Source organism: Vanessa cardui, chromosome 8 (genome assembly GCF_905220365.1).
Source record: "Vanessa cardui chromosome 8, ilVanCard2.1, whole genome shotgun sequence".
NCBI lineage: Eukaryota > Metazoa > Arthropoda > Insecta > Lepidoptera > Nymphalidae > Vanessa > Vanessa cardui.
This window is the reverse complement of record NC_061130.1, coordinates 984,700-2,138,132: the sequence shown is the minus strand read 5'-3', so window position 1 is coordinate 2,138,132 and position 1,153,433 is coordinate 984,700. Positions and strand designations below refer to the sequence as shown.

Genomic DNA, 1,153,433 nt, shown 5'->3' with positions numbered 1-1,153,433 from the left:
GTGGTGGAATATGCTCTCACCTTCTCTTCAAAGGAAGAGGACTTAGCCCAGCAATGGGAAATACATATAATTTGTTGTGGGTAAAGGTTTGATAAATAATTGACTATAATATATTTCCAAGATTCTTTCCATCCGATCGTCCCTGACTAAATCAAGGCGGGCTAAGTCGCAGGCAAAACTAGTCTTATAATATTTTAAAAATCCATCCTCTATTTGAGATAAATCTTTCAAAAACGATATCAGTTGTCACTCAACGATATCCCAACTTTCTTATCATCAATACACGTTCACATTTTGTAATTCGTCGTAACCAAAAAAAAAACCAAAACGATTGAGATTCGTGGTTATTTTGAATACGATATATATGTATATATACATTTAGATAAAATTCCGCATGCAACGCTACTTCCAATACTTTATGTTAGTCAGACTACGAAACTACGTACTCTGGATGCAAACTGTTTTCCGTCTTAGCTTCTACGTGTATTAAGACGTCCGCCTCGGCGATATCTTTAAATTTTTAGCATCGTAACGATTTAGACATCATTGGAATCTATCGATATTCCCGTGCTTTTTATTATTTTCAACCGATTTCAAAAAGGAGGAGGTTATCAATTCGTGAAACCGGCTCCAAATATAACAATAACTATAACTACGTTATATAATCGTAAATCGACTTTTAAGTAGTCTAATATTTTTCATTTCATTTTACTTAGGAAGACTCTAAATATATGTTTCCTACGCAATTATTTTTATTACTTTTTAGTGCATATTTATTTGTTTTAAGATCGTGTTTTGGTTGAAGTCGGTTTTTCTTTTCAACCGACTTCCAAAAAGAGGAGGTTATCAATTCGTCTGTATTTTTTTTTTTATGTTTGTTACCTCATAACTTTTCACTGGGTGGACCGATTTTGATAATTTTTTTTTGTTTGAAAGGTAGTGCTTCCCGTGGGGTCCCATTTTTTTTTATTTTTTTCCGATGATGGTATCCATATGAAAACGACATAAGTCTTAAATTTGCATTATGTATATGCGCGACAAATAGGTGAATAACTGAAAATCACGTTAACCAATTTTGATAATTCTTTTTTTATTATAAAATATATACTTCAAGGGTAATTTGGTGAAAGTTTGGTAAGGTTTTGAGCACAGGATCCATGACAAAGTAACGGAACGGAAGGGAACGGAACAATTCTGAGGAGCACGTTAGCGATACTCAGTCGAATCTTTTATTTATAGGTTATTTGGATATTTGAGTCACCTTCCGTAATGTGGTTATGTTTATGTAATTATCATAGTCGAATATTATAATCAACTAGCTACCCACCCCGGCTTCGCACGGGTGCAATACTGATACTAAATATATCAACTACAGAATTTGTTTATTTACGACATCACATCGCAAACTTCTAAAATTATCAGTGTTTCTTTACTATATTGTTCATGTATTATATACACAAACCTTCCCCTTGAATCACACTATCTATTAAAAAAAACCGCATCAAAATCCGTTGCGTAGATTTAAAGATATAGGTACAGAGAAAGCGACTTTGTTTTATACTATGTAGTGATGGAACTCCTATACGGCTCGCAGTTAGGGTGCGATATGGGGCAGAATTTCTTACTATCTTTAATCAAATTTTGTGTATGTGATGTGATGTCATATGATGTACAAAATATAGTTGGTCTTTTTCAAAGTTTTTTTGCTGAGTTCGATTACAGCTCTTTCGAGGGATCCTTGTAGTTTACACCGCGTGACGTATTAAATCCGCATTTTCGAAAGTCTATTTTTGCTTTATTCGCAAGTTTTCTTTGAAATTGTCCTCGAAGTAGTTTCTGACTCATATAAACGGAACGCTTAATCTATCCATATTAAAAAAAATAGTTAGTCAACATCAGCTTCACTTAAAATCAAAAAATAAATAAAAATTTTAACAAAAAGAAAAACCGATTTCAAACAAAACACTAAACACGTGGCTGACACCGACTCCAAATATAACAATAATTGTTATAATTATTGTTATACAAATTACCTTTTACACAATAATATACTGGATCAATCAAGGGGCTCGTATCGCTTCTTTCTTTTGATTGTTGGGGCAAGGGCACCGTGGCTGACACAGGCTCCAAATATACCAATAACTATAACTACATGATATAATCGTTAATCGACTTTTAAGTAGTCTAATATTTTTCATTTCATTTAACTTAGGAAGACTCTAAAAAATATGTTGAATACGCAATTATTTTTATTACTTTTTCGTGCATATTCATTTGTTTTAAAATAGTGTTTTGTTTGAAGTCGGTTTTTCTTTTTGTTAAAATTTTTATTTATAATAGAAGTTATTGGACTTTGAAAATGTTTAATGTAGTAAAATTATTGATGTAATGGTTTTAATTGAATGTTAATTCTAGTTAATCCCTTAAATGTATTATAATTTCTGCTTATTTTTAATACTATAGGATTTTCGCTTATGACTCGCGCACTACTGGACCTCTTTTATACTAGTACACAATCATCTTTTATACGTTTTTTTACTATTAATCGAGCACGGCGAAGTATTAACCCATTCTCCTAATCTTTATTTACACACTAAAAATCTTATATGTTTATTGTATGTATATTAATATTGTAGTGTTTATTAAATACTACCATGTATTCTCACAGCCCGTCACAACCACACAGGGTACCGTTGAAAATCAGCGTTGGAACTGAACCCTACTTGGAAGCTGAATACTCATTACATTTTTAGCCTCCTCGGGTACCACCCATTTGCATATAGCAGTTGGTAGAACCACCAAACAGTAATATTTTACTATTATTGTAAAACATCACAATACCTAATTTGGTGGCGCATTTTTGTAAAAAAATGTAGACATTTTACACGACGTCAATGTCTGTGATCAACGGTGACCACTTGCCATCATATCCCTTTGATACTTGTGTCAATAAATTCCATAAAGAAATCTGTATTTATATGTGTGTGTATCCGCATACTTTACTGTATCTCTGCATGTGTACTCCAACAAAGGATATAACGTCCAATTTAATATATGAAAAATATTATCCAATATAAAAACTCATACTTTCGAACTAATAATACAGAATCAGAAATTCAATTTCGTTAAGTGTCGCAGAATTAAATCGTTTGACCGCAACTTTCCGATATGGTCATAACAAAACTGGTATGCATTGAACTGCTGCTGGGAACAGTCGAGATATGTAGACGGTGGTTTTATAAATTACAAAGTATAAAAATATTTGACAAAAATTTTGTGCAGCGGATTGTTAGCGAGCGTAATACACACGGGTTTATATTTTGATCGGAGACGATAATGGATTTCTGTTGTTCGTATTTATTATGGCTAAAACATAGTTGATACAGTAACACTTTTATTAATATGCGGAGTTTTTTTGATTGGATTTATGATAGGTGTATTGTTGTTTATAGTTCTTAAATATATGAGCTTCGTTTTATTTGGTTCTAGCTTTGTGCAAGCTCGTCTGGGTAGCTCGAATTATTTATTTTCTATTCTACCATCAAAAATCAATAAGTTATTTACTGTTGTGTTTTGGCTCGAAACGAACAGGGTCATATCATCTTTGTTCCCAACTTTGGTTCCGCATAGGTGTGATGTAAGGATTGGTTATTATTCCTTACATCGACAATGTTTATGGGCGTCAAGTTAATGTTCGTACACCTACCTATTATATAAAAAACAAACTTAACTGAATTGACTGACTTATGGTGCTAAATATAATTAGTCATATATCATAAAAAATAAAGTAATATAACATAACAGTCTAACAAGTGCCAACTATTGTACAGCGGCGTCCACTTCTCTATATGAAAATAATTGGAGCTGATACCACCATATTTCGTAATCGTTTATAAGTGTTATGTTTCTTATTTTCATAAAAAAATCATACTTTATAAAACGCTCGAACTTTCTCGTAATATTTTATCGCACGTATACTTCTGATGTGCGGCCGTCTGACATTCTGCGGTGGCTGAAAAAAACGGGTTCTTAATTAAAACGAGCCTTGCCAAGAAACTGTCAATAACTGTCGGCGGTATAATGGAGGGACCATTATGAGTTGGCAGGTGACCACTGGAGGAGAAAGACTATGTATTCGGTTTAGAAAGAATTCTTGATAGCAAGGTTGAATTTCGTATGACAATTGGATTTATCGATTTGTAATTGTTGTAGTTCTCAATGGTAATAATATTGAAGTTACGTTATGGGTTCTCGACATTTTGAACAACACTACTAAACTTTTCTATCGATGGAATTGAATACTATGAGTGTATACCTATAGAAAATTAGGGTCGAAAGCTTGATAAATGTGTAATATTCTGAATTTTTAATTTTGGAAGTGAAATTAAAATATAATTAAGTAGTTAAGTATAACAATGTTGTATTATAAATAAATGTATTTTAACCTTAAATACATTTATAATTATATTAAATTATAAACTCTTAGTGCACAATATAGTTGAGTTAATAGTAAATGGCATGAAATACGTAAATGTATAGTTGGGTGGAAATGGAATGGCGTTTTGGGATATGATTTTGAGGTTATAACCTCGTAGTTGAAAAAAAAAAATTTTTTTTTCAATATGTTGGTATACTTGATGATTATGAACAGAATTGATTATTATTAAAGAAAATCAATAAATAAATATAGAATAAACTGTCATGTTTATTTTAATAAATATAAAGTTCTGTAAAATAGCTGCAGGTCATTAGAAGATAAAATTTTTGTTCAATACGATTTTCGTCTAGAGTAAGTCGTTCCTCAGAGAAATGCGATCATACTCAATTCATTTGATAGCTCACAGAAAACTGTCATAGAAACGAATAAGTCAACTCAGCTCCATAGTCTTATCTGCCGTAGTACCAACTATTCTACCAATCATATCACATTATTCTGATAGTATTAAGACTCTTTTAACGTGTATTGTTTGTAAAATTACACTTTTACAAATAGTATATATTAAAAGAGGTCTTAATACTAACAGGGAAAATGTCTAAATTGCTGTGTCACGCGTCACATGTTTTGGGAAAATGTAATTTGATGATTTTGCCGTCAAAATCATCGACCATTCTTATAGGAGTCCAGACAACTGAGTAGGACGTAATATAGTAAACATCCGTGCGTAAACATAAGTGCACTCTACTATCTCATTCTCATAATCCGATAGAAAGGAAATTTTGTCACTACCGGAGGCAGAAGGTGGACTAACAGCTATACAAGCTTGCTGAATACTGGGAATGTTATACAGTAAGAAAACCTTCGTCAGTTTTCATATTTATTCTTTTATCAAGTCTTAAACTCTTACTACTTTTTGAATCTAATCATCAAATCATTGCGACGCAATATGTCATTCTCTATTGATAAAGCAGATAATCGCTCACACTGAACACACGAAAATAGATCTTAGGGTGACGAACCTATTCTTACACCGATTGTTCTTGCAACTTTCAGACGCCTGGCTTTTACTAAGAAATTATCGACAAAAAACCCAATGACCTTTCATCGACCCCACCTCGAGATTGAACACAGGACCTCGAGGTCTGCGCATTAGACCAACGAAGCCGTCCAAATAAAGTTATTTATTATCCAATCAACTGTATATTTTATACAAAGGTCAACATAACCTGGACACTGAATACATTTAGTGACTATTATTCAAGTTTAAATAAGGGCATTAGGTGATCAATCCACATAATTAAGGCGAGGCAATTAATGTGTCGATCTCGTGACTACAGTGCCTTGATATCCGAAGCACGATAAATAGTTGGTTGCGCGGGTTTTCGGATCGCGTTCATTCACCGTCCTGTAGATGGTTTTGAGGATTAATTGTGACCAAATGTAATGGATTGTTGTGGGATTGATAAGCGCTGTCTGTCCACGACTAGTCCACGGGGATTGTCCTCGCTATATATTCGTTTATTATTTGTTGAATTTCGGCTAAAAACTGAAAAATAAATATCGGAATTTACAAATTCCGTTGGAAGCAACAGGCGATTTTATCGTTAAAGCGATCTTCTAGACAAAGTTTCAACTTAGACAGATTATTTAAAAAAAAATAGAGAAGCACCATCAAGAATGGATGTGTTTAAATTTTTTTTAAAATAAAGCTACAAAAAATATTGCTAAAATTTCTTAGTTTAGAAAAGATTCCGTCCTTTATTTTGGAGAAGATTTGTAGATAATGAGTCGAGATGGCCCAGTGATTAGAAAGCGTGCATCTTAACCGATGTTTGCGAGTTCAAACCCAGGCAAGCACCGCTGATTCATGTGCTTAATTTGTCTTTATTCATCTCGTGCTCAGCGGTGAAAGAAAACATCGTGAAAAACCTGCATGTGTCGAATTTCATCGAAATTTTGCCACTTGTGCATTCCACCAATCCGCATTGGAACAGCGTGGTGGAATATGTTTCAAATCCTCTCCTTAATGGAAGAGGAGGCCTTATCTCAGCCGTGGGAAATGTACAGGCTGTTACTTTTGTAGATAATCCAAAATGTTACTCCACTGCAGGTTTGGTACATTAGGCAGAAGGTCGTTTGATATATGTAGCACATAAAAAACCAAGGGTTAAAATACAGACCAATGATCATTTAGATTAATTAAAATTTGTTTAATAAATAACTTAAATCAGATTAATCTTAACGAAATATTAGAAGAAACGATTGTTTAACAACTTTTCATCTTTCACTAGTCATATTTCTTTTTCTTTTAACTCTTTCAAGCGGTCGATGAAAGAGTCGTTAGAGGTTTTGCTGCCTTGATTGATTGCGGGCAAAGTGATTTAATACTTCTCACAGCGTCTCGACTTTAGAATCGTGATTATTCTTAGTTTAATAAAACATTTTTTTGGAGTAATTCTTATTTAGGCGTTAATTTTCATTTTCAAGGTCATGTTTAAGTGAAATACTGTTAACGCAATTTCGTTTTCACCGAGTAACGATATAAATTTTGTATTCTTTGTTATTAGTTACTATTTACTAGGTGGTAGGGCTTTGTGCAAGCCCGTCTGGGTAGGTACCACCCACTCATCAGTTATTCTACCGCCAAATAACAGTACTCAGTTTGTTGTGTTCCAGTCTGAAGGGTGAGTGAGTCAGTGTAACGACAGGCATAAGGGACATAACATCTTAGTTCCCAAGGTTGGTGGCACATTGACGATGTAAGGAATAGTTAATATTTCTTACAGTGTCATTGTCTATGGGCGATGGTGACCACATACCATCAGGTGGCCCATATGCTCGTCCGCCAACCTAAACCATAAAAAAAAAAACAATGTACGTAATATGTCATTTTTGTGATTTGAAACGTAATATTTCACAATGATTTGTTCAGTAGCTAAGTGAAAGTGAAATATTTGCTTGACAATTTACATTACTAAGTTAGAATAGTTAGGATTTGAGGACCTTTGTTTTTGTATTTGGCTTTTAATTTTTGTCTTGGACAATTGTTGGGTTTAAAGGAAACATGAAATTATATCAAATGGATTATAATAGGGCGCATCTGTGTGTGCAAACATAGATGCACTTAACGGATTATGTTGATATAGCAATCTATGTATACTTTTCAGAACTGTGTAAACAATCTTTCTAAACTGATTTACTAAGGAATATATTCACTAAATTAAACTGAATCTATGACCTTGATATCTGCAAACTATTCCCAAAAAGCTAATCAAAATAATTAAACACGATTATCAAATTTTATCAAAGCCAAGAACATATTTATAAATCAGACGTATCGTTTGTCAAAATCTATCGAACCAATTCGACCGTGTACACAAACAGAACAAACGCATTAAGGTAATGGTTACACTAACATCTTAATCCTGACAATTAGCATAACATCGAACAGGGTCTTAGTTCCAACGTTAGGTTAGGGGTTGAGTGAAAAAGGAAATAAACAGCCTGTTGTATGATTGACACTGATGCCATTTTGGTTTGCTTGGCCATAGTGGCAGATTTTCATCCGATAGATGATCTGATGATATTTTTTTTTAACATGAAGATAAATCAATTTTAATCACGAAAGTAATATTTATCTGAAATCTATACTAATACCAATATTATAAATGTGAAAGTAACTCTGTCTGTCTATCTGTCGCTTTTTCACGATCAAACCAATGGAGCGAATTTGATGAAATTTAGTGTGAAGCTAACTTGAACTTCAAACCAAGACATAGGCTACTTTTTTGCCTAACGCATGATAACCAAGAGATCTGAGAAGGCCCAGTGGTTAAAATGCGTGCATCTTAACCGATGATTTCGGGTTCAAGCCCAGGCAAGTACCACTATGTATGTGCTTAATTTGTGTTTATAATTCATCTCGTGCTCGGCGGTAAAGGAAAACATCTTGAGGAAACCTGCGTGTGTCTAATTTCATTGAATTTCTGCCACATCTGCATTCCACCAACCCGCATTGGAATAGCGTGGTGGAATATGTTCTTAATGGGAAAACCCTCTTCTTAATGGGAGAGGAGGCCTTAGCCCAGCAGTGGGAATTTTACCAGGCTGTTACTTTACTTTTTTTATGATAACCAACCCCTAAAACACGAAAAAGCTAGACAACTAGTAAAATACAAACGAACGCTTAAATATCCACATTTTAAAGTCTTAGGTATTCGCTCTGGAAATAAAACGTAAAATTCGAATATTATTCACATCAACCATATTTTCCCTCGGTGCCCAAAAACTGCTGAAAACTTTTGGAAGATCGCCACACGGACAATACGACGATTTACAACCACTCCGTGGCCTGTAAGGTGAGATTTAAATGTGAAATACATGACGTTAGCTATCCGATGATATATTGTGTTTTGTTATTCTCGGTAAGGTAATAATGCTTGGTTTATATCTACTAAATGGTTTTCGGTATTGTGATAACCGAATTCGTGTAGTGGAAAATTTAGTTCATAACTTTCATCTGTTACGTTTGCTGGTAATATCTTTTTTATTCGGATCTTATTTATTGTTTGATATTTATTAATGGTATGGTTAAATAAATGATAGATTTTATAAGTATGTATGCTTCTATGTTTTTACAAGTATAATAAAAAAAAGTAAAAAACAAAAAGTAATAGTACGGCAGCTTAGGACTCAGCTCCCATTGACGAGAAGATTTGTTCCTACTATAACCATTTATGTAATACGGGTGGTGAATTTAATTGAAATAAGACAGATGCACGCGTTCAAAAATCAAAATCGAAATCAAGAAATCAAAATAATCAAGTGGGCTTTTTTTTACAAGCACTTTTGAATCGTCATTTAATAATTAAGTGAAGCTACCACCGGTTTGGAAAGTATATTCTACCGAGAAGAACCGGAACTCAGTAGTTACTCTTTTTCATAAAAAATACAGTCATGTTATTTATATTACAATTATTTAATACAATACAATTATTTAAATTAATATTTATAATGCGTTCTAACCACTGAGCAATCACGACTCATATTATATGTAATAATTATTATATTATTGTGTGTTTCCATACGAGCATGTTTAGCAACATCATAGGTAAGTGGCTGGTGGTTTAGGGTAGTGGTGGATTCGTGATGTCATTCTCTAGGGGCGGTAGTGACCACTAAAGGTGACCATACATACACCACAGGTGACATAGACTGCATCGCTTTTTCGGTTATATTGATAGGGGAACATCAGTGATTATCGAACTTTTAGTATATATATGGATAGGATAAAAATGGGTATAAAAGTTTCTGGAGTCTTGGATAAATATTTTGATCCAATCACGTTTCAATAAAGACGAGTTTCGATGCGAAATATTCGTACCGCATTATACTGAGTAGTAAAGTAAAGTAACAGCCTGTAATTATCCCACTGCTGGGATAAGGCCTCCTCTTCCATTAAGGAGAGGGTTTGGGAACATATTCCACCACGCTGTTCCAATGCGGATTGGTGGAATGCACATGTGGCAGAATTTCGATGAAATTAGAGACATGCAGGTTTTCTCACGATGTTTTCCTTCGCTGCCGAGCACGAGATAAATTATAAACACAAATTAAGTACATATATATATAGTGGTGCTTGCCTGGGTTTGAACCAGCAATCATCGGTTAAGATACACCAGGTCTAACGACTGGGCCATCTCAGCTCTCTGATCTTATAATGAGTAATATTCTTAATTATAATAGAGATGACGTACTTTCATTGCCTTTATAGTCTCCGTTATTTCAGCATCTTGCGGAATCCTATGAAAATGCAAAAGCCGACGGCGTTATAAATATTTTTAATGACTATATTTAATTAAACTTGGCCGGTAGATCCTGTTTCGCGATAGTAATAGCTAATGAGAATAAACTTGATAAAGTAACCTGTTTTTCTTTTGGGATATTCCTGTTTCACTAAAATGCCTTCCATTTTGTGTGTAAATTTATTTAGTAGGTAATCTATTTTGATCTATTTGCTTACGTAGTGATATTCTAATAAGTCACAGTTTTTTGGTGTAAGTGTACCTAGACACCTATTACATATTCTACAGTCACACAACAGTATTTAGTATTGTTGTGTTCTGGTTTGAAGGGTGGGAGAGCCAGTGTAACTACAATCACAAGAGACATCATATCTCAGTTCCCAAGTTTATTGCCGCATTGAAGATGCAATGAATCATTAATAATTCTATCAGCACCAGTATGTATGAGCGGTGGTGACCACTTACCATCCAGTGTTATATGTAGGTGCTTCTCCACCAACTTATCTATCTGTATGTAACTGAATACACAATTTATTTAGACAGGTTGTGGTACCTCATAACCATCCCACCCCCATATCATAACCAAGGGAACTAGTGCTTAGTAAATAAACCTATGCTTAATGTTGTCTTAGATTTTCGCGATTATTATACATTGAAATAAAGTCTACCCGTGACCACAAACGCTGTAAAGTGCTCGAAACGTCGGGATGATAAAAATAATTAATATACGCGATTTAAATCCGTTAAAACTAGTTTTATTTCAAACCTATACTTGTGGACCGATCTTTACAATATATGTTCCAGAAAGACGTTAAAATTATTACTATTCAGGTGAAATGTAAAAAAAGTCTATTCCCCATGTATTCCCACATGTAATGTCGAGGGTGAAATATTTTTTCACGCTCGTCGTTGAATAGGACGTCGCTCAAAAGGTATTTAAAGTCAAGAGATTTCTTTAACCATTTTTCATTTTAAAACCTCCCTTTGGAAATATAGGCTTCGAAGTGGTTTGCGATACATGGAGCCTTGTAATATTGAGACTGGTTATTTAGGTCTCTTAAATAGGTTGAAAAATCGAAATTTAAAATTAGTTCAGCAACGATATGTACTAAAATTGCTCTGGCCCAAGAGTATTTAATCTTTTAATAGTATTGTAGAATTGTAGTAATTTTATACTATTGGAATTATTGATTGATTTTCCAGGTTCAAATGCGGGTTGGTGGAATACACATGTGGCAGTATTTCTTATGAAATAAAACACATGCAGGTTTCTTCACGATGTTTTCCTTCACCATCGAGCTCGAGATGAATTATAAACACAAATTAAACACACGAACACTCCTTGGTACCTGCCAGGGTTTGAACCCGCAATCGTCTAATAGATAAATTTTATAGCATTAAATTTTTATAAAAATATTAATGCTTAATGCTTTTGTTTTCATCGAGAGCCCGTGAACACTTGCTATTACATTTTTATTTACAAACGCACTTGACCTATACTCGTGTTGTACATTTTTCAACTGTAGTTCGATTTTAAAAGAGTATATTTCATAAATGCCTCGATTGCAACTAAATCAAAACAAGAGTGAAATTAATGGGAATATCCCATAAAAATCAGCCACCTTGCAAATCACAGTTTTTGAAAGATATTATAAATACTCCTGCTCGTTTGTCACCTATTAACAAATTAAAAAAAAATGTCGCGTCTTAATTTTTAATGAAAATATATTAACTGAAAGACCTTTATCTTACACAACAACAGTTTATTTAATACATTGGCAAGTTGAAGCCGGTTGCCGCACGGACTCGTACAAAAATAATCAGGAAACAACAATCAATATAAACTTTACTCCAGTAATCTTCTGCAAAGCGTATTAGAGTTGAAAGGTTATTTATTATCACGCAATGTTTAACATTGTTTATTTATATCGTTGTAATTATTTAAGCGAGAGGTTGCCGGTCCGAGTATATCGTTGTTGTGACAGACCCGGCGTTAAGCTTTGCTCTCTATCTGGATTGCTTGGGTTTTAACTGAGGCCACTTAGTGCTCACGCAATTCAGAGCTTCTTATCAATACTTACAAATGTTATCGTAATTTTATTCGTTCTTATAATTCAACGTAACCAATGGTTATCGGGTGTTTGGTGGATAATATTGAATTAGCCATGCATTAGAAATATTTCTCTTCCGGCTTAAACAGAATCGTGAGTATAGTACTTAAGTATGTAGGTAAGTTACTGTATCCGATTAATTGATAAGCCGTAATATTAAATACAGGTATATATAGATTCGATATATAGAGTCGAGATGGCCCAGTGGTTACAACGCTTGCATCTTAACCGATGATTGCGGGTTCAAATCTGGGCAAGCACCGCTGTTTCATGTGCTTAATTTGTCTTTATAATTCATCTCGTGCTCTGCGGTGAAGGAAAACATCGCGAGGAAACCTGCATGTGACGAATTTCATAGAAATTCTGCCACATGTGTATTTCACCAACCCGCATTGGAAAAGCGTGGTGGATTAGAAACCTTCTCCTCAAAGGGAGAGGAGGCCTTTAGCGCAGCAGTGGGAATTTACAGGCTGTTGTTGTTGTTTATATAGATTATAAAAAGCGTGAAGTTTGTATTCGTTGATTTCCGTAAAATAAATCAGAGTAAATTTTAATGTATACTTCTATATTGATATTATACGTGAAAGTAACTCTGTCTGCCTGTCGTTCTTACACACCAAACTAAGCAAAGCAAATTCGAACTCCAGGGAAGGACATAGGTTACGTTTTTGCCTAACACGTGACAACCAACCACTAAAACGCGAGAGAAGCCTCGGGCAATAACTAGTTGTATGTATTCGACAATGTTTGAGAAAAAGTAAGTACTGGTTCTTCTCTGTTATTACTGTTCACTTAATTGACTGGAAATGCTAACAGTGTGCTTCTAAGTATGTTTTATATTTTTATGAGTAGAATGCGTACGGGCTATATTTTTATTCTCTCCACCGCGAGAGTGACGAGGCAGTTCTTAAATGAAACTGTTTAATATATATTGTTACCAATATAATATAAACAATGTGGCGTTCTAAAACAGTAAAATACTATAATTTAACTTAGAAATTGTAATAAAAATGATATGAAATGAAATATGATATCTTTTAAGTCATAATAAACAAATCTTTATCAAGATCTGAAACGAAATTCTTGTTCTTAACCAAAGCTGACAAGAAAGCGGCTTAGCCTTGGGTGCAATATTTTGAAGTCCCATGATATTATGATACATAGGCGAAGGGACTCTCAGAATAAAATAAAATAGAAATGACATCTGATCAGGTTCGTCTTGACTCAGGAGTATAAGAGTACCGGAAACTCTTCGATCTTGGAGGCTCAAGTGAGCAAAGCGTTGGGGCGTTACAGTGGCACAAACAATCGTGAATCCCCAAACATTTTTACTAAGTATTCTGGTGAGTTGGGGTACAGCAGGCGTTCTTGCCAGCGGTGAGTTCCGCATACTCTTCCGAGCAGTTTTTCAGTCACAAAAAGGGATACAGTTGGGCAAAAAGGCAAGGCGTCTGAAGGATAAATGGTAACGTCTCAGATCATTAGTGAAGCGGCCAGAAAATGTAATAAAAGTATTATTTGGGTGGATCGCTAAACACTGCTTGCACCCATTCCTGTGATTAAGATGGGGTATAAACTATTATTTTTGGGTCGTTGTTTATTAAAATTCTATTAATATAACTTTCGAGTCAGTTACTGAATGACGAGTTAGTTTGGTTTGGTTTTAAGTACGAAATAAAAAAAATCAACAAATTTCAAATGCAATTATAGAAATATATATGGTTTAAAATCACACGTTTCGTTAAGAACTGAAAATGTAAAATGAAAAATATAATTACCATAAAAAACGGCGACGTGTTTTATTTTTATGTAATGTTCGATTTAAATTTTATATTAAACTGTTGGCATTTAATGTAAAATATACTTTAGTCAAGTAGGCGTTACAAGCACTTTTATATAAAATGTGATTAACCTACCGAATTCCTACTTTCAACTGTTTCACTAATTAAAATATGTATTTACTTTGGACTTTGTGTAGGTTCGTCTGGGTAGGTACACTGATCACATGCTATACCGCCAAACAGTATTATATTAGTTTCGGTTTGAAGATGGAGTGATTAATGTAGGCGCAAGAGACATGACGTCATAGTTCCTAAGGTGTGTGGAATATTGGTCGTGTATTGAGTGATTACTATGACAACCCATAAAAGAGCCGAGATGGTTCAGTGGTTAGAACGCGTGCACCTTAACGATGATTAGGGCTTTTTACCCAGGCCAGGACCGCTGAATATCCATGTTCATATTCTAAATTTGTGTTTATAATACATCTCGTGCTCGTGACGGAAAACATCAAAAAGTCTAATTTCATCAAAAATCTGCCACATGTGTATCCCACCCACCCGTATTGCAACAGCGTGGTGGAATTTGTTCCAAAAAAAGGAGATCCTAGCCCCGCAGTGGGACACGTATAGGCTGTTTTTTTGTTGTTGTTATGTTTTATATCTGTTGTTCTGTTGTTGTTATATTATATATCTTTTTTCATATAGTACTCAGGAATAATGTATCATTATATATTTATAGAGTTATATTACGAGCTTCGGACACTACCCTCTACACGACAAACATACAGAAATACAACTCTCAATGATATTAATATAAATATATATGGCGTTCAATTGTTACCAATGGTAAGAAGTTATTCAAATACGTGTCATTTCCGTTACATTTCTTATTCTATGATATACAAATGAAAATTTACGCATCACATATTGTTGTTTATCGCGCACTCGACGCGATTACCGGTTCTCGCTTCTAAACGCGATCTCTGGGACGTGACACGCATAAACCTGCATCATACAGTAATAGGGCAATCGAGTTTCCTTTTACGTATATGAAAACGTCAAAATACGAAAGAAAAAATAACATTTCTTTCCTCATTCCGCGCGCTTCATTTCGTTGTCCTGTTTCTGAAAATGTCACATTTGTTTGGAATGTATATTTTCATTATTATTTTTTTATATTCAGCTATCTTGAATAAATCTTAACGAACGAAAGCTGCATGCTACATAAACATTAATTCATCATCATCAACAATAGCCTATGAGCCTTCTCCCTTTGAGGAGAAGGTTAGGAACATTTATTCCACCATGCTGTTCCAATGCGAGTAGGTGGAATACAAATGTGACAGAATTTCCATAAAAGTAGACATATGCAGTGTATAATGAATTATAAACACAAATTAAGCACATGCTTTTCAGTGATGCTCGCCTGGGTTTGAACCTGTAATTATTGGTTAAGATATACGCGTTATAACCACTGGGCATCTCAGTTTGTTGCATTATTTTCAGAATTTATTCCTCAATAATGTTAGAACCAATTTTTATGTAGTATATAAAAATATTAAAGTAAGTAATCCGAAAAACAGAATCGTAAAGCAAGGAAAGCATACATTGTAAGTCGCTAAAGCGCTTTTATTGCTCAATAAAACATAAATATCTCACAGTACAGGCGCGACCCTCGATTTCAACCCTATGTCTCTCGAAACTCTGTCAAACAATTCCTTGTATTAAGCAACTATATACGCATTTTATTATTAATAAAAAAGGGCTGCCTTGAAAGTCGAAACATATCTTGAGATGAAGCTGTAGAAGTTTTAAATATCTGTTAGGACGCATCTCATACAATGAAATTTCGCATAATAATAAAATATATTTTTAGTTTGTACTGTAAACTGTAACTGAAAAAAACAAAGGCTATTATAATATGAAAAAAATGTTTAATTTTTTGTATGAAGTTGGATAAAATCACTTATCTGCTTAAGTACTCAAATGAGTAAGTTGTCCAGGCATCGTAGATTTCTTATATACAGTTGTGAAAAGGAAAGGGGTCGCCGGCCACTCTGTGCAAATGAAAACAAAATAAGTCTTTGGTTTGACATTATTCATTAAACATGCTGGTTGTCAAGGTCAAATAAGAAGGTAGGAAGCTCCTGCGTTAACGATCTGGGGAAAGTGAACGCGTTATAGTGGACCAGAGTTATATGTTTAATAAATTGAGACCGTTAAAGCATATCATATATATACGCTGTATATTTTACTGAAGTCTAGTCTTATTATGTTTATATTTAAGTATAATTTTATATTAAAATAATATTTTTAATTGTACATTACATAGTATAAAACCTTTGTATGCTTATATCTTTAAAACTACGCAACGGATTTTGTTGCAATTTTTTTAGTACATAGCGTGATACGAGAAAAAGACTTTTATAAATTATACATAGATAGTTTCGTAAAGAAATACTGATAATTTTAAAAGTTTCAACTGTGATGTGCATTCATACCCGTGCGAAGGAATTTTAAACTGAACAAATGTATTGTTTTAATTGGTTCCTTTGAATTAAAATTGTATTAAATACTATTTTTAAATCTTATCTGATATTCTATAGTTGGTATCATAGTTTTAGAATTCGCTGTCACGGTTTAATACGTTTAAATCCTTAACTATATCACCCTTTATGAAATGAGCGCATTGTCGACTCGCTCGCGCCGGTTTACGACCAATAACAGGTTTAATAACTCCACCAGTAAAACTGTTTTTATGTTCGCGAGCGAGCAACCACGCGCAGTTTATACGACGCCTTACAAACGCCAATCTCATCAAACAAGCCTTAAATATATTTGACGTCTCACTCGCAATACGCAATGTGATTACTGGTGAGCAGTATTGGAAATTACTCTAGAAAATTTTCAATAATTTTGTCGCAGAAATGTTGTCTAAATAATAATAATAATTTAAACGATGACCTCAGTGGTGGATTGGTGTTTACACCTGTTTTAATGGGTACGCAACTCCGAAGTGCCGGGTTCGACTCCCGGCTGAGTCGATGCAGATTATCATTAGTTATCTATATTGTCGTGGAGTGTTTGTGGTACTGTCGTTACTTATTTCCATAACACAAGTGCTTTAGCTACTTACATTGGGATCAAAGTAATGTATGTGATGTTGTCTGATGTAAATAGCTAAGGCTGCAAAATACCAACAGCCATTCTATTTAAAAAAAAAATATGATAGTAATTCGAGTTTTAAATAATCGTCTCAGAAAGCAATTTGTGAGTTACGTAAGTTAAAAATTACGAGAGTAATGGAAGCTTCTAAGTACCCGAAAGATAAAAGCCCTACTATAAATCTCGGAGAGAAGATTTAAAAGTAACAAGCGAAGAAATGAGAATCGTCCGATATTTGGCAAGTTCGCAGACACCGGCGAAGTCGGCGGCGATTTAATAGAACGTATTTAAGTTCGGCCATTCAAAAAACCAGAAATTTAAAAGGAAACGCCGTTCATAAGTTTGATCGGGAGCCAAAAATAATCCGTACCTGAAAGGTTCGCAATTCACCTCTCTTGGCACGGCTTCTTAAACTGTCCCGAGTGAGACTATAATGTGTATACGTCACGGCGCGGGGCGCGTCTGCTCTTTATATCGCGAATTTACTCAGGGAACTCGAATGAAACTCGAACGTTCGTACTAAATACAACTTAAAACTCATACAATTACTATAAATATTTTTACACATAACAAAATACGATACTTTTAAACATTGCGTTCGTATGTTATATTCGTGGCTAGAACGCGTGCTTCTTAATGATTGCGGGTTCAAACCCAGGCAAGAACCGCTGAATATTCATGTGCTTAATTTCTGTATCTAAAAAAAATTCATTTCGTGCTCGGCGGTGAAGGAAAACAACGTGAGGAAACCTGCATTTGATATATCTTTTATAACGTCAATTATAGACATGTATTATTTTAATATTTGAATTTAGAATACATTCGAAAGTAAACAAGACATTGTTCGATAGAGGATAAAAATATGTTTTTAATTAGTCAGCATACTTAAATAAACTGAGGCTACGGAGTCTCTAGAAAACGCGTTTCTCTTTGTTTCACCGTGTTTTTTATAAAACCAACTTTATCGAAGATGATTTTTTAAATAAGTATTTCTCACACTGTTATAACTTTAAAAAAATCATATTTTCTACAGTAGCAATATTTTTTAATAAGTAACTTGAAGTGCTTCTTAAACGTCTCTCGCTGAGCAAAGACTATCGCAACTATAATGGCGAGAAGTTTTCCGAATTAAAACGAAAATAGTATTACATTCGTTCAATCATTCATTCATTCACTGAAGAGCGTGTGAATGATTCATATGTTTCGATACTAAAACTTTTTTACTTGACAATTTTCTAGTTAGAAGGGTAGTTTTGCGTTGGCGTTGTATACCTACCTACAGGCATGTTGTCCATTTTATAATAACATTTATATTTATAATAATATGACATTTTTCACATCAATGTATAACATATTGTGATATTTAGTTAAAACATGTAACTTAATACTATAAGTTAACAATCTTGCAATAAATGAATTTAGGAATTTGAATTTTTCCATAAACTCACAATGTTTTCTTTCGCATTACAAATATAGTGCTTATATGCGGCTTTGAAGTCGCGATTTTACGAGGGCCACATTGTAACCGAGGTTTATCTTTATATTATGATATAAAATATATAATGATATACTTGATATACTTCTTCTATAGTAATGTATGTAGCAATATGAACACGGGTGGTCACGTGGTCACGGGTAGTCTACCCGTGACCACGAACACGTTTTATTTAAATTTTAAATACAAATTAAGCACATGAAACATCAGTTGTTCTTGCCTGAGTTTGAACCCGCAGTCATCGATCAAGATGTTTTATGTGTCTGTCTGTTTGTTCCGGCTAATCTCTGAAACAATTGAACCGATTTTGACTGGACTTTCACTGGTAGATAGCTGACGTCATAATGAGTGACTTAGGCTATTTTTATTTTAGAATTACAAATAAAATAGTAATAAAGTCATGCTGTAATGACCAAATACTATCCAGTACCGCGCGCAGCCTTCGCGCAGGCCACCACTCCGCCGTCACGTAGGGTGCCTCCTACCACAAAAGCTGCCTAATACATAATAAGTTACAGAAAAATCCGCGAACCGAATATTAAATTCTTTGTTAAATTATAACGCGCACGAAGGCGCGCATATAGCTAGTTACCCCATAAAGTCTGTACCAAAACTTCGGTATTATCTTATTTACTAAATTATTTTTAATCATACTTCCGAGTGTATTAACTGATATCACATATATATCGTTTAGGAAAGTACGAATTGGTAATCGTTTCGAGTGCGTCATAAAGAACAATATGGCTGCCAGTAAATATTCATTTGGGAACCGCGTACATATCATAATGCCATTGAAATATTGTCTTGCTGTCCAGGAATATTATTATTGTGAATTGAAGGTGTAATACCTTAAGGTTAATGATTTTTTTAATAAAGTCCAAGTATTTATAATAAATAAAACAATATCGCAAACATATACGTTTTAGAGATTTTAAAGGGTTCTCATAGAAAAATACTAATTAAAAAAATAAAATTATAATTGTATAGTAAAAAAAATATACATATATTATTTAATTTAGGAAAAGTATTTACATGTACTATGGGTACTGCAAATTATTCTTGTTTTGAATTGTGATTACATTCGTAGTAATCTTATCGCTACGTCGTAGCAAAGCTACAATTTTGTTACACCTACGAGTTTCGATTATTGACATTAATAAGATTAAAGTTTGAAGGGCTATGTCATTATTGACTATTATTGGATTTTAACGTTCCCATTCTTTTCATAATATTTACGCTTAATTAAAGAGGGAAATAAGAATATATCTTTTTTTTAAATAACCAAAAAAAAGGATAAATTCATTAATAATAAGTAAGATTAACTATAGTATCATTGGTATAATTGTGAAATACATTACTTTAAATCCTTATGCTGATTGTACCATATTTTTTGTTTTGGTAATCACCAGATATCTTACTAACTCCACAGAGGACCATGTAGCCGGTACACATTAGTGTTGTGCCCAACATGCTTGATGAAGCTATATGACAAGTTTCTTCACGAATATTTGTAAACAAAAGCGGAAGGAGGATAAATGTATTGTCGGGATACGAAAAGGTCCGTCACCTTAAGATCTATTTTCGTGTGCTCAGTATGAGCGACAATCTGCTTTACCGATCGAGAATGACGTATTGCGTTGCAATGATTTAATGTTTAAATTCAAAAGGTACTAAGAGTTTAAGACTTGATAAAGGAATCAATTTGAAAACTGACGAATCTTTTATTACTGTGACTGTACCTACTCTTATATTTTTCGTATGCTTGTTATGATTTTAATAAAAATTAACTTGATTAAATTTAATGAGACAAGTAACCAGATACCAATTATTCTTGGTTTTATAATGATGTTGTTACGTTGTGTTTATTTTGTGGTATTTTTGTTATTTAATAAAAAAATGAAACGAATAATTAATTTTTGCCTTTATAGCATTTTGAACTGATGGCTCAGTTAATTGAACAGTTAAATCTTGAATAAAGATCGCGGTTTTATCTGCATAAACGCCATTGTTTACGTTTGTTTAATTTTCAGTGTTGGTTATTTGGTCAGAAATGAATTAAAGTTCACGTTTTCTTTGGACATTGTGGAAGTAGTTGAATATTGTATTAAATTACATAACAACAACTATAACAGCCTATAAATTTTCGACTGCTGGGCTAAGGTCTCCCTTTGAAGAGGTTTGGAACATATTCGCTGTTCCATTGCGGGTTGGTGGAATACAAATGTGGCAGAATTTCCATGAAATTAGACTTATGCAGGTTACCTCACGACGATTACCTTCACCGCCGTGTGCGAGGTGTACCTAGTCATCTCATAATTTGTGTTTATAATTCATTATATATAATTCATTATAAACACTAATTATGAGATAATGTTACGTCAAAATTACTGTATTTTCGAATAGTCACAAAAATTATAAACCACAATGAGTCATCGAAACGCAATATCTCTCGACTTACTAAGCAACTGTACTGTACCAACTCTAAGCAGCCTCATGTATATATACGATATATTACATACATATATAATTGTATTTAACAAACGTGACTAACTTTAAATGTCGAGAAAGAGAGACAATTGAGTTTCTTACCGGTTATTCTCGGTACAATCTATTTTCTGAACAGGTGGCAGCTTCACTTAATATAGTTGTTAAACGATTCAAAAGTCCTTTTAAAAGCCTACTCGAATAAAGTATATTTTGATTTTGGTTTTTGATTTCTTAATATTTAGATCTTAATGACACTACACATATATGTTGTGCCAAATTTTATGATATAATCGATCAAACTGTCAAATATTGTCAATTTCAAATATAATATTTTTGCCAGTCAATTTGTTTTTAATATAGCAGTTTTGATAAACAAATAACACTCGAACTACTTTAAAAACCATTAAACATATATTCAAGAACAACGAATACCAAGTTGTAATGTTTCCTTAAAGTTTTAAAACACAATATCCTCGTGCAAACAATGCTTTAATTCAGTTTGCGTCATGTACGTTTCTTGCATAATGCCGTTTCGAGATTGCCACTTATCCGGAGGCTTTGCCAAAACGTTTCATTCGTATCAAAATCTTTGTTTTTTGAAAATTCCAGTGAGTTGAACGTGTGAATGTTGGCTGTGAACATTTTATTTGTAAAACGATTCGAGTAGGATTTATTCTGATTTTTTTTTCATTATGACGTCATACATAATGTTTTTGTTGAAATAAATTTTTAGGCTATATTTGTGCGACGTTTGTGTGTAACGTTCTATATTTAAATATTTTTAACGAATGGTTTCACTTCTGTTATGTGTAGTAAGTGTATTTTTGTTTATTATGTTCGTCCGTTTAGAAGATTAAGACCATTAAAAGTTATCTTACCAAAGTCCTTTATAAGTATGTTAAACAGATTACGTATAAAAAATTAGGTAAGTAGCTTATTATACTTAAATACTTCTTTGTGAAACAAGTACAATTTTTTTGGAACTCTTTTAAATTTCGAATAATGTAATTTAGGACCGCGATTGAGGATAATATGTAACTGTAATTGCAAACATTAAATATGGCCGCTGCAATGAAAACTTATGAATTGTTATCTGAAATCGACACAAGTTTTCAGGTTTACTCATCATTCAAATTGGAATAATGGTAAGTATTGCTGTGTATATGGGAATATATGATATGGTATAACTTATGGTGCGATTATCTTCGTCATGGTGTTACCAATATGCTTAAATGAAAAAATTAAAAATTATGATATCAATCATATCATGTGTCGATAAAATGAAATTCTGAAGACTATTATGATTTATAGAACTAAAACAATGAAGAGAATTTTATTCTTTTATATCTTGGTGTGTGTGATAGCTACGTTTCACAATACAAATATTATATTTCTACTTTACCAGTGTGCTTGTACTTAGTGGCCAACTATTGGTGAGTACTTTTATTCGACGCGTGCTTTGATAGTCTATAGAGATATTTAAATAATTAAAGTCTTAAGATATATATGTTACTCATTAGTTCATTAAATCATTTTATTTAGATTTTGTTGGGTTGGTCGAAATGTTCTTGGAAAACGTGAATCTTAACTCAAGACTGTTGATTTAAGCTTTGAGAAACTCTAAATAGTTAATTTGTGTTCATATAGTATGTAAAACATATTGATAAAATTCTACTACAAGTGCAAAAGCAGTTTGTTGGAATATGTTCCCTATTCAAAATACAAGGAGGTCATTGCTTTGCTCATCAGTGGATTACTTAAGACCTTTTAACTTTTCTATAAGTAAATTATTATCAAATTTGAAACAGAACAACGGTTCAATGATTTCAAACTACCATTACAATGATATATTACAAATTTTATTTGTAAATTCTGGGCGAGTCGTTCAAATAATTTACATTCAGTCTGGAAACAAGTAACACACCAGCATGCTAACGATACTTTAATTCAGTTTGAATCACGTGCTCGACTTGCATAAGTCTATCTCACGTACGTTATTGTTATTTGAACTCGAGATCAGTTTTTTTTAACATATACCATCTCTCTACATAACACACAAATTCGTATTCCAATGCATTGTCACTTAAGACATTTATTTATAAATAAATAAATAAATATGAGACAACATCACATACATTACTCTGAACCCAATGTAAGTAGTTGAAGCATTTGTGTTATGGAAAATTAGAAGTAACGACGGTACCACAAACACCCAGATCCAAGACAACATAGAAAACTAATGATAATCTACATTGACTCGGCCGGGAATCGAACCCGGGACCTCGGAGTGGCGTACCCATGAAAACCGGTGTACACACCACTCGACCACGGAGGTCGTCAATTGTCAATGTTAATTATTATAAAATTATTAATATGAATTAAAAAAACAAACACATTTTTTATGTTTTTGGATCACTGAATAATGACTCTACCATTAATAATAGTACCCATCAACTTCCATTGACATTGGACAAAAATAGTAACCAATTAGGAACTATCCTTTTTTTCAAGGAAGTATCCTTCAAACCGTTTCACAAAAATATTAAGTATTTCTGGTCATTAGTGAATGATGTGTGCGTGGTATGGACAGTGTTATAGATAACGTGGTATAGAGAGATTTGGACAAGAATCTGTCTCCAAATAATTCCAAAAAAAATAAACCGACTCCAAAACTAGTAACAGCTAGTGAACATAATTTAAAAAAATGATTTCTGGTTGAATACCACTTTTAGTTTTCGATAAATTCGTGGACAAACATACGAACATACACTTACGAAATGAAACACATGGGCTTGAAAGTAAAGTAAGTAATGTAAAGTAACATAATGGTAAAATTCCCACTGCTGGGCTAAGGCCTCCTCTTCCATTAAGGAGAGGTTTTGGAACATATTCCAAAACGCTGTTCCAATGCGGGTTGGTGAAATGCACATGTGGCTGAATTTCGATGACATTACACACATGCAGGTTTCCTCACGATGTTTAACTTCACCGCTGAGCATGAGATTAATTATAAACACAATTAAGCATCATAATCATAACCGAAATCATTGATTAAGATACACGCGTTCTATCCACTAGGCCATGGATCATCATACCGATATATAATTAAATTCTGGCAATGTTACATACATACTGAACTGATAACCTCTTTTTTTGAAGTCGGTTAAATTAAACACGCTTACAATCCTAGTTTTACATAAGGGTTGACACATCAATGTCGGAAACATATAGAGTGCTACGTGACTTAATTCATGCAGCTAACTGAAACCATTAAGCTATAACTGTAGAACTAGCTTTTCGACCCGAATACGTATATGTAAAATAAGTATTTAATTCCTTGATATATGTATAAGTTAAACGCAAGATTAATAAGTAATTAATTTAAAAAATTGAGACTTTGGAATATGTTACAAACCTTCTCCTCAAAGGCAGAGGAGGCCTTAGCCCAGCAGTGGGAAATATATTGGCTGTTGTTGTTGTTGTTGTTGAGACGTTCTGGAATAAATAAATTAAAAGATTATTTATGTTAATTATTCGCATATTGATAATCTATTGGATTTATCGGATGTCGTAAGTGTTTTACAAATAATCATAAAAGCTGTTGGAGGTCTTTAGAAACACACACACCTACATATATGTATAATAATATCATAAATGCGAAAGTAAGTCCTGCCTTTCACGCTTTTTATGACTTATGGAGCAAGCAAAACGTGAGCAAATCCGGATGATCACAATATTTGTATCTTAATATACTTAGATGTACTAGCATGGTATGAAGCTACTTGAGTATACGTCATAAATATTCATATCGCATATACTCTTGAGCTCTTGAGGCTTAACACTTTTAATGCATTTAATTTAAATTTAGAAAACAGTTTCAAATTCGATTCCTTTCTACATACGACCTTTTGCTAATGTTACAAGTTTATTATGTAACCTCTTTTCGTACAAACTTTATAGCCTTGAATCCGATGTATGAAACACTGTTTTGGCTAACAACAATGTTTTGCATAACACACAACAACAGGACAACAATTTCATAACTTATTTGGAAATTTAGTTATTGATGTTGTTTTGTTACTTATAATATTTGTGATACTTTTATTTAATAGAAATATTTTTATTATGTCCGTGCATGTTTGTATTTGTATTTGTGCGTGTATGTTTGGATGTTTATTCGTATTGGGTATAAAATGATTTTATTTATTTACTAGCCACCCGCTCGGCTTTGTCCGAGTGCAATGTATACTATAGAATTTGTTTATTTACGACATCACATTAGAAATTTCTAGAATTATCGGTGTTTCTTTACTATATTTTCCATGTATAATATACAGAACCCTTTCTCACAAATCGCTCTATCCACAAAAACCGCATCAAAATCCGTTGCGTAATTTTAAAGATGTAAGCATACATAGGGACAGACATAGATAAGCGACTTTGTTTTATATTACGTAATGAAGATGACTTCAAATTAATCGAAACGCTTACGATGAATGAAAAAGTATTTTCATGAAAATGAAACTAACAGAAATCGGAGAACGTAACGACATTCCGTTGAATTGTAGACTAGTCATAACGCCACGTTGAATTCGACTAAAAACTGCCACTTTACAGCCATTTCGCTAATAGCTGTTTAAACTTCTACAAATAGTTCGTAGTATTACGTTTTATATGTACGGGGTTATCTTGAAATCGTTCGATACGCCGCGACTATTTTGGAAAATCATAATATTTGTATATATGATATAAATATTATTTTTTATTGGTTAGATTAGACACTTGGTGGTTGGGCTTTGTGCAAGTCCTTCTGAGTTGGTACCACCCACTTATCAGATATTCTACCGCCAAACAACACTTGTGTTGAGTTCCGGTTTCAAGGGTGAGTGAGCTAGTGTAACTACTGGTACAAAGGATATACCATCTTAGTTCCTAAGGTTGGTAACGTATTGTCGATGAAAGGAATGGTTAATATTTCTTACAGCGCCATTGTCTATGGGCGGTGGTGACCACTTACTATCAGGTGGCCCATATGCTCGTACGTCCTTTATCAAAGATTTGTAACAAAAGTTATTAAATTTTATGTATTTTTTATATTTTTCTCAGATACAATGTGCATGATCATTTGGTAATTTTAATAAAAGTAATAGGGAATTTTTGATTAAAATTATCTTACTTAAAATTAAGTGTTATAATTATGTTACTAGCTATAAAATTATATATTCTAGAACAAAAATGTACGAAATATAAATTAGGTTGTTAAACATTTTATATAATTATTTAATGGACAAGTATTGGTGATATCATACTATCCAATGCTATATAAATCATAAAGCCGAAATCGCGTACTATCGAACGACTGCACCATACACCCTCAGCGTTTCGAAATTCTTGGCTCGCTGTACCAAGTTTCGTACGCTCTAAGTTTTTGTGACAAGCTAACTCGGTAACGCCTGAATGTATAAGTTGCAATTTCTCGTAACACTCGCGACACTTGTAACGCGTTCAAATGGAGTTTCACGGCTTGTGCAGGTTTATTATTAACAAGACAAGTTCGCGGCTTCGCGCGTCTTAGTCTGGCTTAATAAGTAAGTCGTTGTTTAATTCGGTTTAAGGGAATTCGCGTGACTTTAAATTTAATTTTAAGTGACATTCTGCGAAACTAATTATCACGAAATTTAGTATATAAATGTTTAAACTTTTTTATTTTTATTTTAAACAGAGGAATCCGTGCTAATATTATAAATGCGGAAGTGACTGTCTGTCTCACTTTCACGACAAACTAATGGACGATTTAAAAGAAATTTGGTACACAAATAGTAAAGAGCCTGAGAAAGGACATAGGCTACTTTTTTGGAAACAAAAAGGTTTTAGTCAATGTAATATTAAATATTTATTAATTTGTAAATATATTCACATTTTCTACGCGAGCAAAACCGTGGGTAGCAGCTAGTTATAAATAAATGCAAATAAATACGTAATACAAAAACCATTGTAATAAATAATTTCTGCATAAAATTATGACCGCGTCGAACACTAACTAAAGTGAGACCAAATTATTTCTTAGTTAAATCGCAATTCAAATTATTTGGACCAAATATGTACCGTTCTTCTGTCAAAGTAGAGGCAAGCTGTTTTTATTTAAAGTTGTATATTAAAGTAAGTTTATCCGATCTCCGTGGTCGAGTAGCGTGTAGATCGGTTTTCGATCCGAGGTTTCGGGCTCATTAGTTTTCTATGTCTTGGGTCTGGGTGTTTCTGGTGTTACTTCTGATTTTCCATAACACAAGTGCTTTAGCTACTTACATTGGGATCAAAATAATGTAAGTGATCGTTATTACTCACATTATTTTGATCCAATATTTAATATTATATATTCATCACATTCGAAAGTAATAATCGAAATATAAAATTAATTAAAGCGTGTTGGTGTGTTTGTTGAAACAGAGTGTCGTTTTTTGTTCCGACTTTCAACCAATCTTTTCAATCCAAATTTCCCTTCATTTATTCAAGCGCGCGTAACACCGATGAAGTGTAGAGCGCGATTTGAATATCTAAATTAGTAATCCGAACTTTCCTCATTCCGCATCTTACCTGCTAATTTTTTTCTAGGGTAGTTCTTTTTGTAATTTATCGACGATGCGTGACTAGGCGGTACGAAGTTTCTCCTGAAAATGCAACGTAAGATGCAAAGCTATTAACTCTCCTTGGGGAATTTCGAGCTGGTCTTACTTTTCACGACTTAAAGCTATACGTAAGGTAACCGGGCCAAGACTGCATGTGAAATATTTTGCTAAAAGATCTATCGTGGGATAATATTACTAAAACATAATATGTAAATATGTGAATATATTAATTGTTATTTTGTTTATATATAAAAGACTACCTGAACATATACACCCATAGGGATGAAGATTGGTATTAGCCGTTCTTATCAGATTTTACATCCGATAAGAAACCTGCCAAATTTATAATTTAATAGGTGTTATACTTTTTAAGATTTCGTCATTAATTGTTATGGGCTTGTTCTAATCCTACTTTCCTCTAAGTAATATTTATTATAGACGATACCTCTCTATATTTGTAGGTATTTGGTATAATTTAATCTTACAACTTTGCTAGTATTAATGCTTGTTCTCGAGCACATATTACTTTTTTATTTCTATTATAAGTACTTATTAGTTGGTCTTTTGGTTATTTACTGTAAAGTTAAATAAATAAATAGGTCCTAATATCATCCTAAGGATGCTAGTAGACTCTTTGTATACAGGGCAACGTAGTTTTGGGCTCCAGTCTTGCAAACACAAATGTATTCATTATTACGGCAGATAATAAATATAAACTGACAAAAGAATAAATAATTTTATTATTATTAATGCTTGTTTATAGTCGTATTCTATGCGTTTACGCGTCTTTCATCTGATAGAGTTGAACATTTGTGCCCTTTACCCAGTGTTATAGTAAAATAAAAGCGTAGTTCAATTAATGTCCAATAGATGGCGGTAAAATTGCTTCCAAATTTAAAAGAAATTTAAGAAAAATCAAAATATACTTTATTCGAGTAGGCTTTTGAAACAAGCAGTTTCGAATCGTCACTTAACAACCATATTAAGTGAAGCTACCACCGGTTCGGAATGTAGATTTATCGAGAAGAACCGTAAGTAACTCAGTAGTTACTCTTTTTCAACATTAAAAAAACAGTCATGTTAGTTAAATAAGATTATATACGCATATAATATATCCTGCCGAAGTCTGTATAATCTTGTATTGAATAATATGCCTTCTTTACCAATGTATTTTTTAAAAAGATTTAAATTTATGAAACGGTAAAGTTAAAAATGTCTAACTGTTAAAATATTGGATAGCTAGTGAAAGGGTGAGTGAGCCAGTTTAACTACAGGCACAAGGGGCATAGCATCTTAGTTCCCAAGGTTGGTACCGCGATGTAAGGAATAGTTAATATTTCTTACAGAGTCATTGTCTATGGGTCATGGTGACCACTTACCATTAGGTGGCCCATATGCTGGTCCGTTAAGCTATTCCATGAAAAAAAAAATATGATAATTTTAATTTATTACACTTTTTAAGTGTCTTATAATAAAATTGAGATCAATATAAATTCAGAACGCAAATGATTCAATTAATGAACGAAATGAAGTAATTTTACAACCGGCGTCGTTATGGGCAAACAATTTTACGTTCGTTTTATGATTCCTTCGTTTCTCAACGACTTCATTGTAGTAATGGGTATTTGTATTCGTGTTCTTACGTTTAAGGGTTGTTTAATAAAGTTACAGCCGATATGGCCCAGTGGTTACAGCGTACATCTTAACCGATGACTGCAATTCAAACCTAGGAAATTCATTTTTCATTAATTCAAATTCATCTCGAGCTAGGCGAATCAAGAAATCATCGTAAGGAAACCTATATGTGTCTAACATCAAATTCTAAAACACGTGAATCCATCGACACGCATTTGATCAGTGTGGTGGAATATGCTCCTAACCTTTCCTTCAAAGGGAGATAAGGCCCTTAGTACAGCAGTGGGAAATTTACAGGATTTTGTTGTTGTTATTAATAATTTGTTAAAACAAGTGTAAGACACTAAGAAATCTTTTCAACCGACCTCGGATGAATAGCTTTTTCATAATATAAAAGGTAATGATTCTTTTCGAGAATATGGCAGATGCTTTCCTTACCTGATTTATTTAATTAATGTATATTATAAATGTGAAAGTGACTCTGTACGTCGTTCTTTCGCGATCAAACCGCTCAATCGAAATCAATGAAATTTGGTATGAAGCAAACATGAAGGGTTCAAACCCAGGCAATCACCGGTGTTTCATGTGCTTAATTTGTCTTTATAATTCATCTCGTGCTCGGCGGTGAAGGAAAACATCGTGAGGAAACCTGCATGTGACAAATTTCATAGAAATTCTGCCACATGTGTATTCCACCAACCCGTATTGGAACAGCGTGGTGGAAAATGTTCCAAAGCTTCTCCTCAAAGGGAGAGGAGGCATTTAGCCCAGCAGTAAGAATTTACAGGCTGTTGTTGTTGAAACATGAACTTGAAGAAAGGACATAGACTACTTTTTTGTCTAAGACATGACAACCAACACCCGAAAATGATAGCGAAGCCGTACTACTAGTTTTCAATATAACCAACATAACTAAATAACAAAAACATGATTATAATAATGATTAATGACACTTAAATTAAAGGCGGCTTTACTTAACCAAAATCGTTATAGAGCTTTATGGTTATAATGCTGATGTCTACGGGTGGTGACTGCTTACCAGGAGGTCGATTTACCTCTTTGACTACTTGAATAAACACAAATACAACCTTCGGCTTAATTAAATGTATGTTAAAAGCTTTATATACAGTTTAAAGTCAGCACGTACAACATTTATTGATTTGAAACTTTAAGAATACATCTAATTTATACCAGTGGTGAGTGACCTATAGATTTTTTATTTGTATTACCATGGATCACTATTTGAAACTGAAACAGTGAATGATTATTCAAAGGCATTAATATTTTATTTTTTTAGTAAATGAAAAAAAATATTACGATTCTTTTTTTTTGTAATGAAATATTAACTAATTTTTCGATCAGTATAGTGTCCGTTGCTTCACTTGTATCGTTACTCACATCACGCGTCGTTGTGTTGACGCATTGTAACTAAACAAAAATTTCGCCAATGACTTCGTGGACCTTCAAACATCAGCCATCAATAGTAATATTTCTTAACTAGCAGTGCTCCCGACTTGGCCCGCGTTTGAATTTAACAAAAAACCTTTTTTTTTAGCTTAAGTTACTTCTTATAACATTAGATATCTGTCACTGAAAGTCCCATTAAAATCGGTTCAGCCATTACAGAGATTAGCCGGAACAAAAAGACCGGCATAGGAAAGTTGTAAAAAATTTTATTTGGTATCTGCACCGTGTATACATACATATGTATTGAGTGAAGAAGTGCTATCTTAATATAACAAACAGACACTCCAATTTATAACGGATGAATCGCGTATATTAATTATTTTTAAACATCCCGACGTTTCGAGCACTTTGCAGTGTTCGTGGTCACGGGTAGACTAAGATGACATTTGTCTATTTGAAGAACAAAGGAAATATTATTAACAACTACCGCCAACGATTTCTCAATTGATGTCTTGAGTAACGTTCCGGTTGCACGCAGAAGGCACTAACTGTATCTTTAGGTCTTGCAGTCTGTTGGATTTGGGATTTTAAATTTTTTTTTTAATAAGTGGATCCCAGGTTTTAGAAAGTCTCCAACCATCTTCTCTATTGAAGTTCGGATGTTTTTGAATTTCAATAGCCTCGCGTATCATTCTAGAAATGAATCTGTGTTCTCTAGCGAGGATCTGTGGTTTATCAAATCGGATAAAATGGTTAGGTTTATCCAGAGCATGTTCACAGACTGCAGACTTTGAAGAACGCCTATTTTTGACATCTCCTATATGTTCCTTGACCCTGGTACCGATGCTTCTCTTTGTTTGGCCTATGTAAGATAAACCACACTCACATTCGAGTTTATATACTCCTGCAGTTTGTAAAGGGATATTACTCTTGATAGGTCTCAAGAACTGGCTCACTTTCTTATGAGGCTTGTAAACGGTTTTAATCGAAGCTCGCTTCAAGATGTTGCCAATCCTGTCTGTAACTCCTTTCACATACGGTAGAAATGCAGGTTGTCGCTCAACTGTGGGTGGCTTGGTACGGCTTCTGCGATGCTGGCGAGGCACGGGCAGCTTGTTCTGGTGGAGTGCAAGCTTGACCTGACGTAGCTCGTCCTCTAGGTGTTCAGCATCGCAGAGATGGTGGGCTCTCTGAAACAAAGATTTGCCAACGGTAGCTAACTGACTAGGGTGGTGGTGCGAGTCACCATTGAGGTATTTGTTGGTGTGTGGGTTTCCTATAAACTGTGTGACTTAATGTATTATCAGGATTCTTGATAATAAGGATATCAAGGAAAGCTAAAGAATTATTTGCCTCTAATTCCATAGTAAATTGAATGTTTTTATTTATAGAATTAAGATGTACTAAAAATGCAGATGTCAGATCACTAGGTAATATTGTGAAAGTGTCATCTACGTACCGTTTATAAAACCTAGGTGTTATTGGTCCGGAGCAAAGAGCCCTCTCCTCCAGGACTTCCATGAATAAATCGGCGACCACAGGGGATACTGGAGAACCCATGGCTACCCCGTCAACTTGTACATAGAATTCATCATTCCACAATAAATAACCTGATGTGAGGCAGTGATGTAACAGCTCTGCATATTCAATAGGCATGTTGTGTGTCTGTAGCTTCCTCTTAACAATTTCGATGCAGTCTTGTATGGGTAAGCATGTAAACAATGACTGGACATCAAAACTAACCATTTTCTCGTTGTTGGTTAATTTAAGGTCTTTAAGGTCCACAGATCCTCGCTAGAGAACACAGATTCATTCCTAGAATGATACGCGAGGCTATTGAAATTCAAAAACATCCGAACTTCAATAGAGAAGATGGTTGGAGACTTTCTAACACCTGGGATCCACTTATTAAAAATTTAAAATCCCAAATCCAACAGACTGCAAGACCTAAAGATACAGTTAGTGCCTTCTGCGTGCAACCGGAACGTTACTCAAGATATCAATTGAGAAATCGTTGGCGGTAGTTGTTAATAATATTTCCTTTGTTCTTCAAATAGACAAATGTCATCTTAGTCTACCCGTGACCACGAACACTGCAAAGTGCTCGAAACGTCGGGATGTTTAAAAATAATTAATATACGCGATTCATCCGTTATAATTAGTTTTATTTAAATGTGTAATAATCGCGAAAATTTAAGACAACATCACTCCAATTTTATTATATGTACAGATAATTGTGTTCAGTGAGCCAATATGGTTTATAATACAGGCCCGCGCCAAGTTTCGGTATGAAATTTATCAAGCCGGAACATGCTAGGCGATATTAATTAGCCAGAATCACAGCAAAGACGCATGGATCCTGTTTACAATGCAAGTCGGCACATACAAGGTAAATAAGCTTTGTTATTATTAGCCGGGCTTGATTTTGTGCCGTGGTCTCGTGTTGATTTTATGATATCCTGTCTCGCAGGCACAGATTAAAAATTAAAGTGAAAGCAAAGACGTTTAATTAAGGAGGTTTTATTAAAATATATCTTTATAATTGTTATTATGTCATAGTATAAAACAAAGTCGATTAACGATTTCTGTCCCCATTAATGATCTTTAAAATTACATAACGGATTTTGATGCGGTTTTCTTTAAAATATATGTATTGATTCGAGAGGAAGGTTTATATTTATAGCACATACATAATATGGTAGAGAAATTCTGCAAATTTTTTAATGTCATGAAACAAATAAATGGGTATCCCTGGCTAAACTCTTAGATAGATGAAAATAATGAGCTACAGTATTATACACCGTATAAAGATCTACCAAAAAAGTTCATAATTATATATGTCTATCTTTTAGGGATAACCTACAACTTTTGACCTTTAAACAAGAAATAATAGCTTAAGCACGAGCACGTAGCGGTTTGTATTATGTAATGACAAAAATATATTTAATTGATGTTGTAAATAAAGACAGTCATTAGTATTTCGTATCAACATTGCAATCCGTCACCGTGCACGAGTCGAGATGGCCCAGTGGTTAGAACGCGTGCATCTTAACCGATGATTGCGGGTTCAAAACCAGGCCAGCACGGCTGATTCATGTGCTTAATTTGTCTTTGTAATTCATCTCGTGCGCAGCGGTGAAGGAAAACATCGTGAATAAGCCTGCATGTGACAAATTTCATAGAAATTCTGTCCACATGTGTATTCTACCAACCCGCATTGGAACAGCGTAGTGGAATATGTTCCAAACCTTCTACTCAAAGAGAGAGGAGGCCTTTAGCCCAGCAGTGGGAGTTTACAGGCTGTTGTTGTTGTATTGCACGCCGGGATGGGTCGCTAGTGTTTTGTAAACGAGATAAATATAGATTATTTCCAAATACTATGCGTACAATATTTAGGATTGTCTCATAAAATTACGCAAAATACGATCATAGCAATCAATAGCATAGAGTTCTTTACGTTGCCGCATTATCAGATGTGCGTGTTTTGAGATAATACAGACGAAATTGCTACACAATAACTTTGTAAATAAATTGCTATCGATTTCCGAAAAGATATGACACTTACATATATACAGTAACATATTAATTATACCTATATTTGATACTGGGTTGGTTTATATTAGTTGGTTTCCTTTTTTTAAAGTTGGTGGAACTATCATCTCGGGTGCTAAGGTTGGAACTATACTCTCGGGTTCCGAGGCATGGGAATATGTCAATAATAGTATTTGGTTCTGAATCCGTTACTCCGGCGCTTCTGGTCATACAACCTCCCTCATAAAATACATTTGCTTGTAGGGCTTTGTGCAAGCCCGTCTGGGTAGGTACCACCCACTCATCAGTTATTCTACCGCCAAATAACAGTACTCAGTATTTTTGTGTTCCGGTTTGAATTTGAAATTGAAATTGGTGAGTGAGCCAGTGTAACTACAGGCACAAGGGACATAACATCTTAGTTACCAAGGTTGGTGGTGCATTGACGATGTAAGGAATGGTTAATATTTCTTACAGCGTCATAAAAAAAATGTACTTACTCATAGATATACTATACTGATTTGTATGTCCTTCAAATGTTATGTTGTTACAGGGAATAGCTCTACAGGTACTAAAAGGAAATATTAGAAATAATTTTATATCAGTTCATTAAAAGAACATATTCGACGTTATTTCACTAATAAGATTCCATCAGTCATATCATGTTTCACACGAAACTTAAGACACGAGCTAATGAACAAATAATACAAACAATAATTCAATCGGAAAAATATACTTGCTACGTTTTGAACCCAACCACGTTGATCATTGACATGCGTTCGGTTAGAAAAATTTTTAAAATACCACAATGACAAATTACTATACTGAATTTTCTTATGGACTTCAAATAACATATTATCTATCATGCTAGGCTTACATGAGCCCGTACATCTTTCACATGTTCAAGGCATCTTATGGCGTATTGCCAGCATCTGCTCATTACTCTAGTCTAGATCTGACAAGTTCTACGTTTTTAAATAAAGTAATTGTTTTTATTCACCGCAATAACTTTTTTATGACTGACCCAATCTACACTAATATTGGATAAGGAATTGTTTTATTATATTTTTTTATAGTTATATATAAGAGGCTAATTGGATTATATACATATCATAAAATATCAGTTTCGTTTTGTTCATTAAATACTAGATAGGTTGTGGATGTGTACTGTCTAGAGATATTGCGTTAAATCAAGGAAAGTACTAGTCACATTGTTGTTAAGATCGCTTTGGAATCTCTAAAGCATTCATTATTTTTAATGCCATTGGGACGCTATACCATTTTACATTTTTGATATTACCTTAATGATAGTTTGAATATAAACATATTTCCATTTGAATTATTACAAAATAAATAACAATGCTAGCTTATAGATGGTATATGATAATTTTTCCCAAATCGATACGACTCGGTAACCTTCAAGAAAAGAGTGTATACCTTCCTTAAAAGTTGGCAACACAACTGTAAGCCCCCGATATTGCGGTGTCCATGGACGGTAGTAGTCGCTTTCCATCAGGTGAGTCTCCTGCTTGTTTACCATCACATAAAAAAATTGCAAACATTTTCCTAGTCTTTACTTATACGGGTCGTTTGCTCAAATATATTTTTGTAAATAAAAATAAAGTTTTCATGAGTTTAAATATCCATAAGAAAAAACTTGTTTTCCAAGATTTCTATGACCACATATAATAGGACTTACTTTCGTCATTTTATAATTGTGTTTGTTGTAGTTGTCTGAGTGTATTTATCGTTCAATGACCTCGTTTTACGTAGTATTAATAAAATCCGTTACGCTATTTAAAAGTGCAGAGGGAATTACGGAATTATGCTAAATAGCTCACCCATAGGAATCGAGCAGTTTATCGGCGCTGAAAAGTATCCTGTACGCGACTTCAAATTCTTAAGCCCGTTAATAAAAAAAATATATTAAATTTCATTCACCTCGCCATTTTGAAAAGAGAACCGCAAAATCATAATAATACCACAGGGACATTGCATTTTCCGGATAAGATATCCTGTGTCATAATCTAAAACGGCAAATATTTTTATATGAAATTTCATCAATACATATTCAGTTGGTTCAGCATAAAGTAAGGTTATATGTATATCACACAAGAATGTCTCTTCTTTTTTGGTATAAAAAAAACATTCGTCTATTATTAGGTCGTAAACTTTGTGTGGAGAGAATCTTATCGATCCTTGCTTGCTTATTTAAGAAGTATTAATTCACTTTTGCTGATTAGAAGGATAAACTAAGTCTAAAAAAGTTCTCAAGCGCTAGATAGAGAGAAAGCGAGAGATAGGGAAGCTTGGAACTTCTTTTTCATTTTATAGCGGAAGGGGAGAAAGTGATTACCACCACCCATTGACATCTGCAACAGCGGGGCGCTTCCGGGTGCATCGAGGGCCTTCAAGGAAAGAGTATGATGTTTTCTTAAGGGTTCCGAAGTCGTATCAGCTTGGAAAACCTGCCGGCGAAAGTTGGTTACGCATGGTACGAATGGATGGCAAAATGAAATTAAATAGATGAATATGAAATTGAATAGAATGATAATCGTCTTATTAGTAGCAAAAGCATAACTATTATTATAAATGTAATTTCTCCACACAAATTGATAGATAAACAAGTTAATTTTGTAATATATATTTTTTAAATGAAATGAGGTGTAAAATAGTTGCAACTAGATATTTAATTGGCTGTATATCTAGCAACTTCTTCGTGTAAATTTCAAGTTGCCATCATAAAATGATCACAATCATATTTTCTAACAACAAGAACTATAACTGAAACAGACACATATGTTAGTAAGGATGTTATTAATATGATGAGTTATACTTACATTTAGTAAACAATTTAGCTTATCACATTCATACATATATCATTGGAACAGACGTTATCTGGCTCATTCTAGTTTGGTCGCAGTTTAAATCTATTTGGGTTGAGATATGATGCCATTAATTGAATAAATTTGATTTATGCGATAATTATCTAATTGTCATACTAGTTTTATTCACTTGTTATTTTCGTTTACCATAGAATTTTCAAAATGTAATCGTTTATATGATGACACCAACTAATCTTCAACACGTTATACTTATCCATACTAGTATTATAAATGACCAAACCAATGAACCGAATTTGATGTAATTTTGTGTGACGTAAACTTGAACTACAGGGAAGGGCATAGGCTACTTTTTTGTCTAACATTTGACAACTGGAACCCTAAAACGTCAGCCGCGGGTGACAACTCATGTATAAATTTGCATTTGTAATGCATATAGAAGTTACGTGATCAGAAGGGGTCCAGGGTGATCGAACTTTAATTGTTTTCTGAAGTACGAGTGTAAACACTGCTTGCTTCTTAAATATTTTTTTTTAATATTGGACAACATTACATACATTACTCTGATCTTAATGTAAGTAGTTAAAGCACTTGTAGTATGGAAAATAGCAGAAGTAACGAACAACAACAAACACCCAGACCCAAGACAACATAGAAAATTAATAAACCTTCTACATCGACCCGGCCGGGAATCGAATCCGGGACCTCAGAGTTTCGTACCCATGAAAACCGGTGTACACACCACTCGACCGCAGAGGTCGTTTCTACACTATAAAAAACAGAAATACGGAATATTGTTGGGTTTTGGCTTCACAAATTACAACAATTTTGCTCCCAATGTTGATAGAACATAACGTTGTTAGGAATTGGTACTTTTTTATTACCAATGTTTGTCCGCTGTCCACTTACCATCATTATAATAGTCCACCTACTTATTACAAGATAAGTTAAACTTTTGTAGTAGCTCTCCCAGTCATTAAAACAGGACCTCGGGATCTAAAAGTTTATTAACTGGTCATTAGACCTACGAGCCTGTTTCCTCTCTTTACGACTTATGGTTAGAAACTCATAGACAAATATACTTTCTAACATGCACTTACGAAATTAAGCACATGCGCCTGGAAGCCTAAATGGATCATCATACTTACTTTACCCTGCATGTTTAGATTGTATGACAATACACGATTAGTTGTGTTACGTCATTCTAAATTCAATATGGCGGACGATCCAAGATGGCGGAACAGTCATTTTTAATTCATTTCTACAATATGGGTATCAAATGAAAGGGTTTGTTGTGAGTGACTCGAAAAGTAATGTGACGTCATTCTAAACCCAATATGGCGGAATATCAAAGATGGCGGAACAGTAATTTTTAGTGCATTACTACAATATGGGTGTCAAATGTAAGAGCTTGTCTGGAGCTGAAAATATTAGTCAATTCTAACAATGTTACGTACATACGAGTATATGTCGAATTTATAACCTGGAAAATCAGAAGTAACAACGGCACCACAAACACCCAGAACCAAGACAACATAGAAAACTAATGATAATCTACATCGATTCGGCCGGGAATTGCACCCGGGACCTCGGAGTGTGGTAAACATGAAAACCGGTGTACACACCAGTATAGTTTGTAGTGTGTGTGTGTGTGTCAGTGTGTGTAGTGTATGTGTCGTCGAAGCTGAAATAAAAAATATTCGAATATAAAAATTATTATATTGAGCATGGACGTATCTAAAAGGATTTACATACGGACGAACGCCGGCCACTCAAAGTTCTTTTATGTAAAACCACTTTTATGTAAAACGAGTGCACAAAACAATAACACTGGTCCGAACATACAATATTTCGTTTCCATATAATATCACCATACTATCAATAAATGCGTCTATCTCAAAGTCAAAAATATTACTATTTACTGTTCGTGGAATAGAAGAAAATTTGACGTTAAACTATGATAAACTTTCTCAAAAGACTTTTTGATATTATCATCATCATTACATAGTATAAAACAAAGTCGCTTACCGCTGTCTGTTTCTATGTATGATTAAATCTTTAAAATACGCAACGGATTTTGATGCGGGTTTTTTTAATAGATAGGGTGATTCGAGAGGTAGGTTTTTTTTAAAGTTTCCAATGTGATGTCTTAAATAAAACAGTTTTTGCGATTACAATACATATATGTATTGTCTAATGATTGATAAGTTATGAACGATGTAAAATATTATGTGGCATGTTTAGTATCAGCATTACACCTGTGCGAAGCCGGGATCGGTCACTAGTTTATTACATACTAGCTGTGGTCGCGACCTTGTACACGTTTGAATTTAACATAAAAAAATTAGCCTAAGTTAGTCCTTATTATATCAGTTATATGCCAGTGAAAGTCCCGTCAAAATCGGTCCAGCCGTTCCAGAGATTAGCCGGAACAAACAGACAGAGAGGCAGACCGAAATTAATTATAAAAAAATGTTATTTTGGTATATGTACTAATACATATTATGCATTGAGTAAAAAAGGCCTATTTTAATATTACAAACAGATACTCCAATTTTATTATATGTGTAGAAGATTGGATTCTACGAATTGGTCAACTACCATGTGTACTTGAATCTTTGAAGTTGTAACCTTACCATCGCATTGTTTTATGTAAATTATTTTGACTACTTGGATTGTGATCTACTTGGGCTGAGATGGCCCAGTGGTTAGAACGCGTACATCTTAACCGATGATTTAGGGTTCAAACCCAGGCAAATACTACTATATATATGAGGAAACCTGCATGTGTCTAATTTCATCGAAATTCTGCCACATGTGCATTCCACTAACCCGCATTGGAACAGCGTGGTGGAATATGTTCCAAACCCACTCCTTAATGGGAGAGGAGGCTTTAGCCCAGTGGGAAATATACGGGCTGTTACTTTAGTACTTTTTTACTTGGATTGTGATCGAAGTGATTTCTTATCGAGATTCGATCGTAGTCTTTCGTTCTCGTAGTAAGCGCGGAAACTAATGCGACCTCCAACTTCCTGGAGCCGGCGTCACAGATTTTTTGGCAGTGATTCATGATTTGTTTTGGCTATAAAACGACTCTCAAACGAGAGCCTGCCTGACTAATGGACTTGCCAGTGTTTTAACATTAAAACGTGATCGTAAACTCGAACATGGATTACCGCTTCTGCTGTTTTCATTTGCTTTAAAACTTTTAATGGTTGATGAGTTGAATATAACTCAAAGAAATGAAAAATCTTCAAGTTTTACATCATTCACGTATTTTATTTATAAAACGTTTGATGATTTTCGTTGCGATACACACGTGCACGCAAATGTTTGAATTGGCTATGTATGTACATGTATATGATGAGATATATATAAGCCCCGCTGGGTTAATACTATTAGAATAAAATCAAAATTGTATGGACTATGTCTTTATGATAATATCTACAAACGAATATAACACTATCAGACCCTATCTATAGCAAACAAAATAAACACATTACCTTCCTTCTCAGTTCCACAGTTGGATTACAAAAAGAATTCGTCATGTGTAAATATTATGTTAGAATTTTTAGACAGACTTTATGAAATACCAGAACTACAAGACCAGAACTCCTGACGGAGCTAAAATAAAATTCTGAATTTAATAAAATGCAAATAGCTCGTCTCGCTACCCTGATGGAGAGACGGACGATTTCTATCTCCGTGATATACTAGTTTGTTTGTATGGAAATGCTCGTATATTTCTCGCTTATATATTAAAGATGTTTTATAATATAAATGATATAATCCAGAAGATTCTCTTTAGCATGTTCTCAGTTGTGTTCCTTTCCGAACTGGTAGTAGATTATTTTCTTTCTAATCATTAGGTAGGTGTAATGTTTTTTGCCTTTTATATTACATCCTACTAACCTTGGGAACTAATATGTTATTTGTGCCTGTAGTTATACTGGCTCACTTTATTTTGACTGGAATGAAACAATACGATGTCTTACAGGTTGGAGATGGTATATGTGATAAATGGGTGGTACCATTCAGACGGAATGAGGTGTAGAGTAATTCAAATATACTAATATAATAAACGTTAGCACCAGTTAGAAATATATTTGTGACAATTACTTTACAATTCATCGTTTTTTGAAATCTAAGTAAGTGATCTAGTATAGTACGACGCAACTTAGATGTAGCATCGGCAAATTCAATTAAACCGATTACGACCAATAGAAAAGGCTCCCCCCTATCGCGCTATTCGACGCTATTCGTCACTATAGATTCTCACTTCAGTTCAACCCGAGAAAGCAAGTGTATGTAAATGGACATGTCAAATTGACTAATATATTATAAGGTCATATGATATTACGAGTTATTCACATAAGAAATAAATATTGCTAATTTGGTAAAGCGTACTTAATTCAGATATGATAGGTTTAAGAGTTTTACATCCAAGTTGTGTCGTACTATACTTGTTTCCGTCAAATATTTAATGAATTTTGAAAGAAGTGTTATAAATGTATAAAAATCAATGTTATATAGATACTCGAACTTTATATAGATTTATTAATGGGCAGAATGATATGAAGATGTAAAGAAATTTACGGATGGCAGTTTATAGACTAACAGTAGATTCCTGGTTTGTTATTTTATTAGCAGTAAAAAGTTTTTGCAGTTAAAATATCTATGGGACAGTAAAATTTTAATAGGTTTGCCAATCCGTCGAGTTCAATGATACATTCCGAAGCATATAGTCTCACGAATCTACTATTTGTAATGCAGATTGATACTTATATTGACAGACATTTTTGTTACATATGATTGCCATACTACTTATAAAAGATAAGATGCCTTAAACTCACGTATAACATATCTGTAGATATGCATGTATAACAATAAAAGAGAGCGAGATGGCCCAGTGGTTAGAGCGCGTATATCTATAACAATGATTGCGTGTTCTAACCCAGGCAAGCACCACTGAACATTCAATTGCTTAATTTCTGTTTATTGTTAATTTTGGGATCAGCGGAAATGTGTCTAATTTCGATGAAATTCTGCCACATGTGAAGCGTGGTGGAATATATTCCTAACCTTTTCCTCAAAAGGATTGATCTCAAAAGGAACTTTACAGGCTGTTTACCGGCTATTTACCCTAAAAAAGTTGTTCTAATAAAAAAATATCTGGAATTGTTGCTTAAAAATTTTCTTCCTATAAATAACTCTATAAACAAAAAGAAAATATGTCACATATAAGGTTAGTCACGGGTTGCATGATGAAGGCCTCATGAGTAATAATGCGCTGTACTGGGAATCGTTGGCAGGGATCCATTGCTTCTCGGAACTTTTGTAGTTATTCAGAATGAAAGGTATTATTAACCAATTTAGTAACTGCTTCGATATTAAATATCTTCATAACAAGTGCACGAAAGTACATTTCATTAATTTGATTGTTAAAATTAATATTGTAATTGAAATAATAAACTCTTTGGAATGTAGTGTTTTAATAGTTCTGTATGTTACACTAATTCTTATAATTCGTAACACGTATTGTCAAACTCTATAATTTTTTGTACGGTTTGTAGACTGCCAAATGGATCACATGATGGTGAGAGGTTACCGTCTATGGGTATCGACAATATTGTGTTGTGTTGGATTACCTAAATTAGTATTAGATTTTAATGTACGTTTTAATGAAATATATGTGCATGTATATTTACGATAAAACAACTAGTATATAAGTATCATATACAGAAAAAAAATGCGGCCTTGTTGCCTATTACTGGTATTATTTTCCAAACATCCACTTCTAACTTTCTTTTTTTTTCAAAAATTTTAAAATTAGAATCAAATATACACATACACATATACCCATAATATGCTCGTGATATTACCTTGTTAATATTACACGGTTACGAAACTGAACGTATTGTTTAGTGAAGGGTTCTTCACTAAGTACTTTTGAATGGTCGTTTTACCTGAGAGGCGAAGAGTGCTTTAATATTACATTTTAACAGAAGTGAAAACAGTCTTTAATCGTATAACTAGATGTTTGTATACACGTGGTTTAAATGTCGATATTTAACGTTCATAAATTCAAACCATTTGTAAAAAATATAAAAAAGACATATTATTCAACACAAGATATAAACAGTGCAGTTATACAGACGATAAAAAAGCGTAGAATTAATACTTGTTGACTTCCAGCCAGGATATATTATAGTAAGACACAAATTAGATGTAGCATCGGAAAATGCAATGGAATGAAAATAAAACCGATTACTGCCGATTTACACAACCAATAGAAATAGCTCCCTAGCGTCAAATTGACGAATATATTAGGTCATATAATATTACAAGTTATTATGTTTGTGCAAAGATCATATTCGCGTAAGAAATAAATATTGATAATTTGGGATAGCGTACTTAATTCGGATGTGATCGGTTTTACGAATTTTGCCGATGCGACATCTAAGTTGTATACATACATATATAATTGTGTTCAACATGACTGTATTTTGAAATATCGTAATAGAATAACTACTGAGTTTCTTGCTGGTTCTTCTAGGTCGAATCTACTTTCCGAACCAGTGGTAGCTTCACTTAATGTAGTTGATAAATAATGATTAAAGAGGGCTTGTAAAAGCCAACTTGAATAAAGTATATTTTTATTTGATTTGTATGTTTGTGTGAAATATAATTCTTGATATTTTGCTTGTAAAACACCTGATTGATTATGATAACTTATTTCACGTATATCTTCAATGGAAAATTGCTTTTAAGTATCCAATTAAACCTTTTTTTAATTTGCAAATACGACGGCAACAAAGTGACATCCTGTAAATCAACCATTCTTGGGTTAAGGTCACCCCAATTATAACTGAACTAATCATATTCAAAATTTCATATAAAACAGTTTCATGATTTTGCTGCCAAATATGACTTGCATACAATGAAAAAAAAAGTAGGTTTCGAAATTTAAAAAAAAATGAATAAACTAGTTTGTATTAATAGTATTATAAATTTTGAAAATCGAACTCCACAGACTATAATATGCAGCTGCAATTAGAAAAAAAAACCATTCGATACGACATGCATTCGCGATACACGTGTATGATAAATTGTGAATGAGTTTATACATTTTTCAATGTAAAGAAACTCTATAACTCACTCAGTTGATACAGTATACATGTGTTCGCGGGGCAATGAAGTATGCATTTGTCATTTCGGCGAGACCAATCGATTCTATCTCAACAGTCTGTTTCGAATATAGCTATTGATATTTCTATATTTACGCTTTTGTAAATTTTTTATTGCTTCCGGTTAATACTTTTTACAGTGGATTTGAATTGCAGCTCGTAGGTCATATTTGGATAAATATATACCTTTTTCATGTATCTTTTTTGTAATTCATTTTGTACTAGGTGGTACTTTGAGGTATAAATCACGTACTAGATAAATTTAAGCCTCAGAGAAGGTTTGTGGAAGAAGTAGCAAAAGGGTTTCCTAGAGACATTCATTTTTCTTATGTGTATTCCATCAACCGGCATTGGCACAGTGTGGGAGAATATGTTCCAAACCTTCTCCTCGAAGAGAAAAGAGGTCTTAGTGCAGCAGTAGGAAATTTACAGCCAGACAGGTTTTAGAAATATCATTTTAAAGGTCGTAGAATTGATTTTTTTTAATTCAAGCGACCCCGTATTTTTTTAATTACATATTATATTACAGCACGTAGACAACGGCGTTGTAAGAAAAAATAACCATTTATTTCATTGCCAATGTGCTAGCGACCTTGGTTGCTAAGATATTATGTCCCTTGTCTGGCACAACACATATTTACACTAGCTTGCTCACCCTTCAAACCGGAACACAACAATACTAACTATGCTTCTTTGCGATAGAATATATCACAAGAGAGTAGTGCCTACCCATATTATTATTACAGCTTTATTTAGTTTCACACAAAAATATTGTATTATAATTTTGTGTAGAACCCACCCATATTATATTCTTACCCTAAACATCACCTCCAAGTAATTACGTTTTTGTAAGAGCACGCGAAACTACAAATAAAACGTTAAATTAAACATCACACTTAATTTGATAGGATTATAAATAAAATGTGTTCGAAATAATTCATGCAGTGACAAATTCCCCGCAATATGTCCGTTTCATGCTGAATTAATTATGTTTTTTAATAACAAGCTCTAATTGTTTTGTTTCGAAAAACACGGACGGTTTTATGTACGTGTGTAATTGCTAACGAGTTATACACGTTATGATGTTCCGGTTGATTTTGAAAATAGAATATAAACTTTCGATAAATATTTTTATACGTAAGTACGTACACACACAAATAAACATATTCACACATACGTACTATGATGTTCACGTTGATTTTGAAAATAGAATATAGACTTTCGATAAATATTTTAATACGTAAGTACGTACACACACAAATAAACATATTCACACATACTATGATGTTCTCGTTGATTTTGAAAATAGAATATAGACTTTCGATAAATATTATAATACACAAGTAATTACACACATATAAACATACTCTCACACATACGTAAACAGTTATTCATATTCGATTATAAGAATAATTTTGCTAGCTTTTGTTTTTCTCGTTACCTCAACTACGTTACATGACTTCTAGTGTAACAGAACACAGAGGGTTCTTGATATTCATGCTTGTCACAGTCGGAATTTAATGCGGGCGAAATTTTAAAGAGCAACTACTTATATATAATGCTATGTAATTGTATGGATGGATGTTTGGTATTCAATTGTATAATAATGGATGAACAAAATTGTATGAAGTATAGTTATATTCTGGTATGGTGCATACTGTATTTATCCCTAGCACCTGCGTACCTCTCCCGCTGGTAAAGTCCCGGTATGTAATAATATATTATGTAATAGAACTTTCTCAATTCATAACAATTTAATTAAAAAAAAACTAAACTGGAACTACGACATCAGAGACAGACACACACACGCATAGACAACCAGATGATTATCACGTTAAAATTATAACATCCTTCTAAGTCAGTAGTTTAAAGAGTTAATAAATAAATACGTTAAAATGTTTCATAAATAGACAGCAATAACGTATCTCAAGGCGATAACAGTTTTATAAAACTAAAATTAAATATAAAATATGACGTAACTTTATCCCTCTTTATCCCGGAAAATAAAATAGTTCCCAGGAGGAAGTCAGAGATAAAATAGATTTTTAAACTCCCCTCTAATCGCTTTAAAACAAAATATGCACGAGCTCTTTACTTATTCAAATGCAATTTTTTAAGTTTAATTAAAAATGCTAGCTTATATACTTTGATATCTGAAGTTTTAAAATGCCAAGTCCCTTGGGCCGTCTTAGCGTCTTACGAAAGAAAGTTATGAATAAGTAAGAAGGATTGAATTAATTTTATTAAAGGGCGAAATACCACAAAAATCTACCTGCTATATACATTATTATATTTATACTAACTGTTCGTACCGATTTCAAACAAGTTAAATGAGACTTATATTTAAGTAGTAGTTTACTTGGTGGTAGGATTTTGTGCAAGCCCGTCTGGATAGGTACTACCCACTCATCAGTTATTCTACCGCCAAATAACAGTACTCAGTATTGTTATGCTCCGGTTTGAAGGGTGATTGAGCCAGTGTGACTACAGGCATAAGGGACGTAACATCTTAGTTCCCAAGTCTGGTGGCGCATTGACGATTTAAGGAATAGTTAATATGTCTTACAGCGTCATTGTCTATGGGTAATGGTGACCACTTACCATCAGGTGGCCCATATGCTCATCCGCCAAACTATACCATAAGAAAAAAGAAATAGTCGCCCATGGCTTCGCTTGCGTTTTAGGTTGGTTGTCATATGTTAGACAAAAAAGTAACCTATGTCCTTTTTTGGAGTTCAAGTTTGCTTCATACCAAATTTCATTAAATTCAGTTCAGCGGTTTGATCGTGAAAGAGCGACAGACAAACAGAGTTACTTTCACATTTATAATATGAATATAGACAAAGTATTTGGTAAATAAAATAATGCAATCAAAACCGGTTCGAATATAAACGTTCATCCAGATACCCACCAAAAATATCATCAAAATCAGTCAAATCGTATAGAAATTTAGTGAACTCGCCAGTTCTATTACCTGAACTTGGCTGACACGCTACTACGTGTCTAGATATATACAAGCTATAAATTGTTAAAATTGATACATATTGTACGTAGATTATATTTTCATAAGGTATGCTAAGGTTATTCTAAAGAACTTTTAAGTCTCAGTTTTAAATTATTAAAGAGAATATTAGTAAAAAAAATAATATATCTTTGGTAATTATTTTAAATATTGTCTATGCTGTATCGATAGTGACCAGGGTTAATTGGAAAGGTCGTAATATAAATATAATAAATTCTTTTATTTTATTATAATTTGTTAATACTCTACTTTCTATTTTCAAATATAATATTTTTGTACATACATCAAAGACAGAATACCTGTATAAACTAGGAATTCCCATTTATTAGGGGTCAATGACTTTCCAATCAAAGCTTAATTATTTCGTTTTTTTTTTGTAATAGTTTTATAAGACATATTTTACATTGTTAACTATACCATCTATATGAAATAATTTTAAAAGATTATAAAGTGTTGTGATTGACTATAAAATTAAAAAATCAACGTGAGCCTGGTATCACTAAATTAATATCCCATTTATTACGCTAGAAAATAATTATCTAATCTCGCTTCTAATGGATGCATTACCGGATATAATGGAAAATGAAATTAGGTATGAATTTATTGAGCTTAATAGAGTGGCTTGGTGATCAGCATTAGTTATGGAATTACTAACGCCTCAATGAATGCCGTGAGGTACGAGAGATAGCGTGCCAAAACAACAATTAATTCTAATTCCATAATGTACAGTCGGGGTAAGAAAAGGTTCGCCACCTTAAGATCTATTTTCGTGTGCTCAATGTGAGCGATAATCATCTTTACCGATTGAGAATGACATATTGCGCTTGATTTGATGTTCAAATTAAAAAGGTACTAAGAGTTGAAGACTTGATTATATTTATTTATCAATGAAATATCTATCGTACACTTCAAATACTTTTTAAATACCAAACAAAAATGGTATAAATATTTTCATAGCATAAATTTATTCTTAACGTCCGAAAATCCAAAGTGCATAATTTTCAAGACATTTTCTACCCCGCACAACCAAACTCTATAAAATAAAAATAAAAATCTTGAAAACATCGTGCATCAATTTAATCCACTAGCACCAATAAGTACCAAAAATCACAACAAAACGGATTTCGAACATTTCTTAGCTCGTAGTGTATCTATTAACAAAATAATATCACAAGATAGTGTAGTAGATTGTAATGTAATTAATATAATATACCATCAAATAAAAAGATAGGAGTTTTAGCTAAGGAGTTAAAAATGTTAATTGATGTAGCATTACAATTATTAAATGGTTTAGTGAGCACAAATGTATTATTTTGGCTTATCTGTTCCATATAAAATTTCAACCAGCAAACGATCGTGTAACAATTAGCGTTGAATAAAATGAAAATACCGAAAAACATGTGAAGTGATAACTAAAAAAGGGTCTTGACAGGCGGACGGACGGACGGACAGACGGACAACAAAGTGATCTTATAAGGGTTCCGTTTTTTCCTTTTGAGGTACGGAACCCTAAAAGTAAGAAATAAATTAAAAGTAAATAAAAAATGTAATAAATTAACCAAGCTTCGCTTTCGCTAAACAGAATAATGTATTTGTTCACTCAAAAATGTTATAATACTCAATTTACACGATAAAAAAGCTTTTATTTAAGTACCCGTGTTTACTTCGTTTGAGGATTTAAAAAATGAGTGTCAATAATCTTTGTGTGTCGTAGAGGGGTGCGCCTTTTTAAGTTAATAGACGTACGAGTATACCATTAGTCATAACAATGTTCACGGTGTAGAAGTTGATATTCTTAAGTGCAATTTAAATATTAAAAACATCGGCATCATGGCTTTGGTTTTTCTGTCAAGAAATTCTTAGCAGCTGAAATTAAGAATCTGGCAGACTCTTATACATAAAGTAATCGTTTATGTAATTAAAACATCTGTTCGTTTTTGAAAACTCTTGATACACAGAATATAAAATATGTTTGCATCCCGAAATAAGAAATTAAATATCCTGCGCTGATGGCTAGTTCCAAACCTTTTCCTCAAAAGGGAGAAAGCCTTAGCTCAGCAGAGGGAAATTTACAGGCTCCTGTTGTAGTTATTGTTGTCGATAGCTAGTCTTTGAAATCGATAAAATCAAAATCAATATAAAGTTTATTCAGGCTAGGGCTAACTTTATTAGGCTTTTACAAGCACTTTTGAATCGTCATTTAACAATTAAGTGAAGCTACCATCGGTTCGGAAACTAGATTCCATTAGAACCCACTAATTATTCTTTTTCAACATTTAAAAATACAGTCATATTAGTTAAATACAATTATATATGTATGTAATGTATCCTGCCTGGAAGTCAACCGGTATGAATTCCACGCTTTTTTATCGTTTATAAAATCTTATATCGAATAATATGCTTTTTTTACCAATGTATTTTTTACAAACGATTTAAATTTACGAAACGGCAAAGTTAAAAATGTCTGCGGAATTTTATTATAGAAAGGGATACCTTGCCCCAAGAAGGGTTTATTAACTTGATAGACGAAATACTGTTGGGATGTTTTTCTAGCATAAAAATAAAGTACGATTTATCTTATCACTTAAACCGAACGATAAGAAGTTAATATCCCAGCATTCCAGATCGTCGAAAGCCAAGCACGCCCGGAACAATCTTGAGATACGAACGTAAGTTTTGCTTTTAATTAATTATTAGCATCACATGTCTTCAAACTTACACCGTTATTTTAGACTGGCTGGCTATATAGCTGATAGTTGAAGAGTTGCCTTAGCGGAAGTCTTGGGTAAACTTGCAATAGTTATATGGAAATAATTGATAATGATGATGATGAAATTTTAATCGAAGTGTTTAATTTGTCTATTTACAGGCTGTTCCGTTGCCAATGCCTTAAGATCCCAAGATTCAGTTCCAAGTAAGTACTGATTTTGTCCATCAAAAATCAAAAATCGTTATTAGTACTAGTCCAAACTTCCAAGGTTACAGAAATAAATCCTGAACCTGAAACCTTCCCATTATCCCGTCAAATTATTTGAGAGAGAAAAGAAACTTCACCAGAATTTGCACACACACGTGAGTACAATTATGAGTTATAATTGTTTAGATTCGTTCAGAATGACATCAAATCAATCAGATCAAAAGTAGAGTTAGAAAAATACTAAAATCAAAGAGACGTAAGGAAGTACAATGTCTGTAACTGTAAATCAAAGGAGTTGCCATTGAATTTACAAGTGCATTTGGAGACCTGCATTAAAATTTACTGAAATTTAGAAACATAATTATTCAAAAACTTGGAGCAGCGTGGTGGAATAAGCTCCACGATTTCTCTTCAAAGTGTCTTTAGCCCAGATATGGGGCCCTTACAGGCTGTTACTATACTTTAATTTTAGATGAGTTGCTTCAGGCGGTAACTTTATACTTGATAGATTAAAAACAGCAGTAGTCGCTGATAGTCTAGATCTTTTTTACTTTCCAATCGCAGCACCACCTACTTGGCCAAATTGACACCATACAGAAACCCACGAATACATACATAATAGTGTTAAACCACTAGTTAATGGTAATAGTGCATACCTTCTTTGTGGTTCAAGTATGCTAAATTTTGGCCTTGCGTAACCGATGAACGCTTTTATTGTTATTTTATTTAAAAAAAATAAAACATCATAGCACAGCCATGTTAATAGTTAGTCTACCATATTGATTTGTAGGTTTATTGTTTAAATGCTCAATAGTGTATCACAGGATTGTACACGTTTTGTAATATGTCTCTAAATCTATTTTAATATGAAGGACAATGTAGTTAAAACCTTATGCGTCTGAATCCGTCTACATTTACTAGTGTCGTCTAGAATGATTTTCTTTACGGTTTCGTGTGTTAGTGCTATTCGGTTTCTAATAGAAAAACGTGGCAATAAGGTTTTTTTTCAGCATATTTCCGACTGATATAAGAAAAATATGGCGACATTTACGCATGGAACTTACATTTGCATAGAAATATACCCCAGAGGGTCTTATTTTATTTCTTTGCGTCAAGTGTTCAGGATAATTATTATATAATATTTTGCTGAAGAGAGTCTTATAAAAGTTATCGTTAATATTTATTTAATCATAAAAGTTTTGACCTCTGTGACCGAACTAAAATTTATATTATAAATTAAAAAAAAAAATTTACACATATTATAATAATAGTATAGTATAATCAATTAATACTTACAAAGTGCTGAAGGACCACGTATGTTTAAATTAACTATAAACACGTTCTCGCTTCTACTCTTAATTCGAAATCAGAATTTTCTTTTTTAACTAGACCAGAAATAACGGTCACAATACTGAATTAAATGAAAATCTTCTACCGAGAATAATCACAATAAACTAAGTAACATTACAATGTTTGTGTCAAAAAGATTTTCAAAATTAGCTTAAGATATATACATTTTACTGTTACTTTATCAACAAATACATATTAAATAATCTAATAAAGTAAAAGTAGTAAAGTAACAGCCTGTAAAGTGGGAAATTTACATATGCTGGGATAAGGCCTCCTCTTTCCATTAAGGAGAGGGTTTAGAATATATTCCACCACGCTGTGCCAATGAGGGTTCGTGGAATGCACATTTGGCAGAATTTCGATGAAATTAGACACTTGCAGGTTTCCTCACGATGTTTGTCTTCACCGCCGAGCACGAGATGAATTATAAACACCAATTAAGCACATTTGAACCTGCAATCATCGGTTAAGATGAACGCGTTCTAACCTCTGGGCCATCTCAGCTCAATAAAAAATCTAATATTGTATGAAAATTTTGAGGACTCAGGTTAAATATTTTTAAGTGAATTTGATAAAAACTTACGAATAAAAACTCTTTCCACCATAAGTAATATCTGCTATACTTCTATGAATAGTGCGAATCGGAAATAAGTTGATACTTTGAATTTCATCTACAAAAGTGTAATCGTGTTAAAATCGTAGTTCGTAAAAGTTCCTTTCTTTTAAACTTAGAGGAAGAGGATCTCATAAACAAGTATCACGACTGGGTCCTGCCCACGTGTTGGCAAGCTTCGTTCCAACTCCTGCCAACTTCATAGGTCGCGGTCTCCGAAATTTCATATAATTTTTTTGCCACTACAAAGTTATTACGAAGCGGCTTGTTCGTACATAACAAACAAATTTCGATATTACTTTAGATAGCGCTGTCATGTTTCTTGATACCAACTTGGTAAGGCTGATGGCAAGGCTTTGTGCAAGCCTGTTGGGAAGGTACCAATATTATAGATTCCACCGCCAAAGAGCGATTCTTTAAAGAAAAAGTAAAGTAACAGCCCGTAAATTTCCCACTGCTCGGCTAAAGCCTCATCTCCTAATAAGGAAATGGTTTGGAACATATTCCAACACGCTGTTTCAATGCGGGTTGGTGGAATGCACTTGTAGCAGAATTTTAATGAAACTAGACACATGCAGGTTTCCCCCGATGTTTTCCTTTACCGTCGAGCACGAAATGAATTATAAACACAAATTAAGTGGTGCTTGCCTGGGTTTGAACCCGAAATCATCGGTTAAGATACACGCGTTAACCACTGGGTCATTTCAGCATAATTCTTAGTAATATTGTATTCTGGTTTGAAGAGAGAGCCAGAGTAATTACATGTACATCTTTGTTCCTATATCTAGTGGGTAGATAAACGGCCTTATTCAAAGCCTCCTCACGGATTATACAATAAACGTTATTTTAGTATGGATATCAATTCAGTTGCTGTCACGATGACTCGACAGTGATTTTCACTTTCGAGTGATAAAGTCGAACAATCGCGATAATCCTTAATAATAATTAATGAACCGAGCGTATTAATTGAATTGGTTCGAATTATATTAAGAATAACAGCCAATCAGTGCAAAGAAAATAAGATCCTTAATCGAAAAACCGAGCTTTTTTATAGGATAATATCTATGCTGTGTTAGCCCGTCTGGGTAGATAACACCCGGTCATCACTTATTCTACCGCCAAATAACAGTACTCAGTATTGTTGTGTTCCGGTTTGAAGGATGAGTGAGCCAGTGTAACTACGTTTCTTAGTTCCCAAGGTTGGTGGCACATTGACGATGTAAGGAATAGTTAATATTTCTTACAACGTCATTGTCTATGGGTGATGGTGACCACTTACCATCAGTTGGCCCATACGCTCGTCCGCCAACTTATACCATAAAAAAAAGGAAAGGAAACCTGCATATTGTGATGAAAGTAACTCTGTCATATGTTTTTCCTCTTACCTGTTTGTTTTTTAGTCCTGTAGTTTATCAACGATTATAATTAACAGTTATAAAATTTTATAAAATATTTGTTACTTTATGCAATTATACTTAAATACTTGTACGAAAAAATATTCAATTAATGTTATAAAATTGCTTTATGGGCAATTTGTCTACATGCACTGTGAAATCCCATTTATCGCACTTAAAAACCGTTATTCGTATATTTTCAGCAGCATTTTTATTAAAGGTAAAAATGTTGTAATCATTTTTATAAAAGCTGAATAATGTGTGTATACAGACGCGTTATTCAGCATTGATTAAACGCGCTTTCAAGAGTAATCATATAACCTTCCTTGTTATATGAGATTGAGAATTATTAAGGCTAAACTAGAATAAACTTAAACATGAGACGTCTTAAATCAAAAATCTACTCATATTGTATTTAAGTTACATTAATATTTTTTGTAATGAGCTGAGAGGGCTCAGTATTTGGAACGCGTGCATCTTTACTGCTGTTTGCAGATTCAAACCCAGGCAAGCACCACTGAATATTCGTGTTCTTAATTTGTGTTTATAACTAATCTCATGGTCGGTGGTGAAGTAAAACATCGTGAGGAAATCTGCATTGGAACAGCGTTGTGGGACATGTTCGAAAACTTCTCATCAAAGGTAGAGAAGACCTTAGAGTCCAGCAGTGAGAAATTTACAAACTGTAGTTATTATTATTGTATTCTTTTATTCCTAAATATTCGCAACCGAAGCTGCGAGGCATACTCTCTAGTCTCTAGTCTATAATGTAAAATACAAATGAAGTCGGATAGACTTTTTTATTCTTTTTAATCTCAATCTAATAGAGATAGTTCGAACCATTCCCCTAGACCTAGTGCAGCATCGCTAGCGGTTATTGGAAGACGGTGCCAAGAAATTGGCCTAAACGCTATCTAGGGACACCTACTGGAATTATTCAGGCTGGATTACGTATTGGATTGGCTGGTGCGATTCTGTATATTTTAGGTTAATACTAGCTGTGCCCGCGACCTTTAACATAACCTAAATTTATCAAAAAATAAATGTTATTATAGCTTAAGTTACTCCTTATTATATAGGTTATCTGCCGGTAGAAGTTCCATCAAAATTGGTCCAGTCGTTCCAGAGATTAGCCGGAACAAATAGACAGATAGACAAAAATTGTAAACAATGTTATTTTGGTATATGTACCGTGCATACATACATACGCATTGAGCAACAAAAGGCTATTTTAATATTACAAACAGATACTCCATTTTTATTATATGTATACATATAGATAGCAGCTTGTTAACGTTCCACTTAGGCTAAGGCCTCATATCCCTTTGAAGATATCCTTAAGATTAAATGTTGAAAAAGAGTAACTACTGAGTTTCGTGTCGGTTCTTCTCGGTAGAATCTACTTTACGAACCGGTGGTAGCTTCACTTAATACAGTTGTTAAATGACGATTACGATTGAAATACGATTATATTTTGATTTTTGATTTCCTTTAGTTTAGGGTAAAATACGAGCGACAGATTTTCATTAAAATAGACACATGCTGGTATCCTCACAATGTTCATATTCAGTTGAGCAATAGGTGAATTATTTTAATTAGATGAAAATTATGTGTTACTGAGATGGCCCAGTGGTTAGAACGCGTGCATCATAATCGATGATTGCGGGTTCAAACCCAGGCAAGCACCATTGTATATAAGAGCTTAATTTGTGTTTATAATTAATTTCGTGCTCGGCGGTGAAGGAAAACATTGTGAAGAAACCTGCATGTGTCTAATTTCATCGCAATTCTACCACAAGTGTATTCCACCAACCCGCATTGGAACTGCGTGGTGGAATATGTTTCAAACCCTCTTCTTAATGGAAGAGGAGGCCTTATCTCAGCAGTGGGAAATGTACAGGCTGTTATTTACTTTACTTTACTATGTGTTACTTTATCTGAACCCACAATCATCGGTTATGATGTACACGTTCTAGTGCACTTAACTACATCTGGCTTATATTTGCTTCGTTGATTTTGTTTGTAGAATTTAAAATTAAGAGCAAGAAGTTGCATTGAATACATAGTTACATAATACACTTCGATTCTCATTCCGATAAACGTGACTGAGAAAAATATTTATAACCGACATTTAAAAGAAATGGTTATTCATTTGACTTAGGCATTGGTATTTTTGGTGGTATTATCACTGCATGTAAATAGCTCTTAAAGAATTACATTAAAATCCGCCAATAGCGTGGAAGTCTATTTCCCTAAACGGCATTCTTATTTTAATAGTGTTTTGAGAATATTTTATATCTAATATGGAACCATAATTCTAATTTACCACTGTATAATTATTTTCAATGAAACTCGAATTTGTCTGCAATTTATATTATACATAACTAATATTATTTTAACACTAAATTTGAGAGCAATTCTTCTTTGGTAAAGTTTATTGCGATTATTTAAAGTTATTATAATAATGCTCATTACAAAAAAGAGTATTTGACATTAAAAACACGTGAATGGAAAAGAAAATCTTTTATTTTCATCAATAACAATATCAACAATATTTGATATGCACATAAGATGTTCATAATAAAATTTAATAATTGTTCAGAATTCCAAAAAACATATTCTCAAACGAATGAACGATTTAGCAATGAGGTTTTATTAAAAATGTTTCTCAGTTCCAATTTCGAATTCGCAATTTAAAAAAATCTATTTCGAAAATAGTGCATCATTGTCTTTGCAATTTCAAACTTTCCAGATGAATTTCCTGAATGCGAATTTGCAATAAATGAGCGTCCCGGGTGGCTCTTAGCTTAATCTGGATGGAATTATTCATGACGGCCATGGCGGTGGATGACATCGGCGCTCTAATGGCCTTCTCGAGGACTCTTCACGCCTTTTGGTGAATCCATGCCTGAATGCTGGTTTTGTTTGGAGATATCTTATTTATCTTAATAGCAATAAACGTGTGATATATAATAATAATTACATGTATTATATTTTCTTAGATTTTTTTAATGAAATTTATATTCGAGATTAATTAAAAACGTAACCGTGTTACGTGCATATCAAAGCTAAGGTCCAGATATTGTTTAGTTTTGTATTGAAACTTGAATAAGATTTTAAATTAACATGGTTATTTTTATTATTAAAGTTGTTAATTTCGGGATATTTACCATGTGAGTCTCGTGAACAAGGCATTCGTAGATAATGTTGAAATATCGAGCTCCATCGAACAAAAATAAAAAACATGGTAAATATCCCAAAATTAATAACTTTAACTTATGTTAGGTCTCAAGTAATATAAAAAACACTGACTAACTCACCTTTCAAACCGTAAACAACATTACTAAATATTGCTGCTAAGCGGTGGAATGTAATATCAGATTTCCGTAAATAATTAATTTATTAGTTTATATATTTATTAATGATTTTTTTTATTATTTAGTTTGAGCATATGGGCCACCTGATAGTAAGTGGTCACCATCACCCATAGATAATGAAGCTGTAAGAAATATTAACTATCCCTTACATCGTCAATGTGCCGCCAACCTTGGAAACTAAGATGTTATGTCCCTTGTGCCCGTAGTTACACAGGCTCACTCACCCTTCAAACCGGAACACAACAATATTGAGTACTGTTATTTGGCGGTAGAATATGATGAGTGGGTACCTACCCAGACGGGCTTGCACAAAGCCCTACCACCAAGTAAAATGATGTAACCATTTGTTTATCAAATAAATAAAAAAATCGTTCTGGTTTTGTGTAGTCAAAGATAATCGACTCATTTCAATCGACTGGTTTAAATTGTTATGTTTTCTTAATAGTTAATAATTTGACGACCTCCGTGGTCGAGTGGTGTGTACACCGGTTTTCAGGGGTACACCACTCCGAGGTCCCAGGTTCGATTCCCGGTCAATGTAGATTATCATTAGTTTTCTATGTTGTCTTGGGTCTGGGTGTTTGTGGTGTCGTTACTTCTGATTTTCAATAACACAAGTGCTTTAGCTACTTACATTGGGATCAGAGTAATGTATGTGATGTTGTCTCATATTTATTTAATAATAATAATTTCTGTGTCTAGTCAGGTGGACTGTGACCTTGAGAATGGCAGACGTAACTGAAATCATCTGATGCCATCACCATCATTTAATTTTCGAACATTTTGATGTCATGCCGCTTACAACATTAACTTTCTCAAATACTAGCTTCTGTTATTCTGTATTTTAAGAATACTCTAAATATTTATTTTGACATAACTTTACAATAAATAATTCCCTTTCAATCTGAAACGAGACGATTCTTAATTGAATTTTATTTTCTTTTTAATTAATTCGTTCCGTTTCGAATTCCGAAACAGCTTCACATTTCCTGGACGAGTTTTTGCCAAAGTAAACACTTTTCTAAATTGTGACGAACTTTATTTTAGTTGATCCTAAACACACTGGTTTCTAAAGTCGTTTATTTAAAAAAAAAAAAAAAATATAAACTGCAATTTTGTCGATCAGTAGACAGTAATTTATTCATAATTCGAGATCCGTTGCACGGCTTTGTTTAAATACTTGTGTTTGTCAAATGAATTACCTTAAGTAAAGACATTGATCGATGGATGACGTTCTTTTTGTGCTAGTAGTTTCTCATCACGACTCTTCGTATGTCGTGGTATTAAACAAAAGCATTATATTACGATGTGTGTTACGATGTTAAAATATTTAACGTCGGTGTAATCGCGGTACATATATGACGTCATCGAGAGTGAGCATTGGGCAGGATGCAAAGTGTGTTGAAGATACTAAGAAACCTCTTGATATACTATCGTTTTAGGCGTTTCCGTAAGTGGAGTTAATGACATGATTACATTACGAATCAAAGTCAAAGTCAAAAACCTATATTCAAAATTGAAGTGTTTACACTTTCTTATTGATAGTCGAATATCTACTACCGATTCGGCATATAATATCTCAGACCTGAGAAGAACCGGCGAAAGAAACTCAGCGGGATCTATTTTTTTTTTATATAATATCTATTTACAATATACAATAATGAACATATTTTTGTTATTTGTAACAGCCTGGAGGCGATCATATCATTCCCAAGGTAGGGAGGTACAGTCAACTAGCAAGTCATTAGTGCTGTAATATCCTTCAGCCCACAAACGAATCTTACTAGTATTATTAATGAGAAAGTATACGTTTTATATTCTGAAACAAAACTCAGGTTATATTTTATACGTATACAGGATGAAGCCAAGGATAAACACTAGTTTTTAATAAAATGATATAAAAAAACATTGCTACTTGTACTCTGAACCACCCAATATAGACGACGAAGTTTCTATCATTTAGTGGTTAGAACGCGTGCATCTTAACCGATGATTGCGGGTTCAAACCCAGGCAAGCGCCACTATATATATTAGGTGCTTAAATGTGTTCATAATTCATTTCGTGCTCGGCGGCGAAGGAAAATATCGCGAGGAAACCTGCATGTGTCTAAATTCATCGAAATTCTGCCACATGTGCATTCCACCAACACGCATTGGAACAGCGTGGTGGAATGTGTTCCAAACCGTTTCCTTAATGGAAGAGGAGGACTTAACTCAGAAGTGGGAAATGTAAAGGTTGTTACTTTACTTTACTGTAGCCATTGCTGACGTCTTCATATACACAATTACATTCTTCATTTATTCAATTATGTGTATAGTTTACACTAAATAATATTTTCGTACAATGTAATAAATACTTCTTTTATGTAAAACTTTTTTATATGAAAAATATGAATATAATACAAAATCTGAAACCGTTCCAAATGCCTTGATATCACGTAAGATCCATCCGTCTAGACCCAGTTACCTATTTTGTGTCTTACCAACAGCAGGTGCTTAAATGAAATAGCTACATAAGAAAGCAACTTATATTTTATGAAAAATAAAAAATAATACAAACCTTATTGGCAATTTCGTCTTCATTTAATATAAAAAATGATCACCAACAATAATCGAATCTTTTTTTAATTTTTCTTGACATATCGTACCCATTGTTTTTTATTTCCAAATACAATTACAATTAGAGTCGAGATGGCTCAGTAAGAGTCGAGATGGCCCAGTGGTTAGAACGCGTGCATCTTAACCGATGATTGCGGGCTCAAACCCAGGCAAGCACCACTGATTCATTTGCTTAATTTGTTTTTATAATTCATCTCGTGCTCAGCGATGAAGGAAAACATCGTGAGGAAACCTGCATGTGACAAATTTCATAGAAATTCTGCCACGTGTGTATTCCACCAACCCGCATTGGAACAGCGTGGTGGAATATGTTCCAAACCTTCTCCTTAAAGGGAGAGGAGGCCTTTAGCCCAGCAGTGGGAATCTACAGGCTGTTGTTGTTGTTTTTGTTACAATAACAATAAAGCTGGATATTTTTTGTCGTCGTTTATAATATTTGAAATCTCGTCAAAGATAAAATCAAAGCACGTGAATGTCTTTCACTATTTGACAAAAGCCCAACTCACCTCATCTCAGGAGAAGTTATATGAAATATTCGGTATCGCGGATGCCATACTGTCTAATAGTGGGTCAATGGATTGGACTGAATTTGATTCTGACTTGTGCGAGATTCCCTACTATTTTATACATATATAGTATTGTTATAGTTATTTTTTTGTTATACATTGTATAACTATAATTTATTAGAATAATTTAGTTAATAATATGTCGATTGACTATTTTTAGAATATGTTGTAATGTAATATTTTAATTGTTCACAATTAATACTGGCCGATTGTCTGATAATGGCCGGTAAGAAAGAGAATGTCAAGAAATCGAATGCGACGGCAATGTTTGGTGATATTTATATTATTAATTTGAAAATAATGAGAATGAGAGGCTAAATTTAGATATAAAATACGGGATGTATTGTAAAACATTAATTTGTGGATAACATGAATGTGAAAATAGTGCTAATGAATGAATCTGGAAGAAATATTAACTATCCCTTACATCGTCAATGTGCTACCAACCTTGGGAACTAAGATGTTATGTACCTTGCGCCTGTATTTACAGTGGCTCAATCAATCTTCAAAACGGAACACAACAATACTGAGTACTGTTATTTGGCGGTAGAATAACTGATGAGTGGGTGGTACCTACCCAGACGGGCTTGCACAAAGCCCTACTACCAAGTAAATCTATATGATAATGTGCTTACAATATAAAGGTCACATGTTCAAATTGGTTGAAATCCCCCGTCTGTCTATCAGATAAACAAGAGTAAACCATTGCCAGTAAATTAAATTCCGAAATCAAGCTGGATTTAAACCACGATCCGTAAGTTGTAGCTACTCTTACTACATTGTTTCGTTAGACCTCTTGGCTTGGACGCAGACATAAGATAACATGCACAGGACGTTGATTTAAATGAAATACATTGTTTAAAAATATTCAGACTCTATTGTTATAAACTCCTTGGACTTTGCTATTTAAATAAAATTATGTAAGTTTTACAATGAAAGTCCGTATATTTAATAGTGGGTTTCTTTAATACTCTTATAAAGAACGGTTGGAGCTGATTTCATCATGATGCTCGTGTGCTGGTTTGTATACATGATGTCCAAGTTTCATCTCATTATCTGATAATTGTATTTCTTCCTATGATGCTTTCTTTTAACGACGATTACAAGATTATATCAGGATGTGAATGTAGTTTCATTAGTCAAAATCAGTGTCCACTGTTTTAATCACTGGTCGGTCGATCTCTATTCTCCAAGACAACAATAGTATAATTTATGTATATTATTTCGTCTGAAATTATCTCATTATTAGAGTTTTCTTAAGATTTTCTTCTCGAACCAGTCCAGTTTGTTTTTTAATTCTCAGTCTTGATTTTGGAAGAAAGTGTCAGTAATTCGTGTTCCAAAAGCACGGAAAGCTATTGTTTTTATGTCTGCTTTTTCTACTGTTAAAGTAAAGAGTACACCATTGGACCTATAATACTATGAACTGTGCAATTGGAGCTAATATCAAAATATGATAAATACGAACAAACTGATATTCTTTAAAAGTCGCAGGCCGTCTTAATACTTTCTCGTCTGATGTTTGCACTAATCGTTATTGGTAGTCGTTGCCAAAATTTCTGCCTAGCTATCTAGGCGGGCCACTCGCCGCGATTTATAACGAAACTTGTTGGCAAGCCTACCTAAATTCGACCTGCACGTATTACCGTATATCGTGTTTACGTGAAATAAAAAAACATTTTAAGTGCACGGCGCAGACGATTTGCGAGGCGATTCGATTTTGTGGATTTATCGGTATGTTTACAAACAAATTAAGATTTTATACTATTTGATGTGCCAGCCTTTATTTATTGGGATCGATTCATAGTTTGTGTTCTTCCTCGAAACATCTATATTTTGTTCAGTTGTGTTAAAATTTGAAGATTATATGTTTTAAATCCCATTGTTCCATTCCATGTTGAAAGAATAGGTGATACTAACTGGTGTTGTGTGTCTTTTTTTTAAGGTATAAGTTGGCGGACGAGCATATGGGTACCTGATGGCAAGTGGTCACCACCACCCATAGACAATGACGCTGTAAGAAATATTAACTATTCCTGACATCGTCAATGTGCCACCAACCTTGGGAACTAAGATGTTATGTCCTTTGTGTCTGTAGTTACACTGGCTCACTCACCCTTCAAACCGAAACACAACAATACTGAGTACTGTTATTTGGAAAAACTGATGAGTGGGTGGTACCTACCCAGACGAGCTTGCACAAAGCCCTACCACCAAGTGAAGTCTATACCGTTATGGTGATTTGGTCATGTCTACATTCGCAATATAGATAAGAAAAGGTTTGAATGTACGGTCTGCGTAACAATTGCGAAATATACAATAAAATGATATTTTTGAGTGCGTTACTAATTATTTTGTGGTAAAGAATTGAGACTTTTATGTCCATTGAATAATGATACCCTACCTCGATTTGTCATAAATAATAAATACAATATTTATAAAATTATAACGTTTTCATAATATTATCTCGATTACATATTACGTAGCAACGTAGAACAATAAAATATGAGCATAAGTGAGGCTTCACGGTCTGCAGGCTAAAGTTGGTGTAGGAAGTATGTGTCAGGCGAACAGTCAATAAACTTATATCGGAATTCAACTAACTCGTGGGCACGTGTCAAAGGAATTTCCAACTGGCCCAGAAGTTCGGGGGAAAAAACTTTGTTCCAAGATAAAACTGTTTTATTGACTTATTACATTCTGTCTCCGGAAACTTACATAATGTTATTATGTCTCGTCATTATATCAGGAATACAATATTTATTGCATTTAATTAAATATAAAAATATACATTATTGATTTGTTAATAAAAGCACGTTTGAATCGTCACGTCACAGTGTTGAATTAAATGTAAGCTCATTTCATTTACCAGTTGGAAAGTAGATTTTACTGTAGAGAATCAACAAGAAAATTATTAGTTTCTCTTTTCCACTGTTTTATTCACTTAGAAAATTTAAACCATAAAATACCAATTCCACGCGTTTCTACAATTAATATATTTTTTTACTAATAAGCATAGAATAACTTAGCTATATAAGGTATATAACTCAATAAATCGAACAAGATACCATTTGTAAAAAAAAAAGGATCTCGAAACACGAGAGTGCTTATCTTGTTGTCAGTATTAAAGTTATCATTACACGAAATATTTATATTTATCTAGACAACTAGATACTTAATATACATGGGTTGAGTATATATCAAAAGTCTGTTCGAATAAACTCGGTCATTTATTACTCGTAATTAATTAAATATCGTTATCTGAAGCCCGCCACACGTCCTGCAAGTAATAAAGACTGGCGCCGTCTCTATTTATGCCTTACGCCAATCACCCTCACGTTCGAAGGGAGGTTAGGTATTGATATGCATTCTATATTAACATCTCTAACAATATACATTGACCATTGGTTATGTAAAACAAATATTTATATTAACAAATAACGAGTAATGTATAAAAAACTCGTAACAGATTTCTATGTGGATCTGATGAGACTGGATGATCATAAATCAGTTTAAATTCGAAGAACAAATAAAAGGATAGGTACACACAAATACGAAATGTTCAATGCGTGGTTAGAACCACACATTGATCAGTACCGGCGATTAGTATTCTGATGTATATATATCTTGGTGATAGGGCTTTGTGCAAGCTCGCCTGGGTAGGTACCATCAACTCATCAGATATTGTACCGCTAAACAACAGTACGCAGTATTTTTGTGTTCCGGTTTGAAGGGTGAGTAAACCAGTGTAACAAACTCAAACTCAACTCAAATATCTTTATTCAATATAGAAGCATTACACTTTCTTATTGATGGTCAATTGAAACACTACCACCGGTTCGGAAAGAAAATACCCTGACCTGAGAAGAACCGGCGAAAGAAACTCAGCGGGTTTTTTTTTTGTTTGTCTTATGTATTATATAAATAAACAATTTAATATGAGATGAAATAGCCAGGAGGCGATCGTATCATTCCCAAGGTGTGCTATCGATCATAAACTCATTAATTGTATAATAACCTTTTGCACACAAGCGTTCCTTAATAATTTTTTTAAATTTGGCAACAGAGGCATTTTGAACGCTTTCTGGGATCCTGTTGTAAAACCGTATACATTACCCCACAAAGGAGTTACTGACTCTACGCAGTCGAGTAACAGGAGTAACAAGTTTGTGTTTGTTCCTTGTACCAATGTTATGAGTATCACATTTTCTCATGAAATCATTAATATTTTTTCGTACATACATAACATTAGAGAATATATATTGAGAAGTAACAGTCAATATCTTGATTTCTTTAAATTTATTCCTTAACGATTCTTTAGCTCCTAGGTTGTAGATTGCGCGTATAGCCCTCTTCTGTAGCACAAATATGGTATGGATAGCGGCTGCATTGCCCCACAGCACAATACCGTATGACATTATACTATGAAAGTAGCTGAAATATACTAAGCGAGCCGTATCAACATCGGTACATAATCTAATTTTTTTGACCGCGAATGCCGCAGAACTCAGTCTACTCGCCAATCCGTCAATATGGGGGCCCCATTGCAACTTGGCATCAACAGTAAGGCCAAGAAACTCAGCAGAATCAATTGGATCCATCGATTCCCCATTGATGAGTACATCGGCTTTTACATTTTGTACATTTAGCGTACTAAATTTCACAATTTTAGTTTTATTATTATTTAGTTTAAGATTATTCACGCTAAACCAATGTACTATATCAGCTATAGCATTGTTTACGTCGTCGTACTGTACCTGTTTTCTATTAATTTTAAAAACTAAGGAGGTGTCATCAGCAAACAATACTATATCATGTTTGTTCCCAACAAGAAAGGGCAAGTCATTTATATATGTGAGAAACAGAAAAGGTCCAAGAATTGATCCCTGAGGGACCCCCATACCAACTGAGACCCCAGGAGACCTTTTTCCTTTAACGTCAACCCTCTGAATTCTATTGTTAAGATAGGAAGTCAGAAGGTCGAGCGCACATTCTCTAATTCCATAGTGATAAAGTTTCCTGACCAGAGTCTCATGTTGAACATAATCAAAGGCTTTGGATAAGTCACAGAAAATCCCTAAGGCATCCCGTGACTCTTCCCAGGCTTCATAGATATTCTTAATAAGCTCGATACCAGCGTCTGTAGTCGAGCGACCCCTCGTGAAGCTAAATTGTTTACTATGAAGCAGATTATGTTTGTTAAAGTGTTCTAATAATTGATTTAGAATTATTTTCTCAAATATTTTGCTCAGGGTCGGTAGAATTGAAATTGGCCTATAGTTGTTGGGGTCTGAAGAACTACCAGATTTAAATATTGGAATAACTTTACTATGTTTCAGTCAAAGCGTTCAGAATTGTATTTACTCAAGTCTAGTAGATTGTTCACGGCAGCAATATGACTAGATATTTCTTTTTGAGACATTTCATATTTTTTTGACATTCTATCTAAGGAATTATGTAAATATGTTATCTCAGCCTGAAGAGCATTCACGTCAGCCTCATAACCTTGTGTCATCACTTTAACATTCTTGGAATATTCAATAATTTTTAGTCTGAGTGTGTTTCTTTCTTTATAAATTTTTTCATAATTTAAGCAATTATTTCTTGATTTTATTAATTTTTGAGTTTTCTTAATATATTTATTAATTTTAACATATTTCTTTAATTTATTTTTACCTAATATTAGACTGGAGGAGCCCGAGTCATCACCAGTCAGATCAATTGTTGTGATGTCATTGGTATTGGTGATTGGGGCTACTAAGGAGGCTGCATTTCCCACCAGTTCATCAAATAGACACTGGGTTTGAGAGGCCTTTAGGTTGAAGCTATTATATTCCAATTCAGATATATATAGTTGGGCCTTATGTAATTTAATTTTTAACTCATTAGTGAGCATGAGGGCTTGCTTATACTCAACTCTGCAATTATCAAACCCACTGACTATTTGTTGCAGATTATTTCTTTGTTCTTCCATATCTAAGTATTGCAAATGTAACTGAGAAAGCTCAGTTTTTAGCTTATTATTTCTATTAAGAATTTGCAAGAATTCTTGTTCGTTATCATCCCTTTCTTTTAATAGTAAATCACACTGTATCCTGGATGCCTTTAGTTCCTGGAGCGTCAGCTGGAGTTGTTCCTTCACCTGACGTGCCTTGATACTACGGGTCATCATGTTTGATTAAAAAATAGAAGTTATATGATCAATAATATAAAAGTAAGCAGTGTGATCAATCGGTTAATAATATTTAGTATGTAAAAATGTCAAAAAAGGTTTCTAAAGTGAGTTAAAGGGATAACAAGTAGTCGAACAAGAAAACTTTTTCAAAATTGAGTTCGTTACCTGCGTAATGTCAGCTGACGAACACAACACAAAAGAAACACTATGCACAATTAACGCACGACACTCAGTTTATTGTTATATTTTGTATATAACTGATTAATACATTAATGAAAATGTAACATTAGAACTAATTATAATTAATTTAAAAAATAAAATAATTTTAAATTATTTTTTATGACATTTTGTAAGTGTTGCCACAGGAAAAGTCGAACAACAGGCACAAGGGACATATCATCTTAGTTCCCAAGGTTGGTGGCGCATTAACGATGTAAGAAATAGTTAATATTTCTTACAGCGTCATTGTCTATGGGAGATGGTGACCACTTACCATCAGGTGGCCCATGTGCTCGTCAGCCAACCTATTCCATAAAAAAAGTATTATATTTAGGTTTGAAGTATGATCTTCTATCAATACAATCAAAAAGGTTGTAACAGCTTTTTTGAAAGTGAATCGACAATATCTTTAGGAGAAGAAACACTTATCACATTCTAACGTATTCGTTGTATCATCCTAAAGTAATGACTTGATAATAATTTAATTAAATGTGTTTATCATTTAATTAAATTGGCAAAAGATTATTAGAAACTTAAACGAGTAACATTATTACTATGTAAACTGGTGGGCTAAAGTCTCTTCTCCATTTGAGGAGAAAATTTGGAGCATATTCCACCAAGTTTCTTCATTGCAGGTTGGTCTAACAAAATTCAGCCACGGAATACATATTGAGTCTGTCAGAATATTGTTGACATTAGACACATTTCTCACGATTTTTTCCTTCACAGCTTAACACGTGACGAATTATAAACAGAGAGTGAGGACATAAAAATTCAGTGGTGCTTGACTGGGTTTCAAACCTACTGTGTTGGGTCATCTCAGCTCTCTATATATGTATATATAATTTATTTTCACTTCTCACTTTAGTAATTGTGCGAACACAATCGTGAAACTCTATTTCGTATTGTTTTAATTACATAGTTTGCATGATGATCAGTGAAATCAATGGGATGTTAGACTTAACGATTAATCCATTTAATTTGTATGAACACGTTTGCACAGTTAAGTGATTACGTATCTGAGCAAAACAGTAAACACCTATATACCGTCAATACGCTTATATGCCAATCCTGGGATTTAGTACCAATGGAACCACACTAATTTATGTTACATACACACATTACATTAATAGCCTGTAAATTTCCCACTGCTGGGCTAACCATGCTTGGGCTGGTTGGTGCATACACATGTGACAGAATTTCATTGAAATTAGTTACATGCAGGTTTCCTCACGATATTTTCTGTCACCGTCAAGCACGAGATGAATTATAAACACAAATTAAGCTCATGAAAATTCAGTGTAGCTTGCCTGGATTTGAACTCGCAATCATCGATCTGGCTCATTTATGTTATGTACTTTAAAATGTTTGATCGTAGAATGATATTGATGGGCGCGGTACAACACCCTGATGGGACTATATTATTGATGCTAAGTGATATTAGTTCTTGAGGTTCTGGGGTAAGCGTTTTGGGATATAAAATATATAATATACATAAATTATTGGGGTAAAATCGACTCGTGAAACGTGACAGCAAACAGCATGAAACGCTGTATCGTCATGCCTTTTTCCGATCGCTCATTATTCCTATAAGTCATTTCGATTTTGTATTTTATTAGTTGTCGCTCGCGGCTTCGTTCGCACTTAAGATGTTTGGGTAGCCTATGCAATCCTTGGTATTCAAGCAACTCAGCAACAATCAAACAGATTAGGTTATAAATATATAACAGTGAAGATTATGATGTTAAGAAAAATGTATTTTTTTAGTTAAATTAAGTAGTCATTAAATGACAATCTAATTTCGATGCTTTGCATCTTTATTGGTAAGGTTTTATTATTGAGTTTTTGTTCAACAACAACAGCCTGTAAATTTCCCACTGCTGGGCTTTCTCTCCCTTTGAAGGTTTTGGAACATATTTCCTTACGATGTTGTTCTCCACAACTGAACACGAGATGAATTATATACACAAATTAAGCACACGAATATTCAGTGGTGCTTGCCTGGGTTTGAACCCGCAATCATCGGTTAAGATGCACGCGTTCTAACTAGCCACATCAGCTTTTGTTCTACAAACGTCAAAGTTTAATATTAAAATTTACGAATTACCAATTTGTCCTCTAAAAAATATATTCGCTCATATTTTGCACCACAGTGTCTATCGTGGAGATTGGTAGGGGGAATATTCAATTTTGATCCGTGCTCTATCTTTTCTATTAGCAAAGTTTGATGACAGTATCCAATACATCGGATGAAGCTTTCACTACAACTTCGAATTTTCAAATTTAAACCGTCTAAATACATATTTCTATCTATCTCTATCATTTTACATATAGTTAATTATAAAATATAATATATTACAATATTTCATTATTTCATAACACAATACACAACAAAAATAAACGATAGTAAAAACAATAAAATAAATAATCATTACAAAGTATAAAATAAAGTAACTTTTTCTGTCCCTATATCCCTTTGTAAGCTTAATTTTTTTAAACTACGCAACGGATTTGATGCGGTTTTTTTTATATAGATAGAGTGATTCAAGAAGAAGGTATTTATATATAATACATGGACAAATTCGTAAAAAAAAACACTTATAATTAAACACCCGTGCGAAGCCGGAGCTGATCGCTAGTATTTAACTAAGAATTTACTAAGTGCAAACCAAAATAATGGAAGTACGTATATATAAAAAAGTCTGACTAATAATAATATCAGTACATTTTTTGTGTCTCAGTAGCTCAAAAGCTTTAGGGGCTGTTTTGTAAAAGCCGGTGATTTCATTCTTAAACTCCAGATTAATGTCAGCCCAATCCTAACTCACGTTAAAATGGAGGGATCGTAGCGGTGTTAGTGAATCCTTGGAAACAGGAATTACAAACGGTTTTCTTTTGTTTTTATATTTAAATGCACTATAAAAGTACTAGGTATTAATTAGTAATCTGTAATAATGGTAATTGCGATAGGATTATAGTTTTTTCTTAAATATGACTATTTGTTTTTACTAAGAAATAATTGTTAGACAGCTTTAGTGATTACTGGTGTTTATTTTAATACAGACTAATTATGATTTATATACATATACTTGGTGGTAGGGCTTTGTGGATGCCCATCTGGGTAGGTACCACCCACTCATCAGTTATTCTACCGCCAAATAACAGCACTCAGTATTGTTGTGTTCCGGTTTGAAGGGTGAGTGAGCCAGTGTCACTACAGGCACAAAGGACATAGCATCTTAGTTGCCAAGGTTGGTGGCACATTGACGATGTAAGGAATAGTTAATATTTCTTACAGCGTCATTGTCTATGGGTGATGGTGACCACTTACCATCAGGTGGCCCATATGCTCGTCCGTCAACCTATACAAAAAAAACATTTTATTTTACTCTAAATAAATAATAACCTGTAAACAATTCAATATTATTGTATTTTATATATTTTTTATTGTCTGGAGAAACACAGACACACATACATTTATACTCTAGACAAAAAATTCAAAGTTCTATTTTACAAACAACCAATACATAGCTTTACATTTTATAATATCATATCAAGTAATATCATAATGATTTATATATTATAATTGCAACGAAGAGAGAATATATAATTGAAAAAAAAAAAAAACTTTAATATGCCGTACCTGTTACACGATATCGCTCTGCAGAGCACTGTACCAACTCAACTGTACCTAATTCTTTTATCGTTTCTCGTCTATACTTGAAACTCGACTCTTTTGCAAAACAAAACTTGTGTAAAACTTCCCCGGGTGGCTTATGGCTCATTTGGCACACGATGAGTTCCCCGAGTCTATTTAAATTTAGAACATGTCTATCTTTATACGTATGTCTTTGCTTTATCGGTTCGGAGAGCTGAAAGTAAATATTCGTTATGTTACTTTTTACTTTTCATTTCGATTTGTTGTTATTGATTTTATTTGGTTTTACTTCGAGGGAGTTTTAAAGCGTTCAACGTTAAGGAGGGAATTCGTGTATTGGAATATTAAGCTTCGAGAATGATTCATATTTCTTACGGACAATGATCTACTTATTGTCACGTGGACTATTTAATCGTCTGCTTATACCATATTTCATACATACATAGAAATAATCATAGCCAAATTAAAAAAAAAAAAACAAATTCCATTAACTAACAGTATTATAATTTAACGATGTATATTTAATCACCTGATATTTAATAATCGAAGCATAAATATTCCAATAATCTTATCTTATAATTACCATCAAGAAATCAGTATGAACTGATTCTATATGTCTTTTCTAAGTTGATGTAGTATTACATTAATTATTATTGCACTTTATTTTTATCGCATAACACAAGTAGGTTGAATAGTAGGCTGTTTGAAATACAACAAACTTTCAGTATGTAATATGTCAAATTATCGTTAATATTTCTTTTGTCTTATTTAATTTATTATTTATGTGTAGTTACGCCTTTATTCGTTTTGTGATTATGATTAAAATGTCACAAGAATTTAATATAAAATTGCTTAATTTGAATTAAAATAATCAGAATGTCATAAGCGCCAGTTTTCATTGCGAATTCCATGTCATCGCCTTAAAATTTAAATCAAACAACAGAGAAATAGGGAATGCAGTGACGTGTAATTTCCAGATAAATCTCACGAACTTGCTTGACTGCCAGTCGGTCTGGCCTCATAATTAATCCACACTTCATGATTACGTCACGCCAGTTGATTTGTGGCCGCCTTCGCCTTTCCACTGCGCCTAGTTAGCAAGAACGCTTTGTTGTGCGTCGTGGTTCCAATTACTGATTACATTCAATGATACGAAAATTCGCAGATGACAAGTTGAGTAAAAATTAAATCATCTTACTGGATTGGATACCTTATTAAAAATATCGAATGTTATCTTTTTTCAAATATCGAATTATTTTTGACATATCATTTTATCCACTTAATTTACCACTGATTCTTAAATTGTGAAGAAAAGAGGTTTCAGTTGTGTTTTGATTCAGATTCAGTGTCAGGGTTGGTGCGATTCTTCTTATGAGATTATTCAAAGCAGAATTCAATGAAATCTACATTCTATGCCATTAATTCTTTAAACAAAAGAAATATTAACGATAATTTGACATATTACATACTGAAAGTTTGTTGTATTTCAAACAGCCTACTATTCAACCTACTTGTGTTATGCGATAAAAATAAAGTGCAATAATAATTAATGTAATACTACATCAACTTAGAAAAGACATATAGAATCAGTTCATACTGATTTCTTGATGGTAATTATAAGATAAGATTATTGGAATATTTATGCTTCGATTATTAAATATCATGTCGCTACCGGTAGCGTAAACATTGGCTCCGTACATAAAAATCAATAAAATTGTAAATATTTGTTTTCTTGCCACTATCAAGTGATTATCGGTTAAATTATTGTACAATTATTCGCGATTACCGTTTGTAGGGGGTTAACTTGGTGATTTTTGGTGTTTGAGGTCTAATTGTTATCTTCATAATATTAACCTAATAGTGCATATCAGAATAGTATTTTCTGTTTAAACTGTAGAATAATAAGTGTTTGTTAGTTTTATTGCTGTCAATAGTGCTTAAAACATTCAGTGCATTAACTTGGAGAAGGTGATTAAGTGTTTTTTTTTTTTAAATTGCAAGGTAGAAACCAGTATTTTTATTCAAACGCTCAAGAGGATTGCGTCCTTACTCCTGATTGGTCAAGAACCAAATGATAAAACCCAGCTGTTTTAAGTAAATCATCTTTTTCACAAAAAACTTCAGGAACAAACTGGCCGAAAGGTGTTAACGCAGCGTTATACGCGTGGAAACGAGAGTTCGATCCCGGGCGTCGCCTGCGATAAAAAACTTGAATTTTTTTTTTTTATTTTTTTTATTTTTTTTTTTTTCTCCTCATTTTGAAATTACACAAAATTAATTTGTAAGACCATGGATGATAATATGAAACATCGTAGAGGTGTACGAGCGAACATTGCTTCATCCAAAGTGGATTCAAAAGTTATACCAGTCTCTAGTGAGGAAGTTCAAGATATTGTATCCAAAGAGTTCGACAAATTGTGGCTTAAATTGGAAAATACTATATCCGATATAATCTCTGCGCAACTCAAACCATTAAAGGAAGAAATTGCAAACTTCAAAAAAAGTGTATCTTTCATTAATTCCGAGTTTGAAAATATTAATAAAAAAGTTGAACATATTGAAAAAGATGTCAAGTCTTTAATATCTACTAAAGCGATTATCGGCGAGTTAAAGGATATAACAGATAAAATTCAATCTGATAACAATGATCGTGAGCAGTGGGGAAGGCGATCCAACATAGAGATCTATGGTGTTCCCGAAAAGAAAGGCGAGAATCTATTTAATATTTTTAAGGACATTTCACACAAGGCAAACTGTCCGGTAAATATAAGTACTGACCTAGACTTCATTACTCGTGTAGCATCTAAGAATAGTTCTAAAAAGTGTAAGCCGATTGTAGTTCGTTTCTTGGCGCGCTATAAAAAGGATGATTTCTTGAGTAATGTGAGAAAGCTGAAATTAAAAGCATGCGACTTAGGTTACAGCAATGTCAATACTCCTATATTCTTTAATGATCATCTCACTAGTTCTAATAAGATTCTTTTACAGCGGGCTAAGAATAGAGCTAAGGATAACCATTATCGTTATATATGGGTAAAAAATTGTTCCATCATGGTCCGCCGTAATGATACAAGTCCTATTGTGCACATCTCAAGCGAAAAAGATTTAAACAAAATAAAATAAGAACTATGGTATTTATAAGCCTAAAATATATGGTATTAGGCTTTCGTTATTTGTTTATATCTTTAATTTTGTTATTCATGAATGGCTACAGTTTTTTTCCCATAAAAGTTGTCGTGACTTTAACATATAGTTTTTTATATAGCTACGGCTTTGTATTAGTTATTTTTTCAATCTTCAAATATTTATATTCAATAACAAACGATTGTTTTCTTATTATTAATAATAATGTATTTTATTATTATTATTATGTTGCATTTTGGCAGAAAAATCAAAAAACCCTTATAAGAGCTTTTATTAAGTGTATTGACTCCTTATTTTTCAATGGCTGCAAATAATATTTCTATTTATTATCAGAATGTTCGTGGGCTTAGAACGAAAACCAACGACTTTTTCAGGAATATGATGATGTCTGATTTTGATGTAATATGTTTGTCTGAGACTTGGTTAAACTCTGGTGTTTATGATGCTGAGTTGTTTGACTTCAGATATAATGTGTATCGGTGCGACCGAGATTATGACTCGAGAGGTGATAAAATGGGCGGTGGAGTACTCATAGCTGTAAAACGCGAGTTTTCTGTCTCTTCATTTAAGTCTATTATGTTATCTGGTGCAGCAGCTGAAGTACTGGAAGTAATTATTAATTTTAATAGCCAACCTAGCTCCAACTTGCGTATATACTGCTGCTATTTTCCGCATTCTTGCCTCCAATCAGATGCGTTGCTTGAATTTTTTGAAATGATATCGGATACATATACGAATAAACCTTGCGATACATTTCTGATTCTTGGTGACTTCAATATTAGTAATGCAAAATGGGGCTTACCTAATCTCTCTGGAAATATTAACTTAATTAATAATAATAGAAATGACCTCCTAATCAGATATTTGTATTGCTTTCTTAGTTTTACTAATTTCACACAGTTTAATTTGACATCGAACGTAAACGATAGACAATTGGACTTGGTGATGAGTGGAAATCAGTGTACAGTCTGCCATTGTGCTGATCCTCTTATTAAGGAAGATGATTATCATCCCGCTTTGTTGATTCATACCTTTACTCCAAGTGTTAGTTCACTACGTCCCCTTTCAAGTACTATACCAATATTTAAGGCTGCTGATTATGATTCAATTAACAACGAACTTACGCAAATTGATTGGACCGATACCTTAGATTCTGATGATATTGAAATTGCTGTTAGTAAATTTTATGAAATAATAAATATTATTATTATTAAATACGTTCCTTTTAAAAAATCTTATGGCACTCGTTACCCCCCTTGGTACTCAAAGGCTTTAATAAAAATTATAAATGAAAAACTTAAGTATCATCGAAAATGGAAAGTCTATGAAAGATCAAGTGACTATGAAACTTTTAGCTTGTTAAGAGAGCGCCAAAAGTCAATTCAAATTGAATGCTACGATAATTTTATTAAACATGCTGAACGAGTCATTAAACATAATAGTAATTTTTTTTGGAATTTTGTTAAACAGAAACAAACATCACACCAAATACCAAGTTCCATGTATCTAAATGACACACATTCTTCAAATGGCTCTGAAATTTGTAATATGTTTAACAATTTCTTTCAGTCTTCTTTCGAGGCTGTAAATGTTCAACCAATCTCTAGCCCACCTACTGTTACACATATGAGTAACGAGTATATATCTATTAGTTATATTGAATTATCAATTGAATCAATCAAAAATTATCTCAAGCAATTAGATGTTAATAAAGGCTGTGGTCCCGATGGTATACCATCTCTTTTCTTAAAATCTTGCTATAATTCCCTTGCTCAACCTCTGTTAATTATGTTTAAGTTGTCACTTAGTTCTGGTAAAATTCCCAAGGTCTGGAAAGAGTCCTACGTAGTTCCAATTTATAAAACCGGTGATAAACATAACATTCAAAATTATAGACCAATTTCTAAACTTAATACAATAGCAAAACTATTTGAAAAAATTATTTATGATGAAATTTATCCTTTTATTAGACCTCACCTAATTCCGGAACAGCATGGTTTTATTGGCAAAAAATCCACAGAAACTAATCTGTGTGAATTCACTCATCGAATAGCTAAGGTAATGGACAATGGTGGTCAAATGGATGTAGTTTATACTGACTTTTCTAAAGCTTTCGATAAATTATCTCATACTTTATTAGTAGAAAAACTTAGAAATTTTGGTATACACGGTGATTTGCTTCGGTGGATTGAATCTTACCTAAGAGATCGTCACCAAGCGGTAACTGTCAAAGGTTACTGCTCATCTTTTGTACCCATTACTTCCGGGGTACCTCAAGGCTCCCATCTTGGTCCTTTGTTTTTCAATATTTTTGTTAATGATATAAATTTAATATTTCAATACAGTAATATACTACTTTATGCTGATGATTTAAAAATTTTTAAAGAAATCAATTCCATCAACGACTGCAACTTATTACAGAATGACTTAAACAATCTATGTAACTATTGTGATAAGAATTTTTTGACTTTAAATGTTGTAAAATGCAACACTATTTCATTTACCCGGAAAAGAATTCCACAAATGTATATGTATAATTTAAATAACATTTCTTTAAATAGGGTGTTTGAGGTTAAAGACCTCGGCATAGTCTTAGACTCTAAGCTTACTTATGCTTCTCACATTTGTTACATAACATCAAAAGCTTATCGAATGCTTGGATTTATTTTAAGAGTTGGTAGGGACTTCAGACAGTGCTCAACTTTGGTTCTGCTCTATAACTCATATGTTCGGTCTACCCTTGAATATGCCTCTACCGTATGGAATCCTCAGTATAAAACTTATATAAATGAATTAGACTCCATTCAAAGAAAATTCTACAAACACATGTGTTATAGAGCTGTATCTTCTGCTAAAATGCAACTCTTGTCTCCTCTTACTTTACGAAGACAAGCTAGAGACCAACTTTTCCTATATAAAATAATTAACAGTTTCGTAGATTCACCTTTCCTATTGTCTAATATTGAATTTAATTGTCCACGAATAAATTCTAGATATAAACCATTATTTAATGTGCCGATTTGTAAAACGAAAAGTACTAATAATATCTTCTTATATCGTAGCTGCCAAAATTATAATAAAGTTTACTCAGATATTGATATATTATTCGAAAAAATGTATTCTTTTAAAAATAAAGTTAATAAGATTAATTTATGTATCAATTCATAGTTTGTTCTCACGTGTATAAATGTTTTGCCTGTAATTTAACTAACCGATGTAGCCATTAATGCCTTCAATTTTGTTTAATGTGTTTTGTTACTTTTTTTTTTTTTTTTTAATTTTAATTTTGTTTCGTTTCATTATATTTATGTTAGATTTTATTCATAACTGCCGAAGAAATTCGTCAGTATACGTTTTTAATGTTTGATTTTATGTATGTTAGTCTTTTTTTTAACTTTAATAATATGTGTCTAATTACCAGTGGAAACTTAGCTGATATATGTAATTTTGTATATTCCTATCCCATAAGTTTATCTTATTGTTTGTTTCCCTAAAATAAAATAAAATAAAATAAAAATAAAAAAAATAAGAGCCGTAAGGCCTACTACACAGAATATGTTGTCTTAAAAGGTTTGATTGATCAAGCAACACAAAATTTTCATTTTTTTATTTTTTTTTAGAATAGACGAGCACATGAGCCACCTGATGGTAAGTGGTCACCATCAGCCATAGACAATAACGCTGTAAGAAATATTAACTATTCCTTACATTGTCAATGCGCCACCAACCTTGGGAACTTAGATGCTATGTCCCTTGTGCCTGTAGTTACACCGGCTCACTCACCCTTCAAACCGGAACACGGAACTGCGTACTGTTGTTGAACGGTAGAATATCTGATGAGTGGGTGGTACCTACCCAGGCGTCCTTGAACAAAAACCTACCCCCAAGAGTCATTAGTAATTAAGGATATTTTTTAAATGAATACTCTTGTATATGGAATGATATTTTGTCTTATCTTCACTGACGCTTGGAGAAAACAATGAATAATTGGTGAAATATGCTCCAAACTATTTTTTTACACGTGAAAGGAGGTTTGTCCAGTTTTGTTGATTAAAAAAAAAACAATTTCACATTTCAAGCGTTTTAGTCGTTAAAAAAAATAAAATAAAAATGTACGCTCAAAGTAAATGTAATCAGTATCATTCAGAACGTTCTGTTACAATTCCAACGCTTAATACCATCTGAATAATTCATCTCGCATTTCCAAAAGATAACTTCCCAATCAAGAGTCGATCGTTGTTCAGGATATTAACCTCGTTATGGCTTTAGTTCGTCCTGACCTTTTGATTGTTTTGAAATGTATTTTGTCGAACGATGGATTAGAGGGCAATGACCTTGAAAATATTGTACTCCTGTTTTCTTTAGTCTTATGTTGACAAAATATTCAGCAACAATGGATAAAGTACCTCCGTGGTAGAGTAGTGTGTACACCGGTTTTCATGGGTACGCCACTCCGAGATCCCGGGTTCGATTCCCGGTCGAGTTGATGTAGAAAAAGTTCATTAGTTTTCTATGTTGTCTTGGGTCTGGGTGTTTGTGGGACAGACATTACTTCTGATTTTTCAAAAAACAAGTGCTTTAGCTACTTACGTTGCGACCAGAGACTACTTTTACAACATCACATACATTATATGTGATGTTGTAAAAAAGAAATGATATTTCGACCAGTAATGTGCATCCTGATCCCAGTACAATCACCTTCAAGTGTTCTGTCCACATTGTTTGGTACATCTGCTATATTTTTCAGAATGGTGATTAACATTGACAGTGATCTTTCTTCCCGATCACTTAATTGCCTTTAGAACGATTTGCGCAGTCTATTGCTACGTCATTTGCTACTTAAGACCTTTCAACATATACTTAAAAAAAAATTTAATAATACGAAAAATAATTGTGTTTCTTTTTGTAAATTATCTGTGGTTAGTAACATTTCAGTTTTATTTTATTTGAGATAAATGGTAACCTAAAATGGGTTGAAAATGTAAGGTCAAAGAAAGGTGACATAATTATGTCCTTTACGACATTACTCTTCTTAAGGTTGTAGAAAAAAAGTTAATTTGACAAAGGTCTATGGAATAGAATACAATCTCGGGATAGCCATTAGGCCATTATACGTTAATCTGAAGTGAGAGGCTGTAGATGAAAATTGAACTGGCGTCGCTGAGTGCTTATTTTTTGCTATACGTAATAAATACAATTTAAAAATAAAAGGCATATAAAGTGATTTTATTTCAAAGGGTAAAGAAAAGTACGTGGAACGTAAAACGAGGGCCCATCCCAAAATTATGGTTAGCGGAAAGTTACTTTGTGAATGAATATATTTTAACTTTTTTTTTCATGATATAGTTTGGCGGACGAGCATATCGGCCACCGAATGGTAAGCGGTCACCATCGCCCATAGACAATGACGCTGTAAGAAATATAACAATTCCTTACATCGTCAATGTGCCACCAACCTTGGGAACTAAGATGCCATGTCCCTTGTGCTTGTAGTTAGACTGGCTCACTCACCCTTCAAATCGGAACACAACGATACTGAGGACTGTTGTTTGGCAGTAGAATAACTGATGAGTGGGTGGTACCTACCCAGACGGGCTTGCACAAAGCCCTACCACCAAGTAAACTGACAAGTTTCAACAAAATTCAAGTCGTATGTATAATTTATCTTATAATAATGTTATACAATTTATACATACATTGTATTTAAACACATTTAAAAAACTAATTGTACTTTGGCACTTAATTAATGAATTAATTGCAATTAATTAAAATACTTCCCTTAGTGTCTCTTCAGATAAATAATGTTTTTATTTATTAATTTATGCATACTTTAACAGTCACTTTTCTTGTAGGTTCCAATGTCATATTGTTTCGAGAATCGCAGGAGAAAAACACATGTTAAAGCCTTCAATATTCGAACGAATTCTCAATGGTAATTAATGCAAGGACTGCTGATATTTTTTCGTTTGAGTAGAAAAATATCAATAAAATTACAAATCACTCAAAGAAAATCAAGTGTATGAACGTACCTGGAGAAAATTGCATATATAATAAAGTAATTTCGTTCGGAGCTTTTTTTCCACCACGCTGTTCCAATGCGGGACTAGACTCATGCAGGTTTCCTCACGATGTTTTCCTTCATCGCCGAGCATGCGATGAATTATAAACACAAATTAAGCACATATATATAGTGGTGCTTGCCTGGGTTTGAACCTGAAATCATCGGTTAAGATGCCTGTTCTAACCACTCGGCCATCTCGGCCCATAATACCAGACGATCCAAAAATAAAATTCAACAAATCACTTGAAGGGTTTTAATGATCGTTTTGGGTACAAGTAGAACATTCTGTTACGGGGTAAATCCTATCAATTACGGAACAGCTCGATAAATCGTGGCTTTGTGTGGAAACAAACCACTGCCTCCATCGTTAGTTGGTCAGCCGTGATCTATAGTTGGGGTGACATGACGATCTATACACATGAGAGAGACAAACTAAACTAACAGATAAAAAAATCTGTTCTAATTTATTTGAATACTGTTATACTATCAAAAACTGGTTATAGATATTTATTATGCATAAGATATTTTTGATTAAGTCAAGAAATGAGGATCAGCTGTTCCTCTCAAGGTTGGTGGTGTAATGGTGTTGTACTGAACTTTTTATATTTCTACTATCGCATACATAGACACCACGACATTAATACCTTTATGTATTTTCGAGTAGAACTATTTTAATGAACTGATTTATATTATTATGTAATTATATTTAATATAACCCATTGTTAGTCGGAGCGCTACTGAAAATATTTAAAAAAAAAGACTTCTCAATTTTGTAGGAGTATATCTGATATAGTTCGACAAATTTTAGAAGGATTTTTTTTTATTAAACTTGTAGCTGATGTATTCTGAAGAGTAATTCGTTTTGACTTCGATGTATTTCTGTAAATATCCTTTCGAACCATGGTCACTGTAGTAACTGATATCTCCCAGTATTGTCCATCTGTCTGAACGGTCGTTATCGGTATCGAGTTTGGCTTGTTTTGGATTTACCTCATCCAATAATATTCATATATTTCCTATGTGATTTAATTTTAACAAATACACTACATGTATATTCCATTTTTAGTTTTTAAAAAATTGTTTCGTAAAAAGGCAGACGGTCGTCAAGCGGTGAACGATGTGTTGTAAATTGCTTTCAGCGGATTTTTTTGCTTGATTGGAGTGATAAATATGCTGATATTTTTTGTTATAACTTAAATGAATATTTTTTTCTTTGTAAATTCATATTTATTTTTTCAAAATCTCACAAAGGTTATAGATGTGGACATTAATATTATTTCTATTTATATTGGATTACAGTTTATATATTTTTGTAGTGAAACTTTTGGAACGCTACCAAAGTCAATATTATTTTAACTTTTATTTGAGATACTAAAAAAATACGATTGATCAGCTTATACTGAATAAAATGTTCCATATAAATACCCATCTCGCTATTGAAGCGTACTTGTGTCCTGGCAGTATCATGGCACAGGCCTTTAACCTAGTCATAGAGTTCATTGAACTTTATGATTTCTTCGGGTTGAATTATTATGGATTTAATATTTTTCAAGTTGAAAAGGGATGTGTCATGGGATAGGTACTCAGTTGGAACGAATTTATTTTCGCTGAATGTTATGTGAAGTGTGTGAGCTGAGATGGCCCAGTGGTTAGAACGCGTGCATCTAAACCGATGATTGCAGGTTCAAAGTTTGTGTTTATAATTCATCTCTTACTCGGCGGTGAAGGAAAACATCGTGAGGAGGCATGCAGGTTGCATGTGTGTAATTTCATGTGCATTCCACCAACCCGTCCTGGAGCAACGTGGTGGAATAAGATCCTAACCATTTACTCAAAGGACTTAGCCCAACAGTGGAAAATTTTCAGGTTGTTATTACTACTACTACGACTATATTGGCCATATTTTTTTAACTGTCACTTCCATGAAAATTTATTCCTGTTTGGTTTGAACTCGCAATCATTAAGTTAAAGTTCACCTTTCGCACTACTTGGCCATTACGTCTGATTAAAATACTTTTATTATAGAATGTAATAACTTGCCTCTCGATGGTTTAATATCAAATATAACAATCCCTACTAAAAGATCGTTTAATATTATCATGAATGACATAACAATGGGATATCAACACAAAATTCGTCCCGAGAGAGAAAATCATAAATTGTTTGCGATCATAAAGATTCTCGTAATAATATATCGGATTCCTTTCTCTTTGTGAGAACACGCCGTTAATGAAAAATACGCACGCCTTGGAATTCCTCATCGATCCACGTTGACGCATCTTTGACGTTACGTGACTTAAAGGATGCTGTTACACTGTCGTGTAATCATTTTTATTTATGCATTCAAATTTGTATGTGATGATATAGATAGTGATACACTTCAGTACACATCACTTAATACTAATAATATCATCATCATCATCATCATCACCAGCCCGTTTTTGTCCACTGCTGGACATAGACCTCTCCAAGTGCACGCCACTGTTATCTTTCTCCGGCTACTCGCATCCAGCTCCTGCCTGCCGCCATGCGTATATCGTCACTCCACCGTGCTTGAGGACGTCCTACACTACGTTTGCCGTGACGAATAATAATATAGGTTAGGAATAAAATTTTAAAACTACTACAGAGAGATATAGTAATCATACAAATGTACACCTGTAATCGTTATTTTATGTTGAATCTGTTACATAATTGTTTTTTTAATATTTTAGCATCCTATTTTGTATCTGTAAACCTGAATAAATCATTCAAATTCAATTTTCTTTTAAACGTTTTTTTCTTTTGTTGCTCCATAGACTTATTTTTATGTAAATATCACATCGGTGTGAAGTACGCCTTACTTAAGCTTAATATGCCGCTAGCGTCGTGGAATATTGGAACAATTTATGTGAGGACCTTTGTAATTTAGAAGAGCTCTCAAATTGAAGGTATGGAGGTTGACACCTCGGCCTCGTTGACTGAATTTAGATGACGGCTTTTCTCGAGAGGCCTCCGAGGAATCTATCGCCATAACTGATGAAGTGTTGAGTGGGTGAAATGAAAAACATGAAAAGTGATTAAATGTCTAAACATATATGTATATTAAGATTTGAATTAAGAACTAACAAAATATATTTTATACCGAACATCAGCTACGATGCCTCTTCAATTTGTTTTGCGGTCATTATTCTAAACGACATGTGCTGTGTATCTTCGTGTAAAATATATCGGTCAAACTATATTGGCGTATAAGTCGAGATGGCCTAGTATCATAACCGATGATTGCAGGTTCAAACCTAGTCAAGCACCACTGAATTTTCATGTGCTTACTTTGTGTTTATAATTCCATCTCCTGCTCGGCGCTGAAGGGAAACATCGTGAGAAATCCTGCTTGTGTCAAATTTCAACAAAAGTGCCACATCTGAATCCACCAATCAGAATTGTAGAAGCGCAGTGGATTATGCTTTCACGTCCCAAGCGAACCAAACCAAATTTGATGAATTTTGCTATGACGATATTTTTTACGTCTAACACCTGACTAACAACCTCTAAAATACGAGCAAATCCGAGGTCAGCAACATACAACAACAAGTTATGCATATAAGATCAATATATCCATAATCTTTGCGGCGATTTAACCGCGCAATGAAAATAGAACAATGCTCTGATGGAGCTTCACCGTTGATTTATTGATTATTTGTTTACCGTTTTAAATAAACCCCTTTTCGCTTTGTCTCAGCCAATGTCTAAGCCACGGAAAATAATTATTATTCGTGCTACTTTTTATTAAAAAATTCGTTCCTTTGAGTTCCTTTCAACGTCCCCCTTGAATCGGTAATAGTGAATTACTTTTTTCAATCTTCTTTCCTTTAAATGGGGAGAGGAATTTGAATTGCACGACTTCCAGTTTTGTTTTTTTTTCTTATTGGTCTCGTTTACATGTTTTGTAAACGGGTTATCATATTTATGTTAAGTATAGCAGATCTATATTATTATATATTCACTCAAACCTCTACGCTAAATTGTCGGTGATGTCAATAAATATTTATGATAAACTAATAGTCGCTCACTTCTCTCGCATTTTAGGGTATTGATTGTCATGTTATAGGCAAAAAGTAGCCTATGTCCTTTCTTGCAGTTCAAGTTTGCGTCATACCAAATTTCATCATGGTACAATATGGTACAACGGCATGGTCGTGAAAGAGCTACAAACAGACGGAGCTATTTTCACATTTATAATATTAATATAGATTGTACTATTTTTGCCGCCTTTATTTTCACTTTAGTCATTTTATGCACACTGGTGGTAGGGCTTTGAGCAAGCCCGTTTGGGTAGGTACCACCCACTCATCAGTTATTCTACCGCCAAATAACAGTACTCAATATTGTTGTGTTACGGTTTGAAGGGTGAGTGAGCCAGTGTAACTACAGGCACAAGGGACATAACATCTTAGTTCCCAAGGTTGGTGGCGCATTGACGATGTAAGGAATAGTTAATATTTCTTACAGCGTCATTGTCTATGGGTGATAGTGACCACTTACCATAAGGTGGCCCATATGATCGTACTCCAACCTATACCATAAAAAAAAACACTGACACAGTAAGAGCGACCGTCTCTTATGTTAATTCACGCCGATAATTTAATGTGAAGGTGCGCCATCGTTTGTGAACTGATCTTTTATTTAGAAATGATTATCCCATTATCCTTTACTTTTTCAGACTTATTATGAGTAAAAAGGGATTATGTTCTGAGAAATGATTAACCAAATATATGTCGTATGTATTGTCGGTAAAGCTGCCTCGAGTATTATTTATGCATTTTAATTTACTATTTATGAAATTGTCTGTACATAAGACGTTTTACAATAATGTTCTTTATTTTATTACGGATTAAAACTTTGTGATAAATAAATATAACGTTAGTATTCCTTCCTTGATTAGACCATTCAAATCCATCATACAAGATATTTTTATATTTGTTGCAGTTTTGACAGTGTGACGAAGACAAAAAATATACTATACAATCCAGAGCTTCTCAAATTTATATTTACTGTTATGCCCTTGGGGATTCGCCATTTTTCTGCAACATAAGGGGGTGCCTGGTTTGGCAAAAGGATAATGTAGTTCTAGTCGTAACAAGTTATCAGAAAAAATCCAAATAATATTAATTCATAGCCTTGGTAAAAGTTCATTGTTTCTATGAACAATAAAACATTGAAAATATAATTGTCTGATTGCAAGTGATCACCGACACCCACATACTTTGGAAACTAAATAAATATAAGGCAAAATTTACACTATAAATGCGCAGTAAACTACGAAACTAAGACGATATGTCCTTTGATTCCATGAATAACCTCGTTCTCCGAACTTCCTGTTATTACCGACAGAGCATTACAAAATATTACTGCCTAGCGGTTGAATAACCAATGCGTGGGCGATACCTACCCAGGTGAAATTTTATAAAGCCCTACCATTATTTGAAGAGACCATTTAACGACCATGAATAATATTTTTCCTCCAAGACGCACGTCGTAATAAATTCCTTTGACAGATTCAAATTGAAGATATTTTTCTTTATTATTTCAATTGTAAGTTTATTTTTCCTTATTACAGCAACAATAAATACATTTAAGACAAAGGTCTCAGATATTTCAGACGACTCGCTTTTACAACTGCATTCAATCATTTCGAGTCCAATTTCGTTTTTAGTTTAATGTAAAAATATAAGCTGTAGCGATTTTATTCAAAAATGTTCAAAAGAGTAAAAAATTATAGATTTTTCTTCATAATACTCTTTATGGTCCTTCGAGCCGGATTTATGAGTCACTTATTAAAAGTCATAAACAATCCTAATTTTTACTATTAAAATGGTACAAAATACACCACCATTATATACATGGGCTTGATTTGTGTTTATAATTCATTTCATGTTCGGTGTTGAAGGAAAACATCGTGAGGAAACCTGCATTTGTCTAATTTCGTCGAAATTCTGCTACATGAGCATTCCACCAACCCGCATTGGAACATCGTTGTGGAATATCTTCCAAACCCTCTCCTTAATAGGAGAGGAGGCCTTAGCCCAGCAGTGGGAAATTTACGGGCTGTTACTTACTTTTGGTCAAAATAGAAACACATTTATTTAGAATATATTTTAATACTCATGGCGATGACTGCAGTGGCAATAGAAGTTATATAATATTAAGTATCTTTAATAGGTATGTCGTAAATATTTAGTATTGATGATTGATTGACGACTGGACAGGAGCTGGATGCGAGTCGCCGGAGAAAGTCCACAGTAGCGTGCATTTGGAGAGGCCTATGTCCAGCAGTGGACAAACATGAGCTGATGATGAAAAGTTTGGTATAAAATTATTGTGAATATAATTTAAATATATCGCTTATAAATTGCACCATATAAGAAGCAAGCGTTCTTGTCTCCCCGAGGACTTCTATCACAGGCTACCGGGCGGCTTAATCTAACGAATGTTACACTAACACAACTTCAGAAATGGGATTCGATTCCCGATTTAACTAAGTGCTTTTATAGAAAATGATTTTCGTTTTCGACGAAATGGTTAAGCTATGTAGCACTAAATAGATATAAACCTATTAAAGTTGTCTAATAGTTGTCAATGTAGTTTGAATATCATAATGTTTAACTCATATTATTCTACTGAGAAAAACCGGACAAATGTAACGCCTTTAAGCAAAAGTTTCATATCCAATTTTAACGTAGCTTTTATTCCATTACGCTGCTCCTCAGTGATTTGTTGGATATACATACCCATGTAAGTTTCTTCAAAATTTTTGCTCATGGTAAATAAATAAATAAATAAATATGAGACAACAACACATACATTACTCTGATCCCAATGTAAGTAGCAAAGCACTTGTGTTTTGGAAAATCAGAAGTAACGAAGGTACCACAAACACCTAGACCCAAGACAATATAGAAAACTAATCTACATCGACTCGGCCAGGAATCGAACTCGGGACCTCGGAGTGGCGTACCCACGAAAATCGGTGACACACCACTCGACCACGGAGGTCGTCAAATGATGTCCAGCTATCAGAGTTTGAGAGGGATTTGAACTCGTGATCCTCAGTTATCCACGAGTCATATTCATGGGACCTGAGAATATCAAGATATATTACGTTGACAAATATGCAAATACAGATCAAGGACACGTCTTTCATTATCCGTATAAGAAAATACAGCGTGAAAAATGACTTTATATAATGGTCGTTACGACCATTGTTTATAGCTATTCAGCTTCAACCCTCGTCATGCTGACAATGAAGATAACGTCAAATCAAATGTTATCAATGAATTGTGGGACCGCTGAGACTGGGTTGTGACAGAAGGACCCAATTGGACCTTACGTAGGTTATTTTTTTTACACACTAGGTTTATTACAATCTTCACTTCAAACTTCTTAATATGATAGTGCGTATTGTTACTAAATTTATTAAGGAGTACTTTCCGGTTTCGGGCAGAAAAGATCAAGGGTTTTATGTAACTATAAGCTATTACGATAAATGTTCTAGCCCCATACCTTTTTTTTGACCCTCATGTATATTTCTCGTGATCATAGGTTATACTAATTTGAAGAACCATTTGAGTTAAGTTAAATATAAATTAGACTAATTTACATTTAATTAAACACTCAAAAAGTAACTCTGTGTGTCTGTCGTTCATTCACGACCAAGCCGCTGAACTAAATTTGATGAAATTTGATATAAAGCAAACTCGAACTACAAGATCAACCGACTCTCTAAAATGTGAGTGAAACCGCAGACAACTACTGGTATTTAATCCGACCACATTTAAAGTGTTCTACTAATACAACAACAATCTGTAAATTAAACCACTGCTGGGCTAAAGGTCTCCCTTTGAGGAGAAAGTTTGGAACATATTACACCACAGAAAGACAGTGGCAGAATTTCTATGAAATTTGTCACATGCAGGTTTCCTCACGATGTTTTCCTTCACCGCTGACCACGAAATGAATTATAAAGACAAATTAAGCACAGATATACAGTGGTGCTTGCCTGGGTCTAACCCGCAATCATCGGTTAAGATGCACGCGTTCTAACCACTGGGCCATCTCGAGAGTCGGTTTTGCTAATATTAAATAATTAATAAAATTATTATATTTGAAGTATTATAAAACACTTACAGTCGACTTATAATAATCATTATTTATGAGATAATTAATCATATTAAAAGCAAGCATTCAAATCATTCAATTACAGCTTCATATCTTGAGCACATTACAATCTTTAGTAATTGAGTTATGATACTAATTGCTCGCATGTGTTAGGGCATGTGTGGGGTCATAAAAGTAATAAATTACGTTTATATCATATGGTCTATTCGAAATAAGCAAGGAAATGTATACAACAACAACAAACTCCATTACAAACAATTCTTGATTATAAAGGACTTAGCCAATGCTAGGGCCTCCCTGTGAAGTACTTACATAGCATTGTAGTTTCAGTTGTTTGTAAAAGCATCCTTATAATTATTCGAAGTACCACAGATTCTGGCAGATTTGATCTGGCTGATCCAGACAAATAAAAACACTTCGATAGTCATTTATACCATAAAGTACAATACAACTTGGATGTAGCATCGGCAAATTTAATAATACCGATTACTACCGATTTACACAACCAATTAAAGTAGCTCCCTATCGCGCCATTCGACGCTATTCGTCGCTATAGATTCTCGCGTCAGTTCGACCCGAGAAAGCAAGTGCGTGTAAATCGACGTGTCAAATGACGAATATATTAGTCATATGATATAACAAGTTATTACGTTTGTGTAAAGACAATATTCGCATAAGAAACAAATATTGATAATTTGGGATAGTATAATTCGGGTGTTATTATTTTATTATTAGTGTAATTCGGGTGTGATCGGTTTTACGAAATTTGCCGATGATACATCTAAGTTTTGTCGTACTGTACTATCATACCTGTTAACTTTATTACTCAACATTACATAAATATATTACATTTCAGTTGTGTGCTGCTAATTATGGCAATACACACAAAGAAACGTGGTCAAGAAAACATTAAAAAACAAGGAGTTACATGAAATTGTTCTTTATTTTATTTTGTTTCTCATTTAGCCCACGTAAAGTCAAGACGAGTAGTTAGTAGTGTACATAAATACACCAATGCAACGTCTCGTTTAAGTTGCACACAAGTAAGGGACGTGAGTGAATCTAGTAATGACCCCATCGTTCACAACTGCAACTTGGCAGAACAACTAAGCGAGGAACTTACAAGTTGTGAGATCTATCCCGCTTGCCAACTCACTAACTGGGCGTGTGATGCTAATTGCAACATTGTTTTTGAGTTATCATTTGATTTGTCGTTCTTGGTAATACGTTTATAATGTCACTTGTCTAAAATATCCTTAATTATCATCTGATTGATAGGTATCTAGGTTTCTATTTGTTGATTATAGATGCTATCAATCCATCTCAACGGAATAAGGTCCAAAGTTTTTTCGTATCAGTAAAGAAAGAGACAACATTACAGATGATTAAAGGCAATTTTTGTTACTGTTATTGGCAGTTACTGTAAATATATATCTTCAATGTTGATGAGTCTTATATTAGTTCGGACAGATGTTGGCAATATCTAAATTGGTTCTGATCTGCCGTAACACAAAATCGGGAATGACAGAACAATTATTACAATATTGTGTGGACACTATGCCAAGATTAATGTGGTCAAATAAAATCTCGGATCTCGTTTGAGATATTGGAAATATATTTTATTTGCAAACGTCATTAAGTGTCTAATTTTTTTTCTTTCTTTTTTTTCATATTATCGGGGAAAATCAAGTCAGGAGGCTGACCTGATGGAAAGCGATAACCACCGCCTGTGGACATCTGTAACACTTCAGGGTTTGCAGATGAGTTTCCGGTCTTTAAGGAAGAAGTACGCTCTTTTTTTGAAGGTTCCCAAGTTGTATTGCTTCGGAAAAACTATCTCTGAAAACTGGTTGTTTCATTATCAATCGAAATAATAGTTTACTCTAATCTGAATGTTACATAATTTGGGCATTAAATCGACTTCTTTATTTGGCCGATTGTAATGTTGTAGAACCAAAATGAAAACAATATTCTTTTTAATCATGGCACTTTATGCATTATCGTACTATTGAGTTTTCGTATAAACTTCCTGAGCTCATTAAAAAGTATTGCTGAAAAAATAATTAAAAACTAAAGTATCATTCCAAAGTTCCGCAAGATCGGTATTGGCCGAACTCATTCCAACATTAATAATTCAGACTCCGTACCTTCGACAAATAGCAGCTCTGAATATTCATAACGGGTTTATTTTTTCCACCAGCTAATTACAAGACTTGGACGTTTTCCATTTTTCTCTACAAACCTTTGATTGGGTATTGGGAATATGGATAGCGGATTTAATTAAGTTTGGTTGACGTTGGACCGTTGAATAAAATTGCCTTTAACGTTTCAATTCTTGTGAACGCTGAATTTTTTTATTGGTTCGCGGTTCGGTTGGTATATCGTGTTAGTTATATTCTCGTATGTGTTTACATGTAATGCAAACCAGTACACACAGACAAATCGTATGATTATGGCTTCTAGACTTAAAACCTTTCATTTGTGTAACGATCATGTATTCATTGTAGATTTGGTTTTTTTCTTAAGTATTGTCAGCAGATGGACTGGCAAAAGTATCACCTTATGTTGTGTGGTAATCTCTGGCTATATACAGTGATACTGTATATCACATACTATAGGAATGTAACTTATTTTTAACATTTTTTATATAACCAATGCACTACCAACCTTGGGAGCTAAGATGTAACCTTGTGCACAACGTTACTAGTGTACGGTGAAAATTAACAACTTTCGAACCACAATACAACAATACTAAGTTTTGTTACTTTTCCAGACGAAGACGCAAAAAGTCCAACCAATTATTAAATAGTTATTGGATTCTGATATCGATCGGATAAGTCAGAATTTTCAGAAACCCTCATATATATAATCGGTGAATTTTACAAAATCCTTCTGTTTGTCAGTGTAAATAAATGTTTTGCAATTCCATGTAAAAAAATGTCATCCTCTAAGTGAGTTTTGAATTGGAAGATTGATACAAATTGCCAAAAATTAATAAATGAAATGATTGATTGATGGGGTGATAATTGAGTAATCTATGGTACTTATTATGTATTTGCAAAATCCAAAATTTTGATCTTTTCGCAATTTCTCAGATAAGGGGCTAAATTTGCACAGGTATGTAAAATAAGGTTTTTCCGAATCGATACGATATGGTAACCTTCAAGAAAAGAGCGTACTCCTTCCTTAAAGGCCGGCAACGCACCTGGGCGGTGATAGTCACTTTTCATCAGGTGAGCCTCTTGCTCGTTTGCCACCTATATCACATAAAATATATGTAGTAGCTATTTGCAATTTGCACGGAACTGGCTCAGTAATTACTTTCGTATTATATACATATTAGTTATTAGCAAGTATGAGTATTCACTAGAAACTTAAAATGCGGGCTAAAAATTCATAAATTATAAAGACACATTATTCATTATTCAATAGTGGAATTAATACTTGAATTGAGGATAATGATCCTGCCTGGAAGTCATGTTAATTTTATCTATATAAAATTAATTTTAATTCACTGACAGAATAATTTCTTAGTTTTTTGTTTTTCTTCTCGGTAATATATTTTGGTAGTAGCTTCACTTAATATAGTTTTTAAATTGTCAAAGCCTTATCGAACAAAGAATATTTTGATTTTTACAAAATACCAATACAAAACTTGAGCTATTAAATAAATAAATAAATATTGGACAACATCACATACATTACTCGGATTTCAATGTAAGTAGCTAAAGCATTTGTGTTATGGAAAATCAGAAGTAACGACAGTATCACAAACACCCAGACCTAGGACAACATAATAAACTAATAAATTTTTTACATCGACTCGACCGGGAATCGAACCCGGGACATCATAGTGGCGTGACCGTGAAAACCGGTGTATACACTACGACGACCACGGAGGTCGTCATCGTCGTCAGCTATATTTATACGAGTCGGTAAATGTTGATAGTGGCGAAGTGCTAAATTGCATAATTGGATCCTTGCCGCTGGAAATTTTAATTATGACCGAAAATTTAAATTATATAAACGCCAAGTCAGCGTTCAACTTGCGGCCAGGAAAGTAATGTTGAAATAAAATACGTGTCAGTTTTTTTATTTGATAAAATGCCGAGATAGCCCAGTGGGTAACTCGTGTATCTTAACCGATGATTGCGGGTTCAAACCCAGGCAAGCACCACTGAATATTCAGATGCTTAATTTGTGTTTATTATTATTAATTCATCTCGTGCTCGGTGGTGAAAGAATCGTGAGGAAACCTGCATGTGTCTAATTTCATAGAAATTCTGTTACATTTGTATTCCACCAACCCACATTGGGATAGCGTGGTGGAATATTGTCCAAAACCTTCTACTAAAAGGGAGAAGACGCCTGTAATTTGTCCACTGCTGGCCTAAGGCCCCCTTAATCGAATGATGATAACTTATTATTGATCGACATTTTCCTCGTGCTAGTAAAATGTATACTAATATTATAGAAAGTTAATGGAACTAATGATTAGCTTTTAGAACTTCTTGTTCAGCTGGATGTAGCTTTTCATTAAATATTTACTGAGTGCTATAGAGTATACATTATAGTTACATCATATCTTTTTTTATTAATAAAATGAATTCGAAGGCGCTAAGCCGTTCTGAGTCATTAGTAAAACAGATTTGTTATCAAAAAATTTAAAAAGGTTTTCTATTTACAAATTTTAACTATTATTAACTATATATGATTATAAATTATTCATAATCAAAATAGATTAAATTCAAGTAGGATTTTACTAGCATCTGAAATCTCATCTAAAGGCAAAATAACCAAGAGCGTCTCTTCAATATATTTCGTATTATGTAATTTGATTCGAGAATGAGATAACCGAGTTTCTTCCCGCTTCTTTTCGGTATAGATACACTTCGAATTTAGTAGGTTTATATTTTATTTAGTTCTACCCTCCCCGGCTTCACACGGGTATATATAATGAGGTTATATATACGTATTTCATTGAAAAACAAAACATTTTTTCTCCGTCTACAATAGTTAAAATTGCCAGAGTGTCTCAACTATACGTAAGTACTAACTGTACGTCTATATATACGTTTCTCTTTAAGCATTATTTATTGTTGAAAACATTAAAATCCCTTTCGTTCAGACATACTTACGTGATACTATATCTTAGTGTATTTTGAAGGCGGCATGCGACTTCGTTTTATACTATGAAGAGTACTATAAATTGATTTTCAGTGCTTGCAGAAGTATATTTTTATTTAGAGAGTATATTTATTGTTGAGAATTTGATCAATATCGCGCATATACATAATCGATTATAAATTTAACATTTTATTACGAATACATAAAATTACCAATTCGTTGGTATAGAAAATGAATTATAAGACTTATTTTAAGCTTACATAGACGGACGGCTAAATGAGCTACCTGGTGGTAAGTGGTCACCACTGCCCATAGACATCAGCGCCGTATGAAATTTGTTCCACTCCTTACGTCGCCGATGCGCCACTAATCTTGGAAACTAAGACGTCATCACCCATGTGTCTTGCAGGAACTGCTCGCCGTACCTTCAAACTGAAACAAATAAAGTATTTCAGTTTGGAAGTCGAATTTGTGATGAATTTATGGTATCTCACACTCATTGGGGCTGGAACAAATCAATCGCATATAACATTTCGGTCTTCAACCCCTCAACTTACCATTAGGTGGTACCAGTCCACATATACCTAATTATATGATAAGAAAAACCGTCTATCTATTCGAAATAAAGAAATATCGAATTTTTCGTTATTCTATTAAATTCCTTATCAGCGCTTTTACCTGTTACCGAAATTCATAGAAAAATATTCTAAGATTTAGTACCGGTAAGTTTCGATTTAAAGTTCTGTGCGGCACCTCGTCGGATCGCGTCGATCAATCAAAATTATATTACCAATAAATCTACGCAAACTCATGCTGTGTGGATGATACCTTTTACAGTTTACGACAAAATTACGAGTTTTGTAAATGGCTTTAGTTGAGAGAATTATAACATTAAATCACATGCCTTCGATCGTAAATAGATCGTCTGTTTTAGATACGATATTTGGATAATAAAATATTATTAATATTGATAAGGTTCTAAAAAGCATGTATAAAGGTCTTATCGTTAATCGATGTGATATCTGTTGCGAGAAACAATAATCTTCACAATAAATTTATCAATAGTAGTTAAGTAGGTAACAACGAAGAACAGAATATTTTTTCCAATTGAAAGACGTTCTTCAGACATAACATAGGTACAATATACCTGCTAAGTTTATCAACTTAATATAATACTATTTTTTGGCATATTCAAAAACAGCTAGTCTAATAAATTTTAAATTATAGTTTAATCATTCATTTATACACAAAATATAAAATGCAATGATTAATTTACGAGTATATGACATCAAAGTAATCATTGACTAAATTATCACTACGTGAAATATACAACGAAGTCCTTTAACGTTTTTTTTTTAATAATCGTGTCGTACACGTCACGTGTGCTTCGAAATAGCCCGAAACTTTTGCCATACACTGATTGCTTCATAATAATTTATAGACTGTAATCTGCGAGCCATCGAGCGTGGTATATTACTCATCGTCGGCCGACTCGATTCACGACTCATGTATTCGCTATCGTGTATTAATCTTGCTAATATTAAAAGGGATTGTCTCAATGTATCGATGATATGTACAGATATGTTTATTTTGATGAACGCGTTTACTTGCAGACCTATCGTTTACAGACCTATCGTCTACTTACAAATAAAAATTCAGCACTTACTGTCGGAGAAATGAAAACTATAGTCTGTAAACAGGCAACTGATGTTAGACGTATGATAATAACAACATAAATTTATTTGGTGAACACTTCATAAAAAAAACTGATATGTTTTTTTTAAGATCTTTCTTATATTATTAATGAGTATATTTTGATGGATGCATGTTTCTTACTCATCGCGTCAGATACAGCTGGATGTAGCTAGATAACCTGAAACATGGTAATAAGGTAAATGTATAGAATACGAGATGTACAATAAAGATTATAAAATTAAAAGAAATTTACAACTCAGTATCTTAACATGAAATATATGTAATATATTATTTAAATTTTAATCTCAATACACAAACAGAAGTCAATAACAACAGCCTGTAAATTTCCCACTGCTGGGCTAAGGCCACCTCTACATGTGACAGAATTTCTATGAAATTTGACACATGCCCGTTTATACGATGTATTATAGACACAAATTAAGCACATGAATATTAAGTGCTTGCCTGGGTTTGAACCAGCAATCATCGGTTATGATGCACGTGTTTACTGGGCCATCTCGCCTCTAAAGAGAAGTCACTTCATAAATATTTTCTTTGTAATGATTATACGACCAGACACGATAAAATGGTTTTATAGATAAACTTTATCATTAAGTAGTCATAGCTACCGATACATATAACAAGGGTCATCATTAATACTGAACCGCAAATTATACTCCTCGGATAGTAATTACGAGGCCTCGTGTAGTTCATCACGGGCGACCAACACTTCTCTCTCGTATTACCGTATTACTGCTAAGAGTCATTCATTAGTACAAAGTTTAATTTACAATTGTTTATAATTGTCTCTTAAAAAAGGATCGTTATTATTTGAAATATTCAAAAAAAAGAATAACTAAAAATGAAACGTTTATATATTATTTTGGATTGAGGCGTAGACACTTTTAGTGGTGTTTTAACTTTTGGAGTTTATTCCACAACGCTGCATTGGAGATACATGTGGCAGATTTTCATCCGAAATATTCAGATTACTTCACGATGTTTTCCTTCACTTAACAGTACAGTTGTTTAGTAGCTCTTAAGTTGATATAGATTATTTGTAAAATTTTGTGTACTCTATGGAGTGACGTAGTCCAAGAAAGGACCAAGCTCCTTAAATTAAAGAAAAAAAAAAACAGTACAGTTAGATTAATTAAGCACTAAGTAAACACATGAAAATTTAGTGCTTGTTTATATATCAATTCGCAACCATCAGTTACATTCACGTTTTCTAACCACGGGTTTTCGGATTTAATATTCATGTATGTAATAATTTAAAAGACGTATTTATGTTTACAAGGAAAACGTCTGTTGCTATATCTGTTCTAATATTTGTTTTGACTTTTAATTCAAACTCATCATGCCAATATTGAGCGAGGCAGTGTAACTACAGGCACAAGTGATATAAATAACATCTTAGTTCCCAAGGTTGGTGGCACATTGACGATGTAAGGAATAGTTAATATTTCTTACAGCGTCGTTGTATATGGGTGATGGTTACCACTTACCATCAGGTGGCCCATGTGCTCGTTCGCCAACCTATACCATAAAAAATTATTGATTAAATTGATCACTGTGTAATTGAATAAATATACTTTATTGTAGATTTTATCGAAAAAAAACAGTCGAAAAATCCGTATTTATTCTCGCATACAGATTCTTGATAATCATCATATAACTGATTATTTAAAGATTTAAATTTTATTACCTAAAGCGTAGACATGATCTATAAAGGTGTATCGTAATCAGCGTGAGTGCTTGCAATCAAGCGATCGTTAAATTTGCAGTGAAGTAATTAAGTAAATGCACTGCCCCAATGAATCCGTGGACAATTAATTTTGAAGCGGTTATCCAATTTATTTTGTTAAAAGTTATGCTTCACGGCATGTGCGGTGAAAAGTCGAAATATTTTTCCTTATTTTTTTTTTATTATTGAAAAATTACGTAAAGGATTTTGACTTCATTGAAATCAAAACTGGACTTGAAAACTGGTATGCCTATGTACAAGCAATATTGGCAAACAGCAAACGTTCCAGTTTGAAGGGTGAGTGAACCAGTATTAATAGGCACCAGGGACATAGCATCTTAGTGTCCAAGGTTGGTGGCGCATTGGCGATGTAAGGAAGTCAATATTTTTACAGCATAGTTGTGGCATCTACCAGACAGCCAATTGACCATTCAAACAACTTATATCATTAAATAGAAATAGTTTATTCGTATATCGAATTTGAATTCGATCAAAACATAAATCATTATGTTTAAACACATTAAATTCTTAGGGCGGCTGAATGATGTTGATGATTATATTTTTATCATATTTGATTACGAAACACAAATAAGTTTATACTTTATCGTAATACATACATACAACGCAATTGATATCATTCTAATACAAACTATAAAATATAATTATATAATAAAACTATTTTATGATATGCTTTGTGCATTTAATGTGTAATTACTGAATAAATTAATCTTCGGAAAGCGTTAGATTGTATAAATTACAACGTAAAGAGACGTAATATAAAAGTGTAAAAAAATGCATCATTTCATATTCCGCTAGCGAAAGGGCTGAGGACTTAACGAGAGAATTAGAATTTTTACATTGTAATGGACGTTTCTGGCAGCCAGCGAAAAAACTTCGGATTAAAGAGCTGAAATTGAGCCACGAGCGAAAAAAAGCGCTCAGACAATATTGCGAAATTCAACTACAAAGAGCATGATAACATTTACTTCATCAGAATACTAGTTTTTTTAAAGAATAATTCAAATATCTAGTATAAAATATTATAAGGGATATTTTAAAAGGTGATATTATTTTGCTTTTTGATTTTATGATTTTTGTATCCAACTAGCGACTACGTTCTTTCATTTATTTATATTTTTGGGAATCAAACAAATATTATAAAACTTTTGAAATTACCAATTAAAAATAAAAGTATTAAAAGCAAGTAATATAAATAAATCTGTTATTGTTTACAATGTATGTTATAATTTTTATGCAAGTAACAAGAACACATTATTTGTACAGTCACACTTACAAAGGGGTACAAAAAGATTGGTTTCAAGAGTTGAGGCGACGACATTTAAAAGTCGATATTACGCGTTACTACTCTACCGATGAGGGTCACAGCATGATGCAATACTGATACTAACTATGCTATAGAATTTGTTTATTTGCATTAGACAAAAAATATTCGAAAAGACTTCTATAATTTTCAGTGTTTGTTAACTATATTGTTCATGTATTATATACAAAAACCTTCTTCTTGAATACTTTATCAATCAAAAACAGCCGCATCAAAATCCGTTGCTATGTGATGTTGTCCAATATTTTAATAAAAAAAGTACTCTTACTTCTAATTATTTCTAGCAGCATAATCAAAGTTAACGGTACCTAAATCGTTTTTAATGAATCTTTAAATTCGAAGTCGGTAGTACGGCTTTGTACAAGTCCGTCTGGGTACCACCCACACATCACGTATTCTATCGCTAAATGACACATGACAAGTATAGCTGTATTCCGTTTTGAAGGGTCACCGGCTCGCTGTAATTACAGGTCCAACGTTGGTGTGTTGGCGATGTTTTAGCCAAGTTATAGCCAATATTTCTTACAGCAAGCATGTTGATGGGTGGTGTTACTATTTATATTAATATAATATGTGAAAGTAACTCTGTTTGTCTGTCTGTTGATCTTTCACGACCAAACCGCTGAACGGAATTTGATGAAATTTGGTATAACGCAAACTTGAATTCTAAGACGATATAAGATACTTTTTTGCCTAACTCATGACAACCAATTGCCTAAAATGTGAGCAAAGCTGCGGGCGACTACTGGTACTTAATAACGTGTAACTATTAAAATTCATAGTCTCTAAATATTTTAGTTCAGCTTAGTAATAATTTAATCAAAATTTTACAGATCAATTGTTTGTTTCGTTAACAATTTTTTTTAACTACATGCACAAGGAACATAACATCTTACTTCACAAGGTTGGTGGCACATTGACGACGTAAGGAATAGTTAGTATTTCTTACAGCGTCATTGTCTATGACCCATTCGCTCGTCCGTTAACCTATACCATAAAAATAATCTGTAGTTTATTTAGTATCAATATTGCATCCGTGCGAAGCCGGGCGCGTCGCTAGTTCATTATAAACGAGACTTACATCCCATGACGTGTATGTTGTAATATTCATTTTTCCGGTCAATTGTCAATTCCGGAGAACTCGGAATTTTAATATTTTGAAATCGAGTCAAATCAAAATATACTTTATTATGTAAGCCATTATGAGCATTTTTGAATGTGCTTTCTTACTTCTGAAGTAAGCCTACCAAGAACAGTTGTTACTTAAATAGTTAGACTTTTTATAAAAACTATGTACCTACAATGATTTTAGTAATATATTGATTTATTCAGAGCTGCTTAGTCAATGAATATAATATCGATAACAGCTAAACAACATTACTTTAAATGCACTTGTATTGTTTAACTGCAAAATAATATTTTCATTACATAGTATTAATTAACTTAACGCAAATAACAATACAGTACAATGCTCAAATTTAATATTAAATGAATTATTATAATTGTATCAATTTTTCAAATATTATTTGTACATAATAAAGTAAAAAAAGTGTATTATGATATTACGTACTTAATATTTATAGTGCTGAAGTTCTTGCTGATTTTTTTGGAAGAATATATTTCCGAACCGATGTAAGCAATTAAATACTTCAAAAGTGCTTTTGAAACGTCTTGTAGGAGTGAGCCTTCTTGAATGAAGAAAATATTTAGATTATACGTTTATAATTTAAATTACTATATATTTAAGTTAAGTTAAAATAAAACTAGTTTGAACGAATTTGAATCGGGTTTATGTCTACCCGTGACCACGAACGCTGTAAAGTGCTCGAAACGTAGGGATGATAAAAATAATTAATATACGCGATTCAAATCCGTTAAAATTAGTTTTATTTCAATGTGTAATCATCGCGAAAATTTAAGACAACATTAAGTTAAGTTAAATTTTTTGGATTTCGAACTAGAACCCTATCACCTTTTCGGCAAAGATTACACACAACAGATATTACTTCAGAAATAACTATAGTACTTATATTTCGTTAGATTTCCAGTAGATTTTCAGTAGATCAGTTAGTATTTTCAATAGATTTCGTATTCAAATCAAGCCGATGACAATGTACTACATAGAACATGTTGTTATGTCGCAGTGTATGGCGTCGGTGTGTCGACTCACATCGCGCTGTCAGTCGTGTTAATTAAACGTTTTCATCGTGGATATAAATTTACTAGATATACCGGAACCTAGATTGTACTATTAATCATTCTATTTCATTACTCGAAAATTACGATGTTCACCTTATGACATTACTTATATCTTTGTATTGCATAGCAATCACTCAGTAGTCACTACATATATTCATCAACTTTAAAAGTAAACGATATTTTTTTAACGGGGAATGTTTAAATTGAATAAGTTTACTGTTTTACACGACAAATAAATTTCTTTTTTACATCGTTTAAAGATTCAATCTTATGTCATTTGTTTTTCTAATTTAACGTGTTTTGTAATTGTGGTATTCGTATTATTGAATGGACAAGAAAACTGTTAAAAGAAACAATGACAATTATCACCATTTAAACGATTCGATTTTATGGTTGTTTCAAAGTATTCACGGTCCGGTCCGTTTTAGTTACAAATACTCAGAAATTATTACACAGACAAACTTACAATTTCAATGATTATAAACAACGAACTGGCTCCTGAAATTAATTACACTGGGGACATATTAACTTGGTACATAAACTGTTGGCGCAATAATAATATAAGTATATCATACCGAATGAATTAACAATGCAATTATATAAGGTAATTGGGTTAATTTGTTCAGCTTCTATCTTTGGTAACACATACAATGATATCTTCTTTTGTGTTCAAACCTAGACAAGCGCCATGTACTTAATTTGTGTTTATAATTCATCTCGATGTGTCCAATTTCAACGAAATTCTGCTACATGTGAATCCACCATCGGAGCAATTTGATGGAATATGCTCCTTCAATTCTTCTATTTCAATTTGATTTGGCGTTTTAAATTTTACATTTTTATTGACCATCAGCTGATCGCTGGACTTCAAGCTAGCTTCTTGAAAGACGATTACAACACTCTTTTTAGTACAAGTTTTATTAAAAGATTTAATAATTTATTAATAAATTAAATGGCACATCTAGAACGTGTATATCCATATAGCCTCTCGTACACACAAGGGGACAATGCGTTCCTATATTTATGTCTCGTTTTTTCCCATAATTGGTTTTCGATTTAAAGGCGGCCGCCACACCAATGATTTCACTTCTGATGTACTTAGTCGTTTATAGTCGATTTCATTATTGTTAGCAGTTCATTAAATGTTTGGAATAGGTTTAAGTGCAGTGAAGATTTAGGTTTTAGATGGATTTAAATTTAGAAACAAATCACAGATGAACATATAAGGGTATGAATCTGAATATTCACTAAAAGTCCATCTATGTGTATGATCTACACAAAATATGGATTAGAAATTCGGTGTGAATTTCTTAAAGATAAGACAAGTATGAGCTGTTGATATAAATAGATTTGTCTCCTTTATATACTAGTATTTGAAATAAATCTGTAGATTACCAATTAAACTGTAACGTGATTAAATAATGTTGTGAAATTAATTACAAATTAATATTGGATTACATCACATACATTACTCTGATCCCAATGTAACTAGCTAAAACACTTGTATAGAAAATCAGACATAACGACGGTACCACAACCACCCAGACCTAAGACTACATAGAAAACTAATGGACTTTTTCTATATCGACTCGGCCGGGAATCGAACCTGGGAAGTCGGAGTGGCGCACCCATGAAAATACTACTCGATCACGGAGGTACTCAGTCAGAGAGGTCAATGACCTGAAACATGACATTCATATTTTTGTTATTAAAACAGTTATTTATCAGTCTCTCCAAGTCCATCGTATCTCAAGTAGTTAATGTGACAATGCACATTAGTAATGCAGGCAGCCTAAGCCATTCTGAATCGACAATGCTGCCAACTGTAGAATATGAAATGTTACATTCCTTGTTATTCTAATTAAGTTGGCTCACTTGACCGGAAAATCTTAGCTGTTTGGTTTTAGTATAACTTAGTATTAGACCAAGTAGTCCAAGACCGGTCTCCATCAAATCATAAACAAGTGAAGATCGTTTTAATTTTTCACAATAGAAAGTTATTTATCTAAAGTTGAAGTTTCCAGGAATATTTCTTTATACATCAAAAACTAAAAGCTGACGTACCTAAAATTTGTTTCCATTCTCGGCAACGTGAAGTCAAATGCCATTAAAAGTTTTAATGAGTGGAGCATTCTTTCGGGGTAGTGTTCGAAGTGGTATTAATTAAAAAGAGAGCCGGGATCAAGCACTTGGTTTCGAGTTGAACCGGCTGCTTCACATGGACACACAGTTGTAGCATACGGTCAACAATTTAACGAATTAAATGATTAATGGCTTATAGAACGAATTTATAGTTAGGATCATTCAACAAAATTGATTCGCTCATATCCAAAAAGCAACTGTCTCATTATAGTATGACAAAAACATCTGTCTGAGTATCTAAAATGGAATAATAGTAGATTTTAAATCGTGGTGACGTTTTCGTTTGTGTATTATTTGATGATTTGTGTGTTATTTTCTCCAATGATAGATGGAAGTACGACGACGAATGTCTGTAAATTTTTTGTATGTACTTAGGTACTTATGTAAGTGATGTAATTGTCTTTATGATAATAAATAATCTTTAAACCTAAACAATTTATTTTATGATAAGGTTCCACAGTTATGTTTAGCTAAGCCTATTGTTACATTAAAAAGTCATATAAAAAAAGATGGAAAGATAGATGATTATATTATAAAAATAGACTTAAATATATACTTAATTTGTAATTAATATCGTGGAAAGAGTAAGTACTTACTGGCCGGTTCATATTGATATAATCTACTTTCCGAATTGGTAGATTTACTTTTAATTTAAAACTTTTACATAGCGGTTCATAAGTTCTTTCATAAGCTTCTTATACGACTTTATTAATTTTAATTATACACTAAAGAGTGTTTAAAAAATTGTTTATTTATGTAATAATTTATACAGAAAATGTACATGTATTTGCATAATTTATTTTAAAAATTCTTTGTTTAATTAATAAAATTATAAATTTAAATTCTGACCGACTAAAAGTTTTCATTAACTTATAAGAACTACACGCCCGCGAACTATACATAAATTAATTAAATCTATATTAATATTATAAATGTGAAAGTAACTCTGTCTGTCGCTCTTTCACAACCAAACCGCCGAAACGACAAAAAGAACAACAACAACAGCCTGTAAATTCCCACTGCTGGGCTAAAGGCCTCCTCTCCCTTTGAGGTTTGGAAGGTTTGGAAAATATTCCACCACGCTGTTCCAATGCGGGTTGGTGGAATACACATGTGGCAGAATTTCTATGAAATTTGTCACATGCAGATTTCCGCACGTTGTTTTCCTTCACCGCTGAGCACGAGATGAATTATAAAGACAAATTAAGCACATGAATCAGCGGTGCTTGCCTGGGTTTGAACCCGCAATCATCGGTTAAGATGCACGCGTTCTTATCACTGGGCCATCTCGACTCCAACCGCCGAATCGGATGTGGTAAAATTTGTTATGAAGCAAACTTGAACTCCAAGAAATATCATAGGCTACTGTTTTAACAAATATATCATGCCATCATAGCGAGCCGCTACTATAATACCCTAAAACGCGAACAAAGACGCGGGCGCCTACAAGTGTAATATTTTGAACGCTATGTATATTAATATCTGTATTGTCCGTTGTATTGCTCGCCTTATTCGGCTACTCGACTGTGTGTCACGCTAGGATCTCGTCTTTCGTCTTTAAGGTGTCTTTAGACAAGCTGGAAAAACTTATTTTCACTTAATTCTCTTTGAAGAGTATTATTTAAAGCAATTTTAATTTTTGTTCATATTTTTGCAACTGTAGTGACATTGTTTTGATGACAGTACATTGAACTCGTCTACCCTTCTCAGCTAATCTACTGAAACGATTTTGGTATAAAGCAGGCTTGAACCTCAATGTCAATGACTCCTTTTAAACCTAACTCCAGACCTAATCAGTACATATGCAGTTGAGTGATAATTCGATGTATTACAGTAGTTTTTTTTATAGATTACTTTTAAGGTAGTAGAGTTTTGTGCAAGGCCATCTGTGTAGGACCACCCCTTAATCATTCATTACAACATTTTGCCGCCAAGCAGCAATACTATTATTTTGTTTTAATTTGAAGTTACGAAGTGTAACCAGAGCATATTAGTTCCCTAGGTTGGCGGCGCATTGCTGATATGAAAAATGATTAACATTTTTAAAGTAACAACGTCTATGCAGTCATCATCATCATTAGCCCGTTTTTGTCCACTGCTGGATATAGGCCTCTCCGGCTACTCGCATCCAGCTGCTGCCGCCTTGCGTAAATCGTCACTCCACCGTGCTTATGCAGTGGTAGTAACTTTATACTACTTTATCAGGTTGACTAGTAAGTATTTAAACATATTCTAATCTTAGCAGACATATCTGCAAGAAATAAAAATATAGTGAACGATATGAATCTAAAACAAAACCTCAAAAGATCTATTGAATTCAAACACTCGATAACAGACCACCCTCATCTTTTTCCTTTATTATGCAAAACAATGAATAGTTGTTCAGAAGCAGTGCAAGCTGACCACATAATGATTGGTAGCGTAGCGTGGTCTCATTCTGTATCTCCTGTCACGTGTTTTATTTCACTTACACTACGTTTATTAACATTCGATGGAAAGAGATGGAGATATATACCTATGTTACGCACAAAAATAATACATTTGAAAATAGAAAATCTTTTAGGCCATGAAACTTATTGCTAATTAAAAAGAACGAAATTCGCGAATTTATGATTATAAACAATGGATTTTTAAGATTTTAATAATAAACAATATATTAGGAACAGTATCTCCAAAATGTATATTCAGTATTAAATTTTCTTTTAAAGTAATTATTTATTTAGTTAAAAAATGTAGTCTTGAAAATTAAGAAAGGTCGCATGACTAAATTTTCTATTCGAAAAATTTCCTAAATTTTAAGTAGCATTTAAATTATAAATTAATCAATTTATACACTTGATTAATTTATATTATATAATCAATTTATAAGTCGTATTTTATAACAATAGGTAGTACCCAATTTTAGCTTATTTAACAAATATTGAAAAGGTTCTATGTATATTGTACAAAATTTAAACATAATACAAAATTGTGTTATAGATTACATGGATGGCAGGGTTAATACTTTTGTAAAATAAAAACTGTAGTCCAGATTCGTAATTGAATTTGTCTGACTTAGACTTTGCTACTTACGTATAGGGTATATTTTCATATAAATAATATAAAATATATGAAGTAAATTATTATATATATAAATGTATATCCTTAATGTTCAAATACAAAACAATTGAAAGAATTTAAATTCAATTTTCACTTTTGGTTTTTAGAAATTATAATTAATATCTTTATGGACAAAATTTAATTATTGAGACGTATGATACTCTCCATCATAATTTGATATGATATTCTACCACTATGTCGACGATTTCAAAGGATTTGTATCCCTAAACTAGGAAACTTCGTTGTCTTAGGGGCCAGTGACTTCCCATTTAATGCTTATATTTGTTTAATTTATTATATTATATAATATTCTGTTAGCTATGTATAACCTCTCTCAATAAATAGGCAGACCAGTAATAATTTAAAATGAGATGTAGAATAATAATGAAACAAAATCAACTTTATTCAAGGAGGCTTTACAAGCACTTTTGAATCGTTATTTTACAATTAAGTGAAGCTACCACCGGTTCGGAAAGTAGATTCTACCGAGAAGGACCGGCAAGAAACTCAGTAGTTACTCTATTTTAACATTTAAAAAATATATGTAGCATCTTCATAAATTAGTTTAGACTATCTAGTACTTAATACTTATGTGTTTTTTATTCCTTTAAACCTCCTCCCACAATGGAATTCGACCTTGTGTTTAAAACGTATTCACATCAGGCTCTCCTGACTGCGTCTCCCCCGATACCGTTATATTGGTTAAATAAATTCGTAGTCCTCATTCCGAGGTTCCGTGACCAGAAAATGTACTCTTCTATATTGTTGACAAATTCACTGTATCATTAGCTAGTTAAAAGTATAATATTATAATGAGTTAAGATATAATTCAAAGTTAAGAATCAGAATATTATTTTATCAAGATAGATACATTTGAAATTGTATTGTGTATTCAAACATGATAATGTTACTAAGTTAATGCGAATTGAAATAAGGGCAATCAAATAAAATCGATAAATTTGGACTAATGTTAATAACTGATTACAAAATAGACATCTAATCTTTATAAATTAAGCGAACAAATAAGCTAGTAAAATATACATAAATGCAATGTAGAGCCAGAGTAAGAAAACATTTGTTAGTTTTCGAATTCATTCCTTTATCTAGTCTTAAACTCTTAGTACCTTTTGAATCTAAACATCAAATTCATGCGACGCAATATCTCATACTCGATCAGTAAAGCAGATTATCGCTCATACTGATCACATGAAGTTAGATCTTAAGGTGACGAACTTTTCTTACCCCGATTGTACTATTTAGATTAAAGATATCATCAAATTTCGGGAACAGATGTCCCGATGTAAATAAAATGCCTTTATTAAAATAATCAAAATTTTTGAAATTTTATTACACAAATAGTTGGTATATAAAACAAAACCTCTTTGTTGTATTAGAGTTTATACTTTCAATCAATTCTTAAATTAAAGTGCGCTTTCAACATCAACTCAATATCACTGACCCAAAAGCGGTTAATAAAGCGCCTCTACAAACGTCCTTAAAATCACGGTCGGAGTTTCATTACTTGTTTTTCTCATCTCCTTTGTATTTTCCAACTGATTTTGACACAAAACACCGAGACACTCCCTGCGGCTAATCTGTTTTTTGTTCTTGCAACACCGCCGGACAGAGTTGTTTTTTAAGTTTAATTGCGATTGGGTTCTGTCGAATATCTTTTAAGGAATTTTCTTTGAAAATGAGACTCTTTTAAAATACGTATCAATAGATTACTTGTTATACTGATACATGATTTATATTTATTTTCTTCTGTTAAAAGTCTTTCTTCAGTTCCAAAGATAAATTAGTTTAATTATTCATTAATTCATAATTTACTTGGTGGTAGGATTTTGTTCAAGCCCGTCTCGGTAGGTACCACCCACTCATCAGTTATTCTATCGCCAAATAACAGTACTCAGTATTGTTGTGTTCCGGTTTGAAGGGTGAGTGAGCCAGTGTAAGTACAGGCACAAAGGACATAACATCTTAGTTCCCAAGGTTGGTGGCGCATTGACGCTATAAGGAATAGTTAATATTTCTTACAGCGTCATTGTATATGGGTGATGGTGATCACTTACCATCAGGTGGCCCATAAGCTCGTCCGCCAACTTATTCCATAAAAAAAATAATCTCGGTGCAAAAATCAAAAAGAGAGTGAATTAGTGTAGCTACTGGCATAAGAGGTTAGTAAACAAGCACTCATTTGTGACCCATTGTTGATGTAATGTTTCTTAAAGTACCAATGGGTAATATTGGCAGTGGTAACTAGTTACCAACAGCCGTTCCATTTGCCCATCTGTATAAAACCTATGATATAAAAAATACTGTGTTAGAGAAAGGGCTTAAGTGCTAATATGTCCTTTATAGTTAACTGAACCTTTTAATAATAATTCGGCAATATAAAGCGTGGAAAATTTGCATTAGACAACCTAAAGGTTGAACTAATAAGGATACCCTAAAAAAGTCATTTGTATTAAGAGATTTTTGCATTGAAATTTTGAAGTCTAACGAATGTAATCACTGATTGGAAAGGCAGTGTCTTTCATAGCTTAGAAGTACAGAGCCTCTTTGATATATGTAACATACAGCAGACCAATAAAAACATTGTTTTTAATTATATCAATACTGATGTTCTTCCTTCTTGACTGCCATATATTCTGCACAGGATTAATCTCCCAATCTTGTGCAAAATATATGACAGTGTACCAATACAATGGCCTTTTCTATTCCTTTTTCGATAATCCGATGCGCCGGCAAATCCCATACAACTGGAATTTTCGAAGAGGCGAGAGTGTAAACACTGTTACCTTAAACCATCCAAAATATTTATGTGAATCTCTTAAAAAGAAAAAATCCAACGTTATTTTCGGAGTTCATCCCGGGGATGAACTTTAAAAATCGGAATGGTCAATTTCATAAGTTTCACCAACATACGAAAATCTGTTGTAATAGAGCAAATATCGCAAACATTACATAAGACATAAATGTTAAAGTCTAGATGAGATTAGCCGGAATTCAGTTTGCCAGTGTGTTTGCTGTTTCCGGTTTAACAATGTGATGTTTGACATAGTTGCAAAACCTCGCTTTATCTCGTGTTATTTCAATAGAATTCATGTATGCTTTAAAACCTTGTCATACTTCGCTCAAGTTTTTGAATTTTCAATGTCATATTAAATAATTTTAATCTGAATTGCAATTGGTCAGCAGTTAACAATGTAAAAAGTGACCAATGAGTACTCAGCATCATCGATCAATGACCATTTAGGTTCAAGTTAAATTAGTTCATTTGTCTTTTCGACCAGTGAAATTAGAGCTTATAGCATCTAAGCATAATACAGAAATAATTTAATTAATTATGAATAATGTTATGTAGATTTTTATTTAATCAATGATTTCTCTCTTTTTCTAACATTACTTATTTTGCATTTGAAAGAAGAAGACATAAGATTCTTTAATTATCCTTTACAAATATTTTTTGATAAGTTTGTTAATGTGCTTTTCGTATGTAATAGGTAGGATGGACGGTAAAATAAGCTACCTAATAAATATATGGTGTTAACCATTTTTAGGTTAGGTTGGATTATATAATACGCTATATCCCTTTTGATTTTAGCTACATGGTTTCGGTCACACTTAAAACTAGAACAGGTGATGGTACCTATTAATAAACGTTGTTTGGCGGATGTTTATACACATACTTTCTTCTCTCTCAGCCATCATGAAATTTACATAAGAAAGAAGAAGCCAGAGCAATGTTAATCGACTCCTACCGTATTTACAGTTGAATAGTTATTGAAATGTAATGAAATTCATTCAGACCATTTCATTGTTCAGCGTTCTATGATACAAATACATTACTATATATATATTAACTCGGTTTCAAAGATAATAATGCTGTAGTTTGAAACGTGTTTATTCTGGTAATGACCAACGTTGGTAGTAAGCAAACATTCGACATAATTAACGCTGTAATTTAGCAGTATAGACGACATGAGTTAAATAAACATGATTGAATTAAGACGGTAAAGTAATCTATACATATTATAAAATTGGAGTGTCTGTTTGTAATATTTAAATAGCATTTTAAATCAATGCATATTACATGGTACATATACCAAAATAACATTTCTTACAAGTTTTGTCTGTCTGTTTGTTTCGGCTAACCTCTGGAACGGCTGGACCTATTTTAACTGGTCTTTCACTGGCTGATAACTGATAAAATAAGGAGTAACTTAGGCTATAATGCAACGGGCACAGCTACTTCAAAATAAATCATTACAGTATAATAATTGTGCAACTCTATTCAAGAAGGCTTTCACAAGCACTTTTAAATCGTCATTTAACAACTATTTTAAGCGAAGCTATCAACTGTTCGGATCGTAGGTTCTACCGAGAAGAACTGGTAAGAAACTCAGTAGTTATACTTTTTCACCATTTAAAAATACAGTCATTTTAGTTAATTACAATTATATATGTATGTAATTTATCCTACCTGGAACTCAACAAATAATAATTCGACGCTTTTTTATCGTCTGCACAAACTTGTATTGAACAATATGCCTTCTTTACCAATGTATTTTTCACGTATGATATAAATTTATGAAACGACAAAGTAAGTATACATACGTAAAAACTGCTCAAAAATCTCTCCACCTATTAGTTACAAGAGTATGATCAGTAGTTTTGGGTATATCACGTTTAGACAGACACATGCGGTACAGACACGTTGTTCTATAATGTCTTTGCATAGTATAAAACAAAGTCGCTTCTTGTCAGTGGCGGCGTGGGCGGTGTGGGCAACCGCCCACGGCTTCGCGGTGCAAAGGGCCACGCGCCCGAAATTTGAAAAAGTACAACATAACATTGGGATCAGAGTACTGTTAAATAAAACATCGGGCCTCGCAAACTGTATCTTGCCCACACTAAGATTCGATCTTGCGCCGCCAATGCTTCTTGTTACGATTAGATAATTTAAACTACGCAACTGATGTTTTTAAAAGTAGTTTTCGTCAATGTGAAGAGTGATTCAGAAGAGGTAAGAAAATATGTATATATTTATTATACGAAAAAACAATCATTTTTTTTATTTTTGTTTTTCGATCAAAACGCTGTATAGGGTTATATGGGTGTATTTAATGTACCTTTGGAGGAGTCGAGATGGCCCAGTCGAGGTTGCCAAACGCGTGCATCTTAACCGATGATTGCGGGTTCAAACCCAGGCAAGCACCACTATATATACATATATATGTGCTTAATTTGTGTTTATAATTCATCTCCAGCTCGGCGGTGAAGTAAAACATCGTGAGGAAATCTGCGTGTGTCTAATTTCATCGAAATTCTGCCACATTTGCATCTGACCAACCCACATTGGAACAGCGTGGTGGAAAATATTCCAAACCCTCTCCTTAAAGGAAGAGGAGGCCTTATCCCAGTAGTGAAAAATTTACAGGCTGTTACTTTTACTTTTACTTTATGTAAAGGCCGGGTAAATTCTCTCAATAATAAAGAAGTAATCGATGTTATAACATCGATACATTTTATTTACCCTTTAAATCAGTTGGAGTCCTGTCAAAATGGTCTAATATTTGTTGCAGGGTCACCGAATAAATGTAATTAATGTTCCCGGTTTAGTCGGATTCGTTTCCAGCGAGCGGAAATGGGAACGGCTGGTGATTTTCGAAAATTTTATTTTTCATTTAATTCCAACCTGTCTCGAGTTTGTAGCGAGATATTATCAGATTTACCGTTCGGAAATATGAAATGAGATATTTAAGTCGTCGGTGCTTTAGTAAAACGAAATAACTGGTGCCCCTTTTTCTATGGAAACTGAACTAAACTAAACTGAAGCTAGACTTTTTCTTTGATTCTTTTTTTGTTTGTAACTGACTGTCAAAATATCAAAGAAATTATCACAGGTTTTGGAAATCAACAGCTCTGGCCTAAGAAAAACTGGCGAACAAAATTAAGCGCGATTAATTGTTCTAATCCCAGCAGAGTCAAAGTTATATTTCTTTATTTAAATGGAATGCAATGATTAGCTGATTCAGTGTCAGCTAGTATTCATCCCATGTGTGGGCAAAGTTCAACAACAACAACAACAGCCTGTAAATTCCCACTGCTGGGCTAAAGGCCTCCTCTCCTTTTGAGGAGAAGGTTTGGAACATATTCCACCGCGCTGTTTCAATGCGGGTAGGTGGAATACACCTGTGGCAGAATTTATATGAAATTTGTCACTTTCCTCACGATGTTTTTCTTCCCCACTAAGCACGAGATGAATTATAAAGACAAATTAAGCACATGAATCAGCGATGCTTGCCTGGGTTCGAACCCGCAATCATCGGTTAAGATGCACGCGTTCTAACCACTGGGCCATCTCGACTCTCTCGGGCAACGTTCGTATTGGTTTTATTTTGTTATCATGATATTAGGATCCTGTGATATTCTTATTATCGTATTTAGTATCATCCATCCATCAGCCCGTTTTCCGTCATTTCCGTCCACTGCTGGACATAGGCCTCTTCCATTGCACTCCACTGAGATCGTTCTTGGGCTACTCGCATCCAGCTCCTGCCAGCCGTCTTGCGTAAGTCGTCACACCAATGCACAGAACACGTATTTAGTATACAGATCTTAAAATCCATCTTGAAAATGTGGACGAGACATTCTTTACAACAGCAATTCCAAAATGTTGGAAAACAAGACGTTGAAATGTAAAATGTTAGTCAGAGTTAAAACGCGGAGATAGTAAGGGTATTTAAAAACTTTCCGTCATTAATAAACGCTTGCGAATTCTGTTGGACACTGAGTAAACATTTTGACTGAGTTTGTTACCTTGGTTTTTTGGCAAAGGAATTTCAGTCTGTTGAAATGAGAAATTTAATTAGAATTTTTTATATGAAATTTCATTCTTATTACATAATCCTCTGATCGTGTTTTTTTATACGTGTTCAATATTTATTGGACGAAACTTTATACATATAAATATTCTGTACGTGTGTCTGTGATTGAATTACTCCTGAACGGATTTGGATGATATTTTTTGTGTGCATGAGTAGTTCTCTTGATGGTATAGATTAACAATTATTATTTCCTGTGTTACAGTGATAAGAATACGTTGATATTTATTAGTGATTAAGAGGAGAAGTACCTACGTGGTTATTTAATGTTTACAATTAATCTCGTGGTGGGTGGTGTAGGGAAATATCGCAAGGCTATTAGCGTTTGATGAATGACAATTCGGCTTGTGTATCCTGCCTGGACCAGTGGTAAAGTGAGATCTCAATTTTCACGTGAAAATTTGAGGAGGCCTTAGACCAGCAGTGGGACGTTTACAAGCTTCTACTTTGTCCGTAAATAGTGTGATATGTAAACTATTGTCAGTTTGAGATTTTTATCAATAAACGGATATGACGATTATTATATTTCAACTGTATATTACTTTTATCGAAATATAATTATATTGAAAGTGTGAAAAGGAAAGGAACAGCTTGTAAGTTACCCACTGCTGGATAAGGCCTCCTTTTCCACTAAGGAGAGGGTTTGGAACATATTCCGCCACGCTGTTTCAATGCGGGTTGGTGGAATGCACATGTGGCAGAATTTCTATAGACACATGCAGGTTTCCTCACGATGTTTTCCTTCACCGCCGAGTACGAGATGAATTATAAACACAAATTAAGCACATGTATATAGTGGTGCTTGCCTGGGCTTGAACCCGAAATCATCGGTTAAGAACGCGTTCTAACCACTGGTCCATCTCAGCTCTTTTCAGCAGTATATGTAATAAATTAGTAGAACCACAACATAAAGTATTATTTTTTTGGAAACGCTTAAGATTTAACTTGAACAGTATAAGCGCTTTAGGCAAAACAAAAAGGACTAAAAGCGACCGCAAGTCTTGAAAATCGCGAAGTGAAAAACGTTGACCCACTCATTTAGGAAATGTACCGACGCTTTCGTTTTACCTCCGTTTAAAAGTATTGAAATTTTATATAAAAAATCTCCAAAAGATTTGAACGAACGATATTTTCTTTCGTCACGAAACTAATAATTATTATTGGAAATAAAAAATGTCCTAAAAATCTCAGAAATATTTGCATTCATTATGCTTTCTGTTGGAATTTATGCTCAATTCACTGGAATATGACATTTCAATTAACTGAGTTATATTGCGCAACGGCAAATTCTTCAATTATGTGACAAAGAAAACTCAGATCACATTCTATTATCACAACATAAGGCTAGTTGAATGATGTCTAGGATGGTATCATCTTTACACATAATAAAATTGGAGTGTCTGTTTGTAATATTAAAATAACCCTTTTTTAATTTAAATTTTTGTCTGTCTGTCTATCTGTTTGTTTCGGCTAATCTCTGGAACGGCTGGAACGATTTTAACGGCACTTTCACTGGCATATAACTGATATAATAAGGAGTAACGTAGGCTTAACTGTTAAATTAAAACGCGTACAAGGTCGCGGGCACAGCTATAAGGTACAAGGGCGTATAAGGTACAAGACTTCATCCTGACAAGAGCCCAATCGTTGAAGATAAACAACCTTTCAAAGAACATTGAAGAGCAAATGACTTTGGTAAACGTTATGCGCAATTTAAATATTAAAAAAGATCACATCACATCACATCACATCATCAGCCCGTTTTTGTCCACTGCTTGATATAGACCTCTCCAAGACACGCCACTATGGTCTTTTTCCGGCTAAAGAAAAAAAGATATTAACCGGAAAAGATTATAATAATCAGTTAAGATATCCACAATAACATCGATCCTCGCAAATGGCTCAAGAGAGTAGGACCAAAAAAGTACAAACGGCTTATAGGTGACGAGACACTCGTGAAACGTTCTGAATCCATATATCATCTCACTGAAGACAAATAACTCCCTTTCAAGGAAATATTTCGAGCTAATGAAGATGTAGTCTGGTATCTGCCTTCTAATACATACTCATATTGCATATGACTACAAGACAATGAGCCATAAAAATAAACCTAGTCGAACCTAGTTTTACTTGGTGGTAGGGCTTTGTGCAAGCCCGTCTGGGTAGGTACCATCCATTCACCAGTTATTCTACCGCCAAATAACAGTACTCAGTATTGTTGTGTTCCAGTTTGAAGGGTGAGTGAGCTAGTGTAACTACAGGCACAAGGGACATAACATCTTAGTTCTCAAGGTTGGTGGCACATTGACGATGTAAAGAATAGTTAATATTTCTTACAGCGTCATTGTCTATGGGTGATGGTGACCACTTACCATCAGGTGGCCCATATGCTCCTCCGCCAACCTATTCCATAAAAACAAAAAAAAAACAACCTAACGTGGTATACTAAAATAAAAAGTAGAAATTAAAGGTGAGTCCATTAAAGACACCGATGATGTAGATATCTCTGGAGATACAAATAAGAAAGGAACAAGAGATGATGCGTCTTCGACCAGCCGTGGAAAAATTATGAGCTCTTTTTCTTAGGTAAGTTGAAATAATTGACAATATAATACTATCAGAATGTACATAAGTATATTTGCGAATTGTAACTCCACGATTTTTGCTTGTGTTGTGTAATATGCCTTATTTATCAATATTTTTAATATAAGATTTTAATTTATTAAGTTGAAAGAGATTTTGTTATAGAAACGAATATAATATTCCCTTAGGAATGGATCCAGTTTGCAGAGTTTATTACTCTTCGTGTTCATACACAATTTGTCCATTTTTTCATCAAAATAATTAATAAATTATGTTATAAATATGTATTATATTTTTATGAATATATGGTAAGCTCCTGCAAGTAATTCTCTTTTATGAATACATCCCAATGGGATTGAGCTCTAAGTTTGTAAATTGGATGTACTGCTCTTTAGCATAGACAAAAACCCCAAAGAAGGATATTTAAAATATAGCATCGTTTTAAAATATGTCATATACATAACTATTATACAAATGTTGAAAATCGAAACTAGTTTTAAACACGCGTCAAAATATTATTACATAATTGTCATGTTGTTAATGATAATGATTTCCTTCTTGCTCGATTTCGCCACCACCATCATTCTGGACATAGATCAGCCAAGTGATTAAGACATGTAATAGAGCTCAAAGTCTTATTCCTTTATTGATTAGCTTTAACTGTGGATTTACATGCGCAAATTTATAAAACTTTTGTAACACAAACCTTCACCTCCCATTATATCCCCTCGAGAGTTCAATTAAAAAAGTAGCCTTTGTTCCGGGACTCAAACTAATCTCAAAATTCACCATCATTGTTTCAGCGATTTAAGTGTGCAGAGGGCAGAGTTAGTTTGGCGTTTGTAATATTAGTATAGTCTTTTACTCTTATAATCAGATCTGATCACGCTAAATAATCAGATAGAGCTTAGGTGCAAGACGAACAGCTTTAAGTACGTTCGAAAATTCTTAGTTGCAACTGGGATTTTGTTTCTGAAAAACTCAACAACTTTACTTTTTTCTTTATTTTTTTTGCGGTATAGGTTGGCGGACGAGTATATGTACCATCTGATGGTAAGTGGTCTCCATCACCCATAGAAAATGACGCTGTAAGAAATATTAACTATTGCTTACATCGTTAATGTGCCACCAACCTTGGGAACTAAGATGTTATGTCCCTTGTGCCTGTGGATACATTATACAAATATTTAAAACGCCACCATTCGAAAACCAATAAATTTTTGAGCATTATACTCGTTATCTGATTGTGAGAAAGCGATCATTTTGTCATATATATTGATTTATAATTCATAGTTTTACAACGAAAATATAAACGTAATCTTCACACAAGATCCCGTGATGATATCTAACATTTAAAAAATATAAAACGATCAGATGGTTGAATAAGCAAGGCAGAAAAATAAAACGCAAAAACTCTGAGCGTCATCGCCCGATTACGAGAAAGTGATGATCATTATACTCGTAAGCCGCACTTGGGCAAACGAGCCGACTTTTAGTACTGTACCGTAAAAATGCAGTTTTTATGTCTCCACCGCCGTCGGATGGATCCTGTTTTTTTATTTCAACTTCACGGCTGTCAAAGTGCTTTTTTCACAAGTCACGCGATAGTGAGATTTTACAGCGGGACCGTCTCTTACTATTGTATGGGTGTAAATAAAACTTTAGCTATTTAAGAGATATGTCTATCACCGTCACTTGTGATAATCTTGTAAGTTCATTAATTAAAATATACAATTTTAGATAACACTATTCATCTATTCAATGAATGTAGCATGTTTTTGAAGAAGGAAAAAATTAAGTTCAACTTGTAATTTTCATACTTAATATGAATGTAGATATAGGAGAACAATCTAAATTTTGTAAAGGAAATTTTCCTTTCAGTGATTCTATTTAAACAAAAATTGGTATATATTTAAAACCGCTACAATTATTTAAATTTCTTCTAAAAAAAGAACATATTCTTTAATCTAGTTTTTATCCTATTAAGACAAAAAATATTATAATAAAAAAAAAATACATTTTAAGATGAAAATGTAATCCACTTTTTTCTTGAACATTAAGAGACATTTCAGATGATTTTATTCATTCGAGTTACAATCTAGTTCTGTTAGTTACCAACTTTACAAGCCATTCGGTCTCATATACGAGCTAGCTTTTTACGACCGGCGACAGTGATAAGAATTGTTAATTTTATAGAAGACCTCAATGCGGAGACGTGTGCATCAAATTCAATGTTGTCTGCCAAGTTGCCAGGGGAATAAAATTATAGAACATTATGTTAAACAAAAGATTAATAAGAATTAAGTATTAAAAGAGGTAATCATTACGTCACCATAACAGTTCACACACATACACACACACCATAACATAATCAATTCGGGAAGACAATAATTGGTGGTAATGCTTAGTTAAAACCGTCTTGGTAAGTACCACCCTGACATCGTATGTCTTATAGCCATGTAGTAATTATGGTGAGTAGGCTCTACAGGCACAAGGAATGTAACATTTCAGCTCCCAGTTAACAGGGCATTTCATAAGTTTCAAACGGCGCTAATTTCTATATGCAGATGGTGACCACCTTACCAACAAGTGGCCCTTTAACCTGCCCACCTACCAACGTCTTAAATAACCAGAATTATATCAACATATTCCGTATTTAAATAGACACATGAAAATAATACACATGAAACACATTAAATGTTGTTTAAACAGTTTCGGTTCGGAAAGTGAATTCTACCGAGAAGAACTATCAAAGAGCGCAGAAGTTACTATGATTTGCCTTATTGCAGATTATGGCAATCAAGTACTATTGAAATAAAACCCTGGCTAGAAAGTAACAAATAATAATTCCAAACTTTTCATAATTCCCTTTAAGTCAATTTCCTATAAATAAATAAAGAAATTGTATTTAAAACTGTATCATAATGTTACGTTTCATTGCACGAATGAATAATGAGAATATTTTTCATTCTTTTACATAATTAGATATTTGAATAGATTAAACTCTAGAAAACGCTCAACACAAAGGAGAAAGTAATTTAAATGTAAACTCGACAAAGGTAATTTCGCTAACAATGATGTATTTCGTTCTCTCGTAAAAGCGTCAGGACTTATAAACTTTGGTTCCGTCTCGGCCCTCCTTGACAAAAGTTAGTCACTTCAGTTTTACATCTCCAATGCTGATTAAATCTTTACTTTGGTGCAGCCTTAACTTTTGAACCTTTGATACAAATATAATGTATAGAAATACTATTAGTCGCCCGCTGCTTCGCTGGCGTTTTAGCTTGTTGCTTGTCATGTGTTAGGCCAAAAAGTAGCTTATCTACTTTCTTGGAGTTGAAGTTTGCTTCATACCAAATTTCATCAAATTTGGTTCATGGATTTCGGTACTGAAAGAACGACAGACAGACAGTGTAACTTTCACATTTATAATATTAATATAGTTTAAGGTTTAAAATTAATTCTGTACGTACTTTGTTCTTTCATGCCTAAACCCTGTCGAGTAACCTCTTTAACACGAGTGAAGCCGCAAGTAACAAGTACTATAACATGTATATTTTTTTAGAATTAATTGGACAATATAACCGTGTCATATTCTTATTTAATAGTGGAAGGAAAATGTTTTTAGTAATAAATATTATGAATAACACGACTAATAGAATACACGCAGGAACTAACCCAATTAGAATGAATGGGTTGGTGCGATGGTTTGTGTAAATCTATATACAATAATTAGCCCATATACTCGATCTGAAGCGGTTGGTCAATCGATTGGAAGCTCTCTCAATCGAGAGGCAATCGAGATAGCATAGACGTGAATGGTTCTTCGGAACTGTCAAATCAACTCGCCTATATTTTTTGAAGATTGACGGTTTTTATTGGACGTTGGGACGACGGGTTATATTTATGTACCTGTGTGTGTGTGAGTGTTATTAGATTCAATGTAGAGCAAATATTTTTAAAGGTGTTTTAGGTAGAGTAAATATTGAGGTCGAATTGAATGGTAGTGCGTTAGAAATGTGTTTGCGTCGGTCATATGTGGTAATTTTTTTTAAAACACCTACTCAAAAATAGTGTTTCATTTTAGAGTGGGTTCATGTATGTCTGAACTCACATACATAATGTGAGTTCCTTTCTTCCATTATAGTTTTTAAATGTCGAGACATATGGTGTCAATAAAATTCTTACATAATTCCGAGATCACTAAATCAATATAAAATGTTTATTTTATTAGTTGTGATATTTATTTTTATTAACGTCATATATAGCTAGATTTTCTATTTAAATAAACTTTTACTTTAAAAAATTTATTAATTATACAATAATGAGATATGTTTCTATAATTGTGTATGTAATTCCAAAATCAATGAAAATGCGGTCCGATTCTCGGTCGATTCAATGCAGAAAAAGTTTATTATTTTTCTATGTTGTTTTGGTGTTTGTGGTACCGTCGTTACTTCTGCTTTTCCATAACAAGTGCTGTAGCTACTTACATTGGCATCGGAGTAATGTATGTGATGTTGTCCAATAATAAATTTATTATTTATTTATAACCTAATATTTATTATTTATTTATAACTACAGGACCATTAATTCCACACAGACTTACATGATATTTTATTGTAGACGATAAAGCTTTAATACATGTTGGCTTCCAAGCAGGATACATTACATTTATATATACATATTTATATCATTGTATTTAACTAATATGATTGTATTTTTTAAATGTTGAAAAAGAGTAACTACTGAGTTTCTTGTCGGTTCCTTTCGGTGGAATCTACTTTCCGAACCGGTGGTAGCTTCACTTAATTGTTAAGTGACGATTCAAAAGTGCTTATAAGAGCCCACTAGTATACCACAACACAGTATATTTTGATTTTGATTTTATTAAATAGATCCAATACAATGAAATGTAAAAAGAAACGAACATATGTTTGTTTTACAGCAAATTGTGGATCGGTTTAGAAACTTTAGACACCTAGATCGGTTGGAAAGTTGGAAAACTCGAGGTGTCATAACAAAACAAACAATGGGTCACATTCGCGAACTTTGCCGTCGGCTCAGTAATAATCGACGAGGGTTTATTCCAACTAGAACTCGAAATTACCTAATAGATTCTACGCGATATATAACTTATGGGATATTTGTTGTATTATATTCAAATAGTTATAACATATGATTGTTGATTAAAATATTTTCTTTGTTTTCAACATACAGAACTAAAGGTAGTAAATAATAAAAAATGAGTACTACAATGTATGCAGTATGTTATGTATGTGACGACCTTATGTACCTCACATTAGGACATCGCGTTCGCCGCGACCACAGACGACAGCCCAGTACCAGCAACCCTTACGCAACATCACGCCGCCCAACAACGGACCACACCGACCTTTCTTTATAATTTCTGTGTCTCTTAGAAATAAGAACAGTATTAATATTATTTTATAATAATTGGTTCTGAGGTCATTCTGTGTAACAACACATGAAGTAGTCTAATTAAATAAGTATTAATATTTGTAAAATAAGTTTGTGAATTAAAATAAATTAACTTTTAAAGTACTTTCTTTTTTTTAAGTCTTTCGACTGCGAACAACGTAATTAATATAATGAATAAATAAATATAAATATGAGACAACAACACATACATTACTCTGATCCCAATGAAAGTAGCTAAAGCACTTGTGTTATGGAAAATCAGAAGTAACGACGGTAGCACAAACACCCAGACCCAAGACAACATAGAAAAGTAATGATAATCTACATTGGCCTACACTCGGCTACACTCGGCCGGGAATCGAACCCGGGTCCTCGGAGTGGCGTACCCATGAAAACCGGTGTACACACCACTCGACCACGGGGGTTGTAACACCGAGCGCCTTTATTTACACTCGCTCTTTAACCTTATATTTGAAGGATCTTTATTGATATTCTAGTGAGGACATAAAATGCGATGATTAATAGCTACCAAAAATTATACAAGCCTAATAAAAACAAAAAATATATATATATTTAGGAAATTACAAGACCGTTTCAAATGAAACTTACACTGTTTCCTTAGTTGAAGTGTATCTAACTTGGATTAGAAATGATCATCTCAATACAACTTTTAGTTTTCAATAAATTCGTAAATTCGTTTCAATAAATAACATCCTTTTTTAAAAGTCGGTTAATAATAAACATAGTCTTTATTGAACAAAACATATTTTATAACATTGGCTCATTTCAAAAATCTAAACTATGATCTCAACACCTTTAGTTGGTTTCAAACCACAACGCACAAAATGAAATGCCCCAAATCATTTAATAAAAACCTCCTTGAATATTTAAGGTCAAATCATGATTATAATTGTTGTTTCGACCCTCACTCATGTTCTTACTATGTAATAAGTTATGACAAATCAAAAACAATAATATACATACAATAATAACGACAATACAATATTGACGACCTCTTTGGTTGAGTGGTGTGTACACCGGTTTTCATGGGTACGCCACTCTGAGGTCCCGGGTTCGATTCATTCCGAGTCGATGTCTTTGTGGTCCCTTCGTTATTTCTGATTTTCCATAACACAAGTGCTTTAGCTACTTACATTGGGATCAGAGTAATATTTTTGATGTTGTCCAATATTTATTATATTTATTATTATATACCTTTATTAAAATTACATGCCTTCCATGTATGCAATGTTGACATATAAAAATAATTTAGTTATTCAATATTTATTAGTAGTAAGTTTTTATGACGCATTTTTTTCTCCGACTTAAATGTTTCCACGTTTTTTAAATGTTTTAATTTCTTTTAAAACTTCGAAACCAAGTTCATTTAGTAATTACTAATATTAATTATTATACCGCTAAACAACAGTACGCATTATTGTTGTGTTCCGGTTTGAATGGTGAGTGAGCCAGTGTAACTATAGGCACGAGGGACATAGCATTTTAGTTCCCAATGTTGGTGGCGCATTGACGATGTAAGGAATAGTTAATATTTCTTACAGCGTCATTGTCTATGGGTGATTGTGACTAGTTATCATCAGGTGGCCCATATGCTCGACTGCCAACCTAGACCATAAAAAATCTTATTTACCCCTCCTTTTAAGCTTAGAACTTCTGTTAGGAGTGGATGTGAGGAGAAGACAGGATATTATTATATATATTAAAACGTATTAAACGGTAAACCGGCGCTTTTGGCGCTTTTTATCTACTAAAAAAATAAAAGCGTGAAGGTCGTTCATAATTGCGAAATGCGAAATGTAAATCTGTATCAAGCTGTTCATAAACCCGTGCATTTGGAACTGAATCGCAATTCAGTAGATCAAAGTGGAACAGGCCTATTTTCTGCAAAAAGTTAGAAATGGCGAACAAAAAGCCTGGTCGGTAGAAGCAAAACAATTGACACTTGAAACAAACTATTCTTCGCCATAGCAAGTAGAAATTTATGACTTTTGTTCCTGAGATAGTTTCCGCGCCGTATAGATTTATGGTTTAATCGATTACCGTTTCATTCAGGTAGCGTCTAAGTTGCTCTACAGTTGTGGCGCTGCTAAAGCGCTTTATTGCGAATGTATGTTTCATATTGGCGTTATAAAGTTCGTTGTTATATCCGTCCTATTGGAACCTATTCGAGTAATATTTGCAGTAATAAAAATAACTCGATGCGAGCCAAAACATTTATTTCAGCTATTGGCACATTATTTTTTTAATTTAAATGTAAATTATATTGCTTACGTATCATCTTTTATATTAATAAACATTAATACGAACAGAAAATTGCTTATTTTAAAGAAATTTTTGCAGAGTAAAAGGAGCTCTAAGTATGCACCTATGATTAAAAATATAGTGTTATGAATATGATATATTGATCGGAATAGTCCGTCAGTACAATATGAACAACTGCTTACAACCTTATAAGCTTCGGTGTAAATATATGTATGTATATAAATAATTATATTCTATATTCACTTCGGTGGTACGGCGGTTGGCAGACGCGCTTGTGAAAAACAAGCCCGTCTCGGTAGGTACCACCCACTCATCAGTTATTCTACCGCCAAATAACAGTACTCAGTATTGTTGTGTTCCGGTTTGAAGAGTGAGTGAGCCAGTGTAACTACAGGCACAAGGGACATAGCATCTTAGTTCCCAAGGTTGGTGGCACATTGACGATGTAAGGAATAGTTAATATTTCTTACAACGTCATTGTCTATGGGTGATGGTGACCACTTACCATCAGGTGGCCTAAATGCTCGGCCGCCAACCTATACCATAAAAAAATATTCCATCACTCCTAACGTAAAACGTAACGTACAACGTTACGTAAACATTGAGTGTGTACATAACAGCTCAGCACAAAACCGGACGAAGACCGAAGCTATGACGAGTTGTGATTACGTCATCACTTCCCTCGGTAATTGGATGTCAAATAAGCCTGATGTATTGTTAAGGGACGAAAAACAGATGTGTGTGAGGAAAACCAGATTGAAAAAGAATTATCCGTTAACGAATCCACCAGACGTAATTATTTCGGTGAATGTTCCAAATTTAAATGATTTCGACGTAACGGAAATAATTGAAGACATGTAGGTTAGTCGCAATATATTTAGGTTCAATAATTTACTTCTTCTCGAGTGAAAAAATAAATAAAGTTTATTTAAAGGGTTTTTAACTAAATTTCAATTTCTATTATTATCGTTTTAGTTAATATTTTGTAATGGTTTTCATATAAAAGGTATTTTAGGTTTTTTAAATGGCGATATAATAATGCTTGTAAAATTATTATAAACATAAGATGTAAAATTAACATGTTTATGTTACATGTAAGTAAATATCCCGTTTTAAACATTATAAATTATAAATATTATAAACTTTAATTAAAAGACAAAAACAGGGGAAAATAATTCGAATCGCTTTTCATAGTCATATAAATCTAATACTTAAGAGATTGGTAGTTTATTTTAATAAATTTTGAAGCGAATGAAACAATGTGTGTGAAATTTTAATTTTCCACAAAAACAGTACGTAATATATAATTGTTATATTCAACAATTTCTTTTTGAGGAATATTTCGAACAAAATTCTAAAATAAATAGAATAGGAACGAATCGCTGTAAAAGAAATGTAAATCTGTATCAAGCTGTTCATAAACCCGTGCGTTTGGAAGTGCAAAAAACTTATTCCGTGCGGCTTCATTTAAGTTTTGATCCGGTAACGCGTACAGACCTGACGTGTTTTTTAAAACTTTTCAGACGCAGACACCGATTTATATTAATGCAACTGTTTAAATAAATTATAAGATTGTTCGATTTAAAATTAGATCTATTAAAGATTGGTATTATTATTCTCGAATTTTATAAATATTTTATACAATAATTTTAATGAGAAGAAAGTGTTTTGGCAACGGTACAAATAAATATTACTATCTATAAAAACCTACTTACTATACGATACAATATAGTACGGTTTGCAAAACATACATCAATTTGTAATAATATTTTATGTTTAAATAAAAACTGATTTTGTTATATCAGTAATATTGATCATTCAATTTGATTTGATTATAATTTAACTGTCTTATTTAACACAGAGTTTCAAAATTTTGTATCGACTTTGTATAACGTAGTTTCGAATTTTTATTTTATTATTATCTAATACTGTTGGTTGAATGTTGAACAATTATGGATACAGGTACGTTGTAGCGCTCTGTGTACGTATTTCATACCGGCCAGGTGCCCGTGGCCGAGTAAAAATTTAATCAGAGCGCGATGCTCTGAAATTTTACCGAATCCACACTCCTTCACGGTTTTCGACTTTTTTCCCAACCGAAACATGCATTTGAATGGTGAAATGGAAAGAGTTCCGTATGCCGTTTTTAAGATTCAGTTGTTAAATTTTCGGCTTTCGAAAATTTTCACGGCGCGGGCGATGAAATAAAAACGTAAAATTGTTTCAAAATTTTTCTTTTATTTCCTGCTGAAGTTTTAGGAAATGTTCGTGAATATTTTTTCACCATATTTACAGTTCCTGTAGCTCTCGAATAAAGATTAAAACGATGGGGGAGTAAGGCTTTAAATACACTAAGAGAATCAAATTTGTTAAAAAATAACCTATCAACACAACAATACAAAAAAAAACCTTCTGGTTAATTCATTTAAGCCTCTGTAGCACTGCGATATAAAAAAATTGGAATTTGGCCCAAGACTTCTTAAGCTGTCTTTAGCTGTTCTGTCCAAAGAAAAGAGAAACGGAGTAGTGTGAAAGAAGACATGCTGCGCTGACCCCAAATAAAATTAGGATAAGGGCAGAAGGATGATGATGTTTATTTATTTAGTAGTTGTTTGACTATGCACTCATTACCACCAATATGACTTCCCCTCCATTTATTAGTAATACATAAAACATTATCGATATATTTAATCGATTCATCGATCCGCATTATGCTTGTACACACATATATGACCGAAGTACCTTTTTTCAAGTTGCCTAGTATTTAAAAATACTATAAATAGCGAAGTAAATATGTATGTTCAATAATGTTAATTCCTTTTTAAATAGATAACATTTTCGCATTGCGAATGTTTTGTTACCTTTAGTAACACCTTTCTCAACTGTAAACAGAGATTTTTCGTTGTCCCCTAAAGCCCTCGGAAGCCCTGTCAGCGTCCAACACTCAATCGGTATTTGTCAAGTTAATTTGAATAATCCCAGGAGTTTGCCAGCGAGGTACGTTCGTGTTGTGTGCAAATAAATATTTAAAGGATGCTTTTCTAGTGAATTTATTCTTAACGATCGAGCTTTTGTTTGCGTCGACGTTGGATATTGAGAAACAGTCGCTTGACTGCCTTCGGAGAATATCTTATTTACTCTTGTATAAGGAATACTATTTTTTAAGTTTAATACCACATTGGTCTAATAGCTTGATATAAGGCTACTGATTCAGAGGTTCTTCGACAGACTTCAAATCTCAGGCCGATTCCAAAAAAATTTAATTCCACAAATATTTAATTTCCGAGGCAACCCCTTGCCTCGGAACTCATCAGAACTCTTATCAGTTGTGATGGATAGATGCCCCATCAGATTATGAGAATGAACGGAAAAGAAAGTGCTCCAGCTTTTGTGGATACCCGCTGAGATTTTTTCGTCGACTCTTCTCAGATCATGTTCAATAATTCATTGATCATCAATAAGTAGGTTTAATTCTTCCATTTTGTATAAAGGAATTTTATTTTGAGTTTGATACACTTGATCATTATAATATTTCTTACGTAGTTGGCTAGTCCTCCTTAACCAATATCAGTCATGACTAAAGACCTCATCGTCTGCTAATGTTCGACTACTTCTCAATTACGATAGTTCCCCAATTTTAACAGCCTGTATATTTCTCACAGCTGGGCCAAAGCCTGCTCCCTCCCATTGAGAAGATGATTTGGATCATATTCCACCACGATGCTCCAATGCGGGTTGGTGAATACAAACGTGGCAGATGCGGTTCCCTCACGATGTTTTGCTTCACTGCCCAGCATGATATGAATAATAAACACAAATTAAGAACATAAAAAATCAGTGGCGCTTGAACCGGCAGTCATCGGTTAAGATGCACGTGTTTGTGCACCAATGGGCCATTTCGGCTCTTCGATAGTCCTTTCAGATATAGCTATACGATTTTACTGGTCAATGGGTCCACCAAGTTACCAGCGGTTTACGGTATTAAAGTGTACGTGAAGCGGATTCCTTTAAAGTCGTCGTAACCTGAAAAAAATACTGACTTAATTATACCAGACGATTCAAATTAATGAACTGACCTATATTAAAAATGTCTATAGTTAGATTACTTTAGTCGTAGTATCTATTTTTAGGATAACAACGAAATTGGAAAAATTAAAACAAAGTTTCCCTTGTCTCAATAAAACTTTTCTAATCAGTTAATCGCATTGCCCGTTGATTGATGGATCTCTGCGACCTTTCTTTAAAGTTGTCTGTTTTTCTGAAACGTATTTTATCACTCTTATCTCATTTTATCATGAACTTTTTATATTTCAGCAGCGGTATCTCCTAACTTATACCTTACACATAAAATATTAACAATGGTTTTGGAATGTTATAATGACATGTTGCTTATGACTTTGTTACTGTGTTGTTGTTACATTAGCTCTACGTTTCATTTATTCTATATTAAAGTAATTGTATTTGTAATTGGCTCTCCTTTCCTAAATGCCACTGGTGTTTCGGATGTCCATGGGTTATTACCCACCTATCTATCTACCATTGGTAGACACTTTTTATCAGATGGGCCTCCTGCTCGTTGGCCCCCTATAACATTTTTTTTACTACCCTTTGTCTAGAAAAACACACTATTTAAATCTACGATAGTCATTATTAATTTATTTGAAACTATCTGTAGGCGCTAATTAAATACTTTCGTAGTAGTAGTTTAAGTTAATATATTTTATCAAGAAAATGTTTTCTGATCTCCTGCTCAACAAATTGAATGTGGACACATTATACGGTATATTAATAGTAAGCACTGTTTTTTTGCACCTACTATTATTAAAAATACCGGCATAGCTTTAACCATTATCTGAAAAAATACCTTTGATTAATTAGATAGTTTTTCAAATCTAAGAACGCGTCATACATATAAGTACACCCACACTAATAAAGTATTATGACAAAGCAACTGTAAAGCGTAGATATCACGCACACTTAGATAAAAGAGTTGACTCGTTTCAGTTTTTTTAGTGACGTCATTTAGATATTTAGGTTGCACGTTTTATTTCCAAACAAACAGATTAGCTGAACAAGCGGGCTAGCCAAAACTAGCTGTCATGTAAATCTCCCGTTGTTTATGATGTACGCCGCGGTATAACTCACGGGGCCGTGGCGATAAATACACGCTGAGACCGCGTAGAATCGTTGGAATTAAAAACTCTTGTCCTAAGTCACTGGTGCGTTTCTCATTGCGAGAGTAAAAACGGGAAATCATTTGCTGTGTGCATTCTATGTGTATGTATGAAAACTTAAACGCGCGTGGAGAACGTGAGCTTTAATTGACTCGTTATGTAATGTGATATTTAGCCGACTTTAATTTTTTTTTATGCCAACCGAGATGGCTTAGTGGATAGATTGTCATCTCAACTGATGATTGAATTTCATATGCTTACTATGACTTTATTCATCTCGAGCTCGGTGATGAAAAAAAATATAGTCAAGAATCCTACATGTGTCTAATTTCAACGAATTTTTCCTATATGTATGTTAGGTCAAAAACCTTCTTCTCAAAGGGAGAGGAAGCCTTAACGCAGCAGTGGGAAATTTACAGGTTACTTTTATTAATATTTTAAATTTTCTGGTGATCGATTAATCAAAAACGGTTCGACTGATTTCGATGATTTAAATTGTCTTCATTGAGTTAACAAAACTGTTTTCGGTAGTAGGACATTATGCAAGTGTGTATACGTATTACCCATGAGTAGGTGATACATCAGAATTGCTGGTGGTTGTATTTATGTGTGGGTGACACATCAGAGTTGCTGGTGGCTGTAGGTATGTTTGGGTGACACGTCAGAGTTGCTGGTGGCTGTGTCCATGTGTGGGTGATATCAGAACGGTCAACAATTCGGCAGAATGCAACCAAACAGTAATGTTTAATTGAATAGTTAATATTTCATACAGTGCTAATGCCTATGGCGGTGGAAAACACCAGTTTTTGCTTTTTATTTTCTTATAACGTAACATACTAATTATAGAGATAATTTTAAATTGGTTGTATCATTATAAGTCTCTTACCGCTGTCTGTCCTTATGTATGTATAGATCTTTAAAATTGACGCAATAGATTTTGATGCTTTTTATTTTTTTATAAATAGTGTTATTTAAGAGAACAACGTAGTAAAGAAACACTGATAACTTTAGAAGTTCGTAATGTGATGTCGTAAATAACAAAATCTGTGGTATATTTAGTATCAGTATTGCACCCGTGCGGAACCGGGGTGGGTTGCTAGTATTAAACATACTAATTTTCTGTAATATTACAGCACATTACAATTCAAATTCATTCCAAATGATGAAACATATTTTTTCGTAAATGTAATCCCAGTTCAATGAATAGAAGTGCACGGCTTACCGCATTTTAGCTCGCGCATATAAAAAGAGCAAAAATCGTGTAAAAAAAAAAACATTGTTATCTGTTTTAATTTCCTCAGTTTTGCAACGCGTGGCAATGCCCACTGGCTTTTATTGAACGTGCTCTGTAGTGTACTTTGTAACATGTGATATTTTGTACCGTTGCAACTATTTTACAATACTGTGTTATATACCACAGATGGAATATTACGAAGTATATTATTTACAGTTATACTGTAAATTTTATAGATGATAAAAAAGCGTGGAGTTAATACCTGTTGACTTCCAAGCAGGATATATTAAATTAAATAATTGTATTTAACTGACTTGACTTTGTGTTTTTTAAATGTTGAAAAAGAGTAACTAATGAGTTTCTTGCCGGTTCTTCTCCGTAGAAGCTATATCGTTAATCGTTAATCGACTTCTAAGTTGTCTAATATTTTTCATTTCATTTTACCTAGGAGGACTCTAAAAATATGCTGAATATGCAATTATTTTTATTATTTTTTAGTGCATTTTTATTTGTTTTAAAATAGTGTTTTTGTCGTTTGAAGTCGGTTTTTCTTTTTGTTAAAATTTTATTTATTAAAGGGTATTTTTTTCTTTGTATTTTTAATTAACTACATTTGTAATGGGGTGCTATCATTTTGTGCGTGCATGTCTATAGCATCTGAATCAAATATTTAATTAACAAATGTGAATACTTTCTTTAATGTTATTGGTAACATGGATTCGTGTTGGTCTCGTTAGATGGAACCTATCATATATTCTATCGATAGTCATTTCCTATATCAATTCATAAAAAGGTACAAGTTGTAAAAATATTTCGAACGTCATTTACATATTATTATTGTGCAGTCAGAGTAAGAAAACCTTCGTCAGTTTCCAATTAATTCCTTAATCAAGTCTCAAACTCTTACTACCTTTTGAATATAAACGTCAAATTTTTGCGACGCAATATGTCACCTTTATCGGTGAAGCAGATTATCGCTGATACTGAGCACACGAAGATAGATCTTAAGGTTACGAACCTTTTCTTACATCGCCTGTGCATATCAGTTTTGTTATAATTGCTGATCATACTTTTTTTTCCTAAGTAGACCTTGGAACTAACTAATTCTCTGGAGCTTATAAAGGGGAGCTGATAGAATCAGAAATCAAATAGACCTAAGTGAAATAAAAATTAACCACGTTGCCAGAAATAATTAGCTGGAATTAACAGACAGACAAAATATTTTGGTACCTACGTAGTGATTTAGTAAAAAGCAGTTATTTTAATATAACAAACAGATACTATTTTAATATATGTTTAGCTATCAGAGAAACTGAAGTAAAAATCAATATAAAATTATTTAGGTACGAAGATATGGAATACACAAATCTGAAACGTAATTCCCTTGCAATATCATAGAAAATTTTCGATGTCAATATTTATCCGTTTCAGTAAGATATCTAAAATATATTCGAAATAATATTCTCAGCAAAAGGATGCTTTTCAAATTTAACCGCTTCGTCTAAACCACGTAATAAAATATATTGAAGTACTAAATCGCGATACATTTGCCTACTCGATGCGGGTAAGGTTTCGTTTAGAGATATTTTTCGTCTGCTACAAGTGTAGTACACATTGATATTGATGCCTATAATTCCATTTTTGTATATTCGTTGAAAGTGATTCGAGTCGAGATGGCCCAGTGGTTAAAACGCGTGCATCTTAACTTTTTTTTCGTGTCGTGCTCAGTGGTGAAGGAAAACATTGTGAGGAAACCTGCATGTGACAAATTTCATAGAAATTCTGTCACATGTGAATTCCACCCAACCGCATTGGAACAGCGTGGTGGAATATGTTCCAAACCTTCTCCTCAAAGGGAGAGGAGGCCTTTAGCCCAGCAGTTGGAATTCACTGGCTGTTGTTGTTGTTGTTATCGTTGAAAGTGATTCCCCATTTTGAAATAATCTATTTTAAATTATGTTGAATTTTTCGGGAGTAAATCCGCCATTAATATTTAAAGAAATAAAAAGCGTATATTCTAATATTACAAACAGACACTCCAATTTTATTGTGTCTATAGATAATTTGTAAAAGCTGCGCTGAAGGGAACAACTCAGTTCATAATACAAAAAAAGACTGATCTATTAGGAATATTACTATCAAGGTCGGCAAGCGTAAGTCAGGCCAAGTCGACTGTACCAACACCAAATAATAGGTATAAAGGAGGCGAAATATTACGACACAGACCCGATCAACGAACGTACGACGATGCGTCTAAGACATAAAATCGGGACGTTAGATTTTATGTGTTATTTCTCAGATTTGACGACCTCCGTGGTCGAGTAGTGTGTACACTGGTTTTCATGAGCACGCCACTCCGAGATCCCAGGTTCGATTGCCGGCCGAGTCCATGTAGAAAAAGCTCATTAGTTTTCTATGTTTTCTTGGGTGTGGATGTATATGATACCATCGTTACTTCTGATTTTCCATAACACAAGTGCTTTAGCTCATACTGGGATCAGAATAATGTATGTGATGTTGTCCAATATTAATTTATTTTTTTGAACCCACATACTTCTCTTTATATTAACTGATTCTAACCACTAAGCCCTCTTGTTTCTCTATTACGTGTTTACTTCCAAGTATTAAAATCACTCGTTCGCGTATGCCTCATACGTGCCAAAGCAAAATGCAAATTAAATTGTGTGGCCTAACTTTTATCCCTTATTTCTACCTGGATTATACCTCTGAGATATTATTATGTATTCAAATGTTGAGCCTTTTCTGAAGAAATTAAATTATAAACAAATTAATTATTAAAAATTTTTAATGAAATAATTCAGGTTTTTTTATTTATTTTAATTTATATATAATATTATCTTCAGATCATAATATCAAAGAGCATAAAAGCTAATACAAAATCATAAGTGAAAGAATTTTCCGGTAGCAAATGTAGTAATTAAAATTCATTAATACCTTAACAATTAAAGACACGCTTCGCCTCATATTTTTACTACAAATGGTTTTATGATACAAGTCATATAGACAAAAATAAATTCATTAAATTAAAACTGAGATATAATAGTAATTACCTAAGGGGATGTATTTTCATGACCATTTCATCGTGATTTAAAAATAAGAAGCAGATCCTAATTTGGGTTATATTTTTGTTCGATATTTGTTACCGCAGGGCTCCGTGATTTATGAACCGATTTGGAATATTTTTTTGCTTGGAATTTTCTTTCCGTTTGGTCCTATTTCAATTTGAAGAAAAAATAGCATCCTTAAAGGTAAAAAAATTACGGAATGACAAATTTTTATGAACGCAAATGTAACTTATAGTTTACTGGAATTTTCCAAAGTCTATGCAGTGTTCGAGTGTTACTTACACTCGTATCATAATCACTTTTATATTAGACTAGCTATCCGCCCCGGCTTCGCACGGGTACAATACTGACGCTAAATAGACTACAGAATTTGTTTATTTACGACATTACATTACAAACTTCTAAAATGATAAGTGTTTCTTTACTATATTGTTCATTACAAACTTCTAAAATGATAAGTGTTTTTTTACTATATTGTTCATGTATTATATGCACAAACCTTCCTTTTGAATCACACTATCTATAAAAAAAACCGCATCAAAATCCGTTTGCGTAGTTTTAAAGATATAGGGATACAGGGACAGAGAAGGCGACTTTGTTTTATACTATGTAAAAATTAATTAATCAAATAAAATTTTGTGTCACATTATTTGATCAAATAAAAAAATTTCGATGCTTTAATTAATCGTTTTTATATTGGGACTGGAATTGTCCAAATTCTAGGCAAAATTCAAGTGTTACGTATACGCATATCTTAATCATTAATTATTATAATTTATCTGCAATGACTACAAAAATCTCAGCTATTTAAAACAAAACGCAATATCAGATGTTATAAATTGCCTAGAGTTGAACGTCTTAATAGTTAGTTGGCAAGCTTTGTTATTCCAGAAACCAGGATGCGAATCTCGGCGGAGTCTGCGGTAATCTGCGACATACTGTCCTCTAATTGTGGTCCTAATTGTCCCCCATTCCCCCTTCTTTATTCCCCGCTAGTTGTTATTGCGACATTTGGCGGTAACAACCGGAAAACCTAAAAGAAATATACTGTCGGTCTAATTGCGTTTAGCTAATTAGATTTTTTTTTATCTTTATAATAAGCATGGAAATTATCTTAGTAATGAATTGTAAGAATATAATTATGTAATAATTGTTTGGATAGAAATATTTATTGGTAACAATATTACATGGGTGGAGTTTATAAGATTATTATTTTTGTGATGACGTATTCGTCCAAAGTTATAATAAATACCTCACAATAACAGCTTGTAAATATCCCACAGCTGGGATCCTTCTGTCCGTTTTGAGGGGAAGGCTTGGAGCTTATTCCAATGAAACTTTTCATAATAATATTTGATGACATTGGTATATCTTTTGTTTCGTTGTAGAGACGCATCACGTGATTCCCTCGCGTGAAGTGGGACTCTTTGGTACTCAAAACAACTAGTACCTCGGCGTATCTACTAAAATACCAGCGGTACCCTCTTCGTTTCATTGGTGGGAGCCACGGAATCACTTTCAGATTGCACACGCTGGCTGAACCCTACGAGATAGATCAAAATGAATGTACTACAAGTATTGTTAAGTCTGTAAAAAGTACTTAATGGTATATGTCTATCTCTTAGGGAGTAAATCACAATAATTATCTTTATCGTTTATTTTTAGTAAGTAAATAATAAATAAGCAAGAATAATGGCTTATTTTCGAAATGGTTTTAAGCAATACAGCATTAATCCTTATCCAATTAAGTATTAAATCCTCAAATACATTGTGGATTTTATATTGGCCTTTACAACATTTTATTTATTTATTTATGCATTAATTAATTAATTCATTCATTCAACCATTCATTCATTCGTTTATTTATTTATTTATATTTATTTATTCATTCATTGATTGATTCGTTGATTCAGTCATTCATTTTTCACATTTATTTATTTATATTTTCGAAGATTATTATTATTTTCTAATATCAAAAATCAGCGAACGTTGTAAGACAATCTATAGTATAATAATATCAGCATTGCGTCCGTCCGTTGTAAGTAGCTAGTGTATAATAATAGCAAAATAACAAAGCACATCGTTTATTTAACTGATCAGACCGCGGATTTATCTTAACGTTTTGTCGATCTATTGTAAAAAGATTGATGTGATAAATTCGTATGGATTGAAACTACACGGGTATCGTAGTCTTATCATTTGTATCTTGTTTAAATCGATTTATTAAAGGAATCCAGTTTGTATTTTAATGCTATTTTATTGATGTATCCATTTATTCAGTCAGTCTTTGTGGTATTATAGTTAAGATCTTGCATTAAATCTTGTCTGTTAGGTATAACAATTATTTAAAATGTATGTTCAAATTAGTTTTGGTTTTGGTATAATCGGGGTATGAAAATGTTCGTCACCTTAAGATCTATGTTTGTGTGCTCAGTATGAGATAATCTGCTTTACCGATCGAGAATAACATGTTGCGTCGCAATATTTTGATGTTTAGATTCAAAAAGTACTAAGATTTTAAGACTTATTATAGGAATTAATTTGAAAACTGACGAAGGTTTTCTCGTACTCTCGTTCGTTACGTCTCGTTCTCGTACTTTCTATTATTACATGTCGTGTATAATAATTATCATTGATATTATAAATATATTTAAAAAAAATATAGAGAATATCAAACTTACAATAAAATTTTCAGTTTTTTAAATCTTGGTTTCTAAATTCAAATCGGCTTGGAGAACATTCCACCGTGCGATTCACGCACGTCGCTTAGTGGTGCTTATCCAAGTTTGTACACGTGAATGTTGGCTTAAAAACTGAATCACCCCTTTTACATAATATAATACAAAGTCGCTCACCGCTGTGTATTCCTATGTATATGGATATGTGAATAGATAGATTGATTTAAGAGGAAGGGTTATGTGTATAATGCATCCACAATGTAGTAGATAAACACAGATGATTTTAGTTTCTAATGTGATGTCGTAAGAAGCAGCTATTTACATTGTTTAATAACTGCAATACTTTGAACATTGTAAGACATTCTGTAGTATATTTAGTATCAGCTTTGCATCCGCGTAAAACCGGGGTTGGACGCTAGTCATTATATAAAGATAACCTTTCAATAAATAATTTGATAATGAATTGAAAAGGTTCGTGTATTGAAGTAGTTAAACTTTATTTTTACTAAGCAAATGAAACCGTTAATCAAGAAAGCCGCAAGTCAAACAACACGTTTGTTTGTCTACTAATGAAAGTAAATAAGCGTGTGGGTACATACAGGTATGTTCATTATTAAGTCATACAGAACAGAATATAGTGCCTTTAAGCTAACAAGAGATCTGTGAGACTTAAAAATTACTGTAAATTTATTATTAAAAATTTATTATATCATTGAACTTCTCGGGGGAGCCTCACCCCTAGAGAACGCGTCCCCAGGTGGCGGATAGGGGAGGGCTCGGCAGATATGCCGGGTAGGAGGGAAATAAAATACCTCCCGTGGACCAACAGGCCGAAGAAGGACACTTCGTTACCAAACCCCTGCTGCAGGCTTATCCAAAATATCTGGAGCAAAGGTTGCAGTTAGTGTTGTGCGGCTAGGTCGGGACGCACAAAAGGGATGGCGGCGGAAGAACCTGCATAAGGCCAACGGCGGCGCCCGCATGTCTCCAAGAGAAGTACGACCTTGGCGTCAGGTGGCAACCGGCCGTAAAACTTAAGCCTAAATTAAAAAAAAAACTCCTTGTATGACAGTAAAGCTAAAGATGAGAACGTTAAATGCTAGGGCGTCCCCCTCAAGCGACGTAAATGCGAAGAATGCGATACATGCTAGGGCGTTCCCCACAAGCGACGCTAAAGACAAGAACCAACGTTCGCATCCAAAAGACTTTGACAAACTCAGACTCGCATCGTGGAACCTCGGCACAATGACGGGACGCAGCACAGAACTAAGCGAAATTTTAAAAACAAGACAAATAAACGCCTGCTGCGTCCAAGAAACTAAATGAAAAGGGTCAAAATCCAGGGATATCGGAAATGGCTACCAGCTTGTATACCATGGTGTTGATACCAAAAGAAACGGAGTAGGAATCGTATTGGATGAAAACCTGAAAACGAGAGTAATCGACGTGGTTAGGAAGAATGACAGACTCATAAGCATAAAACTAGCAATGGACGGCCAACCGCCTTTGAATTTAATCTCAGCGTATGCACCACAAACTGGATGTTCTGAACAAGAAAAGCACGATTTCTGGGAAGACTTTGACGAAATTATGCAAAATATTCCTTTAACAGAACATGCCCACATAGGAGGAGACCTGAATGGACATGTAGGAGAAAAGAATGACCTCCATAGCGACACCCATGGAGGCTATGGATTTGGCACTAGAAATAAACAAGGAATAAGCATTCTTAATTTTGCATCCAGGCACTCCCTAAAAATAATTAATACATATTTCCAAAAAAAACCGGAACACCTTATCACCTACAAATGTTCAGAATATAACACACAAATAGATTATATTCTCGCCAGCAACAACATCTTTAAACTTTATAAAGACTGTAAAGTGATTCCCGGCAATGGGCTTTCTTCACAACATAGGCTTCTCGTCTCAGTCATGAAACTACCCAAACCTATAACAACACACATCAGCAGAGCAGACAGTATTAAGTGGAAAGAACTGCACTCCATCAAAGGTTCTCCGCTCCTAGAATGGGCCCACGCCTATATGAAAGAAGACATTGAGAGCGACAAATCAGCTAACCAGATGTGGTCTGATTTCGAAAGACTATGTTTGGAAGGGGCAAAAGAGATCCTGGGTATTTCACGTGGAGCACGGCGCATAGGTAAAGAAACGTCCTGGTGGAATGAAACTGCTCAACACATAATAAAGTCAAAGAGAGAGGCATTTAAAGCATGGCAGAAATCGGGTTTGGAAGAAGATCACCTACTGTATAAGAATCTTAAAAAGATAGCTAAATCTGCAGTAGCACAATCCATGGCAAAATCTAGAGAAGATTTTTATGACAGATTGGAAAACGCCGAGGATGAGAACTCAATCTACAAAATAGCCCGACAACGCTATAGATCTACACTTGATATTAAATGTAACAAATTCATCAAAAATGCCCAGGGTATTTTACTAACAACGAACAAGGATATCAACATAAGATGGAAGGAATACTACGATCAACTAATGAACGAGGAGTTTTCGAGTAAAAAAATGCCCCATATGCCGCCTGTTGAAGGGCCTATAAAATGTATAGTAGAGGAGGAGGTGAGCAAGGCTATATCAAAAATGAAACACCATAAGACCACTGGTCCCGACCAGATCCCAGCAGATCTCTGGAAGAAGCTGAAGGAATCTGCCACACCCTGGCTCACAAAGCTTTTTAACGCTATTATTAAAGATGGCAAGATCCCTGAATCCTGGCGTAACAGCATTCTATCACCAATATATAAACAAAAAGGGGACATTGCGAATTGCGGAAACTACAGGGGCATAAAACTCACGTCACACACACTAAAACTGTTTGAAAGGATCATCGCTGCACGCATTAATGACTGTACTCGTATAACTGAGAACCAATATGGCTTCACATCTGGCAAATCTACCATCGATGCCATTCAGTTAATTAGAGTTGTGATGGAGAAACACCGTTCAAACAAAGAAAATCTGTATCTCCTGTTCATCGACCTAGAAAAGGCTTTTGATAGGGTACCCAGAAATCTAGTTTGGGCAGGCTATGAGAGCTCAAAACATCCCGGAGTACTATGTGACACTAGCGCAAGATATGTACACAAACACCATGACGCGCGTCAAAAGCCCAGCGGGACTTGGCGAGCCCTTCCACGTAAACGTAGGAGTACACCAGGGATCTGCCTTAAGCCCATTGTTATTCAACCTGTGCATGGACTACATCACGCGAGACATCCAAAAGCCAGTACCAGAGTGTATACTTTACGCAGACGACATAGTCCTAGTAGCGAAAATGCACAAAGCCTACAGGAAACACTTAACCGGTGGGTGACACAAATCGAAAAACCATGGGCTACGCATTAGTCGAAGTAGACCGAATATTTGGAATGTGACTATGGAGGGACAGAAGAGACGGGATGTAATATTTACATAGACAACCGCGCACTACCCAAAGTAGACAACTTCAAGTATCTTGGGTCTGTGGCTTACTACTGATGCAAATATCGATAAAGACGTGGACCACCGCATCAAAACCGCCTGGATAAAATGGAAATCGCTTTCGGGTGTTCTCTGTTGACCGTAGAATGCCTATTCGTGTAAAGGGAAAAGTGTACAAAACAGTAGTACGCCCATCCATGACTTATGGGGCAGAGTGTTGGACCATCAAAAAGACACACGAACAACAACTGCATACAAACGAGATGAAAATGCTTAGATGGGCGGGAGGAATAACCCGGCTGGACAAAGTAAGGAATGAGTATGTCAGGGGATCGTTCAAGATAACACCGATTGTCGAAAAACTGAAAGAATGTCGACTGCGCTGGTACGGCCATATCCTGAGACGTGACGATGACCATCCCATCAAGAAAGCCTTAAATATCCCGGACCGACCACGGAGAAGAGGGCGACCGCCCGCAACCTGGTGGTCAAACATGCAAAAAGAGGCCCAGAAAGAGAATCTGAGTACACCGACGAGTCAGAACAGAGCTCTCTGGCGCAGACGTACAAGGAGACCCGACCCCAGCTGAACTGGGAAGAGGGTTTTGGACAAAGAAGAAGAAGATTATATCATTGAACTAGTTTTCGCCACGAGGTTTCGCTCTTGCTTTTATGGGAGCTTAGGCTTGCTTTATACCAAGTTTTGTCAAATCAGTTCAGTGGGTTGATAGTGAAGCTTAACAGGTATACATACATACAGACTGTTTATCGCATTTATAATTTAAAAATAAATTTTCGCAACTAAATTGTTATACAACCAGACACTTCGCTTGAGTTATATTTATTTGTTTTACGTGTCATTGGAAATATTTAATTTTGTTAATTATGACAGTCCGGAGTCTTTTCAAAACTACAAAGATAGATCTAAAACATTGCATTATCAGGTCAACAAATTGAGCGCATAAGACGCCAAATCTTTTGTGATAAGCTGTTTTTTTGTAAAGTTGGAGAAAGTAACAGTATTTTGTTCATACCTGATTCTGTCTCGGCAAAGAAATTGTACAAATTGATTGAAAGTGTAACGAGGCGATATAGTCGCTTTAACAACAAAGATCTAAATTAAAGAAAAAAAAAACAAAACTGAGCGCATAAACTTGTTATAATGTAAAGGAATACCAAATAAAAATAAATAAAAATAATTACTCAGTAACGGAAATTATTATATTCAAAGTGAGGAACATGTTATAGCTAGCTGTTACCTGCGAGGAATTCCGCGTAGAAGTCGCATTCGGAATTTGTTAACAACAATTTTATTAATATTGCACGGGTTAGCAGGTCATCCAAAAATAGTAATTACAATTGCTGACAGTCTAATAAACATAATTTTACTTAGTTTATGCAGCATGAACTTGGAGGTAGGGCTTAGTGCAAGCCCGTCTGGGTAGGTACCACCCACTCATCAGATATTCTACCGCTAAATAACAGTACTCAGTATTGTTGTGTTCCGGTTCGAAGGGTGAGTGAGCCAGTGTAACTACAGGCACAAGGGTCATAACAACTTAGTTCCCAAGGTGGGTGGCACATTGACGATGAAATAGTTAATATTTCTTACAGCGTCATTGTCTATGGGTGATGGTGACCACTTACCATCGGGTGGCCATATACCATAAAAAAGCATAGTATGTATGACATACTATAAAGAAAAGTTCCAAAAGACTATATTCCTCCATTTTTAACATCGGTTAAAAAGATCAATCATAATAGCATGTCGACCGACAATTCCCAGAGGTATGTATGGTTACTTAGAAAATTTTATAAATATTAAGCTTGAAGATAAATTATATTGCACAAACGCTCAACTCTAAATTGAATTAAAATATTATAGATTTCGTTACGATAGGTATTTAAATAAATAAGCTTGCTTGGCATAATACAATAGAAAAGCAAAAATAAGCAACGTTTTTATTATTAGATAATTACTAGGGATCTTCCCACGGATGCAATAGTATCAGTTTTGCATCTATAAATCATTGTAAATATACAAATTATGTTTTTTACGAAAATACGTTAGAACTATTTTAAATTATTAGTATTTTTCTATAATATTATCTATGTATCACAAAACCTTCCTCTCGAATTACCATATTTATCAAAGAAAACCGCATCAAAATCCGTTGCATAATTTTAAAGATCTTAGCATACATAGGGACAGATGTAATTAAGAAAACTAAAATATCTTGCAAATCAAAGTTTTAACTAGGACCTTTTTTTTCTGAGGTATGGTACTTATTTTGCTTGTTTGATATTCAACTGAAGGTCGGAATCGTGACAATCAAATTGGTTTTATATAATTTATTTGTGGTCGATGCAGTAAGTTGCATAGGAACGATTTTAGAGATTTCCGGTCGGCTGATTGCTTGGCGTTCAGCCTCCTTGATGTGGAATGCCTTTATTGGTTCAATTGATCGACGCGCTTAAGAAAAATACCATAGTCGGCTCTGACGTCTCAGTTTTCCAAAACGGCATGATACACGATTCGGTAAAATATTAAAAAATATAACATCAACAACGATAGCTGCAAGCATTTTAAATATGTAATTTAATCTTAATAACGGCGTTTTAAATGATATAAAATTACCGTTAAAATATTATTATATAAAATTTATAACGACTGCTTTTCAACCGACTTCAAAAAGGAGGAGGTTATCAATTCGTCTGTATTCTTTTTTTTTTATGTTTGTTACCTCATATCTTTTTACTGGGTGGACCGATTTTGATAATTTTTTTTTGTTTGAAAGGTAGTGCTTCCCGTGGGGTCCCATTTTAATTTTATTTTTTTCCGATGATGGTATCCGTTCAAAACGACATAAGTCTTAAATTTGCATTATGTATATGCGCGACAAATAGGCGAATTACTGAAAATCACGTTAACCAATTGTGATGATTCTGATTTTTTTATTATACAGGATATACTTCAAGGGTAGTTTGGTGAAAGTTTGGTAAGGTTCTGAGCATAGGATCCATGACAAAATAACGGAACGGAAGGGAACGGAACAATTCTGAGGAGTACGTTAGCGATACTCGGTCGAATCTTTTATATTTATAGGTTATTTGGATATTTGAGTCACCTTCCGCAATATCGGTTTGTTTATGTAATTATCATAGTCGAATATTATAATCAACTAGCTAACCAAACCGGCTTCGCACGTTTGAAATACTGATACTAAATATACTACAGAATTTGTTTAGTTACGACATCACATTGCAAACTTCTAAAATTATCAGTGTTTCTTTAGTATGGTGTTCATGTATTATATACACAAACCTTCTCCTCGAATCACACTATCTATTAAAAACCGCATCAAAATCCGTTGCGTAGTTTTAAAGATATAGGGACAGAGAAAGCGACTTTGTTTTATACTATGTAGTGATGGAACTCTTAAACGGCTTACAGTTAGAGTGCGATTTGGGGCAGAATTTCTTACTGTCTTTAATCAAATTTTGTGTATGTGATGTGATGTCATATGATGTGCGACATATATCAGCTCTTTTTTAAAGTTTTTTTGCTGAGGTCGATTACAGCTTTTTCGAGTCATCCTTGTAGTTTATGCCGCATGACGTATTAAAGCCGCATTTTCGAAAGTCTATTTTTGCTTTATTCGCAAGTTTCCTTTGAAATTGTCCTCCAAGTAGTTTCTGACTCATATAAACGAAACACTTAATCTATCCATATTAAGAAAAATTAGTTAGTCAACATCAGCTTCACTCAAAATCAAAATAAAATCTCAAGAAAACCCTACAATATATCTATCAAAAAACAATACGAGAATACTTTAACAAATATGGTTTTTACAAATTACCTTTTATACAATAATATACTGGATCAATTAAGGTTCTCGTATCGCTTCATTCTTTTGATTGTTGGGTCAAGCGCACCGTGGCTGACACCGGCTCCAAATATACCAATAACTATAACTACGTTATATAATCGTAAGTCGACTTTTATGTAGTTTAATACTTTTCATTTCATTTTACTTAGTAGAACTCTAAAAAATATGTTAAATACGCAATTATTTTTATTACTTTTTAGCGCATATTCATTTGTTTTGAAATAGTGTTTTGTTTGAAGTCGGTTTTTCTTTTTGTTAAAATTTTTATTTATTAATTGTTATTAGTTCATTGAAATGTTACGTTGAGTAAATATTTTTTAGAGAACGATATTTTATTTATGGGGAGGATTGTGGGGATGGCGCTCACCCGCCATTTTGAAAAAAGGGATAGGAAAATATTTTTAACTATATCTCGGAAACTATTAAAAAAATTATAAGCAAATAATGAGATAATTTGTTAAGAAATTTACGTTTTTGCTTAATATATATAAGCTTGTTACGTTAAAAAAAAAGCCGTGAATATATCTCAATCACAAGGAATAGGGATCAGAAATACTTGATCCCTGAATAAGTCGCAGAGTAATCGTGTTCACTGAAATCGAGTCTGCGAGTTTCGGCGTGACGCATTATCGGATGTGTTCGGGCACGCGCCTGGAATCCTACCAGTGCAAAATTGCAAGCAATGCTGAACGCAAAATAGAATGCTCTGTGAAATGTTTCATGTTCACTTACGTGCAGTTTCGGAGGCAATGTTTTTATATCTATAAAAAAGTTATGACGTATTTTTATACCATTCGTATAATATAACATAAATATATAGGTATGTATTATCTATACTCTATATCTTTACTCTAAACTGAATAGTCGAGTCTTTAGCCCAACAGTGGGAATTTACAGGCTGCTGTTGTTGTTGTTTGAATAGTTGTTTATTTGAACGCGTAAATTGAAAGATCTTTCAGTCTAAATTCAGAAAACATTTTTGGTCTTGGATTTTTTTTATAGATCAGCGAACCGCCCCGTCTTCACACTGGTGTTATTTTGATTCTTAATATACTACTTTTTCTTGTTTCTTTTCTATATTATACAAAACCTTTCTTTTGAATCACTCCATCTATTAAAAAAAGCGCATCAAATCATTGCGTAATTTTAAAGATCTAAGCGTGCATAGAAACAGGTAGCGGACAGCAACTTTATTTTATACTATGTAATGGTATAAATTGAAGACATTATTATATACACATTAGCACTTAGACAAATGTATGACATTCCTTGCAATGCGTTACCAATCTTGGAAATTAAGATGTTATAAACTTACCTTGGTTTGCTCGTCCTTTCAATCGACACCCAAAAAAGACACAGGCGATTCTAAGTATTGTTGATTGGCGAAAGAATATCTGAAGAGTGGGTGGGTAGACGGCACAAAGGTCTATCCCTAATAATATAAGAATATCTGAGTAGCATTCAAGTTGAGTGGTATGCCACTGTCATGAAAATCAAAATCAAAATAAACTTTATTCAAGTGGGCTTTTACAAGCACTTTTGAATCGTCATTTAACAATTAAGAAGATTGTACCGAGAAGAACCGGCAAGAAACTCGTTAGTTACTCTTTTTCAACATTTTCAAAAATACAATCATATTAGTTAAATACAATTATATATGTAGGTAACGTATCCTGCCTGGAAGTCAACAGATATTAAAGCCAAGCTTTTTTATCATCTACCCATGACTATGGTGGCGTATATCCGCTTTTTATATCATGCCATTTTTGCGACCACTTAAGATTTATTAAAATTAAATTAATCAATTCATCTTCCTACTTTATCATTTGCAACATCTTAGAAAATTCTGATGACAATCCATTGACCTATCGTCGTCGACTACGACGCTCTTTACAGAAGAGCTCTCTATGAGATAAATATAGTTGCTTCAATTTTCTATGAATAGCGTAGAAAATATATTTCATAGTTTTGTGTTTATATATATCTGATATGGTCCAATTAATAGAACACGTGATTATAAAAAAAATTAAACAATTTAAAACATTAATCATATCTCATACAGTTTATTTGAGTGAAGAAAAGAATGTGTTTTCTAGTTGGAAGTGATACAATGTATAATGGAGTGGCTTGGATATACGCCAAACATAGTTACATTCTCGTCTATTAGATTATTACGCAATTTCACATTTTTGAATTTAATGGTATATGGGAAGTTATTTGAATAATAAGTATCCGTAGATATCTGTAAAGATATTTAGTAACTATTTCGTTTTAATGATTCTACGTCTAGTATTCATTCTAAATTTCGGGTAACTAGATCTGAGTAAATTGTTTTTTCGATACGAGTGTTGGAACGGTCATCCTAGTGTTGAGTACGATGATTTAAACAAATGTTTTAAAAAAAGCTAATGAGCTCTCACAGTTTGTTTTTTGTGTCTTTTTATGTGAGTATTTTGTTCTTTATAGACATATGCACAGAATAACAAACGGCTAATATAATAGAACCTAGAATAAGAATTATCTTCAAATCACTGCATTGTACATGTTTAGGTATTTTCATCCAATAGATTTGAAACTTTGTACAGTTGTTGTTGACAATTGTGTGAAGACTTTTGATATAATTTTGGCAAGTGGCAAGTCAAGTGGCAAGCTTGTGGTATAAGTTTGTTTTTGTTATACATCAAATGTAATTATTGTGCAAGGATTACACACAACTTACAATAGGCTATTTGACTGGTTTTTAAAATCCATTTTATATTATTTAGTAGAAGTTAAGGAACCCAGTAAAAGTTGTGTTTTTTATTTCTAGTACATATTTGCCGAAAAATATCATAATAAAAATTCCATATTTAAATAGCGCGCAAAAACGCTACTTGCACAATATGTCGCTGCAATGGGGTCAGTGCTGTCACTTTCTTGTATTTTAATATGTGGTACATATAGTAGAAAAGCAAAATTTACAAGAAAGTGACTTCATCATAAGCCCGACCTATCAGGAGCGTTTTGTGTCACGTGACAAATGTTTGAAAATTTGCATTTTTATTTATAGATTTTTGAATAAATTAAGTATTATTTTCAACTTACGTTAGTAAATAACCATTTTTAAACTCATAATATACTCTGATTACAATAATTCACAATTTATATTTCGTATTGTCAAATAGCCTATTATGAAAAATTTAAATATGATCGAACGATTATCGTAATTCTATTTTTAAAATATTTTATTTCTTTGTCTGCCAGTAAAATTTATATTGTTGACAGGTATGACTATAAGTCAACCTCCACTACAGTACCATCAACGTACAATAGGAAACGCGCGACTCGTATTGGATAATTTATGACAAAAAATATAAAGAGGCATTGCATCGCCTGCCAGCTGGTAATAAATAAAATTCTTTCATATTATTTATGCACTGATTTTTCTCTGATACTTGAGTAGATGTGATTAAGTGGAATATATTAACTGACACTGCAGTCTAAGCAGAGTGAGATTATCTAAACATATTTAATGCTAAACATTTATTTTCAACTAGCTATGCTAGCGACTTCGTGAGCGTTTGAATTTAACAATAAAATTGTTATTGTAGCTTACGTTACTCCTTATTATATCAGCAGTAAAAGTACCGTCCAAATCGGTTCAGCCCTTCCAAAGATTAGCCGAAACAAACAGACAGAACAAAGAACATTTTGGCATATATACCGTTTATGTACATATGCATTTAGTAAATAGCGATTATTGTAACAATACAAACAGACACTTCAATTTTATAATATGTAATTATAGATTGAGCTGAGATGGCCCAGTGGTTAGAACGCGTGCATCTTAACCGATGATTGCGGGTCCAAACCCAGACAAGCACCACTATATATACATATGTGCTTAATTTGTGTTTATAATTCAGCTCGTGCTCGGCGGTGAAGGAAAACATCGTGAGAAAACCTGCATGAGTCTAATTTCATTGAAATTCTGCCACATGTGCATTCCACCAACCCGCGTTGGAACAGCGTGGTGGAATATGTTCCAAACCGTCTCCTTAATCGAAGAGGAGGCCTTATCTCAGCAGTGGAAAATGTACAGGCTGTTACTTTACTTCACTAATTATAGATTATTTTGCTTGTCCTTAAAGGCAAGCAACGCACCTGTAACCTCCCTAGTGTCGCAGATGTCCATTGACGGTGGCAGTCAATTTCCATCAGATAAGCCTCCTGCTCGTTTGCCATCTATAATATTTTTTTTTTTTTTTTTTTTATTTTATTAAATAGGAAGCCAACGTTGTATACAGTTTTGTTTCTTATTCTAGACTACAATTATTAAATAACTTAAATATAAAAATTGTATACCTCACTTATAGGCTAACTTAACATGCGTAGGAATAAAAAAAAAAGAACATTCTTTGTTATAAAACTTAAAATAGAACTAAACTACGTAAGCAAAAAAAAAAAAAAAAAAAGGAAAGAGGAATTAACAAAACATGCAAAAATAACAACAACACAAAAAAAAAAATTAAAGGTCGTTATAAAATTTGACAATTAAATGAATTTTAAATTATTAAAGTAAATAAAAAAAAAATTAATGAGCTTACTACGACATACATAGGAACTTGGTCTTGCGTCTTAGAATTAAATAAATGAAGTTAACGCTAAGTGGTTAGATGCTTTTTAATTTGTCTTTTAAAGCGTAAAGTAGATTGATGAAAAATATCTAGGCCAGCTTTTTTGAAGATATTATTATATAAAATGACCATTCTGTTAATAGGTGCAGCCCTGCCCAGGTTACTTTTCGTAAGCGCTTGACTAAAGGTTTGCTTATTTTTGATGAAACTTCTAGCGTTATACCTTGGTACTGCCAATTTAACTCTGCTTAACAAATTTGGACAATCAATACCTCCATTTACAATACTATGCAAAAAACATAAATCCATTAAGTCTCTACGATTAGATAGTGAGAGAGCTTTATATAACTTTAGCTGTTCTTTGTAATGCTCATTCTGTTTGAAAACATTGTCTCTGTAAGCCAGGTGACGTAAGAATTTTTTTTGTATTCTCTCAATTCTATCTTTATGTAATTGATAGTGAGGACTCCATGCGACCGAACAATATTCAAGTCTGCTTCTAATCATTGTGTTAAACAGTGTTATTTTGGTTGACGACCTTTTAAATTCTTTTGAAGCTCTTAAAATAAATCCTAATAGTTTGAGTGATTTTTTAATTATATTATCTACATGTGATATAAAACTTAACTTATGATCCAGAATAATCCCAAGATCGCGTATTTGATTGACTTTCGTTAAGACATTACCTTTAATACTGTAATCAAAATTTAAGTTTATTATCTTTCTACTGAAGGTTATACTATAACATTTTAAATAATTTAATTTTAAATTATTATGATCACACCATACCGAAAGCCTGTCTAGATCACTTTGGATATTCTTAGAATCATTGACATCATTTATCCTATTGTATATTTTAAGATCGTCAGCATATAATTGAAATTGACAGTGCTTGAAACACTCCACTATGTCATTTACAAAAATACCAAATAATATTGGCCCAAGAATAGAACCCTGTGGTACTCCTGAAGTCGCAGTAAATGTGTATGACTGGTAGCCTCCGATAACCACGTTCATTTTACGGCCCATCAAATACGATTCAAACCACCTTATAAGGTTACCATTGATACCGTATCCGCTAAGTTTTTCCAACAAAATGCAATGATCGACAACGTCAAACGCTTTGGCCAAATCAGTATAAATGCAGTCTATTTGTTCTGAATTGTCCATTGCTATTGATAAGTCATCAACAATTACAGTCAAATTTGATATGGTGGATCGCTTTTTAAAAAAGCCATGTTGATTTTCTATCATTGCTGGCTTCATGTGCCATGTGATTACCGGAGAGATCAAAGATTCAAACACTTTTGAAAAAACTGACAATATGCATATTGGCCTGTAATTTTTAATGTCTTTTATATCACCACTTTTGAAAATAGGAACTACTCTTGCATTTTTCCATACACTTGGATATTCGCCAGCACACAGTGACTTATTAAATATTAGAAATAAAGGCTTTGCTAGTAAACAAGCACAATGTTTAACAAAAAAAGGTGGTATATTATCTGGGCCTGCCCCTTTATTTACATCAAGACATTTTAACTTTTTTATAATATTCTTTTCCAGAATATGTATACTGCCTAAATCGGAGATGGATATTGATTTTAAGGTGTTTGGTGACCGTGTGGTTGTTAAGTTGGCTGAAATGTACATATTAGAAAAATGTGTTGCAAATTGATTACAAATGTCAGAACCGCTGTTGAACGAACAACCATTAAGAGTCATCACCGCAGGATAATCGCTTTTATTACTACGCAGATTTTTTAAGTATGAGTAAAAGTATTTTGGATTTTTTTTTATATTGTTCTCCACCCTATCTAAATAATTTTTATAGTCTGTATTAATCAAAATTTCACATCTATTTCTTAAAAGTTTAAATTCAATTTCATCCATAGGATTATGATATTTTTTAAACATTATTCTATATTTATTTTTCTCCGCTAGTCTTTTTATTAAGTTTCTTGAATACCACACTGGATATGGCGCATTATTTTTTACTTTCTTCTTTGGCACACATTTCTGGATTATATTGTGCAATTCAGTGTAAAAGATGCCGGCCATTTCATCTACGTTATTACACTCACTAAATAGAGCCTCCCACTGTAAGCCTGCAAGAAGATCGTTGATTATTTCGTAGTCAGCTTTTCTAAATGTATTTAATTACTGAATTATTGACAAGCAACGATGTATTATGTTCTATGTCAAGATGAATCTCTAGAGGTGGATGAAATTTGTCGACCAGGCACGCGGAAAAGTCGCTTTGTTTGACTTCAACATTATTAGTCGTACTAAAAATGAGATCCAGTATGTTACCGTATGTATTATTAATGCAATTATACTGAGATAGAGTTGTTAACGCCATGAAATCATTAATAAGAGAAACTACTGAACCATTATTGCGTGGAATCATTTTACTATTGTTAATATCTTCACGCTGCCATTTTATTGAAGGAATATTAAAATCCCCGACAACTATAGTTGGTAATTGCTCGTTAATTATCATTCGTTCAACATTCCGCGTAAAACGTTCAAGAGTGTCATATTTAAGCGGTGATGGAATATATACTGCACATAGAGAAATAGTTTTCGAATCTAAATTTATATTAACCCAAATATCTTCACATGTTTCCCATGAATTAACCCTGTAACATTTATACTTTTTTGAGACCGCTATCAAAACTCCTCCACCATCCAGTTTTTTAGAATCACTTGACACACGATCTCGACGAAATACGTAATAGCGGTCATCAAATAGCTCATTATCTGATATTCCGTCGTTAAGCCACGTCTCTGTGAAAACTATTACATCAAAATATGAGTTAAGCAGAGCAAGGTAAACGCTGTTTGTTTTGGTTCGTAATCCCCTAACATTCTGATAAAATAGCTTTAAATTATTACCCATTAAACAATAATTATTATCTCACAATAAAATAATTGTAAAGTAGTTTAAAAATTTGGAACAATATATATATATAGAAAAATAACAATAGAAGCAAAAAAAAAAAAAAAAATACATATATATAATAATGTTTTTATGTCAATGTAAGCAAGTGGTCCTTTGATTTCACCAATATAGCGTCACTAGATATTGTTTTTCGTAGGAATATGTTGCCGTTACGCGACCAGACAAAACGATATTGTTTTTGTTTTGCAAACACACGAGACGCAGCAAAGATATCTTTAGCTGTAGAAGATAAATGCTCTGAAATGTACACTGGCTTCTTCTCACCAGCTGTTCCTAGATGAGCTGTACTTAACTTGTCGTCTTTATTAGCTTTATTAAAATTAATCACTCCTGCCAGAAACTTGTCTCTAAGTAATGAAGAGCTAAATTTCACAATGACAGACCTAGGGCGTGGAGAGTTTTTATTTAATTTTGCTACGCGTGTGCATTTAACTACACTCCCTTCAGGTATATTGGTGTTTATTACTCTCCCAATTTGTTCTACCGTTTTGAGCAAGTTTTCGCCCCTGTGCTCCGGAATACAATGCAATTCAATATTGTTTGCTCTTGCCTCTTTATCTAATATGGTGATTGTATTTGCTTGACTGTTTACGATTTCTCTGAGTTCACTATTGGCTTTTTTCAATGATTGAACTTCCTTCTTCGTTTCTTCCAAGTCTTGTTTTACTGTGTCGAAAAGACCCGATAAATATTCTATCGATGATTGTATGCTTTGTAAACCGCTCAGTTCCTCAAGAATTTTTTGCAATTCAACACTAACAGTTTGAGTGATAATTTCCTGCACTTCGTTCCTTATTTCTGACAGCCAATCACTGTTTGAAGCAATAGTTTCTTCGGTATTTCTAGTGGTATTAGCTGTGCTACATTCAAGTAATGTAGGGGGGTACTTATTTTTACAGATCGCGCAAATCCACTGTCCTCGTACAACGGGCGACTTGGTCCCAGGCTGAACAATACAATCGTAGTGGTACTTGGTCTGGCATTTAACGCAGTTAATTCTTTTTTGTGCAATTAGTACATTTAACTTGCAAACATTACATGTATTTGACATTTTAAGAAATATTTAAATTTTATTATAAATTAAAAAAGTACACGGTGCTGAGGTTTGAACCAAGACCACAATGTTGAGCTCTAGCGTGATTTCGATATCCGCTCCATTAGACCATTAATTAACTTGTAGGATAACGTGAATATTTGGTAGTGTATCTTAAGGAGATTAATATTTTGTACAAACTTTAGCTGCAGTTATAATTTATGTGGGTACTTTTATTTCTACTACTTGCACTTTGGTATTTCAACACAGTTTTTAGATACTTTTTGTCCACAAAACTTTACAATATTGAAGAAATTCGAAATGTTTCTTCCATATGAACTTTGTTAAAAGAACACTATCGTGTTGTCGTAGGTCATGAGCACATTGGATTTTAGAATTATTTGATAATATTTTTGCTTATAACGTCCGAATTATTGAGAGTTTAGTTATAATTTTACACAGTTAGTTTACACTTTCCACTGGAAATAAGTTAATGTAACTTTTAAAGCCAGAATCGAAATTTAACCACAAAATGATTAAAAAAACAACGGAGCACAATGTTTTGCGTGTCAATTACCGAAAAACTTCAGTTGACATTATTATTGCAAATTTTGGCTCTCCTGATTGGTGAATTGGCTAGCCAACAATCATAAACGGTCATGTTTTAACCATTCCTTTGTAAATGCGTCACCAAACTTTGGGAACGGAGCTGATATGTCCCTTGTGCCTGTTGTTACATTAGCTCACTCACTCTTGAGAATGGAACATAACAATACTAAGTAATTCTCCTTATAGGTCAATTACATGATTCATAGCTTCTACTTACTAAGGCAAGCACGAGGTTCTGCCACTATTAATAAAAATAAATAATAATAAGGCCGAAATATATCGCACAAATTACTATTATTACTTAAATCATAACCATAATTAAATGGAATAATATTTTTATAATTAATAAAAGTTTATAAAATGCATATTTAAAAGTTCCTTGATTGTTATGGATGATTAAAAACATATGACAACTTGAATCACGCTATCGAAATTTTTAGTACCGGTTGCTATATCTACAAATATAATATACTCGATCTATAGAGTTGTCCTCTAGTTAATCTAGGTAATTTATCTTACTGGAACATTTTTGTATTGAATTATAAGCCCGTCTGGGTAGGTACCACGCACTCGTCAGTTATTCTACCGCCAAATAACAGTACTCAGTATTGTTGTGTTGCCGTTTAAAGGGTGAGTGAACCAGTCAAACTACAGGCACAAGCGACATAACATCTTAGTTCTCAAGGTTGGTGGCACATTGACGATGTAAGGAATGGTTAATATTTCTTACAGCGCCAACCTATACCATAAAAAATATGTGTAAATTATTTATAATTTTAATATAAAACTAAAGTGATTTTATATTGAAACGAAGACATAGCTAAAATTATGACAGGCTTATGTATTATTCATAGTTCGAAAGTTTGACGACAAATAAGTTTGCGGTTAACGGGTGAACCAGGGTCGATAGGTGCAATTTACATTTTAATTCTATCCCCGAGCGAGGCGCTATTAACAGTTTTAATCGTGTTGTAAGTGACAACATTAGCTAGGTATCTATGTTAAGCAGAACATTAAAAATAACATACAAGGTAAATCATTTGAGAGCGTTTAAGAATTCATTTACTTGGTGGTAGGGCTTTGTGCAAGCCCGTCTGGGTACCACCCACTCATCAGTTATTCTACCACCAAAAAAATTTGAAGGGTGAGTGAGCCAGTGTAACTACAGGCACAAGGGACATAACATCTTAGTTCCTAAGGTTGGTGGCATATTGATGATGTAAGGAATAGTTCATAATATGGGTGATGGTGACCACTTACCATCAGGTGGCTCATATGCTCGTTCGCCAACCTATACCATAAAAAAAGCGATAAGGATTAATACACGTAGATGTTAATCGAAACAGATGATCTATATGGCTAACAGAGCGAAGTAAACTTAGCTAAACTCCATCCTTTTATAGGTGGATAGATAAGCCACGTGTGTCGTATAATACGGTCATCAAGGCCACTAGATTACATCGACTTTCTCTGGCAGATAACTGATGTAATAAGGAGTAACTTTACATCAATAACTATTTTCGTAAATTGAAACTTGCACGAAGTCTTTTCAACCGACTTCAAAAAGGAGGAGGTTATCAATTCGTCTGTATTTTTTTATGTATTGTAAGTGGCAAACGAGCATTAAGTTCACCTGATGTAAAGTGACTAACACTCCTTGGTCCTTGGACATATGCAACACCAAGCGGCTTGCATTGCCGGCTTTTAAAGAAGGTATACATTTTTTTCTTGAAGGTTCCCAAGTTGTATTTCTTTGGAAAAACCACCGGCGAAAGCTGGTACCACAGAATGATTGTGTGAGGTAGAAGATGTCTTAAAGTCACACAGCTAGTTTGAAATATAATACATTTTAAACGCCGACGATATGACGACACGATACCATGATAAGATAAACTACTAATTTTACTAATATATTTCTGTTTTAAACTCCATTTTCGTGCTCTTTCCCTAACACTAATAAAATGTATTAAATGTATTAACACTAATATAATGTAACAACAACAACAACAACAACAACAGCCTGTAAATTCCCACTGCTGGGCTAAAGGCCTCCTCTCCCTTTGAGGAGAAGGTTTGGAACATATTCCACCACGCTGTTCCAATGCGGGTTAGTGGAATACACATGTGGCAGAATTTCTTTGAAATTTGTCAAATTTGTCACATGTTTCCTCGCGATGTTTTCTTTCACCGCTGAGTACGAGATGAATTATAAAGACAAATTAAGCACATGAATCAGCGGTGCTTGCCTGGGTTTGAACCCGCAATCATCGGTTAAGATGCACGCGTTCTAACCACTGGGCCATGTCGACTATATGATATACCATCAGATTTACACTTAATCATAATTATTCCTGTCAGGAGTATGCAGACAGGTGAGTGCGGGATTATTTATATAGAATGTGTAGTGAGCTTGTGGCGTGCCATTAGGCATCTCCCACACTATTGATTGAATATTCAAACGCTCGACACAGCGCAGCCACGCTGAATATGCTCCGATTGTCCGCCTCACGCCCGCTCGGAATTATGATGAATTCGTGCCACAGTATACCCTGTTTTTCATTAATTAATCAAATAAATAAATACTGACTAGTCTAAAAAATGAATTCTTAATTAATAATTATTAAAGTAGGTAGTAACTTATTCAGGAAGCTTACTTAGAAATATTAGATTCGGAGGTGCGTAAATTTATTAAATGCCAGCTAATATTATGATACTTTTTCAAGATACATCCTTATTGTACATACAGTTTAAATCACAACATTGAATGCAGTAAAATTAGATTATCATTATCAATATAATTTCGTAATCTATACATATAATAAAATTGGAGTGTCTGTTTGTAATATTAAAATAGTCCTTTTTACCCAATGCATATGTATTTTTAGACGGTACATATATACAATTTTTGTCTGTCCGTCTGCCTGTTTGTTCCGGCTAATCTCTGGAACGGCTGGACCGATTTTGACGGGACTTTCACTGGCAGATAACTGATATAATAGGCAGTACTCGGGCTACAATAATATTTATTTTTTGTTAAATTCAAACGCGTACAAAGTCACGGGCACAGCTAGTATTTTAATATGATTTTTTTTACATATCCTACTATTCAGTACGAACGACCTTATATGCAACATGACTTTCGTTGAGTAGTATAAACTACCCGATAGTCGATTCACTCACTTGAATCAACATGTATCTTGTAACCGCAGTCCGACTTCTTTTTAGACTTATTTTTATGTAGCGTTGTCATGATTGCTTTGAGATCTAACCGAGACCAAAATACAATAGAACTTGCTTGTTCCGAATTAAATACTACACACACATTCACACACATACACTCACACACTAAAAAAAATTCCCACGTGTTTGTACGCGTATAACACGTATAGCACACACGCGAAGTTTTATACTTATGGAAAGACGTATACGAATAAACAACGATTATTCAAATGGTTTTATATAAAGATCAAGTAAGTGTATTATTCAATTTTACTTATTATACGTGTGCGTGAATGATTTATGTATTTACTAAGTAAAATTTTATTCAACTTTTAATATATTATATCTCTTCATTAGCCATCCATTTAACAGCCTTGCTTTTTTTCCTAAGTAGCATCGTGCAATCATCCATATATTTGATTTTATTTGTATATATAATTTAGACTTTATAATAATTAAAGTTATTAATTTCGGGATATTTACTATGTTCACGAGAACAAGAGTCTCAAACAAGAAATTCATAGATAATGTCGAATCATCGAGCTCCACCGAACAATAATAAAAAAAAAACATAGTAAATATCCCGAAATTATTAACTTTAATTATAAAAATAATTGAAATAAAAACTAGTTTAGACGGGTAGACAGTCTACCCGTGACCACGAACGCTGTAAAGTGCTGGAAACGTCGGGATGTTAAAAATATAAAAATAATTAATGTATGCGATTAAAATCAGTTTAAACTAGATTTTATTTCAGTGTGTAATAATCGCGAAAATTTAAGACAACAAAAATAACCATGTTAATTTAAAATCTTAATGAAAATAACTCATAAAGTATTATAAGATCGTTATCATGATTTGCTTAACCTTATTTATTCGGAGATATATTCTAACGTATTTTGCTCTTCTAACCATCTCTATATCCCCCGATATTACACATTGATCTTTTGACTGATAGTAAATTGATATAAGTACATTAGATTGTTCTAGTAATACGATGCAATTATTTATATTATTTATATGATTTAAGATACGTATAAGATAAGATTGTATAAGATTTAGCACATTCTATTTTCTAAATAATAATAATACGTTTTTATTATGAAACACCAATTAAATATCAATATAATATTTATGTTTATATATTAAATACCAATGGAGATCATCAATGCCTGTACATACGTGAGTTTACATTCAAGGAACTCTAAAATCATAAACATGATTTTATTTTATTCCGCGGTTCCATTGAGCTTAGTATAAACGATACGATCATCGTATCGCAATATATAAAAAGGGTCAACGCTTACACATAATTAAAACGTAATTGTGTATTATTAATGTTTGTGCAGCGCACAAACATTAATAAGAACCATAGCAGGGTTTTGACAATCCAAATGACTTATCTCATAAAATTAGTATATTATATATTTAACAAGTATTTCAGAGTGGAGTTAAAGAATAAAATGCTTCGTTTTGCAAAACATTAAAGTCAATACCCCCTGCCGGTCGTATTAAGAGTAGCATTGGAAAGAATGACCACTCGCCTTGGAACATTTTAGACGTTTGGGAATACGAACTTTCTGGAATACAACAAATATAATTCACGTTGCTACCACCCATGAGGGCTCTCATCCTACCAGCTGTTTCTGAGGAGTTTTCTCTTACAGAAGCGCTAAAAAGCGCATAAACTGGTATAGCCGATTGCCGAGAAGTACCTCAAGTCAAAAGCAATAACAAAATAAGTCAAGTTCGTTCGTGAAATATTATGCAGCTCGGTTTTGTGTAAAATGTGAGTTATATTTAAATTAAAATTGTTTGTTTATAAAAAAGTTTTTTCATAATTTATTGAGAACAATTGATAAAAAATATTTCATGAATTCAATTTAAATATCTCATTCTAGAATAATTTGACGACCTCCGTGGCCGAGTGGTGTGTACACCGGTTTTCATGGGTACGCCACTCCGAGGTCCCGGGTTCGATTCCCGGCCGAGTCAATGTATATTAACATTAGTTCTCTATGTTGTCTTGGGTCTGGGCGCTTGTGGTACCGTCGTTACTTCTGATTTTCCATAACACAAGTGCTTTAGCTACTTACATTGGGATCAGATTAATATATGTGATGTTGTCTCATATTTATTTATTTAATTATATTAAAATATTTAAAATTACTGAAAATATTTACATAGTAATATGGCATGCCTACTTGTAAAGTTACAAAACTAAATAACTACAAATTATAATGATATGTTTAAGTGATTTCCGTTAATCCACTCGTTGCCCCAAACTTGGACCATAGTCCAAAGTCGAGGACAGTACTAAGTACTCTCCAGACAACCAGTGTACTGCAGATAGTACGCCAGATTTACGAGCCGGTTCGATGCTCAGGCTGCGTTTCGGACTTAATATGGAAAGACGTCTGATATTGTGGCTTTATGTTCTCCAATACAGATTTAAGTAACAATAATGAATGTTATAAATCGCATAAATAATGTTACTATATAGCTAATCTAAGTAAATATTTTGATTTATGTTTAAATAAAATAAATTTGATTATAGCTAACATCTCGATCGACTAATTTTTTATAATAATAAAACTGCTCTAGTTACTATGCATCATAATTTTGCGATCAATTGGGAAAACAGATAATATGACAAATTTAATTAAAAAAATAAATAAATAAATAGTTATCTTCATAACAAGATATAACAGGCATCATCAAGGCAAACGCATTTTATCTTAAACTATAAAAGGTCTATGACTTTAATTAAGTCTTGATTTAATTTAATACATACCATAATTCACACGTATCCTTTGTTTGTTTTTAATACATTTTTTAAAAATCTTAAATTATATTTCACTGGTAATATTAAAAACTAATAATATTAATGTTTTAAAATAAAAAAAATATTCGATACAACTAAAAGTTTGAAAAACAACGCTGAATAAATGAATGCCCTCCCGCCATTTAAAGTTCTCCGAACTCGGTCGCTTCCGTATCTTTTGTTCTGTACTGAAGCTTTTCATCTTAAAATTAATTGCAAGTTTCGATTGCGAGTGGAAACTGTGAGATATCATTTATTATTTATGATCCGAACGGTGTTTTTTGTTCGCGTTACTCACGAAGTTGAAAAACGAGAAAACAATATTTCAAGATTTATTATTCGGTTTTTTCAAAATCACTGAATTTATATGAACTACGATTATACTAAAAACGAGATTGCCGTGTGGTTAGTATGCGTGCATCTTAACCGATGATTGCGGGTTCAAAACCAGGTTAACACCACTGAAGATTCCAAAACATATTCTAACAGTGTGCTTATGTGTGTGAATATGCTCCCAGCCAGCCCAGCAGTGGGAAATTGGCTGGCTGTTGTTGTTGTTGTGGTGTCTGTAAAAAGTAAAGACTTCGTAGTTGATAAACTACGAAGTCTTTACTTGAAAATGTTTACATATTTATTGAAATTATTATATTGGAGTATTTGTGGTTTATAAAAAATAATTTGCAAATAGTAACACCACACATTCCGCGTATTACACAAAAATACAAATTACAATTTTATATATTTGATATTCATGTGGTTTTTGTGTTTTATTACTGTACTTTTTTTTAGAAATATGTTATTTTCCACCGGCGGGCGGGTTTGTAAATTATATAAAATGGAAATAAAAGTAAAAAAAGCCTGTAAATTTCCCACTGCTGGGCCAATGGCCTCCTCTCCCATTAAGGAGAGGGTTTATTCCACCACGCTGTTTTAATGCGTGTTGGTGGAATACACAGGTGGCAAAATTTTAATGAAATTAGACACATGCAGGTTTCCTCACGATGTTTTTATTCACCGCCGAGCACGAGATGAATTATAAACACAAATAAAGCACATGAAAATAGTGGTGCTTGCCTGGGTTTGAACCCGAAATCATCGGTAAATCGGTCGGAAGATGCACGCGTGCTAACTACTGGGCCATCTCGGCTGAACCGAGAAATGGAAATAATATAATTTAAAAAAAAGGATGCATTTTAGTAAAAAAAAGGAAACAATAATGAGTATCAAAAGATCTCCCCCTGCTGGACCCATGTCATTGTTTGTTTTCTAAACCTTTTTTATGTTATACAAGGCATTTATTAATTCAGAAATAGACAGTCTAACGACTTAATCCTTACTGTAGCCGAATCCTTTTTCCTTATTTCCTACTAAACATTCAATTGCATATATTAGAGAGCTTCTGTTTTGTGTTGCAAGGCTGGTCAAGATCTTAAATCTTTTATCAGTCAGGTCAGTGTCAGGATTGAAAATGGACCTACACATCACTAGGCAGTTTGTGTAGTCACAGAATCGTAGATCGACGATAGATTGTAATCGTTGGTCGAAGTTGTGGGTTACAAAATCGTAGCAGTGCTACGACGTAGTGCTGTGTGTGTGATGACCAATGGGAAACTTCGATCATTTATGTTTTTAAGTCATGATTTATTGTTAAATACTATTTGTATAAACGCTTGTTACATAATTTTAATATATTTGTGATAGGTTTGTACAAAAACCTACGTTAAATTGAAATCGTGTCATTTGCGTTAAATGGAAAGTCCATTGTGTGCGTTGCTTTTGTTCGTTCAAAAGCAATAAATATCATCGTTGATCTTTTAGCTGAAAATTGTTTGCTACAAATAAGCCTGTCCTATCCAGATTGTCGTTTACGGAGGAAAATTGAATATTTTCTAGGTTACGCTTTTTGAAGTCAAATTTTAAAACTCGACGAGCGAAAACTTTTATCATTGGGACTTTTTATGGGCGAAAAGACTTATCGTTAAGTCAGTATTTAAGTATTTATTTTGAAAATTACTTCAGTTTTAGTATTTTATCTTAAATTAAATAAATATGAAGTTAATAAGTTCACATTTTTTTGACGCATTTAAAGTTCCAAAATTTAACTTCTAAAGTTTCAATAATAACTTCACCTTAAATCAAATTTTAAATTCTTAATTAATATCAAAAATTATTCAAATTCATCCATAATATCACGTCAGTTCAGTACATACATCTGGAATTGGCATCTTTAAACGGACTATACTTTGATTTTTTTTATACCCAGAGTTATTTTTGTGAGTGATTTTGGTGGCTGAATGTCATAAGAGCTGAATATGGGTTTTATTTATTTAGCGTAACGCATAAAATCGGCACATTATTCCATGTTTATTAAATCAAATGATAGTTGTCTGCCGTTAAAATATGCAGAATGTATGCTTTTTGCAGAACTATTTATAGCATACCCTCCAGTTCATCTCAAGTGAATGAAGATATTGAATGAGTATAGTGACGACACTTAGATTTAATGCATTACAAATGAAAATTATTGTACGAATTTTTAACAGTCTCTAATAGCAAGAAATATACAAAAGTTTTCGAGAATTCCTTAAGAACACTTTTCCCCTTACAACAGATTTACTACACAGAGTAAATCAAGAATATATCTTAAGATATTATCAACTGAAGCAAATTTTCATTTAGTTTTATTTTGTGTACCATTTGTTAAATTATATTATTTATAATAAACATAACCTACAGTTGTTAATTACAATCAAACACTAATATTTACCGGTATTTCAACGGCTATCCGCGGTGTACATTGGAGCGTAAACTCAAAATGTGTTATAATATCAAACACAGTAATTAAGCGGGGCTCGATAAATTATACTAGAGTTATCAAGTATGCAAATGGGGCATAAAAATGCTAATGAGTATATATATCTCGAGGTGAGTCAGGAATTAAGTTGTCCCGGTGTGTCAGATCATATTTAAAAGGTAAGATTATCATATAAATGTTTGTATGTGTTTTTATGGAGTCCTGTACAAATATTTATGTTATATAACAAGGGATATTTTTAGTAGTACATTTACCTATATTTATTTTTACGATATAATCAATTAAAAGAATTTAGATTTATTGTATGATTTTATATGTTGAAAAAGAGTAACTACTGAGTTTCTTGCCGGTTCTTCTCGGTAGAATCTACTTTCCAAACCGGTGGTAGCTTCACTTAATTATTAAATGACGATTCAAAAGTGCTTGTAAAAGCCCACTTGAATAAAGTTTATTTTGATTTGGTATAACATCGACATAATTGAGATCATATTTTCTTAATTATCCTATCGATTTACATATATAATATATACATAATTAAATTATTTAACTTTCCAGGAATACATTCTAGATTTAAGCTATTATGTATATAACTAAATGTATATTTAGTAATATTTACTTTTACCGTTGTTGCTGAAGCTATAATTAATACTTATATTTTATTTTTAAATTAAATTTACCTACCTATCTATTTAGATAGGTTAAGAGAATAATCATTTGATTATTCTCTTATCAATATAGTCTATTAACATTTAGAGTAACTTGTGGGGTTTAAAAATTCAATAACATATATTTTTTTAAATATATTTTAATTGTATGAATTTAATTTTACTCTTACATCAGCAATTGGTAACCGATTGAGATGTTATGTTCCTTGTACCTAAAGTTACACTGAATTACTCACTCTTAAAGCTAGAACACAACAATACAAAGCATTGCTGTTAGGCGGTAGAATAGATGAGAGGATGGTACCTACCCAGAAGGGTGCATGCAGGATACTACAAATGTATTATCTACATTAGATTTCATTTAATTTCATGTACAGTGTATCTATCGCGCTGATTTATTATTGATAATTACGATGAGATATCACCGTAAGTGTTATTCATAAACACCGTCACTGAAGCATTTAACACATGTAGATTCATGTACATTACTTGTTACTTGTGTATAATCTTTTTGTCTTCATTATTCGTACATGAATGACATTTAAGAGATATTTTTGTATAAGCTCGTATTTATACTATAAATATATTATTGTCAAATATAAAATCTACGTCCCTTGAGGCTGCAATTATTGCCTTACATACACTGCTTCTTTACAACGCTGGTTATCAATTTTAATGAGTGAGAATTCAGCAATGAATAGTATATATCATGTGGTAGAATAATTTCGTAGTAATAAGTAATAGTATGCATTTTTTTGACCATAGTTGTGAACATGTCAATAGAATATACAATAGATTTCAATCACAGTGCTCTCAATCCATAACGTTTTTGGCAATTCTCGAATGTGTTGGTGAAACACGTTTTCAAACGAGATAAGATTTACCGACGCACCGACTCTAACTGCAGGTCAAGCCTGGGGGACATTCGCAATTTGGGAACGTTGCCGGTACATTTCAGATTTTTACACGCCCCGCGCTTTAATTGCGATATCCCTTATAAACATTGCATTTTCAACAATAACTCAAACACATTTATACATTGCTGGCTGTCCACTGAGCGTTTGTTGACAATGTTATATGCGGTGCGTAATGTATGATATTGTTTGTTGTGTTTCGACAGCGTTGCATGTTTCGTAGTACGATCACCAAATAAATGATCGCTCCGGCCGACGGGCCCAAAACGAATGTCTCGTAAACCTCACGCATTCAATTACTCTTCGCGCGTTTTTTCGATGGCCGACGGACAGTAGGTTACAGAAAGCAATTTAGGGTATTCGGAAAACTGGCGGAGTAAATACCCTACCACGGTTTTTTGTTGTTTCGTTTTTATGTAATTCTTTTTAGGTTATTTCTGACGTTATAAAAAATACACTTTTACATAGAACTGTGTCTTACTCAAATTATATGCGTTTAAAATGACACTTTACTAACGCCTCTCAAATATCTTTTTTTTTATGGTATAGGTTGGCAGACGAGCATATGGGCCACCTGATGGTAAGTGTTCACAATCACCCATAGACAATGACGCTGTAAGAAATATTAACTATTCCTTACATCGTCAATGTGCCACCAACCATGGGAATTAAGATTTTATGTCCTTTGTGCCTGTAGTTACACTGGTTCACTCACCCTTCAAACCGGAACACAACAATACTGAGTACTGTTATTTGGCGGTAGAATAACTGGTGAGTGGGTGGTACCTACCCAGACGGGCTTGCACAAAGCCCTACCACCAAGTATCATATCACTATGAGACTTTAAATTGAAGATTATAATCTTGAAATAAATTATGATCGTTGTTATAACACTCTAAATATTATTGTCGTTAGTAGAAATACAATATTGGAAGTATTTAGAATATCTTTCTTATAGTAACAGTCTGTGAATATCATACTACTGGGCTAAGGAATCTTGTTCCTTTGAGAAAGGACTTAGAGCTAGTTTCACCATGCTGTAATGTGGGCTGGCGGTGTGGAAATTCATTTTAATTAGACACATAGCCTTGTAACTAATCCCTACCTAAAGTATTAATATATAATTTTACGTTTTTATTTTAAATTGCGTTTTGGCTCGTGATTTCGTCTAGATGGTTTGGACCCAATATACGTTATGTATGCGTAATAACCGTGTTCTTTTAGAGCGTCAGAGATCACATGCTCAATCGACTATAGCGGAGTCAAATAAAACTAGGTTAATCATTTAAATACGTGTTATAATAATAATTTGTTTAATTAAAAAAAATAATAAATAATCAGATGTATGAGATTCCGGTCCCATTTCCTTTAGCACCTCTTACGAGTAGCTGAAGGATGTCGCTCCAACCCATCATTTTATATTTAACTAATTTTGAAAAATATAAAAGTGGGGGGAGGTTGAATTGGCCCCGCGCCCGCCATCAACAGTAGATTCCAACCATTGATCGGCGAACCTTCCTCGAACATGGGACGTGCACTTTTATAGTGCGCACACACTTTGTAAAATAATATACGTATAAAGTGGAACTAAAGTCCAACAGGTATCATAGACGTAGCTGAGGTGTATAGAAGACTCATAGTCTTACTAATAAACTAAACCGTGGTTCGGTAGTTTGCACAGTCGTAACTGCGGTGTATAAAATATTATTGTCTTATTAATAAACTAGACCGTAGTCCAGCAGATACCACAGCCGTAGCTGAGGTGTATAGGAGACTCATAGTCTTACTAATAAACTAAACCGTGGTTCGGTAGTTTTCACAGTCGTAACTGCGGTGTATAAAATATTATTGTCTTATTAATAAACTAGACCGTAGTCCAGCAGATATCACAGCCGTAGCTGAGGTGTATAGAAGACTCATAGTCTTACTTATAAACTAAACCGTGGTTCGGTAGTTTTCACAGTCGTAACTGCGGTGTATAAAATATTATTGTCTTATTAATAAACTAGACCGTAGTCCAGCAGATATCACAGCCGTAGCTGAGGTGTATAGAAGACTCATAGTCTTACTTATAAACTAAACCGTGGTTCGGTAGTTTTCACAGTCGTAACTGAGGTGTATAAAGAGTAGCCAATGCCACAAAAATAATAATCAATGTGAGGATCAAAGTCTCATAAATAGTAAACCAGTTATCGCTGAGGAAAACTGTAGCCATGGGTTCAACCCTGGATTATCACAGCATCAAATCACTGTCTCTCATACCAGTTCAAGCGCACTGTCAGGCGGCCTAATGTAAGGAATACGTATTTCGTTCAAATATCCACTAACGCAGAGTGTTGTTATATCGTATATATATAATACGTAATAATTCCAAACATAGTGGAATAAAATTCGATGAAACTCATAGATTACCGCGTAGGAATCATACGAGTGAATATAACACAATTTGTTATATTTTCTACCGTAGTAGATTATAAAGTATGAATATACATCATAACCGTATAGTTGTGTGATCGTTATCGCCGTACTCTCTTATAACTAAAACTTAAAACTAAGACTTATATCTAAACCGTACGTTTCCTTAACTAGCTTATAAACCTATTATACGCTTCACATATTTCGTTTTACTTAAACCTAAAGTGGATATAAAACTTAACTTCAACCTACAACAGGCACACACCCGATACTAGTTTACCCAAACCAGCACAAAGCACAGATCATTAATTGCATGTGATAATCAATTTCAATGTGATATGCAGACTTATAACTAAATTAGGTGTCCTACTTCATGTCTCGTATGATATTCTTAACACTAAACTAAAGGGGCGTCCTTAAAAGTCGAACATTTTGCTACAAACGACACTTCTCGTATAAAACGATTAGTGCGCCATGATTGTGTATATAGTTATTGCAGCCTGGATGAAATCCATTATTTGAGCCCGTCACTGCATGAACGTATCACTTCAGCTTATTACAGCCTCCGCAACGCCCTGCAGCATTCGGTCGTGATACTGGTACTACCGATTGATGAAAGACATCAACAACGCCATCGTAACGTCAACCAGCCATAGCTCAGTACCACATAGTACATACACTACTCTAGCAACCCAGTAAGACAGAGTGAGGGATATTACCATATCGTTATACAGTAACCTCGAACCCCGAAACCATCTCACATAGGCAGCCTCCTCGGCAACAGAAGGGGGGACACTACCGTATCGCCGAAGACGTTATACAGTAACCTCAAACCCCGCAACTGTATCACCGAAGCAAATTCAAGACGACATCGCCACGAGGGACACTAATGCAGCGATCAAGCCGCACAGCCTCAAACCAAGCGTCGAATCATCAAGAATCCACCAGAGTATATGCAGTACAGTATTCGTGCGCGATCATTATGCATGTGCACAATACAAATATATTATAAAGGTTTTGTTATTAAACAATAATAATCTTAAAACAAATAGATCATCGTCTTTGTGATCGTACCAATAAGTATGCTTTTATGCATATGTCTGATAATATTTATAGAGTTTTTAAAACGACCGCTTTACGAACTTGCGTCCGTCGATCGACACAGTTTTACATTGAAGAGTTTAGATTTTAATTGTTACACGAACTTATGTTCGTCAATCATCACAGCAAACCTGTGATCGTACCAAAACAATGCTTGTATGCAATCTGTTTACTGACAATATTTATAGATTTCTTAGAACGACCGCTTTACGAACTTGCGTCCGTCGATCGACACAGTTTTACAAGAAGAGTTTAGATTTTAATTGTTACACGAACTTATGTTCGTCAATCATCACAGCAAACCTGTGATCGTACCAAAACAATGCTTGTATGCAATCTGTTTACTGACAATATTTATAGATTTCTTAGAACGACCGCTTTACGAACTTGCGTCCGTCGATCGACACAGTTTTACAAGAAGAGTAAACTCTTCAATATAGTATATTCCATAATTAATAGTCATTGAGGTAAACCTCTGACATCAGTATGTATCGCCCCGTACATACGTATTTGCAATTAAATATTTTCAATACGGCCACCATCAAACCGTTTTATATCATATTGATATCATTATTAAATTTTATATAATATATATGATGTCTCATTGAGAACATTCATTTATATGACGGCCTGCCATACCGTCATTTGTAATAATAATTTGTATTATTGCACGCGGCCGGTGCAGCGAGCGCGTCGCTCCGCGCGTTCAAATTGCACCGAGTCGCTGGGCATCATAGCCCCTATATTGCACGCGGCCGGTGCAGCGAGCGCGTCGCTCCGCGCGTTCAAATTGCACCGAGTCGCTGGGCATCATAGCCCCTATATATGCCTGGCGATGAGTATGACATTCGGCGCGGTCTAACGTTAAAATCAATACATGAAACATATTATTTATTACACGAACGTTATCCACAATAATGTACATTAAAAAAAGTATGTTTATTATAATGCCATTCCTTTTATCATCCTTATTTATTACATGTAAATGTATTAAATTACTATGCAATGTAATCTCTATGTATGTTTTTATGTTTCCGTATATGTATTTATGTGTGTATGTATGTATGTATGCATGTTTTTAATATCTCCAAAACAACGCGACCAATTTTGATTACATTTTAATACGTGCTTTATATGGTTCACCGACGACTTATATTGAACCCGGATAGTTGCTCTACAACATACTTTAAAAAAAAATGTATTAAATCAATCACATTCATTCTCATGTATATAGTATAGTCCGTTACATCCTGCATGTGTTTAATTTCAAGCTTGCGATGTTATTCTTCATTATCAAGGTCGAGAGTAAGTGGTGCTTATCTCTCATCGATTAAGATTCGCACTAAAAAACTCGGTCGCTTTTTTTGTATGTATGTATGACAAGAAGGTATGTGGTACGCGTCACACACACACACACACACACACAATGACTTAATAATAATAAAAATAAACATGAGACAACATCACATACATTGCTCTGAACCCAATGGAAGTAGCTAAAGCACTTGTGTTATGGAAAATCGGAAGTAACGACGGTACCACAAACATCCAGACCCAAGACAACATAGAAAACTAATAATAATCTACACCGACTCAGCTGGGAATCGAACCCAGGACCTCGGAGTGGCGTACCCATGAAAATCGGTGTAAACACTACTCGACCACGGAGGTCGTCAAAATTAATTAATCCAGATCAGCGGCGGGGCAGAGACATGATAAAAGAGCATCATACCATTTACCGTCTTAGCATACTCACTATTATTGTCAATAAAAGTCTTCAAATAAAATATTTCTATCTTTAAACACAACACCAAAGACAATTCCGAAATATTAACTATTATAATAAACTATAAATCCCCGCCGCACCGTAATTAAGCTATTGCATAATATTTTTCGTTCGAACAATTGTTTATTTACAATTAATATAACACAGCTATACAAATATTTAATTAATAAAACAAAACCGCAATTCGCTTACGGATTCCGCGTACATTTGTCATCGGATAAGTGGTTGTGACCGCGAGAATAAATAGCTTATTATGGTTTTGTGTACTATATATCGTCGGATTAATTAATATTGCACCTGAGACGGAATATTAATATAATAATTTTTTTTATTTACTATTTTTATTAATATAAATAAATATTTTTCTAAACGGAATCACATCAAAATAACAGATGTGATATTATGAATATTCTAGCTCGCGTTCCGACTCCGTACATAAATAAATATGATAGATTATTTGATAAAAAAATATCCCGTTCTGAATCAATATCAATCATGTTCAAATTAATAAGGGAAGATGGACCAAATAACGTGCAGGACCATCTATTTCTAGTTGTTATAAGTTGGTCCCACTCAAGCACACCTACATAAAAAAACGCATGAAAATATATATATATATTTATTAATATAATATATAATAATCTGCTTAGAAAGAATTAAACAGGCATAAAGTGAAGAAATGATTATTGATCAAATTAATATATTATTTTCAATCGTCTTTTAACTTTAAGCGTATCGTTAGCGTTTAATTATAATTGAATTCCATTTTCAAAACGTATTTAATGACATCATTACATCATAATCTCAGCGCACTATTTATAGAACAAAATCATTAAGGCCATTGTTCTTTGACGTTTAAAAATCCCGTCGTAAATCAACGGCCCACGCTTCATTATTACGATGCTAATTGTGTCGACAACTTTAAAAGTTCTGATAGTTGGACAACATTACCTGCATTGCGGACGCTGTGAGATGATACAGCGATTGTTATACTTTACATTATAGAAGCGAGTGTGCTCCCCACTTCAAATAAGTTGGAACGCAAATTAAAACTTATGAGAGGTTGAGAACAAAGAGAAATTCACACCGGTTATATGTTAAAAGGTACTGCTCGTATTTCATTAATCTAACCGTGAAATTTGAATGGGTTATTTGAATAAATTCGCTTCGAATTTATTAGATTTATTTTTTTTAATTTATTTTCATTTTCAACGAATTACTGCGTTTTTAGTCGATGTTAACAAGAATTAGGTATTTTTAGAGATTACAATTAAAAATATTTTAAGATTTTTTTGAATATATTGCTATAGAGTTTTGTTAAATGAATAAACAAATTTTAAAGTAATATTATAACACTGTATAATATAGATACATAATTATAATCACTATCAATATGTAAGTAAAGTGTTTTTAAACATAAAATTATATTGATTTTATTATTTATATAAAATTAAGAGCTGGTCATTGAGAAAGAACAATGACTTGGGCCCGGCTTCTTTTGAGAAGTTTTGGAGTTTTTATCACTAAACTACTCCAACATAATTTATTAATTTATAAGTTGATATATAAGCATTTAAGGACAAGCACGACATTGAGTAATGAAGCATTCGAAAAAGAATAAGTTGATATATAGGATTTATTACAATATAATTTAATAATTAATAATATTTACCTATATCTACCACTACTTCAATAAAATATTACATGATTCCTTCAAAACGGAAATATCAATAGGATACTCATAAGGTTTTTAAAACTTGGTTTTTAAAGTTGGTGATGCATTGAGGACGTGAGAAATGATTATAATGTTTTACTGGCCTTATTTCTTTTTCTACTAGTGATCATTTACCATCAAGTAGACCAGTTGGACGTCCGCCTATACATGCTATAAAAATATACCTGATAGTTTAATAAATGATGTAGTCAATTGTGACATTTTTCTTGTGTGATTAAATTAATTTGAAAATCTGTTGACCACATAAAAACCACTCACAATGAAAGAAAAAAAGGGAAGAAGAATCGACGATATAATTTAGAAGAGTAGGTAACGAAGTCGCCACACAAAATGCCGAATGGAAATTCTTCACAAACTAAAAAGAAGTCCACAAAACTAGACCTACGTACACGAGAGTCGTAATTCGCGACACAAACATTCGGTAACAAAAGCGCACGGATGGAACACATAAACCTGCCTAGCTGATGTTCCGTTTTGCCATTCCGCCGCGGTACCCGAATAAATGAATAAACGTATCTTTTCAAATGGAAAGCATACCGAAAAAAGCCACGGCGAAAAAATATATGAGCGCTGAAGCGGTTTTTTATAGCCACAGCTATAGGCTTCCGCGCTAATCTCTTAACTCTTGCCGTGGAAACAATAAAACGTCGTCGGTCGAGTTTTTAGCACATGGACAAAAAATTTACCCCGAAAAATGTCCGGGCCACCATCCGCGATATTTTTTACAGGTGAATTTTATTCAGCTGGCTGTTTATCTCCGCTAATGCCTATATTAAAACTTTCATAATATAATCCTAGAGGTAACGTTTTATCGTTCTTTGTGGACGGTATTTAATATACTCATTGTAATGGACCGTTTGATACCTTTTTTATTTAATATAAATATTTTTCTATTTGTTTTGGTCACCTAAAATAGTTGTTAAATGACGATTCAAAAGTGCTAGTAAAAGCCTACATGAATAAATAATTGATTTTGATTTAAGAAAACCAGTGGTTTTGTTAATAATTAATCGTCGTAAATACACTTGATAATTAAGAGCAGCTTTAATTTTTTTTTTTCAATAAAGTTTCACTTTACTTAAATCTAAGAAATATTTAACCATAAAAATGTTCTTTAGAAAATTATGCGATCTCGATGGAAAGCATCAACAAAAATATTCCGCATTTAGATTTTAGCTTTTATTCAAAACGCTAAAATGCAACAGTATTATTACATCAACGTTGTCTGTTTCTTGTTGGTCTACTGGCTAAGTTAAAAGATTGCAGATCCAGAGTCCTTGGTATGAAGTTCATTTGACTGAAACATTTTTCATCAAACCATTTCAGCTCAAAGCTTGTGAGTGAGTACACTCCCGTACCTTAGAAAGCATGTAAACAGTCTTGTGGCATTTTTCCCGTTGTGTCAGATTTGCCACCAATGGGAGATTATAAACAGGGAATACAAAAATGCACTTGTATTGGAGTAGACACTTGAGTACTATAATTTATGGCCCGCGTAATTGTTTTGTCTCTCTTGAGATCGGCCGCATTGAAATCAGTTAGTAGAGATTTTATTGTGTTTATATTCATAGGATTGTTATGTCTAAAATAATAATATTCCCCCTTTTCTCTACCCATAAAGAATTGTATTTATTTGAAGATATTCCGTATATGTATATTAATATTTTAATAATAAATAGATTTAACAAACGAACACTTAATTGAATGACACAATTAAAAAAATAAATAAGAAAGAGAAAATCGTTCGCTTTTAAAAGCTTTAATTTTTTTTTATCGATGTACCCATTACATACATTACCATATCGCTTAAAATCCTTATTTAAAATGTAATAATAAAATTTTAATGTCCTTTTAAAGCTGAATGTAAACTTTAAAGGCCATATAAAACTTTAAGTGCTCAACTACGTCAGAGTAATTTTCGTAAAATTATGTTTATTTAACATGAATTTTACTTTAAACACCTTTATATATAAAAAAATATATGGTATGGTAAATGAGGCAACTGATGTAAGTGGTTATCACTAATCATCCCTTACATCTTGTAAACTTATAACATTTTGTGGTAGGACTTTGTGGAAGTCCGCCTGGGTAGGTACCACCCACTCATCAGATATTCTACGGTGAATGAGCCAGTGTAACTACAGGCACAAGGGACATAGCATCTTAGTTCCCAAGGTTGGTGGCGCATTGACGATGTAAGGATTAGTTAATATTGTCTATGGGTAATGTTGACCACTTACCATCGGGTGTCCAATATGCTCGTCCTCCAACCAATTCCATAAAAAAAATCTCAACTACGCTACCAAAATTAGGAACGAAGAAATTCATACTTCACCCCTTAAGCGTAACATAATAATAATAAGTTATTTTGATCGACAGAAGAAAGTGTGATATAATATGTAACACTAGGTATCTTCCTTACAAGTACTAAGTTCTATCTTTAAGATAGTAATATTTATAAATGTATTGATTATTCAGGTCATGGTGAGCATATGGTCAGGTTATCAATACTATCTGATCGTATGTGGCCAATTCCAAATAAATGTTACCAATACCAAAAAGTATGGAGGATTATATTATTTATACCGACAGTTCATGTATCCACGATATTATGTTCAATATATTTGTTCATATTAAAAATATACTATTGTGTATTGTGTAGTTCATATTTCCAAGTCATTCTGTTAACGAAATCGTAGCAGCTCTACGAATTCGTAGCATGCGACTGTATATTTTTGGTGAGGAAGAGATAATCTCCAAAAGTCGTTTAATAAAGTGTACTGATAAATATTTTGTACTAATCTTTAATTATTTTTTTCAACAAAAAATGTATGTATCATGTTACAAAGTTCCAATAAAATATATTTAGTGACATCTATAAATACAGACAATCATATTTTAAATATAAAATATATTAATACATTTCCACTCATAATAATAATATACATTAATACTTTTATATAATCGACTCCTTCTAATAACGAAATAATTAAATTTATTTCTAGAAGTCTTTTATTTTTTTCCATCGTTTCGTTTCTGGATTCCAAACTGGAATCCTCCTACATAATTCAAATACGGAACCGCAGAGGAAATTGTATCCGCAAACTCTCTGCTTCTTATCTAACAAAAAGTAAATAAAACTAAGTAGAGAAACACTTAAGCACTATCTTGAAACTCGTATATCTTACTAATCACATAACTTAAACAATACTTTAAAATTGTCTAGTTAAAAATATCTCAAACAATTACAATAAAGTATAATTTATTGCTTTTGTAGAAAATAACACATGGATTTAAAAATGGTGCGAATAAAATCAGTATTATATATACAATATTTACAATTTATAAACATAATATATAAGTATAAGTGAATTCAGAATTAGATTATGTAATATATTTAAATCTTAATTGTTTTACTTGCTTTTCATACTTTATTTTATTGTTTTGAATTTTAATGTGTTTTATCATTTGTTTCTATTAATTTTACGTGGGAACTCGATTGATTTATGTTTTTTTTTTCAAATCAATAAATACATTACATTACTTAGCATTTATTGAATTCCGAATAATACATATATAGAATAGAAAGCCTTTTATTTCTCGCATAGAATTAAAAAAATAATTACAATTTACATTTCATTACATTTTAATTATAATATATATAATGAATTTAATATAATTTAAAATAAGCGATAAAATCTTGATTAAAATATAAGTTAAAATATTTCAGTTGTTTTTCTTGCTAGCATGCAAAAACCCCTCTTATATGAAGGTGAAGGCTTCCTCCAGACTTTTCTATTTTTGGTGATTGTCATTCAGTTTTTACCAGCTATTTTTAAAATATCGTAATTCCAACGAATTAATCGTCTTCCTCTCTTTCTAATACTTTCTATATTTATACTCATACATTATAATATACTTTCAACATATAATTGTATATGTTACGTTCTGTTATTTACAGCTCACAGTTATTACCTGAGATTACCTTACGTAAACTATTCAGTAAGTATGTCACGTGACAGCTAGGTACTAATTTAGTACGCATAATAAATCTACACTGCGAGCCGCAGCCAGTTGGAATTAACCTCGTTGAACAGGTGTTAATATTATATAATATATTGTAATTAACCATTGGACGCAGATTTGACAGCTTATTTATAAATTGTAGTATTACGTATGAGCTTTATATTAAATATCTTGCATGTCTGTGTACTTAAGGCTTTATGGGTCTCTATCTAAAGTAAAAGGGAATCAGTTCATTTTATTTTTTACTTGCATAACAATAACAATAAATGACTTGGATGGAAAGTGTCGCTGATTATAACGCTGATATTACACTGACATAAGACACAAATACTTCTTAATTTTGATTTAAATATTACCACGGAATTCTAGCAATTCTTTGCAAGGCCCCTGGTCTTGCAGATGTCCATGGGCAGTGATAATTACTTTTCATCAGGTGAGACTAATGCTTGTTGGACCTATAACAAAACTACGACATATTTTATGAAAAATATTACATATAATAATAACTTATTTATGTTTTTTTTCTTTTCAAATTGAAGCTTCGATCATCACGTTTAGGATATTCTTTAGGAAAAAAATTTTTCTTATTAAAATTATGTCAATAGTCATGGTTATAGATTTCGGAAACAACGTATCAATAAAAGTATAAGACGCTCGGTGCGATGTCCGTAAAGCGTAGTTGAATAAGTATAAATAGGTCGCTGAGCGTGACACAACACTGAAAAAAAAACAGTAAAATATTATACGAACGATTTATTAATGTTTCACCATAAATATTCTATATAAAAAGTAACCTATGAATGTGCCTCGTCGCAGTGAGGGGTATTCTCGCCGAGAGGATAAGGTTTGAAGAATTCCACAATACTCCTTAAAACCGGATTGGTACATAAACGTGGCAAAATTTCATACACATTCAGGTACTGAGGTCAATACACTGTTGAGTACGAATTCAATTATAAACATAATTTGAATATGAAAATAACACCGTACTTAGCAGAGATTCTCAAAAGCAAGTCCAGACTTTATGTTCTTTATTTGAAATTTATTTGCCTTAATCGCTAAATATAAAACCTCTTTTTATGTAAACGCAAAAAATATATTTAATTACGCTTAATATGTTTACTCGGCAACAAATTTTCCTTTTAGAGTCAAATTGGTACAACTCATTTCAGAACTCCACTATCCTAGTGTTTACCGTCAGATGCGGTATCGAAAAGCGGCAATAGCAAACAGAAATACTCTTTGCGAACAAAACAGACTAATTCTATACTCGCAAGCTATTTTAGGAATCCTTGCGAACTTATTCAAAGGGTATATGGTTGAAAGTTGCTTGCAATGGACAAGATCAGCTTAGCAACATCGACAATAGCACTTCGGCCAGCGCCAAAATGTTTAAAACAAATATTCATTGTATGCAAATTTGGCCAGTCGGGATTAGAAACGTTATTTGGGTATATTTTTATATATTGATATAGTAAATACCAAATCTTATTGAAAAAATGAAATATAATATATTTGTTCAAAAATATTTGTGGAAAAATAATTATATATGACACCTTAGTACACAAAGAGTAGTTATATTATAAGAGATAGGCGACTAATTGATATTAATACTGCTAGATTACTATATTTTAATGCTTTTAATATAAAAATAGCAATTGTTTTTCAGCCTATTATATTTAAATTTGAAATGCAGTGTGGTTCTTAATATATTGTAATTCAATCGTAAAAAGTATGTATTTACTTCATATGAATCACACTGAATTTCAAATTTATATATAATCGGCTCAGTATCAAGATGGGTTTACAAATCGACATACTTGTTATTTTGGTATTGCAACAGCAACATATAACATTTGTATAAACAGATCGAGAAATAAGGAATACTTCACATTGAGCTTCAGTAGAGATTAAAACGCCTGTGCAAAAAAAAATAAGATCAGGTCTCGTTGATATTCTCAATTACTTGGTATTATTTTCGTAGCTGGCAAGGTTTTGTGCAAGATGATGATATGATGTGTTCGTGCCTAGGTGGGTAGGTACTATCCACGTATCATATTCTACCAAACTATAACATTTTAAAAACAATAGTACATATTATTGTTGTGTTCTGTTTGGAAGGGCGAGTAAGTCAGTGTAACTAAATGTACAAGAGTTGTCCCTTGTTGGGTATCATACATACATCTTAGTTTCCAAGGTCGGTGGCGTATTGGCGATAGACGAATGGTTAAACCCTTATATTACCTTATTACACCTTTTATATAATGCTAAAAATATTATTCGCTAAAAGTATCAAGCGCAAACGCTGCTATAAATATTCTGTGATCCACAAGTTATACAGATATCGGCTTAAAATAATCATAAATTTTAAGTCTATACATTTATAACTAAACTATGATTAAAATGTATTAAAAATAATATTATAACGTAACGATTTATTGATAATATGGCGGAGGTTATTTGCATAAAACACGACGAATAAATTATGTTCCTATAATCAAGATTCAAGTTTATGCTTTCCACGGTAATGACATGCAACGGTTAAAAATTATATTTATTAACTGCATTTGATATATACTATTACATGGAATTAAGATTGTAAGGTATTATTTTATATTCTATTGCATTATTTTCGTACAGCTCTATTCATTATAAAAATAATTAATGGATTGGATGATGAATGATGATTGTAAATACTACACAACTATCACGGTTTACGGACAATAGCCCAATGGGTCAATAGTCCAATGGGTTACGATCGATCCTGTCGTTCTGTGATCCATCGGGCTATTGTCGTCCCCACACCTAACACAAGTGATAAGCTTAAAAGGAATAGTGATTCCGTAATGAATATGGGGCATCATTACCATTATTTTAAAAAAAGTTGTACATATTGTGTAGTATATAGAATTATGTGTATTATATTTTATTGTGAATCTTGTGCCCAGAATTTACCTTACAACAAGTGATTTGTCCTAAATTTTGGTAACAACTGACCACACTCATCGTACTTCTTAAAATAAATAAAATAGCAATCGATGTAACGCTTTACCTTATTTTATGTGGATACTGTGATAATATTGAATGAATTAATATATTTTAGTGTAAACCACAGTAAATGAAATATTGGTTTTGGTCATTGAATATGATTCCGTATTATTTATTTATAATTTATTGTTTGATATAAATGTAAACATGGACTTATTTTTTATGTCGATCAATTAAAGTTCTAAAAAGTTCGATAAGAAATTAACAATATATCGTCACAATCATTCGTATATATTAATGAGTAATGAAGAACCGTGATAAGTATTTTTCTTCGAACCCAGAAATTTGGGATCTGCAGCTTTATATATAGCCATGATACCATCGAAGCAATAATAAGCAGCGTTACATACATAAATGATATTTCCTGTGGTTCATAGAGACAGCACAATTTCTTTTCGTTTATTCTCAACGGATTCCACATTCTGAACATGAGGCAACTTTACGATGAACTAACATGACAGACATATGTATATATGTAAAATTCAAAAGAGTTTGTGAATGTGAAGTAAAGATAATATTGAAGATGAATTCTTTTATTACGATTGAAACTCGTAACCTTTTGTTGAAACAGGGAGAGGGGTGTTGTATGAATCTTTCATCTGTTTTAATGTAGCGTTGTAGATTCTAACACAAATCATATAATTCCTGTAACTAGATCATTAAGAATGTTAGAGTTAAAATACTATTTTTTTTTTATGACATAGGTGGCAAACGATCAGGAGGCTCACCTGATGGAAAATGACTGCCACCGCCCATGGACATCTGTAACACCAGGAGGCTTGCAGGTGCGTTGCCGGCCTTTAAGAAAGGAGTACGCACTTTTCTTGAAGGTTCCCATGTCGTATCGGTTCGGAAAAACCGTCGGCGAAATCTGGTTCCACAAAGTGGTTGTGCGAGGCAGAAAATGTCTAAGAAATCGCGCTGTTGTGGATTTTCGGGCATCGAGGTGTTGTAGGTGAAACTTAGAATTTTGACGAGATGTCCGAAGGTGAAATTCAGCAGCCGGGATTAATCCAAACAATTCCTCGGAACTTTCCCCGTGAAAAATTCGGTAGAAGATGCAGAGTGATCCAACATCTCTACGCAAAGCCAAAGGATCAAGGAGATCGGAAAGGGCTTGATCGCCGATAACTCGAGCCGCTCTACGTTGTATACGGTCAAATGGAAGGAGCTGGTACTGGGGAGCACCCGCCCAGAGGTGAGTGCAGTACTCCATGTGAGCCGAATTTGCGCCTTGTAAAGTTTTAAGCGATGGGCCGATTTGAAAAACTGTCTCGCCTTGCTGAGCACAAACAGCTTTTTTGAAGCCAATTTGGCTTTGCCTTCCAATTGACCGCAGAACTGAACGAGGCTCGAAATATCAACGCCAAGTATTCCGATACTACCGAATGAATGGAATGTTCTCATTAATAATATTAATAATGCTAAAGTAAATCTATAGAGTTTCTTAGTTAAATATGAAAAAATCTAACTCACTCTCTACTTCTGATTAAAATATCTTTTCATGTCTCAAATTATTTTATGTCAAATATGACATAAACCTGTCACAGAATCAAAGAATTTTTGTCTAGTGATAAATATTTTCTCGAGGTTTATTTACCTTCTCATTTGTGTATTCAAGATGAGCGGATTCATTTTTATTCCTTTTATCTCTAGTCACGGCCTTACTTACTTATAATAAACAGCGTCATGGTTTTCTCATAAGAATTCAAATCTTTATTTCTTTCTGAATTTGATAGATTTTGTTAATACTAGCTACTGCGTTTTTTGTCAGTATCAAATAGCTCGCATAACCTCTCTCTCTATTTGTGTCATATCTAGTAGCGTCTGATTTGAGACCATAGATAGAGCACTCATTATTTTTTTTAAATTTGTAAACGAGTCAAATCATGGTTGGTGGTTAACGGTACTCACGAGTTAATCCAAAGTTGCTGCCTTTCAGATAATACTCTTTTTGAGTCACGCTTAAAAGATAAGTATTGTAGCGCTGAAAAAACATCGAGGAGGTAATACAGAATATACGAAGACGTGTAGTGTGAGTGATGAATGAAGCTGTGGACATCAAATCAAATAGTTCCCCAAAAAGAAAGGGTCTAACCCTTTGAAAGAACACCCATAGACTAATAAAATATCTGAGCTAAAAATAACTTATTTTATATTGTTCTTCAACTAATTCGTTCAATAGTGAGACGACAAATTTATTACACCAATCGGTTATAATCAAAATATTGTCTTTAAATCTCAAGCAGTTAGTAAAATGTGTTGGTTTCAAAATTGAAAATGACGTACAGATAAATTTTCAATACATTTATAACACACGTTAATTAAAATCATATATTAAATGTACAGCAAAATCAATACAACATCTAAAATAATTGGCACATTCTGTACCGAATCAGCACTACTTATGACCGAAATTATACCTTCTAAATAGTCCAAATAATAAGGTAAATTAAACCTTAATCGTATTGCCATAAGAGTGATAATGTCTTGCATTGCCTGACATGTTAATCAGTACCGTACATACTTTGTTTGCCATGATCCCAAACTGCGATAAATTGAAAACAAACATCGTGTGTTGTTTAGAAGATGAGGGCAGGTTGAATTTACAAATTATATTTCACATTTGGGAATATATACTATAATTGAAATATATGCTTTATATAAAGTATGGGTCTTGTACCTATGGCTTTAACTGAACATTATTATTGTACGGAAATGAACTTCCTGTTTTTGGTTGTATATGTGAATCATGTTGTACTCAGCGGTGCTGATGCATGTTGTAATCTGCCACGTGTATCTAACCCACATTTTTTTTAATGGTATAGGTTGGCGGACGAGCTTATGGGCCACCTGATGGTAAGTGGTCACCATTACCCATAGACAATGACGCTGTAAGAAATATTAACTATTCCTTAAGTCGTCAATGCGCCACTAATCTTGGCAACTAAGATATTAAGTCCCTTGTGCCTGTAGTTACTCTGGCTCACTCACCCTTCAAACCGGAACACAACAATACTGAGTACTGTTGTTTGCCGGTAGAATAACTGATGAGTGGGTGGTACCTAACTAGACGGGCTTGCTCAAAGCCCTACCACCAAGTAAATGGAGCACTCTGGTGAATTACTCTCCAAAACTTATTTTTCTAAAGGAAACAAGATCTTAGCTGAGTAGTGACATATACAAATTGTCACCATATAGGGTAGCAAATGACCAAATGACTCTTATGGGATAGTAAATGGCAACCACAGCCCTTAACATTGGCCTTTAAAGCTGTGCCCTAAAGTTTTACCCGCGTTGAATTTAAATTATACATACCTCTTTCGTACTGGATAACTTTTATGGTTTCGGTAACCTTAGGGTCGTAGCGTGAAATTATATACCCTTTAACCTTTCTCAATGAATGGACTATCTAAGGTAAAATATTTAATTCGTATGATGTCCTTCGATTATTGCGTTCCACCTTTAGTATATAAATATAAATTACCATGATATACATAGTTTATCATGGTAATTTATATTTATATACTGGTATATGGTATAATTAAAATAGAAACATAACAACAGCCTGTAAATTCCTTCTCTCCCTTGGAACAGAAGTGTTGGATCATAATCCACCACGCTGTTCCAATGCGGGTTGGTGGAATACACATGTGGCAGAATTTCTATGAAATCCAACACATACAGATTTCCTCACGATGTTTTCCTTCACCGCCGAGCACGAGATGAATTGTAAACACAAATTAAGCACATTAATCAGCGGTGCTTTCCTGGGTTTGAACCCGCAATCATCGGTTAAGATGCGCGCGGCCATCTCGACTCTTTGTTATGTTATGTACATACTAGTAATACAAGAAATAAGAATAAGCTTGTAACCCCCAGTTTCCGTTTACATACAGTAAATAGAACATATTTGGGCAATAGTATATATATATAATTTACCATTTTCAAAATTTAAAAGGATTATTAAGACTAAATTAATAAATAAAGCATATTATTCATTAAAAGAGTACTTTTTAGAAAGAAACGCCTGGAGTTAGGCTCGGGTTCCATCATAGGACACTAATTACTGTAAATTGCACATTTACAACAGCATTGTAAACCTGTTTATTTAAAAAGAGCAACTATGCGAGTTTCTTGCCGTTTCCCGTTCTCGCTAGAAGCTGCTTTCCGAAACGGTGGTAGTATTTAATTAACGATTCAAAAACGACTCCTTGTGAAATTTACTTGTATAAAATTGATTTCATTCGATTTGATCTGATTTGAGGCATGCATCAAAGTAGTACCATATGACAACGTGTCAAAATTAGTGGGAACCACACCGCTGTTTTACAATAGAAAATACCTACCCTCAAAAGTCTGTACAAATCTTTATGCTCTAATTTTAGCAAAATGAACATAATTTGAATAATATTTCGTATATTGCTAATTATAAATAAAATTATATTTAATATAAAAATAATAAGCTTTAAAAACATTCGTGCTAAAGACGATGATTTTTTATAAAAATAAAACATTACACAACCTTGTAACTCATTGAACCATAGCTTCTTTGAAACAACATAAATTGTCGCTTAAAAGTGTTATAAAGTGCTATAAAAAACTATTAAATGGTTCTAATAAAAATAGGGAGAATATAAAGTTTTGAAATTCCCACCAATAACACATGCGGAGTCCGAACGTTTAGACCAAACGAATATCATAAAAAAGTCCAAAACATATGTTGCTGGGTAAAGTGCACTGACCGCATGCATCCCCGGGGTTCTAATAACACAGCTTGTTAAATTTAACGTAAATGCGATATGAAATTCTATTCCCCGTGAAAGAATATCAAGGAGACTTTATGTGAATTTTATTTATTACTCTACTGTGACCCATCTGATTTTATGCACTTAGGCTTTTATGAAAACTTACCTGTGGATGTATTCTGTTAGAAAAACTAGAATACCACCGCACAACACCAGCGCGAAATAATTATAATATTTATAAAATACACTTGTCAAAATAGGTTATCACCGTGTGTCAGTTGTTAACATTTCGAAAACCAACTGTCCCAAACACAATTCGTAAAAAACATAACCTTTGAAATTTAGTGTTGGATTGTAAATAGCATATAGATACTTAGTGGTAGGGCTTGTGCAAGCTCGTCTGGGTAGGTACCACCCACTCATCAGTTATTCTACCGCCAAATAACAGTACTCAGTATTGTTGTATACCGGTTTGATCGGCGAGCGAGTCAGTGTAACTACAGGCACAAGGGACATGACATCTTAGTTCCCAAGGTCGGTGGCACATTGACGATGAAAGGAAAGGTTAATATTTCTTACAGCGTCATTGTCTATGGCTGATGATGACCACTTACCATCAGGTGTAGGCCTATATGCTCGTCCGCCAACATATACCATTAAAAATATATAATATTATTATTTTTACATAGAGCTCACCAATTAAACTTCTTTCATTTCTTTATTAAAATGGTATGAAATTTAACATTGTTCTGATTTTAAATTTGTTATATTGAACATAAAGTCATCTTTAGTTCCTAATGGAAAATTAAAACTTATATTCATATTCGATGCTTGACAAAACGAGTAGAGCAAAGATCAGAATAAAATGACTTAAAATTATTGGACTATTGAATATTATAATCCCATCTAGCCAAATAAATAATATAACAGTGTCTTATTTAATTCTTCTCAAATCCTCTACCAACTATATTATTATATTATTCATATTCCCTTGTGAGTGTAATTAAACTCTCTGAATAGTTCACTCACCCCTCACATTGAAACATAATCTGTATCATTTATATTCGACAATTTAATATTGAAAATGTGTAAATTGTCTGTACTAATCCTTATTACCAATTGTTATTAGATATAAATTATTATGATTTAGGTAGTCGGATGTCATCAGTCATCTGATGGTACGTAACTGTTCACCATCATACATTGGAATTGGACGCGATGTACATAAGATAAATTCAGTAGCCGGGATTGATCCAAATAATCCCTTGGAATTTTATTCGTGAAAAATGCGGGCGAAGATGTTGATTGGGTCAACATTTCTAAGCAAAGTCAAAGAACCACACACGTTGGAAAGGACTTAGTAAGGATAGTCGATTATACGTTGTTGTTGTTCAACGTTTAATAAGGTTAAAAAATCTGATACTGAGGAGGACAAGCCTTGAGGTCAGAGCAGTACTCCTTCCTCATTATGCAGAATTTGCGCTTTGTGTAGTTATTAGTCAATTCATTTGTCTTGACACTGATTATGAATTTTATTCTTATAACCAGAATGTTCATTTTTACAAAATCATATGATATTCGTTTTGCAAATCATTTAAAATCTAAATTTCAGTTAAATCTTTCGGTAAACAAGCAAGACATCTCTGAGTTCAATGGATGTGGGTGGCTTCGTTTTATTCGTCTATTTCCCGCTCAGTACATAGAAAGGGATGCGCCCAAATGTCACGGAAGCAAATTATTTACAGCCATTCCTTTAGACCTGCATCCGTATGATATGGCGATTGCGGTTAGTTATTAATGGCTTTGTATTTATATTTCTATTGAAATGTACTATCATATATACCATAAGTATTTATTTGCAAAGGGGAGAGCTGTTTTTGACATGTATAATTGGATTTGTATTTTGTATCTATCTATGTGTATTTGCATATCTTCCGACGAATTTCGAATTTGGAATAACAGATATAATACCGAATTTGACTGTAATAATGTTACTTTAATATTAAAATAAAACGATTCTGGCATACTACTTCTGTAATATGTAATCTCTTAGTCGTTTTTAGCATTAAATGAATGAACTATATAATCCTTATAGAATAGCTATGTGTTTATCTGTCCATGTTTCACATGATCAAACAAACGTAGTCTAAAACTATTTTCTGCCAGAATAGTCAGAAAATCAGAAAAAGAGGACAAGCATCATACAAGGTGGACTAACGATCTGATGAGGGTCGGTGGAAGCTAATGAATGCGAGTAGCGCCAGGCTTTTGTGGAGATCTTTAAGAAACAGTGTCGTCTTCTGGCTGAAATAATGATGATGATGAAATCGAGATTGTAATTTAAAAAAAGTTGAAAATGGGCACGTTATAAGAAATCCAAAAATAAAACGTCATAGAATGCATCAAATATTCTTCTATTTAGTGCTTTTTGTGCCTATTGGCTTACTTTTCTCTTGAAGGCTTAAGACTTATCCCACCACGCAGTTAGATTCAGTTATCATCAGTTTTAAAGTTACCATAGATTATATTAAATAAAATAAACAAATACAGATTTCATTCACCAAAATATAACGATATATATTAAGCATATATATCGTTATATTTTGGTGAAGGAAAGGTTACATTCCATTAATACTAGGAACAAGAATAAACCTTGTTACGCCTTGTACCCGATTACACAGGGTTAGTAACTCTTTTTTGGGGCAATGTATACGTTTTTACAACAGGATCCCAGAAAACGTCCAACAATATTCAATTATAAAATTCAAAAGAATCGTTAAAGAGCGTTTGTGTGCTAAAGGATATTACAGCACTAATGACTTTCTAGTTGACTGCACACCTTGGGAATGAGATGATCGCCTCCAGGCTGTTTCAAATAACAGGAATATGTTTATTATTGTAAATTATAAATTGACATTATAAAAAAAAAAAATATCCCGCTGAGTTTCTTTCGCCGGTTCTTCTCAGGTCTGAGGTATTTTATTCCGAACCGGTGGTAGATTATCGACAATCAATAAGAAAGTGTAAACACTTCTATTTTGAATAAAGGTTTTTGACTTTGACTTTGACTTTGACTTTAATTTCGACCTACCTAACCTAACCTTAGTAATTAATAAAAATATATGTAATCAATATCAATGAGTGTAAAATATATTCTTCCTTGAACTATTCAATTTCTTGTATCGTTTTAGACCTGTTTTATAAATTTTATGTTTTATTTAACTTTGACTGTTAAGCCTAGTTGTATGTGTGGGTTCAATCTAATGTTTGGGTTAAATAATTAAACTAAATTAAACTGGCTAAACTGCGCTTAAAGCCAGTTTAACCCAAACGGTTGAGCTAAAACTTTTCGCAGTCCTTTTGTTTTGATGATTTATATTGTCATTTACAGTTTTAGTATGTGGAATAAATTAGAGCTCGTCTTTTAAAATATTCCTTTCAAGCAAGAATTATTTTTATGCATTTGTCTCGAATGCATTGCATTTGCCATTTTAAGAAGTACTTAGTTTTTGTTTTAGTAGGTAGTAAAGTAACAGCCTGTAAATTTCCCACTGCTGAGATAAGGCCTCTTCTTCCGAGGAGAGAGAGGAGGAGGAGGAGAGGGTTTGGAACATATTCCACCACGGTGGTACATTGCGGGTTGGTGGAATTAACATGTGGCAGAATTTCGACGCAATTAGACGCATGTAGGTTTCCTCACGATGTTTTGATAGGTAATTAATAATAATATTTTATAATTATTATTGTTAGTCTTTATGGTGTTAAGGCCCTTAAGGGTTTTGGATTATAATTTTAGGTCGTGCGCCTGGTTGACACTAATCCTCCTTCAGAATGCTTTCGTCATGCTGCGCCGACCCCGAGTATAATTGGGATAAAGGAGTATGATGGTGATGATTGTTAGTCTGTACGCAACGCCTGATCGCAATCAATAAACGGAAATACTATATTGTTGTATTCTGATTTGAAAAAAAAAGCGAGTCAGTTTATCTGCAGGTACAAGAAATATGTAATATATTAGGTCTTTGGTGGTATATTGAGGATGTAATTGGTGTTTAATAATTCTTTTAGTACTACTGACTACGATGTAACTATTTGTAATTCTGCCTTCTCATTTTAAGTTGAAAAAATTAGGACCACAGTTTCTATTTTATTTTTTTATTGTGATTGTACAATCACTTCGCGAATCCATCTCGAAAATATACATTTTTTTTTTAATAAAAGCAAAATATAATACGAATTTCTTTTTAAATATTTTCTTTTATACAACTCTCATTTCTTTTCAAAAGGAAGTTTCTCGTAAGTATGGCTGAAAATGCTACTCCGGTTTCCGAGATATTTACAGTACAAGAAAATTTCACGATACAGTGATGAAATAAATGTTACCTGTTTGAAACTCAAACGGCTGTGAGGAAGTCGGATTTGGCTTATTTCTTTAAATGCTTTTCTAGAAAGTTCTGTAAAAAAATAATAAAGCTGAATTTTACTTTTTTTACGAGTATAGTTCAAGTGCCGTTTTCTTTAAACGGTCAACGATGTGAGTTAGAAGAGAATGGAATCGTTATCAGGCATTTTCGAAAAATAGTTTCAATTTTAAACTGAAATAAAAATAAAGTAAAGCAAACTGGAATTTCATATATGCAGTTTTTTTTGCGTTACATATATATATAATAATGTATGTGTTCATAATTCATTTCATGATGGGCGGTGCTGGTTCATCATTAAATGAATAATAAAAACAAATTAAGCACATAGATATTCAATAAAGGTTACTTGAAGTTTAATTTGCAATATAGAAATTTAAAATATGTGACATAACTAATTTTATAAAATTTAAGGAACAAAAATATCTTTTTTGAAGTATTTTGCCAATCAAAAGTACACTCATCAATTAATTTCAAGCTCTTTGTAATGAGTGCTTACTCTAAAGGTAGATGAGCCAGTGTAATTAATTACAGGCACAAGAGATGTACACAGCCTCTTAGTCCCAATAAATGATTCCTTTATGCGCCTATGTATATATGAGCGTTGTTGTTGACTTACTGTTAGGTAACTCTTACTTACCTATATTAAATAACGTCAAAAAACTGTTATGAAGATTTTTGGAGGATGTACAAAATATTATTGAAGATTTATTCCGTTGATTTTCTTTTCAATACTCTTAGGGATGTTTTAACTAACTTAGAAGTGCTTCAAAATATTTTCACAATAATACAATCATAGTACCGATACGAGGAGGAAAGGTAAAGTAATATACACATATATGTATAAGCACCAAGTTTATGACTTAGCAAAGTTAATACATTCTTCCCCAGTAATACAGTATTCGTCTATATCTATACTACTATATAAATCTCTAGAGTCTGTCTGTACACTCAATTTTTTTGCCGAGTTTCATCATAAGTATTCCTTTTATGACTGACTGATATCAGTTTTCCATTTTTGAAATTTTTATCTGTCTGTCTGTCTGTATGTCCCGCTATAACTCGAGAACGGCTGAAGCCATCATTACAAAAATTGGTATACGGTAAGAACACGTGATAGGCTATTTATATATTTAAAAAAGGATGTGTTTGTATGTCTGCCGTCTATAGACCCAGAAACTATTTAACCGATCATTATGAAAATTGGTATGTATATGTATTTTTTAATATGGAAACTGATTATGCTATCTCCATTGATGTAACTCGCCACCAGGTGGCGCTGCGACGAAAAGACTTTTACACTGTTAACCGATTGTCATGAGAATTAGTACGTGCAAGTATTTTTATTTGATCAATCGATAAAAAATATTGAAATAAAAAAGAAAATCTATTCAAAAAACATAACAACTAACTTAATATCTGACATATGTCAATAAAAATAAAATATTCATAACAATTAAAATTGTCATTTTAAAATAAGATAATTATAAATTACTTGTATTGGACGAAGTGATTAGCTATTTTAATTATAAGAAAGTGAACAATAATCATAATTGGTAAGTATACTCATAACTTCAATAAGAATACAAAACAACAACTTATTTATATAAATATAAAAGTGGAGCTATACTCTTCACATTATTTAAGACGCCACCGGAGAAACAACATACAGGAACGTCGACGAGATATGCGCAGCGTCATAGAACTAAAAGAGCTACTGAAACAACACACCAACAAGAAATACGTTCAGAAGCAAATAGAATTGGGATTTCTACTTTGAGAGATGCTGAAACAGTTAGTCAACGTATTGATCACGCATCTTCAGCAAGACCTAATGAAAAACCTGACGACCGAGTGCAACGGCTGGATGATCAACGATTAAAACAGATTGAGTTAAGAATTAGAACAAATTAATAATCTCAATATATAAATTTTCAATTACGTTAAAGTTTCTGATTACAAGATGCATCCCGATCAAGATATAGTCAAGTTAAAAAAAAGTGCTGGTATGTGCTGCTCCACTGGCAAAGTTTATTTATCACAACTGGTTGAACCACCAGAACCTCTTTTAATTACGTAACTGAAACTACTAAGAAGTCTATATTTCCTTCAGCATATTAGAAAATACATTTTATGTTTTCAAGTGACATCATTTGGAGCAACAAATATTGTCCAATACAATAATTTCGTGTCTACATTTAAAGAAGGACATTTAAAGTATATCATCAGATTGGTTCATTTTTTCCAGTATCTGAAGAAAATCCCCAGTTTTTGCATATTAATTTCATGGACAACGTAGAAAAAGACATTGATCGACTATAGTCCGATGGTACAATTCATCAAGAAATCATCGCTTATTTAAGTTAGAGATTCCAATACTGCTCTAGAAGATGACACAACAGACAATTTCAAAGTCATTATTAAAGAAGATGTAACGCAATCGAATGACCATGAAAGGCACTGTAATGCTCCCATGACTCCTGAAGTCACAGCTGTAATGGACGGTGCAAAAATTACAAAACGAGATATTGTTACCACTAAGCGAAATCAAGCAAGGTGTCACTGAAACACATTGGCCGTATGACGATTATTACGATTATCCAATTCCGTATCTGCGTGCAGAAGATGAATGTCATCTCCAACTGTATCAAACTAATCTCACGGCAGGCTCTGTGACGTCTGCGAATTCGGCCTTCGGATAGCGCCGCATAAGACCGAGGCGCTATGGTTCCACAAGCGGCCGGTGGGCCGGGAACCGCCCTATTCGCTGATCATTCGCATTGTTGATTCAAACGTCTGGGCCTCGTGCTGGACGGTCGCTGGAGTTTTGAAGAGCACTTCAAGCTCCTGGCCCCCCGGATCGAGAAGGCAGTGGGTGCGATGCACAGATTGCTGCCTAATCTCGGGGGACCGCGGGAGGAGGTTCGTCGCCTTTATGCTGGTGTCGTGCGAACGATGGCCCTCTACGTTGCGCCCGTTTGGTCACAACGACTGACGTGCGTCCGCCGCTGCAAGACTAAGATCCTGAGTCTGTAGCGAAGAGTGGCCAACCGCATTGCGACCCTTCTGCCGTGCTTTCCGCCGCTGGAAATCCTGGTGGAGAGGGAAGCGAGGGTCTACAACCGGATTGGTGCCCTTCGTCAAAGTGCGATCCTGCCGGTCATCGAGGCCTGGATGCGTAGGAAGCGGCGAATTACTTTCCGACTTACGGAGGCGCTGACCGGTCACGGTTGCTTTGGAGAGTACCTGTGTAAGATCGGACGCGAAGCGACGGCGGTTAGTCACCATCGCGGGGCGGACAAAGATACTGCCCAGCATACGCTGGAGGCGTGTCGCGCGTGGACCGTGGAGAGGCAGGTCTTGGTCCAGGAAATCGGGCGAAATCTCTCCCTGCGGACAGTCGTATCGGCGATGCTACGCAAGGCATCGGCATGGGAGGCCGTAGTCTCCTTCTGTGAGACCGTCATGGTCCAGATGGAGATTGCCGAGCGGGCTCGGGATTCCACTCGGCGGGGACGACCCACGGATTGTCCTTTCGGCCTCCAAGCCCTATTACCCGGGGCGGAATAAATAGGGCATTCACAAAAAATATAATTTATTTAATATTCTATACTTTATGTTTTATTTCTCATAGTGGCAACACTGGTCGTCATTACTTGTCATTTACTTTAGAGTGAATCGTATTTTTTTTTATGCTGGGTATCCGAAGAAAGGGAGGGAGGGAGCTAATCTCTTCAGACGAAGCCTTCGTATAATTATGATAGAACGTCACTTAAGGTAAGTTCGTTTAATCATCAATTATACTTTGCTTCGTCTTCGAGATTAGAATACTTGTAGATCTTTAGAGATGATTTGTAAAAAAATAAAAAATAATAATAAAAATAAAAATACTCATATTTATATAATCAACTATATTTATATAAATATTACAAATCACAAAATAAAATGAATCTAACATAACATAATGTGATTTGAAATAATTTTAACATAATAATTAATAATTTACAAATTATTATGTAGAATAGACATTGCAAAGTCATTACCATCATTATTTATTACAACTTTTTGATAAAATTGTGCGAACACAAGAGGATGAATCAGACCATCCAGCCGTTTTTCGTATGAGATCAATGTTAATATTATTTTTATATGCTGAAGAAGTAGAAGCATGTCTAGTTGAGTGAGCTATAAAAATATTTGTATCTATTCCGCTTTTATGCAAAACTTCCTTTATCCACCGACTAATTGATTGGGTACAAACTGGTTTATGTGGGCTATTAAAACTAATGAATAATTGGTCATGGTTTCTCACGGAAGCTGTTCTATGAGTGTATACCAATAACGCATTTGCTGGGCAAATTTCTGGCTTTTCTTTAAAAAAAGGTATAATTAAGGAAGGCTGAAAAGAACCAGCCCGTGAAGTTTTGATCCGATCTGGTATTTTTATAATTATTCTGTCATTTTCTATAATTTCGATATTTTGTACTTTAATTTTACTCAAAGTTTGCACTCTGTGTGCTGTTACAAGAGCTAGTAATGTCACAATTTTCTTTTTTAAATATTCTATACTAATATCTTCGTTTGGGTTCCAGCTTTCCAAAAATTTTAACACAATTGAAGGATTCCAAGTGACATTATACTTCGGTAAGGCTGGGCGTAGCCGGTAGAAACCCTTAAACAACCTACTTATCCTATCATCTTTTCCTATTTTTGGATTTACAATTAATGATAAGGCGGATCTATAACTATTTAAAGTACTATATTTGATTCCGGTATAAAAAATTTCGGTCAAAAAACTAATTATATGAGGAACCGAGGCCTCATAAACATCGATATTGTTATTTTTACAAAAAAGTAACTATTTTTTAAAAGCGACGCTATATTGTTTAATCGAATTATTCGATATAGTTGCACACATTACGTCTAATGCACTTCGAGGGATACTTCTTCTCGAAAATGCCGCGCGGATAACTTCGCGGCCACCAGCGTCACTTTGTTCCGCAGTTGGCTGTTGGGAACAGATAACAACACGTCTGTATTGATTCCAAGTATTAACATATCGCAACATAAACTTTTAAATAGAGGAAACCAGGGTTGCGTTGGCCAGAGAGGAACAATCACTATGCCTTCAGCTCTGTCTGAAATTATTTTACGGATCATTTTCAAAATTACACATATTGGAGGAAATGCATAAAATTTTAATTTTTTCCAATTTAATGTAAAACAGTTTATTGCTAGCGCTCCTGGATCTCTATGCCAAGAAATATATTTAACGCATTTTTTATTTAGCCTAGTAGCAAATAAATCTATATCTGGATTACCAAAGTATTTTACAATTTTACTGAAGGCGTGGTCAGTTAATTCCCATTCGATATCGGGATGTGAACGTCGCGATTCTGCATCCGCAACGTCATTATCAAGTGAACTGATATAAGAAGCATAGACAAAAATATTTTTGTCTTCGCACCATTTCCATAGCTCTCTGGTGATATCAGTAAGATACGGAAATCGTACACCACCCATTTTATTGATGTAAGCAATGGCAGTTGTATTGTCTATACGAAGAAGTATTTGGCAATTACGTATATATAAACTCTTTGCAAACACCTGTAAACCAAAATATGCTGCCAATATCTCTAAAAAGTTTATGTGCATATTTTTTTCATCTTTGCTCCATTTACCGTTAGCTCTATCCGTACCACATGCCGCCCCCAACCTGTTTTACTGGCATCAGAAAAAATTTCTAACCTATATGAATCATCTCTGATAGGGTTGACTGAACTCCCAATATGTGTTAACCACCATTCAAAATCATCAACCGACTTCCAAAAGGAGGAGGTTATCAATTCGTCTGTATTTTTTTTTTTTTTATGTTTGTTACATCATAACTTTTCACTGGGTGGACCGATTTTGATATTTTTTTTTTTGTTTGAAAGGTAGTGCTTCCCGTGGGGTCCCATTTTTTTTAAATTTTTTTCCGATGATGGTATCCATATGAAAACGACATAAGTCTTAAATTTGCATTATGTATATGCGCGACAAATCGGTGAATAACTGAAAATCACGTTAACCAATTTTGATAATTCTTTTTTTATTATAAAATATATACTTCAAGGATAATTTGGTGAAAGTTTGGTAAGGTTCTGAGCACAGGATCCATGACAAAGTAACGGAACGGAAGGGAACGGAACAATTCTGAGGAGCACGTTAGCGATACTCAGTCGAATCTTTTATTTATAGGTTATTTGGATATTTGAGTCACCTTCCATAATGTGGTTATGTTTACGTAATTATCATAGTCGAATATTATAATCAACTAGCTACCCACCCCGGCTTCGCACGGGTGCAATACTATATTAAATATACTACAGAATTTGTGTATTTACGACATCACATCGCAAACTTCTAAAATTATCAGTGTTTCTTTACTATATTGTTCATGTATTATATACACAAACCTTCCCCTTTGAATCACACTATCTTTAAAAAAAAACCGCATCAAAATCCGTTGCCTAGATTTAAAGATATAGGGACAGAGAAAGCGACTTTGTTTTATACTATGTAGTGATGGAACTCCTATACGGCTCGCAGTTAGGGTGCGATATGGGGCAGAATTTCTTACTATCTTTAATCAAATTTTGTATATGTGATGTGATGTCATATGATGTACGAAATATAGTTGGTCTTTTTCAAAGTTTTTTTGCTGAGTTCGATTACAGCTCTTTCGAGGGATCCTTGTAGTTTACGCCGCGTGACGTATTAAATCCGCATTTTCGAAAGTCTATTTTTGCTTTATTCGCAAGTTTCCTTTGAAATTGTCCTCGAAGTAGTTTCTGACTCATATAAACGGAACGCTTAATCTATCCATATTAAAAAAAAATAGTTAGTCAACATCAGCTTCACTTAAAATCAAAAAATAAATAAAACTTTTAACAAAAAGAAAAACCGACTTCAAACAAAACACTATTTTAAAACAAATGAATATGCACGAAAAAGTAATAAAAATAATTGCGTATTCAACATATTTTTTAGAGTCTTCCTAAGTTAAATGAAATGAAAAATATTAGACTACTTAAAAGTCGATTAACGATTATATCATGTAGTTATAATTATTGTTATATTTGGAGTCGGTGTCAGCCAATAATACCCTACAGTATATCTATCAAAAAACAATACGAGAATACTTTAACAAATATGTTTTTTACAAATTACCTTTTAGGGGCTCGTATCGCTTCTTTCTTTTGATTGTTGGGGCAAGGGCACCGTGGCTGACACCGGCTCCAAATATACCAATAACTATAACTACATGATATACTCGTTAATCGACTTTTAAGTAGTCTAATATTTTTCATTTCATTTAACTTAGGAAGACTCTAAAAAATATGGTGAATACGCAATTATTTTTATTACTTTTTCGTGCATATTCATTTGTTTTAAAATAGTGTTTTGTTTGAAGTCGGTTTTTCTTTTTGTTAAAAGTTTTATTTATGGAGTTGCGAACATGCGATAGAGCCCCATACAACTGTCTGTGTCCACTGGAAAATGGAATTGCTTGACATGGACTGGACATGCAGGTTTCCTCACGATGTTTTCCTTCACCGCCGAGCACGAGAAGAATTATAAACACGAAAATGAAGATGCTTGCGTTCTAATCGCTGGGCCATCTCACCTCCTCCTAATCTTACTTATTTATTAAATAATCAGGAATAGTCATATAACTGTCATAGTTCTCAGTTTTTTCTAAAGCTAGGTATTTGCATCGTTCGATATGCTTAGTGTACAACCAACCATATTGGATTGCAGGGCAAGATGAGGCAAGGAGGCCTGCTAATCGAGCAAATTCTCTTATAGTATCTCATCGTTTTAATTTCAAAAATTTTAATAGTTCTTGTTTTATTAAGATTCTTTTTTCCTCGGTGAGAGTGATATGAAATTTTTTCGTGTCAATTATAAATCCTAAGTACTTACATTTAGTGTGGGGTGTCAATGAACTTTTTTCGTAATTAATTATGAAACCTAATGATTCTAGGATATCTATGGTATGAGTGACATTATTTTGGCAAGCATATAATGAAGCGGCAATTATGCATATATCATCTAAATAAATCGATGAGATATATCCCAAAGACCTAATTAAGGATATTACAGGTTTCATTAACTTGGTAAAAACTAAAGGAGCTGTATTGAGCCCGAACGGGAGAACATTAAATTCATATAATTTATTATTAAATATAAAACGTAAATATTTTTTAAATTCTTCATGAATCGGTAATAAAAAATAGGCATCTTTTAAATCAATTGTACATAAGAATTCTTGGAAAGTAATTTCAAGGTTGTTCGCAAGTCCTCCATTTTAAAATGATTCGTTAAAGTAAATTTATTTAGTGATTTAAGATTCAAAATAAATCGTTTTTTGCCATTTGGCTTAGGAACGAGAAAAATACTTGAAATGTATTGCATATTACATGGAGTGCATTCAGATATTGAACCCGAATTTAATAAATCATTAATAACGACTTGAAATTCATTATGTTCCTTCTGAGAAACGTTTTTGCAGGATGGGATAAATTCCTGTTTCACGATTGTAGAAAAAGGTATTTTATAACCATTCTTAACCCATGATAAAATTACGGGATCATTGGTAATAAGGCGCCACCTATCATAGAAAGCGGCTAATCTACCAGCGGTGCATCGTACCTCCTCTATCGGCGTGTCTGCGCTCGCCCGCGCGAGCGCTGCGGCTGCGCGAGTGGCGGCGGCTGATATTGACGGGTCACTGCCGGCGGCGGCGGCGGCGGTGCTGGGTACTTGCGAGGCTGTTGCGTTGCATACGCTGCTCTCCTTGCTGCTCCCGTCTGCCTCGCCAGCGGAAGCGGAGGAACGAGTTTGATTATGTTGTGATAAAACTTTAGTTTGAGACACAGTTTTTATTTCAACTCCTGATTTTTGTATAGCTTTTGCTATTTTTAATGTCTCGGCTAGCTTTTCTCCAAAAAGAAAACTGTCAATTTCGGTAGAATATAAGTGATCCTTAATTTCTTTTTTAATAGTCGATGTTACAAAACTTCGACGAGACATAGATTCAATATACTGGGAGTCACATAATAGTCTAGCTGCATCTAATAAAAGTTTTATTACACCAGAGTCTTTATTTTGACTTGAAAATATAGTTGTCAAAGCCTGACCTATGCATGTAATAGCGATTGCTTGTTGTTTCTGTTTTAATTCTATAGCTTTGTCCTTTTTTAGCAATATGTCAGACAATGCAGCTTTAATTTCAGGATTTAATTGGGGTGAACCAATTTTGAGGCAGTTTTCTGCTAAGAAATATTTCTCAAGAAGATCTCTTTTTATTTCTTTTGATAGACTCGTGGTAGCAATGTGTTCCCATTTTTTACTTTTAGAAGGGGTTTCATCTAGCAGTTCCAGAATATTATTATCCAAAACCACCGGAGTTTCACTGTGTGCTTCAGAAGTTGAAGGTATATCGGAAATATTTTCCGTGATCGGTTGGTCCAAGCCCACTTCAGCTGGTGACGATTGAATTACACTCATCGTATCATCTATGCTGTCGATGATTGCGGGCACATCTGGTGACACATCCGGTTGATTGTCTAAAATAAAAATTTTAAATTCGGTTACTATGTTCGTAACAAAGACTCAAAATATTAATGTGAAGGTATAATCCTTAGAAGATTAACTCAACACTTTTTTGTTATAATTCATACAAAGGCGAGTCTCACAAACTATCCTCAATGTATATTATCGTGAAGGTAACACTCTCTATGGAAGTGTACTCAACACTTAATATTATAACACTTTTAACTGGATTCTCACTTATAATTTTCATTAATTGACATCTTACCTTCATGTAATGTCAATTCCGTATTGGATTTGTCTGACGATGAGTCCGATGATAATCTTCGTGTACGTTTTTGTATCTTTCTTTCTAATTTCTTTATTTTTCGCAGTAGGTACTCATCACTGTCTTTTCTTTTACGTTTAGGCATCGTTATTATTAAACTTAAAGATGACTTTTTAAAAGTAATGTGTAGAACGGCCGAGCACTAGAACGTGAATGACAAGTAATGGCGACCAGTGTTGCCACTATGAGAAATAAAACATAAAGTATAGAATATTAAATAAATTTTATTTTTTGTTTTGATTTAAAATGTATTTTCTCAACTTTAGTGTATGAATGGACACGGTTCGTGCTACTACAAGTATTCTAATCTCGAAGACGAAGCAAAGTATAATAAAGGTGAGGTTAATGTAATGCCCAGCGAAGCGGGCGGGTAAAGCTAGTTTCTATAATAAGATTCCACAGTTATTTTGATTTTGATTAATTATTGACAAACAAAATGACACGTCGTCGTACCGAATTTGTATTCGCATTCCTGGCTTCACTTTGGTGATTTGTCTGCTCCATCTTTTATTTAAAATATATATTGCACCTTTCATTATATAATTTGTATAATGAACATTCGATCATATTTTTAACATGAAATATAAATGTGAGGCATATTGACATGCCTATGAATATGAGTGAATCGTTTTCGGTGACGGTATGAAACTCTTATGACGTCATGACACCTTCTGCTGCTTTCCTCTCACTCATTTGTATTTTAGTTTCAAAATAGAAACAAATATTTAGTATAAGTAACAAAACTATATTTAATAATTTATTTTACAACTCTTTAGTTTTCTTTTTTTAAGATGTTTATTTTTTTACAAATTTAAATTATGAATTACTAAATTCGAGTATGATGATCATAGTAATAATATAAAATTATTGTTATTATTTTATTCGATTAAAAACTATTTTTAGTTACGATGATAAAATAGAACTTCCCACGGGCGTACACGAACCTTTTTTGTATAGTATGTACGTATAACATATAGAAATTTTAGTAGATATCACAACGACCAAATGTTGTACCCATATATTAAATTCAAGAACCTTAATACGATATACATTGTACACTTATCCTGCTACAAAAAGGCACATAAATCTAAAGCGCTGTCAAGCGGAGTATATTTTGGGCGCAAAATAATCTACATCGCTAAAGAATATGACATAAAAAAATATATTTGGCAAGCGCCAAACATTTCATTTTTAATAACGTATCAAATGATTTATATGTATTAATAGTTAGATATTTATTAACACTTACAGTAAAATAAAGTAACACCCTGTAAATTTCCCACTGCTGGGATAAGGCCTCCTCTTCCATTAAGGAGAGGGTTTGGATCATATTCCACCACGCACACCACAAAAAATGTTGTCATTAGATGTTTGACGCATGTTTTTCTCAAATTATATTCCTATAAATTGAACGAATAAGTTATAACATCTAATTACTCATACCTGATATCCTGTTCAAATCATGGGTTCCTGTCATATTCATCCGCGATTCACCATTGGAGTAGCGAGGTTAATGAAAGTCCAGCCATTTCTTCAAAAAGAGGGGAAGTATTATATAGGAAGTATTATATAAGACTCATCTCTCATCGAACGATTTACCGGCTTTTACTTTTAATACAAAATTAGGCAGCTAAATTTATCTTATCTTCAGATACATTTAGCGTTTTGGTTGTTGTAAATTGCTAAAGAAAAAAGCCACCCATAATGGGTGACATGTTTCTTTCAGAGGGGCCCAGATCTCGTGTTCCGTAGCAATCAGCTAGGGTCATATTCTCATAACCTCAAAAGTCTCTCCAGGGACACATGGGTCAAGGTTGTCCCGAGATGGTAAGATTACTTCAAATACATTCAGTTACTATATTGAGAGGTTTTCGTTTGCCCTTAGGGTAGCATCCCCAATTGTCCCAACAATAAAAATTGAAGTTTGTCCTATAAGTATATAATTTACGATTGTTGAATAACTACAGAATTATGTGTAACTTCAGATTTATGAGCCGAGATGGCCAGTGTTTAGAACGCGTGCATCTTAATCAATGATTACGGGTAAAATCCAGGCAAACACCACTGAATATTTATGTGCTAAATTTGTATTTATAATTAATGTCATGTTCAGCGGTGAAGGAAAAAATCGTGAGGAAACCTGCATGTGTCAAATTTCATAGAAATTCTGTCACATATATATTCCACCAATAGCGTGTTGGATTATGTTTCGAAGCTTATCTTCAAATGGAGAGGAGGTCTTAACCCAGCCCAATGTACCGGCTGTTGTTATTGTTGTTGACAGATTCATTCTACTCAGTACAAGTAACAGTTATTCTAACAGTCACGGATTAGTTTAATTTTGTTTATAATATATACATACATTATAATGTTACGTAAAAACATATCATACTAATATATTAGAGACAAAACCACAAATTTAGGTAAACCATTTCAATATATTAACCAATTCCCCCGAACACATTCTCAATATATTCGGCAACTATTTAGCGATTCCCGTCTATCCAGCTCCGGGAACTTTCGTCCAAAGGGACGCCATTAATCTATCTTTATTACCAGGCATTTGATCACGATGAATTCACACAAAAGTGTTTATGCTAGCCCGAAGATGACTTTGCGGTATTTGAAGAGAAATTCAGAAAATTTGTTGCTCAACTAAACACTTATGATACTAGTCACTGTAAAAAGAATGTAGATTTTTAAAACCTTACAAGTATCAAGACAATTTTTTTTGACGTTGAGTATAATTAAAGTAACCTTTTGTTATCGTCTACGAGATGAAATAGCTTTACTTAATATAGTTTGTTAAATTACGATTCAAAAGTGATTGTAAAAGCCTAAACGAATAAAGTACTTACTTACTTGGTGGTAAGGCTTTGTGCAAGCCATTCTGGGTAGGTACCACCTACTCATCAGTAATTCTACCGCCAAATAACAATACTCAGTATTGTTGTGTTCCGGTTTGAACGGTGAGTGAGCCAGTATAACTACAGGCACAAGGGACATAACATCTTAGTTCCCAAGGTCGGTGGCACATTGACGATGTAAGGAATAATTAATATTTCTTACAGCGTCATTGTCTATGGGTGATGATGACCACTTACCAACAGGTGGCCCATATGCTCGTCCGCCAACCTATACCATTAAAAACAGTAAATTTAGATTTTGAATAATTTGAAAAAAAATCATAAAGTAATACGCGATCCTAGCAATAAATCAATCAACCCAACCTAAACTATGGCTTGAAGATAATGTTTATAGCGTAGTTTTCCGAATCTAAGTTGAAGTAAAATTTTGCATACTTTCACATAAATTAGGACTAGGTTGAAATCGAGTTAGAGAGGTTGACATATAGTCAATCACTAATGGCTTTTGATGTTACCTGGCGTTTAGTGAACATTTCTTACATCGCCAATGCGCCACCAACCTTGGGAGTTAAGATGTTATGGCCCTTGCAATGATTGGCTCACTCGCCTTTCAAACCACAACAGAATACTAAGTATTACTGTTTGCCGGTAGAATATCTGACGAGCGGTACCTACCAAGAAAAATAAAGTTAGAAATATCGTACGCAAATTCACAACTATACTATAAATTATATTCATACTAAATATAATTAATGAATGAATAATATATTATTCTCGTATATCAGTACAAGTTCCACATTAACATAAAGTGTGAAAACGGAAAAAAAATTGTTACCGATAAAGCAAGAAAAATGTCAAGCTAACATTTTTCAGGTCTATTATACTTTACTAATACATGGAAAAAGTTTCATGCACAGAATTCTCTATGAATGCATTTAAAATAGTGTGCACCCTTTACGATGGCGCGATAACGTCATGCATCGTAAAAGCCAAACAAACTGCTATGCGTTACGGAACAGCTTTTCAAGCTATTTCACGATATTTTAGATTTAAAATATACAATAAGAGCAGTACTTTGCGATTTCGCGTGGACAATGGTGCTTTTTGTCTGTTTCGAAAAAATCTTTCGAATACCGCCATAAATTCTATTTTAAATATCGAACGTTTTCAGTATGCTATACGACGTCGAACGTGATAAAATATTTTTCTAGTGGCATTGACGTATTGACAACATTTTAAGAATTCATTTTTGGAAAAAGATTTTCCACGTTGAACCGTTTGTTCCTGATGAAAATTTATATCAAAGCATTGGCCATTAGTATTGACTAATGGTACCTACTACCAGTATTGGCTTTAATTAAAACTAGTAGTTTTAGGCAAAAAAGTAGCCTACATCGTTTCTTGGAGTTCAAGTTTGCTTCACACAAAATTTCAATAAATTCGTTTCAGAATTTAGTCGTGAAAGATCGACAGACCGCCAGAGTTACTTTCGCATTTATAATATTAATATAGATTAACTTAAGAAAGAAACGATCCAATCAATAGACTTATCAATATCAAGTCATCGACCGATGTAAGCCAAAAAATATATATATTTGACCAAATGTCTAGGTAGTCGGTTACAGAATAAAAATAAAGCTTGTTTCTTAGTTGCATTTATTTGACGAGCTTAGCGATAGCGAGCGATAACGTCCGACAATAACCGAACCCTTCCTATCCGCAGCTTTTATTGCTCTCTGGAGGCAGTAATGCACGAGACCGTGTTTAAGGGAATCCCCGTTTTTATGGCTCAACTATTTTATATCAGATGTATGTGTCACTTTGTAATAAAATAAAATACAATTTTGTAATGCGTTATACGAAATTTAAATACTGTTATATACTTTATACATCAGAGAATATGAATCTTTTATGGTTATAATCTTACACCTTATTTACTTACTTCTCACCTTCGGATATCTTGTCAAAATTTTAAGTTTCACCCGCACCACCTTGATGTCCGAAAATCCACAATAGCGTGATTTCTGTGACATATTATGCCTCGCACAACCACTATGTGGAATCAGCTTTCAACGGTCTTTTCCGAACCGATAGGTAATGGGAAGATTCAAGAAAAGAGCGTACTCCTTTCTTAAAGGCCGGCAAAGCACCTGCAAGCCCCCTGGTGTTGCAGATGTCCATGGGCGGTGGTAGTCACTTCCCATCAGGTGAGCCTCGTGCTCGTTAGCCACCTATAACATAAAAAAGCATTTTATGTCAACAAAAATCCATTAATTTAATTAAAAATGCTTCAGAACTTAAGTACGAAAAATTGACAGTGATTCATCTTGATGAACCGTGATGTGTATGTTTTATGTAACCGTTTTAGATTCCATTATAAAGAGCCTCGTGGTGATTGATCTTCAAGGTATGCTTGCATTTAGATAGTTGTTCCAATTTAGCTTTAATGTATAATATATTTTAATTGTCTCCTAAATCTTTATAATATTATAAGCTATGTTTTGCATTTTTGGTAAAAACATGTTATGTATTTTATTTAATTATAGTCGATTATTCGTTTCGATTATTTATTTAAACTATGTAGCTTTGCCGTGCAACTTTGTACGCGTTTGAATAAAAGTAGCCAAGTTACTCCTTCTTATCTGCCAGTAAAGCACCCGTCAATATCGGTCCAGCCGTTGCTGGGATTAGCTGACAAAACAGACAGGTAAAAATTGTAAAAAAAATATATTTTGGTGTCTGTATCGTGTATATATTTATATGTCTTTAGTAAATAAATAAAATTTTAACAAAAAGAAAAACCGACTTCAAACAAAACACTATTTTAAAACAAATGAATATGCACGAAAAAGTAATAAAAATAATTGCGTATTCAACATATTTTTTAGAGTCTTCCTAAGTTAAATGAAATGAAAAATATTAGACTACTTAAAAGTCGATTAACGATTATATCATGTAGTTATAGTTATTGGTATATTTGGAGCCGGTGTCAGCCACGGTGCCCTTGCCCCAACAATCAAAAGAAAGAAGCGATACGAGCCCCTTGATTGATCCAGTATATTATTGTGTAAAAGGTAATTTGTAAAAAACATATTTGTTAAAGTATTCTCGTATTGTTTTTTGATAGATATACTGTAGGGTTTTATTGGCTGACACCGACTCCAAATATAACAATAATTATAACTACATGATATAATCGTTAATCGACTTTTAAGTAGTCTAATATTTTTCATTTCATTTAACTTAGGAAGACTCTAAAAAATATGTTGAATACGCAATTATTTTTATTACTTTTTCGTGCATATTCATTTGTTTTAAAATAGTGTTTTGTTTGAAGTCGGTTTTTCTTTTTGTTAAAATTTTATTTATTTTTTGATTTTAAGTGAAGCTGATGTTGACTAACTATTTTTTTTTAATACGGATAGATTAAGCGTTCCGCTTATATGAGTCAGAAACTACTTCGAGGACAATTTCAAAGGAAACTTGCGAATAAAGCAAAAATAGACTTTCGAAAATGCGGATTTAATACGTCACGCGGCGTAAACTACAAGGATCCCTCGAAAGAGCTGTAATCGAACTCAGCAAATAAACTTTGAAAAAGACCAACTATATTTCGTACATCATATGACATCACATCACATACACAAAATTTGATTAAAGATAGTAAGAAATTCTGCCCCATATCGCACCCTAACTGCGAGCCGTATAGGAGTTCCATCACTACATAGTATAAAACAAAGTCGCTTTCTCTGTCCCTATATCTTTAAATCTACGCAACGGATTTTGATGCGGTCTTTTTTAAAAGATAGTGTGATTCAAGGGGAAGGTTTGTGTATATAATACATGAACAATATAGTAAAGAAACACTGATAATTTTAGAAGTTTGCGATGTGATGTCGTAAATACACAAATTCTGTAGTATATTTAGTATCAGTATTGCACCCGTGCGAAGCCGGGGTGGGTAGCTTGTTGATTATAATATTCGACTATGATAATTACGTAAACATAACCACATTACGGAAGGTGACTCAAATATCCAAATAACCTATAAATAAAAGATTCGACTGAGTATCGCTAACGTGCTCCTCAGAATTGTTCCGTTCCCTTCCGTTCCGTTACTTTGTCATGGATCCTGTGCTCAGAACCTTACCAAACTTTCACCAAATTACCCTTGAAGTATATATTTTATAATAAAAAAAGAATTATCAAAATTGGTTAACGTGATTTTCAGTTATTCACCGATTTGTCGCGCATATACATAATGCAAATTTAAGACTTATGTCGTTTTCATATGGATACCATCATCCGAAAAAAATTTAAAAAAAATGGGTCCCCACGGGAAGCACTACCTTTCAAACAAAAAAAAAATATCAAAATCGGTCCACCCAGTGAAAAGTTATGAGGTAACAAACATAAAAAAAAAAAAAAAAAAAAAAAAAATACAGACGAATTGATAACCTCCTCCTTTTGGAAGTCGGTTGAAAAAACAGTTATTTTAATATTATAAACAGACACTCCAATTTAATGATAAATCATCATCATCATCATCGTTATCAACAGCCTTTTTTCGTCCACTGCTGGACATAGGCCTCTTCATTAGCACGCCACTGTGATCGATCTTCGGCTACTCGCATCCAGCTCCTGCCAGCCGCTTTGCTTAAATCGTCACTCCACCGTGCCCGAGGACGTCCTACACTACGTTTGTCGAGACGCGGTCTCCACTCTAGAACACGTTTTACCCAACGGTTATCAGTTCTGCAACAAATATGGCCAGCCCACTGCCACTTCAGCTTACTTATCCGGTGGGCTATGTCGATGATTTTGGTTCTCTGACGATGAATAACAAGAGTTATGATAAATATATATTAAATTTTTTTATAAAAACTTCTATTAGTAATGAATGTTTAACCTGATAATGTTTGCTTTCTATCTGAGCTCCTTATTATATTATTTTGTATAAAAATGTTTTGAAACGAGGGAAAAATCCATTAAAAGAAATGAGCCAATTCGAACACAATATTTCATAACTGAATTCACGAGGTGGCGACGAAGAAATTGCTTTAAAAATGAAATATTCGAATGAACGCGATTCGATCGCGATGCTATCGAAATGGAGGCGAATTTCTATTATAAGGAATTGGCATATCATTAAGGCTACTGATTGAATCAAATATACATCAAGTCAAATCTATATTGGACTATGTGAGTGTTATAATTATAACACTGCTGTTATTTAATTGGAGGGAAGGATTACTGACTCTTGTGTTATTTCTCCTGGATAGAGGTCACAGATTTAATAGTGAAACTAAATCTTGAAAGTAAGTTTTGCGCAAGTCCGTCTTGGCAGATAGTATAACTATTCATCAAATATTTCACCGCCAAATAACTATACTCAAAAATAGGATATAATAGAGTTTTCTGCTTTAAAGATTAAGATAGCAAATATATTGAAAGCTATAAATAACACATTTTAGATTACATCGTTTATTATTGTATATTGTAAATTGATATTATAAACAAAAAAAAATAGATCCCGCTGAGTTTCTTTCGCCGGTTCTTCTCAGGTCTGAGGTATTATATTCCGAACCGGTGGTCGATTTTCGACTATCAATAAGAAAGTGTAAACACTTCCATTTTGAATAAAGATTTTTGACTTTGACAGAATTGACGAAAAAAATATTCTTATTATTATCTATGGGCAGTGGCGACGAATTTCCATTAGGTGGTCTAAGCTCAAGAAAATATATTTTCATGATATGTGACGAGCAGATACATCATCGTCAGCCATTATTTCTCCTTTCAACAGCTATCATTACTACGTTCATAAAAATATTATATATTTAAACAGAATATGATTAACCTAAATGTTTATCAGAAAATTTGATACCATACTTTGATAAATAGTTTTATAATTACAAAGTAGTTCCCCTACGTAAGCACGTGAAATTAGCATGACGTAACAATTTCCAAGTCATAGTACGAAAACAAATAAATATAAAAATAACGCAGAAATCAAAACTTCGACCCTCCGCAGGCGTGTTTTCACTCCGACCGTAATAAAAAACGTGATAATACTGATAAAAAATCACTTATTTGTAACGGCAACGGAAATAAACGAAAAAACTTAATTTCACGTCCGTTGAAATTTGGAATTGTGACGTAATGAGTTTGTGAGGATGCATAAAATATGACGAACCCACTTTGCTTTTACTTCGGCTGAAAAAGGCCCTTACGTTTCGTGTCAAGATGTTATTTTCCCAGAATAATAAATTATGGTTATCTGCCTCGCTAACAATTATTCCAGACCTCGGCCATCTTTAACAATTTGTAAAGAAAAACGACAATAGATATTGTTTCGTTTTTTGAGCTGTTATATTTTAACTAAGAATTTTTTTTTGATTTATATAACTATAATAACGTTCGTAATTATTCTACGAAATATTTAATAAAAGCTAAAAATTCGTACAATAATATACAAGTGTGCGTACATTTTTAATTATTTACATGTAATCGATAAATAGATAGATAATACCGACATATTTTATTTATTTCCATAAAAACACATTTGCTTTAGATTCCTTTACACTTTTGGTAAAAGCTAACTAACTTCATTATAATATTTTTATTACGAGCTAGAATAATTTGCTCGGACATTTTGTAAATTTATTATAATCTCAGCAGCTCAAGGTAAAATAAAGTAAATATTAAGGTATGAATAAAAGTTATAATTATGTGATTAATATGACAAAAACATTTCTAGCTAATATGTTAAAACTGATATGATATCCTAAGAGAAGCGAAGCTGGCATAATTTACAGGAAATCAATAATGCGAGTCCGAGTTGGGCGTCCCTCTCGACGCTTTTGATAAAACACAGTCGCCCATGGAGAGGAAATATTATCTTTATGGTTTCATTAATTCCGTAAACATTTACGTGATTAAGTTCCCCGTCCTGGAAACTAAATTACATTTTTAGTACGGTGAAAAGCCAATATTCGTGTCGGTATTACATTTTTTGCGTTTAATATTTCGTCTTTGTACGCTATTTTAGATTAATAGAAGCCTAAGCAAGATTACGTTAAGTTTTCATATAAAATTATTCGTAAGTAAATTTACAAATAATTAAAAATAATCTTTTTTTACATCGTAATAGTAGTAATGTCATTTTTTTTTGCTTTTTTAATAACTCATATCATTTATAAAATAATATTTGAAATTTTTACTAATCAAATTTTTGTTAAGTGTTGTTTATTTTGGCCGCTTACAATCAAGTGGCCCATATGCTCGTCTGCCAACAAATGCCATAAAAATCACCGAAATAATTTTTTGCATTAATTTTTTAAACAATAATAAAAAAAATAAAAATTAATAATATATCATTTTACAACATTTTACAATAAGAAAACTAGCAATATAGCTAAGTGTAAGAACAACAACAAAATAGCTCACCTGTATTTTTATAATGACGATATAAATAGCCTCTCTATTCATTTCAATAGCCTCATATCTACATCTATATTTCGCTTTACTTTTAAATACAACGGGGATCCGATAACACGGTGACATCGCACATACATCCAACGATATAAACATAAGCTTTTATCGTGATTGATGACATTTTGTGTTCCCGGTGTCATTGGTTTTATGAAGAAACGGGTTAAATGTATGTATTACGTAAATTATTTGCGTTATTCCTTTAGGGAGTAGGATTAGGAATACATTCGGTATTAAGGAAATAATCTATCAAGTGTTATATTTTGTGGCCTCAAGTAATAATAATTATTGTTATATAAAGTTGACATTATTGATGTATTTATAGTACGATACAACTTAGATGTAGCATTGGCAAATACAATTAACCGATTGCTGCTGGTTTATACAACCAATAGAAATAGCTCCCAATCGCGACATCCGACGCTATTCGGCGCTATAGATTCTCGCGTCAGTTCAATCCGAGAAAGCAAGTGCATGTAAATCGACGTGTCAAATTGACGAACATATTAGGTCATATGATATTACAAGTTATTACGTTTGTGTAAAGATCATATTCCTATAAGAAATAAATGTTGATAATTTGGGATAGCGTACTTAATGCGGATGTGATCGGTTATACGAATTTTGTCGATGCTACATCTAAGTTGTGTCGTACTGTATGTAAATCTACGTGCCTAGTCATCCTAAGCGACGATAATATGTCTTCATCATGATTCGCTTGCTCATCTTAAGTCCTTTGGAAACTGCGCGCTATGTTATATGGAAATATTTAGGTGATTTTGACGGCTTTGACACCTATTAGTGTTCTATTTAACACATTGTATTTATAATGATTGTAATGATATATTTTGAAGATAATACACGTACACAGACATAATAACATTTAGACCTGACAATTTAAGTTCGGAAAATTGCACAAAAGTTATTGAGACGTTTTATCATTTATTTATAGTTTTCGAAACAACATCGGCATGTTCACGAAATATTATGAAAAAGTAAAAAAATAATTCGTGTACGGTGTGATACACCACTACAGCCGTTTACATTTTACATTATATAAATAAATAATAATATTAAATAAATAAATAAATAAATTATAAATAAAAAAACAACAACAAAACATTACACTTCTACATAAATAAATCTTTAAAATAACAACAAAAATATGAAGGAACATTGAACATTATCATGAGAAGTACGGGCTAATATATTGATAAAAAAATTACATAATTTTTTTATAAATTCTATAAATATAAATTAGAAGCTAGATAAACGAGGGATTTATAGCATATAAATCATTTTGCATATAAACATTTTATTACTGAAAAATCATATAAAAATATTGAACACGTTCAAAACGAAACGTGTGACGTTTTTAAATCACAATTTTACTACTTCTCTATTGTTTAGTGACCCTAAATTCGCTCGTTGGACAGTCCCCCTTGACAGGTTTGTTGCTGGAAGGTCATTCAACCGAAGGGTCTAAGCCCTAAGGGTACTGCTATAGAGATGAGAGTTAGGTGTCTCTCACTTAATATGCGTAAAATGTTGTAATATTTTTTTGTTATATTTTATTAAAGATGCTTGAGGTTTATTTAAAAAAAGATAAGTTACTATTATAGCGCCACAGCTAGTACGATTATTAAAAAAAATATTATTTTTTTTTCAAATAAAAAAAAATGTTCAAATAAATTATAATTTTTTTTATTAAATACTATATCCTTGAAATAACATCACTGCAATCATTTTAAATAAATTTTTTTTTTCATCACAGTCACAGTATACATACGAAATTTTGCTTTTTTTTAAATATTAAATATAAGTAGTATATCCTTAAATGCTATTTCACAAAATGTCAAATCTCAAAATCATCCAAATGGTCTACCACAACTGGAGGGAAACTGTCTTGACCAAATAAATAACTCAAGAGAAAATATATTAAATTATGATAAGGTTTAACATATTTATTTGAATAAAATATATTAAGAATACACTTTAGAAGTAAAACATTTTTAAAAGTAGTGTTGACTTATTATAATATGTATGTAACAAAAAAAGTAAAAAAAAAGGTATTTATACTGTAGGTAAAGTAATATGAGTGCAATTTTTTGCATGGTCAAACTTGTACGTTGAATCGAGATATAAAACGTTTTATCAAACATCAAACGTTCGAGTAATTCTCGTAACAATCGCTCGTAGCGCGAGGAAGGAGCAATTATCGTAATAATAACCTTTTTCCGTACGTACACGTAATTGAAGCACCGCCAGTCATTTTCCTTGTCGTTATGACTGTACCCGTCGAGGGCGGAATCGGATATAAAATCAAAGGTCATTTTAAATTATTTACATTTTCAATAATATTTATTTGGACGGAAGAGAATATTGTATAATTATAATAACACTTCGTTATCATACTCAATACTCATATAGTCATAATTTATGATCATTATATTATAGTATATATACATAATATGTTGTATACAATGACGCCAAAATAACCGAACGTGTTTATTGGAGATTATGACTTATCTTTCGTAGATAGTTGTATCATATCATGGCTATTAATTTTTAACAACTCTTCCTTTTGTGCCCGATGAAATGGAAGAATTCAAAAAAAGAAAAACTGTATTCTTATTTCAAATCAAAATTAAAAACATAAAATATACATAAAATACCTTATCGTACCTACCTACTAAGTAAGTTGTAATTATTCATCTATATTTAAAAAATATACTACAAAAAGACGCGTCGATATTCCACATTTAATATATATGTATATAAAACAACTAAAACCTTTTTCGTACACATAAACAAGCAGTTAGCAACGTCGTGTCCATCCATGCACATTGTCACCGTCCTTGGGCACAGTTAATTTTGCTCCCATAAATATCCCAAGAGAGATTCAGTCGCGATAACGATCGCGATTGCAAGTGAACGTTTGTAATTAGCCTTTTTATTGTCTCGCGTCACGAAGGGTTGACACAGGACGTAATTGGGACCCATTACTCGGAAAATTCGGAAACATGTGTCGTTATTAACATAATCGTTGGAAAAATCCTTGTCAACTGCTTAATCTTTGGTTACGGTTTTCGATATAAACTTACGTAATTCTTTATTTATGATTGATTTAATGAATGAAATTTTCACATATAATAGCTAAAAAAAATTGGTTTTTTATTTTTTCATTGTTGTATGACTAAAATATTTTTAATGTTACAATGTTTAAATAAGCTATAATATATAATAGTAATTGTCATTTACATATGAATTGTTTCATCATCATCATCGTTATCAACAGCCTTTTTTCGTCCACAACTGGACATAGGCCTCTCCAATAGCTCGCCACTGTGATCGGTCTTCGGCTACTCGCATCCAGCTCCTGCCAGCCGTCTTGCGTAAATCGTCACTCCACCGTACCCGAGGACGTCCTACACTACGTTTGCCGAGACGCGGTCTCAAGTCTAGAACACGTTTTACCCAACGGTTATCAGTTCTGTGACAAATATGGCCAGTCCACTGCCACTTCAGCTTACTGATCCGCTGGAATTGTTATGAATTGTTCATCATCATCAAAAACAATTCATAACATTGTATTTAACGTTAACATTGTATTTAAATTTCATAACATTGTTATGAATTGTTTATAAAACATTAAATAATTAATCGATATTTTAATTACATTTAATAGAAGATTGATAATTTTTAAGCAGATACTCGTAATTAACGTATATAACTTAACTCCATTTTATATCAAGAGTAGTGACAGATGATCAGCTATTTGATTGATGTGTTAAAAATCGGATTTATTTTTAAATTTATTTTGTGAACTTTTCATGTGGAAATATTATAATAAGAGTAATTATTCTGCAGTCAACACAGTTAATCCAAAATCTTTTATTCACACGAATCGATAGATACGAAGGGTGGTTTAGTATAAAACCACGAGGGCATATGTTTAGCAAATCCAAATCGATTTTCAAAGTGACGAGTAAAGTAATTTGTATTTGGAAATGGAATATTTTTATAATCACTTCAAAAGTGCCGATGTAAGAATTTTATGTCTTTTTCATATTTAGAATAATAATATATCCGTTTGAGATTTTAAAATAACATGGTTATTTTTATTATTACAGTTATTAATTACGAGACAAATTCACGAGACTAACTACTTGTCTCGTGAACAAGACATTCGTAGATAATATCGAAATATCGAGCTACAACGGATAAAAATAAAAAACATGGTAAATATCCCGTAATTATTAACTGTAATAATAATATATCCGTTACCGAGTTGATGGTTCATGTTATGTTGGTATTTGAAGTTTGGCGTTGTGACAGACAGGTAAATGTCTATACAGATTAACACTGTAAAAAATATTTCTGATTCCTTAGATCGCCAATGCGCCACCAACCTTGGAAGGTGTTATGTTGTTTGTGCCTGTAGTTACACAAGCCTGGCCAACCTTCAAACAGGAACACAATAATACTAAGCATTATTGCTTGGCGGTAGAATATATAAAGAACGGCTGGTTTCTACTCAAAGCGGCTTGCACAAAACACTACCACCAACTAGTTATAATACATAAAAAAACGCATGGAATAAGTATTTATTAACTTAAATTTTCTAACTTAATTGTAGTGATTTGGTTCATCTCAATTAATTATTATTTTGTATCGAAGCAACAAAAAGCGTTTTTTGGGTTAAATACTATTTATATGTGTATATAAGGGCGTGTATTCTTGTTGAAGGTTAAAGCTCAACGTGACTCGAAAGGTTAACAAAGGAATTAGATAAAACATTGACAATTTGGTCCTCCCAATCAGTCAGGAAACGTTACGTGCGTACGGGAAGCTAGCAATGATTAGAGCTATAATACTTTTCTGACTGATGCCCGGCTGGTAGATTTAACATGTTATTTATATTTTTTTATGATATAGGCAAACTAATGAGCAAACAGGCCTGCTCTGGGCATTGTTCATGTGCCAATGGCACTAAAAAATATGAACCTAAACCCATAATTCTTATATCGCCAATAGGCCACCAACCTTGGAATGGCTCATTTACTGGCTCACTTAGGGTAAGTGTTATGCGAAACATAACAATACTGAGTATTACTTTTTTGCGTTAGAATATCTGATGAGTGGGTGGTCCTGACCCATGACCTATGACCTATCTAAACGGTCTCGCACAAAGGAAATATATACGTTTAAGTCGTAAATGGAATCTAAATATAAAATATAATAAATTTTCGTTTTCGTCTTTTTTTAAATTATTTTAAATTAGTGTAGTATTCCATTAAATTGATTTAAATTTCACTTAGCGAATTTAGAGCTTACTAGACTTTTTTCTAATTTAATATCATCACAATAATGATTAAGTTAGGCTTGGATTTAATTTCGTAAAATAAATGAAAAAAAAGGCATTTTTTACTCACCTCAAACGCTTCATTTGAAAGTTTTAACATCCACCGGGTCTAGATTTTAAACAGTTTCAATATAGATATCTGGGAAGTTACTGAGAGAAGTTTCCAATCGAAATTTACCTGCGACCGAGAGTTCGAAAACGATTTATAGAAACTTTGTCAACTGGACACAGTTTCTTATAACGGAGATGAAATTCAACGATCTGCTCTCGAGGGCATCGACAATTTTCGGTAACCAATTGTAAAAAAGTTTAAATGCTATGTACGAATGTTGAGTCGAGATGGCCCAGTGGTTAGAACGCGTACATCTTAAACGATGATTGCAGGTTCAAACCCAGGCAAGCACCGCTGATTCATGTGCTTAATTTGTCTTTATAATTCATGTCGTGCTGAGTGGTGAAGGAAAACATCGTGAGGAAACCTGCATGTGACAAATTTCATAGAAATTCTGCCACATGTGTATTCCACCAACCCGCATTGGAACAGCGTGGTGAAATATGTTCCAAACCTTCTCCTCAAACGGAGTGGAGGCCTTTAGCCCAGCTGTGGAAATTTACAAGCTGTTGTTGTTGTTGTAAAGAATGTATGTTACGGTGAATAATAAAAAGTCTGTAAATGTTTCTAGTGCTGAGATTTCTTCACCTTTTTGAGGAGAAGCGATGCCATGCGATGCGATTTTATTGCTTACTATTTCAAATTATTGAGATCGTAAAGTAACAGCCTGTACATTTCCCACTGCTGTGATAAGGTCTCCTCTTCCATTAAGGTGAGGGTTTGGAACATTCCTTCACGCTATTCAAATGCGGGTTGGTGGAATGTACATGTGGCAGAATTTCTATGAAATTAGACACATGCAGGTTTCCTCACGATGTTTTCCTTCACCGCCAAGCACGAGATGAATTATAAACACAAATTAGGCACATGTATATATATAGTGGTGCTTGCCTGGGTTTGAACCCGCAATCATCGGTTAAGATGCACGCGTTTTAACCACTGGGCCATCTCGGCTTGAGATAGATGGATTGGTAAATGGGCCTTCTGATGGCCACCGCCCAAAAGTTATGGTATTCTCAGATTGATTAATAATTCCTCATTTCAACAATGAACAACTAGCGTTTTGAACTAAGATGTTATATCTGATGATTTGGTGATACTTTTCCATATATTGTCAATTAGAGCAGCATAAACCTGTGCTTATGAGTTTTAATCCACACTATATCATAAGAAGTAATATTGTTTACCGTTCATTTCAACGGAATTTGTTTGACTTTGGCAAATGTCAGTTCAAATTAATTTCAATTTGTGTCGAGTTTATTCAAAAAGCAAAATTCTCGTTCGCTATAGTCTGTTTGACATTTAATGCTTCATTTTAGTGTGTCAGGTGTTTTATTACTAGAGATCCTTATTCTGGCTGACTAATAAAACATAGCGTTTTTGTTACTAACTTTTAATGAAGGTTAAACTAAACATAAAAAATATAGCAAACAGTACAACAAATAATAATAATATTTGAAATATTAGATTATGAAAAAAAAGTTACTATTTATTAAAGAATTATTCAGCGTAATAAAAGTTTCTGGTTAGTTATAGAAAACTTATGTATTTCATCATTATCATCATCATCAGTAGCCTATGTTTGTCCACTGCTGGATATAGGCCTCTCCAAATGCATGGTCTTTCTTCGGCATATGCCGGGAACTGCGGGCCGTGGCTTGCGTGTGTTAACCATCAGGAGGATATTGCCCGTCATCGCCATGCTGGGCAGGCGGGATCGCAGGATGCAGCTTCTCGCACCGGTGACGCTGCTGGCCGTCACTGGCCTGTGGTATTTGGCTACGCCTATTTTTTATGGTTATACCGCCATCAGTCGGTCGCCAGAGACTCGTGTGCTGGCCGGCAGGATACACCACGGGCAGATGAGGTTGGCTTGGGGCACTAAGGTGTAGTTTGCGCTCCCTTACACCATTTTTTTTTAATCTTTTAAATAAACGTGGAACGGACGACCAACGATCGATCGGCGATCAGTACTAACTGACAGTGCCAATATCAATAGGTTGTTGTGATCGTATATCAACAATACTAAGCATAGCTGTGTAGTGGCGAAAGCTCCACCAATTATGAACGGTTGACAAGTTTGATGTGATATCCGAGCATCACTTTCTCATTTACAATATTAGGATATAAATTAACTGTATCCTTTAATCAACACATCTATTTGACGTGGATACAACGTACAAAGAAGCCTACTTTAGGCTGAAATGTTCCATTTGTTGGTTTCGAACTATCCTTTTGGGAAAATTCAGTGACGGGGAAATACAAAGGAAAGATTTGTACTACTGACGTTGCTATAATAGGTACTATTGGACGCCTGAGTACAGTAAAAGGGATATCGTTCAACAGATGATTTTAAACTTTAAAAGTATTAATATAGAGCTCGTTTTAGTTTATTCGCATTAGATTTGCGTGCGTGCCTCCATCTGATAGCACTTCTTGTAGTTTATGTATCAGCTACCTTTGTTCTCTATTTTCACCTTGAATTAAGAACTTTTTGGTGTTTTTTTTTTTATTTGAATTATTTATAAATATAAAAATATTATTGCGTTATCGCAAATACCCTTCGAATAACTTTTTTAATCAAAAATTCATATTCACCTAAAGGGTTGAATTTAATAATTAAGTTATTAAATTAGGGTTACGTAAGCGTGGATCTTTTTTTTACCTAACCTTTTATAGTAACAATGATAATCTTTATTGAAAATGGAACAAAAAATTTTAATAAATCTATTCAAATTAAACAAAATAAAATAACGAATACTCGTGTGCAAAATCTTATTATACAATCAATGTTTTAATGGTTGAACAAAAAAAACACATTTAAATAGTTATTTTTACTAGATTTAAAAGTATTATACAGTATACAAATTTTATTTACATATTTGTATTAAAATTAAAACCCAAGCAGTTAAAGTGTGATGAAAATATAAAATAAAAATAATTCGAAAATTTATAAAAACTATAAAAGTTCTTGCTAAAGTTGTACTAACGAATATTAATATGTATAAAAAATATCTAGCTGATATATCACTCACACAATGTTATGTGCTTTTTAAAAACATTAAATGTAAAAATACATTTAAAATTGGTTTCATAATTAAATAAATAATATCTTAATTAGAAGACCCATGTGTTTAAAAGATTTATTTAAAAAAATAACTATTTTCTCTACATATTCAAAATACAAGTATAGTCAGAGTAACAAAATCTTCGTCAGTTTTCAAATTCAGTCCTTTATCAAATCGTCAACTCTTAGTATCTTTTGAATCTAAACATCAAATCATTGTGATGCAATGTGTCATTCTCGATCGGTAAAGCAGATTATCGCTCATACTGAGCACACGAAAATAGATCTTAAATTGACGAACCTTTTTTTACCCCGACTGTACATAGATAGATTCTACACTTTCTATTCTTTTACACTTGCTGTACAGAGAGGAACTTGAAAATATTAATATATATACTTTAATTTTGTTCTTATAATATATAAAATAGAATACAAAAAAAACACATCTTAAACTCGTCACCCACTGAACAAGAGCTTTAAAAATAGGGACAAATTTTAATATCGCACGTAAACTCCCCTCGCTCTTTTCTCCCAAATAATGTCTTTATGTATGTATTTGTATACGACATTATGTGTCCTCACTTGGCGCGATCATAGAATTTCCATAACCTCGAAAAAACATTTTTCCGAACGTTATTACAGTCCCTTCATCCAATTCCCGAACGATTCTATATAATATTTTATGATAAAAATTGTGAGAGAATGTGGTTCGTACTGAGGACGTATTCAATATTCGCACCTTTTTATTGAAAATATGCATGTGTGTTGAATTAATATAAAATGTTTTTCATAAAAAAATATATTCTAAGTTTTTTTTTAATATGACCTGCGGTACAAATATACACGCCACAGATCTCGAGAATGCCAATCGAAGTTTGCAAGTTCAAGTACAGGTAAGTATTAAATATATATGTTTATTATTATTCTCGGTGAGGAAAACGTCATAATGAAATCTGATTCGGTGGGAAGGGATTTTTACTTAGCAGATATACTACATCTAAATCCTGTGTATATAACACAGGATTTTAAGCTTAAAAACTAAACATATATAATTCATTTAAAAACTTACTTATAATTTCAACACTTAATTTATTAAAACAATATTCATAAATAACTTTTAATATTTTTGTATTATAAAAATAATAATCTAAAAGAAGCAAGGAAAGTGGCCCTTTCTAATTCACTTTTTTTCTAAACAGCCATTAAGGGCGCGAATCATCCGAAACGACGCTGGTAGGTTAGAGGGAGAGGCTGAAGGGTGGTCCATCCCCTTCTATTTTCGGCGCTTGAGTTATAGTCCGGCCGAACACTGAAGACCTTTTTACCAAAATTCGCGTTTCGTTTTACGACTGCCTCCTAAGCATTGGTCGGATAAATTATTCAGGGAAACTTTTTCCGATCCTGATGTTGGTTTGGTTTTTATTAAATGCTAAACTGCCCCACAATTCTTACTGTTTCTCATCGATGTTCGAACGCATTATAGAAAACTTATCTTACGAATTCTATCGAATCAACTATATAGCTTGGAATTTTAACTAATACTTTTCTTAGTGTCATGGGTTGATGCGATTTGTTATTATTAAATTTCCCAGCTATGATTGTTTGCGGCTGTAATCTAAAGAAAGAGAACACATACTGAAGTATGTTAACAATACAAATTTCTTGCATAATATCGCGAGAGACAAGAGATTCGTAATAATCAACCGCGTCGCATAAACTGAGTTCACTTGCCTCTAAATATCTGCGAGGGTGAGTGAAAGGGAGGCCTGTATCAAGATTCGAGGCTCCCCCATAGCGTACGCTATGAAAGGACCGGGAGGGAATTTTAGGTTAGTGGACATGTAGACATATAGACGGGAACACGGCAAATTTGTTGCCTAATTTAGTTCGTCGTATTGTGTTTCTTTTGTGCGTAAGGTCATCGTTCATCGTTGTTGTGTGATCTTATTTAAATTAGCACTGTATATAATAAGTGTAATCGATGTTTAGTTATTAAGTGATCGTAAGTGTTCGATTTATATCGATCGATATATAAATAAAACAAGTATTAAATTGGTGGTATCTCGATTGTGGATTAAAAGTAAAAACGTTATAAAAAAAAAGTATAGTGTGTTTGACCAACGGTTGTTTGTAAACAGTACCGCGTGCGCTCCGATACGTAAACACAAACATACGTTTTCGTGTTAAACTTTTTTCCCGCTAAATTTATTTCTTTAATATATTAGTAGCTGAACGTACTGTAGTGTTAACTTTTAAGTATATCGCTCAAATTTTGTCAGTACCTAAATCGTGCCAATAATATTTAAGTGAATATAGTCGTGTAATTATTAATTAAAAAAAAATTGTATAGTTTAAGAAAAAAAAAAATAACAATTGCGAATAAGAATATAAGTTGTTTATAGCGTAGCACGTGTGAAACATTGAGTGGGTGAAATACACGAGGTCCCTGAGCCTCTACTATAAGGATCGATACCATTACGCATTACGCGAGCGAGACACAAACAGACAAAAAACACGCACACCAACGCACCCCACCCTACGCCCTCCGAAAGTAAACAGCCCGCGAAAGCTTTAAAACAAAACCGAATTTATAGTTTAAGAAAATTATAGTACAAATTAACTGTGATTAAGAACTATTTTAACTATTGTATCTGTACTGTGATAGTCATGCTGGTCGGTACGAATCTTTGCAATCCGGCTCTAATGTTCCCTACTTTCGTTCAGACTCATCCGGTTAAAACTATGATCCAAAGCCGGCAAGAGTCTAACGAGAGTTCGATGCCGTCGACTCCTGTGCACGGCGGCTATGATGCGAAGCGTGCGTCGCCACTCACACCGGCCGAGAGGACAGGAGCGCCGCCTGGTGCCGGTAAAGACGCCGTCAAACTTTTTATCGGTCAAATACCGAGGCACCTCGAGGAAAACGATCTGCGCCCAATGTTCGAGGAGTTTGGGAAGATTTACGAGCTAACCGTCCTCAAGGATAAGCACACCGGGATGCACAAAGGTTAGTCATACATGGATTTTAAAACATATATATTTGTAAACCTATTAAAAGTATATTATTTGAAATATTATTGATATAATTATATATTGAATCTGATGTATTTTGTATGTATTTTTAATTTAATAGAGTGAACGAATTAATTAACTTGTGAAGCAATCTTGAAGGCGCCAGAAAGTTTTCTTGGATGATATTTCTTCTCAAATGCTGAGTATTAATATTGAATTAATACTTATATATATTCAATACGTAGCCTTAGGTATAACCTAGAAAGAAGATATTGAAATACAAATAATAATAAATTAATATTATGTTGTCTTAAATTTTCGCGATTATTACACATTTAAATAAAACTAATTATAACGGATGAATCGCGTATATTAATTATTTTTAAACATCCCGACGTTTCGAGCACTTTGCAGTGTTCGTGGTTTTGGGATTTTAAATTTTAAATTTTAAAATCCCAAATCCAATTTTAAATTTTAAAATCCCAAATCCAACAGACTGCAAGACCTAAAGATACAGTTAGTGCCTTCTGCGTGCAACCGGAACGTTACTCAAGACATCAATTGAGAAATCGTTGGCGGTAGTTGTTAATAATATTTCCTTTGTTCTTCAAATAGACAAATGTCATCTTAGTCTACCCGTGACCACGAACACTGCAAAGTGCTCGAAACGTCGGGATGTTTAAAAATAATTAATATACGCGATTCATCCGTTATAATTAGTTTTATTTAAATTAATATTACGAATATTTGTCCTCTTTTATTTTATTTAATTATGTAAAGTCGTTGAAGCGGCAGGAAAATTAAGACATTTAAATTCAGTAACAGACTACTCTCGAACATGGAAAACGAAGAGTTTATGTCACGCATAATATATGCAAATAAATAAAACTGAAGATCGTTTGCGATTCCACGAAAGGGGAACATTATCTCAAGAGACACTCTCATGCGATGCCCTAGATGAAGATGAACTTGGAGACTCTATACTTGTAGGAATTGTGTCATCAACAACCTCAATTTAAGATTTCGATTCATAGTATTCAATCTGAACTGCAGTCAAATTTGAATCCTCGTCACTAGAATCTTTATCCGATATCTTACAATATTCATTTGTAATTTTTACCAATTTTGACGTGTTACTCAGGTCATTTTTTTTCTTTTGTCTTTTAAAGTCATTGTTATTGTTTTGAATCACTATTGCGTTTTCACTCCGTTTTTCATCATTCGACTTAGCACAAGGATAACAAGGGCCCGTAAAACTATTAGTGATTGTTTTCAGAAGTTTGGCTTCGTCTTTTTAGGGATAAGAGCAGAGTTTCAGCTATTGGTACTATGTACTCTTAAATCAAACATGCTTTATTTTTTACTTTTCACGTTAATATAATTCAACTGACTATTTTCCTATGGTTTATTGGTCTTTACTTTCATCAAATAATAATGTTCGTCAACTTTTAGGATCACTGGTAATTCTTAAATTCTATCAAGTGTCTATACAATTTTGGTTTATTATTATATTTCTCTGCGATGTAGGCTTCAATATAAAAATAGTGTTTTAATAATAGACTCACCAAATTATAATCTACTTAAAGTCATGTGGAGTCTAATAGGCCCTAAGCGCCTCTGTGTCGAGTATAATCAACAGCATGGCTAGCGAAACACTCAGGGTGAAGGGGGATAAAAGGATGGAAGTGAAACAACAATAACATTTACCGATACCTATCTGTTACCCTGAAGCTAAAAAGATAGAAATGTATTGCATTTCCTTAAGGAAATCATTAGTGAGAATAGGTAATTTCTTTAAACGAATTTGTAATATAGTCCAGCCAAGATAAATGTATACTTTTGTTTGATAATATTACTTGTTATTTTATTATTTACTAAACTCATTGAAATTATTTGTGTCTATATTAAAATAATATTTGGGATTTTCTACTACACCAGATGCATTCGCACTTCTCTATAATTGTATTAGTTGTTAAAAATTTGTTCTCTATGAGCTTGGCAATACTATAAATCTTAATATTACAGACAGATAATCGTGAATTGCCTAGCAGTTAGAACACGTGCAGGTTAAACCCGGCTAAGTATTAATTTACATATTCGTTTGCAATACATCTCGTGCTCGATAGTGAAGGAAGACATTGAGAGAAAACTGCGTTTGTCGAAAGTAATGCCATATATGTGCCCACGAACTAGCATAGGAATAGCGTGGTGCAATCAAGCAGGCCCCCAAGGTGTTTTTAATTGGAGGGGAGGCCTTAACCAAGCTGTTTGTCATTTACTGTTGTTTAACATTTACAAGCTTTTAATAGATAAGCATTCCATATATCGTGTTTATTATAAATAAAATTAATTAAAATATGAAACTCTTATGTATATTCATTACTGTTCAGCTTTATTGTGAAACCGACTTCATGAATAAATGAATTTAATTGAATAAATTTCGTGTTTATTTGACTTCGTCCGTTATTCTTTTAAGAGATGCTTACAATATTTATATATAATTATTAATCGAATCCTATGATAAAGTTCATACTCTAAAACAAAAACGTTGAACCTTTAATAACTGATTCATTAAAAATAAAAAAAAAACAAGTTGTATTGTATTGAACTGCCTTCTGATTCTTTATAATTATTTAGCTTTGACGGTTGCCGATCACATCTGCCAAAGCTAAAGACTCAAAAAGCGGTATGGATCAGAAAAATATATTCAAATTTATGGCAAAATCTAGTTCAGCAACTCCTCGGTAAAAGAAGTCCACGTAAACCGAGTTTATCACCAAAGTCTCATCTCAGATATCTTGAAAAAACAATTCCATGGAATTGGTCGTGTTGGATTATCGTCACTTTGGATTTAGGAGTTAGAGTAGAGAGAATACTATGAGTTATAAAAACAGAAATACCACATATGTCTACGGTTGTTGTCAATCGAATATATTCGATTAGACCTTTAGACGATTATGTCGAATAGCTAGCTATATAAGCCAGTGTAGGGAAGTTATGTCATCGCAAATGACATACATTTTCACGTTGAAATAAAATTGAAGTATTCAAATTTTAAAGTGTAAATTAAAATTAACAAGGTGGCTTTGTAAGCCCAGTCAAAAAATACCCTACCGCGAAACAGCAATACTTTACATTATTGTGGTTTAGTTTGATAAGTGAGTGAGCCTGTGACTATAGGCATAAGATATAACGTCTCAATTCCCAAGATTGGTTGCGCTATTGCGATGTAATTAATGATATTTTTTTCTTGCATTTACCAGTCCGCCGATATAGGTATGTCTTAAAAAGAAAACAATATGAATAAAACCTTTTTAACACTTACAAATCACAATAATCGTAATTCTTTATATCTGCGTAAAACTTCAAATGGATTACAAAAGAATAACGATTGTTATAAAAATTATATTTCGACGTTTTGAAATAAAAACATTTACATATTTTAGTAAGGTCACTTAAAGTTAGACAGCCATATTTTTAATCTGTGGGCAGTAGGCTCATCGACAAAATGACTAATAAAAAAATGTAATAAGTGAGTAATCACTTATTACATTTTTTTAATACTTTAAGTATTTTATCAGTTAGATAAAGTATTCCATCAAGACTTTTGAATAAACAAGAAATCTCCTTTTCTGTCTTTCTCATTCTGAATGTCTCAATGAGTAATGTTTACATCAAACATTTATGTTGCAAAAAGGTTTTACTGCTATCACACAACAGTTGATGGCTGCTTTTTTTTAAATACAGCTCGATTCTTAAATCGAATATTTTTATTCGAATAAAGAAACTAAAACCCCAGCTTAAATTTTCCAAATATTTTTCGTTCACAGTTTGGTATTTTAAAAACGCCTTTAAATTCCAAAGATAAGGCGTATAATGGCGGTTAATTGGTTCAATTGCTTTGTGTATTGTATTAAGTGTATTTTAAATGCATTTCTTGGTTTGTTTACACTTGCATGCTAAAATATATTTCAAATTAAATATATTCGTATTGAAACTCTTTTAAGGCTTGTCATTATATGGCATAACGATCTCAATTGAATATTAATACGAAGGCGGCAATATGAAGGCGATTAGTCTGCACTGCTCGTAAACATAAGCACTGTAAGGAATATTGTCTCCTTACAAAAGTGATTCAGTAACAAACAGTTGATTCATGATTACAGTTTTAATTTCGGCAATTATATTATTTATTATAAAAATTAGATTTTATACTTTGCTAATTATGTTTTTTTATTATAATTCTGGTAAATTAAGTTGGTCACTTCAAATGGAATCAGGTTTGCGTGGCTTTTATTTTCAAATATAAAATAATTGTACTAGATTAAACTGCAAATTATATGAAATTAATCAAACAAAGTACTTACCGTCCTTAGGTCAACGATTATTCAACTCAATATAATATTACAAATAGAATGCTATTTACCTAAACATATATGACTGCGCAACTTGTAGGTATCACAGAAGTGATTTTCCTTTGCATCAAATTCCGAACATGGGTATGAAGTAAACTTAAGAAAACTGGTCAAGTGCGATTTGGACGCAAGTACCAAGGGTTCCGTACCGTTGACCAGATAAACACACATATATTGATATCGAGCAAAACAGGCAAAAATAGTCTGTACGGGAGCCTTCCCTAAATATTTATTTTATTAAAGTAAAAATACAAATGAGTATTTGATATGAGGGCAAAGATCACATTTGTTATAAGAGAGAACTATGGTGGACATATATTACTAATCGTGAATTTTATTAAATTATATTTAATGAAGTAAAAATGTTTATAATTTTTTGCTTTGAAAATGTTGTTTCGAAACAAGGCCGGATTAATCATATCGTGGCCCTGAGGCAAGGCACGTCTCGGGCCCCTTTACCCTTTCTAACTTGTTAAATGATATATTCTACTACAATGTAATGTTACATTTATGTAATTATAATAATAATTACTATAAAATTTCTATGTATGTCATAATTTTAATCAAATACTAGCAATATAATATGTCTCTTCAACGATGAATTTCATATTTTTTGCCTAACCACGGGGCCCCTAGACAAAGTATGCTAGTGGTATATTATAGATAGTTGTTTTTTTTTTGTAATATCTGCAAAAGCTGAGCAAATTGACCTAAGATGGCCCAGTGGTTAGAACGCGTGCATCTTAACCACCACTATATATATGTGCTTAATTTCTGTTTATAATTCATCTCGTGTTCGGCGGTGAAGGAAAACATCGTAAGGAAACCTGCATGTGTCTAATTTCATCGAATTTCTGCCACATGTGTTTTCCACCGGAACAGAGTGGTGGAATATGTTCCAAACCCTCTCCTTAATGGAAGAGAGGCCTTATCTCAGCAGTGGAAAATTTACAGGCTGTTACTTACTTTACTTACTTACTCTGCAAAAATGTTTTTCTTATTTAAAAATAGTTGTGTACTCGAAGGTGTGTCCCATCGAAAACGTTATACAGAACCCACCAAATTTTGTAAAGTATTAAAGTTTCTTAATAACCTGGATAGCCTATCTCCTGCCTGTTACTCCTGGATGCCCTCACTTTATTTCGGTCAAGGCTATACGTAACCCTACTTTTTAATTGACGCAAGATTCAATACCAATTTATTTTAATATGGTGTTCTTCGAAATTAAGTTATGTACAGTCGAGGTAAGAAAAGGTTCGTCACCTTAAGATCTATTTTTTTCGTGTGTTTTTGTCGCAATGATTTGATGTTTAGATTCAAAAGGTACTAAGAGTTTAAGACTTGATAAAGGAATTAATTTGAAAACTGACGAAGGTTTTCTAACTCTGACTGTACCTAATTTAACAATGTTAAGGGGTGAATTTTCAAAAACACTGTGACAGCTGGAAACAGAAGCCAAAACTCCGATTTATAAACTTCTAACTTTCTTAATGACGAACTTGAATGCAAACTTTCATCCCCTCTTTGTAAGATAAATTAAAAAAAGAATACTCTCCCCTGAGAATTCTTGTGCCAAATTTCATCCTGTTGAACCCACTGGCTTAGGTTTTGATTTGTAATTATTGAGTTATGCAATTTGTGTAACCATCACGTTGAATATTAAAAACTAAATAAAAAATATATACTACTGACCTAAGTGTATACACACTTAATTTAATCAAACCCATACGTCAACCTTCATTTTATGTTGCATATTCTTAAGTAAGCTATGTAAATATAAAAGAAAGCATTTTTAAAATTAATAAGAGATAAATATCAATAGCGATGGCATCATGCATAAATTAAATACATAGTGAAAATATTTTTATATTATAATATACGAGAAATTACATTATAATATTTATTTAAATTTATAATAAAAAAAAATTGTTACCAAAAAGAGGGCTCGTCCGGGATTTGAACCCGGGACCTCTCGCACCCAAAGCGAGAATCATACCCCTAGACCAACGAGCCACTTGACGTATTAGGTGAAAGTTTGATTTTGCTTGTGAATAAATTGATGCGTATCACGTCGTCGATAAATCTTTGCATTCGAATGTAACTTTTATTTCAATTGAATTAAGTATCAAATTAGAATAACACAGCTTTCACTTAAAACATAATAATATGAACAAATGATTTATTACTTTATAATTTTATTGTTTTAATGTAGTTTTATATTTTTTATTTAACAAGGCAAAGTCAAGCCAATACGGTAGGTAGTCTGTCTATTGATACTAGAAATAGAAAGGTTAATAACCAGTTATTACGTCATCAGTCTGACAAAATGAATTGTATGTTTTGTTTCTGGTTTATATACCTACTTGGCTCGTTCGCTTCTTATAATAATATTAAACATTGTTTCAGTATAATACAATAACAGCCTTACCGTATTATATTTAGGGAATGATTATTTACACTACTTTGTCTTATTAATATTTAACGACACGCCCGATTAATAATGTATAAGGCAGAATGTGATTTACGCCTAAATATATATATATATATTATAAATGTGAAAGTAACTCTGTCTGTCTGTCTCTTTCGCGACCAAACCGCTGAACCGAATTTGGTGAAATTTGGTATGAAGAAAACTTGAACTCCAAGAAGGGACAAAGGCTTTTTTTTATCCAAGACATGACAACCCTAAAACGTGTCTACTAGTTTAAAATATATGTCGACTCTTAAGATACATTTAAATAAATAAATAAATATGAAACAACATCACATACATTACTCTGATCCCAATGTAAGTAGCTAAAGCACTTGTGTTTTGGAAAATCAGAAGTAACGAAAGTACCACAAACACCCAGACCCAAGACAACATAGAAAACTAATGGTAATCTACATCGACTCGGACGGGTATCGAACCCGGGACCTCGGAGTGGCGTGCCCACGAAAACCGGTGTACACACCACTCGACTACGGAAGTCGAAATTAATGATACTCTGTTAATTAATAATACTTTACAAAAGTGATTCTCATAAACTGGAACCATTCTCTTAATTTTTTCTTTATCTCTAGTTATACTCTCTTGTTCTTCTAAACTCAGTTAATATAGTCTACTCTTCCTTATTATTTATCGTTCTTCTAGAATAAGACATAAGCAATAATTGACTTATAATAATTGAGTATTCAAAATAATTAATTACGCTTGAAATATAATTTAACTTATTTTCGTATTCTTTTTTATCAATAAAGTATGTTTTGGTATTCCTAACTCTTTAAATTATTCTGTTAGCTTGTAACGTTGCAAATATAGTAAACGAAGATACCGTACGGGCTTTACACGGTGCATTCTATTAATATTATAAAGGAAATAAAGATCAACATCAAACCTTATTATAACAACAACAACAGCCTGTAAATTGCCACTGCTGGGCTAAACGCCAGTTCAATGCGGGTTGGTGGAATGCACATGTGGCAGAATTTCTATGAAATTTGTCACATGCAGGTTTCCTCACGATGTTTTCACCGCTGAGCACGAGATGAATTATAAAGACAAATTAAGCACATTAATCTGCGGTGTTGGCCTGGGTGTGAACCCGCAATCATCGGTTAAGATGCACGCGTTCTAACCACTGGGCCATCTCGACTCCCTCTCTCCATCTCGAAACCTTATTAAACTAGTAGAAATAAAAATAATTCCTTAGTTTTTTAGGTAATCAATTATGTTTATACCATATCGATTTCTTTAATTAAAAAGGTAAGGCTTCTGTCCAAGAGGTAGAAGAGATCATGGCCCAGCATTTTAGCCCAGGGACATTTACGGGCTGTTACTTTTTTATGTGCTTTAATAATAAATTGCAGCCGTGCGAAGTCGGGAAAGGTCGGCTATTAATAAAGAAAATTAGAAGTGAGTGTAGCTAGAATGTATTATTGAGCTATATTTGTGCGAAATGCATCTATCTATGAATGTAATAAAATGGAGTGTCTTTTTGTAATATTAAAATAGCTCCTTTTTACTTAATACTTATGTATGTATACCAAAGTAACACTTTTTACAATTTTTTTCTGTGTCTATCTGTTTGTTCAGGCTAATCTCTGGCACGTCTGCATCGATTTTGACAGGAATTCCACTGGCAGATAACTTATATAGTAAGGAGTAACTTAGGCTATAATATTTTTTTTTTTTTTGTTAAATTCAAACGCGTACACAGTTGCGGGCGGGCACAGCTACTTATATAATAATATTATATATTAAAACCCTCTTCCAAACATACTGTATAATTATGCGATGACATCTTACGTCATAATAAAAATAGTTTTTTTTTTATTGATTAGTATAAACTTGATATCAGAACTCTTCAAGAAGTATCTAGAATGATTTAAATAAAATGCGATGATTGGCTTAAAAGTACATTCGGGAACATTAAAACAATTGATCTTTTTCATATTAAATAAAATTTCATTTCGTACCGTTGTTTCGTCACGCGCTTTGAGTGGGAAATGCTGTCTAAGTGCAAATAAAGTTACGACTTCATTGTAACTGTCTTTGTTTTAACTCAAAGTCGAAAGTCAAAAACTGCACTGTGAACTATGTAGTTCAGCAATACAATTTGTTAAATGATAAGTGTGAAATTTTATAATAAAACACTATTTAGAAACATATTATACATATATATTTTTAGCATTTAATAGATACAGGTAAATTTTGCATCACTTGATGGTAGGGCTTTGTGCAAGCCCGTCGGGGTAGGTACCACCCATTTATCAGTTATTATACCGCAAAATAACAGAACTCAGTATTGTTGTGTTCCGGTTTGAAGAGTGAGCCAGTGTAACTACAGGCACAAGGGACATAGCATCTTGTAAAGAGTAGTTAATATTTCTTACAGCGTCTTTGTCTATGGGTGATGGTGACCACTTACCATTAGGTGGCCCATATGCTCGTCCGCCAACCTATACCATAAAAAATACATATATATATCAAGGCGGCTCAGTGGTTAGAACGCATACACCTTGACCGATGAATGTAGGTTTACACCACTAAACTTTCATGTGCTTAATTTGTGTTTATAATTCATCTCGAGCTCGGCGTTGAAATACAACATCGTGAGCAAACCTGCATGTGTCTAATTTCAACAAAAATCTGCCAAATGTGAATCCACCAATCTGCACTGACGCAGCGTGGTGAAATATGCTCCTAACCGTTTCCTCAAAGGGAGAGCCTTTGCCTAGCATAGGGTAATTTACAGGCTGTTATTATTATTATTCATTACTATATCTAGGCGGATGAGGAAATTTGCCACCAAGTAATATAAGTATTGTCAACCATTCCTCACATCTCCAATGCTCCACCAACCTTACGAACTAAGATGTTATATCAATTGTATCTGTAGCAACACTGACTCACCCTTTAAACCTGAACAAAGCTTTATTTCCCACTTAATCTCACTCTAGTACCACTTATGGAAAATACCAAATGTTTTCAAGTATGTAATATGAGCCCCGTTTTAACATTTTAGTAAGATTTTTTTGTATAATTCGGCTCTCGTGAGGATATTTAAAAAACGCCCTCGTCTCGGATATTGCGTTACGGCAAGTGAAAAATCTGTCGCTGTAAGTGTTCGCCGCTTAACACCGCTTTACATCGCTTTACACGGCTTCGGAATGTTTTGGGACGTGATGTATGTAATGAGCTTGTTTGTTAAATGTCGGGATGCTAATATATTATGTTTATGATTTAATTAAGCTTTCGTTATTACATTACATTTTAAACAAACCTGTAGTTTTAATTGAATATTAAAACATTATTTGAACATTATTAATAACTAGCTGTACACGCGACCTTGTACGCCTTTGAATATAACAAAAAAAAAAAAAAAATTGCAGCAAAAAAAGTTACTGCGTATTTTATTAGTTATCTGCCAGAGAAAGTCCCGTCAAAATCGGTCCAGCCGTACCAGAGATTAGCCGGAACAAACAGACAGACAGACAGACCGACAAAAATTGTAAAAAATGTTTTTTTGGTATATGCAATATCCAATTTTATTATATGTATAGATAAAGTGAATCTTAATTACATAGATGGAAAAATCTTAATATTGAAATAAGAAATTTTTCAGGCAAAATAAAAACATTTACGTAATATTATCATGTTGATTAGCTTTTATTAAAAATATCCTTAATATTTTTTGCATAGACTTAGAAAGCACAGGTCATTTAATATAACTTTGTTGATTTTTATAAAAGTTATATTTAGTGGTTCAAATTTATATACTCATGTGCACGTTAGAAAGAGATGGATATCTCAGATTTATATTCAAAGAAATAGGAGAGGTTGTGTGTAACGTCACAAAGTACAAATGTATTACGTGTTTTGAAGATCGCATTTGTTGGACGATATTTACAACTTTTTTTCACGTTCTTATAAATCAATTTCGGTCTTGTAGTATTTATTTATTTATTTAAATACTTTATTGATCACCACAAACTTTATGGGACAAAGGGCGGACTTAATAATAATAATATTATATGTAATAATAACAATACTTCGAACACATATTTTTTTACTTATTATTTTAACCATTGGTTGAATTCACCATGTTTCAAATCAATAAAGAAATATTATCATAAGCGTAAAATATAACGATACAAAATCATCAAGAATCTATTACAAATGCGTAAGTAACTGTGTTTTTATTTTTTTCTGTAATTTCTTTTAGAATTGAATGATAGGAAGGAAGCTTAAACTCCGAGGGAATTAGAAAAGTTAGGTTTTATATACCTAAAACTATACCTTTAACCACAGGCGACGCCGCGGGCAAAACCTAGTTACATTATAGTTTGAATAACTTCAAGTTGTATTTGATAATCCAAATAGACACTTGAGTAAAATAAATTCAATCATATATGATGAACAAATATTTAATATAAAAATAACGACATACGGAAATGTCTTCAAATGTAATCAACCGTGACGAAGCTTCAAACGTTTCCTTGTAATCAGCGCTCCTCAAAGTATACCTCCTGAGACATCACAGTGACGGTCAATTGAATTATATCTGGCATAATGATTATATTTTTAGATATATAATAGAGATTCGTTGGGTTTATATGATGGTAAAGAAAACAAGATATTCATTACAGTTGTTAGCTCTAGTAAATATAGAGTGGCGCCCTTTCGATGAGACGGAGAGTACCACTGGCTTTATATTGGGCAGTCGTTTGTCGTTGCGTCTCAGGTATTATTCAATGGAAAGAGGTGTGTATGTGTCAACTAAATAAAAATGATTATAGTTTGTGACAAATATCAATACTTACATAGCTGTATTATTTGGACAAATTTCAGATACTATGGTTTGGATTGGTGTAATGGTAATTAACGTGTAAGGCTGAACAAGATAACCCAACTCATAAGCAGAAAAATTTTACTCTAAGACATGTTATCCGTCAACAATTGAAAAACGTACTTTTATCGTTTCCACCAAATCTTTATAAAGTAACTTCTCTGTTTCTTGCTAGTTCTATATTTTGGAACTAGTGGTAGTTCTTAATTCAATTCAATACTGTAACATGAATATACAAAAGTTCTATTCCAGAAAAAAACAATGGGATTCTTTTTTTTACTTTTTGTAAAATAATCTTATATATTTTTAAATTACATTATTCTGATTATGTAAAGTTACTTGCTAAATTAAAGGCCTGTGTTCAAAGGTTTTATACAATTAATTAGTGTACCTTGATAATGAAATGATCACCCCCCGGCGATTACTCATTATATTTAAAATTGTAAACGATTATAAAATTCGAAAAAGGAACATGCTGAGGTTATAATTCATTTCTCTGAAGTTAGGAATTTCTGTTTTTTAAGCCTAATTATTTTTTTATTAATATGGCAATGTTTTGCTAGTATTTATAAATAAAGAAATTTGAATTTGGAATGATAAAAATAAATTGATAGATGATGTGAAAAACTGCCTCAAATACTCTCAATATTAGTAACATCAATCCAAACACTTCTAGAAAAAAAAATCTTTTACGTAACTCGAGTGACCTTCAAAATACATCTGCTATGCTCGTAGTCGAGTTTCAGTTGACTTTATTACGTGTGCCAGATTAAATAAAAGAAAAAAAATGGCCTTTTCATGTATCACGTTACGTGTTTGAGATGATTTTTTTTTAGAAGGCCTACGATCGAACATTCTAGGCCCATATGTGGCTCTGTCCGAATAATAAACCAATTCTTACACTTTTAAGCCTGTAATGACAGTGGGACTAGGATTATATGCTTAAATGAAATTATAGGCCTTTTAAATTGAAATACACGCATACAGAGTATTATAGCCTTCTTGAACGAATTTGTCCATGCAATTGGCTTTGTTACCTTAAGTAGGGCTCGCTCAAGGGCATTATTATAGTATGTGCGCAAACTCTTGTGCTCTCTTAAAATACATTAGTAACACTAATATGATTGTAATGAATTCAGGGAGAGGATCAAAGACTTAACATGCTTTCCAAATTTCAGACTCTAGAAAGTTGTATATAATTGTAGATACAATCCCATCAAAAACATAAATGTAAAATGCAAGCCAAGTACAATATTAAGATATAAGCCTTGGTTGTTGACTCCAACGACAAAAGAAGTGAGATCTAAATATGTGCCAAGTACAATGGCCAGTCCTGAATGTATTTATAACTACATGAAACATCATTTATTTCCATATCTTAGGATAATATACTGTAGCCTAAGGTCTGACTCGGCTAGTTCTCATATACGAATTATTACTTGCGATGGATAGTTTCCGAACGAACTACTACAATTATATTCGTATATTAGAACTTGCAACAAGCCAAGTCAGACCTTAGGCTACAGTATATTATCCTAAGATATGGAAATAAATGATGTTTCATGTAGTTATAAATACATTCAGGACTGGCCATTGTACTTGGCACACATTTAGATCTCACTTCTTTTGTCGTTGGAGTCAACAACCAAGGCTTATATCTTAATATTGTACTTGGCTTGCATTTTACATTTATGTTTTTGATGGGATATCATTAATTTTTGTTCATAAATGATTAGGACGTACGTATTTGAAATCAAATAAATAACAAATGGTTTTTGTTAAACCATTGTATTTTTCTCCGTTTACATGGTATAATTGTTTTTTTTTTTTTTGGTGATATTTCTATAGTTTCTTGTATCTTAGAAATATTCGGGAGAATTGTCCATTAAGTAGCCGGTTATTTTTCTGTTTATTCTAATTTTGACTAAGTCGGGGCGATATTATAATGTGCGTAAAAATCAAAAATCAAAATCAAAGTATACTTTATTCAAGTGGGCTTTTACAAGCACTTTTGAATCGTCATTTAACAATTAAGTGAAGCTACCACCGGTTCGGAAAGTAGATTCTACCGAGAAGAACCGGCAAGAAACTCAGTAGTTACTCTTTTTCAACATTTAAAAAAATACAGTCATGTTAGTTAATTTTGAAGTTAATACAATTATTAAATTAATATATCCTGCCTGGAAGTCAACAGGTATTAATTCCACGCTTTTTTATCATCTACAAAATCTTGTATCGAATAATACGCCTTTTTCACCAATGTATTTTTTATAAACGATTTGAATTTACGAGACGGCAAAGTTAACAATGTCTGTGGAATTTTATTATAGAAATGGATACCTTGCCCCAAGAAAGATTTATTGACTTTGCGGAGTCGGAAACTTGGCGTTATAAGCTTATCCTTACTCCTAGTGCATATACAATGATTATCACTGATTTTATTAAAGTTATCAATGTTACTGTGAATATACATGATATTGTTGTAAATATATTGCGACGCAACAGTGAGTATTCCTACTCTGTTAAAAACATTCCGAAGAGAGTCTCTAGCTCCAAGATTATAAATAAACCGAATTGCTCTCTTTTGTAAAATAAAGACAGATTCAATGTCTGCAGCGTTACCCCAAAGTAATATGCCATATGACATAATACTGTGAAAATAACCAAAATAAACTAAACGAGCGGTATCAATATCAGTTAGTTGCCTAACTTTTCTAACCGCGTATGCTGCGGAGCTGAGTCTCCCTGTTAGGGACGACAAATGGGGACTCCACTGAAGTCTGGAATCCAATTCTATTCCCAAGAACACGGTAGTATCGGCTACATCAAGCGGGCCACCAGTTATATTCTACTATTGAGCTCTCTTGTACCTTGATTTTGATCTATATTGCTGAAATGTACTCTATCTAAGGTTTTGACTCTGGAGAATCCAACGTAAGCCTGCCCTTTCTTAAATATAGAGAAACCTATGTCGAGAAGAGCACTATCAAGGCTAAGGGCCTTGTGAATAATAGATAATAATAATATGCAAAGAAAATATTGAATCGTTCTCTGTGAATATATTATGTATAAGAGATGTGATCGGGCTTACAACTTTTTACAATAAATTAATGCAATTACTGCAAATTCATACTTGAAATATAGTCCTAATATTAAAAAATGAATAGTTATTTTTATTCTTATTATTAATTATAGCTTATATTAATTAAAAGAATAACTTAAAAATATATGAACCACCATTTTATTACATAGTCCGTTATGACACATTACAGTTGGCGCTGTAAGACGATTCCAAACAAAGTTTTACTTATTGCATAATAGTGTTTTAGAAATTTATATAACAAAATATGATCATTAATTTGATAATTAGTAATATAAAATTAATATTTCAAAACCATTGCCGATAAATGGCGACATGCATCAACATTTTCAAAAGATTAAAACAATCAAATGTCTTTAATTTTATTAGAGAATGGTAAATAATAGTGTTATGTTTACAAATAGCTATTTCAAGAAATACTTTAGGCTTCTTAGAAATTTATCTAATAAAATATATTAATATAAATAATGACTTAAAATATAAACATAATTATTAGACAAGACCAGCTTTGGAATATTTCTTATGAACGCCCGCTACTCCAGCGTCGCGTCGCACGCTCCGTATCGAAATGCCTAATATTATTATTATTTTTATAATTTTATGCTATTGATGTGCGCATTGAGCGCACTGATACAATAATAAATACTAAAATCCAGTTAATAACGTGATAAATACGTGTATGTATTAAGTAATCCTAATAAAACCAATAAAATGAAAAAATATTATAAAATGATAAAAATTTACTAGTTTCAGATTTTTTCCTTTGTATTCGCATAATTACCCACCTGTATTCGAAATTTGAGCTTTCTAGGTCACCTGGAAGTGGGAAATAGTTTTAATCTATAGGTCAGTCAGTGATAAAAATGACGATTTTTGGATATTAATATCTATATAACCGTTTAAGATATGTATTAGGTTGGGGAAAAAGTCTCTTCGCATATAGTATGTATGAACTTGTAATAAAATCTCATTGGCTATACCATTTGTATCTGGCTGGTTTTGGTATCATTAAAAAGTTTTAATTCTAAAGAAGGCACTTCCAAATTCAATTTAGGAATTTGTGTGATTTTCATTTGTTTTTGTTGTTGTTAAAATGAGTGAATCTAAAGAAGAAATTCGATACATTTTAAAATTTTACTATAAAAAAGGTAAAAATGCAACTCAAGCCGCGAAAAAAAATTGTGATGTTTATGGATCTAATGCTGTATCTGTGAGAGTAGCGCAAGTTTGGTTTAAGCGTTTTCAAGCCGGAAATTTTGATATCAAAGATGCATCTCGCTCTGGTCGCCCTGTTACGGACAAAATTGATGCCATTTTTGAAAAAGTGGAGCAAGATCGGCATATTAGTAGTTACGATGTAGCTGAAGAACTGGGAATTGACCACAAAATGGTTTTGACTCATTTGAATAAAGCTGGGTACACAAAAAAGCTCGATATATGGGTGCCTCATGAACTCACTGAAAGAAACCTAATGAACCGTGTACTCATTTGTGATTCTTTATTAAGACGTAATGAAACCGAACCATTTTTGAAGAAGCTGATAACTGGTGATGAAAAGTGGATCACATACGACAAGAACGTGCGAAAAAAATCGTGGTCAAAGACCGTTCAAGCTTCACAGACTGTGGCAAAACCCGGATTAACTCGCAACAAGGTAATGCTGTGTGTATGGTGGGATTGGAAGGGATCATTCATTATGAGCTGTTACCGCCCGGCAGGACCATCGATTCAGAACTGTATTGCGAACAATTGATGAGATTGATGCAAGAAATTGAGAGAAAGCGGCCAGAATTGATCAACAGAAGGGGTGTGGTTTTTCACCATGACAACGATAGACCTCACACATCTTTAGCCACTCAACAAAAATTACGAGAGTTTGGCTGGGAGGTATTAATGCATCCGCCGTATAGTCCTGACCTTGCACCTTCAGATTTTCATCTGTTTCGGTCTCTGCAGAATTCCTTAGGCAGTGTCAGGTTAACATCACGAGAGGACTGCCAAAACCACTTGTCGCAGTTTTTCGATCAGAAGCCCCAAAATTTTTACAGCAATGGGATCATGTCGCTACCAACAAGATGGCAAAAAGTTATGGAACAAAATGGCACCTACATACTTTAGTCAAATGTAAATAAACTATAAAAAAAAACTTTTTGAATTTTCATATAAAATACGAAGAAACTTTTCCCCAACCTATTATATGAAATTTGCAGTACATATGTATCTCGCCAGTCTCAATATATGAGCCGAATTTGACATATTTATGTCAAATAGTTTTTGAGTTATGAGGGGGCCAAAAGTGGCTCCAAATGGTTCGGGTAATATTACACACGGTGCTGCACGCCAGTACTGTTACTAGTACTTGGCTTTGACACGCTGCCGCGTGTCTAGATAGAAAAATATAATTACTTTCTTAATGTACTTTTCATGGATTTGAATCTAGAACATTAAGATCTTTAGCCATTTATATTACTAGACCAATGTATCAGTCTACGAAGAAATGAAAAAAAGGTTACTTAAAAATATAGAGGTGGTGTGATGGGTGTGGTAAGTTATATTAAATGTTATGGAAACTATTCTTTATTAACATTTAGAAATATACAAGATTATAAACATATCCGTGTGTTTTACTGATCAAAAACATGGCTAGTTATTATTCGAGTTAACACCTACGAATTCACGTTCAAAAATCGGTTGAAGGCTGTACTAATAAAACTAGGTAACAAACAGTTGGCAAGCGTTTTTTTTAAATGCTAATATCGAAACTGTATACAATACGAAACTGTGACGCATACGTTTATTCAACACCAATACTAGTAGAATATTTTTTCGTTACATTTTTAACTCTACCTCAATTGTAATAAGAACTCTATTTGGTATTTGTGTGAAAAACGCTTTATGGTTTTTCATAATATGTTAACGAATGAATAGAGCGTTTCAAAGAGCAGCGTTTTTAGTTTAAGTGAAAAAAGCTTGAAAAAACAAAGTCGGTTTTCTGCTCGATAGCACGAATATTATCCTCTCGTGACGTTATTACACGAGAAACGGTGTCAACATTTCATATATTATTTAAAAAATATATATCGAACGTTATTAATATGTCTGATTCTTGGTGGTAGGGCTTAGTGCAAGCCCGTCTGGGTAGGTACCACCCGCTCATCAGTTATTCTACTGCCAAACAACAGTGCTCAGTATTGGTTTTTTCCGGTTTGAAGGGTGAGTGTAGTTACAACTACAGGCACAAGGGACGTACCAACTTAGTTCCCAAGGTTGGTGGCGCATTGACGATGTAAGGATTGGTAATTATTCTTACAGCGTCATTGTCATTGTCCATGGGTGATAGTGGCCATTTACTGGCATGTGGCTCATATACCCGTCCGCCAACTTATACCACAAAAAAAATGTCTAAATATACATACATCCGACTTGAATGGACTACTGCGCATATTAGCTTGTAGTTATAATTTGTTAGTTATGAGGTTAATTTTAATTAAAATTAATAACGATTTGGTGGCAATTTTTTTTCAGGTTATTTGTTTAACGATTATAACTTTCTTCGCCCTATGTAAGTAGTGGGAAAGCAGAAAAAAAATCATAATGATCGTAATAAGGCGTAAAAGCATAATTAACAAAATAAAAATATTTATAATATTTGGTAGGATTACAAAAATAGTTAAAGCTGGATAAAAAATATTCAGCGCATGCAAATTAATACATCTTACGTCAGAAAAATTTCGTTCATACGTTATAAATAATAATCATAATCTTTATATACAAGAAACGCTGTATAAATAGACATGTTATGAAATAATTAATGCATGTTTGTGTATAAATAAATTTCTAAGATTGTCAATTTTATATGTAATATATTACATGTATATATTATTCGTATCAATTTATATGATAGATAGTTTTTGCTGCAGCTTCGGAGGGCGGCAGTAAGCTTTAAGGAAAAAATGGTAGTCTTTCTTGTATCTTGCCTTGTCTTTACGGTTTACAACCAATTGATTAAATTCGGTTCTGGGATTGGACAGAGTTAGTTTTGCATTTACAATATTTGTATTAAACCTTATGATTTATTGTTTGAATATTAACTGATGCTATAAAACTTTGATATGAACAATTTTTTTTGACGTACACGTAAATAAACCTTTTTATATTTATGTAGCATATTTTTTATGTATTTGTAGCATTGTGTAAATTATCTAAATGTTTTCGATATTGATATTATTTTTATTATTAGATTTAAATTGTTTTTGATATTCGATGTATGAAATTATATTGTAATCGTGTGCAAATATCTTATGCCATATTTATAAAAAAACGTACCCTGGTGTGGTATGTATGGATGATGAACTGTAAGGTAAAGATATCACTTTTCCAAAGTTCATTGACCTTGAAAATTTTTTTTTTTTTTTGATATAATAGATATGATGAGAATGAGAGGAAATTCATTTACGACACTCAGAGTAAGATTTTAGTAACTTTTTATATGTATTGTAGAATCATTATTTCTTTTAAATCTTGATAAGAATTTAAATGTTGATGAGAATATTATCATTTGATTTTATCAACTTGATATCGCGGAGTTTATTTGAAACATATTAAAAAGAAAAAATAACGCTTGATACAATGATAATAAGTGACAATAAGTGGGTTCTCTTTATAGTAATCTATAGATTTTTTTTCGCTTATTTAGCTAGATTTAACCGTTTCGCTAAAAGCGGGAGGTTACATTATTCAATTGTCGAGGTAGTCGTGTTGGGCTCTCGAAGGATATAAATGATTATTACACTTTAGTCCCGGAACACCTGAGCGTCTAAAAGCTTTTTTGCAACTAAACCGATTACGAAGGTAATTTTTTCTCCTTTTATCTATAACTATAAATTTGAACTGCTATAAGATTATTGTTCTTAATTCAAAATAAATTGTGGGAAAGGGAGAGAAGATATTTTATCGTTTTTAGATTAGCTATTATTGCACAGATTAGCTATGTTGGTATATTTGACGATAAGGTGACTAGTTTTTTTAACTACCCACCCTACTTGGCGCGGGTGCAATGTTGCTTCTAAATGTTTAGAATAGCTACTGAATTTGTTTATATTTATGACATCATATTAAAAACTTTTAAAATTATTTGTTCAGTGTTTTTCTACTATATTGTCTATGTATTAACAAAACCGCATCAAAATCTAAGCATAGATAGGGACATACTGCGGTCAGCGACTTTATTTTATACTATGCAATGATGATAATAATGATATAAAAAACATTACCTTATAATTTAAAGTCATTTACTTTAAAGTAAAGTGACGATTGTTTAATTTTATGAAAATCGTGATTAAAATTTGCCGTCACTGTCAGTTGTTCAATTGAAGTACCTGTTGTTAATCTTCATAGATAAATGTTAATTATGAAAATTAGTTTCGAGTTGGGGTAGGTCCACTTACTACCAGAATTATTTTATTACCAAATACTTTGTTGATGTTTCAGACATCAATTGTCTATAATTAAAGCAACTCTTCGAGTAAGTTGTTACTGCTTTGAAGTAAATAATACCAATCTATTGTAAAATTGAAATACATTTTGTCTATCTAATTAAAATTTTAATGAGATTATACTCAATAATTTCAAATTTCATTACTTTATTATGAATATTTATTTTCATATGGTATTAATATATTATTTTTTGTACCTAATCCATAAATTTTTGTTTATCTTCCACTGCAAAAAGTCTTAACTATTAATAATATTTTGTGTAAGTCATATAGTGTATTAAATTCTAGATATCAATATCACATTCGTTGTTTACTGTACTGTTTCATCTACTAATCGTTTTGCTAGTGATTTGGTGTACAATAATTTAAATAGCAATATTTCATAAGTCTTTTAAAGAATACTGTATAAACTAGTAACATTTTTATAACTCATTTAATGTATAATAATAGTCTAAATATTTATTTTTCGAATATCTTCTATCAGCACACAAGACAATGTTCCAAAAAATAATCTTTATGACAATTATTCTAATATAAACTTACATTAATCTATGTTTATCATGTAGTGTATAATTTTCCCAAAAAAATAATGATTGCTCTACAGATGTAGAGAGATAGATGACAGATGGAGATAGAGATATAGATGTGGCAGATGCCAATACAAATAAACTACTTATGTAATCAAAGTACAGCAAATATTTAGTTTTAAGTAAGAACAACAACAGCCTGTAAATTCCCACTGCTGGGCTAAAGGCCTCCTCTCCCTTTGAGAAGAAGGTTTGGAACATATTCCACCACGCTGTTCCAATGCGGGTTGGTGGAATACACATGTGGCAGAATTTCTATGAAATTTGTCAAATTCAGGTTTCCTCAGGGTTTGAACCTGCAATCATCGGTTAAGATGCACGCGTTCTAACCACTGGGCCATCTCGACTCGTCAATTTAATTAGGAACATTACTGTCTAAAGTTTACACTCGAACACTTATAAAAATCCTATTGTATTAACAAAATAAACACTAAATATTTCAATGGGATGTAAGAAACCGAAAATAAAATTAGTCAACAAAAGGTAATGAGTGAGAGATACTTGTTTCTATTGAGCCGTTTGACAAGGGCGTTAATGAAGTAGTACGTGAGCCCTTGAGTTATTATGATGCTTAATTGTCTCAGGCCTGCGTTCGAACGCAAGTGCTTGTGACACATAAGCATGCTGCTTGTAAAAGGGCTTAATATCGTACTAAATGCTAGACATTTATGTTCTTTTAGACGTTTATTTATATAATGGGTTATACTCGACATAGTTTAGAATAAAAGTGAGCTTATTAATATTTCATCTTGGGTAAAGGACTCCACTCTTCTTAAGGAGGCTTTGAAGGTTAATCCACCATGCTTCTTTATTACGGATTAGTGGAATTATACGCTTTAGAATTTCAACCACGACGTACAGATTTCCTAATGGTATTTTCTTATACATGACTTAAATTGTAAGCTTAAATTATATACGAAAGTGCGCACGGAATGGTGTTTTCATAAGGCGATATTAAGAAACCTGGCAGCTGATAATCTTGAAATCTAATACTAGTTACGCCCAAAGAACTTTCACGTTGAAATCCTAAAACATATATGTATAAACATACAGAGAAACGATGGATGGATTGTGTGAAAGACGATATGGCTGGAAAGAATGTTACTTGTGAGATGTATGAAAGAAGAAATGCTGCCTCAACCCCAAGTTAAATTGGAATAAGGGCAGGAGAATTATGAACCATACTAGTTTTAAGAGTTGGTCATGAGATGTTAGGCATATAAAATTATATTAATTTGTACTTTCTTGCAGTTCAATAATATGTACTTTATACCAAAATTCATCACATACGTTATCAGTTATGACGGTTGTTCGTATGTTGGCAAATTAATAGAAAGTTGTAAATTTCTCATGGTGTGTGCGTGCGTGGACTGTAATGACCATTTCTCATCAGATGGTTTGTTAGCTAGTCCGCCTATTGCTGTAAGAAACTTAATTTGAATAGCTAATAATAATTAGGATCATTATTGTGATTTGAACACTCAGAAGTGATGTTGATTTTTAATTGGTTTGATAATTAATGTATCAAAAACATTAATAAAAAAATGAGAGGAAAGTATGTACAATACATAAATCTTAGCCGATAATTTTGAGTACAAATTCACCATGGAATATTCAATTTATAATTATTATTAAATTCATGCTCGGTGGAGAAGATAAACATTGTAATAATATGCAGATTGCATGTCAATCTACTTGCGTAATCTTTACTATTATCCACCAAACCACATTGAAGTGGCGTAAGGGAATAGGCTCTAAACCTTTTCCTTGAAACAAAACGGAGGCCTTAGGCATTGAGGCATTAATTGGCTCTACTTAGCTTTACCAGTTCTTACGTAGCGGCAGTAATTTTCCTGCTACGTAGCGACCGATGTAGACGTAGACTCTTTCAAAACCATTTTTTACACAGGAATGTACTCGAATATTTATAAAACAATAAAAAAATAACATTACATTTAATTGGAAATAATTCTAATGTTCCATAACTGCAACCAGTGAAAATTATTATTATTTGATATTTTATAGTTGTGCTAAAGTAAACGGCGTCTACGGTAACATCAGATTAAAGTTTGTTCTAATGGAATTCAGATAGAGCACCGTTTCGGCTTGACAGCACAAACAAGTTAATATTTCACATGTTTTATCTGGAGTCAAGTTTCAAGTCTAATGCGACTTATGTGAAATTATGGGAGGTGGCCACTTTGCAACTTAGAGTAACAACAATATCATGTTTAACTTAACTAATAAAGAAACTTTTAACTCACTATTATGGGTAAGTTTTGATAAGATGAGCACGTGTGCTGTGCGATGGCGCATATGTTGGTGCCGTACGCATGCGTGCGGCGGCGGTGACGTCACAAATCCGTCGGACACGTCGTGTCCGCCGTCAGTCGTGCCTCAACCGGCCGCGCACCCGCCCGCACACCCGCGCGCCGCCGCGTACGCCACATCGCGTAAACAATAATAAAAACACGCCACAATGTACCCTCGCCACTTATGATAAACCGGCCGCGTGGTAACGACATTTTGGTGTATTTAGTTCGCATTTTGATGTATTAATTTTAAACGTGGATAGTGTTTGTGTAACACCAGTTAATAAACGTGTCTTTTTAGTGCCATTTTTTCTACAAAATAGTTTTAGATACGATATCTTGCCAGTACAAAGTTTAATATTCCATTGCCTTCTCGCCTCTAAATAGTTGATAGGAAAGCTTCGTGTAAAGAGTTAGGCGCGCTAGTTAGATTTTAGAAGACATAAGTGTACATATATTTCGAACGATAGTTTTATAATAACATTACAGATGTCTTTGCTTTGTGGAGGTGAGTGTCCTCGTAAAATTTCACCTTGCCGTGAGAACTAAGCCAGCAGTAGAACAATTTTCCCGCAATTCGTTTATATTATACCTATGATTTCAACGAGTGTCATTAGCCTCTCGAAAGTCAAAATATTAATTAAGCTACCGTTGAATAATTCGTTATGAACATACATAATAATGCTGCCTAAGCCTTAAATGCCATGTCATATTTTGCGTTGACACCGTCATTTATATTCGCTCGACATAAATTCAACAAAATTAAATGATAAGCGTTATATGCTAAACATATCAGATCAGACGATTGAAAGATTGATCTGAAATATACGACAGTCGAAAGATTTTCATTTTTCGTTAAACGAAAAAAGACTTAAATACAAGAATATAAATAGGTATTTATTATACAACATACGACGTTTATTTACTGACATAATAAAAAATGTAGTAAAATATATTTTAGACGACCTTTGAAATGTCACACGTAAGAAATATACTTAGAACGTGTTTGGTATAAAAAGGTCTTTACAGACTTGAAAATTACACTGAAATATTACAAGCGCGTGACATTTTAAAATTAATTAAATGTTTTGTTTAATAAAAGAAAATTGAAAAGGTTTTAAATTACGAATAAATATTCTAATATGTATTTCGATTCGTGACTTCGATCCGGAGTATAAAATTATAAGGAATTTTCTTTTAATTACAGTGTTTTTCATTTCAATAAAAAATAAATAAAACGACAATTGTTATGTAATATTTTTGTTGAACATAAAAATATGAAAATTTTTCATAGCTGCGGACGAATATGTGAATTTTAGGATTGACTTTTTATGTCTTGGTGTAAAAAACCGATCAAACGCATATTACTTAAAAAAGTTCATTGTGTTAGAGGTTCTATATTTTTATAGAATGCATCATTATTGAAAAAAAAATAGAATTTGATTGATTTACTATCCTTTAAGATCCTTCGTGTATGAAGTGTTAAGTCGAAACGTTGGAAAATAATATTATACGAAAAAAAAAGTGTAGCGATAAGATATAAAATTAGATATGATCAATTTTTTATTCCTTAATTGAAAGAAAATACGTTATATAAGTAGTTAATAGGTATGAATACATAAATAAAAAAAGTGAGTTAAGCTTTAAGTGCCGTGAAAATGCTTTTTCTTTTGTGGAACATATAAATCTATATTGCAAATAAAACAATACAAAATTTAAAGCCAGTCAGTCTCTCATTGTGAAATATGAAGAGATGTGTTGAAATTTTGATACGTATTTTATATGTTATAGTTATTGTCGCATATCAATTCGGAAAATTCAATCGTTTTTTGCGGTGACTTTCGAGTTACTGCAGAGCTAAACAAAATAAAATCTAAGTAAATAAAATAGTACATATTTTTGTGAATATTCGTTTTATGCGACGGATTTAAGGCGACAGAATTCGTTTTCTCTCAAGCTCCTTACTTAACATAAGCTTATGTACTTCTTTTAGTATTTATTATTTATAAAATATCTGTATTTAAAGCTTGTAATTCCTATATTTTGTGATTCACTAATCGATATTTAACTTTGATTTTTGATCTTGAACCTCTTGGGATTGCAATGTTTTCTTAACTATCTAAAAATTTAATTAATCTCAGTCATATTTAGTATTTTACTGAGCTGAAAATTTAACTTTTCTGGAGAATATTTATTTGAAAAGTCCTTGGTCAAATAGTGTAAAAAATACCCATATCGTGCATAATCATAGCAAACAGAGAGTGTTTTTTTAAACAATACAAGAATGTAACCTTTAAGGTTTGAAGAAGATTCTGTATTCTCAAAATACTTGTATTACTAAATAATCCTTTTTTTTTGCTCAATACATGAACTAGAAGTCAACGTCATTGTATTTAAGATTTTTGATTTTTAGTAGTTAAAATATTCACATATTAGTATTTGAAATGAGATCTAAAGTATGATATATCTTCTAGGAGCACAAGCTTAACATTATAGTTTCATAGTTTAACAAACTATTCTGTTTCCAACATGGATTCTATCAACAATATATATGAAGATAGACTTTAATACAATAACGTACTCTGGGAATTAAAACGAGCGTGCTCGGTGTTTCATATAAAAATATAATATTAATTGTAAACGGGTATTATTAAATCCGCTGCATTTCCTCAGACAGTTTTTAGATCACATATAGAGATTACAAAACAGTGATTTGAATTTGACATTAAAAAAAATAAAAGAGCATCAATAAATTTACATTCCAATTATTAAATAAAACTGAAGCTACACTTGATATATAGTTAACGCGATGCATCTTTGTCGTGGTTGTCTCGGTATAGATGCGCTGGTGTTATTGTAGCTTAAGAAAGGATATCACGTCGCAGCCGCTTCCGCAGTGTTCTGCTCTCAGGTGTTCAATACCTTATAAACGTAATTATGTTTAGAGGATACTGGAAAAATACAGCTAAGAAATTTACTATCAATAAAACATTATACCATTACTTCATTGTTTAGACTTAATTAAAATCTTTGTCACATTATTATTGTAAATTATTGTTGTCTTGTTTACATTTTCTTAAATAACTTTGGGACTAAATATTGTGCTAGGATATTTCGTTTTGTGAGTATTAGTAGCCCATTAGAAAGCTTTGTTGTTCAATAACTTAGGTAGCAAATAACCAACTCGATATTAAGTAACTGTCCATAGAAATTGGTGCAGCAAGAAATGTATCTATCACCAATACGATACGAAAATTAGGAACTAAGTACGCAGATACACCGGCTCACCCATCCTTAAAACTAGAACACAAATTACTAAATTTTGTTGCTTGGTGTTAAAATGTACGTGAAATGGGTTATCTTTACTTAGACTCGTACACAACCCCTTCATGTTATGCTTGTTGGTCAAGGAAAACATCACGAGAGTATCATCACCTCCCAGGGGATGAGGCCTATGCCCAACAATGGGGCGTTAACAGGCTGGTACTTTATTTATTCTACTTAATCTTTATTAGTTGACAACTCAACAATTTACGTAGAAATACAAGACGATACATATTAATTTACAATATATGCATATTCGTGTAGAAATAAATGTATTATTAGGTACTCATAACTTTTTAGCCTATAAATATTATCTGGGTTACTTTTATGTCAATTATAAAATTAAAAATAGAATGTTATCTAATTGATGATGAAGGTCAAAAATCAAATCTGAATGTAACCTACACATCACCTAACAACAAACAACAATTAATGTTGATACGTCTTATGTGAGGTTGTGTCATTACACAAAAAATGAGTTTAAGACTAGGTTTATTTTTTACATTTGTTTTTATTATTACAGTATTTAATAATGGTCGCTCACATATTTTAAAGTCAACAATATTTGCCAAAATTCGAAGCCTCTTTATTAACCTACAAAGGTGACTGGAATTTGCTTTTACTTATTTGTTGTAAAATAAAAAATTAAATTCTACACAGGAGTTTTGAAAAAAAAAAATTATATCAAAACTAGAAATCAAAATGTACATAAATAAACCCCCACTTTTAAATTCATCATTATATAAGGTTGTATTAATGTTGCTACCACTGCTTTCAAATGTAGATTCCCTGATTAGCATAGTTACCCTTTTTCATTAATTTAACTACAAACAGTAATTACAATATACAATTAAATTTATATATACCACATGGAAAACAACAATTACTAATTCGAAACTCATTCATTGATGTTGTATATATATTACTAGCGATACGCCCCAACTTCACACGGGTAAACTGATAACAAAACCTACAAATGATATGATTGGCGATGACATCAGAAACTTCCTAAATATCTGTGATTATTTGCTATTTTGTTCTTGTATTATATATAAAAACCTACTTCTTAAATCAATCTATCTATTAAAAAAAACCTCATCAAAATGTAAGCATACATGGGGACAGACTGCGGTAAGCGACTTTGTTTTATACAATGTAATGATAATCATAATTTTGCGTCATTTATTGTTACTTTTTGAACATACTATTTATACAAGTATTTTAATGAAGGCGTTAAGCCATGTATCCGTCTGTACGCGGATATTTATCTATCTGTCATGCATTATAATTTAATAAATCTTACCAAACGCTACGTTATTTCCAGCGTGGATTTTTTTAAGTACCTATCAATATACCCTATTGGATTAATTATGACAGTTTTTACGGCATTTTTATTTAATTATTTCTTTTGATTAGTATATTTTTTATGAATAGACTTGTCCCTAAAACAAGTTAAGTGGAATTTACTTGATTTGAAAACAACTTTTACAAATCAATATATAGTTTATATTAAACACGAAAATTATATTTGTATTCGAAAGAGATATGAACTATATATTTTTTCTAATCGTTGAAGATTTAAAATAACACACATATATTAATTAAAAAAATCTTACCAGAATTATCGTAGCGTATTTCAAAGGCCACAGAATCAAGCGAAGCGCAGCGCAGCGCTGCGTATATTCGTAACTGCGCGCGCAGATGCCGAAAAGCGCGCGATTGTGCAAACACTCGCGTTGTAGTAAAGCGTACGCTCGAGTATACGCGTTTAAATACGCGCAAAAATATCAGTTTAATTATTTCATTCTTTAAAATACTGTTATGTAACTGTCGCTTCGTTTTATCAGGTGAGAAGTCAGGCCCTGTAATTTTTATATAAATTTCAATGGAAAACGTGATATTATTGCTATTAAGAATAATGAAGGTCGAATTTAAACGTAATGCAGTACGATATTCGAGTTTTCCATTTCATTTATTTTTACGACTATTTTTGCATAAATAGTATCGATATCGATAATCAAAATGAAAATAATTCTTTCAGAGTATTTTGTCTGAGAACTTTTCGTTTTCTTAGATTTTTATATTTAAATCACGAGCGAATATTTTGTCTGCAATGCAATACTTCAAAAACCAAGGTGACCTCGTTACTATTAATGTTTTCTTTGAAGAAATTAACAAAATAATATATCTTATGTCTAAAGATCGTGTCGTCTGTTCATTAAAATTTACCGGAATTAGTTTTATATACGTATAAAACACGACTAGGATAAGCTTTCAGATTCATCTTTGATCTTTAATTAAAAAAAGTAAAAATAAGAAGTTTCTCATTTTTGGTAATTATTCTATTTTTATTTGACTTATGCCGTACAATTTTCATTTTCACTTCCATAAAATTTAAATTATTTAAATAACAACAGACACACAAATAAATTATTTTTCAAATAAGAAACAATAAGAGTCACTTTGGGGATTGTATGAATTGATTGACTACGAGTAATAGTGCGAAAATTGAAAGGGTCTTTAAATTAAAAAAAAGCAAAATATTAAGTACACAAATTATTTTTTGTTGAGTGATTTTCCATCAATATATCATTATTAGTGTTGTCACTATTTTATATATAAATAAAATTAACAAACAGTCTACAATCTGAAGATTGTATCTCTTAAGAACTGTGAAGAACATGTTTTTCAAATTAAACTAAATTTTCTAGTTCGTTGAAAAAATAAGTCGAGCATATATCATTATGTGGTAAAAATACTCACCGATATAATTTTCAGAAAAATAAAGCTGTTGATTTATTTGATTGTGATTGACGATGTTCCAAAGATACAGATGTCTGTGTTGCAGAGTGTTGACAATCTTTAACGAAATCTATGCCAATTTTTTTTGTTTGCCTCGTTTAATTGAATTTATTTAGGTAGGTATACTTATCTTGGTAAATAAATAATATTTTATATAATACTAGTTTTCGTTGATTACGTAATCTATTAATAAACATTTTTTGAAACTCGAAACGCACCAAAGAAAACGATCGTAAAATATCATACAGCGTTATGCTACATTGATTCTAATGATAATAATATTTCAAAGTTATGCGTATCAAAATGGCGTGTCACAGTAAATTGTCTTTCAACATTTCTGAAGAGACATACTAACTGAGTCCTTACAAACACTAGCACTGCTGACTTTAGTTATAAAAAAAATATTTTTTATCGTGATTAAAATCAATACCTACTTATTCAATCGTTTCGTTCGTTTAACATGTTGACTGTGGCATCATTTTTTTATTTATGTATTCCTGCGGTACGGGGTATTTTAGACCTCTTATGAAAACTATCATCTATCGGTACGGGGCTTATAAGATTAAGAAACTATAACTATAACTATAACCCGTAACGTTTAAGAAACTATAACTCAATGTGATGTGATATGATCGATTTTTTTCAGTGCGGTACGTTGTCAAAGAGACCCCGTATTAATGTAGGTACATCATAGCATTCTATTTTAAGTAGATATCATGTAAATATATTTGTCACTTTCATACAATATATCAAATAGACGTTACGGCTTCTACACGACAGAGAGATCTATGTTTTTCTTAGCCACACCGCAGGAGATACCTCGCTGTTCGTTGAACGTGTTAAATGAAAACTTGGACAATAATCACACCTATGTATATACTTCTTTATGTAATAGTTTTGTGATGACAAAGTAAATTAAGACCAGATATCGTCAATGTCCCATCTCAACACAACATATTCGATATTATAGAAGTTCATAGATACTTTACGTGGACTTCAAGAGTTGCAGCCATTTAACGTAACTACTCGACCAATGTCGCAGTCAAAAGTCAAGTCAAGATTTCATTAAAAATTCTTTGTTAGGTTTTTGACCTACTTATGAAGCGATTTTACAAATGCTTTTTCCATTATTTTTTATGTGGTGTTTGTAGGCCGTTCACTTTGTAGGCAAACCCATCAGATATTCTTAAGTAATATTTAGTTGAGTTTTCTAGTTTAAAGGATGAGTGAGCCAGAGTAATTGCAGGCACAAGGGTCATAACGTCTTACATCACGGTATTTGTGCGCTTTGTTATGATTTAGGGAATTATTAGTTCTTGCATTGTTAATGTTAAAGTCATAAGTCTATTGCATAAAAATATTACACAAAAAAGTAGTTAAATAAATAATGTCTATTAATAAAAGAAACATAAGAATATATTTTTTTCGAGATTTACTAGTTACTTATTCTTAGGATGGTCACGAGTTAAACAACGATATTCTTCCAGATTTCATTTATTAACACTATTTTCACATTCATTTTATCCCCTAATCTGTGTTTAACAATACATCCCGTATTTTATATCTAAATTTAGCCATTTTCTTATTATTTTCAAATTAATAATAAATAACACCAAACATTGCCGCCGCATTCGATTTCTTGACATTCTCTTTCTTTCCGGCCACTATCAGACATTCATTACATTACAAAATATTCTAAAAATAGTCAATTGACGTATTATTAACTAAATTATTCCAATAAATTATAGTTACACAATGTGTAAAAAAAGATAACTCCAACATTATTTTGTTACCAAACATAAACTAATATATGTCAGTTACGATAAAATTCAAATACGAAACTAAAATGACAAGCTACAAAAAAATTAGGCGACGAAGCGGTTATGCAGTCTCACAATTGAGTTAAGAAAGACGTGAAATTGCACTAAAACTAGAATATAACTCTTTTGTGAATTTCTTGGCAGAACTACCACTTTTTCCGGGCTATTAGTGCAGTTATCTTGTACGTTAAGGCGAGCCAACATGTTGAATCTAACTTACGCATATTTCATTGTTCACGATTATTGAACAAAACTTTAAATTGATATTAATGCCTTTACAATTGCCAAACGTTTAAATTGAAATTCCATTTTCAAAATTGTTTAAAAATAAAATCTGTAAAAGAAATATGTCGCTAAGGAGGTTTTATTTAAAGTTTTATTGTTTTTTTTATCTGTTATACTCAAATGATGGTGTCAAAAGATAAATTATTTTTATAAAAATAAGATAATTTTCATAAAATTGTAAGTAGTAGTATTGTAAACATAGATATAGTATGCGGGAAAGTTGTTTTATAGGATACGTTTATTTCTATCTGTTAAAAATTTTTGATACTAGAATTAAAAAAAATAATTTATGAGTTGAATTATTAAATCAGTTGAAAGTAAATATTGAATTAAAAATCTTTTTATAGTTGAAATTTACTAAGTCGTAAAATGAAATTTATATAGTTTTGCAGCTACTTAGCACTAAAAACAAAAATATTTAAATAATATATTACAGTAATAATAGCGACATTTTTTAGAGCTATAAACAATAAATACATTAAAATTAGCATCTTTAAATCAAGGTAAGGTGCTTAATTATTGGCAGCATATTCTCTTCGTATATGCATGAGTTGTTGGCCGGGACAGTTGCCAGTTTTTGGATCCCCTGTTGACTCGATAAGTAGTATCAAGATTTTCCAGTGGAAAATCTGGCTTCAAGTCCACGGCCAAAGCGTATATATTGATAGTTATTTGTGCTGGTTCTCACGGTAAGGTATCCTTTATATTAATATAAAACAAAGGCTTAATAAATCTGGATTAAAAGCGACTCCTCTCTGTTTTCCAGAACCGGGCGGCACCCTTATGTCAGAGCCGCTTTTGAGTTTATATAAATCACCCATGTCAGGTATTGTATAATGATTTATAATTTAATCGTTTTAAGTGTTATTTTCTTGTATATAAGGTCTATTATGTGATATTTATAACGAGTACTTAAGACGTTTTTTTATAGTATATGAGTAATAATGTTAATAGCAGACGAGAGACAACAATTGTGATATAAGTTGCACCCATTTCAGGTATTGAATAATGATTTATAAATTAATTGATTTAAGTATTATTTTGTTGCACATAAGGTGCATTATATATTATTCATAGTGTGTACATAAGACGTTTGTTATTGGTAAATGTGTATGTATAAGTGCGACTAAAGAATCAAATCTTGGCTGTTCTAAGGATAACATTATTTGTCGAAAGGTGCAAAGGATGCGTTGCTAGTTAGAGAAGCTGTTTCTACTACAATATATTATAAAATATTCGACCTGACAATGTTGTTGCATTTTTACCTTTCAAACCGGAACACAACAATACTGAGTACTGTTATTTGGCGGTAGAATAACTATAACTAATAATGATGAGTGGAAGGTACCTACCCAGACGGGCTTGCACAAAGCCCTACCATCAATTAAGTTATGTAGTAGTTATGTATTTCTAGGTATGTATAAAATTAATTTAAAGTAAATTGCTTAGCGATGATATGTTTTCGTATATCTTCGTTGAATTTTAAAACGCCAAAACTGTGCCCAAGTGGGCAACACAGATATCGCGTCAAAAGCGGGATTTAGAAATAATCTCTTGGATTTAGACATATAATTAAAAACATACATTGAATAGAAGAGGAGCGTGACATTTTATGGATACATATAATCCTAAGAGTAAATATAGTATTAGAAATGGTAGAGATGTACATGAGTGTATAGGTGCTTTGGTGATTGGATGGTACACTACTAATATAAGATATGATTGTTGTGTGTTGTATATGAATAGGTAAATAATTTAAATGATTTATACACTCACTCACACACACACAAACACACACGTACACACACTGCTCATTAGAGAGACTCAAACTTAATAACATTGTGTGACCTGTGTTAAAAAATAAATAAATGAAAAAAGTAAAATGAATAAATGGTGCAAATTATGTTTCATATAATGCGTCAGCCAATCCGCATTGAGGAAGTGTAGGTAAGCTCCAAATATCCTCCAATAGGCTTAGACCAGCAGCGAAAAATTAACGCTACGTTATCAGTTTGCTCGGAAAGTAATTTCGTATGTACATTGTATATTCGTATGTACATCTTCAAATTAAAAGATCGAAATTATGCAAACGAGTTTTCATAAGCAACCTACGAAAGTACACATCGAATAGATGTTTCTAGCAACACAGTGAGCAACAATGGATGCCTTTTCAGAAAAGAAAATAATGGCAAAAATAATACTTTTAATTTGAAAGGGTTCCAAACAAAAATTACTTCCTAGAATCAATCGGATATTTATGAGTAATCCATGCTATATCTGCTGTCAAAGTATAGATTAAAAATGAAATTAGTATGGGGCCTAATTGTGAAGTTATCCGTGAATAAAAACATATAGACTTATGACTGTTATAATATTAATTACTAACTGTAATCGTGACTTCGTGCGCATTTGCATTTAACAAAAAAAAAGAGCATATGCTACTAGTAAACGTTCTAACCATTCCAAATATTAGCCAGAACAAATATACAGACATATGTTTGTGCATTTGGTAAAAATGGTTATTTTAACATTACAAACAGACACTCCAATTTTTTTAATATGTATAGATATATCAGTAATGTGACACGTGTCATTTCTAATCTACCGTTATTCTAAGTGTGTATTCGTAACTCATTTCCTTAACGATGTGAGAGGCGACGTTTTCGGTACCCGATTTTATGTTACTTTTAATAGCACAGGTCGAATGGTTTTTCGGTTCGACGGGTTTAATTCACTCGTCGATTTTTTTCGGTATGTGAATTTCGAATTCATTTTTACATATAATTTTTACTGAATTGATTTCACGTTGGCTTAATAAATATAAAGGACAGAATATGATAAATGGATGAATGAAATTTAGGTTAGATGTTGCGTGGGTTGTGAGATCTTGCTTGGAAGACGACGAAGTATTTTATCACAATCTTTATTATATTCTTGATTGAGTTCAAGATGTCTTGTCTTATCTTTTGTGTAGTTGAAACCTAAATTCATTCTCAATGCAAGTTCCAGCATTTTAGCTTACATCAGACAGATTACATTTATATCAACAGTTCTAGTTGGTAGTTACCGTGAATATTTTATACGAAAAAGAAGGGAAGTAACAGCCCATTTAAGGTTCTCCATTTAAAGGAAAGCATTCTAGCTTAGTCCACCACGCTGCTCCGTCAATTATACACTCTTTCGTTGTTTCGTTTTTAGTCTCGCTAGAAAAACGCGCTTCCCCCTTGTGATGGAAGTGGTGGGTGAATGTTACTCCTAGGAGCCCTGGACACCAAGTGTGCCAGTGTACGCCGGGTTTACTCACTAAAAACCGGATATACCGGCTCTGTCTTTTGCCGGGCATCACGGGATCGCTCACTTATGCTACCGTGACGTCCTGACGGTTAATCCGCCTATGCGGGCCTCCAATACCTAGGGGGCATTCTCGGGGTACTGAAGCCCTCTGGTCTTTGCTACTCACCCTGTGGTAGTCTTGTCTTTCTCCTGACACTATCAAGTTTTCTCACAATGATTTCCTTCACAGAGCACGAGATGAATAATTAAACCCACGCGCTTTTAATAGCGTTTACAAGAATTCAAAACTGTTATCTTTAGTTGAGCTTCACGTCTACGAACCACTGGACTTTTAAAATTACAAATTAATAATGAATTTGGTTAAATATGACTTTGGTGTTCAGCCGACTAATGTCTTATGATCATGATGATTTAAACAACGACTTGATAGAATAAGCATATTGTATAAACAATTTATCACATACGAGTAAAGTATACGTTTTTAGACAATCTCTAAATAAGCTATTATGAAGAATAGTACAATACATAGCTGATGAATAAATGCTTGCTTAAAGCAATGGAATTTTTGTCTTTTGCAATAGAAAATAAGGAACAAAATTGATTGTATACATTTCAATCAAATTACTGCAAGATGTACACGAACGAGTAAGAGGCGACTTTCAAACGTACTACGTCCTCTAGTTTCCGTTCAGTCAACGTATGTCCTGCGTACTACATTTAGCAAAGAGATTCTTACTTTGAGAATAAATAATAGGTATAAATGGTATTGCCCGTGCAAATGGCCAAACATTACGACTTAGGGAAGGGTTTTTGTCTGTCTAGACGGGCAGAGTCGAGCGAATTAATGTTTTGATGAGATTTTTAACGATTACATATTTAACAGCTCGGATATCTTTGGATATCTTAATTGTAAAAACAAAAGATAAACAGCTCAATGACTTTTTAGTTTGTTATCTGGATTAAGAGTATTCTTAGAAGGATTTAGAGATTGCCTATTAACGCTAAAGATCTCGAAGTCCTTAGTAACATAACAAAGATGTCTCACACACATATGTGTGAGACATCTTTGTTATGTTACTTAGGAGTAATATTTTTCCGTCGTATTATAATGTCTTTTTTTTGAAATTGGAATTTTATAATTATATAATCAGCACAGATATAAGACCTTTTTTGTTTTTGTAATGTTAGTCTCAATGAATAACATTAGTACAAGACATTAGCGTTAGTTACAATATCCCTTCACATCAATCAAATGTTATGAAAAACATATGTATCATTTTGAAAAATAATCAATACTTTCATCCTGTTATATTTGATTCAAATCTAAATATGAACTTGTAATAGAGAATATATGAATCTCTACTAGTAGTAGTAAGTAACAGCCTGTAAATTTCCCAATGCTGCGCTAAGGCCTCTTCCATTAAGGAGAGGGTTTGGAACATATTCCACCACGCTGTTCAAATGCGGGTTGGGGGATTGCACATGTGGCAGAATTTCGATGAAATTAGACACATGCAGGTTTCCTCACGATGTTATCCTTCACCGCCAGCACGAAATGAATTATAAACACAAATTAAGCACATGTATATATAGTGGTGCTTGCCTGAGTTTGAACCCGCAGTCATCGGTTAAGATGCATGCGTTCTAACTACTGGGCGATCTCAGCTCTTGAATCTCTACTGGAAATACACAAAATCTACCACTAGACCCTCAAGTTCAGATCCCAACAATAAAATATGTACAAAATGATAAAAAGTGCTGAATGTTTTACTTAAATTTTCATCGTTGAATAATCGACGTGTGAATTATCGAATAAAAGCCAGTTGTTTTTAAGTTTATTTCTATCATTAAATTACTACCGACATCGCTTCCTGAAATAATACGCTGTCCAAGCGTTAAATTTTCATTGAAATCGGTTCAGTGATTCTCGTGCTTATTAACGTATTCGACGCTTTATCAAATAAAGATATTCCCAAATGGCTCGACCGTTTAATGGAATGAAATATTTATTAAAAAAAAATGTCTGTGGTGTTCAGGACTTGTTTAAATTCGGACTTTCATCATATTAATTAAAATATACATTTATTATTCATAAAATAATTTTAATGCATGTATTGGGAGTATGCATTGTTTTACATATGAAAAATCGCCTGTAGTTCTTATTGGTATGAATAAGCAGTTATTCGATGTGTATTTACTGGTCCCTACCAAACGTCACTTAGCGAGTCAGAGTTATTTTGTAGAAAACGGTAACTTTCCCTTACTTTAATATAATTTGTTTGAAATAGATGTCAAAAATATATAATTCAAAAACAAAAATTGAACTGTATGCGAAGAAGTAAGAGTTATATTGATCGAAAAAATATAATTAATTTATTGAGACAACATCACAACTCTGATCCCAATGCAAGTAGCTCGCAAATAATAAAATAGCAAGTAGTAATGGTTTGTTATGAAAAATCAGACGTAACGACGGTCACCCACAAACACCCAGATCCAAGACAACATAGAAAACTATTTCGGCTGGCCGAGAATCGTACCCGAACCTCGGAGTGGCGTACCCAAGAATACCGGTGCCCACACCACTCGACCACGGAGGTCGTCGTCGAGTAATTACTATATTAATTATGTCTCTATATAATAAAATATTTAATTTTGTGCATGACTGATACACAGAAGTCCTCATAACCAGCAAGATATTTGATGACGCAAATTACATAGTATCGATTTAATTACATACGTATCAGGGCTTAATTATGCAAACGATTTTTTGACATATTTGACCTTGGTGCAAATATACACAAAGGTCACCTTTTTATCTTCATTCCATTCCTCTACCTTAACTTTCACTGGAATAGGTCGTTGTTTTAGCGATAAGTCCGCCTATTGTGCATGTATTTTGATTGGACTTATTTATAGTACAACACTACTTAGATGTAACATCGGAAAAATTCGTAAAACCGATCACATCCGAATTAAGTACGCTATCCCAAATTATCAATATCTATTTCTTATGTGAGTATGATCTTTACACAAATGAAATAACTTGTGTTGTCATATGATCTAATTATTAATATTCGTCAATTTGACACGTCGATTTACATGCACTTGCTTTCTCGGGTTCAACTGACGCGAGAATCCATATCGACGAATAACGTCGGATGGCGCGATAGGGAGCTATTTATATTGGTTGTGAAAATCGGCAGTCTTATACATCTATAACAATGTTGCTTTCAAATGAGACATTTTTCACCCTTTTATAATAAATACTAAAAAATGTACATGATATGTACAAAATTTGCTTGGCCAGTTAAAATTTTACAGTTTTATCTCATAAATTACACACACAATGTACCTTATTAAAAAGAGGTAATTAATTTTAGACAAATTAATTATCCGTGCACACGCCATCAGATTTTAATTAAGTATAACATTATTATCTCCATTTAATTTGGTCGTATGGATTATTTTTAATTATAATATTTTATTAAAAGAATTATTAAATAATTTCTCGAAGTACGAATAGAACCCATTTTTTTAAGCTATTTATTTTATACTATGAAATTGAATTACGAATGTATTTTACTTTTTTTTTATTCAATACCTGTCCGTAAATTTTGGTCACGATAACAATTCTTAGCGGATCCTAATCGTGGAGATTATTATAATAATATCTTCCATGATTCTCATACTACCAAAGCGCTGTATTTAAGGCTCAGAACTAACATGCTCTCCAAAGTACGAGAAGAAAAACGCAACCTAATATTTTTTTTTTGTGAATCATACAATTTGTCCAATATCTCGGTATCTGCAGCCTTAAAAATAGTCACGACACCAAAGAGGTTATTTATTCTCGTCATATAAGTTTAAGAACAATAGTTTATTCATATACAAAATGATAATGTGGGACTTATTTTTATTTTAAAAATATTCCTTTGTAAGATAAAAATGAAGGATTCTTTTCAAATCTAAATTGAATATAGAAGAAGTTCTCTATTTCAAGGAATTCTGAAAGTTAAATATAAAGATGTCTCAATAGCCTTTGGATTTCGGAAATAATTCTAGAATTTTCGGGCCATTTAAATTTTGTAAAGCTCAAACATTAAATACGTGTAAGAGCCTGCTTATTAAATGGAGTTTATTTATGCTCGATATTTCTCTTTCAGTACGAACTGGATATAGTCCAATGAGCGCTAAATGCTTTCACGCATAATATTTAAATATCGAGGTAATTCCGGTCAATCATTGCGGGAAAACGGCGACCACGCAATTGACTCTATTCATAATTATTCCGATTTTGACGATAGGACAAATATAAATAAATATGAGACAACATCACATACATTTATCTGATCCCAATGTAAGTAGCTAAAGAACTTGTGTTATGGAAAATCAGAAGTAACGACGGTACTACAAACATCCAGACCCAAGACAACATAGAAAAATAATGATAATTTACATCGACTCGGGGAATCGAACCCGGGATCTCGAAGTGGCATACTCATGAAAACTCGTGTACACACCACTCGACCACTGAGGTCATCTAACGTAGAGCGATTTCATATTGTGTGGTATTATTGTGCAAATAAATAAAGATATCAAATAATCAAGACAAAAAACATAACGGTAATACTAGTAAGGGTAATTTTTTGGCCTCTTTAATGCGAAATGGCCTTGAGCAAATGAAACCGCAAGCACCGAGGTGCTTACGGTAAGTAAGCCTGCCCATAAATACTAGCAATGAAAAGTCATATTAACTGTTTATACTGCTAATTCAGTACCAACTATGTGAAATAAAAAGGTTATGATTGTAATTATACTGACTTACTTAACTAACAAGCCGTAACAAGACGTATTAAGTATTTCTATTTGGCTGTAAAATTATGCTGTTTGTGATGTTGTATTATTTACTGACCGTTGTGTAGTAACTAGATATACTAATACAGGTCGAAAAGTTATTGGGTTCTTTCGTCGATTTTTTTCAGTAACTTTTCGGAAGTATATGCTACCGTGCCTCGGAGAGCACGTAAATTCGTTGGTACTACACTTGAACTTCCTCTGTTCGTTTCAGAATCGCCATTCGATTAGTCGTATCAGGGAATAGAAAAAACACTCGTGTTTGTTCAAAACCTGTCAGGATAACTTCAAAAAAATAAGGTTACTGGCAATACTGAGTAATTTATGAATGTGGAAAGATTACAAGCTATTTGGGATAATGTAAAGAGATACTGATCTGTACAGTTTGGTTAAAGGAGGTAAATAAATATTAGTGATCGTAATGTAACTTATATGGTCTTATTTAAAACATATGATAATTGAATATTCTGTAGAATTCTCTTTTATTTCTTTGTCGTCGACAGGATGCAAGTTCGAAAAATTATTACCCATTAAAATGACATTTAGACTAATTGGCTTATTATCATAGTACTATGTGTAACGGCATATTGCTTTAGGGTAATACTGCTACGTCGTAGACGCCTACGGGTCTACAATCTATATGACCCTCAGTACTATTTTGTCGCATTTATATAGTCAAACAATTTTAAAACTTTTAGTATTTTAACGTACTTCTCATTTTAATTAAAAGTGTGACTTTATTATTATTCATTAAAAAGTTTATATATATTCATCTCCTAATTACTTCTGAATTAAGATACTCGCGAGGGTAGAATACGTGTACTTTAACTAAACTTACAAGGTCATGAGTTCAAACCCGAGTGTGAATTAATTAGTATTTTTAATAAGAATAATTTACACTAACATTTTCTATTTAAACTAAAGCTGCATTAGCCCAATGATACAAAGTAAGGGAGAATTAAAATGCCGACGATTGCGGGTTCAAACCCTGACGAGCATCTTTGCAATTTCATGTAAAAGTATATATTTATTAGTAAGTTTAACGTCTATAAAACCTGCACTATGAAAATCTACCACACGTGTATGTTCACCAACCAGTATTAAGGCGGCGTAGTGGAATAATCTACTAGCCTTTTTGTCCCTTTCCAACGTGGAATAGGGCCACCTGACGGCTAGTTACCACCGCTCTTTACATCACACCAATGTACCACCAACCTTAGAAACTAAGATGTCATTACTCTTTTGGCTATCAATACACTAACTTGCTCACCTTTCAAACCAGAATACAAAAATAATAAGTAATACTGTTTGGAGGTAAAATATCTGACGAGTTGGTGCCACATACCACGTCCGGCTTGCATAAAGCTATACTACTAATTAAAATTTAATGTCTGTCAATTTAAATGTTTTACTAATAAGATTTAAAATCCGAATGACATAACTCGATAAGTTTTCGTAGCTATTTTTATATTATTGCATAGCCAAGTTTATATTTAAAGTATTCAGCCTTACGTAGCTATGCCGTTCTGTATATATTTGTATAGTCTTAAATGCAGATTATAATAGCTATTGGGTAAAAGCCAAAAAGATTAAAAAAAAACTTGAAGACATTACTTTTTATTTCCTACATTAATTTCCCAAGATAACTGTGAGTAAACAGGTCCTCGGCGCTCGTATGTTAGAACAAACACACTCTTCAAACGTACCGTCTCGAAACGATTTCACTCCAAAACTACCAAATATTCTAAGATCTTGAATAAATATTTCCATCTCATCATTCTAATGTGTTTTCTTATGGAAATTTACGGAATAAAAGATTCGAAATGACATCAGTGAGGGGGGGGGGTGAGATATGTTACCAGTTTCAATTCTAGTGAATGCGTAATATTTACGATTACGGGTATAACACAAAAACAAATGACTGTAATTAAAAAAGTGGCATGTATTGTCAATTCTAATCATAAGAGAACAAAAGGCAAATAAATAGCATTTGACCTTTAAATGACGCGATATGATTGGTGGAGAGCTTGAAACCAACAACGTCGCTATTGGACCTTTGGAAATAAAATTATCAGTACAAAACAAAGTCCCCCTGCCGCGTCTGTCTGTATGTTCGCGATTATATTTACTTTTTTGAACTTGGAATGTTGATTTATTACGCCTTAGTATTGCACTTGTGTTAACATAGTGTGATGATGGCTAGTTATCGAAATAATTAATTACGCTATCTACTCAATATTCTTTAAGAATTTTGCGGTAAATTTAAATTGATGGTGAACGTACCTTTATATACCAATTGATTATATGTGTGTATAGGGATATCTTAGTAATGGTGACTTTCAAATATCCATCAGTCGTATCACATAAGACAATTGACACATAGAAACAATGAGTTGCGTCTGGGAGTGTATCTATAGTCTCTCCTTTTTATCGGTTTGTGTTTAGTACATTTTTTCTTTTTATATCCTTCAGTTACCTTTATATGTGGATAGAAATCATTAATCCGAAGCTACCTTTGAGAAACATCCGAGGGGATTAAGAAAAATTTCAATTATACTTCATTTCGTTCTCATCCCCGTGCGGAGGGTCGTCAAGGCACAACGTTAGGTTTTTATTCCCATCGGAATTAAAAACTCAAATGGAATTCCATTCTATAATTTCCCCTGATTTGTAGATAGACGGCTCTCTGCCGTTTTATTACTTTAGTTGTGATGGCTTTCGGAATGTAGTTACTTTTTGTGATAAAAATCTTTCGACTGATAAAACGCGAATTAGAACCAAGAAAGCGATCGAGGATTGTACGTATATCGATTCGGCTATCTCGATTCACGTCAGCGTAATCGATTTTATGCCATTGAAGTTAATTAAGCTAAGGTTGGAACTTTGCTTGGCTTCACTCGGCTGCTATTCTTATCTTAATCGATGTTTAACTTCTGCACGATTTTCAATGTGTTGTTTAAATACACTTGGAAATTTTAAGCGTTTTCTTAAAGTAGTTTGAGTTAAGTTCGTAGGGGGTTGAGTAATAGCATATTAATGTCTGAACAGGGATCAAGTTGTATAGTTTAATCACTTGCCACGCATACGAGATTACTTATTGATGGGTGAACTAAGCGCTCGTTTTGAGATTCACGCACATAAATGTAACATTTAGCTTACATTAAATCTTATTAGCTATCACTTACTTCGCACAGAAAACCGAAAACTTAAGAGTTTTTTTTTAATAATGAATAATAGAGACATTAAGATTTATTGATAGATATTCAAAAGTTAATTTATTTTATTGTACGTTATTTAATATGTCAAAACGGATATCCCACGACACATCTGTTTTTTTTTTTTTTTTGTATAAAAGTGCCACTACCTTCAGATACGTTGACAAAAAAAGGACCCACTGAGTTTCTTTCGCCAGCTCTTCTCAGATCTGGGTGTTTCCTTTTCAGAACCGATGGTAGTATTTAATTTGCCTATCAATATCAAGTGTAATGCTTACATATTGAATAAAGGAATTTGAGTTCGAGCTTTATCTAATCAAACTAAACACCGTGCCACACATTATGTGGCACGGTGTTTAGTTTGATATCTATAATCGAATGTGTGGCACTGAAGTTGCATTAACTATATTTTTACTTCCACGAACAAGCGCGGTGGGTTACGCTGTAATAAATAACATTTTTTTCACATTTATTCGTGAATGCGTGTATTCAACGGAGGTACATCAAGCGCAGACCATGTTATTACTCTGGTCGTTGGCGGATGGAGTGCACTATCTTATTTATTTTCCTACTGAGAGCAATTCGCGGCTTGTGTATTGATCTGTCACCGCACATTTGTATGGAGGATTTATTATGATTCAAGCTGAATTGATGGGCCTGGTAATGCTATAGTGTTCGGTACGTATTTCATGTTTTTATTGTTATCAAAAGATTCATGAATATATTTAACTACAACAACAGCCTATAAATTTCCCACTGCTGAGATAAGGCATCAGGAGAGGGTTTGGAACATATTCCACCACGCTGCTCCAATGCAGGTTGGTGGAATGCACATGTGGCAGAATTGTGATGAAATTAGACACATGCAGTTTTCCTCACGATGTTTTCCGTGTATCAGTGAGTGTATCACTGTAACATGCATAAGATAAATATGGTATTGTTCTCAGTATGTAAGGAACGACTACTATTTTGAACAGAATCAAATGTGTATTGACGGTATTATTTACGATCTGTTTGCCATTTGCGAGTCCATCTACCTATTTTATAAAAAAAACCAGCTCTATATCAATTCACAAAGTTAAATGAATATTTTTTAATAACTTCTTGTACAAGCTTTAAATTTGGGCTTCAGTAGTCTATACTGTAGCGAGATAACTCATCAACAAAAGTATTCTCTAAAAGGTTTAGGTTCAGGCAGATTGTGAAAATCTTGCGAATCGTTTTGTTTACAATTGTATACGGTATCGACCACAAATAAATGGGACGAGAAAAACGTACAATGATGATTTTTTTTAATTATTTAAAATTAGAACGCATATAAATAATATCTAGACTCCTTAAGGTTTATGAAAAATAGATAAGATTCCAAATTCAAATTTGAAATTATTAATTTTATAATATTAACATGAGACAAAGAAAATAAACTTTAACGCTGGAGAGAAACGTACAGACGAAGCATAAGTTTAGCGAGATTCTGATTAAACTTTTTTTATTCTCTTTGATAAAGTGCAAAACACTTAGTTCCTTGTGACAAAAATATTTCATATCATTTTATTCACTAAACTAAATCAAAGCATTCTGATTAATGATATTCTATTTTCAATTTAAATATTTAATTAAAATTTTCTTCAGTCGTTCACGCGTGATTAAGTGGGAAACATCGAAAACATTCAAATGATTTGTAATAGAATATTTTAAAGGTAAGTTACCTGTAAATGTTTCACTAATGGGCTGAAGGTTTAAGGCTTATTCCACCTCGTTGCTAATTCGGTAATGGGGGTTGGGTACGGATCTATCAGATTCTAACAGAGCAAGTACGTTCTTTTCTACCATGAATTAAACACAATAAAATTAAGTGTTGCATCTTGGCATGTGAGCTTTTACCTATATGTATATATATTTATGTATGTGGTCTCTACTGCCTATTGATATTTATACTATAGGATATACAACTTATTTCTTATATCGTCAATCCGTAACCAAACTCTGGGAACCAAAATACAACGTGTTATGTGCAAATAGAGCACAACATACCTAAGTATGACTGCTGGTCCGTAGGCTATATAAATTATAGTGGTACATTTACATACGGTTTTCAAGAAAGCAATAATACTATAAAAAAGTCAATCAGAATATCAAATCGAATGAAATCAAAATACTCTTTCTTATACGCCAATAAATAAATCATTTAGAGGTGGCCTTATCGCTATCACAGCGATCTCTTCCAAGCAACCATATCAGCTTAGATTAATACATTAATATAAAAATGGAGAAATCATACAAAACAAATGCATCTGATAAATCTTTCCAGCAACATGCAAATAATAAGTATAGCATTCAATGCATTTAAATTGTATTAACTTTTTAAAACGATTCAGATCTGGCAAGAAACCAACAAAATTATAAACGAACAAAATTGACAATGTGAACTTAAATTTTTAAAGTTAGATAAATATTGGCTTCGTTCCGATCCGCTTACAACCTTTATGATTAATTACACGGGCTCTTTTACAATAATCGCTTTTCTTCGTAAGCTGTTCAAACAAATATGCAATTTTAATATGAATTGGTCGCTGGCCTTTAAAAATTTTGCCTTCACAGCTATTACGGCTGGAACAACAGTTTATAAGTGAAAATTTCGTATAAGCGTTGTCGTGACTTTTTTACAGATAACGGAAGATTAATTTTCGAATCTAATTATAGAATTAAGTAAAGTAAAGTAAAGTAACAGCCTGTAAATTTCCCACTGCTGGGATAAGGCCTCCTCTTCCATTAAGGAGAGGGTTTGGAACATATTCCACCACGCTGTTCCAATGCGGGTTGGTGGAATGCACATGTGGCAGAATTTCGATGAAATTAGACACATGCAGGTTTCCTCACGATGTTTTCCTTCACCGCCGAGCACAAGATGAATTATAAACACAAATTAAGCACAGATATATAGTGGTGCTTGCCTGGGTTTGAACCCGCAATCATCGGTTAAGATTCACGCGTTCTAACCACTGGGCCATCTCAGCTCCTCGATAGAATTATATACAGTATTAATTGTCTTGAAGCTATTGAAAATTTTCGACTTTGTTTTAATATATTTTTGTTGTACCTATCAATCAATCCATCCAAATCTTGAATAAAATTTATTCATGTAAACTGCACAATGAAGCGTTTTTAAATTGTCGTGATTAAATACTACCATATCATATATTATATAGTCTTATACTTACAGCTTATTTACAGTTTTGATTACCTATAAAAAATATACCTATATAATACATAATTCAAAACCACAAACCATTTATGAAATGAATAATTTCAATATTATGTTTTATGTTTGTATAATTATTACTCCAGTATCATTTTGAACAATAAAATACAAAATGTTACTCATATAGAAAGAAGTTCATAAAAAATCTTTGGATTTCCAAATCAAAAATTAGATCAATCAAAAACACGCAGTCTCCAAGAACTAATATTTCATCATCTAGTTATACATTTATGAAGTATTTTAAACTATTTTATAATTATTAGTCCATAGAGTCTATAAATAGTATTAAATTACCACGTAATTGGTACCACCTCTTTTCGCTCTAAATAGCACTTATGGATTGAAGCACCATTGGTGCAAACTTCTCATATGTATTCTATTATAGCTCTTATTGTTAGGACGTTAAGAATCACGTCTCGGTCAATTGTGCTAATGGTGCACGTGAATAGAGTTCTTATTATAAAAAGAATAAGGTATATAATGCATTGGTGGTTAGTTAAAAGCGGTTCGAATGGAGCTCGTAAGGCACAATTAGGAATGAGGATGGTACTTGATCCTTGGGACATTGAGGTTTCCATCGAAACTGCGAGGTTCGAATTAATTAGAGAGAATTGTGAACGTCCCTGTCTCCTTAATGATCAGGTCAGCCTTAGGTGTAATATATCTTTTTTAACCTTCAATAAAGGGTTTAATTATAACAATGATTAAAAATATATATAGATATAGGTATAGATGCAGTGTATCAGTTTAAGATGTATTTATCCGGATATTATATGTTGTAAATTCTATTGCTATTTATTTATATATTTCTTATTACCACTAAATACTTTTTTCAAACAATTATTAGCATTGTCAGGATTAAACATGCACAACATAAAACCTCTTTTGTAAATGTTAAAGTTTTCTAAATATAAAATTTGAATGTTGAGTTTATAAGTCTAGATGAATTAGCATTTTCAGTCAGACAATTTCTTTATACGTGTTTATTTGTTGTCTTTCTTTAATTTATAATTAAAATTTCAACAGTCATTAAAAAGTTCTTTTAATGACCATCAATCTCGGATTAGATATTCATCAGGCGTCACGAGATTATATGTTATTTATTCATTTAAAATAAATGAAATACTAAAAAAAACTTATTTTTTATTCGCATTATATTTAAAAATATAATTTGTAAACATTTATTGAATATAATTTTGAGTTAAAATTAAATATTGTGAATTTTATAACAATTAATTTAACGTTGCAATATTCTTTTGCTGAACTATTTAGAGAAAACACAGTTGTATTATTAAGCTCATGAAAGATTCAACAAACGTATCAGATCAAACAGGCTCTGCCCTAAGCAATCGGTACGAAATCACAACTGAAATGAAAACGGTAAGTTATCGTCGTTAGGTATTCTAGTCACATTGTTTAAATTTGAAACTAGAGATACTATTACACCGATACATTTTGCTGTTTCACGCTCAATATGACCTTATTTGTGGGCCTTTTATATATTTTTTATGCCATGTGAGGATATTTGAATAAATTTCACCACAAATTGTAGTTTAAATTAGGTTATAGTGATTGAATATACTCTATACTAATACTCAAACTTTTATACACTGGAGTATTTTGTGTGTGTGTGCGTGTAATTTCGCTGTATGGTCTTCCCATGTTTGACTTTAAGCGTCATCTTTTTTATGAGATGCATATTATTTTTCAATGTATACATTCTTTAGAGTGATCACAACGTGTTGTCAGCTGTTTTTCCATTCAATAAATAATTAATTATTTAACAAATGAAACACGAACGTTCAATGACCCTTGACTTAAGCACGTGATACGCAATTAAAATTCAAACATCCTTACAAAGCAATCTCTGATAATTGAAGTAATACACATAAATTAATAAAAAAACAAATGTAATTAGACTGTGTTATAAGCTCTTTTAATCATGAACTGTGCGAATAAAATACCAGGGTAACATAACTAAAAGAAGATTGCAATCAAGATAATATGAAATGACATTTAAGGTATGTTTACGACACGGCGCTTACTATCTTTTTGATCCACTTAGGCTTATGTATTGAGCACTGAGTACAATGTGGGATCAACTAAGCACACTATGTGCCTGTCTGCGGTGCACTGTCAAACATGCAATACGTGTATTGAATTGCTCTCGTGATTTGTGTATTAACTAGGTTCCTGGGTTTTGGGACTGTTTTCCCTAAACGACGTATACGTAGGTATATATGTATTTCGGAAATTTTCCAAAATTTCATCTTTAAAACTAACGGATTTAATTTTGCTTCCAAATTTACGATACTATAATAATGTAGCTTTTATATTTTCTTAATTTATTTTTTCAATAAATTTATTCTAGTTTTAAGTCATGTATATCTATTGTTTGCTTCAAAATATTTATATAATCGTGTTAAATTCTGTGTACACATTATATAAATACTATTTATTTATTTTTTACAAATAACTTGGAGATTTATGAACACCTCTATATTATATGATATCTATATTCTATGATATCAATATTTACTATAAAAGTATTATAATATTTATTTATAATAAATTTAAAAAAGTATAAATCAAATCCATATAAAATAAATATTTAATTTTTATAATTAACCTACGCACAAAACAATCAAGTTAGCAGTAAACAAGCGATTCAGTACAATATTAATAAAATAAAAAAAAAAAATCACCAAAATCTTTTAAAAACCTATGTATACTCGTCAGACAGTATAAAATCCCCTTATATTACAATGTTAACTAAACACAATTACCAGCTTCGTATATATTAAACTTAAACCGTTAATTGAAAGACTAAGCCGGATTTTACATTTACGTAACGAAAGCATACTAAAAGCCCCGAAAATCAGACATACCCAACGTGGAATGGCCAGGTGAAATGTCTCTCACATCTGTAACGGAAACCCATGGCATTTAAATGACGGACGGCTCGTTCGCTTCACAATATATACAATCAGGGTTTAATATGATGTGCGTTCGTGTCGAGGTAATTTTAAAGTATGGCTTCGAGAGACCAGACTTTATGTTCGTACAAAATTTTGCACGTGTTCATAGTGAGCTCTATCTGACGACTGTTGCCTGTATTGTATTGTGAATCTAAGTATGTTAATGTTTTCTTATAGTAATAAGGCCTCCTCTCCCATTAAGGAGAGTTTGGGACATATTCCAATGCGGGTTGGTGGAATGCACATGCGGCAAAATATCAATGAAGTTAGACACATGCAGGTTTCCTCACGATGGTTTCCTTCACCGCCGAGCACGATATGAATTATAAACACAAATTAAGCACATATATATAGTGGTGCTTGCCTGGGTTTGAAAACGAAAACATCGGGTAAGATGCACGCGTTCTAACCACTGGGCCATCTCAGCTCTTAGGTTTTGTTTTATAATAAACTATCACTCGACCCCGGCTTACGGATACTAAATATATATTACTATATAATGCATTATAACGTTCACAGTTTTTTAGTCATTACATAATACAAATGTCCCACCATTGTAAATCTGTCAATCTCATTTAAATGAAAATATTCATTTAAATGAGATTGATCTATATTAATTGAACAATGTATTTAAGGCACTTTATATGATAGGGATTAATGCAGTATTACTTAAAATTGGTTCGAAAATAAGCCATTATTTCTCATATAAAGTAAAGGATAACAAATAGTAGTTGTGGTCTTTCCCTAAGAGACAGACATATACCATTGTGGACTTTTTTGAAAACCTTTTTAAGATGAACAATACCGTAGTTCATTATTTTGATCTATCTCGTAGGAATTACAACACTTTATAAGCAAAAAATATCAGTTTTTCTCTACCATATTGTGCATGTATTATACCTTATGAAATTTCTCTTGAATCAATATATCTATTAAAAATCACTGCAACAAAATTCGTTGCGTAGTTTTAAAGATCTAAGCATACGACATACGACGTATATAAGGACACACGGCTTTAACCAACTTTGTTCTATGCAATGAGCATTATACGTATAAGAGCTCCATTATAATAAAAAATACATTTTGTCTTTAATTCAATATGTATAAGTCGTGTGTTTACATGTTGCATAACATATGCAATATATTGTAATAAATGTAGACCATATAACATAAAAAATACACGTAATAAAGTTCGGAAAAAATAAAATAAAGGAAAAGAAATAAATATTTTAAAGCCCAACATCGAGGTTGTGAAATAATATACATCGTTATTTTCTACCCAAAATATTTTATATATCACGGCTCATTAAAACCAGACACTTTACGGTTCAAATCACCTAAATTACAGTAAAAAATATTCGGATATTCCAAACGATGAATGTAAAATGTTTCGAAGAGAAATAATAAACGTCAAACACTAACGATTCTTTGAAAATACAGAAGTTTTAATATTAATTGAAGTTCCTTTGAAGGCGACGTCTTTATAAGCATTAATTCTATTACAAATAAAAAAATAATCTTAAGAATTCTCAAACGAGTTAATGCGATTACATTTTAGTCTAAATAAAAATTTCATTACGAAATTAAAGATTACAAATCGTAAACAACTTACATAATATAAATTTATATATTTAATAAGCAATATATACAGCCTCATCCTTAATACAATAACAGAGTTATCTTATTATTATTACAAATAGTCTAGTCACAATAAACTGTGAGGAGGTATTAATTCTTTAGTAAAAAAAAATTAAAATTAATACACATTTTAAATTTTGAATGTAATACATGTTGTCTTTCTGAATATTAATCTAAAAGTTTTATTTAAAAGTAAATATAAATAGACCTACTTAATAAATCTTGAAGAGAAATAAAGAAAAATATATATTATATAAATAAAATTTTAACAAAAAGAAAAACCGACTTCAAACAAAACACTATCTTAAAACAAATAAAAATGCACTAAAAAGTAATAAAATAATTGCATATTTAACATATTTTTAGAATCCTCCTAGGAAAAATGAAATGAAAATGTTAGACTACTTAAAAGACGATTAACGATTACATAACGGAGTCATAGTTATTGTTGTATTTGGAGCCTATATTGGAGGATAACCTCCTCCTTTTGGAAGTCGGTTGAAAACAGCCCTATATTGGTCATTCAGCTATCTGTAGAGTTATCTGTAACATAAAAAATTTGAAACACGACGCACCACACATTGATCATAATTCCAAAAGTGAGTTCCCTTTTTAAAGAATAGTACTGCTAGTCCAGAAAGGTCATTAACCTTGAAATTTAGTAAAAAAAATGTGTAATAGAAGTGAAATTTCTAGTATTAATTTATGTTTATGATATCTAGATATCTTTATTGCTATAATCTCGAATCCAAAAGCGTCTTTGGATTTTTAATAACATAACCTTGCTAAGATTACGTCAGAATCTATTTATAGCAATATTTTCTACGTATTGTATTGAAAGATGAATAGTGTCACAACGAACATTGATACTTTTAAAAATATTACATAAGTTCACCTGACCGACTTTCCACCTTGACAGAAAATGAATATTTTTTTTATTGTATAGGTTAGTGGACGAGCAGATGGGCCACCTGATGGTAAGTGGTCACCATCACCCATAGACAATGACGCTGTAAGAAATATTAACTATTCCTTATATCGTCAATGTGCCACCAACCTTGGGAACTAAGTTGTTATATCCCTCGTGTCTGTAGTTACACTGGCTCACTCACCCTTCAAACCGGAACACAACAATACTGAGTACTGTTATTTGGCGGTAGAATAACTGATGAGTGGGTGGTACCTTCCCAGACGGGATTGCACAAAGCCCTACCACCAAGTATAGCCATTCGCGTAGTAGTTATTCCAGCTTAAAGGTATCTACAAACTCAGGTGTGGTGATCCAAAGTCCAAGTTGTTAGTTGACCTGCTTTCATAGGTCAACAACAACAACAACAGCCTGTAAATTTCCCACTGCTGGGTTAAGGCCTCCTTTCCTTTTGAGAAGAAGGTTTGGAACATATTCCACCACGTTGTTCCAATGCGGGTAGGAATACACATTTGGTTGAATTTCTATGGCATTAGACACATGCAGGTTTTCTCAGGATGTTTACCTTCAGCGCCGAGCATGAGTTTGCCTGGGCTTGAAGCCGTAATCAACGGTTGAGATGCACACGTTTTAACCACTAGGCTATCTCAGCTTATAGGTCAAGTTGCCAATAAAAAATGGCCTAGAAACCAATTGAAATACAGAAGTTGTATCGTTCTGGGATTCAAATATTGGATCACGCAATTGTTGCTATATAAAATAGCTATTATACAAAAGAGGTTTTTGTTATTTATTCATATAATCAGCTGAATGACACTCTATGGTGCTTGACTTATAGCAAATCGACACAGATTATTAAGAAAATAATAACATTATGTGCAAAGATTTAATAAATATTTCGTTTAAAGAGTCCTCTATGGCGTATAGATCTATTCATTCGTAGAAGGCGCACGCTCCACGTTAATATGAGATAGAAAGCTTGTTGTTTTTTTTATTCGAATCGTTTTTTTTCTGATGATAACAGATATTACTGCTCACATATAAAATTGACACATCAATATAAAAGTTCTTCTTTTAAATATATTAAGAGATTTCCTTTGCAACATATCCAATCAAATTATATACAATAGTTAAACAAAAATCATATATCATTTGTATACAGGACAAGAAAAAGGTTAAAACAGTTAGCCGTAGTAAAAAGTCGATTTGTTAATGAATGTAAAATAACAATAATGATATTTAATTGCACGTTAAAAAAAGTTCCACTAGAATTGTACAAAATGCGATGTAATTTTCATTGTTTACGTCACCCGGAAATTCCCGAGAGCCTTAAAAACCATCCCTTGAATTATAATTACAATTTTTCGTCACACCTAAATAACAATAATTTCGTTATAAAAAAGACATTCGAAGCATTAGTTCACATCAAGCGTAATAGTGTCATGCATTAGGGTTCGCTAAGGGAACAATAAGGGGTGATTACCCCTCGGGTGGGAGCGGCGCGGGTAATCGTTGAAGATGTTCTGTGACAGAGCTCAGGATAGAGCGATTGAAAATATTCTTAATACAAGAAGAATCAAGAATCACTGCTTAGATTATGTTTAGTTAATATATATCAATATACAGTATATTACAGTTATTAAATACGAGATATTAAAATATATTTTAATACGAGACTCGTGAACAAGACATTCGTAGATAATATCGAGCTCCAACGACTAAAATTAAAAAACATGATTAATAATCCGTATTTAATAATTATGATAGAAATAACCGTTAATTTTTTTAAATTAACGGTTATTTCTCTATCTAATTTAGATTTTAGTATACATTTTTGTATACATATCTCATTACCAGAAAATAAAATAAAAAACTCTTGTTAAATAGCTACTCGATAGATTTCAATACTTGTAAGACAATATTGACGCGTGAAAACAGCGTTTTGTAGTTGTATTTGAAAATCTCTCTTTTTAAATTAAGAAGCATTCAAAAACAAAAGAATGCAATTACTCACAATATATTTATTCAATGTTCACACTGTAACTTTGACATTACATCGCAAAATTACATCGCAAATTTACATCCCCAACATTGGGAACAAAGATATCATATTTGTTGTTTTTTTACACTCGCTCACTGACCGCTCAAACCGGAAGATAGAATATTACACAAAGTCCTACCACTGATTAAAATGATATCTTATATGCCTTAAGCTTAATAATCAAATTACGCTTATAATATCGTCCCCGATCGTATAAGATATTTATTAGAATAAATCATATTTATCTGATTGATAGGAATTTGATCATTCGGATTAACGCTGGGCCGTAAATTTACGTTTACCCATATCAAAGGGTAACAATGTAATGTCAGTTAAAAGGGAAAAACTATTTTTATACTAAAGCTTGACAGATTAATATTTATGTACAAGTATGTATGTATATGTTATTTCAACTAGCGATACGTTGCCAGAAGATGAAACAGCTTATGTTACAAACAGTATCAATCTATCGCTGGAGGTAATTACCTACCATTAGCTAGTCTATGCACCGTTGACATTTTTATTTTAATTAAAAAATATATATACATAATATGACTACGTGTGAGTGTCTGTAAAATAATCAACCTTTGTTGAAATGTTTCATCCGTTTGAATTTAGAAACGATAAAGTTCAATGACCTCACAGCTATTTATGGAATACTTAAGAAATAGCTGTGTCCGCGACCTTGTACGCATTTGAATTTAACACACTAAATATTATTGAAGCCTATCTTACTCCTTATTTTATCAGTTATCTGCCAGTGAAAGTCCCCTCAAAATCGGTCCAGCCGTTCCAGAGATTAGCCGTAAAAAACAGACATGCATTGAGTAAAAAGGGCTGTTTTAAAATTACAAACAGACACTCCAATTTTATTATATATATGTGGTTTAATAAAGTCTGCATTATTTATATATATATATTCCCTAAAATCTTATGACTTGGACCATTCCTAGCGAGTTATGTTTGACTTCAACTGGCTCGACTTGATCCCTACATCTGGTAAGCGCACGATTCTTGCTCTTACATCAGCGTGTAATAGCCACTTTTATATAGCGTTACCTCGACGTTATTTATTACATAAGAAAGTAGATGTTTCCAGGAAAAATGGTCTAATTATAAATCGTTGTATAATCTAATTTGGACACGAAATTTATACCACTGAGTGTATGTGTTCTACAGAATACAATTGACGTGGCATTTACAGTGAGAAATAGAAATAGTATCGGGAATAATGAAGTAAGTGATTATTAGTGTTTATTTCTTGGAAACGCTAATACTATTTTTTATAAATGATTACCTACATGGAATCAAATTAAATAAAGCACGTATATAAGTGCTTACACATTTCATTTATATGTATATATATTTATATCAATTAAAAATAGTTATGAGCATTCACAAATTTATAAATTTGATCTAATTTCAGAATATTTTTAAATTATATTAATATTTATAAAACCTGTTTTAAGTATGTTGTTAAGATTTATGAGATACAGAACACGGAAACTGTTTAGATAACTGTTCTAACAACTCAATAGTATTATATTACCGGGTCAGATAGAATAGTGAAACGTTGGTAAACAATTTCAAAATGGATCACCGGATTACAAGAAAATATTGTGTAACACACAAGGAAGCTTGGGAAATTCAAGATATGTACAAAAATTTCACAAAACGTCACACAGAATCCTTGTGTAAACAACGACTCTCCCATCGGGTACAATAGGAATGAACACGTGAAATGAGATGTCTCATAACAGCGAAATACGGAGCGGGTACGCGCGTTGCTGACAGTGCAGTCGACCCGCTTATAATACGCTGTTATAGAAGATTATCTTTCGTAAAATATATTATTAAAAACGTGTCGCGTTCTCTTGATATTTTTACCAGAGAATTTCATATGTCGGATGTTACGTTTAAACAGCGCTAGTTTACGTTTTAAAAAATGTCTCTTTCTGTCTTGAACGTGAACCGACTATCAAATGAGATTAAGCAATGGTTTTACGAAATTGTTGTACAAAAAATGCATACATATTAACATAATACAGATATGATTAAACACTACGGTTTTCCTTATCACGATACACGTATTTTTTTGTTACCTTAATGTTCTTTATCATAAAAATATTTCCTTAATCGTGTTGGTAGGGATATACCTTTGCCCCGTAGCAATACTTAGTACTGTTGTATTCCAGTTTGAACTAAGTGAGCCAGTGTTACTGACGCAAAGGGTATAACATATAAGTACCCACGGGTGGTGGCGCGGTGATTATATGATAAATATTTTTGACAGTACCAAAGTACATAGACAATGATCACACAGCATCAGGTGTACTATTTGCCAATACGTATAGTTATGATTTATATGTTATATCACAGTAAAATGTATTCAGTATGTAAGAAATATTTTTATTAATTGATTAAAAATATACTACCAGTTTGGAAACAGAGACTTCTAACCCAAAATACACGCAAAATCAGCAAAAATCTTACAGAGATTCCGATTCATTTCCACGATTAATGATTACAATAGAATTAATGATATCATTCATTTATTTTATTGAAAGCAATCGTTTCATACTCAATAATTATATTATCATCTAGAATGGATGTAATTTTTGTTATATACATACATATACCAAGAGTGGCTTAGGGCACTTCAACTGCTTTGGGTCTGTAACAATCTGTACGTTTACAGATGTTAAACTTTGTCCTTTACGTATTAATTTTATTATAACCATTATCATACAATATATATTATAATGTCTACATAAAAAATCGAGCAATTGTGACCAGTTGGAAAGAAGTTGCTTTTCTCAATTCATTATGCATTGATGACAAGAAAAAAAAAATGTTATCAAAAATTTCGTGTGAATTGAAACAGTAACAGAAGAAAGTTTTATATAAAATGGAATAGAAAGAGACAGAGATAATGAAAAGAGAGAGAAAGTTCGCCTGGATAACATTTTCCATACGAAATGATTTCTGTCAGTTCACTTTGTTGTAAGCCGCGTAGAAGAACTTCTTTACAAAATGTTGTATCGAAATTATTTTTGATCATTCCTGAACGGTACTAAAACCCTATGAATATTAATATAAAAGAAAGATAGAAAAAAAAAGAGAGGGAAGGTTCGCCTGGACGCATAATGCCATTTTCCATACCAGAAGATTTCTGCCAGTTCACTTTACTTACCAGTTTACTTACCAGCACACCGCTTAGAAGCACTTTGTGACAAAAATATATCGATATTAAATATAAACGTTAGCAAAATCACACACACACACACACACACACACACACACACACACACACACAACACACACAAATACAAGATAAAATAAGTTCGTACATGTTTAATAGTGTGTGTTTCTAGAAAAACGTATAAAGTTCACGCACACTTAACAATCGAAAATAGAATTTCATTAAAAAAATTCGATTGACTCCGCACGGTAAAGTGAAAATTAAAAAAAGCGAGTACCAAAAACGTCCACATTAATAAACGTGTGAATTCTCGCTCGGTTCCCTGTCTCTGACAGATATTAAATTCGCATCCGCGATCCCAGCCGGCCACAATATATTACTATCTACAAATGTACACTATGTCGCGCATTCATTTTGAATATATTATACAAGGGGAAAGAGTTTTGAAAGGAACATGCTGGGAGTAGATTAAAAAACAATAATTAAATATGTTTTTATAACGACGTTTTTTGACGCGACTGATATATTATTTTTTATATAATGCAGATTTACTTCGCATTTTGGACATTTTATTTGGTATTATTTTCTTGATCTCTTTTTGATCCATTTTTACAAGTGCGTACACCATTGCTTCACTCATGAAATGGTTTAAGAAAGTGAAACGAAAAATTAATAAACCAAATTTTAAATTTGATAGCCCAAACTAGATCATTAGTCTAGTCGGAATCAAAGCCTGTTATTGTAATATTAAAAGTTGAATAAATTAATTTAAGAGATGATTTCATTATAAAAACATATCAATATTGCTTGGACATTAAATGTAACGATAATTTACAAAAAAGATACAAGCGCTTGTTATAAAAGTTGATGCATAAAGGAAGGTCTAAACTGTGTGAAGTGTATCAGGTCGGAAAAATTGAGCTTGCGACTCAATATAAAAAAGAAAACAATTGAATATTGATGTAGTGCATCGATCATAAATAAAACTAAATACTCGTTCACTCGCAAGTGTATTTCAAAAATGTGTGTGTTTATGTGTTTGGTTTTTAAGTTTTTCAACAAATTTCACATCAAAATCGGTTCAGTTGTTTGATCTTGAGACCGTCATACAGACAGTTATTTTCGTATTTACATTATTAGCACAGCTTACAAAATTTATTTTATGACATAACTGATCATGTACTAATAATTAATAAATAAATAATTTTCTCCTAAAACGTCTAGATAGAACGACGCTCTGATATATACATAATCTAAAACTGTAATATTACATAAGTTCACAATATTAGTTCGTCAAAGAATAATTAACGAAGTTTTTATTTAATTATAGAAGACACAACTCGTACCGTTGAACGCAACGGGAAAAACTTCTGATCCTCTAAGCAACTTGGAAGCAACATTATGTAAATAAGCGGAACCATGATTAACTTTAGTATGTTGCTTAACACGTCTTCTTTTTAAAATTTTATAAACAGGCGCGCTGCGGGTAATTCAGTGTGGGGGAGTTAATGAGATTTGACGTAACAAAAGGTGAAGTCAAGACTGTTTTGAGAGGGGAATTTGAAAACAAATAATCATCCGAGTTACATAATGTGAATATTATATACCTACTTGTGTGTGTGGGATATTGCAGTCGGTATGCACTGTGCAGGTTAGCTATGATAAGTATATTATATGTACTTATATACATACTATTCCGGAAGATAATCTATCTCTGTACCAAATTTCATGAAATCAAATAAAAAAAAACTCTCAATAAAGATTATCCTATAGCAGCACTTTTAAGCTACCACCGGCAAAAGTAAATTCTACCGATAATCACCGGTAGCAAACACAGTAGTTATTTTAGAGTATATCAGTAAAGAAAAATTACATTTTTCAGATCCAGCCTAGAAATCAATATTTACTAAGACCTCACCTTTTTATTTTGAATTTAATCGTGTATTAAGTAATATAATTTACTTATCAATATTGTTTTGAATATATATTTAAATTATTTAATATACAATTCAGATCTAATCAGCCGTTCTGGCGTGAATTAATTATAAATATCCATCCATTCAAACTTTTATACACGGATTCATAATACTAGTAAAACTAAAATAATGTAATTATATATTTAAAAAAATGTAAAATTACAACAATTAACAAGAAACCAACAGTACTTCCTTGGAATTAATGACACATAGTTTGCCATTATTAAAAACTAAATGTGGGTATTATAAGAGCTCTATATTAACTGGACGAATAGAACCTTAAAGTGATAAAAATAATAAAAGTCTACTAGCCTGTATAGCTCTTAACCCATGTAGAGTGTTACAGCGATTATCTTATCTTGTAACGATATTGATTTTCACGTTACTGAAATAGCATGTATTTTGTGTAGAGCTGAGAGAGTCCCGTTGATAGAACTCGTGTACTTAGATTATTATTGTCGTTATTGTTTTTATAACTCTAAAATAAGGTGTTTTATAATGGATGAAATTGTACCATATATTTATCTATCATATTATACTACTACAGGAGTTTGGCCGAATATTCCTTTTTCTTAAGAATCAATTATATTTACGGCCTTAATTTTTGATTCTGTGTAATCAACATCTCTATCTACTACAATTTACCCACCCCGGCTTCGCACGGGTGCAACACTGATACTAAATATTCTACAGAGTTTTTTTATTTAAAATATCATATTAGAAACTTCAAAAATTATTAGTGTTTCTTTACAGTATCTATTGAAAATCCCGCATCAAAATCTATTGCGTAATTTTAGAGATCTAAGCATACATAGGAACAGCTGAAAGCGACTTTGTTTTATACTATTCATTCATGAATTGAACGTCCCACACTGAGTACATAAACTCATTTGTATATAGTTGATAATGTAATTTGATATGTAAACAGGAGTGACTACTGTATCTCTTGTCGGTTATTTCGATAATGAATATTACATTCCGAATCCGTGTGTAGCTTTACATTAAATTAAATCTTTATTTATTAAGTTTATTTTGATTTCGAATGATGATTTAAAAATATTTCAATATCATTAAACGAAATTGTCATGCTACGTAATTTTACAAATGTTACCGATGCATATTAATATGTAAATACTTCACTAAAAATTTCATTTTTATTCTTATATTAGCACAATTATAAGTCATTTTAAAAAGTTATATTAACTGTAAGATGACCCAATGGTTAGAACGCGTGCATCTTAATCGATGATTTCGGGTTCAAACCCAGGCAAACGCCACTGTATATGTTCTTAATTTGTGTTTATAATTCATCTCGTGCTCGGCGGTGAAGGAAAACATCGTGAGGAAACTGCTTGTGTCTAATTTCATCGAAATTCTGCCACATGTGCATTCCACCAACTCGCATTGGAACAGCGTGGTGGAATATGTTCCAAATCCTCTCATTAATGGAAGAGGAGGCCTTAGCCCAGCAGTGGGTTTACAGGCTGTTACTTTACTTACTTTATTTAACTAACTGTAGCTATTTTATAAATTAGAGGTATTAAATTTTTCTCAAATAAATAACAATTATAAATGTTTCTAACAGTGTGAAATAGGACAGTAACATCTAAGTCCCATCACACGGATTTATGTCGCTGTTTCAAGAGCAGACTTCTTAGCCCTCGTTCACACGTTCGAAGTTGAAAGGTTTTAAAACTAAGTATACGTTATATTAGCGATTTTTATATAATTTTTTGTAGCATATGCTTACTTATGTGTGTTTTTTAATATGTCTTATGTTTAATGTTTACTGATATCATATATGTTCGAAAATTAAACAAAACTATTTATTTGACCTAGTGTATGGTTTTGCATCATGTAAGATATTAATTTTATATTTCTCTTTTTTAACTATAATGAACATAATAATATGATTTAATAATATTAACGCCATTAATATAGCTTTAATCCTAACTAAAACGGTAATTCAAAGGATTCGTAGCCTTATAAATACGACTTGGTTCATGAGAAGACTACAATATTTGCATGTGATAATGACAGGTTAGGGTGACGCGTTCCAAAATTATCTTTTATACGTTAGTATCAAAATCAAAATAAACTTTATTCAAGTAGGCTTTTACAAGCTCTTTTGAATCGTCATTTAATAACTATATTAAGTGAAGCAACCACCGGGTCGGAATGCAGATTCTACCAAGAAGAACCGGCAAGAAAATCAGCAGTTACTAATTTTCAACATTTAAAAAATTAAGTCATATTTGTTAAATACAATTATATATGTATGTAATTTATCCTGCCTGGAAGTCGACATGTATTAATTCTACGCTTTTTTATCATTATATATAAATAGATACAATGAACGAATCATACAAAAACACGTTTAAAAAAAACATTTAATACAAAGTAAATTAGCATATGCAAGTATGTATGCATGCATATGCTAAATGCATCCAATGTGAACGTGGCTTTAGGATACACCGCCAGACACTAAACATCAACTTGTCCTATACAAGTCTAGATTTAATAGTCCACTCCGTATTCCTGTAACAGTAGATGCTCGCTTCAATATTGCCAGTAAAGCAGTATTAAATGGAAATTAGTTGCATATATGTATCAGCTGTTATCCATGTTTGCATCTTCATACCTTAGACTGTTTGAGATTTTTCGTACTCAGACTTTTATTTAAGAAAAAAAATCTATATTTATATTTAAAAAGTGAAAGTAACTTCGTCTGTTTGAAGCGAAATTTGTATTCAATTGTGTATTTGCTTCTGTTGCGTCACTATAATTTGCCACATGTTTCACTTTTCTTTTGTTTTATGAACTATTATAAATATGTCACATTAAGCATAATTGTTAAGGAAGTAAAACAAACTTTTTAGTAAAAAAACTTGGGAAATTATGAACAAAGGAGAATAGATAAACAATCATATTGTACCCGCATATTATTATTATACTCATTTGATAGTAGGAAAAACAAATCTAGAAAAAGAAAGGTTACGAAAATAGTACTACCGAACTCATGATATCATAATTTTGAGGTGTACTTGTTGTCGATGCTATCAATGTTGATTTAGGATGTTTGAAGTACGTACCTATAAATATCTTCTATCCTTGTCTGACATATTGGATATGTCATTAGTCATTTACACAAAGTATATTTTACTTAAATTTTATAATATGCATAGATATATACTACTCACTCAATAGTCCCAATTAAATATTACCCGTATTGCTATATACTTTTTAATTTTCATAAGTAAAATGGAACCTACTATAATAAATTACTACAGCTTGAAAAAGTATTTAAGCTCTGAACCACCCATTTTCAGATTGCAGTTATACAAAAATGTTTATTGAAAAATTTGAAACACTCGACAAGTTGTGGTTTATATTAAAAAAAAAAAAAAACATTTGTAAACGCTTTTCCCACCTCTCGTCGAGAGGCCTGAAAGTTTTCATTATACCCACAATTGCCTTTTAAATGTAACAATAAATTCATTCGGTTCTCAAAGGTACGCGTTGAATGCGAGCCCGCTAAAGAATTTCCAATAAAGCCGAAAATATTGAACGGTTAAATATTTGCTATGGATAGAACTAACTACGAAAGGAACGGTAAATACGTTTTGAGTTTAATTTTACGAGAGTTAAATGTTCGGATAAATTTGTCACTTGTATTTTTTTTACTTGGGCTTTGTGCAAGCCAGACTGCCTTTCTCTCATCACTTTGTCTATTGCTAAACACTATATTTCTTGCGGTTTTAAATTCGAATACTGTACCAGTGTAAAAGGCACAAACAGCGTACATAACTTTATAGTTCTCAAGGTTGATGGCGCATTCTTGATGTAAGGAGTTGGTAATATTTCTTACAGTGCCAACATCTTTACGCAGCAATGATCACTCAATTAAATAAAAACAGAATATCCTTTTTTCTAGTAAGTTGTTTGGAATCATCATTCTAGATTATTATCATCATCATAGAACTATACTAAAATTAAACTACTACGGGTTCGAAATATAGATTCCATCACTAAGAAGGAAGCAAGAAACTCAGTTGTTACTCTTTTCCAATATTTGAAATATATTTTGACACTGAAATACAATTATATAAATATAAAGAGTGGAGACCGCGTCTCGGCAAACGTAGTGTATGACGTCCTCCGGCACGGGGTGTGACGATTTACGCAAGACGGCAGGCAGGAGCTGGATGCGAGCACCCGAAGAACGATTACAGTGGCGAGCAATTGGAGAGGCTTATTTCCAGCAGTGGACGAACATGGGCTGTTGATGATGAGTTATCATCATATCATGCCTAAATGTCAACAAAAATTAGCTTCACACTGTTTCATAATTTATATTATTGGTCATAGGCGAGTCCATTTTGAATACAGACATAATATGACAAGGTTCTATTCCTTGATTTAATATCTTGAAGTTCTTTCAAATTTTCATCCAAAAAGAATTAATAAATTTTTGTAAGAGCCTCGCCATAATTCAGTTAGCGCGGAACCTTCATACGTATACGGTAGGTGTACAAGTTCCCAAAATGCAGAGAAAACGGTGCAATATATTTTAAACTTTCTCAATTCGAACACATAATTACTCTTGTTTTGAATGTGTTGCGAGCTAAGGCTGTATTTTACCAGAATTTAATATTATGTATGTTTTGAAGTAACAGACTATCGCTTTATTTCAAAACGTCCTGTAATTTATAATACTAAGGTATAAAATATTTCGTAATACTGTTGCATATGATTGTAGTAGAAATAGATATTTAGTTGTTCTTTTTTTTATTCTTAACGTATATCGTTTCATTGATGGTTGTGTTTAATAATTCCTTTTTTAAAAAACTTTTTTTTTTATATAGATTACAAATCATTAGTGATACAATATTCTGAATTGTATAATTAATGATATTGGGAACTTTAAAATTAATTTAATGCAGGAATATATATTTTCGTTTAAATATTACTCTAAACATGTATAGAAAGTGGGGCTAAGTCAAGTAATACAGTATTTGAAATTGCTGTCTTAGAAATAGTATTAGTTCATGCACTATCAAATTTTATAGCTCCCCAAACTTAGTAACATCTATCCCGGGGTTAAATGGCCCCGAAGTTAGGTCAGACGTTAGTCATAAATGTCTAGTCTATAAAGCCTTAAGGTGTGTTTGTGGTCTACGTCGTAGTCACGAGTCTACGTCGTAGCCATGATAGAGATAAACACGTATATCATGTTTTTGAATTATAGTGTTACGAATTAGACGTGTCGCTTTAAATTTGTCGTTGAACTCTGATGACTATAATCTAGTCAGATGTAGTTCTCAAAATTTTGAATTTGATCTTAGGGACAGTAAAAATAATACATTATAAACATAAAATAATTCTTGCTTCTAGTTAAGACGTTGGTAGTGTTTATTACGTACCACAGAATATATACGTAATGTCATTGATCATGTTAACTTACTTAGTACTTTTAAGCCGTGTTCAATCGTTTTATAAGAGTATGGAGCTGAAAGTACACTTGTAAGTAGGGTGATCTTTAACCCCGTTATGGAAGGTTTTTAATTTTACACCCATAATTACTGAATAGTGTATAACCAAAATAGGGTTTCTAATCTTTCAATAAAATGTAAACTTTTGTTCCAACGAAACTAGAAGTAAGTCGAAGTAATATAAACATAAAAGTATTTTTCTTAAACATTTTTTAATTATCATATTGGAACTAAATATTATAGAGTAGCAGAGCCGTGGAACTCAATTGTAAGTCCTCACCTACAACTTGATTTCCTGAAGAATAAAAAATATAAATATAACTTATGTCTGTCCTTGGGATTTAAGTTTGCTTCATAGCAAATATCATCAATTTTTGTTCATTGTTCATCTTAGTGGTAAATGCGTAACAGACAGACAGATAATAATAGATATTTTAGCATTCATAATATTGGTACAATAAGAATAGATCCCAATTTTGTTTTAAAAACAGAATTGCATTTTTTTTTCTTTTTAATAAAAAGATTCAAAGGTAATAGAGGACAAAGGAATAAAAGAAAATCCAAAAGTAGTTTATTAGCATCTTTGAAATCTGACCTTAAACGTCGTCCCTTTGTTAAAATTGACCCATTAAGTATAATCAAGTGACTCACCGACCATTTTATTTCCTGCTACGATTTCAATTCGGACCATTTCCATCCTCCAGCACTATTAATTCCAGCACACGTAAAAACTCTAGTCTTAATTTCCCGTCTATTGTTTCATTTTTAAAAACCCCTGCCTCTTTCGCCCCGGTTGACCCGAATAGCTTGTACATCGCTGATTTTGCATAATTAAAACCGTCTACAGTTTTAATAGATCCTTTGACCGAGCTTCTCACTTCCAAACGTGGTTCGTGTTATAGATACGTATGTTTTCTGTTTTGTGGTCGCCTCTTTGAAGTAAAGTACGAGCATGCTTATAATTTGAACGACATTTGTTTTCGAAATGTTCAATGTGCGATTATGCTTTGTAATGTAAATGTTTAAATGCGAATGGAAGTTAATCTTCGATTTAAAGGCTCTTAATAAATTAAGAATGCTTGTTTTGTCCTTGTAAGAAAGTATACTTTTTATACATGTAAAGGAATACATACTTTAGAACTTGCACAAACATTTATAATATAGTGTTATCATAGTATACCGGGCGGTGTTGTAGACTATAGGAAGATTAGGGGAGTGGACGTGACTAATCGTTCCAAAAATCTTTTCTGGTTAGTTGTCGTAATAGCTAAAGAGTAGCTCAAAATATTTAAAACAAATTTGTAAATAGTTTTTAAACATGATAAAGATTCTCAAGGTATAAAATCGCTTTCCCATTAGAGGGAAATCTCCAACAAATTTTCAACGGACAGCAACTACTAACATAATAAAGTAGTTATTTCAAAACTCCTTACCCGTTCCATCAAAGATACATCAACTTCACATCAAAGTACCCATCAAATTGCCCGAAGCTATCCATCACTCAGACTTCGTTATGCACGATTAAAAAGTACAGAAACATGTTAAGCCTTTCTTCGATGTCCAAACAAAGCGGGCTGTATTATAAATTTAAAATTTTCGCCGTTCAATTAATCATCTTCAGCTGGTGCCGAGTCCGATCCTGGACATAAACAGCCTGATATATCGTTCATACTTTAGTAAGGAAAATATTCTCACACCAGTTTGTGCGCCCGTCTTCTTTCACATGCAATTTGTTATTAAGAACTATTCGTCTCATTTTGTATTGTCTTTACTGCGACCGTGTATAAGCACAGATTAAAAGTACACTTATTTTTAATCTATGATTCGTTTCATAAATGTAGTTTATTTTAAAAATCGAAATCAGAATAGACCTACTTCCAGTAGGTTCATCTAAGCAAATTTGTTGATAGTGTTGCAAGATTAAATTAAATGTAAAGCTATCACTGGTTTGGAAAATAAATTCTTCTTTGAAGTACCATCAGCTGTTTTTACAGCAACTTTCTTTCTCAAATAAAATATATGTATTATAAATGCGAAAGTAGTTCTTTTTGTTTCGCTTTCACGGTTAAAGGGCTGAACCGATTTTGATGAATGTTATGAAGCTCGAGTTCTAAGGGCTCCTTTATTATAGGCTACTATTACGGCTACGGCAATAAATAGCCTACTTTTTTATACCCGCTATATTTAATTGGTTGTAGAGCTTTGTGCAAGCCCATCTGGGTGGGTACCACCCACTCATCAATTATTTATTGTGTTCCGGTTTGAAGGGTGAGTGAGCCAGTGTAACTACAGGTACAAGGGACATAACATCTTGTTTCCCAAGGTTGGTGGCACTTTGATGTAAGGAATAGTTAATATTTCTTACAGCGTCATTTTGTATGGGTAATGGTGAACACTTACCATCAGATGGCCATATGCGTCCATCAACCTATACCATAAAAAAACCTAAAACCGCCTAAATACGCCAAAAGAATGTTCCTGTACGAAGATCAGCTGATACTAGCACCACAATTGTATCAACTATACATTCTTGTCTTGTGTAGTAACGGAAGTGTTACAGGAAAAAGGCTTTGTTGTATGTCTTTACAAGTTTTAATATAATTGTGTCCAATTGGTGGTACAATGCTTGCGATGATTGCCTTTGTTTTTTAAGTAAGGCTATATGAAATGAAATACCCCGAATCTTTTGTTTTATTACTAATAGTCAATAAAACGTTACAAGGTTTTATTACACATAGCATAACCATTTGACACTTTTATTACGATTGATACTATTAAAAAGCTTATGATCAACTTTGACACAAGCAAATCTAACCAGTATCCGCTAGATAAAAATGACGATATTCGAATGTCCGGCATTGATTGAAAGAGGGGATTTGTAATGAGACGGTCAGCAGTTATTGATTCACGTGGTTCCATTAGGCCGAGCTTAGGGATGGGATATGATTAATGTCTAAAAAATATCGATAACAATGCTTGGAAACAGATATCGTACATGTCGGAAAGATTGATAAGATAATACATGAAAATTAAATAAACGTATGAACATGAGTAATGTAAATACATCTAATTAACAATCAAAGGAAAATTTAAACATTGTCATAAATTATAAGTATAATTATATTTTTTTTATATATTATCTTTATTACGTTTCAACCAATTGTATAATTATTTATCTATTTAGTATTGTCATATTTTTTAATTCAATCAATGTCTTATCTTGGACTTGAAAAATATTACCATTATTTACTTCGATACAAAAGCATTGAATAATAGTTCCATTTTAAATATAGAACAAATGGTATAAGAAATGAGGTTTCTTAAAAATAGTTTTAATATAAATCGTTTAATCAAATTGGAAGTAATTTAACCTAAATTTAGTTCCTCGTCTTATAAATTTTGTTACATAATACATTTTATATATTTCTCGCGGTATCTCAGAAGTTATTGTAAATTAGATTCCAGAATATCAGACATACAATTTCTTGAAGCTTCTCTGTGAAGTTTCCTATGAACCGTTGGGTAGCTTTTGACGTTCATAAATTTTAAATGTGGGATCCGTTTCGTGAAAGATGTTATAACTGATATAATAAAAATTTAACATTTTTAAAGGGAAATAATTTTATTTATTATATTTCGTTTAAGAATAATTTATCTGAAATGAAAAATCATAATTGTTATTAATGTATTTTATATATCAACGTTGCGATTTCGACAATTTACTCAGTACTAAAATACTTAGTGTTAATATTTAGACTCACTAAATTGAGAATGGAAAAAAAAACATATTGTTGTTTGAAGGTAGAATAACTGTGAGTTTCTAACGAAGTCACTGATAATGATAACATTTATAACAAAATATAAAGTAGAATACGCAAAGCACGGCTTCAGAAACCAAACCAAAATGATATTAATTTACTCACACAATTACAGAAATGCATGTTATTAAATAAAAAAATAATTGCACGCTTACAAGTGTATGTTATACTTTTGAAATTAAATAAATCGAAAACAAATTTTTCATATCGATATTCCGACAAAATTTCCAGTCCGTCGAGGGTAAAAAACGGAATTTATCGACATGTCAGTTTCACGTCCCTAGCGGGCACCGGAGTGCGAATTCAGCTGGTTATCTTGTCTCATGTACCCGTCCCTTTTGCGGACTGCAATCACGTTAGACGCACTATCTTGATCCTGACTCATTTTGCAATAACCTCCCTTTCATATTTACAACATTTTCTCTCAATATGTTTCCCTTTAAATAGTTCCGATAGTAATATTTGCCTTATGTGATTTATCGTTCTAGGGATCATAATATAAATTTGAAGTTATTTATTACGTAGTAAATGTTACCGTCTTCGCTCGAGTTTCAGTGGTAGGTTGTCAAGTGTTAGGCCAAAATGTGTGTGTACACCGGTTTTCATGGGTACGCAACTCTGAGGTCCTGGGTTCGATTCCCGGCTGAGTCGATGTAGATTATCATTAGTTTTCTACGTTGTCTTGGGTCTGGGTGTTTGTGGTACCATCGTTACTTCTGATTTTCCATAACACAAGTGCTTTAGCTACTTACATTGGGATCAGAGTAATGTATGTGATGTTGTCTCATATTATTTATGACCTTTCTTGGACTTTAAGGTTTGCTTCATAATAATTAGCATCAAATCCGGTTCGTTGGTTTGGTAGTGAAAGAACCACGGACAGACAGATAGATGGAACTACTTTTACGTTTATAATATTAGTTAAAATTTAAGTCATGTTTAAACAGAGTTATCTCGAACTAGATATATGTTGTTCGACGGAAAAATTATGCATGTACGAGCTTTGTGGGAAAAATTCAACTATCCACTAATCGAATTTTCTAAGCCTTCCATAAACCGAATTGGAGATGCGAGCCCGGCTTCGTAATTACGACGAACTTTCCGCCGTTCGTCGGACAACAATTATACCCGGATTACGTTTGGAACTCATAACCGTGTCCCGGAATCCCGTTAAATAGGTATAATGTGCAGTCGGATTAACTACGCCAGATCATATTATCCTTAATTGTACGCTTAAATACAAGTTTATAACTCGGATTATGTGATTTAGGAATGTTTTTTAGAACGACCCCCTCCCCCTTCTACCCCCATTCTATAATAGAGAGATTCAATTAGTGCATTGACCTTAGTTTACGAAATGGAAGATAATATTTGTCATAATATTATTTTAGGATGGTCACAAGCTTAAACAACGATATTCTAAAAGATTCATTTATTAACACTATTATTACATTTATTTTACCCACAAATCCGTGTTTCCATACATATACATTTACATCCCATATTTATCTATACATATAATAAAATTGGAGTGTCTGTTTGTAATATTGAAATAGCCCCATTTTTTCAATGCATATTTATTTATACACGGTACATATACCAAAATAACATTTTTTACAATTTTTTGTCGGTCTGTTTGTTCCGGCTAATCTCTGGAACAACTGGACCGATACAGTTATCGGTTTATTACTATATCAGTATATAGTAGGGAGTAACTTAGGCTACATTATTTTTCTTTTGTTAAATTCAAACGTCAAGATCGCGGGCACTGCTAGTCTAGCATATAATTCTCATTATTTAAAAAAAATAAGAATTATATTCAAACACTGCCGCCGCGTTCGATTTCTTGACATCCTTTTTCTTACCGGCCAGTATCAGACATTCGGCCAGTATTAATCTTAAAAATATTACATTACAACATATTCTAGAAATAGTTAGTCGATATATCATTAATTAAATTATTCTAATAAGTTATAGTTATGCAATGTGTAAAAAAAAAATAACTCTAACAATTATTTCTGTCAGGATGTGTTACGTTATGATGCTTGTTTTTAATTAAATTGCAAATTTTATCGACTTTCGTATTGGAAACAAATGTAATGTTAATAGACTTTGTTTATTGGTCGAATTTTGTTTGTGAAATGAAATTTTCATCTGCAAAATTGCGTTTTTTTTAAATCACTGAAACCTTTTTTATTTGTTACAATATATTTCTTCTATAGTAATTCAAAAATACTACACATTCTATATTCATATTATAAATGTGAAAGTAACGCTGTCTGTCTGTCTGTCTTTCATGACCAAACTGCTGAACCGAATTTGATGACATTTGGCATAACGCGAAAAGAAAGGACTTTTTTATGGTATAGGTTGGCGGACGAGCATATGGGCCACCTGATGGTAAGTGGTCACCATCACCCATAGACAATGAAGCTGCAAGAAACATCAACTATTACTTAGTTACTGTTAGTTACACTGGCTCACTCACCCTTCAAACCGGAACACAACAATTCTGAGTACTGTTGTTTGGCGGTAGAATAACTGATTAGTGGGTGGTACCTACCCAGACGGGCTTGCACGGGCCGTAAAACGCGAACGAAGTCACAGGCGACTACTAGTTCAAAAATAAATTTGAAAAACAAATACACTTTAATACGTATAACTATAATTGTAATGCTTACAAAGGCTGGCAAATTAAAAATGGTAGTCCTTTAGTGTAACATAATTAGTGAACACAGCCTTACAAGATACGGCATTTCGTTGGGGCTAAGCTACTTTAATTATGCGAGAGGGGTGTCATTAACATTCATTAATTATTACCTAAGTTGTCCCTGACAGTAAAGATGCCGCTAAACTTTCAGATCATATAATTGAAAAAGTATGCAATAAATATAAAAATATTTCTAGAATTATGTAAAGAACGAAAGGCAAAATAAACAGTAAAACCCATTTATAAATCACAACAGGTAATACTTATCTGTATATTATTCAACTAACTGGACCCACGACCTTGTATACGTATGAATAAATATTATTGTAGCCTAAGTTACTTTTTATTATATCAGTTATCTGCCAGTGAAAGTCCCAGTGAAGGTCAAAATCGGTCCAGCCATTACATAGATTAGCCGGAACAAACAGACAGAGCGACAAAAAATGTAAAAAATTGTTATTTTGGTACATGTGCATGTGCATTGAGTAAAAAAGGTCTATTTTAATATTACAAACAGACACTCCAATTTTATTATATGTAAAGATAGAAGTGTGTTTGTTTCAGTACAGAATCAAAAAATATGGAATTAATATTGGTCGATTTCCAGGCAGGATATATTACATAATATATATGTATAATGTATGAAAATAACATGAAATTGTATTTATAAATATTAAAAAGAGTAACTACCGAGTTACTTGCCGGTTCTATTCATAGATCAATGTTACTATGAATATACAAAACAACCAGCATACAAATACACAAATTGTATCCTACTGTCAAACAAGTAATACTTAGTATTTATCAGTTCTATTGAAAAGTGAGTGAACCTCTGGAATGAAATCTGTTATTAAAGTTATACGGTAATATTGCCTATTGACCATTTGTAGGGACATTGTAGGCAAATAGTGGACTCGTAGTAATATAAAATTGATGAATGATTGGGATTCATTTAATTAAAAATAAAAAATGTAATGTTTATTTATTTTTAATTAAATTTGTGAAATTAAGTATTCTTTATGCTATACATGTTATGAGAATAATATTCTATAATGTTTTAATTCCGATTTATCCTTAAATAGTTATAGTATGACATAACTTAGATGTAGTATCGGCAAATTCAATAAAACCGATTACTGCCGATTTATACAACACATACAAAATACAAATAGCTTCTTGTCGCGCCATTCCACGCTATTCGTTACTTTAGAATAAGCTATCAGTTCCAAGCTTTCTCTTCATACAGAAATAAGGTCTTATTCCAAAAGTGGGATATTTCTATATTATTAGGCCTTTATATTTCTCGTCACGGTAGCATGCGTAAGCGATCCCGTGGCGTCCTCCGAAAGACGGCGAGGGTACCGCTGGTTTTTTAGTGGTTAAACCCGGCGTACTTGGGCGCACTCAGCGTCCAGGGCTCCGGGGAGTCCCACACCCCCCCCCCACTTTCCATAACATGGGAGAAGCGCTTAATGCGCAATTAATATAAAGTAATATTTCTTATGACGTCATGATCATTATGAACGTACAGTAAAACTCAAAACAATTTAGCTTAGAATATTTTGTCAAGGAATTATTGTATAGTATTTGTATGAGGCGTTAAAAGTTGTGTTAGGTATGTAATTTAATAGAGAATTACAGTAAAAACAAATGCGCATCGCGTATTACGACTTCAAGGGCGACTGTCTATGAACACTATTTGCAAGCGCGTTATATAATTATAAAAAAAATACTTATACTGTTCTGAACTATGTAATAAATCTTTAATGTAACTATTATATAATAGAATTTGAGCAATGACGTCATCAACTGAGTTGAGATAGTACATTAGTTAAAAAGCGAGTACCTAAATCTGTGATTTCGTTTTCAAACCCAGACAAATGCCACTGCATTTTCATATGCTTGATTGGTATTTTCATAAACGTATGCTACCATACGTTTACATATGGTGGTTAAGCCATTATAATTACAGGCATATAAATTGTCTTATCTTCCGTTATCAATCTTAATAAGCGGCATGTCTTTGAACGATGTGAATTAAATTACTTATAATGAAAGTTAAATATTAATTGATAAGAGCTAGCGCGCACCGGGGATTTTTGTCACAGTGACTTTAAAGTGTTTGTCATTGGCTTGTTCGTCGGTCGTCTGACACAAATGTCACCCAATTGTCACGTTGCAACGTGCGCGCACCTCCATACATATTCACGAACTTGACAAGAGTGACGAAACAGTCACCGTGACAAAAATCAACAGTGCGCGCTAGTTCTAACATCCTAAATAGTAATAAGCGTAAGCTGATTTTTGTCCAAATGATTTTGAGACGATAGCTGCACGTAGAAGGTTAGTTGCGGTCTTATTATGAAGAAACGCACTAAAAAATTCGTCATAATCATCAGAGAATCATAATTTATTTCTGGAGATTACATCCGAAGTGTGATATACTCCATTTCTCCATCCACGTCCAGTCAGGTCTCCACCTAATTAAAAGATCCTAAATAAAAAAAACAGTTGAGTAAAACAAAATATTTCAGCTATATGTTTTTTTTATTGTAAGCCATGGTATTATTAATGTCCTCAAATTAAGTAAAATTTAATGAGTATAAAAATAAGTTCACATACATTTCAGCTCAAATTACTTCAAATATGTGAATCATACGTTCGATTATATTTATCAATCAAATATTTCATATGTCTATTTGGATTACTATTTAAATCAAGTAAAAAAAAGACATCAAAATTTCTTCACCAATAAATTACTTTTAAACTTCATATTATAATACAAAAAGCTATTAAAGTAATGAATATTACAACACCCATATCAATTCACTGAAATAGGCTGTCCTTTTTAACGGGTCAAGTAAACTTGTTCAACATAAAACGAATGCAAATTGTCTCAGGAAACTCTGGTCGTTCACTAAGTAAGTTACAAAACGAATCATTAACACAGAACAGTGATGAATTAGAAATGGCATTGTGTACAATTGAATTTCGTAAAATAAACTTCTTTTTATTATGATTATATAATGTATTTTGAAACAAGAGCAGAAAGAAAGTAAAGCAGAAATTAATTTCATATACATATATTGGATTCCTTACGTAGTAAGTCTTTCATTAATGGTGAGCATTGTGAACACAAAATACGTAAAACTGAATGGTGCTTATCCAGATTTAAACCAACCATAATTGATAAAGATTCACGTGTTTTACCGGACCATCTCAGATTTTATTAAACATACTTACATAAAACAACTGACGAACGTTAAAAGCATTGTTTTTTAAATTTTCTAATAGTATTGATCTAACTTTAGGAGAGTACGTAGGGAGTTTACAGTTAAAGTAATTTACTTAACTGACAAGTCAAATCGGAATCATAACATTGTTTATTGAAGTAAGGTCATAAAAACATCGAATCGTCTTTTTACAATAAAGAATTAAACGTACGGTTGGCAACGTAAATTGGGGTACATTTTAAACTTCATATACACTTAATTTTTGTTAAATCATAAGTATTATAAAGAGTGAGACCATTTTTAATGATTTAATGATATTGATGTCGTCCAGACTGATGACTGTCTCAAGCGAGACCAGCGTCGATACTCACTATCATCATCTAATGAGACAGTAAATACGACATGACTAGAAAGGGCTCAGACGGTGGACCTATAGCTATACGTGCTTTACGAGGTACTGAAGTGTCAACACTTCCAACGTCCAGAATCTGCTGCTTACTGAGAACTTTGACAAAGATAATAATAATAAATAAATATGAGACAAAATCACATAAGTACATTACTCTGACCCCTATTTAAGTAGCTAAAGCACTTGGGTTATGTAAGATCAGAAGTAACAACGGTACCACAAACATTCAGACCCAAGACAATATAGAAAAGTAATGATAATCTACATTGACTCGTCCGGGAATCGAACCCGGGACCACGGAGGTCGTCATAAAATCCTTCATTCCCCTACCTGAGGTTTGTACCCCTAACCTTAGAATCTGTTTCTTACATCTATCCACTATACCAACAAGTCTAGATAATAGTAATAAGAAGACACAAAAATCTATGTATAACTTCTATTATTACCCGTTCTACATCCCTAAGCTCGTAGGGCTTCATTAAAGTATAAACAAATATTGTGCCCCGGCCCTTGTTTATACAAAATGTATCCGCAATTACTTAATCGCAAGGTCGTCTAAGCTACTATGTTGACTTGAAACGATTTTTACGTTGTACACTTCGAACATGATTTTTTTTGATAACGTTAAATGTTTTTAAGTATTTATTGTGTAACGAAATAAGGCCATATGAAATGTTATATTTAAATTGTCTTGATTTTGTATAGTATAATTGTAACGTAGTTGTACCTTATCCTTTAAAGGGTGTGAAGGCCTCTATAAAAAAAAAAGCCTCAGTCTAGGCATAGGGAGTTTACAGGCTGTTAATATAGTATTGTGTAGAAAAATCTTGAACAAAAAAAATTAAGACAGCAATGTGTATATTTATTTGTAGTGGAATACTTAAAATAATACCTATTTAATAATTTATTTACACTTCTGCTTTGTCAGTCAATTTATACTTTAAACTAACTAAACAATCATAGTGTTCTAAGTACCTACTACCTATCTAGCCCTAATAGATAAACGTGTCTTGGTGGTAGGGCTTTGTGCTAGCCCGTCTGGGTAGGTACCACCCACTCATCAGTTATTCTTCCGCCAAACAACAGTACTCTGTATTGTTGTGTTTCGGTTTGAAGGGTGAGTGAAACAGTGTAACTACAGGCACAAAGGACATAACATCTTAGTTCCCAAAGTTGGTGGCACATAGACAATATAAAGAATAGTTAATATTTCTTACAGCGTCATTGTCTAAGGGTGATGGTGACCTCTTACCATCAGGTGGCCCATATGCTCGTCCGCCAACCTATATAATAAAAAAAAGTCCTTGGAAAAAATGTTGCTAATACTTGAAACGAAAAGAAAGCCAAGATATATGGATTTCATTCTTTGAAAATACTATTTACATGTGTTAGTAAATCGACCTAAACATTCTGTTGTGTATTTTTAAAACTAAAAAGTTGTGTGACTTATCTATTAAGCCACACTATCATCTATTCTATGCAAGCAAGGTCGCGTAAAAGATAAAATTTTATTGTAATGTGAAACATTCGCTTGAAAAAGAAAAACAAATATATACTAATATTATAAATGTGAAAGTAACTTTGTCTGTCTGTCGATCTTTCTTTACCAAACCGCTGAACCGAATTTGATGAAATTTATTAAGAAGCAAACTTGATCTCCAAGGAAAGATGAAGCCTTTTTTTCGGCCAACACGTGACAACCAACCTCTAAAAGGTGAGCGAAACCACGGGCAACAATTAGTATAATATAAAATAAACTAAAATTTTTATTTAATTAAATTGAACTAAAACGATTCACACATATTTCGTGAAAACGCTTAATTTTAATTAATAACTTAAACTAAATTCAATGTTGAAAACGAATTTAATTCAACTCTTAAATGTAAAACATTTTTTACAGAGCACGAATTCGTTTCATAAGCCGCTCACAAATGAGCCATCAGGTTTAAATCGTGAGCCAGTGAAACAGCACTTGAGTTTTTATTTTCAAACAACACTCAAAACACAAATAGCGAATTCAAAGTGCTACATTATTACGGAATCAGAACAGAAGCAAAACGTTAAGGGAAAAAAGACTAACAAATCAGCCGACAAAAGGAAACGTAAAACAGCGGCCAACAATGTGCAAATTGCTAGTCTAGGAAGAACGCTAAGTCTAGAAAGAATTCCGTGGAAAAACGCTAAGATCCGACAGTGGTCAGTACAATGCAGTAAGCACGATAACAAACGACCCCTGATCATACTGCGGTTTTTTTCAATGTACATTTAAAATTGGAACGTTCATTTATTAAATAAATGTTAGATAAATTCATATGTGCTCTGATCCCAATGTAAATACCTAAAGCATAGGGCCAGGGCCAAACTGATAAACTTACTACATCGAATGACCGGGAATCGAACCCGGGACCTCAGAATGGCTTACCCATTAAAACCGGTGTACACACTACTCGACCACGGAGGTCATACATATACCAATAGCTTTTTTTAGTTTTAATTAACATTCATAAAAGTGCAACATTGTGTTTATTCTTGAAATATTTTTCGGCATCATTAATTGATCGAATGAATCGAAATGATTACTGATGTAGTCCAAAATATTTCTCGTTTTCATTTTATGTGAAAAAATACGGCAGAATAGATTTTAATCAAACGCGTTTTTTCACGTTACGTTACGTTTAACGATTCCAATATTATTCTTTATGATATTTGTAATCAAAGCTAGATTAACGCTTTATGCACTGGATAATTAAATAGCAATTATATTATTTTAATTAAAATAAAATTTGCAAATTGTAACGACGCCACTGATTTAAAAAAAGGGATTGGTAGCAAAATATGCGAATTGGGTGATTAGACATCGATAATATTACAAAGTCTTTTTGTTTCTAAATTTCGATTAATTTAATAATTAATTAACTAAATATTAAACATTTACATTGTTTTTATTCAAAGTTATTTTTTTGTTTTTGGTGTTAAGTCCATAGTTAAGAAGTCATAGCAAAACATTACTAGAGGATCTAAAATGCGACCTTTTGGTACTCCACGGTAGTTTTTTATACTGTTTAGTTACATTATAATAATGTTCCTACGTATAAAGTACTTGCATTTGTTTTCATATATTTAAGACATGTTCTTAAATATATATATTTAAGAACATTGAGTTAACCGACACGAAAATCAATTTATTTAATTTAATGTTTGTGTCACATATTGTTATTATGATTTATGTATTCAAAAGCTTTGGACAAATCTATTAAATATCACAAATTGATTTGTATTTATGCAGATGGTTACATAATGAAATGGCTTATAAATATCATATAATTTTACCCAACTACTTATATAAGTAAGCATATTTATAGCAAGTAAAAATATTCATCAAAATATCAGACACATTATGCCTACATAATCAGAAATTGTCAAGATTGTCTTAGACTAAACTTAATATAGTTTACTTACTACTTCAGACGCAAGCTTTGTTTATAGTTAAGATTATTAAATCAGACATTATTAATTTATTTCAATTACTATAATCTAGTTTGAATCTATATTCCGAATTAAATTAATATATACATATATATATAATAAAATTGGAGTATCTGTTTGTAATATTAAAATATTCCTTTTTTACTCACACACACCAAAATATATTTTTTTACAATTTTTATCGGTCTGTCTGTCTGTTTATTCCGGCTAATCTCTGGAGCAGCTTGACCGATTTTGACGGGATTTTCACTGGCAGATAGCTGATATAATAGGGAATAACTTAAGCTACAATCTTTTTAATGCTCAATTCAAACGCGTATAAGGTCGCGGGCTTAGCTAGTGTTTAATAAATCGGTTGACTTGTTAATTAAAACTTCAATATTATGAAGCATCTGAAATAGATATAATAATTCAATTAATCACAGTCTCGTTTAGAATGAAATACATTTACAATAAAATTTAAATTGAAAAGCATTGCACATAATTATACAATTACAATATTATGTTGCACAATTAATTATTGAAATTATGCATTTATAGAATTAGCAGGATTAATGCTGCTTAATGAACAATTGTTTACCAGAGTGTCTGATTATCTCCTCTGTTTATTAGATCGGTATGTGTATTTGTTCATATATTATTGTCGCAGATGTATAACAGATTATAGGCCGTCAATTAGTCATTCAATAGATTTAATTAAGCCATAATGCAATGTCCTATTTGCAAAGACAATTAGTTGGTATTCTATCTAACTTTGGGGTGATGTAAGGTTCGCTATTTGTTATGTATTTATCAAATTGTCTTATGTTGACAGCTTGTTATTTTTTTTATTAAATGGATAAAACCTATAGAAGTATTTGAATTTATTTTTGGTTAGTTGGCCGTTTCTCGTCCTAATTCTGATACTGTTTTAGACAACAAATACATATTTGTATTCATGTTGTTCTTCTTCTTTTTCGTATGTTTCATTACTGAAGACCGTCCTTGCTCTGAAATTCTTTCACCGATGTGTCGACTAGCTTCCTTCAAGCCACTCTGTCCGTGGTTATACTCAGTGCAGTCGGAATATTGTTATCGAATGATTAATAGTCCAACTCACTCCAAATAAGATTGCTGATGTTGACAGAACTATCAACATTATCAGCTTTAAAATCAGCGGAGCTAAGATTTGGATTGGGTTATTTTATTTGCAACGTATAAAATGACTGATCACTCTGAATATGTAAAAACATTATAACTGCATTTATTGATTTTCTTCAACGTCAACATTTTTTAATTAGTCACCATCTGTGAAAATATGAGTATCCTAATCCTTGCCCTGTATTAAAGTGCACGTTAAACTGTCATCCCCATTAAAGATTAAAATATAATGTTGTCGGTTTTATTTTGTGTAAAAATTTTACTAAATAAATGCTGTCTCGTTCTTATGTACTGGGATAAAAAGGATAGCAAAACTTCGTTCGTTTTGAGTGATAATTTTATTTTAATGTAAAACTTTGAAGCGATTTAGGTGATCTTAAGAGTCGAGATGGCCCAGTGGTTAGAACGCGTGCATCTTAACCGATGATTGCGAGTTCAAACCCAGGCAAGCACCGCTGATTCATGTGCTTAATTTGTCTTTATAATTCATCTTGTGCTCGGTGAAGGAAAACATCGTGAGGAAACCTGCATGTGACAAATTTCACAGAAATTCTGCCACATGTGTATTCCACCAACCCGCATTGGAACAGCATGGTGGAATATGTTCCAAACCTTCTCCTTAAAGGGAGAAGAGGCCTTTAGCCCAGCAGTGGGAATTTACAGGCTGTTGTTGTAGGTGATCTTTATTTTACACGTGTAGATTACCTTAATAAGTTTATTTTATCGGATTAAATATGAATTATTAGCATAATTTAATGATGTGAAGCTTACCCGAATTTACAACACGCGCTCTTCAACTAAGTTCTTGTTTTAGAAATCTTAGAAGATTCAAGCTTTCTAGACACTTGACCATCTTGAGATTAGTCGGTCGTATATGTGTATTTTATTCCTATAATCACATTATATTTGCTAATACTGAGATAACTAGTGAAAAGTCAAATTATCAAGTTAATAAATTAAGAAAAAAAAAATTGAAAATTATTAATATTCGAATTTTGAAATTGAAAATTCATTATTATATTACCGTATACACTGGTAGGAAAGTAATCGTTCTTAGCTATACGTACGGATATTGTCCTTACTAATTCAAGAAAGGTCAAAAAGTCACCGCAATGATTTCAGTACCTTGTCAGATCCCATATTGTACAGTGAAAAAAGGCCGTATAGTCTTATTTTTACTTTTTTTCATGTAATTTTTAAAATTAGCTCTTTTTAGGTAATGTATGACGTAATTATTATTTTTTTCTTTAGGATTTAAAAAATAGTTAATAATATTATTCATATTATTAACTAAGGAGCCTAGTTATTCAGCATTATAAAATATCATTACGCAATAAAACCTTTTTGCACAAAAATAAAACGCAAGTACACGAAATTAACATACATATGAAAATAAAAACTTAAAAATTGAGAACGTCCACCTATCTTGAAGTATTATAAAAATAATTTTATTATTATTTTTTAATTATATAAATATGTATAGAAGTATAGTCTGTTAAAACAATCATTATTATGTTCTTTGCGAAACAACTTAGACAAGATCTGGCGAAATGAGAAAACAGGGGAGCATGCCAAGTGCAGTTTCATATTCGGTATAAGGATACCAACATACGTAGATACAGATTCTAAAACAAATATACTTTTATTGCGGACCTTAAAATTTTTACGCGTAATATTTATAAAACAAGGATACTAGTTTCGTTTAATCAATACTAGCTCGCTTTGATCACAATTTACAGTTATAGTATCGTTCTTTTAACCATTTATTAAATACTAGCAACCCGCCCCGGCTTCGCACGGGTGTAATGCTGATACTAAATATACCATACATTTTATTTATATACGACATCATATTAGAAACTTCTAAAATTATCAATGTTTCTTAACTATATTGTCCATGTATTATATACAAAAATCTTCCTCTCGAATCACTCTATCTATAAAAAAAACCGCATCAAAATCCGTTGCGTAGTTTCAAAGATTTAAGCGTACATAGGGATATAGAGACTGAGAAAGCGACTTTGTTTTATACTATGTAGTGATAGGTGGGTGACTTTTTTTCATTTCATTTAAATTAATTTAAGTTTGTAAACCTTTCGAGAATGATCGAGAATAATATTAAAGTCATTAGAAATATATCGAGATATCAAAGCTATAAATAAATTTTTCCGTGTGTCACCAGCCTAAAACTTTGAAGGAATCCTTGAAAACAAAACTTCGTTTCGTTGACTGTAAATATGGACAATATCACCAACTCACTAATTAAATTTTGCAGTCTTTGGTTTTTCGTTTATTTATATTGAATTTTATTTTATAACATTATTAAATTTTGACCAATCACATGTTCTGCTAATTTGTAGTTGAGAACACTTTGATCGATATAGACACACATTTACTTTTGTATATTTTAGACAAGTGAGTTACTCTAGTTGAATATCATTTTATTTAATAAATAAATAAATATTGGACAAAATCATATACATTACTCCGATCCCGATGTAAGTAGCTAAAGCAATTGTGTTATGTAAAATCAGAAGACGGTACCACAAACACCAATATCCAAGACAATCTAGAAAATAATGAACATTTTCTATAACGACTCAGCTGGGAATCGAACTCAGTACCTCCAAATGGCGTACCCATGAAAACCGGTGTACACACTAATCGAACACGGAACACGTCATTTAATTTAAAGTTTGTACATCATCATGCTTTCGATAAATCTATCAACTGTTATACAGGTGACAGTGACATCATTTTGGAAGGATAAATGAGGCAATGTAATTAAATGCACCGTATATATAATATCGCTTCGCGGTGTAAGGAATGTCTATGGGATGTGGTCACTTATTCATTCACTGGTTATTTAGTTTCCATTCATTATTCCATTCCATATTTGAAACAAAAACGCGGTATAAATATTTAAATTGAAAATGAAAACTGTGATAATTAATTCAGTGTTAAATAGTAATAGCTATTCTTTAAACCAAACCCGTGATACTCCACATACCTATTATATATTTAAAAAAAATCGCTTAGTTAAATTATTACAACAGGCTCTTATAATTGTAGAGAACTTTGCGTAACGAGACATTTTCGGATTACAACTATGAAACAAACAGACTTAAAAATTAAATTTGAAACTAAAATTATATAATTTTGTAGTTTTAGAAAATTATAATCAAATCAAATCAATCAAATCAAAATAAACTTTATTCAAGTAGGCTTTTACAAGCACTTTTGTATCGTCATTTTACAATTAAGTGAAGCTACCACCGGTTCGGAAAGTAGATATTTTTTAAGTAATATTTTCTATTTATGTGGATTTATCAAGCCGCTAGATAATAGATATGTATATACATATAATGTTACGTTAAAAGTATTGTACAATCTCAATATATTCTAATGTTATAAAAAGGTTAAAATTTGTTTGTTTTTATGTAATCTCTGGAACTAATGATCAAATCTAAATAAAGCTTTACTTATAAATAGCAACCTTATTCTTAAGTACCATAAGGTATAAATTAAATTTATATCAAAACATTTTCTCTATTAATAAATTGCACCCGTGCGAATCTGGGGCGAATCGTTCATAGCATTATTCTTTTCTATACGTCAGATCAGTGTAAGCGATAAATAAAACAAACGCTTCACACTCAACTATTCCCATTAAGGTATCCCCGATGCGAACATATCAAACAAACAAGTAAGCCACTACATCGCCCCTATGTCCTTTATAAATATTTGAAAGGGCGAAAGAAAAATACCACTACTGTTATCTCGGAAGTCACTGGCAGTAACTTCTTCAATAGGAAATCGTCACTATATAGTCGTTTTTGTTACTTATCATAAAGAATATAACTGAACAATGAATAGTTATTTGTAACATATACTGTGATTCCAGCATAGTTGATCCAAAATCTCATCTCAACTCGTAGGTATCGGAAGAGTTGTCTCAATAATTCTGGCTAGCCAAATCAAGTATATATCGCCCAGCAATAAGAGCTTCTAGAAAATGCAACCTGCCTTACACCAAACCTTGTATAAGAGAGAGAAAACAATTGTTCAGTAAGGGAACGTTTATCGTCTGTTGTTTCATATTTTTACGATTAATACACACGTGCCAGACAGAGACAGATAATGAATTCGATTTTTAAATATCAAAAAATGTACACAGACAAATAATTAATTATAGAACACTCGAATCGAAACAAAGTTCTCATTACTGGCCTCTTGGCAAAATCTGATGCTAGTGAACAACAAACTGCGATTCCGAGAATAAGTCAGCAAAAGTAGTCACACAACTGGATGGAACTACACTACCCTTTTAAACTAAATAAGATTAAAAGCGAGTTTTCCGACGGGCAACTGTGAATCCTCTCTTTGTGATTAATTAAAGCAGTGATAACGTAGTTTTTGGTGCTAGTTTTTAAACGAATACATTCTTTAAACTGTCCAGCTTTGATATCTGAAATATACCATAGAATATACCTTTATATATTAATACTAGTATTAGTATTCAGGAAATAGGAATGATTTTTCAAAATCTGTACCAAAGATGTGACATCAAATCAAATAAACTTAATTCAAATAGGCTTTTACAAGCACTTTTGAATCGTCATTTAACAATGAAGTAAAGCTACCACCGGTTCGCAAAGTAGATTCTACTGAGAAGAACCGACAAGAAACTCAGTAGTTACTCTTTTTCAACATTTAAAAAAATGCAGTCATGTTAGTTAATACAATTATTTAAATTAATATATCCTGCCCGGAACTCAACAGGTATTAATTCCACGCCTACAATATTAATACTCATACAATATATACATTATAACAATCTATAATTTTAAATGTATGTATACCTCCACTATTATTATTAGGTATAAGCATTAAACACTACATTATAACGAATACAATTTGAACCCAAATTTCGAATTTAATACCTACTTTCTTGTGCACTCTAACGTTAAATAAATGCTACTTAGGCTGAATGCATCCTTTCAAAGTACATAATGGGATGGTATAATCAAGACGCCCGCCGGCTGTTCAAGTCTCATCAAAGGGCCGCGTAATGTCGTGCCTTCAGCGTAATATTGTTAAAGCGGTAATGAGCACGGAAAAATATACGAGATATATGATAATATTATGTCTACAAACAGATTTTTGTGAGCTTATTATTTCGTATGGCGGTGGAATGTTTTGATGGAAATGAGAGTATTTTTTTTAGTTATTAAGACATATTTTAAAAGAGATAGCCCAGTGGTTAGAACGCGTGCATCGTAACCGATGATTGCGGGTTTAAACCTACACAACAATGAAGACACCGTGAGGAAACCTGCATGTGACAAATTTCATAGAAATTCTGCCACATGTGTATTCCACCAACCCGCATTGGAACAACGTGGTGTGTTATTGTATTAATATGTTCCAAACCTTCTCCTCAAAGGGAGAGGAGGCCTTTAGCACAGCAGTGGGAATTTACAGGCTGTTGTTGAAGACATATTTTTAAGGAATTAAAATTCGAATTGATATTTTTAACATCGTTAAGCCAAGACTTTTGGTAAGACAAAGTTTAATCAAAATAATTATAGGAAATATAACTAAGACTGTGCTTATATGACACGGAACTAGTCAATAATAATGTATTCGAATACAAACCGTGATTTATAAAACAAAACTAAGAAATAAAAAACCACTAAAATTTTCTAAGATAAGAGTGTCTGATGAATATTATATATTTAGTATATTAATATTACTAAAAAATACAGACTTTGTATAGCTTAACGTATTATCCATTTATCAATAAATCTAACGCCATCGCCGCGCCATCAATACTTTGTATCAGCTGATTCACAGAGCACATATGTACACGTAAATACATACTTTGCACGATTATATCGCATAGACACACGATGTGGTACGAGCGTTATCGTTGATTATTAAAATTTCTCTACATTAACTATGATTTGGTTGGAAGGATGAGAGACTCAGTGTAATAGACTCAAGGGAAATGGTGACTCAGATATTACAAGATACCATGAACTACACGACCGATATGAAATAAGTATATAACAATAAATATTATAATATTTAAAGTATAAAATAATGTACATATAGGTATATTTCTTACATTAAGTACTCGATAAACTTAGTATCTGGTACTTTATTTAAAGACTAGTTAAATCATAACAATTTTTAAGATACTGTTAGGCGTGCAAATAAAAATGGTACTCAACTCAAACTAAAATTCCTTTATTCAATATAGAAGCATTACACTTAGTTATTAATAGTCAAATTAAACACTTAACCCAAAAAAAATACCTGAGGACAACCGACGAAAGTTACTCAGACTGATCATTGATCTTAGCTCCGTTAGAGATTTTAACCACTTCTTAAAATAATAGAATTACTTCTACTGCTAAGAACATACTTCTTAATTGCGTCTCAGTATACAAAATTTTGGAACAGAAGGTCAACGCCACAGTCACACTTACTTATTAGTAAGTTCTTTTTTCAAATTTATAAAAACATATATTAACATTTTTTCATAAAGGTAAGCAAACCTCTATGTATCTATGCTAGAAAATAAATTTTCAGAGTAATTTAAAATTGCGACGAATCCACATCGAAAACACTGTTAAACCCCTCCCTGATAGTCATCCATAACTAATTTCTGCTAGCCTCGAATATGTAAACCGAAGCTAACTTTTCAGTTTGTAAAGATATATCTCACTCAGATACATTATAAAATCAATCTTATATTTAAAGACGTTAGGTGTAAATTAGGTTGTTTATATTTTAGATTGATAGAGACTTTCTCTCTCGGCTTTAGCGAGTCTGCTTCTTTTAAGCGTACGAGACAGGAAACTTTCCTTCACGCGCGGTACTTTTCGTGAATTTTTCCTAATTAAATGTTGTGGGTTCATTATACAATGAAGACTTGCTTATTATTGTATTCCAAGATGGCGGCCGCGTGACGTATGTGTGAGTGCGGACTCGTGTAAAGCTGTATTAATTTATGAATGTTTGAAATTATTTACAGCTAACATATGCATTCCAATGTATAACCAGAATATTGATGAATATAGATAGAAAAGTATTATAAACAAAAATCATTTTTCACTGTGAAAATACGTATTATAATTCACATGTTACATTTTTTCCTTTCACGTCGAAATTATCTATTTTACATCTCCCAAAGTCGTGACTGAAATTGTATTAAAACGTCAGAGAAAAGAGTACTTACTATCATTATTACATATTACATAAAATCGATTAACGATAGTTTAAATGAGGCCTACATTATTATTCTTTCACATTAATAAAGTACTGAATTATAGTCTATTTCAATACTGAAGAATATTTCTCAATATTTCATAAAAAAGCTACAAGTGAACTATAAGTGTCATTAATTACATAAGTTTACGTGATCAACAGCAGATATGCGAATACTTTATTTCCTGCAGCGCATAGGCGTGGTGGTAGCAGATTACAAGGGCTTAGATAACGGCTTTGAAATAAAACCTCCTGGCTAATTAGTGGTCGGTGGTCGGTGGTCGGGCGAGCGTCGATGCAAATACGACCGCCCGGCGTAAATTACCGGCATTGTAACATTATTTCGCGTGCTATAGTACTTATTTCGCAGCAATTAGTGTAGGTATTCGGAGCCGATTGTCGGATTACGGTCGTGTCGTAGATTAGATAGATACTGTTTATTGGTTTCCGATTGGAGTTTGTTTTGATAAGTCATGATTTACGCGGTATTTTCCGGGGGTTTTGTGGTTGCGGTTTCAAATCGAATGCACGGGTTTAAGGATGTTTATTGATCTGTTTAATTTGTGAATAATACTGATTGGTTATTTAGCCGAGATGCACTAACAGCATTTTCTGAATTAAACTTACTATAAAAGAACTATATACATTTTCGTTTCTATAATAAAATTCCGCAGACATTTTTAACTTAGCCGTTTCGTAAATTCAAATTGTTTGTAAAAATACATTGGTAAAAAAGGCATATTATTCGATACAAGATTTTATAGATGATAAAAAGGCGTGTAGTTAATACCTATTGACTTACAAGCGGTATATATTAATTTAAATAATTGTATTTAACTAACATAACTTTGTATTTTTTAAATGTTAAAAAAGAGTAACCACTGAGTTTCTTGCCGGTTCTTCTCGGTAGAATCTACTTTCCGAACCGGTGGTAGCTTTATTTGTAATAAATTAAGCCTTCTTGAATAAAGTTTATTTTGATTTGATTTGAGACTGGATGAAACTTTATAGCTATTAGCTGTAGGTTATTTTTAAAGAATTTAAGGCGCGGGAGTTGCAGCAATATTATTTTCAGAAGCGTATTCTTTGAACGGAAGATAAAATGACGATTCAAAAGTGCTTGTAAAATCCTACTTGAATAAAGTTTATTTTGATTTGATTTGATATGATTGATCTTACTATATTTAATTATAAAATAAATTCATTTTTTAAATTAAATAAACTTAATTAGATATTAAATACTGTTTATAAAACTTTTAAATTAATAGCCAAAAATATTTTTATTCGTAATAAAATTTTGTTAATAAAAGTATAGTATAATAATCGATGTATTATAGATATACATTTATGTTCAGTGGAAAAAATACTTAGATATTATCTGGGTTCAAATCTGGACAACGCTAAAAATGTTATGTTATATTAACATAAAAGCGTAATGTAAAACGAGATCTGTATATCCAGCATCCCATAGTGGAATATTCCATGGCTAAAACTCCGTCAGCGGAGAAGAAATATTCACCGGCTCTTACTTATGACGTCAACTGAAAATCAGCGCTGAAACTCGAGGGCCTGACGTTATAGGCTTTTAGGTTGCCGACGTAAGCTGAGTGGCTATCCTGTTTGTGACGTCACAGTGCCATGTATTCGAAATATAAAACTTTATTTTAATCATATGTTACTTGTTTCATTTCCTTTATGTTTGTTTTTTATTTATTTTGTTTGATTATACTATATCCGAATAAGTTTATTATTATAATTACTTGATTTAGCTTTACTTAACATACTTTTTATTTATCATTTCTATTGTGTTCAACATTGATGAATATTTTGAAAATGTGTGTTTGATAAAATTATTTTCTTAAAGTATTGGATACTGCAGAAATATAATTACCATTGGAGAAAAATATAATTATCATTTGAAATGTTGCTTTATTATTTAAGCAAATAGAAACAAAGTACATTTAGTTTCAATCATAAAATTTAAATATCACATAAAGGCGAATTAAATTAAAATGGAATCCTAAAAAAACATATCGAGATGATCCCATAGATAATACGAGTGAATCCGCTGGCAAATCCTAGTTTAAAATAAAGCTCGTGACCGTCCGTTTCAAAGCCAGCCGGCGTAATCCACATTCACACAGACAAACCAATTAACTCCAGTACCTACACAGCCATTGCGCGTACTATCTACATATATATATATATATTTCTATTAATATAATGAATCAAATAGAATGAATTCTGTTTGTTTGGGTACATTCAAAAATAGTCAAAATAAAAATATGTATATATACATGTAGGTATTCATAAGTACTTTTGAAGCGTCTTTTTACAAACGATATTGTTAAGCTTCCACCGGTTCGGAATTCAAATATTAGCACGAAGAACCGGCAAGAAAAACAAAATCTACGTTTTTTTAAATTTAAAAAAAGAATTATATTAGTTAAATACAAATGTAACGGAGTATCATTTATTCAGAAGTCAAAAAGTATCTCCACGCTTTTTTACCATCAATATAATAAAGTATCGAATAATATGCTTTCATTATTAGTTTTCTTTTTACAAATTATTTGAATTGAGTTAGTCGCTTTATAATACATAAGCACTGTACGAAGTTATATACATTTTTCACATCAATAACAAGCTAGCAGAATTGGGAACTAAGATGTTATGTCACTTGCCTATCAATGTGTTTAACATCTTAAGTATCCTTTCAATCGGAACTATGTTACTCAGAAGCAAAGCTGTAGTTAGAGAGTATATACTTTTAATATTATACGCTTGGCGTATACATGTATACATTTGAATAAATATAAAAAATACAGCTATTGAGAGTTAGAACCCCATAGGTTCTGTAGTATTTAGTTATCTCTGTACTCGTAATCAATGCATGTTTTCAATTTCTTTTTCTATTTAATATTTTTTGATTTAATTACAAAAGTATTCTGTTTCGGCTTTTTTTCCATATTTCTCAAATAATTTACAACTATTATTATAACATAAAAGTCATCTCTTTAAAATCTATTCTCTCAGCTTTTCAGACGTAACTATAGTACTTTATAACATAAGTTTACAAACCTCTAAAACGTCAATATAACAAAAGCCTTACAAAGTATAAAATAAAACTGGCATCCCAAAAACCGTATTCCCACGGGAATCAAATGCATTTCAAAAATTTTCCAACTAAATTTTGCATTCAAACGTCCAACGGTAAATCGCTACCATCTTGTATTGCAACGTGTTCATTTCCTGCGCCTATGAATTTCCGTTCGTTTCGATTCCTCGGCGATTTTTTTTTAAACATGACTTCAAAGCTTTTTTTTCTGTCCGAGTGTATTTGTTGGTTAGTTTGTTGATGTGGTAACGAAGTTAATTGAAAATTCTTCTTGAATTTTAATAAAAATTGTGTAGAATAAGTTCTATTTTTGCATCAAAAACGCAAAATATAAAATACTATACCATAAGGTCTCATTGCGATTGCATTAATTGGAATTCTATAGTTTCTATAGTTCACTTTTTTTGTCTTTTAAAGTCAGACAGCAATAATGACGAAAGAAAAAGTTTGGAAAAAATAAAATGTAATATTGATTGACTAAAAAAAGACCTTTCAATAATGTAACTCAATAAGTATTTAATAGATTTTATGTAAATGTTTCTCTGTGATTTGTTCTATTAACTTACTTAAATATTTCTATTTTGTTTACAGGGTGTGCATTCCTGACATATTTTAATCCAGAAAGTGCATCAAATGCACAATCCGCACTCCATGAAAAAAGGACGTTGCCTGGGGTAAGATTACATTATAATCATTTATTATTGACAATATTAATCACATACAAAAATTAAAATGTTATTCGTAATAATTCTCAACACACATTATTCGGTCTTATATAGAGAATAACTTATTGTGTTTTACATAAGACATTAAAACAATAAACATTAATATGTATATACGTTTTAAAAATCGAATGATATTTTGTGCAATACCTTAAACAAATAAAGTTTCTTATTATTATATTCAGGTGAAATCTGCTGTATATTACGTACTATTTTTAACCCTAGGCCTTGTTCAGGTTTTATGAGTTGGTTGTCAGGTTTTAAGCATTAAAAGTCGCCTAGGAAGGATTTTCTTGAAGTGTAAGTTTACAAAATATCTTTATAAATTATAGCATGTAATAACAAACATCCATAGATCCAACCTTTCGAGATTATAATATTAGCAAGGACAGTTTATCGTTTCAAAGCGAATTATGTTTACTCCTTATCTATACATCTATACTCTATACATACATAATAAAATTGGAGTGTCTGTTTGTAATATTAACATAGCCCTATTTTAGTCAGTGTATATGTACGTATACACGGTATATATACCAAAATGACATGTTTTACAATTTTTGTACGTGTTGTACTGTCTGTCTGTCTTTTGTTCCGGCTAATCTCTGGAACCGAGATTATTTCACTTTTTCACTGGATTTTTTTCACTGGTAGATAACTGGTATAATAAGGAGTACAATAATATATTTTTATTGTTAAATTCAACGCGTACAAGGTCGCAGGCATAGCAAAAGAAAAAACACATTACAATACAACAAAGCAAGCTGTAAATATTCCCTTTAACCAGAGAGGCCTTTGTCCAGCAGTGGAATATTGACGCGCCGCTACTGTTAGTTATGTCCAGTTAAAAAGGTTTATGGAAAATAGCAAACGAAAGGAGCGTGAGAGCGAATAAATTCCTCACTAGCCGAATCGTATTTTTACCTAAAGCCATATGAAAGGAAAATTTAATTAAAAAGCTTGATAGGAGCTACGGTGAATACAAACACAATATTGTTTTTGACAGGAATTTTATTCTTTTTGAATTTACTTGTCATATATTCTAAGCGTTGTAAATAATAATAGTAACAACCTTAAAATGTCAAAGGCTAATTTCACTACCTCTGAAGAGAAGGTTAGGAGCATATTTCACCACGGTGTTCCAATGTGGGTTCGTGGATTTACATGTGGCAAAATTACTTTAAAATATGCAGGTTTCCTTGCGATATTTGATGATTGTAATCAATTGTAAAATAATGATCATAAACATAAATCAAGTACATAATAATTCAGTGTTGCTGTCTTGTGCCATCGGTTAAGATGTACAGTCAGAGTAAGAAAACCTTCTTCAGTTTTTAATTTGATTCCTTTATCAAGTCTTAAACTCTTAGTACCTTTTGAATCTAAGCATCAAATCATTGCGACGCAATATGTCATTTTCGATCTCGAAGCAGATTACCGCTCATACTGAGCACACGAAAATAGATGTTAAGGTGAAGAACTTTTTCTTACCCCGACTGTACATCTGAAATGATGATTGCACTTTAAACACTGGTTCCTCTCAAAATGTTGTATGCAATTATAGACACATAAATTATATCATTATAGAACATATTATTTATACTCCCCGTTCGCTAGTACGCGAAATTATAATATATATATATATTCAAAAAGTTTTGATACAAAGGTAAACTGTATCTACTTGTCCTACTAAGTTACTGAAATAAAATCTTTTGTTAATATATTTATTTATTGAAAAAATGAAAATTCCTTTCCTAATTTAGGGTAAACAATAATTTGATCAGAAATAACTGAATTGGATGAATATGAAGATTTGATGGGTACACAACTCTGAGGTCCGATTTCCGGCCGAGTCGATATAGTAAAACTTTTTTTCTATGTTGTCTTGGGTCTGGGTGTTTGTACCGTCGTTACTTCTGATTTTCCATAACACAAGTGCTTTAGCTGCTTACATTGGGATCAGAGGAATGTATGTATGTATGTATTATTATTTATTATTAATCGACAATATTTTAATTAAACAAGTAATTTGTAGTATATTTAAAGCAATAGTTTTGTAAAGAGTTCCTTTCAAGCACATAAGCTTTGTATTAAAAACTTATCAGTTTTTAATGGCGCCGTTATCCGAAAATCAGATAGGGCTTATCGGCAAAATAAAATTTTAGCAAATTGCATTCGCTCGTACGTGATTCGACTGCGATGGTTTAAACATTCAATAATTATTCTCCGCTGACATGTTTGTATTTATTTAATCGGGCTATATAATGATACGGGCTATTCAATTTGTATATATAAAAAGAGTTTAACTTATTTCATATATTTTACAATTTATATCTGTTTATAGTGATAAGCAATCTTAATGTATAAGGTTACGGTATTATTGGTAAATTTTAATCGCACTAGAGCATCTCACAATAAAATATGAGAGAAGAGCAATGGAATATTGGGCTGCCATTATTACTTTAATTCTTTTGTTTTGTTTGTTCAGTAATTCTTTTAACTTCACGCTGAGGTTTTAAAGTATTACGATTGTAAATTAAATGAGACAGGTATTACCATTATATTTTCATTTTTATTAAATTGACTTATGGGATGTTTTAACAGTCTGTTAATGCATAACCTTGGGAAATTAATTGTTTATTGTTTTATAAAACTGTCTCAATAACCTTTAAACTGGAACACAAGAATACCAAGTACTTCTGTTTGGTAGTAGATTCGATGAGTAGGCGGTAACTGCACGGTGGACTTGCACAATGCCCTATTACCTTTTTTGTATTGCATGTTTTCTTAAGTAAAAATTATTACTAATGCCATACAGTATAACAAAATACAACCTAAAATATATGCCTATACAAAATCTTAATACTGATGAAAACACGAGAAACACATGTAACATGTGCTTTTTTTTATTAATCTCAGTGGAAAAATTTATACTTTCAGTGATATTCATTGTTCACGTCAATAATGAAATAAAAGCTTTCCTGTCAAATGAATATTTTTAACGCACCTGCCATTAAATTGTTGCAGAGATTTTTTTCCCTCCGCAGTCGGATTTATCGGTTAGCCGAATGATTTGTTATTTTAAGTAAACAAATTTCATGATTGGATATCGGGCATGAAGCTCGGATTATTTTATTGTACATGTACATTCGATCTGACGTTTTTATATTTTTTTATTACGGTGCAATGTAAATTTGTACAATGCAAACATATCTTTTTAATTAATTGAAATATTATTTACTAAAAAATATTGCTGATGTGAGCGCAGCTTCGAATAGTTCGGAGCGAAATTTCATAGGTATTTGATTGTCTTTTTATATTACTCAGAAAAATGATGAAATGTTTACGCTTTTTTTATTTCTCATTTGTTTGTGATTATGTTTTATTTGTAATCAAGTTCGTAAGAAGAAAGACTGTTCATTGTGAGTTTGTGTGATACGTCTGAAATATTTTGTAGAAACTACACTTACATTTTTTAAAATCAATTAAGTATTTAGACTTTTACTACTACTTTCAATAAGCAGTAACTACCACGGATTATGAACGTTGCTTTTTTTTGTTATTTCGTGATTATTAATTAACCTCTATTGCGGCTATTATTTAATTTAAATTGTTGCCATATATGTACATTATGAATATAGAAATTATTTAAATTATGTATAATTATTAGTTATTATATTAAAAAAATATTAACTTCTATGATTAATTTATTTGTATTTCTAGCTTGAAATTGATGTACGAGTTTGTTATATTTTTGTATAATAATTAATATTGTTACGTGTTTATAGTAAATTAAAATGAATTTATGATTGTTTCAATGGAGGTAATATGCACTTATAAATTATATATAAGTAACGATAACTAAGGAGCTGAGATGGTCCAGTGATTAGTTCTAAACCGATGTTTGCGGGTTCAAACCCACTTAATTTTCAGTGGCGTGTTTTCATTCATCTAGTGCTTGGTAGTGAAGGAGAAGAATCGTGAGAGAACCTGCGTCTATTATGAAATTCTGCCAAATTAGTATCTACCATTGCGCATTTGAGCAGCGTCATGGAAAGAAATCTAAGTAAAGGAGACTTTAACCCAGTTGTGCAATATTTACAGGCTATTACTCAATTACTTTGCCAAACTTATGTATAAAATTTAAATAATCCATATAACTCGAATTTAGTAATACATATTTATTGACGTATTATTTTATCTTTCATTTTTTGACACTAAATAATAGTGTGTCTCTTTTGAACGTTTGAAGAAATATCGTAAATCAAATTGGCAAAGCTATCTCTCACCACTAAAGAAAGAGATTTATTGTTTTAAGCGGCGTTATAAATCCACAGTAACCTCTATTCAAATTTAAATCGACAATTTGTATTGACAATAAATTATTATAGAAATATAAGCATATTTCTTTCTAATTAGCCAAAAAATGATAGTCATAGAATATATTTAGACATTAAGTCTTTCTTCTGTTCCAAATATATACTCTAGGTCCGTTTATCTATATATATATATATAATTATATTGGGGTGTCTGTTTGTAATATCAAAATAGCCCTTTTTTACCAAATGCATATGTATTTATAAAAAATAACATTTTTTACAATTTTTGTCGGTCTTACTGTCTGTCTGTTTGTTCCGGCTAATCTCTGGAATAAATGGACCGATTTTGACGGAACATTCACTGGCAGATAACTGATATAATAGGAAGTAACTCAGGCTACTCAGTACAAGGTAGCGGGCATAGCTAGCTATAATACAAACAAAATTATACAATTTGAAAACATAAATGTAACAATAATTTCAGAATTAAATTATTATATGAAAAGGCGAGTAATATAACTGTTGAAATTTGTTCCCAAATCGCATAATACACATTTTAAAGCAATTTAAATGCGGCCAGCGTTTTAACCCTTGAAAAAATTAACTGAATCTCGCGATAAGGGTTCTGAGGGCCCCGGCATAAAGTAATTTCACCTTACAAAATTTAATGGGAACGTAAAATTTTCCACTACTTTATATTCAGGCGCTGTGCTGTATTCAGTAACAACGAAAGTAATTTCATTTATGTCATAAAACGATTCGTCCATAATGAGTGTATCGTCATGGAGCCAGTGGATTATTTTATAAAACTTAAAACAAAATATTTTTCGTTACACTGAGGTTACTTCCAAATGTTATCCTTCAGACTGCCTCAATGATTTAGTAGATCCGGCCTCGAGAGTCTGGGTTCAAATCCTAGGTCGAGCTGATAAAAAGTTTTGGATTTTTCAGTCTTCAGACGAAATATTTTGAAGTCTGTTTGACGACCACCGTGGTCGAGTGCTATGTACACCGGTTTTCATGGGTAGCCCACACCGAGATCTCAGGTTCGATTACCGAGTCGATGTAGATTATCATTAGTTTTCTATGTAGTCTTGGGTGTTTGTGGTATCGTTACTTTTGATTTTCCATTACGCAAGTTCTTTAGCTACTTACATTGGGATCAGAGTAATGTATGTAATATTGTCTCATATTTATTTATTTGTACACTCCTAAGCAGTAAGCACTTAAAACGTTGGTTCTGCGGCTGATCTACATCAGGTCGTGCTGTATTGGTTCTATTGGATTATGAGGGTTGTGTATGGGGGGGGGGAGGCGTGGCACACATTTATGCCCTAAGAAAATCTCGTGCAGTAATATTAGTCTCTCTTGATTTGGGCGCCGTGGTCGTCAGAAAAACATCACATACTTAATCACTGGGCATAAGATGAATTAAAACAAAAAAAATACTCATTGAAAGTAATTCGAAATTCGAATTACTCGCCGCGATTCGAATCCATAATCTTTTATTAAAATCTACATTAATCTCGAAGTCATCTCGACTTGTAATATTAATATTAATAAACGTGAAACAATTTAGTGTAAAATCCTTGTAAATGCTTAAAATAACATTTTATTCGAATAGCAAAATTTCTATGTTCTGTACAGTTTGTTTTTTGTCGTTTTAATATTCTCCGCTGTCGTCGTAAAGTTTTTACGTTATAGAACTCTAGAACTTGTCAAAAACATACATTTGAAAATATGATAAATAGTTTTATAAAACTAAAACATTATTACATACATTTTCATTAACTTTCCTCTTCGAATTATTTTTATTATAAACCTGAAGAGTTTGTTTATTTGTATTTGATTTTTTGATGCATTTTCTAATACAGCTTAATATAAACTGTTAAAAATATAACCATCTCTTTCTTTTACTTTTATATCTCTATTTTAAATAGTCTAGTTGGTGGACGTGTTAAAGTGCTACCCATATACATAAGTTTATTAAAAATACTAAACATGCCTTACGTTGCCTATACGCCACCAATGAAGTAAGATGTCATGACCTTTGTACCTGTACAGTGGCTCACTCAACCTTTAACACAACAATGCTGATCATAGCTGTTTGGCAGTCGAATATTTGATGAGTATATCTTAACCCAAACGAGCTTGACCAAAGCCCTAACGTCTTATATCGTTTAAAGAAATTAAGTTCTATATTTGTACAAAATCATATAATTTAAATAAACAGCGTCATTTTATATATATACAATATTGCTAGGTGGAAACGTATACGATACAAAGCTGTAAGTATTTTAATTTTTGATCTCCTCTAATCTTTTCCATAAAGTCATATTCGCGAACCCAGCCTACGCACTGAATATAAATTGTGTCATTTCGTAAAACCCTAATGGAAAAGCAGATTAAATAATTCAAGCGTAAGAAATTTTTAGCCCATAACGGCTTTCATAAATAATGACGTTAGCGCACAGGGTGTACAAATCGTAACGGGTTTTTTTTATTCGATTATAGCGCCTCATATATGATGTTGTTAAGTGTTTCATGTTATTATTACGTCATTATATGTCTGTATAGATAAAATATATTTATTATACAGCATTTTAAAGTATGTTTTTAGTACAATTATTCTTTTATTTTAATTTCTGTACACTTATCGATCTTATTTCCATTATCAGTTATCATATTTTCTATTGTATTAATTAAATAAATTTACGTAAAATATATTCGTAATTGTTTATTTATTTTTGGTAAAAAGTTCTTTTATGTAACTAAAAGTCGAATTTGAAATACAATATTTATATATCTATATTATATGTGAGTTTATGTAGCATTATTTCGTTTTATTTAAGACATTGTTTTTATAAAAATGATATTTTTTAAAACAATTTTATTCCTTGTCTTTTCACTATTTAAAACATGGTTTGTTTAATTCATTGTCTGTCGATCATTAATTACATATTATATCACAAAGCTCGCATTCAACTCCACTTAATATGTACCAGGATAATAAAAGCGCACCTACAAGACACGTAAAGAAAACGCAGTACTACTAATGGGAAGCTTGTCCCTTGAACAGATTTCTTCCAGCACACCCAAAACGGGTAGATATTATGACTAGGATGGATATTTTAGAGAATACAGTGATAATATCTAAATAACAATGTACTATTAACATTGTATAATATGTATTCAGTTATATAATGTATAAATTGAAAAGCGTTTTAAAATCAAATTCAAAATATATTTAATTTCTTTATGAGCACTTTTAAATCATTTACCAACTATATTAAGTGAAGCTACCACTGGTTTGAAATATTGATTCTACCGAAAAGAACTGACAAGAAAACTAGTGGTTACTGTTTTTCAAGTTTTAAAATACAAATACTGTCTTATATAGAATATATAGAAGACAAGAGCAGTCAAGTATATATATATCAACAATTAAGCAAAAACATTTCCAAAGAAATTTTACGATAGGCTAACTGCCTGGTCTTAAAAATGTACAAGTGACCCTTAAACAACTTTTACTATTTATACCAGTAGGTTTTATGTGAACGGCTTAAGATATTGTAACTACATTTGGATTAATTTTTAATTATTTTTTTAAATACTTAGTATTATAAAATAATGTTTTAAATAATGTCAACCCTTATGTCGGCGCCACACATTCGTGTTAAGAAGCGATTGTGTGCAAAAGGTTGTAATAAAGTAAGCAGCTTTACAGGTATTAACACACATTGGAAAGTAAATGAACGCCTTCACGCCTTTTCTTTGTTAAAATCAGATAATATGCTAATAAAAAAAATTACATAGAGAAATCCAAGTTATTTCTGTAAATGAAATGAAATAAATTTATTAAAACTAATAAGATTATATATATGTATAGTATGTTGTATTATTTATTGGAAAGATATTTGACTTATTAAAATTATAGTTATTCCAAAATTTCTTTACATCGGATGAATCATGTAAATACATATACAATTGTTTGTGTGTTTATCGCATACAACAATGGTAGTCATTTTTATACAATATATATATTATTAATTCTCTACAGATGTGCTGTTCATATTGTTATATGAAATCGTTGACTATTGTTATGTTAGTTTAATAAAGGCACAGTATGCAATATATTGGTAGGCAACATCCAAATTTTAATTTTGGATCGCGAATGATATCGAAAATTATGCACTGACTACGACGGTGGTAGCTTCGCTTAATATAGTTGTTAAATAAAGATTCAAAAGCCTACTTGAATGAAGTATATATTCATTTTGATGATTTCTTAATTTATATTTTATCTTTGTTAAGTAGTGTTCTTGTATAAGCTGTCATGTAATTCTGGATTCATGACTCATGATTCATCTAGAGGGTATTTGTGTGTCCTGTGTGTCCATAATCTCATCATCATCTCAAAATTATGGGTTGTCATTTTGTGATAGTAATCTATAATTTCCTTAGTACTTGCCATTTGTTCAAGACTAAAAAGAATTATAGCAACAAAACGCGCACATTTAGAAGTATCAAGAATTGAGGTGAATGATATTATTTATACATATACAGCAATATACAGATAATGCATGGAAATGTTGCGATATTTCCATTCATAAGTGAATGAATAATTAATTGACGAAATAATTATATTTAACGATTTTGTTACAAACTTTTTCATTATGTTTATTAAACTTTCTGTAGGTAATATATATCAGTTGAAAGACTTCTTAGTTATTGTATCAAAAGCTTCGAAAATACTACAACCTCGCTTTATTTTTTCACACAACCAAACGTACAGGGATACAAATTAAGACAATTTTATAACAACATTGGTTTTGTTAACCATAATCAATCTTTATTTTTTATCTACCAATCGATTGAGATAAGATCTGATAACTTTTATTGTGCAAAGTGAAGTCATGCCTTGTTGTTACAAGACGTAAATCTTAACTGAAGTATTGGTTATCAAACCCAGACAAGCACTGAATTGCCATTTGTGTTTTATCGTGAAAATATCGGGAGGAAATCTACACATTTTTTATTAAGACCTCATTTTGCCATGTTTGTATCCACCACAATGATAGCAGCATGGCAGAAGGTATACACAAAGGGAGTCATTCCCAGCATTGGGAAATATACAGGCTACTTTTATTCGGCGGTGACGGAGAGCTTTGGAAACAAACTGCCAACCTCCTCATCAATCAGAAAGAAGGTCTGTGACCTGTGCTAAAACATTTACTGAATGTTTCATTTACAAAACTTCTTGGTATCAACTGTCGAACCGTTTTATAAGATGTATGGTTAAATAAACGTGAATAAGTGTCATGTATATTTCATACAGAAATACGAAATGGTTTACCCGTGAGCTATCTCTTGGGGATTTCAAGCATACGTCTGTTTTTGTACGTGATCATAGAAAAATCACAACAAAAACAAGCCTACGTCTTCCTACGTGTTCGTTTTAATAAATATTTGGGTTGGATACATGTATATTTCATGATTCGATTTTAAATACGCTTTCTATATATAGTTACCTATCTATACGTTCATATGTACTAATATTTTTATTAGATAGCAATCTCTGAAACTAATAATTTAATTCTTATAAGCTTATCGTTAAAATATTTGTGAGAACTAAAAGGTATAAATTATATTTTAAATTATATTGTTTTCTTTGTAAGTAATTTGGACCCGCGCGATGCCTGGACGGGTCCCTTGTATATTTTTTTTTTTATTGGTATAGGAGGACACCTGGTGGAAAATAACCACCGAACGTGAACATCTGGCAACACCTGCAAATGCGTTGCCAACCTTTAAGAAATAGTATATTGTAAACGTTACTAAATATATTTATAAATTGCGTCTTGCAATGATAAGACCAGGGGCAATAAATACAGCCAAAGCAGTCTCATGTTTAAAAGAATATTTTACAAACAATCTAAGATGAAAGTTCGTCGTTCGTCGTACTATGGCAAAGTGTTATTATTATAATAAATATTATATATTATAACTCCCTGGAACTGCGGCTTTACCTGCGAGAAATTTATAAAACACAATGTTCCAAGCTAGTGTGTTAAACGGTAACATATCAGATGTAAAGTTTCGTTAAATTTTAAGCGGATGTCTACTCCCGTATAAGGAAATTTATGATAGGGATCGAATTGCAGTGATTTTTGTTGTAAGTTATAGTTTACAGTTATAGTTATAGTTTACAGAAAATAAAAAATTAATTAGGATATTAAAAAAAAGTGTCATAACAATACGTTACGAAAAGAAATATATCTATCCCTTTCACTCTTCCCTATTACTACTGTTTAAGATACCATTTACCATTACCATTGTCTATTTAGTTTTTGCTTGATAAGGAAAATAATACACAAGTAAATCATATTATCATAACTAAATGAGAGCATAGAATCGTAATTTTTGAGACAAATTAAAATAGGTACATACCATTTCACATCTAAAACTGTGTTAAGGGCCATGTTCCACAGAATATAATAAAGACTAAAAATAACATTTTACGATATGTAATGGAAGTAGTTTGTGAGCTACGAAGAATTCATAGTACGTGCCTTGACTGTAACGCCGTGTCGTGAAGGTGAAATTAGAAACAGTAAAACGTCACTGGTACCGTTCTTTAACGATATTTACGGGAAGGTGCGAATGAGATAGATACATTATCTTGCTTACACTTTAAAAACAATTGTAAATTGATAGTAGTATTAATCTTCATATGTTGAAGTGCAATGACTAATGTAAGTAGTTTTTTTATACACTAAATACCTTAAATTGACCTGAATTGTATGTAACATTGCTTCGTTCGTGTGGAATTCGATTTATACTTCCCGCAAAGCCATCTGTAGATGAAGCTTAACTAACCAATCGCTAGCACGTAACTAGAAATTTTAGTTGTCAAATGAACTTTTTTAAATCTATTAATTGGTGGTACGTGGTACTCTATTATACTACCCAATAGCAATCCATAGTCTTGTTGTGTTCCGGTTTGAAGTAAACGATCCATTGTGAACAAAGGCACAGCAACAACAAAAACAACAGACTTAAATAAATTTCCCACTCTTGGGCTAAAGCCTCCTCTCCCTTTGAGGAGAAGGTTTAGAACATATCCCACCACGCTGTTCTAATGCGGGTTGGTGGAATACACACGTGGCAGAATTTATATGAAATTAGACACATGCAGGTTATTTCACGATATTTTCCTGCACCGCCGAGCACGAGATGAATTATAAACACAAATTAAGCACTTGAATATACAGTGGTGCTTGCCTGAGTTTGAACCTGCAATCGTCGGTTAAGATGCACGCGTTCTAACTACTGGGCCATCTCGATACGTGGTACTCTATTATACTACCCAATAGCAGTGTCCAGTCTTGTTGTGTTCCGGTTTGTAGTAAGCGATCCATTGTGAATAAAGACACAAATATCTGTAAATATTTCTCACTGTATTATTTTGAGGACACGCGGTCAAATGACCCTTTAGCCAGTCTGCCTGCCAACCTATAATTTCAAAAGTATATTTTGTCAGGCGGCACAAATATAGAACCCACTTATATTTTCACCTTATATTGTCTTTAATAACATCATATTCTATTAAAATATTTTAACCTTTTCTATATTTAATTATGGAGCTGACATTTTGAGCCGCTTTTATGAAAGAAAGGGTTTAATGATCCAATGAATGGCTCGAATATTTCAATGAAAATACAATATTATCAAACTCGTACATTTATGTAAACCTTAAATATATGACATAAGTCTATATTGTACTTAAGTCGTTTTATTATTGTATTTAATCGTTTTGAGTTGCTATATAGTAACTATAGAATTAATTTCTAGTTATTCTACATTTAATGTACTTTCTTAATCGTTGGTAACATATATATATAATTTTAGTGATTAATAATTTAAGTCATTCTCTCATTATAATCAATGATGTTTGATTATAATGAGAGAATGACTATTCGGACTATACGGACTATATGGCGGATGCATTTATACCTCCCAGCCAAACTCTCGTAATTTTTGTTGAGTGGCTAAAGATGTGTGAGGTCTAGCGTTGTCATGGTGAAAAACCACACCCCTTCTGTTGATCAATTCTGGCCGCTTTCTCTCAATTTCTTGCTTCAATCTAATCAATTGTTCGCAATACAGTTCTGAATCGATGGTCCTGCCGGGCGGTAACAGATCATAATGAATGATGCCCTTCCAATCCCACCATACACACAGCATTACCTTGTTGCGAGTTAATCCGGGTTTTGCCACAGTCTGTGAAGCTTGACCGGCCTTTGACCACGATCTTTTTCGCACGTTCTTGTATGTGATCCACTTTTCATCACCAGTTATCAGCTTCTTCAATTTTGTCCGTAACAGGGCGACCAGAGCGAGATGCATCTTTGATATCAAAATTTCCGGCTTGAAAACGCTTAAACCAAGCTTGCGCTACTCTCACAGATACTGCATTAGGTCCATAAACATCACAAATTTTTTTCGCGGCTTGAGTTGCATTTTTACCTTTTTTATAGTAAAATTTTAAAATGTATCGAATTTCTTCTTTAGATTCACTCATTTTAACAACAACTAAAACAAATGAAAATCACACAAATTCCTAATTTGAATTTGGAAGTGCCTTCTTTAAAATTAAAACTTTTTAATGATACCAAAACCAGCCAGATACAAATGGTATAGCCAAAGAGATTTTATTACAAGTTCATACATACTATATGCGAAAAGACTTTTTCCCCAACCTAATATTAAGCAAGAAGTATTTTAGCAGATACGAGAATGTCTGTCATCGGTATATCAAATCGACGAATTCAAAACGCAATTAGTTTAAAAATAAGTGTATCCATAATAATAGAGTACAAACATTAAATGATTTTAAATGAAATGAAGCCGTACAAAACATTTTTAACCGAGTATATCTGTTACGAAATCCACATTCTTAAAATTCGCAAACAAAACACAATGTAAATTCTCGTACATTATATGGCAAACATAATCGCTTGGCACTGGGAGGCAGCGAATTGAAAAATGTAAACGATAACTAAAATGGCTTTATTTGAGTATAATTCACTTAAGCACTGGAAGGGATCCAGTGCAGCTCAGTCGCAACAGGTCGTGCGTGTGCCATAGAACAGCGCATGTGTGGAGTCGACTAACGCTAAATACGTAAAACATTTGGTACAATGACAAGACAACCTATGTATCCTCTGACTTGGAGGATAAGGTTTGGAACGTATTGTACACGCTGTTCCGATGCGGATTGGTGGGAATACACATGTGGCAGAATTTCTATGAAATTAGATACACGCTGTGTCCTCACGATTACCTTTACTATAAAGAGTTCTATTATAAATACAAATCAAGCACATGAATATTCAGCGGTGCTTGCCTGGGTTTGATCACTGGGCCATCTCGGTTCAACCTTGATACATTTTAACATTAAAAAGTTAGTTTTGTTAGAAGCGATGGTAGCTCGGATCGTAATTGACGGGCATTCCATGAAATTTTTTATCAATTACCAAAACTTAATTTACGTAACCTTGGGTTCTGGACTTAAAAGATGTAGCTCGTTATTTGAAGGTTAATTTTTTTTTAAATAATGTCAGGGCAAAGTAAGTCTCTGTTCAGGATGCGTGCGTTACAGACCGCAGTCTGCTATCGCGCTATAAATTGTTGCGATGCGGTGCTGTGGTCTAGCTGAGCGGGTGACATTTTATACGTTGTCTCACTTATACATGTGTATCGTTACTTAAAGAGGAAAGGAACGGAAAATCTTGAAATGTTTTAAATGTCAAGTTCTTTATGACTTTTGAGTATCGAACTATTCATTGTTTGTCAAATGAAGCTTTATTTGCCAGAACTATCTCTGCAAGAGATTAATTACTTTGAATAAATTTATATTAATATAATAACGTAAAAGTAACTCTGTCTGTTACGCGTGTTTGTTTGTCGCTCTTTCACGGCCAAACCACTGAACCGAATTTAATAAAATTTGGTATGTAGCAAACTTGAACTCGAAGAAAGGTCATAGAATACTTATTTTGCTTGAAACATGACAGATAACACACTAAAACGCGAACAAAACCTAGGTGACTACTAGTTATATCTGAATATATTCGATAAAAAAAGTCATAAATATTTTTGAAGTGACTTTTTTTAAACGATTTAAAAAATATTTCACCAGCAGTTTCTAAAGCGTTTCTAGTAGTCACTGATCTATGTTCGTCGTCGCATCTCGAAGTATTCTGTGGTATATTTGTCAAATGTTCGTGACACAACAATTGGTTTTATTGCTGTTTCTGTGTATCTTAGAATTTGTCTTGGTGTTCTAAACCGTGTCCTTAATGACTTTGTTATATATTTTGCTGTAATATCCTCTTATTTATATTTAATTGGATTTTGTATTCTTTTCTTCAACTGCAATTTGCTTTATCAGTTAGTATCACTTATAAGTCCGTGACTTTGATATCCTACCGCTCAGCTGGAGATAAAGTCTTAGCATACTCTATTTTACTGGGTTCTTTAAACACTTTTGAAATTTAATTTTGGAAGATATGATTAATTAATTTGACTACCTGTTTGGAATTTGGATTCCACTGACACCTTATATGATACATAGTAGTTTATAGGCTTTGTAAAGCTCATCTGATTTGGTACCATTCATACATCACGTATTATATTAGTTCCCAAGGTTGGTGGAGCATTCATGACGTAAGGAATGGTTAATATTTCTTACAGTAGCAATGTCTGTAACAGTGGGTGCTACCTATTTATTCGTATTTATTAAAATTAATTTTTATTATATAGATTGGCAATACCGATATCTATAACTAATCTCACCGTTAATACTACCACTAATATTATAAAGGTGAAAGCTTATATGTTTGTACGTCAGTAACTCAATTACTCGATTCATTTGAAAATACAAATGGCTATTTCATAGATTAATATATGCCATATGGGCGAAGTCACCGACGGAAGCTAGTAAAGAATAAAACGTCTTTCCTCTTTTATGATAACTAAGTTCGCAAAATAGTTTTGGACATTTATGACGTTATCTTTTAATTTATAAGGAAAAAATACTATTTAAGCAAGAAACACTAAAGCCACTTTGCACTTAGCATCTCAACGAAATACTTTTACATTTATAAAATTCAATAAAAGAATCTTCAGTTTCTTTTTAGAATAACTGTCACATTGCTATGAAGACAAGTTTTCACAGAGAAACCGTCTCGTCTTTTGCATGAACGAAATTAAATCACTCCGCCTTTTACATGTTTCTCTTATTCTGTATTGAAGAAAACTTTTGTATTTTTTTCATTACACGAATCATTCAATGATAGACTAATAATATCTTTATATATTTATATTAAAGTACTGATTAGCTCTTGACTTAAAGTCATTGATTAATCACGGAATCTCAGAATCTATAACACCTACAAACTTTCTATAGCATATTAAAATAAATAATAAATAAATATGAGACAACATCATATACATTACTCTGATTCCAATGTAAGTAGCTACAGAAGTAACGATGGTCCACAAACGCCCAGACCCAAGACAACATAGATAGATAAAAACTAATGATAATCTACATCGATTCAGCCGGGAATCGACCCATGAAAAATTGTGTACATACCACTCGACCACGGAGGTCGTCAAAAAAAATGTATGTATTTAGCTACCTGTATTCAAATAACGAAATTTACAAGTTTTAGTATATTTAAGCGCATTTATATTAAAAGAAAATATTTTACATTATGAACTAACGACAAAAACCTACAGAATCTGCGAATCGATGAGAAGAAAATTCGCAACCCATGTAATTTACTATAACAATTATAACGCGTATGGCGATTTTGGTCCTAGTGATGTTGGGACGATGGCAATACATAAAATATCGATTATGATATTATTTTGAAGATCTCCAACCGTCGATGGGCAGAAAATGAAAGAAGATGATTCTTGATTTAAATTTACTAAATTGTTACAATTTAACAAATAATTTATTTTAAAGAACGGAAAATTCTTACTAGTCTAAATAATAAATAAATAGCCTTAAAAAACGCAATGATGTTGATTATCGTTTTCAATTACATAAATCGCAATCAAACAAAAATTATCATGTAAATTTTATAGTATAACATTTTAAATTATATTGTCGTTTCAATCGCGATCATACATTTTTCTTATTATTATTTATCCAACGTCTCGACGGAGCACCTGTCGTGGTCACGAGCTGACTGGGAGCTCCGTGCTCCCGACGTCATCTGCAGGAGTTACATCTACCTCCGTTTTAGTAATGTCTTCATTTCTACTGCAATGGGAACACGCTGCACTGAAATAATCGGACAACGCGAACCTTACGAGATACTTCAGTTTTATGAAATTCATTTGGTACCTAATTCTGAGAAATATTGGACGAGGTTATAATAAAAAATTTGATCGCCATTACCAAAACATTATGTTTAAATTGCTGAAACGCGTCTCGAAAGCTTTAAATAATTATAATATATATGTATATAATGAGTCATTTTTATTTTCTTGTATTTATAATTAATTTACAATTATCCAGTCGCCCTCGACTTCGCTGTCATTTTAGAGTGTTGGTTGTCATGTTTTAGGCAAAAAAACTAGCCTATGTCTTTCCTTAGAGTTGGAGTTTCATACCAAAAGAGCGACAGACATACAGAGTTACTTTCACATTTATAAGAAGTATTAATATAGATTATCCGCAAAACATTATATGTTTCCGGAAACTGAAAATAGAACCAGTTTTGGTGATTCTCATTGACCTTAAAAAATGTAACAAGTGTGAATTAATAAAAGACTATATGATTTAAGTATGTATTTTTATCAATGTTTTGAATCATTATGTAAATCGGAATCACGTATTAGAGAATAAGAAAATAAAAGACAGAATCGAGTGAAGCAAGAGCCCTGTAAAAATAAATGTCCAATTGAGAGAACAAAAGATTTCTGTAATGCGGTTTATGTACGAAGTTTTCTCTTAAGTTTAAAAATACAAAAACATTAAAAAGGCGGCGCCATGATTTAATTCTGTTCTTGTAAAAGGCGTCGGCGAACCGCTCTGTACGTAAAAACTTATCCGTGCATAGTATGACAGTATTTTTTTAAGTTTACTAACTTAAAAAAATACTGTCATACTCCTTACTAGGAAAGTTATATAATATAGAATATTATATATATAGAAATATATATATAGAAAGTTATATATATAGAATATTCCTTACTAGGAAAGTAATTCAGCAGACGCTGTGGATAGCGCATTTTCTACCTTAATTACATTGGATATAATATACATCGATGGTAATTTTTAATTTAATGAATTTTATGATTTTAATATATAAAGAATTTTATTTTTACAACCTTTGTATAATTTAAATATGTGACAGTATTGATGTTATAAAGATATATTATAAATTTGACGACCTCCGTGGTCGAGTGGTGTGTACACCGGGTACGCCACTACGAGGTCCCGTATTCGATTTCCGGCCGAGTCAATGTAGATTATCAATAGTTTTCTATTTTGTCTTGGGTCTGGGTGTTTGGGGGAACGTCGCTACTTCTGATTTTCCATAACACAAGTGCTTTAGCTACTTACATTGGGATCAGAGTAATGTATGTGATGTTGTCTCATATTTATTTATTATATATTTTTTTAAATTGAAATACAACACAATGTAACATAATTATGTTAAAAGCAAAATATCATTAGTAATTGGTGAAATATAAAAAAAAACAATGATATATTTAATATCGTTTACAGAACAATTGATATTGATGAAGTAAATAATTAAAAAGTTCATGAGTTAAACAAATTCTAGAGAAAAACATACATAGATATACTATGTGATTTGATTATATTTTGGTATGGATTCTAGACGCTTCTCTACTTAATTAGTATCATGCATTGTTATATTTTGTTGGTTTGAAGTATTACCGCAAGCTATGTGATGCGATTCTGCATTTTAAATGTAGTTTTATCTTTGTTAGTTTAAGAACGACTTAAGAGCCTCTCACTAAACAAACATTTAGCCACTCAGTAAACCGATAGTCAATCGATTGAAATTAATTTCAAACACGCGGCAAGCATTCGACAAACGCAACTGCAATATTCTAGATATTTCGACGTTTGGCATCAGTGACATGAATACTAACTTCATTGTAATATATCGAATACTAAAAGCTAACCTAATATGGTAAAGTTATCACCTTAAGCATATTAGGTCAAATTTATAGATAGTATTCAGTGCGTCTAAAGAGCCGAGATAGCCCAGTGGTTAGAACGCGTGCATCTTAACCGTTGATTTCGAGTTCAAACCCAGGAAAGCACCACTATGTATATGCGTTTAATTTGTGGTTATAATTCATCTCGTGCTCAGCGGTGAAGGAAAACATCTGCCATTGGTGTTTTCCACTAACCCGCATTGGACCAGAGTGGTGGATAAGTTCCGAACCTTCTCCTTAATGGGACAGGATGCCTTAGACCAGTAATGGGTAATTTACAGGCTATTACTTTACTTTACTTTTATTCAGTGCGTCTTAGTATTTGTGAAACTGTTGAAGTATTCTTTAGCGAAGAGAGGTTTATTTTAATTTAGTTAGTATTATTATTGTGTTTTCTACTAGACAATCTCTTATTATCATCATCATCATCATCATCATCATCATCATCATCATCATCATCATCACCAGCCTTTTTTCGTCCACAGCTGGACATAGCCTCTCCAATATCACGCCACTGTGATCGATCTTCGGCTACTCGCACTATACATATGATAATTATAAAAACAACTAGATATTGATACAACATTACGTAGTATAGAGAAAAGTGGAAATTACTACAGTGTCTAAAACGTGTGAAATTTAATTAAATGTTGGGAGTTCAATCCTAACTTTCCATATGGTTAATTAGGGTTTATGAATCATCTCGAACGATCAAGAAAAAAATTTATTATTTTTTCCTTTATGTTTCATATGAATTTATCCCACGTGTATCCGTCTAAAAGAAGAAGATACCTGATCCCGGCTGTAGGACAATTTCACACTGTTACTATTTAAATTATACGTATAATAATTTTATTTGTATAACAATTGTAAAAGCTTACTCTGACCAAATTTTCAGTTGTATATTTTTACATAAGATATGACGTCACAGTATCTCTAAATAAATGACTTTAAAATATCAATCATCTATAACTTTCTTAATGTACTGTCTATTTACATCAAAAAAAGATATATGATATGATAAGTAACATTCAGTAGAAACAATGACAATTCAAAAGGACCTTTACGGCTTTCGCAATAAAGTCTGAAATTCAGTGGTAAATGCATTCGTAGCTAACATTAAAAATTAGATTTTCAACAAAATTAACTTCACGTTCCGCCAAAATATTAATTAGGGTACATGGAATTGAAAATACGTAATTTAAATAATGAATTAGTAAAAGTTACCGTGAAATTTTAAAACAAACTAAAATGTTTGAAGTAACTCACGGCTCCGAACGTACGCCATAACTTGCTTCCTTTACAAACGTTAGATATATATAACGAGTAGTTATGTCTGATTGTGCAGGGTTTAATATTACTGAGATATGTTTTTGTAGACGAGAGTTACTTTCATATTTATAATATAAATATAATTATATTTAGATAATGTCTTCGTATTTGTAAAAAATGAGTTTTTAAGTGGTTATTTGTTAAGATTTATCATCTTAACTATTCAACCGATCATAATAAAATTTTCCACACACGTTGCTACTAGTACAGGAAAGATAGTTCATCTAAAATCTGAAATATACGCTAACTCATTAAAAGGGAGTGAAACCGCAGTTAACTCTGTATATAAAACAATTTATATTAGATATATGTTATGGAAACATATTCAAAATATTTAAATAATCCAATAATTTTAAATCGTAATTTTGTTTATTTCATTTATCATACCCATATTTATTTTATATAAATATCTATTAATTTTATAATCAATTTATAATTTCATCATACAATTAATACGTTTTCTACTGGTAGGCGCAACGTTGGGGGTAATAACAGCTCAGCGTAAATCCTTGACAGACCAAAGATTTGTGTTTAAAATTTGGTCTTATTTTAGCTTTACAGGCGGTAGTGTACGTCAGACGTTACTCGACCAATGCGTCTTACATCGACGCCAAGGCGTTGAAATTGATCTGTGTGTTAGCGATTATTGACGTCTATCGCGTATCCCGGAGCTCGATTCCGAATCCCGTAGTGAAACCCGGATTTCGGTGTGTGATTTTAGTGACAATGGATTACGATTCGCTGATTTATTCGCACATTGCGAATTACTACGACGAATTGGTGAGTTTGGGAATGAAATTATTCGATTATAATCGACGAAATAATACTAAATTAATTTTGTTAAATATTTTCTTTTGAAATACGTAAAGTAAATTATTCCGAGATATCTCGACAAATAGTAAATAATACATACATTAACACAATTCTGCAGTTTCATAGTAAGTGTGGGCGGCGCATTCTCTTCTATTTCAATGTATGTCACAATGAAAATCTGAATAATATTATATTCATTTTGAATTTCTAATGCATATACGTTTAATGATTCTCATTGGAAGAATTAATTAATAAAATTTTCATTATTCTTTTCTGCCCTTCTAGTACTGGGACGCCAAACTTTTTTCCACGTTTATTTGTAGGCCCTGATTTCTTTTAGTAATTTTATATAATAATTACATATTTCATTAAACAAGTCGACTGACTTGTGATATGAAATATTACAAATAATATACGGGATAAAAGGTTTTCTTGGAATTATTACTAAAATTCCTTCGAAACAATGATTTTAAAGACTTTTTCGGATGAGACTGTAATAGAACTATATACTTGGCCTTTTTTTAAGTAATCCAGTAATCCTTTTCATTTTTTATGATATATTCATGCAAAATATAAAAATGAATAACTATAAAAGTACACATCATTATTAAGGATCATCTAAAAACGCAATCTTGCGCGTTTACAATATAAGTAAGTATTTTAATTATAAAATACATAAAATGTAACTCTATATAAAGTAAATATATATTGATAATTAGATAACATATATGTATATCATACCTGTTACGAAAAATAACATTGAATATATATTTTATTAGCAGTTTTATTTATACGTAACAGAATAAAATAAAACGGAAAACTACCACTGTTTCGGAATGTAGATTACTGATAACAAACTTCAGTAAATATTCTTTTAACTTATTAATGAAAGATGTGTAATTGAACATGAAGGTCTTGCTAATCAAAAAAATATCCATTTATTTGTAGTAATATTATTATTATTACAAATTCTGATTTCATAGTTATTATATTTTCAATGTTGGCAATACATAATAGTTATATTCCAATTTTAAAATTCATATCTGACGATTCGATTTTTGAATTTTAAATAATATAAATCTGTATTATTTTTCTCTGTTATTAATTAAAATATTCTTAGGATGTACTGAATAAATATTTGGATATAAATGTATTTACAGACTAAAAATGTTATCGAAGCTGCGAAAAGAGAAAGTAAAGTCTAGGTGTAATATAAATTGGGTTTGTTTATATGTTTCATTTTAAGGATCTACGAGCGATTTTCGTTTTTATATATATGTTAGTAGATTCGAAATTGGCCTGGGGTAAAGATGTTTCCGTATGGAGGCGTATGAAAATAATTACGAGCTTACACGCCAATGTTATAGAATTTGTTTCAGGGCCACGTACAGCGTATCCTGTGATAGTTCGTTCTCGATTACTAGTTACTTTTAAAATATAGTTTGTTTTTTTTCTAGTGGTAGGTATAATTACTTTTTTAAGAATTATAATTATTCCGTATAACTAAAAAAAACGACTTCAAATAATACACTATTTCGAAACAAATTAATATGAACTAAAAATTAATAAAAATAATTGCGTATTCAAAATATTTTTTAAAGCTCTCCTCGGTATAATGAAATGAAAAATATTAGACTACTTAAAAGTCGATCTAGGATTATATAATGTAGTAACAATTATTGTTACTTTCGAGCATATTTACACAAAAAAGTGCAGTCGAATTAATAACTTCCTCCTTTTTTGAAGTAGGCTAAAACACATGCTTAAAAGATAGTCAAGACTTTTTTTAATCTTTAAACGTAAAAAAGTAAGTAATCTTTATTTATTTCAAATTAATAGGTACATGAAAAAAAAAATATTTGTTTATATAATACTAATAATACTATAATTCGTCACAATAATTAGTATGAGAAATCTTTCATTTTTTAACCGAAATATTTATAGAATGCCCCGGATTTGATCTAACGACCGTCCACTAAGAATCCCTTGCTTTTAACTACAAGACATCGTATCTTATTCTTGATTTATTTACATATGTTTTGACCTACATTCTTGCTAAAGTATCGAACTCTAAAAACTCTCGAAGGTTCTTGTAATTAGTATAATTAGAGTATACTGATCAGTTCAATAACAATTAGAGTCTTGAACAACGAAACACACATAATTAGACTTTGAAACTATGGAATACATATTTGTAAAACGTTTGAAGCGTTACATTTTTCGTGTTTTTTTTTTAGTTATTTATTTTAGGTGAATTAGCAAATAGTCAATGATCTTTAGTTAAGATATAATGAATGAGTTTTTTTTTCTACTTTGTTTTGTTGAGTTCTGTGTGTTATTTGATATGATACTAGTGTTATACTAATTTAAAGTAAACTATATATATATACAAAAAATAAATAAAATATATGTTGTTTTAAATAGAAATAAATAATAATATATACATAAATATTGGACAACAACACACAAATTAATCTAACCTATTATGGAAAATCAGAAATATAAACAGTACCACAAACACTCAGACCTAAGACAACATAGATAACTTACGAACTGTTTCTACATTAACGCGGAATCGAACCCAAGACCCGGTGTACACACCAGTCGACTACGGAGTTCGTAATTATCTTTATTCAGTAACACCTTTCTTGAATTACAAAACCGATTCAATTAAATTAAAGTTCATAACTCGGAAGCTGATGACGTAATCAAAATAGCGAGAAAAGATCGGCTTAATTTCGGAGAGATAGGCAATCATGAAAAAATTCAGAGGAGGCCTATCCGAGATGAGATTCTTATCGCGAAGTTAAAATGCTAAATTTACTTACTTGTAGGAAATTATCAGATTGTTATATTTTAAAAATGTCTAAGTAAAGGCAAATTGATTTTTTTTTAACAAAACAGCAAAATCCTTGTCAAATTAAAGTGTAAAAAGCAACGGTGTATTTATTACATCTATATATGGAGGTATTCTACCAAAATCCTGCCTCGCAAAAAGGGCTCACTGTGGCTGAAGAGGCCGGCGATGCGAAGTAGTCAATTGTGCACGTAGCCATAGGCACTATAATTGGCATTAGCCGTACACATCACTAACAATGCGCTGCCAACCGTTGGACCTCAGTTGTCATATCTGAAGTGCCTTTAATTACACCGGCTCACTCATCCTACAAACCGGAATAGCACAAAGCAAAATTGTATGACGGTAAAGTGACCAGTGAGTGGGTAAAATCTACCAAAGGAAGTCTGTAGTGCCGTTTGTATTGTTCAGCATTCGGTGATACGAAAACTTTATATCAGCGAGTTATTTAAAAATTATGCCAAAATAATTTGAATTTAGAAACCATTTGTGTCATTGACCCTTACCTGTCTGCTTCGCTGTTTATTAAACAAGGAGGATTTACTAAAAAGAAGATAATAATAATCTTGAATAACGATTTCTCGTCGATCTGTCATAGTCATATACGTTCAGTAGTTTTCATGCGATCACCGAACAAATAAATAAGTACATATGTAAAAATTTAAAATTCGAAGCCGTTTCCTTTTTTTCAACCGACTTCCAAAAGGAGGAGGTTATCAATTCGTCTGTATTTTTTTTTTTTTTTTTTTTTTTTTTTTTTTTTTTTTTTTTTTATGTTTGTTACCTCATAACTTTTCACTGGGTGGACCGATTTTGATATTTTTTTTTTGTTTGAAAGGTAGTGCTTCCCGTGGGGTCCCATTTTTTTTATTTTTTTTTCCGATGATGGTATCCATGTGAAAACGACATAAGTCTTAAATTTGCATTATGTATATGCGCGACAAATAGGTGAATAACTGAAAATCACGTTAACCAATTTTGATAATTCTTTTTTTATTATAAAATATATACTTCAAGGATAATTTGGTGAAAGTTTGGTAAGGTTCTGAGCACAGGATCCATGACAAAGTAACGGAACGGAAGGGAACGGAACAATTCTGAGGAGCACGTTAGCGATACTCGGTCGAATCTTTTATTTATAGGTTATTTGGATATTTGAGTCACCTTCCGTAATGTGGTTATGTTTATGTAATTATCATAGTCGAATATTATAATCAACCAGCTACCCACACCGGCTTCGCACGGGTGCAATACTGATACTAAATATACTACAGAATTTGTTTATATACGACATCACATCGCAAACTTCTAAAATTATCAGTGTTTCTTTACTATATTGTTCATGTATTATATACACAAACCTTCCCCTTGAATCACACTATCTTTTAAAAAAAACCGCATCAAAATCCGTTGCGTAGATTTAAAGATATAGGGACAGAGAAAGCGACTTTGTTTTATACTATGTAGTGATGGAACTCCTATACAGCTCGCAGTTAGGGTGCGATATGGGGCAGAATTTCTTACTATCTTTAATCAAATTGTGTATTTGTGTATGTGATGTGATGTCATATGATGTACGAAATATAGTTGGTCTTTTTCAAAGTTTTTTTGCTGAGTTCGATTACAGCTCTTTCGAGGGATCCTTGTAGTTTACGCCGCGTGACGTATTAAATCCGCATTTTCGAAAGTCTATTTTTGCTTTATTCGCAAGTTTCCTTTGAAATTGTCCTCGAAGTAGTTTCTGACTCATATAAACGGAACGCTTAATCTATCCATATTAAAAAAAATTAGTTAGTCAACATCAGCTTCACTTAAAATCAAAAAATAAATAAAATTTTAACAAAATGAAAAACCGACTTCAAACAAAACACTATATTAAAACAAATGAATATGCACGAAAAAGTAACAAAAATAATTGCGTATTCAACATATTTTTTAGAGTCTTCCTAAGTTAAATGAAATGAAAAATATTAGACTACTTAAAAGTCGATTAACGATTATATCATGTAGTTATAATTATTGTTATATTTGGAGTCGGTGTCAGCCAATAAAACCCTACAGTATATCTATCAAAAAACAATACGAGAATACTTTAACAAATATGTTTTTTACAAATTACCTTTTATACAATAATATACTGGATCAATCAAGGGGCTCGTATCTCTTCTTTCTTTTAATTGTTGAGGTAAGGGCACCGTGGCTGACACTGGCTCCAAATATACCAATAACTATAACTACATGACATAAACGTTAATCGACTTTTAAGTAGTCTAATATTTTTCATTTCATTTAACTTAGGAAGACTCTAAAAAATATGTTGAATACGCAATTATTTTTGTTACTTTTTCGTGCATATTCATTTGTTTTAATATAGTGTTTTGTTTGAAGTCGGTTTTTCATTTTGTTAAAATTTTATAATGAATAAAAATGAATACCTCATTAACAACATCGCTTACCATTCGCTGTAGCTGTTGCTTGACTTGGTCCTCCAGAGCCGCTCGGGTTAGATCCACCAGGGCTGCTCGGAGTTGTTCCACCAGAGCCGCTCGGGTTAGATCCACCAGGGCCGCTCGAGTTAGGTCCACCAGGGCCGCTCGGGTTAGATCCACCTGGGGTGTTTGGAGCAGGTCCGCCTGGGGCAGGTGTGCCTGCTGGTGTCGCGCTCGGGGTAGATCCACTTGGAACGCTCGGGGTTGACCCACTTGGGGTGTTTGATGTAGGTCTACTAGGGTTGCCCGGGTTCGATCCACCTGGGGCGTTTGGAGCAGGTCCGCTTGGGACAGGAGTAGGTACGCCTGGGGCAGGTGTGCCTGCTGGTGTTGCGCTCGGGGTAGATCCACTTGGAACGCTCGGGGTTGACTCACTTGGGGTGTTTGAAGTAGGTCTACTAGGGTTGCCCGAGTTCGATCCACCTGGGGTGTTTGAAGTAGCTTCACCAGGGCCGCTCGGAGTCGTTCCACCAGGACCACTCGGGTTAGATCCACCAGGGCCGCTCGGGTTAGATCCATCAGGGCTGCTCGGGTTAGATCCACCTGGGGCGCTTGGAGCAGGTACACCTTGGGCACCTGGAGCAGGTGCGCTTGGGGCAGGCGTGCTTGGGGCAGGAGCAGGTGCGCCTGGCTTATTCTCACTAGAAGATTAGGCTGAAAAATATCGAAGCAATTTGAAAAATCAAAAATGCTTTGTTCAGTGTTTCAACTCATTGTGTTAGACTGAAATATGAGTATATTTTTGTATTTCTTGCAACATAAAAGCGAAAATACAATGCATAAAATATTTTTCAGTTGTTGGCATTTTATTTTTAGAAATGCATTAATTTGGTTATTATTAAATAATTGTAATTAACACTGTTGAATATTTTAATGATTTAGTCAATTACAGGTACACTGTGTGTATTTTACTAAACACTTTATTCTTGTTTTTGTTTGACGCCATACAGCCTAAGCTACTATAGATTGTAGAACTTTAAACGGACCATTAGTTTAAATGAACTCCAAAAGTAACACCGTTAGAGAAGGCGGATCTTATAGAGAGGTCAATTAAAGTTTTAGTATTTTTAAATTTTCTTGATTTTTTTCAATTTATTTTTACTTTTATTTAAATTTTTAATTGACAACACTTAGGCTTGTCACTATAAAACTCCGCAGATATTTTTAACTTTGCCGATAATTGAGCTGAGATGGCTCAGCGGTTAGAACGCGAGCATCTTAACCGACGATTACGGGTTCAAATCCAGGCAAGCACCACTATATATATGTGCTTAATTTGTGTTCATAATTCATATCGTGCGGCGATGAAGGAAAGCTTCGTGAGGAACCTGCACCTGCACCACCTTGCAGGTGCGTTGCCGGCCTTCTGCCCTCTGGTGTTGCAGATGTCCATGAGCGGTGGTAGTCACTTTCCATCAGGTGCTACTGCTCGTTTGTAACCTATGCCAAAAAAAAAGATTAATGGAAGAGGAGGCCTTATCCCAGCTGTGGGAAATTTACAGGCTGTTAATTTACTTTTTACTTTGAAGATAATTCAAATAACTTTAAAGGTCTTTTATTTCTACATCAACTACAACTCTAATATAGCTTGTAAAATGACGATTCATAACTGCTTGTAAAAGCTTACTTAAATAAAGTATAACATGATTTTGATCAATTAATTAGTTAATTGTAAGAGAATAGAAAAAAATACTGAACTATTTTTTCTCTATATATATATACGAATATCTTTTACAAAAACTTTATTAATGTAAATTACGTTAACGAATTAATATAATATAATATATATTGCTTATCTGCTCATAATCAAAAAGCAATTTATAGCGTACTAGCAAATCCCAAAAGACTGTCCCGCCTGTGTATATACCAATTATCGTCGTGATGGGTTAAGCGATATAAAAGTCGAAGCGGAATGCGACAAAACCTTATTGAAATATACATAAATAAATGCCAATTTCATGATAATCTTTTAAGCGCTGTTTAAGCGATTTTGAAGAATTAAAGTTAAACATGCTATTAATTTTAGATAAGTAATATATCTAGATAGAGTAAGTAAAAGTAAAGTAACAGCCTGTATATTTCCCACTGCTGAGATAAGGCCTCCTCTTCCATTAAGGAGAGGGTTTGGAACATATTCCCCCACGCTGTTCCAATGCGGGTTGGTGGATGCACATGTGGCAGAATTTCGATGAAATTAGACACATGCAGGTTTCCTCACGATGTTTTCCTTCACCGCCAAGCACGAGATGAATTGTAAACACAAATTAAGCACATGAATATTCAGTGGTGCTTGCCTCGGTTTGAACCCGCAATCATCGGTTAAGATGCACGCGTTCTAACCACTGGGCCATCTCAGCTCATTTTAGATAGAGTAATGTACTGCAAAATAAATGAAACTGACGCACCAACATTATTATCGTGTGCGTGAAAGCAAAATTTGATACTCGAAAAATTAAATTCTATTTTACTAGTGTGCGTGTACACGTTATTAATATATTTATTTTGATACACGCATACTAGATGGCGTTATGTCAAATCGTAGACATTTCTGCATCGCGATGGCAAGATTCGCTAATTGTTTCATATATAACTAAGGAAAGTATGGAATTTGGATTACAGACTTCCTCAGAACGATCTGTAAATCCGAGCTCAACCTCAGGGCTGAGAACATTAGTATTCGCCCGAAAGTCCGGAGACGCTGTAAAGGCCAGTAGGTCCAACAGCAATATTTCACACACAAAAAAAACAAATTTGGATTCATTCGTAAAATATTAGTGTTGTGCAACATCTCTAGGATTGATTCTGTTTTCTTGTTAGTTAAACATATTGAAATAAATGAATAAATTCAAATGTAAAAGGTAACGTCCTAATCTTTAAAGTCGGCTAAATACTTAAGCTTCAACAGACAACAGTCTAATGCAATTAAATTGAATCTTTTTATAGATTTATTGCTCTCCGACGTCGATTTCTTTTCTCAATTTATCTTTCAAGATGTAATGAATGCAATATTATTAATAACCAGATGTGTTGTTTATGTACTTATGCCACTTTGCTTCACAGAAGTAATTGTAAAATTGAGTTAAAACATGGCATTTACTGTTGAAGTATTAGGGAAAAGGATTATATAAAAGAAATATATAATTATTTCATTTAAAAATATTACTTGGGCTTATTTATATTAATAAAGTGATTACAATTTGATATTTTAAATAAAATAAATGGAGATAATATTATTGTAATATTAAGCCTGTCCTAACTCACATCAACGCACAGAGTATCTACTGACTTAGTATTCCTAAAAGGTTTGGTTGGATTGGTTCCTAAAAGGAAGAACAACATCTTTGGCCGTAGAATATCTGGAGTTGGTACCTCGCACTAACTATAATTAAACAAATTATTTTTCTATAACTACCATATAAAATATTTTAATGAACAACAATTTAATAAAAATCAGTGACATTACTTTGGATAATGTTTGATCTCCAAACGAGATCCAAGATTGATATATAATTTCGTATTCATTGAGTACTTACAAAGCAATGTGTTAAAAGTTGACTTAGAATTGGAAAGTCTGATTATTTCAGAATTAAAATTGCCTGTATTGGCCTGAACTGTTATTGAGTCTCCAGTTTTAAATTTAGCTCGTTATGCCTCGCTTTGTGGGTCCGTCTTATAAGAGTTCTCGGCTATGTTCCGGCCTTTGAAGTGATCTTGTTATAGTCTTATTTACATTTATATTGATAGCATTGAATTTATATTCCATTAAATTTACTTTAAGTTTGTACGAATAAGAAAACCGTATTGAGCGAATACAGTTTTTTAAGTGAAATTTTATGTTATTAATTTATCTTTAGTAGTAGTAGGAGTAGTAGTAGTACTACATTTTGAGGTTTGAAGTCAGATTTATCGGTTGAAATTCCCATCTTCGAATTGAAAATTGAAAAGAGTGAGTGAGCAAGTGTAACTACAGGCACAAGGGACATAGCATCTTAGTTCCCAAGGTTGGCGGCGCATTGACGATGTAAGGAATAGTTAATATTTCTTACAACGTCATTGTATATGGGTGATGGTGACCGCTTACCATCAGGTGGCCCATATGCTCGTCCGCCAACTTATTCCATAAAAAAAAGAAATAAAAAAATATACAAAGCAATTGTGCATGAAAACATCGATAAGATAAAAAGTATTATCATTTAATTAAAAATAAACGTGTTTGTTGGGGCAATTATCATCCAATACTGAATTATCTTTAATACGAATCTGATTACCACTTCATAATACAGGCGATAATTAAATGAGCTGTCCCCATGAATGAACCTCCATTATTCATACCGATTATAATTGCATTCGTTTTATTTTAAACAAATATTGAGATATTATTTTTGTTTTTGTTTTATTAATAACTTGTCATTGCACGTTGCCAGTTACTTCTATAGTAAAGTAGAAAGCTGTAGGGATATAATGCGTAATGTCACCCTGCTGGGCTAAGACCTCATTTCCTTTAACTAGAGGAGGTTTGGTTACTCTATTACACTTGGCAAATTCTCATCCACCACTTGCAAGCTTCCTCATGATGTGTTCCTACACCGCCGAGCACAAGATGAATTTTAAACAAATATAAGCTTTTAAAAATTCAACGGTACTTGCCCGGATTTGAACGCATAATCGTCGATTAAGATTAATAATTTGACAACTGGGTCGTCGGAGCTGAATGAACTTATGATTAAATAAAATAATAACAGAAACGATTCCTTTATTGATATTTTATAGCAAATATAAAATTGCTCAAAGGCGACTGAGTGAATTCAATTTTATTGTTTTTTTATTTTTTATTTATATGAATATGCAATGCAATTTCCATTTATTCAATTTATATATGTGTATATGATGATACCTGATCGAGTCATCCAACAATCTCTACCTACTCAACTACGTAGAACTTTATATTACACAAGTGTGCGCACAAACAGAGATGTACTCTATATTCACTTACGCTCTTTATTAAATGGGACCCGACACGACCGAAAAGATTTGAGGTGCAGAACCAAGTGCTTTACGTGCTTTCCGAAGCGCGGGAGTGTCCTCTATTTGCTTCATCAGACTATAGATTATTTTTAAAGATTATTCTTTTAAAGTGGGGTTCCACCTAGGACCTCAGAATCTGCGATTACATAATTAGCTACTAATTTAATTTGTCACCCTTAAATCTATTATATATTTGGGCTAATATAAATCACACACAATGAAGCAAAATTCACATTTCTCTATTAAAATTGATTTTCAATTTTATATAAGCGTTATGTTCAAAACGCAGCACGACGCAAATATATATTATATAATCTACGCAAACGGAGTACATACTTGCCTATATTTTATTATATCTATTTTGGAAGATCTCAGATAATATTCTCATAATGGAGGTCGTGATTATTAACTATAAACGTTATAATATCAACGTTCTTATTATAAACGGAAAATATAAGAGCTGACATACTTCTTTAACCCTGACATTAACATTTTATTCTTTCATCAATTTTATCCATCTTTATAATATAAGATAAACTAAAAATAATATTAAAGGGTAGTTCTATTAATTGTTAATACTGTGGAAGGCCTTGTTTCTTTATTGGTTAGTTTGACCGACTGCAACCTTGAGGTTTTGTCTTCAAATTAATCGGTCAAGGAATTAGTATTGGAGTTTGGCGGAATAAGTTGGCTCAAATAATGTATAAAGTAAAGTTGGCTCTATACTTGGACCATCTTCGTCTTGTCAAAATGCAGTCACCTCGTGAACTGGGCTATACTGTATCTGTTTTTTTTTTCTTTTATAAACTTGTAAACTGTCATATTCGTTGGCTATTGGTTAGTCAGGGAGACTGTATGATTAAATTCAATTATGTCATCATAGCCTTGATATGACCATTTTTTTTTTTCATTATAAAATGAAGTTTAATAGAACGTATTTAAATAAATTGAGAAATATCTGTTATTTTGTCCAAATGTGTTCATTTTTTTTTAATTTAATGTATTTATTATTAATATTATTTTTCTATTATACGTTCTAAGAAAACAATCGTACTGAAAAAATACAAGAACATATAAATCTATTATTAATACTAATAAAAGAAATAACATAACAGTTACCAGAATTTTTCTCCCATCTGGTTTCAACCGGTCCAATCTAGTTTAGACCGATTCGGCTTTTAGTTGTATACACAAAAGTTCTTCCGTTTATTAACCCTACCATCTAAAGCAAGTCAGAATCAAAGTATACCACGCGATAATATGGAATGTGGCTATTTATATCACACTGAATGCACGCGTTCGATTCTCCACCAAATGTATTATTTATGACTCCAGCAGGCTGGAAATAGAATTGTGTTCAGTGTATAATAGCGGTTGTACAGCACACGTCAAAATTGTACGGATTTTGTAAACTCAGCGTTGATTATAAGAATAAGTCGATACATTTCTCAATTTCACGACATCCTCTTCAAAACAAACTATATTCTGGTAAAAGTAATTTTATTTGTTTGTGACCCGCTTTTCTGTTTTTTATGGATTAGATACTTTGAATGTTATATGTAGCTTCAGACATAAAACGAGGACAATGTTCTTTTTCTGACTTTTCTGTCCAACTTTAAATAATAGTGTAATAATGTTCAGTGCGTTATAATATTTTTATTGATAATGTGAGTACCATTATCAATAAAAATATATGCAAACAAACATTATTTAATAAAATACAGAATTAAGGTATGATAAATATTAATGAATTACTATTAATGAATCACTTATAGTATTCACAGCATACCACAGACTTTTCATACATTAGATTTGTTTTAAATTCAGCTTTTGCTCGGACAAAAATGAAATATCGTATTGAAAATCTATCACAAGAGTACCTATTATTTCAACAACAATGGTCTTACAAAAAGTTTTTTTTTACTCTAGTTATTTAGAATATCCTTTTTTTCTATGTGTGTGTGTGTGTGGTGTTATAATTAATATTTATCATGCTTTATATGAATGTGCCACCGATCTTAGGAACTAAGATTTGATGTCTATTATAACTGCAGCTACGCTGGCTTAATCACACTTTAAAAAGGAACGCAATAATTTTAAGTATTACTGTTCGGCGGGAGAATATTTTTAGTGGTCCTCACTTAGATAGGCATGCACCATCTACCACAACTGACGATTATAAATTTTTGATTGTAATTATTGAATGAATGTAGTTAAAATAATATTTTTTTTTTGTATCATTCACTAAGAATATAAAAGAGAATTTATTTTACGAAATATTATTTTTATAATATTTTTTTTTCTAAGCGTGAATCGTAACGTGAATTCAAATCGAGTCTGGATTTCTAAATGAAGCTGCAACAGTTTCCACTCAACTTAATTGAATGAAAACAAGCACATGCTATGCTGATGGACGACGAGGTTTATTTTAAAACTATTCGAAATAGAACAATTTATGGGTTATATTTTACATGATAAAATGGAATTATCAAACGCTGGCCTATGTTCAGAAGTGGCCAGTGATTGGTTGAATAATGCAATAGAAGGTTATCATTTGCTGACCATCGTTTCGGTTGTTTGTGATTGGTGGATTCTGTCTTTAATATAATATATCGCTCATGGATATTAACTTCGTGAAAAATATTAACCATTCCTTACAATATCGCTACTAACCATGAGAACTAATTGGTAATATTTTATGTCCCTTGTATCTGTAGTAACACGGACTCACTCTCCCTTCAAACTGGAACACTGACGCATGCGATCTGGTTGTAGAATATCTGATGAGTGGACTGTACCCAGAGGGGTTTCTACAAAACTCTACCACCGAATAAAATCTGCTGCTACTACCGTCTTCCTGTAAAATGAAAAATTTCTCAAATGATAACATGAAATAGGGTAGAACATTTCTCCTGCTAGGAGAACACGATCAAGCCACGAACGCAGCACAACGCTAGAAGAGACATAGACATATTTTATTAAAACGTAATGAACTGTTTCGAGGTTTTTGTAATGATAATACCACATAGTTTATCAAGCATAATATTTACTTCAAATTCAATACTAAACATTATTAATTACATTCAGCCATTCTTGAAATCGAAAAGAATGACGAGCTTTCCTGTATTGTACGCAAGGTCAAGATTACAATTTGTAGGAATCAATAGCTAACAAATAGATACAATTATGTAACTGTATATTTCGTTATCTTTTATCTGAGTAAGCTTACCTCTTTCTTAACCTTGTAATAAGACTGACCTATATAAATAGATTGTATAAAGTTATTGTATTTTGGAATAAACTAAAGCTTATGAAGCAGTCTTATTGAAGACCTAAGCCCATCAGTGAACATTGTCACGCTGTTCCTGTTACTGTATTTTATTATATTTTAATGGCAGTCCAATCCAATTTTGAATATTGTTTGGCCTTTGTAATTAATATATTTTTCGTAATTAAACTATTCCATCCTAGTTTCGAGTTTTCCATTCGTTCAAAATTTAATACAAAACTAACTAACCTTTCCACAAAAGTTCGCATTGAAACAACTGACGTATGAACGTGTACGTCAATTAGCATAAGTAAGTTAATAAATTATCAGATACATAGCTTACATAATTCCCTTACTTGACTATGGTTTCCTATCATCTATCATAGCCCTCGTACCAGTATAGCTGTCAGCGAGCATGATTCAATATTTCACTACTTGTTTTTCACCTTGATATACGAGTAACATGTTTACATGGTAAGTTTTTTGATACACAACTGTTTGATGGCGCTTTTTGCGTAAATATTTGCGAAAAATTCTGAAAGGGAATCAATTTAATTAAGCGATTGTATTTTTTGGTACGATGTTCTTTTACGAGGCTTACAATTGAGTGAACTGATCAAAAACGTCACGTAAGAAAAAAAACGTTATTTTCAATCAATCATTCCTTCTCTTTCTCTATCTCTATCTCTTTTTTAATTACATTTATTATAAACAATTAGTATATATGTAATATACTAATTTTCTTAACTCACGTGTTATATTTTTGTTCTTTTAACTATTCTCAAATTTTGGCAATTGTTTTTATTATCTAGTACATAAAACATATACAGCAAAGGCTGGTGGGCGTGTTGGGACTGCTTTTTTTATTTGTGCCGAGATTTTATTGAAGAATGTTGGTTCAAGTCTGGTCTAACAAAACTGAATGTTCAGGCGTTAATTTATTTAGTCACTTTGAAGGACATATGACTCGTTGTCAGATGACATATGTCACATGTGCAAACCACACTGGAACAGCACCAGAAATCCAAGCATTGGAACTTTTTCTGACTGGTGCTCACTTGACTATGTCGTAATATTTTTTCAAAAAAGATACAATTGCAGTGTAATCCAAATGGAAAGATATAAAATACAGGATATAACTCGAAGCGTAAATTGGGAAATAGCTCAACGATTCAAAACGACAGAACGTTGGAATTCCTTAAATTCAAGTGTCTTTGTTGAACTACAAAGGCGTCAACTATCCAAGAGCTCTGGAAAATACGAGTAATTATAATATACGACACAGCAAACATCCACATAGCATTAAATATTTCACCATTTAATATTAAAATAAAGGATGATTACAATTTTATATGCCAAACTGCCGAATTAGAAGGTTGTATATTCCAAGAGCCGAGATAGCCCAGTCATTAGAACGCGCGCTTCTTAACCGATGTTTACGAGTTCAAACCCAAGCAAGCAGCACTTATTTTCATGGAAAACATCGTGAAGAAACCTGCATATTATTAATTTCAACGAAATATGATTAATTTCAACGAAATTCTGCACACGTGTTTCCACTATCCCTATTGATACTTTATGAATATGCTCCCAAACCTTCTTCTCAAAAGGAGAGGAGGCTTTAAACCAGCAGTGGGAAATTTATAAGCTGTTGATGATTATGATGATGATATTCTAGTCAATATCACAAAACCTTTAACGAACGCCCATTGATGAGACGTGTTGGCTACTGTTTTACAATAACAATCAGCAAGAAATATATATCAATAAAGTTATTAAAAAAATACCTTAATGAGCCGAAAGAACGATTAAATTCCACGAATTCAAGTCTTTGTGTATATCACGATAGCGTTTTGAAGTGATGTAGACAATGCGATAGCTCGGTAAATTAATAATAATATGCGGTTATATGGCGTGACAATGGCATCTGCCCTCATTCTTTGGTCTTTACGTAGGCTTTAAGGTATCTTGCTCGTACGACACGCCGCATACTTCGGCATCCTCATTCAATTTGAGGAAAGATTCGAAATTTCAATGGAATTGGATTGTTTAGGAATTCATGAGCATCGCTTAACGTGGTCTATAAAGATGATTGATAGTTCGATAAACATTTTTATTGAATTCATCATACGTTGATGAATGATTCATTATTTTTTTACTAAATTATCATTTAAGAATTTATATGAAATATTTTCTGATAAATTCTTTCTTTTGATTATTATTTATGGAATTCAATATACGTAAACAGTATGTAACTGTGATGTTATTTCATTAATTATGTCTGGTTTTTAATGATTATTTATTGGTATGGTTTTGTACAAGCTTGTCTGGATAGATGCGATCTGCTCATCAGATATTCTACCGCCAAGCAGCAATACTAGCCCTTTTATACTCGAAGGGCAAGCAAGACAGTGTAAAGATAAACATAAGGGACATAACTCCATATTTGTTGTTGCATTGCCGATATAAGGCATGGTTACTATTTCTTATAATGCCAATGATTATGTGAACATTTACCATCAGGTGATCCATTTTCTAGTGCTAATGCCAATTGAAAAAGAGTTACTACTGAGTTTCTTGCCAGTTCTTCTCGGTAGAATCTACTATCCCAACCGGTGGTAGCTTCACTTAATTGTTAAATGACGATTCAAAGGTACGTAAGTAAAAGCCCACTTGAAAAAAAATGGTTTTGATTTTGATTTTGCCACTATTCTTTTTAAAACATATACATTTAGTTTTGGAACTGAAAGTTAACAAGTATATAATCTATCGAAGTTTGTTTTTTATTCAAAAGTTACTAATTTTTTTAATTAATATTAAGGATAGGATACTTCTTACTAGGATATCTAGAATACAGGTTTCTTATTCTAAATCTTTTTCAACCGAATCTTCGGCATACATTTTTATTTCTCATTTTATTATTATATATGAAATATAAATGTGGAGCGTAAAATTACTCATACTCACAAATACAACATACAAATTCATTTACACACACAAACATAATACATATGCTATATATTATCTGTGTTATTTTAAAATTAATTTTGACGTTAAAGAATACGCTATGCGGTTCCATTTCTTTTTAGAAAAACCAAAAATAAAACGTATTCCATAATTTGTTTTCCTTTGAGATTCTCCATCCATTCGAACGATATGAATTATAAGTAAACGTGGGGTAAAGAAGACTCTAAAATGAGTCACACACACAAATACAAAATACAACATAAGATACACACGTTCTAACCAATACCTTTTGTTATTTTTAAATTATTTTCACTACGTTGTCCAATTTCTGTACACAATCTCAAATAATATCGGGAACCAAACATACTTCGTTATTTGTTCACGTTTCTTCATTCTCCTACGATTCGATATATGTCATGTTTACTTTATGTACACGAAATATCCAATTAGAGTTATGTCCAGTCTCTGTAAGCGTTTTATTTAATAAAAACGTCATGTCGGCAAATAACAGGCGATAGGTATTGATTAGGGCTGTGAGCAATAGGCATCGTTTTTGGTGCAAGGGATAAGCGAAAAAAAAATCCGGCATGCATGTTAGATATGTGTTCCTATTGTTAACATCTTAAAGTGTTTATATCTAAGTAAGAATACAAATTATTAAAAAAACTATATAATTATGACGTCACAAATAAACAATTTTGATTAATCTTTGCAATTAATTGTTTGGGTTGATGACCCTCTGTTGCCATGTGAAACTGATGTCTATGTAGTTCAGCGAAGTGTTTAACTAAAATGTTTCGATGTAAAGTCACGCATATTATGTACCAAATGCAAGGTTGTATTTAAGATAAAATTGGGTAAGGTTCTTTAAATTTTTTTTGTATCATATAAAATAATCCAAAGTACTCTAAGTTTTGTGATAGATATATTTAATATAATCAATATTCAAAATTTTAGTTTTACCTTAACAAATTGCAATATAAACATACTTGTAAAGGCGTAATGTTAAGTATTAATCTAAATCATTAAGCATTCCAAGGTTGTAACTTTTCTTTTCAATAACATTTTCATTTACATACATGATAAAATTCAACAATTAAGATATTATTATTCTTATGAAATATATTCTAACTTTCACAGAAATATTATTTTAAGCATAATTACTTCAGACATGTAGTATCTACTTTTTGCCATCATAATATGACGTCATATAACTTTACGGAGGCGGTTCTCCATTCGACGCGTATGTATATAAGTTTCTATCACAATGATTTTCTTAAAGACTACTGATCCGATTTCAATGAGGTTTTTATTATAAAATGCGTTTTCCTTCAATAACTAACACCATATATACATACATATACCGTAACATTACGCCTTTATTGTTACAAGTGTTATACAGACGTGTCTATAATTTAACTAGCGACCCACTCCGACTTCACACGGGTGCAAACATATGACATCACAGTAGAAACTTCTAAAATTATTAGTGTTTCTTGATTAAATTGTCCATTAATTATACATAAAAACCTTCTTGAATTACTCTATCTATTAAAAAAACCCGCATCAAAATATATTGCGTAGTTTTAAAGATTTTAGCATACTACTTGGTGGTAGGGGTTTTGTGCAAGCCCGTCTGGGTAGGTACCATCCACTCATCAGTTATTCTACCGCCAAATAACAGTACTCAGTGTTGTTGTGTTCCGGTTTGAAGGGTGAGTGAGCCAGTGTAACTACAGGCACAAGGGGCATAAAATCTTAGTTCCCAAGGTTGGTAGCACATTAACGTTGTAAGGAATAGTTAATATTTCTTACAGTGTCATTGTCTATGGGTGATGGTGACCACTTACTATCTGGTGGCCCATATGCTCGTCCACCGACCTATACCATAAAACAAAAACAAAACATTTTAGCATACATAGGGACAGAGAAAGCGACTTCGTTTCTGAAATTTTGCTAAATTATACTAATTTTCGCTCATCTCCAATAACTTGGGCCGTGTCCACAGATAGGTGCGGCTCACCCTATCTGCAGCGTATATCGCTTGAGGCGTCAGTTCAGTAATTGATTGATACGTCCACTTCGACCCTCGATAAAAAGTTGTAGTCGCTTTCAAGAAGCCACGTCAAGACCTTAATTGCTTGATCAAATCTCTACCCTTAAAACATGGCGCAAGTTCAGTATATATAAGACTTTTTTTTATATATAAGACTTTTCATTTCATTAGATAAGTGTAGTTTCTTCTAAGAAATAATTATCCCTTTCAACGTCAGTATACTTCAATCGTGTGACAAAGATGTTATATCTTTGAGTCTGTGGTTATACTGACTCATTAATTCTTCAAACCGGAACATAACAAATTATTGCCAGTAGACTAAGTTAGGTAGGTTGCTACTGAAGTAAACTGGGTTTTTTAACATCGATGTTGTTATGGAGTCATATACTAAACTTAAATAAAATACTGACTCTTTGAATAATTTATGAATAAGTCTGTAATCGAAACTATTATCATTACATAGCATAAAACAAAGTCGCTTTTTCTATCCCTATATCTCTATATATGCTTAAATCTTTAATACTACGCAACGGATTTTGAGGCCTGTTTTAATAGATAGAGTGATTCAAGAAGAAGGTTTATATATAATATATGAACAGTTTCGTAAAGGAACACCGATAATTTTAGAAGTTTCTACTGTGACATCATATTATTGTACCCGTGTGAAGTCGGGTCGGGTTACTAGTTATGTTAATATAAACAAAATTAAAATTAAAATCAAAATAAAATTTATTCAAGTAGGTATTCATAAGTGCTTGTACTTTTACAAGCACTTATGACTCGTCATTTTACTATTAAGTGAAGCTACCACCGGTTCGGAAAGTAGATTCTACCGAGAAGAACCGACAAGAAATTTATTTATTTACTTAACATAAAAAATATAAAGTCATGTTAGTTAATACAATTATTTAAATTAATATATCCTGCTTGGAAGTCGACAGGTATCTTATATAATATCAACATTAACTCCACGATTTCTTTTTCATCTATAAAATCTTGTATCGAATAATATGCTTTTTATCCAATGTATTTTTTACAAACGATTTGAATTTACGAAACGGCAAAGTTAAAAATGTCTGCGGAAACAACTTATTTGTCAGTACATGAATTCGAAACAATTCAAAGACTGATGAATTAATTGAAGTTTCATCATAAACTACTCGATTCAAACCGTTTCGCATCGCATACAGGATGTGAAAAGCAATTAAAATGACGTTCAGTACAAATCAATTATTGCTCTCTGAAGGCACGTTTATTAATTGTTCTTAAATAAAAATCGATGTTTCCTTAAATTTCGAATAAGTATCGATTTCTAATTACCAATACGATTCCTTATCAATCAAAGATACTGTTTATCTTTTGCTCATTCATTTAAAATATCGTAATTAATATTCAATATAGTAATATTATTCAGTACAAAAAAGTCATATGTCAATTATAACATTAAGTAAATTGAAGAAATAGATCTTTCATAGTATTACTTTTGAGACGTTTACATAATACATCGTATTATTTTCAAATATAGACAGCACAATAAACAGATAATCTACAACAGGTACAAATAAATTAATTACATTATTAATGCTATTACCAATGTTAATAAGGTGTGTACTGTACCTAAAATATTTAAATATAGTAAAAAGTAAACCGAAATAAAAACATGTGACGTTGAAAATAAAATCATACAAAAAATAATTTGAGCATACGAAAAAGCCATTTGCATATCGACTTAACATTCAACAAATGCTGTGTACAGATAACATTTCGGTACAAATATAAGCCCAATCACGTTGTATCAAGTCACGTAATGGCTTGACCGTATTTGTCAGATTGGCTGATAAGTTCACCGCCGAGGCTACATTCAAAATCTGAAGCGGAATAAAAAGGTTACCCCCCATTATGCGGGACAACAATGGCCTCCTCTGAAAAGTAGCCGGATAGCATCTGCAACATAATAATAAAAGGTAACTGCGAATAGGTTTCCGGGATAAAATTTTATTGTGCAGCATCGACAAAGGATCAGATCCGGACAAAAGTCGGATCGCTTCGTGGGGAATAATTTACTCGAATTACAGAATTTAAGTAGATGACAAGTATTAAAGGGTCGCTACTGATATGTCTATTTAACGCATAAATTAATATTACATTATGATTCCGATACTTGAAGAGAAGAGAATTAATTTTAGTACTTAAAGTTTTGAATATAGGCATGTTATATTTGATAGTGCATTAGCGACGAGCAAGAGCAGTGATTTAACAACTATACTAAGTGAAGATAACGCCGGTTCGGAATGTAAAGAAGAACCGACATGAAACTCAATAGTTACTCTTTATCTTTTGCGTTTTTCATTATGTGCTCATCTATAATATAATAATAACTATATAATCAAGCCTTCTCCTCAAAGAGAGAGAACCACCAACAGTGGGACATTTACAGTTTGATATATGTACGTTTCTGTTTGAGTTATAACAGTATTTTGTTTTTGTTTTTATTTTTGATGTTTTCGGATGTAACTAAGACAGTGGTCCTCAAAAAATTATGTGCAATGAAAAATGTATGTTTCTTCAAAAATTAAGCATATTCTGGTGTTTGTCTGGGTTTGAACCCGCAATCATCAAATATACTCGTTCTAACCATTGAACCATCTCTTAACTATTAACTGTCATTATCATAAGTTATATGATTAATGAAATATAACTTCATTGTCATACATCTTCTATTTGTTTATTAAACAACGTCGCATCTCAAAAGCAAGTACCCTCGGATACCTTTTATTGTTTCAAAGGTTTTTTGTAGTAACGCTAAGCGCTTTGTTTATACAAAAGTGCTATTCGTTTACTGGGTTCTTGTATTATTAAACACATTTAGTGTGTAAATAGATCGACGCTTGTGTAACTAATTATTACCTCTTTTAAGATTTAAATGACTTTCTCGTGAATAAAGATTTGATCGTCTGAATGAAAGAGAAAGAAAATATTTCTGATCCATTCGATTGTCTTTTTACTAGTCTGATTCCAAACTTGAATTTGTCTAGATAATGAAAGTCTCGAAACATCAAACTCGAGTTTCTGACTTCACTTAGACACATATCTTCTTAAATTAAAATACCACCAATCGTTTTGAATTAAAGTAAAGTAAAGTAACAGCCTGTAAATTTCCCACTGCCGGGTTAAGGCCTCCTCTTCCATTAACACATGGGTTGCGAACACATTCCACCACGCTGTTCCAATGCGGGTTGGTCGAATGCACTTGTGGCAGAATTTCGATGAAATAAGACACATGCAGGTTACCTCACGATGTTTTTCTTCATCGTCGAGCACAAGATGAATTATAAACACAAATTAAGCACATATATATAGTGGTGCTTGCCTGGATTTGAACTCGCAATCATCGGTTAAGATGCACGCGTTCTAACCACTGAGCCATCTCAGCTCATTTTGAATTAAGAATTTAATAAACTTAATTTTTTTTTAAATAGGAGCCACTACAATAACGTATAAAAGTATAAGCTATTGTAGGTCATTATTTACGGCAACCATCAAAAGCTCGTGTTATTTAGAGCGCAATTTCAAGTATTCGAAATAATGAACCGATATGTAACGATTGCACAAGGAGAGCATTCGAACAATTCAAAGTCTTTCATCGTATCCGTTAGTTCATTTAACCACGAAGATTACAAAGACCTTTGTTATCGATAACGCAATGATTGTTCTATACGTAAATGTTGCCATTGGTAAAATTTGAAAAACAATTTTTGTTTTTTTTTTTTTTAACACACTTTTGTTTTTTTATGGTATAGGTTGGTGGACGAGCATATGGGCCACGTAATGGTAAGTGGTCACCATCACACATAGACAATGACGCTACAAGAAATGTTAACTATTCCTTACATCGTCAATGCGCCACCAACCTTGGGAACTAAGATGCTATGTCCCTTGTGCCTGTAGTTACGCGTACTGTTGTTTAGCGGTAGAATAGCTGATGAGTGGGTGGTACCTACCCAGGCGGGCTTGCACAAAGCCCTACCACTAAGTAAAGTTTGATTCTAATTCTATGAGTATTTATGACAGATAATATCTATAGTAATAAACGAATAGACTTTGATTTTGGATTGCCTTAGTGATATCGATAACGCAAGCATAAAATTATAACAGAAGACGCATTGAGTTTCAGAGGTTTTATGGTTTATATTATAATACTAGGGATCCGTCCGGATGTACACGGGTGTTTATTGATAAACAAATTGATATGATATGAATATTGTTTACAGCCTTCAGCACTCACGAACGATATAGCTTCTACCAGTGAAAAATAAATTGGAATTGAATCATAAGTTTCGGAGATAGCCCCTGCATACAAACAAAAAAAATACCTCTTTATAATATGAGCGTAGACAAGTGCGTGGTTTTTTTTTTTTTTTTTTTATTATTCTTTATTGCACAGATCAATCATGTACAAAGGGCGGACTTAACGCTATTACAGCATTTTCTGCCAGCCAACCCAGAATAGTGCAGGAGAGAAGTCAGTAGGGTGTGCACAGAAGTTAAAGAAAAATTAAAAAATATATACATAGCGATAGACACCTATAAATATATATAATAATAATACAGTAAATTAATTAAATCAATGTTATACATAATATAATATAAAATATATAAATATACATATACATAATATACATAAATATGCACAAACATATACACATATAAGTACATAAATATTTAACATATATACATAAATATATATACCTATATATGAATCCAATTATGAGAATGGTATTGATAAAAAGACATCACGCAGTGTTGACAGACGACAGATAAAATTGTTTTACTTGGCGCTTGAAGGAATCGCGCGATGGAGCTCTACGAATAGAATCAGGCAAAGTGTTCCAAAGCCGGGCTGCAACTAGAGAGAAAGAGTTGGAAACAAAGCCAGATTTATGGGAAGGTATGAAAAGGGTAAGGAATTGAGAGGATCGTAAGGGCTTATTATGAGTAGAGGAAAGAAGAGAAAATTTAGAGGATAAGTAAGTGGGAGCATTAGGGTCGGTAAGAATGGAGTAGAGAAGACATAGAATCCGAGTATATCTACGTTCCCGTAAAGGAAGCCAGTGTAACTGTTTCCTAAAACGAGAAACGTGGTCGAATTTGCGTAAGCTAAAGATAAAGCGAATGCCAGTGTTAAGGAGACGATTAAGTTGTTGCAGGAGTTCTTCCGACAGATCTAGATAGCAGGAGTCACCGTAATCAAGAATTGGAATCAAGAGGGTAGTAACAAGTTGGATTTTAGTTTCCATGGGCAAAAAATTTTTTAAACGCATCATGGAATGCATAGTGGCGTAAAACCTACGAGAAACTTCTTTAATATGTTCCCCCCAAGTGAGTTTACTGTCAATGATAATGCCGAGGTCTTTAACACTACTGCTGAACTCTATTGGTATATTATTATATCTTAGGCAGGGCAGAGTCAGAACATCTAGCTTAGCCAACTGTCTCCTGCTGCCTATAATGATGGCTTGACACTTGGATGGATTGACAGTGATACCATATTTAGCGGACCAAAGAGAAATGCGGTGGAGATTATCGTTTAGGGAGTTAATAGCCGCGGCAAGATCATTGACAGCAGAGTGTTCGTAGAGCTGCAAGTCATCGGCATACAGATGGTAGTGCGAAGTTAAAATTTTAGTGATGGCGTTTATAAAAACAGAAAATAACAGAGGAGATAATATGCCGCCTTGAGGAACACCGGCACTCACTTCGCACCAATCAGATTGTAGCTGACCAATGCGTGTGGATTGCCGGCGCCCTCGAAGATAAGAAGAAAACCATTCAACAGTAGATTCTGAAAAGTTAGCATGGGAAAGCAATGCAAGAAGGAGGTCATGGTCTACTGCATTGAAAGCATTGCTAAAGTCAATTAGCACGAGCACTGTGAGTTGCTGGTTTTCCATGGCAATACGAATATCGTCCGTGACTTTTAACAATGCTGTTGTTGTGCTGTGACCTGGGCGAAAGCCCGATTGGAGTGGATTGAATAAGTCGCATTTATGAAGGTAGCAAGAGATTTGTTGGTGTGCAATGGACTCCAGGATTTTGGATAAAAAGGGGAGGATTGTTATAGGACGAAAATGAGAAGGTAGCGAAGGATTTGATATTTTAGGGAGTGGGAGAACAAAAGCCTTGCGCCACATCTCAGGAAATGTACTCGTGGAAAAGGAGAAGTTTACGATGTGAGTTATGGAGGGAATTAGAAAATTGAGGATAAGGGTAATCATAATTCGACTTATTCCATCGCAACCAACCGCCTTAGATTTGATCGAAAGAATGGTTTTCTTAACATCATTCTCCGTAATAGGAGAAAAGTTGAAAGGTGGGGAAGTGATTCTAGGCAAGCCATGTATTTCAGAAAGCGTTGAAAGTTTAGTTTGCAAGTCGAGGACTGGAGGTGAAGAGAAGTGAAGATTAAGATTGTTTAAATCCAATTGAGATTGATCAGAGAAAGTTTGAGACTTGCCAATACCGAGGTTATTTAAAAATTTTAAAGCTTCCTCGGGAGAAGATTCACGTATTTTGTCAAAGATATATCGGCGTTTGAGCTTTCTACACAACTGGTTGCAGCGATTCCTTGCAGCTTTATAAGCTGACCAGTTGAGAGCAGAACGGTCCCTCTTATACTTACGGAAGGCTTTATCCCTCTTGACTCTCGCTTTTTTTAAATCGTCATTAAACCAAAGGTTTGAATTTTTTTTTATTTTAACAAGGCGTAGAGGCGAGTGTCGGTCGAATAATTGAATTAATTTAGAGCACAGAAAATGTAACTTCTCGTCAATTGACGACAACACCTCTATCTGCGTCCAAGGAATAAGAGTAGCATCTTCCAATAACCTATCGAGATCTAGGTAACGGTAGCTTCGCAGCAGCAGCATCTTGGGTTTGGGCTTAGGTGATCTGAATTTAAAGGAGGCGAATATTAGATCGTGGTGAGAGAATTCCGGCGCTGAAAACTGACCAAATTTAGAGACCAAGTCACCTTTAGACGTTATAATTAAGTCTAAGAGACTGTCGGGACCGTCGATTGGGTGGTGTGTTGCAGCGAGCGGTAAAACCTGGAGGTTAAAGGAGTCTAGTAAGAATCTGAGCTTAGACGACCGATAATTATTCTTGATCAAACAGGTGTTGATATCCCCCATTACAATAACATTAGTGTACTTAGGCATCAGATTCTCGAAGAGGGACTCAAGAGAAGAAAAATAATTGATATTGGGGGGACAATAGACCACTCCAAGGGCTATCTTGGTGCCTACATCTATCTCGATGAATAAATATTCAGATGATGCGTTATACTGGGAAGTTGATTGACAGATAAGTTTGTAAGGGATGTGACTTTTTAAATATATTGCAACACCCCCACCAGTTTTTCCGATTCGATCATTCCTGATTAAGATGTAATTAGGTATAGAAAAAGAAGTAGAAAGAAGAGAAGGTTTTAACCAGGTCTCGGAAATAAGAACAGCATGAATGGATGCCTGGTTAAATGTAGAAAAGAGATCGGAAAAATGACTTGGAACACTTTGTGCATTGATGTGACAAATATTTAAATTCTTACGAAAATGTGAGAATTCATTGGACAGTAAATCTCCAAGTAATTGAAAATTATCATCAGTACTGAGAAAAGATATGTCGTCATCATCATCTCTTGCAGAATAAAATGATTCAGAGCTTGAATTCATAATGCATATACAAAAAAATATAATATACTAAATAAAATATATATTTATATAATAATATATTTATATATAACAAATATCTAAATCTACTTATATGAAATCAAAGAATTAAAAAAAAAAAAACTAAAATAAATCAAGTAGATTGACTAGACTAATCATACACATTCTGTTGGCTCACAACAATTCACTTAAAATACGTAACTAATGAGAATTACTAAAATATATAAGCAAAAAAAAAAAAAATACAATGCACGTTAAGGTCTAGAAACCATGTACCTAAGTGAGTTACAAAAAAGTTTGCTCATCCCAAAAACACAAAAGTTAAAATGGATTAATAATAATTATAGTTGTTTAATAATAGTAAAAAGAAACACATGTAAATAAAACTTTGTAAATAAAAAAATTCGTAATAAAGTAGATATTAAAAAAAATATATATATCCATCATGCACATGAAAGCTAAAATACATTCGTTTACCATAATGACATGACTATATAAAAAAAAGTAATTTTATCCATTTAATTGTAGCTAACGAATACAGATTGAGAAACATGTATCTAATATAAAATAAATAAAATGTAAAAAGGAACACTTCTAATAAAATATCTATAGAGTAAGAGCGGCATATTTGGGATAAATGTTTTTTTTTTTTTTTTGCGAATATCTTTAAACAAGAAACAGCATAGTTCGAACAAGAATGCGTTAAATTATTCTTAATTTTCTAGATATCGAGCTATTCCACATTGGTTTCGCACGCCTAAAAATAAGGTTGTTTACGTGATAAGCGTAAAGCTTAAATAAATCTGTGATACATATTTACAAATTAACCAAGACTTAATTATGACACGCTAAGGAAATTAAGCTGTCACGTTTTCAATCTTTAATAACATATTTAATGTTACAAACGTAAAAATGTTTGGTTGGTATTTTAATTCGAAAATTAATAGTTACTTCATTTTTGATTAAACCTAGATTGCTTAAAATGTATTTACTGGCAATTACATCTGCATCGAAATATACCTTGGTATCTTATAATAGATTCGATTTTGGTTTGGTTCCAATAATATTGGAACAAATGATTGTTCGTGAATTAATATTCGATTATAAATAAAGATATTGAAATTGTTTCTTAGGAACCGTTTTACTGTTACGAAATTTCGTAAAGACTTCATCGTATTTCCTTCTATAGGAAATTCATTGTTTTTGTAAAGGTGGTGTGAGTGGAACACTTTGCTCGAACTAGGAAATGGAAGTCGGTAGACCGCGTAGACAGCTATAATTTATGGCGCTCGCTCGTACAGATGGTGCAATAGATTACCACTGGCATATTGTTGCACACCAATTTGACGTTTATGACAGAGTCTTAAGGAACAATATTGTTTGAAAAATATTGACAAAGTAAACGTTAAATTCAGGGCTGTACTAAATTGCAGTGCGCCACACTATTTTCTTATTTATTTCAAGTTTAAGATTAATGTTTTATAATATTTTAGTTTGATATGTTTATAAAATTATACCTTTGTAATGTCTTGAATGTTTCATAGTTTATAAACATAGCATAAATTATATTAATTTTAATCGATGATTTCGGGTTCAAAACCAGGCTATCTCCACTATATGTATATACATGTGCTTAATTTGTGTTATAATTCATCTCGTGTGCGGCGGTGAAGTAAAACATCGTGAAGAAACCTGCATATGCACTCCACCAACCCGCATTGGAACAGCGTGGTGGAATATGTTCCAAACTCTCTCCTGGCGGGAAGGAAGAATGGGAGGGAAGGCTTAGCCTAGCAGTTGGAAATTTACATGTTGTTACTTTCCTTTCCTTTTTTTACTTTAGCCGCTGATTTTGTGTGTACACACCGTGTTAGGAAATAAAATATAGTAATTTCGATGTTGTGTTACGGTGTTGTGGCTGATTAACCAAAATATGATTGTTAGCAGTTCGTTAACGTCGTAAGCTTCGATGCCCGGTTTAATGGGCGAAAATTATTTACAATTGGTTGATTTACACCAAATATTAATATATTTTAGAACTCGTTCATATGGCATTTAACAAAATTCTATATTGTTCACTTGTTTTTGTAAGCATTTTAAATGTAGACGTACATAGTTATTTATAATGTGCATTATATTCATGTTCACAAAACAACGGCAAATATAACTTTGTACATTCAGTAATTTATGGTGTGCTTATGTAAATATTTTGTTAATTAAAGTGCAATTAATTATATGTAACTAAGTATATACATAAATGCATACCTATCTCATGTCTATTATATATTTTGCAGATGATTCAGTTCGGCTTGTCAAATATTTAGTGGAATCTTGACATAAATACAAAATGTTACTAAAATATTTAAATTTATAATTTCCCGTATTTTGTTGAGTATTTTTCCTTTAGTTTTTTTTTTCGTAAATAATATACATTTTTATTATTATTTAAAACCCAGGAAGAACTTATAATTGGTATGACAAACAGTACTTACTTACAAATTAATAAATACTTGACAATATAATTAAATCAACTAAGCTATTTGTATGTACTGTCTGTCTCTTTCTATACATAAGTTTGGTTCAAAGTATTCTATATAAATAATTACAGATAAGTAATTGACAATAAATATAATAACCAGCCTATAAATGTTTCTTAGCTGGGTAAAGGTTTTGAAGCTCATTATTCTATCCAGCTGTTCCATAGCAAGTTGGTTACACCCATGGCATATTAGTAAAAATCTATACATGCAAGTATCGTAACGGTTCACAATATGACTACACGGGTATATAATTAATATAAATTAGGCACAAGAAAAGTAGTAGTCAGATTGAATCCACACTATTTAATCAAGATAAACGCGTATTGAAGACTATTATAAGGTTGACAGTCGGTTCAATTTTATATTTTATAGAGCTGTTCTCGATAAGCTAGATAATAGAGCTGAGATGGCCCAGTGATTAGAACGCGTGCATCTTAATCGACGATTTCGGGTTCAACCCCAAGGCAAGCACCACTATGTGTATGTATATGTGCTTAATTTGTGTTTATAATTCATCTCGTGCTCGTCGGTGAAGGAAAACATCGCGAGGAAACCTGCATGTGTCTAATTTCATCGAATTTCTGCCACATGTGCATTCCACCAACCCGCATTGGAACAGCGTGGTGGAATATGTTCCAAACCCTTTCCAAGCAGTGGAAAATTTACAGGGTGTTACTTTACTTACTTTAGCGCTGTACTCAGTGATGGGTCACCCTTAGTCATGTTTGCTACATCTAGTCACGCACGTTGATGTGGGTGAAATCTGTAAATGGGTGTAAAGAGCTCAATTATAACGAGTGCCCGTTGATTACAGTAACTCTTTGAGTGAACACTCCATCGTAAACAGATATTATAATTAAAAGTTCCATGTTTTTTTATGGAATAGGTTGGCGGACGAGCATATGGGCCACCTGATGGTAAGTGGTCACCATCACCCATAGACAATGACGCTGTAAGAAATATCAACTATTCTTTACATCGTCAATGTGCCACCGACCATGGGAACTAAGATGTGATGTCCTTTGTACCTGTAGTTACACTGGCTCACTCACCCTTCAAACCGGAACACAACAATACTGAGTACTGTTATTTGGCGGTAAAATATCTGATGAGTGGGTGGTACCTACCCAGACGGGCTTGCACAAAGCCCTACCATCATGTAAATGTGTGTGTTTTATTTATAGCTTGCTATACTTCCTATCAAGTGTAATAGTTACATGAAGCTTTTATTTAATACTAGTTGTTGACCGCTGTTTCGCTCGCATTATTGGTGTGGTTGTCAGGTGGTTGGTAATAAGTAACCTATGTCTTTCCTTGGATTTTAAATTTGCGTCACGCCAAATTTTATCAAATTTGGTCATTGGTTTGGTCGTGAAAGAACGACAAACGGACAGACAGCGTAGCTTTCACATTTATAATATTTTAGTATATTAAACATAGTTCTATTTGTTTATACGGCGCAAACCAGTAGATATTTCATATATCATAATTATATTTAAGTCACATTACAGCTAGTAAGTAGTGATCCTCAAGCAAATGCATTTGATAGTTTTTGACTTGATCCCGTTCTGACATATAGCCACAACCTTGGGACTTTGTCGTACTATACGTAGTGATAAGTAAACTGTTAGCAAATGGTATCTCTTATGGTAAAGTAAGACATGTCATACACTGGGAGTATAAAAATTGTTAATTAAGCTAGAGAACTTAAATGCTAATATGTCCCTACTTGCCCTTGTAAATGAATTACAACATCATAATTAGGTAAATGTATAATATTCTTTATGTATGATTATTTCAGGGGTGAAGTTAATTGTCAGCGGTTTTCTTTTATATTTTTATAGGAATTTAACAGACAGAATATTTTGATCATTTATTTGTCCATTGATATTGTATGTATTTGTATAACGATTACAATTTCATCGTTTATTTAAAACGAACGTTTGACCTTTGAGATATGTTATATACATACCTATGTATGTTTGTTGAGCTCTTGGCAGCGTTTAAAAACGGGTGGCGCGGGGCGTACAGTGCGGCGTACAAGCCTATAGGAGGAGCGCTTATAACGACCAATCAACGTCGACTGTTCAAGGTCAATCGTGCAACACAGATTAACGCCCTGATATTAAAAAAAAAGTCACAAAATTTAAATGTCATAGGTCAATAGAAATATTAAAGAAGTTACGGGTTTTTATTTCCTTTTTGAATTGAGCTTTATCGTAGTAAATTATCTGCTTAGCTCTGGGTATCAGTATTATATGCAACTGAAAAAACTCAGTACACTGTTGATATGCGACCATTATTTTCTTTGTGTGTGCCACATACAGATACATAGATCAATTGAAATTTAATTTAAATACTCACCATTCTTATTCGAATACCTTAAGTTGACAGTAACATAACTGGTGAGATTGATCATTTTATATTTAAATGTACTTATGGGAAAAATAAGATATATTATTCGGTACAACATTAAATAGATTATAAAAATCTTGGAATGAGTAGTATATTTTAATTTAAGGTATACTTTATTTATTTCGATGCATAGATATATGATATAGATAGATTCAAAAGTAGAATATTTTGGATTATGATAAACTTAAAATTACATTTAAAGAGTATATTAAAATATATTTCTAAATTAATAAATATCTAGCTAATGATTATTTTATCCGTAATGATAGCAGACATAAAACAGATGACACACGACTCCCTTCAGACGATAAAAGTAACCCAAGCTGACGCTAGGTTAAATCTGACTAAAGAATATTGAAATTTAACGTAATTTCTAGAAAAATCCTTGGCGCTAGTCTCGATTTACATTCGGTCACCGCGCTTTTACGTCACATTCATAGCCGCTGGTCTGTCACTTCTTACATTGCGGATTTTCATTTATGGATATATTTTTTACTGCATTTTTATAATAAATTTTATTTACTAACAGAAATATTTTGAAAATATTCATTTGAGAATGCCCAAAATAAAAGCGCGTGAAACGTAATACACGTGGCCGAAGTGAAACCTTTTTTCAGACAGAAACGTGGCATTCTTTGACCTTGAAACTTTTCTACAAACAAAGGTATCGCCTAAGAAATTACAGGCACATAGGACATAACATCTTAGTTCCCAAGGTTGGTGGCAAAAGTACAATATTGTATCCGAGTCAGAACTCCTTGATTCTCTTAAAAAAATCTTATAATTAAAATAATTTACGATTTTTACTTACCCGTTGTGTTGAAAATATGATATAATATGCCTCAGTATAAAACTGATCACAAATCTTTAGAACTAGGTTGAAACTCCAAATCGGGCTAAGAGTTATTGTGATTTTTTTAATATTGAGTTAATGCCTCAAATTTGTACGTTCGAATGTGTACTCATGGATCTTGGAAATCCATGCAAAGGTCCTGCTCCCAAACTCTTGCCAGATTCCCTTTCCCTTACGAGGTGAGCGAGGTAATAGATATAATGTGTGTAATTTCGGACAATTGTGAACTATAATATGACCTGCGTAGTTATCTGGCCTTGCTTGATATAAGCCGCTGTGATTGATTTCGGTCAGGTCCTCCTACAGATGGAAGGTACATTACTAAGATGACCTTAGGCTGATGCCTAGACGATTCTCGAGGCTGCAATGATAAATGTCTCAAGTAAAATGGACTGTTTATTTTAAGATTGATAAGCTTTTTTGTTTTTTATTATATTTAAAAATATATCGAGATCTTTCTATTTCACAGAATGTGATTGGAACACTTTGAATTTTTCCATTCATTATGTTTCTGTTACGAAATAATTATTTTCCATATTTACAACAACGCTTACCCATGGGCATTGATAGCGAAATAAAAACTCTTTGGAGGCACGCAGGCGCGCTCGTAATAAATATAACGTCCATTTCGCTAAGTTCTAATTAATTAAGCGCCGAGGGAGCCCAGTATCGCAAGGGATCGGATAACTAAAAACATTTTTCCCTTGAGCTATTTGCTACTCAAAAGAAATTCCTGTCGGCAAACTATTTTCTGAGAGTAGTGTAGAATAACCCGAACGAGATGAGAATCGTGTTATCTTTTCTGTTTAAATAATGAGATATGATGTAAAAATGTTTCATATTTAAAATACTCAAGAATATTTTAATTATACGAAGTCTGTGTATAATGTATACAAAAAGGGACTATTTTGATGTCTGAAGAGCTTTTCCTTAATAATTTCACTGGTTAAACAAAATTTGAGGCAACCATACCACGCGAAATAGCACTAAATAAACATACATACCATCCCTCGTTTTAAATAAAAATAATTTGTTACTGTATTTGTGGTTGGATTTAGAAATTATACCTATATTCTTCCCAGGTTGCTTTTACTGCATATTCATTCATTCACATATCAACGCTGGTAGGCATTAGTTGGTTCACATAAGTGTCAATCGTTATAAAAACCAAAAACCCCATCACTTTATATTTTTGTAGTCGAGTGTAAAGATTCGTAAGCCAGTGAAGTTGTAATACATATAACATAAGGTGACCTGATGACCTCATGTACATTACGCGTTCAGATCAAATATGGAAAAATACCAAAATTAAACTGCGACATCGAAAATCTTTACTTGTATACAAGACAAGACAATTTGGAAAATCAAATACAGTAAGAAAATGAAAACTGATAAATCCGAAGAGAATCAGAAGCTTATCCCATTCTTCGTGCTCGTAGCTCGAAACCAATTTAGAATTGCAATATCAATAATCAATTGGTGCATCCTTGGCGCATGTTCAAGTCTATTACGTGCGATATAAGTACATTCAAATGCATTGCCGATCATTTTGCGAGATACATCTGTAGGATTTATTCACTGCTCGCACTTCGCAATAAATTCTGGATCATTATATATTTTATCACTGACTTCAGGTTCAATTACAGAAGCAATAGCATCTATTAACATTATTATTTAATTGCTGTTAGCATTTTGTTTTGATAACATTTCTGAATCAAATTTAGTTACTAATTTTATTCAATGAAATGTAGTCTAAATTTGTTTATCTTATTTGGTTCAAACATTTTCCTTTCTTTTACGGTGGAAATATTTCGCTATATTGACAATCGTCGCGTAGCAGACGCATTTGTCTTTCACACGCAGAGAATTTCGAAGAAACAAGACGATAATAACTATCAACTTCCACATTTGGCAGTCCGCTATCTACATTCGTACGGACAAGTAAATAACCTTAGCAGGTAATTTGTAAATTGATTCCTGGCGCCGGTTTGGCACTGGATCGGCCGCAATCCTCCATTGTGTCCAGCGTTCTGTACATTTGCATAAACGTAGATGAGATTGCTATTAGGCTTAGTGTAGATAACCCAAAAACGTTGTGATAAAATGCAATGTAAGTTTTTGAATTGCGATTAAGTTCTGACTACTAACTACTAAGACTATTTTATCGCATCTTCGATGGGTAGTTGAATTATATCTAAATATTTCAGAGTGTGTGCAAGCCGCCGTTTGGTCGAACCCTCTCATAAGTTATTCTATCGCAAATGTAATTAAATGCACAAGGGACATAGCATGATAGTTAGTAAGGGGTACAATGTGGGTAAATAGAATGGCATTTTTTACAGTGTCACTGTTAATGGGTGGTGGTGAATGTGCTCAGGTGATAAGTGGAGCACTTATCACCTGAGAATATTAATGAATACGTCACGTTTATTAAAATTGGTGCGCAAGAATTTGTTACATATTTTAACACAGGATTTTTTACAATGTATAATTCCAAGTTGCTTGTTTACTTATCTTCTAACTGCTGTTGTTACTTTCAAGTTATAGCTCCATATATTATAATAATCTTATGGTCTGCTAAAAATATGTGCCGAAAAGAAAAAATGCAATAAAATATATGGCAAAAAAATAACGTATTTTCTTTGTTGCTGACTCACGCAACTCACGCAAAAGGTTTTTCCCGTTGACCTAGAACTTTCAAAGTTGGCACGAAGGAATATGACATAAATTTAAATTACACTAAAAAAAGTGTATGTTATTAAATTGGATCTACATAGATATACGCTTTACGAATTTTCAATATCAGATGAAGGTCATGTCATTTAAGTAATTTTTATTTATTGTATACATTTGTATAGAAACGTTTACCGATTGGTATGTCTCCCCAATTTCTGTCAAGGTGATTATTCTAAATAAATTGCACAGGAAATATGGGAATAATACACATAACCGATTGGTATGTCTCCCCAATTTCTGTCAAGGTGATTATTCTAAATAAATTGCACAGGAAATATGGGAATAATACACATAACATATGCATGCAAGTGTGTGCGGAATCATAATATAAACGAGAAGTCTAAATACTGAAAATCCTAACTGTTTTGTTCTCAGAATTTCGTTGGCCATTATTCGAACCATCTTTTATTCTGACCTGTCATAAAAAATAAAAATAGAGTAAAGTATACCAAGGGAATAGTGAATTAATAGCCCAAATAATGTTTAGATAATTGTTTTTCTAGAAAAAAGTTTGCAATTCATTTGAAATCAGCAATGTTAGTTAATCTATTGTACTTATCAAGATTAAATATACAATAACAAACTTTTGAGAAGTTTGATTATTTCTTCCATCAAACAGACGTTATTATGGGATATACATTCTAATTAAGTTTCAAGTCTTTGATATTACCGTCGGCTACGGTCATGTCCTTTATCTCTAGAATTAGCAAAAGAGCAAAGGTCGCTTCAACTGACGACAGGGCTTACTAAGACTTTAGAAATTGTATTGCTCAAATGCAAGTTAGAACTAGAACGACGATTACTTTGTGGGTAGGCAATTAGGAATGTGAGGAGGATTTCAGAAGACGTACATATCTTTAAATGTAACATAGAGCAACTAGTTCAAGACTTATTCATCTTTTATATATGTTTCAATACGGAGGTGATGATTTGATACTTTAAACATATGAGTTATATTATTTTCTTAATGATCCTGTAGAATATAATTTGTATTAATATTATTAATGTGAAATTCTGACTGTCTGCCTTGAAAGAGGCATATACATAGGCACTGTAACATCTGAAACTAAATTAAGAAGCTTGTGAATTAACAAGCAAGCTTGAACTGCAAATAATCATAAAGGTTACTTTTTGCATAGCACGTATAGATGAAGAGTATCACAAACATAATTTATTAGAAAATTTATTGGAACATCTTCCAGGATCCAATCCATATGTTAAATAAAAATGTAACCGTATTCTTTCCTAGATATCGTACTAGACACCTATAAAATGATAAATAAACATCCCGCGGGATATACATAAAATTGTCATAAAGTATCTTGGTATCTTTATTGCCCTAATGCAGACTTAAGACATTTTGCATTGCCTGTTATTTGGGTAAGTAGCCAACGTGGATTATGCTGAAGATATTTTTCCGAGAACTTAATTCAGCTGTGGGATACTTAAATGTTGCCTTTGTAACGATATTCTAATGAAACATTTATTAAATGCAAATTTTATACAAGTTATCTATTTTCCAATTTTGAAAAAAAAACTACTCGCCTATCAGGATATATACTTGGAAGTAATTCGATATGATTAACAATATTTGTAACAAACAAATACCAAAAGCACATTAATAAATATGACCTCATAAATTCTGTCAACAAACATATACATATTTTTAATATCCAAGAGGTAGTTTTGGATATTTACCAATTTAGCGAAAACGTACGAGTAAGATATAAATTTAGGCAGAATTTTCCATCATCTTTATGTGTTCGGTAATAAAGGCGGGTCCAATTTGGATCGAAGACTTAATCCGATCGTAAAACACTATCCCGAAATAAGCGAGCCGATAGCAATCGGCAAAATGCTGAGGTGTGGCGTAATACCATCCATAGTTTTCATTGGTGATTTATTCTTGGCCTTTCTTTGGTATGTGGAACTGTTAAGGCATAATATCAGCCTAGTTATTCAAATAGAATGAAGACTGTTGATAAAGGTTGATTGTATGAGATTGTTGTCAAAATGGAATTGCATGAAGATATTTTACTGGAAAAAATTAAATGTCGTAAATTGTTTAGTTTTTATTAAATATGAATTAAAATTGAAACCTTATTAAAGAGTTATAATGCCGTGTTTTAAATTAAATCAAATCAAATCAATTTTATTCAAGTAAACTTCACAATGAAGCGTTTTTGAACCGTCAATAATCAAATACTACCACCATTTCGGAAAGCAGCTTCTAGCGAGAAGAAACGGCAAGAAACTCGCATAGTTGCTCTTTTCAAATAAACACATTTGCACAACAATGCTGTTATTGACAGTAATTAGCGTCCTATCATGGAACCCGAGCCTAACTCCAGGCGTTTCTTTCTAAAAAGCTAAGCTTTTTGCCCAAAAAACCGGTTCAGTTTATACATTGCATTGTATTGAAAAATTATTATTAAATTTTAAACTGTTCAAACTGTTGCCATGATCCCAAAAGCCTGACATTGCCAATGTTCTACCAACCGCGAAGAATACAGATATTACGTCTTTTTAATAAAACGAACTTGTCGGTCACAACCTTTAAAGAATATCGAAAGAGTTTTTACTTCGTTAGTTTTATGAAATACGTATTTTTCTTGTAAAATTTTGATCTTGTTAACGTGATATCGTAGTTCTATTACCAATACCATCGAGCTGGCTTACCCGTTCCCCAAGCTCCAACCGAAATTTTATGGAAAAAAAATCAAGCATATCGATTTCCAGCATCAGCCAACTTGAAACTTTTGTCTTTATATGAATTCTCACGTCTTGGGAAAGTCCCACTTGACCGAGCCAAAAGTCCGTAACAACTAAGAAGTATTGGGAACTTGTTCTGAATTTTATGGATGAGCAAAAAACGGTGTATTTCATTTGTTTTAAGCGTAGTGTTAGATAAGTTGCTTTCGTTACAAAAAACTTTTCGTTAAAGCATCATGCAATATTCATGAATATGTTCATATAATCTTAGACTTTGCTTATAATTTAATATACTTTCAACTCTCTAGAACTGCAGCATAACATGAAATAGCCTATATTCATGTTTTATTATTATTTCCAAATGAACCGTAATATCTTTTTCGAATAAAATCGAGGTGAGAAATGTCACATTATTTTGTTTATCACGTCGAAGATTGTTGTACCGAAATCCAAACAAAGGCATATGAAATTCTGCTCGATCGCACACAACAAAGAACTTTTCTCAGGTGAAGCAAAATGTAAAACAACCACACTCTTCTTTCCAAACCGAAAGTGTCGCTATATTCGGGAACTCGCAAGTCGTTTGGAAAACTCCGATGCTGTGCCAAAGTCTCACGAGAACAATTCTTGCCCGCTTGCCGGAATGTACTTCGAAACATGTTCCAAAACTTTTAATATAATGCTGAGGTAAATTTTGCATACATCGGATATGATGGAACATATGACCTTCTTTTATGACAGCGAGACGTCATTTTGAGAATATTTGTCCATGTTTGTGTAGAAAGAGATTTATAAGGTTAGAAATGTAATAGTGCTAACAAGATAATAGGTTAGCTGGCATACTGCTTTGCATTGCAGTTTAGCTTTTATGGATTCACTTGAACGTTAACGTAAAACGGAATTTAAATCGTGAATATCACCCGTTGCTACTTTCTCACTTAGTATTTTAACGCCTTAATATTGCTGTTGATTTTAAAATATTTGTATAACATTTTACTTTGATTTTGCTGCCTTTTGGACGAAAATAGCCTTTTGTCACTGAGTTTGTATGTGCTTATTTCCTGTTTATAATTCATCGTGTAATCGACCGTACAGGAAAACATCGTTAAGAAATCTATGGCCGTAGCCAAGCTGTGGAACATTTACAGACTGTTGCTTTAGTTTAATTTTGAATATAGTTACAGGCACACAATATTTCAAATCTATTGGCACTTAAATATATGCATTAGGTGCATTAGGATAGTACGCCAAATATTAGTCTCGATTTATTATGCGAATTGAAGCCTAAAACGTACGGAACGTATCAATAAAGTTTCATTATGATAAAACAATTATACCAATATGCTCCAAATGTCATTTACATAAATGCCAAAATTGATTGGCCGAATATCCGATGAATGTCAATAGATGCTGATTAATACGCTAATTCTGTTTACATATCGTTTGAACGCTCGAAAATAGATGAAATATTTTAGTTCATATTTACGGCTTAGACGTATTAGTGCAAATTTTTCACTTTTTGGCCAAAATTAATAATCAGTAATCCAATTATATTGAAATATCTTGTTACAAAGTATTTATAATTAAACAAAACATTACAAGATTTACTGAACACAAGAATCGTGTTTATACAAAAAGCGAATTACATTTTCGTTCAAAGAAATTAACAACCTAAAAAGGTTCGCCACTAACAAGTCGATCGGAAAGGCTTGAAGTTCGCGTGTACTGTCAACTGACCGCAAAATGCATCCCGATTCCAACCACACCTCGTTTTTGTCCATTACAACTGACCGTCTAACGAAATACATTGCAGCATGAAGCATTCTGGAATGCTTTTTCATTTACTTGAATTAAATTAATACAAAGTTAACATTGCGGATGATAATCTATATAGTTTTGGACTTTAGGACTCATTCATCTTATATCAAAACGTTTTCATTATTATTCAACAACAACAGCATCTAAATTTCCCACTGCTGGGCTAAGGCTAAGGCCCACCCCTTTTGAGGAGAATGTTTAGGAACATATTCCATTTATTATTCATGACGTAATTAATGTATGTTTTAACGTCACTTCAGCTTTTTATATTTCTAATATTTATTAAAAACATTGTACCCTTTATGTTGTACTACATATTATTTTATTAGAAGTACGCACGTGATTGTAATAATTATACAAGTTGATATAGAGATAAGAAAAGTTAAAAATCTAGTTTGAGACACTGTTATTAACTCGAAATTTACAATTTTTTTTTTTATTTTAGTATTTCAATGAGGTTTTATTTAATTTTTTTTTAAATATTATAATGTAGCTATAAAAAATACAACTATAACTTTGTTATTATTATATATGAGTGTGTATATTATGTATAAATCAGTTCACTTACGAAGGCTTCTGCACCCTAATTTATCTACGTAGTCTAATATCATCACAAATACAATATAGTTTTTTTTTGTTGTTTTTTTTTTTACAGAATAACAATCATTCATAGTATACAAGAAAAATAGTCGGGTATTTAAATGTATACAATTAACCCACAATATATTTTTTTGTAAGAATAAAACACCGCTAGTAATTAATGGGTCAGGCTTCACTATTTTCAAATTGGCACTCCTTCAAATCACTTAATAAGGATTGCCAAAGTAGTAAAATCGTGCCGTTCGTTTTAACAGCTTAGAACGCCGGATACGATAGTTTAGTCTTTTGTTCCGTTGTGATTTAGGTTAGGAAATTAGGTAAAAAGGTGCTCTTTTAGTGGCGGTTTCGGCTTAGGTCAAGTCGATAGTACAGCGCTTTTTTGTATCGGTTTTAATAAACATTTATTATATGGTTATAGCCGTTTTCTTTACCCTTTTCCAAAAATATATCAAAGCGTTACAACGTTGTAAAATATTTATGTCTTATAATGTTTAATTACTTTATTATGGCTATAACTATATTTGATTAGGTTTCGCTTAGAGGTATGAAAGAGAAAGGATGTAGACGATCAGATGAAAGAAAAGTCACGCTCTCTGTAAAAAGATTGAGACGCGGGCACAAAAAAGAAGTACCATAATTGCTTCAGTTCTGTGATGATAAAAGAGATAGAGTGGGTTCTACTGATTTTTTAGTGCGTAATCTGGTGTGCAAGTACGTACCAGGCGTTCTTGACTCCAGCAACTTACACACACCAGGAAACGGTGTTAAAACTATTTCCAGCTCGGAAATATTATATACACATCGCGATATATTGCGACTTTACCTTGGGTCGTCCGCCAATGTCGAGACAACTATTTGATTAGATGTTAAGTCATCAAGCGATCCGTATCAACGTTTTATTTAAATCCATTCAGATATGATCTTATTAAAAACTTGAACAGGTAAATTTCTAGAAAGATCAGTACATTTTTTTAATAATGTCTTAGCTATAGATAGCACGTTTAATGAGAAAGCATATATAAAAGTTATACAGGCCTTGTAGCTTAACGCTGCCTTCAAAAATGAAACATTACCTAACCATAAATGGAAACTAATGTCGGAAACTGTAGGATACTCCTTTGACAATTATGAATTAAATAGTCATTTGTAATTTAAATATATATCGAATAAAGTCGGGCTGTTGAGCTAGTTTTAGTATTTCAGAGATTTTTTTTAAGTAAACTCTAAAGTCTTCTTGTAATGAGTAATAAGTTTTTAACACTGCTTTTTTGACAAGATCTTTTAGTAGGTCAAGATATATATAATATCGCTGTAAACATATTCTGAAGCAACTGTAAGTATACCCACTTTATTAAAAACATCCCTGAGGGAGTATCGGGCTAGTTATTAAATATACATTGTTTGATCTTATACATGAATGTCTCAAAGCTAAAGGTCGCGGCCGATTTATCTGTTTTTAGATTTTTAACCCGCTGAAAATAGATGCTAGAGAAATAGTTATTGATTTTACCATCTTGAATGTCCGTTACATTTTCTCGGTTTATATTGCATAGTTTATCTATTCTTCTAAAAATATATTTAAGTTTTTTATTGTATAAGTAAGAGGACGGAAAAACAGAAGTACTGATGGTAGGAGCTCTAAGAAATATTAGCCATTTCTTACATTGCCCATGTACTACTAATCATGGTAACTAAGATCTTACGCTACTTGTGCCTGTGGTTCCATTTGTTCATTAACCTTTGACGTCGGAACACAAATTTATCAAGAACTAGCCGTGCCCGCCAACTTGTACGCGTTTGAATTCGATAGACTAAGAAAAATTGTAAAAAATGATATTTTGGTATAAGTATCGTCTATATATAAATAAATAAATAAATATAAATATGAGACAACATCACATACATTACTCTGATCCCAATGTAAGTAGCTGAAGCACTTGTGTTATGGAAATCAGAAGTAACGACGGTACCACAAACACCCAGACCCAAGACAACATAGAAAACTAATGGTAATCTACATCGACTCGGCCGGGAATCGAACCCGGGACCTCAGAGTGGCGTACCCATGAAAACCGGTGTACACACCACTCGACCGTGGAGGTCGTCAAAATATATGCATGTGGCATTAGGTAAAAGAGGGCTATTTTGATATTACAAACAGACACTCCAATTTTATTATTATCTTCTGAGTAGGTTGTTGCTGCTTAAACAGACTTTCACACAGTTCTAAAAAAATGTAAAGAAATAATCGATTTAGTTAAGTTTGTAAATATACTATAAAAGAATATTATTTATAAAAATTAGATCTAAGAGCTAGGTTGAAAAGATTTACAACTCTTTCATATCAGTCACCACGAAACAAATCCACAGTTTGAAAATATATCGTACTAAACAACATTCTCCATAGTTTTGAACGAGTTAATAATTATCATCCTCCTGCCCTTATCCCAATATTATTTGGGGTCGGCGCAGCATGTCTTCTCCTTCCATACTTCTCTGTCAGACGTCATCTCACAAGTAATATTATTTCTAACCATATCGTCTTTCACACAATCCATCCATCGTTTCCATCCCATATCCATCCACATCTATGCTCAATGCCTTCCTCACAATATTTTCCTCATTCGACCGAGTTAACCAAAACATGTAAAATATTTAAATATTGATTGTATAAATCTTCAAGGCGTATAAGTTTTATGAATTCAGAAACATTGATGAAATATTTAACGCGCTGTACTTAAGCCGGTTGTCAAGTACAGGAACGCTAAGACCGGGGAAAGTTCATAGAGTTCCCCAGTTCATGCTAAGTTCGATTAGCAACTTAGTCTGCGTTTTGGCAAATACACTTAACTTTGACAATATTTACTCGCGAATTCATCCTTTAATTGGATTTTGATTTACTGTCAACTATGCGTTCGTTGTATATTGTGTGGCAGTATCATCTGTCGTCGGTATAATAGAAGGAATGATGATCATAAAGAAAGTCTTTAAATAACTTTGTGGATCATAGGTTGACTCTTCTTTTAAGAGACTTCACTCCGAGATCCCGGGTTCGATTCCCGGTCGAATAAATATAGAAAAAGTTCATAAGGTTTCTATGTTGTCTTGGGATGGGTGTTTATCCGTCGCTACTTCTGATTTTCCATAACACAAGTTACTTACATTGGGATCAGAGTATTGTACGTGATTTTTTCTTATATTTATTTATTTATCTATATTTTCAATTATTTATGAATATAATAAATTATATTCTCATTCTTTAACAAGTTTTTATTGATGTGTCATTGTGACGTACATAAACTATTTCTTAGAGTTTCAACGCGCTGTTAACGTTTTAATATTTAATAATACCGGCTTACTCACCCTTCAAACTAGGACGCGGCATTACAAAGTATTTGTATTACTGTTCATAGGTAGAATAATTGATGAGTGCATGGTATCTATTTTAAACATGCTGTATAAATCCCCACTACGGTTATAGTAAGCGTTTGTTTTATTTGTACTAATATTATGAATCCGTATATTCGTTAAGCATTCAGGGCTAATCTGCTACTCTGAATTTGATAAAATTTGCGTATGTGTAAATATAATGTGTGTGTCAAAAAGAAAGAAAGTTAGAGAAAGAAAGAAAGAACGAAAAAAGAAAGAAATAAATGTTTATTAGGACACGACACAATTAAAATAAGTATAAAAATAAAAAAAAAGTAGCGGCACCCCTAACATGTAAGGCCGTCGGCTTAAGCTCGTAATTTTTTAAATTGTTAAGTTTATTACATATAAGTAGTCCTAAAGCAAAAAGTGGAAGATGGATTACTCCATCTTCTACTAAGTTTACACTTAATTTCATTCAGATTTTCGAATATCGAGTTGATTACGAATGAATGTTTTAATGAATCGATCATTACTGCTCGAAGATTGATTTCTAAACTTTTGTTACAGATTCTCTCTTGTACTAAATTAGTAATTATAAATAACCTGTTTATCTGACAAAATTTTATATTACTTTCACCCCAGTGGAGTGAATCCACTTACTTGCAATAGAATGTAATATGATGTGTAAAATAACAACATACTTTTAAAAATACCGTAGATTAAATGACGTTAACACGTCTTAACGTAACCCCCTTGCTCGTATAATAATTAAAATGTTATACCAGATGCAAATATCAAGTAAACAATTTACAAATTAGCGCAAAATGATGTGCATAATCCTGACTGTTTTAGTGGCAAGGAGCATTTGCGAGGTAAAGCAACATTAGCTCTGAGTAAAGAGCGTTACATCTCAGAACTTGCTTAGTCCATTAGCCTAAAAGTCGGTCACAATCTTTATGCAATACACTTACAAGCACCAGAGGCTTGTTAAGTGACTATTTAATCTCAGTTAGTTAAATCGTGGTACAACATTATGTATAAGTAAACTATATTCATAGTTTTAATACATTCTTATATATATGCCTGATAGCTGAGATTGCCCAGTGGTTAGAACGCGTGCATCTTAACCGATGATATCGGATTCAAACCCAGGCAAGCACCACTATATATATGTGCTTAATTTGTGTTTATAATTCATCTCGTGCTCGGCGGTGAAGGAAAACATCGTGAGGAAACCTGCATGTGTCTAATTTCATCGAAACTCTGCCACATGTGCATTCCACCAAGCCGCATTGGAACAGCGTGGTGGAATATGTTCCAAACCCATTTGATGGAAGAAGAGGCCTTAGCCCAGCAGTGGGTAATTTACAGGCTGTTACTTTACTTTTACTAACTATATACGCCTACGAGAGTATCTTATATCTATATACTTTGGGCAATGAGATTAAAATTATAATGGATATGGATTGTTTTGGACGGAGTTCTGTCTCCATTTATTCCGAAGATAAACTTCCTGTTATAATCTTAAGCTTGGTGGTAGGGCTTTGTGCAAGCCCGTCTGGGTAGGTACCACCCACTCATCAGTTATTCTTCCGCCAAATAACAGTACTCAGTATAGTTGTGTTCCGGTTTGAAGAGTGAGTGAGCCAGTGTAACTACAGGCACAAGGGACATAACATCTTAGTTCCCAAGGTTGGTGGCACATTGACGATGTAAAGAATAGTTAATATTTCTAACAGCGTCATTGTCTATGGGTGATGATGACCACTTACCATCAGGTGGCCCATATGCTCGTCCGCTAACCTATACCATAAAAAAGAAAATATTTTTAGGTGATAAGTAACTAACACTGGTAAGTCAAGTCAATTGAAGCTAAAGTTTCAAATATCGTGATGCGTCAGTCAGTTGCAATGAGTCAGAAATTGAAGTGAAACATTTTTATGTATTACCAAATGTGTAATAGATTAATTTTGTGTTCATGTATATAGAAAAAATTGAAAACAATTGATTATACCCAGCGAACCTTTTGTAGAAATATATATTATAATTTTTCGGATATCGTATCGTCACAGTTACATACTTGGATCTAATTATAATTACAATATATATAACTATTAATTAATTAAATCAAAGTTAAATTTGATTTCAAATCCTAATTTCCAATTAAGATGTCGTTCCCTTTCCTCGTAAAATTATATTATATAAATATAATATATTATATTAAATATTCAAAATATGAAAATATACTCAAATTTATAGTCGCGCTTGCTATTATATAAAATCTAGGATACACTTGAAAAGGAAAACTTTTTGTTCCTTATTTCTCGTGTACACAAATTAGACACGAAATCTCGTAATACAATTACGAGAACGTCTTTTCGTCCCATTTTAGCGAATTTCTTCTGAATACTAAGTGTTCGTATTGCTTTTTTTTCCTTATAAAAGTTACATTAATACAATCTAAAGGGAATAAAGATTTTGTACGTAACCATTAATGTTTGTAATATAAGTGAATCTCGTCTAGGCAAATCTTTAACACAACATTTTAACAAATAAATTTTATTATGTGTAAGTGAGTTTCAATATTTTTGTCGTCAAATTTACAATTTTCTTAACCACAGATATTTATACGAAAAATATGTTTATTTAAAATATAAAAACTAATTATTTTATTTTATATCGTTATAACGCACTGTTTAGATGCCGTAAGCGGATCACTAAAAATAGTTATTGCATATTCTTTGTTTGGATAGATTTATACTTAGATATAGAAACTAATAATAAACTAAAAAGGTTTATTATTATATGTATATTATAATAAATACAACCTTTTTGTTCAACAAATAAAAAAAAAAAAAACAAAAATAGAACACGAACTAAATTTCTTGCTCAACTTAAATAAAGAACTTAGCTTAACATGAAATAAAAATAATATTACACTTATTCGTACACAATTTTCAGCCTACAACGAACTGTCTAAATAAGTCTTACGAGAATCAAAACAACAGTTCCAACCTATTTAACATAAATATCTAACAAGCTCGGCAGTTACGGTGATTCACTGGTCCCGAAGTTAAATTTACTTCCTAATTGAATAAAAAAGTTAGCGTGAACATTATTTATTTACATACTAAACGATGTGTTTTGTTTACACGATCGTGACGTTTGAATTCGCGTGAAATTGATTACTGGAACTGGTTTAAAAAACATTCCTCAAACATAAATCACAGGAACAATCTATGTATCGTGATGATATCCTCCTCCACTTATCCCAATTTTGCTTAGGGATGGCGCAGCAACACTCTTCCATACTTCTCTGTCTGACGTCATCTCACAAGTAACTTTCTAACCATATCGTCTTTCACACAATCCATCCTTGAAGGCTCGTGAAGATTCATCATATCATTATCATAATCCATCTAGTCATGTAGATCAATGAAATACACATGTACAGAATTATATAGCAATGGTTTTTAGAACTTTGTGCAATTTAAATCTGAATAGATACCAGGCACTCTAATTGTTAATCAGCAATAGCTGTGTGCTCAAAGGGTGAGTGAGTTTTCATGATTACCGGTGCATGGACGACAATATGAGGAATATTTTTAATATATCTTATAGTGCCACATACTGTTCTTCTAGTGCAAAAAATAATTTAGAAGTTCCACACTAAGTTACACTGTGAAGCTCTATTTTCATATAGTGACAGCTCGGAGATAGCTTAGTTTTAGGATGATATTACTAAAAATGTTTCAGGAATGTTGCATTCGAATTTGGCTTTAATTTATTTTACATAATATAACAATAATCAAGACGTCGACCTCCGTGGTCGGTGTGTACACTGGTTTTCATGAGTGCGCCATTCCGAGGGTTTGGGTTCAATTCTCGACCGAGTCTATGTAGAAAATATGAGTTTTTTGTCTTGCAAGATGGCCCAGTGGTTAGAACGCGTGCATCTTAACCTATGATTGCGGGTTCAAACCCAGGCAAGTACCGCTGATTCATGTGGTTAATTTGTCTTTATGAAGATTTCGAGATAAATATCTCGTGCTCAGCGGTGAAGGAAAACATCGCGAGGAAACCTGCATGTGACAAATTTCATAGAAAATCTGCCACATGTTTATTCCACCAACCCGCATTGGAACAGCGTGGTGGAATATGTTCCAAACCTTCTCCTCAAAGGGAGAGGAGGCCTTTAGCCCAGCAGTGGGAATTTACAGGCTGTTGTTGTTGTTGTTGTTGTCTTGCGTCTGGGTGTTTGTGGTACCGTCGTTACTTCTGATTTTCCATAGCACAAGTGCTTTAGCTACTTACATTGGGATCAGAGTAATGTATGTGTTGTCCAATATTTATTTATTTATTAATCAGTCCTATGATATCAACACAGACTTTATCTTTGATAGGATAACAGGTCCTTTCAAAGCAAGAGTTATTTACGAGACGTTTGTTTACTGTTAGTGAAATATTTAATAATAATTTCGAAATTACTCAAACAGAATCATGTTTACCCGTAGTCAACACAGATACAACATTTTCAACTAACAAATTCACGTCAGTAGCTTTTAGAGATCCGCGCTCCTGAGACGATAAATTTGTCTGTCGTTCCGTTTGTTCGTGAAACTTTGCTTGTTTCATTGTGTACGTTTAAGTCCCGAAAAGGGTTACGCCATAAGTAGTTAAGGTTTACGGTAGAGCGGCTTTCTGTGCCGAGACGGTGGGTTGTAATCTTTGCTGGATATATTTTTGTTTTGATGTAGGTTATCGTCGTATGTTATTATTATGTTTCTTTTTTATATAGCTATTATTATATACAACCTTTTTTTGCTTTGAGTGTATATGGAATGTGTATTCGATGTTCAAATATTATGTTTGACTGTAATGTCTGCAGAATCTTTTAACTATATTTATTTTTGTCGGTGTTTAGTTTAGACTGAAAGATTTTATATTATAAATAATTTTAAGTATATTATTAATAATTATATTTATAATTCAATTGAGCGAAAACATATTTCTATAAATAGTATCTTCTTTTTATCTTTTCTTTCTCTCTTTCTATCTCACATGTTTATATCTCAAAATGAAAACACCTTTAATAAATGTGTTCGATATTTAAATTTTGATTGCCAGTTAACATTATTAAATGTCATTAATAATTACATACGAACGTTTTGTAAATAAAACTATTTGATTATAAAACAAATAGGACTTCAAAGGCGTGTTTTACTTCTGTTTAAGAGTTTATGCAGCCATTGTAATGTGTTCAAAACCCGCCCCAGAAGCTATTTGTCACAATCTTGCTTGAATGTAAGTGTTTTAGTAGCATTTCGAAACGTTTAGTTATAAATGTGTTTATTTAATATAAACACAAGGTAATGTTCCACTTTGAGATATTTGAACTAAATCTTAGAAATCAAAATCAAAAGAGTTTGTTAAATTCAAATCTTCTTTATTCAAGAAGTCTCTTAATCCCATTTGAGTACTATACAGTCAAGAAGCCATATTTAGTACTGTTTTGTTTCGGTAAGTCGTGAGTGAGCCAGTGTTACAAGCGCAAGGGATATAATATCATTGTTTCCGAGGTTGATAGTATATTATTTAAGAAATGTTTTTTGTGTTTATTTGTAAAGACAATGGTGACCACTTATTAATATTTATTCTACTAACTCTAAATTTTGTTATAATCATTGATCATGTAATACGTTATTATTTATATAATCGACGATACGAACGATATATCTGTCATTTGATTTACGATGAATTCACGAATACTGTTCTCATAATAAGGCGTCCATGGAAGTATTGATCACAAATTACTAAAAATACAAAACTTTAAATCTTACTATCTTTTAATTTTACTTTAGTAGGTTATAACATTTTTTTATGATAATTATTAAAAACTCCTTATCAAGCTTTGTTTCTTCTCACTGTTCACAGTCATATTATATAGTCTTCTAACTTTGTTACTTTCATAAATATTTACAGAAATACAAAATAAAACATATAATACATACAAAAACACATATGTATATAAAGCTTACAAAACAATTACCTCGAATCGGCCTTAATCGTTAAAAAATACAATGCCTACTTTAACGATTCGTGTGTTATGAAAAAAATACATTTATTTTCATATGCTAATTCTTTCAAAGGTCAATCAGAAATCATGAAAATTCTCAACGCAATAATGACTTCATAATTTTCTCACTATATTAATGATACTAATAGAAAAACGAATTATTAGAGTGAAATGCAGACCGACGGGTACTTAGCGATGCCTACGGGGCTATGAATAATTTAGTCCTAAATATAGGGCATTGCCTTCTTTGTGACGTCAGCTTTATAAGATTAAATCAATAGACTTTCTCATTGGATATTCCTAAGTTTTTCGTTACGATCATCGTCACGTGTTTTAATCTTTACTTGAGTTTCTTACTTGGTGGTAGGAATCTGTGCATGCCCGCCTGGGTAGTTAACACCCAATAATCAGATATTCTACCCCTAAATAACAGTACGCAGTATTGTTGTATTCCGGTTTATGAAAATGTACGCTTAGATGAAATTAAGCAACGGATTTTGATGTTGTTTTTTTAATAAATAGAATAATTCGAGAGGAAGGTTTTTGTAAATGATACATGGACAATTTAGTTAAGAGATACTGATAATTTTGGAAGTAGTGTATTGTGATGTAATAGCCAAAGACCCGTGCGAAGCCGGGGTTGCTAGTTGGATATAATATAGTGTAGCTCATCGCAAATCTTTTATAAAGTTATCATATTCGTATATACATAAATATACTTAATCTTATTTTTTTTTTGTGCATTATTCGCAATTTTATCACAGGTTCGGAAAGAAACACCTTGGCTATTTATTTATAGTGATATATTTTAAGTTGTATTTAAAAGATCTTATAATATTATTGCAAGTGACAATTTGATTATATATAATTCGAAATTCCGTCAGTAGAACCATTACACTTATGGATTGTAAAAAAATATGCGAGAAATAAAATTTCCTCAGACATGAAATCTTCGGAGAAAACTCAGATAGATAACAGCATAGTATGTACATGGTATAACCATTAATAATTGTCAAAATTTTACGTCTCCGACTTCCTTATAATTTTCAGTACAAAAATTTATTTTGGTACAAGAAAAAATACCACTTCTAGTAATGCTCTGTGTTTTTTTTTTATGAAACTAAATATACAGCTTTAAAATTAAAAAATATCACAAAGGATGAAACCGTTCTTCTATTGTTTTGCCGAAAAATTCAAGCGTTTTCTAAAAAAAAGATCGACCCTTAAAAATAATAACGCAAAACGGTATTCTCTTCCAAGACAGAATTATTACCTCAGTCTTCATTTAAGTTGGATAATAATGAAAATAATACAGAGAATGCTTACCAAGAATCTCTCTACAATAACATTAATAATTCAAAGTGTTCACGGGGCCATTTTTATTTCTTTTGTCGGAGCTGCGCGGTTAAAATAAAAATTTTGTTTGAAGAGACGGCGAAAAAATGTCATTTCACTTAACTTGTTTTTGCGGGAATACTAGATGAAGTTTGCAGGTGTTCAGATGGTAGGAATGGCTCTACTTTTACTATGAAGTTGTTTCAGCCGAGTTAAAAATAATATGTATTCTATGCTATATTTTATACGAAATCACTAAAAACATAAATATTCAACGCGATAAAAATGTTTTTAATATGAGCTATAAATAGGAATAAAAAACGAACAACAAATGGAAACAAAATAGTTAATGTTATGCTTTTAAGGATTTCAAGGATTAACTAGTGAAAAAAACAAAAAACAAAATTATGTATTAAATATTTATTACACATTTGAAGCCCGTCACGGTACGAAACGTTATATGTGCTATATATAATTGTGCCTATTCTTTTGATGTTCATCATTAGGTAATGTTAGAAAATATTTCTAAAATCTATGTAATTGACTAAGATATGATACTATGATTTATGCATAATAAATAGGACAAAAATTCATAAGAGGCAATTGCACAAAGAGCAATACAACACAAATTAACACAGGAAATTCCCATGATGTGTATTCCGAGACACCACAGTTTAATAACTTCTTAAGCTCGTGTGGGAAAGCTGGTGTTCCTCCAGTATAGTGTGGGATTCTTCAAAATCAAAATAAAATTTATTCAAGTAGGCTTTTACAAGCACTTTTGAATCGTCATTCTACTGTGAAAAATCAGCAAGAAACTACTAGTTACTCTTTTTCAACATTTAAGAAATACAGTCATATTAGTTACATACAATTATAAATGTATGTAATGTATCCTGTCTGGAAGTCAACAGGTATATATATACATATATGTAAAATTCCACGCTTTTTATCATTTACAAAATTTTATATCGAATAATATGCCTTTTTTGAAAAGGATACCATGCCCCACGAAGGATTTATTGACTTTGCGGAGTCCGAAACTTGGCATTATAAGCTTATCCTCACTTCTTGTGCACACACAATGATTTTTATCACTGATTTTGACAAAGTGATCAAAGTTACTGTAAATATACATAATATTGTTGTAAATATATTGCGACGCAATTGTGGGTATTCCTACTTTGTTAAAAACATCCCGAAGAGAGTCTCTGGCTTCCATACTACACTACGTTGAAAGTCCACTGGGTCACCTGGACATTTCCTATATGAATTCTTAACAACTCAAACTATAAGAAAACTTATTTGTAAATGTTACCTAACTTTACCTAAACCCGGGGCATCATTGAAAGATATAAATACTTAACGAGCCCGGGCTTGTATCCCTAAGCGTTTACTTAACCGGAATACTTAGGGGATATTCGATGCGTCTTATTTCCTCTTATTATTTTTAAATAATATATTCAATGCTATAAAATAAATTGTGACGTTTTAAGGGCTAAGACCTCCTCTCCCCTTAAGTAGAAGGCTTGGAAAATATTCCATCACGGTTCCAATGCGGGTTGGTGGAATACACATGTGGCAGAATTTTTATTAAATTAGACACATGCAGGTTTCCTCACAATGTTTTCCTTTACCGCTGAGCACGAGACGAATTATAAACACAAATTAAGCACATGCATATTCAGCGGTACTTGCCTGGGTTTGAACACGCAATCATGGATTAAGATGCATGCGTTCTAACCACTGGGTCATCTCGGCTCTTTTTTTATATTAGTTAAATTGAAATGTTCCGTTAAGTTTAGCAACATCGATAATGGAAAATTTCACATGTCCAACAAATCTGTGATTTACTTTTGAAAATCTTTATATAAACAACACAAGACAATAATCAGCCTCAAAAATATATACATACTTTAAAATAAATGAAAACGACGAAAAGTCTAATGGTTGTTCGTTAATGTTCAAATATTTTCCGGCCGACTGTACAACATAAAGTATTCCATACATAGGAATATCATAAAGAACAGGAAATAAAAAAACGGCACAAAAGCCTGCTTGATCGCTAAATAAGCGATCTCTCCCACAAACTTTGAATACGGTATAATGTGTACATTTCGGGTTAAAATTTTACACTTCACGTTACGCGTTTATTTTAATTTGAAATATTGTATTTTTTATTTATTCGTATTTTGTAAAAGGGCATTAAAATTGCAATATATCGTCGGTATTACTTGGAACGGCGGCGTTGCAGCAGATGCGGTGTCGATTAGTCATTGGATTCCATTATTTCCATTGTTCTGTTAGCTCAGATCTCGTTTGTCTAATGGATTATGGTACTAAAAAAATCTACAATAACCGAGGTATTTTATAGCAGTGGCCTTAATGGTAACGTATGTACGTAAGACTATAAATGTACAAAAAGATCCGCTACATTTTATTATCATTGAGACTTCTTTATTAATCTTGCGTGTTCCTTTTTTAAAAATCTCAAATATTGTCAAAAATTCCTACGTATAGTACGACACAACTTAGATGTAGTATCGACGAAATTCGTAAAGCCGATCACATCACAATTAAGTACGCTATCCCAAATTATCAATATTGATTTGTTATGAGAATATGATCTTTACATGAACGTAATAACTTGTAATATCATATGACCTAATATTCGTCAATTTGACACGTCGATTTACATGCACTTGCATACTCGGGTTGAACTGACGCGAGAATCTATATCGACGAATAGCGTCGAATGGCGCGATAGGGAGCTATTTCTATTGGTTGTATAAATCGGCAGTAATCGGTTTTACTGAATTTTCCGATGCTACATCTTGTTGTCGTACTATAATATTCGCGAGTTCACTACATTCATTTTAATAATTTCTGTTCTAAATTTTAACACATCTTTTGTTTAATTTTTTTTTTCTCTAGAATTTAATTGTCATTTTTGATAGGACTCTCACGGCAAGTCCTATGTATATTTAACGTTGTGAGGTATTACAATATTACGACGACCTCCGTGGTCGAGTGGTGTGCAAAACGGTTTTCATGGGTACGCCACTCCGAGTTCCCAGGTTCGGATTTCCGGCCGAGTTGATGTAGATTATCATTTCAATTTTGTCTTGGGTCTGGGTTGTGGTACCGTCGTTACTTCTGATTTTCCATAACACAAGTGCTTTAGCTGCTTACATTGGGATCAGAGTAATGCATGTGTTGACTCATATTTATCGTCATCGATGTTTCCGTTGCTTCGTTGATCGCTACAAAAGTCGCAGATGGCGCCACTGGTGCAACAACCGTTTTGTATCATTTACATTCGGTAATGGCTATCGTATAGCGCGAACAAATTTTTTCGACCATTCAATTGGATCAAATTATTCCTATATTTATTTTTTACACATGGCGTATCGTTTCCGAAACGGTTTAAACGAAACAGCGTTTCAGCTTTAATTCGAAGCAGATTGTGTCCCATTGAAATTTTATGGCCATTAAATGCATATTGTATTCCGTTGTAATTTAAATGTTCCATTATAAATATAATATGTTTTGTATGTAAAAATGAATGATTAACGTCATTTCGTTTTTCAATAAAACAAAAAAAATCAACAGATGGAAAATATTTCTCAGGTTTATATTTTGTTTCACAGCGATGATTCACTAATTACAAAATGCAAATATATACTTTAATTCGTACCATCCATCATCAAGGTGAGCCGCGCTGAGATGGCCCAGTGGTTAGAACGCGTGCATCTTAACCGATGATTTCGGGTTCAAACCCAGGCAAACACCACTAAATATTCATGTGCTTAATTTGTGTTTATAATTCATATCGTGCTCGGCGGTGAAGCAAAACATCGTGAGGAAACTTGCATGTGTCTAATTTCATCGTAATTCTGCCACTTGTGTATTCCACAGACCCGCATTGGAACAGCGTGATGGAATATGTTCCAAACTCTCTCCTTAATGGAAGAGGAGGCTTTAGCATAGCAGTGGGAAATTTACAGGCTGTTAATTTACTTTACTTTTATCGTCATCAATACAAAGGCGCAAATTGATTATAGTATATATTATAACATTAAAATTATTTAATGAAATTATTTACTTTGTAGGTATTTGTGTCATACATTCATCATTCATCACATATTCTAACGCTGATCAACAATACTTGATATACGGATTGAAGGGTGAGATACGCGTACCCTGGCACAGCTAGTATATACATAGGTATTCCTATAGAGATATGTTGTTTTCACTCATTAACAAAACGCATATAAGTATAAAGTATTTCAATTTCGTGATTGAAGATATAACGAGAACTAGATTACCTACTCAGATATTTCCTACCACCGACAAAATCTTCATTAAATATATATTTACATTGAAAAGTAAGAACATCGTATGTTTGCATATAATTATGTTTATTTTGAAAAGGAAATGGGTAATTATAATAAATTATAAGAAACGATCAAGTCTAACTGAACGCGGTCGTGATCTCATTCCCTAACACTAACAGCGTTTCGGCTATTAATAGGTTAACACACGGTTCGCGAAATATGAACCAATATGCTTAGGTGCCCATTGACCTGTATTGAAATCTGCTACAGAACATTTGCTATAATAAAACTCTGGTATATCGTATTTTGTTACCGTGAGTACAATTTTAATACAGACGATATCGTCTGCGAACAAGGATTAAATAAATTGTAGAATTCGAAACATATTTAATTTCAAAATATTTTTTACGAACATGTAGAGCAATTCTTATAATGGTAGAGCTTTGTGCAAGCCCTTTTGGTACCACCCACTTATCAGATATTTTACCGCCAACCAACAGTACTTGGTATTGTTGTGTAAGGAGAGTGAGTCAGTAACTACAGGCACAAGGGACAAAACATCTTAGTTCCTAAGATTGGTGGCGCATTGGCGATGAAAGGAATGGTTAAAGTTTCTTACAGCGCCATTGTCTATGGGCGGTGAGCTATTACCATCAGGTGGAACATATGTTCGTCTGAAAATGAATAGCAAAATAATTTCAAATTATTGTGGCTCGATCACGTGATCATAATCGATGGTATAAAGTTATATTGTAAGGAAACCTTCATATAATCTGTGGGATAAGATTCTGAATCCAATCTCAGATACAGATGCTCTATTAAATTACAAGCTTCTCTTTACAGAAGAATTATTTATTCAGCAGTATAAGACAGCATGTGATATTAACTATCATGAATTATTATCATCTGTGTGTAGAAAAATAATATTGAAAATAACATATTTATATTGAGTATTGTCATCGTGTAATGTATTCGCAACATATGATCAGACGGAGTCGGTGATCAAAGTAAAATGTAATGTGTGAGCTATCTTATTACATAAGAACGTCAAAACATCGAACTCTTTTCGTCTCTTTCCGTCATCATTTTCCGAAGTCTCTTTTTTTTTAATACAGAAATATTTATTTGCAAACGTCGCCTTATACATCTCTAGTTACGTTTGATCTCTTTTTTTTACATATTCTACAAGATTTACAGCCTGATAGATATACCAGCAGATATAGGATAACTTGATACAGCTTCTAAATAAAAAACGTTATGCAATTTTGTATCTGTAAGTTACACTAGTTCACAAAAATATTTCAGCCTTAAGACCGAATAGCAACGGTGCTAAATATAGCAATTTTATAGTAGACTACATACATACCTTACCGCCAAATAACGTAATCATAATTAATTATACAATTTAAAAATACTTTTTAACGCATTACACCGTCGAAACATTCGCAATTTGTCCTCTTGTATTATGAAGCGTTCATATGGTATGTTGTGGCTATTACTTTACCGCAGAATGTATAATTGGCATGCCAATTTGACACGAATTATGGCTGCTTCATTTGCTACAATAATTTTGACGGCAGGCGTTTCATTCACCGCTTTACGAATGTATTTTTAAGCCGTGTTAATAACGTCGCTTTATTGTGACGGCTTGAAATGTTTTTATGGATCAAATATTATGTGGTTATTTAAGTATTAACTACATGTTTTAACGACTTTTCATTGTGATATAATTATAAAGGTTATTATTGTTAATATTAAAAGTGAACTTAGGTTTTTGACGAACGTAGCATTTAAAAAGTTCTGTTGCGCAAGTCAAATGAAATTGAATCAAATGATACGTCATTCGAGTTTATGAAAGATTTTTTTGTCGTTATAACATATTTATTTAAATTGACAACCATTAGTTAGCTAACTAAATGCAATCTAAATATTATTTACCATGCAGTGAATCAACAGTTTTGTAACCAAAAATACATAAATTGTTCTCTGAAATTTTTTATCTAAAATTTTTGTTTTCAACATTTTTACAAACGTGAATAGAAATGTATAAGATATTTAAATATATTAACGTATTTCTGTAGTTAGATCGGTTGGTCAAAATCAAAATCAAACTAAACTTTATTCAAGTAGGCTTTTACAATTGTCATTAAACAATTAAGTAAATCTACCACCCGTTCGGAAAGTAGATTCTACCGAGAACCGGCAAGAAACTCAGTAGTTACTCTTTTACAATATTTAAAAATAAAGTCATATAGTTTACATATTATTGGGCAAAGTACATCCTTTATCTAACATCACCCTCTCACACGAAGGCGAGCGTGTGTGTGTGTGTAGAAAATAGCAACAAATACAAAATTATCAGTTATAATACATATTCAGTCAGACCATTATAAAGGTAGATTGCATTCGAAAATTTCGTGTATCAAACTTCAGCACGCCTAACCTAATAATTCCTAAAATTCACTGAAAACAACCGAACCTTTCAAAACCTCCCCGAATCGCGATAACTTTATCGCATATCAAATCCGTTGCAACGAGTAAATCACAATTACACGAAATCCGAAAATTTTCGACCATAACTGAACATTATTTGGTTGGTAGTCGGCTAATGCGGTTGCCGCAACAATAGTTACACTGGAAGTGATACTTACTATATTTGTAAACTACCAAATTATTTAATATAATAAAATACCCAATTTACATTAAATTTGATACGTTCTCCGTTATGGCATTGCGATGTAAAAATTATTGCTTATTCTTAAATTTTGACGATAAATATGAAGTGTTATTATAGATAATTAAAATGAAGTGCTATGTTTTGTAATCAAAACGATATCAACCTAGACAGTGATTTAATTTATTTGGTAAGAATATTTTAATTATTTCATAAAGCTAAATTATTAAGGTAAAATTATGTGCATCAATTTCTTTGTCAAATAGCAGATACGATACTATTTTTTATGGTATAGTTGGCGGACGAGCATACGGGTCACCTTATGGTAAGTGGTCACCATCACCCATAAACAATGACGCTGTAAGAAATATTAACTATTCTATTCCTTACATCGTCAATGCGCCACCAACCTTGGGAACTAAGATGTTATGTCCCTTGTGCCTGTAGTTACACTGGCTTACTCACCCTTTAAACCGGAACACAACAATACTTAGTTATTTGGCGGTAGAATAACTGATGAGTGGGTGGTACCTACCCAGGCGGGCTTGCACAAGGCACTGCCACCAAGTGTTTATATCAAAAAATAATTCAAAATCGTAAGTCTATGTAAGAACTATTATTTGTTGTATAAAGTACGTTCAAGGTACATCCAGTATTATAGCATCTTCAAACACGATACTCATCTTCATAGCCAGTACATTAGCTAATGCAATTGCGTTCCTCAAAACATAATTCTACCAATCAACGCTTACACGAATCTTTATGAATGCCGTTTCAAGGATTATCTTGATATGAAATTATACTTCCATTAACGATGCTTTGACTTTACGAATACTAAAATTGCTTATTGCTATGGTTGTGTTTATTAGAACACGCTGTAGATTTTTTATATGTGCTCAAGTTTGGTATAAAATTTATTATTTAGAATTTTATACTCTGCCACTAAATATAGATATTTTAGCAATTGATTCTTTATATTAATTGAACAGCCTGTAATTTTTTTATATATGATAAAATTTGTTATATTTTTTTAATATTTTGATGAAGCCTAACCTGTTCTCCTTGAAGGTCGATATTATAAATATCGATTATTTGTATAGCGGTCGGTACGATTGCCACAGTTGATATTTATTTGAACAGCCTATAGTTTTTTTATACTTGATAAAGTTTGTTATATTTTTTTTACTATTTCTATTCTAAGCCTAAGACCTCTTCTCAAAGGAAGGCCTTAGCTCAACAGTGGAAAATTTACAGACTGTTAAAAAAATGTAACAATTTCGATTTAAAAATAGAATAAATATCGATAATTTTTGCATGTCTCAGTCTTCCTGCAGGCTTAGTTTTTGAAGAATATTTATAGAATAAACTTGGCAATGAAAAGAAAAACAAAATATTCGCTCAAGAACAGTTTACATCATTTTTTAACAACTCCTTATCAGTATCATCGTTTTTTTTTTTGGTGTTAGTATATAATGTATATAGCAATAACATCTCTGTGTAGCTTGCATTTAGGTACAAATTCATATGATTCTAAGTATTTCACAAACTCTGAGCCCGCTACATCAGTGTCTGACTTTAAAGTCGGAACTTTTAAAATTGTCGCACGAAATATGTAAAGGGATGATGAATGGGACAGGGTATCGCGGAAAATGGTAGCGATGTTATCTCGTACGAAGGATTAATTTTTCTGCTCATTTTTAAAACAACTCGAATTTTTTAAAGTAATCTCGAAAATGGAACGTGACGAAAGTTATAGAACCTCCTTTGTTGACTTTTTGTGTGTCTACGGAATTTAATATAAATGGAATACAAGAAAACGTAATATTAAAAGATAAATAATAAAAACGATTTCGAATCAAATTCGTATTATAAAACAGTATAGTACTGGTGTGTAGATCTATTCGCTCCGAAATTAGACAAATATAATTTGTATTTGTATTTTTTTATATTTCTGTTGCAAGTTTTTGTTTATTAACTTAAATCAACGCTACAAAGAAAGTTTGTCCAGGATAAAATGTAATTTAAATCTACGAAAACTCTGTACAAATATTTTTGAAATATTTTGGAAAGTATAAAAAAAAAGTTGAATTATATTGTAATGATATTTAAGTTTAGATCCTTGTTCATGAAAACCGCGAACTTCAGATAAAAAAAAAAACAGTACTCAATTCGGAAAAATAAAATATACGCCAACAAGATTGTTACGCAAAATTGACTACAATAATTATGTAATTAAAAGGTAAACGCATAAAAATAGCATATCACCGTAGTCTGCTTTCATCACATCACGAGTGGGATACAAGTTCTTACAGAATAGCGCTGCTGATAGTGCACCAAGCCCTATTACCGTTGCTGGAGTTAAGGGTCGTTCAGACGAGTGTGTTTACAGGTATTTTCACGTTTTTAATTATTCAATGCACTGCTTTTTGTGACAGTATTTAAGGTTAGTAAGTAAAGCGTTTAGTCTGAATAGCTTTTATATCTGTTTTACTGGTTTTTGGGTGATCGATTTTTTTTTATTTATTAATAATAATCGTTTTCAAGATAAGTATGATTATTAACAAGACAAAACTATATGTTCTTTTAAAATATTTCCGTATCATATTATTGTGTAGATTATAGATTTGGATATATTTTCAAAAAAAGAATATATTTTTTGATGAGTGAAATTTAAGGTTTTTAAACCTTATTGGTTAAAAGCCTCTTTGAACGATTTTACAAGTTTTATTTATTTGAACTGTAGCATGTAAGGTATAAAAGCAAATTAAATGTATATGATTGGCATTATTCGCGGAACCTTCTTAGTTGTATATTTTTTTATAGAAATCAAAAGCAATTAACTCAAAATATATTATCACGTCATAAGTTGGTTTTCAGTATTAAAAGTGAGATACAAGAATTTTCAGAAGTGAGTTCCTCCACAATAGCAAAATGTAAGCACACTTTATGAAAGGATTTATTTGCATAGTCTTCTAGTATAAGTAGAAAAAATATTAACGCTTGAATTAATCCTTTTAAGAGTTTTTGATCTACTGTTATAACAAAATTTACTTTCCCATAATCGTACATCAAACCCCGTAATGGATCCATTGAGGATGGACTGAAACAAATGTATCATCATAATAAAATGGCGTTTCGCCAGAGACTCTATCACGAAACTTGTCTTGTAATCGACGAATGTTAAATGGACGTTTTATGCTCTTTGAAATTTAGATAGACATTTAATCGCTTTATTGCTATGTTCTGTGATAGAGCCAGTTAATTGAATTGAATTTAATGACTAATGATATGTTTCTTGTTTTCAGGTAAGTTGTCTTGCTGATTGTAATTTGGCCTTTACCGTAAGTACTAGTTTTTTAAGATGTGCGTCGAAAATATTATACTTTGCCGATGCGAAATAATTACGTCACAGAAATTTATTACAACTTAAATAATATTTAACGTTTAAAAAAAACTAGCTTTCGCTCATGACCTAGAGATCAGTTGTTAGGAATCAGAAGTCTTTGCCCTTCTTTGTAGTTCAGTTCAATTTAGTGGTTTGCCTGTAAAAGATATAATAATAATAATAACAAAGCTTTATTTGCCTTATTAGTTATGTATAACAGTTTAATCAGTGTTAACATTTTAGTATATTTTTTTTTATTAAATTTTTTCTCTAATGTCTATTTTTTATTCTCTACAATGGTCGCCTTTTGCCGTAAAAGCCTCCTCCTCAAAACAAAAAAATGTTGTGAGCTATCTCTGTTTCTCGCCACTCTCGTCCAAATCGCTCCAGCTGCATCTGCAATGCAAAAAAATAATACAGATAATTAAACTTATTTAATATTACGTCATTTAGTTCTTTATTTAAAAAAAATTCAAAGCAGCCAACTTTAAAAAACTTATTTAATTCGGATAAAGTAAATCACGGAATGCTATTAAACTTAATCCTTCAGGTCTTTTCATCAAAGGTCCGAGAGACAAACATACGAAATGTTTTCTCATAAATAGATTACCCGTTGTCAGCGCGCTGTGAGCGGGAGCGAATCTATTAAGCGCGTTATTTCCGCGCCGACTTACATGGACATAGGTTTGCAGGAAGCGAATTTTGATTGACTTTTCGTATGTAACGTATTAGATGCGATAACTGATTCATGTACTGTATGGACACCAAACAGCTGAAGGTTATGAGGTCCCAGGTGTTAGACTAAACTTTGCAGACAAATTAATGGTCAAAGATAGCGCTTGTAAATGGCCCAATTGATATAACTAGTAAGTCATTGTTTACAACTCGGACTCAAGAATTTTGGCACTGTAAGAAATATTAATCTGTTTTTTAGATAATGTGTCGCTTTGTTTAAGGATAATTTAAGTTTAAGGACTTTAAGGTTATTGCCCTAGAAGCTACGTGGTACTCGCAGAACACTGTGAGGCGCGAATCACATTTCTCTGTATTAATAGAATATTTCCGATCTACCCAACGAATTAAATGATCTAAATTACATTTTTTACTCGATATGATATAGACGATGTTGTAAAAGAAATCCATAATAAAATCTACCATCTATCATTAATACCAGGGTTACTACTATAATATTAATATAAGACTAAAATTGCAAGAGTTTTATTTGCAATTATTTCATTGAATAACAATAATAAATGCTTAACGCATCTATTTGGAGGCTTACTTACTTAAGTTACGAGTTCACACATTAAAAACGCTCCTACACATTTTTTGTCATTCAAATAACATCCATAACGAAGAACCCTCAAATAAAAATGAAAAATCGAAATGACATTTCCAGATAAATCCCATTTCCGCGGGATCTCGCCTACAATTCGGACGTGGAGCTTCCAAAGCAATCGATTTCCGGCCTATTCGACTTTAAACGGGGAATCAAACCCGATATCCGAACGGATTTAGTTGTAGACTCGATAGTTCGTAATGAATAGAGTGGAGCTCGACGATTCACTTAGGTTTATCCGCGTAGTTTATTAATCAATGCTCCGATGTCCCTTTAGTATGACGTCTGATATGACGTCATAATATAATATCCCCAAGTGCCTTGCAAGTGAAAGAGTTAAAGATATCTTAATAGAAGCTTGTATGAAATTATTATATTGAAAATAACTAAATATTCACTATAACTATAAGTAGCTAAAGCATTTTTGGAAAATCAGACGAAGTTACCAAAAACACTCTGATCCAAGAGAACATACAGACTGAACCCAGGACCTCGGCGTACCCATGAAAATCGGTGTACATACTACTCGACCACGGAGGTCATTAACATAAAAAATAAAACAAATAAAAATAAACTTTATTCAAGTTAGCTTTTACAAACCCTTTTGCGTCGTCATTTAACAACTATACTTAGTGAAGCTAACAGCAAACAACTCAGTAGTTACTCTTTTATAACATTTAAAAAACAAAGTCATATTAGTTAAATACAATTATATGTGTATGTAATATATCTTTCCTGGAAGTCAACAAGTATTAACTCCACGCTTTTACGTACATAAATACAATCGATAGATCTGTTCTAGTTAGGTTACATTCAAGATAGGCTTTTCAGAAATCAATTTTCAAATATATTCTAAAATCGTTGACGCAATTTGACAGGCCCCGACGCAGTTATATGCAAATCATACGAGTTTTTATTTTAGTTTTAATCTACTGTTATTTGGAATGTCTAGCTTCTATGCAAAATCCGACTGGTTCAATATCGAACCGGATCGAACTAGTTTTATTACTATAAACCAAACCGACTTTCCGTACCTCTATTCGATAGCAACCTAATATTTGCAGTGTAATTTCGACCTGATCCCTGAATGCACGGTACAGATAAGAGTTTGTTCACATTATGCTTCGGAAACGGATTGTAATGACAATTTATTTTCATTTAATTCATTGTAAAGCTGATCCTAATTCTGTAAATGCAGTTGAAAACTATTGCTGATACCCGCAACGTATTATTAGGTAACAATAAGAATATCATTATTTTCATGAGAAAACAATAAAACAAAACAAATTAGCTAGTGCAACTACAACACTCAACTCGAAAGGGGCACAGCAACGCCGTGGTATTCACATTCTTGAAACGATATAAATATAATTGGTTTGTTTTATTCGTAATAATAACATTTATAATTATATTGAATTGAGTAAAAAAAAATGTTTTTTTTTGGTGGCAAAATAAATATTGAAAAAATATCGGATAGAAATGGAAACGGTGGCAATGTGTGAATGCGCCCCGTGCAATAAAAGTGTCCAATCTCAGCTATAAAACTTTGCACATCTACGTAGTTTAATCAAGGAAGCGATCATAGTTAGATACCGAACAACCAATGTACTCGTATATTAAATAAATGTGAGGCAATTACAGATAAACTAACCGTATTTACAGATGTTTTATTATTATTTTATAATTTTATTATATAGGTAGGACGAGCAAATTGACCACTGGATCAGTGGTCACCATCTGCCATAGACAATGGTGCTGTAAGAATTTCATTAGCCATCTCTCACATCGTCAATGCACTTTGAGAAATAAAATGTTATGTGCCTTTTGCCTGTAGTTACACTGGCTCACTCAGTCTTCAAACCGAACTACAATAATACTGAGTACCTTAAACTTTTACTCAAACGGATTTGCTTAAGATCAAGCAGTATTTAATAAATATTGTGTCCACAAGGATTAGCGTTCTATTGTAATATAAGATTATTATTTGTCGTTTTCTCACAGTAATCTTCATTTCTTCTCACTGGCCTTTGAATCTGAACTGTTAAAAATCAGAATGCCCCTGGTGAGAGGCCTGCCTTAGGAATGCTTATGATTTGTAGATATCATTACCATTTGCATCTAGGTGATCGTGTAAATAACCTGCGGTAAAAACGTCCTCTACTGTTTTGGAGAAGGTGACTATTATAATAAATATATCAAATAAAAGTTGTCAAGATTTAAGAGATAGGATATATTGTAATTAAAATAAAAAACTAATTTTATCTTTATATAAATCAGATGAGCACATATTAACTCTCAGTGTTGTCTGAAGTTGAAGTCGCAATCTTCAATCAAGATTGGTAGTTGCTGTCTATTGTACCAACTCTCATCTTTAATCTATAAAGTGAGAGCTGTTCAGTGTTATAATACAAGTCTTTGATAATTCATATCCTTATATGAAAAAAATTATTCACTGTCTCAAATCTATTCTGAAATGTCCGCTAGGTAAAATTATATATATAATAATATAATTACAAGATAATGTTACGCAAAAACTGAGTCGGCGGAACTTTTTCGTCGTTTACTTAACTTTGAGAGCTTTTAATTACTCAGTAATTAGTGACGCTTTAATGCTCCTCGCATTAACAGAGCTTAGCGTTTTGTGAATTCATTTACACGAATTGTCTGTTTAATTATCAAAATTTGTCTTACTTATATACTTAAATTACATGAGTAAAGGACTCGTTCGTAAATGTTACGTTTTATACAATAAGATTAATAGATTATTTAAAAAAAAATTGATGAACAAAATTATGGTTTTAAGAATGATAAAACAAAAGGCGATCACTGTCGCAAAAATAATATGCTTTCTCTTTCTTTCTCACGTATTCACCGATTTTTCGTCTTTGTTGCGAGGAAGCCTTGAAACGTGACGTGACCTTGTTATTTTACTCTCCATGTATAGGACGTTTCACATTAACGACATAATACATCGGAAAGAAATATATAATGGTATGGCTTGCCGAATAACTATGAATAAATACTAACGCTCTAGGCCTATGTAGATATTGTTATACGATCATAAATAGTTTGAAGCTGAAAATAGTAGCAGTATCTTATCAAAAATCAAAATCATAATATTCTTTATTCAAGTAGACTTCTACAAGCACTTATGTATCATCATTTAACAAATATATTAAGTGAAGCTACCAACGGTTCGGAAAGTAGAATCTATCGAGAATAACCAACAACAAACTCAGTACTTATTGTATTAAAAAATACAGTCATGATAGTTTAATACGATTATATACGTATGTAATATTTTAATAAAAACAAAAACATTTAATTAGATTTTTAATTTCGAAATTATACCAGTACTTTATCGATCTTAACCATTACGGTAAGAAAAGTGAAAAAAATCTATGCATATTTACCAAAACTTTTGGGAGGTCTTTAATCTTTAATCATTTTAATTCTATTGCCTCTGGCTAAAAGGGTGACGCAATACCCTGTCATCTCATTCTATCAATGGCCGAAAGCCTGACTCCTGTAGTCGAGTCTAATAGTCTTTGATTAGCAGATGATAGAGCGGTGACATATCTGTTTCATTTAACTTCGTTGCTGCCAAACGACTTAATTTTTACATGCAATACTGAGAAGTCCGTAATGATAACATAGCGTTAAGTTGGTATTAATTTAATTTATTTATATACAATAAACTTTATTGAAGTAAGCTTGTATAATCACTTTTGAATCGTCATTTTTCAATTAAGTGAAGCTACTACTGGTTCGGAAAGTAGGCTGTGACGAGAAGAACCGGCAAGAAACTCAGTAGTTACTCTTTTTCGACATTTAAAAAATGCAAAGTCATGTTAGTTAATACTAGGAAGCTAGGAAGTCAACAGGTACTACACGCTTTTTTATCATCTATAAAATCTTGTATATCTTGTATCGAATAATATTTTTTTTTTTTACCAATGTATTTTTTACAAATGATTAGAGTTTACGAAACGGCAAAGTTAAAAATGTCTGCGGATATATGTATTAATAGTTCAATTTTAGTAAAAAAGCAGTCTTGAGTTAATTGTTGGTTTTCACTTTCCAAAATACTACCATCTCCAATCTTGTAAAATTACAATTCAAAAGTGCTTCTAAATGATTATTTGAAAATAGAATATTTTGATTTTTGTCCCTAAAAAATTACTTGTAATTTTCTTAATACAGTCGCTTATTTTTTTCGCCATTTTACCATCCAAAATGAAATCGCTGAAAGTATGATACACTTTTAAAGCTCACGTTAAGGTAAGCTTCATAACGGGCCGTATTATGCTTAGTGGTAGGTAGTTTAGTTTAACGGTAATCGTCGGCCATATCCTACCGACTCTATAGAATAATTTACACAAAGAAGATGCGATTACATCTCCTTAGCGATGGTCTGAAATTTGTTGTGATAAAATGAACGCACCGTACATTCCAGGATAGAGCATTTACCCTTGCGTGTGGAGCTTTAATTACTATTAGGGTAAGGTGAAATTGATGGAATGATGGATCGCTCGAAGTGATGAAATCCGAGCTGCGATTTCACGAGCGATTCACATTTTAAAACGTCTGCTCTGTAATAAAAATATAATTAAGTATTTAAAGTAATTCATGTCCAAATTGTTATTAACATCGTATTGATTGTGCTTCGTTCATTTCAAAACGAAAACTGTTAAATAAAAATATGATAAACTGTCGGCCCGTCCCGACTTCGCGCGCTTTTTTTTTTTAATATTTTTACCTTTGATATTAAACGTTTTTTGTTCCTTTTTTTCCTTTTGTTTAACAGTTGTGGTTTTCTCAACTTATTTACGCAAAGCAAAAAAATAATATATCTATCCTTCCTTATGAGTTCCTCTATCTATTAGTGAAAACCGCATCAAATCCGCTCTGTAGTTTTGGAGTTAATCGCGAACAGACAGTCAGACGCGGCAATGGGACTTTGTTTTATATTTATAACACAGTGATATTTTATATACGTCTACCTCCAATAGAAATTTGAATGTCAGACAAAGAAATTCAGTAATAACTCTTTTTCATCAATCATATATATAACAATAAAAAATGCCTAATAGAATAGTACTAAGTATAACGAGGTATTAATGAAATATTTCAAAGTTCGTAAAGACCTAATTCCGTTTAAGCGAGTCGGTTCTATTCGATAGAAAAACAGTTTTCTCGTCTCTCGGATAGCTAGAGGCCATTACTACGCTTTTTATATTTAAGCTCGGCTGCCCTGCTGCGGTTCTTCCATTAATATCTCCCGGGGGAAATCACAGAAATTTGGGATTGCCCGATGCCTTAGCACAGTTCGCAAAGTTTTATCCGGCCGAGATTTTGATTAAGTAGAAAATAAGTAAAATTAAACATCTGCTTTACAGTACGAAATTTCTCTATTTCGGGCTCGTGTTTTATTTCTACGTAAAATCATGACGTCATTTACGGCTGCTGGGCTAAGGCCTCCTCTCCCTTTGAGGAGATGGTTTGGAACATATTCCACCACGCTGTTCCAATGCGGGTTGGTGGAATACACATGAGGCAGAATTTCGATAAAATTAGACAGATGCCGGTTTCATCACGATGTTTTCTTTCACCGCTGAGTATGAATATTCAGCGGTGCTTGCCTGGGTTTGAACCCGCAATCATCGGTAAAGATGCATTCTTACCACTGGGCCATCTCAGCTCTTTATTTACGACAACTTGTAATGGTTTGTAAAACTAGATGTGAATTATCGACTTAGATTGATTCACTGAACTGTGATGGCCTAGTGGATAAAACATATAGATCGTAAACAAAGGTCAGGTTTTGAACTCTGGCAATGCACTATATAGTTTTTATGGACCTAATTTCTGCTGACGTTCGTCCTTCATATACCTAGGAAGTATTGGTCTATACATAACACAGAAATATTTACGGGCATAACAATTTTAGACATAAAACACTTTGCCAAGGTATGTACTTTAAATCTCAATAAAAAGTTATTTCTAATTCTAAAATTCGTATTTTTGATCGCAGTATTTTTATTAGAAATAATTTGAAGTTGACTAAATATTAGTACCGTAAATATATTAAATTTCATTTATTTGATCATTTAAAACTAAAGCATTTTTATTTATCATTTTAAATTGAATTCAAATTTAGGGTTTTAAATATTTTATTCCAAAGGTTAAGCGATTCTTTATTATTATTATATCATAAGTAATTAGAGAGATAATTTATTGCTTTATAATTCATTAAAAATAATTTTATATCACATTACTTAGTAGGTATATAGAATCAGTTTTCAAATAAATTAAGCGTCTCGACAGCTTGGACAATATGTCAGCGGCCATATTAAATTTCTGGCGATGTCACGTGGCTGTGACGTCACTCCGGAACACTTAGCAATCAGAGACTACGTCATATAAAATTTGTTTTTTCTTTATTTCCTAAAATAATAATATGCAAATACATTATAAAGCGCTTTATTATTAGCTCATTTAAGCACTTTCCGCTTGATTATTGAAATTCAACTCTCGTTTCTAAATCATGTAATTACGATTACGATTTTTAATGTATATTAATATAATAACTGTAACAGTAACTCTGTCTGTCTGTGTGTCGTTCTTTCACGACCAAACCACTGAACCGAATTTGACGAAATTTGGTATGAAATCATCGAAGAAAACCGGAACAAACTTGTGTCTGAAATCGAGTCTTCGTTAAACGAAGTCTCGAACTGGAACTCGAACCGGCTAAATTTAGTCCATTTCAACCCCAAAAAGACGCAAGTTTGCGCGTTAACCGCTAAAAAACACCAAGGCAAAGCCAAATTGGCTTCAAAAAAGCTCGGTGTGCTCAGCAAGGCGAGACAGTATTTCACGTCGACCCATCGCCTAAAACTTTACAAGGCGCAAATTCGGCCTCACATGGAGTACGTCTCCCACCTCTGGGCGGGTGCTCCCTAGTACCGGCTCCTTCCATTTGACCGCATCCAACGTAGAGCGGCTCGGGTTATCGACGATCAAGCCCTTTTCGACCTCCTTGATACTTTGGCTTTGCGTAGAGATGTCGGATCACTCTGCATCTTCTACCGAATTTTTTAACGGGGAATGTTCCAAGAATTGTTCGGATTATTCCCGGCTGCTGAATTTCACCTTCGGACATCTCGTCAAAATTCTAAGTTTCACCCGCACAACCTTGATGTCCGAAAATCCACAACAGCGCGATTTCTTAGACATTTTCTGCCTCGCACAACCACTTTGTGGAACTAGCTTTTGTTACGACATGGGAACCTTCAAGAAAAGAGCGTACTCCTTTCTCAAAGGCCGGCAACGCACCTGCAAGCCTCCTGGTGTTGCAGATGTCCATGGGCGGTGGTAGTCACTTTCCATCAAGTGAGCCTCCTATGCTCGTTTGCCACCTATTCCATAAAAAAAAATGAAAAAAAAATAAATAAATAAAATGAAGCAAATTTAAACTCTAACAAAGGACATAGGCTACTTTTTGCCTAGCACTTGACAACCAAACATCCTAAAAAAGCGAGCAAAGCCACGGCCCGCTACTAGAGGCGGTTACTACTACTAATATCTATATGTCGTAGTCAACTGCTTAAATTGCCCATTCAATGAAACGCCTAACCACTTTACTAAACGGCGCCGTTCCACCAGCTGCCTGAATGACATCCGCCATTTTATCTTCCGTTCAAAGAATACGCTTCTGAAAATAAGATTGCTACGACTCCCGCGCCTTAAATTCTTTAAAAATAAATTACAGCTAGTAGCTATGTATATGGCCTCATCCAATAGTAATGACACAAGTTATAACAACGCCTTATGCCCGATTCTTGAATTTACAGAAGTAGCCGCTTGTTTTTGAACTACGGGTATCTGTTAGTTATTCTTATAGGTAAGTATTTACGACCCGTAATCTTGTATTTCTAAACACTTTATTTTAATAAAAAAAAACATTCACATTTTTCCCGTGAATATTTTTAAGGGCATTTAAAAAATATATTTCCTGTGACATGTATTGTGAACTAACTAAATTTTCCTTAAAATAATTAGATACGAAAAAAATTAATTAAACATTTCGATTCCAATGAAATCAACATAATGTGCGTAACGTAAGCGCAATTTCAAAAATTCTTATTTCAAATACGAGGCCAAATTAACGATTCTGCCGGAGTGCGCCAAGATCCTTTGAGGTCCGAAAAACCAACACTATTTGACTGTACTCTCGTAAAGTACGGTGAAAAATACGCCAAGCGAAATTATAATGTCCAATTTGTGCATTGATATTATTCTATACTTTTATTTACCAAGTAATAAAAAATAAAAAGCATTTATGTTATCGACATCACAAATATATTTCTCTCTATATACATAATCTCAGCACTATCCCTTTGCCAAGTTCAGAAGACAGAATACCCAAAGCACAGCAGTTCATAACGTACTCGTCAGAGTACGGCTCGAATTAGTCCCGGAATAACTAAGCATAGTAACGTCAACTCACTGAGCCCATTGTTTGTGTATGTTCCACTCAACTAGGCTTCAGAGCGTATCTCCAGTCACTCGCTCATGCTGTAATGTTTAATAAACAACATATTATGGAATAGAATTTCTACGAGATTTTATGTTGTAAATTTAAATGTAATATTTTCTTCGTAGATTTCAATTGAAAAAAAAATAGTAGATAACGATGTAGACTACATTGTCCAATGAGATCAAAGTATTGATTGGTAATTTTTCGTCCGATATAATATTGTCCAATAAAAAATGACCAAATTGCAAATAGTCAAGATATATAACAAACGACTATTTAAATAAAATGCGTTATAAGAATTTGTTGAGTAGTATCCTATGGTATCAGAATATCTTTAGCCAAGAGAACATAATAACGAAGTTTTATTTCAACACGGCCAAACATCGCGTAATGGAGTCCACCTGGACTCAGCTAATAGCCGGTGTGACACGAAAATATGAGCCACTAAATCAACGTTATAATGTCCAAAGTATAGTCTAGATATATTTCAGAACTACCGCAAGAAAATGTTATACAAAAGACTTAATAAATTTGTTATAAAAAAATTCAGAAGTAAATAATGTACTATGTGCTAACATGGATAGGTGTGGGACCTTAAAATGGACCTAAGGCCATATGAATAGAATAAGGCAATATGAAAGGATAGTTTTAATCATTTTTAAGGCGGACACTACCGCTGGTTTTAAGTGGGTACCACCGTCGATAGACATATCCTATGTGTGATACATTTACCACTCCTTATATCATCGCCACTGCGCTAAAAACATTGTTTGCCAAAATAATGTGTTTTGTATTTTATTACTGTACCTATACTAGCTTGCTCATTCTTCAATCAAACTCATCAATATGAAGTACTAATATATTAGTTGTGGAATATCTGAAGAGTGGAAAGTACCTTTCAAACCGATTTGCACAGAACTCCATCATAGATCTCATATGATTAATGATTTTATTGTTTCATTGATGTCTGACTGCTGAAGAACAGCATGAGCTAAGTTTGATCAATGATATCTCATGTATTTAAATTGCATTTATAATTAATTTTGTATTCAGAATTAAAGAAAGACATCGTAAGTGCTGTGTATCCAAAAATTTGGACAGTTACAGTTGTAACTTTACTTAAGCCATTATAATAGAAGCCATATAACAATTTTTAATAGAAACACAAACTCGGTGTGCAAATGGGTACACAAAATGATTGCGAGCACAAAGTTTGCTAACAAGACAATAATAGCATAACCCGGACCTAGGAAGTGTTTGTCAGTGTTTCACGCGAGAGGAGCTGACCGCTGCCGGAACAGAGAACGTAAAATTATTGTAGACACTTTTATTCTAGTTCACAGTTTTAAATTTAAAACTGTAAATGTTTGTTGTATTGCAGGCCGCTTTTATCAAAGTTTTGCTTCTCTTATAAATGTACTAGTCGGTCCTGTTTTATAAATGAGTTGTTTTTTGAACAAAATATATAAATAGAGCCGAGATGGCCCAGCGGTTAGAACGCGTGCATCTTAACCAATGATTGCGGGCTCAAGGCAGGCATTTTTGCCAGGCAAACACCGCTTATTGTCATGTACTTTATTCTTGTTTATAATTTATCTTGTGCCCGGCGGTGAAGTAAAACATCGTGAGGAAACCCGCATATTGTGTCTAATTTCATAGAAATTCTGCCACACGTGTATTCCACCAAGCGGCATTGGAACAACGTGTGGAATATGTTCCTCCTCCTCAAAGTGAAAGGAGGCCTTAGTTCCGCAGTGGGAAATTTACAGGCTGTTGTTGTTAAACAAATTACGAAGTCATTTAAGTAGATGGTCTCCATTTGACCTTGAGAAAAAAACTATAAATTACATGCGATGATTAAATAAAATTGCTATTTAAAATCAAATACATTCCAAAATGCCATAGTTATTTTAAATATTCAACGAGTTTTCATAACATATCTCTCTGCAAAGCATAACGATTTTAAAACCACTCTTAAATCAGTGATGCATCCGTCACGCTCCCGTCTGGCTCAAGTACCGTTTACAACATTTGTCACGCTAGTATTGATTTCAGCGGCCATTACCCTAAGCAAAGTGAATATTAAGATATAATAATGTTTATTTACCTTTTAATACTCTATTCGACTAATGATACATATTTAAGATTTATTGCTTATTATAACTAAAAATTTTATTATGTAGAAATAGCTATTAAATTAATCTAAAATGGTCGGAAGAACAAAGTATAATTGTCACGCTGCACGTCATTTACATTAAAATAAGAAATGATTCTGAATATTGAATGTTTTATATAATCCAGAAGCTAGCAGATGCCCGTGCCTTTCTTTACATCCTATTTTAAACATTTTGGCGTTTTATATTTTATCCTAAATATCAGCAGATCTTTGCTGGATTTCATCCATCTTCTTGGGAGACGTGGCTCATACTGACATTTTTTTTAATATATACTTAATCTATAATAAAAATATGTAGCAGTATATGCGTACACAATGTTGTAATTACAAACACATAGTATTATTTAGCGCTTAACACATTCTAGTAATAGTCTGTAAATGCCTTACTCCTACACCTCCTCTTTTGGGTAGAATACTTAGAAATTATTCGACCATGCTGTACCAATACGGGGGATATAAATGTAGCAGATTTTCATAGGATATGTTTTCCTACTTCGCCAACTATGAGACGAATTACATATAAACATCAATTGAGCACATTTTTTTTCTATCGGAACCTCCAATCTTCAATTAAGATTTCGCTACTGAACCATCTCAATATATCGATTCCATATAAATTCACTTTCCATGTCAATCGTGATATGTTAACAACCGAATGACGTTGATTCGCCATTTTGATCCGTATATCCTATAAATATTATAATTATTTTAGTCTGTGTCGCTTATAACATTCTGACATTTAATGATGGAGTTTTGTAGTGACCCCTACAGCTCAAATACATATTAATTATGTAATAAATGGCAAGATATGTCCGTCAAATCGTAGGTGCACCGTGTGTTGTTTAATTAGTGGTCCAGCATCCATCAAGCCCTTGTCTGATGTCGGAGCCACAACTTAATGTCATTTGTCACGCTGCAATTGATTACAGTCACGGCGCTGAGCTATGAAAAAGAATAACATTTTAAGTTTTCGTCACAAACATTTATAATAATGTACACACACGTGACATTTGAAAGTGATTAAATTATCATTCAGTCTCGTTCGAATCCATTCAGTAAATAAGCATTACAACGACATATAAGTCTTAACTAATGTAAGAAAAAGCGGTATAATTTGTTTGTATGTAACGTCTGGAACTACAATTCGGATTCGATGAAATGTTACATGTTGAAACATGTTGCATTTGTAAGCTAAATTCTTGGGTTATATTTAACTATAATTGGTAATATCACGCTACGACTCGCGTACGGAAAATGAATGTTTTGCGGTTATACATGCGCGAAAAAGCTAGCATCTAAACACATAATATTATATGTCCGAATGTTGATACAGTCATTGAATCTAGGAGAGCTCGAACTAATAGATGGCTGGATCTGTCACTCTTTTCATTCGAATATCAAACTAATAGAGACGAAAATTGAAATCAATGAAATGAAATTTAGATAGACAACCGCTAAAAATATTTATATGCAATCTGTGAAAGACGAGCCTTTGACTAGCCTGATAGAAAGTGACTACCACTACCCGTAGACACCTACTACGGCTCAGAAGAATAAGTAGACTTCTAATCTATAAAGGTTCTAGAAGGATTGGTTATAGATGAGCAGGAGAATCGATACGTAATTATTTTCAAAATATATTAAGACTAACATAAGAGAGACATTAGCTTATACACAAAACAACAATATCACTTAAGGTTACTTACCTCCCTCGTGTACCTTTGTAACTCATTTAAAACTCATTCGAATAGTTAAACTTCTCGATTTTAGTTTTTAACACAATTTTAATTAGAATGCACACGACAGAGTTTAATTTGTGGTATCCATCCGTTACGCTCTTGTCTCGCGCGTCAGAGGCACCACTCATATAATTTGTCACGCTGCTGTTGATTGCAGTCGCTTTCCCGCCTGAATTAAAATTTTATTATGCAACATCTGAATATATTACACTGAAGCTATCTTTCAGGTTGTAATTAAGTTAAAAGGTTTCTTCGGAACGGAACTTTTTTTCTCGATGGAACGAGACTTTTAGATCGCGTTAATCTATAAGATAAATAAAACGCGTTAGGATATTTCAAACTATAGACGTATTATTACAATGTATTTAATGCAGATTTTAGCTAATTCTTTTCGGTGGATTTTTTATCTGACATATGTCCGTTTACTTATAAAAGCTTTGCTTTATATAATTAAAAATTCGCAATTAAGTAAATATTTTTTTGATTGTATCGCTCCTTGCTTTCGGCTTCCTTTTAACATAACTTAATGAATTAATAGAATATTGCGTGTAAGAATAAAAGTATACTGGTGTGTGCGTAAGCATCTGTTTGTGTGTGTGCATCTATTAGTACGTTCATGTATGTATGTGTAAAAACTCTGTCGGTGTCAGCCTAACGACTATATCTTGGGATTGATATACGCTGTAACAATAGAGCATATATCGCTGACTATTATTGTGTTCGAATACTCGCATTTTAGAAAAGAAATGCAGTATGGCCCCCAAAATCTTCGAATTTTACTTGCTATTCCATTGAGTGAGAAGTTTTTATAGCCTCGGTATATCTAGCACTTATATCTAATTTCGTTTTTAGTATGTCTTCGAGAATAATTAATTTATTTCTAAATTTGAGATAAATATAATATATAAATATATAATATAATATTTAAAGATAAAAAATCTCGTACTTGTGTCTCCATACGCTGGGAGACAGTCTATAAGGATTGAACAAAGGAAATATAGGTAGTAATAATAATATGCTCTAATGAATATAGTTAATTTTAATTAGATTCTAAATTCAAATATAAGTTTTGTTAATTAGATAGAACAATAGTTTGCAAATAATTTTGGGGTACGAACAGTTTTTGGAATAAAACGAAAATGTCGTCAAAATGTACAAAATTTTTAATTATGGTTTGTTTGTATCTGATATTTGCACACATATGAATGGAATCTGTATATTATACTTTTTATCATTCCATCTCCCGAAAGAAATATAAACATAATAAACCATTATAATTTTTAAGTTTAGTCTGAGAGTTCATTAACCTGTACACTTCATTACAGATTTAAACGATAATTTGAAAATAGAATACCATGAACGATATTCGGATGTAATTACATTACAAAAGATAAAAACAATAGCATACGCAGCGACATTCATCACGGACCATCAAGGAGTCCAATATCGATTTCACATTAACCACCTAACCTAACCGCTATCGGACTTTTTGTTTCAACTCGCCTTCTAAGACGAAAGAGTTTTTGTTTAACTGCGATGACGTTTCAAACGAATCGTCTCTTGACTACAGTTTTTGTAAAACGTTTCAATATTACGATACGATATTGGTGAAGCTTTTGTTGTATTTGTTTTAATATGTAACTAATCGTGCAGAGCCACTTGAATGATATAGTATGCTTCATTAATCTTGATAACTAAGTTGCATTGATTCCCTCACCATTAAAATGGGAACAATAAAGATTAAGTTTATTTAATCAACATGACTGTATCTTTTTAAATATTGAAAAAGAGTAACCACTGAGTTTCTTGCCGGCTCTTCTGTGTAGACTACTTTCCGAAACGGTGGTAACTTCATTTAATTGTTGAATGACGATTCAAAAGTGCATGTAAAAGCCTACTCGAATAAAGTTTATTTTGATTTGATTTGTTTAATTATTGATATTTGGCGTTGGATCATATGATGAGGCTGACATAATTCTGCCGGCTATACATCTGACCCCTCATAAGGCCTTATATAAGGAAATCACATAGATAAATGAGATGTGTCATCTTCTGGTTTTCCACCTATGCTATGAAAGAAAAGTGTGTGATATTTTTTCAGAAGTTTTTGCAAAAAGCCCTGCCACCAAATACTCAACTTAAAAGGAATTAAACTAACTACAAATAAGAATTTATAATAAAAACAGGTCAATACCGACGCGATAATAATAGGGCTCAAAATTAATGAAATACGCAATCGCTGTTCATATTATCCATACCGATCCGATCCGATATCAGATATAGTCCGGCCCTGGCTCTGGTATATACAGTATGTGTGATACATTCTCTGTATGTATGCGCATCACGTGCTATCGGAACGTTATTCAACAACTAGTAAAATTGGAATGAGGTGTGTTGAAGCATCGCTTGGAATTATCGATTATCGGATACCAATATCGACTTTCGGACTAACGTGTGAAAACGTTCTAATTACGGTTGATTGAGTCAATTATTGACACTTCAAGAATGTGTGTGTGATGTGATGTGATTGTAATTTAAATGTTTCATTTTAAATATAATATGTTTTGCATGTAAAAATGAATGATTAACGTCATTTAGTTTTTCAATAAAACAAAAAAAATCAACAGTTGGAAAATATTTCTCAGCGAAAGGTTTCACAGCGATGATTCACTAATTACAAATATATTCTTTAATTCGTACCATACCTTGTTATCAAGCTGAGTCGCGTTGAGATGGCCCAGTGGTTAGAACGCGTGCATCTTAACCGATGATTGCAGGTTGAAACCCAGATAAACGCCACTGAATATTCATGTGCTTAATTTGTGTTTATAAATCATCTCGTGTTACGCGGTAAAGGAAAACATCGTGAGGAAACCTGCATGTGTCTAATGTCATATAAATTCTGCCACATGTGTATTCCAACAATCCGCATTGGAATAGCGTGGTGAAATATGTTTCAAACCTTCTCCTCAATGGGAGATAAGGCCTTAGCCCAGCAGTGGGAAATTTACAGGCTGTTGTTGTACTAATTTACCGCCACAGAATAGAACTGTGCAGTCTGTGTGGACACTACCTTTTTAGAATCACTATTACGTTACTTATTGTTATTTGTGATTATTTGATATTTACATGTGTTCCACGCACACAAAGACACCCGAAAACGTAGGCCTTAATTAATTTCGACACACATGTTTGTGTGTATGATATGTGTACATGTGTGTGTAATATAAGATTATATCACGGGTAATTTAAACGAGGTGACCTACTGTTCGACCAGCTAACATCTACATCTTTCAATGTTATCTATGTACTTTATCAGAACGTGAGCGAAGAAAAATATTGGCGTAGTTGGCAGCCGAGGCGGATCTTTACACGATGCTATCAGCCGCCGAGCCTGCTTGTAGTCAGCGAAAATTTTAATACATGCAAGTTAAGAAGTATATCGCGTTATATGATTTAGCATATTCTTTACATAAATTTAAACGGATATGATTATAATTTTATATAATACTGTAACAAATAATAATGTCGATTACATTTGTTAAGCGATTTGTTTTATAGAATGAATATAAAATAACTTTTTATATGTTACTTATAACATTTTATAGGTTCTTGTCAAAAAAGGTTAAATATACTATTACAAAGAAACATAATAATATATGATAAACAAAAAGTTGTTGTTTTACTCTACGTTATTCCTTTTACATTGGCTTTCAGTCAGCAAAAGTGTCGTCAAAATCGGTCCAGCCATTCCAAATGTTAGCCGGAACAAACAGACAGACAGACAAAAATTTTAAAAAAGTTATTTTGCTATAAAATTTGTATAACTAATACACGTTACATATGCATTTAGTAAAAGGCGGTTATTTTAATATTCCAAACAGACACCATTTTTGTTATATGTATATAACAGTATATTCATTTTAAACTTTTGCATAATTAATAACCGAAAACACACAAAACATCAGCAAAAATATCGATGAAATCGTTAAACAGGCTTTGCTCGAAAGGTTTTTAGTCAGCTGTTTTTTACTACATGCAGTTCTGAAAGAGCAATCTATATTCAAAGCAAGCTATTAGCATAAATAAACAAGGTCCGCCCTAGGGCCGCGGTTAGTTATGTATTAACTCTGTAAGTGACAGTTCAGGCAATTAAACTCACAGTCATGCGTTTGATTGAAATTAAACAGGCTTGATTGAGGATCCAATGAGTATACTGACGATGGAATTATTTATCGCATTGTTAGTTTCCACTGACAACCTATTCCATATTTGAAATTTAATTTTGTATTCGATTGATTTGATTGTTTATGATTTTTTTTTATATATAATTTGGTTGTTATGTAATTTTTCCTACTAAGACTTACATTACTCTGCGGTAAATAAATGTACACATAACATAATAATCTATATTAATAGTATAAATGTAAAAGTAGCTCTTGTCTGTTTGTCGCTATTTCGCGACAAAACCTGAAACGATTTTGATGAAATTTGGTATGAAGCAAACTTGAACTCCAAGAAAGAAAATAGGTTACTTTTTGAGTCTGACATATAACAACTAATACCTAAAATTCGACCGAAGCGGCAGGCGACTACTAGTTTCAAATGTTTCCATAAAAGGCAACTATAGTATGATTAGATATTTGCTTTTAGATTATGTCAAACTGACCTTCAATTATGAAATTTAGTTGTAAATGTCAAAATGTAAAATAAGAAAAAGAAAAAAGACATGAATCTATTACATATAACAAAATTGGAGTGTCTAGTTGTAATATTGAAATAGCCCTTCTTTACTCAATGCATATGTTACACGGTACATATACCAAAATATATTTTTTTAAATTTTTGTCGGTCTGTCTGTCTGTCTGTTTGTTCCGGCTACTCACTGAAACGGCTGGACTGATCTTGACGGGACTTTGGCAAATAACTGATATAATAAGGAGTAACTTAGGCTTCCTTTTTTTTGTTATATTATAAGGCGAACAAGGTACACAGCTAGCTATTTATAAAAATAATTGGTCCATAGCGTATGCGTGGTGCCTCCACTGTTCAAAGTATGTAGCGCCTGAGGCGTACATGGACAGCGTGCACGATCTTGTTATATTATTGTGAATACGTAGCTCTTTTTTAGTTTCCATGACGTCACAATATAAGCTATCTCTTTCTATCTCCATACTTCAAATATTTCCTTTCTTTCATTTAACAAAATGAATCTATGTGACGTATTCCCTCATTGATTATCGAATCATTATATTGTTTTGTATATCTAGAACTTTTTTCGTGACATTAGAATATAAGCTGTCTCTTTCTATCTCCATACTTCAAATATTTCCTCTCTTTCATTTAACAAAATGTATCTATGTGACGTGTTCACTAATTGAATATCGAATCGCCGCTTATAAAGTTTCACTTCGAATATTCCCAGTAAAGCGAAGTATCAGTTAGTTTCTAAATAAAACCAGCGTGTCTTCATTTGATGAACAAGTGAAACGCTCTGAGCGAACCCTTTGAAACGAAACCTTATTATTCAGAATTTCCTATACATCGACAGGGATATTCCTGTTTTATATTCAACTCTCCGGCCCTGCGGCGATTTCAGTACAACGTCTTCTGGGAACTCGATCCTCTTAGTTTTTAGGACCAGCTATCGATTTGAAACTATCGCCGCGATGCTCTCTGAAGGGTCCGATGGATACATGCTATGTTTATAAAGTAAACTTGTGTTATCAAAATATATTTCTTGCAAAAGACTTTGAATTAATTCTTCAGCGGTTGTCATGTTCGCAAATGTAATATTGTATATTTTTTTGAATGCAAACATATAACAACAACAACAACAACAGCCTGTAATTCCCACTGCTGGGCTAAAGGCCTCCTCTCCCTTTGAGGAGAAGGTTTGGAACATATTCCACCACGCTGTTCCAATGCGGGTTGGTGGAATACACATGTGGCAGAATTTCTATGAAATTTGTCACATGCAGGTTTCCTCACGATGTTTTCCTTCACCGCTGAGCACGAGATGAATTATAAACACAAATTAAGCACATTTATATAGTGGTGCTCGCCTGGGTTCGCACATGAATCAGCGGTGCTTGTTTGAACCCGCAATCATCGGTTAAGATGCACACGTTCTAACCACTGGGCCATACATAATGTGTGGTTTATATTACTTATGAAGAGAATATACGGACTACAAATTAAAGGCTTTGTCTTGATAAATTAAGTAAAAAAAAAAAAAACATTAAAAGATCTCTTAATTTTTTTTTTATAATTAGATTATCATTATGTGTATTAATTATATATTTTTATTCATATTTTTTTGCTCGTTGTTTGAGTTAAGAATCAATGAATACTTATATACTCGATTGCGATTATATATAATTATTTCATTTCTAATTAATTATTTTATGACTACACATTCTTGCTAATTATTAGCTGATCTAAATACCTAATAATAATGAATTAGTTATTAATATAAAAAAAAAATAATAATATACATATTTAGGTAACTTTGTTTTCTATTTAATTTCGTAAAATATTATAAATAACCGATAAGCAATATAAATATTCTTAAATTTTCAATTACAACGGTACGACTTTTTAAGTAACATCAATAATAAAAAAAACTTTACAATTTTTTTGCTATCCTTACTCTTAGTCATCTCACGCACACTAAGACATCTTATACGCACGAGCGTCACTCATACTAATACACGTAGATAATATAATTTAACGGGGAGGAACGCGCAACCGTGAATGAATACATGTATAGTTATTACAATATATCTTCAGCTGGACTATTTTCGGGTTGATCAATAACAGGGCTTAATAGAACATTAATTACTATCTAGGTAAATAATCAAATTTCTAGAAAAGCTAGCTATATATAAACTATAAACTAGCGAACCCCTGGCTTTGCACGGGTTCAATGATATGACATCACAGTGGAACTTCTATAATTGTCACTGTATCTTTACTAAATTGCCCATGTGCTTTATATAAAACCTTTTCGAATCACTCTATCTATTAAAAAGAACGCATCAAAATCCGTTGAGTAGTTTCAAAGATTAAAGTATACATAGGGACAGAGAAAGAGACATTGTTTTATACTATGTAATGATTTGCACGTTGAAATTTGTTTTAATTATTTTTCACATTGAGGGTTTATTTGTTTTGTATACTGGATGAAGTAAAATAGATATTTCAGACGCGCAAATATATCTGTGCGTTATTTTTGCTGTGTCTAATCTATCTATCTATATATAAATCTATTAAAAGTATCTGTCTCAGCCAAAGGTAAAAAAAAAATGAGATTATCGTAGCAATGAGAAATAATAATCATTCCTTACATCAACAGTGTACTCTATCTTTGGAAACTATTACCCTTATGCCTGTAATTACAAAGCCTTATCTACCCTTCAAACCGGAAATCATATACAAGAAATATTGCTTGTAGCATATATTATCATATATATCGCCTCTAGGCTATTTTCAAATAACAAAAATATATATTGTAACATGATATGAAAAAAAAAACATAGATCAGCTGAGTATCTTTCGCCGGTTCTTCTCAGGTCTGAGATGTTAAATTCCGAACCGGTGGTAGATTTTTTGACTATCAATAAGAAAGTAGTCACTTCCATTTTGAATAAAGATTTTTGACTTTGATTTTGAATATTATAAGTGAATAGTACCTAACCAGACGAGCAGGTATAAAAACCAACCAAAAGGACGTTTCATATTGACATTTACTTCATTTGGTTTTTGTAAATCTACACATGTAATAAAATTGGAGTGTCTGTTTGTAAAATTAAAATAGCCCTTTTTTACTCAATGCACATGTATGTATGTACGGTACATATATCGAAATAACATTTTCTTACAATTTTTGTCTGTCCGTCTGTCTGTTTGTTCCGGTTAATTTCGAGAACATCTGTACCGATTTTGATGGTACTTTCACTGGTAGATAACTGATATAATAAGGAGTAACTTAGGCTACAATGTTATATATTTTTTGTTAAATTCAAACGCGTACAAAGTCCTGGGAACAGTTAGTAATCTCATAAAGAAGATATCTTTAGCGGATAACCTCTAATACTTCTCATATGTACACGGTGTTACTGTACAATAAATTTAATTTACAACGATAATAATTCCATACAATACAATTTATATAGAAATGAAGTTACCGTTTAAAAAAAAAAGTGAAAATCAGTTAGACGGCAATTTAGTCTTCTACGTGTTCCGAATATTTTCACCTAAGTGCAGGGAAACGATAATGGAATTTATTACAAATCTCTGCAGGCACCTGTAGCGTTAATTCGATACAGCCAGCACCTGCCTGGATTCATTAAATTAGGAAGTCTCAGCTTTAAGTTTGAATATTAATCGCTATAACGTATAACTATATAGAGGGAATATCAGCCGAATATATTAAATATGATAAGATTAAAGAGGTCTTGTGTATGTCTAAACTATGATATGATCATTATTATTAATAGGGATTTTTGTGAAATATTATTAAAAATTACACGACGAGTAAATTGCAGAGTTAATAATGAAGTTTTTTGAGAGCTGTCATTGAATTTTTTTCCACTGAGGATTTATCTATGCAGTGTTGGATACCGTTAAATTAGAAAGCGTTTATAGCCATAAATTTAATTCCATGTGATATCAGAGAGCATATATAACTCAACATTTAGTTGTAATTAATTAATTGGTGATCTAATAAATAAATAAAAATTGTTTATTGTCAAACTATAAACAAAAATTTTATAAGGATTTTATATCAATATGTTTGTCAGTTTTTCAACGAATGAATGAATGTTTAATGAAAAAATCAACAAAATTAACTGTTTCATATGATAAATGCATCTTCTTTAACACTTTGTATACATTTTTATTGTCAATTCTTAAATAAACCCTCTGCTATTCATCATAAAATACCCAACCCAACAAAATAAAAGAGTAATTGCTGTATTTAATACAATTATACTTATTTCTAAATAATTACGCTGTCCGTTGTGGGACTGCATTAAAACGTTGCCAGTAATTTCATAATAGAGCTTGAACAGCGCATTAAAAGTTATAACTATTGCAGTTATAACCTTACCATTAGCTAATCCCACAAGACAATGCAAAATTCAACGTCAAGTCCAAAGCTTCATTTGAAAATACTTTATAACTGTTTAGTGACGTAATTTTTTAAAAATATTATGAAGTTGGTTTTTTTATGTATTTAAGTAAACGACTAAATTTACCACCTGATGGTAAATAGTCATCCATTCATTTGACCTTGGGACATGTATTTATAACATGTTATATGCTCCTTAATGGAAGAGGAGGTCTTAGCCTAACAGTAGGAAATTTACAGGCTGTTACTTTACTATTTCACTTTACTACTAACGAGCCGAGATGGCCCAGTGGTTAGAACGCGAGCATCTTAACCAATGATTGCGGATTCAAACCCAGGCAAGCACCGCTGATTCATGTGCTTAATTTGTCTTTATAATTCATCTCGTCCTCAGCGGTGAAGGAAAACATCGTGAGGAAACCTGCATGTGACAAATTTCATAGAAATTCTGCCACATTTGTATTCCACCAAACCGCACTGGAACAGCGTGGTGGAATATGTTCCAAACCTTCTTCTCAAAAGGAGAGGAGGCCCTTAGCCCAACAGTAGGAAATTTACAGGCTATTATTTTACTACTTCACTTTACAAAGTGATATGTGTAGAAAATCATTCGGTCAGCGCAGTTTTCCTCACGACTGATCACGAGATTAATACAAATTAAGCACCTATATCCAGTGATGCTTACCCGCATTTGATCTTTAGTTTAAACTAACGACCCTTTGATTTATCTTGAACCCACAAATGATTCAATAATTTAGAATTACCTACTTTATAATTACTATTTTAAACAAAAAATCAAATCAAAATAAAAATGAAATTAAAATATACTTTATTCGAGTAGGCATTTACGATAATTTTACAGAACTGTATTAAAAGTAAATGTATCCCAGTTTCGGAATCTAGATTCCACTTATAGTAGCCACCAAGAAACCCAGTACTTACCCTTTTCCAACGTCTGAGATACAAAATACAATTAAATCAGTTAAATACAATTAAATTTAATAATTCAACTATGTAATGGAATGTGACAAGACTAAATCGGAGGAAGTAAGTGTTAACTAATTCAAAAGCATTTTTGTTCGATGTTGAATTAGTTCAGAGCCTTTATCAGAATCTGCTGGGATGCTCTTGGAATTCTATATAATTGCTATAAATATTATGTTTAAGCAACAGGAAGACGACGCAACGGGACTGATCCGTATGTGTCAGGACAAAATTCTGATAATAAAAAACTAATTAAAATTACGTTTCTATAATATAGATGTACTAGTAGTTGCGTACGACTTCGCTTGTTTCGTTTTAGGGTGTTGGTTGTCATATGTCAGGTAAAACAATTCGCCAATGTCCATTCCTGGAGTTCGAGTTTGCTTCATACACAATTTCATCAAATTCGGTTTGGTCGTGAAAGAGCGACAAATAGACAGACAGAAATACTTTCACATTTATAATATTAATATAGATAGTTTCGAAAGGCTACTTTTAAATTCTTAAATAAGAAAGAACGTTCTGATAATCGCTATATTGTGACTATGTATTATCCTTCTCATAATCTCCATACTGTTCTGACAAAGTATTTATTTGCGTACTTCTCGAGACTATTCTATGACTCAAGCCCATATTGCTATAACAGATGCTACAAGTGTGATATATACGATTGCCGACTTAGATAATTTAAGCTTTTTTTTACCGTTTACATTTTTACTATGAAAATAATTAACTCATTATTTTTAATATATACGTGTAAACGGTGTACGTTGCATGTGCCTTTTGGAATTCGATTCTGATTCGTTAGTCTAGAGCTTAAATATATAGGCTATACTCTTACAAAAAGAGTTATAAAAAAATAAGTATTGTATACACGTATACCTACACGAAAAATAGCACACAGCAGTATAGAAGGCAAAAATAGAAATATTTCTCCCGAAATTTTCTTTGTGTTGTTGTTCAACTCGATCGAATAATTGAAAAATTCGAAAATAGAAAGCAAAACATGGTTTGAAGATTTAAAAAAAGAACGATAAAATTCTTTATTATTTAAAAAAAAAAAACTTGTATTCTATGTGAATTCCATATACATTCACACGTTGCTTATTTAAGTCAACACATTACAAGACACAACCATATATTCCAACAAGAGAAGTATTTCGAACATTTAATCACAGCACTGATATCAGTACATTTGCACGTTTCAGACAAGGTAAAGCTCGTACGGTGTAACATATGTTGGTAGTTATGCCACGCAGGATTTCAGTTTGGGTCTAGATTTATGGATGTCTGCCCTGTGGCCGGCGCGGCACGTCTCAGTGATGTGTACGAGACGTTGGATTTATGCGACGTTTATTGGGGAATTAAAATAAGATACGAGGATGCATACACTGTCATGCACTTCAAGATTATGTAGCTTATACGTAAAGGTAGTCTATGTTTATTATTTATGAATGTGATATTATAAATGCAATAATGGGTGTATACTATGATTTGTAGACATGTAACTTACAGGTAGAATATATTACATATATACATTGTATTTAACTAGCATGACTTGCCGGTAGAATCTGCATCCCGAACCGGTGGTAGCTTCACTTAATATAATTTGTTAAATGACGATTCAAAAGTGCTTGTATTACCTACTAAAATAAAGTATATTTTTATTTTTCGAAAATAATAATATAATATTTAAATAAAGAACATGCACACATTTTTTAAAAATGGAATTATTTATTATTTGCACTTCAGTTCAAATAAAAGAACAAAAGTCATTGTATCGTAAACAATACAACGAATTCGAATACTCGATCTATTCTTAATATTTAAAATTGTTTATGTTTCTATAAAAAAATAATCAAACTGGTAAATAAATGATCTAATGCGAAATGGTCAGGATCGCTCATATACCTACTGTTAATACGTTACCTATCTTGGAAAATTTCGATGAAATTAGACACATGCAGGTTTCCTCACGATGTTTTCTTTCACCGCCGAGCACGAGCTGAATTATAAACACAAATTGAGCACATATATATAGTGGTGCTTGTCTGGGTTTGAACCTGAAACCACTGAGCCATCTCAGCTCATTGTAAGAGATAACAGTTATTTATTCTGACGAGACCTGAAGCATTATTCTAAATAAGAAAACAAAGACAATTAAGATTTTAAAATTCTCAAAGTATGAACCCAAATTACTTAACCCGTCATTCGTCATAACAAAAGTTAAATTAATTCGAGGGAAACGAAGTCGGCGACAATAGACTTCTAAATTCGTTTGAAGCTGTATTTATATTTGTGATTTTGTTAGCATTAATTTTATTAATATTTCATGTACTGTATCTAATATTCAAACATAAACTAAGTAAAGTAACAGCCTGATAAATTTCCCACTGCTAGGCTAAGGCCTCCTCTCCCATTAAGGAGAGGGTTTGGAACATATTCCACCACGATGTTCCAATGCGGGTTGTTAGAATGCACGTGTGGCAGAATTTCGATGAAATTAGACACATGCAAATTTCCTCACGATGTTTTCCTTCACCGCCGAGCACGAGATGAATTATAAACACAAATTAAGTACTTTTTACATATATTATAGTGGTTCTTGTCTGGGTTTGGACCCGAAACCATCGGTTAAGATGCACGCGATCTAACCACTGGGCCATCTCATATTATATCATCATACATCTGGATGGAAATAAAAAAAAAAGTATTAATCCAATATTATTAGGAGCTATCAAATTAAGCCCCGTCTGGATAGCCACCAGTCAACGAAAATCAGTTAACAGAACTACATAGTATCGCTGTGATATAGTCTAAAGTGTGAACGAGACAGTATCATTACAGGCAGAAGGTAGATAGCTTCACATTTATAGCGCGGTCAGTTACTATTAGATGACATTTGATAGACTATAAAAACCAGAGATTATCCTTTGATACGCTTAGTCTATAAAAATGCCAACACGATTCAATGATTAATGAAATCAATCGTCAGAAACAAACACATTATTGTTTTATATATTAAAACATTTTCTATCTCGTACAAACACTTTGTGACACCAACTGTCCCCGGGTTTTATTCCAAACCGATAGGACTTGGTAACCTTCAAGAAAAGAGCATAGTCTCCTTAAAGGCTGGCAACGCACCTGGAAATCTTAGTGTTGCAGATGTCCACGGTGATAGGCACTTTTTAAGAGCTGAGGGTCATCCAAGGGTTTGTCACCTATCACATAAAAAAAGGGTTTCCTTTCGAAAAGTTAGTCAATCATAATTAAAACAAAAAAGATTCACTACTAATCAAAATGAAGACAAAACTGATATGTATGATAAATGTGACTATGCTTATAAATATAATATAAATTTTCATTAATTAACCTCTTTTAATTGTAGTAATGCGTTAATCCACTAAGCGATACTGTTCAAAATGTACTTTATTTAAATAATTCCTGACAGAAAGGCTGATGAATTTTTTGAGCATTTATATTGTCGTTCAACGATGCATTACCGACAGCTCTTTCGTTATGCTTTCATTCATAATCGCTGTTGACAGCGACGTAAAAACGTTCTATTTGATGTAAATTAAGCGGATTTATTTCACATTATTGCAATGCTAATGTGTTCAGCTGTTTTCATAAAAAGCTCACATAATGCATTGCAGAAGTAAATTGTGTACAGAAATTAAATTGTGAAATGTTATTAAAGGCACAGGGGATATCTTTTTGGTGTAAGGGATGGAACTATTTCACCGTTACATTGTCAGTGTCTGTATGTCATGCGGACCATAATTATAACATCCAGTTAACAAATCGCCCAACTGTTTTAACGTTTAAAATTAACGTTGACTTTTTTCTATTATCGCATTGTAATACGCTTCATCAAAAAGAAATAAAGAATAAAATTTTAAGCCTAAAACAAGTCTAGGATGTTGCTAGGAAATCAAGCTGACTTGATACCAAATTTCATTAAATCCGTTAAAGTTTGGCCGTGAAGGAACAAAACATATTCAGAATTATTTTCCTATTTATAAAATTAGTATAGAAGTATTAATATAAATCGAATTATTGTATAAGTCATTATATAGATGTGTTATAGTATATATTAAACAACAAACTATGCCACGTGCAGATAAACTAGTTTTCATATACGTAGATACGGATAATTAAGGCGTAATTAGGCAGAGAACAACACGATGTTGTATAATCGTGTCTCGTAGCAAGATGCAGCCATCTTGACGATATGAATATGTATTCCAGTGAATTTATGACAGCGATATCGTGTAATTACTATTGAAGTGATATTAATTACAGCTTGTAAATGTCCCACGGTTGGGACTTCTCTCTCTTTGTGGAGAAGTGTTGATTTACACCACCAAGTTTTTCCAATGCGGATTGGTAGATACATATGTGATCACATCTACTGCATTACATTAAAGTTAGACTCATGCAGTTTTCCTTAGAATATTTTGTTTTCCTACTGATAACAAGGAATTATAAAGTGAAATAAAGCACATGACAATTTGTGGTGCTTGCCAGGGTTTGAAGCCGCAAACAGGGTATCTCAGCTCCTTATACGTCTGTAACAAAAATAATACACTGGATTTACTCTATGTGTTTTTACCACAAATAATAAGATTTTTGTGTCGTCACAACATTACGCCTCACTTAACCCCCAAAATCTAATAATCCATTAATAATGCAGGCGATAAACCAATGTTTTAAATATTACCTTCCGTGAATCAGTACTTTTGGTAATCAGTCAGAACAAACTATTTTACAAGTATATAAAATACTTGTGTAATTCAATAATCACGATAATTCCAACTAGCTTATTGTTAGCGTATATTTATTCCCACTAACATAAGCGAGTTTGGGCATCGAGCGTATTCAGACATTTCCCTCGTGACTATACTTCGCCCTGACAGTCACACACGATTTTCTTTAAAAACGTTATACAGCATTCAATTTGATGATTTTATTAACTGCAAAATGTTTTGCATTTTTTTTTTATCAGAATTAATTATGACTTAACAAAAGTAAATATAGTGACTTCTCTCCTACGTAAGAAATAAGTTTGTAACTTCCATCACTCTCCTCAAATGCTCTTTGCACATGACGTGTTAATAGGTACTTCATTTCCTAGTGGAGTTTCTCTTAATATCAATTGATAAATGATAAGATCAAATTAGACATGATAATTTATCGATAAATTGTTAGGGTATACCGTTCAAATTATGTCTTAGAAATATTGTTAAAGAAATTTAGTTAAATTTGGTCAGGGTAGTACCAATTTTTATTAGGTGCTATTTATTCCTTAACAACTAAATTCAAAGTCAAATTTCTTTATTCAATATAGAAGCCACCAGTTCAGAGAAAAATTAACCTAACCTGAGAAGAACTGGCCAAAGAAATTCAGCGAGTCCTTTCTATATCTATTACATACTATTCATATTAACGATCACAATTAACAAGAAAACCATACAACCATAGAACTTATAATAATAGTAACTGGATATGATGAATCTTAAATATTAGTGATTATAGTCGTAATTTAAGCGCACAAATAGTTTAATTAAAACGCCTGCCAACGCAGGCATACAGGCTCCAAAAACACGCACAGCATTAAACTAACTATAAATTACAAACTTTATTATAAAACTGAAGTCGCAAATATACGTTTATTGCATTCGCCAATTTAAAACAAACTTTCCGTAACCTCGTTTTGGGTAATGCGTTCGCAGAGAATACGATAGGCAGTTACTTACCATTATGATCTTTATTGTAAACGTATTAAGGACTTTTATTTTGTAAGATATAAGGTGTAGGTAATAGCTTAGCTGGCAGTGTACCAGATCTGAAATCGTGCAAGAAAAATGGTGGGAAATCTGGCACGCCTCTGCACGTGGTCGGTACGAAGGGGGAAAACCACGTGTACTTTTGTTTTCAACCGACTTCCAAAAGGAGGAGGTTATCAATTCGTCTGTATTTTTTTTTTTTTTTTTTTTTTTTTTTTTTTTTTTATGTTTGTTACCTCATAACTTTTCACTGGGTGGACCGATTTTGATAATTTTTTTTTTGTTTGAAAGGTAGTGCTTCCCGTGGGGTCCCATTTTTTTTTTATTTTTTTTGGATGATGCTATCCATATGAAAACGACATAAGTCTTAAATTTGCATTATGTATATGCGCGACAAATAGGTGAATAACTGAAAATCACGTTAACCAATTTTGATAATTCTTTTTTTATTATAAAATATATACTTCAAGGGTAATTTGGTGAAAGTTTGGTAAGGTTCTGAGCACAGGATCCATGACAAAGTAACGGAACGGAAGGGAACGGAACAATTCTGAGGAGCACGTTAGCGATACTCAGTCGAATCTTTTATTTATAGGTTATTTGGATATTTGAGTCACCTTCCGTAATGTGGTTATATTTATGTAATTATCATAGTCGAATATTATTATCAACTAGCTACCCACCCCGGCTTCGCACGGGTGCAATACTGATACTAAATATACTACAGAATTTGCGTATTTACGACATCACATCGCAAACTTCTAAAATTATCAGTGTTTCTTTACTATATTGTTCATGTATTATATACACAAACCTTCCCCTTGAATCACACTATCTTTTAAAAAAAACCGTATTAAAATCCGTTGCGTAGATTTAAAGATATAGGGACAGAGAAAGCGACTTTGTTTTATACTATGTAGTGATGGAACTGCTATACGGCTCGCAGTTAGGGTGCGATATGGGGCAGAATTTCTTACTATCTTTAATCAAATTTTGTGTATGTGATGTCATATGATGTCCGAAATATAGTTGGTCTTTTTCAAAGTTTTTTTGCTGAGTTAGATTACAGCTCTTTCGAGGGATCCTTTTAGTTCACGCCGCGTGACGTATTAAATCCGCATTTTCGAAAGTCTATTTTTGCTTTATTCGCAAGTTTCCTTTGAAATTGTCCTCGAAGTAGTTTCTGACTCATATAAACGGAACGCTTAATCTATCCATATTAAAAAAAATTAGTTAGTCAACATCAGCTTCACTTAAAATCAAAAAATAAATAAAATTTTAACAAAAAGAAAAACCGACTTCAAACAAAACACTATTTTAAAACAAATGAATATGCACGAAAAAGTAATAAAAATAATTGCGTATTCAACATATTTTTTAGAGTCGTCCTAAGTTAAATGAAATGAAAAACTATTAGACTACTTAAAAGTCGATTAACGATTATGTCATGTAGTTATAATTATTGTTATATTTGGAGTCGGTGTCAGCCAATAAAACCCTACAGTATATCTATCAAAAAACAATACGAGAACACTTTAACAAATATGTTTTTTACAAATTACCTTTTACACAATAATATACTGGATCAATCAAGGGGCTCGTATCGCTTCTTTCTTTTGATTGTTGGGGCAAGGGCACCGTGGCTGACACCGGCTCCAAATATAACAATAATTATAACTACATGACATAATCGTTAATCGACTTTTAAGTAGTCTAATAGTTTTTCATTTCATTTAACTTAGGACGACTCTAAAAAATATGTTGAATACGCAATTATTTTTATTACTTTTTCGTGCATATTCATTTGTTTTAAAATAGTGTTTTGTTTGAAGTCGGTTTTTCTTTTTGTTAAAATTTTATTTATATCCGATACGTTTAAGTTGGCTTGAGAATGAAATGATGGGGGACGATGAATAGAATTTGTAACGCTACTCGAGAAATGCCGTTATTTGGTTTCAATGTTTAATCCTTTCGTTATATAATATAAAGTTAGAAGAGTTTCTAAAACAAAGGTAACAAATATTTAATGAAAAATATTTATTATAAGTTCGTGTAATGTAACGCACTTCAGAGTCAGAGAAAAATGAATTAGTAGATAAATTAGTACATGAATACTAAGTATAATAATCTTTCCATAAAAATGCTATTAGAATAACTTCAAAAAATACAAGAATATAAGGCTACAGAAATGATTTCATTGTTTATATTTAAGGTAAGTTGGATACATAAAAAGCGTTCAACATAAGAGGTACACAATATTTGCATAGAAAACCCGATTGCAAAAGTATATAATACTAAGAAAAATCTGTTAACCGACGTAAGCAAGTATCATCATAGTTATAGTCAAGGCAAGCAAAAAAATCTCGTTACATTAATTCACGAGACGCGGCCGAAAATGTCTCGTTTTCTACAAAAAGAATCACAATGGAATAGCATTGAGTCGACTTGATTTCCTTTAACATTTTCGTGATTACAAGTCTTCTGGATTATTATTATTTTTAAATAGGTAAGAGAAAGACCAAATGGTACCTTGTAGGTGGTCACAAGCCCATAAACATCAACAACAACAACAACGACAGCCTGTAAATTCCCACTGCTGGGTTAAAGACCTCCTCTCCCTTTAAGGAGAAGGTTTGGAACATATCCACCACGCTGTTTCAATGCGGGTTGGTGGAATACACATGTGCCAGAATTTCTATGAAATTTGTCACATGCAGGTTTCCTCACGATGTTTTCCTTCACCGCTGAGCACGAGATGAATTATAAAGACAAATTAAGCACTACTTGTAAGTATTGACGCTAGGCGGTAAAATATATGATGAAAGGTACCCAGACGAACTCACAGCAAGTCCTACCTCTAAGATACTCGTGGATCATAAATATGATACTTTATGATACTTCATTCATAATGATGTAATAAATTTAATACTCTTTTATTTATCCCAAAATAATACTCTTATAAAATGAACGAGTTATTTACGTAACGAATGGGTTATTGGTTAATATTTGACGAATATTTTTTTACCGCCGAAGTGAAAAGAGGGGTTAAAAATTTAACGTATTTATCTGTGACGTCGTAGTTCCTAAATAGATGGATCGATTTTGATGTAGTTTTTTTTTATTTTGTGAAATGCGACAGAAAATTTGTTCAGTTTTACAATCAGCTCACTTGTAGTTGTTCAGAGAATATGACATGATCTAGAATAGGCAAGATATTTAACTTCTCGCCACCTTACAATCTTATCATATTTGAGCTCACAATGTTAAAACTTTTCGAGTTTTTTTATCAACTTGGGAGCCTTACAATTATAACGTACCGTTTATTGTAAAAGTAAAATAAAGTAACAGCCTGTAAATTTCCCACTGCGGGCTGGTGGAATGCACATGTGGCAGAATTTCAATGAAATTGACACATGCAGGTTTCCTCACGATGTTTTCCTTCACCGCCGAGCACGAGATGAATTATAAACACAAATTAAGCACACATACATAGTGGTGCTTGCCTGGGTTTGATCCCAAAATCATCAGTTAAGATGCACGTGTTCTAACCACTGGACCATCTCGGCTCTTATTGTACATGTTTTTAATATTGTGTTATTTATCAATAGTAAATACCAGTCACAACTTTGTTTATTGCTTGCAGTCACTTAAAATCAATTGAATATTTTTGTATGGTGTTAAAATATAGCATAAGACTAGCATAAGACGAGAATACTAGTGATAGCGAATAACTGTATGAGTATATGGATTAGAATAAATTGACTCAAAATTATATTCAAAATTTATCTGCTTGAATATACAAATAAGGCGTTATTATTTCAATTTAAGAGCCTATATACGTCCCACGACTGGACTCTTTATTAAAGGAGAAGGTTTGGAGGTTATTTCATCACGCTGCTCTGATGCAGTTTGAGTACTCGGTTTACAGTTTTTCATTCTTTAATTTTCAACATATTATGTATTAGCGCAAAATATTTCTCAAGCCTAGGTTTGAACCCAGAGTCATTGTTTAACATACACGTGTACACTAAGCCCTTTCAGCTCTAATTGTAATTAAAAACCATGAGGCTAAAATATTTTGTATAAAATTTATTAATTCTTTCAAACAAGTATTTTATATTCATAACGCAATATTGGAAATATTTTTCATAGCATAATAAAATGCTCAAACAATTATATCGTGCAAAACCACAACCGGTAGATATTTAATAATGTTTAACCACGAAAATATTTGTTCGAACAATATTTAAATACGTATAATTAATATACTATCTAGACACGTGGTTACGTATCAAGCCAAGTTCAAGTAACATTACACGAACCAGTTCAATAGTGAAATAGTGTAGTAACAAGCTTAGAAATTGTGAAGGCTATAATATAATTCGTATATGAGAACTAGCCAAGACAGACCTTTCGCTATAATATATTATCCTAAGTTGTAAACAATGCTATTTTATGTAGTTATAAATAAAATTTTGTATTTGAATTTGATACCCACTTAGATCTCACTTCTTTTAACTTTGAAGTCAACTACCAAGTTTATATATCATATTGAACTTGGCTCTCATTTTACATTTATGTTTTTGATGGGTTTCATTTATATGGACTTTCAATATGTAAGAAGAGTTATTCCATTAATAAGATTGTCCTAATATACCTCTTATTACCCTTTAATATTAAGCTGAGGGATGAAATCGAAACATTATAATTACAATACACGAGCAGTTTCTAAGGAGAGATTTTTAATCGTCATTTCATAATTAAACTAGTGCTACAGACAGTTCCAAGTGACATAAATTATAATTGACTAGTAATCAATAATAACACAGGCACAATCACTACATAGTATAAAACAAAGACGCTTTCTCTGTCCCTGGATTTTGTTGAAGTTTTTTTTAATAGATAGAATGATTCAAGAGTAAGGTTTTCATATTTAATACATGGACAATATAGTTCAGAAACACTGATAATTTTAAAAGTTTGTAATATTATGTCGTAAATAAACAAATTCTGTAGTATATTTTATCCAGAGCGAGTCGCTAGTTAAATAATATAGATCTAATCTATCTTTAACAAAACAACACAATAAAATATATAACGATGGTTATAGGGAAGATTTCTTGTATCAGGTGTTCTATAAGCATTCTCCTTCACGACAGAACCGCATGAATTCTTTATTAAATCGTCTGCCAGGTGTCTCGACAATCGATTCTTCGAACTAATTTTATCGAGTATAAGAATAAACCTCGAAGTTTATGTATGTTTCAGTTTATTCGGGTTAATCCTAAAATAAATCGTCAATATAGGTCTTGTTTTTTTTAACTCAGAGAATGACATTTTGTAAATGAACGAAATCGTGGTAAAGCTAAATGTTTGTACTGATTTCTCTCTGAAATTCGCCCAAAAATTTGAAAACCTGGAACATATTTGGTGGTAAGGACAATGCTTATGGCATTATTGGCATTATTCCTCGTGGTACCCATTCCTCAGACATTCTACCGCAAAACAGCATTGGTTAGTATCATTGTGCCCCGGAAGTTATGTGTGTATTTACAGGCTTTAAGATTGACATTACAATTTCCAAGGTGCCGATGTCTGTATGTAGGGGGATTCACCGTCAGGTGAAGCAATACATAGAGATATAATAGTAGGGCTCAATATGTAAGAAATTTTAGTTTCCTAATCCTATGACACATAGTTGTCAGAATACTCGATATCCACACGAATATTAACAGTTTGTAATATAAAAAGAGTTTTTATATTTAATTAATTTTAGACAGTTAAAAACGTAAATATATTTACTGAAGCGCTAAAATAAACTGTCATTATTTCATTTCGATTGCAAAACGCATCTCTGTACCACAGACTCGGGATTATCCGAACCACTGTTGCGTTTATTTATTTATTTAAATACAAAACTGCGGTGAACAGGAGCAATGATAGCGATGTTTTGTATGGAATTATTGAAATCGGACCGTGTGAACGAACCTGTCGTTGACAACGCCTGAATTATATATCGCTGGCTGAGCTGTAATGACACTGTTTCGCAATTTACCCTGTCATTTATTTAAGTTTTAACGTTAATAAGAACTATTATCGTTTGATGACGGTTGTTTAAAATTAATTGAAGGTTTGTTTTTCAAATTAAATGATATCTTAGCGAATTCGAAATTCAAAAACCTTTTTATTACCTTAACACTATTACAATTGATGTACAATCGGGGTAAGAAAAGGTTCGTCACCTTAAGATTTATTTTCGTGTGCTCAGTGTGAGCGATAATCTGCTTTACTGATCGAGAATGATATATTGCGTCGCAATGATTTTATGTTTAGATTCAAAAGGTACTAAGAGTTTAAGACATGATAAAGGAATTCATTTGAAAACTAACGAAGGTTTTCTTACTCCAACTGTACATTAATTTTGAGTTATATTTATTGTGTTCAGTATTACAATTTGAGTTATATCAAGATATTAAAGAGAGTAAAGAAAAAAGTGCGTGGGGCGTCTGATAAGATGTATTAGCGAGGGGTGACAGGCTGGCTGGCTTTGTGCGAGATCGATTTGCACGATATTCATTGTATTATATTATCCGTGTACACGAACCGTATGAGATAAAACCCTTATGGTATTTTATAACGATATCAATAACACACATAAGCTGTTTTATTCTTAAATATATTTATCAGTTCATAGAAGTACTAGCATTACCTGACATTCCGCGATCGAAAGATTCAATCCTTCCATTACGGCAAGATAGATTATATTGTTATTTCACTTTACTTGGTGATGTAGCTTTGTGCTAGCCCGTCTGGGTAGGTACCGCCCACTTATCAGTTATTCTTCGCCAAATAACAGTACTCAGTATTGTTGTGTTCCGGTTTGAAGGGTGAGTGAGCCAGTGTAACTATAGCACAAGGGACATAACATCTTAGTTCCCAAAGTTGTTGGCACATTGACGATGTAAAGAATAGTTAATATTTCTTACAGCGTCATTGTCTATGGGTGATGGTGACCACTTACCATCAGGTGGCCCATATGCTCGTCCGTCAACCTATTCCATTAAAAAACTCTCATATCAAAAACGTACATAAGCATTTTTTATTTTTTATTCAAACCAGACAAGAATCTTTTCTTAGAAGAAAAATTCATTTCAAATCAATGTTTGTACCAAGTTTTAACTAACCTAGGGCTTAATAATGATTTAGTAATTTCTAGTAAGTATCACGAGTCGTAACAATAATCGTAAAAATTAGAAAGTAACTCTGTATCTTTTTATATCTGTTAAATTACTGAACTATATGATTATGTTTAGAAGCAAGCTTCTTACAACGCGATCGAAGTCGAGAGCGACATCTCGTAATATACATATATATGAAACTTGATATGACAATTATGTTGTTTTGGTTTATTATGTTTTATTCATAAAACTTATGTATTAAGTACTATGATACATTAACTGACGTACGGAATAGTCTAAAATACATTCAGATTCAAATGTACAAAGAAAAGAAACCGTGAAAGAATCGGATTGTGGCGGCACAGTGGAAAGCGTGTCATACAAAAGAACGAAGGTAGCACAGGAAGTATTATATTCAAGGAAAAGGTTATTTCGGAATTCTGAGCGTGTTTTGGGCTTTTAAACTCGTTTCGTCCTATACAATAACTTGGCAAAGTTTCAGAAGCGGATTTCATAAAGGGACCCCGAGGGTTCTGCGGATGACATGGCTTTTTACTAACGAAGGAAAGTCGGTTCGATAAATTTATGTCAATCTTTAGTTCTACTAATGGTTACTAGTTTGTGATACTTTCATTTTTTTAAATAGGTAGGTAGTCTGGCAATTGGTCTATCGGAAGGTTCGGTGCAACCGACGTCCAAGATTTTCTGGACGTTGCCTGCAGGAACCTAAAAGTAACTACTTGGTGGTAGAATTTGTCATCAGTGGGTGGTACCTACCTAGGTTGGCCCTACCCTACTACCAATTAAATACTCCAAACACGTATCACAGCTTAATTTCGTTAGTATATATACGTCACAGTATAAATGTTATTTTTCTTCTCTAATGAGTATACAAGAAAAACAAAAATACGTAACTAAGATCTTAATTCGAGTTAATCCGGGCAAGAAAGCAAGTCGCAAGGTGGACGATAGACGTGGAGAATAGGACGTGCTTTGACTACGGAATATATATACGTGGGGCCACTAAAATAGCGTTTTACTCAAATTAAACTCCATTTTTTAACACTTAAAATTTATGTCTTATGAGAGATATATCGGGGGACAAGTGATTGTGACGAAGATAGACTATATATCGTGTATTAAATAACAGACACAATAAAATAAATTAACAAAGATTTGAGGATAGTAGAAGATAGTAGTATTAAAATGACAAAAATGCGTTTCAATGTAAAACTGTACATTAGAAAGAGACGTGGAATGAAAAAGAAAGAGAAAAAACATCTTGAGTGAAGTGACGATTTCGGCCAGTTCATTAGTTGGTATAAAAGATCTTCGTCCCAAAAATATTGGTGCTTTAAGCATTATAGCGAAGAAGCAATTTTTCAGTCAAATATGATGAACCCCGTTTTTTTTTCTTTTTTATAATATAGGTTTGGGGACGAGCAAATGGACCATTTAATGGTAAAACGTCACAACCACCAATAGACAATGGTCGTGTTAAATATTAACCATTGCGCCTGTAGTTACACTGGCTCACTCACCCTTCAAACCGGAACATAACAATACTGAGTACTGTTGTTTGGCGGTAGAATATCTGATGAATGGGTGGTACTTGTACAAAGCCATACCACGAAAAATATTTATAAGATTACGGAATTGACATAGAATACCACTATTTAAAATGTCGCTCGTTTAGTAGCTCCGAACTATCCAGGGTTTAATTCAGTCTAGTCTAGTCCTATGTACTTAACGCGTGTTTGGTAACAAGATTGTATACCTGTCCCCCTATTCCTCTGTGTTTGTTAGTCATATTATTAAGTTTGCAACTTTGATGCAACTATCGCATGGTAACAAGTATTTCATATACAGATACTAATTATAGTAGCGAAGATTTAGAACATGTTCTAAATTCAAATTATCACCAAATATTTTTCTTAGAGTCGAGATGTCCCAGTGGTTAGAACGCGTGCATCTTAACCGATGATTGCGGGTTCAAACATCGCTGATTCATGTGCTTAATTTGTCTTTATAATTCATCTCGTGCTCAGCGGTGAAGGAAAACATCGTGAGGAAACCTGCATGTAACAAATTTCATAGAAATTCTGCCGCATGTGTATTCCACCAACCCGCATTGGAACAGCGTGGTGGAATATGTTCCAAACCTTCTCCTCAAAGGGAGAGGAGGTTTTTAGCCCAGCATTGGGAATTTACAGGCTGTTGTTGTTGTTGTTGTTGTTAATACTTAACCACTGTACTGTACTGTACCAGTCACTGATTTATACGACTGACATATCATGAGGTTTATCTCCCGAGTTAGGTCAAGAAAAATCTAGTTTTCCTGGCATAAAATTTAGCGGTTAAAGCAAGAGAATAAATTCACGTTCTTTAATAGTTCTGAGTCCGATTTTTTTTTGTTGGTGTCGATTTGTAATTTCTTTAGCATATGTAACTGATTATTAAATGTATTACTTGCTTTCATAAATTTTAAAGTCAAAATACTGCGTGGGATCAAATAGTAAATAAAAGTAAGGAAGCGCTGTCCTATATTCACTTAAGTGTCATTTATAGTAACAATTTTCACTCTGTGTTTTACTAACATGTGGGCGTAAAGTGTAGGTCTTAATGTCCTGAAGTGCCCTAATGTACTTAAAGTATTTTTTGCGTCTGTTTGCGTTTTGCTGTTGACTCTATTTGACCTTTACAGCCTCACCGGGCGTGGGCGCGAGTACTTTTACTCCCTTGATGACTGAACACTCTCGGTCTCCGAGTGACGTTTATCCTGAGGATATCTTCTTTGAGATCACACTCTAGCTCAGATCGTAGCCAGTGAAGTGACTCAAGTCATCTCTACCCTGATTATCTGGACAGCGCGATTCAGGAATGCAATATTTCCAATCAACGCCATCTATCGCTGTCGGGCTGCATCAAACGCAATTAAACATGATTAATGCGTATAACATACATCACATTACATACCAAACTAAGTATTGTTACATCCCATAATTATTCTAATTTCATACGATATTATCATATTACCTTTGTATATCAAATAAAGCAATTATTCCTATATATTTCAATACAAAATCTATAATACCTACGGCAATTTTCTAAAGTCCCATCGGCAATTGGCATTAAATTATTGTTTATGAGCTTTACGCTTCGCGGACGAACGAACTCGGATTAGCTACTACAAATACAGTTTCATGCCAAACAATTATCGCTCTTATTTCTAATACTATAACGTTGAAACTATTTGCTTTCATTAGATATAAAGTACGAAGAGACACAATTGTTCGAATCGTTCAATACAGAATATATCGAGCAGAAGTCGATAATGGATTAGGAATAATATAATTGACTTTTGCTAATGAATAATCTGACGTTGATTACGTATCGAATGTAATTAATTGTTAATTATTATTATACTGATATCCTAATTAAATGATATGTGGTGGCTGATAAAACGAGACTGGAATGCCTCTGTGGAAATATCTTATGAGATTGTAAATCCGAAGACTGGTTCCAATTCTGGGACCAGTAGAAATATGTAGGATACTTCTGTCTAGGAATTCTTAGTATCAGCTTGGATTTCGGAAGTTGGAGCCAGGACATCAACTCCATAAAAAGCAAGTGAATGTCATCTTTCTTTGTTCACGTTAAATGATAAGCCTAACGCATTGATATTGAAGGAAAATATTTGCATACATTTTTGTTTATTAAATTATGTAGCACTCCAAACAATGTAGGTAATTACCAACACCATTCAGGCAGAATATATTTATAGCCATCTAAAAAGGATTTTATATCTGTTTTGTACGTAACATTTGTTTGATTGGCTAATTAACCTTTAATTCAAAAAGGTTTGTTTGATTTTAAATATCAATAGGATATTATATAAAATTTTATTTAAAAAAAAATAATGGCCACTAATCACAAAAAAGGATTAAATAATTTCAAAAATAGAATACGAAATTAATCATTTTAAGTCGATTTCAATTTAATATAGAAAACTGTGATCACGACAAAAGACAGTTTAACGGACTAAAAGAAAAAGCGTAGAATTTCGAGTTGCGATACAAAAAGACAGTCTAAGAGAACTGACGCTAAGTGAATAACTGAATAGTTAAACTCTCATAATATTTACATAAACCGTACATTAGCGGCGTGGTCTAAGTCAGAATGATCTAGCGATTGTCTCAATGATAATGATATAATAACAAATTAATATTTAAAAGTACTAATAAGTTTGAGTCGTAATATTGTCTGCGGTATTATTCTTAGTCCAGAGTACTAAGTTATTTAATTGATTTACAGGAATCAGGAGCGTTCGAAAACGCAGCAGATACTAAACTTTTCGTATTAGAAAACTTGTCGGACTCATCGCAAAAAAGGCTCAAAGTGTTTTACTTTTATATATGACAAAAAAATTAGTTCCTTGTATTGAAGCTATCTGTAAAAATTTACCTACTACCTGTCCTATCTCACTCTACAAAAACAACAACAACAACAGCCTGTAAATTCCCACTGCTGGGCTAAAGGCCTCCTCTCCCTTTGCAGAGAATGTTTCACTCACTCACAGGTCTCACTCTAAAATGTTGACAATTCACTTAAGTTGATATACAAGTGAGGCATTTATATCTAAATGTAATAATGATTACAGGCAATATGGCCTATCATTTCATGACATTTCACTTGATTTTGATGAAGTTCTAAGTTTTCTTGCATAATACCTATTTTACATTGAAAATTAAATTAAATCAAATACCAAATAAATCGGATGTGACATATTTTGGCTTCTCACTCTCACTCGATTAACACAAGGTAAAGTAAACTGTATGTAGCTCAAAAATGAAAATGCGCGATAGACCTTTATGAAAAACAAAAATTAAGTGTTTTCATAAGCTGAAGCGGTATCAAACGACACGAGTTATAATGTTATAAAACGACTTTATAATATCACACGTATTTCATAAATAATTCATTAATTATCTAAAGAGTTCTTTCCAACGCTGTATAGCTTTCATTCGTAAGTAACATGACAGAAATGTTAAAATATTGTAATCAAATATTTTAACACAGTTATTAAAAAAAGCGCTTCAAAAATTTCAACAATAGTACGTCAAATTTATCTATATTTTTCGTAGTAGCTTTAAGCTGCTGATTTCCACCAAACCATAACGCGAACCAGAGAACGTATGGCGCGTGGTAAATGAACCAAAAAAATGCACATTGATCGAATACTGCCTTTAATGTAAGCCCTCCGTCATTGCATGACTGTGTGAATATGTAATGGTGTATTATGTGCTAAATTTCATGTTATAGGGGCTGTTTGAATTGAATACGTTAGACGTAAGTATCTTGTTATTTCGGTCTATTACTATTTCGTTTTGTTATGTTAATATTAATATAATTTGCTGATTCTAAGCAGTGATACGTTGTAACGCTGAAAGGTCGTTTAATGTGTACATTTCTTTTGATATTCCGCTACCATAATGCTTTTATTTCAGTTTTGAAAGTAGAATGTTAACATATTCAAGGGATAATATTATTAGTTTTCAGATTTGAAAAGATTTTAAGTAAAGATGTAATAAAAATAACTAGTAGTCTCCCGCAGCTTCACTAACGTTTAAGAGTGTTAATTGACAGTCATATTGTGTTAGAACAACAAAGTAACCTATGTCCTTTTTTAAGGGTTCAAGTTTGCTTCATACCAAATTTCATCAAATTCGGTTCAGTGGTTTGATAGTGAAAGAGCGACAAACAGACATACAGAGTTACTTTCACATTTATAATATTAATGAAGATTAAATTGAGAACTCAGAAGAACACTTTTGCAAGTTTTTGTGACTTAAAGTTTAAGTTAATCTTTTGAAATGATAATTCGTCTTCAAACATTGGACTTACTTGGAAAGGGCGTCTGGATAAATACCACATATTCCTCATATATTCTATATTCTACCACTAATAGTAAGTATTGTATTGTTCCGGTTTGGAGTATGAGTAGCCGTAAGCACAAGGAACATAACATCTCAGTTCCCAAGGTTGATGACGCAAATGTAGAAGGCGTAAGGCATAGTTAATTTGTGAAGGTGTTAATGTAAAAGTGCAGTGGTGACGGATTAACTTCGGGTTTTACTTGCCTGTACATACACCACACACACACACACACACACGCACACACACACACACACACACACACACACACACACACACACACACACACACACAACTGAATTTCCAATGTATTTTTAATTCAATTCAATTGGAAGACCAACATGATGAAACAGGATAAAATGATAAGTTAAATCATTTATAAAACTGTCTTAAATATTTACAAATATCTCTTCATCTTTTTACAGCTGAATATTTAAGAAAATATCTAACTATTAAATCTTTTTTATTACTTGCAAGATAGGTTGTGCGAAATAAATTTAGTATGAATTAAAAATCCCCCTCAACACTAAATATTATATGTGAACACGTTTCATTAAACAATCATTAGACTATGCACTCCTTGGTGTTTAATTAATTTTAAAGATGGCTGATAGTCTCCAAGGAGATTGTCTAAGTTGTCTGTCATTATGGAGGGCGGTATAGGTTGGAATTATTAACGCTTTAACTTAAATTTTAATACGGCCACGGCGAAATAAGCTTCTCAGAAATTATGGGATGTAATAACAATTAATGTTGCTGGCAAAGAACATTATGGTGCCGGGACGGTGCGCGCGATGGATACCTGGCCTCTTTATTATAAAGACAAGAATTATGATATCGTATTATTCATACAGTATATATACTTCGCGCAATGATTGTACTTTCTTGTATACTGTTTGTGCTCGGTGTAATAGCCTTGTAGTGATTAGTGTGTTTGGTACATTGGGAAGCATTTTAAACAAATCCGTTACTATCGCTATCTCTTTTTACAGTCAACAGCACGAGTCTACCAAAATTGTTCTCGATGTCCTCAAAAATGATGGTGATGATTGAATATGGCTTAATGAATTTAGTTAATTTATAATCAAAGTTTTATAGAAAAAATTTCAAGGGATTTGGAACATTGGATTTCAATTTTTGTGTAAATTAATCACGTGTCCTCCAAAAATTTTCGTCCGATTCTTGATATTTAGTATAGTTATTTAAAAGAAACCAACACTGAAAGGATTTCTAGACAACAGCAAGGGAAATGGGAGCAGTAACTCCAATTTTTCTCAAACTAAGTCGGAACAGGCAACTAGTGAAACATTATTTTTTTATGTAATAGTTAGATGGACCATCAAATGGACCTCCCAATGTTAAGTAATCCCAACCGCCTATAGACATAGGCGCTGTCAAAAATATAAACCAAGCCTTGCTTCGCCCATGAACTGCCGACCCTATGAAATAAGATGTTATGTGCCGTGTATCTGTAGTTGCACTGGCTCGGTCACCCTTCAAACCAGAAAACAACAGTACCAAATATTGCTAATTGGCGGCAGAATATCTGATGAGTGGTACCTACCCAGATTGCACAAGGTTCTTTATCATTCCATATATGTTTTTCATAAAGCAATCTCAAAATAAAATAACAAACAGCACGTAAGTTGAATAGCTAATTAATTTGCGTCTCATAAAATACCTCCGCGCCGTATTTGTACACATTTAATTTGTCCTCGTCTGAGACAAAATGAAAAAGTGGACGACCAGGAATGGCGGTTATTTATTAGTATTTTGTCTTTTAATTATATTATGTTACTTACTTACGTGTTTGCTAATTATTGATCTTTCTACTGCGCACTTGAAAATTTGGTATCAATGCTGTATAAGTAGTTGTGTAGTTAAGCGCATATGTCAAAACAGTAACCGTTCAAAATGTATAAAATTACTTTACAAAAATTAAATTTAAATTACTTTATGATATTAAAGATCATTATTAATAAATATGAATATTGCTATGTCTATTCTTAGCGCGTTGTTGAGAAATTCATGTGAAGGTAATTAAAATTTGGTGATATGTTCTAGGTAAAATCGTAAAGAAACGATCAAGAGGATACTGTCCCAAAAAAGTATAGTTCTTTTTCAATATAAGCCTTTACTATGGGACGGGATGGGCAGCTATAAAACTGTGAGTCAGACTGTAAGTCTAACAAGCAGAGCAATACCAATATGCCAAACTAAATAAAGAACTATAGAACCGGAAACCGTTGGGGAAATCTTATTCTAGAGTGGAGACCGCGTCTTAGCAAACGTAATGTATTGTACATCCTCAGGCACGATGGAGTGACGATTTACGCAAGACGGCTGGCAGGAGCTGAATGCGAGTAACAGAAGAAAAACCACAGTGGCATGCATTTGGAGATGCCTATGTCCTGCAGTGGACAAATATTTGCTGCTGATGATGATGAAACTATATGAAAAGAGATTGTAAAATCCAAAAACAGAAGATACTTCTTACCAAAATAGTCTGTTTCGTATATAATATTAAAATTTCCATTTTCCATCCAATTCATACGGACATTTATCGGATTTTTAAAAATATTTTATTCGAGTAAATTTAGCCGGCACTTGACTCGTCATTTTATAAATCTGTCATGTCAGTTTTACGTGAAGATACTACAGATGCGAGATGAGAACTTTGCCGTGAGAAAGGAACGTAAAGCTTAAAAATACATACTAATCTCATAATAATGATTTACTTGTATAAATATATAACTAGACCAATTTCACAAGTCCTTAAATCTTTGAAAAGAGCCTTTAAAAAACTGTTCTTTTTAAGTTTGTTATATTAATTACCAACCAATATTAGACAGGTATTATGGCTTTCTACTTAAAAGTAACATTTTAATCTGATCACGTTTTTATTATTGAATATGTTTTGGATAAGCGTACTCATATTTTTTCCATCCAGGTTTGAATTAAGTTCAACCTTTATTCAATCGTAAATCAGCCTCCAACGATTAAATAAATAGTCCAATCAGTATAGCCCTGCTCTCCTTTTAACAAGACTTACGGCTTATTCCTGTACTGTGTTAAAATGTGCCACGCGTGGCACAATCCGTCTGACACAAATAAGACTTTTGAAAAATTCAATCAAAATCCATGTTTAAAATAAAATATATTTGAGCTATTTCTAAAGTACCAAAACTAGGTTCCAATAGTCACGAACTACAATCTTTAAGCCGAATCAGATATCCAGTTCTCTCGAGTGTCGGATCTTCGGTGTCACAGCTCTAAGCCTCGATACATATATACAAGGGATTTATTTACGTACGAAAGCAGACCTATTCGTATGTGTGGATTCAGTATTGTCTCCATTTATACGCAGATGCGGTTTCACGGTATATTTATTTTTTACTAATGTGACTGCGATGTGATATGCTTTTATTTCCATTTATAAAATGGTGTCTCTTGTGAACCTAGAGTACAATATCCAGTATAGTGAATAGCTTCAGGACGTGTTCTTTTTGATGCATTTTGTTTTTAGTAATGACGTTGAAATTGTATAATACTTGTAAATTAAGATGACATCTTTAGTTTTAGAAAAGATTATAGAACAGGTTAAACTAATCTTACCATCATTTTTATAGTGCCTTTTAAAAGGTAACAAACGACGCTGTCTATTAATGAATTAGCGACCAATCATTCTACCCTTTTAAGTAAATTAGGTAATGAATATGTAACACGCTTACGTCTTTTTTTCCCAAGTGAATTTTACACAAGTTTTGTAACAACACAACCGAACGTCCCCTCGTTCATTATTACGATGGCTCTTAAAGAAAAAAAAAAAAAAACAGTTGACATTTCCCTCACGCGGACCACTCCCTTAATGAATGCAAATTTCATCAAGCTATGGACGAAACACACGCTTCGCGTAATGTTTTTAATTTTAAAGAAAGCAAAGAAAGTTCTCCGTTATTAAATCAGAATTATGGTTACAAGGAATAGGTTTTTTGTTTGAAATGTTCTAGCTCCTAAGTACGGTCGTAAAGCAAATGCTGTTATAATAACAACTCTCAGTATAGATTAAATCTAACATTCACGACACAATTAAATAAAGTTTAAGGTGATTTTTATTAATGGATAAAATATATGAAAACTTTATAAACAGCAGTTGTATTACTAAACTATTCATAATATCAAGGGTTTGATAATAATTAAGTTTATTATCAATAAATAAATTTAAAACTAGCAATGTCTAATTACTTTGTAAACTAACGATTAAAAAGTGTTTACTGTAAGAAATTCGTGAAATAATTTTATATACTTACTTTAGTTGCTAACTTTATACTCCACAAAGAGAAAAAAAAAGCAAATGGATACAGCCTACATAAAAGTAGCATACAATTTTGACGACCTTGTCGCTACGTAGCGATCTCTTGCAAGCAACCAGCGGTATTGATAACTCATGGAATGTGAAATAGGTAAAAGCTGAAATAACAAATAAAATAATAGTATTCTATAACTAAGATAAACTAAAATAAGTAAACTATATTATCACTACATATACATTGCAATGATTTAATATAAATACATATATGAATATTTAAAAAATAATAAAGACTTCAACGGTGCTTGATCTTAGGTTTAAATAAGTTGAGTGACTCAATCATTCATTTCTTTTAATTACTGTAATCCAATTCCAAGGTCAAGTAAGCTAGTGTATTGAATCCGCAGTCATTGGTTAATAGTGTTTTAGACATACTGATATAATATAGGTACTATATCATAATCGAAATTTCGAACGTTCTTTTAACTCTGGGAACTAAAGTGTATTGTCTTTTGAGCTTATAATGACGTTGGTTTCCACTGTTCAAAGTGGAACACTATAATACAAATGATTTAAGATTAACATGTTTTGCTCTAAAATATATGCTGTAAGTGTACTATTTAATCAGACAGGTTTACACTGACGAATATATTGTGCTAGTAGGTACAGATCACACCTATAGGTAAATTTTAGCTTAATTAAATACAACTCCTGAGTCTGTGGGTTGACGAGCAAGCGTTAATTAAACAAACTTTATCTATGTTGAGCAACTTTGTAGTTGAGGAACGTAATGTGTACGAATATTGCAATGTACAGAAACTTTCTTTTTGAGTGACTTTACTTATAATTTAATTAGCGACCCGCCCCGACTCCGCACGGATGTATTACGGCTGATACTTAATATTCTACAGAATTTGTTTATTTACGACAACACATTAGAAAAATTTAAAATTATCAGTGTTTGTTTACTATATTTATGTGTTAATTACAAAAACATTTTCCGACTTTTATTATAAGTTCTTTTCTCGAATCAAAATAAAAACCATATTACTAATCAAAATAAATATTTTAATGTAAACAGAAAGAATCATCCGAGATGTAGGCTATAGTTTTGTGATTTTTTAAAACAATGAAATATCAAAATAACAAATAATATGAGCGTTTACTCATTGAAGTTGCCTGCCTCTTGAGGTAGCCTCCCGTTATGAAAACATCTTTATATTAAAATGTACATTTTGTAATACATATTTTGTAATAATATTTATATGAATGGTCGATAACTATAAAGATGATTTAACATTAGTGAATTCTAAACCAGGCCAATAATGAAGTGAAACATAACGAATATATATAAAAACCCAGTGATACCTCGGCTTGAATCTATCCATCACGGCCAATTATATAAAAAATCAAAAAGTCGTATATCCCTTTAGTTTTGTAGGTAAATTGTACATTTTGACGCGAACGACGTCTCTTAAAGATAATATAGGCATTATTTCATTTGATAATCATTAATACCGTGTTATAAATACTTAAAAGCAAAAGAACATAAAACATTATAAAATATAACATAATAGATACATATTAAAAGTAAGACAATAATATTATAAAGCAAAGTTACATTGTAACTAAAAATACTGACGTCAGCCTTGACAGAGACAAATTTAGCAAACTTTAATTCGAAACTATGACAGTAATTCAAACAGTACGACTCACCCCAACCCCCTTATAATCAAGTTTGCAACTTGCCCGTCCAAGATGTCGCCACGGGTGGTGAATACTCCAACATTGTCCCTTCTGAATATCTCTCAGACCTGACCGGCTAAATTAACATACAATTTACACCAAGATATAGGTCGAATAAATCATTCTTAAATATATTATTTTAAGTTAAAATATTATTACCGAAGAACATCAACGAAGTAGTTATAAATATATCCTAAGAATGATATTGATATTGACGAAAAAACGGATGTAGCGACCCGCCCCGTCTTCGCACGGCTAATTGATATCTATCCTTATATTATGACCAAATAACATAAAATCATTATAAATTGTAGCCTAAGTGTTGTTATGTATAACCTATGTTACAGCTAAATTTCATTCAAATCTGTTAAGTGGTTTTTTCGTGAAAGAGTAACAGACATACGTAAATCCATCCTCACAATATTTCGCATTTTTAATATTAGTAGGATTTAAAAGAGCATCGCAGCTTGCGATAGTAAGTCAATATTTTACGAGTGATATATGAAGTAACTCCTCATAGAACATTGCTGGGCTTATTAAAAGTTTATCCTATGATCATTATACGACACGCAAATACACGAATAACGAGTGACAACCTCCGTGGTTGTGGTTCGATTCCCGGCCGAGTCGATGTAGAAAAAGTTAATTAGTTCTCAATGTTGTCTTAGGTCTAGGTGTTTGTGTGCACAATCGTTACTTCTGATTTTCCATATCACAAGTGATTTAGCTACTTAGATTGGGATCAGAGTAATGTATGTAATGTTGTCCAATAATTATTTATTATATATTCTACAAACGCACACTTTTTTTTAAATAAATCAGACACTAATTAAACTATTAATTTCTAGTTATTAACTAGAAAACAGTTTCATAGAATTGAATTGAAAAAAAGTACGACAAGAGACGCACCAGAAAACCGTTAGTTACAGCTAAGTAAGACGACCATAAAATTTATAGCGTTCGAAAATAATTTTAATATCCATTTGATATAAAATACAACAAAGACTTTTCAGATAGCGGAGGAAATTGCTGCATTCATATTTTATCTAGAAAAATTTCGCTTTACAAAGCTCGGTTCTCAATGGGGCATCGTTTTCAACAAGTACAAAAAATTCGATGCATAGCTATTCGTCTCGATCGGGTATTTCATTTGTTGGCACTGCTGCCGCTCAAGTGAAGGCTTTGTGTCGCATCGAAAGGAAATTTTGATATCCATCGACAATATGGGACAAAAATATCAATAAAACTTATAGCTAGACTTAATTAATGAATAACTTATGGCTAGACATAATGAGCTGAGATGGCCCAGTGGTTAGAACGCGTGCATCTTAACCGATGATTGCGGGTTCAAACCCAGGCAAGCACCACTATATGTATGTGCTTAATTTGTGTTTATAATTCATCTCGTGCTCGGTGGTGAAGGAAAACATCGTGAGATACCTGCATGTGTCTAATTTCATCGAAATTCTGCCACATGTGCATTCTACCAATCCGCATTGGAAAAGCGTGGTGGAATGTGTTCCAAATCCTCTCCTTAACGGAAAAGGAGGCCTTATCCCAGCAGTGGGAAATTTACAGGCTGTCGCTGTAAAGAAGTCGCCTTCCTCTGTGTAATATTACTTGGTAGTACAGTTTTGCACAAGCCCATCTATGTACCCACTTCTCATATATTCTACCATTATAATACTTCGTAAGTTTAAAGGTCAGAAGACTAGTGTCAACCATATTTACAAGGGACGAAATATCTTCGTATCTAAGGTTGATGGCACATTGAAACTGTAAGAAATGATTAGAATTTTTTATGGTGCCAATGTCTATAGTAGTGACTACTGACCATGGAGAGGCAAAGCCAACCTATTTCTAAAAAATGAAATGAGGTAGAGATTTTTATGATATCTTAGGAATGTTTTATAAAAAATATTTATGATGGTTCATAGATATTGATTTTGCAAGAAACAAAATAATTAATATTATTAAAGTTATTAATTTCGGGATATTTACCATGTTTTTTAAATTTGTTCAAACTTCAATCTCGTGAACAAGGCATTCGTAGATAATGTCGAAATATCGAGCTGAACCGAACAAAAATAAAAAAACATGGTAAATATCCCGAAATTAATAACTTTAATAATAAAAATAACCATGTTAATTTAAAATCTTATATAAAATCATAAACTATTCAACGCGCAAAAATGCTATAAAGTCATGAAAATGTAATTAATACGCTGCATACAAAACCTATATCCCCTATCCCCTTAATTTTATCAGCGTTTAATCAAGTAAGAGTATAAAGACAGTCATTTGTTTTTGAAGAAAACAAATGTATTGCTATTATTAAAAAACATGTTTTATTTGTTATATTTAAAACTACTTCGTTTCCCGTTTTTAAGCTCTGCTTCTGGTTCAATAAATCCATCATACGCACGCAGTGTTTTTTGTCAGAGTTCTGTCCCGTTGTTTTTCTCTATGTGAATTGATGGGGTCAGTGTGAGGACTTTGAGCATGCCAAATTAAAAAAAATGCCTGTAAAGAAATAAATAAAAAAATAGTCAACGATATTCCTATTGTCTGTTAATCCAATGTGACATACCAATAACAATTTAAAACCATCTGAAGGTATGATACAATATCAATTTTCTTTTTTAACTAAAGCACGTGATTCGTTCAGAAAATTTTAGGATTTAAGAAAAAGAGTGCAAATAAATATTGGACAAAATCACATACATTACTCTGAACCCAATGTACCTAAGTAGCTCAATCATTTGTCATATGGAAACTCAGAAGTACCGAAGGTACCACAAATACCCATACCCAAGAAAACATCAAAAAAATAATGAAATATTTCTACGTCAACTCTGTCGGGAATCGATCTCTAGTATATGGAGTGGCGTATCCATGAAAGTCGGAGTACACATTACTAGACCACGGAGGTCGATTAAAAAGATCACATCAAAGAGTAGATCGATTAATTAAATTTAGTCTATTAACCCTTCCTCCTAAGTATGTGATATTTAATATACATTAATACACCTCTTAATGTTATTATTATTATTACACATCAGTTTACATTACTCTGTAAGATAGTAACCAGACTAGAATCTCATCTCAGTGACTATTTTTAGATGATAACACACCTTGGAAACAAATATCGCCTGCAAGCCTAAAATACAAATATAATATAAACACGTGTTGTAAACAAATATATAAAAAAGTTCCGCTTACATTTGGTTTTAGTGTGAGACAGTTCTTTCCAAACTGGAAGATTTTTGAAATTAAATTTGAAATTCGTATATCAAATTTTAACATTTAGACTTTAGAGTTCATTGACCTACATATATGAATGAACAAAATATTTAATAAATATTTTTATATCAAAAAATTACACAAATCTTGATTATAATCCGCTCTCTTTTTAATTGAATATATTAAAAAAGGACGCAACGAAGTATCATCCAACGTTTGCAAAGTTTTCACATTAACTCAACCAAGGCTTTTGTGTTTGCACTTCGTTAAGTTATGGTCCCAGTTCGTTGATTGTAATCTATTAATTCTGCTGTTCTGTTTATCTTCGGGAAATGTTTAATTGAATCGCGGGTCGGTGGGGCCATGCGTCATGTGTGGACGCTGCTTTATATCAAGATTTGTACCTGGGTTTCTTGTATGCAAGTATTATAAGGGGAATATTTAACGTACCGCTAAGTATAGTTTGGCAGAAATATTAAAATTAGAATGTCTTTTTATATAATGCTTGCTTTTTGTCGTTGGACATTACAAACTGCTATGTTTTTGCATTTTTAATCCGAACAATTTTTAAAAATGTTTATTGAAATTTTATACTATAAAGGGCCATATTGATCAATATTAAATGCACAATGTATTTAAGTTACCAAGTTGGATTAATGCTGTATTGCTTATAATCGCTTCGTATATAAGCCTTTATTTATCACAAAAAGTTAAGGATAAAAAATGGTTAATGCGGGTTACCCCTAAGAGATAGACATATACCACACCAAATTTTCGATTTTATAATTAAGGTGTACGATAATGCATTATTTATAAGATATAGTGCATTATTTTGATCTATCTCGTAGGGTCAGCCAGTGTTCATAATGTAAGCGCAAAAAATGTGTTTATTTATATTAACGACATCACTTTAGAAACTTAATTAATGTAAATAATTGTATTAACTAACATGACTTTAATATTTTTTAAATGTTGAAAAAGAGTAACTACTGATTTTCTTGCCGGTTCTTCTCGGTAGAATCTACTTCCCGAACCGGTGGTAGCTTCACTTAATTGTTAAATGGCGATTCAAAAGTACTTGTAAAAGCCCACTTGAATAAAGTATATTTTGATTTTGATTTTGAAACCTCTAAAATAATCAGTGTTTCTTTACTATACTATGCATGTATTATACATATAAATATATCTCTTGAATTAATCTATCCATTAAAAAAAACATCAACATTCGTTGTATATCTTATCTATCTCGGTTCAGATAGCTATTGCACTGTAAATCATATTTATTAAGAAACCTCAAAGAAATATAAAAAAATGTCTTCACTTTGTCCATATATTTTTTACAAGATAATTATTAAAATTTAACACTTAAGTATATAGAAAGTAAACAAAAAACTAAAGTAAACACTGCTGCTATATATGAGTTATATGACCGCATGGAATGATGGCAAGAACAGAACTCGTATTGTATCGCAATTCCAGTTCTCCGGGAGAAAAATAAAACAGTCCTGTCACCAGTGGAGGCAATAAGACGGGCGTTATATATTTTAGAAAGGTTTTTGTGCTATTACTCAAGGTCCAAGCGTTTCAATTACGAAAGGCACGACATTCTTTAACTTTTTTTAATAGTCATGACATATCAAAAACATGAGATAGTAAGCAATCAATATTATTAATGATATTTGGTGATTTTTCACATATCAGTTGGAATGATACTCAGATATTTGTCGACATATTTTTTACTCCCATGGCTGCTGTCCTTAGTTCTTGGACAATATTGTTCTTATTTTTAAAATTAAATATATTTGACAATTTCTTAGATTGACGGAAATACTAAAGGATAGTATTTCCCACTGAAACTTGAAATTTGACTCGCCTCGTAATAAAATAAATTAGCCATAAATTTCCAAAAAAATATGTATGTAACTCTGTCTGTATGTCACTCTTTAACTACCAAAATAATGAACCGAATTTGATGAAATTTGGTGTGAAGCAAACTTGAACTCCAAGGAAATTCATAGTTATTTTTTTTGCCTAACGCCTGACAACCAACCCTCTAAAACTAGTAAGAAATAATTAAAAAATAAATCTAAAATTTTGGCCTAAGAATGACGAAAAGCTCAAAGAATATTCCCATTAAGAAATGAATATTTTTATATCAAAAATATTCAACACACAAACGACTTCATTATAGTTTTATTATACGTACCTCGGTATCGTCACGAAACTTCTAAATGCTATTCCGCAGAGACGGCCGACACGTCGGCGTCATTAATTGAAACAAAGTACGTAACTCAATTATTTTCTAACGTCGGACTTTCGTGCGAAACCTGCCGACTGAATCCAGTTCATTTGAACGGTGATTGTATTACATAGGCACATACGTTCCGAACCGTATTTTTGCTCCAAGGAAAGAATCGAATTATAAAGTTTTCTTTGTTAGCAATAGTAATTTACGTTTCATTTCATATATTTGAGTTCCAATTTTGAAAAGTTTCAGAATTTATTTTTACTATTTGACTGAGAAATGTTTTATTAATTCCCGTGATTAAATTATTTTATTTTAATAAAGTTTATTGTTGGAATTTTGGTTTTGGATTCGTTGATGTTTTAAAATAACAATCACAGCTACTGATTTTTCATCAATCAGACATTCTTTGTTATATTTAAACTAGCGACCCGACGACGACGACTAGTGCACTGAAATGACATCACATTAGAGACTTCTATAATTATTAATGATTCTTTATTAATTTTCCATGTATCATTTATAAAAATCTTTTTCTTGAATCACTCTATCTATTAAAAACCGCACCAAAGTATGTTGCGTAGTTTTAAAGATTTAAGCATAGGAACACAGGGCAGAAAAAGCGACTTTTTTTTATACTATGTAATAAATGTTGTGTTTACTATACTTTGAATATTTACGCAATTTTTAAGCTTCCAATAAAATTATTTATTTTTAGGATTCACGTAAAAATTCACATTATGGTTTTTTCTACAATAAAAATGTTTAATATTTAAAGTAAAATATTATGAGTAGATAAAGATCAAATTGAAACAAATAAGTATAAACTATTAAAACTTCAAGCATTTTGTGAAACGAAAGTTACGAATCACTGAAGCAGACTTTCTGAAATTGTCGTACTGCATTATCTTAAACTATTAACTTTAGTCCAGTTCAAAGACAGTGTTAATCCATTCACAAAAACGCTCTTAAGGCCTGTCAGCGCTGCAAATGTTACAGAGTTCATTGCCCAGCAAAAGTCACTTTCAAGAACACTTCAGAATGGAGTTTCTCTAAGATTTATGATATATCTGTTCATTCTGCAGTCGTCACTGAACTCAGATAGATTAGCTTGGACTTATAGTTGAAATAGTTTTCTGTAATCGTCGGGGGTCGCTGCTTCAATAACGAGTTAAATGGTCAATGGTATTTCGATATGAAATGGTGCCATTGATCTTAAGTCTTTTTTCGTCGACTTCTATGAATTTTGAATGTCACATTGTTAGCGTATAATATTATGCAACGAAAGTCAAACGCTTACAAATTTCCTTTAATATAGATATATCTATAAGACCAACCTTATTTATATATATACAATTTACATTGTAAAGTAAAGTAAAAAGTAAAGTAATAGCCTGTACATTTCCCACTGCTGAGCTAAGGCCTCCTCTTTTATTAAGGAGATGGTTTGGAACATATTCCACCACGCTGTTCCAATGCCGGTTGGTGGAATGCATATGTGGCAGAATTTCGATGAAATTAAACACATGTAGGTTTCCTCACGATGTTTTCCTTCACCGCCGAGCACGAGATAAATTATAAACACAAATTAAGCACATTTATATAGTGGTGCTCGCCTGGGTTGGCCCGCAATCATCGGTTTAGATGCACGCGTTCTAACCACTGGGCCATCTCAGCATGTACTTATTTATCAGTAGAATTCCAAGTATTGGTTCTAATTTAATTATTTATTTATAAATAATTCATTTTTTTATCTATGTTAGTGTTAAGACTACAGGATTATAGCGTTATATTGATTAGCATTACTTTCTCGTAGCAGATGAAGTGAGACATCCAATAATATGTGTACTTCTAGCTTACGAACTTTTAGTTGCTAGCAGTCTTAAGTTACACTAGCTTACCGGAAATAAAGAAAAATATGTATGAGTAACTGTTATCAATCTTGACGGACTGTTATCATATTTTATCAACCGACTTCAAAAAGGAGGAGGTTATCAATTCGTCTGTATTTTACAGAATGCAAACATATTTTTTTTTCCACAAGACGCTTCATTAAATGATGATTAGGTTGTCTAAGTGGAACACGTGGAAGAAAATAAACAGCTGGCGAGACGCCAAGTCTAGGTAACATAAATACAGGTATAATACGTCTGCCTTTGAACAATGTCCTATTACAAGAACGTTACGCTACATACAGAAACAATTAAAAATAATTTAATTTAAGATATGACAACACAATCAAAATTATACTGAAATTATACATTTACAAAATATTACCCTATAATTATTTCATTATAAAATTATTACATAATATTTATTTTTGCAGAAGGTGTATCGATGTATTGACGACTGCGGTCGAGTAGTGTGTACACTAGTATTCATGGGTACGCCACTCCGAGGTCCCGGTTTCGATTCCCAGCCCAGTCGATTTAGAAAAGTTCATTAGTTTTCTATTTTTTCTGCAGTGTTAGTGGCACCATCGTTACTTTTGATTTTCCATAACACAAGTGCTTTAGCTACTTACATTGAAATCAGAGTAATGTATTACATACATGTTTTCCAATATTTATTTATTGTATATCATAGTTCGCACTGTGTCAACAATACCACGATTTTTAAGGCATTATAAATAATGCAATATTTTGTTACCGTAACATATTTAGTTAGCTTGTATGTTTTAATTGAGAATTAAAACGTCACAAGCCATTTACTTTATTTCAATCTCATTTGAAAATAAAACTTAAAGTAGAGCGATAAGGTTCTTTTTTGTTTTATGGCCTCAATTTAGTTGTTATATACTACGTTAACATACATCACTCCAGATCCATATCAACCTTAAATTAAATTTGTCTATAACGGCCAAGGATCACTTCTATCCAATATATCTTGTCTTGTGATGTGTTCAATATATTGCTTGAAGCTCGGCTCTATATTTTACATAATATAAACAGATTTATACATAAATCGTTTAATGTCACTTAATAAATTAAATTACAAATAAGTAAATAAATTGAAATGAGTAATTTAGGTTGAGTTATAATGCGGGCAATGTTGAAATATAATCGTAATTAATAAGAGGACATAAATATCAAAATAGAAGAATACTATTTTCGTCTACCACACGCTGATTCGCTACATATTATTGGATAAAAAATATACATGTGTTTAACATGTAGGTTTCCTTACAACTCTTTTCCTGAGTTAAGCTGTAATGTAAACTTGAGTACTTGAATATATCAATTGCTAGCGATACGCCCTGGCTCCGCACGGGTGCAATACTGATAAATAAATATACAACAGAATTCGTTTATTTACGACATCACATTAGAAAATTCATATATACAAAAAGCTTCCTCTCAAACCAATCTATCTATTAAATAAAACCGCATCAAAATCCGTTGCGTAATTTTAAATATCTAAGCATACACAGGGACTAATAGACGAACGATTTTGTTTTATACTATATAAAGATCGAGCCTATATATAACTCATTTGTCAATATCCAATAATTTGCGTGTTATTTATGGCAAGGCAATAATTGTTGATGCTCCTAAAATAGATGATAATAGCGTCGATAAGTGGACGAATGATGCGGGTCACTGATCGTGCTCATTCATCCTCTACACCATAAAGACCTTAGGACTCCAATGTATATTGTTTTGACAATCTGATTTATTTCAGCAAAAACTTCCTCTCGAACACACACACCTTACACAGCAACGGTGATCTTCCAAATTAAATAAGTAACAGTTGAAGTGTAGTTTTATGTAACATTACTCAAACAGACATCCGCAGATATTTTTAACTTTGCCGTTTCGTAAATTCAAATCGTTTGTAAAAAATACATTGGTAAAAAAGCATATTATTCGATACAAAATTTTAGAGATGATAAAACAGCGAGGAATTAATCCCGGTTGACATCCAAGCTGGATATATTAATTTAAATAATTGTATTAACTAACATGACTTCGTATTTTTTAAATGTTGAAAAAGAGTAACTACTGAGTTTCTTGCCGGTTCTTCTCGGTAGAATGTACTTTCCGAACCTTGGTAGCTTCACTTAATTGTTAAATGACGAATCAAAAGTGCTTGTAAAAGCATACTTGAATAAAGTTCATTTTGATTTTAATTTTTGATCTAGGATTCAATCCCAGGTCGAATCGATAAAAAAATATTGAGAGTTTCTATCGACAAATTTACAGGAACAGCCTTAGGTCGGATTTTTGAAAGTGTCTACACTTCCATGCCTCGGAAAGAACGTGAAGTTTTTGGTCGATTTTGACTGAAGTCGACTATTGTTATTCGGTTCGAAATGACCGTCCCACCGATTATAAGAGTACACTGTTGTGTGATGTAATATCTCCCGTGTATTTTGATGGTCTCCTATGAGATTGTTTACTGTAACCGAAATCGTACGAAATTATCAATCTATTTTTGGTCTTGTGTGACTTTTATATTAGTTCTACTGCTATTTTTCATTCATTATTGACTAATTAAAACTATGAAATACTGGATTTTCATAATCGAAATCTTTGCTTTCCATATATTTTATGATTTCTAAACTGACACTAAACCATCACAGTTCATTTGGCGTCATTTAATAATGAAAATATAAAAATACAAGCAATTGTACATTACATTATAAAAAAATACATAAACAGCTATAACTCAAGTTCGAATAGATTATTTTCCAGTCAAGCTTTGGATATTAAATTCGAAGAAGTAACATCGCCTTAGAAGGTTACTCTCATGCGATAAATTAATGTCGATCTATGATATACAAAGACATACATATAATACATGTATAAATATGTTTATTTTTTAAACATTTTTATCTTAAATAAATATTAATATAAATAGCTAAGAACGTCTTAAATTACTTATAATTTATAAGCAAAAAACGAGCGACTCCTGCAAAATGCATAATAAGCTAAAACACAGTAACTTACCATCTTCAAACAAACTCTTCAAAAGAAATAGTTACAAAAATGAAGCAGAGATTGCTATCTAGCCTTTGAGATGAAAACTTACCCAAGTACGGTATCCAATTAAAAATTAGACTTCTTCAAACAATAGGCCTTTGGAAAAGTGGAACGCTCGTTTGGTGCACGTTTAAGGCACGTTTTCTCAGATTCTTCGTGCAGGAAGACAATTATACCCTTTGCTTGTTCATGCTAAAGTTTGTGGGGAGACGTGTATGTACATTTGTTTCAGTTTCAGATATAAGTGAAAGAGAGTTATGTAACTAATTCATCATATTAATAAAAAAACATGTTCATATAAATATAAGATTTCGAATTACTTCGATTACAATTTTATTAAATAGGACGAATTGTTTCATCGATAATCGCCTTAAAAAGTACAGTCAGAATAAGAAAACCTTCGTCAGTTTTCAAATCCATTCTTTTATCAAGACTTAAACTCCTAGTACCTTTTGTATCTAAACATCAAATCATTGCGACTCAATATGTCATTTTCAGTCAGTAATGCAGATTATCGCTCATACTGACCACACGAAAATAGATCTTAAGGTGACGAACCTTTTCTTACTGACTATACATTTGATTATTTATTTTTGATTAAGATGTTTGAAATGCTTTGAATACTAGTTCAAGTACGCCAATCAACATCAAATCAGGTTGATATAATGATCGTGAGTGAGTCAGTGTATTTTTATGCCAGAAAACAATTAATACGTTTATGGATCAATACACTTACAGTTTGACTAAACTTTTTTATAAATAAATTTCTTATTAACACGAACATTTCAATGTCAAAATTTATTTCCCACACAAGTTTATGAATTGCACGGTATCTCGGTGCATTATGAGTATTCGCTAAATGCATTTCGTCTCTCCTCTTCAACTGTTCCAACTTGAACAAACTCGTTACACCGGGGAACAATCTTGTTAGATTTTGTTATAAGATAATACTGGCTGTGTGCTCTAACTTTGGTTATGAACATGGAGGTCTTAATATACTAGATAAAAAAAAAATATATTGAATGCAGTCTTCCATGATGTGCTGTATAACGTGTATCGCGTGGTAGACTGGGTTTCCCTTAAGATTGGCATCAGGAATTGATAGTCTGATGAGACTGTGATGTATATTTAAGGGAATATTTTTCTTTTGCATACATGCACTCAGACATATAGTCGGTTGCAAAAGATCGTCAGACAACAATAAAACTACTTTTAAAATGGAATTGTTACGAGTGAATTTCATAGACGAAAACTTTTCACGTAACAAATGTAATAAAATTATGAGTAAAAACTTAAACTTTTTTTTACGCTTTTAATTTTTTTTAATGGTTCCATTAATTTAATAATTCGAATATAGAAAATTAAGTCCTTGCTCTTGTCTTATTACTTTTTCTTTTACAATTATCGGATATACTTAATTCGATTTTTTAATTATTTGTTTATTAAATATTGTTTATCTTGATGGTTATGTAAATTAATTGATTCGACACCAATATATCATTCAAACAATGTAATTTTGAGCAGTAAATAAGACCGCAAAGGAAATTGTAATAAACACATTATAATAAATCCGTTGTAATTGTTTCACGTTTCGAAATGTAAAACGGTAATTCAAAACAAACACTAGGCCTCACAAATCATTAGAATATGAACCTTATTTTATATGTAATAGAGCCTACGAGAGTTCACAATCCATTCTACCGCAAACACCACATGCAATAAAGATACTTAATACCTATCACACTAAGCTTTTATTGCATTGCAACAAAATTGCATTCAGTGACGTGCTATACATCATACGTAATGCTTTCCCATTTTGAACTTTACATCAATAGCAATAAAGGTGTAACATCTAATGTAAGTTGCAATATTTTCTAGTCGGCTGCATAAAGCAAGGCTGACGTCACGCGGCGCGATAACAACCGGCCTGTTTTCAATTACACGTAATTGTGGTTAGGGCTGTAATAACGGAACGTAGCAATTTTGCCCAAGGCATAAATTACGTTTATTTTTTTACGTCTAATGATCTTTTCACAGTTTGTAATTGGTATCTGCTAATGTTTTCGATACTAGATATGGCTGTACGGATTATTCGAATAATCTTTTTTTTATAAAGATATATCGTAATCGATTTTCAAACTGTTTTGATCGGAAGATAAGACTTCGTCAATTTTCGTGCTCTGTACTCCTTATTAATGTATACGTAGACTGTACACATGAGGTATACAGAAGATCTTATAATCCTATTTTGTATATGACTATGAATGACGCTGTAAGAAATATTAACTATTCCTTACAACGTCAATGTGCCACCAACCTTGGAAACTAAGATGCTATGTCCCTTGAGCCTGTAGGGTTACTGGCTCACTCGCCCTTCAAACCGGAATACAACAATACTGCGTGCTTTTGTTTAGCGGTAGAATATCGGCGGATGAGTGGGTGGTACCTACCCAGTCGGGCTTGTACAAAGCCCTACCACAAAGTGAATTTCCACCCATAATTTTAGGTTATAAAAAATTATAAAGTAAATATTCATTTGATTAGTGCATTATATTCTTCAATATGTAACCGGTGAAATGACGATGAATAAATAATGAATGTAATCAAAATTTTATATATGAAACTCACACATATAAAAAATTTTAATGTAAGCTTTCAAATTGATTCGATTAAATAAGCCACGTAACTTTTTTAGATAATTTCGTCTATAAATTCACCCTAGAGAAGACCGTTTATCTTTCTTTATAGGTAGGTAACCTTTACTTATCAGGAATTTATTTATGTCACTGAAATGTGGTACATTATATTTTAAGATCTCCCTTGATATATTTTAAGAGCAAAGTCAAAGTCAAAAACCTTTATTTAAAATAGAAGTGTTTACACTTTCTTATCGATAGTCAAAAATCTACCACCGGTTCGGAATTTAACACCTCAGACCCGAGAAGAACCGGCGAAAGAAACTCAGCGGGATCTATTTTTTTTTAATGTCATGTTACAATATACAATAACAAACAAATATTTGTTATTTTAAATAGCCTGGAGGCGATCACCTCATCTGGTATGTAACCTTTACATATCAGGAATTTATTTATGTCACTGAATTGAGGTACATTTTATTTTAAGAGCTCCTTGATATATTTTAAGAGCAAAGCTTGCTATTATTAATAACTGGAAATAGACAATGTGATTTATTCAATATTATTTTAACTTTCTATTCATTCATAAGAGTTTTTTAATTTTATTTAAACACGATATATCCGACTCAGAACATTACTAATATGTAATGAGCCATAAAGTAAGAGCTACAATAAACCGATTATTAGTTAGGTATGAAACTATAAGACTGTTTTTTAACTGTTTGTTTTTTTTTTTGTTTCAGGTAAGTCTTCGTGATGGAATCAAAACGAATATTGTTACAGTGATAAGTATGAAAGAATATATACAAAAGTTATTTAAGAAAACGAGTTTTTTTTTAGTTGTCTACGTAATTATTTTATTAAAAAAGAAATAAAAAATACGTTAAAATATTTTCCTTAAACAAATGCTTTAAATTAAAAATAGTTCGTCGTATGGTTTGACGTATAATTTTCTTCCAAGATATCAATGGAAACAATTACACGGTGGTAATGATTGTTGTATAAGTTGTCTAGATAGATACCACTCACCTATCAAATATCATACCATTAAACAGTAATACTTACTATTTACTTGATTAAAATTGAAGGGCGAGTGAGCCAGTGTAACTACATGCTTAAAAGACTTCTTAGATCCCATGGTTAATAGCATTGATAACATTGATCTTAAATAAATAAATATGAGACAACATCACATACATTACTCTGATCCCAATGTAAGTAGCCGAAGCATTTGTGTTATGGGAAATCATAAGTAACGACGGTACCACAAACACCCAGACCCAAGATAACATAGAAAACTAATGATAATCTACATCGACTAGGCCGGGTGGTCGTCAGGTGGTTGGCAACGTATTATCGATTTAAGGAATGTTCAATATTGAGGTAACCAATTGCCATCAAGTGAGTGCCCATCTCTATTCTAACAGTATTATACAAAAGAAGTTTGTTTATATTTTTGGTAAAATACAAGCGAGAATTTTCCCCGGTGGAAGAGCTATCTTCAAATTCGTCAAAATATTCAAGCACTCATCAATTATTCTGATCGAGCATCAATATTGTATACCGGTTTGAAGAGTGAATAATCTTAGATACAATAACGGTCCATTAGTGAAGCAAGAAGTCATTTATTTCTTATAGAACTAATTTCTATAAGCGAGGTCACTTGGTCTAGTGACTAAACTGGGTTCTGCTCAACTAAAAAAAGAATTAATAATAACTCGATACATATATCATTGAATTTAACTAAAATGACTTTAATTTTTAAATCTTTTTAAACTACTGAGTTTGTTCTCGGTAGAATCTACTTTCCGAACCGGTGGTAGCTTCACTTAATTGTTAAATAACGATTCAAAAGTGCTTGTAAAAGCCTGCTTGAATAAAGTTTGTTTTGATTTTGATTTTTTTTAATTGTTATGCAGAAATTTTAAATAGTGATTATAGTTTTACAATTCGCATTTGTTTTGATAACTATTGTATCACTTATTTATTACATATTTACATTTGCATTAGAGCTGAAATTGTCACACAGAATGAGCTCAGTAGACATGTATGCACTTTAACCGATTATTGTGGCTTCAAACCCAGGAAAGCACCACTAAATGTTCCTGTTCAAACCCAGGAAAGAAGAATTGCTTGTAATTGATTGTAAGTCCTTAGTAAAGTTAAAAAATGCTAGAAAACCTGCGAGTGTCTTATTTGAATGAAATTCGGCGAACCCGCATTGGAAAACCGCGATTGAATTAGCTACAAAACTATTTACATAATTACATTACATTGATATTAACAAACTGTCAACAAGAAAATAAAAAAATAAAAAAGACACATTTTTCTGTGCTTCGAACTGTATTTATTATTTTTATTTTATGTAAAAAAGGAACGTTTGAACTGTGTTATTGCAAATAAACAATCAAATTACAGTATGGATCATCACGTATTACGAATAACTTACGAACGTTTCATTTGAAAATATTGCTCAAAAACAGACATCGAGACCCAAAACTTATCCATACACCTCAGCGATAGCGCGGGAATATTTCTCCGGATTGGCCATACATATTTAATGCCCTCATAAAATTCTCAACTTCCTACCAACGAGTTACAAGGAAAATTATTTTTTCGTAAACTTCCATTCCACTGAGTGTATTTACCCGAAGTGGTCCACGAAATTATTTAAACTTAAAACCGTACCGAACATGGCGCTAATAACCGGACTAAAGTTTCATTTACTTTATCAAACTTTAACGGAAAACGTTTAGTTTGCATATTTATTTGGACGGATTTTTTAGTTTCGTGAAACATCTACATTCAAATGAATCACTTTTTAAATGTTAATATATTTATAAATAAATAAAATGAGAAAACAAAATGTCGTAGAATATACAGTAACAGCCTGTAAATTTCCCAATGCTGGGCTGTCTCTCATTTTGAGGAGATAATGCGACTTGGTGGACTCACGTGTGGCAATTTTTCCTTGAAGTTATACACATGCAGATCTCCTAATTATTTCCTCCACCGTCGATTACGAGGTGAATTATAAACACATATTAAGCACATGAAAATTTAATGGTGCATGCCTGGGCTTAAACTCGCAATCATCGGTTAAGATGCACGCGCTTTAACCACTGCGCCATTTGGGCTTTAATCATCGATCTTATACTCAATGCGAATGAAGTTCTTTTCTATGAACTATATATGTCGTTAATATTAATTAATAGAGTCAATTAAGTGAATCAATCAAACTCTTGAAAATAAGTATATAAAAAATAGATAAAGTATAATAGAAAAGAAAAATAGAAAAGATAGGAAGACAAAGAGGGAAATGCCACCTGTTCGGGGCACTCTTTTCCTTAAATGACGATGTCTGTCAATAAAGTTTGCAAGCCTTCGTTTTAATAATAAATAACGAAAACGTTTTACTTTGACTGTATAATCGTAAACATTTTTACTTTCAACATAATATATGAATCTCTACATATTATAAAACAAAGTCGCCGCGTCTGTCTGTATGTTCTCGATAAATTCCAAAACTACGGAAAACGGATGAGGATTCATGAGGATGGTTTAGGTATATAATTTATTAAGATTTTTGTGTAAATAATTTGAAATGAAACGACAAATGTTAAACGTGTCGGAAAAAATCAACCCAGGGAGTTTTCATTTCAATGAAATATCTAATAAAATAACAAAATATCCAAATTTAAATTAAAAAAAATTTTATGTCCCCGTGTGAATCCGGGACGTTTCGCTAGTAGATTATAAAATGGAGTCGAGTCCAGTGTGTACGTGTTAATCTTAAGCGAAAATTGCGATTTCAAAGCAGACAAGCAACACTTAATATTCTTGTGGCTTGTGTTTATAATTCATCTCGTACTCAGCATGAAAGGACATGTGTAATCATGATGACTTGGATGTCCGCCATATATACATGCATTTATAAACCTCAAGAAGTCAGATACATGATTTATACAAGTGTTATTTCACATTCATACTAACATAATATCTAATAATTGACAATTTTAGTTCCGCAAGCGAATAACTACACCAGAACAGTCATGTATATACATACACTATACAGAAAGGCAGACATCACGAATCCATAAGGGTTTCGTTTCTTACCAATTAACTCCGGAACCCTATCTTGAATGATTTATGCAATTGAAGTCAACTTGCAATGCCTCTATTACTTAAAAACTAATTATACAAAATTTGAATCTCAAGCAGAGGCGTTCTATTTTCAAATGGGAAAGCGTGACGAAATAATTTATATATTTTCTTGCCCATATTCGGTTCACTTTATTATTTATTTAGTGTTGCATGTTACTTGCCAGCGGTCATCATCATATACATAATAGTAGCTTCTATTGATTAGAACAACAACAAACAACAACAGCCTTTAAATTCCCACTGCTGGGCTAAAGGCCTCCTCTCCCTTTGAAGAGAAGGCTTGGAACATATTCCATCACGCTGTTCCAATCCAGGTTGGTGGAATACACATGTGGCAGAATTTTTATGAAATTTGTCACATGCAGGTTTCCTCACGATGTTTTCCTTCACCGCCGAGCTCGAGATGAAATATAAACACAAATTAAGCACACATGTATATATAGCGGTGCTTGCCTGGATTTGAACCCGCAATCATCGGTTAAGATGCACGCCTTCTAACCACTGGGCCATCTCAGTTCTATTGATTATTCGTTACATAAATGGACTCATCTAGTTCACCGACTTTAATAAAATTTGTGGTGATTAGTTTCTTATTTATAGGATCATTCGGAAATTAGGTCGGATGTGGGAATCACGAGGAAAACCTAAAAATAGTATAACAGTTATTACCAGCTGCTTCAATATTATCGGATACACTACTGGTGTGCCAAAAATATCCACAGAAAACTCTGTAAATGTTTGTATTTTACCTATAAACAGAAGTTTATTTACCTGGAAAATGTTAAACTTCCAAAGAAACTTTAATCCTCAATATCCCTGAGGTAATGAATTTTCAAAACACTGTAAGAATAGTTTAACTCATAAATAGATGAAACCGATTTCCATATTTCTAACTTTGAAAAATGACGAACTTCGATACAAACTTTATCCTTAGTTTTACTCCTTAGAAATATATTAAATAAAAAACTTTAATATAATTAATATAAATATCAAAACTGATGTCAGTTATCATATCTAACATCATAAATAATGAAAATCCATACAAAGGCCAACCCTTATTTTACTCACATTCTTTCGTAAAATAAAATGTATATAATTATCGTTCAGTAAATTACCATTGTTTTGCATATATCGATTCGATTTTTAAATTCGCATACTAAGTATTTTATGCCACTTTGAATAGTAGAATTATGTACAATTGCTAGTTTTTATTTTGCGTCAACATAAACTATAGTATCTGCCATAGGAAAAAATCCCGTGAAAATAAAAATCTTTATACAGAAAAGGATTTGGTATGTAAATGTAAACGAAGTTGTGGAAGCAGCTCTTGCAGGGGATTTACAACAGTATTATGTATTTAACTCGGTTATCTACAGTTACGGCATTCGACAACCTACACAGCGGCGTAGGCGTTTGATTTGTAAAAAAGTTTTAAAGCGTATTATTTACAGTTCAGGTACGATATGTAGCGATGCTTCTACGAAATACGTGTATCCATATTGTACTACGCTACGACGGCGCGTAGCCTGTGCTACGACATATTACTATTTTACCAACTTAAATATTGAAATTATTAATTTCATAACATAAACATTCTAGTGTTAGTAGAGTATTAAATTTTTTTATTATGCATCTCGAATATAAGATTAATATTTATTAAAATAAATTCATCATGAACTTATACATTTTACATTGTATTATTTAGCAAAAACTTATTATATATTCTTAATATGAATATGTTTTCATTTTGAAATCTTCGAATAGAAATTATTTAATTTTATTCATACATACGTTCCTAACGATTTTCATTTAGTCCCGAGCCATTACATGAAATAAAAAAAAAAAAAACAATTTATCACACCAAAAACTCATCTGCCCAATAAAGCACATTTACCAACCACTGTACCATAACGTTGCTCTATGTAAAGGCAATTTATTATAGTTAAAGGAAACTCAGCAACGTAAATAAGCAGGTAAGCCGCGAGAATAGTTGTCGATGCTCATTCTATTTCCGTTCATTATCGGTAACGGCCGCATCCACTGAAGTTTTACTATGCAATACATTAGCGCCATTAGCGTTGTTCTGAACCATTTCGCGGAGTACTCATTGGGAAAACGTTTTAACGTTCTATTTGTATATCTCGTTACCTGAATATCTGAATTAGACGTCAATTTTCATGGGAGTATTTAGCTTAAATTATATTTCTTACATATTTGTAAAGACTAGTCACAATGCGTTTGTAATTTTGACTTGACAACAATAACAACAACAGCCAGTTAATTTCCCACTGTTGGGTTAAGCCTAACCTCTGCCTTTGAGGAGAAGGTTTGGAATATATTCCACCACGCTGATCCAATGCGGGTTGGTGGAATACACATGTGGCAGAATTTCTATGAAATTAGACACATGCTGGAGGTTTCCTCGCTATGTTTTCCTTCACTCCCGAGCACGAGATGACTTATATACACAAATTAAGCAAATGAATAATCAGTGGTGCTTGAACCCGCAATCATCGGATAAGATGCAAGCATTCTAACCACTGGGTCATCTCGGCTCTATTTTGACTTGACTTAGTCTGCTTTTTAAATTAAATTAAACGTAAAATAACAGCCAATGAATTGACTTGGCTTGGACTTATTTTGCGAAGAGAAGATGTTCTATTTATGAAGTTTATTCGACCAGTCTATTCTAATGCGGGTTGTTGGTTAGATCTCTGGCACATGAAGGTTTCCTCACAATATCATCCTTCAAGAGCAGGTATATTTTAAACAGGAAATTTTAACCTTGTATATAATAATACGAAATTTTAACGAGGAGAGTGTTTACACTTAGGCCCGATTGAGCTGTAACTTAAACCCTCATTATTTGAGGCTTACGTTTTATTTGATTAGGTCATATTGGACCCTCGATGTTTGTCCAATGGATTTTAGGGGATAATTATTATTTTTCGTATAAATAACATTCTATATAGAATGAAGTTTTCAAGCTCCTTTTTGGGTCGAATGTATTAACATTATTATTATTTTGAAGGCTAGGAAAGAATGGTAATCAAAAAAAATTTGTGAATATACAGACGGTAAATTAATTGATCTTTAGATTTTTTTGGTAAAAATAAATATTGCAAAATAATAAATCACGAGTTTAGTACAAATTACGATTTTTAAAATTGTATATTACAGAATTGTAGTACTATTATAATAGTAAACTTCTATTTTTGTATGTTTATTTATATGACGTAGTTATTTCGTTCTTTAATCATGATGGTCTTATTTATCTAACTACAGATTTTGACGATCAGATTTTTAACTCTATGTCAGACAAATAAAAAGTATCAGAATTATTGTATTACAACAATTATTAGCTGCATAAAATTAGATATGAACGCAATAAGTATTTATAGAGAAAACAAGAATAATAAACGCACCTGTATCTGCATACATTTTTGTAATTAAATCTTATTCTCTTTTAGACAGATGTACACGAGTTAATTTCAGAAAAGAAAGTATATCAATTTCTATACTATTACACTAAAGTAACTTGAATGGCATTCACTATACGAGAGAGTGTATATGTATGTATGTGTATTGTATGAATACGATGACGAAGCAGATTCCGATAAAACTGTTAGCTCGTTCCGTTTATAAAATACATAAATATTTCATCATGACACGAACATTTATCACAATAAAACTCACAACTCAAACATTTTCGCGTTATAAAAAGCACTCATATTTTGATCTAGATTGATACCCATCTGTTCAATTTGACGTATTGTTTCATGAACGATATTAATAACCTATATTGCTTGTGATGTTTTTCGTATATAAATTGGCTATGCAGATGGCTAATTTTTACAATTCCATTTGAATCCTATCAAAGGTAATTCTTTATTTAAATAAATTCATAAAAAAAATTAAATCATATCATAAATGCAGAAAATAGATCTCTTTTTATATTTGATAAAGACCTATACATAAGATAACTCAAACTTATATATTAATACTAACCGCCCGCCCGAATTCTGCCCGCGAATTCGGACCCTTTTTATTCCAAACTAAAATTTAGACTATGTTACTCGTGAATAATGTAGCTTTCAAATATTGAAAGTTTAATTTAAATCGGTCCAATAGTTTTTGAAGCTATTCATTACAAACAAACAAACAAAGATTTCCTCTTTATAATATATTAGTATAGATAAAAAATATACAAAATTACAGTGTTTTCTGAACATCTTGGTCACTTTTTTAACGTGTTTAAATGAAGCTATAAATTAAGTCGAAACAGTACTTCATTATAGCGTCCTATCAACTTTAAATAAAGCCGGTGTCGAACAGGGTGCATCTAAAATCAATTACCTGTCCATTGATTGGACAATTTGTCGCTAATCTCTGAACGATCGATATTACCTTAATGATCTCATGAGGAAGCTGCGATAAGCATTTAAGCTTGTCTAATGAGATACAGCGATATACCGTCGACAAGATCGATGGTGTTACATAAAATATGGAGCTTAGGTTTTAAAGGTAAACCTGGCTCTAATGAGGGTGATATTTTAGATCAAATTGATTTGTAACCTTTTTGTACTTAACGTTTAATTAACTATTTAAAAAACTACATATTTATTATTATTATGGTGCAACATTTCTGCTTGTAACGTTTGGATGAAACGTTTAATTTGGATTTTTGAAATAACTTTATATTGAATATCAAATTTGGCATCCATTTTAAATATAATCGGTTCAATATACCTACTTTTATAGAAGTTATACATTTTACGGACATTAAATATGATAAATTTAGATGGAATCGATATATTATATATGGTAGAATATGTTGAATCTATTCTTAGTTTTATGTTTTAAATAATCAAAAATAGTCAAAAAATATCCACTGAGATTCTTTCGTAGATTCTTCTAAGGTTGAGATATTTTCTTCTTCGAAGTGGTGTTTAATTTAACACTGAATTTAATGCTACATTAAATAAAAGTTTTTAATTGGATTCGATTATAATCAAAGACATTTCTCATAACTAAAATATACAAGTAATTTACCTTCATCTAAATTACGTAATCTAAAGATTGAATGCTTATAAATCGAAACGACCTTAAATTGAAGATAAAGCTCAGGTGAGCTAAGCAAATTCGCGTATAAGGCACTGCATTGCGTCAAAACAATGTCAATAGAAGGGCGCTCCCTTGAAGCCTTTGATACAATCCTTTGATAAGCGACTCACACCCGGAACCCTTGGTTATTCGTTAAAACATACGAAGACCTTTTTATTTTGTAACGTCACGAAATCTTTTCTGTTTTTTTATGGAGATAAACTTCCCGTGTCTTGTTTGCATGGATGACGAATTTATAGATAAGTTTGTGGTTCTCCTCTGGGAACTCTTTCATTTTTCGGCTTGGAATACTGTTTTATTGAATCATTTATCAGATGGTACGGATATGTAAAAACTATTCATAATACAAACATGCTATCGAATTCAAAGTATGTAATATTATATTTGTATAAAGGGTATGCGCGTGGACTTGTATACTAAGGGACAATTTACATCCATACGAGTACATATGCATATATACATATATAATATACACTAAATATTTTACCGAATATCAGCAATACTTGTTTTTGTATTTCGGTTGGAATAGTAAGCCAGTTTAACTACAGGTAGATTATTCAAGGTAGGTGGCGTACTTGTGACGTTAAAATATCGTTAATATTTCCAACAGCGCCAATGTCTATGAACTGTAGTGATCATTTACTATCAAGTAGAGCCTATAAGCATATGAATAGAAAGGGGACATATTACATAAAAAGAAGTAATACAGTTCTAAAAATACATCCCCTGAAAGACTATCATCCTATATAAAATGACACGAAGTAAATGTACCATAAAATCCCTTTATTAAAAGAAGTAAATTTCCAGCGCAAGCTATATCACTAAACTATGATATTTAATTTAATAAAACAAAAAAGCACGATTCAAAACAGCGTATTAACACATGGTAAAATTTGAAAAGATCCAAAAATGCTTGCCACACCACATTAAAACTAAAATTTACAGATGGCAGTTTTGCATAAAAACCATTTATACGTTTGTATGGCACTCACAAAGAACCAGCGGCTACGGAACGTTTCAAAAAATTCCCTCCGAATGTGCTTGAAGCGATATAAAAAGCGATACGATGTAACAAAAGTCATGAAGTTCTCTTTGAATCCTTTTTATTCGTTCGGAAATAGGAAAAAGTGTTCCTAAAGCCTTACGCCTCGGTGTTCGCAGCCGTTCGAGATATAGACAGACTCCATACTTGGCGCAAACGAGCGTTTGATACGGGCGGGATGTTGTGACGATGGATGTGGCTCGTTCTGAAACGTGATAAAACAAATAAATGAATTGTGAATTACGTAATGTATAATATTCTTATACATTCCGTGTATATAAAATAATATATGTCAAATAAAATTATTATTTAAAAAACTCCCGAAAATTCTCATTAAAACGTTATTGACACAATTATATGAGTAAGTTGTCTTTTATTTATTTTAACGCCTTCTCTCATTATATCTTTCGAATTATTGTCAATACATAAAAAACACAAACAATCACGATATGAAACTAATAACATTATAATAATTTTAAATAATTAAATAAATAAATAAAAAAATAAATATATCTAACCTAGTCCTATCATCTTGAGAAATGTTATGCGTTTATTCGACAAAAAGGATTTTTATTAAATTTACTCATTTGACAATTGGTTTTTTTTCAATACATTATTCTTACAGTGTTATTTTCTTAACGACTAAGAACAAAATGGTTATAGCAACAAATACAGCGCTTAAAATTAGACTTACCCAGCCTGACATAAACCCTTCGATATCAAGGTCATCTTGGAAACATACATTAAAATATTACATCATGACCATACAGACATAGTATTATCCAAAATCTGAATTTGCAAAATATTGATATATTTCGTGTATCGTTTCGTAAGTTCCTTCTATTATCTTTATGCCAATGTTCCATATCGCCCCGATATCTAAGTAAGGATTACTAAGGATTCGGATTATACCTTTTTTGATGAAATACTATTGCGAGCCAAACTCATAATACTTTAGTGTGTGATAAATTAATCTTTCCCCCCATTATTTCTCCCTTATCTCTGTTTGGCTCTGATCGGAATTTTTTGCTTACTCGTAACAATATAGTATTGCTGATGTTTCTACGACCAAAAATGCGTAATTTTTCTATATGTAAAAGTCATAATATAACTTCCGTTATAGATAAAAGAAAATCGCAATTGTCATAACAGATTTAAAGTTGATTAATGTACTTACATATTATTTAATTTCATTTATAACAACAACAACAACAGCCTGTAAATTCCCACTGCTGGGCTAAAAGCCTCCTCTCCCTTTGAGGAGAAGGCTTGGAACATATTCCACCACGCTTTTCCAATGCGGATTGGTCGAATTTCGATGAAAATTGTCACATACAGGTTTCCTCACAATGTTTTACTTCACCGCTGAGCACGAGATGAATTATAAAGACAAATTAAGCACATGAATCAGCGGTGCTTGCCTGGGTCCGCAATCATCGGTTAAGACGCATGCGTTCTAACCACTGGGTCATCTCAGCTCATCATTTATAAAATTGACAAGAAAAACTTGTTAGTAGTGAATCCATAACATCTCTTTGTCTACAGTGTATCAAAAATGGCTAAAATAAGAAACGATCATAATGTCTACTAATGGTGAGTTATTATCAGGTATCCCATTTGACCAACTGTCTTTTGATGCCATGCCGCTCTTTACAAAATGGCGAATGTTTTATTTTTAATTTTTCTTCCTAATGGTATCAAATCATCCTCGAAGAAGAGTTTTTACAGGTCAATGCACTAAAACATCTTCAGGTGCATTAAATATTTCTTTACTCACACTATCAGAAAGCATAGAATTCTGACATTATATTATAAAGAACAAATAGACCAACAGCTATAGCTGATAAAATTCTTCCAATTTCCAAACTATAATTTACTATTAATCATTAATTGTAAGCAAAAACACAATCACTTTTTCTTGATCCGGGATACAAAACATCTCTTAAAAATCTACAGTCGTATACGACTACAATACTCTAGAAGACTAGCTATTAGGAACGTCTCAAATCTCTCGTTAAATTGACGCTACGACTCCATCATCTATTCAGAGTCACTCAATTGAAATTTTAAACCAGACTTTTTATGTATAAAATTGTTCTCCTTCTCAGGTTTACACGAATCCAATGTCAAAAACAATTTATTAAAAACATATAAAACAATATTATACTTACTGACTCATTAAGAGATCTTCTAAACAACAGGCCCAATTGATTTGAAATTTACTAATAAACGTAGACGAGAGTTAGGAATGCCTTTAATCATACTTCTTTTGTGTTCTTTTCGTGATGTTATAACACGATGTAATCCAAGATATATAGTCCAGTCATGATATACATTTGAAAATACAAATGAACCTTACCTGAACCGAAAACTGAGTTTAACCATTTTTTTCAAGATGGCGGAAAACCCACAAGGTTTTTTTGGTCGACAGTTTGAACTTAAGGTCTTCTAACCATCGCCCACGTAATATCCAAAATTTGGCTTTCTCGGTTTATTTGCATTTCTAGCCCGATTTTTCCGACGTAATGACTGGAGCAATAATGAATCCGCGATTTAAGTTAAAGAAATTGGAGCAGCAGAATTACGAACAAAGAAGCTAATCATTACCGAAACTGTATTGACGAAAACATGGATTGTTTATTTCATGATGTGTGCAACATCGTTCGATAAAGTTAAAAAAAGGTGGAAAAGAAATATCATTCGCGAAACGATCGAAATCGTGTACAGACGTAAATTTCAATTGCCAAGCCATTGGCAAGAGCCCGCGAAAATTGCCGGAGACAATAGCATCGGCGCAAATTGGTATATTTTTATTCTTGAAGCCTGTGACGACTGCTTTTGTGTTTGAGTAATGCATTTTATATATCATTGCCTGTTTTGATTTGAATCGACCCAAGTGAAACGATGACGCTCCAACTATTACTGAATTGTTTTTATTAGTTTCATATTTTAGTATCAAAATTCTATTTAATATAAAAACTTCGTGTTTCTTTAAATACCAAAATGAAATATTGTTTTTTTTTATAGTTTTGCCATTATTTTGAAAACGTTTCAATATTATTCTCATTTTTACAATTTCAATTATAGTTTATTAGTTGCAATTACTATTACTTCTATAATTTTCTAATGTTTAAAAATAAATCAAAATTACTTATGTATGTAGCGTTGCTCCAAATGAAAAATAATATTGCACTAATAATCCTTTATTACAACTTTTATTTAATTTTCCTTGATTAAAGGTTGTAAATCTGAAAATAAACTAAAGACCATAAAACTGTCGATTATTACATACATTTTATTTCTTGACATTTAATTTCAAACGTTGTTAATTTATTTCATACTATATGTTATTTAATACAAGATATACAGCTAAAGCATCTTCGTTTTATTAGGTGTATACGTGTATACGTTTTTTTTTTCTGGTAGCATTCCAAATATTTGTTAAGCTTATGTTTGAAATAGGTCAGTTCAACATCTTCAATGATATACAAATATAAATTATGGACTATCATAAGGACATGACGACCTCCGTGGTCGCCACTCTGAGGTCCTGAGTTCGATTCCGGGCCGATTCGATATAGAAAAAGTTCATTTCTATGTTATTTTGGTTCTGGGTGTATGTGGTACCTTCGTTACTTCTGATTTTCCATAACACGAGTGCTTTAGCTGCTTACATTGGGATCGGAGTAATGTATGTGATGTTGTTCAATTTTTATTTATGTGGGAGAATATTTGCTTCGTAACTAAGAATCACCTAATATTTATAAAGAATTCGAGTATTCGTAAATTATGTTTACATTTCATCATTTACTTGTACCACGCGCAGACGAATAGTCTAACAGTAGCATTCGAACGCGGGCAAATTACTGCGATCAATTTCGGCAAGAACCTTTGGGATTTGCAACTGTACGGCACAATCTTCGACTTGTCATTGTCAGGAGCGATGGACACCGGAATGGAGTGCGGTCTCGTAGTGATTGGTGTTTCCTCGTGATTTATCTTCTTATTTGCATTGTTTTGATGGCCAGGGTTGGTGATGACAACGCTTTGATTGCTTGTCGCTTCGATTGATCGTTGAATAGATTCACCAATGTACTGGGAAATATTTTTAAACGAATTTTCAAGTGTAGATTCATTGCTTTGAAATAATCCTTTTAAATATAAACCAATAGCAATTAAAGCGTCATAATATGTAATAATAAAATATATAAATTATATTATGTAATATGTACCAATTAGTCTATATCATTATCATCATCAACAGCCTGTAAATTTCCCACTGTTGGGTTAAGACATCCTCTCTCTTCGAGGGGAAAGTTTGGAATATGTGCCACAAAGCTGTTCCAATGCGGGTTGATGGAATACACATGTGGCAGATTTTCTATGAAATTAGACTGATACTGGTTTCTTCACGGTGCTTTCCTTTACCGCCGAGCGGTTGAATTATATACACATAAGGCAAATGAAAATTCAATGGCATGCCTGGGTTTGAAAAGACGCACGCGTTCTATCCACTGGGCCATATCGTCTCACTATATATACAATTTCACCGCCATAGATATATACATATATCATTAGAAGAAAATTAAAATCACAAATAGCAACCCTGTGACCGGATATATAATGACGACTGGTTGAATCATTTCTTAAATCTATTTCTAATAATATATTATATAGATATATGTTGTAATAATTTTAAAGACACGAATAAAACCTACAATTGATAAATACATCAAATAAATAACACAAAACGTTGAACACCCACGTCATGTAGCGTTCAGTATAAATTCAAGTACGTAACCGTCGATTCGGATATAACTTATGATTCTTGTAACAACAATTTCTCAGCTGTCATCGTCTAACCATAAATTCTTTCGACACTTTAGAATGCAGGACTTGCATTCGTGCGCCGCGCGTCGTGATCGAGATAAGAATAAAAATTTCACTCGCGTCCTAATAAATTTCTAAATCGATATACAACCGTTTCGTATTCAGACTGGCTTCGAAGATTTCGTACACAATAAGATCATGTTACAAAGGACATAGCTTTGCATATCTATCCGGCACGGATACTTGTTTGTTGAATGTTTTTTTTCCGTTGTTGTTTTTCCTTCTGTTTCTTTCACTGTCCGAATCAAAGCGTACGTGGTTTGTTAAGTAATTGAGTTTATATAAACGATGTTCCCGTATGCGCTCAAATTCGAATTGTTAAAGGTTTTCTGCATAACAACTCTTTAAAATTTCATACAAATGTAAGATTTTATATTAACATGGCTATTTTTATTAATAAAGGATGATTGTGGATAGTGATATAGGATGATGATGATAATTAGATAAGATATTTACCATGATATTTACCACGAAAGTCTTGTTCACGAGACTTGAACAAGACATTCGTAGATAATGTCGAAATATCGAGCTCCACCGAATAAAAATAAAAAACATGGTAAATATACCGAAATTAAAAATTTTTAGTAATACAAATGATTCTATTTTACAGTGGATCTGTTTCTGTTAACCTTTATTACCTACTATTTTGTAACTAGGTATACCTGCGACTTAGCGCGTTGTACTTGATAGTATTGCACGTGGCAGCGTTACCGTATTTTTATTTTAATATATTTTGAAAATAAAAACCTAAGTTACTTCTTATTACATCAGTTATCTGCTAGTTAAAGTCCCGTCAAAATTAGTCCAATCATTTCAGAGATTAGCAGGAGCAAAGAGACAGTCAGAGAAACAAAAATTGCACAAAATGTTAGTTTGGTATATATGCCATGTATACATATGCATTTTTAATATTACAAACAGTAATGGAGTGTCTTATGTATATATGAATATTGTTTACGAAATTCTTGGTTTAATTGAATGTTTTAAGCAAGTTTTGAGGCAAGCGTGTCGTATTCAACCTGCGGGTGAAGGATTTTGAGTACAATGGTAGATATTACAAAGGCCGTCGCTTTGCATATCTATGGAGATCGTTGTACGCTGTGGTGGATGCTTTTGGTCCGACACTAAAGTGTTTTTTTTTTTTCTTTTTATATAATATGGAATGTTTGGTGTATTCTATTCAAAAAAAAAAACGTTCTGTTTCTCCAATTAAAATGAAATAGAAAAACACTTATATATATTTTTTTCAATTTGTATCAAATGAAAGTTTTATCACGATTCTTTTTAGGTCAATTATTGTATACTAGTCGTTGCCCGCGTTAAGCGTTGGTTGTCACGTGTTAGGTATAAAAGCCTGTGTCTTGCCTTGGAGTTCAATTTGTTTCCTAACAAATTTTATAAAATTCGGTTCATTGGTTTGGTAGTGCAAGAGCGTAGATAGACAGACAGACAGGGTTACATACAGATTTATAATATCAGTACTGTAATCTTTTGCCGTAGTTATCTCTTAGTCATATATATACATCCCATAGGTTAATGAGACGGTAATTATAAAGTAAATATATTTGTGTTCAATTTAGCATTTGTTAATGGATAGATCATGTATGGAATAGGCCTATGGGTTTTAATTTAATTTTGTATAACAATTTTAATAAGCGTAATATTTTTTCACGGTGAAAATAACATTAATACGTAAATGAGAAAAATCATTACATAGTATAAAACAAAGTCGCTTACTCTTGTCTGTCTATGAATGCTTAGATCTTTAAAATTACACAACGATTTGATGCGGTTTTTTTAATAGATAAAGTGATTCGAGACGAATGTTTTTGTATGTAATACATGAACAATATAGTAAAGAAATACTGATAATTTTAGAAGTCACTAATGTGATGTCGTAAGTATACAAATTCTGTAGTTCATTTAGAATCAGAAGTAAACGCGAAGCCGATACGGGTCGCTAGTTTTAATAATAAAAATGAATCATACAAACGTAAACAAATGAACAAATTTCAATACAAAATCGAATCCGCTTTTAAGTCCAAGAAATATGTAATTATTATGTAAGTCCATTATTAATAATGTCATTTATCCCACGGTAAAGGACATTATAATACGTGTACAAAAATAGACTCAAAATTAACTTTATAAAAATTTTAGAGCATCATTTTTCCGTCAAATGTCATTAAGGAACTACTTAATTGTTTGAACGTGACTTAATCGTAAACATTCGGGAACATCAACAAGCTATACAATTTGGTAACAACACTGATAATATGTCGTTGTTGACGATTACAGGATTGTTGATTAATTAAATGTCTTTATTACTAGCTGTGCCCGCGACATTGTACGCGTTAGAATTTAACAAAAAGAAAAAAATATTGTAGCCTATATTACTCCTTATTATGTTAGTTATTTGCAAGTAAAATTAGCGTCAAAATCGGTCCAGCTTTTCCAGAGTAGCCGGAACAAACAGACAGACAGAAAATGTAAAAAATGTTTTTTTGGTATTTGTACCGTGTATACATATGCATTGAGTTAAAAATGGTTATTTTAATATTATAAACGGACACTCCAATTTTATTATATATATAGATAAATATACTAATTAGCCCGCTGTTATTGGTGCCATACCCTCAAAATATACCTAGTAAACGCCCTCAGCGCGACAGTGTACGCCAAAGTTGTTCCATAAAAGCTCTTTCGCCTCTCTCCTTTCCTTTGGCATTTTGTAGACGGCATATTTTTTTTTCGTTATGCGATTTTGCCCAGACGATACATATTTCTGAATTTTTAAAATCATTCATATTTCCATTTCCGAAATTAAACCAGCTGCTTTTTGCCCTTCCAATATTTTTGTCACTTTATGCAATAACGCTTCTAATCTGTATTTAATATTATAAATTTGAAAGTATTCTTTCTGTTTGTTTGTCGGTCTTTCACTATCAAACCGCTGAACCGAATTTGATAAAATTTGGTATGAAGCAAACTTGAAGTCCAAGAAAGGACGTAGGCTACTTTTTTGCCCACTAAATGACAACCAGCAACCGAAAACGCGAGCGAAGCTGCGGACGACTACTAGTTTTATGTTACTTGAAAATTAACTATGCTAACGTCAAACTCAACAAATCATTAAGTAATGTAAGTGCTAGGATTTGGTATGAGAATTGATTATACAACATGAGGGTTGATTTAAAGTCTTCGTACTTAACCCTTTGACTTAAGAGAAGCTTTTACTTATTTTGTGTCAAAGTAACTTCAATTTGATATTCGGTCATGTAACGTAAAATAAATAATTTCATACACTTGTGGTCGGCTTATAAAGATGCTTAACTTAGCTCAAAGACTTAACTAATTAATGCGATCTCATCCAAAACCATGTGTTCCAATAATATTGATGTTTTGGTTAGTAAACCTTTCTTAACCAAAGATTTTGAGATCAAACCCAGGCACGAACCACTGATCTTTCATGTGTCCAATTTGTGTTTATAATTCATCTCCATCTCGTCGGTGAAGGAAAACATCGTGAGGAAACCAGCATGTGTCTAATTTCAGCGAAAGTATGCCACATGCGAATCCACCAACTTGCATTGGAGCAGCGTGGTGGAATACGCTCCTATCCTTCTTCTCTAAGTGAGATTTAGCCCAACAGAGGGAAATTTACATTCTGTTACTGTACTATTACTATCAAATCTAATTATGAACGAATGAAAAGTACCCTCGTGTCAGCACATATATTTATTCTACAATATCTCTTGTGTGGATAACTAGGCTTTGAAATCGGCCAGAAGGAATTTATTACTAAATATAATTCAATTAAGTTAACTTATACATTTTATAACGCGTTTACAGAAAACGTCAAAACATCGCATACCCATGTCCGAAACCCAGTCTCGAACAGACGTCGCATATCAATCATAAAAAAGTATTCAGTAATTTAAGACGAATTCGAAAAAACATTTTATTTAGACAGCAATTCTAGTCTTTACGTATTGAATCTGATTTCCCTAAATCGGTTTCACAAGTCCAGGTAACACAGTTCGTTTTAGGAGTTCGGTGATTGAATAAAGGGGGACGCAGTCGCTTTGACAAAAGATGCATGGGAACACACAAATGTTTGCTCTCGAACCGTGTCTGCTTTCCAACGCTTTTATACGTTTTGGTAAGCTTATCGATTTTCTACTTAAATTCTGCATAACACCAGATTACACTTTCAGAATTGCTATTTATGCTTTTTACTGTTCTTTGGATTAGTTAGTATAAAGTTAAATTAAGAACATTATTTATTTAAATTAAGAACATTTTTATTTTTATTATTCGATTTTATGTAGGCTATTATAACAGCTATTGAACATATCAACCTATAGAATCTTAGGTAGTGTAAGAATAAACAATAATATAAGTTTTGAGGAAAACAGAGGTTAATTCTGTATTATTTAAAAATATACACATACAAACTATATGTGTATTTTTGTCATATACATATGTACACTATATTGTTAACGTTTCGCACAGTTAATGTAGTTTTAATTTAATTACGTAAAATATCTCAGATGAAAATCTGAACAAAAACTTACTTATTTCATTTTATTTTCATCGTTAAATGTCATTTATATCTAATAAGTAATACTGGCATAGTCATTTGTTCGGTAGTCGTGTCGAGTGGTGTCGGTGGACTGTACCAGTAATATCATAAGTTACGAAGTAATATTTGATAATATGTTTTAAAATCCAGCAAAAAAAACCCAAGCAGAACGTTGGAGGTAATCAGTATTCAAATATTAAAAATTCTCCATCGGAATATGATCAAAAGTCCAATATTAAATTTACATTACCTGGCCGAGGACAATTGGTAGACTGCCAAGGTCGATTCGATTGCCAATAAGTTCGATTTCAAAGCACTTCGCACGGAGCCTTTTCTCACTGAACACGACACGGTATAAAATTAGACAAGATACTGAAACGAAAATACCGTTACATTTATTGTTAATACTGATAAACTCCCATTAAGAATATTTAACATATGTACATGTATATTAAAGTATGAAAAAAGATATTCCAGAAGAATCTACATCATGTAATAGTCCCACTAATATTATAAATGCAAAAGTTTGTGAGGATGTATGTACGAAAACACTCCTGGAAATTTGGATGAAATTATACAGTAATATAGGTTATACATCAGAAAAACACCTAGGCTGTAATTTATAATGATTTTATGTAATTTGGTCATATAAAGATACATATAAAGCTCACGTGCGAAGCCGGAGCGGGTAACTAGTATATTATATATTGTAAATGAAGATCCGAAAAGCCTGTAAGACCATACCGTAATAATTCAATGAAGTATAATTTGAAGTAAAAAAATGTAAGCCTATCTGAGTCATAAATAAATATCTTACTAGGATAATCTTCTAGTAGAGGATGTCTAGGTAGTATAAATGAGAAGATGTTATCCATCACCGCCAATCTTTTACAGTTTTTACAGCTAAGGATTTAAGTTTACGACGTTGACGTCAGATTGGCATTAGGGTTTTTGGAAGAACCAATATTTGTGATTGTTTTAATCACTTATCACAAGTGACCAAAATCGGTCGTCCGACTAGATATAAATGTAATAACGCCTGTCATAAATCTCTTGTATCTTTTAGAGGTTATGACGCAAAATATCTTACCATCTCCGCTTTAATAGGTATCTGTAATTTTCGCTTCACTCTTCGTTAGGTTTTAATCAAAATTTTAAGCAGACAAAATACAATTCCTATATACATTATGGGTAAGTTGTTGAAGCCTCAACGACTCGACTTGATGTGAGTCGAAGGTTCGATGCTGAAGTAACACTTGTTGTCTGGTGTAATTGTTGTCTTTACTGTACTTAAGATTAAAAGATAATTGCATCTTTAATAATTGTAAGGTAATTCATCGATTACAAAACGTAAGTCTTAATCATGACAATGAGTTCAGCCAAGCCTTACTAAATTACGTACTCTCAATGTGATAGCAGACATGGTGGATTTTTTTTGTTGCAGCCTGAGTGAACTCACAATAATTGCAGCTTGGAATATATCATATCCAACATAGATAGATATTTCAAATATTTTTGCTTAACGTGCTGTAATATCGAATTGGGACAACATCCTGTAATGATATGTATACAGTTTTGCATGAAAATAAATAAATGTATTGACTTGTGGCATATTAAATGATCCCATGACGGACATAGGAAAGAATACAGTGAAGAAATCTGTATGACTGATGAAATTCTGCCGCATTTGTATCGATCAATCCATATCACGTTGGGTATAGACTCGGAATAGACTTCAAAACTTCTTCGTTGGATTATCCCTCATAAAACGTAAATAAAAATAGATCCTGGTCCATAAAACTGGAGATCAGGTCCCATAAGTACTCGTATCGGTGATAGTCCCAATGGCGATTCCATTTGTATAGTTGTATAGTTTATCTTACTGGGTGAAATGACAAAGGGTGCTTAACCTTAAACGTGTTCTCCAGAGCAATGTAAATTGAAAGATTTTTCTTACTCTATCATTAAATTAAAATAGGCATTGTTAGTTTTTTCTATTTTAGAAGTGACACAACCTGGTTGGAAATAATTGGTAATGTGCCAAGGTCGATCCGATTCCGAATAGGTCGCTTCGCTCTGAGCTCGCTATCGAACAATAGCTTGAATATTACCTCTCAGAATTTGGTTCTTTGATTAATTATAAGGTGTAATAAATATGAAAGGGCTATGATTAGTTCGAATATTGGTTTTTCGGTTCATTGATATGGAGAAGGCTTATGTTATAAGGCTTGAATTAAATAATTATTATTGAGATTTATATTAATATCATAAAGTAACTCTGTCGGTCTGTCTGTCGCTCTTTCACGATTAAACCGCCGAACTAAATTTGATGACATTTGGTATGAAGTAAACTTGTACTGCAAGAAAGGACTTTTTTTCCTGTCATATGATAACCAATATCCTATAACGCCAGCGAAGCGACTTCTAGTAGTAAATATATTAATCATTGTTCAGGAAAATTAACTTGAGGATTTTATCGGTGTGCATGTGTGCGTGCGAGTGTGGATGTGTGTGTGAAAGTATCGGATTTGCTAAAATTCGAACAAATACAGTCGAAAGTCATTTCACCAACAGAGAATTACTGTTTTAGAGGCTCACTACATTCTGCTGATGTAACATAATAATACACACTCATTTTATTAAATTTTAGGAAGGCGGACACCATTGGTAAGGAGGCTTACGTTTATCGTAGTAATAATATTGCCATTTTATGTATGTATAATATATTTAGTAGGTTTTTTGTTTTTTGATTCCAGAATGCAACATAGCGTACTTTTAATACTTCTCATTAATAAATTGTATTAAACTATTAAATGGTAATCATATCAAACGTTACCTGCGTACGATTTAACACATACCTAATTATGTTTAATTAATGATCTGTTTACTGTTCCCCATCTGGATTGTCGCATTCGAATTAATTATTTACATAATTAACATGGCTTCTTTCAACTGTAATAACCGCGTCATGAGATACTCTCTTAGTGATTACTACATCCTAGTGATTCATACGTATTTTTAAACGTTCACCACAAATAACAGTCGAGATTGCCCAATGTTAGAACGCGTGCATCTTAACCGATGATTACGGGTTAAAATCCAGGCAAGACACTGAATTTGCCCGTGTTGTATTTGTGTCTGTAATTACTCCGTGCTTGGCGGAAAGTGTGGTGGAATATGCTGCCATCCTTCTCCTAGAAGAAAGAGGAAGCCTTAGCCCAGCTGTGGGCAATTTAAAGGCTGTTGATGTGATGATGATGATTTAAACATTCTAGTTATTATGTCTATTTAGTGATATGGTAGTCTTAGTGATAAGGTTATGTGCAAGACTTTCTATATTGTTATTATACATTGACCTTATATTCTTCTGCCAAAGTGTTACATATTGTTGTTTTCCGGATTGAAGTGTAAATGAGCCAGTGCAACTGAAAGCACAAGGGTCTTAGCATCTTTGGTTCGTGCTTGGTGGAGCATTCCTTACATCACTAAGGAATCGTTTATATTTATTATAACGCCATTGTCAATGGTGGTGACCACTTATCATCAGGCCTACAAATAAAGGATACCTATATGGGTCTAATTTCAATGAAATTCCGTCACATAAGTATCCACAGACAACACCTAGAGAGCCCAACACTGGAACACGTACTGAGATTTTTATAAGGTTAATTAGAGGTGAGACGAATATGACGTCATGCTTAACGGTGCATTGGAAATATCAAAGAACTCATTTATAGATTCTATAGTAGTAATTATGATATACCAGCTTGATCAATTCTGTCTTGTATATTTGATAATCGTCACCTTGTTCTCGGACCATTTTTTGTCCATAGCAAAATTATACAAACGTTGTAAGTGACATCCGGACGGCGCTAGACGAATTTATAGTATCCGATTCAGTAACAGCATTAAAAACTTAAGTCCTAAATCAAACAAGAACCGTAATTCACCGAATCTGACACGGCTTTCCGGGGCATCAACTAAAATAATATTCTGTCACCGCATGTAAATGTCCAAAAAAGCTGTTTGATAGTGTGGCAGCATACCGACCAATAGCGAACGCTATTTATACTAGCGTCGTTACGTGTTTGGTTTAATTAATTTTCTAGTTATGTTTCTATTTATTTATTTCATATTATTTTGTTTAAATTGTCACAAAAATCTTATACATTCTCCGCATATGCATTAACATTTTATACAAGCAAAGATGGTTTTGCTAATTTAATAGTTTTTGAAGGTAAATAAAATATATAAGCTTTTGTTATAAATACAAACTAAGCAAATAAATTAAGATTGAGATTCTATCACCCAGGTCAACTCGGTTCAACAATAATAAAGATATTTATATGTATTGAAAATAAAGCAAGTTCTAGTTGAATATGTTTATACCTTAACAGTTTTGATATACATAACGATTTCGTTGCAAAGTTTTTCACGGATGACCGCCAGCCAAATTCCTGCATGTTTGGCTGACATAAATCTATCCGAATATTTAAGCATTACATGTTTGTTACACATTCGTTTTTACCTAAACACCAAAAACGATATTTAAGATAAGCAAATATACCACTCCACGATTAATGTGAGATCTAATGGTAATATAATATTTTTAGATTAATGTATTCCATTTTGAATCTAAAGAAAAGTTGATATATTGGGCAATATAATTAGGCAACAAAAAGAGCAAAGATGGCTTTAGTGACCTAGACGTACACCTTAACCGATGATCACAGGTTCCCCAGGTTTGAACCCACTGAATTTTCACATGCATAATTTGTGTTTGGAATTTATTTGATGATATATATCATATGAATCCAGCAACACAAATGGGAGAAGCGTCATGACATATGCTCCTTCCCCAAAGAGAAGGTTGAGATTCAGCAGTGGGCAATTTACAGGCTGTACATATTGTTGAAAAGGAACAATATTTTCCTAAAATTAATATAATATCAGTGATGATGTTTAAGTAACCAATACCCCTTAAAGAAAAGACACTGAGTGACGAAAAAAAAGGAAAACGTTGTTTTTTGTAAAAAATTAAATCAAAATATGATTGTTTTTGATTGATGTGCATGTATTTTTTAAATTTCGTATCCTTTTATTTTATATAATGTTATTATTTATTTATAAATAAATCTTAATGAAATGACTTCTTTTCTTTATTAATTGTTTAACATCCGTGCTCTTAGTTTACAAAGTAAAGTCTCCCCAAAGGTTGTCTGGAAGAGATTGCTCCTTTAGCAATAAGAACGTCTTTTGTGCTACTTTCTTCTGTATTCCTTACTTATTCTTTTTATCTCCCTTTTTGGTAATAATGAAGTACATTTACTTTGTCTTGTTTCGTTATATTATTAGCTAAGTTTTATTCGTACTTCTTTCGTATAATGCATTTATTTCAACAAAAACGTTTTGGTTTTTAAATTCAATAACAATTGAAAATTATAGTAACAGTTATCTTATTCCTTTGCCAAAAAAATACGTAATTCTGTAGTAACAAACATAAAAATGGCACTGAATGACAACCTCCCTCTTTTTTTTTTTAATTCGACTTAAATGTGCATACCAAAGCTACAAAGAGTCTGTGAGATTTTTTTTTTAAATTTAAATTTTGTCGAAGGGAAAAAATGTCGAAAAATGTTTTATCTTATTTCGATTGAAAATAATATGCAGATAAAATATATGATAAATAAAATTCGAGTCCATAACAAATATCATTCTGTGTTTATTCACTTCTATGGATGGTATATTTTTGATAAAATTCAAATCGGAACTAAATAGAATTACTATTATTTTTATGTTATAGAGGGCAAACGAGCGGAGGCTCACCTGATGGAAAGCGATTACCATCGCCCATGGACATTTGCAAAACCGGGGAGTTACAGTTGCATTGCCAGCCTTTCCACGAAGGTCCCCATGTCGTATCAGCTCGGAAAAATCGCCGGCGAAAGCTGGTTCCACAGAGTGGTTGTGTGAGGTAGAAAATGTCTTAAAAATCACGCTGTTGTGGATTTTCGAATATCAAGGTGGTGCGTAAAATTTCGAATTTCGACGAGATGTCCAATGGTGAAATTCAGCAGCCGGGATTAATCCGAACAATTCCTTAGAACCTTACCCGTTCAAAAACAAAAATACTAAGTTTTTAGGTAAAAACAAAAATAAACTACAACAAAATTAAGAACCTTCTTTTGAAGTCGGTTAAATGAAAGTCGAAACGAACTGTATTTACATTGTAATATTAAAACAATAGTTAAACGAATTTGATCAAAAAACATTGGTGTATCGGGTTCAATACGAAATTTGCATTTCAGTTCACGTTCAGTTTGAAACCAATAGCCTTACAAAGCACACGATGTATTTGTTTCATGTAGTTATATATACTGGTTGTATTTATAGTCACTACAAATAGTATTATTGTGAAACGCAGCCTCGTAAAGTACGACACAACTTAGATGTAGCATCGGCAAAATTCGTAAAACCGATCACATCCGAATTAAGTACGCTATCCCAAATTATCAATATTTATTTTTATGTGAATTTAATCTTTACACAATCAACTAACTTGTAATATCATATGACATAATATATTCGTCAATTTGACACGTCGATTAACATGCACTTGCTTGCTCGGCGACGACAGTCTATAGCGATGTAATAGTGTAATAGCTTCTAATGGCGCGATAGGGAGCTATTTCTATTGGACGTATAAATCGGCAGGAATCGGTTTCATTGCTGATGCTACATCTAAGTTGTGTCGTACTATACCTTGTTAATATATGAGTCAGAACGTAATGAATAAATAAAATAGGTTTTTTTATGAAATAAATTTGCAATAATCTAGAATACATATAATAAAAATAATAAAAAAAGCCCTTTTTGCATTGCCTTTTGAATACATGGTACCATTACCAAAATAACATAATATTTTTTTATTTTTGTCTATCAGTCTTCTTTGACCGGATTTTCACTGGTAGACTGCTGATGTAATAAGGTGTAACTTAGACTACAATAATATTTTTTTTCAAACGTGTACAAGGTCGGGGGCACAGCTAGCCAACAAAGTAGTTTTTTTATGAAATTAATTTGTAATAAAAGTACATTTTAACTTATTTTTTTTAATAAATATGTTAGAAAACTAGGGACAGACTTCCGCTGTATGTACTTTCGGACTGTTTAAGACTCAACATTGCATAATTTAAAGAGTACCTATATTTAAGGATTATTTAAAAATAGCACCGTGACAGCCCTAAGTCCAATACAGTTTTAAAAGGATAAAATATTTAACCGCGTCTCTTCAGCCTAAGGCTTACTTTGAACAACCGTCGAGAATAATTCATGAACTCGTAAATACTGATAAAAGTCTAAACGTACTTTAAAGTAATGCCAAATAAAATATTAACGTATTTTATATCGAAAAACATCGTAAACTCTGTATTTAAAATTATGGAAATTTTAAAACGCTTATCAAAGTGAACGTAACTAATTTGACTTAAATTTTAATGGTCTTTAAGGTGTATTGATGCTGGGTGGTAGATGATGGTGAGGGAGTGGTACCTACATAGACGGGATTGAACAAAGCATCCACCAAGAAATACAAAAAGCAATCATATATTTTATTTAGTAGAGAAAGACAGACTGCGAAATAAATTACTGTAGTTGCCAATATACCACCAACCTTGGGAAATTAGAATTCATATCCTTTCAACCTTTAGTTACATTGACTCACTCACCATTCAAATCCAAATGCATACTATACTGAGTCACTCTTTGGTATTAAAATATATGATGACTTGGTAGTGCCTACTCTACATATATGCCAATCTTTATTAAGTATATCCACCGAGTATTGGAAATAAAGTAAAATATACAATCACCTCTCTAAAATAATAATTAACTGCCAACATTAGATTAGATTATTGTGGAGATCTTGTAAGCACTTATAAATAATGAAAAATGTTGATTAATAAATTTCAGTGCAAAACGCAATGGATTTTTAAATTGTGTTACATTATATTATTGCCTGTAAATTCCTGGACGCGTCCGTTATATTGTCACTAAAAATCCAAACTAAGTCTATGTCAACACGACGCCACAGTTTTGCATTAACGTGGATGGCACGACGGCGCGTGAAATCGTATAGTTTTTAGGGACGATACACATTTAATCGTAAGTGAAATTTTCTTCAATAATTTAAATTTAGAATCACTATTCGATGTGACATGAGTCCGAAAAATAATACTGTGCTTAGCAAGTATGTAATTGTCTCAAACAATTCTAGGTTTCAATTGACAAACCAAGAAAACTATTCCCTAGGACATTTAGCGTCAGACTGGGGGAACACTTATTTCATTGATTATTATTAAACTAAAATTTGAAGATTAATGTATTTTTTCAATTAATTTCTTTATCTATCAACACTATCTACATAAACTCACTTAAAAAAACGGTAATGGGCCCAATAGAGAAAGAGAATAGAGACTAATTTTACACCAATTTTTTTTTAATTAATTCGATTATGAATGGGAAACAGTTTTGCACCTTTTAAAAAGCAGGGCAATGATAAAATCTGCTATTAAGCTGAACGATAAATTTGTAAGATTTTAAATATGTACATATATTTTGCATACATTTTGGAGTGAAAATTTGTACTGTACATCTATATTTTATACTATTTTATAATATATTCAAGATTCCCTTCATATACATGCATTTTCAAGCTTAATTTATACTCAATACAGATTGGTCTAAAATTTCAAAAAGGTAAATAATACATCGTCATTTTAATATTTATTCCATATTTTAGTTACCTACCGTAATATTTAGTTAATTGGAAAAAACAATATGGCATGTTATTCAAGACATTTGTATACTGTGATTGATAGATTTATTTTCAATACCTCGAAGTTAGATTACTAAATGCGTTAATTTGTATCTATACTCTTAATAAATCGTAGCGGCCTGTCGGACAGAGTCTAGTGTCACTGTAACACGGCCGACAGCATCGCGTGAACGTATTACTCGCTTCTAACTCGTACCGGTTCGCACGTGCTGTGTTTACGTATTAAGTTAATACAAAATATACTAATGTTGTATACGTACGTTCGTTGATCGGAAAATTACATTCCATTTCAGGCTTTCCGTTTATATATTATAAATTGCGTTAATATTAATGTTTATTTATAAGGTTTGTAGTTAATCTATGTTATCTATATTCATAAAATAATATATAAATATAAAAAATGTGGAAGTAAATCTGTCTGTACGACCAAGTCGCTCAATCGAATTTGATGAAATTTGCAATGAAGTAAATTTGAATTCCAAGAAAGAACACAGACTATTTTTTGCCAGACACATGACAACCAACGCAATAAAACGGGAGGGAAGCCACGGGAGACTACTAGTCTCTAATATAAGATTATATATTATAGTAATGCAAACATTATGATACTATAATAAGATAACAATATAATATAATATAAGAGTCGAGAGGGCCCAGTGGTTAGAACGCGTGCATCTTAACCGATGATTGCGGGTTCAAATCCAGGCAAGCACCGCTGAATCATGTGCTTAATTTGTCTTTATAATTCATCTCGTGCTCATCGGTGAAGGAAAACATCGCGAGGAAACCTGCATGTAACAAATTCCATTGAAATTCTGCCACATCTGTATTCCACCAACCCGCATTGGAACAGCGTGGTGGAATATGTTCCAAACCTTCTCCTCAAAGGGAGAGGAGGCCTTTAGCCCAGCCGTGGGAATTTACAGGCTATTGTTGTTGTTGTTTGTTGTATAAGAGTAATAATTACTATTTTAATTACAGATTCTCACTTCAAAAAGTTCGTGTATTTTTTTTGGAGTGATATTTTTATTTTTGTCTCTCAATCGTTTCATATGTTAAAAGATATTCAAGAGTTCGTATTCATTGATTTCCATACAGTGTAATAAACTTAATGATACGTAGCAATACGCTGCATTATTTTGTTTTAGAAAAAGAGTAATTAAGTGCTCATATAGAACGGTACTCGAATGAAGCGTTTTCTGTACATAACTTTTTATGTTTCTGTATTTTTTGCGCAGACAGTGGCGCCATCTCTGTATTTCAGCAGCTTACATTTCATCCTAGTACTAAGTTATAATGCATAGAGGCGACATCTATTAAATTTCATGTACTACGTTCTGAAAACGGTACGCCCGCCCGCCCAAGAAAAGAGTATCGCTAAACGATCACAGATGGCGCTGACAACTGTTTCCAAATTTACAGGAACTATTTTAAAAATATAATAGAAATAGTTTTAAGGATATAAAATACAGAAAATACGAAAGCATTATTTTGTTTGACTAATGATTAAAATAAATATTTGTTATAGCAAAAAGAATGTTTTGATATAAATCTATCTTATCTTTTTATTGATAACATAACTTTATCCTTGGTCGGAATAGATACTAACAAAATAAAACAAAACAATGCACTTCTTTTATTAATTTTAACGAGAAATTACAACTTATTTCCTCTTGAACAATTTCTACGCTCGTGTGTGTGTCATTTATAACATTACCTGATGCTACAGTATTGCCAATAATTCCAATACCCAATCCAATAAGTTAAGGTCATTGGAATGATTTCCAAGATATATATCTTTATATTTACATTTGAGCTATATTTGTAACAATTTCTAATTATAGCCCAGTCATATTAGGGCTTTCACCTCGGAATGAAAGATAATAAGCTGCAAATTGGTATGAACCTTTGTTTTGTCATTCTAAATGTTGTCTCAAAAGTCACAATCGTTATCGTGTCCGCGTCTCAAGATATTCAAGGTCAAAGGTCACAAAAATCGGTTTTTCGCGAATATCTGGCTTCCTATTGGTTAAATGAGATTTGCATTTATTATAAAAGTTGTAGGCTATAAAATTCCCTACAACTTTTGTTCAAACTTTTTTTTCATATGACCAACCGTTTTGAAGGTAGAGCGCGAAGAGTGCACATCGTACAGTCATATACGGCCTAATGAAAGGTCAAGCGTGAGTTATGGTTATCAGTACGTTATAAAGTCAATTATTTACTTGGAAATTATAATTAATAAACAATGCCCATTATTTATGTACTAACTATTAATTATTTATATTTAATTAAAGTAAGTAACTTGATTATTTATATATAATTATTCATATTTAACTATTTAAGTATAAAATACTATTAATTCTGGATTATATATTTTAGTTTTATGTTAAGTTAAAATGATAGTAAGAGTATATATTTTACACATATTTTTATTTATTATTAAATACGGCATAATATACATTTATCAAAATGTGAGTTCAAATATCAAAAGTATCTTTGTTGATTTTAATTGTAATGAAATTGGAAATGGAAGCTAATTATCTTCTACTTCTTCGTCGTCTTCTTCTTCTTGTCGCTCAAAAATGTTCGATTCATTGTCATCATCGGCTGGATGCTTGAAAATGAAATCCTGGAGCCCATACGAACGTTATTACCTCCAGCACCAGCCGAACTACTAAACGTAATATTTTGCAATTGCAAAAATATTTGTGGTTCCCGCTGTGGATGCAGAAAATCAGGGCTACAATGTTCTTTAGCTTGCGGCCAGTGCAAGCTTGCCTCAACGCTTCACTGTATCCAAGTAATCCCGATGAAGCAGCCGATGATGACAATGAATCGAACATTTTTGAGCGACAAGAAGAAGAAGACGACGAAGAAGAAGAAGATAATTAGGTTCCATTTCCAATTTCATTACAATTAAAATCAACAAAGATACTTTTGATATTTGAACTCACATTTTGATACATGTATATTATGCCGTATTTAATAATAAATAAAAATATGTGTAAAATATATACTCTTACTATCATTTTAAATTAACATAAAACTAAAATATATAATCCAGATTTATACTTAAATAGTTAAATATGAATAATTATATATAAATAATCAAGTTACTTACTTTAATTAAATATAAATAATTAATAGTTAGTACATAAATAATGGGCATTGTTTATTAATTATAATTTCCAAGTAAATAATTGACTTTATAACGTACTGATAACCATAACTCACGCTTGACCTTTCATTAGGCCGTATATGACTGTACGATGTGCACTCTTCGCGCTCTACCTTCAAAACGGTTGGTCATATGAAAAAAAAGTTTGAACAAAAGTTGTAGGGAATTTTATAGCCTACAACTTTTATAATAAATGCAAATCTCATTTAACCAATAGGAAGCCAGATATTCGCGAAAAACCGATTTTTGTGACCTTTGACCTTGAATATCTTGAGACGCGGACACGATAACGATTGTGACTTTTGAGACAACATTTAGAATGACAAAACAAAGGTTCATACCAATTTGCAGCTTATTATCTTTCATTCCGAGGTTGACCCCTTTTTTTACCTAATATGACTGGGCTATTATAGAAAAACATACATAACGTCGAATAAGGTTAGAGAATGTTAAACTGTATTGGCAATTATAACCCACTACGTTCCACTTAATAAACTATTTATATGAAAAAGAAAACTAGGCAATACGATAGTACTTTGCGTGAAACATACAACCTATACTTTTGCTTAATAAGAAGTGGGGATAGAGGAGACGATTAGGGCCATGCACTAAGCCCTAGTTATGAGTTTGGACTAATCTTTTTCATCACTGGGCGTATGGAGCCATTCTATTTATTTACTATCGTACGGATTTAGAAATATTTAAGGAAGGCCGAAATGGATTTAAATGTACTCAACGATACATACGGTATCACTCACTTATCCAATACCCTACCGCTAAGCAGCAATAGTTAGTATTGATATGTTAAGGTTTAAAGGGTGAGCGATAGGCACAAGGAACAAAACATTTCAGTGGGTGGCTCTCTAGTTACGTAAGAAGTGCTTTTCAATAAAACGATCCTACTCACCAAATATCGTGACTGATATATGATATCATGAAGCAGTCAAAAAGGATCTGTTATTTTGTATATATATAGAATACTCGAAAATAAAAATCGAAATTAAATTCAGCCTAAAATATGGTACTTATAATCACCAAAAAATCTTAAAAGAGAAACATTTTACTTGAGCTATAAAAAATTAAAAAGAAATATTGTTTAAAAATATTTGAAACGTAAGAGATTAAATTAAAATATTAAATCAAATCATCCATGTCTCCACTGAGTTATGAAAACACGATCATAATAATATAATGTAGAAAAGAGACGGTAAATATTGTCCAATAATGGAGTAGACGATAGCCGGGTGTTGTTTATTTGTTGTTCAACTCGTAATGAGGACTCGGGAATCGATTAGTGGTACAAGTCAAACGCGGTTGTAACGCTTCTAGCACAATTAGTAATCATTTAATTTTCTGTTATAAATTATTTTGTTCAAATCAAATCAAATCAATTTTATTCAGGTAAGCTTGTAACACAATGTAGTGTTTTTGAATCGTGAATAATTAAATACTACCACCGTTTCGGAAAGCAGCTTCTAGCGAGAAGAAACGGCAAGAAATTTGCATAGTTGCTCATTTCAAATAAACAGATTTACAATGCTGTTATTTACAGTAATTAGTGTCCTATGATGGAACTCGAGCCTAACTCCAGGCGTTTCTTTCTAAAAACGTACGAAAAAATCTATGGATATAAAAGACAATGTTTGATACTTAACTACTTATAATAGGTCACTTCTTGTGTTTTATGTTTGGAGGGCTACTGTATAATTTTAAAGTACATCAGCTTCATACAATGAGTTCGTTCAAAATACTTTTATGAGTTTTTGTAACCAAATTTTTTAAATGTTGGAAAAGAGTAACTACTGAGTTTCTTGGCGGTTCTTCTCGGTAGAATCTACTTTCCGAACCGGTGGTAACTTCACTTAATTGTTAAATGACAATTCAAAAGTGCTTGTAAAAGCCCACTTGAATATAGTTTATTTTGATTTTGAAGTAAATAAAATGATGGTGAAAACGCTAGTTTTAAAAACGCATATTAAATATCTTACTTTGAAATCGCGATCTATATTTATATTATCTTTTACTATGGAATATAGAGACGATTTATTCAAATGGGCCTTTTAAGCTAGAATTTTGACATAGTCATTTTACATGTTTTACATGTTTTCTTAACATTCTGCAAGCAAAGCCGTGAAGGCTGATATGATAGACAATGGACAACCTACATTTGACATCTCATGACCTTTAGGCGTTCACCCACTGTAGTTACGTGTCCTCAATACCACCTACCTGACCGTTAACCTCAAAGTCTGTGTAATACTGTCACGACGAAAATATTGGTTTACGTCTGGCCTTCTTCTCGAATAATGAAAATTTCATTAATTTGAGTCACCTTGTCTGTTTACTTCAATTTCATCATGTTAACACTTATGTATTTCGCTATGTACTCTTGGTCTACAAATGAGTTAACGACCATGTGCCAAAAGTTGGGAGCGGGTGGTTTCCGAATTGCTTAACATTTTTAAAATCTTTTTCATAATTCCACAGCTACATTGCATCGATACAAATAGAGATAAATATAATATGTTTTTTACAATACGAATTTAGATAATATCTAGTTTTTACTATAAGGTAAATAGTGAGATTTCTTGGTTTTGCAAAAGTGGCTTCTGATATAAAGTGGCCTATTAATTTTACCACGTTTTTATTTAATGCATGTAACATATGGACACAATATTACGATTTAGAGTCACACACGAATCATACCGATTTTTTTCAAGAGAGTTTTCCGATAGTTTATATGTCACAAATACACATGTTAATTTTCCAAATTTCTAGAAGGAAGGAATTGTTGATATTCATTTATGTCGCTTTTATTAATTTAAGTCGTTACCAAACTGTTCATTACCTATACCATACGATCACGAAGCCCGACGGATGCTGAGGCAATTGGAGTCACCTATAGCAACCCCCTGTATCTATGGAAACGCCCACTCGACATCTTTATGAAATGTACCGTCATATTTTATAATGAACACAAATTGAATACCTCCAACGAACTATTTTGTTAATTTGCGATCAGTAGCTATTGAACTGTACAGCCTAATAAAGACGGGGGTTATTTTAATTGGAAAGTTAGTTTTCAATGGATTATGAAGTACATTAGTAACAGAATCTAACTCGTACCGGTCGAGCCAATTCATCTATTTGATTTGCGGTTTTAAAAGCCATTTACGCAGTTTAGACCGACTTTAGTTGTTGTCTAAGTTTGAAGGGCGCAATATTCTGGTATTATATCGGTTTATTTACTATCGGGTATTGATTTTCAGGGTTCGTACAAATACGATGACGAGATGTTCTTGCAATTTAGTTAGCTTGGACATCGCGTATTACATTTTGTTGTTGTTCTGACCCTAATTTTAGTGAAGTATTGACAGAAATAAACACCATATAGAATCTAGAAGTTTTCAAATTTTTGGTGCAGGTATCACTAATCGTTAACTCGTGATAGGGAGTAAATTTCATTTAACGCATATATTCTACGACCAAACAGGGATTTAAGTATTATTGTGTTCCAATTTGAAGGGTGAGTGAACCAGGGTACAAGGGAGTTAATAACTTGTAATTGTACTAAATAGTTTAATTGGTAACATCTCGTACATTCAGATAGGTATATCAGCCACTAATCGTAAAATATAGCGCTCAACACAAATACTTTAATTTGCTGATTTAATAAGCTGAGTGAGCCAGTGTAATCACAGGGATTTTTAACATAATATCTAACTGAGATACCTTAGTGTAGAGATTACCTGTAGTGACAGATTTATTTGTCAATTACTATCACAAATACATAAACAAATATACATATATATAGCATACATGATATGTAAATATAGTATATGTATGAGTATATTATGTTAAATTATTATATGTCAGTATGATAGGATGGAAAATTACATGCTATGATCAAGTACTGGTTACGTTTTGTCACCGGATGTACGGAAACCTAAATATTACAAACGGAATTGATGAAATACTAAAATAACCATAAAGCAGTTATTATAGGAGCGTTATACATTACTAACAAAGGAATGAAAAATTCGTAAGTTCGTTTGGGACGAATGACCATATATATCAAGCTAAGGAATCACCAAAAATTTGGTAGCATAAAATTCAAATAAAGCCAGTTTTACATGAATTACGTCCGGAAAGCATTCGCGTATGAAGTAAAGAATGATATTGTATGCATTTTGCATGAGAGCGGTATTATCGGATATGGCAAAGAATTTGAATATTCCCAACGAAGCGGTACCATCGGTCTCGAATGCATGTCGATCGAGTGACTTTTGTTAACTTTATTCTGATAAAACTATTAAATTATACTAAAGGAATTCCAGCCCGTGACAATTCAGATTTTGGTTAATATTGTCATAAATAAATAAAAAATATAAATCAATGTGTATTATAGAGTATAGGTTATAATTATAGAAAAGTAAAAACTCTGTCGATCTGTCTGTCTGTCGCTCGTTCACGACTAAAACAATGAACCGAATTTGATGAAATTTGGCAATAAGCAAGCTTGAATTTCAAGTAAGGACATAGGCTACTTTTCTACCTAGCTGATAACAACCAACCTAACACAAGAGCGAAGCCGCGCGCGAAATATAGTCTATAAACGAGACACAAGACCAACGAGAATGCCCAAATATTGCATACAATATGAACATTTATTTCACATAAATACACGTCTCACTCATCAAACAACGAAAGTAATTTGAGCGTTACTAAAAGTACAAAATCGCTTGCATTATGCATTCTCTAGATTCTAAAATGATGTCATTACGTCGTAATAAATCATTTAGACGCGCTGCAAAACAGTAATTTTCAAGAGTGCCGTAACAATGGGTACCTTTCATGGCACGGACCAAAAGAATGTCTTTTTTTCATTTAAATCATTTTACACAGACGATATTTTAATGGCTTAATCTCACAGGATAATAAAGTTTTTTTTTTAATTTATATTAATACACTTGTATTATTTGTTCAATAATTTGTGATTACATAGGCAATTATTAATTATGAATAAACAATAAACTTTCCTTTTCATAATATTAATAATCGTTGGTAGGGGGATATGTTTTGTGTTATGTGTTATTTTACCTTTTACCTTTATTATGGAAAGAATTTTTTTTTTTTTTAATATAAATAATAATTCGATCGAATTAAATTACGATCGAGAAATTGTAGTAGTACAGCTGGTAATACATATAGGATACGCGTTTGTAAACCAATATGTCATCTACGAGGCCGTTCCGGGCCACAAAAGCATTCTTTACTATTATTCGTTCGGTAATATTCAGTGAAATTATTCACTAAATTTTTGCCTTGATGCTTGAAATCGAAATATTGCGTCAGCGTTGCTCTTTGTTCTCAAAAATATGTTAAATAGAATAATATGTTTTACTATATCAAAGTAATATTACATAATAAGTAGTATCGTCGTAATTTTTTTTAATAAAGTTTCATATTGAACTTTTCCAGAATAAGACTTCATAGATTATTTAATCAATAATTTTAGATAACACCCATTGCTTGATAAGTGAAGATGATATTCATAGATTTTCAAACAGGCTCATTTAAAATCTAGTACTTATCACTTATTTGAGCTGAGTAAAAGTACCTTATTGTTCTTTATTTAATCTTATTTGAGTAAAGAATTATTTCAGTGCATATGATTCCAAATTTTAATATTGTACAGAAAGATAATAGCATCAAATTTATATACAGATAATCCAAGGCAATTAGGTACTGCCGATAATAAAATGAGCTGAGATGGCCCAGTGGTTAGAAAGCGTGATTTTGTGTATATAATTCATCTCGTGGTCGGCGGTTAAGTAAAACATCGCGAGGAAAGCTGCATGTGTCTAATTTCTTAGAAATTCTGAAATATGTTCAAAATCTTCTCTTCAAAGGGAGAGGAGGCCTGCAGTGGGAAATTTACAGTCTGTTGTTGTTTGTTTTCGTTGTGATAATAAAATACAAGAAGATATCGAGAGAACAAGTGAAGTGTTAAGACTCGATTCCCATTCGACGTATTTCGAAATACATTAACCGGAATCTTAATTTATCTAAGATACTTAAAAGTTGAACGTCGAGTCCGCTTTGAGCGGAGAGTTTGTCAATATTTGAGGGACCGATGACTGTGATAGCGAAATTCTGGAAAGGAAAGGAAAATATTAATGGAGTTTATGTAACTTTATTCGAGAAGTTTCCTTGTAAATACGTGTTTATATAAAAATAATTTAATGAAATCCAAATTCAGAATCGAAATGTTTATTTGATATAGAAGTTATAGTTGCTTATTTATTGTTGGAATCAATGACCGGTTCGGAAATTAATACCTAGTCCTAAGAAGAATTAGAAGAAGATTTTTTTCCACAAATAATCGCCTATGAGTATTGAATAAAATCATATATTTTATTTGAAACTATCTGGTAGCATTGTCTTTCATTTTGTGGTGGTAGGGCTTTGTGCAAGCCCGCCTGGGTAGGTACCACACACTCATCAGATATTCTACCGCTAAACAACAGTACGCAGTATTGTTGTGTTCCAGTTTGAAGGGTGAGAGCCAGTGTAACTACAGGCACAAGGGACATAGCATCTTAGTTCTCAAGGTTGGTGGCGCATTGATGATGTAAGGAATAGTTAATATTTCTTACAGCGTCATTGTCTATGGGCGATGGTGACCACTTACCATCAGGTGACCCAAATGCTCGTCCGCCAAGCTTTTCCATAAAAAAAGAAAAAAAAAGAAAAAAAGGTGTGTTATTATATTATTTAAAAAAGGCGTTATATAATCATAAAATTTAGCATAAAAATGTTCTACAGTTTTATTTTTTATTTTAATAATAATGTTCTATATTTAAAAATCCATGGAACCATATTTTTTTTATTTGGTTATTAAAACAAGACAATTGGCAATCAGTTTGATTCGGTAAGGTATGTTCTATTAGCCAATTAAATTAAGAAGTATTTCATTAAACATAATACAACGTACTCGACGTAGTTAGATTGGTAAGCGTCGTTATGATTACTACAAGCCCGCGATAGGCAATTTCCTCTCCTTTGAAGTAGGCTTCCTGTTGCCGCTGTGAGTTGTTTTGGAATAGAACTTAATGGAACAGGCATTTTTGGGACTTCTTCCAGTCACAAGAAGTTTTACTTCGTACCGTTACGTCAATCTATTTATACTTTGGCTGTCTTGATTTCTTTACTCGTAAGCAGTGAAAAGAAATATATGTTGAGAAAATTGGTATACGGTTATGTTTCCAATTTATGATTTTCATGTATAGATATATAAATTTTCCATTTGTCTTTATTTATTAATAATTACTTTGCGGTAGAGCTTTGTACAAGCCCGTCTGGTTAGGTATCACTCACTCGTCAGATATTCTAACGCCAAACAACAGTGATTAGTATTGTTGTGTTCTGGTTGGAAGGGTGAGTGAGCCAGTGTAACTACGGGCACAAGGGACATAGCATCTTAGTTCTCAAGTTGGAGGCGCATTGACGATGTAAAGAATGGTTAATATTTCTTACAGCGCCATTGTCTGTGGGCGGTGTGACCACTTAACATCAGGTGGCCCATATGCTCATCCGCCAACCTATAGCATAAAAAAAATTAAATTAGTAATTAATACACAAATTCCTTTTCAATCTATAAATCTCTGTGGCTTTATGTCTGGACGTAAAAATTCGCAGATTCGATTTAGTCAGAATCGTGGTCTTCTATAATTGTATTTTTATCCATCGCAAAGCAATATTTTGCTTTTGAATTACAGCAATAATTATTGGATCACGAACTACACGAGTTCGTAGCTCGTTTCGTAAAGATCGGAATAGGAAATGTTCCTTTGACTATCCGCTGGGAATTAAGTTTCATTAAAATTTGTCTATTTTTTTTATAGTCATATAAGATTAAATTTTTTTTGAAAAACATTTCTGTTTCAGTTCGAATGAGAAAGATTCGGTTACCGAATCTGAATTTCAAAATTGTAGGTTGATTTGAACGTTGAACTAAGAACCGAAATACCGACTCTTTTAACTGTCCAAAAAGTGTAAACCCTATTATACTTATTGTTATATAGAAACATAATTATTACATAGTATAAAACAAAGTCGCTTTCTCTGTCCCTATGTCCCTTTGTATGCTTAAATCTTTAAAACTACGAAACAGATTTTGATGCGGTTTTTTTTTAACAGATAGACTGATTCGAGAGGAAGGTTTTTGTACATAATACATAGACAATATAGTAAAGAAACGCTGATAATTTTAGAAGTTTGCAATGTGATGTCGGAAATAAACAAATTCTGTAGTATATTTCGTATCAGTATTGTACCCGTGCGAAGCCGGGGGTACGCTATATTCTAAATAAATAAGAAATTCCACTACAATTGTAGTCCATAACATTGTTTACGACGTTAAAATCTTTTATCTCAACGAAGCCGTCAAAATACTCTTACGAACTTTTATTCTGGTATGATTTCATAAAGATGTTATACGATACCCATTCGAGGGCATTGTGCGTTATTAATGTAGCGCCTTATCATATTTCACTAACGTCAGAATTACAATGGTACAGAGGTGGACGCGGGTAGGTTATAGTCGTGCTTTTAAAAGGGGTAATCTGTGCGGTATGTGGTATGTAAAAACAGTGTTTCTAACGTTACCTCTGACGGGGACCGAGGACGATCATTTATTACCTGAAGATGACACTCTATTACCCCTCTCCCCGCGCCGGGGGCTTGGACGTAGATACGTTTGTTGGATTTTTTCCACCTTTAGATTTTAAAAGTAGTGGCAATTTGTTTTAACCGAGCTGACTAATGCGTTTCTGTGATGAGTAAATGTTGGGAATTTATGGCGTACCGTCTGACTGTATGCATCTGAGTTTTATTCAAATAGAAATGTTGGATTTTTATATTGTAATATGTTTATTCCAAATTCAAAAATTATAATAACTTTTGTTTTATTCTCGTTACTTGAAGAGAGTCACGTGGGTGAAATAAGATTTTAATTATAAGCACTTTTTATACCAATGTGGTTTCAATCACATGACCAATACTTCAATATTCTATAATACTTGTATTTTACTCAATGATTCACGAATTTCGAATATAACTCTAAAGTAGTATATGCTATTTTATTCAAAAATAAAACACTTAATATTCATATAATGACGATCTCCGTGGTCGAGTGGTGTGTACACCGGTTTTAATGTGTACACCACTCCGAGTTCCCGGATTCGATTCCTGGTTAAGTCAATGTAGATGTTGTCTAGGGTCTGGGTGTTTATGGTACCAACGACGGTACTTCTGATTTTCCATAACACAAGTGCTTTAGCTACTTACATTGGGATCAGAGTAATGTATGTGATGTCCAATATTTATTTATCATGATATTAATTAATCTTACTAATATTATTAATGCGAATGTTTTTATGGATATATCTTTATTAATGGATGTAAAAGAAATTTTGCATATATATATATATATATATATATATATATATATATATATATATATATATATGTGTATACATATATATATTTGCATACATATATATATATATGTCGGCGCGGAGCCACGAGTTTAAGAAAAACACATGTCCAGAAATGATTATTTTAATAATTTAAAACTGTTTCATTGTTAAATGAATAATTTTTGGTGAAATTTGAAATGTTAAATTACTCTGAAATATTTTAATGTTTGTAAACAACTGTTATATAGTCTACCCACCTATTTTTGTTATAAAAGATCAAGCGCCCGCCGGTATCGACAGACTTGGTCGAGCCGTCGGAGCGATCGGACCGTCTCATATTGGAATAAATCAGAGAGGATTATTTCCTGAGTTTTATTTCATACCACGGAAGATGGTTAAAGATCGAAACTTTGACACTCGTGTCGCCAGCTATGCTGACGTCATTATTTTTAAAAACGGGCTCGGGCATGCTGCTCCGTTATATAGATTATGGTACTATCCCTGAGTATCTTTTACAGTCACACACAGGGGAAACTTTAATATAACAGAGACTGCTTGGTTCTATGAATGTTATTTTTGCTAGATGATCACGAGATCGTTTCTGGGTTGTTAGTATTCATGGGTGCATAGTATTAAGTTACTAATATTTTATTTTTTTGTTTCAGGTAAGCATCTAATATATAGCGACCGTAATGTTTATGCAGTAATCATAAATAGGTATTTGTTTGTTTACATCGAAAGTAACTTTTTTTATTATTTATAGTAATAATAATAAAGATAAAAAGTCCTAATCTATATAAATACTAAATGCTCATTGGTCGGTTATAACGTAATCGATTTCTATCGACTATTGGTCGATAGAAATCGATTACGTTATAAGAATCAGATTAAAGTGAAATTAGTTGATTCTCCTTTGATTTTCTTTTTAAGCAACTGGAGGTTAGTATTATAACTTGAACGATTAAATCACAATAATAAAAGTAGAAAAGTAAAGTGACAGCCTGGTAAATTTCACACTGCTGGGCTAAGGCCACCTCTCCCATTAAGGAGAGGGTTTGGTAAACATATATTATATAAACATATAAAACATATTCCACCACGCTTCAATGCGGTTGGTGGAATGCACATGTGTCAATGTATCAAAAATGATATATGTACTTAAAAATTATGGGTGTTAAGACCTTTAATACAATCATAAAATAATTTCATTTTGTGATAAAGTTTTGAGCAAGCCCTTCTCTGAAGGTACCGCCCATTCATCAGATATTCTACTGCCAAAAATTACATATTCAGATTTGAAAAGTGATTGAGCCAGGGTAACTTCAGGTACTATCCATGCTGGTGGCAGATTGATAAGGTAAAGAATTTTTAATATATTTAGAGTGATCATGTCTTAGAGCCGTATTGACCCCTCACCATTAAGAAATGATTTACTTACATACAAAATATTAAAAAAAATACGAACGAAAAACAATCTAAAAATGAACAATAATTGCTATTTATAGCAATATAATTATGTTTTTTAATATTGAGTCTCTCTGTATTATTTTTTCTCTTTGTCAATTACGAATGTAGCTCGTAAAACGTCAATTACTTTTAACTCGTCATATTAAGTATTTTTATTTATACAAATAATGAAATTGAAATGTCTGCTTGTAACATTAAAATAACCGATTGTTACTAAATTCATGTGTGATTCAGATGCGTACCAAAATAACATTTTTATTTTTATTTTTGTCTGTATATGTCCTGCTAACCTCTAGAACGACTGGACCGGCTTTCACTGGCAGAAAGCTGATGTAATAAGAAATAAATTAAGCTACAAAAATATTTGTTTCTCTATGATTTTAAAACAACTGCCTCTCTTAGTTAATATGGCTACTTGCATTAATTGGTAAACAAAAATCACAATAATTTTTATAGTTGCCAGAGTACTGTACAAATTAAAAACAAATGAATAAGAAGCATTCAAAGCAAAGTAAAGTTGCAAAGTCGTTGATTGTTTAATCGTTATTACTTCGAAACCGTCAGACGACCAGTCTTGTATATCAATTCACAATTGGTAAGAGTATATTTGAATTTATAATATTTTTATCTCGATTTTAATATTGAGTATGTTGCCAAATTAAAAAAATTAAGAAGCTTAAAATAAAAAAAATTAACCCCTATCACCTTCTCACCTTTTAAATAATAGAAGCTTAGTCTACTTTGCTACTCTTATTACCGCTTAGTGAACACTCGTGAGACAAATTTTCCCGCAATTGATAAATACTTTAGATCACAAAATATTTGAACGAAAATTAAGTATACAGAAAAATATCGGTCCGGATTCAAGCTAGAATCAATGATCTATACTCAAATCAAATCAAAACAAACTTTGTTCAAGAGGGCTTTTACAAGCACTTTTGAATCGTCAATTAACAATTAAGTGAAGCTTCCACCGGTTCGGAAAGTAGATTCTACCGAGTAGAACCGGCAAGAAACTCAGTAGTTACTCTTTTTCAATTCTCTAATCATTTCAGTCAAAACACGACCAAGTTAAATTAACATAACTAAAAATATATCTAGCAGCGCAAACATGGGTGCATAGTCATATTCATTAGTTACGGATTGGCAGGGCACGCCCTTTGGGAATAATTAATGACAACCAGATATGATTAAGCTACCACAATACTGTGTCATCAATGTACATACATAGAATATATGTGTGCCTTAATGCGATTACTTAGACCACAATTTGACGCTAATTCCGAGTTGATTTATTCTTGTTTTGATGTAATTAGATGTCTTCGTGGCAATTATGGTCATCAGTACCCTAATGACGATTGTTACGTTTATTTTGTATGTTTAGTTTAACTAAGCAGTTTTCTCTTTTTGATTTATTTTAAAAGACAAGAATATTTAAATAGACAACAATACATACAGTTTTTTTGTCAGTAATAATAATAATAATTTCAAAAATTATATTTGTCTTTTTTAACATAAATAAATATATAAAAAAAGTATTAACTACAAAACTATTGTATATAAAAATTAAGTATTTTTTCTTTTATATAAAAATGAACAGCCAGTATATATCCCACAGCTGGGCCCAAAGACTTTCGTCGATAGATGTAAGTTTCCTTATATCTTTACTTTCGAGCACGAGAAATATCATAAGCATGGATTATTCGAATGAAAATTTCGCGATTCTTACCCGGGTTTGAACCTGCAAACTTTGGTTTAGATACATACTTAATGATCTAAATCTCAGTTCTCTTTATTGATTTAATAAAATAACTTCCTTTAGTAGTGAATATCATTCTAGTAGAGGTCAGAATCGAACCAACGAGTATTCAATCGCCTGACGATTTTTTAACCTTTGAACTTTTTTATATCAAAATTGAAAATTATTGAGTGGAGATGGTTTGGAACATAGGTTTATTCAATAAAGAGTTTTTATAGTCATTTAAATGACCGCATGTAATGTATGAGCTAACTCCGTTGCTATTTGAAAACAAAATGCTATTGTTTAATATAATGAAAGTTTAATTTATACGAAATTCAAATTAGAGATAATGTTATCATTTTAATCAGTTCATTCTCGTTCGATTCCATTCGAAAATATTTATTCTAGTACAGTAAAAACTATTGTAACTGTAGTGTTGTGTGATAATAAACAACATATATTTACCTACCGATGTTTGACGAAATATTTCAAACAATTGTGTGATTATTGAATGGCACCCTTTGCACGTAGCTCGAATCATTATAGCAGAACATAGGGTGGGTCCACACGGTGTGTCTGGTAGCGTGGACAATGGACATAATCCGAATTAGTGCGGGCGGCCAAGCGTGAAGTACAATATGAATGACCTTTGTCAATAGCATTGACGCCTCGGTTCGAGAAAGACCGAATAATTTAACCGATCCTTGGTTTACACAACACGATAATGCTTTTTTTATTTCCATGTGTAAGCTATCGAGACAAGTGATGATAATGATTACTAGTGCTCATATATATTGGTTAAGTAAGAAATGGCCCAGTGGTTAGAACGCACTTAATTTGTGTTTATAATTTATTTCGTGCTCGGCGGTGAAGGAAAACATCGTGAAGAAACCTGTATGTGTCTAATTTCATTGTAATTCTGCCACGTGTGCATGCCACCAACCCGCATTGGAACAGCGTGGTGGAATATGTTCCAAACCTTCTCCTCAAAAGGAGATCAGGCCTTTAGCCCAGCAGTGGGAATTTACAGGCTGTTGTTGTTGTTTGTTGTTATATATGTCATGTGAGTCAGTGATAACTATACCGTTATAATTGTATCTGACATTCGATCTTCAAAGATATTGACGTGTCAAATTGACGAATATATTAGGTCATATAATATTACGCGTTATTACGTTTGTATAATGATTCACATTCATATAACAAATAAATATCGATAATTTGGGATAGCGTACTTAATTCGGATGTGGTCGGTTTTATGAATTTTGCCGATGCTACATCTATTTTGTGTCATACTATAATACGCTTGATAACACGCGTGACGTCAAGAGATGACGTATCGTATTATTGTCGTGTCGTATCGTGTGAAAAACGCAACCCGGAGCGGATGTCTGTCTTTTGTCCGCACACTCGAATCTGATCATAATTAAAACGAATACAATATCCACATAATACAACATCATCTTAAATTACATCTCGAGAACGTATTCTGATAAAATGTTCGTAATTAATATTGCTACATTGAATGTTATTTCAATAGCACCTCCTTTCTAAATGATCTGTTGAATTTCAGTTTTTAAATGTACATTTCTCTATAGAGATTCTCTATGGACAACTGACATTATGGATGTCAGATATAATCTCAAAGGTTTCATAAGACGTTTTAAGCTGATGCTTGGATTTTTGTTTTATTCAGTCAAATTTCAATAAGATTTTACTCGTGATTGCGAAAGCGCTAGGAGCGCTTTTTGATATTAAACATTACATACCTTGACATTTTTATAAATATAACCTTTCTTCGATGCAAACGCATTCCATTACACTATAATTTATTGAGATTGTGTCAAAAATAAATCTATCAACTGTCAGTTTTATGTCACATACTATACTAATTAAAAGTTTGTTTCCTCGACCATACCGATCGATCTCTTTCGTGCGTTCTCCATCCTATATGACATTGGCGAAATGTCATAGCCTTAATTATTAAACTAAGAATTGAATATTAATAGTTATAATTACCATTTCAGACTGCCCTTTCATAACAAATTTTATCGTATATGTTTTTAATATAATCACACATTAATGAATATACTTATTTATACATATTTTATATTATTTATTGATCACCTGATGGTAAATGGTCACTAAAACGCATAGACAATGGCGCTGTAAGAAACATTAACCATACCTTTCATCGCCAATACGCCACCAAGCTTTGGGATCTAAGGTCCCATGTGTCTGTAGTTATATAAATATTATTATTTTGATATATATGTATTATATTTCTATTTGTGTATTATTGGGGGTGTATTTATGTTTAGAAATATTATTATATTATACTGTTTATCTTTTTCTATATCTTTTTTTTCATTTACCTGTTTTCGTTCTAAGCTCCTACCAAAGGTTGTCTGTGATAGATCGCTATAAGCGATAAGACCGCACTATGTATCGAATGTTTTGTATTTCCCATATATTTCTATGTGTTGTGCAATAAAGTATTTTAAAATTAAATTAAAAATTATGTATTAATGCTTTGATTTTATAAACATACAAATATATATAATAAATGGAATCGGATAATAATTATGTTATAAACAATTATGCCTAATTTAAATGATGACAGCGTTCACGTCCGACGGTTTTTGTTCAAACAACTTTGATATATTATGTCAGCTCTATCTCAATTGGTTATTGCTTTCTTAAACTATAACCTATATTAATATTAAAGTTTTATCGTATTGGATAAAATTGGATAGAGTTGGATGAAGATTGTTTTTTTATGCTAATTTGTTTCAATTTCTATTTTTTTTATGGTGTAAGTCAGCGGACGAGCATATGGGCCACCTGATGGTAAGTGGTCACCATCGCCCATAGACAATGACGCTGTAAGAAATATTAACTATTTCTAACATAGTTAATGTGCCACCAACCTTGGGAACTAAGATGTTATGTCCCTTGTGCCTGTAGTTACACTGGCTCACTCACCCTTCAGACCGGAACACAACAATACTGAGTACTGTTATTTGGCGGTAGAATAACTGAACTGTGTGATACCTACCCAGACAGGCTTGCACAAAGCCCTACCACAAAGTAAATGTTTGTATGACTTATATAGTTTTATAATCAAATGAATACGAATAAATTTATATCGTAGAATATAATAAATTCCGATACCAAATAAAACATTAAAATAAAAGAAGATATTACGAAAATTCAATGTTGTGGAAGCGAGACTTATTTGATGTTTATAACAGACAGGGTTAGGGGGGAAATAATAAAATTGTTCTCAGTAACGTCGCGATATGCACGCTTCATAATAAAAACTGCAACCCCATTGCTTTTCCCAACAAATTGCTTGCATGTGATCTCTTGGTGATGGTACATTTTGTAAGCGGCAGCGGATTTTATTTCATTAAAATAATATTCAAATATTGAATTTTTAATTTTGTTTGATTTTTTTTAACGATTTTACTCTCGATTCGAATTATAAATACATATTAATATATTAAGGTGAAAGTTACAAATAAATAATTACATATAAACAATAATGAACAAATTTATTGAAAATGTCGACTTCCAAGCAGGATATATTAATTTAAATAATTGTATTAACTAACATGACTTCGCATTTTTTAAATGTTGAAAAAGAGTGACTACTGAGTTTCTTGCCGGTTTGTCTCGGTAGAATCTACTTTCCGAACCGATGGTAGTTTCACTTAATTGTAAAATGACGATTCAAAAGTGCTTGTAAAAGCCTATTTGAATAAGGTTTATTTTGATTTTGATTTTTAATAGATATATCTTTTGTTATGATTGACGTTTTCTTTTCGAATTTCGAATCAGCCTAACAATTTTAGAACAATCTGAAGCCTTGTTAGTTGTTCATTCATTACGTATTCTATCATTTAACAAAACTTCATGATATCGTATTTCGGTTTTGCGGTAGTTTTGCTCGTTGCCCCTTGTGATTACCAGTACTAGGTACACAGCATAGACTGTTGTTACGGCATTGTCAGTTAAGGAGAGATTTGACAGGAGAACGAGAAAGAGATTTATACTTCTCCCATTGCTAGTGATTATTACTATTTAGCTGGGTTGTATTTCAGATAAAAATAAAATTAATAGTTTTATAATTTAAATGAGTAAGGCGTCATAAGCTGAGATGGCCCAGTGGTTAGAACGCGTGGATCTTAACCGATGATTTCATGTTCAAACCCAGGCAAGCCCCACTATATATATACATTTATGTGTTTATAATTCATCTCATGCTCGGCGGGGAAGGAAAACATACTGAGGAAACCTGCATGTGTCTTATTTCATTAAAATTCTGCCACATGTGCATTTCAGCAATCCGCATTGGAACAGCGTGGTGGAATATATTCCAAACCCTCTCCTTAATGGGAGAGGAGGCCTTAGCCCAGCAGTGGGAAATTTACAGACTGTTTTTTTTTTACTAAGGCGTCTATGAATTGCCCCAACCTCCAATCTTCATGTAAAAGAATGTCGCCTGGGATCGGCACTTCTTATCTAGGCACGGAGCCAAACCGCGGCCATTATGTGCCTCGACTATTATTTCTTATGATGATGTTTTCATACTTTGTGGTTTGCTTTTAACTTATACTTACATTGCAATCGGATTTAAGGTGCATCTATTTATTTGAGTTGTACGAATACTCGAGAACTCGGTTTATCTTTTTGTTAGTTTAGTTAATAAACATTTCATATTTATTATTGTTGTAAGGATTTAATGTATTTTGATGATAACAGCATTTAAGGAATTTAGATTTAATTTATATAGTGCTTCAGTGTTTATAAGTATATAGGTTTATATAGCACTTTAATTAATTAATTCTATTATTTACTTAAATATTTTCATATCGCGTCAGCTACAGGTGTTGTTAATTTTCATTTGTTAGATTACTAATTGGCTATTCCAATAGATAATTCAGGCACTTATATCAGATTATTCAAAAAAGGAACAAAGTTTGGTTCATTTAAAGGCAACCAATAGACTGGCGCTATATTTCATATGTTAGACTGCGCACTACTGGGCGAGTCGTTGCCTTGAACCAACAGCGAGGCCGTTGCAACACAGTCTTGAATACAGAAAATTTTCAGTGATATCAACAAGTGCTAGGCGTAAAACGAGCCCACTCCGCCGTCGCATCTGGCTTGGCACATTGCCATGCCACGCCTAGGCCGACCATTGGTTAATAGAGTTAACCAATTGACACTAGCTCGTATGCTATTGGTTGAAATATTACATAACGCCAGGTGACCCGTTACGCAGATATAGGTCAGTGGGTGTTTAAACAGTATACAGTAAAAGGACAGATAAAGCACGTATCGTACGAAATGGAATTGCTATCGATTGGTACTCTCCCTTGAGCTGACCTTCGATCGAAGGTTTTGTTTGGTTACAGCTCGTAATATTTTAAGTCGATTATATCCCTCACTTGGCAAAATAAAACTAATATACTAAATATAAATATCGATAACACGTGAATAAAGTAACAGGGAAGGTCCTGAGCTTGATTGTTGTTCTAATGAGTGTTGGTAAACACACGAGTGGCAGATCCATCACATGAATATGCCTGTACCACACGTGGTAGTATATGAACCCGCAATTCAATGAAACTCCAAGTATTTTAAGCACTGGGTCATATCTGCTCCAAATTGGTAGCATAGTTAATACATATCAATATTTTTGAAGCCGTACAAAATTGTATAGGTAATAGTTTGAATTGACCAGGGAGAGTTTTGTTTTCACTTGCATATGGTACATAGAATATATACATATCGTCTGAACTAATAATAATGTTCATCCTTTTCATTCCTTCATTACTGACGTCAGAACGTCAAGTGTCGATTTCAAAAACCTGACCCTTTCACGTCATACCAAATAATGAATGTTCAAGTAACTTTATTAAACAAAGTTTATTTTTTAACATTAAACAAAGTTTATTAATAGTTAAAACGATTGTATAATTATGTACTTTATTTTATATACAATGATTGTATATTAAATCTATCCAGATTGAGAAATCATAAATTAAGCTATTATAAGCTTAAAAATAGACGTTTAACAAATACGTTATCCAATTCTATAGCAAAGCACTAGCCAGCAAATATCTTACTACTGAACCAAGGCCTCTTCCACTTTGAAGGGATATATTAGGAGAAAGGTAGCGAGCTAATTGATGGAATATAAATATCTGTAATATAATAGTAAAAAAGAATTGAATCAAAATCAAAATAAACTTTATTCAAGTAGGCTTTTATAAGCACTTTTGAATCGTCATTTTACAATTAAGTGAAGCTACCACCGGTTCGGAAAGTAGATTCTACCGAGAAGAACCGGCAAGAAACTCAGTAGTTACTCTTTTTTAACATTTAAAAAATACAACGTCATGTTAATTAAATACAATTATTTCAATTAATGTATCCTGCTTGGAAGTCAACAGGTATTAACTCCACGCTTTTTTATCATCTACAAAATCTTGTATCGAATAGTATGCTTTTTCTACCAATGTATTTTTAACAAACGATTTGAATTTACTAAACGGCAAAGTTAAATAGTTATCGTACAAATAAAAAAAACAATATTTTTAAAGCATTATAGATAATAATAAATAACAAAACCACTCGGCGTACCAATTATCCGACCCAGGTATCTGATATGGCGTAATAAATTAACAATTCCATTGCAAATATTAACGACATCTAAGAATTTATAACGACGTGACACGTGCGAGTTCAGCGTGACGGTAGTTAGAGGGTGTGTTCATGCGTGTCAGTTAGGAGTTGCGCACACTCGTGTTGTCGATTATTTGATATCGAGAATTTGTTCTTTGACGATATAATTTACAGTTATTTAAGGATGTTGCTTTTGTGATTTTATGTCACGATTTTTTAAATACTTAATGATAATGAAGATACAAAATCTATATGTATTTATTTATTGTAAATAGTAAACACAAGACAGTTTATAGTTATTTTTTTACTTTGGTAAGTATTAACGGGTTTAGGTTAATCGTCAGAAATTGGACATACATTAAAATCAATATGTATAATTTAGGCGATACATTTTTTTAGTAAATTTTTTCATATCTGTAAATATAATCTCTGTGTAAACGTACTATCTCAGATTTGAGTCGTTGTTGGCAGAGTAAAGTTTTATTTTAGTCTTTCGACTGAGTACAGGGGGCTTAAAAAGCCGTTCGTTGGGGGCGATATATTTTTGATAGGGATTATTGCCATAGAGTCGAGATGGCCCAGTGGTTAGAACTTGATAATTCATCTCGTACTCAGCGGTGAAGGAAAACATCGTGAGGAAACCTGCATGTGACAAATTTCATTAAAATTCTGCAACATGTGTATTCCACCTACCCGCATTGGAACAGCATGGTGGAATATATTCCAAACCTTCTCCTCAAAGGGAGAGAAGGCCCAGCAGTGGGAATTTACAGGCTGTTGTAGTTGTTTTGCTATGGGATTAGGTAACGACTAGTTATATTATAAACATAAATAATAAAAAAATATATTTTCTTTAAAAAAAATGTAGGTAGTTGTATTTTCGTCTCAACTGTGAACAGTGCCTTATATTTGTAGTTGTTATTGTGAACTATGATATTTTATTGCTTGAAGTATTCGTTGAGAAACGATAAGCTTTTACGTTCGAATAAGCAGAACAAGTTGTTAACTCCCGAAGATATAATATTGCATAATTAGTGTGAAGTTAGATACTCCAATGAACCAATGCCTGACGCGTGTTACGCCTTAAGGGTTCTAGCTATATTTGTGACAATTGTTATTAATTTTCTTCCATTTATGAAATTGAAACTTTTACAAAAACACCTTCATCAAAATATTCTTTGGTTAGTAAGTAACTGCTAGGACCGCCGTCAATGCAATGGAGAACTAATGCAAGTTTGCAAAATTATGCTGAATCCTATTGGAAGAGTGTGAACAACGCCAAACCTCTTTAATAGTTCATTTTGTCATCACTTAACTTTCATGGTGCTTGTCAATTCGTTATGTACTTGCTCTTTTTTTATTTTTTTTTCAATAAGCCGTTTTAATTGTTACACTGTAAATCGTATTATTTCTACAAAACAAATAAAGGTAGATGACGTGTGCCATTAACTTTCAAGGAAGACCAAAAGAAATTAACGATTTTTAGAGATCTCTCTATCTTTGGTAAAAAAATTGTCATTCTTTAAACACTTTTTATTTAATTAAAATTATTTCTGATTTAATTTTTAGGTAAGATATACATACAATGCTTGAAACTAAAATAAACACAATGTATCACTTCGTTTTAATTTCCATTTTAGACTTAAAAACTATATGTGCTTAAGGTATAGTATTGTTTGAAAGTTATTATGTTTGTAAATGTTTATCGTGTTTTTAAGAATTATTTGTCTAAATTTTTATCTGTTATATTGTGAGTATACTTGTCTCATTATCCATGACACAATTTCATATCAAATGCATGTTTCCACGCGTATTCTCAACTAGCGTCCACGAGATGAATTATAATAACAAATAAGGCGCGTGTAAACTCGGATTTGAGACCTCATATTTTGGTGTTATATCAACTGGCCAGTGAACACGACCTGACTCATTTTAGACTTAACTCAATTAGAATGTAAAATAATCGCATCTAAATAACTCTCAAGTAATACTTATTAGTAGACACACACTCCACAGCGAAATCAAAATAAATATACACATTGTTCAAGAATTTTTTTCATGCACATTTGAATCGTCATTTAACAATGATATTATGTGAAGCTTACAACGGTTCGAAATGTAGATTCTACCGAGAAGTCAAGAAACTCAGTAGTTACTATTCTTCAATATTTAAAAAAAAAACAAACTCATGTTAGTTAAATAAAAGCATTATATCCTGCCTGGAATTCAACGAGTAATAACTTCACGCTTTTTTATGCGAGCTAGTTAGATGATGAATGAGCAATACCATATATAAATAAATATATTTGCATTTGTCTTTATTTGAACGACATAACATCATTGGTATTTCCTTTTTTCTCAGTCGGTTAAACATCGTTAAAACAGCCGAGTAAACAGAACATCGATAGCTGAAACAGTCGGTATCTTTCAGCGCTTTAGACGTTTCAAATTAGTGAAGTGGAAACTCTGGGGGCACGTGTTGGTTTTCTCATGCTAACAAATAAACTAGAATAAACGTTAAAGAGTATTCGTGGAAATACACACAGTATTTATACAGTTACATCATAAATAACTGTCATTAATGAGGAATTATTTGCTGGTAACCATATAAAATTTCTTCTCTGGACAAATTTTAATTAGATGGCTGAGATATGATTTTCATTCCCGGAATTTGATAAGTGTGTGAGGTTTTATAGAAATACTGAGCCTAATTTAGCATTTTTTTCTTAGATATATTTGTTTGGTGATACATTTTGATCCGATCGCTAAGCTCTATTTATAAAATATGGCATTGTAGTTCTTCTATACTTGTGCTATTTGGTATCAGATACTTCATTATAATCCTTGACGGGCAAAATTATCTGTGTTTCGATTATCTTAAATAAATAATGTCAAACTAGAAATATGCAACTGATTCCTGCACTCTTTGACATACATAATCAAACTTGCACTCTTTGACATTTCATTACCATCATATTCCAATAGGACAGCAATCTGACAAGATCGAAGAGAGATCAGACGCAAGATCTAAGATTTTCGACACTTAATCTTCTAACCAAAAATTTTTGAATTGTAAAACGTAATCATGAAATCTTGTTCGATCTCAAAGCCAAACTTTAGCATTTATTTGACATTTGATTTTCCTAAAAATATTTTAATACATTATAAAATCCACTGATTTTATCATTGCTGACATAAATCCTTCTAAAACTAAACAGAAAAATTATCAAATATTTAAAAAAAGGAAGATATTCAGTAAATTTTGCATTTTTCTTTCGTCCCTCAGCAACAATTTATTCCAAGTCCTTATCAACGCTCAGCAAGAATTCGCTTCAGGCGTTTTTCACGGCGACAAGATTTTAAATAAATTCAACCAGATATTATTTTTGATTTATAAACCCTTATGATAACTTCGGCCGCAAATTGTGTGTTAATTTTCATAAATATAATATTTTTTTTATGAAGTAATTTGATGAATGAATTTGATTTATGATAATTTTTACATTAATGATTCTATTGTATATTATGTCACTGATTTTTGTGAGCCGAAGTGGTCCAGTGGTTAAAACGCGGGCATTTTAACCGATGATTGCGGGTTCAAACCCAGGCATGCACCACTGAATATTCATGTGCTTAATTTGTCTTTATAATTCATCTCGTGCTCGGCAGTGAAGGAAACATCGTGAGGAAATCTGCCGTGTCTAATTTCATAGAAATTTTGCCACATGTGTATTCCACCAACTCAAATTGGAACAGCGTGGTGGAATTTGTTCCCAGGTATTACCCAGCAGTGGGAAATTTACAGGCTGTTATTTTTGTTGTATTTTATTTTTATCCTGTCGTCTTCATTCTAACAGTTATACATTATATTTTGTAAATTGGAAAAAACATTTTGTTTTTTATTACATGTTTGGAAAATAATCGAAATACGTATTGAACAGTTCTAGTTATATCATGGCTGTACGTATGTATACATCATTAACGAAAAGCCGGAGCGATGGAGGGTCAATTCGAACGGCTTACAATTACAGTAATAATGTTCTATTGATCCATTGTCACCGGCAAGAACAGATGTAATTATTCCAAGATCATGGACTGAATTCAATTATAATAAATACTAATGTTAAAGCAAATATGATGAGATGTACTGTGTTGTATTATTCATGTGGAAATTGCTCGTCATTGCTTAATAAACCTTAAGTATAACTGGTTCATAGTATGTTCATTTTACTAAGATAAGGTTCTATTTTATAAGGATTTTCTTAGTTGAAGGACTACCTCGTATAAAGAAAGCTAAGTAAATACTCAGACAGACTATTAAAAAGTGTCAGTCATAGGAGAATATGATGAGCCGAGATGGTCCAGTGGTCAGAACGGTGATGTATCTAAATCGATGATTGCGAGTTCAAACCCAGAAAAGCACCACTGAATATTCATGTGCTTATTTGTGTTTATAATTGATCTCGTGCTCGGTGGTGAAGGAAAACATCGTGAGGAAATGCATGTGTCTAATTTCATTCAAATTCTGCCACATGCGTGTTTCACCAACCCTTACCATCAAAGGAATAGGAGGCCTTAGCCCAGGAATGAGTAAATTACAGGCTGTTGATGTTATGGTTGTTTTTGTATAGGATAATATTATTTTGAAGGAAGAGTTTCATAAGAGTCTACGAGAGACGCACACAAACATGACTTTGAAGTTATATGTTTATTGAATGAGAATTAAGTCAAAATTTGAGGATGTCGTTGGAAATATAAAAAAAAACTTCGTCATTTTCTCTTAATCCATCAACTTTATAGTTATGAAACTTCGGAACGGTGAACCACAAAAATTTAACATCCAAAGTAAATTAATTCCGCTCCAAATATTCTAGATCATTCAGATTTCTCTTTACAACCGAACTAGAGTAATAAAATGTCCCACAATTCCCGCTGTTGCCAAGTGAAACGCCTTAAATTCATTTAATCACCATTATCTCGGCCAAAAACTAAGGGCCGTACCGTGCTGTTCGTTCCATGTAATCCGCATTAAGAACCGCAGGGCTTAATGCCGCTTTTGTTCTATTTGCCTGTTTCTTTCCTATCTCCCGGCAAAATTTGTCTAGGTGACGCCGTAAAACAGTCTAGCTACGGCCTCGTGTTACACCGATACTTACAGCCGAGATTATTTTTATACGTGCCATAAACACACAATGTCATAATCACAACACTGTTGGCAATGATGGTGTAAATGTGGACTTACATTTCATACGGTACAAATTTGAAATGCGAATAAGACATGATTTCCCAATATAAATAAATTGGATCAAGCAGAAAATCATTAAAATTGACATATTCAAATCATGACTTTGTTATGTGACGTGAAACGACTCAACTATTTGTAAAAGTTTTTATACTCACCTTTTTAACCTTTTTTAACATTTACATTTTTCTTTACAAAAAAAAAAAAACGACTTCTAAAAATCTAGATTATCAGTGCAGTGCAAATAATTCTTAATGTTATTAACACCTGCCCTCTTAACCTTTACTAATTTTCTTATAAATCTTATTACAATAATATTAGCTATGCCTGAGCTATTGTAAAAATCTGCTAAACTAATCAAAGATTAAGGTCATGAAATGCGCAATACAGGAAAACAACAATACAGGAAAACAACGATACAGGAAAACAACAATACTTGGTATTGTTGTTTTCCATTTCGGAGAGTGGGTGAGCCAGTGTTATATTAGTATTTCAGGGGACATCATATCATAGCTCTCAAGATTAACCGCGTATTGTTGTGATGTTAGGAATGTTTTATATTTCTAGCAGAACCGATGTTTGTGGACGTTACCATCAGGTAGCCCATTACGTCGTCTGCCTACATATTACATTTAAAAAAAAGATATTGAATGTTTGGTTTTAATGTATGACATGTTATAAAATCCAAAATTAAGATATCTCTACAGGATAGTACTGCTAAGCATGTATTACGAAACATTGTAATAGGCAACCGTTTTAAGTGTTAGATAGCTACCTCAACCGACGCGATTTATATAATCTGTAGCAGCCACATTTATTGCTTGTTAAATATAACCGCTGTTTTGTCTAATGAAAGAAAATTACGATTCAGAAAACTTTCGTAATTCAATGCAATTTTAATAATTTGCAATCCTATCAGCATTAAACGACTAAATTATTTGAACAAACAGAATTGGTATATCACATTAGAATCTAAAATTATCAGTGTTTCTTTACTATGCTGTATTACATACCATTTACATACCTCAAACATATATACAGACCTTCCTCTCGAATCACTCTATTTAAAAACCGCATCAAAATCCGCTGAGTAATTTTAATGATCTAAGCATACATAGGGACAGCGGTAAGCGACTTTGTTTTTAACTATGTAATGACTAATAATACATCGAAGATTTTATATTTAAACCTAGTAATCTGATCTGCCATCAAACGCAATACTCTGAAAATTATTTATTTAATATTTGTTTTATATTATTCTTTATTGCACCGGTTTATGTAAAGACTTTTATTAAATATAATGAGTACACCTATTTTAATAAACTCGTAGGAAGTTAATCTTAATGAAAAAAAAACATAAACGTTCTACTATCAAGTTATTAAGTCTTGATATTCAAGATAAAATCAAGACTGTTTTATCGCAGCACAATTTATATTCCGTAAGAGCAAACTTTATAAGTGTACCATTCGTTTATTAGTGAAGATCTACTTTGTTTAAACAGTTTTCGTATATCTATACAAAGTTATAATTTTGTCAGAGTTCATACAAGCACTCCAATTGATAAAAAAAATATAATTATTCAATAAAATAAAAATCGTCCACTAATTCTATATCCATTATGAAAATATTAAAAAACAAACTTTAAATCTATAATAATATTATAAATGTGGAAGTAACTTTGCCTTCTGTCTGTCTATCAGTATTTCACGACCAAACCGCTGAACTAAATTTGATGAAATTTGGTATGAAGCAAACTTAAACCCCAAAAAAGGATACATGCTACTTTTTTGCCTAGCACAGGTCAGTCAACACCCAAAAACGCGTGCGAATTCGCGGGTAACAACTAGTTCATCTTGATGACCTCCGTGGTCGAGTAGTGTGTACAACGGTTTTCATGAGTACGCCACTCCGAAGTCCCGGGCTCGATTCCCGGCCGAGTCGATGTAGATTACCAATAGTTTTCTATGTTGTCTTGGGTCTGGGTGTTTGTGGTACCGTCGTTACTTCTGCTTTCTATAACACAAGTGCTCCAGCTACTTACTACATTGGGATCAGAGTAATGTATGTGATGTTGTCCAATATTTATTATTATTTATTTTTTAACTTTTTCGATGCTCTGGATTTATTGAGATTTTATTTTCCATTTTTGCGGGTTTTTGTCCAAACAAAAACTATATATATAGATAGATATAAGTTTCCGAACATTTCTACGTGTTTATATTAATATTATAATTCATTTATAAATACTTTTTATTACCAAAAACTAAATTGATATTTAAAATACAACTGTATAAGTTATTACCGTCTACAGATTCCCCTTTCCCCGTGAGCCAGTGCCTGTCTTTTAATGAGCATATAATGATGAAAAATATGGCATTACAGTCGTCGTGTTATATTAATCGGCGCAATTTTTCAACCGTCATTTATTGCGTGGAACGAAAGATAGTGCTCAGTGACTTTCAGTGTTTTAGTGATTTCTTTAATGTTTGAATATATCGTTCTATGTCCGGCTGAAATATGTAGCTATTGTAGTACAATGCGACTTTTTTGATTGAACACTTTGTTATTAGAATGAAGAATATTGTTGTTACTTTTTAATTGTGTCGGTTTATTTTTATGTTCTTTTAAAATGTTAGTGATAAAGATGTCACGTTGTATATGATAACGATATATACGTATATAATATGTAGATTTAATAATAAATAATTCATTATGTTAAAAGTGTAATAATATTATCCGTGCGAATTCAAAATAGATATAACAGGAATTTACTTTATTAATAACATTGTATCATTTTTAATTAAAGAATACATATAATAAATATAAACAATGATTGGAAGGTTTGTAGTTTAAAAGGTACAAGGCTGTTGCATTGTAAACCAATAAAACATTAGTATAATTATTATTATATGCGCACCCCCGTGGTCGAGTGTTGTGTACACCGATTCTCATGGGTACGCCACTCCGAGGTCCTGGGTTCGATTCCCCACCGAGTCAATGTAGATTATCATTAGTTTTCTATGTTGTCTTGGGTCTGGATGTTTGCGGTACGGTCGTTACTTCTGATTTTCCAAAACACATGTGCTTTAGCTACTTACATTGGGATCAGAGTAATGTATTTGATGTTGTGTCATATATATTATTACAACATAAATATTCAAACTTTTCAGACTCGATTGAATTCGAAGCATTTATATAATTTAGTCTCCGAATATTCGCTACGTAATTAAAGTTTACTGTTTTATATGATACATTCGCTATTTATCTAGTTCTTTAGAATACCAAACAAATGATATGATCTTATATATATGTATATATATATATATATATATATATATATATATATATATATATATATATATATATAAATGATTAAACATTAAATCCTAACTATATAATGAATGTGAAAGTTTCTTTGTGACACTTTGAAGTCTATACTGATTAAACGGTCATCAATGAAAAATAGCATATTCTCCACAGCCACAAGCCACAGGTGAGAACGAGAGGGTTGAGGGTATTTCATAAAAATAATGTCATAGAATGTGACTCAAATGGAATTCAAAATAAACTATAAAAACTAGTATAAAAACTGATTTTCCTTTGGAACAATGAAGCTTAAGGCTGGAATAGTTTCGGAGCGCACTCTTCACTAAAATTACCGTCTTGATTGCTCCTAAGATAAATTATTTGAGTCTGTGGACTCGACAAAGATGTATCTATATGCAAACTAGATATGATATAGAATTTTTGTTTCAAGCAAGAAGGTTTTATGTGTTAAGTGATTTAGGCTGAAAACTTTACAATGTTCCAATTTCAAAAATAGAAAAAAATATTATCTCCACAGAATATGTTTCATATATTCATAGTTTGTTTTATATTTTAGTTGTCGCATCCGGAGTGATTGATCTACTCTGTAGTCTATATACACGTGCCACAGACTAAAAACTTTAAAAAATCAACTGTTACGGCTAAGTTTTTATCCATAACTCAACGCTACTTTTAAGTAATAGATGTTATAGAAAATATAAAAGTCCATGCAATTTTATTATTATGTCTTTAATTTACGTTTTATAAAAATCGTTAGCGACATTATATTATAAACATTTCAAGCGCATATTTTGTTCAGTTCCAGTTAACGTCACATCTGCGTTCTCTGGTTATAAATGTTAGCGACTAAAAAGGTGTCGCGTAACCAACCAGCGTCTGCGACCAGCTGATAAATGTACTCTGGAACCGGTGATCCTCAACCTATATTAATATTTACCTTGCCTTGCATTTAATATATGATATTTATTTTAAAAAAAAATTCCAAAACTTGTAATTATTATATAATATTGACGTTGAATATTGATTCTTATTCTTAATGCAATACGATTTGATAATGTAGTTAAGTCAGTTTAATTTTACACTATAAAAAATACTAATGATTCCTTGCAACACATATGTTCCACTCATATTGGGAACTAAGATGTTATGTTCCTTGTGCCAGCCGTTACACATCCTTCCAATCGAAACATGTCAATGGTAAGTCTACCTGATAGAGGTAGAATATGAATATGAAATGAAATTTCAAACACCGAATTATGCTCATAGCTCGTTCCTCATGCGTTATTTTACACATATCTTATATATCATTAAACTAGTCCAATTATAATATTGCTGACTGATCCCATTCTAAATATTAACCGGTAAATAAATAAAAAAATATTCCTAACACTAGCTATGCTTTGAAAACAACAACAACAGATGCCTGAAATACTGCTCATTTATTTTTCAAATCAATAAAAATATGAAGAATTGATGTTTTGTATAGACTAGTGGGTCCCCCGCGCATCTTCGCATTTAATAAAAAGTTTTTTAGGACTTTATTACCGATTTCCTCTCTCAATATAATTAATTTGTTTAAATTGTTAGTAATTAGTAATTTTTCTGCAGAAGCCTTTAAAATTAATAACTGTTTTTATATGCGCAGCTATCTATCAATATACAAGATTGTTGGTAACTCAAGTAAACTTACTCATAGCCTTAACACTTCACATGTATTGATTAGCGTCAAGCAATAGAGATTTTATAACGATTATATTGATCGACTATCAATACAAGTAATTACAAAGTAATAAAAAGTATAATCTCGTGTGAAGCAATCCTTAGCATACGCTATGTCCAAAACTGAAGTAACTTGTAATGCAAATTATATGCATGCATAGCGGGATTCCGCTCCAAAGCCTGTAAATTGCTTTGCCTGATCTAAATATTGACTTGACGCTCCCCAGAGGTGAAAGCGGTCCATATCTAATCATGGCGGCATAACTGTGTTCGGATGCGAATTTCTGCCCGTTAGAAATTAACGATTGACAAAAGCTAAATATACTATATAGACTTAGATGATAGTCTATCGTAGACATTATATAGTAACAACGTCATTACGTCACTCTAATAGAAAGAGGACTTCTCTGCTTTTTTTAGAAGTTTGGAGTTCATTAACCTCGCTGCTCAAATGTGTGCTGGATACACGTGGCAGATTCTCATCTACCACGTGTAGGTTTTTGCACAATGTTTTCCTTTTGACAATTTCATATACAAATATTTATAGAACGGGTCGAAAGAGTAATGCCTAATACCATATGAATACGTAAATTACTAATTAACTCACATCACTGTCTGTTCTATAGGTTATAAAATTGTAATGTGACAATCTCGTGGACCATAAATATTTATTTATAAAATAAATACTAAATATAAATAAGCGTCCCAATTTTACTTTTAGTGATGAAATGTCCTACATTGCAAATTTTATCGAAAATCATTAAACGAAAAAAAAAAAATCGATTAAGAGCCTAATACTCATGAGCCCTTCATATTAACAAACAATGAAACTTCACAGTGGCATTATGAAATAAAATACAGATAATTTAAAATTATTTTTAATAAACATAACCAATACATAAATTTGTGTAACATTAAACAATATATAAAACCTCAAACGTAACGTACAAAAAAAAATCAACAAATAATTAAATGAGTATTAAAATGAATGAGCTCAATTATTCCTTAGCTTTCATTAATTCTTACGCCCGCTTACAAATTCTAAGGGCGCGGAATTTTAATTCAGTTGCGGTGTTTTAGCGATCCATCTTTACGGCATCCTACATCGAAACATTGCAAGGAGAGCCCATTTTTAAATGTAACTACAGTTCCTATACATAATATACATCACACGTATAATTGCAATACATATTTCTGTGCATTCGAATTATAAAACTAACTGTGTCTACGAATTCGTCACTACATATTACATCAGCTATCTTTCAGTAAAAGACCTGCAAAAATTGCTTCGTCTGTTCCTGACAAACGGACAGACAGGTACACTATTTTTGTTGTTTTACGTACCGTGTACAAACATACATAAATTATGCAATTAGTAAAAAGCGATTATTTTGATATTACTACCAAGTACTCTCATTATACTCGTATTGTATTATCTACTTTCAGCTGATTAAAAAGATGCCAAAAATTACTAAATAACATATATAAATAACTGAATCGAACAAGAATACACAGAAAAGCAATTACACAATTAAATAGTCAATTGAGAAAAAACTTGAAGGCAAAACAAAAACTTTATTAACATAATAACGAATTACAAAACAATAGTTCAATTTTGTTTTAAAAAATAATAATTCCATGAGGTAAATATAAATAAAGGAAAACGCAGTCTAATTCAATACACAAGATTCATATGTTGGTATCATATACTTGATGTTGATAAATGCGTCCGGTCCGCCGTAGCGCTCCAGGATCTGCAGTGTATCTTCAATTAAATCTGCAACGTTCTCACCACGAGTCGTCGTATGGTCTATTCCAGATCCCATATTACCTATAAATTATGAAACAAATATAAATATCTAAGACATAGCAATATTGGAATTTATTGTTGCTATTGTCAAGCAATTCTCAAATAAATACTGGATTAACTAATCATGATGTACAGTAACAACCATTTCTTTTTAAGACAACATGACATACATTACTCTGATACCAATGTAAGTAGCTAAAGCACTTGTTTTATGGAAAATCAGAGGTAACGATGGTATCACAAACATCCAGGCCCAAGACAAAATAGAAAACTAATGGATTTTCTACATCGACTCGGCCGGGAATCGAACCCGGGACCACGGAGTAGCGTACCGATGAGAACCGGTGTCCTCACTACTCGACTACTTGACTAATTGAATATTGAGTGGTGTAGCTCGGTGGTAGGGCTTTGTGCCAGCCCGTCTGGGTAGGTACCACCTACTCATCAGTTATTCTACCGCCAAATAACAGTATTCAGTATTGTTGTGTTCCGGTTTGAAGGATGAGTGAGCCAGTGTAACTACAGGCATAAGGGACATAACATCTCAGTTTCTAAGGTTGGTGGCACATTGACAATGTAAGGAACAGTTAATATTTCTTACAGTGTCATTGTCTATGGGTGATGGTGACCACTTACCATAACGTGGCTCATATGCTCGTCCGCCAACCTATACCATAAAAAAATTGACGATGAAGTATTATCTATTACCCATGTCTAAACTTGCAGGTGCAAACTATCTTACAGCCTTTTAACTAACAATTGTACTAAAAAACAAACAAAAGCATATCTTGTACTACTTACTACTAATGGTGATATTATAAAAAAAATAGTAAAAACAACATACATATCAAGTTTTAAAAAGCAAATTTAAACTAGTTTATTAAAATAAACAATGTCGTACATTTTAAAAAAGTAACAAAGACATATTAACAAAGAGCTTATTATACATTTCGAGAAGTAGCGAGGAAAGCCAAAAAATGTAAAAAGCAGACAACATACGAAAGTGGCTCTAAAAGAGCGAATGTTGTTTGTGATTTAGAACAAGGGAATGACTTGTAAACAGACGCAGGTATAGTGCGACACAACTTAGATGTAGCATCGGCAAAGTTCATCAAATCGATTACTGCCGATTTATACAACCAAAAGAAATAGCTTCCTTTTGCGCCATTCGACGCTATTCGTCGCTATAGATTCTCGCGTTAGAGAAAATAAGTGCATGTAAATCGACGTGTCAAATTGACGAATATGTACGATCATATGATATTTGTTATACCGTTTGTGTTAAGATCAAATTCACATAAAAAATAAATATTGATAATTTGGTATAGCGTACTTAATTCGGATGTGATCGGTTTTACGAATTTTGCCGATGCTACATCTAAGTTGTATCGTAGTACGATACACGTAGATATTTCTATACCAGATTAACTAACGATAATGTCAATCTATAGAACATCACTTTTATATTTGCTAAAGGAGGTATTTATATTTTTTTGTTTTTTGTACAATTTGCCGATGCTACATCTAAGTTGTGTCATACTTTACGTAATTTGCAAAACATTAGCCGGCTAAAACAAACGGAGCAAAACGACGACGGAGACGGCTGAAACCTCGACCGCAACTATTTGACAACGCGAGAAATGAGAAGGCGTGAAACACAACAAACTTGCGCACCAGTTGACGCATTCTTAGTAAAGAATTCACTAATTTGTTCAAAATGAATATTTATTTTGGACAACATCACATTCATTACTCTGATCCCAATGAAGTAGCTTGCGTTAAAGAAAATCAGAAGTAACGACGGTACCACAAACAAACAGACCCAATACAACATAGAAAAGTAATTAATTTTCTGCATCGACTCAGCCGGGATTCGAACCGGACATCGATGTGGCGTACCCATTAAAACCGGTGTACAAACTACTCAACCACGAAGGTCGTCAAATATACAATAATTAAAGACAAATAATTAAACAATCAAGTGAAGTGAAATCAAGTGATTTGTAAGCTTCGTAAACGTAATTCTAGTATTTCATTTCTTAATAGTCTGTCCGTTTGTCGCTATTCACTACCAAACCGCTAAACTGAATTTTGATGAAATTTGGTATGAAGCAAGTTTGAACTCCACGTAAGGACATAGGCTACTTTTATTGCCTAACACATGACAACTAAACCCCTAAAACACGAGGCAAAAACTTGTAGTCATATAATTAATCATGAACAACACTGAAAAACAACGACTGGACGTATCAACGAGATACGACAAGAGTTATACAATTGTACCGAATCACAGAATCTACGGCATAGCAGTCGCAAGTCAACAAAGCGAAGGTAACACGAGATCGGAGCGCGCAGAATTCCTGTAACAATGCGGTCGGGTGTCAGGTCGCGGTGACGCTGTGAAGCCGTGACGCGCCCGAATTTCGCATCGTTGTCCCGACGACGAGTATAATTAATCTACTCGAGCGCCCCGACGAGTCTATTAGACTGAAAACAATATCTGACGTTATGAACGCGTCAATTTGATACATGTACCAAGATTGATGGATATGTCATCCATGCTCTGTGTCTATTATGTAAATATAAACGATACATTAATACCGTACAAATGATGGGTAGCTGTACTGAAATCATGAATGGCCAAAAATGAAAAAAGTAATGTAAAGTAACAGCCTGTAAATTTCCCACTGCTGGGATAAGGCCTCCTCTTCCATTAAGGAGAGGGTTTGGAACATAATCCACCACGCTGTTCCAATGCGGTTTGGTTGAATACACATGTGTCAGAATTTCGATGAAATTAGGCACATTCAAGTTTCCTCACGATGTTTTCCTTCACAGCCGAGCACGAGATGAATTATAAACACAAATAAAGCACTTATAAATAAATGAAATCACTAATTAAAAGGCTGATGAATACTAAATGATTTAACTAGAATTAGAATAATGTTCCAATATAATGAACGATACGCAAAATATTTTTCTAAACGTAGAAACAATTCACTCAGACGACGAAATAGATTAACGAAATGATCACTTATAAAATAAGACAGTTGAAAATGATTACAATACTAACGATTCCTGTCTTTGAAGAGGTTCAGAGTGGGTAATATCTGCCTGTAGTAGGGGACGAGCGCCTCGCCGACCCTGTCGCACCCTGTTACGAGCATTTGTATGCACTTGAGAGCATGGCAGAGAACCGAAGGTCGCTTTGTTGCCAGAGCATCTGAACAAACACGGTTATTGTTAATGGAAATATGTTGTGCAAATATCATATATGAATTTAATGTTATTTATTTAAAATTTAATTAACTAAGTAAATTATCATTTCCTGTAGATCACGTTATAAAATTATTGGAATATTATGAATGTTTTTTAAATCAAATTATGTTTAAAATTGACCTCTCGTGATCATTAACGCATCGGTGCTTATAAATACATTATTATTCAACGTGTAAATACTGGGCTTTCAAATATTTTCATCAACGATTTCACGAAGTAATATGTTTCCATACATAATGTCGTAGATTATTTTCGAAACTGTTACTCTAAATTCATTACAATAAATCGATAAATTGCATCGATATGTTCAACTAAATTCCTTTATTCGAAGCCCGTAAACATATTTTCAATCCCATCAGAAATATATCGAATCAAAACTCGAATGAAATCGAATACCGAGTGATCGTTTTACACGTTTAATCTGGAAATTAGAAGCTGTTTGATTATTTTTCACTCTGCGTTATTCCACCTGAATAAGGAATATCAAGTTGCATGTCTGGCAGTGATCTCTCAAAAAATGTGCTGCGAATTTACGAATATTGAATATCTCCTATTTCAGTTCTGGCTCCGTTTTTGTATGTGTTATTGAACGTGATGAATCATTACCGGTGAAAGCCATTCTTTTGGAAAATTCCAGATTACGTATTTCTAAAGCCAGAATTTCATTTAGAAATTTGGCACGATAAACTCATTAATTTTATGTACTTATTTAATTATTGATTATAATCAATAACAGTCTTGGCTAAAAAATATCATACATGCATATATTTATATATATTTCAGTCAGATTTTTTGGACAACTTGGTTTGGCTTACGTCCATGAAGGATTTCCTTTCCAAATAAGTGAGTAAGTATTATTAAATTATATTTATTCTATTACGATATATTTTTATTTATTAACCAAATTAATAGCCAAAGTAAAAACTACAACTGAGAAGAACCAGCTAATTTCAGGGAGTTGCTTAAGTTTAGCATTTCTTTTTAATTTTTAACTTCTTATATGACTAAGGTAGAACGTCCAACGTCAAAAGTATTTCATTTTATATAATTTAATTTCATTTTCACATGATATAATTTAAGGATAATTATTTGACTTACTTTTGATCGGTATTATGATTTGAGGAACCACTGGTAAGACCTTGAAGGATCCTTTTGTGACGAGATCGTGTACGCCATGTTCCACGATGAAGCTAAATGGGTACGTGCCTTCAGCTAAACCATCAAAGAACATTGGAAGATAGTGGTGGAAATCGAGTTTTTCTATCGGCACCTGTGAAATATTCACCAATTTTAATACTCGGCAACCAACCCTTAAAACTTGAGGAAAGTCACTTGCGACAAATACTTATAAAATAAGAAAAAAAGGATAATTAGTTGAGAGTACACTCGTCTAAATACCAAATTGATATAATCGATCAGCAGCTCTGCACGGGTGTCACAAATCTCAATTTAATATTAATAAAATATTAACAATGATTTTTCAGGTTACCTATTTTATTTTCATTGTACATTACCAATACCCTAAAAACCGAATCCCGAAAACGTTTTATTCGAACACAATAAATCGACGGAGCTTCCTATCACATTAAAACGAATCAGATACACGTGAACAGTTGTTACCTTCCAAGCGAGCCGTTTTCCGCTCGTAGTGAACTCAATACAGACAGGGAACTCCCCTCTTTGATAGCATCTCCTGAACATTGTCGGCTTCGGCGGCAAAGGGTCGAACACACCGCACTTCGGGGGAGGTACGACTTTCGTGTTCTTCTGCATCGCCTGTATCGTAAAGGCCGGAACGATCCTGCATTTCCTTGTCTTGTGCGGATAGTTCGGACTCGGTTTCTTCAAAGACGAACGAAAATCTTTCCCACAAATGTCCGGCGAACACGGCGGCAATAGAACCATATTGGCGCTCAATATAAAAACATGGTACACAAAGGATGGAAGTAAATAATCTGATAATATCTATCTAAAATGTTGACACAAGTAATAAAATAAGAAAGTAAATTTGCTCGGCCGATCCTCGATTGTGATTGTTTATTTTGCAACATGATCGTTGCTTAGCAACCGGTCGCCTATCGATTGATTGCCGACAGCGCCGCCGCACGGCTCCCGATCGTATTAGGACTTGGACAGACAGAATTTAATGCCTATGAGTAAATAAATTTAATATCATTATTTATTTATATTGACAAAAATTTATCATTGAGTTAATTTTATATTTTATATTTGAATAAACATGATATGAAAAAAAAGGTTTATGATAATGGCAAGAAAAAGAGTTTTACAAAAAGATTTATATTATAGTCTAAATATTAGCTCACTGAAACAAAATTTTAATTAAACTTTATGTAACAATAGTGATCGATTCTATAGCCAGCGATTGTATTAATGTTATTTTAATCGTAATTAAAAATATATATATTATGTGAATCTTATTTATACTTTATATGTAAACTTGCATAGTCATAAACAATACTAATAGCCAAATATTAAGACGACCATAAAATAAATTTATGTGTTGTAAAATAGTAAGAATGTCGGTGCGTGAACTCGCGACCTAACTTTCGGACTACGCCGCGAAATTATATTAGCTATGGGGAATTTTATTACATTTTAATATAAGGTATCTCACAATATTCTCAGTGAAGGAAAGTGCCTCGAATTTTGATGGCTTCTGCTCCACGAAGAACATGAGAACATTTTCTTTCATAAGTTTTTTTCATAGCCATCGAAAAATTTATGGACTCCGAATAAATTGGTACGATAGATTTTTTATTACTTGTCGAACTTTTGATGTCATTACAGAATGTTATCGGGTTTGAATTTTTTTTTTTTTCAATATCTTCGGCGCTTCGCATAGGTTTTATTCAAATATTTATTTCAGAGGCGTAATAGATATCATCTTTCATATGATATTGTTTATTTAATACACTTTTTTCAGCTATATTAATAATGTTTCTGAAGATGTTATGAGCTTTTTCCTATCATATTAATTTACGTAGTTGTTTAATTTGTAGACGTATTTTAGTTTTGCTGAAGGAATACAATGTTTCGCCTACATTAAGTTGAATTAAGAATACACGGGGGAATAAAGTTTATTTTATTGTTACAAAAATTTGCATAGCTCACAAACCTCGTTTAAGAGAGCTAAAAAGTTTTGATAAAACTGTCAAGTATTCAAACAAAACTTTTTGCTTATTTTTTTTTTCATAATAAAAAAAAATGTACACCAAAGTTATTCCCTATTGATTCGCATTTGACGCACATTTTTTTTCATCGTTGTACTCACCCCAAACTGTCACGATGGAGATTTCGCGGCAAATTGAACGCTGGTCGGGAGGCGTTCGATATTTAAAATTTAATACAGCATCAGCTGCGGTCGGTATTATGAAAATTTTTATAACGTCATCGCGTTCCAAGTTTGAAATGAACCGCTTCGTTCCAGTATTTATGGACGTTTAATATCAAAGTCAAATAGTAAATATAAGTATGGCAATTTTTTTTTAATAGATACTCGTTTGATTTTTCTTAAAAGTCCTTTTTCAGAATATTTGAAATCACTGTATAAAATAACATTAAAAATCTCACAGACCTTTACTAACTAAAAAATTGTTACAATTTTACAAATTATAATATGTTTACATACTACGCTACGTTTATTTATTACGATACAGACGCTTATTTTTATTGAAGTTCACATAACCTTTTGGATATTTTAAAATGACATTACAGGCCATTTATGAAAAAAAATTACGTTCTAAAAAGTCAGTATAAATTTACAAAAAAAAACAACCGCCCAGTATCTGTATGAACACAAACTGCATTATTGAAATAATAAATAGGTCCATCTCAGTCTAGACGTAAAGAAATTTCTAGTCTTTTGTGAAATTTAATTTTTAAGTCTTCGCGACAGAATAATTCCGTGCTCACGTAAAAGAAACCCTTTAAAAATATCTATTGAATTCAGACGGCATCAAAATGAGAATGGAGGTAAACTAAGAAAATATCAAGAAGCCACTGAAAGTATGCTATTCAATACTCTGAATTATTGTAGAGGTGATTCTTGAAGTAATCATAATACAAATCAACAGAAATACTCATCTCTGTATGACCTTCTATGAGATTGCTTTATAGTTTTTAATATGTGCCTATTATTTAATATGAATTTCAGGTCAAAATACATTGTCATATTAAAAGTACAGTAAAGTAACATCCTGTAAATTACCCACTGCTGGGCTTAGGCCTCCTCTTCCATTAAGGATAGGGTTTGGAACATATTCCACCACGCTGTTCCAATGCGGGTTGATGGAATGCACATGTGGCAGAATTTTTATGAAATTAGACAGATGCAGGTTTCGTCACGACGTTTTCCTTCACCGCGGAGTACGAGTTAAATTATAAACACAAATTAAGCACATGAATATTTAGCGGTGCTCGCCTGGGTTTGAACTCGCAAACACCGATTAAGATACACGCGTTCTAACCACTGGGCTATCTCAGCTCTTGGCATATTTATCTAAACAAAATTATAGTATTGGCTATGAGTCAATTAATCTTTCCCAAATTCGGCGGTGATGCCTCATACAACCAACGTAAAAAACTTGGGAGCCGTTGTTGAGATACCTATAGAAACAATATCGATTCGTCATTTAACAAACTAGGTATATTAAGTGAAGCTATTACCGGTTCGAAATGTAAATTCTAGTGAGATGAATCGGCAAAAATCTCCTTGGTGGTAGGGCTTTGTGCAAGCCCACCTGGGTAGGTACCACTCATCAGATATTTTACCGCTAAACAACAGTACGAAGTATTGTTGTATTCCGGTTTGGAGGGTGAGTGAGCCACTGTAACTACAGGCACAATCGACATAGCATCTTAGTTCTCAAGGTTGGTGGCGCATGTGAGGAACAGTTAATATTTCTTATGGTGTCCACTTACTATCAGGTGGCCCAGATGCTCGTCCGCCAACCGGTTCCATAAAGAAGGCCCTACTACCAAGTTATTATTTCATTTCAAACACCCTATCAATAGTACTCAAAGTTAAGTTTTTTAAATAAATAAGTAGGTAAAATAGAAACAGCTTGAACGTTGCCAAACTAACTGAACGCTCAACTATTGTCGATGATTGCTTACGGTTCCCACTTTTCTCGCTCCACATTTATAATTCAAAATAAATAATACAATTTCTAACGCTGAGTCCTTGGTTTCTTGTTTGGAGTTCTTTGAAGAATTGTGAAAAGGATTTTATTTCATATCAATCAAAATGGTATATTTTTCAAATTAATTATTTTATTTAAGTATATAAAATAATACTGCAGCAAGTTATTGCCGATAACTTCGAAAAATATAATATAATTCGGTCTTTATGTCAAAAGTCGAAATTCGCTGTTGGACACCATGTTCAAGCTATTAGATACAAGATAGAGACAAGATAGCATAACTTCGTATATATCACATATAGCGACAGTAGCGGTTCCCTGTCATGAATTGAAGAGTTTCCTTGATTGACAAAATTTAAACGGAACTATTATATACACATATATACGCTACTACATTTTGAAATATACTTCGTTTCATGATATTAAACAAGAATTTTCTAAATCAATCTTTGTCTGATGGATGCTTACCGTGCTATGCTTATTCTATCAATATACCACTTCTGCTTACGAAGGTGTCAAGTGAAAGTATTTTATAGATTGTTTAAAAATTGTATCAATGATGTCGACTTATGAAATATTTCTTGGTGGTAGGTCTTTGTGCAAGCCCGTCTGGGTAGGTACTACCCACTCATCAGTTATTCTACCGCCAAATAACAGTACTCAGTATTGTTGTGTTCCGGTTTGAAGGGTGATTGAGCCAGTGTAACTGCAGGCATAAGGGACATAACATCTCAGTTTTCAATGTTAATGGCACATTGACGATGTAAGGAATAGTTAATATTTCTTACAGCGTCCTTGTCTATGGGCGATGGTGACCACTTACCATCAGGTGGCCCATTAGCTCGTGCGCCAACCTATACCATAAAAAAAGGAAAAAAATGAACAGGATAGATAAGGACTATAGAATGAAATGAATTAAAAAAAATATTGTTCTGAAATTGAAATAGATTAATGCACCGTATTATATCAAGCGTCGAATTATAATCAACAGAACGAAGCAAGAGTTCTATTCATGTCCGTTCCAAAGTTTAAAAAGGCATCAGTTTTAAACACCTAGCAACACGATGCGAACGGTAGCGAGCTGGCAACCCAGGAAAAAGGCAAAAAGCGATCGAAAAAAAGTGGGAAAAAATTTGGAAGTTGTCGGCTTTCATACGATACCTGTTTTTTTTTCGTGCACGACCCGAATCACTGCTACATTGGCGGAACTGTAATTTCACCATCTCAATTTTGTATGGATTTCGCTTGGAGACCTCGTAGAATGTGTACACATTTTTAGATAAGATGAGTTTTGAAGTAGAAAATTGAATTTGTTGTAACATTTTATGATGAATTATTTGAAATCTGATAGAATGGGCTCCCTTAAATGGGCTATAATGTTTACTCCGTTTCCTGAAGGATATTTGCAGTAGCCATTCAAATATTTGACGTTGACCTAGATCCTAGCTTTGTGGTATCCTTGCTCTGCGTTAGGAGTATGCAACGTCATCGGACACTGCACTCCAAATCATAGTTCTGGTTGAAATCATGCTACAAAATTGCTTTGATTTAATGATTTAAAATCAAAAACAAAGCATAGATACAAAAAAAGTGGTTATGGTGCTATAATACAAGAAAGTTTTTTTTAATTTTGAAATATTTCATGCATGTTTATTTGAAAGTCATTGACTTTAATTATTTCTATATAGTTCTTCCAAAGCATCTCAAGATTGATAATGAAAATAAACTCATACTATTTCTAAATGTAACGTATTATAGGAGTATATGAGTCGCAAGAAGTTCTGAGTCATAACTAACTCGCAGTGAAGTTTAGAGGTATAAGTACCAAGTCTTTCTAAAGAAGAAAATGTTCTGCAGAAGAATATTTATCAGCCAATAAAATTGATTGATTTGGATTATTATTTAAATACTCATTCTTGTGAAATAAAAAAAGAAAGAGATAGTAATATAATAAGAAACACCAGAACACTTAACTTACTGTTTGCAATACGGGTAATTTAAAAAGGTATTGAATCCAGAGCATAATGAATTCTAAAGCGAAGCTGCTCTAAATGTAGTGTTCTTTAAATGTTATCAGACTTTACAACCTAGTCGCATTATGATCGCTTAGTCAACCTCGATGCTGGAACCTACTTTTAATAGTAATATATTATGATGGTGTATCGTTTTATCCTCAGTTGAAGCTTCAGTTTTATGGTGGGAACGTGAGACCACTGGGTACTTAGATGCTCGTAAATCTTTTTCTACGACACACATATTTTATGTACGTGGTTCCGTTGGATATGTAAAGCTCTAAAGAAATTTAACGTTATCCCTTTTAAAGATTTTTAGTGCTTGATTAGAGTATTTATTTTAATCAATATTATTAGTATTAAACAAGAATATATAATAGGGTCGAAATTCACATTCTTGATAAAATTCGAAAAAGCTATAAAAATGGTGCAATGATATGTTATACTTACCCATAATTATATTAATACTACTTACCTATAATGGTCGACTTCCGTGGTTGAGTTCTATTCCCGGCCGTTGTCTTGGGTCTGGGTGTTTGTGGTACCTTCGTCAATTCTAATTCTCCAAAACACAAGTGCTTTAGCTACTTATATTGGGATCAGAGTCTAATATTAAGTCTGTATTAAGAAAAAATATTAATGAAACTTATTTTTTATTATTACAGTATCATTTTTAATTCATTAAAGTGTAAAAAATCGATATAATACGATATAGGGTTCTTTTGTTCACAAATCTCAGTATCAATACCGAGTTTAAATTGGTTGTGTTTACACTCGTCTCTCGAAAAGCGTGTCCTACGCCCCACCCCTCTGCGATTACTTCGATCCTAATTGATTATAAGAATGAGGGTATAGCTGGCGAACTTATGTCTGTATATACAGTTTACTGTCACGGCTGATAAGACATTATCATTATAAGTCTAAATCACACAACGAACAAAGCAAGACATCCGTACTTTTGACAGTAGATCAAGTGAATATCGGGGTAAATCCAGACATATAATTATGTACTAAGCCCTCTTTGATATTACACGAACAACATAAGTATAATCTTGATGAATATAACGAGATCATTCATTCAATAATCTCCTATAATCGGTATCATTTCTATAATATCAATGTGAGGAAACAGATTGTTATTGCTACATATCACTGTTCCTTCAGACGGCTGTTGATACGCCCACGTGCCACGATTCCTATCGATATCAAAAACGATTCTCAGGGGGTCTTGGCGCCACAGAATGTTCTAATGAAGCTCTTTATTTGTCGTTAGCGTCGTAAATAACATCGAATCAAAGCAAACTAACGACGCGAGTTATACATGCATTGTGACATACCGCTGCTTTCTTTGTTGTTATTTAATAAAATATATAAAATAACTAGCTTTCGAACGCAAATTAACTCACGTGTGAGGGAGAGGTATTGTGAAGATTATAGAGATAAAAAAACCTCTTTGCAAACACACTTTGTTCAAAATATAAATAAGAATAATTGAAAATGGAACCAGCAGTTCTATTTCTTTTCGTATTAAATTTTCAATAAAAAAAAAGAAATGGCGTTAAGACTGACTACCTTGGCAATCTTATTAACGTAAATGTAAATTTAAAAAAAAAAATACAGTACAACTCTTTATAAATGTCGGTTTATGGTTAATAATTATGCACGTAAAACATTTAGGTAAAATTTGTAATAATTATTATGTCTTTTAATCGGGCATATCGATTATTTTGCAAAAATATTTTTTAAAAAGTGTTATCGTAATGATTTATTATGAACAATAAAATGTTAAAAAATACCCTAAGCGTGCATCCTGACTGAGTACCGCACGCTGTTGAGACAACATACATATACAAGTAAATTGATCGTAAGTGCGTTCGCTAGTAGTCTGTATATGTTCAAACATTTCACATACAACATATAATCTAAAGAAGAAATTGAAACTGTCAAAAGATGACCGCACAGACCGCATGTTATTTCAAATTAAAATGAATTTCTTGTCAGTATTCGATTGTGACTCGAGTCGATAAAACTTGTGATATATCTTTATTTTAATAAATAATTTTAAATATTAAAACAATCATTCCAAGACAATGAACACCACACCTGTGTGTCGTACTGTAACAAGCGCAACACATTCTCGGACATAAATTCAGTACATACACACAGCGAGCTTATATTTCATCAGAATGACTTCACAACAAATTGAATGTACCTCTGAAACCCATATGTTTATACAAGTGATTTATCATTGAATAAATAACAAATAGCCGAAAACAAATTATTGGATCGCTACGGATTTATTTGAGAATAAACTTAATATATTTTTATTGATATTACATTTTTTATAAGGTTTAATACTACCCCAGTGTATTATTACAAGCAAATGTTTGTACTGAAATGTTTTATTAAAAAGAGATAGAATTTTATATTTTAATTTGTTTGTTTGTGTTTATACTGCTAATAAGGCTGTGAGTGGACTGGCTCACTGAGCTACCCTTGGAATTATTTATTTGTTGATACACCTTGGATATGTGTCACTTATAATTGGATTTACTTAGAAATCTTAATTAGACTCTAAGATAAAATAAAACAGGTAGGCGGATTGGCTGCTTTGGTACTTATCTTATATTACGCCTTAAGAAATCATTCCCCACGTCGCCAATGTCCTACCAATACAAGCAGGGTTTTTTGGAAGTTTAATGGGAAGGTTATCAGTTATTATGACACCAAACTATTTCTGTGTACTTATTCAATACTTATTAACGTTGTGTTCCAATTTTATGGCTAAATTAACCGGTGTTAAGGCACAAGTGACATCGTTAATGAAGCCAAGATTATTGGTGTGTTAGTGGTATAATAAATCTATATTAATATTGTAAATTTGAAAGTAACTCTATCTATCTCTCTGTCGCTCTTTGACGACCAAACTGCTGAACCAACGCTTTTGCCAATGTGTTGGCACATGACAATCAACACCCTAAAACGCGGGCGAAGTCGCGTGCGACTACATTTTTTATGGAATAGGTTGGCGGACGAGCATATGGACCACCTGATGGTAAGTGGTCACCATCACCCATAGACAATGGCGCTGTAAGAAATATTAATTATTCCTTACATGGTCAACGTGCCCCCAACCTTGGGAACTAAGATGTTATGTCCCTTGTGCCGGTAATTACACTGGCTCACTCACCATTCAAACCGGAACAGAACAATACTGAGTACTGTTATTTGGCGGTAGAATAACTGATGAGTGGGTGGTACCTACCCAGACGGACATGCACAAAGCCCTACTACTAAGTAACTAATAATTCCAATAACAATTTATAATCGTCTGAATTTCTTAAATGTGTTTTTTTGTACAACTAATTCGTGGTATATAGGTATTGTAGTTTCAAGCTTTGGAACAGCAACTAAAAGCCATTGCCCTACGCCTGATCTCTGCATGCGTGTCGGATTATCATCCTATAGGATGGGGGTTGGCGAATACAGGGTAGACCAGTGTTTACGCACCTTTGTGTACACCTCTGTGTATTGGTATAATCTGCTCTTCTTAACAAAATATATAGCTATTTATGGAAGGAGAAACTAAGATTTTAAATTAACATGGTTATTTTTATTATTAAAGTTATTAATTTCGGGATATTACAAATGTCTTGTCTTCACGAGTCTCGTGAACAAGACATTCGTAGACAATGTCGAAATATCGAGCTCCACCGAACAAAAATAAAAAACATGGTAAATATCCCGAAATTAATAACTTTAAGGAGAAACTAAAGCTTAGACTTGACTTTTGGAACATATATATACATACATACATATAAATCTGCGATGATCTGAATTAGGCATCGCAGATTATTACTTTCTCAATACATCTCAATATTATTAAACCCTGACTGTCTGTTACTCTTTACCAATTTAAAACCAATTTAAAGAAATTTGATATGAAGAACTATGAAGAACTTTCTCTGTCCCTAAGTCCCTATGTATGTTCAAATCATTAAATTTACGCAACGGATTTTGATGTAGTTATTTTTAAACGATTCTATAATTAGAATCGAATAGTGATTCGAGAATAATAAACTTTTTAATAAAGAAACACTCATAATTTTAGCGTTGCACCCATGCGAGGCCGGGGCCGATCGCTAGTTATCTATAAATTGTATTTTTATGAAATAAAATGGACATAGTTAGCTCACAGTAGGGCCTTCGGTTTTTGTAGGGGTCGTGTTAGTATGCTTGTATAAGTATATCATCACGTTCCCAAGTTTAGTGATCCATAGCAATTAAAAGCAGAAGGGATCATCTTAGTCTATTTCCCAAAACTGATAGCGTACTGGTGATATAATTAATGTTAAATATTTCTTATAGAGTTTTATTATAAAAAAGTATAATTCTAATTTCAAATAATATATACATTAGGATCTCTTTAGTAAAATAATGTTTACTGAATGATTACTTTATTTATATTTGCGAGGAAAACTGTTGATTTGCGAATAAAAACAAGGGATTTGTTTATTTAATTAAAAGCAAATCAAATCTAAGCATTTAATAGTAACTAGATCCTTCACTAATTGGCACTTTCTAACAAGGTACGCAGTAGATTAGATGATCAATGTTCTCTTTATCAAACATATTGGACCTTATTTCTAGAGACATAAGAGTCTCTATGCAATAAAACAGCTTAAGGATGAATGCACAGTCTACTTATTATAAACATTGTTGTGAGAGAATATACCTTATGATTAAGAAAATAAGGACTAATTATAATATCATTGCAGATTAAAATAAAAATACACTCACTGAAATTGAAACCGAAATTTACTGTTTACCTGTTTAGTACGTATTCGAATTTATTTATAACCAGTTGTACAATTTTATAATAATATTAAAAAATCTGTAGATACGCGGAGATTTTTTTATTCATTATTTATTGCATTATTAAAATAAAATTACAAATAATGATACAAGTATAAAAAAAAATAATAACACGCGTCGCTTGATTTAATAAAAAATTAAATTAAAAATTTCAGAAACCCCCGCCACAAAAAACATAAGCTACGTTTAAAAAGTAAAAAATAATAAAAGAAAATTAATCCTAAAGTACCTATATGCATAAGTATATATTAATATTAAAAAAAAAACTTCGCGTTGGGGGACCGAGCGCTATTGTACAAAATAATATTAAGTGTTATATAAAAGATGAGATAGGTAAGCATGTGACACTAATTAATTAGGTGCGGTCCCCCAACGCGAAGTTTTTTTTTTTAATATTAATACATACTTATGCATATAGGTACTTTAGGATTAATTTTCTTTTATTATTTTTTACTTTTTAAAGGTAGCTTATGTTTTTTGTGGCGGGGGTTTCTGAAATTTTTAATTTAATTTTTTATTTTATACTTTTTAAAGGTAAGCATCCCTATAATATCTCTGGTTAAGTTGTAAATACGTTGGTTCTTGTTGATTTAGAACATATAAGTTAAGATTACATTTTAAGGTCAATCTTGTTCTTTTTTATTTTAGTTACTAATTAATTTTTTTTGTTTCTTAATTATTTTTTTTATCTAATAATTTTATTTAATTATTAATTAATGTTTTTTGTGATGTACAAGTCATAACATTTCATTTGATACCAGAATTGAGCATATTTGCAGAAATTCGGTTTTTCTTCCCCACTTTAACCCCCCATAACTTTTAAACGGCTAAACCGATTTTCATCAAACATGTCTAAGAACACTCGCCCGTAAAACACCTATAATACAAAAAAACTAAATTGAAATCGGTTCATTCGTTCGGGAGCTATGATGCCACAGACAGACAGACACACAGACAGACAGACACGTCAAACTTATAACACCCCTCTTATGCTTATAGTTTCGCTATAAGTCTAAATGGATGGATATGGATATGGATATCAAATGATATCAATATATCCATAAAGCGCCATTTTGTAGAGGCAGCCATCTTGGATTTTAAATTTTTCATACCTAATAGTATTTCACTAGTCAAGCCCTTTCATTTGATACCCATATTGATCAAGTTGTAATAAAAAAATGTAAAGCACCATTTTGTAGAAGCAGCCATCTTGTATTTTAAATTTGTCATATCTAATAGTATTCTACTAGTCAAGCCCTTTCATTTGATACCCATATTGATGGAGTTTAAAAAAAATATCTAATCTGTCATTTTGTGGCGGCGGCCATCTTGGAACAATTTTCATCAAACTTACGTAAAACACTCTCGACATTTTCTACTGTCAAACAAAAAAAACTAAATCAAAATCGGTCCATCCGTTCGGCGGCTAGAGTGGTACAGACAGACACACACACACACACACACACACACACACACAGACACGTCAAACTTATAACACCCCGTCGTTTTTGCGTCGGGGGTTAAAAAGTAAATTTCAATCGTATATAATCGTTTCTTGTCAAAGACAAGAAATAAAAAATCTTTTATTTAAATTTCGAATTTGTATTTTTGCAAATATTTTTTCAGCATCAAATATTGGACGGTATGCTAGCTTGAGTCGTTGGGAATGACAAAGGCTACTTTTTAAATATAAACCTCGAGAGGGCAAAATGTGCGATGAGGGTATTTGTGCTATAACAAGACAACTTTATATAAATTTCAAACGTAGAAATAGTTCATTCCAATCATTCAATACATTCCAAAATAATATCCATGTTTAATAATTATTATTATTATTACCTTTGCCTACGATGCAATTTCCGTAATCCACTTTTGCTAACTACATAACGTGTCTAGTCTAAAGTCTTGCCTAGACAGTCTAGGCATCCAAGCAGCCTACCTAAGACGGTAATAAGACCGTTATAAATGACTCGCTCGTACATCTTGAGTCTTCACATTATTATTCATCCTCACCACGTGATTAAAGATACTAGTTTTAATAAAAATATTAGTAAAGTATGATATTTCTTAGTATACTACGCAAAGTAAAAAAAAAACGATCTTATTCGATTATTTTTAATACTAAATCTTCCAATGCAATAAAATATAGACGTAAACAATTTAAAAGTCAAATTCAAATTTGGAACATGACAAATAATTCGAATTTGATTCAACGATTTCGGGCAACGATTCCAAAATTCAAATTTACTCAGCCATAAAATACGATGAATCTAATAAAATATTTTAAATTACATTGTTTTAAAGTAAGAACACTCATGTGTAACGCTAATGGAATGACGTAGGAAGCTGAGGAATGACGCTTCAACATAATTAAGAAAATTCGGAGTGATTTATATCCATCGTGTCCTTGTTTTCTCTAATTTGTTTTGACAAAAACAAATAAACAACATAAAATGCTTCGCGTTCAAGATGTAAATTTGAAAATTTAGACTTATACGTTCGTAAAGTTTTTTAATTATTACTTATTATTTGAGATACATTTGATTCAAATATTACAGAAACCGTATTCGTCTTTTTGTCACATGATAAAACTAAGCTTGTTGGTAACCATATACTACCGCCAACGAGCAATAATTATTGTTATGTTCCTAATTTGAAAATTAAGTACACTAGTGTAGAAAACACATAACATTTAAATTGGTGATTTAGGAAATTATTAAAATTGCGACACAGATAAAAAAATTACGCTAAAAATATTTGTTTAGATTGACTAGTTTGATAGCTATCACTTCACAAGCTTTAACTTGATAGTAATTTCAATTGTACTAAATAAATTCGTCATGAAAGTCATGAGTTAATCTTTAAATATTTCATAGCATATCTTCAGTCTAAGTCTAAGTTAAAATATTAACTAACATAATAGGCTATTTGTAATTACTTTTCGCTGTAATATAAAGTCCAGTTTACTTTAGGAGGCAAAGTAACGTTATATAAGTGTATTGTAAAAAATAATATTTTATTAATTATTTATTTATTGATACATAGATCCTCCTTGTTTATCGAGTATTATTAAATCTTATCTTTTTGTCTTTACAGATCTGATATAAATAAGTCGTTTAATTATATTATAATAACTCCTGATCAAATCTAAAATAATTAGTAATGACAAAATATAGTGTTATAGATTAAAGTGATTTATAATTATTATTGTGACATAACTTTAAGAAGGAACGACTAGGTGGAGGATTGTTTTGTAACTAAACAATTTTATAATTAGTGTGTTTTAACTTTAATTAATTATGTAATTATTTTAAATGATTATTATTTTGTTTCAGGTAAGTTGAAAGTCTTCATTTGGTTTTACAAACGGGTAACATTTTACATTTGGAAATAAAAATCAGATGATTTTTTTTGCTATAAAAATAATATTTATATAAATAATGATATAAACGTGATTATACATTTCATTATTATTATTATTTAATGATTCTATTATAACAACTTTAGACTCGTAATACCGAATCGTAGTTTCATATTCAGCCCAAATTCATACTGACATAATGATCATAATAATATTAAAAATAAAATTACAGTCAACAAAACAATATTTAAAAACAAAAGACTGTTAGTACAAAATTGAAGGAGGTAATTGAAATGAGGCGGTATATAAAAAAAATATACAATCATAATTATTGTTAAATTAATTTACAATGGAAACAGACCTATCTCAACTACACATACGAATATATTATAATGAGGATGCACGTGACAAGCGGATTCAAGCACAAACCAAGATGGATGATCGTGGCTCGGCGTGCGCAATTCGGACGCTGTAAAGCCGTCTGTATACAAGGAGACGCTATTGTCAGGTGTAACGAGCTTTCGATCTCTGGATCTTAGAGATGGTAACAATTCAATTCATATAAACAGTTGATAGTGAATTTAGTTCGATATTCAAACATTGTTATTATTCAATAAAGTCTTAAGTGTAATAAAATATATACAATCAAAAATCAAAACTTGAAAATACTATATAATAATAATATATTCAACAAAAACAATAGCCTGTAAATTTCCTACTGTTAGGCTAAGGCCTCCTCTCCTTTTGAAGGGAAGGTTTGGTGGAATACATACGTGACAGAATTTCTATGAAATGAGACTCATGGAGGTTTCCTCACGATGTTTTCCTTCACCGCCGAGCACGAGATAAATTATAAACACAAATTATGTATATGAATATTCAGTGGTGCTCACCTGGGATTGAACCCACAATCATCAGTTACGATGCACGTGTTCTAACCACTGGGTCATCTCGTCTTAAGAGACGATATTTTATTAGTATAGATATAGATAGTATATTCACATTTACTGAATATAAAAGAATGAAATTTACAATATATCCAAAAATATTAACAAACAATAAATTAGGCTATAGATCCATAGTAAAACTCTTTATCCATCACTGACGCTCAATAAAGTCACTCCAGCAAAGTGCACATAAAAAGCGACCGATAGCAATAAATGGTTTTCGCTGCATCCATTAAGAAGATGAAAGTATGGACTCCAGGATTATCCACTTAATGCAACGGGAGTTACAAAATGGTCCAAGTTTTAGTTTCGGGACGGATGTACATATAATATGTATAAAGAACATTTTCGTCCTGGTGTTCGATTATTATAGTCCAAGTATGCACCAATCAAAGAACGATTTGTTAAACTAGTACAATCTACTATGTAGTATTGATAAACATGTATAATTACAGGAACGGGACAGAGTTACATTAGTTCCAAAGTAGCGCATAAGTAAATGCAACTCTACAATCTAACATTTAAGAGTTAATATACTTAAAAGGCAAATGTACTTGTATCGTTCTGCAAAATGACATGTTATTTCAAAACTTGTAACGAACTATATCTAAATATATCAAGATGAATATTTCTTTGTTGGATCCGTCATCAACCATATTAACAATAAACTTGAACATGCTTATAGTAAAGATATTATATACAGTCCGAGTAAGAAAACCTTCGTCAGTTTTCAAAGTCATTCTCTTATCAAGTCTTAAGCTCATAGTACCTTTCGAATCTAAACATCAAATAATTGCGTCGCAATATGTCATTCTCAATCGGTAAAGCAGATTATCGCTCATACTGAGCACTCGAAAATAGATTCTAATAACTAATATTATATGAATCAATACTTAGCAACAAAAAATTTTTTTTTTAGAAATAGTAATACAAACTAACTTTGTAGTACTGCAGAATTTTATGAATTTAATTTTGAGCTGAAAATTTGTATCAAAATGTATACATAGCAATATTTTTATAAACATAAACTTGATTAATCCGAAACTTGGACCAATCAGTAAAGTTTTGTCGTATGTTCTCGTGAGCTGTAAAAGTGACTTGGTAATTTATCGGGTATGAACTTGGCCGATGCCTTCACAATATCACCTGAGAGTGCATTAGGGTTCTGGTAATGACACTTGGCTGGTACAAGTTGGTGCAACCTCACGACTTTACTTTTTAGTTTGAGTCTTTCTTTTCAGCTACATTCTTTAAGACGAAAATATATTTTTACGCGTTAAAGTTTTTGTAAAAGCAGGTATTATGCGTCGATTTAAAAAGATAGATCTATACTTTCAATAATTGTAATTTTAATTTATCAGTTATTAGATTATTGTGTATATTACTAGCGGCCCCAGCTTTACACGGGTGTAAAGATTGTATAAAATTCCGAAGACATTTTTAACTTTGCCGTTTCGTGAATTCAAATCGTTTATAAAAAATACATTGGTAAAAAAGGCATATTATTCGATACAAGATTTTGTACATGATAAAAAATCGTGGAAATTAAGACCTGTTGACTTCCAGGCAGGATATATTATAATTTAGATAATTGTATTAACTAACATGACTCTATTTTTTTAAATGTTGAAAAAGAGTAACTACTGGGTTTCTTTTTTGGATTTTTTACCTACTTTAATTCTACGATAAATATAATAATTATATTTTTTTCAAACATATTTCAGGACATTTTCTATTCAAGACAATTCTTAAATATAAAAGTGATAATTGTCAGTTTTTACAGACTCAAATCAAACTCGCCTCTCATAACTCATGTTCAAAACGTCAATTGTGAGGGGTATCCCACAAAGCGTTCAGTCTTTGTGCAGTTGTTGTCGATAACCAATAACGCTATGAGGTAGAATGTTGTAAACCGTATACGCCCAACCTCTTTGGCCAACGTCTTAGCCAAGTTTAAGTTTTAACGTCTTTGAGCAAAGCGACCTCAACACAAGTTGTGCGATAAAGTCTTTCATTAGCTTAACTCATTTAACTGCTCGATGTACAGTTTTCATGGTCTAGCTCTGAATCTCTTCATCGTAATACGGAAAAGTTTTGATTGTGTCTATGATCAACGGCTTTGAACGATATTATGGTATAGATAAAGTTACATCTATGATTTTAGGAACAGCTTTAAACATTATATCGTTACGAAATTGGCTTTACAGCATAGAGAAGATTGAGTACTTCTATGTATATCTAGTAAAAAGTAAATTTAGAGCCAGTAACTGTAAATTTTCCATTGTTGGGATACTGCCTCCCCTTTTTTTGAAGAGATAGTATTAACCTTGTTGGTAGATTACTTGGTGGTAGGGGTTTGTGGAATCAAGTCCACCCATCTGATATTTTACTGCTAAAGGCAAAAGCACAAGAGTCATAACATCTTAGATCCCAATGTAATCGCATTAGCGATGTAAGGAATAGCTAAGAATTATAACAGCGCCATTGTCTATGGGCAGTGGTGGCCTCTTACCATCAGATGACCCATTTGCTCGTTATCAAACCTATACCATAACTAAAATAATTTTATTTATTACCGTACTTAGTGTACGGTAATAAATAAAAGCAAAGTAAACTATTAAAAAGTCAGTGCAATCATTAGTTAAGATATACCTATATGAATCCATAATATCAATTAAAATTTAAATTAAAATCAAGAGATATAAATAAAAATAAAGGTTTGGATAATAAACAAGTTATAAAGGTTTGAATAATAAATAACAATATCAATAAAAGAATAACATTAATTGTAAAAGCGTTCTAGATACTACATCAATTCCATTTAAAACAGTTGACATATTTTACACAATCCTGGATCTGAAACCACTCAAATCAACTGCACAAACAATTAGAGGAATGGGTAAAAAAATATCTTTACCGGGATTACTTTCAATTAAACAAATTACCGCTCCTGCTATTGAAGTTTTAAATCGTATCCTGAAAAACGATTAAAAAACATATTTTTCATCGCGATGAAATTTTAATCTTTATAACGAAGGTATTAATTCGGAGCTATTGGAATCAAAATACGACATAATTCGATGTTGACTTTTATTTTATATCATTCTTATTCCAATATTCTGTCACCATTAGTTAATATTATGTAGTACGGCAATCTATACATATAATAAAATTGGAGTGTCTGTTTCTAATAGTAAAATAGCCCTTTTTACTCAACGGATATGTATTTATACACGGTACATATTTCAAAATTACATTTTTACAAATATTTTTCAGTCTGTCTCTCTGTTTTGTGTAATCTCTGGAACGGCTGGACCGATTTTGACGAAACTTTCATTGGAAAATAACAGATATAATAGGGATTGACTTAGGCTACAATAATTTTTTTTTCGTTAAGTTCAAAGGCGTAAAAGCAAGCACAGCTAGTATTTAATAATACTTTTATGTAATTCTGTGGTTCTAGATTTGGCACAAGTAGGTACCTTTATCAAGGTATAACAATTAGGGTAAGATTCTATTCAAATGACTTTGAAAGCAAGTAAAACCACTGGTCTTACAGATGGTATATCTCAGTTTAGGGAGAGGGACTACTGAAGAGGAATAAAACAGATCAGCGTATGCACATTTACTTGTATATTATATTATCTTGAAAATAGTTCACATATTTCAGTTAAGAATGAATATAGTGATCGAAATTAGATCAGGAGGACATTATTTAAAACAATATTATTATTGCACTTTTGTGTACAATCTCTTAAATATTCAACGTCAAAACAATATATATAATAGGGACGGCTAAAAGTATTTATGCAAAAAAAATCTCCGGTACAAAGTGGGTGGGTACAGGCAGCTAGCATAACTATAATATAAGATACTTAAGATAACTAAATAACAATAAATAAACGTCAAATCATACAAAAGTAATAACTACATCAAGTTCGCGTCGGATTCAATGGGCGAGCGGGCTTCATATTATGTAATTTGTATTGACGCACCTTCACATTTGTTTTCTATTACATTACATACAAAACTTGCTTTAAATTTAAATACACATCTGAAAGGCCAAGTGTACTTTAAGATGTGATGCTGATCATTACGCTGTGTGACCCTACGTATGCTTAGATCTTTAAAATTACGCAACGGATTTTTAATCGTTTTTTTTTTAATATCGTTAATAAACAAGAAAGATATTTAGTATCAGCATTGTACACGTGCGAAGCTGGATATACAAAAATAAAATGAATATAATTGACGATAAAGAAAAAATTAAAATCACCCAATCCATAATTTGAACCGCACACCTCGTGTTCCAAGCGCTATAAGGCAGCAACTAGATTGTACTAACTTGTACAGATTGATGCAAACATGAATTGGTTTAAAATAGTGATTATGATATGACATGTAAATATTCAATTTTCTCTATAAGGAAATGCAATTGAAGTGGCGGCTTATCCCATAATATGACGCTAAGCGTTTTGGTGTGAGTACCTTAGACACAAAGTTCAGTATAACCGTCTCTCGCAGGCTTTAAGGCTTAAGGCTCTCACGTGTTTGCATTATCGAAATTTAAACAAATAAAGTTATAAAAATTTAATCAATAATTATCATGCTTTACCAAAGTTTAGCTATTATTCAAAATGTATTTTAACAATATAAAAGGTCATAAAACAAAACGCTATCATAAAAATATGACTCTCAAATCGGTTATACACCCATCGAATCGTCTACACGAGTACGCATTCATAAAATTCGAAGCCGACACCCAAACACAATTATCAAACATAGCGTCAATCACAGCAAAACTTTCTTCCTATGGATGTAGTAATCACAAACATTGAAGGAGGCGTTACCATAGCAACTGATACTCCATCGCGCAGTCGCGCCCACCCTAAGCTCCGCCCATTTTGCAGCCTGTTGCTGCCGCACTCGCCGGACGCCAGTCATCTTCGTAACCTCATGGGCCCACAATCAAAACATTCATTCCGGTAAACGTCAAATGATCAATGACAAAACTGGTCGCAGGCTATGTCACTGCGGTTCTGATGTGTTAGTTTGTTTCATGAACTTGCCAAGTCGGATCGTTTAGTATTATCGTTCTTCTTCATAGCAGTTGTCGTGGGAAGAATCTCGATAGTGCAAGTTAATGAAGGCCTACGAAATCAGGTATATTATGATTACGTTGTTCATTGCATTCATGAGTCATATGATTATCTCATCGACAATCCATCATTCACATAATATATGTTAAAATAATTTTACGTTAATTCACGAACACATAATCACTTTTCTATCATAATATTTAGATTTTATCATCGTATTTAAAAGTACGATTCGTTTTATGTCTATGTCGACATACTGACCTACTGACCTAGTTTCGTTATATATATCTATATAGGTTACTTGTTACAATGCAATTTTGCTATTGCAATGAATTAAATAGGAAACTCTTTTGCAAATTAAATAGAATAGTCATTAATCTGACGATAGATGGCGTTGTTATAACGCTACAAGATAAGTTTCTAAAACAGTAAAGGATATGTAGGTGCTAACAGTCTGACGGAATCGTTGACAAATTAGGCACTTAGAATCTTTTTAAATTGATCATGAAAATTAAAATATATTATAGTCAAAATATATTTTAATTTCCGAGATAAATGTATTCATATGTAGATTGACAATAGTTTTTAATATAAATCAAATTCCAACTAAGCTTTTTTATTCGATATAAAAACCTACTGTATAACACACACATATACATTTTTATATATCGTCCATTTCTCCGTTGCTCTAACATTCTTAAGAAAATAGCTATCCGATAGAATTTTCTGTCGCATTGTACTTAAGAAACTGACGTTATTACTTCTACGTATATCGAGACACATTCTCTGAGCTAGGTAAGCATCGCTTCTTAAGTCTTTTGACTCAATGGGGAAGCGTCGATTATTCTCAAAGAAACTTCACTCACACATACACATATTTATAAAACCATATCGTAATTCGAAATCAAATGAATTATATAAATTGAATTAAAAAAAATAAAAATTATTACATAGTATTAAACAATGTCGCTTTCTCTGTCCCTATATCCGTATGTAAGCTTATATCTTAAAAACGACGCAACGGATTTTGATGAGGTTTCTTTTAATAAATAGTGTGATTTAAGAAGAATGTTTTAATTAGTATGTAATAGTTGAACAATATAATAAAGAAACACTGATAATTTTTGAAGTTAATATGATGTTGTAAATAAACAAATTCTGTAGTACATTTAGTATGAGTTTCGTACCTGAAGCCGGGTTGGGTCGCTAGTAGAATATATTTTGGAACAGTAAGTATATTTGCTTCGAAGCAAATAATCAAAGCAATTGAATGTAACATTGTATGAGAATCCAATACTAGAATTCGAATAAAGAAAACCATTACAAACAATATATAACAAGTTCCCAAGGGTTTCATTCAAACGGTCCTGACAATTAATTAAAATTTGAATGGAAGTGTTCAATGAAACAATAGCTTTAGTATTTACTCAATACAAGATACGAGAAAGGAACTCTTAGATCTGTAGACAACGTTTCACTTTGTTCGAAATAAAAATTATTGTAGAACAAAATGAAGTAAATCATATATAACTCTTATGAACCAAATGGGCATCCTGTATAAATAAAAAATATTTCGTAAAGTATAACCTACCTGTGTAGTATATACCACAGCTAAGCTAAAACCTGATTTCTTTTTGAGAAGTGTAGATCTTAGCTTAGCTTACAATGCACTGCCCAAATGTGGTATGATAGACAAATGTGGCAGATTTTCATCCGCCTCTCACACCTTTGGCTTCCTCGGATTTGTATTTAACAAATCATTAATTAATTATCAAATTAACGTATCACTGGATGTGACATAAGTCATTTCGACAATTGGCTATCACTGGATCTGTAACAGTCTAAATCATTACCGCAAGTCTGACTCACTTTTCAAACTGGAACACACTAACCCAAATATTGATTTTTACGGCTTAAGTGATTGATGAATGCCACCTGGCTAGATTTATCTTGTATATCTAACTGTTTTTTACTAGTATAATCCAGTATGATGATATTTTACAAATTATTTATATTTACTGCATAAAATTGTCAGCTCGGTCAAAAGAAACTCGAGATTCTAAACGCGCTTGTACGAGTTATGAACGTGTAAAAAGTTGTATGCGGTAGAGAGCCAGATGGTTTGATGTCATGTGTATATTTTATATAACGTTGTAATAAATATTTAAAAACACCGAAACTGAAAATCACGTGTGCAATAATGTGCAAATGTTATACAATGCACTAAATGTTTATGTACAGTCCGAGTAAGGAAACCTTCGTCAGTTTACAAATTCATTCCTTCCATAAGTCTTAAGCTCTTATCACCTTTTGAATATAAACATCAAATAATTGCGACACAATATGTCATTCTCGATCGGTAAAGCAGACTATCGCAAATACCGAGCACACGAAAATAGATCTTAAGGTGATGAACGTTTTCTTTCTCTGTACTAGACACATATGTCAGAAAAGTACAGTCAAGAAGACAGCGTATTTTTGATTGAAATTCTAGCTAATATATCCACCAACTGTACCTGATGTTATCTGCTGTCTCTTTCGCACACGCGCGAAGCCGTCGGCGGAAACGGGTTTCACATAAAGTATAGAATTTCGCCATACTTACGTTCAGCACAATTATTATTGGGCAAAAGTATAACATTTAATCCGGCAACTTTAATTTGAATACGATTCGCATAAAGCGCGTCCAGAACACGGAATGGCAAAAGTTAGCTTGTTTATTTCAACTCCCGAAGTGTGGAACGCAAATGGAGGTGTGAAATACATTCGTAACTGCGCTTTTACAATGGGCCTTATACGTTTTTAATTTGATTTATACTCACTCGTACCCTTAAAATGTTTTAAATTAAAATACCGTGACACAAAATTTATAAATTGTGAGTTGCAGGAATAGTAATTAAAAATATTTGATGTTTTTTGTTTGAAATACTGTTCGAAGTTTAAAATATTTAATTTGATAATAAAATGACATAAGTAGAGACGATGAGACGACTGAAATTGAACCTTATTACGTTCGTAAGTATATTGCATCTCGCAAAATTTTACACGTGTAAGTTCTGACAAAATCATAACAAAGCAGTTTCTTTCTAATTTCTCGCCCTTTGAATAATATCAGTGTCAAATCCATTTCGGTAAGTGGATTCAAAAAACATAATTACTCCATTTATAAAAATCGTGTAAATAAAAATAACAAGGAAAAGTTCCGACGAATAAAGACAATGTATGTACATGCAATCACTGTAATGAGGGGAGTTGTCGGTGTATTCATATGACGATCCCCATTGACCGGTGCCCAAAACTTCCCCGTTTTAGAGGATCCGAGATAGCTTCGGGGTATACAGTTAATCTCTGCCAAAGGCTGCGCTTATGACGTCGCGTGGATTAAGAAAAGTTTCAGAGATGAAATTCTCTCGCACACATTGTTGACAGTTTTAATTGTTTTTACCCATATCAATGGGGTTATTAAATGTCATTGATTGTTTTTTTATTGACGTAAGAAAAAGTATTTTTTTATTCAAAAGATCATAATTTACAAATAATGTAATGTTTTTTACAAACCAAATTGAATAGCCATATACAATATAAAAAGATTATTTATTTGCAAGTATTATTTAGACGACCTCCGTGGTCGAGTGGTGTGTACACCGGTTTTCATGGGTACGCCACTCCGAGGTCAAGGGTTCGATGCCCGGCCGAGTCGATGTAGATTATAATTAGTATTCTATGTTGTCTTGGGTCTGGGTGTCTGTGGTACCGTCGTTACTTCTGATTTTCTATTCACAAGTGCTTTAGCTACTTACATTGGGATCAGAGTAATGTATGTGATGTTGTCTCATATTTATTATTAGATTTATTTATTATTGCAAGTAAAATATTTCACTTTAAGTAGAATTATAACAATCATAAAATTAAGTATTTCAATCAAAACAATCTGTCAGATTTTTCTTTATTCATTTAAGTATAATTTAGATATATTAATTTTACATAGTAAACATTTACTAATTCTAAAGCACGAGAGACTAAAGTTGTTAATGGGCACGAAATCCACTTTAATATAATTCTAGACCTAGACATAGACCAGATGTCTCTAGGCATTAGGGGCGAACTTTTAATCCTAATATCCTTTCGTAGGAAATGAAGTTTAAGCTCGGAACGTCCGGAGCAGGACTGAATTGGACTTAAGTCCTGTAAGGAATCCTTTGGCAAACGGAGAGTCCATTGGTAGTGCTCTTAAGAAAGTTATGTTAGACCAAGAAAACAACGACAAAGAATTTATTGACTCCAAATGTAATTTTGAACGACCGTTCAATAACAGATAGAAATGGAAGATATATAAAATAAGAAATGAATGTATATTAAATTCAACATTTTATTTTATAAAAGTTATAAAGACTAAGCAAGCTTATCAAAGTAACAGCCTGTAAATTTCCCACTGCTGGGATAAGGCCTCCTCTTCCATTAAGGAGAGGGTTTGGAACATATTCCACCACGCTGTTCCAATGCGGGTTGGTGGAATGCACATGTAGAAGAATTTCGATGAAATTAGACACATGCAGGTTCATGATGTTTTCCTTTACCGCCGAGCACGAGATGAATTATAAACAAAAATTAAGCATATATATATAGTGGTACTCGCCTGAGTTTGAACTCGCAATCATCGGTTAAGATGCACGCGTTCTAACCACTGGGCCATCTCAGCTTATCAATCTTAAATCAATAATTAAAGAACGTATTTTTTCACAGTCTCCGAGTATTATCGACGTCACACAATACAATTATCAAACAAGACATCGAATCACCGAAATGGAATGAAATCAAAATCTCGGACAGGTAACCGATTACGCGACGACAAAAGACGAAATTAATTTTCTTCGGCGAGATAAATTCGTGTTTTATTTTAAAACAAAACTCACGAACAATTTTCGAAATTGACGCTGCGATTAAGATTCATAATACTTGTAAAGTTTTATCTCCTGCCGGAGCCGGCAAGTTCGAAGGAGCAATAAAGCATTTTGGCAGATTTTGAAGTGGTAGATACGGATATTAAATGTGCATTACGCGTTCTGCCACAGATGTAGCAAATTTTCAGTGTTCGCGACTCGTTCATTATGTAACTTTCTGATTGTATCTAATACATTTCGAAACGGTATTATTAACGGTTTATATTTCAATATCATTCAAAAACATCTGAAGTTGAAACTTTGTTGGGTTGATGGATGTTTATCATGGGTGATATGTCAGATTTGATGGCTGGGTGAGCTAGTGACATTGTCTTCTTCGAAAAACTAAAAAAAATGTTTATAAAAAATAATATGCAATTTTATAACGTGGCTAAATAATATAAACATTTATTTGTTTTCTTTGTATACATTAAAATATATCTGTTTCAGAGTTTCCAACTCAAAAAAGAAATTAAAACTTAAAACCACGATATCCAGAAAAATATGAATGTAATTAATTTATTAATATGACAAAAGCTTGTATTACTAATATTACAATGACTAGTACAATTGTCTACAACTGTAGGTACATCGTCCAAAGGGACGTATGGACCATGCAATTTTTCTGTTATAGTATATCAAATGTTTAATAGTACAAAACAAAGTCTCTTACCGCTGTCTCTCCCTATGTATGCTTAGATCCTTAAAACATCATAACGGATTTGGAAGCGGTTTTTTGTAATAGATTCATTGATACATATGATTGGGGAAGGTGTATATGTACAATACTTGCACATTATGACAATGACTAAAAACTGTGAACATTGTAAGACATTCTGCAGTTTATTTTATTTATAGCTAGTATCGAAAATAATGAAAGGTGTTTTGTTAAATTTAATGAACGTTTTAAAAACCCCTTCAATATCTTCGAACGGAATCTACATCGCGAACAAGAAGTATCGAAACAATTTTACTTATTTTCTATTGGAATTAAGAAGGATAACCCTTCATTTAGCTGAATACCAAGTGATACAAAATGTTGACATTTTTCATTATTTGTTTTTATTATTAATTTTAAAGTCTTAAATTTATTTTTTTATTATAGCAACATTTAATATACAATGTTCTTTAGATTATCGTTTGCCTTTGTAAAAAATAATGTTAACACCTGATTTGATGAACAGATACTCAGTGTTATAATCCATTAATATTATCAAAAAGAGTAACTATTCAGTTTCTTGCCAGTTCTTCTCGGTCGAATCTACTTTCCGAACCGGAGGTAGCTTCACTTAATTGTTATATGATGATTCAAAAGCACTTGAATAAAATTTATTTTGATTTTTGAACAAAAATCTTTATTCAATATAGAATTGATTCCACGGTTCGGAATTTAATACCTCAGGCCTAAGAAAAACCGGTGAAAGAAACTCAGAAGAATATATATATATATATATATATATATATATATATATATATATATATATATTTACCTTAATTTCATTTTTCATGTACAATTATAATATATATTATATTTGCGATCATCTCGTTCCCATATCAACTAAAGTACTTGTTAGAAAAAGAATGTGATACTATAGAAAATATGTCGAAATAAGTATTAATTTAAAACAACTAGCGCGCTAATGGACGTAAAGTTGAGTGTTTTATAATATAGGAACTTTGTAAAATACTGCGTTCGCTGTATAGTTTTAATTTCATCATAGTTGCATTCCAGCAACTATACTGGGCCTATTCTCAACGAATTAAATAAGCGAGTTACCGCTTCCTAAATTTATTAGCGTAACTGGATTTACTTTACTCGCTTGCTCGTGATTCTATAATGTTTAGAGCTATTGAAATTTAGCTAAGTCTTATGTAATGTTGTTTCTACGCTTCCTCGAATTTTTAATCTGAAGTTTGATAAAACTGTAATTCGTATCAACTCCCAGATGTATTTTACTTATTGTATTTCGTTGCTTACTATTTACAAATTATTCAAATTATGAATCAAATCTTCGAATTTCATTTTCGAACAGTTTTATAAAAATATTTCCATAGTCAGTTAAAACCCTTTTTTTTCTTTTTTTTTTTAATGACGATCTGTCTGGTATAACTTATGCTGTAATTATTTTTTTTTGTTTTTGACAAGTAGGTTACATTCAAGTCTTAGCTTTGCAACATTAACTAGATTTCATTATTAAAAAAAAACAACCGTTTATTAACCTATAATGTTAAAAATTCTTGTGCTAATATTTATTCGGACACATATTTTTTATCATCGGTAAACTCGAAATAAATTATAATAAAATCGTGATCTCATCAAATTATAATATAAAAATTACAATTGAATACGTCTTGATCCTAAATTAGATAGACATGATTATCCGATTGGGCATTTTCACTATTCAAGAGTTAATAACAGTTCAAGATTATTTTATAAAACTACATGAAAAAACATTTAGTAAACATTTACGGCCGATCCCATACAAAAATTGGGAATGCTTGGGATTGGTTCCTCGCCACAATACGAATAGTTGAAGCCTTGTAAACAAACTATTACAATCCTTAAACATCAACACGAGGTTAGTTGTATTAAAAGTCACTTTTTTATGACGACCTCCGTGGTCGAGTAGTGTGTACACTGGTACGCCACTCCGAGGTCCTAAGTTCGAAAAAGTTCACTAGTTTTCTATGTTATCTTGGGTCTGGGTGTTTGTGGTACCGTCGTTACTGATTTTCCTTAACACAAGTGCTTTAAATACTTACATTCCAGAAAGAAACGAAATACCTTGTACCAAGAAGGATTTATTGACATTTCGAAGTCGATAACTTGAAATTCATAATGAAACATCTAACGAGTGGCAAATTGTCAATAAAAACGTTGAGTAACACAACACTAGTATCGAACAGCCATTAACATTGGAGCGATCCCCGTTGAAAAGCGTAAACACCGATGAGAAACTCGTCATGAACAAGCAACACTACGCTTTTAATTAACGTGAGCGATATTGTTCACGTTCAATTATGTATAAATCTGTCGTATCGGTATTGGTTGAGAGAGAGGCTGACAGTTTTTCAGCGGGATCTGACTTCGCGGTGTGTGTAATGAATACAGCTGTGGTTTCATTATAATGACAAGTTCTGGTTGAATTCTCTGAACGGTTAATATTAAATTTGTAATCTATGACGTGATTTTGTTACGTACATGGTTTTGTTAATACTGTTTAATGAGTAGACTTTCATTACATAGTATAGAACGCGCTCATTGCTGTCTGTCCCTATGTATGCTTAGGTCTTTAAAATTACGCAACGGATTTTGATGAGGTTTTTTTAAATATATCTGAGAGAGTGAATTCGTGAGGAAGATTTTTGTATATAATATATAGACAATATGCCACCAATCCCATTGGAACAGCATACCACGCTGTTCCAATGCGAGTTGATTGTTCCGATGTTCCGAACCTTTTCATCAAAGGAAGGGGAGGCCTTAACCAAGCAGTGGGAAATTTACAGGCTGTTTTTATTGTTTGTTGTACAAAGACAATATAAAAAAGAATCACTGATAGTTCAAGAACAAATTCTGTAGTATATTTAGTGTCAGTATTGAATCCGTTCGAAGCTCGAGCGGGTCTCTATAGTATTTGATGAATAATTACGGCTCTCTTAGAATTTAATTAACAAAAAAACAGTAATTATATCGATGATATAATAATGTTCCTTAATATTATATTAATATATAATACAACTTCATAAATTATATAGATTGTTATTAATTTATTTATTTGTTTGATTATAGTTATGTTTTGTATTACATCGCGTTTATGATCTAAAAAGATATTTTAAGAGCGGCGAGCTCAAACTAAAATTAAGTAAATCCTCTTTTGTATAGATCTTCTCGAAACTTTACAAATAATCTATGTATTGAACATAAAATACACTCTATTGAGAGTTCGAGATCATTCAAGTATAATGCATAACTATGACTATCATTATCTTCTATAAAAAGAAACAGCACAACAATATATGTTAAAATAAACAACGTTCCAAAATAATATTATTTAGCTACAGGCAGTGATATATTCTACATTCATAAATCTCCCAAAAATAACCTTGTACAAATGACAAATGCAGCCGCGGCGACCCTTTCTCATTTACACGTTACACGAACTACGAAATAGAAAACTAAAGCAAATAAAGTTACACGTATACTCCTGAGTCCGCGTCAGGTTTTAGACAAATAAGGAAGGAAGCGTTTTCCGAACGGAACTTGGAGGGGGAGAGGAGCGAGTTGAATTATGAGAATTTGGTTCCGTATATAAACTATATGTGTATATAATTTTTGTCATTCGTTTGATTGAGTTGAAACTTTGTCGTGTTGTATTGGTAAGCCGCTTTTGTATCATTAATATTAATATTACCAATATCATTACAATTATAATTTGTTTTCAATCGCAATGTAAGACACACTGATTATACTTATACACAATTTAGAGCTGAGATGGCCCAGTGGTTAGAACGCGTGCATCTTAACCGATGATTGCGGGTTCAAACCCCGGCAAGCACCGCTGATTCATGTGCTTAATTTGTCTTTATAATTCATTTCGTGCCCGGCGGTGAAGGAAAACATCGCGAGGAAACCTGCATGTGTCTAATTTCATTGAAATTCTGCCACATGTGATTTCCACCAACCCACATTGGAACAGCATGGTGGAATATGTTCCAAACCTTCTCCTTTATTGAAGAGGAAGCCTCATCACAGCAGTGGGAAATTTATAGACTGTTACTTCACTTTTTTTTACTTTAATGTAAGACAAGGTGAGCAATCGATAAATAACAAATTGTATTCGTATTTATTTGAGGTTTATGTACTTTAGCATCACTCGAGAGCCCTTAAATGTTTTGTATTAATATTATAAATATTGTTATAGCTCAGTCCAAGATGGCGCTGTCTTATATCGCTAAGCCATTGATAATTGGCATTTTTGCGCACGAAATCATTACATATTACAAAATAAAATCGCTTATCACGGTTTGTCTATATATATTTGCTTAGGTCTTTAAAATGACACAACGGATTTGTACTATGTTTACTAAACGACTTTTATCAAATTTATGTAAATATTTTTCTAGAAGATTTAATCTTCTAGAAAATTTATGCACTAAGTTAATGGTGTTACATATTCTTGAAACATAGTAAAGGAGATATAACATCAAATTGAAATAACATATCGCTAACTATAGTAAACATAGATTTTTTACATACCAATAAACATACCAATTTTGGAGGCTAATGCCTTTTTAATCATCACTTAATTTCTATAACTATATAAAAAAATATTTACTACAAAAATTTTAGGTACATCGGTAACGGTTTTTTAAGAGGCTTTGTACTAATTATAACTACATTAAGCTCATTATACTTATTTATAATCTAATAAATTACTATATATTTAATGATCAATGCATCTCTACCGCGCCTACAATGGTCCTTCATCCCATAAACCTGCAAGTTTTTCCAGCAATTAAACAAAGGTACAATATAAAAAAATTACTATGTTATATCTATTACGTCAGTTCGTCCAAAAAGGCTTGCCTTCCAATTATATTTCCATTAATATTATAATAGCATGTAATTGTAGTTATGTATGTCATATGTGATGTTATTAAAATATCGTTATTGTGATATTATACAGCAATAGATAAAACAGTAGTTTTATTAACTAGTAGTTCTAGATAATATAATAAGTGTTGACTTAAAAACAGTATTACGATCTATTGAAACAAACATTTGTAATAAAACCTTTTTTTTTTTCTTAATATTTTTTTTTTTAATGAGAGTATTTTCATTCCAAATGTCGTATTGAATTATAAGTATAACGACGTATCCAGCTTGATGATAAATGGTAACAGTAGCTAGCTAGTATTTAAAAACGCTAATTGAATCCTTATGAAGGTGATACGGCTCACTTATTATGCAAAGACACTGAAACTGGAGAAATTACTTCACGAAAGAACAGTTTTTGTACTAGTAAAATGTTTGCTCTTTTTAAAAACATAGAATACAAAATATTTTATTCGAAAATATTGCAATGTTAGTGGATCTCCAAAAGAGACGTAACAGCAAACTGAAGAGGTTCTATTATTAAGTTAGACCGGTCAAGACGGTACTCCAGACGGCGTATAGTGCATTGCAGCTCCACTTAGCTGAGGTGAGTCGTAACCTGTAATAGAGCGAGCGTTGTACCTCGCTCAAAGCGACAAACCCCAGTTTCGTCGCTAGAAGTAATAACGTTAGGTACATAAGCTGAATTTTCGTATGGCGCAGTTGAAAAATTGTAAAAGAACTCCTTTTGTTTGGTGCTTCGTTTTATTTTCTTGAAAGGGGCTGATTTATTGTATAACCTTATACGTTTCCGTGGAAACTTATTTTTTTATTTAACACCTTAGATTTTATCTAAATTCGTGTTTTCAATAGTTCACATCGAAAGTTGAAATTTACATTTTACTTGAAACATTTTTCGAACAAGTTTATTAAACATGTTTAACGAAGAGTATACGAGGCCGAAGGTTCCCGACAGAATTTAATTAAAGGCTTAATTTCCATTCAAATCCTTATTAAAATACGGCAATTGTTTATAATCTAAGTCTGTAGAATTTCTGGATTTGTTTTCATAACAACGCCATGTTTCCTTCCGAAGGGAACGTAAATACTAAGTTAAATAATCACGAAACAAAAATAATTCATCAACGGCATTGTGTAATCATTCTTCACAGAATTAATTTAAATGTTGCGGGAATCGTTCGTGTATTACTTTTAGCTGGAAGTATATTATTTACTTAGTATGAAATGCATCCATGAGGATTCGAGTATCGATTCTATGTATCTCTTCCCAGAACTACATTCGCATTCACGAACAGTATTCTCGGTATACAACAATAAAAAACATACTATACGTTTGTTGAAATATCAAATAATAAATAATTATCCAGATTCTTTTGATCCGCATCTCCAAATATATTGCAATTAATTCATATTTGTTACAATTGTTAATTTACTAGTTGAAACCATTTAAGAATTAATTCATTATTTAAACTGTTTGTTTGGGAACGTTCTAGTTATCATATATGGGTTAAATTTATGTATTTGTCATGCTTATTGTTTATTTATTGAGTCGCTTATTTGGACAAAGAATTGTAAAATTGTAGAAACGGCAGATGAAAAGTATTTCAGCGTCCCATTTGCTTGCATTTGCAATTCTTACCTTAATACAATTCTTATGTATTGGATATTTCTTATTAAGTAACAGCCTGTAATTTCCCACTGGTGAGCTAAAGCCTCCTCTCCCATTGACGAGAGGGCTTGGAACATATTCCACCACGCTGTTCCAATGCGACTTGGTGGAATGCAAATGCGGCAGAATTTAGATGAAATTAGTCACATGCAGGTTTCCTCACGATGTTTCCCTTCACCGCCGAGCACGAGATGAATTATAAACACAAATTAAGCACATATATAAAGTGGTACTCCATCTCGGCTCATTTCTTATGTGTATTGTTAATATAATTCTTATGTATAGGCTTTATTAAAACTGTAAATCGGTACTCAAGATGAATTGCAGTCATCACACCTTTTTTGAAAAAGTCCCGAAGACTAAGAAATTAAAAAAAAAAAAACAAACAACTTTGCCACTTGTATATTGAACATATAACGGCATGTTAACATTTACACAGAAAATTATTAAGACGAGATTTCAAGCATAAATTGGCTTTACTTTTTTCACTCTCAATGACAGTTCTAGACTCTTGAAATTATTTTATTTATAAAACATTTAATTTGGTTAAATATATACAAATATTAAATAAAACTAGTTGCTGTATAAATCTTGACCGCGTGGAATGGTGGCAAGAATGCTAGCAGCATTTCCCTTTTGAATCGCAATTCCGATCCTCTGGGCATAAAACGAACCAGCCCCTCTGTCACTCTTGAATGTTTCTTGAAATCGATCTCAGTGGATGCTTATACTTAAAGTTATACATGTCAGACTAGATAGCATGTCTTTTTAAAGACTAAATTGCGAGTATAATTCCTTTATGTCGCGTAACACTTTTAAAAAGATAAACTCACAAGGTTATACAGTATAATGTGCAATAATATCAACGTATAAGTTTCCCGTCTCAGTACAAGTTACCAAAGAATAACTGTCGGTTTCACGAGCTAGCGGCGAAGAGAATTTGATAATAATCTACAAAGTTGCCTTCGAAGTTCCATTATTTACCTTTACACAACTCTGAGTCTTCTGGTTTTCGAGCCTGATTCATGGTATAATTACAAAATTAAATTTTTACTGCTTCTTAATTTTTAATGTATTGGTTTTTCGTAACGTTAGATTATAATATACATTTTAAGTTATAGTGTAATCGATATCATTATAAGCAAAATAATTTGATACGTTTTCTTAATAGTCTTAAATCTTAATTTGGCTACATCTGTGGTCGAGTATTGTGTATACCAGTTTTCATGGGTACGCCACTCTGAGGTTCCGGATTCAATTCCCAGCCAAGTCGATATAGAAAATGTTCATTAGTTTCCTTTGGTCTTTGTGTTTGTGCTACCGAAAAAAAATCTCTTATCTTATCGTACTATTAATGGAAGGTAATGGCAAGATAGTAATCTTACAGAATGCACAGAGTAATTGGGTACATCATGTATGATGTACATAAAAGGTGGATAAAAGTAAGGGTCCCTAATCCCCCACTTATATAGTTTGATGAGACAAAAATCTAACACCAATGAACAGAGATCAAACAATCATTTAGATTGTTTAGGTGTTCGACAATTTTATTTACGAGGTGAAACCATTGTAATAATGTTTCAAGGTACAAATCAAATAAGCTTTATTCAAACCTAAGTCTAAGATCTACAGCTGCAAAACAAGCCTTTAAATTAGTCTAAAGCAGCTATGACAATAAATGATGACAATGAATAAGTGATAGTGACCACTTACCATCAGGTGGCCCATATGCTCGTTCGTCATCTATTCCATAAAAATAGATACTAGAATTAATTTGATAAGCATAATTTAAATTATTATACTTGATAAATTGACTTAAAATCATATTAGACCGAAGTAAGTCTGTTGGCGACCGAAATGTTGTTACTCGTCACCAAACACCTGCTACGCTTAGAACTAATTACAGTAATAATGCTTCACTACTTGTTGATACATACGGTTACAAAGAATACCATAAAAAATTTGCAACATTTAGTTGGATAGGATTACACCGTGACTAAATCGCGTAGATTTCAAATCAAATCGGATTCATAGATAGTGTTATAAACTTTTTCAAACGAATAAACTTTGGCACTTAATAATATCCTACTTCTTCTTTTCGGCAATTAACTATTTCTAAGATCTGTCTTGTGACTAAGTCTACTTCACTTTGCATAGTCTTTAGTGTGAGTCCATTGGCTCTCATGTCTTGCTTCACGATATCCATCAATCGCTTCCTTGGGAGCCAGGGAAGGCTAGTTCCAGGTACAAATAGATCAAGGCACTTTTTCCCGTCATAGTCCTTATATCAACGCGCGGCATGGCTATACCAACGCAGACGACGCTCTACGCAGTTTTCTGTCTAATAATAAATACTTATAAATATTGGGCAACATCACATACATTTTTCTGACACCAGTAAGTAACTAAAGCACTTGTGTTATGAAAAATCAGAAGTAACGACGGTACCACAAACACCCAGACCCAAGATATAGGAAACTAATGATCTTTTTCAACATCGACTTAGCTGAGAACACATTTCTCGATCACAGAGGTCTTATATAGATAGGTATCTAAAGCTATATGAATAAACTTATTTACACAAATAGCCTTGATATATTAATACAGTCTAACAATATCTCGGTAGTTTTTCATAATAACCGTGTGTATCCCGCATAATCCGGCACGCCTAAATCATCACAACTTAAAATACACAAATAACAAGTTTGATACAGCACTCCACCGTTCCAAGTTAGGGTAATTTGCATATATTATCATCTCAGGTGCTTCGTCTGTGATATTCAACGTTCGTGTTTGGTTGCCTCGTGATTCTGAGATTTATCTGAACCAAGTGCTTATATTTTGATTTTAGATTTTGCTAAAATACTATACTTGAAGAGTCGAGATGGCCCAGTGGTTAGAACGCGTGCATCTTAACCGATGATTGCGGGTTCAAACCCAGGCAAGCACCGCTGATTCATGTGCTTAATTTGTCTTTATAATTCATCTCGTGCTCAGCGGTGAAGGAAAACATCGTGAGGAAACCTGCATGTGCCAAAATTTCATAAAAATTCTGCCACATGTGTATTCCACCAACCCGCATTGGAACAGCGTGGTGGAATATGTTCCAAACCTTCTCCTCAAAGGGAGAGGAGGCCTTTAGCCCAGCAGTGGGAATTTACAGGCTGTAACTTTACTTTTTTAACTTTACTATACTTGATACATCAAATCAGTGTATAAAAACATAATAACGCTTATCATATCTATGCAAGATTATAAAGACGGTAAAAAGCGTGGAATTGATATTTGGTGACTGACAGGCATATTACATACATATATAATTGTATTTAACTAACATGACTGTATTTTTAAATGTTGAAAAAGAGTAACTACTGTATGTCTTGTCGGTTCTTCTCGGTATAATTTACTTTTCGAACCGGTGGTAGCTTCATTTAATATAGTCGTTAAATGACGATTCAAAAGTGCTTGTAAAAGCCCATTTGATTAAAATTTGTATTGATTTTGATTTGATTGATTTTATAACATCTGCCTTAATTCAGTTGTGCTATTTTATTAAAAACGAACTCGCGTATTACTCAAGAACCCGACTATAAGGAACGTCATATATCACTTTCTTAATAATATTTATTTATTGGGTACTGCAGTAAGTTTCGACTGTTTAGTCCCAATTTACCATTTCATTTCATCATCCTGCCATTGTCCCAATTATTTGAGGTCGGCGCAGCATGTCTTTTCCTTCCATACTTCTCTGTCAAACGTCATCTCACAAGTAACATTCTTTCTAACCACATCGTCTTACACACAATCCATCCATCGTTTCCTTGGACGTCCTCTACCTCTATATCCATCCACGTCCATGCTCAATTTGTCATTTAATTTATTTTGGTTACTACTGAATTCGAATGTTGGAATATTAAATTTGATTTAAATTATAGTTCATATTAGAGACTAAGATCGCTTAAGAAATTTATAGAACACAATAATGCTTACGAAAACTAGTTCCTGATTCCAAACCACTACTGTATCCGAAACTCTTGCTGCGTTTATTTAAAAATGGTCCGTTCAATTTAAAGGGCGCCTAATTAATTGATCCAAAGATTCGCGGAAATTGCGAGCAGCCTCCCTCCCTCGTCCCCCTACGGTGTATCTTTAATTTAGAATTGTTAGCGCAAAGGGAATGCAATTTACGTAAAATAATTGTTTGATTTCAAATATTCCGACTCTCACCCTTCTTGCTTTTGCTCATTTGTTCTATGAAAAAATGGTCGGGTGCAAACAAATATGTATATTATGAGATTTTTATTAAATGAGTTTAAAAATTTATACGTTTTTATTTTATCGATTTTTTTGTTTGTTAAGTAAAAAGGTACAACATATTGAATATACTTATGATTATCATTGTATTTTCCCTTGAGTTTCTTTCACCAGTTTTTCTCAGGTCCGAGGTGTTAAATTTCGAAACTTTGGTTAATTTTTGACTATCAATAAACATGTATACACTTCTATTTGATGAATATGAATAAATATTTTTGACTTTAACAATAAATATTAAATACCGAATATATTTTTTTTGAATATATTATAGAAATCGAATCTTAATTGTTTAAAATGCTGCATACTCGTATCTAAATAGACGTAGCCACTGGTTTCGAATGACCAAAAAAATACAGCGTGATTTGTTATTATTCTTTTGTTTCGTTAATTTAATTCCAAAATAAAAAAAAAAATAACGAAACCCTATATGTTAAAAGAAATATTATATCATCAAATGAACTTCTTGAAGTGATGTTCGATCATTATTATATGAATCGCTTCATTCGAAGATACAATTAACTAAGCAGTCCTTTTAACTGTCAGGCATTTTCCGCACGTTTAGAGAATCGATTCATAATCGACCTCTTTTTACTTTTTTTATATACAGCTCCCTTTATTATTTCGTACTGTCACTTGTCACTAAATTAAAGAAAAAAAAAATAGCGAACTAAACCCTACATGTTATAAGAAATATTAATAATTAATCCACTATATAGATATTGCGAGTATATCCAAAAATGCGTCATCAACTGCCAGCAATTTATCCCAAGTCGAGCGGAACTTCTCGGTCCATGTTTCTACCTCATTCTAACTTGTAATTTGTTGTGAAACGCAATTATACAGGGTGCGCTTCGGGCTAATAGCGCACCAGCGGTATTTCCAAGCCGATGAGACAGAGCCTTACTTTAAGGCGTAGTCAAGAATGAAACGTCTCGCTTTGAACGCTATACCTATTGTTAATAGTTTTGTAATCCAGCCTTTGTAACCGTTCTCCTGTGCAATTTTTCTCTAATACAAATATTTTTCTGTAGGAATTATTTTCTTGTGTGTACTTATCGTTTGAGTTTATTCGTAATTGTATTATTTCGTATAAACTTTACATGTTAACTTATCTGCTTTTTAATGAAAGAAATTTTATTTGTATTTTTTTGCTATCTTTACTCTTGGTCGTCTCACGCACACTAAGACATTCTTTGAGCAACGTCAATTACTCACACTAATGCACATCGATAATCATTTACTGTGGAGGGGCGCGCCGTCATGAGTGTACAGATTTATAATATGAATGAAGTAGGGTTAGAAAAAGCGATATGACTGTTTTTTATTTTTTAGTTGTGATAACGTAAATATCATGAGTCATCAGACATAAAGTCTGTTTAGGTAATTATTATTGAACAATAAATTATTAGGTTATATATATATTTTTTAATTTAAAGATTATAAAAGATAATAAAAAGTTTCTGAAAGACATAATTTAAAGATTACGTTATATTTGTACAAATCAGTAATTACTTTAACATATGTATATATGATTAGTCTTTTACCTGGGTTTTGAACCCGCGATCAGGTTACGTTACACGCGTTCTAACCACTGGACTATCGCACATATCATATTATTTAGACGTATTGAAAGGTAGATCTTAAAAATAAACGGTAAACAATACGGTATTGTTCCATGCTTTTAACGGTATCTCGTTACATTTCTATGGGGAATATTGTGTTCAGATTTGAGTGTTGTATTCCCATTAATCAGGTATTATTAAGAAAATGTATATAAAGAGTAATTTTATACCGCCTACGTACAAATTAAATGACGACTACTCAAAGTGCTTCCAGTACAAAATTAATTCCGCATTCTAGTTTGTTATCGGGGCCCCAATCGATTGATTGAAATTTGCCACGTGGATGGCTTGAGCCATAGAGTTTGGTATAGACATAATTATCCAGAAAGTGCTAACATGAATTATTGTGCCTTCAAAAATGGGTCTAGATATTTTAATGTCTTATGAAGCGTAGGTTGCTGCTAAGGATTGAGCCGAGATGACCTAGTGATGATTGCGGGTCAAAACCCAGGCAAGCACCACTGAATATTTATGTGCTTAATTTGTGTTTTTAATTTATCTCGTGCTCGGCGGTGAGTGGAAACCTTGTGGGGAAACTTACATGTGTCTAATTTCATAGAAATTCTGCCATGTGTGTATTACACAAACGCGCATTGAAACAGCGTGGTCGAATATGTTCCAAAACCTTCTCCTAAAAGGGAGAAGAGGCTTTAGCCCAGCAGTGGGAAATTTACAGGCTGTTGTTGTTGTTATTGTTGGTGAAAAATAGTAGGTTGCTGCTAAGGAATAGACGTAAAGCTTCAATGTGAGTTGGGCTGAGGTATATTATATTATTTCTATTCTATTATTCTTATCAGAAGGCTTGGAGCTTAGTCCACTATTCTGATCTAATGCGGACTGCCTGAAGCACAGCATAAATTGTAAACCCATTAGGATATATTGATTCGCTCGTTAATCTCGACAGAGGTTATCACAGCTCATTTTAACACTTTTGATTGGCGGATAAAAATAATTAATCATAAGATTGCGTTCCCATTGGTCTGCTTCCACAGTTCCATTATTAAAAACGCTTTTCAATTCATTTACTTCCTCACTGTTAAATTCAGCTGAATTTAATCGTGTCTCAAGAATTTCCTACACCTGCAATTTCCCACATTACGTTTTATTCCAGCACTCTTATCGTTTGGTAAAGATTTATATCACTGTTGTCTGGATTAGAATCTGCTACTTTTGGTTTGGATCCACTTACTTCTCTAAATTTAACTTCACAAACACCATTAAGCTTCTACCAGACATATGCAGTAATAGCATCAAAGGTTCTCATTAAATATCCATATGTTATATTACGTTAGTTCATTGACCTTTAGCTTAATATTTATCGGAAGTAAATTTCATGAATAACTACCACACTTAAAACGTTAAAGTATTAACGTTTTTATTTATGCAGTCAAATTGTGAGTAAATCCTGATAAATCTTGTAAAAGTAAAGTAAAGTAACAGCCCGTAAATTTCCCACTGCTGGGATTAGGCCTCCTCTTCCATTAAGGAGAGGGTGTGGAACATATTCCACCACGCTGTTCCAATGCGAGTTGGTGGAACGCACACCTGGCAGAATTTCGATGAAATTAGACACATGCAGGTTTCCTCACGATGTTTTCCTTCACCGCCGAGCACGAGATGAATTATAAACACAAATTAAGAACATATATATCGTGGTGCTTGCCTGGGTTTGAACCCGCAATCATCGGTTAAGATGCACGCGTTCTAACCACTGGGCCATCTCAGCTCCCCTGATAAATCTATCGAACAATAATTATTTTGATATTCATGATGAACGATTTGGTTTATACGAAGAGCTCCAAGAACTCGAGTGTGCAAACATGTGTGAACTCTCATAATCCGATTGAGCAATACGTGACCAAAATGTGTTATGATATAATTATTGGAAGACTTATGCATTATAAACTCTATAGATAAAAATCAAATGCTTAAATATATATAGAAATATGAACTAAAACTTACTGTTTAAATCTTGACCGCGTGGAGTGGTGGCAAGAATGCTAGCAGCATTTCCCCGTTGAATCGCAATTCCGATCCTCTGGGTTAAAAACGAACCAGCCCTCCTGTCATCAGTGGAGGCAATGAGGCAAGGTGTTATACTTTTGGTAAAGCTTTTTGCACCACTACTCCAAGGGCCAAGCGTTTCGACAGCGAATGGAACAAAAAAGTAATTTGATGTAATGTAAAATATGTAATACACGAATATTTAGTTCTATTTTTTGCTTCAGCTTTTTCCGCAGCGGCACCGGCTCTTAACATTACATCTTGATTTCAATCAGATATATCAAATATCGAATATTTATTTACATACTGTCCCAGGTCACTATTACGTCACAGTAGCATGCGAATAGCAACTAGCGAAGAGATTTTGTCTTTGATTACCACGATGCAGTCCTGGGCACTGGTGAGTCCATAACCCCTCCTGCAAATGGGGGAAATGTGTAATGCGTAAGTTAGACTATTATCTACCAACTTCAATGCCTCAAACTCTTGAGAATCCTTAAGCTACATATATTTTTTTTTTGTGGTATAGGTTGGCGAACGAGCATATGGGCCACCTGATGGTAAGTGGATTACCCATAGACAATGACGCTGTAAGAAATATTAACTATACCTTAAATCGTCAATGCGCCACTAACCTTGGGAACTAAGATATTATGTCCCTTGTGCTCGCAGTTACACTGGCTCACTCACCCTTCAAACCGGAATAAAACAATACTGAGTACTGTTGTTTGGCGGTAGAATAACTGATGAGTGGGTGGTAACTACCTAGACGGGCTTGCACAAAGCCCTACTATATTTTAGATTTAGATTGCATATACATTTCTGCATTTGAATCCTGGACATTGATATCTTTAGTCACAAATGGTGGCCACTGCACCAACAGCAAACGAAGATTAGCCAATAGGAGATTGTAATAGCGCCGTATAATATCGAGTAATCTGCTTATACGGATTATAGTAATAAACAGTATCACAGTTAAACTAATGTTTAATTAGATAAGAAGGAGATTGTTACTAGAATTACTATAATACTACATACGCTTCAGTAACGGCGTTTAATACATATTTATATTATTATAATTAAAATTAATGTTATATCAGCAATATTAGACACATGTAGGTTTCCTCACGATTTTTATAAAAACAAATTAAGCACATGAATATTCAACAGTGCTTGCCTGAATTTGAACCCGACATCATCGGTTAAGCTGCACGCGTTCTAATCACTGGGCCATTTCGGCTCTATAGATACCCTCTTCTCAATGAGAGAGGAGGCCTCAAACCAATCAGCAATATATTTTAAACCAATACCTCAACTTTTCTAATAGTTCTGAAAAAATATGAATGAAGGTATTTATTAGTATTCATATTTTAAGTGAGTGTTAGTGAGTCGTATTGGAAACTAATCTAATACAGATTATAATATCTTAGTTCCCAAGGTTGGTTGCGCATTGGTGATGGTTGGTAGATTGGTTCACCAAAAAGCTAAGTACATTTTCCAATACGCATACCTACACTATAAAAATGAATATTTACTATAAAAAAGTTAAGATTTAAGTAACCTATGATGTTTCTTATGTGACTATATAATTATAATTTTAAGGATTTTTTTTTAAGTGAGATAAATTTTGAAGTAGAAAGTTATAGCCGTCCGTTCAACTATATCATAATATGCACATGTGCTTGGCACCATAAATCATCATACTCAAATATAATTCAATCCTAACAATTATACATACATACGAACTCATAACCACCTTTTTTGAAGTCGATTAAAAATACTAATAGTAGCAGATGAGGAATTGGTAAGCTACAGCCTCGATTGATAAACGTTAAACCAAATTGTTTAGAACATTCATATGCTGCGAACCGTAAGAACTAAGATGATTTGCTCCTTGTGTCTGTAGTTACCTCAATAACCCTTCAAATCGAAACAGTAATGCAAAGGAAAATCGTACCAGTAGTTCTAATGAGGATATGAATAATGGCCATACAGTTTTTGAAGTAATTTGAACATTATAAGATGTATAAATGTTGACAGAAATGTTTGACAATTCGGTATCGCTTATAATTGTTTTGCATAATACGCTATACCTATATATTATACTACAGTTCTTTTAGGTGTGACTTGAGAGAAATTGTGACGAAAAAGTATCATGACTCAAGTAGTGCTGTTACGATTAACAGTTGCTATGCACTGTTGCATCAAATATTTGTGGATTGATATAAAATCAAATCAAGAAAATATAAATCCGTATTATGGAACAATGCAATAGCATAATACTCCATCTGATTTATCGACTGCAACATTTATCAATCCGCAACAAATATTTTACACCGCAGATGACTTTCCTCTCCTTTTTTTAGTCTGTCTCTCTTTCTATTATTAAGGCCTTTCAGCTAGTGTTATATAGAATCATATATTATATGATAGCATAGAAAGGAAAGATAAAGTTCGCCTTGAGGGTGCATAACGCGTTCTCTGTACGCGACGATTAAAGCCAGTTCATTTTTTCAGGGCATAAAATAATTTCGTTCCAAAGTACTTCATAATTTCATATATATAAATATATAAATTGTTATTTATCTAGCTCAGATACGCTATTCTGTTTCTTTCCCTCTCTTTGCAGTGCACAATATTCCAAACATTTCATTTATATTTTAGTAAATATATTTTTATCGACTTTCTATACAGTATTGTGCAAATTGTAATTCCGAATATCGGTATGGGTAATTAAAAATTCATCTAATCCGTCATCTCGAAGGTAACCCGCAAGAGTCGATTATGCCCTGCCACGTCCAACACGACCGCACCCAATAGCTTGAGACCACGAGAGGGCGCCACAAACTACTTTGTCGTAATACCCTTACAATTAGATTCGTGGTCGTTTTGTAATATCCGGTTTGAGCTTCGAACATTTGACTGTTTGGTTTACCGTTTAATACGATAACAAGTCATTAAAAAACGACTCAACTATATTACGAAAAAAAAGAAGAAATTGGAAATTGTCTTCTCTATGCTTTACGCTGAATGTTGTGACTTTTCTAAATATCTTTCTTTAATATATAACAGTAATTTAATAATTATTTTAGTTCAAAATCGACTTTGATGATGATGTCATTTCGTTAGGTTAGTGTAAAATGGTTGTTGTAATCGAGGTGTTAACTTTACCGATTGTTGGTTATATATATATATTGATTTTTTTTATTCGATATTATGAAAAATTTCATTGAAGCCACATTAATTGATCTTAAATAACAATTTTTTAACCAGTTTAAAAAAACCATTTAATAACATATACATCGATCTTGAACACTTATCTCTGGAATTGAACATGCAGAGAATTTAATAAAGGTGTGTACTATAGTTAACAGTTAGTTCTTCGACAATCAATAAGAAAGTGTAAACACTTCTATTTTGAATAAAGGTTTTTGACTTTGACTTTGTTAGATATACGTGGACGTGGGATATCTGATAGTAGGTGGTCACCACCACCCATAGATATAAGTGCTGGAAGAAATATTTGCCTTACATCTCCAATATATGTACCTTATGCCTAATATTGTATAATCTTAATATTCTACCAGTATAATTTACACACTCTTACATACAAATGTGAATTTTTGTAAATATACTTATTATAAATGCATTATCTTTGAGTTTCACGTTGGATTTAGTCTATATTTATATGAAATCATTTTTTATATGTATTAAATCATTATTTGAACGTGGTTCAGACCTGTCTTACTCCAGAGTGACGAGTCTGGTAAAAACATATAATATTGCACTTTGCGGGCCTTGCTGATGATAGTCAAATCTTGTACTATATGTGAAGCACCCCAGATGGTCTCTTTAAAATATTTTTGGGAGGGACTTGAGATCGCTTTAACAGTACTTGCATAGCTATACTAAAGGCTTGACTGACGTCATAATGCGATACAAATTCTTAGTAAATTTATTTATAGATATACTAAAGATATTTATATATCTACATCATCATGTCTATGACACTTGTATCTGCTTGTAATGCAGATGTTGCTTTTGAGATTACATCAATAAATCTCTCGTACGGCTAAGTCCGATGTTATTAAAAATCCCCAGCCCGCTGACCAATCCGACGCGACCTATCAATAACTGAGACACCTACTGTAGCGTCATATTTTGTATTTATACACAACGGTATAATACATACGCTTGGGCGTTTAATGCCAGTTAAAATCAAAGTATTTAATATAAACACTTTATTATTATTATTACGAGTTGCTGTTTTACAATTTGTTTTTATAATGTCAACATTTAAATCTCAAATTCTATATTTAAATATATGTGTATAATAATGTAATTTATATAGTTTTTTTTATAATTATAAATCATGATTTAATAATGAAACTTACAAATGGATTCTTTATTTATTAAATTAAATTAAATGAGTTACTATAAAATCAAAATCTTAGTTAGTTTTTGCTTAGGCCAGACAATACATTCATTAAGTCGTGCGAACGTTTTAACGACAGACAATTAAAAATAACAACTGTATACAAGTGTACTTAAATAATTTATGATCACAATGATTAATAATAATAAGTAATATATTGCAGTACAATACACAATACAGTACATTTGCAATTCGGTACAGTCAACATAAATGAATTTATTTTTAATATAAAACTATATTATAATTAATTCTCGGCGACATTGAAAAAAAATACGACATTATTTAACGTAAAACCGCTTGCCGTCTGTAACTTAAGACTCGGTACACAGGACACGTCCTGACGCGATACATCAGCGTACTATTGGCACGGTCTCACTCCCACCCCCCATTTGCATGTAAATTGAATAACGCAGTGCTTTGGCCGCCCATAACGTTTTGTCCTTCCAAGATGCATACATCTTTACCAACTTTTGTCGTTTCGTTTGACGCTTTAGTTTTCATTATAATTATAGTACGATACAACTTAGATGTAGCATTGGAAAAAATCGTAACACCAATCTTGTCATAATTAAGTACGCTATCCACAAATTATCAATATTTATTTCTTATGTGAATATAATCTTTACAACAACGTAATAACTTTTAATATCATAAGACGTAATATATTCGTCGATTTACATGCACTTGCTATCTCGGGTTGAACTGATTCGAGAATCTATAGCGACGAATAGCGTCGAACGACGCTATGGGGAGCTATGTCTATTGGTTGTGTTAATCGGAAAAGGTTTTATTAAATATGCCGATGCTACGTCTAAGTTGTCTCGTACTATAGGTGTTTTATTATTTGTTATATTGCTATTCAAAATTAGAATACTTGTTTGTTGTAAAAATGATAATAAATTATAATATCGCCAATGTCGCTTCGCAAAGGTGACCAATAATAATACATATTCCAGTCCGCTATAACATAACCAAATTCGAAAATGAAATAAAACAGTTCGTCGATAAGAGTGTTATTGTTGAACACAGAGGTTATATATTAAGGCTTATAACACGTAGAAGCGTTAAGAGCATTAAATGTTACTTGCCTAAATAATATATAACATTAAAACAGTTTACTTTCAACGTGCGAGTCCTCAGAAACTCTCAGTTTATTTTTGCTCGAGGAATCTATAGAAATTGTAAGCAGATTATGATCGTGATATAGAAACGTAGAAAATATATAAATGGTTTTAAAAGAGTTTTGTTATGAATAGCTACTTATGTTTTATGAATCTTTTTACTGAAAACTTTTTGCGCAGACATTAATGATATTCACTGGTATTTATAACAAATTATTGTGTTTCGTATAACAAGAAGAATGCTTTACGTTATACAAATATTTATTCATATTATTTGTCTTTGTAAATTTATAAAACCTATTATATTACTTTAATTTAATTATTAAGCGCTGAGATGGCCCAGTGGTTTCAAACCTAGGTAAGCACCACTATATGTGCTTAATTTGTGTTTTTAATTCATCCCGTGCTCGGCGGTGAAGGAAAATATCGTAAGGAAACCTGCATGTGTTTAATTTCAACGATATTCTGCAACATGTGAATCCAGCAACTCGTATTAGAGCAGCTTGGTTTAATATGCTCCAAACTTAGTTGTATGGCTTTGTGCTAGCCCGTGTGAGTAGATACCACCCACTCATCAGTTATTCTTCCGCCAAATAACAGTACTCAGTATTGTTGTGTTCCGGTTTGAAGGATGAGTGAGCCAGTGTAACTACAGGCACAAGGGACATAAAATCTTAGTTCCCAAGGTTGGTGGCGCATTGACGATATAAAGAATAGTTAATATTTCTTACAGCGTCATTGTCTATGGGTGATGGTAGCCACTTAAACACAAAACATTCTCTTCAAAGGGAGAGGAGACTGGGCTAAGGCTCAGCAATGAGAAATTTACAGACTGTATTTTGTATGTCACATTATGGAATATAACATCGGGATTATTAATAAAAATAACAATATATCTGACTATTAGAAATACTATGTATATGTTGTTTCGTATTTTAATTATGTCATATAATGTTATGTATTAATTTAAATATTTTATTTAATTTAAATCAGTAGGTACATCATTTCATATCAGTCTTACATCATTTATACCAACTTTCATCTTGTTTATTTTTGTTCAGTTTAGTTTGTTAACATAAATACCAACACATACACAATTTAAATACATATTATGATGTGAGGTTAAACAGTATTTAGTAAGCTCGATGTTTTATCGGTCAATGACCCGTTGTCATTAAAAAACAAACTGCTTAGCGATATTGATGATTGACTGTAGTGAAAATGTTACGATTGTTTAAAATATGTCAAATAGACTATGATTGCTTATAATTTTTGCACGGATCCATACTTTTTATACTTTTATGTTTTTATATAAATTTTGTGTTACTTTTACAGTCAGGCGCAAATTAATTAAAAACTTTAATGTTTCTCTTTATGTTTCAGGTAAGTCAAAAGAAATACACAAAATGTATACTGGTAAGAAAATTAAATTAAAACCTCTTTGGAATCAGTTTGTTTCCTTTTACAAGTTTCGGTGCTCAATAAATTATTCTAATTATTCATTCATAATATTACCTTACGACTGCTGAAAATCTAGACGTTTCACGAGGTCGTTTGAGAACATTTAGCGCAAACATTATTAATAAGACATTTAAATACAAAAGCAACACAAAATGGCGGAGACGTAACCAACAAATCTCGTACAGCCTTAACGACTGTAAATCCTACCCTTTAATTTAATGAGCTCTAAAACTCAGGCTCACTTGAGAACAAAAGGATGGTAGGAACTGGCTTCCCATCTCCGCTATGACCCGTTTACATTCAGACGTCCCGACCTCTTAAAGACATTGTTGACAATTACACGAAATCTTGAAAAGTATTAATCTTACAAATTATTCAGCGTTATTTCGTCAAACGTTGGGAACGTATTGGGTGATATTAGGGTAGATCGACCACTATTTCTTGGAACGCAGCCTGTTTGTACGAATATACGTTTCGTGGAAATAAATATATGGTTTTAAATCAACTTTTTTAAAAGATTTTCTAAATTTATGATTATTCTGGAAAATGCATATAATAATTTTGTATGTGAAAATCTATCCTCTGACAAGAAGTTCATCGGTACGGTTTTAATATCTGCAATTATTTACTAAGTCAATTAATTTCTTCGTCTCTTGGACATAACCAGATGGAACATAACCAACGCTGTTTTAAGTCCACGACCGCAAAGACTAGGGTATTTCTACAAAAATTGTAAAAAAAATGTTAATTTGGTATAATAATACTTACATTACATTACAGTCTATTTGACAGCCCTTGTAATAATTTGTTAAAAAAAATGGAAGTTTATATATATAACATATTTAAAGACTGTAAATATTGAGAGATGTTCTTCTATCAATCACTTATAAAGAAATTGACGTATCGTGTTAATGTAAACGTAGTCTATAGGGATTTCTTGAAGGGCCCCGACCTTTCCTTTGCGAACACGTGCCTTCAACATGTGTTCATCGTCATTCAAGCTGAATGTTGAGATATTTTGGTAAACAATTATTTATTATTATTATTATTTAGAAGTAACATCATAAAAATACATTATACGTCATTATGAAAAATACTGAACATATCGGTATGCGTTTATTATTATATTCTTTAATGACATTTGTATACACTGGAATATGTTCCAAACTTTCTCGTCATAGGGGGAGACCTTAGCCCAGCTGTGGGAAATTTCCAGGCTGTTGTTGTTGTACACACTGATGGGTATAGACTATTAATGTATTGAATTTTGTAATACTTTACCCATGATTTGGGTATATTTCATTCTCAGCACATGAAATATCTAGTATAATATATAATATTGTTGATGTAAAGGAAAAAATATCTTGCACACATATACACAGGCAGCCGTATATGCAACGTATGGAAACAACTAATAATAAAATTGAACATGGCTATTATTTGTGATAACTATTATTATAATGATATACTCGTATTTCTAGTAAACCATTTGAATCAGAACCGAAGATCTGAAGCAATATCCGAAACAGTTCAAGATTAAACTTATGATTTTACACTGGCTGGCTACTATTGAGCTATTGATTCTTCAAAGGAAGTTCTTAATTTAGTTAAATTTAGACAATTTCAACAAAATTATAGTATTTTTTAGAAATGCCGTCACATTATTAATAATAGAAATTTGAAACTAATTGGTTTGTTACGTTGTAGCCTTAACTTAGACGTTTATCTAGTATAACATATTTACTATCTAAGAATAGATTATTATCTAACGTTAATTTATCATAGAAAACATTTGTTTTACGAAGCAAAATTAGTGACAGTTCGTATAGGGCTCGAATCGAATTCCCATTAACGTAAAACAAATTGACCAACCATCTGCATTAGGGAAGGCGCACCTACATTAATTTATCGTTCACCACATACGACACTTCAATGAAATTAACTATGATAAATGGAAAAATTGTCTACGTAGCTCATCAATCATGAAGTTAGAGATGTATAAACTCGTTTCGAAACAACGATACGGCTACGACACGATATTTGGACGCACAAGACTATGATTTGGTCGTTATAATTTTTTTAAAGAGTATTTCTAGAACGTTTTTGAGAAACATTTTAAAGATTATAATCTCATCTATTTCATTGCAATTGGAACATTTTTCATACAGAGTACATATTACATAAAAAAATTAATATATATATAAAGATTTTTTTTTAATATACAAACGGTACTAAATTTAGATCATCGCTAGTGAAAGCCACTGTAAGAACATAGTAACCATATATTGTCATCAGTACTTTGCAACAAAATGTGAGAATTATATTTGTCCTTTGTGCATATAATTTTTTTTCCATCCTTTCATAAAATACATAAATAGTATGCATTGCTGTTAGGCATTAGAATTCATAACATGACAAGCGATACCGACCTTGTGTGCCCTTGGGCTTGCACAAAGCCTAGTAACCAAGTTCAATTCAAATAATATATTAACTACAAGGTACTTGTTTTTACAATATATGCAAATTATACCTTAATGTATCATTATCATTTTTATTACATTGTATAAAACAACGTCGCTTACCGCTTACGCAATGGATTGTAATGCGTTTTTTTTTTAATAGATAGAGTGATTTGAGAAGAAGGTTTTTGTATATAAAACATGGACAATATAGTAAAAAAACAAGAAAAATTCTGTAGTTTATTTACTATCAGCATTGAAACCCGTGCGAAGCCGGGCAGGTCTTTAGTAAATATAAAATTAAATGATACTAAGAGTTAAAATAGTAGTTCGTACTCTACCATCGTTGAAACAAAACTAAAACTGTTCTTTTATTTATAAGCGCGGGCGTGTCCTCGAATAATTATCTCCGTCAACTTTAAATGTTTCATAACGTTAAAATATTTTGATTAATTAATGCAAAATGGTTCTAAAAGACAGTAGTTTTCTCTGAATGTTTCTTTGACATTTTGTTGACCAATTAGAGTATTTTTCATTTAATTTCTGTATACTAGCTATCTATTAGTAGGTAAAGGGTCAGATAGGACATCAGTTTTATTACGTCGCCCAGTCAGTTCGCTCACCCTTCAAACTGTAACCCAAAAATAGTATTGCTGCTTGACAGTAGAATACATAATGAGTGGGTGACATATAGACTGGCTTGCACGAAGCCCTACGTAAAATTAAAATAAACATAAGTCGTCATTGTTATAAATAACTTGTATTCTATTCATTTGTTTTATTTTTAGTTAATTTCGTGTTTAGTTGGTTTCAACAAATCCATATTGTTAGTTTTGTAATGTAAAGTTATTCTTTATTATATCATAATCGTCATTTTTATAATATTATTTAAATTAAGAACGTGTTCCACGCTAATGAGATATCCAATGCATAAAACGCAGCACACGATGTCATAAGAAAAACTAACACAGTCGTCTCTCTTTCGTCAAATCGAATTCAAATAAAATTTCTTTCGTATCTCCGTCTACGTAGATACTTCCAACATTCTCTTTTCCTAACGTCTATTCGCCGGAAAACTGCTCATAAAAATGCAAAATTAATTTTAAATTCTACAAAGTGGTAGACGTATTTGCAACATTCATATAATTGAAGAGACTGCGCATACGGGAAATATGTAAAGTCTGTATAGTTTTATTTTCCGTTCGCTTTGCTGTGAACTCATTTGTTAGGAATGTCCACTCTGGGCAATGCAAAAGCTTCTGTGAAAAGACCGACGTGAGATTGAAGGGGGAATTCTCAAGACATTCGATAAAGTATCGTTTTCAATACGAATATATTATTTTCTCTCCTGGTTGTGTATGGCTCGAACCAAATCAATATTGTTAGGGATAGCGATTTGCAAATGCAAATCGAGTCCGTTTCATTTACCTAATTTTAAATGCGAATTACATATTTGAAATTTTGCATAGATGAATTATAAACATAACATATCAGCTTACGTTGTTAAAATTAGGAATAATTTTGAATTTTAATTAATTGTGTAACAAAATTCTAATTTATTAAAAATTTAAATTCAAATTGACGACCTCGGTCGAGTAGTGTGTACACTGATTTTTATGGACACGCCACTGTGAGGTCCTAAGTTCGATTCCCAGCCGAGTCGATGTAGAAAAAGTTTATTATGTTTCTACAGTGTCTTGGGTCTAGGTGTTTGTGGTACCGTCATTACTTCTGATTTTCCATAACACAAGTGCTTTAGCTACTTACATTGGCATCAGAGTAATGTCACATACATTGTATATGTTGTCCAATATGTATGTATTCAAACAAGCCTTTAAAAAAAACGTCAATAGTCAAACTATCCTTTAATTTCTTATAACAGATGTTCGATATTCGAAACAGGAAGATACGAAAATATTCCCCATAACACCAGAGCCTTGCTAATTATGCAGTGCGTTCGCCTCGATAATTTCCCGTAGGAATAGTGTTCTATGCACTGTTTTAATCATATACGCGCGAAGAGATTGCATCCGAACAAATAATGTTCCGGTTTGAACCGGATCGCGGTGTAATTTACTGTTCGGTTTGTTATTCGTGTTTGAATTTCGCAGTTTGTTTTTCGAAATTTCAGATTGATGTAGACTTGCTCGGTGCATTATTTGTGCTCGATTCGATTCGTTACCAACTTGTCAGATGATCCCTGATAGCTGTCATGTATTTGTATTATTTAAAGTAAATTTTAGCGAAAGTAATTTTGTCTGTTTTTTACACTTTCACGGCTAAATAACTGTACCGAATTGTATGAAAAATTGGATAGTAAAGAAAATTAAATGCAATAAAATACATTAATTTGGATTTCAAGCAATAATTGTGTTATTTTTCACGGCTAAATAACTGTACCGAATTGTATGAAAAATTGGATAGTAAAGAAAGTTAAATGCAATAAAATACATTAATTTGGATTTCAAGCAATAGCTTTGTGTTATTTTTTACGAAAAATACGCGGATAGACAAAATATTCATATATTTCGTCTTAGATATATGTATCTATAGTACGTAGAGAAGTAATGCAAGAGATAACAGTTTTGTAGAATATGAGTAAGAAAAACAATAAATCAATACACACACTACACACACACACACTTGTGTTTTCACCACACCATTCGTTGTAAACACACACATTCAAAGTAAACATTACTTTATTACTATCAATGACACGATTCATCTCAAAAATAAAAATCAATGAGGATTTTTTGTCAATTGGGATTTTATTGTAATAATGACAAGATATCGTCCAGCTGAGCCCCATTTTGCCTGTCTTCGTCTCAATTCGAATATTCTGTTAGCAATGAATGACAATCAAATATCTTCCAATGACAGAACACTAGCTTTTACAGCTTATATTTTTGATTTTATAAAAAATAATTAAAAAATTCTCGTTTATCTAATGTTGTATTTTTTATTTTGATTCTTACATCATTTGCGTATTGCTTGCTTTTTGCAAATTTGTTTGGCCATCTTGTTGATCGTGTTTTTCTCTTCAGGCAAATTACTCCGCCCCAGATTAGTCATTTGTGGTCTCTGACGTGAGATATTTTATATTATAAATATCCCAATACCTAATAAATACTTTTATTATAAATGTGAAAGCGACTTTGTCTGTTTTTCCATTTTTCTGTTTCTTAGACACGGTCAAATCTGTGAATTTAGGACACTGAATTTTTTATATCTAATACCAATCCCTAAAACGTCTAGCTAGGCTAATTAAATATTCAAATAAAATCAATTTTATTCCAATAAACTTCACAATTAAGCGTTTTTGAATCGTTGATAATCAAATACCGTTAAGACAGCAAGAACTTCGCATAGTTGTTCTTTTCAAATAAACAGATTTACATTGCCGTTCTTTACAATAATTAGTATCCTATGATGGAACCTGAGCCTAACTCCGGGCGTTTTTTTTTTTCTAAAACTTACTCTTTTAATGAATTACTTCAATATTTGAGTTTTTAATAGTCAATCGAGTGAGGTTGTATCAGTATTTTCTTTAGCATAATGTAATCCAGTCTCATCTACCAGATCCAAAGCCCAGTATGTCGTGAGCCCCGAACACGTAGTGTAATACTGCCATGAATATTAATACACGTCACTTTATTTGCTTATTTATTAGCTTCGAGGCCAATAATAGCGTGTCACACGTCCTCATTGGGTAAGACTTTGATTTTCAGCTCAGAAAAACAAGAGATAAAAAGTATATGTTACTTTTATGGTTGATCGTCGCTTATCCATCACAAAGGTTTGAAGTTTGCTATGCGCTGAATAATTGTTCAGTGTTTATTAATTTGAATAAAAAGTGTCGCTTGATTTTGCGATATCAAAGTATGAAAAAAAAATTAGTAAATGTAAACATAAATTATTCTCAAAAATTTAGTGTTATGTATTATCTGATGTCGGATTCAACGAAAAAGAGTATCTTACGAGTGTGTAATACTAATTGTCTTTGTACTTTGTCTACTTTGTACTTCAGTATTCTGCAGTTCAATCGTTTTGTTGTGAAAGAGTAAGATACCAACAGACCGACAGAGTTATTTCGGATTTTAAACATACGTATAGATATTTTTATTTCATATTTGCAACAATAATTATAAAGCAAATTATTAAACATTAAATGCCCTCTTAAAATTATTTTGCAAATTCGTCGTAATAAAAACAACAATAAATATAAAAGAACGCTAAGCGTTAGAAACAAAGTAAATATTGAAATAAAATTGAGAGAAAATCCCTCCAATAACCCACAAACTAAAACCAGCCAAATGTTTATATTTTGTCGAAACTCTGGTTAATACCACCGATAAGACCGCAGACGCCTGAACAAATCCAGTCGAAAATTGTTTCCTCACTTAAGGTAGGCTTTCCAACCCTTGCCCCAGCGAATTGGATAACGAAGATGGATGAATCACCGTTATCCCGAGAAAGTATCACGAGGAACATAATGTTTCTCTCGTATATATCTGTTTATTTCTGTGTCTGAGAATTTTTGATGTTAAACGGGTGACAGAAAAGGGTTCCCAAAATTCGAAGATCGCTTTTAATATTTCATTGTCACTGGATCTTTTTTTAGTCTCGCTAATGGTTTCCGTGCAGACCTGTCTTAGTATCTCCATTGCGGCATCAATATAGTCAAATTTGGATTATGCAGGCTTCTTTTTTTTTGAAGATTCTCCAACAAACAATTCGACAGATTTTGATCAAAATTTTCCTCTGATTCCCATTACAACAAACCAAGTGACAAAGACGTTATTACATCTGGGTTAATTCCATGCAAAGTTGTATTGATATCTCCATTGCAGCATCAATATAGCCAAATTTGAATCATGCAGGCTTCTTTATTTTTTTAAGATTCTCCGACACTTGTTAGATTTGACAGGATATGACCAATTTTTTCTTGATTCTAACATTACAACAAACCAACTGACAAAGACGTTATTATATCTGGGTTAGTTTAATGAAAAACCTTAGGATAAAATACAAGAATACAAGCGTTCTTCATTGCATACTCTTCTTGTATTTCCACTGTAATCCAATTAAGTCTATACACGCCGTCGATATCATAAATTTAACGATGTTTTCCAGATACTTTTGCAACGTAGAGGAATTAAATCTTCGAAACTTTTGGCCGAAATAACGTATTAGCTTACGGAGTCACGTTCGCTATGGAACAAAGACACAAAAATCTAAACAGGAATGACTTAACAAACACTAACTACTGTGCTTAAGCCAGTAAAGAAGTCTTGCCAGGTTCTCAGTGCCAAACCAACGGCTAAAGTTTATTCGCAAATTGACTACACGTATTCGCTTAAGGTGCAGTTTCTTTCATCCGGCTCAGCTTTTAACACATAGTACGAAACACAGGCGATAGCGATTCCATTCAATAGAATCAAATAACATGTAATTATAAAATAATTTATTTAATTAGTTAGCGCCCAAGGCTACGTTTACGTTTGCAAGATTGTTTTATGCAACATTTTATCAAATAGTTTGGGTTGGCAGAATAATAGACGAACAGACAGAGTTACTTTGGCATCAATAACATCAATATAGATAAAATAAGGGAAGTAGATGTTGCTTAATATAAAAACGGTTCTTCATTCTGTAATAAAATGATTAACAATTTACGTCAAGTTTAAAAATCATTGTTATAATAATAGTTAGGTAGGTTGGAGAACAGAGCACATTATGGTGGCTACCAATTCCTATAAACATTAGCGCTGTAAGAAATATTGACCATTCTTTAAATCACACGAATTCCCCATCAACCTTGAGAGTTAGGATGTTAGGTCCTCTGTGTCTGCAGTTATTGAAGTATATGCTATGATTTTTTGTCTCACATACGCTTAAGCGTATTAACTGCATCCACGCATTAAGTTGTATTAAGAAATGCGAAAACTAAGCAGAATGGCATTCTAAAGACCTCTGCTACGAAACTTTGTTTAGTATGAGTTTGTTCACAGTTTGGCGATTTTAAAACACCCCTTTGTCGGCGCCTGATAGGATTAGTCGTTTATCTTGTTTGTTTATTTGTGCAAAATATAACTTTCATCGTATTATTTTACCCTACTTATTCTTTATCACTTAGTAAAAGATAAAGTATACTGACTTAGATACAGTAAACTATTTTCTAACAGTAATGCGCATATGTGTATTACAGTTTCAATGATTAAGACTAAATTAATTAAACAAATATTATTATTCATGAAAAAAGGACTTTTTAGAAAAAATCGCCTGGATTTAGGCTCGGGCGCCATCTCAGAACACTTATTATTGTAAAGAACACCATTATAAATCTGTTTATTTGAAAAGATCAACTATGCGAATTCCTTGCCGTTTCTCTTAACTAGAGGCTGCTTTCCAAAACGGTGGTAGTATTTAATTATCGACAATTCAAAAACGCTTAATGGTGAAGTTTACTTGAATCAATTTGATTTGAATAGAGGGCTAGTTTTGCAAAAAGACTATAGATATAACATCTTGATGACATAAAAATACATATGGAAGAGTTTCATTTGGCACGTGCACGCTTGACGACATTTTGACCGCAGCATGAGATGAATTATAAACACTTTTTGATAACACAACAATCGGATGAAACCATCATAAGTAGAGACATATTATGTTATGATCTTATCAGTCTAAATGTAGCAACAGTTATAAACAATTTTTACAATTGTTCTATTGTTTATTAAAAGCGTACTGTACTACTATTACGTACTAATAATATAATTATGATGGCTTTCTGGGTATTTTTTATAGAATTGTTAGATGGAGTAAATAGGCAACCTGAGAGTCAGTGGTCACCACTGTGTATGGACATCGCCATCGACAAAATTTAACTATTACCATCGTGCCACCATCCTTGAGAACTCATGTGCTATGTAATTTCTGACTGTAAGTTCATTTCTGACCCCGGCTCAATCATCTTTCAAAACGTAAAAAAAATCCTATGTACTGGTGTCTGTCTTATTATGTGTAGTGTGTTTCTTATTATAGGAACAATCTGTAGCTTGTATAATAAGAGAATATAACTTTCTTATACCCGTTATAAAAATATATATGGTTTAGTATAAATAAAATATCATAGTTGAAATCACTTTAAGGTGTTTTAGAAAAAGTTGACACAATTAACACGGTTCGTAAGATACAAGTGATGCATAAATGTCTTAAAATAACACAAATAAACTTCAGAAATAACAAAAGATTAATTATACGTACTTTGTGTATAAAACATGTTATATACGTAACACAAGTAGAACTCAAAACGCCCCCTCACGCGCTCGACATAAATTTGTTACAACTGATTAGGAAGTTTTCGCGGACTTGTCATCGCAACTCTTCCACCTTGGCGGGCGAAATTTTTTCATTGTTAACGTAACATCTTCCAGTTGGAGATCAGAGTTCATGAGCGGTCGCGGCGCTCCCCCAGTACGTGCCCCGAATATTGTACGCCGTAATATTCATCGTTTTAAACCGAAACGCAAGTGTAACAGAGATAACGCTACATGACAGAATGAGATAGTTGATTTCAGCAAGATTTCGTGACCTCTCAGCGGCTTCAGTCCGCAGAAATATGGACGGTAATAACATAAATCCCTTTGGCATATAAAACACTAAACGCTCTCAAAATTGTCCCAGTACTCACTGGATGTTTTTTGTTTAAATTATTTCCGTATTGGGATCACTGTATTAAAACGGAATAATTTACTTAAATATAAATCAATCACCAGTTTCTACCATCAGTGGGTTAAAGCTTTTAGTAAAGGTTGGACCAATAGTAAAGTTTCGGTAAATTTGCGGCGCAAAACTGTAATAACCAATTAGTTATGGTCGACTGGATAAACACATAATTAACTTATACGTGCTTAAAATTCGCGTCGTACGTTATTTTGGTTGATGGAAAATATTGAAAATATTATGTAAATAAAACTAAATGATCACTAAATATAGATCCACTTTTTAATACAGAATTTTACAAACTCATTTATACAGATTTGAAAACTTTGTTTTATGATTTTCTGTAAGAAATCGGTATGGTTGTTTAAATGTAGTCAATTGCAATTAAGATTGAAAAATTATATTATTTACCTATTTCATAACGGTAAAAATGTTTAAAAGTTTTTCAATTAAATATGTCTTTATATATTGATAGTAGACGTACACATTTGGACCATTTGATAGTAAGTTGTATACAGTACCCATTGGCGCTGTAAGAAATATTAATGATTCCTTCAAATGCGTCATCAACCTTATGAACTAAGATGGTATATCTCTCCTGCCTGTCGCATTGTTAGAATATTTAATGTCATACCTACCACGTACTCTGAGTAACATATTTCCTCACCTTTTATATGACTATAGGTGATTTTATATTGTAACTACGACTTCTTGTTTTCAGCTACTTCTAGTATTATCTTCTTGATGACGTCATAATTGGCATATTCCATGATGGTAAAAAATATAAGAAATTCGTTCCAATTTGAAACGAAAATAATCTGTCAAAAACCTAAATCAAAATAGGTCATTACAAGCACCTTTGAATCGTCATTGAACAACTAAATTAAGTGAAGTTACCATCGGTTCGGAAAGTAGATTCTACCGTTAAGAACCGGCAAGAAACTCAGTACACTTATATCAATGATATTATCGCCATTCGTTTTAGCGTCACCTAAAAACGTCAATATAATTTCAATGACGGGAATAGCAGCCTGTTTTCTTACTATCATTCTTTATGCGCAGCCGATATTACTTATTCCGGTTTTATATTAAATTTACATACGATTACTCAGCACTTATTTACTGGCGACCATGGATTTGTGAACGTTTACGCGATCGATCATAAACTTTGTGACGGGGAGCTGCATAAAATAAAACACTGATTGACTGTGATGGAGGATCAGTAATTGATTCTTTATATCATAGCGCTTTGGGTTATTGTTTCTGTATCGTATTTACAACTACTAAATAAGTTATTGTTATTGCTTTGTTAATTCCTTCACTTTGATTGTGGATGTGTTAATGTTCAGCATTCGATACTATTGTAAGTGTAATTTCTTGAACGTCTACGAGTGAGGTGAGCCGCAATGGCCCAGTGGTTAGAACGCGGCATCTTAACCGATGATTGCGGGTTCAAACCCAGGCAAGCACTACTAAACATTCATGTGCTTAATTTGTGTTTAGAATTTAAGGAAAATGAGGAAACCTGCATGTGACTAATTTCATCAAAATTGTGCCACATGTGTATTCCACCAACGAGCATTGGAACAGCGTAGTGGAAAGTGTTCCAAAACTTCTCCTCTAATGAAAAGGCCTTAGCCCAGCAGTGGGAAATTTACAGGCTGTTTTTGTTGTTGTTGAAGTGAATAGTATAGAACCTAAAAGGCCATAAATTTATTAGAATGTATTATGTAATAATGAGCTACTGATAGTAAGATTATTATTCTACATTTGAGATTCAATACCTTCTTTTTAGTACTATCGAGTTTGGATTTCAGATACGTTAATAACAAAGTATAATTTATACAATTCTATAGAAGTCAAGTTAAGTGATAATGTCACAGATAAAAAAGTTCAAATGCTTTAATTTACTCGTTTTACCGCTCGCAGAACTTCAATGGAAAGACTACAAAAATTCCAATCGTAAACCAAAGCAAAATTTTCATTACACTCGTGAAAGTAGCATAATGATCGGACCGCCATTAGGGACTATTATCTGAAACTGTAAAAGCATAATCTTACACCTTGAATGCATAAAGAACTATAAATGTCAGATATCATCTAATTGAAGTTGAAGTAATGGGCGCGAGGCGGCGTTAGGACATTAAAATGCCTAAGGTAACGATCAAAAAGGTTCTTTCAAGTGTAAAATATTTAAATTTACTTCGCAACAAATTGAGGAAAGCTAAAATGAGAAGGTCACGAATAGACCGCGTTCAGTTTAATTAAAATTTATCGAATGCTTGGCTAGATGGTCTTGATTCATTATCACACTTGGTCAGATTGTAGAAGTGCAGTTGAAATAAGATGACATTGTTACTGGGAACTGGGTTTCATCAGGTTTGGCCCACGAATGTTGGCATAACAACGCTACACTCTTAGATGGAAACTGTAAGTTTAATTAAGTATAGAAGTTTTATTACAATAATGAATAAAGCTTGTGTAACACTGAAAAGCCTAATAGTTATTGTGAAATAATTACTATAACTATTAATTGAATTGGTGAAAAAGAACGCTTAGTTTCTTGTCGATTATTTTCGTAAAATTTACCTACATAGGCAATCCTGTAAAATGAAAATTCGTAAGTGCTTCTAAGAGGCCACTTGAAAAAAAGTATTTTTTGATTGGTATCGGAAATAAATAATACAATTTTTAAGCATTATGACAGTTTATTATGATTGTTTTATCGAATAAAATCGGTCACTCCGGCATAATTCGAATCGTTCGAAAACGCCAAGATGTCTTAGGAATTTCATATCCCAAACAAATTTCTACTATAATGAATTCCATTGGGACTGACAGGAGCCCGGCGGCGGGCCATTGAGCGACTACTTGAATAAAAATATTTTAAATTCCTATCGCATAATATCCACGCCCGGTCTTTTGGAAAAGAGGTCCATGAATATTGTTTTTATAAACATTAATTTTGGATTAACCAACTCTATCATCACAATATGATGCTACACTTTGGTTATGATTTTTGTTTCTGTTAAATCCCAGATTGTGACCTCATTAAGCCTTATCAGTTCTTACTAATAACTAGAAAATCAAAGTATGTTCATTATTACTAGAAGCGACGATAAAATTTTTAGAGAAATGGCAAATTTATGTGATATTAAAAATGATTTTACGATACTTGATATCGGTACAAATAATACTGTATTCAATATATTTTTCTACGATTAAAAAAAAGGTCTCGCTCTTTTACAGACTGGATATAAAATGCAGGTCAGGAACAATGTTTCACCGGCTCATGTCAGACGTGAATGTATTTCACCGGACCCGCCATTTTGCGGTGACCTCTCACATCCCTTTTCATCCCTTCGGATTTTATGAAAAATTTGAGAATGATGCGAGTCTGCGGGTTCTTCGACGGTTGGATTATTTCTGACGCGTTTCCCCCGTGCCGAATATGTTACAGTGAGTGACGTTGTAACGAAACATACTATTCTCTGGACGTCAGTTTTATTTAACGACTTCCAAATTTAATCTTTAATAATATAAAATTACTTTTGGTAAACGTGAAATTTATTAAAAGTCCATTAATTATCAACGTTAATTTCAATGGATTAATTTAAGTTATAACATTAACAAGTCAAATAATAATTTAATTAGCAAATTGCTTTTAATACTTTGTCGTAACAGAATTAGTCTTAATTAGTAAATAAATTCTCCAATCACCTGATCGGATAAAACATTCATTCAGACGGAGTACACTTAGTTTAATTAAAGCAACATACTGGATGACGATAAGTTTATTTGCATAGCCGTGTCTCCAAGCGGGAAGCAAACAAATGCTTTTCTATGTTTGCTTAAATGTTTACTTTCGTTTGCCACTACGCAAATGTGCAAGACTCCGCTTTGACTCCGGAACACTCCCTATTCCATTACGAATGCTGTTATGTAGGTTTTTTTTTTCGTTAAATGCGTACTGAATCTGCTGGTGGATTTTATAAAGATTCTTGTTTATTTAGTAAAGTAATCTTGAGAGATATTGAATTTTATATTGGAATAGAATAAATAATTTCCTATAATTTATTTCATTCGATGGCAAAGGGAATCATACTGGCGATCCAATAGTGCTTCTAAGAACCTACTTTAATAAAGTATAATTTGAATCTGATATCATATCTTTAATGATAGTTGATAGCAAAGATTTTTCTTGTCAAACAGTCAAAATAAAATTGATTATAATATGCCTCAGTGCTATATATGAATCATAAAATGAGCTATTACATCTGATTTACATTTAAGTTACCTTATAGTATAACAAATCTGTTGCAAATTCCAATTAATGTAAAATCAAAATATACTTTAATCAAATAGGCTTTTACAAGCACCGTTGAATCCTCCATCCATGTATATGTATATATATTTAGGTATTGTGTTTTTCTTAAACTCATGTCAAATAGAAATTCTATTTGTTCTTATTTTCGAGGGCACGTACAAACAGCCAAACAAGATTTATGCTCTCGCGCCGAGGATTAAAATATTAAAATCGCTGAGGTGTTTTCGTAACAATTTTTATTTACGGCTCGAACAATTGCGCGACTTTTCTGGTTTTTTTTTTAAGCTTCGGTCAAATGATTTGTTACTCCACGAAATATATTCTGAGGCAATTTGCTGCGAATTATTTAAGAGATGAGGGATTTGTGTCCGTCGCTTTACTTTTGAAATTAATGCTTCGCTTACAATTCTTGTTTAACAATTTTGACGGATGTTTTCTTAGAGTTTATGTCAGTGATTGATTTAAAATAATGGAGCTTATTATAATTATTTTTTAATAAGTTAGAGCTGAGATGGCCCAGTGGTTAGCACGCGTGCATCCTAACCGATGATTGCGGGTTCAAACCGGCTGTTACTTTACTTATAGGTACAAAGATTTTTATGTTTACTTTAAAGTGTAGTATTAGTATATATTTGCTTTGTTTGTCTAGTAAGCTTACAGGTAAGAGCTATTTGATCAGCCTGATTTGAAGATTTTAATTGGTTTAAATTCTGGAATCAGACCCAGGTGGATTTTTTTCCGTCACGTAAATTATCATTTTTTCCCTATTTATTCATTAATAAATATTACGGAATTTCACAATATTATACATCATATACATATGTATCGAAATAATAGCTTTAATTATGTTTTATATCATTATTTTCTTTAATAACTTTAAAGAAAACAAATATAATAATCTTAAATTGTAGGAATAATTGTCAATTACAAACTAATTTTCACTCAACAAAAGGGCAAATTATAATGTTAAATGGGTTGTCGACGGTGCAAACAAAATTTCGCTTGATTATGTAATCCGGTATAATCAACGCATCGCGTCGGCTCGCTACTGGGGCGATCACGCGACGATATATTGTGATGACATCACGGCGTTTTGATGAAATTTACAATACAATTATAATTTTTAATTATAAGGTATCACGTGATACCTGGATACTTTTTTTTTGAATGTATATAAACAGATTTGACCAAAAGACAGCAGCTATGAACTCTCAGAATCATCTGAGAGTTTATAGCTTACGTTTAACTGAACTGAACGGACTCATCTGCTTATACAAACAACAATAACAACAACAACAACAGCCTGTTAATTCCCACTGCTGGGCTAAAGGCCCCCTCTCCCTTTAAGGAGAAGGTTTGGAACATATTCCACGACGGTGTTCCAATGCGGGTTGGTGGAATACACATGTGGCAGAATTTCTATGAAATTTGACACATGCAGGTTTCCTCACGATGTTTTCCTTCATCGCTGAGCATGAGATGAATTATATAGACAAATTAAGCACATGAATCAGCGGTGCTTGTCTGGGTTTGAACCCGCAATCATCGGTTAAGATGCACGCGTTCGAACCACTGAGCCATCTGCTTATAATGAGACAATATTAAATTTAAACTCAGTACATGTATACAAGCTAACCCCGTGACTAACGAGACTTTATATATCATGGACTAATTAAAAAATATCTGTGTTATACATTTTTACACATAATAAAAAAATATGACCATTTATTAATTGTTACCAGTTAACAAGACAGTGTCACAAAGGCGTGGGACTAAAATTTTAAGTGAGGTTCAGTAAAAGGGTAATTAGTCTAGCTGGTGTTACATTCGTGACATTCTCGAGCCTTATTTAGCGCTTCAAGATCGCACCAAAACGTGTCACTGAATACACGCCCAAATTTGATAGTATGAAATTATTTGTCAACTGTATTTTGATTTGAATTAACATTTTTTTTATGGTATAATTTGGCGGACGAGCATACAACAATGACGCTGTAAGAAATATTAACTATTCCTTACATCGTCAATGTGCCACCAACCTTGGTAACTAAGATGTTACGTACCTTGTGCCTGTAGTTACACTGGTTCACTCACCCTTCAAAACCAGAACACAACAATACTGTACTGTTATTCGGCGGAAGAATAACTAATGAGTAGGTGGTACCTACGCAGACGGGTTAGCCCTACCACCAAATAATTTTTTTTTAATTAATTCATCCTTATCATTACATAGTATAACAAAGCCGCTTACTGCTGTCTATCTCTATGTATGCTTAGATCTATAAAATTGCGCAAAGGACTTGGATGTCGTTTTTGTAATAGATAGAATGAGTTGAGAGGAAAGTTTTTGTATATAATACATTGACAATATAGTAAAGAAACACTGATAATTTTAAAAGTATCTAATGTGATATCGTAAATAAACAATTTCTGTAGTATATTTAGTATCAATATTACACTCGTGCGAAGCTGGGCCGGGTGGCTAGTGAACTACATAGAACAACGTGATTGGGACTGGCTGCGTATTGAAGAGACTTAAAAAATATATAATTTAAAAAAGTACATTATTCGAATGTCATTTCTTATTCCTATTTTAAGCTTTCTTCCAACCGACCCCCTTTCTTACATTAGGCTTCACTTACATCGAGAAGGGTAAAAAGGTCTATAACGGACTGATTTTTGAACCATTTTTCATTCTAAGCTCTAAACTCATACGAGGGAAACATTGAAAGTCAATTTGAAATCTCCATTATTCAATGGAGTTAATTTATGTCAGTATCAGTATTATATATGTTATAGCTATGACTACATAATACCTTGACACAAAAATCATTGTGCCAACTTTAGCACTTTCGAATATTGGTCCAAATTTGTGTTATTACACCATCGAAGGATGCATTAATGGATTTTTTTTGACATTTTTCTAGTTTGGTAAACCGTGTTCTGAAATACTTATGATTTTCTACTTAATAATTTAATTTATATGCTCCTACCGTGTGCCTTGTTTCGTTATCTTGTATATAATTTAGAAAATTTTATTTTCATATTTTATCACTCAACGAGTATCTTATAACAACTAAAACACTGGTTTCTAGTAAATTTACAATCGGGGTTAAAAAAAGTTCGTCAACTTAAGATCTATTTTCGTGTTTAGTATGACAGATAATCTGCTTTACCGATGGAGAATGAGATATTGCGTAGCAATGATTTAATGTTTGGAATAAATTTGAAAACTGACGAAGGTTTTCTTACTCTGACTTTACATTGCAACTAATTTTATATAACGTAATTTTATACTTAAATTGTTTGGAATCATTCGTGACTATGGTTTTCACTTTCGAAATGACTTCCTCGCAGCTACAAGTCCATTCGTTCCAAATAGTGATGATCTCTCAGCTATGTCACTTTATAGTTTCGACAGAGTCAGATAAAGAGCTATGTTGAATATTGTCTTTTGTTCGTGTAGTATGTAGATTGTACAACTATTCTTGTGACACATCCACCACCTGAGGGAAGCTGTATTGGAGATCAAACAATCCACCATCTCGAAAGTCACAGCATTTCGTCGCTTATATGATTAACAAGATTCAGACAGCGTAGCTGATTCGGAAGAATTTATTTCGACATAAAAGGCCCCGTGCGAAGACGGAACGTGTGTTAAATAAACTTTTAAAATTATTCATACTTAAATATCTAATAAGATCAACAAAAAATTCAGCTCCTCTTATATTTACCAATCCCATATGCGGTGGTCCGCTACGCTTTCTGTGTATAATTATTTTTTAAAGCAAAATGAACTTTATTCTTCGCGGCCTAAAGTCTAACTTTCATCTTGAAGTTCGCGAGTCGTCTGTTGTTTTGAATTAATTTCAACTTTGACACGAAATAAATCACGTGGCCCGCATCTTGATTAGTTAGTGGTTACGATTATAAATCGGCTTCTGTTTTTCCTACCTTTGATTTATATTCAATTTAGTGTCACCTTGTTGTTTATTAAATAATAATTTAAATTTGTCACAGCATAAATAATATCATGTTTTGGTTGTGCTTAGGATTTTGTATCAGAATTTCTACGAAAGTCTAGTTCGGATTATTCAAATAGAAATAATAAAACGATATGCTTTTCGTCACGTACTGTTTCAGACTTCATTATATTTAGTTAGTTATTGAAATTACTTTCGTACACATTGATATAAATGTGTATACATTGATATAAGAAAGTTTAGTGAAGTCTTTTAACGAATTTCTTTTTTTAAGCGTTTGTTGTTACTCGTCCATATGTATTGGTTATAGAGAACCCAGTAGTAGTCTGTAGGTGAGGCATCTTTTGGAAAGCAAGCCTTTGTTCCTCTTATCAATAAGTGGTTTCATCGAATTTCAAGATTATTCAGAATATGAGAGCGTTTTAATAGTAAGTCTTCGTTTGTATGTGTATTTTTAAATACTTACGTTTTTAAGTTGATTGTTGACATTGAATCAGAATAATTATTAATTGATTATGATAATAATAACCAAATAAAATTGGGAATCATTTATAATTAGAATATTATAAATCCAGCTGGCTTTATACATAGTCCATCTCGTCATCAGTTAAATCGGTTTGAATGAGTAGGTACCAATTATCTCATCTTCTTCCTAGTCGTTTCCTCGTTACTGAGGGTCATGACCAGCATGGGTGTGGCTCTCCTGTACACTTCGCACTTTCCTCCAGTCATTCCTATTATGTATTCGTTCTCAAGCCTGGGATGGATCCTGTAGACGCATTTACTGTGTCTATCCACCGGGACATACTATCACATAGTATAACACCAAACAGCAATATTTAGAATTATTGCGTTTCGGTTTGAATGAGAAAGTAGATGAGCCAGTGCAACAAAAACAAAAAGGAAACTTAAAACTCAATTCTCTAACAGGTTTGGGTTATAATGAAACAAAACAATTTCAATGATAATATTACAAACTCACAAATAGTTTCTTCGAATTTGACTGTAACAATCACAGTGATACTTTAGTATTCATAAACTAGAAGTAAAAACAAGTTATCGTCCAACTATCCGTTTCTAATGAAACTGACCGGTCAATTAATTCAAACTTTAACGCAGTTTGATGTGAATTTTAATTACACGACCTGCAATGAGAGATGCTTCTATATCGCTCATTTGAAACTAATCCTAATGACGGCTATCCGGAACCACAAATTGCTATTTTGAAATTTGTTAAATAGTTCTAGTTGAAACCGAGACAATTTCGTTTTGGGTTTTTAATTAATGTAATTCAGACGTTTTGGATATTCTATAATAATATAATTATCGAATTGTATACTTTAAATATTCGCTTGATACTATTTCAATTAAGGATTCCAACAAATATAATATAATGTGTTTTTTTTTCAATGCTTTTTACCCGAGAATTTAACAATGAAATATTAATCTTTGAGTTAACTAATATATAATATGATATATTAGATTTTATTTTTATCAACAGTAAATAATACAACATTTACAACAATTGGTTTGAATACCTATTTCTACCATAGATTATAAAATATAAGGCAGATACAAGCAAATTAATGAGAAGACTCGTCGCTACAAACTACCAAGAATTTAAATTCACTTTTAATTTTCTATTCATTTTAGTTGCTCCACTATAAAATTTTACGCATCTGACTTTTGTTTCATAATCGATATGTACTTATTGTTATTATTCAGAGTGGAATAAATTTTTTATAATTTGACATCCTTTAAATAATTATTTCACGAATCGATATATCAAACGAACTCTGATCGAGCCATCGAATGTCTTTTTCAATAAATCGTGAAATTTAAATATATATATGTATGTACACAATAATGAAATATTTCTTGGCTTTTGTATTCTACAATTTTAATTAAACTTCAATTCAAATGTATTCTATGATAAACTGTTTATAAGAAACACAATTCTCAGATAATTGCTATTGAAATGTTAACTAAAATCTTAATCGAATCTCATGAAAATTTGATAATTCGATTAAAATAATTAGTTTTGGACTTTTATTTAATTAATTAGTTATTTTATTTCTAAGGTATTTCTACTATATAACTGAAAATAACTAATCGATACATATTCGGAAAATTATAAGCTGAATCGATTCTCCGTTCTCCTTGAAGTTTCAAATAATATCAATCTTAATATAAGATTATTATTTAATTCAATCAAGCCTTCAATCCGTCAATACTATTTTCATCAGTGTTGGTGAGTGTAGAGTCTTCAAAACCTCGTTGTATAATAATTCGAATTTCTCCTACGTTTACTTAACAATTTTTAATCTACATAATTGCGTTAGTTATATACTCTATCTCTTACCACTTGTCAAAAAATTTTGTTGTTTATAAATATACTGGCGACTATACTAGCCGCCCCGGCTTCGCACGGATGCAATGCTGATGCTAAATATACAACAGAATTTGTTTATTTACGATATCACATTACAATTTTTTAAATTATTAGTGTTTCTTTACTATACTTTCCATGTACTCATATTATATACAAAAACCTTCCTCTCGAATCACTCTATCCATTAAAAAACATCAAAATCAGTAGCATAATTTGAAAGATCCAAGCATACATAAGGACAGACCTGCTGTCTGTCTGCGACTTTGTTTTATAAGTAATAATTTCAGATTTCAGTTACAGTTCGGTCCAGAAATGTCAACAAAAGAAAATAGTGATTTTCCTTGAATGTGACAAAATAACTAAATATTAATAATAAATGAATCTAAAAGGTGCTATATTTGTATTCCTAAAGTATTACTATCTACTAGTATTGCGTATGAATTTAGCACCGACGAGAGAACACAATAAATACATATTTCATGAAATGCCATTGAATAACAATCGTGTACGCCGGACGCGAATACTGACACATATTAAAATGGACTCTTGCCTTTAAGTGTATTGGATTTTTACGCGGACTTTTGCGTGTTTTTTTTTTGCCTTTTTTCGCGCAAATTCTACATTCATGTAAACTAGAATGTAGTAAGTTCAATTGTAAATATTTATTTTGTTCTCAGTTCAAAACATACTAACGATATGTGTTCGTATGTGTTTTTTTATTACTTTATTAACACGATAGGTGATAATGTGACTATTGTGAAAGACATAAGAGACTTTTAAAGACAATCCAGCTCTACCATTTATAAATATATGTATATAAATAAATGAGAAAAAAAAAGTTAAAAATAAAATTGTACTTTATTGACATATTTAGGAACTAAAACGGTTAAAAGAAGTTTCTTATCGTCTCTTCTCGATAGAACATACTTTCCGAACAGGTGGTAGTTACATTATTTCTATACTTTAAAAAAACTACTTTTATGAGCTTATAAAAATAATGTATTTTGTAGTGAAGGACACTTATAGTCAAAAATAGTTCATATCAGACAGAATTGTTAGTCTTAAAAATCCCCCAAATAGTTTTTTCATGAATTTTATATACTGCGCCAGTCCCGAATAAATAGAAAAAGGTAAAGGGAACGATGACGGTGATAAATGAATGGGGTGAGCGTCCACCAATCAAATGTCTTATCAATTATTTTGAAATAAACATGAGATATATAAATGAATACAAAGAATTATATTACTTATAAGTATAGTGTACATAATATACACATCAAAGAAAAATGTTTCTAGTTAACATAGACTTTAGGCACAAAATAGTTTATCATCAAAAAATTCAGAACATTATATACTGGTTTCATGTAATGAATTCACTCTCGAGAAACACTTACTTACTATGAAACACGCAGTTGCAAGCAAATGCTTAGATATTTACGTGCAGGTTACAATGAATTCCGCCACTTCTCAATTCGTTTGGCATTAGTCTGTACCTGCCATTGTCCTGGCACAATGCCGCTGCATTTCCCTCTCTAGATTTAAATAGGCTGCTTTCGATGGCACTGCTAATGCGATCAGGCTTTGAGCTCGCCCTACACGAATGGCTCATATAAAGTCACTTGAATCAGTTGCTAATCGTATGGGATTATAAGAGAATGGGCAGAGCTATATTGAAAACCAATATTGTATGAATGTGCCGTGTTAAATTGTTTAAAGTGCGACGTAAAATTATGACATTATGGAAATTGTATTTCAAATTATTTTACTCTGCTATTCAGAACCAATAAGTCGTAAGTGTTAACTAACGAAATACAGAATGCTAGAATTGATGTAAAGTCTTGGATGTAATATATAGACAATATATTTCATATTTATCCATTATTATTTCTGGCTTTTGTTTTTTAAGTCGAATATCAGTTTATCTAGGCTTGTAACAACAACAGCAGCCTGAAAATTTCCCCATGATGGGCTTAGGCCTCCTATCCCCTTGAGGAACATGTTCCAAAACGCTGTTCCAATGCGGGTTAGTGGAATTCACATGAGGCAGAATTTCTATTAAATTAGACACATGCAGGTTTCCTCACGAGGTTTTTCTTCACCGCCGAGCACGAGCTAAACAAAAATTAAGCACATGATTATTCAGCGGTGCTTGCCTGGGTTTGGACCCGCAATCATCGATTAAGATGCACGCCATTGGGCCATCTCTGCTCTTAACTTTTCTTATGTGCTTGAAACACTGAATTTCATATATACTTTATATATTTCTGTACAACACGATCCAATTGTAAATATCAATCATAGTAAAGTGCATGGTGGAGGTGGATTTTGATCGTATTCAAAGTCGACCTTAAATAGATAATTTTTGTACGTAGAAAAAACTATAATTTTATGCGTATGCATAGATGTTAAAATTACGCAAAGAATTTCGATGCATTTTTTATTAAATAGAGTGATTGATGAGTAAGGATTATATGAATAACTAATACATAATACAATAGAGAAACTCATAGTTTTAGAGGTTCCGTATTAAGTAATAAAGGCATTTATTTGCGCTCACACTACGAGATAGATCAAAATAATGTTATACATTATTGTACATCTTAAAAAGGCCAACAAAAAAGTCCACGATTGTATCTTTCCGTTGTCTTAATCCACCATTAACCCTTATCTAATCAAGTACCTTAAAAACATTGTATATTTGATATAAATAAATCTAAAGCGTGTATTTCGTGTATTAATATCGCAAGATACCTAGCTTATACCAATACATAGAATTGAGGTACACTTAGACGCACGAAATTGCCAATAAGCCACCAATTACACCGAAGAGTATACGCCACAATGAGCGGGGAGTTGTGTTGCGCTTGAAACGGCTTTCATCGAATGCATCCCGCGGAACAACGCGCTGAATTATCCACGCCTCCATTAGTCTGAGTTACTAAACCAGTTACAAAACCAATTTAATATAAAGATTTATAATTGTGTTTATTTAATGCTTCTCATAAACTCTTGGAACTATTAAAAGTTTGTGTGTAACAATCATTATATTGATATAACACAAAGTTAACGCTGTCTGTAACTAAGTATGGTTAAATCATGTAGAAGATTTTGATGCGTTTTTTTATTAGATGGAGTGATTTGAAAGGAAGGTTTTTGTATGTAATACATGGACAATATAGTATATAAATACGAAAAAATCTGTAGTATCTTTATATAGTATTGCAACTGTGCGAAGGCGGGGCGGATTGCTTGTAATCATAATAGTTTTTAAGCTAGAAGAATGCGTCATAGCTAGCGTAATAATTGTCTTTATATGATAACAATATCTACAATATTTTCCTCTAGAATATAATTAAAATTTAGTAAAGAATAATTATAATACTATCATAATGATAAAGAGTTTCGTCATAATTTAACAAGACACGATCATACCCATCAATCATTTAAATACGCGTCTTCCAAACAAATATAAAAAACACAACCAAAAGATAAACGTCATAACTATTTATGACACCTAGTCTTTAGACCAATCTCCAAACTAACATTCAAAGATTACTTTAGAAACTTCGTATTTATAAAATAGAATTGACTTTAAATATTATCCTCCGAATTGCATAACGGTGTAACAGCCGTATCCATTAAGCAAAGAAGACACAATTTGCAGCGGACGGCCGGCACGCCTCAGGTGCCACCAATAGTCTAATTAAAGGAGAAAGAACTCCAATTCTCTTTAAGTGAATTAAAATTGCTTTTCATTGCGTCCTGTGTAACTAGGATTTACGTTTCGCTTCTACACCGCTTTAATTGTTTTCGTTGGAGGCTCCGAATTCGTTTTATGTTTATTTTATTGCGGTGTTTTAGGCAATTTGTCCGGGACGCCACCGCGATTTTTAATTCCATTGTAAACGTCTACGATCTATTTTATTTGACGATTGATAAATTTTTATTTGTTTTGATTTCAATTATTTATATATTTTTATACATAAATTTACTTTGAAAAGGTTCTAAATTGGTTTGAAATGATGTTAACAAAACTAAAATCTATTTCCTCTTATAACATTTTGTTACACATCGTCAAGGAGATCTTTTTTTTTGTTAAGTGGTATTGCACTTTAAATAAATTCACAACACAAATAGTAATCGAAAATATGAAACTAAAATATTTTAGTTCATTGTTTACAGACTCCAAGGAGCCGAGATGGCCCAGTGGTTAGAACGCGTGCATTTTACGCGATCGAACCGAAAATATCATGAGGATACCACCTGTAACCATGTGTATTCCACCGACCTGCATTGGAACAGCGAGGTGGAATACGTTCCGAACCTTTTCCTCAAAGGGAGATATCTTATCCCAGCATTGGAAAGCCTGTTGTTGTTGATGTACAGACTCCGGGCAAAGAATAAATCCATAACGTTTTCGGTCGTACATGCAACACGACTTATAATAATACAAAAATTATCATTGAAAATAGAAGCACGATGATTTTATATAAACAATGATGTTATGAAAAGAGAATACTTTGAATAAATTACCTCGAGGGTGAAAAAACAGTGCATTAATTCAAGATTCCATAATTCGCCTGTTTCATTAAATATTATAACGATGAACATTTTAACGTTAAAATGTTGTGAAAATAAATACGGTTCAGTGGTTTTTTTGCATAAATATAACAGTTACTTAAATACATTGTTGAAGTGCTTTTCGGGTAGAATCAATGGAATCGACTCTATGAAATGTTAGCGTTCTATTTTAATTTTTTGATGATTCTTTTTTTGAATGTTTGTTAAAAACTTTTTACTCAATACCTCTTTAGACTAAAATTAATTTTCATTTTCATTTGTCAAGAGAAGACTATACTGTGAACACGTGTCAATTGAAATACCTACTTATTTATTATATAATAGTACTTCTTTATCTTAGGTACAAAGGCTTAAACGGTTGCAGAAGGTCTTGTATTAGACAAACTTCTAAATAGAAGCAAAAACGAGAATGTGTACGGAGATAATACGTACAGTCGTAAACGTAAAAGTTTATTCACTTTAAAGAAAAAAAAGTTTTTTATTTTTTAAAACGAAATGAAAACACAAACCAACCGATGCAAGAACAAATTCCAAAGCAGAATCAAAGTGCCAAGTCAAATGAGATTCCGATCTAAACGAACGCACTTTATGTACGCAGTTTTAATAAAGGCCTATGAGTGAGCACTGTGACGCTTATCCGTCACATCAAAGAGCACCGCACGCGGGGCTCAGATGTCAATTAACTTCAATCAGTATTGCATCATCGCACCTTGATAGTTAGAACTCGTGAGGCTCATTGCTGGATATTCGATGAAAGAAATACCATTTCGATGTTTGAAATTTTCACCCGCTTTTATATGGATGGAATGTTGATACGAAAATTGGAATTGGAATTTTCGTCAGGAAATGGTTTTTATTTATCTATAACAAATATTTTTTGTGACGTCAGATACCGTGCTTAGATTTACGTTGGCGTGCAAATGAAATTCGAAAAAACCTTCACATAACATGTAAACATACGGATGGGCGAAATGGAAATATGTACCGTCAACGAAATTGACGGCTACATTTTTTTTAAATTTATTGAGTACGCATAGTCAATATAACATATTACGTATTTTTAAATTCAAGTGAGAAAATTAATCGTATGTCTTGATATATGTAAGTATCGTGCTAAGATATTACTGGATGTAACTACATTTCAGGACAGTTAAAATTTTTATTTAATTAAACAAGGAATTATAAACTCCAAAATATCCAATGAAATATAATTCACTTTTAACCAAAACATATTACGTTTCCAAATAACTAGTCGAGAAAATATAATTATGATCATTATATAAATGAAATATAAGGCACTAAAATCACTATTGAATTTCATACACACAACTTATATAAGATAATAAAAATCAAATCGAATCAAATTAAAATACTTTTTATTGTATGTATTAACGCCAATAAATAAACCATTTAGACATGATTAAGAAAGACGCACAAGAGGCGGCCTTATCGCTAAAATAGCGATCTTTTCCAGGCCATTATGAAAAAAGTTCTTTTTCAAAATTTTAAAAATGGACGATTTCGAAAAAAGAACACACAATGACTGCTGACGCAATCGACGGATGGGACTTGATTGAAATTATTTCAAATCCATTATGCAAATTAAACGGCCATGACCAAACCGGAGTCTATCAGCTCTAATGAATACGTTCGTGGTTTAGTTTTGTGAAGTTGTGGTCACAAGTTTTGAAGGCTTTTTCATTTAAATTTTATAGTTACCGCGCTACGTTACATTCGATTAATGTGGATTCGAGTAGGTACTTGTGTTGTATTTTGTACAATCATTTTATTAACGACTATTATTCGTACAAATTATATGTTTATTATATTCTTGAAAGTCTGTAATTGCTTATCAATTCGATACAATAGTAACTAGTAATGAAATGAATAGCATTTTTAATCTTTTGTGGTGTGAAGTCTCGTGGAAGGTTTTGTATAATCTGAAAGCAGACACTTATTTTTTTATGGTATAGGATTCCGGACGAGCATATGGGCCACCTGATGGTAAGTGGTCATCATCACCCATAGACAACGAAGCTGTAAGAAATATTAACTATTCCTTACATCGTCAATTTGCCATCAACCTTGGGAACTAAGACGTTATGTCCCTTGTGCCTGTAGTTACACTGGCTCACTCACCCTTCAAACCGGAACACAATGATACTGAGTACTGTTGTTTAGCGGTAGAATATCTGATGAGTGGGTGGTACCTACCCAGACGGGCTTACACAAAGCCCTACTACCAAGAAATAAAATGCGTATGCAACTAAATTTGGCACTGATATGTTTTAATTTGAAAGAGTAGTAAAGAAGAGCGAGCCTACAAGTAATATTACAAATATATTAGGTTTGACGCCTTAAAAAAATCACAATGATAATTTGATGACGATGATGAGATGATAATTTGTACATTTCACGAAGTCCGTTGGTATATGGGTTTTATGCAGTATATAATAGCTTTTACTATATACAGTAAAAGATAAGCTCCAACTAGTGTGGAAGACGATATGGCTGGAAAGAATGTTACTTGTGAGACAACATCAGACAGAGAAGTATGGATAAAGAAGATATGCTGCACCGACCCCAAATAAAATTGGGATGATGATAAAATCCATCTATTATGAAGTGAGCACAACGTTCGTGCTACGGGTCAAAAATCAGTACGGATTTCAGAGCTCGGCTCGTATTATTTCGATCCATTATTAAAATTAAGCGTGAAAGTGTTGAAAAATTAAATTTCAACCGAGCCTATCATGGCCTCACGCCAAATAATTGGCTTATCGCTTACCGTAATGGAAGCTTTTCGGAATCCCGTTGTCACAGCCAATCACATTCGAAGAAGCGTAATAAGATTTCATCAGTGATAATGGACAGGTCAGGAGCACTCTTTAATCCTCTATCCTCAGATACATTAAGTGTATTTAAATTCTATAAAAATTAAATCCTCTGCCATTCGTATACTATGTATGCATTTTAGGATCTTTTAAACACATAGAATTCTCCCTTTTTTATTTCTCAGTCATATATAATATATGGCTCAGTGGTTAGAACGCGTGCCGACGATTTGATGGAAAACATCGTGAGGAAACCTGCATGTCTCTAATTCCATCGAAATTCAGCCACATATGCATTACACCAACCCGCATGGGAACAGCGTGGTGGAATATGTCAAAACCCTTTCCTTAATGGAATAGGAGGTCTTATCCCAGCAGTGGAAAATTTACAGGCTGTTACTTTACTTTTTTTTTCTATCAATTACTATCTGTTACCCGGTCGTGTTACTAGAAATGGGGGAGCAACGGAATTCAAGAAATTAATAGTGTATAACGTTGTACGGACGATTCCGCATCGATTGATAATAGTCTCATACCGAACGGCTAGTCCATTTCACTTGAGTGACGCTCAAGGAAAAAAAGATCATGATATATATATAGATTATGTGAAAAAATCTAAGGGAAAGATATATAAGGGATTGCACAACACAATCGAATACATACCTTGAAGAAGAATATACTGGCATATTAATAACTTGGTACACGTGTTATTTGTTTTTTTGATAGTAGTAAATTAATACTACATGATGTAAGATATAATTATTACCATTTACAATGTGGGTTTATCAAACAAGGTTGAAAGCCAATAGTTACTTCATTCTTAATAATTAAAATAGAACATGTAATTTTGTTTGTTGTATTTAATGAGGTTCTATATGTATTTTAACGTTGTGTCAAACAATGGGACAAAAAAAATAACGAAATAAAGAATTGGAAGTATTTAATTTGTATAAAAAACGCAGTTCCAAATTTGAAATAATTAATTCCAATTTCGTTCGAAAAAAAGGAAATTGCGTGTAGAAAATAAAAACTGCAACATTTGTCCGTTACTGTTATTTGACTAGATCGATAGAACTCGCTTCATTGACCTGTGCGAGATAATATGAAAGTTGAATGATACTATGCCCGTCCTATCGGAAAATGGGAGTGGATCTTTACTTCTTCAAGTCCCCAGTAACAATGTCGCGTACTGTTACCGACAGAAGTGTTAGTTTTCTTTTGTGATGCCGGTCTGTTTTTCTACTTACGTTTACTTTGAAAATTATAGTTTCAATGGAGGTAGCACTGCTTGAAAACTTCATGTTTTAGATAAAGTTTAAAAGAAATACTTTGAGATGTTGTATCGATATCAAGTAACTTGTTCTTTTCTTTTACGTGTGGATATTTGAATGATTTCTATTCTTTATTTTTTTTTTGTTTTGACAAGAGTTTTCAATTGTCACACCATAGGTAGAATATTAATTATTTTACTATTTGACAATTTCTAGAGTCACGGCTTTGCCTGACGTGATTCCCATGCAAAGACTGACCATATTTTTTGGGAGAAAATACCTTTCTATTCTATGATTAAAATGTCAATACTTTAGTTTTTGAAATTCTAAATAGAAAAATATCCAAACATATAAAAACGTATTCATTTATTTCCGTACATATTAAGTCTACATTTGTCATTTAATTTGACGAAAAAAATTAGCTATTAACTTCGGTTGCATTCAATTCTAACCTTATTAACACCGTTGAAAAATTGTATCGTCACTGGAAAGGAAAGAACGCTTAAGAGCTAAAATGGTGCATTTGGGAAATGAACTCTACTTACTTATCTTTTAACTTCATTTTCGAGAAGTATCCTTTTGGCGCTTTAACTTTTCTTCTTTTCGACTTCGATAAGCATTGATATTTGATGTTAGTTTTAGATTATTAACACGAAAATGTATATAATTTCTTTATTAACAAAAGAATTGAGAACATTAAACGCTTAAATTTATACAAATATGGATTAATAATAGTTACTGTTTAAATCTTGATCGCGTGTAATGGTAGCAACAATTTCACCGTTAAATTACAATTGCGATCATCTGGGTAAAAAAGGGAACCAGCCTTTCTGTCACCAGTGAAGGCAATAAGTGTTGGATTTTTGATAGAGATTTTTGCACAAATTTTTCAAGGGCTAAGTATTTCGACAGCAAAAGGGACAAAAATTTGACAATAAAATGAAAATGTTGATTTTATTGTCAAGTAAATATGATAAAATAATATTTGATTTTTTATAAATTACAAGTTTCTGTTGACGCAAGTACCGTTAAGGGCCTTAGAAGTTGAACGAAGTAAATCGTAACTCAGTAGAATCCCCACAAGCATTCAATCGTCGAAACTATTGGGAGTTTCGGTAGTGCCTAAAGATGTCACGACGATGGACAACTAGGTTACTATGAAATTGTTCCCGAGAGGAAAAAAAATGGACTACTTTTGTTTATAGACACTTTAATCGATATCCAATTTCTTGTGTCGGCTTCACGTACGATTATATATTTCACACGTTGTATATGTTTATACATACGCAGACAAATTGACTATATATGTGTATTTTCTTTGACGGGGCGTTATGACAGCTTATCTGGGTAGGTGATACTTGCCATAGGTGGTAAATAGTAGTAGTAGTAGTAGTAGTAACAGCCTGTAAATTTCCCACTGCTGGGTTAAGGCCTCCTCTTCCATTAAGGAGAGGGTTTGGAACATATTCCACCACGCTGTTCCAATGCGGGTTGGTGGAATACACATGTGGCAGAATTTCTATGAAATTTGTCACATGCAGGTTTCCTCACGATGTTTTCCTTCACCGCAGACTACGAGATGAATTATAAAGACAAATTAAGCACATGAAACACTGGTGCTTGCCTGGGTTTGAACCCGCAATCATCGGTTAAGATGCACGCGTTCTAACCACTGGGCCATCTCGGCTCGCATCGGTAAATAGACTGTTAAATAAATATGAGAAAACATCACACTCATTACTCTGATCCCAATGTAAGTAGCTAAAGCACTTGTGTTATGGAAAATCAGAAGTAACGACGGCACCACAAACATCCAGACCCTATACAACATAGAAAACAATTGATACACACAACTCGACCACGGAGGTCGTCAAATGTTGGAATGTACCCACTTATGACTCACTCATCAAGTTTCCAAAAAGTCTTCGGTTTGAAGGATGAATGAGCCAGTGTACAGGATATATGAAACCTAAATTTCTAATGTTGGTTAGGCATTGGCGATGTAGCCACAATACCATACGAAAGCGGTCTTGTGTCGCCCGCCGTAAAGACGTAGAGAGTAAAGATGGGTTTTTAGTTGGTATTCCGGTATAATAATCACTAGCTGCTCTGAGCACTATAGAGTCCCAAATATATTTTATGTTCCAACGAGATCCAAAAAGCCATTGATAAGGTATGGCTTATGTTTGTTACAGTCCCAATTTGTAAGTCATTGATCACATACATGGTATATCATTTGTCAGTTTGCTTGTCTACTTCAAGACAAATATATCTGTTGTGTTTCTGCTTAAATAAATCACTAGTGTAGTCTAAAGATTATATGTAACATTGACTAGAACAAAAATTTTAACATCTACATGTTCCAATCAGAATGCAATATCGCCGTAACTCAGCTGTCAACGTCTCACGAGTGAAATACGAAGTGAGTTCTTACAGAATAGCACTACAAGTCACAGACAACGTATCACTTACTAGCAATATATTTACGTAACGATAAAATGAATTCTATCGTAGACATTCCTATAAAGGTGAAGGTTCTGAAGATCTATAAATCTTTCGTATGAAAATAAAATCTTTATTCTTTTTTTTATTAAGTTTTTACTATATAACTGTAATAAACTCTCTTTTAAATAGTGTAAAGTAACTTTTTATGTCATGACCACGTCAAAATGATAACATATTATATTAAAGTATTGTATCAATAACTTTGGAATCATACGTATAAGAAATGGCTCAAGAATTATGATAAATATACATTTTAAAGAAACTTCAAAAAAGGAAGAGGTTATATTCGTCTGTATTTTCAGAAATAATTTATTGTCAGGTTTTTTAAAGAGGTACCTACGAATTTGCCCTATAAAATGTTTGAGATCCGATACAAATATTTATGAAAAGCCATCAAACAATTAATATGATATTCTGACGAATAATTATTTGGCAAGTCAACTGATTTTCTTGGAATTGAGATACTTCATATAAGGCTCTGTACCAGCCCGTCTGGGTAGGTACCACCGACTCATCAGTTATATTCTACCGCCAAATAACAGTACTCAGTATTGTTGTGTTCCGGTTTGAAGGGTTAGTGAGCCAGTGTAACTACAGGCACAAGGGACATGACATCTTATTTCCCAAGGTTAGTGGCACATTGACGATGTCAGGAATAGTTAATATTTCTTACAGCTTCATTGTCTATGGGTGATGGTGACCACTTACAATCAGGTGGTCTATATGCTTGTCCGCCAACCTATACCATAAAAAATGTCTCTAGCTTAAAATAGAGTCATAGACAATTTATTATTAGAATTATACACCTCTATTAGGCTCTTTGTGTATATATACTGGTACATGTAAGGTGTTAATTAAATAAATAAATAGTAGTATTAATATATATAAACGTAAGCTGGGAGATAATTAAGTTAAAACATCTAAGTAAATCTTCATTGTATTACTCGACGTTGTAAGATTCTCTCCCAGGATTATGTGTTTTATTTCAAATCTCTTACCGATGTCCTCGCGTAATTGTGGATTACGTAGCGTGTCCTCATTTGTCTTCTACTTAGTGAGATTTTTTTACAGCTGCTTCTATTTCATTTGTTTATTTTTAAAGCGCTGCAGCGCTAAATTTGTTTATTTTTTTTCTTTTAAAATACCTAATTCAATGAGACATTTTTGATGTTAAATAAATTATGCTCGATTTGATTTTTCGTAGTCAATTGATAAAATATTAAAATTATTCAATATTTTTCCTAAGTAAATAAGTTTCCCTGCGCCCAATATTATAATTTATGTCGGTTTTCAATCACAACTTTCGATATTGAAATGACTTTCGACAGAGTTTTTTTAATCTTTACGTTTTTTTTTTTAATTTTCGAATGAAAGTAAACAGGATACGAGGCACAGAAACAATTTATTCTTTTCCCGTCGTTGTTAAAACAATTTATATTATATGTTTTACAACTTGCTCTATATTTAGTTTAAAAAAAAATTAAAAATAGAATTTTTTTTGTTACACGAAACTTTATCAATTTAACAAGAATGTCACATGTCACTTCAATATTTATGTAAATTTATTCTCTATACTAATAGCAATAAGAGTAAAATACGAGTAATATAATTTTACAATTGTAATTTATCACCAAAATTAACTCAAACCAGATGTTTTATAGCTCAGACGCGTTAGTTAATAATTCCCTTTATAGTCTGTTAACTTGGTTACTGGCTTAGCGACCTCTTTGGTTAAGGTTCGCATACTTTTATATATTTTAAACCTTATAACTATTGAAATAGAGTGTACATTTAAAATTCATAGGCCAGGTTACGTTCATTTAAGCTCTCTAAATATTTGTACATACGTTCGCATCCAATGGAGTTACTAAACATTTCGCTATTTGAATCGCTGGTAATATTGCTCTCCTTTATTGAATTAAATTTCAATTTTGTTCAGTATTTATATTTATGTTTGGGGAAATTTGAATTGAAAATGATACTAAATACAATGTGCTTTCGTGCGTGCTCTCAAATCATTTGTTAATTTTAAAACATAATAATATGTTAGTGAAAATTATTGAAATTTATATTATCGAGTTATTGAAATCTGAAGCAGCTTATAAGCCATTATACAATGGTATTTGATTCATAAACCGATATCATAATAATACACTGTTTACATATATTATGTAATAATATTCATTAAATGTAAAGTTAAATAAATAAATTTGTAAGATGATAATTGTGTAGGTATAAATTTAAAAAATCATAAATTGAAATCATAGTCATCATAATGACTTGTGAGTTTAGTGATCCATCATTGTCATCAGCAGCCCATGTTTGTCCACTGCTGGAAATAGGCCTCTCCAAGTGTACGCCACTGTGGTCTTTCTTCGGCTACTCACATCCAGCTCCTACCTGCCGTCTTGCATAAATCGTCACTCTACCCTGTCTAGTGTCTTACATTATGGGTAAAATAAAAATCAAAACCGTATTTTCATTTTACCCATAAATTATAAAAACAAAAGGCATAGAGTGCGTGGAACATACGAGTTCCAGGTAGTGCAAAACGACGCGTCATTTTGTTAATACATCAAAAGAGCTGCCAGTTTAATTATTAATTATTGACGTTCAGTCCATTGTTTTATAATCTGAGATTTTGGTTTTGTTTTAATGAAGGCTGTGTTATTCGGATTAACGTTACAGTCATCTCATTATATAGAGCGCGGGATGTCGTATGTTGGAACGAATATACTAAACATTTGAACAATTATTTTTGCAGTCTATAGATTGTCTATTATGATATTTATTGTCACCCACGGCTTCGCCAGCGTTTTGGGATTTGGCTGTCAGGTATTAGTTACAAAAGAGCCGATGTCCTTTTCTAGACTTCAAGTTGGCTTCTTACCTAATATCATTAAATTAGGTTTAGCGGTTTGACAACCAAAGTGTAATCAACAGATAGATAAACTTGGATTAGTATTTATAATATAAGTAGAATACATATACTTATCATAATACTTATATACTTATCTATATACTTAACTACTTACCTACTTACATACATACATATATACATATATACTTATCTACTTACATAATACTTATCATCGCCAATGCGTCACCAACTTTGAGAACTTAAATGTTATGTCCCTTATTCCTGTAGTTGCACTGGCTCACTATCATACGGTATTATCCAAAGCCTCCAAGTAGTGTTTAACATTTCATATTGGGCCAATATCTGTGGTCAGTGGTAAAAGTTTACATACCAACAAGTTGCTGAAAAAAAAAGCCTTCAAACCTCTTTGAGATCGTAATAATCATATCACATCGGTAGTAACGAAATGATCTATTGTAAATTTACGCATCACAAAATATACGTATGTAATAATACTTTTGGAACCGGAAGAGTTCGTATGTACCGGTTATAAGAGAAATTGATTAATTCCGGGGTTGGGTCTTCCGGATCCCACTCGACATCGGTCAAAGTCGATAAAGCTGAAACCACACATGGCTTCCTTGTAAAAGAAAACACTTGAAAACAACTTTTATCTGACAAAAAAATCCATGTTTATTCAGTCTTATAAATAGTAGACAGATAGATTATGAAATCATGGGTTGTGTTTTTGAAAGGTTAAGAAAAAACAACATTTAAACTTTTGTTAAGAGCCGAGGCGGCCCAGTGATTAGTTGATTTCGGGTTCAAACCCAGGTAAGCACAGTGGTTGCATGGGTTTGAATATATATGTGCCTAACTTGTATTTATAATTCATCTCGTGCTTGGTTAAAGGAAAACATCGTGAGGAAACCTGCATGTGTCTAATTTCATCGAAATATCAATGTGCGTTCCACCAACCCACATTGGAACAGCGTGTCGGAATATGTTTCAAACCTTCTTCTCAATGGGAGAGGAGGCCTTAACCCAGCAGTGAGAAATGAACAAGCTGTTACTTTACTTAAAACTTTTGTTGTAATTAATTTTATACTATAAATATTTGATTAAAAAAAAAAACATATCATTATACTTATCAACATAGAACTGAAACCATCTAAGTGAATAATTCTTTACAATTGAAAAAAAACAAATTCCTTTTTAGTTCTCAAGATTTTAATGCATTTACATCTGAACGCTTATAAACATTCAATCATTAATTTGTATTTATTCATTAATTCAACATTAATGATTCAACCCAAATTAATATCAACCGATACAATGCCACGCCTCATGTGTCACAAACTTAAAACGGAAACTTTTTGATACGGCAACCCGTAAATGCACTGAGACAGATTATTCTGCCTTTCATTCAAACTACGTGTGACTGGTCAAAGAGACCCCTTTGATATTCAATGCTTTGTCGTTCGTATTTATTACCGGAGACTCCACTTATGTTATTTTAGTCATTAATTATATCTTGTTTAACTTTCTGTAAATAAAATAACGCTATGTAACTTTTTTATCAAAGGCTTATTAAAAGTTTTCTGATTCGTTTTCGAGTTGTTTTTTTATGTTTTTATTCATCTCTATCTTCTACGTTCGTTTATTAATTAGCCAGTCCGGACCAGTGTAAATTATCGCGTAAAATGTATTTATATGAATTAAAAAAAAATTAAAGAAACGAAAAAAAAAAACTTGTAAAAATGATGCATTTTTCTTCCAAGAATCTCCAAGGAATACGACCAAAGGTAATAATATTGGCTCCATTCACAAAGGCGGGCGTTATTAACAAGTTTCCACAAAGTGAGTTTTACGGAAATGAATCCGGTATTGTTGATCTGAGTCGAGTACTCTAGTTCGTCTCTCACTTGCAGGGTTATTTGCTGTTTTTCACGAAGGTTCTCTCCCCAGAGAACTGAACACCGCAGGTTCTTTGTGAGATCTTGTGTAAATAAAGGCAGGGAGGCAGTCGGTAGCAGATGTCTTTCGAAAACTATTTAAAGAGGTCTTATAGGTGATTGCCACAGATTTTTACAAAAGACCTTTTCAGTTTGGTGAGGCTTAATACAACTAAACGCCGATTGTTTGTTTTGAAAATTTCGCAGGGAAACTAAAATTTAATTTAAGAGATTGTGTATACAATGTTTTAAATACATAATTATAATGTAATATTGTGTTCCAAATTCGAATTAATTTTAATTTGTTTCAAAATTGAAATACGGTTGGAGAGAATTATAAATATTTATGATTAATATAAATATGCACTAATTAGAGCTTATTAATGAAATTCAATTTGTTTTCTAGGTAACACTAAAAGTACACACTAATGAGATACAAAAAGTAACCAAGTCAGTTCAGGAAGGCTCGAAAAAAATTGATTCCAAAAAAATTAATTCAACCGATTCATTTCTACACAAGAAATCTTAATTAATAAATTCAATAACAGATAATTCTAATTTTTTTCTTTCTTATGTTAGTTATACCACTTAAACGACCTCGAGTGCGTTCACCGGTTTTCATGGGTACGCCACTACGAGGTCCCGGGTTCAATTCCCGGCCGAGTCAATGTGGAAAATTCATTACTTTCCTATGCTGTCTTGGGTTGTTGTTTGTGGTACCATCGTTGCTTCTCATTTTCCATAACACAATAGCTTTAGCTAATTACATTGGGATCAGAGTAATGTATGTGATTTTCAATATTTATATTTATTTACTTTTAATGATTTAAAAAATATCAGCCAAATGAAAGTACTGTCAGTTTAATGAACAAAGGCGGCGTAATTAAATCAAACATCGGTATTTTATCATTAATATTTTCAAGCCTATATTTTTAAATATGGAGTCCTCCCCTCGGCAGCTTAATCGTCATATTGGAAATAATAACTCCATCAGAGGATGCAATATTCAGCGTAAACCGTCGCTTCCTGTTTGTGGAAAGGGGAAATTCAATTACCAGACGATAAAAGTGGACGCTACGTGCCTTCGGATTCGCGATTTCATACCGCTATTAAGTTTATTTCAACGTACTGTCTTCGGTACTGTGCTGCTTTTTCGTATGTTTATTGTGTATCGTTATAAACGCATGGATATGCAACTTCAGGTTTTATGTGTAGATGAAATATCAAATACAAAAAAACAATATTTTGCTGCATTTTAATTATACAAAATGATTAAAAATCGTGCAAATAATTGTAAAAATATTTAAAATAATCTGTAATTAATATTAGAAGTAAAGGTACATCGCCGTATGTTTAAGGCTCTCATTGAAGAAGATTATAGTATATTTGCTAATATAATATATATTGGTAAATATATTGTCTCTTTGATTCCAGCATATAAATATAATATTAATATTATAAGGCTTCATTTAAAACACACTCAAAACATATAAACATAATACTACTAACATTACTTAGGTCATCTGCGATAAAAAGAAGACCTAAGTGTTATTTTCTTAAAAATTTTGTGTAGTTCAGATCGGTTCCGGTATAACATAGTAATTTACTTTTTTTGTACTTAAAAAAATCATAATAATTATTATTAAATAGTTCTTGTTACGATTTTGAAAAAAAAAATCATCAAAAATCGCTGATTCGTGAAAAACACGAAATATCAGGCAATAACAACAGGCATAAAATATATAAATATGGGAAAGTGAGGCCTATATAAATGTACAAGTAAAGGACGACTAGATACACGACAAACATGATACACAAAAACATAGCAAAGAAATGTTACAAGAAAAACTCCCTTGTTGCGGAGATAGTTTTGGTGCTTGTTTCATCCACACCTATCATGGATAAATACAGATGAGGCAGATTTTCATCCGATACCTGGAAGATGTGATGAATTATTAATTATAGATCACTCACTCTAATCACTGGATCAAAATTTTCTTCTAATTTCATATCACCATTCGATAATGACCTTAATGGGAATGTTCTGGGACATCTAGATAGATAGAATCCTCACATTAATCATTACCCACCCACTCTACCGCGAAACGACAATAGTTTGTACACTGTATTGTACAAAGGGCGTATGATTAAAGGTTCATCAAAAGGAAGTCAGACGATATTATGGTTGAAATGACATATATTTCCTTCAACGTTACATACGAATTGAAATACGTGACTCTGCTTAAGATAACCTTAACTCAGCCTCAAGTATCGACAAAATTTTAACTCAAGATTACAGGTTGAAATCCGGGTAAGAACCGAAATATTAACAATCACTACATAATATAAACCAAAGTCGCTGTCTCTGTCCCTATATCTGACATGCAGCTTGATCTCTAAGGAAAGAGGTAATTTACTTTTTATGCTTAACATCAGACGACCTCTAAAACGCGAGCGAGGCTGCGGGCGATTACTAGTTAAATACAAACTGATCCTATCAATACGATAGATAATATTATGTAATACAAATGTTTGAATTCTCATCACATAATTTAATTGATTACCATACACATTCATAAATTCATTCATTATAGACTATCACTAGTAATAAATATTATGTATGCCTAAATCTTTAAAACAACGCAACGGATTTTGATGCGGTTTTTTTAATAGTGATTCAAGAGGGAGGTTTTTGTATATAATACGTATATTAAAGACAGTATATTGAAGAAACGCTGATAATTTTCGAAGTTTCTAATGTGATTGCCGGATTGATGAATTTGCCGGAGAAAAATACTTTGGACGTATGTATGTTAATGAAATACTGGTACTTATTTTACCAGTATTGAAGCAGAGAAGTGAAAGGAGCTCAAAAGAAAGGGAGACCTCATGCCAGTAGTATATAGGCTAATATATTTTTACGATAAAATTTGATATGAAAAGTTTCATAAGAAGCAATACACATTTTACTGGTTAAATAAAATGTTCTGCCGGGGCACAACAATAAATAAGTTCGTAAAACGTTCATATAAACATTTCGTTTATTTTCCCGTTTTGGTAATAAGTGTTCAGCGCTCGAACAATCAATTGGTGGAAATGTATCAAAATGAAAACTTCCTTTAATATTCCATCGTAATAAATTTGCTTTTATGCATACTTTATATCGAGATTGGATGGCATAAAAACATTCGCAAATAAAAACATTTTTGGTAAAATTGCATAACTGTATTACTTGATTGTTTGTTTATCTCACTTAAATTTAACGCTTCGATTGATCAGCTTTTTTAACTTGTGAAAGTTATCTAAGACAATAATTATTTTCACATGTGACCATTTTCTTTTCTTTTTCTTTTTTTTTCTATCGCTGGAAAAACACATTACGCGCTTTCCCCACGTGATGGAAATGGAAACTGGGGGGGGGGGGGGGGGTAATGGTACTCCCCGGAGCCCTGGGCGTGCGCCCAAGCACACCGGGCTTACCCACTAAAACCAGCGGTACCCTCTCCGTCTTTCGGCGGACGCCACGGGATCGCTTGAGCATGCTACCGTGGCGATTTCACATGTGACCAAGCCAATATCATCAATATTTATAATGATATTGATCACATTTGAAAAATCAAAAAGTGCAAAAGCACTCCTCCTAATAATCATCTGTTGAATGTTCATTTTTGTCTGGTCGATGAGAATTAAAATTTGATATGTAGTCATATTTAAATTATTAAAAATATATAGGTATATTTGTTTGCAAATAATAATCCACCATTCCTCATTGGAACGCTATGGTGTAACTTGTTTCAAAGAATGACCTCCTATTTTTTCCACATTTAAAATTAAATTGGAAAGGTAATGTAACCCGTCAAAACTATTTCTATTCTGTTGTTATATCTGCATTAAAAAAATAATCCTCACATTTTCACGTCGAATAATCTCTGTGCGTTACATTCAACGGAATGGAATTTGACACTTCACGTTAGCTGTTTTTATTTAAGCATTTGAGAGCACGTTCGGTCTATAAATTTCGTGGTACTTAGTTGTACGTCATTCCCACTACCTCGGCTTTCAAGTGGCTCTCAACGAAATTGGCCGGACACGCCCGTAAGGCTCGCGCCAAAACATCTGCAATTTGTGACCGATTCAATTTTACAATACATGCAATGATTTACGTGTCTCTGTGGATTTTCGGTGTATGTTATTTTGACGTTTCTATTTTTTAAACGACTTCTACAATTATAATTTCAAATAAAGAACTGAGATGGCTCAGTGGTTAGAACGCGTGCATCTTAACCGATGATTTCGGGTTCAAACCCAGACAAGATCCACTATATATATGTATATGTGCTTAATTTCATGCTCGACGGTGAAGAAAAACATCGTAAAGAAACGTTGATTCCACCAACCCGCATTTAACTTTGACATACATTTCTGCAATTAATAATAATTATAATCTAAAATAAAATAAGAAGTAATTAATGATATAAAATTATATAAAAAACAATATCAAATTTGCAATTTCCAAACATTTGATAACAGCTAGGAAAGTCTGAAAGCTTGATTTAAGTTCCGTACCTGCTTTACGTATGGAACCAGGATAAGTGGCTTCTCAAAATTGTCTCTCAAACGGTAATAGGCGACAGACGAACAATTCTCCCAAGGTACTTAGCGAATAGTTTCGCGGAAGAGTCAAAGGAACCGGGGCGCCGTCAAAGCTCGAAGGAGAATGGTGTAAGATATGAGCAGACACGATATAACGTCTTAGGTGTTTGGCAGAACATTGCCAATATAACATACATCACCATGCTACTATTTTCATGTCTATCGTCAAAGGAAACTTCGTATGACTTCTTTTGTGCTGTATAAAAGTAATTGTGACTTTTCAAAGTTCCTTTCGACAACTTCATGGCATAGTGTTATAATTTTTTTTCTGGTATATTATATTTATGCTCATAATGGTCACATGATCAACTGGTATCAAGTTATTTCAATTTCATCTTTTCAATGGTCTGGATTGAATGTATGAAGATTTTAGTGCGATTAAATAACACGCTGCCTTATCCTTGCTTATATTTTCCAAGAAGTGATGCCCCGTTGAGGAAGTGATTACCGTTGTATAGGATTACCACTTCTGCCTTACTGTTTTATAAGGTTATTTGTCAATTTACACAATTTCTAGCGTCATTCTGTAGAGACTCTTACAAACTTAACCCTATCTATCTTTTCTGAACGTTCAACATATAAACCAATTTCTACCCATATGCAGTATCATTAGTGTACGGAAGTAGAAAGTTTTCTTGAACTATGTTGAGAAATATTTCATCGGTGAACTTCAGAGTAACCTTCGTTTTAATTGATTTGAAAGACGGACAAATTGAGAATACTCGGCCAGACTGTCCAGCATTCTTCACAAGTCTCACGACGTTTCGTCCTTCTTCACTTGCAAGTATAATTTGTTTCATATTCTATCCTAATACTGCAGCCAATCCACCATCTCAATAAGATTATTCAATTTGTTAGTAAAATTTTAGACTCCTCAATGAGACGAAAGTAGTTGTAAAATTTCTATTTGTGAAGATTCGTCCTGATTATTTATAGTAAGATACCTCAGCTTTTATCAAATAAAAATTTACAAATTAGTTACAAGTTAAAATTACGTGCCTAAGTTTACTCGTTCTTATCTATTCTTCCATACTAATATTATAAATGTGGAAGTAACTTTATCTGTCTGTCTGAAACTCTTTCACGATCAAATTTGGTGAAATTTGTCAAGAAGCAAACTTGAAATCCAAGGAAGAATTAGGCTATTCTTTTTCCAAACACATGACAACCCCCAACACGCGAGTAAAGCTGCAGGCATAACTAGTTTATTATATTGAAAGTAAAGTGTAAATCGTGTCGTATAATCGTGTATAGTAAAGTGTAAAATTAGTGTTATTACCAAAGTCAGTTTGTTCATTTTTCACTGGCATTTTATCAGCCGCTTGCTCCTAACTTGAGCCACATAAAGTTTGACAGCTAAACCGTCTCAAAACTGGCAAAACTCGACATTTCGACATGCAACGACATTCCTGTACAATTTCACGTCTGCAAGTTTTATTGAAGAGAAAGGAAATGAGGCGAGTTATGGCAGCGTGTGTCGCGGCCTTTTATTGTTAGCTTTATGCAGAGCCGTCGAGATCAATCTATATATTCTACACTATTTAATATTGTTTTATTTCATTATAAGCTTCTGTTACTGGGCTTACTAGGACCTCAGCAGTAGAATCATCTAGAGAGTCTACACATAATTGACACACAAACCATTTATTATTTACATTTAAGGTATGTTTTAAGTCTTGCTTAATTATTATTAATTAATTATTATTTCATCCTGTTCATGACTTTATATAAAATATAATCGTGTAAAAAAGTAGTAGTCCGTAATTGTCCCCCTACTTGGGCTCATCTCTTTTTGATGAGATAATTTTACAAGGTTGCTCTAAAGCGTTTTTGAGACATTTGTAGCAAAATGTCGTTGAAATGAAAGATCTCTAGGTCTCCTCTTTTTTATTCCTTTACCGATAGTACAAGTTGAATTATAAACGCTAATTAAGCACACAGTTTGGTGAAGTATGCCAGGTTTTGAATTTGGAATCATCGGCTAAGACGCAAATGTTATTAAGCTGTTATTAGCTGTTATTAAATTAAGCTGTTATTAACAAAAATTTTTCAATAATGTTTTATGAAACAGACAACATAATCATCTCCTTTAATATAATCTAATGTTTAAAATGATAATAATCTATTTCATGTAATACATAGAAAAAAATAAGGAAATGAAAAAAAAAGAAAGAAAATACAGAATGAAAATATTGATATAAAAAAGATAGCGTCGAGAGACTATTAGTACTTTTAAATAAAGTACTAAGTTGGTAAGGGACAAATTATGAATCTCAATATTACAAAAGCGCTCTGGGCGCCTCGCTCAATCGAATATTTATGAGTGAAAATTTACAGCTGATAAAACTAAACTAGCTTGCCCGCAAAGCGTCACTCTAATAAGAGAATAAATTTGTCACTATATTTTATTAACGAAAGCAATTTATCATAATTATATTTACAAATAAATATCTATAGTTTTTTTATTTCTACAAGATTCACCTGAATTTAATACTATATGGTGATTTATATTGTTTACATGTGTCCATTAAATCATACAGTTTATTTTCAGTTATGTGAATAAATTCTAAAAAGGTATAAGAGCCTTAAAGAGTATACAAAAATAAGCTTTTTTGCTCATTATTATTGATCTTTCTTTTCATCAATTTATGATTCTATGTTCTTAGAATATACATATTTAGTGCACGTAATGCTTACATTAGTACAATTTTAAGCTGAAACATAATTTAGAAGAAAAAACGTCGTCATGTGGGTACCCCGAACGGACCAGCACCCCTACCACCGAAACAGATGCACAGATGCTGCAAATTTACCATCTCATGAACTTTTAATAAAACGGTCGGATCGGAAAATTTCTCACCAAAACACTCTCCTTTTTAATAATGCTTCCCGCTCATATACATTAGTCTTTTTCTTTCTACTTTCAACTGATTAACATTGTGCATGTTTTGAAAGTTATTTTAAGTGTTGGTTTTCACAAAGTATATTGATCTATTAACTAACTATTATAGCTTATCCTAATATACTAAAAAAAAAACAAAGTCACTTATCCTTGTCTGATCTTCTCTACGCCCTCCGTGGTCGAGTGGTGTGTACACCTATTTTCATGGGTACGCCTTTCCGAGGCTACTATTAGTTTTCTATGTCGTCTTGTGTCTGGCTGTTTGCGGTACCATAGTTACTACTGATTTTGCATAGCACAAGTGCTTTAACTTTACATTGAAATCAGAGTAATGTATGTGATGTCGTCTCATATTTATTTATTATTTATTTATGCTTTGATCTCTCGAACTGCAAAAAGACTTCCATGCTCTTTTTTTTTAATGGATAGATTCAAGAGTTATTTATTATATGTATAATACATGCATAATATACTAAAGAAAATGCACATTTTGCGCTTATATTGCGACCCTACGAGATACATCAAAATATCTGTATTGTACATATTATAAAGGTCTTCAAAATTTTCAGACATTCTTTTGTATTTTGTATCAGAACCGCACCCGTGTGGATCCGGGGCGGGTCGCTAGTTAATTTTATAATTTAGACGTATGATACAATATACTTGTACTTGAAAAGTAATACTTCAATATGTTCTCAGTATTAGGCTTCAATGTATTTCAAGTTGTAACAAACTATTCATTACTTGATATCCAAAGAACAATGCTTTGTAGTACCAAGTTTCAATATAATTAGACCGTGCAGTGACAGAAAGACTTATGTCTTATGCGTGTGTATGTGATTATGTGTCGTACATACAGATATTTCGTCACAAGAATCTTTGTTAATTGCCTGGTATCGCTAAAGCTTCTTATGATGCAAATGTTAAATGTAAATCTTTTGATTCTACAACAACAACAGCCTGTAAATTTCCCACTGCTGAGCTAAGGCTACGCTGTTCCAAAACTGGTTAGTGGAATAACATGTGGCAGAATTTATATGAAATAAGACACAGATGCAGGTTTCCATTCTTAGTTGGTGGTAGGGCTTTGTGCTAGGCCGTCCGGGTTGGTACCATCCACTCATCAGTTATTCTTCCGCCAAATAACAGTACTCAGTATTGTTGTGTTACGGTTTGAAGGGTGACTGAGCCAGTGTAACTACAGACACAACGGACATAACATCTTAGTTCATAAGGTAGGTGGCAAATTGACGATGTAAGGAATTGTAATATTTCTTACAGCGTCATTGTCTATGGGTGATGGTGACCACTTACCATCAGGTGCTCATCACTCAGATGCTCGTCCGCCAACCTATAACATAAAAAAAATTCACCGCCAAGTTCGAGATGCATTATAAACACAAATTAGGCACATGAACATACAGTGGTGCTTACCTGGTTTTGCACCCGTAATCATTGGTTAAGATGCACGCGTTCTAACAACTGGGCCATATTGACTCTTGAAACTAATGTATTATAATTTCGTTAATATGTTTTATCAATTTTTCAAACATTGATCAAGATTATTTAAAATACGAAATAACGTACCTATATAAAAAAATCTGTTACATCCTTTATTAAAAGATATATCAAGTAAAATTCATATAGCCTTATATATGTTACTCTAAGCTCGTTTAAGGAGGGAATAAATTTTGAAATAGTTTATCGTTTTTAGGCAATAAGTGTCGTGGAATTGTGCAATATCTTACGTGATATAAAAAACCAGCGTGGATTGTCTCTACGGACGATATTTACGTAAAAGTGCGTTCGGAAACGTGCCGATTGTTTAACTCGGTGAAATCGGATACTTCCAAACACGTTCTAGATGTTCATCAACTAGAAGCCCTACGTTCATAATAATAAAAACTATTTTATGAAAAATATAAAAGATTTTAATACCTTCTAGAGTAATTAAATAGATATCATTGATATTATATTTATATCTATCATACATTTTATATATAATTTTTTCTTCAGTCTTTGCACTGATTTAATTAATTGATAAATAAGCCGATGTAAAATAAATATAGTTTTTATCCTATATCATTCTTCTCTAATGTAGATTTTTACTAATGAAAAAAATAGACTTTTATTAGTAGTTCCGTAGACCCAAACCAAATAAACAAATTGTAATTCTTTGTAATCTAGGTATACATGATTCCAGGGCGTTACGGTAGCATGCGTAAGCGATCCCGTGGCGCCCGCTGAAAGACGGAGAGGGTACCGTTGGTTTTTTAGTGCGTAAACCCGGTGGACCTGGGCGCACTCGGCGTCCAGGAAACCGGGGAGTACGGTACCTCCCCCCACTTTCCATCACGTGGGGGAAGAACGTAACGCGTTTTTCCAGCGAGAAAAAAATGTATACATGATTTCACATATATCATGACTCATGACACGAGCTGATCCCGTATACAGTGATAATAAGTTTCCATATGAACGCTTATTAAGAAAGCTAATAGCGAGAATACTTGAAATAATGAAACCATTTTCACTTTCCAAGTCACTATTAATATTCTCAAGAAACTCGATATATATAATATTATGTACCTAGACGTATATATTTATGTATATTAACATCTTAATTACGTTTCTGAGTCGAGTAAGTTATACTGGACTTAGGATTTGATTAAATCAGTTGGTGTGTTCGGACAGTAATGAATTTCATTAGGTGCATGAAATGACAATTGAGATCTATATCTGAGCATGCTCTTTGAATGTTAAGCGATTCTATGTATAATATTTATATATAAAATACAAAGATTTAGTATATATAACAGTGTAAACATATAGGTTTCCTATATGAGCAATTAACATTGTTTTTTATACTTAATTTGAGTTTATAATTCATATTCTTTAGAATAGATGCTTTTGCTAGTGGTTCCTTAACTTATGGCGCCAATGGCTATGGTCGGTGGTGACCACTTACCATCAGAATCGTTTGCATCCATCTATTAGAATATAAAAAAAAATATTATTAAGCCGGACGATTGCAATATATCAATCGTTATTAGAATTGGGTGTGCTCATAGTTCCTTAAATTAATTTTGTTAATTAAAATATATGTAGTCTCTGCTAGATAAATGCCACATTTCAAATATTAAATTTGATAAAACGTATCTTCTTGGTAATCTTACTAAAAATCTATTAAAGCAAGCTCAATATTTAACATCATCTATATTAATATTATAAATGTGAAAGAGAGACTGAGTTACTGCATGTCTGTCTGTCTGTCGCTCTTTTACGACCAAACCGCTGAACCGAATTTGATGAAATTTGGTATGAAGCAAAGTTCAACTCAGAGAAAGGACATGGGCTACTTTTTTGTCTGACATATAACAACGAGCGAAGCCCCGGGCGATTACTAGTAGATAATAATTGAATGATTGAGAAATATCAGATATTCTAAGAAATCATTTAACGATTTTTTTTTCTTTACAATTTATCTACGCCTGTGTCACTTCCAGTATTACACATATGCCTCAACTTATTTCTCTTTACCTCTCACACCGATGGGTTCCTAAGGTTTCAGTGGTTTGGAAAGTGGACCGTTTTCACAGCAATAATCATTTATCGGGCCCACGTTATGTTAGCACGTGACGCGCTTTGCTATACCTCTTGTTAGAATTACTTTTTAGACCTTTCCGAACGTATTCCTCTCGTGTTACCTTCAACGATGATTTGATTCAATATGTATTATCTTAAACGTTAATATCTTGATCATGATACTCTGTTAATAAATAACTAATATAACTTAGCACTGGTTGCATCTGAGTCAGGCTTTGTAGGCTCGTGAATTATTCTCTTGACAAACTTTATAGTGTTGTGTTCCATATCGTATAGAGTGCGAGCCAGTCAAAAAAAGCGTTAGAGAACAGTTATGCGTTATAACACACCTTGGGCATGCAACGATCGCCTCCAAGAAGACATAAATGTAAACATTTTTTTTTATTGTACTATACAATTTGTTAATTAAATTATACAATTGGTAGAAAGCAAATACATGTAATTGGTAAAACGATAAGATATGAAAAATCGCATTCATTCGCCAGGTGTTTCTTTTCGAATCAGTGGTGGTTTTTTTATTGATGATAGGTAAGTAAGTATAGTGCTTCTACGATTTGATAAAAAAATTGACATTTACTTTTATGTTTTATTACAAGTTAAATAATATAACATCTAAGATCTTATCTCGCATACTATTTCTGTACTATTTATATTATATATGAGTGTAAAAGTTCTTCTTCTCCTTAAAATTGTTTTAAATAATTACTTCAGTAAAATATATTATAGTTCCCTCTTTTGTAAAATAAGTTTCATACGTTAGGTTAGTTACTAAAAATACATATTTAACATAACAACACTGTAACTCAAATAAATAAAAATGAAACAATAATTTTATACCAAAAAAATAAAAAACATTCGATCAAGATTTATAAAAGAAATCTCATTAAATCCTCGCATAACACATCATATAATCCAAGCAAATACGAACCGAGTAAACACACGTGAACAAATACCTTGTCATTTTCCAAACGTAAGTCAAGCATCAAAAGCTTCAGCGTAAACACGTAGCCAAGTAACAAGATTATCCCCTCCCCCTCTGACTCTCCAACCGTGAAACCACGCTAATAACGAACTCACCAATCGTAATTTCCTATACATGACAATTTGAATATATCTATACACTATAGATGTTAATTTGTATGCGTTTATAATTACGTGCAGAGAGATGTATATCACGTTGGACGTTTCGATCGTAATCAAAGATTAATATTTGATGTTTGTTTATTCGTAAGAACGAGTTTATGTAATATCCTTCAATTAATAAATGAATACGATTAAAGATATTGTCATTTTAAAAGTTCTGTAAGAAAAAACTCGACACTCACCGTAGAATTCGAACGTGAAAAGTCAGTAATTCCATACAATTTATAACACGTGAAAACTTTGTGGTACTTCTTTTCTTCATTTCCAAGTGTTTTGCTATACCACCTCGGATTAAACAAGAATATATCGAGAATATTTATAGCGCAAAGGTTAAAGTTACCGTTACGTTTGTTGTCGTCCCTGCTAGTACAAGCATTAATCATAGTGGGGAGGGTAAATAGGTACATTACTAATTGTAAAGACTGGTATTGTTATTTATTTTTTTAAATTTCGAAAAATAAAATTTCTATTCTAATACTTTAATAATCCTAGTAGGCAGAAAATCTGAAGCAACTGGAAAGAGTTCATATGTAAGGTGACTTTACGTGTTCCCTGAGGCATGGCAGTGAACACACTTCTAATTATACTTCCAATATTCGAGCCGTTTTTTTGTGGCTGACCTGGAGTTCAAACCCTGGATCGTGGAATATCAGCATCTGGCCAATAGACCAATGAGGCAGTCAAAAAAAGAATAAACAAAAATGAAAGCAATAAAATTCAAAATAAACATGGGCTCACTACAAACAAACACAAGTCGCAAACATAATGATCACATTAGCTTCTGCTGTGAGTTCGATTTCCGCTCTTATTTGTAAAGCCTGTCTCCTGCCGTCTGTTTATATTATGTTAAATATGTTTCAGGAATACAGCGCAATATTACGTTTATAAAAAATATGTACTTATAGTAAGACTAAGAGAATACTAAAATTATTGACTCGTATTATTGTGATATTACTATATTAGTAAGAATTGAAGTTGTTTTGATAGGATTGAAGGTTTTAAGAGGACGAACAAATGGGCGACGCAAGGGAGAGTGGTAATCACCAGTGATTACCACCAGAAGATATTGGCGCTGTAAAAAATATTAATCATTCCCTATATAACCAATGTTCCATCAGCCTAGGTAACTAAGATCTTACACTGTTTTACTCACCCTTGAAGGGTACCTACCCAGGTGGACTTGCATAAAACCGTACCACCCAGAAAAGTTATTTGTCAGTGACTTGTTAAATAATACTACTTTCACTTTGTAATGCTTTGTCATAATTATTTTTTTTCGGTTTAGAATATAGATTTCCCTGTATATAATAGCGTATAATTAAGTATGACCAAGTATTTGGGTTTTGAACAAAGATCGCGGCATCAATTCCTAGACAGCTTTTTATACACTTTATTATCCTTAATACAGATTAATATCGTAAATCCTTGTTATATGTGAGTCTATGGAATACACTGACATGATTTTTAGTATTACAATATATCAAAAGTAAAAATAAACATTTTTTATTGTTACTGAATAAAATTAATTTTAGGAATGATTAATATTGAAGAGCTCTACTAATAATACATGTATTAGAAACAAAGGTTGTTCTGTTATCAAAGAATCAAAATCGTACAACGTTTTTTTCGTCATATATACAAAAACAAGTTTAATGCGACGCAAAACTTTATGAGGAGAAATTTGATCAGGCTATGATCAAAGAACAGGATGTGCCGTTAAAACATTTTTAGTTCCACGCTTCGATATAATTTAATTTTACGGAAATAACTCTGTTAATATAGTCAACTTAGTGATGATTATTTTAAACGTAGAGAGTATCACTTTGCTCACATTCCACTGCTGAACCACTAGCTCTTTTTGGAGATGAAATGTGGAGCTTATTTGACAGCACTGTTCCATTGCATTTTGGTGGTATACATGACAAATGCTCATCCTGTACATTTAGATTTTAAACCTACAATGAGCACAAATTATAAACAAGTGTTGGACAAGTTCGAACCCGCACTTTCGATTATAATTCACATGCTCTATCAATTGGGTCATCTAGACTCATTTTAAGATTACATTTTATCATTCAAATTATTTTAATGTCAGTGATGTAATAAATAAAAAAAAAGTTTCTTATCGTTTCAATAAGTATATCCGATATATTTTCTAAATAAAAATATATTTTTAGTATCGATGTCAAACTAGAGTCGTTATAGAGATTCGCACACGTGCAACCGACAGCACCCCACGATCGAGTCCCCGGTGACATTATTAAATCGTAACATGTAAAACTGACGTATTATGTGTACAACCGCTCGTGTATTTTCATTTGAAATTAAATGGATACATTGATCGAGGAATCTGTGATAATTAAATTTGGTTCAGGTATCGCGTAACATTACAATAGACGTATGGTAATTTTTGATATACAATTCGATCGAATACATTTACTCTCAATATAGACAGAAAAACGTATGTTTAGTACAGATAGTTTTCTATATAATACAGCTAATAAAAGCTACTAATCATTTAGATTATTTTATGAGAGACAACATCACAAACATTACTCTGATCCCAATGTAAGTAGCTAACGAATTTGTTTTATGGAAAATTAAGAGTAACGACGGTACCACAAACACCCAGACCCAAGACAACATAGAAAACTAATGATAATCTATATCGACTCGGTCGGGAATCGAATCCGGGACCTCGGAGTGGCATACCCATGAAAACCGGTGTACACACCACTCAACCACGGAGGTCATCAAATTTTAGTTCTATATTTAATTTCTTTATAATGTATCTACATCGTTGAAGCCTAATAAGTTATCACACACAATTTCACATTTATAATATTTATATATAGTATATAAAAACCCAATATACTTTTACTGTCCCGAATTCGGGTTTGATGCAAGAAATTTTGTATCTGCGCCATTATATCTAGCAACTAGACCAATGAATCTGAGATTCCCAGTAAGTCGCTATTCCTAGTAATGTATTGAAGTATCTGTTCCTCGTTCTTAGAAAATGAGGAAATAGATGCATGTAAAGATATCAGGTTTATGCTATACGCTCATTTTCTAAGAATTATGAACAGCAACCCGACACAATTGAAGAGATATTTTAAATTTATCATGATACTAAAGATTAAATAAATGTTTTTATATCTAATAAAATTTTTAAAAGATCGTTAACAAAATTAACGCTTACCATAGATAATAATGATATAAACAAATTCTATAACATTATAAGCGATGCTATCAAATACAATGTAAGTTCGCAAAATTCCAAGCGCGTAAGGCATGTCACACGTTACTTAATTAAATTCTATTATGCCATGGCAGGGATAAATAACCTCTCGCGTTAGACGCTCGACGGGGCAAGACCTAAAATTTAGAAGGAACGATTCTTTTGTAACTTTACAGTCAGACGGAAGCGTAAACAGAATTTAAGTGTTATTTATTATACTATTTGTAATCATAGTATACTTGTAAATATATAATTATATATAAAAATTGTTTTTTATTTTTATATTTTCCAGCGTGGTGGAATATGTTCCAAACCCTCTCCTTAATGGGAAAGGAGGCCTTAGCCCAGTCGTGGGTAATCTACAGGCTGTTACTTTACTTAACTTTTAATTGTACTATTCGTAATTATAGTATATTTGTAAAAATACAATTATATGTATTTTTTTTTATATTTTATTAAACAAATAATTTCCTCAAATCTCATACATTAATAGTGTAAGCCGATTTTTGTTGCATTGAATTTTAAACGATAGCTGCACACAAAAATTTTAATGAGGATTCTTAATTACACTTTACTAAACAGTTACAATTTAACAAAGAATTAATTTTAGAGAGCGGAATAAATTTACTGCCCGGTTAGAGAGCATGGCTACTAAACGTAAACAAAATTATGGTATAGGTTATTATGCCTTATGGTAAACGGTCACCACCGCTCATGGACAATCCTTACATCGCCAATGCGATGGGAACTTATGTCCCATGTGCCTGTAGTTGCACTGACTCACTCATTATTAAAACCGGAACGGTTACTAGGTATGTTTGTTTGGCTTATTAAACAAGTCATTTAAATAAGATTTCAGATTCTACATTTAGTAGATGAGTCACTTGAAGATTACAATCTAATGATATCAAAATAGTAATAGTAGTAGGTAATTAATGAATAAAACTGATCTTTCGCGGGAGATCCAAAATGATATACATATATTTAACTGACATCATTTTGTATCTCAAATATTGACGTAGTAACTGAGGTAGCTGGATCTTTACGGAAGATTTTACATTTCGAAAGTGAAGCTGGAAGTCAAATACAATTATCTAAAATGACGATTCAAAAGTACTTGTAAAAGTCTACATGAATAACGCATATTTAGATTTCGATCTATGTACTGACTGTCTTATGTATGTACATATAAACCACGTTTGACTATGTTTGTAACTAAAATTCGACTAAACGGTTAGATCGATTGCGATGAGTTAACGTGTAGCGGTTCACAAACTTTTGACAGCTTACAATCTCGTGAGATAGATTATAATCTCACGATATTGACAATTTTATATACACTACCTTTCCAATGATTATTTAGATGAGACCCTTCGTTTTCGTTATTATTAATGAAACTTAATCACCAAAGTTTTTAATTTGAATTATATTCATGTTTTTTAGAAGCTATTATTTATGTCGAATCAAATTATATGATATTGTTTTTAGAAGATGATTTTAAATATAACTTTGTCACTTATGGAATGCAAGTAATAGATAAATATATGCTTAGATAATAATATATGCATATTATCAAGTCATGTTACATAATTTCAAATTAAAGAACCGTTAATTTAATACAGCCATGGGGAATAAAACGACTGCATTATAAAAATGATTTAAAAAAAATACCGAAAGAATAATATTGATATTACACTCTCTATAGTATAAAAAAATTACATGATGTATTTTATAACTAATCCATAACATATCCATAATAGATATACACTAGATTTTAAATACATAAAGTTAAATTCCCGCAAAAACCGCTACGTGCGCTTAAACGTCAGAGTACTTATGCTTTTAAATAGTGTTAAATGAGTTACGAATGCACGTCCGGTCGTGTGGTCCACATTTAAATGAAATTATCCGTAACGCTGTCTATCTCCGCGACGCCGGTCTCAGTCGCATGTGCAAATCTATATTCGATTACTCTCAGCATTTGACGCTGAAACATAATCCATTTTAAATTTTACGTTTACTCTGTGTTATGAGACATGTTCTATTTTTAAATAGTCGTTCGATTTTTATCTTCATGCAGTACATATATATAGTATAGTACTAAATGGAAGTATAATATTGATACAAATATTTTTAAAACTAACCATAATAACTACATATAAAGCTTTAGGGTGATTTTTATTACGTAACACTTACCTTCGAAATGTTTGTTAATTTTCAATTCCGGTTCTTCTCGGTAAATTCTAGTCTACTTGTATAAAAGTATATTATGATTTTGAGCTATTGGTAAACTTAGGAATGATAATCAAAGAGATAAAAAATATAATAAGTTAAATATATTACATTAACAAAATTTTGTACGTGCTAGCCTGGATACATACAAATAATACATGTAATTTTTTTGACATAATAAGTTTTATAAGAGAAATTTCCTGAAACGCAATCTCGATTATATTTCTAAAAGCAAGAAAAGAAGCCGTTATAGTCAGCGAAGTGGAGCTTAAGCACTGTCCATTTTTGAAAATAAAGAAAGTTTTCAAACTCAGTGTTATCGCAACGACATTGCAGTCCTTCTCAGTGCTAAATGTTTGTGACGGAAAGAATGGACCGGTGCATGCCATTCCTCGTTTTATTTTTAAGTCGGACGATAACAAAGGTTTCTTGATAAAGGCCACTCTCTGTAAAATCATGATTATCTCGTTGCTTTCAACTTGTTTTTGTTGATCGAATTTACAATTATATAAATGCATTTGTGTTTGTTTACATGTGTGTGTTTGTATATACATAGATATCAGTCGTAACCGACGATTGAAATTTATGCTTTACTAGCTATATCCGCTATCATGTACGCTTTTGAATATAACAAAAAAAATATTATTGTAGCCTGAGTTACTCCCTATTATATCAATTATCTTCCAGTGAATGTCGTTCCAGAGATTAGCTGGAACAAAAAGATAGATACGCATTGAGTAAAAAACGGCTATTTTAATATTACAAACAGACTCTCCAATTTTAATATATTTATAGATTTGTGGTTGTATTTTCGAGTTTGGCAAGTGAAAGAAAACAAAAGTGTAAAAAATAGTTTTGTGAAATAAGCTTCAAGTTTTTTCCTTAAAAGGTGTGAAGGGCCATTTGTAGGACACTATTACGATGCTACTATTCTATTTGTGTGTGAGTGTGTGTGTGAGTGTGTTGCATATTTAATATAGTGGATCGATTAAAAGGAGTAAAGATATTAGAAACAAATTAGCCCCATATATACTTACAATTTTTTTTAGTTAAATCCATCCTTATATAACTTTACCTCTGTGTGTTAATGAATTTTAGCCTTATGTTAAAAAAAAATAAGGCTCAGTATATAAACATAAAACTGAATGCAGTTGATATAGGTGATATCCATCTGGAACAATTAATTTCTATGTTCATGATCATGTCGTTAATTTTGATTTTTTTATTCAAATTAATAAATTAAGAGCCTAAACATTCAATAGTCCTTCGTTTGAAATATTGGTTATTGAGTAAATGTAGCCGATCACATCGACTGGTACAAGGCTTAAAGAATCAGAAAATATATAATTTCATCTCGACAGAAATCGAGATCAGAAATGCTTTTATCGTTCAAGTATTTGAATTTCCTACGAGCTTACGTTCCTGGATAAATTCCTTTTAAGATGTTGAACGAAATCGTCCGTGAGCGCGAAGCCTAAGTATACTGACCCGTACATTTTATGCGCATTTTGCTTTACATAATCTATACTTCTTAGTATCTGTTTATTAAATATAAACCTTTTCCCTTTTGTTTTAGAGTTCAAAATTAATATATTAACTCTCAAACACTCTTCATCGCTAATAGTGTATGTTTGGTCTATCAAGTAATCTTTCGAAGAATGCAACGCATAAATAATACTTGTTGCAAAGCTTAGTAAATAATAAACAAAGTAACTAATATGAGAATTTTACCAGTTCACTTAATTTTTTTATGATATAGGGAGGTGGACAAGCAAATGGGAAACTGTTATACTAGAGGAAAACAGATCAACACTGTCGAAATGATTTCCATAGAAGTTTAAAAGTTTTATGAGTTTTATGTTTAAATTCCAAAAAGGAAACTATTTTATTTAAATTCCATCATGAAAAAGTTGTCAACTTGACATTTAAATATCATTACTATATAATGTATGTGAAAAATTAATTTTTTACTTTTTTTATTACAGGTAAGTTCCATAAAAAATTAAGTATTCGGATTCGTAAGTATATAGACATTTAAGACATAATACAGTTGACAAATGTTACTTTATACATGAGTTAATAGCTAATATTGACACTTATGGATCGCAAGGAAGAGCAAATTATATCAAGTACCGATACGTACGGCATTTCAATAGGCCATTTGACAATGCGAAAAATAAAGTGTCAGTTATTGTAATCAGTGGACATTATCCGTCTTATTACAAAAAACTAAATAAAACTTGGTTTAAACCTGGACTATCTAGTCCAGATTTATCTGAAAAACCATGATCTAAATTTGTTTGTATTACAAAACTTAGTAAAATCATAGATTTAATGAGTTTAAAAATGTTTATTTTTCAATGAAAGTTGAAAATAATACTTAATTTATTCAAAAATCCATAAATAAAAATGCATTTTTTTAAACGTTTGTCACGTGACTCAAAACGCTCCTGATTGGCCGGGCTTATAATGAAGTCACCTACTTGTTAACCATGTTTTTGTACTATATCTACCACAGATTAAAATACAGGAAAGTGACGTCACCGACCCTATTGCAGAGCCATATTGTTCAAGTACAGTTGTCGCGCGCTATTTAAATATGGAATTTCTAAAATGATATTATTCGGCAAATATGAAATAAAAAAATCTACTTTTACTGGGTTCCTTAACCTCTACTAAAAAAACAGTCAAATAGCCTATTAATAAATAGTAAACGTCAATTTGACAATACTACAATTAGGGAGCGAAACTTTTATTATTTAATATTAACACAGTATATCAAGTTATCATCGCATTGGGTTTTGCAGCAAAGTCCTTTTCAAACCTTTTCTTGTCTGATTTGAGATTAAACATACCACTATTTTCATTGCTCATTTTGAGCTCACCAAATTTAACAATAAAAGCCAAACCTAGCTGGGTTACATCAGACGAAACATAATAATTGAAAGGCGGTTGAGTATTGTGTCAATATATACATCAATTCAAATTTTTTTGAGGTAAAATAAAAAATCGGTAGAGTTGGACATGGTTTTTTTAAACTAAGCAAATCCTCAAAAGAAAGTGCTCCGGTATTTAGATTAATAAACCTTTTCAAAATTACAAATGGATTCACTAAAACAGCAAATCTATGTTCAAAAATAATTTATCCAAAAAAAGAAGAGCCTAAACCTAAGCTGATATTATCTCTATCGTCTTAAATGACATCAAATGTCAAAACCTAATTACAAACATAAGTAAAAATTAATCGAAAACATACCCATACGACCCTGTCATGTCCCTAATTACTTGTTAATTATACTTTCTGATGTCTACTCAAGTGTTAAATGAAATAAGATTCATAAGACCAAAGGAAATTACTGCGATTTGTTTGTGTGAATTACTCCAGAGGGTATATACCCTTGATGAAGTTACCAGAAATTCATAATTTTTGTTCTTTTAAGCGCGTCGAAATCAAAGTGAGATAAAACGATTTTTCCTTGCCACATTTAATTTAAATTGGAATCATAGCGAATACGTGATTTATTTGAAATTGTGTACATGTCGCTCTTATATAAATGTGTAGTTTTGTGATAGTTATCTTTGTACTAACGTATATATTACTAATCATAAATATTTAGACATAGTCTTTTATGTTTGTTTACCATTCAGTCAAACATCAGAACACATTTTTTAAATGTATGTACTTTTTCTTTAGTAGATTTCCTTTTAATTCGTTTTATTTATTTTTCAGTTCTGTAATAATAAAAATGATTGAGTTATGTAAAATTTTCAGACTAAGTTTGCCAGAATGGTTTGTCAAGATGCTTGTATGTAAACTAAATAGCCGCTAAACTACCTAACTGTGTATAGTTCCATTCACTTTTAAAATGCTTGGCGTGGCAGACCTTAGACCATATAAAATAAAGAATAATAACTGTTACTTCAAGGCGAAGTTCAAATAAAGAATTACTGACACTATAAGAACAAAATTTGTTGTATATTAAAGCTAGTGTATACATATAGTTTTTAAAAAGTATTGAAAATAGCTTGATTACAAATTAAATAGTTTTTTTTAGTATACCACACTGTATACACTGGTTATAAAAATGCAAGGGAAGTGTTTTTCAAAATGGCTACACTCAGAACATCATACAAGAACTTCTAAACATATTAATGTCATTGAATTTGTTCAGTAAATCTGTATACAAAGCCTGACTGAAACAAAAAACTCTACTAACCACACAGTCCACTCTGGAGGTGCGGGCATGGTGTACAAGTATTATTAACGTAGGCTTAAGAATTTATTGCAATTTGATCACTTATTTTTTTACGATGGTGTTTTAAATTAAATAATTGCTTAATTCAAATTAATCCAAATCCAAAAAAATGTTATTTTAAAATTTGTATTTGTACAAATACATATTTAAGAAAACGTCGTAACACTTATATTATATGGGCTAGTCCCGAAATAAAAGTTTAAAGTTTATTATTACAATACATGAACCGTACTTTCATTTTGTAGTCTCACGCTTTAAACGTAGACTTCGTTGAAACTTCAATTTCGAATTCTTGTGTTAGTAAAAGCCATAGAACAACAACAGCCTGTAAATTCCCACTGGGCTAAAGGCCTCCTCTTCCTTAAAGGACAAGGTTTGGAACATATTTCACCACGCTGTTCCAATGCGGGTTCGTGGAATACACATGTGGCAGAATTTCTATGAAATTTGTCACATGCAGGTTTCCTCACGATGTTTTTCTTCACCTGAGCGCGAGATGAATTACAAAGACAAATTAAGCACATAAATCGGCGGTGCTTGCCCGGATGTGAACCCGCAATCATCGGTTAAGATGCACGCGTTCTAACCACTGGGCCATCTCGACTCGTAAAAGCCATGTATGGCAGTAATACCATATTGCGATATGTCTTCTCAATTGGGACGGGGGCAGGTGTCTGGTGGCCTCGCGATCTCGAACCGATGTTCCGAACAATAGTCGTATAAATTCGATTTATTTTTATTACTACGACCTTTTCAGATGATCAGTACGTCGAAATGGTCGATCTTAGTTCGACGTATCCGTACTAACGTTTTAGTACTGTGTTACATGAATAATAATTATTTTCTAGTATGATTTGAATGTCTGGATTTAATTCGTGTTTAGTGTTCAAAGACTTTTACTTCGATTTATTTTTGTCGGTATATTGAATAAAAAGTTTTTGGTTAATTTAATCTTACTATTAATCTTAATTTATTCGTATTACTTAATTATTTATAAAAAAGGTTTTCAATGACTTAGGACGCATTTTAAATTTGCTCTTTTATTTCTCTCAGCTGTTTTTATTATCTTATACTAATTTTCATATTTATTTATTATTTTATCTCTCTTGTGTTTAGTGAACGTCTAAATATCAATTCACATAGCTAATAGACATCAATCAAACGTCTTATATCATGAAAGTCGATTTACACACGCGATACAAAAATAAAAACAATACTATAGAAAGCGTTCTATATCTAGCGAGATATATTTGCAGCATCTTCAGTTACATATAAAGTTACCCATATAACAAGTGTAAGTCTACATCGAAGATATTCCTAACATTTCTTTTATTTCGGAGCTCGAAGTGAGCAGGTGTTCTGTGACCTAGCGAGCTCAAGATAAGCGTACTGAGCAATAGTCGTACAAGCTCTCTTTATTTTTATTACGACAACCTTTTTAAATGATCACAGACGTATAATAATGTTGGAGCATTCCTTTTAAGTTATTGTTTATTTGATTAACAATTTCGATAATATTTTATATGCAATAAATTCAAAGTGAATTGTCATTAAGATTTTAAATTTAACAAAAAACTATTGTCATTGCTTCATATTTAAATACACATAAATCTTAGTTCCCAAGGTTGGTGGCACATTGACGATGTAAAGAATAGTAAATATCTTACAGAATCATTGTCTATGGATGATGAGAGAAATATTATTGGAATATTATTAACTAATATATGATATAAGGATTTTAATTAATAAAAATCAAAGCAATCAAAATCGAATTGAAATCTTGAAATAACATAAAATGTAAATTTATAAATTAGCCAAATCAGATCCAGTTGACGGCGCAGATATTGCTTTTTGCACGTTTGCAAAGGCGATTATCGAGTGAAACGTCCTCGCTGAATAATCGTGTCAAATCCACAGCGTGGGTCAATTAAAATCATAATTGAGTATTTGGGACTGAGAGGAGGCGGGTGCAATCGTTCGTTGTGTAATTAAATGCGACTCGATTTACCTAAATTACAACTATCCCTTCGATAAATAAACTGAGCTTCCTAATGAACTTCAGTAAAACAATTGAGTTATATAATATAGTTTAAAACCGTGATCATCACGGGTATAAACATCGCAATTGGTTGCTGAAAATATGTATTTAGTAAAAGTTGTTGTCCGAGACTTTCCTCGGATTTTATGGGTACAAAAACTTACCTTACCATGAAGTACCATTAGCTTGATTTATAACAAGTCAAATTCTATTCAATGGTTTAGCCCTGAAAGCGTAGCAGACAGATAGACAGACGGAATTACATTTGCATTAATAATATTAATATATTATATATACCAACACTGTATAAGAGAGCATGCAGTTTACCGTTACGAAGTACGGATCCGTCTTATTCTGATGCACCAATACACGTTTCAAATGAAAAATGTTTTCACTGAAAAAAAATCAACTTATACAAACATTTGCATTCGTTAGAACACAATATATCCCTTTCTAAGATGTTACTATTAGGAGTGTATCTTAAATCAAAAATGGTGAGTTAGATTTTAATATGCTCAGTCTATGGAGGTGATCTATACAGTTAAACAAATTTCGATTTAAGGTACATATCTTTATATACCCTATATAACTATACCCAGTGGTGAAAAACCCTATATTGATTCATATCATTTTTCGGTTCACATGTAAAAGGTACTTTATTCAATAAAGATTCATTTTATTAGTAGTAACCTTAAAAACACTAAAATAGAAGATATATGAAATTGGTATTTAACTGTCAGAGATAAAAACAATACAGTATAATATACCTACATTAATGAATCATTCTAATGAGTGAAATTTTTTTTGTTTTCATACTCGATCGTAAACCAAACACTAAATTTCAACTACACACCAGATATTATCTCTAACAGTAATATATGCCTTTATTAGATAACTTTCTAAGTTTGCATTTGAGTTCGCTTAGTTGCGTAAACGCGTAATATAACCTGTTTAAATAAACTACGGTATCTGTTTATGCTTACTCTGTGGGAAATTGAATTTGACTGTGTAATTTATATTATTATTAATATGATGAGATATCATTTTCTATTACTTGGTCTTGGCTTTGTGCAAGTCTGGTTAGTGGTGTAACAGTATGAAGAGAGGGTGAAATTTCTCACAATCCTAATTTTCATGATATTCGGCCGTCCGCAGAAGAAATAAATCCGAGTACATTATTTTTTGAACTGTTATTGTATAACTTTGGTTACTTTAAATCAATAAAAAGTATAATTTACTCTATTTGACAAATACTGAGATATTGATAAGCGTACGGGAATGAAACCTTTAAGCCTATTACTTAGGAATATTTTTGAGCCATTATCCACATCAGTCACTCTCCACTTCACTTCTAGACGTAGCTGGACTCCTAAAGTTGGTCAAATTTTCCCAGTTCTGCACTTTTTGCATCCAGTCAGATGCCGCCAGCTTCATCAGGTTATCAACCAGTTTAGCTGGAATTTAAATATACTTGTTCAAGTCGGCTTGAAATATTATTCAACGATTAAATATAATATTTTATTTAAGCTGTTATTATTACACTGTACATTTAGTATTATTGTTAACTTTTTGTTACTTTATCATTAGTATATTATTAAATTTATGTTATATGTATATATTTATGTAAGTGTGTGTATGTTTATATATATATGTGTATATGTATGTATGTATGTGTATATTTGTATAATGTAATTAAATATAAGGATGGCTTTATGAATCTACTGTACGCTCTTTCTTGCACGTGCTATGGTTGGCTGGTAGATAAGGCTATATAGCTTTAAGCCCGCCTTTTGCTCAATTTATTTTTTTGTTAAATAGTTGTGCAATAAAGTGAATAAATAAATAAATATTATCCCTGTATTTTCTACACAAAAAAAAAAACATTAGAAATTCCCAGGAGTTACCAGGTATCCCAAATGAAATATTTAGTCAAAATAATGAAATGTGCAATAAGCCCTATCTTGAATAATATAACGAATTTTACCATCACATTAAAATTTAGAATCAGGCAAATGTTATCATTGTAGGAGTAACAATAAATACAGTATTAATAATTTGTCTTTCTACCTCTTACACATTACTACGTACAACACACGGCCCAGAAATGCATGCCCAAGAAGAAATTTCAAAGTAAACCTTATTATTCACCTAAAATTTTACGACGACAGTGCCGTGATAAAACTGTTGAGGCGAGAACGGCGATTAGCCACTAGCCAGCTAGGTGTCATTTCGTCCGCAAACAAGACGAGCGTAAATATTCGCTACAAATGTCGCGTCGGACTAGCGGCAGCCTATGCAAATTTCATTTGCGCGTAATCCACTCAGCGGGATTGCACTTGATTGATAGACGCAAATTGGAAATAGGCTACGCATTCCGAGCGAGGCCGCGGGCTTGTGACGATGAAACACCGAGCGGCGAAGCCTTGGACGAATTTAATTATTATTTCTTATATTACGACGGAACTGTTGGAGTCTTTAAAACATTTCCTATCTATAAACGTACCAGAGGTTTCAAAAATGTAATAAATTACTGAAATATTAAATGAATATAAATATTGGACAACGTCACATTTATTACTCTGATTCCAATGTAATTAGCTAAGGCACTATTATGGAAAATCAGAAGTAACGACGGTACATAGAAAGCTAATGAATTTTCCACGTGGCGTACTCGTATGTGGTTAGACTCTTCAATAATAAATGGCATAATGAGAAAAAAATGTAAAATAAGTTAGCTGCCAGTCAAGCCATTATGACAAGACAAAATTTGAAGAAGAGCAGAATGTATTTCTTTCTCTTCTGACAGAACACGTGACTGCTTTGGTGGTATTACTAAGCTGGAATAATTATAACATCTATATTAGATGGATCGAGGATATCAAGGGTTATTGGATTTTTTATCTAGTAATTTTCAGTAGCAGCATGTTTTTATAAAATTGGCAATATATCCCGCGATCTGTGTACTGTCGGATTGTCGTCCAATAGGAATCAATGGCAATGGCAAACTGCAATAGGAATGCGGGCATAGATACTATATCTGTATTTGGGCACATATTAGTAAAAAGTCTACTGCATTGATGGATCAAATTAATACACAATATTTTGAATAGTTAGATTCTATTGAAAAATATCACACAATTCTGTTACACATTATGTTACACATTACACTCTTACCTATAAAATGTTCTTTTTCACATCACCCTCACATCACCACATGGTATATAACAAACTCGTCCGTATATTCCTATGCAAGCTTAAATATTTAAAACTACGCAACGGATTTTGATGCGTTCTTTTTAATAGATAGAGTGATTAGATCGATAGGTTTTTTTATATAATACATGGACAATTTAATAAAGAAACACTGATAATGTGATGTAAATAAACAAATTCTGTAGTATCAGGATAGCACCCGTACGAAGCAGGGGCGAGTAGCTAATATCCTGTAAAAAAAGAAGACCTGGTTATGTGGGATTGTTTCACACTATGGCATGGCAGTATTCAGTTATGAATCGTGTGATTGCCATCGACAACTGCTTTCTTGTCTTAAATGCACACGCAAAACTACTATGACTGCCCTACGATTATTATTTCAGTTGTCGCGTCTAACACTAGTTTTCGTTAGTCTTATACCCTTAAATTTTTATGTGATAACATATCTATACTATCCTATTTTTAATAATAAGAAAAAGTTGTAATATGCTATATACACACAATATAAATTATCGTACAAATAACCTTATCAAAATACTTTTAAGCTTACAATTAATACATTAGAAAGTATGACAGTTAGATGTTGAAGCAATAAATTAGACTACCAAGAATAAATTATCCTTATACACGCAAATCGCATTACTCATGTTGTAACTTACACTTGAAAGCCTCGTTGTTATTAGTTTTATGAGTTTTTTTATAGCACTAATTGAAGTTGACGCCGTTACGAATTCATTACTCGTTTCTGTCAAATATATTAAATAATAGTGGCCTTAAAATCAGCTGTCAAAATAATATCAACAGCAGAAATTATATAATGTACTTTATGGTAAGGCTTTGTGCCCGCTTGGGTAAGTACCACACACTCATCAGTTATTCTACCGCCAAATAACAGTACTCAGTATTGTTGTGTCCCATTTTGGGTGAGTGAGCCAGTGTAACTACAGGCACAAAGGACATAACATCTTAGTTCCCAAGGTTGGTTAGTTAATATTTATTACAGCTTCATTGTCTATGAATGATGGTGACCACTTACCATCAGGTGGTCCAAATGCTCGTCCGCCAACCTATACCATAAAAAATTGTAACTATTAAGGTCTTATAATTAAAAAAAATATCGAACAAACAAATAAAATATATAATTAAATCCCTTATAAATTTCGACATGCTATTTTCCTAAATATTCGTTAACGAAGTCCGTATAATTATAGTTATCACTTTATTACACAAGTCGAGTATAAATATAGTTTAGCAGATTTAGCAGCTATTTCGTCTCATAGCGTACCAATTACTTGCAAGCATATTAGCCTCGAAGAGTGAATTTCTTGACCCCACATCCTCGCTAAGATTGCTTGAAACTTTACACAGCGGACGTTAGCGTGCATCGCAAAAAAATCTTAGCATAAGAAAATAACGAATTTTATAATTTCAAGTCAATATATTTTGCATAATCTTCTTGATAGAATTGATATTGTCTTACGTGTAGTACATATTAATTTATTTCTTATAGTTACAATGAATTTCATTTGAGACAAAGATTTTTAAGTACTGTCTCTAAGGTTTAATGCTGTCTAACCAGGATCTACATTTTTCAAACCGGTTTACTAAAAGTCTACTTGAATAAAAAATGAAAAGTATTGAAATTGCGACTACGTGATTTATGTGTTCAGAAAATTTGTATATTGCTGCTAACGAATTATATTTTCCAATCAGAATCGTTACAAGTTTTCTACTACATATATTTAAGCTTAATGCTTTATTGTTATAGTCTGCACGTCTCGACGCAATTTATCTTTGAAGTAGTTTTTGAATCGCTTCAGTTCCTAAATTGCAGCCTTCAGAGCGATAGTGCACTTTGTTCATCTTTAGTGGTGCATGGGAGCAATGGGGCCAATGACTCCCAGATCTGCGACATAAATGGCTGGATAGTGCTTTTATAGATGCCTTTGTCTTAGTAAAAGTTTCGTAACTTTGTACCTAGATTTAACCTTTTCATGGATTTGACCTTGAAATATAAAGCTGAAATAAAATGAACGCATTTGACGAAAAATAAGTACCAACATTGAAATTTTCGTTTATGGTCAATCTCAAATTCTTCATGCACTATTAACGACTGTTTGATTGTGTTTTGTTTTTATTTATAGTACAAGAATACAAAAAAAGGTTAAAATAAGTCAATGTATTGGATAAACATTTTTGTATCTATTAGGGAGATTCAACATCGATTAGCAGTTAATCTCAATTTGTGTCCGAGGGTACAAGTAAATTGTTTGGATTGGTGAAATACGCGTCTGTAGAAGACCATCAACTCTTAATAAGGCTCACAAATTAGGCAAGGAATCTTCTTTATGACGTCATTTTCTTACAATTCTTAATTTAAATGATTAAAAAAACAAAAGAGTTTTGTTTAATGATTTAATTAACGAAACATTCCATGTTTAAATTAAGAATGAATACATGTTATAACGTTGTCGAGATGAGCTGTTTCACGTGTAAACATTTTGACAGACTTTAAGATGCGGTTACCAAACAACGTTTGTAGGCCGTTAGCGGTCTAAATCACACACAATTTACTCGACAAGTTACTTTACACATGCAAAGTACATAATAGCTTGCGCTATACCGTGCCTCGGGTTTAATTGAACGGGGTGGAAAATTATACAAACTTTCACGCTAGCATTAATGCTTTCGGACATTTTGTAAGTCAAGCGTCCTACTCTCTTACAGTCAATGTTTATAGAGGATCCGTCAATTATCGATGTTTAGTGATGCTTAAAATCTCGGTTATCACTTAAGATGTTGTAAATTATATCGATAAGGGGTGTGGAATTTGTTCAGTAACATTGATAATTTGTCGATAGCTAATATTGGTAGGAATATTTTAGTACCAATACATAATACGTAGGTAACAAATTAAAAGTAGTGAATGTAATGAACGTAGATCAGTGATTATAATTAATTAAAAATAGTCCCTAATAGGCGGTGTCTGATTATCATCCCACTCTAGAGTTGAAGTTTAATTATTCGCTAAAATTACTCTTCTTGAGGTCGAGGGGGCTTATTTTCAATCTGAAACTCCAAATTTAATGAGTTGTATTTTGAAGTTGATAATAGTTCTTTAAATTATTACGTTCGAATTGAAAAACCAAGACTACAATCGATCGAGTACTATTTTCAAATTTTTGTATTGCTTGAGGTTAACGACCGATAAAAAGGATGCAACACAACATTATTTGCTGTGAACAAATGCTATAAATATATTATATGATATCGACGACATATGATACGAAGCAGATACATGCAGGAATTAGGAAATATTGGGCACAAATCCATGTCTACATACAGGCTATACTGTAACACGTTCATAGAATTATGACCCCTATATATCAGACATTAAGGTCTATGAATGAATGTGAAGAGTTATTTGGTAGGTTGTACTGTACAGAGAACATTGTTTACGTTTACCTACGAAACGTTCGAACGCAAACATTTAATATCGGCTGCAGGGAGAGGATCAGAGTATAGGTATATATCTATGTGTCACGTGATCTCTGATAGCCGCGCTTTACTAAAAGGTGTATTTATTTAACGGTAAAAGGCGAAAATATTTAAAGTTAGTTCAAAAAAATCACAGTTTTGTTGGAAAATTGGTATGTTTACATTCGAAGACGCATCGAATGGCGTACGTTGGATTGTACAACACACAACGTAAATAATAAAATGTTAAATATTTGAACATTTTAAAATCCGACATAATATAAAAATTATGTAGCACTATTATCTAGATGTGACATAATAAAATCACTCTTTGATTTGTTTTTAATGGTATAGGTTGTTACATTAAAAATTATTTTCATAATTTTAACTTTTTTTTATAATTATATAAAACGTCAAAAAAGTGTCAATTCGCTAAATTCCGTGCCATTGACCCATTTCCCACTTAATTTATGTCGGTGTTGCTAGTATAACGCTTCGACTTGGCATTTTCTAAAATGTTAATTAATAAAATAAATTACATTTATTTTAAAGGGACATTAAAACAATTATTAAAATAAGATTTTAATCATCCAATTCGTTTGTTGAATTTTATTAGAAGTCATTTCACATCGTTTCAGATTAATTTAATAGCTGTCTTCCAGTTTAAAGGTTAGTTTTTCGATGTAGGTGTCGGAGTCTAGTTATGATAAATTTACTTTGCCTCATATTTGGCTTTTCTTAATTTTAATAATTATTACATAATTATTTCCTTGATTTAATTATGGATATAATTCCTTTTTCATTAAGGGTATTTTGGTAGTGATACTGGTCACACTCGCTTACCTTTCAAAGGTTCGTGAACTTTCGTTTTCGTTCTTTTGAATTTTGAAACTATCGGCTTCACACCGAATTCAAACTTCTAATTCGATATACTGAATATATCGGTGAGTTGTCTTAATAATTGAGTTTCTTAATTTGTGGTTGTTTAGTATTCAGTGCTTTAATAGCAGTTATCTTTTCAGAATTTATATTAACAATGAAGTTTTGAAGTTTGATAGAACTTTATATCAAGTTTACCGACTCGTAAAAATTGTAAGTCTTTAATTCTTGTTTTTGATTAAATGCATTGGTTTGCAATTCGAAAAGTCGTAGTCATGTGTAAATTGTGGTTTCCAGTGACCCTTTGTAATGGTTCTCCGGAGTTGAGATCGTCAATTTGTGTAAGCAGGACTTTGAACCTCCAGAAGGTAAATTCGTGCTTACATCTCTCGTTAAAGGTATTTATAATTTTCTTATTAGCTTATCTTATTGAACCTGTATATTTCGTATTACAGGAGGTTTTTTTTTTTTTTTAATCGGATTTACCCACCACGTGGACTTCTTGAATGGAAATATTAAGAGTGAACAGCTCCAGGTTCCTGGTTGAGTGTGCCCAGATATCGGCTGGTGCAACTCCAAGGACGGCGGGCCTGTTCCCTAAGCTGTTGTCGGTATCCACGTGTAGCTGGAAACTTTGGTGATGTACCCCCTTTTAATTATATTATAAATTTCGTTTACACCGGTCTGGCGAACGGTGTATTCTTTCAAACCACATCAACTAATTTATTCGTCAGTGGCGCCTAATTTTCAACCTTATATTGAATTGCATTGAATTATATTGAATTTTCAAACTTGCCTTTTATCCCAAGTGACCCACGCTGAGTCTAGCTGGCATAATTTTATATAATAGTCATTATAAGAAGTAACATAAGTAACTAGTAAATTAAGTAATTGGTTGTTTATAATACTATGTTACTGTGAATTAAAAATTTTGTAACCTAATATTGTTTCTTTATACCCACACCACCGGAAAGGTAATAGTGGCACCACAACGGTAGGGGCGTGACTTGGGATAGTCAGTATGTCTGTATTTGCTATATTGAAATAAGGCGTTTGAAAATCAATGTTTAATATTGTTATTGTATAATAACTATTATAAAGATTTAACAAGTACTATTTTAATAATTATATTCCTTTATTATGTGTTTCAAATTAACTTTACAACATTTCATATTGCATTGGTAGTAAATTTTAAGTAAATTATCATACTGTGATATTACTTTAATTATATAATAATTATTACTTTAGGAAGATTGATTTAAATTATTGATGCAATTATATTTTAAACAGGTTTAGTATTAAGTGACTTACATATTATTATATTGTGAAGCCAGCTCGACTTAACTTTTTATTATCAGCATTTAATATGACAATTAATTTTACTTGCACTTTGGACTTTTGCACGTTTAATTTTATCTGAACTTTGATTAAAATTTATTTGTTTTTGAACCTTATTCATATTGTTTGTGTGGTTCTTTAGTATTGCAACTTTTAGGGTTCTGCAAATTTTTGTACTGGTTCAATACAATTTTTTTTACTGAACTTTTTTTCAAATAGTTTTTTTAATTTTGTTTTATATCTATATAAAACCAGTTGTCACATTCATAGCTTACACTTAGAATATTTTTTTTTTGGGAAATATTTTTTTTTACATCATGGAAAGGCCTATAGCTTATCACTTACTTAGGAAGGATGAACTTATTTATGAAGTTGAGATAAGGGATGCTAAACCTAAAGGTTCAGTGGAAGAGTTGAGGATTCAGATTCGGGACTTAGTGAATTCAATTCCTGCTGATGAGATTTTAGAAACATCTTTGGATCCAGCCAGCGAGTTTGAAATTATTGATTCTAAACTGGATGAAATCTTACTCACCTTGTCATCTAAGCCTCAATTTAAAAGTTTTAACCGGTTAAGAGCTATAGCACATCACCTTTTCCATCGATTTAGTAGGATTGAAGTGGATGTTAATTTATTTTATAAAAAGGAAGAATTGAATGTGAAACTTAAGGATTGTCTTTCGAAAGTGGATAGTTTGTTTCGATCTTTTAGTAAATCTTTTAAAGTCGAGATGATTCGCGGCAAGAGTAAACCTGGTTTGTTTTGTTTTCGTTGTAGGGTTAAGGGACATGATTTGGGTACTTGTAAGTCTAAGGATATTGTCTGTTTTCGTTGTGGTACTAAGGGCATCACCGTTAAGTCCTGTCTTAATTGTAAATCTGCTGATCCGAAAAAACGGATAAGCCTTCCGTCAAGTCGTTCCGCTAACTTTGATCCTGACGATTGGCGGAAGTATTTAAAACGAATCTCACTTTTCTTTACTCATAGTGTAGCGGCTATGCAGCGTCCTCCGGATGACATTCGTCCTTATTTGTCGGTTTCTATTTTTGATGAACAGTTTTGTGGTTTATTAGATTCCGGTTCATCTATATCTATCTTAGGGTCAAATTTAGGTCAATATTTTGTCGGTCAGGGTGTTCAGATGTATGACACATCTGATATTTCTTATATAGCTACGGCTAATGATGCACGATCCCGTGTGTCAGGTTATATATTTTTACCGATTACGCTGAAGTCTAAGACTAAGGTAATCAAATTTTATGTTGTCCCTAGTGTGACAACACCCTTAGTTTTTGGGGTTAATTTTTGGTGTAGGTTTGGTTTAGCACCAAACTTATTTTTTTTATGTAAGCTTTGATTCATCCGAAACGAATGTAGTTTCGGGAGTGAAGTTCTTACATCCCCTTACATCCCCTTGAGGATTTATCTTCTTCGCAAAGCGTAATTGCGAAGGAGGTGTTTGGTAAGTTTGAAGAGGTTTCCTTCGAAAGGAAGGGTTTAGGTCGAACGGATGTTATAACATATTCGATCGATACGGGTGATACGGCACCCATTAAGCAACGTTATTATTGCTTGTCTTCTGAACGTCCGGGCAGCAGAGAGGAGAGGGGTGTAACATCGGTCCTGACAGTTGGTTTATTAAGGTATGATAGTGTCGTTAGGTATTGCAACGTGTGAACGTCCGGACAGCAGAGAGGAGAGGGGTGTAACATCAGTCCTGACAGTTGGTTTATTAAGGTATGATAGTGTCGTTAGGTATTGCAAAGTGTGAACGTCCGGACAGCTGAGTTTATTGGTATGAAACATCAGTCCTGACAGTTGGTTTATTATGGTATGGATAGCAGTGTCTTTAGGTTTCGTTCGTGTTCGTTAGGCATCCTTTTATCCCTTTTCCTCATCCTATTATCCTTATGGAGCGGTTGGTAACTCCTTAAATAAGCCCTAATACTCAGAGCGGATTGTAACTCTGTCAAAATAAGCCTCACGACTCAGAGCGGTTGGTGACTCTGTAAAAATAAGCCTTAAAACTATTCCTTCACGTTTGGTGACCGTCCAGTATCAACTTTGTAATAGTGTTGTATCTGTTTGGCATCCTTTTATTCCTTTTCCTCACCCTAAAATCCTTATGGAGCGGTTGGTAACTCCTTAAATAAGCCTTAATACTCAGAGCGGATTGTAACTCTGTAAAAATAAGCCTTACGACTCAGAGCGGATTGTAACTCTGTAAAAATAAGCCTTACGACTCAGAGCGGTTTGTGACTCTGTAAAAATAAGCCTTATTACTATTCCTTGACATTTTGTCACCTTCCAGTGTCCACATCTGTGTTTGCGTGGTATCTGTTTGGTTTCCTAATATTCCTTTCCCATCCCATATTACCTAACAAGTGTTGTTGTTCGTCTGGTCAGTAGAGAGTCTTATGTGTGAGTACCATCAGTCCTGACGGTTGGTTTTATTAAGGATAGTTATGTCTGTTGGTTTGTATATTTTCTTTTTTTGTATAGTGTGTTGAGACTGTTAACTTCTCGTGGGTTCGAATAGTTAATTAGTCATATTATTTTCGCGAATTTTGGTGTCGTGATACTATTTTATAGAGGTTAATTATATTCTCTATTTAGTGGCATAGACTACTAGTAATTTTTTTAAGATTGCTTATGAGAAGCATTATTTTTATATTATCTGTGTTAGAGCAGATATTAGTTTTGTTCATGCGTCTGGTTATGCATGCAGCGAAGCTTTTGTTGAGCTTAAGCTTTGGTGGAGTTTGTCCTGCACACATTGTGGGAACTCTGTTTGTTTTATTTGGTTGTAGCCGAATAAATGAGTTGTGGTGAGTACTACACACTCACTTTTCTTAAGTTGGATTTTCCACTTTTTTTATCATTTTATATTTCACATTTGAAATGTGATTTAAATTAATTATTTGTGTTGTTCGAGGTTCTGAGCTGGAGGGCCAGCTCGAATTTTTCTCGTTTACCCTCGCAAAATTCTTCCGGGAGGGGAGGTACTGTTACATTAAAAATTATTTTCATAATTTTAACTTTTTTTTATAATTATATAAAACGTCAAAAAAGTGTCAATTCGCTAAATTCCGTGCCATTGACCCATTTCCCACTTAATTTATGTCGGTGTTGCTAGTATAACGCTTCGACTTGGCATTTTCTAAAATGTTAATTAATAAAATAAATTACATTTATTTTAAAGGGACATTAAAACAATTATTAAAATAAGATTTTAATCATCCAATTCGTTTGTTGAATTTTATTAGAAGTCATTTCACATCGTTTCAGATTAATTTAATAGCTGTCTTCCAGTTTAAAGGTTAGTTTTTCGATGTAGGTGTCGGAGTCTAGTTATGATAAATTTACTTTGCCTCATATTTGGCTTTTCTTAATTTTAATAATTATTACATAATTATTTCCTTGATTTAATTATGGATATAATTCCTTTTTCATTAAGGGTATTTTGGTAGTGATACTGGTCACACTCGCTTACCTTTCAAAGGTTCGTGAACTTTCGTTTTCGTTCTTTTGAATTTTGAAACTATCGGCTTCACACCGAATTCAAACTTCTAATTCGATATACTGAATATATCGGTGAGTTGTCTTAATAATTGAGTTTCTTAATTTGTGGTTGTTTAGTATTCAGTGCTTTAATAGCAGTTATCTTTTCAGAATTTATATTAACAATGAAGTTTTGAAGTTTGATAGAACTTTATATCAAGTTTACCGACTCGTAAAAATTGTAAGTCTTTAATTCTTGTTTTTGATTAAATGCATTGGTTTGCAATTCGAAAAGTCGTAGTCATGTGTAAATTGTGGTTTCCAGTGACCCTTTGTAATGGTTCTCCGGAGTTGAGATCGTCAATTTGTGTAAGCAGGACTTTGAACCTCCAGAAGGTAAATTCGTGCTTACATCTCTCGTTAAAGGTATTTATAATTTTCTTATTAGCTTATCTTATTGAACCTGTATATTTCGTATTACAGGAGGTTTTTTTTTTTTTTTAATCGGATTTACCCACCACGTGGACTTCTTGAATGGAAATATTAAGAGTGAACAGCTCCAGGTTCCTGGTTGAGTGTGCCCAGATATCGGCTGGTGCAACTCCAAGGACGGCGGGCCTGTTCCCTAAGCTGTTGTCGGTATCCACGTGTAGCTGGAAACTTTGGTGATGTACCCCCTTTTAATTATATTATAAATTTCGTTTACACCGGTCTGGCGAACGGTGTATTCTTTCAAACCACATCAACTAATTTATTCGTCAGTGGCGCCTAATTTTCAACCTTATATTGAATTGCATTGAATTATATTGAATTTTCAAACTTGCCTTTTATCCCAAGTGACCCACGCTGAGTCTAGCTGGCATAATTTTATATAATAGTCATTATAAGAAGTAACATAAGTAACTAGTAAATTAAGTAATTGGTTGTTTATAATACTATGTTACTGTGAATTAAAAATTTTGTAACCTAATATTGTTTCTTTATACCCACACCACCGGAAAGGTAATAAGGTTGCCGGACGAGCATATGGGCCACCAGATGATAAGTGGTCACCATCAACATCATTATAGACAACGAAGCTGTAAGAAATATTAACTATTCCTTACATCGTCAATTTGCTACCAAACTTGGGAACTAAGATGTTATTTCCCTTGTGCCTGTAGTTACACTGGTTCACTCACCCTTCAAACCGGAACACAACAATACTGAGTACTGTTGTTTGACGGTAGAATAACTGATGAGACGGTAGAATAACCTACCCAAACGGGCTTGCAAAAAGTCACCAAGAAATGAATCTCTAATGAATACATAAACAAATATACAAGACAGTATGCCAACAGTGTTTATATTCTGTATTAGTACTGAAAACAAGCATGGTTTGGTAGCAAATTCGCAATGTGTGTGAAATCCTATAACGTAGAGAGAATAAGTTATAGAATAGGCAGTGAGCATTACATACAATAAGCATCGGAAATAATCTGACATATGAGAGAGCTATTTCGCGTTCTCCGCATATAAAGAGAATGCTCTTCATTCAAGATGTGATTCTCGAAATACGATAAACTCAGTAAATTCACGCTGGTGAATAAACTTTAGAATTGTGATTTGAGAGACTTAGCCTAGCAATTTCATATCGCTGGCCGATAGTGTACGATAGATATAATTCCGATACGGTTTATTCTCTTGATCCTATTCTCAGTGGATGGATTTTAAGATTTACCCCCGAAGTTATTCTACGATTGCACATTGCAAGGTTTTCTTATAAATTTATTTTGTAAACGTATTTCTTTTCGACACTATTGTTTGAGGATATTTTTTGCAACTATGTAGACAAAGATATGAGTCAAATTATTGTAGTTTTAGTCATTTGAAACTAAAATTCAGGTAGTTCACTGATGAATCTGAACCGAAGATTATGGACTCCAATTAAAGTCCAAGCCTCAAGTATTTTCAAAGAACCAATTTTTACAGGAAAATGTATTGAAATACTTGTCTATCGAGGTTAATATTTTTATCTGTTCCTAAATGACATTTCTGACTATTTATTATGACATTTCGACAAATGAGGACCAATAGCTTATGAGACTTCTGTCATTTCACATCCTGTTTGATGTCATATTAAAACCAACATGGCGAACATAACCGAGGGAATACGTCAAACAACAAAAATAGAAACATTGAAAAACGTAACGAGTATGGTATCGAATGAAAGGTTTCTATTCAAAGATCCTAACACCAAACAAAATAAAAAAAGAACGGAAAATATTTCCATTTTTTCCTGGACGTGATATCATATTTTTTCTTATTAAAAGTAACTTGTTTTATCAAGTTTATTTAATCTGTGTCCGATAGAATTTCTTCATTAGGCACTCAGTTGAAAATTCCAATAACGCGAGCGGGATATTTCCACAAATACAAATATGGAATATTCTTTTGAACTCGTGCAAACGTTTGCGTTACCAGATTCGAACGGTTAAAATCCGCGTGGCTGATGCGAGAGCACGCGCAACGCATATTGCAAAGTGGTTCAATGATATTTCATGTGATACACGTTTGTTGTCGCAATTTTTAAGATGTTTACTATGTCTCTTTTTTCATAGGCGTTTTTCATTTTAAACTTATCTTTGACGTTCGAAATTTACTGCGAAGGTGATGTCAAGGGGTGATGTTATATAGGTCCAGAGTTTATCCATAATGCACAATATTTATAAGAGATGGCCCAGTGGTTAGAACGCGTGCATCATAATCGATGATTGCGGGTTCAAACCCAGACAGTAGTTTATAATACATCTCGTGCTCGGTGAAGGAAAACATCGTGAGGAAACCTGCATATTTCTAATTTCATAAAAATTCTACTACATGTGAGTTTCACCTACCCTCATTGGAACAGCGTGGTGGAATATGTTCCAAACCTTCTCCTCAAAGGAAGAGGAGGCCTTAACCCAACAGTGAGAAATTTACTGACTGTTGCTGTATGCATATAACAACAGCAACAGCCTATTGGTTTTGGAACAATCTGTCTCTGGTTTTCCTTCAAAACGTATAAACCTTTCGGCTTTTATGTATACGTACATAATACAAATTCACTTATCAATCTACACGATATGTTGGTCGATAAGTGTGTTTTTTTTATTATTTCATACCAATGTGCGTAATAAGACAAAATTTTCTTATTTAACTCTCACTCCGTAAGTTCTCCAGGCCTTTTGTGGCATGAGGACATTTCTTAACGAAGAATATATAATCGTGCAATTAACATAATGTTACGCTGTTCCAATGCTGATTGGTGGAATGCACATGTGACAGAATTTCAATGAAATTAGACACATGCAGGTTTCCTCACGATGTTTTCCTCCACCATCGAGCACGAGATGAATTATAAACACAAATTGAGCACATATATATAGTGGTGCTTGCCTGGGTTTGAACCCACAATCATCGGATAAGATGCACGCGTTCTAAGCACTGGGCCATCTCAGTTCATAACTGCAACTTACTTAATATATTTTCCATTATCTATACAGTCTGTACATAATACAAATTGTATACAAGCCTTTAAATTCGTAATTATAATCAATAGTACTTGCTCGCATTATATCATAATATTGCGATAATCGTCCCATAAAAACTCGAGCCGTCCCCTTTTCCAATATTTTCGGGATGAGAGCTTAGCGAAGTTTGGGGACGATTAATTATTAAATTGAAATTCTTTTTCGAGTTTTGAGTAATGCACCAAGTTTAGTGAAGCTCGACCTTAAACCCTAAGCGATGGAGTGCTATAAGATTGTTTCTAAAGTATCTTGCTGCCTATTAATTTTTGTAGATGTATTTTTTCACGATAAACGGAAAGTCTGAACTCGACTTAAATAGGCAATGCTCCGTTTTAACCTAACATAGTCCATAGCTGGTATGAGGAGCCTCTTAAATTCCATCAAGTATCATTGGTGTAAGTTTTCATACTGTCGAGTCTCATAATCAACTTGTCCATATCAGTCTCACAGAAGGGCTACGCTGCATATACCAATCCGCAGTATCCAATACATTTCTAAATAGTTTTATTATTATTAATACGACTGTGTAATTACAGTTTATACAACAAATAATAAACAAACTTGTATGACGCAATCATAAAATTTATATCAATATTAAAATCTTTAGTATTCGTTCCGTTTAAATATAAATATTTTTCTCCGCTTTCAGTAATTTTCCTTGACTCGAAACATTTAGAATATTATTTAGATGCAAAGCGACCGCTTCACTGCGGTCAAAGATAAACACGGAGCATGGAACAAACGGGACTGGAAATGGTCGGAATATATGAAGGCGTGCGCACATTATTCATAATCCAATATCAGAGAACCGCTGAGTGCGCCCTTTTAAGAAAATATTAAGCAAATAAAGTCTACCAGCTGTAACGGACTCTTTTGGGCTACTGAATAAGCGTTTATAGTCATTATGACTATTTCATTGAGTCAAATCAGTGTCTTATAAAAATATAATTTTAAATATATAAAATCATCATAAAGAATACAACAGTATTGTCGTCAAACTCAGTACTTAATTTGACTTTATACATTTTATTGATTGATTAGAATTATTGTATTAAGGAAGAAGAATTTTAAAAACATATTGAATACCAATACCTCTGTTATGATGTCAGACGTATTGCAAGTTTCATTATATCAATATAATGAAACTTGCAATAATAAGAATTCCCGGTACTACAAATCAATAAATAATTAATGAGAATATTTTTGACATACTAACAAAAAGATGCGTCGTTTTGCAATACTGGTAATTTTCATTTTAACAGCAGTGTAATTTATGCTTGTGTATTACACGCCTTTTTTGTAATATGTGATTAATTGTATCTTAATCGTATAATAATACACTATTAGATTTCGATACCAGCATTAAATTTTATAATAAATATATTCGATTTCACATAAAACCTTCATCCGATATTATCACGACCATGTTCAACGGTAAGATTCCAATTCATTTACACTCGTTCTACGGAGTTTTAGACAAACATATTACAAACGAATCTTTTGTGCAATATATACATACTTGCGTAAATTTAGACTTAAAAATTGCATGTAAACGAAATATGTCAATAGATTATTAAATATACTTACGGTTTTAATAATGTTTATATATGTTTCCGCTACTTTAGCGGCCTCAACATGCGAGCCGCTAAAACAAACGTTGTCAGATTGCAATGTTTTACAAACACTAGGGTATAATGAGAGTGTTCCGTACAAAGAATACGGCATCGTCGTCCTACCAGAATGGAATCAGAAATCAATTTAAGCTCGTATATCGAAGACGATATTAATATATTTGAAAAAAACACATCTACATCATAATCCCAATTCTTACGATTAAATATTAACAAAAAATATTCCAAATTATATGATTTTAACTCATGATTTCAATGATATCTTTAAAAATACAAATAAACGCTTCTTTTGTACACGGTATAGTTACAATAGCTAGTTTATATCAGCGTTGTTTGACATAAATTTTCTAAATACCTTGCAATTTTGTCAAGTACCATCATGTGGATGTTTTGACTGTTCGTCTACCTATTTTAAAATAAAAATAAAAACGTTGAAACCATATAATATGGCTCAGCTAATATACTAACACTATTACATGATTTACTAATCATACAAAGAGATATATGCTTAAATTTAATCGCCCTGTCACATACCAACACCGTTCTTTGCAGATCATAATAATTGGAAATAAGTATGTTATTTAGTCTCAGAATGGATTTATAACCAAATATTCTTTAAAGTTATCGATTCAATTAAGTTTAACTGTTCGCTTGCTTTGTCACAATAGCAACGTATCTTAAAGGATTTTAATATAATACTGTTCACCAAAGACGCAACGCAGGCTTAACTTGGACAACTTAGTGTAAGTTTGGTAATCGTAGTAGAGGGACGGAACGCTTAGAGCGAACCAGCGCCGCGGAGTAAAGTCTTAAGACACGTTATGTGACTAGGTTACGATGCTTGAGGTTATATTAGTTATATTCACTTACAGTTCCCGTTACAGGTCGATTTAAAACTAGAGCTAGGTAACGTGACCTAACAACGACGACTTCCATGATCGAGTATTCCCGGGTTCGATTCCCGGCAGAGTCGATGTAGAAAAAGTTCATTAGTTTTCTATGTTGTCTTGGGTGTTTGTGGTTATTTATTTATTATAACCTAACATCAAAAAATTTCACATCCTCTCATCAATTTGCCAAAAACAATATAATATTTTGATCATATCGTAGATATTAAAGACATAAGATCAATTCTTAAGTATTGTTGTTTTTAAATTTAAAAATTAGTGAGCCAGGATACAGCCAGCCAGCTACAGGCACAAGGGAAATTACCATTTAACATCAGCTGGTGCAATGGCAGGACACCAATATTATAAAAAAAATATCAGACACATTTTTTACATCTTGACCATCAAGTGTCATTTCAGCATCTTTCATGTTTCACAATAAGTATAGTATTATGTAATACCTCAAATTATCTCGAGTCATAGTTTTTGCTTTAAAAAAAAAAAATACTTACCTTAACAATAATGCTTTATTGTTGTACTAAAAAATATTACGTTCTGTTTTAATAACAAGTTAAATTAATACAAGTATTTTACTTTATTTCAATGGAAGATATTTATTTACATTCAAATTAAGTAAAAGTCTTAATCTTTAACTCTGACGTCATCTCTAATGATCCTACCATTATATCAAGTTAACATCGTTAAGATTTATCTGTAAAATTTCTCACGGGCGCTGTAATTCGATTAAAAATTCATTTAACCGTCCACACCGGCTCATGGGAATAATTTAGTACGATTCACACACCGACGCCTCGGCCCCTTTTTTGCACGCGTGTAAGCCATTATGTACTTTTAGAAAACACTTACCTTTTACAGCAAACTAAGTACAAATAAAATTCAAAATTCCGCGAATATGTTCAAAAATATTTGAAAACAGAATCATTACTGATGATTTTATATTTGAAAGAAAGAAATATTTATAAGAACACGACACAATTATAAAAAGAATAAAAAGTATAAAAAAAAGAAAAACAACAAAAATATAAAACATATTAATTATAATTATAGATTAACTTAATCTATACAATATTAAATTTATTAACATAAGAATTAATAACATTAAATGCTTAAATATATTTACACAAATATTAACTAAAACTAGTTACTGTATAAATCTTGACCGCGTGGAATGGTGGCAAGAATGCTAGCAGCATTTCCCCGTTGAATCGCAATTCCGATCCTCTGGGCAAAAAAGGAACCAGCCCTCCTGTCACCAGTGGAGGCAATGAGGCGAGGTGTTATACTTTTGATGAAGCTTAATCTACAACACAATGATAGTTTACGTGTCCTAAAGGTACCATGCAGCTTCCAAGTTGGATTCCAAGAATCTAATTCTGATTTTCAATGGTATCCTGTGTGGTTGGACGGTTTCGCTTGCGTTTTAGGGGTTTGGTTGTCATGTGTTAGGCAAAAACGGTATCTTATGTTCTTACATGGAGTTAAAATTTGTTTCATAGGTACTTCATCGAAACCTCGGTATCTTACAGGTACCGGCCTTTTGGAAAGATTACATTTTTTTGTTGAAGGTTCATAAGTCTTATCATAAGAACCGCTGGCGAGAGGTGATTCAATATGACAACATATAATAACAATGTAAAATTTTTAAATATTGAAGTTATTTGGAGAACATTTTTTGACATTTTGGGAGTGAAATGTTATAAGCCAATACGGGTGACAGTAAAAGAAATACATTCGCAATATAATCAAATTTCGAATAAACAAGATCGTTCCATGATGGCGGGTAATAAATCAAAAAATTAAATTGCATGAGACGATGACGCTGGACCAATCACAATATTTGACAAGCGTCGAATGTATGAAAAGCGATTATAAATGTTTTACTGTGAATATGTAAATCGAACTTGTTATAAAAATAACTAGATCGGTCTAGAAATGAAAAATTAATTAGTAACTTTAGCAGACTTAGGTGATACTGAGCTGGTTAGCTAGAGTTTAAATTACGATCAGCAAGGAGATGTGGACGCTTATTAGAAGACTAGGGAAACGACGATTAAAAAGTTGTCGTGAACCGATTTGATACGAAAAGACCCGAGAGTCAGGCCTCCGTCCAATAGTGCATTACGATTGATGATAATGTTGGTGATGAATAAATTTATCACAGATTAAGCCAAAAAATCTAAGTCTTTTTCACATTTGTTTCATTCATTACATTCAGTAAATTTTAAAGCAAATTCGATATTTGAATCCTACTTTTCTTTTTCTTCTTGCCGTATTATATAATCTCACATGGGACTTATTATAGAAATGTGTAAATAAATATTAACAGTTAATATTTGTATCAAATAATATCTTTCATGTGATGTACATATTTTTCACCACTTTGGCGGTCATTTTTAAAAGGAACCTAATGAACAACAAACAACAAACAACACTTTAACTTGAGCTATATATATAGTTTTATATTTTCTCTATTATTTGATTGGTTAGAGACATATAACGATCAAACATAAATAGTTTTATAAAATATAATCCCACTGGTATATCAAATATTTTATCATTTTTCTTTCACTAGATTCTGATGGCTCGATTTTATCTATCACCGACTACAAAACATACGCGATTTCACGTAAAATATATTAATTCAGAAATTTTATTAGAGATGCCAGTATCAGATCAAAAAAATACACATATTTATAATATTATTTGCGTGGAACACAAGAGTATTCAATAGCGAGAATATTATAATCGAGCACACAATGGCCACATCCAGCCAGCGACAGTCCGTGTATCGTATCAGCGTTCTACAGTTGCCACAACCCAATTGTCAAATATTTGAATTCCGCTGAAAAAGTAATACGATTATTAATTTACTCCCGATTCATCGCCAGTTCGATTCCGTACAATAAACGCGACTGCCTGGTGATTTACGATATTCACTGTATGCAAAAATGTGGAATTTAGTTTGTGTTGTAGATTCGAAAATATTAAAATTTCACTCGAGATAGTCAAACGATATTCGGTTACGTGTCTATGAATCGAGAATTATTCGATATGTTGTTTATGAATTGATAATTAACCGATACCTTTGACGTTTATATCGAATACGGAATTCGATTTGCTGTATGCATTCAATGCTATGACTGTATTTAGTAATATTAAAACGCAGTACACATTTATATTAAAAGTGGAGTTTTTCATTTAAATCATCAAAAATCACTATTAATAAATGTTTTACATCCATAAAACAGAATAGTTAGTAATGATTTTGAACAGAGATAAAATAGTAGTAGAAAAAAGAATAGAGCGTACTCCTTCCTTAAAGGCCGACAACGCACCTGCAAGCCCCCTGGTGTTGCAGATGTCCATGGGCGCTGGTAGTCACTTTCCAGCGGGTGAGCCTGCCACCTATGTAGTAAAAAAAAAGTTTGAGATCAAGATACCAGTAAAACTATTCTACTAAAAATAAGAACACTTGAATTTCGATTTCGTCATTGAATATTAAATCTTAGATATAAAAGTGTTTAATTTAAATACTGGAATTAATTATTCAACTTCTGACATTTAACTTTAATTTGAAACAGGAACACCCACTGTGGAAATATTTTCAAGGGTCTTATTGATCTTTATACTCGTATTTCGAACAGCGTATCCCTAAAATTTACCAAACAATTTATAATAATAATATGAATATTTTATTATAATCAAAATATTGACTTATTAAAAAATATATAAACGATGAAATAAGTTGAAAATATTTTTTAGTTATTATCTGATTATAACGCGATTCTAAGGAAACCTTACTGAATAATCGTGAAAATATTCGGTCCCAATTTAATTAACGGCAGCGGTGAAGTGATTATGTTAATTACATCTCGTTCTATAAAAAATGAATTTAATGAAAAATGAAATTATCATCAGTGATATAGTAATTTCCCGAGTAATTATATTGAAAGACTAATTTGATATTATCATCGAAAATGAGATTGTCATCTGGTATTTATAAAAGTTTAAATTTGGAACCCTAGTTGTTGCGACTGTTGAAGAATCACAAAGAACATATCTATGAATAATTGTGGTTACCTAACCTCAATTAATTTAATGTTATGACTCGAAAAAAAATATACAGATAGTAAGAAGTAAAGTAACAGCCTGAAAATTTGCCACTGCTGGGCTAAGGCATCATTTTCCATTACGGAGAGGGTTTGGAAGATATTCCACCACGCTGTTCCAATGCGGTTTGGTGCAGGTGCACATATAGGTTTCCCCACGATGTTTTCCTTCACCACCGAGCACGAGACGAATTGTAAACACAAATTAAACACATATATATATAGTAGTGCTTGTCTGGGTTTGAACCCGAAATCATCGGTTAAGATGCACCCATTCTACCCACTGGGCCATTTCAGTTCCACGGTAAGAAAGAAGACAGTAAGAAAGCGTGGTCTAATAATAGTTTAATATTGTGATTTAATTTTGTAAAATGCTGTAAGAGCGTACTTGGATAGAGTATATTGAGTGAAGGGTAAACTGATTACGGAAACAGTCTAAATTTATCTCATAATAATAAATATATCTCATTCATGAGTTCTCGTTACCGACAGATACTAAAAATAGGCTCAAATATCATCCATATAGCTTTACACACCTAAATACAAGTATATTATGCTAGCGTGATATAACAGTCATAATAACTAGTGAGCTTTTTTGCCGGTTATTTCCAGTTGAATCTATTTCCAATAGCAGCTTTATATTTAATTCTACGCTGTACCATGTTCTAAAAATGATCTAATAATTGAATAAAGAATATTTTGACTTTGATTTTGACTCCAAACAAAAAAATATATATCTATTAAATTAAAATTATTCTATTACTTACAAATCATCTATATTTAGAAATAAAAAAAAAACTTAAATAATTATAAAATCACGCAAATCAAAAATACCTATATCATCTTATTTTGTTACACAAAGAAATACACAAATCCATCACACAATTTATATCAAAGCCTAATTACTTTTATTTTAATTACCCGAGCACAGAGAACACGCTATATATATATAATGTTGGTTTGACTACATAGGTAGATGGAAAATAGCCGTTCTCTCAGTTTGATTACCGTAAGACCGCCGTTCGCTCCGTTGAACTTTCTAAGCATTTGATGCTGTATTGACACCACGCTACACATATATTTGTGAACAAGTCCTGATATGAAATAATATTTGAATTTAATATTTATTTACAATGAAAACTTAATGAAGTTTATTTGCATTCAATTCAAAATTAAGTTAGGTATTCTATGAATCTCAAACCTGTGCGTTGGTCTCAATGCTAGTAACGTTTCTGTGATGAATTTTAATTCTGATTCTTTAGACGAAAAATGAATCACCCTTATCCATTGTAGAGGTAATATAAGGGGTATGGGAACTGCAAACGGTCCAAACAGTTGTTTAAATACTTACGACTTTGAAATAGACAAATATTTCGTTCTGGATAAAATGTTTAGTTTGATTTATACCTGTGATTTATTTATTGTAAATGTAACATATTTTTCGTCTGTTTTTCTTTCTATGTACAAAAATATATTTTAAAGCGTTCTTAGATTTTGTGTTAATTAAATTAGATGTATGTTTTTTAACACAATATAACTTCATCTCACTTCACTTCAGTCATTTAATGTAACACTATTTTCATTGTGTAAAGTTAATTGAATTATTTAGATTATAAGTTTGTTTGCGCAAAAACCCATGCTTACCGTTTCGCATGGCGACCGTAATGCAAGGCAAACATTTGCTCAAGTTAGCGCTGAACAACTTTCCCCATCGTTGTCTTAGCGCAGTGTACTACTGATGATGTTTCTTAGATCGATTTCAGGAATAGTAATAGGCCTATATTGTCTATCTACTATAAACAATATATCCTTATAAATTGGGTTCATTTGATCGTCTGTAGACAAGCTAGTTATTTTAAGATGAATTGCAAAATTCGCCGTATATAATATTTATAATGCTTAAGAGAATTCGAAACCAAAAGTGTACGGTTTGTTTTCTGACTTTCATATTCTGATGGTTCCGTGATTACCTTAACACGTTAAAAAGGAGTAACTATTGAGTTTCTTGCCGGTTATTTTTGGTAGAATCTACTTTCCGAACTGGTGGTAGCTTCACTTAATAGTAAAATGACGATTCAAAAGTGCTTGTAAAAAAAGCCTACTTGAATAAAGTTTATTTTGATTGATTGATTGATATAACTTGCACCTGGTGATAGGGCTATGTGCAAACTCGTCTAAGTAGGTACTATACTGATATATTCCAGTGGTTAGTACATAATTATCAAATTTATTGAATTACAAATCCAAAGAAACATTTCTATGCATTTTTTTTGTTTATATTTAATGTCATATTCTGCGGTGGAAATCTGAGGAAACCTACAAGTATCCTATGAATCCAAGCTTTAAGAATCTTTGCCCAGACGTGAGATATTTACTTTTGCATAAGAAAACGTGACGCCGTACACGAAACGCAATAAACGTAGACACTAATTCGCTCTGAATGAACAATTTTAACTATGAATTCGTAGACGGCATCAAAGCGTTCTAAATTAATTTAGAATCAGCGTATCGGAATACGATGATACAATTTCATCATATTCGTTATAAAACTTTACATCGGCAAAAATTATAACAACGAAATAAAATGTAAAAGTTATTCGAACAAATTTATCTCGTCCTGAAAAATAAAATTGGTACAAAATATCAGATACGGTATCAGACACGGTTTGAGTTTATCCGGTTATTAAAATATATATTTCACAATTGTTAGCGGGACTATCGCGTCCGATTAAAAACGTACGTAATATTCATTGTTATTTTACTTTAGAGCCGACACGCCATTATAGTTGAGAGCTCCATTCAAAATTATCGACAGGAGAACAAATAATGCAGCCTTTCAGTATGTACAAACAAAATAATAGCCCCTTGAAATTAAATCCACATTTTGTAATGTGAATGTTTTAAATAATTACGCTAGCAATGTTTGTGGCATTTTTCAATCGTAATTATGACAATAGCAGACATAGAATTATAAATTAACTTATTAATTTAAATTGCTCTGTTGCTGCGTTCGAATGTTGAATATGGAAATCGTTTTTTTTTTTATTATCGCTGGAAAGCATGTGTGTGAAGAACTGAGAGATTCGTTTCTTGTTGTAAATTTATATTTTCATTGGATTAAGAATAAAGTGTCTTTATAAGACAATCTGTTTATTTTCGGGTGCATTTCCGTAAGACCATTTTTTTTTGTTAATTTATAGCTGTCTATGTTGATAAACACAATTTTCAGGTTAAATCTTTTAGTAACGTCAAAAAATATGGTTAATAGAGCCAATGTCACTTAAGGTGCAAAAGTTTTAAAGTTTCATCTATGCCATAAAAAACTGAGTTTATAGAATGACCCCGTACTTAGAAGGATTGCATGTTAACCGATTACATTACAGCCACCAATGAATTTTCACGTGCTGAGTGCAGTACAATATCGTGAAGAAACCTGCACGTGTCTAATTTCATTGAAACTCTGCCCTTTGTATATCCACCAAAAGGCCTTTAGACCAGCAGTGGAACCTCCACGGGTCACTTTACTATATCCGAATGTAAATATTTCAATTGAAAATCTGTTTAATTGTGAATGAATTTATCATTGGTTTACGAATACAGGAATTCCACTTGCCGACTGCCACTTCAGTGAGTTCCATTAGGCTAAAATTCAATTAATATTGTTATAATTTATATTAAGCAAACGTTTCGCTCTCCTCTGTTATGTGAAGCGTAAACAATAATTAGTCGAAATTCGCTTGCTGATATCTTTATTGGTTGTATTTTTAATGTAATTTAAAAAAATCTATTTTCAAAAAATCAAGTTTCAAGAATATCATTTTTCAAATTTTCATCTATCAATCAATCAATCTATATCAATATTCAAATGCAGGCCTTCTCTAGGAATCTGGTCCGATATTTCTAGTGCTCCATTGGTACATCAGATTGACTTTAACGTTTATTTATACAAGTGGATGCCCGTTGTATTTCGCGTTTATGCAACAGATTTTTTATTTCAAATTATATGACAGGTTTTATTTTGTTTTAATTTCATTGTAAACTGATGAAACCTCTTTTAAGCAAAAAAAATAATTTCAAATAAATTATTTGTGTATAAACGGCCAGTAACTTTTTTCCGATCTATAAAATTAATTATTTATTAAACTACAAGAAATAACATTCAAGAATCGTTTTTATTTTTCTGCATATTAGGCTCTTCGAAATGAGACCATAACCGATTTTTTATGTGTAACTATCGTCCCATAATCGGAGACAAAAATCGGCTTGTACTATTCATATATAAGATTGCCTTAAAACATTAACTTTTAAGTATTTCCTAGTGACTTTTCAACGAGACGAATATTGCATTAAATATATTCTTTCTTTATCCTTCATTAGACGTTCAGTAAAGAGTGAAAGAGATGTCACATGGCTCCAGGAACACCACAAAATGTCTAGCAACGCAGCATACTAAGGAAGCTGGAAATAAACTAAAGTCGTTGTATTCGTCCGATACATTTTTATTGCACAAACTATAAACTAGTGGACGAAAACGACAATAGTGCGATTAAGTCACTCATAAACGTTGAATTACTTTAAACATTGTTATTTATATAGGTCCTGGTAACTCCGAAGAGATTTCGGGATTCTGACAAGGATTATAGGATTATCGTTTAAGCGTTCGTTCATGAAATGAATATCCAGATTAGAATTACATGCAAGATATAAGGTGATATGTAATATGAACAGAGTTCCAGGAAATTTATCTTAATAAATTTATTCCGTGTAGCAATAAAATTGGAATTACATTATAATATGTAATATTGGGAATTGAAAATGTGTTATACGTAGATGTAGATGTATAGCAAAGTATACTGTTTTGAAGAAGTATTTTTAAGTAATCATTTTACCGAACTATATTAAATGTACAACCTTATAGCGATTCAGATTGTAGATTCTGCCGAGAATAACCGGTAAGAAACGGTCACGTATCATTTTCAAAATGTGAAATACATAATTTTACTTCAATAGAATTTCATAATATATCCAGGCTTTAAATAAAAAAAATATTGCTTTACGCCTTTTCATCATCTACATAATCTTGTGTTTAATAATATATTTATTTTAATATGTGATTTTAATTTATGAATCGCTAAAGTTACAAATGCATACACATACACATAAGGAAGTATTTATTAATCTATTTTGTTACTATGAACTTTCAATACTCATAGCCTAAACCTCGGTTTAGCCTTTTTATCTTATCGAGGTCGATTTTTTGTAGATATACAATTTAATTACAAACGTTACAAGATTTTATTCACGGTAGGTAGTCAGACAACATTTTTCAAATTAAAATACAAATCTAATTAGGCATAACTTTTTCCTTATTTTTTCAATCATGGAGGATTTGTGAACAAAAAAAAAACACGAATTTATTGAATTTTAATAAAATGAAGTGTAATAAACGTCTTTTTCAAAATAATCTCGAGGATTTAATTTACGCTGAAATTAAATTTATATTATTTAAGTCTAATTTGCGACAGAAATTTAATTTGATTTTTTGTCCAAATTTTAAAGGTGTTTCTGGAGTAATGAATAGCTTAAAAGGTAAAATTTTATTACCTTTCTTATTTTGGTTTCATATTCGAAATCAATTTAAATGAATTCGTTGTGTAGCTGACTGTTATTGTTTTTGATTCTAATATTATTATTAATATTGCATGTTCAAAATAAAGTACATATTAAATGCGTTTATATATTCAATCAATTGATGTTCAATAAATAATATATATTCCCAATTATTTGATGTAATTTAAAATCAACTTCTTAAAAACTCCCGTAGATTGGTTTTGCAAGAATCTACTTTGTTTTTATTATTTTTCAAATTATATGTTTAGAATAAAGCACTTCTAAAATGCGTTTATATAGTAATTTAATTGATATTAAGTAAATCATAATATGAGCTGAGATGGCCCAGTGGTTAGAACGCGTGCATCCTAACCGATGATTGCGGGTTTAAACCCAGGCAAGCACCACTATATATATGTGCTTAATTTGTGTTTATAATTCATCTCGTGCTCGGCGTTGAATAAAAACATCGTGCGGCAAATTGCATGCGTAGAACACATGCAATTTCATCGAAATTCTGCCACATGTGCATTCCACCAACCCGCATTGGAACACCGTGTTGGAATATGTTCCAAACCCTCTCCTTAATGGAAGAGGAGGCCTTATTTCAGCAGTGGGAAATTTACAGGCTGTTACTTTACTTTACTTTAAATCCTAAATATTCACAAATCTTTGATGTAATTTAAAATCAACTTCTTTAAGACTCTCATAAACTGTTTGGGTCAGAGTCTACTTTGCTTTTAAGTTTATCCATTAAGGTATTACAAAGCAAGATGTTGGTTACAAAATGTTACATTTTTCACATTTACCACAAAGTTCCATGAACATGTAACTTATACGATGCTCACACTGATTCGACCCCGTATCTCCAGTTTCGATTCCTCTACTTAAGCCACTGAGCCATATCAGCTCTCAAAATCTCTATACTCGATGCAAATACAAATATTCCTGTCTTATACGATCATTTCAATCGAATCACGTACAGGGATATATTTTAATCAAGTACACAAGTGAAACTTAATTCCGATACTCAGTACCCGAACGGAACGTAAATACTAATTCGACTATATATCTTGATTAGACACAGTAAAACACAGAGACGTTGACATATACAATAGTTGTTCGTTTTCGAGATAAATTTTACGCAGTAACGCTTTGCTGGAAAACACAGAGGCACCGTCGCTCGTCACTGCAAGTAAGAAAAGTGAGCCAGACGCAACGGCTGCATACAAATTGGGGCAAAACTATGCTTCTAAAGGAAATCGCGATTTGGTACAATATGTTTTAAAAATACCTTACAATTACATTATACTAGTTATTGCACTAGACTTCGTACACGTATATTTTTTACAAAATTACCCTCCCCCCTCCCCACCCCTCCCTTAAAGCTAAAACTTTCTTTTTTAGTGAACGTATACATCGCGAAAATAATAATGAATAAAATTAATCTCCCAATAGTTTTATATATGTACCTCTGATTGTTGATGTTTCACTAACGTATCTAGAAATAAGTAAACTTCAAACGATGAATTGAGTTGAATTAAACGAAAATAGACCGAATCCGAAATCAGACAGGCGTTTAACAATCCAAAGATAAAAATCAATACCAGTTTCAGGAGACATCTTCCAAACAACAATAATTCATTAGACGCCCGATGAATGAGGGTGAAATTATAGGACTAAATGAAGGACATTACGAATTTAATCCTCGATCCGATAAATCAGAATCATCAGTGATTGCTGCGATTTGGCTGAATTATGAGAATGGTGGTAGTTTATAAACAGTAACTGGAACATTGATCTGTGTATGAAGTGTCTGCTTTTGAAGTACGAATTGATGTGTTGTATTTAGTAGCGCATGTCATGTTCGCTTTAATGTCTCGTAGTCAATTATTGATCACTAGTAGATCCGAGACTTCACTTGCGTTTTTAGTGCTTGATTGTCACGTGTTAGGCAAAAAAGTAGCCTGAGTCCTTTATGGAGTTCAAGTTTGCTTCATATCAAATTTCATTAAATTCGGTTCAGTGATTACGTCGTGAAAGAGCAATAGACTTTTTTATTGAGCTTTCACATTTATAATATTACAATAGATTTACCTTTTTCTTCGTAGTTATTACAGCAAGTCTAACAACAAACGATCTTGTTTTATACATGATATAATTTAGTAGATGATAACATTTTTAAAATCTTCAAGGTCACATGACGTCATTGACAAATGAAAATCGAAAGAAAACAATTGCAACTTTTACAAATGAGATAAGCATTCGATATAATGTAATTCCTTGTCAAAGACAAGACATTTATTTTAGTTGTATTTTCATTACTCTGTATTTATTACTCTACGTGTTTGTCTTGTACCTGAAATAACCTTTACCGTTCAACAATTTACTTTCAAACTTGTAAGTGGTTTACATTAAATCATTATTAACCGATAAAATTTGATATACACAACCCACTTGTATACTCCTTCTTAATTAACATTTTTTAAATGTGATTCGTAATCAATTTTGAAATAATATTATCTATTTTATACGTCCTAAAATATATGTAAGATTATATAATAGGTTAAGTTCCCCTTTTATGAATTTACAAGAAATTTATCATGAAGATCATTGAGTATAAAAGGGGTAAGTCGTCAAAACAACCCCTTTATAAGCATCGTGGTATATTTCCTTTTGATTTATAAATGAAATATTTCGTTCATAAAGCCACGCAGACATTATATATGAAATGTAACCTTACGTTTTCAAAGTAAAAGAGTACGTAAAAATGATTATGACGCAATCAAAAGTACTTTGATGATATCCGTCGGCTGATTCTACTATTTACGTTTGACGACGATTTCTCGGGGTAAACAAAAACGAAATATCTTAATCTATATAAAAGGACCTCTCGCAATGGGTTAAACACTCGAACGTCAGGACAAACATCGTTTGAGAGACTTCAAAAGCCAGACAGAATTTCTTCGAGGTGAATAGGGTAAAGGGAATAGTTGGTGTAAGAAAAAAAAATGATTTTAATCTTGTTTAGTAAAGTCGAAGCGTCGGCGAGACCAGAATTCAGGTGGCACGCTGGAAAAGAAAACTCATTACTTCTTATTCACCGACGGCGGAGTGATAGTGCTGTTCGACGTCTGTCTGATATCGACAAATCAGTGATGTACTTATCTTATTTAACGATAGCATGTTTTTAATGTAATATTTTTTCTTGTTATGACTAATTATATATGCCAAAATAATTAACTATTTTAAGCATAATTTTTAATTTAGTAAGCGTTAAATATGTTATGGATTAACAATCCTGTATCGAATAATATCAAATCGTCGTTTTAAATAAAAAATAATCTAAACATTTTTCGATAGAATTAATTTAAAGATTTAATTTTGAGACATGCGGTTGAAGGTAATACAAAATTAAATTAAAAGCGTATCCTTATGAATTATCTATATGTTTTAAGAGCTCATTCATCTAAAGTATTTTCGGGTTTATTATATTCAATATCTCTTTTTATCGACAAACTTAGTACATTGACACATCGTCCCTACCCAGAGGCTCAGTAATAAATTTTAAAAGTAACACATCAGTATGCCACTGTCGTTCTCCGTCTCCACATTGAGCAGGACAAAGCAAGATATATTATGTCTGTATGAGCAACACTGCTATTACGTTCGCGCTCAATTTCAAGCTTTTACGTTGAAAGTAAAAAGATGAATTCACCTCGAATATATCTTACTTAAATTTTCAATAAATTTAATTCAGATAGGTAACAATTTGAAGGATTATTCTTGAATCTATACAAGATTATTATTGCTCTGAAATTGGATACTATTTAACAAACTGTGTACATATAAGAATTTGATATGTGTTTATTTATTATGATAGTTACAGAAATGCCTTCGATTTTTGAAATTATGATTGGGATACTGCTTTAGTAGAGCACTTGCTATTTGGTGGTTTTCTTGCACAAGGCTAGCTAGCCACAAGGCTATTGGAAATTAGGTTAACTTGAAATAATTTTACATCAGCGCTTAAAACTAAACTTTATAAAAAATGGTTGCCTTTATACACTATTTCCTCTTCTTATATTTGACCAATTATTGAACTATAAAGAACAATACGAGTATAATTATTTTCGAGAAAAAATTGACTGTGAAATGGACGACAAATTTTGAAGACCAGAGAGATATGGACACAAAAGGCAACCACTACGGAAATTCTAGGAAGAAAATCTAACCATTGACAGCAAGACTATGGACAAACTAGCTAAATAGCATTCAGACTAGCTGAGGAATCGAGAATACTACGAAGACTAATAACGCCAATGAAGACTACTCAACAGAGACAAACTCAATGAAGAAGTCGTCGTTGTAGTACAATGCAAACTTCTTTGATAGATTGCAATCTAAAAATTTAAATTGTGCTCCAGCTTGGTGATAAAATGCTGGCATATAAAAATTCAAAATACGATAAAAAAAAGCAAAAATGGAACGTAATGATCTTTCATCTTATCATTTCAATAAAAATACAACATAATAAAATTATGTCGCATCCAATCCAAAGCACCGAAAATAATGACAACATAAAATATTAAAACTTATAAATATGGTACAATCATAGTAAGAAAACCTTCGACAATTTTCAAATTCATTCCTTTATCAAGTCTTAAACTCTTAGTACCTTTTGAAACTAAAGTACTAAACTGACAACTGCATATAAAATTAAACTCACATAGTATGATAACTCGGTTCAAAATAGTACAACATCTTTGGACTAGGTCTAGTTTTATATCAACATGAAATCTTTTTAATGGCGTAATTAGACATTCCATATTTAAATTATATATCATATATTCTACTGAATTATCAAAATATGTCTGTCAATGTCATACATGTTCGATCGGTAAAGCAGATTATCGTTCATACTGAGCACACGAAAATAGATCTTAAGGTGACGAACCTTTTCTTACCCCGACTGTACATTAGAAACAGAATGAAATGTACCGTCTGATATGGTAAATATATCCAAATGAGATTTGCTCCCAACGTAATGCCTGCTTCGGAAAGTGTTCAGGTGATTTGGGAGTGCGGGATACAGATTGAATTTGCTTGTGGCCCCTGAGAGACGGATACATAATGGTCAAGGATAACTAATCACTGGATATGCTCTTAACGATCAGAAAACATATTGATTTTAAAAATAGAATGAATTTTCAAAAATAGAACAAAATGTTTTTCGTTCAAGACAGATTTTATTAAAAATTCCTCGTGTAATATTATATTGAGGATAATTTATATAAAACATATTACAAACATCGTTCAGTGATCTTTGTATTTTCTTTATATAACAGCGACATCTTTCTCTTGGAAATGTAAAACGTCCTCAGTTGTATTGAGAGTGAAGACATGGTCTAATTTAAGTGCAATTGTTTTTAACACTTCTGACGCAAAATCATACCTCAGCTCTGCCATGTGTACTATGTATGTACAAAACATTACATTAGTGTGTTCTGCTTTTTATATTTTTGTTCATAAGTTAAAACTTTTAACAGTGATGGTGTTTAGAAACGGCCATTTGTTTGACGGCCACTATATACAACCGAACTATTACATAATCTATATTAATATTATAAATTTGAAAGTGAGTTAGTCAGTCTGTCTGTTTGTAGGTTTTTCCCTAACAAGGCTGCGCTATTTTTAAGACATTGTCCGCCTCGCACAACCACTTTGTAGAAACAACTTTCGCCGGCGGTTTTTCCGAACTGATGCGACTTGTGAATCTTCAAGAAAAAAATGTGATCTTTCTATAAGGCCGGCACCTGTAAGATGCCGAGGAGGTTTCGATGAGGTTTCTTTGAAGCAAATTTTAACTCCATGTAAGAACATAGGGTACTTTTTTGCCTGACAACCAAGCCTAAAACGCGAGCGAAACCATCTATTACAAACAGCCCGTCACAACCACACAGTACCATTAAAAATCAGTGTTCTTAGAACCCAACTTAGAAGCTGAATGGTACACCTTTTAGGACACGTTCATTATTATTGTTTTATTTTGTTGCTGTTTTTATGTAGAATAAGTTAGTTAGTAGGTATGATTAGTTAATATGTTTTATTTTTATTTTTGTTGTTTTTCTTTCTATAATGAAACTGTAGTTCTAATGTATTGTAGAGTTTGTTGATTTATACATTGTGAAAATAAGAAGCGTGACGTAATAATTTTATTAATGAACGACTAACCCTTTCGGATTCGCAATGCTAAGATAAGAGTTGCAGATAAAAAGGATGGACGTATTATAATCAATCATATTTAGCTGTGCGCGACCCGTTCACCTCACCTGACCACAATGTCCTTCTTCTAACACATTATAGCTACGTCACATGTCGTATTTCGGTCTTTTAAATATCTTATACTCTGGAGCTACTGGTGCGCATTTATATAAGATCTTATTTTACCTTTAGGAACGAATATTTTTGAAGAAACGTTAGGTGAATAAAATTTGGAGCTGTATAATTGTATATACTTCTGTTAAAAACAGGTTGTATATCTGAAAAAAATCACTTTGATGTTGAAGTACATTGGTATTATCAAAACTGAAAAAATGTCAACTAAGAAGTAACATTACAAAGTATAAATAAAAGGTTTTTGATGATCTTACAAGATAATTTAAACTTTTTTTTACTATTTTGAGGTAGCCACTAAACCAACGAGGCAGTTTAATGTAATCTATATTAATATTATTAAGTAACTCTATCTGTCAGCCTGTCTGTCTATTCCTCGTTCACGACCAAAGCGCTGAACTAAATTTAATGAAATTTGCTATGAAGAAACTTAAACTCCAAGAAAGGACATGGCCTATTTTTTTGCCTAAAACATAACAACCAACACTCTAAAACTAAAAGTTGTGAACAGACAGACTATTTTGGCATTTATAATATAGTATATTAACATTATTATAAAGTATATTTATTCCATGAATATATCATTCACATAATCAAATCCCAAATGAAATAATAACGTATAGAATGGCTCTTCCAGAAACAATAAGCATTAGTTAAGCCTATGCTCACTTGCTCCTTTGGGATACTTTTCCCCTATTTGCTCCTATAACATCACTTTCTGATACTCAAATGTACATTTTTTTATTCATGATAATTCGCTTTACATTAGTCTGTTTGTATCTGTGCCAGTATTTTATTTAATGCCATGTTTTGAGCTGAGATGGCCCAATGGTTAGAACGCGTGCATCTTAATCGATGATTTCGGGCTCAAACCCAGGCAAGCACCACTTTACATATGTGCTTAATTTGTGTTTAATATTCATCTCGTGCTCGGCAGTGAAGGAAAACATCGTGAGGAAACCTGCATGTGTCTTATTTCATAAAAATTCTGCCACATGAGCATTCCACAAAACCGCATTGGAACAGCGTGGTGGAATATGTTTCAAGTCTTCTCCTCTAAGGGAGAGGAGGCCTTTAGCCCAGCAGTGGGAATTTACAGGCTGGTGTTGTTGTTGTTGTTGTTGTATAGAGAGCCGTTCTCGAAAACTTATATTAACATGCCTTAATATCATTGAAGTCTTCAAGGCAGATTTCTATCTACCACCGTGCTCTCTATACCAATGTTGATTGAACAGAGAAATATTTATTACTGTTTTGTTTAAAAAAAACACGATACTGGATTCCTATTCTCAACAGAGACTTTCAGAAAGCGAAATTTTAGTGCAATCTACGATCTTCCAATACTGATTGGTGGTGAAAATGGCAGAATATCATTTGACTAATTATACTTTACACAACTGAAGATAACTAACAGACTATCCACTATATGTTACCAACGAGCTCTAAGATATTTTGGTCATATTGCTCGGAGACAACCAGAGTCTGGATAAACTGGTTGTAGTAGGGAAAATGGAAGTCAACTCGTTTGACTACCTACCCGCTGGTCCGATCAGATTCAAATTATAACGCGACTCAATATTCCGACTGTCTTAAGAATAGCCACGGACAGAGTGGTGTGGAGAAAGCTAGTCGACATATCGGTGAAAGCATTTCAGGACAAGCACGACCTTCAGTAATAAGGCATACGAAAGAGAGAAGAAGAACCTTACACAATGTCTACAAGATGAACTATAATTTAAAAAACAGTTGAGCTTGAATTTGGCCCCGTCATATTGTGGTTCCACGGTCTACTGACACACTTCTGATTAAACTTATTTACAAATATCTATAAATATACTTTCATACACAAATGTTAATATCACGTAATAATGCTTAATAGTTTTAATTGATAAATAATTAAATACGTATAACTAATCACAGACACGATGTCCTATACCGTCAGCCTTCGCACCGATACAGCCTCTAACATTACACGCTAATTAATTGGTAATCTGGATACAAAGCAAATCAATTACGGGTCCATAATTACGAGGAAGACAGTATTAGAGGGCGGCTTCTGATCGAAGATTATATTATGTGTGTGCTTAGTACAATGGCACATGTTTGGTATCGATGCTTCTGATATACTTTAGTTGTTAACGTGTTATTTACAGAACTCGATCATCCATAATTATGACATGCTCCAAAACGATGTACTGATGTATCAATGATGCATACATGTTGACATATTTTTGTAAATATGTCAGCTGATATGACCCAGTGGTTAGAACGCGTGCATCTTAACCGATGATTTCGAGTTCAAATCCAGATTATATTTGTGTTTATAATTCATCTCGTGCTCGGCGTTGAAGGAAAACATCGTTACTTGTAATGTGTCTAATTTCATCGAAATTCTGCCACATGTGCATTCCACCAACCCGCATTGGAATAGCGTGGTGGAATATGTTCTAAACCCTCTTTTTAGTGGGAAAGGAGAATTTAGGCCAGCAGTAGGAAATTTGCAGGCTGTTACTTAACTTCACTATACAAATAATTTAGACACACTTATGATTATTTTGATACAACGTATTTACGTAATACTAGTAGTCGTTCGAGGTTTAGCTCGCTTTTTAGGCTGTTGGTTGTCATGTGTCAGGCAAATATAGCATATGTCTTAGATACTTTAATTTATGATATTAATATAGATTATTAAAGTTGTATATTAAAATGAAATGGATTAGTTAAATTTTTAATCAATGATATTCCGATATATTTTTCAGTAGATTAGTATTTTTTAAAAAATCGACATATTTATATGTTATTATTATTATAAATATCTAATTTTATTTGGAATAAAACCAGAGCTGAGACATTTACTTCTCGATTTCAATATAATATTGTGTTATTGGATTCTAATTAATGACCAATTAGACGCTATTATTGTGTTCTGTTGCGTGATGTATCGTTACAAACAGACGTTTGTGTTGTAATCGAATAACTGATAGGAATTATTTTAATTAGTATCGAATCAATCGGATAGTCATATTGAAGAAAATTATCATAACAAATATTGTTTTGTATATAAGATAGGACTGTGTCAAAATAAATTTAGAATGATGAAATAAATAATGGATGTTTCTTTTGATTTTAATACTATAATCAGTAATTAATAAATTTATACTTTAATTTGAATCTAGGTTACAATTTTATAATGACCATTCAAAGCGCATTGAGCCCTACTAACTGTATATTCTAAATTATATTCAATAACATATATATTTATTACGTTTGTTTACATTTTCTAGTCTATGTAGGTGTGATTGTTGTATACATCAGTGTGCGTGCACACATAAATGCAATAAATGTACAGTCGAAGTAAGAAAAGGTTCGTCACCTTAAGATCTATTTTCGTGTGCTCAGTATGAGCGATAATCTACTTTACCGATTGAGAATGACATGTTGCGTCGCAATGGTTTGATGTTTAGATTCAAAAGGTACTAAGAGTTTAAGACTTGATAAAGGAATGAATTTGAAAACTGACTTAGGTTTTCTTACTTTGATTATACTAATACACTATGGGTTGTGAACCTATGAATGAAATAACTTTTTAAAGATATACCGCTTATATTCAAAAGTAAAAGAGAAATATGGAGGTCTAATGAAAAAAAAACCAATACTCAGAACTTCAATGAGAGATATTTAAAATGACCAATTGGTTATTTTCCCGTGATTCGTGTCAAACGGGCGCAGGTAAGCCGGTCGCCGGCGGCAGAGCGCACCGACCGAATCCTATCGCGTTTGAAGCGAGTGCACGCCGCGCCAAACATTAAAAAAGAGCGAAAATGACATTTCCAATTTTCTACTGTTGCCCCCGGGTGTACTCATTTTATTTGCAGCCTCTAGGCTCGGATTCGGCTGACACGTGCGAATCCGACTAGCTACCTCGATATTTCAGTGACGTCAAAGAATATCGACGGCGCGGTTTATTACAAATAATTTAAAAAAGGAATTTTCGGTTCTGATAAAAAAACGTAATATTTAAAGATTTAAGCTCAAGAATTACGAGACTTAAATATCAGGGCTTTTTTTTAAATATCGTTATAAGGAACTCGGAATTCCTTAAAAAAACTTCGTAAAATTTATTAGTCAAGAAAGGGAGTTGATTGAACAAAATTAAATAATATTCGAAGATTTTAATAGATTTACCATACGAATTCTGAGCATATATATAAAATTAGAGTACATACACCTGCATAACCTGTTATACAGGATGGAATTCGCCGCATAATATATTATATGTTTTAGTATTTTTCAACGATCTCGGAACTCGTGAAAGTTTCCCACATCGACTATAGAATTAACCGTTGAAAAATTATATAATGCTCGCAGACTGCATGCTATTACCTGAATAATTAAGGTATCTTATCATATTTTAATAGAATCATTAAGAACTGAATATTTTTCGGGTTATTTTATATAGACAGACTTGCACACGCCATTCGCCTGTAAATTCTCACTACTAGGTCTCCTCTCCCTTTAAAGAGAAGGCTTGAACCCCCAACCCACAATAGAACAGTCAGTATATGAAATTAGACACATGCAGATTTCTGACGATGTTTTCTCACCGCCAAAAACACGAAATGAATTATAAACAGAATTAAGCACATGAATATTCAGTGGTGCTTGCCTGGGCTTGAAGCTGTAATAATTGGTTAAGATGCACTCGTTTTAACCACTGGGGCATTTCGCTTTTAAAGACTTATGTTAATCGTTTATATTAACAACAATACCAATGTATATTTACCTTATTTTATAAACAACAGAATGAAATAAAAACTTGTTTAATCAAATTTTTGACTTGACAAAGTCAATCCACCCAACTTAAGGCAAGTCGTTTGATCCCATAATAAAATTCTAAAATGATGAATTAAATATGGTCTTTTACAAAATATTATCAAGGTGATCTTGGCAAGTAATCGATGATATTCACACAGGATAAATAAATATAATTTTGTTATGATGAAATAGAGCAAATGCTGAATTTTTTGGTGTTTCATCTCCATAGAATTTATATTCAGAACTATTTGTGGCCTAAAAATTGAAATGATAAAATCTTGATCTTGACAATCTACTTTTTTGAACCGATTGTAAAATTACATTTAATTAAACTATAATATGATTATTCAGAAGTACCTTCACAAGTTTAATTGAATAAAGAATAGTACGATTTTGAATTTTGATGTTTATTTAAACTGGTGGACTTCATTTAAGCTTCACAAGTTCTCTCCACTGAGCCATCTCTGCTTAAAAGTATTCGAAAATATGTCCCTCATAACAATCTCCGCTCCGACCGAAATGAATGAGGCGTGTCAGAATTTCATGTAAAATTCATGTAAATCTCGACTTCGCGTTCGCGTTCAGCATTTGCGTTGGCAAATTTGTGATAAAATCACTCGCGTCTAATCATGTTATGCGGGAGTCTGAATCGAATGGAATTTAAAATTTCGTCCAACTATTTATACCTCTTCATGAGTTATAATGGAAATAGAGTAAATTGACAACCTTAAAATGTCACACATGTTTACTTTGTGGTAGGGCTTTGCAAGCCTGACTTTTTAATACCACCCAATCATTAGATATTGTACTGCCAAACAACAGTACTTGGTATTGTTGGGTTCTGGATTGAAGGGTGTGTGAGCCAGTGTAACTGGCACACCCTTCAACTGACATAAGGAACATAACATAGTTCCCAAGGTTGGTGGCGCATTGAAAGAAATAGTTAATGTTTCTTAAAGCGCCATTGCCTATGGGCTATGGAGACCACTTGGTGTCCTATATGCTCGTCCGCCAAACAATAGCATAAAAAATCGTTTTGAATAGAAATTTTAAAACTTATTCCAATATGGTTTGCACGCGTGGCAACATGTCATCTGACAAATGCAAAATTTTGAAAAATTGAGTATTAATTAAAAGAGTTACTATATATTTGCTTAAAAAAACTAAGCCTTGAATTCCCAGGAGAAAATAAAATGACGTTGTTTTTGGCCAGGCCTTATCAGTGTATGGGATCAAAGTATTATGAAACTTTTCGATATATATTGGTATCTTGTGTAAAATAATTTGTCCTATAAAGCCCCTCTAATGTACTAAAACCTCTTCACCGAATATGGACAAGCATAAAAAGACACTGAACCAAATTCCACTGGGAATTAGGCGAAAACTAAACCCGAAATATAATCGAACAAAAAATTGGTAATTAGTCGGCTGTGTGGGTCTTACATTAGGTAATACATTAGGTGTTTTAGTGATATGTGGGCTGATGGAAAAATACTAGAAACAACCTCTTCAAATACAGCTGTACTGACGTTTACTATTTCTTACAGAGATCATAGAGATTGACCGTAACTTATCTTATCTTCAGATGGTAGATTAAATCTTTTAAAATACTCAATATAATAAATGAATTAAAAAAAAACAATATTCATATAAAATTTTCGGATATAAACCTAAACTTCACTTGAGTTGTTCAACTCACTTTATCCGCAATTATGTGACAAAAATGAACGTACATGAATTCTATCACCAATCTCTTTAAAAACAACAAAAGGAAACTTTCCGAACCAATGAACACGTGGTCATCATAATCATTTATAATAATTACGCTAAAAATATTCGTTTGTTTACATAAGCATATAATACAGAGAGATACCGTTTCAAATGCGACACACAATGCTTTCAAACATCGGATCATAAATAATCCTATCACCCGTATTAAATAAGCACCAAACATAAATGTACGACATATTCGAGTATCACGTTATACCAGACGTCCATTGAAAATAGCTTTACTCAGCGCTATATGATGCGATGTGAGTGTTTCTCACGATTGCTCGTGACAATTTATCGTATTGTTTTCGGGGCTTTGCTCTGAATACACATATGCATAAATAAGATTGTGTGTAGATATGTGTGTGGTGAGGACTAAGTAGTCTGTATAATACTATGTCAAACAGATGAAAGAAATATGACGATGGAGTCCTGTTGATTGATTCAGGGTACAGTAGCCAATTGCAACGAAGACACGTAATATCGGTAATTTTTTTTTATACATATAGGTGGACATTCACTTAATCTATCTGATAGTAAGTAATAATAATGTCTAAACACATTTTTGCTGTAAGAGTAATAACTTTTACATTATCAATGCGCTACCAAACTTGAGAGTATGTTATGTTCTTTGTGTCTGTAGTTACTGTAGGCCAGAACTCAAAAAATACTAAAAATTGCAAACATATATATTTTCATATATCAAGTCATTTATTTGAATCACTGATATATTTTTGTTAGAGATATATGTTTGTTAATTTGATATTAAATCAACTAAGAATTTGTAAAAGTTTTACAAGAGATAAAAGCTCATTATATCTTAATGTTTTTGGTGGTTAACTGTCCTAAAAAGACAAAGTGGACGCAGTCCGCGCTTTTCCCACGCCAACGTTTTTTTGTATTCCGCAAACAATCGATCCTACCCAATTACATATAGGAGTGAAAACAGCCTAAAGAAAACGGTACGGCTCACCGAGCAGAGAACGAGAAAACTTTTACAATATGCGAGGAAATATTCCATACTTTAAGGCGTTTCGATTCTATAATCATTTGTTATTTTGGTGTTTAAGTGAAACATTTTATAGATAGTTTTCATATAAAATTATTTGTTACAAATTTGATTTATTTATTTGAACTAGTATAGTTAACTTAATACATATGTTTAGTATTGTTAAGAGATAATATCAGCCTGTAATTTTTTAACGTATTTTTTATTTAATATTTAACCTATTTTAACAAAAACTTATTTGTTAAAACTAAAATTTCTAAGGATTAAAATGCTATTGCTATATATTGCTCTGTATTGTTTTTCAACAAGTATCATTGTATCAAAGTCATAATTACATAAATAAGACACTGACATTTATGAGAATCGGTTTTTCGAATACTATATGTAACGGAAATACACATACAAATAAAGAAATACCCGTTTATAAATTAGTAAAAATGTTGGAAGTGATATAAATGTGGGAAAAGTCACTCCGCTTTTCAAATATTTTAGAATATTTTTGTCTGAAATATTTCATGGAAAATCAGAATCATCACTTACACTGGCTAATAGCTAATATTATAAGAAGCAACTGAGGCGACAGAAATAACTTATTTGTTAAAATTAAACGCCCACGATTTCTCAGTCACAGCTAGTCGTGTAATAAATTTTTAGTCATAGTGTTCGTTTCGCACACAATCGTTCCTTAATATTTTTTTCTAATTTGGCATCACTTCTATTGTACGCTTTCTAGGATCCTGTTGTAACCGTAGGCATTCATAATAGTTTAATAACGCAACGCGGTAGAACATGCACAGCTACTTAAATATATTTCCGAACATTAATGATAACAATAAACAGTGCAACTGGAGGGCACAAATCTGCTTAACTGGTGGATTTCCAACGTAACATAATTAAAGTTTGTATCGGCGTGACGGACATAATATGCCAGGGTTTAAACGTCAACAATGGGACCACACGGCCATTGTGAGTATTTTGAAAATTGCATTTTCATTCATAGTCTCGGGATTGGTGCTTCGGTATTTTAGTTGTTTCAATAGAGCTCGGCGATGAAATTATTTTATGAAAAACAATACACGCCGTCTGTTGTGATGTGGTATATAGGAATTGATGTATTTTAACTACAGTTAAATATAACTCAAAGTAACAATTTATAAAGGCGTGCGGTAGGTTTCCTCAAATTTTCTATTATATTAACTGGAAATGAAGTACATAATATTTAAGCAAAGTGTTACTTCATAAAATCTGTGCTTACACTTAATGACACACAGGGCACTAATTATATTAACTGGAAGTTAAGTAGGTACATGACAGTTCATTATTATATGGCCGGTATTGCAAAATCTTTCGATTCTTATGACTGAATCTCAGCTTTTTACAATAAATAAAATGTTTCGATTTTAAGCTTGACTTGAAATAGATTTTATTTAAAAAAAAACAAAGTTTTGTTTAAACTCTATTTAAGTATTTACATTTTAATTATAGGTTATCTGTTTTTAATTATTTAAGCATTTTTAGTAATAGTATTTATAAAAACAAACAATACATTCTTTCACCAAAAATATGGCTAGGTAAGGTCATAGATATTTAGGTTCATTGCTCTATAAACTATAATTTAGAAGAAATTCCAGACAATACCAAACACAAAAGAACCTCTCACGGAACTAAAACTGAGCGCTCAGCCTTTTAACTTTTTGTTGCTTTCTGGTCCACTGTAATGTATTAAGTTATTGCTATTAGCAAACTCGCTTTACTCAGTTTGGCACAAGTTACAATATAGGTGAGCCACATGAACTGACATTCATTCAACTATGAACTTTAAACTTTACGAATAAAGGTCGTTTATCGGATGCAACTTTGCCATTTCGAACAAATAACCAATAAATTGATTATCAACTCTATGATCGGAGACTTAAGGTTGTTTTTTGAATATGTTTGAGTTAGACTAAGAGTCAACTGCACGAATTGCAACCAACCTCCGTTTCCGCCGCTATGCACTTCCTTCGTTTGAGCTTCCGATAGATATATGTCTCATTCACACATATTATGTCGCTAAACATAAGATATCGATTTATTTGTTTTATTGCAAAGGATAATAATAATAACTTATTCATCGTTTTATTACTTTTGAATTGAATAGTATTATCTCAATCATTATCTATACTAGATATTACAATGCCCTTGTGTTGTCATTCTTCGAATATTTTAGTCCAATTTTTACACTAAATTAACCAATGATGACTTACTCCAAGAGTCTATCAAAATGTTCGTCACTATACTTATCTGAGCCATATCTGGCAACTTCGTGCGTAATATAAGATGAAGTAATGTTGCCAGGAAAAATCCACAACAGCGCGATTTTCAAGACATTTTCTTCCTTGCACAACCACTCTGTGGAACCAGCTTTCGCCGGCGGTTTTTCCGAACCGATACGATTTGGGAACCTTCAAAAAAAAGACGCACTCATTTCTAAAAGGAACGAATTATTCCTTAAAGATAAAAAAAAAATAAAAAAAAACATGTGTATGTACTTTTGGTGGACTTGGACCGTTGCAAGGCCGTCTGTAATACTAGTAATATTATTAGTAAGTTTGTTACTTAGTGACTTCTGAACGGCTGAATGAATGTTGAGGTAGAGATAGATTATAGTCTGGAATAACACACAAAGTGATTATGGGACAATAGCTGCACATACAAAATCGGTTATGGTTTTACTTTGAATAGCTCTAATCGTATACATGTGCAGAAATTTAAAAATGACTCTTAATTGAAATTTATTAAATTGTTACAGTTTAATAAAGTATTAATTTTAGGTCGGAATAAAACCTGTCATAAGATTTGAAACATCTGAAAAGTCTTTTGAATAAACGCGAAGTTTCGCCGGCGACCCATTAGTAGATAATTGAATATCCCAAAATAAAAGTACCTAATACTCACCTCACCTCAATATAAAAATAAACAAAACACTAAAGACTCCTTATATAAAATATTTAGCTATGGTTTTACTTTATCAACTTAACTTGAAATGATTATCAGTTATTATAAGCATGTTTTCTTTGGATTTGACTAATTTAAATTCTTTTTTTATTTACAGGTAAGTGCAAGGAAAACGATATTTTGGCGGAAATAAGTAAAGGTATTTTAAATGAAAGCAACTAAAACATTTATAAATTATGAGAGTTTTAGATCAATTCATCAATAATACTATACGAATCAACATCTACTAAAAATCTATGTGTATATAGAATAGTTCATAATTACTTTATATATGCATGAAGAATTCTATCGGTACCTATAATCAAGATGTTATGATGAATCAAAGTCTCAATAAGGAGCTTGAAGACTTGAATCTAATATATATATTTTTAACACAATTGTATTAATATTAACATATTTTGAATTTCCAAAGCGCGATTATATTTGAAAAGAGTACATCTCATTTGTTATATGTAACGAGGTACTAGCGCAAATTACTCACGCATCACAACCATACACGTCCAAATTAAATGTGGCACATGTGGGTTTAACCCTAAAGTGTCGCAAAGAATTCGCATAAACGTTAGACAAGGGTCACAATCAAAAATCAAGCTCTATAATGTCCTAGGAAATACGAACGAAAGAGTGAATTGACTTTTTCCAATTTGACGCTAATAAAACGAGATGACGTAAGCCGAATCCGCAACATGTGGCCCGAACACGCACACATACACACCGGCGATTGTTTTCTTTGTTGGAATATAATAATAGAATGACTCGCAATATTTCCTTAGTCGAGAATAAGATGTGTAGGAGACGTACAATCTCATTTCGAATAGTGCTTCTCTTGACGGATAGTGCTGTGACGTTGCTTATCGCTGTATCACACTAATATTATAAAGATTTTGTGTTTTTCTTTTCCACGTTTTCGCAAAAATGCTAATCTGAATAAAATTATTCATATGTAACCTTTTTGACTTTCATAATTCATATAATGGATGTCAAATTTGTTCATGTGCTTTTACGAACTTAATCGAAGTGATTTAACCGTCTAAAGTGTACGCAACACCAATATATGAACTAATTTATCATTTCAGAAGCTTAGCTGTTGATAATTATTTTCTAAAAATGATAAAAATTTGGTGCAAAATTTTTGAATGCTCTTAGTTAAAAGAAATATATTAATATCCATATTAACAATACACAACGGCAATTTGAAGTAATTCATATTTTAGAATATTACTAATCAATCAATTTCATACTGATGTAGTATGAAATTGATTGATTAGTAATATTTTGATGAAATAATAATGAATATATAAAATAATAAAACTAAATAAAATATCGATTCTTTAATTTATATTTTGTTAGTATATTTTTGATTTTATAATTAGTTTAGTTCAAATGATGTTACTTAGAGTCATCCAAACGAAAAACTTAATTAATGGAACCAATTTAAATTTTCATCTCTCGAGAAATATAAATTAGAATCATCTAACAGATCAACCAATCAAACTTAACGATTCAATTAAAATCGAAAAGGTAACATGGAATCGATGAAAATCCCTATATCACGCCCTAACATGAGATGACATAAATAACGAGAGGACGATATTTGAAATATCGACTAGGGTCAGCCATAATCGATATCGAGGTTTGACTGTGGACAGCACTCGAAGATTGGTCGAACCAGTACCAGAGTGATACATTACAAGGGATAAAAATATATCTCGACATAAGTAACCTGTTGCTCTAAGATATGAACGGGAGAGCTTAGGCCGTATTTTTACCCAAATCAACTATCTCCCTTCAATATCGCGATGTACATTCAAGTGTAAAAGAGACGGAAAATTTTCCTCTGTCAGAATAGTTAATGGATTTTTAATTTATATGTCAACAGTTGTTTTCCGCCTTTCATTTTATTAATGGTTTTCATAAGGCTTTACGGAGGAAGCCTTACAATATTCCAAGACACTGAGAGAAATGTATAAATATTATTTACGAAAAAACTCTGATTTAAATTTAATGAATACTTGCGACCGCCTTCGGCTTCGCCCTGTAACCAAGCTGATACTAAATTTAATACAGAATTAGTTTAATTACGACGCATTAGAAATTTCTAATATTATCAGTGTTACATAACTATATTGTCCATTAAAAATCTATTAAAAAACCACATCAAAATCTGTTGCGTAGTTTTGAAGATTTTTAACTTTGTGTTATACTATCTAGTGATAAAAATGTCGTATATATCAACGATAATATTTATGAAGTTACTGCTATTGAAGTTGAATTAGTAGATAAACCTAGACTTTAGATTAAAAGTGAAAGCTGAATGGTTCGCAAACACTGAAACACCATTAAGTCATTCGACGCCCCCAGTTAGGTTCAATTTGACGGGCTAAAGTAAAATTAAACTGGACTTCTCCGAGCCTGAATGAGATTATCGCTAGCGCCATTAAATTAATGGTTTCATGTAAGTAAATGAAGAATAATTGATCATGTCAAACATTTTTTGTATTTTTTTTTAATTAACTCCCAAGTTCAAGACTTTGTACAAACGTATAAATGAAGTCCTAAATTCAAATTTATTTTATTTCAATTCAGTAGGTATGCAGTAAAAAGTCAACAAATGTGTTTTCTTTTGTAATATTACTAAGAACTTTTTTTAATTAACTCTATGGTTCGATTCTATGTACTTCAGTACTATTATTGTAATTCAGTAAGTATTCACATTTAATAAAATAGTAATTATACTAGCAATTGTCATCATGATTAAAATAATATTTGTTAATACTATTTATAATTCATAATTAAGTATAATAAAGCTTCTATAATACATGAGAGAACTGCTAATAGTGGTACCATTTCCGTAATAAAACAAAAAAATAGTACCCAAAAAACATTTAAGGTGAAAGTGAGTATTGAATTAATTTACACCATTTAAAATAAAACCTAATCAAATACCCAGGGCTAAACTTTTTCGACAATATGTATCATAAATACCTTACATCTATGAAAATGCATTTTCAATGTTGTGCCGTGTCATGGATTGGACACTAATATATCCTATTCAGACCAATATAACTGAAAAAGTCAAGCAGTCATTAAAGTGAAGTTGGTTCGTATAATGTCTTTGCATATAACTTCTTAATAAAATTTAGCTGAACACAAAATTTTCGCAGCATTTCAAGGAAATCAAATAAAAAGAAAGTTGCAGTGACGTGACTAATGGGAGCACGTTATTTTGATGGGCGCTGGAGAACTCCGAGTTCAAGTGAATGGCGGGCTGGGGACGTGCTACAAATTTTTCCAAGAAAATCAGCTCATTTTTTTTATTTATATCATATACTTCCAAAGTGACCAATATTGTCAGAGGAATAGTTTATGTACTGCTTCTTGGAAATCTTTGTTTGATGAAAAAACTTCCAGTCATTACGTCACTCACTCATCCTTAAATCGACACAAAAATCTGTTAGGTTTTACCAACTGGAGTTATTGGGTTATGATATCTTAGAACGCTAATTTTGTAAAAAATAAATGCGGTGAAGAAAAACATCGTGAGGAAACCTGCATGTGTCTAGTTTGATAGAAATTCTGCCACATGTGAATTCCACCAACCCCCATTGGAATATGTTCCAATCGTTCTCCTCGAAAGGAAGAGGAGGCCTTAGCCCAGCAGTGGGAAATTTACAGGCTGTTGTTGCGGTTCTTTGTCTTCACTCAGAAATATTGTTAATATCAACAATCTCATTCAGTATACTACAAAATATTTCAGAACCATGAAAGTCATTTTTAAGTAGAAAATAACTTAAAAACTAGTCTTATGGTTAAATACGTTTTATCTCAAAAGAACTTTGCGAAGTTTCTGCAATCGGTGATTAAGAAAAAATTAAAACAAGTTATGGTACTTAATTAACTTTTCTGAGAAAGTTATATCTACAGTGATACAAGTTTGAGCCTTAATTGTTTCTCCTCGACAAAATTATGTTACTTCCTTGAGCTGCGCCTTTTTTTCATCTTGTCAAAATTACAGGCCTTAACACGTTTAAAAATATATTCGTGTATCTATACATGTACAGTCAGAGTAAGAAAACCTTCGGCAGTTTTCATATTCATTCCTTTATCAAGTCTTAAACTCTTAGCACCTTTTGAATCTAAACATCAAATCATTGCGACGCGATACGTCATTCTCAATCAGTAAAGCAGATTACCCCTCACACTGAACACACGAAAATAGATCTTACATCTTTGGTCTTACGACTGTACATCTACAATATTTACCTATAAATAGTGACACGACTTATGATAAACAGTTCAAAAATCATACCAAAAATATGTTACGATTTGCCTTGTCAATTGATGTTGTACAATTCGTTGTTGGTTAAAAAACGAATGTGAATCGATAAAAAGTCTGCTATTTTTAACAAACTATTAACAGTTTACAGACTTTTATCCTCAACACCTTCCTCCCCAACTCGATAAATCGGATGGCTGACTCGGCAAAATTGATTCCGAATCGGACGCGTCTCGATTTAGATCGACGTATTGTGTGACGTTAAACATGTTTATAGTGTCAATGGTGTACCATTTGCTTTTACATGATTCCTGAGGGAACTTTTCTAAGATATACACGATTTTATATGAAGAATAACTTAATTTTTTTGACAACGAGAATCATTTGATATACTACATGGTTGGCAAGTGTTGGGCAAAAAAATAGTCTATGTCCTTCCCTGGAGTTTAAATTTGCTTCATACCCAATTTCATCAAATTCAGTTACGCCGTTTGGTAGTTGAAAGAGTGACAGACAGAGAGAGAGAGAGAGAGATATATACTACTTCACGTTTATAATATTAGTGTAGATTGTTTTCTATAATCAATTGGTTTTATTATAATTATTTACACGATGTTACACGAAAAAACAATAGTAAAACGTCGGAAGAACTAGCAACACTTTCATGTAACAAGAAAGTCCAAGAAACCGCAGTCTTCTTGAAACTTATTAAGTATTTGGTAAATAACTTAAATTTTAAAAAAGAATACTTAATAATAAATGCATATGTAATAAAATAATCAGGTGTAAAGTTTTATAGACATATGTTTATAACGGAACATTTTATTTTTCTGGCAACATTTGTCATATTTATGCACGTTGCTGTTGTGGAACTAATTTAAATTATTCCCTCAGTTGTATTTAAGACGCCGCTGTGCCAAGGATTGCAGCAATTTTGCATAGCTCTATAATGCAAATTTTGAGTGGAATTTCTTTACAAATTTCAGAATAAATAAATCTGCATCTTTGTTGTCTTCTGTAAACCAATTTTTAACTTAGCACACTCTAGTTTATTACGTTATTACAATTGATTATTTGTTATTACACGATACAAGTACAAAAATAAAATTAACATTTAGTTTATAAGTACTTCATAATTATTAAAACAGATATCAAGTTCATTAATAACAAAAAATTATACAATATTACTTTGTTGTAATCTCAGTCTTAAACTATTAAGTAAACACATATTACCTAAGTTATAAAAGCTTCGCAAACACTCACGTGCAGCAAGAAATTTGGCAAGTTTTCGCACCCAAAATTCTGCGAAAATTACCGAGTGTTACACCCGAGTGCATGGTAAACTATACACCGTATGTACGATCCGAGGGCGTCGCTTGAGAAGATGCAATTGTTCCGCTCGACGGCCCCACTAACCGGGTTCGCCTTCATTACAGCGTGCCCTGTTATGTTGCACCTACCAGTATGTATACCATGTGACGCTTATTGACATCCTGTGTCTAATATGTTGGTCTGTTTTCTTGTAATTTATTATACAAATCACAACATATAATAAAGTCAGTCTCAGTCCCTATGTCCCTTAGTATGCTTAATCTTATGCTTTAATCTTTAAAACTACGCAACGAATTTTAATACGGTGTTTTTAATAGATACAGTGATTCGGGAGGAAGGTTTTTGTATAATACATGGACAATATAGTAAAGAAACACTGATCATTTTAGATGTTTGTAATATGATGTAAATCAATTCTGTTGTATATTGAGTATAAGTATTGTACTTGTGCGAAGCCTGGCCGGGTTGCTAGTCATTCAATATAATAATATGAATGTTATACTTATGTAGTTATGTGCGAACAAACTAAAACGAATTAATATAAGTTTTAAATATGCATAATACGATTATTTTCTCATATGTAATGTAACTCACAATAAAATTTCCACAAATCAAATCAAATCAAATCAAATCAAATCAAATCAAATCAATTTTATTCAAGTAAACTTCATAATGAAGCGTTTTTGAATCGTCAATAATCAAATACTACCACCGTTTCGGAAAGCAGCTTCTAGCGAGAAGAAACGGCAAGAAACTCGCATAGTTGCTCTTTTCAAATAAACACATTTACAATGCTGTTATTGACAGTAATTAGCGTCCTATGATGGAACCCGAGCCTAACTCCAGGCGTTTCTTTCTAAAAAGTACTCTTTTAATGAATAGTATGATTTATTTATTAATTTAGTCTTAATAATATTTTTAAATTTTGAAAATGGTAAATTGATTATATTTTCCGGTATCTTATTATATATGCGTATACCATTGCCCAAAAACGTTCTATTTACCGTATGCAAACGGAAACTGGGGGTTACAAGTTTATTCTTATTTCTTGTATTAATAGTATGTACATCAGCATTGATAGAATAATTTTTAATATTCTTTTGTATAAAGATTATATTATCATAAATATATTGTGAAACAGCCGTTAATACACCTATTTCTTTAAATTTTTCGCGTAATGATGTCCTGGAGCTAATATTGTAAATAGATCGGATAGCTCTTTTCTGTAGAATAAAAACAACTTCAATCTCTGCTGCATTACCCCATAACAACATTCCATATGACATAATACTGTGAAAATTACTAAAATAAACTAGTCTAGCAGTACTTATGTCCGTAAGTTTTCTAATTATTTTTATTGCATAAATGGCACTACTTAGTTTTCTTGCCAGGGCATACAAATGGGTGCCCCACTGCAGTTTGGAGTCAAGGGTTATCCCTAAAAAGACCGTCGACTCAACAAACTCAAGCCTTTCATTTTTCAAAGTTATTGCAGAAGGATTTGATTTGACATTTGGCAAGGAAAACAAAACACATTTAGTCTTTTTAGCATTTAGTACTAAATTATTTATGTCAAACCAACCAAGAACCCGCGACAGGGCACTGCTTACAACGTCATAGTTGTTTATTTTTCTATCAAGTTTAAAAATTAGGGATGTATCATCTGCAAACAGTACAATATCGCAAGTATTTTTTACGAAATAAGGTAAATCATTTATATATATTAAGAACAAGAGAGGTCCCAAAATTGAACCCTGTGGTACACCCATTTGCGCCACAGCGCCATTTGATTTTGCACCATTAACCACAACCTTCAAAACTCTTTCACTAAGGTAGGAGGAAATTAATTTCAATGCAGGGCCCCTGATACCATAATATTTAAGCTTTTCTAGGAGAATATCATGCCTAACGCAATCGAAAGCTTTTGATAAATCACAAAAAACTCCAATAGCGTTTTGCGACTTTTCCCATGCATCATAAATGTGCTTAACAAATGCTACACCCGCATCAGCAGTCGAGCGACCCTTAGTAAAACCAAACTGTTGAGAATGCAATAGCTTATTCGAGTTAAAGTATAATAGCAATTGATTAAGCATGACTTTCTCAAAAATTTTACTTAATACTGGCAAAATAGAGATCGGTCTGTAATTGTTTGGATCATTTTTATCACCGGACTTAAATAATGGGATTACTTTACTTAATTTCAATAAAAAATATCAGGAAAAATACCAGATTGTACGCATTTATTAAAGATTATAGCTAAATAAGGAGCCAAGTCAACAATTACATTGTTAATAATTGTGACTGATAAATCCCAAAGATCACAGGTTTTTTTCAGATTTAATGTTTTAAATATTTTTAATATTTCGTACGGAGTTATATTCTCAAAAGAAAATTCTAACTCATTCTGGGGAACATAACATTTGAGTAGGTCTAAAGCGTCATTAGGAGACGCATTAAGTCCTTTAGTAATATTCAGAGGAATATTAGAGAAATATTCTTCGAATTCATTGGCCACATCTAGATCTTTGCCTACAATTTTGCCTTTTATACTAAGGGATAACTGCCCTGCATCAAACTTCAACCTACCTGTTTCCGAACTTATAATATCCCAAGTAGTTTTCATTTTATTATTAGATTTTAAGATTTTATTTTTAATATGCAACGAACGAGCTGTTTGACAAACTTGTTTAAATAACTTGGAATATTTTTTAACAAAATTGATAAATTTACAATCACGATTATATTTCTTAAGTTCATATAGCTCATACAATTTATTTCGACTTATATAGATACCGGTAGTGGCCCAGTCTGAGAACTGCATTTCATTGTTTTGATAAAAGGTTTTTAACTGAAATATTTTATTGAATTCGTTATTAATTAGTTGTAAAAGAGAATTATATAAAGAGTTGGGATCATTTGAGCTGAGATTCAATTTTGGAAGGCTACAGTGTAAAGCATTATTGAAGTTGATTAAACCTTTCACAGTAATTGGCCTACAAGTGATTTTTCGTTTCTTTTGATTTTTTTTTATACCTATTGACACCATTTGGCCAAAGTGATCTGATGTAAGGTTTGATAAGATTTTCTTATTAACGGCCTCACAACTACAAAACACGTTATCTATGCAGGTTGCGGAAGTCGCTGATATTCTTGTAGGTTCACAAAATATGTTATTTAGATTATAAGATTGAAATAAATTTATGAACCTAGTACTTATGGAAGATTGCACTAAAATGTCAATGTTAAAATCTCCACAAATAACTATATTCTTTCGCCCAGTACAGACTCGCTTAAGGGCGTCCTCCATCACACATTCAAAAAGGTTAAAATCCGATTGTGGAGGTCGGTATACGCACATAGCTATAGTATGCTCGAGTTCCACGCATGACAGTTCAACAGTGCGCTCTATTGAAAGATCCACAATGTCTTTTCGCTCTTTACAATGTATATTCTGTTTTGTGTATATTAATGATCCTCCGTGTTTAGTTAATTTTCTAAAGAACGCACTTGACAATTTATAGTTATTAATACTAGGTGGTAGCTGATGTGACAAGATCCAATGTTCGCTAATACAAAATATGTCAATATTATAGTACTTTAAAAATAATTCAATTTCGTTATCTTTGCTGGATAAGCTCTGTATATTCTGATGTACAATACTAATAATATATTTACAGTGCTTATCCGTTGTCTTATTGCTTAGTTTTTTAATTTATTATTGTTAGTAGCACAACTACTAATCAAGGGTATAATATTTTTTTTAATTGTAGTGTCTACAATTGGATCAAATATATTGTAAGCTAACAATGTAGCTATATGTCGTTTATATTTAAGTGGCAGGTACATTGTATCCTTTGTCAGCTTAAAGTTAAATATAAATTTATTTATGTCAAAATTAATAAATACGTCACTATGACGGCATGTCATGCTATGTAAAAATAGATTTAAATTATAGATGTATTTATTTTGTGACAAAATATGTTAATATGGAAATACAAAAGATTTTTTTAAATTAATCAAATTTTAACTATACAAAGTTATATTTTTAGTTAGAATGTATATAATTTACTATGTATACTCGTGTGGTATAGAAATTCTTACGTAGAGACGTCTTTAAACTAATCTCATCCCGTACGATGTCGACATTCAGAGACCAAGGAACAGAATTAAGTCTTCCGCATCTGCTACATTGTATAGCACCGGCGCAAACCGGCAACGTCCAGTCTAAACCGGTTAAGAGCGGTTTCGCCCGGAAATGTTCTTTACTACTTGCTAATGTAATTGTGTGCTGTAAGAGGTTATCTATGCGTTTTGACAACAGTGTACCTATGTATTTCAAAAATATTTTTATTTCTAAAACGACAAAATTATATAAGATTAAAGTTAAATGAGTAACAATAGTGTAATATTTCGACAGATTTATAGATTCAGTAACACAAGTAATTCGAAGGTTTTAGAAAGAAACGCCTAGAGTTAGGCTCGGATTCCATCATAGGACACTAATTACTGTAAATAACAGCATTTCTTGCCGTTTCTTCTCGCTAGAAGCTGCTTTCCGAAACGGTGGTAGTATTTAATTGTTGACGATTCAAAAACGCTTCATTTTGAAGTTTACTTGAATAAAATTGATTTTAATTGATGTGCAATTATAATTTTAGATATTACACGTGGTTATACACCATTGAAAGACTCGTTACATTCACAAGATGGTAACTTTAATAATAATTTCGTAATTAACGCCGTATTGAAGCTATTCATTTCACTTGTTGTAACTCACTTTAATTAAGATGTACCGCTGGCTCGTAGGCACATTTTGCTTCATAAATTTCATTAAAACCAAGTTATAATATATATTTGTACTTGTTGAAGGTGAACTACGACTGTGTCTTATCTTATCTGTGTTTGATCTAAAACGAATAATGTGGTCTGTTGGCTGTCTCGTTCTTTAAGTTTTTTGACATTCGGTCTCACTCTAGAGGCTACAAATTAAAAGTTATTTATCCAAATATAATACTTTTTACAAACGTAAACTGATAAAAAATATAAAAGAAATTATCAATAAAACCTACATATATAATTAAAGTCCTAAGTGAGTATGCAGCATAATTATTGTGTTTGCGATCAATAACATTAAAAAAATATATATTAAATATAGAATAGGATTAAAAATATAATTCTTTATTTTCCAAGTGTACATAGCAATTATTTAATATTAAAAATCGATTTTAAAACTAAACAAATTCACCCAATTAATCGAATATTTTAATCGATACATTTCAATTAAGTAAAATCTAAATGACAGCCAAATGAATGAATGATTCATTCGATCAGAATAATTTGTCACTAGGATGTTAATAAACCGTACGTAAAAAAAGCCTTTTTGTCCCGTCCCGTCGCTCCGTGCCAGGGCATCGAAAGATTTAATTGTTTGCAACCGTACGTGACGTGGTTATGGTCGGGTTCATTCGATACGCAAAAATCTTTGCACCGTGATATCCAGTGTTTCGATTGATCATGTATCACTACCGAAATATTGTTTAAAGGTGCATACAGTGTTAATTGAGATAAAGATAAAGAGCTGAGTGGCCCAGTGGTTAGAACGCGTGCATCTTATCCGATGATAGCGGGTTCAAACCCAGGTAAGCACGACTATATATATGTGCTTAATTTATGTTTATAATTTATCTCGAGCTCGGCGATGAAGGAAAACATCGTGCGGAAACCCACTGCTGGGCTAAAGGCCTCCTCTCCCTGTGAGGAGGAGGTTTGGAACATATTCCACCACGCTGTTCCAATTCGGGTTGGTGAAATACACATGTGGCAGAATTTCTCTCTAATTTGTCACATGCAGGTTGTTTTCCTTCACCGCTGAGCACGAGATGAATTATAAAGACAAATTAAGCACATAAATCAGCGGTGCTTGCCTGGGTTTGAACCCGCAATCATCGGTTAAGATGCACGCGTTCTAACCATTGGGCCATCTCGACTCTTAATAAATACAAAATATTACAATTAAAGTAGCATTTTTAAAATAAAACATAAATTGACAACACGAATAAAATAGTATATATAAAAAACACATGACATATATTTCATATTACGCGAAAATTTTATTAAATTCATTGCTTCTTAAATAATAAATAACAAAATAATATCTGCATGTAAATATAAATTTTATTTATAAACGTATAAAGTTCAAATTACATTATTTGTAAATTACAAAGTGGAATAAAACTACAAAATCGACGTAGGTTTATGTATTTCGAAAAGCTAGTGAAAATAGAATAAATAATGGTACCTGATACTATAATATCACATTTTAATATTTTAGGTACGGCTTAACAAAACAATATATAATAATAACAACATATAATATTCACTTTTACTTGATGGTAGATCTGTACAAGCAATCAACAGATATTCTACCACGAATAATTTTGTTCTGGATGAGTAAGCCATTGTAAGTCAGATACAAGGGACATCTTAGTTTCTGAGGTTGGTTACGTATTGACGATGTAAGGAATAGATAATATAATAGTGTCTACGAATGGTGACCATTTATATGCTGGAATGTCTACCTACTTATTCTTATATAAAAATGAAAATGTAATATTTTATGAACTACACAAAAAATATTGTAATTTTTAAAATAAGAAGAAATGAATGAGTTTTATTATTTACAACTATTCTTGACAGAGAAACAATAATTTTATATTTTAAATGTTAAATTTTTTATTTAGTAGTATAGATTGCGTTTGACCGGTGTTTTGTCTGATGTTAAGCATTGACGCGATCTACATATAATATAGCACGTCGTATGTCTACATGTATGTAAACATACGAAGTCCATATGAAGTACAAAGTAATGAAAACATGTTAAGCGACAAAAACATGTAGGTATATTATAACCCGACTAAGTTAACGAAGCTTAGACTGAAACCGCATATACATATAAATTGTTACAAAATATCAGTAGGAATGGATGTATTTGCATCTGATAAGTTAGTTTCTATGCAAATGGCTAGGGAGAGTGTTAATCATAACGTATTAACCTGCCATATTAAATTGGTATAAAGCGTCGAAAAGCACCGAAGTTTCGGGTCAAAATTGACCATGTTTTAATCTTGTAAGAATTATAACGGTTACGATGACACGTTAATGTTTGGGTGATGTTTTAAGTATTAAATATCATTAAATAATAGTATATATGTATGTTGAAAACATATTAACCTATTCATATCGAATGTTACAGATATGATACATTATATTTTAATTAAATCGGGATATCAAATATATTTTAAAATATAATTTCATTTTTCCATGTATTCGGGTATTGTTTGAAGTTTCATGTTCAACAAATAATTTAAATAAAATTTATTTGTTACTTCATTATGATTACGTGGTTAAATTGAGAGAGATTGGAGCTATACCTTCATTTATTATCGAGATATTTGAAATACACACACATAGAAATAGTTATTATATGTCCATACGTTACTACACACACATGTAGATAAACTCACGAATAGCCTAATTAAATGACAATTTTTACATAATCAATGATGCTTCATACCTTACACAACTTGTGCAACTAACTTAAATGGAATTTTAATGTATTTTCAATAAACAACCATAAATAATTTACAGTACATTAATTTAAATGAGCTTCTTATATCGACCAGAAACAATCCGAAATGAGTTATTGCGTCGTAATTGTATGTATTCAGAGTGAACGTGAAGTTTGCAAAAGGTGACGTGATTGCTTCATAAAAGCTCGCCCTAAAGGGGCAACGAATACACCTTTACGTCGGTTTAAATGGCAAGCAGTTATTGGTCTTCTTCGTGTTGATGCGCCTTATAAATTTTGTATATAGCTTTGTACGGTGTTAATAATTTACAAAATTGAATTGAAATGAACTGATCCGGCTTCGCAGGACCAAAATTAATGTTTTTAACGATGTTGCTACGTAAGGCAATTAGATTTCTAAGTTGTTTTTATAATTATTTCAATTCAAACCTTGTTTGAATTGGTTAAGTCACGAAAATATAAATAGATATAAATAGTGCATGGTGTTAGGTTAGAATGATTACTACATCCAGAAGTTTAGACATGTTTGAGGGGCAGTCATCACTTACCTTATTCTTGTCATTAATTTGTCCAAGCTTGTCAATAATCTTGTCCCAAAAACTTATTAAGCGTAATTGGTAATCTTTTGAGAACAATCAGAGGCAATTATATATTAGGGTAGCTTGATCAAAAAGTCACGAGCCAGCGTTAGGCAACTCACATAAAACCTTATTTGTGTAACTTTATACTTTTTTACTTCATAGCAATTTTAATTTTTTAACCTTTTTTTAACGTCACTAAAATTGTAAGCAAAAATTTGTTCTATAAACTACAACGCTTGTTATTTAAAATAAGCTCGAAATCTAGTGAATACATAATTTAGATCGACAAAAATATAAATAAAACCAAAATTTCGTTCGTATATTTAATTCATTCAGTCCTACTTATATATAGTGTCTTAATTGTCACGTCGAGTCGGTACGTGATATAAAATATTTTACGTCTCAAAAAATATAACAGCTGAGTTCCCGGATAAGCGGAAATAAAAAAGTCGTCTGCGTAAAGCCCGGATGTTTGCTAATAAAGGAAGGGAATCGGGTCGGAGAACGTTCGGTGATATTAGACTTTTATTATTACGACGCTAATGTCAGGCGCTAATAGGAGAGATTTTTTAGGACGTGTGTATTTCGGTTTATTGTGGCTTTTGACTTATTAAATGAAGTTGATATGTTTTCTTTGGGTTTTGATGTGACTGAGGTTGCTAAAAATAATGATTAATTTTACTGTACAATAATATATGTGATGTGAATAACATTCTTCTATTATTATCAAATTGAAATCATCTTTAAAATATACACATATCTATAGTATCTATAAATCTGAATAATGTAAATAGTTTTAGGGGTTAGTTATAACGTTTTATACAAAAAAAGTAGTCAGTATCCTTCCTCGGAGATCAAGTTTGTTTCATAACAAATTTCATCAAATTAGGTTTATTGGTTTGGCAGTGAAAGAGCGACAAACAGACAGTCAGGCAGAGTTACTTTCACATTTATAATATTAGTGTACATTCTTGTACAGTTTAATAAAGTACAATTTTGACTTTCACGTACGTAATACATATAAACCACACAGATAAATTAAAACTAATGGAAAGATCGAAATACCCAAAGCACAGTCTAAATGCGAGACTACACGTAAGTCGTAAACTTAACGAATCAAATTCGACTGAAAACTCGGAGTTTCGACACTTGAAGTTTAGTCTGCAGTAACTACAAAACTATGTTTATGAATGAATATGCAATTTTGAACTCTAATAACCAGTAATAGTGCGTTTGTACAACAATGTAATCATTAAAGTTATATTAAGTTTTGTCACTTGAAAATGGGATTTAAACGACACAGGTTTCTTGAGATAATGGAGCCAAGTATGAACTAATAGTTTGAATACGTGTTGTAATACTCACAGTGAAACATTTTTGGAACTCCAATAAATATGTAGAATTACGTTACGTCATTTAGGAATTACAAAAGTGTCTAAGTACTTTTCAATATGTGACTTTCGAATTACATTTTAAAACGCGACAGGATTGATTTCCATAATTTTAGCAACATCTTTTCGCTGTGTAGATATGGCTCCACTCATCATATTATGATCTACTGTTAAACAGCAATACCATAAAAGGTATTGCTTGTATATCCCTGTATTGTAGTTGTGATCCAGATCTAAAAGGCGTGTGAATAGATGATAGATAGATGATTTAAGATGTAACAGCAATGGTGACTTCTTACCATAAGGTCCACTTGCCCAAACGCCTACTTCTTATCTTATAAATGCTTTTATATTATAGCTGAAATGGCCCATTGGTTAGAACGCGTGCATCTTAACCGATGATTTTGGGTTCAAACCCAGGCAAACACCACTGTATATTTGTGTTTATAATTCATTTCGTGCTCGTCGGTGAAGAAAAAACATCGTGTCGAGGAAACCATGTGTTAAGTTTCATCGAAATTCTGCCACATGTGTATTCCACCCGCATTGGAACAGCGTGGTGGAATATATTCCAAACTCTCTCCTTAATAGCAGAAGAGGCCTTAGCCCAGCAGTGGTAAATTTACACGCTGTTACTTTAAATCCCTGAAATCAATTTAGAAGTTTAGAGTAATTTGTTTAGCATAAGGGTCAGTAATATCCGACCTACCAGGGCAGCAGCAAATGGAAAGCGATGGAACTTCGTCGCTATTAGCGTACCGCCCGCTGAGTTGAAAAATGGCTCAAGGTATGTAATGTGGATGAACTTTCCTGGGAGAGAATTTGTCCAACCGACGTAAGAGAAGACTAAGGTTTATTAATGTCATTATTTATACGCTGAAGTCCAGAAAAGTATTACAATATTTTTAAAACTGGAATTTGGTGTTAGTTTATATTTTTTGTGAATAATTGTATTATTATCTATTAGTGTGTATAAGCTTCGTATGATCAAATAAATATATGCATTTTAGTTTGTTTGGGAAATATTAATTAAAGTTAATTACATAATTATGATGCGAATACATCCACATACATACGTATATGAAGCTTAATTAGTATAAAAAACCGAAAAAAAATTCATTTATACATCTATAAGCAGATTAAAAATGCGTTGAGTTTCGTACCTATAAAAGTGTACATAATACATACCTATAAATATAAACATTCTATAATACGTATTTACTTATACAAATTGAATAAGCTGATTTTTTTCAACACTGTGTTGCAACTAAATGCACATTTTTAATTACTAACTTAACACTTTCGTTTCACCGAAATACTAATTCGAGTATTTAATTTTTATTCATACTACTTAAAAACTCGTATATTTTGTTTCTTCTTCCGTTATTCAATTGCAAGCAGATATACTGTAGAAAACACGATACTTCAAAATTAAAAATATTCTCATACAAAAATATGAGCCGAAGTCGTTGCAAAACGTCCACATTTCGCAATTACAACCCTTGGTTGGTCAACCGATAAAATATGATCGTTGGGTTACTGATTTTTTCTGTCTCGTAACCAACGGGCACCGCTTTTTCTCGGAACTAATACAATCATACCGGTTGGGGCCGTGTTTTTTTTTTACTTTTATAGATGAAAAATTGCCGTGTTACGAGTTCTTATTTATTCTTTTGCTTATTAAACCTGACAATATGATTATATTATCACAAAGAAATGAGTTTTTACTAGACTTACGGCTGAATAATTAAATATTAAATACGTTTATTGTAAGCAGTGGCTGAAATTAAGGCTACTTGATTCTTATTTGACAATCTTACTTTAAACTCGAAATTTACTTCTTATAGTGAAAACAAACGAAAGTCATATGTTTGAATAAATGTAAATAGTATTAAAAATATATATTACAACCTAAAAATATATATTCAGAAGTATGATATGGATTTTATTATGTCGTGATAACACCAAGAATGGCCAAAATTATCTTTTATTACTAATAATAAAATTCTTGATTTAAGATCGAATTTTTTGTCCGCGGGTTATTAACATATTTTACTACATAAGTAATTTTAATATGCCAATGATCAATTACGTCACGACGGACATAAATGTTTTTAATAAAATATTTATAGACGCCAAATGAATGTAGGCTACCATTTCTGACAGTAAACAGTAGACAGATTTTTTTCGTCATAATCCTTTATTATTATTTTTTTATTTATTTAATATGATAAAAAATACCAATATTTAATAAATATTTGTTTTTTTTAAATATTGGTCTATTATTTTTTTTATTAAAAAAAAACAACACTTATTTAAGCAAAAAAGTTGAAGAAAATATTTTCACAGTTACCAGGATCACATAACATCGAAAGAACGGTTAAACGAAAAGAAAAAAAAAAATACATTATGGAATTTTAAATTGAATTCGAACGCAAATTGCAAATCGATCGGTACATCAAATACCGATTTAAATTTCGAATACTAGATATAAAATTAATACCGTAAACCTATTCGCATGAAAAATTTCTATTACAAAAACAATCTCGCTCGTATTACGATCATGTACCTAACATGAGAGATATAAATTATTGGAACGAATGAATGGACGCTTGGTGCCGACCGCAATGATCGTCTCTGTCTGTAATTTACTTCTGACCCTTGACTCATATATATTGCCTTACTTCTTTTATAAAAAAGGCTCAGTATCCAATATAATTTGATGTTTGTTGTATTGAATTAATAAGTATAATATATACGAAATTTATTTATGGTAGCCTGGTACTTTACTGTACATATAAATAAATTTTGATATTAGGACATTTAATGCTATATTTTTGGTGTGGTTTTCATCCTGGAAGATATTTTACTTCTGAGATAACGTCTTAAAGAGAGAATTGGAAGGAGAGGACATGCTGCGCCGATCCCAAATAAAATTGGGATAGGGGCAGGATGGTGATGATCCTGGAAGATATTTTGTATTGTTTTATATGCTTGGAAATTCATTGGGGTTCGATTCAGGCCTGGCTGAAGATTTATTTTACTTCATAACAACAACTCTATAATAATTCTGATTTAAATATTCAGTGAGCTAGTGTTTTTATAGGTACTAAGATCATAACATCTACAACCCTGCCACTGGCGACGCATTATATTAAAATCGTTTTATATTTCTTACTTGACAGTTTCCATAGAAAATATAACAACTACCATTTAAAGTTTATTCATATATGTTTTCTCTTATTATTTATTAGTGATTCGTACGGGTGCAATGTAATAGTAATAGATCAGGTTCAGACAGTTTGCAATATGTTTTTTCGACATCAACGGAAACTTCTAAAATTATCAGTAAATCTTTACTATATTATCCATGTATTATATACAAAACCATTCCACTTAAATCACTCTATCTTTTTAAAAAAGAAACAGAGTCAAAATCTGTTGCTTTTTAATTATCTAAACATACATAGGGACAGAGAGCGGTATACGACTTAATTTATACTATTTAAAGAAGATTGAAAAGATGTTTTTTCTTCATAATACGTTAACAATAGATTTATAACAAAATCTTAGTGATGACCGGTAACGTCAATAAGGATGAAACCGCGCGGATAGGCTGATAAACTTATGTAGATCACTCAAAAAAAGTCAAAAAAATCCTTCCATCCCAATTTCATACGGGAAAAATTCATACAAAATAGCTCCTCTTATTTCCCCCTTAACAGCTCACTCATTTCACCATTAACGATGAAATTACAATTTTTAAAAATCCTTTATTAGCGTGTTTCTCCTTCGTGGAAATCATTTCGTCAATAACGAGTCAATCGGATATATAGTTTCAAAGATATCTTGATATTATATATAGCTTACATAAAAATATTAATTATATATTATTTATTAAATTGCGTATGGAAGTATTGTATTCGCATAATTATTCTATGAAACAGTAATATCATATTGAAATGTTTTATAAATTATTTCAAAGAATATTAATTGCAGTCTTTGTATTAACATAACAAAATCAAAAATTCAGATAATTATGATAAATGATGCATTTCGGAAGCGTTAACATTGTTGTGTTCGGTTAATATAAACTATAAAATAAATAAATATATTATTGATGTAATTTCTTCTTCTTTAACAACAACAACAACAACAGCCTGTAAATTCCCACTGCTGGGCTAAAGGCCTCCTCTCCCTTTGAGGAGAAGGTTTGGAACATATTACACCACGCTGTTCCAATGCGGGTTGGTGGAATACACATGTGGCAGAATTTCTCTCAAATTTGTCACATGCAGTTTTTCTCACGATGTTTTCCTTCGCCGCTGAGCACGAGATGAATTATAAAGACATTGACTTGCCTGGGTTTGAACCCGCAATCATCGGTTAAGATGCACGCGCTTTAACCGCTGGGCCATGTAGAAAAAGATCATTCGTTTTCTATGTTGTCTTTGGTCTGGTTGTTTGAGTTTTCGTCGTTACTTTTGATTTCCATAACACAAGCTTTAGCTACTTACATTAGGATCAGAGTATTGTATGTGATGTTTTCCAATATTTATTTATTTTATTTATATTTAAATAATTGTACTATAAAATCAGTTACTTATGGTAAGTGGTTACTGGTACTCATAGACATTGGAAATATAAGAAATATTAATCTTTTCCCATATCACGCGCTACCAACCTTGGGAAATAAATGCTACGTAATACTAAATATTACTTTGAGGCGATGGTGTGTAGCGTTACTTTACATTTATGACGCTTAATTTAATCGTAATAATCTTAAAACCGAGCGCTTATTTAATCCACTTTCAAGAACCAATAAAAGAAAGAAAACGAGAAAGTCTTGTTACTAGAACCGAAAGTTTCTGCGAAATTTCAGCTTAATTGCTTGGCGCTTTAAAAGGTTTTAGATTCAGTATAAAATTTGACACAATGACCAAGAATCCTGAGAATATACAGGAATCCGATCAGCTGTGAAATATTGAATTGTTATTAAAAGATTTTATAATTAAGAAAATCCAAATGAAATATGGAATATAAACAAATATAATCTTTTAGTATACTTAATAAATCTATATTAATATTATAAGTGTGAAAGTATTATTCTATCTTTCTGTCGCCCTTTCACAACCAAACCGCTGAATCGAAATTGATAAAATTTGTTATGAAGTAAACTTGAATTCCATAACGAACTCCAAGAGAGAGACAGGCTACTTTTACCACTAACTTGGCTACCACCTGGTTGGTTACCTGGTGGTTGGCTACCACCAACACCCAAAAACAAGGCGACCTCTAGTTTCAAATAAAAAATAATAAGCTAGAAAGTATTTAGTATACGCTTACGTCTTATTCTATATATTATATAGAATAAGTCGTCCTAATAAAGAAGGATCATGCTGTTTTCCGTCACGGTATACTAGGTGATCTTACTAGGTACGCTTAATAGATGTTTCAAATTAAAAATCACACAGATACACTAAGTCTAGAGTTTTATATAATTGATTGTTTATAAAGAATCCATATTCACAATCCAACATACCCAGATCTCATCTATAAATATGTAAAAACGAAAAAAATAACTTTTCATTTCTCATCCACTTAGTTCCATAGGTTGAATTTATTCGAACATTTCGAAATTAATTTTCAATGTGCAAGCGGTCTTATATAAAACAGGGGCTTTCCAATTTGTTCCACCAAAAGAAAACATTTAGCCGGCGACCACTGAAGGCGTGTTTTTATTTTCATTTCCACTGTATCCTTCAAAGAGCGTTTATGGATTTGTTTAAAAACCGAGAGAAACAATTTAGGTATACACGTATAAGGGCGAGTACAGATACGAGAAAAGAAATTGAAAATGCTAAGACATTCATAAATGATCATGATTTAGTCTCAAAAAAATATTTATTTTATTACTGAGTACCTACTATATATTTTGTTCTAATATGAACACGCGTTTTATGACATTTCAATATTTGATATTTCTAAAATGTTGCCAGTTTATAAATTAACGTTTAATAATAAATCACACTTTAATAGTTTGAATTGTCATGAAATTTAGCATTCAGGCCAATTCAGCCTAACAGAATAAAAAATAAAAATATACTTAACAACATTTTAAAAGATTTTTTATTATTTACTTCCAATTATATAACGTTATATATTCAGAAGCATATTTACTCCAACAAAATAAATAAAGTAGTTTCGATACAAGTAATATTAGAATGTTTTTAAGATATCCTTACGTCTTGTCTGCTAAGCTAAAGTGGTTGATTTTTTTATCAAAGTAATTTTGGGACTAGGAAATATCTTTTAAGCTCCTTTAACTCTATTTTATTACATTAATAATATATTCAATCTGAAAGGAATCAAAGCTGAAAAGATTTCTCTTTAATAATATAATAATTCTATATAAAAGGAAAATATTTCTTTTTCTATTAATTCGTCGCCTTTGATGGACATTTCGAACGCAGACTACTTTTTTATTCGCCATTCAGTGAAAAAATAGAAATGGAATTTTAATTATTGGACCAACGAGTTTTGTTGGATTTTAATTATTATGTGTACATTTTATAAACTGGTAACTTTGCGTGATTTTACTCTCGATCAACGATATGGTTCTTAAATACTTTATATACTTCTCACTACTTTCAATAAAAATATTTTTCAAATTAATAAAAAAAAAAACTATTTGTGCCTAAAAATATTATTTTAGATTTAACAAAAGTTTAAATGTTAATTAACTACCATACAAAGTATTTGTATAACACAAGCTTTATTTTATTAAAATAAAATATTAAATAACATGAAACAGTCTTTTTCATTTGTATTTATATTATTGAAAATAGACAATGAAAAAAGAGTAGCAGATATAATAAATCGAATCGATACATTTCATTCCCGACACTTCCATAAAAATTGCAATCCCCCATAAAGATTAAAAAACTAGGCGTCATCTTACTTTTAGTAACAAAATAATATCATAATCTTAACCAGGGTAAACCAAGAATAAAACAAATACGTAAAACAATTAGGATATCGCTCACGTAAAGAATACATTGTCAAAACTCGTTGTAGGAAGGGAGCTTTATGTGGGCAAGTGGCAAAATAAAATCATGCGAGGAGGCATCAGGCCTCAGGGACCGATTAGGCAGGCAGCCAGGTTAATGCATAAATAACGATTGCGTGCTCCCAGAAGCTTCTTATGGACAACCTTTTAAGAAAATTTTCCCCAAGCCCGCTGTGAAGGTAGGCTGGACGTAGCAATTGAATTACCTTAGTGTCGGCTTTTGGAAGTGAATGAAGGGTTTTCGGTTTCTTAAGACATTTCGAAGGCACATTGCTGAAGCCACTTACAAGATACAGTAGTCGATACGTTTCAAGAAAAAAAAATCAGCTTATTTTCCCGTAAAATTTTCCTTACACTTTACACTTGAGGTAATTGAATTCTACTATTATCAAAGTGGATTTAAAGAATATTTTATTCGAGTGATCTGACATTGTTAATATTTGCTCGATAAAAGAGTAACTACTGAGTTTCTCGCCGGTTACTAATACTTTCGAAACCAGTGGTACCTTCACTTAAAATCGTTGTTAAATGACGATTCAAAAGTGCTTGTAAAAGCCTACTTGGATAAAGTACATTTTGATTTCATTTGATTTGATTGTCAAATGAATTTTCCATCATACGATGTACTTTCAGAACTTAATGAACGCAATATTGTTTTAATATCGGTTGAGTTGTGTTCACGCCGTTACCTTTGTGACGTACAGTACGAAATCACGGATATTGCGAATGTATGGCCCGAGGCGTTTTTGTATTTAAATTGTATTATTTCAATGCAATATCATGATTGAACGCTAATACGCAGACCAATTACTCGCTTTGAGCTGATTAGGGCTGCTGGACGATTTCATTGAATGATGTCATTTGGACCCCATTGTTGTTCTAAATACATCGAAGGGTTAAGTACACATCGAAATATAATGTAATATTGCTTATTCAATTATTGCCAATCCGTATAAATCGAAAAGCCTTATGAGTTTCTGTAGTCTAGCAATAAATACATATTACTTACTACATAATTACCTTTGAAGATTCGTTGAATAAAGATGGTAAGTTGAAGATGTATATAGTTGTTTAGAGATGGTATGTATTGTGTTACTCTTTAATTTAGTCACCTTGCCTAAATATGAGTTCTGATATTATGATTGTTTTCTAAGTCAAACAGTAACATATGACGTATCAATACAGGTACAATGCTGGTAAATAATGTTGGTCGTGTTCATAGTCAGGTACGAAATGGCTTAGGATGAGTTCTAAAGCAAAATTTATAACCATTGTCGCTGTTGCTTTACGTACTGCGCCGTCTCGCTGTCTGCGGACTTCATTTCCTTTCGTTGATGGATGACGGTATCTCCAATGAGATTTATAATGGTGTGTCACATTCCGTGTGAAGATTGATGCATACATGCCTAGGCAATACCTTAGCGGGTAATTTTTGTTTGAGCTAATTTGTTTTATGTTACGTTATTTTTACGGCTGTTTTTTTATTTTTTTTTAAAATGATTGTTTAAATTTAGTAAATTTTTCATATTACTTTTCATATTCAATTTATGTAAATGACATAATTGACAAAAAAACAGCTGATTTTCTCTCGCCTGTTCTTCTCATGTCAGCGTATTTTCGTTTCCGAACCGGTGGTAAGTATAATACTTCCATATTGAATAAAGGAATTTGGGTTTGAATGAGATGTATAAGTTATTTGAATGATGATTAGTGAAAAGGATGGAAGCGTATTTTATTGTATATAATTGAAACAGAAACCAACAAAGTTTATGGTTCATTTTTACAAATGCAATGCATGCAATGACGCAACCGTGCGAAGCCGGGTCTGGTCGCCAGTATATAATAAAAAAAATTACTTTTATACATCATATCCGACGTTAAGGGATTTGCTAGTTTTATTACTAATTTTATACCCAGGATGTAACAAATTTAAAAAAAAAGTGACTTAAAATACTAATCAGAATAACAGAAATAAAAAAGCAGTTGCTTCCACTTTCCTTGACAAACAGAATGATCGTGGGACATTTTTAGAATGAGAAAGTATGGCTACTGCATACAATCCCTACACAAGCGATCCACGCCCGCATCACTATTCCATCCTCGCAATTCGTCTTCACCCACGCTGTCACCTCGGTCGGCCGCGAGTAATTCAAAACATTAATTTTCCTAATGGAGTAAGGCTTCGCGCTAAGCCGAGCGACGCGAATGTACCGCCTAGGTGTCTCCGTGCGTAAACACAGACTGTTGCGCGCTCTCTCTTAATTAATTAAAATGCAAACCGACTATTCCGCGCAATTCAGCCTCGCCGCATGTCAGCGATTGCCTCTTTTGATTTACGTTCAGAATAAGGACATTTCAACCTCTGTGCAGTATATTCTGAATATGTCTGATTGTTTTAAAGGTGAATATGTCGTTTAAATTAAAATTATCTGATCATACAATGTATAAAACAAAGTCGCTTACCACAGTCTGTACCTATGTATGCAGATCTTTAAAATTACACAACGGGTTTTAATGCGTTTTCTTTTAATAGATACAGATTCGAGAGGTAGTGTTTAGTATATGATACATGGGCAATATAGTATAGAAACACTGATAATTTTAGATATTTCTAATGTGATGTCGTAAATAAATAAATCCTGTAGAATATTTAGTATCATTATTGCACCCGTGCAAAGCCGCTAGTATTTTATATGTATCGGGTAATTAAGGCTGTTGGTATATAATTTTCTAACTCCTTCAGATTATCAGTATAATGTAATCTATTATGAATTCGCGAACTACATGCGTCTAATTTCAATGAATAAATATCATAGGAGCGATTTGGAAATAAGCTCTAAACCTTCAAACAGAAAGGCCTAAACCCAGACGTGAGATTTACAGGGACTATACATTAAAGGGAATTTAAATTTAAAAAACTATATTCATATGATATCCACGAATTGTCGTATCCATGTATTTACAACCTTATGCTTAAACGTAACAATAGTTAAATTTGAATAAGAAGTGAGGTATACGTTATACAAGAAAACAGTTTATCTCGAACGTAAACTCATTACGTCACACACGATATGTTGATGCGGTGTTTTCTTTTGTACTTTATTCTCTCGTTGTTACAAGTGTGAGCGTCCTAAATGTTTTCGCTGTAGGAACACTTGCTTTGAATTTCCTTTGAAACTATTTTTCTTTGTGTATGGCCTTTTCCTTAAGCCAGAATTTACACGTAGGACCTGTACGAAGTGATGCGAGCTTAACGTGCTTCATTTAAAAAATATATATGAACATACATAATATAGGTACATAAGCATAAAATAATAAAATAAACCCTTGCTATATTTTTAAGTAGGTAGCTTTGATATGAGACAATATATGTATAAGACAACATCACATACATTACTCTGATCCCAATGTAAGCTAAAGCACTTGTGTTATGGAGAATCAGAACTAACGACGGTACCACAAACACCCAGACACGAGACAACATTAAAAATTAATGATAATCTGCATCAACTCGGCCGGGAATAGAGCCCGGGACCTCAGAGTGGCGTACCCATGAAAACCGGTGTACACACCACTCGACAACGGAGGTCGTCAATGGTTAAAGTGAGATTATTTGCTTTTTTGTTTTTGTTATATTCGTCACATATTTTATAAAATATTAATAATAGCAAAATGTAATCATAGCGTCTCATTTTAACTTGATGTGGCTTTGTTTATATGTACCACCTACTCATCATATATTCTATCACTAAACAACAATATGTGGTATTTTTATATTCAGGTTTTAATGGTAAATTAGCCAGTGTAACTACAGTTACAAGGGACATAAAATCTTGCTTCCTTAACTTGATGTCGCTTTCATAAAGGAAGGTTCATAATTAATTCTTACAGTATCAATAACTATGACCGTTAGTGATGTTTACAATCAAGTCATCCCACCTATTGGTAGTCTACCTCCAAAACTATATTTAAACCTGTGTAATTTTATGTGCCTGATTAAAAATGCTAGTAAACTTTACTTGTGATATTGTTAATGCAAAATCTGGTTGCGGCTATTTCCTTACTGATGAGGTTATCTTACTAACTTACATACATACTGTTTAGTTTACAGGCGATAGCGGATTTTTATATTTAAGTATATTCAAGGCATGATTGTCGCTTATTGTCATATAAAAATTATTTATATATTATATATCAAAGACTAAAACTGTATGTTTCGTTATAAAACACATCAAAAATCAATCATATTTGTGTAAAGAGTAAATTATGATATAGATATCCTCCTACTATTTACATATTCTACCGCCAAACAGTAGTATTCAACAATGCTGTGTTCCGGTTTGAAGGGTTAGTGAGCCAGTGTAACTACAGGCACAAGGGACATAATATCTTAGTTCCCAAGGTTGGTGACGTATTAGCGATGAAAGGAATGGTTTATGTTTCTTACAGCGTCATTGTCTATGGGCGGTGGTGACCACTTAACAACAGGTTGGCCATATGCTCGTACGCCAACCAATACCATAAAAAAGTAGCTTAGCTGTGACAGCTGACATTATCGCACCTGAATTTGCATATACAATTCAACCATTAAAACTCTCTGCGAAGATTTGTAACATCAAATGCGTTTAATAGATAAAAAGGCTCGCTCAGCTTATATTTTATTCAGAAACCGTGAGTACCTGAAGGAGAACGTCCGTAATGAATTCTGCGAAGACGCCGCGAAATCTAACATATATTTTAGTCTATTATACGCCTGTAAGTTTAAAAGCATCCCCTTTATAGATAATGAACGTTTTAAATTTTGTAAATATTTTCGTTGAATTTAAATGTTTAAGGTTAAAAATAACGTCTTTTTAAATCTGGATTACGGATTATTTATAGCGTGTGTATATTGTAGGACTCGTTAAGGCTTCTATAGGATCCAAAATCTTCCACGGTTAGTTAAGATACTATATGGTGTATGAATTTATCTTATATTTAAAAACAATATTTTTTGTCACTAGTGTCTTCAAGCGCAGCTTCATTATACCCTTACCTTTGTTATTATTTGTATTCCTGACCACCTTTAATTTATTCAAAATTTCATAATGATAAGTTGAGCAATTAAGGCATATAAACAAACAAATTGTATAGCTAACTCACCTCCAGATCGCATAAAAGTCTTTCATAGTTGCATATTATTTGAGTAATATCTTTGATTATCTCCTTTTTGTCTAGTAGCTGGATATAAGGATTCAAACCTGAGGTTCTGGATTCCTCCAGGTCAGGCCGATAAAAAGTTTCGGGCTTAAAACAAATAATAAGGAAATTGAAAGTGTGTACACACTCGTGCCTCAGAAAACACGTAAATGGTCCAGCATCTAAACTTATTTCGGTAGTGTCCGATATAAGAAATAGTTCACTGGTATTCTTGATGCCTAATTAGGCACAGTGTCCAAAATCCTTATTATATATTTTTAATTCTTTTTTTAAATCTGATACAACATCACATACGTTAGTCTGATCCCAATATAGCTAAAGCACTTGTGTTATGGAAAATCAGAAGTAACGACAGTACTACAATCACCCAGACACAATACAACATAGCAAATTAATGGTAATCTACATCGACTCGGCCGGAAATCGAACCAGGAACATCGAACGGTTTTCATAGGTACGCCACTACCCATGAAAACCGTTGTACACACCACTCGACCACGGAGGTAATTTGAGTTTATTGTCAAAAATGAACTAGTTTAAACGTGTACATAATTCAATAACATAAATGATTGCGATCTAATAACAGTTCATTCCACAATATGTAAATTTAGAACAAATGTTTGTTAACTAAAAATAGTATTTGCAATTACAGCTTGTCAAAGTTCCCACCCCTTCCAATTTCATTTCCCCGCCATACCTACAAGTCCAGCATTGTTATTTTCGCGTTGTTAGCGATTTCCACTACGGCAGTTATACCATTTTATTTGTACTCGTTATCCTAACGAAAACAATGCAAAATTGACACCGCCCTTAGATGCCTTGTTTTCTGGTGTACCGCTGGTGTTATTATGAAATAGATTTGAAAGGAATATTGTCAGAAAACTAAAGTTATACTTTATCTAAATGTTGTAATAATTATTTTCTAAATTATAAATAATATCATGATGAATAAAATTTTCAATACAATTCTGACACGTTTGTATCTTCATTTTAATAGAAAAACGAAATTCCAGGTTACCTCTTCTTCACATAATGTTAAACATAAGTACATCAGAGAGATGACCTTTTTCATATAGTGTAAAACCTCGGTAGTCAATCATAACAAAAACTAGCCCAAACATGCAATACATAATATTGATAATTTAACGGTAAAATACATGTTTACTATGAAGATGTATTACATAAATATAATTGTATTTAATAGACATAGTTTTGTATTTCAAATGATGGAAAAGTGTAACTACTGAGTTTTTATCGATTCTTAGTGGTATCTACTTCTGATTTAGGTTTAACAGAGTTCTTTAAAATGTCGATTCAAAAGGGCTCTTATTATAAAAGTACATATTTTTTAAACTACATAGCATAGATTCGATTAATGAAATATCATTAAAGAGAGATCAAATACAAGCTTCCGAGATTTCACAATAAAATAGCATCTTTCATTTCATCCTTTTAAGTCAGTTCCAAGTACTTGTCACATAAACAGTAGCATATTTTGGTTCAAGCAAGATTTTTATTCCGATCCTAATATTTCGTGGCTATATAAACTAGGCACTAACCAGGCAATACTAATTACAAATTGACCCCGTAACCACAGATATTATCCAGACCAATGTTATCGACAAATCAAATAATATGGATTCATTTTTACACAACTTTGCCACAATAACCACGCTATTTATTATTGTATTGAAAACACATAAAATTTAAAAAAATGTATGTGTTTTCAATTTCGGAGACATGTAGGGAGAACAACTACTTCATCCACTGAAGACAGATATATTTAACTTTGCCGTTTCGTAAATTCAACCCGTTTATAAAAAATACATTGGTAAAAAGTCGTATTATTTGATACAAGATTTTGTAGATGATAAAAAAGCTTGGAATTAATACCTGTTGACTTCCAGGCAGAATAAATTACATACATATATTTTATTTAACTAATATGATTGTATTTTTTAAATGTTGAAAAAGAGTAACTACTGAGTTTCTTGGCGGTTCTTCTCGGTATAATTTACTTTCCGAACCGGTGGTAGCTTCACTTAAATGTTAAGTGATGACTCAAAAGTGCTTGTAAAGGCCCACTTAAATAAAGTTTATTTCGATTTTGATTTTGAAGCTTGGAGATCAATGACATGACTTTTTCTCTATATCTGAAGCTGAACTATTGTGACGGAATTTTAATCCAATATTGATACTAAGCAACCAGCTCTTTTCCATTTAACTTCCACAATCGTATTCCGATTAAATAGGACTAAACATTGTTTTTGAAGTGGGTTTAATTATGAATACTTAATACAGACTGCTCGATCGTGGATTATGAACAGTTGGTAAGCTTAGCGCACATCTTTCAAAGAAGGCGCGTGGTGTTTACTCCGTGTAGGCTCGGCTTAGTTGAAAGTTAGCGGAATCCTTAGTACGTGACGTAATTAAGGATCGACTCCTCGAGCCATTCTACGGCTTACTGCGCTTTGCTTTTAGACTAAGGAGACTTACTTACTTATTTATTATTTGAATTTTGCACTCGTTACTGACTCTTTGTTGAGTGATCTATACATACATAAATGTATGAAAACTTTCATGTTTACACAAAAAGTATTTTTTTTTGCTATTTGTTTTTCGCTAGGTGGTTAATATATTTTTTTATGGTATAGGTTAGCGGACGAGCATATGGGCCACCTTATGGTAAGTGGTCACCATCACCCATAGACAATGACGCTGTAAGAAATATTAACTATTCTTTATATCTTCAATGCGCCACCAACCTTGGGAACTAAGATGTTATGTCCCTTGTGTCTGTAGTTACACTGGCTCACTCACCCTTCAAACCGGTACTCAACAATACTGAGTACTGTTATTTGGCGGTTGAATAACTGATGAGTAGTTGGTAACTAACCAGACGGGCTTGCACAAAGCCCTACCACCAGAAAAATATGTGTATATCGTTAAAAAGGTTTCCTTTTCTATAGAATAGGTATGGATCTTATTCCATCACGATGCATTAATACGGGTTGGTGGAAACAAATGTGCTATGTTTGACAAATTCAAGCTCAACTCGAAATAAATTATGTACTTGAATCTCTATGGTGTTTACTGGATTTGAACCTGCAATCGATTAACATTCAAAGGCATTGTATATAATCGAACCAATCAACTGTTAAAAGTAAGACTTGTTGTAAAATTTAATTTAAACAAAACCATCTCGTCATAATAATATTAATACAAAATTAAAGGATACAACACTTTAATTTTATTTGAATAAAATACGTCCTCAAGCCGATATAATTATAAAAATTTAATTAAAAATTTACGTTAAAGCATTTATATAACAATTAATTCAATACTGAAAGACAGACAACTTTTCGACTTTCTCCTTAAAATTAATTAATTCGACGAAAAAGCACAACATTCAAATATCTTAAGTTTCAATTTAATTCCCGCGTTATGTTGTATTTTTGTATCAGTCCGAATTATTATCAAAGCGAAATTGAAATGGGACAAGTCAAACGCAAAAACATTAATAGAAAGTTAGGAGCGAGTAAACAAATCAGCGCGGCGAATGAAATTTCCTTCGAAAGTAAAATAGAATGAGGAACAATTAAAACTTAAAAACTCGCGCCTTCGATAAAGAGGAAACGCTTGATGTGAGATGTGTCTGTTTCGAATTGACAATAGCACGTTACGATTAAGATATGTGATAATATTGTGTGACTCTTTTGAAATCTTAAATGATTAAATTTTTGAAAATATCTGAAAATGAAATTTAAAAAAAACTTTTGATAGTGATTATTATATAGTATATGTCTGATAGATTCGTCATATATTATACCGCCAAACATTAAGTATTTTTGCGTTTCGTGTAAGAGTGAGCCAAGATGATTACAAGCGAGGTTTATCAAATCTTAGCTACCATTATTTGTGGATAGGTGATATAAGCCGCATTTATAGGTACTTCAGTAAAAAGTACAAAATCCCACAGCCATTACGTCTATGATTATTGACCGCTTAACTTTATCATAAAAAACATATTTAACGCTAATAAAAATTATATTTAAAATTGATTCAATGGGAATTATTTTTCTATGAAATCTGTTTCTCAAACCGTTGGTAACTTCTCATTTAATTTAAAGCTGTCTTATAAAGTTACGAAAGTGCTCCTAACTTAAGAGCCTACTTGAATAAAACAAATTAGATATTATATTAGTTTATATTATTAACAAAAAACAATTCCACGAAAGTGGTACACTAGTCTATCCACCTGCTTGAATCGACAACTAAGAGATTAAAAAATGAAGCAATAAACTCTATATTACTTGAACAAATATTAACAGCCTGTAAATTTCCCACTGCTGGGCTAAGGCCTCCTCACCTTTTGAATGGAAGGTTTGGAACATATTCCACTACGCTGTTCCAATGTAGGTTAGTGGAATGCATTTCGATGAAATTAGATACATACAGATTTCCTGAGCTGAGACGAATTACAAACACAAATTAAGCACATGAATATTCAGTGGTGCTTTGCCTGGGTTGGAACCCGTAATCATCGATTAAGATGCACGTGTTCTAACCACTGGGCCATCTCGGCTTATAATGAACATTATATTATTATATAAAAAATGTTCACGAGATCTAATGACAAAACTAGATGACGCAACATGTAATTAATAGTACTTCGTCATGTCCCGTTTTAATTTTACGCTAAAATGAATCAATATGGCCGGCTTGTGAAATCGCATTGATTACCCCTAGGGAGGGTTATCGGCGATTTAAACTAAACAGAGGTTAACCTCGACTGTCCTCTGGGGCGAGGGACGATAGGCCTTTATATAATGACTACCTTCACTTGGGAATCAATTTAAATTAACGTCAGTTCTAATATACGATTCTTTACAGCATGAAACATAGTTTACAAGACGACAATAATAAAACTGTACCACTGTTTTCTCTGGACAAATAATTTACAATTAAAACAATAAATAAAGTTAAAACAAAATCAATCGAAAAATAAACACGCACTTGTTGCTATGTAAATTTGAGTTGAAGTTTTGGAGCATATTCCATCACGCTGCTTCCGATTGCCGAGCACGAGTCGAATTGTAAACACAAATTAAGCACATGCAAATTTAGTGGTGTTGGGTTTAAAACTGCAATCATCGGTTAAGATACACGCGTTCTAACCAGGCAATCTTGCCTCCCGTGTTGGGACGATTCTCATTATGTACTATACTTACTGGACTTATCAGGAAAGTCCAAAGTCTGGAAGTGCCAAGTGTACACTTCCGTAGTAACAAAGCACGTAAATCTGTTCATTCTTAGTTTGAACTCTTCTTGGTCGTGCCACTGTATGATTTGAGGGCATACAAATTGCACCCGTATATACGCATATTTGACACGTGACGTCATTATTCATTTAAACGAGTATAGATCTACAAAGATAATACTGAAAGCAATGTTATAATAAAAATACTGAGATATTATTTTAGAATAAATTAAAGCTGAACGTTGCAATATCCTGACTTTATCATAAATCCAATAATATTGCAAATGACACATCGTAGACACAACATCAAAGTCGATATGAAAGGTCTCAAGATGCAATGTCTTAGAGGAAATTGACTACCACGGTGCGTTTAGAAACCGAATAAAGTATAAGGCAAGTTTAATGTAAACTGTTATCATAAGTACATATACAAATAGTAGGTATTTGTAGACCTATAATATTACTAGCGATCCGCCTACGCTTCGCATAAGTGCAATACTGATACTAAATATACTACAGAATTTGTTAATTTACGACATTGCATTACAAACTTCTAAAATTATCAGTATTTCTTTATTATATTTTCCATGTATTATATACAAAAACCTTCAAATAACACTATCTATTAAAAAAAACGCATTAAAATACGTTGCGTTGCTTTAGATTTAATCATACAAAAGGACATAGGGACAGAGACAGTGACTTTGTTTTATACTGTTGTGATAAATGCAACAGTGGCACAGTTACCACTGTTACCTTTTCATATTTAAACCGATGTCCCGATATAGATGATCATTGTTATAGAAAATTTTGAGTTTTGAGAAAGGACATAGGTTAGTTTTATTCACGAATCATCCCTTAATTGCGTAAAGGGCGTGAGGGGAGGTGTTGGAAGTTGAGAAATGTTGAGGAATGTATCTTTGAGCGTAAAATGGAATTTCAAGCATTGTACGAATAGTGTCTGTCTATATTCTTAAACATACTTTTTTTTTTCAAAAGACTTTGTTTCTATATGTTGGTAACATTATGGTAATAATATTAGGTAATTCAGATATCAGTTGGTAATGACCACTACCAGACTCATATATCTTTATACATATATTTATATACCCATGTATATTTGGTAACTGTTTTAAATATTATCCATTTCTTCTACTATTTTTAAGACATCCATCAGGTCGGAAGTAAGACATTGCCTGTCATTGCCCTTGCTCATTCACCCTTCCAACTGGATCACAATGATCTTGCCGTTGATCGGTACAAAGTAGCCTTCAACAAGTTTGTACTGTAATATATATATTAGTTAACTTTCAATCGAGTAAATATCCACTACTTTACCAGTTAATAATCCTACATTATAAAAAGCTTTTATATAGAGACAAGCTACTTCGTAATTTAGCAGCATTATAAGTAATTCCAATATCACGGCTGATGAATATATTAAAATAAATAGGAACAAATCGAGGAGTACATTCTGTTAATAATTGCTATTATTAACAATATTAACTAACACCATTTAATAAATAAATCGCGTAACAAAATACATGACTTCCTATCAACAACAACCTGTAAATTTCCCACTGTTGAGCTAAGGCCTCCTCCTCTACCTTTGAGGAGAAGCTTTGGAACGTATTCCACCACGCTGTTGTAAGGGTTGCTCGTAAGCACAGGTGGCAGAAATTCTATGAAATTAGAGACACGCTGGGTCCTCATGATGTTTTCTTTCACGAGCACCAGATGATGTAGTGCTTGCCTGGATTTGAACCCGCAATCATCATATAAGCACGCGTTTTAACCACGGGGCCATCTCAGCGTTTACTTCATATCAAATTACATTAAATTCGATCGGACTCTAATCCGTCTACAATATATATCAATATCGGTATTAATCAAATCGAATATGCTGTTTTGAATAGTCGCCTCAACCGCAGGGTCCCGATCAAAAAAGGGTTTTGCAAAGGACCACGCACTTTACGCGTCGTTTAATTGCTACAAGCATTTAGGGCTCGTGAAAGTCGAAACAGTAAATTGGATTTGTATGTCCATAGCGGAGGGCCCTTTGACCGCTCCCGGAGTCACAATTTCGCATTACTTCGCTTCCGCCCCCTAGCTAACTTGATTACTCGTCAATTTCATAGGCTTAAATCATTCCAGCGTTTTTAAAGGGTATCGGCGACACTTGTTTGACGTCAGTGAATATAATCTTTAAAATCATTCGCTATCGACCTATTTTGATTCGCTTTTAAGCAGAACTCATAAATATATGAGAAACCTTACTTTAAGATCTAATTTAAAATCCTTATATTATATAAAGAAAGCAGGTGTTTTTTTAAACTTCAATGTACTTATTTGGCATTCAATCTTACCTACTTCATACTGAATTTCAACAATAATGCAGTGATTTGTTGGCGGTAGAGCAATAGGCAGACAAACAGACTTTCATAATTGGAGGTAATTAGTGTAAGTCTGCATTACATCAATAACCGTGTTCATGAAAGAAGATGACTTAACATTTGCTTTTTAATATAATTGCACATAATACTATCGCAAGATTTATTTTGTGGTATAAATCATTATTCGAATATTATTTTTAAAAACAGAATTATGTAGTATCGTAATATTTCACTCAACGATGTTTATTACAGTTATTTTCGTTAACCGTAAAATCTTAAAAAAATCGTAAACGTACGAACGATCTCGTAAAACAGAGTGCGTAAGAATGTTTCGGGTTTTTCGAAGTATACTCAACCAAACATGTTCGAGATGAGAACAAAAACTTCGTAAAAAACTATTTTTATAAAATCGTTTATTCTGGCTGACTATCAAGTACTCAGCAACTATTGAGACTGAAATACGAAATTTTTTGGTTTATTTTGTAATAGAAGTTTAAAACATTGCTTATATTTTATATAAGGTAACCTTATCCTTTTAAATTTGGAATTATTAAAATTTCGAAAAAAATGGTCCAATATTTTACCTAATTCAGATTATTATTTCTATATTATATAATAATATAGAAATATATTATATAATAAATTGATTCCATTGATAATAAGATTCCATTGATAAATATATTTTGTACATTTAATAATCACATGTCTAGTTATTTATATCTTAAAAAATAATATCATTATCAACACCGACACTCTCAATATGTTTTCCGTATAGCTTAACTAAATTCCCAATGGGCGCTTTTATAATTTATTGTCAAACGTCATGGCATGGCATTACCTTTATTACATTAGGAAACTAAATTGTATGGAATTGTTTGAAAACGCCTTTAATTCTCTTTTGACAGTAACGTCATGTTCAATAATATTATATGCTTTAGCATACCTGGCCTCCCAATCAGGTCTTACTAGCAATCTTGAACATATGAATCTAACAAATCTATATATATTTACTTTCTGATAGCAGTACTATCTAAACCCACCAAAGATCCAACAAATGTATTCAAAAATGTTTAAAAATCTGTCCAAGTGTTAAACAGCAGAGTCAGTTAAAGATAAAAGCGAAATGCCATTGAATAACGATGACGATATCACCTCGTAATGTGCCGCTCTGTGCAGTAATACAGTAAATAATTATTCTTTTAGAACATATTTCATTGTAATAAGGCTTACTATTAAGCTCTCTGCCTAATAAGTAATCTACGATTGATATTTGTGATAGATTGAGAAGCTACTGAGCTTTACTAAATTTTATTAAAGTTTATGATTATTTAGATCACATGGATACAAAATATAGAACAAAATGTAGTCATTATGTAACTGGTACCCACTTAATAAACTCATTACTACACAGGACGATCTTTGTATATAATACATGTACAAACTACCTAGTAAAGAAACAAGAAAAATTGTGTAGTATATTTAGTATAAGCATTGTACCTGTGCGAAGCCTGACTCGTTAGTAATTGTATAAAAAACACCTATTTCACGACCAGTTTTGGTAAAAATGATCAAAAATACATGAAATATATGAAATAGCGAATCCAGTTTTAGTCAACACCTTTACCATTGTGACATTGAAGGACTGTTACTGATGTATAAATAATGGAATCGTTTACTGAGCCACCGTCATTACAATGCGGGACAAGTCCCGAGTAGTAAAACAATTACAGCGTGTCTAAGAGGCACCGAAGGAAATGATAAAGAAAAATTCCTTTTCAACGTTTACGAGCTTTTCCGTGATTTTTCTTAGTTTATTTCTTGACACTTCACTTTGTACTGCACCGCTTCTGTAGACTAATTCAGATTTTGTAATGAAAATTTTCATTTCGTTTAATTTTTTTGCTTTTATTTAGATTAGTGTTGTGATTCTTAATTGAAAGCGTTGCTGAGTTTCCTTTAAATAATCTCGAATAGCGCTGACTTCAAACAAGGCGATAGATTTAATGTTAAATCTTTTGAAAACGAGTTTGTGTTGATATTATATTAACTATATAGGTAGGTAGATAGGTTTTCGAAGGGATAACAATATTTTACTTTGATTTTACGTCTAGCATTTTAGCTATTACCTTGACAAAATCAAATGTGTGTTAAAGTATCTAATAAGTGTTGTATATTAATTAGGACACATTTGAACCATTCCTATTTGTAATAATATTATCTTAATTAAAGTATTTATTAGTTCGGAAATTTAGGAGGTTCACTTGGTGGTAGCCTGGGTATGTGATGAGAGGATTCTCATCACACATTCTACCTCCAATCAGCTAATATTTAGTGTTGTATTTCGGTTTGAAGAGTGAGTAAGCCAGTGTAAGAAGCACCAGGATTATAACATCTCAGATCCCAACGTTTATCGCACATTGGAATTTTAGGGAATGATTAATGTATATACTTACTTGCCACTACGCCTACCTAATGACAGAAATTTGTTACTAAAATATAACAGCGTTACATATTTATATATTTAATTTAATTTAATATTTGCATAATCCAATCAAACCATAGCGTTGGTTGAGTATAAATGGAAACACCCAATAAGACGAGACTTAAACTGCAACGGATACGTAGAACTTACTCAAAATACAAATACAAATATTATTCTATGAGCTGTTTCTTGTTATCGCAGAATTTCCTCAGCACTGTGCCGTTTAGATTATCAGATGCGATATTGCTTAGAAACGTTGTAGATTTGTTGATACTAACTATTTCATTTCCTTACAAATTTAACCTTCAATTTATCCTGTAATATTATTCCGTCTATAATAATTTTAGTTATTAGAAATCACATTTAAAAGAGATACTCTGTTATATTCAGCCGTAGAATTAAATGAAATGAATAGTTACATTTCATTACATTGAATATAATAAGAATCGTTCGTATAATTATACAATAACCGTTTTTGATGTTATACTAACGCGAAAATTAAAGGTTAAAAAAATCACATTTAGTATAGGTTAGCAGACGAGCACTGCTACTTGATGGTAAGTGGTCATCAACACTTTTAGGAAATGGCGCTAACAGTATGGGAACTAAGCTTTTATGTCCCTTATTGGCATACCTTGGCTCACTCGGCCTTCAAATCAGAACACAACAATAGTAACTACTGTTGTTTGACAGTAGAATATCTGATTAGTAGGTGGTACTTACCCAGACGGGTTTGCAGAAACCCCTACCACCAAGTTAAACACATAAGAGAGAGAGAGAGATAGATAGAGATTTTAATATGAAAAATAAAAGCAGCGAAATATTTATAGCATTAATGTTATTAAGAAATAAATGAAACATGATATTATTTATAAACAGTCTTTACTAAAGTTTACATTCCGATATTCCTCTTCAATTCATTTTATATTTTACCAAAAAAAAAAACATTTCGAATGTATAACATATACGTTTATATTATGTAAATACGTTGGCTCTCTTCAACTCAAAGTAAGGCCTTGTTTGCAGGAAATTAAAGGTTGCAAAAATTTCACTAAAACCTATTTCGTCACATTCGTTCTGCCTTTGACAGCGTCATTACGACCCAACGCCAAAGCTTTATGCATGAGACGTTTATGATTAAAAATAAGTTTATGATCTGTTAGTTTTACGCAGATAAAGGTTGCAAAGGGCGAACGCGGCCTAATAATTTCCTCTTTGCCAGATAGTACGATTGATAAGCGGAAGCGATTTGAACGGGTACAACTTTAGTTCAGTATAATATTTGATATACATTTACTAGTTGTTATTGTTGCTGTTCTTTTTCAAAGATTGTACGTTGATTTAAAATTTTAGTTGTTTTTATGATCTTATTGGACTCACTTTCGGAATAAATACATTTAGTAAACATAGTAAATTTACATTTAAATAATCTTGCATCATCTCGAATAAACTAATACAACAACGACTTAGTAGATGAAATTATTTTAGTAATATATTAAATAATTAAAAACTTTTAAGGAACAATTCATCAAAAAATTGCAGAGATTATTGTGTCAGTGTCGGACTTATTTTAACGCGCAGCATTAAATTAAAATTTGGTATAAGTAATTCACAAAATAAAAAAGTATAGTTCAAAACACCAGAGCAAATTACCAAAAAGCAACTGAGAATCTGATGAAAATTAATTGGTAAGATTGCATTATATAATATAAATGTAGGTATATATGCTTATTTGTTTAAAAAAACGCTGTCAGCTTATACTTGTACCACAGTAAGAGCGGAGACGACGTTCTGACAGCGGACCCTAATCCGGACCGCTCCGCGGGGCGTCACACTGCGCTTGACATTTTCCAATTATAACCATTCACTATGTAACACTTTCGCACAAAACTACGCCATTATTCGCGATTAAATTGTCGTTCCAAACAACTTTTATTGAATTATCGCGATACGAAAGCAATTGTTTCGGCCACGGTCTTATTTATTTGTTTTCTTTCGATATAATTCATTCGTCGGTGAATTTGAAGCTAGCAGCCGGTTTTCCTGTGAACATTTTCGTCGAACTGAAAATTTACAACGCTATGTAAATATTTTATTATACATCATTTTCATAAGAATTAATAACATTAAATGCTTAAATATATACAAATATGAACTAAAACTAGTTACTGTATAAATCTTGACCGCGTGGAATGGTGGCAAGAATGCTAGCAGCATTTCCCCGTTGAATCGCAATTCCGATCCTCTGGGCAAAAAACGAACCAGCCCTCCTGTCATCAGTGGAGGCAATGAGGCGAGGTGTTATACTTTTGTAAATTAATATTTGATCAAACATACATCATAGTGCAGCGCTGGATTTTGTTTAGGTTAGAATATCTTGTATGGAGCCGCGTGGTGATATGTTTCTTCTTAAAACATAAAGAAGTTTTAGCCTTTGCCAATTGCTAGCATAAAATGCTTGTTACTATTTACTTATTGAAAACACCTGATTTTTTAAAAATTGTATCTTGTTTCTGTGCCTACATATTTTAACCACATCATTACAATTTAAATTTGCATGCGTTTTTGTCTCCTTGAGATTATGAATTTCTTTGCCAATCTGAAATACATATTTCACCATACGTAAATATTATTAAAATTTAAATTTGAATGCGTGTTTTTTGTCTTCTTGTGATTATGAATTGCTTTGCCGATCTGAAATATATATGTCACCAGTCGGTTTATCATCGACTCAATTGATCGTCATTTTAAGATTCTAGTCTAGAATACTCTAGAATTTCATTTAAAAACTTTATTCCATTTGTATCCTCTATACAAGTACTGTAAACGTGGCATCACTGTCATTGGTATCAAAAACGAATCAATTGTAACCTCTGAGTGGGATACGCTATCGGGCACGTCGTTTCAAAATATCACTGCTATAAAACATTGATAGTGTCAACTTTGTAGTGTGTATGTGTCTGACGACCTCCGTGGTCGAGTGGTGTGTATGCTGGTTTTCATGGATACGCCACTGCGTCCTGGGTTCGATTCGATGTAGATTACCATTAGTTTTATATGTTGTCTTGGGTCTGGTTGGGTTTGGGTTGTGGTTGAGGTACCGTTGTTACTTCTGGTTTTCCATAACACAACTGCTTTAACTACTTATGTACATTGGGATCAATGTGTGATGATGTGATCAATTTATTTATATTCACAGAGAATAGACGTCATATGCCTCTTGTAAAGTTTATGATCTCATACTACTATTAGAATATTTTGTTTTGTTAGTGTATATTGCATACAAGTATTTGATAAATTATAAGTCAAAGCTGCAATATCATTCAGATGAATAAATACATATGTATATACTCCCATCGCTCTGATGAGCTGAGATGGCCCAGTGGTTAGAACGCGTGTATCTTAACCGATGATTTCGGGTTCAAGCCCAGGCAAGCACCACTATATATAGGTGCTTAATTTGTGTTTATAATTCATCTCTTGCTCGACGGTAAAGGAAAACACCGTGAGAAAACCTGCATGTATCTAATTTTATCGAAATTCTGCCACATGTGCATTCTACCAACCCGCATTCGAACATTATTTTATAACATATTCCACCACGCTGTGGTGGAATATTTTCCAAGCCTTCTCCTTGGAAGCCTTAGCCCAGCAGTGGGCAATTTACAGGCTGTTACTTTACATCGCTCAAAATTCTAACCCTCTCTGTTGCTTCGCAGAATTCAGACTCAGAAAATAATTGAAATTATTAATGCGTACATACGATAAGAAAATCGCAAACAATTAAATCATTGAGCAAATATGTACTTTAAAATTTAATAATATAAATATTTAACTAAATCTTAAGCAACCCGTTATATCCATAGTAAAATATATTTGAAAAAAATCACATTCCATTGTAGTGTTACAGTGACGGCAGTTTCGCACGTCCCAGAACGAGCGCTCTGCAAACATCACGAATGTATGAAGTGGACAGGCCTATACCAAGCGATTTCCATCTTTATTTTCACACACATAGAGTATAAATTTCAACAAACGATTTCGCAATTCTATGGTAAATAAAATGAGTCGTATAAATTTGTACATTCGTCGTTTAATACTGTCATGATGATACTTTCCTGACCAATTTCAGCCACGACGGTTTTGCAAACAGATATCATATATGTATTGGGCAGTTACAGGTACACTTAATCAGTACATAGTATAAAAACAAAGTCGCTATCTCTGTCCTTATATCCCTATGCATGCTTAAATCTTTATAACTACGCAACAGATTTTGATGCAAGTTTTTTTAATAGATAGAGTAGTTCGAGAGGAAGGCGTCTGTATATAATATATGGATAAAATAGTAAAGAAATACTGATAATTCTTTATTCAATTTAGTATCATTATTGTACCCGTACGAGGCTGGGCCGGGTCGCTAGTATATCATATAAAAGCGATGATCGTAAGTACAAGTAGTTCTAATATGTTTTATTGAAAGAAATTCTATATCTTCGATATAATCCAGTTTCAGATACTGAACACTGCAGCGCAACTTTGGAAATCGATCCATAGTGAAACGAGAATCTTGTTATACTTGTAGATAATATAGTTACACTTCTTATATACTTTAAGCCTCATATTACGCGTGACACACATACACACACACACACACACAAACATACACACACACACATACACATTAAATAAACATGAGACAACATCACAAACATTAGTCTGATTCTAATGTAAAGCACTTGTGTTATGGAAAATCAGAAGTAACGACGGCATCACAAAGAACCAGACCCAAGACAACATAGAAAACTAATGGTATTCTACATCGACATAGCCGGGAATTGAACCCGGGACCACCAGAGTGGCGTACCTATAAAAACCGGTGTTTGCACCAATCGACTTTTTTGATAGATATATAGCTTGTACGTAATTCTATTTTTAAAAGTGTGCAATATAAAAATTAGAGAAAATATATATTTAATATTTGAGGAAATTACCGATTTAACAGCACATTGTGTAAAAAGCTGACTATAATCCAAAAAGTGAATGCTTTCTCGCTTGAGCGATTAATTAAAGCCCGATTCTCTCGATAATTTCATACTAGATACTCGGTAAAGTAGTAAACAGCTATTTTATGGTAAGTCGCAAGGCGTAGCGCAGTCGTCCGTACGTAATCCCTTCTAATTACTAAAAGACTACTCGACGTGAAGTTTCCTAATAAAGTAGATGGATAAGTTCAGTGCAAGCCAAAACCTCGCGTATAAAGTCATATTGCCGGCGATAATAGAATTTATTGATACATTTTAAAGTAAGATTAATAATTAAAGAGAAACAATGAGTCGATATGTACCATTGTTTAGCGTATGCTACGCATAGTATCTTGCGAGTGATTGCAGGTTCAAACCTAAGTACTTTCGAATTTTCGGCGGTGAAGGAATATCGTGAGGAATCCTGCTTGTTTCTAATTTCAACGAAATTGCCACATGTGAATCCACGAACCAGCATTGAAGCAGAATGGTGGAGTGTGCTCCAAATCCATCAAAGGTAGAAGGAGGCCTTAGCTCAGCAATGGGAAATTTACAAGCTGATACTATTATAATATAAACGCATACATACAATTTTAAAACATTGTTTTTAATCATTTTTCCGGGTGCTAATACTGTAAGGAATATGAACAAATGATATGTCCTTTTACCTATAACTGTATGGGCTCATTCGTACTTCAAATTAAAGACAACATTACATTGTATTACAATTGGTTGATAGAATAATATAATATGTAAAAGGAACAGGAAACCCTGATCATCTCTTAAAAATACATTGCTTTTATTTACTTCTTGTATGCGGAAGTCTAAAGAAACAATAAAGCGTGATCAAAATGTATAGGGCATAGGCTTCCGATCGCGTATTGATTAGGTTATCAGCAACAATATTTCTCGACGGAAATTCAGTTTCGAGGGCCTCTCGCGGACTCTGTGTGCGTAGGTATCGAATTTGTTGAATATTTCGGCCAACTTTGCTTCTTCAACTCCCGTGCAAGTTTTATTGGGATACTTGTAAAATTTCCGCCTATTTCCCTTCGAGTGTTCGCGCTTGATTAAATAAGATAAATTGACTTAAACGCGCCCGAAATTAATGAAGAATTTGGATTTTTCAATTAGACGAGCTCCCGTAAACTGTGGAATCGGTTTCTTGTTTTGCCAACGATAAATTAAGTTTTGGGCAAGCAATCGAGAAATAATTAAAACGACTCGCCTCCGATTTCAATGTATTGGTTTCGTGGAATTATTATCCGTCCGTTCAATTCTGGCCAATACAAAACTAAACAACAACAACAGCCTGTAAATTTCCCACTGCTGGCCTAAGGGCTCCCTCTCCCTTTCTCCCTTTCGAGGAAAAGTTTTGGAAGATATTCCACCACGATGTTTTCCTTCACCACCGAGCATGATATGAATTATAAACACAGATTAAGCACATGAATATTCAGTGGTGCTTGTTTGAGTTTGAACCCGCAATCATCGGTTAAGATGCGCGCGTTCTAACCACTGGGCCACCTCGGCTCTTAAACAAAACCAAAACAACATTTAAACTTGTAGTGTTTTTTCACAAAATATATCTCTGAAGCAAATTCTTTAAACGCGTGTAACAAACGTATAGCGCTGACAATGTTCTTCACGTCTAAAATAAAATTCGTGAACATCTGAACGAGGCAGCTGCGCGGGGTCGCTGCCAAAACTGAGGATAAGGGAACAACTGCTTGGCTGGATTAAACGAATTTAAACCGAGTGTTGTATTTCACACTTCGTTTTCTTGGCAACGCTTGTTGGATTACTTCAAGTGTTAAGCTATCAACAAATTGATGGATACTATCGTGTGGGTGTATTTTGGGCGCATTTTATATTTATTTTATATTAAACATAAGTCACCTCGTACCATATATATTTACACTGTATATTAATTATTCGGAATGATTTCAATGTCCTAATAACCATAGAACCATAGAACCATGAGACGTGACAAGTATTTTTAATAAATAATATTACACAAGCTGTAAAGCTGAATAAAAATAATTTTGATATTAAAGAAAAAAGGAAGACTTATATACAGATTTAACAAATATTTTCTCATAATTGTAGCCCACGGCTATACTATGCGTTTGAGATGTTAATCGTCAGCTGTTTGGTACAAGAAACTTATTTACGTCACTATTATGTGTATCAAATTTCATCCAATTCGGTTCAGCGGTTTGGCTGTGAGAGCAATAAATAAACAGCAGAGAAGTTAGTTCGTATTTATAAGTATTAGTAAAGACATAACCGCCACGTTCGTTTACTTTGAGAGAGTATTTTGTAGAGAATATATTGGCATTTATAAGAACTAAATGTACAACGTAAATTAATCATAATATCTTATACAATAAGAAAATAAATTGAACGAATATGGTTTACAATATTTATTATATAAGTACCCAAGAGCAAGGCATTATGAACAATTTCCAGTTATATTGCAAGGCTTTTCATATCTACAATCCGTTGAAACGGCCACTCTATCCGTTCCGCCTCGCCCTCTTGTCTGCTTCACGCAAATCTTCTTACTGACTTGCTGGTAACTTTCTGCTTCAATTACAATAGCTTAATGGGAACTGAATGAGGAATGATGCAATTTTCATTTTGTTCAACTAATATTTTGTAAAATAACATATTAAACAAATGTATTTATTTCGTAATTCCTGTTTAATTGATGTTATCTTCAAATTACGTTCCAGTATATATATATATATCTATATAGTTTGGTATGTATTTTAAATACGTAATTCTCAATGGTAATATTCTAGTATCAAACATATGCAATTTCTGCTACGTATGTGTTCAACTCATCTCGTATTTAGCGGAAATAATAAATTCGTGACTGCATATGCCGGATGTAAAACAATGACAGTACTGTATTTTTCACGCAGTAGGGCCTTTAGAAAGGTAACCAAGCTTCAAACTAAAACCACTGTGATGGCTAACTTAGCATAACCCGGAGTGGTTCGGGAACAAACCGGTTAAACGAATCCCCAGCTTCTCTAATCATTTGCCAAAGGTGATATTCCCCCGCACTCGCTATTGCGTAAGATAGGAATGGTACTGCAAAGGATTTGGATGATCCTAAATAATAACAAAAAAATTCTGTGACAAAAAGGTAAACATGCATAATAACATAAACAGAGAGTGAAATTATATAATAGATGGATGGAATAGACAAACAATGGCCAAAAAATTATATTTTTACTAAAACAAAAGAGGCCAATATTCAATAATCTCAAGTTGATATACCCCGCGCCCGTCTATGTTAAATTATCATACTAATATTAATATAATGTGTATTTTTATCTTTACTCTTATGTTAGTCATCTCACGCACACTAAGTATGTATTCATATTGTAAGCACGAGCATCACACACATACATAGAGATAACTTAGCTTGAAGAGACACGCCTACGTAAAATAATATAGAAAACGTAATCATTAACATTAGTTACAAGATTTTTTAAATTTCGAACGCTAGATAATTCTTTATAAACTTAGCACTAAATTGTCACGAAAAAAAACCTTTTGAAGTTCATTCAAAAAATATAATTTTAATTATGATAAAAAAAATTAAAAATGGATCGTCTGGATGTGAACCTTAATTGTTCAAGTGAGCTACTAATTTTCGTGCAATTAGAAAGGGCCGAGTAAGTTTCAAAGCAATTCTTTGAACGCGTCCGTAAAAAATCTTAATCATCTAACTTGGACGTAAAAAAAACGTTGCCTCCGAACTTTCTGTATCTCTTTTTGTTCTTTCTTTGATGAAAGGTAACAAATTGTGTATTTAGGAATTCGCCGAGTACAATTTTTTTAGGTTATTTACTTACTGATTTGCATTTAAGTCAGTAATTACGAAGGGGTTGGCTTAAGGTGAACTAAAGTTGGAGCGTCATTTTCTTCGGCTAAAATTTGATTAGCATATTTTTATAAACTTCAAGTTGGTAACTCTGTTTTGATATGAAAAGTTATCAAAGTATAGAAAATATTCTCAAAACGATCCACATATTTTTTTTCTTATTTTTGCCTGTTTTGCAATTTACATTGGATCTAGATTTTTTTTAATTTGATCCATTATAAAATAAATTCGATATTTAAACTTGTTTTTATGGAAGCACATACTTTTTTAAAATCATTCCAATATATTTTGTGTTTTTTCAAAATTCATCAACGCCATTATATGAAGAGAACTGTATATTTTCATTGAAAACAAAAAAAAGCATCTGACTGGTCTAGCCGGTTTCATCAAGTTAAAATAAATGGAAAACTGTGTTGCCAGCGCAGACATTCTTATTCGGAGGAGGTTGTGCGAAGTAATGAAATTAATGTCTTAATCAGGGAAATTTATTCATTGCTAGCCGCAGACGGGAAGAGTGCATCGTACGTACTGACATACGGCTGTACTTTGTAATTAATTTTAGAAAATATTTACAGATCTTATATCATTCAAAAAGCTACGATGATTCATTGGATTGAACAATCATAACAATATCATTGATTCAAATCAGCTTGACTTTTTGTTCTTAAGTCGTGTGGAATTATTATTTTTTTCTCCAGACTAATTAGTAAATGTGTATATCAAATATGAAGCAATGAATCATAAAAATTCAATACCCTGTGGTTGGGTAACGAATGAACGAGCCTAGTCAACAGTATTAAGAGAATGTTATTATTTTTATCATTACCAAATTATTACGTTAATAAACAAATATTTAATAACTATAAAGTATACCCAACTATATCTACTGTAATGTAACATATATGTATAAATCTATACTGGTCGTTTTTTGTCATAGGGAGTTTAGTTACAAAAAGCGAATATTATATCTCATATATACGATCGATATAATAACGTTACTTTTATATATAAATATAAGTAACATTTTGGTAAAATAAACTATAACTATAAAGTTCCGTTCAATGGAATCCAAGCAATGGGAAAACAAAAATAAAAATATTAAAACAGTAAAAATATCCAAAACTTTGTATCGTTTCATTTTATTTTGTTCCAGTCTTTTGTATTTTACAATATTGAATATTTACCGTATTTTAAAATGTATACAAAACAAATATTTACCAATAAATATAAGAAAATTATTTTAATTATAAACTTCTACGAAATGTTAATATTTTCGGGTTTTTGGTGAATTGAAACGCTACTTATACCTATAACCTATAATAAATAATTAATTAATTTAGCACAAAAGTAATTCAGTGTCAGCACGCAAACCAAGCATCGATACCGTATAATATAAGTTGGTTTTCAAAATGTAATGAGTGTTCATTGAAGTTAATGGTTAATATATATTAAAACAATTATAGTTGGCATGTACATCACCTGATAGGAAGTACCACAGCCCATTGACACTGTAAGAAATATTAATCATTCCTCACGCCTTTGCGCAAACCACAACTAAGATGTTACCTGTGTTTACACTGACTCTTTAAATCGAAACACAGCAACAATAAGTACTGCTGTTTGCTGGTTTAATATCTAGGTGAGTGGGTGGTACCTACCCATACGAGCTCACACAAAGCCCTGACATCAACTAAATATTGATGCTAATATATCCTATAGTAAATTTATTTGTTTTTTTTTCGTCGAAAATGTTAATTATATTGTAAATATACAACTTAATATTAATCAATTGTTGCATCAAAAATCAAACCTTTGTGTTACTACATTAAGAAGATTAAGAGAGCCAGCATATTACGCTTACAATAAACTGTAAATATTATCTATAAACTTACATAATTTAATATTTTATCATGATAAAAAAGCTTGGAGCTAATACTTGTTGACTTTCACGAGTATATTGTTTACATAAATAATGGCATTTATCTAACATAATTTTGTATTTGTAACTGTTGAAAAAGAGTACCTACTCACTTTCTTGTCAATTTTTCTCGCTACCAATTGCATTCCGAACCGCTGGTGACTTCATTTAATACACTTTTTTAAATGATGATTCAAAAGCTACTTGAATAAAGTATACTTTGATATTATCGTGTATCGTGTTGACTTATATTATAATTTCCAAGTAATCTTAGAACACCTGTAAAAAAGTAGGCAATTACCCATTTACTTATTATGACTTATGATTAATGTGTATTTTTGTTTTACTACTTGTTGGTGTTGTCAAAATAAATAAATATTGAATACCTCTGAATATGCTAACATCAAATAGCCGTTTTTGTTCTCAAAAGAAATGTCAACAATGAATACAAAACACACCATCTTTCATAGCAAGTCGGTAGCGTTTATCGTCGAGGCGTGGTCGCAATCAATTAGCCGCTCCCGCCGTCACACTATATGTTTACACCCTCATTACTTACTGACCATGCCTGGCTTTACCTTCGTTCTATTGACACGATGGAAAATATTACCTGTACTACAATTGTCATCTTCTAAATTGTATGCTATAGGTACACATTACTTATGTTTCTATTCAACGCTACAGGAATACTGTAAACATTGTTTTATATAACATTATCTTTAGCAGAGTAATAATTATTACGAATAAAACAATGAAATTTAAGTTACTTCACTGTATTTTAAGACGAAATATTCTCTTATTCTGACTACTATTTTAAGTGTTTTGGATTGGCTTCATTAAGAAGTCACTATTACTTCATGTAACAATCACAAGGGTTTATCACATGTGATTCTATTTTATACATAATTCATACAAAAATATACTAAATTATAATGTTTTCCGAACACGAGCTCCATTTAAGCTTAATCAAATCCAATGCAACAGAACACAAAACTATATTAAATGCACTTAATAAACATACAGATTATGAAATATAATTTAATTTTCAAAGAACTTTTATTCTAACGGACATTGCACTTAGGCCTATAATTGCTTAAATGTACATTAGGGAGAGAGTCGAAGAATCCACAGATCTACGTGACTACGGAGTGTGTGTGCGGATTACGGCCTCCATCACGGCTTCTGCCTAATGCCTGTGTATACCGATCTAATGGGAAACTGTTTGAATGTACAATTCTATGTTCAAATAATAATTATTGTTCAAATAAAAATGAATCAGTTTCGTCACACTGGTTAACTAAGCCTCTATTGTTAATGTTACCGTTGTTTATTTAGTGAAACTATTCGTACATGTTATATAATATAATAAAGAAAAAATGCTGTTTGTCTTTCTTATAACGTTGCGTGACTTTCTTTTAGTGACCAAATCGAATCGATGTCAGGTTTTTTGTTTATAAAAGCTTCAGTATGCAATCACAATTAAAAATATTATAATGAATAGTGTCGACTCAATATATGTCCAAAACATATTGACTCAATAAGTCAATCTTTAATTTTATCTTAAAATATGACTTTGCACATATAAAACCCTTGAACAATATCTAGTGTTGTAATAATTGACTCATAAGTAAAAAAAAAAACTGAAGCTTGCATCGGTAGTCCTCTGGAGAGTTAGTTTCGTAGCACTCGTAGCTCGCTGCTACAAGTGCTACAGAACTAACTCGTAGCCGAGTGTGGTTATGCTACGGTTTTAATTTCATTATCTAACTTTTGATAGTAGTTTAATCCATTTATATGACTTTGTAAAGTTCCGTGAATTTTTTTAACATTCTATTTATACTGTTAATTAATAGCATTCATATTTTTCTTTGACTCTTTAAATATAAAAGCAAACAAAAGTACTAAGTCAGTACCTTTTATTTTGTTTTAGTCATACGTTAATGTTTCAAAAACATATACATATAAAGAATCGGAAATAAAACCCTAGTCTTTATATTCAGCTAATGGCTTTTACTTTTTCCAACAGGACAAATATTTTAATCCTCTATATTTGAAACTGTTGCCAAAAAAGATATACATAATTGAGTTATATCGAATTTTAATCACCAGACTTTTAGACACACATACATAACAATATTGTGTATGTGTGTTAAAACTCTCTTCACTTTTAATTTGTGTATGTACTCATGGATACTGACTTATATAATTTTATGTTTTATTAATGAAATCCAGGAGTTGAGACGGCTCAGTGGTTAGAACGCCTGCATCTTAACCGATGATTTCGGGTTCAAACCCAGGGAAGCACCAATAAATATGTATATATATATATGTGTGTGTGTGTGTGTATGTGAGTATGCTTAGTTTGTGTTTATAATTTATCTCGTGCTCGGCGGTGAAAGAAAACATCGTGAGGAAACCTGCATGTGTCTAATTTCATTGAAATTCTGCCACATGTGCATTCCACCAACCCGCATTAAAACAGCGTGGTGAAATATGTTCCAAACCCTCATCTTCTCTTCTCCTTAATGGGAGAGGAGGCCTTAGCCCAGCAATGGGAAAATTACAGACTGTTACTTTACTTTTACTTTATTAATTAAATCCAGATTATCAAAACATAAATACTCGTCGTTGTATTTATTTAATAAAAGGAAACAATTCAGAAACTAAAACAACACTTAAAATCCGCAAATGGTTTAAAATTTAAGCAAATTTAGTTATGTTTTATGCGACCATGGCGCACAATATGACTGAAAATGTTCCATAGAACAATAGCCTGCTTACAGTCGAGACAAAACGTTCCTTTCGTTCTATCTCTAATTTAATAGGATTCCAACAAAACACCACGTGACGAATGCATTGTTTCACACTAACTTCTTTTCGAATAAACGAACGCAAAATGTTCGTCCGTGAAAATTCGATTTTCCATTGAAAAGTTAAATAGTCTACGTTTTATACTCTGTTAAAAATTTTGCAGGACTTTTTTTGTCTGAAATATGAATATATTAAATTACTGAAGGCTTTTTTTAAATAGTCAAATGTATTAATTTCATGAATATTAACTAATAGAGATTTCTAACTATAACTGAACTTTGTCACTTTAGGTCTATGAACATTTATTTCTTCTCTTATAAATTTAATGGGAATCTTATCTCACTATATAATACGACGTTACGTTATTTTTATGTCAAGCCGGTGGTAATTTTACTTTGACTATAATTGACTTGCGAACATTTTTACGTAAAACAAATGTGTTTGAATTGAATAGGAATGAGTAATTTAAATAAGAATGTAAAAAGTCTCTTTTAAATACTATAAACATACAAGTACTAAATCATTTCAAAATATATCATTACTTTCATAACGATTGAAGCATCTTAAGGCAAATATCAGATAGTGATACTATATAGAGTATACCGTTTAGAGAACCAATATATTAATAGAAACAGAAAAGTAACTAAAAAATTAATATAAGGCAAAAAATTGTCAAGCCGATTATGGTAGGCCTAATTCCTGCAATGAACTAGGCTAGGTATTACTGAATATTCTACGAATATTTCAAGCAATAAAAGCAAGTGCAACATGTATAATGAAGTATTCGTACAATCAACTCTTTCTTTAGTTAAACTTACAACATTAGCGTTATCATCAATGTGAATTAAGTAAATGTGTAGAAAATAAGGACTTTATATGTTACGTACTATATGAACATATTGTTCAATATCAGGAGTATCCAATCTAAAGCCTAGTAAAACTGCTTAGGAGGACTTCAGTGACATTCTTGGTGGTATCATCCACTCATCAGATATTCTACCGCCAAACAACAGTACTCAGTATAGTTGTGTTGTTAGTTAGCCTCTGTAACTACAGGCACAAGAGGCATAATATAATAGTTCCTAAAGGTAAGAAACATACGTCTATTTAAACTTATAAATATATTTTTTCAATTTTCTAATGTAAATGTCTAAGATTACAAAAATTCTAAACATATATCAAAATATCTGCCTCCTGTCACTTATACCAGAGTCTTAATTGGTTTCATTTTCAAGTGAACAGGTCCGGTCGACGTGACACGCTGGACCTCCGTTTCCTAATATGATATGAAAAAGGTAACGATAAATATCAACCTTATCCACCTGTCTTAAGGGCTCTTATAGATACAGTATCTACTTTTAGGGATTAAATGACGTGGCTTGCTGAGTTCATTTTTTTATTGATTGCATCGCAGTTTGATTTTTATTTTGCGAGATGAGATATACGTATTTTATTTTGATTTCTAATGTTAAAAATGATTTCATTGTTATTTCGAACAAGTTTTTGCCAGCACGATACGCCAGCCGTAAAAAAAATATTGATAATTTTGTATGAGTAAATATTTTCTATTCCGAAACCGAATCAAATGCTGTACTAAATGTTGTTAGAATAATGTTCGATGGAATATTAATAAAATAAATGCAATTTTTGCTTCGATACAATAACTCTAGAATACAAAATAGTAGGATACGAATTTGTATTAACGAATGATTAAAATTAAAACATATACCTCACATCATCACAATCAGACGAACATTAACCAACAATAAACAAGATCATTACTTAATTATCTTTGTCTATGTTAATGCAAGTTTAAGTTTTTACTACATAATTTAAGACTGTATTGTTTTTTACTGTAATTTAATAGTGTTGACCTAACACACTGATTCCATTGTTTTGTAAATATTCCGATGGTACTTCAAATAAATAAATACAATAAAAATCTTCCTATAAAATATACAGGTCACGGACGCTGTCTCTGTAGATAATATAAGTAATAACTCCACCTGAGCCTTGAAGCCCGATCTAACTGCGTTTATGACTAGTATAAAATGATCTTGAATAATCTTGTACCAGCTAATATGCCAAAGGTCGCCATGGAAACCGTTTAAGCGCTCCGTAAAGCAGAACTAATCCACTAGTAGGAACATAAAGACAAATTTAATTAGTATCTCCGCAAGAGGATTTAGTAAAATCGGTATATCCCTTTCTGATATCAGTATTGGCATTGATTTTGTTAATTATTAAAACATATTTACTGAAGTATTAATAATATCACATTTGATTGTTTTCTGAGTATATTGAAGAGAATTATTGGAAATTGTAATTATATTTCAAAAACTTGATTGTATATCAAGCTTTAAGTGTTGTGAATTATAAACGTATAGGTGATATATTTTTGAATTGTTTGATAGATAAATATACTGAAAAATTATTCACTTGATTGGTTACTCGGAACAGCTGGAAACATTACGCGTACGTTAGAGACTAACACGTTATATCCATTGATGCCAGGAGTTACATTGGCTCTCTTACCCTTCCAACCAGAACAGAGCAATCGGTTATTCACTTTACTGATACCCAATTAATCATAATCAAAATAAATAATTATAATGATAAAACTCGTTACCACTTTTATATCAAATATACGGCTACGGCAGCTTTAGGTAGGCTCCTGTCTTACTCGACAGTTTAAGTTATCACTTCTGACAGAGTTTCCCAGAAATTTTAACCATTTTTTTTTAAATCAACCGAATACACTTTGTTATTTTCCAGGTATTTTAAAATATAATCTGTATTTCACCTGAAACTCGGTATGATCAACGTTTTTCGCAGAAACACCTCAATGTTCAAAAACAATTCGAATTCCATATAAAAAACATTGAAAGGGTATATCAGTAACTGTCTATTACATTAACAGTATTGATTTCAATTTATTTTGAGTTTTAATTTGAGAATGTTTTATTAACATTACCTACTACAGTGTACCTTTCTTAATATTTCTTTTAGTCAAGTCAAGTTTGTGATAGAAGTAGGTAGGCCAATTATTACCCTGAGGGGTTAGAATTGAAAGTACGACAATAATAAATAGCTGTAAAGATTAAGCTCATGACTATCACATTACCTGGCGGCTCGTACCGTCGAGCTATTGAGGATGTAAATTGGTAATCTTGTAAAATTATGATCACTGTCATAAATTGCAACGCTTTAGCGTATATTCTTAATATATTCTTAGGTATTTATTATTAACTTTACGCAATGTTTTACAAATATTTTATTCGACAAATTTATTAATAAGAAATTAAAGATTTTCATAATGAAGTTTCAAAATCAGTACCATGAATATATAATTAAACAGTTTTCCATTTTCAAATACTATAAGATTAGCATAAAGTGGTTTGTTGCACTTATCAACAATCAAGATTGGTCGAATTTACTAAAAATAGTAGCTCTATTTTGAAAAACAGGCACCATAAAAGTTTAATAAAGGCTATTCAGGTAATCTATCACTAATACTGGGAGCACTACACATTCCGCTGTCAGACCCAGTATCAACATCGCTACGTTCGGAGTTAGTATCACTTTTGCTACGCTGAATAATTAACGCCTTAAGAATTTATTGTTTTATCGCGAATGTCGTACTGTTCGAATTCTACGAATAACTTTTGAGATATCAAAGTCGATTTTACAATGTTTCTTTCATACAAATGTTAAACAAGTCAAAAATCCTGCTCGAAGGACCAAAATTTATATAGATACTACACTTTTACATAAGTCGACTTTGACTAATAACATATATGAAACTCATGTTGCAATAACTCTAGCAGTAATTTGATGTTTGTTATACGACATACATCATATTATTTCAGGAATTCTAAATTCTACTATATAATTATATAGTTCTAAGAAATTCATTTTAATCATTCATCTGGATATCTAATTTTTTCAACTTAAGTTAACACAGTACATTCTCCACATTTCCTTTGTGTAAGCTAGAACCAATTTAAAAACATAATGATTGCTGTGTTCTTTCAGTGGCCTATCATTCTATTTTCATTCTTAACTAAAGGTAATAAAATTCAGAATCGTGGTGGTATATATTCAAAATTTAACGAGACGCCGCAAAAATTCCAGGCAAAAACAGAGTTGAACATTCGTAAATGTCCCAGTAATAAGTTGGTCGATTCTTCAAAAGCAACTAGACACCGGGTACCCGGCATGCAGACGCCATTTTTAAAGGAAAAAGGTGAAATGTCAGGCAAAAAATTTGATAGGTGCATAGCTGGTTTATTCAGAACTTTGTTACTTTAAGCGGCTCGTATTATGTTTGAATTACTTGTAATTCATCAGTTCAATGAGACAATGCTTTCGAAAAGAAATCCACTGTCAAAATATAATTCAATAATCAAAATTATTATGGAGAATAAGAGAAAATTATGGAGTAAGTACTCCAAATATTTAATTTGTTTTTTAAATAGAAAACCCTAATCAATGTTTAAAAGTATAATATATTGATAATAAAGATTTTATTTGTTTGAATTTAAAAAAAATATTAATACCGTGTATACATATATAGGCATTGATTAAAAAAGGGCTATTTTAATATTATCTCATGAACAAGCCATTCGTAGATAATGTCAAAATAACGAGCTCCACCGAACAAAAATAAAAAACATGGTAAATATCCCGAAATCAATAACTTTAATGAATAGATGAAGCGGTTTTATCTATAGTTATACTTACACTGGCTCACTCACCAAAACATCAATTCGACGTTACGATTTCTCATATCACCGTCACTCACCCTCAGTCAAAGAAATTTTATTTATATTACACGTTCCCGCTTTTTAGCTTAACAAAATTACTTGTCAAGGTTGTTTATTATAAATTTTATATTTACGCTTTACAGCATAAAGAAAGTAAAATGTCACATTATTTTACAAGGCAGGCAATTTCATAAAGCGCCCGGTTCGCACGCGTGTAGGCCAGACGCTTGTCCTATTAAAATGAACGAGAAGTTCACTCCCTCGGAATAACTTTTGATATGACTAAAAACACTTTTAGACACATGGAAAGTTTAAATTTGATACATAGAAAGTAATCATGATTTCTGTCTACGTTGAGTTTAAGGTGAAAAATTTAATAATATAGTAAAGTAAATTCCATAAATTTGCCACTGCTGGACTAAGGCCTTCTTTCCCATTAAGGAGAGGGTTTGGAACATAATCCACCACGCTGTTCCAATGCGGGTTGGTGGAATGCACATGTTGCAGAATTTCAATGAAATAAGACACATGCAGGTTTCCTCACGGTGTCAACTCTCATAACTTACAATTCTAGTATGACATTATCAATAGTGATATCATCCATTAAAATCTGTCCAGCAACTAACTGACGGACAAAAATTGTAAAAAAAAAATATTTTATATACATATATATACATACGCATTTGGTAAAAAGCGGTTATTTTAATATTACAAACGAGATAATTCAATTATAGTATATGTATTTTGAATTCTATTAAAAAAATATATATAACAAACATAAATAAAATAATCCTGTTCTGGTCATATACATAATTGGTGAGATATTTCTTCACGTTGCTCTATTACGGCTTGTCAAAGAATATCTCAATTATTTTTATAGAAATGTTTTCCTCTTAAGATTTTCCATAGAGGTGTTTACCTTACCTATTTTGTGTATATACACCCGTTCTCCCCACTAAGTCACTGTCTGGCCAATAAAACATTTTTAAAATTGAAATTAAAACATTGATCACTAAAATGAAAAACAATAAAGAACCTCCGATACCAAGTCGCTCAGCCGTGTTCCATTCTAAATTAATTTCATCTAACCTTTTCTCAACTTTGGCTTGTAAATATTAGGGATCACTTCGTAATATTATTTTAGTAGGATTAAGCAAATGTTTTTCAAAGCAGCCCGAAAATTCTCGAACCTAATTAACCTATGCGAAAACTTTTCGAATCGATGGCTTGTATAAAACAAACTAATTTAAACTTCCACGTCATCGCGAAACTTCGTCCGATATAATAATTACACTAGATTCTATTCGGTATTTCTCTTAACGGTTTTTTAGAACACTTTTACAATATCCAATAATATCATTGCAATTATTACGATCGCTTTCGCAAATTGCTGCTGTTGTTCTTTTTTTGAATTTTTTTTTAATCCGCTTTTTCGGTAATTCGCTGGCTATTATCAGACTATACGTTGTGTGGTTTTGTTATGGTTTGGTAGAGTGTAATTACATAAGGACAGCGGTGTTACATACCAGCTGTATGTAACTACGGATTTCCCATCCCAGTTGGAGTAGACAAAATCCATCTATGTTTGACATTCGGTCAATCATCGTTCACAGAATATAGAGAGGAAATCTTAAATATAATGGTCAGAATTCGTCATTTATACTTCTTAAAAAGTCTTTGTCTATTAGAAAATATATAATTGGGTGTTTCATTTGATCCGTATGTTAAATCATAAGAAAAACGTTAATTATTATTACAAATACTTGTATACAATCTAAATATATATCATAACGCCAGCTTAGAACAAAGATCCCTTTTTTTATATATAATATGTCATATTTTATTTTTATTTTAAACACAAATATTGATTGCAAGGTTACAGATATATGAGTGTATAAATTAAAATTGCCATACTTTATAAATTACAATAAATAATAATATCTGTCTACAGTTAAAGTAATAAATAATATAATTTCTAACTTTATAACCATTGTAAGATATTAATCACTCACTTGGCGAAGGGATTGATTGATGTGGAGCAAGATACGATTAGCGGGAAACGCGATAGATGAAAGATGCTTTATTTCTTTTAATAAAAAACAGCAAAACAGCCCAATATTATACAGCTATGATTATCATCTATTAAATACTACATAGACCTGAAACTTTTTTCTATTCGACTAACTTTTAACAAGCTCAACGATGGAATTTAACGAGTCGGGATGTCATGTTCTCTTTGGATATCAAAACGGTATCGGCCTTTTACTCATAAGTAATATATTTTTATGGTATTGTTTTTACACATGGACACGTGTCACTTTCATAAATCCACCCTAGCTTGTCACCCAGAAAGTTTTCGACATTTTTTTCTATATTGTCTTCATTAATAATTTATTGATAATAAAATCTATAATCATAGGAAATACTCAAAACAATACAGTTGTTAATAAATGACTAGCACAGGGTCTTTGCCTGAAATTAAAAAAAAAATAATCAATCAAAATGTTAAGCCCAAGAGTCTAGTGACCCTTAAATTAGGCGTCTAAGTTACGGATCTTCTTGCACCGATATTAAAAAGGAGCGTTGGTATTAAGCCCTCGCCGTGAGTAATGCGTATAATTTTTTGTCTGTTCCGACTTTTTATAGTCCCCTCAACTCGCTTTATTAAAGTTTATAAGACCGTTATATGCTATCAATAAATGTTTTTGTTATAATTCGTGGGGCTCTACAGTTCGGATGTATATTTTACACTTTATCTTTACTAATGCTTTAATGACAAAAAGTAAATTCGCGTGCTAATCTCTTTTGAAAAATCAAAATAAATATATAAATTACATATACATTCTAACAGGCTTTTACGAGCACTTTTGAGCAGTCATTTTACAAACTATATTAAGTGAAGTTACCATCGACTCGGAAAGTAGATTCTACCGAAAAGAACCGGCAAGAAATTCAGTAGTTACTCTTTTACAACATATTATATAAAGTACAAAGCTATATTAGTTAAATACAATTGTGTATAAATACCTAGAAGTCAACAAGAGTTTTGATCTACCAGTCTGATTTGAAAACATATTTTACGTTTGATTAATTAAGAGGGGTTATAGACAATAATTTAACTTTAAGCTACAGTTGGAACACTTACTTCTTTATATTATAAACTTATATAATGTTCACGTTTTTAAGAGCTAATCTCACATCCACTGATTTGAATAATTCTTTTTATGTTGTATATTCAGTATATATAAAGAGGAAGGTTATGCTATATAACTTCAAGCTACGATCGTAAGGAGCGAAGTGGTACTCGTAAACGTCATCCAATATAGCAAACTGTATGAAACGTACAAGCATAAACTATAGAAATAGTTTTATCTATTTAATTAAATAATACACACATATATGAAATCATATGATATTTACAGCTATGTGTGTCTAGTGACTAGGTATAAAGCTGTAGATCCCGGGTTCGAACACCAAGTCGAGCTGAGATGAAACGTTAGTTAGGTTTTCCTGTCAAAAAAATCTCACTTTAGCAGCACACACGCAATACACAATACACACACACACACACACACACACACACACACACACACACACACACACAAACACACACACACAAGATAAATAAGTCTCCCAAGAGGCTGACACAACTGACGTTCCGTACTATTGTTTCAATTGCCCTTTAAAATAAACAACCAAATATTCCAACAGAGACATTTACATAAATAAAAGTATACATATAACATATTAGTAATTAAAAATTTTAAAAACCTCCTACACAAAAATAATCTCTAAAAACTTTAAGCCTAATAAAGAAAAGCAGATTCAACCGAGACGACATTTAAAAATACAGCCATGTAAATAAATACAATTATATATGTATGTAATATATCCAGCCTGGAAGTCAAAGAGTATTAATTCCACGCTAAAATTCGGTAATGTCGGGACAAGCAGTTGGTATAGATAAAATAAATCAAACACGACCGACTGAATAATTCACGGCCATCAATTAAATACAACTTTAGATTTTGAAACTCGATCACATTCCTTTTCATTTGATCAAGTAATGAATAAAATATCTCGTTGGGGACGCATTGCTGGCGTTCAGTTCAAATCGAACGATACAATTGTGTTCCGTAGAATTTACGACATTTTAGTTATGTATTGGATATAAGGTTCGGCTTGATCCGTCTGTGTACCTCATTTGCTATAATCAAAATGAGTTTTTTTTTAATTGTTATTCTTACGAATTGTGAGCCACTGTAATAATCAGAAAGCCGGACTTTTTTTTAAAACGTCTGGTATATTAGAAGTATTCGATATAGATATAGTCACAAGACCCCGGATTATATATATAGCAACCGTGGTACTGTTATTGGTACCGTTGCATTTAGATATTGCAGCGTGACTTTATTAATATTGTTATTTATATTTAATTTTTAAATAAAAGTAGCCCAGAATACTCCTTAATAGGCCAATGAAAGTGCCGTCAAAATTGATCGAGCCGAACTTAAGATTAGCCGGAACAAACAGACAGACAGACAAAAATTGTAAAAAAAAATATTTTAATATAATATGCACTGTGTATACAACTATACACAGTGCATATGCATTTAGTAAAAAGCGGTTATTTTAATATTACAACCAGACGCTCCAGTTTAACTATATTTATAGAAGATAACAACACATTTCGTACAATACATAACCCATTAGTAAAATAATATAACTCAATACACATTTCTGATATGAGAATTTGTATTGATGGATTGTGAGCGATGACCATAAGAGGGTCTGTAATCCGGGAGCCTGATCGCTTGAAGCCATTTGTTTATGCATACGAGGTAAATGTATCGAAATACATCCTATTGATGATTTGATTGGAATTTCGTATAGTAATGACATATTATTGTGCTGTTATTAATTTGTAACGTTAAGTACTCTGTATGTAAGCGATTTAATCCGATACTCCAGTATCGATTTTCTTAATTCGTAGATTATGTATAATACCCAGCTGGCTGTTTGGACTTCGTACTGATGAAATATTAAAAAAAAAAAACTAAATGACGTACAGGTTCATGGATTCAAATTCAAACTTCGAGTTCGACTAAGAGGCGTTCGTATACACACACACACACACACACATACAATTATGTACACATAGATAAAAATATGAATACATCCCAATTACGTATAATTATATAAAATATCAAAATAGGTATAGTACGACACAAATTAGATGTATCATCGGAAAATGAAATAAAACCGTGTACTACCGATTTACTCAACCAAAAAAAAACAGCTCCTTATCGCGCCGTTCGACGCTATTCGTCGCTACAGATTGGCGCGTCACTTCAACCCGAGAAAACAAGTGCCTGTAAATCGAAGTGTCAAATTGACGAATTTATTAAGTCATATGATATTAAAAGCTATTACGTTTGTGTAAAGATCATATTCACATAAGATATAAATATTGATAATTTGGGATAGTATACTTAATTCGGATGTGATCGGTTTAACGAATTTTGTCGATGCTACATCTATGTTGTGTCGTACTACATATACATTTTAACACAAACAATATAAGAGTAACATACACGTAATTACGGACATAGGTATAAAAACAATTCTAAAAATAAAATGCTCTTAAAATTTATATATATTTTTGTTTGTCGTATTCTCTGTACGTCCTTTTAACCTTCAAGAATAGTAAAGTATAGTTTGCATTATTTTATAAAGTCCGCCTTATCTATCTACGTACAATAGTTTTTTTTATAAAAGAAAATACCCTTCATTTTCTCAGGGGACGGTAAAGTTTATCTGACTATAGTTCGTGTAAAATAAGTCACTGGCATAAAAATTTCTATTAGGAATATTTACGTGAAAAATTAATATCTATGTATTAAATAATAGCCTGTACATATTATCTATGGTTTTTGGAAATAAATGTATTGTTTTTATTATGGCTAAGCTAACAACGTTAAATTTGAGATTATTATATATATTAATGACTTGACTACAGCGCCATATATCGGTTCTTAACATAGCTTTTAACTGTGATCTCGGTATAGTTAGTTTTCCATCCCCACTTCGAACGGGTGAAATTCATGTAAAGTAGTACCTTCGTTTCGTCACATGAAAATAAAAATTCTTAAAAATTCTTCTTAGCGAATGCTGACAATATTAAATGCTTAGCTCCAAATTGCAGGCTCTTAGGCTTCATAGCTTCAGTCGCAAAAAATCGAATTTATAATTAATGTAATATTAATTTCTTCCTTAGCCATTGTGCAAAATGAGACATTTAGTGTGTACCACTGAAAGACATTTTGTTATAATATAGGTTGACGGATAAATATCCATCTGCCAAATAAATATATATATATGAAACCTGACGGTAAGTGGATATCATCGCCCATATACATACATTAGTACCTTAGGAAATTTTAACAATCTATCTTGATTTTCAATGCATTACCATCATTGAAAACTAAATTGTTCAGTCCCTTGTGCTTACATAACGCATGCTTTACCTAATCCAATGTTTATCATAATAATGCCAGGTATTTTAAATACGAAGCGTCTTATATACGATCCAGATAAATAGCTAGAGCGCCATAGATTCGTAGTATGGATTGCACCTGCCTTCTCCATCTAGGTTCGTCCCCGTTGGAATGTATCCAATTCCCGCCCGTTCCTGACAGTGATATTTCTATTTGTTTGTCCCACCTTCAACGTCTAATAGTAAAAGTTGTAACGGCTATCGAAGTTTGAGATCTTATTATGAAGTAAATTAACAATATTTCTGAGAATTTCATTATATTTTGAACGTATTTTTGTGGATATGTTTTATTTTTTCGGTAAGTAAAATATATACTATTGTTTTTTTATATGTAACGTACTTATCGTTGTTTGTATTAATTTTGTTACAAGCTCATTTTCAAATTTGTCTAAAAATTGATTGCTACTTAGCGACACGAGTGCCTTATTGTGTATCTTAACTATTTTTAAGTTATTTATATCGAAAAACACGAACTAAAATGTTTTCTTAATAGTAATTATTATTTATATTCTATCTTCCTATCCTAATCATATGTACGTATTTGTAATTTTATCTCCTGACATAGTATTAGCAGAGCTATGTCAGAAGGATTTTTAACTTTATAATTAATAGATCTATAAGTTAGGTAACTTCTCTAGCTTAGTATTGTGTAAAACTGTTATTTTTTTAAACAAGTTCCTGTTGGGAATATATAAAATGTTTTTGCTTACGATTCTGTAATATTTACAAGCTATAAGTATCGAAATAAAAACAAATAAGTAGAGTATTTACTGGCATCTGTCACTATTCCAATAAAGATACACATCACACACGTACATAAGCACATGTACTGACAAGTTAATAAAAAAGGAGAAAGTTTTTCTTCCTAATATAGAGTAAATTATGAATAGATGCACTTTTATTATTTATGATTACAATTTTATTTGAACGCAAATACAGTTGCGATTGTATTTCATGAATAGTTTGTCTGTTAAAAGTATAATCTGTAAATAGGTCATTAGGACATACCTTCGGTCTACTTTCAGTGTAGATCGCAATTAAGGTTAAATGATACACCTCAGATAAAACGACACAAAACGTCTCTGAGTCGGTACTCTATAGTGTTTGCTACAAGTGTATAAATTTCAAGGCACGTCAATAGTATATATTCAAAGATGACGTCACTTATGTAATCATTACATAGACATAAGACAACGTCGCTTAACACTGTCTGTCCCTATGTATGCTTAGATCTTTAAAATTACGCAACGGATTTTGATGCAGTTTTTTTTTGAGAGATACGAGTGATTCGAGAGGAAGGTTTTTGTATATAACAAGGACAATAATCTTCTAGTACAACTTTACGCACACTGATTAAATGTTTTTATCTGTTAGGTAAGGTTTTATTACAAAGAAGTCTCACATTAATTAATATAGATTTAGGTTTAAAATCAACCATAAAAATATAAGCGTTTGTTATTCGTTACAAATGACAAACAACAAATTTTGTTAGCGTACCATGTCACGTATATATTATGTTAAAAATAAAAAAAATTAATGAAATTCAAAAGATCTTGAAATTTGCGTTTATAGCAATATAAAAAACAAATTTTAAAACATTAGATATAATATGGCAAAACCTCAAAATTTATTAATCACATTTAGTAAGTCACATTAATATGGTACCTACCGTATCGTATTAATAAATCTAAATATATTTTATATTTCATAATATCACTTACGTAATCAAAGTATTCCTAAGTACATTTTAAGTCAACACACCTACTTGAACTACAAATAGAAATAAAACAAATGACGATAGTAACAAATATCATAACGTACAAATAAATAAATCAGTTGCCATTTGACACGTAAATAAGCAATATACGTAGTTCCTCTGGTCTGGTCTTTATTTTGTAGAATAACTTATTTAGACCAGAGACTGGCAGTATGTTCTATTTCCTTCGTATCCGCTGACAAATTGGGTTCAACAAGTTGAAATCGCTGCACGAATATGCTTAACAAAAATCTATGGACAAATGTTTGACGTTCCGTATATTGAAAGCCGCGTGAACATAAAATATTGGATTACATTGCTCAAGCATTTCACGTTTCATACAAATATATTTACAGTTAGAACTACGAACGCTTTGATACTTGGACTATTTATAATTCTTAAACATAAGACGTTTTGATTTTAGACGTAAATGTTTTTACTAACGGGATTTGAACCCACAGTAATTAAATACGATCTAATATCTCGTTCCATAAAAATAGTTCGAAATATAAAAATAAATCTACAAAATTAATTTCAATTTTATCTAAAAAAAAATTAAATGAATGTATGATATATCTTTTTAATTAATCAAATTTTCGAACTATTGATGGTAGGTCAAATATTTGATTGATTTTCGTATTTTATATAATGAATTAGTCAGTAGGCTTTAATAGGTTTATTAGATAGATTCAGGAGTAGAGATGGCCCAGTGGTTAGAACACGGGCATCTTAACCGATGATTGCGGATTCAAGCCCAGGCAAGCACCACTGATTCATGTGCTTAATTTGTCTTTATAATTCATCTCGTGCTCAGCGGTGAAGAAAAACATCGGGAGGAAACCTGCATTTGACAAATTTCATAGAAATTCTGCCACATGTGTATTCCACCAACCCGCATTGGAATAGCGTGGTGGAATATGTTCCAATCCTTCTCCTCAAAGGAAGAGGAGGCCTTTAGCCCACCAGTGGGAATTTACAGGCTGTTGTTGTTGTAGATAGATTCACACAATTGTCAATTCTCAACTACATATATTAACGTTACACATTTCAGACATTTTCTTTACAGTAAGTGATTGCTCGATTATCTATATAATGATCTACGGGCGGGTCAGGAACACTGAATAATTTTCCAACCATTATTTGTTATTAAAAACAAATCTACCGGGACATTGAGCTCGTGGCTTCCGTGGTATATCGAAAACACCCACAAAGACCGATACTGCCGAAAAACCTACATTTATGAATAATTATTTTGATGCTATTTATGTCACCGTAAAATTATAATACAGTTAGATTATAATCTACATCCACTATAGATTATAGTCTACGTGTAGTCAGCATGCTTTCAATTTAATGTATATTATAATCGAATATAATTATTAGTTTAGACTTTTTATTATTGTAAATGAATGATTAACATTCAATACTTTTATTGTAAGTAGAATAATTATTTTAAATCTTTTGACGGCTTATAAACTCGTAAGAAAAATAATAATCTAATGTAATTTCCTAATTTTATATTACTATGTTTTTTTATAATGATTATATATCATCTAAACACATTGACATAACTTAGGTTAAGGTTAGGTTCATTTAAAAATTAAATGCTGGTTAGTAGACAATCTAGAAGTAGTATAATCTATAATTATAATTTCATAAATTGATTCATGAAAACATTGGCTCTGTAATATATTTTATATGACTATAATAACCGACCCAAGCAATTTCATATTTAGTACGTTGATTACTAATGGCATAAAAATAGAATTTATTGGTATCTCTAAATTATGGAAAAAATTACTTAAAAAATTTTTAGTAACTTTTAATATACTAAGCACTGCTCGATGATTTCTTCCTATTAAGAAAAATATTATAGCCGAGCATATCCGACCATTAGAAAAATCAAAATATCTACTCAATTCAAGTAAGGTCTCCCAATGGGTTTTGAACTGGCAGTTGTTTTTTTTTGGTATAGGTTGGCAGACGAACAAATAAGCCACCTTAACTTACCTTACCAAGGTAAGTGGTTACCACTGCCTCTAGATAACTGCGCTGTGAGAAATTTATTAACAATTCCTTACAACACCAATGCACCAATAGCATTGGGGAATGATATGTCCCTTGTGCCTACTTACACTGGCCCACTAATACTTGGAACCCGAAGAAACAACTTTAAGTACCTACCGCTGTTTGTCGGTAGGATGTAATAGTTAGGTGGTACCTACCCAGACAGATTTACACGAAGCCCTATCAAAATTGAAAGATAAATTAAATTTAAACCTACCATGGGATCGATATATTTATTCGTCCAAATACCGAGAAAATCTAATAATACAAATTAAATTAATCAACTTACTCGAAATTGAGTTGCTCGTAACATATTTAATCATTCACGGCTAGCATTCTGTTATATATCCAGTAATTACATAGCATTTACATTTGTCCAATGTCTAAATTCATTTGTTATTCTCAATCCGTATTGCAGCAGGTGACGGGAGCGAGATGAATCTTGATGCATGCTCAGACATTAAGACGTACATGCTACGACTGCAGGCATATACTGGGTTTCTCTATCAGTAGCATATTCTGTGAATTCAATAAAGACAGGAATTGATTAAGTTATATTATATATTGTGTAAATCGTAATATGCTGAAAGTGATATGGTCAAAAATGTTTTAATTTTATGTTTGTTGCCCTTTCATACATAAATAAATGAAATCAAAATGTATTATTTAAGTATGGTCATAAAATGATGTAACACGTGAACAATGTTTATGAAAGATTAAGCAATTTTTAAACTTAAATTCTGATTTCTCTACCCTGGCTTTTCCTTTTTTAAACCAGATGTATTTTTTACCTTGAAAATAGATCAATAAGGCTGTTTAATGCTACAGTATAACATAAAGTATTTGATTTTCAATAGTTTTTCTTTTCTTCGTAACTATTATTTAACCGAGTCAGTGACCTTTTATCTCAAATAAAAATCTGTATAGTAAACAGAAATAGATAGATATAGATCTAGATACATCCATAAAGTATTATGCCATGTTGACTGCATATTGTATGAAACAAGCACACTACTTACATAAGTGTGCATACATCCAATACCATTTCTTAGTGTACATAAATCTAGGTGACATAATGTGTACAATTTCTAGATACAAAAATAAAGTACATAATCCAATGCCAACGCTCTTTCTTTTGATGTATCACTGCATAGTATAAAACAAAGTCGCTTTCTCTGTCCCTATATCCCTATACTAAAATCTTTAAAACTACGCAACGGATTTTGAAGGGGTTTTTTTTAATAGATAAAGAGATTTGAGAGAAAGGTTTTTGTATAATATAGTAAAGAAGAAGATACATGGATAATATAGTAAAGAAACAATAATGTGATGACTTAAATTATCAAATTCTGTAGTAGGTACATTTAGTATATCAGCTTTGCACAATAGCGTAGCCGGCGCGGGTCGCTAGTTAAATAATATTTTAAATTCTATGACTCGAATAAAAATAAGAATAGTATTAATATCGCATTCGTGTACAGCACGCACGCATTATCCACACACTCTTCATTTCTTAACTTTTATAGTTCAAGGGAAGGCAATCTGACACGGCCGAATAGCTAAAGCGTAGGTCTGTAGTCATACGTGCTTACAGAGGCACGAGAGTGTGCTTAATCCAACTTCTTAACTCCTTTGCTGCTGTAAATTTATCGATGGAAAACCCAAACAACTTTTAAGCTTGACCCCGAATTTGAACCAGGAAATAGGTACACATAATGGAATATACGTTTGGAAATATATTGGAGCTACTGAATTAATAAATTTCAAGTATATGGTCCCATATTATACTGTACGTTCTCAAAGTAATATTGGTAAGTAATATATCAAACCTAAAAAAAAACAAATAATACGATAATTTATTGTAAGCTATGTTTACTAAAATGTAACTACAATAACATCTAATGAATACTAAAAACTATCACGGCGTATGCGTAACGATGTGACATCGTAAATAATGCGTTATCACGATCGAGCTTCAAACCTTAAAAAATAAAACTAAACTTGATGATTTATTTAAAGTCCGTAGATCCCTTATCTGCCACCTCGTGTTATCTCATTGCGTGTTTCCTAAATAATTAATGCAATATAGGGCATCGATTGTGAGGTGACGGAGAACGCGGGGCGGGGCCTGAGGTGCGGGGGTGCGCGCGACTCACGCACGCGATTGGCTGTCACGGCTGCGTGAGTGCGTACCCCCTCTCCCGCGTGCGTGTGCCTTCGCGCGCCTCTCAGTCAACGTCCGGCCGTCGCGCGAGTAGCACGTATCGCTCCACCCCGTTTCACGTACGACCGCGTCTACCTCCCGTTGTTATAGCTTTATCAGTTTCATTTAAATTGGGACTAAATTATCTGTCCATATGGTTCATCTCGTAGATATATTTCGTTCGGCGAAAATTGACTATCCGCCGCCTGTTATTGTAAGTAAAGTTTATTGTTATGTAAGTGTTTTGTTTATATTTATTGAAAAAGTTTTTATTTTCATTTCATTTATATTTTTTTTTTTTCAGAATACGGTGGAAAGTTTTGTTGTTTATTATTACATTCAGTTATCAATAAAAGTGAATTAATAAGAAAAAGTGATCGGTCACATGATTATTGTTTGTTTTGCGTGACGCGTATTTTGTTTACATTTGGCACAATATACACATAAATTATTATAAAATCAGTTCGCGCAAAAAGTCGTATTATTATAAGTTGATTATTATTTTTAATAAGCAAAATTTTATTAAAAGTTTTTTTTGTTTTATAAATATTACAAGAATTTATTGCAATACAACCTTATTTTATACTTTTTGTGGTTTTATTTATTTGAACAATTAACCGTCCAATTTATTTCATTAACTTAATTGATTTCCTACAATGAAAAGTTTTACTAAGTGATCCTAACATTTTATTCGTATTATGATACGGACAGTGTAAGTTATAAAATATAAATCGTAATCAAGCTCAAACTTATATTAAAGAAAACTCTCTTCTTCTCGTACTGTAAAATTTCCAACTTCTAATCTTTAATCTTATATATTATTTATATGTTATGTTATGTTATGCCCGATATTGCATTAATAATAATATCGATACAAATAACATATAAAAATATTGCACTGTGAGATTGACCTACTATCAAAATTATCCTTACAAAAAAATCCAATAAACATTTCCCAACACATGTATTAATAAGGATAACTAAAAGTACTTAATACAGCTATTTCATAAGTTGGCACGAGCGACCCCACTTCCCTTGTTCATAGGCTATACAAGATATCATAATGCGTTATGGATTCCTAAACTGTTGGGTCAGTCGTAAGCACTACATAAAAACTTTTATCATGCCCTAACCAGACCGGTTGGGTTGAAAGTTCTGAAAGAATGTCCCTTCCACGCCCCATTACTTCAGCGAGTTAGTGTGGAAACTTCATTTTTTATAAGTTTTGGGGTTAGTATGTGGTGATGATAGAGACACACTAACTTTTCCTCGGCACCGCTCGAGTGAGTTAGGTGGGTTTTCCTAATTTGAGGGTTCCGCGACTTGGGAAGTTTTGAAGGATTGTTTTCTGTTTTATCGCAAAAGGGTGTGACTTTTCGAGTTTAAAGTTTGTCATTTCCTTCGTTTCTTTGTCCTTTAATTTTATTTACTTTAACACCATCTTATTTATCTTCTCAGCGTTAAAAGACTTTTACTTCGCAATAACTTTTATTCGTTCATAATTATGATAATCAATGGAGCATTAAAGTTGGTGAAAGCAAATTTTGTAAAAAGACTTAATATAAGTTCGTGTATAATCTTTCTCTCTTACTCAGTGGTTCGTGTATAATCTTTCGATATAAAATTCGTAAGTTTGAATTCAATCCTTAGACAATACCTACTAGGTTTTCTACATGTAAACTTTCATACAAAAACATTTCGATAAAATGGATTTTTTTTATAATTCTTTTTTCACATGTTATTACTTCTGAATCGCAAAAAATGTGAAAATAATTAGTTATATATTAGAATGAAATAACTACTAGACGATTCCAAACCCTTCGATACCTATTTTTATTACGAAAACTTCCCTTCTTGGATTGATAAAGTATCTTACAATACAATATTCAAATAATGCGATAAATTTAAATTTAACATACATAATTTCATTGAAATATAATTTGTAGTTCGAATGAACAATTACGTGGAGCCGTTTAAACCCGCCAGTTCTAAACAAATTCATAACTAAAACAGAATATATAATTCGCCAACATTTATTAATATCCCACACTGTTCCTCGACGGAATGTAACGAAGATTGTGACGACAAATTCCTTGGGTATTAAATTTTTGCAGTATCCAAACCACCCTTTGACCGCCAGTCGATTATTATTATATCAAATTACTTAATAAATTTTGTTTTGGTTCAGTATTGGCCACCGAATTGTAATTTATGATCGGTTTTACTTTCGAACAATATCTAATAATTTGTTTTTGAAATTTCTCCCGTGGAACCGCATCGGCTTTTAAACTTTATTAATTTAATGTTATGTGCTAATTTTGCCTGTTTGACTTTAGATAATTTGGCTATATATAACAAGAATATTTTGAAAAAGTACCTCAAGTCTTTATTTATAATTTAGCTTTAAATTATTTTGTATAATTAAACGTAGGTACTGATATTTTTATTATAGTATATTGATAGTAGTAGCTATTTATCTTTTCTAATTAATATTAATCCTTAAATGGGTTAGGCGAGAATATCGAAGCACTATACAAAAGATACTTCCCATTAAGACACTTATTGATCTATTTATTTTACTCACAATAATTGCTGCTTGGAATATATCATATACGACATAGATAGTATTATACTATAACATAGTTAGATATTTTAAATGTTTTTCATCGACATGTAATATCGATTTGGAACAACGTCCTGTAATGATAATGTATACAATTGTTCATCATAAAATATCAAAAAAATATTTTTTTTATAACGTAAATAAAACAGTGGCATAACTATTCAATGACACTGTTTCGTAATGACTTAATCGTAATGTATCGGACACATAAACACCACTTAACTTATTCAATATGAAAATTCACCTGAGTGTGCTTTCCAAATGATTTTCTCGTTCCGTAAAAATCTTGGTGCTCCATTACCCTCCGCTAATTCCCTACGGGGAAAGTTAAAAAAGTTTTGTAGGTCAACACGGACCTTAAGAATAGACAAGGGAATTTATTATTTTTAATAATATTCATATTTTAAGGAACAATGTTGTTTTTACTCTGGTTTTACATTATTTTTTTTTCTGTTATCATTTCTCTTTGCTTGCACTTTCATTTATGCTTAAACTAACATTTCGTTTCTACTTTGTTTTCTTTACGTTTTTAGATTTTTTGATATTTGTTGTGATAAAAAATAGACTTTACGATTTTATTTTTAAAATTAAAGTTTTCGTGTGTCACCCAATTAAATAATCAGTTAAAACCAAGTCCAAAAGTGTAAATTCTTTTTCTTAAGTCAAATGTCAAAGAAGACATAAAAAATTTGAATAGTGTCTATGAAATAAGCATCAAATACAATTTCATAAAATAATTTATTGACACAGACTATAAATAACAAGCGGAAACCGATGATTAAGTGGTCAATTAAATAAAGAACCGCCAAATAACATTATTCATTTTGACATGTTGGTGACCTGGTTGCCTAGCAACGATGACACAATGACAATTGTCAATGTCACCGCATCAAACATGGCCGCGATTCCGAATGGTTTATTCAATTTGACAGCAGAAGATAGACGTGTTGTTTTACGTCATTCTCTATCAAGGGTTTATTTTTCGAAAGTCAAGCTATATTTATTATATAACTCTTTGATAGATACGCTTTTAATAATGAAGTTTACGGCGTTCTATTTTTAAATTAAATAATTTTAATTCAATTTAAAATAATTTAACAGTTTCGAAGTTACTGTAAATTCAGTTGATTAATCATTGTGAGTTTTTTTTTCGATTGTTTTTGTAGTACATAGATATAAGAACGACGTTTGACGTTTCTTCTCTAACAAAACATTAGGGGTAAATTTATTTTTAGAAAAGGTTTAAGATCTTTTGATCTACCTCTTTGATTGCTAAGGTATTTCTAAAGCATTTCTTCGGATCCGTAAAAAAATAAATTTACCGAAAATAACACTAAAATCCTTCACCGCCAGACAGAAATAAACTACAAAAGTGAAACGAGTGTACGGGTATATTTTTGTGTAGGGTTAAACTCATTTAGAAGAATTTAATAAAATTACTTTTCTACCTACAGATCACATTCACTCACGAAGGCGAGCATCTCCACTATTAATTATCGGTTCCTATTGACGCTCGAACTTACAAAATGACTTACATATATGATTTATTATTATATTAACTTTGATTTAAATGTTACCTTTAGTTTTACGAAGCAGGATTTCTTTCGTGAGTACAAAATCAAAAATCAAAATAAACTTTATTCAAATAGGCTTTTACAAGCACTTTTGAATCGTCATTTTACAAATAAGTAAAGCTACCACCGGTTCGGTAAGTAGAGAATCTACCGAGAAGAACCGGCAAGAAACTCAGTAGCTACTCTTTTTTAACATTTAAAAAAATGCAAAGTCATGTCAGTTAAATACAATTATTTAAATTAATATATCCTGCTTGGAAGTCAATAGGTGTTAACTCCACGCTTTTTTATCATCTATAAAATCTTGTATCTAATAATTTGCCTTTTTTACCAATGTATTTTTTACAAACAAATTGAATTTATGAAAAGGCAAAGTTAAATACATCTATCTATTTGTTTAATAGCTAATATTTACAAGATCACAGGCGTTTCCCTGTGCTCGTCAGCATTTAAAGAACTTCTCGTGATACAAATTCTGCGAATATATCATCAGTATAATGTTATATAATATTGGATACTTGTTCAGAAATGAATACACTGATAATAACTTGGTGTAACTCATTCCCTAATTGAAAACATCGATCCATTAGTTTCGAGATGACGACAATACAAGTTCGTGATATATCCTTGAAAATTTATACATCACAATTGTTGAACATCTTACAACAGACCATGTAATATTAACAGCTTGATTGATTTACACGCATACTAAGTTTATTTCAAGATAACCAGACGCCAGAACAAGATACGTAGTTGTGTTAATTGTACGTACTGTTATTTAACAAGCTGATTGATACAAGTTTTAATAATTATTGGATAATATCACATACATTACTCTGATCACAATGTAAGCTAAAGCACTTGTGTTGTGGAAAATCAGAAGTAACAACGGTACCACAATTACCCAGACCCGTGCTAGCATAGAAAACTAATGAACTTTTTCTACATCGACTCGGCCGGGTATCGAACTCGTGCCTCGGAATGGCGTACCCATGAAAACCGGTGAACACACCACTCGACCACGGAGGTCGTCAATATTGTATAATAAATTAAAATAAAATATTTTTATTTTAGCCTCTAAGAGAAGCATTTTTCTTTCTTCGTTACTTGGTTTTTGATTTCACAAATTATGTCGTTGCTTAGATATGCAATTTTTTTTATTATTTTATCAAAAAAAAACTACATTCTTTTATTAACTATTTATTAAATCAACATTAAAACCTGCAAATGGAAATATATCGTAGATCATAAGTAATAAAATATGTAATAGTATATTCACATACCTTTATGACTTTTATGACCGCTATACCAACAGCTTCTAACGTAATGAAATAATTTAAGCATATAACAGTCGCCTTTATGTCAATGATGCTAAATATCAGAATAGCATGAGAGTTTTTAAATGTAAACACGACGCTAGCACAGTTCAAAGCAATGTAGATATTGCGGTGTAAAAGCGCGGATAACATCTTTATTGACTAACTACATTAGTTTACGAATTAAAGTGATTGGACTCAGTAACGTTCATTCATTTGACTGTAATGCTTTTGGACTTTTACAATGATAACCGCAATTACTTGCATTTATATATTGTTGTATCTCAATGACCCTCATAGCCTTGTCCCTAGCTTTTACGTCTGTAAAGCACAGGGTTCAGGCTTCGAATTTTCAAGTACACATCACAGTAAAATAATTTTCACCGTCGTAAATTGAATCACTATCGATTTATAAACCAGACCGACTAATTCTGTTTTACAACAATTTCTAATATTTATATTTTTATTTACTATACAAGTAAAAATGCAGTTGCAAAAATGAAGGCATATTTCAATGTACGTATCATATTTCAAATTTATATCATATATACCTACAGCGAGGCGGACACGCCCACAGCTAAATGTAGGTCATCTCTTTTCATCCTAAGTGCAAAGAATGAAATAGGTAGTAGCTAATAAGTTTAAGCTGCTTTAAATTAAAGTTTTTTTGTCCAAGCTGAACTAATAGCTAGTACATTAATTTTATTTAAGATAACTTGTACCGGTTATCATTTTTATTTAATTATATTAAATCAAATTGTAATAAATAAATAACATTTTGATCCAGAAAATGCTTATTTTAAATAGAAAATAAACGATATTATTTAATGTGCCAATTTTAATTTCTTTTTTTTTCAAGAAATTTTGAAATAAGGATGTACGGAACTATTTGTATCATTTACCACTTCATTGTTTACTTATTGATTATATAATAAAAACACGCAATACTATTATTTTAGAAGCTTTTTACACAACTAAACAGCTAAACCGAATTTAATGAAGTTTGTTATTAAGCATTTTTAAATTTCAAGGAATCAAAAATTAAAAAAAAATCAAGTACATTTTAATAGGTCGACCCGAGATTCAAACCTAAGGATATGCAGCGGTATAAGATAGTCATTCGACAAACAAGGAAGCACATGCATAAAGCTATTTGTAGCAACGTTTACGGTATAACCTATCAACCCCATTTTAACTCCTGTATGGCTCACAAAGCTGACCTCGTAAGTTAGAAGAATGATGTTAATATTCATTATAGGCTATAAACGCACTTATCATAAATGAAAATGGATAATGTGTTTAAGCCCTAAAAGAATACATTTTACGGTAAAACCTCTGATAGACATAGTTGTGTGCAAGTTTGATGCAAAACTTGTTGCAATTTTTAAATATAAACCGGAGTTGATTTGTGGAACCAGATTTTGATGAACCATTTGTTAATTATGTCACTAAAAATTTGTTATGCAATAATTTGTTACTATTGATGAATTTTGGATGTGAACAGTTCGTGAGACAATTTTATTAAATTGTTGTCGCTTTAATTATTGATTTATTACCATAAATTCGTCGTTTCGAACAGTTGGGAATTTGTATTCGCTTTTGGGCATTTCTCTATAATGTTTGGTGCTCTTAATCTGTCTTTTGTTTTATAATCTGGGCTTTGTGTATACAGAATAATTATTTTTTTCTTGCAACCTAAAAGAAGATAGATGGATTATATGAAAAGTGATATGGCTAGATACAATATTACTTAAAAGATGACGTTAGACAGAAGTATAAGACGGTCTTCTTCGATAATGCTCCGATCCCAAAAAAAAATTGTGCTAAGGCCAGAGGGTGATGATGATGATTAATTAATTTTCTTTCATTTCCTATTTTCATGTCTTACTGTCTTGTTTGATTGTCAAAAAATTATTACCATTTTTAATGATTCATGACTTACCATAAATATCAAAATATTGATATTATAGAACAAATAGCAGAAGTTTGCTGCGCAAAAACTAAAGAACCGTCAGCAAAAACAGGAAATAAAAATTTGGATTGTAAAAAGACTACTTTGTAAAATAATCTATTTGAACATATTTATTCTTCTAGCTACCTACTCTGACTACGCAAACAGGTATTAGAGGCTTCGAGATTCAATGTTTAGTTTATCTTTGTACAAAATCTACTTTACAGAATAATCAATGAGGTAATTTTCCAATACAATTACGAATTTCTCACTCATCCTACCTTCTGCTCTGTATATTCTATTTTCAAACTCACTGATTCAATTGTTTGATTATTTGATATTTCATTGTTTGTGATGTATCTATTAAAGATTAGATCTTTGTGATTTATCTATCCTATTGAGCATTCAACAAGAAATGTGACCTGAAGATCATTTTGCTATTTATAACATTTTCATTCATCTATAATTATCTAATAAATCTCCCAACATATCAGATAAATATGAAAAGATAATCTTAGCTGATAATTCTCAATGTCTCTAATAAATAAAATTAAGTTCGCGGTAGAAGCTGTACTTATAATAATACCCTTAAATTTTACATTTTTCTGACGTAAATTTGGGGCCGAAATTTCACATTAGATAGTATACCTGAATGTTAGCTGAAGATCACTTGTTCATGTTTGGCTAAGCTATAAAATATGTAATGAATTTCTCAGTCTTAAGAAAAATATCGTTAGCATAATTGCACCTGTTAGGTGAAATGTGCCACACAGTAATTTCCATTTGAGGAGAAGGTTTGGAACACATTCCACGACGGTGTTCCAATGCGGGTTGGTTAAATACAAATGTGGCAGAATTTATATGAATTTAGACACATTCAGGTTTCCTTACGATATTTTCCGTCACCGCTGAGCACGAGATGAATTGTAAATACAAATTAAGCACATAAATATTCAACGGTGCTTGCCTGGGTTTGAACCTGCAATCATCAGTTAAGATGCACGCGTTCTAACCTCTGGGCTATTTCGGCTCTCACCGATACCCAATACTAACGCAGTTCCCGAAACATTTGAAAATTCTTTGAATGGTTTCTCTTACCTATTTGACGGTAGTTGTAATATGAAAATCAAATACGCCTTTTAGTTCCAATTAATTAATCAAAACATGAGCTATTGAACTTCAAATTATTGTTACAAAATAGTTGAAAGCATTCTCTTCGACGTTGAGTTGTAGGTAATTATGCGAACTCAGTAGAATGCAGTGTGTTTTAGAATACATTAACTGTTGGCAAATAAACTGTTATCGGCATTCAGGGGCGGAACGAAGCGCATAGTTACTCTATTGTGTTACTTTCCTTGCTTTAGTTTAGCGTTTTGATCGTGTCATTGTTATTCAATTAAGATCTTAACTTTATTTTGTATATAAATATAGGAAGTTTTTGTTTAATCTCAGTTAAACATTGAGGCTGAAATTAGGTCCCACTTCATAACTCGGGCTCATAAGAGTACATATATTCCATATTGTATCTAATACTGTGATAACAACTGCCTAATTGAATTAACATTGAGATTTACTATTCAAGTGTAATCTTATGAAGAGTTTTGATTGTCGTCTATCAATATTATATTAGACTGAAATCTACCAACGGTTCGTAATATTCGCGCAGAAATCACACAATTATTGATTGGATTTTGATAAACACTGATTTTCATGGGTCCACTCCGAGGTCCCGCTTTCTTTTCCCGGCCGAGTCGTTGTAGAAAAAGACCATTAGTTTTCTATATTGTCTCGGGTCTGGGTATCTCTGATATCGTCGTTACTTCTTCTTTTTGTTTCTTTTTTTCCATAACACAAGAATCAAAATCAAAACAAACTTTATTCAAGTGGGCTTTTACAAGCACTTTTGAATCGTCAATTAAAAATTAAGTGAAGCTACCACCGGTTCGGAATAAAATTCTACCGAGAAGAACCGGCAAGAAACTCAGTAGTTACTCTTTTTCAACATTTAAAAAATACAAAGTCATTTTAGTTAATACAATTATTTAAATTAACTTACCAATGTAAGTGCCTTAGCTACTTACATTGGTATCAGAGTAATGTATGTGATGTTGTCCAATATTTATTTTTTGAAGAGCCACTGGACGCTTTTAATTAATCTATATATGTAAGTTATCGCCCACGTTTATTGTATCCAAAACTATTCAACGACGCGATGACGCTCGACGTCGATACTCGAAACGTGCTCACGACGACAACAATTAAATTCAAAAGTTTTCTTCCGTCCACTCTTGTGCAGCAGGCTGTTACAAATTCACCTGATCATATTGTCAATAAGTAAAGAAAACTAGCAAAGGCTACAGCAAGAAAGTTGCAATTTATCAATGAACAGCATGCACAGGCCTAATGCCACCGCAACACTTTCTATTAGAGATAATAAATGTTATAACACGTGAGTCTCAGGCTTTAGTTTATGTCACAACTAAAGTTGTGCTACCAAGTAATTAGTAAGTGTTGAATTGAAAATGTTGATTCTTTCTTGATTAGTAAATTTAATTATTATTTTTCTTTACAGATGAACCGGGCAATACAGGTGAAACCAGCGGACAGCGAAAATAGAGGAGGTACATTATTACTTTATATTTACGTTGAATACAGAATATATTTCATAATACTAAAAAAAAAATATTATTCTATGTTTCATATACACGATTTCCAGACTGGGATTTTTAACTAAAAAAATTACAAAACATGTATTTAATTAGTATCACAATATACATGTAACACAATTAACAAACTCAAGTGTCGCAGCTATCATTTGAAAAAAAGTCATAATAAAAAATGACTAGTCTTAAATCATATTTAATCAACATGTTTTCTTGTTACATTTTATACGAAAACTTAACCAATTGTTCCCTTCCGTAATAGAACACGTCTACCCTCTTGAAATAAAGGGGCCAAATCCACTCGACCTGAGCGGAAAATCTTTGGTAACTTAAGTAAAAATTTCATAACAATTTATTGGGGCCTCAAGTGCCCGACGTGACCGTTGACTGGTTAAATATTGATATTGCTTCCAATTCACAAATCAAATTATATTACGCTGGGTTATTTTTGAAAATGTCGCCAAATGACGACGGTAGGAACTTTCTATAAATATTGTTTGGATTCGACGACATTAATATAAACCGGTTACGAATAATCATTTTAAAATCATATTTATTATTAATAAAGGATAAGTTTGACGACGATTTGGCATTACATTTACTAACTTAAGATCTGTCTATTTAAAAAAAAACATTAAACGTCAAATTAAAATACAATTTTTTGAATATAAATTGAATTTAAACATTCAAATTATATAATAATTAACAATATAAGCTTAAAGAAAATTTAAAAATTTATTCTATAATATTTACTTTCAAGAACTATATTGTTTTACAAAAACAACTTATATCGGTAATCAAATCCACCCTCGTTTCTATAGATTAATAATTTGTGACCACCATCAAATATAACCCCAAAGGAAATTATTGAAACTCTACCATGGAACTTCTTAGTGAGGGGACACAGCTATTAAAACAATGGTTCCTATCGATTTTATTTTAAAGTATTACAGTCATTTGTAAACATGTCTGGATTTAAATTAAATCTAAACATTAAAAAAAGTAAAGTAACAGTCTGTAAATTTCCCACTGCTGGGATAAGGCCTCCTCTTTGATTAAGGAGAGGGCTTAGAACATATTCCACCACGATGTTCCAACGCGGGTTGGTGGAATGCACATGTGGCAGAATCTATGAAATTAGAAACATGCAGGTTTCTTCACGATGTTTTCCTTTATCGCCGAGCACGAGATGAATTATACGCAAATTAAGCACAAGCAACCTGGGTTTGAACCCGCAATCATCGGTTAAGATGCACACATTCTAAACACAGAGCCATCTCGTGCTTGTACATATTAATAATGTTATGTTAATATATCTATACTAATATTATAAATGTGAAAGTAACTCTGTCTGTCTATCCGCTTTCACTCCAAACCTACTGGACTGGACAATTTAAATGAATTTTGGTATACAAATAGTCTAAAGCCCGAGAAAGGACATATGCTACTTTTTTGGAAACAAAAAAAATAAGACCTCTTTGTATACCATTCATATTCTAACGAGCAAAACCACGGGTAACAGCTAGTATGTCATCATCAATACATATATGCATACATAGTACATATTTGCTTGACATCAATAGACCACGTCACCCTTTCGCCAATCATAAAGTTAGTGAGAATGTTGCGTAGTAATACGTGTATTTTAAATAGAAAAAGTTTTTATATTTTCCACTTTTAGTAACTCACGACTAGATGGCGCTGCAGTTCATACGAGTAGCGACTTCTATACGTTCAACCGATCGACATAACAATTGGTATTCATTACGGAAAATATTTTAGCGCGAATCGGTTACGATACAAATAAATGCTTACAAAGAGACATTCCAACGAATGGCAGTCAGCTTGCTATAATATAATAGTAACAATACAGCACAGCCTGTAAATTTCCCACTACTGGACTCCCAAGGCCTATTCTCCCACTAAGGAGAAGCTTAGGAACATATTCCACCACGCTGTTCCAATGCGGGTTGTTGCAGAATATCGATGAAATTAGACACATGCATTTCCTCGCGATTTTTTCCTGCACCGCCGAGCACGAGATGAATTATAAATACAATTAAGCATATAACTATAGTGGTGCTTGCCTGGGCTTGAATCCGCAATCATCGGTCACGAAGCATGCTTTCTAACCATTGGGCCATTTCAGCTCATTATAATATAAGTTTATTCAAAAATAGAACTCAATTGACATATTTAAAAAAAATAGTTTATATATTTCAAAGGAGGATACAAGCGATTGTCTACAGCTTCTTCTACGTATTTTATTGATTATTCATTTAAACTTTGCCACCCTCGCTCGTCCTTGTTTCCAATTGAATTTCCAAAAACCCTTTCTCACTAAGATTGTTACTATTGAAGGAAAAATAGAATGACTAACAAAATTTTAAATTTAACGTCTTTGTAATTCCGCAAATTCGAGTGAGTTTAACTCTATTATATTCAACTGATTCTCTTTCGTTATTTTAGAAATTGTGTAATACGGATTGCTCTTATATAATCTCCTTTTTCCATTTTGTATGAAGTTAATGTATCAAAATGAAATTTATTCAACCAGATATGTATTTTTAACATTAAATTTTGATCTTTTCGAATGATTCCTAACATTGTGCGCGTCCATTTGGTTAGGCAACGGCTTGCTCGTAATATATTATAATATATTTATATTGAGTGGTATTTTTGAGGTTTTGTATGCCTGAGTAACTACAGGTACCAGAGACATGAAAGTTTAGTCCCCAAGGTTGGTGGCAGATTGGTAATGTTCATGTAGTGAATATTTCTTACAGCACCAATATTTAGTCTGCAAAACCATTACATGAAAATAAAAGTAAAATAAATACAAACGACTTTCTAGAGTTGTTCACACGTTATTAAGCAACAGGTATTTTCCTTATATGATCTTACCAGATTCATAAAAGTACAATTTTATTTACGAACAAGGCTAATCGCGTGACTGTAGCAATTATTTCGACACCTCGTCTAGTAAAATTATCGCAGGTACCACATTTCGGGCGATATAATATCGCGTAACATTTATAACGCCACGCCTAAGTATCGTTATTTAATACGTTTCGTTAATATAATAAAAATAGACCTATTCTCGACGCATGCAGGTTGCCTCACACTCAACACTAATGAAATATGAAAACTCAGTGGATCATCCACTGGGTCATCTGTGTATTTCAATGTAACAACATCGATGTTTACACTGAAGCACGTTATTAATCGTAGAACGATCACATTTCATGGTTTCTGCTCCGGAAAATCAATGTCCCATCAGTATTGATAGTCAATTTACGTGTCACAAAAAGAAATCAAGCCCTCAAACCAAACGGCTGACACGACAAATCGCCCTCTTCAACTTGTAATGGCCCTTCACCCAATCCAATCATCGACTGGTGTTACACGCACGGCCCATCATCTGCGTCAGACCGACAACGCTATATAATTCATAACGCATCGATAGTTACGTGCGTACATCACTAAAAGGCTTTTGATGAGTCGAATTTAATTATTGGCCGGCCTTCCGTGGCTTCGTTGATGGAAAATTTTCGGCGAAAATTTTTGTACAGCTTCGTCCTATTTTTATTGAAAATAGATACCTATATGGACTAGCTTTTGCTCGGTCCATTTCGTTCGATGTATTTTATGTACACATTTTGTGCTGTCCCCGTCACGATCGATGCTTTAATATTCTCAAATAACGCATTCGCCTGGACCCGTGTTCGTATATCTTGATATAAGCCTACATTTGTGTCTGTGGGCTAAATTTTATCACTTTGTTACGATTTGTATCCAATGTTATCTTTGTTCTTTTTTCTATTATTTTCTCAGTTTAAGGATACATTTTGTAATTTAATACCAGTTCTTATCCAAACTTATATTAAAATGCAAAATTATCTTTGTCTTTCTGTATCTCTTCTACGGACAAACCTCTGAACCGATTGGATTTAATGAAATTTGTTATGAAGCAAGCGAGAGCTCTAAGGGCATTACACAAGGCTTCTTATTGCCAGTACCTAAAACATAAGTGACGTCACTTGCGACATTAACTTTAAGAAATATTAATCAATTATTAATCAATATGGAAAAATAACAAGAAAACAATAATCCATTATATCTATATCTAATATAGCGAAAAAGCGAGTTATATTATAACTAATATCCTTGATACCAAACAGGATACAATTGATTTTGACAATAGGTAGTTTAGAAAATATGCGAGATTATGTATCACATGACATAATGTCTTATTGTAGGACCAGTTAGAGGTATACATTTTTTTTGTCATTTCTCAGAGTCCGTTAATTAACAATTTATTTACAAGGTCAGGTATATGAAGAAATGCTTATAGCATGAGCCCTTGACTCTCATACTTGCATCGTAATAGAATTGTGTATGACCCTGACCGACTGACTGAGAGTTCGTTAATGTTTCACGTTTGAGCAAATGCCTTCGATGATAACATTGCAAATGTAGTTATAGGCACAAAGGACAATTTAGGTCTCAAGGCGAACAGGGTATGCCCTTAATATTATGAGTAAAGTAACTGCTTATCGGCTATTATCATAAATTTCCTATTTTGTCAAAAGAGTTTTTATTTTCAAGAAAATATTGCACCATCTATTTTTAGGCAGTTTTTTTAATATCACTGACAAACTTTAAACGTACTAAAAAAAAAAACATTACAGAGAACAATTTGAAAACTTCAACATTTAAACATCGAACGCAGTTTTATGACAATTCAAATGAAAGTTAATTAAACAAGTTTGACTTAAACATTGAAGGAAACTATTATCAAACTACATTCAAAGCATTGTTTTACTAGCAGTCGTAACACTTTTACACGAATTCAGACCCGTATGAAAATAATTCAATTCTACACCTCCGTTTACACGGCAAATATAACTAATTGATGTTAGCACTCATTACAATTGCCTTGTAAATATAAACACGGCACGCAACACCGAAATACTTTCGTGAATACATTTTTCCTCAAGATTAATTTACTCTAGAGTTACGTGTTCATATGCTTGTATTAGTTTGGATTTGTTTAGTTAAATTGTTTGAGTTTAATAACGTTATAGCGCGTTTGTGTGTGTAATGATTTTGAGGGTGTACGTACATTTATTGTAACTTTATTATACCTTTTAACGGATTAAAAACAACATGTATTTATACACTTTCACTTAACAATAAAACCTCTTTGAAGATTTAAGCGTTTTCTTTTACATTTTAATTTTAAAAATTTAAATATTAACAAATGAATAGACAGAAACACTCCAATAACTTATTATTGGTCGTATCAGGAATTGGAATACAACACGGTATAAAAGGTCTTATAGACCACTATTCCAGCACCACAATCTCAACTATATTAGTTTCGTATTAAGAAAGAAATTACCCAAAATGGAACGCTATGACATTTGTTTTATTTATTGAGCAACAAGAATAACAACTTTAATGAATTCTCCATTCAAAGACCGCTGTGCTAAACTCGGTTAGCAGATTTTGCCGCCTCCGTCGTATTCAACCACTAAACATTAATTTGGCAACAAATCTTCACACCAAACAATGTGTGCAAGTGTGTGCAAAGCGCACCGTTTAACGCTGAGCAAGAATTTACAATAATATTGCAACGCTCCGGCCGGAGGCATTCCGAATGACTGACTCAACTTACATGAAAAACATCCTAGAAATTATGTTTATTCAACTGAGTATAGCTTAAAATTATTCAACGAAATATTTTATTTCGAATTAATAAACATTCATTTTTATTATTATTTTTTTCATTTCACAGACTCTATTTAACTTAAAGACTTCGTTTAAATTGTAACTGACTAAAAATTTTGTATTGACAGTGAATAAAACCTAACAGTTCAAAATTTAATGGTCAAATTTAATGTAACTTTTTGTAGCTAAAATAAAATGTTTCAAACAGAAAAATTACTCCCTTGAAACTATAACAACCACACAATTACACTAGCACAGTGTATGAAAGTTGTCAATCTCAACTGCGATTGTGAGTTCAAATCTAGTTAAGCATCTATTCTTTTATAGTGCTTGTCATTTTTCATTTTTGATATTCGACCTCCAATCCTAATAAGTTTAAATGTTAGACAACATCACATACATTACTCTGATCTCAATATAAGTAGCTAGCACTTATGTTATGGATAATCAGTAGTAACGACATCACCACAAACAACCAGACCCAAGACAACATAGAAAACTAATGAACTTTTTCTGCACAACTCCAAATTTTCCATTCAAGATGGATAAGTTTCGATCAGCTGCGGGATATTTACGAGCTGATACATCTGATCTATATATAAAATATTAAACATTTGTTTAATATAAGTGTGTACGTCGGTTATCGAAATTTGTAAACATTCTTGAAACTCTTGGGTTAAGTTTCGAAGTTATAGAATGTCATAAACATATCGCTAATACGCAATATGGGTGTATCGAGACGGGAAGGAAGCAGCGGTCGTCACTCGGAAGTTGGAATCTGAGTTGAAGTTACACCATTTATAAATGAAAATTAAATTTACTTCGAATGTATTGCTAAAATATTTCTTAGTACTTTTTAAAAATTACGATTGTATAGTACCTTTAAATAAAGATCATGCAATGATAAACTTTATATGAGTAATGAATATATAATAAATGAAGGATCTCTCTCATTTGTTAATCCGCCCAGGTAATTTTATTTGATTTAAAATGAGACCTGGAAGTTATTAAAAAAAAATTAAACAAATCAGTTCTAAATTTAAAATTTTTGATTTTTAAATTACTTTATCTTTATTGTTTTATAAACATAATATAAATCAAATATTTAAAGTCTCCATTACATAAATACAAACAATTTTTTTTTTCTTTATTTATTATATATTTAAAAAAATGCTAGTCCAGCGAAGATCAGTTGATGTTCAATAAAAATGTAAAATTTAAATCGCCAAATGTATTAAAGTTGCATGTAAAAAAGACACGGGCAACTATTACATAAATGTTGTTAAATTAAATAATAAAGGAACACCAAACACGGGCGAAGTAGCGTGCGAAAACTAGTATATAACATTATACAAGACACAAAAATATGTTTGTTGATGTTAGAAGGAACATCAGAGAAATACGTTGAGTGCGAAGCAAAATGTATTAGTACGAGTTAGGCTTGCTATGAGATACATACAATTTATTTTAAAAATACATTTTGTAAGGCTTTTAATAATGTAACACGTGCGATGTGTTGATGGGTCTGATATGTTTTAGAAAGTAAACACCGAATGGTAACACTCAGAGCCTGTCTCGTAGCTAACAATGATATATTGCCGTTTGAGTGGTGAATCAGTGCGAGTTTTATTTATACTAACGAGGATAAAAAATTGTAAAGGTATATATGATACTTCAAAAAATTTTATAATATTCAAAGACAGGCTTTTACAAGCACATTTGAATCGTCATTTAACAACGATATTACGGCCTTTGACGAATAGAACCGGCAATAAACTCAGTAGTTGCTCTTTTTCAATATTTAAAATATAGTCATTAGTTAAATACAAATATATGTGTATGTAATATATCGTGCCTGGAAGCCAATATCTACAATAGGCCGAGTATATATAATAATATTACGGGTTCAAATCGGTGCGGCTTCCAAGGCCGTGTTCCTCAGGGACAATACATTATAAACGTGGATTTTATTTATTGATAAAACTTCCACATACTTATAATGAAACTGGAGTGTTTATTGTAACATTAAAATAACCGTTTTTTACTAACTGCATACGTACACGAGACATATGTATGCCAAAATAACATTTTTACAATTTTAGTCTCTTTTCTGTCTGCTTATTCCGACTTATCTCTGGAACGATTTTAACAGAACCTTTACTGGCAGATAGCTGATGTAATATGGAATAGCTTAGGCTACAAAAATAACAGTATTTGGTCGTCGCGGTCATTTTTTGCAAGTCGCAAACACAAGTGATAATATTAATACATTCCTTTTAAATAAGATTCATCTTGACAACTTACATTTCAAACAAATTTCATATATTACTAACAGTATCTACTTATTTGATTAAATTTGAATCGAAATTAAAAATAATGATTCGGTAATCGAACACTTTCCAAATAACTAAACTCAAAGAAATTGCAATTCGACTAACGTCGTGAAAATCATTCAAATACTAGAAGAAGAAAGGCGTGTTCCTCAAGATATTCAACGCGAATAAAGAAAGGGTATTGAATAAGAAAATCGCACTAACGTTACGTCAATGTGATCGTGACCTAATCGCTTTTGTGCCAACTCCGTATTCAACTAGGCATGGTTATTAAATTGCTGCAAGCTATCACCATCTGCACGTACAACTAAGATAGTAGCGGGAAGAGTCAAATTTCTGGATGCCATACTGACAGCTATTATCGTACTAACAGGGACCAGTTTAGCGTACTATATTTACGCATACTGTTACAGCTTCTGCGAGTGTCGAGCCATTATTGCCTTGCTAAATAGTTATTTAAATTCAACACTTGATCTTAATGAATATTGGTACTGAATTGGGTGCCAGGGATTTTGAATAACATTTGGTCTGTACTCAAATACAATACATACATCAAATCGCATACACCATATTAGATTCCAAATTAAAAATGATAATTTTTTATTAAACTTTTACTTGATGGTAGGGCTCTGTGAAAACCTTGCTGGTTATGCCACCCACTCAGCGACAGATCTCCTAGTAGATATATATTATACCATCAAACAGCACTCAGTATTGATGTGTTCCAGTTTAAAAGGTGAGTAACTACATGCACAAGGGACATAACATCTTAATACCCAAGATTGGTTGCGCATTGACAATCTAAGGAATAATTAATATTTCTTACAGCAACATTATCTATAGGCGGTGGTCACCACTTATCATCACGTAGCTCATTTGCTCGTTCATCAACCTAAATATAATAAATATATGCTATATATGAATGTAACGAATACATATAAGATGGTAATTATATATTACAATGATACGTTTGCTTGAAACAAAATAGCAGTACTATAATGTCTTGAGGTCCTCTTGTTTATTGTAATAATGAAACGTTATAAGATAACAAAGATTCTTCACACACTAAGTCACAATCGCATTCCTTAAAAATAATGTAACCAAACCATAGCAGATATCCACCGAGTATTCTAGCACTGCTACATAATTTTTCAGTGATTCTCGTAATCAATTTTTGCAAATTAATACCTTAAAAATTAAAAGGTTTTACTCGTGTAAATTGAATGTATTTTATTTCCGTATTGATTCAATAAAAACTCATTAAAATTCTAACCCTTTTCCCAATAATATATGTAGTTCAAATAAAGGCCTTCTTTGAGGTCTGCAAAAAAGGATCGTTTAATCAATCAGATTCTCTTTGAAGCTAATTACTGAATGGAACGTAAACAGCAAATTGGGTATGATCAATCATTTCAACGGAATGAAATTATTTGAACCCAGAAAGGATTTTAATTTTTAAAACAATATTTCATTATATAGCACATCGATATTCGTTTTTATGATTTATTTTAAGACACGAAATTTCTTTCAACACACGACAAAGAAATATGAATTGAGACTTATGAATACGAGATAAATAATAATAGGAAATGTAAGGTACAATGTACAGGAAAATTCCGATTATGTAGCTATGTATAGTCAGAGTAAGAAAACCTTCGTCTGTTTTCAAATTAATTCCTTTATCAAGTCTTAAACTCAAACTGAGCACACGAAAATATATCTAAAGGTGACGAACCTTTTCTTACCCCGACTGTACATAATATTTTCTTAAAAAAATTACAATCAATCATACTAGGTTGACGAAAATCTCCCCTCTCTTTCTTCCTCTCTCTGTCTCGTTTTCATCCAATTATATTATTTATAGAATGTACCAAATGACGTATTACCGTCAAAATTTCAGCATTGATGTACAAAATGAATTATTTAAAAAATCGCACTGATATATTTGTGTCACATTCGTTATCAAAAACATGTAATAAGTAGGTATTATTTATTAATATAAAGTAAAAATGCCTTAGCTTTGCCCACACGTGTTTGTGTCAAATTATATCTACTATTTATTCTAAACATCAATGTGTACGAAATATTTCACACTGATAAACATTAGTGAATACGTAAATCCGAATAAAATAAACAAATTTACTCACATTTTATAGTAGTTTAGCAGAGATGGCCCAGTGGTTAGAACGCGTACGTCTTAACCGATAATTACGGGTTCAAACCTAGACAAGCACCACTGAATATTCATGTGCTTAATCTGTGTTTATAATTCATATCGTGCTCGGCGGTGAAGGAAAACATCTTGAGGAAACCTGCTTGTACCTAATTTCATAGAAATTCTACCACATGTGTATTCCACCAACCCGCATTGGAACAAAGGGAATTATCCCAGCAGTGGGAAATTTATAGGCTGTTGTTCTTTGTTTTTTGATTTTATAGTTATTAGTAGATACCATAGTGACGCGATCAGATATATCACATATTATTTTTAAACTTTAACATTTACAACGTGCTTACAACGGTAATTACCGAACGTTATTTTAAGTGGTGTGCAAGTAATGACAGCGGACACGCAACAAAGAAATAGTTGTCGTTATAAAATCATTTGTATTGATGGTCTCTGATTTATTCATAATTCGGTGGTTTGAATATCGTAACGTATCGATTTAAGGGTGAGGACAGTTGAGGCTTTAACGTTTTAATGATAATTTAGGTAAGTCATATTTGAAAGATTAATTTTATTTAACATCAGATAGTACCGTTTTTTTTTCGTTAAAGGCACTCATAGCTGATTTGACGACCTCCGTGGTCGAGTGGTGTGTACACCGGTTTTCAAGGGTACGCCACTCCGAGGTCCCGGGTTCGATTCCCGGCCGAGTCGATAAAGATTATCATTAGTTTTCTATGTTGTCTTGGGTCTGGGTGTTTGTGGTACTGTCGTTACATCTGATTTTCCATAACACAAGTGCTTTAGCTACTTACATTGGGATCACAGTAATGTATGTGATGTTGTCTCATATTTATTTATTTATAATTTCGTTCACTTTCAAAAACTAATCTTTAACTTCTAATGATTATTTATCACAAGTATTTTTATAAGTAAACAAGCTATGCTCGTGACGTCGTGTGCGTTTTATTTAACAAAAAATATTGTTACCGCCTAAATTACTCCTTATTACATCATCTTTCTGTCTGTTAAAGTCCCATAAATATGGATCCAGCCGTTCTAGAGATTAGCCGGAACAGACAGACAAAAATTTTAAAAATGGAATTTTGATATATATACCGTATATACATACATATGCATTTAGTAAAAAGCTGTTATTTTAATATTACAAATTGACACTTCAATTTTATTACATGTATATTTATCGAACAAATTTATCGTTATATAATCTTTATGAATTATATCATTACATTTTTTTCAAATAATTGTAGCGATACCCAAAATTAATTAAGCAATTACTAATATTTCTATTTACCCCTCTTTTTAATACCACTTTCGTTAGGAGCGGGGGACGACAATTACAGCCCAAGGGGCCAGGATCGATCCTGCGAGTTTTTACATCGCTAGGCGGTCAGTAAACCATTGCTCTATTGATGATTATGTGAAATGGTAATATTGGTTTGGACTGAGATGATCTAGGCTATAGAATACATAGATCTAATATTCCTTTATACTATTCAAACTTTATATTTTCATTATGACGTTTTACAAATTATAACAATGTATTTAGATTCACAATCGATTATTTTACTTAGTTTAATTCCTGATGACTCTTCGTATTGTCTTATTATTTGAATTCATTTTATAATGTTTTATTTATATTTATATTTACACCTGTAAAAATGTAGGCCATTACCATTGATGACTTTTGGTGTCCTGTGTATTTTGTTATACCACTTGTTGGTGTTGTCAAATAAATTAATAAATCTCAAGTAGAGCTGGGTTGTCAGTCGAAAAAACATAATTTATTTACCATATAATTTGATTAAGATAATATCGTCTAATGTATGAAAAGTTCTATTTTCCTATTTAGTTCTTTACGGTATAAAAAGTAAATTAATGTAACGTAGTTCATTGTAGAACGATCGTTGTCTCCTCTGATGTTGAGGAAAATCCAGAGCTTATTCCAAAACACTTTTTAAATGAGAGTTGGTGGTGAATTTCTTTCAACTTATGCAGGTTTCCTAACGATATTTTCTACACCATTGAGCTAAAGAATTAAGTAGTACTTGCCCAGATTGTTCCTACCTTTTCATGTAATTACAAATATGTAAATATATTGACTTAGTAGGTGTTAATGATTATTATAATTTTAATATTACTACCACTCGTTCGGAATATTTGATTGATTGATTTCAATGAGATTATTTCTATGGTTATAAATCGAGAAGAAACTCAGTAGTTAATTATTTCCATCTGTCAAGAAATATTTAGGTATCTTATTTAGGAATATTAACTATTTAAATATATCTGTCTATCATTTCACATTCTGTAAAATAAAAACAGCCTTATTATAATTTTAAAAAAATTAAATTAGTTCTATTTAAATATGGTATATGTTAATATAGTAAATCTTGTTATAGAATATGATGCGCTGCTTAAAGAATAATGTACTAACTTATTCTAAATCAAATAATTCAATAGCTATTTTCAAATGATGAAAATTCGCTCTTGTTTTATGTGCCGCCCTGTCACACAGGATCGCGAAGGGTGCTCGACTAATAAATTGACTTCGTCCTTTCTCATAGAATGTGGTTTGCCATTTAGTTGTCACCACGCATTTCCGATAGCAGTCCCATTCTTTTGTTTCTTTGTCCATGAGAGCATTTAGGAAATACGCTTTGACGTAATGATTTAAAGGATATCTAGTAAGCCTCAAATTGCAGAGATAGGTAAACAATTTTTTTTTTTATGGTATAGGTTGACGGACAAGCATATGGGCCACCTGATGGTAAGTGGTCACCATTACCCATAGACAATGACGCTGTAAGAAATATTAAGTATTCCTTAAATCGTCAATGCGCCACCAACCTTGGGAACTAAGATATTATGTCCCTTGTGCCTGTAGTTACACTGGCTCACTCACCCTTCAAACCGGAACACAACAATACTGAGTACTGTTGTTTGGCGGTCGAATAACTGATGAGTGGGTGGTACCTACCCAGACGAGCTTGCACAAAGCCCTACCACCAAGAAAATACAATATGGTCTATTTGGTAAGAATTATGCAGCGAAATACAAAAACAGCAAAAGCCTGTAAATTTCTCACTGCTGGACTAAGACTTCCTCTCCCCTTGAGGAGAAGGGTTGGAGCATATTCAGAGAAATAAATTGCCCAAAAAAGCTTAGTGCTCATTTGAAAAGTAAAGTCATTGTTGCTGAACCCAATATAATAATATCTAAAATGTAACGGTTTTAAAGGTGATTTTTGATCTATCAGTATTCAGTTAAATAACATTAAGAATTATGTTCTGAGAATGATAATGTAATTTATTTACTTAATATTTACAGACAAATTTTGCAGCCAAAGTTTGAGCCTTTCAATTCGAAGAGTATTTGCTAAATCAAATAAAGTTTTGAGCAACATTAACGGGAGTTAAGTAAATTAGATTATATGTTTGCTCTTGAAATATTTATTTTTATTTCAGAATGACAGTTGGAGCCGTCTGTTTGTAAAGATTTGATGATTTAAAATGAAGACGATAATCTTCAATCTAGATGACTAGGAAAATGTCGTTTTGAACCATTTGCCTATCGGACTCTACTTGCCAAATCGTGCTTCCAATTTCATTTACTATCACTATTATATAATATATTTCTGCATTTCTGTCACTATAATGTTCTGAGATTAAAACTGTTTATTTATTAAACTTTAACTAATTCCAAAAACTAAAATAAAATAGTACAAAACACACCTTACTAACTTAAAAATTGCAAGAATAACTTGTTATTTTTAATACATTTATGAGGTACATTTATAATTAAAAAATATAAATATTTACACATTTTTATTTGTCTAAATCATAAACAATTTTTAATAAAGAATATGTTAGTCATAACACATTTAATAGTAGCACCAGTGTGTATAATAATAATAGGTTACGTTGATATTAATATTAAAAATAAGTCACAAAATTCTCTTAGAGATAATAAAAGTTCCATATCATCTTAGTACATTTGATAACACGAATTTTATCTCTAATATAAATAACGTTACTAATATCACAACCTAATTATACCTACGTAGTTAGATTTCCGTCAGATTGACCATATACTAATAATCTTCATATATACATATACATATATGTTTATATGTGTTCCATCTCAATGGGATGTTGTGGTTAAGCGTTGACAGTCCCTGATACGCCTATTGCCTGCTAACGTCATATAAGATCGTCGTGACATAACAAGATACATGCCAAATACAATTATCTGTATTGCGTTATCAAATAACATAAGAATAAAAAGAAATGTATTCTTAATTTAAATTTTAGTCTTATTACTTCTTAATTATTACAAAAAAAGTATGTTCAAATCAGTATATGTCATTAAGTACAACCTTCTTGCGTGAGAATTGCCTTTTAAATAGGACGCTAAAAAGTCAAAAAAAAAAATTGAACTGAACAATCTTAATATAAATAATTTAAAAGTAATAAAAAGCCTTAAATTTTAAATGATCATTATAATGAACTCAGATTTAATTACGAAATATTTTATCAAAATTCATAATCGATTGATTATTCAATAGGCGAACTCTCTAAAGTTATATTTAATTTTATCAAAGATATGCAAAGCTTGAACCAAATTGAATATCATTATGAAATTCGTAACTAGGTACGTTTAACTTAAATAATTTATTCCGAAAATAAAATGCTATCGTAAAATATTTATTTCGTCAAAGATGTATCGTAAAATATTTTCGATATACAAAACAATAGTTGTGCGTTCAGCTTCGAAGTTTATATTACGAAAGCAGACGAAAAAGTGGACTAACAGATGGTGTACAGTGTACCTTAGTGCTAACACTAGCAGTGTTAGAAATATAAGAACTTTTCGAGACATTCGATGTACTAAAATATAAATTTAAGATGTCCACTCAATATTGAAATTAGTGCTACCACATGTGAGCCCATATCAAGTCTTACTACAGGCAGTAATTGAATATAAAAGAAAAGTAATATAAATGAAGATGCCATTACAAAATATTATGGACCAAAATATAGAATATATAATGCAAGCGTAACTAACATTGAATAAAAGAATAAAGATAGAACAAAACAAGAAAACGTCGGCCTCTCGAAACATCTGAAATAATTTCGAATACAAATAAATCACAAAATGACAGAGGAGAAAGATATGTTATCTCTTATACGAAAGTTCCTTGTTCTCTCTATCAGAAAACTATAAATTTGCCGTAGGACTCCACTCGTCGAAATTTTCTTATACTGCTAAAGTTTCAGTCGTAAATATTTTAAAGTAACTTCTAAAGGAAAAGTGACACCGAGTGTTGACGCTTCTGCGGAAAACTTGGAGGTGGCCAGCGCGACAAAATAACCCTGTCGAAACTGAGTCCGAACTTCAAATATAAAAGTTTGGGATGGGATAGTACCAGCGACTCGTTTGTTTTCCAACAATGCATTTCTCAGTATTCCCAGGGGACAGGGACCTTTTGTCATAGTCCTGGATTTGGAACCGTACGCTCAACAAAGTTAATGCACGTACTCTTTCTAGCCTTGTTTGTTTGAGGAATTTTGTTTCCTTGATTTGGAATGTATTACGGATATCTGTACTATTTACATTGATTCCATGGAAAAACAAACACTACTTATTTAATACTTTATTTTAAAAATATATGTTTTATGATTTACGAAACTTATGCTTTAGTTCAAAACAACATTAGTCGAACGATCTGTAGTTTAAGAAAGCAAAAACTTTGATTGAATAGAAATATCGGTTTCCATGATATAAAAATTCAATAATATAATTTGAATATTTATATCCTTGAAAATACTTTGCTTACTCCGTCGAATGTTGTAAAGGTCGAATTTTAGTAGGTAATAATACATATTTCAGGGGCCCGATAATTTGGGTTGTATCCGAAAAGGGTTTGTGAAAAAGCAATGCATTGCCATCGTAATTCTGTAATCCCATGTTCCACATATTATGTCCCAATTATAATTTTATTCGCTAGTCCCAACTGGTACGCTTATTATCCACTCGTAAATAGCTTAGTGGGGATACGTCTGTAATTCAATTGCGTCAGCTTCTCAATTCTGCTTAGTCGAGATATTTCCATGAGTTTTTAATACACCTTAATTTTTTGTAACGACGATAACAAAGAAACTCTCAAATTAATTATTTGTCTTTAATTACCTACTAATGAGCATAAATCGAACGAGTATCGACTAAACCTGTCCTTTTATTTATTATTCATCTATCGCTATTAAATTTTAACAGCGAAATTACGAGACTTTGTTAATTAGAAAGGAAATGAGGTGCCTGTTTTATTTTTGTCGTCAAAAGATCGGAAAGTTTGGTAAAATATATCGAGCGGCATCTGTTCTAAGCTTAATACGATGCGGTTCTATAAAATGTAAATATAAATTTGTTATTGACTTCGTAACTATTCGTAAAGAAGTTATATTTTGTGAAATATAATAAATCGTTACACAAAATAAAAATACTTCTCTTCGTTTCTTTTAAAGATTGTACACGTTCTCAATTCCCATGACACAAAATTATATTCAACTTTATGGTCGGAGCAAAGTGTATGTTATTTTATGTTACAACCGAATAGACAGTCGAAATGATACTGAGCAATTCCCCGTCCGCCATTATTATTAACTTTATTTCCCGCGCAAGTAAAAGACGTACAATCGAATACTCAAGAGGGAGCGTTCTCGGCACCCTGATACACTGAATTATTTATATGCCAAGCCAACACACGTTCCGCTGGACTTATGAATGTACACACTTTAGCACTTATGAAGAGTTAATAAATTATAGCTACCAGCGCCGCTGATGGTGTGGTCTCACGAAACTCAAATCCTCCGTTCGTCTGAGTTATTTCTGCAACTCACGGATGTCGAGCGTTTTTACAAGTTTACGTCTTTGTGTAATGTTCTTGTTCCCAGGACTTTTTGCGCCTCAGCGTGTAATGTCGTTTAAGGAAATGGTTCATTTATTTGCGGGAAGTGTTTATTGGAAAATTATTGTTATGTTGTTACCGAGATATTTGTCAGAATGATTTCTCGAGCGTTACGCTACGATTTATAGACGTTTATATCATGTAACGTATCAAATGAATAAAATATTGTCGGAACTTTATTCGTTCATTATATATCCGAATCAAATATCGTTATATATATAATTTTCAACGCCTAATATGTGGTTGTTGTTAAAATGTCAAATATGTGTTTGTACGCAAATCAATAGTTAAATGAACAAAGGGGCCAGGTATGCTGGTTAAAATGAAGCTATTAATTATAGTTAACGTTTGATATTTAATCCCATTCGTAATAGAATTAAACCAGTCTCTATTTAATCATTGAAACTTAATATTTCATTAATTTTACATCCCGACATTATCGAGTAGTCACAAAGCAAACGGCCGGTAAATAATCGAGTGCTGATCAAATGATGTCTTTCTTCATGAGACGGTTTAAAGTTCATTCTTTTTTGTAATTTAAAACGTCCCTGGTCGAGTAGTGTGTACACCGGTTTTTATGAGTATGCCACTCTTAAGTCCCGGGTTCAATACCGAGTCGATGTAGAAAATTCATTACATTGGAATCAGAGTGATGTATGTGATGTTGTCCAATATTTATTGATTCATTTATTCCTCTGTATTATTTAATTAAGAATTTTGGCAGAATTTTATCAGATCATACAGGTTTCCTCACAATAACTTCCAAGATATCGAATGTTCTAAAATATTTCAATAGCGTATGTCCCAGAAGCAATAATACTGAATATCGGTCGAAATTGAATTATTTATCAAACTGGCAGATATCAAACGGTTTTATAGACGATAAAGTATAAAATTATTATTTCCATGTTAATGGCGTCGATAAATCCAGAGTGTTATGCCTCGTGACGTCACAAGGTTGTAAGCTGAAGACTGACGAAGACTTTAATAACGTAATGTCGGGCAGATCAAGTTTTAAGACTTTGTAAGGCATCAGATATTCGAAGCATAAATCTTATATCGTCAAATATATTAAACCTCGCTTGTTTCAAACTTTCTTAAAACTTTCTATGGCTAGTTCGTATATTGTTTATACGGATATGTATAAATTTTCTATGTGTAATATAAAGTGAATCCTCTACATAATATAAAATTGTGTTTGATTATATTTTATTGATTTTCAAGGAAGATTAAGTTATTTGCATTTAATTATAATACTTTTCTAATTTAATTCAAGGAAATGAATTTCGATCTCAACTAGAAGCCTTACAATTAAATTAATATTTTATTATAAAATAAGGATTCAAAATGATTTCGAGGGCGTGCTTGAATTAATTATACTTTGAACAGATTTTATTTCGTTTGTTGTAATAATAATCCCATCTCATCAAGTGTTAATTCGCCTTTGTTGTAGGGTTTACAAGCACTTTCTTTTCTTTAAATAGCATAGAGTCTTAACGGTATTTAACTGCTGTAGCTGCGGAGATGGCCCAGCGGTTAGTTGTTACAACAACAACAGCCTGTAAATTCCCACTGCTGGGCTAAAGGTCTCCTCTCCCATTGAGGAGAAGGTTTGTAACATATTCCACCACGCTGTTCCAATGCTGGTTGGTGGAATATGCATATGGCAGAATTTCTATGAAATGAAGTTATTAAATAAATTGTAAAGTAGAAACATATACAAAGAATATATAGTTCTCATTAATGCGTTCTTAGCTTTATAAAATATATAATTTCGGTATCTGAACTTAGGCACACTATGTACCTATTAAAGAACTTGATAGGCTGTTGGTATATATATTTATAGACATTTAACTCAAAAACTTTTCGAAAGTCCGCTACGGTATTTTATTAATAATGCCATTACCATTTCACGGAAAAATCTGAAAGTAAAATTCAACTTTAAAACAATAATTCGATTGGTTTTCAGAATAGCCGACAACTTCGACCATTGTTAATAAATAACAAGACTGAATAATATTTGACATTTCGATACTCATATCAAGTTCATTAGGAACATAGTGGCTAAACTATTCGAAGTATATCATAAGTAAAAAATGCTTATCTTGTTAATTTGTGTCATTCTTAATTGATCCTCCCGTATCTTTAATTTCCATTTAGTTACTAATAATGGTCGTGTAAAGTTTGTAATACGTTTTGTCAACCTCTTAAGTTATAAAACCAGTAGACAACGACTACAACAAACTCTAACGGGTCCCCATTTACAGATTTTTATGTCAAGCTAGAGGTAACCAGTGAATAACAAGCATAACCGTAAACCACAGCTTCGAACCAAAAGAACTGAGATTAATTAATGTATATAAATCATTTCGTGCTCGATTTTGATTATAAACGTCATGATAACATCCTTTGACGCACCATCAAGAGAATCTTAAGACCAGATGTGGGATATTCACAGGTTGTTATATTTGTTATATCACATTTTCTTAAGATATAGTCATAATTAAGCCATGAAATCAGACTAAAATATGCAAATATTATTGGATAGGAACACACATTAGTGCCTAAGTACCGCTACATTTATATTGTAATATTACGGACCGCTGTCTGTCCCTATGTATGCTTAGATCTTTATATTTTCGCAACGGATTTTGGTGCGGTTTTTTTTTTCAATGGATAGAGTGATTCGAGAGGAAGTTATAATATAAGTTAGTATATAATATATGCACCATTTAGAAAAGAAACACTGATAATTTATAGATGTTGCTAATTTTATGTCGTAAATAAAAAAAAATCTGTAGTACCTATATTTAATATCAGTATTTCACCCGTGCGAAATCGAGGCGGGTCGCTAGTTTTATATAAATAAATTACATAGAATATTTATGACTTCCTATTTATAGTATTTTTGTATGGTAATTGTTTACAAAATATATTGTTTTAAAAATTGGTCCGTAATTGTTGAAATTGCAACATTGTAGCCCTACCCTTATACTATTGCTTCTAGAATCTAATCATCGCAAGAATCTTATTCCTTTTTTAATATTGGTCTTAAATTTGCATTCGCCTTTTGAACCGTCGATTACTTTAGCCTTCATCAAATACACCAAGAATATATAAAGGCATCGTTACAGCTGCTATTAAATTAATAATGAAATCTTCAGTAAACCCGAGTGTGCGTTCCAGCCGTGATCGAACCCCGTACCGATTAGATCGCTTCATTGATTGTTAAATGACTACCGTCCGATTCCTATCAACATCCTGTTTTAAAGTTTAATCACTTTATTTGTTCCCTGTAATTGTTCAGAGGTTTACTTCGAGGAAAATTTTAATTAAGAAAGCATCAACTATGCTCGGTGGCGAATCCATTTTCCGTTATAATAGTAAAAATGTAATTATTTCCGAAAACTGGAAAATGAAAATTTGCAAGATTATTGTTTTTTTTAAATGGAATTTTGTTTTCGGTTTAACGGGAATATGATGTTGGATTTTGTTGTATGCTGGAATAAACATTTAATATGTTATATGTAAACATTCGAATAATTTATATAATTTAACTAAATAATAATAACTAATTTACACACAAAATCAAAATCAAAACAAACTTTATTCAAGTGGGCCTTTACAAGCACTTTTGAATCGTCATATAACAATTAAGTGAAGCTACCACCGTTTCGGAAAGTAGATTCTACCGAGAAGAACCGGCAAGAAACTCAGTAGTTACTCTTTTTCAACATTTAAAAAATACAAAGTCATGTTAGTTAATACAATTATTTAAATTAATATATCCTGCCTGCAAATCAACGGGTATTAATTCCACGCTTTTGTATCATCTACAAAATCTTGTATCGAATAATATGCCTTTGTTACCAATGTCTTTTTATAAACGATTTGAAACGAAATGGCAAAGTTAAAAATGTCTGCATCATAAAGCATTGAGCTCACAAAAATCAACAGTCTATTTGAATCCGCTACCATCAATTCCGATTCGTGTTTTCTAACCACGGGCTTATATAAGCAGTAATAAATCACATTAAAAAAAAAAGTAAATTAAATTCACATTGTTTGTAAAACGAATGCGCTAAACGTAACAGGAAAAACCGTGACCCTATATGATAACAAAAGTTTTTATTGTAAACAATTAAAAGTTTGAGCCTCGTTGGAGACAAAGAGACGTAATAATTAATTTTTGTTCCTTCTAGTTCGTTCTGTTTATTTAAATACCGCTGTTTCGATTCTACGAGATTGGAATTTGGCGAGTAAATTTCTTATCACCATGTTTATTACGGTTTTGGATTAAATTAACTGTCCTTTGCGATTAGGGCGTTATTTGTTTAACTGTTTCTGATAAATTCGAAAATGAAATAAGTATTCTATTTTCAAATTATTTTCTTGTAATTTTTGGTTATAAAAAAATTTCCTTAGTTCTTTCTTGAGGGTCAAAACAAAAGATAATTTTTAACATAAAATTTCATGAAAATCACTTCAGCGGTACAGGAGTGAAAGTGTAACAAACAAACAGATAGACAGACATGTAAAGTTACATTTGCATTTATAATATTTATAGAAATTTTCTATATTCTTATATATATATATTATTCTTAATTCCTGACAAAACACACACATACATAAAAAGACAGATCACGGCTAGCGTGATTCCCTTTGACTAAATTTTTAAATAACTTTGTTGAAATTTTGCTTTTCGTTGTATATCAGGCTTATTATTTTTTTAATTAGCTCGCAATTAGTATATTCGTTAATTAAGAACGTTAGTCAATTTGGAGCTCATAATATGATTATATATTAAATTTTAATTGAAATAAATTTTAGATAATGATATATTTATATTTATATAAAACTTATACCGTAGCCTTATATATTATGAATACAAACCTACATAAAAATAAATTATAAAAAAAATTCTGTAGTGAAATAAATTCTCATAATTAATATTGAAACTAAATTACCTTCAGAATGTTGATTGTATTGAGAAGAAACAAAATCTTTATTCTTTACATGTCATATTTTTTCTAAAACGATGACGATAATTCTTGTACATATTTATATATTAATAATAAGGATTTGGTAAAGCATTATTTATTTATTATTTAGCACTTGGTTGAAGGGCTTTGTGCAAGCCCGCCTGGGTAGGTACCACCCATTCATCAGATATTCTACCGCCAAATAACAGTACTAAGTATTGTTGTGTTCCGGTTTGAAGAGTGAGTGAGCCAGTAACTACAGGCACAAGGGACATCACATCTTAGTACCCAAGGTTGGTGACGCATTGACGATGTAAGGAGTAGTTAATATTTCTTACAGCGTCATTGTCTATGGATGATGGTGACCACTTACCATCAGGTGACCCATATGCTCGTCCGCCAACATATTTCATAAAAAAAAAATCATTATTATCGGAAATCAATATTGATCGTAATATTGATTTCTATATCATTATTTATTTAAAAATAAAAAGCCCGCGAACCATGCTCTTTAAAAAATGAGTTAATACGAATTATTTTTAGTTTAACAATATATTTAATGATTGATTTTGAAATCGACCTTTTCAGAATTGTATACAACCGCTACATCATTAATTATGTCTGTTAAATGAAGCCACGATACAGTGTGGCTCACGTGGCATTTTAACTAGGGTTACTGTGTTTAAATCTACTAAATTTAGGACAAAAATATACGATACTTTATAGTCTATATTATTTTATATTCTACCTCTAAACTGTCATTTTATATCGGTTTTTAGTGTTAAATAGTGAGTGAGGTAGTACAACAGACTAATGGACAAAACTTCATCAGAACAAAGACCAAATAATGAACGATTCATTTTTCTAACAGCGCCACTGACTATGGGCAGTGATCAAAACATACATTATCAATCGTATATGAAGAAAATAATACACTACAATAAAAATTAAATAATTTGAAATTAAAATGAGTCTGCTTCAAACAAACATATCGTTATAATTATAGACTTTTTTATTTTCTTTATATTATTGAAATATATTCAAGCTTTTCCACTGTGTTTGTAAGTGGAAACTGAAACTAGGGATACAAATATTTCAAATGTCATCTTAGAAACGTCACTTTAAATTTTAAGTTGCGACAGCAGAGACATTATTCATTAAAATAGTGCACGATTGTCACAACTACTACAGCGATAACAAAAAATATATACAGTTTTCAAACCACTGTTGTATTGCGGGAAGCTGGTTTGACTTATTTTTCTTATCCGCATCATGAGAACTGAGTTACGAGAACCACAATTTAATCTGTGCAATCTTATTTGAATACTAATAATCGGCTTATATAGGTGTTGTAGTGTTCCTTGGTCAAATACGCCTTTCATTATATGAATATTTTTAGAAACTAGCTGTTACCCGCGCTAGATATTACATTGATGATTGATATACAAAAGACAACAACATCAGCCTGTAAATTCCCACTGCTGGGCTAAAGGCCGCCTCTCCCTTTGAGGAGAAGGTTTGGAACATATTCCACCACGCTGTTCCAATGCGGATTGGTGGAATACACATGTGGCAGAATTTCTATGAAATTTGTCACATGCAGGTTTCCTCACGATGTTTTCCTTCACCGCAGAGCACGAGATGAATTATAAAAACAAATTAAGCACATGAAACAGCGGTGTTTGCCTGGGTTTGAACCCGCAATCATCGATTAAGATGCACGCGTTCTAACCACTGGGCCATCTCGACTCTATACAAAGAGGTACCTATTTGTTTCCCAAAAAAGAAGCCTATTTCCTTTCTATTTGTGTACTGAATTTCATATTAATCGATCCAGTACTTTTGGCATGAAAGCGAAACAGACAGAGAGCGTTTATAATATTAGTATGGATAATTAAACTAACTATAAGAAAATAATTAGTTAAACTTACTATCACAAAAGAATAATAATAAAGTTTTATAACACGAGTCTGACAATTTATTAGCTGTCAGTGTCACAAAAAATACAACGACGGACTATCCTAAAGGTAATAAATTTGTATCTACCCTATTTTTAGCTTCTACGTGTTTAATGTTACGTCAAAATGGCGTACACGATTGATTTGATTGACAATGCGGCCAGACTTTTAACAGATGAGTAGCGTGTTTTAACAAGTTTTGACATGTTATACAAAACGACGAAAATTAATTTCGTATAATCTGTGTGCCTTTGACGTAATTAACGGCATTCTGTTAATATAAAATATATTACTTTTTGTTGTTACTTGTATTCATTATCAAAGACATATTGGAGCTACTTATTGATTTTCATCCAGTACATGCTATATAACCTGAATTATGTTTTATTGAAATAACTTATATATTTCAAATGAGATATGAAAAAAACCTACTGAGTTTTTTGCTGAATCTATATCCTAAATGATGGTAGATTCATAACACTAACGTCTCAAATAAAGAACAATGATTACGAATGAAGAAGTACGTAACAATACTTTTAAGTATCAAATATAGGTGCCCTAAATTTCGTCCATATTGTTCCTGTTATCTTCTGGTACATTTATTAGGCCTAACGACTCGGCTAACACCGTTTTAATGTCTATCCTCCTCTCACTTTACCCTGACCACAATTTTGGGTCCACTAATCAGATAACCGCTTAACGATGGAAATCGCATTAGCAAAAATGTCAGCACTTTTATGTGGGTAAATGTAAAATTACTTGGAAAATTAGTTGCCTAACTCGACCCCATCATTTCACTTTCTCTCATTATCGTAAGAGGATGATCGCTGGATAGTACACGATTATAACCATTCATTAAATCTTAATGTAATAGATACCCGAATTTGTGGAGATATTTTCTCATTAAACAAAAGTTAAATAGAACACTCTTTCAAACTTAATATAATACCGAATATTACTTATAAGCAAGTTTTGGAAATATCTTTAATTAAATATAGTTTACCATCGTCTACATTTAATTTAGAAGTATCTTATTGCCTGTCAAATATCTACCACTGGTTGTCAAAATAAATTACTTAAACTCAGAATAATGTACAAGAAATTACCTTTGTCTGATATGGATAATAAAATAACTGGCCGATGACACGAGGCTCGCTACAAAAAGAAAACATACTAGTAGAACAACATCTTTAATACTATTTTATTTATGTTCTTTATTCAAAACTTTGTTTCAATTTCAGAATCTCAATATTTACCTCCAAATTTAAATGTTTAATACGCCAACAACTATAGTATGAATATGTCCCTAAATTGTCCTCGCTTTAAGATACATTATAGTAATACAATGTAGTAACAGATTGTCTTGAACCGTTGATTAGATAGAAAATACTAATAGAATTAATATAACAATTACAAACAGCCTTATGATAAACATTTAAGAATGTGAAGGTAATAGTATAAATACATTATTAAAAGTGGCTGAAGTCCTATTCATTTATATATTGAATTAAAAACTTTTTACAAAAATCTTATTTATATGAAAAAAAAAAAACAGTATAATACTACATTTAATGATAAATAAATATATTCGTTCGAAACGGATAAACCAATACGTTTTTGTATATAGAATTACTAAAGGTGCGAAACTTTCTGATGCAATCTCAATTTTGAGTGTCCAACCTTACTCGCCAAATATTTGATGTTGCAACACGTCTCCGCTCCCCAAAGCTGCATGGCAACACCCTGAGGCTGCAGCGGCCCGTGCAACCGACAGGCCACGTCTAACGAACGCTGACAATGACAAGCTCTGAAAACGCACCCGCTCCGGATTAATTCGCTGGCATTAATTAAACGCTGTATATTGAAGCCGATGCAGGAATAGTAATTTAAACTGTCCACGAGTTTTGGTATATGATGAAAATTTTAATTAAATTCGATTTTTATTATAATATAATCCTATCTTATTATTGAATTATATGTATTTACAGAGTTGTTTATTGTACATGTGTAGTTGAGCTGATAGATTTTGAACTATTAAATTATATTATTAATTCTTGTTAAATGTCAAAACTGATGAAGCGAACTCATAACACTCGCTCCATTGCTTTGAAATTCAACGGCACGTGACTGTACCTATCCTTACTCTGACGCAGGTTAATATAGATATCTCAACAAACAATTTTGCGACCCTTGTTACGTCGGCCGTAATAACTTCATTGTGATACCGATGGTAGTAAACATTACATACTGTATACTGTACAAAACATAACTAAACACAGATCTCGCAAACACGTCGCAAGTTACACGCGGTAGCGAGCTTCGTTTTATAAGTTTATTATATATAAAGAATAATTACAAAAGTTATAGAATAATAGCCGACTCATCTCAACTCGTTAGCACTAAAATAAACATCTAAAACTTATGTTAAAAATATTTTTGAAAATACCGTATCTTTACATCTTGATAGGGCTTTGTATAAGTCCGTCTGAGTACATTGCTTAGTATTGTTGTATTTTGGATTTCAAGATGAGTGTACTAGAATATCAGCAACGACTTAGAACATAACAGAACACAAGCTCCCACGGTTGGTACTGCATTGATGGGAATAATGGAATAAAACAGAAAACAAGCATTAAAAACCTGCCTGAACACAATTGGCAAAAGTGCTTATAAGAATCCTCTCGAATACCAAAACTATTTAGCCTTTATAAAAGCAACAATATGTGTTCCGAAGCGATCTCGTCACTTAAACCACGAACCCATCCGTCTTTGTCCTCAAGACACCTGCGCGACCTCCAATTATCAATGTAATTGGCTATTCAAAGTTGGCGCGATGGGGCGAGCACGGCATCGTTAATTAATAGAATCAACTGAACATTGAAATTTTCGCTCCAGCAGTCTGAAGCTACATGGAAGCAATTTCAAGTGAATTTATGTGGAATGACATGACTTGAATAGCTTTTAAGCTAGCTTAATAGAAATGAAAAGAATATTACTTTAATCACTTCAAAAAAGCGAATAAATTAAAAGTATAGTCAGTTGAAATAAAAAATGTAAAATCATAACAACGTATTAGTTCTTTCAAACTAATATACTTTCATGTATATATGTATGTCTTACGTAATGTTTTTAAGCTAAGACACAGCGGTAACAACGCGTGCATCTTAATTGATGATTGCGGTTCCAATCCCAGGGATAAACCGCAGAATTTTCATGTTCTTAATTCGTACCTTATACTTCATGTCATGCCATGAAAACCTGCATGTGTCTAATTTCAATGAAATGCCACATGTATTAAAAGGAAGAGGAGATATTAGCCCAGCTATGGCAAATTTATAGGCTGTAACACAACACTTATTAAAAATACATTCAGGAAAATATTTGTAGGATGACAATATTTCCAATAAAACTAGATATGAGATTACTCTATTTTTATTATTAATATTTACGCAACATATATGAATATAATTAGGTTATAATATATTTTATCGTACAAACATAGCTATTAACCTTAAGAATATTACATAAGCCGTAGCTTTATGATCCAATTCGTGTCTGTCTGAAATGCGAAAATCCCTCTAAAAAAATTTTTGCGAAATCGACAAATCTTGCTAATGTTGCTTGAAATTCATCAATAATATCATGTACCCTCATAAATTTACGTTAGAACTGATGCTGTGTTATCCATGCAGCCAAACAATATGTTGTTTTGATTGATCGAAGGGCTCCAGGGAAGGTACCGCGTTACCTACTTCATTCAATCAGGTGGTGCGTTGAAAATCCATTTGCAAAAAGTCATGATGATTGATGTGCTCAAGTTGTAACTTGCTTATGATATTTGGGCGAGAATTCTTATTTTTACTCACGCTAATACCTTTTTAAATATTATTCACTATTTATACTGAACTGACGACCCGACCCGGCTTCGCACGGGTGCAATTCTCGTACTAAATATACTACATAATTTGTTTATTTACGATATCACATTAGAAACTTCTAAAATTAGCAGTGTTTTTAATATGTTATCCGTGTATTATATACAAAAACTTTCCTCTCGAACCACTCTATCAATTAAAAAACCCGCATCAAAATCGGTTGCGTAATTTATAGATCTAAGCATACATGGACAAGCAGCGGTAAGTGACTTTTTTTATAATATGTAATTAAAATGACGATATAGTAACAATAATAAGATCTCATATATAATCGCTTGGGTGATCTATCGATATGAAGTTGTTTTCTGATTATCTTCCAAAATTAGTATGATAAAAACGATAATATCAGTTATATTGAGCCCTGTTGTGTAGTGAAGTGCGATAGAGAGGGTTGAAGTCACTCTCTCCCCAGAGGAAAGGCTCCGTCAATCTACAAGCGGAGCACGGTACGGAAGGGTCAGTGGATGCGTACGTGAAAACGACCCCTCAGCCCCTCCGATCCTTGTCGAGGACAACCAACGCAGAGATTTTAGTAAAAAACCCACAAAGCCATGTTCCCCTAGAGAACCAGTTTTATCCCGATTCGCTTGCCACGAATGCGTTTCTGTTTACCATTAGTGTTTTACCATGACACTTGAATAACGGGAAATATTTAATTAAAAAAAATTAAATAACATAACTGTATTTATGTATGTAAATGTTGAAAAGGAGTAACTACAGAGTTGCTTGCCGTTTCTTCTCGGTAGAATCTACTTTCCGAACCGGTGATAGCTTCACTTAATATAGCTGTTAAATGACGATTCAAAAGTGCTTGTTAAAGCCTACTTGATTTTGAGTATGTGTTTATAGTTGCGCGTTATTTCATTGAGATTACCAAATATAAAAACAGATTAACAAACCGTATTATTTAACGTTTATCATGCTTAATCCCTTCAAAACTTATTCAACATCTATAGACTACATATAAATTCGGTAACTATAAAATGGATGGTTGTCTAATTAGACCGGACGAGGTCTGCACGGCTTGGGAACGGGGATTGAGGATGAGACCGTCAGGGATTAAGCCAAAACCTACTGTGGAGTTAAACAGTTAAGCTTTCCCTGATTTGCCCAAGTTACACGACTCCTGCCAAAGAGAACTCAGGTAGGATCCGATTTGATCGAATTCATAGTTGACTAATGAGTTCGAATGTATTTGAATGGTTTTATTTCTAAGTCTTAATTTAATGTCACTAATATCGAATTTAATTTACTATATTTAACTATATCAAATAATCACTAAATAGTATAGAACAAAGTCGCTTTCTCTGTCCCTACGTATTTTTAAAACTATGCAACGGATATTGATGCGGTTTTTTTAATGAATAGACTGAGTCAAGACAAAGGTTTTTTTTTTATATAATCAATGATCAATATAGTAAAGAAACACTGATAATTTTAGTAGTTTCTAATATGATATCGTAAATAAACAAATGCTTATAATGATATAAACAATGTTCTACCATTTAGTATCAGCTACTATGTATTATTTGACATAGTCAAATAAGATTAAATATAATTTCTTTTAAGTAGGTATATAAATAGATAACTGATGTGTAACGTTAAAGGCACTCTAAATTGTAATCTTTGATGAATGTAGGAAAGCAATAGCTTATAAATAAATCAATTAGAACATAGTTCGAAGATCAACTAAGTACTTATTACTGAATATTCTGATCATCTGTTTATAAGCACCTAATAAATAGGAATTAGTAGTATTACCTAGTAAGTAGTATTTAGCAATATTAAATGAACACACGAAGCTTATACAATAGTATAAGCGAGTGGTTAGAACGCAAACATTAACCAAGAATTGTGGGTTTGAATTGGTATGATTAACAAATCAAATTCATGTATTAAATTCGTGATAAATCAACTCGTATAAAATTGTACAGGTCATCTGATCAAAGTGAGCGGATAAGATCTAAGATCAAGTCGAGAGTAGGTCTTTGTGCTATAAAATTACCTTTTATATTGATATATAATTATGTTACTATAGTGATAATCCATAAGACTACGAATTATTAGTTCTTTGTGTCGTGGTAGATTAATTGACTCATCATATGTTCTACCAGAGAAGCAGCAATGCTTAGTAATACCGACATAATCCTCAAAATGCTTTATTTCCCAATAGTAGTTGTCGCATTAACGATTTAAGGAATTGATAATATTTCTTACAATGATATCCAGGTGACTCATTTATCAATTTGACTAGCTAATTAATAATTTAAGAAAAAACTAACACAATTTAAAAATAGATAAGCAGCGTGTAACTGGACGTAGCCGGCGCCAAGCTCAGTCTCAGTAGCGCTTTCATTACAGCAGACTCGAGTGTGAAATTATCACAATTTAGCCGGTCATTAGCGTGGTCGCACGGGAGAGATATCCCGGCTGGGTATAAATCTGAATTTAATGACCACCGTTTCTGATATTTCCAAACAATGTTTCGGAACACGTCTGACTACGTGCTCCCATGTTGACCGTTCCTTGTTACTTCCTGAAGGGGATTCTCGAAACTTTTTGGGTATAATACAGTTTAACAAATATCCGTAACATAACTCATGCAGTTAGAACTAGAGTAACGGTGTTGAAAATGCTAACCTCATCAATTCTCGACGATATTAATAGTCCTTTCACTAGTGGTATTCATATATTATGACTAAGGATTATACAGCTGATACATTCTGATAACGTACTCTATGAATCATTTTCGACGTTGTATAATATAAAATTCTACCCCAATCACTATGAATAAGTAAGTTTAGTCTACTTGACGTAATTGACAACTAAGGTCAGGAGTAAAATGTTATATGTCACTATTGACAGCTAACCTTTGCGGAGAACTATATAATTATAGTTTTAAGAGCGTTATTTACGTCAAATTCAATAACGGGTACGTCATTTTAAAATATTAATAAGAACGAAAGGTCTTCCAAAGGAGTGTTTGAGGGTACGTTGATAACTTTTATTGTTTTATTCTATTATGTTCTCGAATTTTCTATCAACGCCATTTTGTTTCTAGCAATTTAACTCAAATATTCAAAATAAGAACCGAGTACATGATTGTGTTACATTTATATTTTCTGACACGTGTTGAGGAAAATCTGTATCTCAACTTTATATATCCTCTTTTGTATATATTTATATATAAACTGCACTAAATATACACACATTAAAATATTATGGTAAGATTAAGAAAACAATATACCACTTAATGTTATTTGATATGCTTATGTATTAAAAGTATAAATTACTGGCATTGGTATACATTTAATATACTTCTGACATCATTCATACAAATAAAAAAATAAAAAATAAACAAAAATACAATCTCATCATATGTACTTACACACACATATACATATGTATGTACATATCTACGTACACATGTATTCCTATTACGCGTCTATAACTGTCATTGATTATTGTTTTTTGTAACTCTTTTAAATGGTTGACGGTGCTGCTAAAAGGCTACAAATAATTTATCAGAACATTAACATAAAATGTCTAGAAATGTACACGAAGACAAGATAAATAATAATTATATAACATGAAATTAATACTATTTTTATTTTCCTCTTTCGACTGTATCTGAAATCTAAAGGAAAATCCACTCGAAACCGCTTCGAACTTTATCATTCGAGTCCGTAAAACCATATTTTTCATTTCATCCTTTTTGTTTCGCTGTATTTGTAACGATCATCCCAGTTACGAGTTTTTATCCGAGCAAATCCGTACAAATGGATCAGCATCCTTAATAAACATAAAAATTCATCGAAACAAAGCGTGTCCCGATAAATTGTGAATTATTTTAACTTAAAATTTAATATTTGGTAATTGCTCTTTCGTCATTGTTACGACTTTAAATGTCTATCGCGAAAGCCTTGAAGAGACTTTTTTTTGTATTGAGCTTTATGTCTTTAAGTTAGTATATTTAGTTTTTTAACTTTTTCACTTAGATTTCTTCTTTAGTCACTTTTATTTTTAACACAATTTATTTTTAATTGTAAATGAATTGATTTGATTCGTTGAATAATTTTACTTACTTTACGATTTGTAATAAATCATCCTCAAAAGGTTATTCACAAATAAATTTAAACAAAGGCTTTTCAACGTAGGTAATAAATAAATATTAATTAGAAAATCCATATATAAAATCTTTCAAAAATAAATTAATTGTAACAAAACCCATTTTGTTAATTATCATAATAAAAAACTTTTACGCGATACTTAATAGTCACTTAACAATTCAACACTTAACAATTCAAGACAAGAATTACTTTAAATATATAGAGGTAAGGATAAAAGAATAAGATCACATTATTCAGTCATACTGATTTTTTTAAATAATATTTTAAACATGTGTGCCATAGATTTGAAAAAAAATATCATTCTGCAAATTAAAATAAGTTCCATTTTCAAAATCCAGAATAACTATAAAGTATGTATATGAAATATAAATAAAAAAAACAATGATAATGATCTCCAACTGAATCCAAGTCAAGTGATACACATCGTGGTGAAGTCAAGCGGTGGAGTAAGCGTGTGTAGCATGTTTTTGTGTTACAGGGGGTGCGGGAAGACAGCGCGCGTAGGCGGATAAAGGTAGCGTGTTTTGTGCGTGCCCTAGGCTGTTCTGTTCACTGTCTGTCTATAGCGCGCGAAGTGAGATAGTTCCACGTCGAATCTATAGGAGCCTTGCTTAATTTATTTTGATTTCTAACTCGTTCGTTTGTTTTCTTTTTGAAGGCCATTTCACCACCTTTATAAATTTTGTATCGAATAATTCCGCTGCTCCTTTAAATGAGCCGAGTTCTATTTGATACAATTAATCATGTGCTGTTTTGTTTAAAAAATATTCATGAATTTCGTGAGTATAACTGATTATATCAAATTATGAAGCGACATTTTTTAGCGTCGTTATAAATGGACAATAATGTCATTTGTGTAATGATCTAACGCTTTACGTTGAAGACTACACTTTTATGATAATGGACAGAACCGGATTGAATTTAAACGACATTAATAAAATTAATTATTCGCGTCAAAGCTCTTGAAATAAAGTTTGTGGTGAAATACGCCCGTTTTATTATTTTATATACTTTTTGTTGTTTGAATTTTGACTGTTTTACTGTCATAGTTTGTTATAGATGTACATAAATGTACGACTAACTATGGTTTCTGTTATAAGTGATTAAAGTGCTCCAATTTATACGTCAACAAATATATTATACTTACGAATTAATCAACAATGGATTTCGATTCAATTTCGATAATAACATTTATGTTTCGCTGTTAAATAAAATGGAGCACTGTACTCGGTAAATGTTTATCGATTTTATTCGTTATAATTTTGTTTATGTGATTGTTGAGGAGCATTCGCCTCCACTTTCGTAGATTCGACATTGAACATTGAACGGCTCACTCTGCACTTAGTAATCGTCGTGCTGTAAGAGATATTTTATTTTTCGTATTCATTTCGAAACGTAATTAGTGTATTATTGTTATTTTGTCGTTGATTTATTCAAATGGCGTTGATTTGTGTACAAAGCCCAATGCTAAAGAGCCCGATAACTGCCGCTAGATTAGTTAGTTGTTTAAGGAAAAACGTATTGGGTGCCGCGCTTGATTAAGACAGACAAACGCTCAGATAATATTTCAATATAAATCTACATTCGCGTTCTTGAGTATTCGAGGTTTCCGTAGTATGATATCGTGCCTAAGTTCGCCCCTGCCCACTCCCTTTAACCGTGCATATTTAAATCCCTACGGAACCCTCTGCGTTTGAAGAGTCACTATTTAGTGTAATGTGCTAATTATGTGTTGGTCTGGATTTGAATTATGTTCGTTGTTTCATTTTGACTAAACCTGTGTGTTATATGTGTTTTATAGAAGCTGTTGTTTTGTGTATGATAACGGTGAAGCGCGGGGTGGCGTGTCCGGGCGGCGGTGAGGGCCCTGCATACGGGGCGTTGGTTGATCTACAGAGTACCCTTTCGATATTCGTCGATATAACAGATAAATTATGTATTGTGTCATATTAAAGCCCCACGTTCTTGCAAACTGTTATACCGATAATATTTTTGACCGCCAACGCCTTGTTGAAATTTATATTATTATTGTCTTGGAGTCATGGTTTGCTGTCTTCGAATTATATCGATAAAATCATATGTAATAATGCCAAAAGTTATAGAACGATTTGAATATTCAATCTAATCTATCGAATTGATTGAGTGAACATAAATTGTTACTGATATAAAATACAATAGCCTTCTGCTGCTGGTCGCATATTATATATGGTTTTCAAATTTTTTTCGTGTCAATATTGAAATGTTAAAAGATAAATCAATTGAAATATTTATGTATACGAAACCATGACTTCGAGCTACGCACCCGTCACCCGTCACCGTCGCACATCGAATTCCTGGGGTACATTAGCACGGTATATTCAAAGTCCGCAGCTCCACGCACCACCGCTGGGCTTTTGTGGTGTGGCTCAGTGTCACTGTAGTGTGCACGGTACCTCAACTAATACACCATTCTCCTCGCAGATCGTAAGCTGTTCGTTGGCATGCTCAGCAAACAACAAACCGAGGAGGATGTGCGCCAATTGTTCACGCCGTTCGGTACTATAGAAGAGTGTTCGATACTTCGTGGTCCAGACGGAGCGAGTAAAGGTAAGTCCACATAACCGTTATAATATCATTGTCTTTCAGAAATACAATAGCTAAACTTACATTGGATAAAACGAGGGATAATCTCAACCTTTTTGTGTTAAATCTGTGTTCGCGGGCATATAGAGATCCCAAATAATGTTACTCTTTGATATCGATAAATCTTTGCGAAAATCGACATGTTAAGAAACTAAGGAAATGATCACTGTCTTTAAATTTAATAAAACTACAGAACTTCAATCAATGATTACATTTTAGTTAAAATTTAACAATTAAAGGACCTCAATAATTATTCCATTATGTCAAAAACAATTTATAATAAAGCCGCCATGAAAGATATGTGTAATGTTTTCCCTCACCGGAAAATTGCATATTAAAGAGAAAATATACGCACGAACGCAAAGTAATCAGACGTAAGAAGTTGATACGATAAATTTCTCCCACGCACTTCTATTGTCCTCGCGCGTATGGGAGCTCACGAAAATTAAAAACCGAATATACTTTGACACACAATAGAAAGCGAGTCTAATAAAGAAATGGGTCAATATAAATTTGTCGTGTCATTACGAATTTGGTAATCAGTGAGACGTAATTTGAAAGTGTGGTTTCATTTTATTCCTAGCAGTACGCATATATTTAAAATTATTAAATATTACACTGTAAGAACATAAGAGTATATATATATATATATAAAACCAAGAAGATAATTCTTTCTGTCATTTACTGTCAGCCAAATGTGCCCCAGTCGAGGTTAATAACACCACTATCCAATGTCATTGGCGCCGTTGATTATTTTAATACTTACATTGTTAATGTGCCATCTATGGAAACTGAGATGTTAAGCCTCTTTAGCCTGTAGAAACACTGGGTCACCTTTCAAATCAGAAGACAACAATACTAAATATCGATGCTTGGAGGTAAAATACTTGACGAATGGGTTGCACCCATCCTTGCCTACAAAACCCTACCACCGAGTTTATTAGATTGCGGGATTATGTTGGGTTACTTTATATTCCATTATAGACATTCAGTGCCATTGAATTGGGTTCAGTATTTTGTCTGCTCTATTTCTAGGTAGAGTTACTCTTTCCTAGTCATTACTATTCATCCTTCTACATTACGAGTTCGTATTATGAATATCAATTCACTTTCAACGTATAACTACATATATTCCAATAATATTTCAATTTCAAGTCACATTGTATATCAGCTCTACGTTGATATATAACATAGTAACTTTTATCAATATCAATATAAAGAAACTTATGTCAACCAAATTTCGCATAAAAATCTCAAAAAAATATTATAGATATTTAATATCTATTGAAATCTATAAATCAGGAAATCTAAATTAAGTTTGAAATACTTTTAGTTGTCTTAAATTTTCGCGATTATTACACATTTAAATAAAACTAATTATAACGGATGAATCGCGTATATTAATTATTTTTAAACGTCGGGATGTTTAAAAATAATTAATATACGCGATTCATCCGTTATAATTAGTTTTATTTAAATACTTTTAGTGTTCAACGTACGAAATTCATGTGCTACGTCAATTCGTAGCGATAGCTACAATCGGTTACTTTGCCGTAGCTGAGTGCTACGGCATGTAGACTTATGTTTCGTCTGTATTTCGTCCACGTAATTTATCAAAATCAATTGAAACTAAATTTTTATAAATTGTTGGTAAATTCTATTTTAGTTATAACAATTCAATTAATGAAGCAAATATAACGAATTTAATTACAACTGTGTAAAAATAGTAATAAAGTGAAAAAAATGTCAATCAGGAGAAAAAAAAAAACAAATAAAAATATGATAAACTATTAGTGGCATGACTTGATAACAAATATTAAAGATCTAAAATAAAATGTACATACAATAGTTTCAGATAATATTTGGAAAACATTTTATTAATACAAATGACATAATTATGAAATAATAAAAGCGTCAACAATTCACAACAACAATTCAAAGCTCAAGCGGCGTGTTAAGCAACGACATTAAATTCGACTGTCGCCAACAATTACCTAAGTTGACTAGCACGCAAATGTGTACTACTAATTCAAATTGAAACAGCCGCGACCACGTAATACGTCATAGCTACACAGCGACAGCCGTCTCGGCGCTACGCAACTTTAATTTCATTTTGTTCTCGCTTGAATTTCGTCGGATTTTAATTGAGTTTGAGCTCGTAAACTCGGCTAACGCTGCGTGGTTTGTTAGTTGCCTAAGCGGCGCTGTCTTTATGTACATTACACTTTTTATGCCCGAAATGCCTACTCCGTCATTATTGGACGATAAAGTTATTAACATGAAAGCAATTGTACAACAGATGTAGGACGAAATTGTTAATTCTCTTTAATTACGCACGGCGCCGCGGTGCGATAAACTCATTTTTATGAGCTGCTCAACGTTATCGCTGTCGACGTTTTAATTATAAATTAAGTGGAATTTCAGCTTCGCTTTCAGTCTTTGACACTTGAAGTCGTGAAAAAAGTAAACGTTCTAAGGCTACTTTACTATTATGCCTACGAGTCATCTCGCGTCGAAGTTTTTCATTTAATCCACGTTTAATTACAATTTTCCGACTTATACGTACAAGTTTTTAATAAGTTAAAGTGGTTTTGCTTCAAAATGGTGTTTTAATTGTATCATTGGCATTCAGAACTTTTTTTTCATATAATTCAAGTTAAATTTCTTTGAAGGACTAGAAAGAAGACTTCGAGGTCAAAAATATACGTGGATACGTTATTTGGAAAGTTTTAAAAAAATATTTGTCTGACACCAAAATATAAGTCTATCCAAAAAGACATTTACGAATCACTTTATAAACACAACAGTTGATACCGCATATTTACAAGACATTCAAACTACATACTCTGTTCACAATAATTATTAGTCAATGGTATTTATGTGTAGTAACTTGTTTATTAAAAATGTCACTGTAGATACCAACGACATTGAAAATAAATTAATAATTTAATTAAATTTATATCAAATGCAAAGATTTCAATGTGCCACATATACACATATGCATCTGCTATCAGAAACACTTTTAAAACCAAGTACTTTTATACTTAGTACTTAAGTGTAACATAAATCGCGGTATTTCAGCAGAAAACATAATTCCTCCGAACCGAGCCGCAAAGTACCCGCGTATTTTACCTATACAATTAAAGGGGGAACGAAATCACTTTCGCCGGTAACAGAACCCGGTAACGGTCAATAAAAGTCTCTTTAATCTTCTATTCTGGCGTTATCACTACGACTCACCGCGAATGATCGTACTGGTTTTATTCTAGACCTTTCTATATGTCGAAATTTCTGGAACAATGAGGTTTATTCACGACTCAATTTTATAGATAATTTCCAAAACACTGGATTCAACATAGTGAATAAATTTAATATTAATTTTAAATTTGAATATATTTCAGTAACACACACGCACAACACACACACACACACACATACACAATTTCAACACTCAGAAATATTCTAAATTTAAAATATATTAAAAACATGTGAAAATTTCTTGAACTTTCAGTAAGTTTACCGTATAAATATTTCAAACCAAGACACCGAGGACACTATTCATACATTTCGCGAGTAACCTTTATTTTCCAAAAATACTGAAATCCGTAGCAACATCCATCCACGTTAGTCTTGTTATCGTTTCGTCCAACCGTAATAAGGGTGCAGGTCACGGCGTATAACCATCGTAAAATTGCCGCAAACTCGCTCTCTTTACAGCCCTAGTAACGGCTAAGTCGTAAAATATCGCCAATTTACTTCACACTTAGCGACGACTCACGAGGTCGCCTGACGTATTGTCTGAACCTCTAAAATAACGTATGATAATGGCTGGCGCAAACGGCTTTCGAACGTGGCTGAGGATTCTCTAAGACTAGATTATGTGTTATCGTAACAAGATAAGATTATAATTATAATCGGAGAAAAAAAAATCCCAGAAACATTTCATTATGTTAATATGTCAATGGCCTGTAATGCCTCAAGCCCTATTCCAAACGTAGAAGAAGTATACCTTATCATAACCTGAGTAATTAACACTATTCCGCGTGATTTTCTTATAGCTTTGCTACGCATAGTCAGAGTAAGAAAACATTCGTCAGTTTTCAAATTAATTCCTTTATTTAGTCTTTCAGTCTTAGTACCTTATGAATCTAAACATCAGATCATTGCGACGCAATATGACATTCTCAATCGGTAAAGCAGATTATCGCTCATATTGAGCACACGAAAATAGATCTTAACATAAATAATATAATAACTCCACTAATATAAATGTATCTATAACTTTTATTTTCCTTTCAAAGATCAGATAGCAAATTCACTGATATTAAAAACACCATTTTCCAATGTCAAAGTTGTATGACGTAAAACAAATGTTTAACTATGAAAAAATAGTAAATTAATGTTTATATATACATATTAACCTTCGAAATGTATTTATAAAAATAATAATGTGATCTAAATTATCTTTTAAAATAATACTTGGTAATTATTTCGGTAAATATAATGAGTGAAAACTATTCATATACTATTAACCTTAAAAATCAGATAATTCGAAATATCACAGAACCCCAATTAAATATTACAACACAAAGATCGACGATTATATGTACATACATAATTCGTTTCAAATAAAATATAAACATTGAAACAAAACTCTAATTTAATCACCGCAATTCCGGAACAGAAATCACAAAATTGCTACATATTGCAAATTACGCTCGACTTCCGACCCCATTCCATATCGATACGGATATCTTAACACTCGATTCTAAACAAATGCCATACGAATTTGTAATGCCGTATGGACCCGTATCAGAGCGTCAGTTAAAAAACTCCACGATCCAGAACTCCGCACAACATAATGGCTAGAAAGCAATATATTTTATTGTTATCCTTTGTAAGGGATACGCAATAATGTACTAGGTTAGATTAGAATGTGTTTTGACTACGTTTCCTACATGTATCGGTTCCGAATAAGAAATTAATTAATAAGGACTGGTTACAATAAAAGTCATTTAAAAGCTATATTAATATTATAAATGTGAAAGTAACCTTGTCTATCTGACGCTCTTTCTCGACCAAACAGTTGAACAGTACTTGATGTAATTTGGTATGAAGCAAACTTAAACTCCAAGAAAGGACATAGGATACTTTTTTGCCTGATGAAAATCAACACCTGACAATGCAAGCGACGCCAAGGCGACTACTAGTAAAAAATAAAATATGGTTTTTATTTATCTATTTTGACTAAATCACATAAGCAATCATAAAGTAGAAGAGATGTATGAAATTTATCGTTTTATTTTTTTGTTTCATTGAAAATTGCTTCATTCCCCAATCGTTTTTAACTATCTTTAACTATCCTTGCATTATTTTAATCTTGATATTAAAACACAACACGAACGATGGCAAATTTATAAACGCTTCAATAGAATATAGTATGATTTAGTTTTCTAATGAATTAATTTTATATCAAAAGGAAAGGGTACAATTAAAAAAAAAATGGTTTACCCCAAGAGCAGTATGTCACATGTAAAACTGAAAATCCAAGTATGTGGAATGGTTAAATTAAATTCTCGTTGGTCGGGACAAGGGCCCGCGATCGTGACGCAGTGATTCGCGATATTTTATTGCCACCGCACCTTATCTACTCCGGGTCCATATTTCGAGAGCTGACGTGAATCTAAGAGGTTTCGAACCTTTATAAATAATACAGTTACATTGAGTGTCGACCTTAAAATTGCAATTTTCACAACAGTTTCCTTATAGAGTACCTGATTGGATGGACATTTCAACCCAACAGGTTTGTAAGAAAATGTAAAAGTATTTTGCTTTAAGCAATAAAAGTTAGTGATGTTCGCACCTTAATGTAACATCGATATAGTATAGTTGCGATTTTTTAATAAATTATAGTTCGAAATCGAATTTGATTTATGAATATATGAATGAAACTGATCAAGGTTAACAATGTAGTTTTGGTATGACATCTCATCTCCCTAAATAATGTTTTGATTTAATTTCAACTTAATAAATAAGGCTATTCAATACTTTGTATTTAAATTCGGAATATAAAATTTTGATCGCTTATCTGGTTCTTCTAACCACTTCATTGATAATGATGTAAAGCTGATTAACAGCTTACGTAAAAAAAATTCAAGCATTTTGTTAAAATTTCTCAAATTAATTGTTAATGGTAATGCGTTCTTTTTAAATCACACGTTAAGCATTTTGCTTCGCAAACCGCTAGAAGCAAAGTAACCTCAAAGTCGGCCGCTCATTACGCGGCAATTCCGTAGCTGTCAGAGGCGTCCGCTGACTTCACGTCGACGTGGCGCCCACGTAACGTCAACGCCGGCGCTCGCCGCAAATCAACCGCGCACCGGCGTTCCCGGCGTTCCTGGCATACAATTACAATGTGACATCAGAACGGCCTTTGCTGTGGTTTATGTATTGTATTTATAGGCTCTTTAGCTTCGCGTGAATGTTGTTAGCACGTATTTTATTAAAACGGTGTTTGAACGTATTTGCGTAGTTATAATCTCTGAATTATAAAATCATATTATTAATATTATAGTTACTACCGAAGAAGACACTTGAACATTTCTTGATTTGTCCGCGACTTCGGCGTTTGAATTGAACAAAGAATGAGTGATGAAGCCTTATTCCTTATTGCATCAACTCCCTGCTAAAAAAAGTTCCGTCAAAATCATTACATCACATCAGATTAGCCGGAACTAACATACGGCCAAAAATTGTAAAAAATGTTATGTTGGTATTTGTACCGTGTATCAATGTCGTAATTTTATGTACATTTAGATTATATTATATACAAAAGAAATAGTGTAGAATTAAATATTGAATTGGACTTCTTAAAAATATAACTGAAACGGTTTTATAGAGTGTATCAACAAAACGCCCTAAATAGTGAAAATATCTTAAGTCCCATAACTGACTCATCAACTAAGGCTCTTTGCTACGTCACGCTGCGTGAACGTGATGACGTAACCGATATTCACTTATGAATCTCACTCACCCTCAACAAGTTAGACTTCTTTCATATGATTGAATTATTGAAAATATTTAACATACCGTTTTTTTTTTATTTTAGTGAAAGTTTACCAGAATAGCGACATTTGATAGTAAAAGTTTTTTGTACAACTTTCAAGTCTAACTTAGATACCGCGTATAATATACGAATAACTAGCGACCCGCCTCAACTTCACACAGGTATTTGATATGTATCGTTATATTATCACCACTTACATAAAATCATTATAAATTGAAGCCTATGTGCTGTTCTGATGTATAACCTATATTACTGTAAAATTTCATCCAAATCCGTTCTCTACATTTTTTGTGAAAGAGTATCAAACATAAATACATCGATCCCACTTACGTATTTAAAATGTTGGTAGGATTATAGCTCACACGTCAAATCCTAAAACTAGATTACTCATTACGATTTTACATAAATATAATTCATAAGAAAATCTTATTCGTAATTATATTTGTAACCGTCAAATAATAAAACATTCAGCAACAAACAAAAGATGTAAACAAAATTACCTCAAGCTCTACAGCATATTGACACGTCAAATCACGCCCGCTTTTTGCCCGTCACGCCGCACATAATAGTAATGACGTAACACGCCCTCAGGCGTTTCATGTGTAAATCAACAAGTTGTATTCATATGCGTGGTGCCTTTTATAAAATATCTGCTTTCGAATTCTGAACATTTTATACTAGAAAAAGGCCTATTAAATTTTACTCTCAAATATTGCTTATCCGTAACGATATCGTGTAGCTGAATCTATAAAATATCATGAACATTTTTCTTCTGAAGAGTTCGTTAAAAGTGCTCTTGTCAGTATCGAGATTTCTGGTCATTGATGATGTAAAAAGGCTTAAGAGACGTCATATAACACATGTGGACCGTCCCATATTAGTGAAACTACTGAAGCTAGCCAAGGTCGAATATTACTCTACAATTTTAAATGTAAATTTTTCGCAATTAGAATTGAAACAGTATCGTGAACAAGACATTCGTAGATAACGTCGAAATATCGAGCTACACCAAATAAAAATAAAAAACATGGTAAATATCCCGTTTTAAATAATGTAATAGAATTGAAACCCTTTTAATAATTGTACATTAGTAAACAAAACCTATTCAATCATTTCACTTTACGCCCACAGAAGTCTTAGATGATACCGGTACTACTTATTTGACATTCGTGTACTCATAAATCTTCATTCCCTGCAATTTACCGAGGCGTTAGAGTTCAAGTTCACTTTATTTCAAAGCCAATAACGAGCCTCGAATCTATCTTCATTATATCAGTATACTTTATTTATTTACTTCAGAGCAACTAATTTCAAGGAATCGTTCCAATATTTTATCCCAGGAGTATCGTAGGAATTGACTAAGGGATCTTTGATAAGCATTATAGCCGATCGTTGTAATCAGCGCAATGGTGTTTTACTAAAAGTGACAAACAGATTATTCTCGAATATTTTTACTGTTCCGACACTTAAAAGTCTAATAAAGTATCGATCTATTTATTAACAAAGGAGCGCCCCTCCATATCGAATTGTCGACAAGAATGTGAGAGATACTCGTACTTGGTGTAGTTGTCTTAGTGTGCGTGAGAAGACCAAGGCTTTTTCTCTTTTCAAGTAAAAATATAGGAACTGATAGCACGTTGTACCACCTCCCACAGGGCAATGACTATTGATACACTGTAAAATATATCAAACATGTTATAACAAGACTCCTTGAACTTGTAGCTCAAGGTAAATAAAATATAAAATACATACATGAAAATTTACAGCTCTTCTCTTATTTACTAGAAGATGATGTATACAACACGAGCGCTCCCAAATCTCGAAAATATTTGTAGGACATATTCAAATATTGTATCAGGCTATACCCAGACATACCCTGACATCTTTAACAGGCCTAACAGGCCTATACCCTGACATCTTTAATTTTCGAGATTTGATCGTTAAATTAATGTTTTAGGACAAATATTTTATCAAAAACTTAACGTTAATAAATGAGAAGACTATTTGTATATATTTAGGCATTTTCAATATTATTAAATAGATTAAAAACATCATTAAAAAAAGGACTAAAAAAAGACGTAAATAAACAACATGTATTTTTTACTTATAGGAGTTATAATGAAAAAGCCGTCTTTAAGATCAAAACATATCTTTATAACTATTTTTAACTTAAACAAAAACACATCTTTAGTGATTTATTTTATTCTTTATTAGAGGAACATTATAAATTTGAGATAACGTATTAAAACAAGCTACGTATAATGTATCAGAAAAGAAATACTGGGTCTACTGAGTGGTGCGTATTCCAGCACAATGCCCAATGTGTGTTTATGAATCTGTAGCGATAAGCAGGTTTCCGCGGAATGTATGAATTATATATGAACTATAAACACAAATTAAGCACATGAATAAGATTCATGTGTAGTAGGCGACGGGTATATAGGCAACTTGATGGTAACTACTACCGCCAGATATTAGCACCGTAAGAAATGTTAACCATTCCTAACATTGACAATTCCCGAACAACCTTAGGACGGTGTTCTGTCGCTTGTACCTGTAATTATAGTCCTTCAAACCGGAAAACAACTCTAGTTTCATGAAATTTGGTGTGACTTGTAACTTGAACTACTTTTATTGCCTAACACATAACAATTAACTCCTTAAATCACGAGCGAAGCCACGTGCGACAACAAGTTTATCATATTATTAAAATATACATCGTAACCCCAAAATTATATGTGCAATGTTGGGATGCTTTGATAATAAAATATGATATTCAGCCGTTACACCGTTGAAGAGTCAGAGATAGCGAATCAAGATAGTCGTAAAGGTAATAACAACAACTCATCTTCACAACTGAGATCCACTAGAGACCCACCATTAATGGGGGGCTTAATTAGGTACTTAATAGAAAAACCCCCGTAAGGAACAATGGAAGAGAACGGGCGAAGTTACATTGATGTCGAATGACTGGACCGCGTATAAATTATTTTCAAACAATGTTGAGACCATAAAGATAAATATAGATTATTATCTAAGCTGTGCCAGCTTAGATAATAATCTATAATGAATTAAACGGGAAAAATATCAAAAATAATAATTTAATTATGTTTAATTGTATCTTAATATACCAACGAATATTATAATATATAATAAACATATTTCGTGAATTTATTATTTAACTATAATTGTTTCAATCTGCCCGGCGATTCTAGAGGAAGTTACGTTTGTGTCGCAGACGCTGGAGCGATTTATTATCTGTCATTACCGTAGCAATATCGCGGTAATGACGCGATCCCCGTGGAAACTGAGGATTATTCAAACACCTCCCATGTAATAAGCGAGCTGAGGAACGGACCCGACGGTACCGTGATGAATGAAAACAACGTCATTCCCGTAAACAGCACCTTGTTATCGCGATGATTAAAATGGTAAATTTATAATTAACGTCTCCCGTTCGTATTAATGAAATATCCATAGAAGAAATAAGGACTGCGTTTTAATTAACTGGGCTTATGTAAAGCGCAATTCATTATATTCTCACATATCCTACGGTAATAAATAAACCGGACAGGCAGTGACAAATACCTATACGACAAAACAAATATTGAACAAACGGTATTGAACTTATGAATTTTTTACTGAAGAGATTAATCAACTTTTTTTACTGAATATAATTTCAAATATATCAACGTACGATTGGATATAAATTTAGAAACTGTTTTGCTTACGTTAAAACTTGTATAGAATAATAAATGTTAATTATATACTGCGACCTTTAATTATGAAGCTCAAATGTAAACGTTTAATAGAAAACAAGCTAAGCAAACAACACAATCGCGTTTCAAGTGTGACGCAAGTGGCTATTAATTCAGCGTGATGTGACGTCATCGTGACGTGGCATGAGAAGCATTTTGTAAGCCAAGTCACTCTGATGAGCCGATGAACTCAAATACCCGTATCGGTGCTAACCGATTTGTTTGCTGAATCACTATTTGCAATGTATTTTCATTTCGATTGATTTATTAAGTGACAAAGTAAGTGTTTGTTATTGGTAACAATTTTTAATTTCATTAAGACGTAACTCAACAACAACAACCTGTAAATTTCCCACTGCTGGGTTAAGGCCTCCCTTTGAGGAGAAGGTTTGGAAAATATTCCACCACGCTGTTCCAATGGGGTTTGTTGGTTGGTTGGCAGATTTTCTATGAAAATAGATACGTGCAGGTTTTCTCACGATTCTTTTACTGCCAAGTATGAAATGAATCATGAATAAAAATTAAGCATATGAGTATTCAGCGGTGCTTACGTAAGTTTGAACCCACAATCGTCACTTAAGATGTACGCTTTCTAACCACTGGGTCATATCGGGTCAAGACGTAAATCACTTCACTTAATATGTCACAACCTCAAATGTGTCAAATATATGTAAGGGTTCATTCTTGAATTAGAAGCTTTTACTAGACATGACGTGAATACATAACCTAGATTGTTTATAGTACCTGTAATTAAACCGGCTCGCTCGCCCTTTACAATGGAACACAGTAATAAAGAACGTGACTGTTTGATGGTGAAATTATGGTGAGGAGTTTGGATACCAAGAAAGTAATATATCTCTACCAATGAGTATATCCCGATTCCTTACTCCTTATCTTAATGGAAAACAATTTTGGCAACTCTTTTATTTGTCGAACCACTAAAAAATGGAACACTACCAGCACACGTGTTCCCCTCCTCTTATAACCTGGATGCCTTCAAACGTTAAGAGGCATCATGCGAGCCGGTATGGTGAGGGCGGCTAGTGCAGCTCATTCTTCTGACTGTACTGGTCGTCTTCGTGCTTGGACTCCACTTCCACTTACCATCAGGTGAAGTGAAGTCAGATAGAATAAAAAAATATCTATGAGCTTCTTTAAAGTATTAATACGTGTCTACTTACATTTGCACAATTACATCCAAATTTTATAAATTCTGATATTCATTAGTAGCTGAAAACTTTTTCAGTGATAAAATATATTTTTTTTTTTATTTATTTATTAAACCAAAAGAACAATACATTAATAATACACAAAACGGTACAACAAAAACCACAGTCGGTTTTCCTGCGCACCGCGGATTCAAACGACGATATCAACATATTAAAATGATAACGAATTAACAATGAGTATGAGTAAAAATAATAAGTGTAACAGAAATACAAAATTGAGGGTAGAACCAAAATAATAGCTTTGTAGTAATGGTCGACGCTCGCGCACTGAACTAGTTCCAGGAATTTACAATTTGAATAGCTACACTATACAGCATGTTCCAAATAGAATTTTTTTAATTTGTTTTTATAATTTTTTATGTTTAATTGTTTTTTTATATCAATAGGGATTTTATTAATTAGAGTAGGAATAACATATTCCAACACTCGCTTGCCGTAGTTATTATTGTATTTAGGAATATTTAATTTTTGATTACTGACATTTCTTAATTGCATGTTATAATTATTAGTATTTATTGTTTGATTTACATTAAAATTAAAATATTGATCTGTTAGTAGCATGAACTCAATTTTAATATTAACTGGCATTACCTTGCAATAAATAAATAAGTTGTGATAATTAGTTTTATATAATTCTTTAATTTTTTTTGGTACAATCGTTTTTAACAATCTTAGCTGCAGTTGATAAATTTGATTAATATGTGTTCTCCCTGTTAAACCATAGCTGCTGAGTCCGTATGAAATTATAGATTCGCCGAGAGTTTTATACATCATCAATAAAATTGAATATGGAATTTTATTACGTAATAAACTAAATTTTGCTAAAAGGGCTCGTAACTTATCACAGACACTATTTATATGGTCTTTCCATTTAAGACGGTTATCAATAATTAAACCAAGATATCGCTGGTTTTGGACCATATCTAATGAGGGACATTTACAATAATTATTACTATTGCTGTGTAAACATGTATGACTATGGGCAATGATCTTTAAACTACCATTATATCTGTTGTGACTAGAACTTATGTACATAGAATTTGTCTTTGTGACATTTATTACAAGACCACTTCGCAAGTACGTCAAAATCCGATTGAATTTGTTTTAATGCTTCGTCTATGTTATTGTGCGCTGACAGGAGACATGTGTCGTCTGCAAACTGATACATTTCACAACTTTTAATAGCATTTTCTAAATCATTGACGTACGTTATGTAGTGCAATGGTCCTAGTACCGATCCTTGTGCCGTTCCGTGTGAGACGTATACTTCATCACTAAGCGATTCACCGATTTTAACACTGTATGCTCTGTCTTTTAAATAGTTTTGACACCATTTTAACAAAGGTCCTCTAATTCCATTATTTTCGAGCTTTTGCATTAAAACAGTATGTCTGAGCGTGTCAAAAGCCTTACTATAATCTATAAATACAACTATTACATGTTTTTTATCATTTAAATGCTTATTGACAGAGTTGGTAAATTTAGATAATAACTGCGTGGTACTCTTTTTCGGTTGAAAACCAAATTGCTTATGAGATAAAATATTATACTCTTTATAAAAACATTGTATTTGTTGACAAATATATTTTTCTACTATTTTATCTATTGTTGGTAGTACTGTAATAGGTCGATAGTTTTCGTAGTCATCACTTTTACCTTTTTTAAATAAAGGCCTGACTAATCCAAATTTTAAATCTTTCGGATACTTACCTGTAGTTATACAGGCATTGATCAATTTTGCTATTATTGGAGCAATTTTATCATTTAATTTTTTGAGATCTATGACACGTATATTGTCTATGCCTGGAGATTTGTTATTGTTAAGTGATTTAATAATATTAGAAACATTATACACACTAGCCTTTTTAAATCTACATGACATATTAACATGTCTTTCATAATCATTTATTTTTAGTAATGGCATTGTACATGTGGGTATAATATTTTTAACACTGTTTTTAAAAGACATTGCAAAGTTATTTGCAATATCTTTTAAAAATATAAATAAAAAAAAAGTCTTGATCGTAACATAATTAATGAAAATATAATATCAGTCACAATATATTGTCACAGCGTAACGTAATATTTTGTGTAAATTAATAACGTTCGATGGACTTCCGAAGCCGCATATGAGCATTACATAACGCTTTCACACATGTAAGCTCATTAATATCGAAGTAATTATGTAATTTAAGCGATGTTTTAACTATTATATATTTTTATATTTATTCATTACATCCTACCCATCCTGGCTTCAACTGGATAGGAAAAACACTCAATAAATTACTTAATCACCTCATGAAGCATTCCGATCAGTGGTAAAAGCTGTAAGAACATCTCAGTTACTATTGAGTGTATGTTTCTGACAGACAGACGGTCTCTTTGTCGGACTCTTTCTTAATCTATATTCATATTATAAATGTAAAAATAACAATATTTGTTCTGTCGCTCTTTCGCGACCAAACCGCAGAACCGATTTATGAAATTTAGTGTGAATCAAACAGAAACTGCAAGAAAGGACATAGGCTACTTTTTTCCCTAACACATGACAATGAACACCCTAGAATGCGAATGAAGCTGGGCGACAGCTATTTAATAATTCTTTTAAAAATATACTTAAGTAAATACCATATTTAAGTAGAAAATGAGACTTTATATTATTCCTTCACTTAGGATCCCACATTGGCTCCCTCATAAAAAGCTTAAAGCAATCATTTAAGAACAAATTTTGTCACGGCAATGTGGATGAATTAAATATATCCTATCTTATACTGCTACTATTATGATAACATTAGAGAAACTAGATAGTGTTATAATATGACAAGAAGAAAGGCATGTCTTGTATTTTATATATCCAAACAAAATAATATTGATCTAAGCTCCCGATCGTTTATTGACTGTGATATAGAAATGAGGCATCAAAAGTCAAGAGATCAATTCCAAATTTCAATAAGAAAACTAACAGTAACAGCAGTATTAGCTAAAACATTTAAACCCATAAATTAATCCAAATAGAGTACTTCAAGGACCATTTGCAACAACGTCTTTTACCGTCCCAGCGGTACGTTAGCCGGAGTTTACCTTCAATGAATAAATGAAAACAGGGGACATTCGCTTCCCCGGAGAGTATATAATCGTATGCTCGCTAGATAATGACTTGAATGAGACCGTAATCTAAAGAGACTTTAAAGAGATAAATTTTCAAGGAACGTATGAAGACGATCATCTGCTATTGATTTTATATTTGTATTTCAACTGGATTTACACTTGAAACTACTTGGAATACTTCAATTATTATGCTTATAAATTTATTTTATAATTTGTACCCTTCTTTTCAAGACAGAGAAGGCCTTAACCCAGCAATAGTTCACACACAGGCTGTTACTTTTGTAACATTTTCAAACAATTTCAAGATTTAGAGAAATTACACTGAGATGAATTCGTAACAGCGGGAAGGAAAATTTGAAGTATTGTGTGTATTAGTTCATCTGTATCTGCCAACATTGGAACAGTATGGTGGAACAACCTCCAGCCATTCCTCAGACGAGTGCAGGATTTTGCCTAGGCGTGGAACATTTACAAATCAACATTACATCCAGACGATCAACATTCCAAACGGTAACAAGAAAACTAAATTGTTATTTTATTTGAGCTTTATTATGACCAACATTTAATGTAGCTATGAATCAGTCTCGAGGCCCCAGTTGATTACAGCACAGCCTTATAACTGGGGTGCAAAATGGCAGCTTCGTTCATTAACCGACGACAGTGACGACAACGAGGTGAAATGATAACGCGTCATCCCGTCTACGTGAGAAGCGGTTAGCGTTTGATAGTTAAGGAAATTAATTACGTGCAAAAACTGCTGCTTTGTTATATTTTAAACATACTGTATATAGCTTAGATTACAATCTACCTCGCAAGATTGTTAATAGTGTAGATTGTGAACGTCTATTTAAAATACAGCAAAACATATAAAGTTTCGATAGTTCGTAATAGTTATTAATAGACAACCGAATAATAATACTTTTAATTGTAAGCGATATGTTACAGTTCACAATTTTTCGACAGTTTACAATCTCGAGATTATAATCTATTATTATTAACAATTTTATGGTGATATTATATGCAAATAATATGAAATTCGAAATTCTAAATAGATATTTAAATTATTACCGATCGAAGTAAGAGATGTGATGTGAACTATTATTCGTTCATTCATTATGAGACTGTTTTTTTCATCTCTTTCTTCACATCGTTCTTGCTCTTTTTATCGTAACCACAGTCGATGCATTATTTTTTCTTCATTATGCTCCGTACCATTCCCATTAATATAAACCTAAAACTCTTCTTCTACTATTTTTTTTTATTTAATAATAAAAGTTGCATACTTTAAATAATATATTAATAAAAATTCAAAAGATATACTTAAAATACATCATATTCCGACTAACCTTTCGTACTGACATTTGGGCTAGTATTCACACTAAAACAGGTCTCTAGTGGCCTATATCTACTTTACCCGGACGGGCAGGCAACCTTACCTTTATTTAAAGATTGACTTACAAATTCACTGATCATGGTTTTTTATACCTTACATATTTCAACTTAAATGTTCCTACCAATTGAACCCTTAATAATAGTCCTTGAACGTTTTGAATATTTAAACTATAATTCTTCAATATATTCTTGTTTAAGTTATCGCCCGCAGCTTTACCCGAGTTTTTTTTTCTAAAGTTATTAAATACTAATATACTAAATATTGGACAACATCACATACATTACACTGATCCCAATGTAAGCTAAAGTACTTGTGTTATGGAAAATCAAAAATAATGACAGTACCACGAACACCCAGACCCAAGATAGCATAGAAAACTAATGAAATGAATAAAAAATAAATAAATTCGACATCGGCCGGGAAACAAACCTCAGAGTGGCGAACTCATGAAAACCGGTGTACACACTACTCGACTATGATGGTCGTCGAAGATATTTTATGGATTGATCGTCAGGGTTGTTCAAATTTGGTTCGCATGATCATGAAAAAACAAAATGTACAGAGAGTTTCGCAATTATAATATTAGTGAAGATCCTTTCGACTATTAATGAAACTTAGTTAGTTATATATAACATATTTTAGGCGTAACATTCTTTACAGAATAAAAATGTTCCCAATAAAGCTTTACAAAGGAACTCATTATATAAATAGTAAGTAAATTTGTCCCTGAAGGCGGGAACTCGGGGCATCGTATCTTTTTAATCGTTCAATAAACTCCCCTGAAGTTTTCCCGAAAGGCTATTCCTAAACATGGAACGTATAATATTTATTTTAAGCAGAGTCATTTAAAGAACGAGAATGTCTAATCATATTTAGTACGCGTTCATATCTGTCGCCCAGTCCGCATACATTTTAGTATATTACGGTATTTTTATTTCCTCAATATTTTTATAAATAAAAAAAAACAAAACTGCAGTTGCTTTTTCTGTCTGAGAACAGCATTTTTTTATTAGCTCTTTACTAAGAAACTCAGTTTTATTACAAAAAAAATTGAACATCAAATTATTAAAACACCGTTTAATCCTGAAAGTAAATATATATTCATATTATCCAGCTGTCTTTTTCTCCATCCCCCTTCACAATTGAAAGACAAAGTTTGTTCAAAATCTGTTAAGCAATTATTAGGGAAGTTCAACCAATGAATCAGTTTATAAAAGCTATTTGTTCGTTTTTAATAAGAGCTATTAAAAATAAATGAACGATTTTGTGATGACAATTTTACTTCAAACATACTCGAGATTAATCGCCGATTTATAAAATTAGACTACACGTAAACTACGCTGAATATTCCTTATTTAAATAAACTATAATTATGTAAGGGGAATATCACGTACAAAGCTTAGAACGTAGCGTAGTGGAAATTAATTAAGTTTAACCATAAAGCGACGTCAAATAAAAAGGAAAAATAGAGGCAAATGTTGGAATTTTAATAAAGCAGAGTCACGTAAACATTGATGGGCAGAAACAATCCGACGACCAGTGGCGTAGGAAAATAAAAGAGAACGCGATTCGGTCCTATTTATTTGTTTTTATGTTCCAACTTGTCGGAAGCCGTCTTAAGTTTATGTACCTCGAGGAAATAGTTTATTGAAAGGGATCATTGCTATATTTGAGTTCGGAACGAAGATCGAACCTTCTATACGACGCCAATAATATCATTTGAAGTTTCGTGCGTAATACATTTCGTTATGTACGGACTATAATCATAATCTAGAGATGATCATCTATCATTATAATTATTCTACTTTTATCAGATTTTTGTGACCAGTATGACCTGTTGTATGTGTGAGGTTTTGTTTCTTGGTTTCTTAGATCCGTTGGTGTCCTGTCATATATAGATCATTATCTAATTTTCTTTAAACATGTAATAGCTTATGCATATTTTGTCTCTGTCACCCTTGATGAGGTAATATAAAAACAATAAAACGAACCTTTCGTTACTGTTAAATTAAGATCAACAAAAAATGTCTAATGTATCCATTTACAAATGAGCAGTTGTCGCAGTGAACGTAGCTAAAATTCAGTCGTTAGAATATAATAGTCTCAACGTGCCTTAAATAATGAATACCCCAGGCATCCAAGCGAGCGTGACAAACGAGATAGAAGAGCCTGTTGGCTATGGACTGAAGAATCATTATGTTGCGGGACGCATCACTAATGATCTCTGACTGATGTCTTCGCTGACCCGTCGCACCCTACTGGTGTCACGTGACACGTGACACGTCCGTGCTGGTGGAGCTGGTTAAATATGAATCTCCTACTTTATCATGAAACCAGGCTATCTTTTATGTCAGTTTAAAATTGATACTTTTACATTTTTAATCATTTTCATTGCATGGTATGAAAGTCGCCTACCGCTGTTTATATGTATGCGTAGATCTTTAAAAATACGCAACGAATTTTGATGCGGATTTAATAAACAGATTGATTCAAGAGGAAGGTTTATATTTATAATACGCAAACAATGTAGTAGAGGAACAAAAATAATTTTAGATGTGGTCGGCGTTGATGTCGTAAAACGTAGTAGCGGTTTGTATTGTCTAATGACTGAAAAACTGTAAACGTTGTAAGACATTTTTTTAGTAAAGTTAGTATCAGCATTGCTCCTACGGTGATACCAAATCAAATAACATTTAAAAAAAAATACAAACTTAATGAACTTTTTATATATAGATACAAAAAAATCGTAAAGTTACCATTAATTTATTCGCTTGAAATAAATTAAAGGTATCTAGAAGACATATAGTAAGTACAGCAAGATATATAGATTTAACTGTAAATAATTAATGTCAGTAATTTAATTTAGAAGGCAGAAAGTAACGTCTCAGTTTCTTGTAGGATCTTTTTGAGTAGAATCCACATTCCGAGTCGTTTCACTTCACTTATAACAAACTAATAAAATTAAGATCAAAGGTGCTTGTGAAAGCTGGCTTTAATAAAGTAAATTTCTTTTTTTTACGCGCTTTTTTTGACATTCCGTATTATATTATTACTAAGTAAGCCTTAAGTTCACTTACGACTTTATTGACATGTAAAATCAACTCCTTAAATCATACTATGAAAAGACATAAAAATCAGACTAAAAATATCATCATACGGGATAATTTATTTATTACCTTAAAATCATAAATTAAAATGTCATTAATTCAATTTTAATAAAGGCAAACTCGAAAATTATCTACTTGTCATTGCCTTTAGACTTAGCTTTAGTTATATTTAATCGTAGAACACATCAAATGTATTATGTTTGTAGTATACCACAAAGTATCATCAACATTATAATTTATACCGATTTTTTTTTATATATAATTACATTACAATTAAAACTTTGTTTAAACAATATTAAGTAACAAATAGAAAAAGAAAGAGATGCATAGGTCTTCAGGATAACTTTTTTTTTTTTGAGTCATATACCGACCAGTTCGCTCTACTTTAGGCTCCGTAAAAGAACTTAATTCCAAAAAACTTTAGCAAAAATATTATAATGAAAATATTTCCATAGTTGTTTAAATATTTATAACCCAACAACATTAAAACAATTGCAAATCCCCGAAGCAAAGCTTAAACAAACAAAATCCCAGCACGTCATCGATGATATCATAATTTTAAAGCTCAGTACAAAATCACGTCCCAATGCATCCAGTTAAGAGTAAAACGCTCTTAATTATCATATTGTTGTATAAAATTGTCATTAAAACCCAACAGAAGTCGATAATGTTCAACTCGGCCCATTATAAAAACAGGCCTCTCGAGGAAGTGACGGCCCATTCACACGCCGCTAAAAACTCGCTCCAGTGCTCGCTCTAACTCGAACTCTCAAGGCCGCGTAACTTTTAACAACGTTCAAGTACGCTGTCAATTTTCTTTGCAATTGTACGTAATGTCATTAAACTGTTAAACGAATCGTAGCAGGTATGTGAAAAAAATTAAGTGTCCGTAATTCTGTAACTAAAAGAGGCGTATATAATTGAAACGTCAATTAAAGAAAAATATATAAACAATAAATATATTATGCGTATGTAATGCATATGTAAATGTAAAGATTTTGATTACCTATGATAAAGTAAGTTTTGATACTTACCAAAAACCTTACAAAGTGCAGCAATTTGTGGATGAACTGTAACAGAAAGGCGCCTGTGTCTGTAACACAGTTTATACTGTGTCCGTGCCACAGACATTCATTCTGTTTCAAAAATGTATAGCATTTTAATTCTAACTATATTATGTAAATAAAACTTCGATAGTTATTTTCAAAATAAATTAGTTATATTCGTAATAATTTGGACTCGCTCCATTCCGTAGCGCGTGTGAATGCAGCTTAATACTTTGTCAGGACAAAAAATATTCAGTTAGGTCACGTAGCTTACTAATTCGCTCCCGAGGCGGTTGAAATCATGTCAGGAATTCACTATATTCGGTCAGTGTAATTCTCTCGGATGTTTTGCATATTTATTAAAAAATAAATTAAATAAGTATATTTCTCGTGTTTGTTGATAGAATCGTCTATTGACCAAGGAGGTTTTACCAAGGAGTTCAATAGTCAATATCATATTTTTTAGGTACACTAATATTTTATTAATTGGATGTAATTTATTCACAAAAAATGATATGATTTAATTATAATATTTAGCTATTTATCTCAGTAGTATTTTTGCAAAATTCTATTATTAGTTCTGGAGAGTCCTTTCACATACAAAGAAACAAACTTTATCTCTTTATAATATTAATATAGATTAGTTGTGATCTTAATCACTGAGAATAATGTAAAATCAACAAAATCATACGTTTTGCGTTTTTCATATACAAATTACTCTCACCCGAAAACGTTTTGCACTATCAGAAATATGAGCCATCAGCCTAATCTAGATAGCATAACTAAGTGCCATCTAGAACAGATTATTTGATTGGGCTTGCTAAAAGCCAAGTCAAAATACAAATACTTATTACCAAATATTTTTCTCATAACTTTTGACGATATATTTGTCGCAATACAACTAAATATAGCAAGGTTATGCTTTAGCTGAGATAAATGTGATTACAAGCTGAGCCAATAGTATATCCAGATCCTCTCATTTCTACTTTTGGCACGAAACCTAACAAGGAAAGTTATCAGAGACAACAAGGCATCGATCTGTTTACCTGAGATCGTGATTTATGACAACATACATATGAAATACACAAACAGATATAACATATCTAATAACTATCTAATAACTAGCGTCGTACCCCGACGTTGCGCATTTATGATTATGCTGTATTTTACTGGCAGTCTGGTTAGTTAACTCACCGTATCGACGAACATTTGATGAGTATTATTAGTGCTATTGTGTTCCTGTTTGCAGCATGAGTGAGCCTGCAGGCCAGTGCGACAGCAAACACATAAGGTATTACGATTGGTGTTGCATTAGTGCTTCAAAAATGGTAATATGTCATACAGCTCATGATCATGGATGATGGGAACTATTAACCAAAAGATGGAACATTCCATCTTTATAAAACCAGCAATATAAAAGTACAATTTCTATTTTCAAATGTCAAATAAATATTTAAAAATATTTTACCTTTTATAATTTAATGTCTTACCCAAACACATTTATTAAATAAGGAAACAAAATGCTTATTGATTATTTTCTTCTCTATAATATCCAACAGTAACAATAAAGATTTTTTGAGATATATCAGAACAAAGACACAGACACGCTCGAATGATTTTTCAATTACGTCATACAGCGATCGAGTTCCGTAGGAATTGGTTATACTATTAGGTCGGTAACTCCCTTAAATGTGCTTTAACTTGACAGCCATACTCGAAAGTTTTTACAAAGTGAGTTTCGAATCGTAATCTCTTTCAAGTCGAGGTGTGTTCTCAATCGTTACCTTAATGCCCCTCTCAACAATACCGAGTCACTTTATGGAATGGAAATGTTACGAACTTCGATGTATTGTCAAGTAATGTTCGCCTTTAAGAAGATTATTACTAAACTTTCATACTTAGTAGAGAAAGAATACAGTTGTTACGCAATGGGGAAGAATTTATTTAATATTTATGGCGCTTACGTCAGCTGTATCTGATACCGAATGTTGTATGAACACAAACAAATACTTTTAAATATCTATAATTCCTATTTCTTAATTGAAATATGTTTCATATAATTTTAATTGTAGATAAAAGTAGTTATTCTACCACTAAATAACAGTACTAAGTATTGTTGTGTTCCGGTTTGAAGGGTGAGTGAGCCAGTGTAACTACAGGCACAAGGGACATAACATCTTAGTTCCCAAGGTTGGTGGCACATTGATGTTGTAAGGAATACTTAATATTTCTTACAGAGTCATTGATTATTTGTGATGGTGACCACTTACCATCAGGTGGCCTATATGCTCATCCGCCAACCTATACTATAAAAAATAAATCTGGCTGGGCAGTTTGTATTGAGCTATATATATGTCACCGTAAGTTTACAAAATTAGTTAGATTACAATCTATCTTGTCAGATTGTAAACTGTCGAAATATTGTGAACCGTGAAATATGATTGCAATTTAACGCATTATTTTTCGCTATAGTGTAATCTATCGAAGTTAAACTGTAAGACTACTATCTCATTTAAATGTTTTTTGGAAAATTTTAAGCTTTTTTATTTCTTATTGCTATTTCTTCAGATTTAAAAAAAGAATACGATCATATTTTATTTTTATTTAACACCTCGATAAGTAAGCTATCAACCAACGCGAATCGTAAAGCCTAAAGTCGTAAAATATCAACTTAAAATCTTTTTGCTGAAAACTTATTAAATGTAAGAAAGTGCTTAAGGTATCGCTTTCTTATGAGGTTAAGGGGTAGCGGAGATATTTAACGAAATTTATGCCTTATCTGTAATAATGATATCTAAGCTTTAGTAATCTGTTGAGTATTTTATATTTTCTTATTAAATAAGTTTGATACGTCGAATTCGTAAATTCGTTTGTTATCAAAAAAAGACAGCTGAGTTTCGTGGCCGGTTCTTCACAGGTCCAAGGTTTTAACTTCCGAACCCGTGGTAGACTTTTGACTATCAATAGCAAGTCTCTCCAACTTATGTATTATCGATATTAAATTGGCTCCTTTGTCTAATTGATGTATCTAACACTGAAAATGACAAGGTTTCAATTTCGGGTCAGTAAACAAATACTTGGGACTTCTTTCAAGAATTTTTCGGTTGTAGTCCGACGATAGGAATCTTAAAGTACTGTATCGAAGTATTTGAAAGAGGACATACAGAGAGCTGATATTTGTACTGAGGTGCTCTAATATCCACAGCTATCCATATTTTTATCCATATTGATACGAAACTAAAACAAAACACAACACAAATTCTTAATTCAAAATTTGAAAAAAAGATAATTCCTTTTATGGCCAGTATTCTTGACATGAGCACATTTAAATTTACATTTCGCATTGTTAAACCGTTCCGCCGACCAACTAAATACCAATGCATTAACCATAAAAGATAAAATGACACGCGTAAATTTGAAACGTTGATTTACCATACGTGTTCCCCGCCGCCGCGCCCGAGGCTTGTAAACGGTCATTTTCATCTCACATTATTGTGCAATAAAGAGTAAAACACTACACCGACAATTTTACATGTAAAATTTCGCTTCATTATTTTTAATGGCGTTCTCTGATTTACGAAACGACACCCCGCTCGACTGGAACACACGACACGGGACCGTTTCGGGGAAACGAGTAGGTACACCGGAACGCGAATACGCCAAATAAAAACCGAGACATGACGCTTTATAAACAAAACTCAGTTTAAAAATATGGTCCGATGAGTCTCATGCATGGCGTGGCGAGCGAGCGCGCGGAATATTTTAATGTTCACAGTTCCACCGGCATTCACGGACCGATGGTCGTCTATGAGCGACGCCTAACTCCTTTCAAACGGCACACGAATGCCGGGCTTTATCCTAAGTCATCCTGACGAGTTCCCGCGTCCTTTGTGCTCACGGCGTCCTCCCGTTTTTGTATTTTAATTTGTATACTACACAACTGTTATTTAAGCGCGAGAGGTTATTAGAGCCCCTAATAAGAAGAAACGGTCCTTTTCCTTTATAGCTTTAATTCTTTACACCCTGTATATTCGGGCACGGGAAGAAATTAAAAAATACGGGATTTAGAACGGCGGGACGACAAGGGTGATAATTATGAAGGGCCGCCCACCCTCGGCCAGAGATGAGCCGGTGAAAATATTTTTAATATAATATGGTGTTGCCGAGTTACGTATCAGACTTGATAATCGCTCGCAAGCCGCTCGAGTATCTTAATGAAGCGCGCCGGAAGAGGGATTATTACGTTTTTTGTCGAGAGCCCGCGTGAAATTAGGGAGGCTGCTACAAGACGGTTCGCCCGGACACGAAAAAGAAAAACAATCAAGGCTCGTTACGACAAACAACAAAGAGAATAACAGCAATAAAACTGGTCGACGGCTCAATCTCGTGCGATCGTTACTAAAGCTATGCCATCAGCGTCAATATAAGCGCTCCAAATTTCAATAAAACACATTACGTTAAAGGGAACAATAATAATAATCGTATAAAATTCACGTCGCAGTCGTATTTATATCGCTTAAAAATTACATCACTTGGGGCAACAGTGAGGAACAAAGTGTCCATCTATCAGCTGTTGAAATGCATGCGATTCTAAGCCTTCAGTCTCACTAATGTGGAGCAAATTAATATAATGTTGAGCAGAGCATTTCTCATCACAGTTTGCCGCTACTTTTGTAGCGGCAAACTGTAGTGTTTTTGCTCTCTCGATTTTAGACTTTTTGGACCCGAAATAGAAAGTAAATTAGCGTGTTTTTGACATATTTCAGACGTATCGCGAGGGTTGTATGAAATTTAAATTTGAGTTTCCGACGACCGAGCTGGTGGATCGTAATTAGAGGCTAATGAGAGCGAGGGTACACGTGTCCCACTGTGAGATTTTTTTTCATATTTTGTTACGCACCGCGTTTAATATGATATACATTTGTGATAACTTTGACATTTTTTGTTTAACTTCCAATAATATAAAAACTCACATACTTTAGAAAGATATTATAAAACGATTACAATCTCGATATCCTACGGATTTTTATGTTTATTGTATTAATATTAATTCAAATAATTGTTTTCAACTAACATGACTTTGCATTTTTTAAATGTTAAAAAAGAGTAACTACTGAGTTTCTCGCCGGTTCTTCTCGGTAGAATCTACATTCTGAACCGTTGGTAACTTCACTTAATTGTAAAATGACGATTTAAAAGTGCTAAAGTGTAAAAGCCTACTTTAGTCTATTTTGATTTAATTTGATTTTTTGACTTTTAATGCTTAATCAACCAAGGGATCTGGGGAACTAGGGAACTAGGGAAGGGAACAAAACTTTATTTATAAATGATAAAAATAAAAACCTAAAACAGTCACATTATTTAAGGTTTCCTTAATATACATAGGAAGAATAGATTTGGTATCTTATCAGAGTTCCAACGCGCTGATCCAGGTAGATGGTTAAAAAATTAAATAATATTTATTACATTTATTAATATTATATAAATCTATCAACATCAGAATATCATATGTCATTCTTATTCTATTAATAATAAATATTAATAGTTTAGTTGAAACTATGTCATTCTATTCACCTACACACGTATTAGGTACCGTTGTAATGTGTATAGTTTTCGAAGTATTTATATTATATTGCTTCACCCTTTTCGATTTTCTTTCTCGGTTCTGAACGAAAAACTTCTGCCAATTAGGAACTTGCAGATAACAATGTCAGAACTTCGAAAACGTTAGCGTTCCGAATAATTGTGACGCATTTCTTATACATGTGCTATACACCTTTATGGAGGTATTTTTGACATTTTTTGTTGCAGATAAGATATTTATATAGTGATGTGAACTTCAATTTTTTTATTGTTATGATCCCATTGTAAGTAGATATAGCACTTGTGTTCTAAAAATCAGAAGTAACGACGCTACGACAAACACCCAGCCCAAGATGGCATAGATAACTAGTGAATATTTTCTACATCGATTCAACCGGGAATCGAACCCGGGACTTACGAGTGGCTTACCCATGATAAAGAAAGAAAGAAAGCCGGTGTACACCACACTATTCGGCTATGGAGGTCGTCGCTAATATTATTACGTATATGTAGAAATTAAAATATGAAATGTATTATTATCATTGTAAATATGACGTTATTCTAATAGCATAAATGCAAAAATCTGTTGCTTTTAGGAGTATAGACAGGAAAATAAACTACCTAACGTCATCCTTAGGTAAAGTCGCGAGCTATAACTAGTAATAAATAAACTTGATCATTTATCGGTACGAAAAAAAATGTACCAAAAAATAAAAATGATGAAATATATCTCATTAATCATTCTATTAGTTATAGATGTTGATCTGATGCATTCATTCGACGTTAATGGTATTTTTGTGGAAAGTTCTCATTAAGATGAAAATAAAACGCGTCATTAGACTACGATCGACACCGCAAAACAATTAGTAAACTAGCGCTAATGATGTAGTCGTTAATCGTTATAGATGTTTTGAAGACGACAATGTAAAAAGGAAAGATGAATTTAAGTAATCCCTTGAAAAATATTTTTGATTAGAACACCTTCGTATTTCGAAAATTGTTTCTTTTTTTTAAATCGTACCATTTTCAACCGACTTCAGAAAGGAGGTTATATATTTTACGTCTTTTATTAATATCCACCGGCTCCAAATATAACAATAACTATGACTACGTTATATAATCGTAAATAGACTTTTAAGTAATCTTATATTTTTCATTTCATTTGAGGAGTACTCTAAAAAATATTTTGAATACGCAATTATTTTTATTACTTATTAGTGCATATTTATTTGTTTTAAAATAGTGTTTTGTTTGAAGTCGGTTTTTCTTTTTGTTAAAGATTTTATTTATCACAGCACAGGTCATTTTTTATTCTATCACAAATTACAAGTACCATTTTCTTGAGCTTAATTTATCTTTATAACTGGGTACTCAAAAGTGAAAATTTTCGTGAGAAAGCCTGCATATATTAATGAAATGTAATGAAGATATAAAAAATACACTCGTATTAGGTATCGTTTTAATGTGTATAGTTTTCGAAGTATTTATATTATATTGCTTCACCCTTTAATAAAAGTGACTTTAAGCAATGCATTAAAACTTTTTCATAACTAAAAAGGATAAAAGAGCGTTAAAAACCAGTTAAGTAAAACGTTTGTAACACAAATAATTATAATATATCAATACTAAATAGAGAAACGTTTCAATAAATAAAACGGAAACGTAACCCACATAAACGAATCTAGTAAATAATTAAAACTTAATGTGACGTGTACGACAAGAATACAGTCCCAACCACGAATTCAAATACAATAGGCTTAGGGAGCGTCAATTTTGTTCAATTTCCGCGACATCTAGTCATCATACATTCATTGTACCTTCATACACATGTATAAATTAGTGCCAGACGATTATAAACTCTATTTCCGAAGCGTTAAGAGCTACGTAATCCCACATTGACCATCAGACGTGTCCACCACTAATCCATTAGCGATGCGACTCTTACAATGGTTGATGTGAAGCCCCAAAACTGTCCTTTGTGTTTTATCATTGCGTCACGGGATTATAGATTATATAAGATACGAGGAAATGGGTCGTAATGTGACTGCAATACGGATGAAAATGCCGTGAAGATGATTTAGAACATTTTTTACTATTTTTGTCTACATTTTCGATTTCTTACTTATGTTCACAATGAGTTACTTTAGTTGCTAAAAAGGGGATTTAAAAAATCAACCGGTTTTTCATTCGAACGTATAAAAAAGCAGTCTATAGATACTTGGCAAGTTTTAACTTGTATTGCCATAAGATTAAGTAGAATAAAATATCAATCCAAACCCATAGGTATTCTAAGAGCTAAATTACAAAAAATTAACACTCATTCAGCCCATGTCTCCTCTCGAGAAGAAGGTTTAGAGTTCACACCACCATATTGGTGTCATTAAGCCTATGGAAGGGAAACCAGGTATACGGGACCACTAATGCCGTCAGTATAATAATAATACAATGGTACGAATCGGAGACGCTGTGATATCGTTACATATTCTGTCCCTTTTGTTTTTTTTTAAGCTATTTTAAAAGACCAGGGAAGCCTGCTCTTTTAAAATAGCTTAAAAAAAACAAAACACAAACACAAGTAGGTACATTCCAAGAGTAATCAACTCCGAATATAGTCAGGCTCACGTACGAATCAGCGCGGAGAAAGCGAAATAAAGTTTTGATGTAAAAAGTTCCCTTTTCATACGCCTCTCGGAAAACTTGTCGGATGCTGTATTGCGTGTCGGGAACTAGGTTATTGTATAGACACACGTATGTAGGGAACGCGTGAATATTGATTATGCTGTCTCTTTTACTCAGTTTAGCGTAATGAAGAGAGACAGTGATGGATATATACTTACACGCATAAAAATAAGATGATGAATTCTTCGTTTTCACGTCGTATCAATACTTTGTCCTGTTAAGTAAATTTTAAGGTTTCTTTTACGTCTGGCGGATAATGATTATTTAATATTGTTAAAATAATTCATAGATTCGTAAATGTTTAATGAACAATATTATCTGTTTTTAACTGAGTCTATTGCGGAAGTATGCATTATAGAAAAGTCAAGATAGTCCAGAATACGTAAATTTTAATCAAAATTATGATTATAGTATTAACATCCCAGCAAGTGCCATTTAATTTTATAACGTAGCATGAAAATCTGCCAAATTTATACCAGGTCGTATTAGATTTGAATTAGAAAATACTTCAAACCTACCCATCAATAAGATAGTTCTTAGCCCAGCTAGAGATGTTAATAGCCTTCTCTTTTCTTTGTGTATTACAGCAACCTTAATCTTTACGTTATATAGCAACCTTTTTCGGAACCAAGACAAACCATCCCTAATATCCTTTAGATCTTAAATATGACAAAATAATATCCTTTACGAATCATTTTGCTCATATTTAACCATCTTACACATAAAATGAATGTCGGTATATTTAATTGAGATTAATACGCCATTTTGCTAATAATCATGAATGTTGATGTGATTTAGAATCGTCCTAGAACACTGTAGTGATTACTGACATTAATTTTTAATACTAAAATAATTGTAATTCTGGTTTATTTTAAAAGAGCGACTATCCGAGCTTCTTGCCGTTACAAACCAAATCAATTTTATTCAAGTAAACTTCACAATGAAGCGTTTTAGAATCGTCAATAATTAAATACTACCTTACTTCACTACAACTACTGTTAGGTATTTCACTGGAGACTTCTTCCCGAAAGTATAGTTGAAATATTGAGTATTCAAAAATAATTTATTGTAATTTTTGTTCGAATAATATACATTTGATTTTATTTGTTACATATACTATTTACTTTGTTGTAACTATCCGCTAAGTAGTGCTACAGTATTAATACGATCACCATGATAATTATTATATATCGTACTGGTCAGCATCTGCTGGATTTTCCTGATTATATATCTCTACTTGTGTTGCATTGCGTACAATCGGAGATAGAACTTCAATCAATGAAGGGAATCTCTATTGTAGGAAACATCCGAATCGAAGTCAGGAGGCCGTAATTACATCAAATCTGTTCGTCTGACCATCTCCAAGCCAAGTTTGAGTCATACTAGATTGTATTCTAGAATGATTGTTACATATTCTGTTTATATAAGAGTTGGGCGACCGGCGAGATAGGCCTGCTGATCTGGATGATAAGTCACTACTGACTTTAGACTTTAGCTTTTTATGGTATAAGTTGGCGGACGAGCATATGGGCCACCTGATGGTAAGTGGTCACCATCACCCATAGACAATGACGCTATAAGAAATATTAACTATTCCTTACATGGTCAATGTGCCACCAACCTTGGGAACTAAGATCTTATATCCTTTGTGCCTGTAGTTACACTGGCTCATTCACTCTTAATACCGGAACACAACAATACTGAGTACTGGTATTTGGCGGTAGAATAACTGATGAGTGGATGGTACCTACCCAGACTAACACCAAGTAAAAAAAATTAAGCAATAACCATTCCATACATTGCCAATGCGCCAGCAACCTTAAGAACTAAGATGTTACATCCCTAGTGTCAGTTTGTGAATTGTTTGCTGTAAGTTTAATAGCGGCGAGTAAAACCGCAAGATGAACTATTATTGAATAATTCGATGACGTAACGACGAACTTATATACATTAGGCTTGAGCTAAATATATATCTTATATAAGATAATCAAAAAAGTTTCGTTAATGATCTTACCTCGTCTTATATAAAAATATTTTCATAAAAGCCTAATAAAGTGCTGTATCTCATCGTCCGTAATTATCTTACGAACGTGCTCTGTAAAAACTTCTTACGAACTCCCTTTGTTTTGTTTCGTAAATAATAATCGAGTTTACACGGGGAGTCGTTAAAGGCCAGTGGAAACAAGCGCGATCACAACCGAACATCCCAAGTTCAGATCCGATAACATTGTGACGGCTCCTTGTATGAGAATATTAATCCCGCGTGTAACCTTATATGTTGTCCTTTTTCTTTAAGGAATAAAAAAAGGATAAAAAGATGAACAAAGTTGAAGTTTAAAGCGTTAATAGCGTCATAAATGTCACATGGCTGAGCTAAAGCCTTCTCGTCCTTTGAGGAGGTCTGGTCTATTGTGGGTTGGACATATATGATTTAATTTGTTAAGTACTGAGATAGCCCAGCGGTTAGAACGAGTATTTTAAACTGAATTCTGATTCAAATCTGAAAAAGTTCCTCTGAATTTTCATGTGCTTAATTTGCGTTTATAATTCTTCTTGTGGTGTATGCTCCTAACCTTCTCCTTAAAGGGAAAGGAGACCTAAGCCCAGCCGTAGGACATTTACAGGTTGCTATTATTTTACATATAAATTTAAAATATTATTTCTTTTATTACTGAAACGCTCATTGTAAAGGGATAAATTAGATATTGTATAAAATTAAATGAACAATTAAATTAAATTATTTAGTTTATGGTCAAATGATTTGTTGACCAGACAGGGTATTCCCCAAAGTTCACATAGTTATTGGTGCGATGCTGTACTATGGTTTTAATTACAGCAACCATTTGTATTCAGAAAAACACCAGAATTGTTTAAAAAATATTTCGTCTTCTAAGATATTCCAAGAACACCCTATAAGAAATCTACCTGCCAAATTATATACATATAGATTTATATTATAAATATTAATCGAACTGTTTTATAAAAGTAATTCAAGTGTTAAATAATCTAAATGTAAATACAAGTGAAAGAAACGGAGATATATCATTTTCTCTCGTACGATTCTTTGGCAGGTGCGAAATATATGGTGAAGTTATTACGTTGGATATCCTTTGATTTATAGCCTCTGCAACTGTCATCCGTCACATATACTCGTACAGCCGAATGTTTTCGCTCACAACATTATGTTATTCATACATGTATTCCAACTAGATATCGTGTCCGGGATTTTATTTGATTAGATTGACAGGCTATTTGGAAATGTTTTTAAATCTGTGAAATTATTGTTTGATTAAGTGCATAACTGGGGAATTTGTATAGATAGATGCTCTCACATGTGGTAATAATGATTTTTGCTACTGGCAATAAATATATAATTTGATTTAAATATTTTAAAAAGTAATAATGTTCAGCACAGTAGTACGCGATAATTCGTCTTAGTAAGATATTTTTTTATATAATATAAAATAAATAAATTGTATTGTGTATGAATGCGTATAATAGCTTGTATAGACACCAAAGTTGTTTAATAGTTAACATTTGTTAATTATTCAATACAATTATAATTATACTTTTGTATTGCTTTGAAAAAAGGAATTACAAGCCATACAAGCAATTACCGCATTAATACATTACCTTTCTTCGTAAATTGAATATAAAGATATTAGGAATCTAATTTGCAATCATTAACGTAAGCGGTTACCTTATAACTGCTCAAAACTTTATGTGCAGATTCAAATAGAAGTATGAATTAAATTTTAATTATTACTAGCTGTGCCTGCGACGTTTGAATTTAACAAAAAAATATTATTGTAGCCTAAGTTACTCCTTATTATATCAGTTATCGGCCCGTGAAAGTCCCGTCAAAATCGGGCCAGCCGTTCCAGAGATTGGCCGAAATAAACAGACATAAAAATTGCAAAAAATGTTATTTTGGTATATGTACCGTGTATACACATGCATTGTGTAAAAAGGGCTATTTTAATATTACAAACAGACACTCCAATTTCATTATATGTATTTTTAGGCTTAGGATAGATTTACTTAATTATAATTACGAAAACCCATCCTTAGCCTAAAAATTGAATAAATCACATGTACATGTAAAAATAAAGGTTAATCATAGGCACAAACAATTGATTATTTATATTTGAAAATAATATCGCACTTGCAAAGAAAACAACCTAATACTGTGCAATTGTTTGAAGTAATTTCGTGATAATATATATCGTTATACGACTGTATCTGTGTTTCGCAATAAGTAATATTACAAGTGATACAGACATCTCAAACATTGTTCAATAGCCACTCGAAATACTTGAGAAACTACATGTATTGGACGAACAGATGAAAACTTTGATAGTTTCATCTGATTTGACGTCTTATTTGTATTAAAACCAATATATCTAACATAGCTCTTGATATAAGCTGATTTCAAATTTAATATTCAATATATAGTTATACCAATAGTTTGTTTAATCTTCTAAATATTTTAATGATAATTCACTTGGTGGTACGGCTTTGTGCAAGCTCACCTAGGTACCACCCACTCATCAGATATTCTACCGCTAAACAACAGTACGCAGCATTTTTTACCGGTTGGAAGGGTGAGTGAGCATAAGTGGTTACGAATAAGCTAGAAAAGCCTTCCTAAGATTCTAGTCATCTGTGTAAAATATGTTATAGTACACAAGTGCACTCTTATAATGTTTATCTTATACTCTCATCGTCTGATGAACAAATCAGACAAGACCGGAAAGATTTCGAGCAAATCAACTTTACGATGTCCGCCTTTGAGAGTATAATCATTGCAAATTAAAAAAAATGTAACAAAAATATATCCGGCTCGAAATAATGCTCTGCGAAAATAAATTATGTATAAAATTCGTTTCTATAAAAAATAGCATATTTTTCTCTCCGTCAGGGATGTTATTTTATCGTCAAATTTAAACAGAAAGTATACCCTCCCGAACAAAAAAATGAATTTTTCAAATCGGTTGATAAATTTCGGAGTTCTTACGGAACGAACGCAAAAAAAAATACAAATTAATCGATAACCTGCTTCTTCATTTCAAGTCGATTGAAAATATTGCTAACTTCTACAAGATTTGAACCCAAGACCTTACAAGCCAAATTATGCCATAACTAGGTATATATAATATAATAGCATACCATCTCTCAATATTATAAATAAAATTATAATATACTTCCATATTCCTCAGAGCATATAATAAGAAAAATATTGAGGTAAGTAGGTACGTCGTAAGCCACTTTGAAGCCGTATATATCCCAAGTAAGAGCTTATAATGAAAAACGGTCAAAGGAACCTCAACTTGATTTAAAAAGACCTTATCAAAGATACTCACTCAATATACTAAGTTAGAAAAGGACAACAACATCTTTATCGAATGAGGAAAAACCTAAACGCCCGTCATAAATTTTATAAATACTTGACAAATCACATTGATTGATCTAAGATAAAAAATATTAAGAATATATACGTTTTATATTTGTGTATTTATGATAATATCTTCAACCTTTCTCTTTCTATTTTTCTCTCCTTTTCATCTTTGCCTAAAGAACGCCTGAAAGAGATCGCTATCTGAGCTATAGATATCTTAGATTAGATAAAGTTGCATCTTGTATACAGCGCATCTTTTGTGAACAATAAAGAGAATTTTGTATAATGTTATACGGAGGGGTTATTTTAGATTTATAATAAACTATATATTCACTATTTATACTTATTTATACTTATTTATATACTTAATTATTACATTTCAAATGAATGATAAAACAAATTAATATCATAAGAACTTTTATTAGCTCCAAAATAATATCTACTTTGTATTTTTTTATTTTGATAACCTCCGTGGTCGGGTGGTGTGCACACCGGTTTTCATGGGTACCCTACTTCGAGATCCCGGGTTCGATTCCCGGCCTAGCCGATGTAGATTATCATTAGTTTTCTATCTTGTCTTGGGTCTGGGTTTTTGTGGTACCGTCGTTACTTATGATTTTCCTTATGACAAGTGCTTTAGCTGCTTACATTGGGATCAAAGTATTGTATGTAATGTTTTCTCACATTTATATATTTATTTATAAAAAAATATTAGTCTATTAGTTATAAAACTTCAATTCTTAACCCAACAATATCATATTTCAATTAATATAATGTATTTAATGTAAACATTGAATTTATAAACAGGTAACACTAGAAAATTAAACACGACTGGCAACAAAACAAAACGCTAATAGAAAGCCGGGGTATTTAAGACCCGTTGAGGCTGAAAACCTTTACCGATGGCCCGAGGTACCCGCCGCAATGCCTCCTGAATACAAATGGGAAAATCTTAACCCTCAATCTGCTGGATGCATGCGCGAACGATAAAGTCTCACCTGAACATTGATTTTTTAAAAGGTACATTTTTCTATTCACCGCTTTCTTATTACGTTAGAAAATTTCGTATTTCACTCCAAACGCTCTCTTAAGCTCGCGTCTTAGAATTTCAACGGCGTTTTAAAAGAATCGTTGTTACCTTTTGTTGTTACGTCTTATTCTAACATTATATTTTTACGGTGTTATTTTGAAAGGAAAAATTTTATTTTGAATTTCGAACATGTACTTTTTTGATTTTGATTAATTAAACATTAAAAAAAAAGAAAATTAATACAACTTAAAAAGGAAAAAACCTAACATTTTTTACGTCTTATTCGATTTCGATTTCGATTATTAGAAAATATTATTTTGAATTTCGAATATGAACTTTATGCTCAATAAAATTAATTAAATATTTAAAAAAAAAACGAAAATATGAATACAATTTAAAAAGTAAAAAAAAAAACTTACATTTGCAAACCGTGTGTTGTCAAAAATAGGACGCCACTCAGCTTATGTTGACAACATAAAAGCCTACATCAAGCTTTAACGCCGATTTACACCAACGCTTTAAAATTATAAAATTAATAAATATTATAAATGTGAAAGCAAGGTAGCAAAGGCACCGGTCATCGGATATAAAGTATTGAAACAATATTGTACAGTTAGTATATATAGCCAGTGGTTATATGTCAAAATTAAGTAATAAAAATTTAACTATTACGTTAATCGAAATTCCACTATTTTATACACTAATATGACTTACTGATATCACGTGCAGGCTTCCTTACGATATTTTATATCACCATTTAATATTAATTATAAAACAAATTATTTTCTATGTTTTTTTTTTGTTTTGTCATCTTATCTCAAACACGATCTCTAGTAAAAATATTTTCAAGAAAAAAGTCACGTGTATGTGTAATAATAACAAAAAGACCATTCAAACAACCCACCACTCACAAACATGAACAATATATTATATCCATATTAAATATACAAAATAAATACAAAACGAAACGTAATAATCCATTTCTCGTGGATCTTATAACACAATTCGAACTGAATGTGAATAAGAGCACATGACACGAAAAATATCCTTTAAAGATCTTACAAGTTTAAAAGGAACATTTAATAGTCTATTCTAAGGCTTCTTTTTTCCTTCACGACGGCCACGTATGCGGCACATGTCAGCGATCTGCTGCCGATCGAGATTTTATCTCAGACTTAATAAAATGATACCCAAATGACGTAAGAAATAAGCGAGTAGCGTTTTTACTTCCATTTATTTTCTCAAACGATTTCTGTTTTGCTGACTTGTATTATCTTTTGTATTATATTAAACAGTATATTATAGTTTATTAAACATACATTCATGCTATTATAACGAGAATAATGATTTTATTTATATGTAGGTAAGGACTCAATGACCCAATACTTGAGTTCTTCAGTATAGTATATTTATAGTATATCATTTTGTTGTATGATAACGGATAATTATTCAAGTAAAAGTTAACGATAGACTGCCAGATATACTGCTATTTATTTAATATTTTTAAAGCTTTTTTTTCAATAATAGGATATATTTAATGTTTTTTTTTTAATTTAAAATTATCCAATTAATAATAAATTATATAAAACTCCTGAGGTATTTTAGTAAAAAAAAAATAGAATTTAGAAAAGTAATATTGTTCTAAATATAGTACTCACTCAAAAATATTGAATTACAGAGAGTAAAATAAATTTATCTTAAGATTTGGAAGCCTTATAATTGTTTCAAATTACTGTTATTAATATTATATTCAAATAAATACTTATTATTTAATAATATTTAAATTAATCGTCTAAAGTGAACTGAGATGGCCCAGTGGTTAGAACGCGTGTATCTTAACCGATGATTTCGGGTTCAAACCCAGGCAAGCACCGCTATATATATGTGCTTAATTTGTATTTATAATTCATCTCGTGCTCGGTGGTGAAGGAAAACATAGTGAGGAAACCTGCAAGTGTCTAATTTCATCGACATTCTGCCACATTTGCATTTCACCAACCCGCATTGGAACAGCGAGGTAGAATATGTTCCAAACCCTCTCCTTAATGGAAGAGGAGGCCTTATCCCAGCTGTGGGTAATTTACAGGCTGTTACTTTACTTCACTTACTAACCGTCTAATTGTTATTCTAAAAGCTCGTGTAGAGTTATTAATAATAAGGAATTACTCAATGTTTTAATTAAATCATATTAATTATTTAATAAAAATGTAATTCATCTAAAACAAGGCTCGGCATATTTACAATACCTTTTAATGGTTCATTTTAAAATCCACTGCTATATTAAGTCTTTCCATAGCTTGTATACTCCAATCAGTCCTGTCTCAAACCATTTTCTAAACTAATGTCTAACTCAGGCTGTCAATCCACAACGGTTAAGTTATTTATTAATAATAATAATTCTTCTTACAATCTACAAATCGAACGTTAAATATTGACTTCGATTTTATTTGATATTCTATTGTTTTTCCGAAATAGGAAATTATATAAAATACTTCAATGAACTAACACTAACCACAAGTTTGACATAAGCTTCATTGGTTCGAAATAAGAAAAACAATCGAGAGTTAACACGCTATAGAACTACCGCCAAGCATAAACATAATTTGACGAACTCGATGGTCGAGTAGTGTGTACATCGAATTTCATGGGCACGGCACTGCAAGCCCCGGGTTCTATTCTATATATGTTGTCTTGGGTCTGCGTGTTTGTGGTATCGTCGTTACTTCTGATTTTCCGTTACACAAGTGCTTACATTGAAATCAGAGTAATGTATGTGATGTTGTTCAAAATTTATTTATAAAGGATACATCTTCCAAGTTTGGAACGTATTGGTGATATGAGTGATTAATATTTCTTAAAGTATAGCCTTACCACTGGGTTACCAGGCCTATTTGTATATTTTGCTGAAAATTATATGTATAAACTATAAATATGAATAAATATGTATATCAATTGAACCACACACCAAAGCGTCTACATGATCGGGCGAGTTTGTACTGATCTCTTTAGATCGCTGTTGCCCAAATTCTAGCAAACCGCCGACGACTGTGTTTTTTAACTAAATCACACTTATCTCACCAAATGTTCACATTCACACTGTGCTTTCAAAATATAAGAAATATATTATTTTTATACAATATTCCTGTGGGATTTATTTAACAATAGAGTAAGTATTAAGTTTCTTGTCCTTTCCTTTCGATATAATCTACATTCCGAACAAGGGGTAGTTTTACATTTAATTTAAACTTGAAATGACGATTCAAAATTACTTGATAATACATACTTGTATAGAAAACTCTTAATTCCATTAAAGCATAATTCCCATTAATAATATGCAGTTGTCCGCGTTAAATAACGAATTTTCTGATTTTATCAATAAGTCAGTTACTTATCTATCTATAATTATCCCACTGCTGGGAGTAGATAGTAATACGCAACTCCAATGCGTTTTTAATTCGACACAATTTTTAGCTATCAACCTTGGTACCAATATTGAATAAGTATGAAAGTAAGTCTGACTATCTGTCGCTCTTTTACCGCCAAACCTAAAAATTGACATTGAAATTTGACTCAAATTAGATGATTTGTGAAGCAAGCTTGACCTTTAAGCAAATACATAGGCTACTTAATTTAACTAGATCATAAAACCAACCGCTTAAAACTCAAGCAAAGCCGTTGAAGACAACTAGTAATTTATACGTATTTAAGTAAACGAGATAAATTCAAGTATAACAATTGAACTGTGATATAACTTATATAACCAAACAGGCTATCATCGTGGTCCGTTGTGTTCGATGACGGCTATAACATATTTGAAACAATTGCAAAGTGTAATGTGCGAAAAATAAGGTCCTCGCGACGCTACCGTCGGGCTTCGACGACGTATCTCCTTGAATTAAAAACCTAGAAGTGGCAACTTTTATATACAACTGTATCACAGTTACTTTTTCCCATATTAAATGATTTTACATGAGCATAAATACTAAAATAAGCATATTCAAATGGGAGCAATGTAAGAAGCAATATTAAGAATAAAGCTTCATGCTTTATTATTTAATATCATCCTCCTGCCCTTATCCCAATATTATTTGGGGTCGGCACAGCATGTCTTCTCCTTCCATACTTCTCTGTCAGACGTCATCTCACAAGTAACATTCTCTCTAACCATATCCTCTTTCACACAATCCATCCATCGTTTCCTTGGTCGTCCTCTACCTCTATATCCGTCCATATCCATGCTCAAGGCTTTTCTCACAATATGTTCCTCAAGCTTTATTATTTAATAATTCATAATAATTAGTACAAAAATTGAGTACTATAATGAATGGTTTGCTCTAGTGTTCCAATTTCTGATCTGTTCAACACATATTCCAGTCTTAGCGATAGTTTCTGAGATATATGAGGATAAAACAAACTAACCTGTTCTATTAAATAAAAGGTAATCATGTAATATTGTTCCTGCATTAATATATCATTATAATGTTTTACAGGCGGAAATGCAATACGCCGGCTAACATTTAATTAATTGTAAATATTTTGTACATTAAATTACTAAATTAATATTTTCGTTTATTTATTTCATTAAATATTATTTATTAGTTAGAAAAAGCATTATTAAAAGTATAACACCTCGCTTTATTCCCTCCGCTGGTGTCAAAAGGGCTGGTTAGTTTTTTGCCCAGAGGATCAGTATTGTGATTCAACGGGGATTGTTACTAGCATTCGTTCCACCATTCCACGCAGCCAAGATTTATACAACATCAGCCTGTAAATTTCCCACTGCTGGGCTATGGCCTCCTCTCCCTTTAAAAAGAAGATTCAAAACATATTCCACCACGCTGCTTCAATGTGAGTTGGTATACACAGTCATGTTGCAGAATTTCTATTAAATTAGACATTTGGATGTTTTCCTTCACTGTCGAGCAAGAGGTGAATAATAAACACAAATTAAGCACATGAATATTCAGTGGTGCTTGCCTTGGGTTTGCACCCGCAATCATGGGTTAATATGCACGCGTTCTAACCACTGAGTCATCTCAGCTCTTTCACTAGTCATAGACATATTGATATAGTTTTTTAATTTTTGCTCTGGTCACATCTAGTGAGTCCATACTTACGTCAACAGCTGAGCTCTGAGCGCGCGAGATACAACTGATCCTTTTTGTTTCCGAACGTGCTCTGCGAGAAATTGAGCCCGCCACCGAGACAGCTTTAAAATATTTCCCATACCCCATTATATATACGCTGCATCGAGCATGTTGTTCTGTTGAATTTATAAAATATTGAGTCTAGAAACCTAGAACTGAGCAATGCGAGTATCGAGAACCCGATAGAGGGCTTATACATCAGAAACAGTATTAGGAATTTATTTTGAAACACCAGGTGTGCGTCAAACATTGCTTGAAGATACATTACTTACAGCGTTCATAAACGTCAACTTCATTTGACTTTTTACGTCAATTTTGTTTAGTCATATAATAAGCATGACCTGACAAAAAACTTGCGTATGTAGTGTTGACTTATGTAAGTATATAAGTACAAATAACCTAATTAAATTTATTTATTTTATTACGTACATATATATGTCAAGATGTATTTTATATAAATGATAGTTGAGTATGTCATGAATTTTTTACAATTTAAATTTGTGAATAAATGGATGGAAAATAAAATCAAAACTATTTAACATTTTATATAAAACAGCGTTGAGCTTCTTGTCCTTTGAAAGAAGATCATCAAAATAATAATAAAACTGATAATCGATAAGGGAAAATTTGTGAATGTCGTGAAGAAAATGAAATACATATAAATATCAAATTCTCCTTAATTTTGAGTTAGGGAGACGTCAGCGTCATATTTTAAGAAATCAATAGTATTACATACCTTTAAAAAACTAAATTCTTAAACCTAAATCTATAAATCATAAAATATTGAAAATGCTTTCATAAAATGCTCCATATTTTCAAAATAATGTTAGAAATTTTAGACAATCCCCAGAGCGTACTGAACAATTAATAACGCTTTCAACGATTAAGCGATTACTTTTTTATTTAGAAAAACGATTCTAACTTCACACAAAAGACAAAATAAATTACTCATAAAGTTGATTTCATTTTGATGAAATTATAATAATTATTGTAAATTTAGAACGTGTTGTTACTTTCGTTATGAAAAAAAATATATAATCTTCTTATTTACAAGTACAAAATCTATTTAATTGTGTTCATATAAAATCAGCTTTAGAACACATTTTTATAGCTTAAAAACAAGCATACATTGAATAGTACAAACTCAATCCTTATATTTCATATTAATTAAACAATATGTTTTAAAATTAATTTTACTTGCCAAATAAAAAAATAAAAGCTTATAACAAGCGCTCAAAATGAGCCATTTCAGAGGTCACATATTCTGGTCACTTGGCCGCAGAGCCTTGTCAACGATATCTTCGCTAAGTTACAAACATTTGTTACTTTACCATTATTAATACTGATTATTAGTATCTAAAAAAATGTGAGACAACATCACATAAATTACTCTGATTCCAATGTAAGTTCCAAGCTAAAGCACTTGTGCTGTGGAAAATCAGAAGTAACGATGCGACGGTACCAATTTTAATATACAAATTTAATTCAATCCTTTGAAAAGATAATTCAAAAGTACGATTTAGAACTTACTCCAACAAAATAGTAGACTTTATATATAGCTCACTTCGAACGCTAAGCGGCTTGATAGTTTTCTATATTGATTTTATACAGAAATCGCTGAGGAAAGTGAAGTCATAAGTCAGTTCGACAGATATCGAATGCATTTTGTCTAAACCTACTGAACAGTTACTGTCTGAGACATGACCTAGTAGTTATATCGATCTTCACCTGAGATTTCAGGTTCAAATCCAGACTCTCCGTTCTTTGTTCTTAATTTTTATCTATAACTTTAACGTTTAATATGAAAAAACTTGTTTTTGTCGAACAAAAATGTATATGACAGATGACCAGGCAAATAAGAATGAAAGAAGTTTTTACTTAGGACACGGCACAATTATAAAAAAAAATAAAAAACCTATTACTTAATCTACAAAAAAACAATGATAGTTAACGTATACCATTCAGCTTCCAAGTTGAGTTCCAAATAAACCTTCTGATAATAAGTGGTGGTATAGACACTGGTACTCTAAGAAGTATAGATCATTCCATATATCAATGCACCATCAAACTTCAAAGCTAAGATGTAATATGTCTCGTGTCTATATTTAAATTGATCTACTCACTTTTCAGGAAGAGTAGATAGTACCTACACTGATGAGCTTGCACAAAGCCCTACCACAAAACAAATCCACTTATTCATGAAATAACCCTAAGGAGTAAAAGTCTCTTCTATGTAACTGTTGAATATCTATTCTTTATTGTATATTTACAAGAAGATTTCATTTCTCTTTTTATTATAGAATTGTTGATTCATATTCTTGAGTTATAAATTCACGTAAATATATATCATAATACCAAGATAAGAAAATAAATACAAATTGGTCAGGTATTGCGAGAAGTAAATGGATTGTTTTGATTGGACACTTGATGCTAAATTATTACCTCGGCCTATAATTGGACGAATCTGACATTGAAATTGCGCTGCCTACCGTGAGAGTCTATATCTCTATCGGCTGTAATTATAGAGGATCACCCTTCACTCTATACAAATTTATAGTGCCTATTGTTTGAGGTGGATGGGTAACTTAAATAAGTATAATATATATTGTTTAAAGGTAATCAATAAATACATTTATATAATATCTTATTTATGGTAGCAGAGTTTTTTGTTATTATTTTAAACACGTATGCATGTAGAAGTGTAGTGTTTTGTTATTATTTTTTTTTGTAATGTAAAATGTAAATTCCTGTAGTGAAGTATCACATCGTACATGAATGTATGTCCGACTTGTTCTTAATATTCTGTCAATATGCCGATAATAAAATAGAAAAGAACTCTCTCTAAGCTGTCTGGATAGGTAGTTAGGTTTTTTATATTTTAAAAACAGTAATACGGTTAACGGTACGGTTTATGTTTATAAGGTGAGTACGTTGAGTTGTTGAGTTGAGTCATAAAATTTTGCTGACGCAGTGGTTATGATTATGTGTCAACTTACGTCACGGTTTTTACAATGAAAGAGATAATAAAACCTAATTGATAATTTTTCATCTTTGAAGATAACTTAAGCAATTTTAAATTAATTGTTGTTCAATTAAAATCGACTAGTATATCAAATTACAGAATTGAATTCTAAATTCAAAAAATCTAAATCGTATCATAATGCAATTTCGAAATATGATACAAATAAAAATCGAAACTATGTTTTCTCTTCGGCAGATATTTAACAGGTGTTATAATAATAAATATTGTGGATATATATATTAAAATATTTTTATTAAACAGAAGTTAATAACGTTTCTTTGAGTCGAAACGAGTTATGTCAAAAGGATCTGAAGCTTTGAACGAATATTCATATGACGGCTTTCATACTAAGCCTCATACGAAATATAACTGAAAGTATCACGGCGTATTTCGAAAACTAATTTCATACAAATGAGATTTTGCCTTCTCAGCGTGGCAACACCACAAAGTACATTCACAGTTTCACTTCAAACAAACTCATTAGTGTACTGAGTATTAAATAGTGTTGCTACTTTAGAAAATAACTAGTTATTTTAATGTGATGAATCTTATACTTATTTTAAATAGTATTTAAATTACTTTATGTGCGGCTATTTGTGACGTTTATAAAACGAATACATAATAGGACGATATTTAATATTTTCATTAATAATCTGTTATCTTTATGAAATAAGGTTTGTTATGAAATATATGATCATGTATTTTATTTGTAATATAAACAGTAATATAAATGATCAGTCCAAACTAACCCTTATTGTATGGCTTACTAGCTGTCTGTTATTTATTCGTCCAGTGTTAATCATAAAAATATCCTATGTGCTTCATGCTTACTTCGTAACAAATTTAATCAATTTCGATTCAGTAGTTTAGTGTGAAAGTACAATAGACTGACAGACAGATATATATACTAAATGATTACTCACAATCTGTACATAAAAGTCGTAACATTATATTGTTTTTATTCTTTTAAAAGAAGGTTTAGTAAATACGACTAAACTTTTTGGCTGTTTATGCAGTACATTGAATTTCAAAGCCCGTTTTATAATTAGAAAAAAATGTATATATTCCAAATTTAAATATAGAATTCGTTCCCTGTGCCAGCACAAATCATTTTATAAACATTTCTTACGCTAGTTATTTTCTATGCAATTAAAAGCTAAAGCGGCCAAGTAAGAGCGGAATCAAGAGAGCAAATCACGGAGTCCACTCTTCTTAAATATGCAAGGGCGGTCTGAATGTATAAACAGGTGCCACTTCCCACTTACGTGATTTCACCCTTACCTCGACCTTACTTATCTGTATGCTACTGATGTAGTCTAATAGTAATCTCTTGCATGGGAAATGAATGAAGTCTTTTTTTTATATCTCCTTAAATATATACAAATATGAACTAAAACTAGTTACTGTATATATCTTGACTACCTGGAATGGTGGCAAGAATGCTAGCAGCATTTCCCCGTTGAATCGCAATTCCGATCCTCTGGGCAAAATACGAACCAGCCCTCCTGTCACCAGTGCAGGCAATGAGGCGAGGTGCTATACTTTTGATCAACCTTTTTGCACCACTACTCCACTACATACATACACTCCGTAAATAGATATCATTACTGTCAATTCCTTACATTACCAATACCCTAACGTCAAGAACTGATACCCTTGTGTCTGTAGTTATACTAGCCGTCTCTTTTCTGGTGGTACCATCACAGAGGCACGCAAAGTCCTATCACGAATTAATGATTACCAAAACACATATCTTACGCTTATTGGTTTTTGAGTATCGTATAACATAATTATACATTGGTAAAAAGGATATTATTCGATACAAGATTTTATAGATGATAAAAAGCGTGGAGTTAATACCCGTTGACTTCCAAGCAGGATATATTAATTTAAATAATTGTATTAACTAACTTGAGTTTGTATTTTTTATATGTTGAAATAGAGTAACTAATGATAGTCTCGCCGGTTCTTCTCGGTAGAATCTACTTTCCGAACCGGTGGTAGCTTCACTTAATTGTAAAATGACGATTCAAAAGTGCTTGTGAAAGTCTACTTGAATAAATCTATCTATAGGGACTTTTAATTTTACAATGAATTTAAACTGAAATGATTGCAAACATTTCGAACGTTATCTTTAAAAATAAACAACTATTATGACTTACAATGTATAAGAGATACAACTTAACCAATGAAGTATCGTGTGTACCGACCAGATTTTACGATGTCAGTAAAAGTAGTTTACAGTAAGCCCACTAATACTGGCTCAGGACTTCGGCATCAGATCATTTAACACGGATTAATGTTTTGCGGTTCATCCAAACGGTCCGGGCAATATAACAAAAACTTTTTGAAGGTGTTATACGGTTAGTGCGAAAGAACCTTTTTGTTTGAATAAGCGCGTCTCTGCGAGTGTTAAAATGTTGAAATAAATTTCCAAAGGAAAAACCATTTTGTAAGTTTAATTAAGGTAATGCAGCTGACATATATTCTGTGTTTTTAAATGCTGCGTTTTCTCATTGTGTTCATGAACACTTTAAGATTAGCTAGTCGAATGGATAGGCCACCTAACAAACGGTATCTATAATATTTGCATACTTATTAATAACTTATTTTATATTATACGTGTCAAAATATAATAACAAAGCAAAAGCTATAGCTAAATATTGTTACGGTACCAATCATTAAATAGTATAAAACAAAGTCGCTAACAACTGTCTGTCCCATGTATAAATAGATTTTGAGGCGGTTTTTTATAATAGATAGAGTGATTCGAGAGGAAAATTTTTGTATATAATACATGGACAATATAGTAAAGAGACACTAATATTTTAGAAGTCTCTAATGTGATTAAAATATTGGATGATTTATATTTTTAGAGATTAATTATAAAACCTCTTTTTATATATCCTATTTCTAAAATGCGAGCCATAAAATAAATAGTTGGCAACATTATTCGCTCTAACGACGCGGAAGACAAATTTCCACGTATCTCTTTACATTTCGGGCGAGACGAAAAGATGGAGTGCGTGGTTGAGAAGAGTTATGCATGCTCCTATGGCGTGGTCTAGGGCGGAGAAGAAAATATATTTTCAAGTCGATAAAAAATACGATATCTCACTTTATTTAACTTCAATAATGTTATTACTAAATTATTTCAAAAGCCAAGGACCTGTAATAACATTTACTTACTACCTACAACATTTACCTACTTTACTAAAGGTCAATTAAGGATTTGATTTTGAAAAGGCTCCTAAAAAGGAGGTTCTGTCTAACAGTAACACAATTACGCTGCTACTTCTTTTTCCCGAACAAAAATAAACATACATAAATACATTAATAAAAATTATATGAAAACGTTATATAATCATGCCGTTGAAAACTTTTTATCATAGAGATATTTTATACAAATATTTTTATCGATAGTTGTCGAGCACATCACTATACCGATGTAATGTAATAAGTTGTACGAATATTGACGAGGAGATTTGTGCCTGGTTTTTGTTACTTGGATTGATATCTTCGTATGTGATGCGATGTTTTTTTTTTGTGTTTTACAAATGGTTGGTACGATTGTATCTATTTGGAGTATAAGGATGTCTATGTTGAAATATACGATACTAATACTTTTCCTCTGTTGTCGATAAGTTTTGATTCTATACAAAATTGTACGATACGATACGATAAAGAAAGTTATCGATAAATAATCTTTCGTTTTAGTTAATTAGGTGATTTAGGGGTAGTATAGCATGTATATATTCTACCTCCAAATAATAACGCTTAAAATTATTCTATTTCTGTTTGAGAGTGAGCTAGTGTAACTACATGCACAAGGCACATAAAATACAGTTCCAAAAGTTGATGACGCGTTTAAAAAATATATATGCTGTATTATAATTACTTAATATACATTTTAAACTAGTAATGTAGTATCAGATATCCCCACAGAATCGAAGTACATTACATTTTTAAAAGAAAAAAGATGAGTGGCAGAGTAATATTGACATATGTAGCTTGTAAGAGAAGTCTCAAAGACACATTTTCGGTAGAACATAAAGGTCAATGAGTGCGAAAACAGAGATAAACTCTATATAACATAACTCAAATAATCCCATTGGACAGCAATCGAATCCGTGATAAAACTGTGAATTTCTTGAAAGAAAAACTTTTGAAACCTGATCCGAGATTTGACCCAGAAAATTGCAATCTAAAAACCTAAGAGGCAGTTCTAGCGTTATTACAAAATCGTATCAAAACTTATGCGATTAAGATTCATTTCACAAAATCAAAACATTGTATTTATTATTTTCATGTATTACATAATTATATTTATTAAATTTAATTAGACAACACTAGGCTATTATAATTTACTCCACGACTCATACTGTGTTTAATTCACGGAAGTTTCAGTACACAATGTTTACGAGGTGTATTTTATAGGGCACTTTAAAGTTAATTGATGCATTGTCGCAATAATTTAGAGGCACACGCCATCGAACCTCGCTGTTTAATTAGTTCAGTAGGGTTGTCACAAGCAGAGAACTTTCTACATATGTAGCTTTATACTATATGCCATAAAATATTTGAACCCAACCATTAATTGAATGTCATGCAGAGTTACATGTTTTCGTTCTATATTTGAATTTAAAAACGACCAGGATTAGGTGCCTGTTAATTACGCGCGTAAAAAGATCTAATTAAAAACTATTATAACGCTCACTTACAAATTGATGTATTCCAAATTTAAATCTATTACATAGAATAAAATTGGAGTGTCTGTTTGTAATATTAAAATAGCCCTTTTTTACTCAATGCATATATATGTTTACACGGTACATATACCAGAATAACATTCTTTACAATTTTTGTCTGTCTCTGTTTGTTCCGGCTAATCTCTGGAACGTCTAGACCGATTTTGACGGGACTTTTACTGGCAGATGATATAATACGGAGTAACTTAGGCTAATATAATTTGTTTTTGTTAAAGTCAAACACGTACGCACGCACAAAAACGCGCGCACATCTAGTTTGTAATAAAATAAACATTGTAAAATAAGATAAAATGTGTAGTTGTCTATTTTGAGTTACTTGACTTAATTAGCAGTTTAGGGAGAGACTTCACCTTGTAGCTCTTTATCTTCTACACTGTGCGCGCGCATCCTTAAAAGTCACTGTCTTTTTCCAAACCACGTCTAAACAAGCATTACTTCAAAAATAATCTACAAAATTTTGATTGTAAATGATATGCCCTTTAGCTTGTTCAGACTGATTATTTATAGAAGCAATGCAAAATAATTTACAACCCTTAGTCTAGCGACGGTACAAATATAACGAATTAATAAATAGAGCACGCGATTCTGTCTATGAAATTTAATTTAATACAAATACAGCGTTTGATGGGATGATAACAATAAACTTCGTTTATCAGCTTCGATCTTATTAACTAATTACTGTTTTTTTCTTAATTGCGTGTATACCACGTTGTTAATAGGTTTAAATAATCTATACTAATAAATGGCTACAACAACAACAGCCTGTAAATTACCCTTTGCTGTGTAAGGCCTCCTCTCCCTTTGAGAAGAAGGTTTGGAACATATTACACGACGCTGTTCCAATGCGGGTTGGTGGAATACACATGTGGCAGAATTTCTATGAAATTAGACACATGCATGTTTCCTCACAATGTTTTCCTTCACCGTAGAGCACGAGATTATAAACACAAATTAATCACATGAATATTCAGCGGTGCTTGCCTGGGCTTGAACCCGCAATCATTGATTAAGATGCACGCGTATTAACCACTGGGCCATCTCCGGTCTATAAATGGCTCGACGCCTATTTAAAGCCAATCTAGTTTTATCAAAATCCTCAGAATATTGGCATATTTTACACAATTGAAACAATATCCTAATGCACATTGGTATATGTGAGAAATATGCACGAAAATTAGGTAGATAAGTATAAACGACTTAACTGACTAATTAGAACTTGTAGAAATTGCATTTAAGAACAGACCGGTTAGTTTCTACAAGTTAAAACGAATAATTACGAAGTATTTTAAATGGATTTAAATGGGGTATGTTAATGAGGATCGGGGTTACGAGACGAACTCAAAAACGATCATCTAGATTTAAAACATCAGAATTTTAAAAATAGAATGCGTTATGTGATATTGATTCTTTTCAAATAGTTTTTTTTTTTTTAATTATATAAATATAAAACCTTTTTTAATAAATTGTGTAGCTTTAAAAGTTATTTGAGCAACGTATCAGCACTTTTTGTCTTAGCAACACTTTATCGGAAAATAAATAAAATGTATAGATTGTAATTAACAATTTCAAATGAACTTTTGACCGACGAAGGTTAAAAATTAGTCTTTCAAACAACTCTAAACATAATTACGTCCCATTCACTTTAGCGGCGCTAAAGCGTGCGAATATTCCGGCAAAACAATTTGGCCCAATTAACGCTATTATGATGCCGTTGCTGTCGGTACACCAATAATTCGCTGTACAGCTTGTACGAATGGCTTGCATAAACATTTGACAACGTTTAAAAGCGCTCCAGCGCTTAATGACGATATGAAGTATATAGCTATATAAAGCAATATCTTTATTACTTTACGCGATGTATATATTGGTTCTTGTGTTATATTCTAACTGTACAACAACATACCTTACATTTTCAATGTTCAAGCAATATATTAAAATTCCGCAGACTTTTTTAACTTTGCCTTTTCGTGAATTCAAATCATTTATAAAAAAAAGCATTGGTGAAAAAAGCATATTATTCGATACAAGATTTTGTAGATGGTAAAAAAGCTTGGAAATAATATCTGTTGACTTCCAGGCAAGATACATTACATACATATATAATTGTATTTAACTAATATGATTGTATTTTTAAATGTTGACAAAGAGTAACTACTGAGTTTCTTGCCGGTTCTTCTCGGTTGAATCTACTTTCCGAACTGGTGATAGCTTCACTTCATTGTTAAATGACGATTCAAAAGTGCTTGGAAAAGCCCACTTGAATAAAGTTTATTATGATTTTGATTTTATAAGCCGTTGTATACAAAATCGATACACCACCAACTATTTAATGGGTCATATCCTATCAAACCAGAACACAGCTATACATTATAATGTAGACAGAAAAAATGTTAAGGTAAAGACCTTAAAGGAATTTTATATACGATTCATACTTCAAATAAGACTTTCTTTTTTAACATCATAATAGTTATAACCAATTCAACGTATACTTCATAAATATATTATCAAACAACTCCAGCTGCCAGTATATCTACCATAATGAAATATATAGCTATGTCAGAGCACAAAAACGTTCGAATTTCAAAATTATTCAGACACTTATTTCGTATTAAATAAAGAATAAATTAATAACGAAATGGTCAGTTGACCATAACCTTTGATTACCGACATTTCAGTTTCGCTATCACTTTTTAATAAAAGCGAAATGCAAACAGGTATGTTTAAACTATGGTTGATGGAGCACAAAACGGGTGCTGGGGGCGGTCAGAACAAACAACGCTTAATGAGTATTGGGAAGAGGACGATCGACATGCCCGGTTTGTCTATTTTGATACATTTTATGTAAAACGCGATGTTATTATTCAAAGTTATAGTTTCAATAAGGAAATTCATTTGTTTTTTATTTAAACTAGCTCCTGTGCAAGCATTCTTGATATGTCATGATTAGTAAGGTATTTTTTTGTGTTTAATTAAGGAATGAATGTTAATTATTCTTTTGTTTTATATAGTAACTAGTTGTTAGACGCGATTCCGTTCGCGTTTTAGTGGTTGATTGCCATGTGTTAAGCAAAAATGTAGCCTATTTACTTTGTTGGAGTTCAAGTTTGCTTTATACCAAATTCCATCAAAATTGGTTCAGCGGTTTGGTCGTGAAAAAGCGACAGACAGACAGAGTGACTTTCACATTCATAATATTAATATGTTTATATAACTATAACTTATTTTAAATTATAGCATAGCATAGCGTTTACATGATTCTGTAAATATTTTAAAATAAGAAAGAACCGTTCGAAATACTAAAAAAAGTCGTTAAATAAATACTCTGATATTCGACATCTATTTCAGTTATGTTCTTTTTTTTAAATATAGAACAAATTTACACTACAGCCTTTTCTCGAATACGTTTGGTAGGTAAACTTTTGGGTCGTTAAAACGATATTCAATAAAATTGATATAAAAAGCAAACTTTATCGATATTGGCTGGTGAAAAAAATCTTAATGAGAAAAATTTCGTACCACTTCTCGTTGTCATGGCAATTTCTTCTAGAAAGTTCCGAATAACAACAACGATAAAAAACAAATATACGAAATCATCCCCACTTTATGTCGTAAGTGTGACTGTGAAATTTTTAATGTATTTATTAATAAATTATATACTTTACAAATAAATAAAAAACTTTTAAATAAATTTATGAATATTTACCTGATTTTTAAGTGACGGTAGGGCTTTATGAAAGCAGGTCTTATTAGATTTAGGTTAGGACCACCCACTCATTATATATTCTATGGACAAATATCAATACATAGCATTGATGTATTCCCGTTTAAGGAATGAGCCAGTGCTACTGCAGATACACGGAACATATCATCGTAGTTGCCAAATTCGGTGGCGAATTGGAAATTAAAAAAAAATATATAATATCCAGCCAGTACGTAGGTAATTAAAAATAACTTCTAAATTTAAATTTAAAAATATTGGAACAAGAAGTCATCTCGCCTTAGATATCGTCTCTAAAAGAAATATCAATCATTCCTTAAAACATCAATGCTTCAAAGCCTTGAGAACTAAGAAATGTCCCTTGCTGTAGCTGGCCCATTCACCCTTCAAAACGGATCACAAGGAATAATTAGTATTTCTATATAGCAGGAGAATTTTGTTGAATAGCTAGCTTACCAGAGGAACTTGCATTAAGCCAAATATACTTTCTATTTATAATATCAGCCTTAAAAACTGGTTAATCATTTATCTCGCTGGGTTGATAACCAAGCAAATAAACGTAGAACTGGCGATCCGCGCCAGCTTCGCACGGATTAAAATTATCAGTGTTTTTTACTAAAAATATGAACTATTATAAACTCAAACTCAAATAACTTTATTCAATATAGAAGTATTACACTTTCTTATTGATGGTCAATTGAACAGTACCACCCGTTCGGAAAATAAAATACCCTGACCTGAGAAGAACGGGCGAAAGAAACTCAGCGGAGGTTGTTTTAAATACAAAAAGAAATTGTATTTAACCTTCCTCTCGAATCAATCAATCCATTAAATAAAATCCGTTAGGTAAATTTAAAGATATAAGCATACATAGGGACAGACAGCGGTAATCGACTATGTTTTATACCATGTAATGATTTTACATGTATATAAAATGAACGATTATGTAAAAACAATACCCACGGAAATGTACTAAAATGAAATTGAGTCTCCCGTTTTTATTTTCCCTTTTCAATGATTGAGGCTCTTAGTATTATCCTCATGAAACTAATTATTCCTAAGAGAGCACTTCTGGAGTATTCTTAACTCTTAAATTTTATTATTATGTTTTTTTTTTTAATAATTGGCCATTAGTAGGCGTAGCTGTATTCTCAGCTATTATCTAGATAAATTTCTAAATTAACTGGCTGTATCAAGGCGGTTTCTTAATTGCAAGTGGGACATTCGGATAAATTACTCTATATATATATATATATATATATATATATATTATAATATACTTACCTAAATTTAAAGCTATGTATGTACATATATACTATAAAAGAGACATGAGAAGAGATATATTTGTATAATTTAAAGACAGTGAACCCTATGTTTGACGTCACTTTTTTCAAGATTGCTAGCAATAAATATAACTCAATACAATTTACAAAATTTCAGGTGAAATATACAATTATTATTTATATATTATTATTAAATTAATGGTTATTATCGAGGTGTGTGCGATAAAGTTTAAAACAATATTTATATAAAATAACAGTTTTATTTATTTTGTTACAGGTAAGATACGGCTAAGGAAGATTTCTATTAAAACCTCCATAATTTGTGACAAAAGGTAAATTGGTTATTGTCTATAATATGTACATTATATATATTTACATATTTCCCGTCGAGTAGTGTGTACACCGGTTTTCATGGGTACGCTACTCCAAGGTCCCGGGTTCGATTCCCGACCGAGTCGATGTAGAAAATTCAATAGTTTTCTATGTTGTCTTGGGTCTGGGTGTTTGTGGTACCATCGTTACTTCTGATTTTCCTTCGCTTTAGCTACTTACATTGGGATCAGAGTAATGTATGTGATGTTAATACGTATTAGAAAACAAATATAGATATATGTATATTAAGAAAAATATCAGATCCCGCCCATAAATATTAGGTATATAACTCAATTCGTACTATAAGGTAACAGTTATGTACCGGCTGTGTAAACTTACCTCGCAACGATCGTGGTCATTCGCTTGCTCTCCGGTCGTGTCAGATGGCCGTCTCATCGGATTACGGGATCACGGGTATAAAAAGTGAACCTGTGTTTGTTTGTACATAAGTTTGTCTACCGCGTCAAATTGCAGCAATTGACTGTACCTTGCGCTGGTCGCAAGCGTCGAAATTCAATACAAGAAGCATATTATGAATCAAGGGTACATCAAATTACAGTTAATGTACGATTTTATAAATTTTGTTGAATACACTTACACTCCTTTACTGATAGAATTGATTGTATATTGCGAACTCGTTGCTGCCCGAGGCTTCACTTGCATTTTAGGAGTTGTTTGTCACGTATTAGGCAAAAAAATAGCCTGTGTTCTTTCTTGGAACTAAACTTTGCTTCATAACAAATGTCTTCAAATGCAGTTCATTGATTTGTTAGTGAAAAAGCGACAGGCAGAGTTAATTTCACATTTATAACATTGGTATTGATTAATACGTAAACATATCAAATCAAAATACTATTTATTGTACACCGGTAAACGCATCGTTTAATCACGTTTAAAAAAGATGCAACAAGTGACCTTATCGCTTAAACAGCGATCTCTTCCATACAACCTTATAAGAAGAAAGAAACATATATATAAAATACTAGTGGTCACCTGCGGCTTGGCTTGCGTTTTAGGGTGTTTATTGTCATGTGTCAGGCAAAAAAGATGTCCTTTCTTAAAGTTCATGCTTGCTTCATACCAAATTACATCAAATTCGGATCAGCTGTTTGGTTTGAAAGAGCTCTAGACAGACAGAGTTACTTTCACATTTATAATAATATAATATAGATGTGAAATTTTCATCGCTATATGACACACGTTTTATGGAATACAAGTTTACATTATAAAATAAAATATAAAATTAGCCTTTATTGCTGTAAACCCACAAAACATAACTTTACTATAACTTAATCTAATTATATCTAAACGTTTATTATATATGTAATTATTCTAAGTTAACGGCGTTCGAGTGATCATTTACTGCAACAGCTTGTCTTTCGACATAGGCCTCCTCCAAAGATTTTCACTTTTCTCTATCTCTTGCAACTCTGATCCATTCCTTACCAGCCACCTTCTTCAGATCATCTTCCCATCTTTTTGTCTGTCCACCTTTGCTTTTTTTCCGTCTCTTGGATACCACTCTGTTATAATACGTCTGTTATATTACAAGTTTACATTAATCATTCATAAATATAACACCCATACATACTCGTTCGTAGATAGAATTAATGTAATTTCGTCTAACTAGGTTATCATTGACAGTTGAGGTCAGGCAGCGAGTTATATAAAATCCGACCATTTCTAAATTAGACTGAACTGGACTTACACATCAAAATGCTATTACCATGGTTTTGATAATACTGATATCTCCATTTCAAATATACGATATACTAGTTTTCGCACTCGATTCCGCTCGCGTTCGAATCGCTCTCTTCGTGTTAGGTATAAAAGTATCACTTTTATTACAGTTCAAATTTGCTTTTCATCATATTTAATAGTTTGATCGTAAAGATGAAAGCGTAACAGACATATAGAATGAACTACTTACAAATTTATATTATAAATAAAAACAGAAGGAGACTGTCACTTTAAATTCGGACTATATAAAATATTGTACACCTTAATATAACACATTTGTTCAAAAATATACGTAACTACTTCGAGGTTTTAATTTAATTAAAATATTATTATTTTTTAAATTATCAATATAATAAAAGTGAAATATATATTTTATAAATTTAAATTTTCATCGCTAGGAAAAATTCAGACGAGAGTTTGACTATAAACAAACATCCCTCAGTAAAGTACCATTATCATCAGTTATTTAGCCAATGTAATTACAGGGGCGAGGAACAACATCGTAATTCCCACGGTTGGTAGCGCATTGACAATGTAAAGAATGATTAATATTTCTTACAGTGGCTATGTCTACCAGCGGTGGGGACCACTTATCATCAGGTGGTCAATCTTCCTGTCCGCCTAACTCATTTAAAATTAAAAACTAAAAACTATCCGTGTAAATAATAGCCCGACTCCCTTTCCCACCAAAGCAAAATTAGAAATAAATCGTAAATAGAACAAAAAATAATTAAAAATCCCTGAGAAGTTAGGATGCTTAAATGTAATAATTATGTTTGTTTTTTATTATGTGAGGACTAAAATACCCAAAGCCACTTACCACATATTACCAATAACATCGAGGAGAGTTCATAAAAAAATGTTGCATCAAAATCGATCAAGTAGGATTACCTATCTACACGCGCCATTAATTTTATACATATTTTATACAACAAATTAGATTAGTACGTTCAAACAATCAAGCCATCACTTAAAGATACAAGTTTAGAGATAATTATGAAATCCCTTAAGCGTTTTAAAATGAACAATTAACTTTTTTGGTTCACTTTGTCTTCCTCACTCACGAAATTGATAAGAAAGAAGCGATGTTAAAAATCGCTTCGATAATTGTCGAATGCATTTTGTGCGAGACCGCAGTTTTGTTACAATCTTTTATCTATTTATCTAGTAGAAGATAAGACTGTAAAAAGAGCAAAAATACATATAAATCTTTACAAATATTATAAAAGCGAACATAAGTCTTTTTGTCTGTCGGTTTTTACGACCAATTGTATTTGATGAAATTTTGTGTAGCCCTTTACGACTTACCCCTCAAAAGCCTCGGGTGAAAACTAGTTTTTTAATAAATGTTACCCTTATTAGCTGTGCCCGGGACTTCGTGCGTTTTGAATTTATAGTTATTATTTTAGCCTAAGTTACTGAGGTTAATGAGGACATTGCATTAGCTTTCTGCTAGTGAAAGTCCCGTCAAAAATTAGCCAGAAAAAAAGACAAAGAGACACAAAAAAAAAAGTTAAAAAATAATTTGATATATATACCGTGTTATATATTATTATACACGCATATACGTAGTTCGAAAAAGCGTTCAATTTAATATTAAAAACAGACACAACAATTTTATTATATACATATAGAATTTTCATTTACTTCGAGGCATGAAATATTTCCCAGAACATAAAAATGCTTTATATAAACCCAAGGTTTATATACAGGGCACAGTTTGTTCTAAATAAAAGCGGAAATTATTTGTGCTAGCTTCATATACAGTCTCTGTCGCCCGGGGCGCGGATCGGGCTCGTCTGGGATCAAATATCAATCTACGACGCTTACCTCACGCGGACGCGATCACGAATATATTTTGTGCTCCTCGCATGTTCCAACTAAACTTATACGAGAGACCGTTCACCGTGAAATACGAACATTGGACCATTCTTATGTATTTCGGTTAGTTTTATTCGTTTTAGATTTTAGATATTGAATTTAAATGTTTGTTTTTCAATGCTATTGTAGTGAATCTTCTTAAATTAAACGATGATTCGATAATAGATAATTTAATAAATACGTCACTTTTATGCATCTTTCCTTATCTGTAAAAGAGAGACAGAGAGAGATAGCTATATGTATTAATTCATTTCTGTCTCGCATTAGAGCATTTGAGAGGAGACCTCAACCCAAGTGTGGAACATTAACTAGCTGTTATGTTACCATTTAAAAGTAAATTAAACTAATTTTAAACTCAGCTTTAAGTGAAACATCAAATAATTAACAATATTCTAATTTCCTGTCTTTGTTACAGTCATCAAATTATTTTTCGTTTTTCAACCCAGATTCCCAATTCCCATTTCAAATTCAAAAATGTTCTTTTTCAAGTTCTATTTATAAAAAGGTCACAACAAAAAGTATGCATTACTTTTATATAAATCCTTGATTGAATATTACTCAATAGCTATTTATAAAAATAATTTATAGGTAACACAAATGTCCGTATTACACGGATATCATAACATTATACGATTCTACTTAGTCACCACCCCTAAGTGCGAATAACTTGTACGAATACACTAAACTCAGAACAAACTTTGTATAAGTTAAGCGATCAATCATACTTTCCCTTTCCAAGAAGGTTTTATTTTGATTCTATGATTTCTTACTAAACATCAATGTTTATTATAAAGGGACCTATAAATCATATACGGATGGAGCTCTTAAGCCTTTTCGAATAATTGTTAACATACATCAATGTAATGTATAACAAGATGAAACTATTTATTATGTGTAGTTGGTGAACTTTCCCTTGAAGGGATTCCCCCTTATAGACTTCGACACAATTACTTTTTAATATATTTACGGAAATTATATGTATAATTCTTGTATGAACTTATTACTTGGTGGTAGGTAGGTACCCGCCTGGGTAGGATATTCTACTGCTAAACAACATTACGCAGTATTGTTGTGTTCCGGTTTGAAGGGTGAATGAGCCAGTGTAACTAACGGAAAATCTCGAAATCAAAAGCCATATAACCTAGCCACTAAATAGATGGGAATGATGACATGATTTAAATAATACAATGAAATTAAATATTTACTATAAATTAAATTATGTAGTCATTAAATTTAATCGTTAAATAAAATAAAATTACTAAAAGTTATTACAATTAAATGTCTAAATTGGTTCATTCTGAACACATCAGTTCTGAATGTGTTGACTGTTTATCATTTAAAGTAAAATAGAACGACAAAACAAAATAGTTCCTTACATCGATCTCAAAGAATAACCCCTCAATAAATTACGTAAATTTCAGATGTGAGCGCAAAAGCCTCAGTTCGTATCATAAAATAAATATAATGTAAATGATGAATAGATTGTCCGTACCATAAATCAACGGAGTGTAAACTTGGAGGTCTCCGGTTCAAATGACCGTATTTTTTGTAACTCCTTAAGATTCACATTGTTCTCTTGGCAATTATAAATTTCCTCGGCTACTAATAAAGTCTGACGTCTTGGCACAAAGACCTCGGACCACCCTCCATTCAGATCTGTCCCGCGGTACGAGGCAAGATTGTTTCTACTTTTTCAACGTCAATATATTTTTGATGAACTTTCGTCGGATTCATTTAGAGATAGACAAAATGTGTAATTATATTTGTGCCTTGGAATACATTTACGAATCATATTAAGCATATTATTTGATACAAGATTTCATAGATGATAAAAAGCGTGGAGTTAACACCTGTTGACTTCCAAGCAGGATATATTAATTTAAATAATTGTATTTAACTAACATGACTTTGTATTTTTTAAATGTTAAAAAATAATAACTACTGAGTTGCTTGCCGGTTCTTCTCGGTAGAATCTACTTTCCGAACCGGTGGTAGCTTCACTTAATTGTAAAATGACAATTCAAAAGTGCTTTTAAAAGTCTACTTGAATAAAGTTTATTTTGATTTGATTTGAAGAAAGTAATTTATAATTATTGTATTTCTTGCGTTATATCCATTTTAACAGTCATTGATTGCTGGCCAATGGGGCTCATTTGAACACAGCTTCAGTAAGGCTTAATATGGCTTGGTGGATATAATATATGGAACATATTGCAGTATGTTACCCAACATGCAAGGTTTCCTTTATCACCGGGCATGAGGTGAATTATAAACACAAATTAACCACACGAAGTGACACTTGGATGGAAAGGAACTTGCAAAAGTTAGAGGTTAAGTTAAGTCGTGATCTTAATTTATAGTACGTTGTAAATAAAAAGATTATCAGTCACTTGCATTTTAAATTTAATTAAAAAGTCTATAAGCAAATAATGTTTTCAGAACTTATTATATTACAAAAAAAAAACTTCGTCACATTTTTCGTAAAGAGAATATTTTTCGTATACACATGGCTATATTGCGATCCACGTAAAATATTGAACAGTATGTACCTTCAGTCGATGCAAATTGCCTTCGAGGAGCGAACCCTTAGGGAGTGGCGTGCATTCGATTACGTGATGAATTCTATCTATGCTAAACTAGCGCCTGCCCGCAGAACCGTCTAAATGATACGAGCGGTTCCTTTGAAATTTATTTACTAGCTTATGTGATCAAAAATGTTTATTTTTGTATATTTAAGCTCTAATCTATTTTACTGGCAAGTCTAAGCTGACAGGATATATTATTTCACAGGACAGGTTCAGGCCATTGTAAATAAAAACAGACCAAGAAAAAAAGTCTATCTAGGCTGTCGGCGCGTTGACAACGCAAAAAAGTGTTGTTCGTCAGCCTTATTGCAGTAAATTAAAAAAAAAAGAGGATAACAACAGTAGTGTCACCTCACTTCACATGTTTGAAAACAGAACATACAAACCGTAAAAAATTTAGTATAATGCTGATAAGTAAAAAAAAAGTAACATTCTGTAAATTTCCCACTCCTGGGATAAGGCCTCCTCTTCCATTGAGGAGAGGCTTTGGAACATATTCCACCAAGCTGTTCCAATGCGAGTTGGTGAAATGCACATATGGCAGAATTTCGATGATATAAGACACATTTTTTCACCGCCGAGCATGAGATGAATTATAAAAACAAATTAAGCACATCTATATAGTGGTGCTTGCCTGGGTTTGAGCCCGTAATCGTCGGTTAAGGTGCACGCGTTCGAACCACTGGGCCATCTCGTATAATGCTGATAAGTAATATATACAAACATTTGTCGCTTTCTGCGTAACTTATATTCATCATCACAACATAGCTGATTCAATAAAGCTCCTGAGTCTTAAATAAGACCAGGGTTCAAATCGTGTCAAGAACCATTTGTGCGGTATTGTAGTAAGATGAGCTTCTAAATATTTTCCTCAATCTCTGAGGCAATCTCGAGGGCCTCAATCCAGCTAAATAGGATAATTACAGGCTGTTAAAAATAAGTACCCGATGTTGGTACTGATATTTGTAGAGCGACACGTTTTTACTTTATTTATTTGTCCCGGTGAGTACTCAATATTTTTTAAAATAGGTCGATTGAAAGTTAAGTAGTTGAAGATTTGACGCCTCATTGAAGTCTAGCTAAGAGTATCTATGTATCTATTAGTAAATACATATCTAAGATATCTAAGAGTCTCTATGTACCTATTAGGATAGATAAATATCTAAGAGTCTCCATGCATCTATTAGTATCGATACAAAGATACTCAGACAGACTTTGTCCGACCTGTACAGGTAAATTCATACAAGTTATACTTCATACTAAAGTTAAAACATCTAATAATAATCTTTTCCAAATGAGCATCCACGTCGATAAAGTCGTAAGTGCTAAATTTTAAGTCAATCCGACCGATACTTTCAGAGATCTCGTAAATCAGTCAGTGATATTTCACTCATATATATTTATAGATAAAGATGACAAGTAAATGCGTTGTCAAATTTCTATTTCGAAATGGGTCACATCCCCCTCAATAGAGCGCCCTTTTCACGCACGGCCGCATAACCAACAAGCATCGGTGGCGTATATAGGCTCGGAATTCAGGTGGACAAAGGATTCAATGTTATATGCTTCTCGGATTTTGACTTTACGTTTTATATGATTTCTTGATTGTAGGAAGTATTTTATATAATAACGAATGAATGTGCTTAAGATATTGTTAATATAAAATAAAATTGTGAAAGTATCTGTCTGTCTGTCACACTTTCACGAGCAAACCACTGAACCGAATTCAATAAAATTTGTTATAAAGCAAACTCGAACTCCAAGAAAGAACATAGGCTTTTTTGCCTGATACATGACATCCAACACCCTTAAACACGAGCGAAGCCACGTGCGACTACTAGTAAATTATACTTCTGAAAGTAATTGTTAATTGATAATTACAATAGCCTACAAAGAACTTGCGATATTTCCATCGCTATCTGGCTTGTTCACCATTGTACTATTGACATTTTTAATGGCAAGTTTTAAAGTAATTAGTGTTAAGTCGAGAGTCGAGTTTTAAGAACTCGTATTGTTTCTTAATTACTCTCGCAGGACAGTGAGTCCTATGTGATCATTTATACAATCTAATTAATGATTTGTAAAAACAAACTTTTCACTCGTGTACTTCCATAAAATATTGTATATTTAGAACTGCTTAGAAACCTGCGCTATTTCATCAATAAATTTATTATACTTTTCATACTTAGCTAATGTTTTGTCTTCTTCTTTCGAATATCAAACTACCGTTTCATTTTAAATGTGGAAATAGAGTAAATTCTAAGTTTCTTGTCGGTTCTTCTCGGTAGAATCTACTTTCCGAAATGGTGGTAGATTCACTTAATATAAAAAAAGTTGTTAAATGACGATTCAAAAGTGCTTGTACAAGCCAAATTGAATAAAGTTTATTTTGATTTTGATTTCAATAATAGTCAGAGATAAATGAGTATCCATCAATTCAGCGATACAACATTAATAGGCCGTATATGTATATGTGTTATGTACATATATACACGTTTCACGTGACAGTCAATATCAAACGCGTAATAACAATAATCAACCGAATATTCCACAGAGTTCTAAGGTTACGCCGGCGAGCCACGCACATCATTAAACCCTTTGTCACCTGAGTAACATAACCGTTTTTCAGCTAACGACACGAAACCATCGTGCCTCGTTAGGTATTAAATAATTTCGACACGTCGAAATTGTGTTGATTAAAATGTGTAATTTGTATTCACTTTGTATGTTAGTGGCTTTTTTAATTATTTTAGTAATTGAAATTGTAGTGAAGCACTTATATTTTTTTTAAATTTGCGTGTTAATTTTTAAATTCATATTTTAGTTAAGCTTATCTATTGAAAACGATTTTAAATACATCCACATGGCCTGAGTTGCACGTAAATATTAATAATTCTATAACAGTAATAATTGCGAAATTTGAAATATTTGGACATAGAATTGAATATGTTATTTATTATTATTGATGTTTGAACACAAGCTATTTAGAAGTTTTGAGAAATTTTCCATGAATTCATAACCACATTATCGAAACTATAAATATCGTGAACATAACAGCAAAATATGTTCAGGATTTAAAGGCATCGCGTTCCTTGTTTTATTTCGAGTCGAATAAAAACCAGTGACCGTAATTTGAAGAGGTTGAGATATCGAGTACGCCACATCGTAAATACGCGATATACTCGTATAGGCACAACGCCTTCACACAGTCTGATGTCACATTCTCAGATCAACGGAGCGCGAAATAAGTACATTTTTGCTCACGCGCCGTAATAAAAAAAATAATGTCATGTTTTAAAAGTAAAACCCCGGTGCTGTGCCATTGACAGATGACGTCTGAAACTCCAAGAGTTCGCGAAAGTATAGAGATTTACATTTCTCGTTCATTTAACTTGCAAACCAAAAATTTTTGGTACGCCAGCAAACTACTCTGAGTTGGACTGAACTTAAATAAAATTTCTTCGGCACTATTCAGTGAAAAAAGTTTATAAAGTCACTATTTCATAATATTCGTCTTGGGAAAACTCAGACAAATTCTTATAAATTCGTTCATAGGTTAAAAGAAAACGAAGAGTATAATTGAATTACAAATAATTCAAACAAAAGATTATGTATTTGAGTGCTACAAAATTCCAAAGACGTATAAATGTATATTGAGGAGTATGCAGATCCAGCAGGATATAATACAGTTTTAAAGAATGCACGAATTCCAAACTGCTCCCTCGCATAAAGAAACTAAAGGGTAACTCTATAAAGAGCACGACTGTCGTGTCTATTTGTAGAAAATTCTTTCCAATTCTCCCGTTCCATTCGCATCCGATACCTTTCCTTCGTCCCAATAATAAATACGCTATGGACAAGCCTCGCACTAACAAGAGTACAAGCTAACCCGAGCGGTGCTGAGTTCGTTTAAACAACGGAGAATGTCGTTATTTACTTTCCGACCAATCTACCGCTTACTGCCTTATAAATTGGAGCGAATTCTTTCACAAAGCACTTTTAATGAGACCTTTACGGGCGCAGAGACTTTGATGCTATAACTTTTTTCGATATTTTCGTCTCCCCATAGAAAAATATAATCTGTCCCCGTCTCACCTATACGATGTGACATCGTTCCATCTCGCCTACTCTTTGTGACTGCAAAAGAAGACCGCTCCCGGCATCTGCAATCAATGGAGCGTTGAAATTGAAATAAGATAGCGTAGGTACTATGACTCATAATAAGACAGTCTTCATATCATCTCAAGACATATTTCATCGTATTACTCCAATTTTACGTTATTAAATCAGATTATGCAACTTCTCTGGTAAGATTGGTTTTTATACGTTGCAAATATTTCTCATCTCCCGTGGTCTTCTCTTTCTTATTCAAAGGACTATTTATCATATTTCAAAGTAAATCTTTTAGAAAGTCCTTTATGACTAAAAACCTTTGATGCTAGAACGAGTTCACAAACGCCAATGCCAGCGTACCAATATTTCGTATCAGTAGAACTGGAATGTTATAAAATGGAAACTTCCTTTTATTAGCTCGATCCAGATCCTTCAAACAAATAGTTCTAAACGTCGTCGCTATTGATTAAATACCAAACCACATTTCTCCTTTAAATATCACAAAGTTCCGTATTGTCTAGATCGGAGGCACCTCTTCCTGGTTGGCTTAATTATCTACAAGTTCTGTTAGCCAACAAACAGCGCCAACCGATTGTAATGTAAGATGTACCGGAAATTGACATGAAAGGAACCAATTTGCCTGCGGAACATTGAAACTATGCTGCTGTGGAGTAAGTGTTAGGAAATTTGTTTGAAAAGATCTAATTAATGTTCGAAGTTTGTTCAATTTTTTTTTGTAAAAAAAAGTTGTAAAGTCATGTTTCCAAATACATATATTATCTCTTTCAAAAAATAAACCATCTATAGCGTCACTACACGTGTGTTTTTTTGATAAATTTCCTTTTAAATCTTTAACGTGAAAATAATTAATTCTAGTGGGAAAACTTATTTGAAAAATATTCTCTTCATTTCAAGTTGAGCAGTATTTTGGCCATTGGAGACTGGTGTGTCGAATCATCGCCGGATTAATACGAAAGGGAAATGGGAGATCAATTCGCTTTATAAGGTGCATTCCTAGTTAAGTTTCATAAGATTATGAAAGCAATTTTGATGATTTGGCCAACTTAAGTCCCAGTAACCTATTCTGATTTATTTTGAAATCAGACAACACTGCAACCCAAGCTATAGTTACCTCAATCGAAAAAGTATTATGAATTCAATCACGATCGAGACCGTGGACAAAGTTAGTTTGTCTATAAATAAATGATAATCCAATAAATGTAAGGACGAATAATGAACAAAAGAAAAAAAAAAGTATAAATCCAATTTGTGTATTCTCAACACGATCAAACTTTTATAGTTTATTACACGAGGTTCATAAGTTCTCTAAGTTGGCTTCGATTGCAGGCTTATACTAATGACTCTTTCGAAACTTCAGAACGAAATTATCGCATGCTCCCTCCAATATGGACTTTTGAACACCTACAAAGAATGCTTTTTCGGAAAAGAGTATCTTTGACAGTTCTGTTTGGTAATATCGTTTCTGGAGATTCCTAGATTAAAGTTACTTGAGTTGTTTGAAGTATAATCTGCTTTGATTATACTTTAAGCTACTCCAATCACTTAATCGAACATGTGATTGATTATTGTTGTTGATCTTCTAGCTGGTTCTTTTAACTGGTTCAGCAGTTCTTTACAATCAATTAAATCATGTAATGTAATGTTTCCGAAGTGCTCATCAATGGTTATTTGAATAAAGATATATTTTATTTCAATAAAGACGAGCGTCATCGCGAAATGCGTCATCTTTTGGTAAGTGTCCAATGAGAACAGGCACTGTAAGAAACATAAATCAGGTGAGAATGACAAAAGACCACCAATGACTGAATCTAAGATATAATGTTATTTTATTTCCATGATTATACTGTTTCAATCACTCTAAGTAAGTAAAATTGGTGAACGGATGGCATCAACAAAATTATTCAGATAAATATAAACAATAACAACAGCCTATAAATTTACCACTACTGGGCTAAAGCCTCCTCTCCCTTTGAGGAGAAGGTTTGGAATATATTACACCACGCTGTTTCACTACGAGTTGGTGGAATACACATGTGGCAGAATATCAATGAAATTAGACAGATGACAATATTCAGATAAACATAATTAGATAATACAATAAAGAACAGCATTTCATTTCAATTCGGTAAAACTGAGGTGACAAACATCTTTGTCTTGCTTTTGAAAATATATCTCTGATAAGAAACACAAGTCGCTGTATACACAAACAAAGCAAATGAAAAATGCAATCATGTATATTAAAGTTACTCAGAACCAGCACTTTGGAGCTGTTCGTCTGAGTTACTGCAGCGTTGAAATGTTTGACACGAAGCATTTATTTCTTATAAAGTGACCGTGACGTCATCTGCGTGAGAAATCCTTACAAAATACCTAACAGCTTAAAGATTGGTTTTACAATGAATACATAAATAATTTAATAATATTCACCACAAAATTTTCATGTGCCTAATTTGTGTTTTAATTCATCTCTTGCCCGGTGGTGAAAGAAAACATCGTGAAGAAACCAACATGTGTCTAATTTCAACGAAATTCTGAAGCAGCGTGGTGAATTATGCTCCAAATCTTCTCCACAAAGGGAGAAGAGCAGGAGTGGGAAATTTAAAGGCAGTTGTAGTTGTTTTTATTAACATTTTGGAGAATATTTTAGAGAAACGAAAAGTTTAATGTTTCTCGCTTGATCCCATGTTTTAGACCAGAGATTAGAAAGTTAGCGCCGTTGGATGGAGACAGGGAAGTTCGTTGGTTTAATTAGCCTTTAGCTTAATGGTGATTTTGTCTTTGGCCGTCCAACTACATGCGCCGTATTAACATAAACCTAATAATAGATTTTGCATCGTTAATAGGTAATTGTTTTACAAATTGGAATTGGGTTACGAGGACATTTGTCGTGTTCCAAATTTAAATTCTTTGATTAAAAATAGATACATTTCACGCTCTTTTCGTTAGTCAATATAACAAATGATACCCAAGCTTCAGAAAGAAAATAAGTGGGTTTTAAAAGTGTTACCATTGAACATTGATTTTTAAAATTATTTCTTTTCCCACTCAGTTGAATCGTAATAATATATTAAGTCCCTAAACTGCTTTTAAGCATTGTTCACATTCAAACTATTTAATTGCTGGGTTTTTTGTATCTTTATATACTATACTAGCCCATCCTACATCCCACAGGTATAATATGGTTGTTTTTTTTCTACATATTTAACAATTGTAGTTCTATTTCAACTTAATTTAATAAAAGACATACCTATGACATACATCATAAATACCTCTGTCAATTATTGAAAATCGCATGAAAATCCGTTTAGTAGTTTTTGGAGTTTCTCGCAAACATGCAGACAGACAGGCGCTGCCGGCGGACTTTGTTTTATAATATGTAGTGATGTACTAGGCAAACTTTCTTCACTTTGCTATTTTCAGATTCGAGTATGTAATCTAGTCTGATTACAGGCAAAAGTTCAATGACATCTGAACCATAGTGAACGGTACATTTACACAAAAAAGCAAAACTACAAGGTGGCTTTCTATGAAGGACTTGCCTAGCTACCTTTATACAGCCGACGGAACACTTGAAGTCTTTGAGATTAAACGCCGTAGCCGAAATACTGTCAGAAGGACTTCGTTAATTTCAGTAATCACGAAATTAAGATCGCATTAATCAACAAATCTTTTTTCTCTTACTATCTCATTAATCACTGTTTAACAAAGAGGTCCGGCAAATTTTATATTCTCACTAGAAACGTTCATATTAGTAGTAAAGTTATATTTATTTTATAAAAAAAGTAAAGTAACATCCTGTACATTTCCCACTGCTGAGATAAGGAGAAGGCTCTTCCATTAAGGAGAGGGTTTGGAACGTATTCTACCACGCTGTTCCAATGCGTGTTGGTGGCAGAATTTCGATCAAATTAGACACATGCAAGTTTCCTCATTTCCTTCACCGCTGAGCACGAGATGAATTATAAACACAAATTTAGCACATATATAAAGTGGTACTTGTCTGGGTTTGAACCCGCATCATCGCTTAAGATGCACGCGTTCTAACCACTGGGCCATATCATCTTATTTATTTTATGCGACGACACTTGAAATTATTCCATCATAAACTTTGAACCTTTGTTTATCATATGTCTCACGTGCATGAGCAAGCAATTTGTATATAAAATAGTAGTAAATAAGTTCTAAAACCTTCATGTGCCCATCTTCCCTTTTTCAATTATCCCATATCGTGAATACGGGTTACGACTTTTCGACTTAAAACGTTTATTTTACTACTTACGCACCCTTAGAACGAATGAAATATACTAAAAAATTTTAGTATAATATTTTCTTGTAAATACTAAATACACTTTTGTGCATTTGTTTAGACATATGTATATTGTGATTTTTATGTAGTTTAAGTTGAAACACCACAGATAATATATTTATTTGTAAATAATACCAAGTGTTAAACAAAAAAAAAACAGGAGTATTTGCTAAAGTAATAACCAAAATGTTATATTAAAGGAGGAACAACGTCATAGCTTATTACTTTCTCGTACGAATGGAAACAATCTTAAATAGGAAGGGTTGCGTATATTTCACAAAGCATTCAGCTAAAGTATTGTTCGTTTAACAATGCTTATTAAATTTTCTTTAAGTAGTTACTTGCCCCTCGCTTCAATACACTTTTCCATCTTTAAAGAGACATTACTGCTTTTTTCTCAAAACTTCATGAGTCCTTAAAAATGTATGTTAAAATGTACAACTCACGCTTTTACAATCCAGCCTTTGACGGTAGTCTTTTCTACACGAGCTAGTAGTTGAACTACGTAAGTGCTTCGCTAGTCGAGATTACATTCCCGAGGGTCATGGAACGATGAAATGAGCGCTATTATCACTATATTAACACTTATTTTTGCTCGGAGTTCTTGATATTAACAGTAATTCTGTTAAGAACTCTCTACTCAGTCCTTATAACTGGGCTGAATTATCGTAAATAATTACAAATGGTTTGTAATATTCTGAAACTGATTTTAGTTAACATTATGTATTCTATTCATAGGGAATCTTGATAGATTTAATCTCAGTTTAGGGGCTTTTTAATAGCCGAACCAACTAGGTGGTTTAAATAGATACTGATATTTCAATCTAAAGCCAAGATCACAGGTTGAAACCCGGCCTTACCATTGAGTTAGTACATAGATTTTTTTATCCATCATATTATGAATAGATCAGAAAAATCAGCAGTAGTATAATATTTGTATATAATAATTTTCGTCTTACCTTAAATAAAAGGTCAGGTCTTCTTACCTTAAATAAAACAATTATATTTCACAATCAAGCAAATAACCTTATATTTTAATTCGAAATGTTAAGTTTTATTTGAAGCTTGTATCTCGTAATAAATCATACAGAGAAAATAAATTTCTCTCAACATTATACATGCTAAAGAAACTTGGCAAATCTTAGAAGCAAATATAATTTATAATTTTCTAACTGAAATGAGCATCTCGATATCAAAGCTTGAAGTTTTACACGATCTCGTCATCAAATAAAGATAGGATCTCGTCTTGTAAAACTTTAATGGCCTCTTTCTACAAGAGTTTACGTATCTTTTACTTAATCAGCTTTCTAACTCCTATCGTCGAAGCCTATCTAGATGATATTATTCAATCAGACGAATTATAATCGCTCGTAAATCAAATTCACATTGCTCATAAAGACATATCGCATAGTAACATCGATTAAACCTTCAACAGGATTTAGGGTGAATCGAAAATTGAAATGAAAGTGATTTAGCATTTATTACTTTAAAACAAGTGAGTACGTTGTTATCGCGGTAAACAATCGTGTGTCCGGAGGCGTCTGTAATCACCGCCAGTAACGAGCCCCTTAGATCATCGCAAGAGATAACGAGTGTTTTGTTCGGGAGCGGGGCGGCGGGGGGGGGGGGGGGCGACGAGGGACTGGCAACTTCATTAGCATAGCAACTCGGAGTCAGCAACTCAGCCTGCTGACTCCACAACCCACCTTTTATTTGGAGATTTAACTCACTTAACTTTCCGCGGAAAACGAATTTCGTGTTCCACGTCCCTCTTGCTCCCGTCTGATAAATATAATTCCGTCTCGAGTTGATGCGCATTTGCGTACACATTCATCAAGTAAATGCGTGAGCGTGCCGTATAATTTGATCGAAGACAGAGGACTGCCATCAGCTATTTCACTAGCGCGAGTGACGATAAATGAATTTAATATTAAAATAAGGTTACTCGAGATACTTCGGCTAGAGAGAAATCTCAACTAAACAAATTAAGTTGTTATTGGCCCGAGTCTGCGTTCCCATTTGGGTACCTGTAAAAATTCTTACGTGAAATTTAAATAGAATTTGCATTGAAAATGGTAAGTTCCATGTTTAGTATAAAAGCTTTTATGGATATGTCGTTCCGATATATGCATCCTTAGCAGTTTACTATGTACATTTTTATGCTGTAATGAAATCCATGTACGCGTAGTGCGGAACGTGTAATGTGTTTGTTTTGTTCGTTTATCGTCTCCGAGATGATAATCGCCGCGCGCGTGCGTTTTATTGCTAAATTTATAATGATCACTCATTTTAGTTTACGCTATTCACAGTCGTGCCTTCTAATTGTACGGATAAATTGTTTTAATTGTTTAGTACGACAATGTAATACTTAGTGGCTGGGCTTTGAGCACATATGTGTAGGTACCACACATTTATCACATACTAGCAACCTGCCCCGGTTTCGCACGGTTGCATTGCCGATACTTAATATACTACTATACTACTATTTGTCATCATCACATGACATCACATGTACTTCTAAAATTGACAACGTTACTTTAATATATTGGCCGTGTATCATATACAAAATCGTTCCTCTCGAATCACTCTATCTATTAAAATAAACCACATCAAAATCCGTTGCGTTATTTTAAAGATCTAATCGTACATAGGGACAGATAGAGATAAGCGACTTTGTTTTATGTGTAGAGATTTAACCACCAAAAATGAATACTGATGAGTGAGCTAGTGTAACTACAGGCACAAGGGAGTAATATTTCTTACGGCGCCAGTGTATATAGGCAATGATGACCACTTATTATCTGATGGTCGGATTACTCGTCGATCTACCTATTTTATAAAAATAATGCACTCTTTTATTTAAAAAAGTAAGGCTCAGGCCTCCTCTCCCATTAAGGAGAAAGCTTGGAACATATTCCACCACGCTGTTCCAATGCGGGTTGGTGGAATGCACATATACAAGTAGGTTCTCCTCTCGATCCTCTCGAATCCTCACGATGTTTTCCTTTACTGCCGAGCACGAGATGAATTATAAATACAAATTAAGCACATACATGTAGTGGTGCTTGCCTGAGTTTGAACCCGAAATCATCGGTTAAGATGCACGCGTTCTAACAACAGGGCCATCTCGGCTCCTTTTATCTTGATCTATATGAAAACTATTTACATGAGCAATTACCATCGAGCAGTCCGGCTTCCAGACACCCTACTAATCTTACGTAAAAATAAAACATATTTAACAAATTGCTTCATATACACGAGCAAAGTTTCGAATACAAATATAAATATGATATAAATATAAATGACATTCCCTTGATCTTTATAAACCTTCGTGATCAAAGCTGATAATATATTCGTGTGTTTATGTCTCAATCAACGAAGAGACAATTACAGGCGAATGGAATACGTGACGGAGGCCGCACTGCCGGCGTTATACGCGCCACACTTGTTTACTAATCATAATACGGGGATGACGGGGCCTCATTTGAACCTATTCGTGTCGCAGTTATTAATTCCTTTACTTATGAATAAAATTTGTAAAGTAACTAGCTGAGCTCGCGGCTTCGTGCGGAGTTTCCTATACTTATTAATCCAGTATTGGTCAGATTTTGTGATCTTATGTCGTTAGTGAGAGGAACCTGATATGACGTCGGTTCGAAGGCTGCGTGAGAAACTAGATTGTATTTTGACATTACAGCATAACTTTATTTAGAATTCTAAAATATATAACATTATTTATCTGCCAGTGAAAGTCCCATAAAAATCGGTCAAGCCATTCCAGAGATTATCCGATACACAGATAGACAGAAGAAATTTGTAAAAAATGTTCTTCACATATTTAATATATGTATCACAGTCAGAAACTCCAAGTTTATTACATGTATTGACTGTACAATTGTATTTTTATACGAATTTGAAACCACGTGTAACAAAATACTATTCCATCCCGTACGATCTTCGACAGTTTCGAAAAAAAAAACTCAATATACACTCAAACACTCCAGTGATATAGATACGCAAGTGGACTGTACATCCAATTTGCGATCGACCGATTTTCGAAAAAGAATTTCCATTCGAAAATTCGATACCAAACCTCAAAAGGATCGCGCAAAATCCGTAACGATATAGCGATTTCAAAGATCATGTAAATAAATTATTTTTATCCAGTGTTTTCGTCGAAAGTCAGCGGTGATTCCGAAGGTTTGGCATTCGGCCAGAAAGTGAAAGTTACCAAGTTGGCCTAACCATTTGTTTATACAGGAACCAGAAACTCGTGCCAAAACGTGAACAGGAACGGAATGGAAAGTGAAGGCGGTTCCGTGAATAAACAAACAAACATCGCAGTGACGAAATTTTACGTCGCGAGACTTGGTTAAATTGAAATATCTGTGTAAATACACTGTTTAGCGATCTACGAAATGTAGGTGACGCTGAAGGCGCGTTCAGACGCTGCCTGACAAATTGAAATCTTAAGTAAAATAAATTATAACGAATTTAACTACAATTGTTGTGTAGATGGTGATCAGAGAAACAACGCTGTCCCCTTCTTTCAAATGTCAAATCAATGATGACTGAAATAGATAAGTAATTGTATGTAAGGCCGTTCTAATTTTATATTTCAGTGACAAATTGTTTTATTATTAAAAATTTTGTAATAAAGTACAATCAAGGTTTAGAAATGGAAAATTAAATTACTCACAAATTGCTCAAAAGAGGTATGACATTTACAAAGCAAAAATAAACTTTAATAAGAGAAATGAATGAATATATTTTTTTTATTTTTTATAAAAAAATAATAAACTTCCAGTTAGAGTAAGGTGAATAATTGATCAATAAAATGAAGCCGTCAACTTACGCGGGGTGAGATTTCTACCAAACAGATCCCTCGACCTCAATAGACAAATTGCCCAATTACAAATAATTCCTATGCGAAATGGGGTAGGCAAATGAATGAGTCGTCCACGGTAATAAACTGACGTGCTATAAATTAACCGACATTGTAAGAGAAGGTGCGCCTGTCCCCGCTCTAAACAGAAGTTATGGTGTTAGGTAATGGCTCACCTTATACGCTTTAAGGCGTACACGCCTTACAAAGCCTTTATACAGCCATAAAGTTGGCAGGACTAGCTATACATGCATGTCTTGGCTACCGTGCCAAATTAAATATCGACTTGTTACTATGTTTACCTATAATTTTGCAATGCTTGCTATTTTTATAAGGCTTATATGTATCGTAAAAACAGGCTGCTCGGTCCGGAAGCGAATAATAGCTAGCAAATCAAATGAAGCTAGAGTTACCACCGACGAGTTTTATTAGTGAAACCTGGTATCTTTCCAATTTGCAATTTAACCTATTCTGCAACAAAATTACAGTAAACCTTAATTGCATGTCCGGTGATAGGAATTTTAAACAGCGAACCTTAGCATGTTTTTTTTTTAATTTTTTTTACAACTGGCTGGTTACAAAGACATTAAATTTACAAATTAAAAAAAAAAGTGTAACTGAATCATGTGAACTAATTGTCAGCGTGATTAGGCATAGTGGATCTGTTTACTGGTAATTAAATTAGATTAAATTGGTTCGAAGCGTATAATGTAGTTTGACGGACATCTCGCTTTCATTTAATTAAGCGCAATGACGTAACGTACGAGTACAAAGTACGCACATACTCAACTTTTAGTATAAAGTTAATTACGCTCAATTCGGATGCGTTCAATCCAGTGCCAGCCAAAATAAACAAACGGCTTTGCCGGGCTATGTAAATGGCGGACCGCTGGGTAGACTCGGATTAAATTATAAGTAGCGGCCACGTTACGTTCGGTGATACAGGACAAAACGGTTGTTATTATTATGTTCCGATTTTAAATAACACAAGACAACCTATCTAAGATTGACCTATAATGCCACGAAAGATTAATACTAATGCTTTTGGACCAGAATCCTTAATCGGCGTCGAGTAATATATCATTTATTGCTTTTGGCAGAGTATCAATTTCTCGCGTAAACAATGCTAGCATTTAATTTATTGTATCTTCTATTTCGAGGCAGCGTTTCGATCATAAACGTCGATACCGTCACAGGTTTACACCGTGGCAATATTTGAACGGGTCCGCACACGACGCACGTTCGTCATAAGGCGAAAACCTCCAGTACCGCAAACACATTACGTCCTCTGACTGTGTATTTGTGCGGCGGAGATTGTGTACGTATTTATTTTTCGCACGTTCCTCCCCACACTGTGACACTCGCGTTGTTTGCTCGGCCGAGAGTTTGCTCACGTGTCCTGTACCCACCGTTTTATTTATGCGTTCAGTGGCCACGGTCATAATTATTTATTCCCTTTATATATGGGATAGCCTTTGTCCCTCTCCGCGAATGTTTTCGCTCGAAATCGCTTTTATTCAACGACAGACTTAATAATATTTCTGTAATTAAAATCTCGCTCGGAACGTTTTCATCGGGAGGCGAAAGTACTAAGGAATTTATGTGACATTTTTCGGTAATGGAAGCAATTACGCGCTTTGCGTTTTTATTGGAATGGAAAATTCAAATTTTGTTGTATCAAATGCAGGCTAGAAATACGTCCGCATAAAGAGGTGAATTGAATTCGACTCTTTAAAATATAAATTTGCTTTTTATCAGAGTTATTAGCATATTTAGCAATAATGGTTTCGTTTTGTAGTCTAGCTTACCGATCTGACTGCGCTCGTATACTTTTATAACTTTATGCTTATGTATATTATTGTAACATTAAACAATTATTATTCAACGTTGAGTAACACACCAAGCTACCTTTTCTCCCATTACTTAGGTTAAACAGTGCTGATATATCTTTAACCAAAGACCTAAAAAAAACAAATATTTTCTGCTAAAGCTATCATACATTTTTTCAAGAACAATTTTAGCTATTAAACCTGTTTGATATCGTAAGTTCACAGTCACAAAATTTTCGTAAACATCTTTATATTTTTTAATATCTTGGTAAGGGGTTGCAAATCCATTTCTAAGTGCCGAAGGTCAAATCAAAAAAGTATAACATAACAACACTTACTTATACGTTTCCCTCATCTCCATGAGAAGATTTAGAGCTTAACCCACCGTGGTAATCCATTGCGGGTCACGCAAGGGACGTCGCTACATTCAAAACAATTTATGTATATTTGACCGTTAGTGTTTCCGTCACAAAGAATTAATATGTTCAAATATATCAGTGATATAAAGATACGTATTGTTTGTTTTTTTTTATTTAACTAAAAAATTTATTCGATTGATACGATTTCGTTTTATTTTAATTTAACGTTTTAGAATAGACGTCAGCTGTATGGAAGAATGTTGTATGTTTCGGTATAATTTATTAAAATGACGTTTCGATGCAAACGCTACCAATAACTTTAATGAGTACACAAAAACTTTATACCAAAGTGTTCTATTTATTAATTTCTTGAGGAAATTATATCATGTATATATAATAAAATTATATTTAAAACAACTCGATGCAATTTCAAAATTCAAACATATGTATACTCTATATAATATATACATATATATAGGATCGGGGGCGGTATTAGACGGATCGTCAGAAGGTCGGGCTCCCATTTTAAGAAATAGCAATTAATTTAAATAACAACAGATTTATTATTTACAATAATTACAGTAATGGTCTTAAAATAATTTATACACAATCAAAAAAAAAGCAAACAGATAAGCCAGAAATATACAGCGAAAGCAATATGCCGAAGGGCAGCGTAACCGCGTACAAGCGGACAAGTACAGCTAACTAAATAGCGTAGTAAAGGCAGTCAAGCCTGAGGGGTAAACCGACAGTTTTGTCGGGAGCTAGAGCTCTTGCTTGAGTCGATCCTGGAAATCGACTGAAGACTAGCCAGTGAACACGGTATTTATACCCTAGCCCCTACTCCCAACAACTCTGTCCATGGCGCGAAACGCTAGCCACGTGTTTACCAAAATGAAAATACAAACTAATTAAATCTGCTATTATGAATTTTAGTCATAAAATATTCCAATATGAATTATCGTTAATCAAGAACAGTCAATTTGGAGTTATTTCTATGTGATACAAATTAAATAATCGTTTATAATGTTTCGTAACGTTATTAACAATTACCGAAATCGAAACTAGTCGTCATAAATCAATCGCAGGTAGCTAGTAAATCATACCAGATATAATTAGGAATTGTCGTAAAAGATTTGCATTAAAAATCTAGCTAATTGTAATAATCATTGAGTAAACAACAAATCAATCAAGTCAAGGTGGGTACTTTTATCTTTGCGTTGATGTGACGACTGACTCCGACATATATATACATACTCAAACATATTAATTTTACATTGCCCGTATAATAATAGATACATAAAAACTTTGTAATAAGATATTTAGATTTCTAAAATACCATATATTTCAAAAAATAATACATCTCTAGAATGTATTTATATTATAATTTACGAATGGCATCTTATACCACGGTTTGCCTGTGTGAAGAAGAAATTAATCATCCCTACCATTTAAATATCCAAAAATTCGCTATAGCGCACAGGCATGTTCTGCCTCACACAAACAGATTTCGCGAGCAGTTTTTCGAACCGATAAGAATTAGGAACAGTTTTCATACTTCACTTGACACATTTGCAACCCATCGTTACTGATATATAAATAGATGGTTAAGTAAGGCTCGTGCTTGTTCCATACCATACAAAAAAGCTATTCATAGTACTCGTGCCTACAGAGTCAGAGGTCTTTCCACGTTTGAATTATACGGTATTTAACTTCAACGCGGAATAGAAACAGTGCCCAACGTCGAAATCCGTCTTACAAACTTCACCACTAATGCCTTTTTATGCAAGAACATCGCCTATATCCACACGCCTTCGAGCTATCGATCAACATCGATATAGGCAAGAAAACAAACATACCTTGCTCGCCCGCACGTCTCATTGATTTCGGATTATCCTCCGAGATTAGACCTCCTCTCACGATCTCTAACTATTCCCTCCAAGCCTCTTTCATTATACCCATCTATATCTATCTTCATATCAGGGCTTAATTGTGTTTAGTGTCGAATTAGGTTTCTTGTTCATAATTACTTCCTTTATTAATGATCATTCGAACAGAATAGAGGAAAATTTGAAAGTTAATCTACTATAACTTCTGAATTTATTTTTTATCAAATTAAAAAACGTTCGAATTTAGCAAACAAGATGGCAGAAACGTGATCCAGTTTGAGAAATAAAAAAACTCGAAAACACAAAAGGAAGCAATAAAATTTTGATTTTGAAAGGAAACTCGGGTAACTTTTTAATATCATTTCAATAAGCGATCCATTTAAAATGCCACGTAATTCATTCATAATAACCTTCGAACAAAGTTACTCGAAGAAGTTACCCTTTGGTTGTGCGAATTTCATTCAGAAAATATTAAATGCTATTGAGTACTTTCGGTTCCTTTTTTAACGTTCACTAATACAGAACTGATTCATTTAAGAAGCGGACATCGTGCCCGGAAATTGTGTTATTGGCAAATTATTTATTGTGCGCAGCGATGAATGTACTTTTGCCTTCATTGTAATTAGGTCTTTGTAATATTTTCCACGTCCGATAAAAAATAGAATATACTATTTTAATGAGACACAGAACTCAGGTCAGTGTCTTCTTATGCTAAGAGGCAACCTTTGCTAACTAAATGTAATCCTTCATTATAACGTCTGTATGTAGTAATATATAGAGTAGGATAAACGATATTTACTCCCATCGTATTTAATATATTTCTATTTAATTTTTGGTTAGGACATTTAAAAATCGAATATGTTCCATTTTCAATTTCAATTGGAATAGTAAAACTCCTTGATACACGTTTGTATACAAAGTTTACTTCTTGTTAATGAGAGAACGTCACCATATCTTCTCCCACACAGCAAGTAAAATTACGTTCGATTTAAATTCACAGTGAAAACCCGTAATATTGATAGAATGTTCGAGGTGTATAACACCACGTAATCTTGCAAGCGCCCCAATCTTGTCACAAATCGAATCATCGATTACATCATGGCGATATGTAGGCAAATTTGATCTCCTCGCATAATGATCTGACGAGATTGCCACGACGTTTAAAGAAATATCCTCGACTCCTTTAAACAATGAAAAGACATGGGAGGTTTATTAGTACGTTCGCTGCGAATTTAATTAATTAGTGTAAGTGCCGGTGAGACCGGAGAGATTGGTCATTAATTAAACGGCTCTTTGCCGATCGATCTAGAAGCAAACAATACACTTTATTACTTTTATTATACCTACTCGGCACTGTCCCAATGCGGTTGCTTTGTGGATATTAATGATAGTTTTCTAGAGACGAGGGAATTATGGAGTTCTTTTTAAATGGTCTCTGTCGTTTAGTTTTGACGTTGATTGAAAATTTTAACGCGTCGTTGATCGTGAGATAGAAATTCCTTTGCATTCTTTGTATTCTCAATCGTCATCAGGTGATAAAGGATCTTTTCAATTGTATTTCATTTTATTAGGCCATTGTGATTCTTACAATAAACTCAAATTGTCATTAAATAACATACATTTGTTTCATAGCAATTTACTATTAAGTAGAGCACAAATTGGATCTCATATTTTAATACTCGAATGGATAATTATACTATGTCTTATTTCGAAGCTCAGTGTTACTGAACCTATTAATAACGTGAAAACTATACTGTTCGTATCGTGTTACATCATTTTCAAACCGGCAGTGTAGGCGTAGGTCTGATTAAATTACTATGTTTAAAGCATATGTCTATGCATAATCAACATAGGTCATTGGCAGTTTTGTTTTCATAGTTATTTTTAGATCTTTGTACTTTGGCTGAAGTATAATCTTATTCTATTAAAAACACATTTCAACACTTATTGAAATTATGTAACAATTGACCTAATTAAAATGTATTTTAATCTTGTTATCGCTGAGCTGTAATGGCCCAGTGGTTAAAATACGTATCACAAACAAACGCGGTTTTAAACCCAGGAAGCACTACTGAATTTTCATGTGCTTAGTTTGTGTTTATAATTCATCTAATAATGAGGTGAAGGAAAACTATTATTTGAATGGAATTGTGCAACATGTGAATCCAAGAACCCCCATTATATCAGCGTAGTGTAGGCCTTAGCCCAGTAATAGGAAATCTACAGGCTCCAAAATGGTGAATACAAACCTAATCTATCTCTTTCTAGCCTGAAATTGCCAATCAAAGAGAGAAATTGTATAAATAAATGTAGCGTTTAAATCAACATTAGAACAAACAACAATTAATTTTCTCCAAATTTGATCCAACATGTTGGCCAAATTTCGTACACATGACTTGGTTCGACTCGTTATCGGCATTTTATCAAAAACGCAATATTATGTGCCTCGCCTTTGATGTCACCTTATTTAAACAGTAAGGCTCGATGGCTTTATTGAGTCCCTGAATATTATCCGTCCAATATTCAGAAACAGTATCGATATTCGCTCTTACGCTCTCTACGTTTCCTTGTTTGTTGTTATTTAACGTCAGAGATCAGAGTGTATTAAATGAAAATTGTATACGAGTTTAATGCTCTTGAAGTTTCGAATAAATATTTGTCCGATTGTCACTTTATATTAAAACTAGCACTTGCACGCGGCCTTGCTCACATCAAAGATATATGTTTACATATTAACTTAAAAAGTTACGGACTTCCATACAAACTTTCAACCCTTATTACCCCCTTAGGGCTCAAATATCCAGAAACGCTTAGTATCTACTCATTTTTAATCAGTATCCCAAAAATAAAGTATCGTGTTTCTAACTTAAAAAATGATGGTTTCCGTATAAATTGACGACCGATATTACACCCCCTTAGGGGTAGAATTTTCAAAATTCCTTCTTTACTGGGTATCTTCTCAATAAAACGATCCTACTAGTTACGTTCCTAGTTTACGTTCGGCGATAATGAGTCAGTCAGTCATGACATGTTATTTGTTTAATGTAATAGATAAACTTATTTATTTGTTATGGAATTGTAATTACGAATAAAAACACTTGAATAGAGTTACAAAGAGATTAGAATAGATTGTGTTAATCTAAAATAATAAATAAATATCTCTACAAAATTCACAAAAAGCTAATCGAAGATTACAAAGAAAATACGTTTTTACGATTTTATTTCCGAGATAAAATTTAAGAGATCAATCATAAAATCCTTTCATACGAAAAACGTTTTAGGTTAAACATATCGAAGGGAAATAGCGCGAAGAAGCCTTAATGTGAACATGATATTTTAACGAGTGCATATAAGGCAAATCGCACGTCCAAGAAAAATGCCTCCTCAACAGCCCTATACTGTTGCTTTTAGGACCACTTTATAAGCACTTTGCAACCTCCAGTCACAGTAACCAGTTTACAGTACGTTGAAACTATAAATTGGTTACCATAGATAATGCATAATTATAAATTTCTCAACAATGTTAAGCATATACGTTGCTACTATTTTTCAGTTAAATTATCTTTTTGTTTCCGCATAACTTTACTAGCTACATTTTTGAATATGATTTAATTTAAAAATTTAGTTTCATAATGAAAGGAGGCATAAGAAAAAAAAAGATATGACAACAAAACGAATTATAAAAAGTACCCAATTGATACAATTCGAAATATTTGCGTACAGATTAAAACAAGCAAAATCGAAGATACGTATGTGATTATATTCTAAAAAAAATAACGGTATGTTTTGTTATTCTCACCTCGTATTCGAATTTTAAAATTATGAACTAAAGTTTTTTCAGGATAAAATCTAAAAGTATTAGTGAAACATGACACTGGAATATTCCCGAGACGTACCGGGAGCAATTTCCGATATCAAAATCGCTCCGGCAAAATGTAAACGGGTTCTTATTAAGACTGTGGAAGTTATAAAAAGATATAGCCGACTATAGCGAACCGTGTGCTGAATACGAATACCGTGAAAATGGAGCGTTTAGACGGACAGAGTTATTGCGGTTTTTATATTGAGCACTTATCGCATTCGAGTGGGCGACTGTTTGTATACTATGAAGTCCGAACGACAAAATACTTTAGGACGGATTGATATCTAAAAGCCGTACTTCCATTGAAAACATTGTAAAACGTCTCAATTGGTAAGATATAAATCAAAATCAAAATAAACTTTATTCAAGTCGGCTTTTACAAGCACTTTTGAATCGTCATTTAACAAATAAGTGAAGGTGCTACCGTTTCGGAAAGTAGATTCTACCGAGAAGAACCGGCAAGAAAGTCAGTAGTTACTCTTATTCAACATTTAAAAAATACAATCATATTAGTTTAATACAATTATATATGTATGTAATGCATCCTGCCTGGAAGTCTACAGGTAATAATTCCAAACTTTTTTATCGTCTACAAAATCTTGTATTTTTTATAAACGATTCAAAGTTACGAAACGGCAAAGCTAAAAATGTCTAATAAATATCTTATAAGTGATATGTGATTTATAACTAATCATCTTATTAAAATAGTATGATTTGGATCCATGCAAAGAGAAAAGGAACAACGCCACAGAATAAAGATAAAACACGTCCACAGAGAATAAAAAGCAATATCTCGAAGGTAATATGACACTGGCTATAATATTTTAATATGAATACGGTCATACTACTTTAATGAGTTATAAAAATATAACCAGTTTCTGCATCTTCTACGTTTCGCCTTCATCGTATATGGTATAAATTTATGTCTAAAATTGATGTTTCAATTGCGTTTACAGATTCTGAAAACATCGTTGTAGTGCTTTCAAAAATTATATTATTTACAAAAACTAAATTCATGTTACTAGAAAAATTGTTATGTAAATGTAGAAAGCTTTGGTTCAAGTGGAAGAATGGAAGGAGAATTAACTGTGAAATGAAAACTTCAATTTGAAATAAGGGCAGGGGACAACCATAAGTCATGTAACTCTACTTAGGTAGGAGATTGACATATCTGTGGCAGAAGTTCCAATACATGTGTCTAGGTTTCCTCATATCATCTTTATAATTTAACGCACAGCACAGGATGAGCTGAGATAGACCATTAGTTAGAACGCTTGCATTTTACCCAATTATTGCGGGTTAAAACCCAGGCTGAAACCATTGAATTTTCATGTGCTTAATTTGTGTTTATAATTTATTTCATGCTCGGCTTTGAAAGGAATCACGTATCTAATATCAATGAAATTCTGCCATATGTGTATTCACCATCTCGGATTGAAGCAGCGTCGTGGGATATACTTCATACCTTCTCCTCAAAGGGAGAATGGTAAGTTTACCGGCTGCTACTATATTTTACAGGATGACGCTTACACAGAAATGAGGCTGAATATTTTAGATATTTTGATGATCTTATGTAGCGACTATATATATTGTTTACTATTTAACTTTCGTTTTATTTCTCATGTATCAAGTAATCATGATATAATGCCCTTCTGCTAGAGCAAGGCAACATGAAAAGATCAGCACTATGAGTACAAATTAAATCCACAAGATTCATTATTGTCCTGGCTTGTATACGTTACCTTTGATTACGACCCACGTGTTCCAACCACTGTCCTGCATAAGCTCAATTTATTGTTAATTAAAATAAATCTTCAGGACCGAGGAAAGGTTGCAGGTTTGTCAGATGACATGATATGATTGGATAAGATGTATGAAGTCAAGAGAGTATAAATAACAAAGGGATTGGTCGAGATCCCTCATATATATAAGGAAGTCCTATCAATAATAATCAATAGGGCACCATATTATATCAAATACAATGAACGCTAATAAGGAACGAGGGCTGACCTATTTCTTAAGAAATATAAGGCCCTTTACACAATATAGCTCCGTAATATGCGCATGTGATACCAATAATATTAAAAATATTAATATTTGTGATAAATGATATTACTTAATGTGATATGAGTAAGCACATTGTACTTTTAGAAATGATTTTATTGAAGTATAGTATTTATATATGTGTGTAGTTTTCGTCTGTTCCTTGTCGAATACAGTATCTGAAAATATATAAAATATAGTTCAGGTATGTTTTTAGAACACCCAAAAACAATATATACTATATGCCAACTATGAGTGTGACTGATTTATCTATATTATAGTTTATGTATTGTATGCTTGATTGCGCTATATGTGATCCGAGAATGAAAGTTCCCAATAGATTTTGTCGTATTAATCGATCAAAATATACTATTTTCAAGTAGGCTTTTACAGTTTTGAATCGTCATTTAACAACCATATTAATTTAAGCTACCACCGGTTCGGAAATTATATTTTACTGAGAAGAACCGGCAAGAAAATCAGTAGTTACTATTTTTCAACATTTAAAAATACAGTCATGTTAGTTAAATACAATTATATATGTATTGTAAGACATGACGTCACGCTAAGGCTCTAAGAAGGTTCAATGACCATTAACGTGAACTGCAACGTCAACCGCGAAGCAACTTATAGTATATATATAAAATATGTAACTCTTAGAAGCTTCGCTTTTAACGTAGGTCCAAGTTTTAGTCAACACAAATAATCTTGATATATATTCTGATCACAAGGGATATTAATAAGCAATGTAACGATGACAATTGGCAATAACTTTTGTTATACGACAAAGAAAAAAATTCAATACACGAACTATTTGTAAAAATAAAGCACCAAATCTTTATAAGATACTTTCATTTAAATATTTTAAAATACGAACACGAAAATGAGGTTGCTTCTCGTCCAGTGTACTCGCATCCTTATACGGAGTTAGTTTCGCATTAAGAAGGTCTGGCGAGCGAGATAACAGAGCAGTGGCTAGTGGAGCGGCTAATTGTCTGGATGCCCTCTCGTCAGATGCCGCGCTCCGTGTTTGACAATATACATTCTGCTACAGAAAATATAAAAAGGCGAATGCTCTTGTGTACGGAAAATGAAGCCACTGATTTCAATAATAGTTTTGAGTTGACGATGTCAAAATCATTTTTGATATACAATGGAACAGTATTGAATATAAGCTTCAATATTTTTCTTTAAGAAAAGTTTAAGTTAGGTTAGATTTTGAGCCAAGATTGCCCAGTAGTTAGAACGCTTGCATGTTAACCGATATTTGCGGGTTCAAGCACCAATGAATATTCATGTGCTTAATTTGTATTTATAATTCATCTCGAGTTCTAAAACATCGTGAGAAAACCTGCATGTGTCTAATTTCATGTAACTGCCACATGTATATACGTGTGGTGGGATATGATTCAAAACCTTCTCCAAAAAGGGAGAGAAGGTCTTAGCCGAGTAGTGGGAAATTTACAGGCTGTTGTTGTTGTAGAAAGATCTATGCCTAGATGTAGGTACCATTTTTGTCTAAATGTATTTCAACAGCGATTACAAGTTATCAGTAAATTATCGAAAGCATTAAACGTTAAAGGAACGACGCATAAACATTAATGCCTCTGCTGTCTCATCGCTACGCACGCGAACATTTTTTGTGAAACAAATGGTTATAGACATCGGATATCTCCCGCGTTTACGCTGTGATAAGACAGCTACGCATAGAATCACGACTTAATTGTCCACGATAAACATTTGGACTTACCACAGATTAAAAACGTGGAGCGATTTTGATTACGCTACATTAAACAACAGTCAAGTATATATTGTTGGAATAAACAAGCAACATCTGCGTCAAGTCACACAACTTCCCTATAAAAAAAAAGGCGGGAGATTCGTAGTTGACACATTGAGATCGTGAATATAGTTATTACGGTGTAATGTGATTGTTGATGGTTATTTGTGTTGTAGACTAAATGTTTTTGTTTTGTGGTAGATTGATTGTTATTTTAAATTAAAGATTTGTTTTAGAGGTTAACCTACTTCCTACTTCTGGTTCTAAAAATATATTTATTAACATAATAATTAATACAACAGTCAAATAGTTCATGAAAAAATAAAAGATATACTGAATCCATTATTATATATGTCACAGAATCATATGATAGCCATATAAACGATCACTATTGTTACCAATGTGTTGATTTTACTAATTCAGTCAGTACGCATATCTGGCGCTGGCGTTATCCCAAAACCAAGAGACCAAGAATCTCATTCAAGAAAGGAACATACACTGACAGGTTTTTAACAATTGACATCTCTCAACTGGCAACCTTTAAAACTTAATCACGTTATGTGTTATTGTCATTCTTATAAATGAGGTCGTATACCTGCAAATTCATAATCTCCGATATTTATATGTATAAAAAATTTCAAATATCATATATTTTTAAATAATCTAAAATATTTACATAATTGAATCGATTAAAAGTGGCCATTATTACAAAAAGGTAGGTAGGATATTTAAAGCTGAATAATATTATGCCTTTGCCTTGTGATAGAACGTTTTAAAAAAGTTACTCGATGGCTTAAAGGGATTGAAGTCAAGACGCTATCTTCTTTAACTTACACCGAAGTCGTCTCGACGAACACGCAACGTTAGTAATTTTTAACTTTCACGAACCCTTAAATTCAAGTTCTAATTTTAAATGTTTTTAGGAGTGAATAATTAAGAAGCGAGATATAGTTCCCGGACGTTATATAAGGTTGCAATCTTATTGCAGCTTGAAATAAGGTTTTTAAAATGGTAATATTATTCTAGCACTAGAGGTTTGCTTAGGTAGTACCTATATTCCACGATCAAATAAAAAAAACTCTAAATTTAAAAGTGCATATAAGCCAGTAATATGCACGAGACGTAGCAACTTATCTCCTAAACTTGACAGTGCAGTGGCCTTTCTTATTTAATTTATTAATAAATAAATCACCAACGACTGCACCATGCCCTGACTTTTTTTGAGTGGAACATTTATTGCTAGTGCATCAGTGGCATACTGAAGAAATATTAGTCGTTGCTAACATCACCAATAAGCCACCTACCGTAGCAGCTCAGACTTTGTACCCTTTATGTCTCCAGTTTCACAATACTACTAGATTATCTGATGTGTTGGTGTCAAACAACTTGTGTATTCTTTTCAAATATAAATATATAAACGCACTGTTAGGTTATATCACAATTTGTGTAGTTTATGTGTGATAATTTATCATCAGGAGGCCGATTTACAGGAGGTTTTTTATGGTAGGTTGGCGGACGAGCATATAGGACACCTGATGGTAAGTGGTCACCATCACCCATAGACAATGACGCTGTAAGAAATATTAAGTATTCCTTACATCGTCAATGTGCCACCAACCCTGGGACCAACAACTAAGATTTTATGTCCCTTCAGACCAGAATACAATAATAATGAGTATTTGGCGGTAGAATAACTGATGAGTGGGTGGTACCTACCGAGACGAGCTACCGCCAAGCCCTACCACCAAGTAAACCCATTAACCTTCTGAAAATAAATAAATATATGGTTTGGATGCAATGCCGATTACTTGAGGATACGGAAACTAAGTCATACGAATTTACACGACTCGAATCACGCGAAGAATGGGTACGCGTACACTCGATACGACAATTAAAACAAAAGTAATTATTACTTATTAATAAATCATATAATACGATTTGAGAAAAGGTTCTAAAATCACAAGCTTATATTACAAAGATTTTAGGATATATACATTTAAAATAAAATATGCTTCAACCAGAAATATTCACTGTATATATAAGAACTGAAATAAAATTATTATAAAACGACCACCAATCCAAGCACGAACCACCAATGCACGAGTGACTTTCCAAAACTATAATTACTTATCGTAACACGATCGAAATTCGACAGTCTTCAAAACAAGATCATAATAGAACGACGGTGAATAGTCACCCTATTACCAAAATATTAATGCACCCCTTAACAACTGACACATGACATCGAGGTCAATTAAAATGACGCACTAAAAAAACACAAAAAATAGATGATATGGCTTACAAAAGAAAAGTTAGGAACATTGTGTGAAAGGCACTAAAAAAACACACACACAAACACAAATAGATGATATGGCTTACAAAAGAAAAGTTAGGATTATTGTGTGAAAGACGATATGGCTGGAAATAATTATACTTATGAGATGACGTCAGACTGAAAAGTATGAAAAAGACATGCTGCGCCGACCCCAAATAAAATTCGGATAAGGGCAGGTGGATTATGATGAGACATACATAGGCACTGACTATAAGTCTATTGAAAACTATGATTAACTGACATTGGTACTCGAAATCAAAATAAAGTATATTCAAGTAGGCATTTACAGGCACTTTTGAATCGTCATTTAACAAACTATATTAGGTGAAGCTACCAAACTGTAAACAAAATAAAACTATAATAACTATATATATGACGAGCTAAAGTATTTGAGTTACTTACCGTTCAAATCGAAACACAACAGTACCAAAAATGTTTGTTGATTGTTGCCAAATGATACCAAGAAAGACTAGCACATGATCTAACCGTAATTAATGGACATTTTGTAAGATTTTATCACGTTATTTAATTAAATTTTTTTATGTAACACAAATAAATAACATTGTAACATGTGCCAATGTTTCACAGTTCAATAGTTTTTATAATAATGTTTTTTTTTTTTTTTATATGACAGACGTCAATAATGTCGACGTATTATTATTTATAATATTGGGGAACAGTGTACGCTGGCAGCATTTTACTAAGCTCTCGATGAGAGTTTGACGACCGGAAAAATAATGAAGGAACCAACCGGGCTGACATGCATCTACAGCTTCACCTACCGAAATGTTAACAAGCGAACGTACATAGGTATTCTATTCACCTCTATATAAAATGTCCATCAAAAGGTGATGGAAGCATTATTTTTTATAAAAAAATCCAATTTTTAATGCATTGTTTTTTCCACGAGGGATAAACGATTCAATAACACGTGAAAAACATCTAACTGAAATGGAACAATAATGTTGTCAAATATTTATTTATTTCTTATTTATTATTCTTATTCAATCCGCTCAATAACCCAAAGACAGTGATATGCATTTTGCGTAATTTTGATGTGAAGAAATACGCTGTATATCATCTCCCATCTTCCTCAAATATATGATGTATGAATGTTAATATAACTCTTACATTTATAAGCATTGAATTCTTTTTCGAATAAGGTTTTAGCAAAAAGTTTCTCATACGAAATACATTAATCGCGTGCTCAATAAACGAGTTTTGTTTCGAGTTTAAAGCTGTAACTAATTAGGTAATACAATTATACCATTCTTGTAATTGAATTTAATTCTTAACATGCTAATAAATTATGATAATTTAACAACATGAGTGTAAATTTATTCAAGCTTTTTATGACTTAAATGTATTTTGTAGTGTGGAAAACTCAATCTACATACAGCTCGTAATTGCCGATACAAGATAGAGGTGTTACTATTTTAACGCATTTGTTCATCATCGTAATACCAAACATGCAAAAATCGTCTATACATCATCGCAATTAGACATAATATTGCTTGTAGATACATTGATTGTATCATGTGGGTTTATGGTCGTAGAATAGGACACGAAAGTTAAATTGTGCGTAAGCGACATTCAGCTATAATACAAGGTAATAAGGCAGGCAATGGGTGGCAGGGTTAATGGCCGTGTCGTGTGGTTGATCGCTGTACTATAAGACGCCAAAGCGCAATTGTGATAGCGCCCACAACTGGCGGTCACGCAAGGCCTTCTGGAACTAGATAGCTTGATAGACTAGGTCTTAAAGTGAAGCCGCTCAACGATATCTTACAGCGAATATTGTACTATTAGATCCGAAATATAATTGATGAGTCTTCTCCTAGTCTCACTCCGAACAATCATATCGTGTAAACTTGTTTGGTTTGTGATTTTATTTGTATTTGATATCTTAATTGTATAAGTTTTTAGTATAAGAAATACTTACTAACTTTTGCTACTCAAAATCTTTACATAACAAATGTTATATCAAAGTTGTACAATTTAACTTATATATACGAATTTTTTAGCGTTTTTATTTTTGTCCTAATCATATTTTACATAAAATGCCTAAAATTATACCCATATAAATTACAAGAAGTCGCCCTCTAATTCGCTTGCGTTTTAGGCTATTGATTGACAAATGTCAGGCAAAAAAACATTTTTGGGATTCAAGTTTGCTTCAGACCATTCATCAAATTCGGCTCAGCGGTTCTTGAAAGAGCAACAGACAGACTAGAGTTACTTTCACATTTATAATATAGAGTCTGTTCAATCCAAGTATGTACTAGACCATAACATAAGTGCAGTAACAGTAATAGATAGTCAAGAGTTACATATATGTAAAAAATAGGTACTTATTACCTGAATAATGTTTGATATGTATAACAAACACGACGTCGTCTGTGTCGTACATGAAATGTTTTCCAAAAGGATATTAGTCATACACTTGTCACGTGTATTGTAATAAAACTCTTTACCTTTAAACCAATTGCTTGTCGCTATATTCCGTCTACGTATTCTAAAATACCTTTTAAAATGATCACAAGTCTAACGCAAAATGGGATAGATGTTTAAAAACAATACATACAATAAAAAGACAACAACAGCCTGTAAATTTCCCACTGATGGGCTAAGGCCTGTAATACACATATGGCAGAATTAAATGAAATTAGATACGCGCAGGTTCCTCACGATGTTTTCCACCGGCGAGCAATTAAACACATGAATATTCAGTGGTGCTTGTCTGGCTTTGAACCCGCAATCATCAGTTAAGATGCACGCGTTCTAACCACTGGGCCATCTCGGATCAGTAAATAGATGATTTGCTTTTAACTAACAAATGAATTCAATTAATCGAATTTCACTTAGACAAATTAAATAAACGAATAACATGTAAATTTTAAATGAAATGGCCGCAAATGATGTAATTCTTACCCCGACTAGCATTTCATGGTTCGCCGATCGCGTAAACGGCAACACTTTCGAACATTTAAAATTACTGGCAACACAAAACAAACACTCGGATCGCGTCGTGACTGCCAATGAGGTGTAATGAGTTGTGAGTGACATCCCCCTTTATCTTGGACCCTTCACATAAAAACTTTACGATGAAAATGGCGCGAGTTATTTTTTTTTTTAAGGTGAGGTTTTTACTGGCATGGATTCTTTACGGCCTGTTCTACTTTTCGTGTTCGAATTTACTGATTATTTAAATTTAAATTTTCACATAATTTTACATTGTTTTTATTCAAAAAATATTATATCTGTACGTTTTTCTTGCCAAAGATACATACATAAAATATTAGGCGGTAATTTACAGCGTAAAAAATAAAATTTTAAAAGCAGAATTATACAACCTCTTTTCTAAATTTGAATTTAATTCTAACAAATAAAAATCGAAAAGAAACTCAGTCGTTAATGGACGCGATCGATTAAAAAAATAACTTTTTAAAAATGGAAGCAGAATAATCCATTAATATTACAGTATAATTAATCCAGACCGTAAACTAACATCACGGGTTATGGTTAGAACAATAAAAATAAATAAATAAATAAATTTTGAAAGTAACTTTATCTATCTGTAATGCTATCATAGTATTAAAATAGAACGAAATTTCTTAAACCATGGTAATATGTACATATGTATATATAAGCTACACCAAATATCTGTAATAAACTAGTAACTAATAATGATTTCTCAGAAGTTGTTATCCTGTATTACTCACGTATTGCTTACGATATCTCTTGATTTTGCACTTAACTAACTTAGAAACTGCAGTTAATATTAACTTATCGTTGAACCATTACCTGTGCTTAGATTTTGAACTTGTAACATTTTACTAATAAACATTTAAGACGTGATAATTAAGAGACTTTTGTGTGACTTAAAATGACTTATATGCTGAGTGACTTATATCAATTAGAGTCAACTATGTCGAATATTATAGTGTGTACGGAGCTGAGATGGCCCAGTGGTTAGAACGCGTGTATCTTAACCGATGATTTCGTGTTCAAATCCAGGCAAGCACTAATATATTATAAGTGTTTAATTTGTGTTTATAATTATCTCGTGCTCGGCGGCGAAGGAAAACATCGTGAGGAAACCTGCATGTGTCTAATTTCATGTGCATTTCACCAACACGTATTGGAACAGCGTGGTGAAATATGTTAACCCTTTCATTAATGGGAGCGGTGGCCCAGCAGTGGGAAATTTACAGGCTTTACAAAATTATAATAAATAAATTAAATTATAAGAAAAAAAAACTAAAACTAAAATACTCCTTGAGAAAAAAATCATTAGATTTTTTGTTGGATCTGGGTGTTTGTGGTACCGTCGTTACTTCTGATTTTCCATAACACAAGTGCTTTAGCTTCTTACATTGGGATCAGAGTAATGTATGTGGTATTGTCCAATATATGTATTTATTATTATTTATTTATAATCCAATGGGATAACAGTTCAATACAGAGGGAGTACACGCGCAGGACCAATGAGTCTGCGTGTTTTCCAAGTTCGAAACTTCGTCCCGCTACTAATAATGTATCGACTGGCAAAACTCGAAACTTTTAATTCCTTCTATAATATTTTTGACCAATGACAGCGCTTATAGAGCCATGTAAACTAATTATTAGACCAATGAGAAAGTTCGCACAATCTAAATAATACTTTATTTAAGTCTGTATAAGTCTGTAAATGCGTTACAGAGGCGTAGAGGCTAAAACATAAGTTTACAAGGTTAGTTGGGCATTGATAATGTAGAAATGGGTAATATTTCTTACAGCTCATGTTTTTGGGCAGTGGTAACCTCTTACTTTCAATTGATCTGTAAAATTACGAACTGGAATAGAATAAACTAGCCAAACGTTGTTTTAGTGTGCGTAGGCTTTATACACACCAAAGGTCAGGCTTGTGTGTGTTTACTTAAAGCCAAATAGTTGGCCATATAAATAATCAAAGATCAAATGTCTACTAAGAATAATAAAGTGATAGATAAATGTCAAATTTGTTATTCGATCGAAACAATTAAAAACAAGTATTCTTTGTCGTATTCAATATATTATACCAAAGAGGTTTTAATATACGAAACTATTTTTGGTTATCGCGTGTTTATTATTGAAGTATTTCATTCACGTACACGAATAATTCCAAGTATGAACTCAGCACTAGAAATTCAATATTACGAAGACTAACCTACCTTGTGATAAGGTTTTACATAAGCGAGTTTGTGTACTACTTATGAATCATACAGCAAGCCTATGTATTATTTTATTATAAAATATTTAAAATAATTTATACATAGCATCTTAGATCAGAGTTCAGAGACATTGATTATGTAAAGCATAGTTTACGCTTAAAGGAATCTTAATATAAAACAATAGTTCGTGTATTGTCCTGAATAAATTAAAAAAATGCCACATTGTTAGTCGTAAAGCATCAATTAATTATAACAGGTATGCCTGTTAAATCTTTACTAACATTATCAATGCGAAATGAACTCTGTTGGTGTTGTACGTCTGTTACGCTTTTACGGCCTAACACCTAAACCAAATTTAAAGAAATTTGGTTTTAAGTAATCTTTAACATTAAGGACAACGATTGCCAACAATGACCAACCTTTAAAATGCGAGCAAGGCACAAGACACATAGTATTCTATAACAGTAACTTTTTTTTTCAATTAAAATACTTATAGACTTAAAAACAATATAAGAATAGAAACGACAAACGAAATACCATCAATTTGGTCACATTCAAGCGCAGTCCACAAACACCTGATGGGATAAAGTTCAAAATTACCCATTGTTTCCGAGTTCTAAGCGAACAAAGACGATAAAGAACTCTCCAGCCTTTTGTACCAAGTCTTGGCTAATAGGCGAATGAAATGGTTAGTGTAGAAAACTTAGTCATCGAGTTCAAGTACAAAAAACATGTTGCTAAATTAATTACCTTCTACAAAAGCGTCGTTGTTCTATTAATTTGTAAAAACTGGCTTTATCACTGAGTTCTTTATTTGAAAAAATATATATAATATACGTCTCGTTTCTTCGTAAGCTTGGACATTTAACTGCTTTTTCAATGTATGTAATCAAATTTATTAGTATACAACAACAACGACCTATAAATTCCCACTGCTGGGCTAAAGGCCTCCTCTTCCTTTGAGGAGAAGGTTTTTTGGAACATGTTCCACCACGCTGTTGGTGGAATGCACATGTGGCAGAATTTCTATGAAATTTGTCACATGCAGGTTTCCTCACGATGTTTTCCTTCACCGCTGAGCACGACATGAATTATAAAGACAAATTAAGCACATGAATCAGCGGTGCTTGCCTGGGTTTGAACCCGCAATCATCGGTTAAGATGCACGCGTTCTAACCACTGGGCCATCTCGACTCATGTAATAAAATACATAAACATGTGTAATAAAATTTATTGGTATACTGGTTGGTATATGCGGCTGTAGAACTTGATGTACCGGGTTGAATTCGGTAAAGTTATCCAGATAAGAAAATTTTCAGTTTCTCGTAAAGCCGACGAGCCGTACGACTGATCTCTTTGCAATAGAGTCACATTACTGATACAACGGATTATGAAAGTAAATTAATAGAAACTACATATGTATTTGAACGTTCGTCCATGAAATTGTCAACTGAATATCGCTGTCATTATATGATAGTTTAACTTATATATCAAGCATAATGAATTAAAATATAGACTATTGTTTATGATTAAGTTATAAATTGAAACAATCTAAATTTGAAAGAAAACTTTTTAGATGAAATCGTTTCTTTATCAACCGACTTCCAAAAGGAGGAGGTTATCAATTCGTCTGTATTTTTTTTTATTTTTTTTTTTTTTTTTTTTATGTTTGTTACCTCATAACTTTTTACTGGGTGGACCGATTTTGATAATTTTTTTTTTGTTTGAAAGGTAGTGCTTCCCGTGGGGTCCCATTTTTTTTAAATTTTTTTCCGATGATGGTATCCATATGAAAACGACATAAGTCTTAAATTTGCATTATGTATATGCGCGACAAATAGGTGAATAACTGAAAATCATGTTAACCAATTTTGATAATTCTTTTTTTATTATAAAATATATACTTCAAGGGTAATTTGGTGAAAGTTTGGTAAGGTTCTGAGCACAGGATCCATGACAAAGTAACGGAACGGAAGGGAACGGAACAATTCTGAGGAGCACGTTAGCGATACTCGGTCGAATCTTTTATTTATAGGTTATTTGGATATTTGAGTCACCTTCCGTAATGTGGTTATGTTTATGTAATTATCATAGTCGAATATAATAATCAACTAGCTACCCACCCCGGCTTCGCACGGGTGCAATACTGATACTAAATATACTACAGAATTTGTTTATATACGACATCACATCGCAAACTTCTAAAATTATCAGTGTTTCTTTACTATATTGTTCATGTTTTATATATACAAACCTTCCCCTTGAATCACACTATCTTTTAAAAAAAACCGCATCAAAATCCGTTGCGTAGATTTAAAGATATAGGGACAGAGAAAGCGACTTTGTTTTATACTATGTAGTGATGGAACTCCTATACGGCTCGCAGTTAGGGTGCGATATGGGGCAGAATTTCTTACTATCTTTAATCAAATTTTGTGTATGTGATGTGATGTCATATGATGTACGAAATATAGTTGGTCTTTTTCAAAGTTTTTTTGCTGAGTTCGATTACAGCTCTTTCGAGGGATCCTTGTAGTTTACGCCGCGTGACGTATTAAATCCGCATTTTCGAAAGTCTATTTTTGCTTTATTCGCAAGTTTCCTTTGAAATTGTCCTCGAAGTAGTTTCTGACTCATATAAACGGAACGTTTAATCTATCCATATTAAAAAAAATTAGTTAGTCAACATCAGCTTCACTTAAAATCAAAAAATAAATAAAATTTTAACAAAAAGAAAAACCGACTTCAAACAAAACACTATTTTAAAACAAATGAATATGCACGAAAAAGTAATAAAAATAATTGCGTATTCAACATATTTTTTAGAGTCTTCCTAAGTTAAATGAAATGAAAAATATTAGACTACTTAAAAGTCGATTAACGATTATATCATGTAGTTATAATTATTGTTATATTTGGAGTCGGTGTCAGCCAATAAAACCCTACAGTATATCTATCAAAAAACAATACGAGAATACTTTGACAAATATGTTTTTTACAAATTACCTTTTACACAATAATATACTGGATCAATCAAGGGGCTCGTATCGCTTCTTTCTTTTGATTGTTGGGGCAAGGGCACCGTGGCTGACACCGGCTCCAAATATACCAATAACTATAACTACATGATATAATCGTTAATCGACTTTTAAGTAGTCTAATATTTTTCATTTCATTTAACTTAGGAAGACTCTAAAAAATATGTTGAATACGCAATTATTTTTATTACTTTTTCCTGCATATTCATTTGTTTTAAAATAGTGTTTTGTTTGAAGTCGGTTTTTCTTTTTGTTAAAATTTTATTTATTTAGGTCAACCAAATATACATAAAGTTATAAATCAAAAAATACAAAATCAACATTCGATTTTTGAAAGTGATTTTTTTTTTTTTAAATACATGTAGATTATAAAATAAATGAATTAACGAAATGGACTTAGTGACTTTTATGTAATACCTAATGTCGTATGCCGTTTGCAATTTTATTTACTGACTACCAACATGTTGTATGTATTTCAGGAAACAAAATAAAAGTATATTTCTCTCTAATCACACCCTGCGTATAAATCTTTCTACGTCAAGCATTTAATTAACTATCTCCTTCCACGTACATACCGCTGCTGGGAATTAACCTTATCGTCCACCAACAGAGTCCGATACAGAACATTCCGGCCATTCAAGTTATTTCTTAAAAAAAAAAGATTATACGAAAAAAATCTATCACGGAAATGAATTAAATATTTCACATGGTAGAACCTTGTAATAGTACTAACGATTTATTGTACCACTAAAGGTGTCCCGACTTTGTGCTCGTTTGAATTTAGCAAAAAAATTATTGTTCAATTCGAAAATTTTACTATAATTTATTAATTCTATATTAGACAGTTTTTGTGGTATCAGTACTGAATAGTACATATACTATGCATACATTGCATTGCAACTTTATTATTGTTTTATATTCCTTTTCATTTTTTTATAATCCTGTTCAAGAGTAAAAATTATAATAGCATAAGTTATCTTATAACATCACCCATCAGCCTGTTAAAGATTAGCTGAAACAAACAGACAAGCGGACAAAAAATGTTATTTTTGGTCGATGTACCGTGTATGTTCATTTAGTAATAAGTAGTTATTTTAATATCACAAACAGACATTCCAATTTTATTACATGTATAAATAGAACTGTAATACTTTATAATAAAGTATTCCAGTTATACTTGTAAGTAAGCGAAGATAACATATTCTTAGATCTCTTAGATGATCGTGAAATGACATTGTAAGGGGTAGTTTTGTAATTTTTGGATAGTTTGGCGGCATTTGGGCCACCTGATGGTAAGTGGTCACTATCACTATCACCTATTCCTTTCATCGTCAATGCGCCACCAACCTCGGGATCTAAGATGTTATGTCCCTTGTGCTTGTAGTTACACTGGCTCACTCACCCTTCAAACCGGAACACAACAATACTGCGTACTGTTGTTTAGCGGTAGAATATCTGACGAGTGAGTGGTACCTACCCAGGCGGGCTTGCACAAAGCTCTACCACCATCTATAATTAAATTAAACGTGAAACATCCAGCCCTAGTTCCTCTACCTTCGTAAATTAAATTTAAAAAGCGTTACCTTTATTAAATATCCGTGTAAGGTCAGCTTTAACTTGAAACAAGAGATTTTAAGATACTTAAAGACGGCTAATTGAAAAGCTAATATTCTCGTATAACATTAATTATGCTCTGAGGGCCGTAAGCGATATCCTCCTTATTATTTAGTGAATAACTTTCCGTGGAAATTTTCTTAAAGAGGTCTTAACGTTCGTAAGACGAATTCATCATGCCTTATAATAATTTATACAAAATCATTTTCGTTGTTACGTTGTTACGCTTGTAATGAAATTATGGATAAAATTAAACTTCGGCAATTTGATAGGGATTTAATAGTTTCAACAATTAGATCAGTCTACTGTCCGTCTTGTCAGCATTAAATATTCATAAACGTGCTACGTAGTAGTAGATATATGTGCTAGTTTTGTACGAATGCTACATAGTACATACATATCATACAATTAGTTCATGATATTGAAACAACTCTCCTTGTATACAGATGTATACTTGTGTTGCTACTAGCACGCTATTTATCAAATCAAATCAAATAAATCTTTATTATATATACACGTTGTACAAATCATTAACAAATTTATATAAATTAACAAGAGACAAAAATAATGTGATGCCCAAATTGGTAAACCACTCAGCTTGTGTTGAAACCATTGTTAAATGAGCTTCAACGCTGGTATTCTGTGGTCGTAAAAAGGTAAAAAAAAATAAATAACTAAATATAATAAATACGTTTTGTTCTATTTATATGGGTGAAAGTGTACGTATTAAACTCACACTAGTCTATAACTAGCAACAGCGAATGAATGTACATTCAGAAACTGGACTATACCTACATTTTGTATAAACTGTAACATACATATATGCATATGAAACAAAGTATAGAAATTTTGCAATCAACTTCGAACTAGCAAATATATACTCATTATGCTCAAAAATTATAATTTATAACTTACATGAAATAAGTTGTTACCTTAATTATATTTACAGTGAGCCTTATTTTAAGACGTCAAAAATTCGGCAATATTTCAAAGCGAACGTAGATAAGACGAACAAAGTTAGGTGTTTCATTGGAGTTGTTATCAGTTGTTAGAAGTAAACTGGGATTGCGAGACTCCCGATCACTAGCTTTGGAAGACCGTAGTCGAAGTTTTTTTTAAATAACTCGCTGGTAGGAGTTTGTGCGAAACCGTCTGGATCTTATCATTCACACATCAGTTATTCTAACGCCGAATAAGAACTCTTGTTAATAGTATCGATTTTTTCGATTTTTTTTTTATGGTATAGATTGGCGGACGAACATATGGGCCACCTGATAGTAACTGGTCACCATCGCCCATAGACAATGACGCTGTAAGAAATATTAAATATTCCTTACATCTTCAATGTGCCTTGGGAACTAAGATGTTATGTCCCTTGTGCCTGTAGTTACACTGAGCCACTCACCCTTCAAACCGGAACACAACAATACTGAGTACTGTTATTTGGCGGTGGAATAACTGATGAGTGGGTGGTACCTACCCAGACGGGCTTGCACAAAGTCCTACCACCAAGTGATTTCGGATAATTGAGTGTTCAAAAAATATATATACAACCTCCTTGTACAGTCGCGGTCAAAAAAGATCATTCGAAATATTAAAAATGAAACTTAGTTCTCCGAACACACACACACACACATCGATATTATACGGAGGTGGGTTGTTGGAAATTCAATAATGTTACAGTCTGCGCAAATCCCACCTTCCTTTCGTCTAAACTTATTCCCGAAAGTTCGCCTGAGTCCGCGTTCGTGAACGTGTAAACAAAATTTATCCTCACTGGAGTGGAATGAACGATCTTTTAATTCATTTATTTATTTTTTACTTTCTGACACGATGTTAACATCTAAAGATGGTACAGGATGATTTGTCATTATCGTCATCATCAGCAGCCCATGTTTGTCCACTGCTGGACATAGGTCTCTCCAAATGCACACCACTGTGGTCTTTCTTCGGCTACTTGCATCCAGATCCTGCTAGCTGTCTTGCATTAATCATCATTCCACCTTAGGACGTCCTACACTACATTTGCCGATACGCGGTCTCCAATCTAGAACACATTTTCCCCAATGGTTATCGGTTCTATGACAAATATGGTCAGCCCATTTGATGATGGATAATTTGTAAATTTAATTAATTCACTGAGGCTGCGCCAGAAAACCCTTCTCAGGCCGTGAATTATGTGAGAACAGATGACTTTTGAATACATGTATAATATCATCACATATCAATCACCCTTAGAAAATAAATCAAACTTTCAGCAAAAGCACTTTGAAAGAGAATTATACCAAATACCTTTTTAATAAGGACAAGTGAATGCTGCTAATCTGCTGATGTTCAAATGAAATGAAACTTTAAAAAACCATAATGTAAAAAGGCACTGACAATTGTAAGCCCGAGGATGACGTAGACTTAAAAAAAATGTGCTGAAAATTCATTAGAAAATTCCCTTTCAATTTTATTTAAAATTATTCAACCCCACATGGTGGATTTCACAGATATTACACTGAAAATAAAATTATTATTGATGACTGATAAAAAACAAAATTAAACATCAAAGTCCATTATCTAAAGTTTTCTATGCTGCGTCATAGGTGTATTACAGAACCAAAAAAATTATTTATATTATCTTTTAAAAGTAACCTTTGTTCTCTTGTTCTGTCACAGCTAAGTTTGCAATCAAAAATATATCAAGGAGTATCTTATTCAAATAATGTCTACAAAATCCCTTAAACACAAAATCTATTACGGAAAAATCTCTCAAGGGAGAGTACATCTTATCAAGCCCTCATGTTGGCTTAAGGGCAACTGCAGACTTTGAGAGAAATATCAAAATAATATTAAAGAAAGATTAGGAATCCCATCAGTCTGTCCTTTTGTATTATTATAATTATAATATAGAATCGTAGTAATCTCTGTTTTTTTATATAATATAACCATAAGACTACTTCACTCAAGTGATTGAAAGACCGATAAATTACTTGACCCTAAAGGGTGTGAAAATGCTTAACAATAAATATTTATCAAAAAAGTAAGATTGTAAACCATTTGTTAGTTAGACTCTATCTACTGAGGTAGAGTCTAACTAACTAAGGGATGAGAAAAGAAAGAAGAGAGGACATAGAGATGAGATGAAACAATGTTATCGTATTTTTGCAGCCAGATATTATCATATTTTTGTGCCAAGCATGGGATGACTTAACGTTCACTGATTTCCGACTGAGATGACCCTGAGATGAGATGATGATGATGAGTGGTTAGAACGCGTTCATCTTAACCGATGATTGAGGCAAGCACTACTATATATGTATATGTGCATAATTTGTGTTTATAGAATGCTGGCGGTGAAAGAAACCTGCATGTGTCTAATTTCATCGAAATTCTGCTACATGTGCATTCTACCAACCCGCATTGGAACAGTGTGGTCGAATATGTTCCAAGCCCTCTCCTTAATGGATGAGGAGGCCTTATCCCAGCAATGGGAAATTTACAGGCTGTTACTTTACTTTACTTACACTAATTTCGACTACAAGATATACGTTAATAATTAATTTGAATGCGACACTAATGTCAACCCAGTGTGCTCGCCCTTATCTCCCATGTTGGTTAAATGTTTATTTCAATGTCGTAAGTCAAAGATATAAGGCGGATACAAAAAACAAAAGACCTTTGATGAATTATGACGTCGCTCGGTAAATATTTGTGGGAACCTGTGATCAGGCAAGTACACAATCCGTAATGCCGACTAATATGAAAGAGAAAACAATAAAGTTACCCTCAGACGTTTCTTTGGTATTTATACGGAATTGTAAACCCCCATTCTATAGTGACCGGTTTTGTAATTCCAAATTTGAATAAATTAGAATAATGATATCTTATAAAAATAAACAAAGAAATACATTTCATTTGATTGTCTAATAAAACTCTTAGGAAAGAATATTTTGTTACATAGTTTTGTAATACATTAAGCTATTAGTTAGAAATTTTTATAATCCGGCAACACTAGGAAAAAGAACAGATGGGCGTTTTTACTACGACCAAAAAAAAAATCTAAATTAAAATATACTTATTGCAGTAGGCTCTTTGTAATTCCGACTGTTGATATTATCGGAAAAAAACGTCTCAAAACTCAATACCTTTTTCCACAAATAAAATTATACACGAGAAAAAACAAAACAACATTATGAACTGCGTTAATAATAGATAACCTCCCATCGTGTATTGATTTAAAAGGTTTCCATTAAAGAAAAATGTATTCTTAGGTGCTTATATCTGAATCCATTCGAAATAAGCTCCTTATAATATTACCTCGTATTAAGGAAGAACTGGTTGTATGTAATGATTATTTTACGTATAAATGTAACAGTACTTTGATGACAATAAAGATAATATCTATACAAATTGTCTTCGTGGAAAACGAAAAAAAATTCAAATATTTTACATACTTCCCTTTTACTCGGATACGTTATTTGCGTATGGAATCGCTATTCCACGAGTTACTAAACTCACATCAAAATGTAGATGAGAAAGAATTACACAGTCACGACATTTTTGTTCGTCGTTCATTCGAATATGTATAACGGCACCTACTTTGTGATTACTGCTTGTTTTATTGAAATTTTTACCGACGACGGTATACAGATCGAGTCGGGGAAGTATTTCTCGTGCTAACTCTTCAACTGTTCGAACGTTCGAAGTTTTTATGCACAACCAATGGAGTATCAGTCGAATTTATCATCAAACTATCATTATCCTTTGTTTGAAGTTGAATAAAATTTTCGTCGTCGCCCCCTCGAGCGTCACCGAGAATAATATCAGCGTCTTTAGATAAAGACGCCATTAAGCAATAAACTATTTTATATCTGACGCTAAGATTTGAAGTACGGACGGGTCGAGTGCCAAACTTTTAAAAATATAATGTTTCCGATACATAAAACCATCCAATAATATTTGCGCGGCGGCGACACGAAAACATTTCGGGCGGTATCTGTCGACAATAAAGGCCTTTCGGGCGATAAAAACTGATCTGCAAGTTCGTCGGCAACAGGAAAACAGATCCTTGGACGATCGCCAAGTTACCTGCACTACGCACCCCGATCGTGCGTGTGTATTCAGTGCCTACAACGCATACGCACACATACGCATTAAACACACACGTGTAAACAAAGCTATGACGTCACCAGGAAAATTATTTAGTGAATCAACAAATAAAATGATTATAAACATACACATATTTGACAAATAATATTATTAATTAAAAATTACTATTGTTCTTCTAATCTTGCTATTGGCTTGTTTATATAATCTAGTCATTATATTGCCAAGACATTTAGAGTAAAACCGGTTTAAATCATTTCTGATTATTTCAAAAGCAATAATTGTATCAAATTTATTGCTATTCTGCTTCAGATTATGAATCAAGATCGACGCTAACACATTTCGATTGTATGACATAAATGATTCTAAATAAATAATTATGACTACTTTTATTCTATACTTCTAGATGTAACCTACTGACTTTATACCTGAGATTTTCATCCTAATTTAGTGATGATGACAAAAATACATTGATAAGATGTATATATGATTCGCGCCTTTTCAACTTGTCTTATTAATTACGTCAACAGGTTTAGGAAAATGTGTTCGTTTTAATATATTATTTAAATTTACATCAAGTGCCTTAAAAATAATAATATTTCTATTTTATGACGTGTATGAAAGGATACTCGAAAGTAAAAGTGAAAATTGCAGATACGCCCTTTTCCCAATATACATAACTCAGTATTGCAAACGTCGTGAGATGCGCCCCTCTTTTTTGCTCAGCAGATTTGATGATTAATGCTCAAATTTATTATCCAAACAAATCCACGAGACAAGGTGGTTTTAAAAATAATTTCTATTAAATCATTTAAAGTAAAAACGAAAACTTTATACACTTTGTATCATAGAATTTAAAACAAATGAACAAATCATTATTAATTAAAAAAGAAACGTATATCTAACTAATTTGATTATTGTTTTGCATTTTTATGATTTAAAGGAAAATATTTAACTAAAGTATATAAATAGTTCTTTTCTCAGTCTAATATTAGATAATCTATTATCTAGTAATACCGTCAACGCGTATGCAAAATTTTATTAAGTTCATCATATTCAGCTGTTATAAGACCTTTTTTCTATAAAATAATAACATTTCACAAGCTGTAGAATGATCCGTAGATCTGTAGATAACAATAATTCGAGGACGTGTCACATATTTTATGCAAACAGATGTTCTAAACATTCCTATGTAATAAAAAACAGACGTGCAAATAAATGTATTTTACGGAACGCATATTCTGTCACGACTATTATTAACGGCTTAAATACCTGTGTCTATGAATTGTTGTATAACAAATGTTCAAAAAACTTGAACATTGTAAAATAGATTTGATAACTTTATTACATTTGAATATTTTATTGATATAGTGAATGTTTACGATATTTTATTATTCTATATTTAATTTTAAATTTTAATAACTGCAGAGCTTTTTTATAAGACCTTACTTACGCAATACACTCGTGAAAGGTAAAAAATCAACTTACAAGTAATATTTATTATTCGTCTTTCCAATGTTTCAAGTATTATATGTATCTATATTATATACTGTTAGCAAGCAAGCTGCCAGGACTGTTGTTATAAGTTTGATATCACCTTAAAACCGCTGATGTTAATTCAGCTTAATAATAAGAAATAATAATGTTGCAATTCCACTGTACGCAAAAAAAGTAAAGAGAAAATTACATCCAACAGATTATATAATGTTTTTAATTCGCCACCAAACACGTGATTAACTATAAACACAAATTAAGCAAATGAAAATTAATAATAAATCCTAGGATTTGAACCCGAGATCGTCCGCCAAGATTCTCGTGCCCTAACCACTGAGCCATCTCAGTTTACTGTCGGCAAGTAATCTAATGTGAAAGTAGCATGCGTGCTCGAACACCGATAGCAGTTAATAAATTGCTTCATAGTTACACACGTATGCAGCAGTAAATAGTTACACGTATACGACACACCTTAGATGTAGCATCGGCAAAATTCGTAATACCGATCACATCCGAATTGAGTACGCTATCCCAAATTATCAATATTTATTTCTTATGTGAATATGATCTTTACATAAACGTAATAACGTGTATGTCATATGACCTAATATATTCGTCAGTTTGACACGTCGAGAATCTATAACGACGAATAGCGTCGAAAGGCGCGAAAGGGAGCTTTTTCTATTACTATAGACAACATCACAAACATTACTCTGACCCCAATGTAAGTAGTTAAAACACTTTGGTTTTGGAAAATCAGAAGTAACTACTATACCACAAACATCCAGACATAGAAAGCTAATTTATTTTATTTATTTATTTGCGGGAAACAAACAGTACAATAGAACAGTAATATGAAAACATAATAAATTAATACATAAACCAATCAAGTTTCCACTGATATCTATTACAAATTAGAAGCAGTAAGTAATAAAGACTAGGGTCACTATATGAAGAATTAAAAATAACAATAATAACAAAACTTAATTAATTTTAGTGAAACTTAATTAATTCTAATGAACTTTTTCTAAATTGACTCAGCCTATGCTTACCCATGAAAAACCGGTGTAGACAGTATTAGACCACGGAGGTCGTCATAAGGTTTATAAATCGGAAGTAATCTGAATTTGCCGATGCTACATCTAAGTTGTGTCGTACTGTACATGGAACTTTTCGACTTCCAACTCGCGGGCTAACGTATCGCATCCCACTGTAGGCGCCATGGAGACTGCGTCGGATTGTCAAACGTTTAATGCCTTCCGTGATTATCGGTTCGCTACGAAAACGCCAAAGGTGTAATGGAGAAAAAGTTCGGTGATTACATTTTATTTCATACGGAATTAGGAACGGAGCGAATAATATAATCGTGTCCGTCTGAACTGGATTTCATTTGCCATCGATTGTTTTATTGTTATTAAACTTCTGAAATTCTTAGTTTTTTTCATTCGTATTAGTTTCCGTCTCGACTATGAGCGAGAGACTCAATTCGGTTGGGACGCGTGTAAGGAACCTAATGCCTCCTTTTTTATTGTATTGGTTGGCGGATGAACATATGGCCCACCTGATGGTAAGTGGTCACAATCACCCATAGACAATGACGCTGTAAGAAATATTAACTATTCCTTACATCGTCAATGTGCCACCAACCTTGGGAACTAAGATGTTATGTCTCTTGTGCCTGTAGTTACACTGGCTCACTCTTTCAAACCGGAACACAAAAATACTGAGTACTGTTATTATACACTGGACAACCAATATTCAAAATTTTATAACGATAGAGCTAAGAGGTTTGAAGCAAATTAACTCATTTATAATATTAATAAGGATAAACATATTTCTTCATAATTATGTTAATATTTATTTTAGTATATAGCACTAAACTCTACAAAGCGTTCTATACAAAAAATATATAATTTGTTTATTTTTTTATTTGAAGAGTTATGTAGGTATGAAAAGCGCATAGAAAAATAGAAGACGGTGCGATTCCTATAACATGTTTCCTTTTTTCATAAGAGAAGTATGCGACCGGACTGCTTGGTGGTAAATGGTCAGTACCGTCCATAGGCATTGGCGCCATACGTCATTTTAACCATTCCTTACTTCGCCATTTTTCGTAATTTTTTGGGAACTAAGATGTTATCCCATTCGTATGTTTTATACTGCCTTACTGACATAACACTATTCTTTGCTGCTTGCTACTTGATACTGACTTAAACACTCTAACCCCAATCAGCAAGCACCAAAAAAGTATCTAAGCTATTAGTCTTGCAAAAGTCACAAATGCTACTATTTTTCAAAATATAATTTTATACAATATTTTATATACCTATCAAATAATATTATCTAAATAAAGCAAAATATGCTCTTTAACAAATAATACTCAAAACAAATACACTCGTTTTCACATTAATAATAATATTAGCAAGATTTGTTAAAGGGCACAATTCTTGGGCAAAATGATTTATCGCCATATTCGACGTCAAAATCGCAAACACAGCGCTCGTAAATATGAGCAAAGTAAAAAGGTAAAATAGATATAAACGTAAATAGTTCCAGACTCGGTGCTAAACGAAAAAAAAAGGTCTTCAAAAATTTTAACGAAACTAAATCAAGCGTGTCCGAGGAGTCGTAACGAATGAAACCAATCAGGCATAATTCCTTTGAAGATTCCCCACAAAAGATAAAAGTCCGCAATCTCTTTGGTACACTTTTTATTCCCCGCAAGGATTCACTAAAGCTGATTCAATAAAGACTCGCTCATTTATTTAACCGCGAAAATGTTAATAACTTATAATACTGACATTTTCTTATAATGAACTCGAGATATTTCATGTACGTTCTGAAAGAAATCCAGTTTCGCTATGGAATTTTTTTTTCTGATACTATTTCCATTGAAGTTTTGTTTGATGCAATGTGCCATCGTACCTTTGTATACGAAACGCTGTATTCTAAAAGGTTTTTTTTTTTTAAAACACAGTTGCTCTCGCGTTTTTCGAAAATGTATAAAACAGGTCTTTGTGTAATATTTTTATTACTACGAACAAAAAAAACGTATCACAAATGTAAATACAATGAGGGGTGACATAAAATATTTGTGAACGTACATTGCTTAAGATTTCGAGGATTAAGGGATAAAGAAAATTGTAAATGCGAAAAACTCCGTACGCCATTCTAATTTTCTCCTTCAAAGAAAACATCAGACACGTCCAATATTTCTGAAAGATCACTGGTGATTTAGTTGTTAAATCCAACTTTGGGTTCTATAATCCTATCTTCATAACCGGCAAATCCATCAGTCGTCATTAAGCGGACACGCACTCTTTCCCTGTCTTACCCATCTCGTTTCCATATCTCCGTCCCTCTCATCGCACCTGTGGGAAGCAAGATTGATAAGGCCCCCGCCACACTGCGCTCTGACAGCTTGTTATTGAAAAATTGAGCGATAATCCCGGTGCGCGTTGTTGTTTAAGGTTTTTTGTTTTTTTCCGCGCGCCGAATTTTTTTAGGCGCTTTTAACGGGAATGAAAATTGAGTGGATTTCTGTTTACGGAAAATCTTTCGTGAACTTTATTGAGTTTTCAACACGGATTGTATGTTCAATCATAGTATGAAGTATACTGTATATGTTATTTGTTTTAAATTTTGTTACTTGCATCTGTTACATCTTTTACATACTAAAGGCTTTTCATACAAAGTATTTCGCTTGTTTCTATTAATCGACATACATGTTACATTGGAAGGAACTTAAATTGAAAGGAACACAAGGAACGTTACCGCTCATTAAGCAAACAATTTAAATCGCATGATAGTCGAATACGATACCTACTATGCGATCATCTGTCTGCCATATCATGGGCGTCTCATGTGTGTTTTACAGTGACAACAACGCGTTGTGAATCTTATTTTCTCTCAATAAGCATTGTTGTTGTTGAGCCTAGCAAATAGTTAAAAACATGCTGACTACTATTAACGCACAACCTAATATATGTACTTAGGTTAGTTAATTTACTCTTTAATTGGATATATTTTAGGAACAAAAATAAACATAAATGTCAGTTAACATATTTCAAGAAGAGTAAGCGGTCATATCCTTAATGTGAAGTCCATTTGCTAGTTGAAGTAATATAATATGTTCGTAAATGAAATAAAGTTTAATATATAAAATATGATATATTACAATTATATTTCAGTTATTATTTATAACTAGTGTTTTGAAATGCGTTAACTACAAAAAAAAACACAAACGTTTTTATGCAAAGATATTTTTTAAAAAAATAACGTACGCGTTCTATTTTTAAATATTTTTTTAATTTCGAATTTTTTATAATAGCAATATATTGTTATTATCGAGATCATTCTATAACCTTGCATTAACCGTAACACCATACACCGTGCTATTGTGTTACACCATTTCCGAAGATCTAACTCATTGTTCAGAACAAATGATATTACTCCATGCCCTTCTTACTTACCCATAAGAGAGCCTTTGTCACAGTTTAATGCTTATTCAGATGTATGCAAATTACATTAATATGATGTGACATTTTGAAACAAGACAAGGCGACAGTCTGGAGAGACAGTTTCGTAACGGATTATTTTCCTTGTCAAGAAGCTCTGGATTATTTAAAGGACAATAGTTGGTGTATAATACAAATTAATAATGTCCCATCACTGGGCAAAGACCTCTTAGAGGGTATTCCACTTTTGAATGTCATTGATGTGTGAGTGTGTCAGTGGGTATAATTGACACTTTTTGACATAAGTGTGGATCTAATTTATTTATCGTAAGTAATAGGTTCTTTACTGTTGTATGGTTTGTTTTTACAACTTTTTTCTAGTCTTTGGTGAATTATTTTCGATTCGTGATATGTAATTATACAAGACTAACTGCCGCCCGACTTCGCTTGCGTCTTAAAGGTTGGTTATTATATGATAGAACAAAATAAGTAACTTTTCCTTTCTTAGAGTTCAAGTTTGCTTCTCACCAATTTTCATTGAAATTCGGTCCATTGATTTTGTCACACAGACGTACAGCTACTCTCACATTTATAATATTAGTATAGATTAAGTTTAATGTATATTAATATTTTATTTTAGTGTATGTAATTTTTGAAAAAAATCTTACCGTTTTCAAACGCCATACCGATATTGATACCATCTGTAAATACATTTCCTTTAAATAAAGCGTAGAGAGCAAAACCTCATTACCGTTTTCAGAATTTGATAAAATTGTTCGTGTCAAGATATTAATTTGTAAAATAAATTCACTGTCAAGATCGTATTATGCGGTTAGTTAAACGATTATATCAAGAGCCTAAAGATGCGTTTGAATCCACTGTCTACTTATTTACTTACCATTTGCTTTAAATAAGGAAATAAAAGAAATTACATAAAGCAAAATTGAATTAAGATCAAAAATATATAGACCACTAATGCTGCTAGCATTCTTGCCACCATTCCACGCGGTCAAGATTTATACAGTAACGTAGTAGTAATATATAGTAAGTAGTTTTAGTTGATATTTGTACATATTTAAGCATTTAATGTTATTAATTATTATGTTAATAAAATATTTCTATATAAGACCACTAATAATAATTATGAATGAATCAATTACAGTCGATTAACTTCCAAGCTGTGTGAGGCTTCCAATTAAATTAGAGCATTAAAATAAAATATCCGATGATCAAGTTGAATTTAATTATTTATTCAAATTTATGCGCATGCGCTATTGTTTTATTAAGGTGTTTTGTTTTCAATGGCATTATAAAAACGTTCGCTTCTAAAATTAATTTATGCAGATATTTTTAACTTTGCTGATTCGTAAATTCAAATGGTTTGATAAAATAACCGTAATGAAAGAAGCTAATATTTATTGACTTTCAGGAAGGATATATTATGTATATGTACATATGTAACTTTATTTAAGTAACATAATGTGTCTCAAAATGTCGAAAAAGCGTAAGTACTAAGTTTCTCCTCTAAAGAATGTACCTTTCGGAAAGAATCAAAAGTGTTTGTAAAAGTCTATTTGAATAAAGTATATTTTAATGAAACATGATAAGGCTCGATTTCATTGAACCATTCATAGTCCGTATCATCGTAACCTGATGTTCGTTACTTGAACATTGTGTAAAGTAACAGCCTGTAAATTTCCTACTGCTGCGATAAGGCCTCCTCTTTCATTAATGAGAGGAATTGGAACATATTCCACCAGGCTGTTCCAATGCGGCTTGGTGGAATGCACATGTGGCAGAATTTCGATGAAATTAGGCACATGCAGGTTTCCTCGCGATGTTTTCCTTAACGCCCAGCACGAGATGAATTATTAACACAAATTAAGCACATAAATATAGTGGTGCTTGCCTGGGTTTGAACCCGCAATCGTCGGTTAAGATGCACGCGTTCTAACCACTGGGCCATCTCAGCTCGAACATTATGTATCCGTAGCTAATACGTTATGTTATAGTAGTATTAACACAAATATATTCAGAATACAATCTGTACACAATTACTGGTAATATTCAGATCACATATCAATCTTATATAAGATCTCGGCAAGATTAAATTTAAGTTTAATCAGCTCAATCATCTTGCCATATGCAGCGTTTATAAAGGCTAATTTACACTGTCATTTAAATGTTAATCTCGGAGTCAAGAAAGTGTTTTATATTATCAGCTTAGGGTGTCTAGGAGAGGCAAGATAGCCCAGTGGTTAAAACGCTTCCATCTTCGAACTGCGTGGTGGAATATGTTCCAAACCTTCTCAAAGAAAGAGGAGTGGATAATTTACAGTTATTGTTGTTGTGTCTAGAACAACTCTTCTAAAATCAAAACCAAAATAAACTTTGTTCAAATAGGCTAATACAAGCACTTTTGAATCGTCATATTACAATTAAGTGAAGCTACCACCGGTTCGGAAAGTAGATTCTACCGTGAAGAACAGGCAATAAACTCAGTAGTTACTCTTTTTCAACATTTAAAAAATACAAAGTCATTTTAGTTAATATAATTATTTAAATTAATATATCCTGCTTGGAAGTCAACAGGTATAAGGTAATAGAGACTTTACTTTGTAAAACAGATTTTTTATTTCATATATATTATTGGTACATAATATAAAATAAAACGAAATTAGACGAAGTACCTTTCGATATTATATTAAATGATACATCGAATGACATAAGTATACTCTTTTTGATATTTAAACGTATTTTATATTTTGTAAATATTACCTTTTACTTAGACTCGTAAACACATAAGCATCTTTAATAATACAATAGTCTCGTAATAATAAATAAGTAACGGTCTTGTAGAAGTCTTAAACCTATTTCAGCTTGGCTCTCACTATCAATATCTGCTGTTTAAAGACCGCTACGAAACGTCCTAAAAATTAATAGTTAAATACATTCTTACGTCTTGATGTGACTCGTTCATTCAAACGATGATGATTCGATCAGAGTAAGGGCGCAGGGAAAAATCTAAACAAACGGTCCGTTCAATTTCGTCCCATTCGCTGTTTAATTGAAACGTTACACCACGAACTGGATGAAAATATTTCGGACACTCGATTGTTATATGTTTTGTATTCGATGCAAATATATTAAAATTCTTAAACAAAATGGATAAAAATCTCTTTAATCTATATTAATATTATAAATGTGAAATCTCGGTCTTTCTGACCAATCCGCTGAACCGAATTTAATGAAATTTGGTATGAAGCAAACTTCATCTCTTTTTTTGCCTGATACATCACTAAGACAGAGAGCAGGGTGGTGGGCATCCTCTGGTTCAGATAAAGGGGCGGTACGAGATACATCACAGTGTAGATTTGAAAGAATTAAATCCAATAACCTACCGTTTACATTAAGAACGTGATTAAACTGACGCAAGCTTGTAAAATTTATAAATGCAGACCTTTAAACGAAGGACGAAGAGAGCGAAAGCGGTCGACTATTAGTAGTATGTATCGGAATAAATAAATAATAATAATAATTAATATGAGACAACATCACATACATTACTCTGATCCCAATGGAAGTAGCTGAAGCACTTGTGTTATGGAAATCAGAAGTAACGACGGTACCACAAACACCCAGATCCAAGACAACATAGAAAACTAATGGTAATCTACATCGACTCGGCCGGGAATCGAACCCAGGACCTCAAAGTGGCGTACCCATGAAAAGCGGTGTGCACACCACTCGACCATTGAGGTCGTCGAAATATTTAAATGTGCTCGTTAACAATTTCAATTACATATAATTATAGAATCACCTGTGTTCACAACTAAGACATCATCCATAACCAAGCGACTTCAAAAATATGAGATTGTATTTATGCTTAAAAAAAAATTATTCAAACACCGAAAAAACTATCTGAAAGTTTCGTAAAATATTTGATTAGAAATCACAATAAAGATATTTTATTTCTGTATCAATTATATTTTATCTAGACACGCGGTAGCGTGTCGGCCAGGTTCAGGTAACAGAACTGGCGAGCAGCATCGTCTTTATTATATTTCTAACAGATTTTTATTTTATTTTCAGGTTGTGCGTTCGTAAAGTTCAGTTCACACCAGGAAGCACAAGCAGCCATCACAAGTCTGCACGGCAGTCAAACTATGCCTGTAAGTACGAATATTAAATATAATTACACTAAATTATGTATATATAACACTTCTTACTTCTTCTGGTTTCACTTATTACTCTACTAAATATGCGTTACAATAAACAGTCAAGTACTGCTACGTTTTCGATTGAAAGGATAGGTGAACTGAAAAAATACAATCAAATATGGCTTAAGATTTTAGTGCCAATGATTCGCCACGGAATAATTAATCTAAGAAATAGATTAAATGTGTTAAACATAAATAAAACGCACAACCTAATAAGTAATAAGTTACACAGATGACAAATTCGTTGATTTATAATGTCGATAGAAAGTAATTTAAAGTTACATGTCATTTCTTTTTCATACAACGTACATACATACATTTCCGGTTCACTGTGATGCCTTTACATTTAGTTTAATATTGTAACGAATATTCAACAGTGCGTGATAGAGTATACTCTAGTATAAAATACATTTTGGTTATAATTAAACAATGTGCATAATTCATTCATATGGTGTTACGTGTTGAAGAAAAGTAACAAGAAAAACTTACACGTGCTGCTTGAAATCCTTACATTTATAAGCACAAACTATTTGCTGCTGACAGTGTTAGCAAAATTGCCGACAAAAGTTATTGTTTTAATATCAACAACGACAAAACAAAATAATCGTGGCAAATTAATTTATACGCTCAGAGTATTCAAAGTTTCCATCTTGTCTTATATCGTGTGTCGTGTTGGGTTGAGTTTTAGTTTAACAATAGCAAACGCCTCGAGTAGCGAAACCACTGTTTGTGAAGTCTGTTTTCGAAGCTGAGAATCTTCAAAAACATTTATAATATTTAGTGGTTTTTTTATTTATAATAATAATAAATAACAATCATTACATAGTATAAACAAAGCCGCTCACCGCTGTCTGTCAGTATGTATGCTTAGATCTTTAGAATTACACAACTAAATTTTTAAAGGCAGATTCATTTAAAAATAAGGTTTTTATGTATTATACACACACAATACATTAGAGAAAAACTGCTAGTTTTAGAAGTTTTAAAGTGATATCTAAAATTTTTTGCGCTTAAATTACACATTGCACCCGTAATAATCTATAAAATCGCTAGTAATAATAAGTAAATAACATCACACACATAACTCTGATTCTAATGTAAATAGCTAAAGCATTTGTGTTGTGGAAAATCTGAAGTAACGACGGTACCACAAACACCCAGACCCAAGACGACATAGAAACTTATGAACTTTTTCTACTTTTTCGAAATAGCCTGGAATCGAATCCGGAACCTCGGAGTGGCGTACCCATGAAAACCGGCGTACATACTACCATACGGATCATCAATAATTCAAAATAAAAAATCAAAGAGTTTTTTCTTATCAATAAATTATGTAAGTTTTTCAATCATCACCAAAGCAATAATAGTAGGCAAATACACAACAGACTATAAAAGTATGCAGAGTTATTTCCAATGCAATTCAATATATCGGTAACAAATATAGAATGACATCAAGACAATGATGATTACGTCTTATTTTTGGAACGTTTCATTTACGCTTATTATTGAATACATCGCGCAAAGCAATTTCGTTCCAACTGGATATCCCAAGATACGTCTATTTCATATTCTTCAATACAAATAATTACAGTGACTTTCATAACTTGTCACGAAAATTCTTTGGTTCAAATCCCATATTGAGAGCATGATAGATTATTGGACATTCTTCTGAGAAGGGAAATTTCCCGGATTTTTTAAATTGACACTGTTTACTCCTATACCTTACGAGGCGCGGGAGTGAAAATACGTAAAGCTGTAGATACTACGCATGATCTCTCCGATCGTGTCAGATTGCCGTTCTACTGGATTATTAAAGTAAGGAAATGAAGACCATACAATATTACAATGTATTATCTCCTGAGCTAAACCAACAGGTTAGACTTCGTTAGAAATAAATGTAGTGACCATTTATCATCGGAGAATGTCATCTTTAACTTTATCAAATAAGAATCTTAAATGATTTGTCGAAAAATAATAATTATACTTATTATTTCTTAATGATAAATTAGTAGTAGTAGTACTATTAGTATTTGTTGATTTCATTTTTCCTAGATTCGCCATCTTTCTACAGTCATTTTCTCAATACTAGTCCATTAAATAAAATTTGATCTTCATTTAATCCACTTGTATTTTCACAACTAAATTATAATCAAAGAATATTAAAATAGTTTAAATGTAAAATTGGGGTTCCAGCATATATAATATTGATCACATAACCTTTTTAACTTGACAGCTTAAATTTAATGGTGTTATATTATTCCTTATTTGACCGACAATAACGTATTCACGTGGCAATTTCTGTTAACAACGCGTCCACGCAAACACTCATTTTGTGTGTATTCCGTTGTAAGTGTGTTTACGTAGTCCAGCGTGTAGCACACGTTAATTATACAAAATAATAAATACGTCATCATTAAGCCTTATTAAAGTTGTCTGCTTGATTAAATGTGAACTGTTTTTAATCCTCACGTATACATTTTCAAACTTCATTAAAATAACGAGTATTCGTATTCGATTTTTGAAATGTTCAACTTTTCTTTTTTTTGTTAATTTATTTCGATTAGCAAGCCTGTTTAACTGCTAATTTCGCACGGATACAAAAAGTTTTCATTTAATTTTGAATCTGGACAGTGATGACGATCTGTTTATGAATATGGAATTACATTTCGCCTGCTATCATACCTGTCACGAGACGATTGAAATCTTCGTCGAGCGAGTAGACACGAATCGAACTATTTATTAAAATATATCCCAGTATCGATTTTGGAATATATTTGTGTGAACCGATTAAGAGTACGTTCGTTTAAGCGCATCCATTAACAAAGTACATAAGCTTCTACGTGTTATGATGATAAACTAACCCAGGTACACCCAAAGAAATTGGAGTCAGGCTTGAAGCTTCCAACCAGCTGTCAATTACAAACGAAAAAGTTATTACTTTGACAGACAGAAGAAAGAGCCGAGATGGCCCAGTGGTTAGAACACGTGCATCTTAACCGATGATTTCGGGTTCAAACCCAAACAAGCACCACTATATATAAGTGCTTAATTTGTGTTTATAATTCATCTCGTGCTCGGCGGTGAAGGAAAACATCGTGTGGAAACCTGCACGTCTCTAATTTCATTGAAATTCTGCCACACGTGCATTCTACCTACCCGCTTTGGAACAGCGTAGTGGAATATGTTCCAAGCTTATCCTTAATGGGAGAGGAGATCAGTATCCCAGCAGTGGAAATTTACAGGCTGTTACTTTTTTTACTTTTGACAGAGAGAATAGAAGTAAAGATATAAAATATATTTTACCCATTGCACTTAGCTTTAGGCTAAAAGAACCTCTTGTTTAAGCAACTTATTAGTCTTTTTAATATGTAGCGTTTGTTGTAAACGAAGTCCAGTTCGGGGAGGTACGGCAAAAAGTCCTAAAATTGACTGTCCGGGCCAGCCGCTTAAGTTTTAATTAGCGGTTGTTTCCCTCGAGCTTCGCTGAGACTATGTTATCGGTAAAAATACATTCGGACTGGTGAAACTTGCTGTGATTTATGTGTAAATTTCGGTCACAAGACCACATGTGATACAAAAATATATGACAGTATCTCGTATACGAAAATGAATGTTAATTTTATTAAATTAATAAACTTAACGAATATTACCGTATTTTAATAATCTCTCCTATTATTAGCTCTGTTTGTTTAACTCGCAATATATGAGTGAAATGTAATGTATATCTTGACATAGTATAAAACAAAGTCGCTTTTTCTGTCCCTATGTCCCTTTGTACGCTTAAATCTTTAAAACTATGCAACGGATTTTGATGCGGTTATTTTAATAGATAGTGTGATTCAAGGGGAAGGTATGCGTATATAATACATGAACAATATAGTAAAGAAACAGGGATAATTTTAGAAGTTTGCAATGTGATGTCGTTATTAAACAAATTCTGTAGTATGTTTAGTATCAGTATTGCACCCGTGCGAAACCGGGGCGGGTGGCTAGTTATTATAATTATATATGTACATAGGTCGGACAATGTCATCTAGGATTTTACTATGGTATATATTGACAGATGAGCATATGGGGCACGTGATGGTAAGTGGTCACCACCACCCATATACATTAGCGCTGTAAGAAATATTAACCATTACATCGCAAATGCACCACCAATCTTGACAAATAAAATGTCATGTCTCTTTTGCCTGTAGTATATCATCCTTCAAATCGGCACACAACAATACTGAGTACTATTTATAGTAGTAGAATATCTATTGGTGGTATCTACCTAATCGGCTTTCACAAAGCTCTACCACAAAGAAAATTTATTAATAATCTTGCTATAAAGTAATACTTTGTTTATCTCTCAAAATAATCTTTAGGACATATAATTTAATTTTAAATAAGGATAAAAATAAAATCATAAATTAATTTATAATCGGTTAGCGAATAACTAGAAAGTTTAAAGCCAGTTCATCTCGGTAAAATTTAATTTCTGAACAGGTGTCTTACGTTTAATTCATTTTGCAAAATTGCGATTCAACTGCTCGGAGAAGCTTACCTGAATAATGTATATTTGAACTAATAGTATTATGATAAATATTTTTTAAATAATTCTTCACAATCCTTCTCATAATATTTTGTATGTGTAGTACGTATACACAATTCATACATAATTTTATTGATACAATACAACAACAACAGCCTGTAAATTTCCCACTGCTGTGATAAGACCTCCTATCCCTTTAAGGAAAAGGTTTGGAACATACTCCACCACGCTGTTCCAATGCGGTTTGTAGGAATACACATGTGGCAGAATTTCTTAGATGTTTTTCTTCACCGCCGAGTACGAGATGAATTATAAACACAATTTAAGTACATGAATATTCAGTGGTGCTTGCCTGGGTTTGAACCCGCAATCAACGGTTAAAAAGCACGCATTCTATTCATATTCATATTATATTTTATGTATTTAATTAAAATCCATTAAACATAGAATATTATTAAACGAATATTTTCCTTAAAACCATATTAACATTTTTTTAAAGGCTTAAGAAAAAATAGGATGCGGTAAAAAAAGTTAGACTAATCACAATAATGGTTCCACCGTATATATTAAGTTCGATTATTTAGAAATTATAACCCATTAACGAAGTTGATCTCTCTATTGTATATTACTTATGTCATATTTGTTTTCTCTATACTAAAGCAACTCTATTCATCTGCGGAGTATTTCAACAAAAAGTTTTTATATCAATTACTAGATTACGTTTTCAATCACCTGTGACGCGAATTCGATGAAGCTTTATGATTTTGACAATCGTAATCTTCCTGGCATATATCAAATATTCTATTTATAAAATGGGTGACGTAATATTTCATAAAAAATAATAATGTTAATAAACACCTAATTTATTTGCAAGAATTTTGTATAAGGGTAGTTGCGTTTCGGGAAATGAGTGGGCCAATTTAATTTCAGGCGTAAGGCACATCTTACTTCCCGATGTTAATGGCGCATAGGGGATTTATGGAATGGTTAATATTTCGTACAGGGTCGAACGCCAATAACTTGGTACTAACTCCTTCAAGAATAAAACTACAATTACAATTAAAATTACCCTGAATTTCTTAGAGAGTCAACCAAATCTTGGTCAAAGATATATTACAACAACAGCGTGTAAATTTCCCACTACTTTGCTAAGGTCTCCTCTCCCTTTGAGGAGAAGGTGGATGGAATACACATGTGGCAGAATTTAAATTGGAATTTGACACATGCAGGTTTCCTCACGATGTTTACCTTCACCGCCGAGAACGAGATGAATTACAAACACACATTAAGCACACGAATGTTCAGTGGTGCTTGTCTAGGTTTGAACCCGCAATCATCAGTTAAGATGCACGCGTTCTAACCACTGGGCCATCTCGTCTCTCAAGATTGAGATACATTAATTTAATCGGGATTCGAAATTCCCGTTTCGAATTTCCGAATCAATATTTTAACAAAATACAAGCACTGGCTTTTGGATACGATGAGACAAAAACGTCATTAAGCGAAGTACAGCAAATCCAAAGGCGCGCTTTGTGCCGCCTCCGTTAAAGGAATTATCGGCTAGCCTGCCGAATTCTATTGCCATTTCTGCCTTCGACTTGGTGCCGATAATATTTGGGATTATAGTTATATGTATATAGCTTAGTTTAACTACTCCCTTTGTTCGTACATTTCTATACACACGATATATTACATTTGTATTTAAACGTTTTTGTTTATTTAATCTGTAATAAATCTCATCGACATTTTTATGCTGTATTATAAATAAATAATTTTATCTTAAATATGATCTAATATAAGAGCTCGCCACAAACATCTAGAGAATATTTACACCACTTTAGTTTCAACTTCAAAACATATAATGCCATCACAATCCACTGTTTTTAATAATTGGACTCTCGAAGGCCTTTTGCCTTATTAGGAGAAATTTTCTAGTGCCGGAGGCCCAAACTGGGAGGACCGTTTTAACAATCTACTGGGACGTATATCAGAGAGGGCCTTGTTGGGGATATTTTATGGAAACTATAAACTTATTTCGTTTAATAACATGCCTTCGCGAGGGTCTTTTTATGAGGTAGCTAGATTAGTTTCGTGTCTTATGCATAGTTGGTTGATTTTAATAGAAGTTATCTTTTTATGACGATTACACGAACTTTTATATGGCCATTTAAATGTTATTTATATTACATCAATTTAATCACTTACCATTTACTTAGAGCTGAATTCAAACCCAGGCAAGCACACCGATGTGACTAGCTTCCTCCACACCACTCTGCCCGTGGCTATTCTCAGGGCAGTCGGAATATTGACTCGCGTTATATTACTTGGTGGTAGGGCTTTGTGCAAACCCGTCTGGGTAGGATGAGTGGGTGGTCCCACTCATCAGTTATTCTACCGCTAAACAACATTACTCAGTATTGTTGTGTTCCGGTTTGAAGGGTGAGTGAGCCAGTGTAACTACAGGCACAAGGGACATAACATCTTAGTTCCCAAAGTTGGTGGCGCATTGACGATGTAAGGATTAGTTAATATTTCTTACAGCGTTATTGTCTTTCGGCTATGGTGACCACTTACCATCAGGTTGCCCATATGCACGACCACCAACCTATTCCACAAAAATCTGGTCGGACCAGCGGGTAGATATTCGACCGCGTGATCGCTTGTTATTTGTTCAGTTTATCCAGACTGTCTACATTACAACTCATACGTAATTGTTTATCATTATTAGTAAGTGTTGCCACATATGTATATACGTATGTATATATACCTAGTATGCTGTATATAACATTAAGTTAGCTACGACAGGTGCACTCACGGCGCCGAGCTGTCTTCACGATGTAGCTTCGAGTTGGCTGATCTCCAGAGACCTCTCTGACCTTTGCTATTTATTACTAGATTGACAAACTCATTCAACCCCTCAACCTAGACAAAGCCGTAAATTGTGATCGACCGCAATCAATTAATTTGCTTACAGGCTACACTGCGGGGTATCTTCGAAAGATATATAATACTAGCTGTGCCCGCGACCTTGTACGCGTTTGAATTTAACAAAAAAAAATTGTAGCCTAAGTAAAAAAGTAAAGTAAAGTAAAGTACATCCTGTAAATTTCCCACTGCTAAGATAAGGCCTCCTCTTCCATTAAGGAGGGGTTTAGAACATATTTCGCTGTTCCAATGCGGGTTGATGGAATGCACATGTGGCAGAATTTCGATGAAATTAGACACATGCAGGTTTCCTCACGATGTTTTCCTTCACCGCCGAGCACGAGATGAATTATAAACACAAATTAAGCACATATATATAGTGGTGCTTGCCTGGGTTACTCCCTATTATATCAGTTATCTGCCAGTGAAAGTCCCGTCAGCTGTTCTAGAGATTAGCCGAAACAAACAGACAGACAGACCGACGAAAATTGTAAAAAATGTTATTTTTATATATGTACCGTGTATAAATACATAAGCATTGAGTATAAATGGCTATTTTAATATTAGAAACAGACACTCCAATTTTATTATATGTATAGATAACAATTGTTTATTTGATTAACATTCCTAAGTTTAAACTTATTCAGTGTCTGAGTAATTGTTATGAAAATTTACTTGTGTAATGAAAGTCGTTGAAGAAAATAATTAAAAAATTCATGGCAGTTTTTCATTTGGATGATATAATGGCCACAATTTTCATTCTTCAGCTGTAGGCCCGAATAAATTTAGTTAACTAAGACAATGTTAAAATATCCGAAACGTCCGGAATAATTGGATTCCATTTTCTTAAAACTCGAAAGCCAAAGTAATCCTTACGAAACTTTCGTTTTTTTTACATAAATTGACAGCCATGAAAGGTTCCGAGATGGATCTCAAGATTGAAAGGGATTTAAAGTCGATATCGTTTATTTTTTTCACTTATCAGGTAAATTCTACAGAATCGACTTCATAAACTTTATTCTATTCGAGTGCCAGCAATTATCCATGAATGAGAAAGATCTGAAACGAGAGATAATTCAGATCTTTAAATGCCACTTAAAGTTTCAAATAATATTATACACTTAGGGAAACTGATCGCGTAACTTTTTGCTCTAAAGCGATTACTCAATAAATACAATAATTTATTATTTATTTTTAAGCTTCTGCTTGATTTTAAAATAAAAACTATTTTCAAAATAAGAACTAAATAAAAACTTATAGTGTTACAAACGGAGCGACATTGTCACTCTTAAAATAAATTTAAAAAAAATTAATGACTATACGTTCTTATTTTGAAATGAGTTTTTATTATTATGTGCCAATAAAATTGAAATGGGACCTCCTTGGTATCAATCAAGTATTAACTAAATAGTTTTACACTAAGATATATACAGATGAATTCAAGAGGGAGATATACCTTCTTTTTTTAAATTGATTAAAAAAATAATACATATTGCTCAGGCCAGGTTTCATAAATAAATTCTTGATTATACTGTTATACGGTGCTCGTATCAACCCTCCAAGCCGCAATATTTCATAACCATAACGAGTCTAGATTAAATAGTTACCTGGAGCACTATGCACGTACGAAGCCTGTCCCAAGTCATCAAGGAGACGATATAACCTCATATCAAATGATAAACGTATGAGCTCCGACAACCAATTATAAACCCGATCTCACTCTGGTTATATTTAGCCGTGTTTTAAGGGTGACTACATGATTCAATTTAATTAAAAATATTCCTTGATTTCATTAATTGTGAAACATTTTTCACCAAATTTTTACTCGTATTTTCAAATAACTGCAACACAAAATTCATTACGGACTGAGGAATTTTGTGGAATACACAAAAATACCCCACGCAAAACATAATCTCATGTTGTTTTTTTTTTGTTTTTCGTTAAAACAAGGAAAATAACAATGAAAGATTTCGAAAAGATTGTTAAAAGCTTGTCAAACGTATCCACAAAGTCTTTCACAATTTTCATCTTGCTCTGTTTGAAGCGTTAAAGGAGCGGAGTACTATTTACTGAGCTTATGGGCGAGGCGGGCGCAAAATTAAGAGATTTCCAGCATCAGTACAAACAGTGCGAAACGACCCTTATTAAAGCGGTCCCGGTCGGGCGTCATTCAAATACGACGCGCACTGTGTATCAACATCGCAGGCATAAATAAACAGAGAAAAATATGGCTCGCAGAAATGTGTACAGATGCTAATTAGTCGAGAGCCTTTTGCGATAATTTTTCGAGTACTTTCGGATGTATAAGAACTTTTTTAGACAGAACTGCGCACAACTAATTTCAACTTCTAAAAGTATAAACGAAACTGCAACTTAGTTCTATTTTTAAAAATATTTAAATCCCATTTATTTTTTGCAAATAGCCATCCGTGCATATTTGTCATTGAATATTATATCTTAAAAGATAATACGCACAAGATTTACCGCAGTGCGAGTGAACATCAGGTACAAACATTGTACGCCATTTTAAAATGAAGACGCAGATAAGTCTGTATATTTGTTTAGGAATCAGAGTACGTGCTGTAATCACGTTATAAAGTGTGTGAGGTTTGTATGCGTAGTTTATGAGCTCATCTGTTTACACGTTCCTACTAAGTGGATGACTTTGCGTTGATGTGAAAATGTTTTGTGTCGTGAGCAAAAAGGTTTCATATTTAAGTTACATTTTACTAGCGACCCGCTCAACTTTACAAGAATGAAATTAAGGGGTTTTTACGACATTATTTATATGAAATATAGTTACAATATACACAGTTTTGACGACCTCCGTGGTCGAGTAGTGTGTACACCGGTTATCATGGGTACGCCACTCCGAGGTCCCGGGTTCGATTCCCGGTCGAGTCGATGTAGAAAATTCATTAGTTTTCTATATTGTCTTGGGTCTGGGTGTTAATGGTACCGTTGTAACTTCTGATATCCATAACACAAGTGCTTTATCTACTTACATTGGGACCAGAGTAATGTATGTGATGTTGTCCCATATTTATTTATTATAGATTTATTATTATAGTACGTAAATCCTATTTTGTTCTATATTAAAAATTGTCAACATGTGATTATGATAATCAATAAAAATTATAAGCGAAATCATATGTTAAACCGTTTTATTATATGGGGAAAATGAGAAAATCATATTTATTTTATTATTCAACAAGGTATATAGGCACTAGTGACCGCTAACTATTGGCTAATAAATATACGTAAGACACAAAAAAATAAAGAAGCAAAGCAGGTTTTTTCGCTGTGTATATATATTGAAATTTTGTATACATATATATAGAAACATAATGAGAAATGCAGCGCTCAAAATCTAATCTCATCCTGCGTATATAAAATCGAAGGGAGGATAGGTATGTCAATAAAAGTCCATTCCGACAAAATCCGTAGAATGCGTCTGGGAACCTTCTGAAGGAAATTGACCCAAATTGGACCCATTCAAAACTTGTAAGATCAACATGGAATCTACCGTTCTGTTTGCTCTCAAAGCAATTCCAACTAGATATTGATATTGTTAGAACTTTTAACTAAAGTATTAACTGTGAATTATTAACATATTGACAGAAGTTTTGTTATAAACATTCTCTTATATACATTATACAATGCAAAAGAGAATGATAAGCTATTTATATGTGGTTATGTATAAAGTTGTAAACTATGCAATACTTTACCCAAGCCAGTATTTCTCAATAGATATAACCTTGGTCTCTTCAAATCTAGACTTTATTGATATCTTCAAGGCAAGCGTGCTACGTCGTAGACCGTTTATATATTACTGACAGTTATTAAGGGTAACAAAATGATTTTATGATACTATTATATATTTAAATGTAAAATTATATTCTGCAACAGTTATTGGTTCGATTTTTAGTTCCAACTAGCGACCCGCCTGCATCACATGAGAACACTCATACTAAATATAATACAGAATTTGTTCATTTACGACATCACATTAGAAACTTCTAAAATTAATTATCAGTGTTTCTTTACTACAGTGTCCATGTGTTATATACAAAATCTTCCTCTCGAATCACTCTATCTATTAAAAAACCGCATGAAAATCCGTTGCGTAATTTAAAAGATCTAAGCATACATAGGGACAGACAGCGATAAACAACTTTGTTTTATACTATGCAATTATTATAGCAGAGGAAGATATCACTATTCTTCTATTCTGTAAATCCAATTGTCCAAAGTCCAAAACTGTGACGCATTTTCATTGACTTATGATGTGATATCTTATGTAAATTTTGCAAAAAATATAGACAAAAACTATTTATCAGCAAAATAAAAATCGAACATAATTCAAATTTGGAAACATTATTTTTTTATATTTGTTAATAAAACTCCGTTGATTAATTGAATCTACTTGTAAAGTTATAATTTTCTTTTTTTTTTTGTTATAATTAGATATTATTACAATACAGAACTGTAAATTAAAAGACAAAACAACCTATAATTTAGTTTGAACATTTCTGTTTATCGCCGTGTGCTATTCGTAGCTAACAGTAACAGCCGGTCGCAGCACGTGGCACGATCGTTATTAAAAACATATGTTAGACACGATCTGGCGGAAACTTTATTCCACCTTCAAATTTAGTCCAATTTAAAATAAAAGGAAATAGCATTATTTGTTTTTTAGTCACACGAATAAATTTAGTAAGTTATGTTATATAATCTACATTTATTTTATTGGTATGGATTTCTTTAAATAAACAGTTGCTAATCTAATTTTTTCATACTTGATAAGGATCATATATTATACCGGCAAGGAGCTATACTTAGCATTATTGTATTCTAGTTTGAAGGGTAAGTAAGCTAATGTAACTACTGGCACAAAGCACATATCATCTTCGTTCCCACGGTTTGGTGTTTCATTGTTGATATGAGGAATTATTAATATTCTATTGATATTATAGTAACAAATCTATTAGCAGCGGCATTTATTAATCGTTTAAATGTGTCTGTGGCATAAAAAAGTAGAGATATTTACGGAAAAGAAATTCAGTAATTACTCTATTCCATCAATGACATATTACTGTAGTGAAACACAATGGTATTAAAACTTATATATCCTACTGTAAAATCGTTCTTACATTGGGGTAATATATTATAAAATAGAACCTATCTAAGATATCATCATAAACTATTTCTATATACAAGCGTTTCATCAAAGTAAATTTCGTAGCTCCGAGCAAAATACGAACGTTGCCTACAATTTATACAATATAACGAATATTCACGCCGTATATCCGTATGTCACAACTCTGTACCTCTCCTCCCTTATTGAAAACATTTACATATCTATGTGGCTATCCCGTCCCGAGCGAATCGACTGATGCCGACGTTCCACAATAGATAAAGAAAAATGGAGAAAATTTTCTTTACTTTGCAATCCTACTTTTTATATATAACTAAAACAAATTATATTAAATCTGTTCATCTTTATGTTAATCAAATTATATTTATTAGTTGTCATTAATAGATGGCGTTGGTATGATTTTTATCATATGAGAATTAGTTTATGATATCAAATTCTAAATATTATATGTTCACATAGACTCATAAAAGAAAATTTGTATCGTTATATTACAATTGTAAATTCACCACCAATTAATGTATGTTCTGATTATTTTTATTATACATATAAATTTTATTTATATTATACACATATAGATGATTTATTTGTCATTAGATTCAGTCTTCGAGTATATACGAGTAATTTTATGGAGTCAGTTATTTTTCAATACTGCTTATTTTATATTTTTATTAAATTTGTTAAAATTCCTAATAAAATTAGGTTAACCTAATTAAAGTAAAAAAAAAAAACAATTATAATCTCACTACCTTTATTTATATACACATATATGCGCAAAGTATATAACAAGCGAAAACTTTTAACCTATGGAGGTTTTAGTGTATTTTTTATTATAAGGTACCATTTTTTATGAACATATGAGTTCATATTAATTAGTGTGAAATATAAGAACAAAAACAAAAGGTAAAATATAAAATTAGCCACAACAACATGATTCAAAATAAAAAAAATAATATACTATAATGCGAAGCCGACTAAACGCTCTCCAGTAATCGGGATGAAATTTATTAACATAAAATAACAAAGGGTAATTAGACTCCGGTTTCGTTGAATGCCGGGTCTGCTTCGTGCATAAAATTATCTCAGTACCTCGGCATTAAATCAGCGAACTTGCTCCCCTCTGCACCGTGCAGGTAATAATTAGGCGAGAAAACACGTAAATGCATAATTTGTGTAAAAAATTTACAAGTAACTAGATACTTGAACAACATACTTTATTTATACATACATAAATACGTTTATATTGAATTTTATGCTAATTGTTTTCGTTTGATACTTTAATGTGTTATATTAGTGTATAGTTTGCTGTAGCATTGATGGTAAGTGGTCACCACCGACCATATTTGTAGATGTTGCGCTGTAAGAAATATGTACTATTATTAAGGTTTTATTTATACAGGCTAACTCACCTTTAATCCTAAGAAATGTTGCTTACTGGTATATTCTACTATGAGTGGTACCTACCCAGGCGTGGATACCAACCCTACCACCAAGTGACCGTTAAACTCGATGTTCTCCTAAAACTAGATAATATACAAATTACTAATTAAACACATGAAATCAGTACCACATTTGAACGCACAACCTTCGATTAATATAATTGTTTTAACCACTAGTCCATCATCATTTATAAAACCGCAAAAATATACTTTATATTACTATGTATTACTATGTGTTCAATATCTATCAAATCAATATTCTAGGTGTCATGGTCAGTTACGTAAAGAGTGACAGTCTTGTATAATAACGCAATATTATTAGGGAAATAATCTGTATCATTTAACTTACTTACATTAGCAATATTATAGTCTATACAAGCCTTAAAGAGTTCTGAGGGATAGTTCATTTATATATTAATAGTTCTTTAACTATCTGTTGTTTGCAGAGTTATAATGTATATGTGTCCATATATATTATCTACCTAGACAAACACAATTACACTGTTTTCATTTGTTTCTTAAAAGTACATAAGTTTAAACGAATAACAGTGTTTACAGTTCACTGTATCCTGTTGATAAAATTATTCGTCTAAATAGTTGTATGCATTCTGTATGTAACGAAAGTCGTATGAACTTATTGTTTTGTGTATGTTTATTCGGTTTATTTTAACTAAAATCACGTGGGATTTTCTTAATTATTCTGTTTATAGCATTCATATAGACTGTGAATAGAGTTAAAGGAATAATATTACATTCTATTGTTGAAACAGCGTTCTCTAATTAGCTATGCTTATAATTTACAACAATATACTTTACATAAAAAACAGCCTTAATAAATCAGTATTTACACTTCAAATAAAAATTTAACAACGTTCTAAAAACAAATTTAGAATTGAAATGAAACGCCTTGGAACTATACTGAACCAATACAAAATAATTATAAATTTTCGATCATTAACAAAAACTTATATACGTATAAGGCATTTTAACGATTGTTAGGTTAGGTTAGTAGTTTGTTCTAAAAACAAATTTAAAATTGAAATGGAACGCCTTGGAACTATACTGAATCAATACAAAATAATTATAAAATTTCAATCATTAACAAAAACTTATATACGTATAAGGCCTTTTAACAATGATTACTAAAACAATTGCGATCAATAAAAACACAAAATTTACGAAACATATATCATATTATATTAAACCTACATATTTGTAGTTGCAATATTAAGTAACTAATAATCAAAATAATAAATAATTCATGTGTTTCCGATTACAATAACGATTGCAAATAGCATTTAAATTCGAGCTTTACAAAACGTCGAAGAAACGACAAATATTTCAAACAAATGACGAATCGCAGCTGAAGTGCCTACAAATAGCCGTCTCTATAAATAACATGTATTTCCATCCATTATCCTATCGAACCGTCAAAACAATCGATCCACAATCGCGCCCCACTTGTAGCACATTAAAGGCACCCTTATATATGCATCAGGGGATCCGATTTTTGCATTCGTAATGGAGATCGTGGTGTAATTATTCACTCGTTAGTGGACCAATCTATACGCTGTGTAGGATCGGCGACGCTTAGTGGCCAATTTTAAATGCGCCTTGAATCTCGCTCCTCGCATAAATTTACATTTATAACGATTTTTTATTATAAATGCTTTATATTCTTTACGGTATATCCGATTTCCCATTAACCTGAAATATATCAATTATGCCGCGTGACTGTTGTATTCGAATGTAATTTTGATATCGTAAATTTAAATGGGCTTTTTGTTCCATATGGGCCCTTCTACAGAATTATTGAATCTATACATATAATAAAATTGGAGTGTCTGTTTTTAACATTGAAATATGCCCTTATATACTCAATGCATATGAATCTATACACGGTACATATACCAAAACAACATTTTTTACAATTTTTGTCGACTGACAATAATTGTAAAACAGACAGACTTGTCTGTTTGCTCCGGCTAATCTCTGGCTAATATTGACGGGACTTTCACAGTTAGGCTACAATATATATATTTTTTTGTTGATTCAAACTCGTATAAGGTCGCGGGCACTGCTAGTGTAAATTAGAGTATTTATTTTATTAATAATGCGTTTTACAGCATAAAATTACTTGAAATAAATTATTCTTTGTCTGTAGGTCTTTCTAGGACAATTCTGTAATACATACTTGTAATGTATGTCCTATGGCTTAGTCGATATAAGCCATGTAAGCGTCCGCAGAGCTTCTTTTACGACTTGATTACGAAACATAAAGATTTCTCTACTATCTTTTAATATAATAAACAATATTATCCACCAACCCGCTGTGAAGCAGTGTAGTGCAATTTACAACTTTTTCTCTAGGAAATCCGTGATGCAGCTGTTACTTGCCTTTAAATTTAATATAACATGAATGTTTCATATGCCAAACAATATGTGCATACACTTAAAATCTTTCCTAAGAAATTGTCAAAACAATAATCAAAATATTAAATCGATCATAAATTCTAGAAGAAGCAAGGAATAAACACATTGACTGAAGTTTATTTCATTTAATGGAAATACTTGAATATAATTTGGGTTTTAACATGTTAATATACCTTAAGAAATATTTCCTCTATTGATATTCGAGTCTACATTTTTATTAAATCACAAACTAATCTCTAGTCTCTAGAGTCGAGTAAATAAATCAAAATAGTTATCAATCTAGCGCTGTGCGTTGCAACAAAGCCGAGCAATATTGTTTTCTTAATGTTGTCTTAGATTTTCGCGATTATTACACATTGAAATAAAACTAGTTTTAACAGATTATTTTTATCAAGAAATCTTTGGCGGTAGTTGTAAATAATATTTCTTTTGTACTTCAAATAGACAAATGTCACCTCAGTCTACCCGTGACCACGAACGCTGTAAAGTGCTCGAAAAGTCGGGATGATAAAAATAATTAATATACGCGATTTAAATCCGTTAAAACTAGTTTTATTTCAACATTGTTTTCGAAGTTAAATTTATTAAATGTGATAAGACGTTGAATTTAAAACAATATAGTCACCGCATTTCAACGAAAAATCGTCTGTAAGTCCGGCTCAATCCACTTTGTTCGAGGCGACGTCGATGTTTTATACCCTACACCTTGTTCGAGCTGATTAAATTCATGCGAGTCCCAAGACAATGGATTCCCGAGGACTTCTTCGGTGACTTTATTTTATGACCGTTTCTGATTTTGTTTCATTTAGAAAACCCTGCCTTTGTTTTGCTGAGTTTAAGAATATATTAACTACTTGTAAATGTTTCGAGTGTCTTAGTTGATTGTTTTCTTTCTCTGTTATATACAAATACTTGCACTTGTCTTAAAAGGATTGGAGTTTATGCCACAATACTAATCCTGTACAGATTTGTTTTAATGTCGAAGTAATTCATCCTACTCAGACAGGTCTTTTAACGTTCTTTAAATTACACCAATTACAATAATATTATGTAATATTTGAATCCGTGATTTTCTCTTATAATCGACATATTTTATCTACTCGGCCATCTTGACTGTACAAGATATATTGGCCAGCAGCGGCATATCTATTTCAACTAGCGTCGGTCTTATAACAGAGTTACAAATTAAGATGAAATGCGTCGTTAAATGATAGAACTATAACTTAATTACGTCGACGATTCGCTTCTCCGAAGTATTCACTAACGAAAGAATAAAATATAGACAAATGTCATTCTGATCTTAATTGTTTACGACGTAGGCCGTAGTTTAATAGCCCGCTTTATTACTAAAGAAATAGTCTAGAGGAAATGGGAATAGGAAATGTTTGTCAAACGGTTCATTACAGCGACAAAAAACAGCGTGAATAGGACGTAATGACAGAAAGAGATAAAAAATGTGTTGTGCAAGTTTAATGGTCCCTTGTTTGTTTGTGTTGTCTGATTCGCTCGAGGTGAATAAGGCATTGGATGGAACTATTGGGTATATGCCAAAGACACTTTGAGCGAACGTCGAAGGTGTGTTGTGCCCTCGTAATATATCGTCGAAGCAAGTTCGCTGCAAGTTTTCCCATCAGTAAATAAACTTCTACAAAATACTCACAAGTCGAAGCGATAATAGAACTTCAAGATTTTAAGAAAAAGCTTTTAACATTACATCTGCTATTTGCATAATGTAGTTCGAATTGTGTGAATCTTAGTCCTGTTTCTTCACTCGCTCGCTCAGCAATAGAACTTGAATCCTCTATTATGTTTATCATAAAATTATAATTAAAAATGAACTGCGTTCACAATATTGTTATGATTATACATATAATCCACTATCATTATCATAATTTATCGAAGAATGTTTGACGTGTATACTATAGGTATTTCAATTTCAAGTTCTTTTAACAAGTGGTATCTGCTCCTTTTAGGCATAATATCTGTATTAGAAGAAAAGTTAAAATATAAATGGCAAAACAGAAATATAATCACTGTTTTTTCGGCCTGCATGTGTGTGTGTGAGAGAGTATATAATTAAACATTAAACATTAAAAGTGGTTTTCTGCAACATCATTCAAAGTTTAAATCTATACGTATATTCTAACTATATTCTATCTATCTATACTATATATTAAGTTTCCATATGTAGTTAGTGACGTGGTTTAAAAGTGCTCAAGCATTTGAATCCATATATTTCTATTAAAATTCAACACCAAGTCATCTCTTCTCGTAGTAATCTATCGTGATTTGTGATATCCACCAGCCACCATCAATCCACCAACTCTCAGCTGAAAAACTTGGTGGTCCAAACCTCATCCTTAGGTCGCTACATTTTTATATATAAATACAACATTATCAAAGACTATATATAAAAGCCGTTAAGCGTAGTCCTAAAAGGGAGATGCAAAGACATTTACAATTAAAACGTAAAAGGTTTTTTATACAAAATGTAACACGGTTAGCCAAAATTAAAATGGCAATACAAATGTAAAATTATCCCCAATCTGCGATAACAGAATATCCTCTGAAATATCTTTAACTACCATACTTCGAGCTCATCTCCGCAATTTTAATTCTACTGGACTGCGGAAATTGGTCGCAGTTCCAGCGAAATGAAAACCCTAATTGTCGGAGTCAGAGTCATGTACACCAAGCCTAGTGACGATATGGAGCGAAGGTGTCTTATTGTTAAGAGAATAGAGATCAGATTGCGATATCGTTAAGTTGTCGACTGTACAATCTGAAATGCGCAACGGTTACTTTTTAAATGTCTCGGTTAAAAATACAAATTCAGGTGGGTGGGTCCGAGTAAAGAGTTCGCATAACGTCTGAATTTAACTACTTCTGTATGCAAGTTTCATGCGAAGGCGTTCTCTTGAATAAATTCAGTTTGTTTGCATAAAAACTCGCATCTCCGAATTGTTAAAAAGGTGTGTTTACATTATGAGTCTACTTCAACTATATATAACAAATCTTAAAGAAACTTATCTATACATATAATAAAATTGGAGTGTCTGTTTGTAATATTAAAATAGCCCTTTTTTACTCAATGCATATTTATTTATACGCGGTACATATACCAAAATAACATTGTTAACAATTTTTGTCGGTCTGTCTGTTTGTTCCGACTAATCTCTGGAACGGCTGGACCGATTTTGACGGGACTTTCACTGGCAGATAACTGATATAATAGGGAGTAACTTAGGCTACAATATACATTTTTTTGTTACATTCAAAGGCGTATAAGATCACGGGCAGCTATTTGGTTAATATGTATTATAAATAGTTTGGAACTAAATTGAATATATTAAGACGAGTGTGTTTACGGTTTAATGTAACTTGTAACTTAATCTCGAAGTTCCATTAGCGCAATATATTCACATAGTGGGGCCACATAGGCGTGCCATATCATTAAAATTTAAATCATCAACCAAAATCCATACAATTAAGGCATTTAATTATACACAAATGCGGCTACCTGATGAGCTCTTTATGGACACACCTTTACACTTTCGGGCTCTGGACATTTGCATAGAATAACAAGTGAGCCCAACGGAGAGCTCTTCAAATCTCGTGCTCTGTTTGGTTACTGAATACAATCGTTGAGCAGAGCAGAAGACAATGGTGTGCTTAGTGTAAACGGGGTACAGATTGGTAGCACTAAATAGTTTAATGTATATATATCGTCATTATTACATTTATTGTTATTATTATTCAAGCCTTTCCTTCAAATGAGTTCAAAACTAGTTACCACTGGATTGTAATATCGATTCCACCAAGAGCACTGACGAGAAATTTCCAGCAATTTACGAAAAATACTTGAGTATGTTAATTAAATACATTTGTTTACTCTATACCATTTCCTAGTCCATAAAATGAAAATGAGATTTAGTGATGTAATAAAAAAATCACAAAAATTGTCTCTGGAAATTATTGCAATATTTTTTAATTTCCCCAACATAAATATCGCATTGTGAAATAATTAAAAAAAAATCAAAAACCCCACTCGAATAAGCGTCCATGAATTCGACATTAAAGAGCTCGAGGGTACTCGCCGTTTAAATTAAAACAAACTGTAGGCGCGTTCGTAATAAAAGCTACGCACTCTACATTCGGGATCAGAAAGCGTACAACTCAGTATCGTCGTGTAAAAAAATCGTAACACTTTGAGTGGAAAAAGGCGTTGTTTTATAAATAAACAGCCGTTATCAGTTGTCGACAGTCGAGTTGCTACGGATTAAATAAAAATCCACCATCGCTTTCGTCCAGTATAAAGGAACTCTTATCAAGAGTATGGGAGCGCTCAAGGATAAATTATGTGCCCGCAAGAGATGAAAATTAATGAAGTAAGACCGAGACGAAACTAAGCGGTAAATGTCATTTGACGCTTGTAGTTTTTTGTGAAGGTGCGCTAAACGGATGAGGCTAATCTTTTAACGAAAAGGATTATGGATGGAGGCGAAAATCTAATGCAATTAGTCAGTATTGCCTTAATGTAGCGTCGAGGTTTAAACGACTTTTTATTCTGAAACGACTTTTAAAATTGGTCACGTTATACAAATCAAAGAATCGATATTTTAATTCTATAATAACATCAATATAAAAATGCAATTACAGTATGACATAATACTGGTCGTTATGCCTTTATAATTTTATACATAATACAATGATAAAGATTAGTTATAATTTCCTTTCAAATTCATATCTTTATAATACGAGTACATTCGAGATTCAACAAAAATCTATAAATATATGCAGTCCTATTGTATACTTTAACCCAGAGGGTTCCGTATGAAATCACGAGTCTAAACAGTTCAGACAATAATTTAACAGATAACTAAATCGCATTCAAAATGAATGATCGATTTAAAATTTAATCACACATTCCCAATACTGATTGCTTCTATTCCGCGATACAGGAAATATGCCATCAACAATATAATTGACTTTCGTAGTCATAAATATGATTCAAATATTGAATTATTCGATATTGAAAATGTATTCCGATAAAATATATAATCGTTTTTATAATACTATTACTTTCTCATCCCGGTTTCATATCGATTAATATATTTTTACAGAAATGATGAAATGTTAAAAATAATATAATAAAACTATCTAATAACGATACAATTGATATTGGACTGCCTTGGATCTATACTAAAGGAAATAATCATAAAAAACATTGGGAAATACATAAACAAACAAATTCTAAGCTCTTTCCTAATTTATAGCCAGTATCAAGGAAAGCCTGTTATTATTTTTCTGACCTTACTGACATTTATAAGTTATCTTTAATTTTCTTATTAATTTAGACATAAAGAACATTTTCTGTGACGTATTTATTAAAGATATTTCACTGACCTTTAAGACTCTTTGAGTTAAGTTTTCTTTAACTTTTATGTAAAACACAAAAAAATATCCACAATTATTAAAGTGTACTCCATTGAACACGTTTTGAAATTTATTACCTTAATTATGTTCAAAAATGTATTAAAATTACTCGTGTATTTAACGAGGAAGCGACAAACACACAAAACAGTAACATTATTATTTAAAAACCTTTTTATTAATTAGAGATTACCGTAAATAAATCTATTACAATACTATATGTAGACAAAGCAGAACTCTGATTAGGACACATTTTTCCTTATAATTTTTAAGAAAGAAATGTAGCTCATAAGAACGTTCTCCGTATCGCTAAGTACAGTAAGCAATTTTCGTAGCAAAGTAACTCCTACGCTTCGTAGCAATTGCTACGATTTTATTGTACTCTTTACGATTTATCTTACTTTCACAATTGAAGTGCATCTGAAACTTGACAAAAAGTATAAACAAACAGGAAAATATTATACGAAAAAAATCAAAACCCAAAACGGTATAAAGAATTCTTTTCTCGCTTAAATTTAACTACAATGATTTACCGTGTACTCTGACTCACTCATAAAAAACTTGGCGAGATGAGCCTCCATCGCTCAGCCATGCTCGCTGGGGAGAGAGAAATACGCAACCTATTATTTCTACTAGAGCGCAATCGAGATAAAAGATATAATAATAATCCAGGGCCGTCATCTGAGATTTAGCAAAATACGTAACATTTTGGTTTGATTATTCTTTGCCTCTGCTACGTTTAACGTTGCGACCACTTGAGACAACCTTTATTTCATCCTAGTTTACATGATTCGATTCCATTTTCTTAAAGTAATTTTGAACATTTTCTGAACAATTTCCGAATTTGTGTAAATTATTTTTAATAGTATGTAAATTATTTATTGTTTGTAATAATTATAATTATATGTATAAATATAAATCTTTTGTACATATGTTTGGTGGCGCTGCGATCGAAAAGCTAATAAAAAAATATATTTCACCGTCTCGTTTTTTAATTTTAAGTAGTCATGTGTAGCAATTTGCACTATATTTTTTGAGTATTTATGTACTAAAAATTCTGAATTGTTGTATGTATTTTTCGAAAAATGAGGAACTTAATATGATATTATCTTGAATGATTTCGGTCTAGATAAAAGTTTTAAAAGCAATCTTTGCATCTGCTTGTAATATTCAAATGCTACCCGACGATAAACCAAAGACATTAACTTCTTTCCAAAATACCAGAGTGTTAACTCTAAAATGCTTCCGAGGATTTCTTAACCGAAAAATCCAATAATATTAGGCCGACGTTTGTACCAATATCTTCGAAATGTATAGATTTGCAAGTTAGCCAATCAGCGAGAGATGTACTACAACATGATTGTTCTAATTACACGAACAGGGAACATCATAACTTATCATATAACTATCACAGATTAGCAATGTACGAAATGGCTAACGTATGTTCCTATGTCAACATATATAGAGGTAACTAAGTAGCCAATGATTACCCATCCACCTTCTATTAATATGTAATTGCACAGTAAAGAGACTGCGCTTACATGGGCCGTCAGGATGGGTACCACCCAAAGGCTCTGAGTAATTTTCTTGTTTATTGTTCGATGCTAAATCAATACGTAGTATAAAACAAAATCGCTTACCGTTATCTATAAATAATGTATGCTTAGATCTTTCAAATTACGCTACGGATTTTGATGTTTTTTTTTTAATAGATAGACCGATTCGAGTGGAAGGTTTTTGGTATATAATACATGGACAATATAATGAAGAAATGAGAAATTTTTTGTAGTATATTTAGTGTCAACATCGCACACGTGCGAAGCCGGGTCGGATCGCCAGTAATCGAATAGAACACAAAATACATTCGACTAGACAGTTAGTTATTGAGAAAATAAACGAAGACATTTTTATATAATTATGTGAAACTGTTGTTGCAACAACGCCTGCAGCATAGAATTGCTTCCGAAAGAATCAATAACACTTCGTTCCGACACTTTTGTGCTCAGTAAGGGTGCTGTTTGAAAGCGCGCGATAAGGCGGAAGTCGCTACGCTATAATTTTATGACCATTTGAATTTTGATCGTCCCATAACAAGTAATGTATTGCTGGAATTGCTTTTAAAATCAATAACATGCAGCTTAGATTTTTGTATTTTTTCTATATGCATCTTATATAATGTATCTTTATAAATACCATACATACATGTTGTACAATGTTTATAAAATTTGAATTCAAATCTCGTATGTAGTCGTACTGGATATCCTATGCACGCTTAATAATTCTTTGAAACAGTCATTCCAAACAAGTAAATTTTATAATTATGAATCTCTTGCAATATTATTTAAATACGAGTCGTTTTAAAAAATAAAAAAAAATCCTATACGTTACATAAAGAGCGAAACATAAAATGGCTAAAAAATATAATATTATTTTTAAAGAGTTTCTTAATTTACGTCTTATGAAATTATCATATGCACTCTTAAGTTTATTACTAGACTTTATACACGGCATATTTCAAAGAAGCTGGAAAGTCAGGGTAGAACCTAGAATTTCTTTACCTGGCAACCGACGCCCGGGGAAATTGAGTTCCGTCTTCATTAGCTCCTCCAACTCGCTAGACGGGGATTTAAAAAAAAAAACTTCTTCATAAGGAGTTTAGGGCCGAGTTAAGTTTTCCATCAACAAAATTAAGGTGCGTGCTTAATATCAAAACTTTCCGCTAATGGATTTGAAATTTTACATTTATTACCCGAGAGCTCGCCGTAATCAATTTATATTATGACAAACGTCGTAAATGCAGAAACGTTTTTGACGTACCGACTGAATGAAGGATGTTTGAAATATTAATTAATTACGCCTTTTAAGATGAAACGTCTAAAATTTTCGAACACTAAAAGGCTCATTTATATTTTATACGTGTATTTTGAAACCATTGTAGAAATTTAATTATATTAATAACAGGCGACCCGCCCCGACTTCACACGGGTGCAATACTGGTGCTAAATATACTACAGAGTTTGTCCATCTCATATTAGAAACTTCTTAAATTATCAGTGTTTTATTGGCCATTTATTATATACAAAAACCTTCCTCTTGAATCACTCTATCTATGAAAAAATACCGCATCAAAATTAGCGTATCAAAATTAAACGTAGCGTAGTTTAAAAGATTTAGACATACATAGGAATATAAGGACAGTGAAAGCGACTTTGTTTTACACTATGTTGTGATTATACAATTATTTGTTTGTAAATCAATCGATTATCGTTATATTATTCAAAGATTGTTACACATTATAGTTCACCTTACGTCTATTTTAAATCGTAATAGGTAGAGGATGAAAAACTACTTACAGTTTTGAATAAAACATCATGCATAAGCCCTCTTCTTTTTAATTGGGGCTTAAAAGGCCTCCCTAATCCCAGAACGGAGTTTGTAGACAATATGTAACTGTGAGCCATACCAGTTCGATTCATTCATAGCAATATCGTTTTTATTTCCAACACGCTAAGAACTATAATTGTCAGAACATTTGATACGATATATATAAACAATATTCGCGATATATTGGACAGCGTAAAAGCTGTGTTTTAATACTTACGACCGCCTGCGGTTTGTCTCGCTTTTAGTGGTTGGAATATCATGTGGTGTTATGGAATGGATATTATTTCATGTTTAACAATCTAGCACGATAAATACGAATATATATTTTGAAGTTTAGCTGTCAAAATTGCATACTACTGAAAGATCGTTCCTCTCAAAAAGGGGCTTGGAGTTTTTACCACAGTGCTGTATATGTATTGATGTATATCCATGTGGTAAAATGGTATTCGATGTTTGTAGGTTACCTCACGACTCTCTTCCTCGTCGTCGAACACGAGAATTATCAATGTAATTAAACACTAATTTTCAGTGGTTTTCCATCTTTGAACGATTTTAGCAACATGCTCTCTTTTAATACATCGAAATTGCTATGATGTATCACATTAGAGAAAAGGAATAAAACATTAGCGCCAAAAAATACTTTTGAAGATTGTCATTTAAAGCATAAACATTAAAACACATTTCCCAAAATTACCATATTGGCGCTTTAGCCTTTCTTCCATTGGACAATCGATAAAATACATTGAGCAAAGAAACGTATCATTACAATATCCATTATATTACAACGCAGATAGATACTTAACGAAATAGTTCGTTTTAAAAATGACCAAAATTCCCATGCGAAACGATATCAACGGCATACAATGGGATCGTCTTTAGAAATAAATTTACGTTTGATCTCGTATTAAATAATGAAAATACGGAGGTAGAAGCAATTGTCGAACTAAACAAGCCCACTAGAAACGACCCTTGCGAAGTTCGCCGGAAGAAACAGAAAACTCCTTTTACTATAATTGGACGATGAATAATACAAGAGGCAGTTATTGCAGACCAAAACTCGAATAAATAAGCGTCTGTCGATACGGCCGTCCTGTATTACTTATTTGAGTACACTGCGAAATAAATGAATTTGTCTTTAACTTGATTCTAAAATCTACTCATCCATTCCAATGAATCTTATAAAAGATTTCCTTACAAACACTACTTATTAATTCAACTGTAAATTTCCCACTGCTCTGCTAAGGCCTCCTCTCATTAACGAGAGGGTTTGGAACATATTCCACCACGCTGTTCCAATAGCGATTGGTGGAATGCACATGTGTCAGAATTTCGATGAAATTAGACACATGTAGGTTTCCTCACGATGTTTTCCTTCACCGCCGAGCACGAGATGAACTATAAATATAAATTAACCACATATATATAGTGGTGTTTACCTGGGTTTGAACCCGAAATCATCGGTTAAGATGCACGCATTCGAACGAATAGGCCATTTCAGATCATGTTTGTTTAATTTATAATAAACAAAAACTTAATTTATTTTAATTAACTCGTGCATAGCTAATATTTAAAAGAACATGCTTTAGAATTCTTAATTAATTAAGCATACTAGCGTCTAAGCTCCGTGTAGTGAACGAGGAATACATCTAAGAGGCTCAACGCAAATCCGTGCAAGAGTCTAACGCGAGGCCTCTCCTTTATTGCTAGACTAAACTTTAAAAGATGCCAATTAACTTAGGACGGTGTAACTACAAAATCATACATAACCCCGGAAAGCTATGAGATAATTCGTATGTACATAAAAGGCGATTGTAGTCTTTAGTGCTATCGAAATAGAGATTACTACTGAATGTAGTGCCTATTTTTGGTATTCTTTATCGTGCACTTTCAGCAACACTATTCTTTAAAGCGCTTTCAACAAAAATTGAAAGACTAGTATGAAGCGTGTTTTGTGTTCTATTTCAGGTTTTTTTTTTATTTCTTGCGAATTAATAATTATATTAAGACTTATTCGGTGTATATATATTGTGCATTATAAATAGGGTGAGGAGGTATAAACTTCAGGTCAGATTTTTTTGGCAATAATTATTACTACGTACCCAAATAGGTTACTACCTAATTTGACTAACCAAGGACAGTACCACGAGCAGTGAAGATAAATGTTGATTATAAAAGGAGGCTTCCTTTTACTACCCGGATCGCTAGTCTCCGGAACTGCTCGGAGTTTTTATCAACCGTACTATAGACCCATCAGCAGCAAGCTAAATTTGTGGAATGCTGAGAAGTAGCGTTCCAATTGAGGAGTCTTATATGCAAATTTGACTGTTATTTAAAAATAATCAATCACTAATAAGAAATATTCTTGGTTATCTACACATAGTATGTAAGAAATAGCTATGAGTATAATACATTAAATTTAAATCTAGAATTAAAATGATGCACATCAATTAAATCGGGTCATCCAACCATTTTCTGATTAGTATAATAGAATAATATTTAACAGTCATAATATTGTTATATTATTTTCAAATAAGTAACAGCCTGGTAAATTTCCCACTGCTGGGCTAAGGCCTCCCCTCCCATTAAGGAGAGGGTTTGGAACATATTCCACTACGCTGTTCCAATGCGGATTGGTGGAATACACATGTGGCTGAATTTCGATGAAATTAGACACATGCAGGTTTCATCACGATGTTTTCCTTCACCGCCGAGCACGAGATGAATTATAAACACAAATTAAGCACATATAGTGGTCCTTGCCTGCATTCTAACCACTGGGCCATCTCAGCTCAAATGCTTATTCTATGTTAACTTTGCACTCAATATAAAATAATCTATTTTGTTTTTATGCGTACAAAATTTTTCTTGCGTGAATTTCAGGGGTAACGTTTTTAAAATTTCTTGTTAAACTAACCTTAAAGCGTGCAGAAGGCTTTTAAGGAACAATGCCTTATAAGCGCCGTCTTCGACACTACCGGCCATTTATATGGAGGTATTAGACTCGGGCAAAGGTTCTCGGTGTAATAAAATAGAGTAAAGCTGCAATTACACTGAGGCGATTCGGGCCCAGAAATGTTAAGCGTTTTCGTCGAGGTTTTTCAACCAATCTGGCTCAGTAAAATCTGTTTCGGGTCATTAAAGAACTGTAGGGATTGCTGGTACAGGACCGGATTTTGATGTTTCTATGTTTGAATATAATTCATAATACCTTACATTTTAATTAGAAATAGCATGATTATTCTATGACTAGCTTCGCCCTCGACCTTGTTGTACGCGTTTGAATTTAACAAAAAGAAATGTAATTATAGCCTAAGTTACTCCTTATTATATCAGTTATCTGCCGGTAAAAGTCCCATTAAAATCAGTCCAGCCGTTCCAGAAATTAGCCGGAACAAACAGACAGGCACAAAAATTGTAAAAAAATGTTAATTTGGTATATATACCATGTATACATACATATGCATTGAGTATAATAAAGCTATTTTAATATTACAAACAGACACTTCAAATTTATTATATGTATAAACGATAAATATATTTTTCAAGAATTAAATAATTAGAGAAAAATTGCATAATACAGATTCAATACACTATGATAGGTACTTTATAATTCTCACCCTTTGTCTAGTTTAAACCGGTTTGAGCCGCTTAATCTCAACCGACCAATCACACCTCAGTATTTGTGTTTCAATTAAGTGAGAGCGAATCTGCGGTATCGCGATGATTACATTAATCAGAATATCAAACTATAAGCTCACTGTTGTTTAACTTGCCCGCGAAATAAATAGGCTTCCCGATATAATTTTGAACTGTGAAACTGATGTATTATATTATATAAATTATTTGAACCGCTTCATTATAAGTTTGATAGAAACGTTATCTAATTACACTGTACAATTAATATTAAAAAAAGTATTGTTATTTATCGAACTTTTCTAACTCAATTTAAATAATGTTTTTAAAACGTCTGAAAATCCTTTCATCTATATTCAAATGAAAAGAAAAAATTAACTGTCAAGTATTCTAATATAAGATTAAACCATTTCTTTATTTATTTAAGCTGTGATATTTTGTGACATAAAATATTTTCTGTTATGAAATTTCGCTCGTGCGATAATTATTACACAACAATATGCCCTAACTAGAGTCGTGTAGAATTTCATGGTGGACAGATCTCGCACAATGCGGCGTAATGCATGCGACAAGCACTTGCGTGTAGCTATTAACAGTCACCATGCAGCACATGTGTGCTGTATTCCAGCTAGAGACACTGTGTTACATTGTGTCCGACATTCGTGCACCGTGTTATCACTAATATGCACAGCCTTGCTGTTTAACGTCGAGGAAGTACAAGATGACATAAATTGTAACATTAATTTATACGAAATTTAATCCTATCTATATAATATGTACTACCTATACACATAATAAAATTGGAGTGTCTGTTTGTAATATTAAAATAGGCATTTTTAATCAATGCATATGTATGTATACACGGTACATATACCAAAATAATATTTTTTACAATTTTTGTCTGCCTGTTTGTTCCGGCTAATCTCTGGAACGGCTGGACCAATTTTGACGGTACTTTTACTGGCAGATAACGGATATAATAAGGAGTAACTTAGGCTACAATAATTTTCTATTTTGTTAAATTCAAACGCGTACAAGGTCGCGGGCACAGATGGTTATAATTATATTAGATTCATTATTATTTACATGAGTAAATTTACTTAAGCCGTTTTTAATAAAATTATAGATTTTTAAATATAGAATGATATCGTACTGGCTATACAGTTAATATAGCTGAAACTATTTCGTCGGAAGCGTGAAACCAACGTCGATCGTTCTTTCTTAGGATTGCAAAGTAAGTAACTGGGAAGTCTTGTCGTCACAAGAAAATGGAGTTTTTTCTTTGTGACTTTTGAAGTTTCTTGTCTTTAAGGCAAAGTTTTAATTCTATTTCACAGGAAACTAGTTGATGAAGTACTCTGTCCAAGCTGAAAGTCAAAGGGATGGAGTCAAATAAAAGAAAGACTCGCTTAAACTGGATATATTTATTTTTTGGAATTATTAATCAAATGAATCACAAAAAATATTTTATAATTTTCATTAAATATCATACACCTTTTTACTTTCGATTTTCAACCGACTTCAAAAAAGGTTATCAATTCGTCTGTATTTTTTTTCTTTTTTTATGTTTGTTACATAACTTTTTACTATGTGGACCGATTTTGATATTTTTTTTTTTTGTTTGAAAGCTAGTGCTTCCCATGTGGTCCCATTTTCCATTTTTCATCCAATTTAGTCTAGTTCTGATAACACCGGCTTTAAATATAACAATAACTATAACTACGTTATATAATCGTAAATCGACTTTTAAGTAGTCTAATATTTTTCATTTCATTTTACTTAGGAGGACTCTAAATAATATGTTGAATACACAATTATCTTTATTACTTGTGCACATTTATTTGTATTAAAATAGTGTTTTGTTTGAAATCGGTTTTTCTTTTGTTGAAATTTTTATTTATTTTACATCAATCTAAAATAACTAGTACTTTCCGTAATCTAATATGATTTACGTAATCCTTGTTTGCAGTTTTAAAGAGTCCGCAAAAAAAAAGTAACAATTTCGTCAGTCGGAAAATCATCATATTGGTAACCTATTGAATATTTATTCTCTTTATTTGTCGACGAATCTGTTGCGTTGTTGTCAAAATGTTTATATCATGGAAATTAACGAAACAGTGTATTTAATATATCAACCCGATGCTCGGCTTTGTGTAAGCCTGTTTGGGTCACCAAATATCATGTATTCTATAACCAATCAAATATACTTAATGATTGATGTACGTACTTCATAAGCTGGTCAGTGTCACATCTCAATTCCCAAGATAGGTGACCATCAGTGCAAGGAATGTGTAAACGGGCTGTTTGTCGTCACTAACAAGTCCGACTAACGATAGAAAATAGTAACAGAAGATCAGTGATGATTTGATTTATTAAGAAATGGAAGGTAGCAATATATAATTTCAATCTGTTCAGCGATTAGATACGGTGTCATCGTGGAGGTTATATGCTTATAAAGTATTCATCGTCCAAAAACGATTTATTTTAAGCATATGCGATGTCACTCGAGCAACGAGTAAGCCAATTGAAGCGTTATTTATAAAATATACATATATTAACAGGCTCCAATAGATACCTCAATATTTATTGACTGTTTTTATTTATTTTTTTATAATTTAGTCGTATTCAAACATTATTCAATCAAATGTTTTATATTTCACAGTTCCGAGTTTCTGATTCAAACATTTGTCCAACGTTTGACCAACGATTCCAACATCGGACTAATAAGATAGAATAGTGTCAAGTGAATGTTGCCAGCTCGTCTCCATTGTTCGCTACCCTTCCTGCCTTGCTCCATTAAGTGCCGGTTTGACAGGAAACCCTGTCTCGGAAGCCGTTATTTACTGCTGATCACGATCTGACGGCCGTCTGTACGCATAAACCATTCTGTTGTGTGCACGCTGCGATCATTCATCTTCGTATCTCGACCCGTTTGTATTATGAATACTTGTTATTAATAAAATTTATCGAATCTATTGTCTTATATAATTAGATAATTTAAGCATCACTAACTCAGTAGTTTAGTAACTGACCAGCGACAAAAATATTACAAGTGTACTTACCATCTAAGTTTACTTAGTATCTAATCTATCTATCTTACTATCTAACTAAAGAAAGAACATAAATTAAACTTTATTGATCACCGCAAAGTTTATGACAATAGGGGGACTTGATGCCTGAAGGCATTCTCTGCCAGTCAACCTTTAGGTCAATCAGAAAAGCATGAAGGCGGTAAAAAATATATGCACATACTTATATATCTAAGTAAAAAAAAACATGTACATACATATCATATACAAAATAAATATTGAATTATACTGTCTATCGTAAAAATATTTGTATATAACATAACATAATAATAATAGTGCATAACAGAATTTTCAATTTTCATTTGAAACATATTCTAATTTATATAAATACCTAAAACAATAACTTCCATTTCTATAACACCTCGCCTTATTGCCTCCTCTAATGAACGAAGGGTTCGTTTCTTACCCAAAGTATCGGAATTGCAATTCAACGGGGAAAAGCTTGCATTCTTGCCACCATTCCACACGGTCAAGATTTGTACAGTAACTATTTTTAAATTATATTTGTATATATTTAAGTACTTAGTGTCAATAATTATAGTTATATGCTTAATTGGAATACTACTACCTAAGTGTACTGCTCTTTATGTAATTGTAATTAACTAACATGACTGTTTTTTTTTAATGTTAAAATGGGTTACTACTGAGTTCTTGTCGGTTCTTCTCGGTAGAATCTACTTTCCGAACCGGTGGTAGCTTCACTTAATAGGAAAAGAAAGTTGTTAAATGACGAATCAAAAGTGCTTGTAAAAGCCTACTTGAATAAAGTATATTTTAATTTTGGTATTATATAAGCTGTTTTAATAAATATTCTTGATCAAAATCAAAATAAACTTCATTCAAGTGGTCTTTTACAAGCACTTTTGTATCGTCATTTAACAATTAAGTAAAGCTACGAGTGATATTTATATCAATTTTTAAATATTATGACTTGCACAAAAAACTTTAAACAAAATAGCCTTCAACGTAACAATTCAAATACCTCGGACAGAGGTCGAAATATTTCAAACAAAACAAACAGCGTGTACACGTACTGTTAACATTAATAACAAGTAACTAGAGTGAAGTTATGCAACAACAATTAAAGGAGTTAATTGGACGTTACGTTAACGAATGGCCCCCTGAACCCCGTTATGGGATGTGGGTACGATACCAGAATGTAATAAAATCCCTACTATCATCAGCATTATATTTGAAACGTCTTAATGCTGAGTGTGGATGTGTTAATAGTCTTATGTGCGTTTCCCCAACTTCGATCGCAATGCTGATGCTAAATATCCTACTGAATGTGTTTATTAATGACATCACATTAGAAACTGCTAAAATTATCAGTGTTTCTTTACTATATTGTCCATGTATTATTCACAAAAGCCTTCCATTTCAATATCCGTTGGGTAATTTTAAAGATCTAAGCATACATAGAAACAGACAGCGGTAAGCAACATTGTACTATGTAATGAAACGCTTGTTAAATGTATATTATATTATATATATTAAGAACAATTGTTTTATACATAAGTCTAATTCTAATATAGAACTGCAAGCTCATCTAAGCAAGTGATACCCGCTTATGTATTCTATCGTTAAATAGCAATAATTTGTATTGATGTGTTGAAGTGTGAGTGAGCCAGTGTAATTATAGACGCTAGTATCATAACTAGTTCGCTTGTTCGGTCGCTATAATTTAGGTCGATATTAATTTAAATGGGCGATAGCGTCTCGATCACGTGACCCAGATTTCCTTCCCATAATAAAAGTATAAATTAATTACGATCTCAAAATAGAAGTAAACTTAAGACAACATTTATCTGCCCTACTAGTTAATGTAATTTAAGAACTAAGTTTGGTTTTTTTTAATTTTAGCATAAGGACTTTAATTTTTTTATTAACTAAACTAGACCCACCCCGGCTTATCAATTCAAGTGTGCAATGATATGACGTCACAGTGGAAACTTCTAAAATTATCAGTGATTCTTAACTAAATTGTCCATGTATTAATTATAAAAGCCTTCCTCTCGAATCACTCTATCTATTAAAAAAACTGCCTAAAAATCCATTACGTAGTTTTAAAGATTTAAGCCTAAATAGGGATAGAGAAAGCGACTTTGTTTTATACTATGTAGTGACTCCAATTAAATCCAAATACTCATCATTGTTCATCATTAAACATAGATATATATTATATATAAGGTAGATTGTACATATGGCTAAAATCACTAAACTAACATTCTATCGTTATTATAATAAATGATTTAAAACATATACGCTTTCATTAGTTAATTAATTCTGAAAGACTACAATGAAATTTACCTTTAAAATTAAAACAGAAACGCCGAAACACCGTCAATATTGACTGTAAACATTTATAATGCAAACAATGGAATCGCACACCGAATAAATAATCCTATGAAATAATTCAATATTCAGATATGCGGCGTCGCGATCGAAAACAAAATATAGTTTATTTATCGAATTCGAAAGACCTTCTCGAAACTTGTTTGCAATAGGATTTATTTTTTTAATTTATTATAAATGTTAAAGATCTCAAATTTGATACGTTCCTTAATGTTGCCAGTAAAAAAAATATTAAATAAAAATAATTCCTCGCTGAAATAAAATAAAACAATTAAAGTGACAAGGAGATATATGAGCTAATTTTTTATTTTTTTTTTCAAATTTAATTTTTGTATTTGAATTAATCTGTGTATAAGAAATAATCTGATAATTAAATGCATTATGATAAATAAATTACTAGAAAATAAAGAAACGTCCAAGTAAATATATTGGTTTAAATATTTCATTACAATATCATAAAAATAACGAAAACCGTAGTAATCGCTGCGAAATGCACTCGAAATACGTCGCAAAGTCAAAATTAGCAACTTAACATTCAAACCGGAGTCAATTAGCGGGAGTAGGGAAACTATTACTTTGGCAAAGTTTGCGGGAGTCCAATGCATTTTTGGACGCCCGCCCAGAACTTGTTGCATCGAGGGGGCAGCGACCTGTTGCTCGCACGAGCCTACGGAACGATATTTTTGCTTCACAAATACATAATGAACGCGCCTCGCTAGTTCGCATTGTAGTTCCCTTGAATTGCCTCCGGGCCACCGCTTGCATTTTTAAGGACGCTCGGGACTCGTTCTCTGAAAGCGTTTGTGTTTTGTTGATAACGATCTCGTCTTTTTTTAGTATTATGTCTACGTTACGGCGTAAGATTGCCGTTTCAAGCTACACGGATACGAGAAATGTTTTTTTAATGAGTCCTAGATGATGTTTATAATGGTTATACTTAGCTTAGCGGTGTGGAAGTCACTGGGTCAATCCTGAAACTGTAGGCTATTATCATCAGGACTCAGTAGCAGTTTGAAGCTTAGCGCGGAGGTAATAGTTATATTAGTAGCTCGTCAAGAAGAAGTATAACCAGAATTTCTTTTTAATATGAATTTATTGTAGTTACGAAAAATAGCGTATACGTTTAAAATATTTCGTATTAATCATCCGTCCAAGAATGTTGTATGGAATCGATTTAGCTGAAGTAGGTGCTAATTAGTACATGTTCTCAAGCTAACCAAACATATATCACGCGTTTCCGATAGCATAGTATCTGCAAACACTTTGTCTTATTGATGACGGCGCTTCGGTAAAGTTTGACTAATGTATATTGAAAAAAGTCATATCAAACATACAAAGCGTAATTACTCTCTCTTAATTTATGCAAATTATTTAAAAGTGTGATGTGTTTCTGTTCCGCTTACATACAAATTGTTAAAGCGCTTTTATTGATGGATTTGTATTATAAAAACTCTTAGCTAATTCTTACAAATCAATAAAATATGAGTCAATAATTATGGATATTTTTGTAAGAAAATTTTTTGCTGTGTATAACAATGTATTTATCAAATAAATGAATTCTGGTAACGCTGATGTGCTCAATTAACGAGATACAACATTTGCTTCTTAAGTATTATAATGTAATTACTAGCTAGTCGGGTTGGAGTGACAAGATATCTATCACGCCTTAATATATGATTTACTGACAACATCAAAACAACTGACTATCAGATATACACAGCAAAGACCTCATTTGTGATACATTAAAATAGATTTCATGTTCATATTCGTGTAGAATGCTCTCATAACTCATTAAACATAATATTATATTCTCGATCTATAATAGAATATTCTTTTTTTTATAATAAGTAAGCAAAGGTTTCGTCTCATTATTTCTACAAAAAAAAAAGCTTTCTAAAATATATAATTGAATCAGAAAATCCTCAAGCAATAACATTGAACAATGCTTGTGAATTTCACGTTTAATATCACGTTGAATATTTTTTTTCTTAGACAAATTAAACTCGAGACAACCACGAGTCCTAACGAATTCTAAAGGCTCAAGTATTTTGCCAGCGAGCTCATTTTTATTACATGAAAAAGACCGAAAGGGTGGGAGGACGCTAAATTCATATCGGTCTCCGCAATCGCGAGGGCTGTAATGAAAGATTGCTATTTCTCCTTCAACACTTCGTTAAATTAAGTGATAATTGAAATATTCCTTGGTACCGTTTTATTTATGTTTACTTTGCTCACATTTATTTTTTCTATTTCACTTATTTTCAGCTCTCGTCTCCGTTCGAGCGTTATGATTTGATTACTAATAGATCAATAGTGGAATATAACGGTTGTAAGAATGTATTTTTTATTTTTTTTGTTGACAATTATTAATGATTAGCGTAAACAATGAAACAATTTGTTTTTTCTTTGTTTATTGTTGTATATTATACGTTAGTGTACAGGTGCGATCTAATTTAAAGATTGGTATCAAGAATTTTCTTGAAAAGAAAAGGTTCGTGTTTAAACTTTAGCGATGTACAAAAACAATCACTTAGGAGTATTTTATTAAGTAAGCAAATTAATTGACTGTGAAATACGATGATGATTTGAAACACATTTTTAGATAATATTGAAGAAGATGTCGTGATTATTGGCGACCTCCGTGGTCGAGTACGTACACCGGGTTTTGATGGGTCCGCCACTCCGAGGGCTCGGGTTCGATTCCCGGCCGATCCGATTCGAGAAAATGTTCATTAGTTTTCTATGTTGTCTTGGGTCTCGCTGTTTGTAGTACCGTCGTTACTTCTAATATTCTCTAACACAAGTGCTTTAGCCAATCAAATTGGGATCAAATTAATGTATATGATGTTGTCCTATATATATTTAAAGTTTAGTAAGAGTTAAGAATGGATGAATAAGTGAATGTTTATTCTTTTGTTACAGGGCGCGTCTTCGAGCCTTGTAGTTAAATTCGCAGACACGGAGAAGGAACGTCAATTGCGTCGAATGCAGCAGATGGCCGGCAACATGAGCCTCTTAAATCCGTTTGTTTTCAACCAGTTCGGGGCGTATGGAACCTACGCTCAGGTCATCACTGAGCAAGTTGACTTACAAGTGCGTATAACTCTAGTACCAGTACAACAATATTAAGTAGGATTTTAAATAGTAAAGTAAAAGTAAAGTAACAGCCTGTAAATTTCCCACTGCTGGGCTAATGGCCTCCTCTCTCATTAAGGAGAGGGCTTGGAACATATCACCACGCTGTTCCAATGCGGGTTGGTGGAATGCACATGTGTCAGAATTTCAATGAAGACACATGCAGGTTTCCTCACGATGTTTTCCTTCACCGCCGAGCACGAGATGAATTATAAACACAAATTAAGCACTTATATATAGTGGTGCTTGCCTGGGTTTGAACCCGAAATCATCGGTTAAGATGCACGAGTTCTAACCACTGGGCCATCTCGGCTCTTAAATTAACATGGTTATTTTTATTACTAGACGTATTAATTTCGGGATACTCACCACGTTTTTTATGTTGAAATCTTCAACTACGCGCAAACTTCAGTCTCGTGAACAAGACATTTTTAGATAATGTCGAAATATCGAGCTCCGCCGAACAAAAATAAAAAACATGATAAATATCCCGAAATTAATACGTTTAGTAATACTAAGTAGTTTTATTTCGTAGAAGAATCAATTGAGAATGTCACATATTGACAAGATAAGCATTTTTTGCTTATGAAATACTTCAAATAGTTAACTGTCAGTGGCGTAGCCAGGTGAGGAAGGGCCCCGGTGCATAGAAAAAGAATCGGGCCCTCACCTCCTCTTCCACTAATAATTACCCTTTAAAATTATAGATACAAAATAAGAAAGTCGTGTTTTTCTAGCTTCAGAAGCTTAAGGTTTAGTTTAAAGTGCCCACTGAACTCCGGGGCACTGCACTATCTGCCCTGCTATAGCTACGCCAATTTTATATTATAGTGGGGGTCGACGCAGGATGTCTTCTCCATCCACACTTCTTTGTGAGACGCCATCTCACAAGTAACATTCTTTCTAGCCTTATCTTCTTTCACACAAAAAATGATTTTTTTTAGTAATGGCTTTAAATAGATTCTTAATTACAAGTACATTTTGTGAGACTTCAGATGTTTTTTTCTTATGCCATGAAATTTAAATATATACTATAATTTAAATATATACTACTATAGTAGAGAATTTCAAATATCTTTTCTCAGCAATGAAAGACTTATAACGGATTACACTTTTTTGGTATTTCAAACAAAATGCATATTAATACGTTGATATTTTTGTAGCCAAATTTATTTTGTCTTGCATTCCCTTATATAAACGATAATATCGAATTCAATACTGTATAATCTGAAGTAACATTGCAGATTAGTACTCGAATAACATTTACCGATTATTGGTAAACAATAAGAAAAAATGTTTCATAATACAACAACGCCATTTTTTGAAAAAATCCAACACTTCATTGCTGAAATCCGATTAATGGATATATAAATGAATTGACGAGGAAATGAGGAATTATAAATGTCGAAAATTTCTAGAACATTTATTTTATTATATACTAAATTGTTACAGCAACAAGCAGCTCTGATGGTAGCGGCGACTGCTCAGGGCTACATAAGTCCGATGACGGCTCTCGCGTCGCACGCGCTCAACGGCATGGCTAATTCAGTTGTGCCACCAACTTCGGGTAAGAAATTAACAATACCCAATTAATATCTTCACGTTTCCATAGGGATTTGTGCAAGATCAGATTTTCCACCGCCAAGCAACAGTATTGTTGTATTCCAGTTTAAAGGGAGGGGAAGTTAAGACACAGTGCAACTATAGACACAAGGGTATTGACATAGTTCCCAAGGTTGGTGGCGCATTGGCGATGAAAGGAATGGTTAATATTTCAGCGCCATTTTGTCTATGGGCGGTGGTGATAACTTACCATCAGGTGGACCATATGCTCGTCCGCCACAACAAATGCTTTAGATAAACATTACAAATAGTTTTGTGCAAATCTGGTTTTATAAGACTGAATATTATTTTATTTTATCACTAAACAGTGTTACTTTGTATAATGATCTGACATAATTACATTAATGGAGAACACAAGGATACAAAGGCAGCGCGTTGACATGCAAGGAACAGTTTGAAATTTCCTTAGATTGAAGGAGTTAAGGAGGAAGAGAACTTATAATAATCAGAGAAGCATTTGTATGCCAATCTACTAACAAAATATATATATACCTACCTAACTATATATTTTGTCATTGTCAGTTTATAATAAATTTAAATACCTATTTTTTGATAAATTTAACATCATCAGTTACAGACATATAAAATTTAATATCTTGATATCAAATTAATAAAATACACTAAAAATATTTATTAAATTATAACGCGAAATATATCAATTAATATATGATTAAATATTGTCGAAATTATTTAAATGGGAAATATTTCAGACAGACTCCATTCAAGTAGGCTTTAACAAGAACTTTTTAACCGCCATTTTAAAGTACTACCTAATTAAGTTTTTTAAACAAATAATATTAGTTATATTCGTATTTTTTACTATAATTATCGATTTAAAATTAACAAATATGAATTCGAAACATTTTTGAGATAAATATGGAATACCGTTAATCTTTTCGAGTTTTCATTCCAGATAACTTCTCCGGTCTGGCGATAGGCACTGGCGGCGGGCAGCCACTGAACGGCGCTTTGCCGTCGTTGCCATCGCCTACCATGCCAGGGTTCAACATGGCCGCCCAGACCGCTAACGGCCAGCCACCACCGCAAGAAGCTGTTTACACTAACGGCATCCACCAAACATTTACTGGACGTAAGTATAAATAATTATATCCATATAAATTGATATATATTACAACAATAACAGCCTGTATATTTACCAATGCTGGGCTGTCTCTTCTCCCTATGATTGAAGGTAGTAGTACTATATGGAGCATAATATTCTACCACTCTGCTCCAATGCGGGTTGGTGGATTCATATGTATCAGAATTTCGTTTAAATTAGACACATAAAGCTTTCTTTGCGTTGTTTTCCTTCACCGCCGAACGCGAGATGAATTATAAAAACAAATTAAGCACATAAAAAATCAGTGGTGCTTGCCCTTGTGGTTAATATGTACCCATTCTATTCACTGAGCCATCTCAGCTCATACACGCGCAAGTATTACAAAATTTCGAGGTTTTATAATTAATCTCGTGCGTAGACCAGTTCTAAACATTCTTAACAAAAGGATTAGTTTATATTTAAAAAATGTAAATTATACAAACCTCTATAACAAAGAAAAGCATTCTACCTGCAATAGATGTGCCAATTATAGAGTATTTCATTAAAGCAATAATAAAATATTCCAGCTGTCCCCGTCACAGCGCAGGGCATACCCAACGGGGAGGCAGCGCTGCAACACGCAGCCTACCCTGGCATGCAGCCCTTCCCCGGCGTCGGTGAGTAACGTTGACGATGCGCTTAAACCTACCCGCACATTGCCGATTAGTAATCATTCGATAAATCACTTAACAATAAGTCATATTACGAGATCATTTTAAGTTATGATATTAGCAAGTAAATTATCGTCTGATTAAAAATCACTAATGTGCGCTTAATGTATTATAAGACACCGCATTTTAGATATACATTTGGTATTGAATGGACGTATGCTTCACATCACCTATAATATTCATTTACTTCGTACACTTTTGTATGGATAATTATTATTGCTTCAAAATATTTAATAAAAATGAAAGTTAATTTTGAACTGAAACCAAACAATCCAGGTGCTCATAAAAGTTTCGAACAAAAAGTAAATCCTTCTTTGACATCTAACAAATCGAAAAAAAAATATCGCTTATTGAATTTAAAATATTTATTTATTATTTCGCACGTGTCATTGGCGAAATAAACTGTGCCTTTTTGGCACAAATAAAAGCCACAAACATAAATAATATCCATCATTATCTATTTTGTGTGGATTAATAATCACATTTTAATTTCTTTGACGAAAGTAAAATTAAGACTTTAGTCTTATTAATTAGGAATTAAATATAAGGTTTCAGTAATGAGGTCTTAATCTTAGTAAAAAAAATCAAAACAAATGTGTATCTATCATTATATAATGTATAAATAGTACATAATGTATGTTGAGTTGATGTATGCAAGTTATCCTAGCACATTGATGTTTATGTCTGATCATATCCAGTAGTTTGTTAAATGTATACATACTCGTATAAATGTTTTGTTTAGCGTACCTATATATATCGTCTATTTTATATAACATACCCGTTCAGAAATATGTAGTTCATTTCAAAACAGTTACATACTATCATTACTATAACATAGTATAGTCTTTTTTATAACATTCATTTTGAAACAAGGTTATACAAATATACAATAATTATGAGTAATAATTCTTATTGTCTCAGAGTATAAACTAGCAACTGTGCCCGCAACTTCATTTGAAACAAAAAAGTTATTGCTGTAGCCTACGTTACTCCTTATTACATCAGCTTCCTGCCAGTGAGAGTTCCGTAAAAATCGGTCTAGCTGGTCCAGAGATAAACCGGAACAAACAGGCAGATACGAAAATAGGAAATGTTAATTTGGAATATTTACCGTGTACATATACATATGCATTTCGTAAAAATCTTTTTTTTTAATATTACAAACACACACTCCAGTTTTATTATATGTATAGATAGAAATTCAAAAATACAATACACTAAATTTCGTTACAAACAGACACTAATTATTATTTTTTATTTAGTATTAAAAAAACACGTGATTAATGTTAATATTACCCTATCCGTTAAATATATAGTAAGCTTTATTATGAATGTATTGTTGAGACGACTCTGTAATCAGACATATTAATATTTAATATACAAAGTAAGAATTATAAACCTGTAAACTTCCCATTGCATCATATCATTAATAATAATCAATCTTTATCATTATAATTACAACTTCTTTATAATTAAATTATTTTTTGAACTTATCAGTAGTTAAATATCACATATCCTTAATATTATGTTTATACAATTCGTTAATTGGATTTAAAGTACCAGCTTCTTAGCCTCATAAAACTAACAAAAAACTTGCCTTAACTCTTGATGGTATTTAAAAAAAAAGACTTAGTAATACGGCTTTTATTTAATTTAAAAAAAGAACTACATACAACAACAACAACAGCCTGTAAATTTCCACTGCTGGGCTAAAGGCCTCCTCTCCGTTTGAGGAGAAGGTTTGGAACATATTCCACCACGCTGTTCCAATGCGGGTTGGTGGAATACACATGTGGCAGATTTTCTATGAAATTTGTCACATGCAGGTTTCCTCTCGATGTTTTCCTTCACCGCTGAGCACGAGATGAATTATAAAGACAAATTAAGCACATGAATCAGCGGTGCTTGCCTGGGTTTGAACCCGCAATCATCGGTTAAGATGCACGCGTTCTAACCACTGGGCCATCTCGACTCATTGTACATGTACGACTACATATATATATATATAAAATAAATAAAAACATTGATGTTAAATTTTTCGTCTGATTACATCGTCAGTCTGGTAATGCATGACCTACACGCAATAAGATAGGTGTTCATTGTGAAAATGCATATTAATGTTCTACAGCTTACCCAGCGGTTTATGGACAGTTTCCGCAGCCCATCCCAGCGCCGATGTCTACCATTGCGCCTGCGCAGAGAGAAGGTAAGTTGAGCCCTGAGCTGTGAAGATTTAGCTGATTCCGTCGTCAACCTTACTTTGGTCTTTCAGTCATAAGTTCTAAACAATGACACTGCTTGATTGAGAACTGTCGTTATTTTAACACTCTTCCATGCTTGTATTCTTCTATTTTAACACCAATTTAACTGTTCTATATTTTCAAGTAAATTAACCAAGTTTAATTACTTTTTATCTAACCCTGATGTTTGTGTCGTTGGTTAGATGAAGTTTTAGCTCTATTTAGAACATCGCACGATTGCACAGTGTTATATATAAAGAATGCTTTGCGACTGGCATTAATATGTAACACATGTATTATTTGTTTAGCTACTGTGCTTATTGATGTTTAAATGTACCCTAAATTTATTTCCAGAATTCCAGAATTCGAATCTACTTCACGATTTCAGCCATTCTTGATGTGTGACGTATTACTTGAATCTTTATGTTGGTGTTATGAGGCAGATTTGTGAGTTCTTTAAAGATTTTCTCGTATTTCCAGGCTGCTCAATTTCGGGCCCCGAGGGCTGCAACCTCTTCATATATCATTTACCACAGGAGTTCGGCGACACTGAACTGATGCAAATGTTCCTCCCTTTCGGCAACGTGATCAGCAGCAAGGTCTTCATTGATCGTGCCACTAACCAAAGCAAATGCTTCGGTAAGTACACGAGTAATCATGTCACCAATAAAATACGATTTGTCTTAAATTTTCGCGATGATTACACATTGAAATAAAACTAGTCATAACGGATTTGAATCGCGTATATTAATTATTTCTAACATCCCGACGTTTCGAGCAAAGTGCTCGAAACAGTGTTCGTGGTCAACTAGTTTTATTTCAAAATGAGATTTGTTGACTTGTGATAAAATATATATCATATAAAAATGAAATTCAACACTTCAACTTAATTTGAAAATTCAGTGAAAAAGTATGTTATAAAAAATATCCTTAATAGTCAAATTAGTAAATGACACCAACAAAATAAGACTTGGTGACTTATTATAAAAATATATCATATGAAATGAAGACTTCAACTTAATTTGAAAATATACTGGTCAGTGAAAAAGGATGTTATACAAAATATCCTATAGTCAATCAATTAGTAAATAACACTTCACTTAGAGTATATATTTTAATTTATTTTATTTCACTTCAGGATTTGTATCTTTTGACAACCCGTCGTCAGCCCAAGCGGCCATCCAAGCGATGAACGGCTTTCAAATTGGCATGAAGCGGCTAAAGGTTCAACTGAAACGGCCAAAGGATGCCAACCGGCCTTATTAACCCATGATGCCGTCCCCGCGCGCACACGCAATGCCCAGGGTAAGGTCCAAAAACTACCAAATCATTAATTACAATTAAGACGTTTGTGTATTCTCATCATCATGTTTTTAAGAACTCTTTTCAATAATTAATAATTTATAAATGTATGGAGGTATAGCTTTTGTAATTTTTAATTAAATACAACAGCAACAGCCTGTAGATTTCCCACTGCTGGGCTAAGGCCTCTTTGAGGAGAAGGATGAAATGAAATTAGACGTGCTGGTTTCCTCACGATGTTTTCCTTCACCGCAGAGCACGAGGTGAATTATAAACACAAATTAAGCACATAAATATTCAGTGGTGCTTGCCTGGGTTTGAACCAAAATTGGCTTTCAATAAAAAACAAAATTAATGAATGAATTTCTCTCTTTCGTTCCAGAAGGCTCCCGGCAGGTCTCGTACGCCCGCGGTACGCACATTTGCGTATTATCAAAGATTCTAAGGAATTAAATAAACATTAATTGTATAGTAAATATCATTAACTACATTACTTACCTAAAGAAATATGCAAGCCCACGCGGCGTGTATACTATATTAGTTAAAGTAATTTATTGATCAGCGTGTAGGCAAGCTTCATTCTTATCATTATCGATTAATCATTAAATTAATCTATTATATTATTATATATACAATTTATTAACTTTGATTAAATTATTATTATTATTAAATGACACGTTATAAAAATTTTGTCATTCGTAATCATACTTCTACTTCTAAGTACTTAATGTTTAAATGAAAACTTTTAACATAAATTTATTATACTAGTTATTTGCTTGAATTAAGCCAAACTGAATTTATTAAGTAAGTTGAGAATAAGAAAAATGTATTTTAATTATTGTATATTGCATAAATTGTAACGCCGAGCTGTGACGCGCGTCTTTGTATGTTTTGTTGTTTCGTTTAAATAGTGTAGATGGCGCTGATAGTTTTGGCGCGAATCGTTCCACAAAGATGGCGTCCACGCTCGGCACTCGCGGACACTGTTGCCTCCCCACCGTACGATCACAGATAAAATATAAGTGCTGCAGTATATATCACTATCGGAGTATTGTCCTATATTTTGTTAAATTTTATCGGTGTGTGTGTGTCAGATAAGCTATTACGCTGAGCTGTACCTTTTTGAAGAGTTGTAATGTCTTGAAGCTATTTGATTTTTAATCTGAAATCGAATCGCTTGAAAGGTATGTGAAGTGTCATTGACGTTCCATACTAAGCTATAAAAAATTCACAATTGCTTTCAAGCGATTATATGATTTGATAGTTAAAATAAATTGTATATAGCATATGAGATTTTGATATTTTACGTTGTCCATTCCCAAGGGAAGCTTGTTCTCAATGGTCAGCTCAGCACCCCACCTACATGTTAGTAAAATTAAATAAACACAAAGTTGATGACATTAAATTAAATGTTCATATAACGCCGTGTACAAAGCGAAGTGCACTTCAACATTACCGACTACTTAAGATCTTCATTTTGAAATATTCTGTTTCGTTTTGTTGTAAATTCCAAAATGGGCTGTGATATAAAAATATAATATCAAAATAATGGATTGTACAGGCCGTCTATGCATATTAATTGTGACGCTCTACAATACTGCCCGCATACTGATATATAAATATAAATTTCATAATTAGAATTTTGCTTCGATTATTACGTTTGCTGTTAATCTTACAACTGTAATATTGGTAACTAATATTAACTCATTATTAAGGTAAGCCATTTTATTCTTTAAAAACTTCTAAATAAATGTTAAGAGTGTTATTAAAACTCACTACAATTAAATCTGCCGATCTGTTACTAAATTTTAACTCTTGGATAACATTTTGAATCGGAAGAGATTCATAATGATAACAAACGCATTGTTACAGATTATAAGATAAAAAGTTAACGAGGCAAATATCACGCCACTATGGTACGTATAGACAATAATTTCAACTGTTTAGAATAGAAATTGGCGCGTCGGAATTCGTTACCGATTATACCTAGAAGAGTTGTAGATAGTCTTCAATGTTTTAGTCAAAATACATTATATTTGGGGACGGTTCTCGCACGTGCCAAACTCTATAAAAAAAATTAAATATTGCCCCCACATAAATCAAACGCTTTGAATTTATACATAATATATAGTAGGAAATTGTACAGATATAATATATATAATGTGTGTGCGGGCGGTCATTCGCAGAAATGCGATGTCAATTCAAAAAGCGTTCGTCCCCATATATTATTTCGTGTGTGTGTCTGTATATTAACATATATAATCTATACATGTTAGGGTGTTAAAGCAGTGAAATACGTCCGGGGAGTCGACAGTGAGGGTGCGTTACAGATAACAAAAAATACTAGCGTAATTTCTACAGAAAAAAACATAGATTCATAATCAAAACGTACCAATATAAAATTATAATAATATGAGATACCTTAGATGTTAATGCGTGCGCGCGGGCGGGTTCTGTACCCCGGTGTGCCGTTGTTTAAACAACAGCTTTAAAAACATCGGTCAAAAATGTATGTGCCATTTACCACCTTACTAAATGCATATAAAGCGTAGATTGGCGTAAACGTTTTTGGCATAAATAATTCTATTTTTATAAAGAGTGTCTTGGAGCATAAATATTTTTGACGTGAAGTAAAGGAAGGGCTATTGGAATTGCGTTTATCTTTTACTCACGCCAAAATCACTTTTCATGGCTTCATATTGTTAGCACACTATTTATAAAAATATAGATGAGCAACCTTTTACCTCGACGTTTGGAATGAAATGCAGAAATAATCACGAATTATTCTCAAATTAGTGTTCGGTATAATGTAGTTATCGGAACCAAAATGAATTTGTAACCAGAAACGTTTCAAAACAATTCGTTGTAGATTTATTTTATTTAACAAAAGTCACAGCTAAAAATCTCCGTCCGCTTAAAAACATGATCCGAACTAAAGTGAACGTTCCCGCAGTGAATTAGACGAATTATTTCTACATTTCATTGCCAACCGTACCGAGATGTCGAAGGAAGAGTAACCGCACACAGTTTTTTTTGTCCCACGTAGGTTCATGTGTTTCTATTAATAAGAGGCGCAGATGTCTCAGGTTAACTGACCTGTGCACAGGAATGACAGGAGACAACTACAATTATTTTGTTCTAAGTCACTATTTTGGAATTTTTAGTGTAATTCCAAATAAGGTGGATTGAAGGTCTGGCATATTTCTGTGCGCAGGTATTGTTAATAATGTCTGCTTACCGCGTGCGGTAGCGATTGCCGCCGCCCGCCTCTAGTCAAATATTACTCTCACCACAAGACATAGAATTTTATATTTACACAAAATAATTATATTATATTGATATAGTATTCTAGTTTTAGGCGTTTAATTTATTAATAAGCCGTGTAAGTTGAAACGATAATTGAAAATTGTATTGGTATCGTTTAAATCGTAGGTACCTAGTTATTTTATCTATATCTCATGTTCGTGCAATATTGTTAAGCTTTTTGAATTGTTTTAGTTCTCTTTTTATTTTTAATTCTAACAATTATTTATGTTAACTATTTAAATCATTCGTGACATGGTCTCGTTACAGAAGAGGCGGCCTCTTCTTTAATAACGTCGCTTCACAGTCAACGCGACGTATAACACTCGCCCTGGTTGACTTTATATACATGATATAACGTTGCATCGAAACGAGGTCAGCGCGAATAGATCAATAATTGTATTATGTTACGGATAGGCCGGTTCGGGTCGGAGGTGCAGCGATGACGACTGCGGAGGGCGGCGGCAAGCGTGGGTGCTCCCTCCTTGCCGCGTGCTGGTAGATTACTGACTAAATCGATGCCAAAGCGGATAACGTATTTACTAAATATATATCGATTGCCGATTATATCACCTCGTGGGTAAAGTAGGAGTAACACGATCGACACATCGACGCGCACCGCGGCGAAGTTCGTCTAATAATATGTATATGTATCTTTATACTGATTAAAATTTAAAATTCCCTTATAATATTGCAACATAGCAATCGTTTCTACTAGATTAAATGACCTCTCTGAATGTATAAAACGATCGCCCACAAAGTGATTCTAGGATACAGGGTAAGCTTTGCAATTATTTAAATGTATCTAAATGTTTTTCATGTAGGCAGGTTTTGCCGAACTCTCTCAGATCGTTCCTCGTTCACTGACTTCGGTCTGAACAACTTGAACTCCGCAGAGCAGTTGCTCGGTACCGCCGATGTGAGTCAGAGGACGGCACGGAGGGTAGTCGAACATCGGCCTCCCGGCGGCGGCGCCCGCGCCGCTTCACTCACGGGTCCACTGTAGTCTGTCGCGAATCTTTTATACTCTTTCGACACTATCGTAGCGTAACCGATACTATATCATGTCACTCGCGACTTAAATTCGCTTCGCCCTTTATTTTATACTAGACCCGCACATTCATCTTCATCTATTCTTGTATATCGACGTATCCTCATTCACTTTTCATCTCAGTAGCGACTATTTCTATTGAAACATTTTTATCATTACGTAACGAAATATAAAAATAAATAAAACGATATATGCCGCAACTGAAACAAGTGTAACACACCTAACATTTCATGTCATCAACGACGGCAAATTTTGCTAGAATCGATCAATATAAACATCCTAGTATTACGAAATCGAATTTGATTAAAAAACTATTTAACTTCTAAAAATTTTATAAAGTAAATATTTATATCGTTCGCAAATTACTTCGTCGTAGCGCTCGCGTAGCCTTTAAAGCGGTTGGCATATTGAAGATTGTTTGAAAGTATAGTAAACGGTACGAGAATTGGAAGCGGAATATTGATGCGAATTGTGTAGACCATCGGGCGGCGCGCGCGCACCTCGAGTGCTGACGTCAACGCGCCCGCGTCGACTCAACGCCTCACTCACTGAGCGCCGTCCGATGCTAGTTAATAAGATGATTGCCAATATTCAATCGGGAATAAACAAATATTAGATTTTGAAATTATTAAGCATATTATTATATCTATTTATATAATAAAGATATGGAGAGATGCGCATAGTGCTTTTATGAATTGTAGATCCTAGTAACAAGAAGATCTAGTCATATCGCCATTTTTATTTATTTTGTCTGTCGCTTAGCATAGTTAGCTTCAAGCACTTCTTTACTTGTCTAATTTTAACTATTTATTTTATAGTTACTTATTAATTATTTAAAAAAAAAAAGTTTTTCTCTCGGAATTATAAAAAAAAATTTTAGATAGATCAACGAGAATTTTATTTGTTTGTTTTTAATATTTCAATCACGTGATTATGAAATCTCTGTAAATCCTTACAAATTACGATGTAAAGAAATGTTTTGATAAGTTATCCAGAATATTGTTTCGTATTTTGTTTTTTTATAATTAACGTTTAGAATTTAATATGAATAAAAAGTGTTTCGTGTAGAACGGTAGGTCATGAATAAATGGTATAACCGTTTGGTTAATAAGGTTTAAATTACTTTAGTGAAAATAATTATATAGTTAGAGATGATAACTTACAGTCCTGCTATGACAGTACAGAGACTTTAGGGTCGATGTAACGTCAAAGATTTAAAAAAACGCGCCGTCCGTAATCACTAGATTGCTTCTATTTGCAGCCCCAGCTTATAGAGAACAGTAATATTGTATTAATATACTTAAAAATTCTCTTAAACTCTTCTGTTTAAGTTTCGCACGCATGTATATGTGTTTGTGACTTAATTTCGTTATTTGACCGTGTCGTCTAAGCTTAAGATTCTCAGCCAGTTTTTTCAATTGGAACTATGTATAATTTTGCATTTTCATTCATTTTTATGCTACTTATTATTGATATATTTAAAATATGGAAAGTTGAAAAGCTAAATAATTAAAAGTGATCCATTTATTAATATTAAATGAAATTATTAATAATTTTTAAAACTACTAAAACTAAACGATTTATCAAAATAAGGTTCTCTTTCTTATCCTATAAATATTATCCTTTGCATTTCCTTATATTAAAAAAAAAAAAAACAAATTCTAGGATTTGATAAAGGAAACGTTCACAGTTCCAGAATGTACATACATAAATACATATATTATGACGTCATATCTAATTTAGGAGCTTACTAGCGTTTTGCCCCGGGTTCTCTCGGGCGGGTGACAGGGTGTCGCTGTGTTTATGCTAAGAGATTCATAATCATTAAAAATCTTAAAAATGCATTTGCCATATTAAAAGTGACTAAGGTAGATTCATGTTATCACACAATTATTATTTTGTTTGTACGTAAATATAAAGATCAATTAAATTCGAACGTTTTGTTTTCTATAGATTTCATATATTTTTATAAACGATTTTGAAAAAAAAACTGTTAAATTTGAACTCGTACTGAAAAACGTACTTCTTTTTCTCATTGTTTCTTTATACCTTGAATCACACTTAGTCGATCGAGTCTTTAAAAAAGCCTACAATTTCACTAGGGACAATCTGGCGATCAAATGTGTGAACAATTCTGGTCCATGTATAAATAACTATTCGGATCACATTCGCTTGCACAGTGTGATAGTATACACCACTGTCCCACACATTGTTCTGGATAACTTATATTGGAATAGTTTAAGAGTAAGCAGCCTGGCCTGTTGTGGAAGCTAAGGTTTATATTCCTTTGAATAACACATACAACATATATACCATTTTATTTAGAATTATGCATTAAGAGCCATGCTAATTGATGTTTTATTTATTATTTTGCGGAGCAGTGTTGTTTACAAATAGCTTAGCAAGGATGCCTGTACAGGTGTCTGTGATATACGCTTGTAAAGATCGTCCATGAACCCTCTATATATTCACTGTCTCCAATGGTTCCGTTTCGCTCGAAAACATAAAATAATCTTATGATAAGACAAATTGTACATTTGACAACTTATGTATTTTACACTTAAATTTTTTCAATTTAATTATAGAACATGATGATTAGCGATCTATATAAGGAAAAAAAAATTGTAAAAGTCATTTTAAATAACAATCTCAGATAGCCGCTTCTGTCGAAATGCCCTGTGTTTGAAATTATATAGTTTTATATACCATAGATTTGCTACGATGTAAAATAAGAGGATTGAAATAAATCAGCGTTATGCAAAATGTTTATAATACTTGTAATATATTGATGGGAATGAAATATTGTTTGCTATTGTCGACAAATCAGAAGTATATAATATGTTGTTAATATAAGCTACATAAATAAAATTCTACTGGACTAGGTTTTCCTATTTTAATATAAGTGATGTGTTAATTTGCATTCGTAAGTATTAAAAGTTTTTAAATTAGTCTAATTTGAAGTGTTTCACGCGGCAAATACTTACCTTTTTAATGAGTACAAACCGTCTGTCGTGTTTCCTTAATGGATTTTGAACTCGTACAAAGATGAGTTTAATATTTGTTAGTGAAACTCACCAGAAGGCATAAGTTAGCTAGTTGCTTGCTTATTCCGTTTCCAAGAACAGATATCAATGTTCTTAAATATTAGTTTTAACATTTATCATACTGAATACAACATACTAAAAATTTGATTACATTATTATAAAATATGTAATGTCTTTATATTGTAATCACTTTCCTAATACTAAATATCTGTTTTTGGAAACAAAATAAAATTGTGTTTATTAAAATTTACTGTTTAACATCTCGCCGCATTGTATTATGAAAAGAAACACCAATGAAGAAGCTGTCGATACTGCGCAAAGTAATTTCGCACTAATACCAATGTATTAAAATCCATATTGGTATGAATTATATCAATAATTGAAATCCCAATTATTGTAAAACGACATATAAAATGGACCTCAATAAAAATTAAAATGTCATTTATAAATTTGATTTAAAATATTGTGTATCAGCATCTAATCTCAAAACATTACACATAATAATTGTCATCTTTAATTATTTTTTTTTTTTTTTGTGGGATTTATTTGTGCCAAAGAGGCACAGATTATTTCGCCAATGTCACGTGCGATGGAGATCTTTAATTACTGAAACGTATATTCCCGCCATTTTGAAATAATTGACAGGTGATCGTTGAATCCATTTTGTATGCCAGTTGCCAGCACAAATAATTTAAAAAAAAAAACGAACAAAAGTTACCATCAGTGCATTTGATAGCTAGGCTGTTGTAATGAATCATATATAATTATATTGTTATATTTCGCCAAAGTTTGTATTGTAAGAGTTTTAAAACTTATTTGAAGCGTCGCTAGTAAATTTAACTATTTATTTTTTATTAGTCTAGCAAAATTCTGTAGCTAATCGATTTGTGTTTTTAGTGCCAGTTTATTATAAAACTAATACAATAATTTGCCTACTTTGCATGTTCGGTTTAGTTAAACCTATTATCATGTTAATATGTATATGGCTGAAAAATTTCAAAACTAAATTACTATTCAATTATTTATTATTATACACTTATTACGTTTAGTATGCTAGAAATATGAGGAAGGATAATAAATAATTTTAATTATATTAGGTATGTGTTTTATTTGACCATTTTTATGACACAAATACATTTTTACGTACGTGTATACACTTAAAATAATTGATAAAAACATCAAGTTTAATAATATTCGAAATAATTATTTATAAAAATAGATATAAATATTTACAATACATCAAATGTTGGAATGGAAGCATGTCATGGCTGTGTTATTTACACGATGCGTCTATAGTGTAAGCAATAAAAATTAAAAAAAAAAAACAAAAACACCTTAAAAATACTATTTTTTTACATTCTCCTTTAAGTAATCATACAAGTTTGTTCTAAGTACATCAACTTGACAGTATTCTAGAATATTTTTATATAGTTCACCTGAAAATAAAAGTATTATCAGAACGTTTTGTGATTGTAATTTTTTAAAATAATCATGTTCATTTTTAAATAATCAGATTTTTTTTTATTTTCTTTTACTTAGGCTATTTATATTAATATAAATTTTGGTAAGAGGTCAGTTATTTGAACGCGTATAATTTTTTACATATTGTACGTTCACACAATATAAAAATCTTTTATTTATTGAATAGAGTAGTAGGGTTTAGGTGTAAAATCGATACTTAAAGCATCTATTATTATTATTATTAAATATAAGTTTTCCCTAGATTCGAGACCACTATGTTCTTCACAGGGGCACATTATTTTGGGTGTAAGTTTCACAGAAAGTTAGATGTACCAAAAAACTACAGTTTTCATATGACTCCACATACATACCCACGGTAACCTCATATCCAATTAGTAAATTATACGTTCCGTTGATATCATCTCTCAATTCAACGTCTCCGAAGGTATAATAGGCCATTGGCCTGCCTGCCTCCACACAGGCCATCAGCTGTAATAAGGATTTGAGACGAGCGTTACCCCCGAAAGCCCCACAGCCCCAGTTGCCGGTCGCTACTCCAGGGAAATTTGTGCCCTCTTTCGTAGTGTAGAATGAGAATCCTGTGTATGCCTACATGTATAAAATGGTATATTTTAGTAGAAATAATAATATCATTAAGCTTAGAGTGTTCAATAACAAGCTAATTTGGGTTTAAAAGAAAATTTATGGCGTAAAATTGCGAAAGTTAATATAGGCTGACAATTTTTGACTCGTTATGCCAAGCCATGCTCGATGTGTTTGAAGAGATAATGAACTCATTTTATCTATTTGGCACACAATAATTCCGTCACAGTAAATATTTTCAAGGGAAACTTTTGTGTAATATTATTACATAAATGCATGTATAGTACATAAATGTTTGCACAAACACTTTGTTGTATATTAAATACAGTTTCCGCGTTTCTTGAAGTCGAATTGAGGGCCTTCTCGTCAGATTCGGGAATTGAGACTTCACCAAAGGGCACTTGTGTTTGCTAAAGAACTTGTATCCCCTAATATCTCTTGCGTAGAAAATCATAATAAATTGTAACACAAATTTATATACCTTATTAAGTTCCCTGTCCACCATCTCTTTGGTATATTGTTCTTCTGGTTTCGGGAACCTTTTAGCATCCAAAGCAAGTATTGCACAACGCCTTCGACCTGATGAGTCTCTTGGAGTTTCATCTATATAATCACCAGACCATTTGAATGTCATGCTGTAACCTGAGTAAGTGCTGAAACGTTCGCTTCCTGTTTAAGAATAAGACTTTATATCAATATTTTGCAAGAGAGTTCATGAAATGGAAGACGTGGTTAGAATTATTTGTTCAGATATTTGATAAGTTAACCAGTATAATAAGAACTTCCTATCTTTAACTTTAGGGTCGATGGAGAAGAAACGATGTAGCATCGGGTGGGTCGGTTATCGTTTATAATTATGAAAGAAGAAAACACGAATCTCATAATAGTATCTGAAAAGTAAAGTAATTGTTTCGTACTACTGACAAATTTTAGTATGAGGAATAAGTTTTTCGTGACATTAACGTACCTACGTACGTGATTAAAAAAAACATTCTTCTTGAGCCGCATAAATTATGACATTTGAAATGAATTTGCATGTGGATCCACCACAAGAGTTGTTAAAGTCCTCATGTGGATAATCAAATCAAAGTCATCTGAAAGTACACTACCATCAAAGTAAACGAAACATAATAAACTGGTTACCCACCTATAATCATAACCGCTTCAGTGGGTGCCATGACTTCAGTGAATAGAAGGGAAACAATGAGTTCAGGATTGGACACAAAACGTATTTCCTCTTGTACAGCTCCACGACGCAGAACTCCACCGCCGATGTATCTGATAAAAATGAATAGATTGTGTCACAGTCCGATAAAATCGAATTGATATCGTTTATAAAAAAGCCTGATTTATTGAATGTAGCATCTACCATAACAAAATATTGCGTTTATATTGGTATACGATTATTTATCTTAGTGGTAAAAGCCCAAGTTTAATTCGCTACTTTTAATAATTTGCCTATTTAAATATACGAACCTGTAGTTCTACTTACTTGTTAGCGAAGTCCACTTGTATGCAGCCAGACGCGTCCTCAATAAATGTATCGGAATCTACGAATAATTTTGTTTCGGATATATTTGAAGAACAATTTTTCCAATCTGGACAATCATCTATTGGTGTATGATGACGGGAAAATGTTACTACACCATTTGGTTTATCTGCAAAGACGGTCAAAAAACAATTTAGTCAGTTGTGTGTATATGGCCTAGACCTAAAATATGTACATCTTAAACGGATATTGCCGATTGAAACCGTTTTTAATGAATTTCGGAAATATTACACAGCAATGGTCCTGTTTTCGGGCTATTGAATGCAATATATCAATACCTTTGTATATTCTTGTGAAGTAATGGCAGATGCATTTTAATTTCTCCATCACTTTCGGTCCACCGCCATCGTACAGTCTGCAATAATTAACATGAATTTGTATACCATATTCTATTTATTAATATAGTTTACATAAAATACATATGTTTATATTGAATAAGAGATTACCAAAAAACTGGAGAAATGGTACACTATCCAATATGTAGTAAGCTAAATGTTTCCAAGAAAACAGAATCGCGACACCACATTTCTACCTAGTGAGGTTCGTGACATCTAAACAAGTGACTTTTTACGTCAAGTTTCTCTAATACCATTACCACTTGGTACTTCAACTGCCCATATGGAGAATGAGAACTATCGCACAAGAAGACGTACCCAAAGGATATATTACGGCTAGGCGTAAAAGTGGTTTCCTATGGTTGCAAACGCTAAAGACAAAAGTTCATCTAGGTTTCATTTCATCATATATTTTAGCTCAGAATATATGGTGAAAACAATGCTTAGTATAGTCGTAATCCGGTGAGTGACAAGAACAAGGGATATAGCATGTGTGTTCTGAAGATTGTTGGCACATAGACTCTTTTGCCAGAATGCTATATGAAACAAAAATAAAAATGAAGTTTTATACAAGAAAAAGGTATAGGCTGCAAAATATGTAATGTCTTTATATCGTAATAACTTTCCTAATACTAAATATCTGTTTTTGGAAACAAAATAAAATTGTGTTTATTAAAATTTACCGTTAAACATCTCGCCGCATTGTATTATGAAAAGAAACACCAATGAACAAGCTGTCGATACTGCGCAAAGTAATTTCGCAACAAAAATAAAAATGAAGTTTTATACAAGAAAAAGGTATAGGCTGCATATATACTTACGAATTGAAATTAATCGGTGGATATGTCTTGTATTCGGAGTCTCTTCTCTTATTATTCCTTTCAGGGAACGTACAAAAGAAAGCGTTCGCAAGTAAACTGGCTAATTGATGTTGAGTGAACGATATCGACTTGTTCTCACCTTGTCTGAAAACGATTTTCTTAATACCATACGAATAATTCTAACTATTCTTAAGCTATGTAAGAAGCTGATTCCGATTTCTTAGTAAGCTGGCATTTCTTAATGGGTTTCGGCAGCAAATCTTCTAAAATAATCCACCGTAACGTTGGTGACTAATTTTCGACTTTGGTAAATTTTATTTAGTGAATTATGTTACAAAGTATTTTATAACATTCTAAGACATTACGAGAAAAAGTGTTATGATTTAGGGTATATCTCTATGTATAAAATACCAGCGGTTAAATTTGAAAAATATAAGTCCGTAAATTATAGCCGTGATTATAAAAATTAGGCGACATGAATCAGTTATTTTTTCTTTTGATTTTCAGTTTGCTTAATAGAAAACTTGTTATCCTGAATACAACAACATATATAAACAAAATCTATTAATTGCAGATAGTAGCATAACACATGTATGTTTAAACGCAGGCGTGCGTATACGATCTCTAACTTTAACAAGGTTTAAAAAAGATTTTAAATAGAATGGAACACACATACATAATATCACATATATACACACACATGTACCCAAATTGTAAGCAAAACGAGTACATAAATATTTCCAATAGTTAATTAATACATTCGAATATATCTAACAACTTTTATTACTTATAGAACTTTCAATGAGCTAACAATGTAAGTAAATAACTTTAACTTACTTCAAAAGTGGTATCGGTGACTTTATGAGGTCGGGTAGTGACAACGCCAGTTTCACAACTTCGGGGAGAGTTATATCAAAAAACTTTTTACTTTCCGCTTCGTCCCAATACTGGAACAAACACGTTTCAATATAATTGGTTTATGTCGTAAATAAAATACATACCTATTTTCCAATAAAAATCCTTATGTATCAAAATCGAATTGATATACTTACTAAGAAGAACTACTTTTTATATTGTACCTAGCGACCCACGCCAGCTTCGCACGGGCAATACTGATACTAAATATACTACAGAATTTGTTTATTTACATCACAACATTAGAAACTACTAAAAATATCAGTGTTTCTTTACTATATTGTCCCGGTATTATATACTAAACCTTCCTCTCAAATCAATCTACCTATTAAACAAACGTCAAAATCTGTTGCGTAGTTTAAAAGATCTAAGCATACATAGGGACAGACAGCGGTAAGCGACTTTGTTTCGTACTATGTAATGATATTAATTCGTAGTGTGTAATGTTATAATAAAAACAATCGTCATATTACCTCGTTGAAAAATTTATGTAGAGCCTTAAATTTCCATATTTCTTTAAATTCCGACTGGTAAGTTAAAACAGCATACATTAACTCTTGGCTTTTGTGTATTGGTTTGGACAGGGCACTTTTTATTAAATCCCATTTCTTTAGAACTTTCTCGTTGTCATCCTAAAAAAAACCTTTTTGATGTCAAGTATGACACGTATCAAAAAACAATATAATGCCATTTTAACTTAATCAGCATCAGTCATCAGAGTGCGGGTTCAAAATTAAGCACATGAAAATTTAGTGGCAAGCACCACTAAATTCCCATGTGCTTAATTTGGGTTTATAATTCATTTCGCGCTTGGCGGTGAAGGATAACATCGTGAGGAACCTACATGTGTGTAACAACTAAATTCTGCCACTTATGTATTCACCAAACAGCATTGGAGCGACGTGGTGGAATATGCTGCAAACCTTGTCGTCAAAGGGTGAGGAAACCTTAGACCAGCAGTGGGAAATTTACAGGCTGATACTGTTACTGTTATGACATACACGGGTACTTGTTTCGGTTACGTACTTGCATAGCATACACGTTATAGTCGGAACATGGCAATTTAACGTGGTCTTGATCCCATTTGTCTTCTCCAATCTTCGGTTTCAAAGTTTCATCAAAATTTCCGTCAGAGGGTATTTCGTATAACACGATATGGGATTTCCCTTCTACTACTGGAGGGAACTCGCGACAAAGCCAAGGTGAATGTACCCCAAGCATTGACTCGAAGAAATCATCATTTAATATCTTATCAGAACTCATAATTCACTGTGACAATGTATCTGAAAATGTTTAACCAACATAATAATCTTAATTAGCCCAGTATGGATCTTTTCGCATTCAAACTCAAAAATATTTACTGAATATATAATGAATATAGTCCAAAATCCAGTTCGTAAATTAACATCTCCGGCCTGAAAAGGACCGATGAAAAAACCTCAACGGGTGTTTTTTTTATTGTATATCATTTATTGTAAGTCTAATTTTTATTGAATACATTGAATACATTTTATTGAATACATAGGTTTCCATTGGAACTTGTAATCTGTTGTAAAAACATCTAAAGCTTTCGCATTTAAAAGGACATTACGTTTAGATACATGTGACATTGGAAGCAATGAATTTCATACATTTTGTCTTCTTACTATTTAATGGTAAAAAGGTTAACACTAAACCAATGTAATATTTAAGAGAGTCAATTATTCACATCAGCAAACTTCGGAAGACATATCTTTGTTTTAAAAATTAAAGATATATCATCAACGTAAACAATACTATCGCGTGTTTATTATCTAAAAGATGTAGCAGCTCATTTATGTAAACGAGGAAGAGAAATTGACCAAAAATTGATCCTTGAGGGACCCCGTATTCGATACTCCATTACCCAAGACCGTTTAGTCCAATTGCACCTGATCAATTTCTGTCATTTTAAAGCATTTTGCGAGAAGCTACGTGTGCTTGTTTAACCAAAACTACTATAGTAAAATCAATTGATAGAAAACATTGTGATGCTATTAAATTATTTATTCCGTATATATTTTTATGGGTTTCATTTTCTATTGTATACAAATTAACATGTGCATTATAAAAATAATGAAATAATAACAATAAATAAGATATAAACGCGGTTAATTTTTAAACTATAAAACAATACTAATAAAAAAATTTTAATTAATTGTAAAATATATTTGCAGAAAGAAAAAATGAAACAGAAAAAATACAAATAAGAATATACTTAAGCTTATATTATTTTTATACTTATAATAATTATACCCCAGGGCGCCTTCGTGACTAAATAGATCTATACAATAAATTGTACACTATACCAGATTGAATTCTTGCCGCGTTTTTGCGAGAGGATAATAGGTATGTCATAACCCAGAAACAATTTTACAGAATGAAATAAGTTGATTATGAAAAACAAAACTTTAGTCTCATAATCTTAGTACAGTTAATTGATATTTATTTTACTCTGTTGCACTTATGTTATTTAATATTTTTGGTTATAGTAACAATTAAACAGTAAAAGTTATTTATAGTCTATATCTAATATCTGTACTCAGGTCTCAGGTTCTGACATAAAGTATAAACAAAACCTCAAAAAGAAGTTTATTTGAATGAAATTTATAAAATAAAATAAATTTCAGTTTTGTTAATTGTAGTAATAGTGACATCTTAAAAAAAATTATATAAAATATTGATATAAATGTAATACTTTTTTACTTTTGCCCTATTAAAAAAATATTTACAAGTTATTGTTGAACCCTAGAAAATTAATTTTAAAATAAGTAAATATTATATCATGTAATTTATCGTCTCTATATATTTAAAGCTCTATATTATTCCTGTATTATCGTATATTATCTTACCAGGACTTATTTCACAGATAAATGATAAACACAACACAACAATCACCTTATAGGACTATCATACTACTAAAAACATTTAATGCTTACGAATATTTTTATTCTCATTTTGGCATGATAATGTTAGAAGTAGAAAACTCGAATGTATCGATATTACTGTGTTGGTGAGAAACAGCTTGCTTAATCAAGCTGTTTGTTTCTCACCAAATATCGACTAGTATTTTTGGACATTTCAAACGTAAAATAATAATTTATTTACTTTAAGGTTGCACAATAATTAGTAATTGTTAAAAATATACGTTATGACATTATACGAAATATATTTACGTACTTTAATCAACAATATCATGTAAATTGCAAAATTGTTAATCTATTATTATTTTTCCTTAGTGTATAAGGTCAATATAGGTACGCAATAATATAAAAGTTAATTTCCATAATCAAAATTATATAAATATTAAACACTACGAAAACTTTCTACAAAATATAAATTTATAAAACCTTAATAGGTACTGTATGATAGTGTAATAAGAATTATTGTTTTTGATATATTATTATCAATATGTATCCAGATTAACTTTTTTAAATTAAGATCTCTAAACTAACTACTAATACACTACCATACTTACTTACTTTGTTAAATTAAATTTGTATTTTCCATATGTAATACGTCATCCTTAACATGTTTTCAAGGTATGCAAGACAAAAAAACTAACTTACGTTATGGTGTGTATGAATAACACACATTAGGTACATATTGTAGTAGTTGTTAAAAACAGGAAGTCGAACTCTGGATACCTACATTTTTGGTCCTAATATGCAAGTACAAAGCAATTATCTTTTCTCAATTACATAGAAAAAATATAGTGATACTGCGCCCATACATAATTTACAACCATCACATAAAACAAAGATTAATTAAAAAATATCAACCACTATAAGAAAAATATTCATTGATACAAACTTTTTTTCGAATATTGACAAAATTGTACTCAGTGGCAATAAAAAGGCAACAATAGATACAATGTATAAAAATCGGAAAACTGAAACTACATAAATACTGGAAGGGTAATTTGGCTGGGTTTTCTTTAACTTATTGTATTTTATTTTATGAAGTTATGATATGATTTTCAGCATAAAATAAGTGATGAGGCCTTTACTATCTTTTGGTATATACACATGCTCATGAACCATCATGATTGACATGCCTGATATAATTGCGTATTTTCGTATAAATATAACATTTATTTAGAAAATACCAAATAAAAAAGTTAAGAACCTATATGATAATTTTCTTTATTTACTGTTAATAAAATAAAACCATCAGAGGATCATTAAAAGGATACAGAACTATAGAATGAAGGAAATAAAAAATACACACGAAAAAATTTATTAATAAAATAAATACAATCTCATACAAAAATCATGCCGGTTTCTTTGAAAAATAATCCGTTATTTTCTTTGCCAACTTTTTTTTATCATTAGCCGATATACTTGTCTGCAAATTATCTTCGATTTCCATTACCGTTTCATGATTTGCAGATTTATTTTCAAACATTGTGTTTTGGTGACAATTTAGATTTAATTTTCCACTATCGTTGTCTAATTTTTCCATCTCGTCAAATAGTCTCGTAGTTTGGCTCAATGGTTCTATATCTTCGGCTACTTCACGCTCACTTGTCAATTTTTTATTTTTATTACTGGCAAGTATTTCACTAGAGTCTTTGTTCTCATGTGTTGTCTTTTTTTGGTCTGATTGCAAATTTATAGTCGTAGTCGTAATAGATTCGCTATCATCGTCTGTTGTAAACATGTCGGGAGATCTATTTAGATCTACTACCACAGAATGAGGCAATTCGTAGTTTTCAGTTTCACCGACCTAAAATTCATATCAAAATTAGATAATATGTATGTATATTTCAATAGTTATTTTATTATTGTTTTAGGAAACATTACTTACGGAGTTCTCACGTTGTAGTTCATTTTGACGTTTCTTTTCTAAGGTTTCTTCCAAGAATGTGAAAATGTTCGATTTTTGAACATCCTCATCGCAGAATTTAAGTAATAACTCGTAAAGCTGACCTGTAAAATTTATCATTGTTATGATGATTGGCATATAAAAAATATCCTATTAAACAGCTAAGATGTACATTGAATAATATCCAAATTATGTCATCCTGAATGATTTCAGCCATTGCGGCCAATATCACAAACCACTTTTAAACTAAGCATACATTCAATCAACAACAGCCTGTAAATTCCCACTGCTGGGCTAAAGGCCTCCTATCCCTCTGAGGAGAAGGTTTTGGAACATATTCCACCACGCTGTTCCAAAGCGGGTTGGTGGAATACACATGTTGCCTGGGTTTGAAACCCGCAATCATCGGTTAAGATGCACGCGTTCTAACCACTGGGCCATCTCGACTCTAAGCATACATTATAACACAAATATATCCCTAAACTTAGAGCTGCTACTGAGATTTTTTTCGATTGGCAACCCCAATAATTTTCAGTACCCAGGACCTATCGATGCCCCAAGTAAATGATTGAATGAATGAATACTTGGTGGTAGGGCTTTGTGCAAGCCCGTCTGGGTAGGTACCACCCACTCATCAGTTATTCTACCGCCAAACAACAGTACTCAGTATTGTTGTGTTCCGGTCTGAAGGGTGAGTGAGCCAATGTAACTACAGGCACAAGGGACATCACATCTTAGTTCCCAAGGTTGGTGGCACATTGACGATGTAAGGAATTGTTAATAATTCTTACAGCGTTAATGCGCGCCCGCCGGCACTGCTCTGCGACACGCGCACTCACACTCCGCCCGCGCACACGCGCACACACACACACACACACACGCAAGCACGCACGCACGCACACACACGCACACCACTTACCATCAGGTGGCCCATATGCTCGTCCGCCAACCTATACTATAATAAATAAAAAAATAAATAAATAAATAAATAAATGTTAAGAATCTGTCGTACCGACGGTGACGTCGTGTCGCGCCAGCAGTGCGTGCGCGCGCATCAGGCTGTCACGCAGCGCTGCGTCTCCGAACGTGTAGTAGGCGAGGTGGCGGCCGGCGCGCGACAACGCCATCATCTGAAGCAGCAGCTTCAGCGGCGCCGACCCGCCGAACGCGCCGCAGCCCCAGTTGCCCGTCGCCACGCCCGGGTAGTGCGGGCCGCCCCCCTCCGCGAAGAACGAGAAACCCACCCACGCCTGAAACACACCACCGTCACCACGCCTTTGATTTACACTCATAAGAATTCCAGTATTTATTTATGGTTTTCGAAACACCATCGGCATATTCACAAAACATTAAGAAAAAGCAAGAAATAAATTCATGTATGTGATACACCACTACAGGCGTTTACATTTTACATTTCAAATTACAAAACATTACACTCCTACATTAATAAGTCTTTAAAATATAAACAAAAATATGCAAGAATTATAAAGGAATAAAAAAAAAAACAATTAATAAATCACTCAAAATTAAAAACAAATAAAAGTAAAAAATAAAAAATCTTAATACTAATTGAGCAAAAAGTCTAATTTTTTCTTAAAACTATTGCTGTTATGGCTAAATATATCAATCTCATGAGAAGTGATATTATTGTAGCGGCTCATATAACGGATCATAGGCGAAAACTTTCCAACATTTGTACGGAATCTGGGAATAGCGAAGGTGTTTTGTATTGGATGACGCGGAATCGTTCTTTCTTTCTTCTTTCAGTATAAAAAATCAATCATTTATTATGAGCTGGCAGATATTCCTTTGGCAGTGGAACAGGAACCTAGTATTATTGTGTTTGGTTGAAAGGATGAGTGAGCCAGTACAAAATACAGACACAGGGGATGTAACAAAACAATTTCCCAGGTTGGTGGCAAATTGTAACATTGTTGTTGATTATTGTGTTTGGTTGAAAGGATGAGTGAGCCAGTACAAAATACAGGCACAGATGACGTAACAATACAATTTCCCAGGTTGGTTGCAAATTGTAACATTGTTGTTGATTATTGTGTTTGGTTGAAAGGATGAGTGAGCCAGTACAAAATATATGCACAGATGATGTAACAAACCAATTTCCCGGGTTGGTGGCAAATTGTACCATAGAGAAAATTTACAACGTAATTGTCTATGGGCATTGGTTTCCACTTACCATCAAGTGTGAACATATAGGTCACAGTGCCAGTCCTACAGCATGTCTGAATGAATGTTGAAAACTTCAATGGAAGAGGCTCACTCCTCCCGCTGACCTTGTCGAGTTCCCTCGTAATGGCTTCCTTCCTATACTCCTGGCTCTTGTTGCTGAAGGGCTGCGCGTCGATGGCCAGCACGGCGCAGCGCCTCCGGCCTGAGGAGTCCCACGGCGTGGTGTCCACGTACTCGCCCGCCCACTGGAAGCTGTGCCCGTAGCCCGAGTACTTGCTGTACTGCTCACAACCTACGAAGGTCAATTTTTTATTAACAGAAAATAGAAACTAAGATGACAGCCTTATTCTACTTGAAGACTTAATAGTTACTCCAAAAGAGAAAATATGACATCAGATCTAGTGTATACACTGGATCACTCTTATCCTTCAAATTGAAACACCCAAGTACACACTATGTATTGTTGTTTGGCCATAGCTATGTATGCTATTATTAGTAAGTTATTATTAAGCATAATATGTAAACTGTTTTTTTAAAACATACACCTTTGTTTATAAAATGTTAATAATAATACAAATATATGTTTATAAACCCTAAATTTAAGCAATGCTTAATCAAAGCGGCACTGTTATATAACTGAAACTAATTATTATGAATTAATTAATAAATATATATATGGATTAATTACCTATGATCATAAGTGCCTCATTAGGTCTCAACGCTTCAGTAAAGAGCATCGATATCATCAGCTCTGGACATATCATGAATCGAATTTCTTCTTGAACGCTGCCGTAGTTCAAAACACCACCGCCGAGAAATCTGAAGGGAAAACAAATAATTACATTATGGATGCTGATAGACAATGACACAAGAAATTTTAAAATAAGGCATAAGAAATTTTAACCATTCCGTACACCTCTAATGCTCTCTTGCATCTCAGTTACACTGGCTCACTCGCCCTTTACACTGGAAGACAATGACATAAAATGTCGATGCTTGGCGGACTAATATGAGTGGTTGGTACCTACTAAGGTGGGATCAAAGTTCTGTCACTGAGAATATTAGGTATTTTTGATGTACTGAATTATTTCGATATTGGTATTTATAGGTAAGCTTTTCATTGCTTTGACTTACAGTTGACAAGGACATAAAATACAGTTAATTACTTATATATTATAGAATCATCTTCCTTCGTGGTTTATATATATGTTATCCTAGCTGGGTAGAAACTGACTAAACATATATCAAACAGTAATCAAACAGTAACACTTAGTATTGTCTAATATAGTTTGAAAGGACAGTGAGCTAGTGCTAGTGTTAGTTCCCAAGGTTGCCACCAGAGTTACATTGATTATGTGAGAAATTATTATAATACCTTTCATTGGAGCAAATGTTTCAGTAAAAATATTCATGTTATATTAAGTTTCGGTTGATTGAATTGCCACCCGCGTTGCATTGGTTATATGAGAAATGATTATGATATCTTCCATCGGAGCAAACTTTTCAGTAAAAATATTCGTATTATATTAAGTTTCGGTTGATTGAATATTAAATGAGCACGTACTTATTGGCGAAGTCGACCTGTATGAGGCCGTGCGCTTCCTCTATGGTCCCGGCGGCGTCTGCGTGCACGCGCAGCGCGGACAGGCGCGCTGCGCACTCGCGCCACCCGCCCCCGCGCGCCGCGCGCCGCGACACCGTCAGCGCGCCCGCCGGCACTGCTCTGCGACACGCGCACTCACACTCCGCCCGCGCACACGCACACGCACACACACACACACATACACACACACACACACATACACACACACACGCAAGCACGCACGCACGCACGCACGCACGCACGCACGCACGCACGCACGCACGCACGCACGCACGCACGCACGCACGCACACGCACCCGTACCACGCGTGTGTGTGCGTGTGCGCCGGCGGAACTCACGTCATGGGCGACGTGAATATGTGTATGCGTCGGCGGTACTCACGTCACAGGCGACTCGTAGAAAATACCAAGTGCCCACAATATCATAAGACTCAGATGCCGATTTCTTTCGCAATATATTGGGTATGCTCTCATGAATGTAAGAATATTACAGATATTTTAGGATATTGCAACATTGTGTTAAAAATATAAAAATAGAGAATTATTGACTAAAAATTGTTGTCTATAAATATCAGAAGTATTATAGTGTCTACATAGAAAATAAGTAATCTTATAGGAGCTTTAACAACTCTGTCTAAATTATACTAGATACAAACATGAAATATAGTATTACCGTTAGTGCAAACTCTTTTGAAGTAATGGCAGATACATTTGAGCTTTTCCAATATGTGGTCAGATGGTGAACACTCAAATAACCTACAAACAGAAAATCAAGTAAATAAAATATACAATAGTTATAAATAAGCAATACATATGTATATGTTTATGTTCAGACATATATTTTAATAAAGTTTCAGATTTAAAAGCTTACACAATTTAAAATACTCATACTTCAACTTACATACTGAAATTAAAGTATGGATATGAAGCATATTCTGAGTCCCTCTTCGTTGTGTTTCTCCTTGGGAATGTGCAGAAAAATGCATTTGCTAATAAAGACGATATCTGCTGCTGTGACAATGATATTGAATGGTTCTTATTCTGCCTGTAACACAACAAAAATGGGACAATTATATAATTAATAAATCAATCTAGTAAATAATACAACTCAATAAATTAACTACATGTAATGTGACCACAGATTCCACCACGCTGTTCCAATGTGGGTTGGTGGAATGCACATGGAGCAGAATTTCTATGAAATTTGTATATGTTCCGTACCTTCTCCTCAAAGGGAGAGGAGGCCTTTAGCCCAGCAGTGGGAATTTAGAGGTTGCTGTTGACCACAGATTGCCTGAGATACAACTGGCATGCCTTAAGCTTAATATTAATAAAGACAAAGAAAAATTACTTCAATAATGGTATTGGTGACTGCACCAGTTGTGGGAGAGCCAAAGCTAGCTTAATCATTTCAGGAAGAGTTACATCATAGAAATATTTCGTCTCCTCTTCTTCTAAGTGCTGAAAAACCATCACAATAGAATATTATTAGCATAAAAACAATATCCAACTAAAAATGAAAAATATTATCCAATTACAGTAAATAATAAAATTCTTAAATGATTCAAGCACTGTTAGTTACCTCTTCAAAGAGCCCATACAATGATCGAAACTTCCACTTATTCTTAAACTTAGTGTTGTAGCTAAGTATGGCACTAGCCAGCTCTCGAGTATTCCTTATAGGTCTACTAAGTGCTTTCTGAATCATGTCCCAACGCTTCTTTAAATGGGTTTCACCAGAGCTCTATTGAAATAAATATATATTAAAGTACACATAATTTAAGAATTTAAGTAAAAAACAAAAGAAAATGTTTTACAATAGTGTATGGTAGGTAATGACAGATTCTTCCATTACAACAATAGCTCTCATAGCTATTGTTATCATTAGGGACTCCACCTCTACCATATAAGACACTTTATTTCCTTAAAATTTAACAGTTAAATACTAAAATGAAATCCAACAGATGTTACACTTACATTTTCAACAGGATACAAGCTGTGAGAAGAAAATGGCATTCTGACATGGTCATGATCCCACTTGTCTTTGCCAATCTGTGGCTTAGGCGGCCTATCTAGTTGTGCCCCACTAGCCGGTATGTGATATAAAACAGTATGGTTGTATGCTGGCTGCACTAAAGGAAACTCTGGGGCACCCCATGGCGAATCAGATCCAATAATTTGTGATATTGGAACACCTTTCCACTCACAATTAGTAGACATCTCAGCACAACTTATAATATACACTTTTTTTAAAATGCCTATGAGTTAGAAATTTATTAATACTACCATATATTATGACCATGTACAAGTAAGTTTGAATGATACTACTTACAAGTTTTGAATATTTTTTTGTAAACTCTACTGTGATTCATGGAGCTTTGTACATTTTGTTGCGATGTATTAGGATAAATAAGTTCACAAAAAGCAGTAAAACTTAAAATTTGTAATCAATAAAAAGAAAGTAAATCAAATTTCAAAGCGAATATCATCAAATATATTTAATTTATGTAGGAAACTGTTAAATGAAAATTGAAAATATTTCGTTGAACGCAACCTATGAATTCCTTCAAACAGCTGTCAATGTCATTCGCCAACAATTCAACACCACAGAATATCTATAATATAAAGCGACTGTTACACATTACTCAAAAGTAAACATCACATCAATAGACATAAATATTATATTTCGATGTTTCTTGTATTATTTAAAAAACGTAAAGTAATAAGAATTGCTATTGCGTGGTAGAACATGAAATAAATTCGTACACCAGGATTTAATCCATCTATTCAAACTTTTACAAGCATTACAAAGAAAAATAGAAAATATGAAAGTAAATCCTTGAAGATTTATAAGTGAGTTACGGAAAAGTAGATTAAGACCTTCTCAGAAAACATTATTTTGTTATTTCAATGATGTCCAGTGTCACAGAATAAGCAAGACACGTTTAATGAATACAAAAAGTAATGTAAACAACTTTTTTTGTCAAAAACATCTGACAAATGACAACTATTTTATTAGGTTATACCAGTCCATCAGATTATATAAATAAACTTACTTTGAACCTTTTAGATTTTAGAGCACAAATATTTAAAACATAGTAATAAATATTTATATACAAGGTTATGATACATATTTTAGCTCAGAACAAACTAAACTAACAATTCACCATGGTTTTAATGAAAGGTTCTCAAATTCCTAAAGATGCTGTTGTACTCGATGAAGTAGAAGCGATCAGTTATGTATGGGATGTTGTATCTAAATGGGAATCGTGGTCGGACATGTAAGATAATAATAATATAAAATAGTTTGCATATTCTCAATAATTTAAGGTTAGGATTGCCCTATAAAATTATTAATTAAAAATAGTGTTGATTATTACCAGTTCAAAATTTTTTTTATTTAAAAAAATATTATATTATACTTATTGTAACAAGCTAGTACCTATTTATAACTTATATTAATGCATTAATTTATTAAATAAAGTAATATCCTATTACAGAACTTATTTTTGTATTTTTAATAAAACTAAATCAACACTCCTGGAAATTACAGATGGGCATTACGGTATGGCCCAATGGTCTTGGGAGCTGTTAATTCAGTAAGCGGTGTTATTATAAATAATCACTTTAGATGGAAACTGAAACTTGGAAATTATGGATATTTTTCATCAACATTACCTCTTACTGTGATGCCTGGCATTTTAACACTTATTTTTCATAAACATGTAAGTTTTACAAATTATGATAACAGCAATTTCTGATTAATTTTAAGCAGTAGCTTTATGTTAGTCTTTTGCAACTAGGTCAACAACTAAACAGGAAATATTATAGAGTAAAAGTAATATAAAGTTGGAGCCAATGGATCTATTTATTATTCTGAAAATTTTTTGATGAGTGAAATCCTGTAATTTTATGAGTCCAAAACCTATACCTATGACCTGGAACCATACGCCCATAAAGGATAACAAACTTCTGTACTTTTTGGTTTACTACTTTGATTTATTAACTAACAAACATAACTATGGAAGTTTTTCTAGCCTAATCAAACATCTGACGGAAATATTATTTGCATATGCGTAGAAGTTATTTTAGTTAAATAATTTAATAATTTATAAAGGGTTTAATGAAAGAAAATAATATTGTTTGTCTTTTTTCTCCTTAGCTCATATCAACAGACTTGCTTTTAATGAAGAATGATACATGCCCTGTCTGCTATGAAGTTAAATCATCAGCGATACAATTATCTTTGGGCATACTATACCCCATGGTATTGGCTCCTACATCAGCTTTAATGGTAATATTACTTTTCTACCTATCTATAGACAAATATGCACAAACAGTCACTTAACCAGTACCATAGCTTGGTGATAAGGGTTTGTGCAAGCCAGTGTAAATACAAGCTCAAGAGACATAACATTTTATTTCCCAAGATTGGTGGTACATTGGTAATATGAGAAACAATCAATAATTCTTACTTATCTCTCCGGACTGTAGTCACTTTATACCATTAAAATATTATATGTCACCTCTTTGTTAATGTCACTTGATAATATGCAATGAATTATTAGAATAAGTTAACAAGAGATTTGACTTGATTTGACAGAATTTTACTTTACTGTTTATGCTTTTTTTATATTGGATATATTAGGTACTTCTATTTTTCAATTCTCTGTATGTTTATTTTTGTTTTCAGTTGGCTAATAGGTATGCAACATACAGAGTGCCACATCTTTTCGAAGGTCCCAAGGTTATGTTTGGTTTTTTGAAGAAGCATACAAAACCATTCACCGGTACATTAGGATATATTGCTTTAATCCAACTTGCTGCCTCAGCGTTCATTACCTATTTTGAAATGAGAAATACTTTTACATTAAGGCATAAAATAATTGAAATAGAAAATAAAATGGAACAAGATTTACATGATAATAAGATAAGACTGTAATTTATTTTTATAGGTCGTGAATATAGTTGTTGAATATTGTAATGTAGTTTTAATATAGTGTTTTATTTATTAATTTTAGTTTTTTTATTTGTGTGTTATTGATTAGAGAGTCTGTAATCACGGTGGAGATTTCTGCACAATTCAAATACCGAATTCACAGTAAAGAGAAAACGTTCAAGGTACGACATGTTTTCGCCGTTCTTGCGCGTCCTAACACCTCAAGTTTAGAAAAATCCGCAACAGAATGGATTTGGGCAAAGACAGTAAAGCTGCCGAAAAATTATAACAGATATAACAATTAAATTGATGGATTCATTGTCATGCAAACCTATTCCCAATTTTTGTATTTTTTTTTATATATATAACGCTCATAAAATATATATTAACCTTATTAGTTATACAATTTATGGGAAATTCACTGCTAGGTATAGGGATATATCACACGTATATATCCTTAACAGTCTGAAAGGAAGATTTTTATAACGTTAACTACCCGTTCGCCGTTGTCTCTAACGCACAAAAAAATAGCAAAAAAAAAAGTTTGTCCAAAAGTACTTTGCAAGAATAACGCTCTGGTTCAACAGATGCAATAGGCACGATAACACATTTTGTGTCATCAGTCCCTAGTGAATGGAGAATGTTACAAGGTATGCCAAATCCCTTGAATTTTTTTCTCAGTATAGCCTGTATGTATACAATACCTAGTTGTTTTGATTTTGTAGGCATTCAAAGTTTCGAAAAATATCGAGACCCGCTAACAGCCGCGCGAGTGCGGTGACGGTGATTTCACAACGCGTCGCGCGGGGAGCGCACCGCTTAGTATTTCACAGTTTATCACAGCACCTTCGCGAATAACTCTTAATCTTTCTTCGTAATAGGCTATATGACAATGCGAAAAATAAATTGTGAATTATTGTAATAATGTGTATATTATGAGTTTAAAAATGGTTATTTACTAACGAAACTTGAAGATAATACTTAATTTATTCAAAAATCAATAAATAAAAATGCGTTTTTTCAAACGTTTGTCACGTGACACAAAACGCTCCTGATTGGCCGGGCTTATGATGAAGTCACTTTCTTGTAATCCTTGCTTTTCTACTATATGTACCACAGATTAAAATACAGCAAAGTGACGTCACCGACCCCATTGCAGGGCCATATTGTCCAAGTATCGTTTTCGCGCGTTATTTAAATATGGAATTTTTAATATGATACTTTTCGGCAAATATGTACTAGAAATAAAAAAATTAACTTTTACTGGGTTCCTTTACCTCTACCAAATAATATAAAATGGATTTTAAAAACCAGTCAAATAGCCAATTATCCATTTTTTTTCTTCGTACCATTTCGCAAAGAGTATTTTGAAACCGGTATTTCGAAAACACATCATGCAATCACGCCCTTGTTTTCAATTATGAGAATGTCGTCTCCATACTTCTCTTGCAAATGCGTTTTAACCGTTCTGATGTCAGGAACGAAATTTCCATTTTTTTGGTTCATTAACTCGGTACTAGAAAACTGACATTAGTTAGAGTTTTCTTTCAGAAAGGATTAAATTTCATCGCTTCATAGCTTTTATCATTTTTTTTCGCGTTTTAACATTTTTTGGAATGATAAAAAAAACGTTTCCGGCGAATTGGTAGTTGTATTTTTACATTTAAGCATAACACATAATTTCCTAGTTTTTGAATTGGACATTTTTAAAAGTATATTATATAGGTATAATTTCGACAGCGCAATCGCGGGCGGACCGAGTGAGCGTGTTGTACAATGACGTCACACCGTCACCGGCAACCCGCGTGGCGCGTAACAACTTGTTTTACTTATAACTCTGAAACTAATTGACGCATAGAATTCATTCTTTCACTATTATTTTTCATTTTTGACAGACAATATAGAGTGCTATTATCAAAATTAGTGAACATTCTCCATTATAATAAACCAAAGGCTAATGAAAAAGTAAAACACTCCGCCACTCAGCCTCTTACCTAAAATAAATAATTCAGAGGCAATCCTTTTTTAATGAAAAGGCAACGCTTTCATATGGAAAACGAGGTCCCCAATATTAAGACTAATATTAATATGTAATTCTATTATGGAGATCTGATAGATAAGATGGATACCATTGTTAATTACTTAATGAAATCACATCAATATTTTTAGTTTTAGTTCGATTAAAATGTCAAGTCATTCAGGGTCAGGAATAATATTAATCATAAGACATTTATTTTTCTTTTGGCAGATGTTTTATTATCAAAATCAGAGACAAGTTTTGATCTTCAACAAAATAAGCATCGATATAATAATAACAATTCGTATTAAAAATATCGACAAAGTAAGACGGCCACTTACGATCTACAACAAATAAAACTTATTTAATCATATAATTTTTTTTTTATTTTAGTTTTTCTATTTTGTAATATTTTTTAGAATTTTCGCTTTGACATTCGATATTTAAAGTTATAACAAATCATCCTAAATATAAATTCAGAACGTCACCTGAAAGGTCTGACAGTGACATAACTCCATCTAAGTACACAGATTAAATATTGGATGTCAGTGCGCAATGATCTGCCATGGTAAAATTGTAAAACGTAAAAAAAGTATATTCATGCTATATCACTAACTAATAGCTAACGAAATTACCGTGACCTTTTATTTAACAGCTTCATTAAGGTGACTTTTCACGTAAACCATAATTTTTATTCTGTAATTAAGCAACACAATATTGATTTTTAGTAAGATAATGTACGTAATAACAACCGTCCCTAATTATCATTATTATGTAATATAAAGCAAAGTAGCTTACCACTGTCTGTCCTTATGTATGCTTAGATCTTTAAAATTACACAACGAATTTGAATGCGTTTTTTTTAAACAGATAGATTGATTCAAGAGGAAAGTTTATATGTATAATACATGCACAATATAGTAGGGAAACACAGACAATTTTGAAGTGAGTCCGTAAAACATAGCGGTTTGTCTAATGACTGAAAACCTGTGAACGTTGTAAGACATTCAGTAATATATTTGTATCAGTATACCCGTGCGAAGCCGGGGCAGGTCGCTAGTGGTACATAAATAATGTCTCTTACTTGTATTTACTATTTACCTTCATTTTAAGGTACTCAATTACCCGGCATTTTTTTTTTTATAATATCATGTTAGGCATATGATAGTAAGTGGAAATGGAATCCAAACGCGAAGAAGACTAGTACGCACAGCAAGAATGAGCTGCACTAGTCACCCTCGCCATGCCGGCCCGCAAGATGCCTCCTCACGCCTCGTTTGAAGGCACCCAAGTTATCAGAGGAGGGGAACACGTGTGCTGGTAAAGACTTCCATTTTTTGGTAGAGTTCCATTTCTGTTAAATTTATTCTGAAAGTTATCAAATCGGCCTTTCGAGGACACTTAGCCTAATAGAAAGAACATATATTCTTCTGATCGAAATATAATGGCAATAATGAATTGTTTGTATTTAACATCTACCCAAATTATTAAATATAAAAATTATATACCAATTTACGACCACTATGATCTATCATTAAAAACTATAATTTATTAATTTACTCTATAATGATCTTAAAGATTTACCTTATCATACATTTTTTTCGTGTTAAATTTTTCAAATTATTTTAAAAATTATCAAGTTTATATGAAAAGGCCACCCCAGACCAAATAAATCAGAATCAATTTTATAGATCAGTGAGATATTATAAGTTTCGTATTCACTAGAAAAATGTAATAAGAGTATTAATGAACAATTCTTGTTAAATTTTAGAGACAAGAACAACCGAATTCGCCATACTGACTCAAATCAAGAAAACTAGCTGTGCACGCGACCTTGTACGCGTTTGAACAAAAAAAAGATTGTAGCCTAAGTTACTCCTTATATATAATAAGTTATCTGTCAACGAAAATCCCGTCATAATCGTCCCAGCCTTTCCAGAGATTAGCCGGAACAAACAGACAGAAAGACAAACAAAAATTGTAAAAAATGATATTTTGGTATATGTACCGTGTACATATGCATCGAGTAAAAAAGGTCTATTTTAATATTACATACAGAGACTCCAATTTTATTATATATCTGAAAATATGACGTATACACGATAGCTATGACATACCTATGTAAGCTCGCAATCATATTTTTAGTGAATACGATCCTTAAATTCTAGCCGCTGAGAGAATCCGCTTCTGACATCTGTCAGTGTCACTAGCGATACACTACAAGAAATAAACAGTTCACACAACATTGTAACAGCGTTAATTAAAAATATATATCGTTGACGTTTATTTTAGTTTGACAATTATAGTACGACACAAATTAGATTTAGCATCGGCGAATTCAATAAACCCGATTAATGCTGATTTATATTGAAGTAGCTCCCTATCGCGACATTCGAAGCTCTTCGTGCCTATAGATTGTCGCGACAGTTCATCCTGATAAAGCAAGTGCAAGTAAATCGACTTGTCAAATTGTCGAATATATTAGGTGATATTGTATTACAGGTTATTACGTTTGTGGAAAGATCATATTCCCATAAGAAATAAATATTGTCAATTTGGGATAGCATATAGTAGGACACAAATTAGATGTAACATCGGAAAATGCAATGGAATGAAAATAAAACCGATTACTGCCGACTTACACAACCAATAGAAATAGCTCCCTATCGCACCATTCGACGTTATTCGTCGCTATAGATTCACGCGTCAGAGAAAGCAAATGTATGTAAATCCACGCGTCAAATTGACGAATATATTAGGTCATATGATATTACAAGTTATTACGTTTGTGCAAAGATCGTATTCGGATGAGAAATAAATATTGATAATTTGGGATAGCGTACTCAATTCGGATATGATCGGTTTTACGAATTCTGCCGATGCGACATCCAAGTTGTGTCGTACTATATATTATTCGTCAGTAAACCAAAATAAACGTCAATAATATTTTTATTATAAATTCCCGCCATTTCAACGTTACATCGTCCATTCGGTCAATGACCTGTCCGACACATTCTCTCAGCGACTGAACATTAAAAGAATTAAACTTAACAACTTCACATTATTTAAACCTATTCACAAATGTTAGAACTACATTATCATCAAATAGCGTACATTTTAAAAATTATAACCTCCAGGCATATTGTGAACAATAAACACCATTCAGTTCTTATTATTTAAATAATTCGGCGTTTATATTTCCACTGATAATAATGCCAGTGTTATGAGACGTTACGTAACAATAAGTTGAGTCAAAATTATGATCTAAGTGAACACCAGATGTAATTAAATAGATACTCAAATAATAAGAAATCTAAAATCTAGCGATTTTTTATTATGACAACGTGCATTTACACACTTTTAAATATTAATTATCAAACGATTTCGTTGAAACGTTCGGTATATATTGTAACGTTTACACATTACTATATACACTACAAACACTTCCACTGTGAGCCATAAACAACTTTAAACTTTGCATAGAACAACTATAGTCTAAATTCACGTACTCATCTAGAATGACTAAAAATATTCACACATGTGTTAAATATTTATTCGAGTATCGAAGTATTACGGCAGACGTACGTTTACTTAGCGAGATAACGTCATTATAGAATAAAGACATTTTGTACTTGTGCGAGGTTTTGCTTTATCAATAACTTCACACTCTTAACCTAATAAGGGGTTTATTTTGCTAATCATTACGTGCTTATAGGGTTTTGAAGTCTAGAAAGTAAATTGATAGGCAGAAATGAGCTTTTCCTAGATATTTTTGAAAGGAATGGAATTGTTCAAATCATTGCAATGAAATATTTTAGTCTCGTAGGAATTCAATCGAGAAGCCTCAATATACTTATTCATATATTCACTGTAGCTGAAGATATATGCAGTTCTCGATCTTGCTGTTTATTTAGATATTAAAAATATTATGGCGGTTTTATTGTGTTAGCAAGTGAATATGAAGTTGATATTTATGTGTAAGACAGTCGCGAGACTAGACATGTTCCAATAGAAACTGTTATGTGTATCTAATCTCTGGCCCATTGGCTATATCAGAGCAAATAAACACGATTGAGACTAATTGGCATTCATCATTAAGCCTAGATTGACCATGCTGTAGGAATAATTTGGGACAAAGAGTGAAAAAGTAGAGTGACTTTAAAAAAATATAAATTAGGATAAAAAATAAAATCTATTTTAAAAATTGTAACCAGGTACTAATTATGTAACTATTTTAATCTTTTTCATAAAATTGTAGATGCATCTTATTTTGAGTAAATGACTGTACCGGAGACATATTAATGAGCCCGTCAAAACATTCATATTATTTCTTTTTAAACTGTGGTTAACAGTCAAATAATCTCACCTAACTTCTTAGTATTGTACTTACTGTAATTACTTAACTCGTTAACCTTCATGATACAATTACCGTAAATCAAACTGTATATCAATCAACAAATGCAATAGCACTTTAAAAGCAAAACCTCGCAACAAAATGTCAAAGTACCCTCAATTGTCATCGTTTCAAAGATGGCACCTTTGATCTCCTCGGGAATGTCGTTGGCAGTGATATATCTTAATATTAAAGCATATCGATGTAACACGACCTCTTGTCTGGGCAGGAATCACTTTGAGCATAATTCTGACCCATTGTACTTCTGTGGGCGTTACACCGCCACGTGGCATACGGTACACTAGACGCTGACGCAGACGTATACTTAGAAACTACGTTATTAACACAATATATGTCACTCGCATTCGTCCGATATAATTGCTTATTTGTATATGCGAGTCTCGGGTGCCCGGGGACGGACGGGTTCGCCATTTGCTAGCAGCGCTGGTTGACATACTCGTTGTAGGAGGCCGATACCTCCTCGGACTGATATCTGGTCAGTTTGATACTCCTTCTCATGTCAGCCGTTATGGCTGCCTTGTATCCCCCCTTTCGGAGGAGGGAATCGATTGTTTGTATTTGGTCCCAACCTGGAAATATCATTGATTATTGGTTACGGAACTTAAATGATTTCTTTTTTTATATTAATTACTTATAGGATTAATGAAGAGCTGAGATGGCCCAGTGGTTAGAACGCGTGCATCTTAACAGATGATTGCGGGTTCAAACCCAGGCAAGCACCACTGTGTATATGTGCTTAATTTGTGTATATAATTCATCTCATGCTCGACGGTAAAGGAAAACATCGTGAGGAAACCTGCATGTGTCTAATTTCATCGAAATTCTGCCACAAACGCATTCCATCAACCCGCATTGGAACAGCGTAGTGGAATATGTTCCAAACCCTCTCTTTAATGGAAGAGGAGGCCTTATCTACGCAGTGGGAAATTTAAAGGCTGTTACTTTACTTTATAGGATAAATAATATAACATTGGTATAAAAAAATCTTTACAAATTCATAACCAATACAGGTGTGCAAGGATGCTGCAACTAAATACCTTGTTCAGTGGCGACTTGAGGTAAGTAGGTTGCAGTGCGCTTGGAGCCCCGTTCGCTAATGAATTCGATGCGGATGCCGTGTTTACCCAACTTCCAGTCTAAGTAATGTTCAGCCTCTTCAAAGTGCTGAAGAATAGACACGGACACTGTGAGGCGGGGTACCTCCTCACGGGTTATAGGTGTAAAACGAGAATCCTTTAAAGCACTAGTGATTGCATACTCCCGAAGACCTGGAATCAATTAGCTAGAGTTATTTCTAACATATCAACGGACTATCTTGGTTATATGGTTATAGTTATTAGACTGTGACCATAAATTCTTAGAAAAAAATTGTACTACAAACTCATGTTTGCATGAACCGTTTGCAATAGAATTGCATCATAAAAGCACACACAAAAGAGTTTTTTTTCACTTTGTTCCCACACTGTTCAATATTCAAAACAGATCACTTTTTGCTATTACATTGCCTTCTAAAGTTTCTCTATAAATACAGAGGAAAGTGCAACAATGAGTGTTTCTATTGTGAGATTATGAATAGATTAATATGATTATGGCTATTACATGAACATATTGAACATATTTAAAATGTCAATTCTTAGGCAAATTGTAGAGAAGTTTAAAAAAAAAAAAACTAACAAACTGTCTGAACTCTAAAGTACAGTACTGTACAGAGTACTTGTATGCAACATATATTTAAAATAATCCATATTAAAAAGTAAAAATAAAGAGCCAGCACTCATGTGAATGGTGCAATACACTCCTATGCCTCATTAATTTTTTTTTAAATATATTCAAGATTGGATAGGTATAAGAAATATGGGTTTAGTGACTTATATCAGACAAAATATAGACCAATTTATAAAATATATATAAGGCTTTGTATTAAAACTAAATTAAGTTGCTGTAACATTTTGCTTTATTATGTATTTTAGACCTATTCTAGTTCTTTTAGTTTGATTCTTTTGTATCATAAATAAGCAACAAAAAAAAACAAAAAAAAGCAATAATGTTTGATAAGAGGTATATATAGGCAATATATTTTTGTAAAAAGTCACTTGAAAACGAATCAACATTTTTTTTTTAGTCTTACAAACCTGAATGCAAATGCATCGCATTAAAGGTCCCGATGCATCCACGGAGACGACGCTCCTTACCAATCTTCCAGGTAACAAAAAGGGGACTGAAAAAACATAAAAAATAGAATTATTAAGGAATAAATTAAATAACATGCCAAAATATTGTGTTTTCTTTCGAAACCATATTAATGGTTCCATTTGTACCGTTAAAGTGTAGTTATGTCATTTTTTTCGTTTTATTTGGATTTTTAGCAGGAGACTAATTTTTATCATTGTGTTCTAATGTTAATTAGTTATGAAGATCATCTGGTGCTATAGTCAGCACATCTGCCTTCTACATCAGGGGTTGCGGAATCCTACCTGCTAGTAACAAAAATTGAATGACCGTTCCAACATCTAGGACGGTCTATGTTTTTTTTATTTATACTATAACATCATATATACTTTATTTATAGGAAATCATTTTTGAATTTAAAACTCGGTGATAGACTAGAAGGCTCAACTTAAAAAGCAATGATTATGAAATGACTATAAAAAATAGTACTTAGTTAAAACAGATAAAGAATGATGGCATAATACCATTGGAAGAAAAATTGATGTTTCTTTGTTGTGATCCCGTTGTTTATAGCATAATTTATACTTTTACTTTATATTGTGTTGTTACTACATTTTCACTTACGATTTTATTCTAAGATTAAATTAGTTTTTATAAAGATACCATACATAGATTATAATAATATATGAATATTTAACAGTTACCTATTACCATACAGAAAGTACAGAGTGTTATTGAGGATTATAAAAATAACTGTTTTCACTGTTATTTTATTACAAAATGCTTTGTGTAATTTAGTTAGTAATAACTATAAATATCCTTTGTCCTCTTGCAACCATTTTCATACAGTTTAAGTTGGATCATTCGTATTGTTGATTAAGGATTAAGTTTAAATCAATTATTCTAAAGAACTTATACTTAATGCTATTGTTTATTAATTTGTTACTTACACTCCATAATATTGCTTTACTTACTATGCTTCGTTAGTAAAATTTGGCGTTTGTGGCGGGTCCATACTATGCAGCTGACAGTACAAGACGTCGAAACAAAAGTAACACATATCAGGAATTGCAACTGATTCTAGGTAACCATTTATAGGTCGTTCAACGTGGTTGCTATACGAATTGTTCAATTTCTGCTTCTTTGTTCCACAACATACTGAAGACATGATGGTTGGTACAGAGTTATAATACTAATAATAAGAAACACAGCAATCACACAATGTACAAAGTAAACGAAATCAACACATGAACACACACACACACTCCTTCAATAGGTTTTCCTGCTATTCGTCAATTCGTATGACAGTAGTGAGCAGAGACAGCAAAATGCAGAGACACGCAGGGAGTGATTAATGAGTGAAATTTAAATTATCAAATTCACAGGTTCAAAATACCGTTTTGTAGTGTTATTGTTATAGAGGAATGATTTATGATAAAAATATGCTTAATGATTGTGATCTCACTATATGTATATAACTTTATGACTATATAACTGCTTCGGTAAATATTTTAATTGATATATATATTTTTAATAGTTTCTGTATATTCATTTTCTGATAAATATGGACTATATTAATCCTGTTTACTTATGTATTTTTTGTATACTATAAATATTTTGTTTTTATTGAATTTCATTAAGAATAGACAATAAACTGAGTAAGTGACATCTTTTGCTCTATAGCGTTTGGTTTGAAAAAAACATTATTGTCTATGTGGCGATGGCTGTCATCGAGTTTTATTTTATTATTTTAGGAAAATAAGTAAAGAAGCTTTCAGTGATCGTAGAATGATGATATTTTCGTGAATCATGTACATGTTTTCTAATAATCTAATAGTTGTAAGTGAAATTGTTATATACCGGTAGTGAAAAACACTTAGCGATGATAAGTAAAAAAGCTTAATAATTGACGACGATGGCGTCTGATGGAGAAATTTCTTGTACGAATGATCCTAATTTCGCCGTTATTTACTCGTTCTTAAAAGTTTTTGGTAAACTCTACAGTTTAGAAGTACCTACACTAGCTAAATTACAAGAATTGATAGAAAACACGCAGGAAGGTGAGCTAACAGTCTCGATTTGTCATATAAAATATAAACAAACTAGGCAAACATGTTGGCAATTGTTTTGTTCTTTTAGTGTTGGATCCGTTGAAAGAACTCCACTTGAGATTGTTGCGTCGTGCTCTTAAATCAGTACAGAGTAACAGATGGGAGAGGTGTCTGATTAAATTTTGTCATCAGCAGTCCTATCACCAGGAGGCTTGGGAAATAGAAAGGTTTTCTTACAAGAAAGCTAGTACTCAAGTGAAATTGCGAATATTGAAAGTAAGTGACTCAGTGATTCTTAGAATAATAGATCTCTTAAGTGACAATGCATTAGGCTCATCAGGCATTTAATTTAAACTTAAGTGCTTTGCTTTTATGATTATTATATACTTATTTATAAAAAAGAAAAAATGCTTATTGCTTAAAGAAGGTCTATAGCATTAAACTATTTGATTATAGTGATTTATGAACTTCTAACACTATATGAAATTCTAACAAGATTTTTTTATTGTTAATTTTCAGTTGTTGCTGGAATATCAGTTCACATGTCATGCAAAGTTCAAATCAGCAGTGAATGCTATATCATGTAATGAGCTCAGGTTGGATCCGATTGGACGAGATAAGAATGGGTGTGTGTACTGGCTCCAAGTGGACCATGAAGCAAACCTATGTCTTTACAAGGAAGATCAAGATGAAGAAACTTGGCAGTTAATAGCAAGGTAATAAATTTACACACACACACACATAAAAACATATATGTATTGAAGTTCTATATGCAAAGAATGAATAGAATTTTGTTGTATAGTGGTGCATAAAGCTGTTTGTTCAATATTATGATATTGATTCTTTAATTGTTTATTTATTTCGATAAAGTAGCAAAAGGGTCAAATGTTCTTATGAATTAAGAATAATTTTTGCTTTAATTAACATTATAGCATATACTAAATTATTGACATGGGACTGTGTATTAGTAAAAATTAACACTTTGTTAATATAAATATTGCAAAATAAAGTAGTATTTTTTTAATATGAAAATGTATTTAAAATAAAAATGAGAATACACAAGCAGTATTTTATAATTATTTATTGTTTTTGAAATCTATGTCTGTTCAAAGTGAAATAACCATGCATTATATTATTTTGAAATTAGAAGTATATGCACTCAACCACTTCTAATTTCCAAGGGGACTCAATCCACAGTCACAAAATATTATATATTATATTATAAATATTATTTTTGCTACAAGCAGTGTAGCAATGTTGGTCTATCTTTAAAATAACATACATACTTCATATTTTATTTTAATTACCTGCCAATTATAATTTTTGTTTCAAAATTGATTTAAGTTAAAATTGTAAATATTATTGTTACCGGTTTTTAAATTTAACATGTAATCCTAATTCCAATAATTGGTATATCCAAAAAATCTGTTTATTGGAACTGTAAACAGTAGGACTGATTTTGATGATGTTTTGTTTGTATTTAAATGGTTTTGATTGTACTTGGTGGTTGGTATTGAACCCACTAGGTGATGATAGATATGGTATGTATAGGTAATTGTTGTGATTTAAAAATAAATGATTATTATTTTTTTAGCAACCGAGAAGAGCTAGTAAAAATTATAGGGCAACTGAAAAATGGTGAAGAGATCACTCCATCTAGTGTTTCAAACAATAACGAGGATTCAAATAGTACAGAAATCCAAAATCAACAGTTAGAGGTAAGGCCACTACAACAAATATTAATAATTAAGCCATTTTAATAAAATTTTACTGCTTAATACTGTTCGTATATATATATATATATTTACTACATTTAGTGCTGAAAATATATTTGTTAAAATGTTTCAGCCTAATAAATCACCCAATAAATCATCCGATGTAGATGATGAAAATGAAGAAGAGTTCCTAAGTCCAGAATCTGAATCTGAACATGATAGTGATGATCAAAAAGAACAAAATAAAAAAGTGAAATCTCCTGATAGTATTAAAAATAAATCTAAAGAAGTTTCAGATGATAATGTAAATAAAGTAGAAAATAATAAAGATGATAAAAATTTAGAAATATCTGAAACTGATAAAGATGTAAAAGTTACTGAATCTTGTAATGATGTAGAAAAAACTAGTGAAGATAAAGATGTAGAAAGTACTAAGGATGAAGAAGAGATGAAAAGTGAAACGTCAGATAATGGTGAAATTGAATGTAATAAAGATGAAATTGAAACTAATAAAGATGAAATTGTATCTGATAAAGATGTAATTGAATGTCATAAAGATGAAATTGAACCTAACAAAGATGAAGTAGAGAGTAATGAAGATGTAGATAAAACTAGTGAACTAACTGGTGAAGAAAGTAAGTTAGAAACTCGTGAAGATGTAGACAGTACCGAAGCAGATGAAACTGTAGATAATACTGAAACTGATACCAATACTGAAGTGGATAGCAACATAGAAAATAAGTGTAATACAAAAGACAATGAACCAAGTGATATTAAAAGTGTTGTGAAAGAAAACATGGATAGTGTTGAAAAAGATACTGAAGAAACACAAGAAACATCGGAACCGGTAACCGCATCTGAACCAACTGAAGATGCAGTTGGTGAAGAGATCGAAGAACCTTTAATGATCGTAACGGGCGAAGGAAATGGTGCAGATTGTGACAGTGCTTATATTATCGGAGAAGAAATTTGCGAACCAGTCATGTTTTTTTACGGTGAAGGTTGGGGAGCCGATAATGATACTGGCAACCTAGATGCCATACAGGAATCAAACAGCAATGATAAGAGCGATGAAGAAAATCCTCCCGAAGAATGTAACGGTGAGAACCATGATGTGTCAAATTCGAACAGAAAAGCCAAATTAAGTAAAAATGTTAAATTAAAAAATAAATCTATAATCAAGAGGTCTCTAAAGAAACAATCCAACGATGGTAACAGTCCTGATAATGTTAAATCAGATTGTAAGAAACATTGTATAAGAGAAGTGGACAAGTCTAATGGATCGAACTCTAACACTTTTACTGAAAGTGATTCAAAGAAGGAATGCAGTGTCAATGATAAAAGTACAACAGAGAGTGGAAAATTAAAAAAAGTAGGCAAGAAGAAGATCAGAAGTAAAGTTAAAAAGAAACAACTACTACGGAAAGCTGAGAAGGATGAAAACAAAGAAGCGCTTAATTCTGTATCAGAATCAGAGAATTGCCAATCAACTAAAGCCAGTATTATTGAGAAGAGAAAGAGTAGTCTCTCTTCTGAACAAAGTGATGATAACAGCGAAGAAGATAAGGAGAAGTCTTCTGATAAGGAGGCAGTAAAGGGGGACGACGATCTGCCGCCGAAAAAAATACGCTTAGAAACACCTGAATCAGAGACAGTATCACATTCCAAAGAAACAAGTGACAATAAAGATGAAACGATTACAAATGAAAACAATGAAAACGACAATTCTAATACAAATGTACAAAATGATTCTGTAACAGTTAGGAAAAAAATTAAAGCCAGAAAAGGGAAGTTTAAACCAAAAAAAGCATTGCAGAAACCCTTTGAAGAAACAAGTAAGAATGATAGCGCTGATGATGCTAAAAAGGAAAGTAAAGGCGTCAAAAGGTCGCTACTAAATGCGAATACAAGTGATAAAAACAATGAATCTCAAAGTGAAAGCGAGGAAGAGGAGCCCGTGACAATCGGGAAACGATTGAAAACAAAACCGAAGAAGATCAATACGTCGACCAGGTAACGAGTAGATTAAAATCACAAATGAACAGTTACTATTGTTTAAAAGCCGATTGAGACCATATGGCCCAGTGGTTAGAACGCGTGCATCATAACCGATGTTTGCGGGTTCAGACCCAGAAAAGCACCGCTAAATATTCATGTGCTTAATTTGTGTTTATGATTCATCTTGTGCTCGGCGGTGAAGGAAACCAAATTCTGCCACATGTGTACCAAACCGCATTGAAACAACGTGGTGGAATATGTTCCAAACCTGCTTCCCAAAGGGAAAAGAGGCCTTGGCCCAGCAGTGGGAAATTTACAGGCTGTCGTTATTGTTGTTTAAGATCTGCCGTGATATATCTATAATGCCATTATCTACCATAACTCAATTATAAGCTATGAGCAAAAAATACTGTAAAATTAGAAACCTATGAAACTTATCGATGATAAGAACATAACATAATTTCAGACAGAATTTTTTTCTTATTAATATGCCATCAAAAGTGAATCGATCAAATGTAGATGATCAGTTATACCGGAATTTTTGTTATACCACGGCAGTAATGGAAGTTGATACCTTAATAAATCACTGTACATAAATAATTTTATAAGCTGTTTTACTTTCAGGAAAAAAGTGGAGGCAAAACACATGACTAAGAGTTCGAGTGAATCAGAAGAAGAAACTCTTTATAGTTTAGGTATTGAACTTTACAAACAATTATTATCATCAAATAATATAATAGGAAATAACCGTGTGTAAAATTCTGTATCAAGCAGGTAAGAAAACCCCAAAGAAAGTCTTAAAGAAGAAAACGAAAGGTAAGGAGAAGCAGAAGTCCCATTCCCAGTCGGAGGATCCAGACATCACGCCCGTGCGACAGTCGCGTCGCATCGCGCAGATGAAGATCAAAGAGGAGGCCGACAGGAGGCACCTGGAGGAAGTCGCCTTGCGGGAGATGAAGATGATACACAAGAAGAAGGTATTGGAACTTTTGGAGTCCTATGAAATATATTTACGTGAAGGTTTATTGATGTTTGTAGTATTTATTTCATAATGTAATATATCTTTTAATAAGGGATATAAAAATCAATCTCAAATTAATGTGCATCCATGTTTAGTCTAGGAGTGGAACTGTTTCTTGATTGGGATTCTTGCAATAATATTCTTTCTTTCTTTGGATTCTGGATAATAGGAGTCCTATATAATAGTATTACGTGAAGGCTGATTGATGTTTGTAGTATTTCGTATATAATGTAATATGAATAATCTTTTAATAAGGGATATAAAAAATCAATCTCAAATGTACATCCATGTTTAGTGTAGGAGTGGAACTGTTTCTTGATTGAGATTCTCGCAAGTCAATGATAATAGTGGATATATGATCTTTTAAATTACGTATACTCATTGACGACGCCCAAAGATAGCATAGGTACTTATATTCTACATATATATACAGTAAGTGATATTAATCGTTCTGCATTCAATGTCAATGTGCTAACCGTATGAATTAAGATGTTATGTCTATTGTGTATCATTCGCTCTTCAAACCAGAAAACAAAAATATTAAAAATAGGACTGTGAGTGCTATCTACCTAGTCAGGCGTCCAATAATCCCTACCACCATATAAATTTGTATATGAATATGAGCAGTAATCACGTTTGTTGGAATAATACAAAAACTCTCCTCACAATCAATACTTTATCTCTCATGAAGTGGTTCACGATCCTTCCAATTCGACGATTAAACTAAGAATGACTATTTCTAGGCTTACTCCTAGTATTTAATGTTTACACGCCCCTCCTTCGACTGTAGCAACATCCGGTTTCGATCCATTTTAAAAAACAATTTAGTCAAAACCGGATGTTGACAATCAACGCAAATTGTAACAACTATTTAAATCGAATTATTTATGCTGATAATACTTTAATACATTAAAACAATAAAATATGATCATATTAAAATAAATATGCTAACACGTCAGTGATGGTGTGTCGTTGTCCTGCAGAGCGCGGATGATGATGAGGATGAGTGGCGCGCGAGTGACAGCAGCGCGGAGTCGCCGGTTCGGCGCCCGCGCGCGCACGTGTGGCGCGCCGCAGATTCCACCGGGCCCGAGGACTCGGACTCCGACGAGCCGCTCTTCGAGCACGACGAGCCCGACCGTACGCCCCCCCCCCACCACCCCATCTCATTCCAACATCGATTTAAAAAGATGATATAATAGTCATCAGCCGCCTATCCCATTTTTCCGCTCTTCGAGCACGACGAGCCCGGCCGTACGCCCCCCCCCCCCCCACCACCTCATCTCATTCCAACATCGATTTAAAAAGATGATATAATAGTCATCAGCCGCCTATCCCATTTTTCCGCTCTTCGAGCACGACGAGCCCGGCCGTACGCCCCCCCCCCACCACCTCATCTCATTCCAACATCGATTTAAAAAGATGATATAATAGTCATCAGCCGCCTATCCCATTTTTCCGCTCTTCGAGCACGACGAGCCCGGCCGTACGCCCCCCCCCCACCACCTCATCTCATTCCAACATCGATTTAAAAAGATGATATAATAGTCATCAGCCGCCTATCCCATTTTTCCGCTCTTCGAGCACGACGAGCCCGGCCGTACGCCCCCCCCCCACCACCTCATCTCATTCCAACATCGATTTAAAAAGATGATATAATAGTCATCAGCCGCCTATCCCATTTTTCCGCTGTTCGAGCACGACGAGCCCGACCGTACCGCCCCCTACCGCCCCACCCATCTCATTCCAACATCAATTTTAAAAAGACTATTATATCATCATCGCCTATCCCATTTGTCATGATTATTTAAGTTTTTAAAACGTACGCCCCCCCCATCTCATTCCAACATCAATTTAAAAAGACTATTATATCATCAGCCGCCTATCCCATTTGACATGATTATTAAAATTATTAAAATTCAAATCTTTAATCACAGATATTTTTGAGTACGTTGATGAAGGAACGGCTTTCAAATTAAAAATATATAACTGTCTAGTATGTTTATCATGAGTCGAGATGACCCAGTGGTTAGAACGCGTGCATCTTAATCGATGATTGCGGGTTCAAACCCAGGCAAGCACCACTGATTCCTGTGCTTAATTTGTCTTTATAATTCATCTCGTGCTCAGCGGTGAAGGAAAACATCGTGAGGAAACCTGCATGTGAGAAATTTCATTGAAATTCTACCACAAGTGTATTCCACCAACCCGTATTGGAACATCGTGGTGGAATATATTCCAAACCTTCTCCTCAAAGGGAGAGGAGGCCGTTATCCCAGCAGTGGGAATTTACAGGCTGTTGTTGTTGTTGTTATATTTATCATTGGTAACTTCAGACTAATTTACCATTTAATTCTGATACATACGCCCTGTAATATTTTCATAACATTCGCAGTGGAATTCAACAAATCCGATCATGAGTTCTCGCCCGAGTCCGACTTGGAGTCTGGCGAGCCAGTGGAGCCGCTGAAGCGAGCGCGGACATTGCAAGAGGGTACCATATTATAGCTATGATTCTTACTTTATAATTATTTTCTACGCATAATAATTATATATCAGCTACACCTACTCAAATAATTACTTGTATATTTAAAGACTAGTTATTATTTTGTCACTGAGATCACTAACTAGAACTAAGTATAGTACGACACAAATTAGATGTAGCATCGGAAAATGCAATGGAATGAAGTTAAAACCGATTATTGTCGATTTACACAACCAATAGAAATAGCTGCCTATCGCGCCATTCGACGCTATTCGTCGCTATAGATTCACGCGTCAGAGAAAGCAAGTGCGTGTAAATCGACGCGTCAAATTGACGAATATATTAGGTCATATGATATTACAAGTTATTACATTTGTACAAAGATCATATACGCGTGACTCGCGTGAGAAATAAATATTGATAATTTGGGATAGCGTACTCAATTCGGATGTGATCGGTTTTACGAATTTTGCCGATGCGACATTTAAGTTGTGTCGTACTATACATGTATATTAAAAGACTAGTTAGTAGTTTGTCGCTGTGATTACTAGTTTAGTTGAGAGTCGAGATGGCCCAGTGGTTAGAACGCGTGCATCTTAACCGATGATTGCGGGTTCAAACCCAGGCAAGCACCGCTGATTCATGTGCTTAATTTGTCTTTATAATTCATCTCGTACTCAGCGGTGAAGGAAAACATCGTGAGGAAACCTGCATGTGACAAATTTCATAGAAATTCTGCCACATGTGTATTCCACCAACCCGCATTGGAACAGCGTGGTGGAATATGTTCCAAAAACCTTCTCCTAAAATGGAGAAGAGGCCTTTAGCCCAGCAGTGGGAATTTACAGGCTGTGGTTGTTGTTGTTGATTACTAGTTAGAACTAAGTACTTGTTTGTGTATTACTGAGTGCGTGCGCGTGCGCAGGCGTGTCGGCGGGCGTGTGCGCGCGCTGCGGGCGCGGCGAGCAGCCCGAGTGGATCCTGCTGTGCGACGCGTGCGACGCGCCCTACCACGCCTCCTGCCTCAAGCCGCTGCTGCTGGTCGTGCCCGAGGGCGACTGGTTCTGCCCGCCCTGCAACCACGTGCGTGAACCCCCCCCCCCCACCTCTCTCCTACTGCATATGTGATATGTCACACAGATCCGTATTGTCGGTGGTCTGGGTATGCCATGTCAGACCCTGAGATTCAGGTTCGAGGCCCGAGTCGAGACTAATATAATCGTTCCATTCGAGACTTCATCTCCTAAGTCGTAGCAGATCTCCCCTATAGAACTACGATAGTCCGATAGAGGTATTAAATAAACTCAACATTTAATACCTCCTGTGCTCAAAACTGTCGGTCACCTCGATGGTGAGTAAATTTTAATACCGGCTCGACCGCAGGCGATGCTGATAAAGGCGCTTGAGACCGAGCTGTCGAAGTACGACGAGCTGCTGGCGCGCGTGGAGGCCGAGCGCGAGCGGCGCGTGCGCGAGGCGCCGCCCCCCGCCCGCGCCGCCGAGCGTTCGCCCCCCGGCGCCGGCGACTCGGACGCGTCGGACGGCGAGCCCAGCAGCGGCTGGTCGTCGGACGGCGCCGTGTACCGCCTGCGAGCGCGCCGAGCCCTGCCCGTGTCCTACCGCGCGCGCGAGTACGACCGACTCATCAGCTCCGCCATCAAGGTGCGCCGCGCCCCCGCCCCCCACACGACCCCCCCCCCGCCCGCACTCATCGCGCATGCGACCTGCCCGCATACGACCGCCTCATCAGCTCCGCCATCAAGCTGCGCCGCGCCCCTTCCCCCCGCCCCCCGCACAACCCCCTCCCCCCGCCCGCACTCACGGCGCATGCGACCTGCCCGCAGGAGGAGTACGTGGAGCCGACGACGAGCGCCGGCAACCAGGGCCGCGGGAAGGACATCTCCACCATCATCGAGGCGGCCGAGGAGGAGAAAATGAAAGCCGAGCGTGAGGCTATTGAACAGGTACCGGTAATTATAACATTTAAAACCTCCCCACTTATTCTTTGGAGTTGACTTGGTATTTGAACCAGTGATATTTGGTTTTGACTGTGATCAGACGAAAAAGAATGAATGACAAACTTAAAATTACTTAAAACTTCCCCACCTTACCTATTCTTTGGAGTTAAGAATTGACTTTGTTTTTTGAACCATGAATATTTGGTTTTGACTGTGATCAGACGAAAAAGAATGAATGACAAACTTAAAATTACTTCAAACTTCCCCACCTTACCTATTCTTTGGAGTTAAGAATTGACTTGGTATTTGAACCAGTGATATTTGGTTTTGACTGTGATCAGACGAAAAAGAATTAATAACAAACTTAACTTAAAATTACATATTACGTCTAATTTGGTAACAGCTCCATGATAATATGCACTTAAAAGTGCTTAAAGTTCTTGATTAATATATCTTCATATATGATACAACACTATTTCACTTTTCTACTTAGATATATCGATTTAATTTTTCTCCGATTTTCTAATAGCAACTTGGACGATTTTCAAAATTCCAATTGTTTACGAATCCGTAATAAACATCATTGATTACTCCTGACGTTGGAATAGACTATAAATATATTGTTTTAATCTTATTTATTTTACTTCTGTGGATAGTCTTGATGTATTGTTATATAACACTGAGTTGTTTAAGGGTAAGCAGATCGAGGTTAAGAAGATTAAGAAGAAACAGCGTAAGAAGCAACGCAAACTGAATTCGCTCGACGTGCCCTCCGAGGACGACGACGAGACCGACGAGGACTTCAGAGATACAGGGTTTGTTTGGTTTAAATATATACCTTAAGTACTCTATACATAAAGTAGCTTTTTGTTCAATTTCTACTATTCTATATTTTAAATTGGGTTTCACTAATATAAACGAAGGTTTGTATATGTGTTATAAAAAAATTGTAATGTTTTATTTATACGAAATGGATCATAGTGTTTACTTAAAATACTGCATCAGGTTTACAAGGCTAATGCTGACTAATAAATATGTTAGAAAATTGTGAATTCTTCAAGGTTCAATCATGAAAACTTTTTATATAATTATCAATATTCATATTATATTAGTAACGGCATTTAATATATGTAAAATTGTTTTTTACTTGGAGGATACCATCATTTTCAAAATCCGTTTAAACTAGTTTTAGGGCATGATATAAAATGTAGCCTTGGTCCTATGTGTATCTGATATCTGCCTTTGGTGCCTGATATACTTTAATTAGATTTAATGTTAATAATAAATTAATTATGATTACAGAATGGAATCATCGTCGGAAGAGATATCGTCGTCAGCGGAACGCGGCAGTTCGACGTCTCGCTCGTCTGATTCGCTTCCCATCCGTCGCGCCTGCAGACCCGATAAGAAAGGTGCTTACTTTGTCTATGTTAAATATTTAAGTAAACTCTTAGACAGCTAGCATCGAAATAAAATGTATACACCACCAGAACGGACATAAAAATTCAATTTTAAATTTTATTTTCGTCTGATGAATAATATTAGCACCAGCGCGCACTGGTAACTTTTGTCACGGTGACTGTTTCGTCACTTTTGTCACGTCCGTGAATATGCACAAATGCTGACACAAATGTCACGTCGTAATGCGCGCGCACCTCCATACATATTCACGGACTCGACAAGAGTGACGAAACAGTCACCGTGACAAAAGTTACCAGTGCGCGCTAGTTCTTATGAGTATTGAACAATTTTTGATTTCTTATACAAAAGGAATATATATATTTTTGAATCCCCATTGTAAGATTATGTTAACTTTTTATCTGTAATGATTGTTTGGTATAATGTTTTATTATTTGTATTTGTTGTATGTTACTTTTCCAGATCGCCAGAAATTAGAGGAGTCGTCGCCGGAAGTGAGGAAGAAGAAGAAGGGAGTGTTCGATGAGAGTTCGGGAGAGTCCACCGGGCGTAAGGAGTGGTCAAAGAAGTACGTCCTAAAGTTTCATTAGCGTCTAACATCATTAGCTATCTCAGCTCTTGAGATGCTGAGATGGCCCAGTGGTTAGAACGCGTGCATCTTAACCGATGATTGCGGGTTCAAACCCAGGCAAGCACCACTATATATATGTGCTTAATTTGTGTTATAATTCATCTCTTGCTCGGCGGTGAAGGAAAACATCGTGAGGAAACCTGCATGTGTCTAATTTCATCGAAATTCTGCCACATGTGCTTTCCACCAACCCGCATTGGAACAGCGTGGTGGAATATGTTCCAAGCCCTCTCCTTAATGGAAGAGGCCTTATCTTAGCAGTGGGTAATTTACAGGCTGTTACTTTACTACTTTACTTTATCATTAGTCGAATATTATATATATAGTAATAAGCTATCTCAGTCGATGAGGTAAGGCCGAATGTGTCTGTACTCTGTTAGCTCTGCCGCAAAGCGTGTAGTATTGAAGGGAAGGTAATACAATATATACATATGCAATATAATGCTTTGTGTGCGCAGGTGCAAGTGGGCTCGCAAGCGCGGTCTGTCGCAGTACGACGCGGCCGGCAACGTGGTGCGCGCGCGCGTCACGTACGGCGGCCTCAGCGACGAGCCCAACGACTGGTCGCCCAAGCACCGCACGCGCCGACGCAAGATCGACTACACCGAGATGCCCAACACAGAGTCCGAGGACGTGAGTGACGTCACCCCGACACACACCGCCCCCCCCCCCACACACGCGCCACCCGCCCGCCTCACGCCCGCCCCGGGACGTGAGAGACGTCACCCGCACACACCGCCCCCCCCACACACACGCGCCACCCGCCCGCCTCACGCCCGCCCCGGGACGTGAGAGACGTCACCCGCACACACCGCCCCCCCCCCCACACACACGCGCCACCCGCCCGCCTCACGCCCGCCCCGGGACGTGAGAGACGTCACCCCCACACACCCCCCCCCCCCCCACACACACGCGCCACCCGCCCGCCTCACGCCCGCCCCGGGACGTGAGAGACGTCACCCGCACACACCGCCCCCCCCCCCACACACACGCGCCACCCGCCCGCCTCACGCCCGCCCCGGGACGTGAGAGACGTCACCCGCACACACCGCCCCCCCCCCCACACACACGCGCCACCCGCCCGCCTCACGCCCGCCCCAGGACGTGAGTGACGTCAAACATACCGCCCCCCACATACCGCCCGCCTCACGCCCGCCGCCCCTTGCAGGAGATGCACAAGTCGAGCGGCAAGCACATGCCGGACAGCTCCGACGAGTTCAAGGTGGACGATTCGGACGTCACTTCCGACTCGGATTCGGACCGCGCCAAGCGGCGCAGGGAGGAGGCCGCGCAGTCCGGCGACGAGAAGAAGAAGGCGCTGTGCGACCTCATCAACAAGACGGCCGTCGTGCCGCTCCAGAAGCTGCCCGATGACGTCACCAGGATGAAGACCGAGGAGCTTCAGGCGACGCTGGGTATGGGTTCTAGCTCGTTGTAATCAAATCGATAAGTATAGTACGACACAACTTAGATGTCGCATCGGCAAAATTCGTAAAACCGATCACATCCGAGTTGAGTACGCTATCACAAATTATCAATATTTATTTCTCATGCGAATATGATCTTTGCACTAACGTAATTACTTGTAATATTACATGACCTAATATATATGGAAATATGACGCGTCGATTTACATGCACTTGCATTCTCTGACGCGTGAATCTACTATATGTATACGTGTCGTACTATATGTATAGTAGGACACAAATTAGATGTAGCATCGGAAAATGCAATGGAATGAAAATAAAACCGATTACTGTCGATTTACACAACCAATAGAAATAGCTCCCTATCGCGCCATTCGACGCTATTCGTCGCTATAGATTCACGCGTCAGAGAAAGCAAGTTCATGTAAATTGACGCGTCAAATTGACGAATATATTAGGTCATATGATATTACAAGTTATTACATTTGTGCAAAGATCATATTCGCATGAGAAAAAAAATATTGATAATTTGGGATAGCATACTCAATTCGGATGTGATCGGTTTTACGAACTTTGCCGATGCGACATCTAAGTTGTGTTGTACTATACTCATATCTTATTTAACTAATATATTATCCCTGTGTTACATTTTAGCTTTAGAATCTCAGCCTCAAATGAGCAGTACTCCGAGGCCTCTTCGCGGTCGCGGGAGCAGAGGTGGTCGGGGCAGCAGGTACTATAAAATTACTTATATATTACAAATATGGCCCAAATATCATCCAAAATATGTCATATGATTTAATGTATTCTTTATATATTCTGAAAGAAGATTATATGTCTACTAAAATTGTCATTAATTTTACTTGCGACATATCAATCTGGTGTAACTGTGCAATGAGCAGTGCCGATGTTTTGCCCTGGAGATAGTAAAAAGTAAAGTAACAGCCTGTAAATTTCCCACGGCTGGGATAAGGCCTCCTCTGCCATTAAGGAGAGGGTTTGGAACATATTCCACCATGCTGTTCCTATGCGGGTTGGTGGAATGCACATGTGGCAGAATTTCGATGAAATTAGACACATGCAGGTTTCCTCACGATGTTTTCCTTCACCGCCGAGCACGAGATGAATTATAAACACAAATTAAGCACATATACATAGCGGTGCTTGCCTGGGTTTGAACCCGCGTTCATCGGTTAAGATGCACGCGTTCTAACCACTGGGCCATCTCAGCCCTGGAGAACCAATACGATAATAATGTAATAATTAATTTAATAAAAAGGTCCGCTGATGTTCTTTTTTCAAAACGGTGGTAGTGTATAATGTGAGCGTAATGCGTGTGCCCGCTGATGTTCTTTTTTCAAACCGCTGGTAGTGTATAATGTGAGCGTAATGTGCGTGTGTGTGTGCGCAGGGGCGCGCGTGGCCGCGGGCGCGGCGCGTGCGCAGACGACGCGTTGTCCAAGCTGGTCGGCGTCAAGATCAAAGGTAACGCCGCCACTATGAACCCATTGGTGCTGACTTCCTAGATGTCTAATTTTGCAGCGGTGACCATTGCTTTAAAGTAACCATGTTATAACATGGTTTTTATGAAAAACTAATCTGTCAATTTTGTCTTTTAATGAATTTGTGTTACATTGGCACAATTGTAATTTTTCCTTTGAAAGTATGTGAGATTGTTTTAATTTTTTTCTGTTCGTTTCCAGACTTGAAGCCGGATAGTGTAATGGGACCTCTGAGGCCGAATCAAGTAAGTTTTATGAATACAATTTCATTTTATGATTCTCCGACAAAATAATCGATCTGCTGTCTCTAAATGTTTATTTATATAGCAGCTGTTAAAACAGAGATGTCGTATAAGTAGAAATAATATTCTTACCTACAAAATTCATATAATAAGTAATATTACTGTACGACTGCTTTCAAAAAGAAATTATTAAACACAATAACTTCCAGGTCGAGCGCGAGAAAAAAAGACAGGAGCGTGAAGCGAAATTGGCTGAAAAAGAAGCAAGGAAACAGGAACGGATGCAGAAGAAAGAAGAAAAGGAAAAGTTAAAGGAGCAAAAGGCCAAGGAGAGAGAAGAGAAACGTTTAGCGAGACTCGCTCTCCAGGAGAGCAAGAGAGTTAAGAAGGAGAAAACTGAGTTTGTTGGTCCCCCAGGATATCCCCCTGGGATGTCCGTGCGTCCCGAGCGACCCTACGGCAGTCCAGTCCCCAGGCCGCCGCCTGACTACCAGGAACAGAGGTTCCCGGTAGCGCCGAGGTTACAGGTACATTCAGTTATATTTTCTAGATATTATTGAAAATAACAGCCCATAAATATTAATTATTTGCCCTTAAAATTTCTACCAACCCGCATTGGAACAGCGTGGTGAAATTTGTTCCAAACCTTCTCCTCAAAGGGAGAGGAGGCCTTTATCCCAGCAGTGGGAATTTACAGGCTGTTGTTGTTGTTGTCCTTAAAATTTATCAAAATAACTTTGCTTTCATTGTAAACCGACAAAAAATTCTTTTATTAAATTTGTAAAGTTAAACTAATAAATCCTAGTTAAGCATCAATCCTGGGGTACGGTATTTGTTTCTATAAGATTAAACAGATATTTTTACTATGGCCTGTTGAAAAATATTAAAGCTCATGTAAAAAAATATTGATAAATATTCCATACTCTCAACACAAGATTATATTGGAGATAAAAAAGCGAGGACTTAGTATTTATTCATTTCTACTATAAAAAAATTATATACTTTACTTACAAACTTGATTAAAATGGAAAAAAGTAATTACTGAGTTTCTTAGCCATTTTTTCGGTAGAATCTACTTTCTAAAGATCTTGTTTCTTTACATTTATTTCAACACTGTAACATAGAGTTTTAAACGTTAATTTATGAGCCTACTTGAATATAGAATACTGAGATTTTCTAGAAGTTTATACTTTTAGACTAGGTTTAGATCTTTTCCTTTATATTTAAAATATTACTAATATTTTAGGTTCGACCCGAACTACGCGGTATATCGGTGGACGAACGGTCACCACTCGCCCACAGACCTGACCAACACCATAACGTCATGCGAGAGGGCACACTGTCGGTGGCCGGGTCGCCTCAGCCTTTCAAACCAGTCACAGAGGAACCCAGCATTATCACACGGATGCCACATATGATTAACCAACAATACAGGTACATATGCTGTAACTTAAACGTAATAAATATAGTATAGTACGACACAACTTAGATGTCGCATCGGCAAAATTTGTAAAACCGATCACATCCGAATTGAGTACGCTATCCCAAATTATCAATATTTATTTCTCATGCGAATATGGTCTTTGTACAAATGTAATAACTTGTAATATCATATGACCTAATATATTCGTCAATTTGACGCGTCGATTTACATGCACTTGCTTTCTCTGACGCGTGAATCTATAGCGATTTCTATTGGTTGCGTAAATCGACAAAAATCGGTTTTATTTTCATTCCATTGCATTTTCCGATGCTACATCTAATTTGTGTCGTACTATACACATATAATAGACCGATACTAAAGTCGTAACATCTGTCCTTCTAGGGGATCTATGATGTACTCGGCCGGCAACCCCCCGTACGGTCCTCGTGGGCAGGGCGTGCCCATGTATCAGATGCACCCCGGCCTCAACCAGGGCGCCAGGGCGCAGTACCCGCAGTACTACTCGCACATACAGGGCCTGCCCGCCTACCCCGTGCGACCCGGCGGACCGCCGCCCGCCTCATCCCCCGGGCCTCATGGACCTCACCGCCCACTGGGGCCCAGCCCGCTGGCTCACGGACCCCCAGCGTCGCCCCATGGGCCCCCACACCGGCCGCCCGTCTCGTCGCCGCACGGCCCGCCCCCTTCGTCGCCGCAGTCGCACTACGGCCCACCGGGGCCTCATCCCCACGGTATGCACGGACTCCGTCCGCCCCACTCGGCTCACGGACCCCCCGTGTCCGGCCCTCACGGAGTTCTCCGACCACCGGGACATCACAGCGGCAGACCGGAGCTCCAGGGAGCGCATCCGCCCGGTTCGTCGGGCTCGAACCCACATGTTCCACCAGGCGTGTCGCCTCATGGCCCTCCAGTGTCGTCTCCGCATGGACCTCACATGCCCGGCGGCCTACCGCATGGTCATTCCGGTCTCTTACATGGACCTCCAGGGATGCGTCCTACTATGCCGCTCGGTATGCCACACGGGCCGCCCGTGTCCTCTCCACACGGCCCGCCAGTGATGGGTAGCCACCAGAATTCTATGCCGCGGGGATTGGTCCCAGGAATGGTGGCCGGCATACGAGGCCCAGGTCCAGTGCCGCCCGGTAATGTCGTTGTCCGGGTGCCAACACCCGGGGCACCTTCGGTGTCGCCAGCGCCGGTGCTTCCAGGGCAAAAGTCGCCGCAGACGAATTCGTTATCAGAGGTCGGCGCGGAACCACCGATAACGATCAAGGCTGAAGTTAAAACAGAACCCGAGTATCAATCGCCTCCCGTGTCTCCTACCGATCGGCCCACCTCGCCAGAACCCCTCAGAAATCATCCCAAAATCAAGCACACGGAAAATAAAGATGGAAGGCCCCGATATCCGCTGGGTCCGTACGCGCCGCAATACGGCCCTTATGGACCCTACGCACCGCATGCCCCTCCGAATTCTCAGCCCCAAGAAACCCTACTAAATCTTCAAACGAGACTACATCACAACCCTCTGCAACGCATGCCTTCGAATGTCCGACCTTTTTTGCCAAATAATCTAAGTGATATGAAACCCGTCGATGCGATTCCTAGGTCCGGTTTAGAGCGACCGCAGTTCAATGAAGTTCGATCGCCAGTTTCCGAAAGACCGTTAATACCTCACGACGCTTCGAGACCGTTACATCTGGACAGGCCTTTGATGCACGAGATGATTCGGCCACCGGGACCTAATTCTTCAATACACGATATACAGAGGCCTTCTTCATCTGAAAGGACCGTTCCCGAGAGGACGATGATGCACGAAATGCTTAGAAATTCCGGTCAAGATCGATCACCGATACAAGATATGACGAGGTTGCACGGACTCGAGCGACAGTTGCCGCAAGATATGCCAAGGCCACCGGGATCTGAGCGTTCGTTGATGCAAGACATGCTCAGGCCTGCGGGGACTGATCACCCAATGATACATGACATGCCGAGACCACCTGGTCTGGATCGACCTCCCGGCATGGATAGACCGCCTGGTATGGACCGACCTCCTGGTATGGACAGACCTCCTGGTATGGACCGACCTCCTGGTATGGACCGACCTCCTAGTATGGATAGGCCTGGTATGGATAGGCCTCCAAATATGGATAGACCTCCAAATATGGATAGACCACCTGGTATGGACAGACCTCCAAGTATGGATAGACCTCCTGGTATGGATAGACCTCCAGGTATGGATAGACCTCATGGTATGGACAGACCTCCAAGTATGGATAGACCTCCTGGTATGGATAGACCACATGGTATGGACAGACCTCCAAGTATGGACAGACCTCCAAGTATGGATAGACCTCCTGGTATGGATAGACCTCATGGTATGGACAGACCTCCAAGTATGGATAGACCTCCCAGTATGGATAGACCTCCAAGTATGGATAGACCTGGTATGGAGAGACCTCCTAGTATGGATAGACCTGGTATGGAGAGACCTCCTAGTATGGATAGACCTCTTGGTATGGACAGACCTCCAAGTATGGATAGACCACCAAGCATGGACAGGCCTCCAAATATGGAAAGACCTCCCAGTATGGACAGACCACCTGGTTTAGACCGACCATTGATGCACGACATGCCCAGACCGCCCGGGCCTGATCGAAATTTGATGCACGAAATGCCGAGACCACCGGGTCCAGATCGATCTACAATGCAAGATATGACGCGACCTCCCGGTCCAGATCGATCGTTGATGCACGATATGTCGCGACCTCCTGGATCAGAACGGCAAATGATTCACGAATTACCGAGGCCCCCTGGTCCAGATCGATCAATGATCCACGACTTGCCCAGGGCTCCCGCACCTGAGAGATTGATGGGTCACGATCTACCTCCACACTACCCGTACATGAGGCCACAAGGCCGCTCGCCTTACGGCGTGCCGTTGCTGCGAGCCCCGCACGCCCGGTCCAGTCCCGGTATGCCGCACTACGCGCCCTACCAGGACATGCATAGATTGGACAAGCAGCCTCCACTGCAGTCCCTCCGGGAATCGGTTCTGACGCCCACCAAACCCCCTTCACCCCAAGATGAGATCGAAAAGGATAACGAGAGGGAAAGCGGAGCCGAATCCCCTAACGACGTCGATGACGATCGTTCGTCACCACCCGAAACTAAACCTCAGTTCCTGAAAATACCCGGCGCTGTAAATAAATATATACCGGACGGCAAGCTGGTTCCCATCAAAACGGAGGCCCCCGGCGAGGAGGGCAGTGTTTTCGGGGGCCTCGTCAGTTACTTCTCGAGCCAGCGCGAGGACGACTTAGACGCGTAATAGTGAGTAGTCCACTTGTAAATATAACATAGATAATTTTATTTATACCGACGGCTATAGACGCCTTGTGACGTACGCTATGTATGATATTTTATGAAGTAAAAATATTTAGTTCGACGAAGTTTAATGAGTCTTTTTGGTCTCGAATAAAAGCGATGTATTATTTTGTTTACGTTTAAGTGAGATTTATTTATATACAGAACGATAAGTACTTACGGTATACTCTAAATACGAATTCTATTAAAGATCGATAATTTCTTTTTTGCAAAATAAATGTTTTCTCCTATTGGCGTTTTTTATTTATATACATACTCCTGACGTACTTGCCAATTGTAAATAAAAAATATATATAATTTTCTTAAAATATTTATTTACGAGGTCTGCCTGCAACTTTTTTACTTCCTGCTGTTTGTTTGTTTTTCCCGCCAAACGATAATGGTTGTTCTGCAAAGAAAAATACTCAATAGTTTTTAAAGCAATACTGATGTACAACAGGCGATTTTTAATGGAACCCACTCTTGATATAGTGGACAGACAACAATAACAGCATACAGTACGACACAACTTAGATGTAGCATCTAATTTACACAACCAATGGAAATAGCTCCATGTCACGCCATTTGACGCTATTTGTCGCTATAGATTCTCGTCATTTCAACCCAAAAAAGCAAGTGCATGTAAATCGACGCGACGAGTCAAATTGATGAACATATTAGGTCATATGATATTGCAAGTTATTACATTTGTATAAAGATCATATTCATATAAGAAATAAATATTGATTATTTGGGTTTACGATAATTATGGATAATTTACGAATTTTGCCGATGCTACATCTAAGTTGTGTCGTACTATACCTCAATATGTTTTGCAGGCAAAGCTATTTTTAAGTGAAAAATTTAGTTAAAAGGACTTTGTTAACGTTCCAGTGTCAATCTTGTCTTGTGACAGTGTTGCCATATTCAAAAGAAGTTGAGACTACCGGGAAAAAAAATACCTTAGTTATATAAGATTTGTGCTAATGTTTAGGGTACGTACCAGGTGGAGCAATTTTGAGTGATATATCGTATGTCTTGCTTTTCGGTCGTTTCGCAGCCGGTTCCAATTTCTCTGGGGTTTCACTCGGCGTCACAGTTTCTTGAGTGGCAGCCCAGCCGTCCTGATTGTTTAAATACACATCGATTAATATAAATAAATTTATCAATATTATAGGAACAGAAGAGTCGAGATGGCCCAGCGGTTAGGACGCGTGCATCTTAACCGATGATCGCGGGTTCAAACCCAGACAGGCACCGCTGATTCATGTGCTTAATTTGTCTTTATAATTCATCTCGTGCTCGGTGGTGAAGGAAAACATCGTGAGGAAACCTGCATGTGACAAATTTCATAGAAATTCTGCCACATGTGTATTCCACCAACCGGCATTGGAACAGCGTGGTGAAATATGTTCCAAACCTTCTCCTCAAAGGTAGAGGAGGCCTTTAGCCCAGCAGTGGGAATTTACAGGCTGTTGTTGTTGTTGTTGTATAGGAACAGTATTCAGAAGTGTGAGATTATACTCGCCTCTGGGTCCTCAATCTCCGGCGCGATGGGTAAGAAGGATAGCATGTTCTCGTCCTCTCCCTCTTCGTCGGAGCTGCAGAAGGCCGCGACGGGCTCGCAAGTTGTCACATCCACCTTAATGACATTTATGAAATTATTTATACAACTATGCATCTTTCCACAAATATTTGATGACTTGATCATTACATTTTTTTTTTTATGGTATAGGTTTGCGGACGAGCATATGGGCCACCTGATGGTAAGTGGTCACCATCGCCCATAGACAATGACGCTGTAAGAAATATTAAGTATTCCTTAAATCGTCAATGCGCCACCAACCTTGGAAACTAAGATGTTATGTCCCTTGTGCCTGTTACACTGGCTCACTCACCCTTCAGACCGGAACACAACAATACCGAGTATTGTTATTTGGCGGTAGAATAACTGATGAGTGGGTGGTACCTACCCAGACGGACTTGCACAAAGCCCTACCACCAAGTGGTGATGGTGATATATAATGTTGAGCATATTTGGTGATGATTAATACCAGTTCTTCATTGAGAAGGTAGACGAGAATATTAGCAACCTAATGATAATAACTGATTTATGACTTTACTATACTCATTTTATACAAATTGATACTTTAACATATTTGATTCCCCTTATCTCCTTTCTAAAATAAATATCAAGTGTCCTCGCTGGCAGTCGCAACAAATCTATTTTTGATTTTCCATTGACAAAGACTAAATATGCAGCAAATGCATTTATTAATAGATCATCTAAACAGTACAATAAAACATTTATTGAATGTGATATATTTCATCTCTCCCTTGAAAAATTCAAACTACAAGTAAAAGAAATATACTCTGAAGAGCCTTTTACTCATGCATTTTTAATTAATTAATTATAATTTGAAAAATTTATATTAAATTATATAAATGAATTATATATTTCATGCACCTATTAAATATAAAAAAATGTCTTGTTTTGTAATGACTTATGATTAATTTATAAATGGAAACTGTTTTAGTTTTAGTACTGTTTTATATTTTTTATTTTTATTGTAATTATTTCACTGTTTGTTTCCTGTACACCAATGTTCTAGTAAACAGATATGTCATTAACGCGCAAAAAGTGAAGACTAGAAAACGTCCTAATTATGACGTTTGCCTTTAGTCGTTTTCATCATAATTATGCCAGTAATACGTTATAATACATCATAATTATGTAGGAATACGTTTTGCTTAATTAAAACGCCTAGTTATCCCTCTTACTTATTGTTTTTTATCAAGCTATCCTTTTAACTTGTAACGAAATGTAAAATAAACGGTCACCGGCGCGGCACACTTTTTTCTGTTGTTTAGTATGGGTATAACCAGAGTCGGATTTAAAGGTGTGGAGGCCCCGGGGCTACAAAGCAGCGAGGGTCCTAGACAAACAGAAGCGTGAACACCCTAATAATTATATTATTATGAATTAATTAGTTTTTTTATTTCAATCAGTAAGCTATGAATTGTTTCGTATTTGTATCGGTAAATTTTAAAATATTAAATAGTAACATTATTATAATTTGACTATATCTCAGTATTTGTTAACTTGCTGAAAACTGTGGCCCCTCTCGTGTGGAGGCCCCCTCTCATGTGGAGGCCCCCTCTCATGTGGAGGCCCCAGGGCAGTTGCCCCGGTTGCCCTCCCCTAAATACGGCCCTGGGTATAACGTATCTGTTTATTTGAATATCATTGCTGTACACTAAATAAATACAGTGTAAACTCCATGTAACGTCACTCGATTTAACGACAAACTCTCTAAAGCGTCGAAATCAATTGGTTTTAGTTGGTTTAGCTTGTATTCCATACAATGATACACTCTACATAGCATCACACCCACTCTCAATAACGAAAACAATTGAGAAAGAAAAAGTACCTTTTAAGTTGCTAAAATTAGAAAAAACTGCGCATCTGTGTACTTTTTTTTTGTCGTTCTATTATTCTAGCCCTCAATAAACTCTTTTGTCGGCACCACGCATTAGGAACTTTCTTCATTTGTTTACAAATTGGGATTGCTTGCACGTGTAGACTGTGACCATGCCTAATAAGTAGGAGTCACGGATTGCAACGTTATCATATGTATTCTACGATTGAGGAGGTGGAAACAGAACTTGAGTTTGATAGCGACGACGACCTTCCATTAAATGAGTGGATTTAGCAGGTCATCATGGCAGGAAATACGGTAAATTTTCAAACCTACATCGAAGTAAACAACTGTTTGCTTACAACGGCGTCACTCACAGACATAGAAATTTTGGATTCAGTAAGAAAAACTGAGGTTCAAGAACAAAGAGATGAAGAAGATGAGACGGATGAGCTTGAGCCTCCACCGAGAGTTAAAGAAGTTCCGAAAACAAGAAAATTACTTTCTTTATATCAGATATAAATAAAATAATTAAAAATAGACAACAAAATTACTGGTGCAGCAAAAGGCGTCACACAAAAATAACAGAGTATACGCAATATCGTTCAAATAAGATATATATTTTTTGTACATAACTACTAACAATAGACTAAAATAAACTGTTTTTTTGCGAATTCTGATTTTTCTTCTCTTCATTTAACGACCACTCTCTATAACGCCATAAAATGCACAGTCCGTTCAGTGTCGTTATATAGAGTTTACACTGTATATATAAATATATATGAGACAACATCACATACATTACTCCGATCCCAATGTAAGTAGCTGAAGCACTTGTGTTATGGAAATCAGAAGTAACGACGGTACCACAAACACCCAGACCCAAGACAACATAGAAAACTAATGGTAATCTACATCGACTCGGCCGGGAATCGAACCCGGGGCCTCAGAGTGGCGTACCCATGAAAACCGGTGTACACACCACTCGACCATGGAGGTCGTCAAAATAAATAAATAAAATATAAAAAATAAATCAGTGTTGCCACCAAACCACTCACTTCCAGTTCCTCGTCATGGCGACTCTCGCCGGCCTGGTCCACGGAGCGGTCTTCGTCTTCGACGTCGAACTCACTCTCCCGCTCCTCGTACTCCACGTTTTCGTCGAGCTCCTTGAAGTCCGGCGCGAAGGCCGACCAATTCTCCACTTGATTCTGTGCCCAGATTGATACAACCCCTGGGGGAACATATGCTTCGAATCAGACTTGGTCTCGAATTATATAATAATCAAACTAGGCTTGTATTGCTTGTATTGTAACACAAAATGTTATTTTAGTATATGTACCGTTTACGTACATATCCATTAAGTAAAATGCGGTAATTTTAATATGACAACCAGGCACTCCAATTTATACTAATATTATAAATGTGAAAGTAACTCCATTTGTCTGTTGCTCTTTTACGACCGAACCACTCGCAACAACAACAACAGCCTGTAAATTCCCACTGCTGGGCTAAAGGCCTCCTCTCCCTTGGAGGAGAAGGTTTAGAACATATTCCACCACGCTGTTCCAATGCGGGTTGGTGGAATACACATGTGGCAGAATTTCTATGAATTTTTTCACATGCAGATGTTTTCCTTCACCGCTGAGCACGAGATGAATAATAAAGACAAATTAAGCACATGAAACAGCGGTGCTTGCCTGGGTTTGAACCCGCAATCATCGGTTAAGATGCACGCGTTCTAACCACTGGGCCATCTCGACTCATTACTGTATTGCTTTACCTATGAATTTATTAGTGATTGCTATGGTCATATGATAAAGATTTTGTATGTATTTAGGTATACCACAAACCATAGACAACCAGATTTAATAGGATGACTTAGGGCAGAGGGCCCAAAAATAATTGTTAAAAATGTTCTTAGATGTTATTACTTGGTTCTCACTAATTCTAAATAATTTAAAAAAGCATGAATTATATATAAATAAATAAATATTGGTCAACATCACATACATTACTCTGATCCCAATGTAAGTAGCTAAAGCCCTTGTGTTATGGAAAATCAGAAGCAACGACGTTACCACAAACACCCAGACCCAAACAACTTACACATTTTATGAACATTTTCTACATCGCCTCCGCCGGGAATCGAACCCGGGACCTCGGAGTGGCATACCCATAGAATGATCCCGGTGTACATACTACTCGACCACGGAGGTCGTCAGTTTATATTATATATGTTTGTTCTACTGAATAGGCTATTTGACGAAGCGAAAAATAAATTGTGAATTATTGTAATCAGTGTATATTATGAGTTTGACGGCGCCTCGAGCGCGTTCTAAATTTACCTTTTTTTTTAAGTTAAGTTAAATGTTAGACCGAGCCATCTAGTATCGATGTCTATGTTAATTTCATTCAATGTTGGAATTTGTAAGGACGAGAGTGGCAACCCAACTGTGGTGGCAACACTCTAGTGAAACGTCGTTGTGGGCGGCCATCTTATGATTGTCATCCGTGATTGTCACTTTTTGAAAATATAGGCTGGCTGTACGATCGACAACGACGGATCGCTTACGTCCAGTGATTTTAATTTAATTAAATCGCTTAGAAGACGCTATTTTTTTGTTAAAGACATTGTGATAAATAGAACGTTGATTATTATCAAAAGTGCCTTTATTTTCGACATACCACGCCTGTGACCGAATCAAGTTTAACTACAATGGACCGTCCTGATGAAGGCCCTCAAGAGCCTTTATCAGAAGTGGGATGCGGAGATCGAAAAGAGGCAAGTGATGAGACCAGCGGTAGTAAACTTTTGAGTACCATGGAAGCTTTGTTGACTCGCTTGTTGGCTACAACTTCACCAGCGCCTCATGCAACCACAGCAGCTTCAGCTATGTCGAATACAGTGCATTTGGTCCAGTTTAACCCTGATGATGTTGACGCTGACATCGAGGGATGGTGTCGTGTCTCGGAGATAATTGTAAAAGCGAAAAACTTAAATGGAGTTGAACTTTTAGTGGCATTGACAAGCGCTTTAAAGGGACGTGCTGCAACTTGTTTGACTAAGGTACGATTGGAAGATTTGACATGGGACACTATGAAACAAATTCTTCTCGCAAAGTTTTCGAAGCCCAAATTGATCCAGGACTATTTTGACGATATAATGCGCTTCCAATTGGGAGTAAAGGAAACAGCGAGTGAGGCAACTATGCGTTTGTGGAATCTAATAGAAAATATACCCAAAGTTGAAATGCCAGAGGAGGTTATCGCCGGGTCGTTATATCTGTGTTGAGCTTGAAAGATCACCTGATTCGTCGTGAGCTGAATTCTCATGCTATCACTACCCGAGCACAACTATTCCGCATACTCGGTGGTGTTACTTTGAAAAGACGCCTTGACTCTAATGATGATCAGTACCCAGCTGATTCGAAGAAACCTCGATTGAACGATACAAAGTTTAACGGAAAGTGTCATAGATGTGGAGTTCCTGGCCATAGAATAATAGATTGTAAAAGACCTCGTCCAGAACCGGGCTCTTCAAAATCAGTTGAAAACTCATCGTCATCATAAGAAAAATCAACATCGCCAATTTGTTTCTCGTGTGGAAAACCGGGTCACGTGTCAACGGGGTGCCCAGAGAGGAAGAGTGGTGGAACTGCAGTGAAGGAGGTCAACATCTGTGAGCATAGAGTATCGAGAGGTACCCTTAGTGTGTCATCTGGTGAGAAATTTTGTTTTCTATTTGATATGGATGTGGATGTGGATCATCTTGCTCTTTACTAAAAGAAAGTATTTCCTCGCGGTTTAATGGTACTGAGCGTAAGAGTTTGGTTTATTTGAATGGCATAGGGAGCTCCAATATAGAATGTACAACACAAATTTTAAGTTTAGTTCAGATTAGTGGTTCGCAGTGACACTTCTATTTCATATCGTCCCAGACGATTATATTACAGAGTCTGTAATAATAGGTAGCGATATTTTCGAACACGGCGTGCGTGTTGAAATAGACCATGATAATCTTTGTATTGTAAAAAATGAAAAGACCAACGCTTGTGAGCACAAAACGACTGGTATTAATTTTGAGACCGTAGATACTGATTTAGTAGGCAAAGAAAAAGAAGCACTTCTGTCTATCTTGCTCAAATATGCTAACCATTTTGTTAAAGGCAATCCTACTAAACGTGTTAATACAGGGCAAATGGAAAATAACCTTATAGATCCTAATAAGATAGTACAGCGAAGTCCTTACAGATTATCACCTCCGGAAAAACAAGTGATAAGGGAGAAGGTTCAGGAGCTATTAGACGCGGGAATCATTCGGGAAAGTTCATCTCCTTTTGCAAGCCCGATAATATTGGTTAAAAAGAAGGACAACACCGACCGAATGTGTGTTGATTATCGGGAGTTAAATTCCAATACACGCCCTGAACATTATCCCTTGCCACTTATCGATGATCAGATAGACCAGCTTTCGGGAGCATACTTCTTTTCATCTTTGGACATGGCGGCTGGTTTTCACCAGATCCCAATTCATCCTGAATCCGTGGAAAAAACTGCGTTCGTTACGCCCGAAGGGCAATACGAATACCTCGCTATGCCTTTTGGGCTGCGAAATGCACCTTCCGTCTATCAGCGATGCATTAATAACGCGTTCAAAGATTTAAAAGACAAGCCGCTTGTGTACATGGATGACGTACTATGTTATTCCTCAAACATAATTGAAGGGCTGCGTCGTCTTGAACAGGTATTAGAAGCTTTGGCTCGGGCTGGATTTTCACTTAACATAAGAAAATGCAAGTTCATGAAAAATAAAGTCGATTACTTGGGATATGCTATCCAATCTGGGGAGGTCAGACCAAATTCGCTAAAAATACAGGCATTAGCAAATGCACCCGCTCCAAAAACCGCCACTCATGTACGCCAATTTTTAGGTCTGGCGTCCTACTTTCGGAAATTTATACCAAATTTCTCGCGGATTGTAGGTCCTCTGTATCCTTTAACCAGACTCAAAGGTGGTATTAAGTGGACGGAAAATCACGAAGAAATCCGTCAATCAATTATTCAGATTCTGACGTCAGAACCCGTGTTAACTATTTTTGATCATAACCTGCCTGTAGAGCTTCATTGTGATGCCAGTAGTGAGGGTTACGGCGCCATCGTTATTCAGAAAAGGGATAATATGCCACATGTGGTAGCGTACTTTAGTCGTCGCACGACCGAGGTGGAGTCTCGATATCATTCTTACGAGCTCGAGACACTCGCGGTCGTACGAGCTATCGAGCATTTCCGCCATTACCTCTATGGCCGTAAATTTACAGTGTACACTGACTGCAATTCTCTTAAGGCCTCAAAGTCTAAAGTGGACCTTACACCGCGTGTGCACCGTTGGTGGGCTATTTTACAAGCTTACGATTTCGATATCGTATACCGCGAAGGCAAGAAAATGGAACACGCGGATTATTTATCACGTAATCTGCAACTGGATCCGGAACAAAGTAAAGTGGGGGTAGATGCTTCGAAATCTGTACAGAGTAAAAATATCGTTTCAAAATCGGTAAAATTTGTAGAGTTGCATGAAGGTTGGTTATCTGTCGAACAGAAACGAGACAGTGAAATTCAGGACCTTATATCTAAATTTTGTAACAAAGAATTGCCTCAAGCCGTTGCGGATACATATGACGTTAGGAACGGAATACTTTATCGCAAAATATGCCGGAATAAAGCTGTCTCTTGGCTTCCTATTGTACCGCGATCTTTGATTTGGACGCTTATTAATCATATTCATTCGGAAATTCAACACTTAGGCCCGGATAAGACCCTAGATAAAATCTACGAGTTGTATTGGTTCCCCGAAATGTCTAAATGCGTGCGACGATTTGTAGACTCATGCATAGTATGTAAAGCATCTAAGGGACCATCGGGTGCCCAACCAGTTCGACTTCACCCAATCCCTAAAGTCGCTGTGCCATGGCATACGCTACATATAGATTTCACCGGTAAATTGAGTGGTAAAAGCGATCAAAAAGAATACTGTTCAGTAATTATTGACTCGTTCACTAAATATGTACTACTGGAACACACAACTTCTCTTGATGCGGCTAGCGCTGTTAACGCTCTTAAAAAGGCAGTCTATCTATTCGGAGCTCCAAAACGTGTTATAGCCGACCAAGGTCACTGTTATATAAGCACCGACTTTAAAGCGTTTTGTGCTGATAACAATATCCAGCTTCACTTTATCGCCACAGGTTCGAGCCGGGCTAACGGCCAGGTAGAACGTGTGATGCGGACCCTAAAATCTTTGTTAACGATTATTGAAAATGACCCGAATAAAAACTGGCGAGATGAGTTAGGTAATGTGCAGCTGGCTTTAAACAGTACCAGGTCAACTGTTACAAAATATACTCCAACTGAACTTCTTACTGGAGCTTGCGCACAACCATTAGGGATTTCTAAACTAACATATGGGAATGAACAAAGCCAAAGGTTAGATATTGAGTCCATCCGCGCAGAGGCTTCCAAAAATATAGAAAAGGCTGCCAAAGCTGATACTGTACGTTTTAATCGTGGTCGTGCCACTATCAAACCATTTTCGAAAGGAGACTTTGTGTTTGTTAAAAGTTCTGAACGAAATCAAACCAAGCTAGACCGTAAATTTAGAGGACCGTTTGTAATTACCAATGTCCTTGAAAACGACCGTTACGAGTTGAAAAGTATCACTGGCTCTAGTAGAACATTCAAATATTCTCACGAGAACTTACGTTTAGTACCGAGAGGACATGAAGGGCTAACCGAGGTGGCCTTTAGCATGTTAAACGAGAATGAGGCCATGACGGCGGGCGATAACGATGAACAGTTAGACGGATACCAGAACGACGATTCTGATACATTGTCTGCTCATAGTGATACCTTGACTGCAGGGTCCACAACTTTAACAGCACAATCAGAGACTATGAGCGACGACTCCGAAGATGAATCTCATCGTGAAGAGATAGTAGATGTGGAGGTTCATCATTCGTAATTGGTAATATAATCTGCACATCTGATTGCACTAAACAGGTACTTTAGTTGTTATTGTGTTGTCCGGTTTCACAGGCTTGTGATTCGAAAGGACGCACGATAAGATATTTTTCTGTAGTATTTAGTTCAGGGAATTGTATTGTCCGGTCCACGCTTGCTTGCGTGTTCGAAAGGACGTACTCTTCCGATCCGTAATAAAATCGGTCGAAAGGACGGTGTTGTCCGGTCCATGTCTAGGTACATGGTCGAAAGGACGCATTTGTCCGGTCCGGTTTGTGTTGAGTACTTTTAAATGTTGTCCGGTCTAAGCACGGGTGCCTAGTCGGAAGGACGCATTTTGTTCCTACGTCACAGTCGAGAGGACGGTGCTTTCTGATACAGCACAATTTATAATATGGCTGATCGGTAATACGCATTTGTCCGGTCTGTGACGGAAGTCTTTTCATTTTAATATTCACTGTTTAGAGTGTTGTGTGAACTTGTGTGTAATATGATCAGAAGTTTAAAGTCAGGGTGGACGAGCCGGATGATTGCGGTGCTTATTTACATCGTATGTGATAATGTGTGTTTGCTCATTGCAGATACTCGTGATCGCCCGAGGACGGGCGAATGTCAGTCCGGCCGTGACGGCGCCTCGAGCGCGTTCTATGTCGTTCGATGTCTATGTTAATTTCATTCAATGTTGGAATTTGTAAGGACGAGAGTGGCAACCCAACTGTGGTGGCAACACTCTAGTGAAACGTCGTTGTGGGCGGCCATCTTATGATTGTCATCCGTGATTGTCACTTTTTGAAAATATAGGCTGGCTGTACGATCGACAACGACGGATCGCTTACGTCCAGTGATTTTAATTTAATTAAATCGCTTAGAAGACGCTATATTTTTTTAAAGACATTGTGATAAATAGAACGTTGATTATTATCAAAAGTGCCTTTATTTTCGACATACCACGCCTGTGACCGAATCAAGTTTAACTACAATGGACCGTCCTGATGAAGGCCCTCAAGAGCCTTTAAGTTTAAAAAAGGATATTTACTAACGAAAGTTGAAAATAATACTTAATTTATTAAAAAATCAATAAAAATGCATTTATTCAAACGTTTTTCACGTGACACAAAACGCTGGCCGGGCTTATGATTAAGTCACTTTCTTGTAAACCTTGCTTTTCTACTACATGTACCACAGATAAAAATACAGCAAAGTGAAGTCACCGACCCAATTGCAGCGCTATATTGTCCAAGTAGCGTTTTCGCGCGTTATTTAAATATGGAATTTATAAAATGATATTTTTCGGCAAATATGTACTAGAAATAAAAAAATCAAATTTTAATGGTAATCCTTAACCTCTACTAAATAATATAAAATGGATTTCTAAATAATAAAAAACCAGTCAAATAGTCTATTATAATCGTCTGTAAAACGTATGTGGTGCAATGTTGCCAACCGTACGAGTTAAATCGTATTTATACGACCTTTTTGGCTCTTGAGCGATGTACGATCGATTAATTGATGTCGTACGCAAAATATACAATCCTTTTGCAAGGTTATTTGTTGATTCATGTTCGACAATTTTCAGTTCTTGGTGTACTTATTTTTGCTTCCCTTTATTGAAATTTCATTACGTACTACTTTTTTCCTTTAAATGTTGGCAAAATACGATCTTCCAAAAAAATAAAATTGGCAACACTGATTGTGCTGCTATATATTATTTATATATTATTTATTATACATTAGTATATATTATTTAATAATAAAAAAAAAAAAAAATCAGTGTGGGCCACGTCTCCCAAGAAGACGACAAAAATGATTTCCAGCGAAGATCTGCTGATGTTTAGTATAAATATAAAACGCCAAAATGTAATTGAATATAAAATGTAAAGAAAAGGCACGGGCATCTGCGAGCCTGTGGACGTTGTACTTTAAAAAAAAAAAAAAAAAACACTGATTGTGGTGTTTCCCACGTACCAGCGCTGATGCTGGCTATGATGGGTCGGATGGGGTGCCACACGACGTCGAGAAGCAGCTCTCCCTTGGTGCCGTGCAGGATCTTGACGAGGTTCCCTATGGACTTCTCCCACACGTATAGCGCGTGCTGGCGCGCCGAGCCCGCGCAGATGTACTCGCCGTCGCCAGAGAAGCAACACTTCTTCCACGTTGTCCTGTTGACAAAGTATTTAGTCTTAGCATCAATACCATATCAGTGATTTCATTACCAATGATGACTTTTATATGCTACTAGCGGTCGCCCGCGGCTTCGCCCGCGTAGATAACGGTTCATAATCAGTCTTTTAATATCCTGCTGAGGCACGGTCATATTTGAAGAATTACTGCAACCGGCGCTTGTATCTATTGTGATAAACCTCAAATTCGTGATCACAACACCTCAGCCAGACCAACATCAGCCACGAATCTGATGAGGTTCTTAGGGTCGCAGGCCATTATGACCTCTAAGGACCGGAGTTAGAACATTTATAGTTTAGGCATCATACGCAAAAAATCAACTTTTTTGGTAGATTTTTTCCTTTTTTGTCCGAAAAACCCAAAATATCTTACGGAACCCTATTTTTTTTTTTAAATAAAATTTAGCCTATGTTATGCGGGATTAATTTAGCTTTCGAATGGTGAAAGAATTTTTAAAATCGGTCCGGTAGTTTTTGAGCCTATTCATTACAACCAAACAAACAAAGTTTTCCTCTTTATATTATTAGTGTAGACTAGCTGCTCAGCTGCTCTTTTCTGCAGTTAGTCTCCGCAAGAGGGGGAGGACATTTACAGGCTGTTATTTTAACTTAAGTATGGTATTTTCACTAATTACTATTTAAATATCTAATCTAACCTAACTTACCTGGACTCATAACATTTCTATTTTTAAGCAATTGTATCAATAATCCATATAAATAAATAAATTGGAGTGTCTGTTTGTAATATTAAAATAACCGCTTTCTGATACATGCATTTGTCTTTATATACGGTACACATACCAAAACACACATTTTTTGAATTTTTGTCTGTCTGTCTGTCTGTTTGTTCCGGGTAATCTCTGGAACGGTTGGGCCGATTTGAACAGGACTTTCATTGGCGGGTAGGTTATGTACTAAGGCGTAACTTAGGCTACTTGCTTTTATACGCAAATAATATAAAGTTTTGGAAATATAAGCGCCCAACTTAAGTTGAGCTCTTTCTGATATGGTTGTCAATATGAATTGGGGGTCAGCTTATACTGGTACTTGATCGGGTGTATGTTGCGTTGCGTTTTGCAAATTTCCCACGCCACGCGGACGTCGTCGTCTGTTTGTAATTTTTCTACTACGTGGACATGAATGTATATACGGTACACATGCCAAAGCGTATAATTGTAGAAGTTTATAATGAGATGTCGTATGCAAACAAATTCTGTAGTATGTTTAGTATCAGTATTGCACCCGTGCGAAGCCGGGGCGGGTCGCTAGTGATAAAATAAACTTATAATTATTTTAACTTGGTTGCGCTTACGTGAAAATCTGTAAATAATTATAGAAATAGCCGAAGAGATGAGGCTTTTTAAACTTACTTGATGGTGAACTTTATTTAGGTGTAAGCATGATATCGTTGGAGCAATATATCTTTATTTATAATACTAGCTGTGCCCGAGACCTTGTACGCGTTTGAATATAACAAAAAATAAATTATTGTAGACTAAGTTACTCCTTATTATATCAGTTATCTGCCAGTGAAAGTCCTGTCAAAATCGGTCCAGACGTTCCTGAGATTAGCGGAACGAACAGACAGACAAAAATTGTAAAAAAAAAATATTTTGGTATAGTACATATACAAATATGCATTGAGTAAAAAAAGGTCTTTTTTAATATTATAAGTAGACAGTCCAATTTTATTATATGTATAGACTAATTATGATCTTTATATGATATAATAATGATATTTCATCTCAATAAAGGCAGGAAACAGAAGAGAATGAGAATATTATTTAATTTAATTAGTAGCTTAATCATTACTATGAATTATCCTAAATTTAAAATCATTTGTAAGAAGGATTTATAAATAGTAGGAGTAACAGCAGTACCCAAAGACATTGGCATTACGTGTAAAAGACCTAAGTTAATACGGGATGAGATCAAATGACTTACTTGTTTACAAGGTCCTGTAGCTTCTGTATGGGCTCTGGTTCTCCGTTTATGCCAGATTTTAATACAGTTTTTGTGTCATATACTCTTATTACTCTATCTGACGTATTCACTAGAAAACAACTGAAACAATGGATACAAAATATACTAAATACTTTTTTTTAGGAATATGTCAAATAATAATATAGCTTGATAAAAATCACCAGTGCGCGCTAGCTCTTATAGTTGGAACAGAGTACTAAAGATATCAAAAACATTTTTGGCATTACTTCCTGCTTCTATTCAATATATTAAACATATTCTTGTCTATACTGTAGAAATACTTAAAATTTCAACATTTTACTGCAAATGCAATGTTGAACAAAATTTATTAATCATATACTAAAATAGATAGAACAAGTCTTAGGCAGTGTTTTTACTTTAGCGTGGAACAAGAAAATAATTTAAATACTCAATGTAATTACTTACTCGCCTCGTCTAGCAAATTCTATACTCTTTATTCCAGTCGTGCTTGATGTACCAACTGTGATTTTAAAACTAGCTTTGACTGTCAACGATTGAGAGTCTAAAATTAAAATCTTTCCTTTAGCATTCCCAGTATACACATGATCACCCCGTCTATCAAATGATGCTATCACATTAATGTCACCCTGAAAATAATATTCAATAAAAAAGATTTAATCAATTGTACTAATCTAGTAAGTGAGTTCTTCATTTGTCTAATCATTAGCTTATAAGGCTACAGATGCAGGGATCTTGGATTTTGGACAAATGAGTTGACTGTCAATGAATTCAGTACTAGATCTACACAGAACATTCTTATAGAAGTCCTTATAAGTTAATATTAGCCTGTATAGATCTGTGATCTTATAACCAATGACGTATTCATTCATTTATAATTATGATCCAATGATTGATGCAATATCCATGATGTGCATTCCACCAACCCGCATTGGAACAGGGTGGTGGAATATGGTCCAAACCCTCTCCTTAATGGGAGAGGGGGCCTTAGCCCACCAGTGGGAAATTTACTTTTACTCTACTTATGTACTCACATCGTCGTCAATAGGTAATATCTTGTGTTCTCCGTCAGTATCAACTAGTAAAGCTGCATGTCTCATGGGGCAAACCAAAAACCGTTTATCATTTCTTGGATCAAATTGGACTCTGAGTATCGGTGTGGGAAACCTATAGCGCTGTTCACATTCTCCTGACAACACATCCCAGATACAAACATTGTGGTCTGTTGAAGCTGATAATAACTGCAATCAAACAATACTTTAAACATATAATATATAATGCAATCTTAAATTATTAATAAATTTTTTATACAATACTATTTTATTGTAGATTTATTTTACAACTGTTAAGCCAAACATTGATATGCTTCAAAGTTTTTATTGATAGTAACATAATCTGCTCAGGTAAATATAATACATAAAGAGAATTTTAAACCAACTACTCTGTATTTATAAGTATATTTATGCAATTTATTTGCGCACATTATTCTTTAAATATTGCATGTGTAAACAAAAATAAACTTACTTTTTTACAATTTCTAGACCAACTCAAGCTACAGACCGGATAGACGTGTGCTGATAAAGACTTTGCAATCCCTCGGGTGAGGAAATCCCAAATAAATATTCTGCCATCATTACATCCCACTGCCAGCAATGTGCCGCGACGATTGAATGAGCATGTAGCAGCTAAGGATATCGAATCTAATGTGCCGTCAAATTCCTAAAAAATATATGAAAAAAGACTATTGTTGGTAAATATTTACAATTAAATTGCAAGCAATACATTTATATATCATATAAAATATACAAACCTCTGGATAGTTTTGACCGAATGATTCTGAAAAGAGATAATATATTTTAATATTATAGCTAAAGTTACCTCTTATATAGTACAAGGATATGCCAATAAAAAAATTGAAATGTTTATTTACCAAGTAACTCTAAATTCATGTTTATTACTACTATTACGAATTAGTGTTGATTATCAACAAACATTAAACATCACTTTAAAAAATACGTGAGTGTATATAACTTATTACGAAACGGTTGTTTTTCTAAACAGAAAAATGCCGCAATAAACAAGCGCGAGTAGAAGCTTTCCTTTTGGTCATTGTTACTTGTCATTGACAAGTTGTCAATGTCATATGTCACCATAAGTAATAAGCAAATGGTAATCGGATAATTGTACGAGATAAATTATAATCATTTACAACAACTTTCTGGTTTAAAATAATTTATATTATACTCCAGCCAAGTTCGATGTGGAATGTTTAACAACAAAGCGTTGCTTAGCAACCAACGTCAGGCAGATGCTCAAAACAATTTTACAAATATGTAAAACAATTATTTTTGATGTTAATAAAAATTAAATTTGATGATTAATAATAAAATATTTAAGACAAAGTACTAAGCGCATTCTTGGTTATAATTATAATACTTATGATCATCTGGAATAATGTAGATCTCAAAAATAATACCTCGAATTTTAAAATAATATCAGAAATTACCTCGTAGTTATATAATTCGCTTTATTAACTTTATCTATCGCCTCCCAAACGACAGAAATCATTAAGATTAATTTGAAACAGTGACTTTAGTGCTATATTTATGCTAGCCAAAACAAGATGTCTTTTTTTTAATCTATGTGTAATGAAACGTTGTGTGTAATGTTAACATTCTTAACCTGTTGTGGTTATACTACCATTATAATAACACTAAAAATATACACTTAAATAAAATTAAGTTGTAAATAGTCCAATTTTTCATATTTTATTACATATGTAGTTTAGAATACTAACAACATTTTTATTTTATTTTTAATTATCCTATTATTAACTCTTAATGTTTGTGTTGTTCTAGGTTAAGGATTAACAAGGAAATTAATATAAAAATTTTACCTTCCAATAAAATTTGTATTATGTTTCCTAAGACGTCCGAAGTCCATTATGAGAGTACATCGTCTGATTTCCGCTGCAGGTCGCTAAATTTCATGACTTCCGTTTCCTACTCACGCCTACGGCGCCCCCTATACCCCTTTCTGGAACTAAACTGACAAGCAAATACACGCCGCCAAATTTGTCATTGTTCGGCTCATAATGGATGGATGTAGCCCCAGGAAGACCTTTCCTGGACTTCGGACGTCTTAGGAAACATAATACAAATTTTATTGGAAGGTAAAATTTTTATATTATGTGTTCCGTTTGACGTCCGAAGTCCATTATGAGAGACGTGTTTGTTATCTCCTGGTGGCTTGTATTTGTAATAAAATAGTTATTTAAAACGCAACAATGTGATTAATTATTATTTAATTGAAATATGGCATTAAGTAAATAATTTAAATTCATTAAAGAAAATCATATAACTTTAACTAATGAATTTAAATAAACATAAATCAAATAATGAGCTAGATATTTTTCAGTAGTTATCTCTGCATTTGATGTATTAATAATATGTTTTTGATAGAACTTCTTAAATGAAAGCTCATGTTGCCAGTTACCTTTACCTAATATGTCATTAATGTGGTAATTTTCTACCCAATTTAAAGATGACACTGCTGCTCTAAAACTTCCAGCTGATGTTTGAATACCAGAATCAGCTTAAAGACCTTTTATCCAACCACGATCATCGCTGCAGTAGCTGGTCTAGTAAGGCCTCAGGTTGTTAAAAATAGATTTTTAATATTCCCTCTGATTTGCCGTGTCACGTGCACTAGAGAACATAGCCAGTATACTGCATCGATGTTTCGGTCAGGAGCAGCCACGAAAGTCCAACTTAATTGTTGATATGAAGATGAATCGGTTTTCGATCCAAATATGGGACGCAAGGTAATGTAAATTACATTATCTATAAAATGGTCACTTTCAACACGTAAAAGAGTAAGGTCATGTACTCTGCGGCCCGAAGCTAACAGCAAAATAGTGACATGTGTCTGGATATTTGATATAATACACTATACAATTTATATTATAATGCTTTAAATAGCGAAATTAAAGCATTGCATTGCAAACTTGCATGCCATATAGGTAATTTAGGAGGTGAAGGTATTTGCCAGGAAAATAGCTTTGAATTTCACTATTGGGCTTGACACTATTTTTATATCAGATATATTTTCACAAACGGATCCTATAACTGATTTATAAATTAGAATGGTTCGATGACACATAAATACAGGTAATCGAAGTATCTAGCTCCATTTGCTGGTTCATGTAAACGAGAGATAATGCTATTTTCCTGCCAAAATCTAACCCACTTTTTTCAGTTAGGGGCGTATGTCCTTATCGTAGACTCTCTTTTTTAATAAATAATAATTAATATGAGACAAAATCACATACATTACTCTGATCCCAATGTAAGCAGCTAAGCACTTGTGTTATGGAAAATAAAAGAAACGACGGTACCACAAACACCCACACCCAAGACAACATAGAAAACTAATGGTAATCTACATCGACTCGACCAGGAATCGAACCCGGGACCTTGGAGTGGCGTACCCATGAAAACCGGTGTATACACTACTCGACCACGGAGGTCGTCAAGCTTTTTCTCCTACGATGTCCATGTCTCCGTCAGCGCGTCCGACCAGAGATAAGCCAAGCTTCCAGGCGTGGACTGATGACTTAAGCAGGCAGTATCATTGTCAATGTGTTCGCCAGACTGTTGCTCAGATCTCTGAATTTCACAGGTCGTTTGAAGGCACGTGCTTTCAGGTCTGGCTTCCAAAAAGGCTTCTTCCACTTGGGTGCCACTATTTTGTACTGACCTGATGCTGAGTTGAGGTGGCCTAGCACCCTGGGTATCAGACTGGACGGTGGAAGCAACCATGCCAGTCGATAGTGCAGGCGTTCGCGTCTAGCAAGTCTAGAGTAACATAGTTTGTTACTACGTGTGCTGTCCGTGATGCGAACAAAACTGTCTGGTGTTTCCCACAGATTGAAAAGCCTCGTGGTTGCTTCTTCTGTGAGATGCCTATCGGAGCCGGCGTGATTTCGCGTGTTCGCTTCGGTGTTGTACAGTCCCGGTAGGTGGTGAGGGAGAAGTACAACATTGGGGTGGTCGGCTTCAGTGTTGTACAGTACTGGTAGGTGGTGAGGGAGAAGTACATCATTGAAGTGGTCCACTAGCGCCAGCCGTTTTTGAGTTAGATCTAGCAATTATCGTGACCGGCTTCCTCCCTCGTTCTTTTTATAGAAAACAACTGTTCTGTTATCGCACTGAAGAATGATTCTCGAGTCTTGGAGCAAAGTTGTTCTGGAGGATATGGTTGCTCTCACTGCGTACATCTCCTTCAAATTGCAGTGCCATTCGGTCTGGTGGTGTTCCCATGACCCTTTTATCATTTCGTTGCTTATAAGGGCTCCTCATTGAATGTCCAACGCGTCAGTGATGACGTGGTTCGTGGCCATTCTCTGAGGATGAATGGGTGTCCTCTGACTGATGTTCTCTAACCACCAGTCCAGCTCTGTACGTACCTCGTCCGGATACGGCTTTGATAAGCGAGGATACCCGAGGATAGCTTGTTGGTGTGGTACTGCACGACTCGGCAATGCAACCTTCCCCGGTGGGTGATGAAGGTTGCAAAGTTGAGATATCCTACGAGGCGTTGCGCCTGCATTAGGTTCCAACTGCCGGTCGCAAGCTGCACGCGCAAATTCTGACGAATTTTCTGTATTTTTTCTAAGGGCAGGGACTTGCTGTTGGATTTTGTATCCCATACAATTCCCAGAAAGTTTATTAATCTCGCTGGTGTCATAATTTATTTTTCAATTGATCCACCAACCTAGGCTGCTCAAAAACGTATGGCCATCTTTACTTGAACTCTCAAAACATAGACATGTTTTGAGAGTACACCAGGACAGAGGTCCTGGTGTACAAGTACATAATCATCTGAATAGACCATTAGTCGCAGGCCGTTCCTGCGAGTATTTCGGGCGTCCAGTGTGTTACTGAAGCAAAAATCCGCGAAACGCGGTGCAGCTAATCCTAATGACAGACAAATCATCTAAGGGGACGACCCTGAGAACTGATCCGGAGGAACCTCCTGTGCTGTTCTTTTATCGGAAGATGAATAAGCCTGGCTTAAATCCAGTTTGACCATCCAATCCCCATGTTGTAAGCAATCGGGGACTTGTTGATGGTGGAAAAGATGAAAATGTCTCGGTTTCATGTAGTGATTCAACCGCCTTGATTGGTCTTAGGAATTATAAAAATGGAGATATGAAAGACTGCGCCAGGGGAGCGGGTTCTAAACCTCTTAATTGAATTAAATTCTGCATTTCGATTGACGTTAAATGTGATGTTAGACTTCGAATTTTTATACATCCAATGTCGGAAGAACCAATGGAGGTGTTTAGTTGAATGTGATTCCTGTTATTAATTTTCCCACCTGTTATTAATTTTAATATTACGTTAGGTGCATTTTTATGTCCCCTCCCCCTCAACAAATATGCTGAGGAGTTATTCGGATGGAATTGCTCAGAATCTCTATTTTCGGTTTGCTTAATTTTATTGGAATTTGCCTTAGCTCGAAATGGCTTTGCATTGGTAGAAGAAGGCGACGGTTCAGGTTATGGGCCGTGTGCGAGTAGCAGATGGTACCCGATTTTGTAGTTTATATATACCACCTATATTTTTGTATAAATGCTGTTAATAGACTCGCGTTAAACATATAATCACAAGAAGGGGGTATTTTCTCTAAATTTATCCTTTAATTACTTTAAGCGGTCCCTACGGAGTAATTCTAAAACCTCGACACTTTTACCGCAAATGAATTGAAGAATATAGCGAGAAATTGTCTTATAACCAGAATAATTATTAAAAAGTTTGTTTCAATTTTTTATTAATAATCGAAGAGTTAAGCTGAACGTCCGATAAATTTGACCAGTCAACGAGGCTTTGTAAGGTAGTATTAACGTATTCGTTTTGTGCCAAAAAGGCTTTAGTTAACGGAGCAAAACCTCCGTTCCATCTGGAACCAACGTAATGGACTAAAGTAGTCCTCCAGACGTCGAAGTTCTTCATTCACTCTTTAATCAATAAAAACAGGAAATTTTGTCATCACGTGATTGAATTGCTTTCGGTACAGAAGATTCTTTTACAGTAACGCTCAAATATTCAAAACTACCCGCCTCTATTTCTGGCGCCAGTAAAAAATTTTTCGTCAGTAGTTGTCGAACTTTGAATATTAGTTGAAGCTAGATTAGACATGTTAGTATTATAATTTGGCGCATAGAAGAATGAGGGTGGTGTCGCCGGTTTACAATTAGTATAATTCGAAGTTAAAATATTATTTACAAGACTCACCAATTGTTGTGACAATAAGTCAAACCTCTTATTCAGATCCCGCGATCAGTCACGCTTGTGGCGCTGCCTTGGTGGTCCGTCGTATTCATTTTCCGACCAATCCGATGAAATATCCGAAGAATTCGAACTACCCTCTACACTTACACTTAACTTTTTTATTTAGATTAGGCGCGATAACCTCTTTACTCAATTTGAGGTTTTTCAAGAAACGGAAGACAAACAACACTTGTTTTAAAATAACTTTCTACTTTAAATCTCGAAAGTTGATTATAATTATTTAACTTTTAACGACTGCTCGTTTGGAAAAACGACGCAACAATGACAAATTTGGCGGCGTGTATTTGCTTGTCAGTTTAGTTCCAGAAAGGGGTATAGGGGGCGCCGTAGGCGTGAGTAGGAAACGGAAGTCATGAAATTTAGCGACCTGCAGCGGAAATCAGACGATGTACTCTCATAATGGACTTCGGACGTCAAACGGAACACATAATACTACTATTCTTGACTTTAAAATTCAATTGAGTTTAGTGTCTCAACCGCACCGATCAATCTCATTCGTGTCTTCTCCATCCTACGTGACATTGGCGAAATAATCTGTGCCCTGCCGGCACAACTAAAAGCCATTAAACTAAGAATTGAAAAATATACACCACCAATTACGTACGTTAAAAAACACTCCAAATGTTACAAACCTGCGATTTCTTTACGTCAGTATTAAAATATAGGGTTGTAAGTTTTGTAGTCATATTATAGTATAGTGGTAATTAAAAAATTTTAAACTTTTATTTTAAGCTAATTTTCATATAAATTATGTATTGACCGGCTAAATAAAATTTTTGGATTCTGTATTAAATAAAATTTTTTGTGTTTAAACAGGAAATTGTGTTATAATGAATAAAGTTGTAATTATAATAATAATTATTTTTTATTAAGAGTGTATCAACCCTAATTATAATGACACATGGTTTGTTTACTAAAATTCCAGATCGAATGTGGCTGGAGTATAGGAGCATAATTCTCTTTTTTTTCCTTTAAACCCTCTGTCCCTTTCTCTATCGCTATTTTCTGGTGTCTTTATCAACAATTATAATGAATAATACTATTTATTCAACCCGTGATGACCTCATTTTCGAATATCAATTTAACCTGGTATGAAAGAGGATAGGTAAAGGAGCAAATTACGCTTCATGGGACAAAAAACAATTTATAGATTATTATCAGATTAGAATAACAAGTACAAAGAGAGGTAAAATTTTTCATTTACACGAAGTGCTTTGTCAGAGATAAATACCTAATAAGTAATTATTTAAAAAAAAAAGCTTTTCTGACGTTCCTACGCTCAAGACCTAATATTTCGATTTACATTCATAAAGTTGGATCCCATTTTCGTAGAGCTCACGTTACATAATATATACTTAATGATTTCCGATAACGATGTAATGGATACAATGTATAATTGCGGAGCTTTATTTCTCATAGTATGAATAATAATGAAGTATGTATGCATGGAGAATAAAAAGCGTTATTAGCTTATTTTTTTTTATTTACATTCAGTAATTGTATAAATACAATATGCAGTTGAATAAATAAAGTAACAATATTAAATATTAGAAATATTTACCTATAATCATAAAGATATACATATGATACATTCATTCTTATATATTTATTGTATTTTTCTAACTAATAGTATACAAATGGTATCACTTATTATAATAAATAATGACGAATGATACTAACTAAAATCAAAATTTAAATGTTTTTTATATTTCTAGGATTTACAATTTTTTTTTTCGATCATTTTACAATGTTATTTTATACATTCGTTAGGTTTACTAATAACGAATGACTAACACAGAAACATTTTGCCCAAAATTCGTTCTTTTTTTTATTAGATTAAAAAATAAAACAGTTTTGATGTACTGACTAATATCATATCCAAATTGTTATGTTGCTTGAAAAAGGAGTTAAGGAGATTATTAAAGATGATATCGCGACAATCAATGTCAATGTTAGAAATTTGATTCTGCTCTCCTTGTGGTTGGAATAGGCTGTACGTGATATTATGTTGATATAAACTGATTAAGCTAAAACATTATATTATATAATTAATGTTATAAAAACAATTCTGCGATTGATAAGAAATATTGTATGCTAGAGCTACGTCATTTGTAAATTATTTTTTAACATTTTAAAGAGCAACTAGACTTAATAATGAAGTATCTGTGATCTGATGATTAATGAATTATATTGTCTATGGTCACAGTATACGATTAACCTGTGGCTATAAATTTATAAATATTATGTTACTTTTTTTTAAAAAATAAGATAATAACATACATAATTTAATAATAATAAATTGTTCACATTCAACGACACAATAATATACATTTTCTATACACTAAACTATCACATAATTGTCATATGACTAGATAGAGAAATTTGTATAAATATAAATGCTATACCTTATTCTATTTTGGTCCTTTCATTTAAAATAGAACAAAATACCTTAAAATATCATAATTATAATACAATAATAATTTTATTCTTATAATTGAAAATGCTTTGGAACTACGTGTGGCGTAATACATTACTACTTTTTTTAATGCGGATTTATTTCATCACTATTTTGATTTGTATTTAATTCTTAAAGTCTAGTCGAAAATATAGACTGATTCTGAGTTTTTGTTTGTATGTTTCGTGCGCCCCACTTGTCTGCAATGACCCGAACGCAGAAATCCGGTACGAGGGTGCTGATCATAACGAGTATATTTAAGAAAGCGAAGGAAGGCGAACTCAGAAGTCTAATATAGGTGCCCAAAACGTCGCCATCGACTTGCCTGCAAAAAAAATGGCATAGTTAGTAACAAATTTGTTTCCAAACAAATATTATAACCAAACATTGTAATTTTATAGATTTAACTAACAAACTTATTGAATTGACAAAACTTGGTGCATTTGGCATATAACTGGAATGTCCCCGTGAAATAATAACGTAATTGTCTCACCGTAAGATTAAAAAAATTGTTGGATTACAATCTAACTCGTCGGATTGTAATCTATCGAAATATTGTGAACTGTGAAATATAATTGCAATTTAAGGGGACTACATGAGCTAAATGCAAGTTTTAAAATGCCAAAAAGTATATAATCCAATGCAATAAACCAAATGAAAAAAATATATGTTAATCTTCAGGATAGATGGTAGTTATTAATTGTGTTGAAAACATGATGTAATTAATTTGGTACGATAGAAAAAAATCGCAAAGTTACCTCTAAAAAAGTCTTTTTTTGTTTGTTAACCACACTTATATACCTTCAATAATTTTGGTCTTTTGTCAGATTATTCTACAAACAACTTACTAAAAATTTATTATCTTAATTATTTAGTAAAATCAATAGATTTTTTTTAAAATCAGATTTTCTTATTTTCGACCAAAATGCGTAAGCATGTGTGCGTGAGCGCCTCGTACAGACACTGCCGGCCGAGGCCTGTTGCTATACAGACGTGTCGCTCTTTTCACCGCATCGTTGCGAATAAAATCTCGTAGATTTTATTTTTGTGTAATTTTAATTGTAAATTAATTGTCGAATATTATTCTTTTTTGTAAATAAATATATTAAGTTAAAATAGTCTAGTTGTAGTTTGCCATTTATTTTTTTATTAAGTTATTTTTTATAAAGTTTAATTTTGTAAACATAGGAAATAAAGTACAATCTGTGAAGAAAACTAAAAAACGTTCATATAAATTAAAAAGCCGAACATATGAAAGATAATATGAAAAGGTAAGAGTATTTAATTAGTAAACATATATATAAATATATATATTTTATAAATAATGATTATTGGAAACATTTATTAAAAACAATGCAATTAGTTCGCATAGAATCAGATTTTTCGATATATTTCTTACAGTCACCATGGAGTATTTGGTATTGACCAAACTTGGACTTGCTTGCATTGGCAAGCAAAACCAAGAAGAATGTGCGGGTTCGATCCCCGCACTCTGAACTAAAATTTTATATTTTATAATTATTAAAATTTAATTGCTAACAACTATGCATTTATTTTTTCAGAATTAAGAAAATCGAAAAAAAATAACACGGAAGCTATTTCTATTACGTTAGAGTTTAATTTTATCAATTTTGTTTATAATAGGAAATATAGTTATGTATGGATGAAATTTAATAATAAAAAAATAAATAAATACAAATTAGCACATCACATGAATATTTAGTGGTGCTTGCCTGGGTTTGAACCCGCAATAAGATGCGCGCGTTCTACCCACTGGGCCATCTCGAAATATGTAATTATTGTGAACCAAAGAACTAAAATATTTAGAAGTGTCATATACGTAATTCAATATTTTTTAAAGATTGGAAATAGTATCAATTGAATAGTACAAATTTTAGCTCGTAGCTTCAGTGAAAGTGGGTGAAATATTGACTGCAAGTATCCAAGATATTTTAATAACGAACGACGACGAACGAATAATAATTAAAAAAAAATATTTTAATAAAAAAATTGAAACGAAATTTATTTGTTTTTTTGTTAAACCAAAAATAAATAAAAATATTTGAATTTAATTGAATCAGTTTTATTTCAAATATCAGTCAAAAACAATACAAATAATTCTAATATCAAAACTATTTTTATGAAATTTATGACTAAACCCACTGTGATTGACCGAGTTAACCAATAATTCTACTAAACCGACTTGACGATATTATTTTTATAGTAACTTTTTGATGCTGACTTTTTTAACTTAATTTTTTTTCTTTGTGTACCGATATTAGTAAAATGAACAAACTCTACGCTTTTTGTCAGTGTACAAATTACGAACAGTTCCAATTTTATTTAATAAATCGCTTAACAAACTTATAAAATTTAAAAGTAGGTACGATTTAATATTTAGTATTACAACTAATTGAATTGATACAGTAAAAATTAAAGAAAAAAATGTTTAAATTAACTATTTTTTGTACATAAAATAATAATAATTTATGTTTAATTAATTCAGTTTAATTTTATCATAATTTTTTAAATGACACAAAAAAATTAAAATAATTCTGTTGTCCTGTCTATTTTTATGAAATCTATGATTGATAGAATTGATAGAATTGACTTCGCTTCGCTTTCGCTCGGCGCGGCGCGCGGCGGTTCGGCGCCATCTATTGGAATATTCAGGCGTAACCTCGCCGCCTCGCTAAGCGTAGTGCGCGCGGGGACATGCCGTTTTTGTCGTTAGTGTAAGTGTGTGCGCGTGATTCTCAAGGGCAATTAGCTCCTGTAGTCCCCTTAATGTATAATTTTTCTCTTTATTGTAATCTTTCGTAGTTTGTCCCGTGCGATTGTAATCTAACGAATTTTGTAATCGTACGGTGACATATGCATACTATTTATGCAAGAATATGAAAATTTAATGCTCGCAATAGTATTTACTTAACAAAATATCCACACATATATATTGTATAAGATAGTTTAGTTATTTTTTTTATTGTTGTATGTACACCTACTTACTGTTTTTTTTAAGGAGCTGCTAATAAACAGCTGTCATGCAATAGAACCGAATGGAAGAATTTTGATTTTTATTTTGGGAATTATTAAAGAAATATAACCTTTTAAAGCGTTTGCTCACTAAATTCCCACCTATATTAAATAGGAATAGCGTTAATCAAAGTATGTGTAAAAAGTCAATTGCCTTACATGTCATGGAGTAGAGAGTAAGCCGCGTTGAAGGCGATGTAGAAGAGTACTGAAAGCAGCGCCGACGCCGAGTAAACGAGCGTGTGGTAGCGCGCCTGCAGGCTCAGCTTCAGCGTCACCACCACCATCATGAGGTGGAACAGGCACGCGCCGAACGACCTGACCAACAAACATTTACTTGACACGAGTGCGTTTTTTCGGGTCAGTTGACATTTTCTACCTCGCAAAAAAAATCTATGTTTTTCCGAAACGATACATTTTAAGCACAGTAAAGGTAACTTTAGGAATAAATCGTTTATATGAAAAATATAATAAATATAAAAACTCATTACAAAATCAAAATAAAAACATAATTGCCAATACTGTAAACCTTGTAAAACCAATGAGCTGCAACCTTGGCTACTAAATGATACCTAAGGTTACGTTGGGTCACTCACCCTTCAAAGCGGAGTATTTGTTTTGGTCGGATACTGCTAGTTGTCGGTAGGTACTTACCATAAGTCGACAGTATTCCCATCCATGCTTATTAGGGAGGTATCGAACAGCTTCTTCGAGAAGTAATATATGACTAGAGAATGGTAGAGTGCGGAGAGAAACCACGCACCGAAATGTGGCCACGATAGCAGTTTATTTCTTCTTATTTCTCTATACAATGTTGGATTTCTTAAAACAAAAATGAGTAAATAATAATAATAATAATAATAATAAATGTTTATTTCATCAATAACCAAGACAGTACAATAAAATCTCAAAGGTTGACTTCTTCTTTTGAGTGCCGTGAGCTCCCGTGCCAGAAAGAAAGTAAATTAATAGAGTGATATGTAAAAAAAGTTTTTTTATTTTCGATTCATTTTTAGTATTTGTTTTCCGAATTTTGTCAGCGATATAAATACACAAGAGCCAGTTCTGGTAATAATGGCATGGCATTTACTTAGCTCCTTATTGTTGTTTATGTGAAAATCTTGAGATTGAACAAATTGTTACATTAAATTTACATTAACTAGCTGTGCATGCGTCTTCGCGCGTTGAATAGAAAGATTATTGTTTAGTTCACTTAAGGTGACGTTGGAGTATATATGATAGTATTATCCAACTATTGTTAGGAACGCGTGGTACCTAACAATAGTTGGATATTTCTTATTATTTTACAAATAACTGTAAAATAAAAGTAGCCTAAGTGACTCTTCAATGTAATCAAGTCAATTAGATATCTGTCAGTGGAAGTCCTGTCTAAATAAGTCTAGCTGTTTTTTAAATTAGCCGGAACAAACAGACAGACAAAAATTACACAAAATGTTATTTTAGTATATGCACCGTGTACATACATATGCATGCACTCCAATCTCTGTCTGTCTGTTGCTCTTTTACGACCGAACCGCTCGCAACAACAACAACAACAGCCTGTAAATTCCCACTGCTGGGCTAGAGGCCTCCTCTCCCTTTGAAGAGAAGGTTTGGTACATATTCCACGACGCTGTTCCAATGCTGGTTTGTGGAATATACATGTGGCAGAATTTCTATGAAATTTGTCACATGCAGGTTTACTCACGATGTTTTCCTTCTCCGCTGAGCACGAGATGAATTATAAAGACAAATTAAGCACATGAATCAGCGGTGCTTGCCTGGGTTTGAACCCGCAATCATCGGTTAAGATGCACGCGTTCTAACCACTGGGCCATCTCGCTCGCGCTCAACCGAAATTGATGAAATTTGGTTTGAAGCAACCTCGAACTCCAAGAAAGGTATAGGCTACTTTTTTTTGCAGACACATACAATACCGCAAAACGCGAACGAAGCCGACTAATAGTTTTATTATATATGTATAGAAAATGAACATTAGATTAGATACAGTTCAACTTACTTCATAAGGAGATCTGCTGGCCACCTCTGGTCAGTGACGGAGAGTATGAGACAAGGAACTGAGGTAAACAGCAGGTTGTAGAACGTGAGATACAATGAGTCAAATATCGATTGTGTTGAAAAAGCCGAATTGGATTGGAAAATTAGCTGGAATATGAAAAAAATACGTTATTTTTGTAGAAGAATTTTTTTGAAATTATAAATTTCTTAAAAAGTATTTGCCATTTAAAGCCTGTGGTATAAAATCAAATCAAAAATGAATTTGCAATAAATTTCACAGTAATTTTTTGTGTTGGCCTCCCTTTGAGCAGAAGGTTTGGTAAATATTCCACCACGCTGTTCCAATGCGAGTTAGTGGAATACTCATGTGGCAGAATTTTGATGAGATTAGACACATGTAGGTTTCCTGACGATGTTTTCCTTCACTGCCGAGCATGAGATGAATTATAAACACAAATTAAGCACATATGTATAGTGGTGCTTGCCTGAGTTTTAACCCGAAATCATCGGCTAAGATGCCCGTGTTCTAACCACTGGGCCATCTCTGCTGTTTTAATTATAAGTTCTTATATTATAGACAAGCGTTTTTTTAAATAATAATAAAAATGAACTAACCATAATATTTCCAAGGACTAGATTCTTGTAAAAGAAGAAGTGTATGAGTGTGGCAAGCCGCTGATAGTACCAGTGGCCCATTACCAATAACATTTTCTTAATCATCGCGAATTTGGTAAATGCAAAGTCCGCTGATCTGAAATAACATTATTCATTCCGATTACCCCTCAAATAATTGACAACACTTTACTCCATACATTAAATACATATAGACTCGGAACATATTTAAAATAACAAATAAATGTCATTTTAACGTTGGACTTAAAAACTGGTATTTACTCTACGTTGCATTTTTTTTTTATTTTTCTGAATATATCATGCTAGCGAATTTAATTATTTAATTATCAGGCATGAATGCTGAATATTATAGGCATTCGTTCATTTGCTCGATAGTAATGTTTTCCAGATATTGGCGGATTTACAAATCTGCGACTATAAGTACTAAGACGTAGTAAGACTATAATTATAGTAGGCTATTCAATTTTTGCCGCCCCTACTCTTTTTTTTCCAAAATTTATGATTTGTGTTCTATTTTTCCAACTCGCTATATAGTACGAGTATACGGACTACGGACGTAATGTAATTTAATAATATCTTACAGAAATAAAAAAGAAACTTAAAATAGATATAATTATAAGTTTCTTTTTTATTTCTGTAAGATAATAACAAATTTGGGCTGAATTTGCCGCCCCTCTAAATCTGCCGCCCTAGGCTCCAGCCTACTTAGCCTATTGGTAAATCCGCCACTGTTTCCAGAAGTTTATTCTAATGGTATATCTTTTGGGTACCTTGCAGCTTGATGGCCTTCTTTTCCAAAAATTCCGAAGCCGACATGCGCCTCCTGTATCATGGATATATCATTTGCGCCATCTCCTATCGCAGCTGTTATAGGTTTTCCTGGACTTTGTTTTATTAATTTAACTATCTGAAATAACAAAATTATCAATTTATTTAAAATACGGTTTACTGATTTAGCCTATTTGTAAAATCAATAAAATAATAAACATTAAAAAAAGAGGTAATATATGTAATTAGGGGATCCATTTTCAGAGATAAGACAGTCTTTGCACATCTTCTAATTTTTTTTTATACAGTAAAGAGTATCTATCTCGTCAGATTGTGAATTGTCTAAAGCTCTTCCTGATTGGCCGGTTTATGTCACCGTTATTATTTGGTAGAATAATATTTATCAATAATAAAGCGTTAAATTGCAATTATATTTCACGATTCACAATAATTCAACAGTTTACAATCTAACGAGATAGATTGTAATCTAACAAATTTTACGATGTTATTTATATTGTATTGTATTGTGTGAACTCACTTTCGCTTTTTGTATGGGTGACAGTCGACAGCATAGCACCGCGTCACACTTCATTGATATATCAACAAAGACACTCGCAAACGGTTTGTCCAGGATACAACTCATGCTCATTCCGTCGACAATCAGCGTAAAATCTCTGTAACTTGGTTCCTGTAACGTTCGCTGACAGATGCTTAAATTCGCTTCCAATGCTTCTTCGTTGTCTATATTCACGAGAAACATTCGTCTGTCGTTTTCGGAAATATGTGCACATGATTGGGCAACGTTGATCGCTGTTTCTACCTGTAATTAGATGATTTGTATATAAGTTCTTTTTAAATAATATTACTTTTATTAATTATCCTTCTTGTTTTAAATTATTAAAAAATGGAAATACTATCTAAGAATATAGGTATTGTTTCATTTGAAGTAATGGGTGAATTTCCCAGGAACAAAAATTACGTGGCATCAATGAAATAGGTACTATATAACATGGTTATAATGTTCTAACATTTTTTTCTGGTTAGGTGAAATAGTAATCTATGTGTAGCATTAAATATGAAGTTAAATAGGATTAATAGCAGCTCCAAAAAAAAAGTTACACTTCGAAATATTTCATTGCCGTGTTTGTCCACACATTACCTCGATGTGTATTATACGTCATTGATAAAAATCTATTGGTTATTTATATTAAAACCAATTTTAATTGATACGTGACGGTTAAAGTATTGTTACGGAATACATTTATTCATATATTTAAACAATACAAAGAATGGTTAATAAAAATACATTTGTCCTAGAACTACCTTTCATCGCCGTGTCCTAAATATATTTAAGAATATTGTTTTATCTAAGGACTTGCGTCCCCCACCCCTGTGCGCTAAAAGCATGATAGTTTCGCTCGGTGCTCCGCGTGGAAGGACGTGCATACGTGCCTACGTTTTCGCGCCATAAATGTAAGTATTCGATTTTTATATTACTGGACATTTTTTCTATCATCGCCGTGGATAGACCCAATTTCTATTTGAATAAGTTTGTCCTCTTGATTAGGCATTCGATAGAATGCCATTTGTCTTATGTTTATTTGTAACGTGTTAATTACTCTGAATAATTAATAGATTTTTGGCTACTTGATGTTTTTGCCTTGATTTTCATTGCCATGGTTTCCGTGGACAAAATTTGCTATGGCAATGAAAAAAAGACACGGTGATGAAACGAAATTACATTGCCATGCCTTTTAAAACAATTTAGTTTCATTGCCATGACCAGTTGTTTCATTTCCGTGACTTATGTTTTCATCGCACGGTATGGTTAAGGAAAGAAACAATCTGTAGTATATTCAACTACAAAAATATATCTCCACGTTAACCTTACGAAATTATATACATTTGGACACAATAGACACTCAAACATACGCACACACAATCGCGCACACAAAGACTCACACACACACGCACAAACTTACAGTCACACACACATATATTAGAGTCTAATTATAAACATAATAATGGGTTGTTTATTTTTAGACAACTAAGATGCCTAAACCGAAACTATCGAAAGAGGAGAGAAAGGAAAGAAGAAGATTGGCCGAACAAAAGCGACGTGAAAAATTAAGAAGCGACCCTGTTTTACGAGAGGAGTATTTAAAAAAAGAAAGAGAAAGGTATATAAAAAAGAAGGCTGCCGGAGTAGTTGTTCCTCGAAGTGCAATGACTTCGCAAAAGCTTCAGGGTCTTCGTAAGAAAAATTTGGTGAGTGCACTTGCTTCTTATAAAAAAAAGACAGCAATTCTTCGTAAGAACACATGTCCAAATGATGTTGAATATGCTGAAACATCAACGACGGAGCCAACTGAAATGACTTTTGAGTTATCCCAAGTAGCTTCCAATAATAACACGCCGATGACACTTCTAACAAGACGTAGCTCGCGTCTTGAACCTTTAAAACAAAACTGGAATCACTGTGTTAATTTGCGGCTTGGAGGAAGTAGATCAATTTTTTTGGCCACAAGTAGTCCAAAACACACACACCTAGGTTCACCGCAACTAGCACCAAGCGTCAGTATAGATTCTACAATACGTCCTGATAGTCCAGCATCAAACTTTTCTATTGCTACTTTAAAATTTCAACGTGGTTTGCAACAAAAATTCCGTACATATCAAAAATCTAAACACTCCCAACTCATTGCGTTACAAAAAAAATTGGCTCAAGTTGTCCGCGAAAGGAACTTTTATAAAAAACGGTTCGAAAGATTTATTGAGAAAGAAATGGAGCAAAGAAACAAAAACGCTTATTGACCGATACTATAAAAAATTTACACAGAAAATACATAGTCTGGCTATCCTCCTATTAGCTACGTAACGTTTTCACGTTTAAAAGCTTTTTGGGTGCTACAACCAAAAATAAATATGCGCAACACTTGCTTGAGTGAAAAGATGGATCTGCTAATTGAATCTCTAAAAAGGAATAATTTCATAAAAGAAAATTCGACAAGTGAGGTTATTAAGAGCTTATGTTGCGACATTTATAACTTAGAATATCTACAGAGAAAGTGTACTACGTGCAAAAACAGACATCTTATATACCAAGAAATTGATAATTCGGAGAAAGTTTTATATTGGGCCTGGGAAAAACAGAAAAATTCATACATTAAAAATGGGATTGAGAAAACTGCCATCACCGTTGAAAAAGTACGACACCACGTAGAACCGTTAATACTCATAAAACAGTTTGAAACTAATATTATACCATTCCTTAATCATTGTGCAAACATACGTAATCAGACCGATGCAATTAAAGAACTTAAAATAAATGATTGTGTTGCTTTGATTCCATTAACATTTTGTTTAATTTTACTCCTATGCAAGAAGATTATTGAGAAGAGGGTAAAAAGAGTGCATGTGTATGTGTATGCCTTTCCCTCTCAGAGACAGGGATGTGTCCATCCCAGGTAAGTATTAAATATAAAAATATCATGTGTTATTGGATTTTTTCATTACCGTGGATTGATTCTACCATTCCCGTGGCACAGTTCTTTCATTGCCGTGGACACATGTTTCATCGCCATGGCACGAAATTTTTAATCTTGTATATCTAGTTAGTTTTTTAAGCTATCTGCTAGATATTAAGCAAGAATACATATATTATCAAAAACTTGAATAAAAACTATTTTTTCTTGTTCTAAAGTTGCAGAATAAAAAATCCACGGAAATGAAGATTTTATTGGACCTGTTGAAATTCATCCTAATACAACATAACATATACCTAATACAACAGCATTATTAAGGTCAATACTGCAGTTATCATTATTAATTCAATCGTTTTGAAGTAACTACTCGTATATAGTCTAAGATTTTTGAATTTTTTATTTTAAATAGATTTAGTGTACGATCGTCTGATCGCTTACATGGTACCCTACATGGTACCCCAAGATTCAAAATGGGTGGCAAACAAAATATACAGTGGACTAAAATAATATAGAGCAGCTAAATAATATAAGAACAGCTTAATCAGATCTCTCACCAATAAAATATCAATAAACAGCTGGGATCCGAATGAGAGAACAAAACAGTGTTTAGTTCCTGTGTAAAATAATCCAGAATTTACTCCGTTTATACAACATCGGCATTTGACGACCTCCATGGCCGAATAGTGTGTACACCGTCGAGCCGAGGTCGAGTCGATATAGAAAAAGTTAATTACTTTTTTATATTGTCTTTGGTCTAAGTGTTTGTGGTACCGTCGTGACTTCTTGATTATCCATAACACAAGTGCTTTAGCTACTTACATTTGGATCAGAGTTTAGCGTGTAGGCTATCTTGAGATACTGAGGCATATAATATTCAGAGACGGATCCAGGTATGAGGCTAGCCAATACTCAAAGACCGAAGGAATAATATATTTTTATTTACGACATGTCACAATTGTTTGAGTACCCTGTACTGACTGACTGATTAATGTATTATGATAATCTAACAATAAATTGTTATGATTTCGTCATGCCAAATATGGAGTACAACTAAAAAGGCGATGTGCTGACGGCACAAGAGTATTGGATGTGAAGTTGTCCGATATTAAAAAACAAGTATGATCTAACCTTGTCTCCAGTGAGCACCCAGGTGCGTATGCCGGCGCGTCGCAGCGAGGCGAGCGCGTCGGCGACGCCGTCCTGCAGACAGTCCTCCACCGCCGTTGCGCCCACCAGGGTCAGTTGTTGCTCCAGCACGCGGTACTGCTGCGTAACTTGCTGAAGCGCTTCTGCGCTTTTGCCGTCTATGCGCTTGATTGCTGAATATTATGAAAAAAAAATTCAACTCCTTTTCAAAAATTTCAAGTAAATCTATTTCCTTAGTATCAACCAGATAAGTACTTAATTATAAATAAAATTTTAACAAAAAGAAAAACCGACTTCAAACAAAACACTATTTTAAAACAAATAAAAATGTACAAAAAGTAATAAAAATATTTGCATATTTAACATATTTTTTAGAGTCCTCCTAGGTAAAATGAAATGAAAAATATTTGACTACTTAAAAGTCGATTTACGATTATATAACGTAGTTATAGTTATTGTTATATTTGGAGCCAGTGTCAGCCACGGGCACACGCTTCAACAATCAAAAGAAAGAAGCGATACGAGCTCCTTGATTAAAGTAAAGTAAAAGTAAAGTAACAGCCTGTAAATTCCCAATGCTGGGCTAAAGGCCTCCTCTCCCTTTGAGGAGAAGGTTTGGAACATATTCCACCACACTGTTCCAATGCGGGTTGGTGGAATACACATGTGGCAGAATTTTTATGAAATTTGTCACATGTAGGTTTCCTCACGATGTTTTCCTTCACCGCTGAGCACGAGATGAATTATAAAGACAAATTAAGCACATGAATCAGCGGTGCTTGCCTGGGTTTGAACCCGCAATCATCGGTTAAGATGCACGCGTTCCAACCACTGGGCCATCTCGACTTTCAATCTTTTCCGAACATATCAACATAATAAGTACTAAATTGAAATACACGAAACAACAAAATACGCATTTATAATCTTAAGAGCTAAAAAGATTTCGTGCTCTGAGTTACAAATAATATAAGGCAATCAAAAATTACGGCAATGCGCGGCTCATGAAAATTAAAATGTTATGTCGTTTGCTGTCCCTGGCTCGCTCACCCTAGTACCAAGTAACAGCAATCAAACGATTGGATTTAATAGTGATCATACACTACTTATTCCACAAAGGCATTATTATCTAACTTATTCAATAAGACTTCTATCTCTGATTATTTTGTACTTACATTCGGATACCCTTTCGTATTCCTCCTCGGGTATTTCTCTGTACGCTATCGCCAAGGTTCTTAAACCTTTGTTAGCGAAAATGTTTATATCTCTATCAGTCTCTTCTATTAGAGCAGTGTCTTTGCAAATTGGAAAAACTGATGTCTCAGCACCCTTACAAAACAACCATATCTAAAACAAATAATGGTAAGATATAATGATGAATGGGGTTAAAAATAAATGGCGTTCATTCCAAAAACGTTGCATGATTTAATAAATAAATATTTGACAACATCACATACATTACTCTGATCCCAATGTTAGTTGCTAAAGCACTTGCGTTATGGAAAATCAGAAGTAACGTCAGTAACACAAACGGCCAGATCCAAGACAACACAGGAAACTAATGATTTTTTTCTACATTGACTCGACCGAGAATCGAACCCGGGACCTCGGATTTAAATAGCCATGACAACTGAGGATTTGTCTGCTATAAAATTTTAATTATTTCAATAATTTAAATAAAAAACTCAAGAACTTTATCAGTCCACAGACACGATTATCATATCTATAGATAAGTTACATAAGAACGATGCGTTAGTGTTTTTGTATATTAAAAACCATATTCGCGTACTTTTATCAAACATCAACACATAAATATATTTACTTTTGTTTTTAAACTTATAGAACAGACAAATACAAGAATTTTAAATTCTTTGTTTTAATTTCGTCTAGATTCATACTTCAAAATTTAAAAAAAAAAACGGCAATCAATATTTACAATGATATTTCTAACGTTAGATAAAGAACTAACCTTCCCATTTTTATCTCTGACAATGACCGACATTCTTTTTCTCTCCGACGTAAATTCGATAACCTGCAATCTTTCATAGAGTTCCGTATTTTCTCCAATCCTGAGCATTAACGTATTCCCCTCTTCTCCTAGGAAGGTAACACCGACTCTGTCCGCTACTTCGACGAGGGCTTTCTCATCGGGGCTACTGCCCTGGTAGTCCATTTTACTACCGATCTCATGCAGGATCGCATTCCATGTCATGTTCTCGAGTACACTCTTATTGTTCGATTTGTTTTGTTTCTTCCTTCTGAATATATTCATAATTTGTAAATTATCAGTACCAGAGAACCTTGCGCTTAATTTTTTCATATCTTCACTGGACACTTGCACTGAATGACATAGAGCGAGGATTGTGAAGAAAAATGTAATGTCTGTCTGAAATAGAAAATAGTCGCTACAGTTAACCTGTCATTGCCTCGATACTAAGAAAAACAGAACAGATGAACTAATTTTATGTAGTTTGATTCGAATATTTACTTGCATCGCTTTTGAAAATAGTTATAAATTAAACTGTACTTCATAAAATCAATCTGTACTTCATAAAAAAACCTCAATTAAGTATCTTCATTCAGTCTGAATAGCTGAGGCTAGTATAGTAAAAAAAGAGGGTATAGTCCTTTTTGTAACATTTTACGACATAGGCGGATACGCAAAGTCTGCCTGATAAGGTAATTGGTTATCACCGTATTTAAGTACCGACATATAAATCATTAAAATTATATTGCCAATGCACCTCGAACCTTGGGAACTAAGGTGTAAGTGTAATAAATAAATTTGGGGCACATTATGCTTGTAGTTACACTGACTTACTCACTCTTCAAGCCGAAGAACGACTACACTGAGTTTGACGGTAGTATAAAGATGGTACTTTTTTTTTTTTTTTTTTCTCGCTTGAAAAACGCTTTACGCGCTTCCCCCACGTGATGGAAAGTGGGGGGGTGTGTGGGACTCCCCGGAGCCCTGGACGCCTAGTGCGCCCAAGTACGCCGGGTTTACCCACTAAAAAACCAGCGGTACCCTCTCCGTCTTTCGGCGGACGCCACGGGATCGCTTACGCATGCTACCGTGACGCCCTGACGGTCGGCCCGCCTATGCGGGCCTCCAACTCCTACGGGGAATTCCCGGGGTACTGGGACCCCCCCTGGTCCCTGCGGCGCCTATTGAGGCGGGGGGAGAAGATGCGCGTAGCGCCTTTTCCTCCTCCCCGGTCGTCTTCTGCGGAGCGAGTCGGCGGCGGCATTATTTTCCCGCTCCCGCTCCGCGGCTTCCTTCTGCGACATGACACTTTGAGCACATCTCGCTACTGAGCATGGCATTGATAACGCTCGGCAGCGAGAGGTCTCCACCCATAGTCGCCGCAAGGATGTGCCTCTGGGGTCCCCACGCAGCACACTCGTACAGGGTGTGGTACGCCATGTCCACTGGCGCACCACACTCGTGGCAGGAGGGTGTTTCCTCCCGCCGCGCTATCGCGTGCAGGTACTTACCGAAGCATCCGTGCCCGGTAAGTACCTGCGTCATTCTGTACGACAGTGTGCCGTGCTTCCTTTCAACTCAGCGACTCAAGTGGGGACGGATCGCCTCCACTGTCGCCAGGCCTGCTGTGGGTGACCCCAGATCCTCCTGCCATCGGACGATCAGGGCTTGCTGGGCTAGAGTCCTGATCCGCCCGATCTCCGTTGACCCTGGACGGTCGCCGCGGTCCCTCACCTCGACCCGAAACCGGTACACTTCCGCGAGCACCTCCGCCTGGAGCTCACAGGGCGGATCGCCCGCGAGAAGTGTCGCCGCAGTCCACGACACCGTACGGTACCCTCTGATGCCTCTCACCGCTATGACCCTCATAAAGATGGTACTTGGTAAACAGAGACAAAGGCACAAAAATAAGAATAGTCTTTTTTTGTTGTTTTTTTTTCGCTTAAAGTACTTCGTATATACATATTAGATCTGTGTCTGATAAATACTTGCTACGGAACCCTCCACCGTTTATGGCTGACACGGACTTGTCTAATTAAATTCAACTTATCTATGATTTAAAAATAAAACAATTTCATTATTTTTTTGTGTAATCATATAAATTATGTTTTTGTTTTATCTCAACGATTAAATATTCCTCCTTTGTTATCGTACAAATGTCTCAAAGTTGAAGAAAACTCTATTTAATATTGACGTTCAGTGAAATAAATGTTTCAAATGTTATCAATGATAACACACATCAATACATCATTGCTTTCAAGGCTTAGTCTCGAATGTTTTTATTTTATCTACGTATTATATTAACTACGTAAAGAAAACGAGGAATCTGTTAATATCCCACTGCGTACAGTTTTCCTTTTAGAAGGAAGTTTCTTTTGACGAGAAGGTTTGAATTTATTTCCAACACGCTATTCCAATGCAGATTAGAAGATACACAGTTTCACAAATTGTCGAACATGGCATGAATTATAATACGATAACGAATTATAAAACTGGATGAATATGCTTGCCGGGTTTGAACTAGCTTAGTAAAGATTCACGTCTACTCCTAGTTCATCTCGCATCTGTATATATTTTACTTTATCGACAAATTCTATTCTAATGTAAAGGTAAAGTAAATGTTTTTGTAAAGAAAAATTCTTCTAAAATTCTTTAGTAATTATATTTTTTTTTTTTTGTAATTTCTTCTTGGTATAAATAATATTAGATGATATTCTTTTTTTTTTATTTTATTTTTTATTATTAAGTGATCTAGAAATTCAACGTAAATCATTACTTATCATATTTAAAATGATAACACTAAAGTCTCTCGAATAATCGGCTATAGATATCAAACAAAAAAAATCGGTTGATAACCAGAAGAGAAAACTGAACTTGTCTCTGCCCTTATATGCATAGATATATTATAGTAATTAATGTCATTGCCCTTATTACTTTATCTGTTGATTAGCAACGATTTTATTATCACCTCAGCAAATGTTCATTGAAACGTAATATATATTCCCTTAAGCAGCTGGATAAAACAGAGACAATTTTTTTTTGTCATGGTGTTTTTGATTATGTTTTTTATTATCTGTAATCATAGAGCACTAAATAACGATAATGTCATCACATAGTTTGTCTATAAAGATAATAACGGTCGAATTTTTTAAATCTGATAGCGGTTTCACTACAAATGAAAATAAAATTTTAAATTGTTTTTTTTTTTCTATAAATTACATTAATTTAAATTCAAAAAATAAAATAAACCAACTGAGTCTCTTTCGTCGCTTCTTCTCAGTTTTTAGAATTGCCATTTAATTCTTATAGTTTTTTTTATTGTCCAATACAAAAACCTTACACTTCAAAATCTAATACAATATCAGATCTAATACAATATAGAAATATTAAATGAAGATATTTGAATTGTCAGATAAGTAATCGAATCCAAACATCAAAAGTACAAAAATATAACATTTTTGACAAGAAAATAAATTTTAAATAAATGCATTGTATCCACACAGAGGTTACTAAAAATTTTGTAAAAATAGTTTGTGTATTGCGTCTAAGCCTTTGCTAGAAATAAGCAATTCTTGTTCTGAGAATGGAAAAGAAATCAGGAACACGACTGCGTCATTAGAAAGAATTACTATATTCTTATGTATTTGTATTGTTTTAATATTTTTAATAATTGAGTAAATATCCATGTTAGATTCGAATATTATTTGTTCAAGTAGGCTCATAAAGGCAGTTTTAAATAATGTTACAGTTGAATGAAAGTAAAGTAAAGGTATCACCGGTTCGAAAAGTAGATTCTGAAAAACATGTAAAAGCTGTATAGTTGGGTACTCTGTTATTATTTTTTTTATAATACAAAAATATTAAAACGGTGTATGTATGAAGTGTTGATATTATTTCGGCGTTCATATCTGAGTAGATTTGTCTCGCCTTGGATTGTTTGACATTGATTTTTATCACTAAGTAAACTCAGTTTTAAGTCTCACTTAACTATTATTCACTATGTACCTTTAGCCTATTCCTATGGAAATAGAAATGGACATAAACAGACTTCAGATTTAAGTATTTCATGCGATTTCCTAATATGCTAACTCAGCTACATTGTGTACTATTATACTGACTATATGATCAATATATCTCTATTCATAATACAACATTTTTAGAAGTACTTATTCCCAATTTAATTTTACCTTCAAAATTCTGATAAAAATTTAGTCGACATTTAAAACGCAATTTTTCCCAAATCCATAAAGAGTATCATAGATTAATCTAGCTCTCGACTTATTTGGCTTATTTTGCTTTTCACCTCTAATGTTTGGAGTACAGCTATTCGTCAGACACCGTTTCCATCTACTTAGCCTTGGTTACTTAAATTGGTTCTATAACTTTAATAACTTATGACATTACCAAGACCTTGTAGACTTATATTCTTGGTAATTGGTTATTTTCGCCCAAAGGCATTGGAAAAAGTAAAAACCTTTCCCACTGGATCTAAGTAACATCTCTTTTCCTTCAATTTTATAATTTTTCGATTGAGTAATTTATTGAATAATCATGCATATGCACATATAAGTTACATTTATGAACTAAAAAAAAATACTCATGAAATATAAAAATAAATATTGACCTGAAATGTGTCCAAAGGCTCGTCGAACCGCTCCGTATCGTACAACTTTGAATCTCTTTCCTCGTAAATTTGACCCTTGATGGAACACGCTTTGAACACCATGAGATTCTTAGTAAGGGTTCCTGTTTTATCAGAGAATAACACTTCCACTTGACCCAATTCTTCGTTTAAATCGGACGTGTTCGCTATCGCTGGTCTTCCAGTTTCCTCACATCGAAGCTCCTCATCCCATCCAATAAACAGCGCACCTTGAAATTGACACAATTATAACTACGAAATGTACTTGAAATATCAAATTCATATTTAAGAAAGAGGATCTTTAAGAGAAAGCCTAAATGTGGGATATTTATGAGCTCTGTTTATAAGTATAATAATAAATTTAAAGATCTTTCATTTTAACCCAGACAAATGAACTCAGTGATAAAATTACATCAATTAACATTATGAGGATTAATGACATCAAGGAACCAAACATTCGTAACTTATGTCAAATTACTTTTATGTCCCATTTGCTTTCGAAACACTTGGTCCTTGGAGTATTAGTAGTGGTGGTGCTAAAAGCTTCATTAAAAATATGAAACCTCTTTTTATGTCCTCCGCTCTTAACAGTGCTGGTTTGATTTTTTGCTCAGAGAATCGAAATTGCTAATCAACGGATAAATGTTGCTAGCATTCATGCCACCGTCCCACGCGGTCAAGATTTACACGGTAACTATTTTTATTTCTATATTAATATTATGAATGTGAAAGTAACTCTATTTGTCTGTCTGTTTGTCGATCATTTACGACCCAACCGTTGAACCGAATTGGATGAAATATGGTATGAAGCAAAATTGAACTCCAAGAATGGATATGTGCTTACTAATTTTGGCTAGGACATGACAATTCAAAAACGCGAGCAAAACCGCGGGCGACTACCAGTATTTGTATATATTTAAGGACTTAATGTTAATAATGAAAAAACTCACCGATAAATTTGTACAATTCAATCGTGACGTACAAGGACATTGGTATGATGTAATAATAAAGAAGCAAGAACGAGAACAAATCCTGTAAAGTACTCGAAAAGCTCAGAGAAAATGTCGGTTCCATCCCTAGGTACTCGTTCCGTCCCGTGTTCAGCTTCTCTATCACGACCTTGGCCACGAATGATCCTGTTATCTCTACGATAAGGAGGTAGATGAACAGTACTAAGAATTTGTTGACTGCCGCTTCACTCGATGAGAACTTATTTCCTGAGTACTTTGAGTTAAGAGCGAGTTTAGTCTCTTCTCCTGAAACGCAATTTGTGCATTATATAACAATAGAAAGAACAGTGCAATCATTAATGCAATTCATTGAATAAACAATGTTTTAACTAAAATTAGACAGTTTAATATAATCATTGCATTGTAAAATTATACTTTTCAAATCAATTCAAAACATACTTTATTCAGGTAGGCTTTTACGAGCACTTTCGAATTCATTTAACAACTATATTAATTAAAGCTACCACCGATTCGGATTAATCCCACGATTTGAATTTATGTAAGTGAAAAATGTCTGTGAATTTGGATCTTTCATTTTTAAACACCTACTAGAAAGTCAAACAAATTGACTCTTGTTCATTGACATTGATGGTAATATAAAGAATATTTTTATATTTGTTTTGTTCAATACTCATAATACATCATTACACCATCACAGCGATGTCATCAACATGACTTAAAATATTTTATCCTTTGTTTGTGTTATTACAAAGCAAAGTACAGTCGGGGTAAGAAAAGGTTCGTCATCTTAAGATCTGTTTGCGTGTGCTCAGTATGAGCGACAATCTGCTTTACCGATCGAGAATGACATATTGCGTCGCAATGATTTGATGTTTAGATTTAAATAAAAGATACTAAGAATTTAAGACTTGATAAAGGAATGAATTTGAAAACTGACAAAGGTTTTCTTACTCTGACTGTACATAGCATTTTTGCTTGATGACAAAAAGTGATATCAGTCAATAACTCTAGGAAACTTTGTCATCGTGACTAGTCAGATATTATCTTCCCATAAAATTTCATTACTTTACATTCATATTTCATTTCGAATTTCACCTGTGTAAACGGCGCAACCGATGGCCCATTCGGTGTTTTTAACCCTGGATCCTCTCAGCATGATGTTGTCCGTGGACAGAGCCAGGCTGTCTAATCCGGGTATCTCAAGACGTCCATAAAACGTGTATAGATCTGCTACCGGATGTGGTACCTCTATACGCATGCCTTGCGGTATTATATCTAGGTCATATAAAAAGAGATTATATGTATAAAATCATTTGGAACTATATTGAAAGCGATAAGGAGATGATATATTTTGTATTGGCGTTATCGATCATCCTATAAAGTGCCGACTTAAAATCTGTATTTGAATATATTGGTATCAATTTATCTTATTTTTTCAAGGATAGATAAAACTGAGTTATTCGTTACAATAATATACTGTCATAGAATAATACGTTTTATTAGGTTTTCTAAGTAATTGTAATGAGATGGGCTATAGAAGATATAAATTTCATCTTTAGTAGTAATTCTCATTATAAAAAACTGATACGAAGCTACGAATAACTAATTTACAAATAAGAAATAATAGAAATAATTCTTGTGAAATAAAAAGTTACCGGCTGTATATCCCACAAACGGCGGTGGGACCCTCACTGTCTTCAGATTTGTCTCGCCATCCAAATTGGCGGTGGTGACGTAACATTTTCCCTTTTCCCCAGCCGCGCACAGAAGCACCAAGTCAGCGGGAACTTCTCTACCGCGTTTCACGCGAACCAGCGTTCCAGGTGCGATGGAGGAATTCCGTACTTCCTTTATAACACCTTTGTGGACTGTTTCCACTGCCGAAAAAAGATTTGTGTTACATTGCTGTGTAATTATGACGTTCTTTAGATGTAATTTTTGTAAGCAGCCCCGTCTTAAGCATAAAGTGCCCGGATGTGAGCAATATACTGGCGATCTCCAACACAAAAAGGTTCGGTTCAAGGTTCAATGGACCAATTCCGTTGGCCCAAGACATAATCATCATAGCCGAAAAGCCGCGAAAAGGAATTTCGGAATGAAAATTATTTTGTGTATTCTAAAATACTTGGGTATTATTATAAATCTATCGCAATAAGCGTGTAGTGCAGGCACTACAAATGCTTACTGTAGTCGTAATCCGTCAGGTAGACTTAATCAACATCGTCGCGCATAAAAGTTATTTGTTTTTTGTGTGCTATATTTAAGGCGTATAAATCTGATCACTGTCCACTCAAAATAGCAGAATAAGTCGCTCTTACTGACAAGAGGTGTTAGTGAATTGATCAATAAGAATTATGATAGGTCAAAAAATATAAATTAGATTACAGCTCTCAATTAACGCCAATAATTCAAGAAAGAGGCATGCCTTGGTGAGTTCAGAGATATGTGAAAATAAATTTCAGGTTTTTATGAAGTGTAAAAATTTGTTAAATTGTCTATGTTTAAATATTGTCTTTGATTAGTAACATATATAATATTACATAGTTCGCCAGTAAGCTACGTTAGAGCACAATCTATACCGGAAAACTATATCTCAATAATCTATGAATATAGTAGTAGTAACGACCAGTAGAACAATGGAATCTTTAAGTGTGTTATCTTGACAATGCTATAAATATTTCGGAACTGATACGGAAGTCGGAAAGCTTTGTTTAGAGTATGCTCTTAAGACCATTAAATATAATAGTTCATATTTATGTTGTTATTATCCTTACACAAAAGATCGCAAAGTGCAAAAAAGTTTAAAACCAAGCAAATCTTTATAATAGAACCAAATCCTTGGATTGTTTGTGTATTCAAGAAATCGCCGGTTTAAGAATCGTCAAGATCATAGCTCAGTGATAACATAACTTGACAAACTGATAAGTCAAGGCTAAACACGGTTTCCGAGAGATAAGAAGATAATCAGAAATTTCGTTTATCTGAAGTGGATACCACTATTTTTAAAGTTCAAGTTTTTTATTTTGCAATATTATGACTCAGACGAGATATTCAGCTGCTAAACTGTCAATTTAGATTAAATATGGACAAAGTAATGGCTTGCAAATGCCCCTTTGTGGAGAAGGTTTGGAGCATATTACACCATGCTGCCCCAGTGTGGTTGGCCACACATGTGGCAGAATTATGTTGAAATTAGACACATACAGGTTTCTTCACGACGTTTTCACTCACCACCGAACACGAGATGAATTATAAACACAAGTTAAGCACATGAAAATCCAGCGGTGTTGGGTTTAAACTCGCAATCGTCGGTTAAGATGCAAAAATAAATGAAAAAAAAAGGAAATATGGAAATGTAGCTTACCAATTTGATTGTTCACTTTGTTGTCTGCTTTATGCCGGAGCCAGTCCTCGTAGCCCTGCTTGACAGCCGTCACCAGGACCATGAAGCTTAATGGCGCGATGCTCGTAAACGGAGATACGGGACTGTCTTTAACAAAAAAAAGACATTTTTACAAAGATAATAACGGTATTATTGTCTATTACTGATTTTTAGTCTTTATAGAATTGAAGGTTTACGACTTCACGGCTCAAATTTTAAGTAACTATAGGCACAAGGGACGTAGCATCTTAGTTCCCAGGGTAAGTGGCACATTGACGATGTAAGGAATAGTTCATATTTCTTACAGCGTCTTTGTCTATGGCTAATGGTGGCCACTTACCATCAGTTGGCCTATATGCTCGTCCGCCAATCTATACTATAAAAAAGTAATGTTTTGGCTCGTTGATAGGATTAATTATGCTTCACCTTTACCAATATTGGTTCATCTTATACCGGTGAGCCAGAATTCATGACAAACTAAGTTTTACATTAACAGCACAGAATACCATTGGACAACATCCACTTAACAATCTTGTCTGTTATGTATCTGTATATATGTATCTGTATCTGTATATCTGTATATTGTCTTCATAGTAGAGGTCAATGCAAACATTTCGGCATAAATTTACAATCCAATAAATCAGATACTGATTCCTGGTATAAGCTTTAAGCTTGATAGAAGATAATCTGTTCTGAGAATATGAGAATTTAGTCGTAACTAGGCAGCGACTCGTAGCAAATTACGAGTATTTTGTAATAATAATTTTAACTATTTATTTTCTAGTTGATTAATTTGGTCATTAACGAATTGATATTTATAATTGTACACATATATATATATATATATATATATATATATATATATATATATATATATATATATATATATATATATATATATATATATATAAGTATAATACGTCATCGACTTTGGCAGCACAACTAAAGAGAAATTATAATACATAAAAAATACCATAGTATATTGAAAAGGAATTTAAGTATTTACCTTTAAAGTACTTGTAATATGATGAGTGAGCATGACTGTTTATTTTAAGATAATGTTATTGATAAAATATAGGTTGGGAATTTCCTGAAACTTCATGTCAATGAAAAATTCTACGAAATTGTGACTTTACATTATAAATTGTTATATATATAATAACGGGCTATTAACCAAACACTTATTGTAACAGCCTGTAAATTTCCCACTGCTGGGATAAGGCCTCCTCTTCCATTAAGGAGAGGGTTTGGAACTTATACCACCACGCTGTTCCAATGCGGGTTGAAAACTAATTCTAACTCGATCGTGATTTCACAGAACCACACTGCAGGTGTGTGCGTAAAAAACAAATGAATGTATTTGTTGTTGTATGTGTGCATGTTTATATTACCAGATCACATGTTTACTAACAATAGCATTGTTTATTTTGATAGAATCAGTAATTATCATTATCAATGAGTTTAAACTCGTCGAGTAATGATAAGCTTATAACGCCAAGTTTCCGATTCCGCTATGTCTACAAATCGTTTCTGGGGCAATATTATTCCTAAAGATTATAAATATCACAAATTCTTTAAAATTTAAATCGCTTAAGGAATGAAACTGACATATTTTCCACTAGATTGTATATAAGTGATAAAACGTTGCGTCCTTACGTATGAAAATATTTTTTTAAAAAAAAAGTAACTAGTCTGATCGAATTTAGTTATATAACGAATATTTGTGGGTTGTAGTGACCACTTACCATTGTATAGCTTCTCTCGTCTTTATATCAATTTGGAGGGAAAATAACGAAAGAAAAGTAAATACACAACGAAAATACTTAAACAAATTTGATTGACTGATTAGTTGCTATAGTGGTTAACTTATATGGGGGGTCAAAAAATAATTTAAAATAAATTATACTAAAAACAACTGAAAAATCTTTAAAAAATCCTCATGGTATCTTTTATATACGAACATATAAATTTTAAAAGTTTATATAAGATTTTAAATTAACATGGTTATTTTTATTATTAAAAGTTATTCATTTCGGGATATTTACTATGTTTTTTATTTTTGTTCGGTGGAGCTCGATATTTCGATATTATCTTCGAATGTCTTGTTCACGAGAAGAACATATGTAAATATCCCGAATTGAATAACTTTAATAATTAAAAAGTTTAATCCAAATCGTTCTTTACAATTGATCCTATTTGAAAAGCCTATACTATAAATAATGATTGATTTTTCTGAAAATCTTGGTGGTAGGGCTTTGTGCAAGCCCGTCTGAGTAGGTACCACCCACTCATCAATTATTCTACCGCCAAATAACAGTACTCAGTATTTTTGTGTTCCGGTTTAAAGGGCGAGTGAGCCAGTGTAACTACAGGCACAAGGGACGTAACATCTTAGTTCCCAAGGTTGGTGGCACATTGACGATGTAAGGAATAGTTAATATTTCTTACAGCGTCATTATCTATGGGTGATGATGACCACTTACCATCAGGTGGCCCATATGCTCGTCCGCCAATCTATACCATAAAAAAAAGAGAAAAAAAATCTCGTATATTAAAACCAAGCAATATAAATACTTACCTATGACCACGGCGATGACGGTCACGATTAAAAAGTAAAAGTTGACCACACGTCGGAACTGCTCCGACAAGTTCTTCGGTATAAACATGAGGAACGTGTACTTGGATGTCTTGATCTTATTGTGCTTCCTCTTGCCATCTTCCTCCTCCACGCCGACATTTATTTGCCGGGTCTGTGTGGCCGCTGATACTTTGTTCGACTGCGGATAAAAAACCAAACGATATTGTCTTAAATATTCGCGATTATTACACATTGAAATAAAACTAGTTATAACGGATTTGAATCGCGTATATTAATTGTTTTTGACATCCCGACGTTTCGAGCACTTTACAGCGTTCGTGGTTACGGATACGGATACTACTGCTGTACGAACGTTATAACTAGTTTTATTTCAACGAAACTTTTTTTTTTCTTTCGGAAAACAAATAATAAAATGACAAACAATAAAATAGTACATAAACCAATCCAAAGTTTCCACTGACATCTAGTACAAATCAGAAGCAGGACAATAAGAAGATAGGAACTAGTTACATAAACGATTAAAAAAAAATAATTACAAAAAAAAAATTAATTGATAAATCACAAAAAAAAACAAAACTCAACGTTATTTTGAAGTTGGTATATAAGATTAAAAACCCTGAAAAAATAGTGTGTTATTCTATGGCATTTTTTAAGCAACTCATAACTGTAAAATTTTCCTATGATTATGAGGTTTTGCGTATATTGAAAATATATTTTAGTGTATAGATAGCAAAGTAATATTATATCATACGATAGTCGTCATTTGATAAAAAGTGTTGTCAATTAGCATTACATTCATATCTTTATTTTTTTCGTGTAAGACGTCTATGATACTAACATATACAAGCAAGCACACATACACAATGATAACTTCTAGTTATAATACACTAATATAAAAATTGAATTATCTACACTAATCTTTACATAGTATAGAACAAAGTCGCTTTTTCTGCCCCTATGTCCCTTTGATTAAATCTTTAAAACTACGCAACGGATTTAGATGCGGTTCTTTTGAATAGATAGAGTGATTCAAGAGAAAGGTTTTTGCATATAACACATGAACAAAATAAGAATCACAGATAATTTTAGAAGTTTGCATTGTGATGTCGTAAATAAACAAATTCTGTAGTATATTTAGTATGAGTATTGCACCCGTGCGAAGCCGGGGCGGGTCGCTAGTATTATATATGTGAAAGGAACCACAGATATATAATATAACCACACATAAAACATCTTTTAAACTGTGGTTTCATTTTAAAGATAATATTTATTTTCACAAGTGTATTTCCGAAACTTTTATTCCAACATCCAATTGCAGATGAGATTGGATCAAATTCTAACCAATCTAGCTAAAAATCGAACTCAAATTTATTATTCAATTTGGAAGCATTTCACTTATTGAAAGTCACATACAACCTTATTACAAATATGACAATTTACTTTTAATATTATATTTTCAAGGTGTAGTTACGACTTAGATGTAGCTTCCGAAAATTCAATAAAACCGATTACTGCCGATTTATACATATTATAACAAATAGAAATAGCACCCTATCGCGCCATTCGACACTATTCGTCGTTATAGATTCTCGCGTCAGTTCAATCCGAGGAAGCAAGTGCATGTAAATCGACGTGTCAATTTGACGAATATATTAGGTGATATGATATTACAAGTCATTACGCTTGTGTAAAAACGTGTTGATAATTTGGGATATCGTACTTAATTCGGATGTGATCGGTTTTACGAATTTTGCTGACGCTACTTATAAGTTATGTCTCGTACTACATAGTAAAAGTTGAATTTTATTATTCATAAATATTAAGACTCTCTTATTTTTATTCCACACAATATTTTTCTTCAAAATCTGGATTTAATGAACGTCTGGTGCTATATCTGTAAGTTTATTTTGAAACCGACCACAACATCGTTTGAAACTAGACGAAAAATTAAGAATTAAAAAAAGTCCCATACGTCACGCGTACTTGAGTTGCACTTGCTTTGACTTTTGTTATTTTTAATCGTTTCTATCGTTTATCGAACGTGATTTTTATATTTATTATAATCATCCATGTTTTAATTTCCGTGTTTATCGAGGAATTTATGATAAGTTTTCTTTTTAATTATTTTGTGTATTACTGATATAATAATATCGCCTGTTTTCAACATATCACAACTATTTATAGTTATATATATTTTTTACTTGAGAGCCGAGATGGCCCAGTGGTTAGAAAGCGTGCATCTTAACCGATGATTGCGGGTTTAAACCCAGGTCACAAAAACACACAAACACAAATTAGGCATATGAATATTCAGGTTATCACCACTGAATATTCATATGCCTAATTTGTGTTTACTGTTTATAATTCATCTCGTGCTCGGCGTCGAAGGAAAACATCGCGAGGAAACCTACATCTTACGCTCTTTAAACTCGTTTGTCTTTCGTTTTGTAACCTGAGACGTCACCTATAGGCCTGAGTTTAGATAACTAGAAATGAAAAAAAAACTCCCAAGGGCAAAGGCTAATTTAATTTGTGCTTACCCTTTTTTGAGTAACGTTTTGGGACGTATTTTCGAGATTAAGGAAAGTATTTATCAAGTTATATAAAAATACACATGAAAAGTAAAACTTTTGATTCTACTTGCATGATTGTGGCTTTTTATTATATGATTCAAATAGTCATTGTAATAGGATGATGACGAAAAGCGTACTATTATCATTTTGACAAGTTTTCTGTCGCATTCTCTTCGTTTATCCCAAACTACACTTGGTGGTAGGGCTTTGTGCTAGGCCGTCTGGGTAGATACCCTCACTCATCAGTTATTCTACCGCCAAATAACAGTACTCAGTATTGTTGTGTTCCGGTATAAAGGGCGAGTGAGCCAGTGTAACTACAGTCATAAGGGACATAACATCTTAGTTCCCAAGATTGGTGGGATGATGTAAAGAATAGTTAATATTTCTTACAGCGTCATTGTCTATGGGTGATGGTGACCACTTACCATCAGGTGGCCCATGAGCTCGTCCGTCAAACTATACCATAAAAAAAATCCCGATTTCCAGAAAAAAAATATTACGAACTAGTTGTTGCGTTTTATGTGTTAGGCAAGTAGCCTATGTCCTTCCTTGAAGTACGAGTTAGCTTCGTAACATATTTCATTAAATTCCGTCATTAGTTTGGTCGTGTAAGAACAGATAGTTAGAGAGTTGCTTTAACATATATAATATTAGTGTAAATAATTCAATTTTTATATTAGTGTAGTATAACTAGAAGTTATCATTGTGTCTGTGTGCTTGCTTGTATATGTGTGTACCATAGACGTCTTACACGAAAAAAATAAAGATATTAATGTAATGCTAATTGACAACACTCTTTATCAAATGACGACTATCGTATGATATAATATTACTTTGCTATCTATACGAGTACACTAAAATATATTTTCGATATACGCAAAACCTCATAATCATAGGAAAATTTACATGATTTTATAATTATGAGTTGCTTCAAAAATACCATAGACTAATATACTTTTTTTTCAAGGTTTTTAATCTTATATACCAACTTCAAAAATAACGCAAAAAATATATTTTGAAAAAAAAAAGGTTTTTTTCATTATTATTTTTTTAATCCTTTATGTAACTACATAGTCCTTATTGATTATCCTGCTTCTAATTTGTATTAGATGTCAGTGGAAACTTTATTGGTTGATGAGGTGCGCCTCATTATAATATTGAATGATATTTTTTAATCTATATTTAATATAATAAAATAATAAATGTACATTAAAGATTGTAGCTTCTTTTGTTTTTTATGACAATCGGTAAAAGGTTATTCAATGTTATGATATCATCGTTAATCATAAAAGTTATTGTAAAATATTTTTACGGATTTTATATCATTATATTTTATTCCATCAAAAGTAATTACTGAAAACAATAAATATCCTTGTTGGTACTCTCGGACACTAATTACCTTAATAAATAAAAAAATTAAAATGGCATAGGAAGTGGAAAATTTATGGACGAATATATGATTACAATAAATTTTCGGACCTTCGGGCTCAAACAAAAAATATTGAAACTGATTGTTACAATTTATTCGTAGAGAGAGCAGAACAGAATATATATTTTAATTCTAAGCATTTCTGGACTCTCATTAAATCTAAGAAAGGTCATAACAGTCTGCCGGATACTTTATATTATAATAATGAATTCAGTTCTGATGGACAACAAATCTCGAATATGTTTAATCACTTTTTTAATTCTGTTTTTGAATTGGATTCAGGGTCCACGTCGATCATATCGTCTAACAACTCTTGCAATCAGACAATAATAAATTCAATTGAGATTACTAATAACAAAGTAGAGCATTATCTTTCAAAGCTGAATATATCTAAGGGTAGCGGCCCAGATGGACTACATCCTATTTTTCTAAAAAATTGCAGCAAGGCACTTTGCACTCCTTTAACTATTCTCTTTACAAAGTCCTTGAACACTGGTTGTATGCCACAGGAGTGGAAGAAATCTTTAATCACACCTATTTTTAAACAAGGCGATAAAAATAATGTTAAAAACTACCGTGGCATTTCAAAATTGTCTGTGATTCCTAAGATGTTTGAAAAAATTATTTTTGATACCTTGTTTCCGTTATTAAGGCCTTTACTTATACCAAATCAACATGGATTCATCAATAAACGCTCAACTGAGTCAAATCTTTGTGATTTTCTTGATATAGTATTGAAAGCTATGGAAGATGGTCACCAGGTGGATGCCGTGTACACCGATTATTCGAAAGCTTTTGATAAAATTTCTCATAATCTGTTGCAAAAAAAACTAGAAAACATCGGTGTACACGGCGATCTTCTGCGATGGTTGACATCCTACCTTCGTGATCGTACTCAAGCTGTCGCAGTTAAAGGGTTTACTTCTACTTTTGTACCTATAACATCCGGTGTGCCTCAGGGTTCCCACCTTGGTCCCTTATTATTTAACGTCTTTATCAATGACTTAACATCCTGCTTCTTAAACTCACAGTTTTTACTCTATGCCGATGATACAAAAATTTTCAAAGTTATAAGAGATAACCAGGATTGTATCGAACTCCAAAATGATCTAAATAGGTTAGGACAGTACTGCAAATCTAATGGTTTACAACTAAATTTAGCTAAATGTTGTATTATAACATTTTCAAGGAAAAAAATGCAACACTCTTTTAATTATTCAATGTTTGGTGTTAAATTGCGAAGGGTAACTGAGGTACGGGATCTTGGTGTACACCTTGATAGCCAACTCGTGTTCGATAAGCATATTGAAAAAATCACTCTAAAATCTTACCAAATGTTGGGCTTCATCTTCAGGCAAGGTACTGACTTTAGGAACCCTAATACACACATTATACTTTATAATGCTTACGTTCGGTCACACTTGGAATATGCATCGACTGTATGGAATCCATGTTATGCTAAGTATATTCAAGCAATCGAAACAATTCAAAATAAATTTCTTAAAAAATTAAAATATAAATTTGGTCACGCTTTGCCTATTCTACTGTCCTTAAAAACTAGACGAGAACATAGGGACCAATTGTTTCTATTTAAAATTATTAACAGCCTTATAGATTCGCCTTATCTCCTAAATAAAATATTATTTAACTGTCCTCGCTTAAGTGCTCGGTACAAAGCTACTTTCGCAACTCCAAATCATAAAACAAATTATTACAAAAATAGTTTTATAGTAAGATCGTGTAGCAACTATAACGATAAATATAACCACATAGACTTGTTCAGCAGCGGTCTCAGTAAGTTTAACTCGATACTTAGAAATAATTAGATTAAGATTTGTTATTAACTTTTTTTTCCTTTTTCATATTTCACATGATATAAGTTTGGTTTATATACATTCATACAGTTGTTAGATTTTTGTTTTTTTTTTTAATTACCATATACATATTTATACTTTTACTGTTTTATCTTTTTTATATATATGTTCACTTCCAGATTAATTATTTGTGGAAACTGTATTGGCATGTGTGTTATTTAAGGTTTATAAGTTTTATGTAATATAAAATATGCTGTTTGTTTCACTTACTTACAAATAAATAAATAAATAAATAAAATATTAGACGTATGGGTAAGTTGGTGTATAAATGGAAAATTGGACATATTGTTGGGGAAATTGGTGGACTGATGGATAAGTTTTACGATAACTAAGCCTGACTATAACATCTTTTTTTAATAAAGTGGGGGTTGTGTGGGACTCCCCGGTTCCCAGGACGCCGAGTGCGCCCAAGTACACGGGTTTACCCACTAAATCAAATCAAATCAAATCAAAATAAACTTTATTCAAGTAGGCTTTTACAAGCACTTTTGAATCGTCATTTTACAATTGAGTGAAGCTACCACCGGTTCGGAAAGTAGATTGTACCGAGAAGAACCGGCAACATTTAAAAAATACAAAGTCATGTTAATTAAATACAATTATTTAATTTAAAAAACGCCACGGAATCGCTTACGCATGCTACCGTGACGCCCTGACGGTCGGCCCGCCTATACGGGCCTCCAACGCCTAGGGGGGATTCCCGAGGTACATTAAGCCTAATCAGACTGTACATCTGACTTACTTAATTGATATTACAATGACGTTAGTCAATTTTCATTTTAATAAGAATTAAGATTTTAATTTATATTTTATCAGTAGTTTTTGGAAACTTTATTTATTTTAGATATTCGGGGATTTGTTTATATTTCTAGTTAAAAAGTAAAGTAACAGCCTATAAATTTCCTACTGCTGGGATAAGGTCTCCTCTCCCATTAAGGAGAGGGTTTGGAACATATTCCACCACGCTGTTCCACCAGGCAACGCGGGTTGGTGGAATGCACATGTGGCAGAAATTCAATAAAATATATACATATATATATATATATATATATATATATATATATATATATATATATATATATATATATATATATATATAGTGGTGCTTGTCTGGGTTGAACCCAAACTCATCGGTTAAAATGCACGCGTTCTAACCAAAGGGCCATCTCAGATCAGTTATAGCAGTTAGCAATTCTAGTTAAGGTCTCTAATGTTTTATATAGAGAACAAAGTCAAAGAAAATATTTTTTTTTATAAATATATCAAAACAGACATCCAAAGATACATTACAGCCAATAATATAAAATAGTAATATCAAAATATTAATGAATTACGAAATTGCAAAATTAGAAACCACAATCTCCTATATTACAAATATAATTATACCTATATATTTGCCCAGAGGATTCCGATTGCCCTCCGAAAATGTTGCTTATTAGCTAGCTATAGTAATTATTTTCAATTCTTAGTTTGCATTAGTCTGCATTTAAGGCTTTAATATTAATAATGCTTTGGTAAATAATATATATTATACCTTACATAAGTACTCTTTATGATGTTTACCTATGTAACCTATCGTGTATTATCCAAACTCGGTATTGTCCATAAATTTTATCTGTATTTGGTGCCCACGTACGCTGTTCCCAGCTTTGATATCGTTGATTTGGCCGTAGGATCTAATCGCGCACATAACATCATAATAGATTAAGTAATAAACTAGCAAAGACGATAAAATATTATTGATTTTTTTATATCATAATATTGTTCCTATTCGATTGTTGTTGACGTCATCTCCGGAAGACAATCATCAATTTTAATTGATACTCAGACTAATTGCAAATTTAAATGTTTATATTTTGGTCGAATTTCACACAAATTTGAAGTAATAAGAACATTATTTCAGTCGAAGAAAACCAACTAACGAATAGTTGGTTAGCTTATAAAACATATCGAAAATTAACACTCCGAATTGGATGAATAATACGTATATTAGATTTTGTCAATTAATACTTAGATGAATTCTAAAGTTAAGAATTTCGGTGTCAAACATCCATGCAGATTGACACAAAAAAGAAACATATTTAAATCGAGTGTATTTTTGTATCTGTACTTCAAGATCTATATTATTATGTTTCTAATAATTGCCTTTACTTTGAGTTATTCGATATTATTAATTACAAAGAAACCTTCTAGAGACGAGCTGCATCTTCTAGTAGTAATTTTATGTTATTGGGAAAAAACGAAATAAAAAAATGGCTATCCAATTAATTAATAAAAGTTCATTTAATACAAACATCTACCATCGGTTCTATAATTTCTTAACATACAATAACATTTAGCGGGATTTCTCAAGTACAAAGAAGACCGCCTTTTTAATATTACTAAACAAATTAATTATCAGCCTACAAAATTAATGTCTTACTTCTCACCATCTAGCTTTACTGAAAAAGGGTTTTCACTCCATCTCGACATATTTCCAAGTGAGGTGCTCTACTCTCTACTCTCTTTCCTAAATCTTCTCTTCAATGTAATAAGGACCGACTAAAAGAACTCTTGCTTTCATCATTTAAGCAAATAAGTGTCTTAGTCACTCATATGTTAGTTATAAACCAAGCTACAAGCCTCTTGAAAGATTTCGTGTATGGTCACGTCACCAATCAAATTAAAAAAACTGATATTTCTCACTTGACCTTAAACTCACTATGTTAGGAATTTAAGTAAACGACAAATTAAATCTAAAGCATCCTCTTGGATCCATAAGTGAATATGTCTGCAGGTCCTAGGAATTATCGAATTGATCGAATTACTGATGTTATCTTATATCGTTACTCGTTAGGATCTAAATTTAGTAAATTATAATTAATGTTATGTTATATGTCGAAAGAGAAAAAAACCGTAATATAACAGAGTAGGTATGTCGAAACCTAAGCGTGAGACAGGTCGCCAAGAAAAGGGTGATCTCAAGGCTAATACCGCTTTCCTACCTTTGCAATCGATATAATATATTTCACTACACGTGTGCATATTAAGTATGATAATAATTAATTAAAATTCTCGACCGATGTAATTACGAAGAAAGTGTTTGTCGTTAAGTATTTATGTATCACTTATGTTTGAGAGAAATAGCATTTGGTAATTCAGTTCATTGTATACTAACTACTCACACTGTCTTTGCTCGATTAATAATTATATTTTTATATGAAAATACAGTGAAACCTGGTTAAGTGAGACTTCAAGGGACCTGCAATATTGTTTCACTTATATAGGTATTTCACTTAACCGGTGTCTCAGATACCCAGGCATAAGTAAATGTCTGTCTCAGCTATAGAGGTGCGATAATTAAATAAAACAATGTCTTATGAAAATATAGATGAGGAACAAGTTAGCGAACAAACAAAAAGTTATTATCTCAGTTACAGAGGATTATGCATATAAAAATCAATTGCCGTCGTATTTATAGAGGTAACTGTGATGATAAAACAAAATAACTAATTCCAGTTACAGAGCTTTGCTTCGTCCCACAAACAGAGGTAATTCAATGCCAAAATCATGGGACCACAGCATTAGTTCCAGTTATGGAGGTATTTCACTTTTCCAGGTCCCACTTAACCAAGATTCACTGTATATAATTTTTATATTGTTTTGTTACGAGCAACCTCTTTAACCCAGCAGCAGACTTCGATCATAAAACCGAAATTTCTATTCCGACATTGAACTGAAAATAATAAGGTTAGCCGAGAAAATAGAAAATATAGCTATTAAGTTTAATTGATACCTTTGGTAGGTTAGTTTAGTAGGCCATAGTTGTGATTTATTTGATTTTACTTTATTTATTATGTACAAGAAATAGATATTTTTTTTTGAAATTTAATTTCAAAGTATTAACATAAATTTTCTTGGTAGCGCTTTGTGCAATCCCGTCTGGGTAGGTACCAACCACTCATGGCCGTAGGCAGGCGGGGGTTTTGGGGGTTCAAACCCCCCCCGAAATTTTTTCGCTAACCGCTATCGTATTATCAAAAAAATATTTTGCACTAATTAAACAAACCAAACTTAAGCATTTATAGGTTTTTTTCAGAAAATTAAGCCGTTTGCTCTAGATACGACAATATATCTAAACAAAATGAATCATTTTACGCAAAGCCAATAATAATCATACCGTTATTCACATTTTATTAAGATACTAATTTTTGATGTCATAATGTCTTGTTAGTAATTTCAGATATTAAAGAGGATAAACCTTTTACAGAGTGCCATTACATTTTGAAATGTGTAAGACAGATTGTAAAATTTCTGATACATTCTATATATGTATATTTTATTGAGAATTTACAAACTGTATAATTAAACAAAACGGATAGTCGGCGCTCTTTAACGAATACTACTTTGGTGCATCCTATTCCTAAAAAGAGCAACCGCCCCAACCTGTCCCATTATAGGCCATTAGCCATCACCTCCTTGTTTCGTTTCCATCGGGGTCATTTAGCAGGTGATCTTCTAGATTACCTTAATCATAGATGGGCAGAAGCAGTTGAGAGCAAGGGAGAGGCATTGGCGCCCAGTCTAGACCTAGCGAAGGCCTTCGATAGCGTATGGCACTGAGCGCTTCTTTCAAAGCACCCATCCTACGGGCTTCCCAGGAAATTATGCAATTGGATCACCTGCTTTTTGGCAGATGAGAACATTAAAGTCGTTATATATGGTGCATCAGACGACCGAAGAGTATAATCAGCCGCTGTGTATGGCATTTGTGGACTACGAGAAATCCTTCGATTCCATCGTAACCTGGGCTGTTCTGGAATCTCTGCAGCGATGTCATATCGACTGGCGATATACCGACGTGTTGAGATGTTTCTACAACGCTGCGATGGTGACCGTGCCAGTTCAGGACCAGAGAACAAGACTTATTCAGCTCCGACGTGGGGTGAGACAAGGAGATGTAATATCTCCAAAACTGATCACCAACGCGATGGAGGACGTCTTCAAGACTCTGGATTGGACTGCACGAGACGTCAACGTCAATGGAGAGCGCATCTCACACCTTCGTTTCGCAGACGATATAGTCATCTTTGCAGAGACGCTGGAAGAGCTTCGCGGACGACCTAAATGGGTCCTCCCGGCGGGTCGGTCTAGGCATGAACTTGGACAAAACCAACATTATGGTCAATAAACATGTCGTGCCGGGACCGATATCTGTCGACGGCATCCCCCTCGAGGTTGTGCAGGATAACCTTGGCCAGACTATCCATCTAGGCCGACACAACTTTGAGAGGGAGATTGATAGGAGGTTTCGGTTGGGTTGGGCAGCGTTCGGCAGGCTCTGTCGGGTCTTTACGTCGGCGATTCCACAACGCTTGAAATCGAAAGCTTTTGAGAATTGCGTCCTACCGGTGATGACGTACGGTGCCGAGACGTGGACACTAACGGTGAGGTTAGTCCACAAATTATAGGTCGCGCAGCGGGCGATGAAGCGACTTATGTTAGGTGTGTCGCTCGTGGATAAAATCAGAAATGAGGTTATCCGTGAGAGAACTAAAGTAACAGACATAGCTAGGAGGATTAGCAAGCTGAAGTGGCAGTGGGCTGACCATATCTGTCGTAGGACCAATAGCCGCTGGAGCAGACGAGTCCTAAAGTGGAGACCGCGTCTCGGTATGTAATGTAGGACGACCCGCTGCTCCGACGACATTCGGAGGATCGGCGGTGGACGCTGGATGAGGGAGGCAGAGGACCGAGCAGCGTGGCGCGCTCTGGGGGAGGCCTATGATCAACAGTGGACATCAAATATGTAACATTCACTGCTATGCTGGCGACAGTACGGACTGGGCTAATATTTCTCGGGAAAACGTCGGAGAAAACAGGAAGAAACTTGTGTCTGAAATCGAGTCTTCATTAAACAAAGTCTCGAACTGGGGCCGGCTAAACTTAGTCCATATATGATTGCTATTTTGCTATTAAAATATCTGATGGCGGGGAAGTACTCTCCCTTGGTAGACCCTTAGGCTCACTTAGAAGCTTCGGACGCCCCGACTGAAATTAGTCCACTTCAACCCCAAAAAGAGGCAAGTTTGCGCCTTAGCTGCTAAAAAAATACCATTTCTCGTATCTCCACGATTTCAGAAGATTCCAATAGCTACCACAGCTAGTATCGAATTACTTGGCGTGGATATTTCGAGGCTCGTTCAGTTCCGCGGTCAATTGGAACACAAAGACAAATTTGCATCAAAAAAGCTCGGTGTGCTCAGCAAGCCAAGACAGTATTTCACGCCCGCCAGCCCATCGCCTAAAATTATACAAGGCGCAAATTGAACCTCACATGGAATATTGCTCACACCTCTGGGCGGGTATTCCCCAGTACCAGCTCCTTCCATTTGACCGTATCCAACGCAGAGCTGCTCGAATTATCGACGATCAAGCCCTTTTCGACCCGCTTGATCATTTGGCTTTGCGTAGAGATGTTAGATCACTCTGCAACTTATACCGAATATTTCATGAAAAATGTTCGGAGGCATTGTTCGGATAAATTCCGGCTACTGAATTTCACCTTCGGGCATCTCGTCAAAATTCAAAGTTTCACCCGCACCACCTTGATGTTCAAAAATACACAAAAACGATTTTTAAGATATTTTCTTCCTTGCATAACCACTCTGTTGAAGCAGCTTTCGCCGACTCTATTTCCGAACCGATACGACTTCGTAACCTTAAAAAAAAAGAGCGTACTCCTTCCTTAAAGGCCGGTAAGGCACCTGCAAGCCCCGCAGATGTCCATGGGTGGTGGTAATCACTTTCCATCAGATGAGCATCGTGCTCGTTTGCCCCCTATAATATAAAAGAAGTCGTCGGTTGTCTTTTAAATAAATGTGTATAAATTGTGTACAATTTTAATATATTTACGCTTATTTTATTTTAAAATAAACCTGTTGCTTTTTTTTCCTGGAGCACGAAACCCCCCCCCCCCCCCGAAATGAAATCCTGGCTACGGCCCTGCAACCACTCATGAGATATTCTACCGCGTGTAGTGTAACTACAGGCATAAGGGACATAGCATCTTAGTTTCCAAGGTTGGTAGCGCATTGACGATGTAAGGAATAGTAAATATATCTTACATCGTTAGTGTCTATGAGTGATGGTGACCACTTACCATCAGGTGGCCCATATGCTCGTCCGCCAACCTATTCGACAAAAAAATAACTTGACTTTGATGGCCCTATATTGCGTATTGACGGCCGGCGAAGTTATCAGAGCTTCGGAAGTAAAATTAAATTTGATATACCTCTTTAGTTTAGTACAATAGTGATGTATTATTAATAAAGATAGTAATTAATAAAGTGTTTAATGTAGCGATAAGGCAATCATATAGAATCTAATTAAATCTAAGGTTGATCTTTAATAATCTACGACTTTTCATAGTCGCGCTGGCAAGAATATTAGCAGTATTATCCGTTGAATTGCATTTCCGATGGGACTTCTCTGTGCGAATATCCTACTCTGTGTGCTATATATTATGTTAACAAACAATTGAAGCACTAACAGTTTCCAAGAGCGATAAATATAACGAAGAGAAATCGTGATAAAATCGTTTCCGTTCATCCGATTACCAATTCTATTGACATAACAATTCTAGTTTGAGTTAGTCGAAGTTCATTTGAATATAATTAATTGTATACGTTAGTAGAATTGTCCCCTGAATTTTTTCAATGATAACATGACGTCAGATAGAAGTTACAACCAATTTTAAAGGATACTCTTGGACTATTTTTCATTCAACTATGATTTAATTTTAGTATGTTTATATTGACTATTAACTTTGCTAAACTTTAATCGCGCATAATATGTAATGTTCACATATATGATTATAAGATCGTTTTACAAGTTACATATAAATATATATTATATTTAAATATCCACTCGCCGTACACACACACCGTCTTCCGCGCCCAAATCATATATTTTATATTCCCGCGCTTTCCGCGATGTGTCACTCGAGGGGACAGATACATAAATACACAGATAATATATATGTATATCCATATACAATATAAGTCCAATAATATTTATTATATTATTACAGATCTGTGAACGCTACATAATACACCACAACAAAAGTATCTATCGATTCTGTAGGTGATTATTCACCTTGGGAATTAAACGATTGCCTCCAGGTCGTTTCAATAAAAGATAGAACCCTGAACCACTGACAAATAATAACTTCTTCATTAAAATAGATTTAATACAAATCAATTAACAGTCGACAATATCGAACTACAAATACGCTAAGTATAAAGACCGATTTGCTCATTTTTTATTTCGATGTACTATTTTTTTTTTTTTGCTTTTTGCTTCGTAATTATACTAAAGATGTTCTTTACGTAGCAGTAGTACACTTACGACATATTCGTCCTCGTACTAACGGCTGTTTTCGAAATACGCGACAAAAATCAAAACGTCGTAAGTCGAGGACTGTCGTATATATAGGCAGTTTTGTTTTATTTTGATTTGAAGGGCGAGGCAACGTAACTACAGACATATGGCATTGAAAATTTAAGCGGTAAATGTCAATATCTGCGGCAGTGATGATGCTTAACTATGAAAAAATTGCTTGTAATGCAATCGACAATACGAGAGAGTAAACGATACCAAGTAATATTTTAAATTCGAGTATGAATATATACAATACATTTTACAATGTATGTTACTAAAATTAATATTATTATATTTTTATTATTTCACTATTATATTTAACAGTTAATAATAATGATATATGAATGTACATGGTAGCTGTGTCAGATTAGCATACAGTTATTTTGTTTGCTAAAGAAAAACAAAGACCAAAATGAAGGTTGGTAAGATAGAACACGTGAATCTTAATTGTGTCTGCTTCGACTTTGATTCAAATCACGCAAGTATCATTGAGTTTCAATTTAAGAGGAAACGTTATGATCGCACATAGTGAAAAATCTTATTCCTTAATAGGAGAGATTTTGATCAACATTGGTACTGATCAATACTAATACAAAATACGCACTGTTACTTAATAAGTTTATGAGTCAAAAAACCCCTCCAAAAAGTTTTTACTATTTCCATGACAAATACAAAAAAATCTACTTTTTTTTTATTTTCTACGGTATAAACAAACCATTATCAAGTATCTAATTATTAGTAAGTTATTCAATTGTACGATTCCCTTTAATCAGCGTTGTTTACATAATTTATCAAAGTAACTTACTAATAAGCTTTTATTTAACCCACGTATAACTTACAATAAAAAAGACCTTTAACGTGAACGCTAAACGAATGCACTACGGAACATGATGTCTTTTTAAAAAAATTCAAAAAAGTTTTTATTTAATTATGTAGGTACGGCAATTAATAAAATTAATTACACTAGATTGGTTTATAACAAAAAGAAACATCTAATTTAGTAAGGTCTTATTAGACTTAAAAAATGTTGATATTTAAATAAAAACTTGATAAAATAAATTCTTCCGAATTTACGAATATAATTATTATTAAGAATGATAGAGGCTTCTTTTATCCCAGCTGAAATGCACGGTTCCTATGGAGTAGTGTAAAGAGGAAAGTTTTATTTGTTAGTTGTCTGAACCTACACAACTGAAATTAATATACTTAAACCTGAGAACGAACATATCCATGATTAACATATGGTTGCTAAAATTTAGGCATATCTAAAAAAGGAGGCCTAATACTATGTATCTTATTTATATTATATAGTTAGGTAGGTACAGTCAGAGTAAGAATCTTCGTCAGTTTTCAAATTCATTGCTTTATCAAGTCTTAAACTCTTAGTACCTTTTGAATCTAAACATCAAATCATTGTGACGTAATGTCATTCTCAATCGGTAAAGCAGATTATCGCTCATACTCAGCACATGGAAATAGATCTTAAGGTGACGAACCTTTTATTACCCCGAATGTAAATGGTGAAGGCGGTAAATGACCAACAGTGACCACAGACATTGGTACTATTACAAAATATACCTAATTATCATTAATTACATAGTCACTTCGAATCTTGAGAGCTACGACAATTTGTCCCTAATTTTTGTAGTTACACTGGCTCACTCACCATTCAAACCTGAACACAACAATACTAAGTATTATTGTTTGACTGTAAAGTATCTGTAGGTGGTTGGTACCCATGGCTTACCCAAAGCCCTACCACAGGTCACAAATCAAGTGAAAATTCACTGATCGACACGGACTCACCGAAACGGTGGTAGTATTTAATTGTTGACGGTTCAAAAACGCTTCATTGTGAAGTTTACTTAAATAAAATTGATTTTATTTGATTTGAACACATTAACTTCGAAAATATAGAGGTGCGTACCTTGGAATCGAACTTTTACGTTTAAATCAAGTGTTTAATATAATTAGTAAAAAATAATGCAAAATAAACTTCAAAAATTTTGCACTGACAGATCTTGGAGGTTGTTTGAACCTGATTACTATGTTTTCAAAACCGTGAGTTTTGTTTAAATATAATATTTCCGATCCTTACATTAGTTAAAGGCACTAATTGTCAGATATATACATTTTTTTAAGCTTCATTAATCCAAGGTTAAATACTTTTCTGTCATTTAAAAAGTTGGTAAGTAATTCATATTGAATGTTTTAGGACTGGGTTTTGTTAAGATAGGACATATATTTTTATGTCAAATTACAAATATATATATTAAATACATAATAATAAATCATAAAATAAAGTAAAGTAACAGCCTGGTAAATTTCCCACTTCTGGGCTAAGGTCTCCTCTGCCATTAAGGAGACGGTTTGGAACATATTCCACCACGCTGTTCCAATGCGGGTTGGTGGAATACAAATGTGGCTTAATTTCGATGAAATTAGACACATGCAGGTTTCCTTACAATGTTTTCCTTCACCGCCGAGCACGAGATGAATTATAAACACAAATTAAGCACATATATATTGTAAAATAAATCATAATTGGCATGAAATATATATGTAGCAACGTCCAATATACATTTAACGAACGATAGCAATTAATTTTTAATATTAAACACATCAAAATATTTCTTAACCTATTGAAAGATATTGACAAAAAAAAGTTAAATAATACTGGGATATTAGTTACCCTCATCTGTGTGTCCCTCAGTAATTGTCGAAGGGATGCGTCATTGTAACACTAGCACTCATAACATGGGTAGCGGTTTCAATGTCAAGCGACATTGTCGGCATCGTGAGATCCTTCCCATCTGACATTCGCAAATGATTACTTTCCCTGGGCCTTTACGACAAGAATGAGTCGCATTCGATGAAAAAAATATTCAATGTCTTTTTATTCATTAAAGTTATGCGTTTAATTATGCAATAAATAAGTCGGGCGCGACTTCTCTCGCGCTTAAATCGATCCTGTTACGGAGTTTGAACTTATTTCATCAAATTCTGTTCAGTGCTATAGCCAGACAGACAATCAGAGTTACTTTCGATCTTATAATATTACTATAGACAACCCATTTTATATAATATTACTATAGACAAACCTAAGTTACTCCTTATTTAGGTACTATTTTGTTGTTCATTATTTTTATAAATATTGGTAATACTTTATTCCGCTCTATTTACTTACATATAGATACGAAATTAACTGAGTTCATTTTATATAAGCACTTATAGTATAATATGTACCTAAGTATGAAGAAAATATTCAACTTCTAACTAATATTTTATTCGTTTTATTTTTTTTAAAGGCAACTTTTTCTAATGCATTATGTAATAATAATTAGTAATTTGTTATTTCATAAATTATCGTTTCAATTTTTTCATTTATCTTGACGTCCTCATAGATAAAAGGATTGAACGAGTTTATTATTTAATTTCTTAATAGTTGAGTTTATATGAATGACCTTCAAATTTTACAGTCGTACGTCCTACGTGCTTACTTAATTACAGTAATTTTCTTCATAGAAATGTTAAAATTGAAAAGGAATATCAATTTTATATGAAAAATATCACTTGACTAATAAATAAATTGGTATAATTCGATATGATGTTATACATTTTTCGTAAAATATTGTTCTCGATTGTCAAAGATTTTATAAATTAGGTCCACTACAGTTAAATACGCTGTAATTACATCGTGTAATTAATTCAACAGCCCTACTAATAACTTATTAAAAGTAATAAACTGTGTTGCCATTATAAATTAAATAATAATCGAATTTTCTTTTACAGACATATAAGATATTTGTTATTTATTTTATAAATTAGATGTTTATTTGTGGCTCGCGTTATAATTTATTTTATTTTATTTTGTAAATAAATAATGTATTAACTTTTCTCTTCACTAACGGAAGCTGATGAATGGAAGTTGAATGACATTGATATTGTTAGTCAATTAAATAAAGAACTAAAGTCGATTATATCAATTTTAGTAACATGATGGATACTGATGTATGGAAATGAGAAGTTTACATATCTACTTATACCAAAAAAATCTTGAGAGTGCCAAGAATCAAAGGCGAAAAGTGTGGTTATCGTTAAATAAAAATTAATTAAGTGTATTATTTACTTTAAAAAATCGTTATTCGTATTATTTAAAATAAGGATTGGAAAAGAGAAGCTCTTTTCTTGCCGGTTTTTCGCTGTAAAATCTTGTTACATCCAAGATTCTACAGCGAAGAATTAGTTCAGATCAACAGATCAGGTTAATAAAGATAAAATTCTCATAAAATTACTGTTACTAAAAGTAGTTATGTTATTATTGTAATTATGTAATATTAGGTATTACAACAACAGCCTGTAGATTCCCACTGCTGGGCTAAAGGCCTCCTCTCCCTTTGAGGAGAAGGTTTGGAACATATTCCACCACGCTGTTCCAATGCGGGTTGGTGGAATACACATGTTGCAGAATTTCTATGAAATTTATCACATATAAGTTTCCTCACGATATTTTCCTTCACCGCTGAGCACGAGATGAATTATAAAGACCAATTAAGCACATAAATCAGCGGTGCTTGCCTGGGTTTGAATCCGCAATCATCGGTTAAGATGCACGCGTTCTAACCACTGGGCCATCTCGACTCTTAGGTATTAGCCGACTTAATAAAGAAAAGGAGGTTATCGATTCGGCCTTATTGTTTTATTTATTTTTAAGGCTACTCGATAGCTTCGTCAATTGTGAACCGATTTTGATAAAAAAAATCGATAGTTTTAATAAGACGGTAGTCCCTTAATAATTTAAAAAATACAATCCCCTAGCAATCTAGAATAGGGATGAGAAATATAGTGATCACTTGTTCGCCAACTGTTAATTAATATTCATAATATTGTCTTTGTATCTGCTGAAAATTTCCTCACATGAGAAGGTTAGAACCTTATTCCAAGACGCTACTAAAAGCGGGTTATACACATGTAGCAGAATCGGCAACATCAAGAACGATTAATTTATATTATTTCGTATCTATCTGGGATAGCAATATTAGCTTGTGATTCGTCTCAGTTCCGTATTATAATAATTCTCCAAGACTTCTTTTTTCATTCGCATTTCGGAACTTTAGTCCTTATAAAATATTCATACGTTCGTTAAAGTGAAGCCCTGGTTTGTAATGCATCAATAAAATTCTGTCACTCTTTTCTGTAGTTACTCCCTCCAAAGGAAGAGATGAGAGCAGGGATATCAGAATAGACTCATAATTTTTCTTTTTTTTAAACAATTATATTCATCATAATAAAATAAACTTAAACTCCTTCATTTTCATTTTTGATTCATAATAGTAATAACTAATACGTAAATATACATATGTATATAAAACATAGCATAATTATTTTAACTCGATTGCGGTTACGTGAAAATTCTGGAAATAATTATGGAAATAGCCAAAGAGAAGAGGAGGCTTTTTAAGCTTACTTGATCACTTTCTTTATTTACGTGTACGTATGATATTGTGGAGCAATATAGGTATTTTTCTTTATAATATTAGCTGTGCCCGCGATCTGGTACGCGTTTGAATTTAACAAAAAAAATATTATTGTAGTCTAAATTACTCCTTGTTATATCAGTTATCTGCCATTGAAAGACAAACACACAAACAGACAGACAGGCAGACAAAAATTGTAAAAAAAAGTTATTTTTGTATATGTACCGTGTATACATGCATATATACATATGTATTGAGTAAGAAAGGGCTATTTTAATATTACAAACAGACACTTCGATTTTATTATGTGTATAGATGACACTATTCCACATAATAACACTTTAATTTTACTTCCAAATTTTCGATAAACCACCGACATACAAAACGCCTTATTTTACGAATACTTAATGAATACGATTATTTCAGATTCAGGGTATTAGTCCTTCATTTATCTACTATTCGAATCGAATATTGATACGACTCGAACGTATTAAATTATAAGCACAATTAATTTTAAAGTTGATAAACGAATATATTATAATCGTCAGTTGACGAATGACGACCTCTGTGGTCGAGTACGCCACTCCGGTCCCGGGTTCGATTGCAGGCCGAGTCGATATAGATTATAATTAGTTTTCTATGTTGTCCCGGGTCTGGGTGTTTGTGGTACCTTCGTTACTTCTGATTTTCCATAACACAAGTACAATTTTCTTTTTTTTTGAGTCGATGTAGAAAAAGTTCATTACTTTACATTACCGTCGTTAACGTGATTTTCCATAACACAAGTGTTTTAGCTCCTTACATTGGGATTAGAGTAATGTATATGATGTTGTTCAATAATTATTTATTTATTTATGTATAAGCCTTAGTTGTGTTGTCGCTATGGATTTTGAAGTGGACAACATTATAAAAAAAAGAAAACAGTGGCGAGAATTTAAACTCGCGCTCAGCGGAATATGCTGGAACCGGGAACATTGTGATAACTTTAATTTTCATTACTGTATCTCTTTACATATTCTTTCCTTACTTTGAATAAAGAAGAACGTTTTTAATTAATAGCAAGAGTTATCTTTCAACAATTAATTAACAAAAAAAACTTTAGCTTATAGTTGAATTCATATTTGATAGGTAATCGTACTAAATGAAAAAGTATTTTTTGCTTGTGACTTTTTTGGCAGTAATCAATCGTGAATTGACTAGGTTGCACGTAGGTAAAGTACAGCTCTGGATTTACAATAGGAAAATGCAGGATAGTGCCGAGTGCTACAAATTTTAAGAGGTGGCAAAATGTGTAGGAGAAAAATAAAGAAATCCTGCGTAATTTCGAATATATTTTGTTCCTTTAAATAAGTCATTTTGTTTATTTAATAATGGTGTATCGAAAATTTATGGTGTGTCATTTTCATGTGCTTTTGTTTACAGTTCTTGCTCGGTGTTTTTGAGCACCGCATTGTATTGAACTCCTGTCGCTCTGTATTTCATGAATTTAAAGAATGTATGAAATTATGCTATCTATTGATTATCTATCCATTTGATGTTGAAACGCTTAGCCCTTGGAGTGGTGGTGCAAAAAGCTTCATCAAAAGTATAACACCTCGCCTCATTGTCTCCACTGGTGACAGGAGGGCTGGTTCGTTTTTTGCCCAGAGGATCGGAATTGCGATTCAACGGGGAAATGCTGCAAGCATTCTCGCCACCATTCCACGCGGTCAAGATTTGTACAGTAACTAGTTTTAGTTCATATTTGTATATATTTAAGCATTTAATATTACTTATCTTAAGTCTATTAATTTGTAAAGAGTTTTATTTGAAAATTTTCCAAAAAATACGAAGCCGATGAAAACGAATGATTCATAATTTTTTTAATTGATTTATTTTTTATAAAAAAAGTTATGTAATGAAATAAACATCAAATTAAGCTATTAAAAAAAAAAAACAAAAACAAATATAATAAAAGAATCACGTTCATTTAAACGATATTAATAATAATTTCATATTTTCATATTATTATTTTTTCTATTTAGTACCAGGAAGTAAACAATGATAAAAATCCTTTATGACGAAATTCGCAAGCGATTATTTGAGGGCTATACTTACTCGCCACCAACAACATGTCACTAGAAAAAACGATCCCAAACAATCACGGAGCCTTCCAAAGAACACACTAGTCACGCTGACACCACTATTCCTCATTATAAAATACGGTTCACCATTATACACAAAACGTACGTATTATACAAACTGCAAACAGGACGGATGAACGACTGAAGTAATGCCGTAACTTATCTTATCATGTCAATTCGATATCAATAAAACGCCACGATTCACCGATTGAATTGACAGGCCTAGACCTTCCATATTTTGTGTTTTCAATGATATAAGACTAAAATTATATACAACTAAGCTCCGGTTCTGAAAGTATAAGACCTCACTATGAAGAATTATCTCGTACACAACATTCAGAGATAAAAAATATTTTTTATCACAAAACTGAAATGGCTTAACTTAAACGATTAAGCTATTAACTTAAGCTATTTTATGGTGCTAATCAAAGACTTTGTAAACATTTGAATATTATAATTAGAGGTAGAAGTTAGAAGAAACAAAGCCATTATCAAGCAAAGGCATGGTCGCCTAGTTTTTTTTCTGTTCGACCATATACCCAATAGTCCTATATTTAGGTACTAGTAATGAATCTTAAAATTTATGGTTCTCTTTAGGAGTTGCCTATTGTAGCGCAGGAGATATAATAACGCTCAAGTCAGCGCCGAACTTAGGCGGACTTTCTCCCTTTCTAATAGTTCGATAGGACAGCGATCTCTTGCGATGTGGATAGATATCAGACGTTTCAGTGTTACGTGTTTTCCGAGCTTTCCAAAACGGTTTGATTTTGACGAGTATTGAAGTATACGTTATTAAATCACCGAATCTTTTCTTTTTTGACTTAGATTTTTATTTTATAGTTAAGAGACTGTTGAACTGAGTACGAGTAAGTCGTTTATATCTTATTTCAATCCAAAACTCATATTTTAAAGGCATATTCTGTATCAATCATACATATAATATTGTAAAACTGGCTTAATTAACTTAAAAACTGAGAGACAATAGCCAAGTGGTTATAACTCGTACATATTAATCGATGATTGCAGGTTCAAGCTTAGGCAAGCACCACTATATATAGGAATAATCTATATTTAAATAAACAAATATAAAATCTTAAAAAGAAAATGTTAATTCAAATATATTCCCTTAAAGTTATACATGATCAAATATCGACTACTAAGTTTTCTTGGTGGGAGGGCTTTGTGCAAGCCCGTCTGGGTAGGTACCACCCACTCATCAGTTATTCTACCGTCAAACAACAGTACTCGGTATTGTTGTGTTCCGGTTTGAAGGGTGAGTGACAGGCACAAGGGACATAATATCTTAGTTCCCAAGGTTGGTGGCGCATTGACGATGTAAGGAATACTTAATATTTCTTACAGCGTCATTGTTTATGGGTGATGGTGACCACTTACCATCAGGTGGCCCATATGCTCGACTGCCAACTTATTCCATAAAAAAAAAACTTTTACATGATCAAATATCGACTACTGAGTCAACAGTACTTTATTTATTTTTCGATTTAACTGAAAAGTAACAGCTATAAGTAATTAATAGTAAAATCTTCTATGCGTATATGTGCCCACAATGTAGGTATATGTACTAATTACGACGATAACTTCTTATTTTCTTAACAATAATAAAGATTATTGTTATCGCGTAATATTACTCTTATCACAATCATAATTCGCTTCTATGTATTTGTTATTATAAACCACGACTTATTATGTTCGTTTCACCATTTTTAATAATCATTTTTTATTTATATTATAAGAGTATAGAAAATGTCGTGAAAAAAGCTATATGATTACATATCTCGTATTGAAGTGCAGAGCGTGGAGAAAAAAGGGAGTTCTAAACCAGTCGTGGAATATTATTAATAAAATATTAAATGAAAATTATAATATATTTATTTAAATACTTTATTGATCACCACAAAGTTTATGAGACAAAAGGCGGACTTAATGCCTGAAGGCATTCTCTGCCAGTCAACCTTTAGCACTAGCGCGCACTGGTAACTTTTGTCACGGTGACTGTTTCGTCACTCTTGTCGAGTCCGTGAATATGTACAGATGGAGACACAAATGTCACGTCGTAATGTGCGCGCACCTCATACATATTCATGGACTCGACAAGAGTGACGAAACAGTCACCGTGACAAAAGTTACCAGTGCGCGCTAGTTCTTAGGTTAATTAAAAAAGCATGAAAGCACATCATTAATGAAGGCGGTATAAACTTTACTTTCGTGCGAACAGACAGACACGCCAGTTTCGTGTCTTCATTAAATATATATAACCCAAATAAATTGAAAGTGCCAATAAACATAACCATTCAAAAATTCAAAATTCAAGTTTTAAAGCGTCAGTGGCTATTTAGAAAGTAACTTTTACTTTTACTACTTACTTTTTACTTTTACTAGTAACTTTTACTTACATTTGAACGCTTATGTTACTAATTACTAAGTTTGGGTATTCGTCGCTATCGACATACGAGGCACAAAGTGCGAAGCCGGGGCAGATCGCTAGTTATCAAATAGACTTGACTTACCTTTTAGCGGTACCATGAGTTAGTATTGTGACTAACAATTGTTCTCTAATTTATCTGTTTATCTATTTATTACCTGTAAATCGTCTCGTTCAAAACTCAATATTAAGTAACAAGATATACATTTTAAATCAATTAATGACATAATTGTTTTTGGTCCATTTATTTCAGCAACTTATATCTATATTTTAATTAACTTTACTGCAAATAATAATTTTGCTATAAAAATGACCCCGCTCATTTTCTTTCGTCGGTTCGTCGCCTTTTGTAGCGATAACTTATTGATTAGTCAACAATTGTAGATTTTGTCAACCAATAATCTACTTTCTTATTGTTACTATGCTGATTTGCCATTCATCCTTGTATGAATTATCTTGACAGGTAGACTTGTCGTATTTTAAGAAGACAGTGACTTGCACTATTGATATAGATATCATGTTTTGTTGGTGCTCCTTCATATCCTCAACAACAAAAACAGCCCATACATTTCCCTATGCTGGGATAAGGCCTCCTCTCCTTTTAAGGTGAAGATATAGAACATATTCCACCACGCTGTTCCAATGCGGGTTGGTAGACTACACATGTGGCAGAATTTCTATGAAATTAGACATATGTAGATTTCTGCACGACGTTTTCCACCGCTGGGCACGAGATGAATCATAAACACAATAAGCACATGAAAATTCAGTGATGCTTGTCTGGAATTGAACCCGCAATCATCGGTTAAGATGCACGCGTTCTAACCACTGTGCCATCTCGGTCATGTCCTCAAAACCATTATAAAAATAAATAAACGAGCATCGGTAAAATTTCAAGACTGCATTAAGCGTGAAAGATAATTAATTTAATCGACAGCGGTGCAATCGATAAATTGATAAATCCCACTTCCTTGGACGCAATATTAATCGGGCCATTTTTAACGTCAATCTCTGTAAACAGTGCCGTAAATAGCCTTTGTTGCGCACTGTGCGAGCTTCTATAACTGCGCCATATTTAAGCAGACCCTCTGCCTATTTTATTGTCTCACTCACTAAAACTTAAACGCAGGTTCACTACAGTAAATGCGTTGCCAATTAACTAAACACAAATACGCTCGTGCGCTGCCAAAAAAAATGAGCGCGATGTATGTTTTTAATGATACTAGCATGAGTACTAGGGGCTCATCGGAATCTTAACAAGAGCAAAACGAAAAAACAATAGTCCTGCCCAGATTGTCTATTCTTGCGCCCCCGAGTCTACGCCCTGTGCCTGGGCACCGGTGGCACTGCCCTATTTAGGCCACTGTCTGTAAAATGATGTGTTTCTTTACTATACTGTCCATGTATTACATACAAAAACCTTTCTCTCGAATCGCTCTATAAAAAAAAACAACAACAAAATCCGTTGTGTAGTTTTAAAGATTTGGGCATACATAGGGATATAAGGTCAGAGACAGCAACTTTGTTTTATACAATGTACTTAGTGATATGTTACTAGGGGTCACACGCGGATTCGCATTTTAGAATTTGATCTTCAGGTGTTACATAAAAAGATCAACCATAAATCCTTTTAAGCTTGGTTCATGCAAAATTATTACGAAGATCTTGTTTGCCTGTTAAACTATAATAGACAGATTACTTTCACATTTATAATGATTATTTATTTATTTCATTAATTTAAATAATTGTATTAACTAACATGACTTTGTATTTTTTAAATGTTGAAAAAGAGTAACAGAATTCCTTGCCGGTTGTTCTCGGTAGAATCTTCTTTCCGAACCGGTGGTAGCTTCACTTAATTGTTAATTGACGACTCAAAAGTGCTTGTTAAAGCCCACTTGAATAAAGTTTATTTTGATTTGATTTGAACGCAAATATATATTCGTATAAATTTAGAAGTTTAGGTAAAGTATTATTCTGCCTTATCCGCTCCTACACAGGTTTTAATTATATATATTTATTGTAAAAAAAACCCTTCTATGCAACTAAACTAGTCCTGATTTTTCGCTAATTAATAACCCAATCTAAAAAATGTAGAAATAAAATCAGACGAAATAATTCACATTGATTTTTTTATTCATAGATATTTAATATGAGATCAATTCTACATCTATGACAACATCTAGATTTGAAAGAGCCATAGACAATAAATGTAAATATTATGACTAAACATCACATGACTATGATCCCAGAAACCTGGATAGGTGATATTCTTATTCGGAATATAATCTATTAACATGATCCATTAATCTAGGCAGAGACAATTTTTTTAAAAGTTTGTATAGACACTTATATAAAATAATACGTTATAAAAAAATATACATTTTTTAATAATTTTCACCTTATATTGTAAAGGCACTTTACTCGGCGTTTCTAGTTCAAGTAAAAACTTTTAACATCTTTGATCAGATATTTATTTGCAAATAATACTAAGGAGATGTATATATGTACATCATATATATGCATAGACTGAGACTCAAATGAATGGAAAGGCTGTGCAAAAATGAGTACTAAGCGAAGGCAGTAAGAGCAAAAATATTCATTACTGTTATTGATTTTTTATTAAAAGCAAAATGATAGAATATTCTCTGATCTTTACACATCCAAATTTGTAAACAATTATTACAATAATGCGAACACGTCAAACGCCAAGTGAAACACCACAATTAAACTAATAAACCGAATCTCCAAAAAAATTGTGCGGTATAACTTTATCAAAATCAGTACATTGTTATTAATTTAATCCAACACTAAACATTTTCAACGATCTTCAACATTAATTAAGATTCTTGACTATCTAAATTGTAGGATCTTGACTCAAGACCGAAAAAGTTTGTATACAAAATTAAAAATTAAAAAATATTTTATACACTATTTAAATAAAATTTGTTTCAAATTAACATCTGTTTTAATGGAAAAATAAGTAAACATACATTCCATAAATAGTTTTAAAATCCCTATTACAAAATATATATATATAACAAAAAAAAAATAAACATCCAAACTTAAAAAAAATGGAAAAAACAACATCTTAAACTATGTACCATTATCATATATGTAAATGTTTCTATTTAGTAGCATAACATATAGAATTACCTACAATCATATATCTAAGTTAAATATATTATTGACTAAGACATCCAATATAGCATTACACATACATACATATATTGAGATCATACTACACAAATAGTATACTTTAATGGTATAATTATTGTATATATTATGTAACATTCTAGTCAAATGTTATACTACCAATAACAGTATATTAATGTGCATTGAAAATAATTTCAAACTCTCAATAAAATAATCATGAGATCTATGCTATATAAATAAACTGTTTCATGAAAAAAATATACAACAATAAGACTCATGATGGAATTATTCTAAAATATAATGGGGGAAAAAACTAAATGGAGTGAAGAAATTCTCATAATTTCTACAGTATGTGAAGAATAATAAGTCCTCTGGGCCTTAGTCGGTAATGGAACTATTAGGGATATTATAGATTATATTTAAGGTGATAAATAAGTTCAATGAGTAAATGCCACATTGAGATTTGAACTATATGAAATAGTTCCTTTGGAATCATTTTTGCTTATTCACATGACTAGTTTAACACAAGGTTTTATTAAACAATTATCTTACTAATGTAGTTGTTTTGGGTTAACATTAAGACGAGTTTATAACCAACTTCAATATAGGAGGTTATCAATTCAACTGAATTTTTTTATAAGCGGCATAGATACAAATGGTTTCAATGTTTACAAACTTGCCAACCATTTGTGAAGTCAGTTTGAGAATTCTCTGCCTCTATGATTCCAATTCTATCCTTTTTCTTATAAGGATCAAAAGACTATCAAACCAAACAAGGTTAGGGTACATCTGAAAGATTTTAATGAGCATTTAAATTGGTTTCTTTAGTCATAAACCATATTCCAAGGGCAAATTTAACTGAATCAATGGCGTTATAAGACCCAAGAAAGTGATAATAAGGTTTCTTGAAGTGTATCTAAAAGCAGATACAATTTTGGCTGTGTGGCAAGGATGAATGATGAAATACGGCCGATACATGACTGGATGTTCCTGCTGTGTCACAACTGAGTAGAAATCTTCTTTACTAATCCTAGAAAGGAAAGAAAAAATTGTTTAATAAGTAGAAATTGTCATCATTTTTTAATTATAATTAATGCATGTATTTCATTATCAGAGACTAAGTATATTTATGCATTTAAAAATATAAAAAGCACCAGACTGTATACATATATATTTGTTATGAGCATGCCATGTACACTTTTTTAGGATTGTAATCTGCCTCAAAATTTGTGTAAGTCCGTAATTTCAATGTATGTTATGATTATATTCTGTTTGTGTACCAATGAATAAATATTTGCAATAAACAATATGACAATATAAAAAATCTTATACTAATCTTAATAAAGGTAGATAGATAGATAGGGTAATTGTTATTTAAATATAAGTTAGTTTAAAACAAATAACATGCCTACAATACAAAGAAACTATCACTTACTTCATAAGCGATATCTCCCTGACTTGTTCCAAAGTCAACAATTTCCCTGAGCAGTCCCAAAGATTGAAACTAAACGATGGAACTCCGTAGCTGAGATTATAAAAAATAATATACTCAGCTCTATACAAAAATACTTTATCATTCTCATCTCGATGACTAACAAATTCTTCTTTTTTAAGATATGTGTTCAATATTTCATTATCGTTTTGGTGAATCGTCCAGCTATCGAAATATCTATTAGACAACTCAATAAAATCTCTTGCGGCGTATACAAATTCCTCGGGCGTTATGGTGTTACAATTCATCCTTCTCATTTTTAAACTTGTTTATTGATAGTTGATAACAAGGAAATGGATTTTCCCTCGAAATCTGTCAGAAATCTGAATTGTATGAAAATTGAAAATTGAAAAATCAATAATCTGACCACAGATAGCTAATGAAAATTAGCTACCATAGACATAAAACTTAAGACCTAAATCACTTATAAAATTAAATTAAAAGAGATATACTTTTAGGCGTATGTTATAACTATAAAAGTTTATTATAAATAAGTTATACGCTAAGGAGAATGTACATAATAATAGTCTAGACTTGCGAAATTTTTTAAATTTAATATTAAGCCCATTGTAATAAAAAAATAGTGAATCTTCTTTAAACTTCAACAACGAGTTTATAATATGCATCATTTGTTTTTATTGACTATTCAAACAATTTGTTTTTTATTACCAAAGTAAGTATTAATAGTAAGGTAAGGTAATAAAAAATATATTGATGTCTATTCTGCACTTGTGCACAGATGTAATATATTAAGCATTTATTATTTGACAAATGACGTTGAGATGATGATTGATGGTGTCAATTGTCAAATGTCAATTGTGATTTGTAGATGTCATTGACCGTCCAGTCCAAACGACCGTCTAAAACGTAGTGTGTAGTCAGTAGCGTAGTGGTTATATACTTGATACTTTTTGTGACCGTCCGCCGAATACGCTGTTGTTATTTTCTATCTGATATATCGAAGTAAGGTGTGTATTAACAAATTTTATTATTATATTTAAAAAAAAAATCAAATATGTTTGCGAATATATTATACACGTCTACTCCGGCGAAAGAATCTGTATTGTGCACCGGAATTAAACTTGTTTTGATGTAATTGCAGTTCGGAGTGCATTCATTTATTCTTCATCTCGCATTTTTAAATAACGTTATATTTTGAATGAATGTAAGATTTCGTTATGGAATTTAAGTCTGTAGATCATTATTTTATTTATAATTTTTATTTACTTTTTTAGAAAGATGGATACTATGAAGAAAAATTGGTTTACGGAATCCTGTGAAATGTGGCCTGGAAGCACATTCTCATTTGAAGTCAAAGAAGTTCTATACCATGAGAGATCCCAATTCCAAGATATCCAAGTCTTCGATACCACCAGCCTTGGGAAAGTACTTGTACTAGACGGCATCATTCAATGTACACAGAAAGATGAATTCTCGTACCAAGTAAGTATCTGTAATAACACTACTGAACACTTGCTTAATAATATAATTTCTAGTCATCTTATGATATTATCTACATTTTTTTATTTCAAGGCAACCCATAATTCCTATTAAAACATTTATAAATAATATAATAACAACAAAGTTAATTAATTAATTTTAAGTCTTTATTATATTATATTATAGTTACTTTATTGTACATTCACTTTATTTACAAACTTATATTTTTTCTAGGAGATGATATCATTCCTGCCTCTTTGTTGCCATAAAAATCCAGAGAAGGTGCTCATTGTGGGTGGTGGGGATGGTGGCGTTGCCAGGGATGTTGCGAAACATCCCAAAGTGAAGGAAATTGTACAGGTATTTAAAAAAATATTTAATCAACATAAGCAATTGCAAATTGCCTATTGCAAACACTACTATGACTTTGGATTGACTTGATATCATTGTATAATATCTCAATAATCTGTGGTTTATTCGAAATAGAATATAAATTTGCCGGTTCTTCCCAAGTCAGAGTGTTTTCTTACTATTTCATTTGACCATCAATAAGAAAGTGTAATGCTTATTGAATAAAAAGAATTTGAGTTTGACTGAAAAAATGGTTTTTTAATAATAGTAACAAGTTGTTATTAGAACTTAAGATCTTAATTTAAATTTTATAGAGGCTCTGCAGTGTTTCCTGTTTACTAAAGTTGTAGATGGAGTGCATATAATATAATAATGTTTTTTTGTACTTCATTCATTCATCCTTAATGTGGTCACTGACTATGGACATATAAAAATACATCATTCTTAACTCATGTTATAATATTACTTTTTGTTTTCTAATTTATTGTATATTATTATAAAATAATTGATAATAATTTGTTATATCATTAACAAACTGTTTTAGTGTTAGATATTAGACAGTCATTAAAGAATTATCTTTAAGTTAATTTATTATTATAATTGTATGAATTCTTAATGTTTGTCACTTAACAATTTACAGATATACATAACTGTATAAATAAATATTACTTTTATCTTTCGTCTATTCATGATAATGAAATGTTGTTTGATAATTTAATATTTATTTAGTATGTAAAATTTAATGTCAAAGTTAAATAATTCAACATATTACAATGTTATATCATTACACATTTATGAAAAACTCACTAGTGTAGTCTTTTTATCAATCTGTCTCACTAAGAATGCATACCTAAATTACATAATATTGTCCATGCTTGTTACAATTCATAGAATATTATCTAGTATCCCACAGAATTACAACCACATAAGCGATAAATGTGTTTTTAATGATAATTCACTTGTTTGTATGATAAGAAACCACACAGCATTTAATCAATATGTTGCAATGCAGTAATAAATATAACATAGAAGGCATTTTTTTCCCAATAACCAATTAAACTCTTTTTAAGACTTTTGCTTAAAGAACAAAGTATAGTACGACACAACTTATGACATCGGCAAATTCAATTAAACCGAATACTGCCGCTTTACACGACCATTAGAAACAGGCGCGACGTATCGCGCCCTTCGACGCTATTCGTCGCTATAGATTCTCGGGTCAGTTCAACCCGTATTGACGAATATATTACGCGTTATAACGTTTGTGTAAAGATCATATTTACATAAGAAATGAATATTGATAATTTGGGATAGCGTACTTAATGTGATAGGTTTCACCAATTTGGCCGATGTTACATCTAAGTTGTGTCGTACTATACTCAATTAAAAATTATAAAAAAAGTAATCTAATTGCTATGCTATAATTGACTTTAATATAATATTGGAATAACTCTATTGAAAGTCGGCATTGCCGTCATACAAATGTTTAAATAGACAGAAAATTATAAAGTAATATAACAACTTAAACCAAATAATTATTGTTGAGGATTAATAATGTTTGGTATTGTCTATGAAATATTTCTGTCGTAAAATAATTATATATTCAGTGTATAACATCTTATCGTACATAAGTGAAGACGAAACAATCAAATTGAATATAACATTAGTCGAAATGATAAAAATTATCTCGTCCCAGTAACTGAAGAAGGTCATTAGATGTATGTGATAACCTTTAATGAAAAAAAACTACGATTACTTTTTTATACTATGATTTAACTATTCGTTTTAAATACATAATACCAATTTTATTTAAATATAAAAATAATATATTAAACTTTATGGGCTAGTCCCGAAATAAAACGTTTTATTATTATTATAAAATCAAACTATATTCGTGGAAGTTTATTTTCAAAAACTTATTAATTTGAATATTGTTCTATTCGAATTAAATTACATAAGTACCTATATACTCAAAGGTATTATAGATAACTTTTATATAATCAGCGAAATAGTTGTCGTGTCGAGAACTACAAAGTAAGTAATAAGCGTCATATTACGCAAATTCAATACATTCTATTCAAGATATTATTTAAAAGAAAACATAACTATTACTTAATACATAATAAAATAATATATAGATGATAACAGAGTATGTAGGTACATTTTATTGTATACGTATATGTATAAAGAGCGACCTTTAGTACCAATTCGTTCTTGTTCGACTACGAATTTCCATCGTGCTTTCTAGTCATTTGATTTCGATTGATTTGAAATAATTACCTTCTTTTTATACATTTTCGGAAAGCTAAGAAAACAGTAATTGTTTTTAAAATAATCTGCAGGCCAAGTTTCATAATGATTTTTATAGTTTTTAAGGCATTTTTGAGGAAAAAAATCTTAACAATATTGAAATAATTTCGTTTTTCGTCTCGCATTTTTAACTTTGGACCGATAGTTATTGTTTAAATATTGTCAAATATCCAGTGTTAAATCATTTTTATAAAACAAAAGAAAAGACACTTTTTTTATATAAATTTTGAAGCTAAAAATCGTGATAACTCAAAAATGGTTTACTTTTGGATTATGCATATGGAAGTTAAAATTATTGCTCTTATCACCTCACAATGAATATACGTCGAATTACAATAACCCTGTATAATTCCATATGAAAAAAGAGTACTTATGTACTAAGTTTGGATTTACCAATAACACAAACACAAATTTCTCGGTATTTTTATATTATTTCTTTATTTTTGTCTGTAAAATGAAAAAATAACTGGTGTTTAATTTATCGGTAATTTAAAGAATAAATAATTGAACTAATGTTTATTGATTAAGCATATAATCTATGTGATGCGTTATCAAAACGTTCTAACTAAAAGTAATTGATTTTTATCTGTTTATTTCAGGTAGAAATCGACGCGAAAGTTATAGAAGTCTCCAAGAAGTACCTTCCATTTATGGCAGTCGGTTTTGAGAGCAAAAAGCTGACTCTACACGTAGGGGATGGTTTTGAATTTATGAAAAACCATAGTCACGAATTCGACGTCATTATAACAGACAGCAGCGATCCTATCGGGCCTGCGGTCAGTTTATTCCAAGAAAATTACTTCGCTTTAATGAAAAGTGCGTTGAAACCTAACGGTATAGTTTGTTCGCAAGCGGGTACCTTCTGGGACAGTATGGGTTTGGTTAAGAATACACTACGTTTTTGTAAAAATCAGTTTCCAATCGCTGCGTACGCAACGACGTCAGTTCCTACCTATCCGTGTGGTCAAATCGGCTTCGTGATTGGCTCTTTAGATGAGAGCGTTAAACTCGACCAACCGACAACGAAATTCACCCACGAAGAAATAAAGAATATGAACCTGAGGTACTATAACAGTGACATCCATAAAGCTGCGTTCTCACTTCCCTCGTTTGTTAAGAATGAAATTGAATCTTAATTCTACGAAGATACATTTGTACTTATACAATATGCATTTATTTTTTTTATATTATCGATTTATTGGCGGACCCCATTTTTAAATTTTTATGCAAAACTCGAATCGAATCTAGTTTTTAAGTGTTTTAATTAATTATTTTTATAATCTGTACCTACTAATAAATGGGGAGACGTTTTTTTTGTAATGCCTATTTGAAAAAAAAAACTATTAAATTAATGTACATTAAACTAAAAAGGTTTTAATGTACAATATTATTATAGGAAGCTGTGATTCGCAGTTTCTCCTTGAAATTTAGACTATTGACGTGACACGCGTGAATTAAATGTTCTCGTAAAATATAGACTGAATAATACTCGGAGATATGTTTATATTTTAAAACATTCCAGCACATTCCATATTTTTTATACATATATTTATAGGCTAGTCTAAATTTTTGAAAGAGTTTGATGCATATAAAAATAGTAGTAAGTACGTTATTATTGTGATACATAAATCGAAATACATATTTTTGTATATTGTTGCATATATTATATTTACTGTTAAATCGGGGACAATAAATTTTATTTTTTTATAAACTGTTTTTCTTTTCAATATCCCTTTCTGAAAACTAGTCCTGGTTTTCAGATACGCAAATTCATAAAAAAAATTGTACCCTTAACTTTAGGAACACTAAAAGTGTTTTAAATGGCAACAAAATTATAAGTGTACATATAATTTAATGCAATAAATTAAAAAACCATATTGTAAATCAAAATATATATTTCAATCTAAAGGGGGAAATCAAATGAGATGATAAAAGTTAGTAGGATATAGTTTTGTCATTTATTGAAACGATGAAATATCTAAAGTCGGTAAACACTTATTCATATATATTTCAAATTATCTAGAATTCGTTAAAGACCTCGGTGGGTAATGAAGTTCGAGAATCATCAAAAGATGATGTATTATTTACTTTTAATTACGTCATTTGTCCTTTTGTGTTATTTTGGTTTTCATTAATGTAAGACCAAATTGAACTACTAAGTAAGGTATTTTTTTATTTATTAAAGGTAGGTGGTAATTTGAAAGTACCCAATAAATGTTCGGTCCCTGGTTACAAAATACGAATTAAGAACCTCCTTTGAAGCCAATTAAAAATATATTGTCATCAGAAAATTATATTTTTTAATGGTTAAAAAAGTCTAATATACGTCAAAATAAATACTTCAGATCAAATTTTTAAGCTGCAATGTATGTTAACCGAGAAATAGTTTCCGTAGAAAATCCCGATACGTCTTTTGTGAAGTTAAAAGGTAATTTTAAAAATATAAATAAATTGCAATTAAACGTGATTAAAGAAAAAAATGTTATTCAGTAATTGAAGACTTAAAAGTTTATAATTTCATAGATATTTAATCGGTAAACGTATTGTGTTGTCATAATCCTGAATTTTACCTATTTCATTTTTTTTCTTAAAAATTATACAATACATTTTATCTGTACATTGTCAAAAACATTCCTATCTTCGAAATGGAATAAACTATAACATAAAAACATAATTAAATTACAGGGGATTAAAATAAAAGTGTAAATATATTTAAAGCATGTCATTTATTCGGTTTCAAGTTGTTCTTCCAGTCTGTTTTTCATGATCGTTCCTTCATTCTCCGCGTCGTTTATTGCTGTAAAAATGGCGCCCGCTTTCACTTTCTTCAATATCTTCTGATCGTGGAATGGATGATTATGGGCTGATATCCTGTAGATTATATATAATTATTTTCTCGTAATACACTTTTAACGTTATAAATCGTCTGCATTTTAGACATTTTCCCCCAAAAAAGTTTTATTACAATTGAATTGGGCGGTATAGGTATTGTGAAAGTGTATATACTATATATGTATATATATAATATCACATACATATCATGAAAGGTAATGAGTAATAATAAGCGATATTCTAGCAATCAATCAAAATATATTTTATTCAAATAAGCTTTTACAAGTACTTTTGAATCGTCATTTAACAGTATTAAGTGAAGCTACCACCGCGGCACCGGTTCGAAAAGCAGATTTAACGGTTAGTAGTCACTTTTTTTCAAAATTTAAAAATACAGTTCTGTTAATAAACCTGGAAATCAACAAGTATTAATCCCACGTTTTTTTTATTATTTTACCGTCAGCACAATCTTGTATTGAATAAAATGCCTTCGTTATTAATGTACTTTTTACAAAATATTCGAAATTATGAAACGGCAAAGTTACAAATATCTATGGAATTCGCTCAGAGACCGGAAAAAAGTTAAAGTAAGACTCGAAACGAATTATATTTTAAATAAAACCAGTTATAACGGATTTGAATCGCGTATATTAATTATTTTTTACATCCCGACGTTTCGAGCACTTTACAGCGTTCGTGGTCACGGGTAGACTAAGGTGGCATTTGTCTTGTTATAAGATATTACCTTTGTACGACAACATCGTCTTTGGTGAAGACATACGCGGGACACTTGCAACTGTTGAGGTACTCCACGCACCTCCACTGCCGGGACATGTCGCGGTTTGTGTGCTTCAAGTAATATATAAACCTATTCAGGATCATCTGTAATGAGCCCTGATTGGACACTGTGTACTGTAGCGTGCTGAGGTCTAAAAAAATGTATAGCAAAAGTGAAAAAATAATAAATGACAATACAAATGTAGAATACGACACAACTGAGATGTAGCATCGGCAAATTCAATAAAAACCGATTACTGCCGATGTTTACAACCAATAGTAATAGCTTCCTATCGCGCCATTCGACGCTATTCGTCGCTATAGATTAAAAAAAAACTGTTTTGTTACAAAAGTTATATAACCTAATTAATAGTTATTATAAATTAGTATAATCTGTTTCTTTTTTTTTTGACGTTGTTACTCTTAGTTGTATCTTACATACTAAGACATCTTATAAGCATAAGAGTCACTCATACTAACGCACGCCGGTAACAAAGCTATTCATTTATTACGAAGATTTTTCGATCACGTCTTATGTTTTATTACAAGGGGATGGGAAGGAGTTTTCATAGTTCTTACTTGATTTAAAAAAGTATTTTTTTAATAAGCCACGCGGTCGTCTAGTTTCGCTCGAATGCGTACTTTTAGAACCTTTGAAATTATAGCGTGTTGTGCTATGACGATCTGAATCGATAATGGCCCTGATGATTGCAAACTATTAAACAGCATTTAATAATTGCATGTTACATTTGTTTTTCCTGTTAAAATTTGTTACTATTTTTTTTTATCTTTTGTATTTCTTTAATTTTTAAATGTGTGTGTTCCCGAATAAACCTTATTCTATTCTATTCCATATGGGTATCATCGACTTCGACTGGGCGGCCAAATCGTTGAATATTTTTTGATGAAAACTCACCAGAAGGAAATCTGGCAAACCAATTTCGACACTGCCTTTCTTTCAAGGCTTCATTTCCATATACGGCACATAACTTATTTTATGCTCGCGAGGCGTTCTTACCTTTTCGGAAGTAAAACAATAAAATATGTTTGAAGTGCACGTAATTGGGATAAAAACAAAACTAAGGCACTAATCGATATATATCTTTTACTAAATAAAAGTGAGAAGTCTAAACGATTAGAAAAATTATAGGTTAGGTGCTCAAATCACTTCCACGAAACAAAAGAAAGCATAACGTCCACCTATCCACAAAATCGGTAATAACTTATTTGCCAACCATATACATTTCAAAAAATTGTACAGAACAGATTAAAAAATAAACCAAACGTGTATTTTCCTTTAGATTCTTAAGTAATAAATATTAAACAGAGGGGGTCGGCTTATTCTTATTTTTTCTTATAGTAGGGGGGGGGATATATATATAAAATGAGTAGCTCCTTCTCTAATAACGCGAGGCACTTTATAGAGTATATAGATCCATTGGTACAGAAAAACTTACTTGTTGGATCTTGATTAGGCAAACTATCGATGTTTGTATAATTAGGAACCAGTTCTGTAGTCACATTGTCTTTTTCATCTGTGACGTCAATTTCATACAAATCATCTATATTATCTTCCATCACTTGTACGTCGTTTTCTATCAGACTGCAGCTACAATGAGATACCTGTTTATTATTAATAGTCATTCTATTATTTATGCGAATTATAAATTGATCACCTAATGGTAAATGGCAGTGGGCACTGTTTAAAGTATAAATAAAATACTTCTTATGGAAAATGGAGTTAGAGTAAGATGTTGGTTGCTTGGGAATTTAAATTTAAATGAAAAATAATTAACATTGTATTTTATGTGACATTTTTTTTAATATATGCAAGCACTACTTACAGATTATAATGTTAATTATTTTTATAGTATAGATTTTTTAGGTATTCTTTATTGTACAATCTTTACTAACATTATAAGTGTGAAGTAACTCTGTCTGTCTGTCTGTCGGTCTTCCACCACCAATCCAATGAATCGATTTTGATGTAATTTAGTATGAAGCAAATTTGAACTCCAAGAACTCATTGGCTACTTTTTTGCCTGACACATGACAACAACAACAGCCTGTAAATTCCCACTGCTGGGCTACAGGCCTCCCCTCCCTTTGAGGAGAAGGTTTGGAACATATTCCACCACGCTGTTCCAATGCCGGTTGGTGGAATGCACATGTGGCAGAACTTCTATGAAATTTGTCACATGCAGGTTTCCTCACGATGTATTCCTTCACCGCTGAGCACGAATTTAAATATGTGATGAATTATAAAGACAAATTAAGCACATAAATCAGGGGTGCGTGCCTGGGTTTGAACCCGCAATCATCGGTTAAGATGCACGCGTTCTAACCACTGGGCCATCTCGACTCATGACAAACAACCCCCTAAAATGCGAGCCAAGCCAGACGCGACAAATAGTTATGAGAGATACATGAATTATTTCATCAAATTAAATTCCCAATATATTATTACATATTAGATATTTTTTAATTTTCATTTTTGTTAAATAAATAAATGCTTAGTATAGTCTATGCTTGTCATACTTTAAATTGCTAACAGAAACTCAAAGTACTGCTACCACTATTAAAAAAATACTAAAAAGGTATACAATGAATAATAAATGATTTGTTACCTATTTCTTTCTAAGTCGATTTTACTTAATTCATCATTCTGATTTGAGATTTCAAAGTAACAAATATCCTCCTCTGCTTCTAGACTTTCTATTTGTGTAGAGAACACTTCTGGTGATTTCTGTTGGTCACTTGTTAGGGCTTGGGACAAGTTCTGGAATGAAATAAAATTAAATCATAAAATTTCTGACAGATTTAACTCCTTACATTATTGAAAATAAATGATTGCAATGCTTAACACACTTAATATGTTGACACAAAATTACACATATAAATTAAATTAGAGCACTATACAGTTTGAGATATCATGTCTAAGTTTAAGATTTAAAATTAACATGGTCATTTTTATTACTAAAGTTATTAATTGCGGGATATTTACCATTCGTAGATGATGATGAATTCATAGACATTCATAGATAATGTTGAAAAATCGAGCTCCACCAAATAAAAATAAAAAACATGGTAAATATCCCGCATTTAATAACTTTAGTAATTTCTAAGTTTGTTTATAATTCATAACGCTCACAGCAGTGTAATAAAACACCAACCTACCAGTTCCTTATCCACAAACCCACCTTTAAAGCAACACACTGGATAAGGATGAAAACCTTCTAAAGAAAAAAGAAAGAGAGCCTCCCCAAAGGACTTATTGAACTACTTATTTAGCCATACTTATTGTTACCTCTCCTATCACATATGTTATTAAATCAGATTTCTCATACCATCTCTTGCAAGCCCTTAATATGTAGCTCTTTAGCGGCATCTATAAGCTCATTTAGGTCCTCTATAGCCACCAACACCTCTCCTGTGTACATGTATTCAAGCAGTGCTGACAATGTTGTATGGGATATTTTCTGTAATATAATACAAAATTTGTATCAAATTGTTTATGAATAGAACTTGCATCTAGTACAAAACATTATAAGTAGTATGATTATTATATAATATTGTAATCTCACTTTTTTTTAATAATATTTTTTAAATGTAATGTTTCCAAAATAAATAACTAAAAAGTTTTTTCATATGTCTAATGTAAAGTACTGAACACTGTACAACATATTATCTATTGTTTTAATAGAAATAATAAAAATCGTATAAGAGTAATAATTCAGATATACACACATAAACAATAACAGGTGTAATACTTACACTTAAAAATATTACAGGGTGAGGGCATTGAGCTGTGGATATTAAATCTTTCAAAAAAGGACTACTCAGAGCCATTATAACTTGGTGCACTTTCACATGATGCCCGTCGGCTGCTAAAGTCATATCAACGAATTCACCATTCTGAAATTACAAGGATTTCATAAATAATACACTCAATTACTAAACTAATATTATTACTGTATGAAAATCAAATTGTTTACAGTAAGGAATCATTTATTTATCTTATATATTGTTATATTAAGATAAAGTATAGTAAAGTATATTAAAAGTTTGATTAGTTAAATAAAAATTGTAGTTTAAACTATTGACTATGTAATTCGATAATTTATGTTTTTTTGTTAACCTGTTGCAACAAACTTAATCCATTACAAATATTTTGGACATGCTCGTCCCAAGACAGAGCGAATTGAGATTGTTCCATACTTAATGAAATCAAAAATATTATTTTACTTTGCTTTCAAATATTCAGTCTCAAGAGTTCTTATAAACATCAGTTTGAACTGTCAAACAAGTTATCATTCGATGACAGCGTCGTACGATGTCAAAATTGTCAAACTAAAATATTACAGATTATAATATTCATTTGTTACAGTGTAAGAAGATTAAATAAGCTCTATAGATTTCTAAAATAGTAGGGCTTTTGCTTTTGTGAACAAATGTATCCTCATTTTCTAAATTAAATGTCTAAAGATTATTTATGTTGTCAGTAATTATTGCATTTGGTAATGCTAATGATTTGGTTGGAGAAATTCCGAATGTTTTATGCAATTTGATTGGCTTCCAATTGCCAATTTAAGAATATAAAAATGTACATATAAAATTTTGTTTTTTCATTTCATATATTTTCAGAATTCAGATACAAAAATCTTCTCCTGTACTTAAAGCCTAAGGCAATATGGTTAATCTTAGTTAAAATATTGATCATAATATTTACGAGCAAATGAGTTAACTGAACTACAAACGACACAGTCGTAAGACAATCATTATTTAGTAATATCGAATAGGTAAGCATAATTCTCAATTTTAACCAAACCTCATTGTATGTACCTACAATCTATACAGTTCTTTATAGACCAAAAAGTATCAAACAGGTATACTATGTGAACATCGAAATGGGTCATAATTATGTAATTGAGTTAAGATTTACCAGTAGTTAGTATGTGTGTATCTAAACCTGAATTTTCTTCGTGTCATTTGTGTCTATAATTCATCTCCTGCCGTGAAAGAAAACATTGTTCGCATTCTACATGAGAGCAGGCATTAACCCAGCTGTGGGATATTTACAAGCTATTAAGTTACTTCATCAAATAAACCTTATATGTTTTATGTGTTAGTTGGACTTATATTAAATGTGAAATAAATGGACAATATTTTCAGTTATATTGTATAATTTTTCTTCCCTCTATTATATCTAGACTTAGCATCCCTTTTCGTTTTTGCAAATTCTTCAGCATTACTCATACTAGAGAACATTTCACCGGATGCAACTTTCTTAGCAATCTTGATATCATGGTATGGATGTGCGTGTCTAATATGTCTGTAAAATATAAGAGTATTATATGTTTATGGACTGATAAAATTATAATAAGATTAATATGATCTTTTTTTTAACTTATAAAAGATCTTTTTATTCATGAAGAGGTCGGGAGGAAGGTAGTATGTCAAAAGAGGAATATTTAAATACTTGGTAGGTACAGATAATTAAGATATTGTACCTACACCATAAATATGTATTACAAATAATCTCCACTAGATTCAGGGTTTCTGGAAGAGATCTCTTGTTAGAGATAAGTTATCCCTTTGTACACATTTTTCATTTACATAATTTTCTGTATACTCTGTTGGTGCATAAATAAATAAATAAATAAAATAGTATAAATCGCGTCGTGTAAAAAGAACGCTGAAAGAAAGCAGATGGCGCGTGCTTGCGCATAGGTACACTCGAGCAAGAAAGTAATAGGCATATTGTTTATTTTTGAAGTAAGCTCGCTCGCGGCTTTGTAAATTGAATATTGATAGGCACGCCGATAAATATATTACAATATAATTAAATATAAATAAAACCATGTTTGATCCAGTTTAGAATGTTTAATCAAATTATAAAAAAATAAAGATATGTTGAATCTCCTTCCATTAAGTCGTCATGCGGCCATTTCATCATCGACATCGTCACTGTAGTCACTTGAGCTTTCGTCGTCATTTGAGTCAGAATAATCATCCCCTACGCGAATAACTAATGATTCCAACATCATATCGATAGTGTAGAAGCTAACATGTTTCTACATATACTGAGCGGTCTCCTTTTGGTTTAATTGCACTGCTGCGCACTTATACATACCTATTACCATTTCTTTTCTGAGTTATATTTTTTTTCTCTTTTGTTTTTTGTATAATTTTTGTATTACATAGAATAAGTGTCGTTTTGTTCTGTTTTAATTACTATACATTTTGTGTCTGTAGTGGTGTAATTTATTCAGCCAATAAAGATTATTATTATTATATCGACCACATGATTGCTTGTACAATAATAGGCCTCTCTTGCCTCTTCCTTGGTGCATAATTTCCCCCATTCTGTTACACCCATTGTATTAAATTTTTCATTAATCAGTTCAGTTATCTGTGTAAGGTTGCAACTCACATTTTTGCTTATCTATCCTTGTTTGGGACCTGGCCATTTCTATAGGATTTAGATCCGGGTTATATGGGGGGCAAACGATGTACAGAAGCAGGCCATGCATCGTTTAATATGACATCGATATTAAATTTCTTAAATTGCTCTTCGTATTTTTTTATGAAGTTGTATAACTCCTAGAAGAATCCTTGCTAAAGCCGGCAAGGATTCTTCAAATTCAATTCCTTTTTGACGGAGCCAGCTTTGCATGCCCGATTTCTTTGTATTAGACGTTGGTGCAGCATCGAGTTGTTTGTTGTGGTACGACGCATTGTCGACTACCACGATTGAATTAGGTAGTAAATTCGGGATCAGCTTAGTACGGAGCCACTGCTCCCAATTCATGTTATGGTGGTAGTCGCCGCTTTTTGTACCGGTTTTGAACATGAGCAAAGCGTTCGGCACAAATCTCCTTCACCCACCACCCGCGTGCACTTTGACCAAGCGGCTATCTTTAGATAGAGGTTTTTAAATGCCTTTGGTGGGACCGTCTGTCCAAGAATGGGAATTGTCAACATATGTTTTATCAGTGTAAAGTATAGTTCTTCCTTCCACTCTATTTTTTTTTTCATATATTCATTTCTCTGATATCGAATTTGTGACTGCTCAATTAGAATTTTTCTATTGTTTTGTATTTTCCACTTAAAACTAAATTCTTTTATTATTCACCAGAGACTCGCTGTAGATTCTTAAAATGTAGGTCATCCTGTAATTTCCTCCGCAACTTCCCTATGGTAGGCAATTAGCTTTCAGTGACGTGGAAATTGTAAATAATTCTTTTTATAACACCCCGGTCAAAGCTATCAATAACTTTTATTGGTTTTTGTTTACTTCTTTTATTGTTGTCGGAAGGCAGTAAGAAACTGCGAATCTTTTGAACCTTTTACAATTCGTTTCACAGTAGATGTTTATGATTTTATTTTGTTGCTTCTGCGGTCCGTTTTATAGATTGTTTTAAATTGCCAACTGCCTTAGGTATTATCAGTCTCTCTCTTCATAAAACGATATAAGTCATAAATCATTTTTCTCTCTTTCCTATATAAAACCATTTCGTCATTAAAACTTTCGTGCGCGATGGTATTTTGAGAACAAACGCAACGTGCACACAGCGTGGATAGCAAAGGTCGACTGACGACTCACGAACCAATAGCGCACCGGCGAGCTTGCGGCGCAAGCAGGGTTGCCAATGCCTTTTTACCGAATTCCCTAAAAATCTTAACGAAATTCCCCAAATAAGGGGAAAAAATGTCCCAATTCCCCACAAATCCCCCACACAGAAATAAAGGAAAAAAATCATGTTATTGTATGTTTGTTTTTCATTTCCTAACAATAAAATCAAATTTTCGAGGTAAATTTCGTGAAATCAGACTAGTCATGGTTACTGACGACCTTTTTTTTGACTAGCAGCGTTCATTTTACATGATGCGAGCTATACTAATGTTGGAAATAGTAATTGTTGTGTGTTTTGTTTGAAATTGTCTATGTTGTATAAAGATTATCTATACTAACCTCTGTATAACCTTATCATTTTTAGTAATTACATATGCAGGGCACTTTGTGTTTATGTAATTTACACACTTCCATTGTGAATGACCAGATGCACTCATACTTTTATATTTTAGAAAATATAAATGCCTATTTAATACCAACTGCAATGAGCCTTGGTTTGATATTGTGAAGAAAGGTGTTGGAAAATCTAAAAAGGATATAAAAATATTATAACACTGGCATTACATAAATATCAAATATATTATTATTTGTAAATATTTCCTAATAAATACTATACTGAATGATGGCTAGATGGCTTACAAGCTTATGTAAAGATTTATTTTATAAATATATAATACTAAGAACTTACACACTAGTTTTTTAAGAAGTTCTTAAGTTTAAAGAATGTTCATCTAATTTGGAACTAATGTTGAACAATATATTTGACTTAATAGTTTAATGTCGAAAAAGCAAACAATGTTACAATGTTAAAGGATTTTATGACTTGTTCGAGATCATTGTGGAAAACAAGTAAACTGAGTGACACGAAAAAGAAAAAAAACTATATAGCCAGTGAATATTATTAAAGACCTAAATATTGATAAGTCATTTTGTAAGACCCTAAAGACTTATGACATTGTTTCTATTAGCCAGCTCTAATAGGACATATCATAATACAATCATACCATTGCCATCTTGATTGATGATGAAAGATGAATTATCGGCATTGTTAGAATTGCTATTGCAAGTGATCTGGGATGAAACTGGATCATTAACTCTTCCATCATTAAATTCCAATTGCAATTCATCTTCTTCATTTTCAACATCTTGGTTATTATTAAATTCATTTTTTACAAGACAATCTGTCATGCCTAATCTGGAATGATTATAGAAATATATTTTATTTATTACAGTTCTGAGTATTACTTACATCTGCACATTTTACAATTGTGAACATAAGTCTGGAGTACCACCAATAGATATACCAGTATAGTACGACACAACTTAGATGTCGCATCGACAAAATTCGTAAAACCGATCACATCCGAATTGAGTACACTGTCCCAAATTATAAATATTTATTTCTCATGCGAATATGATCTTTGAACAAACGTAATAACTTGTAATATCATATGACCTAACATATTCGTCAATTTGACGCGTCGATTTACATGCGCTTGCTTTCTCTGACGCGTGAATCTATAGCGACGAATAGCGTCGAATGGCGCGATAGGGAGTTATTTCTATTGGTCGTGTAAATCTGCAGTAATCGGTTTTATTTTCATTCCATTGCATTTTCCGATGCTACATCTAATTTGTGTCGTACTATATGTGGATACCGCCAGTACCATGAAGTGGCGGGAAAGTATCAAAATCAATCTTAAGAAGGGATTAACATGAAGCAAACAGCTAGCAATAAGTCTGTTTTAATCATTGCAATTTTATTAAGAATATAAAACCTAAAGTACCATTTCCTAAGTTGTATAGCAAACACTTACGGTTCTGACTCCTCTGAAGTTTCTACATTGGTCTGTAATAGATCATTTTTATCTTCTGTACTATTTGAATCTGTTATAACACTTGAATCAATTAAATTTGATGGTAAATTTGAGGATGTTGTTTGTGAAGTCTGTAATACAAAAAAATAATATTAAATTTGTTACAAAAATATTGATATGAAATTTGAATATTTAATGAGTTAAGGAAACTTTTAAATTTTTTTTAATAATAAAAAAAACTGTAATGGTTTAGGGTATATATAAAAATATAAACATTTTCTTAGCTGGTCTTAGCTTGACAAGTATTGTAATATAATTGAATGAAATTCAAAAATTAGAAACACTCCCAAATAATTGAGTATATTTTATGAAACTTGACTAAACCAAAAAGTGCCATATATGCTTAAATCAAACCTCTTTGATTGAATTTATCTATGTGTAAGTGATAATTATACTAACATTGAAATTTAATTGTAAAATTGAATTACCATTTCTTGTAATCCTTTGATCTGTAATACTTTGCCGGCTTTTATCAAATCATCAAGTTGTTCTTTTGTAACTTGAACTTCTCCTTTATATACATAATCTAATATTGAGCATAAAGTTTTATATGATACATTCTAGAAAAAATATTAAAATTACAGAAAATGTAAACATTTGTTTTTTATTTCTTCCTTGACTGGAAAAATTATCGAGTAGTATTTGTTGATACTACATTAAAATTGTTTTATTTCGCGACCTTTAATTACTTTTCATAATTATTAGTTTCTTAATCACCATAACTGTTATTTGATATGTTTCATTTAAATCGATAAAAGTGTGTCATAGAAAATAATTCTATCAATACGACTAGTTTAGAATATATACTTACATCTAAAAATATAACAGGGTGAGTGCAATGTAATGAAGCTATGATATCTTTGATATACGGGCTAACAAGGGACAGTATCATTTGATGAGCTTTTAAGAAGTATCCGTCAGCTGCTAAAGTCATATCCACAAATTCACCATTCTATAAAAACAATTAAATTAGAAACACGGGAAAACATTATTTTTTAACTATGAGATTTAATAAAATGTAAGGAAAGAATTTACCTGACGGAATTTACTTAATCCGTGACTTATGTTAAACATATGCTGCTCCCACGACAAGGAAAATTGTGTTTCTAACATTGTGATCAACTTTCAAAGGTATCGTTTCACAAAGATATGATATTTTATACCCAAATAATACTTATTAAAAATTGCTGAAATTGATCAATCAAAACAATAACATTGTAAGTTGAACAGATTAAAAATCTTATATGATATATTCTTTTGGAAATTGCTAAGCCAAGACATTGCAACATACAGCTTAAAATAATGAAATAAATTATCTTTTGCTGATTGGTACTCGAAGGCACTCGAATGTACCTAATCTTTTAAGGATTGATGATACGATACTTGGATACCCCGCTTTTCGGAGTGAAACCGAAATGATGTATGTAGACATTAAACTCTCTTCATTCCATCTATTCTTACGGCACACTTATTTTGGTAAAACAATCAGCTGATCAATGATCTGCTTCTGGTACATTTCAATTAAAAAGAATGTATGCGAGAATTTCTTCATAATATCAGCATTTGTGACCTGCATGGCAGTCTAATTTTTTTTTAAGTTTTTATAGTATGGCAAGCGAAGTGGTCAAAAATTGTTACTGCGCAAGGTTCGACTAAGCCACTAATATTAAAACATTGCACAATTCTAACGTAAACTAATAATATTTGGCCCCAACAGGTAAAAGTATTCAGGCAAACATGCCATCAGGCATCAGAAATGAGGAATTTGAATGAAAACAGTCAATATTTGATAAAATTATTTTATTTATTTCACTTAATACTAACTCCTTTTTGCGTTAATGTGTTGTCCTCGTATGTTTCGAGCACGTCAGCTAGATGTTCATTGTCTCTGGGTTTCTTGAACTGTCTTCTTTTCTGACTGACTTTTTTCCTCTTTGGCACTATGGGTTTTCTAGGACCATGATCCTGCATAGACTTGATACCTTGCTTCTCTAAATACTCTTCGATTTTCGCATCATCCATCGCGTCCACGGCAGTAGCACGCCATAATTTAACAAATTCTTCGTCAACCTAAAAAGAAAAAAATGTCAAAAGAGGTTTCATTGACATTTCAAGTTTTAAACGATTGCTAGTTACTTACGTCTAGTGTAGCAGTTTTGTCATTGTAAAACAATATTTTCTTTTTATCAGTCGGACGGGTTATGTACAATATTTCTTGAGCTAAACTTTTCAAGGCTCTTTCACAGTGAGGTAGAGATTCTTGGACATCTTCTAGAAATATCCCTCCTAAACCTTTTAAGTCATGCTGCTTAAGTAACCTATAAAAAATATTGTATTAATATTGAATACACTAATCTTATGCAAGTATTATTGAGTGTTTATAAAAAAACCTTACCTTAATAATGATTTTTTATCTTTAATTTTATATACAGGTTTAAATATATACTTCCCATCAAATGTACATTCGATCTTAGGATTATTCTGTAATGCCTCAGTTTGTAACCACTAAAAAAAATCGTTCAGATTGTTATACTTCAAATTAATAGAATAAAATGATCAATTGTATAGTGAGTAGACAATAAATAAGAAACCTGTTTTATTTTATTTCCAACATCTAGCTGATTAGTTTCATCCAGAATTTCATCCAATGTTAAAGGATGATCATCACCATCCTGATGCCTGGACTTCATGTGCCTAACAATGCGGGCAAGCACTCCAAACCTATAGGAGGAGCTGCCTGCCATGGTCTTGTAGCTGAAAAGTACATATTTAAATTAGTTCTTGTCTTATATTGACCTATTATGTGGGTTTGATATCATGTGTTTTTGCTGCAATGATTATTTGGTACTCTACTGCTGGTCCTTTATATACGAAGTAATCATTTCATTTAATACAACATATACATGTATTTTCTAATCTACAAGAAAAACATGTCATTATTTGTGTACATACTATTTATAAATGTATACAATAGTTGTTCCAAGGCTATTAAATTACTTAAAATAAGTTGATATAAGAAATATCTTTTTAAACAATTTTGTTTCAGCACATATAAGTGCTTTTTATTTTAAGTGCTATTGCTGCAAAATATTATATGGTTTACTTTTATCCATTGGATATGTACAATATATTCATTTCCATTAGGATAAATACATCAGTGGATTAATTATTTATAGATCCATTTATTTGACAAATTTGATAATATAGTAAATATTGTAAGTTTCTATAACTTCTTCGGTCTTACTTAGTTCCCTCCAGCTTCGGCGCTGCACTGGCCGAGCTAGATGATTTAGATTTCTTTTTACTCTCATCTTTAAATGAAGATTCATCTCTTTTCTTCTTCTCAACTCTGGAATAAAGTAGAGGTATGTTATAATATTATTCATTTGGAATATTAGAGTTGTATTTTTAATATAGATTAAATTAAACAAACATTTATCATACAAACATATTAAAATAAGGCTTTTAAGAAATATTGAGCTTATTATGGAAACTGTTTATTAAGTGCCAATTTAAAGATAAGATAAAAATCTTTATTTGCATTCAGAAACATAATTCGCACTCATTTCTGTGTATCGCGTGTTATAATTTCATCGATAAAACAATTCCCGGTATTGTGACGAGTGGGAGCGAGAGAAGAGAAAGTTATTCGCTTCTTGTAAGGTAAGTGAAGGGGATAGTAGTTTCCAATGCGAACATAATATACACTCTGTAGTAGTTACGTTAAAGTACAATGAAACATACGTTGGTGTCGCAAGTGCCTTTTTTCTAAATAGCTCCCGTTCTCTTAAAAGTGCTGGATCCATATTTTCTTAAAAATTTACAAATCTTCTTTCAAAAGTGAGTATTGTTTTTCAAAAATCTATTATTGTTTTCATTGCTTCAGTTCTTAATTGTCAAATCGTGAAACAAACTCATATTTCATCTTGACGTTTTACGTTAAGTGTTGCCAAAGTCACCAGTTATGGCTTATGTTATGGGTATGCGAAATTTCCGAGTGTTGCCTTTTTGTCACAAATAAATTCCATAAAAAATAATATAATGTTTGAATTTATTTTTAAGTGATTTATACTCCCATATAAATGTAGATAAAAGCTGTTTTTAACAATTATTAAAACCTTTACAAACAATATTATTGTATTTTCTAAAGGCGCCTCGTGATATTTTTTTAAGATAATCAAAATAAAATAGATTATCAAATTGTAAATTTATTCTTGCCATTTTATAAGGCTAATCAAAATAATGATGCTAAGAAATTTAAATTATTCGAAGGTAATGACAATGAGGTTGTGACATAGGTTAACTTAATATTGTGTGCTAAGTTAATTAAATGAGAAGCCGACTAACTGTGTGTTAATCGGTTCAGTTTAATATTATGTATAATTATCACTACAGAGTTCTTAAGCCTTATTTGTTTGACCTATGGCATAAACACAACCTTAGCACCTTGACTTACTGAAAAAAATAAATATATATATATATATATATATATATATACTAAGACGATGTAATTTAGACAGTCTAGTCTTAAGCAAGCTATGTGCAATTGATAATTAATTAATGTATTATTAATTAATTATCGATACTCTATCAAAAAACAGTTTAATATCTGAATGTCACAATATTTTTTATGCTAACAATGCAAAGTCAGAATTGGTCGCGGAAGATATTAAAGAAATTAAAATTAAAATTTAAGAACACTGATATTAATTATAATATGTGTTCTATTTTATAATAAGTAGTTATCTTAAGTAATAATACCTAATATGTACGTTTTTGACGTTAAAGTTACATGTAAACATACCGAAATAAAAAAGGTTAAAAAAATTAGGACATTATTTCTTACTTTTTTTTTCGGGTAAGGCATCAGCAATGTTGGTCAATTATTATTTAAGCTGCCAATTTTAACCAAACTAGTTGATGCGATTAATAAAAAAATATGCAATATAATTAAATAATATTTTTTTATGAGATTGATCAAATGACTTCAAGTTTAACGACTTTTATTTTCGTACCTGCCTTCTCTAAAATAAGAGAATCATAACGACCTGTTGGTGTTCAAACGAAGGAAATAAAACAAATTTGTTTAAAAAAATGTTAAACTAAGTAGTAAAAAACATAATCTTAAAATATAGCCAATAGCTACCACAGAGGCTTAAATACAAATAAAGAACTATGACTTTGACATTTTGAATTTTAAAGTATTCATTAAAGATTTCTGACTTTTTTGCATATCGAATGTCGGCGAAGTTGAGTTTTTCTGAATTAAGGTTTTGTAGATAAAATTAGATAAGTAAGATAGTATGGTATTGAACTATAGGTATAGCAGAGCTCCGGTAAATAAGGGGTCCTAAGAGGATAAATCCTTGGTCCAAGACTCGAATTCATTTACATAAATAACTTTTCTTATCTTTTATGTATCTAATAAAAACAAGATAAATGTTTTTGTCTTTGTGTTTCTTATTATTCAACTCGGGCGAAGCCGTGGACTATGGCTATATATATTATATTATTATTATTTAATTATAAGGGTAAGAATCATCGCCATAGACTTATTTTGTTGTTAAATAAAGATTGTTCATTTGCTTGAATATACACTCAGCAATGGCTGAATATGGAATTATATGGCTCAGGAGTCAGGATCCAAGGGCTCAGTATCGACCATGCAACATGCACCTTACTAGCTCTTTGATATCCCTATGTGATAGATACCATTAAACAAGATAAGTTATTTGCCAATAAAGTTATTGTCTAATTTATTTTTATAACATTCTGGTGATGATGATGATGCAACCGATAATGATGAAGGTTGTTATTATAGTAAAGAATACACAAAACTAACGTAAAATCTTTTTTTTTTTAATTTAACATTTTCTTTTTTTGCTTTAATAAAGTACCAAATACATATATTTATTTGCCGAATACTAAACGTGTACAAAAGTGCCTCATTGCCATGCTAAAATATTATTACCATTATATATAAACTTATTTTGTTTAGAAAACGATATTGATTCAAAGTCAAATATTTGTTGGAATATTTAACACCTAATGCTATGTGAGATATTTTATTTTTCATATGTAATATAAACATAAAAAGGTTTTATTATGATTATAGTTGAAAAACATCGTTTACTTTTTATTTAAAAAAAAGTAGTATGACCACAAAACTTGTTCCATCGAACGCAAATTAGGCGGGAAATTATTGATATATATTTTGTCCAACTCTTGTCACTGTGTCGGCATTCGTGACATCGAGTGGACGCAGGCGGAATTACGAGGTATGTAGCTATATAGTACGCACAACAAACGCTTCGTGAGTCATTACATGTATCGCTGCTAAAATGTGCTATATTGTTTAGAGTTTAAAGTGTATTTTTGTTTATTTTAAGCGTTTTACAATATATCTTAACCGGTTGTCAAGCATTTATTTACCGAACGTCAGTTACAAGAAAATGTTCTTAAATATATGATATTCATGGAATTCGCAAGTTATTTTTAAACGGATTAGCAATTTTTAAAGAATTGTACCGGTTACCCCTTTTTACCCGACAACTGCGAGGCCTAAAGGAGGGTTCAGTTGCTAATGTTTTTTTATAGGATTACTACTAACGGATGATATAATGTGATTAAATCAGGTCATAGACCTTGTTCTCGTGTATTTAACGATACAGTATAAGTTATATTTTTCTGATTTAAACAAAATTTACATAAAATATATATTTGATTTGAATACAAATATCCTGTTCATTATATTTTTTAAACATTTACGAGAAAGGTATTTATTTGAATTATATTGCTAAGATTGTCAAGCTTCTTTAATAATAATTAATGCCTATTTTATAATAATTATTTCGATTGTTTGTTTTTAAAATTGATGCTCTTACCTATTATAAGTGGCCAGTCCTAGACAAAAAAAACGCGCTATGTATAAGTTGACCAATAAAATTCCTGGACAAGGTCCTTAAAACGTAGTAATCGTGATTATGAAGTTATACTTTATATAAATAATTTCGAATTTATTTTTTGTTATGCATACTCGTATAACCATTAAAATATATTTTTATAATTATTTGGTGTACCCTGTGTATCTGGTCCCGAAAGAGTTCGTCTAATTCTTTTCATCGCTCTGACTGTAAATAAAAAGAAAACGGCGGGTTTTTGTTATCTGAAAAAAAAAGCCGTTAAATTAATTTGCATTAAGTAGGTATTCACTTGATACTAGTTAAGACTCTATAACATCTGTCATTCATACAAAATATTATGCCTATAATTCGTGGCTGTGTATAAATTGTATCTGCATGAAATCACAGACAATTAAAAAATATTTGTCGTTAAAATATACATATGCCGTACGATATGCTTTGAGTTTGGCTTTAGGTTCCTTTTTCAAATATTTGTATTTGGCGCTCTTTTAAACTGACTTTAAATTAGTTACGTAAGCCTTACCACAGCTACTATAAAATAAAGCTTTAAATTATAAAAGGAATCTCAGACGAGTCCCTTGGGAAATGGTTCCACATTTTTGGAGTTTAAAATACGAATATTTTATCTCAGATTTTTTTTTGTTATTGCAAATTTTCGTTGGCTCGTTCTATTTTTATTTAATAAAACATTTTATTGTTACAGGTTCACAAAATGTGGCGTCACAAATTATTTTTAAATATAATTTATTTATTTATAATACTCCAATGGTAAGTACGACTAAAGTTCTCTTAATTTTTTTTTAAATTTTGCACAATGTCAGTTTTAAGCGATTTTTTTTTATTAATTGCTTTTCTCCAGCAAATAGTTTTTATAAAAGAGTATTACTAGTAATACTAGTACTGTATCTTTTATTTATTATTATTATATATACAAGCGACCACTGAGTTATCTGAAGATTTGTGAAACTATAGATCCGATTGATTTTAAAAGCATAGTTATTTTCGTGTAGCCTTTGGATTTTTTGGAAATTTAAACTTCAAATGAAATGGGAGTTATAAATTGGTGTGAGTTTCATCCGCACGAAAGTTGGGAAGGCTTAGTAATTTATATATCACTCGTGATGTGTGAAAACTTATGATGATATGCTAGTTCGTTGCGTGTATATTTAAATGTTATATTTACTACTATGTTAATTATCACTTTCTGACATTTGACGACCGCAGGACTATTCTCTAACAAGACACTCGAATTTCATCGCAGAACACAAAATGTCTGAATGTGATATGTGTCATTGACTATAATAATTATAAAATTACCCTTCCCATTTATGTCAATATTATGATCCTCTACCCAAAGGTTGCCTGGAAGAGATCGCTGCTTAGCGATAAGGCCGCCTGTTGCACCTCATGCAACTTTTGTGTATCAAAAATGTTATTTTTAGTTTTAGGATAGGGTGAAATAAAGAATAAATAAATAAATAAAATTAATCGGATAGACTTATTAAAATTAAAACTGTCATATGAAGTGTTTTTTACAGAAATGCCACTTCTGTTTCGAGTTTTTTTACAGATAAGTAAAAATCTGCGACTTTTACGTCGTTATTATATTGCATACTGTTGAATTTCGAACTCGAATCGAGCTATACACATATATTTTGTTTTATAGTTACTATAATAGTAGACATTAGACAATCTGAATAATAATGTCACAATATTTTATATATGAAAATAATTTTCGCGAACGTCGAGAAAGATCTCTTGTGTGTTATCAATAACAGGTTTTGTCAGTCAGTAAATTTGGTTATGGGGTTATTGATAAGATAATGATCAAAACAATATCGGAAAACTCCGATGTTTATGCAAAATGATGAAATGTACGAGTCGAGATGGCCCAGTGGTTAGAACGCGTGCATCTTAACCGATGATTGCGGGTTCAAACCCAGGCAAGTACCGCTGATTCATGTGCTTAATTTGTCTTGAAGGAAGGAAAACATCGCGAGGAAACCTGCATGTGACAAATTTCATAGGAATTCTGCCACCAACCCGCATTGGAACAGCTTGGTGGAATATGTTCCAAACCCTCTCCTCAAAGGGAGAAGAGGCCTTTAGCCCAACAGTGGGAATTTACAGGCTGTTGTTGTATGAAATCGTCTAGTTTATAGATGGACGATAATACGCTATAGCACTTTCTTGTAGCCTATTGATGAAGAACTTTGTTGATTATCTGTTATCTAGAGTGCTTTATTATGTACCTACTAGTGTCTAAATTTAGCTCAGCCTCGTATTATATTCTGGTGATAAAATAGGCTGAATTTCTTTCAGATTTTATTATCTTTCGAAGTTATTTTTTGTTAGATCACTTTCAATCGTTGGCTTATTAAAATTAGTAAAGCAACAGCCTGCAAATTTCCCACTGCTGGGATAAGGCGTCCTCTTCCATTAAGGAGAGGGTTTGGAACATATTCAACCACGCTGTTCCAATGCGGTTTGGTGGAATACACATGTGGCAGAATTTCGATGAAATTAGACACATGCAGGTTTCCTCACGATGTTTTCCTTCACTGCCGAGCACGAGATGATTTATAAACACAAATTAAGCACATGTATATAGTGGTGCTTGCCTGGGTTTGAACCCGTAATCTCCAAAATCCCTCTGTAGAATAAATTACATACACATATCCATAATTATGCTTCTATGTTTTTTTATATACATATGTAACTCGTTGACGATCATTACTTTTCCGGATAAGCTTGATAATATTTTTTCAAACATTACAATTTAAATATAAATATTCTAAAAAAAAATTATGTATTTACTTGGAGTTATACGAGTCTTTATAAAACAAATTTATTGTCTCGGCTGGTTGATTTCTCGCCCAGGGGATCGGATGAAATGGAGAAATGCTGCTAGCATTCATTCGGACGGAATTTGTACAGTCGCTATTTTTCATTTCGATTTCTATGTACATATTTTAGTCATCAGTATTTATTTTCTCATCAGGATTATTTGAGTACGCGACCTCGCGCGTTTGTCATTTAACAAAAGTTATTGGTCAATACGGAGGTTTAATATATCTTATTAATTCTTTATTAGATACGTTTTGTGATATTAAGTCGTTGGAGGGAGGCATCCAGTGGATTAGTGGTATGGGCCAGGACTGCACGCACGTATTTACATATCTGCCACTAGTAGGCTAGTAGGCTATTCAATTTTTGCTGTCCCTACTTTTTTGCAACATTCATGATTTGTGTTTTATCGTCCTCATTACATCGGTTTTTTCCCGTTATTAGTATGATTATAAACTAGGTGATATTTCTGACATTTAGTAGATTATTTTTCCAATCCCCTATGTAGTTATGAGTATACGGATTACGGACATAATTTGTATACATATAAGTATAAACTTTTTTAAATTTTTGTAAGATATTAACAAATTTTGGCTAAATTAGCCTATTACTTAGCCTATTGGTAAATCTGCCACTGGCTGCGTGCGGTACTGGATAGTATTTGATCAGTAAAGCGTGACTTTATTATTGTTTTATAAATAATTCTAAAATAAAACAAGCCTAAGTTACTCCTTATTACATCGGTCATCTGCCAACGTTCCGTCATAATCGGTCCAGACAGATTATCCGGAACAAATAGAAATCAAATCTAGAACAGATAGACGAACTGATACAAATACAAATATTGAAAAATATTTTTTTGGTATATTTACCGTGTAGAAATGAAAATGCAATAAGTAAAAAGCTATTTATTTAATATTAGAAACTTCAATTTTATTATAAGTAGATTTATAAGGCATATACATATGTATTTAGCATGTAAATATTATGATGATCTCGTTTTCGTAAGATACGATACTATCGTCGATAGTGAGTCGAGATATCTCAGTTGATGTAATTTGTAGTTCTAAATAAAGACTGCGAATTTAAATCCAAACTAGCATCACTGTCTTCATCTATACATATAATAAAATGGAGTGTCTGTTTGTAATATTAAAATACGCCTTTATATACTGAATGTATATGTTTGTATACACGGTACATATACCAAAATAACATGTTTTTACAATTTTTGTCTGTCTGTCTGTTTGTTACGGCTAATCTCTGGAACGGCTGGACCAATTTGGACAGCAATTTTACTTGCAGATAACTGAAATAATAAAGAGTAACTTATGCTACAATAATATATTTTTTGTTAAATTCAAACGCGTAAAAGGTCGCAGGCACAGCTCGTAGAAAATATATTGCTTGCATATTAGGTATGTATGTCCAATAAGATTACGTCATATATATCAACCAACCCGCTATGAAACTCCGGTGGAATAAAGTTTAATAAACCTATTATAATAACTTTTGAGATGTTAATTTGTTAAGGACTCTATACATAACAAATGTTAATATATTTGTCATAGAATATCTGACGCTTTATATACTTCTTGATTATATGAAATCTACCGCAATCATTATTGAAATTTTCATCTGTCTTCTCTTATTACCAATTATTTTTTAACGATATCGAATCTAAAGTTCGCCATTATCTACCAAATAAATATTAAGGTAATCGATTAATAGCAATAATATAACAGAGGAAAAAATGTAAAGTTCGCTAGTTAGTTACTGGCAAAATAAAATTAAGCTACTCAGTTAAGGAACAGAGGGGAAAAGTTAGGTACTGAATAAGTGAACTGTTTTATTGTACGTAGCTGTAAATAATAATAATAAATAAAAAATATGAGACAACATCACATACATTACTCTGATCCCAATGTAAGTAGTTGAAGCACTTGTGTTATGGAAAATCAGAAGTAACGACGGTACCAAACACCCAGACCCAAGACAACATAGAAAACTAACGGTAATCTACATCGACTCGGCCGAAAATCGAACCCGGGACCTCAGAGTGGCGTACCCATGAAAACCGGTGTACATACCACTCGACCACGGAGGTCGTCAAGTGGTGGTCAAAATAAAAATTATATTTTATTCAAGTAGGTTTTTACAAGCACTTTTGAGTCTTCATTTAACAAGTATTTTAAGTGAAGCTACCACCGGTTCGGAAAGTTAGTTATTAACTACGTTTATTCTGAAATTGAAAGTGTACAATTTTTGTTCTGTCGTCCTCATTACCTCGGCATTTTCCCATTATTAGTATGATTATAAACTAGGTGATATTTCTGTCAGTTACTAGATTATTTTTCCCACCCGCTATGTAGTGACGAGTATACGGATTACGGACGTAATGTGTATACATATAATTATAAGGTTTTTTTTATTTCTGTAATAAAAAAAATATTTAGCATAAGGCTCCAGCCTACTTAGCCTACTGTTAAATCCGCCAGTTGTGTGTGTGACAAATGACAGCTAAGTTTGAAGTTAATACTGCCCAAACGGCGTTCTACTTTACTAATTTGTACTTAGTAGCCAACAGTTGGCCTTTATTTTGTTAAATTGTTTTTCAGCGTTAACAGTCTATTTCAACAAATTGGTACATAAATAATAATCGAAGGTTCCGAGTTTACTTCACATAGATTTTGTTACTGTTATTCAAATCAAATCAAAATAAACTTTATTCAAGTAGGCTTTTACAAGCACTTTTGAATCGTCATTTTAAAATTAAGTGAAGCTACGACCGGTTTGGAAAGCCGATTCTACCGAGAAGAACCGGCAAGAAACTCAGTAGTTATTCTTTTTTAAGATTTGAAAAATACAAAGTCATGTTAGTTAAATACAATTATTTAAATTAATATATCCTGCTTGGAAGTCAACAGGTATTAACTCCACGTTTTTTTATCAGCTATAAAATCTTGTATCGAATAAAATGCTTTTTTTACCAATGTATTTTTTACATACGATTTGAATTTACGAAACGGCAAAGTTAAAAATGTCTGCGGAATTTTAGTATAAAAACGGATTTCATTCGGTTCGCAAAAATACACTGTTACATATATGATCGGTGAAGGTTACATCGAATGTTTTTGAATATTTTATAGTACACACGCCATCAGTGTCGTGAGGAAGGCTACAGGAAAATAATGTAATCACGGATATCGACAGTCAGAGTAAGAAAACCTTCGTCAGTTTTCAAATTAATTGCTTTATCAAATCTTAAGCTCTTAGTACCTTTTGAATCTAAACATCAAATCATTGCGACGCAATATGTCATTCTCGATCGGTAAAGCAGTTTATCGCTGATACTGAGCACACGAAAATAGATCTTAAGGTGACGAACTATTTATTACCCCGACTGTACATGTGTATAAGAAAATATTATATGGATAATTGAAATTAATTATTATAATTGTAACCAGTCGCAATAACAGAATGATCAATAATAGTCAAATTCTACCATACAATATTAGCAAGGTTATATGCATTAAGAGTATAACTAAAATAGATACAAATACAAAACTACCAATAACACTTTTTACTAAACATTACTATACTCAACTCGTCATATTTTGTTCGCACCGGTGACATTATAAGAGACTTTGTATTTAAAACTTAAAAGATTTCGACCATTGTTATGTTAAATTACATAATAGCTATTATAGTACGACACAACTTAGATGTAGCATCAGCAAATTCGATAAAACCGATTACTATTTACACAACCAATAGAAATAGCTCCTTATTGCGCCATTCGACGCTATTTGTCGCTATAGATTCTCGCATCAGTTTAATCCGAGAAAGCAAAACGACGTCAAATTGACGAATATATTAGGTCATATGATATTACAGGTTATTACGTTTGTGAAAAGATCATATAATATATTGATAATTTAGGATAGCGTACTTAATTCGGATGTGATCGGTTTTACAAATTTTGCCGATGCTACATCTAAGTTGTGTCATACTATACGTTTACATAATTTTTCACATACGTCATTGGTCTAAATTATAAGCGTGTAAAATAGCAGAGTGCAGTTCGATCTTTTGATATGAAAGCATGAGATGAACTATAAATACAAATTAAGGTCATGTATTAGTCTAGTTTGAACCCGGGACGATAGAACGAAATCCACGTATTCACTGTGCTATATAAAAAGTAGTGAGAGTAAAAGTTGGTTGAACCGGCGACGTATGTAATATAAAATTCAACACAATCAAACCTTTTTAATTTATGCAGTCCCCTGCAGATAACATAGCTTTCTATTATGCGTATGCCGCACTCACCGCGCTAATATTCGTGCAAGACAAATTCGCCTTCGGTATAGGAAATGTCATGTAGTTTGTCGCGATGTCGCGTGGATTGCTAAAAAGGTCTAAAAAATTATCGAATATCGAAATGGAAATAAAACATGTGTCGAACTTATTGCCTCGTTCGAATGTCTGATTTAAGTCTTGCCCTTTACGTGCGAGAGCTTACTAACAGCCAAGCGAAGTGTCTTCAACTTTGCTCGAAGTACCGAAGTCTTAACGAAGATTTGGTTATAAATATAGCAATACTACGTATATTCGCGTTGCAATGTATGCGGGCTATATATTGCCAACTGGTTATCGTACTAAAGTAAAGGTTCTAAGTTCAAATCGGGTTGATATAAAGGTTTTGAGTTTTTCTGTCGTAGTTTTCTCATCTCAATCCAGTCTGGAAGTTAGAAGTGAGGCGAAGACATCAATAATTCGCGAGCGGAATTTATTTTTAAAGTATCAATGAAGCCAAGGTAAACCCTTATTCGTAGATTGTACCCAGGTAACTACAGATTCAAAGGCTATAGAATCTTATTGTCCGAGTATGGTTAAGGATGGGTTTTGTAAGAAATTGCTAAAATTTGGTACAGTACCAATATTTTTTTTAATTTATAATTCTTTATTAATAAAATACAAAAAAAAAGAATTAAAAAAAAAACAAAACTATAACAATATCTATTGGCAGTGGTGACAGGAGACGATGATCAGGTGACCCATTTCACTTTTAGCCTTCCTATGCCAAAAAGGCGATGCGATGATGCGGGCATATATTAAAAACGGTTCGAATTATTCAATTAACGATCAGTTAATCCTAATCGTCATTGGTCAAAATAAAGTCAGGATTTGTTGATAAGGATATAAGATTTAGCCGTCGGTTGTATCTAAAACGGCTTCACCGCCGAACGTATAATCCTCGGATTATGCCGAATAGAAATTAATACGGTTTCAATTAAAGCAGTACTAATTGCTAATACGAATCGATATTACTAAATGTATTACCTTATGGATATCTTATAATTTACGGATATAGAATGAGTCCCAGTTTTATGAATGTGGACGTTCGAATGGCAGGGAATGAAATCTAATGGCATTCTGATATTGTTTGTTTAACTTCGTATATATAAGCTGGCATTCGAAGAAGCATGAACAATGCACTGTACCGTCTATGCGCAAAACAAGGTTTATTGTGAAATAATCGGCCGTATATACTCTCGATTTAGAAGACATAGGTGTCTTATCTTAGCACTGTTTAGTACCTAAATGGTTCAAAGTCGTGACTATTAAAAGGATACTATGAATTAATAGCTTCTTAAACCTTGATTTCTGTGATTTCTTTGGAAGAGGAAGGAAGAAATGACAATTACGTCACAAAAAACGATTCTTATAAATTGACTTAATAAAAGAAAGATGTGCCTCCGAATTCATTAATGAACCGATATGGATATTCTTTTTGTTTGGGCATATTTATCGTTTGGTCCGTATCATTACACGTAAATCTAAAAAAAGATTCACACGGAACTGCTCCTATGACAAGAGGGACCAAACGTTATTGCGACCAATTGTAGAGGAAGCTATAACACCGTTCCTTGGTAGGGCACCACTACACTCTTTAAATCGAGCGAATACAAAGCCATGTTTTTGCATTTCTGACAAAACTTTTCCACATAATTCTGTCTAGAAGGAGAGTCGAGATGGCCCAGAGAGTCGAGATGGCCCAGTGGTTAGAACGCGTGCATCTTAACCGATGATTGCGGGTTCAAACCCAGCCAAGCACCGTTGATTCATATGCTTAGTTTGTCTTTATAATTCATCTCGTGCTCAGCGGTGAAGGAAAACATCGTGAGGAAACCTGCATGTGACAAATTTCATAGAAATTCTGCCACATGTGTATTCCACCAACCCGCATTGGAACAGCGTGGTGGAATATGTTCCAAACCTTCTCCTCAAAGGGAGAGGAGGCCTTTAGCCCAACAGTGGGAATTTACAGGCTGTTGTTGTTGTGTTTGTGGTTGTTCTGTCTAGAAGACCTTTTTTCCAAAAATCTCTCATAAGTAATGTTAATTGCTAGGTTATCTTTTTGTTTAAACGTATGTTTTACTACAATTTCTCTGTCTGTTGATAGTGTAAACACAGCGGAGGACCATCCAGCGTGGAACTGGACGTGCGAGGATGGCAAGTGCAGTAAAACAAAATACGACCCACAAGGCTCAGAGCCGGCGCTCTCACTTGAAGCCTGTAAATTGTTCTGCAACGAATATGGTATGTTGACGACGCCTTATTACCCTTTATAATTTATAAATATATAATCAGTCGCAGTCCTTTGTAAGAGTAGACCAAGATCCTCTACCATCGATTTTTAGTTTTCCATAATTCTTGCATTATTTTACAGCCGTCAAGGCTGTAAGTAGGCAAGAGGTCTGAATCACGTATATTTTAATAATGTATTTACCTGATAAAGTATTTCCCCGCTGTGCAACCCTGAGGTATTTAAAATACTATAAGATTATATTTTACCTGCTATCGTCGTTCGTTTTTGTTCATTAATAATATACTTAAACGCGTTGAATAATATACTTAAATTAAACTAGCTGTGCCCGCGACCTAGTAGGTATGTCTATCTTTGAATATAACAAAAAAAATATTATTGTAGCCTAAGTTACTCCCTATTATATCAGATATCTGTCAGTAAAAGTCCCGTCAAAATCGGTCCAGCAGTTCCAGAGATTAGCCGGAACAAACAGAGAGATAGACAGACAGAGCGAAAATAATTGTAAAAACTGTTATTTTGGTATATGTATCGTGCGTAAATACATGTGCATTGGGTAAAAAACGGGCTATTTACATATTACACACAGACACTCCTATTTTATTTTATGTATAGATTAGTTGATAAAAATGGTAAATATACAAATAATGTTTAAATTCTCATAACAGTTGTTTATCGGATGTTGAAAATCTCATAATTTTCGTAAAAAAATCTTTTAAAGACTTTTTTAGTCACACCTATTTTGTAACTTTTTCAATCTTTGTAAACATATTTTAAAGGTCATGGCAAAGAAACATTCGTCAGCCCTTAAAAGAAATCTTAGAACAGCAACCATTCATGATATTTGTTTTAATCTAGGTCTTTTGTGGCCGAGGCCCACGGGTAATACGGACCTGGGGCGATTCTTGTCCAAAATAAATATCAACAACATAGAAATACAAATTGAGAAGCGCGGAAGGTCAGACGACCTGATGAATGCAGCTGGTAAGGTGAGTTTTTATGAGCTCTAGGTATATCCAACTGCAGCTGATGAATACTTCATGAAATGTCAAATGCCTTTAAAGTTTTTTACGGTTAGGTAGATTTTTTGTAAGAGATAATATAATAGATAGATAGATAGATTTGATCGATGTTGATATAATGCATCTACAAGTAAAATATTTGTTTGTTGAAAATTGCTATTGATTTTGTTACATACAGGGCAGAATAGAACTAACTATACTATAGTTATTTATTACACGATTTTAGAGCCTCAACTATCCTTATTTTTTGGGGGAAAGTTCACTAATAAAAGCATTTCCAATGAAAATTGGCTTCAGGTAGGAGCTAGCTGTAAAAGTCTCCCAAAAATTTCATTGAAAATTAGAAAGACACCGCGTGTACTATTGTAACTATTAATTTGTACTATTTGTCTTTGGGGTAAGAGCTGAGATGGTCCAGTGGTTAGAACGCGTGCATCTTAACCGATGATTGCGGGTTCAAACCCAGGAAAACACCGCTGATTTATGTGCTTAGCGGTGAAGGAAAACATCGTGAGGAAACCTGTATGTGACATATTTCATAGAAATTCTGCCACATGTGTATTCCACCAATTAGCATTGGAACAGCGTGGTGGAATATGTTCCAACCCTTCTCCTCAAAGGGAGAGGAGGCCTTTGCCCAGCAGTGGGAATTTGCAGGCTGTTGTTGTTGTCTTTGGGGTGATATGATGGTAATGACGAGACAGACAAGATTTGCGGTGAATATTTATAATTGTATCGTTGCAGAGATTCAAGCAATTGGTCAACAAGGCGGTACCGAAAGGCGTTACTCCTAAAACAACAGGCAAATCCGTCTACGTGTATCTCGTCAATAAGAATCCTGACGTCACAGGTATGTTTTCTTTTTTTTTATCATCAATCATATAACATTATATTTAAAAAGATATTATCCTTTTTGTTTTAAATTAGTTGTTTTTATTGACAAATCATTTCATTATGTTGTGCGTATTGGATGTTTTATTGATATAATCGTTTTAAACGAAATGTTTCAATACATTAAATAACTAAACAAAAACAAAAAATAAATAATTTGTATGCTGCTGTCATGAATTAGAAGCAAATTGTTACTACACTTAAAGCATGTCGTGTCTACATAACCAAAAATATAATCATACCATATCTTTTTGACTGTCATTTTATTTTAGTAGACCTTTGAACATAAAATAAAATAAATAGTGCATTCCGAACGTGTATGGATCAACATTAAAATGGATTCTTCCACTGTCTTTAATATATTTATATAATTATACATATTTATTTAATTTATTTTACGCCAAGCCTAAAGGAATTATTTAATTAAAAACAATTTAAATAGTTACAATAACTTTTTTTGCTAACCGTACTTCACACGTAGTTTCCGCTAATTCAGGTGTAAAGTATATAAACTTGCGGATGTATTTTATATTGGCCTTCGTATTGTGAGACTATACCGCGTTAGTTTTACTTTGTGATATCTTAAGTCCCATTTAATGGTAGAAATTAAATACATTTTAAATTAATTTAAACCTGTGTTTAGGTACGCACTATCCATCATGAGAATTTGTTAAGCTAGGCGTGGCAGGGTTACTGTCAAATAATATATCAAAATAGAAAACAGTCTATCATAGAAATTGTCGTTTATAATTTCGGAATAGGCTATTTGACAATGCGAAAAATAAATTGTGAATTATTGTAACCAGTGTGTATTATGAGTATAAAAATGGTTATTTACTAACGACAGTTGAAAATAATACTTAATTATTTCAAAAATCCATAAATTTTTCAAACGTTTGTCACGTGACACAAAATGCTCCTGATTGGCCGGGCTTATGATGAAGTCATTTTCTTGTTAACTTTGCTTTTCTACTACATATATGTATCACAGATTAAAATACAGGAAAGTGACGTCACCGATCCCATTGCAGCGCCATATTGTCCAAGTAGCGTTTTTGCGCGCTATTTAAATATGTAATTTTTAATAGATATTTTTCGGTAAATATGTATTAGAAATACTTCTTCTAAATAATATAAAATGGATTTTAAAAACCAGTCAAATAGCCTATTACATGTCAAAACAATATGTTCTTAAAAAAAGTTAATGACATACTTAAAGTATTCATTGTCCAATCCTTATGACTGTTACTTTTGGTAAAGTTTAACTTATATTATGTTAGCAGAATATTGCGTGCTTATTACATGAAATTGATTTGCATAGACAATTTCTTGTTTTAATTTAATTGTAGAATCATATTATTAATGAATTACTACTTCTATTGTTAATCATATAATATAATAAAATAGAATTTCGTTTAATTATATATTGAGTTGTTATCGCTGCTTATCCTTTGAACAATCAGACGTATAGAACTCGAGACCAACCTTGAATTATTTTTATTCAGCACGCCTATTCATATATGAAAGCTTACATGCTATTTTAATCTTTAACAATAAAGATTTAAAGCATATTTTCATTTGACAATATCAACTATGCTATTAATAAATTTGCAATTTAGTTTTTAATACTATGAACGATGAACTTTACTATATCGTAAACATTTCTACCGTAACGAATGCTATGAATGCGTTTTTCCAAACTACTCAATCGATTTATTATTAAATTTTCTATAAAGAAAATGAAATCGAGTACTAGTACATTTAAGTAAGGTTATAAATGTAATATTACTTAGATAGTAACATAATAACTCGATTGTGTTACGACCTTTTCAATTGAATTGACTTTCACTCTTTTCAATATTACCAACATTCGTGTATTGGAACATTGGTTAAATCAATATAATACTTAGATTGGTAAATACAAGTACAAGGAGCTATTTTTACAAGGTTTACGAAGGAGAGAAACCGTTTCTACTGCCACTCAATAAATAATTAAACAAATATGTAATCATGAATTAAATTTCTTGTCATTGTAATCTTATGTGGGTATAAGACACGGCTTACTACAAGCCCTTGGCTTACTACAAGAGGCGCTTTGTTGTGCCGATTTCCTCTCCCTTTCTATAATTAAATCAAATCAACTTAATTCAAGTAAACTTCACAATGATGCGTTTTTGAATCGTCAACAATTAAATACTACCACCGTTTCGGAAAGCAGCCTTTACCGAGAAGAAAAAGCAAAAAAACTCGCATAGTTGCTCTTTTCATATAAACAGATTTACAATGTTGTTGCAAATGAGCAATTTACAGTAATTAGTGTCCTATGATGGAACCCGAGCCTGACTCTTTCTAAAAAGTACTCTTTTAATGAATAATATGATTTATTTATTAATTTAGTCTTAATATTTTTTTTCAATTTTGAGAATGGTAAATTGATTATATTTTCCGGTATTTTATTATATATGCGTATACCATTGCTTAAAAAGCCAATACTTAACAAGCGTAATGCTTGTGTTTTACATCCTCTCGCTTACCTTACCTACAAACAGCACAAAGCAGAATAATCAGAGATTTTGATAAAATGTGTTGCTCACGTAATAAGTGATTTAATTAGAATATTTATTGCTTGAATGAGGCGAGATGGTGCAGTGGTTAGAACGCGTGCATTCTAACCGATGATTGGGGGTTCAAACCCAGGCAATGCATGTGCTTAATTTGTGTTTATAATTCATCTCGTGCTCGGTGGTGAAGGAAAACATCGTGAAGAAACCTGCATGTGTCAAATTTCATAAAATTTCTGCCACATGTGTATTCCACCAACCCGAACCTGCTCCTCAAAGGAGAGGAAGCCTTGCCCAGCAGTGGGAATTTACAGGCTGTTGTTGTTGTTGTTTACTTGAATAAATCCTAATTAATATTATAAATGTGAAAAAGGATTCGTTAATATGTTACACTTAAGATTCTCAATTAATGATCTATCACGTTTGGAATTCAATAATGTCATTTTGAATACTCCTTGTCATCTCATATTAAATTGTTTAAATAATATATGAGACAAATAAAAAAAAAGAACCCGCTGAGTTTCTTTCCCCGGTTCTTCTCAGGTCAGGGTATTTTCTTTTCCGAACCGGTGGTACTGTTTCAATTGACCATCAATAAGAAAGTGTAATGCTTCTATATTGAATAAAGTTATTTGAGTTTGAGTTTGAGTTTCAGACGCGCTTACTTATGCCCATTTCATGGTTACCTAATGTATGATTTTTGTACAAACTTTTGATTTTTGTATTTCTTAGATTTCTCGTTGGATTTCGACGAGAGTTACGCTTTGCGAGTGTCGCCGGAGTCCAATGAGCGCATTAATGCCACGATCTTCGGAAACACTTTCTTCGGCATCCGCCACGGTATGGAGACGCTGTCGCAGCTGATAGTCTTCGACGATATTAGGAACCATCTATTGGTGAGATGTTTTTTCTTTTAATTACTTTAGAGGAACCTCTTAAGAGATATGTCGAAATCCGTGGTCGAGTAGTGTGTACACCGGTTTTCATGGGTGCGCCAATCCGAGGTCCGACTCGATCTAGAAAAATATCATTAGTTTTTCTATGTTGTCTTGGGTTTGGGTGTTAATGGTGCTGATACTTCTGATTTTCCATAACACAAGTGCTTTAGCTACTTTGGGATCAGAGTAATGTATGTGATGTCCAATATTTATTTATGAGCCATTTTTTCGTGACTATTGCACACAAAATGCTCTTATATTGGTCAGGATTGGAATCTATCAGCTCATCCTATGTTATATAATTGTACTAAGTAAAATCATAATAAGTTCATAATGTTGTCTTAAATTTTCGCGATTATTACACATTGAAATAAAACTAGTTATAACGGATTTCAATCGCGTATATTAATTATTTTGGACATCCCGACGTTTCGAGCACGTTACAGCGTTCGTGGTCACGGGTAGACTGAGGTGGCATTTGTCTATTTGAAGAACAAAAGAAATGTTATTTACAAACGTCGGGATGTCAAAAATAATTAATATACGCGATTCGAATCCGTTATAACTAGTTTTATTTAAATGCATAATAAGGTCTTCAGTTTGATTAGTAGATATTTCCCAAGCAGTTGGTATTGCTGAGTTCAATGAGATATTTATCCTCCTACTCGATGTCTTAATTTTATAGCTCTCTGACCTCTAGATGTCGCTATTGTAATGGAATACGACGTGTCATTTATTGGTGTTGCCATCTTATCCAATTAGCAACATAATTCATTTATTTTTTATATATAAGTAAGGAATGGTGTAGGTTGAATTTGGAGGCTCGCATAACCAAATGCTATTATCTGTATTGCTGTAATGTTTCTGATGTTGCAATTATGAAAAATAGTTTTCGATTACGATGTTCCACGCAGTTATTTCAAATTTTGAAATTTATCTATTTATTTGTTTTTGTTATTATTTATTGACATTAATCATAATCCTACATATTTCCACTAAATCGCATCCAATGAATTATGTACATATATAATTACAAATATTTACATTAAATAATGTTAGTTTTTTCTGATTTACTTTGCCTCTTTGTTATTCATTGCTTAAGATTAAGAATGACAATTAGATAATTAGACACGATTATTTTACAATTACATCCATTAAATGTAAACAAAAGGCATAATAACAATGAACAGAAAAATATATAAGGTTAGTGTATATTTAACGAAAAAAAAATACGTGATCTTCTTTAAGACCATTTTGATGTTCGTAGAACCGGTTTGCAATCAATGACTTTGCAATTTGCATAACACCCAAACAGCAAACACGGAGATGCTGTGACATTTTATTGTTATTGAAAATGACAAAAAATAATCAAATACAATGAACCTTATTATACACAGATCGGAGATTCTGTCTTGTTTGTAAATGTTTGCGAGGAAACCCGTTTCTTTATTATGGCAAGGTTACGGCACGGTCAATGAATTCAGCTCAATATTTGATTTTATATGTAGCACCTTTTTTATTTAATAACTAACTACTGCCCTCGACTTTAAATCGTAGATATCGGTTTTGTGACAGGATTGGGTATCTCGAAAGAAAATCAAAATAACCCATAAAGATACAAATTAAAATAAATAGAAGTAAAATTTCTTGGTGGTAGGGCTTTGTGCAAGCCCATCTGGGTAGGTACCACCCACTCATCAGTTATTCTACAGCCAAATAACAGTATTCAGTGTTGTTGTGTTCCGGTTTGAAGGGTGAGTGAGCCAGTGTAACTACAGGCACAAGGGACATAACATCTTAGTTCCCAAGGTTGGTGGCACATTGACGATGAAAGGAATAGTTAATGTTTCATACAGCGTCATTGTCTATGGGTGATGGTGACCACTTACCATCAGGTGGCCCATATGCTCGTCCGCCAACCTAATATAGGAACCTATATAAAAAAAAGATTCTGGTTGATTTTTTACATCTTGTGTCCCCAAATCTCTTACGGAACCCTATTTTTTCCAAAATAAAATGTATGCCTATAATACTAGTGGATAATGTAGCTCTCTAATTAAAAAAAAGATAGTTTTTAAATCGGTCCTGACAAAGTTTTCCTTTTTATAATATTAGTATACATAATAACACTGATTATTTACATGTCGTGATAGATTGTTAAAATTAAGATTGCTTTCATAAAAATAGTGGCCAACAGTTGGCTACTAAATACACTACTGAAGTAGTAAGTCATTTGGCAAGATTCAAGCATATCCATTACACATACCAAGACTTGGTTATATATATTGTTGGAATAAACAAGCAACATCAGCGTCAAGTCACACAAACTTCCCTTTAAAAAAAAAAGGCGGGAGATTCGTGGTTGACACATTGAGATCGCGAATTATTACGGTGTAATGTGATTATTGATGGTTATTTGTCTTGTTCTAAATGTTTTTGTTTTGTGGTAGATTGATTGTTATTTTAAATTAAAGATAATTGTTGTAGAGGTTAACCTACTTCCTACTTCTGGTTCTAAAAATATATATGTACCAAAACTTGTTTCGTTAGTAGTTATTTTGTACTATGTAGATAATTATATAATCGAAGAATAAAACCTTTATCTTAATCGAGTTTTGATCTCTTACTAATCAATTTGGAGATTTAATTAAAATCACATAAACAAAACTATAAACAAAGATGATTTTTTTATGGAATAGGTTGGCGGACGAGCATATGGGCCACCTGATGGTAAGTGGTCACCATCACCCATGGACAATGACGATGTAAGAAATATTAACTATTCCTTATATCGTCAATGCGCCAACCTTGGGGACTATGATGTTATGTCCCTTGTGCCTGTAGTCACGCTGGCTTACTTACCCTTCAAACCGGAACACAACAATACTGCGTACTGTTGTTTAGCGGTAGAATATCTGATGAGTGGGTGGTACCTACCCAGGCGGGCTTGCACAAAGCCCTACCACCAAGTAAAATCGGAAAAAAACACAGTCATTCTATACTATTTGAAATGGATATGTTTATTGCAAACAACGAATAACAATTATAAACTAAAGATTACGATTATTGTAGAGATATTACTGACGATTAATTAAATTCAATTTAGAAAGTATGGCATATTGAAAGAAATGAAATAAAGACAGGGTAAAGGGCATTTATAGGACGTTTTATGTTTAATTGGTGATAGAGCCTTATGTATGTCTTTTTGGGTTTGAAGAGTGAGCCTTTGCTACAGGTACAAGATTCCCAAGGTTATTGGAGCATTAATAATAATAATAAATATTGGACAACATCATATACATTACTCTGATCCCAATGTAAGTAGCTAAAGCACTTGTGTTATGGAAAATCAGAAGTAACGAGGGTACCACATAACACCCAGACCTTAGACAGCATAGAAAACTGATAAACTTTCTACATATCGGCCGGGAATCGAACCTGGGACCTCGGAGTGACGTACCCATGAAAACCGGTGTACACACCACTCGACTACAGAGGTCGTCAAAAGCATTGTTGATATTGCCAATGATTTAGAACCAATGTCTATGGGTAGAAGTGACCACGTACCATCAGATGGCCCATTTGCCAATCCGTCAACATATGTGCTGCAAAAAAATAAACAGAATATCCCTTTCGTACATGATAAGATTCCTATACGATAGCTTATGTATTTTACTTAGGATATTTTAAATTGGTTTCTAGTTTGAGTATTTTTCGATTTACAATGCGTTGATAGCTTTTTAAATTAAAAATCGATAAGAGAAATCTTACAGGAGTTGGAATTTATGTAATTAACAGATATTCTGTTATTAATAGGAAATTCTTTTTCGTGGTTTTTAGATGGCGAGAGATGTCACTATCGACGATAAGCCAGTCTACCCGTACAGAGGAATTCTATTAGATACCGCTAGAAATTACTACTCAGTGGAATCTATTAAAGCTACTATTGGTAAGACTTTTATGTTAGCATTTTTGGTGTCGGCGTTTTTCGTTTAGTCAATGTATACTGTATCAATAGTTGAGAGAAGTTTTGGCTTTTATATGTCATCATATTCAGCTTCAAAAAGCTACGTATAGCGTACTACGTATAGCTACGTATAAGCTACGATTCATGAATATTTTGGTGACCTACATGTTTTTTTTTAATAATTTTAGGAGTGTAGGACATTTTTGATTCTGACTTTTTCCCCCTTTCGATTTTCAAATGTCTCTTGAAAAATTTCACTTCCCAATTTTCATATCAGAGGCGATGGCCACCGTCAAGTTGAATACCTTCCACTGGCACATCACGGACAGTCAAAGCTTCCCGATGGTGTCGAGCAGGCGGCCCGAGTTGACGAAGTACGGCGCCTACAGCCCCTCCAAGGTCAGTGGATTTCGACCTTTTCGAGAAATCGATGACGTAAGCGTGACGTAAGCGTGACGCAGGTGCGGGGCGGGGGGGGGGGGGTTGGTCGTGTGGGCGGATAGTGTAGAGATGTGTATATGACGCTGGGTCGCAGGTGTACAGCGCGGCGGCGCTGCGCGAGGTGGTGCGCTTCGGGCGCGAGCGCGGCGTGCGCGTGCTGCCGGAGTTCGACGCGCCCGCGCACGTGGGCGAGGGCTGGCAGGACTCCGGCCTCACCGTCTGCTTCAAGGTCAGCACACACACACACACACACACGCATACACACTCTCACACACACACACACATACACACACACATACACGCATACACACTCTCACACACACACACACACGCATACACACACACATCTGTAATTTGTCACTTTGCGACCTTTTTGTGCTCAAGTTTACAATCATGAGGATGTTATACTAATGTTTAAACTTTATGTGACCGTTAAAATTTAAATCAATATTAATGAAAACAACTGAGTTTCTATCAAATATCTCGTAAATTATTGTCGTAAAGATAGTAACCGTATAATTAGAAAAATAATAAATATGTCTCAAAGTTCTTGATCAAGCTAAGAACTTCTTAGAGACACCTAAATGTTTTTGTCCTTTTTACTGAAACCTAACTCATATTTGACACAGAGGCAAATCTATAATAACAGCACGCTGTTCGTCTGCATTTTTAGTGACTTAAAAAACATCAAAAAATGGAAAAAAATCTACCATTGATTCGGATACGAGTAGATACACATGAAATATGAAAAAAAAACAAAATCAGTGATATTAATTATTTTTTTAAAAACCTAAATCAAAAGTCTTATAAAATTAACTCACAAACGTCATATACCAATTGGATAACTTTATCAATATCTAACAATATGTAGTAGGAATTAATGTTAGACATATGCCTCAAAAAATAACTTGAGATAAATGAGTTCTGGAAATGTAAGTAATGAAACGTAGAATCTTTACTAATTGCAGGCAGAACCTTGGGCGTCGTACTGTGTAGAGCCTCCGTGTGGACAACTGAACCCCACCAAGGAAGAGCTGTATAACTACTTAGAGGATATTTACAGGGATATGGCTGGTGAGATGTTTGGGTTTTTGGATTACGAACAAGAGAAACGATGAGACGAATGAATGACGAATTAGATCTTCTTCATAAAGATATAAATTAAGGGACAATTAAATGGAGCAGAGATGGCCCAGTGGTTAGAACGCTTGCATCTTAACCGATGATTGCGGGTTCAAACCCAGGCAAGCACTGCTGATTCATGTGCTTAATTTGTCTTTATAATTCATCTCGTGCTCGGTGGTGAAGGAAAACATCGTGAGGAAACCTGCACGTGACAAATTTCATAGAAATTCTGCCAAATTTGTATTCCACCAACCCGCATTGGAACAGCGTGGTGGAATATGTTCCAAACCTTCTCCTCAAAGGGAGAGGAGGCCTTTAGCCCAGCAGTGGGAATTTACAGGCTGTTGTTGTTGTTGGACAATTAAATCAAATATTTCTTTTAATTTTTAGAGGTGTTCGAGACAGACTTGTTCCACATGGGCGGGGACGAAGTGAGCGAGCGCTGCTGGAACTCCTCGCAGCAGATCCAGGACTTCATGTTGGAGAACAGATGGGGCCTGGACCGAGCCTCCTACCTCAAGCTCTGGAACTATTTCCAGACTAAAGCTCAAGACCGAGCTTACAGAGTGAGTTCATTAATACTTTCATTCAAAAATGTTTATTTTGATTATGGATAGAAGTTTACTTTGTATAAGGGCATTGCTTCAGTTAGTCTAGGTACCACCCACTAATCATACGTTCTATTACCAAAAATTAATACTTTGTATTGTTGTGTTCTGGTTTGAAGGGTGTAAGGGCCAGTGTTATTTATTTATTCGTACTAACTAAAAAGTAAAGTAAAAGTAAAGTAACAGCCTGTAAATTTCCCAATGTTAAGGCGTCGTCACTCATTAAGTAGAGGGTTTGGAACAAATCAAATCAAAATAAACTTTATTCAAGTAGGCTTTAAGAAGCACTTTTGAATCGTTATTTTACAATTAAGTGAAGATATCAAGTGTAAAGTAGATTCTACCGAGAAGAACCGGCTAGAAACTCAGTAGTTACTCTTTTTTATCATTTAAATTTATATTCCACCACTCTGCTCCAATGCGGATTTATGGAATGCACATGTGGTAGAATTTCGAAGAAAGTATCTAAACTAACTACTAATTTTCTGAGACAGCACAGAAAATTTTAAATCTTTAAGCAAATCGAATCGTTTCTATAATATTATTATAACCTTATAGATTCACTATTACGTATTACTTATTAGTAAGGAAGATATATGGAAAAACTGGAAATTTAATTTTGAATGACAAATACTATAAATGTTTAAAATAGTTTTAATTATACCTCTAATGATGATGTGAGTATGCAGAAACATTGTCATTGTACATTATTTATATGATGTGTTGTTTACATTTTCAGGCATTTGGAAAACGTCTGCCTCTGATCCTGTGGACCAGCACGTTGACGGAGTTCAGTCACGTCGAAAACTTCCTCAATAAGGATGACTATATCATTCAAGTAAGCCATCACTATTCATACTGACAAAGTTTCAAGGTCAAATAAGATTGTGACGCTGTTTTATATAAAGTGTATAAGTTAATTGTTTCTGACACAGTTTCACTTCTTGTTTAATGATTATTAGAAAAAACGTATTATACGTGAGATAGTCTATTTATAGACAAAGGTTGGGTAGCTCTATAGGGTTGTCCCATCGCTTTTAGGCTTTAAAGAGGCCATACTAAGATATAACCTAATAAGTTATTAATACAAAATATTCTACTCAAATTATACATAAGTGTTTTTTTTCACATTTTCATAATCTAGTAGTTACTCTAGCAGGAAGCCATCTTTCAGTTTCTTCCTATAAATATATTTTGTTGTGATTTTTTTTAAAATGTACCTTAAATACTATTTTCTTGTGTTGTTTTTAAAATGTGCCTTAATTTTTTTATTATCAGGTCTGGACGACAGGAGTTGACCCTCAAATAAAGGGTCTCCTCGAGAAAGGCTACCGTCTTATCATGTCGAACTACGACGCGCTGTACTTTGACTGCGGGTACGGAGCCTGGGTCGGAAGCGGTGAGTTCTACACAAGACTTCACAAATAAGAATATGCACAAGTTGGCACAGTTTATTGTGTATGTGTCATTCGTCATAATATTTTTTATTTCATTTCTTTTTTTTTAAATAAATATGAGACAACATCACATACATTACTCAGATCCCAATGTAAGTAGCTAAATCACTTGTGTTATGGAAAATCAGAAGCAACGAAGGTACCACAAACATCCAGACCCAAGACAACATAGAAAACTAATGATAACCTACATCGACTCGGCTGGGAATCGAACCCGGGACCTCGGAGTGGCGTACCCATGAAAACCGGTGTACACCTCCGTGGTCGAGTGGTGTGTACACCGGTTATACAATATTAATTTGACTGATTCTTTCATATTGTTGATGGTAGTCTCATTAATTTCATTCTTTAATACATTTTGAGCCATTAAATACCAGATCAGATAAAATTTTCTCTACACTTTTGTTGTTGTAGATAACTTGATCCCATCAAAAACATAAATGTAAAATGAGTTCTGTATTATGAAATATACCTTGGTTGTTGACTTCAACGACAAAAGAAGTGAGATCTAAATGGGTGCCAAGTTCCATTATCCTTTCTGAACTTCATTTAATGCTACATAAAATAACATTTCTCCTTATAACTTAGAATAATGTATTTTATATAATTTGACACGTTTATGTCAAACAGTTTTTGAGTTATGAAGGGGGCAAGAGTGGTTCCAAATGGTTCGTGTAAAATTAAACACGGTGCTACTCGCCAGTTCTGCTACCTGAACTTGGCTGACACGCTACCGCGTGTCTAGATTTGTTTTTAATAAATTGAAATAACTAAGAACTAAGAGAAAATGTAAACGGTTTTCAGGTAACAATTGGTGTTCGCCTTACATCGGCTGGCAGAAAGTTTACGAGAACAGTCCGATGCAAATGGCACAGGAGTACTCGAACCAAGTCTTGGGTAAGTCAGTCATCATCAAGGGATCAATTTTAGGACCTCTTCTATTTCTAGTGTATATGATTGACTTTCTATTTAAAAGCTATTATTGATATTATTTTGTTCGGTGACGATAGTTGATTAGTATTTAAATTTTAAAAAGGTTAAACCTTATTTTTTGAGATTCTTGTGGTTATTTTTGGAAGAATCTTCCTTCCGTTTCGATATTTAACATAATTCTGAAAAATGTCAATTCAAGTGACCCATTGATACGCGAAAATATCGATGCTCGATACTCTCCTGTCCTTAAACTTTGATCGCTTCCTCAATATAATATCTATGATGACACTTTGGTATTATCATATTGGTATGCAGAATAGCTAATAGGAAGTCTTAGGCTACTTAATTTAGATATAAAGTCTGTTGGACAATGCAATGTCATTCTGTCAGATCCGACGTCAAATCTCGCAAAAATGTTGTCCAAATTAAGTATTAGATCTGTGATTATTTAAGGTAGTTTTAAGTTTAATACATTATATTTTGTAACCTCCTAAGAATTCTCAACCAGGGCGGCATGTTCGCTTATGCGAAAAAGCCCTTTTTTTAGAATAAAAAAAAAAAAAGTCGTAGGCTAAGTGTTGTGTGAGTAACGCGGCCCGTAGGTGGCGAGGCGGCTTTGTGGTCGGAGCAGGCGGACTCCGCCACGCTGGACGCGCGCCTGTGGCCGCGCGCCGCCGCGCTCGCCGAGCGCCTGTGGGCCGAGCCTGACACCACCTGGCACCACGCCGAGGCGCGCATGCTGCATCTCAGGTGAGCCCGCGCCTGGTACCGCCCGGCACCGCCCGGCACTGCCTGGTACCGCCTGGTACCGCCTGGTACAACGCACTCGTACGAGCACGTGTTCCTTCTGAGTAAATCTTCGTCGATGTTAAAAAAGAGATGTTTCCTTATTGAGCAGATTGTGTATAGCCGCTAGTGTTTGGCTTAATAGTTCGCAAGCACCGCCCGGCACCGCCTGGTACCGCCTGGTACCGCCTGGCACCGCACTCGTACGAGCGCGTGTTCCTTCTGAGTAAATCTTCGTCGATGTTAAAAAAGAGATGTTTCCTTATTGAGCAGATTGTGTATAGCCGCTAGTGTTTGGCTTAATAGTTCGCAAGCACCGCCCGGCACCGCCTGGTACCGCCTGGTACCGCCTGGCACCGCACTCGTACGAGCGCGTGTTCCTTCTGAGTAAATCTTCGTCGATGTTAAAAAAGAGATGTTTCCTTATTGAGCAGATTGTGTATAGCCGCTAGTGTTTGGCTTAATAGTTCGCAAGCACCGCCCGGCACCGCCTGGTACCGCCTGGTACCGCCTGGCACCGCACTCGTACGAGCGCGTGTTCCTTCTGAGTAAATCTTCGTCGATGTTAAAAAAGAGATGTTTCCTTATTGAGCAGATTGTGTATAGCCGCTAGTGTTTGGCTTAATAGTTCGCAAGCACCGCCCGGCACCGCCTGGTACCGCCTGGTACCGCCTGGCACCGCACTCGTACGAGCGCGTGTTCCTTCTGAGTAAATCTTCGTCGATGTTAAAAAAGAGATGTTTCCTTATTGAGCAGATTGTGTATAGCCGCTAGTGTTTGGCTTAATAGTTCGCAAGCACCGCCCGGCACCGCCTGGTACCGCCTGGTACCGCCTGGCACCGCACTCGTACGAGCGCGTGTTCCTTCTGAGTAAATCTTCGTCGATGTTAAAAAAGAGATGTTTCCTTATTGAGCAGATTGTGTATAGCCGCTAGTGTTTGGCTTAATAGTTCGCAAGCACCGCCCGGCACCGCCTGGTACCGCCTGGTACCGCCTGGCACCGCACTCGTACGAGCGCGTGTTCCTTCTGAGTAAATCTTCGTCGATGTTAAAAAAGAGATGTTTCCTTATTGAGCAGATTGTGTATAGCCGCTAGTGTTTGGCTTAATAGTTCGCAAGCACCGCCCGGCACCGCCTGGTACCGCCTGGTACCGCCTGGCACCGCACTCGTACGAGCGCGTGTTCCTTCTGAGTAAATCTTCGTCGATGTTAAAAAAGAGATGTTTCCTTATTGAGCAGATTGTGTATAGCCGCTAGTGTTTGGCTTAATAGTTCGCAAGCACCGCCCGGCACCGCCTGGTACCGCCTGGTACCGCCTGGCACCGCACTCGTACGAGCGCGTGTTCCTTCTGAGTAAATCTTCGTCGATGTTAAAAAAGAGATGTTTCCTTATTGAGCAGATTGTGTATAGCCGCTAGTGTTTGGCTTAATAGTTCGCAAGCACCGCCCGGCACCGCCTGGTACCGCCTGGTACCGCCTGGCACCGCACTCGTACGAGCGCGTGTTCCTTCTGAGTAAATCTTCGTCGATGTTAAAAAAGAGATGTTTCCTTATTGAGCAGATTGTGTATAGCCGCTAGTGTTTGGCTTAATAGTTCGCAACTGAGATTTTTAATTGAGATTGATAATTGAGATTGCCGAACCTAAATGAACTAGTTCGCACTTTCCAAGTTGTTTACTAAGCTGATGCTGACGAACTGATTAACTAAAGCAGCGATCTGTTTTTTATTGATTCAAAAAAAGAGCTTCTCGTACCGCTAGTTTTGAACTACACTTACTGCGACAGGAATATTGTTTTTTTTTTTTTAATTCTAAATTAAAGATAAATGAAATGAATGAATATTTGAAACTGTTTGGTTGGCCTCATAGTTTAGTAAGTAACTCTAATGTGGTTAATTACTGGATTTGAAAAGAAACGTCTTCCTAGCTTCAAGTCATATTTAATACCAATAGAAGATTTTAACATAACACAAAGAAAGCTTAGGCCACACGAGATGTTCGTATAAAGGCGACTTAACACTAGACTAATTCTATAATATAACATACACACTAACACACTATAATTATTACACTTCATAACGAAGTAGGGAGCGATAAATCTTCATTCATTCGTTCATCTGTGGGAGCGCTCTATTAAATTTTGCGAACTACACAACACTTATAGCCGCTGCCTATTATTTTATTATCATCACATACATTTCAGGGAACGTCTCGTCCGGTTGGGCATCCAAGCGGAGTCGCTGGAGCCCGAGTGGTGTTACCAGAACGAGGGTTACTGCTACGCATAACTGTGATCGTCGTCACTTACAAAGCAACCCCGTGACTCCTCGGTTTCACCATGACACAAACTGTTATCTATATATTGAGATTATGAAACTATTCAGTGAAATTAAAGTCATTTTTCTACTTAATTATTTTTTATTCCTACGTTGGAAATTAATAAAATTAATATTTTATTTTGTTGTTTTATTTTTATACAATACTACTTACATTTGTGAAAACGCCTTTCCAGTAGGTGTCGGCGAAGTTTGTAGTTAAACTCCAATATTCAGTTTGCAATGGTAAGGCTTTGTGCAAGCCCGTCTGGGTAGGTACCACCCACTCATCAGATATTCTACCGCCAAATAACAATACTCAGTATTGTTGTGTTCCGGTGTGAAGGGGAGTGAGCCAGTGTAACTACAGGCACAAGGGACATAATATCTTATTTCCCAAGGTTAGTGGCGCTTTGACGATTTAAAGATTAGTTAATATTTCTTACAGCGTCATTGCCTATGGGTAATGGTGACCACTTATCATTAGGTGGTCCATATGTTCGTCCGCCAACCTATACCATAAAAAATACAATATATATCACTTTATACTGTAAATAGACTTTACAACACTGTAAGAGTCGACGTAGTTTGTAGTTAAACGACAATAATTATACAGTTGACAATCACTATATATTTTTTTCGAAATATTACTTTAAACAGAATTTTCAAAAACCCGCTTCCAGTGTCCGCGTTTCCAAGATGGCCGTTCCGAATGCCGCGCGCCACCAAGCGGCCACCAGTGTGACCAGTTGATAAAATCATTTTATTAGTAAAACTACCTCACATTGCCCGCAATTATTAAAGAAAACCTTACACATTTAATGCGATTCGATTTTAGTAAGTTAATTGCGTAATGACTATAAAAAGGCTCAATAAAATAATGAGGATTTTTGTCATTACATAAAAGTATCAAGGATTTGGCAGAAATCATAATTGACACAGCAAAGCAATATTTTTTCTGCATTGTGACGTTTTATACCGAAACTTCGAAAACATGTCATTATTATTAATTTTTGCGTAATAAAATTATGTATTACCAGTTATCGTATATAAAGTATATGGTCTTATTTATGGCGTACGATGGCACAGACATAATGAGGGATTTTCTTTCATTGTTTATACTTCATTATTACATACACGATCAGCGGGTATAATTTTACGGATTTAATACACCGTATCCAATTATTTTTAGTTCATACATACTTTTTTCTAAAAAAAAAAAAAGTGGATTTAAAAATTAAACATTTATTTAACGAGTCCTTAATGATTTAAATAATTAACAAGGTTTTAATACACCCCAATTGGTGCACGGCCTGCTGGCGTTTCTCTTACGATGCCAACCTCACCGTTACCACAGTTATACAGAACCGATCCTTCGCCGACCGCTGGAACGGAGCCTCCTAAGGTCACCGTGCCGAGGAACGGCAGAGACCCAGCGACAGATACAACACCGTCCACAATTAAGTCATCAGCTACGATCGAGAAGGAGGGAGCTGGTAGGGCCGGGATTTGCATCGTCAGCTGACTGGTGAAAGGGCCCGGTATGCCGAGGCCCGCTAGGCCATAAGCTTCTGGTATACATTGGGCGAATATACTCTAAAATAAACAAAAATCATATATCATCAATACACATACAAAAATGCTGAACAGCTGAGATGGCCTAGTGGTTAGAATGGGTGCATCTTAACCGATGATTTCGTGCATTTCATCTAGTGCTCGGCGTTGAAGGAAAACATCATGAGGTATCCTGCAAGTGTTTAATTTCATTGAAATTCTGCCACATGTGCAATCCACCAACCCGCATTGAAACAGCGTGGTGAAATATGTTCTCAACCCTCTCCTTAATGGGAGAGGAGGCCTTAGCCCAACAGTGGGAAATTTACAGGCTGTTACTTTACTTACACACAAAAATTGAAATCAAATCTGAAACGAAACTGCACTATAAATTCTATACAGTAAAACGTACTACCGATAGACAGTTAATTAAAATTTAAGTAACAATAATATATACCTTTAAGAATAAAAATTGGAAGCAGAGAACAAATACGGTCTTAGTCGCCATATCTTTTGTTTGTGTGCCTTGTTAGACTTTACTAAGTTTTGATGCCCTGCACTAACCTACTGTCCTATTTATATTGAATTAAATTTATCACTGCACTAATTAATATATTGATACTTACATCATATTATCGTCATTACAAAACAAATATTTCTTACTATATGGTTACTCTATTGTTATAGCAATGTCGTTGCTAAATTTCCGATAACAATACTAAGTGTTAATTATGAAATTTTATTAAAATATTATATAATTTTAATTAAGCCGAATGCACTTGCATTATGTTATAAAATAAAATTTATTTAGAAATTATAAAGTTTTCGTTGTAAAGGTTTTCTAAGTTACAATGACATTTTCTTCCACAATGGTTTGCAACGCACGTGATGATTCGGTTTTTTTAGTTATAGTGTACGTATCAAAAGTTAATTTTTTGTATTGTATTATTTATATATTAGCTGTGCCCGTGACTTCGTGTTTGAATTTAACAAAAAAGGTTATAGTTGTAGCCTAAGGACTCATTAGTGCATCAGCTGACTATCAATTCACTGTCTGAAAGTCCCGTCAAAATCGGTCTAGCCATTCCAGAGATTAGCCGGAAGAAACAGACAGACATTTTTGCAGACAAAAATTGTAAATAATGTTATTTCGGTATTTTATTCATTTAATAAATAGCTGTTATTTTAATATGAGAAAAATACATTCCAATTTTATTCCATGTATAGATTGGTATTGTTTGGTACTATATTATATTTTCAGCAAGGTAAGTTTACCTGCGTAGTATTATTATAAAAATTACAGTCTGGCATAAAATGTTAAGCCACCACCGGTTCTACCAAGAAGCACCGGCAAGAAACGCAGTAGTTACTCTTTTCCAACATTATTTCTTCCACTTTCAAACAGTACCTACTAAATATTTTCTTATTTTTGTATTCTCGTTCAAAGGGCGAGCTGGTATAATTAGAGGCACAATTTATGTAACATCTTTGTTGTTGTATTGTGTAATCGTCGGTGTCAATTTCAATGAGTAGGTGACCATATCATTAATTAGCTCACGTCGTGTGTATTTTAAACAAAAACGCTGCCGACGTATATTAGGCTAGTATCCAAAATATATGGCCATTTTATTTTGCAAATAATAAAAATGTATTATATGCATTATCTTAAATTAAAAGATTTATCAAGAGGGCAAAATGCCAGGGCCGCGTGTTTGGTCGCTTGCATTCTAGCATGGGGTTGGTGACCTTAGATTTCAATGAGCTGGTGAAGATATTTTTGCACTTGAATTCAGCGAGGTCAACGGACTTACAAAAAATAGAGATGATATTGTTGTATTCAATGATGTTGTAGTAAACAGATATGTTATTAACGCGCAAAAAGTGAAGACTAGAAAACGTCCTAATTGGGACGTTTGCCTTTAGTTGTTTTACGTAGTAATACGTTATAATTCATCATAATTACGTAGTAATACGTTTTACGTAATTAAAACATTAGATTAGATTATCCCTTTTACTTATTGTTTTTCTCAAGCTATCCTTTTTACTTTTAACGAAATGTAAAAATAAACTAAAATAAACGGTCCCCGGCGCGGCACACTTTTTTCTGTTGTTTAGTATGGATATAACCTATATGTTTATTAGAATATCATTGGTTGTATTCAAAATACAAATATTTATTACTGGAATCCTATTTTGTTGAATCTAAATTTGCGGTCGAAACACTTCGTGGTGCAAAAAGTTTCATTAAAAGTATAACACCTCGCCTTATTTGACGACCTCCGTGGTCGAGTGGTGTGTAAATCGGTTTTCACGGGTACGCCACATCAAGTCCCGGGCTCGATTCCTGGCCGAGTCAATGTTGACAATCATTAGTTTTCTGTGTTTGTGGTAACGTCGTAACTTCTGATTTTACCATACCATAACACAAGTGATTTTTTATTTACATTGGGATCAGAGTAATGTATGTGATGTTGTCTCATATGTATTTATTTATTTATTGCCACTGGTGACAGAGGGGTAGTTAGTTTTGTGCCCAAAGGATCGGAATTGTGGTTCAATGTGGAAATACTTGCAGGATTCTTGCCACCATTCCAAGCGATGAACATTTTTAAAGTGATTATTTTTAATCCGCATTTGTATGAACAAATGATAATAATTATTATGTTAATCAATATCATATTTTGTTGAAGGATCAGTTTATAGAGTCAAGGCAAAACAAATGAACTCATTTGTTGTTCAACATTTCGATCTATATTTAAATCGTTTACGCATTAACAACATTAAATGCTTAAATATATATATATACAAATATGAACTAAAACTAGTTACTGTATAAATCTTGACCGCGTGGAATGGTGGCAAGAATGCTAGCAGCATTTCCCCGTTGAATCGCAATTCCGATCCTCTGGGCAAAAAACGAACCAGCCCTCCTGTCACCAGTGGAGGCAATGAGGCGAGGTGTTATACTTTTGATGAAGCTTTTTGCACCACTACTCCAAGGGCCAAGCGTTTCGACAGCAATTTACAGTTAATTTAATTTACAATTTTCAGTTTACGCATTAACTATTTACGAGTACATTTAAAGTTATACAATTATTGAGATATTGCATTGGTTCTGTTATGCAACAATATGCATTTCAAAATACATCCCGAGTGTATGTATTTTATTTGACTGAAATGATGTAGAGAATTTGGACGGTTATTTCTATATCAGATCAGACTAAAAAAAATCATATTATTCATTGAAATAGTACTTTTTATAAAGACACTCCTGGAGTCAGGCTCGGGTTCCATCATAGGACGCTAATTACTGTAAATACAGCATTGTAAATCTGTTTATATACGCGTTAAAAAACGCTTTATTGTGAAGTTTACTTGATTAAAATTGATTTGATTTGACATCACATTTTATGTCGTGTCACTATTAGAAGTCCTACTTTACTAAGTTTACTTGATGGTAGGGCTTTGTGCAAGCCCGCCTAGGTAGGTACCACCCACTCATCAGATATTCTACCGCTAAATACGCAGTATTGTTCTGTTCCGGTTTGAAGGGTGAGTGAGCCAGTGTAACAACAGGCACAAGGGACATAGCATCTTAGTTCTCAAGGTTGGTGGCACATTGACGATGTAAGGAATAGTTAATATTTTTTACAACGTTATTGTTTATGGGTGATGGTGACCACTTACTGTCAGGTGGCTCATATGCTCGTCAGCAAACCTAAACCATAAAAAAAATTGGGTCAATAATTAAGCGACCTCTTTGTTTTGAAGGATTCATTTTTTCACGTTGGTAATCGGACTGGCATATGGGTCAGGCATCAGCTGATGGTGAGTGGTCATAACGGCCTGTAGAGATTGGTACTGGAAGAAATATTAATCACTAGAAGTCGCCCACGGCTTCGCTAGCGTTTTAGGGTGTTGGTTGCCATTGGTAGGCAAAAAAAGTAGCCTATGTACTTTTAGTTTGCTTGATGACTAATTTCATCAAATTAGATTCATTCGGTTTGGTCGTAAAAGAGCGACAGGCAGACAGACAGATGAGCTGAGATGGCCCAGATGAGCTGAGATGGCCCAGTGGTTAGAACGCGATCATCTTAACCGATGATTGCGGGTTCAAACCCAGGCAAGCACCACTATATATATGTGCTTAATTTGTGTTTATAATTCATCTCGTGCTCGGCGGTGAAGGAAAACATCTTGAGGAAACCTGCATGTGTAAAATTTCATCGAAATTCTGTTACATGTGTATTCCACCAACCCGCATTGGAACAGCGTGGTGGAACATGTTCCAAACCCTCCCCTGAATGGAAAAGGAGGCCTTATATCATCAGTGGGAAATGTACAGGCTGTTACTTACTTCACAGACAGACAGAGTTACATTCATATTTATAATAATCATCATCCTCATTTCAACTATGTATTACCAACATTGGGAACTAAAATGAACACGTCAATAAAAACGGCCGTGCAATTTATTTCGGACTGACGATGATTCTTTGACTCTTCTTGAACTCCACTTCGCTTCTATAGAAAACACAGTCCGTAAATCTTCACATTGCTCTTACATTTCTTTTTTTCTTGCTCATTATCAATGGACAGATAGCCTTAGTCTAACATAACTTACTAATATATGCCGTCACAAATATTTATTCATGATAAATGTATTTTTATGAATTAACCCTTGGGTGTTTAATTCTTGTTAGCAATATTACTGAATTACTTGTGGTTTTCCTGTCTTTATTAATATGTAATTCACATCTATTTATATAGAATTGATAATTCAACCTTTTCAGAATTGCAAAAACAGCATGAGTATTCAATATATATATTACTGATAGCAAAAGCTATATTTAAGTAAGATAGGCTGGTGGTTAGACATATAAACCTGGAATAGAGGTCCGGGCAAGGGCGATGGATGGATGTTTGATGATGATGGCTGAACAGAGTAAGAAAACCTTCGTCAGATTTCAAATTAATTTCTTTGTCCAGTCTTAAACTCTCAGTACCTTTTGAATCTAAACATCAAATCATTGCGACGCAATATGTCATTCTCGATCAGTAAAGCAGATTATCGCTCATACTGAGTACTTGATAATAGATCTTAAGATGATGAATCTTTTCTCACCCTGACTGTATAGGAACAGGAACAGGAACATAGGCGAAACCGCAGCTGAGAATAAGTAGTGATATAAAAGAGAGTTTAAAGTACCGAAATATCACTATGTAATCAATTCATCACGTGTCAGGTCAAAAGTTAGAGCAATGACCACTCGACGACGTTTATCTTAAGTTCGGCCGATAAGATTTTCGTACAATGCGTAAATTATTAAACAATATGTTTATATAATAAGAGTCGTTTCCAGCTATTTAAATCTTGATCACATTTAGAATATTTTTAACATTGAGTTGAAGATTTACGTAAAATTTCTGAGTAGATACGTTTGATGGTAGAATTAATTGTCCACGTATTTTATGATAATAGGTCACTCAGACCTTTGCAGTTTAATCCTAGTCTTAAGCAACACAAATGGACAAATGTCCAAAGGGCCGAGATTTCAAGCGAACAAGTGATATCAACTCCTACATAATATATTTTAACTATCGTTCTTCTGTAAACAAAATCTTAAAATTAAGACATAAATGACAGTTCGCGTTTTGGTTCTCTTCACTGATGGTTCAAGGTTTCTTCACGATGGCTTTCTTGACCTTGGATTAAGAGGAGCTTCTTCACCTATTCAACCACTAAATTCTTGTGACGTATTGTGTTTCGGAGTGACTGGCGAGCAGCCTAATATAGTAATTTTCGAGCCTCAGTTTGGAACACGTGATACAGAATACTATTCATTATTCAAAATTAATTCATTATATATGGACTATTCATTAACAAAAGTAGATATCGTAAAGTTGAATCCACATCCTGAATCGGTTGTAGATAAACGTTTCATACGGATCCGTAAAATTACATAAAAATAAACCTTTTTTTAAAGCTAATTTAAGTAAAGTATATCTTGATTTTGATTGTGTTTTCCACAGAGAAGAACCGGCGAGAAACTCAGTAATTATTCTTATTCACCACCATTCTTTTTATTTTTTTACCTTTTTTATGACTAATTGTTGCCCACGGCTTCGCTTGCGTTTATTGGTTGGTTGTCATATGTTTGTAAAAAAAGTAGCTTCAAGTAGTAGTTCAACTTTGTTTCATAGCAAATTTCATCAAATTCGGTTCAGTGGTTCCATAGTGAAAGATCGACAGACAGACAGACATATTTACTTTGACATTTATAATATAAGTATAGAAGAATATATTCATTAAATAAAAATACTAACTCCAAACTTTCAAATTTTCACTCTAAGTGTGATAAGTGAGAGTTTATCGAAATCATTTTTAAGAATTTTGCGGCTTCAATGAAAGTGTCGCCCTGTGACCTTCCGCTGTACACAGTACTGATAATTATTATAAATATATTACGTAAAACTACCTCAATTTTTATACACTTTTGATATCGTCAAAATATACCTAGCATATCGTATTCTTTTGATTTTATAACTGTCGAAACTCATCAAATCACTCAAGAAAAGCCGAAAGCCTGTAAATTTCCCACTGCCGGGCTAATGCCTCCTCTCCCTTTGAGGAGAAAGTTCGAAACATATTCCACCACGCTGTTTTAATGTTGGTGGAATACACACGTGGCAGAATTTCTATGAAATTAGACACATGTAGGTTTCCTCACGATGTTTTCCTTCACTGCCAAGCACGAGATTAATTATAAACACAGTTTTAGCACATGTATATTCAATGGTGCTTGTTTGGGTTTGAACTCACAATCATCGGTTAAGTTGCACGTGTTCTAACCACTGCGCCATCTCGGCTCAGCCAGTCTCGACCAGTCGTTAACCCAAATCACATTTGACTTATGTCGTAACTGCTAGTGTTTCTTGTTCTAAGATTTTAATATTGTTTACTTTGACACTCATTTCAGATTTTATAGCTTTGTTTTAAAGTGTTTCCGGGTGAAATGTCCGTTGCTAAATCAGTGGCGTAGCTAGATGAGGAAGGGCCCCGGTGCATAGAAAGAGAATCGGGCCCTCACCCCTTCTTTCCCATCACTCTTTAACTAATAATTACCCTTTAAAAATATAGATACCAAATAAGAAATCTTGTGCGCAGGGTCCGGATTTTCTAGCTTCAGAAGCTTAAGGTTTAATTTAGAGGGCCCCCTGAACTCCGGGGCCCTGGTGCACTGCACCACTTGGCCCTACGATAGCTACGCCACTGTGCTAAATATATCATTTATAGTTATTGTATGTACCATATATATAATACTAGTTATTGCCCGCGGTTTTGCTTGCGTTTTAGAGATGTCGTGTTAGGCAAAAAGTAGCCTATGTCTTTCCATGGAGTTCAAGTGTGTTTCAGATAAAAAAATTTTGTTTTTTTTTATGGTATGCGTTGGCGAACGAGCATATGGGCCACCTGATGGCAAGTGGTCACCATCGCCCATAGACAATGACACTGTAAGAAATATTAACTACTCCTTACATCGTCAATGTGCCACCAACCTTGGGAACTAAGATGTTATGTCCCTTGTGCCTGTAGTTACACTGGCTCACTCACCCTTTAGACCGGAACACAACCCTTCAGACCGGAACATAACAATACTGAGTACTGTTATTTGGCGGTAGAATAACTGATGAGTGGGTGGTACCTACTCAGACGGGCTTGCACAAAGCTGTCCACCAAGTAAATTAGTAAATTAATTTTATCAAATTCGGTTCATTGGTTTGGTAGTGAAAGAGCGACAGACATGTAGAGCTACTTTCACATGTATGGTATTATAGTATAGATTAACACGCGTGTAAAACAAATCAAACTATAGCGGCTTGGGATGGTGACCATCCATCGTACCCGGTCTAAAGAAGTGGATGTCAATAATTATTTTCCGAATAGACTAAACTACGATTTTAGTCGGATTTATAAATAGTCTATCTATAAATAAAATACAATAATGCAATAATTCATGTACCCTGGTTGCCACCAGTGTAAACAATACGACGAGCTTTTTTGCTAATCATTTAATTAAAGTCTCGTACTTTAATTAAATGATTAGTTAATTATGTTCACAGCTAATTTCAATTTGGATTTTTATATGTTCAGCTTAATTATTTAGATAATATTTAAATATTCAGTACAATTATTATTATATTTCAGTTAAAAGGCGGTGTTAACATGCAGATTATATTATTATAGTTATATTATAGTTCGCCCTATTTGGTATCGTATGATCGAAACAGAATTCGGCAAATGATTGATCAAAAAACACAACGCTTCATAATGATAAAATATTATCTGTTTAAATAATAATTATTAAATATTATTACCTAGTCTTGTGAAAAAAAATGTACCTACCCTAACAATAACTGTAATAACATTATAGAATAAAACAAACAATTAAAAACTAATTACGATTAAGGAAAATCGTTTTCAGTAACAAAACGTAATGACAAGAAAACAATCCCGGCTTTATCGTTCCCAAAAAAAAAAACTATATGAAGCAGTGTCAAATTTGTACGTTTCTCGCTAGTTCGGTGTGACATCGCAATGTGGACGGGCGGGCTGGTGATATTACTCGTTGGGTGCGCATGCGCAATAACGCGCGACCAATTCTACCCCCATGGACAAGGGCTCGACCAGCGTTTGCCGCGGGGAGCCGAGGTCTCCTCCCCAGAAATACCTCTGAACGTACCCATCGTCTTCTTTGGCGAGACTTATGAGAATATTTTCGTGAGTACCCGCTTTTGTGTATATTAAAATTGTGTTGATACCTTATAACTTATATGGGGTTTTACAAAAAATATATTCTCAATAATTATATCTATTATTAATCCAATTAGATTATTATTAATAAATAATCAATTAAAGTTTAATGATGCGGCAAAATGTAAATATAAATCTGAGTATGTTGTCGCATGTGTATATTATTATTATTATTATTTATAACTGTATATAAACATAGTCATTATTAATAATAGTCTAACTTATTTAATTTCTACATTTTTTGGTTTGCAATGTTGCAAATTTCTGACTGTAGAATTTATCATCAATGTATTTTTTAAATAAAATGTAAATCATTCAGCTTAGAAAAATATTAGGCGAATGAAAAAAATCATTAATAGTTACGACTAATTAGGAATGTATCGGCTTAATTCTAGTGTCAAAATCTATCTGTGGAAATAAGTGCTTTATAATAAAACAGCGGTAAATAATTTCTATTCGTTATTATAAAATGTAAATAGTGTACGAGTTAAATAAAAAATGTCGAGCACTTTCATCAGACGCGATTTAAGAAATTTGATTCAAAAATAAATTTGTACATATTTTCTTCGGACGGAAAGAGAATGAACGGAGGCGTTGAATGCACAATTCCACTATCTCAGTGCGTGCCAAAACCCATTATTGTGGTGACACTGCAGTCTAATTTAATTTTTGCATTTTTGCAAATCTTAAAAAAAATTATCACACTTTAATCGTGTGCTCTTTAGATTTGAACATGAAAGGTTTACTTGGTGGTAGGGCTTTGTGCAAGCCCGCCTGGCCAGGTACCACCCACTCATCAGATATTCTACCGCTAAACAACAGTACGCGGTATTGTTGTGTTCTGGTTTGATGGGTGAGTGAGCCAGTGTAGCTACAGGCACAAGGAGGAAGGAGGAGGAACATATCATCTTAGTTCCTAATGTTGGTGGCGCATTGACGAACGACGTAAGAAATAGTTAATATTTCTTACAGCGTCATTGTCTATGGGTGATGGTGACCACATACCATCAGGTGGCCCATATGCTCGTGCGCCAACCTATACCATAAAAAAAGAAAGGGTAAATTAATAACATCAAGTTTCAGACTTCGCAAAGTTGATACATCCTTCCTGGGGGACAATATCCTTTCCTTTCCATACATAGTATAAAACAGTCTCTTTCCGCTGTCTGTCCCTATATATGCTTAGATATTTAAAATAACGCAACGGATTTTGATGTGATTTTTTATAAATAATATGATTCGAGAGGAAGGTTTTTGTACAAAGAAACAGGCGCAATTAAACAAATTCTTGTAGTATATTTAATGTAAGTATTGTACACGTGAGAAGCTGGGGCGGGTCGCTAGTTTGATTCTAAAATAAAATTGCATGGTTATTTTTAACATGACCTATTATTATTTTTAAAATTCAATTTAAAACTCGTGTTTTTAAGCTTTAATTTTTTTGATTGTTAAAACAACTGATTGAAAAACATTGATAAATATTGCATTAACCCGCTGAGTTTCTTTCGCCGGTTCTTCTCAGTTCAGGGTATTTTCTTTTCCGAAGCGGTGGTATTGTTTCAATTGACCATCAATAAGAAAGTGTAATACTTCTATATTTAATAAAGCAATTTGAGTTTGAATACAAGATTATATTAAAGATGATAAAGAGTGGATTTACTATTTATTGATTTCTAGGCAGAATACTCTGTAATTAAAATGGTGACGAGTTATTACAAAATTTCTTATGGTCTATTTTCTTCTCAGTAGAATCTACATTTCGAACTGGAGGTTGTTTTACATTTGATTCAAAAGTTACGTGACGATTTAAATGTGTTTTATAAGCCTACTGGAATAAAGAACATTGATTCTGATAGAAACTTTGTTGTAGTTTTGATCATGCTTTTGATTTTGCGCGGACTTTCCAATGGTATTGATACTGATTACATTTGGTTCTGATAGTAGTCGATACAGATAATCTATTGAAAGTAAAACCGAAGAGTAAATAGATGTCGAGTTTATTTCAAATATTCTATTCGGAAATTCCACGTAGTACAAACATTGATAAAATAAAATTGACTTTAAACTTCAGCATTTAAACTGCTGGTCTGGTTCTTGGGTACCTTGCCCCAAGAAGGATCCGTTTCTATAATAAAGTTCCGCTGACATTTTTAACTTTGCCGTTTCGTAAATTCGTTCGTTTGTAAAAAATACATTGGTAAAAAAAGCATATTATTCGATACAAGATTTTATAGATGATAAAAAAGCGTGGAGTTAATACCTGTTGACTTCCAAGCAGGATATATTAATTTAAATAATTGTATTAACTAACATGACTTTGTTTTTTTAAATGTTGAAAAAGAGAAACTACTGAGTTTCTCTCCGGTTCTTCTCGGTGGAATCTACTTTCCGAACCGGTGGTAGCTTCACTTAATTGTAAAATGACGATTTTGATATATGAATTTTGTAAAAAACAGTTATTTTAACATTACAAACAGACACTTGAATTTTATTACATGTATAGATTAATTGATCGACAAGCTTAATGCTTAATACATGAAATACAATGTGTCAGCTAATTACATTGATACATTAAATTAGAACAATGACCGAAATTTATAACAATAGAAGTTGTTGACCAGTTAAATAAACAATACGTTTATTATTAGTAATTAGTGTTTCTTAATAAGTAATACATATTTAGCTATTAGTTCAAGTAGTTGTTTATTTGACGCTTAATATTTTATCAGACTAGTAGATGCCCACGGTTTCGCTTGTGTTTTTGGGTGTTGGTTGTCATGTGTTAGGCAAAAAAGTAGCCTATGTCCTATCTTGGATTTCGAGTTTGCTTCATACCAAATTTCATCGAATTCGGTTCAGCTGTTTGGTCGCCACAGACAGAGTTACTTTCACATTCATTAATATTAATATAGATTATATAATGCACATGGAGCTTCCGAAACATTATAGTGCAGCAACAAAATTGTTGAAATGTATTCGCTTTTCAATTCGTATTTGTTATTTTTATAATCTTACATTCTACAGATATGCAATTTGACTCCTTAAATATTCTAGTATTATAGTAATATAGTTGTTCGGTATTTAGGCAGGTTTCTTGTCTTAGTAACACCTGTATCTTCTGATAAAAGTATTTAGCAATACCAAAGAAGTTTTCTTTAACCTGCCTAAATACCGAACAATAGTTATTAGTGTTTCTTATTAAGTAATACATAATTAGCTATTAGTTTAAGTAGTTGTTTATTTGACGCTTAATATTTTATTCTCAGACTGACATTTTACAGATTTGACTACTTAAATATTCAGTAATCTTCTTTATATCACAACATAGTATAAAACAAATTCGGCTCCCGCTATGTGTCTGACCGTATGCTTGCTTAGATCTTTAAAACTGCGTAACGGATTTCGAAGTTTTTTTTTTATAGACACAGTGATTCAAGAGGTAAATTAACATATATCATACATGCATAATATATTATGACTTTATAGTTGACTGCACACCTTGAGAATGAGATGATCGCCTCCAGGTTGTTTCAAATAACGAAAATATGTTTATTACTGTATATTGTAAATTGACATTAAAAAAAGGTCCCGCTGAGTTTCTTTCGCCGGTTCTTCTCAGGTATGAGGTATTATATTCCGAACCGGTGGTAGATTTTCGACAATCAATAAGAAAGTGTAAACATGTTGTAGTGTAAACAGGTTGGTGGCACATTGACGATGTAAGGAATAGTTATATTTCTTACAGCGTCATTGTCTATGGGCGATGGTGACCACTTAACATCAGGTGGCCCATATGCATGATACCATGATCAACATGATATATTCCTTTGAAGCATGTTTTCGTTGAGGTAATCATCGTTTACTTAGATTGTTAGTCAATGTGGTGTGTGGTAATATATAGGAATTAGTTATTAGTTTTAGGGATAGGTAATTAGCGGTCATTGACCGACGTATCCTCCGCCCACGTGCACATCCGTCGCTGTACAAAACGTTATCAGTGCAGCGTTGCGAATATAATGCATTTCTGATTTTGGTCAAAACATTTTACACTCTTCAATATAATTTTTAGTTCAAGTATTATATTTTTTTAATAAGCTACAGAATAAAAACGAAACATTTTTCAAATAGACTAAAAGAAACTCTTGAATCGATATTTTAATTAGGTAAATTTTTAAACAACTGCATACAAATTATTCAGCTTTATTATAACAATTGATCACGTAATAAAATATGTGATGATTGCTAATTACTTTATTACACAACGTAAAGTGATATAATTCATTTTATTGGTATCAAATTTGCAATTTTTCTAATAAGTTTAGGTTAGGTTTGACGTTTGTAATTCGATATCGTTTTGTGAAGTAAGTACGTTTGTGTTAGTATATTACTGATAGTTAGAAATAAATGTTGACACATTTCGAATATCGAGATATACTTACCTAGGATCTGTTTTTTTTTTTATTTAATTATGTGCAGCTTGCGAAAAGCTGAATGGTTAGAACCCGACTCTTAATTGAGGTTGGATTCTGAGATTTTGTACATATACAGGCATCTGATGGTAAAATGATAATGTAAAATAAATAACTAGATTAGGTATACTTTTGTCACAAATATTAAAAAATAGTTTTGCATAACAAATTTCGAACAGGGGCTCATTTTTTCTTACATAGGCCCATTTCTTGTCCTCGAAGTTGAAATTTCCAAAAATTCTTTTTGTGATCAAAAGGAGTAATCCTGGTAAACTTCAAGGTAATCAGACTCATAGTTTATGATATGATATTTATAAGTTAATTGTACATAGATATATAAAACGATACTATTTAAACACAGGTACACCTATCTACTCAAAAAATAGAACTAAGCATATTTTCAATCAAAATAAAAAATAAAAAAAATTATGTAAAGAAAGGCCATCAAGTCGCCATGATTTATTTTGATAAAAAAATAATAATAAATAAGATACCTACATACTAATTATGCAAAGTTGCACCGATACAAAATGTGTTTATAATTACATATTAAACCAAAAAGCAGAAATGAAATCCATATAACAATGTTACAATTTAAGCAAAATTATGTTGAACATTACAAATCATAATTATGTAATTTATAACGTAGCGTGTAATTTGTTAGAAATTTTTGTAACAGTGTTGTGTTATCGTGAGTTAAGCAAGTGTCAAGACCTCAACGGTAGCCTAAGCGTGTGATATTGTTATCACTATGCGACTAACAAACAACGCTTGTGTACCGTACTACCTAATCGTTGAAGATAAATTGTTATGTAGGTATCATTATTACGAAATGAACCTGTGCGAGTTTTCGGTCGCGCGGATGTCTTACCTCGTCAACTTTTGTAAGCGACTAAAACTTTAATTTATTTCAAATTCCCTACCACGGCCGGTACAATTTAACATAGGTACAAACTTATTCCTTACGTCAACATGATAAATTATATCAGTATACATTTCTATTGATCGGAATATTTTTTTATCGACAACTTCACCCACATTATATTTACCGAATTAACACTAGATCTTAATGAAATATGAATTAAACACCAAATTCTGCTTCATGGATCACTCTGTTTATTAGTGCAGCTCGTATCACGTACAGGCGCTGCGGGAGGTCTTTATTTTATAATATGTATAATGTTATCAATATATTATCAATGTATGTATTTTTTTAAAATTATTTTATTAAGTAAATAATTTGATTTGAGATGACTTTATTTATTAATCATAGAAATATAACGCTAAGTCCATTTAGGAATATAGCCGAACACATATTTTCTGCAAATACCTAAACGCTAACGTAAACTAAAAGTGATAGATAAATTATCATTATCAGAATATACGAGAAGAATAAATTTGTCAGATACTTCTTCAATACTGGGTATTGTCCACTTTGTTTACGAGTGTATGATTCCTCACGTTGATGTCCATTATCACCAAAATCTATTCTGTTATTATTAAGCTCTTCTGGGCAATATAATATGGAACACCTACTTACCACGTACCAATAAATTTCCCAGCTCCTATATGATATGAAAAAAAATATACGTTTTTGAGGTTTATATATATTAATTTATTGCAGGTAAACAATTATGGCGTGCTGTCGTTCAGAGCGGATATTCCAACCTTTCTTAACGCTGAGTTTCCCCTACCGTATCCATCTATAGCCGCGTTTTATGCGAACATTGACACCACAGAATCCGGCGAAGTTTACTATAGAGAAACCAATGAATCCCATGTGCTGGTCAAGGCGGAAGAGAGCGTGCAAAACAACTTCCACGATTACTACGATTTTAGACCAACGAGCGTGTTTATTGCCAGTTGGATAGACGTTACATATGCAAGCAAACAATGGCAGGACCGTAAGAATAGCTTCCAGATTGCTATTATTAGCAACGGTACGGAGAGTTTTGTGGAAATGTTGTATCCTGAAAGGGAAATACAGTGGATACAAAAGGAGACTCAGCCAGGCAGTATGCCTGATGCGAAGGCTCAAGCTGGTTTCATTGCGGAAGACGGCCGTCTCTTCACGCTTAGAGGCTCTGGTAGTCATCAGATTAGGAATGTCGTTTCGTAAGTATTTGAGCATGGAAGCACAGTATTGTAAATTTATTTAATTAATATTTATTTATGTTAAACAGTAGTCTAAAAATTTTACACATACAAAGTGTCTAGAAGGTCTATCGTGTTAGGGTAACTTACTGTTTAAGACTATTTGCTGCAAGTTATCGTGTCAGGGAGCCAAACCACTCATAGATAAGTCGCCAGTCTATATAAGTCACTTTTCTATATAATAATAATAGTTAATTTAAAAATTCAATTAAATATTCAGGGAGATAATGAAGGCAGTTAGTTATTTTCGTGTCGAAAAAGTGACTAAATATTATTGAAATGTTATTTTGTAATTTCAGATGGTCTAACACTCGCGAGCCCGGTAAATACGTATTCCGCGTTGGAAACATAACAATAGATGGTACCATAGCCGTCCCCGACCAATACGATCAGAACGAAGTGGAAGTAGAGGAGGAGACCAGAACGTGCGCTCAGAGCGGCCCCAGCGTCTGTCACTTGCAAGCTAGATGTGTCGATTATCAAACCGGTATTTGCTGCCAATGTAGCGAAGGCTTCTACGGGAATGGAAAATCTTGCATCAAAGACGATGTTCCATTAAGAGTTCACGGAAAGCTAAATGGTATCATCAACGACGTTAACCTTAACGACGTAGACATCCAAGCATACGTAGTGGTCGCCGATGGAAGAACTTATACAGCTCTTTCGCAAGCACCGACATTGTTAGGTAGCAGTTTACAACTTCTAACCGTTCTTGGTGGCGTATTAGGGTGGCTATTCGCGAAGCCGTCGGGATCGGCGAAAAACGGATATCAATTAACCGGTGGACTTTTTAATCACACAGCCGATATATATTTCCCTGACTCCAATGACAGGGTCACGATTAATCAGGAATACATTGGGCATGACGTATTTGATCAGATAACCCTAGACGCTGATATCCGTGGTACGATCCCAGTTGTACCGCCTGGATCGAGATTAGAAATTTCTGAATATAACGAAGAGTATACCATTGTTGAAGCCGGTCTAATACACAGTGTTTCATCTAGAACCTTTACCAATAAAATTACCGGACAAAAGTACGAGCAGAGAGTATCTCAAACGTTTTCATATAACCCATGTAGATATGCGCCGCCGTCTGAAGAAAACGAAATTTCAACTTTGAAGGTTATTAAGAATTACTTAGGCTACGAAACGAGGGAAAATATTGTTAGATATAGTACTAGTAACAAAATTCAAACGAGAGGTCAAGAGGATCCTTGTATAGAGGGACGAAATTCCTGTGGTACTCATAGCACATGCGTCGTACAAGGGGACTCATTTACATGTGTATGCCAATCAGGTTTTACTAGTATATACTATGACGATGCTCATATTTGTGTAGATATAGATGAATGTGCAGCTTCCACTCACAATTGTGACAGCAATGCTGAATGTTACAATCACGATGGCGGTTTTCAATGTAGATGTCGTGACGGTTACGAAGGGAACGGTATTAGTTGCAATATAGTATCACGTTGCAGAGACAAGGTATGTGATCCTCACGCACAATGTATAGATAGCCCAGGGGAAGAGCCAGTTTGTTCGTGTAAGCCAGGATTTACTGGAGATGGGCAAAGATGTTGGCAAACACTTGATAACATATGCAGCAGATGCTCACCATATGCGTATTGTAGCTATTCAGACCAAATCAACAGTTACAAATGTCAGTGCAATCCCGGCTTTAGTGGTGATGGCGAATACTGTTTTGAGGATACCACTTCAATACCAGATGTAACGGAGACCACCGAAATGTCTGTCGCTCCTCTACAGTCAACCACGGCAGTGATATCTGAAGTTGAATACAATGAAACGTATGTGCTTCCGAATTGTGAAATTATCAACGACGATTATGAGTGCTTCTGTCCTCCTGGATACTCAAGATATAAGGATGAACGAAACAATGATTTGTGTCGTATAGATAGTTATAGAGAACCAAAGAATACAAGTGTCGTTGAGGAAAATAATGATACTTCAAGTAGGTATTTAATAAGTCGTTTTACTAATTATACATATCAATAGATAATAATGAAATGTTTGTCTTTTTTTCTAGTTACTTGTAGCACGGATTCAGAGTGTCCACCAAACGCCATTTGCTCATTCTCGGGGCAGCAATCACAGGGACATTGTGTGTGTCCTGAAGGATACGAAGGAGATGCTTACGAGTGCATTGAACGAACAGGCTCAAGTTGTTCATGCGGCCCTAGCGCGCACTGCATTGACACAGCCACCGGTGAAATGATGTGTGTCTGTGATCTTGGTTACCACGGCGATGGATATGTGTGTAGACCCAATTTTAGTTGCACGAACAACTCCGACTGTGAATATAATGCCGAATGTCGACCAGATCCGAACACTGATGAATTTGTTTGTCAGTGTATCGAAGGTTATATCAAAGACCAAAACGATGCTTGCATACCAGATGGACAGCTGTGTAATGGAGCAGTATGCGCAGAACATGCTTCTTGCCTCTATGATGAAACACTAGAGGTCAATTATTGCAGTTGTGATGAAGGATTCGAAGGCGAAGGCATTTCAAAATGTGTTCCTCTAGGCAAGACGTGTGATGTAGCGAACGACTGTAGTCCAAACGCGATTTGTACCACAACAGAAGCATCGTACCAGTGTATATGTCGCGAGGGATTTTTCGGAGATGGTTACACTTGCAATGCTGAGATGAATTGCAGAACAAACATTTATCTATGCGACAATCACGCTTCCTGCTTGAAGACTAGTGAGGGTTACGAATGTGAATGTAACACAGGTTACAATGGCAATGGCACTTACTGTGAAATAAATCCGAGGCAATCTGGGAATTTCTTAGTTGCTAGTGATGGGGCATCAGTCTACCGCGTGCCTTTTAAAGTGACTCCACGAGAATTCGCTACTCCCCTCAATAGTGCCATATATCAGATAGCAGTTGGTATTGATGTTGATTGTCTTACTGGAAGAATTTATTGGGGCGATGTTGGTGCCAGCGCTATTAAGAGAACCTCATACGATGGATCAAACTTTGAACAATTTTTGTCATACGGTTGGTAACATTATTTACTTACTTAACAAAATGTCAACGACCTACAATAATTAAATTATAAGAGTAAATATTTCTTTTATAGATATTCAGTCACCAGAAGGAATGTCTGTTGATTGGACGGCAAGAAATATATTCTGGACTGATTCAAAGAAACTTACAATTGAAGTAGCAAATTTGGACACGAAAGTAAGAAAAGTCTTATTCAAAAGGGATGGGATATTTAATCCTCGTGGCATTGCAGTTCATCCTGGAAAAGGGTATGTATACATAGGCATATCAAAAGCTTAAAAATCATTTTCAAAGAATTATGGTATTTAATCTACTAGATGAATCTTGTAGTGTCATTGTTACTAAAATAAATTTGTAAATTAAAGTAATATAAATGTTTATTTCTCAGTAAAATTTTCTGGACGGATTGGAACCGCAATGGACCTAAAATCGAATGGGCTAACATGGACGGCTCACAAAGGGGCGTATTCCTAGACAAATCGGAAGTGAAGTTACCAAACTCCTTAGCTATAGATTGGTCAAGAGATCGTCTTTGCTTCACTGATGCCGGCCTCTATACCATTAAATGCGTCAGCATTGACACTTTGGAGAGTGAAATTATCGTGGCCAATTGCTCATACCCATTTGGTCTTGCGATCAGCGGAGACAGCTACTATTGGACAGACTGGAAAACGTAAACATTTTTAATAATAATCTTATATAAATTAATACATTACATTCCATGAAACAATTCATTATTTTTTTTTAAATCATAACATGAGGAAGATCACTGCCGACTGTATTTAATCAAACAATATGATTACAGATTAAAAATCGAATACATCAATAATTTAACCCTGCAAAGAGGACAAGTTCCTATTGCCACTGCGTCGAGAAGGCTGTATGGGGTAACCGTCGCGCCTGAGGAGTGTCCTAATCAAAGCAACATCTGTCAATACAGAAACGGACAGTGTGACCCGAATCAAATATGCTTGCCGGATGGTAAGGGCGGCAGAACTTGTGCGGCCGGTGACAATTTATATTGATTTTTTAACTAATTCTCATAAAAGGTAAATTGTATAATTATTTAAGTTTTCATTGAACATACATACAGCTTGTGAATTAATTAAAAAGTGCAATAGCGTTAATACATTTTGTATCGCTTGGTATTTTGACGTTATAAGATGTTAAATCCTAACTCTATTTGTCTCAATAGAAGTAATATATACATTCTTCAAATTAATATTTGTTAGTGAAATATATCATATATATTTTTACTGATGATCAACCAATAACCTTGTTTTCATAGAAATAATAAAAGCAAAAGTACTTAAAATAATAATAAAAAAGTGCCATAAAAGTAAAAATCAATAAAACAAATACTCAACTTTAAATCAATAAGGTTTTATTTATATTTAATTAAAATAAAGGAATACCAAAGCAATAGTAATGTAATTTTATTATTTATTTTTGTTAATATACACAAAGACAGCATTGACACATGTGTACCGAAGCCTTAAATCTTCGGTGTTGCAAGTGTAATAAATATTGCATTTGTAGAAAAATATATTTAATTAAAATTATATTCTAAAACGAACGAAATACACATGGGTGAATGCACTTTGAACTTTTAACATTACAATATAAATATTCAATTGAATTGTTTCAATTACAAAACAATGTATTTTAAAAATGTAAATATATTGCCTAATTAACAGTTTAATTTGTATTATTTCTAAATAAAACATTTCCATATGATTATTTTGAACTTAATTAGTTACACGCAAGACAGTATTTTTTTGATACAAAATCTTATCATGATCCTTTTTTTATTTTTATTAAAATTAAAATAAATCTGATAACGGTACTGCATGTTGATTATACAAGTCTATAAATTTAAGAAATACTTTTAAAATACATACGTATAACACAGTTATGAAGACTTTCAGAGATTTTTTTTTAATTTTATTGATTTAAAAAAAATAGCATCCGTTTTTTTTTAAAACCATTAGACGACGGCCATATTAAAAGGTAGACTCAACATTTCAGTGTAATATTTAATGTTTTAATCTATGATTTGGTCTATATGTTTCAAATAAGCTAAAATTATATATGTAGCTGCTATTATGGATAGGAATGATATAGCAAGCTCTTCGTTAGCAATTTTTGTATGACGGTCCTGTCTGTATTTGTTTGTTATTTTTTTCTGAACTTATTTTGTCATCATTACCAAAATCAAATTAATTGTGTCACTATTCAATAAATTTAAAACTGACATGAGTCACCACTGAGGAACAATTAAGTACTGTAGCTAAAGTGTACTTGCTATATCATGTTCGATCAGAAATAAAGATGTGTCAAATTAGTTACAAAATTCATTCTTTGATGTTTTATTACTTATTGTTTGCAAATCTTAAGATAAAACGAGATTATTTCATGCAAATTAATTAAAGAACACAGTTTTGTATTTTGATACTCCGTCTAACCCCAAACATCCTCAGTGCGACCGAATTTAAACACTAATGATCCAGCGAAAATGAAAGCATTTTGCATGAATAGGCTCACACCTGGCCACGTGTGTTTGCTGCTACCTGTTGACAAAATTTGTTATTTAGCATAACGGACTAGAAATATGACTTTAATCATCTCTCTTGAATCATCATCACCATCCTACTGTCCTTATCTCAATTTTATTTGAGGTCAGCGCAGCAAGACATATAGACCTACATACTTCTCTGTCTGATGTCATTTCACAAGTAACATTCTTTTCAAGCATATATCATTTTTCACACAATTCATCTTTGTTTTTGCTTGCTTGCATTGCTTCTTTAGTGGTCCAACCGTTGTGGTTGGACCACTAAAAAGCTTAGGTCAGTAGTTATTTTGAATATGATAAAAAATTAATAAAGATATTCCTATATCTTTATTGGAATGTGCTTTAATACCCCCTTTAGATACTGTTATAGTGATATATTAGATTTTAGGTTCAAGGTCCTGGGTTGCCTTAAATCTTACTTTGGAAAATTATGTATACTAGTGGTACTTATACTAATACCAATAGTATACATACTTTTCCCTCATTAATTTCAATTATTATTCTGTAGAACTCAGTTATTGATATATAAAAATAATTAAAAAAAGGAAATAACACTTTTTTTTCATATAGTGTAATAAAGAAAGGAAATTTTTTTTTTCACAAGTAGAAAAAATAAATGCAATACCTGCATTAACGTAGTTTGCAAACAGTATCCAACAGGCGGCGATGAGCGATGCAAAGCCCACCACGAAACCGAGGAATAACCAGAGGCGAGCCCCCCGTGGACCCATACACCCACCCGTGTACGTTTCACCACGGACCTGCAATTGAAATGACACACATTTTACTTATTTCTAATGATATGTATGAGCCGAGATGGTCCAGTGGTTAGAATACTAGCATCTTAACCAATGATTGCGGGTACAAACCCAGGCAAGCAATTTGTGTTTAAATTCATCTTGTGCTTGACGGTGAAGGAAAATATCGTAAGGAAACAAGCATTTGTCTAATTTCAATGAAATTCGGCAATATGTAAATCCGCCAACCTGCGTTGGAGCAGCGTGGTGGAATATGGTTCAATAACTTTCTGGTTTGAAGGGTAAGGTAGCCCAGTCTTATTATAAGGCCAAGGAACATAATATTTTAGTCCCCAAGGGTGCACTGGCAATGTAAAATGGTTACCATTTCTAATAGCACTAATATCTTTGAGCAGTGTCGACCATACATAATACAAAAATAAGTAAGGCCACTAAGTTAGTATTAAAATGGACGAAAAGAGTATGTATATTTCTTTTGATTGCCAATTCAATTACTCATTATTTCACATAATAATAATTACAATAGTGGTGACCTGGATGTGCCAAAAGCGTTTATTAATAGCTACTGTTATGTGTAACACTTACGTGTATAAAACAGACTGACTGTATTCTTATTATTAAAAAAATAATACTAATATAATAATTTTAATATTAATCTCTATAAGTCTATAGATATGATATATCTGAAAGTAGCTCTGTCTGTTGCCAAACCACTTAACTTAATTTGCCGAAGGCCATCCACAGTTAAGCTAGATTTCTATTAGTCATTTTACAGAGAAAATTTTAAGTATATTCAACTAATATAAATGCTTTTACAAATAAAAAAGGGATGTGGTGAATAGGTCACCTGTAAACATTGATATGTGAAGACCTAGAAATTTAGGAACTAAGATGTTATATATTTGTCCTTATAATTACAATATAGAGAATACACATATTAGTTTCATTGAATGAGTGCAGGTTTTCACAGTTTTTCTTCATATAACACTTAACCTACATATATTAAGCAAGTGTGCTAGAGAATCTTAAGTCATAAATTATTATTTATAATTTATTAACCTGGGCATTAGAAACCGAGTTGACCATGAGTAGAGAAAGTGTGGCCATCACACCACACACATGAGCGGCATTTGGCAACTCCCCTGGATACACTGATGCTGCATCAATTATGAACCACCAGCCAGTGAAAAACTGGAAAAAACATTGTATTACACATTTAGTTAACAAATTTAGAAAGTTACATGTTAATTTGCTATAGTATATACAGTTTTAAATTTCAATAGCATTTTGAAATTTCATGTATTATATATTGTTTATTAGATTGATTAATTGAATTAGTGCGTTAAATTGATGAAATGGACAATTTATAAAATAATTTGTGTCCATAACATTTCATGTAATGGATTAAGTGTTGTTTTAGTGTCATTTTTCAATAGAAAGGGTATTCCTAGTGACAAGAATGAAACACGTAGTAGTGTAGGTATAGTTCTCGCTTTCTAAATCATACGAAAAACTTACACAATATTCAACACGTTAGGACTAAAGCTGACGGTTTATTGTGAAATATGAATTATGCACATTTTAGTACTGAATTATCATAAAACATATTTGCTTTTGTTGTTGAAAGAGAAGGTATGTAGTGAATCATCATCTTACGAACCAGTAAACCTGCGAAGATAGAGGCTAGGATGTTCCGTTTTTCTCCACTTTCGAACCAGACACAGCTCGGCATAGATAAGTTGTCGAAACAGCTCATCTTGAGTATTTGTTTTTTTTAAAAATACGTTTTATCAACTTTAAGAATGATTGTAAATAAATTTGACAATCGAATATTTTGTAAAACGTCAATGTCAACTTTATTAATTGACCATAGATAAACACTAAAATTACATTGCTTTCAGTGTGACATGTTAAATAATCTGTGCCCAATATAATTTGAAATCTTTATTTTTCTTTGCATGCAATATGCATTTGTTTTACGTCCTTTTGATATTTTGTGTGTGTGGACAAAATACCTAGGAAACTATTTAAATAGAGTTTTATCCACCTTTTCTTAAGAACATATTAATTTATACAAAAATATATTACTTAAAGTTCATTTTTTGTATCCTATGGGTTGATACTTGTGATCAATTATATAATGACAACCTGAATAGGTTTTT

The 1,153,433-nt window shown here is 32.9% G+C and overlaps 22 protein-coding genes, 1 non-coding gene and 1 pseudogene across 28 annotated transcripts; 9 read left to right on the top strand and 15 right to left on the bottom strand.

The window, feature by feature from the left end:
- Positions 1–72,709: 72,709 nt before the first annotated feature.
- Positions 72,710–73,543, top strand: LOC124531733. Its single transcript, XM_047106243.1, has one exon. The coding sequence runs from the start codon at positions 72,710–72,712 to the stop codon at positions 73,541–73,543; it is 834 nt and encodes a 277-aa protein (XP_046962199.1).
- A 62,448-nt stretch (positions 73,544–135,991) lies between these two features.
- On the top strand, positions 135,992–137,884 carry LOC124531732. The gene has a single exon (XM_047106242.1). The coding sequence runs from the start codon at positions 135,992–135,994 to the stop codon at positions 137,882–137,884; it is 1,893 nt and encodes a 630-aa protein (XP_046962198.1).
- A 55,194-nt stretch (positions 137,885–193,078) lies between these two features.
- On the bottom strand, positions 193,079–194,858 carry LOC124531730. Its single transcript, XM_047106241.1, has 3 exons — positions 194,655–194,858; positions 193,752–194,403; positions 193,079–193,520 (listed from the first exon to the last, which is right to left on the bottom strand). The coding sequence occupies exons 1-3, from the start codon at positions 194,797–194,799 to the stop codon at positions 193,079–193,081; spliced, it is 1,239 nt and encodes a 412-aa protein (XP_046962197.1). The 5' UTR covers positions 194,800–194,858.
- Positions 194,859–214,440: 19,582 nt separating this feature from the next.
- On the top strand, positions 214,441–216,631 carry LOC124531729 (CUGBP Elav-like family member 4). Its single transcript, XM_047106240.1, has 2 exons — positions 214,441–214,512; positions 216,344–216,631. The coding sequence occupies exons 1-2, from the start codon at positions 214,441–214,443 to the stop codon at positions 216,629–216,631; spliced, it is 360 nt and encodes a 119-aa protein (XP_046962196.1).
- A 6,356-nt stretch (positions 216,632–222,987) lies between these two features.
- Positions 222,988–223,059, bottom strand: Trnap-ugg. Its single transcript has one exon. It is a non-coding gene; the product is annotated as a tRNA-Pro (tRNA).
- Positions 223,060–239,965: 16,906 nt separating this feature from the next.
- LOC124531984 (CUGBP Elav-like family member 4) lies at positions 239,966–943,285 on the top strand. Its single transcript, XM_047106589.1, has 14 exons — positions 239,966–240,379; positions 248,869–248,928; positions 306,766–306,848; positions 750,863–750,911; positions 785,640–785,765; positions 898,119–898,198; positions 935,552–935,722; positions 937,217–937,331; positions 938,301–938,477; positions 939,017–939,106; positions 941,289–941,366; positions 941,881–942,039; positions 942,539–942,705; positions 943,085–943,285. The coding sequence occupies exons 1-13, from the start codon at positions 240,361–240,363 to the stop codon at positions 942,664–942,666; spliced, it is 1,335 nt and encodes a 444-aa protein (XP_046962545.1). The 5' UTR covers positions 239,966–240,360; the 3' UTR covers positions 942,667–942,705; positions 943,085–943,285.
- Positions 513,266–519,480, bottom strand: LOC124531982 (parkin coregulated gene protein homolog). Its single transcript, XM_047106587.1, has 4 exons — positions 519,061–519,480; positions 518,539–518,710; positions 517,235–517,384; positions 513,266–514,182 (listed from the first exon to the last, which is right to left on the bottom strand). Exons 1-4 carry the CDS (start codon positions 519,343–519,345, stop codon positions 514,022–514,024), a joined length of 768 nt encoding a protein of 255 aa, XP_046962543.1. The 5' UTR covers positions 519,346–519,480; the 3' UTR covers positions 513,266–514,021.
- Positions 943,286–951,444: 8,159 nt separating the features above from the next.
- LOC124531728 (poly(ADP-ribose) glycohydrolase) lies at positions 951,445–958,728 on the bottom strand. The gene is made up of 11 exons (XM_047106239.1): positions 958,655–958,728; positions 956,811–957,067; positions 956,258–956,416; positions 955,707–955,816; positions 954,870–955,013; positions 953,992–954,068; positions 953,657–953,822; positions 953,312–953,442; positions 952,646–952,833; positions 951,933–952,170; positions 951,445–951,536 (listed from the first exon to the last, which is right to left on the bottom strand). The coding sequence occupies exons 2-11, from the start codon at positions 957,045–957,047 to the stop codon at positions 951,445–951,447; spliced, it is 1,542 nt and encodes a 513-aa protein (XP_046962195.1). The 5' UTR covers positions 957,048–957,067; positions 958,655–958,728.
- Positions 958,729–960,025: 1,297 nt separating this feature from the next.
- LOC124531898 (poly(ADP-ribose) glycohydrolase-like) lies at positions 960,026–967,015 on the bottom strand. Its single transcript, XM_047106468.1, has 12 exons — positions 966,751–967,015; positions 966,396–966,676; positions 966,001–966,162; positions 965,770–965,879; positions 965,320–965,463; positions 965,092–965,174; positions 964,381–964,534; positions 963,505–963,635; positions 962,921–963,108; positions 961,642–961,879; positions 960,612–960,733; positions 960,026–960,530 (listed from the first exon to the last, which is right to left on the bottom strand). Exons 1-12 carry the CDS (start codon positions 966,788–966,790, stop codon positions 960,075–960,077), a joined length of 2,109 nt encoding a protein of 702 aa, XP_046962424.1. The 5' UTR covers positions 966,791–967,015; the 3' UTR covers positions 960,026–960,074.
- Positions 967,016–967,436: 421 nt separating this feature from the next.
- Positions 967,437–969,433, top strand: LOC124531897. Its single transcript, XM_047106467.1, has 4 exons — positions 967,437–967,699; positions 967,972–968,143; positions 968,581–968,712; positions 969,112–969,433. Exons 1-4 carry the CDS (start codon positions 967,587–967,589, stop codon positions 969,358–969,360), a joined length of 666 nt encoding a protein of 221 aa, XP_046962423.1. The 5' UTR covers positions 967,437–967,586; the 3' UTR covers positions 969,361–969,433.
- A 4,854-nt stretch (positions 969,434–974,287) lies between these two features.
- LOC124531865 (uncharacterized protein CG5902) lies at positions 974,288–979,317 on the bottom strand. The gene is made up of 4 exons (XM_047106422.1): positions 978,932–979,317; positions 977,921–978,006; positions 976,826–977,056; positions 974,288–976,357 (listed from the first exon to the last, which is right to left on the bottom strand). Exons 1-4 carry the CDS (start codon positions 979,123–979,125, stop codon positions 976,203–976,205), a joined length of 666 nt encoding a protein of 221 aa, XP_046962378.1. The 5' UTR covers positions 979,126–979,317; the 3' UTR covers positions 974,288–976,202.
- A 342-nt stretch (positions 979,318–979,659) lies between these two features.
- LOC124531958 lies at positions 979,660–999,464 on the top strand. Of its 3 annotated transcripts, none has more exons than XM_047106548.1 (23): positions 979,660–980,017; positions 980,097–980,284; positions 980,528–980,724; positions 981,603–981,726; positions 981,857–983,736; positions 984,346–984,416; positions 984,496–984,698; positions 985,726–985,882; positions 987,138–987,236; positions 988,153–988,310; positions 988,611–988,889; positions 989,072–989,191; positions 989,879–990,000; positions 990,488–990,597; positions 991,067–991,172; positions 991,694–991,868; positions 992,404–992,650; positions 993,317–993,395; positions 994,074–994,147; positions 994,366–994,409; positions 994,616–994,933; positions 995,653–995,840; positions 996,232–999,464. In XM_047106548.1, the coding sequence occupies exons 1-23, from the start codon at positions 979,873–979,875 to the stop codon at positions 999,176–999,178; spliced, it is 8,031 nt and encodes a 2,676-aa protein (XP_046962504.1). In that variant the 5' UTR covers positions 979,660–979,872; the 3' UTR covers positions 999,179–999,464. The 3 variants fall into 3 exon arrangements, with proteins under 3 accessions (XP_046962504.1, XP_046962505.1, XP_046962503.1); XM_047106549.1 differs by having other exon boundaries at positions 984,493–984,698; positions 989,888–990,000; XM_047106547.1 differs by having other exon boundaries at positions 984,493–984,698.
- Positions 999,465–999,528: 64 nt separating this feature from the next.
- On the bottom strand, positions 999,529–1,015,910 carry LOC124531959 (retinoblastoma-binding protein 5 homolog). The gene is made up of 11 exons (XM_047106550.1): positions 1,015,725–1,015,910; positions 1,015,605–1,015,630; positions 1,015,319–1,015,513; positions 1,014,829–1,015,035; positions 1,014,242–1,014,423; positions 1,013,777–1,013,896; positions 1,011,618–1,011,811; positions 1,003,691–1,003,866; positions 1,000,742–1,000,855; positions 1,000,217–1,000,337; positions 999,529–999,622 (listed from the first exon to the last, which is right to left on the bottom strand). The coding sequence occupies exons 1-11, from the start codon at positions 1,015,741–1,015,743 to the stop codon at positions 999,546–999,548; spliced, it is 1,431 nt and encodes a 476-aa protein (XP_046962506.1). The 5' UTR covers positions 1,015,744–1,015,910; the 3' UTR covers positions 999,529–999,545.
- Positions 1,015,911–1,018,338: 2,428 nt separating this feature from the next.
- On the bottom strand, positions 1,018,339–1,019,704 carry LOC124531727 (annotated as a pseudogene).
- Positions 1,019,705–1,022,942: 3,238 nt separating this feature from the next.
- On the bottom strand, positions 1,022,943–1,070,415 carry LOC124531954 (phospholipid-transporting ATPase IF). The gene is made up of 17 exons (XM_047106543.1): positions 1,070,141–1,070,415; positions 1,048,246–1,048,444; positions 1,045,650–1,045,775; positions 1,043,941–1,044,162; positions 1,043,381–1,043,560; positions 1,042,265–1,042,570; positions 1,041,297–1,041,544; positions 1,036,655–1,037,071; positions 1,035,861–1,036,032; positions 1,034,671–1,034,861; positions 1,030,596–1,030,877; positions 1,030,060–1,030,196; positions 1,029,272–1,029,407; positions 1,028,658–1,028,803; positions 1,027,292–1,027,459; positions 1,026,797–1,026,955; positions 1,022,943–1,023,929 (listed from the first exon to the last, which is right to left on the bottom strand). Exons 1-17 carry the CDS (start codon positions 1,070,234–1,070,236, stop codon positions 1,023,737–1,023,739), a joined length of 3,378 nt encoding a protein of 1,125 aa, XP_046962499.1. The 5' UTR covers positions 1,070,237–1,070,415; the 3' UTR covers positions 1,022,943–1,023,736.
- A 5,302-nt stretch (positions 1,070,416–1,075,717) lies between these two features.
- On the bottom strand, positions 1,075,718–1,077,618 carry LOC124532081 (ubiquitin-like-conjugating enzyme ATG10). The gene is made up of 2 exons (XM_047106720.1): positions 1,077,201–1,077,618; positions 1,075,718–1,076,795 (listed from the first exon to the last, which is right to left on the bottom strand). Exons 1-2 carry the CDS (start codon positions 1,077,512–1,077,514, stop codon positions 1,076,594–1,076,596), a joined length of 516 nt encoding a protein of 171 aa, XP_046962676.1. The 5' UTR covers positions 1,077,515–1,077,618; the 3' UTR covers positions 1,075,718–1,076,593.
- Positions 1,077,619–1,078,107: 489 nt separating this feature from the next.
- Positions 1,078,108–1,082,714, top strand: LOC124531994 (spermidine synthase). The gene is made up of 4 exons (XM_047106607.1): positions 1,078,108–1,078,225; positions 1,078,493–1,078,700; positions 1,078,932–1,079,057; positions 1,081,958–1,082,714. Exons 2-4 carry the CDS (start codon positions 1,078,497–1,078,499, stop codon positions 1,082,492–1,082,494), a joined length of 867 nt encoding a protein of 288 aa, XP_046962563.1. The 5' UTR covers positions 1,078,108–1,078,225; positions 1,078,493–1,078,496; the 3' UTR covers positions 1,082,495–1,082,714.
- Positions 1,082,715–1,084,069: 1,355 nt separating this feature from the next.
- LOC124531852 lies at positions 1,084,070–1,089,269 on the bottom strand. 2 transcript variants are annotated; one of them, XM_047106406.1, is made up of 7 exons: positions 1,089,213–1,089,269; positions 1,088,742–1,088,882; positions 1,088,315–1,088,446; positions 1,087,595–1,087,746; positions 1,086,425–1,086,576; positions 1,084,936–1,085,119; positions 1,084,070–1,084,229 (listed from the first exon to the last, which is right to left on the bottom strand). In XM_047106406.1, exons 2-7 carry the CDS (start codon positions 1,088,862–1,088,864, stop codon positions 1,084,085–1,084,087), a joined length of 888 nt encoding a protein of 295 aa, XP_046962362.1. In that variant the 5' UTR covers positions 1,088,865–1,088,882; positions 1,089,213–1,089,269; the 3' UTR covers positions 1,084,070–1,084,084. The 2 variants fall into 2 exon arrangements, with proteins under 2 accessions (XP_046962362.1, XP_046962361.1); XM_047106405.1 differs by having other exon boundaries at positions 1,089,106–1,089,263.
- Positions 1,089,270–1,090,104: 835 nt separating this feature from the next.
- Positions 1,090,105–1,095,711, bottom strand: LOC124531726 (protein bric-a-brac 2-like). The gene is made up of 7 exons (XM_047106238.1): positions 1,095,516–1,095,711; positions 1,095,292–1,095,432; positions 1,094,909–1,095,040; positions 1,094,421–1,094,551; positions 1,093,608–1,093,798; positions 1,092,943–1,093,129; positions 1,090,105–1,090,299 (listed from the first exon to the last, which is right to left on the bottom strand). Exons 1-7 carry the CDS (start codon positions 1,095,591–1,095,593, stop codon positions 1,090,140–1,090,142), a joined length of 1,020 nt encoding a protein of 339 aa, XP_046962194.1. The 5' UTR covers positions 1,095,594–1,095,711; the 3' UTR covers positions 1,090,105–1,090,139.
- Positions 1,095,712–1,096,263: 552 nt separating this feature from the next.
- On the bottom strand, positions 1,096,264–1,098,435 carry LOC124531849 (transcription initiation factor IIE subunit beta). Its single transcript, XM_047106401.1, has 6 exons — positions 1,098,225–1,098,435; positions 1,097,725–1,097,829; positions 1,097,072–1,097,234; positions 1,096,876–1,096,985; positions 1,096,621–1,096,798; positions 1,096,264–1,096,550 (listed from the first exon to the last, which is right to left on the bottom strand). The coding sequence occupies exons 1-6, from the start codon at positions 1,098,284–1,098,286 to the stop codon at positions 1,096,290–1,096,292; spliced, it is 879 nt and encodes a 292-aa protein (XP_046962357.1). The 5' UTR covers positions 1,098,287–1,098,435; the 3' UTR covers positions 1,096,264–1,096,289.
- LOC124531848 (chitooligosaccharidolytic beta-N-acetylglucosaminidase) lies at positions 1,098,079–1,128,047 on the top strand. 3 transcript variants are annotated; one of them, XM_047106400.1, is made up of 16 exons: positions 1,098,079–1,098,143; positions 1,102,107–1,102,171; positions 1,110,720–1,110,856; positions 1,111,722–1,111,852; positions 1,112,630–1,112,735; positions 1,116,070–1,116,233; positions 1,120,116–1,120,224; positions 1,120,520–1,120,641; positions 1,120,778–1,120,912; positions 1,121,652–1,121,757; positions 1,122,199–1,122,374; positions 1,123,156–1,123,254; positions 1,123,695–1,123,815; positions 1,124,678–1,124,770; positions 1,125,409–1,125,556; positions 1,127,795–1,128,047. In XM_047106400.1, exons 2-16 carry the CDS (start codon positions 1,102,116–1,102,118, stop codon positions 1,127,877–1,127,879), a joined length of 1,788 nt encoding a protein of 595 aa, XP_046962356.1. In that variant the 5' UTR covers positions 1,098,079–1,098,143; positions 1,102,107–1,102,115; the 3' UTR covers positions 1,127,880–1,128,047. The 3 variants fall into 3 exon arrangements, with proteins under 3 accessions (XP_046962356.1, XP_046962355.1, XP_046962354.1); XM_047106399.1 differs by lacking the exon at positions 1,098,079–1,098,143 and adding an exon at positions 1,098,174–1,098,320; XM_047106398.1 differs by lacking the exon at positions 1,098,079–1,098,143 and adding an exon at positions 1,100,635–1,100,758.
- A 1,139-nt stretch (positions 1,128,048–1,129,186) lies between these two features.
- On the bottom strand, positions 1,129,187–1,130,004 carry LOC124532170 (chorion class B protein M2410-like). The gene is made up of 2 exons (XM_047106902.1): positions 1,129,918–1,130,004; positions 1,129,187–1,129,502 (listed from the first exon to the last, which is right to left on the bottom strand). The coding sequence occupies exons 1-2, from the start codon at positions 1,129,966–1,129,968 to the stop codon at positions 1,129,194–1,129,196; spliced, it is 360 nt and encodes a 119-aa protein (XP_046962858.1). The 5' UTR covers positions 1,129,969–1,130,004; the 3' UTR covers positions 1,129,187–1,129,193.
- An 8,042-nt stretch (positions 1,130,005–1,138,046) lies between these two features.
- On the top strand, positions 1,138,047–1,148,979 carry LOC124531723 (nidogen-like). Its single transcript, XM_047106234.1, has 7 exons — positions 1,138,047–1,138,242; positions 1,144,369–1,144,859; positions 1,145,198–1,146,873; positions 1,146,949–1,147,929; positions 1,148,012–1,148,186; positions 1,148,327–1,148,611; positions 1,148,744–1,148,979. Exons 1-7 carry the CDS (start codon positions 1,138,060–1,138,062, stop codon positions 1,148,961–1,148,963), a joined length of 4,011 nt encoding a protein of 1,336 aa, XP_046962190.1. The 5' UTR covers positions 1,138,047–1,138,059; the 3' UTR covers positions 1,148,964–1,148,979.
- A 1,312-nt stretch (positions 1,148,980–1,150,291) lies between these two features.
- Positions 1,150,292–1,153,130, bottom strand: LOC124531722 (transmembrane protein 50A). The gene is made up of 4 exons (XM_047106233.1): positions 1,152,932–1,153,130; positions 1,152,331–1,152,462; positions 1,151,139–1,151,274; positions 1,150,292–1,150,508 (listed from the first exon to the last, which is right to left on the bottom strand). The coding sequence occupies exons 1-4, from the start codon at positions 1,153,025–1,153,027 to the stop codon at positions 1,150,399–1,150,401; spliced, it is 474 nt and encodes a 157-aa protein (XP_046962189.1). The 5' UTR covers positions 1,153,028–1,153,130; the 3' UTR covers positions 1,150,292–1,150,398.
- Between the last annotated feature and the right edge of the window lie 303 nt (positions 1,153,131–1,153,433).

What these genes read in the sequence shown, in the direction of transcription:
- LOC124531733 (XM_047106243.1), top strand. Translation starts at nt 72,710, where the DNA reads ATGGATGATAATATGAAACATCGTAGAGGTGTACGAGCGAACATTGCT.
- LOC124531958 (XM_047106547.1), top strand. Translation starts at nt 979,873, where the DNA reads ATGGCGTCTGATGGAGAAATTTCTTGTACGAATGATCCTAATTTCGCC. An exon ending in AAGATCAATACGTCGACCAG is followed by an intron (nt 983,737 to 984,345) that starts GTAACGAGTAGA and finishes TTTTACTTTCAG; the next exon opens with GAAAAAAGTGGAGGCAAAAC. An exon ending in TCTGCCCGCCCTGCAACCAC is followed by an intron (nt 988,311 to 988,610) that starts GTGCGTGAACCC and finishes GCTCGACCGCAG; the next exon opens with GCGATGCTGATAAAGGCGCT.
- LOC124531722 (XM_047106233.1), bottom strand. Translation starts at nt 1,153,027, where the DNA reads ATGAGCTGTTTCGACAACTTATCTATGCCGAGCTGTGTCTGGTTCGAA. An exon ending in CTATCTTCGCAGGTTTACTG is followed by an intron (nt 1,152,463 to 1,152,931) that starts GTTCGTAAGATG and finishes TGTTTTTTCCAG; the next exon opens with TTTTTCACTGGCTGGTGGTT. An exon ending in ACTCGGTTTCTAATGCCCAG is followed by an intron (nt 1,151,275 to 1,152,330) that starts GTTAATAAATTA and finishes TTTCAATTGCAG; the next exon opens with GTCCGTGGTGAAACGTACAC.
- LOC124531728 (XM_047106239.1), bottom strand. Translation starts at nt 957,047, where the DNA reads ATGAGTTCTGATAAGATATTAAATGATGATTTCTTCGAGTCAATGCTT. An exon ending in CTTCACAAGAATATACAAAG is followed by an intron (nt 953,823 to 953,991) that starts GTATTGATATAT and finishes CCGTCTTTGCAG; the next exon opens with ATAAACCAAATGGTGTAGTA. An exon ending in TGGACAGGGAACTTAATAAG is followed by an intron (nt 952,171 to 952,645) that starts GTATATAAATTT and finishes TTATACATGTAG; the next exon opens with GCATACACAGGATTCTCATT.
- LOC124531732 (XM_047106242.1), top strand. Translation starts at nt 135,992, where the DNA reads ATGGACGGCCAACCGCCTTTGAATTTAATCTCAGCGTATGCACCACAA.
- LOC124531982 (XM_047106587.1), bottom strand. Translation starts at nt 519,345, where the DNA reads ATGGTTCTATTGCCGCCGTGTTCGCCGGACATTTGTGGGAAAGATTTT. An exon ending in GAAAACGGCTCGCTTGGAAG is followed by an intron (nt 518,711 to 519,060) that starts GTAACAACTGTT and finishes AATATTTCACAG; the next exon opens with GTGCCGATAGAAAAACTCGA. An exon ending in AATCATAATACCGATCAAAA is followed by an intron (nt 517,385 to 518,538) that starts GTAAGTCAAATA and finishes GTGTTTGTTCAG; the next exon opens with ATGCTCTGGCAACAAAGCGA.
- LOC124531726 (XM_047106238.1), bottom strand. Translation starts at nt 1,095,593, where the DNA reads ATGTTAGAAACACAATTTTCCTTGTCGTGGGAGCAGCATATGTTTAAC. An exon ending in GATTAAGTAAATTCCGTCAG is followed by an intron (nt 1,095,433 to 1,095,515) that starts GTAAATTCTTTC and finishes TTGTTTTTATAG; the next exon opens with AATGGTGAATTTGTGGATAT. An exon ending in ACCCTGTTATATTTTTAGAT is followed by an intron (nt 1,095,041 to 1,095,291) that starts GTAAGTATATAT and finishes TATTTTTTCTAG; the next exon opens with AATGTATCATATAAAACTTT.
- LOC124531898 (XM_047106468.1), bottom strand. Translation starts at nt 966,790, where the DNA reads ATGAATCACAGTAGAGTTTACAAAAAAATATTCAAAACTT. An exon ending in CAGGTCGACTTCGCCAATAA is followed by an intron (nt 963,636 to 964,380) that starts GTACGTGCTCAT and finishes TTTTCCCTTCAG; the next exon opens with ATTTCTCGGCGGTGGTGTTT. An exon ending in TTACGAGGGAACTCGACAAG is followed by an intron (nt 961,880 to 962,920) that starts GTCAGCGGGAGG and finishes GGTGTGTTTCAG; the next exon opens with GCGTGGGTGGGTTTCTCGTT.
- LOC124531897 (XM_047106467.1), top strand. Translation starts at nt 967,587, where the DNA reads ATGGTTTTAATGAAAGGTTCTCAAATTCCTAAAGATGCTGTTGTACTC. An exon ending in TGGGAATCGTGGTCGGACAT is followed by an intron (nt 967,700 to 967,971) that starts GTAAGATAATAA and finishes TGGAAATTACAG; the next exon opens with ATGGGCATTACGGTATGGCC. An exon ending in CTCCTACATCAGCTTTAATG is followed by an intron (nt 968,713 to 969,111) that starts GTAATATTACTT and finishes TTTTGTTTTCAG; the next exon opens with TTGGCTAATAGGTATGCAAC.
- LOC124531852 (XM_047106405.1), bottom strand. Translation starts at nt 1,089,183, where the DNA reads ATGGAACAATCTCAATTCGCTCTGTCTTGGGACGAGCATGTCCAAAAT. An exon ending in TTAAGGGCTTGCAAGAGATG is followed by an intron (nt 1,087,747 to 1,088,314) that starts GTATGAGAAATC and finishes ATTTCATTCCAG; the next exon opens with AACTTGTCCCAAGCCCTAAC. An exon ending in ATCGACTTAGAAAGAAATAG is followed by an intron (nt 1,086,577 to 1,087,594) that starts GTAACAAATCAT and finishes ATCTCATTGTAG; the next exon opens with CTGCAGTCTGATAGAAAACG.
- LOC124531848 (XM_047106400.1), top strand. Translation starts at nt 1,102,116, where the DNA reads ATGTGGCGTCACAAATTATTTTTAAATATAATTTATTTATTTATAATA. An exon ending in TAAGAATCCTGACGTCACAG is followed by an intron (nt 1,112,736 to 1,116,069) that starts GTATGTTTTCTT and finishes TGTATTTCTTAG; the next exon opens with ATTTCTCGTTGGATTTCGAC. An exon ending in CTCAAGACCGAGCTTACAGA is followed by an intron (nt 1,122,375 to 1,123,155) that starts GTGAGTTCATTA and finishes TTACATTTTCAG; the next exon opens with GCATTTGGAAAACGTCTGCC.
- LOC124531730 (XM_047106241.1), bottom strand. Translation starts at nt 194,799, where the DNA reads ATGCCTAAACGTAAAAGAAAAGACAGTGATGAGTACCTACTGCGAAAA. An exon ending in GGAATTGACATTACATGAAG is followed by an intron (nt 194,404 to 194,654) that starts GTAAGATGTCAA and finishes TTTTTATTTTAG; the next exon opens with ACAATCAACCGGATGTGTCA. An exon ending in CTAGCCGAGACATTAAAAAT is followed by an intron (nt 193,521 to 193,751) that starts AGCAAAAGCTAT and finishes AGCCGCAGCGCT; the next exon opens with CGCGCGGGCGAGCGCAGACA.
- LOC124531959 (XM_047106550.1), bottom strand. An exon ending in TATTACCTATTGACGACGAT is followed by an intron (nt 1,014,424 to 1,014,828) that starts GTGAGTACATAA and finishes TATTATTTTCAG; the next exon opens with GGTGACATTAATGTGATAGC. An exon ending in ACTCAAAATTGCTCCACCTG is followed by an intron (nt 999,623 to 1,000,216) that starts GTACGTACCCTA and finishes TTTTCTTTGCAG; the next exon opens with AACAACCATTATCGTTTGGC.
- LOC124531984 (XM_047106589.1), top strand. An exon ending in ATATAAATCACCCATGTCAG is followed by an intron (nt 248,929 to 306,765) that starts GTATTGTATAAT and finishes TTTTGTTTACAG; the next exon opens with GGTGTGCATTCCTGACATAT. An exon ending in TCCAGACGGAGCGAGTAAAG is followed by an intron (nt 785,766 to 898,118) that starts GTAAGTCCACAT and finishes TTTTATTTTCAG; the next exon opens with GTTGTGCGTTCGTAAAGTTC.
- LOC124531729 (XM_047106240.1), top strand. Translation starts at nt 214,441, where the DNA reads ATGACCTGCGGTACAAATATACACGCCACAGATCTCGAGAATGCCAAT. An exon ending in GTTTGCAAGTTCAAGTACAG is followed by an intron (nt 214,513 to 216,343) that starts GTAAGTATTAAA and finishes ACTTTCGTTCAG; the next exon opens with ACTCATCCGGTTAAAACTAT.
- LOC124531849 (XM_047106401.1), bottom strand. Translation starts at nt 1,098,286, where the DNA reads ATGGATCCAGCACTTTTAAGAGAACGGGAGCTATTTAGAAAAAAGGCA. An exon ending in AAGGCACTTGCGACACCAAC is followed by an intron (nt 1,097,830 to 1,098,224) that starts GTATGTTTCATT and finishes ACTTTATTCCAG; the next exon opens with AGTTGAGAAGAAGAAAAGAG. An exon ending in CCGAAGCTGGAGGGAACTAA is followed by an intron (nt 1,097,235 to 1,097,724) that starts GTAAGACCGAAG and finishes TGTACTTTTCAG; the next exon opens with CTACAAGACCATGGCAGGCA.
- LOC124532170 (XM_047106902.1), bottom strand. Translation starts at nt 1,129,968, where the DNA reads ATGGCGACTAAGACCGTATTTGTTCTCTGCTTCCAATTTTTATTCTTA. An exon ending in TCCAATTTTTATTCTTAAAG is followed by an intron (nt 1,129,503 to 1,129,917) that starts GTATATATTATT and finishes TGTTTATTTTAG; the next exon opens with AGTATATTCGCCCAATGTAT.
- LOC124531723 (XM_047106234.1), top strand. Translation starts at nt 1,138,060, where the DNA reads ATGTGGACGGGCGGGCTGGTGATATTACTCGTTGGGTGCGCATGCGCA. An exon ending in AGACTTATGAGAATATTTTC is followed by an intron (nt 1,138,243 to 1,144,368) that starts GTGAGTACCCGC and finishes AATTTATTGCAG; the next exon opens with GTAAACAATTATGGCGTGCT. An exon ending in GCAGTTCATCCTGGAAAAGG is followed by an intron (nt 1,148,187 to 1,148,326) that starts GTATGTATACAT and finishes TTTATTTCTCAG; the next exon opens with TAAAATTTTCTGGACGGATT.
- LOC124531994 (XM_047106607.1), top strand. Translation starts at nt 1,078,497, where the DNA reads ATGGATACTATGAAGAAAAATTGGTTTACGGAATCCTGTGAAATGTGG. An exon ending in AAGATGAATTCTCGTACCAA is followed by an intron (nt 1,078,701 to 1,078,931) that starts GTAAGTATCTGT and finishes TATTTTTTCTAG; the next exon opens with GAGATGATATCATTCCTGCC. An exon ending in AAGTGAAGGAAATTGTACAG is followed by an intron (nt 1,079,058 to 1,081,957) that starts GTATTTAAAAAA and finishes TGTTTATTTCAG; the next exon opens with GTAGAAATCGACGCGAAAGT.
- LOC124532081 (XM_047106720.1), bottom strand. Translation starts at nt 1,077,514, where the DNA reads ATGAGAAGGATGAATTGTAACACCATAACGCCCGAGGAATTTGTATAC. An exon ending in AGGGAGATATCGCTTATGAA is followed by an intron (nt 1,076,796 to 1,077,200) that starts GTAAGTGATAGT and finishes TTTCCTTTCTAG; the next exon opens with GATTAGTAAAGAAGATTTCT.
- LOC124531865 (XM_047106422.1), bottom strand. Translation starts at nt 979,125, where the DNA reads ATGTCTTCAGTATGTTGTGGAACAAAGAAGCAGAAATTGAACAATTCG. An exon ending in AATTTTACTAACGAAGCATA is followed by an intron (nt 978,007 to 978,931) that starts GTAAGTAAAGCA and finishes ATGTTTTTTCAG; the next exon opens with TCCCCTTTTTGTTACCTGGA. An exon ending in TCAAGTCGCCACTGAACAAG is followed by an intron (nt 976,358 to 976,825) that starts GTATTTAGTTGC and finishes TGATATTTCCAG; the next exon opens with GTTGGGACCAAATACAAACA.
- LOC124531954 (XM_047106543.1), bottom strand. Translation starts at nt 1,070,236, where the DNA reads ATGAGGAATAGTGGTGTCAGCGTGACTAGTGTGTTCTTTGGAAGGCTC. An exon ending in CAAAGTGAACAATCAAATTG is followed by an intron (nt 1,044,163 to 1,045,649) that starts GTAAGCTACATT and finishes TTTTTTCGGCAG; the next exon opens with TGGAAACAGTCCACAAAGGT. An exon ending in ATACGAAAGGGTATCCGAAT is followed by an intron (nt 1,034,862 to 1,035,860) that starts GTAAGTACAAAA and finishes CATAATATTCAG; the next exon opens with CAATCAAGCGCATAGACGGC.